General features: G+C 39.8%; 8 protein-coding genes, 1 long non-coding RNA gene, 4 other non-coding genes and 2 pseudogenes across 24 annotated transcripts; 7 read left to right on the top strand and 8 right to left on the bottom strand.

Moving 5' to 3' along the window:
* Positions 1-44,106: 44,106 nt before the first annotated feature.
* Positions 44,107-113,541, bottom strand: HMG20A (high mobility group 20A). The gene is made up of 10 exons (XM_022580120.2): positions 113,233-113,541; positions 70,373-70,465; positions 64,486-64,633; positions 62,199-62,411; positions 59,072-59,204; positions 58,070-58,101; positions 52,332-52,407; positions 51,410-51,625; positions 50,052-50,194; positions 44,107-46,573 (listed from the first exon to the last, which is right to left on the bottom strand). The coding sequence occupies exons 2-9, from the start codon at positions 70,459-70,461 to the stop codon at positions 50,058-50,060; spliced, it is 1,044 nt and encodes a 347-aa protein (XP_022435828.1). The 5' UTR covers positions 70,462-70,465; positions 113,233-113,541; the 3' UTR covers positions 44,107-46,573; positions 50,052-50,057.
* LOC149750158 (uncharacterized) lies at positions 83,801-106,533 on the bottom strand. Its single transcript, XM_089906233.1, is given in 3 exon segments — positions 83,801-102,654; positions 102,657-103,323; positions 106,510-106,533. Coding segments are annotated over 3 exon segments (1,017 nt in total). The 3' UTR covers positions 83,801-102,328.
* A 781-nt stretch (positions 113,542-114,322) lies between the features above and the next one.
* On the top strand, positions 114,323-271,794 carry LOC149750157 (uncharacterized; annotated as a pseudogene). The gene is made up of 8 exons (XR_016392031.1): positions 114,323-118,037; positions 121,283-121,365; positions 122,552-164,846; positions 165,136-165,199; positions 175,770-175,862; positions 179,410-179,530; positions 245,533-245,614; positions 264,830-271,794. The product of XR_016392031.1 is annotated as an uncharacterized LOC149750157 (transcript).
* Positions 271,795-349,880: 78,086 nt separating this feature from the next.
* Positions 349,881-414,050, top strand: PEAK1 (pseudopodium enriched atypical kinase 1). The gene is made up of 4 exons (XM_022580119.3): positions 349,881-353,922; positions 373,028-373,218; positions 390,481-391,226; positions 406,687-414,050. The coding sequence occupies exons 1-4, from the start codon at positions 350,783-350,785 to the stop codon at positions 407,845-407,847; spliced, it is 5,238 nt and encodes a 1,745-aa protein (XP_022435827.2). The 5' UTR covers positions 349,881-350,782; the 3' UTR covers positions 407,848-414,050.
* On the bottom strand, positions 377,393-415,828 carry LOC111177852 (uncharacterized). The gene is made up of 3 exons (XR_016392032.1): positions 414,957-415,828; positions 382,964-383,088; positions 377,393-381,297 (listed from the first exon to the last, which is right to left on the bottom strand). It is a non-coding gene; the product is annotated as an uncharacterized LOC111177852 (long non-coding RNA).
* A 39,239-nt stretch (positions 415,829-455,067) lies between these two features.
* TSPAN3 (tetraspanin 3) lies at positions 455,068-480,651 on the top strand. Its single transcript, XM_022580121.3, has 7 exons — positions 455,068-455,337; positions 468,866-469,057; positions 469,307-469,381; positions 470,917-471,018; positions 472,404-472,556; positions 472,821-472,904; positions 479,742-480,651. The coding sequence occupies exons 1-7, from the start codon at positions 455,275-455,277 to the stop codon at positions 479,832-479,834; spliced, it is 762 nt and encodes a 253-aa protein (XP_022435829.1). The 5' UTR covers positions 455,068-455,274; the 3' UTR covers positions 479,835-480,651.
* Positions 480,652-495,046: 14,395 nt separating this feature from the next.
* On the bottom strand, positions 495,047-536,131 carry PSTPIP1 (proline-serine-threonine phosphatase interacting protein 1). 3 transcript variants are annotated; one of them, XM_022580122.2, is made up of 15 exons: positions 535,748-536,131; positions 515,272-515,372; positions 514,848-514,922; positions 507,238-507,272; positions 506,891-506,997; positions 504,510-504,572; positions 503,772-503,870; positions 502,777-502,822; positions 501,676-501,755; positions 500,971-501,069; positions 499,792-499,888; positions 499,161-499,251; positions 496,651-496,706; positions 496,322-496,455; positions 495,047-495,352 (listed from the first exon to the last, which is right to left on the bottom strand). In XM_022580122.2, the coding sequence occupies exons 1-15, from the start codon at positions 535,778-535,780 to the stop codon at positions 495,221-495,223; spliced, it is 1,248 nt and encodes a 415-aa protein (XP_022435830.1). In that variant the 5' UTR covers positions 535,781-536,131; the 3' UTR covers positions 495,047-495,220. The 3 variants fall into 3 exon arrangements, with proteins under 3 accessions (XP_022435830.1, XP_089763095.1, XP_022435831.1); XM_089906969.1 differs by lacking the exon at positions 535,748-536,131 and adding an exon at positions 517,548-517,571; XM_022580123.3 differs by lacking the exons at positions 514,848-514,922; positions 515,272-515,372 and having other exon boundaries at positions 535,748-536,130.
* Positions 536,132-578,910: 42,779 nt separating this feature from the next.
* On the bottom strand, positions 578,911-595,395 carry RCN2 (reticulocalbin 2). Of its 3 annotated transcripts, none has more exons than XM_022580125.2 (7): positions 595,035-595,395; positions 594,549-594,654; positions 591,781-591,977; positions 584,670-584,783; positions 581,277-581,373; positions 580,264-580,406; positions 578,911-579,743 (listed from the first exon to the last, which is right to left on the bottom strand). In XM_022580125.2, exons 1-7 carry the CDS (start codon positions 595,200-595,202, stop codon positions 579,591-579,593), a joined length of 978 nt encoding a protein of 325 aa, XP_022435833.1. In that variant the 5' UTR covers positions 595,203-595,395; the 3' UTR covers positions 578,911-579,590. The 3 variants fall into 3 exon arrangements, with proteins under 3 accessions (XP_022435833.1, XP_022435832.1, XP_089763094.1); XM_022580124.2 differs by having other exon boundaries at positions 580,264-580,403; XM_089906968.1 differs by having other exon boundaries at positions 584,670-584,771.
* Positions 595,396-621,774: 26,379 nt separating this feature from the next.
* Positions 621,775-1,116,763, top strand: SCAPER (S-phase cyclin A associated protein in the ER). Of its 7 annotated transcripts, none has more exons than XM_030761728.2 (32): positions 621,775-621,854; positions 656,234-656,300; positions 678,177-678,294; positions 680,845-680,915; positions 691,302-691,499; positions 740,253-740,353; positions 744,601-744,717; positions 755,107-755,267; positions 771,419-771,681; positions 774,481-774,699; positions 785,523-785,693; positions 786,405-786,480; positions 786,677-786,794; positions 787,069-787,180; positions 790,137-790,277; positions 805,496-805,651; positions 810,853-810,995; positions 816,911-816,992; positions 819,021-819,173; positions 819,955-820,062; positions 850,099-850,235; positions 881,829-881,894; positions 891,124-891,250; positions 960,956-961,071; positions 984,945-985,068; positions 1,032,623-1,032,855; positions 1,045,122-1,045,277; positions 1,071,532-1,071,769; positions 1,076,914-1,077,063; positions 1,109,990-1,110,181; positions 1,113,989-1,114,040; positions 1,116,333-1,116,763. In XM_030761728.2, the coding sequence occupies exons 2-32, from the start codon at positions 656,295-656,297 to the stop codon at positions 1,116,434-1,116,436; spliced, it is 4,209 nt and encodes a 1,402-aa protein (XP_030617588.1). In that variant the 5' UTR covers positions 621,775-621,854; positions 656,234-656,294; the 3' UTR covers positions 1,116,437-1,116,763. The 7 variants fall into 7 exon arrangements, with proteins under 7 accessions (XP_030617588.1, XP_022435834.1, XP_089763092.1 ...); XM_022580126.3 differs by having other exon boundaries at positions 774,481-774,717; XM_022580128.3 differs by lacking the exon at positions 621,775-621,854 and adding an exon at positions 622,113-625,050 and having other exon boundaries at positions 774,481-774,717.
* On the top strand, positions 661,844-661,916 carry TRNAG-UCC (transfer RNA glycine (anticodon UCC)). The gene has a single exon. It is a non-coding gene; the product is annotated as a tRNA-Gly (tRNA).
* On the bottom strand, positions 832,294-832,402 carry LOC149750156 (U6 spliceosomal RNA). Its single transcript, XR_016392309.1, has one exon. It is a non-coding gene; the product is annotated as a U6 spliceosomal RNA (small nuclear RNA).
* Positions 1,039,641-1,039,713, top strand: TRNAG-GCC (transfer RNA glycine (anticodon GCC)). The gene has a single exon. It is a non-coding gene; the product is annotated as a tRNA-Gly (tRNA).
* Positions 1,063,383-1,063,486, top strand: LOC115802785 (U6 spliceosomal RNA). Its single transcript, XR_004023335.2, has one exon. It is a non-coding gene; the product is annotated as a U6 spliceosomal RNA (small nuclear RNA).
* LOC149750155 (uncharacterized) lies at positions 1,116,640-1,118,765 on the bottom strand (annotated as a pseudogene).
* Positions 1,118,766-1,122,382: 3,617 nt separating this feature from the next.
* On the bottom strand, positions 1,122,383-1,128,620 carry ISL2 (ISL LIM homeobox 2). Its single transcript, XM_022579475.2, has 6 exons — positions 1,128,426-1,128,620; positions 1,127,394-1,127,583; positions 1,126,846-1,127,108; positions 1,124,735-1,125,018; positions 1,123,956-1,124,123; positions 1,122,383-1,123,557 (listed from the first exon to the last, which is right to left on the bottom strand). The coding sequence occupies exons 1-6, from the start codon at positions 1,128,481-1,128,483 to the stop codon at positions 1,123,441-1,123,443; spliced, it is 1,080 nt and encodes a 359-aa protein (XP_022435183.2). The 5' UTR covers positions 1,128,484-1,128,620; the 3' UTR covers positions 1,122,383-1,123,440.
* Positions 1,128,621-1,153,433: the final 24,813 nt, after the last annotated feature.

Here is a 1,153,433-nt window from a genome sequence, read left to right as displayed (position 1 = left end):
TAGTTCTCCACCCAGGGTCTGCGTCTTACCCTCCTACACACACCCTCACCCGATGGGAAGAAGGTGTAGGAAGAGGATGCACGTACACCTGAAAGTTCGTGTATCCCGACCCTTGGCAGGCTTTGGACAGGACGGCGAGGGCTGCTTGACACCCAGAGAACTGTGAGGTGAAACCTACAACAGGTGCTCAGGGAAGGGCCGAGTCTGAGTCTGCACAGCCTTGGACAAGCTCCTGTTCCTCTCTGAGGTCAGCAGCCACCCCCTGACCTCCAAAGTCCCTGCCAACTCTGCTGTCCTCTACTCTGGTGGGCCCCCTCCTTCACTAGGACTGTCTGATGGCCCGACACTGAGTGGTGAAGGCCATTCCATCCCATTGACCTGGCAACACCTGAATAGAGCAAACTTTTGCAGAGTGCTCACCAAGTCCCAGGCTCAGTGCCACCTGCTCACAGGGCCTCAACCTTCATCATCCTCCGTTTTAGAGGTGGAGAAAGTGAGCCTCAGAGAGGTCAGGTGATCTGTCCAGCATTGATGCCTCACAGAAAGTATGTGGGGACTGCATGGGGGCAGAGAGCAGCCAGGCGGTCCTACGGGCGTGCCAGCTGCCAAGCCCTTCCTAGAAGCCATCTCTTCGAAGGTGCAGTCCTGTGAGGGGCCAGGGCAGTTAGTAAGTTGAGGCTCCCTGAGTCGAGGCATCTGCTCAAGGTCACACAGCAGACAGGGCAGAGGTGAGGCTCCAACCTAAGTGTTCCAAGACTTCATTCCCTGGTCCCTAAACAAACAAGACATATGGTTACTCTGCTTTGGGATGTACTGAAATCCACCCATTCACCCATTCATTTGTTCCACAGGTATTTATTAAGCACCTACACCGTGTTTAGGTACTGTTCGAAGTGCTGGGGAGGGATTTGATGTTGATCAAGACAAACAAAAGTCCCTGCCTTGGGCTTCCCTGGTGGTGCAGTGGTTGAGAGTCCACCTGCCGATGCAGGGGACGCGGGTTCGTGCCCCGGTCCGGGAAGATCCCACATGCCGCAGAGGGGCTGGGCCCGTGAGCCATGGCCGCTGAGCCTGCGCGTCCGGAGCCTGTGCTCTGCAACGGTGAGAGGCCCACGTACTGCAAAAAATAAAAAAAGTCCCTGCCTTCCTGGAGCTTACATTTTAATGGAGGAGAAAGAGGAAACAATATGAAGTCAATTACAAAGTGTCAGAAGGGGATAAATCTGTGAAATGCAACAGAGAAAGGTCCAGGAGGATGGGGAAGGCTGGGAGGAGGCAGTTTGAAGTCAAGTGGTCAAGGCAGGCCTTGGTGAGAAGGTGAAAATCAAGAGCAGACTTGAAGCAGCTGAAGAAGTGAGCCAACCATGAGGACCGCGGGGGAGGGGCACGGCAGCGGAGGGGGTCACCAGGGCAGAGGCCCCGAGGTGGCAGTGGGCCTGGTGTGCTTGAGGACAGCAGGGCGGCCAGTGTGGCTGGAGCAGAGTGAGCGGGGGAAGAGCGGGAGGTGATGAGGTGGGGAAGGTGATGGAGAGAGAGGGACAGATCATTTGGCCTTGGCCTTAATATTGTCATTGGAAGGTGGGCCTTCATGGGTTAATCTGAAGATCCCACAAATGATGGAGTCGTGGGCTCATCACCGCCACATGTGGCAGCCAGCTGGGACCAGAACGGGAGTGGGGTCATCTAGCAGAGCTGGGTGTGGGGCATGATCTCTCATCTCCCCTGTGGTCCCCTCTCGTCCCTTCCCTTCCCCCAGCTCTGCTTGTGACGTGTCCCCAGGGAGGCCGGGTCAGGCTGGGATGGCACAGGAAGGTCAGTGCCTCCCGCGGAGGCTTCCTCAGCCTGGGAGGGTCTGACTGCTAGTCTTTGAGGGCTTGGCTGTTACCAGGCCCTGCAGGAGCACTAAAAACCATGAGCAGGCAGACAAAAGGCTCCGGAGGCCCATGAAGCCTACCATGCAGCTAGGTTTGTTTGGAATTTAATGAAGGGCCCAAAGCCCAGCTCACCCCTCTGTGCACACTCCCCATACCACCCCCCAGGCCTTCTGATTATCTGACCTATCTAACCCAGCAGCTCCAGATCCCTCGCCTGAGGAAACGCAGGCCCAGGGAGGGAAGGGCTTGTCTGTGGCCACACAGCAACTCAAGGCGAAAGCCCTGGGGTTCTGAGGCCCAGCTCAGGCTACCCTAGTAATCCAGACAGGGTAGTCACAGCCCAGAGGAGGTTGCTACCTGCAGCCCAGGCAATACACCACGTGCAGAGTGGGAAGGTGGACATCAAAACCCCCTGCAGGTGAGGTTGAAGCCAATGAGTTCTGGTGCTGAGCGTCTCCTCATCTGCTTACTAGCTGTGTGACCCTGGAGAAGTGTCTTAATGTTCCTGAGCCCCAGGTCTTTTATTTGCAATACGATCATGATTATACTTCTCTCAAGATTGCTGTGAAGCTGTCAGGGAAAAGTATAGCCTTGTCCCCTCCCTGGAGCAGCCCAGGCAGCAGCAGAGGCTGCAGCGAGTTCTGGAGCCAAAATTCCTGGGTTCCCATCCCAGCCTGGCCACTTTACCAGCTGTGTGGCCTTGAGTAAGTTACTTAACCTCTTTGTGCCTCATTTTCCCAGCTGTAAAATGGGATTAATAATAGTCTTACTTCACCAGGTTGCTGTAACGATAAATGAATTCATCTACTTAAAGCACATAGGCTAATCTGGCATAGGGTACATGTTAACCCCGGTCACAGCACAACTCCAGGGGGCGCCTTTCACATACATATAATGTACAGTGCACCACGTCCCCACCCTATTTGGTCCTCTTCCCACTGCCCTCCCTCGAGTGAGAGTGGGTGAATGGGAAGGTGCCAGGCGGCCCTGCAGGCCGGGTCCCCAGGGCAGACCCTTGCAGAGGCTTATCCCGGAACTGAGGCTGCCCTCCGACCATTGATTACAGAGCCGCGGAGGCAGCGAACCAGATGGGCACTTTTAACAGCTTTTTAATGTGACGGAGCTCACTGAGCTTGGAGAGCAGAGGCACGTCAGGGGAGGCAGGGGAAGCTTTCAAGGTCAGCCAGCGTCAGCCTGACCTTGAAGCCTCATACCCTCCTGGGGAACAGCCCAGCCAGTTCCAGGAGCTGCAAGCCCAGGGCCTGCTGTGACTGGGACCCTGGGAGTTTCTCATTTGTCAAGGAGGCCCCGGGGGGCCTGAGCTGAGGAAAAGTATTAAAAGCAAACAAACAACAAAACAGCAATGAAGAGGCATGAAACGGATTAAAGAGGTAGGTGGCTGGGGGACGAGGGGCAAAGCCGTACTAGGGATGGAGCCTCGGAGCCCTCCTCCTCCAAGGCTCTGGTGTTGGCTTCCTCTTCCTCTGTCACACGCCAGGAAAATCCCCCAAGCAGGAGAGCCTGGGAAGATAAACGACTTCCCTTTCATCTCATCTTCTTGTCACAGTCTCCTCAGCCGGACAGCTCTGCTTCCTTTGTCCTGCAGATTAATAGAAATCAGGGTCGGCTCCCTGAAAGACGGCTCAATTATCAGCTACCCCTAGAGAGAGCACCTCGCTAGCCGCCGGTGCTGGCCTCTGGCCCTTGCAAAGTGGGGCCTCCCACCAGGCCACGCTGCTCCCTACCCACATTCCCTAGAGAGAGCTTAGCACCTTCACCACGCTCCCGGGGCCCCGCTGCAGGCCTGTGTAGGCAAGACAGCACCTTGGCCTTTCCCAGCTGCTGCTTTGAGCAGGTCCTTGGCTGATGGCCTCAACTCCCATGCGTGCTCCGAGCACTTTACAGCTCGGTGGTACTTCTACTCCCGTTGTTAGCCTCTGTAAGGTGGCGATTGTCACAGGTCCACTTTACACACAAGGAAACTGAGGCGCAGGGGGCTGGGACCATTTGCCTAGAGTTGCTCAGCCAGGGGGCAGGGGAGAGGGGAGCTGGAATTCAAATGCAAGGGTTGGTTCCCAGGCCTGAGCACAGCCCTCTCAGCAGTGGGTCAGGTTCTCAGGAACCCCAGGGAGAACAAGAGCAGGGGTGGCCCCCTCCCAACTTCCCTTCTGCCCAGAGTCTGGGATGTGGCCAGGGCACAGTGGGGAAGGAGGGCCAGACCCCTTCCAGAGAGAAGTCATGGGAAACTCAGGGCTTCAGGCATCCTGCAGGCGTCCACTCCACTCCAGCGAAGCCCCAAGTGATGAGGGGATTTCAGGCCCCATGGACAGCTCTCTGACCTGGGAACCAGGCAGCCCTGTTCCAGCCCCAGCTCTGTCATGGGCTAGGATGGGCCTTGGACAGGTTCCTGCCCATCTCTGCCCCGAGTTCCCCCATCTGCGAAATAGAAGGTGAGGAGTATGAACTAGAAGATCCCTCTGGCTCACACGTGGAGGATCTGGCCATCCACTCACTCTAAACTGGCCCAGGTAGAGGCAGCGGGTGGAGGTGCTGAGGCCACAGCCCACGGCGTGGGAATTCAGGGACTAGGGTCTTGGCAGCGGCTGCAAGCCATCAGCAGAACCCAAACTTTCCCACGCATGCAGCCCAGCCCCCAGAACAGGGCCCACAGTTCTCACTGCAGCCCTTCCAAGTGGAAACCACAATGTATGCAGAAGCCAGGCAGAAAATAAACAGAAAGCAATGTCCCCAGGACCTCGGGCCCAGCCTGAGGCAGCCCAATGGAAGGCAGCTATGACCAGAGCAGATTCCTGCTGAGCCTGTCTGGACTAGCCTGGGGCCCTGAGGGAGGAGCCAGCTGCCTCCCTGCCCCCCTGCTCAGACCAAGAAAATGCTCTGCTTCCCACTAAGAGCCAGGGGCAGAGGGAACAGGCCGGGTACCAGGAGATGGAGTCAGCCTGGTGCTGACTCACTGGATGGGATAAGCCCCATCCCTCCCTGGGCCTCACTGTTCCCATCTGAACACTGGGTGTAGCACTTCAGCTGCTTTCTAAAGTTCTTGCCAAGTGCTCAGAACTTGATCCTAGAACATGGCACAGGGTAGTCAGCCAAGAAGGGAGAAGAGAGAGGGCTGACTGAGGGACTCTATATCAGGAGGGCTCTGTGTGGGCATTTAATCTAGGCCTCGTCCTCCACATACTGTTTTAGAGAAGAGGAGACCGAGGCATTCCCAGGCCAGCCACACAGAGATGGAGTTGGGCTCTGAGTCCTGGCTTCGAGGTTCTGAGCCCAAGGGAGGAAACTCAGGCAGACCCTGGCAAGTGCAGGCCAGGCTGGATGGTGGGGAGAGCAGTGGGGAGTGGACATGTTTGTCCCCATCCTCTCCTCCCCCACCCCCCAGCTTTTCTCCCAGGGCCTGGCCTGGCCTCTGGCTTGGGGCTTCTGTCAAGTGGAGAAGGAAGTGAAGGGGGGCAGGGAGCCAGTTGACATGCAGGACTTGTTCCCTGGGGATGAGGGGGTGGTGAGCAGAGGGTGTGTGGGCAGCTTTCTTCCCAAGCAGAGGCAGAGCCCCCAGTCCTGTCCCCACCTCTGCCACCCCCATGCCACCTGACACTGCCTTGGTCATCCCCAGGCCTCCAAGGGACATACCACCACAGCCTTCAGAGTGTCACAGTCCCAACAAAAGTCCCTCAGGTGGACAGTTTTCTCATTCCTGGGCCATCCTGTCATGGAGGAGACTCATTCCCACTTGACCACAGGGAACACCAGACTCACCTGTTTCCCAGAGCAGGTGAGTGAAGCCCAAGGTTCAGACTCTGGCTTTCTAACTCCGAGTTCAGGTCTGAACCTACACAAAAGGTATCTGCTTCAGCACCCAGCCCAGGCCCAGCAGACACAGAGAAGGAGTTCTTGCAGACCCCACCATCACTCCTACCTGGGCTCGGATCTTTCCGGGGCATGTCTTTCTGCCCATCTCCACACCCCACCCCCAAAGGACTCCTTCTTGAGACCTTCAGAGGACACAGATGCATGGTGCACAGACCCATCTCCCTAGGAAGGCTGTCGGCAGCAGCTCCTAGTCCAACTGCAGCTCCTGCTGCCCTGGAGTCAGGGCCTACAGCAGCGCTCATGGCCACATGGACACAGGGAAGCATGGCCACACAGCCACAGAACTTGGAGCCGAGAGCCCTTCTCCATGCTGAGCAGGCTAAAGCCTTAATCCCTTTACACAAAGCCCACTGAATCCTTCCTGGGGGGAAGGCGGTGGGGGCACAAATTGGTTTATTCCACTGATCCAGAAAGAGGCTTGCTCCCATGAGGACAAGCAGGTCCATCCCTGCACACATCTGCAGGCTCCCTCTCTCCAGCACATACACCCTTCGCGTCCCTTTGCCCACCTTGCCCCCAACGCCCAGGCCTCTGGGGAGCCTTGCAGATTCAGGAATACGGAGACTCCACATAGGTACCTCTCCCTCCTTCCAGGACATCTGGGGATGGACAGGTCTGGGATGCCAAGTTCATAAATTGACTTGATGGCTTAGCCTAGGGATGGTTGTCTGATAGGAACTGCTAAGGAAGACACAGTCCAAGAGTAAAGTGTACACTGAAAGTATACACTGCCCGGAAAATGGTAACGTGGGGAACTTTTCTCTGCATCCCCTTCACCCACTTTCCATAGCCCTATCCGGAGGCCTTCCTGGCCAGAAGAAAAATGTTAGTAAACTCTCTTCCAATAGAATTTCAGACCAGCCAGAACTAGAGTAGCCTCAAAAGAAGAGACAGCTAATGGTGGAAATTTAAGCATTCTCAAAAGAGATAATTTGGGTCAGGAATCTTTTCTGGTATTCTTAAAAGCCCAAGGTTGTGTTTCTACCCATGTATGTGCGTGAAGTCAAGACAGAGTTGGTATCTCCAGAGGGAGATGGGTAGTGCCGTGAAAACATAGGTCCACACAGAGACTTGTACAAGAATATCCATAGCAGTCTTATTCATAATAACACAAAACTAGAAACAATCCCAATGTCCATCAACACTGGATACACTGTGGTACATCGATACAGTGAAATACTACTCAGCTGTCAAAAGGAATGAGCTGCTTATACATGTAACCACACGGATGGATGAATCTCAAAATCATTATGCTGAGTGAAAGCAGCTGGGCACAAATGAGGACATGCTGCATGATTCCATCTACGTGAAAAGCCAGAAATCACATAGAAATCTTGGTGATAGAAATCAGAAGAGTGGTTGCCTCAGGGTGGAGGGGACGGGATGACAGGAAGGAGGCATGAGAGAACTTTCTGGAGTGATGTGACAGAAGCCTTCTGTATCTTGATTTGGGTGGTGTGTGTGTGTATGTGAACAATTGTCAAAACCTATAGAATGGTACACTTAAGGCTGTATATAAATTTTACCTCATAAATAAATATGTAAATAATACAAGCATGCCAAATAGCATTTGTTTAGTCAGTTAGTTAAATCTTTATTTTGAAATAATTGTAAACTTACAGAAAATTTGCAAAACCAGGCCAAAGAACTCCCATTATCCTTCACCCAAATTCTTCAATAATTAACATTTACCACATTTACCCTACCATTCTCTCTCTGTACGTATATATGCATATTATTACAATTACAATATATATACATGCAATTATATACATATATGGGGTTTTTTTCTGAGCCATTTGAAGTGTTGGATTTTTAAAAAATTTTCTTTATTAATTTTTGGCTTTGTTGGGTCTTCCATGCTGAGCGCGGGCTTTCTCTAGTTGTGGCGAGCGGGGACTACTCTTCACTGAGGTGCGCAGGCTTCTCATTGTGGTGGCTTCTCTTGTTGCGGAGCACGGGCTCTAGGCGCACAGGCTTCAGTAGCTGTGGCACGCGGGCTCTAGAGTGCAGGCTCAGTAGTTGTGGTGCACGGGCTTAGTTGCTCCACGGCATGTGGGATCATCCTGGACCAGGGCTCGAACCAGTGTCCCCTGCATTTGCAGGCAGATTCTTAACCACTGCGCCACCAGGAAAGCCCTCTGAGCCATTTGAGAGGAGCCTGCTTAATCGTTTTGTGGTTCATCATGTAGTTGCATGTATCAGCAATTCATTCCTTTATATGACTGAGTACTATTTCATTGTATCAATGCACCACAGTTTACCCGTTGCTGATGGGCATTTGGGTTGTTCCTAGTTTTGTGTTATTATGAATAAGCCTGCTATGAATATTACCCCCCAATATTTCAGTGCATATTTCCCAAGAACAAGGATATTTTCTTGCCTCTGTTATCAAAATTGGGATATTAACATTAATAAAATATTATCTAATCTATAGACCTTCTTACTCAAATTTTACTAATTGTCCCAATAATATCCTTTATTAAAAAAAAATTTTTTTTCTGGTCCAGGATTGGATCCAAGATCACAATTTGCATTTAGTTGTCGTGTCTTTTAGTCTCATTTGATTTGAAATAATTCCTCAGCCTTTCTTTGTCTTTCATGAGCTTGACATTTCTGAAAAGTACAGGCTGGTTATTTTAATGAATATTCTTCACTTTGGGTTTGTCTGGTGTTTCCTCATGATTAGATTCAGGTTAGTGATTTTTGGCAGGATTATCACAGAAGTGACATTATGTTCTTCTTGGCAAATCATATCCGGAGGTACCTGATGTCTATCTGTCCTATTTCTAGTGATACTAACTTGAGTCACTGGTTAAGGTAGGGTCTACTGCTATAAAGTTACTGCTTTCCCATTTGCATTTAACAAGTATTTTGGGGGGAGTCACCTGAAGACTATATGAATACCATTTATCAAAATTTTCACCTACTAATTTTAGCATCCATTGATAATTCTTGCCTGAATCAATTATTACTATGATGGTGGCCAAATGTGATTTTTTCTAACCCCATAATTTCCTCTTTATTTATTAGTTCAAATTCTAATATAAGGAAGAGCTTTTTCTTTCCCCCATGTATTTATTTATATTCATTATATTATATTTGTATGAACTCATGGATTCTTATTTTATTTAGTGGGTCATAATTCATTCCTATCACTATTTATTTTGATGCTTAAATTGTCCCAGATTTGGCTGGGGGAAGCCCCTTCAAACTGGCCCCTGTGTCCTTTTGACATTTCCCCATTATTCTCTGAGCATTTCCTCACTTTCAGACACATCATGTACTTGCCTAGGAATCAGCCATTCGCCAAGGAGCACTTGTTTATTTTAGCAGAGAATGGCCTGTCAGGTAGAATATCCATAACCATATCTATTTTAATATCTATTTATAAACTCGTGAGCTCATATTGTTACCTCCAATTCCTGTCCAATACCTAGAGGTATATTCTTGTCTCCCCTGTTGCCATATTTGTAACTCACTTCTCCAACAGCGAGAAACCTAGATCCATGACTTTCATCATATCTACTCATTTGTTCAAGCCTAGAACACAAAGAAAGTCGTTTCAGAATTGCTAACCCATACCACTGTGAAAACAAACCTGCTAATTTGAGTCTGATGTTTTTGCAGCCCTCTCCTTCGACTGGGTGCATATAGTCAAAATATTGTGTTCAAAACTTCCTTAGGATACTCCTTTTTTTTCAATTTTACTTATTTTTTGGCTGCTTTGGGTCTTCATTGCTGTGCGTGGGCTTTGTCTAGTTGTGGTGAGCGGGGCTAATTTTCATTGCGATGCACGGGCTTCTCATTGTGGTGGCTTCTCTTGTTGCGGAGCACGGGCTCTAGGCGCATGGGCTTCAGTAGTTGTGGCACGCGGGCTCAGTAGTTGTGGTGCACGGGCTTAGTTGCTCCGCGGCATGTGGCATCTTCCCGGACCAGGGCTCGAACCTGTGTCCCTGCATTGGCAGGCAGGTTCTTAACCACTGTGCCACTAGGGATGTCCTGTTAGAGTACCCTTTTTTCTCTTTCAGTATATTATTCATTTGAAACACAGTTAGGTTTGTTTGTGTTTGTATTTCATTTTAGGGATTTCCCCCCATCTTTTATCATTGTTATTATTTTATTATTTGAGCATGTAAAGCTTTAACATGGTTCCAAAAGTCAATTCCATTCAACAAGTTATACTGAGAACAATACTCATATCCCTTCCACCCCATTCCCACCCAACCTCTGTGGGTAACTGATCTCATTAGTTTGCCTTTCCTGCGCTTCTTTTTTCAAAATTAATCATATAAATTTTCTTATTTCCCTCTCTTTCTTCCACAAAAAGTTACATACTATAGGTATATTTTTGCACTTTGATTTTTTTCACTTAACAACACATTCTGGAATCACTCTATATCAGTTTATGGAGATTGTCCACATTATTTAAAAGGTTGCATGTTTATTGAAGAATAACATACACACAGAAAATGGTGTTAGAAGTTAGGGACTTGCAGGGGGCTGGTTACAGTGGGTGGGGGGTTCACTTGATTAGTTTTGCCTGGTTTGAATGCTGTATAAATAGGTTCATATAATGTTCAGTCTTTGGTGTCTGCTTCTTTTGCTCAGCATTATGTTTGGGACATTTATCCACCTGGTTGTGTGCAGTTGTAGTTTGTTCATTCATATTGCTGTTTAGTATTCCATTGTATAAATATATTACGATAGTTTAATCCATTATATTGTTTATGGGCAGTTGGGGATTTCCAGGTTTTTTTTTTTTTTTTGCTTTATGGCTAGTGCTACTATGAACATTCTAGTACCTAGAATGTGTTTGGTCCATAGGATAGAGTTGCTGGGTTATCAGGTAACGCATATGTTCAGCTTTAGCAGATGCTGTTAAACACTTTTGTGAAGCGTAACTATACAAGTTTACGTTCCTACCAGTCATGTGTAACTGTTCCAATTGCTCATTTCAATTCTGCTCCCAATTCTAACCTGTGGGTTTTCTTCCCTACACCAAGAAATTCTGTGACACCAGCTGTGTGTCCCACAGTCCAGCTCAGTTCTGACACTATCTACCTGGAGATAGCATCCAATCCCCACAGGGCCTCAGTCCTACAAGACTGCTCCCTGCCACCCACTTCAGGCGCCAGTCACAAGTTCAGTGCTTCTGACCTACCGGCTATAGACTGGAGAAGGTTCCAATGCCCATTCCTTGGGTTCGATTAATTTTCTAGAGCAGCTCACAGAATTCAAATAACATTTACTTACTAGAGTACTGGTTTATTATAAAAAGATATAATAACTCAGGAACAGCCAGATGGAAGAGATGGGAAGGGTAAGGTACGGGGGAGGGCATAGAACTTGCATGTTCTTTGAGTGTCACTCACACCACACCTCCACATGTCCACCACTCAGAAGCTCTCCAAACCCAGTCCTTTTGGATTTTTTTTATGGAGATTTCATGACCTAAGTACGATTGATTAAATCATTAGCCATTGGTGATTGAACCTAATCTGTAGCCTCTCTCTTCTCCCTGGAGGTTGAGGATGGGAGGGGCTGATGGGAGTGGGGAGTTGGAACTGAAAGTTCCAACCCTCTAATTACACATGGTTGGTTCCTCTGGTGACCAGCCCCCATCCTTAGGTGATCTAGGGGCTTTCCAAAAGTCACTTCAATAACGTAACAAAAGGCATCTTTATTCCTCTCATCTCTTAGGAAATTCCAATGATTGGAGAACTCTGTGCCAGGAACAGGACAAAGATGAAATATACATTTCTTATTATAAATCACAATATCACACTCACCAACACCAGACCAAGAGCACTTTTTCCCTTTATCACCACCAAACTGGCCCCCTGTGAGGAGCAGCCTGGTGTAATGAAGGGGCTCTGGCCCTGGAATCAGAAAACCTGTTTTGGCCAACCTTGGTTGGCTGAGTTGTGTGATCTTGACCTATCTAAGCCTCAGTTTTCTCATCTGTACCATGGGAATAATGGCCTTGGCCTGCTTTTGCAGTAGACACATACTGACATCAGAAATGGCAGAGTCCCCAGGCCTCTTTTGTCCAAGTCTGGCTCCCTGCTTCATGGGCACCGGCTATACATAAGACAGGGATACACTCACCCACATGCCAATCTTATCTCTGCTTCTGTCCTGGACCTTTTTCTTCCTTCAATGGTATCTTATGGTTTCCTCCACCAGAAAGATTTCCCTGATCGCCTCCATCTTCCTTCCCTATGAGGCAGCGCCTAGACCAGAAAGAGCAACGGTTGGACCCAGGAGAGCACCCATTTGCCTTTGGCTTTCTCTATTGCCTGTGATCTGAGGTTAGTTTCCAGACAAAGAGCTGGAGACCTGGGGACTGCCTGCAGCATCTCTGGGGCACTTTGCAAACTGCTGCGCTAGTGCTCTTTTGTGCAGTGCTAGAGGAGTTCATCAGAGCATTTTAACAGATGAGAGATAGACAAACTCTCTTTGTGTACTTAGAATGGCCAAAGAGACATGCAAGCGGCTTCCATGTGCCTGTGTGTCAGTGAAGAAAGAAGAGCACCCCCAAGCAGGACTCCCAAATCCCCTCAGAGAGCCCACGGGAGGAATGCATTCCTACACTTCCATCCCTTAACACACCTGTATTGTTCAGATCTGGGCAAGGCTTAGATTTGGAAGCCCAGCCCCTCATTCTCTCAAAGGAGACGTTGAGCGTGGCACTGCACAGGCCCTGGGCTGTGCTCTGAAGTGTGTCCTCTTGACGGCTCCTGATGCCCAGGACCTTGGGGGGAAGCTGAAACACAGACACAAACAACTATAACACAAACAACTATAAAGTATGTTCCAGGAGAGGCCCAGATGGCCTCTATCTAAAAGGCTGATGGGTAATGGGGATATGCTGACAGTGAGGGAAGATGTTCCAGGCCAAGTTTACAGCCTTAGCACAGACACAGAGCTGGGGACCTGGGCATGTTCATGGGATGAATGATGAGGGCAGATAGGGGTTAGATCACCAAAGACCTTGAAACCCTGGCTGATGTGGGATTTTATCCCATGGGTAATGGCCAGGGAGCCACTGGTCCTTTTGAGAGGGGTTAGTATGGGGTGATATAATCAGAGATGATCACAGATGCTCACCTATGGAAGGCCCTGGGCCCACAGAGTCTCCCCAACCTGCTTCCACCATTTGAACTCCCTTCCTTAGGGACCCAAAGACTTTTCCTGGTCCAAGAGGCCCTGCTAAAGTGAAAACTCTGGATGCCAGTTCAAACCTTGATGTGATTAGCTGCTCAGCCTATGATCCTTAGAAAGCTCTGATTCCAGAGGCCAAGTCCAGACTATGTGTTTGTGAGGGTGGGTGTAGGGATGGGGGTGAAGGAAGTATTTGTTAAACATTCACCAGTGCCAGACTGTATGCTAAATGTTCTACGTTCAATATCTCACTTACCATTTGTAACAACTCTATTAGAAGGGGATTAGTCCCATTTTACAGATAAAGAAACTGAGGTCTGGGCAGGCTAAATTATCCACATAGTGAATCTGTCCACAAAGCCTGACCCTGTTATGATGCCCCAGGCAGGTGTGTGTGACCAGGCAGGAGTCTGGTGAGAAGGGAAGTCTGGGCCTAGTGCCCACTTGGTCCTTGAGGTGCAGTCCTGAGGACCTCCAAATGCTCTTCCCCATAGAGCTGCCCTGGTGATCTCCCCAATTGGGTGTGCCTGCCTGAGGGTGCAGGGTCGTGGTCTTTTTAAAGTACGAAAGAAGATGTTAACAGGAAGAGGGAAATTGTGTTCAAATTAGACACAGCTTTCTTGATGCCTCTGGAGTCCTCCCACTAAGGGAGCACATCCTGCAGTATTTTGTGCTTTTAAAAAATGCTGCCATATAATTCCTCCAACTGCCAGTTTGTGAAACAATATTCTCATGACGATCTCCAAGTAGCAGGCACTGGGTGTCATTTCATGCAAAGGGTTGGATTCATTGGCAATTTCTTCAACAAGCACTCACTAAATGTCTGCTGTGGGCCTAGCACTTTGCTGGGCACTGGGAACACCAAAGTATGTGAAACTAGGTCTGGATGTGCCGGGGTCTCAGGGAAAGACAGACACTCCACAGGGTTAGGACCTTAGCAATAGAGGCTCGGGGTGCGTAGTGATTAGCTTTGCAGTGACAGGGTTGGCAAGGTGATAGGAAGGATACAGGCCCCTTGTGGGGAATTCTGACAGCTAAGTGGCCTGGGCCAGGCCCTCAAGGAACATGAGGTTTTCTAGAACTGAGGTAAAGGATGACGGTGGGGAAGAGAATTCCGGAGCAAAGACTGGCTTGAGTGAAGGAAAGGAGAAGGGACTAAGAGAGGCCGGAAGATGAGGTGGCCCTTCTGGCGGGGCTGCGGGGAGACAGCCTTGGCCCCGCTAGTCCCACGCCAGTGACGCACCCAGTGCCCCACCTTAGTTCCCTTTACTCTGATCCTCACGCGCAACCCTTGCTAGACCCTTGCAGTTTCCCACACAACCAAGCTCTTTCTCACCTCTGAGCCTTTGCTCACGCTGTCCCCTTCTCCTGGGATGCCCCCACCCCGTCCCTCTTCTTTCCCTGGCAGACACTGTCTGATGTTCAGCCTGGCCCTCACCTCCTTGTAAAGCCTCAGATAGAGATCCATGCCCTCCTTGTGGCTCTGACAGCACCCACCCCTCCCCATCCCTCCTCGGTCACAGTGTTGTTTGTTTTCTTGTCTGTCTCCCTCACTGGATGGTGAGTGACTTTGGGGAAGGAGCTGGGTGTTGGACCCACGATGAGTCATGAATTGGGGGATGGTGCGTGAACGAGCTGGAAAAAGTTCACAGCATCGACGATGCCGTTGTGTCCATACTCTAGCTTCTGTTTGTTCTGAAACCACGTAAAAGTCATCTATTTTTCATCAAAAGAGAAAATGAAATCAGAGCACCATCAGTTTCTCTAATCTGTTTTCCTAAGCAGTGTCCACACTCTGCCCCAGTGTCTAGGGGTTCCTAAGTGGCCATGACCCTTTAGGCTTTTCCACCGCTTCTCTGAAGCCTCCCTGGATGGCCCAACCACAGATCTCCAAGCCACAGCCAGTCACCTCACTGGAATCCAAGGGCCCTGGAGCTTCCTCTCTTCCCCACACGTTTAAATGGGACCTGGCATTCCCCGGAGCTCCACCCCAGCTCTCTCTCCTCTTGCTCTCCACTTTCGGTTTCTCTGTTTCTTCCACAACCCTGACACCACAGCCTAGCTACATGTTCCTTCTGAAAGCTCCACCTCATTTTCTGAAATGGTGGCCCCAGGTTCGTGCAGATATGTTCCGTTTCACCTGCAGTATCTTTAAAAGTGTTTAAATTGGTTGCTTAACATTTGAAAATCAGCAGATTTCTATGAGTCACTTCACTTTATGATAATTTTTCAAGCTGTACACTTAGAGTTCATGTACTTTCCTGTATGTATACTTCAATTAAAAATATTGTCTTAGGGCTTCCCTGGTGACACAGTGGTTGAGAGTCCGCCTGCCGATGCAGGGGACACGGGTTCGTGCCCTGGTCCGGGAAGATGCCACATGCCACGGAGCGGCTAGGCCCGTGAGCCATGGCCGCTGAGCCTGTGCGTCCGGAGCCTGTGCTCTGCAATGGGAGAGGCCACAACAGTGAGAGGCCCGCATACCGCAAAAAAAAAAAAAAAAAAAATATATATATATATATATATATATATAGTTTTAATCTGCAGATTTCAAAATCCTGATTCCCACATTTTCTTAAACACTTGGAAGGGCTGCACTGTCGGACCTTTATTCTACATGAGCTGTGGCTAACAGCTGCCACCTTCACAAAAGATATGACCTCCCCATTTTGCTGCAGTCTCCACCACTCTCTATTCTACTCATGGCCGCTTTCCTCATTTGTGTACCTGCCCCTAGAATAGGCATTCAAGCCAGTTCTCTTTGTGTTCTCCAAACTTTTATTTCCCACTGCCTCCTGGATGTTCCATGGGTACCTCAAACCCAACACATCACGACTGAGCTCACCCTCTTCCCCTGTGCCCCAAACCTCTTCCCCTCCAGTATTCCAAGTCCTAAACGATGAATCACAACCCATCCAGTCACCGAAGGCAAAGGCCTGGGCATCTCTGGGACTCCTGTCTCTCCCTCATCCTACTAAAGACTCACCAACAACACTGATGGTTTTGCAAACCTGCCCCCTGCCTGAGCCAAGCCACTGTCATCCCTGGCTGGGACCCCAGGAGCCTTGTGACTGGTCTTCCTGTCTCCACTCATGCCCCTCAAATCTGCTGAGCCCTCTGCAGCCAAAAAGGTCTTTAAAATGCAACATGATCATGTCACTTCCTGCTTAGACCTTTTTGATGGCTTCCTCTTTTTCTTGGGGAAAAACCCAAACTCCTTATAAGGAAAAAAATCCATACTCTACAAGGGCCTAGAACCAAGGCACGTCTCCCTTCCAGCCTCTTCCCACGCCCTCCCCTATTTTCTCTCCATACCATACATTCTCACCATATTTCAGCTCATTACCCTCCATATTTTTTCATATTTTTAAAACAGGAGACATGATCTTTATACAGTAAACTGTACACATCTTCTGTTACAGCCTGATTGATTTTCTTCTCTAATTTTTTCATTGTGATAAAATACTTTACATAAAATGTACTATATTAACCATTTTAAGCATACAGTTCAGTGGTATTAAATACATTCATAATGCAGTATAACCATCACTACCATCCACCTCCATAACTCTTTCATCATGTATAACTGAAACTCTGTACCCGTTAAACAATAACTCCCCATTTCCCTGTCCTCCCAGCCCCTGGCAACCACCATCTACTTTCCATCTCTATGAATTTGACTCCTCTAGGTACCTCATATAAGTGGAATCATAAAGTACTTGTCCTTTTGTGACTGGCTTTTTTCACTTAGCATAATGTCCTCAAGTTTCATCCATGTTGTAGCATATTGCAGAATTTCTTTCCTTTTTAAGGTTGAATAAAATTCTGCCATATGTGTAAACATGGTCTGCTTATTCATTCATCCGTCACTGGGCACTTGGGTTGCTTCTATGGTTTCAGCTTGACTGATTTTTACATATGTGAATAGCCATGTAACCACTACTCAGACTGAGACATAGAACATTTCAGTACCCCAGAAGTCTCCTTCATGTTCCTTTCAGGCAACACCTACCACCCCCATTATTAAACCAACTTCACTATAGGTTAGCTTTGCCTGTTCTTGACCTTCATATGGATGAAATCATATAGTATGTGTCCTTTTGTGTCTGGATTGTTTGCGCAACATTATGCCTGTGAAATTCATCCATGTTGTGGTGTGTATTAGTAGTTCATTCTCATTTCTGTGTAGCATTCCACTGTATAAAAATATACCACTATTTATGCCTTCCACTATTAATGGGCATTTGGGTAGTGTTATGGGCTGAATTTTGTCCTGCCAAAATTCATGGATTGAAGCCCTAAGCACCAATGGTATTTGGAAATTGGACCTTTAAGGAGGTCATTACGGTTAAATGAGATCACAAGGGTGGGGCCCTAATCCAATAGAACTGGTGCCCTTATAAGAAGAGAGAGAGACATGGAAGTGGTAGTGTACAAAGGAAAGGCCATGTGAGGACACAGCAAGAAGGCAGCTGTCTGCAAGCTAAGGAGAGAGGTCTCATCATAAACCAACCCCACTGGTACCTTGATCTTGGACTTCCAACCTCCAGAACTGTGAGAAAATAAATTTCTGTTGTTAAAGCCACCCAGTCCATAGTATTCTGTTATGGCACCCTGATTAGACTAGTACAAGTAGTTTCTAATTAGGGTCTATTACAAGAAAGCTACTTAAATATTGTTCTGCATGACTTTTGCTGGATATAAGCACTTACTTCTGTTGAGTATATCTCCAGGAGTGGGTCACAGAGTAGATGCATTGATAAAAAGAAAGAGAGGAAGAAAGAAAGAAAGAAAAGAGGAGGGAGGGAGGGTGGAGGGAAGGAAGGAAGATGACAGCAAGAAAGAAAGAGGAAGGAAAGAAGGAAGGAAGGAAGGAAGGAAGGAAGAAAGGGAACTTATTTGTCTCACAAAACCACATTACAACCAGTGAAGTCAGGACGCTATATTACTACCATCTAATCTATAGACCCAATTCCAATTTCACCAATTATCCCAACACTGTCCTTTATATCGAAAGGGTCCAGTCCACAATCACATGTTGCTTTTAGTTGTCAAGCATCTTTCGTCTCCTTCAGTCTGAGACAGTCCCTCAATCTTTACTTTCATGACTTTGACACTTGTGAAGATTACAGTCTCGTTACTTTGTAGAATGTCTCTCAATTTGAGTTTACCTGATATTATTCATCTTTGTCAGGAATATCACTGAAGTGATGCTGTGTTCTTCCCACTGTATCCTAACAGTTTGTACCTGGTCAATTTGTCCCATTACTGGGGATATTAACTTTTAACACTTGGTTAAGATGGAGTCTGCCAGGCTTCTCCACTGTTAAATTAATTAATAAGAACAACAAGTAAATAATTTGTGGGAAGAGAGTTTGAGATTATGTAAATATCCTGTTCCTCACGATAATTTCACCCAGTAGTTTTAGCATCCATTGACGAGTCTTGCCCGAATCAAATATTTCTACAATGGTTGCAAGATGTGGTTTTTCTAATTCCATTATTCCTTCTACATTTATTAGTTGGCATTCTACTCTACGGAGGAGGTTTCTCTTCTCCCCATTTGTTTATTGATTTATTTATTTATGTGAATACAGACTGATGAATGCTTTCATTATTTATTTTGATGCTCAAATTGTCCCAGATCTGGGAATTGGGAGCCTTTCAAGTTGATTTTTGTGTCCTTTAAAAAAATTTTTTTTAATTGTGGTAAAATACGCATAAAATAAAATGTATCATTTACATATTTTAGTGTACAGTTCATTTGTATTAAGGACATTTGCATTGTTGTGCCACTATTACCACTATTCACCTCCAGAACTCTTTTCTTTTTTTTTTTTTTCAGGGAGACCCAAGCCCATGTGAGGAGTTTTTTTTTATACTTTATTTATGTTTCATTTTGTTTATTCATTTATTTATTTATTTTTGGCTGTGTTGGGTCTTCGTTGTTGTGCACGGGCTTTCTCTAGTTGCAGCTAGTGGGGGCTACTCTTTATTGCGGTGCTTGGGCTTCCCTTTGTGGTGGCTTCTCTTGTTGTCAAGCACAGGCTCTAGGTGCGTGGGTGTCAGTAGTTGTGGCACGTGGGCTCAGTAGTTGTGGCTCGTAGGCTCTAGAGAGCAGGCTCAGTAGTTGTGGTACATGGGCTTAGTTGCTCTGAGGCATGTGGGATCTTCCTGGACCAGGGCTCGAACCCGTGTCCCCTGCATTGACAGGCGGATTGTTTTTTTTTTGTTTTTAGAATCTTCCCTTTGTTCTTGGGTTTTGGAAATTTCCCAATGACATGTTTAAGTGAGGGCATTTTTTGGTTCTTCGGCTCTGGGATATTCTCTTGATTATTTGCTTGATGATTTTATTGATTTAATTAATTAATTAGTTAGTTTGTTTGTTTTTTGTGGATTCTTAACCACTGCGCCACCAGGGAAGTCCCTCCAGAGCTCTTTTCATCTTACAAAATTGAAACTCTGCACTCATTATACTCCCAGCCCCTGGCAACCACTGTTCTCCTCTCTATTTCTATGACTGTGACGACTCTAGGCACCTCTTATAAGTGAAATGATATAGTATTTGTCCTTTTGTGACTGGCTTATTTTACTTAGCATAATGTATTGCAGGTCCATCCATGTTGTAGCATATGTCAGAATTTCCTTCCTTTTTAAGGCCTAATAATATCCCACCATATGTATGACCACATTTTGTTTATCCATTCATTCATCAATGGGACACTTGTGTTGCTTTCACCTTTTGGCTATTGTGAATAATGTTGCTATGAACGTGAGTGTACAAATATTTCTTTGAGTCCCCTGCTTTCAATGCTTTTGAGTATATACCCAGAAGTGAGATTTCTGGATCATATGGTAATTCTGTTTTCAATTTTTTGAGGAACCACCATACTGTGTTTCATAGCAGCTACACCAATAGTCAAAAAGTGTTTTCAGTTTCTTTACATCCTTGCCAATACTTACTATTTTTGGTTTTTTGATAGTAGCCATCTTAATCCTGGTGAGGTGGTATCTCACTGCGGTTTCGATTTGCATTTCTCTAATGATTAGTGACATCAAGCACCTTTTCATGTACCTGTTGGCCATTTGTATATCTTCTTTGGTGTAATGTCTATTCAGGTTCTTTGCCTACATTTTAATTGGGTTGTTTGTTTTGTTGTTGTTGAGTGTAGGAATTCTTTATATATTCTGGATATTATCTTGTTTCCTTTTGACACGTCCCCATCATCCTTTGAGTACTTTCCAACTGAAACCATAAGATGTTTCAGATGTTCTGCTACTTCCCCTGCTTCACCCCTGGAAGCAGTCATTTCTCCAAGGAGCCCTGGTTTCTTTTAGTGGAGAATGGCATTTAGAAGCAGATCTGGGTTCCAGGTTTGCACACTGCTTCTGTGGGGAGAGGGGGCGGTTGCTGTTCCTGGGCTCTGTCAGTGGTCAGAGCTAGAGAATATGTGTGTGTACTTATATTTATTTCTATATCCATATATTGAAAACCATAAGTCATATCAATAACTCTATTTCCAATCCACCACCGCAATATTCATTCTAGCTTCTCCCCTTTGCATATTTGTAACTTCCTTCTCCAACAGCAAGAAATCTGGCTCTGCACTTGTAAGCCTGGATGAATGCCGGCAGCTGCTGGAGGTGGCGATGCTGCCCTGGGCCCACTCAGCACCTGAACCCCACCCAGAGCCCCTGGCCCTGGCAGGGTCAGGCACGTTGCTGGGGCCTTGGGCCTCCACAGCCAGCCAGAGGAACCTAGGCAGGCTGATCCCAGGAGGTCAGGCTGGAAATTGGAAGAGATTCATAACTGATACAGAAGCTCTTAGCTGAGCGCCACCTTCTCACTACCTTCCCCCCAACCCATGCATTTAAGCGACACGTTATAGGTCCAAATTGTTTAAAGGTTTCCCAGCCACCAGAATATGAAAGGTTTTGCCTGCCATTGTATTCCAGCCTTTCCACTAACACTGGGACCTGGGGTGGGGTGGGCATGTCTGTCCAAAAGAAGGCCTGCTCGGGCCCACCACTAGGCTTCAGCCATCCTTGGCAGCCAGGCCAACCCGTGCCCAGCCTGCCTGTCAGCCCAGGGAGGCCATAGGCATGAGAGCTCACTGAGACCTGCCACGTGCAGGGCCTTTGGGGGCAATGGGAAGAGCCCCCATCCTAAGGGAGCTCACAGTCCATTGGATGTCATAGATCCCCACCCAGGCAGGAAGCAGAAGCCCTGCCCTGTACACCCAGAGACGCCCTGCCAGGGACTAGGGCTGAGGGAGCAAGCACACTGAGGGTGCTGGAAGCGGTGAGGGTGATGGAAAATCTGGCGGAGAATCCCCAGAAAGGCAGGTCAGGCTTTCCAACAGATGACTGGGGTACATTTAAGTGGGCCTGAACCTTATATAATTTGGGGGGCTCTGAAAGCTAAATAATGCAAAATTATGAACAGAATTGATACAGGATCTTGGAAGATGTCCTAAACCTTGAGCTTCATTAGCTGACTTGGAAAGCTCCTCCTGGCTATCAGCCTGTCTTCACCTGGAGATTCCTGGCTGTTCACGGCTCCCCAGGCCTCATGTCCTCAGGAATACTTTCAGAGCTGGCTAAGGACCCTCCTCTCTATTCCAGAGCATGTAGCTCTGTTCATTTTTCTCTCTCCCCTTCTAGAGTTCTTAAGGGTAGGTACTATGTCTTCCTTACACTGTCTCTAGTAGAAAGCAAGTGCTTAATAAGCATTAATAGAATAAATAGAAGAAAGGAAGGAAGTAACAAGATTTTGTTAAGGGGAGAGATACTTTAAACTTTAATTACGTGCCAGGCAACTTCCATGTGTTATTCTGTTCTAATAATCCCAACAACCCATTCTCCCATTTTACAGATAGGGAAACTGAGATTTAGGGAGGGGAACTATTTGTCTGACTTGCCCAGATAGTAAGTGAAGGGGCCTAGATTTGAACCTGTTCTGCCAGACTCCAAAGCTCATGTCCTTTCCCCCTGTGGGTGATACAGCGGAGTGGGATATCAGGCAGGAAGGGGAAGCTGGAGAAACCATGTCTTACCAGAAAGGGGAGCATGGGAAGCAGGTGGGAAGTGGGGGATGGGAGCAGGTATGGGACACACTCAAGAAAGAAGCAAGGTGGTAAGAAGCCAATTGGAATCCAGTCAGGGAGCACCCCCCCTCCCCTCTCTTCGAAAAGTATGACCCCCTGAGGCTCTGTAGTGACTGAGGTCAATTCAGTTCAGAAAACTGGAACCGACATTTCCTGAGCGGCTGCCACGTATGTGGGCCTGGGTGCTGGGCAAGCAGACTGATTCCTACCCAGAGAGCTTGAGTAACTGCTGTCACACTCAGTAGAGTGTGTCAGTAGCCACAGGAGGCCCAGGCGTGATCCTGTCTGGTCATGGAGTGGCTTCCTGTTGGAGGGCAGAGAGGAAGAAGATCTATGGAAGTGAGTGCACAACACTTTACAGTTTACAAAGCACGTCAGTGTGGGTAGTTGTCCCCAGGAGTAGGTAGGGAAGTAGAAACAACTGTATCCCCTGCGTGGTAGACAGAAGGTACACAGTTCATCTTTGCTAAGTTAACAAAAGGGCCGTAGAGTTCAGGAAGAATCTCCCTGAAGGACCTGTAAGGCGGGCCTGGGCAGGGTCAGATGAAGACCTCTATTTAGGGGACCTAAGCCTGGAAAAGTATAAAATGTCCCCGCTTTCAAATTACAAATTAAAATAAAGCTAGTCTTAAATCACAAAATAAGAGAAAGGAAGTCCTACAATGGTCTGAGCTTTTCCACTATGACACTACGATGATTTTTTTAAATGGATAATTTCTCCAAAACTTCTCATTTGGGGTGTGCCCTGCTTTGCTGTTGCCAAGGCACATACGAGGCGTGGCCCATCCAGCCCTAGCTTGCGACTCCACCTCTTACTGACTCTAGTGTGAACTCCTGGAGATAGGACCTTGGAAATGCAGACTCATGCCCAGCAAAGGGGTCCAGCAGGCCTGGATTTGACTGTGACATCATCACTCAGCGGCCCTGTACATTCGGATCAGCCTCTGAGTCTCTGTGAGCTGCAGCTTCCTTATCTGCACAGTGGACGCTAGTAGCTACATTGCGGGATTGGGCATGAGAGAAGATGAAATGAGGAGTGTAAGGGCCTAGCTCGGGATCTTGTGCACAGTGGCTGCTCAGGGAGCACCGAGCAGGTCCTTAGCTTTCAGCAGCTCCCGCCAGAAGCAGGCCTTGGCTGTGATGGAGCAGAATCTGGAAGCCAACTGAGTTAGAGGGGGTGGGGCGGCAGCGCCTGGCCTGGGAGCCCGGGTCTCTCCCACACCTGACCTAGCCAGATGGCTCAACCTTAATTCTTGGCCTGAGAGGGGCCTTCAGTCCTTGGACCTGCCCCTCTGTCCTCTGGGCCACACGGAGGGGATTAGTCAGGAAGTGTGCACAATGGGCTTATTGTTATTGGAGTAATAGCTTTGGAAATGGAGAATTCCAGGGGTAGGGCGGGAGTGCTGAATGTTACTCAAGATTTTAGGGAAACAGACTCAGAGGTGTGCTTTGGGTGGCCCATCCAAAGCCAAGCTGTCCTCAACCTGCCCCTCCCCTACTCTCCTGACTTACACCCCCTATACCCGGCATGACCACCTCGACTTCCCTCCACATTTCCCCTGCCTTTGACCACCCCTGGGCCTTCACACCCTCTCTCTGTTGGAGGACTGCCCCAGGCTGTCAGAACCACTCTGCCTATAGCCACCAGAACAGGAAGTGCCTGGAAATTTATGTCCCCCAAGGACTGGCGGTGCAGAGGTATCAATACCCCAGCTCTCTTTGCCCCTGATTGGGACAGCTCTGAGGTGCCCCCAGAAGCTCCGCATGGGATTGGGCCAAAGTCACCCTCTGTGCAGCTTCCCTTGAATCTATACTCTTGCTTGGCTTCTTACTCTTTGCTTCCCTGTCCCACTTCCCCATTCCTCTGCTGTGCTTTTCTCCTTGAGAGCTTCCTGATAAATCACTGTCACACAAATTCTGCTGCGTTCAGTCGGCCTCAGGGGAACACGGGACCAGGCACAGCCGAGGGAGGAGTCTGGGAGAGGGAGCTGTGTGTGATGTGCCCGGTTGGCCCCTGTCCTTACAGAGGGGCAGGGAGAGGAAGGGGCCTCACTCACCTGTCTCCTCTGTAGCCCTGGAGTGGATGGAGGTGCTGACTGAGCTTTCTGATCGCATAGAGTGGGCCTGGACCCCACGCCCATGGGGGCCAAGGGTTGGGATTTTAGGTCACCTCCTTCTTCAGCAGAGCACTTCTGTGAGAGTCTGGGAGCCACCCATGTGGCATGGAGCAGGGCACACCCATTGCACAGGTGTGTGCACAGCCATAGCGAGGCAGGTGGGGCAGGGCAAACTCCGTCTTTCAGCGGCCCTTCTCAAATCCTTGGCGCCCTTCCCAGAACTCCCACTTTTGGGGGAAGAGAAGAATAAATTGTGTTCTAGGTGCCCAGCAACAAAGGCAAAGTGACTGAATGGCAGTAATGAATAGCTCGAGCAGGGAGTCAAGAGGGCAGGCGCAGGCCTGGAGCCTGAAGGAGCACAGAGACAATAAACAAGATTGCTATGGAGAACGCTTCCCCCCTCCTCCCACACAAAACACTTGTAGGCCTAAGGGAGGGGAGCCTACCAGCCAGCGAGGGTGGAAGCAGGACTGTGGAGTGGTTAGGGGCTGCCCCTTAAAGCCACCCTGAACCAAAGCGAAACCCTTGCTGTACTTGAACCTTCTCCAGCACTCCCCAGAGGTTGGCCAGGATGGGATCGGGGGTGGGTAGGTAGGGTTACGAGATAAAATACAAGACACCCAGTTAAATTTGAATCTCAGAGAAACAATGAATAATTTTTAGTATAAGCTTGTCCTCAACATTGCATAGGATGTACTTATACTAAAAAATTATTCGTTGTTTCTCTGAAATTTAAATTTAACTGAGTGTCCTGTATTCATTAAGCAATATTTTTTTTTCTCCTAAATCTAGCAACCCTAGCGGGGAACAAAATGATTGAAGAAACAGGATGTTTATCCCGGCAGCCAGCTGACACCGGGGGACAGGTGCCTTGGCTTTCAATTTCAGAAGGGTTGTCCTGTGAGAGAGTTAGAATCAGAGGATGAAAACAATTATATTTTGAAATAGCAGCTATATGGTCTGTTCTAGAAGAGAGTAAGTAGCAGAAAAAAGATACAGTGTTGGTTTCAGGTCTGGCCCTGCCACCAGCTTCCATGCAACCCTGAATAAGTTCTGCCTCTGAGCCTCGGTCTCCCCATCTGTATTCTCTGTGGACATGCCCTCTGACCCCACAGGCCTTGTGGACCATACCAGCCTGGTTTCTTTCCTTATTCCCATCACACTTCTCCAGCATGACTGCCCTGAGTTTCTGGAACACGGCCTGGTAAGGATGTAGAGACCAGTGTGTCTCCCTGGTTCTCCTGCCTGCGGATGTGGAAGCAAAGAGGGTGAAGCAGAGCCCTGAGACCAGGCCCATGGGACTCATCATGCTGCCCAGACATGGCCCTGCAAGGGTCTTCCTCCATTTAGCCCAGCATCTGGCCACTGGGCAGCCCTGCTCCCCCTCCTGGAGGAGAGATGCTTCTGTGTGGCCACTGGCTTCAGGATCCAGCCCCAGTGGAGGCTGAGGCCCTTCACCTTGGCCCTTGGAAGCCTCTGCCAGCTTAGCCTTGTTGAAGAGGGCAAAGCCTCAGAGGAGATTCCCAATTCAGGCCTTGTTGGCCAGAACCTGTGGCCATCTGGAGCTTAGGCCCAGAGCTAGAAGGGCACTTGCAGGCCATTCACACCTACCCCTCCCCACTATGCACACGGGGGAACCAAGGCCCTGCAAGTGGAAGGCATTTGCCCAAGGCCAGTCCAGGACTCCATGGACAATCAGGGCTCACAGCCCCTGCTCTGTGCTCAGCAGCCTGCCACACATGACGCCAAGCCTCAGAATCAACTCATATATTCCGTGCTAGGTGCCCCGAGGAACACGTAAACCCCCAATAACCCGGCAGAGGTGGCCCAGCCCCCGTTGCTTCATTGTTCCCATGTACACATGAGGCAAAGGAGGCTCACAGGACTGCAGATACTTGCCTGAAGCTGGTGAATGGCAGGGCTAGCATTTAACCCCAGGTCCCCACCAGCAAAGGGCTGCTCCCTCTGTCCTCTCCTCTGTTTGTCTGTTCATCGAGCTCTCTGCTGCTGGTTTTCCCCAAGGCCTCCCAGGCTTCTCCTGCTGAAGCCCTCCTTTCATCATTGCCCCCTAACGCCCCTCCAGCGCTGCACCTCACCACACCCCACCTTCCACCCCAGGACTCTTGGCATTTGCACAGCTCTCTAGAGTTTACAAAACCTGTCCCAGTATATTATGTCATGTTGGTTTCCCCAGCTGAGACTCCAGACCCAGCAGGGAGCACCTGCGCCTCTTGGGCAATTACCCTTGAGAGGCCAGAAGGAGCACCCATGTGCAAAGCGTTCCTTGTAAAATGTCAGGCTGTTCCAAGTAAACAGAAACAGGCCCCCGAGCCAGCTCAGCGGTCGAGGGGAGGATCCCAGGAATTAAGGCCTCCCAGGCTGCGGCTCATCACCTCTCTTTCCTTGTAAGCATCACCGCTTCTCAGCACCTGCGTGGAGAACAGAACACCCTGCTCGTCAGCTGCCCCGGGAGCTGCAGACCGGGGGTCTGGCTGCTGCTCCATCCTCCCGGCCCCAGATCCCCTCTAGGCCAGGCACGTGGTCCCTTGGCTCCTGCAGACATCTACCTGTGCCAGCTCCCAAAGGGGCCCAGCTGAGGACTCCTGACCAGTGGGGCAGGACTTAGTTTCTCTTTAGTCAAGTCTTTCCTTATCAAGCTTTCTCTAGATCTCCAGAGACCTGTGTGTCCAGAGCGGAGGTGCTTTTTGCAAAGTCCTGGCTCAGCATAGAGTACACTGGACTTTGAGTCAAAAGACCTAAACTGAAGTCCCGGCTCTGCCAGTTTTGAGCTACACGTCTGGCAGGGCTGCCATGCGCAGCTGCGCAGGTTGTATACTATGGCTATTCAAAGTGAGGTCCAGAGACCAGGCAGCAGCCTTATCGCCTGGGAACTTGTTAGAAATACAGAATCATGGGCCACACTTCAGAGTGAATGAATCAAAATCTGTTTTAAGAAGATCCCCAGGTGATCCAAACATTAAAGTCTGAGGATCACTGATGTATAACGATCCCGGGGAGCACCACGCACAGAGGCCATGATGTGAGTGACACCCCTGGAGTCCTGCAACATGCTGGTCGTGCTCAGGCAAATCCTCTTTGGGTCTCATTTCCTGGTCTGCCAAATGTAGATAATAACACCTTTCCCTCAGAGCTGCTGTGAAGCTGGAATGAGGAATGAACCTGAGAGGGCTGGTGCCCAAGGTGGGGGGCTCAGGTAGTCACTCACCCCCGTCTCTCCTGGGAAGTGAGCTTGGGAATTCTCACCACACTGAGGGCTTTTAGGGAAAATAAGATCCTTAGTCTGAGGAGCTAGAAAGGATTTTAGGGAATCCTCTGCTCAAGCAGATGCCCAGTTCCAGATGATTAAACCGAGGAAAGAGAGGCGAAATAGCAAACCTGATGGTCAGTGGCTGAGCAGAGACTGGACCCTGGGGCCTTTTTTACCTTGCTGACGCTTAAGTCCAGGCAGTCTCCTAAAACTGTTCTTGTAACTTATCCATCTATGCCTGTCCTCAGCACCTCATGAAGATAAACTAGAGGGAACTGGATGAAATTTACATCTTTTAAAGATATAATACCTAAGCAAGGGACTTCCTTAGTGGCTCAGTGGTTAAGAATCCACCTGCCAGATGTAGAGAATGGACGTGAGGACATGGGGAGAGGGAAGAAAAAGCTGGGATGAGGTGAGAGGGTGGCACGGACATATTACAGTACCAAATGTAAGGTAGATAGCTAGTGGGAAGCAGCCACATAGCACAGGGAGATCAGCTCGGTGCTTTGTGACCACCTAGAGGGGTGGGATAGGGAGGGTGGGAGGGAGACGCAGAGGGAGGGGATATGGGGATATATGTATACGTATAGCTGATTCACTTTGTTATACAGCAGAAACTAATACAATGATGTAAAGCAATTATACTCCAATAAAGATATTTAGAAAAAAAAGAAAGAATCCACCTGCCAATGCAGGGGACACGGGTTCAATCCCTGGTCTGGGAAGATCCCACACGCCATGGAGCAACTAAGCCCACGAGCCACAACTACTGAAGCCCATGCGCCTACAGCATGTGCTCCACAACAAGAGAAGCCACCACAGTGAGAAGCCCACGCACTGCAACGAAGAGTAGCCCTCACTCGCCGCAACTAGAGAAAGCCCGTGCACAGCAACAAAGACCCAATGCAGCCAAAAATAAATTAAAAAAAAAAAAAGAATACTTAAGCAAGTAAATGGATAGTTCCTTCTCAGACTTAAATAGGGGAATGTCAGGATAGATGAGACCACTCGGACAGGAGTGTTTCTACACCTATGTTCTAAGCACTTGTAATGTTTCCAGGCATTGGCTGGGCCCTGCGGTACGCGATGAACAAGATACCGTCCAGTCCTCACCTTGCTCCCAATCTGGGAAGGACACACGACATAAGCACCAGGAAAGCTAACAGTCAGTACAAGGCCCTGGGTGCTAAGTCTACCAACGCTATGTGTTACTAGAGGGGTTTTGAGAAGGATGAGACATTGTTGGGTGGAGCAGACATGGAAGATTCTAGAAGATGCTGGACTGGAAAGGCCTGAAGGCACGTAGGATTTAGATGGAGAGGAACAGAGAGCAATGAGTGCAAAAGTGTATATTTGCAAGGTGAATTTAAGGGACAGGGGATGGCTTGATTCATCTGGAGCTCAGGTGTCTTAGTCTGTTCAAGCTGCTGCAACAAAGTACCAGAGACTGGGTGGCTTACAAACAACAGAAGTTTATTTCTCAGAGTTCTAGAGGCTGGGAAGTCCAAGATCAAGGCGAGGGGAGATTTGGTGGCTGGCGAGGGCCCACTTCCTGTTCATAGATGGTGTCTTTTTGCTCTGTCCTCACACAGTGGAAGGGGCAAGGGAGCTTTCTGGCTCTCCGGGGTCCCTTTTATAAGGGCACTAATACCATCCTTGAGGGCTCCTTCCTCATGCCTAATCACCTCCCAATGGCCCCACCTTCAAATACTATCACATGGGGGTTAGGATTTCAACACACGAATTTGGTGTGGGAGGACACACACAGGCACTCAGACCATAGCAAGAGGTCAGGAAACTTTTTCTGCAGAAGACCATTTCTGATCTAGGGGCAGGGTAAAAGATGGGGCTGGAACATCTGGGGGGTGGTCACATGATACCGACCATTGAATACCAGGTTAAAGAATCTGGTGTTTTTCCAAACCTGCGTCAGATGTAGGAAACCATGATATTCAGACATCCCTAAATTGGACCCCTCTTCCAAGACACCTTCTTCCTAGACAAGTGACTCCCAAGATCCCAGGAAGGGGATCCATGGTTTTGCCTTTCACTGAAAGGGGCAAGACCAAGTGAGGGAGGAAAGGTTTGGGGGATAAACCTGAGAGTCTGAGATACATAGGAATCATCTAAGTGGTTCAATTAAATCACTGAGGTTATTGAATATTGACTCTGGAGCTCAGAGCTGAAGATGGAGATAGTATTTTAAATTCTGGGAAGAGGGACTTCCCTCGTGGTCCAGTGGGTAAGGCTCTGTGCTCCCAACGCAGGGGGCCCGGGTTCGATCCCTGGTCGGGGAACTAGATCCCACATGCATGCCTCAACTAAGAGTCCACGTGCCGCAACGAAGATCCCGCCTGGTGCAACTAAGACCCCCGGTGCCGCCTAAATAAATAAATAAATATTTAAATTCTGGGAAGAGACAAGCCCATTCAGGAAAAGAATGTAGGGAGAGAAGAGAATGCAGCCTAGGACAGAGCCCTGAGGTGTTCCGATTCTGGGGGTCATGAGGACCAGGATAGCCTGGAGAGGCAAGAGGCAAATAGCAGACCGTGATGCCCAGAAGCCAGGAGGAAAGAGTGACTTAAGAAGGGAGTGGCAGCTGTGCCCAGCGCTGCTGAGAGCTCGAGAGGATGAGGACGAGCAAGTGTTTGGGGACCTGGTGATGTGGGGGTCTCTGGTGACCTCACAAGAGCAGATTAGTGAGGAGATGGGCGTGGGAATCAGAGAGAACGGAGGTGACGCAAACCATTCTTTGGGAATATTCTCCCCTTTGCAAAACGGATGAAATTAAGCATTAGTCATAAGGAAGGATGAGGGATCGAACTAAATTCCACACTCTTCTGTGACTGCCCACTCTGTCCCAGGCACAGTGCCAGGCACCAAGGATACAAAGGTGGGAAGAGATGGGCCCAGATACCCACACTCCAATATGACCAGCATCCAAATAAGGTGTACACAGTGAATGGTGTTGGCAAGAGGAATGTTGGGGCCACAGAGTCTATGTTTGGGGATCAGAAGAAGCATCCCAGAGTAAGCGCTATCTGGCCTGATACTGGCAGATGAGGGAGATAGAGGAAGAAAACACTTGCCGAACAATGGGAAAGAGGATTTCAAAAGGACAGAGTTAAGAAAGAGCAGGGAGAGTTTGGGGACCAGCAAGTGATCTGATGTGATCTGATAGGTGGTGGTGATGATGGGGCACAGGGAATGACAGGAAACACCTTTAGAGACATAGTTGGCCGCGACAGAATAGGCCTCTGCACCTTGCTAAAGAGATTGAAGTTTGTAAAAAGGTGGAATGGGAGGAAAAACACATTGGTCCACCTGCTATGTGCCAGGCACGGAGCTGCTACCCTATGTGCTTTTGAGGTACAAGACAGACCAAATTTTGAGGTATAAGACAGCCCAAATCCTGGTCTGCAAGCTGTGACAGCTATGTGGCCTTGGGTCCTTTAACCAAGCAAGTCTCAGTTTCACCTGTAACATGGAAGGGATAATGCTTATCATATAGAATTATCACAAGGATTAAACGGGGTCATAAAAGTAAAAGCCACCACCAGAACGATAATTTTTTTTTTTTTTGCGGTACACGGGCCTCTCACTGTTGTGGCCTCTCCTGTTGCGGAGCACAGGCTCCGGACGCGCAGGCTCAGCAGCCATGGCTCACAGGCCCAGCCGCTCAGCGGCATGTGGGATCCTCCCGGACCGGGTCATGAACCCGTGCCCCCTGCATCGGCAGGCAGACTCTCAACCACTGAGCCACCAGGGAAGCCCCCAGAACGATAATTTACAATAGAGTGATATTTGCAAGATTAGACTTGTGTTTTAGAAAGGTGGCTCTCGTAGCGGTGTGCAGGACAGAAGGTGGGGGCGCCAGGGAGGGGACAAATGGGAGGCTGGAGGTACTAAGGCCAGTAAAGAGCTACTTTAGAACTAGTTAATCAAGAGGAAAAACAAGACAGTGAGCTATTGTGGGAGCTCAGAAGAGAGCCGAATGCTGAGTAACTTACAGAAGCTTGCCCTGGGGATGGTGAGAGGGACCACTGCATAGGGGGTTCCATGGCTGAATGAGGGGGGTTTCTGTGAATGAGGGGATGCAGGGGGACAGTGGGGGGAGCAGGGCAAAGAGTGAAGGAGAGGGAAGGAGAATGACAGGTCCTCTAGCTTGAGTGGGCAGTGGAGCTCTTAACTGAGCTGGCAGATGCAGGAGAAAATGTGGATTTGGGGAGACTATTTAATTTTGGACAAATTGAGTTTGAAGATTCTGCAGAATGCCAGATGGAGAAGGCCTGAGGGAGCTGGAAATAGAGATCAGGAACTCCAGCGAGGAGGGGCCTGGAGATTCAGATCTGAGCTGTTGACAGGCAGGAGGGAAAGCCTGGCTCCTGGAGAGAGAGGGCCAAGGTCCAGATGGCGTCTGAGCAGCGGGGACTCTGGAAGGTCCCTAAGAATCCAGTTTTTAGATCAGGAGGGAGTAATCCAAGACATAATTCATATAGAGCTTTAGTTTATTAGAAACTGCATGCACTCCAGTTATTTTGATCTAGACCCAGAGATTCAGAGCTAGAAGGGAGCACCTAGTCTTTCTTTATTCACCACTTTTTAGGGCCAGGCACTGTGAATAAATAAAAGGAGAAAAGAAAAAGCTGCTTCCTGAGTGTAGAGTGCCCACTAATAGACACAGAAGGAGTAATGGAATTAGAAGATCACAGCAGCACAGTGAGGACACAGTCCTATCAATGGGCTTCGCAGTGAACCCAAATCCCCCAGGTTTCAGTGGAGAGATAGTCTGGAGCCGTTGCAAGGTGATACAGAAGTGGCCTGGTTGGGAATAATAGAAAGGAGGTCTTTGCAGAGCCCCACCGAATGTTTCTCCACTATGGAATTGTTGTTTGTAAACAGCCTTTCAAGGTACATAGGGCTGATTAAAATCCCCATTTTACAGATGAGAAAACTGAGTCTCCAAGAGATAAAGAGACCATTGCTAACGGGCGGCTGCCGTGGGTGTGAACCCAGGTTTCCCAGCTCTGTCCAGGCCTTGTTTGGCCACCTGAGCTGAAGGAAGGCTAGAGTCAGGGCCAGAGGTGCCTGTGGACTGAGGCTCACGGGGTGGGGATGGGGAGAGAGGCACACCACTTCAAGTTCAAGTTGCTGGTTTTGCAGAGTGTAAAATTATTGCACAAGTCCCAGAGAATAAACAGAGTTAACACCCCATTAAATACAATGGACTTTCAATGTGAGCTTGAGACTAGCCCAGATTGAAACTAGTTGAGCAGGAGCTGGCCCGTGAGTAAAATGTATCACACGCACTGCCTTAACTTTTCCAAAAAAGAAAAATCCAGAGCGGGGAGAAGAAAGCGCCGGCAGCAGCTCTGCAGGCTCAGGGCTGAGGATCCAGTAATGAAGTCTTTCTGGAAGGTAAGAAAGGGCTGTGTGCTGTATGCTATTTTTAAACATGCTGGAGCAGCACATGTATTCCTGCCCCGTGTACTTTCTCCAGCAGAGGAGGGGCCTGGGGGAATGCAGCCAGGAATTTAGATGCTATTTATTGTATTTCCTTTTATCAGTCAAATGATTTTCCCATTTCCCACATAGATAAAGATCTTCCGCTTACAGCTCCAGCTGGTTGACCTTGTCAGGACTGCTGTGCAGTCTGGAAATTGGTCCCAGAGAGAGAAGGGCATTGTTGTTAGGGGTTTGTTTGGCAGGTTGGGTTTTTCTTCTCCCAACAGGGAGGAGATCCGTTTACAAAAAAAAAAAAATCAGAAACCTTCCAAAAAACAATAACTGATTGTTTTGTGCCTTTTTGCAAAACTGCAAGACCGTCCAAGCGGTTCTGTTCACCAGCCTCCCTCTGACCCCTACCTGAATATCTCCACCCCATCTTTCACCATCACACACACACACACACACACACACACACACACACACACACACACTCACTCACTCCTGCAGCAGAAAGCCTGACCCTGGGCCCGGCCCCAGGCCGCTGCTGAGCCGCTGTCTTGGCAGGCGGTGGAGCAGAGGTGGTGGCAGCTCCATCTCAGCTTGTAAGCTGAGCCAGCCCCTCGGAGGTGCCAGCTCTAGAGGCCCCTTGGAGATGCCGGCATGCCTGAGTGGGAGCAGTTACAACTTCCCCTCGGCTGGAAGCCTTGGAGCCAGCAAGGCCTCTAGAAGCCGCATTCCCAGGCAAGGGAGTGGCCGAAGGGCTGCTATGCAGTGGACGGTCTCCTCTTGGGCGAGCCGCCCTCTTTGTCGGGCCGTGCCTGGGCCTGCTGGCCAGCTTCACCGGCAGGAGCCAGCCCACTGTTCCTTACCTTCTCGGGAATGGGACCGGCGGATGCTGCTGGGGGCTGGGGTTTTATTATAAATCCTCTTCATCTCTGGCTCGTTCTCAACCACCAAACATAAAGAGAGCCAGCTAGACGGAGGGAATTCAGCCCCTCACAGACTCTACCTTTGAATAGCGAGGAGCTGCACGCCCCCTCCACACTGGCCTGGGTCTGTGGTGGATTTTAACAGCCGCCAGCTTTCCTGGAGCCCCAGGTTCTGCCCCACCATTGTGGTGCTTCCGGGCCGGGACAGCAGAGGGCACTGGCTCTCCTGACAGCACTTCTGTCACCGCAGCTCTCCCACACATCTGGAAATAGGCTCTACGACTCTCTCACGAAATACTGGATGAGGATCTGTCTGTGAGATGTGCTGGCACCCGAGTGAGCACGCACACACATCAAGAACTCCACTTTCTCATTAGTGCTATTTCCCCCTCAAGAGCACTTGTGGAACGTGGGGAATTTGCCTTGCCGGGCAGCCAGCACATCTGAGTTTGGGGCTTGGTCAGGCCTGGGTGGAATGTTTGGAGGGACTACCTCTGGTCTGAAGGCTTTGCCCTTGCCTCCCACGTGGAGGGTGAAAAAGAAAACAGAAGAGTGGGACCTCCCAGATCTTTCCCCCAGGGGAAGAAAGCGAAAAATGTTTGGCCTTTTCCACGCCTCCTGAAGAGAGGTGCCCACATTTCCAGGTCCTTAAGAGCTAATTCTAAGAAAGCATCTTCCTAAATTACAAGCGATTAGAAATGCTAATGCGATATGCAACATGAAGTTGGGAAGGGAGAAACTGGATGGAGGAGGGCAGGGCTGGAGCCAGGGAAGGGGCCTGGTTTCTATTCCAGAGACTGCTCCCTAGACTCCTGAAAGCTGCATGCATTTAAATGTCCACATTTTCCCGCAGAAGCCAGCAGTCTGTACTTCTCTCAGCCAAACAACACATCAGCCTAATATGGTGTGGGAGAAATATGTTACATCCTTTTATGAACAGAATGTTAACACCATCTAGAATCAATATTTATATCCAAGAATACAATGACCTGGCTTGTTTTGCGCTGCCATAGTTTTAAGAAAGGGACATTCGGAAGCCGCTGAGAATCCCCTTCCTCCTGCCCAGAAAGGCCGACCCAATCCCACCAAGGCAAACCAGTTGAGGCTCAGACATCTAAAGGGTTTCAGCTTCAGAGGCCCTGTTCATTCCCTTCCTGCCCCTGCAGCCCTCTGTCTCTTGGGATTGCAAGAGGAAGCCAGAAAGCAGCAAGTGGGGCAGGGATTTGCAGTGAGGTCCAGGACGTGAGGCAGCATCCTGTCTGCAGGACAGTCAGTGACGGCCGCACTGGAGGGAGGAGGGTCAGGCTTATGTCCTGGCACTTCGTACTGCATAGCAAAGTAGGAGCAGATACAACTTAACATAAATCCTTAGATGAGAGACTTCTGGGGGCTGGAAAACAAGGATCAGGGTGCGATGACACTTTTTCTTTCATGCTGATAGTATTTTTTGCCAGGCAATTACCCTCATCTGAGACAGCCATCGTGACAGAGTTGGAAGCAGAGTCTCCCCTCCTCAGAATGCTATATTATTCTTCCAGGGGCTTTTGGGAAACTCCATCAAACTCCTTAGGCTGGTTTGTTCCTTAATGCTGGTTTTATTTTACTGCCTTTAGAAGCTTCTGGGCCTGCAACCTGGAGTCAGTGACTTGCTCCTTGCAGATAAAATCCTTACCTAATTATAAAAACAGAACCAACCAAACCAAAACCTTTCCCCCTTTCCCAGAAGATTTAAGTTGGCCTACACCAGAGCATCTAAAATTGTGAGAGTCCTCTTCATCTCGCGGACTGAATTGGGCCCTCATTTTGCAGAGCAAGCAGACCTATTTCATTTTCGGGTTAGATGCTGAAGGTTACCACTTTCAACAATAGTACTTGCCTCTCTCATTAAATGCCTGGAGCTCATTATGGTATAAACTGCAGAAAAGTCTTTACTGCGTTAATAGGCATGATCTTTAGAAAAGATCCTTTGGCTTATGTATAAGATCAAGACATGATTAATCTTGGCCTCATTTAGCTGTGGGTCAGGTTTTCAAGCTACAGCGAAACCCCTTCTTTGCATGATCACAATTTACAATTTTCTATAATCTGTAGCCCTTTACCCCATGTTGTTAGCATATTTAGTTGCTGCAATTCGCTTGTTCTGTCCTGTTATTTTCATCGAGTTCTAAGAAACGAGTAAATGTCCCAATCATATTCGCTATAAAATCAGCCACGGTAAACAGATATTATTTCACGGTAAGCCTCTAGGATGTTTAGCATCTTTACAGATGCAAAGCTCTCCCTGCAGAAATCCCACACAAGAAACCTATGTAAGTTAAATGCTCTGAACACCTTTAGAGATATTGCCTGATTTAAGCCAACAGATAAGTTGCAGCTGGGTCCAGATGCTGTTTCTGGTGTCAAGGGCAGGACAAAAGAATAGTCAAAGTTGGTAATAGGGCCCAGGATCCAAACAGTGGATCCAAAACAGTGAAAATTTTAGCCAGGATGGTAGAGGTTGGAGGGATCGGTTTGCCAGCAGAGCAGAGCCAGGATCTGAGAGAAAAAAGTTAACACAAAAAGCCTCCTTGGGGGTCTTTAGTAAATGTCACCCCAAGTCCAGACCTATGTTTTAAGCTTTAGAGTTGTCAATATAGATGCTTACTTAACACCTAGCCTCCTGCATCTCAAATGAACATGCCCACAAGGATCTCTGGCTTCTAGCCTCTCCCACCTGCCCTGGTCTGCTCCTCCCCTAGCTGCCCATCTCGATAAATGGTGCCACATGTATCCCAATAAACAGTGCTCCAATGGATCTGTTTGAAGCCTGAGGTTCATCTGCAGCTGCTCTCTCCCTCCCTCCTTCGCACCTCTAGCCCATAGCTCTTCCTGTTCTTTGTTCCACACTCTTCTCCCCTTCATTCTTCTCTGCTACAGCCTCAGTCCGAGCTCCCATCATCTCTCACCAGGGACCACAGCCTCAGCTGACCTCCCTACTTCAGTGAGTGCTCTCCACAACCCACTATTCAGAGAGCAGCCAGGAGAATTTTTGAAAACCACAAATTGGATTATATCACTTCCCTCTTTGAAACCTTCAATGGTTTCCCCCTGCACTTCATATCCCAAATCCTTTGGATGGTCCACAAGACCTCATACGGTCTAGCTCCTCTCTGCCTTTTGCCACTCTTCCCCTTGCTTTTTCTGCCCCACTCCCTTGATTTTCATTCAGTTCCTCTAAAGCACCAAAAAACCAAAAACAAACAAAAAAAACCCTGCCGCCTGGATCTTTGTTGTGGCATGTAGGGTCTTAGTTGCGGCATGCAGGCTCTTTTAGTTGCAGCATGTGGGATCTAGTTCCCTGACCAGGGATCAAACTCAGGCCCCCCCTGCATTGGGAGTATGGAGTCATAACAGCTGGACCACCAGTGGAAGTTTCTGTCTGTTTTGTTTTGTTGCATCATGTTTCTTCCACTAGACGGTAAGCTCCATGAAAGCAAGAGCCATGTCTGTGTTGCTGTATTCCTCGAGTCTGCCACAGAGAGTAATCAGTATCAGCTGAACAAGTTAATGAAAACGATACTGCAGTATGCACAGCCGCTAAAAGGATTTATGCTTCCTTCCTGGGGAGTCTGCCTGGTCAGACCACATGTTACCCCCAGGTTCCTCCTTGAGAAGGATTCCTCATTGTGGGTTGGGAGAAACCAAGCCAAATTACCAAATGTTTGTCCAGTCTGCTCCTTTACCACTCCCAATACAGGCTCTTCTTACTTCTTGACCTGAGTTTTTTGACGGTCTCCTAACCAGTCTATCTCCATACTGTCTTGAATTTAGGAATCTGGCAAGGACTAAGAACTGCAGGCATGGATGGGGAAAAAAATTACATCTTGATTTTCATAAACCTCTAACTGAAAATTTGCACTGCCTTTGATTATAAATGTTGGCAACCAGCCCCAGGAGTACTGACAGGACCAGTGACTTCGGCACCCACAGAATCACAGATACTTTTTTTTTTTTTTTTTTGCGGTACGCGAGCCTCTCACCGCTGCGGCCCCTCGCGCCGCGGAGCGCAGGCCCAGCGGCCATGGCCCATCCTCCCGGACCGGGGCACGAACCCGCGTCCCCTGCACCGGCAGGCGGACTCTCAACCACTGCGCCACCAGGGAAGCCCCTTGAATCACAGATATTTTTACAACATTGAAATATCATTTATGATCATTACAGCTTTAAAATTATGGTAGTTATTAGAGCTGCTGCTAGATTACATTATTTAATCCTTCAGTAAGAAACACAGATATTCCCATATAACTTTTTTCATATTAATATATTTAGTAGTAATGCTAATATTTTGATAGTTATTTTTCAGTATAGTTGATTTCCTTGGTAATGCTATGCATTTCATTTTCTGCACTTGAAACATTATTCTGAGAAGGGTTTACAGGCTTCACCAGATTGCCTAAAGTGTTCGTGGCAGAAAAATGTTTAAGAACCCCTGGTCCAGTTTTTCTTCATCTCACATCACTGCCTTGCAAAACAGCCTTAATGCCTTCCCCCTGGCTGCAAAGTAAAAGCTAAATCCCTTCGTATGGAATTCAAGGCCCATTTGTAATCCATTTTCAAAAAACCTTACTATCTTCATTTTTTATCAGTACCCTGGATACAACCTGTGTTCCAGTCGCACCAAATTACTGGAGTACACCAAAAATGTACTCATAGCTCCAGGTCTATTTTTAGCTTCTCTTCAAGAACTACTCTTTTTTTAAGGCCTACCTCAAAATGTTACCCTGGTAAAGCCCTCTTTTGACTTCCCCCAAGCACAACCGCTGAATCCTTCCTTTGCATTTTCAGGAACACTTTGCTTATAGCTATTTGATAATTTATCAGATCCTGTGTTTCTTTTGTGTTATATTGGGAACTTCTTGAGGGGAGAGAGGTCCTCAACTTTCTACCCTAGACACATAGTAAGTACTTGTTTGAAAATATTTGAATGAATGAATATATGTAAAATACTCATTCTCCTGAGGGATGAGTAAAATCCATAACGACCACATTAGTTTGTCCTGCAAAACAAGAACTTCTTTTGATACATATAAGCCCACTTGAAAAATCCACCAGCCCCAAGAAAAATAGAAGGTTATCATCTTACAGTCACTGCCTGGACCCAGCTGCCTTTAGTTAATTTCTATCCTTGAAGATAGCAGAAGCACCCCTAGCAGGAACCCATTTGCTGATTCCATAAACCTTTTGGCTGTATCACTAATGTCTTCTCATATTTCCCTTCTTTGACTGATGCCAAATATATTTTCATCCAGTCTCCTTCAAGCAGACGCTTTCTATTACTTGCCCAGGATTTTCTAACCATCAGGTTATGGTATGATTTTTATATCCTAGAACATTCAGCTGCTTTATGCCAATCTTAAACAAATGCAGATGGAAGGTTTGAAAAATTCTTTTCCTAAGGAGCTTGAAAAATTAATAAGGAGACCATTCCTTAATTTCATAGTTCAGTGAACAGCTTGAGTAACCGGATCTACGCGTGTGTGCGCAGGCACCGAGGATGAAAGGAATGTTAGCAGCCCTGACCTGAAGTTAGAATCTCACGGAACCACAGACTTTTAAGAGCTGAAAGGAACCTTTTAACGAATAGCTGAGAGATGGGTCTTGCCCAGGGGTTGATCTGCTGGTTGAATCTCAAATTTAGCAAGTCCACATACAGAATTCTTGCTCTTTTCCTCCACGATGTTTCATCCTTAACTCTATGCGTTCTCAGGCCATGGCACCTCTGTCCACTACCCAGTTGCTCAAGCCCAGAAGTCTAGGGGTCAGGTCATTCTTGATTCTTTTTCCTTCATTCTCCACATCCAATCCCTCAGCAACTTATGTTCATTATACTTCCAAAATATGTTCTGAATTCATTCGCAGTTCTTTTTTTTTTGCCCCCACTGCCTCCACTTTAGACTAAGCCACTGTCACCTGAACCAAACTTCTTTATTTATTTTTTAATTAATTGATTTTATTTTTGCCCGCGTTGGGTCTTCATTGCTGTGCGCAGGCTTTCTCTAGTTGCCGTGAGCAGGGGCTACTCTTCATTGCGGTGCGGTGGCTTCTCTTGCTGCAGAGCACGGGCTCCAGGCGCGCAGGCTTCAGTAGTTGCGGTGGATGGGCTCAGTAGTTGTGGCTCACAGGCTCTAGAGTGCAGCCTCAGTAGTTGTGGCGCACAGGCTTAGTTGCTCCGCAGCAGGTGGGATCTTCCCGGACCAGGGCTTGAACCCGTGTTCCCTGCATTGGCAGGTGGATTCTTAACCACTGTGCCACCAGGGAAGCCCCATGGGCCAACCTTCTAATTAGCCTTTCCTTTTTTTTTGCTGTACGCGGGCCTCTCACTGCTGTGATCTCTCCCGCCGCGGAGCACAGGCTCCAGACACGCAGGCCCAGCAGCCATGGCCCACGGGCCCAGCCGCTCCGCGGCACGCGGGATCCTCCCAGACCGGGGCACGAACCCGCGTCCCCCCCATCGGCAGGCGGACTCCCAACCACTGCGCCACCAGGGAAGCCCTAATTAGCCTTTCTGATTCCTCTCTTGCCTCCTCACAATTCCCTTCACAGCAGCCAGGGTGATCCTTTAAAAATATAAATCAGATCTTGTCACTTAACGTAGAACTCTCTTCACGCTATACTTAGGATACAATTTAAACTCTTTACCATGCTTTACAAGGTGTGTTATTTGTGTGTTGTAGAATCTCATTATTGCCTTCCTTGCATCTTCAAAGCACTCTACCTCTCATTTACTCTGTTCCAGCCTCACTAGTTTTTTTTCCCTTGAACCCAAAGAGTTCATTCCTGCCTCAGGACCTTGGCTTTTTTTCTATTCCCAGTCGTCACAGGGCTGCCTCCTTCACATCAATCTGCTTTCTCTAAACATTACTTTTTCAGAGAGGCTTTTCCTCTACCCTAGTTAGTTTGTGTCATTTCATCTCCTCTAGGCAACTAGCTGACATGAGTCTGTTAGGTTACTTGTTTATAGTCTCTTTTCCCCCAGCAGGATATAAACTCCATGGGGACAGGGACCTAGGATAGCTCCTAACACAAGAAAGGCATTCAACAAATACCACTGAATGATTAGGTCAAATTCTGGTTCTCAGAACCCCCATACTGTGCCACTGCTTGAACTCTTGTCACTCTCCTTAAATATCTCTAAGACAGGGCCGCCACAGTGGAATTTGGAGTCAGAACGATCTGGGTATAAATCTCTTCTTTGCTTTTTCCCAGCTGTATAACCTGCAAGGTGCTTATCAGCTTTGAGTCTTAATTTATGTACTGGATAATGGGTGTAATAGTCCTACTCTATAAGGTTGTAGTACAAATTAAATGATATATATAATTTATATAAAAAGCAGAGCAAAGTGCTTGGCCTATAGTATGTATCTAATTGTTCTTTCCCCTTGAGTCTTCCATAAATTACAGTAGCTAATATTTACTTAGGTGTCTATTCTGTGACAGGTACTAAATACCTTACATGGATTAACTAATCCACAGAAAAATTCTACACAATAGACACTATAAATATCCCTGTTACAGGCTGAGCCACAGAGTGGTTTAAGCAATGTACCTAAGGTCACACAAGTAGAAAACCACAGAGCCCAAACTTGAACCCAGCAGTTCAATCCAATTTAAGAGGGAGTGAAACAGTCATTGATTATCTTTATTGTGACCCTACAGTAAGAAGTACATTTCACATTGTAACCCATCACATGTGTCTGTTCTGAAGTGGAAACAAGTTTTCACAAAATAATATTTACCCTTACTATATGGAATGCATTCTGAGCGTTTCTCTTCAATTTAATTAAAAAATGTTATTGACCAACTTATTGATTTAATGTCCCCTTAATGAGTCAAAACCATACTTTGAAAAAGTATTGTCTAAATTACAATCATCCAACTACTCTTACCTTCCAGTTACCTCAACTTTTACTAGAAAAACTCTGATAGTTATCAGTCTAGACTTTTATATTTCATTTACATTTCAGATAAAGTCCTTATTAGTTAAGATGCTGATCTCCTAAGACTCAGCTGTGCTCCCCATGCAAACTCTCTGGCAATTATGGAAAAACCAGCTCTTGTCAGATGAGATTCAAGCAATTCTTTCAAAATTATTTACCACTATTAAAATTCAATACAAGCTGTCCTGTGTTAGAACAATTGATGCAGATGTCTGTCTTTCCCACTAGACTGTCACGCCAAGGGCAGAAACGTGTTTTATAAATACTCCTGTGGCCCCAAATAGTGAGCTGACATGCAATGGAGAACACAGCAGCCGATTATAAAGAACTGGCTCTCAAGTGTCAGGTGGTGTTTGAGACTCAGACAGAAGACTACCTCTATACCCACTGTCTTATATATTATCTAAACATCTAAGGCATCTTCTTTACCAACCCAGTGTTGTAGGTGGTTTACAAAAATCCTTCTATTTGGACAATCTGCATTGACCCCGCTCTTAATTTCCCCAAGCCATCCCTATCTCGTGGCTCCTTCTCCTTCCTGCATTTTTCTAGGCTAACAGAGCTTACATTTATGCTTCTGGCAGAAGTTTCTCCCTATAGACCACATTCCCATGAAAACTAAACTGAAATGGCTTCTGGGTGAGAGGAAGTACATTAACATTTTTCAGTTGACCTTTGTAACTCTTGATCCTCATCTTTTTTGTGAGTTGGTGTATGAGCTAGTGTTTATTTCCATAGATATTACAAAATATATTTCTGAGCACAGGCTATGTATCAAAAGGCAAATAAATAAAACAAAGAAAAGGCCCTTGGAACCCTCAGTTGCAAGGCAGGAAATTTAGAGGGCAGGAAGTAGCTATGAGCTTTTCCGCCAAGCAATACTTCAATTTCTCCACCCTCAGGGAAAGATTATCCTGTTGTTGTTTTAATCCATCAGATGCTGAGCAGTTAGAGAAAGGGAACAAACAACTGGGGGAGATATTGCCACCTGTTTATGTTGACTTTTACCAAACAAGACTGGCCACCAGTGTTGAGGGTAAGGGAGGAGCTAAGGTGGGAACAGGAAATGCTAACGCAAGTTGTCAGCTTTCTGACTGTTTAAGGGGGAAAAAGGTGCCAAGGAAGTACGTGGTCATTCTCGATAGCCAAGAGGCAAAGGCAAGATGATGCATCTTGTTTACTAATATAGCAGGGCTGGCCTTAGTGTATGCATGGAGTCACACATGTGAGTCATGAAATTAACTGAGCTGCCTACTCTGTATTTATTTTCTCCTTCCTTACTGACTAAAACCTGTATATTATTGGGGGCAGTAATGCCCAAGGAAAGATGAGATTCCTCTGCCTTCCATATAGCTAGCTGTTGTCATGTGATTGTGTTCTGGAAGTTGAGTGTGGCTTCCAGGAAGGCTCTTTAAAGGGTGCTGACTCAGCTGAGTTTGCCCGTTTTGTCCTTGCCGGTTTTTTCTTTTCTTTATGCTGCCAGGAATTTCAAATGACGGCTGATGGTCAAGTGGCTATTTTGGACCTTGAGGTGACCCTGAGAAAGGAACCATATTGTGGTGCAGACAGGAGCCTCTATATTGGTCTTGGACTGCCTACCTTTGGAATACTTTTCAGTGAGAGAGATAAGTTTCTTATTCAAGCTTTTGCTGATTTGAGTTTCTGTTAAATGTAGTCAAGCCTGATCCTAACTGAGTTACCTCAACAATTCTTCGCATTCATGTAACAGAGTCTTCATATCCTCCAAGGCATGGTCGATTCTGTTACCTGATTCTATCTTTCTAACAAGTGTAAGAGAGCTGAGGCATGTCAGATGAGAAAACTGAAGCTGGAACAAAGCAAGTCTCACCCAATGCCACACAACTAGCTACTTGGAGAGCTGCAGGGTTTGGAAGCCAGGTGAGCTCACCCCTAGGATTTTAAAAGCATGGTGGAAGTAGGTGACAAATTTCCTTTAAAAATGATTCTGATTGGTGAAGTAGTGGTTATTTTTAAAAGCAAGCATTTAAGGACAATTTATCTCTTCAGTCAAAAGGAAGTCAAAAGTCTCCTATCAAGGGGACTGAAGTCACTGACTTTAAGAACATCAGACTTTCAAGTTGCCTCCAGAATACTACTGCTACATTAAAATGAATTATAACTCATTGTATTCTTACAACATACATTAAGAGAGCCGAATTCTCAAACAGGCTAGGACACATTTTGAATAAGCAATTAGTAAAATGAATGTGTTACTGCTTTAAAAGCACAACAGACTTGATGATTAATGTAGAGTTGACAAAGTCTTTACGATGAAAAGGCAATGCAGGTAAAAACTGAATCGGGTGGATTCAACACAGAAAAGTTTTAATGAGGCAAATGTCAAGCAAGCATATCGACTTCTTAAAAAACAAAGAAAATCTAAAAGTTTAATTACAAAAACACTTGTACAGAAAACTTGGCATTTCAACAGTTTCAAACACATGTACACACATTTTTTTCTAAAATTTTATTTTGTCAGAAATAAAACACTTTGTCTCATTTTCCTCAGCTGCTCCTTGTGTTTCAATAAAAAGAAAGAAATCTGTAACACTGAACAGGCAACAACTTATTTCTTGAGAAGAACATGTAAGTGCAATAACATCTACAAGTTTACTGGGAAATGTGAATTAGGTATCATGTTAGCCTGTGACCTCATTTAGTACCTCCTGGCTGGGCACAGAGGAGAGAGGAGGTGACGCAGACCTGCTTGTTTTGTGGCAGCTGAATCCCAGCCACCAGTGAGTTAGGTGTGTTGCTGCTAGGAGGGCCAGCCAGCATGTCAAAAGCAGGCTGTTATTTTGTGAAAATGATTTCAGACTGAAGGCTTTCTCGAGATCTCGTGCTTTCCTGAATATGCAGATGTCTCAAGTCAATGTCAGGTATCCTAGCTAGACTCAGGAGAACGATGATCTTTGGACCAGCTTACAGCCTTTCCTGGTCTACGGCACTGCTAAGAACGCTGTGCAAAACTGACACAAAGGAGAAACAGAGAGTAGGAGGAAGAAAGGAGAGAAAGTATTTGGCAGAAGGCAGACACAAACTTCCAGAACCGGCTTGGATGTCCTGCCACAGACAGTGCATTCCAGCTTGGACTTAGCAGGCAGGGAGTCTGAAAGAAGTCACAGGAATGGCAGGTGAGAGCAGGAAAACAGGAAAATAGAGAAGAGCAGGTGAGCTGGCTAGGTTTACAGAGATAGATAATGATGGGCTCTTATTCTAAAAGCCTGCCAAGTGGTGATACATGGGCTTCGGTACATGGAAATTTGATGTGTGTTCGTATCAGAATTTTCAAAAAGGTTTTTTTTTGTTGTTTTATTTCCTTTGGGTTAAGAAAGAAATCAGGGGAGGAGATGCTGAGAAGACAGGATGAGGCAGCAACATGACGGGGGTTTCTGGCTTGCACCCTGGCCTGTGAGCATATTGTGAGGGGGCCACACTTCCACCCGCCTTCGGAGGTGTGGTGCCTAGACAATGGGCTCAGCATGCCCTGCTTTGGCTCCAAAGATCTCAGCCGCAACCATCAGCCTCGTGCTCCAGAGCATCCAAACACGACACAACAAAACCAAACCCTGAGGTGAGAAACAGAAACCCTTCTTCCCTTTTGGTGTTTAAAAAAAAAAAAAAAAAATCACTTACTAATTAAGCAGGGAGAAGGAAGGGAAGCCTGTCCTTTTGACACAGACTCTGCAGTTATGATTACAGAAGGAAGACAAAGGACATGAGAATTCCCCCGTGTCCTTCTCCATCAGCTGGAGGCTATTCTGAATGGCATTTCCACCCATCCGTACCCATGAATCAGTACACCTCAAGCAGACAGGGATTCTCTCTGTTTTCACTTATGATAAACTTCAGGATTTTTTTCAATACCAAATGAGAAACTACTTTTCTCGTTCTGTCCTGTTTACCAATGACCTTTTCCTCAGCAAAAATATTCCACAAGTCACTGCCAACAGATGGGAACAGAAGAGCCTTGCTGGGGCTGGGACGCAGGGTATGTGCACGAGCAATGCTCAGAAAACAGCAGGCAGTACCAAGGAGGAAGGAAAGAGCATTCTCCTTCAGGGCAGCAACCACAAAGCCTCCACGAGGGCTGGCACCCACTGAGCGCTGTGTGGGATACGAAACACAGCCTCACTCCACAGGACACTGTCAACAAGAAGCTCCTTTCTTTGGAGTCACAGCAGGACAATGATGGGAGAAGACTGGGCCTGTCCAATGACAGAAACTCTCCTTCAGAACCCTGCTGAGCAACAAAGCCAAGAGGTCAGAAAATGGAGATGTCTAGCTTGGTGGGGGTGAAGGAAATAAAAAAATAACCCCCAAAAGCATTAAGAAAAAGTGACAGCTAGGTAGGAAAACCACTGATAAAACCACAGAGCCACTGATAAAAGAGTCCAATCTGAATGAAGCAGAACAATAAGAAGGCTTCCTTTCTGCTGCAGAAGATGCCAGTCTCAGGGGCGCCTGGTCAGCAGAATATATGCAGACCCACTTCAACAGAAATAGAAATGATAGGAAACTGAAGACTCGGGAGAGTGGCTGTACACAGTCAAAGCTTCACGAAGACGATTCCATAGGAAGTTCACATACATGTTCCTTTTGTTGCTCCCTCATATGGCTTCCTGGGGTGAAGGCATTTAACTCAATTGACAGTTCCTTCACAAGCAGAGTAATCTGTACCTCCCTCTCTGCCTCCACTCAATTCAAATTTCCATGGATGGCTTCTCATTCCAAACAAGTAAAACCACTTACAGAACATCTTGGAGCTCTAAGACCTGTAGAATTGGGAGAAAAAAAAAAAAAGGATACCAAAACGTAAGCACAGATCAGAAAGGGTTAGGGCTATGGGTTAAAATAATGCTTTGCTCTATTTTCAAAAGGGTTAAGGTACGTGGAACCTAGAAGAATGGTATAGATGTTCTTATTTACAAAGCAGAAATAGAGACACAGACGTAGAGAACAAACATATGGATACCAAGGGGGAGGGGGGTGTGGGAGGAACTGGGAGATTGGGATCGACATATATACACTCTTGATACTATGTATAAAATAAATGACTAATGAGAACCGACTGTAGAGCACAGGGAGCTCTACTCAGTGCTCTGTGGTGACCTAAATGGGAAAGAAATCCAAAAAAGAGGGGATATGTGTATACTATGGCTGATTCACTTTGCTGTACAGCAGAAACTAACACAACATTGTAAAGCAACTGTACTCCAGTTAAAATTAATAAAAAAATAAAATTAAATTAAATGGAAAAAAGAAAAACTTCATGGAGTTGTGGCAAGGAGTCAATGAGCCAGCACACGTAAAGTACTTAGGATGTGCCAGCATGTGTAAATGCTCACAGTGTCGTTTATTATTATTATTATGCAGAATAAACACCCAGTGCTACGTGGCCAAAAAAAAAAAAAAAGGGTTACGGTGAGTAGCAGGGTGTATGTAAACTAAAGAGCTCATAAAGCTGCAAGCAACCAACCTCACTGAGGCATTTTAGACAACATTTCAATGAAAAATGTGGCCCTGCTCCAGCTCAGCCACAATGGGGAGGTTGGAAAATTGCCAGCCAAACACAGAAAAGCAAGTATCAGGGACAAATCTGATGATGAAAAATTAGTACTTTACTTTAGTCCTGGTCAATCAAAACCAATTTTCTTCAAGTATAAATCTAAGGCCCTCTGCATGGATAGGGATGTACTGTGTGCATAAGATGAATACATTTTTACATTGATAAAAAGGCAATCACATATATATATTTTTTTCCAATCCTCAAACAGGCAAATATTTATCACTTGGTTCAACTGAAATCAAGCAACATATGGCTTTTGATAGTTTATATACAGTAGTCATCTGTCAATATGAAATCACCCCCATGACTTCCTCCCAGCTCCACTTTTTCTAAGTACAAGTCAGCCACAAAGAAAGATGACAGCTGGGGTAATTCTTCCATTGTATAACTATAAAAATAATTATAAAATGGCTGACCAAAATTTTATAACATTATAATTGCTGGATTGTAATTTTTTCCTAATTACCTCCCATTTATCTTAATGCTCTCATTCTAAAATTTTTTTTAGTGCTTTCCCCTTACACTCATCCCTACCTCCTTGTATCAACGTTTTAGAAACCCCACTGAGTTTAGATACATGTGTTCTAGTTCTGGATTCTGCACCCACATACTCAGGTATTTTCAGGCAAGAGATTCTGCCTCTTTGGGACTCAGTTTCTTCATATGTAAAATAATGGGATTTCTAAACACCCCTTCCAGCTCTTATATGCTCCTCTAAAGCTGTAGACCATTAGCTTCCTTTCACTCACTGGGTCCTGACAATGGAAGAAACCTTTGCCAAGCTCATGTCAGAGTAATTAATTGCACCATGAATGCTGGGGGCATCAGGCCTAGCTGTCTGTACATATTTGTATAATGAGGGCAAGCTAGTGTTAATCACAGTCTTTATAATTGTTTCATTTGACAGTTTCAGAGGGTACGGAGAACTATCCATTCTTAGTTATGTTTATATGGCTAGATTGTAAGAATCTGCGGTAATAAAACGGTTCACATTTTCAGGTACTGTTTCTTTCAAGGGCAAAATATTTGTAGGTTAAAATCAAGAATAATCATCACATTCTAGGTTTTCAAAGACACCTCGGAAAGCAGATACTACAGTTTATATCCTTAAGATAGATAAAGCTTTAGGAGAGTCTTACTGGCCAAATGCTCAAAATGGAAAACCATTTTTGGCTCAGAACTTGCAATAACTGCCCTATACCTATGTGAGGAGACACCACGTTATCAATTACTGTGTTCTTTCACAATCCTCCACACTGTTTCTCCCAGCTCTCTCTTTTCAAGCCTACAAGAGTGTTAATTGAAAACACTGTGTGAAAATGAGAAAGATGACGAGCTCCTAAAAATCCCAAGCCTAGATTTACAAGCTGTTCCCTTCACAAAACAGCAGCAGTAATGCCATTTCTTTATTCTGCAGGGAGTCCAGCCATCTCTTAGAAGTATGGTCTGTTCCATCTGGCTACTCACTAGAAGGACAGTAATCCTTTCCCCATCAGAGCACGGCTGAGGCTAAAGTATAATAAATTGCCTTGTACAGTTACTATTTGAGGGCTTGGACAAGAAGGATAAAGACTACTGCTTTTGTCTATGCTGCCAGATGTGGCCTCATTAGATAAAGAATCATGGGTTTTATTTATTCTTGCACATGTTGCTCAAGGTCCAGACCATGTTAGAATGTTAGTATGTATATGAGTGTGCTCATGTACCTGCAAGACAAATAAATAAGGATCCAAGCCCATGACCAGCCATTCTAAGGAGCATATCCTGCTATCCACTCTTGTTTTAGTATTCATATATGGCCACTCATTGTATGGTCCAACCCCAAGATTTCCACACAGTTTATATGTCTGCAGGTATGGAACAATTTAACTGACAGACCAAAGGGCTGTCAATTTTGTGGAATGACATACTAAAGGGTACCCTATCTCTACAGGAATTTGAGTGATGATACCTGATGACTGACCATTAGTACCACAAAGTTTATATAAGCAGATCCCTTTGGGAAATGTACTTTTTTCTCTTCTAAAAGGATGCAACACATACTACTAGTCATTTGTTGAATATGTTTTTAAAAAGCTTATTTTCTCTTTTCTCTCTTTCTACTTATTGAGAGTTCATTTATTTTTTAATATATTTAATCAAGGCATTAACTGTTTCACTGTAAGGTTAGTCCACATTAACATTTAACATACTACAGTTACTCTGATATTGAGTGATAAATGAAAAGCTTCTTACTTATAGAGTCTTGTACACATACAATGTCTCACTGACTATTGTAAATTACCATTAACTTTACAGGGGAAAGGAAGCTTAGCAATTAAGTGATATTTATTTTGTTCTATGTGTTGTTTTCTCTAAATTTCTCACTCACCCTTCAAAGCTCTTTGGGAAACTAATACCTGAGAATACAGCTCATAAGTGACAAAGCTAGAACTGAGGTCCAACCACAAAAATCACGCTCTTTCCATTAAGCCATGTGGAGGCATGCATGAAGAAAAACTATCTTGATTCAGTTTTCCAACACTATTTACTACATTTAGCAACCATGCAACAGGAATCTTAATCAAGTCTCCAACTCACTTATTCAATGTAATTCCAGGGTTTTACTAGTATTGATAAAGTCTAATGCCATCTTATTTTTGATGACACGCTGGCACATACGAATCATGTCAGTGAGCACTCACCATTCCCTAACGATCAAGCCTGTTCACAACTTCTCGAACTGTAGCTATGAAGTTTTCATTGTCTTGGGGATTAGCTAAAATAATACTGTGCAGTCTGTTCATATAGGAGTCGATAGTGTCCACTGTAGGTGTCTCTCCACTTCCTGAAGTGAGATAAGAAGAGAAAGTAAGAAAATCCTCCCATTCAGTTCAACCATAACACAGATCAGTGATTCCACAGCAAAAGAAACTTGACTCTAATGTGGTCTGCTCCATAGAGCAGATTTTATTTTCAGAGAGACTTTTAGACCTCAAAGAAATGAAATTAATCCACATACTCTAAATAAACAGATGGGCTATATAATTGCTGTGCAGTATATAGGTGTAGTTGCATAGCACAAAAGGTTAAAGACTCTCCCAGCTCTGCTGTAACTATTTCCAAAATGAAAGAGTATATAAGAAATACTATGGGTTTCCCTGGTGGCGCAGTGGTTGAGAGTCCGCCTGTTGATGCGGGGGACACGAGTTTGTGCCCCAGTCCGGGAGGATCCCACGTGCCGTGGAGCGGCTGGGCCCGTGGGCCATGGCCGCTGGGCCTGCGCGTCCGGAGCCTGTGCTCCGCGGCGGGAGAGGCCGCAGCGGTGAGAGGCCCGCGTACCGCAAAAAAAAAAAGAAAAAAATAAATACTAGTATTTATTTTCCTTTTCCTTCCCATTAAGACAATATTACAAAGCAAGCAAATATACATCAGAAAAATGCTCTGGGGGGATGGGTGAGTTGGGGGAGGGGATCAAGAAATAAAAACTTCTAGTTATAAATTAAGTCATGGGGATGTAATGTACAGCATGGTGACTGTAGTCAATAATATTGTACTACATGTTTGACAGTTGCCAAGAAAGTATATCTTAAAAGTTCTCATCACAAGAAAAAATTTTTTTGGTAACTCTGTATGGTGATGCATGGTACTAGATTGTGGTGATCATTTCACAGTGTATACAGATAGTGAATCATTACGTTGTACACCTGAAACTAACACAATGTTATATGTCAATTACACCACAATTTAAAAAACAAAAAAAAGTGCTCCACTCAGGACTTTAATATCACTCAGTTTCCACTGTTCAGAATATCAAATTAAGCTTAATAGAAAGTAGACTGTATGAAAATATAACTGAAGAAAAATTTAACTGAGCAGAGAGCCTGAAATTCTGGATGATTTTAACCAATGCTGAGATTCTATTACATGGCCCACAAAAACCTCTGAGTTTACTGATTTTCCTCTGGAGGTGAGACTTCAGCCTCACCACACCAGTACCAACATGAACAGCACCTCCCCCCACCCCTGCCACTTTACAGGGCTCAGCTAGGGATGACATTACCAGGCAAGGGCATGCTGGCGAAGCTGCTTGTCAACACCTGCCGCAGGGTCTCCAGGTGCTGCTGTAAGACGGTGTTGCGGCTCCGCTCCTGGATCACGTCCACCTCCAGCTTCTCCACCGCTGTGCGCATGCTCTCCACGTGCTTTTGCAGGGCTGCGTTCCTTTCCTCAAACTCCATGTTGGATTTTCGAAGCTGACGGAGCTCTGCCTCCCGAGCTGAGGACAAAACCCCGACAAAACACAGGTAATACCAGCCTCTCTGAGGAGTCCCGATGACTCTTACAGGAAGTCCTGCTTAGCTGTCTCTAATTAGCTACCCCTCCTCATGTCCCTATTCTCATTATGGCCTTCCAGATAGCAATTTCAGCAGGAAAACGCCTGGCTCCCCAGAGTTATTTTAATTCTTAAAGCTGGTCATATTCTATACTTAAGATTGTAAGGAACAGCTGCAATTCCCAGTATTTGTTTGTTTGTTTGATTTTTTAAAGCTGTGCAATGATAAGCCTGAGGGGTTCCACAGGGGGATCCTGGGAGACTGGGCAAGCACAGCTGTGGGTCCACATCTTTACTGCAGTGGGGTCAGCTTTACTCATATTTATTTTATATTTTGGACATCCATGTAAGCTTTCATTTGTACAAAGGGTTCTAGGCTAAGAGCCTGAAAGCAATTGAATTAGTGATGTATATTTATTTCCTCTGATCCAGAGACTAAAGCAGCTTTGACAACACTGGCTCAGCTGTCCTCCACGGGTCTCTGAGTAGCTGCTTTTAATACAGAGTGAAATGGAAGCAGTTTTCTTCTTCCAGACCAGTCCCAGGGTCTGGAATATCACTACCGTTGCTTTTCAGCAATGAATTCCTCCCGACAACTAAATCCCCTGTCATAGACCTGAGTAACACAAAACGATCCTTTGGTAATCACCTTTGCTGTGGTTCAGGAATTCCTCTGTAAATATAGGGATGTCAAAAACAGACCGTTCCTTTACCTCTGCTTCTTTCTGTGAATCAAGAGTAACAAAATAGTTAATTCTTAAACAGAAGCTAAATTAAACAGTAGTGCCTAAAGGCACAACGGTCATGTTTTCCTTAAAGAAATAGTAGGATGAGCAGGAATCAGTCTAGGTGGGGCTGTGAGGAAAATGTATTCACCTTTTCTTTGGAACCAAACTTTCATAGAGCTCAAGCAGGTCAAACATTCAGATCTCTCAGGTGACAACTGCTGTGCAATGAGAAACCTTAAAACAAACCTACATAAACTTCCCTAATGGAGATTTTGGAAACCATTTCTTAGCTCTGTGCTTCGAATAGTCAACAGTATACAGTGGAGAAAGTGGTTGAGGCAGGAATATAGAAAGAGAATTTCTAGGTTTTTTTTCTGTTGCTTCTGTTGGTTATATACATAAAGTGCTTTTTATACATAAAGTGCTTTATATACATAAAGCACTTTATATACATGTATATACATTTATGTATATACACTTTATATACATAAAGTGCTCTCTGAGATAGGATTATGCAATCTAAATTTGCAGAGTGGACAATAAGAATTTTAAGCAGAGATCTGCCAGCCATGAGCAATAATAATGGTACTCCACTGGGATTTCTACTTTTACTTCTACTTATTTACAAGGGCAGCCTATAGTTGGGGATCTTTTAGACTTTCTTCAGACACAGGAAAAACAAACAAACAAAACCAAAAATCCAGAAATAACTGGGTCTAAGTATGAAAATCCCAAGGATTATGCGAGATAGAAAAGAATAATAAACCTAAAATGAATTCACCAATAAGCCATTAAAAATAAAAGTCTCACAAAACCACTGCAAAATATATTCCACAATGATCCTTGTGAATAAAGTCAATATTTCAAAATGCTTTGTCTGCAGTTTCTACAATGAATTTGAAGTTGAAAGCATTAAGAACATAAATTATAAGTGTCTTGGCAGTATTTAAAATCTTGCATAATATAAGATGGTAAAGAGAACAGTGGGAAATGAGTACTGAAGAAATTGATAGTGAAATCTGAAGATTCCAAAACCTTTATAACATAAAGAACAGTTTAAAAAATCTAGAAATCATTCCTATAGAAACACATTTAGTGCCAGAGATAGAATGTATCTTTCCTACTTTTGCCACCACTAGTCTTTTATCTTTGAACACAAATATGATTTGGGGCCCAGTAGAAAGGTTAAACACTTAACAGCCTATGAGGGAATTCTGACAGCCAAGATCCTGTTTTCATACTGGTGTCTGCCTCCTTAGGGGTCAGGGCTGTGCTGTGTAAGCTGCCTGCCAATGGCATCTGATCAAGAGAGACGTCTAAGATGGAAGTCTGAAAAACAATGTATTTACCTGAAGACACTTTCACAGCACTTAATTTTTACCCTATCTTTTACCTCTTAAAGAAAGAAAGTGAAGTTTTTCAGAACAATTTAAAAACAAACAACAAGATTACCACTGAAAGCCCCAGTTTCAACATGCAAAGCTCTACCTCTAGCCAGCTCTTGGTGGATTTCAAAGAGAACTAATGTATGGACAAGAAAGGCTGGTTCCAGAAGGTATCTTAGGCATATTTCTCAGTGACTATCTCTCTACTCTGCTGGCTTACCATATTCTTTAACTCTTTTACTATACAAGACATAACAGGTATAAGCATAAGTCCATAAATGACTTAGGATAAGGCCTTATGATTTTATCATCCCATCTTGTTCAGTCTCTTAGTTAACTGCACAGGCTTATATGAGATCAGTTTACCTAGCCATAGGTCTGAATATCTGCCAGTCAGATGGGTAGGTGGGGATGCTTGGCTCCCATTACCATGGTACCGAGAGCCCTCTCCAAGGCCTAGATTCTGCTCAGATGGGTAATTCTGCTCTCTTCCCTGCCAAAGCAGTCCAAACCAAACCAGGCTAACTACATAAGGGCAGAGGACAGCACCACATAGGTGCATTAACACACTGCCTTTTGGTATAGATTCTTAGAGTGCAAAGAAAGAAACACCAAAGCAATTAAATGAAACTGTTCAGTCTCTGAGAGGCAACAGAGAATTCTACTTAACTGAAGAGTGGTCATAAAAACCATCAGCACTCTTCCATTACTGAGTACATTACTTGGCATTGGAGAGGATCCTCTTGGGGGCTCAGATATACTTAAGCTGCTCCAAGGGTCACTCAAGGGATTAAAATCATAAGGATTTCATTACCTCTTCATTGAAAGGGTCTAATTTGTTCAGGCTGAGTGTCATTTTGTCATTTCCCATAAATTAAAGGAGAAACAAAATTATTGTTTTTATCTTAGTCCTCACATGAGATTTAGACACTTTCTTGAGAGTAACACTAGCTGACTCCTGGGTCTAGCAGGCTGGCTTTTGATTTGAGAGGAGCGAGAATACTCTTCACTTTGGTTTTCATTCTATATATTGAGTGGAGGGTAAGAGAACAGAGGCCTTTTGAACTGAAACTATTTTGCTGTGATCTAGGCTCAGGGCCAGAAATTCATAGAGAGTGATATGCTTCTCTCAAGTGCCCTTTACCTTAAGGAATGCTCTTAATATTGTGTACCAGGCTTAAGTGCCCCACTGCTATGCAGAATGGCTTGAATGGCTTTCAGGTCAGCATTTCTTTGGCTCTAATATGCTCTCCAGTAACTGCCTTGGCAACAATGTCTTAGGAATCTAAGTTCCATTAGGGAATACAATAGGTTTCTTTACTACATACACACAAATCAAATCGTTTCTGTCTCAAGTGGCAACAAATTTTGCTGACATCACAGGCAACCTGGCCCATTTTAACTTGCAACGCTGTTTACTCCATATAACGTGGCAGGTGCTGCCAGGACTGCTAAATAAGATGGGGCTACAGAGGCCTGGCTTTCAGTCACAATTCTGCCTCTAATTAATTCAATAAGTGACTCTGGGAAGTTCTTTCCTGTCTCAGGCAAGTCATTTTCCTCACCAGCAAAATGAGGGGGTCAGTCGAGAGGGTTTCTGAGGTCTTAGTAGTTTTGAAGTGAGCTCGAAGACTATTTTATGGCATTTGCCATTTTATTCCTAATAGGATAAGTAAAGGGAAATAAGCATGTTTTTAGAAACTGTGATGTTTTAGGCACTTTGCAAGGTACTTGCTCTTTTATTAGCTTCCTCATAACTCTGCTCAAGCCATTTTACATATATATATATATATATGAATATAAATATATCTGAAGTGCCCCACAAAACCTGGTCATCTTTAAGGTCTGATTCAGTTCCTCCTTTCCATGGGGGCTTCTGTGGCTCCTTTTGTTTTCCACTTGTAGTGTTTTCTTATTTTTCTTAACTCTTATTATACTCTAAGAGGTTATGTGTAAATATGTTTAACAATTGTCTAAGAGGTTTTTTTTTATTGCAACTCTTTTGAAATTACCTAGTTTAGTAAGATATTATTCAATAAAAACTGATAAAGTGGGGGACACTAATTGGGTCAACAACCTTACTAAGAGAGCTTTATCCTGATGTGGGCATACAACAGATTTATAGACCCTACTGTACACACATTTGAGAAATTACTGCTGGCTCTCCACCTACTCCCTCCTTTTCTGTGTTTCACATGAGTCTAATCCTGAAACAGGGGAATCACACAGAGACTTATTCCTTTTCATATATCATAGAAATTCATATCATACTAAATAATGTATTTAAAAAACCTTCATTTCTCAAATCAGTAGCAGCAGCTTCTATGACTAAGTCTACTAAATCTTTTCTGATGGCAACTATTAACTTTATGAGAGGCAAAAATGCCACATATGGTTTGGGCAGTAAAATCCATAGTGATGAAAGGAGTCAGTCATTGACTAGAAAATGTGAGCTCTAATATTTTAGATTACTGTTCATACTCTCTTTTGTAACCAGTAAGGATAGAGAAGCTATAAAGGATGCTTAATAGGGAAAAAAGGAAGTTTGGTAATTTAATGATATTGGTGGGTTGGGCACACAAAGGAAGGAGAAATAAGTAATTATATAAGTATTTGGCAATATGGAAAGCTTGCAACACTATTCAATTATGATTTAAAATATATAGTGTACATACAGTTTCTCAAGCAAAAAAAAAATAAGATTCATCCTAATTGAAACACAGAGATGTCATATATAACTACATTTATATAGGATTTATATGAATAATAAAATGCTAATATTTACTATGCTTCTCACTTTCTAATTCATGGATGGTAATAAATCTATTTGACTTGTGAATCTAAAAGTGTTCTCTATGTTTTGAAGGTCACCAATATCAAATTAGGTATGAGAACTACAACTCCAAGATAAATACATTATTATTTTGAAGAAATGATTTCCTTGATTTAGTAAAAAACCCAATACATGCAAAAGAGTATATCAGAAAATTCTTTTTGTGTAAATATCCACTGTTATTTCAACAAATGGGTTTTGTATAGAAACAAATAAGTATTTATGGAAGAACTCTTCCATGCAAGGGCATCATGCTAGATGGGATGGGTACAATATGGAACTAGACCATGCATGCCTTCAAAGAGATTATAATCCAAGCGTGTTAATAACAGAAGCACTTGAGTAACTTTGGCACCTTAGCCAGATCAGCTAAGTGCGTAAGAGTAATATAGAGAGCTGTAAGGTTTAAAAGAAGTTGGAGGAAACAGGAAAAGCTTGAAGGAGGAAACAGAACTTGAAATAGGGTTTGATGGATGACTAGAATTTAGAGGCAAAATTGGATGATGGGAGAGGGTAACAGAAAAAATGAGTGAGGGAAAGAAAGTATTCTCGTGAAAGGAAGAATATGAGCACAGGCATGAGGCAGAAAAGGATGGGGCACCTGGAGGACAGTGAGTATTAAAGGTTTTTAAGTACATAAGATATATATGGGAAATATGGGAGTTAAGGTATTTGGAAAGGGAAATAGGGGCTTAATTACAGAAAACCCTGATTGCTGAGTTTGAATGTGATTTGGTAAGCAATGAGGAGTCATTGAGCATTTTCATGCATGAAATTACCACAAATTTTATTTTCTTAGAACCATATATTAATCATAGGCTACATATATATTTAAAGCTCTCTATGCAGCAGAGCCAACACACACAGGCCTCAGTCCTATACAGGAACACAGGTCTAAATCCTATTGCTGAGACTGAACCAATGGAGGGGAAAAGGCCAGTAAACAAATATGCACCAGTGAGGAAAGTAGGCATAGTGATCAAGATAATGTCACTTGTGGTCTGTAGATGCTGTAAGTTGAATAGTTCATTTTAACTAAATGCTGGATTCCCTAAATAACAACTTTTTGAGAGTCAGCATATAGTATCTGATGATGATAAACTATGGTCAAGTTATAGCTTTTAGTTGGTCCTCATTTCTATACCTCACTCCAAATTCCAGCCATCTTCAGCATTTAAAGCCAATAAAATTCTTGGACCATAAGAAAGGAGTAGAGTTAGGGGCTTTAATTCAAGGACAGACTCATGACATAAGTGTCTGCCATATGCTAAGAGTCCTTGAGCTAAAGGCAACTAACCCAATCCTAATTACAGGATAGGAAATACTCTGCCATTCATTAAAAAACAGTCCAATAGCATTTCAAATAGCATCATTATTATATACATATATCACACACACACACACACACACAGGCACGCTATGTAGACAGAAAGTTAATTACCTCATGATCATGAGTGGCCTGTCGGGCTGCATCTAAAAATAGGATAGAATAAGAACATTAAGCTGAAAAACAAAACAAAATAACAAAACCTAAGGAAATGACTATGCTAAGCTACAAAAACTGCTGGTATATGTGGGCTCTCAAAACATATCATATTTTCTCTGATAGCTTTATTAATCAGTCAACAAAAGTTAAAGGGAACCCATCTTACAGGTTACACAGTTAGACACAAGAGAAACAGCAGACACAGTTCTTACCTTTGAGGAGAACAGGGTGGGAGAGTGGACAGGAAATACATGCCAAAGGATGTTTGCAGAACATTACAGTTTAGCAGGCAAGATGCCCAAATGTGGAGAAGACGCAATAGCTCAGGAATGACAAGCTATTATGAGTGGGGCTTCTTTCTTTGGCAGTGTTTCCTGAAGGAGGGGAACTTTTAGCAATATTTTAAGAGTGTGATGAACAATTTTAACGGAAAACAAAAGATCCATGAAGACCGGGATCTTCTGTATCTTGCTTACCTTTGCATCCCTAATGCCTAGATGAGATCCTGATACGTAATAGGAGGTGTTCAATACATTTTTTGAATACACGCATACATGAATGAGTGAATTAAAAGGATGATTGATCACTGGAAGCTGGGAGAAATGATCACATGAAAGGCTTAGAGGTGTTACAGCAAGGTGGTTATGTAGTGTAGCAGACAGATTTGTTTAGAGGTAGAGAAATGACTAAATTGGAAATAGAAGAAAAAGCACAGACAACTAAAAGGGTCTTGGAGCACAAGCCAAATTGTTGATACTGGATATGGAAACCCAACTGAAATTTCTAAATGAGAGCAATGTGATTTTAATAAAATTCCAAGATGATGCTTGTAAGTGAATGTAGTATAATAGAGAAATGATAGAAATATATCTTTTATATTCTCACTCTAATACTTGGCTTTGTGACACTCCATCATGCAAAACAAACTACAAATACATTTGGTTCTGGTTCTGATACCTTGCCTATGAGATTTGCCTTTCTGACGGTCCTGGGCTTTCCTACTGAAAACCTTGTAGGCCTCAGTCTTCTGATACTGCTCCAGCTCCTTCATGTAACGCTCCTTATCTCTGTCTGCTTCATCAAGGTAGCGCTGGGGAAGAAATATGGAATTATTTTCAAGAAATAGGTCTTACTGACGTAAAATACCAATGAACTCTTTAAAGAAAGCAAAGGATAATTAGCACATGGAAAGAAAAGTACAAGTGGGATAAGCTTTGAGAATTAAAAAAAAAAAGTCATGTGAATAGAATAAAATATCTCTTAGTTATAAAAGAAATAGGTGATTCTAACTTTTTAGACTACTGCCTTTCTTAACTTATTGAAGACAACTTCTATTGAGGTCATTCTCATAAAAAATTCACAAGAAGATTATAGTTCTTCTACTAATCCTATAGATAGAACTACACATGGCCCTAGAGTCCTCAAGAAGACTGAACACCACATAGGCACACTTAATCTTCCCAGGGGAAAGGATGGAATATTACTTTGTTTCTTCATCCCCAACCCACTCTGAGGAGATGATCTCATACATCAATTGGCCTTTAAGAGCCAGAAGAGTGGAGATACAAGGAACATAAAAAAGAATGACCTCACCCTATGGACCTAAAATGGACTACTATGAGACAGCCTGTATCTACATGCTTTGTGCTATTAATTATTTAAACAAAGTTCATTGATCTACTAGGATAATTTTGTTTAATGCCTTGTACTTTTCATTCATCATTAGGTTTAAGAAATAAATTATAAAAATACTCTTCTAAATGAACACAAACAAGAGTTAGATATTATGTTAAAAGCCTTGTCCTACACAAGAGCCAGATGTAGGGGTCAAATGGCCAAATCTGGGACAATTTAAGTATCAAAATACTCAAGTATAGTAATAATTTATAAACCATTGGGAAAAAAAGAAATTCATATGCCTAAGCCAAATTGTAAATAAATAACAAACAGATACATAAATGGAGGGAGGAAGAGGGCTCTTGCTTAGATTAGAATGCTGAAGGGCAACTGGCAAATGTGGAGGGAGTGCTAGAGTTGGAAAATCATCATTTTGCAACCATCATGGTAAATATTAGATCAGGCAAAAGTTATTAATGAATGCTAAATCTAGGGGGAAATTTTGATATGGAACAGACTATTTGAATGTTCTTAAAATGTCTCTGCACAGAATACTTATTAATTATAAGGGAGAGTAAAAAACTTCAGTGAGTGAGCAAAATTAACATTACGAATAAAAGGAATGAGGAATGAGGAATAAAAGACATTGTGTGCCTGCATATGCGATACCCTGAGAAGGACCAACGTCCACCTATGCAGTATTCTGACCAAGAATGCATAACCTCAATCTAATCATGAGGAAACATCAGACAAATATAAAATGAGGAATGTTCTGTTGAAAGTAAACAAAAAGGAGGGGGAGGAAGAGGGAGAGACGGTATTCCTAAAAAAATATCAATGTCATAAAAGACAAAGAAAGGCTGTGGAAATATCCCGGATTAAAGGAATCTAGAGATTTGACTACTAAACTCAGAGCCTGACCCCTGGACTGGAATCTGAACTGGAGAGGGAAAATGTTACAGAGGAATGACGTTAGAGGTCAACTGACAAAACTGGAATACAGATGGCAAGTTAGATAAAAGTATTGTGTTAATACAAAATTATAAGGTTGTTAACTAAACTGTGGTTAAGTGAGAGAACATGTCTATTCTTAGGAAATTCACACTGAAATATTTAAGGGTAAAGGGCTATGATGTATGTAACTTATATCAAATAATTCAGAAAAAAATTGTGTGTGTGTGTGTGTGAGACAGAGAGAGAGAGAGAGAGAGAAAAGAGAAACCACATGCCCAATCTTGCCCAGGAGAGTATGAGCGCATGTGCGAAAAGAGAAAATGTGTTAATGACAGGTCAATCTGGGTAAGGGTATTTGGGTGTTCTTTGTATTATTCTATGTCTGTAACTTTTTGTACATTTGAAAAATTATTTTCAAATAAAAATTTAAGAACAAAAACAAACATGAAAACCCTTGCCCTGCCTAACTAGTTATCACTGTTTGTTATCCCTGGAAATGACTTTTGCGTTTTTCCTTATATACTTCTGTATTGTCTGAAAAAATTTTAAACGATGAGCATATATTAATTTTGAAATAAAAAAATTAAAGAGAAAAGAGTAACTACTATGTACAGCTCATAATCCATTTGTACATTAGAGCTAAAACAATGGATGATATACTCTGTTTTCTATTAGCTTCTACCACAAACACAGAGCTCCAAGTTGCAACTCAATCTGATCTCTTTAAAATTTTTTGAATTCAGTTAATTCCCAAGAGTATTTTTCAATTTGGTTTTAGTTTGTTTGGAATCCTTTTTAAGGAGTGTAAGACATAAGAGAAATATAGACATATATCAGATACTGAAAATGCTGGGAACTTTCAACCCCTCCGACAATCCCTACAATCACAACAATTTTGTGGCATTTCAACCAGTTCGTGGCTAACTTGTCTTTAATTCCTCTCAAATCTAACAAATGGATTTGTTTCAGTTTGGCAATAAGGTTAGTTTCTGTCTTGGAGGAAAGAGAATTCAAATAGTTCTTGCTTTATTTTTCATAGTAGGTTAAATTTGCCAGAACTCCAGTTTAAAAAGTTTATTAAAGCAGTAACATCTTTTTCTTAAACAAAATTCTTATGTGAGTATCAGAATTTTATCAAAAGACCTTTTCTCATTTAACTCATGACTTTTCACTTAACTCGGCATTATAAACCATGCTGACAGATTTCTTAATATTGAACTACTTTTTACAAAAATCTTATATGAACTCTCAGCATATAAAGCAAATAAAAGTGGAGCTGCTTTGGTTTGGGGGGGGATCCTGGAGTCCCTCCTGCTCACGTCCCTGCAGCAGACCCTGAAAGAGTATAAAAACCACTGTGGAGAAAAGAGCTATGAAGGACCCTGCTATTCTGGTCTCCTAGGCCCATGACAAACTTGGAGAATCAACAGTCCATTCTCTTTGCTTTTCTGACAAAAGTTATTTTGGAGATATAATCAAAACCAAGCAAAGGATCAGGAATAGGAACAATTACCTGTTTTTCCTCCGGAGGAAGTTTACTCCATTCATTGCCTAACATCCTTGTAATTTCTGGAAATGGGACTTCTGGTCTTTTTGCTCGAAGCTGTTCTCGACGCTCGTTCATGAACCGAACATATCCTGTAAGGGGGGATTTGGGTGCATTGCTGTCTCGAAGAGGTTTCTTCCTCTTTCTTCCTTTGGACCAACCTCCTCGTTTACTTCTTTGCTACAAAACAAGAAAAAATAAAAAACCCCAAACCAAATTACAACAACAAAAATTTCCCCAAATAACACAATAATCAACATCAACAAACAAAACAGGATTAATAATTGCATTTTGCTACCATTAAGGCCCTGGATATTCAAAGCTCTCCAAACCTGTTATAGGTACAAATGGCTGCAATGCAGTTTTCAAGAAGGGACCCCAGATGGTTCACCTGCAGACCTTTTTATGTACCATGCTACACAATGTTACACTAAGGGGCTATTTTAGTGCTAATCCCAACAGATAAGAATGAAGGGTACCATGATCACATAAGCTCTGGCCTTCATATTCACTTAACAAATCCTGACTCCTGACAGGGGAATATTCTAAATGAGAAATGCAGCACATATACAGCACTGTGCCAGGGAAGCAGACATTGCTACAGTAGATCAGAACAAGATGCTGTCACAAGCACTGGGCAAAAGAAGAGGAGACAAGTTGTAGTACTAGGATTAAAATCATTCATGAAGGGTGTTTCTCATTGATATCATTCAAAGACCAGTTTATTTCCACAGTAGATAGCACTATAGATTTTAAAATTAATATCTAAGACTTAGAAAAATTTCAGCAACTATAATATATCCAAAATGAATACTAGTTCTTTGGCTTGCTGGTTTATTTCTTAAGATGTTTATTTTATAAAGGCAGAGGTCCTTATATGTTATTAGCTAAATCAAAAGACAATATCGCCCCCAAAAAAGTTTAAAGGACTGAAGTACCACTATTGTTTTACCACAGCCTTTCTCTTTGTCCTTTTAAACAGGATGCAAGGTACTTTTACTTCATAATTTTACAAATACACATAGCCTATCAGTTAATAAAGTTTTATGGATATAAGCATTTTTATTTCAGAGAAGAGAAAGATAAGCCAAATGGGACAAAAATATCTAAATATTAATTATCATACTGCACTCCTCCAAATATATATAAAATGGTACAATAATTCAGCATTGGGCAAATGGTGTATTTGGTATCAGTTTTTTTGTTTTTCTTTTTGGTTTTGTTTTGTAAACCTAGTAATATTTAACATTAAAGCTACTAAGGATTTAAGATGTTTAAGAAGCCTTAAGCATTCGTCATAATCTTTAAGAATGCCAACATAAAAAGAATAAGCTCTTTCAAAATAAGAACAAAGACAAAAGTCAATGGTGGTACTCTTTTATAGCTAAAAACAAAAAAAGAGTACCTTTTAAAACATAGACAATGTAATCAGTCATTTGTGAGGAACACTGAAAGTCCAACAAGGGAATGATGGCCCAGGTCCATACAGAACCTCTGTGTGAATTAGAAAAAGATGCCCCCTATGGGACAATGAATGACTTGGTAAGTCGTGTGAACCCTTTGGGCACATATGACTCCATGCTGCAGGGTTTGGTGAGCAGAGTGTGGTCTTGAGTAAGGGCATGTGGACTCCTCGTTAATTACTTTAAAAAAAAATAAATTTATTTATTTTATTTATTTATTTTTGGCTGTGTTGGGTCTTCACTGCTGCATGTGGGCTTTCTCTAGTTGTGGCGAGCGGGGGCTAATCTTTGTTGCGGTGCGCAGGCTTCTCTTGTTGCAGAGCACGGGCTCTAGGTGTGTGGGCTCAGTGGTTGTGGCTCGCAGGCTCTAGAGCACAGACTCAGTAGTTAGATAGCCCGTGGCTCACGGGCTTAGTTGCAGCATGTGGGATCTTCTCAGAGCAGGGCTCGAACCCATGTCCCCTGCATTGGCAGGCGGATTCTTAACCAATGCACCACCAGGGAAGCCCTAATTACTTATTTAATTAAATCATGCAACTCATTCAGTAAGCATTTGTTGAGCGTCTAATCTGATGCAGGTATAAATTTTCTAGGTAGGGGAAAAAGAAGAGTCTACTTGTCTCTGTATCATTAAAACCATTAATATGGTTCTACGTGAAACAAGAAATATAAAACAGAATATTCTGCAGAATGTAAGGAGGCCAGAGGATGAACACCTCGGTCAACTCCCTTGCTGACTGCTTCTTCAGAAGCCTCAGAGACCAGTAACAGGAGGAGATGCTTCAGCTTACCTCATCTTCGTGCCTCTGTTCATTGCCTTCTGCTGTATTTGAAGACTCATTCTGAAGCAACTGACCTTGGGAGAGATCCTCAACAAATTCTGGATTATTTGTGGATGATGAGGCTCCACTACTATATGGAACCTCTGGGTGGGTTATCCTGAAGAATGATAGGCAGAGTGGAAAAGTTCAGTATCAACAGCATCAAAAACTCCTACTTACCAAGGTTCAAGACAAATTTCACTGCCAGCAAAATCACATGCCAGCCCTTGAATTAATTCCCCCACCTCATTCTGTATAAATGTAAACAATGTCTCCATAGCAATTATAGAGCATTTTAAAAAAGGTTTCAGTGCTTGATTGGATCAGGTCAGTTCCATGAAGAAATCTCCTACTAAAAACAACTCTAATCTTTCCCCCACAAATTACCTCTCTCCTCAACGTAGACTTTACATTTTAGTTCTGAGCATGCAACTTTTATATGCTAGTTTCATGTACCTCCTTTTCATGTAATAAAAGGAAAATACTATTAATGGAAAAGAACAGGAATGGGAGTTGAAGAGGAAGTTTGCCCCCTTATCACAAAAGAGAGCGTTCTTTAAGGGCATAAGAAATATCTCTTATGGTACATTCCATAGGCTACTCCTTGGATTATAGTGTTTATTGACAATGAGATCATCTAAGAACAATATTATCAAGTTCAGTAAGTTCAGGTATAAATGTTAATAAATCAGAGATATACATTTTCTGTTCCTATCATTCTGTTCCAGATGAGTCAGCAAACCAGATCTCATCCTTCTGAAAAGTGGACACAAGAAGGCACAGATGACAATTGGATCTTAGACTGAGTTATACCCTATCGCATTTAGATAAAGGAATGGAAATAAAAGTAACACCATGCGCTAGGGAGTTTGGGGTTTGGGGCAGGTAGTGGGGAAAGTGGAGGAAGATGTACAAGAGAGTAATATTCAGTCATTATTCTGGAAGAATGTATACTCCATAGGGTTACAGAAAATACTTACAATGCAATGTAAGTACTGAAACAGAGGTCTGTAAAATGTGCCATAAAGGTACAGTAGAGGGGATGAGGGATTTTATATGTATGGAGAGAATGTTAAGAAAGATTTTACAGAGGAGGTCTTAAAAGTTGAAGAGGCATTCATCAGGTAAACAACATTATTACAGGTAGAAAGAACAGGGTATTAATAGGAGAAAGGGAAACTCTTCAGGAGGCTACTGCAATAGACTAAGGGGGAGACAAGGGCAAACAGGAGAATAGGGGAGAGAAAGCTAAGAGATAATTAAGAGGTAGAATGATAGATCGAATATAAATAGTGAGGGAAAAAGAAGAGTCAAAGGTAATTCTGAGGTTTCTAGATTGGGTGATAATGTACTATTAATCAATGTAACAGCTGGAATGTGTGTGTGTATGTATGTGTGTGTGTGTGTGTGTGTGTGTGTGTAAGAAAGACAGATGAGAAAATGCTAAGTTTGAAACACTCATGGCATAATTAGGTGGAGCTGTCCCACCGACAACTGGAAACATGCCCTGAGAGAACAGAAGTGAAGAAAAGGCAGGAGATATTTTGGGAGGCATCAGCTCATGGAAATAATGGGAAGTGCTAGATATTCTCCAGAAAGACAGTGAGAAGAAAAGTCAGGCTAGAACTCTGTTGGAACAATATTTTAGAAGCAAGTGTTAGACGAGCTGGGAAAGACTAAGGAGGGCGTTAAGAAATCTAGGAGAGAATACTGTTACAGAGGCCAAGGCAGGAAGACTTTTGAGAAGGGGTTATTACACAAGCAAAAAGTTGCAGATGTCACATAAGATAGGCTAAAAAGTATCTGCTAAATCTGAAGATCTGAAGGACTTCAGCTGTACTCCCTGTACTTCAAGGGAGTACAGTTTTAGTGGAGTTATGGGAATAAAAACCAGATTACAGTGGACTGAGAAAAGAATGAAAGCAGATTCAGACTGTCCTTGAAAGGACAGAAATTTTATTTTTCTGAACACTTCTATAAAAAATAGAGTATTATAACTAGGAGGTTCCTACATTTTTGAGGTCCTGTGAAAAAGGGTAGATAGGAGAAGTTATTAACTCAATGCTAATTATGTTCTCTGAAGAGTTGCCATTAGAGATCCAGTTTGATCTTGGCAGCTTTGTTTTTCAAATATTTCAATCATTTTGGATGTCTTACAATGTCTTTTCTTTCACTGTCATTCTTCATTTCAACTGTGCCATCAATTTTTAAGTTACTAACTCTTGCACATTCTTATTTCAGTAAAATATGAAAACTAGGTTTAGGAAAGAGTACCAATCCTGTGAATCCCTTGACTGAAGTGGATAGGAATCAGAGGGAGTGGTCAAAAGCAGCAAATGCCTTAGAGATGACAAGTTGAATAAAGACTGAAAAAAAAAAAAGGCTCCTTTGTTCCAATGAATGAATTGTCCATGCTCTTAGCTAAAGCCAACAACCCTTCCATTTGCGCCCTGGATCCCACACCCTCTAGCCTACTCAAAAACAAGTTTCAGCAATTCTGCCCCCTCTGGCATCACCAATTCTTTCCTCTCTACTAGATTAGCCTAATCAGCAAACAAATGTGGCATTATTACTCTTATCTGGAAACAAAACAAAAAACACACTTTCTTGATTCCACTTCATTTTTCTCCTTTCCTTTATGGACCTGACCTGAGGGTGGTATGTTCCAAGGTCCCCAGTATACTGAACCCTGTTTTCTGTTCTGTCTTCCACCCACAAATTTAATGCCTTTTCTATCTTAACTAAGCACTTATCATGCACTGTGTCCATAACTTTTGCAGTTTGAGATGTGATAGCAAAACTAGCACGAGTTTCCTTTTCCTTCTTCACAATTTCGCAGATAGAAGATTCATTCTCACCATAGATCTCAGCAGCCTCAGCATATTACTATTTTTTTTTCTTTCCTTATTAAGTCAAGAACTTTCACCTTTTCACTTAAAGGAAGCACATTAGGGCTTCTCTTTGGCGTATCTGAATTGCCAGCATCACTACTCTTGCGCTTTGGGGCCATTATTAAGTAAAATAAGAGTTACCTGAACACAAGCACTAAGATACTATGACAGTCCATCTGATAACAGGCAGCTACCAAGTGACTAACAGGTGGGATATGCTGGACAGAGCAATGATTCACGTCCCAGGCAGGACATGGTGGGATGGTGTGAGATTTTATCATACTATTCAGAGTGGCGGGCACTTTAAAACTTATAAACTGTTTATTTCTGAAATTTTCCATTTAATATTTTCCAACCATGGCTGACCGTGGCAGGTAACAGAAGCCACGGAAAGTGAAACCATGGATAAGGGGGTACTTACTGACTTCAATTGTTTATAGTGGAAAGAACTGTTTATAGTTATTGACTTCAATTGATCTCCCTTCATTCTTTCTTAAACCCAACCCAAAGGAGATAAGTGTTCGCAACTCTTGTCAAGGCCACCAGTGACCTCCATGCTAAATCCAATGTCATTTCTCAGACCTCATCTTACCGGATCTTCCAGAAGTATTTGACACAGTTCATCTCTTCCCCTCCCTTGAAATATATTTTTTACCTGGTTTTCAGGACCCTGCACTCCTCTGTTTTTTCTGATACCTTTTCAGGTACCCCCTTGAGTCTTCTTTGCTGACTCTTCCTCTCCTCCCTGACTTGTAAATGCTGGAGTATCCCCGAGTTCAAGTGTCAGGTCTCTTCTCTTTTCTACCCACACAGTGCTCATTCGTTTGATGATCTCAACCAGTCTCACAGCCTTAAATATCAGCTCTAATATGTTGATTGACTCCCAAGTTTCTCTTTTTAGTGTAGACAGCCCCTAACTTTAGCCCTGTATCAAGCTGCCTATTTGACATCTCTGCTTGGATAGCTAATAAGAATCTCTATTTTAAAATCTCTAAAACCGAGCTCCTAAAATTCCCTCCTCCACTTGCTCAGTTTTCCCCATCTAATTTAATGGCAATTCCATCCCTTCAGTTGCTTAAGCCAAAAATTTGGAGCTGTCTTTAACTGCTTTTTTCTCCCTTCTCACATCTCATCTGGTCTTTCAGGCAAATCCTGTTTGGCTTACCTTCAAGATATATCTAGAATTCTATACTTCTCAACACCCCCCATTCCTATTATCTTTGAAACCCACTCCAGTGAGGTTTTTGTCCCTACTACTCTGCCAAAAATACTCCTGTCAAAGTCACTAGTGAAGTTCTTTGAGTCATCATCTCTCACTTGAATTATTTTAGAACCGTAACTGGTCTCCTTGCTTCAGTCCCTGCTCCCTTCACTCTATTCTCTATATAACAGCCACAGGGATACTATTTTAAAATGTCAGATCATATCATTCCGCTCAAAATCTCCCCATGCTTTCCCACCTCACTCAGAGTAACAGTTAAAGTGCTTACTCTGACCCATAAGATCCTACACGATCTAGTCCCTTGCTACTCAAAGTACCGGCCTTACACCAGCAGCACAGCCATCATTTGGGAACTTATTAGAATGTAGAATCTCTGGCCCTAACTCAGACTTTCTGACTCAGCGTTTGCATTTTAATAAGATGTCTAGGCAATTCATAAGTGCACTGAATTTTGAGAAACACTGATGCAGCCTATTACCCCTCCCCCTGGTATACTCTGCTCCAGTCACACTGGCCTCCTGGCTATTTCTAAAAGGCAGAAACACTCCTACCTCAAGGCTTTCCCACTCACTGCTCCCTCTGCCTAGAATAATCTTCCCCCATAACTGTAGGCTAGCTAATTTACTTCCTTCAGGTTTTTATTCAAGTCACTTGTAAAGCCATTCTGGGCCATCTTATCTAAGATGGCACCCCAAGCCCCTCCTGTCCCTCTTCCTTACTTTATTTTTTAATCCATAGTTCTTATCAATGTAGTATGCATTTTACTTATTTATCCTGTCTGTTGTCTGATTTCTGCAGTAGAATTTAAGCTCTATAGGGGTTGGGATTTTTGTCCATCTTGGTTATTGCTTAATGTCTAGTGCCTAGAATGGTGCCTGGCACATAGCAGACACTCAGAACATTTTTTATTGTACAAGTTGGACTCAGCAAGTAGGCAGCTTTTAGAAAAGTTTTAGAGAATAGTTTCATCTGAATAAAGTCAGAAGGTAGATATTAATGAGTTAAGAAAGAATGCCAGGGAAGGAAACAATTATAAAGTGTAGTCTGTTTTTAAAGAGCTCGAAGGAATATTAAAATAATTCATCTTAGGGATTAGCTAGCACTTCAATCTATTAGTGAATACATTTCTTCTTTGGCAAGTAATGTCTAATAGAAAAGATAAAAATTCAAGTGGAACAGAGATTTTCAGTGGAAGAGGGACTACTGCTATTAGCTCTTTTCTACATTTCTTTATATATCTGTCCAAAAATACCAAAGAAAGGAGTTGGAGTTGGGGGGAGGGGTAGGTTGGGAGGAACAGAAGTCAGCTAGAGCTCCTAGGCATCTTGAATAAAGAACCATAATTAAAAATCTAATCTTAAAACAACAACAAAAAACCCTGATGTTTGGGGAAAAATTATTTTAATATCTGTGGCAATTTAGACAGAAAATGAATTTGATTTTCGAAGCTAGCCCTGTGGCAAGTATTTCCTTAATGGTGACTATGTAATTCTCTTAACTGGGAGTCACTGATGTTTCCTAGATCCCACAGTACTGCTGTTCCAGTTCACAGGAACCAGAGCATTGCAAATGACAGCTGAATACAGATATTAAAGCAGTTTACAATGGCTCTCATTCTCTTTGCAAAGCATAACAAACGCACCTTCTATTTTTGATATAAAACTGCCTCTTTAGCACCTCATATGTTGTCAGAAGCTGTTCTGAAGCCTAGGCAGAGGCCCAGTGTCCCAAAGCAGCTGCTTACCCAGTTGTAGCCAGATCATTACTCTCCTTGGAGCCATCTTCATCTGCAAAAAGGGGAGGCAGGGTGGAACCAGTCATCAAGGTTTCCATCTCTCTAAAAGGAAGACAGAATAAAAAAAAACTTTAATGGCTTAATTATTTCCAGTTCAAGTTGCATTAATTTAAGAGTCAGCCTTCCTTAACTTTATCACATCAGCAGCAGAATAGAAACTGACCTAAATATTTATTTTCTTGACTTGGACACATCAATTTGAACTTTATGGTTAATGGGCTTTTAACCCTGGTCTTATCAACTGACCAGACTAAAAACAGATTTTAACAACCAGGACACAGTTTGGAAAATTCCTTTTTGTTCATTCAGAATATCTTCAAAAGTATGCTTCATTTCCGGTAAAAACTGTTAAGCAGAGTAACTCAGAAGCACTGCAACCCTGAGCAAGTTATTCAGCCTCTTTGAGATACAATTTCACCATCTTAGACACAGACAAAATTGCTGACTTAACCCACAGGGTTATTGTGAAGGATTAAACTGAAAGTGCTCCATAAACAGAGAAAGGCTAAGATCGTAAGTGCTTTGAGTATTATTATATAAAGAAAGGTATTGTTATTACAGCATTACGAGTTCTTAATCCCAGATGAATCATCCTTAGATTAAATGGTGACAATCTGAGTCCTTCAAAAGGAAATAATGCAAAGGAAGTAGAGGATGGAAGGCATACTGATGTGGTTCAAAATGAAAGAAACCACACTTCCAGGTCAGAAATATGCTCCACATCACCATGATGACCAACAGTGGAAATAGCATGCACCTGGGCACAGGAAATAACTAAGCCTAATTGAAGAAAGCAAATAAATCAGAAGAACCTGAGGTTATCAGAATGAAAGGATAAAAGGACAAAGTGAGAAAGAGAGTAATTTCATTTAGCATATCGCTACAAAGAAAGATTTTTCCCTTTCAAGGCTTACTACCAGGGGCTTCACCCCATATAGCTAAAAGCAGAAGCCTTCCATTCACCATGAAAATGATATTCAAACAAAACATTCAATAGTGACCCTAAACATCAGCCACTTAAGTGGAACTGCAAACCACTCAAGAAAAAAAGGGCCTCAATCACCTGGGAGAATTGAGGAACAGATTATGAAAATTCACTCAGGAGCTCCCTCAGCAGTTATTTCAGGTGCTGCTGCTAAGGAGACCTAGTGAAATAGCAATTAAAAGAAAAGCACAGCAGCCCAAGCAGAGCTAGGATTCATCCGGCTGAGATGGAAATATGAAGAAAATGCAGATGACAATGATGCCATATTCTAAAATGTTCAATATAATAATTTACTTACAAAAGGATAACAGTGATGATTTATTTCTTATTCTTACTTATTTTCTTGTTTTCACTTCTTTGTTACTTAGCAGACCAAATTCCATAAATAGCTTACTCTGAAAAAATGCATCTTTGTATGTTCACCACCCATTATAGTGGGAGAGCATGGAAGGCAGAGAGGAACTTCCCACTCAACCACAGAGTACGGAGTTTATTCCACATGCAGGGATACTTGCTAACTTTTCAATTCCTTCAAGAAAGGGGGGGTTACAAGGGGCTCTAACAAATACTGCAAAATTCCATTCTAGATGTTTTCTAGGATAATCTTGACACAAGTGCACTTATGTTTTACTTCACATTATGCACAGACCAGATTAGAGCCCAGGCTTTAAGGGCTGCTAACATCACCTTATACCAATATTCATTTTATCAAAAGAAAATTAATCAATTAGATGCCATATAATCTAGTTATAAACCACAAGCAAACATTCAAATAGTCAGGTATATATCCACAAACCTTAAAAGGACTCATTTAATTGGCTTCTTTCTAAAAGTCACCTTAGAAGTAAAGGACTTTTCGAGAGCCTCAAGATTCAGCATTGGAAGCTCTTGGCATCATCCCACCTCAAAAGAAGATATATTACCTGGTGGGGGACAAATGAACTATCTTTTCATTCACTATACCAACATGATCTTCTTAGAGTGTTTCCCAGATATCTTTAGTCATTTTTGAAATATGGGGAGGCAGCTGGACAACACAACCTTAACAACATATAAATAGATCATATAAACAAAGGAAGTTCAGAGAACACATTTCTTGTTGTTGTTGTTTTTTCCTCTTAAGTGTGTTTTACTCAATCCATATGGCTTCAGATATATTTTCTCTAGTGTTACTGAGTAGTCAGGTCCCTAAGAAATGAGTAATAAAGTGGGTGGAAGGTTAAGGGGCCAAAATCAACAAAAGAAGGAAATGAGGAAAAAGTCCAGTGAAACTCAAAGGCCTCTAAACTAGTTGGGAAAATAAAATGATTCGCAAGAATTGGCTGGGATCCTGCAAGAATCTGCTTTCCTATGGTTCATGAGGGGGTGATTCAAACTGAATCACAGCTACCAAGCCACTGATTGCCAAAAGCCCTTCAGTGTAGCATCTGTGCCTGATAATGTCCCAGTACAGAGGTCACACTAAACTCTGAAATTCTATGCAAAGCACTTAAGAAATGTAATGAATGCTGCTCTGGAAGGGGAAAGAAGAGATATATGTACAAAGGCAAGGCAATATACAAGTTTGGTTTTCCACTGCAGTTTACAGAAACAGGTATATCCTGCAGATGTTTTCTTGCAGAAGGGATTCACCCAGTGAAGGCCTCCACCTGGAGGTAAGTGGTATTACCTTGGGGCTTACACTTTGAGCCAAGGTCTGGACTGTAACTTTGGAAACTCAAAAATCCCCTCTAACACTAATCGCTCACTGAAAACACTGATGTAAAAAACAGAGTGACAATTTAAGATATTTTAATAACAATTATAAAAATTGTAATAAAAATTATATTAAGCCACTAATCATAATCAGAACATTTTTTGGGGCCAGAATAAAGGCACTCAGGTGTAGCTTAAGAAATCTTCCTCGGGCTTCCCTGGTGGCGCAGTGGTTGAGGGTCTGCCTGCCGATGCAGGGAACTCGAGTTCGTGTCCCGGTCCGGGAAGATCCCACATGCCGCGGAGCGGCTGGGCCCGTGAGCCATGGCCACTGAGCCTGCGTGTCCGGAGCCTGTGCTCTGCAATGGGAGAGGCCACAGCAGTGAGAGGCCCGCATACCGCAAAAAAAAAAAAAAAAAAAAAAAAAAAAGAAATCTTCCTCAACTAAGATTGTTCTAGTAACCTTTCCCAACAAAAGGGATGATCTCACCAATGAGACTATATTATTCCAAATGTGTTGGACAGTGCTGAAAGTATAATTTATACTTCTGTTTTCTGGGGGTTGGCTCTTTTCAGGTACCCTTTCCCCACTTTACATATGTTAATCCCACTTCATTAAGCCCTCTCATGGAGATGTACCATATTCCTTCCCTACCACACCATCCCCAACAGTACACCTCAGAGTTGAGAGGTAGGATTCTGCCCTCATTTTTCCATACTACAACCTTTATGCAAAATTTCCAGTTCCTTTAGAAGTCATGTTAATTCGCTATACCAATCTCTGATAATTACCTCCTATCATTTCGGTTCTACTACAACACAAACCTCTATTTGTCGACTCTTGATTTTCCCTTCTCTGTCTAGCTTAGATTCTGTGGCTGCATTTCAAATATTTTTTTGCCAACACTCTCAATTCCTTTGCCATGTTGTTCTTCTATACCCTGGATGTAGATCAACTCTGAGTTTTAGCTCAACATGGTGTTGGAGAAAAATCACAAAATAAAGGGTGCTACTATAAATTTATGGTATCAACTATAGCTGGGCCCACAATGCTCTCAGCAGTCATTTTACATGTTCTTAGGTTATCAACTGCCACATTAGCTCTGTCAAAATTTTCCAATCAAATCAAACCTAACTCACTCAAACCCTCCTGAATATTCAGGCTCATCTCTTCAAACTTCTCATCCCTGACTCACACCAAAACCATCCTAAGTAGTTTTATTTTAAAAATATATAATTTATGTACCATAAAATTTATTCCTAATTTAAGTTATACAGTTCAGTGGCTTTCATATATTTACAGGGTGACTTTCACATATTCCTACCAACACCATAATTGATTTTACAACATTTTCATCATCCCTAAAAGAAACTCGGTACCCATTAGCAGTCACTGCCCATTCCCCCCTCCCCCTAGGCCCAGGTAACCACTAATCTGCCTTCTGTCTTTATAGATATACATATTCTTAACATTTCATATAAATTTAATCATATTCTCTGACCTTTTGTGTCTGGCTTCATTCACTTAGCATAAAGTTTTCAAGGTTCATCACATTTTAGCATGTATCAGTATTTCATATCTTTTCATGGATAAATAATACCACATTTTGTTTATCCATTCAAAGACTGATAGACTTGGGTTGTTTGTATTTTTTGTCTATAGCGAATAATGCTGCTTTGTGTACAGTTTTTGTGTGGACATGTTTTCAATTTTCTTAGGCCTATACCTAGAAATGGAATTGCTGGGTCATATGATAACTCCGTGTTTAACATTTTAAGGAACTGCCAAACTGTTTCCAAAGCACCTGCACCATTTTACATTCCCACTAGCAATGTATGAGATTTCCAAATTCCCCATACCCTTACCACACTTTTTAGGAGTGCTAAAGAAATATCAATTCTACCCTCCTCCAGCTTTCCACATGGGCTAAGGGAAATACAGAACTCCAGCCCACTTCAGCCATCCTGTCCCACTGAAAGGGGGAAAAAACTAAGAAGCACCGGTAAAGTTTATAGTCCAGGGGGCACAGGCTCACCAAAAGACTGTGACCTAATCATAGTACTACAGAATGCTTCTCCTCCCCTCACACCTTACCACTACCTCACTAAAGGCCTATATACCACAGTTCCTTTCACCCAGGACATCATTTCTACCTTTCAACAAAAATTTACAAGGCATACTAAAAGCCAAAAAACGATTTGAAGAGACTGAACAAGGATTAGAACCAGAGTAAGATACAGCATGTTTTTTATTTCTTAACTTTAAAAAAACTGAAATACAGTTGGCTTACAATATTAGTTTCAAGTGTATAATATAGTGATTAATATTTTTCCAGATTATACTCCATAAAAAGTTATTATAAAATATTGGCTATACTCCCTGTGGTATACAGTACATCCTTGTAATTTATTTATTTTAGACCTAGTAGTTTGTACCTCTTAATTCCCTTCACCTATTTTAGTCTTTCCCACCCATTCTTCCCTCTGGCAACCACTAGTTTGTTACCTGTATCTGTAAGTCTGTTTCTGTTTTGTTATACTCATTTGTTTCATTAAAAAAATTCTACATATAAGTGAAAACATACAGTATTTGTCTTTCTCTGTCTCACTTATTTCACTAAGCATAATACCCTCTAGGTCCATCCATGTTGTTGCAAGTGGCAAAATTCCATTTTTTTTAAAGACTGAGTAATATTCCATTGTATATATATAGCACATCTTCTTTATCCATTCATTTGTTGATGGACACTTAGGATGCTTGGCTATTATAAATAACGCTGCTATGAATGTTGGGGTGCATATATCTTTTCAAATTAGTGTTTTTGTTTTCTTCAAATAAATACCCAGGAGTGGAACTCCTGGATTTTATGGTAGTTCTGCTTTTAATTTTTGAGAAAACTCCATACTGTTTTCCATAGTGACTATTCCAATTTACATTCCTACCAACAAAGTGCTAGGGTTCTCTTTTCTCCACATCCTTGTCAACATTTATTATTTCTCGTCTTTTTGACGATAGCCATTCTGACAGGTGTGAGATGATATCTCACTGTGGTTTTGATTTGCATTACCCTGATGATTAGTGATATTAAGCATCTTTTCATGTGTCTGTTGGCCATCTGTGTGTCTTCTTTGGAAAAATGCTTATTTAGGTTCTCTGCTCATTTCTAAATTGGGCTTTTTTTTTTTTTTTTGATATTGAGTTGTATGAGTTCTTTATATATTTTGGATATTAACCCCTTAACAAACATATCATTTGCAGATATCTTCTCCCATTCAGTAGGCTGCCTTTTCATTTTGTGGATGGTTTTCTTTCCCACACAAAAGTTTTTAAGTTTGATTAGGTCCCATCTGTTTATTTTTGGTTTTGTCTCCCTTGCCTGAGGAGAAAGATCCAAAAAAAAAAAATCAGTAAGACCAATGTCAAAGAGCCCACTGTCTACGTTTTCTTCTAGGAGTTTTACAGTTTCACGTCTTACATTTAGGTCTTTAATCCATTTGAGTTTATTTTTGCCTATGGTGTGAAAAAATGTTCTAATTTCATTCTTTTACATATAGCTGTCCAGTTTCCCCAAACCACTTATTGAAGAGCCTGTCTTTTCCTCATTGTATATTCTTGTCTCCTTTGTCACAGATTAATTTACCATATTTGTGTGGGTTTATTTCTGGGCTCTCTATTCTGTTCCATTGACCTATGTGTCTGCGTTTGTGCCAGTACCATATTGTTTTGATTACTGTAGCTTTGTAGTATAGTCTGAAGTCAGGCAGCATGATACCTCCAGCTTTGTTCTTCTTTCTCAAGACTGCTTTGGCTGTTCAGGGTCTTCTGTGGTTCCATATAAGTTTTAGGATTATTTGTTCTAGTTCTGTTACAAATGTCATGGGTATTTTGATAGGAATTGTATTAAATCTGTAGGCTGCTTTGGGCAGTATGGTCATTTTAATAATATTAATCCTTCCAATCCATGAACATGGAATATCTTTCCATTTATTTGTATCATCTTCAGTTTCCTTCATGAATGTTTTACAGTTTTTGGAATACAGGTCTTTCACCTCCTTGGTTAAATTTATTCCTAGGTATTTTATTCTTTTTGATGCAATTGTAAATGGTATTGTTTTCTTGATTTCTCTTTCTGAAGTTCATTATTAATGTAAAGAAATGCAACAGATTTCTGTATATTAATATTGTACCCTGCACTTGACTGAATTAATTTATTAGTTCTAATATTTTTTTTGGTGGGGTTATTAGGGTTTTCTATATATAGACTCATGTCATCTGCAAATAGTGACAGTTTTACTTCTTCCTTTCCAATTTGGATGCCCTTTCTTTTTCTTGTCTGATTTCTGTGGCTAGGACTTCCAATATAAATTAAATAGAAATGGTGAGAGTGCGCATCCTTGTCTTGTTCCTGATCTTAGAGGAAAAGCTTTCAACATTTCAACACTGAGTGTGATACTAGCTGTGGGTTTGTCATAAGTGGCCTTTATTATGTTAAGGTATGTTCCCTCTATACCCACTTTCATGAATTTTGTCAAATGCCTTTACTGCATCTTTAAGCTGATCATGATTATCTTCCATTTTGTTAATATGGTGTAACATATTGATTGATTTGTGAATAGTGAACCATCCCTGCATCCCTGGAATAAATCTCACTTGATCATGATGTATAAACCTTTTTACATGTTGTTGATTCAGTCTGCTAGTATTTTGTTGAGGATTTTTTCATCTATGTTCATCAGGGATACTGGCCTGTATTTTTCTTTTTTTGTAGTGTCTCTGTCTGGTTTGGGTATCAGGGTAATGCTGGCCTTGTAGAATGAGTTAGGGAGTGTTCCCTCCCCTTCAATTTTTTGGAATAGTTTGGATAGACATTAACTCTTCTTTAAATGTTTTGTAGACTTCCTTTGTGAAGCCATCTGGTCCTGGACTTCTAATTGTTGGGAGTTTTTAATTACTGATTCAATTTCAATACTAGTGATCGGTCTGTTCAGATTTTCTACCTCTTCCTGATTCAGTCTTGGAAGAGTGTATGTTTGTATGAATTTATCCATTTCTTTGAGGTTGTCCAATTTGTCACTGTATAGCTGTTCATAGTATTCTCCTAGGGTTGTTTTTATTTCTGTAATATCAGTTGTAACTTCTCCTCTTTCATTTCTAATTTTGTTTATTTGGGCCCACTTTCTGTTTTGCTTAATGAGTCTGGCTAAAGGTTTATCAGTTTTGTCTATCTTTTCAAAAAGCCAGATCTTAGTTTCATTGATCTTTTCTATTGTTTTCTGTTTCGTTTTGTTATTTTGGTATTTTCACTATGATCTTTTTTGTTTCCTTCCTTCTGCTGACTTTGGGCTTTGTTCTTCTTTTTCTAATTCCTTTAGGTGGAAAGTTAGGTTGTTTGTTGAGATTTTTCTTGTTTCTTGAGGTAGGCCTTGAATTGCTATAAATTTAATGCTTAGAAATGCTTTTGTTGCATCTCATAGATTTTAGAAAGTTGTATTTCTATTTTCATTTGTCTCAAGGTATTTTCTAATTTCCTCTTTGATTTCTTCATTGACCCATTGGATATTTTGGTAGCATGTGGCTTAGTCTTCTCCTGTGCAGAGGGTCAGCACCACTAACACCCATGTTGTTCAACTGTATATAAAATTTAATTGCTTTTCTATATACTAGCAATGAACAAGTGAAATTTAAAATTAAAAACACATTACCATTTATATTAGCACCCCCCCCAACAAATGAAATACTTAGGTATAAATCTAACAATATTTTACAAGATCTCTATGAGGAAAACTACAAAACTCAGATGAAAGATATCAAAGAAGGACAAAATAAATGAAAAAAATATTCTGCGTTCACGGGTAGGAAGACTCAATATTGTCAAGATGTCAGTTCTTCACAGTTTGAGCTTTACATTCAACTCAATCCCAATAAAAATCCCAGCAAGTAATTTTGTGGATATCAATAAACTGATCCTAAAGTTTATATGGAGAGGCAAAAGACTCAGAATAGCCAAGTAAATATTGAAGGATAACTACAAAGTTGAAGGACTGACACTACCCAACTTCAAGACTTCCTATTAAGCTACAATAATCAAGACAGTGTGTACTTGGGAAAGAAAAGACAAATAAATTATTGAAACAGAATAGAGATCCTAGCTAGAAATAAACCTATATAAATACAGTCAACTGATCTTTGACAAAGGAGCAAAGGCAAAACAATGAAATAAAGATAGTCTTTCAACAAATGGTGCTGGAACAACTGGACATCCATATGCAAAACAAACAAACAAACAAAAACAACTTGAAACAGACCTTACACCCTTCACAAATATTAACTCAAAATGCATCATAAACCTAAATTTAAAATTTAGATTTTAAAACTATAAAATTCTTAGAAGACAATATAGGAGAAAAATCTAGATGAGTTTGGGTATGATTATGAATTTTTAGATATAACACCAAAGGCACAATCTGTGAAAGAATTGATAAGCTGGATTTCATTAAAATGAAAAACTTTTGCTCTGTGAAAAACAATGTCAAGAGAATGAGAAGATAAGCTGTAGATGTGAAAAAAGTATTTGCAGAAGATACATCTGATAAAGAAATTTATCCAAAATATACACAGAACTCCTAAAACTCATCAGTAAGGAAATGAACGACCCAATTAAAATATGGGCCAAAGACCTGAACAGACTCCTCAACAATGCATATGTACAGATGACAAATAGCATATGAAAAGATGTTTAATTTGGGAATTTAAAATTAAAACAATGAGATACCACTACACATCTATTAGAACTGTTAAAATGCAAAACACTGTCAACACCAAATACTGGCTAGGATATGGAGCAACAGGAGATCTTATTCATTACTGGTAGAAATGAATGCAAAATGGTACAGCCACTAAAGAAGACCATTTGGTAGTTTCTTACAAAACTACTCATACTCTTACCAGCAACTGGGTTCTTTGGTATTTATCCAAAGGAATTAAAAAGTTATGTCCATACAAAAACCTGTACATGGATGTTTATAGCAGCTTTATTTATAATGTCAAAATTTGGACACAACTGAGACATCCTTCAGTAGGTGGGTGGATAAAGAAACTGTGGTACACCCAGATAATGGAATACTATTCAGTGCTAAAAAGAAGTTACCAAGCCAAGAAAGAACATGGAGAAAACTTAAATGCATAATACAAAGAGAAAAAAGCCAATCTGAAAAGGCTACGTAGTGTATGATTCCAATATCACTATATTCCAGATAAGGTAAAACTATGGAGACAGTAAAAAGATGAATGATTGGGAGGGGTTGGGGGGACGCAGGAGTGAAAAGGCAGAACACAGAGGATTTTTAGGGCTGTGAAACTATTCTGCATGACACTAGAATAATAGATATATGTCATATATTTGTCAAATCCCATAGAAGGTACAACATCAAGAGTGAACCCTAATGTAAACTATGGAATTGGGTGATTATGTGTCAATGTAGGCTTATTAACTATAACATATGTACCACTCTGGTAGGGGATGTTAAGAGTGGGGAAGGGGGCTTCCCTGGTGGCGCAGTGGTTGAGAGTCCGCCTGCCGATGCAGGGGACACGGGTTCGTGCCCCGGTCCGGGAAGATCCCACATGCTGCGGAGCGGCTGGGCCCGTAAGCCATGGCCGCTGAGCCTGCTTGTCCGGAGCCTGTGCTCCGCAACGGGAGAGGCCGCAACAGTGAGAGGCCAGCGTACTGCAAAGAAAAAAAAAAAAAGAGTGGGGGAGGTTGTACACATATGGGGACATGGAGTATATGGGAACTCTGTACTTTCTGCTTAATTTTGCTGTGAACCTAAAACTGCTCTAAAATATAAAGTTTATTAATTTAAAAATTAATTTAATATATTATAATTATACAATTTATTGTAAGATAGCCCTGAAGTTGAGGAATAAATACAACTGATTTTTATATGCATGCAATTTAACAGGAGCAAGTGAAAGAAGGCGGCTTACTACAGAATGATCTACCAGCTGTGAACATTTAGCTAAGAGCATTAAGCAGGCTGTGGGCATTAATCAATATGTTTTACAGAGGAAATAAGAACACTGGCTAATCCCTAGGCAGTTAACTGGGGTTCATTAAGAACTCTCTAACTGTAGGTTTTGATATGGGAGATGAGGGGGCAAAAGATAAGGCGAGGTAATTTGGTGGTAATTAAATACTTACTTTTTGGGGGATGGGTAGGATCGGGGAGATAATTAGAGTTTAAGGCTTAGGGTTGTTTCAGTACCTAAGAAGGGCATAGAGGTGTGTGTTTGGCTGGGTGTTGGATGGAGTGAGCAGAAAATGTGGCTCTCTATTTTTAGAATCTAGAGCCCAGGCTCCTGTAACCATGACTACTGTTAATTTTTAAAAATGTAGTAGGCTACTCTAAGAACTAAATAATAGAGAAACTGATTCATTCATTCAACAAGTATTTATTGGGTATCTAACACTGTAGGCACTTTATATGTACTGGGGATATAGCAGCAATCAAAACAGGCAAAAGTCCCCACCCTTACTGAGCTCAGTATAATGGGATACAGACAAAATAAGTAAAATGAATAATGTTACATAGTGATAAGTACAAAGAAAAAAAGAGAGCAAGAAAAGAGCCCAGGAAGAGTTCAAGGGAAGAGGGTTCTGGAATTTTAAATAGAGGCCAGGAAAGGCTTTACTGAGGTAACCTTTGGGGAAAGACCTAAAGGAAATGAAGAGCTGTGCACATGTGTGAGGACAGAGTGGTCTAGGCAGTGGGAACACATGCAAGGTGTACACTTGGTATGATTGAAGGAAGCAGCAAATCTGGCTGGATTGAAATAGGGGCAAAAATAGTAGATGATGCTGACTGCTATAGGGGACCAGACCATATATGGCTTTGTAAATCATAGTAAAGACTGGCCTTTACCCTGAGATGCAAAGCCACTAGAACATTCTGAGTAGATAAGGCATGGAATCAACCATTTTTATAAGATCACCATGGCTGCAGTTTTGAGAACAGAATGAAGGGTGAAGAGGGTCAAGGGTAGAAGTAAGGAGATCACTTAGGAATCTATTGCAGTAATCCATCTGAAAGTTGATGGTGGATTGGATCAACAGTGGTAGTAGTGGAGGTGATTAGAAGTAGTCAGATTCTTGATATATTTTTAAGGTAAAGCCAATTTCTCAGTTCAAAATAACTGGAAAAAAAATTAGGAATAGAATCTAACTGTGGCCTGCATATATATATATATTTTTTTGCGGTACGCGGGTCTCTCACTGTTGTGGCCTCTCCCGTTGTGGAGCACAGGCTCCGGACGCGCAGGCTCAGCGGCCATGGCTCACAGGCCCAGCCGCTCCGCGGCATGTGGGATCTTCCCGGATCGGGGCACGAACCCGTGTCCCCTGCATCGGCAGGCGGACTCTCAACCACTGCGCCACCAGGGAAGCCCGGCCTACATATATTTTAACTGCAGTTTTATAACCTGTTTAGTGATAAAGCTATACTGACAATATATTACTTCCAATTTTTTGTAGTTAAATATAGTGTTTTTTGGGGGGCCATAAAGGAAATAATCCAGCCTCTTTTGAAGGCAAATGCTCGCAGAATTTATATTTGAACAACAAACATTTGTTGAGTACCTTTACATGTGACTAAGATCGTGCCTGGTGTCAAGTGGTGTGTGCTGCTATTCTCCTTGGTCTAGAGACACTGTTCTCAGGCGAGAATGATAAGTGGGAAGAAGATGCCAGGGTTAGAAACAAACATAAATCTTCTATCGTTGTTTATGATTTTTTGAAGTGAGAGTTTTGCAAACTTTTGAGTTAGGTATTTTCTAAAAAATAGAAAAGTACTAGATCATCAAAAGAAACTGGGCACAGTTTAGATTTCTTTTGAGATAGTTTGATCCCTGTACATGCATTTTTTTCTTCTCAGTGGAATCTTGATGGAGAATTGTTACCATCAGGACACAAAATACGTTGTGAAAAAGAAAATAACCCTGAACATCTAGACATAGTGTTTTGTATCAGGTTAAAGCACTGTGATAACACAGAGAAAATAAGAAACATTTTCCTCTGCCAAAGCAAATCTGTCACTTTACAAGCAGGGTGTTGCCTTTTGAGGTCACAGTCCACATATTTGGCTTTTTCATGGTGACTGTTGGTCCCAAGTTGCCCTTCCTACACAACCTATTCAAGCACTGCTTTTATTATTAGTAAACAGATAACTGCCCAAGTAAGAAACTTCTGGACTAGTGCCAGAAATAAGAGTTAAAGTAATCCAATAAAATTTGGGAGTACTTCCTTAGTGTAGAGTACTTTCCCAAACAATTTCCTGGGACACTAGGGTACTACGAAACAGTAAAAGGTAGGCAGGTGTGTATGAGGTAGGGGAGGAGAAGTGAGGGGGGGAACTTCCTACTCCATTTAGGAAGCCACATGATATATATTTTTTCACTTACTTCTTAGTGATTCTCATGGAGGTTATATCAGAAAAGAGGAATTTTATGTTTACCAAGAGGGAAATGAATTTTGATAAAGCAATGCTTTTCACAGTTTACTACATGTCACTGTATTAGGCATCAAAGACACAGAGGTAATTAAGATTAAGAAGAAATTCTTGTCCTTTAGAGTTCATAATCTATTGGGGCATAGAAGGGTAAACAGTAAAAAAAAATTGCAAAGGCTGTAGTGGCTGATGTGTATAAAGTTACTTACTTACTTATTTATCTATTTAAATATATGAGAAAACAGGGAAGAAATACAGATGAATTATATAGATGGGGTGACCAGCTAAGATAACTGCTAATGACCGTAGTGAATTCACAGAGCATTCGAGATCTGAAGGAAACAGAAATTACTAACTGAGTAAATCCTGAGAAGGAACACTTAGCTCAGGGTACTTACATGTTTAGAATCCAGACTCATATTCAGAAGGCAGATGGTATTCATTTCTAGTTCTTAAACAAAATTATTTAAGCCTGCAGTCTGAGAAAGCTATATATGAGGAAGCAGAAGCAACAAAGGTCTCTAGTATCTTGACCCAAACAAAAACTTAATAGTTAACAGTTCTAGGGCAAGGGTCCTTACTGGTTCAAGGAACATTGCTCCTCTATTTTCTTATGTTTTACACTGCTTTCTTCAGCTCAAACTTACAGCTGTGAAACAACACTGCAAAGAAGAGATGGAAAGGATGTTCTTTTCTGCTACAGTCAATAATTCCCAAACCTTTTACCCTTCCAAATCTGATGAATACTAAAAGTAAAAGATGATGTTTAAGGAAAGTCAGAGATCACTTATAAAAACTATAGTGTAATAAAAGGAAATAGATCCCAAAGGTTCTTCATTTTAATCAACTTTATTTTAATCAATCAATTTAATTTAATACAAAGTAAATTCTCTTCCTAGGAAGAATTCCTAAAAGAAAAAACAGAGAGCTCTGTATAGTAAGGAAGTTTTCTTTAGTCAAAAGTTGAAGACAAAAACAACAACAAAACAACAAAAAAAACGTTAGCTGCAGTGAGTCAAAGGCAGTTAATGGAATAATAAAGTGAAATTCACAGTTTTTCTCACAAAACAAATAGGCACAATTGCAGTTTAACAGAACAGTTTAAACTGAAAGAGAATATTTAAAACTCAGATTTTGCTGTATTTTGCTTTTGAAATTCACACTTTTCCCTACAAAACAAATACGCACAGTTGCAGTTTAACAGAGCAGTTTAAGGAAAGAGACAAAACTTAAAACTCAGAATTATTTTGCTATATTTTGCTTTTGAATCCTAAAGCTGATAATGCTCAGGACTTCAGAAAGTAAATCAAATAGCCACAGAATTCAAACTTGACACATTTAAAGCTCTAGAAGACCAGTTTCCCAGGAACATTTTTCCTTTAAATACCCTACCCAGTATGAAAAGGCTTCGCCCTTCATACACAGACGGCAATTCCAATCGAGCGCTTAGATGTTATCTTCCTGGTTTACAAGCTACTGATTTTGTTTCCGTTGTTTCTAGGTGAAACAAAACCAAGTTTAAAACCAAGTTTAAAAATAGACAAATGGATAAAGAAGATGTGGTACATATATACAATGGAATATGACTCAGCCATAAAAAGGAATGAAATTGGGTCATTTGTAGAGACATGGATGGATCTAGAGACTGTCATACAGAGTGAAGTAAGTCAGAAAGAGAAAAACAAATATCGTTTATTAACGCATATATGTGGAACCTAGGAAAATGGTACAGATGAACCGGTTTGCAGGGCAGAAATAGAGACACAGATGTAGAGAACTAATGTATGGACACCAAGGGGGTAAAGTGGTGGTGGGGTGGTGGTGGTGGTGGGATGAATTGGGAGATTGGGATTGACATGTATACACTAATATGTATAAAATGGATAACGAATAAGAACCTGCTGTATAAAAAAATAAATAAAATAAAATTCAAAAAAAAAAAAAGAGCAATAGTAAAAAAACAACCACATATTAGCAGTAACTAACTGAGGAGTAACCAGACTAAATCACCTCAGGATTCTTGGTGTTTGAGTGTGTTTACTAAAATATGACAAAATTTGTATTTCCAGAGTTGCCTATTGCTGTTGAAAGGCTCACCTAGTCCAGTAAGGCAGGACTATGTCCCATGGAATAAGAATTTGCAGAATGATTTGTTTTGCTCTTCTTTCTACCTTAAACGCATTCACTCATGTGTGGTAGAAAGTACTGTGGAGAACAGAAATTCACTACAGGACCAAGTAGAGGCATTATGTGACTCCTGCTTTCAATACCCTGATATGTAAAATGGTGCTAATAATACCTTCTCTACTTAACTCAAAAAGATATTGTGAGGAGCAAATAAATATTTCTTTATATTATCTGCAAACAATAAAATAATGTAAAAGCTATTTTTGCTAATTATGATACAAAGTTTTCAATGAAATATTTATGAGAAAGTATATTACACATATTGTGATACACCATATTAACAAATTGAAGAATAAAAACCATATGATCATCTCAATAGATGCAGAAAAAGCTTTTGACAAAATTCAACAATGATTTATGATAAAAACTCTCCAGGGCTTCCCTGGTGGCGCAGTGGTTGAGAGTCTGCCTGCCGATGCAGGGGACACGGGTTCGTGCCCAGGTCCGGGAGGATCCCACGTGCCGCGCAGTGGTTAGGCCCGTAAGCCATGGCCGCTGAGCCTGCGCGTCTGGAGCCTGTGCTCCGCAACGGGAGAGGCCACAACGCTGAGAGGCCCGCGTACCGAAAAAACAAAACAAAACAAAACAAAACAAAACAAAAAAACTCTCCAGAAACTGGGCATAGGGGGAACCTACCTCAACATAATAGGGGCCATATATGACAAACCCACAGCAAACATCATTCTCAATGGTGAAAAACTGAAAGCATTTCTTCTAAGATCAGGAAGAAGACAAGGATGTCCACTCTCACCACTATTATTCAACATAGCTTTGGAAGTCCTAGCCACGGCAGAGAAGAAAAAGAAATAAAAGGACTACAAATTGGAAAAGAAGAAGTAAAACTGTCACTGTTTGCAGATGACATGATACTATACATAGAGAATCCTAAAGATGCCACCAGAAAACTACTAGAGCTAATCAATGAATTCGGTAAAGTTGCAGGATACAAAATCCATGCGCAGAAATCTCTTGCATTCCTATACACTAATGATGAAAAATCTGAAAGAGAAATTAAGGAAACACTGCCATTTACCATTGTAACAAAAAGAATAAAACACCTAGGAATAAATTTACCTAGGGAGACAAAAGACCTATATGCAGAAAACTATAAGACACTGATGAAAGAAATTAAAGATGAAACAAACAGATGGAGAGATATACCATGTTCTTGGATTGGAAGAATCAACATTGTGAAAATGACTATACTACCCAAAGCAATCTACAGAATCAATGCAATCCCTATCAAATTACCAATGGCATTTTTTACAGAACTAGAACAAAAAATCTTAAAATCGTATGGAGACACAGAAGACCCTGAATAGTCAAAGCAGTCTTGAGGGAAAAAAGCAGAGCTGGAGGAATCAGACTCCCTGACTTCAGACTATACTACAAAGCTAAAGTCATCAAGACAATATGGTACTGGCACAAAAACAGAAATATAGATGAATGGAAGAGGATAGAAAGCCCAGAGATAAACCCACACACCTATGGTCAACTAATCTATGACAAAGGAGGCAAGGATATACAACGGAGAAAAGACAGTCTCTCCAATAAGTGGTGCTGGGAAAACTGGACAGCTACATGTAAAAGAATGAAATTAGAACACTCCCTAACACCATACACAAAAATAAACTCAAAATGGATTAAAGACCTAAATGTAAGACCGGACACTATAAAACTCTTAGAGGAAAACATAGGAAGAACACTCTTAGACATAAATCACAGCAAGATTTTTTTTGATCCACCTCCTAGAGTAATGGAAATAAAAACAAAAATAAACAAATGGGACCTAATGAAACTTCAAAGCCTTTGAAAAGCAAACTACAAACAAGACGAAAAGACAACCCTCAGAATGGGAGAAAATATTTGCAAACGAATCAACAGACAAAGGATTAATCTCCAAAATATATAAACAGCTCATGCAGCTCAATATTAAAAAAACAAACAACCCAATCCAAAAATGGGCAGAAGACCTAAATAGACATTTCTCCAAAGAAGACATACAGATGGCCAAGAAGCACGTGAAAAACTGCTCAACATCACTAATTATTAGAGAAATGCAAATGAAAGCTACAACGAGGTATCACCTCACACCAGTTAGAATGGGAATCATCAGAAAATCTACAAACAACAAATGCTGGAGAGGGTGTGGAGAAAAGGGAACCCTCCTGCACTGTTGGTGGGAATGTAAATTGATACAGCCACTATGGAGAACAGTATGGAGGTTCCTTAAAAAACTAAAAATAGAATTACTATATGACCCAGCAATCCCATTACTGGGCGTACACCCTGAGAAAACCATAATTCAAAAAGACACATGCACCCCAATGTTCACTGCAGCACTATTTACCACAGCCAGGACATGGAAGCAACCTAAATGCCCATCAACAAATGAATAGATAAAGAAGATGTGGTACATATATACAATGGAATATGACTCAGCCATAAAAAGGAATGAAATCGGGTCATTTGTAGAGATGTGGATAGATCTAGAGACTGTCATACAGAGTGAAGTAAGTCAGAAAGAGAAAATCAAAGATCATATATTAATGCATATATGTGGAACCTAGGAAAATGGTACAGATGAACCAGTTTGCAGGGCAGAAATTGCGACACAGATGCAGAGAACAAACGTATGGACACCAAAGGGGGAAAGTGGCGGGGGTGGTGGTGGTGGTGTGATGAATTGGGAGATTGGGATTGACATATATACACTAATATGTATAAAATGGATAACTAATAAGAACGTGCTCTATAAAAAAATAAATAAAATTAAATTAAAAAAAAAGGCACATGCACCCCAATGTTCATTGCAGCACTATTTACAATAGCCAGGTCATGGAAGCAACCTAAATGCCCATCAACAGACAAATGGATAAAGAAGATGTGGTACATATATACAATGGAATATGACTCAGCCATAAAAAGGAACGAAATCGGGTCATTTGTAGAGACATGGATGGATCTAGAGACTGTAATACAGAGTGAAGTCAGAAAGAGAAAAACAAATATATTAATGCATATATGTGGAACCTAGGAAAATGGTACACGTGAACCGGTTTGCAGGGCAGAAATAGAGACACAGATATAGAGAAGAAATGTATGGACACCAAGGGGGGAAAGTGGTGGTGGTGGGGTGGTGTGATGAATTGGGATTGACATATATACACTAATATGTATAAAATGAATAATTAATAAGAACCTGCTGTATAAAAAAAAGTATATTACACATATTATAGTTATATCAAAAGAACGGATACATAAGATTGGAAGGAAACACACCCAAATGCTCAAAGTAGTAATGTTTTAGGATGATGAAATTATGAGTAATTACTTTCCAATCTTTGTTTTTACTCCCTAACATTCAGTAATATGGTTGTGTTACTTTAAAGAAAGAGGAAAGTACCATAAAAAATCACAGACCTTTTAAACTTCAATTTTAATTTCACATGCAATACTTTCTTTTTATGAATACACTTTCTTTTTAAAACTTTTTACTACACATAGAACTAAAATTCCCTTTGACCAGACTCTTCCCATTTTCCTCTCCAGAAAATATACTACCTTATTGCTGAAAGGAGCCTTAGAGATAATTTCTAGTGACAAATTCATTGTCTCGCTCTCTCAAATCAGAATGAGCCCTTCAGGACAGAGAAGAGTAAACATGTCTAGCAGGAAGAGTATGACAGCACAGTTTATAAACTTTGTGTTTTATATTAAAAAATTCATTTAAATTCTGCATTCAATTTTATAAAACAGTGTTTATTCTAATGCAAAAATAAATGTTTGAAACTATAGGAGAGCAGGAAAAGGATAATGTACTCTCAAGACAACAATATATTTCCCTATGAATGCATTACCATGTGGCACAGGTTAGGTTCATCTTCCTGACAGATACCTGACAACTTTCGATACTGAGAGAAAAAGAAGTGCCGTGACTTCCTTCCTACTTCTCTACCATACAGCAATAGAATGAGTAATTGTTATTATTGGCTAGAACTACAGGTTAACTCAATTTATATCCTGTTAACCTTCCAGATAAAATTACATGACAATACACTGCAAATATCATACAAAAATCCCATTTAATTATGGGAAAACAGACCATGACCATGAAATTAATATGGTTTGGCATTTCCTTAAAAGGTTTAATTCTGAAAACTACAACATATCTGAGGTTGATAACTGTACATTCTCATGGCACTGGTAGGAAAAGTAACAAGCTGTTTATGAGTAAATAGTCATTTTACTTCTTGCTAATATATCTTGAGATATACCTCAAATATAGTATACTTGATCCATCTCTAATTCCACTGTCATCACTTTTCCTTCAGAAATTTGACTCCAAATCTGGCTTATGTGAAAAAGCTCATCATTACAATGTTTTCCCACGGAAGCATTTTCTCTGGAGGTATTTATTCTTATTACAAAGTCTCTCCAAATATCTAATTTGACTCTTTGTGTTTAGTAACATTAGAATATTTAAAAGACAAAATTAGTAACTTAAAATCAAGATGTACCAATGTGAGCTATGAGGAAGAAGAACAACTGCAGTTTTCTACAACAAACTCACTCAAATTTGGGGGGAGGAAGAACCAAAGCATTTCAAATTTTTGATAAAGGATTATGTGCCATGTAAACTACAGGGAGGTAACCCGAGGCAGTAGGAAGTTACTTCTGAGCTGAAGTCAGGAAGTCTGAGTCTGAGTTCAGGCATGACACCAACTAGCTATGTCTTCTGGGATCACGAAACCATTCTGGCCTAAGTTTCTTCATCTGTTAATGAAGGACAAGATCAATTCTAAATTTGTTTAGATGTAAGACCATGACAGAACACCATGAAATAGTACTGTTAATTAAATGATATGAACTAGAAACAACTTTACAAACTAGCAGAAAATAGAAATATATTAAAAGTTCACTATGAACTCATAACCATGAACTGTACATACACAGACACAGAGTTCTCTAAGCACAGGATGCATTTCTGAATTCTTCTGTTAATATTTATTTGCTATCTGGGAGGGAGTCATGGTTAATATTGCAGGCTCTGAAATCAGACTGCCTGAATTCAAATCCCACCTTTTATTTTTTAGTTGTGGAACGTGAGCAGGTTAGTTAATATCTCTGAAGCTAAGTTTTCTCATCTGTAAATGAGGATAGTAATAGTAGATACTATGGGAGTTATTTGAATAATCAATCAATCCATGTAAAGCAGGTAGTATGGTGTCCATCACAAGTAAGAGCCTAGTAACAATGATAGAAGTAATATTAGCACACACATATTGAGTGTTTACTAAGTATCAGGCAGTATTCTAAGGGTTTACATGTATTACCCCATTTAATCCTCACAACTACCACATGAGATAGATACTATCATTAGCCTCTATTTTATAGTGAACAAACCGACCCATAGAGAGACATTAAGTAACTTGCCCAAGTTAACTGTGACAGTCATTATTATGGCTATTCACAAATATTTTAGCTCTCCTTTCAGGAAGTGTAAGATTACACTTCCTCACAACCTCTGAAATTAGGCAAGGTTGATGGAACTCACAGGGTCAACTCATAGTGGCACATGATACTTCTAGGCAGAAAGTTTAACAGTCCAAAAGCAATTTTCCATGTTTCCCTTCCCCTATTACAGTGCTCATGAAAGTTTATATTATAATGGAGTTTACATCAACATGTTTGCCTAAGTGAACAAAAACAGCATAGCCCCCCTGTTAACCCACTTTGTACAAGCAGCATGAGTGAGAAAAAAAGCCACTGAGATTTTGTAGTGGTTTTGTTAACATAGCAGTAACCAAGTATCCTGACAGTAAATTTCAGATTTAGTATCATAATTATCTACTTATTCACAGCTAATGCCAAAAGCTTAAGAATTAAAATATGGGAGAAAATAGTACAGTTCTATACATTTATTTCTTTTTTTGGTGTATGAACAAATGAAAGTTTACCATTATCTAATTTAGTATTGTAATTCAAGAATGATTGCTCTGGGGGACTTCTCTGGCCATCCAGTGGTTAAGACTCCCTGTTTCCGCTGCAGGGGGCATGGGTTTGATCCCTGGTCAGGGAACTAAGATCCCCACATGCCGCATGGTAAGGCCAAAAAATTTAAAAAAAAAAAAAAAAAAAAAGAATTATTGGTCTAAATGTTTTCATGACCTTGGGCTAGACAAAGACTTCTTGAAGAGGAAACAAAAAGCACTAACCACAAAAGAGAAAAATGATAAATTGCACTTAACTAAAATTAAGAACATCTGTTCATCAAAGACCATGTTAAAAGAGTGAAAAAGTAAGGCATAGACTGGGAAATTATATTTGTAATACATATAATTCCCTAAAGACTCATATTCAGAATATGTACAGAATTCCTAAAAATCAGCAAGATAAAGATAAATGAGCCAATTTAAAATAAGGCTAAAAATAAAATAAGCACTTCCTAAGAGAGACTATCCAAATGATCAATAACCATCAAAAAAGAAATACTACAACATATTCAATGGCTAAAATAAAAAAGACTGACAATACACAGTGTTGGCAGGGATGAGCAGGAACTGAAATTCTCATTATGTTGCTAGTGGGAATCTAATGTGCACAGTCACTTTGGAAAATTGCTTGGCAGTAACTACTAAAATAAACCTAAACCTACCCTATGAAACAGCAATCCATTCCTAGTAACATATCCTAGAGATATGAGTGCAGGTGTCTACCAAAAGACATGTAAAGATTGTAGCACAGTTATTTACAGTCTCAAAGTGGAACCAATCCACATGTCCATCAACAGTGGCATGGCTATATTATGAGACATTCCCACAATGACATTAGTGGAATATTACAGAGATTGAACTACTGCTACATGTAGCATGGATGAACCTCATAGACACAACGATGAGCAAAAGAAGCCAGACCCACAACAGTAAGTATTCTGTGAATCTATTTATGTGATGTTTAAGTATAGGTAAAACTATTTTTTGGTGGCAGAAATCAGAATAGTGATTATATATAATAGGGGGAGAGAGGGTACTGACTAGAGCCTCCTGAAGTGCTGGAAATATTCTCAGGTGCATATATACATAAACATTCATTGACTTGTACATTTAAGATTTGTACACTTTACTGTATATACCGCAGTTTTAAAAAGTTAAAAGAAAAGAGAAACGTTGGTCATTGGTTTAGGTAAGAATTCAAGGATTGGAAGATCTCACAAATGTCACTGGGTCCAACTACACATCCAATGCTCAGCTCCCGACCTGAATATCTCACTTGGGGATGTCTACTCCCACTTCCAAATAGCTCTGACCACTAGAAGGTTTTTCTTTTTTCCTTATTTTGGCTGAACCCTGCAGCATGCGGGATCTTCGTTCCCTGACCAGGGATCAAACCCGTGGCCCCTGCAGTGGAAGCATGGAGTCTTAACCACTGGACTGCCAGGGAAGTCCCTAGAAGGTTCTTCTTTATAATGAACTCCAAACTTATCCCAAGGAGTTTCTATATGAGATTTTCATTCTACTCTTTCAGGAATATAGAGAATAAGTGTGCTCCCTTTTCTAAGTCATATACACTCAGTTATCCCAAGGCTTATCTGATAACTGCTGAGATCTCTTTCCGCTCTAAAAATTCTAGAATTCTATATTTTTATTAGTCCATATTTCTTTCATTTACTCTTCCTCTACACCTCTGTTGAACTTTACTCTTTCAACCAAAGTATTCTAATGCTCTGCATCAATCTGAGTAGATAACCAGCTTGTAGATTTTTACTCAAAATAATTTTAAATGTATGTCAATATTAACAGTATATATCAATAGCTGGGCACATCTGTGTGCTCACGAGAGCAGAAACGGGTATCTCTCAATGCTTAACACATTAGAATATCAGAGTTCCTCATGAAACATACTAACTCACTTGGATTTGGAGAGTGTTTACCACCAAATGTTTAGACTGGGAAGATGAGAAGTGTATTTCTTAGACAAAAAAATAAGTCAAGTCAATGGTGATTATTTTGACCTGTACACTGGGAATAAAGATAAATATATGGAAAGCACTGTTATGCCTAAAGCAATGAATCATATTGGACTTCATGAACAAACATAAAAGCACTTCCCTAACCTCAAAGAGCCAACTGGACAATTAATTCATAGAATTGTGTATGTTAAGGCATTAAAAAGCCTCTATAGAGTAAAAGTTTAGGAGATGAATGGAAAACCAGAATGAGATTTTTCTCACACTCAAGATAATATATGTTCTAGTAATATTCATAGAATTCAGTCCTTCTGTTTAAAAAGTTAAACACTAACACTTTGCCTATACGATCACTTCACATCTATGTTTGCCCATTTACTATTACAACCTCATATTCTTACTGTGTTGTCCTTTATTGCACAGAAGAGAACAATAATCAAGACAGACTCAAAATTATCTACAGATAGATTATCTGCAACATGAACTTTGTAAAAACAAAATGTAATTATTTCATGATTCTGGGGAAGTTTTGAGGAAGAATATGAAGTAATAATGAGGGACTTCCCTGGTGGCGCAGTGGTTAAGAATCCTCCTGCCAATGCAGGGGACATGGGTTCGAGCCCTGGTCCAGGAAGATCCCACATGCAGTGGAGCAACTAAGCCCACGAGCCACAACTACTGAGCCCGTGTGCCACAACTACTGAAGCCCGCACGCCTAGAGCTGGAGCTCCGCAACAAGAGAAGCCACCACAATGAGAAGCCCACGCACCGCAACTAAGAGTGGCCCCCACTCGCCGCAACTAGAGAAAGCCTATGTGCAACAGCGAAGACCAAACGCAGCCAAAAGTAAATAAATAAATAAATTTATATTAAAAAAAAGTAATAATGAGAAGGAAAACTTACTAATAGTAAAGCTTTTTTGTAATCTGCAAAAGAAATTATTGCATGGCTGTGCTTTCCAAGAGAAAAGGTACCACTGATGGTTTTATGGAGCTGGCATAGAAACAAAGATGGATTAAATGCCTGAAGACAGTGAAGGTCATCTATCAGACTGAGCCAGGGAAATCTTATACACAACTAAAGATTCTCATCAGCAGTAATGAACTGAAGGCTTATGTTACACACTTCTAAATGATGCACTGATTTTCAAAGTAGAAAACTAAATGAAGGATACCCAACTGAGTTTAGCATTTGACATCACACTATCAAAATTTTCTCAACTCCTCTGGAGCTACCAGCCTTCTCTTTTTATTCATCTAACACGTGGCACTTAAATTCTATCATCAGGAATTATATCAGTTTGTGCTATAAATTTTTTATGTAAGTATCTGTCTTCTCCATGGAAGACACCATGCTCTGGATATCCTTCTAGCTTCTTCAAGTTATTTTGGTTCTCTTAGCATTATTTTAACCTCTTTTGCAACAATGACTATTCTTTTTTCCTTCAGATATAAATATACTCTGTTCCTAAGAAAGAAAGAAATCAAAATTCATAATAAAACCCTCCATTAATTCCTATCCTCTGTTCTAAGCAACTGCCCATACATTTACCTTTTCTTTATAACCAAACTACCTGGAAGATTATTCTAGTCACTGCTGCTACCCAATCTGAAACACACAGTTATCTGGTTTCTTTCCCTAACTCACTCTACTGACTATTCTCAGATACCAGTCATCTCTAAGTTGCTAATTTCAATGAACACTTCTCAATCTTCAATCTCTTTGGTCGCTAACTGGTATTTGATGCTCTAAATGACTCTTCCTCTTCAAACTCTTCTTCCATTGTTTCCTATTTACTACCCTCTTATTTTTTCTCCCATCTCTTTAGCCATTTCTTCAGACTTTGGCCCTTTTCTCTCTACATGTTTTCCTAGTGATTTCTCTCAGTCCCAATGTTTCAGCAACCACTTATACTGATGACATCTAAAACCAACTCTCAAATTCCAGGCCTGTATCTCAAATGGCAAAGATTATCCTCCTTGGTGTGCCATAGACAACTCACACTTTACGCGTATAAAACTGAATCCATAATCTTTTCCTCGAAACCTGTTCCATCTCCCATGTTCTCTATGTCAGTTGAGGGTACGCTACTCTTCACTGAGGCTAAAAACCTGGGCGTCCTTTTCAGCATTTCCCCTGCCCTTCTCACCACGTGCAATCCCTTACCAAAACCCAGTTGATCCTGTCTCCTCTTCCATGTTTCCGTGATTACTGTCTCAGTTAAAGGCTTTATTTTTCTTGGCCTGCATACTCTAACAGTGTCCATCCTGCCTGTCCTTCCTGCCTCCAATCTGTTTCCATACAGCTGCCAGTGATCTTTCTAAAATACAAATCTACTTATGCATATCATTCCTTGTTTAAAATCATTCAAGAGGCTACCCACTGTCTTCCGGTGATTTTTACTTTTTTCTTTTTAAAATTCTGTTTGAAAGCAAAAAAAGTTATGCCTGTTTTGAATGCTTAAAGTTTGAATGTCTTACAGTAAGGATACATAATTTTATCATTAGAATAAACAATAAAACTTGGTCCCATAATAGTGAATGACCACCTTTAAACCAGTTTTGGGATCAGAAAAAGGAATTTTGATATGTTTAAATGAACTAGAACACAAAAAGTATAGTTATTGAAAACAATATATTAAAAAAACTAAGTCTTCTCTACGTTGAATTCACATCTTTGATACCCTCTATTTGTTCACATGAAACATCTTACAAATTTATCCCTTAGGGAATAAGATTCAGCTGACTTGCCAATAAGACTACTATATATAGATGACAAATAGTAAAAAAATGCAGTCCTGACCTTTTTTTTCTTTAAGTAAATAAAAGAACAGTAAACTCCAGGCACACCTCGTTTTATTGTGATTTGTGGATACTGTGTGTTTTTTTTTACAAATTGGTACATTGCAGCAACCTTGTGTCAAGCAAGTCCATCAGTGCCATTTTTCCAATAGCATTTGCTCACTTCGTGTCTCTGTGTGGCATTTTGGTAATTCTTGCAATATTTCAAGCTTTTTCATTATTATTATATTTGTTATGGCGATCTGTGATCTTTGATGTTGCAAAAAGATTATAACTTGCTGAAGGCTCAGATGATGGTTGGCATTTTTCAGCAATATTTTAAAATTAAGTATTGTATTATTTTTTAGACATAATGCTATTGCAGACTTAATAGACTACAGTATAGAATAAACATTAACTTTTATATGCACCGGGAAACCAAACGATTCGTATGCCTTGCTTTGTTGCCGTTATCACATTATTGCGGTGGTCTGGAACCAAACCTGCAATATCTCTGAGGTATGCCTGTGTATCAAATAGCTTATGTCCAGGAAATAAACAGTTTTTAAGAAAAGAGATGAAATAAATGAGTATCATAAGATTTAATGCTCAATATACATAACTACTTATGATGGAGCTTACTATTAATTTTTGAACTAGGAAGATAATTTTTCACAGTATCATATTTAAATACATGCTTTAGGTCTTGAAATTAACAGGTTAACAGATAGAGTAATTTCTAGTCTCTCCCATAACCCTTTTAATTACAGTATCTATGTTCTTTCCTGCAATATATTTCTGTTGTAATCAACTCTAAAATCCCTTGAGAGCAAATGCCATTCAGTATTATTATACATGCATTACCAAGTAAGGTAAGAGAAACTGTTAAACCAACTGAGATCCCATGATGCCAGTTAAATTTCAATTCTTTTTTCTAGGCTCTCCAAACATGTCAGCACTATTGTAGTAAAGTGGGTCATAAGTTTCGGGTGATGTGATTTGCTTGAAAGACAGAGAGAGCAGAGTGTAGAACAGACTATTACAGGTCACAGCAAAGTAGGTTCAGAACTGTAGCTACAATTTATTTATTATGCATATTTATTAAGTGCTGAAACAATAAACATGTAGCCCAGCAAACAGTTGAATACACCAGGTTAAACATGCCTTCCCTATCCTCTAAGAGGGCATAGTTTGAAAAAAAGAACAATTTAATTATCAATTTAATACCCAGGAGGAAAAAAGCTCTCAATCATTATAATGTATTAACTGCTTTCTAAAACAGTTCATAAATGATACACTACTGAACTTAAATCCACTTATTCTATTTGAAAAAGTGTTCTGAATTTAAAATCTTTGAACTCAAGCTTCCTATTGGATGATGATCAATTTTTAGATAACAGGATAGTGTCCTTGATATATAAAAATGATTGCTGTTTCACCATTGGTGAGGCATTTTCTATTTTTTAATAACAAGGATGCAATTATATCAACTCATCCTTAGTCTTCTACCTAGCCCCCTTGGAGCAGCAATATTTATCTAAAGGGCAGCACTCTAAGGTAGGATGCAAGTAGAGATCAATTCCAAATCCTATGCAGGATTATTTTATTACATGATGGAATTAAGCTACAAAGTAAAATTGAGTTGTAATTTCTAGTGTGATAAGGTTTTACTTATCTAAGTAAACATTAAACACTTTGCAGAACGGAATACAACTCTACGGATGGTGACATAGGCAGAGAATGTAAAAACCATAAACAGTTTAACTACCCTACTCTTTACCAGTGTTAGTGCTGTTAGACAAGACTGCTAAACAAGTAGAAGATAAATAACTAGTAAAGGCTGGCAGCTAGAAATATATAGTTAACCCAAGTCTTTCTTGGTACAATAAATGAATCCATACACTATCCTCGGTATCACCTATTGCTAGAGAAAGATTTTAATTAAACGTGAGGGAGAAGAAATAGGCCAATTAGAATTCTGCAGGTAGTTTGTTTTGCTAGGAAATAAATGGCTAGAGCTGACACTGTCTTTCTGGCAAAATAAAGCTGCTCTTTCCCCTTTCTAGAAATAAACATAAAAACCACTCCATTACATTTATTTAATATAGTCTCTAAATTGGCAATTCGCTTGAGAAGACTTTGCACATAATGGCAGAGTTCCCAGTACTTAAGTCTCCTTACCCCTTCTATAAACCATAATGTACCATATTTGTACATTGCTATAGTACTATAGGAAGAATTTCAATATTCCTCATATTCTTTCACTAGCTCTAGAGTCAGTGATTTACATTTCAAAAACTCAAGAAAGAACCCGCAGTAGCAACCAGAGGATTATGAAATTCAGAAACTTACTTAGTCATACCTGACAGCAGACATTTACAAATTCTTATGATTTATAAACTCCCAATTTCATTGACCTGAGAATAGCTATGAATGTCTGGTAAATCCACATATATCAATAAGTAGATGAAGCTTTAAAAATTATTTCACTAAGAATTAACAGTTTTGTTAAAGGCAGAATTAATAATAGCAATAATAATGATATGATGATGTGAGAAACCAGTCATTGAGAATTCGCACTCTTTTTGTTTAATTTCCTTTTCCCATCATGGCCCTCAACCTGATAATATGCATAAGAAACATTCAGCATGCTTTTTTCAGTTTATGGGAGAATTCTAAGTATGGTACCTAGACTTTAGAAATAAATAAGAATACCTCATTTACTATACATTAAGAAATATAAGTCCCTAAAACATTTTCTTTTCTAAAAAAATTGAAGTATAGTTTATTTAGTATTGAGTTAGTTTCGGGTATATAAAACATTTTCTTTTGAAATGAAATTTATGTCTAAAATTGGTAGTAAACATTTTTTTCATGAGTTTCAAGAAATCCTAGTGGCCTGAAAGCTGTCTCAAATTGTTGAACTTATAATTTTATACCAAACATACAATTAAGCATCTCATTTTACTGAAATTAGCTTAAAAACAATTAAAAATTTAATTAAAAATTAGGTCTAAGATGAAGAAAGAAAACACAAGCTCTCTAAGAAAATGTAGAATACTTTGTAATATCAAGTCATAATAGCTCTGTATATCTTATAAAACATACGAAGACATTAGTATTGTGAAATGTGGTCATTTTTGCCTTGTGATTAAAAGACAAGTCATGTACTTTGGTAACATTATGGCATATTTATATGACTAAAACAGCTAACAACCTTTACACAAACAATACTGTCAATCTCAGTAGTAAGCAAATGTAATTAGACCACAATTTCCTTTGTAGGGCTCTAATGTTTAAAAAAAAAAAAAGTAGTTCTAGAAAAGAAGATAAGTTGTTTAGCCAGGACTGCCACTGAGAACACTGCCTCTAGTTTCCAAGAGCTCCAATCTAAGAAATGCGGGCAGGTATATTCCTTTGCGGGGGCTTAAATAAAATCTGCCCACAACTGCCAGTTTAGCTTAGCACATAAAATATACATCACTGAGAAGACAGGCTAATCATCAGAAGCTGTCTCCAGGCATTACAATGATTACATGGTGCCTTTCTCAGAGAGTTATTTTGAAGAAATAAAGGATCAAACCAGAGGAAACAATCCCTCCACGCTCCCAGGGTACAGGGCACACCTATGAAACGGTTCCTGACCTATATAGTTTACCTACGGTGACATGCTATCTTTTCTCATTCATCATATATTTACCAAACACGTAATATGTACCAGGCACTTGGTTAAGACACCAGGACTACAACAGTGAACAGTCTCTGCTTTCAGGAAAATTATGGTTTGAGGTGAAAGATTAAGCAAACATACCAATAAATACAATTTTAAGTTGTGAAAACTGCCATGAAGGAAAAGAACAGAACACTATAGAAAAACAGTAGGAGATGTCACTTAAACAGGGGACCTCTCTGAAGAAGTAAAGTGAGAGTTGAATGTTAAGTACATTCCATGCTGAAGAACTAGGACTTGAGTAAGAACTTGGCGCTTTGGAAGAAGTGAAAGAAGGCTAGAGTGGGCTGGAGTAAAGTGGTCAGGAGACAGCAGCAGGGACTATACCCTGCGGAGACGTGGGGTTATCTTAAACATCTGAGTTTTCACCAAAGCGTAAGAGCAAACCTTTCAAGAATTCTTAAGAGTGGCATGATATGATATTTATGCTTTTTAAAGGATCATTCTAACTTCTATGTAAAGAATGGATTGATGGGTAGTAAGAACGAATCCAGGAAGCTACCATTGGGAAGCTGCTGCAACAGTCCACCACAGCGTGATGGTGGCTTAGAATAGGGTATAGCAATGAAGATATAGTATATAGGGTGGATTCAATATATTTAAGAGGTAGAATCAATAAAATTTTGTAGTGGTCTGAATGGTGTATGTGTGTGTGTGTGTGTGTAGTAGTGAGAGGTCTCAAGAATAATCCCAAGACTTTTTTTTCCCTTGTTTTTTCAATTTTATTTTAAAGTTTGAAAATTACAAAGACAGCAAATTCTTCCAGGCACAAATAACTTGTTTACAAATAAAAAGGGGGCGGGAGGGAGACGCGCAATTGAGCAATTTTCTATTTTATTAAAAAGAAAAGGGAGAGACGACTGTACAGGTTTTATCTCCCAGCTCCCGGGTGTGAAACGTAAGTACTAGCCCTAGATGTGTATATATACATATACACACACATACACACAGGCCTAGCTCTGTAAAACTACTTAGCAATTCAAAGTCGACTGCAGTATGTCTTACTGTCCACTCCCCGCCCTCCCCTTCTCCCCCATCTACAACTACTTCGATTCAGAAGTAGAGGTTGGGAGGTTTTTAAGTGGTGGGTGGCAGGGCTGGAGCGCCACCAGACTGCTAAGCAAAGCCCACCTCTTGTACAGGAGGAACCAAAAATCAGGGGTAAAGGAGAAAGGTCCTCCTAGGATACAATCCAATTGTGTGGAAAAACCCAAGTTTCAACAGGGCACACTGAGGCACTTGGTTGACTGACTCTCCACCCTTCCCCCAAAGTTTCTACTCCTGTTTAACAGGAGACTTTTGGAAGCCAGAGACCACCCTCCTCCACCAGTGGCTAGTTTCCAGCTGACTGAGAGAAGCCACAGTTTCTCGGACCGGCTGTCACTTCAACCTCCTCCACGTCCCTAGGAAAATAGGGAGGCCACTGGGGCAGACTAACAGAAGTGAGAAGGAAACCGGATTTGGACGCCCCACTGCTCACCACTGGGAGGTGGAAGTCAGCCTAGGGAGGGCTTTTTTCCACCTCCCTCCTTTGCTGTCCAGCTGCTGCCGCCCCTCTCCTCAGGGTCAAGGTTCTGAAACTCTCACAAGCAGTGCTCAACTTAAAGAAAACTCGATGGCCTCATAGGTACTCCTACAAACAGTCCAATTCCTGGGCTCCCTGTCATCTAGCCACAAGAAGCTGCCTTGCCCATTCTCCCCCTCCCCCCGACCCCAACTTTTACCTTCAGAGTGAACCAACCATGTAACTAAACAAAACACACAAACCCACACAAATTCCCTAACCCATAAGCAGATTAGTAACAAATTAACAAAACAAAATATAAGTACATTCTCATCATTACAGAGACGAGATTTGTTGTTGCTGTCCTTGCATAATTGGTTAAGGAAAAATGAATTATTCCCTAATTTCTGAGGAATACAAATTCTGTCTGTTTATAAAGTCAGAAGGGAAAGGGGCAAAGGGCTGCAGATGAGGATCAAGAGAGAAGAAAGGAGAAAAGTATTTACAGAAAATAGAAGACAGGCAGGAGTGTCCACAAGGAAAGCCTCATTGTCATTTCTTGCCGACCCTCTTGGCACTGGACTTGGCTTTGGGCTTCACTGGTTTGGCCTTCTTAGGCTTGGATGCCTTGACTGGCTTGGCTTTGACAGTCTTGGGTTTTTTGGTTTTCTTGGGCGTGGCAGCCGGCTTCTTCTTGGCCTTCTTGACTGGGGTAGCTTTGGGCTTCTTGCTTGGGGCTTTGGAGGCAGGCTTCATGGGCTTGGCGGCCTTCTTTGGCGTGGTCACCTTCTTGACTTCCTTCTTTGTCTTCTTGAAGGCCACTGACCTCTTGGGCTCGTCGCTCTTGGGCAGCCGGAAAGGCCCTGAGGCACCCACCTTTTGGTCTGCTTGAGGACCCCAGTGGTGACCAAGTGCTTGATGGACAACTTGATCTGGGAGTTGGCATTCTCACCCACCTTGTAGTGGCTCTTGATGTACTTCTGGATGGACTGGCATGAAGAGCCAGCACAGTTCTCTGCCTGGATGGCAGCCACGATCATGTCTGAATACTTGGGGTGGTTTGTGGACTTCTTGGAGGCCTTGGCCCACTTGGGCTTGGTCGCAGGGGTGGATGTGGAGTTCTCGGTCATGGTGGCCTGCCTGATCCTGCTGCTGAAGAAGGCACCTTCCAAAGGGCCAGCCCTCATAGGAAGCCGAGGAAAGCCTGATTCGGGATCTGCTCTGGTGCCTCTGGCTCCCAGGCCAGTCTGAGGCAGGTTCTTGGGGACCTTGCTCAGGTCGCGGGGCAGGGGGGGACTCGCTGGGCTGGGTCTGCATGGCCCAGCCCCGCCGGTCTGTTGGTCGGTCTCGGCGCCCGGGTCGGCCTCAGCCTCCTCTGCCTCCCTTTTCCCAGCTCCGTGTCTCAATCCCAAGACTTCTAATTGAGGTATTAGTAGATATTTATGAAGATAAGGTTTACAGAAATAAGACTGGAGATGTAGAATTAGGGAAAAGATCAAGAGTTTAATATTGAATATGTTCTTTTCTTGATCAGTATTGCTAGAGGTCTACATATTTTACTGATCTTTTCAAAGAGTGAACTCTTGGCTCTGTAGATATTTCCTATTGTGCACTTGTTTTCTATTTAATTAATTTCTACTTTTTATAATTCCCTTTCTTCTACTTACTTTGGGTTTAATTTGCAGTTCTTTTCCTAATTTCTTGAGAATGATATTTAAATCACTAGTTTTGGACTTTCTTCTCTTCCAGTATAGGTGTTTAAGGCTATAAATTTCCCATCAAGTATAGCTTTAGCTGATTCACATATATCTTGATATACTGTATTTTCATTACTATTCTGTTGCAAATGTGTCTTAATTGTGATTTCTTTTTTGACCAAATGGGTCATTCAAAATGTATTTCGGGGGGAGTTTGCTAGCTACTATTTTATAATCCATTTCTTACTTAATTGAACTGTAGTCAGATAACATATTCTGGATGAAATTTGTTGAGACTTGCTTTATGGTCTATCATAAGATCTACTTTGTTAAATGTCCCATGTGAACTTGAAAAAATATTTTTTTGAAGCCATATTACTGGAATTAGATATATACAAATTTATAGTTCTCACATTTTCCCTGGTAGAATGACCCTTTCACAATTATGAAATATTCTTCCTTATTTCTAGTTATTCTTGTATTCAAGTCTATTGTGTATAGAGGGTATAGTCCTCTAGGGAATGCTAATTGAGAGTCTGGGGTGTTTACAGGTCCTTTCTTCCTTGGAGGGACCTGAATTTTAATGTTTGCTTGTCAACATCATGAGATGGACAGAAATTCACTCTGCTTTATAGAGATTTTCTGCTTAGCTTGCTTAGCTTCTGCTCTGCTTAGCCTCTGACTCTGCAGCAAAATCACTTCTTGGTGCTTCCCTTCCCTACTAGGGTCTTGGCCCCTCAGTCCAGGCCACCTGGGGACACCTAAACTCCAATTTTTATGTACTAAGCCCCATGAGACTACTGGCTCTCTACTTCTAGCAGAAATCCTCTGCTAAATTTCATGGATTCTTGTTCTGCACCATGTATTCAGCAAATTCTTCAAGGGGAAAAGAGAAGCTTAGAACATCAGCATGCTTTTTTGAAGTTCCCTTGGCTCCACAATTTTGGTTTAAGTCCTGGCTGCCTCAGTAGGTCTCTGATGCTTTCCCTATTTTTTTTTTTTTTTGCGGTACGCGGGCCTCTCACTGTTGTGGCCTCTCCCGTTGCGGAGCCTGTGCTCCGGACGCGCAGGCTCAGCGGCCATGGCTCACGGGCCTAGCTCCGCGGCATGTGGGATCTTCCCGGACCGGGGCACGAACCCGTGTCCCCTGCATCGGCAGGCGGAGTCTCAACCACTGCGCCACCAGGGAAACCCTCTCTTTTCTTTTTTTAAGTCCACCCTTTCATGTTGTTCTCGGCAAAAGGATTAGTCTGCAACAACCTAGTCCCTCAGAGCCAGGAATAGAAGTCATAGCTTGGGTTCTCAATCAAAACTCTACTGCTTATTAGCTGTGTGACTTTGGCAAGTTATTTGACCAAACTATTTAAACATTCTGAGTTTCAATTTTCTCTTATGTAAATGAAAATAACACCATCTCATACGTGTTGTGAGGATGTGAAGATTAAATGTCTGTAAAATGTCTAGTAACAAAAACACTTTAATGAGGGCTTACTACATACCAGACACTTTAAATGGATTTAATAACTTAATGTAGATATAGTTACTATCTCCCATTTCCTTTTCAAGATCACATACTAATAAGTGATGGAGCTAGGACTTGACTTAAGAACATTTTTCTTACTAACTACTCAATATTGCTTCTATAATATTGCTTTAGTATTGTGCCTGACACTGGTGTGTGCTCAATAAATGTCAATTATTATGATACAGAAAATACAAATGCTTCAGAAATATACTAATCAGATAAGTTTTTCTACTTTTTTCCTTGATTTATTTTTCTTTTTCATTTTGGCATAAAGATACTTACAACATCTTTCAATATATTTTAAAAGAAGCTATTGTGAAAAATGAATGTCTAATAGCCTACTGAATGAATAGGTAATAATTTGCTTAACCATTATTCTACTGTTAGATATCTAGAAGGTTTCCATTTTTTAAAACAGAATAGATATCAGTGCCATTAACATTTTGTCCCTTTCACTATTTTCCTTACTTGAAGCATTTTCTCAGAATAAAATCCTATCAGTGGAATACTGGCTCAAGATATGAGCATTTTATTATTGCTGACACAACAGCTATATTGTTTTCTCAAAGAGTTGTAGTAATTGTGGTATCACTCGCAATAAAAATGAAAGGTTTGTGTCAAGAGAACATTAATTAAAGCTATGAAGTATAGGAATGAAGGAAGTGTGGAGATGGAAAGAGAAGGGAGATATAAATTTTGAGGCTATGAAAGAAAAAAGTGGAGTATCTGGATACTATTGATATTTCTTGTGAAGCAAGGGGTATTAGTTTCACTTAAAGGAGTAGGGATGGAAGAAAAGGGCTGGGCTTTGTTGAAAATTCCAAATGCTTAAATACAAATACACATATGTACACAACAAAATCTTTCAAGAGTAATGTTTCTATGATAGTTTTCAAAAGATCTGTGTCTTCCACCCCACCTCAATGCAATCTGGGATACAGATAAATACTATTTAGGTGTAATTTACAGATGGACTATCTGATACATTAGGGTTCAACCTGATCTTCAGTATCACTTCTTATTCTAACCTATCACCAAACATTTAGTAATCTGGTGTGTGAATCTTTATTATTGTTGTTTTAAAACACACAGAGAAATGATCTCTTTTAAGAATAACATATTAAATTATAAAAAATTATAATACAAATTACAAAACCACCACATAGATTGTTGTTTTCACTTAGCTCAATTTAGCAAAATGTACTTGGAAGCAGGAGGCCTATGTTCTAGGGCCCACTGTGTGACTTTATTTGGTGTGTAATTTTGGGCCTTAATTGTCTTATCTATATATTGGGGTATTTTATCTGACTAAAAGCCAGCATTAGAACATGGCATCTCGTTTTATATTCCTGATCTAAAATTTGTCTAGTGAGCATACTATATTGAATAAAAATGAAAGAATCTCTCTCCCTTCGCTAATATGTACTGTGCTTTGAATATCCCATTAACCTTGTTATCATGTTAGACTTGTTATTTTAAAAGTTACTGAAAAAAAAAAAGTTACTGAATACTTTGTGGGCCTCTCTGAGGGCCATTTCGTCTGTTCCTTCTACCATCAGATGACTCTCAATGTATATACTTAAAGGCAGTTGCTTTCCTACTACTACCTTCCTCCCACCTTGCTCCTATCATAGATTTTGGAGTAGTACGTACCTGTTCATCAGGGAGAAACAGAAAGGGCCTTGAAAATTTGGGCTTAAAGAGAGTCCTTCCTCTCTTTGTCTATGTGCTATAGCCTCCCCAATAAAAAAATAAAATAAAAAACCTTTCTCTGCTAACTGCTTCACTATGTTCATATGTAAGTAAGCGCCTGATCGTCCAAGTTCCATTTCAGATTTCTCTTCCAGTTTCCATTAGCCTCCATTAAATTTTAGTAGTGATACTGAGAGATCATGGAGTTTGCGACTGATAATCGGCTGCATTCAAATCCTGTCTCTGTCACTTACTGGTTAAGTGACTGGGCAAATGACCTAACCTCTCTAAGCCTCTATCTTCTCATATGCAAAGTGAAGTTAGTTAATACCTACAACACCAAATTATGAGAATTAAGTTAGTTGAATGGGAATTGGAATTATGGCTAAATGTAGTTTAAATGTGAATATCATTTAGAAAATAAGGAGAACACCACTGAATAAAAGTAGTTTTTGAGCTGATTCAAATTAGAGGCTGGTTTGATTCCTAGGGTTCTTAAAAATCCATACCCTTTAAGGAAGCTATTCCAGATGAGGTAGCAAATATAAAGGCTTTGAATACCTTCATGCTCCAACAGATGCCAATTCCATGGTACAGAAACACTTAACCATATTAGAAGCAATAACCAAAGAGAAGAATAATTTTATGCCTATCCAATTAGCCAAAAATTTTTGCTGGTGAAATAGTGGTTAAAACAACACAGCTGTATGTTGCTGGTGGCATCAGAAATTAGCACAACCTTTTAGAGAAATAATATAGCTATTGTATCAAGAACTATAAAATGCCCACACTCTTAGAACGAATAATCCCACTCATAAGACTTTATTCTAAGAAAATAATTCAATAAGGAAAGTAACTATGATTTTATTTAATAGTGCCTGGCACATAAAAGGTACTCAAGTACTTCTTCAAATGAATACCTTCACGCATACTGACTTCTCCAAATCACTGCCCTTGGTTCCTTCCCATTATGATCTAACTATTTTCATTATATGGGGATAGTTTAAGAATCAAACTATAATATTTTTGTCTAGTCTCTGTTCTCCCATCTTTTCCAGTAACTTCACTGGTGATTGCTATCAGACTCCCTTATGATACTTTCACCATCTGAACTTAGTTGGCCTTCACACTGAAACTAAGTTGGCCACATACCACATCCTTGACCCAATCAAAAAGAAATCTGAAGCTTCCTTCAAGTTCCTAAAATGTCGTTCTTCTTTGTCAACACCCTTCTACTCTAATCATTCACCTCATTGCCTGCTTCATAAGACACAAATAGCCAGAAACCGTCACATCCATCCTCAACTGAACCTCAACATACCTTTAGTCCTGTACCTAGACACTTACATTTCCCTCTAGGATCTGAGAAAGAATTATCACTTCCTGCTTTCCTTCTAGCCCCATCCAAAATCCAAATTCTTCAAGTTTATGTATCTCCCCCTCTCTTTTTTAACGGTATAATTCACATACCATAAAATTCACCCCTTCAGTGTACAATTCAGTGGTTTTTAGTATATTGGTATACAAGGTATTTTAGTATCAAGGTTGTGCACTCATCACCACTATCTAATTCCAGGACATTTTCATCATCCCCTCAAAGAAATCCCATACACATTAGCAGTCACTCCCCATCCTTGCCCTCCACTCCCTGGCACACTAATATACTTTCTGTCTCTATGGATTTTCCTATTCTAGACATTGCATATAAATGGAATCATACAGTATGTGGCCTTTTGTGTCTAGCTTCCTTCACTTTAGTGTAATATTTTCAAGATTCATCCATTTTATAGCATGTATCAATACTGTATTCCTTTTTATTGATGAATATTTTCCACCGTATGACTATACTACATTTTGTTTATTCATTCATGCACAATTTGGTCTGTTTCCATTTTTTGGCTCTTATGAATAATGCTGCTAGGAACATTTGGGGAAAAGTTTTTGTGTGAACACATTTCTGATTCTCTTGGGTATGTAACTAGGAGTGGAACTGCAAGTTAAGTATCTCTTGATACCTAAATCTATTCTGTTTCTGAGTTCAGACAGCCTGGGATATCTCTCAAAATGCAAACAACTCTACACTGACTCCCTACCCCACTTTCACTCAAACACCTTCAGTCTTCAGAATCTGTACATATTAATTACCACTTAGTTCTTTCCAATTAAATTGAGGGCAGGGATCAGTTCTCATAGGTCTCATCATATAGTAGGTGTTTAATGTATGCTCAATATATTGATACCCTATGCTCACAAATGGGAGAATTACTTACCCTTTCATTCAGCAGATCTTTGAGTGTCTACTGTACATAGGTCACTGTGTTTACTACTGGCTATAAATAGTGGACAAACGTTATTCATCAGTTTCATCTACCCCAATTGCCAATTCAACTTCACAAATATTTACTGAATACTTATGATGTGAATGGCATTGTGCTAGGTTTGACAGCAGACACAGATAGGAATATGTTATAGTCTGGAGACTTTTATGACAGTTCATAAACTCTACATATGACAGTACAGTAACAACAGAAACATACAACAACAGCAGTAGCACTGTATATTAAATGCCATAAGAAAAGTACAAAATGCTCTGGAGTGTCAACAGACACACATATGGCTGGGAGAATGGACAGAGAAGAGGACAGACATCAGACAATACTTTTTGAAGCTGAAGGTGGTACTTGAGAAAGGGCCACAAAGAAGGTGGCGTTCTGATAGATAAGGATTCCCAGGAAAAGAGAAAGTGTTCCACACAGAGAATAGCATGAACAAAGATAGAAAAGGCTGGATACTGTATAGAATTTTTTTTTCAGAGACCAATCTAGTTAGGAATGTGTAGATGGGTAATGACAGAAGAGTCTTGAATATTAGGCTTAGTATTTAAATAGGTTTAGAAGAATGATTCAAAAAGTCTTCCTTTAACAATTCAAATTACTTTAGTGATTCCTTAACCTTTTCTTGAAACTTTTCTATTATGCTTATTATCTAAAGTAATCATGGAAATTAGTGATTTCTCCTTCCACAAGGAACAAAAAATGAACTCTTGACAGCTAAGTGAGCATGCTTAGCTCACTGAGACTGGGGAAGGATGAATTTGAATAATTCTAGCACTGCATCCCGATACTTCTGGGAATATGTAAGGCTTAAAACAGACATGTAGGCAAATCCCCATAGCTAGAATAACAGAAGTAAACTGGGGAAAAAATAATAGCATTCATTAAGCTGCTAACACCAGGCATTGTGCCAGGTGATTTACATATAATATACCTGATCCACCAAATAACCTCATTTAAGTTTACGGCAAGTGAGGCTCAGAGAGGTCAAGTAAATTGTTAGAGGTTACCAAGCTAGTAAGAAGCTCAGCTAATAAAATGTAGACATCATTTTTGAACCCAGGCCTGTCTGATCCCATATTTTCCCCATTGTTCACTTTTATTTGTGAACAAAGGAGGCTAGAATGGTAGGGTCATGATGCATGCATCAAAGAAAAGGGTTGAATGTTTAACACATGGGCTTTAATGGTCTGGAGAAAAATTAGACTGAAATATTCAAAACTCGGTTTAGAATGGCTTAGAGATCAAGACCAAGAGAGATCAAGCTTAGGGCTGTTTCTTGATCAGTTTGAACAATGATCACACTATAGAGCTTATTTAGGAATATCCAGGGAGCAAAATTCCAGCTTTGATTTGGAAATTAGAGAGTATACTCCAAGAGAATACGGATATTTGTCTGGATTCACTGATGTATTCCAAGTCCCTAAAACAGAGACTAGTATACAGTAAGCACTCAATAAACTTTTCTTGAAATAATGAAAAGTCACATAAGGGGTATTCTCGTTTGAATACTCTTGAAGGCCCTGAAATAAAGACAGCAGAACAGTAGGTTTAAAAACCATTCATGTTGTTAGCATATTCTCTTTAACACTCAACCCCATGGCAAAAACAAGCAACTCCAAAACAACAAACATACAAAAAAGCAATAGTTGTAAAACAACAGCATGATTTTTTAAAAGAAGGTAGACAAAAGAATGAAAAGACCCTTTTGCATTATAGATAGCATCTAGTACTTCGTGGGTAATCAAATTTCAGTGAGATGGAATCCAGAATTTTGACCTACTGTTTTAATATTTCAAACTGCTGTGAGCTGTGAGCCGTATATCCAATGACTGTTTTTTGGAAATGAAAATCGTTATCTAATCTAAACATTCTGAAAAAAATGGACAATCTCTTTATTATTGATGACAAGGAATGAAATGAAAACCTCAAATTCATTTACTTAAGGAAGTAACAGAGTACACTTACAAAAGTCTTTACTTTTCTAATTTTGATAGTATGTTTCTATTAGAACATGCAAAGAAAACTGCAACAAAGAACATTAAGGGGGAAAAAAAAAGCCTTTGGAAGACAGCAAGCCTCTCTACAGAAACACTTTTAAAGAGAATAAAAGCAGGTTCCATGAACTTCCCTCTATTTTTCACAAGCTTTTCTAATATTTCTTCTTTGGCGGAACTAATGAATAACTGCCTGTTATCACAAAACAACTTTTTTCAAATATGTGCTTTAAAAATTGCTTTCTTCTGAACAGACAGTTCTTCAAGCTGCTCAAGTCTTTCAGCTGCAACAAGTTTTCTTATTTCTATTATACTGCATTTCTTCCCTGGAATAGTATAAAGACCAATTTTAAAAGCTCCTTTGCTTTACAAAGATAATTTCCTACAGGCAGTACTGCTGTATCTCAATCAATATTTTCACTATCTTTTCTCTATCTATTTCATTTAGTTCCACAATCTTTACTCACTCCAGTAATTCTTAATACTGTAGTTTAATAGTTTAATTTGTCAGGGTGATCATATCATATATTCTTCTATATTACACTAATATAGAAGATAATGAACACTTTCTTTCTAATCAATTAATAGTTGCTTGAGGCAGTATACATGTCCCTAACCTTCTATTAATAACAACACAGACATAATTTTGTCTTGCCTTTTCAACTTCTGCAGAAATTCTATAGTCCTTCAAAAGATAACTCACTGATTTTAGGGTCTTAGCTTTTTGGTTTTTTTTTTTTTTAATGTCTATAGAAAGTTGAAACATATATTTTTTCCTTACTGTAACATTTAAGTTACAGTTGTTTAAACATTTTAGTTTAAATCACATTTTCTAATAAACTCTAAACAAACTAGCTTTCGAAAAGAACCAGAATTAAAACAGTTGCAAATTCTGAGGGTAGATTAGGTGACAACCCCAAAGGAAAAAATACGCAGGCCTTATTCTTTTAAAAATTCTTGAAAGACATTACAATTCACTTGATATTCTAAAATTACTAAAGTTGTTGAGATTTCATAAACTCCAAATAGATTGATTCCTTCAGTACCCTGCCCACCCCAACTTACCAAGTACTGTGGTACTTGAAAACAGAAACCAAGAAATCAAACTGTTGACTGTTCATTACCACTTTACGTATAGTTTCTTATAAAATATTGAGAATATAAGAAAAACAGAAAATTCTGGTATTCATCTTTAGTCCTTTGTGAGCCAAATTTTCCCCCTCCTTAAAATCTGAGCTGAATCTCATGATCCCTGCACCCTGCCTTAAAACTACAAAGTGCAGACACCATTTTTTAATCGGTGCTGAATTTAATTAAATCACAAAGGGGGAAAATGTGCTACAGTGCAACTTTCACAGTTGTTACATGTAAGTTACCAATAAGAATTTTTAAAGCTGAGGAAGTTGTTTTCAGGCCCAGGGCAGAACCTGTAGCCTAAAATCAACAGGTCTAAGGATTTAAGATCCCGATCACATCAGTTAAGGTAACACCAAGTAATTGAGTACTTCACTATGATATTTTCACTCCGATAAGGTAAACATGCTTCATAATGTATGTAAAATATTGAGTCCTTAAGGAGGTCCGTAATAAACGACCTCCTTAAGAGTAGCTACAGAGTTCCTGTGGCATGTCAAGGCAGAGAACACCCCTAAACCTCACTAAGTCAAGGTTGGACTTGAGTAAGGGAGAAGGGGTGGGCAATTCATGAGTCACACAAGAAAGCATGTCGTACTGTAGAGACGAGTAAAGGGTTTTAACAAGGGGTTTCGAATTCTTTGAATAACGCATTAAGAAAATTCTGCTGGGGAGAAAATTTTCCTCTTACACTTGGAACCAAAAGTCACATAAATTCTGACTGGAGGCTGGTGATTAGCACAACTTCGTGGAATAACCTAACTTTTCACGTAAGGAACAATCCCAAAGCTTTAAGATACCGTCTATCTATATGGCACCAAGCATCACCTTTTAAAGCCCTCGCCGGCACAGGAAGTGTGTTGGACACCCCAACCCATCACCCTACCCCCACAGGAAGTGAGTTATGTTCCCCCCTCCCCCAGAATGGCCTTCCTCCCCTCCCCCAACCGGAAGTGAGGCGCCCCCATTCAGTCGGCCTCAAACCGAGACAAACCAATAACAGCAAAAGAGGGATGATCTTCAAGGGGTGAAGGGCACATCCACTGTGGCCACCCCCAAGCTCGCCTTGCTTACTGACCTGCTGACGACAGGGGTAGGCAGGGGCCTGGGGCCTAAAGAAAGTCCCTGGCACAGGGGACAATTCCCTGAGCCCCTCTCAATCGCCTTCACTCTTCTCACTGCGTCGCCTCACAGCTTGACAAAAATTCCTCCGCAGTACTTTATTTTGATGTCTTTTCTTTCCCTTTACCTAATCGCTTAACCACCTTCCCATAGGTAACTTCTCTAATGCAGCACTTAAGGCTGTTCTGGTGAGGAGAAAAATGAAATATTATTCCCCATACCTTCAGAAAAATGGAGGGATTATTTTGTTCAAAGGAGGCGAAGGACTACGTGATTACGCAAGGTGAGACTTATTTTCGCGGAGGTTTCTGGGAGGTGTAGTTTTTTACATTGCTAAGGCCTGCAGAAAGTATTGGGACTTAAATTGGTTATTACTATGTGCTGTAATCCTTGAAGACACATATCCTGTATTCGACTGTAGGCAGACTTAAGGGACTTAGGCACCAAATGGACCAATACTTCGTTCCCTTTTTTCGCCTGGTACGTAATTGAACTGAAATCTCCCTTCACGCCGGCCCAAGGTCCTGGTCGTCCCGCCCTCTTCCTTTGGCCACGCCTCCCTCAGCCAATCAGACGCTCTCTAGTTCTCTTCCTCTGGAGGTAGGAACGCGAGAGGAGGGGCCTCATGGTGACTCCTCCCTCGGGGCTGAGGCGAGACTGGGAGAGGGCCGTGGCCTCGTGCGCGCGCGCGCGCGTGTTCGCTCAAGGAGCGCGGCAGCGAGTGCGCGCGCGGAGGGGCGGCGCGCTGGGCTGGGAGGAGGCGGGCAGGCTGGTGGGCCGGGCGGTCTACGGGCGGTCGGGAGCGCGCGGTGGACTCGGCGGCGGCTAGTAGTTAGTTGTTGTTAGTCAGTGTCAGTTGCTCGGCGGTGGCGGCCGCGGTCACCAGGAAGGGTACTGGACGGCCGGCGAAGGTAGTCACCGCGGCGGCGTGTGAGCCCCTCAGGTAACTGGGGCAAGGTTGCCCACGTCGCCTCCTTTCCCTTCTCCTCTCGCGCCGGCTTGTGGGACCTGGGTCGCCACGGGGTGAGGGGGCTGACCTGGGGGAATCTGGGCGGGGCGGCGTGGGGTCTGGGTGGCGCCGCCGCGGGGGCTTTGGCGGCCGGTGCGTCCGGCCCGGCGCGGGCTCTCCGGCCACAGCCACCCCCGCGCCCTGCCGCCCCCGGAGCCCGCTGGCGCCGCGCGCCCCCAAGCGCCCCCGCTCCCGCCCCTTCTCTCGGTGGCTGTGGCGGTGGCGGCCCCGGCAGCTCGGCGCCCCCCAGAGGAGGGAAAGTTGGGACCTGGCGGCGAGGGACGCCCCCGGGCGCGGCTGGAAGGCTGCTGGGGAAAGTGAATCCTGGAGGAGCCGGACGCGGTGAGGCTGGGGCAGGAAGGACTCCTTTCGCTCCTGCTAAGTCTGCACGGACATCCACCTCCAAACCCGGGAGGATCCGGCGCAGCCTGGCCAGCAGCGCCAGGGTGAAACCCGGTGACTCTTTGCGTGCTCACTTGGCTCTACGGTTTGTGAGCCCCCTAACGTGCGGGTTTCCTCGGTTTTGGGGGGATTTTGAGTGGTTCGTTGGGTCAGTTTTGTTTCTCCTTCGCCCTTTGACTCGTCCGTTCTTGCAACTTTTCTCACCTCCCGCGTTGAGGACTTGCCGTCTGAGCCCCTTCTCTACCCCCTCCCTGTTGCCTGCACCATACATACGTCTGAGAGCTTGATTTCATTTTTTCGTCCTTTGACTGCATTTAAGACTGCTGAGAGCAACAGGAAAGAGGAGCCCTCCCACCTTTAAATGTTAACTTTTTTGCAATACGTTGTGTTTTTTAAGATCCCCGTTTAGGAATTTGAGAGCTGTGGAATGGAGTTATTGCAAGGTTGGGGTTGAGGGGATAGTGACGAGTTAAAGGAAAACTGATTTCATCTTTATTGGCCTTGTTTTAGAAAACCTAATACATTTTCTTTTGCCTCTGTTAAATGTGGTAAGATTATACGTTGAATTAAATACTTGGAGATTTACATGAAAGGTTATATTTAGGTCATTGTATGATGTATGTCCACAGCTTTTCACCTGAATTGGGATTGCCTTGAGGATTCTGTTTTGGGGCCTACCTCTTGATTTTTGTTCAGCCACAACGCCTTTTTTTCTTTTCTTTTTTTTCCCCTGATAAATGAAATGATGTGGTAATGTGTATAGTTGGAGAACCCATATTGCTCTCTGCAGTGTAGAAGTGAAAACCGTGAATTATCCACAGGGGTAAAACTTTCCATGAGCAATCTTGAATACTTGCTTCATGATGGCTTCTCTATAATCTCAGAACATTTCTAGATAGCTCAGTCCACTCTACCCTAATTACTTTCTGAAGTGCCTGGCACTTCTCTTCGGTGACTCGTTTAGTAAACTGTAATGGCAAGTATGGTACATTTTCTTGACTTCAGAGATGGGAGTTGTAGCCTCGACCCAGAGATTAACAGTTAACAATGGAAGCAGAATTCATCCCATTGCTAGTGAGTTTTGGCTATGACCAACTCACAAACTATGTGAAAAAAACAAACATCTTTCCAAAACTGTCAGAGGGGAAGAGGGGAAATATTTTATCATGTCTTTATTTTTGGAGACTCTAACATGACTATATTATGTGGGGAAAAAAATGTCAAATTATTTTCTTTAAGCCTTTTTGATGTGTGGTCCTCTTCTTCATCCTTTCCCCGCCCCCGCGCATTTATGGTTTGACATTTATGTTTGGCTGGGTTCCAGGGTGGGAAAAGTATTTTGGTGAAAGGAAAAGATAAGATTGCTTTGAACTATTATGATACTGTGACTATTCATTTTACCCAGAGATAGTACAGAAAAACTTCCTCCATAATTTTTGTACCCCATTAACATTCTGTCAGAAGTCATTTTTAAGAGTCTATCCTGAGGCCCATAAAGAAATAATGCCACTTCATAACTGTTCCTGACAATCACATTAAAAAATGTGTTCCTGGAATGTGTTGTATGTGTTCTCATATAAACATTTATCTTTGTACATTTATGATAATGTAAATATTTAAGTCTGAGAGCTTAAAAATTTTATTTGCTTATTTGCATACATGTTTTTCAACATCTAGCAGTGCCAACCATATTTGCCAAATAAGCATCATCCATAAATTCATGCTTTGGCACATAATAACTCTTCTAAATTGTTCCGTGGTGAAGCACCATGAGATTAGTGTTTGCTTCATAAGAGAGATTTGTTGTTGTTTTTAACTGTAATGATGCTCTGTTTAAGTGGAACAGGTGCTGGGCTCTAGCTGTTTGTGTTGAAACCTGCCAAATCATACTCTTTTGTTGGATGGGTTATTTGAGTAATTTAGGAACCAAACTGTGGCCCCTGGCATGCCAAGTTGAGTTCAAGGCTCCATTTCACTGCTGCAAATTCCTGTTTTCACTGTAAGAGGTAGTTGTGTGTGATGAGCCTTATTTTCTTATTGCTCTTCTCTTTACTTTAATTCCTACTCCCTACCTTCGTTCTGATCCTTTCATTACTGGAGCTCTTGGGAAAGTCTAGACTCCTTCTTTGCTGGTTTGTTTTCCTTGGAGAAATTCTAGTAACTTTCAGGCCAGGAATAGATAGTTCACATTTGTTCAGCAAATATTTTGAGTGCCTTTTAAGTGGTAAACATGGTGGTAAGCCCTGAGTATATGTACAATGATATGCCTTTTTGCAAGGAGCATATAGTTTAGGAGGAGAAGATAGCTGATAACCAATAATTATAATGTGGAGTGATATATAACAGGTGTAAGCAGATTCCTTTGGATGGAAGCACAGAGCAGGAGGGGTAGTTGACTAAGACTTGGGGTCTTGGGAGGGGCATGTCCCAAAATGCATCTTAGTGGGTTACCTGAGCTAATCTTCAAAAATAGATAGCAGTTAACTAGGTTCAGAAGAAGGGAAAGGACATTCTAGACCAGTGCTGTTCTGTAAAAATATAATAATACAAGTCACAAATGTAATTCACATATGTATTTTAAAACTTTCTATTAACCACGTTAAAAAAGGAAAAGGTGAAATTAATTTTAGTTATATATTTTATTTAAGCTGATATATCTAAAATTTTATTTCAATCTATAATCACTATAAAAAAGCATTATCGAGATATTTGACATTCTCTTTTTCATACGAAGTCTTCAGAATCTGGTATGTATTTTATACTTATACCACATCTCAGTTGTGTCTAGCCATGTTCAAGCACTCAATAGGCACAAGTGGACAGCAGAGTTTTAGAACAGGAGCTGATGAAGTGATATGAAGCCAAATCACTGAATGCCTTATGAACCAAACTAAGGAGCTTTAACTTTGTCCTGAAGGCTGTGAGGATTTAGTGGGGGGAAAAATTATGCTGTGACAGAATCATATTTGTGTTCTAGGCAGTGAGGTGAATGCTGGATTAGAGAAGGGCAAAACTGGAAGCAAAACCAGTTAGGAAGCCATATTCCTGATGAGAAATGATGAGAGATGTAGAAGAGGGGTGGATGTATAAGAGGTTTAGGAAGTATTATCAACAGGACAGGGTAAATGATCAGATTACAGAGTTGAGCAAGATTGAAGATTTAACACGATTCCCATATTTCTGTTGTGAGCTACTGAATGGGGCAGACAACTAAGAGAAACCAAACATCTGTGCCAGACAGACCAAAGCTGAAAAAAAGAACTATGCGAGAATTGTCACAGAAGCTGAGGGAGAAGAATATTTCAAGGACTAGGAGTGGACAGTACTGTATCCTGCCATGAAAAGGCCAAGTAAGATAACTGAAAAAAGTCCCTGAAACTTGGTGATTAAGTCATTTGTAACTTCAGCTAGAGCAGGTAGCTACATTGTAGTGCTTTGGGGGTAAGGGGGTTGAAGAGTCAATGACGGCTAGGAAGGTAGCTAATTGAGAGGGATACAGTGTTTTCAACAAAGGACTGAAAAAATAGTATAGGTGAAGGGAGATGCAGGGGATTTAGAGAAGTTTACTCCTTCTACCCCTTTTTTAAATTAAGAGGATCTTGGGCATGTTTATCTGGGATTGGAAAGCACCAGTGGAGGGGAGAAATTGAAGCAGTGTTGGGGAGGCAGAGAGATGGGGGACAGAGGTGATTGATGGAGCCAAGGATTTGGAGACAGTAGGAGGGGATGGGATCCAAGGCATAGGTAGAGAAGCTGGCCTTGGGTAGGAGATGATTTTCCTTTTTTTTTTTTTTTTTTTTTTGCAGTACGCGGGCCTCTCACTGTTGTGGCCTCTCCCGTTGCGGAGCACAGGCTCCGGACGCGCAGGCTCAGCGGCCGTGGCTCACGGGCCCAGCCGCTCTGCGGCATGTGGGATCTTCCCAGACCGGGGCACGAACCCGTGTCCCCTGCATCGGCAGGCGGACTCTCAACCACTGCGCCACCAGGGGAGCCCGATTTTCCTTTTTCATTGAGCAGAAACGAAGGAGGTGAAGTTGGAGGCACTGTAAATAAGTTTCTAAATGATAGGAGCAGGAAGGATGTGTCTTATATCATTTTTGAGTACCTGCTTAGAATGATGGGGAACATGGTAGAATAGGGATTCTTTAAAAAGAGAGTGTAAGTGTATAACAGCTTCCAAGACAATGGTGTGGGGCAGAGAGTCAGACAGACAGACTCACGACTAAGATAATGAAAAAGGATTGTTAGGTAGCATTGAGGACCCATTTGAGGTTATAGACCTTGGATTTGTAGGGATACCAATTTGCATGGTTTGATTTTTCTCCAGCACTGATCACTCTGGGTATATACAGCTGAAGAAACCATTTAATACTCACAAGAGCTCATAAGGTAGGTACTGTTGTTATTCTCCTTGATTGTAAGATGAACAGCTGGCGTTCAAACCCTGGTGGTTCAATTCCAGAGCCCAGGCTGTTACCCACTGCTTTGCAGATGCCTGCTTGGTAGAGATACCTAAAGGGCAGTTGGTTGAGGGAATTAATGATGTTAAGGACTGACTGAAATGAACTGTGGAGTCCAGGTTGGTTCATGAGCAGGAATCATAGAAGGGGTGATTCAACTGGGAGAAAATGAAGGGCGTGAAAGTTAGAGGTCAGTGTGAAGCCGAAGAACTAGTGAAGGGGAGCAAAAATGTTAGCTTTTACTTATGGATTACCTACTATGTGCTAGACACTTTAATACCTTATTTCTAATCCTAACATAAGTGTTACTAATCTTACATCCATCCCTTTGTCATTCTCCTTCAGATGAAGAAACTGAGGATTAGAAAGGTTAAGTTACATATCCAGAGAGACACACGCTATCAAGTGATACAACCAGGATCCAATACCCATTCTTTCTTCTCCAAACCATAGTGTTCTCAAGTAAGGAGATAAGAAAGAAAATGCAGTAATGATGAAAAGTGGTAGAACGACACTGGGATATTAAATTTAGGACTTCAAAGGTGTATCATTCATTTAACAAATGTTTGTTGAGCATTAGGTGCATGCTAGGCATTGTTCTAGGTGCAGAGGTTATAGTAGTGAACCAAACAGACAAAAATCCCTACCCTCGTGGATCTTACATTCTAGAGCGGGTGAGACAGACATTAAACAAAATAAGTAACTTGTTATACAGTATTAGAAGGTGATAGATAGGTGCTGTGGAGGAAAATTAAGCAGGCAAGAGGGATAGGTATGCCAAAGGGTGTGTGCACTTTTAAAAAGGATGTCTGGGAAGGACTTGGTGAGGAATGAGCAAAGGCTTGAAGGACGGAGGTAATCAGGAGCACACTAGGTCTAAGAAACAGTTTGCATTGGCCCTGAAGCAGAGGTGTGCTTGGTGTATTCCCAGAACACTAGGAGGTCAGTGTGCCTGGACTGGAGTGAATAGAAGAGTAGAATGTGGTTTCTACTTTGTGGAGAAACAAAGTGGAGAGATAACTGGGTCCAGATTACATAGAGCCTGTAGAACATTGGAAGGACTTGGGTGTTTATTTTTTGAGATGGAAACCATTACAGGTTTTTGAGCCGAGTGACATCAGATTCATGCTTTAAAAACTTCACTCTGGCTACTGTGTTGAAAGTAGTCTAAAGAGGTGAAGAGTAAAAACTAGAAGATCAGTTAGGAGGCTCTCTTTAAAAATCTAGTTGAGGGTTAGTGGTGTCTTAGACTAGGAAATTGATGAGAAATGATTGGATTTGGATATATTTTTAACTTTTTATTTTGAAATAATTTTAGATTTACGGAGGAGTTGCACAGATAATGCATAGAGTTTCTTTATGCCAGTGTTTCTCAGCCTCAGCCTTACTGACATTTTGGACCGGCTAAACCTTTGTTGTGGGGATTGCCCAGTGCTATACAGGATGTTAAGCAGCATCCCTGGTCTCTATCTATAGATGCCAGTACCATACCCCTGCTGTAACAATCAAAAATGTCTTTAGACATTGCCAAATGCCCCCATGGGGCAAAATTGCTCCTATTAAGAATCACTGCTGTATACCCTTCATCCTTTTCCCCCTAATGTTAACATCTTACATAACCATGATACGTTTGTCAAGCTAAGAAATTAACATTGGCACAATGCTTCAGACAAACTGCAGACTTTATTTGTATTTCACCAGTTTTCCCACTAATATTCCTTTTCCATTCCATTATCCAAACTAGGATACTACATTGCTTTTAGTTGTCAAGTCTCCCTTATCTCTTCTAAGGCGTGACAGTTTCTTGGTCTTTCCTTACCTTTTATGACCTTGATACTTTTTTTTTTTTTTTTTGCGGCACGCGGGCCCCTCACCGCCGTGCCCTCTCCCGCTGCGGAGCACAGGCTCCGGACACGCAGACCCAGCAGCCACGGCCCCACGGGCCCAGCCGCTCCGCAGCACGTGGGATCCTCCCGGACCGCGGCACGAACTTGCGTCCCCCGCATCGGCAGGCGGACTCCCAACCACTGCGCCACCAGGGAAGCCCACCTTGATACTTATTTTTAAAGAGTACTGGTCAAGTATCTTGTAGGATGTTCCTCAATTTGGGTTTTCTGAGATCTTCTCATGATTAGTTATTGAGGTTTGAGGAAGAGTATCACAGAGTGAAGTGCCCTTCTTATCATGCCATAGAGGAGATCCATATTATCAACATGACGTCACTGGGTGATCACTTTGTTAAGGTGGTTTCTGCCAGATTTCTCCATTATTTTTCACCTTCCATACTCTGACCATTAGAAGCAAGTCATTAAATTCAGCCCACACTCACGGGGAGGGGAATTAAACTCCACTTCCTGGAGGCAGATGTATCAAAGAATTTCTGGACATATATTACAACCACCACAGTAATTGGTAAATATTTTGGGAGAGATACTTTGAGCCTTTGCCAGTATCCTGTTTCTGCTCACTGATTTTATTTATTTTAAAAAATTTATTTACTTTATTTATTTATTTTTGGCTGCATTGAGTCTTCATTGCTGCGCGCAGGCTTTCTCTAGTTGCGGTGAGCAGGGGCTACTCTTCATTGCGGCGCGTGGGCTTCTCATTGCTGTGGCTTCTCTTGTTGCAGAGCACGGGCTCTAGGCATGCAGGCTTCAGTAGTTGTGGCTCGCAGGCTCTATAGCACAGACCCAGTAGTTGTGGCATATGGGCTTAGTTGCTCCGCGGCATGTGGGATCTTCCTGGACCAGGGCTCGAACCCGTGTCCCCTGCATTGGCAGGCGGATTTTTAACCACTGAGCCACCAGGGAAGCCCCTCTGCTCACTAATTTTAGCATTCATCAGTAATCTTGCCTGCATGTACTGTTTATTTTCCCTCATTCTTACTACATTTATTAATTGGAATTCTTTTGTAAGGAAAGTTTGTTCCTTATCTATCTAATCATTTATATCAGTTCTAATTTATGGATACTTTATTCTTAGGGTTATAATTCACTTGATATCATTATTTTGTTGCCTGAATTATTCCAGCTTTGCCCATTGGGAGCTCTTTTAGGTTGACTTCTGTGTCTTTTTGATGTGCTCCTATCCTTTGTATGTGTACATGTTACACTTCTTTATTTTCTGGCACTGCTAGATGTTTCAGGCTCATCTTGTATTTTTCCTGCCTCTGCCCTAGACTCATTTCTTCAAGAAATTCTGATTCCTTTTATTGGAGAATGGTATTTTGAGGTCAAGATCTGGATGTTAGGTGTGCTTGTTGCTACTGCTGCTAGATGCTGTCAGTGGACAGAGCTAGGAAATATATGTATGCATACTAATCTATGTATCCACACATATCTATATTTTTTTCTGTGTGTAAAATATATCTCTGACTCTAACTGGGTATGTTTTGATCCAACAAGGTTTGCTGATGGATTGGATGTGGAATGTGAAAAGAGAAGAGTCAAGGATGACTTCAAGGCTTTTGGCTTAAGCAACTGGAAGGATGGAGTTGCCATTTTCAGAGATGGGAAGACTGTGAGCAGAGCAGGTTTCTGGGTAGAGTTCAAGAGTTCTGTTCCAAACTGGCTACATTTTTGAGATGTCTAAGAGACGTGTAATCGAGATGTCAAGTCAGCAATTGAACAAATGAATCTGTAGTTCAGAGGAGAATGGTCCAGGTTGAATACATTTAGAAGTTGTCAGTATAGATAAGATCACCTGAAGAGTGAATGTAGCTAGAAAAGAGGTTCAAGGACTGACCCCAGGGCATCCTAGTCAGAGAGATGAGGAGAAGCAGTTCTGCAAAATGATAAGGATTGGGGTGTGGCTGTAGGGTGGATTTCATATCTATTATTAATAAGTACTTTTTTAATACCTGTTATTGGCAAGGCACTGAGCCATTTTGGGAGTTAACATTGTGCTGTAAATTTACAATCTAGGATGAGACAAATTACAGACTGAAAAAGAAAGTAGCAGTGAAAGGCAAATACCAGATAATGGTTCAAATAACATTACTAGAGAAGCTTCTTAGAGGACATAGGCATAAGAAATAATGAACTCAAGCCTGTGCCAGCTACATATAAACACTAATGTAAATATGTATCAGTCAAAGAACTTGTCAAGGTTCCATTAAGCTCTTAGGTGGGTAATTGTGCCTTTAGTCATTGCTATCAGTTAAACCACTCAGTGAACTGGTTAGGAGGGTTTCTGCTACACTTGACTTTTTTTTTTTTTTTTTTTTGCGGTACGCGGGCCTCTCACTGTTGTGGACTCTCCCGTTGCGGAGCACAGGCTCCGGATGAGCAGGCTCAGTGGCCATGGCTCACGGGCCCAGCCGTTCCGTGGCATGTGGGATCTTCCCGGACCGGGGCACGAACCCGTGTCCCCTGCATCGGCAGGTGGACTCTATCAACCACTGCGCCACCAGGGAAGCCCTACACTTGACTTCTTAACTTTTATCTCTCTGCCACCTTTTCACAATCAGTGGGATTCATCTTAAGACTGCTTAAAATAAAATGTTTCAGTGTAAAATCAAGCAGAATTGGCCTTCATCTTTTGCGAACATGCAACATTTTTGACTGCTTCTTTCATGGATAGTTTTAGACATTCACATTTGTCACTTGGTTACTAAAGTCACACCCCGATGCGATTATGGAACTTTACAAGTAATTTAAATGTGTAACCTAGTAAACCAAGGTTTTAGTAAAATATTTTAATTTCAACTCCTTTGCACTAAAAATGGATAGGCTTTCATTGCCAGCTGATAAAAGGTGGTATAGCATGAGAAAGGCAGATTGTACCTATTGAGTAATTATTTATCAGTCACTCTCTAGGAACTGTAAGAAAAATGAGGGGTTTATCTACTTTATAGCATAGGGGGCAAAAAATCATGGGATTCCATTCTCAATTCTGCCACTGAATGGTTGGCAAAGCTATTAACCATTTGTACGTACAGTGTGTTGTATTTATTAATTGGGAGAAACTTTAGCATATTAATATGCTGAGTGAAAAGAGACTCTGCCTTGAGTGCAAAGACAGTCTTATTAGCGCAGTTCCTAGCATGTAATGGATACTCAAATGGTTGTTGAATGAAGGAATTACATAAAATACTTTACCCTTGTAAAGTAAGACCTGAAGAGTTATTTAGCTTGCTCAAGAAACCTTAAGATACTGAAAACTTCAGTTGTGTAAGTGAGAATTAGGGCAAAATAAAATAAATCTGTATGCTAACATACTCATTTTAGGCTAAGCCAAACAAACAATACTACTCTTTAAAAACATGATCCTTATGTATCAAGTAGCTCATAATCCTATCCTCCATGAGTAGAAAAGAATTCTAGTTCAGGAGTCAAGCAGCCTGAATTGGAATCCTGGCTCAACTGCTTACTAGCCATGGGCCCTTAAGTTAGTTTCTTAACTGTGCTTCAGTTTCCTCATTTGTAAAATGGGGATAATACTTACACCTACTTTATGGGGTTGTGAGGTGAAAGAAGAATAATAGCAAGCATGTAAGTGTTTGATACACAATGTGTTTAATTTTAACTGTTATTTTAAAAGTGTTGAGAGAGTAATATTTTAGTTTTTCATTTTCTAGAAAATTATGTCTGCTGAATGATAACTAAAGGGAAAACAAAAACTATGTGAACAAGGAAAGAAGACTGATGGGAAATTATACTCATAGTAATGTGTTTGAACTATGAATAATAGGTTTTCTACTTTTTGCTGTCTCCATTTTTTTCACTCTTAATTTGTTTAGCAGATTTTATTAACTGTTTAACTATAAGACACTGGGCTTTCATGAGCATATTGCTTTTTAGAGAGTCAGCATTGCATTGTGGTTAAGAGCGTGGATTGTGAACCCAGACGGCCTGGGATTGAATCTCATCTCTGACGCTTAATAGCGGTGTGGTCTTGGGAAAATTACTTTATTTCTCTATCCTTAGTGTTCTCATCTGTAAAACTGGGATATTGATAGTACCTACCTCGGAGGGTTAATGAACTAATAATTGAAAAGTGTTTAAAATAATGCCTGGGGCATAGTAAGTATCATGTGCTGTTGAATAAAATAATGGTAGAAATATTACATTTAAAAATTAATGAAAGATTTTAGCTTTCCAGTATATTTATAGGTTCACCCACATTACGTAGACTATTTCGTTTCTTATCTTTTAGAGAAAAGTTTTCCTCATAATCCCCTATCTCTCCCTCCGTAATCTTCTTTGGTTCCCTTGATGATGGAGGAGCAGGAAAACTCTTTCCTCCTAAATCCTTTATATGACAGGAGCACTTTGCATTGTTTAAACTTAGGATTCTCCCCCACCCATAATTTTCATAAGAGATTGATTTACTTTTGTTATTACAAGGGAAGATGCCATGGTATACTTCTTAAATATTTTGAAATAATGAGTTGAATATTTCAAATGCTGAGAAACTGCCTTCTTCCCAGGTGTGAAACAGTTTTTATAGATTTTATTTGGGTATGAAGTAGGAGTAATTGTGGGAGTTTGTGTGAAAGAAGATTTAAGGCATTGGAGAAGCAATAAAAAGTATTTTCCTAATGTCACTTCTCTCCTTGACTTGAAAAATTGTTTTTGCAGCAATATCCTTAGACTGTTTTTCAGCATTTGCCTTTGGGGACTGGCTGCATTCACAGTGTTAAACCTCAGAACTAAATATTTCAGGTAGATTGCCAGTTCTTAATTCAACTATGGTCCTGAAGTTAAAAGAGGTTGTTGGTTTCCAGATTCAATGAAGAAGTTCATATAAGGAGAGAAGAGAATCCTGTAGTTTGATAATCTTTTTCTTCTATATAGAATAAGACAAAGTATACATTGTTTCTTATATACTCCTTTCCTTACAAATGCAGCTTGTGGAATGATAGCATCAGTGAATATGTAAGTTGCACTATAAGCAGCATAGAAATAATTTATAAATATAGTAGTTCCTAATTTAGAGAGTTGAACTTTAATTATTGACTTAGATTTTATTTCACATATATATGTTTATTAAACATGTGCAAATAAAATTCGAATCCTATTATAAATGCAACTTGTAGTTCTGTTGTCAGTTTTGCATTCCAAAAGTCTGTTAAAAGATCTTGTCGTCTAGAAAAGGATGTGTTTTGTATTCTTTTGTAAAAGGCAACTACAGGGTTTTATGTTGCAGGAATGTTGACCCTCTCTTCTCTTATCTCCTATGGGACTGCATGGTCTGGGTTTTCATGGACTAGCTGTCTGACTAGGAAACCGAATCCTACTGTACAGATTTCCTTCTAATTCTCTCTGTCTTTTTTGGCTTCAGATCTGAAGTAGAGTTTGATATTACCTATTATACTATACGTCTTTAAATTTTATGATAGAAAAAAATTAGCTTTTTAAAAATTATGTAAGTTTCAGGAGTACAGCATTATAATTTGACATCTGTATATACTACAAAGTGGTCACCACCACAAGTCTAGTTCCCATCCGTCACAATACTGTTGACTTCCTTCGCCCACTTTGCCCACCCCTTAATCCTCTTCCCCTCTGGTAACCACTAATCTGTTCTCTGTATTTTTGAGTTTGTTTTTGTTTTATTTTGTTTGTTCATTTGTTTTGTTTTTTTTAGATTCCACATATGAGTGAAATCATATAGTATTTTTATTTTTCCATCTGACTTATTTCACTTGGTATAATACCTTTATGGTCTATCCATGTTGTCACAAATGGCAGGATTCTATTCTTTTTTATGGTGAGTTAATAGTCCATTGTGTCTCTGTGTGTGTGTGTGTGTGTGTGTGTGTGTGTGTACACACACGTATACATTCATCAGTGGACAGTTGTTTCCATATGTTGGCTATTGTAAATAGCACTGCAGTAAACATAGCTGTGTATATATATCTTTTCAATTAGTGTTTTTGTGTTCATCAGATAAATACCCAGAAGTGGAATAGCTGGATCATATGGTAGTTCTATTATTATTATTATTATTTTTTGAGACATCTCCATAATGTTTTCCATAGTGGCCGCACCAATTTACAGTCCCACCAACATTATACAAGGGTTCCCTTTTCTCCACATCCTGTCCAACGTTTGTTATTTCTTGTCTTTTCTTTTTTTAATTTTTTTTATTTCTTGTCTTTTCAATGATAACCATTCTAACAAATGTGAAATAATATCTCATTGTGGGTTTGATTGGCATTTTCCTCATAATTAGTGATGTTGAACATCTTTTCATGTGCCTGTTGGCCATCTGTTTGTCTTCTTTGGAAAAATGTACTCAGATCTTCTGCCCATTTTTTAATCAGGCTTTTTTTGTTTTGTTTTGTTTTTTTGTTCTTGAGTTGTGTGAGTTCTTTATATATTTTGGATATTAACCCCTTTTTGTATATGTGATTTGCAAATACCTTTTCCCATTCAGTAAGTTGCCTTTTTGTTTTGATGACGGTTTCCTAAAAGCAGAAGCTTTTTTAGTTTGATATCCTGTTTGTTTATTTTTGCTTTTGTTTCCCTTGCCTTTGAAGTCAGAACACACAAAACATTGCTAAAACTGATATCAGTGAAATTACTGCTTTTGTTTTCTTCTAGGAGTTTTATAGTTTCATGTCTTACATTCAAGTCTTTAATCCATTTTGAGTTAATTTTTGTGTCTAGTATAAGACAGTGGTCTAGTTTCATTCTCTTGCACGTGGCTGTTCAGTTTCCCAATACTATTTACTGAAGAGACTATCCTTCCTCCACTGTATGTTCTTTGCCCCCTTGTCATAAATTAATTTACATATATGTGTGGGTTTATTTCTGGGCTCTCAATTCTGTTCTGTTGATCTGTGTGTCTGTTTTTGTGCTGGTACCATACCATTTTGATTACTAAAGCTTTGTAGTATAGTTTGAAATCAAGGAACATGATGTTTCCAGCTTTGTTCTTTCTCAGTGTTGTTTTGGCTATTTGGGATCTTTTGTGGTTCCATACAAATTTTAGGTTTGTTTGTTTTAGTTCACTGAAATGTGCCGTTGGAATTTTGATAGGGATTGTATTGAATCTGTAGATTGCTTTGGGTAATATGGACATTGTAACAATATCTGTTCTTTCTATCCATGAACACAGAATATCTTTCCATTTTTTTTGTGTCTTCTTCAGTTTTTTTTGCTGTGTCTTACAGTGTTCATTGTACAGGTCTTTCATCTCCTTGGTTAAAGTTATTTCCAGGTATTTTATTCTTTTTGATGCACTTATAAATGGGATTGTTTCCTTAATTTCTCTTTCTGATAGTTCATTATTAGTGTATAGAAATATCACAGATTTCTGTATGTTGATCTTGTATCCTGTAGCTTTACTGAATTCATTTATTAGTTCTAACAGTTTTTTAGTGGAGTCTTTAGGTTTTTTTAACATCTTTATTGGAGTATAATTGCTTTACAATGGTGTGTTAGTTTCTGCTTTATAACAAAGTGAATCAGTAATACATAGACATATATCCCCATATCTCCTCCCTCTTGAGTCTCCCTCCCTCCCACTGTCCCTATCCCACCCCTCTAGGTGGCCACAAGGCACTGAGTTTATCTCCCTGTGCTATGCGGCTGCCTCCCACCATCTATCTGTTTTACATTTAGTAGTGTATATATGTTCATGCCACTCTCTCACTTTGTCCCAGCTTACCCTTCCCCCTCCCCATATCCTCAAATCCATTCTCTAGTAGATCTGTGTCTTTATTCCCATCTTGCCCCTAGGTTCTTAATGACCATTTGTTTTTTGTTTTTTAGATTCCATATATATGTGTTAGCATACGGTATTTGTCTTTCTCTTTCTGACTTACTTCAATCTGTATGACAGACTCTGGGTCCATCCACCTCACTACAAATGACTCAATTTCGTTACTTTTATGGCTGAGTAATATTCCATTGTATATATATGCCACATCTTCTTTATCCATTCCTCTGTTGATGGACACTTAGTTTGCTTCCATGTCCTGGCTATTGTAACTAGAGCTGCAGTGAACATTTTGGTACATGACTCTTTTTGAATTATGGTTTTCTCAGGGTATATGCCCAGTACTGGGATTGCTGGGTCATATGGTAGTTCTATTTATAGTTTTTTAAGGAACCTCCATACTTTTCTCCATAGTGGCTGTATCAATTTACAGTCCCACCAACAGTGCAAGAGTGTTCCCTTTTCTCCACACTCTCTCCAGCATTTATTGTTTGGAGATTTTTTGATGATGGCCATTCTGACTGGTGTGAGATAATATCTCATTGTAGCTTTGATTTGCCTTTCTCTAATGATTAATGATGGTGAGCATTCTTTCATGTATTTGTTGGCAATCTGTATATCTTCTTTGGAGAAATGTCGACTTAGGTCTTCTGCCCATTTTTGGATTGGGTTGTTTATTTTTTTGATATAGAGCTGCATAAGCTGCTTGTAACTTTTGGAGATGAATCCTTTGTCAGTTGCTTCATTTGCAAATATTTTCTCCCATTCTGAGGGTTGTCTTTTCGTCTTGTTTATGGTTTCCTTTGCTGTGTGAAGGCTTTTAAGTTTCACTAGGTCCCATTTGTTTATTTTTATTTCCATTTCTCTAGGAGGTGGGTAAAAAAGGATCATGCTGTGATTTATGTCATAGAGTGTTCTGCCTATGTTTTCCTCTAAGAGTTTGATAGTGTCTGGCCTTACATTTAGGTTTTTAATCCATTTGGAGTTTATTTTTGTGTATGGTGATAGGGAGTGTTCTAATTTCATTCTTTTACGTGTAGCTGTCCAGTTGTCCCAGCACCACTTATTGAAGAGGCTGTCTTTTCTCCACTGTATATTCTTGCCTCCTTTATCAAAGATAAGGTGACCATATGTGCCTGGGTTTATCTCTGGGCTTTCTATCCTGTTCCATTGATCTATATTTCTGTTTTTGTGCCAGTACCATACCATCTTGATTAGTGTAGCTTTGTAGTATAGTCTGAAGTCAGGGAGCCTGATTCCTCCAGCTCCGTTTTTCTTTCTCAAGATTGTTTTGGCTCTTCGGGGTCTTTTGTGTTTCCATACAAACTGTGAAATTTTTTGTTCTAGTTCTGTGAAAAATGCCAGTGGTAGTTTGATAGGGATTGCATTGAATCTGTAGATTGCTTTGGATAGTATAGTCATTTTCACAATGTTGATTCTTCCAATCCAAGAACATGGTATATCTCTCCATCTGTTTGTATCATCTTTAATTTCTTCCATCAGTGTCTTATAATTTTCTGCATACAGGTCTTTTGTCTTCTTAGGTAGGTTTATTCCTAGATATTTTATTCTTTTTGTTGCAGTGCTAAATGGGAGTGTTTTCTTAATTTCACTTTCAGGTTTTTCATTATTAGTGTATAGGAATGCAAGAGATTTCTGTGCATTAATTTTGTATCCTGCTGCTTTACCAGATTCATTGATTAGCTCTAGTAGTTCTCTGGTAGCATCTTTAGGATTCTCTATGTATAGTATCATGTTATCTGCAAACAGTGACAGCTTTACTTCTTCTTTTCCAATTTGGATTCCTTTTATTTCTTTTTCTTCTCTGATGGCTGTGGCTAAAACTTACAGAACTATGTTGAATAATAGTGGTGAGAGTGGGCAACCTTGTGTTGTTCTTGATCTTAGTGGAAATGGTTTCAGTTTTTCACCATTGCGAATGATGTTGGCTGAGGGTTTGTCATATATGGCCTTTATCATGTTGAGGTAAGTTCCCTGTATGCCTGCTTCCTGGAGGGTTTTTATCATAAAGTGGTGTTGAATTTTGTCGAAAGCTTTCTCTGCATCTATTGAGATGATCATATGGTTTTTCTCCTTCAATTTGTTAATGTGATGTATCACATTGATTGATTTGCGTTGAAGAATCCTTGCATTCCTAGGATAAACACTTGACCATGGTGTATGATCCTTTTAATGTGCTGTTGGATTCTGTTTGCTAGTATTTTGTTGAGGATTTTTGCATCTATGTTCATTAGTGATATTCGCCTTTAGTTTTCTTTCTTTGTGACATCTTTGTCTGGTTTTGATATCAGGGTGATGGTGGCCTCATAGAATGAGTTTCGGAGTGTTCCTCCCTCTGCTATATTTTGGAAGAGTTTGAGAAGGATAGGTGTTAGCTCTTCTCTAAATGTTTGATAGAATTCACCTGTGAAGCCATCTGGTCCTGGGCTTTTGTTTGTTGAAAGATTTTTAATCACGGTTTCAATTTCAGTACCTGTGATTGGTCTGTTCATATTTTCTGTTTCTTCCTGGTTCAGTCTTGGAAGGTTGTGCATTTCTAAGAATTTGTCCATTTCTTCCAGGTTGTCCATTTTATTGGCATGTAGTTGCTTGTAGTAATCTCTCATGATCCTTTGTGTTTCTGCATTGTCAGTTGTTACTTCTCCTTTTTCATTTCTCATTCTATTGATTTGGGTCTTCTCACTTTTTTTCTTGATGAGTCTGGCTAATGGTTTATCACTTTTGTTTATCTTCTCAAAGAACCAGATTTTAGTTTTATTGATCTTTGCTATTGCTTCCTTCGTTCCTTTTTCATTTATTCTGATCTGATCTTTATGATTTCTTTCCTTCTGCTAACTTTGGGTTTTTTTTGTTTTTTCTTTCTCTAATTGCTTTAGGTGTAAGGTTAGGTTGTTTGTTTGAGATTTTTCTTGTTTGTTAAGGTAGGACTGTATTGCTATAAACTTCCCTCTTAGAACTGCTTTTGCTGCATCCCATAGGTTTTGGATCGTTGTGTTTTCATTGTCATTTGTTTCTAGGTATTTTTTGATTTCCTCGTTGACTTCTTCAGTGATCTCTTGGGTATTAAGTAGTGCATTGTTTAACCTCCATGTGTTTGTATTTTTTACAGGTTTTTCCTGTAATTGATATCTAGTCTCATAGCGTTGTGGTCAGAAAAGATACTTGATGCGATTTCAATTTTCTTAAGTTTACCAAAGCTTGATTTGTGACCCAAGATATGATCTATCCTGGAGAATGTTCCATGAGCACTTGAGAAGAAAGTGTATTCTGTTGTTTTTGGGTGGAATGTCCTATAAATATCAATTAAGTCCATCCTGTTTAATGTATCCTTTTAAGCTTGCGTTTCCTTATTTATTTTCATTTTGGATGATCTGTCCATTGGTGAAAGTGGGGTGTTAAAGTCCCCTACCATGATCGTGTTACTGTCAATTTCCCCTCTTACGGCTTTTAGTATTTGTCTTATGTATTGAGGTACTCCTATGTTGGGTGCATAAGTATTTACAATTGTTGTATCTGCTTCTTGGATTGATCCCTTGATCATTATGTAATGTCCTTCTTTGTCTCTTGCAATAGTTTTTGTTTTAAAGTCTATTTTGTCTGATATGAGAATTGCTACTCCAGCTTTCTTTTGATTTCCATTTGCATGGAATATCTTTTTCCATCCCCTCACTTTCAGTCTGTATGTGTCCCTAGGTCTGAAGTGGGTCTCTTGTAGGCAGTATATATACGGGTCTTGTTTTTGTATCCATTCAGCCAGTCTATGTCTTTTGGTTGGAACATTTAATCCAGTTGCATTTAAGTTAATTATCGATATGTATGTTCTTATTACCATTTTCTTAATTGTTTTGGGTTTGTTATTGTAGGTCTTTTCCTTCTTTTGTGTTTCCTGCCTAGAGAAGTTCCTTTAGCATTTGTTGTAAAGCTGGTTTGGTGGTGCTGAATTCTCTTAGCTTTTGCTTGTGTGTAAAGGTTTTAATTTCTCTGTCAAATCTGAATGAGATCCTTGCTGGGTAGAGTAATCTTGGTTGTAGGTTTTTCCCCTTCAGCAATTTAAATATGTCCTGCCACTCCCTTCTGGCTTGCAGAGTTTCTGTTGAAAGATCAGCTGTTAATCTTATGGGGATTTCCTTGTGTGTTATTTGTTGTTTTTCCCTTGTTGCTTTTAATATTTGTTCTTTGTATTTACTTTTTGATAGTTTGATTAATATGTGTCTTGGTATGTTTCTCCTTGGATTTATCCTGTATGGAACTCTCTGTGCTTCCTGGACTTGATTAACTGTTTCCTTTCCCATATTAGGGAAGTTTTCAACTATAATCTCCTCAAATATTTTCTCAGTCCCTTTCTTTTTCTCTTCTTCTGGGACCCCTATAATTCGAATGTTGGTGCGTTTAATGTTGTCCCAGAGGTCTCTGAGATTCTCCTCAATTCTTTTCATTCTTTTTTCTTTATAGTGCTCTGCAGTTGTTATTTCCACTATTTTATCTTCCAGGTCGCTTATTTGTTCTTCTGCCTCAGTTATTCTGCTATTGATCCCTTCTAGAGAATTTTTAATTTCATTTATTGTGTTGTTCATGACTGTTTGTTTGCTCTTTAGTTTTTCTAGGTCTTTGTTAAATGTTTCTTGTATTTTCTCCATTTTGTTTCCAAGATTTTGGATCATCTTTACTATCATTATTCTGAATTCTTTTTCAGGTAGACTGTCTATTTACTCTTCATTTGTTAGGTGTGGTGGGTTTTTACCTTTATCTGCTGTGTGTTTCTCTGTCTTCTCTTTTTGCTTAACTTACTCCTTTTCGGGGAGTAAGGGGTCTCCTTTTCTCAGGCTGCATGTTCGTAGTTCCCAGTTTTGGTGTCTGCCCCCAGTGGCTAAGGTTGGTTTAGTGAGTTGTGTAGGTTTCCTGGTGGCGGGGACTAGTGCCTGTGTTCTGGTGGATGAGGCTGGATCTTGTCTTTCTGGTGGGGAGGTCCATGTCTGGTGGTGTGTTTTGGGGTGTCTGTGGCCTTATTGTGATTTTAGGCAGCCTCTCTGCTAATGGGTGGTGTTGTGTTCCTGTCTTGCTAGTTGTTTGGTATAGGGTGTTCAGCACTGTAGCTTGCTGGTTGTTGAGTGGAGCTTGGTCTTGGCCTTGAGATAGAGATCCCTGGGAGATTTTTGCCGTTTGATATTATGTGGAGCTGGGAGGTCTCTTGTGGACCAATGTCCTGTACTTGGCTGTCCCACCTCTGAGGCCCAGCCCTGATGCCTGGCTGGAGCACCAAGAGCCTGTCATCCACACAGCTCAGAATAAAAGAGAGAAAAAGGAACAAAGAAAGAAAGAAGAAGGTAAAATAAAATAATGTTATTAAAATAAAAGATAATTATTAAAATAATTTTTTTAAAGTAACAAAAAAAAAGAAAGAAAAGAGCAGCCAAACCAAAAAACAAATCCACCAATGATAACAAGCGCAAAAACTATACTAAAAATTAAAACAAAACATAAAAACAGACCGGCCGAACCCTAGAACAAATGGTAAAAGCAAAGCTATACAGACAAAATCACACCCAGAATCATACACATACACAGTCAGAAAAAGAGAAAAAGGGAAAAAAAAATATATCGTTGCTCTCAAACTCCACCTCCTCAATTTGGGATGATTCGTTGTCTATTCAGGTATTCTACAGATGCATCGTACATCGAGTTGATTGTGGAGATTTAATCTTCTGCTCCTGAGGCTGCTGGGAGAAATTTCCCTTTCTCTTCTTTGTTCTCACAGCTCCTGGGGTTCAGTTTTGGATCTGGCCAAGCCTCTGCGTGTCGGCCGCCTGAGGGCGTCTGTCCTTTGCTCAGACAGGACAGGGTTAAAGTAGCAGCTGATTCGGAGGCTCTGGCTCACTCAGGCTGGGGGGAGGATGGGGTACGGAGTGTGGGGCGAGCCTGTGGCGGCAGAGGCCAGCATGACATTGTAGCAGCCTGAGGCACGCCGTGTGTTCTCCTGGGGAAGTTGTCCCTGGATCATGGGACCCTGGCAGTGGCGGGCTGCACAGGCTCCCTGGAGGGGAGGTGTGGATAGTGACCTGTGCTTGCACACAGGCTTCTTGGTGGCTGCAACAGCAGTCTTAGTGTCCCATGCCATCTCTGGAGTCCGTGCTGGTAGCTGCAGCTCACGCCCATCTCTGGAGCTTCTTTAAGTGGAGCTCTTAATCCCGTCTCCTTGCACACCAGGAAACAAAGTGGCAAGAAAAAGTCTCTTGCCTCTTTGGCAGCTCCAGACTTTTTCCCGGACTCCCTCCCGGCTAGCTGTGGCGCACTAGCCCCCTTCAGACTGTGTTCACGCAGCCAACCCCGATCCTCTCCCTGGGGTCTGACCTCCGAAGCCTGAGCCTCAGCTCCCAGCCCCTGCCCACCCCGGCGTGTGAGCAGGCAAGCCTCTCTGGCTGGTCAGTGCTGGTCGGCACCGATCCTCTGTGTGGGAATCTCTCCGCTTTGCCCTCCGCACCCCTGTTGCTGCCCTCTCCTCCATGGCTCGGAAGCTTCCCCCCTCTGCCGCCTGCAGTCTCTGCCCACGAAAGGGTTTCCTAGTGTGTGGGAACCTTTCCTCCTTCACAGCTCCCTCCCAGAGGTGCAGGTCCCATCCCTATCCTTTTGTCTCTGTTTTTTCTTTTTTCTTTTGCCCTACCCAGGTATGTGGGGAGTTTCTTGCCTTTTTGGAGGTCTGAGGTCTTCTGCCAGCGTTCAGTAGGTGTTGTGTAGGAATTGTTCCACATGTAGATGTATTTCTGATGTATTTTGTGGGGAGGAAGGTGATCTCCATTTCTTACCTTCCTCCATCTTGAAGCTCCTCCTCTCGTATCAGTTTTAGACGTTCTGTCAGTGAAGAATGCGGGTCATCTTGACTGGTCTCAGCTGCAAGTTGTAGGACAGAACCGGGGTGTCAGCCGTCCTGGGTTGTCGTTGGGAGGCTCTGGAAGGAATCTGCTTGCAAGTTCACTCACGTTGTTGGTGGAATAAAGTTCAGTGGGGTGGGAGGGCTGAGGTCGGGTTTCCTGTCTGGCTGTCAACTGCGTACCATCCTTAGCTCCTAGAGACCCCACTCAGGGCCCGCAGTCTGACAGCCACCAACAGTTCATCACACCTTTGTCAGACTCGCATCTCTCTCTTTAGGGCTTTTTATATATAGTATCATGTTATCTGCAAATAGTAGGTTTTACTCCTTTTTTTCCACTTTGGATGACTTTTATTTCATTTTCTTTCCTAATTGCTGTGGCTAGCACTTCCAGTACTGTGTTGAATAAAAGTGGTAAGAGTAGGCATCCTTGTCTTGTTCTTAATCTTAGAGGAAAGCTTTCGGCTTTTCAGCATTGAGTAGGATGTTAGCTGTGGGTTTGTCATATATGGCTTTTGTTATGTGGAAGTTCATTTTCTATATCCACTTTGTTGAGAGTTTTTAATCCTGAATAGGTCTATTGAGATGATCATATGATCTTTATTCTTCATTTTGTTAGTATGATGTATCACACTGATTGATTTTTGTGGATATCCACCCATCCTTGCATCCCTGGAATAAATCCTACTTGACCATGGTGTATGATCTTTTTAACGTATTGTTGGATTTGGTTTGCTAGTATTTTGTTGAGTATTTTTGCATCTATGTTCATCAAGGGTATTGGCCTTCAATTTCCTGTTCTTCTTTCCTTTCTTTCTTGTTGTTGTCTTGTTGTCTTTGTATGGTTTTGGTATCAGGGTAATGCTGGCTTCGTAAAATATGTTTGGAAGGTTTTCCTCCCATTCAGTTTTTTTGGGTAGAGTTTGAGAAGGGTAAGTCTTTGAATGTTTTGTAGAATTCACCAGTGAAGCTGCCTGGTCCTGGGCTTTTGTTTGTTGGGAGATTTTTGATTACTGTTTCAATCTTCCTACTAGTAATTGATCTATTAAGATTTTATAGTTCTTTATGATTCAGTCTTGCAAGATTATATGTTTCTAGGAATTTATCCATTTCTTCTAGTTGTCCAATTTGTGGGCATATAATTGTTCATAGTAGTCTCTTATGATCCTTTGTAGTTCTGTGGTATCAGTTGTAACTTCTATTTTATCTCTGATTTAATTTATTTGAGTTCTCTCTTTTTCTTGGTTAATCTAGCTAAAGGTTTGTTGATTTTGTTTATCTTTTCAAAGAACCAGTTCTTAGTTTCACTGATATTTTAAAATTGTTTTTTAATCTCTATTTTATTTATTTCCAGTCTGATCTTTATTATTTCCTTCCTTCTACTGATTTTGAGCTTCATTTGTTCTTTTTCTAGTTCCTTTAGGTGTATAGTTAGATTGTTTTTTTATTTTGTTGTAGTTGTTGTTCATTTGTTTCTTGAATTAGATCTGTGTTGGTATGAACTTTTCTCTTAGAACTGCTTTTGCTGCATCCCATAGATTTTGGTATGTCGAATTTGTTTTCATTTGTCTCTAGGTATTTTTTGATTTCTTCTTTGATGCCTTTGATGACCCATTGGTTGTTCAGTAGTGAGTTGTCTAATCTCCATGTTTTTGTGTGTTTTCTCATTTTCTTTTTCTTGTGATTGATTTCCAGTTTCATAGCACTGTGGTCAGAGAATATGTTTGACATGATTTCAGTCTTCTTGAATTTATTGAGACTTGCTTTGTGACCTGACGTGAACTATCCTGGAGAGTGTTCCATGTGCATTTGAGAATGTGTATTCTGCTTTTGGATGCAGTGTTCTGTATATTTCCATTAAGTACCTCTGCTTTAATGTATCATTTAAGTTCAATATTTTCTTATTGATTTTCTATCTGGATGATCTGTACATTGATGTAAGGGGGGTGTTAAATTCCCTGCTATTATTGTATTGCCTTCAGTTTCTCTCTAAGTTCATTAATATTTGCTTTATATGTATCCTGGTGCTTCTATGTTGGGTGCATATATATTTATAAATGTTGTATCTTCTTGCTGAATTGACCCCATCATCATTATGTAATGCCTTTCTTTGTTTTTTATTAAAATCTTTGTCTTAAAGTGTATTTTGTCTGAAAGTTAGCTACTCCAGCTTTCTTTTCATGCTTGTTAGCCAAGGAATATCTTTTTCCAACCCTTCAGTTTCAGTCTATGTGTGTCCTTTCTTCTGAAGTGAGTCTCTTGTAGGCAGCAAGCATATAGATGGGCCTTGTTTTTTCATCCATTCAGCCACTCTCTTTTGATTGGCAAATTTAGTCTATTTACATTTAAAGTAATTGATAGGTATGTACTTACTGCCATTTTGTTAAATGTTTTCTGGTTGTTTTTGTAGTTCTTCTCTGTTCCTTTCTTCTGTTCTTTTTCTCTTCCTTTATGTTTTGGTGTTTTTCTTTAGTGTTATGTTATTCCTTCCTCATATTCTTTTGTGTATGTACTATAAGTTTTTTCCTTGTGGTTGCTGTGAGATTCATATATGACATCCTATGTAAATAGTAGCCTGTTTTAAGTTGGTAGCAACTTAAGGCTTTGGAATGGATTCAAATTTATCTTTTTACTCCCTCCCTCCAACGTTTTATACTTTTGATGACACATTTTATATCTTTTTATTTTATACATCCCTTAATAAATATTGTAATTTTAGTTACTTTTACTAGTCTTTTAATTTTCATGCTTGCTTAATAAGTGATTGATCTAGTACCTTTATTATATATTTGCCTTTTCCAGTGAGATTTTTACTTTCATATTTTTTTTATTATTGATTAGTGCCATTTCCTTTCAGCTTAAAGAAGTCCCTTCAGTATTTCTTCTAGGGCTGTTTTAGTGGTGATAATTCATTTAGCTTTTGCTTATCTTGATCTGTCCATCAATTCTGAATGATAACCTTACTGGGTAGAGAATTTTGGTTGGAATTCTTTCCTTTTCAGAACTTTGAATATGTCGTGCTACTTCCTTCTGGCCTGTAAAGTTTCTGCTGAAAAATCTGCTGAAAGCCTTATTTCATTTCCCTTGTATATAACACGTTGTTTTTTTTCTTGCTGCTTTTAGGAGTCTCTCTTTATTCTTAACTTTTACCATTTCAATTATGATGTGTCTTCGTGTCTGTCTCTTTGTCTTCATCTTATTTGGAGTTCTCTGGGCTTGCTGGACCTGAATATCTGTTTCTTTCCTTAGATTAGGGAAGTTTTCGGTGACTCTTTCTTCAGATAATTTTTTTGGCCCTTTCTTTTTCTCTTCTCCTTCTAGGACCCCTATAATGTGAATGTTATTCTGCTTGGTATTGTCCCAAAAGTCCCTTAAGGTATCTTTACTTTTTTTCTTTCTTTTTCATTTTGCTTCTCTGTGTGGTGAGTTCCATTGTTTTGTCTTCCAGCTCACTTCTTCACTGTAATTCATCCAGTCAGTTGCTGAATCCCTCTGGTGTATTTTTCAGTTCAGGTATAACTTCTGTTTGATACTTGCTTATATTTTTAATATTTTTGTTAAGTTCTCACTGTGTTCATCCATTCTTCTCTTCAGTTCAGTGAATATATTTATGCCCATTACTTTGAACTCTTTTTCAGGTAGGTTGCTTAACAATGTTTTGTTTTAGTTCTTTTTCTGAGGTTTGTCTTGTTCTTTAAATTGGAACATATTCCTTTGTCTTCTCATTTTGCCTGATTCTCTGTTTATTTCTATGTATTGAGTATATCAGCTATCTCTCCCAGTTTTAAAGGAGTGGCCTTATTTAGGAGATGTCCTTTGGGGCTCAGAAGTGCAGTGCCACCTGGCCACCAGAGCTAGGTGCTCAACCCATATGTGGGCTGTGTACACCCTACTGTTGTTGCCAGGGGCCACTGGTGGGCAGGCCTGGCTTCTGGACTTGCTGTGTGGCCCTGAAGCAGCTACTGTGGGGTGCTGGTGGGCATGGTTATTGCTTGGCTGGCTGTTGAGGTCTGGCCAAGACACAGGGATGGGTAGGGCTCTTATTGGGGCATGCCCACGGGTGCTATCAGGTTAGGTGGAGAATTCTAAAATAGCACCTGCCAGTGCTGATATTAGCAGGGTAGACTGAAATCGCATAAATGGCTCCTGCCAGTGACTCAGTCCCTGGGAAGTATTCTAACTGGTTCCTGCCTCTCCAGCAGTTGCTTCAAGATTAATAAGTATGTCCCTTTCACTTATGGTCCATGGGCTTTCCAGTCTGTTGTTTTTGCACTGGTTTTCAGGTACAGTGAATTTATGCGTGAGCCCTTTAAGAGTATGTTTTCTGTTCCCTGAAGCTCTGTAGTTTTCCTGGACATATTCTCTGTTGATTTTCAAAGCCAGGTCTTTTGAGGGCTCATATTTCCTGTGCAGGACCTAGGGGTTGGTGTGGAGCTCAAATCCCTTGTCCCTGAGGGAAAAGATTTGTTCTTTTGTGATCCTTCCCAACTGTGAATCACTGTGGCTGGGGTATGGGTTTTTCCTTGGTGAGACTGAGTCTCTACCTCTATTCCCCATCTCAGTGATGTCCTTTTACCCTTTGTTGTAGAGTTTCTGTTTATCCAGTTTTCAGGTCCCTTTCTGAAGGAATTATTCCATACGTAGTTGTAGATTTGTTGTGTTCATCAGAGGTGGTGAGTTTAGGATCTTCCTACACCACCACCTTCAACCCTTTCAAAGTTAACTTTTATTGTAGAAAAAATTTATAGAATAAGTAAATAAGAGGAAATCTGTTATTCTACCATCCAGGGATAACCAGTACTAATAATTTGTTGCCTCCCCACACCACTTTTTTTTAGCATGTATTGCTTTTCAAAATACCTAGTTGACATCATACTGTATACTGTAGAGATACGGTTAATGTATCAGCATAGTCAGTGCAGTAAGCAGGTGAGAGGATGCAGGGCTTAGACTGGCTGAGGAGACAGTACATTCATGCTCACCAGGAGGTACTTTTCATTTAGAGGAATTGGTATGTTTCTTTTTTTTTCATATGGCTAAATCTGAATAACTTACATGCATGTTTGAAGCAGCTCCGCTTTTTAATAATCTCTTATCCTACTTTTTTTTAGATAACATATTATGGACATTTTCCCGTATCAAAAAATCCTACTTTTTTCCCCACTCCATGTTTACCATCTGATAGACTGAGAACTGGCAGTGATATAGGATATATTAGTTGAATAGGCCCTTGATAGTCTAAAAGAATATGTCTCACATCTCTTGGGCATATCTTAAAACTGTGCTGTCTAATAGAAATGATGTATGCTACATATGTAATTTCAAATTTTATAGTAGCCGCATTTTAAAAAGTACAAAGAAAATAGGTGAAATTAATTTTAATATATTTTATTTAGTCCAGTATAACTAAAATATTATCATTGCAACATATATTCAATATAAAAAATTATTGAGCTGTTTTATGTCTTCTTTTTCTTATTAAGCCTTCAAACTCCAGCTTATATTTTCCACTTAACAGCACATATCAATTCAGACTAGCCACATTTCAAGTGCTCCGTAGTTACATGTGGCTAGTATTAGCACAGTCCTAGAGCAGGGGTCCCCACCCCCTAGGCCACAGACCAGTACTGGTCCATGGCCTGTTAGGAGTGAGGCTGCACAGCAGGAGGTGAGTGGTGGGCGAGTGAGTGAAGCTTCATCTGCCACTCCCCATCGCTCTCATTACCACCGGAACCATCCCCTCTTCCTGCCCCCGACTCATCCATGGAAAAATTGTCTTCAATGAAACCTGTCCCTGGTGCCAAAAAGGTTGGGGACCGCTGTCCTGGAGTATATTATTTTCCTCATAAGATGTGATAAGATAGCACTTTGCAGGTACTCTAGAGAGGGGTGTAAAGAGAAGAAAATAGCAAATCCAGGGTGCACCATGGATGCTGAGTACTCATTTTGGTGTCTCATGAAATTTTAAAACTTTGCCTCAATAAAAATACATCTTCCTGTACTTACAGATCTTCATGTTACATAATAATGTTAAATTTGTAGTTGCCGAAAGGTTTACTGGGTCTAATACTTGAAGTAATTCTCAGATAGTCAGTAAGATCAAATCCATATACTAAGGATTTTGGATAACGAAGAGTTTGCAAGAGTTTAAGACCTGAGGAGAAATAAATTTTTATTAATCCTGTACAGAAAACCTTTATGAAGTGAGTAACAAAGACATATACACATGTACGTGTTACATATGCATATATAAATTATATATCTATATATATACATACATGCACCCATTTATCATAATCCTTATCATTACTCTCAAGAAACAGTAGCAATTAAAGTCATTCTCTTCTTTTTAAAATGAATTTGTAACATGATAAGAAAGATGTAGCATGACCAGGAACATTCCTAAGGTTAGTGATATAAACTCAATGTATAATATAAAGTAGAACAATATTGAAAAAGCTTTGCTTTAATTCAGTTTGTGATCATGTGACAAAAAAAATTCCTTAACATCTCTAAGCTTTATTTTGGTCTGTAAGATGGAGATAATCCTGCCCTTTTTTCTTTTATTCTGTTCTTTCTATCTATCTATCTATCTATTTATGGCTGTGTTGGGTCTTCATTGCTGTGTGCAGGCTTTCTCTAGTTGTGGTGTGAGCAGCGGCTACTCTTCATTGCGGTGTGCCAGCTTCTCACTGCGGTGGCTTCTCTTGTTGCAGTGCACGATCTCTAGGCCTGTGGGCTTCAGTAATTGTGGCATGCAGGCTTCAGTAGTTGTGGCTCACTGGCTCTAGCGCGCAGGCTCAGTAGTTGTGGCACACGGGCTTAGTTGCTCCACGGCATGTGGGATCTTCCCGGACCAGGGCTTGAACCTGTGTCCCCTGCATGGCAGGCGGATTCTTAACCACTGAGCCACCAGGGAAGTGCCCCAATCCTGCCCTTTTTTCTTAATATGATTTTGATTATCAAATTGGATGAATGAAGGCTAAAGGGACGTACCTTATTCATCTTTTTGTCACCAGGATTTAGTATAGGGTCTGACATGCTGATACCCTATAAATATTGAATTCAAAGGCTGGATATATATAAAAGAACTTTCTAAACTGAGAGTCCTACAAGTGGAAGCTATTATTTTTACTGTACTTCCTTTGTACTATTTCTTCTTATTTAAGTTATTTACTGGAATATGAAAAGTATAATAATTAATATTTACCTATACAATCAATGAATAGGATTGCCCATTGTGGTTGTATTTTTCCATACTATTAATATTTTATTTATCAAATTTTGTTTTAAACATTATATATATTTCTAAAATACGTTATAATTTTATTTTAAAAGATGTTTAGCACTTAAATATCTTTACATCTGTTAAGAGTATACAGTTAGAAATTTTGTTGTTATTGTGAGATAGACATGACTGTTTTTACTGTGCCCAATCTTTTATCAGCTTAAAAATAAGACTAATTGAGGCACAAATGCAAGCTCATTGAATGCCAAAATTGTGGAGGCAAAGGAGGAATATTTAAATTACTTGACTATGGTCTAGTAACTAGAAAATGCCTCCAATAAGAATGGCTTTCTTGGGACTTCCCTGGTGGCACAGTGGTTAAGAATCCACCTGCCAGCTCAGGAGACACAGGTTTGAGCCCTGGTCTGGGAAGATCCCACATGCCGTGGAGCAACTAAGCCCGTGGGCCACAACTACTGAGCCTGCGCTCTAGAGCCCACGAGCCACAACTACTGAGCCCATGCATGGCAACTACTGAAGCCCGGATGCGCTAGGGCCTGCGTGCTGCAACTACTGAGTCTGTGTGCTGCAACTACTGAAGCCCGCGCGCCTAGAGCCCGTGCTCCGCAACAAGAGAAGCCACTGCAATGAGAAGCCCACGCACTGCAATGAAGAGTAGCCCCTGCTCGCTGCAACTAGAGAAAGCCCATGTGCAGCAATGAAGAGCCAATGCAGCGAACAAAATAAAAAAATAATTTAAAAAGTATGGCTTTCTTATTTCGATAATGATGGGAGAAACTCCATCTTTTTCCTCTACAAGGGATGCAGCACTTCATAAATGCTTAGTGTGGAACTAAAACAAAATTATAATGAAAGAGCAAGTAATGTTCACCCAGAACAGCATTTCAAAGTGATCTTCAGGAAAACATTAGCTTTTTCTAGCATCAGTTATAAGTTTCTGTAACTGCACGCTTACTGAACCATCTGTAGCAATTGAAACTTTGGATATTTCCCATTTTCAGGGTACATTTCCCCATTTTTAGGGATATTTCCCATTTTTAGGGATATTTCTCATTTTCAGGGTATATTTCTTTTACCTATTATGAATGAAGGAAGCAACCTCCATGTGAGATAGCATGTGCACTGTGACATATGCCTTGTTGTTTCCTGGGAGTAAGTGAGGAACTTTAGGGAGCAGCTAAATGTTGACAGTGTACTAGGACACCATTATCTAAATGATACTCTCTGGGAGTAGTTGGAATAGTTTTCTGTTTTCATTATATTCCCCCACTTCTACCTTTACCCCAAAACTTTGAATATCTTTGGGTATTTGGTAACAGAAAGATAACAAATCACGCTTGACTTTTTTTTTCTTTTTCTCCACATGACAGTAAATATTAAAATTTTTGATGAGAAGAAATACAGTGCATATTACTAAAACATATATGCAGTGACAGTGTAGATCAGTTGGCCAAATGAAAAATGAGTGATCTATTGATGAAATGAAATGATTTGCCTTAGTTCAAGCAGGGAAAAGGGAACTAGCTCCTTTTCTTCCCTTGTTGATCTTTCCTCCTGATGGCTAGATATGCATTTTTTAGGCAATTCTGTTATGAAAAATTCTCTGCTTATTTCTATTCCATTCTGAATTTTACTGTTTGGTACTGTACTCAGGCATAAGGGCAAGAGGATTGAAATCTTGTCCTTTTTCTTTAATTTTGTTTCTTATATATCTTGCATCTGCTCATTCTTTGCTTAGAAAATGCTAATAATTGGTTAAAACAAGAAGTTAACTTCATAACTGCTGATTGTAATCTAGTTCTGAATAATTTTTTTATTAGGCCCTTAAAAATTTGAATCCAAATCAGCAAAAGCTCCCAAGAACAGTAAACTGGCACATTTAATATATACCAAATTGTAGCTCGTGCATTTGACAATATGCTCTGCATTAAGTTTTGGTTCTTTGATGTTAATGTCTGACTGATGAGTTCAAATGAATAATTGTGAAAAATAAAAAATATATATTCCTAGCTGATTTGGGAATGTAGTTGAGCCATGAGCTACAACTTTTGTGTTGAGTTTTTAAAGAAGCAGAAGAAAAGGAACATGATTTTAGTCACGAGTACTTTTCATACCCTTAACAGTTGTATTATGACTAGAGCAGATTGACTGTCAGTTGCTGATTGATATTTCAATTGCTGGTCCTTAGATATCATTTCTGGGAAGATATTGAGAGAATAAGAAGACAATATGTTCTTAAGGTTGAGTGCTATAGTTGAACCACTGCTTGAATTGCCAGCAAATTGAACTGTTCAGAGGAAAAGAAATGGTATGTATATATAGCAAAACTTTAGGGAAGAAAAAAGAGGTGCTTATCTTTATAAGATGATTATTTTGGAGATAGTAGTTTTCAGTTTAGGATATTGTGAACTGTTAATCTGTAAAGCACATTTATAATAAATAAGTTACAGGGTATATCTGAAAGCAGTTTTTATAGTATCTAACCTAGTTCCAGTAGCTTAGAGTATGTATTTTGAAAGTAATATAGGATTTCTTTCTCTGACCTACTCCTTTTAGAGTTTAATTTTTCCAAGTTCCTGCCATTTATTGTATAATGTGTTTTGTTGGGTCTAAATGCTATGTCACGTTTCTCCAAAGAAGACATACAGTTGACCAAGAAGCACGTGAAAAGATGCTCAGAATTGCTAATTACTAGAGAAATGCAAATCAAAACTACAATGAGACATCACCTCACACCAGTCAGAATGGCTACGATTAAAAAGTCTACAGGGACTCCGTGGCAGTCCAGTGGTTAAGTTTCTGTGCTTCCACTGCAGGGGGTGCGGGTTTGATCCCTGGTTGGGGAACTAAGATCCTGCATGCCGCACAGTGTGGCCAAAAAAAAAAAAGTCTGTAAACAAATGCTAGAGAAGGTGAGGAGAAAAGGGAACCCTCCTATGCTGTTGGTGGGAATGTAAATTGGTACAGCCACTATGGAGAACAGTATAGTGGTTCCTTAAAAAACTGAAAATAGAGCTACCATATGATCCAGCAATCCCACTCCTGGGCATATATCTGTAGAAAACCATACTTGGAAAAGATACACGCACCCCAATGTTCATTGCAGCACTATTTACAATAGCCAAGACATGGAAGCAACCTAAATGTCCATCGACAGATGAATGGATAAAGAAGATGTAATGGAATATTACTCAGCCATAAAAAAAGAATGAAATAATGCCATTTGCAGCAACATGGATGGACCTAGAGATTATCATACTAAGTGAAGTATGTCAGACAGAGAAAGACAAATATCATATGATATCACTTATATGTGAAATCTAAAAAGTGATACAAATGAACTTATTTACAAAACAGAAACAGACTCACAGACTTAGAAAACAAACTTATAGTTACCAAAGAGGAAAGGTGGGGGGAGGAATAAATTAGGAGGATTAACATACATGCACTATTATATAATCAACAAGGACCTAGTGTATAGCACAGTAAACTCTACTCAGTATGCTGTAATAACCTATATGGGAAAAGAATAGATATATGTATAACTAAATCACTTTGCTGTACACCTGACACTAATACAACATTGTAAATCAACTATATTCCAACAGAAAATAAAAATTATATTAAAAAATGCTATGTCATTTATTCTGACTATTCAAACAAGATTGTTTCTTTCTGTAGGAATGTTAATGTTAAGGACCAAATAACTAATTTTGGATGTTTATCTGGTTTTAGAGACAGTTTAAAAATTTTTTTAAATTAAACAAGTAATAGATGAATAATATCTCAGAAGAAATCAAATGATACTGCAATATATAGAAAAAGGAGCCAGATTCCTCCTGCATATCTCTCCCTTTCTTTATTTGCATCCCAGGGGTAATCACTGCAGTCAGCTTGATATCTTTCCAGATCTTTTATTCTGTGTGCGTGTGTATGTGTGTGTGCAGTTTTACTTTGTCTCTGTATTTTTAACATGTTGCATATATTGTTCTGCATTTTATCCTCTATGCCAATATAGAATATCTTTTCATGTCACTACATATAGTTCTGAGTCATTCTTTAACTGCTACATAGTATTCCTTAGCATAGTTATTATCGTTTAAGTTTATTACATCTTTTGAAAAATTAAAAACGATGCTCTTGAAATAGACCCATTGTGCTCAAGCTTAGAGCTTTTAATCTGGAAATGGTGAAAACCATTTGGTTTCTTTAATTTTGTTCTCTAAGTAGGCAGAACACATTACGTTTTTTATCAGAACTGTGGGAGGAAGCAAAAATTGGTTAATCCATAGTTGGATTACTTCAGCTTCTTTTTAAAATGCCTGGATTGTGTCATATTGTCCTAGGTATCTAGGTATATGATTTAATGCAATTGAAACTGAGCTGCACTTGCATCACTGGGTTTCCACTTGGAGTTGGGGAGAACAAAAATGATTACGGTTTTTCTGTAGTGAGACAGAATGGATAAAAGCAGCTTATATTTAAGCTATATATATCTTCTTTGATGAATGTGACCAGAAAGAAAGCCCATCCATGAAGATAGGACCCCTGTATTTTCCTGTTCAATGTTAGATCCCCTGCACCTCCCATTGTGCCTAGTGTGACAAAGACAGGAAGATGTATGAATGAGTGAATGAGTGCATAAATACCATATATATGAAGCATGTCAGTCTTTGAGCCATGAGTTGAAAATAACCCAGCAGTTAAGGCTGCAGAGATTGGCCTTGAATTGCATTGGTATTAACACATCTATCATGCTGAGCACCTAAGCTGTTTGATAAATTATCAGAAATTTGAGTTATTTTGCTCTCCTGCTATGCTTTACTTTCTTTTATAAGTACTGTTTCTCTTTTTTTCAGGTGGATTAGCATATCTAAGTTATTACCTAAGTTACATTTACTTAGGTAAACTTTGGCCAAACCATTCAAAATGAACAATCATGATGAGTAGTTTTTGGTGTGTCTCCCACCAGTGGTTCCTATTTTAATTATTTCCCTATTGAGGATGATTGCTGTTTTTAGTTCAGCTTAGAAAGAAGCACTTTTTGAGTGCCTGCCTTGTAACAGGGCTGATGGTAGATGCTGGGGTTCAAAAAAATGAATGAAGTACCTTCTTGGCCTTCCTGCATCTCAGTGCCCAGAGGGGAGTACAAAGTGCAATTGTAGGGATGTATGCTGAACCAGAATTTTGTGATTTGGTGTCAGTTTGGCCATTCTGAGATTGAGACAGTCTGTAGGCCTGGAGTTTAAAGTATCTCTAACACTTCATCATGTTTTACATTCTGGCATTATTACTTAAGGAGAACCCACAGGTGAATGACCAGTTTTCAGTATGTGTGTGGTGTTCTCTTCTCCCTCTTTCAATTTCTTGTGTATGAACTGCTCTGTCAGAGAAAAGACTATAAGCCATGTCTGGCCTCAGCTTCCACCTGCTGTTGGGAAAGGAACTTGTCTCCCATTATCATTTCTTTGATGTTGTTTGTTATCCTTTTTCCTTTTATTAGTTTGAACACTGATATTAACATTGTCAAGATACAGCAGAATTTAGGATCCTCTGCTAGTGATTTCTTTTCCCTATTTTGGGAGGAGGTTCTAAAAAGAGAAAAACAATCCAAGCTTCTATGTCTTTGTCCTTTCCCTTTCTCCCTTCAGGTACTTGCAGATGGGCACTGTTAATCTCAGCCTGAGGTAGAAACAGTGCCATCCAACTATATTGCTTTTCATTTCAAGTTGGCAGCAGCAGTGCAGTAGTTTTGCCTGGTGTTCCAAGTTGTAGTTGAAAAGATTCCAGCATTCATGCCATTCAGAGTAATAGAGCCCCATTTCCTCACATCTTTTTTCCACCCTGAATTCAGGATGGTGCCAGCACCCTTTCCTCTTATATTTGGAGTTGACCTTTATAGGGACTCCAAATATAGGGTCCATATAGACCCATTTTTCTGTGACACTAGAATAGAAGCTCCATGAGTGTAGGACCTCTATATTCCAGCACTTAACATAGTGCCTGGACAGTATGTGAACAACCCTACCCAGAAGACTGAATGAATCTTTAATGCATAGATCTTTTCAGAGCAAGGGGTTGTGTTCCTATTCTTTATGTGAAGCTTTGTTGATTCCTTATAGTCCAGCAATAGCATGATGGGGCTGGACTGTCTCATAACCAGTATCATTTGCTGGGCTACTAAGAAAATTCCTGTTGCTCGGTTTACCCAGGGATAAGAGGAGAGGTTCTAAATGAAGTCTTCTTCTGGCCCTTGGGTTTGGGATCTGAGGTCCTTGTGACATTAAACTAAAATCCTTGTGCAAGATTTTAGAGACCAGCCTTTTGGGTGTATCCACAGAGGCAGAAGTTCTTATCTTTTCAGTTGTGGCATGGTGCAGAGAGTTTCTGGAATTTCCCAGGGTACCTGTCCACTAGGTTATGTCCCAGCAAAGCTGAGATGCAGTTTATTTTTGTGTTTAAGAGCTGAGGATCTGCAGCCAGACCTCCTTGTTGGAATCTTGGCACTGTCATTTTTCTTATGTGTGATCTTCAGCAAGTTACTTATTTTGCATCTCAGTTACCTCATCTGTAAAATGGGAATAAAATAATACCTAATATATAATGTCATTTGAGGATTAATACAGGCAAAGGGCTTAGAACATGCCTGGTATATAGCACCACTGTTCAATAAATATTAATATTTACTTGGTTGATGCAGAGAAAATTCATACCTATCTTAACTCATTTTCACTCTAATGTGCTTTCCTGAAAAGGGTGAAAAGGCAAAGAGGTGCAGGTGATGTTCTGAAAATCTCACACAGGAGGTGTGTGGAGGCGTGTGGAGGCTCATGGAGGTGTTTTGAGCATATGATGGCACATAGCATCAGCTTCTAATGCCCTCATCCATCAGCATGTGTAAGGTGGAAAACAATAGAGAACCTTTGATCTGGGGGGCTCTAATTATCCCCATAGTAGGCCATGCTCAATTTGACAGTGTCATGATTTTTAATATTTGAAAGTTCCAGAATTGCTACTATGGGATGTAACCCTTTCTTTTTCTACCTCTCTCCTGCTTTTGCTTATACAGTTGAGTGAATACGATGCTCTGCTTCCCACACAGATACCCAAATAGCTCTGACTGCTGAAATATTAGGTATCTTACTGTCAGCACATAACTTGTGTTATTAAATTTTTACTGTTACCTGGGTTTGAATCCCAGCTCTGCTAAGCTTCAGGGTCTTTTTGTTTCTTTTGTTTGTTAAACAGGATAAAAGTATCCACGTCATAGGATTGTTGTGAGAGTTAATGATGAATACAAAACACTTAGCATAGTGTGCATACTGGCATGTAGTAAGTCTCAAATATTAGTTGCAGAGTTAATATATCTGTCAACATCATCACTGTGGTCATTGTTTTTCCATGTTTTAAATCAGCAGTGAAAGGCAAACTCGCACTAATCCTCATTTCTGCTTGGAATTGGGAAACTAAATGAAATGTAGCTACTCTCTGCTTGACATGTACTGTAACCTTTCTTTTGCAGTCAAGATTTTACTGCCTTCAAGGGTGTACATACAGGAATTGTGGAACACAGTAAACCCTGAGAGTCGGCTTTCCTGGTCCTGTATTCCAGCTTCTTTCTACCCAAATGTTGTAGCCCAGATTTCCATTACACACTCCCTTTGATGGCTTCTCCATTAAAATTGCAGCAATGTAATTTGTATTTTGTCCTTGAAGTGAGGCCAGAATTAGGAAGTACATGCAGTGCTTTTGGTAGGAAAGTTCTGTAATGGCCTATGAGATAATTACTTTGATAATGACACAAATTTTTTATGTATAACCACCAGTTTATTAAATACTTTTTACCACTTATCATCCTAGATTTGTTACATTTCTTTTCCTTTAATTTGAAAAACATCCCTGCATGATGGGTGGTATCATCTCCCATTTACAAATGAGAAAATGGAGGCTCAGAAAGGTTAAACAATTTGTCTAAGATTGCACAGCTGTTTAGAGAGACAGAGTTGATTCACTCCACAGATTTTTTTTTTTTCCTCCAAAATTAGAAAGTTGAATCCCAAAAGTTAGGGTCAAAATTTTTCCTAGAGAAACGTATACATGGTATGACTAAATAAAGAGAATAGGTAAAAGAAAGTAAATAGGTGGAAAGAAAGTGTGAAGAAGGTTAAGTTGATATTGTGGATCAACTATAAAAGGAAGCTGAAAATATCAAAGGCAGTTGTCCTGTATGATAGAGGATTTTTTTTCTTTGATAGTTGTCACATTTTAACTCAGAGATTCAGAATTAAAAGTTAAAAATATATCTAGAGCAGAGGGTGAAAATAATATTATCAGTGGAAAGGAAAATGTAGAAATAGAAATGTTATGTATATTTAATAGAAAAGTGATCTAGCTAAGGTGTATCGAGATAAAGATATATGGGCTAAGTGGGGGTTTAATGTAGATATGGTTCAGAGAATAATTACAAACATTCTTTGATTCAGGGAGAGAAGATTCAGATGAGCATTCTGGAGTTTGTTGCCATAGTGTTAAATTACATCTTTCTAGAAATGAGATTCCATTGTGAGGCCTTCTGTTTTTTATTTGGAATTTGTTTTAAGCAGGGGGCAAGGAGGTAAACGCTGAGTAACTACTGCAACTCTGAGGAGGTATTTGTAATACACTAAGGGTTCAGAAGTGCATTTCATTACCTGTATATTAAGCACATCATATCTGTCACTCTGAGGCTTTAGCTTTTACCTAAGAGGCCCACCTTCTTCATTTAACATTTTCATGTGTTTAAACCCCAGCAAGACGTTCAAATTATGCATCTTCAACTTACCTATATCCAGCTGCACATACTTAAGATGTACTAAATATACCCACTTGCTAACATTCACTTACAGGGGACAAATGGCCTGACCTCCCTTCCCCATCAACAAGCTCTTTTCTGGCTTCTGAGTTTGTCAGGGAGGTTCTCATCTATATGGCTGCCCAGACACAAAAATACTGAGGTCACTTTTGATTCATCAACTCCCCATCTTGGTATCTTGCCAAGTCTCCTGGTTCTTCCTTTGGAATGTATTGTTTGTCCTTTTCTGTTCATCACTACTAGTTGAATTTTTTCCTTTTCTCTCTATAGAGGAAAAGATAGTTGTTTCTTGTTTTTCAAGAATTCCCATAAGGCTCTCCAAGTAATTTTTGAAAGACATCTTTCTGGATAGTGCCTTTCTTTTTTTGCTTTAGTTATTTCACCTTAGTTTTGCGGCTAGAGTATGTCACTGAAGAGTTAGCTCCCTATCGGAACTGTAAGTTTCAGTTCTGCTAAAGGAGGAGACCATAGGCATTGGTGTTAGTCAGGGCTGGCATAAGAGGAGTTGAAAACATCAGCTGTTAACAGTAATAAAATCACTTTCCCTATGTGATTGTTTTGAATTTGAACAACAAATTCATCTGTTTTGCCTTAAACCAAAGGTAAGATATGTTTGAAGACAAATATGTGCAGCTTACTATGAGGGAATTTCTACCTTACAAAATTATTTTTGGAGCAAGCTAATTATGTTTACACCTGGGTTATCTGAGAGGATGGTAAAGTATATGATCATTTTATTTTAAAAGTGTTGATGTATTTTGTTTTCAAGAAGAATGAGTTTTATAATTTATTAATTTAAGGGGGCAGTGTTTTTGTAGGAAAGATTACCAGGAATCTTTGGGCCTTAATGGCAATAATTGGGCCTTAATGGCAATTTTCTTGTTGGGAATACTAAAAAGGAGATAATTTTTGTTGGAGGCTTGGTATATGTTGAGAACACAGCAACAGTCAGAAGGACATTAGGAATGTGTACTAATATATGTCTGCAGTGTATTCAGAGTCAACAAGTTGACTATGTCTTGTTCAGATAGATTGTTTAAAGATTGTTGGTAAAAGACTCCTTCCCCATCACTGATTTCCAGTGTATTTATGTTGTGCAACAAACTATACATGACTTTTCAGTTGAGGTATTACATTAATGAGGCACTGAGTTTGCAGTTCAGTAGGAATCTAGACAGAGTGGTGTAGTGGGAAAGTTGTCTGACATGATGGATGACTAGCTGTAGGACATGAAGGAAGCCATACTTCTCTCTTGGCTTCGATTTCCACTCTGTAGTATAAGAATTAAACTGAGGACCTTTCCAGCTCTGAGTCTCTGATTTTTGTGGTGCCACTCAAGTCACTTTTGAAGTGTTTTCTTGGAGAGGAGGTGTTTGTTCCATAGCCTTTTATGGTCTCTCAAAGCCAGCCTAAATGTTCTGGAGTTTTGGAAATTTTTTTTCTCTGTTTGAAGTTACATGACCTAAACAGATACTGAACTTTGACCATAGTATTAGCTTTGTGCTACCAACAGCATTTTAGCAAGAGCAGGATTATTCCCAAACTAGAAATCTATTATAATTCAAATGTTGACGTAGAAGGGCTTCAAACACTTTGTTTTACATAGAGCCATTCTTACGAATATCTGGGATGCTCATTCTAATAATAACTGCAGTATGTATAATGAGGTATAGTTAAAAGCATGGACACTGGAGCTGTACTTCCTGGCCCACATCTGGCTCTGCCCCACATCTGGCTCTGCCCCTTGCTCATTTTGTGACTTTGAGCAAGTTTTAGTGACAGTACCTACCTAATAGGTTTGCTGAGGAATGAATATATGCCTGGCCTATGGTTCTATATATACTTAGGTGCTACTGTGTATTAATTATTCTTACATTCCAGGGTTCAGGCGCTCCTACGATATCTCCTTTAATCATCATAATAATCCTATGAAAGTAGTACCATCATTATCCTCATAAAGAGACAGAGGCTCAGAGAGGTTAAATAACTTGCATCACATAGGAAATAGATGCTAGAGTCATGAAATTAGTAGGTCTTTCTGACTCATTCCAAAACCCAGGCTCCTTCCTTATTTATATATACTGCTCTAAGCCCAGTCTTTTGGAAATTCTAAATGCTGTTAATTACTCGCTGGGCTTTGACTTAAGGAGGCAATTGGTGAGACCAAAGGCCCAGATAGCATCTGAATGCCTCTTTTATCACCAGGAAAAAGTGATGTGTCTTTCAGGCCTCAGGGTTTTCTGTGAATTGTTTTCCTACAATGTTTTTTTTTTTTTTTCCATCTCCTCTGCAGACTGAGGCAGTATCAGTACCCAGTCCCATATAGGCTTTGTTTGACAATGGTCTTGGGGAGTATCTGGGCTGGATAAGAAAAGACTCCTTTGCTAGGTCTATCCTTAACTGAGGAGAGTGAAAATTGTAACATACAAAAATAATTGCAGTGAAGGTAATAACCTGACCATCCATATAACTCTCGCTTTATTCACCAGATTTTTTTTTTTTTTTTTTTTGCGGTACGCGGGGGTTTCTCACTGTTGTGGCCTCTCCCGTTGAGGAGCACAGGCTCCTGACGCGCAGGCTCAACGGCCATGGCTCACGGGCCCAGCTTCTCTGAGGCGTGTGGGATCTTCCCGGACCGGGGCACGAACCCGTGTCCCCTGCATCGGCAGGCGGACTCTCAACCACTGTGCCACCAGGGAAGCCCGTCACCAGATATTTTTTGAATATCTAGGTATCTGACATTTTAATCTGGGGTTTAGATCTTGGATTTTTCATTTGAAAACTTAAAAACGGCTTTACAGTGAAACAGCCTCATTGAAAATTTAACACCGATTATTCTGTATTTACAAAACTTTAAACTGCATTTGTTTTAACTACCTATAGCCAGTTTTGTTTTTTGTCCCTTGAAAATCCTTTAACAGAAATAATGGCACACAAATAGGCTTCTGTCATTACTGAACCTCCTATGACAATACCATACTTAATGCTGAGTAATAGTAATTAGGATGGTGCTGGGTGTAGACATTTTGCATTTTGAGTCTGAGAAGATTTTAGCTTCATCTGAGTTGCTGAGTCTTTGTTCAGTATTTCAGAACAGTATCTTATACATGGGTTCCTAGTAATATAAATATTAAAGAGTGAATTGCATTTAGGAAATTCTGTAAGTACTCTGTCACTTTCATTTCATAGACAGGTGAACAGTGGAGATAATGGTGAGATAATTTTATCCAGTTTATTTTGAAAAAGTTCTGGTATAGGTGATTTTTTTCTGTAAAGGGCTAGAGAGTAAATATTTTAGGTTTTGTAGGCCATATAATCTCTGTCACAACTCATGTTGTCTCTACTCAACTCTGCCTTTGTAGAGCACAAGTAGCCATAGCAAAACATAACCATATGGGTGTGACTATGTTTCAATAAAACTTTATTTATGTAGACCTATTTTAATACTCTTGAATGGATCTGGTGGAGGGTCCAGTGAAGACACTTATTTGATGAAAACAGTTGTTTGAGCTTCTGGCAAAGTTGCCTGCCAACTTATAAAGGAGTCACAATAGTGTTTATATAAAAACAAAAGCAGTGTTTTGAAATATCATGGCTACTAAGGACCAATCTCACAGGAATTCTCTTTCCAAAATGGCATAATTTTGCTCTCAGTGAATGCTTATAAAAGAGTCTTGCATAATGTATTATTAATTTGGAAGCTATTACTTGGTCAGCTACATGTGCAGGTTTTTAGTTTTATTTGTACATTTAAAAATGATAAGTGGAAAATTCAATACCATTCAAGAGAGGAGAGCTACTCAATACTTAAGTAGATATTTGCCAAACACATTTTGAGTTGAGTTTCTATTTTTAACTGACATACTGACTTAAGTTTGCCAAAACCTGATTGCATTTGGAAGGAAAATGGCATTGTTGCTATTTCCTCTGCACGAGAACATCTGAAACAGGCAACTGGCAGCAGGGAAAAGTGAAGGAGAGGGCAAAAATATAATACTTTGTGAGCTTGTTTTGTGTGTGTGTGGGGGGGGGGATGTTTGGTACTAAATTTCACATCTAGTTAGGTTGTATTTTCTTTCACTCTGATCTTTAGAGTACCTAGTTTATTTTCTACATTCTATATCCCCCTCAGGTAAATAAAGGAAATTCCATCTTATTACAATTAGAATGAGTTCAGTAACATATCTTTATTTTTGAGGTACGGTAATAAATCATTTTGTTAGATTTTAACCTTCTGATCCAAGTTGACTAATATTCTTATTTGTGATCTGTATCTTAAAAAGTTTAATTTTAAGTATGTTCCCTTCAGTGAGTAGTAATTCTGTTTTAGAACAAGAGTAATGGACTTAAGGTGTGCCAAATGGCTTAGAAAACATTTTAAAATAGTAACTTTACAAGTACTACATTTTAGACCTTAATGTGTAGACAGAATAGGTTAAATAGATTAACCAGAGTCATTCTGAAAAGCAAAGTAACACCCATATGAGTATTTTATCTTAGATTACATTTTGTGCTTTTATTAGAACCATTGATTTGGTAAAAGCTCTCAACGTAGTATTATTATAGAAACTGTTTTGAATATGGGGTTGCAACAGACTTGGGGTTTGTCAACAATTTCAGGCTATAGCTGGGTGTAGTTTTGGATGGTGTTTTGTTTGAAGCTGCTATTTGTTTGTTTTACAGTAGTGGCATTGGGGTGTCATGGAGCCCTAGTCTGAATCCCTAGTAGGAAAGTTTTTTGTTTTTTTTTTTTAAACATCTTTATTGGAGTATAATTGCTTTACAATGGTGTGTTAGTTTCTGCTTTATAACAAAGTGAATCAGTTATACATATACATATGTCCCCATATCTCTTCCCTCTTGCATCTCCCTCCCTCCCACCCTCTCTATCCCACCCCTCTAGGTGGTCACAAAGCACGGAGCTGATCTCCCTGTGCTATGCGGCTGCTTCCCGCTAGCTATCTATTTTACATTTGGTAGTGTATATATGTCCATGCAACTCTCTCACTTTGTCCCAGCTTACCATTCCCCCTCCCCATATCCTCAAGTCCATTCTCTCTATGTCTGCATATTTATTCTCGTCTTGCCCCTAGGTTCTTCATGACCATTTTTTTTTTTTTTTTAGATTCCATATATATGTGTTAGCATATGGTATTTGTTTTTCTCTTTCTGACTTACTTCAATCTGTATGACAGACTCTGGGTCCATCCACCTCACTACAAATAACTCAGTTTCATTCCATTTTATGGCTGAGTAATATTCCATTGTATATATGTACTACATCTTCTTTATCCATTCCTCTGTTGATGGACACTTAGGTTGCTTCCATGTCCTGGCTATTGTAAATAGAGCTGCAATGAACATTTTGGTACCCTAGTAGGAAAGTTTTGAACAGGGTTCTGAGGAGTGTCGTTGTCAGATTTTGATGTATCCTTTAACAATTATCCTACCTAAAAAGATCAAGGGAACATGGAATTGGATGTTGCAAGTTTTAACTCTGATGTTTTTTCTGAAGGCAGATATTTCCTATTGCAGTGTGGATACCATTCTCTATTTAAAATAATGACATAAACTGGTTTGATATTTCACCTTTTTGATCATTCAGAAGCTGTTGTATGAATACATTTTCCAAGTAGATACAGAGAACTTTTTTTTTTTTTCTCCGTACGCGGGCCTCTCACTGCTGTGGCCTCTCCTGTTGTGGAGCAAAGGCTCTGGACGCACAGGCTCAGTGGCCATGGCTCACGGGCCTAGCCGCTCCATGGCATGTGGGACTGGGGCACGAACCTGTGTCCCCTGCATTGGCAGGTGGACTCTCAACCACTGCGCCACCAGGGAAGCCCCAGAGAACATTTTAAGTGAAGTTTTTTTTTAGCAAGATTATGAATATTCATAGAAGTTCCTTTTTTGGTCAGATTGACCCATCAAGCCTTATAATGGAAAAACTTCCATTTGTATTTAATTTCAGTTGGATTCTCTTTTAAGAAGCTAATAACCACATTCTAAATGTGCTTAAACCTGTCGAGTTAATAGGAAATATACTGAGGATTCTTAGACAGCAAACCAAAATACAAAAAGAAGGGGAAGAAACCTTAGACGTACATCATGATGGAGTAGATTGAATACTGTTATGTAGAAAGAACACAGCACTGGGAACTAATGATTATTTTAGTACCTATAATGTCCAAAACTAATTCACTAGTTTGGGAATTGAAATACCCTCTGAGAAGTTTGGTAGAGATGTGCATAAAGGAGGGAGGCTATTTCAGACTTGGTGTGGGTTAGGGGAGGAATGTGTTTCAGGGTCCAACAGGAGGCCTGTCAAGAAATTATTTCTAAGAGAGAGCAGGAGCTCAATGTAGCCATGCCAGCAGGGGAAAAGAGTGTTCTATGAAGAAAAGTGGAATGAGCTAAGGCTTGGAGGTATGAGAAGACGTTGAACACTGGGCATCTGTATTCATTCAGTAGATATGGTGATAAATGAGGAAGTGGAAAGTGGTGTGGTGAAGGATGAGGTTGAAAAGGATTGTTGGGTTTTAAATACTAAGGACCTTATTTACCAGGCTATAGCATCAGAACTTTGCCTTGACTGTGGCAGGGAGTCCCTGAAGGAAACTTAGATTCATATCCTCTTTGATTTATTAGCTGTGTTTATTTTTTATTTTTTGCGGTATGTGGGCCTCTCACTGTTGTGGCCTCTTCCATTGCGGAACACAGGCTCTGGATGCGCAGGCTCAACGGCCATGGCTTATGGGCCCAGTCGCTCTGCGGCATGTGGGATCTTCCCGGACCGGGGCACGAACGTGTGTACCCTGCATCAGCAGGCGGACTCTCCACCACTGCGCCACCAGGGAAGCCCTTAGCTGTGTTTATTACTGCTCTTGCCCCACTAATGTGTTAAAACAACAACAACAAAGGAGGATGGAGTCTAGTTTGAAAGCTCTGTGATTTTTTTTTTGTTATTATTACATTAAGTTTTTAAAAATTTTTATTATATCCAATGGCAGAGAAAATATGAGTTATCTTAAAGCTCTGAGATTAGGAGTTTAAAGCTCTTGGCTCTGATTCTGATTTCATTACTAATTTTGGCAGAGCATCTAGTCTCTTTTAGTCTCACATCCAGGTCGGATAAAATTAGGTTCTTGGACCCTTGTTTCTGCCCTGGTCCTGTTTATGAAGATGGGGGTGGGGATGGAGGTGGGTGCTCATGGAGAAGGCAGGCAAGCAAGCTAATTTCCATCAATAATGGTTAAATGAGTACTTCTGAAATTATTTTTTCTAGGGTATTTTGGCAGAAAATGCCAGGACAGTAGGACATTGTAATTGAGAAGGATGATTTCCTGGTGGTTGAATTTCAGGCGCTCTGTAACCTGGGTAGAAAATGAAGACCTTAAGACCTCACAAGTGAACTCTTAAAGTTCCCTTTCTTCTATCAGACAAATTAAGAAAATAATAATTTGCATCTACCTTATTCCCAGGATGAACTGAACTTGTAATAGAAAGGTGAAAGTTGTTGGTAATGTCAGGTTCAGCTCTTCTTTACTATTCTATCAGCCATTGTCTTATTCTGAATGGACCAGTTATCATCTCATGTTGAGTTGGTCTACTTGCTTCCATTATCTCCCAGCTGCAGTCCCAGATTGTTTTGTCATGTTATTAATCTTCTTTTTTAAAAAATTGTTGTTGGAGTATAGTTGATTTACAATGTTGTGTTAGTTTCAGGTATACAGCAAAGTTACATATCTACATATATCCACTCTTTTTAAAATTCTTTCCCCATATAGGCCATTACAGAGTATTGAGTAGAGTTCCTTGTGCTATACAGTAGGTCCTTATTAGTTATCTATTTTATATGTAGTAGTGTGTGTATTGTCATTCCCAATCTCCCAATTTATCCCCCCCTTACCCTAATCTTCTTAAAACACGATTTTCATTATGTTATTCCCTTAATTTAAAAATCCATACTACCATTTTAAAAATTATTTATTTATTTATTGGTCTTTTTGAGTTCCTTAGAATCTCTGTATTATTCTCTGTGAATGGGGAGAGGAAAGCTTGGGATGTGCTGGGGAATTGAGTCTGACCTAATAAAACAAATCGTATTATTAATTTGTATTGTCTAAATAAAACTTTTTTTCCCTTGGCAAACATCCTTCAATCTAAAGTTACCTAAGGCATAAGTCCCTCATAGAAGGTCGTGTGATTGGAGGTAGATAGTCTTAGGTTGGTGAACATGGTGTTTCAGGGTTTCCAGAAACACACCTATCCATTTGCTGTTTGTAATAGTAGGGGAATGCCTGTCTTTGAGGGACAAACAATTGTTACTTAATAATTGATTTTCTCTTATCTTTTTGATATTTGAACTATGTAAAGCACCTTGAATTCTATCTATCTGGTATAGTATATAGTTACTCAGTAGTGGTAGCTACTGTTACTATTACTTTACCTATTCATTGTATACAGTTGCTGTTTAAATTCATATGGTTGTGCTAATAGCCAAGATAATTTACATGGTTGTTTCAAATTAGGATTAGTGAGACTTTAAAAGCATTTATTAACATTAAAATCATTATAGTATTGTTTTCTCTTCTCTTGTTTCTAATTTAATAACTACCAAAAAGAAAATTCAGGCTGGTTTTCCTCGATTTGTTCTAAATACTACATGATGCTTTTTGAGATTTTGTTACCTTCTAGAATTTTTCATTAGCAGCTATGTATGTTGATCAGCCTTGTTTTACTGAAGATTGATAATTAATGGGACAATGTGAAATTAAGCTTCTCCTGTAGAAAATGTTGCTATTATTCTTCCTTGCATCATGATTTTTATAATACTTAAATTTTATAACTCTCTGAAACTCCCTATAGGATGACTGAAAGATGATTTTCCTACCAGAAAGTGGCCTAAAATGATCGGTATATCACCACTTATAAGTTCAAAATTCTTATTAAAGCTCCGTATTCATCCTTCTTTCAGCTATACATCTTCTACCTTATGGATTTTTTAAAGATTCTGTCACTACCTTAGTAGTGTTTGAGTAGCTTGACTTTAATGTGCTGTGTATTTTACTGATGACTTTCAAAAAATTATCATGCATTTTTTTAAAAAAAAATTTATTTATTTATTTTTGGCTGTATTGGGTGTTTGTTGCTGTGCGCGGGCTTTCTCTAGTTGTGTTAAGCGGGGGCTACTCTTCGTTGTGGTGCGCAGCCTTCTCACTGTGGTGGTTTCTCTTGTTGCGGAGCACGGGCTCTAGGCACGCGGGCTTCAGTAGTTGTGGCACGCAGACTCAATAGTTTTGGCTTGCAGGCTCCAGAGCGCAGGCTCAGTAGTTGTGGCGCACGGGCTTAGTTGATCCACGGCATGTGGGATCTTCCCGGACCAGGGCTCGAACCCGTGTCCCCTGCATTGGCAGGCGGATTCTTAACCACTGCGCCACCAGGGAAGTCCTGTCATGCATTATTGAACATTTAATTATTAAATTAGAAAGATGATAACTTAAAATCTGATTTTACATACTCAGTAAATTCCTGTGATTAGAAAATTCTCTCATGGTGTTCTATTTATAATTAATATACCAAGTAAAACTAATTAGAAGTATCTGAAACCCCTGGCAAAATCTGTAATTAGACATGTGATTCATAATTAACTGACTCTTCTTATTCTTGCCTTTTCCTCACCATTTGAATTAATTACTTGTGTTCTTCCTTATAGTCTTCCTATAGTCACTACAACACAGACACCAGCCAATCAAGATGGCCATAGCACTGGATTCAGGGTCTTGAAGGACCCCTGCATTCTTTATACTGCATCAGGCTTTGCTGCTTTTGTTGTTGAGTTGGCGTGGTGGTGGTGGTGATGGTGGGGTGGGAAGACTGGGCCATCAGCAGGTACCTTAGAGCTGGTGAAGTTTGGGGCAGTGACTGTTTGCCAGACCATATTACGGAAGTATTTCAGCACAACCCTTAATGCTGTACTGGTATGTACCAGCTGACTATTAGCTCTGCCAAGAGGTGTTCAGTTCTCTGACTGTAGAGTCAGAGTTACTACCCAGTTTGAGAAGTACTTAATGAAAGTGTATAGACAGTACATAGGGGAAGGTTTGCATGAGCCTTTTGGGGGAAAACTAGTAAAGACTTCTATGGTGACTAGAAATTTGCCATAGTCAGATTTGAGGAGGAGGTTCTAACCAAGCTGAGGGGAAAATAGCATTTGCAGAGGCAAAGGAGTGTGAAAGAGCATGGTGGATTCAGACATGAACAAATAGGAGAGATGGAAGATGAAGATGTCTTTCTCTGACCTTTGATTTTTTAAGCTGAATAAATATATATTAAGACCACATTTGTATCTTTGAAATTGCTCCATTTTTGGTAAAGAACTGCAAGACTGTTTGATATTCAGTTTCTTTAACTGTATCTAATTATTTTAGGTGTAGGGAAAGAAGGGAGAATAGGAATTTGTTACAGTTCAGGGCTATACTAAAGATTGATAGAGCAAGAGTGCAATGAAAAAACTTCTCTGCTGATTCACTGAGAGGCTTCTAATGAGCAAACACAAATTCAAACAGATTGAGGATGGTAGTTTTTTTTTTTAATGACATAAAACTGTTGCCCATGAGGCTTTTTGGCTGACATCATGAAACTAATTTTGCTTAATAACTGTGGAGGCCTACAAATTCAAACGTGTGGAAAAGGAAGTAAATTACTGGCCTGTCAGATTCCTGTTGCCTATCATCTTTTATCTGAATAGCAGCTTTTGTTTCCAGACTGTCATGAGCAAGTATGTGGACCCCTTCAACGTTGTATTTGTATATGCTTGAATAATTCAATTCAGAGCCATCTAAATATAACAAATCTACAACAGTGAAAACGCTTTATCTTCTTACATTTGTGTAACTTAGGGAGCATATCTATGGATATCTCTTCTCATTTCTGAGAGCTCTTGAGATATGTCAAGGATTTGTAGGGGTGTAAGTTTTGCTTTTATTGTCAGAGTTGATGACTCATACCTTTGAAATATAATGAACTCATATGGACAGCAGAATAAACATTTTCTCTGTGACTGTTCAGCTCAATGAATGATTTGAAAGCACCCACTATGTGCTAGGAATTGTGTGGAATACAAAGGTGAACTACTGGCATTTTTCTGGGTATCAAATTATGTGATTTTTTTCTCTCAAGCTATATTTAGTAAAAATGACTGTCTTGATGGTGTATGTGTGTAGCATAACAACAAAGGCTACAATAAAGGCTTGAGTTACTGGTAAACAGATTATTTGCTTCAAGGAGCGTTTTGAAAATAATGGTTTAAGTTCTTTTATGGCTTCATTTTTTACAGCATTTTCAATTAATGTTACTTATTTTCTTTCTACTTCCCATTACTCTGAATAATTAGAAATGAGGAGTATTTTCTGTGAAATATATATTAAATCCAATATTAATTCAACAAGTATTTAGATAGCATCTACTAGGCCCTAGGTATGGAGTGAGCTGAATAGCAAAGTTTGCTATCCATAGAATAAAATTACTCAGTAGAAAGGAAGCTAAAATAATAAAAACGTGAAAACTTTCAGCTCTTTTGGTATGCTTAATGTTATGAAAATAACAGTCAGTCTTAAATGCACAGAATTTACATTTGGTTTTGCAGGTATGTTGTATTTTTGTTGTTGTTCACAGAGGCTATCGGAAAACTTAAGAAGGTGTAGACTGTCTACTTTTTGAATACTGATTACCTTAACCAGCATATTACATCTGTGTTTTTCTTTTTACTTATTTCATATTGTGGGTAGCTCAGTTACTTTAGAAATTAAGGACATTCTGTATGCTATCACTTGGCTAGAGCCAGATCTAGGGAAACAAAAAGATGGTGAGAATCCTTGCTGTAACAAATTGCCCTTTTGTAACTTTGTTCATTCCATTTCTACTTCCTGGAATGCCCCCTTTTCTTATCAAAGTCTTTCCCAAAACCTTACCTAAACATTTCCCTTGACATTTTACTCTTTGAAATTTCTATAACATTTTGTTTGTTGCACCTTTTGGGATATTTATTTTTTACTTTTTTTGTATGTACCTGAACTATGTTTTCTTTTGAATTATAAGTTTCTTGATGGTGTCATGAATGTTGAATTGGGCCATGAACTTTTAGTTTATTTCCAGTTCTTTACAGTCATAAATGTGCTATGATATAAATCTTTGGATTTTTTATTATTTAGAACAGAGTTCTGAGAGAGAAGTTACTAGGTCAAAGGGTTTGAACTTTTTAAAGCTCTTGTGTATTGCAAAATTGCTTTCCAGAAAGACTTTACCTATTTACACTACCACAGTAGGGGTATGTGCAAAGATGCCCATTATATTGTATCATTATATTACTATAATTATGTTATTATATTACATTATAATTTGTAGCTATCAGTATAGCTGTAGATTATGGTATAGTAACAATCCCCAAAATCTCAGTGGTTTAATACAACGATGTTTACTTTTTGCTCCTGCTACATGGCTAACACATATCAGCAGGGGGTCTTCTCTCTCTCTTTGGAGTCATTTAGTGAACCATCCTGATCAGAGCTCCATCTGGTTACTTCTTTCCATAATCACTGCAGCAGTGGGTAGGTCTTCCAGTTGTGTACTGGTTCCTAAAGCTTATGCCTAATAATATATCATGTCTATGTACATTTTAGTGGCTAAAGCAAGTCATGTAGCCAGAACTAAGTTGAAACAGGGCAGTGAAGTACAGTTCTACTGTGAGCCTAGGAAGGAGGAGGACTGGAACAGCACTAATAACTAACATCTTATTTAAAAAACAACTCAAATTTTATTGATGAAAGATGATATCTCAATTTGATTTCCTTTGCCAATGTAGGTGAAATTTTCATAACTTATTAGCCATTTGTTTTATTTAATCTTCCCTTTTACTTGTTTTATAAACACATGCTGTTGGTTTACTTTTATATTTCCATATTTTTGAATTCTGTCATTTTTGTGAGGATAGGAGGTCATGGTGTGCAGACTTTCAGAAAATGCCTTCTGTTTTGAAAACTTGAACAGGTGAACAAAAATTATTTTTCTTGAATTGATCCCCCTCACCCTTGTTAATATAGTATATGTTTTGATAAGTTTTATATTTCAAGATTTGTCAAAATGTTTAAATAATTATAGACAATAGAAAGTCTAGCAGAATTAAGACCCTTGACATTTTACAAGCTTCTAAAGAACAACTTGAGCACAAAATTTTAGGGGGTAAACGATCAAGTTAGGGTTCTTCTCTTGAAAAAATGAAGTTCCCTACTCAGATTTAGTCATATTGACCATGTCTTTTTCCTTTTTTTCAATTCAGGTATCTGCCTAAACTGGAAGTTATGCTGTAGAGATTTCTTTGTGGATTTGTCTGAAAACCTAAGGTGAGATATTTTATAAATGCATTTGCCTTTTAAGATATATTTTATAATGAGAAATAATTGTTTCTGAAAAATTTAAGGCATTAAAAATTTAATGTCTTTTCCTCTGAGAGTTTTAATAGGAGGCAAATACTATTTATTATAAAGCTACATATATAGCATGCTTACTTTTACTTTGTAGGACATTTGATTGAAACAAATGAAGCTGGTTCTAGCAATTAAAATAGTTCTGAGTGAATTTTTCCTTTGTTTTTTATACTCAAAGTTTGAAGTTCACACTGCTGTTCCCTGACACGCACTTGAGAAAGATATTGGCATTATAATCTGATATTCTTGAAGGCAAACCTTCAATTAGTTAACTATTTTAATAGTTCAGTTATTAAGAGTTTTCTACCACTCTGTTCTCTTGGAGTTGATTATTTTCTCTAGTTCCCTCTGTTTGGGGGGGTGCTTATAAAATAAGGATATATCCTTTAGTATGTTAGTGTTTGGTTTCTATAGATAGCATTCCACTCTAAAGATTGTATCATAGCTCTTTCCCTTTTCTTACATGTCTTGGCTCAAATCTTCTTCATCTTTTAATTTTTTAAATGTAACATTATAAGTCCATCATCTGGTCTTTCCACCTTGAGTCCAGCTGCTCTCTAAGCCATTCTTGTCACACTTACGAGGGTGCTTTTTCTAAAAGATAAATGTCATCATGTTAGTCCATGACTCAGAATCCTTCAGTACCTTTACAGTGTTCAAAGGATATTTTAGACTCCTGCAGAGCAGTATAATCTGCTTTATATCCATTTTTCCATCTCACTAGTGCTCTAGGAATGTTAGGAACTAACATTTTAAGAAAACAGCTTTACTGAGAAATAATTTACATACCATGAAATTCATCCATTTATTTAAATTTGATGTAATTTATTGTATTTACAGCATTATGCAACTATCACCACAGTCTAATTCTAGAATATTTTCATCACTTCAAAGAGACATCAGAACTCATTAGCAGTCACTATCCATTCCTCTCTCTACTCAGTCCCTGGCAGCTACTAATCTACTTTCTCTCTATAGAGCTGCCTATTCTGGACATTTCATATAAATGGAATTGTACAGTATGTGGTCTTTTGTGACTTATTTCTTCCATTTAGCATAAAGTTTTCAAGGTTCATCCATGGTTCATCATGAACCAGTACTTCATTCCTTTTTATGGCTAAATAATATTATATTTTATGTGTCAGGAGTTTAGCTGAGCTTGTGAGAGAGAAGTGGGTTGGGGGGCAGGGGTAAGTGCTGAGCTTCCAGGTATCAAGGTAGCTGATTAAAAACAACATTCCAAAATGAAAGTAACATTCTAGTCTTTATTCACTTACTGAGATAGTATAAGCAAGAGGCTAAACCTGAGAAAGTGCAGGCCCTCTCACTCAGGTGAATCAGTACGGGGGTGGGGGGGTTGTCTCACTGCTGAGGGAGCCCCAAACAAAAGGTTCCTGCAGTTTTATGGACCCAGGGCTGGTTGGAGGGTGAGATGGAAGGACTTGGAGTGGAAAAGTACTGAGTCAGAGTAGAGAAAAAGTGTCTTTAATGTTTCCTTCCTAATGAGAAGATCTCAGAAGAGGCACCTGAAGAAAGGCCTCAGCTGCAGGCCACATATAAAGAAACTTCTGGAAGAAGGTACCTGGGCTAGGGATACAGCTGTGCTAAAGAGCATGGTCAGTCAGGGATGCCTGGGTCCTTGACTGCAACTCTCTTCAGAGACTGCAGTGCACTGACTGTGCGCCAAGTCTAGTCAGGGGAGGGCAGATTTCCTATGTGAAGCCTGCCAGGGCCTTTGTAGTCATTTATGGTCAGGTTGGAAAAGTCACACGTCGATTTGTTGGTCAGGAGCTGGACTCCGCAATATGCATGTACCATATTTTGCTTATCTGTTCATCAGTTGGTGGACATTTAGGTTGTTTCTACATTTGGGTTATTATGAATATTTTGCTATGAACATTTGTGTATAAGTTTTTGTGTGTACATGTTTTCATTTCTCTTGGGTACATACCTAAGAGTGGAATTGCTGGGTCATTTGGTAAATCCATGTTTAACATTTTGAGGAGCTGCCAAACAGTTTTCCAAAGAGACTGTATCATTTTTCATTCCCACCAGCGATGTATGAGGATTTGTTTCTCCATATCGTCACCAACATTTGTTATTATCCTCTTCCTTTTTTTCTTTTTTTAAATTACATCCATTCTAATGGATGTAAAGTGGTCTCATTGTGCTTTTTTTTGTTTTTGCGGTACACGGGCCTCTCACTGTTGTGGCCTCTCCCGTTGCGGAGCACAGGCTCCGGACGCACAGGCTCAGCGGCCATGGCTCATGGGCCCAGCCGCTCCGCCGCATGTGGGATCTTCCCGGACTGGGGCACGAACCCGTGTCCCCTGCATCGGCAGGTGGACTCTCAACCACTGCGCCACCAGGGAAGCCCTCATTGTGCTTTTGATTTGTGTTTCCCTAGTGGCTAATGATGTTGAATACCTTTTCATGCGCTTAATGGCCATTTGTATATCTTACTTTGAGAAATGTCTATTCAAATCCTTTGCCCATTTAAAAATTAGGTTATCCTTTTATTGTAAGAGTTCTTTATATATTCTGGATACAAGTCACTTATGAAATATATGATTTGCAAATATTTTCTCCCATTCTGTGAGTTGTCTTTTCACTTTCTCAATATTGTTCTTTAAAGCACAAAAGTTTTTAATTTTATCTATGTTTCTTTTGTTGCTTATGATTTTGGTGTTTTATCTAAGAAACCATTGCCTAATCCAACGTGATGGAGATTTATTCATATTTTCTTCTAAATGTAAGTTTTATTGTTTTAGCTCTTAAATTTAGGTCTATGATTCATTTTGAGTTAATTTTTATGTATGGAGTGAAGTAGAGGCTCAGCTTCATTCTTTTGCATTCAGATATCTAGTTGTCCTAGGCCATTGGATTATCTTGGCACCCTTAAAGAATATCAGTTGACCATAAATGTAAGGATTTATTTCTGGACTTTTAATTTGATTCCATTGATTTATACATCTTTCCTTGTGCTAGTATCACATTGTCTGATTACTGTAGTTTTGTAGGAAGTTTTGAAATCACGAAGTGTGAATTCTCCAGGTTTGTTCTTATTCAAGGTTGTTTTGACTCTTCTGGTGCTTGCATTTTCTTTCTTTCTTTTCTTTTTTTTAATATTTATTTATTTATTTTATGGCTGTGTCAGGTCTTAGTTGTGGCATGCGGGCTCTTCATTGCAGTGCACATGTGGGCTTCTCTCTAGTTGTGGTGCACAGTCTCCAGAGCGCATGGGCTTTGTAGTTGTGGCGTGCAGGCTTGGTTGCCCCACGGCATGTGGGATCTTAGTTCCCGGACCAGGGATTGAACGGGTGTCCGTGCATTGCAAGATGGATTCTTAACCACTGGACCACCAGGGAAGTCCCCCCTTGCATTTTCATATGAATTTTAGGATCAGCTTGTCAAGTTCTACATAAAAAGATCCATCTGGGATTTTGATAGAGACTGTGTTGATCTGTATTATGAATCTGTAAATCAGTTTGGAAACTTTACAATAGTAAGCCTTCCAATCCATGAACATTGGAGGTCTCTTCATTTATTTAGGTGTTCTTTAATTTCTTTCAGTGATGTTTTATAATTTTCAATGTATGTGTTGTGCTTTTTTTGTCAAATTTATTCTTAAGTCCTTTACTCTTTTTCATAGTATTGTGAATGGCATAGTTTCTTTACTTTTGTTTTTGGATTTGTTCATTGCTGGAGTATAGAAATGTAATTGATTTTTAAATCGTGCACCCTTGCTGAACTCTTAGTTCAACTATGAGTTCTAGTAGTTATTACTTAGAAGTTTTTTTATATTTAATATCTTGTCATCTGCAAATAGTGATAGTTTTATTTATTCCTTTCCAATCTGGATGCCTTTTATGTCTTTTTATTACCTAATTGCCCTGACTAAAACCTTCAGCACAGTGTTAAATAGAAGTGGTGAGAGCAGTCATCCTCATCTTGTTCCTGATCTTAGGGGGAAATAATTCAGTCTTTTAGCATTAAGTATGATGTTACCTGTGGGTTTTTCCTAACTGCCCTTTATCAGGTTGAGGAAGTTCCCTTTTATTCCTAGTTTGTTCAGTGTTTTTGTCATGAAAAAGTTAACATTTATTGAGACCTTTCAATATATGCCAGACCCTATGCTAAGACCCTATTTAATTTAATTTTCATAGTAGTCCTTTGAAATAGAGATTGTTATTTTATGTCATTGAGCTGGTAAATAGTAGAATCAGATTTCAGAACTTGTATGCTGAACGATTATGAATTAAATTCCCTGTACATACCATGCTGATTTATGTGTGTGACTTTATACATTCTAGTTGCTGCCTATTAGAATTCATGCTCCCTCTCTTTCTCCATCATGCAGCTACTGCAGCACTTTGTACCTATAACTATCATAGTACTATTTCACTGTGTTGTGATCGTTTGCATATATTTCTCTCATTTTAGAATCTGTGCTCCTTGAAGTCAGGGACTTTGTCGTATACATCTTTGAATCTCCAATGCATATCGTAGAGATAGAAGAGAGATGTGTCACAGAAGCCAGGGGATTAGAGGGTTTCAAGAAGAGTGTGAGGAACTTCCCTGGTGGCTCAGTGGTTAAGAATCCGCCTGCCAATGCAGGGGACACAGGCTTGAGCCCTCCGGGAGGATCCCACATGCCGCAGAGCAACTAAGCCTGTGCGCCACAACTACTGAGCCTGCGTTCTAGAGCCTGCGAGCCACAGCTACTGAAGACCGTGCACCTAGAGCCCGTGCTCTGCAACAAGAGAAGCCACCACAATGAGAAGGCCGCGCACCACAACGAAGAGTAGCTCCCGCTTGCCGCAACTAGAGAAAGCCCGCGCGCAGCAACACAGCCAAAAATAAATAAATAAAAATTTATTTAAAAAAAAAAAAAAGAGTGGCAGAAGTCAGCAGTGTCAGATACTGCAGAGAGATCAAGTAAAGTAAGGTTCACAAAATGACTATTGGTTTAGTCTTTTAGTGATTTTAGCAAGAGTAACAAGAGTGGTTTTTGTTTTTGTTTTTTTAGTGGTGGGGACGGAAACAAGATTCTGGTAGGTTAAGCAGTGAATGGGAAATGAAGAAGAAGAAACTGTCAGGGATTAAGGACTACTGTTGTGAGAGGTTTAACTGTGAAGGGGAAGAATGAGTTTAGGGTGCTACATAGAGGAGAACATAAGATATTTTTTAATATAGGAGAGACTTTTGAGCATGCGTATGTACAGAGCTGGTGGGAGAAAGGGGCCAGTTACGAGCAAGCTTGTGGAAGTGGAGAGAGGAATGACACAGAGAATAGGCTCCTCTGCAGAGGTGAAAGATTGCATCTGGAATACATATTTGCCTGAAGTGGCCTGTTTCTTCTGAGGGAAGGATATGTCCATGGATGTAGCCAGAGATAAATTTATGGGAATGAATTAGGAAATATAGGCAGTTCCCCTTTTCTCTGAAGTGGAAAACAAGGTCCTTGGCTTGGTGATGTTGTGGTTGGCGATGTTCTGGAGGGAGGCAACAGGGGTGAGATATGGAGTTTGAAGGGAGTGGTGAAGGTTTGGCATATCTGCTGTGAGGCATGGGGAGAGGTTGCTTGCCAGAAACATGGAAGTCTGAGAGCCTCTTTCTCCCCTCCCTCCATGTAAATTGAAAAAGCAGGTATGTGGTCAGAAATACAGATGGTACCAAAGGATTTACAGTGAAAAGTAAATCTTCCTTTCACCTTAGATCCCCTGTTCTTATTTTCAGAAGAAAGTTCCATTAGCAGTTTATTAGCTTTCAAATTATTTTTGCAAATGTAAATATAAAATTTAAAATATCTGTATTGGAATTTATTTTAATCCATGAGAATGTACTGTTCTACTTCTTCCTTTTTCAACTTCCTTTCATGACTTGGAGATCTTTCTGTATATTTAGATCTACTTCATTCATGTTTACAGCTGCAGGATATTTTGCGTATGAATATAGTATAGATGATGTAACCAGCATTTAGATAAGTTCCAATCTTTACTCTCATAAAAGCCATGTTGAATGAATAAATTCTACCTTTTAAAATAAAAATTCATTATAGTACCTTAATTCTGTGCCTTAATTTTGGATTTGTTCTGTACACACACACCTTGAACAAACTGATAATATATACATACTAAAACTGAGTTGTCTTTAAAACATAAAGACATCTTCAGTATTTGAAACTGATACCCTTAGTTATCACGCTCAATTTATTTCTGGGTTTGAGTCATAAAAAATTCTGTCTTCAGGTGTTTGCTATTTTTAACACTGATGCAAGAAACATTCCTGTACATGACTCTTATAGTTCATGTGCAAGAGGTTCTCCTGGGTATGGAACTATGAATGGAATTGCTGGGTCATACGGTATCAGTAGTAAATATTAAACTTAAAAAGATAATCCAAAGTTTATTTCTAGAGTGATTGCCCCATTTTATCCTTCTACCATACCATCAGTGTATAAGAGATCCTGTTGTTTTACAGTCTTTCCAGTACTTGGTGTTTTCAGACTTTAAAAATTTTCTAGTTGAATGATCTAAAATAGTATCTAGTTGTGATCTTTAAAAAAACTTTAAAAGCGAGATATAATTTTCAACTTTACAATAAAATGCACAGATCTTAAATATACAGTTCAGTGAGTTTTGACATGTGCATATACCTATATAATGCAATCCCCTATAAAAATTTAGAACATTTTTATTACCCCTTCAGTTTCCTCAGCCTCCTTCCTTGACATTCTTTTCACCAGAGTGAACCACTATTCTGATTTCTATCAATTTTTTTTAAAAAAAAATCATCTTTTCTCACCATCACAAACTTCTTTTCTCCCATTCTCGCTCTCTTTCTTAATATGTCTTTTAAAAAATTTGTGGTCAAATATACATAACAAAAAAATTATCATTTTAACCATATTTAAGTGTACAGTTCAGTGGTATTAAATGCTTTCACGTTGTGCAGCGATCACCACCATCTATCCCCATAACTCCTTTCATCTTGTGAAACAAACCCCCATTTTCCCCTCCCCCCAGTCCCAGGCAACCACAATAATGCTTTCTGTCTTTATGACTTTGACTACTCTAAGTACCTCATGTAAGTGGAATCATACAGTATTTGTCTTTTAGTGACTGGCTTATTTCACTTAGCATAATGTCCTCAAGGTTCATCTGTGTTGTAGTATATTTTCCCTTTCTTTGTAAAGCTGAATAATATTCCATTATATGTATATACCATATTTTGCTTATCTATTCATCTGTTGATGGATACTTGGGTTGCTTCTATGTTTTAGCTATTATGAAAAATGCTCCTGTGAACTTGGGTGTACCAATATCTCTTCATGATCCTGCTTTCAGTTCTTTTGGGTTTATACCCAGAAGTGGATTTGCTGGATCATTTGGTAATTCTATTTTCATTTTTGAGGAATGTATTTTATATTGCTTTCCACAGCAGAAGTACCATTTAAAATTCCCCTGAACAGTGCACAAGACTTCCAGTTTCTACACATTTTGCCAAAACTTGTTTACTATTTTTTTCATAGTAGCCATACTAGTGGGTGTGAGATGTAGTTTTGATTTGCATTTCCCTAATGATTAGTGATGTTGAGCATCTTTTCCTGTGCTTATTGGCCATTCATATATCTTCTTGGGGAAATGTCTATTCACGTCCTTTGCCCATTTTTGAATAGGGTTATTTTTGTTGTTGGTGGTGAGTTTTAGGAGTTCTCTATATATTTTCGATATTAATCCCTTATCATATATATGATTTGCAAATATTTTCTCCCATTCTGTGGCTTGCCTTTTTACTCCATGAATAGTGTCTTTGGATGCACAAAACAAAAATTTTCACGAAGTCCAATTTGTCTGTTTTGTCTTTTGTTACATATGCCTTTGGTGTTAAATCCAAGAAATCATTGCCAAATCCAATGCTCTGAAACTTTTGCCGTATGTTTTCTTCTAAGAGAAAGGTCTTACATTTAGGTATTTGTTTTAGGTCTTACATTTAAGTATTTGATCCATTTTGAGTTAACTTTTGTATATGGTGCTGGTGAGGGTTCAACTTCATTCTTTTGCATGTGGGCAACCAGTTTTCCCAGGACCATTTGTTGAAAAGACTTTCTTTTCCTCATTGAATTGCTTTGATGACTTTGTCAAAAATCAGTTGACAGGGACTTCCCTGGTGGCACAGTGGTTAAGAATCCGCCTGCCAATGCAGGGAACGTGTGTTCGAGCCCTGGTCGGGGAAGATCCCACATGCCACAGAGCAACTAAGCCCGTGCACCACAACTACTGAGCCTGTGCTCTAGAGCCCGCGAGCCACAACTGCTGAGCCAGTGTGCCACAACTACTGAAGCCCGTGTGCCTAGAGCCCATGCTCCGTAGCAAGATAAGCCACCGCAGTGAGAAGCCCACACACCTCAACAAAGAGTGACTCCCGCTCACCGCAATTAGAGAAAGCCTGCGTGCAGCAACAAAGATCCAATGCGGCCAAAAAAAAAAAAAAAAAAAGTTGACTGTGTATGTGTGTATCTGGGTTCTGTCTTCTGTTCCATTGATGTATTTTTCTTCTTTTTGCTGATACCATACTATCTTGATTACAGTAGCTTTATAAGTTTGGAAGTCAGATAGTGTAAGTTCTCTAATTTTGTTTTTCTTAAAGATTTGTTTTGGCTCTTCTAGGCTCCTTGTATTTTCATTTAAATGTTAAAATCCACTTTACCACTTAGGTTTTAGGATTAGCTTTTCATTTTCTGAAAAAACGTTTGTAGATTTTGCTTCACACTGTACTTACTCCACAGGTCAATTTGGAGTGAGTAGGCATCTTAACACTTTATAAACATGATATCTCACTCCACTTATTTAGATCATCTTTAATTTCTCAAGAGCTATGTATTTTTTTTAGTATTCAGTGTACAAGTCTTCTACTTTGATTTTTTAATGCTATTGTAATGGCATTTTAAAAGTGTTTCATTTCCAGTTGTTCATTACTAGTATATCATTTAATTTTGTATATTGGCCTTTGTAAGTTTTAGTAGCCTTTTTTTTTCTTAAGATTTTCTAGGCTTTACTATGTAACTGATATGTTTGTAAGTAAAGACAGTTTTACTTCTTCCTATCATTTATTTTTTAAATTCTTTCTATCATCTTATCATTTTTCCCTTGCCTTATTTACTAACTAGAACCTCTAGTACAATTTTGAATGCAAGTGGTGAGAGCAGACATCCTTGGATTGTTCCTGATTTGGGGGAAAAAGTTTTCAGTCTTTCACCATGAAGGTGTTATCTTTGGGTTGAGTAACCCTTTCTATTCCTCGTTTGCTGTAAGGTTTTTTGTTTTTTGTTTTTTTTTAAATCACAGTGGGTGATGTTGAATTTTAATTGTGGTCATAAAGGATTTTTAAAAGGAGATATAATTGTGACTCTCATACAGATATAAAATTGTCACTTGTCAAGTATTTTATTTAACTCACTATTGAGGAAACTGGTAAGATGTTAAAATCAGTTCAAAGGGAAATTTGAAGAGTTACTCATTTATGTGTAGTAAAGGAATGCTGAAATAACATTTTCAAATAAATGCAAAAATTAGTATATCTCCTGTGCAATTACCAATTGTAATCCACTGGACACAAGTAATTTGCTCTGTTGTACACAAGAATAATTCACATTATCATCAATTTTCTACATTTCATCAAATTGAAAAATTGCTCAAAGGCAATGAAAGATGGAGGTGATGTATGTATGAACTTGAGAGAAGATTGACTGATTTTTATTTGTTTGTTTCTTTGTTTTTTGGTCCATTACAAAGCTTTCCATGGTTTTTCGTGACACAGGGTCTTGCTTTGAAAATCTGTGATCCCCAGTGATGAACAGTTTTTCGTACATGTGTTGGTTATATGTTGCATTCTGCTGTGAAATGCCTCTTCATTGTCTCTTGCCCATTTTTCTGGCCATGTTCTGATTGTGTGTGTGTGTGTTACTCCTTTATATGTTATTGATAATAGTGCATTACAAGTTGTGTGTATTGTGAACACTTTTTGCTAGTTTATAACTTGTATTTTTACTTTCTTGAAGGTATTTTTTGATGAACAGTGGTTCTTAGTATAGTCAAATTTTTCTTATTTAAGAAAATTTTCCTTACCCTGTGGTCAAAAGATAGTCATCTTTTCCACTAAGTTTTTTAAAGTTGTTTTCGATGTTTAAGTCTTTGATCCATCTGGTGTTGATTTTTCATATGGTACAATGTTAGGATCAAATTTCACCTTTTTAAAAATAAATAGATGTTATGGACTGACTGTATGTCATTCCCCCTACCCCAAATTCGTGTGTTGAAGCTCTAACGTCCAATGTGTGGTATTTGGAGGTGGGGCCTTTGGGAGATAATTAGGGTTAGATGAGGTCATGAAGGTGGGGCCCTGGTTCAGTGAGGTTAGTGCTTTTATAAGAATAGATAACCAGAGAGCTTGCTGTTCCTTTCTGTCTTCTATGTGGACACAGCCAGAAGGTGGCCATCTGCAAGCCAGAAAGGGAGCTGTCACCAGAACCTGACCGTGCTGGCACCCTAATTGCAGACCTCCAGCCTCCAGAACTGTGAGGAAGTATTTCTGTTGTTTAAGCTATCTTGTCTATGGTATTTTGTAATGGTAGCTCGAACAGACTAAAATATCTTGTTTAACACTTACTCTTTGGTACTTGATATTTTACTCTGTCAGACAGTGCTTCTGTGGGGATAATCAGGTTTATGTCCCAGTGATATCAGGGTAGGAGTTAGAGAGCCCCAGGCCTCAGAGAGCTTGAGTCAGTCAGTCACTCCTAACCCCATACAATATAATCTCAGGTCACTTCTTTTCTGTTTCTCTTGAGGAAGAGGTTTGTGTAGGAGCAGAGGGTGATGTGAAGAAGCAGCCAAGGGAGGTTAGTGTGTATCCAGCTGTTTTTCTCAGCTCCTATTTTCCTGAGGACCAGAGACCAGATGTTGTCCCATATATGGGACCACGTCATGTGCACATAGTTGCTGGGACACAAGAAAAGCAAAAACAGAACTTCAGTAGTTCTTCTTCTGTTTTGTTATCCCATGGCTTTGGTGGGCTGCCTCTTGCCTCAGGCCAAAGCCACCATTCCACACATACCGGTTCAAAATGGGTCCTTGTCACCGCAGGTGTTTCTCATAGGTCTCTCCATTTTTCCTGTGTAACTTCCCCAAGGGCTGATCTTCTGAAAGGGCATCAGCAGTTTTGCTAACTCATCATCTCTGTAGGAGTTGGAGCCAGTGTATAATTTTTCCTGGTCTTCTTAGACTTCCTTTGTATAATTACAGGTAACTTTAATCTGACCGAGCCAAGTGAGTAAGTTGAAGATTCCTCAGTCACCTGTAAGCCTTCTTGCCATGTCTGAAGCCCTCTATAGAGGCTGTGTAGAGGTGTAGGCTGGCTGTAACAAAGAGTCCTACAGAATCTTTTTGACCATCCAGTGGTATTTCACTGAATTTTCACCCAGCTAGTGTTGGCTTTTTGGATAGGCGGAGCCAAAAAGCCAGCCTTTAGGTGGTGTGAGTTGCTCAATTCTAAGAGGGTCTCTGACTTAACGTGGCTATCTTTCTGCTTAGTCATATTACTTTAAATTTTAACTCTGGATAGTCATTCTTACCCAAAATGGCCCATGAATTTTAAAGTATTTTATTGCATCTTTCATGTAATTTGTATTCTGCTTATAATGAGTATATTAATATTAAAATGCTTTAAGTTTCTACATCAAAGAGACTTGCTGCTCCAGGAGAAAGTACTGTATTTATCCTGTTGTTTTTCTTACTCTCTGCTCTACCTCTCTGCCCACCTCGAATAGTCAATCCACCACATCATGCTATCTTCCATTATAAATCCATGTGTTGTACTTATTTTCCTTCTTTCTGTGCGCTTCCAGGGAAGAGGCCAGGACCTGTTTCTCATTTATTTTTGTATTCCTAGCCCTGGCATAGGCCCTGCCAGATTTGCCACAGAGTAGGTGCTCTATAATTGTTGAAGCAGTAAATACATAGCAGAGTACTTAGGATTCATAACAGGAGTTGCTTCCTAGGGGGAAAAGTATGTACTCCTAATCATGTTGGGTCCTTATTTTGGCGTACTTAGAATAAATGGTATGTGGGGTAGTTTGTAGGGGAGGGCTGGATCGAAAAGTACTTACTTGTAAGCTATGTCAAAAGGTTATTTTTTTTTTGCGGTACGCGGGCCTCTCACTGTTGTGGCCTCTCCCGTTGCGGAGCACAGGCTCTGGACGTGCAGGCTCAGCAGCCATGGCTCACGTGCCTAGCTGCTCCGCGGCATGTGGGATCTTCCCGGACTGGGGCATGAACCCGTGTGGCCTGCATCGGCAGGCGGACTCTCCACCACTGCGCCACCAGGGAAGCCCTGTCAAAAGGTTTTGATAGGGATCTCTGAAGGGTCTTAAGCAGGAGGTTAACATGTTTAATATTTTGTTTTAAGAAGGTGATTTTGAGAATAGTATGAAATATATATTGGAACAGAGAGACTGCTTGGAAGGTAGTCCAGACAGGATGTAACTGAAGAGGGGGTAGACTCCAGAGAGGTTTAGCAGGTAGAATCTATAGAACTTGATGACTGATATTATTAACTGTTGGTTGGGGGAGGATGGGGGCAGGGAGAAGGAGAGGAAGAAATCAGGGATGACTCCTACATTGTGCAATTAAATGGATGGTAGTGCTATTTATTCCCAATGCATGTTCATGTGTAGAAATAACTTGTGGAGTAGGGATGGATAGGGTTTTGAAATAATTTAGTTTGAGGTTTCTCTGAGATATTCAAGTGGAGATGTGTAGATCTGTGTACAATTCTTGGAGAGAGGTGGGGGCTTGAGGGAGAGATTTTTGGGTTAATAGATTTTCCAGGAGTGGTTGAAGAAGAAATTGCTCAGGATTTGAGTACAAAAGCCTTGAGCACATCTAGTTTTAGTGGACAAGTACAGAAAAAGGCACTGGGAAGGAGATCAAGGAGAAACCGGGTGTTAATAAAGGATTTTTCAGTAACACCGTTGGCTTCCTCTCTTCCTGGAGACCAGATTTTCCTTTCAGCACCCTCTATTTGATCTTTGTCTTCAGACCTTTTCTTACTTTGAGCATTCTCTGCTGGGAGAGATTGTAGATGAAAATAGTTTTACTTTTGAACGCAGCAATTGCTGGTTCCTTTATATTTCCTTAAATTTTGCTTGAAAACAGAATACTTTCTTTAACTCATCTCTCTATCTGTACCTTCTACAATACTATACATATAAAAGAAATCAGTTGACACTTTGGACCTTCTGCTTGGGAATTACCTTAGCTAGAAGTAACAGTTCATTATCAACATTTTCTGCTTTTTAACTTAGCAGAGGCAACAGTTTTACTAAATTTTCTGCCGCTTTATAACAAGGGTCTTCTTTCCTCCAGCTTCTGAGAGCATTTTACTCACTCCTTTAAGGCTTCTCCAGTAACCTTCTCAAGGCTCATCAAGCTTTTGCTAATGAGATTCTTAGGGCCCTTCCACCTTGTGTCTACCACCCAATCCCAAAGCCAGTATCACATGTTTTTGTTATGTTAGTACTCTAGTTCCAGGTACTGAATTTTGTCCTGGTAATCACTGGTTAATCGCTGTTTAACAAATCACCCCAAACCTAGTCCCAGAACCTGCATGACTTTTCCTTAACCAGCATTAGAAGTCACTCAGTGTCACTTCCACCACACTCTCTTGGTTACTAGCAAGTTAAGTGCCACTCTGGATTTAAGGAGAAGGGAATTAGGCTCTACCTCTTTATGGGGAAGTGGCAAATTTACATCATAGAAGAGCATGTGGAATGGGAGATATTTTTGCAGCATATTTGGAAAATACAGTTTGCCCCAGATGGAAATAAAATACATAGGATTACAAAGGAAAGCAATTATACTAAAATATCATTACCAAACAAATTGTGATAAAGTAATATGTGCTTAATTAACATACTACACAACAAGATATAGTGGCAGGCCAGTAGTAATTTAGTAAATTTGTAAGTACAGTATATATATTAGTAATTTTAGAGGTTTGGAGAAGATAAAGAAATAATTTATTTTGCCATCTAAGTTCATGGATCTTCTGAATTCTATCCACAGACCCTACTGCCCTAGGTTAAGAACTCTTGGATTAATCTAATGGTGTTAGCAGAAGCCATATTGCTGTGGACTGGAGAGGGAATTTGCGTGAGGGCAGAGACGAAAGGGAGGACACCATAGGGTAAGTTCCATATAGTAGGATTTATTTGCCTTTTAAGCTAAAGGTTTTGTTGTTTTTTTAGGTAGAGACTTAAATGTGTTTATGTAATGAAGGAAAGATGCTAGTGAAGAGAGAAAGTTGAATACATTGGTAAGATAAAGGGTATTTCAAAGGTTTCTGAGAAGGCAAGAGAGAGTGTGGTCTTGAGCTTAGGTGAAAGCATTAGTCCTGGATGGAAGGAGAGGCAAAAGGAAGGGAGTTACGGATGTTTGCAGGTGCTGTTCTTTTATCAGGTCACATGCATTGAGAAAAATGTAGATAAATAAATTCAACACAGGAGCAAGGGAGGCCAAGGCGGGCCTCAGAGAACATTACAGCAGAGGTCCTGGAAAATAAAAGAATGTTGGGGTTAGGGTAGGCAGGAAAAGGTAGTGAAATAAAGACAGAAAAAAGTAACTGATAATGTAAGTGATTGGATGCAGAAGACAAACTTTGCCTAGTTTACAGTTTTGTTTAGTGCCTTCTGTAGGCCAATTCTCCTTACTATGGATGTGGAGACAAAGAAAGGTGGAATGAGAATAAAATGCAGTTATATATTTCGATATCTGCTTATTTAGAGTTAACTTTTTCTAAGTGTATTGTTTAGCATATGTAATTAATACTTGTAATGGCTTTGAAAGCCGAGGAGCTTCTTTTTCATGGTTATTTGGGATTGATATTGAAAAGCAGTATGTGTGTTTGCTGCTTCCATGCTTACAGCTGGATGGAAATTGGCCTCAAAGGGTCTATGGTTTTCTTTGTCATTAGCCAGCAGATGCTTGCCACAGTGTTTTGCTCACTGAGTCTTTATTTAATGTGAGGGTAATGCATCTCTGTACACTCATGAGAAGAGCTGTGCAATACAGTAGCTCATTTGTGTATAACAAATAATCTGCCTTTAGCCACACATTGATCCTTCACTAAATGATTTTTGTTTTTTGTTTCACCAGCCTGTTATTAACACCTGGTTGGCTTATCTATCTTCAGATTGCTTTGACTTTCTAGTATGTTGATCCTGACTTTAGTATGTCTGTTTTATAGGGGAAATATTTTCTGTCAGAGAATTCTTCAGAAATTCTCAAAAAGTTAAAAAATTTAAAATTTCAGATCAGGACTATATATCATTAAAAAAGTTAGGTTTCTAGGCACAAATATTCATTTATACATGAGTATGGTATGAAATTGCTAATTTTCAATATTGCATATAATATATGCAATATTGTAATATTGTATATATTATATATACTTATGTATATATATCCTTATATATTATAAAATATATTTTACCGCAATAAAATATTTCTTAAATGTTTATTTATAATATATACAGTATTACAAATATTATATATATACATACATATATATATTTAAAATTGTGGTAAAATGTCTAAGCTTTCTCCACAGCCCCTATCTTCCCTCAGCAACTGCCCTTTGGCTACCTTTCAGGCCTAGGGTTGCACATACCTGCATGAGGACCTTTCCTGGAAATGGGCTCTGACATTTAGGCTAGGAGTTCTGGGATTCCAGGTCAGTGGAAAGTGGTCTCTTGGGGTGAGACCAAGTAAAGTGACACTTCCTCTTGGCCCTTTTCTCTGCTTATTACATGGAGAGAGGTGTGGCCACAGGAAGGCCAGATCCTGTTGCCTTGATCTAAAGGTAGTAGTGATTTTAATAGTCTTTTAATAAATCTACTAGATTTGGTTGCCTCCAAGTTTATTCCTTCCTTCTGTTGTATAGCCAGAAGGATTTCTCTAAACCAAAATCATTATCACATCCCTGCTTGAAACTTTTTAGTGCTTCACAGTTTCGTTGAGATAAAGGCTAAACTCCTGACGTGGCTTTTTGAACATCCTTTGTGCCCTGTTCTGGTCATTGCTTACTTTTGCTATTATTGAGCTCTGTTGTTGCCCTGCCAAATAAGTACTCTTTTCTACCTATACAACTTTGCACAGGCTGTAGGTCTGTCCTACTCCCCTCTCCTCATGAGCAATCTCTAGTATATTTACCAAACTCCTACTAATCGTTTAATGCTCAGTGATTAGTGCACATTTCTTATAGCACTTGTTGCATTATGTAATATTTGCCTTTCTGTAAGCCATGCCCTCTACCTCCAAAGGCAAGGGCTAATTTGATTCAGCATGCTGTTTCTTGTACTGATAGTGCGTGGTACACAATAAGTGCTTAATAAATGTGTGTTGAATGAAGACTGTAATTAGTGGAGCACTTTAAATGTGAATTTCTCTAGAGAACTATGTTTGCAGAAAACTCCTGCATAACCAAGGTGATTGAGGAATGGAGCATTTCAATTATTGATGATGCTACATAACAGTCAATTTCAAATGATCAATTTTAGATAATTTTAATACAGAACAAAATGGACTAATACAGAATTTATCTGTATTAATTCATAAGATGTTTCAGCATGATCATTCTGAATTGTGTGGCTTTTTTAGAGCTATGGCTGAGGAAGCTGTGAGGATCAAGTGTTATGTGTAGTGTTGCTTTTTCACAAGCTGGGCCTTGTTTTATCAATTGAATCTCTAACACATTTACTGAGTGTTTTGTCTACCTAAAAAGTATACTATAAAACTAACACTAGGTAAAAGGGATTCAAAATTGCATTATTATCAAATATAGTTTTAAAAATGCTCAGAAGACAGGCAAGCAACGTACCTTAAGGTGTATGCACAATCTCAATTCACCAGAAAGCTTAGTGCATTCAGGCTGTGCCTTTTGGATGACAATCCTTGATGAGTCCAAGTGAAGTCTTATGAACTGAGCTAAGCAGTTACTTTGATGGTAATCTCTGGCCATAACTATTTCAAGTGCTTGATCCCCACCCCAGTTATATATTTATTCTTCTCTTACATAGGAAGGTAGTGTGAGTGATTGCTGCTCATTTGTGTGTTAATGTAATGGTTCTTTTCTCTCACTCACCCAAAAATAATGTTGCCAGTTATTAGTTGCAAAACTTAGAAATTACTTTTATGCATTTGGCCCTCCATTTTCACATCTTTGAACGTGGTTTTGAGCAGAGACCTGTTTGGAACTCAGGGAACACGCTCTTATTTGCACAGACGGTCTGAAAACCTTCATGGTAGCTGAGCTCTGACCTCCTACATTGCTGTGCCATGTTCTCTTGTTAAACCTAGAAATCTTCCTTCAAAGCTTGATCCCTTTTAAAGCAAGAATTTGGAATATCAAGCAGATGTATATGTATTTTTAATGACATTCAGAAAAATGTATTGTAAATGTAACTATTATTTAGATGCTGTATTTTTCAATTGGCTCATCTCTACTTGAGTCCTTTTAATCAGTTTCCCAGCCTGTCCCTTCAGCTGCATAATAATGCAGTATTTGTAGCATAATTATTTTATGAAAGTGAATCATCTTAAGTACAAGAACTGATTGACCTACGGGTTAACTACAGAATCTTACATGAAAGAAAGGGCAATTTAAAGGATTAAGTAATTTTTAAGAATGTGAATATTGGGGTCATCAGTGATAGAAACAACGTACTGCTTGATTATGATAAAATATTCAGCAACTCACTAACCCAGCTGTCCTGTTTAAATAATCTATGAACAAACAGAATAAAAATAATTCTTGCTGCCGTGCACTAAACCAGTATCTACTGAGGTTTTAGTTTGGGAAATATGTCAAAAAACTTGTCTTCGATTTGAGCATTTTTATGTTAAGAAGCTGATTGATTCTATTAAATACAGAATGGAAACATTTATGTCTTTGTAGTATGACTTTAACATAATTATTAATTGAGTACAAGAATGTGATTGCTTGCTAAGGCATAGTTTTTTGTATTAGTCAAGTTATGAGTAAGAAAGGCTTTCAGTCTCTGTCTTAAGAGAAGCAGTATTCAGTGTCCCAGGTTTTACTCATGGTTCCATCACTAACTGGCTAGCTAACTTTGGTGCCTTGGGCTTTCTCATGAGTCAAATTAACTACCTCATAGTGAAGATCAACTGGATCTTGTATGTGAAAGTCCTCTATAAAATGTATGCCAGATTTAGTAGTTAAGCAAGATTTTAGCCCCTTATCTGCCTGCTTTTTAACTTTGGGCTGGTCACTTAACCTCTCTGAGCTTTTATTTCTTCATAGGTAAAACAGAGGAGTTTGGCCTGTAGTATATTCAACGGGAGGAGTACTATTTACATTGTATTTATTGCTTATAACCTATAATTTATGATTTTTTTCTCTCTCTTCTTTTAACATGTGTTTGCCCCTATTCCTTTAATGGATATTGTGATTACCGTGTAAGACTGGATTCCATTAATCTTCACCTATTACGTTTCATTTAATCTTCCTCACAATCTTGTGAAAGGAGTTGGTATTATCCTCATTTTACTGATGAGGAAAACTGAGGTTCAATTTAGTGTTTGAGGTAGGATTCTAGATGCCAGTGTTCTTTTTTTTTTAAGTAGCATGTGGCTTGAAGACACATTGCCACATACCTCATGTAAAGCAAGCTTTTGATCTCCATTATTTTTCTATTCTTTTTTCCCAAAATGAATAGAGCCTTACCAAAATGCTTTTGTAGAGAAATGTGTCTATTCAATAGCAGTAAGCATGGTTCGGGAATTTTTACATTATAGCACCATTACAAAAAATCTTGTTGGCAATATGCAGCAGTGCTGTATATCCGTGAATCTTTCAGTGCTGGAAAATATAGTTTGTCCTTCAAATAAGATGAGTTCTATTTTAATAGATGTGTTTTATTTTTAAAATATAGCATCGTTTAATGTTATAGATGCTTTTAAACTCAAAGACTTATTTTGTGCTTACCAGTACTTACTAAATTTTTTTTGTTTTTAAAATCCTAATTTGTGATTCTAGGAAAAGCATTACCCATGGCAAACTTTTCAAAAATTTCTATTCTAGGCAGGTATTATTTTATGGTATCCATTGTTTATATTTAAATTTTAAAAAGAGATCTATCTCTGGACTATCTGGAATAAGTAGATCTGGCAGGGATTAGGACAAGCATGTCCAGAAACATTCATTTCCGTCTAGAGTTCATTTATGATTTCTGTGTTTTAACATGCCAGCCTTAGATATTGATCTTACTTAGAACATTATTGCTCTTAGAGTGACTGAAACACTGGTTCTGCTAAGACTGTGATGCTGATCCTTTCTGATTCAGAAACCTCTGCCCTTAACTCATGTTTCTCTTTTTTTCTATTGACAGTTTCCTGGTGGTCATTACTAGTCCAAAAGCGAGTTCCCATGAATAGCTCATTGGTCACAGTTTTATTTTTATCTTTCCAACTGATGACTTTGAAATGGCTGTGGCATTTTGAAGGAGACCTTATCTGCTGTCATTCTTAACCCTATTCACGAAACTCCAGCCACATAGACCTTCTTTTCTGTTCTGTAAAGTCATTCTAGCTTCAGGGACTTCCACTACTTGTAGCTCTGTGGGAATCGTTTTCCCCCAGACTGTTGCTTGGCTATATCCTTCTTGTCATTTTTAAGTCTCAGCTTTAAATGTTCCTTCTTCAAAGAGGTTTTCCTTGACAACTCACTATAAATTAGTGCTTCTCCAACACTATCAAATGGCCATATTTTATTTTCTTCTTAGCACCTAATGACTAACTGATAGTTATTTATTTCTTGTTTATCTCCTCTGTTGGGGACATAGACATTCTGTTTTGTTTAATGCTGTATCCCCAGCACTTAGAACAATGTCTGCCATAGTAGGCATTCCAGTTAATATTTGTTGAATGACCAAAAGAATGCTTTTTCTATTGGCTATTTATAAAATTCTTTTTTTTAAGGCTTTTCCTTTTCTTTATTTCTTTATTTTCTGGTAATCAGGAAGGTACAGTGAGTGTTTTTGCAATAAATGTTTATGTACTTTTCACGTTTTTCTCTTCCTTTGCTGTTCTGTTCCCCAGTTAAATTCTTGCAGAGGAAAGGGGAAAGCCTTCTAATTTTCAAACTCCTGAGATTTGACTATTTCGATTTATCTACTGCTTGCCAGGTGGATGTCTGAGCTGGTGCAGCCTAGTCACAAAAGCAATTAACAGGTAGGAAAATTGGCTCCTAACAGCTGTTTCAGTCCTGCTTGAGTTGGTCTCTCCCCCAAGGGACTGTCACTGTCAACCTAGCAAAATGAAATTGCCTTCCCATAAACATTTTTTTCGAGGATTATAGAACAGAAACAAATTCTTGGTTTATAAAATGAGTTAAAATGTGTCAAAAGAATAAAACAGAATAATGACTTGCTGCTGCAATTTGAATTATGAGGCACGGCAGCAATGTTTATTTTTAGAAGAGTTGACATTGAAACTGTAGAACTTTTAGTTCTATTGAAATGACTTTATTTTGCCAAAAGGGTAGATTTAATAACTTATTTATTGGTGTTGGTGAGGAAAATGACAGTTCTATAAAATATAATTTTTGACCCTCAACGCTTTGGTTTGTGACATAGTTTTTGAGTCCTTGCTCCTTCACTTAACTCTATGGAAAGGGGCAGATTTTGGAAAGAATGCAACTTGATTTACATTCCATTTTATTCCCCTACTGTTAATTCATTCAGTATGGATTCCATTTGATCATGATAGACCATAACCATTGTTATGTGCTATAACCAATGTATGCATTTAAAAATGGATTTAAATGGGTTTTATATTAGCAGTATGCCAGTTCTGGGTTTTTTATTGACATATGCCTCAATGTTAGCAAACATGGCATTGGTTTCTCTTGATTCTTTTTTTTTTAAAATAAATTTATTTATTTATTTATTTTTGGCTGTGTTGGGTCTTCATTGCTGTGCGCAAGCTTTCTCTGGTTGCTGCGAGCGGGGGCTACTCTTCATTGCGGTGTACGGGCTTCTCATTGTGGTGGCTTCCGTTGTTGTGGAGCATGGGCTGTAGGCATGTGGGCTTCATCAGTTGTGGCACGCGGGCTCAGTAGTTGTGGCACGCCAGCTCTAGAGCACAGGCTCAGTAGTTGTGGTGCACGGGCTTAGTTGCTCTGTGGCATGTGGGATCTTCCCGGACCAGGGCTCGAACCCATGTCCACTGCATTGGCAGGTGGATTCTTAACCACTGTGCCACCAGGGAAGCCCCCTCTTGATTCTTTTTGATAACTTTTATTTGATGTGATTTCCAATCTGAGCTAGTTGTGAAATGTGCTCCCCTTGAAAGTTGCCTTCTAGTCAGTACTCCCTTCCTTTCATCCCTTTTGTATCACTGGCCTCTTAGGAAGCTAAAAAAGTTTGTGTCATTAAACTCTGCTTTAATATTTTGTCAAAAAATTAAGAGAAGATTCTTGCACAGTGAGGGTATTAACGTAGTTTTTGGATGAATGAGATGTGCTTTTGTTATGCTAATATGGGAATTCATGGTGTTCCTCTAGGTAACTTCAGGATGGGGCCTGGTCACCAGAAACACCAACCACATGATTAGAGGGTTGGGACTTTGGGCCAGTCTGACTTCTGGGGAGGTAGAGAAGATTTGGAGATTGAGTTTAATCATGTGGCCAGTGATTTAGTCAATTATGCCTATGTAATGAAACCCTAATAAGGACTCTGGACACCAAAGCTCAGTGGCGTTTTTTGATTGGTTAAGATATTGATGTGTTGGGAGGATGATGCACCCTCACTCATGGGGAGAGGGCATGGAAGCCCTTCATTCAGGACCATCTCAGACCTTGCAATATGTGTATCCTTTATAATAAAACTATAATCATAAGTATAATGCTTTTCTGAGTTATGGGAGTTGTCCTAGCAAGTTATCAAACTGAAGTAGAAATCTCTGAATTTGTGGCCAGTTGATTAGAAATGCAGGTGGCCTGGAGATCCCTGAAGTGTGGCTGGCATCTAAAGTAAGTGCAGTCTTGTTTGGGATAATGCCCTTTGGTTTGTGGGTTCTAGACTAACTCTGAGTGGTTAGTGCTAAAATTGAATTGCAGTACACTCATTTAAGGTTGAAGCAGAATAGTGGTACATTTGTTATCATTAATGAACCAATATTGATATATTATATGAACTAAAGCCCAAAGTTTGCATTAGGGTTCACTCTTTATGTTGTACACCTTCATGGGTTTTGACAAATTCATAATGTCCTGGGTCTACCATTATAGTATCATACAGAATAGTTTTACTGCCCAGTAAATCCTCTGTGTTCTACCTGTTCATCCCTCCCTCTCTTGCCCCCAGACTGCTGATACGGCCACTCATCTTTTTACTGTTTCTATAGTTTTGCCTTTTTCAGACTGTCATATAGCTGAAATCATATAATATAGTCTTTTCACACTGGCTGCTTTCACTTAGCAGTATACCTTTAAGGTTCCTCCATGTCTTTTTGTGACTTGATAACTCGTTTATTTTCATTGCTGAATAATACTTCATTGTGTGCATTTACCATAGTTTATCCATTTACCAATTGAAGGATATCTTGATTTCTTCCAGGTTTTTGCAATTATGAATAAAGCTGCTATAAACATTCGTGTGCAGATTTTTTTGTGGACATTGGGTCTCAAATCAGACTACAATTGCTAGATCATATAATAAGACTCAGTTTAGCTTTGTAAGAAATTGCCAAACTGTTTTCCAAAGTGATTGTACCATTTTGCATACTTACCAGCAATGAATGAGAGTTCCTGTTGCTCCACATCCTTGTCAGCATTTGGTGTTGTCAGTGTTCTGAATTTTAGCCATTCTAATAGGTGTATGGTGTAGTATCTCGTTGTTTTAATTTGCAATTCCCTAATGGCCTATGATGTTGAGCATCTTTACATGTGTTTATTTTTTCACATGTATATCTTTTTTGGTTAGGTGTCTTTAGGTCTTTTGTTTACATTTTATTTGTTTATTTATTTATTTTTTTGTTGTGCCACGTGGCATGCAGGATCTTAGTTCCCTGACCAGAGATTAAACCCTTGCCCCCTCCATTGGGAGCACAGAGTCTTAACCACTGGACCACCAGGGAAGTCCCATCTCCTTTTTTTTTTTTTTTTTTTTTCGCTTTGTTGGGTTCTCGTTACTGCCTGCAGGCTTTCTCTAGTTGTGGCAAGCAGGGGCTGCTCTTCATTGCGGTGTGCAGGCTTCTCATTGAGGTATCTTCTCTTGTTGTGGAGTGCAGGCTCTAGGCATGCGGCTTCAGTAGTTGCAGCACATGGGCTTCAGTAGTTGTGGTGCACAGGCTCAGTAGTTGCAGCTCGCGGGCTCTAGAGTGCAGGATCAGTAGTTGTGGCACATGGGCTCAGTTGCTCCGTGGCATGTGGGATCTTCCAGGGCTCGAACCCATGTCCCCTGCATTGGCAGGCGGATTCTTATCCATTGCGCCACCAGGGAAGTCCCCCATCTACTTTTTTTTTTAAATGCTCATCTATTTATTTAGTTTTTATTTTTTTTAACATCTTTATTGGAGTATAATTGCTTTACAATGGTGTGTTAGTTTCTGCTTTATAACAAAGTGAATCAGTTATACATATACATATGTTCCCATATCTCTTCCCTCTTGCGTCTCCCTCCCTCCCACCCTCCCTATCCCACCCCTCTAGGTGGTCACAAAACACGGAGCTGATCTCCCTGTGCTATGCGGCTGCTTCCCACTAGCTATCTATTTTACGTTTGGTAGTGTATATGTGTCCATGCCACTCTATCACTTTGTCACAGCTTACCGTTCCCCCTCCCCATATCTTCAAGTCCATTCTCTAGTAGGTCTGTGTCTTTATTCCCGTCTTACCCCTAGGTTCTTCATGGCATTTTTTTTTCTTAGATTCCATATATATGTGTTAGCATACGGTATTTGTCTCTCTCTTTCTGACTTACTTCACTCTTTATTTATTTATTTTTGGCTGTGTTGGGTCTTCATTTCTGTGCGAGGGCTTTCTCTAGTTGCGGCAAGCGGGGGCCACTCTTCATCGCAGTGCGTGGGCCTCTCACTATCGCGGCCTCTCGTGTTGCAGAGCACGGGCTCCAGATGCGCAGGCTCAGTAGTTGTGGCTCATGCGCCTAGTTGCTCCGTGGCATGTGGGATCTTCCCAGACCAGGGCTCGAACCCGTGTTCCCTGCATTGGCAGGCAGATTCCCAACCACTGTACCGCCAGGGAAGCCCCCCTCCATCTACTTTTAATCATGTTTTTGTTTTCTTATTGTTGAGTTTGAGTTCTTTGTATATTTTGGGTAACACTCCTTTATCAGATTTACTTTTGCTAATATTTCTCCCAGTGCGTGACTTGTCTTTTCATTAACTATGTCTTTCACAGAACAGAAGTTTTTAATTTTAATGAAGTCCAACTTATAGGTTTCTTTATTACTTGGATCATGCTTTTGGTGTTGTATCTAAAAAGTCATCATTAGGGACTTCCCTTGTGGTCCAGTGCTTAGGACTTCGCCTTCCAGTGCAGGGGATGCAAGTTTAATCCCTGGTCGGGAGGTAAGATCCCACAAAATCCCACATGCCTCACGGCCAAAAAACCAAAACATAAAGCAGAAGCAATATTGTAACAAATTGAATAAAGACTTTAAAAATGGTCCACATCAAAAAAATCTTAAAAAAAAAAAAAGTCATCATCAAACCCAAGGTCACTTAGATTTTTTTCCTGTTATTTTCCAGAATTTTAGTTTTGTGTTCTACATTTAGCTTTGTGATCTATTTTGAGTTAATTTTGTGTGTTTTGTTTTCATTTTTTAAAAATTATAAGATATTTGAAGCATGCAGATCCATATTAAGACTAACATATTGACCAATATATAAAGTGCCTGCCAAAAATATATTACCAGTTTATCTTATAAATATACAGATTATAAAATCAAGGTAGTTGAGACCCCTGTGCATCCCTCCCAGTCTCATCCCTCTCCCTGTCTCAGAAGTAATCAGTTTTATGAATTTGCTGTTTTTCAAACCTATGCATGTTTTTATAGTTTACTAAATATTTGTGTATCATATTATATGGTGCTTTTATAAGTTTCAAAATTTCACATTAACAACATTATGGAGATTTCCCTGGTGGTGCAGTGAATAAGACTCCACGCTTCCAACGCAGTGGGCCTGGGTTCGATCCCTGTTGAGGGAACTAGATCCCACATGCATGCTGCAACTAGGAGTTTGCATGCCACAACTAAGGAGCCCTGGAGCCACAACTAAGGAGCCCGCCTGCCACAAGTAAGACCTGGTGCAACCAAATAAGTAAATAAATATTTTAAAAAAACCCAACATTGTGTATGTTACAACCTATTTCAGCAACTTATTTCAAACTCTGCATTGTTTTTGCGATTTACGGGATTTTTTTTTTTTTTTTTTTTTACTGTAGGAAAGAATGTTTCTTTAATTAGTGAGCAATTTAATGTTAAATAATTAATTATTAGCAGTTGTATTTTATCTTGGTTTCCTATATTAGTATAGACAGACTAGTTCTGACCTGTGGATTAAATTTTTCAACCCTCAAACATTGTATTTAAACTTTATTATAGGATGTGTATTTTAGAGGTGTACTGAAGTGATTCTAAAAAGCTATTTTTTGTTTTACGAATTTTTTTTTTTTTTTGGTGTGTGTGTGGGAGGTTTTTAGAATGCAAACACAAGTGACATTAGATCAGTGATATGGTGTTCCACAGCTACCCTGTTAAGGATACTCAACAGAAGCCAGAAAGACTTAATTATTTAAAGCGTGCTTCTAGTTGGAGAGCCTACCTTTTATAGATTTCTTTCTGGGGGCTCTTTTTAAGCTGTGGGTTTTCTTTACTATAATCATCAGTTTCTGAAAGAGAGCACCATTTCTAGGATAAATCAGAAGATCCCTACAATTCAAGGTGCAGGTAAAGATGTAGCTTCCTCTCTCAGCTTTAGGAAGGTTACTTGATTTTGCTTGGTGTAGGTAAGGTTGAACCTAACTATTTATGCTGATGTATGCAGCAAGTTTCATCCAGTCAAAGCAGAAGCTGTCAGGTCTTTGTAGAATTTTCTGTGACCTAAATTAAATCTGCATCACACAGGATTGCAGTCTTTAGAGAAGGCTACTCCCTTTGTTGTATTAATTGTGCATGTGTTGATTTGATTATTGTTGCTCATTTTACATCCTTTGGTGTATAGTTTGAGTTCAGTAGCAAAAAAAGCTTGAAATTTCTACTGTTTTGTACACTTGAAAAATAATGACCTCCCTCTTCCCCCAGATCATTTATTATAGATTTCAGAAAGCTGTGTAATGGCACATCCAATCCAGATTATTTTGCTAACGACATCCTGAAGAACCTATTATATTGTAAAGCATCACTGGCAGATTCAGTTGTAATTTAATGAGAATAGACCAATATGCCAAGGGAAGTGATTTTTTAAGTTCTTGCTCTTCCTGCTCAGCTGTGTTGTGTGAAATGCTAAAGTAGTTTCTTCCTCTTTGTCCATTTCAAGGATGAAATGTGTTCCAGTTTTTCTCCCCACCCCTTCTGTTTAAGACTGTGTTTGTATCAGTGCTATACTAATAAAGGGGTACTGAACAGTGACTTTCTTCCTACTGAATTTTCTAAAGTTCATTTTCTACATGATGCCATGGTTTTAGATGTTATTTCATTCACAGGAATTGGTCCGTGGTATAAACATTTTGTAACATGATTTCTATGACAAGTGTGTAAATTAAAAATTGAGTTTGTGTAGATTCTCTGTGCCAGGTTATAGTGTATCCCCTGTTCGGGATTTTATCTTCAGGGTCTTTATATGGCAGGTGTTGTACTCAGATTAATCTTAGGATGTTATAGACCTATTAATTTCAGACAAATCGTCAAATTCTCCGTTTGGTCAGTTTGGTCATATGGTTGCTTTAGATTATTGATTATAATCTTAATGATCATACTTTCTTGATTTAAAAAAATCAATATTTACTGAATTTTTCTCTCAAATATGTAAAATATTCCTGACTCCTTTAAAAATAAGTTATATTAATTTTGTCTTAGCATACCTAGAACAGTTTTTTGTTTAAGTAGAGCTCTTACGAATATATTGTCCCAGGTGAGTTTATCTGGATTTCCTTTTCTCCCCTACCTATTTCCCAAACTTTAGGAGAAGAGTCATGCTTCTCACTTCTGGCATCCCAAGGGCTAGACCCATGTCTTGATTGGTTATTTTGTTGTTATTTTTATCCCACTCATTTCCCTGTTTCTGCTCATTTTGCTTCCTCCCATAAGCACCCACTCTAATCTAGTTAGTATACATCTTTATTTTATTTTATTTATTTATTTATTTTTTTGTGGTACGCAGGCCTCTCACTGTTGTGGCCTCTCCCATTGTGGAGCACAGGCTCCGGACGTGCAGGCTCCAGACACGCAGGCTCAGCGGCCATGGCTCACGGGCCCAGCCACTCCGTGGCATGTGGGATCCTCCCGGACCGGGACACGAACCCGTGTCCCCTGCATCGGCAGGTGGACTCTCAACCACTGCGCCACCAGGGAAGCCCTATTTTATTTTTTAAAATATTTATTTGTTTATTTGGTTGCTCTGGGTCTTAGTTGCGGCTTGCCAGCTCCTTAGTTGTGGCATGCAGCCTCCTTAGTTGTGGCATGTGAACTCTTAGTTGTGGCATGCATGTGGGATCTAGTTCCCTGACCAGGGATCGAACCCAGGCCCCCTGCATTGGGAGTGTAGAGGCTTATCCACTGCGCCACCAGGGAAATCCCTAATAGACGTCTTTAGATCTTTCTATATCTTTGGAAAATACATAGTGTTTTCTGTGTATAGTTTGTAATTTTCATAAATGGCATTGACTGTACATCTTACTTTATTCTTTTTAAAAAAATTCAGCCCTGCATTTAAATGATTTATCCTGTGACTGTATGTAATTCTGGTTCCTTACTTCTGACTGTTGTATTCTATGTGCATACTCTTATCCATGCATGCTATATATCCATCTTACTTATACTCCCCTACTGATGTTTATGTTCCGTAAACAATGCTACAGTAATAATCTTTGTTTTATTTTATGGAGATATATACTGAAGAGTGGGATTGGTGGGTTTTTGGGTTTCCATTATTAAGTTTGCTAAGTATTACCAGATTGCTCTGTAGAAAGACTAGACAGTTTATACTCCTTTGAGCTGTGCATGAGGGCTCACAGACCATTTTCCATGTAAGCAATGTGGCCACCTAACTGGCCTGAGGAGTTGCTTTTATGGGCATGATTAGTAAGCTCCCAAATTATTTGTCTATGAATAAGATAAAACCAAAACAGGTTGCTATCAGTCCTCCACTGAGAAGGGACTCATGAGTGGAAAAGCTGCCATTGTTCCTAGTAAACTTCTCTATAAAGGGAGATTTTTGATGAGAGACTGTGAAGGTGAGCCCTCATTACCAAATACCTTGGCCTACCAGCCATGTGGAGTTTAGCTCAGCAAGCTGTGCATGATTAGATTCTTTGTGTCAAGCATGGTTTTTGTCATACAGATGTGGATGAAGCAGACCCTCTGCTCCTGAAGCTCTTTGGTTGTAGGGCAAGTGGATGCAGTACTGTGTGGTTATCTCTTTTTTCAGGAGACTTCTTTGCTTCGTCTGTGGGAAGTTATATCTGATCATGCAGTCTTTCATGGCAGCCCTCCTTGGTCACTGTTAATTCTTTCTACCTTGCTTTCTGGGATCTCACCAGTTATCATCATACCTGACCTGGTAAAAGATCCCTTAGGAAGGGGTGTTATTTGTGTGGCATTTGTATCCTGAAGTGTGATGATTGGGGTGTGAGGGATGGCATGTTGGTAAGTCCCTTTGAATTGGTGAAATGGAAATCAGAAAATATTATCTAGAAGCATGGATTAATTAAAAGTATATTATTGTATAGTGGCAAGAATACAGATAATAGTGTTGGGCAAAACAGCAGACAAAACACACCTTCCAATCTTTACACATCTAAGTTCCCATTGAAAAAGCCAATAGATGGGTGGGGAAATACCTGCATATGTGTTGGAAACTAAAGCTTGATGCCACTCACATGCCAAAAAACCCAGAATAATTTTTGTTAAGCAGCATTGTTGATGAATGAAAGAAGTAGTTGATGGAGTACACCTGAGGAGAACCTTCCTGAGAGAGAACTCCTCATTTGGGAGGGGCCAAGTCTAGAAGAATGGTCCTACAAGGCACAACACTTAAATTTCTCTCTGGTCTCTTGGACCAGAAGTATTGATACTTTGTAAACAGTGTTCATAGATCCAGAGTTTGTCTCTAGTACCTCCCTAAAAGGAGCCTGTCCATATAAGTGGTCTAGTCACTAAGTTCCCAGCTACCAACACCACCGTTTCCAACCTCCATTCTGGTTGCTGGACCTCCCACCTATCAATCTAGTGAGGTTTTTGTTCTCAAAAACATTGTCATTAAAAGGTGTGAAAGCTGAATATCAGTTGTGAGAAGGGAGCAATCTGAAAGGATTCTGAGGGATGAAAACTATAGTGACCAAGTTAAAATCTGCTATGGATGCAGTAGATAACAAATTAGACACTACAGAAAGACCAACTTGTGAAATGTTTTCCAAACTACAAAGGCAAAAGATGGGGCAATGAAAATGATCGGAAAATAAGATAAAGGAAGGATAGGTAGGGAGAAAAAATGTACAAATTGTAGGGCTTTCAGAGAGAAAGAGATGCAGCAGATACATTGTTCAGAGAAATAATAGAAGAAAACATTGCTGACCCAAAATTAATACAAACAAATATGAAACTGTATCCTACTGGACTTTTCAGATTTGGAGGCATTTCTACTAGTGACAGTATAAAAGGAACTGAACTGATGGAGGTACAGAGAGCCAATTCCTAAATTCTCCTCCCATGAAAGAGCAGACTACCTGGGTTGTAAATGGAAGTGATGCTAAGTATATCCTACTAAATATGCTCCACTTCTGAGGACAAGAGCAAGCAGGAGCAACAGGTAGAAAGCTGGCAAGATGGGAGGCTTTCATCCTGGAATAAAGGGTAGTCAGGACCAGAAAGACTACATGTTGGGGTATGATCATTAGAAAAGAGAAGAAAGAATTGTCATTATTCGCAGCTGATACAATGATGTACCTAAAAATCTAAAGGAAATTACCTGAAAACCTATCTGAACTAATATTAAGTTACATGGTTGTTTACCAACTAAGCATACCAAAATTAGTGATTTTTCAATATTCTAGCAATACCTATTTAGAAACTGTAATGGAAAAAAGAAATCCCATAAGTATTTAGAGAGAAAAAAACCCAAAAAGTATAGGAATTATTTTAAGGAAACTTAATTTTACATCAGAATATAAAGAGACTTGAATAAGTAGAAAGATTAAACATGTTTCTGATTAGGAAGACTCAGTATTATACAGATTCTTTCCAAATCCATGATTTAATGCAATCCTAGTCAAAATCCTAACCAACTGTTTTTGATCCAGAGGTGGAGTGCATAGGGAAATTTAACAGATTTTTCTGAAATGGACCTAGAAGGATAAATTTAAGAGACCATTTTTTTTTTTTTTTTTTTTTTTTTGCGGTACGCGGGCCTCTCACTGTTGTGGCCTCTCCCGTTGCAGAGCACAGGCTCCGGACGCGCAGGCTCAGCGGCCATGGCCCACGGGCCTAGCCACTCTGCGGCATGTGGGATCTTCCCGGACTGGGGCACGAACCTGTGTCCCCTGCATTGGCAGGTGGACTCTCAACCAGTGCGCCACCAGGGAAGCCCTTAAGAGAACATTTTTGAAGTAATAGTTTTATAAAGTTGGAATTGCACTACCATATTTTTATGAACCTGCAATAATTAAAACCATATGATAATGACCGTAATAGAACAAGCTACAATTCTGAAAAAAGACATATTAGTATATGATAATGATGTCATTTCAATTCATTGGGAGAAAGAATGAATTGGTTAACAAATGGTGCTAGGAAAATTGGTTTAGAAATTGGAAGACTATAAAATTATAATCATACTTCACATCATAAACTAAGATTTTGGATGGATAAGATAATGCAATATTCTCATAATGGAATAGAAGAATTTGAGGAAATATGTATATAAATATATGATCAAGTAGTAGAGAAAGCCTTTCCTATTTTTAACATTTAAGAAAATATTTAGGGACTTCCCTGGTGGTGCAGTGCTTAAGAATCTGCCTGCCAGTGCAGGGGATACGGGTTTGAGCCCTGGTCTGGGAAGATCCCACATGCCGCAACTAACATGAGCAACTAAGCCTGTGCGCCACAACTGCTGAGCCTGCGCTCTAGAGCCCGTGAACCACAACTACTGAGCCTGCATGCCACAACTACTGAAGCCCATGGGCCTAGAGCCCATGCTCCGCAACAAGAGAAGACACCGCAATGAGAAGGCCGCACACTGCAACGAAGAGTAGTCCTCCACTTGCTGCAACTAGAGAAAGCCCGTGTGCAGCAACGAAGACCCAATGCAGCCAAAAGTAATATAAATAAATAAATAAAAGCAATCATTAAAAAAATTATTTATTTATTAAAGGAAATAATTATATAAGCAAAAAGAAGAAAAAATATCCAGAATTCCACCCAATCAGAGACATGATAGCATGTTGGTTGTATACAGGAGGGTTCTTTCAAATGTAAAATGAAATGAAGAAACCACACATAAAAATACTTGATTTGGCTGCGCAAAACAATTAATGTGTTTCAAATACTATTAACAAAATTAAAAGGCAAATGTTAACTATGAATAAACATGTATGCCACATGATAAAAGTATAACACGTTTAACGCAAGATGAGCTCTCACAAGTCAGTGAGAAAGTGAATACCTGAATAGGAAAGTGGGCAGTGATGAATAGGCAGTTTGTCAAAGAAAACACAGAAACAACCAATAAACATGGGAAACCATTGTCAATCTCATTAGCAAACAAAAAAATTGAAAAGAAAACAGCAAGGTACCTTGGTTTTTTTTTTTTTTTTTGAATTGAGATACCTTTTAAAATCTACCAGATCTCTAAAGCTTTTTAAACTGAAAATACTAGTGTGGAAGATGATGCTTGGAAACAGCCACTGTCATTAACTAATAAAATTTATATTTTCTCAAACTTTTCTATTTAAAAAAATTTCTAATAGAATGAAGCACATTAAACAGAAAATATTGTATGATGGCTGTGGTGACTTTTTTGGTTCAGGAAAAATAATTGGCTTTTGTGTTTTGGTAAAAAGGGACCCAAATACTCATTGTTGGTGAGGAGAAATGTAGTAGTCCTATATCACTAGGGGTAGAATAAATTGATACAGCCACTCTCTAGGATAGTTTAGAAAAATGTATTAAAAGCATTCATGATATTCATACCTTTTGACCCAACAATTTTACTTAAAATAATTTATCCTAGAGAAATTATCAAAGCTGTGCGAGGAGATATATATTCAAGGATATTTGGTATATGCAAGGATATACAACTGTACACAAGGATATTTATGATATTATAAATTTAGAAACAACCTAGAAAATTGAATATACTGTGGTCTATATCTATAATGGAATGCTATGCAAAAATTAGGAATGCTTTGCCAGATAGTAGTAAATGACAACAGATGAGTATAAATTTTAGGTACACTCTGATCCCAATTACTCATGCAGTTATTCAGCCATTCATTCACAAATACTTAGTGACAGTCCAGGCATTGTTCTAGAATTTAGAGGTATAGTGCTATGTGGGGGAAAAACCAAAACAGACCCTTTCTTTGACTTCATGGAACTTACAGTCTAGTCAGGAGAGTCAGAACAATAAACAAATAATTTGTCAGTAATACCGCTTTGGAGAAAAATATAACAGGGTAAGGTAAATAGGGAATACCAAGGAAAGGGAGCAGGAAGTTTGCTATTTTATATAAGGTGAGTCTCTGAAAAGTGGCATTTGAATAGAGACCTGAAAAAAGCTAAGGAGAGAGACAGAATGCAATGTTTTTATCTGGGGGAAGAGTATTCCTGATGGAGGGAACTACAGGTCCAAAGACTTCAGGCAGAGATGTGTATGTGTTCCAGCAGGAGTTTGGAGGTCAGTGTAGCCGACACAGGTAAACCAAGGGAGAAAGAGTGTAGGAAATAAGGTAAGAGAAGTGAAGACTGAGGGTGAAAACGGAGGGCCATTAGAGTTATCTTATAGGGTGTTGTAAGCACTTTGGCCTTTAAGATTAGAAGATGAGAAGCCATTGTAGGATTTTGAGCAGGGAAATGAAATATGATTGATGTTTAAAAAGATCGTTTTGGTTGTTTTGTGTAGAATAGACTGGAGAGGAGCAGGGTTGGGAGAATGGAGTTAAGAGGCTATTGTAATAACCCTGTCAAGAGGTAATGGTAGTTTGGACCAATGATGAAAAGAGGTTTAATTCTAGATTTGTACCCACAAACATTTTTTTGAAGAAATAACTGTTTACATGTTGATGTATATATTTAATTATCTCTGGTGGGGTTGCTGATGACTTGCTTTTTCTTTATACAGACCTGTGTTTTTCAAATTTTCTGTAACTATTACTTTTAAAATCAGAAAAAAATTGAAAGCAACTATTGTTTTTACTGCCTTTTACCCCTGACTTGAAAAGTATTATACACATTTCCCCTGACTTGAAAGTTATATCTTTCCTTTTAGTGTTAGCCATTCCCTTCTGTCTGGTGATTCAGACAGTGAGTAGGTCCAACCCTTAAATTAGAACCAAGATGGTTAGTTAACTGACTAGTGAAATTGATTGAGGAAGGAAATTACACCTTTTTTTCAACCCAGGGAGGACTGTAGTCAGCATTTCTCCTATCATCCTTGTTTTCCTTTCTGAAGTAAACTTTTAGAAGCCTGCTTTATTACATTTTTTGTAAATTTGGTGCTGCAGGGTTACATTTTTACTTATGTTTTCTGCTGTTCTTACATCATCACTGATGCAGAATAACTCAGTGACAGAAAACTGCAGTATAGATCAACAGAATGGTCACGTCTAGGTCATCCTTGCTAATGAATGTGAGTTGTGCTGCTGATTTCCTGAAAATTGTTTGTACAGATTGTTAAATGTACTATGAATTTTCTCCTCTGGCTTACCTTTCTGATTTGCTTGATTATATCAAATATTAGAATACTTATAAACCAACTCAGTCTAACCTAGGTGAGAGTTGTATTGATCTGGAACGTGCTGATTGGCAGAGAGGAAACATAAAAGACTGGAATTCAGGCTTGGCTATAGATAATCTGGATGATTGAGTTTTTTTTTTTTTTAATGGAAGTGTAGTTGATTTACAATGTTGTGCTAATTTCTGCTGTACAGCAAAGTGATTCAGTTATACATATATATACATTCATTTTTTATATTCCTCATTATGGTTTATCATAGGATATTGAATATAGTTCTCTGTGCTATATAGTAGGACCTTGTTTTTTATCCATTCTATATGTAATAGTTTGCCTCTACTAACCCCAAACTCTCAGTCCATCCCTTCCCCACCTCCCCACCCCCTTGGCAACCACGAGTCTATTCTCTATGTCCATGAGTCTGTTTCTGTTTTGTAAATAGGTTCATTTGTGTCATATTTTAGATTCCACAAATAAGTGATATCATATGGTATTTGTCTTTCTCTTTCTGACTTCACTTGGTATGACAATCTCTAGTTGCATAATTGAGTTCTTAAATGATAAATCAACAAAACTCTCGTTATCTGGAAGCATAATTTGAGTTTTGGATTGCTGGAAAATAGTAGCCCTTGCTTTGATTGGCAGTGTTTAGTCCTCTAACATTACCTAGAAAATGGAGATTCTGGCTTTTTGCTCTGCGGAGTACCTCTCCAGGTGATGCAAGGAACACAGTGGCCAAGATAAAATTTTGTTTTGCTTTGTATTTTGGTTTGAAATCATGCTTTACTTGTAAATTGCAAATATATAGTGGCACTTGTTTTACAAATAACAAAATTACTTCATGGCCTGTTGGTTATACATTAATAACAATAAATATGATTTTTTTTTTTTTGCGGTACGCGGGCCTCTCACTGTTGTGGCCTCTCCCATTGCGGAGCACAGGCTCCGGACGCGCAGGCTCAGCGGCCATGGCTCACGGGCCTAGCCGCTCCGCGGCATGTGGGATCTTCCTGGACCGGGGCACGAACCCGTGTCCCCTGCACCGGCAGGCGGACTCTCAACCACAGCGCCACCAGGGAAGCCTGATTTTTTTTCTTTTTTATAGAAAAAGAAATATCTTAAATTTTAGATTATGAAGAAATTTAATACATGAACTACTGTTTCTGTAGTCTAAAAATCTTTCTATACCTTCTGTATCTTTGTATACCTATTAAGCAACTTGATGGTAGATGTTTTGCTACGTCCGAGTTTTTTGTTTTTTAAATGTGATCCTAAATCTTTTTTTTTTTTTTTTAATTTTTATTGGGGTGTGGTTGCTTTTGACTTGTTCTGTTTGTTTGCCTAATTGGCATGTAGATTTTTCAGTTAAGTTTTCCAATGATCTAAAACTGGTGTTTTTGTTGTTCCCTGAATGTTTAAGTGAGAATAATTCCTTTGCTTCAAAAACAACTATCTTGCCTATTTTGTTTATGCTTTCTGAATTTCTTAATTATCAATACTTTTCTATGAATTTTGTGTGGTACTGTGGAAAGGAAATAGTCTGCCATCACTCAGACCCTGTTGTTGAGTCCCAGCTCTGCCACTGAATAGCTGTATAAATAGCTGTCAGAGCCTCAGTTTCCTCATCAATAAAATCATATTATAGATTTGTTGTGATATGCCTCTAGCATTATGCCTAGTGTGTGGTAGTAGGCAGCCAGTAAATATTACTTGTTCTGTTTTCTTTATTTATGTTTTTAATTTGGCTCCTATATTGACTAGAACCTTTGGTGATTTTGTTACAATGTAAGAAAGTTTTTGTACAGAACACTGTACAAAAAAATGTCAGTTGGACTTCCCTGGTGGCGCAGTGGTTGAGAATCTGCCTGCTAATACAGGGGACATGGGTTCGAGCCCTGGTCTGGGAGGATCCCACATGCCGCGGAGCAACTAAGCCCGTGAGCTCAACTACTGAGCCTGCGTGTCTGGAGCCTGTGCTCCGCAACAAGAGAGGCCGAGATAGTGAGAGGCCCACGTACCGCGATGAAGAGTGGCCCCCGCTTGCCCCAACTAGTGAAAGCCCTTGCACAGAAACGAAGACCCAACACAGCAAAAATAAAATAAATTAATTAATAAACTCCTACCCCCAACATCTTAAAAAAAAAAAAGAATGTTAGTTAATGGACTTCCCTGGTGGCGCAGTGGTTAAGAATCCATCTGCCAATGCAGGAGACATGGGTTCGAGCCCTGGTCCGGGAAGATCCCACATGCTGCAAAACAACTAAGCCTGTGCACCGCAACTACTGAGCCTGTGCTCTAGAGCCCATGAGCCACAACTACTGAGCCCGCATGCCACAACTACTGAAGCCTGCGCACCTAGAGCCCGTGCTCCGCAACAAGAGAAGCCACTGCAATAAGCCCGCGCACCGCAGCGAAGAGTAGCCCCCGCCGCGTGCAGCAACAAAGACCCAACGCAGCCAAAAATAAATAAATTAGTTAATTTAAAAAAAGGAATGTTAGTTACTAAATTTGGTCTACGTGATGTTAGATCTTTACCTCAAGTCTTGCTTTCTTCATTCTTTTTAAGGATGTTTAACGTGCAGTTTCATAGTATATTCAAAACATGTAATTGTGCCACATTCCCTGCAAGTTCTCTGTGCTAGAAGCTTTGTAAATATTGTCTCTAATCCCCACAACTGTATAGGGTAGATACACTTTTTTTCATTGAACAGAAAACTTAGGATCATATCTGGAAAGCTTTAAAAAATGTGTGTATAATAATGGGCCTATAGTTATGGATTAAAATCCATATGGTATACTGTAAACTGATCTTCTGCCATGTTATTGGAGAGTGAAGCTTCCATTATTAGACTAGAGTCATTTCCACTGGACTTCAGAGTAGTGGTTGTTAAGAAGCTGTGAGGGAGTTGAGCCTTTGCTGTTACTTGTGATATTAAATCATCCGTGAAGTCATGGTGAACTGTTAGAGGGCTCCCCTCTTTTCCCATAATATGTTATCAATTAATTCTTTTTTTTTTTTTTAGATTTTATTGAAGTATAGTTGATTTACAGTGTTATGTTTAATTTCTGCTGTACAGCAAAGTGACTCGGTTATACATATATATATTCTTTTTCATATTCTTTTCCATGATGGTTTATTACAGGGTACTGAATATAGTTCCCTGTGATATACAGTAGGACCTTGTTGCTTATCCTGTACGTAATAGTTTGCATCTGCTAATCCCAAACTCCTAATCCTTCCCTCCCCCACCCACCTCCTCCTTGGCAACCACAAATCTATCCTCTGTATTTTTGTTTTTTGTTTTTTTTGGCTGCATTAGGTCTTTGTTGCTACGTGCGGGCTCTCTCTAGTTGCGGAGAGCCGGGGCTACTCTTCGTTGTAGTGTGCAGGCTTCTCATTGCGGTGGCCTGGCTCGCTGTGGAGCACGGGCTCTAGGTAAGCAGGCTTCAGAAGTTGTAGCATGTGGGCTCAGTAGTTGTGGCTTGCGGGCCCCAAAGTGCAGGCTCAGTAGTTGTGGCGCATAGGCCTAGTTGCTCGGTGGCATGTGAGATCCTCCCGGACCAGGGCTCAAACCTGTGTCCCCTGCATTGGCAGGCTCAGCAGCCATGGCTCACGGGCCTAGCCACTCCGCGGCATGTGGGATCTTCCCGGACCAGTGCACGAACCCATGTCCCCTGCATCGGCAGGCGGACTCTCAACCACTGTGCCACCAGGGAAGCCCTGTTTCAGTTTTTTGAGGACCCTCCATACGTTTTCCACAGTGACTGTACCAATTTACATTCCCACCAACAGTGTAAGAGGGTTCCCTTTTCTCCACACCCTCTCTAGCATTTATTATTTGTAGACTTTTTAATGATTGCCATTCTGACAAGTGTAAGGTGGTACCTCATTGTTGTTTTGATTTGCATTTCTCTAATAATTAGTGATGATGAGCATCTTTCCATGTGCCTAGTGGCCATCTGTATGTCTTCTTTGGAGAAATGCCTACTTAGGTCTTCTGCCCATTTTTCAATTGGGTTGTTTGCTTTTTTGTTATTGAATTGTAGGAGCCGTTTGTGTATTTTGGAAATTAGCTCTCGTCAGTCACACCATTTGTAAATATTTTCTCCTACTCCGTAGGCTGTCTTTTCATTTTGCTTATGGTTTCCTTTGCTGTGCAAAAGCTTGTAAGTTTGATAGGTCCCATTTGTTTATTTTTGCTTTGATTTCTATTGCCTTGGGAGACTGACCTAAGAAAACATTGATACCATTTATGTCAGAGAATGTTTTGCCTATTTTCTCATCTAGGAGTTTTATGGTGTCTTGTTTTATATTTATAAGTCTTTAAACCATTTTGAGTTTATTTTTGTTTAAGGTGTGAGGGTGTGTCCTAGCTTCATTGATTTACATGCGCCTGTTCAACTTTCCTAACACCACTTGCTGAAGAGACTGTCTTTTCCCCATTGTGTATTCTTACCTCTTTTGTCGAAGATTAATTGTCCATAGGTGTGTCAGTTAATTCTTAAATCTTCATACTGTATCTTCCTTAATTTTAATCATTTTATCTTTGGCTTTTGTAATAACGTTGTTTTCCCCTTAAAACAGATTCTTTTTAATGATTCTGATTATATCAAAAGGAAAATCTAGCGTATTTTTTTAAAGTTGGTATAGTGTTTTAGTTTTTCAGGAGTCACATAAAAGAATTCAATAATAATCTACACTTAATTTTATTCTGTTAAATATTTAATTATGGTTTTAGTGTATTTTGTTGTTGCTGACATAATGTTCCACTAATGTTTAAAATTGCTCAGTTGTTACACATATTTATATATGTTATAAAAGGGAACTTGTTTCATAATTATCTGCCTCTTATTTACAAAGACTCTGAGTGTAACAGAAACACAGACAGATGTTTTGAGTACATTAGAGCCAAGTTTGAGTTTTTATCTTATTGGCATAGGAATTTACAATGATTCATTGGGTCGTTTCTTTATTTAACTGACTGGTTTCAGTTTAAATATACCCTTTTCCCAACAATGATTTACTTAATTTAGAACAGTAATCTGATGAGTGCAGGGACTAGTTTAACTTAGCATCCAAATATTTGATTCTATAGTTATTAAAAAAATCAATATAAGCTATTTACCATTGTGTTGGTAATCATTTGGGAATACTTTTTAGTATGAAAAGGTTTGGTTCTTATTTCTAAAACCCTGGTTACTTATTTTTGGTCTTTTCAAAATATAATTTGTCCGATGGTATTATTAATTTCCGTGGAAAACAGTGGGCCCTATCAGAAGTATTTGGATTTTCATTGCATATTCTGAAGGCTTACTTTAAATGATAGTTGAATATCATTATTGTGATAAATATTCTTGGATGTAGCTTGTTGTTAAATATGTTTACTCGAAGGAAATAGTCGTGGAATCCATTGGGATTATTTTGCCTTACTAAACTTAATTTCTGAGGATTTTCAAAATGTAGTATACATGAAATAGTTTTTCTTCCGTCTGCCTATAGCAAGAACTCATTTGTCACAGATAATTTTTTTAATACATCCCAAATGACAAGCTGCTTTCTAAACAGAATAATATCAAGAATACAGACCCTGATTGATTCTATGTTTTGGGGTAAATGAAATATCAGTTTCAGAACCATCTTACTATCTTAGGGAGTCGTCTTTCTACCATTGCTAGGCTATTGGATTGGGAGCCAAGAGTGATTTTTTTCCTCCTAGATAACCAGTCAGGAAGTTTCTATGATGAGGGAAATATTCCCTACATTCAGAGAATGCTGTCATCAGATGGAAAGTACAAATTGAAATAAGGAGTGTGGGAGTCTCAGAACAAAACTTTCTAGCCCTATGTTTCATTTATGCCAGGAGAAAATGTGGATTAATTTTCATTCTAATGAAGTGGGTATGACTTTGTTTTGAAATGGTTCTGGCATTTATGTTTTTATTGGAGATAAAGGACTTTGTGTCCTTTCTTTTATTTCTCTTTAATTTAAAAATTCTGTGTTTACTCATCTGTTTGAAAGATTGTCAAGACCCAGAGTATTGTGGTTTTTTATCACAAGAGAATAGTTGAAAGTGTTTGTTATTGATGTTTTAGAGAGTCCCTTTTTCAAAGTTAATAGGCCAGTAATGATGGAGTTCATTATATCATTCTCTAAAATCCAAAGATGAATCTGGGTGGGAGTGGGCCAGGGAAGCGGGAGAAGGATGTTAAGTGCTTAAGATAGATGGCTGAAATGGCTTAGCAAACGGGGAGATTTTATGTCCTGTAGTCTGTGGAGAATATTTTGAGATCCTATTTCTCTTAAAATTTAGAACATTTAATAGGCAAATTCAAACTATATAGTATTAGTTTTCTAAACTGTAGAAGTTAGATGCAGTCTATGGTTATAGTTTATTTTTGAAAAATTAGTTTGCTCCAGTTCTCTGTCCTATTTATATTATTATCTTATATTTGTAACTATTTTTTAACCTTAATCCATTCTTCGTAATGACTTTAACTTCAAGTAACTTAACAAAATTTATGTTGATTACATTCATATCAAAGAATCTTAGTCACTGAAAGGGAGAGCTATAAAAAAAAAGCAGTGAGTAGGATGCAGGTGGATTTTCAGATCCCAGTTAGAAAAATCATCTTTCAACTTATAAGCTGAGAAAATTTCATCTGTATATTGCTGAAGAGAACTAGATCCAAAGACTTCACAAACATCTTTTTAAAACCACTTCCAAAATAGGAAGGTAGGACTTCCTCTTGAGAACTTTAATTTGCCCAGAAAATGTAGAGTTTACAAGGAGTTGAACTGCTTCTGGCTCTTCTGTGGCCCTATCACTGCTCATTTATCCTCTCAATATAAAAGTGCTTGGCTGCTCAGCTCCACCTATTTGCTGTGGTCATGCTAAGGCAAGGGTTTTCAGAATGTATTCTAGCTGGGGTTTTTTCTTCCTCTTTTTTTTAAACATACTATCTTCAGATTTTACTCTACATGGGACTTAGGGACTGAATTCAATTTGATGCATCACTGCTCTGCACCAAATTGCCTTATAAACACTAGTGGGACAAATATTTCAGGATTTTTCTACATGGATTATGGGTGCAATATTAGAAATTATTTTTAGCCAGTATGGAAAATACACTGTGGATAAATTTAATAATGCATTTACTCAGCAGACATTTATTGAGCTCATATTCCATAAACAGGTACTAGGAGTACAGAGATAAATAAGATGTGATTCCTGTCCTTGAGGAGCTCATTGTCTGCCTCGAAAGTCTTAAACTTTGACACAAAGAAATAAGAGACTCAACTAGCTAGTCTCCTGGATGTGAAAAATAATGAACTGCAGAGGCAAAGCACGAGTTGTTGGATGTTGCTGTTCTGTTTTATTTTGTCTAGAAAAACCTGGAAAATAGAATTCTAGTAAACAGCGGACTTGTTCCTCTCTAGAGGGTTTTGCAGTGATTATTAAATGTTTTCATAAACATTTATCCAAGGCCTACTATGTGCAAGTATCATGCTCAACACTAGGGATATAAAGTGTATGAGATAAAGTGTTTTATTCTAAACGAGGACAGTGGGAGGGAGAGGTATATATACAAATAATTATAATACGGTAGGGGTAGACAGATTATTAGCAAATTTTGTACCAAGTGATTTCTCTTGGTTGCAGTGACACTAGGGAATAAGGAGAGACTAGGGTCAGGAGGTCAAAGGTCACTGCTGACTGAGGGAGATAGCCATTCTTGCCTAGGAAAATCTTTCAAAAGCTCTTCTTTACTTTTACATCATGTATCAGCAATTTCAATGATGCTTACCAAGAGAAAAATCAAAATATTTCATAAAACATGAGAATATTTTTGTTACAAAGAAGGATTTTGGCTATCATAATAAAACCTCATATATTGGCCTTGCTTTGTAGTTGACCCTTTAAAGGTATTTTCTTTTGGGAGCAACTTCTTATTTTGCAAGTAAAAAAAGTGAATAAAGAAAGAATAAAGGACCATCTATAGTGATACTGCCGAAAATAGCAATCAGTTTGCTCTGCTCTAAGTAGGAACATCTGTAAATTTGGTGTTAGCAGGCCCAGAACATTGGGACAAATAGCCTTGTGGAGTAGAACTGCTATTTGATGCAGTTCTCGATGATGGACCAAATTAGAAAATGGAGGTCTATGGGAGGTACACATCTGATATTTTTATTTCATTTCTCAGCTAGCTAAAGTGGTGGTATTAACCTTTCTTATTCCTTAAAACATCTTAAGAAACCATGAAACACTTCAAAGAACCCTTAATCTCTATGCTTCAGATCTGTTTATTAGCTGAAGTGTACTTTTCTATTAGTATCATGAGCTGCTCCTAGAATTCTATGTATCCAACAAAAGTTTTCCTACCTGGCAGTTACAGCCAGTTTTGATTCCCTTTACTTTCTTTTATTTAGGAACTTTCAAAATTAGTTATTAACTCTTTGTTTACTTCAGAGATAATAGTTTTAATTACTGAGTATAAACTTATTTTTCCTATTTGAGATTTTTTTTTTAATAATCCTTTTGAAATTAAAGTGTTTTTAGAACACTCAAAAGATTCAAAGTCCTGAGTTTTATAGGTGGTGGTACTAGGGTATGCTTTTTTGTTTGCTTGTTTTTAACTATGTTTGGGGCAAATTATTGCTCACTTTCCATGGGCTAGAATTTCACCTGTTATAGACCAAGAATAATTTCTCACCTTTAATGTAAGAATAATTTAAAAGGTAAGTCCAATTTATTTTGAGTGATAAAGTACTAATAGGTCATTAGGTCAGAGTGGCTATTAAATTTCAAAGCATTATCATAGTGATTATGATTACTCTTGCAGCTGGAGACAGTCTTCTCTAGAACCTGTTAGGTTATTAGTCTTCTTGCTTCTAGTGAAAGGTTTGGCAAAGCTTTATTTTGAATTAAAGTTTATCATTTTGCCATTATTGGAGATTTTATAGAATATTGACTGCATTGTTAAGGAGGTAACAACTCTGACTGACTATCAGTAACTGCCTAGAGTATCGGTTAACGATTAGGAGGCTTTTAGGGGACATTTGGAAAGAAGTGGTACAATCTCTTAATGTCTGATATGATTGCAAGTTGGGGAAGGAGGGAGTGGGATTTGTGTTACCTATGCCATATGTTAGCCAAATCCATAAAGGTGCCTTAGAGTAGGTATTTAGCCCCACTTAAAAACTAATATGAGTCATTCTTACCATATCTCTTGTCAGAAAATCATCCTCTCTTTGTTGAAATACCTCCAGTGAGGAACTCACTGCCTGCCCGAGATCCCATTCTGTTGCCGGACAGCTCTGCAGTATCATATTTCTTCCAATCCAGTTATTGCTTTATGTATTGAATGTTCATGAAAACCTGATATACAGGGTTTCTGGCAAGGGTAAATTATGAGAGGTGTTTTTTTTGGTATCATTTATCAACTTTTTTATTTGCCCAGTTAAAAAAACTTTTAATTTCAAATTGGTAAATATTCACAGTAAGTTGTCAAAATAGTACAGAGTTCTTGTGTGTTCTTTACCTAGTTTTCCCCAATGGTAACTTACAAAACTATAGTACTGTAGCAAAACCAGGAAATTGATATCCGTACAATTCATAAACCTTATTTAGAGTTCACCTGTCTTACATGTATTTCTGTGTGCGGGGGGGCGTGGGGGGTTCTATACAATTTTGTTATGTGTAGATTTGTCTAACTACCACTATAGTCAAGATATAGAACTGTTCCATACACACAAAGAGCTCCCTCATACTACCCCTTTATAGTCACACCCAGTCCTCTCCCCCTATCCCGGGCAAACACTTACCTGCTGCCTCTCTCTGAAATTTTGTCATTTCAAGAATTTTATATAAATGGAACCATATAGTATATAGCCTTTGAGATTGGCTTTTTTCACCCAGCATAATTCCCTTGAGGTATATCCAAGTTGTCACAGTATCAACAGTTATCCCAATTTTGTTTAATCATTATTGATGTCTTCTTTAAGGCCACAATAAATATTTGTCTATATGAATGACATTTGAAATATTATAAAAGTGATTTAAACTTGTAGAGCTGTTAAATTCAAATTGAGTTGTTACACAGTATGCATGAAATTTCAGCTTTCACCATTTATTGCCGAACTGTCAAGGCTAATAAGGAGTGCAAGACTGAGTGTCAGGAGACACCATTCTTCTGACTGTTTCTAGCCAGTCCTGGCATCACATGCTCAAATGTAACCCCTTTGTCTGTGGCCAAGGGCTCCCTACCTGAGTGAGTGATTATGTGAATGAAATGAGATATAAAACTCAAAATATAAATTTTTCCATTCCATGGCAAACAAAAGTAAGTATGTAAGGTACAAATGTTAACTGTGGTTCTGTTTGGTGTAACGAGATTGACAATAAGAGGTGGTATGTGTTTTTAAAAAAATAACTTGTCTTTATTTTCCAACATCTCCATAATGAATGCATTTTATCTTTGTTTTTCTATTTATAAAAATAATGCATACTTATTAAAAATTGAAACATAACAATTATATACATTATAAAGTGAGAGCGTACTTAAATTTCTCACCCAAAGTTAACTACTATGAACTATTGTTTGTTTATTTGTTTTGGTATACATAGAGTAAGCTTTAGTTATTATTGTTAAAACAAAAATAAGAATTTCCTATGCACGTTGTTTTGCATCTTTCTTTTTTACTAAGGTATCTTGAACATTTTTCCATATCTGTACACATGACTTTAATAGCTATATAGTTACTTCACTGTGCACATGTACTGTCCTTTCATTTATTTAGTTACTCTTCATCGAATGCCTGCTGTGCTCAAGGCACCATGCTGGGGAAACTGTGATTAATAATACATGAAGTTTACATTTTAGAGGGAAGACAGACATTAATAATGATTAATTTCTTAATTGATTATTTGATTACAAATGTAATATGCACTAGGGAAAAGCAGTATAAAGAGCCATGCATGTGCCTGTCAGAGGGACTCAACCAGGTCTGGGAAACAAGGAGGATCTCCCAGAGAATATAACTTCTGAACTAAAACCTAAGGATAACTATGTGTGAATTAGGGTATGGGTGATGAAGGAGTAATACATAGATGAGTAGATATTAATGTATTTATCATTTAACTAAAATGAAAAGCCATAAACCTATTGGATGTTTGAATACACATGCTCATAGAGGAAAACAAAATTGGTAAAATATATCTCAAAGTGTTAATACTGTGGTGGTATTACAGGTACCTTTTTTTTTTTTAACAGACTTTTTAAGAGCAGCATTGGCTTTATAGAAAAATTGAGCAGATGGTATAGAGAGTTCCCATATACCCTCCCCTGCCAAAACGCACACACACACACACACACTTTCCCCTATTAACATCTTACAGTAGTGTGGACATTTGTTACAATTAATAAACCAATATTGATACATTACTATTAACCACCCAGTGTTTATTCAGGTTGCTTTAGTTTTTACTTAATATACTTCTTCTGTTCCAGGAGCCCATCCAAGGTGCCACATTATGTTTAGTTTTCATGTCTCTTTAGACTCCTTTTGGCTGTGACAGTTTCTCAGACTTTATTTTTGATGTTCTTGACAGTCCTGAGGCGTACTAGTATTTTGTAGAATGTCCCTCTATTGGGATTTGTCTGTTTTTTTCATGATCATACTGCAATGTGGGTTTTTGGGAGGAGTCCATAGAGGTAAAGTGCCATTCTCATCGTATCATATCAAAAGTACATACTATCAACATGATTCATCACCGTTGATGTTATCCTTGATCAACTGGCTGAAGTAGTGTTTGTCAGGTTTCTCCATGGTAAAGTTTTTTTGCCCCTCTCCTTTCCATATACTGCTTTTTACAAGGAAGTCTCTATGCACAGCCTACACTTAAAGAGAGTTATGCTTCACTTCCGTGAGGGAAGAGTATCTACATAAATTACTTGGATTTCTTCTGCACAGAAGATTTATCTTCTCTCCTCCATTTATTTACATATTCAATCATGAGGATGGACTCATGGAGATGTATTTTATGCTTTGGGTTTTAATCCAATACTACTTTATTTTATTGTTCAAATTGTTCAAGCTTTGGGCCATTAAATTGGCTTTCAATTGCCTCTTGTGCGCCCCTTGGACATACCCCCATTAACAAGGTTTTGTTTGTTTATTTTCTAAGCACTTCCTTATTTTATGACACTACAACATGTTCCAGGCTTATCTTGTGTATTTCCTGCCACAGACCAAGAATCAGCCATTTTTCCAAGGAGCCTTGCTTCCTTTTATTGGGGACTGGTATTAGAAACCAAGAGTTGGGTGCTATTGCATTTTTCTCTTACTATTTTTTTTCCTAACTCTGGTTCTCTCTCTCCCTCTCTTTTCCCCTTAAAACCTCTGGTAAAAGAAATATGAATTCTACCATGGCAAATTTAGGTTGCCTCATTAAATATGTTTCCAACTACCTTCTCTCTCCCTCCCTCCCTTCTCCTTTAGACATCTTTCAGGGTTGGCCGTGTGACATAGTGCTGGACAGGGAGACGTAAGTATAAATATCCTGGGAAGGGCTTTCTTTGTAAAACTGAAATTCAAAACCTGAAGGGAGATATCTTTGGGCCCTTCAGCCTTCTTCCCATCAGGAAAATGGAACTGATACCTGGGTGTTGAGCATGAATATGAAAGCAAATGCTAGGGAATGCACAATAGGGCAACAGAACGAACCTTGCTCTGTGATGTCATTGCTGACTTAGGGTTGAACCATCCCTGGTCTGCCCAGCTCCAGATTGCTTGTTGCCTGAAATAAAATAAACTCCTGTGTGTTTAAACTGTTGTTACTTGGTTTGCCTGTAATTGCTACAGCTTAAGCACACAGTCTTAGCTGATTCACATATCAACTTGGTTGACAAAATTATTATTCATTTAAGACATATTTGTTGAGGACCTACCACGTGTAAGCCTCCATAATATGGGGCGAAAATAGAGGAACTCTGTTGATATTATCCCTGTTCCCACTGAATCCAAGTTTAATAATGGTATGTAGAATAGGATAATTATATGAGCAACTGTGATTAAAACCAGAATATAGTAATATTTGTTATTTACTTGGTCACAGTTACTCATTGTCCCTTCAATTTATCTTACTCTCTTCTTTGTATATGCAAATATTTTCACAGTTTACCTAGTTCCAGGACAGAAACATGAGAATAGTCCTAGTCTCTTCCTTTTCTCTCACTCTCCATATCCATTTGGTTACCACAGCCCGTTTTCTTTCCTTTTAAATATTTTTTGTCCCATCTTTTAAAATTCCTTTGGTCCTCTACTAGTATCGAACCTCATAAATTTCTCTCATACAGAACATTATGACCCTTCATACCTAGTTTCCCTGCCCCCAGTTCATTTTGTAATAGAGGCGGACGTGGCCCGGTGGGGCTTCTCCAGTTGGACGCGCGGAGGCCACCGTGGGGGCGCCACCAGGAGTAGAGGGAGGCCAGGAGGCACTGGCATTTGCCCTCTCGAGGTCAGGGAGGAGAGAAAATGGCCCTGGAGGTGATAATGCAGCTGCCTGCATGTCTGGCCTGCCAGTTCCTACCAAGCTATCCCCAAGGCCAGGCTGCATGCCTACTTGGACAGGCGGGCCAGTTGGGGCTGCCCCGCTAGGATCCAGGATTTGACACATACCACTCCCCATGGCCCCTTCACTCCAGTATAGGGGACGTTTGGTGCCCCGGCCTGGGGCCCAAGATACCAGCCTCTGCCCGCCCACCCACATGCCAGGCATATGCTACTAGATGGTGCAAACCCCTCGCTTGGCTGCAATCCAGGTCCCTGCTGTGCCCTCCCAGGATGTAACGGGGCGGAGCAGGTGCCCAGCCCTTAGTACATGAGCATTAGCGTGAGATCCTTAGCGGGGCGGCTAGAGGTCCTGCTCTAATATTCAGGCTCTGGGTGGCCCTGCCAGCAGAAAGTGCAGTGAGAGGTGGATCTTGGCCTTCTCCTCGGGGCCGGCGGGTGAGCTGGGTGACCCGGGGACAGGCTGATGGCTGTGTCCTGCAGAGCTCCAGAGCCCTCGCCACGGCCGGCCACTGGCCAGGCCCAGGCCTTGAAGCAGCAGCGAACCTCTCCCCAACCCCGACCTTTGCAACCTAACGGCAGCAGCAGTCTGCATGGGTCTCAGTCCATGGAGGTCTCAGCAACTGAAGTATATGAACACTGCCATTAAGGTAACAGCTTCAACCAGCTTCAGTCTCTCCGTTCAAGTTTCAAAAATTGGTACAGCTTAGGACTTCCCTGGTGGTGAAGTGGTTAAGAATCCGCCTGCCAATGCAGGGGACACGGGTTTGAGCCCTGGTCTGGGAAGATTCCACATGCCTCAGAGCAACTAAGCCCGTGCGCCACAACTACTGAGCCTGCACTCTAGAGCCTGTGAGCCACAGCTACTGAGCCCGTGTGCCACAACTACTGAAGCCCGCATGCCTAGAGCCCGTGCTCCACAACAGAGAAGCCACTGCAATGAGAAGCCCGTGCATCGCAACAAAGAGTAGCCCCCGCTAGCTGCAACTAGAGAAAGCCCGCACACAGCAACGAACACCCAATGCAGCCAAAAAATAAATAAATTAATTAATTAAAAAAAAATTGGTACAGCTCAGATCAGTTGTCTACTTCTAGGAGGTGGCCAGAGATCAGGTTTAAGTTGCAAGGACATTGCACATCATTACTTCAGGTCCGCCTCTGTGGTTGGGGCTATTCTCAAAGAAGGGCAATTGTTGTGAGTTGGGAATTAACCTGATTGGTATTCACTACCTTGCCCTTTCTTGTCAGAACAGAGAATAACATTTGTTTTGGTGGAGGTTAACAGGAACATTGTGACCTGACCTCAAGAACAAAGAATCTGACACCAAGAAGTTTGCAACAACTAACCATACCCCTCCCTCACCTTTCCTATAAGAGGGCTTTGCTGAAAGCTTTCGGGGAGTTTGGGTTTTTTTTAAAGGCATGAACCATTCGTCTCTTTGCATGGCTCTGCAATAAACCTTTCTCTGCTCAAAAACTCTGATGTTTTGGTATTGTTTGGCCTCACTGTGCGTTGGACACACGGACTTGTGCTCGGTAACGATTTCTCCCCACACCACTGGCAAAGGAGTCTTTCCAAAAGGCATATAAAATCTTGTTTCTGTCTTCAGTAAAATCATGTTTAGCTTTGTATAGTCTCTAGTATAAAATTCAAAATTTTTTCTCTTGAAAGCCCTTTGGATCTGACTTTGCCTGGCTGTCCAATTCATCTTATGGCAGTGTCCCCACACACACACCACCCCACAGGACATACCACCCCCCAGCTTCATCCCAAACATGTAACGAGTTCTGTCTTTAGTTTTCTTTGTCCTTATTTATCTCAGAACATTCCTTCAGCCAGGAATCCTTATTACCCTCCATGCCTTTAGTTTTTTAAGACTCAGAGCTGGTGTTTCAGAAGACCTTCCCTAATTCTCTCCCATCCTTCTCAAAGACCCCTGTAGTCAACCTCTGTTATCCCATAACTGGCTGTTATATTTGAAATACTTCTTGAATTCATCTACTTTCCATCTCCATTACCAGCACTTTGTTTGTTCTAGACCACCATCATCATAACCTATTTAAATGGTCCCTCTGCTCAGCTTTGGTAATTTGTAAAAGTACATTCTTTACCCAGTATCCAGTGATCTTTTTAAACTCCAGATCTGATCATTATGGCCCTGTGTTTGAAAGTCCTTCCCTGATTTCCTAATGATCTTAGGCTACAAACTAAATCCTAACTTCGCCTGTAATGTACTGTACAAATTGGTTCCTGCAAACCTACTTCTCTAGCCTCACTTGTTTTCATCCTTTAGACATACTATGCTCCCTCTCATCTTAGGGCCTTTGCACATGTCATTCTCTTATCTGAAACAGTTATCACTTAGATCTCATCCTTCCAATCTCAATACTTCTTCAGGATATCTCCACCCAACTCTAGGTCAGAGTCCTTTGTTATGTGTTTTCATTTACTCTGCCTTTTGCATCAACTTGTAGAATTGAGCAAGTTGGAGAGCATATAGCTGCATTTAATTTTCAACAATGATTATAGCTCCTTTCTTTAAAAGTAGCTTTTCTGCATCTACCCTTCTAGAAACCTTTGTTCCTTCTGTACAAACTACTCATTTCACTCATCCCATTAGATTCGTGTCCTGTCTAGACTTCATGATCAATTCCTTAAATATGGCTCTTGTCAGAACTCTAGATTCTTTTGCTTAAAACCTTTTTTACAGACCAAACCCATTTTTCTCTCCAATTTTTTAGTTTCGGTTTACTTTGTTTTTCATGTTTTGGTAAGAAACTCATAGAGAAAGTTAGCAATTGTTTGCTTTGTTCAGAAAAGTTCTGAGTAATATAAGCTCTGCTTAAATGGGTACTATGAACAAGGTAGGAACATTAAAAGGAATGATTCAGGGCCAGCATTCTATTTCTCACTGACCCTCAGGCCCAAACTTTACTTTGTGTGATTTCGTGAACTGCTGTCAGACATTCAGATTTGATCATAATTTAAACACATATAGCAAAATCATAGACTCAAGAGTTGAAAGAGGTTTTAGGGATCATTGCATTTTATTTTATTTTAAAAAATACTTATTTATTTATTTGGTTGCTCTGGGTCTAAGTTGCGGCAGGCCAGCTCCTTAGTTGCGGCACGTGGGCTCCTTAGTTGTGGCATGCATGTGAGATCTAGTTCCCTGACCAGGAATCAAACCCAGGCTCCCTGCATTGGGAGTGCGGAGTCGTATTCACTGTGCCACCAGGGAAGTCCCTATCATTTAGTTTTAGACCAACCACCTCTCTATACAATGTCATTTGGTTTCCGAGTGTTCTCTTATCACCCATATATAAGAGATTGTCTTTTTTTCAATGAACTGAAACTTGCCTCAGTTTTCATCTACCAGCTTTAATTCTTAGCAGTGTTTGTGTTATGAAAACTCATGTATTTGAAGACACCCATCATGTCCTCCATAAGTTGTTTTTCTCCAGGAAGAATAGCCCCAGTTCCTCATATATCATGGCTTAACGTTCTTTTATCATCTTATTTGAATTTATAAAATTTTTATTTTTGAATGTTTTAGATTATTTACTACTCTGTCTCCTTTCCATTGGTGTAAATAATAAAGGTGATTGCAAATAAAACAAGTTGACAGGTATTTATGGCAAATGCAAAATATACAAAGGCAAATTAGTTGAGAGAACCTATGATATACAATTGGGTGTTTAGCTTACAGATCAGAAAAAGCTCTCTACCCAAACTTTTTTGGTGGGTTAAATAGGGGGTAGAGGCAGAGAACATTTGAGTGATGGAAACTGGTATAGGTGATGATTTATCTGATGTATGATCACTTCTTTCACTTTATTACACCATTACATTTGCATAGCACCATCATTTTCAATCTGTGATCAGTTGCTCAATTTCATAAATACAGTATATCCAACATTTTGCCATGCAGGACATACAGACTGTTTTTCTTCTAGAACTGTAAAGGTGGGGTTTTTGTTTGTTTGTTTCCGTTGCTGAAAAACGCACTTTCTATCATGAATTATAAGTTGTGGCAGCCTTAACATGTCATTCCTCCTGTCTGTGCAAAAGTACAGATTTATCAGCTGCTGCCTGAGTTAGGAGAGCACAGCACTGGTGGCAGCTGAACGTGCTGTGAACTGTTCAGCCCTGAGGATGATTCGCCAGGGATTTCTAAGGTTTCTCTTTTAACTTTTCCTTTATTTTACTCTGGGATAAAAACCCCACAGGTGAGAGAAGACACATTCATCTTTGGTAATGACACAAACTAGTGCCTTTCTGATTTTTTGCCACTCAAGTGCTAAGATATTTATATCACATGAAAATTATAAAATGAATTTATAACTAATTATTTTATTTCCAACAAAAATTGGGAAAGGAACATTCTCCTTCTTTTCTGTGATGTTTGTGGTTTTACTTGTATCCCTAAACTCAAACATTTCAAATGTAATTGATACCTTTCTAAAGTGTAGCTTTTTCTGGATGACGTTTTTCGTTTTGATTTTGTTTTTTAAACAGTAAAACTTTTGCATCATATCATCTTGTTGACCAGGCTTTGAGCAGAAGTTTCAGTATTAATAACATCTCCTCCAGTAATTTAGCTTTTTTGTTCCTTCTCCCTCATTCTAATATTTGTTGAAAAGTATATGATCAGAAAAGGTCCTTGTGTACCGTAAACAAGCATTTAATTAAGGGGTAATGCCTATGGTACCAGGGTATGTGAAGTGAAACAGAGATGCTTAATCAGCCACAAAAGCTATTTACTGCTTCATAAACCTCAGTGCTCATAAATATTATTACTTTTCTAGGACTTCAGAAAAGCAGTGAAATATCAAAACTGATTTTTTTCTCTACCGTTAAAGTAGGGAAGGTTTTCCTCTTAATAGAACTTTGTAATGAAGCTAATATTTGAGAAAAGCATACATACTTGAAAGTTTTAAGAAGGGACTTAAATACAAATGAGGGATATGTTGAAAATGAAGCAGGAAGAAAAAGGTTTAATCTCTATTTAAAGTCTGAAATTATACTGAGGAACAAGTCACATAATATTGCCATGTATTTGTTGAACACCTGCTGTGGGACCTGGGCTAATAGATGGTTTCCTTATGTTATCTTTAATGTTTATAGCAATTCTGTAAACTAAGTTGGTTCCAGTTTTAGAATGAAGACACAGAGGCTCATAGCCATTGTTACACAGGTGTGTCTCATTATACCTGTACTCTCCATTACTTCAAACTGTTTTTCAGATGAAAGCTTATGTTAAAATAGTCATTTTTTCATATTGATTCTGCTGAATACCCAATAGTATACCTGAAAAGTTGATTTGTGCTGTGTTAATTCATAAATTTTTAACCTTTTATTTGTTCCATGTTCAATATTACTAAGCAGCTAGTATTTTCCTAACACTTGATAAGTATTATGAGGGCTGTACCAAGTAAGAAGACCCAGTTTTCCCCCCTCAGAGTTTAGAAACGGATAAGTATTTCAGCCTTATACACACACAATTTCAAAGTGGAATCAAAGAGAGCAAGGTTCTTTTTTTCAGTATTTTGTGACTGTTAGCTAGACCCCTCCAAATTATCCCCCTTCTGCTGAGATGGGAAAGTACACACAAAAGCTAAAATAGGCAGCCCAATGGACATCTGTATGATCAGCTCACAAGGATGAGTGAGGAAGGAGCTCATGGTCTGGTTAAAATGCTTTGATAGAGGGGAAATTGTGTGCAATGAGAACCTAGAGAGGTGGTTAGCATAAGACCTCCTCAAGCTGGAGAGGTTTTACAGAAAATTGTCATTTGAACCAAGACAAAGGAAACCTGGTTAGTACAGAATCTAAGGGAAGAGTTTTGTTAGGATTCTCACGTTTTATTAACCCAAATGTTTATATCTATCAATTGCTTATATTGCTCTTTCTTTGTGATCTACTGTGATTCTGTAGATCTTTTATTCCAGTGATGTTTTCAAAAGGGCCGTACATTCTTTGTGAAAATGTCAGCAATAGAAGTTAAAAACTTTGGATTGTTGATGTTTAAGAAAATTTGCCAATCATCGTTTCCAGTTCCCTCATATTGCACACAAAGAAGCCAAGGCCCAAATAAGCTGTGAGGTGCTTAATGTCAGATACTCTAAGCATCAGACCTGGGACTTGGCTTGGCTTATAGTCATGGTTTCTGTCCTGAAGCTCTTGTTGAAAAATGCATGAAGGTTAGTAGTGGTTTAATACTTTAAAATAGTTTATATTTCTTTTTATTGTTTTTCTTCATTGGCTTGCAGAGAGAAGTAATTGAAGAAATATGAAGTAATGGAAATATTTAAGATGGAATATGGGCAATAATTTATTTAGGTAAAGCATGTGGAACCTTTATTTCAGAAAGTTCGTATTTCTAAAGTGGAGTCATTTAATTTCTGAAGATGTTTATGTACATGCCATCTTTACAGTGTATAATATAGTGTGAAGATGGTGAATTGACTAAAAAGCCTTATCATGTGAGGTAATAGTGGCAATAGAACTTGTAAGCTCAGATTTATTCATACATTCTTCCTTTAACTGGCCTTTTAACTGAAGTAAAATTGATGGGAAAAGCATGAAGTTATAGAGAGTTTGGAACTGGGTTGTCTTTGGTTGACTGTGATTATCATAATGTATTTCACCCTTGAAACTGAGCCCTGGATGACAGAGGAAGGCAGCTGAGACATAAGAAAATGCCAGAGAGACAAAATAACAGTCAGCTAGTCTATAAAAGAATGATTAAGCAGTTCGAAATGTAAATGCCAAATTCTATCACAGAGCCATTTCCTGGGATTTTAAATGATCATAGCTGTTCTTTTTCTGAATCTGCAAATGCACTTCAATTCTGAATGGCATAAGAAAGTATTCGGGGATGCCGGCGCCAACACCAGGCCGTGCGGGGGCTCCGGAGCGCAGCATGGAGGGCCTGGCCTAGCTGGGGCCCATGGCCCTATGTCTTCTGGCTGCGATGCCGGTCCTGCACACGCTGTGGGGCCGCAGCCGCCGGGCGGTGGGCGCCCAAGGGGCCGGAAGGCAAGCCGGGTCCCCCAGGCGGGTGTGGGCATCGTGTCCGCAGCCAGCATCCCCGAGGCCGCGCTCGGGCCATGATCACTCGGTGAAGCTGCACCGGGACAGCGCGACCAACTTCTTGCGCTCTGAGGACCTGTGTGCGCTGCAGGACTCGGTGCCTACGCCCGCCGTGCGCGCTTCCCTGCGGGAGGGCCTGCTGGACTTAACGCCGACCGCCTCCGCGGGGTGGACTGGGCGCCGCTCCTGAGCACTCGCTGCCCCTGATCTGTATCCAGAGCTTCTTCCAGCCACGACTTGTCGAGACAGGTTATGACAGAAATAAAGTTTACAGAAGTCGTGTTCCTGCGATAAGAAATAAAGATGTGACCTTCCAGTTGTATAAAGCTCATAAATGCTGTATAAGGGAGTCGGGTGCACTAAGGAACGTGGAGCTAAGTGGGCTAGTTCTGAGAGAGAGAGGCGTAACTATGTTAACAAAGTTCCATCAGAATTTCCTGTGACTGTGACAGTAGAGAGTCCTTCCTCCTCAGAAATCGAAGAGGTCTATGATTCCTCAGAAAGTGTTCAGGAAGAGCCAGAGAAAATCAGTTTGAAACAAGCATTGCTGGTACAAAGTTCACTTTAAAGTTATAGAGAAGATTATTTTTCAAACGGAAGCCTGATTGCAACGCGGCACAGCTTGTGTGAGGGTTCTGTTTTCTCCTCCCATCTGCATTGTATCTCCTTGAATGGTTCCTTAAGCTTAGACCAAGGTGAATGGTGGACATTTGAACTCTAAGAAACAAAAATCAAAACATGTGAAAAAAAAAAAAGAAAGTATTCGGGGTCTACTGTCAGCTTTCTTCTAGTGCCTTACCCGGGAGATAGAATGTGTTCGGATAGAGCCAAATAATTTCTGAAAAACAATGCAAATGATGTAAGAGCAAAAAGATAAAAGGTGTCCTCAGAATTTCCATAGTAAAGTCCAAGGCAGGGTTTAGACTTTGGAAGTATTTAAGAGGTCTTATTGACTCCATCACTTATGTCTTTAAACTCTTCCTGACTAGTTATTCCTTCTCCTTCACTTTTCTTAAAAATACTCAAAATAAATTCAAGACCAAAAAGCGAAAATGGCTGAGCAAAAATGCACATGTTAACTGCAGTTAAAATTAGAACAAAGCAGGTGGTGTCATATGTCTTTGCTCATCTATTATACTAGCATATATCTTTGCTAGTGAAAATAACCTGCAGTGTATACAAAAAATTTTAAATCCCTTTCATGTTCTAAAATTCTTACAAAGACCCTCATCTATTACACAGTTCTGAGTCCTTCCATTTTCCATTTTATTCTGCCCTATCAGTCATATTAATTTCCAGAAAACACTACATTAATTATCAATTTCTTTGTCTTTTAGTGGGCCCTCATTATATATGTAATTGAGCCTGAATTCTGCTTCTAACTGCCCTTCCTACCGCTCTTTAAGAATCTTCCCCTCTGGCCAGTTTTGTTTATTTAATATCCTTCAACTCTGCTGTGTGCACTCTAAATTGTTCCATGCTCCAAATAAAGTTTTGTCATGTGACTTAATTTCTCTGGAATTTAGTTTCTTCACCCTTATAAAAAGGATAATGGATTTAATGACCCTTATACTTGTTTAGTGATTTCTAGTTTGCATACAATTTTTCCATATATTGTCATTTCATCTTTACAGTAACCCTTTCAAGTAATGAGCACAGAAAATACCATTTACAATAGACCCCCCTGAAATCAAATACTTAGGTGTAACTCTAAGAAAATATAAACAGATCTATAAGTGGAAAACTATAAAACATTGTTTTAAGAAAAACAAATCAAAGAAGATCTAAATAAATGGAGAAATATTCTGTGTTCATGTGTTGTGTGTTCATTGAGCCTTCTGTGTTGGAAGGCTCAATATTATTAAAATGTCAAATTTTTCCAGTTCAATCTATAGATACATGACCCCAGTCAAAACCCTACCAAGCTATTTTGTAGATATCAACATTCTGATTCTAAAGTTTTAATGGAAAACAAAAGACCTAGGGTAGCTAACACAGTACTGAAAATGAACAAAGTCGGAGTACTCACACCACCCGATTTCAAGACTTAATGTTAGGCTACAGTAATCAAGACAATGGTATGAGCAAAAGAATAGACCCACAGATTAATAGAACAGAAAGGGAGTACAAAATAAATCAGCACAATATCGTCAACGATTTTTGACAAAAGAGCAAAGGTAGTTCAGTGGAGAAAGGATAGTCTTTTCAATAAATGGTGCTGGAACAATTGGATATCCCTGTGAAAAAGATGTGAACTCAGACACAGACCTTACAATTTACACAATAATTAACTCAGAATGGATCATAGACCTAAATGTAAAATGCAAAACTGAAACAGTTATTAAAGAAAACATAGGAGAAAATCTATATGACCTTGGGTTTGGCAATGAGTTTTAAAATACATTAGTAACACAATCCATGCAAGAAAAAAATGGATAAGGGGCTTAGTTAAAATAGAAAACTGTTCAATGCAAGACATTAGTAAGACAATGAAAAGCCACAGATGGGGAGAAAATATTTGCAAAACACATCTGCTAAAGAACTTGTATCCAAAATACATAAAGAAGTCTTAAAACTCAACAGTAAGAAAATAATCAACCCAATTTAAAAATGAGCAAAAGTTTTGAAGAGACACCTCATCAAAGAAGATATTCAGATGGCAAATAAGTATATAAAAAGATGTTCAGCACCACGTTATTACTGAATTGCAAGTTGAAACGATAGTGAGATACCATTACATACCTGTTAGAATGGCTAAAATCCAAAACACTGACAAGACCAGATTATGGCAAGGATGTGGAGCAATTAGAACTTTCATGCATTGCTAGTGGGAATGCAAAATGGTACAGCCACTTTGGAAAACAGTTTGACAGTTCTTACAAAATGTGGCTTACCATCCAAATCAGCAAGCATGCTTCCAGGTACTTACCCAACTAATTTGAAAACTTATATCCACCAAACCTGCACACAGACATTTATAGCAGCTTTATTCATAATCTCCCCAAACTGGAAGCAGCCAAGATATCCTTCAGTAGGTGAATGGATAAACACCCATACAATGGAATATTATTCAGTGATAAAAAGAATAAAACTATTAGACCATGAAAAGACATAAATGAATCTTAAATATTGCCCACTTATAGAAACCAGTCTGAAAATGCCACATACTATGTGAGTCCAGTTATATGACATTCTGGAAAAAAGCAAAAAAATAGAGTCAGTGAAAAGATCCGTAGTTGCCAGGAGCCTGGGGGAGCAGGGAGTTAGGGGAAGGTGAAGCCCAGGGGCTTTTTTAGGGTACTAAAACTATTTTGTATTATACTGTAATGGTGAATATAAGACATTAAGCATTTGCCAAAGTCTATAGAACTTAATGACAGAAAGAGTGGACCTTAACACAGGGGTCCCCAACCCCCGGGCCATGGGCCGGTACCAGTCCGTGGCCTGTTAGGAACCAGGCTGCACCAGCAGAAGGTGAGCCGTGGGCGAGCAAGCGACGCTTCATCTGTATTTACAGCCTCTGCCCATCGCTCGCATTACTGCCTCAGCTCTGCCTCCTGTCAGATCAGCTGCCGCATTAGGTTCTCATAGGAGCACAAACGCTGCCGTGAACTGCGCATGCGAGGGATCTAGGTTGTGCGCTCCTTATGAGAATCTAATGCTTTGATGATCTGAGGTGGAGCTGAGGCAGTGATGCTAGCGCTGGGGAGTGGCTGCAAATACAGATTATCATTAGCAGAGAGGTTTGACTGCACAGAGACCATAATAAATCAGTTGCAGACCCATATCAAAACTCTGTCAATGTGTGGCAAGTGACAATTAAGCTGCATCTGGTGGCAGGCTTTATAGTGGCAAGTGAGTTGATGCAACTGTACAGCTGCATCTGGTGGCAGGCTTTAAGTCAGAATCTGACACTTATTTTGGTCCGTGCATGGCCCACCCATTATTTTATTTACCACTTCTGTCCGTGCCTCTTTCCTGCACTGCGCACTTGTCTCAGTCACAGTTTTGGTAAGCCCACAAGCTAACCCTAGCCAAAATGAGTAAAAAGCAAACGTTGCTGGAGAGCTTCTTTGAAAAGGGGGAAAGACCCAATGATGAGACAGCAGAAGACTCTAAGACTGCCAACAAAAAGAAAGCTGCATTTAAAAGAAAATACCAACAGTTCTACTTAAATTATGGGTTCATTGCAACAGGTGATTCACATTCTCCAAGACTGCGTTGTATAATATGTGGCGACCGGCTATCCAACAAAGCCATGAAACCTTCAAAACTGCTCACCTATCTCAGCTTTCAAAAGAGTTTGAGCATTACTTCCCAACCACAAAAGACCCCCGAACTGGGAAGGAATGGATCCGCAACCCATCTGTGAATAAGCCGGGTGAATCGGCTTTGTCCGTGCTAGAAGAGGATCATCAACTGCTTGAGATCGCAAATGACAGTGGCCTTAAAAGTATGTTTGAGACAACTTCAAATCTCCATACGTTCTGGATTAAAGTCAAGGCAGAGTATCCTGAGATTGCCACAAAAGCACTGAAAAGCCTGCTTCCATTTCCGACATCCTATCTTTGTGAAGCAGGGTTTTCTGCAGTGACAGCAACCAAAACGAGATTACAGAGTAGACTGGACATAAGCAACACCCTTCGGGTATCACTGTCCCCCGTGACCCCCAGATGGGACCATCTAGTTGCAGGAAAATAAGCTCAGGGCTCCCACTGATTTTGTATTATGTTGAGTTGTATAATTATTTCATTATATATTCAGTGTAATAATAATAGAAATAAAGTGCACAATAAATGTAATGCGCTTGAATCATCCCGAAACCGTCCCCCACCCCACCCCACCCCCAGTCCATGGAAAAATTGTCTTCCACAAAACTGGTTCTTGGTGCCAAAAAGGTTGGAGACTTCTACCTTAACATATAGAAATCTTTTAAGCCTCATTTAAAACCTCAGGGATTCCAGGATGAAATATAAAATGTGACAAAAGACTCTAAATATATTACAAATAAATGAAACAATCTTACTGAAGGGGGTGGCAGAATAAGGTGCTGACCTAAGTAATTTTGGAAATGAGTGGAATCTATAAGACTAAAAGGCAAAAGGAACTGTATACAAAAGGACTGTACTCTAGTTGATAAAGTTGTATCCCATAAGGGGCAGGGTATGGGTTAAGAATTCTGAAACTAATATACATGTATTGGTGGAAGTCAGGTTTCTCACTGTTGTAGTGTACAAGTAAGCAAGGAGAAGAGACTAGAATCATCCATGTGGTAATGGAGTAGAGCTGGAGACAGTATGAATTCATGTTAGCTTAATACAGATACAGGTGGTTACATATAGAAATGTTTATACAGGCATACCTTGTTTATTGCATTTCACAGATATTGCTTTTTCTACAAATTGAAGGTTTGTGGCAACCCTGCATAAAACAAGTCTGTGGGTGCCATTTTTCCAACAGCATTTGCTCATTTCATGTCCCTCTGGTACATTTTGGTAATTCTCAGTATATTTCAAATCCTCCACCAGTAAAAGGATTATGACTCACTGAAGGTCCAGATGATGGTTAGCATTTTTTAGCAATAAAATATTTTTAAAATTAAGGTATGTACATCGTTTTTTAGATATAATGCTTTTGTGCATTTAATAGACTACAGTGTAGTGTAAACATAACTTTTATGTGCACTTGAAAACAAAAAAATTTGTGACTGTTGTGATATTTGCTTTATTGCAGTGGTCTGGAACTGAACCTACAATATCTCTGAGGTATGCCTGTAGATATATGTCTATGTATACATATATACGTAGACATATATCTACATCTAATTGCTCTGTCAGCTGAGAGGGCCTAGAAGCAATGAAACCCCAGTAGCAGTGACCACACCTAGTGTGCAAAGTTTGGTTTCTAATACCATTCTCCAATAGGAGGAATCGGCTTCTTGGAGAAGTGGCTGATTCTTGCAGTTGGGCAGGAAATATACAAGATGAGTCTGGAGCATCTTGCAGTGCCAAAAAATAAAATAAAACATGATAACAGGAGTATGCCAAAGGGACAGAAGAGCCAACTGAAAGATCTCCCAATGACCAAAGCTATAACAGTTTGAGCAACAAAATACATAAAGTAATATTAGGTTAAAACCCTAAGTATAAAGTAAATATCGATGAGTCCATACTGATATAAACAAATGATTGATGTTGACTTTGGAGGAAAAAAAGCAAATCTCCCATATAGAAGAATTGCAAATAATTTGTTTAGCTACCCCACCCTCAACGAAGTGAGACATAACTCCCCAACTCCTTAAGTTGAGCTGCTCATAGTGACTTTTCTCCAAAGAGAACAGTGTGGAAAGGGTAACGATATAGTGCCGAAACCTGACAAACTCTAATGCCAGGTGATCGAGGTCAACATCAACAATGATAAGTCTTGTTGATAGTATGTGCCCCTGGTATGATATCATTCACATGACACTTTATCTGTATGGTACTCAAATGCATTATCCCAGTCTAACCATGAGAAGGCAAATCACAGTTCTACAGAATATCTGACAAATGATCCTCAAAACTGTAGACTTCATTGTAGTATGTTGAATGCTGATGCCCCTCAAAAGATGTGTCCATGTCCTAACCTCCAGAACCTATGAATGTGACTTTATTTGGAAAAAGAGTCTTTGCAGATGTATTTAAGGTAAGGACTTTAAAATGAGATCATCCCAGATTATCTGGGTGGATTGTAAATCAAATGGTGTGTCCTTATAAGACACAGAAAAAAAGACACACATAGACACAGAGAAGACAGAGGCAGAGATTGGAGTGAGTCAGCCACAAACCAAGGGATGCCTTTAAGCTACCAGAAGGTAGAAGAGGCATGGAATGATTTTTCCTGAAGGCCTTCAGAGAGTGTGACCCTGATAGCTTGATTTCAGGCTTATGGCCTCAAAAACTGTAAGAGAATAAATTTCTCTTTTTTTAAGATGTCAAGTTTATGGTAATTTGTTACAGCAGTCACAGGAAACTAATACAGTCATTAAAGACAAGAAAAGTTTGAGAAACTGTCACAACCAAGAGTAGCCTAAGGAGATGTAACTACTAAATGTAATACGTTATCTTGGATGGGATCCTGAAACAGAAAATGGATGTTGGAGGAAAACTGAGGATATCTGAATAAAGTATGGACTTTAGTTAATAATATTTATATGGGTTCATTAATTTTGACAAGTGTATCATACTAATATAGGATGTTAATAAGGGAAACTTGGTGGAGGACACATGGGAACTCTCTACTGTCTTCACAATTTGTCTACACATCTAAAGCTGTTCTAAAATAAAAGATGTATTAAGAAAAGGAAGAGGTATCTTCCTGAACCCAGAATATTCTACTCCCAGAGCAAGTGTTTCCTTACTGTTGTAATTATGAGCTGGGGGAAGTTTGCCTATTAACAGGACTCCTCTATTTCTTAAACAGAGCACGTAGTCAGCCTTGCCATTCAAGGCAGATGAGGTCACTGGGGAGACAGACCTATCCAGCTACAGAGGGAATCAGTGCAAGTCACCCATTCTAAACAAAGTAGCCCTTTGGCTTTCTTATTGCTGTCCTTTCCTTCCTGAATAATTCAGTCTAGAAGTCATCAGACAGGGCCTGAGAAGGTAGGTGTTTGTGGTAGGGCTGCTTGGAGAAATAGCTGACTCTAGGGCTAGGGAAGAGAAAGAACATGACAAGATATGCTGGACACATCATCCTGTACCAGGAAGTAGGGAATTGCTCGCAGAATGAGGGGTTGTGTCTGAAGGAAATGGAAGTCACCTTGAAGCAGCACCTGCTGGCCAATTTTTGAACATATTGAGCCTCAAAATAATACTCATTATCAAATTATAGCCTGTTGAATAAAATAGAAATTTGTAGTCATGGAGTAAATTAATGGAGAGAAGAAAATGAATTACGGAATTAGAAAAATCACAATTTGAGAACTGGTATAGTATAATCAGTTTGTTCAGTACTTCTACCAAAAATGCATAACCTAAGTCTAACCTTGAGGAAACATCAGAGAATTCCAAAAGGAGAGACTGTCTACAAGATACCTGGCCTATAACTTTCAAATTTTTAAAGTTTATGAAAGTCAAGGAAAAAGTTAAGAACTATTCCATATTTAGACAATACAGAAACATGAAAATTAAATGCAACTCATGATACTAGATCTGATCCCTTTGCTACAAAAGACATTAATGCAATCTAAATGTCCATCAACAGAGGAATGGATAAAGAAGATGTGGTACATACATACAATGGAATATTACTCAGCCATAAAAAGGAACGAAATTGGGTCATACGTAGAGACGTGGATGGACCTAGAGACTGTCATACAGAGTGAAGCAAGTCGGAAAGAGAAAAAAAGATCTTACGTTAACGCATATATGTGGAATCTGAAAAAAATGGTATAGACGATCTTATTTACAAAGCAGAAATGGAAACATAGAGAACAAACATATGGATACCAAGGAGGAAGAGGGGGGGATGAATTGGGAGATTGGGATTGACATATATACACTGTTGATACTATGTATAAAATAGATAACTAATGAGAACATACTGTATAGCACAGGGAACTCTACTCAACGCTCTGTGGTGACCTAAATGAGAAGGAAATCCAAAAAAGAGGGGATACATGTATACGTATAGCTGATTCACTTTGCTGTACAGTATAAACTAACAAAATATTGTAAAGCAACTATACTCCAAAATTTAAAAAAAAAAGACATTAATGGGATGATTGGTGAAACTTCAGTAGGGAAGATAGATTACAAGGTGGTAACATATCATTAATTTGTTGATTTTGATGATTGTATCATGGATATTTGGGAGAATATCTTTATTGGAGGAATTATAAACCTAAGTTTTCAGGGATGATGGGACATAATGTCAGCAACTCTCAAATGGTTCAGAAAAAAATGTTCTTCATACTGTTTTTGAAATTTTCTGAAATTTTAAAAAAATTGTCTTTAAAAACTTGATAAAAGACAATGTGGGTTAAGAGGATTAGAGGAGGAATTTATTCAGAATAGCTCTGATCAATTAAAGATTTCCAGACCTTGAGGAAAATTGCAGACATTAAAGGAAATACTAAGATGATCAGGTATCAATTGTAGAAGTAAGAGCTCATGGAGAGAATTTTTTGTAAGAAAAAAATTTATAAATTGCCTTGGAAACTTTATATTGAATGCATTTTGGTAGTTAAAACTTTTCATTGGCCTTCCTCATTACCAGGGGTGGGAGTGGAAGTTTAGCTTCCTGCTGGGTCCCGCTGGCACAGGAGTTAGGGAAGGAGGGGAATCGATGTGCCACCTAGCACCACTTTGTGCTGTCGTGTTCTGCCTAGGTGCTGTCCAGGAGGATGGAAGTTTAACTTCCAGTGGGCCCTGCTAAAACCAGGGAAACACAGAGGAGGGACAGTTTTTTGGAGGTAAGGAAAAAACATTGAGGAGAAGCTACCAGTGATGAAGAAAAGAATGAAAATTTGAGGTAGAATTGATAGAATAATTTGGACTATACCATTCTGCTATCCTAAACCATGATCCTTGATATCTGAGGCATGTGGTTTCCTATTACACAGTTTGAATTAAGAGTTTTAAGAAAGAATAATTTTTAAAGGACCATTTAATCCATTATATTCCACCCAGCAATCAGCCTAGGTAAGAAATATGATACGGGACAATTACTGGGTCTCCTTAAAGTTGGAATTAAAGATAACAAAAGAAACCATAGGACTTTTTCCATTAATAATAAAAATGGTCAGAGAGCAAATTTCTGTGACTTGACCTGAAATACTGTGATTTTTATTCCCCCCAAATTGCTGAAAATGTTTATTCTCTCTTATGTTGCTAGTTCAATATGTAATCAACATGTAAACCAACAATACATCTTTGTTCCATATTTGTCTAGTTTAAAATGCTAGAATATCTGACAGCAGTACAGTTGTTAGACTATTTTAAAATGGCTGAGTTTTCCTAAAAACTTTAAATTGAAAACCTAAAATGTAATAAAAATAGCTACCTCCTTGGAAACCATGTGTTTAACAGTACCTTAAAATTTTAAAAATATAGTGCTTATGTTCTTTGGATGATTGAAGTCCCTGGAGTATAGTAGGTTCAATGAATGTTGAATAATCTAAAAAGCTGGAAAAGATTGGCATTAATTTCTCATTGAGAAAGAAGAAATGTCTTACCCATATTATTCAGTTCTTGTTTTCTACTCAGTAAAGAATTTAGGATGTGATATAAATGGAAGGTATTCATGTTAATCTTTAATGGAAATCACGTAGAGGGAAAAAACCTAATCATTAAACAGCAAGATCAGTTTCATTTTCTTTGCCACAATTTTTAAAAATGTAGCATACAGCATAGCTGCAGTGATACTGCCCATTTTTTCAAAGAGACTTTTAAAATCTATTACCATTTAAAAACCTCTGGGATGTCCCTGGTGGCTCAGTGGTTAAGAATCCACCTGCCAGTGCAGGGGACACAGGTTCGAGCCCTCCGGGAGGATCCCACATACCACGGAGCAACTAAGCCCGTGTGCCACAACTACTGAGCCTGCACTCTAGAGCCTGCAAGGCACAACTACTGAGCCTGCATGCCACAACTACTGAAGCCGACACACCTAGAGCCCGTGCTCTGCAACAAGAGAAGCCACCGCAATGAGAAGCCCACGCACCGCAATGAAGAGTAGCCCCTGCTCACCTCAACTAGAGAAAAGCCACGCACAACAACAAAGACCCAACACAGCCAAAAAAAAAGAATAAATAAAATAAATAAATTAAAAAAATATTTAAAAACCTATGTTACTAAATCTACTGTGCTGCCAGTGGCTGGTGGCAAACTAGAGTGATTGACGTGGTATATTGCCTAGTTTACTTTCTTAGGTCATAGGAGAAATCCTTTCCAGCGCATAGTTTTTTTTATATTGTTATGTCCCTGTGGCTGCCAGAAAAATAGAAAATTCTGCCTGTTTATAGCAGAATTCCTTCTTTGCAAGCAGTTTTCTTTTTCCTCAAGCTATCCTCATCCTCCCCAGCCCTACCCCAAGCCAATATTATGAGAAGATTGGTATATTTGAGCTTGTACATCTGAAATCTCTCTGCAGTCGGCTCATTCAGGTGCACAAATATCTTGGTTATAGGAAATGACAGTCATGTCATGTAATAATTTCCTGTAGGAGCTGAAATATAGCAAAATAGGACAGTGTGAAATGTAAGGAAGAATATGGCAGAGAAGTTTTTCTGTTTTACAAGGGAAAGACTCCTTTATCTTAGGACAATCATCGAAGTACCGAAAGGAAAAGAGGCAGCGAGTACTCTTAAGCTAAATTCTCTTCGAGGATTCTTTGTGATTTTCAGCTAGATTACCTGCTTTAAATATCCTGCAGTTGTCCTGGTTTGTAATTAGGATATTGGTAAGCAAAATTTTTGTGCAAAACTCCAAAGGGAACCTATAATCTGTCATAAGTTTTGTTTTTATTTAAAGGCGTAGATGAAAAAGAGAGGGTAACTTTAAAAAATTAATATTTCTTAATAAATCAGCAACTAAATAGGGTTTTTAAAAATATCTGAACTAAAGAGCCATTTTTTCCTTTAATAATCTAAATTCAGTCCATTTGTTTTCCTTACAGATATTAATTATCTGGAACTTAGCATAGGCAGAAAAATAAGGGCCAGGAGTAACTGAAATTTTTAGTATACCTGTTTTATTAATGCTACTGGTTATTTGTTTATCCATTACAATTTACAAATGATATATTCTTAGAACCCACTGACTTATGTAGTTTGTAAAGCAGTATCACTGGGACTTTTGAGGTAAAAATGTAGTACATTTCTTCTTTTTTCATCCTGTCCTCAGATTTCATGTGCCTACAGATTTTAAAGAGTTGTTGAGACATCTTATTGCACTAAGAGAATCCCGCGAGAAATATTTTCAGCTGCTTGACCGGGACTATTGACAGAGTGATTGAATTTCTCCAAGGAGGATGAGCTTGTATGTTAGCTGAAGTGACACATGCTTTAGGGACACAGCAGTCACAGGTGTTAGAAACACATTCCTTTCTGGTCTTGTAAACAGAAGTGTATAAGAACATACATTTTTTATTTGCAGCTTAGAGTGAGGTTGAAATTAGAATTTTTACTTCACTTACCATTTAAAGCAGTGAAAATGTTGATTTTAAGTAGCTTCTGTGAAATATGTGCTTTTTCCTGTGAATGGCAGAAGTATACTTCCCCATAACATCCATCAAGTCAGCTGCTCCAAGGAGCATTCACATTCTGTGTGTACCCTGAATTTTAACAGATGCAAGTCATACTAAACTCTTCCAAATTCAATTTGATATTCTAACTGGGGATGACAGTGGAACACAGTCTGGACCTTTCAGATCTGCAGTTTTTACAGCTGATTTCTTCTGATTAGGGCCAATTTTGTCTATTTTAGTCTAGGCTGGAATTTTGATCTTGATGTCAGAATATGACAGTGATTATCTCCTGGGGCATTCTCTCTGCTCAGTACCTGGTGCTTTGGGCCAAAGTTCAGAGTGTGTGTATGTGTGTGTATGTTTGTGTGTATCCATTCCTACTTCTCTTCCTCTCTCTTTCCCTCCCTGCGTTCCTTTCTTCTTTCCTTCTTGCCTCCCTCCCTCCCTTCCTCTTCCTTCCTTCCTTCCTTCCTTCCTCTCTTCCTTCCTTTCTTATACTGTTTTCTCCTTCCTGATGACATTTATATTTTCCTTGTTCCCCAGTGGCCCACTTACTCCTCCCTCTCCCCCATCCTCACCCTCCTTTTAATTTTTTCCATTTTTTAAAATGAGCTAAAATACATTTAGCATAAAATGTACCATCTTAACCATTTTAGATATAAAGTTAGTATTAAATACATTCATAATGTTGATGAACCATCACCACCACCCATCTCTATAACTCTTTTCATCTTGTAAAACTGAAATACCCAGTAAACAACTCCCCATTCACCTTCCCCCACCCAGCCCCTGGCAACCATCATTCTGCTTTCCAACTCTATGATTTTGACTACTTTAAGTACCTTATATAACTGGAATCATACAGTATTTGTCTTTTTGTGACTGTATTATTTCACTTAGCATAATGTCTTCAAGGTTCATCCATGTTGTAGCATGTTGCATAATACCCTTCCTTTTTAAGACTGAATGATATTCCATTGTATGTATATACCTCATTTTGTTTATGCATTTACCTGTCAATGGACACTTAGGTTGCTTTCTCATTTTTTTCTTTTGTGAGTAGTGTTGCTATGAATGTGGGTATACAAATATCTCTTCAAGACCTTGCTTTCAATTTTTTTGGGTATGTACCCAGAAGTGGAATTGCTGGATAATATTCTATTTTAATTTTTCTGGAACCACTGTACTGTTTTCCACAGCAGCTTGTATCATTTTAAGTTCCCACCAATAGTGCACAAGGGTTCCATTTTCTCCACATCCTCACCAGCCCTTGTTACTTTCTATTTTTTTTTTAATAGTAGCCATCCTAATGGATGTGAGGTGGTATCTTACTGTAGTTTTGATTGATTTTCATTTTCTGAATAAACAGTGATGTTAAACTTCTTTAAATTTCTTTTCGTGTGTATACCGGCCATTTATATGGCATCTTTGGAGAAATGTCATTTCGAGTCCTTAGCCCATTTTTGAGCTGGGTTGTTTGGTTTTTTGTTGTTGAGTTTTAGGAGTTCTCTATATATTCTGGATATTAATCCTTTATCAGATATACGATGTGCAAATATGAAGATACGTTCTCCCACTCTGAGAGTTGTCTTTTTACTCTGTGGATAGTGTCTTTTGATGCACAAAATTTAAAAATTTTCATGAAGTCCAATTTGTTTATTTTTTCTTCGGTTGCCTGTGCTTTTGGTGTTATGTCAAGAAATCACTGCAAAATCCAATGTTATGAAGCTTTTGCCTTATCTTTTCTTCTATGAGTTTTACAGTTTTAGGTTTTACATTTAGGTCTTTGGTCCATTTTGAGTTCATTTTTGTATATGGTGTTAGGTAAGGGTCCAACATCATTCTTTGGCATGTGGATATCCAGTTTTCCCAGCACCATTTGTTGAAAAGATTGTCCTTTCCCCATTGAATCGTCTTGGCACCCTTGTCAAAAATCATTTGACCATATATACAAAGGTTTATATCTGGGCTCTTTATTGTGTTCCATTGCTCTTTTTGTCTTGTTTTAATGCTAGTACCATACTAGCACTGTAATAAATTTTAAAACCAGGAAGTATAAGTCCTCTAGCTTTGTTCTTCTTTTTCGAGATTGTTTTGGCTCTTCAGAGTCCCTTGAGCTCTCATATGAATTTTAGGATGACTTTTTCTATTTCTGCAAAAAATGTCATTGAGATATTGATAGGGATTGCATTGAATCTGTAGATTGCTTTTTGGGTTTTTTTTGTTTGTTTGTTTGTAATAAATTTATTTATTTATTTTTGGCTGCATTGGGTCTTTGTTGCTGCACGTGGGCTTTTCTCTAGCTGTGGCGAGTGGGGGCTACTCTTCGTTGTGGTGCGTGGGTTTGTTTTTGCAGTGGCTTCTCTTGTTACGGAGCACGGGCTCTAGGCGCATGGGCTTTGGTAGTTGTGGCACATGGGCTCAGTAGTTGTGGCTCGCGGGCTCTAGAGTGCAGGCTCGGTAGTTTTGGCGCACAGGCTTAGTTGCTCCAAGGCATGTGGAATCTTCCTGGACCAGAGCTTGAACCTGTGTCCCCTGCATTGGCAGGCGGATTCTTAACCACTGCACCACCAGGGAAGTCCCAGATTGCTTTTTGGATGTCCATTCTAACACAACTAACTTTTCCAATCCATTAAGATGGAATGTGTTTCCATTGATTTAGTTATTCCTTAATTTTGTTCAATAATGTTTTTTGTAGTTTTCAGTGTACAAATGTTTCATCTCTTTGGTTAATTCCTAAGTATTTTATTCCTTTTGATGTTATCATAAATGGAATTGTTTTTGTATTTTTCTTTTCAGATTGTTCATTGTCAGTTTATAGAAATGCAACTGATTTTTGTGTTGCCGTTTATTTCTTTTTCTTGCCTAAATTACTCTAGCTAGAACTTCCAGTACTGTGTTGAATAGAAGTGGCAAAAGCTGGTATCCTTCACTTATTCGTGATCTTAGAGGAAAAACTTTCAGTCTTTCACCATTGAGTATGATGTTCCCTGTGAGTTATTTTATATATGACTTTTGTTATGTTGAGGTTAATATTTCCTTCCATTTTTAGTTTGTTAAGTGTTTTTATCATGAAAGGGTGTTGAATTCTGTCAAATGCTTTTCCTGCATCAGTTGAGATGATCATATGGTTTTTTCCCTTCATTCTATTAATGTGGTGTATTACATCGATCAATTGTCATATGTTGAACCATCCTTGCGTTTTAGGAATAAATTCCACTTGGTCATGATGTATCATCCGATTAATATGAACTTGGTTTGCTGTTTTGTGGACGATTTTTGCTTCAGTGTTCTTAAGAGATATTGGTGTGTGGTTTTCTCTTTTGTAGTGTCTTTGGCTTTGGTATCAGGGTACTGCTGGCCTCATAGAATGAGTTTGGAAGTATTCCCTCCTCTTCAGTTTTTGGGAAGAGTTTGAAAAGGACTAGTATTAGTTCTTTGTTAAATGTTTGGTAGATTTCAGCAGTGAAGCCATCAGGTACAGGGCTTTTCTTTTGGGAGAATTTTTAAATTACTGATTCAATCTCCATACTAGTTATAGGTCTACTCATATTTTCTATTTCTTTGTGATTCAGTCTTGGTAGGTTTTGTATTTCTAGGAATTTGTCCATTTCAGGTAGGTTATCCAATTTGTTTGCATACAAATGTTCATAGTACTCTTTTATAATCCCTTTTATTTCTGTGGAGTTGGTACTAATGTCCCCACTTCCAGTTCTGATTGTAGTAATTTGAGTCTTCTCTCTTTTTTTCTTCGTTCATCTAGCTAAATGTTTGTCAGTTTTGTTGATCTTTTTAAAGAAGCAACTTTTGGGTTCATTGATTTTTCTCTGTTCTTTTTCTCTACTTCATTTATCTCCGCTCTAATCTTTATTATTTCCTTCTTACTGCTAGATTTGGGTTAAGTTTGTTCTTCTTTTCCTAGTTCCTTAAGTTGTAAAGTTAAGTTGTTAATTTGAGATCTTTTCTGTTTTTTAATGTAAGCATTTATAGCTATACAATTTCCCTGCATTCCATAAGTTTGGGTATGTTTTGCTTTCATTTTCATTCATCCCTAAGGATTTTCTAATTTCCCATGTGATTTCTTCTTTGATCCGTTGGTTGTTGAAAAGTGTGTTGTTTAATTTCCACAAATTTATGGATTTTCCAGTTTCACTTTTGTTGTTGGTTTCTAAGTTCATCTTGTTGTGGTCAGAAAAGATATTTTGTATGATATTTATCTTCCTAAGTCTGTTGAGACTTAATTTGTGGCCTAAAATATGGTCTGTCCTGGAAAATGTCCCATGTACACTTGAGAAGAATGTGTATGTGTATTCTGTTGTTGGGTAGAGCGTTCTGTATTTGTCTGTTAGATCTAATTGGTTTATTATGTTAAATCCTCTGCTTCCTTACTTCGTCTGGTCGTTCTGTCCATTATTGTGAGTGGGATATTGAAGTTTCCAACTATTATTGTAGAATTGTCTATTTCACCTTTCAATTTTGTCGATTTTTGCTTCATATATTTTGATGGTCTGTCAGTAGGTGGGTTAACATTCATAATTGTTATATCTTCTTGCTGTATTGAACCTTTTATTAATATATGATATCCTCTTTTTTAATGAGAGAAAATGAGTATTTTAAAGAACAATGAATCTTTAAGTTAATATACTTCCTCCTTCATTTGCAAAGTTAAATATTTTAAATAGTTCCTCATTGTAAACATATCACTTATAACTTTTATTTTTACAAACATTGACAAATAATTTATTGCTTATATCAGGTACTTCTAAATTCTTATTGGAGAAGCATTCCCTGTTGAAGTTTTAGCTGATAAAGCTATGTATGCACATAAAACAGAAAGAGAAACCTTGTGTTTCTCCCTGTTTAAAAACAAGAATCAAAGTAGTTGAAACTGGGTAGTTAACAGCTGTAAAACATAAACTCATTCTTACCATTCTAACATTTACGTCACTTACTGAAATAGATGTTCCTCCTGTGGGCATAATTGTACAGTAAGAAGTCTGATCCACTCTTAGAATTTTTCAGTTCTGTTTATGACCTAATGATGCTTTATGCAGTGCTCTGCTGGAATTTACTGGCCTATGTCTTGATGCAGTTTTTTGTAGTAAGATGAGTCAGTTTCCAGTATTAAATAATTCCATGGTAACCTACACAGAGAATAGTTTCTGCTTAAATGAATCAGGAAATGGTAAGCCTTTAGTAATAAGGTTAAGTAAGGTATTTGAATGTTTGAGAAGTGAGAGTTAATTAAACAGACTTGACAGAAGACTGTTTTTCTTCACAGCAGCTGTTGTCTCCAAATCCAATAAAAGTGAAGGTGCATCAGTTCTTACTATAATATTCTGTGGAGACTTTATTGATTTAGAACTGTCATTTTTCTCTTCTTTAGTATTGGCCTCTGTTTTTTGTTATATATATGCAATGCTTATTTTAATATAACATTCTCACATATGAGGAAATATACAGCTTAATAAAAGCCTGGAAACCAGGCCACTGAGGTTATCATTTACCAGAAATAGTTCTGACCACCAGTGTTGCCTGTATGTATGAACTATAAGGTCACCTTGAGGCGTATTCTTTATCAGCTCAGTCAGGGTTATTAAAGCCAGAGGAAAATTAGTATTCAGTGTTTCTACTGTTTTAAGTCTCACTTGACTTAACTTAGAAGTGCTTTAGGACCTTGGCATACTTTAGTGCTGTTCATATTTACTGGTAGCAATTATTAATTGATGAATTGGGATTTGATGTCATCTGTTCTGTGTTAACCAGTTTATTTTGTTTTTCTTATCCTGCTTTGCAAATTGTATGTATTATATAATTGCATTGAGACACCAATTTTATTTTATAAAGCATTCTTTCTTTAATAGGTGTAAATGTAAGGTACAGTTATTAGTTTACTTCCCTATAGTCATGAAAGAACCGGGGCAAGTCCAGAATCTCATCTACCCATGGACTAATGCCCAGCATCCATACCAGATATTGATAGTGTTTTAAGTTTCAATTGATATTATTGGTGTGCCAGATGGTAAATAACTCTATGCATACTACGTAAGAACTGTAAGATTCCTGTCAAGACTTAACAGAACCATTATTTTTATAATGCATGTGTTTATAGTGTTTTATATATTTTAGTGTGCATTCATATTATTTATATTTACTTTATCCTGAGAACAACCCTAGGAAATAAACATTATTTTTTAGGTAAACTGAGGTTCATCAAGATTGGGTGTTTTTCTTGGACAAAAATTCAGGTCTCTTGACTTCTTATTAATCCTCTGGTACTCTACAGAGAGAGCAATAATTGTAAAATATTTCATGATTATAGATGTCAAACTACTGTAATACTAATAATCTCTTATTTGTATAGCACTGGTAATTTTTAGAGCACCTTTTATTATATTATTTAACAAAAAAGAAAATTAGGAAAGCAGAGTTTGTGTTATGATACTTGCCACTGTTTCCTTTATTAGACTCATACATTCATTAATTACAAAGAACCTCTATGTGCTAGTACTGGATTGGTTGCTAAAGTAAAATTGTCTCTGCCCTCAAGGGGATCAGGCCATTAAGGCACTGTTGGACAGCCATAGACAGTGTGATATAAGCTGAGTTTCCTGAGGGCACCGAAAAAAGCTTTTGTTTTTTCTATTGAAGAGGTAAAGGTGTGACTGACACTGTCCTTTTTCTTGCCTTGAATGCAGAGGTAATGCCTGCATCTATAGCAAACAGCTTTAAAGCAGCAAATCAACACAATTAATGGAGCAAAAAGATAGAAAGAGCCTTGGTCTTTGATGACCTTCTTGAACCTCGATACCAACCCTTGACTACCTATCTCTGGACTTCTTATGTGGGAGGAAAAAATTAGTACCCTATTTGTTTAAGTCACACATAAGTCAGGTTTTCGATTACTTGTAGACAAACTCTCTCCCTCCCTCTCTCCCTCCCTCCCTCCCTCTCTCCCTCCCTCCCTCCCTCTCTCCCTCCCTCCCTTCCTCCCTCCCTCCCTCCCTCCCTCCCACCTTCCCTTCTTCCCTCCCCCTTCTTCCCCCCACCCCCACCCTAAATTTTGTAGCTTTCCTTTAATGGACATTTAACATACACACTATGGTACACAGTGGTATAATGAATCCCCATCACCACCTAACTATAATAGTAATTGGCCAACCTTGTGCATTCTCGTACTTTCTCTGTTAATAATTAGAACTTAACTTAAGGAATTCTGTAATAGAAGTATGTGAAAATACTGTGGAAGAACAGGCAAGACTGACTAACTTGGCCTGAGGTGGAGATAGAGGCTTATCAGGAAAGACTTCACAGAGGAGCTACCATCAGCAGAAGCCTTAAGGGCAGGTAGAAAATGGAAGACAGAAGATTGCTAGTGAAATTTATAACATGCATAAAGGGCCTTTAAAAAGTATGATATATTCAAATAATGGGAAATAAATTATCATGGCTAGAATATACAGTTTAAAAGAGAAGCGTGTCAATAGGTGAGTCTAAAAAGATGGTTTGGTGTCAAGTCATAAAAGAACGTGTATACCATACCAAGAAGTCTCAAGCTCATCTTATAGGTACAAGAGAGTGTAATTAGGTTTGGAAAAATAACACTGACAATAATATCACCTGTGATTCTGGGGTAGAAGATAGAGAGGGAAGACAGTAAACTGTGCCAATGGTCCAAATGATAGAAAGGCATTTAGTGATTAACTGTAGTGGGGTTGGGCAGGGGGAGATAACTTTAAGAGATATTTCAGAGGAAGAATCAACATGATTTACTCCCTGGGTAGGGTGGAGAAGGGAGTCAGAGTCACAATGAGTAGATGAGATGGTGCTATCATTGGAGAAGTAATATAGCAGAAGACAGGTTTAGGGTAGGTGCAGAAGATGAGCTTGGTCTTTTAAGTTTGAAGTGCTGGTAGGACATTCAGGTAGATGTATCTGGTGTGCCAAAAGGAAATATAGGACTGGACCTTAGGGGAGTCTCAAACCAGAGAGTCCCATAACTTGTCTTTCCTGCCAGATGTCATATATCACATCGTTCATATGTGTGTGTACCTATACACACACACATATGTAAATATATATACACATTTGATCCTCATTATTCATGGATTCCATATTTGCAAATTCACTTACTTGCTAAGATTTAAACTCCCAAATCAGTAATTGTCGTGCTTTCACAATCATTTGCAGACATAGGCAGAGTGGCAAAAAAATTGAGATGCCTGATGTGTACATTCTCAGCTGAGGTTGAGCAAGGTGACATCTTGCCTTCTTATTTCAACTCACGTACTATAAAGAAGCATCTTTTTTGCCATCTCCTTAGTGCCATGTTTTTCACATTTTTATGCTTTTTTGGGGGGTGATTTCACTGTTTAACATGGCCTCCAGATATTGTGCTGAAGTACTGTGTAGTGTGCTTAAGCACAAGAAGGTTGTGATGTGCCTAATGGCGAAAGGAAGTGTGTTAGAGAAGCTTTTGTTCAGTTATGAGCTGTGCTGTTGGCTGTGAGTTCGATTTTAATGAATCAACAGTATATATTAAATAAGGTATCTCTTAACAGAAGTACACATTAAAAAAAAACTTACATATTGATAGGTTGATAAAATGTTGTAAGCAGAGGCTTGCAGGAACCTAACTCTGTGTTTCCCATTTCCTAGAAGCAATGGAAGCACAGTATTCACCAATTCAGTGTTCACAGAAACTTTATAGAACCTAACTACCACACATAGCAAGAACCGACTGTGTGTGTATAAAATCTACTCTTTTATGAATAATCCTTACACTTGTACAGTACAGACATTAGTCCCAATGTATGCTTGAGATTATGGTCCCAAGAAATATATATCTCTCTTTTCTTGTTGAAAAAATAAATCCATATCAGACAAAAACAGTTTGCTCTTGCAGATGGATGATTCCATATTCCCTAAGCCAATGGTCTTTTCACAAAAAAGAATATTAAAGAAATATAGGTGACATTGACTGACAGCATCTTAAATGATCATTTACAGCACACTTGAGCATAACATGTTCATCACCATCATATTGGTAGGCTGCCAGTTTCTTTTATAGCTTGATGTTTTTCTCTTTAGCAGACTTGCAACATTTTCAGTGTCTATTCTCTTAGAAAAATTTATTTTACAGTGATGTTCATGTGTGAGGGGGTTTCATGATCCAAGACTAGTGTTTGTGCATTCATATCTGTCAATTTGCTTAAATACAACAGCTCAAAAGGATTTTTTTTAACCTGTTATTCATGAATGTTAGTTCATATCAGTAGGGGTGTTTTAAAATGGCAGGTATGATGTGAGAGTGAGAATCATCCATCTCTTCTGTCATAACATCAGTGTTATGTTGAAAATTAACATTCAGCTTTGTATCTCTCTTTTTACTGTCTGCAAACCTGAAAGCAGGGAATTGGCATTTACAGTCAAGGACAAGAAGACATACAACTCCATGCAAATGATTTTTAAGCTCCGAAGTGCTTCTGTGCTTATTTACATATATCTGTTTTCTAATCACCTTTCCTCTTGATATAGAAGATGTGCCTAGGGTTGTTATTATCTTATACAGCTATATTGTCAAGTATATAAAATAACAATGATACAATGATACAGACATCCACTTAGAGATGCTTCAGCTTGGGGTGGCTGATTTAATTGTTTTATTTATTCCTCTAACGTGATCCTCTTCTGACTATTGTGTGGTTTTCTAGTTAATATATTAGGGTGAGTCTTCTCTGTTTTTACTGCAAGCAGTAGATTTTGTGTCATGAAGTATAGTTCAGGGATAACAACATTTTTTTCCTCTTCTTATTCATGGTAGATAACCTTAATCTTCACTCTTCATATGGGAATACCTCATACATCTGTTCTTCTGTACTATGACTAGTGTATTTAAGTTTCAGGATTGATATTCTTTGATTCTGCATTCAGAAAGCAAAATATTTACAGTTGAATTCCTCTGTGAATTGGCATTAAGCTTACTATATTTTCATTTTCCCCTGCTGATTTGGAGCAACCTAATGTTCTAATATTAAAGATTATTTAATGAGATTGACTAGCCCTTGAACTAAATGAAAGAGAGAGTCTGTGTTACCTTATTCCAATTTCAGTAAACTATTGTGCCATATAGAGATATGTTATAATTTCAGGATTTTATGTAAAGTTCTTCAGCACATGCTAATTAAATGAGAGTATCTCCTCAAACTTATAAAAATGCAAGAGATTAACTAAAAGATGAAAACATCTTTCTAAACTAATATCTCTTTAATTGAAGTAGAGGGTAGTGTCTGTAAATGGCAACTACATCATACAGTTTCAGAGAAAACTGTTTCAAAATCTTTGGTGATTTATTGGTTGTGTCTCTAAATTTTTTTATATGGATGGCTACATTCGTGAGTTTAAATCTGCTGTTTACTATCCCTCCAGTCTTGTCTTACACGTCTCCTCTAAATGTGTCCGTTTCCATCTCTGTTTTACTCACTCAAATACTTTAATTTCCTTTCTTCAACAATCTGAACTATTACTCCTCGTATCCCTAGATCAAGACTTTTTTCCAAAGAAACACTGAAATCCATCTCGTTGCCCTTCTCACTGGCTTGATATGTACAAATTATTTGCTGTTTGTTGTTAGTTTTCTTAGTTTCAGTTCCGTTTAACAAATATCTCCTGAGTGCCTGTTGTGATAATGCGTGAGCTTGGTGGGGGAGGGAAGTATACTCTGGAAGCTTCCCAGAGAAGATGATCTTGGACCTGAATCTTGAAGAACAAGTAAGAATTTCCTATTCATGGAAGAAGTGTAGGTTTATATCAACAAAGAGAACAGCGTGAAGCTTGACAAATAGTTCAGTATGGCCGTAGTGTGATGAAGTGGGAGATAGGAAATGAAGCTGAAGAGATAGGCATGAGCCAGGTCATTGAAGACTTTATATGTCATACTTGGGCATTTATTTTTTGGGTGAACTTGGACTTTATTCTGTGGATAATAGACAGCTATTGAAGGGTTTGACATACTCACGGTGTGGCAAGATTTTCATTTTAGAGTGATCATTTTGGCAGGAGTATGGCAAATGATTTTGAGGTAGGGTAAGAGTAGAGGTGGGTAGACCAGTTAGATTACTGATTTAGTCATATTGAGAGATAATGCCCTGGATTTGGATACTATTAATAGGGATGAATTGAGGACATAGACACGGAAGGTGTTTAGAGTAGAAATGAATCAGACATTTAAAGTGATTGGTGAAATGTGAGATTACTGTTGGACTTTGATTTGAGTGTCTAAGTGGCTGTTAATAACTATAGCAGGGAATTTAAAGAAGGAATAGATGTTAGGAAAAGTTTTTAATGTATTTTACTATGGTACTTTCAGTTGGAAACATACAGAAGACAACAAGATATAGGAGTCTGATGCTCAGGTGAAAGGTCAGGATTAGAGGTATTCATGTGAGGGTCCTCTCAGTCCTGGTGGGAGTACAGAGAATATGGGTAGAGTATGAAGTGGGCAGAAAGCTGAGCCCTGAGGGGAAATGAAAAAGGAACCCAAGAAGGAAACTGAGAAGGAAAAAAACTCTGTGTCTTTGCCTAGTTTCCCTTGAAAGGAGAACAACTTTATCCTTTTTGTATCCTCGGTAACACCTTGAATAATATAGTATAGATACTCAGTAAATGTTTGCTAGTTATTTTGTTTAGCTGGAAAGCATCTCATTTACTTTGAGATTTTATTTAATATTTTACCCAATTCCATGACTTGACAAGAAATATTTTAAAATTCATATCATTTCATGAGCACCTACTATGTACCTAGGCACTGTGTTAAATACTTTATGCATATTATCAGATTTTATCCTTAAAATAATCCTACAACGGTAGGTTTTATTATTTCCATTTTGTTTTGAAGAACCTGAGGATAAGAAAGATTAAATGACTTGATCAACTTTTTCACATGTCCAAATTTCATTTTCTTAACCATCAATGATGATCTATTATGTGTTTAGACCAAACGACCATTTGAAAGTCAATTCTGGTTCCATTGTGATAATTACTCTGACCCAAAGGCACTGACTTATACTAAATTTTGCACTGTCAGTCTTATGTGGATTAGCATGGTAGTTGGACACCTCTCTGTTCCTGAGTGCAGTAAGACTTTACCTAATTCTTTTTAACTTTCTGGGGGACTATTTTTTCATTTTTCTATTAGCAGTTTGCATTAGATGACTGCTAAATTGCTTAAGGTTCTAAAATCCTATAAGTCCATTATTTTGAAAAACTCAGAAACAGAGGTTGCTTAGCATCTGCTAACAGGTTTTAGAGATCTATAGGATAATGACTGTGTTTCATGACTCAGCTAAAATTATATGCAAAATTTGATGCACGTATGTGCATTTTTCTGGGCATCAATTCATAGTTTTCTTCAGATTCTCATAGTTGTGTATACCTCACCACTCACCCTTCACTCAAAAGATTAAGTATAGCTCTAGAAGTATTTTTGCATACTGTAATTAACTACAGTGCTTTGTGCAATCCTTTTCTGAGTAGTTTAAGTCATCTTTAACAAAGCATTGTTATTCATTGAAAGTAATTTTTGAGGTAAGGATACTTTTTGGCTATTTAGACCTGTAGTATTTTCTAAAGTAAAACACCTCTTGGTTATTTTATCTCTTAAAAACAAGTCCATTAAATAGAATGAGTATTGGCTTATGGTAAGTACTGTCTTATAGTAAATTTTATTTTATTTTATTTTTAACATCTTTATTGGAGTATAATTGCTTTACAATGGTGTGTTAGTTTCTGCTTTATAACAAAGTGAATCAGCTATATATATACATATATCCCCATATCTCTTCCATCTTGCGTCTCCCTCCCACCCTCCCTATTCCACCCCTGTAGGTGGTCACAAAGCACGGAGCTGATCTCCCTGTGCTATGTGGCTGCTTCCCACTAGTTATCTATTTTACATTTGGTAGTATATATATGTCCATGCCACTCTCTCACTTCGTTATGGTAAATTTTAAAATGCTCAGTTTTAAAGTGTGAGTCAAATGACCTTCACTAATAAACATTCCCCACTTTGCTCTTCCTGTAGGAAAAGAATATTTGAGGTCCATTCCTCAGGAAAGAAAAGGAAGCAATGACATAATGCCTAGAGTTGGTGCCAGTTAAACTGGGTTTGTACTTTTTCTTTTCTTAATGTAACACATTTATTCTAATCTTGAATCTCTTTTTTTTTTTAATCTCCTGCCTTATTCCAACAGCAGAACTTATAATTTTGAACTTTGCCTTAGTATGGAAGAGACAAAGATGAATAAGATAGGCCCCTTTCTAGGTATTTGTGATGTCTGTTAATATGAACAACAGAATCATAAAAAGCTAGATAAAAGTCACATTTTCAGATAAGAAGCTTGAGAAGTCTGGTAAATTGCTCAAGGTAAAAAAGCTATTAGATAGTCAGTCAAGGATTCAAACTCAGATTTGTTGACTCCAAACCCCATTTACCTTCCATTTTGTCACACTGCTCTTCATTTTATTTAGGTTTAGTTGTACAATTGCTTATAACTGAAGTTGAGGACCAGGGGCCCATATATTTAATTTAATAAATATTTATGATAAAGTAAAAGGAGAGGAAACAGTCTCTATTCTCCTAAAGCTTAGAAGATTAGAGAAGGAAACTAATATTTGTAGAGCACTTAGTATGTGCCAGACACTGTCATAGGGTCTTAACATGAGCTAGATCACTTAATTCACAACAGCCAGGTGACATACTTGGTATTATCCCTGTTTTAAAGAAACAGGAAGAGACTGAAGCTCAGAGAAATAAATTGCCCAAAATCACATAGCTAGTAAGTAACAAAAGCAGAATTAAAACTCTGTACTGTGAAAGGTTAGGTAGGATTTACATCATACCTATTGACTTAAAATTGAATATCACACAAACCAACTGAATAGCTGGACAGTTTGATCTAAGCTCCTTTTGCTATTAGTGACATTTGTAAACATTTTTAATTGGACTATTATTAGTTAAGTCATCTTCACCAGAGTAATATTCACATTTTCTTAATAAGCTTTTCATTGTAATCTGTTTGTAAAGATAATTGTTTAAGCTGTGATGAAGAGAGAGTTTAAATTCACAGAATAGTGAACAACATCACATGATAGAAAGGATGTTGAGGTAGGAGTCAGGTCTGAGTCCTTCCTACTCCCAACTTTCCTACTGACTTATGTGATCTGCCAGTCTCTTAGCCTGCTTTTGGACTCATTTTGTGAGATGAGAAGGTTGAGTTAATTGTTCCCTAAGTCTCTTAGAACTATGAAATTATCCCAAGAGTAAGTAGATTTTTTAATGTGATTCATATGTAAATAGCAAAGACTTTTTAGAGATGAGAAGTCTTTAGAGATCACCTAACTGAATCGTCCTATATGATAGATGAAGAAATTGAGACCCTTACATTTGTATGACACTTTAAACATCCAGAGCTCTTTCACATACATTAATCTCATACAAGCTTCACCACAGCCTTGTGGATTCAATATCATCATCATCATTGTGCAGATGAGCAGTCGAATTGGTCTAGGGTACCATAGCTGAGCCTAAACTAAATGACTGACTGTCAACCTAAAGTCTGCCATGCTTCCTTGCTTTAGTGGGATTAATTACATCTTTGTGATGAAGTCCTATTGTGGGAGAAAGCGAGAATTCAATGATTTATGAAACAAATCCAAGCAGGAAAAAGAAACATTCCCTAGTATAAAAGTAGTAATGACTACAGCAGTATAAATAGCAGAAACAAAGAGGGAAGGAGGGGGGCAAAAACTAGGGTCTACAAGTTGATTTAATATTTGTTTTCATTTATTCCTCGATTAGGAGTAGGTATAATTGACTTTTAGTATTTTTGTGTTTATCAATAGTGTACTATTTGAATTGTTTTATCCTCAACAAAGTATTGATAATTCATAGAGAAACCATACTTCGTAATAAAGTACTTGTAAATTGTAGATGAGCTAAGGAGAACTTAAGACGGTTAATTCAAAAGGATATAAGACAAACGAACAAATTCGTGTAGGAAGCTAAATTTTACACGAAATTATTTAATTATTTCATTGCCTTTAGTGATGTGAACTGAATTTTCTTTCCTATTTCCACTCTGTAGCTGTGGAAACATTAACTGTCCCCATGCCAGTGATCCTGCTGTGCAGAACAACAAATTGCTTTACGTTGGTAGCTTTCTGTAAATAATATGTATTTTTTAATTGGAAAGAAAATTATCTTAAAACTAGAATATGGATGTTAGCAGTTATTCTTTTACAGTCTTGACCCCCAATTTCCTTCCTTTAAAAGGAGGTGATTTTCTAGATTACATGATGTGATGGTGCTTTCTCTGTGGAAATGAAAATTCGGTCATTAATAAAATTTCTATTTTTATTCTATATTACAGTTTTTTATAAACTATAAACTATATTCTATAGAACTAATAAATGGAAGGAGGATCTTCCATATGTTTCTAATCAAATAAAACAATAAAGGATGGAATAGGTACACAACAAAATTGAAAGTAACAGTGTAAGATTTCTTAAGTGTAAGATTTCTTAACTTCTTAACAGTGTAAGATTTCTTAACTTCTCTTAAGTTAGAGAAGAAAAATGTTTTTCCTAAAGTCTTTCTTCCTTAAGAGAATTTTAAATATTCTTTTCCCCTGTTGGCTGACGTTTCTTCCACATGCCCTTCCCTACAGAGCCCCGCCTCGCAACCAGCTCCCATTGTAATGTCATCAGATCCATGGTATCCAGGGAAATGGCATTTGAGGAAAACTTGAATAGACTGGTCTTTAGTTCTCAGTTTTGAATCTGGCCTCAAAACATGCGCAAGGGTTTTTTCAACCACTGCTTTTAAAGCTCTTTAAAGGAAAAAATGAAAAGGCCACTTCACAGTAGTTGATATTTAGGTTTTGTTTTGAGATAACTCAAGAGCTAGTCTCCTGGAAACTTTAAACACCTGACATAAACAGTTTTTTTTTTACTGAATTGTACCTATTATAATATGACTGTCTTGCTTACCCAGACTACAGTGAGTTTTAAGGACTACAGTTAGCTTTTCATTGGCCAGCTGTGATTTAGTGGTCATAATAAAGTTATGATATTGAGCTGAGGACTTTGATTTTTTTTTTTTTTTCTGTGATTTTTGAGTTTCCCTTGTTTGGCTTTAGGGTTAAAGAGCCAGGCTTCCAGGATGGTGCCTCATTCATTTTAAAAGATTCCCTCAGTATACCAGTAGTTCAGAAGACATGGGTTCAATACATTAAGCCTTTTAATTTTTTATAAAACTACTTCTATAAAGAAATTGTTGAAACACTTTTTTTTTTCAGTCTTGTTTACAAATTTGGTAGCACTAAATAAAATGTTCTGCCAGGAGATTGATTCAGTATTAATATATCAATAGATTTGCTTTTTTATATGGGGTTTAGTTTCTGTACCAGGGTACTTTCTAAGAATGAGATAAGTTCTTAATAGATGTATGGAAATTTGAGGAACTCTCAGATCCTTTTCAATGTCATCTTCAGTAAATCTAAGGATGGCAGTGAGGGAAACACAGAGATGTTGGTTTGTGTGTGTGGGTGTATGTATGTGTGTTTGCATGTGTGGTCTCAACACTGAGGAAGTGTGATAAACTTAGATTTGCAGCTTCCTTCTTAAAGGTTAACATGACAGTGGAGTTATAAGGAAATACTGATTAGTTTTCCTTTTCCAAATGTATTGCTATTTAACAGTTATATGTAGCTCAGGACTTATTTTATATCTTAGTATGTATTTTAAAGAATTAAATGAATTGATTCATATTTTTTAAAAAAGAAATGTATGGCTTCTCTGGTGGCACAGTGGTTGAGAGTCCGCCTGCCGATACAGGGGACACGGGTTCGTGCCCCGGTCCGGGAGGATCCCACATGCCGCGGAGTGGCTGGGCCCGTGAGCCATGGTCACTGAGCCTGCGCGTCCGGATCCTGTGCTCCGCAACGGGAGAGACCACAACAGTGAGAGGCCCGCGTACCGCAAAAAAAAAAAAAAAAAAAAGAAAAGAAATGTAGGTGATAAAGGAGAGTAACAGAATCAGTTGGCCTACATTTGTATTATCAGTTCATCTGTAGTTGCCTGGTTATTTGGATTTATCAGAGAAAAATAGTATCAAGCAAGTGTAGTTAATGGAATATTTGTTGGCATATATATATGCTACTTTTATTTTTCTTATTTCTCAAAGTGAGAAGATTGGATAATTTTTATAAGTATTCAGAAATTATTCTGTTGGATGTAATTGAGAGTGTTGTTGAAAATAGATACTCATTTTTTCTCTAGTCTTATTTCTTTTATGAAACCCCATCTCCAAAAAAAAAAAAAATTTAAACCAAAGGCCATTTGGGATTGCAACCAGGGTTTTCTATGAACACTGAATTTGAAATTAAAATTGTATGAATTCCCTTGCTGGCTTTGCTCATTCTTATATAGGAACAGAACATTTCAATATAAGACTTGGTAGTCTGAGATGTTGCTAGTCTGCTGGTCTTCTACAGGAGATATGAAGGATTGTTAAGAGATTTGGAGAACTGCAGATTTTCCATACAGGTTTAAAAAAAAAAGTACTTTATTCTATTGAGTGAAACCATTTAAAGTGGCTTACTGTCTCTTTTCCAGTAATGCCAATACCACATGTCTTATAAAATTAAAAATAGCAGATGTCATTTTTCTAGCATGAATACTGGTTCACAGACTTTTTAAAAGCAAAATATAGAGAAGGTCTGATGTGATAAAGAGAATAGAAGTCTTGTATAGCCCATATAGTCTGAGTCATCTACTCAAAGCTAGTAATTAAGGTCAGACATTAAGAGCCCATAAAAAGATCACAGAAAACTAATAGCAGAGAATATTGAAAGCCAGACCACACTGTCTGAAGCAAGATTATAGAATCCGCTTGAGTGCATAGAAATATTTTGTGTTCCTTATTAATTATGAGATAATACAAATTTAACAGAAGCACGGAATAGGAAGCTTTACAGATCATTTAATTATTTCCTTTCATTTTACAAAAAGAAACCAAGGGTTAGGGGGTAAATTGCTTACTCAGCACCAACTAGGTAGTGACAGTAGTAGGAGTAGAATACAGCTCACCCTTGAATAACAGAGGGGTTGATCCAGGTGTCACTTATAGTCAGCCCTCTGTATCTCCATTCGTCCACATCCACGGATTCAACCAACCATGAACCATGTAGTACTGAAAAATATTGAGTATTGAATTTAGTATTAAAAAATATCTGCATGTAAGTGGACCCATGCCGTTCAAACTAACGTTGTTCAAGGTTCAACTCTTATCTATCAAATAATTGAAGATGGGACTTAAAAGCTGTGATGGGAAATGATGGTTTTTATTATTGTTGTTTTAAATTTCTACATACAGTAAAATTTACTTTTTTATTAGTTCTGTGAGCTTTAACACATGTACAGATCCATGTAAACTACTGTTACAGACAGGATACAGGTAGATCCATCATCCCAGAAAACTTCAAACTGTCCCTTTTTGTTCAAAACCTCTACCTACATTTAAGCCCTAGCAACTACTGATCACCTTAGTTTTGCCTATTCCAGAATGTTGTATAAATGGAACTATTCACTGTGAGCTCTTTTGTGTGTGGCCTCTTTCTCTCAGCTTAATATTTTTGAGATTCATCCATGTTGTGCGTATAGTGGTTTATTCTTTTTTAAATTTATGAGTAGTATTCCATTGTACAACTACATAACCATTTGTTTAGCCATTCACCTGTTAATGAACATTTGAGTTGTTTCCAGGTTTTAGCTATTATGAATAAAGCTGTTGTGATCGTATTTTTAAAGAGAAAAGGAAAAAATTTTATTCATACATATTATAGGGACCCCAATAGTGAGCTCCTAAAGTATTCACAAAGGTGATTCACTTCATACTTTGAAATAATTATAGATTCACAGGAAGTTGCAAAGATAGTATCGTACAGAGATGTCCCCTGTACCGTTCACCCAGTTTCTCCTATTAGTTGCATCTTATATAACTATAGAATAATAATACCAAAATCAAGAAATTGATATTGATATAAAGTGAATAATAGTTCTTTGGCATTTTATCACATGTGTACATTCATGTAACCAAGACTGCAATCTCACCAGAAAGATTTCCCTCCTTCTGTCCCTTTATAGTCACACACACACACACACACACAGACACACACACCCTTCACCCCTGGAAACCACTAATCTGTTATCCATCTCTGTAATTTTGTCATTTCAAGAATGACAATAAAAATGGAATGATATAGTATATATATAAACTTTGAGATTGGCTATTTTCATTTAGCATAATGCCCTTGAGATCCACCCAAATTGTGGTGTGTTCATTCCTTTTTATTGCTGATTTAGTATATTTCATGGTATAGATGTACCACAATTTGTTTAACAATTCACCTATTTTAGGACATTTTAGTTGTTTCCAGTTTGGGTCTGTTGCTAATGAAGGTATTATTGATATGTTAAGAAATAATAAGTCTGCCATTTAATTTTTTGTTTTCTGTTTGTTTCCTCTTTTTCATTTCTCTTTTCCTTTTCCTGCTTTCCTGTGGGTTACTTAAATACTTTTTAGAATTCCATGTTGATTTACTATAGTGTTTTAAAATGTATTTCTTTGTATAACTTTTTCATCATTGCTCTAGATATCACATTGTATATTTATAGCAGATCACAGTCTCCTGTACCACAGTACCACTGGCACTGCTACATTTTACTACTTCAAGCAAAGTGTAGAACCCTTACCTTCCTTTAGTTCCTTTATCCTCCCTCATTTAATTAATATTTTTATGTGTAGATGTATTATTTATAGGTGTATATTATATGCATGCATACATGTATTTTATATTACTTGTTTTAAATATTTCCTTTACATACATTGTGAACCATATCAGACAGTGTTATAATTTTTGCTTAAACAGTCAGGCATAATTTGGAAGACAAGAGGAGAAGAACTCTTTATGTATCCATATTTTTACTCTTTTGGGCCTTCTTCCTGATGTTCCAAGATTCCATCTTTTTTCACTCCCTTTCTATTTAGAGAACTTCCTTTATCCATTCTTTTAGGGCAAGTCTACTAGCAAAAAATTCTCTTAGCTTTCCTTTATCTAAGAATATGTTGATTTTCTCTTCATTCCTTAAGGATATTTTTCTAGAGGAAAAATTCTGGCTTGACAGTTCTTTTTCTTTAAGCACCTGAAAGAGATTGTGCCAGTTCCTTCTGACCTCTATAGCTTTTTATGAGAAATCCACTGATAGTCAAATTGGTTTTCCCCTGTAGGTGAAGGATCATTTTTCTCTTGCTGCTTTTAAGATTTTTTCATTGTCTTTAGTTTTCAGAAATTTGACTATATGTGGTGTGGATTTCTATGGATTTATGCTGTTTGAGATTTATTCAGCTTCTTGAATCTATAGGTTTATGTCTTTTGCCAAATTTGGGAAACTTTTTTCAACCACATTTTTTCCAATATTTTTTCAGCCCTACCCTTTTTCTCCTCTACTTCCAAGACTCTGATGACATTAATGTTGGATCTTTTGTTATAATTTCACAGCTCCCTGAAGCTCTGTTCATTTGTATTCAGTCTATGTCTTTTGTTATTTAGATTGGATAACTTCTGTTGTTTTATCTTCTAGTTCACTGATTCTTTCTTCTGTCCCCTCCATTCTCCTGTTTAGCCCATCCTTTGGCTTTTTAATTTCAGTTCTGTAATTTTATTCTTTGTATCTTCTATTTCTTTGCTAAGACCTTCTGTTTCTTAGACTTTCTATTTTTCATTTGTTTCCAGTGTGTTGTCTCCCTTAAAAATTCTCATTGAAACCTTTTATTGTGGCTGCTTTAAAATCCTTGTGAGATAATTCTTAAATCTTTGTCATCTTGGTATTGGCATCCATTGTTTGTCTTTTCTCATTTATGTTGAGGTTTTCCTGATTTGGGGTATGATGAGTGGTTTTCAGTTAAAACCTGAACATTTTGGGTATTATGTCATGAGACTTTATATTTTATATCAATTTAGCAGGCCTCTTTTGATACTCCCCTGCCAGGGTGAAAGGGTTCTGCCTCATTATTGCCACCTAGAAGTATAAGTTCAGAGTCCCACTTACCCTCCATTGACATCTGGGGAGGAGACGGCTGTACTTCTGGGCAGGGGTGGAAGTTCCAGCTCCCCACTCTAATGACACCAACCCTGCTGGGTAAATACCTAGGAGTGGAATTGTTGGGTTATATGGTAAGTTTTGTTCAACTTTCAAAGAAGGTGTCAAACTTTTTTAAAGTGGTGGTAAAATTTTACATACCTACCAGCAATTTGTGAACATTTTAGATGTTCTAAATTAATGTTATCCTATAGAACTTTCTGCAATAATGAAAATGTTCTATATCAGCACTGTCTAATACTGTAACCACTAGCCACATGTGGCTGTTGAGCAGGTGAAATATGGCTAGTACATCTGAGGAAGTGAATTTTTTATTTTATTCAGTTTATCAATTTAAATTTAAATGGCTACATGTGGCTAGTGGCTGCTGTATTAGAAGGTGAATCAATGCAGCTCTACAGCCTCACCAGTATTTAGGCACCACAGCTGTACGTCCTTACCAATATTTAGAATTGTCAGTCTTTCTAAATTTAGCCATTTAATGAGTGTGAAATGGTATCTTGTGGTTTTAATCATTTAATGTAATTATTTGCCACTTAATTTTTATAATGATTTTTTTGAAATGCAATTATTTTTGTTTGTTGACTTTTAAAAAAAATATTTATTTATTTATTTTGACTGTGCTGGGTCTTAGTTGCGGCATGCAGGATCTTTAGTTGCAGCATGTGGGTTTCTTAGTTGTGGCATGTGGACTCTTAGTTGTGGCATGCATGCAGGATCTAGTTCCCTGACCAAGGATGGAACCCAGGCCCCCTGCACTGGGAGCGTGGAGTCTTACCCACTGGACCACCAGGAAAGTCCCTATAATGATGTTTTTAAAACAGCAGAAGTTTTTAATTTGATAAAGTATGGTTTATCAGGTGACTGTTTCTATATTTCTTTTTTTTTTATGGTTCATGCTTTTGAATCTTTGTCTATCCTAAAGTCATAAAAACTTTTCCCTGTTTTCTTCTTGAAGCTTTATAGTTTTACATTCTACTCTTAGGTTTATGATGTATTTTCATTTAGTATTTTTACATATACAAAATCCTGTCATATAAAAGCAAAATTCATTTTTATTCCATATGAATATCCAGTTGTTTCAGCAACACTTGTTGAAAATATTTTCTTTCTGCATTGAGTTACCATGGCACTTTTAAAAATTAATTGACCAAGTATTTTATAGTCTATTTTTGGATTCTCTGTTCAGTTCCAGTTTTCTATATGTTATGATTAGGCTATTACCAAACTATATGGATTGCTGTAAGTTAATGTTAACTCCAGAAATCAGGTATTGTAAGTATTCCTACTTTGTTCTTCATTTTCAAAATTATTTTAATTATTCTGTTCATTTGGATATTCATATACATTTTAGAATCAGCTTGTACATTTCTACAAAAAAAAACTGGGATTTTGATTTAGATTGAATTGAATGTGTAGATGAATTTGCGAAGAATTGCCATATTAACAATTTTGAATCTTCCAATTCATGACTATGTTATATATTTTTATTTATTTCAGTTTTCTGTAATTTGTCTTAGCTTTGTTTTGTAGCTTTCATTTTATAGGTCTTACACATATTTTGTTAGGGATAAACTCAGGTATTTAATTTTGTTTAATGCTATTATAATGGCATTTAAAAATTTTTAAATTTCTAGTTGTTTGTTGATATAGAAATACAATGGATATATGTATATTGAACACAAGTTCTACAGTCTTGCTGAAATCACTATATAGTTTGTATACGCCTTAGGATTTCCTATGCAAATAATTTTGTCTCCTGTAAATAAAGACATTTTAACTTCTTCCTTTCCCATCTTTATGCTTTTCATTTCTTTTTTGTGCCTCCGTATAGCTATGATCTCCAGTATAATGTTGAACAGAACATTTATTATTTATTATTATGTCAGTATTTTACAGATGCCCTTTATCAAATGGTAGTTCTTTTCCATTCTGAGTTTTCTGAAGTTTCTATTATGAATATGTGTTGAAATTTATTAAATATTTTTTCTCTAATGAGAGGATTATGTTGTTTTTCTCCTCTATTCTGTTAATATAGTTAATAACATTGATTTTTTAAAATGTAAAATCAACCTTGTATTTCTTCTTATATATTGCTGAATTTGATTTTGCTATTTTGTTGAAGATTTTTGAAAGTATGTTTATGAGAGATATTGGTGTGTAGTTTTCTCATAATGTCTTTTTCTGGTTTTGGAATCAATCTAATGCTGGCCCTATAAAATCAGTTGAGAAATGTGTCCTCCTCTACTTTCTGGGAGAATTTATGTAGGATTTGTATTACTTCTGTCTTTATATGTTAGATAGGATTTACAGTGAAGCATTGGGGACTGGAGTTTACTTTGTGGGAATATTTTAAATTACAAATTCAATTTCTTTAATAGATACAGTGTTATTTGGGTTGTGTATTATTTCCTGAGTCATTATGGTAATGTGTCTTTTAAGGAATTTGTTCATTTCATCATAGTTGTCAAATTTATTGAGATAAAAGCATTCATAGGGACTTCCCTGGTGGCGCAGTGGTTAAGAATCCACCTGCCAATGCAGGGGACACGGGTTCGAGCCCTGGTCCGGGAAGATCCCACATGCCACGGAGCAGCTAAGCCCGTGCACCACAACTACTGAGCCTGAGCTCTAGAGCTCGTGAGCCACAACTACTGAGCCCATGAGCCACAACTACTGAAGTCCACGTGCCTAGAGCCCGTGCTCCACAACAAGAGAAGCCACCACAATGAGAAGCCCGTGCACTGCGACGAAGAATAGCCCCCGCTCGCCGCAGCTAGAGAAAGCCTGTGCACAGCAACGAAGACCCAACACAGCCAAAAATAAATAAGTAACTTAATTTAAAAAAAATCATTCATAAATGGTCTCTTGTTCTTTTAATATTTGTAGACTCTTTAGTAATGTTTCCCCTTTTGTTCCTAATATTGCTGATTTCTGTCTTTTCTCATTCAGTCTAGTTAGAGGTCTGTCAATTACACTTTTTTTTTCAAAGAACCTGTTTTTGGTTTCATTGATATTTCTCTGTTTTTCAGTTATCTATTTCATTGGTTTCTATTCTTTGTTAATTTGTAACTATCTACTTATTTGGTTTAATTTGTAGCCTCTTACCATGGTAGCTTAGATAATTGATTTTAGGTCTTTTCTGCCTAATATATGCATAGAAAACTGTAAATTTCCTCAAAGCATCTTGTTAGCTGCATCAAAAATTTTGATAGGTTAGGTTTCATTTTCATTCATTTCAAAGTATTTTCTAATTTCCCTTGTGATTTCTGGCACTTAGGTTATTTTAGAAGATGTTAAATTTCTAAATGTTTGGGAATTTTCCAAGTATCACTTTGGTTTTGATTTCTGATTTAATCCCACTGTGCTAAGGGAATATAATATACTATGTGTAGTTTCAATTTTTCAAAATTTATTAAGACTTATTCCTGGTTCAGTAGATGGGCTATCTTGGTGAGTGTTTCATGGGCAGTATAAAAGTTTATATTTTGCTGTTGTTGGTTGAAATGTTCTATAAACATCACAGTTGATAGTGCTGTTCGAGTCTTCTTTATCTTTGCTGGACTTTCAGTGTACCTGTTCTTTTCAGGTACTGAGGGAGGAGTGTTGATGTCTCCAACTGTTTTGGGTGCTTGTTTGTTTCTCCCCTCAGCTCTGTCAGTTTTTGTTTAATGTATTTTGTAGTTCTGGTGTTATGTACATATACATTTAGAATTATTCCATCTTCCAAATGAAGTGATCCCTTGATCATTATGAAATATCCCTCATCATCTCTGATACTATTTTTCTCTTGTCTTCTATCTTCTCTGATATAAATGTGGCTATTTCTTAAGATTTTGGTTTGCATGGTATATCTTCTATCCTTTTATTTTTTAACAATTTCCTTATTTTAGTGTGAGATTCTCATAGCATATATTTGGTTTTGCTTTTTTAATCTGTCTTTTAATTGGAGTATTTAGATAATTTACATTTAATGTATACATTAATGTGGTTAGGTTTATATCTACCATCTTTGCTGTTCTTTTTCTGTTAACCATTCCTTTGAATTAATTTTACTTTGAATTCCATTTAATCTTCTCTATTGTTTTTTTCCTTTATTGGCTTATTCTTTTTTCTACCTTTTTATTTACTTATTTTAGTGGTTGCTCTAGGATTTGTAATATGCCTATTACTGCATTCTACTATCAAATAATTTTATACCATCTCATATAATGTAGTACATTTATAACAGTATTCTGCCTTTGTCTAACAGTCATCTTTTTCTCTCTGAACTTCATTTTGGCTAGATTTTATTGCTGTGTCTTCAAGTTCACTGATTTCTTTTTTTCTGCAGTGCTTATCTCATCCAGTGAAATTTTCACTTCAGATATTATATATATATTTTATCTCTAGAAGTTCTATTTGGGTCTTTTTGAAAATTCTCCATTTCTCTCTTCCCTGTATTCCTGTTTTCATTTATATGGAGCATATTTATAACACCCTTTCAATGTCTTTGCCTGTTAATTCCACCATGTCTGTCATTTCTGGGTCTCTCTGTGTTGACAGATACTTTTCTGGTTATGGGCCACATTTTCCTACTTCTTTGTATGTCCAGTAATTTTTAATTAAATGTCAGGTATTTGTGAATTTTACGTGTTGAGTTCTTGATTTTGTAGTATTTCTTTAAAGTGTATTGGACTTTTTCCTAATAGGCATTTTAAATTGCATATTAGTTTGATCCTTTCTAGGCTTTCTAGGCTTCCAAGCACCTTTCAGGAGGGTCTAGAGGAACTTTTATTTTAGGGCTACTTTTCCCCTGCTTCTGCACGTGGCCCTTCTGGGGTCATTACTGATAGCCTTGTATATTCAGTGAGGTTTTTCCCCTCTTGCTGGAGGGAACTTGTTGAAATATTGGCCCCATATCAGCTCTGTGAATCCTTTGTCTTTAGAACTCCCTGGTAACGTTTTTCCTTAGAAGCTCTTCTTGGCTGGTCTCAAGAAATTTACCCTTCTCATGTACAGGTTTTTATTTAGCTAACTACTCAAGGGAACCCTCATTTAAACTGCTGGAACACTTTCACTGCTCTCTGGAACTCTACCCCATAAATTCTAGCTACCTTGGCCTCCTTGTACTTTTTTCTCCATCTCCTCAACGTCAACAAGATTGCCAGACTCTATTTGGGTTCTTCCTCCTGTACTGGAGTAGTAAATTGCTTCCTGGCTGAGAGCCTTGGGTGATGGTAGGGCTCGCCTTATTTGTTTCCCTTTTCTCAGGGATCACAGTCCTGCACTGCTAGTGTCTGAAAATAGTCCTCTCCTATATTTTATACGGTGTTCTAGTTGTTTGCAGTGAGAGGATTACTCTGGACTTTTTACCCCCTCATGCCCTCAGAAGCAGAATCATTCTAGAATGAGTTTTAATGCTAACACTTTTACAAAATTGTGAAGCTCTCAAGCAGTTATTATTTTTTACATAACTTTTAACCATTTATTCACTTTTTCCTCAGTATTGTTATAAAGATCTTGTATCGACTCTAGGAACTATTATTTATTTTTCAATTCAGGGAGCCCATTACAAACTTTAAATCAGAAGCTGACCCAAAGAAAATAATTTATCATACCTAAGAAATCTCACAAGTCGGGAAAATGGATTTTCGAGTATACAAAAATTCTCTCAATATTATGGAATAGTCATTTTAAATATAAAATTATTATTTAATATTTCATTAGAAACATGAAAGACTTGGAATGAAATACTTGGAGATAAGGAAAAAATGAACCATTTGATCTAGTGTTAAAATATAAGACCTATCATTTTAGAGCATAACCGTGTGAGTATATGTACTTTGTATCAGGAACCGGCAAATGTTATCTGGAAAGGGCCAGATAGTGTACATTTTAGACTTTGTGGGCCATGCAGCCCTTGTTGCACCCACTCAGCTAATCCTTCGTAGTACAAAAGCAGCCTTAGATGATTTTTTTTTTTTTTTGCGGTATGTGGGCCTCTCACTGTTATGGCCTCTCCCGTTGTGGAGCACAGGCTCCGGACGCGCAGGCTCAGCGGCCATGGCTCACGGGCCTAGCTGCTCTGCGGCATGTGGGATCTTCCCGGACCGGGGCATGAACCCGTGTCCCCTGCATTGGCAGGCGGACTCTCAACCACTGCGCCACAAGGGAAGCCCCTTAGATGATACATTTTTAAATGTGCTAGCTGTGTTCTGATAAAACTTTATCTATAAAAATGAAATTTGAGTTTCATATTATTTTTATGCCTCAAAATATTTTTCTTATTTTGATCTTTTTTTTCCTGCTATTTAAAAATGTAAAAACTACATTCTTACCTTGCAGGTCATACATAAACAGGTGGCTGGTCAGACTTGGCCCCTGGGTCACAGTTTGACAGTCCCTGCTCTATGTGAATTAAAAGCTCCCAAGTGAGCGGTAGGATTCCTGTTGGACTGTTGTGTTTTCATTCTTAGGGAACTAAATAAATAGTTCCCTACTATTAAATTAAATAGCAAAGAAAATAAGATCACACAGTACTGAGCCTGTAGGGCTTTGATAGATTTTAAAATGTCAAAGGTTATATCAGAGGTTCCTCAGTTAATGGGGAATTGGGGCTAATGTCCAGTTTATCTTACTCTCAAACTGGCACCTTTTCTCTTTTTAATTATGCAAGGTTAAATTCCTTCCTTCCTATTTTGTTTCAATATGCCTATCTTATTAATGTTTTGAAATTGGCATATATGTATCCTAAATTTATTTATTTTGTGATGAAGTTGCCCTGGTACTCATAAACAAAATGCCCCCCCGCCCCGCACCAGCATTATATCATTTTTAACTTCATGCTGTCCCCACTTACAGGATCTAGGGATTTTTCTTCTTAGTTCACAATTTTGAGAATACAGCCTCTTCTCTTCATCATCTTTGCTTCTGTATTGTCTTCCACATAACCCTGTTAGCCAGTTAGAACACAAAACACATTTCAAAGCATATTCTCTTTTTCTACCTGTTGTAGCTTAGCATACTAGTCAGGCCCCTCTTAGAATACTCAGAATTTGTCTAATATGTAAAGCAGTGTCGATATATACAGTCTATGACTTTGTTCGGTGTTATGTTTACACAGTTAACTCGAGCCACACTTGAATGATTATGTAGTTTGTATTCTCTAATAAGTGTATTTTCCTTCCTTAAGGTATATAATTGAAGTTGTTCTTTGGCAATACGCAAAATCCAGTGCTGTGGAAGTTCTAGAAGAGAGGGCTTGAATTTAGGTATATGCTGCTGTTGCCTCAGTGAGTGGGTAGTAACATAGCTGCATATAGTCATTCATTCAGGGGATACTTTTTCTGCCTACATGTCTTCATGATGTTTTCCCAACACACTAGTACACCATCCAGGAGAAAAGCAAACAGAAAACAAAAAAACCAAAAAAGAAAAAAAAACCAGGCAATTTATTTCTTTTTACATGCAGAGAGAGAATAACCTTTGTTTTCAAATATAAAATAAAAATAAGGATTGGTTCTGAAAGAAGCTATGAAGTAATAGAAAATCATCATCCAAAGAGAACTTGCCTAGTTACTTTAAAAAAAGTTACGAATTTTTAAGAAATTTTTTACACAAATTTCATTATTTTGATAATTTAGAAACTTTTCCCCATGAGTATTATAAGCTTATTCCTATCTTCATGACGTGTATGCCCTATGTCTGGAAGATGCTTCCCCTAAACTTTTCCATTTCTGGCTCATTTCAACTTGAACATCATCTCTTCAGAGGGCCTTCCTTGATACACTGTCTAAAACAGCACCTCCACCTTCCCAGTCTCTAACACCCAGTTTTATTTTCTTCAAAGCACTTATCACCATCTGAAATTAGTTTATTTATTTATTTGTCTCTTTCTGTATTAAAACAGTAAGCTCTCTGAGGTGAGAGATCTTGCCTTCCCTATTATCTACCTGTACTACCCAGAACATTTTCTTTCATATAGTAGGCCTTAAGTATGTAATTTATATGTGGCTGGAAGGATGGATAATTGAAAGTATGTCTAATGCATGATCTGTAGGAATATTTGATAGGCTCACATGTATTGTGAGTCACCAAGAAAGAATACAGTGAGTAACTTTACCCAAATTTATTTCACTGTAGAACTACTTTTTCTTTAAGCATTTAGCTGTATTAGACTTCCACAGAAGACATTTTGGAAATGTGACAGATGTACTGATATATTTACTCGTTTTTTTCCTTTTATATTATAATAATTTCAAACTTATATACAAATTGTAAGAATAGTACAGATAATTTTTCCTAAATCACTTGAGTGTAAGTTGCTGACATTATACTGCATCACCTCTGAATTCTTTAGAGTACATTTCCTACAAAGACATTCTGCCACATAACCAGGATAAAATAATCACAATCAGGAATTCAATGTTGATAGGTTACTACCATCTAACCTACAACCCTGTTCAAGTCATGCCAGTTGTTCTGGAATTCATTGGTGAGCATCCCTAGGAAGGAGGGAGGCACAGAGTAGGCAGCCTCAAAATCTGCATATGTCTTTTCCTTTCATATCTTTGATCACTAAGTTCATATGTGTAGAGGAGACTCTGTAGAGCCTAGTGGAAAGTAATAGCTGACATGGGAAGTTGTTGAGGTGATATTTCAGATTTGGAGTTTGAGTTCTACCAAACACATCAGAATAAAGCGTTCAGAAAAAGACTATTTTGGGGACTGAGAGGAAAGGAATGCAGGGTGGATTATGGAAGGATAATCAATCACTGCATTAGGAAAGAGTAAGGAGATGTATGTTCTCATTTCAGTTTTTCCACTAACCAACACTTACCCATGGGAAATCACTTCACTTCTCTATCAGTACTCTTCTAGGTTATCAGTATTTGTATATCCATAAGTTCAATTTCTTTTCATATTCAAATTTCAAAATAAAATAGGCATTAATTGCATTTTTCTTCTGTAAAGACTTATAATGGAAAGAAGACTAATTTTGCCACTCTTTATGTGATACTGGGCATCATCATTTCATCTATTTATTGGTGATCTATATATATTTTTTCTTGGTAATATTTCTCCTACATGCTGCTCATCATTGTTATGTACCACATGAAGTGGTGGATTTAAGCACTGTAAGAACATTGGGTATTGTTTTCATCATGAATAACCCAGCTGTGTCAGAGTTAGATATTGTTTGATGTTGCACAAACAAAAACGTCCTTTTTAAAATGCTTTTTTGTTTCTTAAAATTTATTGAGAGGTTCAGTTCTACAGTATGTAAGCACAGTCATGAATCATTTAAAAGTGATCACATTGAAGACCGTAATTCAAAGAGTCATGTACCACAATGTTCATTGCAGCTCTATTTACAATAGCCAGGACATGGAAACAACCTAAGTGTCCATCGACAGATGAATGGATAAAGAAGATGTGGCACATATATACAATGGAATATTACTCAGCCATAAAAAGAATCAAAATTGTTATTTGTAGTGAGGTGGATAGGCCTAGAGTCTGTGATACAGAGTGAAGTAAGTCAGAAAGAGAAAAACAAATACTGTATGCTAACACATATATATAGAATCTAAAAAAAAAAAAAAAAAGTGGTTCTGAAGAATTTCGGGACAGGACAGGAATAAAGACGCAGACGTAGAGAATGGACTTGAGGACACGGGGAGGGACAAGGGTAAACTGGGACGAAGTGAGAGAGTGGCATGGACATATATACAGTACCAAATGAAAATAGATAGCTAGTGGGCAGCAGCTGCATAGCACAGGGAGATCAGCTCCATGCTTTGTGACCACCTAGAGGGGTGGGATACGGAGGGTGGGAGGGAGGCGCAAGAGGGAGGAGTTATGGGAACGTATGTATATGTATCGCTGATTCACTTTGTTATAAAGCAGAAACTAACAACAACAACAAAAATAATTCCAGGAGAGAGAATGAATTGAGGTGAGGGACAGATGAAGATGAATGGCAAAATGTTGATAACTGTTAAAGTTGGGTGATGGGTATGTGGGTTCATCATTCTCTTTACTTTTGTATATGTATTTGAAAATTCCCATATTAAAAAGTTAAAAAAAAAGTGATCACATTATCTTTTTCTTTCTTCTTAACTTTTCCAATTATTTTCCTTGTATTTGGTGTTATAGAGAAAACAAATTAGGCGTTGGGCCAGTTTAAACATGCATGTAATTGGTGCTGAAGAGTCAGAAATAGGAAGTTATTAATTTAAACTTTTTTTATTGGCGTATAGTTGCTTTACTATGTTGTGTTAGTTTGTGCTGTACAGCAAAGTGAATCAGCTATAACTATACATATATCCCCTCCTTTTTGGATTTCCTTTCCATTTAGGTCACCACAGAGCATTAAGTAGAGTTCCCTGTGCTATATAGTAGGTTCTCATTAGTTGTCTATTTTATACATAGTAGTGTATATATGTCAATCCCAGTCTCCCAACATCCCACCCCCGCTTCCTCCCTTGGCGCCCGTATGTTTGTTCTCTACATCTGTGTCTCTATTTCTGCTTTGCAAATAGGTTCATCTTTACCATTTTTCTAGATTCCACATATATGTGTTAATATTCGATATTTGCTTTTCTCTTTCTGACTTACTTCACTCTGTATGACAGTCTCTAGATCCATCCATGTCTCTGCAAATTGATGTTTTGTATACCAAATTATAAATATATTTTATACTTAAGCCTAAAGTAAAACTACAAAGTGGCTAGAGAAACTTTTGCAATTGGAGATGTCTACTTTCATATTTAACGGAGGCTGTATCAAAGTTGGAAATTGTGACTGTTAGAATTGGATTTTTATAAAGGTGAAATAGAGTTTAATGTTTCTTATTTTTATATTTCTAGCCAAAAAATGAAATATACAAGAACAATCAGATGAAGTCTTAGAAAGCCTCAAGTGCATCAGTGCTAGCTAGTTTGATTCCTATAAGTTACTTGGTTCTTAGGTATGGCATGGATAGTTCTTGAGTGTGTAAGATTCTATCCATGTCTCTTCCTGAGTAAGGAAGTTACTTCTTAAATGAATAAGTCTAATTTTAACGGTTGAGTGAGTGTGAAATTAAGAATATCCTAAAGGAAAGAAAATGTCCAATATATTTAAAACTAGTTTACTTCTCCAGTTTAGCTCTATTTTTTGTTGTTCTCTTGCAGTAAACATTGCTATCTTCAGAAAATAAGTTAAGGAATGAGAGGCAAGGAAGAAAGGACGTTCATCTTGGAAGGACCCAAAGCACTTTGAAATTTAAATGAATGTAATGATAGCTGCTAAAACCGCCTTTGTCACCAAAATGGATGAAGTACTTCAAATTTAAATGGTAACCAGATTTATCATATCATGTTACATTTCCACCAAGAACTTTAGATGACTTGAAAGGGTCTATTTTTAAGTTTAAATATTTACCTTACAAATACCAAAGTGTAGATAGAGCAGATAATTTTATAACTTATTTAGCATAGTCAGGATTTTATTTTGCTTCTTAATGCTTGACCCTGATATTAGCCAAAAGAATGTTGCTTTTTTCCCAGGTTATGAACTTCTTAACACAGAAACAGGTAAGCTTATTTGAGTAAGAATATGGCATAGTACTAGTATACTTATAGGTCCGTCCTTTACCAGATATTTTTTCCTTTCATAGAAATAACCCAGGCAGCGTAAATGTTGGTATCCTATCACACATGCAAATGGTTTTTAGTTTTGTTTTCATATTATTTTTTAGTTTCCTTATGTGACATCTGGTCTCTTGATCTTTTTCCTTTCATATCTGACATCTTATTTTAATTTAATCTTTATTTTATCCTCTGCCCCTGTTTCTTAGGAATTTAGGTTTATAAAAGATACAAGGTTTTAAGTCTTTATGTCATTAAAAAAAAAAAAGACACAAGGATCCAAAATAGAAAAGGAGAGAGAAATTTGAAAAGATTATAAAATTATTTCTTATTATGAAATTGCAGTGACTGTTATATTTTAAGTAGAGTGGAAAGCAATTATAGAAAGACTTAAAGATTCTTTGTCAGTCTTCTTAAATCTCCTTGATCTTAGGCCAAAATTGTTTCAGTACATGTTTTGTAAAGACTCAAATGTTTACAATTTTTTAATCACATCCTAGTGAAGAATTAGAACTTTTATTCATTGGAAGTCTATTAATTTGATTTTGAGGCATAATCATTTGTTTGCTTGAGTCAGTGTGTCTTGGTAGTGAGTGGGTGTAATTGAGTACAACTAGGTCCTTGCTGTGAAATCAGGGCATGTGAAAAATCAGTCAAATACAGTATCCATTACTAGTCCTAATGATTCTAAGGAATGCAGGACCTATTATTTCAAGAAAATGATTTAAATTGGCAAGTGTAACCCAGGATAAGTAGTATGTAAGGAATGAATGTTCTAATCACTCTTCCCTGTGTTAACATTAACCGGGATAGAAAATGCCTTGATGTTTTTAAAAGAATTATCCAATTATTGGTTAAACTTCTACTTACGGCATAATTAGAACTTTCCATGTTCTTTTCACTACCAACCATGTACCAGCATGTGGCCTTTTAAAAATGTCCAGCAAATTCTTTCTAGTCCTGAACCATTAAAAAATTAAAGTTGGAGAAAGTAACTTTTGAAACACAGCAGAAATTTAAGTGCTGAATGTTCACTCATACAAGCAAGATAATACGCAGAAAGTCCCTGGGGAATTCCCTGGCAGTCCAGTGGTTAGGACTCTGCGCTTTCACTGCCCTGGGCCTGGGTTCGATCTCTGATCAGGGAACTAAGATCCCACAAGCCACATGGTGTGGCCAAAAAAAAAAGAAAAGAAAAAAAGAAAGTCACCAAACGTCTCTGTCTTCTCCATTAATGATCTGAGTTTTCTTTACCCGTTTGATTATATTTGATTCTATAACCTCATATAACCACAGGTTCATTAATGAACCAAAAACAAACAACATTATCAAAATTTTTATCATGATACTTTTACCACTCCTTATCAAACTCTTAATTCTATTTAAATTCATCTCTCAGTGATTTTTGGTAACCATGGATAGGATCATTGAAATCCATAGGCAGTGGATTTTTTTAATCATTAATTTCCACTTTTTTTAGCTACCACATTTGTTTTTAGTCTCATAATATTAACAAGGAACAGATTAAATTAGAACTTGACCTCTCTACCAAATAAAACAAAAGAATTGCCTTGATTCTCCCATCAAGTCCAGTTCAGAGGTCATGTAACTCACCTACATGAGACCACCTGAATTACATATTATTTAATTTTTCTGGCCCCATCTAAGGTGGGTGCCTCCAAAATCCCAAAGCTACTGTGGCTTTTGATGAAGGAATGGAATCAGACTTCTGATTGTGCAACTGGCAGAATTTCTAATTTGTACAATTAGAAATTCATATTTCTAACTGTGCAAACTATCATGGCCACTTTGAAGAGGCTGAAATTCAAAAGATGGGTTCTAGCTATGTTAAAGTTGAACCAAACACCCAGTTTTATCTAAGTTCAGTTCATTAGCTTAAAATTATGGTTCTTGGGAGTAAGGGAAGTGTATACTTGCAGACAGTAAGACCACTGTAAACAATGTATCTATCAGGAACCTTAAAATTCATAAAGCTTGATAGGCTCCATTTAGGACAACTGTCCTTATGGAGGGAAGCCTAAATGTAATTTGCCCAGACAAAAAGGAATTAAAAATAATAGTAATTAATGTGTATTGAGTGATTACCATATGCCAAGCATTCGAATTAGTGCTTAATATACATTATCTGAAGCTTCACCACTCTATTTGACATAGGTCCTATTATTAAATATATCCATCTTACATACGAGGAAACACATTCTCAAAGAAGTTATGTAAATTGCCCTACATCAAGTTGCTAGTTCAAGGTAGAGCCAGGTCTATCTGACTCCATGACCTGAGCTCTTAACTAGGAGTTTATTCTAGTTTACAGACATTCAATATTTCAAAACTTCAACTTGTGAAGTTTTTATTTACCTAGTGGCAGATAAGGAGAGGTCTTTTTTTTTTTAAGCGAAAGGTCTTATTAGCAGCATTCTCATTTCAGCTTTGTAAAATTATGTTCCCTTTAGATACACAGTATTTTTCTTTTGCAACATCAGTTTTATTTTGTCAATAATTTATCATTGTTTTGATTATGTTCTTAAAGTGTTAGTTATTATTTAATGGAAAAGACAACTTAATCTACTAAGTAAAGGTTAAATTACTTGAAGATGATATCATTAGACCCACATTTTATCTGAGATAACAGAAGACAGAGAAAGATAGGAGACATGGGTGAGGAAAAAATGCAAAACTGACCTCTTTACTCAGCTGTCCTCCCTTGAAGTATTATTTGCCTTTCTCTTTATCCCAAGAAAATTCTTCATTGTTTTTCAGTCTCAGTAACTGATACTGTTACTAAAAACTAAAATAGTAATGAATCTGGAAACCAGTTTGTCTTTTTTTTAATTTTTATTTTATATTGGAGCACAGTTGATTAACAATGTTGTGTTAGTTTCAGGTGTACAATAAAGTGATTCAGTTACGCATATACACGTATCTATTCTTTTTCAAATTCTTTTCCCATTTAGGTTATTACAGAATATTGATCAGTGTTTCCTGTGCTATGGCTATACAGTAGGTCCTTGTTGGTTATCTATTTTAAATATAGTAGTGGCGTAAATTTTCTGTTAAATTTATATACAGTCCTTTTCAAATAGGTACTTCTTGTCCAAATGGTAGAAAACTAAGTACATTAACCTATTATCAAAGTTTAAGATGGTAAAATTTATCATCAAGGCTCAACATATTAAAGATATCAGTTCTCCCTAATTTGATATATAGGCTTAACTCAATTCCTAAAATCCTGGCAAGATTTTAAAATTTATATGGAAAGGCAAATTAGAACAGCTAAAACGATTTTGAAAAAGAAGAAAAAAATGGAAGGAACCACTCCACCTGATTGCAAAATTTATATAGCCACAATACTCAAGACTGGTATTGGCAGTAGGATAGGCACATAAATCAATAACAGAATAGATAACCCCACACAAGTATAGCCAGCTAATTTTTTTTTTTTTAACAAAAGTGTAAAGGCAATTCAATGGAGAATGGATTGTCTTTTCATCAAATAGTGCAGAACAATTGAATATTCGTGGGGGTGGAAAAAAAGAACCTCAGCGTAAGTCTCACACCTTATACAAAAATTAACTCAAAGTGGATCATAGATTTAAATGTAAAACTATAAAAGTTTTTAGAAGTTTTATATGGGAGAAAATCTTTAGGATCTGGGGCTTAGTGAAGAGTAGTTAGATAGTACAGCAAAGTACAATCTATAAAAGAAGGAAAAATGGGTAAGTTGGACTTGATCAAAATTTTAAACTTTTACTCTGTAGAAGACCCAGTTAAAAGGATGAGAAGACAAAACAGTCATATGTAGAATACTTAAAGTGCTCTCAAAACTCAACAGTTAAAACAATCAATTAAAAAATGGGCAAAAGACATGAAATATTTCACCAAAGAGGATATATTCTTAATAGCATTGGCAGATAAGCATATTAAAAAGATGTTCAACATCACTTGCTATTAGGGAAATGAAAATTAATGCCATGATGAGTTATTACTATACACTTGTTAGAATAGCTAAAATAAAAAATAGTAGCAATACCAAATGCTGGTGAGGATGCAGAGAAACTAGATCTTTCATATATTGCTGGTAGAATATAAAATGGTACAGACACTGGAAAATAATTTGATAGTTTCTTTAAAAATTAAATGTACACTTACCATATGATGCAGCAATCCCACTCTTGGGCGTTAAACCCAGTAAAATGGAAACTTATATCCACACAAAAACATGTGCATTGTTTTTCATACCAGCTTTATTTGTACTAGCCACAGATTGTACCAACCAATGTGTTCTACAATAGGTAAACGGTTAAACAAACTGTGGTATATCCATACCATGGAATATGATATCAGTAATAAAAAGGAATGATCTACTGATATACACCACAGCTTGGACGGATCTCAAGAACATTATGCTGAATGAAAAAAGCCAGTCTCAAAAAGTCACATAATGTATTATTCCATTTATATGACATTCTCAAAATGACAAAATTATGATGATGGAGAACAAGACAGTTGTTGCCAGGGGTTTGGGAAGGTTGAGGGGTAGGTGGATGGGTGTGACTTTAAAGAGATAGCACCAAGGGGTATCTTTGCAGTGAAGGGATAGTCTTATCTTGATTGTGGTGATAGCTAGAGTAATCTACATGTGTCATAAAGTGACAGTGAATACACATACATTGTACCCATGTCAGTTTCCTGGTTTTGATATTGTATTGTATTTACACAGGATGTGACTATTGGGGCAAACTTGTTTAAGGGTAAATGAGGCTTCTCAGTACTATCTTTGCAACTTCCTGTGAATCTTCAATTTCAAAATAAAAAGTTTAAAAAAATAACCCTATTATAATTAATAAGTATGGTCCAGAATATTCAGTCCTGTAAAATGCAAGGTCATGTTACTTCTGAATTAATGAAATGACTAGGGTGAGCTACAGTAGTACCTGGTTAGAAGTTCTGGGGGTGCAGCTTTGAGCTCCAAATTCCCCCCATCGCATCTGGTGGCAGTTGTCTGCTTTGGCTTAAATATTGTCAAGGGCATTTCTAGGTCTTGTGGCTAGTTGGCAGACTCCCAGGACACTCCCATTGATTCCAAGAATCTCCCAGTTAACAACTATTTCAGGAGCCAAATCTGGGGAGATTGATCCAAGAAAGAACTAGGGGTGCTGAGATCTACCCTCCTGCTTCCTTGGGTTCCTGGGAGGGATTACTGGCTATTTTCCACCAAGTTCTCTCTCCCCTCCATGTTATCACACTATCCCTCTTCCACCTTAGGAACTGTAGCCAGCCCCATTTGAGAACAAGGGTTGAATGAACTGTTGCAGCCAACTGCATATTATCCAAATATATATGATAAAATGTTTCACTTCTTTGTAACAGTTTTTCAGTTCAAGGTTTAGTGTATCTTAAGTTTCTGATATTTTGCTTAAGTAAGAAGAGTGTTTCATGTTCTTTGTAAAAAGCTGTGTAGTATGAGGAAAAGCAAAAGGGGAAGAAGAAAAGTTATGTCATCCTTGCTTTCTAAACTAAGAGCATAAAATTCGAAATGATCCTGTGGATTCTTTTGGAAAGAATATTAAGTGATCATCTGGGTTACACCCCTACCTTCTAGTGGCACGATCAACTGACCTGAATGATGGAGTGAACTTCATGCCATTTTACATACTGACTCATTCATTCATTCATCATTTACTTGGGGAAAACAATATTTGCAACAGTGTGGAAGGTTCAGGGGATACAAAGAAGGGTAGGGTGCAGGTCCCGTCATCAGTGGCTCACCATCTAACAGAACAGGCAACACATAAATGGAAAGATAGTGTATCAAGTGCTTAATGGGAGTATGAGAACAGAGCTGTGACGGTGCTTTTTCCTCCTTAGGAAGGGTGAGGGAAGGCTTCCCAAAGCACGAAGGTATCCTATGTACTGAGTGTTACCGGATAAATAGGATTTTACTGCCAGGGAACAAGCTAGAGGAAAAGAGTATTCCTATTCTAGGCAAAAGGAATAACATGTGCAGAGATACACTTACCTCCTCTTGGGGAAAAAGAGTTACAGACTTTTAAAGTTGAAGAGATTATCCAAGATATTTTACTTCAACATCCTTGCTTTACATAAAATTAAATGGAAGCTCTTGGAGACAAATCTACTTGCCCAATATTACTTAGAAATTACAGTATCATTTTAAGTATTCTTTCAGACTTATGTAGTTCAAAATGTATTTTGGTCAGCTATAACTCTATTCCAAGAAAGAAGGTTCTTCCTCATGTTTTCTGTGTTTATAAATCTGCTTTACTTCCAGGCTAAAATGTAATTAGGTGTTGTTTCTATTTCTCTTAAAATTTTTTTATTATGAAATTCCATGAATTCAGAATCATATAACAAACATCTGTTATCTTACCACCAAGAATTAATTGAATGCTAACATTTTGTCATTTTTGCTAAAAGAAACAAAACAATTTAGGAACGATTGAAATCCTCTTTGTATCTCTCTCCAATTTCATTCCTAGCCGCCTTCTCCAGAGAAAATGCTCTATGAGGTTGGTGAATATATATTCTTATGTAAGTACTCATAAACAATATGAAGTATAAATGATGATATACTAGATGTACGTTCTGCATCTTTCATTGATGTGTGATATTTATTTAACTGTATTTTTTCATATGAGCTCAAAATAAAACATAGCATAGATGAGTAGGCAACATACTCTAGTCAATAGTGCAGATTTGCTGTTGTGTTGTGACTTTGTCCTCTTGTGTTTTCTTCTTGGTACCTAAAGTGCCACCATCTTCTTGTTAATTCTGCACTGTTTTGAAAGAATGTAATTCTTTCATTCTGTAGGTTTTCAAATGTATTTTTAAGGTTTTTGTTGGGAAAACAGTTATTTCTGTGAGCTTACATCTCTCACATTAGCTCTTTTAATTCTTTACTACTGAGATTGTTGTAGCAGGAATACTCTCTAGTAGAGGCAAATGACCAAGAAATGACTATACCATGTGGCATAAAGTCTCCCTTCACACATGTATTGCTGGCAAGACAACAATGCTAGGTAGTAAGAAGTCAGTCGTGATGTGTGGGAAGAGTTAGCCTCTGAAAACGCCATGACAGGATGACCCAGGAAGAGGATGTTTATCTGGACTTCAAAAAGAGCTTAGAAGTCCTTTCACCAAGGGCCTGGTCCTGGCATGGGGGATGATGGGGGAAGAGATAGAAATTTTATTGTGAAGGAGAGGATTACTGTGGGTGTTGAGAACACATTTTTACCCTTTGATTTATTGTGCCAACTGTAATTAGCAGTAAATGTTTTAAGTTAACGACAATCAGCTGGAGTACCACTAAACATATGTGGCGATTGAGGAGCATAATAAATGCAAAGAGTCCCCTTGTTTCTGTTACTAGAAGGGAGATTCACCCACCACATTCTATAACAGTGAAAAACTAGAAATCTGCACAAATGCTTGTAATAAACAAGCCAGTTATTCCTAACCTCACTGGTACTTGAATTCTGAAGTAGTTGTCCCCATGCAGTAGCAACAGAATAATGGAGGGAAAAAGTTAGTATTATCATTCTGGCTTGTACATTTTGATGTTTAACAATTCTGGCACATGGTCACAGGAAAGCTTATCTAAAAATACCAAATTGTAGAAATGAAAGGAAACACTTGATCCCTAAGAAACTCATTCTTCTTGGAGTCAGGCCCAGCTTTTGTTTCCTTCTGTTGGTTTGACATACATAGGAAGGAAAACATGAAACATTCTGGTGCTTTAGAACTCTCTGATGATATATAATGGGCCATTGTATAACTAGTGCTAAAGCACAGGTAAGTTTCATATGGGGAATATTTAAAAGGAAACCAGATGCGGATGCTTTGTTTAGATATGTATATATATGATCAATTGATTTTTGACAAAGGTGCAGAAGCAGCCCAGTGAAGAAAGATTAGTCTTTCCAACAAATGGTACTGGAACATTAGAAGCTAAACCAAAAAGAAACAAAAAGCCCTTGCCTCATAACTGGACATAGGCCTTGGAGATAAATGAAAGAGAGGAGATTGTAAGAAATTTGCCTTGTAGAAATAGAGGAAGTAATAAAACTGCCGTGAGAATTGAAACATCAAAATGGTAGAGGGAATTATTGTAAAACAGTTTAATCTTTTGAATGAGGAGCATTGTGTATTGTAGGAAATGTGTATACATTATAGCTAAATATGCATTTAATCCACTAGCTTATTAAGCACCCTACCATTCACAGAGCACTGTGTTAGATTGGAGGGGTATTATAAAGGTCCCTTGAGGGAATCATACATAAACAATAACAAAACAGTGATAAGTGCTATCATAGTGGTGCCAGGGAAGCTCAGGGGAAGGGACTGGCTAATATCTACACTCATCCTGAATGGGCTTCCCTTGCTAGCCCACTGAGCTCTGAGTACACTGAAGAATGTTAGTTGATCCACTGTCCCTTAGAGCACTTTGAGAAATTGTTGTTCATTTGATAGCTAAAATGCAGTAAGGGATCTCTTCCATCTGGTGCTGTTTGAATCTGTGATAGTTACCTCAGGCTCAAAGAGTAGACAAAGTGAAGGAACCTGATGTGGTTTCCCTTTACCTTTCCTTTTAACTGTCATTTGATCTGCTTTTAAGTAGGTGGTCTTTCTCTTGCCTCTGGTTGCTGACCATTCTATATATAATCTCTATCACACAAGGAAAGCAGCAAAGGAATTTTTTTAAAGACTGCCAAAACTCTGTAGGAATGAAATATGACTTTTTTTTTCCATAAAGGAGTTTCCATGATACTCCACTCACATACAAAAGAGAGAAGTTGGAGTTGCACGTGATCACTTTGGCCAACCTTTTGCGGGTTTCTAATGCACATTCTCATCTCTCTTTGAAGGACTGTTCATTGCAACTTATACACACACTTCCCTTAAAGCAAGTACTACTTTTATTCTCCTCTAGTCTTCTGTCACGTAACAAGAGAGTTGGTGGAAATTGCTTTTCCATAAAAAGAACTGTGCCACCTACTCTTCAAATGCCACTGATTAAGAAACCATTGATTGATTTTTCCTAGGGAATAAATTAGGCTTTCCCCTGAGAGTGAAAAAATAAATAATGGGATATAAAGAATGAAGATAGCTTTGTGTTATGAGGAAAATGTTTATGTAGTTGCCATGGAAATAGCATGTAGGCATTTAAACCAGGAGCTTATGATATCTCTGTGTTTGCCAAATATAATTCAGATGTGAGTACATTCATTCTCTTTCTTGGCTCAAATTTAGTCTGACATATGTGGTTATGTAAAATATGCTCTGCTTTAGCATATTTGCTTAATATTTGCAGGAAATGTATAATACAAGGGGCTGCCATGTTTTAAGGTTGTATAATTGAGGCATAGAAATAAAACTAGGGGAAGCAATCGCAGCAAGTGATTCCTGAAAACAAATAACAGTAACAATCAGAGCGCCCGAGGCTGGGTTTTCCTGTGACATTCATAACTAACAGAGCTAATTAATTTTTATTAATGAAACATTCACAATATTGGACCGAATTAGTACTAGCTAATTGTTTGTGAGTGATGTCAGATGCTGAAAATGCACAGTTTGAGACTTTATTCTTATTTTAATGTATGTGATTTCATTTCACAAGTGGAATAAAACACAATAGGCAGTGTTTCTGAATTATTATTACACTTTTCTGTCACAGGACAGCAGTTAGCCTTCAATTTCATGCTTTATAAATGAGACATGATAGAAATCTAGAGAGGGCATATATGGAGTTTGAAGATATGTATAATTTGACACAATTTTTCAGAGTTTGAACTTTTTTTTTTTTTTACTAATTCCAAAGATAATACAGACAATGCAAACTGTACCTGCAGCCACTGCCTTTTATGGGGCACACAAACTAGAGCAATAGGAAAATCTAAAAATGATTAGAATATGTTCTATTCATGGAACTGGGGTGTTAAAATTAATCCTAATAACTCATCTTTTTATGCCAATTTTGCTACCCATTTCATAGCCCATAGGTTTATTATCCCCTCACTTAGATTTCCTCTAAGATATCATGTGCTTTGTAAGCAGATAGCCTAGAGGCTTAATGTCTTATTAAAGCAGTAATTGCTTATATGGTCCAATAAATATAACAGTAATTTAATGAGACCAAATAGTTACACAGATGGAACAGTGGGAAAAGGCTAATTAGAGAAAGTTTTTCAGCGAAGGTAAGTTTTGAGTCAAAATTTAAAGACCTTTCTGAGGGCATTTAAGCAATATATACCAAAAAAATTTTTAATATATATATACCTGTAAAATCTAAGGAGATAAAGATGTTTGCAAAGATTTAATTAGGAGGGCATTAGATTATTGGTTTGAGACTTTCCTTTTGTAATATAAATATTTACTATTTAAGTTTCCCTGTAAATACTGCTTTAACTGTATTCCACAAATTTTTGAAATTTTATATTTATTTTTGTTCAGTTCAAAATATTTTCTAATTTCTCTTGAATCTTCCTCTTCGAATCATAGATTGTTGGTTTAGGCAGTTTCCAGGTATTTGGAGATTTTCTTGGTAATTTCTGTTATTAATTTCTATTTGTTATGGGCAGAGAATATTCTTGATTTCTTTTAAATTTCTTAAGATTTCTTTCATGACCTAGGATATGGTGTGTCTTGGCGAATGTTTCATGTAAAATTGAGAAGAATGTATATTCTGCTGTTGTTGGATAAATGTCTTTAAATGTCAGTTAGATTCAGTAGGCTGATGGTGTTGTTTAACTCTTCTGTATCATTGCTGATTGTTCACTGTTGTTTACTGAGAGAGGAATGCTGAGATTTCCAAATGTAATTGTAGGTTTGTCTATTTCTCCTTTCAGATCTGTCAGTTTTTGCTTCATGTATTTTGAATCTCTCTTGTTAGATGCATACACATTCAGAATTATTGTGCCTTCTTGGAGAATTTACATTTTATTAGTATATAAGGGTTGCTCTTTGTTCCTGTTAATTTTCTTTACTCTGAAGTCTACTTTGATAATATAACCACTCCAACTTTATTTTGATTAATGGTTTCATGTTATATCTATCTTTTTCCTCTTTTAAAAAAAACTTTTAACCTACCTATATAATTATATTTGAAGTGTGTTTCTTGTAGTTACCAAGTAATTGGGCCATGATTTTCCAAATCCATTCTGATAATTTCTTTAATGTTTATACTATTTACATTTAATGTAATTGACATTTAAGTTTAGGGCGACCATTTAATTAATTAATTAATTAATCTAGGCTGTGTTGGGTCTTCGTTGCTGCACACAGGCTTTCTCTAGTTGCGGCGAGTGAGGGCTACTCTTCGTTGCAGTGCATGGGCTTCTCATTGTGGTGGCTTCCTCTATTGTGGAGCACAGGCTCTTGGCACGCAGGCTTAGTAGTTGTGGTACACAAGCTCTGGGGTGCACAGGTTTCAGTAGTTGTGGTGCACGGGCTCAGTAGTTGTGGCGCATGGGTTTAGTTGCTCCGCGGCATGTGGGATCTTCCCAGGCCAGGGATCAAACCTGTGTCCCCTGCATTGGCAGGTGGATTCTTAACCACTTCACCACCAGGGAAGTCCCTAGGTTGACCATTTATTTTCTGTTTGTTCCCTTTGTTTTTTATCCTGTTTCCTCTTTCCTGATTTATTCGAACATCTTTTGGTATTCTATTTAATTTACCTGTTGTGTGTTTTACTCTGTGTCTTTGTAGATACTCTAAGGATTACCATGTACATACTAAACCTTGTACAATCTACTGAGAATCAATATTTTACCACTTCAAGTAAAATGTAGAAACCATATCACCATATAAATGGCTTTATCTTTGCCCTCTTTAGGTTATAGTTACTTATATATTACACTACATGCATTGAAAACTCTATCAGACAATATTATTTTTTGCTTTCAGATGTCAAACATATTTTTAAAAATTCAAGAGGGGAGAATAGTCTGTTATGTTTATCCATATAGTTACCATTTCTCTTTCTCATTCTTTATCTTAATCCTCCAAATTTCCTTCTGATAGCTTCTCTCTGAGCAACAGAAAAAGCAATTCTTTTATAGCATATCTGCTGGCAACCTCTTCTCCTGTTCTCCTTCATCTAAAGTGTCTTTATTTGACCTTCAGGTGAAGGACATTTTTGTTGAATATAGAATTCTTAGTTGACAGTTCTTTTCTTCCAGGACTTTAAAAATATTGTGTCGCTTCCAACTGTCCTCCGCTGTTTCTGATGAGTAATCTATAGTCATTCCAATTGATTCCCTAAAAGTGTTGTTTTTCTTTGGCTGGTTTCAACTTTTGTTTCTTAGTTTTCATCAGTTTGATTATGATATCCTGGGTGTGGATTTCTCTGGGCTTGTCCTGTATTGAGTTCACTGGGCTTTTTAAATCTGTAGGATTATGTCTTTTGCCAAACTTGGGAAGTTTCTTCTAATGTATTTTTAGCACCATATTCTTTTTCCTTTCCTTCTGGAACTCCAGTAACATCGATGATAGGCCTTTGGTTATTTTTCTACAGGTCTCTGAGGCTCTCTTCTTTTTCTTTCTTTCTTTTTTTTTTTTTGGCTCAAATTTATTTCTGTTTTTCAAATTGTATAATTTCTATTGAACTATCCGCAAATTCACTGACTTTCCTTTATCGTCTGCTATTGAGCCTTCCCAGTGAATTTTTTCATTTAAAATGTATTTTTCAATTCCAAAATTTCCATTTAATTATTCTGCATATCTTCTATCTCTTTGCTGAGACTTTCTAGTTTTACATTTGATTCAAAAGTTCTGTTAAGAGTAATTATACAGAAAACTAAACAGAACAATGTTTATATGATTAGTGGTTGTTTATCCCTCAAGGTATTTGCTCTTGTACTTTCCTAAGTGAAATAAAAGATTATTTTTTATAATGCAGCTATAATCATTTTCTTCTTGTAATTTCTAAATCCTTTTTACTGTGTGTGTCCTCTTTGGCCAAGACCCAGAATAGTTCTAATAACTGCTCATAAGAGGCATCAGAATTTTTTCTTATTCCTTTATTTATTTTCATTGAGGCAGAATTGATGTAACATAATATTAACCATTTTAAAGTCATAATTCAGTGGCATTTAGTACATTCACAATGTTGGGCAACTACCACCTCTATCAAGTTTCAAAACATTTCATCACCCCAAAAGGAGACCTATCCATTCTCCATTCCCACCTTCTCTCAGCCCCTGTCAACTAATCTGCTTTCTACCTGGTTTTAACTATTCTTCAGATTTCATAGAAATGTACTGATATCTGTGATCTTTTGTGTCTGGCTTCCTTACTTATCATAATGTTTTTGAGTTTCATCTATGTTTGTGGCATGTATCAATACTTCATTCATTTCGATGGCTGAATAATGTTCCATGATATGAATATGCTGTGTTTTGTTTATCCATTCATCTGTCAGTGGACACTTGGGTTGCTTCCACCTTTTGGCTATTGAGAATAATGCTGCCATGAACATTCACATACAAGTATTTGTCTGAGTCCCTCTTTTTAGTTCTTTGAGGTATACAGCCAGCAGTAGAACTGCTGGGTGATATGGTAATTCTATGTTTAAATTTTGAGGAACTTCCACACTGCTTTCCACAGTGGCTGCACCATTTTACTTTCCCACCATCAATGTACAAGATCCATATCCTCACCAATACCTGTTTTTTTGTTTTTATGATTATGGCCATGCTAGTGGATTAAAGTAGTATCTCATGGTTTTGATTTGCACTTTACTTATGACTGATGATGTTGAGCACCTTTTTGTTTGCTTGTTGGCCATTTTGTACCTCTTTTGGAGAAATGTATTCAAGTCTTTGCTCATTTTTTAATTGGGTTGCTTGTCCTTTTGCTATTGAGTTGTGAGAGTTCTTGATATTTCTTAGATACAGATCTTTTATTAGATATATGATTTTCTCCCATTGTATGGGTTTGTTCATTTTCTTTTTTTTTTTTTTTTTTTGCGGTACGCGGGCCTCTCACTGTTGTGGCCTCTCCGATTGCGGAGCACAGGCTCCAGACGCGCAGGCTCAGCGGCCACGGCTCACGGGCCCAGCCGCTCCGCGGCACGTGGGACCTTCCCGGACCGGAGCACGAACCCGTGTCCCCTGCCTCAGCACGCGGACTCTCAACCACTGCGCCACCAGGGAAGCCCTGTTCATTTTCTTGATAGTGTCTTTTGATGCACAAAAATTTTAATTTTGATGGAGCCCAGTATATCTGTTTTTTCTTTTATTTCTTGTGCTTTTGGTGTCATATCTAAGCATCCATTGCCAAAGCCAAAATAATGAAACTTTCCCCTGTGTTTTCTTCTAAAAATTTTATAGTTTTAGTGCTTACATTTAGGTTGTTGACCCATTTTGAATGAATTTTTGTATATGATATGAGGTAGGGGTCCAACTTCATTCTTTTACATGTTGATATTAGTTGTACCAGCACTATTTGTTGAAGAAACTGTTCTTTGGCCCATTGGATGAGCTTGGCATCCTTGTCAAAACTCAGTTGACCAAAGATGTATGGGTTTGTTTCTGAATTCCCAATTCTGTTCCATTTGTCTGTTCTTATGCCCATACCACACTACTTTGATTACTGTAGCTTTGTAATAAGTTTTGAACTGGGGAAGTGTGAGGCTTTCAGTTTTGTTTTTCATCAGATCTTCTTGGTTATTCAGGGTCCCTTGAGATTCCATATGAATTTTGTAATCAGCTTGTTAATTTCTACATAAAGGGAAACTGAGGTTTTGATAGGGATTGCATTGAATCACAGGATCAGTTTTGGAAATATTGACATCTTAACAATATTAAGTTTTCCAATCCATGAACATAGGATACTTTTTTATTTAGGTTTCCTTTAATTTCTTTCACTTATGTTTTGTGGTTTTTAGTATACAGTCTTGCACCTCCTTGGTTGAATTTTTTCCTAAGTATTTTATTCTTTTTTTATGCTATTGTGAATGGAATTGTTTTCTTAATTTCATTTTCATGTTCATTTTTAGTGTATAGAAATACAACTGATTTTTGTGTGTTGGTCTTGTATCCTGAAATTCTTGCAAAATTTTTTATTTGTTCTAATAGTTTTGTGTGTGTGTCTATTCTTTAGGATTTTTTATCTATAAGGTCTTGTTATCTGTGAGTAAAGATAATTTTACTTCTTCCTGTTCAGTTGGGATGCTTCTTATTTTTTTTCTTGCCTAACGTTGCTCTGGCTAGAACTTCCAGGACAATGCTGAATAGAAGTAGTGAAAATGGGGATTCATGTCTTATTCTTGATCTTAAGGGGAAATCTTTCAGTTTTTCTTCATTGAATATAATGTTGGCTGTGGGTTTTGCATAAATATCCTTTATCGTGTCTTTCACTCCCACCTTGAAGATATTAGAGTTGCAGTTATTCCACATACTTTCCAGCATTTGGTATTATTATGCTGTATCATTTTAGCCATTCTAGTCAGTCTGTAGTTGTATTTCATTGGAATTCTAATTTGTTTTTCACTGGTGACTAATGACATTGGACACTTTTCCATGTATTTTTTGGCCATAGAATTTGTTTTTGAGAGGGTCTTCACATTGAAAATCAATGTCAGATAATTTACCATGTAAATGTACATTGAATACAATAGGAGTCAGGCCCTCTTAATGTTTAGTATGGGCCTCTAAATTAAGGTGTTATTGTCAAATTGACTGTTAGTATTGCTTTGGGTCTACTTTTATACTAAAGATTTGACAAATTTAAGTCCTATTATGTAATGTATATGAACATTAATAACTTCCGAACATTTAAACATTTTAAAGAACAAGAAGAAAATAATTTTCTTCTATTGTTGATAGGTGAATAATTATAGCTGTAATTGGGCATACGTTAAAACTTTTTAAAGAATTCGGTTGATATTACTAATTAAGAAGTTATATTATGCCAAATGGCATACTTGTGCTTCTGAATGATACAGATGATAAAGGTATGCACATTTACTTGTCAGCAAATGGGCATCATTGTGTTTGGGTAATATCTCTGAAAATGGAGTTGTCTCCAGCTGGTTATAATTAGGATTGGATTGTTTCATGCATCAGAGACACGAAAGTTGGTTCAATTCATGGGTCCCACAGTTTTCTAGTTATTTTGCTCATTTCCTGCAACTTCAAAGTGCTCATCTATTTCTCACAAAACATTTGAATGAGTACAGACAGAAATGTATAACCAGGTTGCCACTATTATTAGCTGCTGTTTTTACTCTCAGGTATTGAAATGTAGGAATGAAGAATGGCTCAGAAACCTTGTAATAGCCTAGAGAGTTATCCTTTGGGAAAAAAAAATGCATTGAAATAAGCATGTTAAAAGAGCCCAGGGGGTACAATAAAATGTAGTAGGAACACTCTGTAAATCTCACAGTCTCTCTTAGTTTGGAATATCTGGGAATGATCGTCAACTCCTATGAACAGTTTTGTGACTTTTGGAGTTAAATTTGTCATTTGTAAGATTTTAGCATATGAAGGGATGTCCTGTTTTACTTGGTCTCTTTCCTAATGCCATGGTTTTTTGTCTGCTTACTTATAACTGTATTTAGAAGAGCTAACATTTGTTAACCATTTGCTATTTGTCTTGCATGGTGCTAGTCTCTCTTATTATCTCTAATCCTTACCACAATCTTGTAAACCCAATTTACAGATGAAACTAAAGCTCCAGAGTTTGTTTCTTTTTTGTTGTTGTTGTTGTTTGTTTTTAAGAGTTTGTTTCTTGCCTAAAGTCACAGACCACAGTAAGTGGTGATTTGAAGTCAAATTTGTCTAATCCTAAAGCCTGTAGTTTTCCCACTATACCAGTGGTTCTTACCCCAGCCCAATCAAAATGGAATTTCTGGGGTTAGGTTTTAATATGTTTGAGCAGCTCTCCCAGATAAGTAATGTGCATCAAGGGTTAGAAACCACTGGATAACACCCTGTGCTTACTATTATGAGACCATACATCAATAGAAGAGAAAGTATAGTTTAAAAAAAACCCATATTTTCCTTTAAAAGTATGTACAGTATTGTCCATTTATCTCTGCCAAAACATCTGTGTGAAACTTCCAATGCACTGAGAACATGCTGAAGCCTCCCTTTGCTACTGCTCATTCCTAAAAGTGATCCTTCCTTCCTCCTCCAAAAAATGTATGGTACCAATCAAACACAACTGTGAAAAGAAGCAAAATTGGCCAAAACCCATGAAAAAAACCCTTGAAAATAGGATTGGAATGCAGATGAGAAAACATGCACAGTAGTGGAATACTATAAAAGATGTGAGATTATAGGGGTGCTTTATGTCTAGCTTGCTGGGCAAGCAAACATATGGATCTACCTCTTCCTACCTGCATTTCTCCTTAGTGTGTATGATGCAAAACCAGGAAGTGTGGGTGCTTTAAAAGCCAAGGCAATTCCTCAGTGTTGTCAATATTCAGAAAGGATAGGGAGCCCCCCTAAATACTAACCATGTTCACTACCCAGTGGAAAATTTTGCCCTTCCCCTAAAAAAATGCTGCTGTAATCACATACATCAGATGAACAAGATATCTCTAAAGTCTAAACAAAGATGAGCCCACAACCCAATTATCATAAAATATTTAAAGAAAACTAATACTGTGAAGGAGGATACCGAACTATGCAAATGGAAGAACTAATACCCAGGGAATCAGAGTTAGTAGAGCAAAACAGAACTTTAGAATAAATATAATATCCGCAGAGACATGCAGGATGACACTGCATTTATTAAAAAAGGAAATTTTAGAGCTTTTTGAAATTAAGAACAGTTTAAAAGGAAAGACCATAAAATTGGGAAGAAAAAGGATAAATTAGGAGGCTTGGAGTCATCCATTCATCTCCATAAATGCTTAGAGAGATGTGTGGAATGACATTCAATTAATATTGACACTTTTTCTTTCTGGGTAATGGGGTGCTGGCTGGTTTGTTGCTTACTATATTGTACTTTTGGGTTATTAAAGTTTTTATGGAAGCATGTTTCGCTTCATAAAAATTAAGTCATTTGCTTAAATAAAATTAATGAATTAAATGATTGACTTAAAGATTTAAAAAAGAAATTGATAAAATAATTCAAAGAAAATAAAGGTCCAGATTAATAAGGGTAAGATCAGAACTTAGCAGCATTTTTGATTGATTGAAAAATTTATAACATGGATAAATCATGGCAGGTCTGGAAAAGAACAAAAAAATATTAATATTAAAAATTAAAAAGTAAGCACGACTAAATATACAGAGATTTGTAAAGTTGCAAGAACTCTGTATAAATGTATACTAATAAAATGTGAAAGCTGAGATTCAGTGGGTAATTTTTCAGAAATATATGACTTATTCCAGTTATCACAAGAAAAGGTAAAAACCTTGAGTTAACTAATAATTATAAGAAGAAATTGAAAAGAAATTTAAAGATTTGTCCCTACAACGGCCCAGGTTTTACAGGTGAGTTCTAGGAAACTTTTAAAGAACTCATATAAACTTGGATAATATATAAAAAGATAGGACCCTACCCAACTGGTTTTATGATGCTAATACATTAGCACTAATACCCAAACCAAAGAGAGACACAGAAAAAGAGAGAGAGAGAAAAGAGGGTGGGGGTGCAGAAAGGAAAGGAAAACTACATGGCTACCTTACTTCTGGAGATAGGACTAAAAAAATCATAAATAAAATATTAGAATATTGAATTAAAGTATTATTTAGTTAGGATTTATCCCAAGAATGTAAAGATGAGTCAGCACTATAAAATCTATTTGTATAACTTATTTTGTAGTTATTAGAGGAGGAAACTTCGCAATCCTCTCTATAACACCCCCCGAAAGCATTCAGTAAAATGCAACAGTGTGGTTTTGGCCTAGGGAAAGACAACTAGATCAAAAACAGAGTAAAGATTCTGAGACAGAGCTTCCCTGGTGGCGCAGTGGTTGAGAGTCCGCCTGCCAAAGCAGGGGACATGGGTTCGTGCCCTGGTCTGGGAAGATCCCACATGCCGCGGAGCAGCTGGGTCCTTGAGCCATGGCCGTTGAGCCTGCGCGTCCGGAGCCTGTGCTCCGCAACGGGGGAGGCCACAACAGTGAGAGGCCCACATACCGCAAAAAAAAAAAAAAAAGATTATGAGACAGACTCACGTATATCTCCCAATTTAAATGTAGAATACATGTGGTATTTTAAATCAATATTTAAGGAACGGACTATTCAATAAATGGTGTGCATTTAGAAAGATATATAAAATTTTCACACCATTAACAAGAAATAAAATCAAAATGTAATAAAAGCCTAAATATATAAGAAACACTTTGCAAATGTTAGAAGAAAATATTTATGACCATGAGGTAGGGAAGGCCTTAAAATCAGGTATCAAGATCAAAAACCATTAAAAAAAATAGATTGTTAAACTTAGATATAACAAAATAAAAACTTCTCAATAACAAAAGAACAAGAGGACAAGTTAAGAGGACAAGTGCCAGACCTAAAAAAAATATTTCGAATGGATGGAACAGAACAGTTATATATCCATAATAAGAAAAAGGGAGGAGGAAATAGAAAAATGGGCAAAGAATATGAGCAGGGAATTCAAAGAAAAGAATATAGCCAATAAACATTGGGAAAGATGTTCAATATCACTAATAGTCAGGGAAATGCAAATTTTAAAGATAATAAAATTGTTTTATTCTACCGGATTGGCAGAAAATTTTTAAATTGGTATATCCAGTGGTGGCAAGTATGTGGAGAAATGGATATCCTCTTAATAATTGTGGGTTGTAAAATTGGAAAGTCATTATCTAGAAGAATTTGGCAGTATTTTGTGTACCTGTAGAATTCATAAAGAACTCTGAAATGCATTCTTATTTAATCCTGGGGCTGGTACTTTGTCCTTATTTTACCTATCAAGAATTGAACTCAGAGAGGACACATGGCAGAGTTGGAACTCTTACCCAAGTCTCCTAATGCCAGTGCAGTATTCTTTGTATTCCATGATTGTTCCTAGGGCGAAGGAATAGCATGAGCCAAAGCTTAGCAGTAGTTCAGTACATATCATGTCTAAGGCATGCAGTCTTGCATATTAAAGGATAGTTGAAGGAAATGACCTGAGAGATGGGACTGAAAAGACAAGATGAATTAAAATCATGGAAGAGTTTTGAATATCCTAACAAGAAAGTTAGGTTTTGTTCCATTAATGTTGAGGATCCACCAAAGGTTTTAGAGCACTGACTAATAACAGTGTGAAGAGTGGCTTACAAGTGAGAGATTTGAGACAGAAAGACTAGTTAGATGGCTGAGGCAGTTGTTTAAATGAGAAAATGAGGACTTTGAACTATACTGGTAACTGTAAATTTGACAAGGAGAAGACAGGGATAAGGGGCATGGAAGTGGGAGTTGACACAACATAGAACCTGGCTTCAGATGTGTAAAAGGGACTCACTTTGAGCTTACCCATATCAGATATGAGATTTGGAGAAGGGGCAAAGATTTCCAGGAATTGGGCCACCGCCCACTTTTTGGCTTTTTATGATTAACCTCGGAACTGTAATGGCACCTGTGGGTGTGTCATTTAGCATGCTAATATATTACAATGAGCATATAATGAGGCTCAAGGTATACTGGAAGTCAATTCTTCCGTCGTCTTGGAAGTTCTTACCAGTTTATGTTGTATCCACAAGGACTATGTCATTCTTTTAAAGGTTGTGCCCTTCCACTTTCTCTTCTGTTTCAGTAGTGTGGATATGATAACCCCAAACTCCTAATTTATCCCTCGCCCCCCTTTCCCTTTTGGTAACTATAAGTTTGTTCTCTATATCTGTGGGTCTATTTCTGTTTTGTAAATAAGTTCCTTTGTATCATTTTTTTTAAGATTCCACATATAAGTGATATCATATGATATTTGTCTTTATCTGGGTTGCTTCACTTAGTATAATAACCTCTAGGTCCCTCCATATTGCGCAAATGGCATTGTTTCATTCTTTTTCATGGCTGACTAATATTCCATTGTGTGTGTGTGTGTGTGTGTGTGTGTGTGTGTGTGTGTGTGTTTATAAAATATATACATCACATCTTCTTTATCCATTCATCTTTTGATGAACATTTAGGTTGCTTCCATGTCTTGGCTATTGTAAATACTGCTGCAGTGAACACTGGCGTACATGTACCTTTTCGAATTAAGAGCTTGTTCTGGATATACGCCCAGGAGTGGGATCCTGGATCATACAGTAACTCTATTTTTAGTTTTTTAAGGAACCTCCATACTGTTCTCCATAGTGGCTGTACCAATTTACATTTCCACCGACAGTGTAAGAGGGTTCCTTTTTCTCTACACCCTCTCCAGCATTTATTATTTTTAGACTTTCTTTTTTAACATCGTTATTAGAGTATAATTGCTTTACAAGGGTGTGTCAGTTTCTGCTTTATAACAAAGTGAATCAGTTATACATACACATATGTCCCCATATCTCTTCCCTCTTGCGTCTCCCTCCCTCCCACCCCTCTAGGTGATCACAAAGCACTGAGCTGATCTCCCTGTGCTATACGGTTGCTTCCCACTAGCTATCTATTTTATGTTTGGTAGTGTATATATGTCCATGCCACTCTCTCACTTTGTCCCAGCTTACCCTTCCCCCTCCCTGTATCATCAGGTCCACTCTCTAGTAGTTCTGCAACTTCATTCCCATCTTGCCCCTAGGTTCTTCTGACCTTTTTTTTTAGATTCCATATATATGTGTTAGCATACGGTATTTGCTTTTCTCTTTCTGATTTACTTCACTCTGTATGACAGTCTCTAGGTCCATCCACCTCACTACAAATAACTCAGTTTTGTTCCATTTTATGGCTGAGTAATATTCCATTGTATATATATGTGCCACAAGTTCTTTATCCATTCATCTGTTGATGGACACTTAGGTTGCTTCCATATCGTGGCTATTGTAAATAACGCTGCAATGAACATTTCGGTACATGACTCTTTTTGAATTACGGTTTTCTCAGGGTATATGCCTAGTAGTAAGATTGCTGGGTCATATGGTAGTTCTGTTTTTAGTTTTTTAAGGAACCTCCATACTGTTCTCCATAGTGGCTATGTCAATTTACATTCCCACCAACAGTGAAAGAGGGTTCCCTTTTCTCCACACCTTCTCCAGCATTTATTGTTTGTAGATTTTTTGATGATGGCCATTCTGACTGGTGTGAGATGATATCTCATTTTAGTTTTGATTTGCATTTCTCTAATGATTAATGATGTTGAGCATTCTTTCATGTGTTTGTTGGCAATCTGTGTATCTTTGGAGAAATGGCTATTTAGGTCTTCTGGCCATTTGTGGATTGGGTAATTTTTTTTGATATTGAGCTGCATGAGTTGCTTGTATGTTTTGGAGATTAATCCTTTGTCAGTTGCTTCATGTGCAAATATTTTCTCCCATTCTGAGGGTTGTCTTTTCGTCTTGTTTATGGTTTCCTTTGCTGTGCAAAAGCTTTTAAGTTTCATTAGGTCCCATTTGTTTATTTCTGTTTTTAATTCCATTTCTCTAGGAGGTGGGTCACAAAGGATCTTGCGGTGATTTATGTTGTAGAGTGTTCTGCCTATGTTTTCCTCTAAGAGTTTGATGGTGTCTGGCCTTACATTTAGGTCTTTAATCCATTTTGAGTTCTTTTGTGTGTATGGTATTACAGAGTGTCTAATTTCATTCATTTACGTGAACCTGTCCAGTTTTCCCAGCACCACTTATTGAAGAGGCTGTCTTTTTTCCACTGTATATTCTTGCCTCCTTTATCAAAGATAAGATGACCATATGTGCGTGGGTTTATCTCTGGGCTTTGTATCCTGTTTCATTTATCTATATTTCTGTTTTCGTGCCAGTACCATACTGTCTTGATTACTGTAGCTTTGTAGTATAGTCTGAAGTCAGGGAGCCTGATTCCTCCAGCTCCGTTTTTCTTTCTCAAGATTGTTTTGGCTCTTCGGGGTCTTTTGTGTTTCCATACAAATTGTGAAATTTTTAGTTCTAGTTCTGTGAAAAATGCCAGTGGTAGTTTGATAGGGATTGCATTGAATGTGTAGATTGCTTTGGGTAGTAGAGTCATTTTCACAATGTTGATTCTTCCAATCCAAGAACATGGTCTATCTCTCCATCTATTTGTATCATCTTTAATTTCTTTCATCAGTGTCTTATAGTTTTCTGCATACAGGTCTTCTGTCTCCTTAGGTAGGTTTATTCCTAGATATTGTATTCTTTTTGTTGCAATTATAAATGGGAGTGTTTTCTTAATTTCACTTTCAGATTTTTCATCATTAGTGTATAGGAATGCAAGAGATTTCTGTGCATTAATTTTGTATCCTGCTACATTACCAAATTCATTGATTAGCTCTAGTAGTTTTCTGGTAGCATCTTTAGGATTCTCTATGTATAGTATCATGTCATCTGCAAACAGTGACAGTTTTACTTCTTCTTTTCCAATTTGGGTTCCTTTTATTTCTTTTTCTTCTCTGATTGCTGTGTCTAAAACTTCCAAAGCTATGGTGAATAATCTTGGTGAGAGTGGGCAACCTGTCTTGTTCCTGATCTTAGTGGAAATGGTTTCAGTTTTTCACCATTGAGGATGATGTTGGCTGTGGGTTTGTCATATATGGCCTTTATTATGTTGAGGAAAGTTCCCTCTATGTCTACTTTCTGCAGGGTTTTTATCATAAATGGGTGTTGAATTTTGTTGAAAGCTTTCTCTGCATCTATTGAGATGATCATATGGTTTTTCGTCTTCATTTTGTTAATATGCTGTATCACGTTGATTGATTTGCATATATTGAAGAATCCTTGCATTACTGGGATAAACCCCACTTGTTCATAACGTATGATCCTTTAATGTGCTGTTGGATTCTGTTTGCTAGTATTTTGTTGAGGATTTTTGCATCTATGTTCATCAGTGATATTGGCCTGTAGTTTTCTTTCTTTGTTACATCTTTGTCTGCTTTTGGTATCAGAGTGATGGTGGCCTTGTAGAATGAGTTTGGGAGTGTTTCTCCCTCTGCTATATTCTGGAAGAGTTTGAGAAGGATAGGTGTTTGCTCTTCTCTAAATGTTTGATAGAATTTGCCTGTGAAGCCATCTGGCCCTGCGCTTTTGTTTGTTGGAAGATTTTTAATCACAGTTTCAATTTCACTGCTTGGATTGGTCTGTTCATATTTTCTATTTTTTCCTGGTTCAGTCTTGGAAGGTTGTGCATTTTTAAGAATTTGTCCATTTCTTCCATGTTGTCCATTTTATTGGCATGTAGTTGCTTGTAGTAATCTCTCATGATCCTTTGTATTTCTGCAGTGTCAGTTGTTACTTCTCCTTTTTCATTTCTAATTCTATTGATTTGAGTCTTCTCCCTTTTTTTCTTGATGAGTCTGGCTAATGGTTTATCAATATTGTTTATCTTCTCAAAGAATCAGCTTTTAGTTTTATTGATCTTTGCTCTTGTTTCCTTCATTTCTTTTTCATTTATTTCTGATCTGATCTTTATGATTGCATTCCTTCTGCTAACTTTGGGGGGTTTTTGTTCTTCTTTCTCTAATTGCATTAGGTGTAAGGTTAGGTTGTTTATTTGAGATGTTTCTTGTTTGTTAAGGTAGGACTGTATTGCCATAAACTTCCCTCTTAGAACTGCTTTTGCTGCATCCCATAGGTTTTGGGTCATTGTGTTTTCGTTGTCATTTGTTTCTAGGTATTTTTTGATTTCCTCTTTGATTTCTTCAGTGATCTCTCCGTTTTTAAGTAATGTGTTGTTTAGCCTCCATGTGTTTGTATTTCTTACAGATTTTTTCCTATAATTGATATCTAGTCTCATGGTGTTGTGGTCGGAAAAGATACTTGATATGATTTCAATTTTTTAAAATTTACCAGGGCTTGATTTGTGACCCAAGATATGCTCTACCCTGGAGAATGTTCCATGAGCACTTAAGAAGAATGTATATTCTGTTGTTTTGGGTGGAATGTCCTATAAATATCAATTAAGTCCATCTTGTTTAATGTATCATTTAAAGCTTGTGTTTCCTGGGCTTCCCCGGTGGCGCAGTGGTTGAGAGTCCGCCTGCCGATGCAGGGGACACGGGTTCATGCCCCGTTCTGGGAAGATCCCACATGCCGTGGAGCGGCTGGGCCCGTGAGCCATTTCCGCTGGGGCTGCGTGTCCGGAGCCTGTGCTCCGCGACGGGAGAGGCCAAAACAGTGCAAGGCCTGCGTACAGCAAAATTAATAAATAAATAAAAATTTAAAAAGTAAAAAAGCTTGTGTTTTCTTATTTATTTTCATTTTGGATGATCTGTCCGTTGGTGAAAGTGGGGTTTTGAAGTCCCCTAATATGATTGTGTTACTGTCGATTTCACCTCTTACGGCTGTTAGTATTTGCCTTATGTATTGAGGTGCTCCTATGTTGGGTGAATACATATTTACAATTGTCATATCTTCTTCTTGGATTGATCCCTTGATCATTATGTAGTGTCCTTCTTCGTCTCTTGTAATAGTGTTTATTTTAAAGTCTCTTTTGTCTGATATGAGAATTGCTACTCCAGCTTTCTTTTGATTTCCATTTGCATGGAATATCTCTTTCCATCCCCTCACTTTCAGTCTGTATGTGTCCTTTGGTCTGAAGCGGGTCTCTTGTAGCCGGCATATATACGGGACTTCTTTCTGTATCCATTCAGCCAGTCTGTGTCTTTTGGTTGGAGCATTTAATCCATTTACATTTTAGGTAATTATTGATATGTATGTTCCTTTTACCATTTTCTTAATTGTTCTGGGTTTATTATTGTAGGTCTTTTCCTTCTCTTGTGTTTCCTGCCTAGGGAAGTTCCTTTAGCGTTTGTTGTAAAGCTGGTTTGGTGGTGCTGAATTCTCTTAGCTGTTGCTTGCCTGTAAAGCTTTTAATTTCTCCATCAAATCTGAATGAGATCCTTGCTGGGTAGAGTCATCTTGGTTGTAGGTTTTTCTCTTTCATCACTTTAAATGTGTCCTGCCACTCCCTTCTGGCTTGCAGAGTTTCTGCTGAAAGATCAGCTGTTAACCTTATGGGGATTCCCTTGTGTGTTACTTGTTGTTTTTCCCTTGCTGATTTTAATATTTGTTCTTTGTATTTAATTTTTGATAGTTTGATTAATATGTGTCTTGGCGTGTTTTTCCTTGGATTTATCCTGTATGGGACTCTCTGTGCTTCCTGGACTTGATTAACTATTTCCTTTCCCATGTTAGGGAAGTTTTCAACTATAATCTCTTCAAATATTTTCTCAGTCCCTTTTTCTCTTCTTCTTCTGGGACCCCTATAATTCGAATGCTGGTGCATTTAATTTTGTCCCAGCGGTCTCTGAGACTGTCCTCAATTCTTTTCATTCTTATTTCTTTATTCTGCTCTGCAGTAGTTATTTCCACTATTTTAACTTCCAGGTCACTTATCCGTTCTTCTGCCTCAGTTATTCTGCTCTTGATCCCTTCCAGATAAGTTTTAGTTTCATTTATTGTGTTGTTCATCTCTGTTTGTTTGCTCCTTATTTCTTCTACGTCCTTGTTAAACATTTCTTGTATGTTCTCCATTCTGTTTCCAAGATTTTGGATCATCTTTACTATCATTATTCTGAAGTCTTTTTCAGGTAGACTGCCTATTTCCTCTTCACTTGTTTAGTCTGATGGGTTTTTACCTTGCTCCTTCATCTGCTATGTGTTTCTCTGTCTTCTCATTTTGCTTAACTTACTGTGTTTGGGGTCTCCTTTTCGCAGGCTGCAGGTTCGTAGTTTCTGTTGTTTTTGGTGTCTGTCCCCAGTGTCTAATGTTGGTTTAGTGGGTTGTGTAGCCTTCCTGGTGGAGGGGACTAGTGCCTGTGTTCTGGTGGATGAGGCTGGGTCTTGTCTTTCTGGTGGGCAGGTCCACGTCTGTAGGTGTGGTTTGGGGTGTCTGTGGCCTTTTTATGATTTTAGGCAGCCTGTGTGCTAATGGATGGGGTTGTGTTCCTGTGTGTCTAGTTGTTTGGCATAGGGTGCCCTGCACTGTAGCTTGCTGGTCGTTGAGTGGAGCTGGGTCTTGGCGTTGAGATGGAGACCTCTTGCAGATTTTCGCCGTTTGATATTACATGGAGCTGGGAGGTCTCTTGTGGACCAGTGTCCTGAACTTGGCTCCCCTACCTCAGTGGCACAGCCCTGACTCCTGGCTGTAGCACCAAGAGCCTGTCCTCCACATGGCTCAGAATAAAAGGGAGAAAAACAGAAAGAAAGAAAGAAGATAAAATAAAATAAAGTTATTAAAATAAAAAATAATTATTAAGATAAAAAGAATTTTTTAAGTAAAAAAAAAAAACCAACAAAAAACGGACCGACAGAACCCTAGGACAAATGGTAAAAGCAAAGCTATACAGACAAAATCACACACAGAAGCATACACATACACACTCACAAAAAGAGAAAAATGGGAAAAAATATATATATATCTTTGCTCCCTAAGTCCACCACCTCAATTTGGGATGATTCGTTGTCTATTCAGGTATTCCACAGATGCAGGGTACATCAAGTTGATTGTGGAAATTTAATCCGCTGCTCCTGAGGCTGCTGGGAGAAATTTCCCTTTCTCTTCTTTGCACAGCTCCTGGGGTTCAGCTTTGGATTTGGCCCCGCCTCTGCGTGTAGGTCGCCAGAGGGCATCTGTTCTTCGTTCAGACAGGACGCGGTTAAAGTAGCAGCTGATTCGGGGACTCTGGCTCACTCAGGCCGGGGGAAGGGTGAGGTACGGATGCGGGGCGAGCCTGCGGCGGCAGAGGCCAGCGTGATGTTGCACCAGCCTGAGGCACGCTGTGTGTTCTCCCAGGGAAGTTGTCCCTGGATCATGGGACCCTGGCAGTGGCGGGATGCGCAGGCTCCCGGGAGGGGGGGTGTGAACTGTGACCTGTGCTTGCACACAGGCTTCTTGGTGACTGCAGCAGCAGTCTTAGCGTCCCATGCCCGTTTCTGGGTCCGCGCTGATAGCCGCGGCTCGTGCCCATCTCTGGAGCTCCTTTAAGCGGCGCTCTTAATCCCCTCTCCTCCCGCACCAGGAAACAAAGAGGCATGAAAATGTCTTTTGTCTCTTTGGTAGCTCCAGACTTTTTCCTGGACTCCCTCCCGGCTAGCTGTGGCGCACGAGCCCCCTTCAGCCTGTGTTTACGCAGCCAACCTCAGTCCTCTCCCTGGGGTCTGACCTCCGAAGCCAGAGCCTTAGTTCCCAGCCCCCACCGGCCCCGGTGGGTGAGCAGACAAGCCTCTCAGGCTGGTGAGTGCTGGTCTGCACCAATCCTCTATGTGGGAATCTCTCCACTTTGCCCTCTGCACCCCTGTTGCTGCGCTCTCCTCCATGGCTCCGAAGCTTCACCCCCTCCGCCACCAGCAGTCTCTGCCCGCGAAGAGGCTTCCTAGTGTGTGGAAACCTTTCCTCCTTCACAGCTCCCTCCCACTGGTCCAGGTCCCGTCCCTATTCTTTGTCTCTGTTTTTTCTTTTTTCCTTTTACCCTACCCAGGTACTTGGGGAGTTTCTTGCCTTTTGGGAGGTCTGAGGTCTTCTGCCAGTGTTCAGTAGGTGTTCTGTAGGAGTTGTTCCACATGTAGATGTATTTCTGATGTATTTGCAGAGCGGAAGGTGATCTCCGTGCCTTACTCTTCCGCCATCTTGAAGCTCCTCCAAGTTGTACTCTCTGCCCGGGGAGAAATTCCAATGGCAGGTATTGGTGACACATCCTCTTCTTTAACAGGTGGCAGACTGGCAACTCCTGGTCCGCAGTCCCAAGGACTGTCGTGGCTTCAGCTGGTGGGGCCCCTCCAGAGCCGGCAGCCTCAGTGAGGCCGCCCTCCCTTCGGGCTCCAGGGTAGTTCAGTCTATTTGTAGACTTTTTGATCATGGCCATTCTGACTAGTGTGAGGGGATACCTCGTTGTAGTTTTGATTTGCATTTCTCTAATAATTAGCACTGTTGAGCATGTTTTCATCTGCCTCTTGGCCATCTGTATGTCTTCTTTGGAGAAATGTCTGTTTAGATATTCTGCCCATTTTTTGATTGGTTTGTTTTTTTGATATTGAGCTGTATGAGCTGTTTGTATATTTTGGAAATTAATGCCTTCTTGGTCACATCATTTGCAAATATTTTCTCCCATTCTGTAGGTTGCCTTTTCATTTTGTTTGTAGTTTCTTTTGTACAAAAGCTTTTAAGGTTAATTAGGTCCCATTTGTTTATTTTTGTTTTTATTTCCATTACTCTAGGAGACAGATCCAAAAAGATATTGCTGTGATTTATGTCAAAGAGTGTTCTGCCTATGTATTCCTCTAGGAGTTTTATAGTATCCAGTCTTACATTTAGGTCTTTAATCCATTTTGAGTTTATTTTTGTATATGGTGTTAGAGAATGTTCTAATTTCATTCTTTTACATGTAGCTGTCCAGTTTTCCCAGCACCACTTATTGAAGAGACTGTCTTTTCTCTCTTGTATTAATATATTCTTGCCTCTTTTATTGTAGATTAATTGACCATAGGTGTGTAGGTTTATTTCTGGGCTTTGTATCCTGTTCCATTGATCTATATGTCTGTTTTTGTGCCAGTACTATACTGTTTTGATTACTGTAGCTTGGTAGTATAGCCTGAAGTCAGGGGGTCTGGTTCCTCCAGCTTCATTTGTCTTTCTCAAGATTGCTTTGGCTATTCAAGGTCCTTTGTGATTCCATACAAATTTAAAAATTATATTAACAGGATTATACACCATGATCAAGTGGGACTTATCCCAGGAATGCAAGGATTATTCAGTATCCACAAATCAATCAGTGTGATACACCACATTAAGAAATTGAAGAATAAAAACCATATGGTCATATCAATAGATGCAGGAAAAGCTTTTTGATAAAATTCAACATCCATTTATGATAAAACTGTCCAGAAAGTGGACATAGAGGGAACATACATCAAGTAATAAAGGCCATATATGACAAACCCAAGGCTAACATCATACTCAATGGTGAAAAGCTGAAAGTATATCCTCTAAGATCAGGGGCAAGACAAGGATGCCCACTCTTGCCACTCGTATTCAACATACTATTCGAAGTCCTAGCCACAGCAATCAGAGAAGAAAAAGGACTCCAAATTGGAAAAGAAGAAGTAAAACTGTCACTGTTTGCAGATGACATGATACTATACATAGAAAATCCTAAAGATGCTACCAGAAAACTACTAGAGCTCATCAATGAATTTGGTAAAGTTGCAGGATACAAAATTAATACATAGAAATCTGTTGCATTTCTATACACGAGCAATGAAAGATAGAAGGAGAAGTTAAGGAATCATTCCCATTTACCATCACATCAAAAAGAATAAAACACTAGGAATAAACCTACTGAAGGAGGCAAAAGACCTGTACTCTGAAAACTATAAGAGACTGGTGAAAGAAATTGAAGATGACACAAACAGATGGAGATGTATACTGTGTTCCTGGATTGGAAGAATCAATATTGTTAAAATGACTGTACTCTTCAAGGCAATCTTCAGATTTAGTGCAACCCCTATCACATTACCAATGGCATTTTTCACAGAACTAGAAAAAATTTTAAAATTTGTAGGGAGAGGGTACTCTTCTTGAGCAGTTTTGTTGTGGAAGGTAATGAAGTAATGCAGCAGTACCTAGAGGGAGACATGAGTGCAGGGAAAGTTGTTTTGTTTTTTAAAATGAATGAGATTAATATATATTCATATGCCCGTGGGAATTATCTGGAATGAAGAAATTGATGATACAGAAGAGAAAAGATATTGCAGGAACAGTCCTTGAGAAGTCACAAATGGGTGAGATTCTGACCACAGCTAGAAGGGTTGGACTTAAAGAGGGACACAAACGCTTCTTCCATTGTAAGGGCAGTGAAGGTAAAGTGTATGAAATCAGGTTGGTAGAATTAATGGGAAGATGAGATAAAATTCATCTGTTTGGATCTATTTTCCCACTCAAGTATGAGGCAGGGTCATCAGTAATAAGTGACCTGGGAAAAGGATATCAGAGATTGGAGGAGACAAGAAAAATTGTGAAATAGTTATCTCAAAGTGGCAAAGTAAGCATATAGAAAGAACTGATTTGAATTCTGTTTCTGACAGTGTTAAGTCCCCATTTGAGACCTGTAGTAATATAGTAATATATTTTAAGTGAATACAGTCAGCACAGTGGTGTGGTTTTTCTCTGGTGCTGTTCATCAACTCAGAAGCAGGCTTAGAGGGTTGAATTGGCATTTTACTAGTAGAGAAGGGGAAGAAAGGACAAGAGAGTGTTTGCAAAGTGGAAAACATAATTGTTCGTGGAATTTATTCCAAGTAAGAGGGAAATAAGAATGCTCATTACAACAATAAGGGCAATGATTTTGTATCTTGATTTGATCCAAGAATTGTTGGAATAAAGATCTGCATTTCGAGCAAACATCCCAGGTGTGATATGATTCATGTGGAATGTGGGCCACTCTTGAAGAAACGTTGACAATAGTTTTGAGTCATAATGGTAGTCTTAGAGCAAATATCTGTTTTTGTTCAACTTTCACAGTATATCTATTTAAATACAGGCAGAGGTGCTTGTAAGAAAAAGTGAATTTATACATGTGTGTTAGAAGATATTAATCATCAAGACTTTAGAAGTAACTAGATTAACTGTCAGAGAAAATGAGTATAACAATTGTTTTATTACAAATTTAGCTTTTAAAACATATTGTTAATTGAACAGCTATTATGTTGTACCTGCATGCATTATAATTTTTCATGTAAAATAATTATATTGCTCAAATAGTTAACTTCCATTTATGGATTTCTGGAATTTTGAATCTATTTGTGTATTGTAATTACAATATTTTGCCCACATCTGAAAATATACTTTTTTTTACTGCAAGAAAATTCTGAATTTTAGTTTAATCTGGGCAGTTTCTCAAATTGAAGATGCCATCTTTAATTCCCTGTGTTATACCTAATTATCCAATTGCAAATTGTTCTCAGTAAAACTTTGTCTTTAGTTTTAGCTGCCTCCCTTTGCTTTGTAAGCCATTGCAGTTTTCCTTTATTAAATTAAATTTCACCTGTCTCGGAAGACTTGATGAAAAGTGGACTGAGTAGGCTAAACCACTAGACATTCTTTTTTATTGAAACGTGCATATGTAGTTTTTCACATAGTTTATTTCTGAGCTTCAGTGAAGGAAATGTCATGAAATTAGTGGGGCCTATTGGAATATTTCAAACTATCAAATTTTATTAAAAGAAAGGTTAGAATGATTTCCCCCAAATCTATTTTTTGTTAACTACAACTATTTTATACTGAATTTGGGGGCACTTTTTTCCAAGTGCCTTATGTCATTGTATATTTACTGTAATTATTAGATGCTTTTGGACAGGTGACGCCTTATTATGTACATTGTTGATGCTTTTTCTAGCAGCTTAAATCAATTACCAGGTGTTATAAATGGCCAGCACTAGGCTGGGCTTTAAGAATACAAACAGGGCTTCCCTGGTGGCGCAGTGGTTGAGATTCCGCCTGCCGATGCAGGGGACGTGGGTTCGTGCCCCAGTCCGGGAGGATCCTACATGCCGCAGAGCGGCTGGGCCCATGGGCCATGGCCGCTGACCCTGCGTGTCTGGAGCCTGTGCTTCGCAACGGGAGAGGCCACAACAGTGAGAGGCCTGCGTACCGCAAAAAAAAAAAGAATACAAACAAAATACAAAATGAGGTCCCAGATGTTAGTATGCCTTTTAGTTGTTTATATTTCACCCCTAATTTTGCTTTTTACTTCTTAATACTAGTACTGCCTGTTGTAAAACAAATTATACTGCTTGCTGTTTTATAAATATATTGGACACTTTGCTGTTTTGTGTCTTTGCTGTACTGTTTCTCTTCCACCTCATTTCCAATTCTGGGTAATCTTTCCTCATTAACACACTCATCTCAAATGCTATCACCTGCATGATATCTTTCCAGACACTTCCTTCATCCAATAAATTCCCTATAGTGGCACTTATATTGCCCTGTTTTAAATATTAATATATTTTATATTATTCTCCCCCTTACTTGAAATTAGCTCCTCAAGAGTAGTGTCTTATTTTACTGACCTTTGTATACACCATGTCATACCTGGCATTTAGTAGTCACAAAATAATGTATGTTGAATTAAAGAATCAGAAGTAGCTAAAGAAAAATAACATATGTGACAAAAGGGGTCAAGAGTCAAATACCTCTGGCCATGAGAGCGGTGATCAATGTTGAGTTACTGCAGAGGAAGATAGGACTTGAGTTAGGCCTCATACCTGAGGACCCTAAAGTAAAACCAATCAGAGCAGGTGCTATGAGAATGATAAATTCCATTTTTAAATGGCAGTTTTCTTAAAGTGGGTAAATATTGGGAGATTTGATAGTCTTTGATTTTCCCTGGTTACAATAGAGTTACAACTTTCTCCATTTTATGAATGATACAGCTTTTTCACATAGTGAATATACTGGAAACAAAATCTTATCTAATCTAGAAAATGCACGTACCTGTTCTCAGAGTAAAGGTGTCTCTGTGGGTGATAACCAGCTATGTTGTGAAATACCGTAAATCCCAATGAAGTGATCTGCCTAATATTCCTTTCAAATGCATGTGGGACTCTGAAGATGGTTTTCATTCCCAGAGGCCTGGCAGCTGATCTCTGTTGAGTACTCCACACTCTCTCAGAATGGTTTTGTAGGGGACTGCCTGGTTTAGAATGAGGAGGTAGGTTCTGAAGAGCTGCTGGAATGAGAATCACTGGAATAGCCTGATAAAAGGCTGAGCTTTCTGTGGCTGGTACATTCTGAGCGATAGAGAAGCTACATGGATAGTCCCCTGTGGCAGAACCATGTCTCCTGGAGGAGAGTAAAGCTGGTTTCGACTGTCAAATGGGTCATCTAAAACCAGGGCCATTTTATCCATTAGTGCCCAAGGGCCCTCAGTACTTTTAGGGGCTCATGAAAATGTTTAAAATCTTTTAAAATCAGAAGGAAAAAATGAACAAAACATTTTAACAAATGACATTAATATATTTGTCCCCATACCAAAACAGCCATAACATGCGATTTTTCATTTTTTTTGTGAAGGACAAAGACTTAGATAAACAAAGTGTCCAGGGCCCATGAAAGTCACAATGCATCGCTGCCTGAGACCTACCCACCTCTCAAGGTTGGTGCTAGACTGTGAAAGAGCAGCAGGTTTGGCCAGATGTATATTTTAATCCACTTCTTCTCCCTCTCTGCATCTTAGTATCTTCATCTGCCTGATGAGGAGTATGGATCAAGCAATCTGTGAGGGTTTTTGCAAGTCAAACTTTGTTCAGTGAAGTCCTGCATCAGAAGCTCTGGAAAAGTTGCAGGCCAAAGCAGGTTATCTAACATGACCTTATTGTGAACTCAGGTCCTTTGAGAACCCATATAGACACAGAATAGGCCTGAAAACCACCCTATATTTTTTGAGTCCAGTTAGAAGTACAAGTTCAGAAATGATAAAAGCATACCACTTTATGTGGTATTAGAATGCAACTGGTAAAAAATTAGAAGTAGTAAAATGCCTTGTATGTTGTAAGTACTCAGTAAAAATGAATGGATAAAATAATGATGTATATAAAATATTAGCTTATTTTCTTAAGAGAAATCTGTATTTACCAGAAAAAGTATTAACCTGTGGGATTTTTTTTCTTATTCTCTACAGAAAAATAGCAGAAAACATTTTGGAGATGGTTGTATATAAAATATTTAAATTTCATTTCTACAAATTGTAAGATTCTGAAGATTAAGCCCAGAATTAAATTGTTATTTTCTGTTTATTTATAAGGTTTTATCCTTTTCTGTATAATCCAAAATGTGTGCTATATTAAGATATTAGAACAGTATTTCTCTAACTTCTACCTCTACTGTCTGTATATTGTCCATTTTTTAGATTATTTGTGGAAAATGGTCAATGCCTATTTGATGTTCCTCCTATAGTAAATGGGCCTTTGTATCAGTTATACTACTCCAACCTCCTTATTTGCTTAGGGATAGCATACTGATAGAAAACAAGATGATTTAATGGATGCCTACAAAACATATGATTAGAAAGGTAAATATGCTGAAAAACAGGTATTACAAAATGACGAAGAATTTACTTCTAGATTGCCTTTTTTTTTCCAGTCTAGTCTTTTGATGTACGTCAGAAGCACCTGAACTACATTTAAAAAAATAAAGATATTTCGGTGCCATCTCAGACCTGCTGGTTTAGGATCTATGGGGATGTATCCCATGCATCTGTATTTTGAAAAAGATCCCAGATGATTGTGACAGGCACTAAAGGTTGAGAACTTCTGAAGTATAGTAAAATAGAAAGAAGCATAGACTTTAGACTTAGACTTTAGACTTAGATACATCTGAGTCCAGAGTCCAGGTCTACCACAATCTAGTTGTGTGAACCAAGACCAAGTTACTTAATTTCTCTGAGCTTCAATTTTCTTGTCTATAAAATAGGAATGGTAATACAGTAGTTGGGGGGATTAAAGGAGATAATAAAAGTTCTTGACAGTAAGTGATAGCTAGTATTGTTATTCTAGTAGTGTGAAGTCATCCTCAGTTTTCATGTTGACTTATAAAGAGTGAGGTTTTTCTCACAATAGCTCTTTTCTGCATCCAGAAAAATATTTATGCACAACTTCCTCCAACTATCTTTTAATTAGACAGATTTACTTTGGGCTTTGAACTTCCCTCCAAGTTTGCATTCGGACTACTCTGAAAATAATAGAGAAAGTAGGTGTCATCTTGGCTTTCAGTTTCCTTAGCATCCTCTGGAGTAGCTAATTACCTCTGGATCTAGTTTCAAAGTTATTCATTGTCTTATTTTAAAAACAGGCCTCATTATTTACGATAGCCAGGATATGGAAGCAACCTAAGTGTCCATCGACAGATGAATGGCTAAAGAAGATGTGGCACATATATACAATGGAATATTACTCAGCCATAAAAAGAAACGAAATTGAACTATTTGTAGTGAGGTGGATGGACCTAGAGTCTGTCATACAGAGTGAAGTAAGTCAGAAAGAGAAGAACAAATACCGTATGCTAACACACATATATATGGAATAAAAAAAAAAGGTTCTGACGAGCTTAGGGGCAGGACAGGAATAAAGACACAGGTAGAGAATGGACTTGAGGACACGGGGAGAGGGAAGGGTAAGCTGGGACGAAGTGAGAGAGTAGCATTGACATATATACGCTACCAAATGTAAAATAGATAGCTAGTGGGAAGCAGCTGCATAACACAGGGAGATCAGTTCCGTGCTTTGTGACCACCTAGAAGGGTGGGATAGGGAGGGTGGGATAGGAAGGGTGGGAGGGAGACGCAAGAGGGAGGGTATATGGGGATATATGTATACATATAGCTGATTCACTTTGTTATACAGCAGAAACTAATACAACATTGTAAAGCAGTTATACTCCAATAAAGATGTTAAAAAATAAATAAGTTGCACTTGAAAAAAAAATTAAAAAAAAATAAAAACAGGCCTATTGGTATATCCTGAACTTGGGACATAAATTTGTTAGTTCCAAAACCTTAGAACAATGGGTTTTTGTTAATGAAAGAACATATGGATGCTTAATTCTTTATACTGGCAACTCTATCATATATGTTTATATGGTTAATCTCTGTAGATTTGTAAATGATAATGTTTCAGATTTCTTTTAAAACATCTCAGGTAAATTTAACTGATAATGGTGAAAAACTACAAGAGAAAGAAGAGGAGAGAGACTGTTCTGTTCCTGGTTATGGTCTTTCTGTCTGTATAATATCACCCACATATCCTTTTATTTTCAGTTGCTGCAAACTCGACAGAATTAAAAGGAAAGTATTGATTTCCTTTTTTGTTTCTTAGTTAAGGATTGATCAAATACTTAGAGCACAATGCTAAGCGTGAATATTTAATTTACACAAACTTTACCTAGGATTTAACCAGGCTATGGCTAACTGATTTCTCTCATGAAATGTATATTCACAATTCCTTCTCAGCAAGGGCTCCCCCTTTATTTACTTTGTTGGCTTCATCATATATAGAAAACAGTGTATTAAATGTTACTTCGAATTTAAGCGTTGCAAGTGCTAGAGATTACATAACATCATGCTTGATGTAGCCTTCCTACTTGTTTTATTTCTAGGATTACCTTTAACACATCAGGACTGGTCTTCCATTAGTTACTTGATTTTTTTCTTCATAAACCTCTGCTGAGATTGCACCATTGCATATTTCTAGACCAGAACAGCATATAGGAGAATTTAAAACCACAGCTATTGTTAGACAAGGAAATGCACAAACTTCAGCAGATGAGGATATGAATAGACAAAAACCATTTTAACCACCTTATACATTGAGAGAGCTGAACAATCATCCTAGTGTAACACCAGTCAGTGAAACATTAAGTTGTCTATTTTGTATAGCCTTTGTGTGAACATATCAAAGAAGTGGACTAAGAGAATAATGTAGTGGGGGAACTATCCAGAGACCCATAAATGCAATTGCAAGGTAACATCACACACCAGACTCTTAACAGGGGTAATGTAGTATAATGCTTGAGAGCATAAACTTTGAAACCAGATAGCCTGGGCTGAAATCCCAACTCCTCTACTGACTGTGTGACCCTGGTCAAGATCTCAAAGTGCTTCATCTTTAAAGTGGAGATAGTAATTGATTTGAAGTGTGGAGGGTTTTGAGACCCAAGTTAAGAAATTTGGGTTCAGTGCCCTGAGAAACAGGAAGTCATGGTAATTTTTTGAACAGACAAGTTACATGATTAAATTAGTTGAGGAACATTATTTTAATGAGTGTATATGGATGGAGTGAGAGGGCCTAGAGGCAAAGACACCAGCTCAGAAGATGCCAGAGCACTGTAAACATGAAAGGTGCAACTGTAGAAGTGGAAATAGATGGGCAAGACCAGAAATCACTGTGGAGGAAAAAACATCCAGATTTTGTGATGGATTGGATGTGTCTTTAAACACCCCTCTCCCTACAAATGGCATAATTCAGCAAAATCTTAGAAAATGCTGGTGTAGCAGCTCAGTGGAAATCTCCTGTAAGTGCTGTCAGAAATTATAAACTCTGGGGACTCCAGCTGGTAATGTGTGCATTCACTTACAGCTTCCTTTGCCCCTTTATACACTAGAGCACAACAGGAAATATTGGCTTATCCCTGTAGGACCTGTCTCTATAGGAGATGCTTACTGAACTGAATGCCTTTGTTTAGAACTAATTGACCTTTCTAAAGCAGCATTTTTTTAAGAGCTTACTCAAATTAGGCAGACTTTTACCATCTGATAAGTCAGAGACAAATCAGCCCTCTTTTAAGCAAGGTCAACAATCCTGTTGAAGGAGAAAAGAAGCAAAGACAGAAGGCACCATCAGACAAAAGAATGCTGTATTAGTGAAAACCAGTCAATTAAGAAAATTTTATTATAATTTAAACATTGAATTGTATTACTAATCTTTTCTTGCTTTTATGGTATTATCTGGGTGACACCAGTCTTTTTCAGTCCTTTTTGTTGTAGGATATAAGAATGTTAGGTTTATAAGATTATGATGAAGTAGAAGAATCTGGAATTAGAAACCACATAGTGTCTCAGTATCTCTGTCTGAATTTGTTTTTCTTTGGTTAGAGAGATTCTTGGAGTTAAAGTAGAAAAAAACAATTTTCTACCTAGTTTTTAAGCTTTTTGAGGATTTTGACTCATATTTTTTATGTTTATATATGGTATAGAATAACCCTGACAAAGAGTAAGAATGTTGGTTTAAGAGAGAATTCCCTTAAATTATACTCAAAGACATAGATTTCGACTCAGAGGTAGTCTTTATTGTTGTCCCATATGAGTACTTTATAAACCTAACAATTGTAAATAATAAGTTTTAAAAAATCTCTCAAGCGAGGCTATTGTTCTCCCTTTAAAATTAACACATTGTCATCTGGTCAGTTACTTCAAGCAGGTTGTTTTTAACTGTCTGACAAAGCTCCTGTTTTCAGTGAGGAGAGGCATCCCTCAGTAATTTTATGTTTTAGTTTATGTAACAGGACAGTGGTAATTTTATTTTCAATCAGTTACTTAATTGTAATTGTCTTCTCTCTATAATCAGATGCATTTTACTCTTCCCACTAGTCTTAATGGTTTGGGTAGCAGCTAGATGTATAAGAGAAGTAAGATATTTTTACAAGATCTTTTGTCTTGACAAATCATAAATCCTTTCGGTTAGCCATGGTATTATAGACCACCATTGATAGAGAAAATTCTGTTTTGTAGGGTGATATCCAGGTTGCTTGCTACTGTAGTTAAATCATAAGGAAAACCTTGAATTTAGGTGAGGGCAGCTATTGTTTATAAATGCATTTCATTCCTGTAGGTCATATCATGGCCCTTTGGCCCTTATCAATCTAAGGTAAGACTCTGACTAGGCATGTGCTATTGCTTTTCTGTTTAGACTTGAATGTTTTCTAAGAATGAGTGGGCGAAAAGTGAGAGATGAAACTAAGTTCTTACCAGGTAGGAATCAAAGAATGGAATAATGACTTCAAGATTTGCTGCAAAAGTGCTCTTAGCAAGTGAAGCAAAAGCTACTGTTCAGGGGCTTCCCTGGTGGCGCAGTGGTTGAGAGTCCTCCTGCCGATTCAGGGGACACGGGTTCGTGCCCCGGTCCGGGAAGATCCCACATGCTGTGGAGCGGCTGGGCCCGTGAGCCACGGCCGCTGAGCCTGCGCGTCCGGAGCCTGTAAAGTTACTGTTCATAATTTACAGACTTAATCACATGATGGAAATGCATGAAAATACTTGTTTTTTTCCTGGAAGTATTGTTGGCCATAGGCTAATTTCTGCCCCTTCAGACTAGTTTTGAGCATCATTTAGTCATTACTAGCTTAATTATAATTAAAACAGTTGCTTCTCAAGCTTTCATGAACATACTGATCTTTTAAAACACTGATTTAGTAGGTCTGGAGTGGGGCCTGAGAGTCTGCATTTCTAACAAGCCAGCATGTGTGTACCAATGCTGCAGGTTACTGGACCACATTTTGAGTAGGAGGAGTCTAAATAATTGTTCTTATTACCTTGTAGCTCCTGTCTCCTTACTGTGTTTGCCTTTTTGCCTATAAGATTGGCTGTTTGGGGAACTTCCCTGGCGGTCCAGTGGTTAAGACTGCACGCTTCCACTGGAGGGGGCATGGGTTCAATCCCTGGTCAGGGAACTAAGTTCCCCACATGCTGCGTGGTGTGGCCAAAAAAAAAAAAAAATTAAGCATTAAAAAAAAAAGGTTAGCTGTTTGCCGTTTATTTGGCCACTTCAGACTATTTCAGAATGCTTATTTATCCTATGAGAAAGAAAATTGCATCTGGAAGATGTGCCCCTTTATTAGTGGAAACTCCATGCTTTGTCTCAAGCCATAGTGGTCTTTCATTGTTTCTTCATTGTAAGATAATTGAGTCACTGAGAGCAATTGACTAACAGAGATCTTTCCATTTAATTATGGTTATATGGAGAGGGCATGGGTTTTGGAGTGGGACCTGGATGGACTGTGTGATCTTGGTCAGGTTACTTAATTTCTTTGACTCTCAATTCATTAGTCTGTAAACTGAAAATAGTTACCTACATAAGGTCATTGGGATGGTTAGTGATTAGCAATAATGTGTATGAAGTACCTGGTATAGTACCTATAGTATGGTAGGCATTTAGCAGTTAATAATAAGCATCTTAGTCACTGAATGGGATGAAGCAAGCATTAAAAACCATTTAATTTGCTTAACATCAGGGATTTCATTAGCAGTGTAGCTAACAAGGAGGGAAAAAAAAAGTGAACTGTTTCCTGTGAAAGAAAATTAAAAGTTAAAATTATGTTTAATTTTTATTTATGTTTCTGTTTTACTTTATGTTTTTAAAAAGATAACTCATTTGATTTCTTTGGGAGACTTGGAGTCAAATCACTTTCCTCAATGACCGTTAGATCCCTGTGATTCATAAATGAAATTAAATTCTAGATTCTCAACCTATTTTGAAAAAGAGAATTAATTCCATTCTATCCTGACTTCTCTGAATTTTTGAGGCCAAGATATGCCCACATAGTGACATTCTCAAGGACTCTTCTGTGTCCTTTTTCTCAGTATAGTAGAGAGGAGAATCATCAGGAACAGCACAGCTGGCATCTTGAGGAAAATGACATAAAATTGGCATTGTATGCTAAGCCTGGAAAAGCCAACATTTGTTCAGTTACTAATCTTTTCAGGCAGAGCCTTTGATTTGGCCCAAAACTACTTCACCTTCCCATAGAAGTATTTTTATTTGCTGTCGAAATCCCTCACAAACCTTAGTGCACTCTGAAACACAAGCATATAGGCTATACTGGTTTTTTTAAAAAAACTTCCCTTTCCTCACATTAGCTGGTTTTCCTGACCCTGGGCATGAATTATTTGCCCAGTTATAGGTGCTTCATAACAGAGATTCTTTCTAACAGCACATGTTCCAGGATAACCCATTAGCTTTGTTATATAATTGGGAACTCTAGGTTGGGGTATTCATCTGAAAGAAAATATTCTCTCCGTACCCCTGGGCTTAGATCTGCACTATCATTTGTCTCACTTCAAAGCTAATTGAAATCAGCCAGCCTATGTTTCAAAATATCTACACATATTACCAACCATCTGGCTGCTCACAAATGATGAAGACATTTAATATAAAACCTGGTTAATGCACTAGCCTCTCACCTCTAGAGAACAAATATTGCCTAGGACACACATAGTCTTACTTTAGTATTGGTCCGCAATAGAGGGCGGTCATTTGGGTCCCCAAACTCATAACAGTTTGATGTAATCCCTCCCAGGTGACTGACTATTGATAGACATTCAGAATTATCTTTGCCAGACTCATTCAGAACTGCAGTGACAGAGCAGAAGGTTTATGTGTAGCCATCAGAGCAAGAATATCTAGAGTATATTGCATGTGGGTAAAGGGCATATGAGACTCTTTTTTAGTAACTCAATGTAATTTTTTTCAGATTATGAAAGTAATGTTGAGTGAAATATGCTTGTAGTAGAAAATCTGGAATATATACATTTTCATTTAACATTTTATTTATTAGTCTTTCAACCTTTTTTATTAGATTTATGTGCATTGTTTTTAGCAAAACTGGGATTATTCTAGATGTAGTATACTTTTTAAACCTAGTTATGTTTTATAGACTATTTTCAATGTCTTTAAGTAACCAGCTCTATTTCATTAACTGTATAATATTCTGTCATATTGCCATACTCTCTTAAGTTACCAATACCCTATTATGGGATATTTAAGTTGTCTTCCATTTCCCTATCATAAATAACACTGTACAGAACATCCTATAGAAAATTGTTTGTGCATGTAAGTTAATCATAAAGCATAGCATGCCTTCCTTTAGATAAATTCTTAGAAATTGCAAGATCAAAACACATGTATTTAATGTGCTTATTTTTGTTTTTACCTTTGTTTCTTTGTATGTTTGGGGATGTTTTATGTATGTCTTATCACCCTTGAAAAGACTTCTACTTTTTTGGGGGGTGGGGGGGTGCAGGGAGCTGCTCCTCGCGGCATGTGGGATCTTAGTTCCCTGACCAGGGGATTGAACCTATGATGGCTTGAAAGTCAATTTTGTTTTTGCAGTATCAATCAAAAAGAGGTTTTAGTTCTTTTCCAGTCTACGGTTCAGATTCTTCGGTTATAGAAGTATTGATGAGACAGTAGTATGAACAGTCCTATAACTGGGCTTGCATTAATGGCAGCTTTACACCCTATTAGGATGTGGGTGTGGGAAATAAGTTTGGTTTTCATTTCCCACCATATAGGTATATCCTGATAGAAGGATACCTGTTATGTGGTATCTGATATAGATAACTACAGTCTATAATTATCTGTTGCTCACCAGATGAACCAGACTCATACATCTAAAAAGTAATTTTACATTGATTTGCTTTTATAGTAGTCCTCACTATTAAATAAATAATGAAAGGGATACTCCCTGCCTAATAACAGGAAGATTTATTCTTTTGTGGTAATTCAGATTATTGATGAATTTTAGAGTCATCAGTAAGTCATTTGCTAAATCATTTCATTTCTATTCCTTCCTTTCTATTCCCTCTGCCAGTAGCCTAGTTAAGACCTCATTACCTCCCACCTGCACTACTGGAACTGCTACCTTACTACTCTCCCTACCTCCCATCATTCTCCATATTGCAGTTCATTTTAAACAGTACAGATAGATTTCTCTCAAGCTAAAATATAGATACGAGCATATCATCCTTCTACCTGAAATGTGTATTTTATTGGTCATACTCCTAGGCATAGCTAGCATTCAACAAGTTACATAATTTAATTCTAACTTAACATTTCATCATTATTTCCCACCTCACTGCATCTCACTGTTCATATGCTTTCTTACCTACATACCTTTCCTTAAATAGCTTAGAATGCCCTACACTTCTTTCTCCATACCACCCTTAGAAATAACCCATACTCACTTGGAGAAGGGAGACAAGGAGTTATACAACTAAGTCCCTTTCAACCAGGGAGTAAATGCAGTCTTTGCAGTGCAAAATGGATGACAATGGTGCAGACACAGAAAAACCTGTAGCCTTCGTGGTCTGGTGAACCAGAAAAGAGAAAATGGGAAACTGGGAATGCTGAAGAGAGCGTGGTGTGCAAAAGAAAGAGCCAGACAGAAGGTCTCCAGGTATTTGTCTGCCTACATCTATGATTGACCTTTGAACCATACACGCCTAGAATAGACTCAGCCCAGCCCAACTGAAAGCAAAAGATATATACAAAAAGAAATGTTTACAGTTAGAGACTAGCCAAAAAAAATTTTTAAATAAAGAAAAGAATCACTAAAACAAAAAAGTACGAGAGAAAAATAACAGAAGCCAAAGTCTCCACAACACAGAATACAATCCAAAATTATTTGATATACAAAGAAGCAGGAAAATGAAACACATTCTCAGTTGAAAAGACCATCTGTTGTTTCCAACATCAAGGCGAACCAGGTGTTGGAATTAATATACAAGGGTTTCAAAACAGCTATTATAACTGTTATCAATGAAGTAAAACATGTTTTCAATGCATGAAAATCTCAGCAGAGAAATGGAGAGTCTTGGCAGTAGAACAGAAACAACAAAAGACCAAATGGAAGTTCTAGAACTGAAAAACAGCTGAGTGGACATAACAGAGGAAAGAGTAAGTTATCTCAAATCAATGAATATTAATTATCCAAGAGAAAAAAAAGAAAGATGGGGGGAAATGAACAAAGCCTCAAAGATCTGTTAGATGGTAGGTGTATAATAGTTGGCTTCTCATCAGAAATCACTGAGGACAGAAAAGAGTAGAATAGCATCTGGAAAAAAATGAACTGTCAACCTAGAATTCTATACCCAGCAAAAACATTATTCAAGAAGGAAGGCTGGACTTACTGTGATGATCATTTTGCAATACATGCAATATTCAAGTATCACATTACATTGTGCACCTAAAACTAATGATATGTAAATTATACATCAATTTAATAAAAAGAATGAAGACAAATTACATTTTCAGATAAAAGAATCAGGGAGAATTTGCTACCAAGGGACCTGCACCACAAGAAATGCTAAAGGAAGTTCTTTAGACTGGAGATAAATAATTCTAGATGGAAACTTGAACATTTAGTAAAGAATAAGAACAGCAGACATTCTAAATACCTGGGCACTAGTTCATTTCTCTGAACTCCCGGAATTCTTTATCTATAAGTCTTGGGATGCTACTTCTCATTTTCTATGTTTCTATATTTTGTCATTTTATTTGTATATTTCAACTCCCCTACTAGGCTAATTTTGAGGTGAATGGAGTCAGGGACCATTTCTAATTTATCTTAGATCCCCCAGAATCTGATTTTTGCATATCTTGTTGTTTATTTTCTCTTTTCGAAAGCAGTGGGTAGAACATCATTCCATTTAATGAAAGGTTCCAGTTAACTGGATTTCAGTCTTTTCTGATTGCAAACATATTGCTTTGGGAATTTAGCATAGGGAATTGTGATGTCTCAAAATTTACTTTATCCAACAAACGAATTTCCTATTTTTTTTCAGATTACTAGTTTATATGTTTCTTTAAAAAGTTTCTCATTTGATAAATGAAAAAGATGATTTTTGCTTACACTAAACTCTAGGAGATACTACATGGATCCTATGTATGGGACATTGGGTATAATAAACAACTCAGTGGGGTTTTGCAAAAGAGCTATAAATGTTCTCGGATTAGATGTTTCCCATATTGCTTTTTAATAAAAAAGCCAGATGCATAATATTAAGTCCAAATTCATTGGAGACCTTTTCACAGGACTTTTGGGATAACATTGCCCTATTTTCTTGCTTGTAGATGATGTATACACATGTATAGAATTTAGTGAAGGGGCCAGATAATAAAAATCTCCCTTGTTTGGCTTCTACCAAAGAGTAGCAAGCAGACTGTCAGAGTAAACTGGATTTCATCAATTTTATCAGATTCTTTCATGAGTCTCAGATATTCTTGTATCCTGTATTATTTTTTTCTCTTTCAATTTCCATATATATAAATTTTTTAAACATCTTTATTGGAGTATAATTGCTTTGCAATGGTGTGTCAGTTTCTGCTTTATAACAAAGTGAATCAGCTATACATATATATATATATATATATATATATATATATCCCCATATCTCTTCCCTCTTGAGCCTCCCTCCCTCCCACCCTCCCTATCCCACCCCTCTAGGTGGTCACAAAGCACCGGGCTGATCTCCCTGTGCTATGCAACTGCTTCCCACTAGCTATCGGATTTACATTTGGTACTGTATATATGTCCATGCCACTCTCTCACTTTGTCCCAGCTTACCCTTCCCCCTACCCATGTCAAGTGCATTCTCTAGTAGGTGTGTGTCTCTATTCCCATCCTGCCCCTGGGTTCTTCATGACCATTTTTTTTTTTCTTAGATTCCATATATATGTGTTAGCATACGGTATTTGTATTTCTCCTTCTGGCTTACTTCACTCTGTATGACAGACTCCAAGTCCATCCACCTCACTACAAATAACTGAATTTCATTTCTTTTTATGGCTGAGTAATACTTCATTGTATATATGTGCCACATTTTCTTTACCCATTCATCTGTCGCTGGACACTTAGGTTGCTTCCATGTCCTGGTTGTTGTAAATAGAGCTGCAGTGAACATTGTGGTATATGACTCTTTTTGAATTATGGTTTTCTCAGGGTATATGCCCAGTAGTGGGATTGCTGGGTCGTATGGTAGTTCTATTTTTAGTTTTTTAAGGAACCTCCATACTGTTCTCCATAGTGGCTGTATCAATTTACATTCCCACCAACAGTGAAAGAGGGTTCCCTTTTCTCCACACCCTCTCCAGCATTTACTGTTTGTAGATTTTTCGATGATGGCCATTCTGACTGGTGTGAGGTGATACCTCATTGTACTTTTGATTTGCATTTCTCTAATGATTAGTGATGATAAGCATTCTTTCATGTGTTTGTTGGCAATCTGTATATCTTCTTTGGATAAATGTCTATTTAGATCTTCTGCCCATTTTTGGGTTGGGTTGTTTGTTTTTTTGATATTGAGCTGCATGAGTTGCTTGTATGTTTTGGAGATTAATCCTTTGTCAGTTGCTTCATTTGCAAATATTTTCTCCCATTCTGAGGGTTGCCTTTTCATCTTGTTTATGATTTCCTTTGCTGTGCAAAGCTTTTAAGTTTCATTAGGCCCCATTTGTTTATTTTTGTTTTTATTTCCATTTCCCTAGGAGGTGGGTCAAAAAGGATCTCGCTGTGACTTACATCACAGATTGTTCTACCTATGTTTTCCTCTAAGAGTTTGATGGTGTCTGGCCTTACATTTACGTCTTTAATCCATTTTGAGTTTATTTTTGTGTATGGTGTTAGGGAGTGTTCTAATTACATTCTTTTACATGTAGCTTTCCAGTTTTCCCAGCACCACTTATTGAAGAGGGTGTCTTTTCTCCATTGTATATTCTTGCCTACTTTATCAAACTTAAGGTGACCATATGTGTGTGGGTTTCTCTCTTGGGCTTTCTATCCTGTTCCATTGATGTGTGTTTCTATTTTTGTGCCAGTACCATACTGTCTTGATTACTGTAGCTTTGTAGTATAGTCTAAAATCCGGGAGCCTGATTCCTCCAGCTCCATTTTTCTTTCTCAAGATTGCCTTGGCTATTCGGAGTCTTTTGTGTTTCCATACAAATTGTGAAGTTTTTTGTTCTAGTTCTGTGAAAAATGCCATTGGTAAATTGATATGGATTGCATTGAATCTGTAGATTGCTTTGGGTAGTATAGTCATTTTCACAATGTTGATTCTTCCAATACAAGAACATGGTATATCTCTCCATCTGTTTTTATCATCTTTAATTTCTTTCATCAGTGTCTTATAGTTTTCTGCATACAGGTCTTTTGTCTCCTTAGGTAGGTTTATTTCTAGGTATATTATCCTTTTTGTTGCAGTAAATGGGAGTGTTTCCTTAATTTCTCTTTCAGATTTTTCATTATTAGTGTATAGGAATGCAAGAGATTTCTGTGCATTAATTTTGTATCCTGCTACTTTACCAAATTCATTGATTAGCTCTAGTAGTTTTCTGGTAGCATCTTTAGGATTCTCTATGTATAGTATCATTTCATCTGCAAACAGTGACAGCTTTACTTCTTTTCCAACTTGGATTCCTTTTATTTCTTTTTCTTCTGATTGCTGTGACTAAAACTTCCAAAACAATGTTGAATAATAGTGGTGTGAGTGAGCAACCTTGTCTTGTTCCTGATCTTAGTGGAAATGGTTTCAGTTTTTCACCATTGAGGATGATGTTGGCTGTGGGTTTGTCATATATGCCCTGTATTTTGTTGAGGTAAGTTCCCTCTATGCCTACTTTCTGGAGGGTTGTTATCATAAATGGGTGTTGGATTTTGTCAAAAGCTTTTTCTGCATCTATTGAGATGATCATTTGGTTTTTCTCCTTCAATTTGTTAATATGGTTTATCACATTGAATGATTTGCATATATTGAAGAACCCTTGCATTCCTGGGGTAAAGCCCACTTGATCATGGTGTATAATCATTTTAATGTGCTGTTGGATTCTGCTTGCTAGTATTTTATTGAGGATTTTTGTATCTATATTCATCAGTGATACTGGCCTGTAGTTTTTTTTCTTTGTGACATCTTTGTCTGGTTTTGGTATCAGGATGATGGTGGCCTCGTAGAATGAGTTTGGTAGTGTTCCTCCCTCTGTTGTATTTTGGAAGAGTTTGAGAAGGTGTTAGCTCTTCTCTAAATGTTTGATAGAATTCGCCTGTGAAGCCATCTGATCCTGGGCTTTTTTTTGTTGGAAGATTTTTAATCACAGTCTCAATTTCAGTGCTTGTGATTGGTCTGTTTATATTTTCTGTTTCTTCCTGGTTCAGTCTTGGAAGGTTGTGTTTTTCTAACAATTTGCCAGTTTCTTCCAGGTTGTCCATTTTATTGGCATTAAGTCACTTGTAGTAGTCTCTCATGATCCTTTGTTTTTCTGCAGTGTCAGTTGTTACTTCTCCTTTTTCATTTCTAATTCTATTGATTTGAATCCTCTGTTTTGTTTTGTTTTGTTTTGTTTTGTTTTTTTGCGGTACGCGGGCCGCTCACTGTTGTGGCCTCTCCCGTTGCGGAGCACAGGCTCCAGACACGCAGGCTCAGCGGCCATGGCTCACAGTCCCAGCCGCTCCCCAGCATGCGGGATCCTGCCGGACCGGGGCACAAACCCACGTCCCCCACATCAGCAGGCAGACTCTCAACCACTGTGCCACCAAGGAAGCCCAAAATCTTCCCCTGTTTTTTCTTGATGAGTCTGGCTAATGGTTTATCAATGTTGTTTATCTTCTCAAAGAACCAACTTTTAGTTTTATTGATATTTGCTATCATTTCCTTCATTTCTTTTTCATTTATTTCTAATCTGATCTTTATGATTTCTTTCCTTCTCCTAACTTTGAGGGTTTTTTTGTTCTTCTTTCTCTAATTTCTTCAGATGTGAGGTTAGGTTATTTATTTGAGATGTTTTTTGTTCTTCAGGTAGGATTGTATTGTTATAAACTTCCCTCTTAGAACTGCTTTTGCTACATCCCATAGGTTTGCAGTCATCGTTTTTTCATTGTCATTTGTTTCTAGGTATTTTTTGATTTCCTCTTTGATTTCTTCAGTGACCTCTTGGTTATTAAGTAGTGTACTGTGTAGCCTCCATGTGTTTGTATTTTTTACAGATTTTTTCCTGTAATTGATATCTAGCCTCATAGCACTGTGGTTGGAAAAGATACCTGATACAATTTCAGTTTTCTTAAATTTACCAAGGCTTGATTTATGACCCAAGATATGATCTATCCTGGAGAATACTCCATGAGCATTTGAGAAGAAAGTATATTCTGCTGTTTTTATATGGGATGTCCTATAAATATCAATTAAGTGCATCTTGTTTAATGTTTCACTTAAAGCTTGTGTTTCCTTATTTATTTTCATTTTGGGTGATCTGTCCATTGGTGAAAGTGAGGTTTTAAAGCCCCCTACTATGATTGTGTTACTGTTGATTTCCCCTTTTATGGCTGTTAGCATTTGCCTTATGTTTTGAGGTGCTCCTATGTTGGGTGTATAAATATTTACAATTGTTATATCTTCTTCTTGGAATGATCCCTTGATCATTATGTAGTGTCCTTCTTCGTCTCTTGTAATAGTCTTTATTTTAAAGTCTCTTTTGTCTGATATGAGAATTGCTACTCCAGCTTTCTTCTGATTTCCATTTGCATAGAATATCTTTTTCCATCCCCTCACTTTCAGTCTGTATGTGTCCCTCGGTCTGAAGTGGGTCTCTTGTAGACAGCATAATAATGGGTCTTGTTTTTGTATCCATTCAGCCAGTCTGTGTCTTTTGGTTGGAGCATTTTAACCATTTACATTTAAGGTAGTTATCAATATGTATGTTCCTATTACCATTTTCTGAATTGTGTTGGGTTTGTTATTTTAGGTCTTTTCCTTCTCTTGTGTTTCCTGCCTAGAGAAGTTCCTTTAGCATTTGTTGTAAAGCTGGTTTGGTGGTGCTGAGTTCTCTTAGCTTTTGCTTGTCTGTAAAGGTTTTAATTTCTCTTTTGAATCTGAATGAGATCCTTGCTGGGTAGAGTAATCATGGTTGTAGGTTTTTCCCTTTCATCACTTTAAATATATCTTGCCACTCCATTCTGGCTTGCCGAGTTTCTGTTGAAAGATCAGCTGTTAACCTTATGGGGATTCCCTTGTATGTTATTTGTTGCTTTTCCCTTGCTGCTTTTAATATTTGTTCTTTGTATTTAATTTTTGATAGTTTGATTAATGTGTGTCTTGGCATGTTTCTCCTTGGATTTATCCTGTATGGGACTCTCTGCACTACCTGGACTTGATTGACTATTTCCTTTCCCATATTAGGTAAGTTTTCAACTATAATCTCTTCAAATATTTTCTCAGTCCCTTTCTTTTTCTCTTCTTCTTCTGGGACCCCTATAATTCAAATGCTGGTGCATTTAATGTTGTCCCAGAGGTCTCCAAGACAGTCCTCACTTGTTTTCATTGTTTTTTCTTTATTCTGCTCTGCAGTCATTATTTCCACTATTTTGTCTTCCAGGTCACTTATCCGTTCTGCCGCAGTTATTCTGCTACTGATTCTTTCTAGAGAATTTTTAATTTCATTTATTGTGTTCTTCATCACTGTTTGTTTGCTCTTTAGTTCTTCTAGTTCCTTGTTAAATGTTTCTTGTATTTTCTCCATTCTGTTTCCAAGATTTTGGATCATCTTTACTATCATTACTCTGGATTCTTTTTCAGGTAGACTGCCTATTTCCTCTTCATTTGTTTGGTCTGGTGGGTTTTTACCTTGCTCCTTCATCTGCTGTGTGTTTCTCTGTCTTCTCATTTTGCTTAACTTACTGTGTTTGAGGTCTCCTTTTTTTTTTTTATTTAAAAGATTTTATTTATTTATTTTTAATATGTGGTCTTAATTATTTATTTATTTATTTTTGGCTGTGTTGGGTCTTCGTTTCTGTGCGAGGGCTTACTCTAGTTGCGGCAAGTGGGGGCCACTCTTCATTGCAGTGCGTGGGCCTCTCACTATCGCGGCCTCTCTTGTTGTGGAGCAGAGGCTCCAGACGTGCAGGCTCAGTAGTTGTGGCTCACGGGCCTAGTTGCTTCGCGGCATGTGGGATCTTCCCAGACCAGGGCTCGAACCCGTGTCCCCTGCATTGGCAGGCAGATTCTCAACCACTGTGCCACCAGGGAAGCCCTGGGGTCTCCTTTTTTGCAGGCTGCAGGTTTGTAGTTCCCATTGTTTTTGGTGTCTTCCCCCAGTGTCTAAGTTTGGTTTAGTGGGTTGTGTAGGCCTCCTGGTGGATGGGACTTGTGCCTGTGTTCTGGTTGATGAGGCTGGATCTTGTCATTCTGGTGGGCAGGACCACATCCTGTGATGTGTTTTGGGGTGTCTATGACCTTCTTATGATTGTAGGCAGCCTCTCTGCTAATGGGTGGGGTTGTGTTGCTGTCTTGCTAGTTGTTTGGCATAGGGTGTCCAACACTGGAGCTTGCTGGTTGTTGAGTGGAGCTGAGTCTTAGCGTTGAGATGGAGATCTCTGGTAGAGTTCTCGCCATTTGATATTATGTGGAGCTGGGAGGTCTCTGGTGATCCAATGTCCTGAACTCGGCTCTCCCTCCTCAGAGGCACAGGCCTGACACCTGTCCGGAGCAACAGAACCCTGTCAGCTACATTGTGGCTCAGAGCAAAAGGGAGAAAAAAAGAAAGAAAGAAAAAATAAAATAAAGTTCTTAAATTGAAAAAATTTTTAAATTATTAAAAAATTAAAAAGTAATTTTAACAAAATAGAAAAGAAAGAGAGCAACCAAACCAAAAAAATCCACCAATGATAACAAGCGCTAAAAAGTATATTTAAAAAAAAAATGGACAGAGAGAGCCCTAGGACAAATGGTAAAAGCAAAGCTATACAGACAAAATCACACAAAGAAGCATACACATACACACTCACAAAAAGAGAAAAAGGAAAAAATATATATATATTTCTGCATATATATAAAAAAGAAAGGAAGAGAGCAACGAAATCAATAAACAAATCTACCAATGAAAATAAACTCTAAATACTAAACTAAGATAAACATATAACCAGAAACAAATTATTTGCAGAAAGCAAACTCCAAGTGTACAGTTGCTCCCAAAGTCTACTGCCTCAATTTGGGATGATTCGTTGTCTATTCAGGTGTTCCACAGATGCAGGGTACATCAAGTTGATTGTGGAGATTTAATCCACTGCTCCTGAGGCTGCTGTGAGAGATTTCCCTTACTCTTCTTTGTTCGCACAGCTCCTGGGGTTCAGCTTTGCACTGGCCGCGCCTCTGTGTGTTGGTTGCCTGAGTGCCTCTGTTTCTTCCCAGACAGGACGGTGTTAAAGTAGCAGCTGATTCAGGGCCTCTGGCTCACTCAGGCTAGGGGGAAGGCGGGTACGGAATGCGGGGCGAGCCTGAGGCGGCAGAGGCCAGCGTGATGTTGCAACAGTCTGAGGCGCGCCGTGCGTTCTTCTGGGGAAGTTGTCCCTGGGTTATGGGACCCTGGCAGTGGCGGGCTGCACAGGCTCTGGGGAGAGGAAGTGTGGATAGTGACCTGTGCTCGCACACAGGCTTCTTGGTGACTTCAACAGCAGCCTTAGCATTTCATGCCCATCTATGGGTTCCACGCTGATAGCCACAGCTTGTGCCCGTCTCTGGAGCTCGTTTAGGCGGTGCTGTGAATCCTCTCCTCGCGCACCCCGAAACAATGTTCTCTTGCCCCTTAGGCAGTTTCAGACTTTTTCCCGGACTCCCTCTGGGCTAGCTGTGGTGCACTAGCCCCCTTCAGGCTGTGTTCACGCAGCCAACCTCAGTCCTCTCCCTGGGATTTGACCTCCGAAGCCGGAGCCTTAGTTCCCAGCCCCCACCCGCCCCGGTGGGTGAGCAGACAAACCTCTCCGGCTGGTGAGTGCTGGTCGGCACCGATCCTCTGTGCGGGAATCTCTTCGCTTTGCCCTCTGCACCCCTGTTGCTGCGCTCTCCGTGGCTCCAAAGCTTCCCCACAGCCACCCCCTGTCTCCACCAGTGAAGGGGCTTCCTAGTGTGTGGAAACTTTTCCTCCTTTACAGCTCCTACCCGAGGTGCAGGTCCCGTCCCCATTCTTTTGTCTCTGTTTTTTCTTTTTTCTTTTGCCCTACCCAGGTATGTGGGAAGTTTCTTGCCTTTGGGGAAGTCTGAGGTCTTCTGCCAGCGTTCAGTAGGTGTTCTGTAGGAGTTGTTCCACATGTAGATGTATTTCTGATGTATTTGTGGGGAGGAAGGTGATCTCCACGTCTTACTCCTCTGCCATCTCGAAGGTCTCTCTCCTGTATCCTGTATTATTGAGTCCAAGGGAGATCAACATACTTTGCATGATGAAATTGTATAAATGGCAAAATTGACATTTAGTTTTTAAAAATTTAGGAGCCTGATTTATCTTTTTGCCCAAACTTAGGACTGTTTCACTTCCCCATGGAAAGTAACTAAAGGCAAGGCCAATTTTTAATTTTCTCAGAAGGTACTTTGAATCCAAAGTACTTGAACAAGTAGTCATCTGAGACCCACAGTTCTATACCAAATATACAAGAGACTGTTGAATCTGAACACATTATTAACAGTAGGAGAAGTAATGAAAAGGGAATCTTAGAGACTGAAAAGCCTGGGCCAAAGTCCCAGCTCAGCCACCTAATAGCCCTACTGGTGTAACCTTGGTGGGATGCTCACTTGCCCTGAGTCTGTTTCTTCAGCTGTAAAAATGGAAATAAGAATTCTTTCTTCATATGTTTATTTTGAAAATTCAGTGGTTATATGTTTTAGTTCCTGGTACTTCTTCACACCCAATAATTATTAGTGCCTTTCCCCTTACTCGATCATAAGAAAACATGGGTGTTTGTCTTATAAAAGGTGTTTAATCCCACTAGGATGAGGTACTCAATAAATATTAATGAATAAATGTTTTATGAAGGAAACATAGTGTTTTACATTATTTTTAATAATTATCAATGTTTAAGATAAATTATGATCAAATATGTTTACAGTAGTTCCTATTAAATAATGATTACAGCAATGACAAGTTATTACCTTATTTTGCTTGGCATTTGTATGCTGAGGTGAATTTTTTGCTGTTATTAAATCAACATCATTTAGTCAAAGTTGTTGAACTCACCCCTATGGTATCTTAGTGGAGCCATAGTACCTGCACTGCACAGAATTTCATACATATTTAATGTTGTATGATACATTAAGCCATAGTATTCCTTTATGTGTGTTAAACTTTGCTGCAAGTTCATTTTCAAAATCTATTGTTTTGAAACATTTTATAAGATAAATTAAGCTTCCATGCCTTGAGAAGCAATGCATTGTAGTACAGGGATCAGCAATCTTCCTGTAAAAGGGCCAGGTCATAAATACCTTAAGCTTTGCCACCCACACAGTCTCTGTGCAACTGCTCAGCTCTGCCTTGGTATTAGGAAAACAGCTGCAGACAATATGTAAATGATGGGTATGCCTGTGTTCCAATAAAATTTTATTTACAAAAAACAGGTGGCAGACAAGATTGACCCATGGGCTGTAGTTTGTTAATCCCTACTGTAAAAAAATAGCACAAATCTGGAGGTAGAAAACCCAGGGCGTAATCCATCTCTGACATGAACTGGCTGAGTATTGGTAACAAACCAAATCCATTTAACTTCCTCATGAATTTCTTTCTTTATTAGTAAAACTAAAAGGTGGGAGTATGGGGGCTTCCCTGGTGGCGCAGGGGTTGAGAGTCTGCCTGCCGATGCAGGGGACACAGGTTCGTGCCCTGGTCCGGGAAGATCCCACATGCCGCGGAGCGGCTGGGTCCGTGAGCCACGGCCACTGAGCCTGCGCGTCCGGAGCCTGTGCTCCGCAACGGGAGAGGCCACAACAGTGAGAGGCCTGCATACCGCAAAAAAAAAAAAAAAGGTGGGAGTATGATGATCTGTCTTTCTATCTTAAATTTTATTATCTTTGTCGTTGAAAGTTTTGTGGTATATAAGACACCTTTTCCTGAAGGATAAAGAGAAAAAAAGAATAAAAATTAGTGGTGAGTCTTGACTTTATACTGGATGTATAAACCGGGTTTAAAACAAATTACACACATATTTCTTCTTTGGTAAATTTGAGATCTAAAAGAACATCAACCTTACAGTCTATGAGAACAAGCCAATGACTTCTATATAATGATAGAAGCTTTAATGCACATTTCTTGTGCACAGTATATGGAAACTATGAGTTGCATTTAGATTTTGTAAAATAATTGCATTATATTGCCTTAGTGTAACATAAGAAGTAGTAAACAAATAGCTAACTTTTTAAAAAAAATCACTGAATAGCACTCAGCACTTATCCTATTTGATATCTGTTGCAACCAGTAGTTGCCAATCTTAATCCCCATTTTCCAGATAAGGAAACTAAAGTTCAGAAACATTAAAAACTGACCCAAGTGTCAGAGCTGAGATTGATCCCAGTGCATTAGTTTCCTATTACTGCTCTAAGAAATTATAGTGGACTTAGTGGTTTAAAACAACACAAATTTATTATCTTAACAGTTCTGGAGATCAGAAGTCTAAAATTAGTCTCAATGTTTTAGAATTGCATTTTTGTCAGGGTTGCATTCCTTTTGAAGGAGAGTTCTTTTGCTTGCCTTTTCCAGCTTCTAAAGGCTGCCTTGCATTCCTTGCCTTATGGCCCATTTCTTTTTTTAGCATCTTTATTAGAGTATAATTGCTTTACAATGGTGTGTCAGTTTCTGCTTTATAACAAAATGAATCAATTATACGTATACATATGTCCCCATATCTCTTCCCTCTTGCGTCTCCCTCCCTCCTTCCCACCCATCCCACCCCTCTAGGTGGTCACAAAGCACCGAACTGATCTCCCTGTGCTATGTGGCTGCTTCCCACTAGCTATCTGTTTTAGGTTTGGTAGTGTATATATGTCCATGCCACTCTCTCACTTTGTCCTAGCTTACCCTTCGCCCTCCCCATATCCTGAAGTCCATTCTCTAGTAGGTCTTCATCTTTATTCCCATCTTGCACTTAGTTTCTTCTGACGTTTTTGTTTTTTGTTTATTTTAGATTCGATATATATGTGTTAGCATATGGTATTTGTTTTTCTCTTTCTGACTTACTTCACTCTGAATGACAGTCTCTAGGTCCATCCACCTCACTACTAATAACTCAGTTTCATTCCATTTTATGGCTGAGTAATATTCCATTGTATATATGTGCCACATCTTCTTTATCCATTCCTCTGTTGATGGACACTTAGGTTGCTTCCATGTCCTGGCTACTGTAAATAGAGCTGCAATGAACATTTTGGTACATGACTCTTTTTGAATTATGGTTTTCTCAGGGTATATGCCCAGTAGTGGGACTGCTGGGTCGTATGCTAGTTCTATTATTAGTTTTTCAAGGAATCTCCATACTGTTCTCCATAGTGGCTGTATCAATTATATTCCCACCAACAGTGCAGGAGGCTTTCCTTTTCTCCACACCCTCTCCAGCATTTATTGTTTGTAGATTTTTTGATGATGGCCATTCTGACTGGTGTGAGATGGTATCTCATTGTAGTTTTGATTTGCATTTCTCTAATGATTAATGATGTTGAGCATTCTTTCATGTGTTTGTTGGCAATCTGTATATCTTCTTTGGAGAAATGTCGATTTAGGTCTTCTGCCCATTTTTGGGTTGGGTTGTTTGTTTTTTTGATATTGAGCTTCATGAGTTGTTTGTATGTTTTGGAGATTAATCCTTTGTCAGTTGCTTCATTTGCAAATATTTTCTCCCATTCTGAGGGTGTCTTTTCGTCTTGTTTATGGTTTCATTTGCTGTGCAAAAGCTTTTAAGTTTCATTAGGTCCCATTTGTTTATTTCTGTTTTTATTTCCATTTCTCTAGGAGGTGGGTCACAAAGGATCTTGCTGTGATTTATGTCATAGAGTGTTCTGCCTATGTTTTCCTCTAAGAGTTGTTGGTATCTGGCCTTACATTTAGATCTTTAATCCATTTTGAGTTTTTTTGTGTGTGGTATTAGGGAATGTTCTAATTTCGTTCTTTTACATGTAGCTGTCCAGTTTTCCCAGCACCACTTATTGAAGAGGCTGTCTTTCTCCACTGTATATTCTTGCCTCCTTTATCAAAAATAAGGTGACCGTATGTGCGTAGGTTTATCTCTGGGCTTTCTATCCTGTTCCCTTGATCTATATTTCTATTTTTATGCCAGTACCATACTGTCTTGATTACTGTAGCTTTGTAGTATAGTCTGAAGTCAGGGAGCCTGACTCCTCCAGCTCCATTTTTCTTTCTCACGATTGCTTTGGCTATTCAGGGTCTTTTGTATTTCCATACAAATTGTGAAATTTTTTGTTCTAGTATGGGAAAGGAAATAGGTAGTCAAGTCCAGGAAGCACAGAGAGTCCCATACAGGATAAATCCAAGGAGAAACACACCAAGACACATATTAATCAAACTATCAAAAATTAAATACAAAGAACAAATATTAAAATCAGCAAGGGAAAAGCAACAAGTAGCACATAAGGGAATCCCCATAAGGTTAACAGCTGATCTTTCAGCAGAAACTCTGTAAGCCAGAAGGGAGTGCCAGGACATATTTAAAGTGATGAAAGAGAAAAACCTACAACCAAGATTACTCTAGCCAGCATGGAACTCATTCAGATTTGATAGAGAAATTAAAAGCTTTACAGGCAAGTAACAGCTAAGAGAATTCAGCACCACCAAACCAGCTTTACAACAAATGCTAAAGGAACTTCTCTAGGCAGGAAACACAAGAGAAGGAAAAGAACTACAATAATAAACCCAAAATAATTCAGAAAATGGTAATAGGAACATACATATCGATAACTACCTTAAATGTAAATGGATTAAATGCTCCAACCAAAAGACATAGACTGGCTGAATGGATACAAAAACAAGACCCATTATTATGCTGTCTACAAGAGACCCACTTCTGACCTAGGGACACATACAGACTGAAAGTGAGGGGATGGAAAAAGATATTCTATGCAAATGGAAATCAAAAGAAAGCTGGAGTAGCAATTCTTATATCAGGCAAAATAGACTTTAAAACAAAGACTATTAGAGAGACAAAGAAGGACACTACATAATGATCAAGGGATCATTCCAAGAAGAAGATATAACAATTGTAAATATTTATACACCCAACATAGGACCACCTCAATACATAAGGCGAATACTAACAGACATACAAGGCGAACTCGACACTAACACAATCATAGTAGGAGACTTTAACACCCCACTTTCACCGATAGACAGATCATCCAAAATGAAAATAAATAAGGAAACACAAGCCTTAAATGATACATTAAACAAGATGGAGTTAATTGATATTTATAGGACATTCCACCCAAAAACAACAGAATACACATTCTTCTCAAGTGCTCATGGAATAGTCTCCAGGATAGATCATATCTTGGGTCACAAAATCAAGCCTTGGTAAATTTAAGAAAACTGAAATCATATCAAATATGTTTTCCAACCGCAACGCTATGAGACTAGATATCAATTACAGGGGAAAATCTGTAAGAAGTACAAACACATGGAGGCTAAACAACACACTACTTCATAACCAAGAGATCACTGAAGAAATCAAAGAGGAAATCAAAAAATGCCTAGAAATAAATGACAATGAAAACACAACGACCCAAAACCTTATGGGATGCAGCAAAAGCAGTTCTAAGAGGGAAGTTTATAGCTATACAAGCCTACCTTAAGAAACAGGAAACATCTCAAATAGACAACCTAACCTTACACCTAATGCAATTAGAGAAAGAAGAACAAAAAATACCCAAAATTAGCAGAAAGAAAGAAATCATAATGATCAGATTAGAAATAAATGAAAAAGAAATGAAGGAAACGACAGCAAAGGTGAATAAAACTAGATCAGTAAAACTGAAAGCTGGTTCTTTGAGAAGATAAACAGAATTGATAAACCATTAGCCAGACTTATCAAGAAAAAAAGGGAGAAGACTCAAATCAATAGAATTAGAAATGAAAAAGAAGTAACAACTGACACTGCAGAAATACAAAGGATCATTATTGATTAGTACAAGGAACTCTATGGCAATAAAATGGACAACCTGGAAGAAATGGACAAATTCTTAGAAATGCACAACCTTCCGAGACTGAACCAGGAAGAAATAGAAAATATGAACAGACCAATCACAAGCACTGAAATTGAAACTGTGATTAAAAATCTTCCAACAAACAAAAGCCCAGGACCAGGTGGCTTCACAGGTGAATTCTGTCAAACATTTAGAGAAGAGCTAACACCTATCCTTCTCAAACTCTTCCAGAATATAGCAGAGGGAGGAACACTCCCAAACTCATTCTACGAGGCCACCATCACTCTTATGGCCCATTTCCATCTTAAAAGCCAACAATGGCTGGTCAAGTCTTTGTCTTATTGCATCAGTCAGTCTCTAATCCTTCTACCTCTCTCCTTCATTTTTAAGGACCCTTGTCATTACTTTAGACTCACCCAGATAATCCTGGATAACTTCCTCTTCTCAAAATCCTAATGTAATCATATCTGCAAAGATCCTTTTGCTATATAAGGTAACATTTTCACAGGTTCTGGGGATTAGGATGTGGATATCTTTGCAAGGCCATTATTCTGCCTACCACACCCAGTGAAGAAAAAAATTTTTTTAAGATTCCATTTTATCCTCTCAGTATCTCATAGAAAGGAGGACTAGTTATTGTCATCCCTTTGGGCAGATAAAGGATCCTGAGGCAGAAGTAATGTGTGACTTTGCTGCAGTTTTATAACTAGTTAGCCTGAGGGGGGTCTTTTACCTCCCAATACAGAAGGCTTTCTACTGGATCATACTTCCATAAGATTTTTATCAGTATTAGGCATTTGATGCTAATATAAGTAAATTGCTTTCATGTCTCTAGATAATCAAACTTGAATTCAACCCAAATTAGACTTGATTTGATGCCCTTGCCATCTGTTAGCTTGTTTGATAGTTTCTGGTAAAAAAAAAAAGGGGGGGGGGCATCTTTTCCTAAAAGATAAAGAAATATGCTAAGGATAAAATGGATGCAGAGGTTTGACTTTAATCACTTACTTTGAAAATCTCTCTTTGCTAGTGTTTAGACTCAATGTTTGAGGGTATATGGAAATATTGAACTTTCTATATCATCTCTATATGTCACAAATAAAAATTTTAAGTATTGTATTAAAAAGAGAGATAAAAGGGTTATCTTACAATACAGTTTCTTTAAAAATCTGATTTCAATTTATTTTCTTTTTATAGAACTTTTTTCAACACTTATATCCTGTCTTTCCATTATGCCAGTAAGTAGTTAAATCTGTACTGTAAATTTACTTGCTATTCGGTAGATACCTAACTCTTATTTTCAAAAATAGTAGCAATAGAGAGAAGATAGTGTTTCAGAAATGAATAACAATTAAAAGGAACCCTTTACAGAACCTTTATTTTATAACTACTATACGAAGTGGTAATGGAGGAGGTAAAGGACATGTGTTATTTGCTAATTGCTTATGACTTGTTTTGTTTTTTTTTTAGGCCATGACTTCAGTTTTTCATCCATAGGTTAGCTCTCATAGTTAGATGTTTCTATCTTACCAAAACCAGATATTTTCACACATTTCACACATTAGACTTTGTTCCATAATCCATCATTTTTTATTGTTGTGTTTGGTTTCTGTTATTCTAAACAGCGTTTTGATTTTTGAGCCATTTTCCTAGCTTTTTTCCTGAGCAAGAAGGACAGTGTTTTTCCTCTGTACTATTGCCTAGAACTCATAGATCTTCTAGATAATGTCAGCAGTTAAACTAACAAGACTGGAAGGAAAGATGAACACAATAGTTAACAATGACTAATAATCTTCACCTTGAGAAGAAGCTACTGTCCTGGCCAGTGTAAGTCCCATGGAAACAATACTGAGAATGGGGATATCATTTTCCCAGAGCTACTGGTGGCTTTCGCTAAGGGAGTGGCCAAGTACAGAGTGGAATGGGATATGCTAGGATCAGAAACTAGAGAAGTGTTTCAACTCAGCAAAGAGGGCACATGGTGGTTATCAAGGAATATAGAAACAGCATGATTTAATAGAATTGTGTGGGACTTTGAAGCGAGTCAGGACTGGGTTCATATCTCAGCTTACTACTAAAAAGCTGTGTGGCACTGGGCAAGGAACTTAATCTCTTCAATCCCTCACTTCATTTACTAAAATGGTAATTGCTGCCCCTCAAGGTTATTGTATGAATTAGAGATATGACATACATAGTATTCATATTAGTAGTAGCCCAGTAAATAGGAACTAAAGGATGAAAAACAGTAGATTGCAGTTGGTGGGCAGAAGCATAGCAGAGTTTGCTTAAAGTTGGATTTTTCTCACCAACTCTGTCTAGAAAGTCTTAGGGGAAAGAGCTGCACTCAGAGCCTTGCCCCTTATTTCAGAGTAGCACAGGTCCATTTTCAGCCCAGCCTGGTCTCAGGCAGACCTGCACTGAGCCTGGAGCTGAGGAGGAGCACTGTGAGAGTCCTGAAGGGAAAATTGAAAATATAACTGGAAATGGAAAACATAGCGCTCTTTGAAAGAAACCCTCCATCATCCCTGCACATTCGCCTCTAGTACCCACGGCAGTACCAGGGGATGCTCTCTTATGGATCCCTGTTGTTGAAGGAAGGACTCCCTTCTGTCTCGTCAATCAATCAAACAATACCCTTTTGGAAAACAAAGTCTCATTGAAAATTTTTAAATTAAAAAAAAATTATGTGCCATCTTATATAAACTAAAATTATTTTACTGCTATACTAATTTAGCTATGGACAATTTCCATGCTTATAGTGAACCATTAATTCTTTTCTTAAGCATTAGAGATATGTGTGCTCTTAATTTTCTTTAATTAATAGACCTTTTTTAGAGCAGTTTTAGGTTTACAGCAAAACTGAGCAGAAAGTAAGGAGGGTTCCCATATATCTGCTCTTCACACACGTACACACCCTCCCCCACCATCAAGATCCCACACTAATGTGGTACGTTCATTACAATCAAATGAACCAACATTGACACATCATTATCAGCCAAAGCCCAGTGCTTCATTCTTTGTGTTGTACATTCTGTGGATTTTGACAAATATATAATGACATGTATCTACCATTATACCGCGATTCAGAATAGTTTCACTGCCCTGAAATTCCCTTGTGCTCCACCTATTCATACTTCTCTTCCCCAAAACCCCTGGCAACCACTAATCTTTTTACTGTCTCCATAGTTTTGCCTTTTCCAGAATATCATATACCAGTTGGAATCATATACTAGTATGAAGTGTTTTCAGATGACTATTTTTACTTAGTAATGCACATTTAAGATTCTTACATATCTTCATGGCTTGCCAGCTCATTTATTTCTATCACTGAATAATATGCCATTTTATCAGTGTACCACAGTTTATCCACTCACCTACTGAAGGACATCTTGATTGCTTCCAAATTTTAACAATTATGAATAAAGCCACTATAAACATTTGTGTGCATGTTTTGTATTGACATAAATTTTCAACTCTTTTGGGTAAACACCAAGGAGGATGATTGCTCAACATATGATTTTGAGCATCTTTTCACATACTTATTTGTTATCTGTATATCTTCTTTGGTGAATTATGTATCTTTTCAGATCTTTTGCCCATTTTTTAGTTGGGTTGTTTGTTTTCTTATTGTTATGTTTTAAGAATTCTCTGTATATTTTGGATAGACGTTCTTTTTTTTTTTTTTAATAAGTTTATTTTTGGCTGCGTTGGGTCTTTGTTGCTGCACATGGGCTTTTCTCTGGTTGCGGCAAGCGGTGGCTACTCTTCGCTGCAGTGCGTGGGCTTCTCATTGGGTGGCTTCTCTTGTTGCAGAGCATGGGCTCCAGGCGCACGGGCTTCAGTAGTTGTGGCTCATGGGCTTAGTTGCTCCGCGACATGTGGGATCTTCCCAGACCAGGGCTCAAACCTGTGTCCCCTGCATTGGCAGGCGGATTCTTAACCATTGTGCCACCAGGGAAGCCCCAGCAGTTCTTTTTCAGATCTATCTTTTGCAAATATTTTCTCCCATTATGTGGCTCATCTTCTCATTCTCTTGACATTGTCTTTCACTGAACAGATATTTTTAATTTAATGAAGTCCAATTTATTAATTCTTTCTTTCATGGATCGTGCCTTTGGTATAATATCTAAAAAGTCATTGCTAAACCCAAGGTCATCTAGATTTTTCCTGTGTTACCTTTTAGGAATTTTATAGTGATGCATTTTCATTTAAGTCTTTGATTCATTTTGAGTTAATTTTTGTAAAGGGTATAATGTTTTGTGTAGATTCCCTCCCTCCGTCCCTTCCTTCCATTCTTTCTTTTCCTTCCTTCCTTCCTTCCGTCCTTCTTTCCTTCCTTCCTTCCTTCCTTCCTTTCTTCTCTTTCTTTCATATAGATTTCTAGTTGTTCCAGTATTATTTGTGGAAATGACTATATTTTCTCCATTGAATTGCATTTGCTCCTTTGTCAAAAATCAATTTACTGTATTTGTATGGATCTATTTCTGGACTCTCTTTTGCGTTCCACTGATTCATTTGTCTGTTCTTTCACCAATACCACACTGTCTTGATTATTGTAGCTTTATAGTTAGTGTTAAAGATGGGTAGTGTCAGTCCTCCAGTTTTCTTCTTCTTCAAAATTGTGTTGGCTCTTCTGAGTTGTGCTCTTGATTTTAATTCCATAGACTATGTTATGTAGCTCTGGAATAAAACTTCATCATGGTATTCTACCTTAGCTACATGTCCAAAGAGCAGTATAAATTATTTTTCCATATAATACTATTTTTCCCAGATTTTTATCATCCCCATATTTTGAATATACTCTAAAACCTGCTACTCAAAGAATGATCTATGTCTCCAGACCTACTAAATCAGAATCTGAATTTTACAATGCACTCAGGTGCTTTGCAGGCACATTAAAGTTTAAGAAGCCCTACTGTAAAAAACAAGTTTTATCTAACCATGAATATGGCATAGTAACTTCACGTTTTACAATTTGAAAGTCCCCTCACAGTTTGAAGACCACAGTCAGGATGTGGAAGTTTTTTTTTTTTTTCTTCATTTATGTTGAGTCTGTTCATTTCAGATCTACCAATCAGACAATTAAAAGACAAGAGATAAACTAACATTTTAAATATTGTCTTTTCATTGTTTTGGTGTATATCATCTGGGAAAAGCTAATTCAGTTTGTCTTTACATTAATATATTGATGGCACCTTTCCAAGGAATTCCAGGCACCTTGGAGGTAGCTTGCCATGTAGCCAGAGGCATAAATGTTACTACAGAGTTGTGTCTTAAAGACAGAGGCAGAAGTAGAATCCCCAACCCAGTGTTAGATGTCAGACTTAGACCACACCAGCTCCCTTTGTGCATCTGACTCATCTGCTTTTTGTCAAACTCAGTGTTTACTTTAGACTCTTATATTGTTCCAAATCAAGTTAAGCTTTAATATTAATGCAGTCTTCTAGTTAGAGCTACCTGTAAAATGAAAGTGGGTGCTGTGCCTTTTATCAGATAGTTTCACAGTAAGCTATTCATACCCTCTATGTTCAAGAAGCGTTGTGTTTTCTGCCTTTCTGTCTGGATTTGTGGGGTAATTGTGCTCTTCATAATTTAACAATAGATTATTTTTTTGAGTTGTCCAAAAGTCGTCTCAGTCTACCTAGGTTAGTATAAATCATTGCTTTCTCTCCAGTTAGGCAGAGTTCCATTTTTCTAACATGTTTCCTAAGTATTTGGGCTAGGAATTGTGATTGGTTTTGATATCTTGTCTTCTTGAGTTTTGTCTTGTCTCAGAACACAGAACTCTTAAGAAGAATTTGTTTGTCTGCTGAACACTCTACCAAAATATCCTCTTATTTAAGGGGGAAAAAGGTAGAACCAAAATTTGAAAAATAATAGAAATTACCAAAATTATTAATTAAAATAATAGAAAAAAGTAATTATTGAAGCATTGCACAAAAACCTCTTGATGAAAATGTTCATGTTATTTTGGACTTTTAATTGTGTCTAAATTAATTAAATTCTGCTTGAATAATTAATTATTTCTACCCCTCATTTTTAGGGGTAGAAATTTGCCATTAGGGAGGCTTTTCTAGTCTATAACTATAAATTTTGTTGCTTCTATTATTGGTTTACCCTCCCCTAAGAATTCTTTTGGGTGATATTCTGATTTTAAGCAATAACCATTGCCCTTTATCATAAACAAGCACAGATTTCTCAAAATTCTGTCTTCTAGGCTTATTTTGTAAGGTAAAGTATATTGTCTTTAATTTTAAAGGTATGCCCCAAGATCACATTTTCTACCATAATCTCAAAATTCTCCAAATGTATTCATATTTAGACTTCTCTTCAGTTAGGTTTCCCTTCAGGTTGATTTTTTAATGAGCAAACAGAAATTTCCCCTACTATTTGTTATTATTTGGGGAAGGAACTAACATTTGTCAGTGCCTGCTGTGCACCACATGACATACGTGTTTCACAATACCCCTTTCTTCTCCAAAGTCTAGGTTTTGTCTGTGCTTTGCTGCTTCCTTACTTAATCAGCCGCTCGGGTTTTAGTGCCATCAGCAAATCAGAAACTAGTCTCTCTCTGTACATCTACAAAGATTTGGGAAATTTGCTACCATTAGAATATATTTGGAATTGTAATGATCCAAGATAATATAAAATGGAAGAGTGATAAGTAAGAGAAGCTAAGAAAACAAACGGCTTCTAGGAGTTCTCTCTCTAACAAAAATTGTACCTAGTAGTATTTTGAGACCTACCAGTAGATTATACCTTTCTCTTCAATGCTAACAATATTTAAAGAAAATCAGAGCATGGTAACCTGTCATGCAGGATTTCCACTTGCACTGTTTTATTCCCTGACCTAGCAAAGCTAAGGCTTTCACTGCCATACAGACAAATTGAGGAAAAAGGGAGTTGGATCAAGAGCTTCCTTTGACCTATCCCTCACCTGTTTGTCCACTTAACAAATGACCTTCATAAGCTTATAAAATCTTCTCTTTAGAAGAAAAATGGTAGACCCAATATTTAGCTGACTCTTGCCTACAAAGGTCAAATAGTTTATAGAGGAATAGCAGGGCTCACAGGCTGCTTAGCATGAAATATCGAGCGATCTAGAGGGAATTGCAAGAGTGATGGTATTGCTGCTGCAAATAATAGCAGGAGGCACTTGTGAGTATTGCACAGTAAATCTGCACCTTCCATGAGCACTCATTTAAGGGGAGGCTTCCTCCGGATGGAGCGTTGGCAACACATGTCTAATAGGTGCATTCATTTTAATATGTTCATTCATTGAATAGGCCTGATGAATTAGTACATGTCACCATCTGGTACTTAGTGAGACTATTCATTTTTAAAATGTTGAAATTATAGGGAATGGTGCACACCAATTAAAATCCTTTTAACTGGATTGTGTTGGTATAAAGTATATGTGTAGGAGGACTTCATTGGAATTCAGCCTGCATCTAAGGGTATACACATCAGCTTGAAATCAATTACAACAAAGGAAGTCAAGAGAGGGGAAATTCAAGAAGAGCTGAGCTGTCTGTCCTTTTTCTGAATGTGTCTGCTCATATATTGGGCTTTCTCTTTGTGTTCCTATTCTTCCTGGCACACACTTTTCTTAATTGTCCTCCCACCTTTTCTTTATTTTGTGTTCCCTTTCTTTCTCTCTCACCCTCCATTTTTATCCGCCTTTTTTCAATGTTGTTGTTCCCCATTTCCTTATCTCTTCCCCACCCCATCATTCTTCAATCACCCATTAAAAACAGAAGTGTTGGATGAATAACTATGTCGTGATTCAGTAAAACATTAGCTCTCTGTGTCCTAGAACTAGAATGAGTTCTAGTTGGCCAAATTTTTCTGGGTAACTGTTAGTTTGAGCTCTTTAAGCATTAAAGTGTTTTTAGTTAGAATAATCATTTGGTGCTTATGTGACCTATGTTTTTTTTAAAATACAGACTAAGATTTGGGGTGCTTTTTCTTTATTCTGCCTATCTTTGTTTATCTCCAAGTTTGCTATAATGGGTATTTATTTTATAATTGGATAAATAAACCTTTAAATAATAAAACCATTTGTATAAAAGTCTTTCTAAAATACATCTCAAACTTCTGCTGTTTTCTTCCCTTCTTAAATACAGGATACCAAACATAGTTTAACATTTTCTTGATATCTTGCTATAATTAATATCAGTGTCAATCACAGTGCTATTCTGGAAAATAGAGTGATGCCCCTAAAAGATACAGGGCTATTTGCCCCACACTGAAATTCTTTTTGAGTTCTTAAGGATTTTTTTTTTGTATTTTTTTCCTCCCCCTTTGCTGTCAGGTAGTCACTTGTCACTTGCCGTTTCTGTCTGAATTCTTCTGTCCCTTTCGAAGATATTTTGACCTCTGAAACCAGATAATAAAGCATCATTTATTCACCTGTTCAAGAAATATAAAGTACCAAAACTAATGTCTCCTGTCTTCAAGGAGCTAAGACTAGTGAGTGTGAGAGAGAAAGTTGTATACAAATAGGCATAAATACCACATAATGGGAAATTTGAGGAGGAAACAGTTAATTCTAAGAAGATGATCCATAACTTCACAGGGGAGTTGGCATTTGACTGAAGCAGCAAAAGTTTTGTAGAATTTTGAACAGTTGTTATATGGTGGACATGTAGGAGATGATTTTCTTAAAGGGTAAAACAGTATCTGATCACAGAAGAGCATTATACTTTATTCTAAAGAGTTCAAATGTATTGTATTGGCATCTGAGAACCACTAAGGGTTTTATGAAGAAGTAAGTGGAAAAGATTTGTATTTTAGAGGAATTAGGAGACAACAAGATACTATCCCAGTGCTTCGGACAAAGAGTGATGAAATCCAGGACTTAAGTTGTACCTAGGGTTGTTAAAGGGAGAGGACAGATTTGAGAGACAGAACCTGGCACTGATTGTTTATAGTATGAGGAGGACCAGGACGATCAAGTTGACCCAGCCTGAAAGCCTACCACTGTTGTGATACCATTAATTGTTGTAGTGCCCTGAAAAAGGTGGAGCACATTTTGGAGGAGGGAGAATTAGTTTTGTTTTGAGTGGTCTAGTAGACATTTGGAAGCTGAAGTCTGGAGCTTCAGAGGACCAGGAGTAAGAGGTATAGGTTCTGGGGAGATATTTCACCCTTATATATTTGGGAATAGACAAGGTCACAGAATAGATGGTCAGAAAAAGAGTCTTTCATAAAGGGTGATAGTGGAAGGGGCGTTTGGGCATCTTTTTGAAAGAGCAATGGGGCACACCTATCTCCATTCAAATAAAATAACACTGTTATCTCAATGGATTCATAGTAAAGTAGATAGGGGGTGTACAAGTCAAGGGCAGCGTGAGAGAGATAGTTATAATTCATCAGATTATAAGTAGAGCATTCATTATTAGTTCTGTACAAAAATACTGATTTCAGTTGCTCAAGTTAAATTTGTGTGTAAAACAAGAGTAAAGAGTCTATAAATGAGACCTTAAGGCTCTTTCCTACTTTGTCTAGTTTTCAAAGATGCCCTGAATAGGTAATCTTACCAGGTAACTATTTCCATAGGGAGAGTTGTTTCTTATTATATATGAGAAATATTTTTAATTGTTTAAGGTTGTTGAAGGGCTCTGACTACAACTTCATTTCTTTCATTGTTAAATTTGTTTGAATGGGGAATTTCCTGGCAGTCCAGTGGTTAGGACTTGGGCACTTTCACTGCTGTGGGCCCGGAGATTCAATCCCTGGTCAAAAAACTAAGATCCTGCAAGCCACACGGCGCAGCCCAAACGAAAAAAAAAAAATTGAATGATTCAAATTGGCATTTTAATACACATTTACATAATTTTGAATTGGTAGTAAATTTTGGAAACAATTTTAAAGATATTTGTGTTATCAAACAGCATGTTCATTGTGTTAAATATGCCTGTGTATCAATGTGTGTACAACTGATCTGTGTACAGGAAAAAGACCTGGAAGGGCAAATAGTAAGATTTTTGGTTTGGGGTTTTGTTTGTTTGCATTACTGTATTTTCCAATTGCTTTCATAATATAAGAAATTAAGTTATTTCTCATTTTTTTAAAAAAGATAATAGCCAGGAGGCCTAGAGAGTTTGATAACTTGTATAAACTTATATCCAATTAGTAATGGCCTTGAGCCTTGTTCATTTGTGCCTCTGAGGGTTCGATTGATTGGTAGGTTGTTACGATAGGAATGGAAATGCTACCCGATATTCTGGCAACCACAAGGACCAGGAGCCCAGCACCTATTTAGAAATGTCTGGTATCCTACCTGTCACTTTCCATGCAGAGAAGCATTGGCTCTCTGTAGTGGTCCAGTGTTACAGACCACAGGCAAGTATGTTTACTGATAAGGAGATTAAAGACCCAACATACTTTTTTTTTTTTCAAAAAAAGGGCTTCAAGGGCTCCCCTGGTGGCGCAGTGGTTCAGTCCGCCTGCCGATGCAGGGGACACGGGTTCGTGCCCCGGTCCGGGAAGATCCCACATGCGGCGGAGCGGCTGGGCCCATGAGCCATGGCCGCTGAGCCTGTGCGTCCGGAGCCTGTGCTCCGCAACGGGAGAGGCCACAACAGTGAGAGGCCCGTGTACCGCAAAAAAAAAAAAAAAAAAAAAAATGCTTCAAATGCTTGGCTTTTTTTTTTTTTTTTTTAAATTTATTTTTGTCTATGTTGGGTCTTCATTTCTGTGCGAGGGCTTTCCCTAGTTGTGGCAAGCGGGGGCCACTCTTCATCGCGATGCGCGGGCCTCTCACTATCGCGGCCTCTCTTGTTGCGGAGCACAGGCTCCAGATGCGCAGGCTCAGTAGTTGTGGCGCGTTGGCTTAGTTGCTCTGCGGCATGTGGGATCTTCCCAGACCAGGGCTCGAACCCGTGTCCCGTGCATTAGCAGGCAGATTCTCAACCACTGCGCCACCAGGGAAGACCCCCAGCATACTTTTGAAGGTAATTTAGCTTTTCTTCTGTCAGACTGTGGTCCTTTTATATATTAGTATCTAATAAACTCCCTGGAGTCCAAGCTTTTGCTGTTTTCTTGAGACCAGCCCTGAGGAAACCTGTTGGCATATGCTCATGCCCATCTGGACAGTGTGAATCCTTTGGCCACAGTTGACATCCTTCATGCTCCATCACTGGCTCCATCACTTCAGTTACTCAGCCCAAGTTTTATTTTTCTGCCTTTATCTATATTAAAATACAGGTAACTAGAAAATTGTCACTTTGCCTTTTTCTTTCCTTCCCATATCCATGTCAGTATCCTGGATCTTTTATATTACTCTCATTAAACCATTTGCACTCAAGATTTAGAATCAAGTTTATATAAGAAAATAGCAATTAAACGTTTTTTAATGGGAAGAATTTTAATCAAATACTATTTGGTTTTAGACTATGTGTTAAATATTTTCTTTCAAACATCAGTTTTCTCATTTTCCACAGTTGAAGTAGTACAATTGTTGCTAACTTAACTGTCCACACTTCTCAGTATGCCTCTGGGAAAATCATCCTGGGTCTTCATCTAGGGAGACCCCAGGGTCATCTTAAGTCACTGTCCCTCTCCCCCAGTGTCCTGCTGGTTGATATGTGGTGGCCATTCAGCCTCTCAAATTAACCCCTGCCCATTAATTCCTACTGCCACGCATTAGTTTGGGACCTTACCTGGTCTGGTATTATAAAAGTTGAACCAGCCACATCTTCTTCAACCTTGCCTCTTATCAATGTATCCTTTCCATATCCACCTGAATTCTTAAAGCACAGTAGTATCATATTACCCTATTGCTCAACAATTCCTTCCTGATACAATCTGACAGCATCTCTTGCAAATAATGCAAAACACAAGTCCAAAATGGGATGCTAAAGTTTCTTTGCAAATCATTTGTTCAGAGCTTGGCATACATTTTCCTGTAGAAAGAATAAATGGTAGATAGGTTTACAAGATAGCTGAAACTTTCAATTAAACCATCCGTGATAATTGAAGCTTACCAGCATAGTTAACAGGGTTCCCATAGAAATAGCTTTCCACCTGGAATGTCAAGATGGGGTCCAAATATGTGTAGAAGCTATTGGAAGAGGTCATTTCCTTTCCTGTCCTCCATTGGATATAGGGATTTAGTAAAGGAGGAAAGAACTAATATTTATTAAGTGCTTATTATTCATCAGCCTCTGTTAGGCATGTTATATAATTTATCGTTTTTGAGATATAATTGACATTTAACATTGTATAAGTTTAAGGTATACAGTGTGTTGATCTGATACATTTATATATTGCAGTATGATTACCACCATAGCATACCATAGCATTAGCTATCACCACTATCACATCATATAATCATCATTTCTTTTTTGTGGTAGAGCATTTAAGATCTAGTCTCTTAGCAACTTTTAAATATGTAATAAATACAGTATTGTTGACTATAATCACTATGCTCTGCATTAGATCTCCAAAACTTATTCATCTAACTGCAAGTTTGTATCTTTTGACCAACATCTCCCTAATTCTCCCACCCTTCAGTCCCTGGTAACCACCATTTTACTCTGTTTCTATGAGATTGACTTTTTTTTAGAGTGTACATATAAGTGATATAGTATTTGTCTTTCTCTGTCTGAATTATCTCACTTAACATAACACCCTCAAGGTCTATCCATGTTGTCACAAATGGCAGGATTCTTTCCTTCTCATGGCTGAATAATATGGCATTGTATATATATACCACATCTTCTTTAGCTATTCATCTGCTGATGGACTCTCAAGTTGTTTCCATTTCTTGGCTATTGTAAATAATGCTGCAGCAAATGTGAGAGTGCAGATGTCTTTTCAATAACCTGTTTTCATTTCCTTTGGAGATATATATATATATATATATATATATATATATATACACACAGAAGTGGAATTGCTGGATCATATTGCAGTCCTGTTTTTTAATTTTTTGAGGAACCTCCATACTGTTTTCCATAGTGGCCTAACCAATTTACATTCCTTTCAGCAGTGCACAAAAATTCCCTTTTCTCCACATCCTCATCAATACTTTTTATCTCTTGTCTTCTTGATGATAGTCATTCTAACAGGTGTGAGGTGATATCTCATTGTGGTTTTTGATTTGCATTTCCTGATGACTAGTGATGTTGAGCATCTTTTCATATACCATTTGGATGTCTTCTTTGGAAAAATATCTGTTCAGTTCTTCTGCTCATTTTTAAATCATATTTTTGTCTTTTTGTTATTGAGTTGTTTGAGTTCTTTATATATTTGGATATTAGCCCCTTATCCAGTATATGGTTTGCAAATATTTTCTCCCATTCTGTAGGTTCCCTTTTCATTTTGTTGATTGTTTCTTTTTCTGTGCAAAAGCTTTTTAGTGTAATGTAGTTCCATTTGTCAATTTTTGCTTTTGTTGCTTGTACCTTTGATGTATATCCAAAAGATCATTGCCAAAACCAATGTCAAGGAGCTTTTTCCCTAGGTTTTCTTCTAGAAGTTTAACAGTTTCAGGTCTTATGTTTAACTCTTCAGTCCATTTTGAATCGTTTTTGTGTGTGTTCTAAGATAGGGGTCCAGTTTCATTCTTTTGCATGTGGCTGTCCAGTTTTCCCAGCACCATTTATTGAAGAGACTGTCCTTTCTCCACTGTATTATTCTTAGCTCCTTTGTCATAAACTAGTTGGCTATATATGCATGGGTTTAATTCTGGGCTCTCTGTTCCATTTGTCTGTATGTCTAGTTTTATGCCAGCACCATACTGTTTTAGTTACTATAGCTTTACAGTATACTTTGAGATCAGAATGTGTGATGCCTCTGCCTTTTTCTTTCTCAGAATTGCTTTGGCTATTCAGGGTCTTTTGTGGTTCCATACAGATTTTAGGGTTTGTTTTTTCTATTTCTGTGAAAAATGCTATTAAAATTTAAACAGCATATGATATGATCTCATATATAGAAAATCCTAAAGACTCAACCAAAAACACTTGAAACTAATCAATGAATTCAGTAAAGTTTTGATATTTAAAATCAATGTACAGAAATCAGTTGTGATTCTACACACCAACAATGAAATATCTGAAAAATAAATAAAACAATCCCATTTACAATAGTATCAAAGACAGTAAAATACTTAGGAATAAATTTAACCAAGGAGGTGAAAGATCTGTACAATGAAAACAGGATTTTGTTGCAAGAAATTGAAGAAGACACAAATGGAAAGATATTCTGTGTTTGTGGATTAGAAGAATTAATATTGTTAAAATGTCCTTACTACCCAAAGCTATCTGTAGATTCAATTCAACCCCAATATATGTTATCTTAATTCATTTTAACAGCAGCTCTGTGGGGTAGATGATTATTATACTCCTTTAACAGACACTTAGCAAATTAATAATGTAAATGAGAATACAAGAGGAATGCTTACCTGACATAAGAGAATATTGTTTTTAAGCACTGCTTTTCAAACTTTAGTAATTTATAGGCTGCTTTTAATTGATTTTAAAACTGCAGTCTTTTAGTATTGATGTACATTATTTTTATTTTACTTAAATATGAACAAACATAAAATTAGGTATAAATTCTTTATGCTTATATTTCTCATTTAGCTATAAACTGAAACAAGTTTAAAAGTTAAGTAGAAAAAAAAGCCTATAAAACTAATAAAATTCAAATTAACAACATTATTTTTATATGATAGATGATGTTTTGCTGAAACAATTGCAGCTCACAATATGAATATGGAGCTGCCTACAGCCCCACAGGCTTCTTGGCAGTTTTCATTACCTTTGGCTCTCTTCTTCTGCCACACTTCTTTCTAGGATATTGAAAATCTAAGATTGGTACAGTGTACCAATGATGTCATTTTGGTCTTTACTTAGTGGGACTGTGTCATTTACACATTAAGTGAGCGTCCTTTTCTCATTATTCCATACAATTAAAGCAGTGTGCTTGATACCAGCTCAGATTAGGAAAACAAATAAATGTATATGTACATTTGTAATAATGTTACAAATCATGTTGCTGTGCTTAGTTAATAAGTGGCCATTGCAATACTCTATCATATGTTTACATTAATTTATTTTATATTGTAAACTTTGCTTTCAGTTCAATATGAGAACTGTTTTGGAGAACTCATAGACCCTTGAAAATACATCCTGGATCCCAGGTTGAAAGATACTCTTAATGTATTTTAAGCCATTATTTATTTATAGCCATTATAAAAATAATTCTTATACATTTATTAGAAAAGTCCTCCAGATACCTCAACCAGGAAAGACTGTTATACTATTGATAACTTATTATGGTATCTCTTTGAAAGCAATAAATTCATATTCCTTTAAAGTACTGTATAATTCAGATTTTCAATAACTTAGAAGTACTTTTTCCCTTTAAAAGCCTAAGTTATAAATGTCTTACAGAATGTATTGTTCACTCTGTTCTGTAACTGGGGAAGGTAAATTTTAGTTTGACTGGAAAAATAATGCCTCCTACCAAATGTACAAGTCATGCAAGACAACAAAGCCTCCAGAAATGGTGAAGAGTGGTAACAAAGGACGTTATTACTTCCTCTGATTATGTTGCTGTAAACATTCAAGTGGAATTTCTCTCAAAGTAATCAGCTGTTTCTTATTACTTCTTTTTCCTTCCCAACCTCTTCCTCCTCTCCTTTTCTACTTTCTCTTACCTTTGAATCTTTCACTGCTCTCATTTCCCCTCTTCCTTATTCCCTTCTTTCAAACCAGACATCACCTATCTTTTCACATCTCAATTAGCCTACAGTCCGGCTTTATTCACTTGACAGTTGAGGTCAGTGAAGAAGAACACAGCAAAGCAACTTCTAGCAGCATCTCACCATTCGCTCTCAACCAGCAACTTCATAGGCCCTTCCAAATAAGGGTGGCTCCTGACTGAGGCTGGGCTGGATGGAAGATCATACCTAATTTGCCTCAGAATATTCACTCCAACACTCTGAAGCAAAAAAAAAAAAAAAACCCCTTTGGGGCAGCCCAGCTAGCTGTTTGCCTCTTAGTTTATTCCTAGCTTGTTCTGCAATGAGTGCATGGACCCTGCCACCTCAGAGGTGAGCAGGGGAAGGTATGGTTGTGCTTGCTTCTAACATTTCTTTGTTCAAGATGGAATTCCACTATGGTAAGCAGTGCTGCTGCTGCTGCTGAGGGGACTGCTTTTCAGGTACCACCATGCTTACATCTAAAGCAGCCTCCAGATGCCATGGGCAGCTAAACTCTACCATTTATGTGTACATGCGTTCATCCATTCTGGCTCTGCCGTGTTAGCTATGCGATCTTGGATATGTCTCAGTTTCTTCATCAGTAAGGTGGGGCTAATAATAGTACGTACATCATAGGGTTTTGTGAGAATTAACAGTTTTCATGGGTAAAGAGCTTTAAATGGTGCCTGGCATTTAGTAGTAAATGCTAGCTAAAATTATTATTATTCGGGAAGCACTTATTTAGTATATTCCAAGCAATCCAAAAGATATAGAGATCAAAAAGGCACAACCTGCCTTCTAGGGACTTACATAATACAACATGGTCTTATAATAAAGGTATTTAGGGAGTTAGGTAAAGCTTCATCACAGGTAAATTTTGAACTGGGTCTCGAAGGGTAAACAGGGTGTTGCCAAATGGAACAGCATTAGAGAATATACATTCCAAGCAGAGGGAATCGTTTGTGAACATATTAAAACTGTAAAAGACTATGGAGTGCTTGGCTGTTATTAGATAACATCTTAAATTGCTCTCTGATGTACGCCTTCTTAAGTAGGGGTCTGAGGTGGGTTCAGTGAACATTTTGGGACTTATAATCTTACAACTAGCTGTTGCCTAGTTTATAATAGCGATGATGATGATGATGATTTAACTGGTTCATCAAAGAGTTTGAACTTAAAAGATGAGTTGGGACCTTAGCCGTGCCTCTTTACAGTGGGGCATCTGCTATTTCACAATTCTTATCCTGAGATGACTACCATGTGACAGGAACAATAAATTGTTAGAAAAAATTTGTGGTTAGAACGACTGGAAGTGGATGGGCTTCCTCCTTTCAACAGAGCTTTGGTTAGGTTTTCTAAATTAAGCAGGTTTTACCTTGGTTTCTTCTTCAGACAGAAGAACCTTATGTCTTAAGATCTTACCTATTCTTGTCATAGCAAAGAGCTGTGATTTTTTTTTTTTTTTTTTTGGTCAGATCTCAAATTAAGAAGGTTCCTTTTACTCATGGAATTTCCATTTGTGCACCAAATTAAAGCTGTGTTTTATCTCCTACAAAGCCTTTTCCTGCAGCTTTGCTTTCACTTCCTCTCCCCACCCTTTTAGTCATATACTGAAGGGTTTGGCAGCTGGTTGAGGTATCAGGTCAGCATTTTTCTCTGTGGAAGGAGGAAAGGTTAGAAACAGTGACATGGGGGTACTTGTCACATTTTCCTTTCCTTTTTTTATTTAAGTGACCTACTTCCTCCATTACAGAAGCCTAATGAGAACCTTGGCTTGTAAATTTTACTTTAGTAGCCAGGAGATGGACTACAGTAATGTGTCGGATAGTTTCTCAGTGAAGAGTATCCTTAAAAGCCCGTGTACAACAGCGAGGATTCTTGATTCTGCCTCTTTGGTGATGTGACAGATTTTATGAAGAGAGATAATGGACTCTGGGAGTCACAGGACTGGGGAAGGAGCTGAGCAGTCCATTCCCCATCCTCGCTTATTAACAGATTCTCCTTGGGTGCCTTTAGGAAATGCTCCATATATGGTATTTAATATACCACCTACCCACTCTCACCTTCTTCACTGACTTGAAAATTGCATCTAGCTTGAGGAGTCTATTCAAGATTGAAATCCTGTGTGGATTTGGTTGTTTTGTATCAAGTCTGCTTGAAACTGTTAGACTAGAAGCAAACTAATTATGTCATTGTCCGTATAGCAATAGAGAGAGTAAAAAACAGTAATAGATTCTTAAAAAAGCTGTCATGACTGGAAGTGAAATTAGGCTACTCTTGAATAGCTTCATCTATAGCCCGAAGGGCTTTGGTCTTGAAAACTGTCAAATATGAAATCAGATTTTAGATCATGGAATCCTAGCTAGCTCCTCAGGGCAGCTTCAGCCATTAAACTCTCCCATCGACCATTTCATCTGCAGGATTTGCTTTGAGATTATAAGGAATGTGGAGGCAAATGAGTTTTTTCTTATCAAACATTCCATTTTGATGCTCCATAGCAGACCTCTTTTGGCAAATAAATAGAAGACACCAGGGTAGACTGTCAAAAATCCTTGCTTAAGTGCCTCAGGAGGCACATTTTTTATTTCTCAAGCATAACTTTGGTGGCTAGAGTTTCCTATTTTGGAGGTGTCAGTGTTGAGCAGGCAAAGCTGCTAGTTATTGATTGCCATTGAAGTCATTTTACAAAGGCAGTAAGGCCCAAGGATTGCTCTTTGGACAGAGCTACAACTGGTATAGCTTCTCTTTCTGAGAGCCTGTTATAAGTTAAAATAGTTTTGACAGTATCTTTAAGTGCACATCTTTGTCTCCAAACATAATTAGTATTGAAAAATGAAACCCTCATAGTTAAGGCTTTGTGGCTTAGACAGCAGCCCCATCTGGTGCTTGCTAAAGCTGTTTGCTTGGTTCATCTCTTGGTTTTATAACAGCATGAATACAGATGTACACAGAACTTAGAATGTCAAATCCAAGGTCTCAGTTTTATTGATGGCTTTCTACTGCACACAACACTGACATAAGCTAATTGTGTACCCGGTGAATCTTATTTGTCTGTCCTGTTGGTAATGTGATAGCTGCTTATCAATTCAACAGCATCTCTTGACTGAATTAATTTACTTGCACTCAAAGTGGAGAATTATTTTTACTATTTATCTACCAGTCTTGGAAAAAGAAAATATACTGTACTACTTATAAAGAGAAAATTTAGTCCCTCTCTTATCATTGGTGGGTTTTAACTTGGTTAACAAGATTTAGGCCAGGACGCTGTATTCTTTGTCGTCAGTACCACATAGACAGGAATTTTTTTTTTTTTTTAAAGATTCTTGGTGACTGACAGGAACTTCCTCAAACTGCTAATAGAAGTTACTTCAGAATAACAGGATTATGCATGATTTCATTTTCTTTATGCTTTTCTGAGTTTTCACAGTGAGCGTACATAAGAAAAGAAAAATTATCTTATATAACAACAGAAAAAAGTAATTTAAAAATAAAACATATTGTAGGTAGCTATAGCCTTGAGTTGCTGTTCTCAGTCTTTCTCATTCACTTGTGTGGCCTATTCCGGGCTTCAGTTTCCCTTGTCCATAAAACAGAAGTATTGAACTAGGGGCCTGCTCAGTTTTAACATTCTAAGGTTTGTAATTATCTACTGCTTTTTTTTCTGTCTTTTCAGCCTCTCCCACTCCCCTGTGTCTTTTTCCAGTATTTGTAGTCAACATGATCTAGTTTCTGCCATCTTAAAATAAGGAAATCCTTTCTGGACCCCCTCCTCCATACTCCCAGCTCTTTCTTTCTTCCACCTCCCACTTAAATTTTTCCAAAAAGTTATCTAAAATTACTCTATCTCTTCCCTCTTCAACTCACTGCAGCCTGCTTTCCATCCCCACCACTGCACCAAAATACTCTGTGCTGAGATCACCAGTGAGCTCACATTGCCAAGTTCAGTGGGCACATTTAAGTCCTCATTCTCTGTTACCTCTCAGCAGCATTTGAAGTCTTCTGCTCCCCCCCCCAGCCCCTCCCCGCTACAATGAAATCTCATCCGGCTTCTATATCATCACACTTACGGCTGTTATTTTTGAGTTTTCTTTGGGGGTTATCCTCTTCTCCCTTGTTCGCCCACCAAGGCTACCTCCCCAGCTCACTCTAATTTCTTTTTGGCCTAGAGATTCCTATACTAGTAGTTCCCAAACAGACAAGAACAGCAGATTTCCCTTCTGTGTTCCAAACTTCTAAATTCAGCTACTTGCTGTATAGTATGCAGGCTAACAAAATACGGACTCACAATCTTCCCTCCAAAAGTTACACATCCTCCAATATTGTCTGTCTCAATAAATGGCCCCACAAATCATTTGAATACATAAACCCAAAACCTCAAGATCCAAAATCCAGTGTTTCATTCATATACCTTTATCTGCCTTCCCTGAAGCTACATCCTAATCCAGATCCTTATCATATCTCATTTTGTCCACAACAGCCCTTTAAACAGTCTCCTGGCCTCCTGTACTGTTCTCCCCCCAGTGCATTCTCTATAGAGCAACCAGAACTGCCTTTTATTTTTTTAAGTCAGATTTATTGAGGTTTGATTTATATACAGTAAAACACCTTTTTTTTAACTGTCCAATTCTAGGAGTTTTGACAAATGCATGCAGGCATATAACCACCACACAACATTTGGATTGTTTCCAGTTTTTGCCTGTCAACCTTTGTGTACAGTGTTTAGTGTAAACACAATTTTTCATACCTAGGAATGTGATCGCTGGGTTACATGGAAAGTTTATGTTTAACTTCATAAGAAACTGCCAAACTGTTTTCTAAAGTGGCTGGACCATTAGCATTCCCACCAGCACTATGTAGGAATCTCATTTGCTCCACATCCTCCCTAGCCCCAGTTTTTGGTTTTGTTTTAATTTATTTTAATCATTCTGATAGATGTATGGTGGTACTCATTGTAGTTTTAATTTGTATTTCCGTACGACTAACGATATTCTGGTGTTTATATACAATCCATTTACCTTTGGTGGAATATCTGCTCAAATCTTTTGCCTATTTATTTTTATCGGATTTGTTTTGTTGAATTTTGAAAGTTCTTTGTATATTCTGGATACAAAGTTCTTTGTCAGTTATGTAATTTGCAAAAAATTTCTCATCTGTGGCTTGTCTTTTCATTCTCTTACTATCAGTACCTTTGTCAGAACAAAGGTGTTTTTTTTTTAATATATCAGTATAGTTTATTTCTTTTATAAGAGGGAAGAAAAATACAGGAGGAAAAAAGTCAATAGCTGTGAATTGAATTCTTTTTTTTTTAACATCTTTATTGGAGTATAATTGCCTTACAATGGTGTGTTAGTTTCTGCTTTATAACAAAATGAATCAGTTATACATATACAAGAACAAAGGTTTTTAATTTTGTTGAAGACCAAGTTATCTGTTTTTTCTTTTATGGATCATGCTTTTGATGTTGTATCTAAGAACTCTCCCTATCCCAGGGTTGCAAAGATTTTCTTCTATGTTTTCTTCCAAAAGTTTTGTAGCTTTACATTTTGTACTTCAATCTGTGATCTCTTTTGAGTTCATTTTTGTGTATGGGGTGTGATGTAGGGATCAAGGTTCATTTTTTTGCCTATGGATATCCAGTTTTTCTAGCACATTTGTTGAAGAGTATCCTTCTCACCTATATCAAAAATCAGTTAACTATATTTGTGAGGCTCTATTTCTGGTCTCTATTCTGTTCTATGTCTATTCTGATCTATATCTGGCATCAGCAACCTTTTTCTTTAAAGAACCAAATCATAAACATTTTAGGTTTTGCAGGCCAAAAAGCAAAAACCAAGGTATTATATAGGTACTTGTATAACAGGAAAGAAAATAAATTGCCATGAATTTTTTGGACAAAATTCAATATATAAAAATTGAGTATAATTTTTTGTAACACAGCTCTACTTAATAAGAAGAATGGAATTCTTTTTTGGGGACAGGGATAATTTGTGCTAAGATCACCAATGATTAATTTTGCTTAATTCGTGTTCAAAGTTAGTGCTTCCTGTCATCAAAATTGATTACAGGGCTTCCCTGGTGGTGCAGTGGTTGAGAGTCCACCTGCCGATGCAGGGGACACGGGTTCGTGCCCCGGTCCGGGAGGATCCCACATGCCGTGGAGCGGCTGGGCCCGTGAGCCATGGCCACTGAGCCTGCGCGTCCGGAGCCTGTGCTCCGCAGCGGGAGAGGCTACAGCAGTGGGAGGCCCGCGTACCGCAAAAAAAAAACCAAAAAACTGATTACACATGTTCATCTATTGATGCATATCTGTAATGAAATTTCACATATTTTTATCTTTGAAAATGTCTTTTCGGGACTTCCCGGGTGGCTCAGTGGTTAAGAATCCACCTGAATGCAGGGGACACGGGTTCGATCCCTGGTCCAGGAAGATCCCACATGCCATGGAGCAACTAAGCCAGCGAGCCACAACTACTGAGCCCATGTACCACAACTACTGAAGCCCACGTGCATAGAACCCGTGCTCCGCAACAAGAGAAGCCACTGCAATGAGAAGCCCATGCACCGCAACGAAGAGTAGCCCCCGCTCGCCAAAACTAGAGAAAGCCCGCGCACAGCAGTGAAGACCCAACGCAGCCAAAGATAAAAAAATTAATTTATGAAAAAAAGAAAATGTCTTTTCACACGTGTGATTCATGTAGCAGTGGAAACACTGCAATTTGTAGAGTGCTGAAAAGCACTGCAAAGTGATGAGAGGGCCACATATTTTGTCATAACTACTTAGCTCTCCATTGTAGCACAAAAGCCACCAGAGACAATATGCAAACAAATGAGCCTGGCTATGTTCCAATAAAGCTTTATTTATGGGCACTGAAATCTGAGTTTCATATAATTTTCACTTGTCACAAAATATAAAAAAAAATTTTTTTTCAACCATTTAAAAAACATCTTTAGCTTAAGGACATACGAAAACAGGCAACAGGCTAGATTTGGCCTATGGGTTGTAGTTTGCCTATCCCATTTCCCCCATCTATGTTTCTGTCCTTTTGCCAATACCACATTATCAAGATTACTGTAGCTAAAAAGTTTTGAAATCAGGTAATATGAGTCCTCCAACTTTGTTCTTTTTTGAAATTGTTTCTGGCTATTTTAGCTTCTTTGCCTTTCCATGTACGTTTTAGAATCAGCTTGTTGATTTCTACAGAAAATCCTACTCGGATTTTGGTTAGAATTGCATTGAATCTGCAGAGCAGCTTGGGGAGAATTGACATCTTAACAACATGGAGAGAACTTGATATATTTCTCTGTTTAGGTCTTTGATATCTTCAGTCTTTTATAGTTTTCCGCATATAGATTTTAGATTTTGCACGTGTTTTGTTAGACTTATACCTAAGTATTTCATGATTTTTGGTCAGAGCTGTCTTTTTTAAATGCCAATTATATCATCTTGTTTCCCCTGTTTAAAACCCTTTGGTGGGTTCCTGCTGTTCTTAGGATAAACTCCATAATCTTTAAAAGCTTATAAAAGGCCCCACATGATCTGGACCCTGCTCTCTTTTTCAGCCTAATTTTATGCCATTCTTCTCCTTGCTCAAAATGTTTCAGTCTCAGACTAGCAGGAAATGGTTTTACCAACTAAGGGATATAGCTTTTTGAATATCTGAAAGAGTAAATAAATATTTTCAAACAGACACTTGAAAAATATATTTTTACTTTATTGAAAAAAGCCATTCAGTGGTCTCCAGCAAAGAGTGAACTTAGATTTTGGCCAAGTCATTGGGCTCTCTGTGTGGAATTCTTTGATCTTTGTCTGCACTTCATCCACTGAGGCAAAGTGCTCTATGAGTGTTGTTTACAAGGGGCGTAGCTCTGTATATATTAACTAAATAAAATGTTCTTTCCTTCCTTAAAAATGTGCTGAAACTTGGGTAAAGGCTGCGTTTCTGACCAAACCAAGGATCCTGTCACTGTCATTGTACAGGAATGAAGTTAAACTTTTCAGCTATTAAAATAGTTCTTACATGTACATGCCTACTGCCAGCTTTATGATAATATCCAAAGTGGAAATGTAAGACTGTAGTGGTGTTCTGTGGGAAGGTCTATAGCTATGTGCCTAAGAGAGAGACGAGAGAGAGAGAGAGAGAGAGAGAGAGAGAGAGAGAGAGACAGAGAGAGAGAGACAGAGAGAGAGAGACAGAGAGAGACAGAGAGAGAGAGAGCCACGAGATTATTTTTTAAAGATAAGCCTCAAAACCAGCACATTTAATCAACCAGTGTTTATCCAGCTCCTTATGCTAGACATACAGAGATGAGTATGATATATCCCAGGCTTAAAGAAGCTCAAAAACTAGTGAGAAAACAGATAATTAAAAATGAAAGTGCTTGTTCATGGAGGTATGTCCAAGTGGCTTCGATGGTACCCAGGAGAAATGAGTGGCCCAGCGGCATTTAGAGTATGATAAGACTAGTTGATTTTTAATACATAAGGCTAGAAGGGAGGCAAGGACTATATCATGCAAACCTAAGGGGATTGTATTCCATCCTGTGACTCAGAGGTTCCATTACCTCAATGCACATAGAATTACCTGTAGTAAAAATCAGATTCCTGGACTTTTCCTTTAGAGATTGACTTGGGTGTTTCCCCAGGTGGTTCTTACCTATCTAGCAACCCCTATCTGACCTTTGGGAGCCAATGCGTTAGGTAATATTGAACCACAGAATAGTTAAGCTAGGTAATAGGATGATCATATTAGCATTTTAGAAAGGAAAATCTGATAGTAGTACAAAACAATGGAGTCAACCTGAGATTTCATTAAAATGCAAATTCTGATCCAGTAGGTCTGGGATTGGACCTAAGATACTACATTTCTTTTTTTTTCTTTTTTCTTTTTTTCAAATTTTTATTGGAGTATAGTTGATTTACAATGTTGTGTTAGTTTCAGGTGTACAGCAAAGTGATTCAGTTATACATATATTCATTCTTTTTCAGATTCTTTAAGGATCTTGAGGATAAACTGCAAGTCTAAGATAATACATTTCTAACAAGCTTCGAGATGAGGCTGATACTGCTTGTCTGAGGACCATAATTTGAGTAGCAAGGGTAGAGAGGTTGGATTGGAAAGGGGTGAGACTACAGGCATGGAGATCAGTTAGCAACCTACTGCAGGAATCTAGGCAAAAGATGGTGGGCATCTGAACTACTGGCAGTGTCTGGTAATGGAAAGGAGATCCAGTGAAATGTAATAGATGAAATTGGCAAGACTAGGGACTTCCCTGGTGGTCCAGTGGCTAAGACGCTGTGCTCCCAATGCATGGGGCCCAGGTTTGATCCCTGGTCAGGGAACTAGATGCCACAACTAAGAAGTCTGCACGCCGCAACTAAAAAAAGAGCCCACATGCCGCAACGAAGACCTGGCGCAGCCAAAATAAATATATAAATATAAATATAAATATATATATATATATATATATATTTTTTTTTTTTTTTGTGGTACGCGGGCCTCTCACTGTTGTGGCCTCTCCCATTGCAGAGCACAGGCTCTGGATGCGCAGGCTCCTCGGCCATGGCCCACGGGCCCAGCCGCTCCGCGGCATGTGGGATCTTCCCAGACCGGGGCACGAACCCGTGTCCCCTGCATCGGCAGGCGGACTCTCAACCACTGCGCCACCAGAGAAGCCCTAAATAAATATTTTTACGAAATATAAAAAAATTGGCAAGACTAATTTACAAAAGGGTTTAGGATGTGGCGTTAGAAGTGAGGGGAGGGGTGTCAAGAATGGTCTGAAGGTTGAAGCTTAGCTATGTGGGTGGATGGTAGTGACAGTAACTGAACTTGGATAAAGACAGAGGAAGAAGGTGGCCTGGAGGGTAGAGGAGGACTGGTTAGAGTACAGAAGTTCCTTAGAGTTGAGAAAAGAGGTGGACAGAAGATTAGTCCTGAATGCATTGTGTTTGAGGAGTCTATGAGATATCCAAATATAAAGGGTGGGCAGAAGAAGAGGAACCCACAATGGACCAAGAAGCTTCAGGTTGGAGGATAACAGAAAGAACGGTTTCAAAGACATTTCTGGGAGGGGAAGCTCACAGTATCATTGTCACAGAGACATCAAATGAAATGTTATACCTGGTTCAATGAGAGTGCATAAAATTATGGTTAAAAAACTAACATTCCAAAACTGCTCATTAGCCAAAGAGAGTTCATAAAGTGCCCAAATTAGTTTATCTCTCAATCTTTTATTTTAAGGAAAAGTTGGAGCCAGTATTTTCAAATTATTCATCATGGTAAGCTTCACAGTACCTTTTCCATTCAGATTTTCTTCTTCTCTCCCCCTTCCCCCAACAGATTGATCACACTTACAAGAGCTGCTATGAAACATAGGGGAGGTGAAAACTAACAGATGAAAGTTTTGCCATGCACTGAAAGGAAAGCATTGTCTGTGAAGTTCTATTTTTAAAAATGTCTGCTTGTAATACCTTTACTGAACACGTTTGGAAACCTGGTGAATGCAAGAACTGCTTTAAACCTAAAAGCTTACATCAGCTCCCCCCAGACCCTGAGAAGGCACCCATCACCCATGGCAATAAAACTAATGCCAATCAGAGTAACAACCACCGAATCAGGAACACCGGAAATTTCAGGCCTCCTGTGGCTAAAAAACCCACTATAGCTGTGAAGCCCACTATGATGGTGGCAGATGGGCAAAGTATGTGTGGTGAGCTTAGTATCCAAGAACACTGTGAGAACAAACCTGTCATCATAGGATGGAACCGAAATAGGATGGCCTTGAATCAGAAACCACTTAATAATAATAATGAAGATGACATTGAAGGATTTAGCCATGTTCCTAAGCCTTATGGGAATAATGATAGTGCAAAGAAGATATCAAATAACAATAGTGGACTAACTGAGGTGTTAAAGGAGATAGCAGGCTTGGATACCACCCCTCAAATAAGAGGAAATGAAACAAACTCCAGAGAAACATTCTTAGGAAGAATAAATGATTGCTATAAACGATCACTGGAAAGAAAGCTTCCACCAAGTTGCATGATGGGCGGAATAAAGGATACTCAGGGCAAGCATGTTATTCTGAGTGGGAGCACAGAAGTGATCAGTAATGAAGGGGGTCGATTCTGTTACCCAGAGTTTTCTAGTGGCGAAGAGAGTGAGGAAGATGTGCTTTTGAGTAACATGGAGGAGGAGCACGAGAGCTGGGATGAGAGTGATGAAGAACTGCTGGCCATGGAGATTCGCATGAGAGGGCAACCTCGCTTTGCCAACTTTAGGGCAAACACTTTGTCTCCTGTTCGATTCTTTGTGGACAAAAAATGGAATACTGTCCCCCTGCGAAATAAATCTCTGCAAAGAATCTGTGCTGTAGACTATGATGACAGTTATGATGAAATCCTGAATGGTTATGAAGAGACTTCTGTGGTCTCCTATGGACCAGGAAGCATTCAGAGCATAGTGTCGTCTGACTCCACATCCCCAGATTCCTCTTTAACAGAAGAATCACGTTCTGAGACAGCCAGTAGTTTATCCCAGAAGATTTGTAATGTGGGAATAGCTCCTGGTAACCCGGGAGATTCTAAGGACATGAAGGAAAGTGAGCCCAATTATGAAAGCCTCTCTGGTAATAATCAGGAGAAGGACTCAGCACAAGCATCCAAAAGCTCAGTAAAAGTTCCAGAGACGCACAAAGCAGTCCTTGCTCTCCGATTGGAAGAGAAGGATGGCAAGATTGCCGTACAAACTGAGAAGCAAGAAAGTAAAGCCCCTACTGATATTACTGGGCAAGCAGTAACAATAAACCTCGTTCCTGTAGAAGAGCAAGCAAAGCCCTACCGAGTTGTGAATCTGGAACAGCCTTTGTGCAAGCCATATACTGTCGTGGATGTGTCAGCAGCCATGGCCAGTGAGCACCTCGAGGGCCCTATTAACAGTCCCAAGACGAAAAGCTCATCTTCTACTCCAAACTCTCCAGTGACATCACCCACACTGACATCAGGACAAATAAGTGCCCATTTCCAAAAATCCAGTGCAATCCGCTACCAGGAAGTATGGACTTCCAGTACCAGTCCACGACAAAAGATACCTAAGGTGGAATTAATTAGCGGTGGGACTGGACCAAATGTCCCTCCAAGGAAAAACTGTCACAAATCAGCACCTACTTCACCCACAGCTACAAACATTTCCTCCAAAACCATCCCTGTTAAGTCACCTAATTTGTCTGAAATAAAATTTAATAGTTATAACAATGCCGGTATGCCACCTTTTCCAATTATCATTCACGATGAGCCAACTTATGCTCGGAGTTCCAAAAATGCTATCAAAGTTCCCATTGTAATCAATCCAAATGCATATGACAATCTAGCCATTTACAAAAGTTTTCTCGGAACAAGTGGAGAACTTTCAGTGAAGGAAAAAACCACAAGTGTAATAAGCCATACTTATGAAGAAATAGAAACTGAAAGCAAAGTGTCTGATAATACCACTAGCAAAGCCACTGAATGTCCCCAAGCTAAAGGGTTTTTAAACAGCACAGAGCGTAAAAGGGGTTCAGTGGCTCAGAAGGTTCAGGAGTTTAACAGCTGTCTTAACAGAGGTCAGTCCTCACCACAGAGGAGCTACAGTTCCAGCCACAGCTCCCCGACAAAGCTCCAGAGAACCACTCAAGAGCCTGTGGCCAAAACAGAAAGCACTCAGGAGTCTCCGATAGTGAGCAGCAGCAGCGCCAGGGAGAAGGCAAGCACCGTGCTTTCTCAGATCGTGGCTTCTATCCAGCCCCCACAGTCTCCTCCAGAAATGCCCCAGTCTGGCCCTAAAGCTTGCAGTGTGGAAGAGCTTTATGCCATTCCTCCCGATGCCAGTGCTGCTAAGAGTACACCTAAGAGTACACCAGTCCGGCCCAAGTCTCTCTTCACATCCCAGCCCAGTGGTGAGGCTGAAGCACCTCAGACCACAGAAAGTCCTACCACCAAAGTACAGAAAGATCCACTCACAAAGCCAGTCACCACCCCTCCCTCCAAATTAGTGACTAACCCCCAAAGTGAGCCGCCACCCCCCTTTCCCCCACCACGCTCGACTTCCTCCCCTTACCATGCAAGTAACCTTTTGCAGAGGCATTTCACCAACTGGACCAAGCCAACTAGCCCTACCAGGTCAACGGAAGCTGAATCAGTTTTGCACTCTGAAGGCAGCAGGCGGGCCGCTGATGCAAAACCTAAACGCTGGATATCATTTAAAAGTTTCTTCCGCCGTCGGAAAACAGATGAAGAGGACGACAAAGAGAAAGACCGAGAGAAAGGGAAACTGGTGGGCCTGGACGGCACAGTCATCCACATGCTGCCCCCTCCTCCAGTTCAGCGCCATCACTGGTTCACAGAGGCAAAAGGAGAATCCAGCGAGAAGCCAGCCATCGTCTTCATGTACAGGTGTGACCCTGCCCAAGGCCAGCTCAGTGTGGATCAGGGCAAAGCCAGGGCAGAGCAGTCAGCAGTCACAGAGAAGGGTAGAGCAGAGGATGGGTTACTACAGGACTCAGAGAAGAAGAAAAGGAGTCATTCTTCTCCATCACAGATTCCTAAGAAAATTCTCAGGTATGTAAAATATACTGGCAGAATGTGGGAATTTTTTAAAACACATTTTCAGTTGCTAAGTTTTTTGCATCTTTAAGATTGTTGGAGAGCCATTTTTGTTTGTAAGTAGCACTCAGCGACCATCATCTATCTTTTCAACTGCATTTCAAGATTAGAATATTATTAAAGTGATCTTATTGCACTGAACAAGGTTTATGGCCCTGGATCTTTAGCTAAAGTAGCCTGCTGCATTCTGATAAATGCAGAGGGGCTTTAAAAGAAAAGCAAATCCATAATACTTTAAGAGCAATAAATAATTTGTTGCTTTGAACTGCTATGATAGTGTGAGGAAGAAACAGGATCAAATGAATAAATGGTGATACTATTCTTTCCTTCACTATAAATGAAATCAAACTCTTAACCATTTTTTTTTTTTTTGGGCTTTCACCAAGGTGTTATCTCTATCTCCATTATTTTTTTTAAGGGAATATTTGTTTTTTTTATTTCTGTCTCTTTCTGTCCTTATTTCATGTGTTGTGGAAAGGTGGGGGAAAGGGCAAGCAGTTTATAGTTTTTTAACATGTAGGTGAAATAAGAGAAGTTGGTTACTGAGATTGAGACCCAGTGATATAATTCTCAATCCAACTAGGCAAATTGTACACCCACACCAGTTCTCTGAGCATCAGTTTTCTTTAATACTTGAATAACTGTTTATTGATCACCTAGCCTGTATAAGGCACATTCCAAATATTTATCTCAAATCCTTGTAACAGCCCTACAAACTGAAAATTAGAGAAATTAGAATTGGCCAGATTCACACAGTTAGTAATTGTCAGAGGGAGAATTCAAACCTTGATCTGTCTCACTGTAAAACTGGTATTCTTCCTATAATGTTGCATTGTTAATGAACATAAAATCAAACAAAATTTTTATATTTTCACTTGTAATCATTCACATAAACATTTATGTTTAGGAAGCCTAAGTTTTTTCTTTCTCATTTGTATTTTAATCAAAATTAATGTACTGCCAATAAAAACAAGGAACTGTTATCCAAGTTTGTATTAACAAATGGGATGATTTCCTTATATCACCTGTCCTTTCTGTTCTTAGCAAAGATATGTCCTGAGCAGTCCATTCATCTGATTCTGAGTCTTCCTCCCTCTTGATTTACAGTGAGCCTTCTCTACCAGGCCTGGCTTCCTCCCAGCAAAGACAGAAAACTCTGATTCAGAGCAGATTCTCTCACCAGCTTTTCTTTAGAAAAGTGTAAATAAAAATGAACACTTAATGCCTTCACTTTTTCTAGCAAAATGCCAGGAAGTTTTATATATATTCTTTACTAAAATAAGCTTTTTACATACCCCCAACTAGTCAAACTGCTAACAAGTCTCTATTTTCCTTAAATCCATGTAATAACAAAGCAAGTAGAATAGTGGAATATATTTCTGGGTAGAATAGGCTTGTCATTGGTAGTTGAAAGTAGTGGTAATAAAGCACATGTATCGCAGGTTGCTGTTTTATATAGAAAATAAGCAATTTAAACAGCACATGGTTGGAGTCACCTATGACGGAATGGCAGATAGTTCTTGCAGATCAACAAATGGCTTTACTCCTCATTAAGTATGGCTGTGGTATGTTTATCCGCATCCTGTAAGGCAGAGTCAAGGAATAATTTGGCTCCTCTTCCGTGGAATGAGATTTCTCTACTTTGGCTGCGTGCCACTGTATATAGGCTTGAGGATAGCCTAGGTCCTTGGTATGGCAGACCTCTTACTATACAGCTTATATTTTCACAGATTTGCTTGTATATGGGCCAGTCGTATCTTCCAAAATTTATTAGTTCTTTATAGGTAACATCCATTTATCCAAATGATGCAGCACATTTGCCCCATTGGTTGTCAAATTTAACCATGCATCACAATAAATGGAGGGCTATTAAAACACAAATTGCTGGGCCCCGCCCCCAGAGTTTTTGATTCAATTGGTCTGAGTTGGGTCCTTTCTAACAAGTTCCCAGGTGATGATGCTGTTGCTAATCCTGGGGCCACACTTTGAGAACCACTGGTCTTCCCACCATTCTTAAGATAATGTACTGTAGTCTAAGTAAAGCAAATTTGAGGTATTAAGCTTTTTGTAGAGGCACACTGGAATTTTCACATTTCATAAGGTCCCAGACTAAGTAGAAAAAGAGGTATTAGCATCAAATAGGTTTTTTTTTTTAACTTTTTAAAACTTGAATACTCATGTTGAAAAATATACACCATTTGCTTTTCCAACAGTTACTTCATTTACTTGGATACACCATTAGTATTTACTTGAAGCATCTTTGAGAGGAAAAACATTACTGTCAAATGTCAACATTTATGTTTCCAGCTTGATGGCAGTGTAATCATTAAATTACCATCCCACGGCTGGGAACACATTGCTGGAAGAAATGAAAATGCCAGTTTTTCCATAAGTAAATGAAGATTCCAAATCTAAACGGTATATAATCAAAATGCCAGTTTTTCTATAAGTAAATGAAGATTCCAAATCTAAATGGTATATAAGGAATGAAAAATACTCTACTGAAGGCCAAACTCTAGGCTCTGAAAGATGAGGGACTTTGTAGAGTCTTGCATTATGAGATGAGATTGTTACGAAGTTCATTTATTTGCCTGTTCAGGTGACATAAATTGAATATCTTAACTGTGCTGTATATGTGCCATAGGGATAAATAGGGGGAAAGATTACCACACTGCCGAAATAGTGGGCTTGGGTTTGACTTCAGCTTCAGCTATCTATCTGGTCCTTCAGTGTACAGTGGCTGTAATGATACCTATCACATAGAATTGATTGAGGATATAATAAGAAAATATGTTAAAGACTTAGCACAGGGTCTGGCACATAGGGGGTGCTTGAAAATGATACTAACCCCTCTGCCCTCAATGTGATAAATGCTAAAACAACGTATGTTCAGAGTGGCACAGAAGCGCAAAAATCAGAAGGATTAAATCAGCTTAAAAGACATGAAATCAGGGCTTCCCTCGTGGCGCAGTGGTTGAGAGTCCGCCTGCCGATGCAGGGGACACGGGTTCGTGCCCCGGTCCGGGAAGATCCCACATGCCGCGGAGTGGCTGGGCCCGTGAGCCATGGTCGCTGAGCCTGCGTGTCCGGAGCCTGTGTTCCGCAACGGGAGAGGCCATGTTGTGAGGGGCCCGCGTACCGCTAAAAAAAAAAAAAGACATGAAATCAGCTTCTCAGAGATGAAATACAAACCAGATCTTAAAAGACAAATAAGATTTTGCCAGCAGGCTGAGGAAGACACTAGGCAAAAGGAACAATATATGCAGTCATAGATGATGATGACAGACAGAAGCAGGACCGGTGACTGGAAAAGGATAATGAATAGACCAGTGGTTCTTCAAATGTGGTCCATGCAAGGTCAAATAGTGACCATGTAAAAGTCACCATTTTCATAATAATACTAAGACATTATTTGTCTTTTTCACTGTGTTGACATTTGCACTGATGATGCAAAAACAATAATGGGTAAAACTACTTTTACCTGCACAAATCAAAACCATGGCACCATATGGTACTAGTAGCTTTAAAAAACAAACACCAGTTTCACTTAAGAATGTCCTTGATAAAGTACTAAATTTTATTAAATCTCAACCCTTGAATATATGTCTGTTTAAAAATTCTGTGTGATAAAATGAGAAGTACACAGGGAGTACTTACGCTGCATACCAAAGTATGGCTGTCTCAAGGAAAAACTCTTGTAAAAGAGTTTGAGTTTCAAAATTTGAATTACAAAGCTGAACCAGCACCTTTTTCATGGACCATCTTGAAAGAACAAGGGGCAGACCAGCTGTGGTTATACAGACCTGGGTGTTTGGCAGATATTTTCTTAATGAACATAGTGAGCCTATTACTTCAAGGAAAACAGCTGACAGTATTTGTTGTCAATAATAAAATTCACGCTTTCAAGCAAAATAAGAACTTTTGCAAACTTGTATCTGCTACCGTGACAGCTTCTTAATACTTAAACATTTTTTCTGATGAGATTGGTGGTGGCATTAGCAAAAAAGATTGTTAAAATTATATAATGAAATGTGTCAACATTTGGAAGATCCACATAACTCAGTGAACCGGTTATTTCCAAATGACCCCATGCAGGATGTTACAGAATTATGCATGAGTAAAAGATCCATTGAAACTGCAAGTTAGACCAAGGGATTTAATGTAATTGAGTACAAAAAGTTCATTGGTATGGTTTTAGATTCCATATTGCAAGTAACTTTTAAGAAACTACCACTTGCCAAGTTCTGATATAGTACCAAAGAAGAATATCCACGATTATCTAGAAGACTATAAATACTACCTTTCCCACCTACATATGTGGATGAGACCAGATCTGTTTCATATACTTTAACCAAAGCAACATATCACAGCAGATCAAATGCAGAGGCACATATGAGCATTCAGCTGTCTTCTATTAAGCCAGATATTAAATAGATTTGAAAAAAATATTATTTTGGTTAATATTTAAAGTGTTTACTATTTTTTAATGAATTAATTATTTTTTAATTTTTCAGTTTTAATTTCTAATGTAATAATGTCAATAGATATAATCCACATAAGCAAGAGCCCTTACAGTTCTCAATAATTTTTAAGAGAAAAAGTTTGAGAACTGCTGAGAAAGACTGAAGAGCCTTGCATGCTACATTGAAATGTTTGGCCCTTTATGTTATAGATTTTGTAGCAGAAACAGTTTTTAAGGATGAAAGTAGTGTGATTTTCTTTTTTAAATAAAATCTGTACTGGCAGAAGTATTAAAAATGAACTGGAAGGGCAAAATATTGGTGACAGGGATACCAGTCAAATTTTGGCTCAACAATGTATCCATAGGCATCATTTCCATCCGGCTAGTCTGGATCAAGAGAAATTAATTTAGTGGTTAGTCTGGTCTGTGACCAGGTGGGAATTTCTCCATTATCGTTTTTAAAAGCACTAGTTTACCTACCATCTCTACAACTCTTTGGTGTCCATAGCATGGGGAATAATATTGCATAGTGAGAAAAATGCAAGCACTGGAGTCAGACAGACAAAAATTTGAATTCTAATTATACCACTGGTAGCTGTGTGACTTTTGACTTAACCTCTCTGAGCTGAAGTTTCCCAATGTGTACCACAGTGATGATAATACCTACCTTATAGAGATATTATGAGGACTAAATAGATATCTGTAAAGCATCTAGCACAGTACCTAGCAATAACAGTTGACTTCTTTACAAATTATGCTTAGGACATCAGAATTTAAGATAATCCTTGCTTAATGTTTCCCCCCTGCATTCTATTCTTAGAACAGCTAAGTGCTCTTTCTTAAATATAAAACCAGTCATATCTCCAAACTGAAGAAGGCCCTATATATGTGACCTCTGTCTACCTGATTAATCTTACTTACCCTCTTGCTCATGTACCTCCGGTTATTCAGGCTTGCTTTCTTCCTGAGTGCCTTGTTTAAAATGTTGACCATGGAATTGTTACCACCTTTTAATGGGGGACCACCTTTTAATCCCAAATCTATTTACTTCTCTCCATCTCTGCTTCTACCACTTTTAATGGAGACTAGCTTAAAATTGTTCCTTTTATTTACTTTCTTTAAAAAAATTTGTTTTTTATTTTTGGCCACACCGCACGGCTTGTGAGATCTTCGTTCCCTGACCAGGGATTGAATCCGGGCCCTCAGCAGTGACAGCGCAGAGTCCTAACCACTGGACTGCCAGGGAATTCCCCTCTTTTTTTTTTGTTTTGTTTTGTTTTGGGGTTTTTTTTTGTGTGTGTGTGTGGTTTTTTTTTTTGCAGTACGCGGGCCCCCCACCGTTGCAGCCACTCCCACCGCGGAGCACAGGCTCCGGATGCGCAGGCTCAGCGGCCATGGCTCACGGGCGCAGCCGCTCCGCGGCATGTGGGATCCTTCCGGACCGGGGCACGAACCCCGCGTCCCCTGCATCGGCAGGCGGACTCTCAACCACTGCGCCACCAGGGAAGCCCTCCCCTCTTTTTATTTTAAACTTTTTATGATAGAAAATTCTAAACATGTACAAAAGTAGATAGATTCATAAAATGAACCACCACTTACCCCAAAACCACACTTCAACAACTATCAATTTATGGCCAATCTTGTTTCATCTATACCTCATCCCATTCCCCCCATTATTATTATTATTATTATTTTTGCAGTACGCTGGCCTCTCACTGTTGTGGCTTCTCCCGTTGCGGAGCACAGACTCCGGACGCACAGGCTCAGCTGTCATGGCTCACGGGCCCAGCCGCTCGCGGCATGTGGGATCTTCCCAGACCGGGGCACGAACCCGCGTCCCCTGCATTGGCAGGCGGACTCTCAACCACTGTGCCACCAGGGAAGCCCCCGCGCCCCCATTATTTTGAAGCAAATACCAGGCATCATTTCATTTGTAAGAATTTCAGTAGGTATCTCTAAAAGATAGGTGGTTTTTTTTCCCCCTCATATGCACATGCCTAAAGGGTTCTTTAAACTTTAATGGCTAACCCTTGGCTAAACATCATCTGGTATCAAGATTTTAAATATTACATATATTCTTTTGACCCCAAATTTATATCTCTACTCCTGATCTCTTTCCCCCATGATTCACATATAACTTATCCACTTGATATCTCCAGTTAAACATCAACTGGACATCTCAGATGAAACATGTTCCAAACATAAGTCTTGATTTTTCCCTACAAATCTATTCAATCCCAAGCCTTCCCTTGATAAATGGTCCCACCATCCATCTAGTCGCTCGGATTAGAAAACTAGGAGTCATCTTTTTTTTTTTTTTTTTTTCTTTGCGGTACGCGGGCCTCTCTCTCACTGTTGTGACCTCTCCTGTTGCGGAGCACAGGCTCCGGACGCGCAGGATCCTCGGCCATGGCCCACGGGCCTAGCCACTCCGCGGCATGTGGGATCTTCCCGGACCGGGGCACGAACCCGTGGCCCCTGCATCGGCAGGCGGACTCTCAACCACTGCGCCACCAGGGAAGCCCAGGAGCCATCTTTGATTTTTCTCTTCCCTTCATCCCCTGCACCCAAAATATCATAAAGTGTTTTCCTAATTGATCTCCCTGCCTAATCTCTCACCCCTTCTAATCTAGTCTCTCTGGAACAGTCTTGTACTCTTTCTAAAATGCAGATCCCATTGTTTCAACACAGTGAAGGAAGTCCCTATACAATCTGACCTCTAACTACCAATATAACCTGTCTCCTGCTCACCACCTTGCTCATAAACTTCTCACAATAGGAGTTTTCTTTCTGTTCTTCAGAAGTGCCAGGCCTAATCCCTTTATACCAGCTATTCACTCTGTTTGGTATGCTTCGTTCAGATCTTTGCATGGCTGGCTCCTTGTCATTCAGCTCTCGATTTAAATGTCACTCCCTCAGAAGATTCTTCACTGGCTGCCCAATCATAAGAAACTCCCCCCACTCTCAGTCACTCCCCATCACATTGCATCATCTTTTTTAATTTTAGATTTAATCACATTTTATCACTTTTTTTTTAAACTATTCCATCTTTATTTCATTCTTCCCTTCTGGATTCAATTTACTTCTTCCCAAAGTATATACCCTTTTAGTAGTCTTTTCAGTAAACTGGTGGTAAATTCTTGATTATTGACTAAAATCGTATTTATTTCATAATTGGTAGGCAATATCTATTGCCAGTCACATACATGTACTTAAAAATTTAGCTCAAGAGACTAAGACTCCATGTCTAACTAAGGGTTAAGACTCCATGCTTCCCCTGCAGGGGGCACGGGTTCAATCCCTGGTCAGGAACTAAGATCTCGCATGCTGCACAGCACAGCCCATAAAAGAAAAACAAAAAAATTTTAGCTCAAAAATTTTCTTTCTAATCAATTAGAAAAATAGTCAATAACTAAGAAAATCACTGTAACTCGCCTAAAATAACTATAACACTCTCAGCCGAAGTTAAGGATATCATTTGCCCCCTGAATGGCCTCTTGACCTTTGACTAACCTTTCTAGCTCCACCATCCCTGAACATCATGTTCCTAATTAGCAAAGACCCCTACCATGTATCCATCCTGGATACCATATAAGTCCAGTTTCTTTAGGACTCCCAGAACCATTTCAGGAATCCAGCTATGCCTTACACTGCTGTCCAGACCTCAGCCAGCTTCTGTTCTGGACACGCAGATTAGATTTGGCACACCTTTGCTCCCTTAGGAATGCTAGTCATCTGTATAAGCCTTCTTATACCCTTCCAAGACCATTTTGATCTTCTTAGGGTCCTTAGAACTCAGCTATATTCCTAAATAATCCAGGAGTCAATCCTCGGAGTCCCTCTAATCCACTCCAAGGTTCAGGGGTATAGACCAGGAATTGGCAAACTGTGACCTGTGGGCCAAATCTGACCTTTCACCTGTTTCTATAAATGAAGTTTTACCGGAAAACAGCCACACTCACTTTTTTTTTACATGTTATCTACAGCTGCTTTTGCACCATAACAGCAGGGTTGAATAGTTGCAATAGACACCATATGGCCTGTAAAGCCTAAAATATTTACTATCTGACTCTTCACAGAAAAGTTTGCTGACCCCTGGACTAAGTTATAATATCTGATTTGTCTGTAGTCATCAGGCATGCTAGTGGCCTGTAGCCATTCTGGTCAAACACTAGTCAGGTTTGCTACTCACTAAAATAACCAGAGTCTGAGTCTCTTTATATACATGTGTGTATGCACACAGAGTATGGGAAAAGAAAGTCCAAATACTTCTTAGATTATGGTACAATGTGATGTCCTCCTCTCTGGAAAGTTCAGCTAGAATTTTTTTTTTAATGTTTATGCTCCAGTTATACATCTTTTTTTTTTTTTTTGGTATGTACAATCTTCTTTTAAAAAACTTTTTAAGAACACTTTTTGTAATTGAAGTATAGTTGATTTACAATGTTATATTAGTTTCAGGTGTTCTCTAGTTATATCTTAATTTGTATTATCTCTGCTCTTTGCTAAGACAACCTATCAAAGTCATCTTTTCAGACCAAACTGGCCTTGAAGATCAAATTCCTATTTCTCATAAAGAAAAAAATGGGAGACAGAAGCTGAAAGTAGCAGCTCGTTCTTCTGATCATATGTTCTTTGCTCTAAAGAAACTTCTAGACTATCAGCACATCTACGTTTGCTGACATTAGATGAGTTCATAAAGTCCTTACTATTGAATTTTTAAATAATCCTCTTTTAGAGAAAACTGATAAATATCTCACTTTATTGTAATCACAGAATGATGCAGAATGGTTATGGGGGGGTCTTCAGATAGCTTTATGTTCCTTTCTCTTTGGGGAGGTGATTAAAAATCCAGAGAAGTAAACTGACTTGTTTAGAGTCTCATAATGAATGTATTACAAAGTGAAGAATCAAACTGAGAATTCCTCTACTTATTTGGTCCGTTTTGTTTCCTTGTTCGCCTAATGAATCTGAAGTCAAATACCTGTATCTTATTATATAATTCGTAATTTTCATTCACGTTACCTCAGTTGTCCCAGTATCTCTGACAGTGCATTCTTCCTATTATAGGAAATTGAGAAACAGAGAGGCTCATCGACAGTCCCAGGGCCACTCTGCAAGTAGGTGTCAGAGCCAGACTCTGACTTTAGAGATGTTTGGCCTGTTAGTAATTTTTGTTGCACTCTTTTGGTGATCATTGAGTCTGTTGGCATCTACCATGTCTTTTATAAAGGCAGCCTAAGTTCAAGAAGGCATGTCTGTGACCACTAAGGGCCACAGTGATGCATACTGATTCATTGACCTGTCGAGCACTCTTAAAGTACTCAACATTGGCACAGTTGTTCACTCTCTTCGAAGCACTTTATGTGAAATTCCTAGTTAATACATACTCCTGTAAATGTCGCTACACCCATTTTATAGATGAATAATGGGAGACATGGACAGAGTAGCATCGGTGGCAGAGCTGGGATTAAATTTGAGTTTCTAATTTCTAGGCCTTTATTCAAACCTCTAGGCCACAGTTTCAGTCAGTGATTATTTAATATAACTGCAGTAGAATATTGATTAGAGTCATCAGGTGATATTTAAAGGTTTAACCCAGGACAAGCAGTTTATCCTCATATGGTAACTCTATAATGGTGATTTGTTAATAGCAGGGAGAAAGGCTTGCCTGAAAAGAGCAAAGTGATGATAGCAGTGCACACTGATGCGCTCCCCACACCAACTCCTAGTTATCATAGAGTGAAACAGCCTGAAGAATCAGCCGTTGGCCTTTGTGTGCTGCTGGCGCATGGAGAAGCTCCACTCTGTGTCAGAGAAGATGTTCTGTTCCTCTGACTTCCTAGTTGGGGAGAGGAACCCCTCTTTGGATGCTCCACGTTGGAACCTGTCCCTATTCCATTCTCCATCGTGATATAGGCAGAAATTTTGCTGGGAGGAATGTAGATACAGATCCTGGTGCTACTTTCTAGTGCCTTGCTGCCCAGATCCCAACTGATTTGATTTATTCAACACCCATTTACTGAGTGCTTTCTGTGATCCTCAGTCCCTGCTGCCTTAGCTTGGGCTCCATAACAAAATACCACAGACATGTGGCTTAAACAGCAGAAATTTATTTTCTCACAGTCTGGAGGCCAAAAGTCCAAGATTAAGTTTCCAGCTGATTTGGTTTCTGGTGAGGGCTCTCTTTCTGACTCGATGGCCACTTTCTCATTATGTCCTCACTTTCCTCCATAATGTGTACAGAGAGAGAAACCACGCTGTCTGGTGCCTCTTCTTAAAAGGACACAAATCCTGTCTGACAGGGCCCCATCCTTATGACCTCATTTAATATTATTTCCTTAGAGGCCCCATCTCCAACTACAGCCACACTGGGGGTTAGAGTTTCCACATATGAATCTGGAGGGGACACAAACAGTCTATAACATCTGCCATGGGTGTTCAGAGAAGGAAGAGTCCCCATGGACAGTAAGACATCATGGGTAATGTGAGATTTGAATAGTCTTTAATGACTGGCTGAGTTTGGAATAGATGGAAAGAAGAAGGGAGGCAACTCTAGGAAGGGAAAGTAGGTACAGCAGAAACGTAGAATATGGTGTGTCCAAGGGACAGGGAATTATGTAAATACATTGTCTGGAGCTGAAGGATTGTGTCTCAGAAAGTCTGGAATAAAGATAAAAACATATGTTGCAGCCTCATGGTGAAGGGCTTTGAAGTCCTGCACGTAGTCTGGACCTGACCTCAACAGGTCACAAGGATCAATGGCTGATATAGAACAGAGGAACAGCAGAACAAAAGAGAGATTTTAAGAAGAGTCCCCTGGTAGGGTGGGTAGAAGGTACAGGTGCTGTGGTCTGTCTTGGAGCAGCTTTTTCAGTCATAGGGGCCTGCCTTTTGTGTTCACCTCTGTCCTCTGTTGATACAAAGAACTGGGATAGTACTGCATGTTGGAAGACTTATTGCTGGTGTCACAGATGCCATTTCCTATTTTCAGAGTGGTCTTCATCCAGCCAGACCTTCTAATAAAAATCATAAATGTCATACTAGGCCATATCCTCATTTCCTAACATTTTGTAAGTTTGTATAATTGTATTCTAAGAATAAACCTCAGAAGGTAAGGATTGGTCCCAAAGCACTCCCTCCCTTTTTTAATAGCCCATTATGAATCTCTTATCTGTGACTACTTAAATTATTTTATTTCCCCTGTTCAGCCATATTGCTTCTGAGCAATGATGCTCCTTTACTTAAAATTTTCTTCCTCACTTCTTATACTTTACTCCTTTTATACTTAATTTCCCTCTTCTCTCTGCGGAGAGAGAGGCAGTAAAAAATAGTTTCTCAAATTGTGGCCCTAGGAACAACTGCATCAGAATCACCTGGGGTGTTTATATAAATGCAGATTCCTGGATCATACCACAGAGCTGTAGAATCAACCCCTGGGGGTGAGGGCCGCAAATCTGCATCTTTAACAAGGTAATTCTTAGACATGTTAAAGTCTGATAACAATTGGCATAATATATTAGAACATAGGCTTTGAAGTCACTCAGACCTCGATTTGTATCCTGCTTTCACCACTTATTAGCTGTGTCATCTGGGACAAGTTTCTTGAGCTCTGCTTCTTAGTTTCCTCATCTATAAACTGAGAGACAGAATAATGTATCTGTTTAGAACACAGACTAGAGCTGAAGTGCTGGGTTTGAATCTCAGCTCCACCAGGTATCAGCTGTGTTACCTGAGGCAAATAACTTAACCACTCTGGGCTTAATATTTTTTCATTTGTAAAACAGAGATAATAACCTTGTATGACTTAAAAGAATTAATGTTAAGTGTTAAACAGGAGGGGAGGGGAAGGGATTTTTATACCCCTAGGGTATATTTGGCAATGTCTGGAGACTATTTGGTTGTCACAACTGGGGAGGCAGAGAGTAATTCCAACACCTATTGGATAGAAGGTAAGAGATGTTAGTGTGATTCTACTACGCACAGGAAAGCCCTCCACGACAACTATCTGGTCCAAAATGTCAGTAGTGCCACTGTTGAGAGACGTGGCTTAGAACAGGGACATAATAAGCACTGTGTAAGTTTTGGCTACTATTATCATTTGCTCTTATGGGAATAACAACCCTTACTCAGAGTATTATTGTTAGGAGATATATATTTAAGCACACAGTACCTAGCAGTCAGCAGATGTGGAGGTAGTGGTGGTGATTATTATTAGGAAGCCAAACATCTATAAACACAGTCTTTCTATACCAGAGCAGTTCCCATGTAAAGAAATCCTTTTGCCATGTAAACAATGACTTTGTTTAGAATTTTTCAAAAGAATCCATCTGTAATCATTAATACCCCACATTTCAATAATAGCTTTTTTCTTTTCAAAACACTTTTACTTCTTCATCTTCATAATCAAGCATTTATTCTTGAATCTTTACAATGCACCAGGCTTACCTAATGGTATCGGTGTGGTGGAAAGAACACGGGTGTTAGAGTTGCATAGTATCGAATTCAGATCCTGACTCTGTCACCTAAGTACACACATAACCTTAGACAATTCATTTCACTTCTTTCAGTCTTGGTTTCCCCATCTGTAAAGTGAGAATAACCGCCTTTACCTCTTGAGGTGTTTTTGTGAGTTAAACAGAACAGTGTGCGGCTTGTGCAGCGTAGAGTAGGAACAGGTTCTGAGCAGTGTTTGTTCCTGTTCCCTCCCTATATCCATTCCTCCAGCGAGCGTGCCATGTTCTGGAGAGTTTAGTGTACATAATCATCTCGCTCCCCCGACTCAAAGGGCAAACGGGCAGTTGAGGGAGATAAGAGGACATTGGGGAAAGGTGCAGTGACTCACTTCTCCAGAGCTTCTGGGCACGCGGGAAAAGTCCAGGACCCGAAAATGACTGTTCCATATCGTCCTTAGGTTAGTCCTGTTAGAGAGGCCTGTTGATAGCTTCTTCTCATACCTTGCCTTTCCAGGAAATAAACATCAATATCTGACCCCATTCTTTAGAAGTGAGCTAAGGCCAAATGGTGACGCTGAGAATCTCCTTCCACACCTCTGTTATTGAGAAAAGCAGCCCTATTTTATTGCTCTTTTCCAAGATTAATTTATCTTTTCTGTTAATTTGTACAGATGCCATTCTGAATTTTTATTTCATAGGATTTTAAAACTGTAATTTTTCTTAGTATTATGAAGGTGACAGTGATTTACAGTGGCCTGTGTTTTTATCTACTTTGCTGTCTTGCAGTCTAGTGCCTTAAAGACACTTGTAATTTGCTAAAGAAAAAATTTGTTAAAGAAAAAAAAACACATTTGTTAAAGAAAAAAAAAAATTGAAACTGTGCCGTATCTGGAAATTAGAGTCTATTCAAGACCTTGCACATGGCTGCCAGTCTTCCCCATCCCAAGACCTAGCCACTTCATTCACACCAGGAAGAGCTACCTTTGTCTGACCAGACTATGTTAGACGTATTAGCAAGAACTCATCAGATCTCAGTTAAAGGTTAATCTCAGTCCAGGATAAGAAGTTTGAAGTTTTCAGTTAGACGACAGAAGGCTTAGTGGAAAATTGGAGACACTAAGATAGTGATCAATGGACACAACACTTTTCTACCTGAGAATGCCAGTAATTGGAAAGTGTAACGAAATCAAGTAGATGACCTGGAAACTAAGATAGGATTAAGAAATGTCATATCGATGGGAGGTCCTAGAGGTAGGGAGACAGAAGGAAGTGGAGGTTTTCCCCCTTTCAGTAAATAAACAGTGTGGGATTCGATAACTTTGATCTTTCCTCCTCGTGTTGATTCACATCCCGTTTCTGCAAAGGTCCATCATCCCCAGCAACTCCAGAAATAAGCAGCTTTGGAAACCAGTAATAAAACCATGAAATGCTGTTTCTGATTGCTTTGATCTGATCTTTAGGGGTAAAAGGAGGTTTTAAAAATCACGCATTTGCTTATTGGCTGACCTGGGCAACTAAAGACAGATGCAGCTGCTGAAGAGAGCTGGCAAATGAGAATTTAGGATACCATTTGCCCCAAGAGGCAGATGGTCTCTGCAGAAGCCTGATTTCATTTACTGTCCCTTCTGAAGCTGAATGAAGGTGGTTGAATTTGAAGAAAAAGTTGAACTGAAATCGTGGAAATACTTGGATACATAAAGGCCTTTAATCCTTTCTAATGTGGCATTTGATTTGCCTTTTTAAAAAGTATATTCAGACATTAACAGAATTTCTACCAAAATCTGTCTTGAATGAATTTGCCAGGGGGAAAAAAAAAAGGATTATTTCGTTTGATGGTGTAATGATTAATCCTACTACCTGGGTAAGCCAAGTGAGCTTCCCGCAGGAGATTGCTTCTGCGGCTTTGAATTATGTATGACTATTGCAGACTGTTGAGATATAAACTTACCAAGGGATTCATTTGTATTACAGACAGATCTGTAACAACGTTACCATTTCATTTGAATACCTTAAGTTCATCCTCCGTGTTCAGAAAATGAGATGTGTCTTTGTGGAGATAGTGACGTGATTTTTTTTGTGTCAGGTCAGACATTACCAAATCTCAATTAAAAACTGGTCATTAATGAAACGTTGGTCAAAGAGCTTGAGGTAAAAAGAAATGTGTGCTATCTCCCATTCTGAAAGTAGAACAAATGCTGAGGGTCAGGAAAAGAGAGACAAAGTCAGGGTTTGACCCAGCCTGATGATCAAGGACCTAGATGTCAATGCCATAGTTACTACAGATATTCTACATTGCATTACAGAACTAGGGATTGTTTCAACATGAATTTAAATAGCAGGAATGGAAAAGCCATAACTTCCTCTCTGTGGGCCATTTATCAGTTAACAGTTCTGTTTTATAATAATGAATATCAACTTGTACCTATCCTGAAAAAAATCATTACCTTCATCATTATTTGCTACTTCAAGACATGTGCTAAGATATATTGTATTAGAAATCCTAGTAGATTTCTTGTAATTTCATTTTAAAGAATTTTTTTTTAACCATCTATCTCATGGGCGAAATGGGGGACTTTTCATTTTCTCCATTATCTCCCTCCTGATGTTGTCATCTAGTTTGTACAGAAGATCAAAGTAATAGGGAAACAGAATCTGGGTTCTCTGATTCCTGTTTTGGTGTTTTCTCCATTACATCAAACATTTCCCAATGAAAGGTCAGTGGTGAACCACTTTGTTAGGAGATAAAGCCTGTATTTGGAAAGTGTCATATTACTATTTGGGAGGGTTTTCTGATTTTATATCTAAATATGAAACATTAAAAAAGTCAATGGTCAAAAATTATATTCCCTTATAAAATTAATATGCCTAAGATAAATTAATTATAGGATTTTACTTCCTTTTTTCTTCCTGGACAATTTGATTATTCGTAGTGACTGAATCACCTTCTCTGATGCTGTTCTTGATTCTTTTTCATTTTTTAGTCACAGCATGTTACCACATCTAAGCTTGAACTCTCAAAACCTCTTCCTTTCCCCTTTCCTCTCTCTTTTACCATTTTAATCATACAAAGAGCTTTTCTTCCCTCAAGCATCGACATGGCATATCATTGATGCATTTTTTAAAGTTCTTCCTTTTAGACACTGCTGTCACTGTAAATGCAGGTTAAACATCTTAGTATCCATTTGCAAATCCATGTGATTTAACTTTCATCAACTCTTTTGCATAGTTCTTCATAGATGACAATTGTTTTAACTGGTGATTTAATATACCAGTGCACTTATTTAAAATGTGCTTGTGAAAACTGACCTTTGTAGAGAATATAGGTTGTGCTGCCCTGGTCCTCAAAGAGTTAATAAAAGTAGCTTTCACTTTGCTTAGTTTCCCAAAGGTAATTTGGCTCATTTCCCAGACCAAACCCCTCAGGTAAAGGTCAAGGTGCAGTGGGTTATATTAAGGTGCAGGATTCGAGCCTCTTATATCTTGCCCCACTTGTAGTCCTCCAGAACTCAGTGGGAGCTATGGTTCATCAGAGCTTCAGAACATGGCTAACAGACTGAAGAAGGCCCTGTAGAATTTCCTTTAATGGGGAATTGTATGAGTGACTACAGTGGGTGAGTCTTTAATACTTCTTGCTTTTTAGCATCCATATTTTGTTTTGAGAACCCCTTAAGAGTACAGAGTTATGTTTCATGTATGTGGGAACAGGCCCAGGGAATTCCTCACTGGTTAATAGCAGCAACTCTTTCTTGTAGTTTTTACAATAGGCTTAATATAAATAGCCCATTCCCTGGGAGGAAAACAGACAAGCAAGGGTGGAGCCATGGTTTCTGAACCCGCCTTCACCAATCATTTTTGACAAATGGAAAAGAGAGCTTCCTTTTAGTAATAACGATGAGATTGGGGGAAGTAAGAGAAAAGGCAAGAGCAAGGCTGCAGAGATTAGGGGCCTAAAAACACCTTTTTAGAAACCTCTCAAGTTGACTCGAGAATAAGAAGAGAGCGTCTGGAGGTTTAATGCTTTTCCTGTCAAAGGGGGATGATGTTTTTTAATCACTATATTTATTGCTTTGAAATTTAAAATGGCTTAAATTAACTTTTGCCCAGCAAAGATCATTTTCCCTCTCCTGAAGCATGTTGATAACTTCTCAGTGACACTAAGTGGCGTCTAAGAGGGTCTCAGAAGTGTCACTTTGCTTTCTTCGCTAACGCGTGGAAGTAGAGCCCCTTGTTACCTTGAATTTATGATGTTCCATATTATGAGAAACTAGCTTTGTTTTGGGTTGATAATCTAAGGCAGCCCATTAAGAAGAGTCAGCATGCTTTAGCATGTGAGGCCTCCTTTACATAAACCACCCTGCTGACTGCTAGTGAACTGATCCCTTCCCACCTCACCCTATCCCCAAGAGCCAGATTCCATAATGGTACCTCCCACGCATTGCTTACTCTCAGTACAGAGAGACCTCTGGCTCTGCCAGCTTTGAAAGAATATTTTTGAAGTTGTGTATCCAGCAGACTTCAAGGCTTATTTTTCTGTTCTGGCACATGCATAATTTCCATAATGAAAAATTGATAAGAAAGTACTCCTCCTTCAGATCTACTCCCTCAAATCCACAGGTGATATATGTTCTGATGACACATGATCAAACAAAGTACCTCTTTTAAAGAAACTTGTAAATGTCACCATGACTCACTGCCATTTGAAAATCCAGAAATAACATGTCACAGTATATAAGATGTTTCCTTTCATTCTTTCTCTTTGCCCATTAAAACAAAACAAAACAAAAAGAAACAGGAAGAAGAGCTAGCTGGTGAGTGTGTGACAGTCTAGGAATACTTTTAGTAGACCCAGAAACCATTAAAGGTGCCTGATTTTGAATTTGTTTCATTGAACCAGCCCAATGAGATTTTCTAACTAGGCCGGTTTTCTCCACCAACATTTAATAATCATTACACCCCCTTGTACTCTATAGCAACAGAATTGGAAGTTCAGGCAGAGTGGGATGTGGGGAAGACTGGAAGGCATAGCCATAAGCAAATGAGCAGGCAGCAGTGAAACAAGATCGGGAAACACAAAGCACTATGGATGACCATCCTCTGGTATGTGGCCAATGGGATGCTTGAGATTCATTTTAATAGATGAGATTAACTAGAGGTCAGAACTTTCTTTTCCATTTGCCTTGCCTGCTGCATGCATACAGGCAAAATGTTGATGCTTCACTGTGCTCCTAGCAACAAGGCTTCCAGGCCTCAGTTTACCTAAAATAATTGCTTTACTTCCTTTTTTAAATCTCAACTTTACTCCTGATCCTTTACTAAATAGTTTCGTAAATACTTTAGTGTGTAGTAAATATTACATACTAAATAAAGTAAATACTGTAAAGTATTTCATATTTATTATAGTATTATAGCACAGTTCACCCTTTTTATTTGCGAGTTCCACATCTGCAGATTCAACCAACCATAGATTAAAAATATTAGGGGAAAAGAAATTCCAGAAAGTTCCAAAAAGCAAAAATTGAATTCGCAGTGCACTGGCAACTGCTTACATAGCATTTACGTTGTATTGGGTATTATAAGTAATCTAGAGATGATTTAAAGTATATGGGAGGATGTGTGTAGGTTATATGCAAATGCCATTTTATATAAGGGACTTGAGCATCTGTGGGTTTTGGTATCCTGTGGGTGGTCCTAGAACCGGCCCCCTTCAGATACCAAGGGATGACTGTACTATAGTATGGTAAATGTAGTAAATATGCTAAATACTTTCTTAAATACTTTAGTGTATTACTCTTTAACAGGTTAAGCATTCAGTTCCCTCTACCCCTACTACCTAAAAAAAAAGTTCCACTCCTTACCTGTTATTCTCAAACTTCCCTCTGAGCCTACTATAGCTCCTCTACCAAACTGAATTCTCAATATGTATGAATCAAGTATGTATCAAGTATCCCAATATATATATGATAGAAGTATCTGCCTACATGAAAGACTGCCTTATATTCAGACAAGTATGTTGGGGTTTATGACCCATTGCTGTGACTATAGGGCCAGTTATTTACATTTATGGCAATATGTGCCTTCCATAAATCTAAATTTTAGCAAAAACCTTTGAATGCCAGTGTGATGGTGGTCTGATTTGTTTCAGTCACGTGACCCATGAAGTGACAGAGGATTTTTCTCCTCGGGATCCAAGCACTGTTGTGAAGCAAGATGGTGGGGGCTGTACTTCAGTCACATCGGCATTGCCGCTGCCTGAACTGGAAAGGGAAGAGGAAAAGGGAGACATTTCAGGTCCTATGGACCCGAATCCCTGTAGTGCAACGTACAGCAACTTAGGTAAGTGCAAATGTCACGTAAAGAGTATTTAAAGTTTGTCTTTTTATGTACCAGCCTAATGCTTATTTCCCTGGAAAGATGGTTTTTATTGTTCCATGGGGCAAAAGTTGGAAATTGGAGTTATAAATTTTAACTCACATCAGAAAAAGTCCTGTATTTAATTTGTACTAGGCATATATTAAACACCTGTTACCATGAGTCCTGTGCCATGTGCTAGGATTCTGACATAGTCCCTGCCTTGAGAGACTCACCTGGAGGGAAAGAGATGAGCTAGTTAATGATTTCAGTATAATATGAGGAGTGCAGTGATAGAGAATACACACGGAATTTTTTTGTTTTGCTTTTTTGGCCATGCCATGCAGCTAGCGGGATCCTAGTTCCCCGACCAGGGATTGAACCTGGGCCCGCAGCAGTGAAAGCGCAGAGTCCCAACCAATGGACTGCCAGGGAATTCCCCACACAGAATATTTTTATATTACACAGGGAAGGGTGTCAAAAGATGCCTTCCAGGGGACTTCCCGGGCAGTCCAGTGGTTAAGACTCTGCGCTGCCACTGCAGGGGGTGTGGGCTCGATCCCTGGTCAGGGAACTAAGATCCCGCATGCCGCACAATGCAGCCACACACACACACAAATAATTAATAAAATTAAAATTTTTTTAAAAAGCAAGAAAGATGCCTTCCTGGAGATAATTTCTGAACTTATTTAGCTGGTTGACAGAGGGAAAGAAGAGTAACAACATGAGCAAAGAAGAGGCAACACATGAGCAAAAAGTATGGAGATGCGAAACGGCTTGGTACATGTGGATAACACAACCATTTAGTGTTGCTGAGGTGTGCCCTGGAGAGTTAGACAAGATCATGCATTTCAGGCTAAAACCTTGGATTTTTTTTGCTGCTTGTGGTAGTGAACCACTAAAGGGTAAAGGGTTTTAAGCAGAGGAATGATATGATTAGATTTGTGTTTTAGGGACTTCCCTGGAAGTCCAGTGGTTAAGACTTCGCCTTCCAGGACCTCCCTGGTGGCACAGTGGTTAAGAATCCACCTGCCAATGCAGGGGACATGGGTTCAAGGCCTGTTCCGGGAAGATCCCACATGCCTCAGAACAACTAAGCCGGTGCGCCACAACTACTGAGCCTGCGCTCTAGAGCCCACGAGCCACAACTACCGAAGCCTGCACGTCTAGAACCCGTGCTCCTCAACAAGAGAAGCCACTTCAATGAGAAGCCCAGGCACCACAACTAAAGTAGCCCCCGCTCACTGCAACTAGAGAAAGCCCGCGAGCAGCAACCAAGACCCAATGCAGCCATAAATAAATAAATAAATTTATTTAAAAGAAAAAAAAAAGACTTCACCTTCCAACACAGAGGGTGTGGGTTCGATCCCGGTCAGGGAGCTAAGATCCCGCATGCCTCGCGACCAAAAAACCAAAACATAAAACAGAAGCAATATCGTAATAAATTCGATATGGTCCACATCAAAAAAAAAAATCTAAAAAAAGATTTGTGTTTTAGAATGTCCACTGCAGGCTGCCTTGTGAGGATGAATTAAAGGCAAATTATTTGGTAACAGGAAATCTGGTAGTTGGATACCATTGCAGAACCACATAAAGGGACGAGAAAGAAAGGCCTCAACTAAGATAGTGGGGAAGGGGAACAGTGGACAGATTTAAGAGAGATTTGACAGGTAAATTACCTCAGTGGTTAATTGGATATGAATGATGTAAAGAATCTATAATAATAGGGAGGGTGGGGGGGAGGGAGATGCAAGAGGGAAGAGATATGGGAACATATGTATATGTATAACTGATTTACTTTGTTATAAAGCAGAAACTAACACACCATTGTAAAGCAATTATACTCCAATAAAGATGTTTAAAAAAAAAAAAGAATCTATAATATATCCCAGATTTCTGGCTTGGAGCTAGCAGATTTGAGGAGGGAAGATCCCAGTTATTGGAGGTGTTTAGGCAGAGCCTGAGGAATCATCTCTCAGAGATGCTGTGAAGGCGAATCCTGCACTACACAGAGGGTTGAACTAAATTATCTCTAATGTACTTATCAATGCAAAGATTATTCAATTTTGAAATCATCTTCACTCTTCTTCCTTGACTGCCCAGTGACTTCTGATCTGTCTCTCCCTTGAGGGTCACCGAGTTTCCTTCTGAAAAGCAAAGCTTGGGGCTGGACGAGGATTTCTTAGTGCTCTTCTCCCATGAAGTCAAGAGAGAGATGAGTAGCATGAGCTGCACTGCCACATGCGTAGCACTAGTAAGATCCTTATGGACCACTGACCAATTCTCACATCTGTCTGGAAACCAGTGACATATAATATCAAAGCGTTCTTCTACCTAGTGTCTCACCTCCTTTCTTTGTCTTTTTCCTCTGTCAGGTTATTGTAAGGATAAATCATTCTACGATCAGCTAGTGTACTTGGAAATAAGGGCATCCTTAAGAGGACCAAAAGGTTAGGTAAAACTATTGGAGAAATGCTCTACTATGTCCTTTTTTTTTTTTTTTTTTTTTTTTCTTTTGGTACGCGGGCCCCTCACCACTGCAGCCCCTCCCGCCGCGGAGCACAGGCTCCGGACGCACAGGCTCAGCGGCCATGGCTCAGCTGGGCCACGGCTCACGGGCCCAGCCACGGCTCACGGGCCCAGCCGCTCCGCGGCACGCGGGATCCTCTCGGACAGGGGCACGAACCCGCGTCCCCTGCATCGGCAGGCGGACCCCCAACCACTGCGCCACCAGGGAAGCCCTCTACTATGTCCTTTTGGGAAACTCAATCATAACAACCCACATGCAGTTGAAAATACATTCCATAAGGAGAAGGCTTCCATTTTAAGTTCCTGAAGCCTTCTGTGATTTGTGGGTAGGGGAGAGTAAACCCTTGCAGTTTACCCAAGCAACCATCTTGGATAACATTTTCCAGTTGGAATAGATTTATAGTCAAGTGGTTTATTGAACTTTTTCCATTCTTTTACATTTTATGAGACATATTATGAGATGAAAATTTTATTTTTTAATTTTTTATTTAGTATATGTCCTCAGGTAGCAAATATATCAGGAATTATATTTCAGACATTCTTACTGCACTGAAATTTCTTTCATGACATCCTCAGTAAAATATATACAAATTTTTACTGATTGTATGCTATCTTATGGCATCTTTTCTTTAAAAATATCCATTTGCCCACATCAGTTAAAGTTAACTGTTTTATCTTATTATCGTCCCAGTTATGTAGATTGTTAGAAAAAAATAGAGCATTGCTTTCAAGAATATGCTAAGTGCCTTACATATTAACTCATTTAATCCTCACAACAACCTTAGGAATTATTATCCCGATTTTTCAGATGAGGAAAGTACATCAGAGTGCCATGCCCAGAGTCACAGAACCTGTAAGAACTGAACCAAGATTGGAACCCAGTTGGTCTATATTACTAGACTATAATGATTGCAACCACTAAATTCTTAGAAGATACTGAAGGGCTGCAGCTGTCTCCCCCTTTTTTTTTAAGTCATCTACTTTGAGACACAAAGTTTAAGACTTTTTTTTAAAAAGATTATGATAGAGTACAAAAATACCAAGTTACAGATGCCCCATCAGAAAAATAGCTTTCTTTCTACCTATTGCTTTACTTTTAAAAGTATGTGATACTCATAAAATGTTGCCTAACTTTCCTTAAGTGCTTAAGTGGTGATAACTTGACTCCATAGGATATGATACATGGTTAGTTGCTTCTTTGGAAAGGTTTTACTATGTGAGTAAAATAATAACTGAATAATAGATAGGATTGGCTCCATCAGTTCTACAAACTGATAGGTGTTATTTTTTGTTTTGTTGTTGTTATTTTTCCTAATGGAACAAGTATTTCAGGTGGCATTTGGAACTTACCTTTTTTAATATTTTCAGTAAATCATTTGCATGAAGTTTTAAACTATCCCTTGGAGTAATTTCTTATAATTTAATGCCCTAGTAGCTTTAAAAAAAAAAAATGTGTTTTAAGACCAAAAGGAAACAAAACCTAATATAATAGCTTCAGATCCTTTTAAATATTCTAGAACCATTCCACAAACACATGTTACATATTTCTTTTTCATTTTCTTTCCTAATTTCTTCTTCTTTTTTTATTTTTTTTATTTTTTATTTTATTTTTTGTGTGTGTGTGTGTGTGTGTGTGTGTGTGTGTGTATAGTCCTCTATCTCTAGAAGTATACTCTTCTATCTCTACGTGTAAAGTCTTCTATGTCTAGGAGTATACAGTTCTATCTTTAGATGTAAAGTCTTCTATGTCTAGGAGTATACTTTTCTATTTCTAGGTGTAAATTCTTCTATGTCTACGAGTATACTCTTCTATCTCGGTGTATAGTCTTCTATCTCTAGAAGTATAATCTTCTATCTCTAGGTGTAAAGTCTTCTATCTCTGTAAGTATAATCTTCTATCTCTAGTTGTAAAGTCTTCTATCTCTAGGAGTGTACTCTTCTATCTCTAGGTGTATAGTCTTCTATCTCAAGAAGTATAATCTTCTTTCTCTATTTGTAAAGTCTTCTATCTCTAGGAGTATACTCTTCTATCTCTAGATGTACAGTCTTCTATCTCTAGAAGTATAATCTTTTATCCCTAGCTGTAAAGTCTTCTATCTCTAGGTGTATAGTTTTCTATCTCTAGAAGTATAATCTTCTATCTCTATGTATAATGTCTTCTATCTCTAGAGGTATAATCTTCTATCTCCAGGTATAATGTCTTCTATCTCTAGGAGTACACTCTTTTGTCTCTAGCTGTATAGTGTTCTATCTCTAGAAGTATAATCTTCTATCTGTAGGTGTAAAGCCTTCTATGTCTAGGAGTATACTGCTGTATCTATAGGTGTAAAGTCTTCTATCTCTAACAGTATACTTTTCTATTTTCAGTTGTAAAGTCTTCTATCTCTAGGATATACTCATTTATGTCTAGGTGTATAGTTACATATTTCTTTTTCATTTTCTTTCCTAATTTCTTCTTCTTTTTTTAAAAAAATTAGTCAGAGGGCAGATGGACTGATGGAAGAAACTGAAGGAGGAAAGTTAAGGGTTACCATAATTTTTGCTGTGGAATTTATTTCTGAAAATTGCATTGTGAAGCGGGCTTAGGAAGCAGTGTTATATAGTAGGAAAAAAACGTAGGTTTGGGGGATCAGACAGGTTTAGGTTTATATGACAGCTGTATCACTGCCCACCTACATGATTGTGGGTCAGTTATTTACCATCTCTGAGCTTCAGTTTCCTCATCTGACATGAGGGAATAGTAGCATCTGCTTTGTAGGGCTGATGGCAAAAGAAGTACTTGATACATAGAAGTGCTTAATAATTGTGAAGTTCCTTTATTTCTACACCAAAATATACTGTTGCTTTCTTTTTTTCAATATGTTTGATGTGCTAGCCAGAAAATGTAGCATAAAGCAGAAATAATTTTGAATGTTTATTAGAAATGTTGAATAAGCAGAGCAACAAAATCCAAGTCCAAAAAGTTGTGGACTGCCTATACAACTGATGACTGAGAGAGTGAAACATGATAGAGGAGACAGGACACCAAGGTGGCCAACAGGGACTAGAGGAGACATAACAAATAACAGCGAAGTACTGCGACAGACCCAGTCCCCCAAGGTCTGCTAGTTATAGCGAAACAAAGGGACATGGTTTGCATTTGTTTTGTAGTTCCCACATTTCTTAGACAGTTCTGAAAACTAATAAGTCAAAAAAAAAAAAAAAAAAACTGGATTGGAATAGGCCTTGATTACCCGTACGTCAGAATCTCCTGTTAGACCTCTACCTTTGAGACAGCTTCCTTTCTCTGTTATGGTATAACAAGAGCTGTTGTGATTCAACCATTCCCACAAAAAGCTACGGACTTATGCGAACCATCCATTTGTTTTTCACCTTAGAGATCCCTCTCCAGGGTTAATTCAGCTGCCTTTTTTCTTGTCCTTAACATAAATAAAGCAAACTTTATTTTGTTTATAACAGAATTAATTATAGATTTTAGAGCTACAGTATACAGTATGGTAGCCACTAGCCACATCTGGCTATTTAAATTTAAATTCATTAAAATGTAAATAAAAATTCAGTTCTTCAGTCTGACTAGCAACATTTCAAGCGCTCAGTAGCCACATGTGGCTAATAGCTACTGTATTCAACATGCAGAGATATAGAACATTTCTGTCATCACAGAAAGTTCTGTTGGACAGCACTGCTTTAAAGACTTGCTTATTTGGGGGATTTGTGTTGTCTTCTGTGGGCACAAAAATCATTATTGGTTTTTATGCACTTGACAACTGCTTAGGAAGGTTGCCCCTTATAGAGTGATGGTTTTCCTCTGGGTGATGGTGATATGTGATGATCACTGAACAAACTCTGATCTATAACACTTTAATACACCCGAAACTGAATTTAGCAGGGTATCTGCCACCAAAATGATTTCCTAAAGAAGTGATAGAAAGTTTTTTTAATCAGACTTTCAACATTTCCCCACGTTTCTTATGTCTGTCTCAAAATGTCTAGAATATCGCTAGATTTTTATGTGGCACACCTGACTACTTTATCAGCCTGCCGAAATCAGGATCTTGTAATAACTTCTACTCTGTTGGAAATTAGTTGGTGACTTTAGCTCTCCTTCACTCACTTTTTAACCGAGTACTCTAGACATTACTTTTTAGAAAGATCTATCTAGTCTCCCTTTACTGGACAGAATTTTGGCTTGTTCCTCTTTCTTTGTGCCTACAACCTAGCACGTTATCTAAAACACACAGAAGGTGCTGAGAACGTGTTTGGATGAATGTGCCAAAAATGACTTAGCATTTGACTATGTAAGTTTCCGGTTAGGGAAACTGAGCTCTCCTGAGGAAAGTTCATACAGGAAAATTTCAAGTCCTAGTTTGTGTGTTCCATTTATCAACTGGCCTTTTTTTCTAAAATGAGACTTAATCAGGGGTTTCCTAATTAAGGAATTATGTAAGCCATATCTCAGTTTCCTTTCCACGTGAAACTGTCCACATTTCTCATCTTACTTACCTAGAGCATCTCCTCAAGGCTGCACTGTTCAAACACTGAAAGAAAACACCTGAAAGTCTTCTATCTCCAGAACTTCCTTTGGCAATGTATTGACCATCAGTGTTAAATTTTAAAGAATAGATAAACTTAAAGGAATGTCATTACATTGCCAGCCTTGATGGTTGTAATTATGGAGTGATGTCATCATAAATGGCAGCTTTAAAAAAAATCATTCTGAAAAGTATAACATTCATTCATTTACTCAACAAATAATTATTGAGGAATAACAATTCTGTGCCACACAATGCAAAGTTAACTATTTGAACCAAAGATGAAAGAATTGCACATTTTTAGATTATCTGGATGTTTTTTAACAAAGTGAGAGTGACAGCTCTGAACATTTGTTTGTGCATTTGTTGTACTTCCTAAAAATGTAATTATCTCTATTTAAAAAGAAACTATAGACTGTGTTCCTATCTTTTAAGTTAGCTTCATTCACATTTAAAAATAGTTTCCCATGTACTGGAATTTGTTGGCAGAGTGCAATATTCAAATTACATAGATAACTTACCCCCAAATAAATAATCTCTGTTCCTGGAGAGGTTCTCATTAATGAGATCTTTAAAAATTGAGTCTGTCAGCTGCTACACCACTGACATTCTTTAAATTGGCCCATGTATCTCTTTATTTGAGGCTAAGCCTGAGCCTGAAGTGGTCCTAAAGCTTCGTTTTATCATTTGGCATGAAGTTGATGTCCCCTGTGGTTTGCCAGCTGGTGCTTACATTTAACTGTGGTGGGACCTAGCACAGTAATAATGCCCAGATAGATTAAGACCCTTCCTCCTAAGTTGCTGATGCCCACTGCCAGGGGGTGATACAGTGAGTGCTGGGGGCAGCCAAGGAGAGGCCTACTTATTTGACAAGGCTGGTGCACAGTGTGCTATGTGGCATCTATATTTATAAACTCCAGTGCATCTTTCCCAGTTTGGTGATGATCATCTCTTCTGTTGTCCTCTCCCTTCCCGTTCTCATCTGTGTTACTTGTCATGAGCCCTGGGAAAAGATTAAGCGTGAATATTGAAATTACAATTTAAATAGAAAAATATATTCCATTTATTTTGGCTTCAACACTTTCGTTTGTTGAGTGCCAGCTATCTCCTGGGAACCAGGCTAGGCACTGGGAATACTAGTGCTATCTTCAAGGACTTCTGCTCTTTGGGAAAGACAGCCATGGGGGCTGGCCTCTTAGGAGCTCCTGTGATAGTTGCTGTGATGCAGGTATTTAAAGGTTCAATAAAAGCCCCTGCCTTGAGGAGTCTAGGAGAGGGTCACTAAGTTTTCAAGCTTGAAAGAAGAGTAGTTGTTTGCCAGATTGACAAGCAAGGGAGAACATTCCAGGTAGAGGGAAGAGTATGTACAAAGGCCTGAAGCTTTATAGAAAAATGAATGTTCCGTTAACTACCAGTAATTAATTAAAGGTAGCTTAAGTGCAGAGTGAAAGAGGCAGAGTTGGCAAAATGGGGCAGAGTGGAAAAGCAAGGCCAGATCATAAATGGTATGTATGTATGTATCACAATGAGTGTATCTTTTACCTATAGGAAATGGAGAGCCACTGAAGAATTTTGGATAGAGGGACATGATCGGGATTTTTTAAAGATCATTCTGGAAGCTACCTACAGAATGACTGGAGGCAGGGAGACTGACCAGGAGACCATGACATTCCTGTCTTACTGGAATAAAGAGCTAATTGTACTCATTAACATACTGTTCCTGTCTAAATGGGTTATCCTTAAGTGCCTTTAATCCCTAGCACCCTAAGATTCTAGTGATTGTCAGGTCTTAAGCAAACATTTGCTGTGATTTGTCCTGAGTGTGTCTTCAAATGATAGTGCCTTCCAGTAGATGTCTATAGTGATGTAATTATTATTTTGAGTTTTTTACTGTGTAACCATCTTTAAAATGTTGATCTTTAGAGATAATATTTTTCTTATTTCCTTTCTATTTATTATACCAATTGTGTAAGTTTTTAGAGCCTATATCAATAACCTTCCTTCCTGAGGAGTTTTAAACACCTTTTTGCTTCTTTGAAGTAGTGTCATTAAATTATTCCCTTTTAATCCATCTTTCATCATTTGCTTTTCAGAATGTGATATAAGGCCTTATTTGTCAGTCTGAAGACATTTTTAAGTGAAGAGAAAGTATAGAGTTTAGAAACTCAAAAAGAAAGGAAAGGAAAGATTGAGTGTGGTTTAGTCAAATATATTTGTCCAAAAGAACTTTTTAGTCTATAAGGCAAGGTTTAGAACACAATCTATTTTTCTTTCTGTTTAGAGAGCTGGCATGCCACAAAAATGTAGAGTATGAGATGTTATATCAGGCCTGCTGAAAGCTGAGCTTAGCGTCTGGTCCCGGAGGCTTGAGAAGAATGTACAGGATTAAAAGTTTAAAATAAAAACAACTAAGATACCAAGCTTTTAAAACGTTGACCCAGATGATTGGAATTCAGTTAGGAGAACTTGTCCTTCTCAGAAGAAAAAAAATTAAAAAACACAGGACGCTTTTAGACTTGGGCGAATGGCTTGACCTACTTGCATGGGCTGTAGAATGTTCATGGTTTCATTTGGAACGCAAACATCTCTTATTCCCATGTGGAAATCTTAGCTCCCAGGAGACCATATCCCACTGTTTAGGGAGAGAAACCACTATTAATTATCTTTACCCTCTTGCTGCCTTGGCTGTCCATTTTCATTTCGGAATGATGACCAACTCTGCTGACACTCTGCCCTTCAGCCTGGCAGCTGTTTCCTGCACACTTGCTGCGTGTCTCACACCGTGCCCGAAGTTCTGAGGAAATGTAAAAAATAAATAAATAAATAAATACACATTATAAAAGGCTAAAAATGCTATCATAGAGTGAAAAGTGGTAAGAGAACACAGAGGAAGAAGGGATGGCTCCCAGTTTGGAGGTGGGGATTAGAGAGGAGGGAGGGTTTCAGTAGAGAAAGGGTTATTTGAGCTGGGCTTAGGACGGAACACCTTTACTAAGGCAGAGATGTAAGAATAAAAACATGGAGCATATCAAAAGAACAGGAATTGAGTGATTCTTGTGGGAGGGTTGATGAGAAATAGTGGTAGATAAGGCCGACAGCCTTGACCAACTTCCTGAGGAGTTTGGACTTTATTCTGAAGGTGGTGGAAAGTGGCATGATCAGCCCTCTTCTACCTCCTCTGATAAGCACTAAAGAGCTGCTGCTGCTGATAGACCTTGTCTCACCTGTCAGTTCTGAGGTCATTTAAAAGAAAAGAAAAGCACTTTTGGAATCCTCCATTCCTTCTGTGTCCATGATTGTTTTCGTTTGTTCTGATTTAGAAAAATGGAAAGAAAATGACCATCCCATAAAGATTCTCCTAAGGTCCACATTGGAAGGAGTGAGAATAGGTTCATGTTTCTAGTTTTTCTATTAATTCCTATCTTCCTTCCATTTCCTCCTGAGCCAGACTCTTTGCTTTGTCCTGGGTGTACAAATGAGGCAGGTCTCTGTCCTCAATGAACAAACCCATGGGGAATTCAGACAGGGACACAAGTCAAGTATTCTAAGTACTTAGAGAGAAACGTTCACAGAATGTATCTGTGGTCCCAAGGAAGGAGAGGTCAGTTTTGCAAAGTGGAGTAAGAAACATTCCTCAGAGGCAGAATGTTTAAAGATGAGAGGAGAGGGAAATCATTCCTGGAAGAGGGTCAACATGAACACAGACACAACATGAAGTAGCCAAGAGTGCTGGAGAAACCACAAGCAGTTTGGTAGCCCCAACTTATGACACAAGGGGAAATGCTATGAGAGGAACAGAACAACCAGGGCAAGGTCATAAAAGCCTTGCTTTCTGTGCTGAAGCAAACAAAACTCCATCCCCAGGATCAAGTCCAAATTCTCAAGGACGGAATTTTTGAAGTAGAGGAGTGCCATGATCAGCTTTGGTGTTTGAATAAAGTCTCTAATGGCTAGTGTGGTGAGGAAGGCAAAACTGGAGACAGTGGTAACAGGACACTGCCACAGTAGTCAGGACAGGAAGATAAGGTGCCGGTGCAGTTCACTACTTCTGACTTTTTCCACTGTCTGAGTCAGCAAGTGGAAAATGAAGTTTTGTTACAAAGCATATTTCTGTCATCTTGTAAATAAACTGTGCTTCTGACTTCTCACATTAGCTGAGGCAAAGTAGGGCTGACCTACTTTGCTGACCACTGGGAGGGAGGCCTCACCATCACAGGAAGAGTTCAGTAAATGCCAAGCCCCTACATCCTTCGTATTGTTAAGAGCACAGAAAAATGGGAAGATATGACTGAAAACTGAATTTATGGTGGTTTCTAAAAATGGATTGTTGATTTGCTTTATTTAGATATAATTTACATACCATAAAATTCACCCTTTTTGAGTGTGCAATTCAACGAGTTTTAGTATGTTAACAGAATTTTACAGCCACTACCAGTATCTAATTCCCGAACGTTTTCATCACCCCAAACAGAAACCCATTAACAATCACTGTCTGTTTCCATTCTCCCTTCCCCCGAGCCATGGCAACCACTAATCTACTGTCTGTCTCTATGAATTTGTGTATTTCTAGACATTTCATATAAGTGGAATCATATGATATGTGGTTTTTTACTACTGGCTTCTCTCACTTAGCATAATGTTTCCAAGGTTCATACAGGTTGTAGCACATATCGGTACTTCATTTCTTTTTATGGCTGAATAATATTCCGTTGTGTGGCTATGCTACGTTTTGTTTATCCGTTCATCATCAGTTGATGGACGTTTGAGTTGTTTCCACTTTTGGGCTCTTATCTTGTACTTCGACTCAAGTGTTGCTGTGAACATTTGAGTACAAGTTTTTGTGTGAACATATGCTTTCATTTCTCTCAGATATATCCCTAGGATTAGAAATGCTGGGTCATGTGGTAACTCTGTGTTTTATTTTTTGAGTAACTACCAAACTGTTTTCCAAGGTGGTGGCACCGTTTTAGATTCCCACTAGCAATGTATGAGGGTTTGAATTTCTCCGTATCTTTACTAATACTTGCTCATCTATTTAATTGAAGCCAGCTTTGTGGATGTGAAGTGATGTCTCGTGGTTTTAGATTGCATTTACCTAGTGAGAAATGCTGAGCACCTTTACATGTGCTTATTGGCCATTTGTATATCTTCTTTGGAGAAATGTCTATGCAAATCCTTTACCCACTTTTAATGGGTTATTTATATTTTCATTGTAAGAGTTATTTATAAATTCTAGATACAAGTCTCTTATCAGATATATGATTTACACATATTCTCTCCCATTCTAAGGGCTGTCTTTTCACTTTCTTGAAGTTAACCTTTGAAGCACAAAAGTTTTTCATTTTTATGAATTCCAATTTATTTATTTTTTTCTCTTGTTGCTTTTCTTTTGTTGCTTTAGGTGTTATATTTAAGTAATCATTGCCTGACCCAAGGTCGAAAAAATTTATTCCTATGTTTTCTTCCAGGAGTTTTATAGATTTAGCCCTTAACATTTAGATCTTTCATACATTTTGAGTTAATTTTTGTGTATACTATGACGCAGGGGTTCAACTTCATTCTTTTGCATGTGGATACCAAGTTGTCCCAGCACCATTTGTTGAAAAGACTTCTCTTTCTGCATTGAATTGTCTTGGCATCCTTGTTGAAAATCAGTTGACCATAAATATGAGTTTCTTTCTGGACTCTCAATTCTATTCCATTCATCTGTATTTCTTTTCTTATGCCAGTACCCCACAGTCTTGATTACTGTAGTTGTGAAGTAAGTTTTGAAGTCGGGAAATGTGAGTTCTTCGACTGTTCTCTTTTTCAAGATTTGGGCAGGGAGGCCTACTCTTGATCCTTTGTGTTTCCATATAAATTTTAGGATCATCCTGTCAATTTCTGCAAGAAGGCCAGCTGGGATTTTGATGGGGATTACATTAAATTTTTAGATCAACTTGAGGAATATTTCCATCTGAATATATTAAGTCTAATCCATGAACATAAGATGTCTTTTCATTTATTTAGATCTTTAATGTCCTTCATCAGTGTTTGGTAGTTTTCCATGTACAATTCTTACACTTAATTTCCTAATTTTTTTCCTAAATACTTTATTCTTTTTGATGATATTGTAAATGGAATTGTTTTCTTAATTTAACTTTTGGATTATTCATTGCCAGTGTGTAGAAATACAATTGATTTTTTTCACATCTTTATTGGAGTATAATTGCTTTACAATGTTGTGTTAGTTTCCACTGTACAACAAAGTGAATCCGCTATATGTATACATATCTCCCTATATCCCCTCCCTCTTGAGCCTCCCTCCCGCCCTCCCTATCCCACCCCTCTAGGTCATCACAAAGCATTGAGTTGATCTCCCTGTGCTATGCAGAAGCTTCCCACTAGACATCCATTTTACATTTGGTAGTGTATATATGTCAGTGTTACTCTCTCACTTTGTCCCAGCTTCCCCTTCCCCACCTGTGTCCTCAAGTCCGTTCTCTATGTCTCTGTCTTTATTCCTGCCCTGCCACTAGGTTCATCAGTAGGGTTTTTTTGTATTCCATACATATGCGTTAGCATATACGGTATTTGTTTTTCTCTTTCTGACTTACTTCACTGTGTATGATAGACTCTAGGTCCATCCACCTCACTACAAATAACTCAGTTTCACTCCTTTTTATGGCTGAGTAATACTCCATTGTATATAGGTACCACATCTTCTTTATCCATTCATCTGTCGATGGACATTTAGGTTGCTTCCATGTCCTGGCTATTGTAAATAGTGCTGCAATGAACAGTGTGGTACATGTCTCTTTTTGAATTATGGTTTTCTCAGGGTATATGCCCAGTAGTAGGATTGCTGGGTCATATGGTAATTCTGTTTTTAGTTTTTTAAGGAATCTCCATGGTAGCTGTATCAATTTACATTCCCACCAACAGTTCAGGAGGGTTCCCTTTTCTCTACACGCTCTCCATTTATTGTTTCTAGATTTTTTGATGATGGCCATTCTGACCGGTGTGAGGTGATACCTCATTGTACTTTTGATTTGCTTTTCTCTAATGGTTAGTGATATTGAGCATCTTTTCATGTGTTTGCTGGCCATCTGTACATCTTCTTTGGAGAAATGTCTGTTTAGGTTACAATTGATTTTTTATATTGATCTTATATCCTGCAATCTTGCTGAACTGGTATATTAGTTCTAATAGTTTTTTTGTGGATTCCTTAGCCTTTCCTATATACAAGATTATGTCACCTGTGAATAGAGATAATTTTACCTCTTTTCCAATCTGCATGTTCTTATTTCTTTTCCTTTCATGATTTCCCTGGCTAGGTCTCCAGTACAATGTAGACTAGAAGTGACAAGAATGGAAATCATTGTCTTGTTCCTGATCTTCATGGGGAAAAATCGAGTCTTTTGCCATTAAGTATAATTTAGCTCTTGGTTTTTCATAGGTGACCTTTATCAGGATGAGGATGATCCCTTCTTTTCCCAGTTTGTTCAGTGTTTTTATTATGAAAAGTATTGGATTTGCTGAAATGCTTTTTCCGCATCTGTTGAGCTGACCATGTGAGGTTTTTTCACTCTTTATTTTGTTTACATGGTGTATTACATTGATTGATTTTCAGATGTTAAACCAACCTTGCATTCCTGGGATAAATCCAAATTTGTTGTGATGTGTAATCCTTTTCATATGTTGCTGGATTCAGTTTGCTAGTATTTTGTGAGGATTTTTGTGCCTAGTAATAAGGGATATTAGTCTATAGTTTTCTTGTAATGTCTTTCTCTTGTTTTGATATATAGGTAATATTGGCCTTTCATAGGTTTCAAGTTGGTAAGTGTTCCCTCCCTTTATATTTTTTGGAAGAGTTGGTGAATGATTGGTTTTAATACTTCTTTAAATGTTTGGTAGAATTCATCAATGAAGCCATATGGTCCTGGACTTTTCTTTGTGGGGATTTTGTAAATTATTAATTCAGTATCTTTACTTGTTACAGGTACCTATACAGTTTTGCCTCTTTTAGCCCTAAATATTTATTCCTTTAGTCATTCAAGAAATATTTATTGAGCATCAATTAAATACAGGCCCTGATTTTTGACATAGAGGGTACAGCAATTAGTAAAACAAAAGTCCTGGCCCTCTTAGAGTTTAGCATTCTCATACTCTTTCTCTGTCTCATTCTCATGCTGTCTATATATTCATATTTCTTATTTATATGTAATGTAGCTCTGTTCCTTGTAAAAGAATATTGCTGGGCTTCCCTGGTGCACAGTGGTTGAGAGTCCGCCTGCCGATGCAGGGGACACGGGTTTGTGCCCAGGTCCGGGAGGATCCCACATGCCGCGGAGTGGCTGGGCCCGTGAGCCATGGCCGCTGAGCCTGCGCGTCCGGAGCCTGTGCTCTGCAACGGGAGAGGCCACAACAGTGAGAGGCCCGTGTACTGCCAAAAAAAAAAAGAATATTGCTACATGCCATTGATGGAGAAAGGGCATCCTTAGGTGTGCTTATATATTGTCATAGTTTGTGTAAACTCTTGGGTGTTCTTGAAGAGAGTTGCTTATGTGGGAAATGGAGTATGCTGTTGTTACAATCACAGTTTGTATGGTGCTTCCCCTTGGCATTGCTACAAGGACATGATTTTTAATAAAACAAGCCACGATCTTTATTCATTATCATCCTCAAGACCATCTGATGCCTTCTGTTCTGTCTAATCATCAGTAGTAGCATAGTTTCCTACGGCTTCTATAACAAAGTACCACAAAGTGGGTGCCTTAAAACAAGAGAAATTTATTCTCCTGTAGTTCTGGCAGCTTGGAGGAGAATTAAGGTGTTAGCAAGGTCACGTTCCCTCTGAGATTCTAGGTAGAATCCTTCCTTATTTCTTCCTAGCATCTGATGGTGGCCATCAATCCTTAGCATCCCTGGCTTGCAACTGCATTACTCCAGTCTCTGCCTCTGTCATCACATGGTGTTCTCCCTGTGTGTCTGTCTTTATATCACATTTTCCCCTTCTTATAAGGACACCAGCCATATTGGATTGAGGCCCACCCTAATGACCTCATCTTAACTTGATTACCTCTACAAAGATTCTATTTCCAAATAAGATCACATTCACAGGTACCAGAGGTTAGGACTTCAGTATATTTTGGGAGAGAGGACATAATTCCACCCATAACAGAGCATTGTGCTCTAACTCTGAAATATTGAGTGGAGATTTCATTTTAGTAACATTACTGATTTTAATAGCTTTTATTAAACTTTCATGGTATATTTCTCTGTCTTTAAAAAAATAATGCTCCTTCCCCATTATACAATAAGTCCTGAAGGCGTCATTGATCACATACTTATGCGTTTTATCTTCTTCTAAGCATAAATTCTAGAAAGGAAACAAAGATGACTGGTCCTGTAACTAGGGCTTGTTGTAAGAGATTTCAAAAGGAGCACCCCTCAAATCACAGTTTATATGTCCCCCAAAATAAAACAGAATCATGTAAGAGTTTGTGAATGATGTTTGAAACAGCAGTTGACTGCTCATATACATGGTTCCCCTTACCACAATCTCAGGGATCTTATACATAGACCAGTTTAAGTGGTGCTGGAATCCATCTCTGTAGTGAAGTGAAATAATATGGTTGATGAAATTGTATTCATATGTATTGGATGGAGAATGACAAGTGCTCTATACAATACAATGTAACTTTGGAACAAAGTTAAAAGAATAGAATAGTATCTTCTGAGCACCAGTCTAGCAGTCTCATTTGCTAATCCCAATTGTTTTTAATAATGCTCCCAAGTAATTTTTTTTTATGCACAAATACTGTCATCTCTGTTCTGTCACAGTACAGTTATTTGAGTGTCTGTCACTCGTTAGTACTCTAGAGTGGTGAATACAAAACTCTTGGGGCCAGGAATGGAGAATATGAATTCCCTCTTGAAAACAAAGCCCATTGCCCTGTTCCTATGGCAAAGAAGTACAGAGACGTTGTTCACATTTGTTGCTTCCATCAAGTCTTGAACTCTTACCTTTAAATTAAGCTATTTGTTCTTTGTTTTCTTTTACCATTTTTGGATTAAAGCATTGACTTCTTATATTCTCGTGGCCACCTCCCTTATTTCTGCTTAAGTTTCAATTATGTAACAAGAATGAAAACTTTACTTATTCTTTCTTTTCCCTTTCTTTCTTTATTTTAAAACAATACAGGGCAATCTAGAGCAGCCATGATACCTCCCAAGCATCCACGGCAGCCTAAGGGAGCTTTGGATGATGCCATTGCCTTTGGTGGGAAAACAGACCAAGAAGCACCTAATGCTTCTCAACCTACACCACCCCCACTGCCAAAGAAAATGATCATAAGAGCCAATACAGAGCCAATCTCCAAAGACCTCCAAAAATCCCTGGAAACTACTCTTTGTGTCATGGCTAATCCCACCTATGATATCGACCCCAACTGGGATGCCAGCAGTGCTGGCTCTTCAATCAGTTATGAACTCAAGGGACTGGACATTGAGTCTTATGACTCCTTGGAGAGACCTTTGCACAAGGAGAGACCTGTGCCCTCAGCAGCAAACAGCATCTCCAGCTTAACCACTCTCAGTATTAAGGATAGATTTTCCAATAGCACAGAGTCCCTGTCCAGCCGGCGTGGTCCCTCTTGTAGACAGGGCCGGAGTATCCAGAAGCCACAGAGACAAGCACTTTATCGAGGACTTGAGAATCGTGAAGAAGTGGTGGGTAAAATCCGAAGCCTTCATACAGATGCCTTGAAGAAACTGGCTATTAAATGTGAAGACCTCTTCATGGCTGGACAGAAAGACCAGCTCCGTTTTGGGGTGGACAGCTGGTCAGACTTCAGGCTAACCAGTGACAAGCCATGTTGTGAGGCAGGCGATGCAGTTTACTACACAGCTTCATATGCAAAAGATCCACTTAATAACTATGCAGTCAAGGTAAGAAAATTTTATAAATCTGATTTTAATCTTCTCTGACACACTGTTATTGAGATGGGTCTGGTTTTATTTTATTTTTCTTCATTCCTCCAATCAGCAAAAACTTACTGAGCATCTACCTTACACCAGATATTGTGATAAAAGAGAGGTTAACTTATTATCTAGAGGAGAAAACAGATATGTAAGCGACAGACATAACACAGTATACTGAATGCTAAGATAGAAGTAAACAGAATTCTGTGGGAGCTTATAAGGACCTTAACCCAGACTCTCGATGCCAGAGAATTCTTCTTGAAGTAGGTAATACTTGAGCTGTGACTGTTTGCAAAGATTTCCTGTACAAATGAGGTCTGTTATGTGCCTTCCATTCTATACTTCTGTCTTTATCCTCTAGCAAATAAGAGACTCTTTTCTATCCCTACTTTCTAACTCCTCTGCTTCCTGGAGAAGCTTTTTTTTTTTTTTTTTTTTGCGGTACTCAGGCCTCACTGTTGTGGCCTCTCCCATTGTGGAGCACCGGCTCCAGACGCGCAGGCTCAGCGGCCATGGCTCACGGGCCCAGCCGCTCCGCGGCGTGTGGGATCTTCCCGGACCGGGGCACAAACCCGTGTCCCCTGCATCGGCAGGCGGACTCTCAACCACTGCGCCACCAGGGAAGCCCTGGAGAAACATTTTTGTAGAGGAAGGTAACCAATATTTGTTGATGTACCAGGAACTTTTTAGTGTCATATAATTTAATCTTCACATCAACTTCATGGGGTTAAGATCTTTTTATCCATTTGACAGATGAGGAGAATAAAGCTTAGGGTCACACAGCTAGCAGTAGAGCTAGGATTTAAACACAGATCTCTCTGACTCCATAGCCTACACTTTGTCTGTTATGTCACATATTAACTTCTTAAATGTATATCACCCATACCAGACAACACACTTCTTTAAGAACGCTAAAACTCTTAAAATCAAGAATTCTTGAGCAATTACATTCACTGTAACAGTAAGCCATAGGCTTCATCAATGTAATAAATAAAGCATGGACTTTGAAGTCCTAAAGATCTGGGTTCAAATCCTGACTCTGCCACTTAGTAGCCCTGTTATAAGTTGCTATTCTAAGTCTCAGTTTCCTCAGCTTTAGAAAGGAATAATAATGATACCCATCTTATGGGGCCGTTTGGCTAAAAGAGAACAAAATGCCCCTGATAGGTATTCACTTATTTCACTATCCCTTAGCTTCTTCCCTAGATTATTTTAGGAGAACAACAATCTTTTGAGCCTCAGTTTCCTCCTCTTTCAGATGTTTACAACAATGATCCATCTACTTTGTGGGATTGAGGTTAGGATCAAGTAAGATAATGCATGTGAAAGAGTTTCTAAAAACATAAAGCTCTGTGTAAACTTAAGGTAGTGTTCTCCCTTCCCATAGTCCCTTTTTACTGATTCTGTTCACTGGTTCAAAACTAATTAACATATCTAAAGGACTTGTACGTGTTAATTTGACTTAGAAAGACCAGATGGTGTCTTAGTAAATTAATGGATAAGGTAAACGATTGGTCTTGCCTGTCTATCAAGACAGAATATATTTTTGCACCAGACCTTCAGCTGGCTGCTCCCTGCATTTGCAGCACCTAAGCCACTTCACCCTCTGGTGACACTCGCAGAGTGACCCTGTGCCCCAGCGCACACTTTTTAAATTAAACTGAGGGGTAAACTGCAGAGAGAGGATCTAGATTCGAGTTAATACGTTACTGTTGAGTCTAAAAAGGAATTTTGAGATACTGTGTAGCATTCAAGAGCTGTTATACCAGTTGGAGTTATGGGGCCTCATCTATCTTGGGCCTGTATTGGTACAAGATCGCCAGTGCAAGCAAGATGAGTATCTATTTCAGAAAGGGACATTGAGCTATCTGTTTTTCAAAACAACTAAGAAGTAGGGCTTGACTAACTTTATGTATTTATTGCTGTGCAATCTTGTCTCTTTCCCAAATCAGTGGTTTGGTATCGATTTCTTTGCTTGTAATGATGCGAAAGCAATCTCCAAAGAACAGGTGGCAAGTGGTTATATACTGAGGGTTCTTGGCAGGTTTGGGAAAGGATGTTTTGCCCTAAATGGTGACTATAAATGTCTCCTTGAAGACCCCCTAGGCATTTGTAGAAGGATCCAGTTGATAGTACAACCTTAAAGGAATAAACTACTAGCACACTGTGAACCCTACCTTTGCAGAGATAAGCAAAAAAGACCAGCAGTTGGCTCACACAAACAACTTTTTACTGTTTGTCTTCTTAAAATATCCCTTTCCGTACTAATGGAATTTAGAGTAGCTTAACAGGTATGACTGTCTTTCTCTCTCTCTTTTTGTTTTAATTGAAGTATAGTTGATCTACAACGTTGTGTTAATTTCTGCTGTACAACAAGGTGACTCAGTTATACATATATATACATTCTTTTTTTATATTCTTTTCCATTATGATTTATCCCAGGACATTGAATATAGTTCCCTGTGCTATACAGTAGGACCTTGTTGTCCATCCATTCTATATGTAATAGTTTGCATCTAGTAACCCCAAACTCCCAGCCCCTCCCTCCCTCCCTCCCCCTACCCACATCCCACACCCCACACCCCCTGCCAACTCCACAACCACAAGCCTCTTCTCTATGTCTGTTGAAGAGACTGAAAGGTCTTTTCAAATGTTACAAAAGGAAGTTGGTGCTAGAATTTAACAATTTGAAAATCAAAGGATACTATCCCTTAAATAACAAGTCCACTGCAGTGATAGAGTACTAAGATCTTAACTTTGGGTGTTGTCTTAGCCGTAACAAAATACTAAGACTGGATGGCTTAAACAACATAAACTTATTTTCTCACAGTTCTGAATGCTGGAAAGTCCAAGGTCAAGTTTCCAGCTGATTTAGTTACTAGTCAGGGCTCTCTTTCTGCCTTGCAGGTGGCTGCCTTCTTCCTAAGTCCCTACATGGCTGAAGGGGTGGGGGCTGTCTAGTGTCTCTTCTTATAAGGACACTAATCCATATCAAGGCCCCACCCTTGTGATCTCATTTAACCCTAATTACCTCTTTGTAGGCCCTATCTCTAAATATAGTAACATTGGGGGTTAACATGTCAACATATGAATTGGGGGGTTCACAATTCAGTCCATAGCATTTTGCTCCTGGTCCCCCAAAATTCATGTTCTTAACACATGCAAAATATGTTCAGTCCATCCCAACAGCCCCAAAGGTCTTAACTCATTCTAGCATCAACTCTGAAGTCTAAAGTCCAAAGTCTCATCTAAATATTATCTAAATGAGATATGTGTGAAATTCAAGGTCTGTTAAATCCTGAGACAAATTTCCTTTCCAACTGTAAACCTGTGAAACTAGTCAAGTTATGTGCTTCCAAAATACAGTGGCGGACAAGGATAGGACACACAATCCCATTCTAAAAGGGAGAAATCAGAAGGAAGGAAAGGATGATGGGTCCCAAGCAAGTCCAAAACCTTGCAAGGCAAATTCTGTTAGATATTAAGGCTCAAGAATAATCCTCTTTGACTCAGTACTCTGCCCTCCAGGCCCACTGAGATAATAGCATCACCGCTGTGGCTCTGCTGGGCACCCTGATCCTTTGGCTCTTTGTAGGGGCCCCGCCCACATGACTCTGCCAGGGCAGCCTACCCCTGAGGCACTGAGCAGGTTCCTCCCGGCCTTCCCAATCTGTGAGTAGGTTGAGAGTTTTCTAAATCTTCAAGCCCTGGTTCGTTTTTGCTTAACAATTTTCAGTTCTTTCTCCCTTTGCACTTCACTATAAGCAGCCAAAAGGAAACAAGTCGTTCCTTTAACCCTTTATTTAGAAGTCTCTCAGCTAAATATCCAATTTCATTGCTCACTAGTTCTACCTTTCGCAAAATACTGGAACACAGTTTAGCCAGGTTCTTTGCCATTTTATTAGAAATCTCACCTTTTTTTCTATTTTCTAATAATATGTTCCTCGTTTCCGAGACCTCACCAGAATCACCCTTAATGTCCATATTTCTAGCAACAGTCTGTTCATAAGTATCTAGGCTTTTTCTATTATGAATCTTAAAACTCTTCCAGCTGCTACCCAATTCCAAACCCACTTCTACATTTTTGGGTATTGGTTACAGCAGTGCCCCACTTCTCAGTAACAAGGTCTTAGTCTGCTTGGGCTGCCATAACAAAATACCATAGACTGGATGGCTTTAGGAACAACAGAAATTTATTTCCTCCCAGTTCTGGAGACTGGAAAGGAGGATTCTATTCCTGGCTTATAGACAGCCACCTTCTTTCTGTGTCCTTATGTCAGGGCTTGGGAGGGTGGGGGAGAGAATATGTCACACTGGGGGTTGGGGCTTTAACATATGAATCTTGGGAAGACACAGTTCAGTTCATAGCTTTATTCTGTTTTTCATTCAGTGTGATATCTGAATTGTATCAGTCTTCAACTAAAAGTAGTCAGCTGACATGAATCCAAATTCTGAATCTATCATTGTGTATTCCCAAACAAGTCATGTAATCTCCCTTGATTTTCACTGCCCTTCCTACCTTGTAAGATTGTTATATGTGTATGTGTTTATGTAGTGAAACTGCTTTTGTAAACTATGAAGTATATATAAAATATAATAAAACTGCATTATTGTTGTTAACAATAATGGAAAATTACTTCTCAACATTCTTTTGTCACTCTCTATTATTCTTCATTAATATTAGGCACTAGCCTGAGCATATTTTTAATAGGCTCTGCACTTAGATATTTTCTTTCTCATTCCTTCAAAGTCATAAACATCTTTCCTTAAAATTATGAGAGAAAGCTACTAATGTTACAATCCCTCAGAATTTTAGCACTGCCAAAAATTGGAAACAAAGTGCCTGATATTAAGGAAACAATGTAATAAATTATGGTATATCATCCCAATGGAATGTTTGCAGCCATTAAAAATGGTCATCATGAAGACTGTATAAAATCATGGAAAACATTTTTTGTAAAATGTCACATTAATATAGCAGAATACCAAATACTATGACCATAATATGCAAATAATTTCTAAATTTAGAGTGGTGAGGATTATAGGCAGTTTTTATTTTGTTTAAAAATGATGTCATAATATCTTTTCATTGAAAAAGCTAAGGAATTGGAGATTTGGGATCATTTGATACTGAGCTTTAAATTTGTGCTTTAGCAGCTTATTAGCTGTGTTACCTTGGCCCAGTTACTTGCCTTTTCTAAGCCTAGTGTCTTTATCTGTAAAATGGAGAAAAAACTTCATTCTTCTTAAAGCCATTGTGAAAAATCACAAGAGTCAGTATGTACATAGAGATGTATATAGTGCTCAGAGCATCATTTGACACAAAGTAAGCATTCAGTAAATGGTAGCTATTTATTTTACCACTCTTCTTCTCATGTACCTAGAAAACACCTCTATTTTCTTAAAGAATCCAGCTCTGTGAATTTTCTTCTCTGATCTTATTTATTTATTTATTTATTTATTTATTTATTTATTTACACCAGGTCTTAGTTGTGGCAGGCGGGCTCCTTAGTTGCGGCTAGCAGGCTCCTTAATTGTGGCATGCAAACTCTTAGTTGTGGCATGCATGTGGGATCTAGCTCCCTGACCAGGGTTAGAACCCAGGCCCCCTGCATTGGGAGTGCAGCATCTTATCCACCGCACCACGTGTACATAATGGGCATTCAATAAATATTTCTTGACCTTTCAGCAAACATTTACTGTATAAAACATTGTGATATCTCTGTTATATCACATTTAACAGAATACAGAAATACATATGAATAAGACAAAAACCTTGCCCTCAAAGAGCATATATTCCAGTGGGAAAGACAAAGGCATAAATAACTTTTAAACAAGACGTATAATAAAGGTTCACAGTGGTGTGGAGATGTAAAGATAAATAAAGATTAATGAATGAAAGAAGTCATTGTTAACACTTACCTCAGGGCCAATAAAAAAGGGCCTCTAGTGTCCCTTTCACATGATTCTTAGGGGTGAATACAGTGCATGGAGAGAATAGTGGAAAATTGAACCATGGAAAGATTTGGGACCAAATTTAGAGGCTTTGATTGATGAGCTTAAGAGGTTAGGCTTTATTTTGTGTTTTGTGGGAAGCCATTAAGGATTTTTAAACAGAAAGATGACATAAGATTAATGATTTTGGAAGTAAACTGCAGTGGAAGAGTCCGGAAGAATCGGAAGCAGGGAAGCCAGTCATTATACTATTGCAATTATCCAGGTAAATAATAAAGAGATCCTGAAATAGGACCATGGAAAAGAAGAGACAGGCAGTGAAAGAGCTGAGGCAGGCCGTCGACCATGTCTGGTGCGTGGCTGGATGTAGGATGAGGGCACTGTGCTAAGATTTCACGGAGGAGCAACCCCAGGAGGATGGTGATGCCATTAACTGAAATATGAATCAGAAAAGCCAGAAAGATGAGCTCTCTGTGGAGCATGCCCATGAGATAGCCAAGTAAAGAGAAAGGCTGTAACCAGACAAAAATGTGAGTTCGGTACTCAGAAGGGAGGTCAAGTTTACCTAGTCCTCTCATAAACTTGATTTAGTTCAAACTGTGGGAATGTATGAGATTGTAGTGGTAGAGTCTGCAAATTGGGAAAAGGCCCACACAGCTAAGTGACCTAAAGCAGGAAAATTCGGAGAGGATGTAGCAAAGAACAAGGGCCCATAGATCAGAGTCAGATTGCAGAAGGCTTGAGCAGAATGAGGAGAAGGCAGGAGTTGGATCTCTGGTAAACCTCAAAAAAAGTACAATCTTGGTACTAGTGGAAGTGGATATCCAATGCAGTGAGTTAGTGGGAATATGGAACGGGGAGGCTGAGGAGGCAGTGAGCACGGTGTATTTTTAAGTGTTTTGGTGAAGGAAAGGCCAGATTGATTCCCAGACAATATTTAACGTTCAACTCCTGTTTCTGTGTTATTCGTGTCTCCTTTTATCCCCTTGTCACCATTTGGTGAGCCACCACGCGGTAGATTGGACCGTCTGTCTCTGTGGCTACACGCTGGCTGGCCTCCAGCCCTTAACTTCCCTGCTCTAAATAAAATCCACCTTGCTTTTGCCACCTTTCAAAGAATCTGGGTAGCCACTGACCAAACATGTAGTCTTCAAAGTACACTCATCAACTTTAGAAGGGCGGGCCTTCGTCATTCTACACAGGAAGAAACTGAGAACAGAGAGGAACAATTATTTTTGCATATCGTCATTAGCTTTATGGCAGGCTGCCTCCTTATTCCTACGTGGAACTTGTCTTGTTATATCATACCTGAGTCAATAGATTGACCCTGCTGTGTCTCAGTGTTATCCCTGAATGGACAAATGACAGCCTTTTGCCTAGAAGCAGGGTGGACAGTTGGTAAAATTATGACTAAGTGTCAGTGGGATGTTCTTTTTTCACTGTTGTCATGAGATCATTTTATAACAAACACTGCTATGTGTGACCACATGAGAAATTGATGAAATTACCTCGAGGAAGGTGATGAAAATCTTTTATAAGCAAAAAGTATAAATTTCTGACTTATTTTTCCAGTAGTTCCAACTCTGGGGTACTAGGTATCTTCTCTTTTTAAAGTAGTCCTGGTCTTTGTTCTCAGGGATAGAGCACACAAAGCTCAGTGAGGAGGTACACTTTCCTATTACAGCACTGGAGCAGCTTCTTTTCTTCCAGCTATGCCAAGAATCTTGTTAAAAGCTTGTAATAAAGTAGAGGTGAACTGTGGAGACCAGCATCTATTATTGCATTTTGACTCTGGAGTCTCCGATGATCTCATTTAGGTGGATGCTGAGAAAGCAAGACACTAAATGAAAAAGCATTAATAGGAATAACTATGGTTGGTAGGAATTTACAACTAGTTCAGACTATAGGATCAGGCAATTAATTACCGGCTTAGTGACAAGGAAAAAGCTATAGAGGAAACCACTTTCATTATCATAATTCAACACAAATATGCCCAGCGTTAGAACTTCACACAAAGTGATTGATCGGCAGCCAGCTCTACGGACTCATAGCCATCCTAGGTCAGCGTTCACTTTATTTCAGAGCTGAATGCATACAGAAGTGCCTTAAAGTCTCAACTGGAAATTGATTTAGAAAGGAGAAGTTTGGAGTACTCATGTAAACCTAGAATCAAGATGAATTGTCTAGTAGGAAAAGAGGGCCACAGATTTAATTAATGAGGTGAGAGGACATAGATAGGAATTATAAATTGGGATTCAAATTAAGTGAATTCCTAATCTGGACCCTCAGCAGGTTATTGAACTGTGCTGTGCCTCAGTTTCTCTAGTGTGATCATCCTGGGTGTCATCCTGTCAGCCTAAATTACTGGCTCAGGAACAGGTGATTTTCTTTTGATCCATATGCTGAGTGGGAGCATAAAAAGATTTGATGAGTACAAATCACAGATAAAATAGTAAAATCTTATACAGTTGCCTTCTTGAATCTCTCTTCTAGACTCCAAAATGTTTTCTGGGCATGTGAATATTTTTGCAGCAATTTAAGCTGTAAAAAACCTGGCCTACCTGACAGGTCTCGTAGCAGATTCCTAAAGCATGGAGGTCTGAGTACTTGGGGCCCAGACAGCATTTATATATTAAACACTTAATCCATTTTGAATATATTTGTAACAGCATTGAGTGTGTATAGGTCTTAGCTGTGTAACAGCAAGTAAAGCAGTACTCCTCCTGGGCAGATCAAGGAATTGAGGTCAATCGGTGATCAGCCTGTATTCTTAGAGTGAGGTTGTACCAAATAATGGATATCAATTTAGAATTTGCCAGTTTTCATTCTATACTCTTTCCTGTATGGAGTTGTGCTTTTGGGTAATGTGACAAAATACCACAGATGGTATAGTGTGTGTGTGATCTTCAGTGTTTCTCATTTCTGTCCCTCTACCATTCATTCCCTACCATATCCACCTCACTTAAAGTTGACTGAGAAACTGTAAAGTGCATAGTGCGAGCTGGAAATGAGAATCCCTGCTGATAAAGTGGAAGTCAGCTGAAGGCATACTAGGCCGACTGGGCCCATAATAGAAAAATAAAAGCTAATGTAGAATATTTTTGAAGAGTCCTGTATTTTGTAATTATTGCTTTCTTTGGGGAAAAGAGAAAATTGAACGGAATGATGAAGAACAGTGTCGTTTTGTGTGGTTTTGTGCAATACAAAACCCCTGAGCCTCCAAGGCAGCCTGGACTCAGCAGACAGCCCTCATTGTTCAGATTTTACTCATTTGTGTAGTCAGGTCATGAGCGTTTATTACCCAGATTTGTCAGCCATTGCCCCCTCCCCATCACCTTGCCAACTTCCACGTGTTTAATAAAAGCTATGCATATATTCTAGCTGTTCTGAGTAAATAAGCCTTATGGCTACACCAGGTCAGATGTCACCTTTCTTAGTATTTGTGCAGACATACTGAGCATGCACTAGATGCCTTGCTCTGTGCTGGAACCCAAAGATACAAATATCTGCTCTTAAGACAGACAAAAGAAAAATGTGATATAGCTGTAATAACAGAGACATGTACATGAGATGCAGGTGAAACAGAAAGGAGGTTTAGGGTATATAGCACTTTCTCTCCTGGACACACATGATGCATGTGATGACTTTGAAAAAAGTAAGTGGGAATCCCTCAGGCATATGAGGGGAGAAGAGGAGCCTAAGTCAGAGAGAACACCTGGAGGGTAGGAGTAGGGCTCTGGCTGCATGTAGTTTAGTGTGGCAAAAGTGGAAGAGGGGTGAGAACTAAGACTAGAAACAGAGGCCAAGCCAGGACCTTATCCTGTGAAGATAATGAGGAACCACGAGGAAGTTTATCCAATTTTTTTTTTTTTTTTTGAAAGGTGGCTCTGGTGACCACGTAGAAGGTGTATCTGAGGGGAATCACATGAGAGGCAGGGAGACCAGTTGGAAATCTTTTGTAGTAGACCAGCAAATGATAGTGGTAGCCATAGAGATGGAGAAAAGAGGATAATTTGAAAGTTATATGGGAACAAAATCAGTAGAAGTTGGTAATTAACTAGATGCAGGGAATGAAGATGGAGGAGAAATCCAGAGTGAACTTCATATCTCATCTAGTTGTTGGGACAGATAACAGAGCCATTCACCAATAGAGGGCATACTGGAATAACAGGGAATTTGGTGGGGAACAGTTCAGGTTTGGTTATGTTGAGTTTAAGGCATTCATCTATAGGATGGGACATACATGGAGAGAAATCAGGTAGGCCGTTGTATAGATAAGTCTGAAGCTCAGAGACAAGTTTGGATTGCAAATGTAGATGTGAAAGCCAGCAGTATATCAAGATGGCTGAAGCCATGAGCTTACTGAAGGGAGTATGTCAATGTGAAAAGAGGATAGAGAGCAGACCCCTCAAACACCAGCATTTCAGGAAGCCTTTGGGAGGAAGGTAGAGTAAGTAAGAACAGATAATACCACTCCCCATTCAACAACTGATTTATTCCATAGCCATCCTGTTTTGCCAAATGTCCACCTTTTCCCCCCACCTCCCTACTTTGTTGCCTTAAACTGAATATCTATTCCACTCCCCAATACTGAAAGGGCAGCAAGATGTACCCCCTCTTTACAGGTCCCAGGCATCGTAGGCATTCTGAAGGGGTCAGTAGCATTAGACACATAACGCTGTCTTCTCCTTCCCAGCTGCTTTTAATGAGGCTTTACAGTCAAAGCCCCCCACAGTCTACTTTCTTAAAGTTAGCTATCTAGGTTGAGATTATTATAACAAACATAAATGCTTTATAATGGCAAATTTGCCTCAAAGATATGCAGAGTAGTTACCATGAGCAACGCAGAAAATGAGCTCCTGCACTGAAATGAATGTTTGGAGTTAAACTTCTCAGGTTGTGTGTGAGGATCCATTGTCAGCTCTGTTTCCCCACTAAGATCAGGCTTGTGTTAAGTGTTGTATATTTTGACCTGGGTCTAAGAAGGTCTCAGGAGAGATTAATTTGGCTCTGATTCTGGAAGCATTTTTTCCCCCATTTTCCAACAGATGATTTAACAGTGGTTGAGGAGTCCCCCACCCCACTGTATTTAGGGGCTCTGGCCAGATTGCTTCAGGATGCTCTGTTCCACAGATAGGAAGCTTAAGGAGCTGTCGGATACTTGTTTGAATGCACAATTGATAGGAATCAATATTTCTCCTTCCCCTTCTCTGTTCTCACTCATCTTTATTAACTCAGACAAGCACTCAGTTTCCCCCAAACCTCTGTTTTTGTGACAATGTATTGTCCACATTGGTGGGCGTGGAGCTACCAGCTGGCTGACTGTCCCTTTTGATGTTCTTCTGGCTTCCTCTGGAGAGGTAGCTCCAGAAGGTGTGCCTTGTGAGTGGGCAGAGAGGCGAGAGTCACTGTACCCAGGATGGGCATCCCTTCGTGCTTGTGCTCCTCACACGAAGTGTTCCCTTTTCATGAATTAGGCATTGCCACCTTCATAGAGCCGAGAACTTGTGCACAAAGAGGACCTATGGCATATTTTACAAGATTCAACCTTCACCAGCCTGGTTTTGTTCTCTTGCTGCAGTCTCCATGCAAACGACTCCAGGATCTTGATGTTGCAGCGCCCTCTAGTGTCACTGTGGCTCAGGCTCTCCTAGGGCTTTTCTTCCCATTCAGAAAATGTACACAGTACAGTCTGTCAAAACTGGCAGCATTTTAAATAGGCTTTCCCATATATGGTCAAAACAAATATGAGATGATTTTTCTCCCATTACAAAAGGGAATCTTACATGAAGATATGGGACCATTCCAGCTCCAGTTTTGTTCCTATTTCAAAATTTTGTGAAGCCTAGGAGTCCTGTGGCAATCATTCTTCCTGAGGAGTGGATCTTTCAGTTCAAGCCAGCTACGCTTTGTAAGGAAAGAGTATGAATTCCTTTCAAGAAAAGTAAATAAAAATGGGAGGCCAAGAAGAAGTTACTTTGATCTCTGCTAGAGAAAATACTGGGTAAGGGAAGAAGGAAAAAAAACAACAACCAGCTGGAAGAACCCTGTCCATTTGTTCTGAAAAGAGTGGCTCGTTTTCTGAAATGACTTTTGGACTAGAAATTTATCATCTGAAGAAAAATGGCTACTATGTGGTACATAGAATAACATAATACTCCTACCTAAATTAACGTCGTCGCAGGCTCCATAATAAAGATTTATGAGATACCCATCATATGAGAAATCCTATTATGGAAATCTCCATAGGTCTGTGTTTTGGTTGTAACTGTTCTCATGGTTATGAGCCAATCAGAAGCCCTGGTATTTTGTTTTCCTCTTTCACACTCCAGTCTTCTCCCTTTCTCCTTTGCCCTTACAACTAGAGTGACCCATTATTCTCCAGCCTGTCTACGTATTATAAGATGAAGAGATAAGGAAGTGCTGCCTCCTCAGCTTGGCTATTTAAGCAGACCATTTTCCTTCAGAGCATCCAAAATGACTGAACAATTTATCATTTCTTCTTTGTAAATCACTTTGAACTTTTATCTCAAGTTGATCTGTGAAGCTAAACATAAATTCTTGCTGTAGGATCCATGCTCTTGTCTACTGACAAAGCTCTAGGATATCTTATATAAATGTGTGTGTGTATGTATGTGTGTGTGTGTGTGTGTGTGTGTAGATAAAATTAGAATAGAAATAACAATTAGAGTATCATCTCTGCTTCTAATGCCAAACCACAAGGTGGCAAGTTGTTTTCAGTGCAACTTGGCATAGTGAAAACTACAGTTGGGCCAAACAGTTCTCTCTCTCTTAGCCTTAGGTTGGCCCATCTTAGATCAGAACATGCTGTTGATCTTGACTTGTTTGTCAGGGCTAACCTGGCATGGAGGTGTGAAACTTTAACGGTCCCTCTTTAGCTGCCCTCTATGAAACCTATGGTCAGAGAGCCTCCTTGCTGGGGCTAGTGGCTCTCAGACTCAAAACAAAGATGCATTTTTCTGTCTTGCTCTCTTTGTTCGAAAAAATATGAGGATTCTATAATGCATCATTTTAGCATTTATAAGTTGTTAACTGTTTTTTGTTTTGTTTTTTTGCGGTACGCGGGCCTCTCACTGCTGTGGCCTCTCCCGCTGCGGAGCACAGGCTCCGGACGCACAGGCTCAGCGGCCATGGCTCACGGGCCCAGCTGCTCCGTGGCATGTGGGATCCTCCCGGACCGGGGCACGAACCCACGTCCCCTGCATCGGCAGGCGGACCCCCAACCACTGCGCCACCAGGGAAGCCCTGTTAACTGTTTTAGTCATTATGAATGTTACATTTGTACAGCTTTGTAGTTTACAGATATGCTCTACATACTTGATCTCATTTGATTCTCATAATTGCCCTGTGAAGTACGTTTCAGTATTCTTTATATTGTCTCCTTTATTAGAAAGACTGGGACCCAGAGAAATTAAGAGAAATGCCCAAGGTTACACAGCTAGTAGCGAGGCTAAATGCTAGGCCTCTCAAGTCTTTGGTGAGTGTCCTTTCTATAGGATGACAGCGAGAGTTTAACTACACAGTCTAATTCAGCCAAACTCAGTGGTATTTGATTGACTTTTCAAAGGCTGAGGAGTTGGGACCTTTGAACTTTCATCCCAGTAGGCAGTGTGATATTGAGCAAATTATTAAAACTGGAAATGGGGTTAATGGTACCATGTCCTGGATCTAACTCCCATACAACTAAGTGATGGCTAGTATAGGATTTTTGAATACCTAGTGATGTATAAATATGAAATATTGCCAACAGTATAGTATAGAAAGAATTCATGTTGTGACTAATGAGTGTATAGGATTATATATTATACTGCATGTGCTGAGACTTTGAGAGTTTTCCAAAGATAATACTTTCTGAAAGATATATGTTTGAACTTGAACTCAGTCTGGGGATATCTCTGTTTTAAGACCAGAAGTTTGCTTAAAGAAGAGATGCTTACTGTGCCCTCAAACTTATTAGGTAGGTGGTAGAAGACTTGAAGAAACTTGTTTTCAGACCTCTGTGTGTGTGTGTGCGCGTGTGTGCATGCGTGTGTGTGTGTGGCACTGAATCACTCATATCAAGTCTCTAACTGTAATAAATATGTATAAATACAGTAAATGAGAGAGGGATGTTCCTCTCTCTTGAGACTCCTTTGCCTTTGGTCCTTTTTTTTTTTTTAATATCTATTTGAATGGAAATCAGAGCATGCTGCTTCTCCGAACTGAGAACCCATCAGCGTCCTCCCAAGATGTACATTTTTCTTTTTAAATAGAAATGACTAGAAAAGCTTTTTAAAATTTGCATTTCTGTGTTACTGCAATAAACGGGCAAATGTAAACACTACAGAGCACCTGTTGCTGGGAGGCTTTGGTGTTCGTGAGATGCAGCAGCGTGCTCCTGCTGGGGAGGAGGAGTGGCAAGTGTGTACCTGCTTCCCAGGGTCGTGGAGGATCTGTCTGGACCAGACTATTATGATCTATGAACTATTATGATCTATGAACTGGTGTTGGAGACTCAGCCTTCCGTTGTCAACTTCTCATATCATATCATGAGGAGAATCCATTTAGGGGTGATTTTATTTACTCTTTGCTTTTCTAACCCTTTAAGACCAGAAATACAATAGTTGTTTTAGTATGTAGAACTCTTGGCTAATGTTTTTGATCAAGCAACTCTTCCTTGATCCGTAACCACTTAAGGTCTTTTTGAGAGGCCTTACTGCTTGAATATTAGGCCTTCAGTGAGGGCTGTTAAGAGAAAGTGTAAAACTCAGACCCCTGCCATTGAAATGTTGGTTTTGCTCTGACTAGTTGAGATCAACGATTCTCTCACTCTTTCATCTCTACCCTGCCAGTGAACCATGAGTGCCTGAGTTGTGACCATCACAATGACATTCGTTAAAAAGTTAGGAAAACCCACAGTTTACCTGGCCAATTGTATGTCACTCTCATGACCGGTGATATAATAAGGTATTCTGGCCTACTTTATGAGCCATTTATTGAGCTGCTGTATAAGTCTAGGCTGTAAACCTCCACAGAAAGCGGGTGGAAAATGACTTTTTGTTGTTCAGTTTTCTAGATGAGGGGCAAGGTACAGTGGAAAGAGGAAGCTTTGGTGTTAGACAGACTTAGGTTTGCAAACTGGTGGCCCTGGGGTTTTTTTGTTTTGCTCTGTTTTGGTTTTGGTTTGTTTCTTTAATTCTTAGGTCCTCCGCCTACTTTGAAGAGTTAGTGTAAGGACTAGAGATAATACACATGAAGTTAAGCATGTAGACACTGTTGCTGTCACTCAGCACAGGATTGCCAAGACCCTTTCTGATGACTCAGCTCTAACGCTGTGTCTTCACTGCAACACTGTTGCCTTTGCCATTGCAGACTCCCACCAGTCACCTTCCAGGTAACACTTCTTTACACATCATAAGCCTTATTATGAAAGTGTGCATTTTAAATTGTGTTCTTTGCTTTCTTCTTACAGATCTGTAAGAGCAAAGCTAAAGAATCGCAGCAGTATTATCACAGCTTGGCTGTCCGGCAGAGTCTGGCTGTCCATTTTAACATCCAGCAGGACTGTGGTCACTTCCTTGCTGAAGTTCCTAAACGTCTGCTTCCCTGGGAGGACCCTGATGCCCCGGAAGAGGAAGAGGATGAAATGGAAGCGACAGAAGAGGTGAAAGGAGGAACTGATGGAAAAAGCCCAGAGCCCGGCTCTGAAGCAGAGTCATCCCACAAAGAAAGCCAGGCAGTCGTTAGCAGGAAGCAGAGAAGCCACGTCGTGGTCATCACCAGAGAGGTTCCCTGTCTCACCGTGGCCGACTTTGTGCGAGACTCTCTAGCGCAGCATGGGAAAAGCCCTGACGTGTATGAGAGGCAAGTGTGTCTGCTGCTCTTACAGCTGTGCTCCGGCCTGGAGCACCTCAAACCCTACCACGTCACTCACTGCGATCTGCGTCTGGAGAACCTGCTGCTTGTCCATTACCAGCCCGGGGGACCCGCCCAGGGCCTTGGGCCTGCGGAGCCCAGCCCCACCTCTTCTTGTCCCACGAGGCTTATAGTAAGCAACTTCTCTCAAGCCAAGCAGAAGAGCCATCTGGTAGACCCTGAGATCCTCCGGGACCAGTCCCGCCTCGCCCCAGAGATCATCACAGCCACCCAGTATAAAAAGTGTGATGAGTTCCAGACAGGCATCCTCATCTACGAGATGCTGCACCTGCCCAACCCCTTCGATGAGAACCCAGAGCTGAAGGAGAAGGAATACACTCGAGCAGACCTGCCTCGCATCCCACTCCGCTCCCCCTATTCCCGGGGCCTGCAGCAGCTGGCCAGCTGCCTCTTGAACCCCAACCCTTCTGAGCGACTCCTCATTTCAGGCGCCAAAGGCATCCTCCAGTGTCTGCTCTGGGGCCCCCGGGAAGGCCTCTTCCAGACTTTCACTGCCTCCCCGAGCCCAGTGCAGAGGAATGCTCTGCTCCAAAACTGGCTAGACATCAAGCGAACACTGCTCATGATCAAGTTTGCTGAGAAGTCCCTGGACAGGGAAGGTGGCGTCAGCCTGGAGGACTGGCTTTGTGCTCAGTATTTGGCTTTTGCTACTCCAGACTCCCTCAGCTGCGTCGTGAAAATCCTGCAGCCCCGTTAACGTGTCCCAGTTGCTGCTCTTCATTGTCGCCTTCTTCAAGTGGCTCACACACTTCCCCTTCCTAGCACTCACACAGAATTCAAGGAAAGGGGAGAGACGAGCCTTCCATCCCCATCCACTCTGAAAGGTTGTCCTCAGCTCTGAATCCAGTGAGACTCTGAGTCCCTCTTAATTTCACAGAAAGTCAGCCGCACAAACATGCAGCTGCCTTCCATGGGAATGCCTTCTGCCCTAACTGTCCCCCAAATGCAGGGAAAGTGAAGACATGTCCTTGAAGGGACAGCTCCTCTGGTTTGAACTCAGTGAGCTGGGTCCAGTTCCTCCATAATTCTGAATAGCTCCTGTCTTTTTAACACCGTGTATTTATTCTCGCTAGCAATAGACGGATTTAACCAGTCCTTACCACCATCCACTAAGCTCTCACAACAGACTTTCTTCCTTTAAAGAATCAATAACTGACTCTCTTACCAGGCGGAGCTGCCATCCCTAGCATCAGCCCAGTTTTGGTTCCGGGGACTGTATCCTTTGTTCCAGGAGGAGTAGAAGGACGAGGAGAGATCCCATCCTCTGGGTCATGAACCCATTTTCATTTCTATTATCGATAAGTGTGTGCACTGCATGGAGGGCGGCCCTAACCGTCTCCCCTCTGCTGCCACTGCCTGATTCTCCTTCACCTCTACTCTCTCCCCACTTGCCAATGAAGTTTGGGCTTATCGGCCACTTGTGGCCCATTACAGAGCTGACCCAAGGTGGTGTCACCAGTGCCTCAGCAGGGTGGAGTGCAGTTCAGATCTTATAAATAGCTGGCAGGACACAAGGAGATGATTTTCCTGCATGTGCAATTCTCTAGGGGACATCAGGGGAACAGAGTTTAAAGTACTGTTCTTTGATTACTGTCAGAGCTGTCAACGTTGGCAGCCAGGGCTGCCGGTGCCCAGATCACAGTTTTCCCTCGAGCAGTAATTGGCCAGCTTCCTTCTGTCAGTAGCCCGCGTTAACTAGTCTACCAAATGCTGTAGGCAACAGCCCTGCGCGAAAAGGCTGTCAGTGGAGCTGTGACGTCTCCTTAGAGGGCATGGCGTGGCTGGCTGTTAGGACGGCCAGAAGGCAGGGGAAGGGGAGAAGGCCGCTGATGGGACTGCTGACCTCCTCCCCAGAATGCCGGCCTTTTCTAGAGAGACCGCCTCCCAGTGCCCAGGCACATTGCTCCTTGTGACCCTCTGAAATGGCTCTGGAGGACAGCTCCCAGGGAACTTGGATTGCTGAGGTGGGTGGCTGAGAGCTGTTCACCGCACGTGGGGGCTGTGCTCCTCCTCTATGGATATATGTGCAATTTGGGTATGTATTTTTTTTTTTCGCTGTATATACAATGTTTATGTTGCAACTTCACCTGAAGCAATATCTCCAGAAACCCTCCCCTTCTTCCCTTGGCACATATTTGAGCTGAGTGACGAGTGTTCCTTCCACCGGGGTGTGTGCGTGTATGTGTGTGTGTGTGTGTGTGTGTGTGTGTTTTATTCCAAACTGTGAGTATCTGTTCTGTTTACTTCAACCTTGAAATCCCAAGAGTCACTCAGACAGTGTGAGGGTGTGTACACGTATGCACCCGTGTGTGTGCACATGCACGCTGGAAGTAGAGGCCAGGCCTCTGGGGGAGCAACCTGTGGCAGGGTTGATAGACGCGTTCTCTGCACTGGTTGGTGAGACAGCCCTGGGCCCCTCATCTACCGGTGCAGAGTTTGTTAAAGCCAAGCCTGATTGTGCAGTATTACTTAGGTAGCACGTTAGTGGCCTTTTGGTAATTTCTAAACTTTTAACATATTAACAACCTTTCATGTGATTCACCTATATCAAAGAGGATCAAGAAAGGAGAAGAATGTATTTTATTGTGCTCTTCTTTGTTTCTTTTTCTTTTTTTTTTTTTAGAGAATGGGACATGTGAGGCTCCCTATGGAACATGTGCCTGTCCTCCTGGCCAGCAGTACAGGACTTCCAGGGAAGAGAGCTGGTTGGCCCACAAAGAGTCTTGTCTCTGCCCCTAGGAATGGCCGCAAGGTGGGCATGCCGCTGCAGGCCAGCAGTCCACTCTCTCTCTCGGTGTCCTGTGACATGGCCACACCTTGCCTAGCAGGCTGGTGTTCGGTTCACCTTAGCATAGCCCATGTGCACATAACTCCCTGCCCAATTATACACTGAAGTGGCAGTGCACAGACCACTGACCCTGTCAGCCAGCACGTTCCCTTAGCAGCCCCCCTCCGTGGTTTGCATATTGAGACACTTTCTCAATGTCACTCTCGTGGTGCCTTGCCCATGTAAATTTGAATGTTGACTATTTAATGAGGTTTCATATTTAATGAAGAATGTTTCCTGGTCCCTCTATTTGTTCTCTAGGTATCCTCCCTCCCCCAACACACACACTTTTTTTCTCTGTTTCTGTTTTGCCTTGGACCCAGTCTTCTTCATTTTAACTCTATAGTATTATAATCATGGACACCCTCCACTACCGTTATCTCATAGCACTGGCAAACCGAGCACCTCTTCACATCAGATGTGTTTAGTACTGTTTTCATATTCAGATTTGTTAAGGGCAAAAGAGTAATGCCAACTAGTCAGAGAAGGGACTCAGGCGTCCCTGAGACAGGTGGCTAGATTAACAGCTCTCTGAGTGAGGGCCAAGGAATGTAAGGTGGGGAGGGAAGAAGGTGTTACAGGTTAGAGCAGAATAGGCAAAATAACCCCATTTCTAGGCAAGAAGTATTTACATCAGGTGGTCCTCCAGATATTTTTCCAAATATGATGAAATTCAGTCAATCTCATATTATCACAAATATTTTACATTTCCATTTTAATTGTAGTGGGAACTTCGAATACATTCATCAACTGGAAAGAAATCCTGCCCTCAGACACAGACAGACATACATACATATTTATATATATATATATATATGAGTTTTGGATTGTGACTAGTATAGCACTTTGTTTTCTCAAGTAATGTCAAGTTATTGTCTTCAGTACTGATTGGATTTTTTCTCTTCTATTGAAGTTTATACTATAGATTCTTCCATTTATATTGAGAATTTGAACAATTAAGCCGCTATTGGAACTTTTCCTTAAGCCACATGAGCAAGAATAATCTCTCGTACACATTTGGGTACTAGAGAAACAGGACAATGGCTGGAGTAGCCAAGACCAAGACTGAATGTACAGCAGAGTGCCTTGTTAGCATGATAACCTCGTCTGGGAAGGAAGGGAATTAGATGTTCCACAGGAAGGACGGGGGCTGTGAGAGGGCTCTTTTGCTAGCCTGAGGAGAGCCCCTTTGGTGTACTAGTGTGATGTCCAGAAGCTAATTCGTCAAGAATAACAGCAGGATGGGGAAAAGAGCAGTCGCAACATGTGGAATCAACAACAAAAGAATCGGGAAGGACGTCCACCAACCCCTAGGCTAAGTCTGAATTGGAAGCCAGGAATATGGCAGTGGGTTTCAAGTTTTGCCCTCGGAAGATAAACCGGGTGAGATATATGGGGGGGCACAAGCACCCACACTCCCTAGCCTACTGATGTTGAGGGGCTAAAAGTAAAACCTATTTGTTAGGATTTCAAGACTCTGAGTAACCTTTCATTGTCAGTGGGCGACAGTTGTGCTTCCAAACTCAGAATAAGTTTGTGAACTTAGAAAACTCTAAGCCAAGAGATCTGAACCTCTAGAAATATTAATGATATTTCTGGGAGTTAAACTACCTAAAATTGTATTTTAAAGTTTCCAGCATTGTAAAATTTCCATGAAAGACCTTTGGGGCCTACTAAACGGTAGGACGTAGAAGGATTGCACTCAGCTTCCCAAATTTGAATTAAGAATACTTTGGTGCTGGGAAGCAACCTGACTTGGTTTTGCTGATAACCTGCAACTAGGATTTTTCCCTAGATGTTACCAGCAGTGATCTGAAAAAATACAGGCTAGTTCCAGAAATTGGGATGGACTTATTATTCTGCACTATATTCCAAATGATTCTAGATGTATAAATGAAGTATGAGCATACTTGGGGGTGGTGGGGAGGAACTTGACTCCCTGGGTTAACTCTGACATGTTTTTTATTCCCCTCACTAGTTGATAAGGATTAAAGATTCTGGTTCAGCCTAATGAGTAAACAGGATGGCTGCCCACGAAACCGGGCTATTAAGTTTTACCTCATTGAAGCTCATATTCTCAAAGGCCCTAAGTGCTGTGCTGAGACGAATCCAAGTGCCGCTCTTGCTGAAGTGCGCACTGCAGCCCAGCTGTCCACGCTGATGGCAGCGCTGAAAGTGGGGATTCCGTTGGACCAAAAATGATGCCATAAGGGAAGCCACAAGAGGTGCAGTGCAAGATCCTAGGTAGAGATTATGCCAAAGAAATCAAGCCTTTTTGTCCTGATGCTTCTTAGATGATGAGGTTGAGTTATGACAGATGCCATGGGAGGAGAATTCACATACATTCCACATCCAGGTATTCAGCTGATAAAATAATGCATCCTCAAATAAGCACCTATTTTTTTAAAACAAGTCCATTTTGTGTATTAGGAAAAAAAAGATGATGATGAAGAAGAAGAAGAAAACCTTGCGCAGATTATAAAGTTCCCCAGTATTTAAGGAGAAGGAACTGTTTCCTCTCTCGTTGACATGGTTGTGACTACTGCCCAAACTTCAGTTTGGGAACATCATATCCACGTAATACTGAGAGCTGAGGAATTTTTTAAGAGAGATATGGTAGTTTCCATAGGTTTGTTTAAAGAACTCTTGGGAAATTTCTTAACAAATTATAATATTTTTTTATAAACCTTCCTACTGAGGTGTTTATCACTCACCATCACCACCATTTAATATTTATAAGTGCCCATAATGTACAAGGTGCTATACAGCTGTTAAACACCCCCCTCTCTGCAGCTGTTTGAAATTAGAGTAGGTTTTTGCGTCAGCCACTGCTAGAAGCTTTCCCCACCTGGGCTGGCGGCAGGGGCTTGCATCCGGACATCCCATCGCATGTTTCCCACTCCAGAGAGCCTCCGCGTTTATTCCAGCTTCTCACCTTTACCCACCCATTTGCTTCCATGTTTGTTGTTGTTTTTTTTTTAATCCAGAAAGTTTCAGGGAATCCAAAGAGGTCGGACATTTTCTAACCTAGCAGAAGTACAGAGTCATATATTTTGCTACAAATATTATATTATGGAAAATCCACTTTGCCCGTGTAGTGTGTGGAAAGTATGTGTGTGTCCGCACTCATGATAACTTGAATGTTGAACCAGTCCTATGGCTTCAGGGTAGCGTTTTTGAAAGATAAACCACACTGCTTCAGGAAACTTGCTCCAAATACTACTTGGTTATCCCTTCCCTTAGCAGATGTGTGAACACACTGGGATGGGATTTTTCTGTTGATGATATGCCGGGCATTTTGGCGTGAGATGAGGGCAGAAGCCAGATGTTGTCCTTCTCAGTGATTTGAATCATGGCAGCCCTCATTCCACTCTCTCTTTCATTCCCCATGGCTCTGCCCATGCTCTCTTTTTGAAAATCTTTTTTCTTTTGCTCTTTCCTGGAGCTTCACCTCTACTTAACATGTTTTGGAGTTGTATAAACCTACCAATGAAAGGTCCCCTCTGTCACCAGGTGGCGCCGCCCTTTGGTTTGCTGTGGTACTTTGCTGTGTTCTCTGTGGCATCATGTTACTGTGTAAATAAATTCATTTTCATATACACTAAAAACCAGACGAGCGCTTGTCCTTTCAGCAGCTCTCCCACACTGACGTGCTGCGGGGGAGGGGGAGTTTGGTTGCAGACATGGTTACATCTTAAATTCCAGGATGCATGCCCTCTTGAATGCTCCTCCCTGCTGACCTGGACTATATTTCGATTCGTTCCCTCCCTAAACTGAGAAAACCAGGCATGGAAGGGAACGAGAAGGCCTTCAGCTTTCCCCCAGAGCTCAGAGGGCTGCGGGTTTGCTGTGTGAGATCGCCCCCTGGTGACCAGTCACCATATAGACTTCCTGGGTTTGTACTATCACAGGTTTGAGAGGTTTGGTTAGCAGGCTGTGGCTGAGCCTCTGAGCGGCCATCTGAGAGCTCTGCAGACAATACGAGCAAGGCAGGGCCTTGTACAGTATCATATGCTACAGAATCCACATCGTTTGCCTGTTCCTAAAGGTACACGGTCACACACAGTGTCCTCACAGAGGCAGACAAGCCAATGTGCAGGCACTTCAGGAGCCGAGAGTGGAGGCCACCGGGCTCAGGCAGGACGAGTCGGCAGTGGGCGGTGGCAGTGACAGCTGGCACGTTATTGGAGTAGAACGAGTGAAAGTGCAAACATGAGCTCTAAACCCCGGACAGTGGGCGCTGTCTCCAGCCCAGTGTTTCTGCTTCTCTCCACTAGCAAGCACTCTGGACTTTTCAGACATGGTATTTAAGGGATATTCCAGAAAACTGATTGCCATACTCAAGTTTTATGTTGCTGAGGAGGCAACACCCATATTCATGTGGGCCTCAGAGCTCTCTCTGTTGCCTGGGCCTAGGAGGAAGGGTCAGCAACAAAACTGAGAGACGACCCCCAGGGACACGGGCTCTGCTTGCTGGAGAGGAGCCGGGGAGCTAGCCTTCCTCGTTGTGAGCACAGCACACTGGCTTCTGAAGGAAGAGAACCAAAGACAAAGACAGACAGCTGGAGCTGTTCCAGGGATGGAGCACACTAGGCTTGGGTTGCTGTCTAATGCTCTGCTGGTGAGTGGCCAACCGGGGCCCCTGAAAAGATACAAGCTTGGATGGTGGGACCAGTTCAGGGCTGCCCAAGCCTGACTCCAAGTGAGGTGGAGCACGGTCATCAATGGGATCACTTTGTCCTTTGGTATAGCTGGAGACAGATCCTATCTCCCCTCCATCACCTTGCACAGCATGGGATCCATTCCTAGGAATTCCGTTAGTGGGCCCTCAGGAAGACCACTCTTCCCTTTTGATTCTGGGTTGTCCAGAGGTGATGGGCCACTGACATTTGAGTAGGGCCCAAGCCTTTGGCTTCCTACATGCCTGAGAACTGGCTTCTTTCAACCCAGGCCACAAAGAATCCTGAGTTCTTTCCTACCTGGAATTAACTGGTACGAGAAGCTCTCCGGGTGCCTGGCACTGAGTGTACACCCTCTGCTCCGGGAGCTCTTGCTGCTTTCCAAGGCCTCGCAAATTATGCTTCCTTTTAAGTGAGCCTGTGCTCTACAAGGGGAAGAACTTCATTAGTGCCTCAGGAGCCAAGAACTGCAGTTGGCGGATCACAGGTTGCCAGTAAGAGCAGGTCGAGGTAATTAACAGCTGAAACTTAAAAATTGGATTGCATACGGGGGTGGGGGTGGGGGTGGTGAGTAGGGAGTTGGCTGCCAAGGTCTGGTTCTCTCAAACTTGCAGACCCCTGAGTGGAAACAGGCTGCCTGGGTAGAACCCCCGATCTCCTGGAGATAACATAACTCTCTGCACACACATATCCCAACCAGCTATTCCCTTACCCTCTGGAAGGTACATGGAAGCAACCAAAAGCCTGAGCCTTACTGGTCACCAGTCCCAGTTTGAGAATCCAAGCAGGGCTACTGGGTGCTGGGGAATGTGCTCGGTGAGGGGGACCCGGGGGCCCCAGGAGTAGAGGGGCTCCGAATCTCTTTCGGGGAGCAGAGCTGTCAGCTCTCTGAGTCCATCACCTCCACCACCCATCACTCAGCAGCCTACACCTGGGCTGGAGTCTTGGAACCAGGGGTCGGAGGTCAGGCAGAGTGAAAACCTGCAAGGCCGTGGCTCCTTATCAGCTCTTCCTCTCCCCACAAGCGCCTTTCCTCCCTGTGCCTCCCTCCACCACACACCCAGGGCACATCCGAAAACACCCTAACCCTGCTGCCACGGCCATCCCAGGCCAGGCCACTCAGGCCCCTCCCCGATGCTGAGGACAGAGCCCCACTGTGGGTGTCAGGCTCTGCAGGCCTCTTTCCCTCAGGCTCTGAGTGGCTCAGCGTCCCCCACTGACTTACCTCTGCCTCCTGACCCTGGGCCTCCTGCAGGTCAGGGCAGCCAGCCTTTCCCCCACGCTCTGTGGCCTGGGCACTGCTCAGAGAGGCCCTGGGCTGCCGCCGGTGGGAGCGTCAACACTACCAAAGGTGAGAGTGTGCTTCATCCCCACAACCTTCCAGGGAGATGGCTCCATTCTGCCCATTTTCACTCAACTAATCAGACTCAGGGTAGGAACCCAGATCTGTGTGCCTTCTTGTCAGTGCTGTTTCCTAGGGGCGCAATGGAGAGCAAGGGAGAGCTTCTTAGGGTTGAACTAGCTTCATTTTATCTTCACAACAACCCTATGAGGTAGGTTCTAGAATTATCCCCATTTTACCCATGAGAAGACAAGCCAGAGAGGTTTTGTTTGCCCCAAATCCCTAGTGAGGGAACTAGCATTTGTCCTCAAGACGGTCCGGCTCCTCCTCCCAGCTTCCCAGAGCTCATGGCCTTCCTCCCTCACCCCCTGCTGTTGCCCCAGAATCATCAGTGGCTTCCTGGTGCCCAGAGAAGACAACCCAATTGCAGAGCCCGAGTCCCGCCACCCGGTCATGCTTACTGCTGACCAGACCCCCAGGCCCTGCTTCGGCTGGCCTCCTTGCTGCTCATCAAACACACCTGGAGATTTCCCTGCCCACAGGGTTCTTGTCCTTTTTCCTCCCCATTCTTCAGGGCCCCATTCAGCCAAGAAGCTGTTGGGGTGACTCCAACTGGAAGTGTTCCCTCAGCTATCTGCAATCGCCAACTTGCGCCTCAGACTCAGCTCTCGGCCTGGTGTGTGTCCTGCCTCCTGCCTCCGCTCTCTCCTCCCATCTGTCTCCTCAAGAGTCTGAGCGAGACTCGCAGGAGGGGCAGGGGCAGAACTGCGGCCCACGGGTCCTGGGCCGGGCTTCCCCACTGCCCAGCCTCACTCCAGCCCTCTGACCCCCATTCTACACATGAGGAGATTGAAACTCAGAGTGAGTGAGAAACTTGTCCAAATAAAGACGCAGACGTAGAGAATGGACTTGAGGACACAGGGAGGGGGAAGGGGAAGCTGGGACGAAGTGAGAGAGTGGCATGGACATATATACACTATCAAGTGTAAAATAGATAGCTAGTGGGAAGCAGCTACATAGCACAGGGAGATCAGCTCGGTGCTCTGTGACCACCTAGAGGGGTGGGATAGGGAGGGTGGGAGGGAGATGCAAGAGGGAGGAGATATAGGGATGTATGTATATGTATGGCTGATTCACTTTGTTATACAGCAGAAACTAACACACCATTGTAAAGCAATTATACGCCAATAAAGATGTTAAAAAAAAAAAAAAAGAAAAACTTGTCCAAGGCTGCACAGCTGGTAAGTAGTAGGGCTGAGATTCAAGCCCAGCCTGGCTCACTCAGAAGCCAGTTTTCTTCCCCACCACGTCACAAGTCTGCTAGCCTGTTTCTAGGCCAATGTATAATTCTGGGTCCTAGGGTCATTCACTCCAACCGTGACAGACTGGGGCAGCCTAGGAAGGCTTCCTGAAGCAAGCAGAGTGGGGATGGGGAAGGGGGCAAATCCAGAAAGGGCCTGCCAGGCTGAGCAGTCAGATCCTGGCTCCTGTAAGGAGCTGGCCAGGAACGGGGTGTCTGCTGAGGAGAGGGAGGTACTGGCCGCCTGTGGAAACTTCCCACTCAAGATGCCCCAGAGCAGACTTGCCTCCCGCCACCCCAACTCTGCAGGTGGAGAGGGGCAAAGTTTGCCAAGCAAGTAAACCCCAGTTTCACCCACCCAGCAGGTGCCTACCATGGGGGCCTCCTAGGACTGCTTCTGGGACAAAAGAAGGCAACTGAGTGACCATCAGCCACCATAGAGGTAACTGGCCACTTTGGCAACTTTCTTTTCCTGTGTGTAGGGGGTGGGGGTGGGAAGCAAAGGGGTGGACGGGAATCTACCTTCCATTCCTCCACCCTCTCCATTCCCCCCATGCCGTGGTGATCTAGATGGTAAAATGCTCAACCCCTTGCCCCTTTTTTGTGCAAATATACACAAAACATACACATACACCTGTACAACGTGTACAATATTCTTCAAATTGCTTTCCTCACTTAACTCACTTAAGGGCTGACCCAGTAGACATCACGATCATGGCACTTTTCAAAAGACAGCTTCTCTCACTAAAAATGACAGTACTATATAACATACATATATGTAAATTTATTATTCTTCTTATCATTTCTGCTTCTCTGGGCATCTAGTCACATTCTTGTAGGGATGGGTAAACAAAGAAATACGAGAAGCTACAAAACTCTCCCAAGAATTATAATGGAAGATGCGCAGATAGAGAGCTGAGTCCCCAGGTTGGGTAGAAAGACCATGTATCTCCTCAAATATTTCAATGAAATTTGAATCTTAAACCTCAGTGGGTTGTTGTTGCTGTTTTGACCTTTACAGAATGGTTCTCAGAGGCACTTGGAAGAGTGAATAGGTGAAAGAAACCCAGGAATTATTGAAATTGAGAGGCTATTTAAGTATATGAAAAAGCTATGATCAATAAAACAGTGTGATACAGATACAAGAAAAAAAAGGTCAGTGTAATGGAATAGGTAACTTAAAAACAAAGCTTATTATCTACAAAAATGCAATATAAGATCAGTAAGATATTACCATATGGAAGGGAAAGAAAGTCTTATCCAATAAGATGTGCTGGTACAATCAGTTAGCTATTTGGAAAATAATCTGCACTCTGTAAACTCAAATAAATCCAAGCAGATCAAACAAGGAGCTACATGGCACAAAGGAAAGAAAAGAGAAAAGAAACCCTAAGAACTAGGAAGAAAGCTAAGTCAATACCTGTTTTATCTGCTGTTGATAAAGGATTTTCTAACTTATAAAGCAACAGAAGGCACCTGAAAGGAAAAGATCAATAGGTTTGACTACATAAAGATGATAAACCTTCGTCCACTGAAAACATTAGAAACAAAATTGAAAAGTAAATAACCAGCCAGGAAAACCATTTCAACAAATATAATGGACATAGGGTCAAAATCCTGTTATAAAAAGCTTATACACATCATTAAGAACATAAAATGCCAATAGAGAGATGAGAACAGACAAGTCATAAAAGAATCCAAACACTTAAACTTTCTAGAAATAAGAGAAATGAAAAACTAAGAGGGCATACCTAAAAACCATTTTAATAGCTTTTTCTGATTATAAAAGTGATGTCTGTTTACAGTAGAAAATCGAAAATAAAGTTGACCCACCAGAAGCTGGTCACCATCCAGAAGTGACCATCACTAACATTTGCTATATATCCCGCAAGTGTTGTTTCCTCCGCCTTTTTCTTTTTTAGTTAGGATCCTGTTGTTGGCCTCCCATTTTCTGCCTATCAAGTTAACAGAGCTCTTTTTAAAGCTTATACTCAATGCTGGTGACTGTATAAAGTTCAGACAATGTAGGTGCAATTGAATTGGATGAGAAGGGGCTTAGTTCATACTGTCCTTTTTCTGAGGCCACAGCTGAGCAGGGGTGTCGGGCAAGGTGTGACGCCAGGAGACAGGGTGGATGTAGAGATTTCAGTCTCCAAGATCAGAGCACCAGAGTCTCCAGGGGGCTTTTCAAAAGGACAGACTCTGGGGCCTCACCCAAGCCCCATGACAGAGGCCTCCCTCCGCCCCCACCCCCACCCCCGCCGAGTCCCACAGTTATTCTGAGCTTGCTGGGGGCCTCTCTGACCTGCGTCTGGCTGCCCAGGTTTGGATCCAGGGTTCACCTCTAACTAACCGTGGTCCTCAGGCACACTTTGAGCCTTGGTTTCAATGGAGAGTTCTAAGTTGCAGGGTTGTTGTGAGGATTAAAGGACGTAGTCCAACAGATGTGTTTAACCCTCTGCCTGGCAATAGTATGTGCTCAGATATTGTTAGCTCCAAAGGATGAGCTCCAAGTATTTGCTTTCTGTTTTTATAACTAAGGACCCATCAAGGGATTTTTGCTGAACAAAGGCACTATGAATTCAAATCTCTGCCTCATGAGAGTCAGAAAACTGCTTGCAGCTTTCAAATGGCAGTTTCTCCAGCTTTGCAAATATCTCCTGGCTAAGTTTCAGAAAGCCCTGCTAACAGTCCTTTCTCTAAACACCTCCTACCTGCCCAAGGTGACACAGGCAGAAAGGGGCTCAGGCTCCTGAATCCAAGCCTGCCCCTTAATTCCTTACCTTACCCAAGCTTGATCCTATAAGGGGAAGGGGGTACCAGGCACAGCGATGAGCTGGCAGGAGGAGAGGGGGCTGAAGCAGGAAGTGGGGGTGAGGGTGAAGGCAGCTGTGGGCAGCTCCTCTGGCTCTGGGCCTGACTCTTCACTAGAGGGTTGCTGTCCAGAAGCATCCCCTCTCTCTTGACGAGGGGCTCGGCCAAGCCCTCCCCGGCCCCGCCTGCCCTGTCCTCCCCTTTCCACAGAGCCACATCAGGGCTGTCATTTCAGCTCCCTCATGAATGACACTGGTCCCTGGCATAATAAATGCTCCAGTCGAATGTACTTTATTTTGGGGAAAGTCATTAAACCGCTTTTGTGGAGACATTTTAATTGAATTAGATTATTTTCTGATTGTAATAAATGTTAATTAATTGAGTGGGCCTGGTGTCCTTGCATCTAGCTGGCTTCTCTTGGTTTAATCAGGAGGATAGTGCAGACTTACTTCCTTTTGTCGTAAGTCAGAGGTTTAAATTTATCTTTTGTGCTAATAAAGTGATCAGGCGGGTGCAAGGAGCAGATTATTTCCTATGTCTGAAATTCAACAGCCTGCTTCACTCACAAGCCCCTGCTTGGCATCAGCAGGGCATGACCCAGTTCTCTTGTCTTGGCTTAATGAGGTTTATCCATTGCTTGGGGGAAAAGAAAGAAATATTAAGTTCTGAAAACATCCTTGTGTTTCCCAAGAATGCCAGTCACCAGATTCCAGGGGGATGAAGTTGCTGGTTCCCGTGGGCACAGCTGACCAGAGAAGTAGGTGGTCTGCGAGGCATGGAGACCCCCCAAACTTTTTGTCCACCCCTAGAGTAGGCAGGCAGACCTGGGAAGTTCCAGAAACTCAGAACAACCCAGGGACCCTGGCAGCTTCCTCATTATAGAGATGCTGAAACTGCAGCCCAGAGAGGGAAAGGGCATGACCAAGGCCACACAGTGTGGCCCTGATCTAGCGACATCTATAGCTCATGGAGCCTTTGACTAATAACAAATTCAGTTTGGGTCAGCTAAAACTGACACGAGCCAGACCCTGGATTAGGGGTGAGGGTGGAGATAGGTCCAAAGGAGCTTGCACAATGGTAACGATTATGTAAACTGGGTGACAACAGAGGGGTCCACACAACATAAAAGGCAGCATAAAAGACCAGGCATATTGCCTCAGACTTGTTGGGGAGGAAGGGTGGTCTGGAAGCCTTCAAGATGAGGCGTGTCAGCACTAGATTTTGAAGGATAAAAGGGAGTTCAGCAGGTGGACAAAATGGGGAGAAGGGCATTCCAGACAGAGGAATGTCTGCAAGTGCAAAGCCAAGTTTATTCTGGCATGTTCTGGCAAACACGTGAGAGTCACGGGAGGCTCTCAGAAGCTCAGATTTGCACTGGAGGAAAATCCCTCTAGCTGCTGCAGTAGAGGAGGGTCCAGAGGGGGAATCTATGGGCAGGGAGAACCTGCCTGTAAGGTGAGGGAAGCTGGGAGCCCCTCAGCTCAGCTCATTGCCATAGAGATGGAGGAGCAGGGCCAGGTCCTGAAATATTTAGGAAGTAGGGTCAACGTTTCCTGGCTTGGTCAGGTGTCCCGAGGAAACCCTGGGAGGGAGCAGGTGACACCTTCCCTTTTGGACGAGCTCCTTGGCAACTTGGAGCCAAGTTGTTGTTGAATGGTGGTTGTTCTTCCTCTGAATGGTTCTGCGAGGTGCTAAGACTTGCAATAGCAGCAATAGCTCACCTCTAGCAGCTTTCTTCAGCCAGATACCATTACATGTGCTTTGCCTGCATGATGCATTCCATATTCAGTATAACCCTGTGAGGTGGATCCTGTTCTTACCCTATTTCACCAGTGAGAAAGCCTGGGCATGGAGAGGGGCGATGACTTGCCCAAGGTCACTAAGCTTCGCAAGTGGGAGAGCAAGCAGCAGCTCCCCAGGCTGAGCCAGACCTACCCCAGATAAGTGTGCTCCACGTTCAAATGGGGCCTTATTGACTCTTTATCCCAAATTATCCCTAATAGATGACAAGTGTCTAGGTTTTCCTTTGAGGAATCGAAAGACCTTCCCAGCGCCAAACGTCATCTGCACGAGCACCAGGGCCGACCTGGGCATCTTGTTTCCTCCCCCATCCATGCCCAGGCCCTTCTTGCTGGTGGGAGGAGTTGAGCCAGGCTGCACTTCCCTCTTGAAGGCCCCACAGTATAGCAAGAAGGGCCTGGGTTCAAACACGCTTCGCCCTGTGTGACCCTGGACAAGTCCCGTCCTCTCCAAGCCTCATTGACTCACCACGCCAGCATCAGCCCCCGCCCCCAGGGCTGGCGTGGGGTCCCCAGGGTCCTGGCACATGGTAGTCGATGACTGGTGTGATTATGGCTGCCCCAGCCTTGCTCTTGGCCCCCTTCAGGCTGAGGGGGTCTGAGGACCATCTTCCGAAAGGTGTCCTCACAGAGGCAGCCTCTAACCCCAGAAATTGGAACCCAGGCCTGCCACCTAGGAATCAAGCTCACTGTTAGTGGACCCTCTTTTTAGTAGGTCCCCACCCTTCAGCAAACCCTTTGGCCAGTGCTTTGCCAGGAGACCCAGCAGTACACCCTTTCCCCATGCACTCACCACGCTGTCTCTGCCTGTCAGGATTCCATTCAACCTTCAAGGTCTCTATCTGCCTACATCCTCCCCAATCCCATGGGACCTCTCCCCACCTGCTCTCTGCCCCATTCTGGCCCATCTGCCACTGGGTACTTGTCCGATGCTGGCAAGCTCCCAGGGCGGACCCATGCCTCTAAATCACCCCCAGGGCCTGTCAGAGCTGTTCCTGTGGAGCGCCAGCTCAGGGTTGTGGATGGATGGAGACAGGATAGAATTTGCCAGGGTGAAATTCTCCTGTCCACCCTCCCCATCACACGCACACGTGTGCACACACATACGCTGTCCGGTCCACCTTCCCATTTTGTGGCTATGCTGGCCTTCTCTCTAGCTCTGTCCCATCTGGCTCTGGGCCTCTCCCTACTGTGTCGTGCGCCTCATTGGGCTGCTCCAGATGCTTGCCTGGTAAGCCCTGGTAAGGAGTCCCACTCCACCCTTCTCACTGGGACATAACCTGACTTTGGGACAGGGCCTGGCCTGAGGCAAGGTGCCACCATACACCACTGTGGCCCTGAGAAAATAAGAGGAACATGACTTGGGAGCTAGTCATCTACAGGCTCCAGGAAACTCCCACAAAATCCGGGGAGAAAGCAAACCTAGATCCTTCCCAGTGAGGCCAGGAAAGGGGGCCCTGAAAGCAAGATTAGGAAGCTTTTCCCTCTCTCTCCCCACTTCCTAGAGAGCAAAGCAGCAGAGTCAGCGGGCTCCCAGTTGATGGCTTTCCTGTCACCCCCCCCTTCACCTGCAGGATAGACCAGCTGTTGGTGTCAGATTAATGACCACAATTAAAAGCAAAATGCCCTTGCTGTGGCCCACTGTCCTCCCACACCTCTGAGTCTGGAGGCTGAGCTCTAAGCCCTCGGAATGGAAGATTTGTAATGAAATCAGACAGGCCTCTTAACCGCTGATGGTATCAGGGCCCAGGGGAGATGCAGACTTATTTCCTAATCTCCCGTGGAGCATCTGTCAGCCCCACCACACAGCAATGTCATTCCCGTGCGTAGCAAGGACCTTTCATGGGGCTGGCTGTCCACTGCCTGCCAGGCCGCCTCCCCGGTCTCTCCTCCAGCCTCTTCTTTTCGCCTGGGCTCAGGCTGAATGGACATTCACACACACACACCCTGGTTCATTCATAAATTACCTGTTCTGCCCCATTTGCATTGACAGAAGAGAAAAATAAGAACATCTCTATAGCAGTGTTCGAAAACGGCAAAGGTACCATTGACAAATTAGTCATTCTGCAGGATTTCTAGAAGCTGAGAAGCAGATGAGAACAAGCAAAATGAGAAGCCCGCTGGTGCAGCATAGCCCGTGACCCACTCAGAGAAGCCTGGGGACCAGTTTTTCCACCAGAGCCCTGAGAGCCTCCTGAGTCTGGGCGGAAGGGCTGAGCAAAGGGGTGGGAGGGGGCCTCTGGAGCTGGACCCAGCCCAGCCTTTGTCTCCAGGCTTTGCCGGATTAGGACTGTGTGCTGAGTCAGTGAGGGCTCTGGAAGGCCTGCACAGGACAGAGGGGATAGGACCCCACAACCACCACAGAGGGAAGCATAAGTGGGTCTTGGTAGAAGTGGTAGCTCCCGCCATGCCAGAAACTTCTCTACTGCTATTGACTATTACAGCCTAATCCCCTTGTGGACACCCTGAGGCCCCACTAGCAGAAGCTGTAGGACTAGGTGGGTGGGGAGCAGGTGGCATGGCCTGGACTCCCCAGAGCAGGGCACAGAGACCTGCCCCTCCCCAGCCCCAGCCTCTTGGCGCAGGCAGCACTCTAAGAGACCTGGGACACTAGGCACAAGGAATCCTGTGGCTCGTGCCCAACACAGCCATTTGCTCCCAGTTCCTACACTTAGGAGGGAACACTTTCTGCCCACACCCCTCCAGCAAGGCTCAGATTAGGCCGGGAAACACTGTGTGCCACACCCCGCTCTTGACATTCATAATATGTCTTAGCTTATCAAAGGTTCCGAGAGATCTTGCAGTCACTTGCATTGTCTAATTGACATTCAGTGCAGTTACCACGTTCAGTGAATTTTGACAAAAGATCACACCCATATAACCCACATTTGTATCAAGATTTTGAACATTTTCATCACCCCAGAAAGTCCCCTCACATCCCTTGCCCATCACCCCTACCCCCACCCCCAAGGCAACTGCTTTATAACGATAGATTAGTTTTGCCTATTATAAAGCTTCACATATATGGATTCTTATACAGCGTGTGCTCTTCTGTGTCTGGCTTCTTTCACTCAATATAGTATCTGTACAGTCCACCCATGTTGCTGCATGTGTCTGTGGTTCATTACTTTTAACGGTTGAGGAGTATTCCACTGTAAGATACATATTTATTACAATGTGTTTATCTCTTTTCCTGTTGGTAAATAGAGTTTTCCAGTTTTTGCTTGAACAAAGTTGCTATAAATACTTCTCTGTACTACACTTTTTGTGAACAAGTTTCACCTTTTTCCTGGATAGTTACACCCAGAAATGGAATTTACAGGTGTATGCAAACTGCCAAACTAGTTTCCAGAGTACCAGTTTACACTCTCCCCCCAGAAACGTGTGAGAGTTTCTGTGGCTCCATATCCTCACCATTATTCAGTGTTACTTCTTCAGTAACTTTAAAAAATATTTTGTTTAACTCATCACTTCTCACACTTGCAGAACCACTGAACTTTTTTCTTATGATCTCTTTTAATATCCCACGGAACCAGTGTGCAGCAGAATTCATTTGGAGAGTAAGGCTCTAGACCTTCATTTATAAATAGGAGAAATCGAAACTTTAGCTAGAGAGATTGGTTCAAGATGGCAGAGTAGTAGGACGTGCTCTCACTCCCTCTTGCAAGAGCACCGGAATCACAACTAACTGCTGAAAACCATCAACAGGAAGACACTAGAACTCACCAAAAAAGATACCCCACATCCAAAGACAAAGGAGAAGCCACAATGAGACGGTAGGAGGGGCGCAATCACAACAAAATCAAATCCCATAACTGCTGCGTGGGTGACTCACAAACTGCAGAACACATACCACAGAAGTCCACCCACTGAAGTGAAGGTTCTGAGCCCCACGTCAGGCTTCCCAACCTGGAGGTCCGGCAACGGGAGGAGGAATTTCGAGAGAATCAGACTTTGAAGGCTAGTGGGACTGGATTGCAGGACTTTGACAGAACTGGGGGAAACAGAGACTGCACTCTTGGAGGGCACACACAAAGTAGTGTGCACGTCGGGACCCAGGGTAAGGAGCAGTGACCCCATAGGAGACGGAACCGGACCTACCTGCTGGTGTTGGAGGGTCTCCCGCAGAGGCAGGGGGTGGCTGTGGCTCACTGTGAGGACAAGGACACTGGCAGCAGAAGTTCTGGGAAGTACTCCTTGGCGTGAGCCCTCCCAGAGTCTGCCATTAGCCCCACCAAAATGCCTGGGTAGGCTCCAGTGTTGGGTCGCCTCAGGCCAAACAACCAACAGGGAGGGAACCCAGCCCCACCCATCAGCAGACAATCGAATTAAAGTTTTACTGAGCTCTGCCCAACAGAGCAACACCCAGCTCTACCCACCACCAGTCCCTCCCATCAGGAAACTTGCACAAACCTCTTAGACAGCCTCATCCACCAGAGGGCAGACAGCAGAAGCAAGAAGAACAACAATCCCGTAGCCTGTGGAACAAAAACCACATTCACAGAAAGACAGACAAGATGAAAAGGCAGAGGGCTATGTACCAGATGAAGGAACAAGATAAAACCCCAGAAAAACAACTAAATGAAGTGGAGATAGGCAACCTTCCAGAAAAAGAATTCAGAATAATGGTAGTGAATATGATCCAGGACCTCGGAAAAAGAATGGAGGCAAAGATCAAGAGATGCAAGAAATGTTTAGCAAAGACCTAGAAGAATTAAAGAACATACACCTAGAAGAATTAAAGAACAAACAAACAGAGATGAACAATACAATAACTGAAATGAAAAATACACTAGAAGGAATCAGTAGCAGAATAACTGAGGCAGAAGAACGGATAAGTGACCTGGAAGACAGAACGGTGGAATTCACTGCTGCAAAACAGAATAAAGAAAAAAGAATGAAAAGAAATGAAGACAGCTTAAGAGACCTCTGGGACAACATTAAACTCAACAACATTCTCATCATAAGGGTCCCAGAAGGAGAAGAGAGAGAGAAAGGACCCGAGAAAATATTTGAAGAGATTATAGTCGAAAAGTTCCCTAACATGGGAAAGGAAATAGCCACCCAAGTCCAGGAAGCACAGAGAGTCCCAGGCAGAATAAACCTAAGGAGAAACACACCGAGACACATAGTAATCAAATTGGCAAAAATTAAAGACAAAGAAAAATCATTGAAAGCAACAAGGGAAAAATGACAAATAACATACAAGGGAACTCCTATAAGGTTAAGAGCTGATTTCTCAGCAGAAACTCTACCAGAAGGGAGTGGCATGATATATTTAAAGTGATGAAAGGGAAGAACCTACAACCAAGATTACTCTACCCGGCAAGGATCTCATTCAGATTCCACGGAGAAATCAAAAGTTTTACAGACAAGCAAAAGCTAAGAGAATTCAGCACCACCAAACCAGCTGTACAACAAATGCTGAAGGAGCTTCTCTAAGTGGAAAACACAAGAGAAGAAAAAGACCTACAAAAACAAACCCATAACAATTAAGAAAATGGTAATAGGAACATACATATCGATAATTACCATAAACATGAATGGATTAAATGCTCCAACCAAAAGACACAGGCTCACTGAATGAATACAAAAACAAGACCCATATATATGCTGTCTACAAGAGACCCACTTCAGACCTAGGGACACAAACAGACTGAAAGGGAATGGAAAAGATATTCCATGCAAATGGAAATCACAAGAAAGCTGGAGTAGCAATACTCATATCAGATAAAACAGACTTTAAAATAAAGACTGTTACAAGAGACAAAGAAAGTCTCTGCATAATGATCAAGGGATCAATCCAAGAAGAAGATATAACAATTATAAATATATATGCACCCAACATAGGAGCACCTCAATACATAAGGCAACTGCTAACAGCTATAAAAGAGGAAATCGACAGTAACACAATAATAGTGATGGACTTTAACATGTCACTTACACCAGTGGACAAATCATCCAGACAGAAAATAAGGAAACACAAGCTTTAAGTGACACAATAGACCAGACAGATTTAATTGATATTTATAGGACATTCCACCCAAAAACAGCAGATTACACTTTCTTCTCAAGTGTGCACAGAACATTCTCCAGGATAGATCACATCTTGGGTCACAAATCAAGCCTCAGTTAATTTAAGGAAATTGAAATCATATCAAGCATCTTTTCTGACCACAACGCTATGAGATTAGAAATCAGTTACAGGGAAAAAAATGTAAAAAACACAAACACATGGAAGCTAAACAATACGTTACTAAATAACCAAGAGATCACTGAAGAAATCAAAGAGGAAACCAAAAAACACCTAGAGACAAATGACAATGAAAACACGATGATCCAAAACCTATGGGATGCAGCAAAAGCAGTTCTAAGAGGGAAGTTTATAGCAATACAAGCACACCTCAAGAAACAACAAAAATCTCAAATAAACAATCTAAACTCACACCTAAAAGAACTAAAGAAAAAAGAACAGACAAAACTCAAAGTTAGTAGAAGGAAAGAAATCATAAAGATCAGAGCAGAAATAAATCAAATAGAAACAATAGCAAAGATCAATAAAATTAAAAGCTGGTTCCTTGAGAAGATAAACAAAATTGATAAACCATTAGCCAGGCTCATCAAGAAAAAGAGGGAGAGGACTCAAATCAATAAAATTAGAAATGGAAAGGGAGAAGTTACAACAGACATCGCAGAAATACAAAGCATCCTAAGAAACTACTACAAGCAACTCTATGCCAATAAAATGGACAACCTGGAAGAAATAGACAAATTCGTAGAAAGGTATTACCTTCCAAGACTGAACCAGGAAGAAACAGAAAATATGAACAGACCAATCACAAGTAATGAAATTGAAACTGGGATTAAAAATCTTCCAATAAAAAAAAGTGCAAGACCAGATGGCTTCATAGGTGAATTCTATCAAACATTTAGAGAAGAGCTAACACTCATCCTTCTCAAACTCTTCCAAAAAATTGCAGAGGAAGGAACACTCCTAAACTCATCCTATGAGGCCACCAAAACCAGACAAAGATACTACAAAAAAAAAGAAAATTACAGACCAATATCACTGATGAATATAGATGCAAAAATCCTCAACAAAATACTAGCAAACAGAACCCAACAACACATTAAAAGAATCATACACCATGATCAAGTGGGATTTATCCCAGGGATGCAAGGATTCTTCAATATATGCAAATCAATCAGTGTGACACACCATATTAACAAATTGAAGAATAAAAATCATATGATCATCTCAATAAATGCAGAAAAAGGTTTTGACAAAATTCAACACCCATTTATGATAAGAACTCTCCAGAAAGTGAGCATAGAGGGAACCTACCTCAACATAATAAAGGCCATATACAACAAACCCACAGCAAACATCATTCTCAATTGTGAAAAACTGAAAGCATTTCCTCTAAGATCAGGAACGAGACAAGGATGTCCACTCTCACCACTATTATTCAACATAGTTTCGGAAGTCCTAGCCATGGCAATCAGAGAAGAAAAAGAAGTAAAAGACATCCTAATTGGAAAAGAAGAAGTAAAACTGTCACTGTTTGCAGATGGCATGATACTATACATAGAAAATCCTAAAGATGCCAACAGAAATCTACTAGAGCTAATCAGTGAATTTGGTAAAGTTTCAGGATACAAAATTAATGCACAGAAATCTCTTGCATTCCTATACACTAATGATGAAAAATCTGAAAGAGATATTAAGGAAACGCTCCCATTTACCACTGCAACAAAAAGAATAAAATACCCAGGAATAAACCTACCAAGGGAGACAAAAAACCTGTATGCAGAAATCTATAAGACACTGATGAAAGAAATTAAAGATGATATAAAAAGATCGAAGGATATACCATGTTCTTGGATTGGAAGTATCAATATTGTGAAAATGACTATACTATCCAAAGCAATCTACAGATTCAGTGCAATCCCTATCAAATTACCACTGGCATTTTTTACAGAACTAGAACAAAAAGTCTTAAAATTAGTATGTAGACAAAAAAGACCCCAAATAGCCAAAGCAGTCTTGAGGGAAAGAAATGGAGCTGGAGGAATCTGACTCCCTGACTTCAGACTATACTACAAAGCTATAGTAATCAAGACAATATGGTACTGGCACAAAAACAGAAATATAGATCAAAGGAACAGGATAGAAAGCCCAGGGATAAACCCACGCACCTATGGTCAACTAATCTATGACAAAGGAGGCAAGGATATACAATGGAGAAAAGACAGCCTCTTCAAAAAGTGGTGCCGGAAAAACTGAACAGCTACATGTAAAAGAATGAAATTAGAACACTCCCTAACACCATACACAAAAATTAACTCAAAATGGATTAAAGACCTAAATGTAAGGCCAGACACTATAAAACTCTTAGAGGAAAACATAGGAAGAGCACCCTTTGACATAAATCACAGCAAGATCTTTTGTGATCCACCTCCTAAAGTAATGGAAATAAAAACGAAAATAAACAAATGGGACCTAATGAAACTTACTTTTGCAAAGCAACGGAAACTACAAACGAGACGAAAAGACAACACTCAGAATGGGAGAAAATATTTGCAAATGAAGCAACTGACAAAGGAATAATCTCCAAAATATATAAACAGCTCATGCAGCTCAATATTAAAAAAAACAACCCAATCCAAAAATGGGCAGAAGACCTAAATAGACATTTCTCCAAGGAAGACATACAGATGGCCAAGAAGCACATGAAAAGCTGCTCAAGGTCACTAATTATTAGAGAAATGCAAATCAAAAGTACAATGAGGTATCACCTCATACTAGTTAGAATGGGCATCATCAGAAAATCTACAAACAACAAATGCTGGAGAGGGTGTGGAGAAAAGCGAACCCTCTTGCACTGTTGGTGGGAATGTAAATTGATACAGGCACTATGGAGCTTCCTTAAAAAACTGAAAATAGAATTATCATATGACCCAGCAATCCCACTACTGGGCATATACCCTGAGAAAACCATAATTCAAAAAGAGTCATGTACCCCAATGTTCATTGCAACACTATTTACAATAGCCAGGTCATGGAAGCAACCTAAATACCCATCGACAGATGAATGGATAAAGAAGATGTGGTACATATATACAATGGAATATTACTCAGACATAAAAAGGAATGAAATTGGGTCATTTGTAGAGACGTGGATGGATCTAGAGACTGTCATACGGAGTGAAGTTAGTCAGAAAGTGAAAAACAAATATCGTATATTAACGCATATATGTGGAACCTAGAAAAATTGTACAGATGAACTGGTTTGCAGGACACAGATGTAGAGAACAAACATATGGACCCCAAGGGGGGAAAGTGGCAGGGAGGGTGGTGGTGTGATGAATTGGGAGATTGAGTTTGACATATATACACTAAGATGTATAAAATGGATAACTAATAAGAACCTGCTATATAAAAAATAAATAAAATTCAAAAATCCAAAAAAAAAACCCAAACATTAGCTACAACAATAAATCAGAATGAGAGGAGAAAGAGAAGCTCAAAAGAGGGGACAAAGGCAAGAACTGAGAACAGGCCTCCAGTGGAAATGTTTGAGTTCAGTAAATAAGAGGTAACTTTGGAAAAATTCTGAGCTGCATTGTTTGAGAGATTTGAAGGATGTCACATAGATAAAACTGGAGCAGGCTGCTATGAAGGAGAAAGAGAATTTGGAAATTACTAACATGACTGCCAATATGAAGGTCAGTTAAGAAGCATCCAAAAGGAGAATGCTGAAAATGCAAAAGGTGACGTGGAGAGAGAACAAAGAGCTCAAGAAAGTTAGAGGAAAATTTCCTAAAGAAAGGGAAGACTTGAATTAACATTTTGAAAAAGTACAGTACATCTCAGGGAAAACTTGATAAAGAACAAACAAGACCAACAGCATTTGGTCTTGGCATGTCAGCAGATTAAAGAAAAAATTAAGACCTCAAAAAAAGGACAGAAATAATAGGAGAATTTAGTTTAAGGTAAAGATGGTACTTTAAGTCAGCAGGGGGAAATACCATTCAATAAAGGGTTTTGGTACAACTCACCATGTATCTAAAAGAAAAAAAAAAAAAGATGGCTTTCCATGTTACTTCTTATTCTAAAACAAATTCCAGATGGATCTTAATTGTAAAAATGAAATTATAAAAATAATAGAAGAAAACATGGATATTAGATAAGGTGCTGTAATGGGTAAATTCCAAAAATATCAGTGGCTTAGCACAATAGTTTAGTTTTTGCTCATGTGGAGTCCAACTGAAGGGAGTAGAGTGAGGTGGGGATTTTGCTGCCCACAGTTTTCTCAAGACCCAGGCTGAAAGAAGCACTGTCATCTTCAACAAGTGAGCTCCAACGTTGCTCTGAGCATTGACATCCATCCGTCAGAGAATGAGAGGATTATGCATGAGAAAGCACACACATCCAAAACAAGAAAGACAGTGGGAATAACCTTTGAAACTGAGGGAATTTCAAAATTATAAAAGGTTTCTCTGCATAACTGTGCAAATAACTTTGAAAATTCTAGTTGAAATATTGATTTTCTAGGAGTACATTATTTATCAAAACTGACCCCAGAAGAGATAGAAAGTCTAAATAGATAAATCTGAATAAAAGAAATAGAGAAAGTTGTTAAAGAGCTAATCCCTAGAAAAGATTTCAGAGGGGAGTTCTACAAAGCTGAAGGAACAGACATTCTCAAAGCTCATTAAATTATTCCAGGGAACAGAAAAAATAAGGACATGAAGAGATAGAGAGGGATTACCCAGCAAATGACTGTGGAAGCTCATGTTGCCTGGTAACAAGCTGAATGTCCACTGAAGGCTACCCTTATCTCAGCAGCCAAAGTTCAGTTTTACACCACGCCACCAGATGCCAGCAGTTAGTATTCCTGGACAGCTCTCTGAGAAGCTGACATCTAAACTTCGTCTGGACATCTGGGCTCCTCGGTTATGAAAATCTTTCTTAAGCCAGTTTAAGCTGGGTATCTATCTCTTATAAAAGACTTGTCTTATTCAGTGGATAAATAAAGATAAGCACTAATAATATGGGTATGATATGGAAGTTAAAAACCACAAGAGGAAAAACAAGGAACAGACAATGCTTTGTCAACCCAACAAAATTCAGAAAAGGGAAATATTGAGAAAGAATAATAAACAGAAAACATGAAATTAAATGTCAGGAAGACCAAACATTTCATTGTTACAGTATACCTGTGACTTATAGTTAAATCTCTTTATTGGGCATGCACACACATATTCTCATACACACTCACACACACAAATCTAGTTACACACCAATCAGTCACAAAATACTCACTTAAAACAAAATGACGAAGTTTAACATTAAAGGTCTGGCAAAGATATCCCCGGAAAAAGCTGACAAAAAGAAAGCAATGTAGGATATGCTCATATCAGACAAAGTAGAATTCAAGACAAGATGCATTAAGCAAGATAAAGAACATAATTTTTTTCAAATAAAAGATATAGTCTGCCAAGAAGATATGAAATACACAGTGACTTCAACCAAACCATAGGCATAGTGGAAGGATTTATCATAACCCAGAATCAAATTTAGTAAAGAGAAGATTTGAATATCAAATTTTACAAGCTTCATGTGTAGCCCAAAAGCAAACTGTTTTATTTTTAGATCCTCATGGAACAGTAACAAAAATTGACTGCATACCAGGCCACAAAGATCTCAGAAACCAAAAAGTAAAAATCAGATGGGCCACATTCCCTGCTCATAACATAATAAATCTAGAAGTTAACAACATAAAGAGAAGGTTTTCATTTCAAGTGTAACTACTTGGAAATTTTCAAACGTTCCTCTAAATAGCTCAAGTTAAATTGAAAAATAAAAATTCTGATTGCAAAATGCATGAAATTGTTAACAATGAGAGTATTTTATACCAAAACCTAGATAATCTGACTGAAAGTTTCCTCAGAGCAGTGTCATAGTCTTAAGCTCTTTTGTGTAAGTCAATAACTCATTCATGCATTCCACAAAGATATTTCGAGTGTCTCTTATAGGCCAGCACTGCTCTGGTGCTAAGGATAGAGCAATGACCAAAAGAGAGAAAGTTTCTCTTTGTGGAGCTTACATCCAAGTGGATAATTGTAAGAATTATTTTTTAAAATATCCTGAGTATTCAATTCGAGAAGCTGGAAAGGAACAATAAAATATTCTCAGGAAAGTAAGAGAGAGGAATAAAGAAAATGTAAAAAATTTATGACAGAAAAGTAAAACAGAATTGATAAAGTTAAGATCTGATCAGACTGCCAAGTCGACTAAGAAAAAGGAGAGAAATCATAGATACGTATCGTTAGAAATGGCAAAGGGAATGATACAGCTGCAGGTACAGAAGAGATTATACAGATTTTAGGCAAATGATATGTGTAACACAATGTCAGACTTAGGTAAAACTTAGGTAAAATAGAAAACTTAGGTAAAATAGAAAGCTATTATGGATAAAATGGAAAAATTACTAGAAATATGTAAATTACCTAAGTTGACTCAGTAAGTGGTGGAAAACTGAAGTGGTCCAATAACTACAGAAAAAATTGTAAAGATTGTTCAATTTCTACCCACCAAAACACAAAAATACATAAATGATTTCAAAGTAAAATCTGACAAAGTTTCAAGGCACTGATATTCTTATTTAACCTATGTAGGACATAAAGATGGAAAGAGACTCTTTTGCAAAGCTGGCGTACTGAAATCTGATACACAAAATAAACCATGGAATTATAATTACAAGAATTTAGATGCTTAGATGCAGGGAGAGCAAGAAGGCTGGAGCACAAACTGCCCTGAGGGAGTTGTTGCAGCAAGAGGTTCTCTGTGCGTTCACTTGAGCACATGAGTGGCCTGTCACCAAGACAGAGCTGTAGGGACATCTCAGATACTGTGGTCCTGCCCTCCCATCACCCCCCACATCTATAATTTCATGGAGTATTTCCTACAGCCAGTTGACGGGGGAGGAAAAGAACTGAGCAGGGTTTACACAGAGCTGGTCCACCAGAAGTGGACTTCTGTGGTGCTACTGTCCCACTCAGAGGTGGCCCCTAAAGATGGTGGGGAAGAGAAATCTTCTCAAGGGCAGACTTTAGAACATTATATCTTGTTGGCCTCTTTCCTTGAAGGCAAGATGGCCTGAGATACAGATCTACATTGGTTCGTGAGCAGTAGCTAATGGTCTGGCTGGATGACCAGGGGCTTGGAAAGAACAAGATTGGAGATTGGTGACCATGTGGTCTGGGAAAGATAATATGGATGGATCTGTCAGAAGTGACCCAGAGACAGAGACTACTGTGTCTCCCATGAATGCTCTCTAAAATGTCCTTACTGTGGAGGAAGTTCTCAGTAACCAGGTGGACATGATGACCCACCCAGTGGATGAGCTGACATCTATCAGCTTCTTTCCCCAGCTGCTCCTGGGCCTACACAGGAATAAGGTGGTTTTGGAAGCTGCAGAGACCGCCCGTCCAAGTAAGGACTTGACAGCCACTCCAAAGCTGAAGCAGCCACTGCTGCTGACAAGGGTCTAATTTCCAGCAGTGGAGGCCAGTTCTGCACATCTGATATCATACTACTGGACTCTCCATACCATGACTCGAGAGGAACAGTCAGCTCTGTGATAGCAAGTCGGTTATACTGGACTCCTTCCATCATGGAGATGCAGTGATTTGTCCTCAAGGGAGTAAATATGTATACTGGAGTTGAATAGACATTTTCTCTCCATCATGCTTCCATCAGGACCAACATCAGTGGACTGCATAAATACCATCAGAACAGCCCCTACAATACTGTTTCTGCCCAAGGAACTCATTTTACAGTCAAAGAAGTGAAGCAATGGGCCACTGGTCATGGGATTCACAGGTCTTATCATACACCAGGAGAGCTGGCCTGAGAGAAGAGTAGACAGACAGATGAAGAATCAGTTACAGCACCCTGGTAGACAAGATCTTGTGGTTTGGGACACTGTCCTCCAGGCTGTGGTATATGAGCTCAACCAGCAACCAACTTATAGTGATAAGTTTATAGCAATCTTGGCACTAAGGCATGGATGTGGGAATGGCACGTGTCACTATTAAACCAAATAACCCCCTTTCAAAAAATTTGCTTTTTGCTTCCACAATTCTACACCTGTGGGTTGAGAGGTTTTGATATGCAAGGGAGGAAAGCTTCTGTCTGGGACACATAATGGTTCCAGCGAATAGGAAGTTAATACTGCCAACCAGCCATCATGGGCTCTCATGCCACTGGACAAACAGGCCCAAGGGAGGTCATGGTGTTAGCTGGAAGGATTGATTTACATGTGGCTGTCCAATACTGTAGCCACCAGCCACCTGTGGCTATTATATTTAAATTTAATTTAAACTAAATTAGAAATTCAGTCCATCAGTCACACTAGTCACATTTCAAGTGGTCAGTATCCACTTATGGCTAGTGTCTACCTTATTGGGCTATAACATATGGCTGTTGGCTACCATTTCATGCAGAGGAGATGTGGAACATGTCCATCATTGCAGAAAGTTCTACTGGACAGTGCTGACTGAGAGTATTAAAGGGTAATGGCAAGGTCATTACAATGGGGCATGAAGAAATGAGGCTGACTCTCTGGGAACCCTCTGCTCTGCTTGCTAATACTGCTATGCATAGCGGTCTATATAGAAAGAAGACTACAACAAACATGTTAGGCAAAACCACCAGGGCCCAGACCCCTCAGGAATGATGGTCTAGGCCACCCCAACAGGTAAAAAAAACCCTACCAGATGAGGTGTTGGCTGACGGCAAAGTCAACATGGAATAAATGGTAGAGGAGGGAGGTCATACATCCGAGCCAAGGCATAGAGCCCCATATTCTCTACCCATATTTCCTTCTCTGCTCTGCCATGTATATATTTAAATACTTCAATGAATTTCTCTTGTATTTCCCTTTAATCCATTATTGTATATATTGTTTGCAGAGTATTGAGATAGGATTTAGGACAGAATTAGAGAAGGAATGGACCTTGCCCAGAAATCCTGGACTTGGAGTTGTTCAGGGTAACTGATAAAAGAGTGAAGATATTTTCAGTTTGCTAGGCTGGAACTTATTTTTGGGGTCAGGGGGCAGCACTTAAGCATGGAAAGAAGTCTGAATTTCTAGTGGGACTTGGTTGGTTATTTTGACTTCCCAGAGTTTGGCTCTTCCAATAGCCTTCCAATGTTAAAGTAGAGTTGGTTTCTGTTGTTCGCAAACAAAACCTCTGCCTGGTACGGAAATATAAATATTGGCAAGGAATAGTCCATACGGCTATTTGCAGATGACGTGCTTGCCTTCCTAGAAATTCCTAGAGAATCAACAGGGAAAAAATAGACAAAAAAGAAAAAACAATACATGAAATAATTTACTGTGGTGACCAGATACAAAACTGCTTTCCTATTTATTAGCTTTATTCTTCAAGGAAATGTAATTTTTAAAATCCCATTTTCAATGTAAAATAAAACCAGACCCAGAAGAGCCTTGAATGTCAGACAATCTTGTCCTGAAGGTGTTGAAGAGCCAGAGAAGATGTGAGAGCAGTGAGGCCCGGGTTAGGAAGCGGAATACAGAGTGTGCGAGAGGGTGGGAGCTCCCAGAGCCAGGCCCTGTTCCTCCTGGGAGGTGCCTGTTACTGCTGCCTGTTGTGCCGGGGGCTGGGGCTGGGGCTGGCTCAGATGCAGGGCACCAGCTGCAGGGTGAGGCGTGCAAGGTCCAAGGTGGCTGGAGAGAACGGTGGGGGGGCCGTTCCGGAGGGGTCTGTTGGGGGTGGGAGTCAGTGCAGCCCCTCAGGCAGCAGCAGATCCAAGTTCTGTGGGGCCCTAAGTTTATACAACTGGAGGCCTTCCAAAAGGAAAAATAATAAAAAATTATAAATACAAAATCAGGTACAAGCATGACTAGCACTTAGAATGAGAAAAGAAAGCAAAACAACCTACAAATAAGGAAAGCTGACGTACTACAAATATCACAAACTCCACCCCCCCAAAGAGCATAATATTTTTAAGTGCCTAACGTGCCTTTGTAATACCTTATTTTCCTTGATTTTTGGCTACATACATTTTGATGTCCTCTTCGTATGACAATACTATAAAGTATAGTATATGGCATTTTCTATAAGGAGACTAGAAAGATCATTCAGTGTTTCCTCTTGTGTGTTAGCCAATCTGTTATTTTATTGTTAATCGTTTAGGAAAGTTTCTTTCAGCTTCACAGCTTGTTGGTAAAGTTGTAAATTTTTAGGATTGTTTTCAAATTGGGGGAAACTTCTATCCTACTTTTATAAGTGAACTGTAAGATTTCAGGGTAAGGACCAGTCTTAAAAACTCTGAACTGACGGCTCGTTAACCAGAGCAATTCAGATGCATTCTTAAATTGCTACTACATTGCTTTGAGCTACATGATTGTGTAATAAAATGACTCTTACGCTACATACGCTGTACTTATTGATGAGTATGTGCAGAAGTTTTGTCACTGCAGTCCTTGTTTCTCCAGGCCGTCTTGCTGTGTTGGGCAATTTTGTGTGCCATTTCATCTGGAACTGCCAGACCTCATCAGGACATGATGCGTTAGTTACACCAAAATGTGATTCCACATATTGGGATGCATAAAACATGCAGCTTCACACACAGAAATACCTCCTGTTAGTAGGACTGCTATAGTGCTCAAGCCCTACAAACAATGGACTTCTGATATATTTTATTTTGCATGAATCCCATTAAAGAGAAGCAAAATGTGTGGTGCATTTATAATTGTATACGTGGCATTACTGAGTATATTTTTTGAGAGGAGGGAATTTCCATTTTGACTGGGCATCCATGAGAAATAAATCGACGTTCTGATGATGGAAGAATTCTCCACAGACTAGCTTCTGCTCTATACCCTTCACACTTTGTTTCTCCTCCACAGCCTGCCAGTGCTGGGCATTGACACGTTCATATTTCAACATGGCCTCTGGCCTGCACCTTCATGTCATGATAATGGGTGAGTCTGCGTGGTGGGTATTGGTGGGTAGAAGTATTATTGCCAGAATGGCTAGCAATACACAGAAGTGAGTATACCCAGAAGTGACTATAAACTACATAAATATATCCACTAAGTCAAATAAATGTACCTTCAACTCAACCTCCCCTTAGTCAGATCCCAAAAATGCCCATGACCATCCAACACCATCCAACATGAGTGGAAATCTGACAGAAACCTCAGAGTGGTAGAGACTGTGGTCTTAACTGAAACATTTTACCTCTATAAGTTTTACAGAAACATTATGACCGTGTAAATACATTGCTGGCCCCCTCCCAGGGTCTTGGAGGAGGCCTGTGTAAGTGAGCTTAATTAACATCACAGAATAGTTTCCATCGGGAACTGGGGAGCCAGGGAACAGTCCCATTAATCATTCCTCTCACCAAAAATCACACCACAGTCCACACAACACCCTCAGGCTCACCCTCGCATCCATCCTCACTATAACCTGTCAGGCAGGCACTATCATTCCCAGGCCACAGATGGAAAATGGAAGCCCAGAGAGAAAGGACCCTTGGTCACGGTCACACAGGTGGCAAGTGTTAGAGCCCAGCTCTTGTGTCCCAGTCCAGGGCTCAGTCACTGCACCCATCCTATACTGTCTCATGTGCCCCCCACAGTCATCCTGACAGAGGGACAAGGAAGGGGTTATACCTCAGTTTTATAGAGGTGGTAGCCTTTATAATCACCCCTCATACCTACACTCACAGGACAGTTGACAAGGCACTTTCATGCACATGAGTTTATTTATCTCACAGCAATCTGCAGAGTGTTATCCCCATTTTCTGGTAGAGGAAACTGAGGTTCATGGAGGTCACATGGCCTGATGAAGGCCCAATAGCAAGGCTACGGGAGTAGAGGCCCTGGAAACCAGGCCTCCCCACCCCTAGTTCAATGTTCTTTTCACTGCACTTTGCTGCTTTCCCCTTTTGAGACCGAAGGGATCTAGTCCAATCCCCTTGTCCCACAAATGAGAAACTGAAGCTCAGAGAGAAGGGATTTGCCCAGGTCACACAGGAAGTGGGGACAGACTCCTAAGCTGTCAAGTTTGTCTCTCTGCCTCTCTTCTCCAGGCGCCCCAGAGCCATCATCTGCTCATGCATGTCCAGGGGAGCCCAGTTCCGGTTGGCTCTTCGCCCTAACATCTGAGTAACCTGTCCAGCAATAGCCTGTACCACGCAAGCCTATCGTTGCGCTCCTGCCCAAACCCCTGTTCTTTGAAACTGTCTCTAACCACAGCTTCAAATGAACAGGGAGAAGAGGCTTCGCTCTGGTGCTGAGGCATGAGTAGGTGGGGAGTCTAAGTGGTGGAGAAGAAGCCCAGACAGATGCAACTGCAGAGCCCCTTGGTAGAAAGGCAGAAGCATGAGTAAGAGACGAGCCACTGTCCTGTAAGTTTCCCAATCCCATGATTCCTAAGCACTACCTGGGCCCAGGTTATTTTTCCGTGTGATACATTAGCACACTTCCCCCATTGAGTCTCATGTGTAGGTTTTTGTACCATGCAATTTAGACGTTATAGAATGAATTAATTTTTTTTAAACAGGTTTAATGGGTAATACATTCATATGGTTCACAAATCAAAACAAAGCAGAAAGGGATACATTGGGAAGTTATGCTTCCACCCCATCCCCATATATCCTATTCCTTAGTCCCTAGAGGTAACCACTTTTATAATTTCTGGTATACCTTTTCCAGTTTTCTTTATGCAGATATAAGCAATTGTGAATATATATTTCTTATTCCACAACCCTCTTCCTTACACAAAGGTAGCATACTATATATATTGTTCTGTATCTTGCTTTTTTCACTTAACAGTCCTGGCAATCATTGCATATCATAAAGTGATACAATTTCTTTTTACAACCAAAGTCCATAGTTTAGATTAGGGTTCACTTTTTGTGCTGTACATTCTGTGGGTTTTGACAAATATATAATGGCATGTATCCACCATTATAGTATCGTATAGAGTAGCTTCACTGCCCTGAAAACCCTCTGTGCTCAAGGTGTCATAGTAGATGCAGAGCCAGGATTTCAATCCAAGATATTTGACCCCAAGGCCGTGCTCCTTCCACTGGTTGAAGCAGCCTTCTCTCCGCTCTGGTGGTAGAAAGGAGCAGCTTTCACACTTGTTCCTGTCTCTCTTCTACCCTCAGTGAAACAGACTGGGGGTGTTAACAGAGAGGGACCCTGATGGATGGAAGAGGGCAATTAGCCTGCACAGTGTGAGGCATGGGAGGCAATACTTGTCATTTGTCTGCACACACACCGGGGCACAGCTAGCAGGGGCAGTAGGTCTTATGGAAGTAAATGGGGCTGTCCTTGCCTTTTCAGTGCACCAGCATCTTCATATGTGTGGCGGCCTTAATACCACCAGAATCACATCTGATAGGAGCTCCTAGCCCAGCAGGAGCCACACTGTTCAACCTACAGACCATTACTGAATTCCTCCCAGGGGCATGGGATAAAGAAATGCATAAGAAACAGTCCTTTTTCAAAAGGAGCTCATAGCACAGTCTATCACAAGCCAATGTGGCAAGTGATTTGATAGCAGAATGCATGGGGGGAGGGGGGGTTGTCAGAATTCAGGGAAGAGGATTTAACCCAGCTTCAGGGGGTAGATCAGGAAGCCTTTCTGGAAGTGAAGTCTGAGCTGAATCTTGAAGGATGAGCAGTCCTTCAAGGTAAAAGGGGATGAGAGTGGGCATTCCAGGCCACATGCGTAACATATTCAAAGGCCAGGAGGGGAGCGAGGGCAAGGCAGTTTTTGAAAACTGAAAGTAGCTCAGTGTGTCCTGAGTCTCAGCCAGGGAGGGGCTTTGTTACAAAGGATCATTTAGCCAAGCTGGGAGTTTGGTCTCTATTCAGTAGACAGTGAGAATTATTAAAATCCTTTAAGTGAGGGTAAGCCATGGTCAGAGTTGCATTTTAGAAAGATTGTCCTGTGAGATGTCTTGTTCTAAATGGTGTCTGGAGAGCAGCCCCCATTACAGCCTTCTGCACTTCTTACCTGAAAAACACAAAAATGAAAAACAATTTTGAATATCAAAACTGACAGACAATCAATTACTAGAATCTGAAAGGCAAAACAATTTTGCTTGCCCGTGCTTCAACTAGGAAACAAAACAATCCATTCACGTAAATAAAGCTAGAAATACACTTAATTTTCCTGTCGTCCAGAGACCCAAACTATCTAACAACTAGAAAATTGTGCAGCTGCCCCTGTGCTGTAAATGGGCTGCTTTTTGAGATAGCCAGCCCAGTGTTCTTAAATTCCTGTCCTTCTTGCATCTACCTTTCTGCAACTAAATGAGGTCTCAATCCCAAAATAACAAAAGGAGAGAAAGTAGGAAAGCCTGGGGCTGGCACTTAGCATACTGAAGGTGAAGAATCTCAAGGTAAAGCACTGAGGTGGGAGCAGGTACGGAAGGGGAAGAACTGATAATGATCCGTGAGGTAGGGCACAGTTTTTCACAGACTCCAATTGATCCAGAATGGCAGAGACCAGACAATGGGAACAGAAGAGGACCCCCCTCCCATCTCTCTACGGAGCAAGAAGCTAGGAAAAACAAAAAACAGAAAACTAAGCCCAAACAAAGTAGAAGGAAGGAAATAATAATAACAAAAATGAATGAAATAGGAAAATAAACAATAGAGAAAAACAATTAATTTATTAGTTAAATTTAGCAGTGTTGCTGGAAACACTGTCTATATACAAAAGTCAGCAGTACTTCTATTAACCTGCTACAATTTCTGAAATTCAAAAATGAGACCATTTATAATGACATCAAAAAAGCAATATATATATTGCTATATATAAATATATAAATATATTTATTCCTATATATAAATATATAGGAAAAAGTCTAATGAAAAGTGTACAAGATGACACACAACATTACTGAGAGAAATGAATGAAGACCTAAATAAAGGAAGGGAGGGAGATACCATGTTCATGGATTGGAAGGCCCAAGAATATTCACAGAAGCACCACTCTAAATAACCTAAAGACTGGAAACAACCCAAATGTTCTTCAACAATAGAATGTGTCAGTTCATCATAATATAATAATACAATTGAATGTATTCAGCAATGAGAATGAAGACACTACTACTACATACAGCAACACGGATGAATTCCATAAACATAACATGGAGTGAAGGAAGCTAAGCTCAGAAGAGTACATACCATATGATTTCATTTATAAAAAGCTTAAAAACAGACAAAACTTATCTATGGTGTTAGAAGTCAGGATAGTAGAGGGTAATGACCAAGAGGGGCTGTGAGAGAAGATTTCTGATGCTGGTCATCCTGTTTCTTGACCTGGGTGGTGGTTTCACAAATGTGTTCACTCTGTTGCAGTCAAGCTGTGCACTTATGGTTTGTGCATTTTTCTGAATGTAATGTTTTCATTCAGTAAAAGTTTTAATAAAAAATGGATAATTTAGGAGATGGAAACTTGTGATATAAAGAACTTATAAGGCTTCTCAAATGCCGTGAGCCAGTTGAATTCTGTCATATATGGACCCTGCCACTCAGTAGTAGAGCTGAGTACTCTGTTTTTTCACTTACTCAATTCTCTCCAAATAAACAGTGGTCTATGAAATTTGTATTATTCTTATCACCCACCTCACCCTCATTTTGAAGAGAGTTGCAAAATCTGAAAGTATTAGCAAGCATCATTCCTTATTTTACAGATGAGGAAACAGGCCCAGAGAGTTTAAAGTAACTTCTCCAAGGTCACAAAACAACCGAGGGGTAAGAACCAAGAGTCAGCCTGAGCAGTTCGGTCCCAGGATGCATGTTCCTTGTCACTTCACTGAATCAGCTTGTCAGCTGTTTCTCTTCTGTCCCACTCCTCTCCCAGTTCCTGGAGAAGTGTTTCTCAAGCTCCATAATTCATTCCACAATTCATGTGGTATCTTTGCCATGTTTGATGACACTGAAAACAATAATGATTCCTATTGTGTTTCAGCACTTGCCCATAATGGACAAGTTTTTAAGAGCTTGGAACCCTGTGCCAGGAAAATAGCTGAACAAAAAGGCTTCTGTATTTTTGTCAGTAGAAGCAGAGTTGTGAAGGGAAGCATAATATGCGTGTTCACTGCCAAGAAACTTGCATAATGATCTTCTGCATCTTTAAAGCCTTGAATCCATTAAGGCTTTTTAATTCGAATTGAGTAATACACCACATGAATGGCAGATATTATCCACATCTATCTCCTGGCTCCTCTTCATATCGTCTTTTATGTAGGAACTGTTAAAGTTTCTCAGTTAGCTATGCATAAACAGTTGGAATCATCAGTGTATTCTTGGTTATGTAAAGTGTAAAAATATAGAGAAAATTTTTTAGGAAACACACAAAATTATTAACAGCAATTATCTCTGGTTGTAGCTTTGTTTTTCTTGTATTCTCAAAATTTCTACAATGAAGATATATCATCTTTGAAATAATACAACAATTTAAAATTAGCTTAGAATATATACATTTTTATTTAATTAAATAATTGCAATTATGTCAAAATATGTATGTGGTAAAAGACTGGAAGAAAGTGTTAATAGTTTTTGTTCTGGATGTAGAGCAATGAGTTTCTGTCTTCCTCCTACTTTATGGAATTTTCCACTTTTTTCTGTAATGATCATCGTATCAGTCAAGATTCTTGATGATAAACAACAGAAATTGACTCCAACTAGCCTGAGTAGAAAAGGATTTATTGTAAAAATATTAGGTAGTTCCCAGCATCTTTAGGAATGCTGGAAGCCAAGGAAAGCTTAGCAGGAGACAGCCCAGCCAAGGTCAAACCAAGGTTAATGGTTTGGTTAGAAGACTGCCACTGGCACTGCCACCAAAGCGCTCATAGCCACCCCTGCTGCTGGACTCCCAATGCCACCTCTAACTGTCCTTGTGTCTTTGTGTCACTCTCTCAAGGTTCAGATTTCTAAGCAGGATCATCTGATTCGGCATCAATCATGTGCCCATGTTCTAGCTGCCTGAGTGCAGGGAGAAGAGGTTTCTAGCTCTTAGCTGAGCTTCCCACAAGATTCATACAATGGGGATCCTTCCAAATAGGTAGGGTGTTCAAATGTGGGATAGCTATAAAAGACAAATGTCTACTACAAGCAGGTATTATTACTCTCTATCATTTGTATCTATAGTTTTTTTCCCCAGTGTCCCAAATCGGTCTGCAGAGCTGGTCTAATAAAGACACTAATCGCTCTAAGCAGACATTGCTTTTATTTTATTTTCTTATTTTTTAAACATCTTTATTGGAGTAGAATTGCTTTACAATGGTGTGTTAGTTTCTGCTTTATAACAAAGTGAATCAGCTATACATATACATATATCCCCATATACCCTCCCTATCCCACCCCTCTAGGTGGTCACAAAGCACTGAGCTGATCTCCCTGTGAGACATTTCTTTTACAATGGAAAAAATAAATAAGTCTTTTTCTTTTTTGGTAAAACATAGCCCCTTTGTGTCACACAATGTGGATCAGAGTGCATTTTACTTCACACGATATAGATTAAGAAACATGGTTTATTGGGGAAAGTTATAAGCCAAGGGTCAGTAAGAGAAGGCATGCATGTTTCATCCTCCCCTCGCCCCCCAAATAGACGTGCCAGTCAGGTACAGCAGGACACACCGTAGGTCTGCATTTCTGGGGATGAACCTCACCCCCTCATTTTCTCTTTTTCTAGGTGCAGCTTTGCCAGGGGATAACACCAGCCTGCTTGAGCATTAGGCGGTTGGAATTTAGGGTGCCAGGAGTTAGAAGGCTGATTTTCCAAAAGGAAGGATTCTCTTATTGGGTGGAAGCAGTCAGTGAGGGAAAGTGGGACTCATGAGGTCCAGGACTTGACCTGGGTAAGTTGTTAGGTGTGTTGTTCATTGATCTAAGGAACACAGGCAGAGGAGGGGCAGGGAAACAATGAGTTCAGTTAGGGACATGCCATGTCCAGAGTACACATGAGTCACCACCAGACAAAGTCAGGGTCCCCATCATTCACTCTCATAGCAGCCTGCGCCTTTGTTTATATTGCTTATCCCCATTGCAATAAGTCAATAATGGCATGATTAGTGTTGAATCTCTCTTCTGGATTGCGAGCTCCCTGATGCCTTGGCCCAGATCTAACCATTTCACTGCCGTATCCCCAGCACCTGGCATAGGATCAGGCACAGAGCAGGAAACCAATAAATATGTGCTGAATGAATTAATGAATCTACCTGGAGCCATGCAGCAGGCAGTTGGATACATGTATAGGAAACTGACAGAAAGATCTGGGATGGAGCTCTAGATTCAGCAGAGTTATGCACTTAGGTGGTAACTGAATCCAAGGCACTGGGTGAGATGGCCCAGGTGGAGTGAGAAAATCCAAGAGCCTAAGCCACAGTCCTGGGAAACACCATCATCCAAGGGGGCCAAGGAAGAAGAGCAGCCAGAGAGGAAGGTGGAGAACTAAGAGAGGGGGGTGTTCTGGAAGCTACAGGAAGAGAGAGGATTAAGCAGAGAGAAGTCAGCAGAGTCAAACACCGATGAGAGGCCTTGTGAGATGAAAAACACCAATGCTTACAAAGCACTTGGGTGCCAGACGCTGTTCTGACAGCTCTATGTGTAATAACTCACTTAATTCTCTCAACAACCAGGTGAGGTAGGGGCTATCATCATGATCCCTTCCCGAAGACGAGGGTATTGAGGCACAGAGAGGTCACCCAGTTAGTAAGTAGTTTGAACCCAGGCTCTCTCTTCTCTGAGTCTGTGCTCTTCACTGTTATACGTGCTGCCTCAGAGCAGGGGTAACAGATGGGTCATTGGTAACATTGGCAGGAGCAATTTCAGTAGCACTACGGGGTGAAACCACAAGGCAGTAAGTAAAAAAAAAAAAAAAAAAAGTGAGTTGGAAGCAAGAGAGTCAGGATCAGAAGGCCAGCTCTTAACTACAAAGAGTGGTCCAGCTGCATCACCTGGGAGCCCATTAGACATGCAGCACCTTGGTCCCACCCCCATCTTCTGAAACAGCCCCTACATTTAACAATCTCCTCAGGTGATTCACATGCATGGTGAAGTCTGAAAAGAGCTTATCTTTCAGAGCTAGATGAGCTATCAGGAACTTTGGATGAGAGAAGAAAGAGAGAAAGAAAACTGCAGTATTAACTAAAAGCTTTTTCATTTTAGGATGGAGAGACTGGAGCATGTTTGTAAACTTAGAACAGTGGTTTGCAACCCTGGCAGCACATTAGAAGCACATGGGGTGCTGAAACCCATGCCCAGAAGAATGTCTTGTGGCCCAGCTGATTCTAATATTGAGGGGGGATATGGTAGGAAGACCCACCCAAGGGGTCATAGTAAGGAAAGACAGGATGGAGGTGCAGGTGCCAGGGAATTCAGGCCTCCTCAGATAAATGGGAAGGGATGAGGCTGAAGAAATGCAAAGGAGATGCTTTGGGGAAGGAGGAACAGCGTCACAGTAAAGCAGAGAGAAATTTGTAGAGGTGGGGACCAGCAAGGAGACAGACACTCACAAGGAATCACATCTGAGAGCTGTGATTAATTGGTTGATTGATTTCTTAAATTTTAACTGGGATATGGTGTGGCAAGAAAGGTACTTTAAAAACGTAAATCAGGGGATTTTCCTGGTGGCGCAGTGCTTAAGAATCCACTTGCTGGACTCCGGAAGAGCTCACGCCAAGGAGTACTTCCTAGAACTTCTGCTGCCAGTGTCCTTGTCCCTGTGGTGAGCCACAGCCACCCCCCACCTCTGCAGGAGACCCTCCAACACTAGCAGCTGTGTGGTTGACAGGGTCTTGGTGCTCCAGCTGGGTGTCAGCCCTGAGCCTTTGAGGTGGGAGAGCCGAGTTCAGGACATGGTCCACCAGAGACCTCCCAGCTCCATGTGATATCAAATGGCGAAAGCTCTCCCAGAGATCTCCATCTCAACACTAAGATCCAGCTCCACTCAACGACCAGCAAGCTCCAGTACTAGATACCCCAGGCCAAACAACTACCAAGACAGGAACACAACCCCACCCATTAGCAGAGAGGCTGCCTAAAATCATAATAAGTTCACAGACACCCCAAAACACACCACCAGATGCGGTACTGCCCACCAGAAAGACAAGATCCAACCTCATCCACCAGAACACAGGCACCAGTCCCCTCCACAGGAAGCCTACACAACCCACTGAACCAACCTTACCAACTGGGGGCAGACACCAAAAACAACAGAAACTACGGACTTGCAGCCTGCAAAAAAGAGACCCCAAACAGTAAGTTAAGCAAAATGAGAAGACAGAGAAATACACAGCAGATGAAGGAGGAAGGTAAAAACTCACCAGACCAAACAGATGAAGAGGAAATAGGCAGTCTACCTGAAAAAGAATTCAGAATAATGATAGTAAAGATGATCCAAAATCTTGGAAATAGAATGGAGAAAATACAAGAAACGTTTAACAAGGACCTGGTAAAGAGCAAACAAACAATGATGAACAACACAATAAATGAAATTGAAAATTCTCTAGAAGGAATCAATAGCCAAATAACTGAAGCAGAAGAACGGATAAGTGACCTGGAAGATAAAATAGTGGAAATAACTGCTGAAGAGCAGATTAAAGAAAAAAGAACGAAAAGAATTGAGCATAGTCTCAGAGACCTCTGGGACAACATTAAACACACCAACATTTGAATTACAGGGGTCCCAGAAGAAGAAGAGAAAAAGAAACGGACTGAGAAAATATTTGAAGAGATTAGAGTTGAAAACTTCCCTGATATGGAAAGGGAAATAGTCAATCAAGTCCAGGAAGCACAGACAGTCCCATACAGGATAAATCCAAGGAGAAACACACCAAGACACATATTAATCAAACTATCAAAAATTAAACACAAAGAAAAAATATTAAAAGCAGTAAGAGAAAAACAACAAATAACATACAAGGGAATCAACATATGTTTAAGAGCTGTTCTTTCAGCAGAAACTCTGCAAGCCAGAAGGGAGTGGCAGGACATATTTAAAGTGATGAAAGGGAAAAACCTACAACCAAGATTACTCAACCCAGCAAGGATCTCATTCAGATTCGACCGAGAAATTCAAACCTTTACAGACAGGCAAAAGCTAAGAGAATTCAGCACCACCAAACCAGCTTTATAACAAATGCTAAAGGAACTTTTCTAGGCAGGAAACACCAGAGAAGAAAAAGATGTACAGCAACAAACCCAAAACAATTAAGAAAATGGTAATAGGAACATACATATTGATAACTACCTTAAATGTAAATGGATTAAATGCTCCAAACAAAAGACATAGACTGGCTGAATGGATACAAAAACAAGATCCGTTATTATGCTGTCTACAAGAGACCCACTTCAGACCTAGGGACACATACAGACTGAAAGTGAGGCGATGGAAAAAGATATTCCATGCAAATGGAAATCAAAAGAAAACTGGAGCAGCAATTCTCATATCAGACAAAATAGATTTTAAAATAAAGACTATTACAAGAGATAAGGACACTCCATAATGACCAAGGGATCAATCCAAGAAGAAAATGTAACAATTGAAATATTTATGCACCCAAAATAGGAGCACCTCAATACATAAGGCAAATGCTAACAGCCATAAAAGGGGAAATCGACAGTAACACAATCATAGTAGGGGACTTTAACACCCCACTTTCACTGATGGACAGATCATCCAAAATGAAAATAAATAAGGAAACACAAGCTTTAAATGATACATTAAACAGGATGGACTTAATTGATATTTATAGGACATTCCATCCCAAAACAACAGAATACACTTTCTTCTCACGTGCTCATGGAACATTCTCCAGGTTAGATCATATCTTGGGTCACAAATCAAGCCCTGGTAAATTTAAGAAAATTGAAATCGTATCAAGTATCTTTTCTGACCACAACACTATGAGACTAGATAACAATTACAGAAAAAAAATCTGTAAAAACTACAAATACATGGAGGCTAAACAATACACTACTAAATAACCAAGGGATCACTGAAGAAATCAAAGAGGAAATCAAAAAATACCTAGAAACAAATGACAATGAAAACACAATGACCCAAAACCTTAGGATGCAGCAAAAGCAGTTCTAAGAGGGAAGTTTACAGCAATACAATCCTACCTCAAGACACAAGAAAAATCTCAAATAAACAACCTAACCTTACACCTAAATCAATTAGAGAAAGAAGAACAAAAAAACCACAAAGTTAGCAGAAGGAAAGAAATCATAAAGATCAGATCAGAAATAAATGAAAAAGAAATGAAGGCAATAATAGCAAAGATCAATAAAACTAAAAGCTGGTTCTTTGAGAAGATAAACAAAATTGATAAACCATTAGCCAGACTCATCAAGAAAAAAAGGGAGAAGACTGAAATCAGTAGAATTAGAAATGAAAAAGGAGAAGTAACAATTGACACTGCAGAAATACAAAGGATCATGAGAGATTCCTACAAGCAACTCTATGGCAATAAAATGGACAAATTCTTAGAAAAGTACAACCTTCCAAGACTGAACCAGGAAGAAACAGAAAGTATAAACAGACGATCACAAGCACTGAAATTGAAACGGTGATTGATTAAAAGTCTTCCATCAAACAAAAGCCCAGGACCAGATGGCTTCACAGGTGAATTCTATCAAACATTTAGAGAATAGCTAACACCTATCCTTCTCAAACTCTTCCAAAATATAGCAGAGGGATGAACACTCCCCAACTCATTCTACGAGGCCACCATCACCCTAATACCAAAACCAGACAAAGATGTCACAAAGAAAGAAAACTACAGCCCAATATCACTGATGAACATAGATGCAAAAATCCTCAACAAAATACTAGCAAACAGAATCCAACAGCACATTAAAAGGATCATACACCATGATCAAGTGGGTTTTACCCCAGGAATGCAAGGATTCTTCAATATACGCAAATCAATCAATGTGATAAACCGTATTAACAAATTGAAGGAGAAAAACCATATGATCAACTCAATAGATGCAGGAAAAGTTTTTGACAAAATTCAACACCCATTTATGATAAAAACCCTCCTGAAAGTATGCAAAGAGGCAACGTACCTCCATATAATAAAGGCCATATATGAGAAACCCACAGCCAACATCTTTCTCAATGGGGATAAACTGAAACCATTTCCACTAAGATCAGGAACAAGACAAAGGTGCCCACTCTCACCACTATTATTCAACATAGTTTTGGAAGTTTTAGCCACAGCAATCAGAGATGAAAAAGAAGTAAAAGGAATCCAAATTGGAAAAGAAGAAGTAAAACTGTCACTGTTTGCAGATGACATGATACTATACATAGAGAATCCTAAAGATGCCAACAGAAAACTACTAGAGCTAATCAATGAATCTGGTAAAGTAGCAGGACACAAAATTAATGCACAGAAATCTCTTGCATTCCTATACACTAATGATGAAAAATCTGAAAGAGAAATTAAGGAAACACTCCCATTTACCACTGCAACAAAAAGAATAAAATACCTAGGAATAAACTTACCTAAGGAGCCAAAAACCTGTATGCAGAAAACTATAAGACACTGATGAAAAAATTAAAGATGATAAAAACAGATGGAGAGGTATAGCATGTTCTTGGATTGGAAGAATCAATATTGTGAAAATGACTATACTATCCAAAGCAATCTATAGATTCAATGCAATCCCTATCAAACTACCAATGGCATTTTTCATAGAACTAGAACAAAAAATTTCACAATTTGTATGGAAACACAAAAGACCCCAAATAACCAAAGCAATCTTGAGAAAGAAAAACGGAGCTGGAGGAGTCAGGCTCCCGGACTTCAGGCTATACTATAAATCTACAGTAATCAAGACAGTATGGTACTGGCACAAAAACAGAAACATAGATCAATAGAACAGGATAGAAAGCCCAGAGATAAACCCACACACATCTGGTCACCTTATCTTTGATAAAGGAGGCAAGAATATACAATGGAGAAAAGACAGCCTCTTCAATAAGTGGTGCTCGGAAAACTGGAAAACTACATGTAAAAGAATGAAATTAGAACACTCCCTAACACCATACACAAAAATAAACTCAAAATGGATTAAAGACCTAAATGTAAGGCCGAACACTCTAAAACTCTTAGAGGAAAACATAGGCAGAACACTCTATGACATAAATCACAGCAAGATCATTTTTGACCCACCTCCTAGAGAAATGGAAATAAAGCAAAAATAAACAAATGGGACCTAATGAAACTTAAAAGCTTTTGCACAGCAAAAGAAACCAAAAAGAAGACCAAAAGACAACCCTCAGAATGGGAGAAAATATTTGCAAATGAAGCAACTGACAAAGGATTAATCTCCAAAATTTACAAGCAGCTCATGCAGCTCAATATCAAAAAAACAAACAACACAATCCAAAAATGGGCAAAGACCTAAACAGACATTTCTCCAAAGAAGATATACAGGTTGCCAACAAACACATGAAAGGATGCTCAACATCAATAATCATTAGAGAAATTCAAAGCAAAATGAGGTATCACCTCATTTGAGGTGATACAATGAGGTATCACCTCACACTGGTCAAATGGCCATCACCAAAAAATCTACAAACAATAAATGCTGGAGAGGATGTGGAGAACAGGGAACCCTCTTGCACTGTTGGTGGGAATGTAAATTGATACAGCCACTATGGAGAACAGTATGGAGGTTCCTTTAAAAATAGAACTACCATATGATCCAGCAATCCCACTACCGGGCATATACCCTGAGAAAACCATAATTCAAAAAGAGTCATGTACCACAATGTTCACTGCAGCTCTATTTACAATAGCCAGGACATGGAACAACCTAAGTGTCCATCAACAGATGACTGAATCAAGAACATGTGGCACATATATACAATGGAGCATTACTCAGCCATAAAAAGAAAGAAAATTGAGTTATTTGAGAAAAACAAATACTGTATGCTAACACATATATATGGAATCCAAAAAAAAAAAAAGGTTTTGAAGAACCTAGAGACAGGACAGGAATAAAGATGCAGACGTAGAGAATGGACTTGAGGACATGGGGAGGGGAAGGGTAAGCTGAGACAAAGGGAGAGAGTGGCATGGACATATATACGCTATGAAGTGTAAAATAGATAGCTAGTGGGAAGCAGCCGCATAGCACAGGGAGATCAGCTCGGAGCTTTGTGTCCACCTAGAGGGGTGGGAGGGAGACGCAAGAGGGAGGAGATATGGGGATATATGTATATGTATAGTTGATTCACTTTGTTATAAAGCAGAAACTAAAACTAAAAATTAAAAAAAGAATCCACCTGCCAATGCAGGGGACACAGGTTCGAGCCCTGGTCCAGGAAGATCCCACATGCCGCGGAGCAACTAAGCCCTTGCGCCACAACTACTGAGCCTGCACGCTAGAGCCTGCAAGCCACAACTACTGAAGCCCGTGTGCCACAACTACTGAAGCCCATGCTCCTAAAGCCTGTGATCCACGACAAGATAAGCCAGCATAATGAGAAGCCCACACACCGCAATGAAGAGTAGCCCCTGCTCGCCACAACTGGAGAAAGCCCGCATGCCGCAACAAAGACCCAATGCAACCAAAAAAAAAAAAAACTTAGATGTTGTTACTGGCCTGCTCAAAGCCTTGCAGTATCTTTCTGCTGCATATGGCTTAGTAGGCCCTTGGTGATCTGGCCTTGCTCACTTCATTCTCTGCTCTCCACTGACCTCCTGCACATCAGGCTCTTTAATGTTCTTTTTCCTACGGGTCATGTTCCTGCTCAGGGCCCTTGTACTTGCTATTCCCACCTTTGGGCTATTCTTCCTCTAAATATTCACATGGCCTGCTCACTCACTTTAGTTGGTTCTCCTCCAACATCTTCTGTTCGGAGAACTTCCCTCATCACTCTTTATCCCCTTCCTCTGAATTATTTTCTATCACTACTCAATATAATGTCATAAACCTAACCTGCCTATTTATTTGAGGTCTACCTCCTTTAACAGAATGTGAGCTCCATGGGGGCAAGGATTTGTCTTGCTCACTGTGAAATGCCCACTACCTAGAACAGTGAGGCACAGGGGTGGTGCTTATTAATGAGTGAATAAATGACTGCTGCTGCTGCTTGGTACAAATCAATAGGAGGCTGAGATGAAAAGGTATTGGTGAGAGTACCTGGGAAGGGTGATAGCCAGGGAGATTTCAGGAGAATGAGATGATTAAGGACGAGCAAATGGGCATCTTTAAGGGCCAACTGAGGAGGGAGTGCAGGGTTGTAATGGCAGGTAAGACAGTAAAGAGGCAGTTTCGTGTGTGGCTGAGAATGCGGTTTTCTGCCCTAGACCACCTAGTCTCTGTGTGGCTCTGGGTAAGTTTGTTAATCTTTCTAAGCCTCAATTCCTCCACCAGTAAAATGAAGCTGATAACCATAATATACCTCACCTAAGGTTGTGATGGAGGTTAATTGAGCAAATGGCCATAAAAAGTCTGGCATGGGGTAAGCTCTCAATAACTGTTCATTACTATGATCGATGCAAGATTGGGGGAAGAGTGTGAAATGCTGCAATGTGAAAAGATGTTTCTGTAATCTTTCTAAGTCTTGTTCCAAAATGCCCTACCCAGGAATAGACTTCATGTGTTACCTTGCTCCCAACACACATCTACGCGAAAATGTCTCCTCATTGCCAACCCCTCACCAGCCTTTTCTCTTTTCCAATGACTCTTCTGAGAGCTAGTCTAGCGCTTGGCACAATAAGTTCTCCATAAATATTTGTTGATGTTTACTGCACTTCTCCCAGACAATGCTTAGGTGTTACTTTGTCAGGACCGACCTCCTTAGGGGAGAACGGTCTAGGTAGAAAGACAGCGTTCTTCGGACTCTGAATCACCTGTAAGCCTGGCATAGTAAACGCAGCTCAATAGGAGGGGACTGGGTTTGGTCCTATGAAACTTCCCTAAGGAGCCGTCTGCATCCAAGGGCGGCCAGAGGCCAAGAAGGACACTGAGCTTTCGTCTCCTTTAAGAGGCGTGGCTTCGCTGTAGAACCACGGGAGTGATTGGCTGAAGCTGCCTGTCCGGGGGCGGGACTCGGTTGCCGGGGTGTGGCGCGGTGGCCTGGCGGAGACTGCGGCGGCTGCGCGGAGGAGCGAGGTGCTTGCTGGGCTAGGGGTGGGCGACGGCTCCGGGGGCTGCGGTGAACGCTTAGCAGGCCGTGCAGTTCCCACAGGGAAGGCGCCGTCGCCATTGACGCCTCGCTCGGTGAGCGCGTCCCGCTCGCCGAGCAGGGCCTCAGCCGACCGCCGGCACCATGGGCCAGTGCGGCATCACCTCCTCCAAGACCGTGCTGGTGTTTCTCAACCTCATCTTCTGGGTGAGCGTGGCCGGCGGGCGGGAGAGGGCGGGGGCCCGGCGGTGCGGCCCGAAGGAGGCCTCGGCTGAAGCGCCTGTGGGGCCCAGCGGGGACCCAGGCTGGGCCGGGGCTGGCGCTGAGGGAGCCAGGGGGCCCTGTGGCGGAGGCGCGAGGGGAGGGGCCCGGGCCGGCCCCGGGGGCCTCTTCGTTAGGTCCCTCACTGGTCGGGACGAAGGCTCCGGGCGTAGATGGCGGTGAGAGGAAGCCCTCGGGGGCTTCTTGCGGCCTCCGCGCTCGGGCCCGGTGCCCCCGCCGACGAGCTGTGTGCCAGGGGCCGGCGCTGAGAGGCCCCCCGGCCTCCCCCCTCCCCGGAGCAGTCTGCTGGACGGAGAGCTCTCATTGCAGATTCTTTCAGGACACCAGGCTCGAAATAGGATATTCCCCAAAGGGTCGGGCTGTGCTTTCTTTGTCGGGGCCCGGAGCCCTGGCAGCTCCAGTGGCAGCCCCGAGGCGTGCGAGCAAACGGTGCAGAAGTGCGGGGACGCTACCGACTCAGGGGTGAGGGATTTTGCCTTAGAGCTTTTTGTGTATGGAGAACTGGTTGACTGGTTACCAGCCCAGAAAATGGAACGGTTTCAATTTGAGAAGCCAAATAATCCTGTAACCAGAAAATTAGTCTGTTTGTTTGGTCCTGGGGATGCGTAGCCTGAGATTATAAACCTTGGTTAAATATGACTCGGATGTCACAAGATCTTGAAAGCGATGAGTTAGTTCACTTTCAATAAAGGGTGGCTTACACATTTTTTGGACACGCCCTCAAAGAAAGGGGTGTTTATAGCCCCTTCATCTTACTTCAGGTCCTTATCTCGCCAAGGACTTTTGTAATAACCTGTGTTATTCCTGTCAGTCTCTCCACCCTCTAGTTCATCTGGACCTTGCACCCGGATAAATCTTATTAAGCATTTCTTTCCTCACATCACTTTATTTCATTTAAAAAATAAACACCCGCCCACACCCCAAAAGCTTTAGCAGTAGATTAAGGTTCAACCTCCTCTTGGTATTGCAATTAAAGTCCTCAGTCACCTTTCCTTCCTCACCATTGACCATGTTCTTAAACACTTGCTGTCCTGGACACACTTCCCTGTCCCCAGTCCCCAGGACACTTCTTGAACATTCCCACTTCCCATACTTTTGTGTGTCCCCATTCAACTCTTTCCCACAAACATACCTAAATTAGGAGGAATCCTTTCCTTCTTACAACACATTCCCCCCTCCCCCAACAAAGGAGGAAACTTTTCATATCCTGACTGCTCTAGCATAAAAGGATAATTACATATAATAAGGCACTTACTACACACATGTATTGCCATAGAGTCTTTCAGGATATTTATGGTGTGATGGAAAGAATCCTGACTGGTAGGGCCGATAGTACTGTTCAGAATCACCCACATGTCATTGATGTTTCCATGATTTCTTCTTTTCCAATTAGAGCAGTGTTTCTTATACTTTAGTTTGACTTACAAGCCTTTTTAAAAGCTAAAAGAGTTTCCAGGGCTCTCCAGATGAGAAACACTATTAGATAAGAAGATTCTTAGGTATAGACTTAGCTTTGTAGCCTTTACAGTTCCTTGTGATTTTTATGGGCATAACAGTTTCATTTTGGAGAAGAGTCTGTGTACTGTCAGGTGAGTTCTAGGCTATTCAAGCTCAGGGACTGGAATTGCTAATGAAACAAAATATTCGAAATACAGGAGCCATTTTCTTTAAATAATTAAATTTTCATTTAAAATAGCAGTTAATTCAAAGGTTCATTAATCTTTGGAAACTATGTAAGTATAGGTACTGTTGGCACTTAGTGAAGAAGGTTATGATGAACTTCAGTTGTGCTTTTCATAGTGGCTTCTTGCCAAGACTGAAGTTAAACTGTGGTAAAAACACTCTTTATCTAGGTTAGTAGGATAATAAAACATTTGTGAGCTGTGATGAGGAAGTTAAGCAGACATGCAGGGAAAAAACCTGTGGCGTACAGCAGGATTAGTGCAACATAACTAAGGAAGAAACAATATTAGATATGTCTTGTGCCAGAGTATTAGTTTAAGGACCAACTGTTGGAATCTGACGCTGTTGGTAATCATAGCTAATATTTGAGTGCTTTTAAGACCCAGGCACTGTGCTAAGCACTTTACATGGAGTATCCTCATAACAACTCCTTCTGGCAGGGCATATCGTGCTGCTTTTACAGATGAGGACATTACAGTTTACTTAAAGGGGCACACGCAAGGTGGGGCAGAGCCAGCCTTCACACCTAGGTTGTCCTGTGCTCTAGAGCCGGTGGTGGTAGAGCAAAGTGGAATTTCAAAAGATTTGGAAAGGGGAAGGAACTCTTTAGGCTGTGTTAGACTCACTTGCTCTAAAACACTGATTTTAACCTTGTTTAGAACCTGCCCCAGCATTTAAACTACACTATTTAACTTGTCAGTTTAAAAAATTAGGTCATTATGAGGAAGTACATAAAACAGATGTTAACCTGTTCTTCCTGGGAATTTCTAATGCATTCTTCAGTTCTAATAAGTATATTCTTATATAGTGGCCCCTTCCTCCTTTTAATGCCTTAATCTATAAGTGGAAGAATAAGCATTCCCTACACAGAGCATCTCTAAAGTTTACCTAGTTTCCCTTGGGCAACTTCAGCAAAGTTGCCCAGGCTCTGTTGCACTGGCTCTTCACTATCGGATGGTAATGACTGATTGTCGATAAGTGTTAAAGTTTAATTGCTTTGTCAACATCTTTAAACTACACCTCTCTATATCATGATATCCTGGTTCCACTGGCAGCTTGTTCAAAGAGCTGTGATGTGCAAATAGATATGTACTTGAAATACTTAGGATCGGTATTAAATGATCTGACAGCCAAAGCTGTTAATGTTGACTTGGTGTAGATTATTTTGAACAGTGCAGTCTAAGGAAGTTACTATGGAAAGGCTCAGACAAAGGGGAAACAGTGGGTTCTAAAATCCTGAAGGTTGTCTTAGTGGAAATTGAGAGTGCCTCACCAAATTCCAAAATATTAGGGCCTATAGCATGAAAGGTAATTTTGGACTAGTGAAGGGTTGTACAACTTGGATCTCTTTGTTTTTTATGGAGTGGCATAGCTTTAAATGTAAGCGTATTAGTTCTAGACCCATGATAATTTTTGGAAGACAGGAGTGTTTGAGTTACATGACTAAATTTTGAAGGCTATTGGAACAGTCATTAACCTCTTCTCTAAACTGCACTTTTGCACCAAGGTCAGACAAGGGTCTTAATTCAGTGGGTCATTTGATCTGACCCAGGAGGCCTCGTCTAAAACAAGTTTAAATCAGTACTTTATAATTTCAGGGTTTTATTCTGGCAAGTTAATTGAATACTTAATGAAGACCCATGTTATACAAATTACTTTTACTTTTTCTACCCTGTGAGAAAAACCAATTGGCTAGTATTTATTTTGCTCATATGTGTCTCAGGCATTATAGGGACTACAAGAGAAAGCTTTGTCCATGCTTGCAGAATTTATAGTCTGGCACATCTGCTTAGGGTGTTGTTTTTCATCAGTATGAAAGGCCATAGTAACACTAACACAGCTGTGGAGTGGGAAATACCACAAGGTTAAACACCTTTTAAATGCTTTTGGAAACAACTTTGGAATGTGGCACCTTCACTAGTCATCATTCACTCATATGAAATACCCTTTACATACAAATCATATTTAAAAGCCTTATATAAGCGTTAAAATTTACCTTATCTTAAAAAAGTTTCATATTACCCTTCCCTCTGTGAATACATATAATTAAGGAAAATTGCTTTGTTAAACAAATACAAATGTTTAAATACCTACTTTGTGCTTATATTACTGATAGAATGGTGGAAAAATGAATCTCTCTGTTCTTACAGAACTTTTTTTTTTGGTGGAGCAAGGCAATTAAAAATAAGCAAGGAGGGCTTCCCTGGTGGCGCAGTGGTTGAGAGTCCGCCTGCCAATGCAGGGGACACCGGTTCGTGCCCCGGTCCGGGAAGATCCCACATGCCGCGGAGCGGCTAGGCCCGTGAGCTATGGCCGCTGAGCCTGCGCATCCGGAACCTGTGCTCCGCAACGGGAGAGGCCACAACAGTGAGAGGCCCGCGTACCGCAAAAAAATAAAAAATAAAAAAATAAGCAAGGGAAATATCAGATAGTGATGTGTTATGCAGAGACTTAGAACAGGGTGATGTGATAGAGTGATTGGGTGGCTGCTTTAGGTTGGCAAAGAAGTCTTCTCCAAGGAGGTGAAATTTAATCTGGAATATGTGAAGGAACAGATTTTGGGGTGATCTGGAGGAGATGGGGGACATTTAAGACAAGGAACAGCCTACGGGCTCTAAGGCAAGAATATACTTGGTGTGTTCAAATTACCAAAAGAAAGCTTAACTATACTTTCATGCTTTTGTTTAAAAGATAAAAATTTATAATGAAATATTTAAAGGAAGACTTCTTCTTCACAAATCTCCATATACATATTTTGTCTTTTCTAGCACATCTTGCACATTTGAGTTGAGGATATGATACTTTTAAACCGGAACCTTCATCAAACATCCTGGAATTTGTTTCTCCACCTCCTGTATTCCTATCATCATGAATGACTGCTCTGACAAAGAATATGTCATTGGAACACACCTTCAGCTAACATTTCTTTTTTCATAGTTATTTTTCAATTCACTAGAAGAAAAGCAAGTTATGGTGTATATTAGGAGACCGGTTTCTTAACTTTGACAGTTAAGAAAATGAATGCTTCCAGTCTTACTACATTCTCAGTCAGCTGTCCACCATACCAAGAGCCTTGTGGCTCTGAGTAATCATTAACTGGAAGAGCGCATCGCATTGGGAACTTAGTCAGGAAAGCTCTCTTTAGTTGACAGTTTAAGGAAGAGGTTGTTTAGTAGCTCTTTAGGATATTTATCATGCTTTGAAATATTTTAATGAATTTTATTCCATAAGATCCAATTTAGCTTAGGATTTTTGCAGAAATTTTATTCCATAAAATTTATACTTGCATCAAACAAGTATATTCTAAGAATCATTCACTTAGTAAATACTTGTTGAATATCTGTGCTTTACATGTTTCTGAGAAATGCAAAAAGGTACAGTTCCTGCTCTCTGACAGCTTATAGGAAGAGGGGTCAGACAGGCAAAATCATTTAATATTCTATTGAATTTAATTTCTAGCTGCTCCTCCCCCTCCTCCTTCCCCTTATACTCACGGAGAGTCTCAAGTCTTCCTTATTAAAATATCATCTCTTTCCTCCTTCCCCCTCCTTAATAGTTTTGTAGAGTCAGTAGATGAGAACAATTATTTGCATTGATGTATTTGTTCTTGATTTACTAAAAGGGAATCTATAGTAAATGCTGACATACTGTATTTTACATTGTTGCTGCTACCGATTAAACACATAACCCAAGCAAGGACAAACTCTACTATTATAAAGCTTAAGGACCTCAGGCTCCAGTAGTAATAACTGACTCTTTTTACAGTTAGAGTAGGGTGTGAGGACAGAGGGTCTCAAAGAAAAATGCATGTTTAAATTACGTGCTTCTCAGATGACCCCTGGAGCCCTGCAATCTGAAAATATTTAATTTCCATGCTGTTAAAATAATTTGGCTGTGGCAGTTGCGGATCTCCAATTTCATTGCAACCTGAACGTTTGGGGTCTTTCAACTCGTGGATATAAATTGGATTAAATAGAACAACTTTGTTAAGCTAGATGAACAGTGATCATAAAAAGCAAATACAGAAACAGTGAAAATAGGACAAAATTGAGGAACATGACCTTTGGAATATCATCTGAGTAATACTGGTTTAAAGGATTAAAATACTTTTTCTTTAAGAATAATGGCAATAATGATGGTGATACTGATAATGATGGCAGAAGTGGCTTACTGTCAAAATTTTACCCCTCCAAGTAGGGTTGGTTTGTTTGTTTGTTTTTTACTTGTCTCCTTAATAGGTAACATTTATGGGGGGAAAAAAAGGATGTGTACTGAAAGGATCAGAATTGTGTTAGATAGTCAGAAAACATCTAAAGATGAGTCAAAGCCAGGCAGACCCAAGAAAAGTGATAAACAGGGAAGATTTGCAGAAGTAACTAAAATATTTGGGATTGAAGAGATACCTGTTTTATGTTGGTGGTTAAGGACAGATCTAAGAACTTGTTTGTGAAAGAACAACAAAGTCTCAATTTCAGATATAATTTTAAATATTTACCTTTATGATTATGCAGATAATATATTTGCTTTTTAAAGAAGACACTAAAAAGTATTTTAAGCTAATGTTACCATAATTCCACCACTCAGAGACAACCAGTATTAACATTTTGGTGGGTTTTTTTCCTTTTTTTTTTAATGTCTGCATGTAAGTGTGTTTTTCCCCTAACACACCACAAACATATTAGTAAATTATGCTTTAACATATTTAAGGGCTATAATGCAAATATACCTCTGGATGCTAGGGTTTTTTCTTTTGTTTTCGCTATTATAATTTTGTTATAATATTATAACATTTTGATGAACATACCTTATACAAATCTTTGTTTTCATCTGACTTATTAAGAATAGACTCCTAGAAGTGCAGTTAGTAGGTACAAAAGTATAAATGCTGAGGCTACTAATGTGTTGCCAGATAGCTCTCCAGAAAGATTATTCTATATTATTCTATACTTCTGTGGGCTCTTCTCTCTGTACCCTTACATATCTTTGAATACTGCTTGCCTTTATTATTGACCAGTTTGTTAGGTTGAAAATGGTATATTTTAATAGCTTCAGAAATTCTTGGTTAGAGTAGCTTTAATTTCTGAAACAGGATTTGAAATCTTTTTTTTTTTTTTTTTTGCGGTACGCGGGCCTCTCACTGTTGTGGCCTCTCCCGCTGCGGAGCACAGGCTCCGGACGCGCAGGCTCAGCGGCCATGGCTCACGGGCCTAGCCACTCTGCGGCATGTGGGATCTTCCCGGACCGGGGCACGAACCCATGTCCCCTGCATCGGCAGGCGGACTCTCAACCACTGCGCCACCAGGGAAGCCCGGATTTGAAATCTTTGGGATAGTTTTTTTTCTTGAGTGATAAGAGAGTAAATGAAATATGTAGGTATTGGACTTGGTAAGAGTAATTATATTTAATGATATGAAGTATTTCGTCAGAGTAAGTCAGAATTGAAACAAATAGGTTTGACTAGAGAATATTATGGTAAGTAGAATGCTGAAAGATTTGAGGTGATTTTAAGACAGTTGTAATGGCACGAGGAGGGATGGAGTTTGGAAAAGCTTTCAGAAATGCACTGCATAGAATTACTAATGGGTTCTTTGTAGGAGAGAAGCGAGGTACATGAAAAACTAATATGACCGTACAGGAGACTCTGAATTAAATGTTAAAAGATAGGTACATAAGATGGATTTCTGCTGCTGTTTTTCCCCTCTTTACTTTTTGAAATCTGCATTCTTATGAAGTCTAGAATACATGGTGGTTTTTGCCAGGTCTTTCTACTCTTTCTTCCAACATTCCAGTCGCTTCTGCTTTACCAATTGATTGTTGGAGGCAAAAATCACACTGAAGAAGTAGTTCTTGCAGGCAACAAGAACTTGTGAGACACTGTGCTTTTTAGCTGAATGACTTCAGACGGTCCCCTCATCTTTACACTGTCCTCATTCTTTCCCTTCTACAAATGAATCCATGACTACTGTATACCACTGCAAGAAAATCACTCCTGTTCTTCTTTGCTTTATCTTCACCCATATGCTCTGTGGGATGTGGGATGCACCTTCACATTTCTAAATTTCCATATAGATGCACTTTTCACAACAGGGGTGTTTTACCTCCTGGCTTGTAACAAGGCTGTTTTGTTTTTAATGTTCCCTGATTGCAGTGGCAAGTTTCACTGTGGTTGATGTGCTCCCTTTCATTTCATATTCCTTCTTCCTTAGAAAAGTAAAGAATTTAGGAGTTTTGTGGATTTTAGCATTTCATCATCTTTCACAGAGGATTTCAAAAGTACAAAAACAAAACAATTAGTTTGTAAAACCAAAACACTGGTTTCTAAACCGTAGAAAAATCAATCTTACATAACATTGAAATTTCTAATTTTAAAGGGGCTTCACATTTGTATGTGTTGAATATGTAGTGGAAGGGTAAAAGGATAAAGTGAAGTGTCATATTTCTGGAACTCATACTTCTAAAGTTTTCTGACAGATAGCTTTATTTCTGGAGGAACAGCTTGGGGTTGTGCAAAAGCACTGGCTTTCCTAAAGTTTTAAAATTTTGTGACTTAATTTAGAACATGAGTTTATTAAAAGGTAAAGAAGAATGGTTTTCAAAAAATTCTTTTTTCCATAGTTTCAGCTCTCAGCCTTTCCATTAAATTTCCCTTCACTTATTTGTAAAAAGGATGAGTATTTTTAGTATACTGTCCTGGCACTAATCCTCCTTATAGGCTCAGATTTTCTCAGCGATGACTAATGCAGTTCAGCTGCTTCCAAGTTCTACATTTCATTCTCTCTTCTGCTGCACCTCCTCTTCCCCCCCTGCAGCTGGTTTGTTGGCAAAGCCCAGATCCTTTGATACATCTCAGTCCCAGCATTACCCTTCAGAAGGATTTAACCCTGCTTACCTTTTAGGCTTTCTAATAGCCACAACTCCTATATCAAAAATCTGCATGACTACAAAGTCCCTAGTTAGGAATTACTTATAACCTTCTTCCGTTTACCGTATAAACTCTACCTATGTTTTTCATACTGATGGTTGGATGTCATTAAAGCAGTTGTTTATTGCTGTTTTTAGGTCTTCAGCTGTTGTAGGGACACCTTCTCTATATTTTCAGAGTAACTGATGTCATTTCATAGATTGTTTACTATACAACTTACATTAAGCACTATATACACATGTTGTTAAAAGAAGAAATTTTTGAAGTTACCTTCAATTTAGGAGACAGTCTCTGTCAGTAATTTGATTTATATAGTTTCATATCAGCAATCAGTGCAGTTTCTGCTTTGGTGTGTGCAACTGCTAAGTTGCTTCCCACTGTATGTTGTCAAAACAGAAGTGTTATGTTTTCAACTCTGCTGTGTGATTTGGATGTTGACTAGTTTGCAGCCTGGGAAAAGAAACTGCTTTCAAGTCTATTAGAAAAGAACAGGTGGCTTTACAAATGGCATTTCCTCCTAGCCTTCCATTGCATTCGTTATCTGTATGGGTGGAGGATGGCTGCACTGGAAGCATTTCACTTGGCCCACTCCCAGGCAGCACCAAGTGTGAGCCTTATAGGGATCTCTTTAGGTTGAAAACTCATCATTTCATGTTTAAAATGCAGATGGTTCTTCACTTTCCCATGCTTCAGATTAATTGTTGAGCACATATATCTTCCAGTTTTATCCTGTTTTTATTCTTTTTTTTTTTTTTTTTTTTTTTTTTTGTGGTATGCGTGCCTCTCACTTTCGTGGCCTCTCCCGTTGCGGAGCACATGCTCCAGATGCGCAGGCTCAGCGGCCATGGCTCACGGGCCCAGCCGCTCCACGGCATGTGGGATCTTCCCAGACCGGGGCACGAACGCGTGTCCCTTACATCGGCAGGCGGACTCTCAACCACTGTGCCACCAGGGAAGCCCTATTCAAATTTATGTGGTCTTAAATTTCATTTACTAGCAGCTCAAAGATGGAATTCATTTTAATTTAAGCCGTTTAAGAAATGAAGATTGCCTATTAGAGTAAGAAAAGCTAAGAGTCCAAAGGATAGAGAGATGACTAGTGAAGACAAACTGGACAGTATTTGATTGCTTCATATTTAGTATTCTTCTAATTCTGTTTGGGGACTAAAAGTATTTACTGTAACAAAATGTGTGTGTGTATACACGTGTGTGTTTGTATATCACACATATGTAGTCAAGAAAAAGTAATGTTTGGTAAGAGTGTTAAGTATTCCATGTACTTCGGTAGTTAATGCACCCAGACTATTAAGCTGTTTCTCCTCTCTCCCCTCTCCTATGCCTTCCATCATCCCATAATAATATGTCACCAAAGTAAGTATGTCAGTGAACTGAGGGCCTTTGAACAGGTACAGTTGCTGTAGGTGAAGCATTTATAAACTAATGTATTCCAGATGTCATGGCCATCAGGAATTAATAGTAAGCTGGATTAAGTTGCCAAATCTTGTTTGAATGGTGGACTAAAAACTATAAGCATTAGACTGAAGAGAAACAAAGCAAATTCAAACCAAAGCTTTATGATTGAGATAGGAGGGCAATTTCAAGGGACTGGATGAAATGAAGTGTACTCAATGAATTTTGACGAATACCTTCTATGTGCCAGGCACCATTCTAGGTGCTGGATGGTGGTACAGGGCTGAAAGACTGACAGGCAAAGTTTGTGCCCTAATGGCATGCTGAGACATATATAGTTATAATTGCAACAGTTGTAATAAATGCTCTGTTAGAGCTGTGTAGGGGGTGGTATGTGACCAAGTGCACCTAATCCAACCTGAAATGGTCGAGAATGGCTTCCAAAAGGAAGAGGTGATATTTAAACTGCATTTTAATGGGTGACAAGGAGTTCCCAGGCAGATGAAGAGAGGGCATTCCAAAGAGAACAGCAGAAGCAAAGAAGTAAGAGGATATGTGGTACATTTGGAAATAACAGCTTTCTGTTGTTCAGGGTACATGAGAGGTAATGGAGTCTGAGCCTGAAAAGCAGGGAGGAACAGCTTAGTTTATCAGGGGCCTTATTTGCCTCATCTTGATTTTAAACATGCTAATGCCTTGATCTGTTTTATATTTTTACAAAAATAACTGATCATATGAAGAACATATTATTAAGGGACAGGGAGGGTCAGCAAGTAAGGTTTAGGGTGAACAATGGTAAGGCCCACATTAAGACAGAAGCACTGCAGAGGGTTGAAGAGAAGTTACGGTATTCAGGTAGTGTTTGGAAAGTAAATCTGAAGGAGTTTGGTGATTGATGGGATGTAGAGGTAGGACAAAGAAAGAAAATAGAGTAACTCTCAGGCATTTGACTAGAAAAAAATAACTGTCTGGTGCCATTTGCTCTGAAATACAGAATATGAGGGAAGGTTTAATGGAGTGGGCAGGAAGGCAGAGAGGGTTTGAGGTAAGTTGAGGGCAAGGTGTCTGTGGGGCTTCCAGATGGGGATGTGTAGTCCTGAGATGATGGCTTAGGTAGAGAGCTGCAGTGGCTGGTGAAGCCATGGCTAATATAGCCCAAGGAGAGCCTACAAAATGAGAACTATTTAAATAGGGCCGAAGGTAGAACCCTGGAGATCACTAACATTTGTCTGGTAAAGAAGAGTCCATGAAGAGAATGAGAGAGCAAGCAGTGAGAGAAATAGGAAGAAAGCCAGCAGTGGGGCCTCTTGAAAGCCAGAGGAGAGTTTTAAAAGAATATGGTTTTTTGGACTTCCCTGGTGGCGCAGTGGTTAAGAATCCACCTGCCAATGCAGGGGACATGGGTTCGAGCCCTGGTCTGGGAAGATTCCACGTGCTGTGGAGCAGCTAAGCCCGTGCGCCACAACTACTGAGCCTGCGCTCTAGAGCCTGCAAGCCACAACCACTGAGCCCGCGAGCCGCAACTACTGAAGCCCACGCACCTAGAGCCCGTGCTCCGCGACAAGAGAAGCCACCGCAATGAGAAGCCTGTGCACCGCAACGAAGAGTAGCCCCCGCTCGCTGCAACTAGAGAAAGCCCGCATGCAGCAACAAAGACCCAATGCAGCCAAAAATAAATAAAATAAAATAAATAAAAATTTTAAAAAAGCTTTAAATAAAAAGATTATGGTTTTTTAAATTGCCTCCATTACTCTAGTCTTGTCTTCTCTTTTTAAAAGTTCATTATTATTTTTTTTAAAAATCAACTTACTTTCTCAACTTTCCATAAATGGGGTCTTTTTCTTCCAGATCTGAATGATTCTGTTGGCCTGGTATATGAAAATATACTGATGACGCCCCAGCTTACAGGGTCCCACAGACTTAAGAAATAAACTGAGGGCTTCCCCCGTGGCACAGTGGTTGAGAGTCCGCCTGCCGATGCGGGGGTCACGGGTTCGAGCCCTGGTCCGGGGGGATCCCACATGCCGCGGAGCAGCTAAGCCTGAGCGCCACAGCTGCTGAGCCTGCGCTCTGGAGCCCGCACCCTGGAGCCCGCACCACAACTACTGAGCCCGCGTGCCTGGGACTGGTGCTCCGCAACAAGAGAAGCCACCGCGATGAGACTGTGCGCCGCAACGAAGAGTGGCCCCCTGCTCGCTGCAGCTAGAGGAAAGCCCGTGCACAGCAACGAAGACCCAACGCAGCCAAAAATAAATGAATAAACTTATTAAAAAAAAAAAAAAAGAAACTGAGTTTCCAGGTTGAGAGGAGTTAACAATATTTCCAGTATCATTGTGGAGGCTCTTTTCTAGTTTGAAGATTAATGATTTATGTGTTAAAATTTTGAAGAATGGTGAAATAATTCTTTTCACGTGAATGTCTCAAAGTGCTCTGTAAATGATAATTCATTAAACCAAATGTTTTAACACTTAAACTCACACTGTATTTGCTCATTCACATAAAAGCAAGCAGCATTGGGCTGTCAGTATTGTGCTGGTACACAATGATAGCAAAATTGACAATGATAAGAGGAAAATGTATGTAAAACTCTGTAACTGGAGCATTGTGTCTGGAGCAGCAGCTGTTCCATGACTTTCTGCATTGTTTGCCTTTAGGTGCTCTAAAACCTTGTTACTCAAAGTGTAGTTCAAGAATCAGCAGCATCAGCATCACCTGGGAGCTTGTTGGAAATGCAGAATCTCAGGCCCCACCCCCAGACCTACTGAATCAGTCTGCAGTTTAATAAGATCTTCAGGTGATTCCTATTCATGTAGTTTGAGAAACACGATTCTAAAGAATAAATAGACCTAAAGGGTTTGTACAGTTCTTTAGTAACGTAGCCCTCTAGCTATGAAAATGGTAAATTTCATAGTCTCAACTAGGACAGCAAATGTTTTAGATATGGGTATCATGGTTATTAGTTGCTATTGTATTTTCTTTCCCCAAGTCATTAGATGGAGATTATAAATGCAGATTCTGGAGTCAGATCGCCTGGGTTCAAATCCTGCCTTTGCCACTTGTACCCGATTTCCCCATTTGCTGGGGGCAGTCCCCACCTCCACACTGACCCTTATTGGACATGTAATTGAGCTACAGAAGCGCTTTGGGATGTGTGTGTGTTTTCATTCTTGTCATCAGTCTTACTTACTGGATTCATGGTTTCTTGGTCCTCGATGAACCAGCAGTTATTGAAAAGTAGATGGAGCTTGGAAAACTTTACAACTTTAGTAACGAAATGCTCTTACTAATGAATAATTTTCAGCTTCACAGAAAAAACGTCTACAAAGATTTAAAAGTGGTGGAAAATCTCATTGAGTTATAACATGCTAAGAAATAGTGGGGATTTTTACCAGCAGGGGTTGGAGAATTTTACCAGCGCTCTGACCTTGTTTTCTACAGGGAGCAGCTGGCATTTTATGCTATGTGGGAGCCTATGTCTTCATCACTTATGACGACTATGACCACTTCTTTGAAGATGTGTACACTCTCATCCCTGCTGTGGTGATCATAGCTGTAGGAGCCCTGCTCTTCATTATTGGGCTAATTGGCTGCTGTGCCACAATCCGGGAAAGCCGCTGTGGACTTGCCACGGTAAGTTAGCTCTTCACTGATCGCATGTGTCGTCATAGTATGTGGGAATATTCATTTGTGTTACTTGCTTGAATTGAGCATGAAACTCCATTTTCTATTTGACTCTCTTTATAATTGGAACAGAATTAGCACTTGTCTTAAACTTCCAGCAGTTATCTCAGATAATTGCTTTTTATCAAGAGAGTATTTAGAGTTATTTTTTCATTTGTATTTAATTTTTGACAATGTTTCCTTACATTTTCCTTACAGTTTGTCATCATCCTACTCTTGGTTTTTGTCACAGAAGTTGTTGTAGTGGTTTTGGGATATGTTTACAGAGCAAAGGTATGTTGTCTACTGGAATGTATATGTTTTAAAAGGTGGCTTAAGTGTTTCAAGTGAAATAGAACAAACTCATTTTGAGAGTAAACATTTTCTTTTGCCTGACTTCACTTTAGCCACTGCTTTGAAAATGTAAGGATAATTAGAAATTATATGTCAGGACTTCTAGTTTCATTTAATATAGCAAAGTGTTAATTCTACTACTGTCCTAGTTTGTAGGTAGTTTTCTTTAAATGACCATAGGATGATCTGCAAATGAATAGTTGGTCAGCTGAGAAATTGATTCAAATTTCCTCAGCTTATAGATTCCCTATATAGATTCCCAGATTTCTGTTTAGAAGAACTAAACTGAGGATTTCATTTTCCATTGCCTCTTTTTTAAAAAAATGCATTGGTTCTGGACATAGAAAAAGGTGATTGGGAGTTGTAATCCTGCAATTTGTTCCTGAGGAAAAGGGGGTCCTACCAACTCAAACACTAAGGCAACTGTTGCCAGCCACTCCCTTCTTGCCCCTCTTTCCTCTTTTCTGGTCATTCTTCTTTTCTTTCCCCTTTCCTTTCTATTTTTCCTGCTTTTGCTTTCCATCTACAGTACCATTTAAGGCTAAACAGGCCGCTTTAAATTAATTTGGGGATAACTGTAGAGCTGTTATAAAGGCGTAGTAGGGTTATTCTCATAGTAGGGTTATTCTCTTATGATTTTGAGTCAAAGGCATGATATGCCAATTTAATATTCAACCATTGCTACATAAGGTACCAGAGAGCTATGCCAAAAAAAGAATGCAGTGGATTATGCCCCTACCTATGATCTGGTTATCAATTTTATAGTCTTACCACATCACTGATAAAATTACCAAATAGGTCTAATCATCTTAGAAGGGTAAGGAGAATCTGGTACAAGCAAACTTTATTGAATGACACTTTAGTTGCCACTTGGCAATACATCATGGAGAGTTTATTTCCTGTCTTCTCATTCACATACATTGAACTGCAGCTCTTCATAAGGTGCCACTTTTAAGGACTGATTTTTTTTTTTAACCTGCTGATTACTTTTACATATTTGCCCAAGTCTAATTAAACGTTAAATAAGTAAAATGGAAATAATGTTGGTATTTGTCCCAGAAGTATCTTGTGGGGGCTTTTTAAGTTGTTTAATTTTTACCTCCTTTAGGAAAGGAAAATGAGTAGGTCTTCTGAGAACCCACTGAAAACTTATTTGAAAAAGAAGGTGGTCTGTTTATAAGTTAGGACACCTATCTCAAGGCTCAACTGCTTTCTCCCTCTTGAATAAATTGGTAGCCTGCCATCTTGCACACAATCTTCTCTGTGATTGCTTTTCATCTGTGTGATATAATATGTCTGAAGTTTTACCTGAATCTACATGGAGGCAGGAAGGGAGAAAACTTTTTTCTTACAAGAAATTCATGGAAATATCTTGCCACTTTGCACACATGCCATTAGGGCATTTTAGCTGGAGCCTTGACTAATGTTACTTTTATCAGTATTTTTGAGGGACTGAATTCTTTGTTTTAATTCAGGTGGAAAATGAGGTTGATCGCAGCATTCAGAAAGTATATAAGACCTACAATGGAACCAACCCTGATGCTGCTAGCCGGGCTATTGATTATGTACAGAGACAGGTGAGTTCTTCTGAGGCTAATTTGTTTTTGAGGACCAATCACCGTTGAGCAAACATTAAACTTAACTCTGTTACTGTGTAAATTAGCAGTATACATTTACAGCTATGGTTAGCTTCGTGATGAGTCCAATAACCTTTTTTTTTCAAATGCAGCTACACATGAGTTGTTAAACTAAACGATCAATGCTATTTTTTTTAAATATAAATTTGTTTATTTTTTGGCTGCCTTGGGTCTTTGTTGCTGTGCATGGGCTTTCTCTAGTTGCAGCGAGCAGGGGCTACTCTTCCTTGAGGAGCACGGCTTCTCACTGAGGTGGCTTCTCTTATTGCGGAGCACGGGCTCTAGGCACTCGGGCTTCAGTAGTCGTGGCACGTGGGCTCAGTAGTTGTGGCTCACAGGCTCAGTAGTTGTGGCTCGCAGGCTTTAGAGCGCAGGCTCAGTAGTTGTGGCGCACAGGCTTAGTTGCTCCATGGCATGTGGGATCTTCCTGGACCAGGGCTCGAACCCATGTCCCCTGCATTGGCAAGCGGATTCTTAACCTCTGCGCCACCAGCGAAGTCCAAGTCCGATAATCTTACCTTCACCCTTGGAAAGTTTTTTTTCCCACCATTACCTAGTCACAGCCAGATAAGAAGCATCTGACTTTCCCTTAAAAAAAATTAGCTAAAGAGGTGATAATGGAAGAGAGGTACGTGTCACGGGAAAGTTCAGCGTCCAGATGGACTTTAGAGGAGGTGAGAAGTCTTTATATACCTTGAGAAAGCAAGACCAGAAAGGATAACAGACAAAACCATTAAAAAAAAATTATTGTAGACAATTTGAAACATACCTGAAGGTAGAGAGAATCGTATAGTAGATCTTTGTATCCATAAACCCGCCTCAAAATTGTCAGCTTTTTGTCAATCTTGTTTCATCTATTACTCCCACATATCGTTTGCCAGATTAACTTAAAGTAAGTCCCAGACATTTCAGACAAAATATTTTAAATACTTTGTCATTGGAAATAATATTTAACTCAGGATTAGATGTTTAACAGGCAAAGTGTAAAGATTTTTCTTAGCTGTAAACTACCCCTTGTGGGCAATATGATTTCTCAAATGGAGGTTCTAGAGCCACTATTTAATTACATGTGGCTATTTAAATTAAAATTAAAAATTCAGTTCCTTAGTCACACTAGCCACATTTTAATTGCTCAATAGCCCCATGTGGCTGGGTGCTACCATACTGAGCATACAGACACAGAACATTTCTATCATTGCAGAAAGTTCTGTTGGACATCACTGGTCTAAAAGTAGCTTAAAGCTCTTCAGTGCATGGAACTCTAAAGTTCAGCACAGGGGTATGTGTTCTGTGACAAGTAATATCTCTGTTCTCTTCTCTGTTAGCTGCATTGTTGTGGAATTCACAACTATTCAGACTGGGAAAATACAGACTGGTTCAAAGAAACCAAAAACCAGAGTGTCCCTCTTAGCTGTTGCAGAGAGACCGCCAGCAGCTGTAATGGCAGTCTGGCCCACCCCTCTGACCTCTATGCCGAGGTAAGTTCAGTTTCTTGGCCAACACTTGAATCTAGCCTGGTAGCTTTTTTTCTTGGTGAATTATCTCTACCTGGAACTTCTTTTCTACCTTCTTTTACTTGTCTTTAATGCCATTTAGTTTTAATATAAATTATTTTCAAATGCATTATCTTTTTTCCCTCTTTTAGTTTCTGTCATTTCCATTTCTGCCAGTGAGTAGTAATATGTGACCTTGCAGCTTTCGCTTTTTAAAAATACTAATGAGGATGACTTTGGGTGTTTTAGGGGTGTGAGGCTCTAGTTGTGAAGAAGCTACAAGAAATCATGATGCACGTTATCTGGGCAGCACTGGCATTTGCAGCTATTCAGGTAAGCACAGCTAGCCAAGGAGTTTTCAGAGTGCACCGATTCTCTGGTGGCAGCCCTGAATGGTTTTAATCACTAAGTACAGTTAAGCTTTGTGTATATAGATAACTTGGAAGTGATTGAGGTACCAGACACCAGTTTCCAGCATCTTCCATTTCCTGTCTCTAGACATAGACCCAGAATGGTCCCAGAAACCAGAGATCTGGATGGGGGAACCATGTGCGAGGGGACTCCTTATCTTATTTTCTTGACTTGATTAGTGAGTGACCTGTTCAAAATACAAACTGTTGTCATAATGTATTCTTGGGAGGTACTTCAGTAGAACTTCACAGAATTAAAAAAAAATCAAACTGCTGTATTTCAGCTTGGAAGTGGAAAGTTCTATTTTAATCTTTTTAAAATTTCTCCTTCCATTTCTTGCTTTTCTGTCGTCAAGGGTTTTATATGTTCATATACATAAATCAAGACTAGTGGCACTACACTAGTCTCTTACAGTAACGGGAGCAATTTTATCACTTTACAGGAAAGACCTTTAATTAAAAACTGAGATTCTAACCTCCCTTGTATTTGTGGACTTAGTTTTTTTAGAAGGACTGTCATCAAGAAGTCTCTTATACCACTTGGCATATTTGGAAATGTACCATGTCTTTCTGGTAGCTGAGGGGACTTGTCCCAGCTCCTACCAGTGAAAACAGTCTTTTTCCCCCTTAATAAGAGCTTGTACAAAGTAGCTGGTAATTGTTTTAATTACCTGTCACTTTATCAAAAAAAAACCCATACACATCCTTTATCCCTCATACCCACATAAAAAACAAGTAAGAAAGATGGCTATTTTTCTGCCCAGTATAATCTACATTCCTAGTTTCTTGGGTATATACATTATATCTTAGAGATTCTGTTAGAGGATATTACAACTATTTGAAAATCCTTTGCATCAGATCTAGTTCTCAGAGTGTTCTTTAGTGTTCTTTTAGTATGTTCTTGAAACATGCTTCAGGTCTAGAGAATCTACTTGAAGAAAGTTTTGATATCATTTAATTGTTAGAAAAACCAACATAATTGCTAGTTTATATGTAAGTTGCTTGGCTTGTCTGCTCTCTGTATATTTGAACAGAAACTAGTGTATTGAACAGGAAGTGCCTTATAAAATGGCAAAAGGGTGAATGTTTACTTTGCTGATAACTCAAAGAGCTCTGAAATGATTCATTGAAAAGCCGAGCTCTACTTGCTATGGTCTCTGCCCTTCTAAGCGTTTACTTTTTGGCTCAGCATAGCAGTAATCTGTTGATCAGCAGGGGTGTACTTCATATTTTCTTTGTGTAAACACATTCATTTAGCTAAAAATAATGAAACGTGAGAGAGGTCTCTTTTCCCAAGTGAAATCCTGATATGTGCATTTTTAATGATTTTATGTGTGGTAATAAAGCTGCATGTATTAGCATGCAGCAAAAAAACTTTAGAACTGTATGGTGCTTTTGATCATGAAATGTGCAACACGTATATAGAAGACTGATGAAATCAACACTTTAGATATGTCCCTCATCTAGTTAAGCTTATTAACCAGTCAGATATTTCTTCATTAAATATTTTTTAATGGGGGCTAATAAATATTCTAACTAGTCTTTTAAGTATGCCTTCTCATATGCATTTTATACTTAAATCACCCTGACTTAAATAATGGCTGATGAAGCTTTGATGTTTTCAGTTCAGCAAAACTAAGTCAGGGATTCAGAGCTTTTACAGCCTCAAAACCTAGTGGTTTTGAAAATTTAAAAACTGGTTTTAAAGGGAAAAACATCCATTTGAAATAAAAGAATTTTCTACTTTTTTTTTTAAGAGTACCTATAAATGTTTAAACTTTTGATATTCAAAATCTGATGTAGATTGGTGCCATGTGTGTGGAAAACCTGAATGAAGACAGAAACAACTCAAAGAGCAGGGAGACTTTATGCTTGTATACTTATCCTGATAGAGAAAGAGCTAGAAGGATGCTTGGAGATTCTGCAGTCCATGGTTTTAAAGGCCATGAAAATGAGGGAGAGCAAGGATAGCATGACTTACGACCATCACTAAAGCTTGAACCCCGTCTCCATGTGTACTCTGCCTCCAATTACAAATTGAAGAATTAAGATTCTCAGAAGATTAAATTCCTAAATTCTGTTAATGAAATCTGACAGCAAATTGACACTTAAACTGGTTAGAATACACAATGTAATAGCATTGAAAAATGATTAGCACTTTTCTTCAGGTTCTAAAGTGGGGAAGCTCTAAGAGCTATCACAGAAAATTCAGTTTTAAATAATGGGAAAAATTGATTGATTTTTGGTAGTGTTGTGAGTATCAAAAATATTTAAGCGTTGTCTCCTTTGATTTTGAGTGTGATTTGTGGTACTATTAAACTACATTTCATTGATGTTCTAAGGCATAAAGGTGAATTTAAGAAGAAATTTTCCCATAAACTTAATTTACCAGTAAAAGCCTCTCGTTTGAGTGTTGGTCATCCGTGGGCCAGTCTAGCCCACCACCTCGTTTTGTGTGAGCCCCACACATTTTATGTATTGCCCATGACTGCTTTTGTGTTATGGTGACAGAGTTGAATAGTTGCAGCAGAGACCAATTTTGTCTCTTGGTTCACAAAGCCTAAGATATTTACTGTATTGCCCTTTATGAAACATCTGCCCACCCTTGTTCTAGTCTTGTTAAGTGGTCTAGGTTTGGGTAGGACCAAAATTACCAAGAAAGAAAAACCTGAAAACTATAAGAGAATGAGATTTTAAAAATTTTGCTACACCCATTATACTGTTAGTTTCTTAATGAGCAAGGTATTTCACTTCTTTGAGAGTAGCCAGCCTCTTAAATGAACAAATGATCAGCTATAAATTTTATATTTCAACAGTCTGGTGATAATAATAAAATCTAGGTTTTGATTTGGCAAGCTCTTAAGTTTCAGCTGTGTGTAAGGCTCACTGCAAAGGCAGTATGGGGAAAATGGGAATTGTCAGTCTTTGGAGTCTCACAATGTTGGCATGTCCTTAAGATGGAATGATGGAAAGCAAAATTTCACAGAGAACTGGTTCCCAAGGCCTTTTTTCTGGTCTGTATGCCAAGTGTGAAGGAGGTTGAGACTGTCATTTCCTTCCTGCCTCTTCTGACTTCTATTTTAATTCATTAAAATGAGTTAAAATACATAAATGAATAGCACTTCAGATTGGGCCCCCAGATAGTTAAAATTGAGTGGCTTGATTCTGACAGTCATTTTAAAAGAGTATTTCAAGTAATTCTTCCTTAAAAACTTAAAACCAAAGCTTGGGAAGCTAATTCTTGAGTGGCTAAGATTTTTTTTTTAATTTTGGGGAAATTAATCTTAATTGTTAACTTCTTGAAAATTTCTTAATTGAAAAACCCATTTGATAAAATTTTCTTCAAAGATACAAATTTAGTAAGAGGTAAGCCTCCCTCTCAAGTCTTGACCCCAGCTCTCGAGTCCCCCCTTGCAGAGGCAACCACTGTTCCCAGTTTCCTGTATATCCTTCCAGAAGTAGTTTGTGGTTAGACAAGCACATAAATATTTTTTATGCAAATAGAAGCTTGTAGGATGCCATTTTCTACCTTTCTTTCTTAAGATAATTGTATGCAACCTCCAGTTTTGAGAAACAATGCAGACAGAATCCTGTATGCCTTGCTCAGTTTCCTTTAGTGGTTAACATTTTGCAAAACTATTACATATCACAACCAGGATATTGGCCTTGATACAATCCACTGATTTTTTTTAGATTTCTCATTTCTATGTGTGTATTCAATTCTGTACAACTTTATGACCTGTTTGGTTCTTGTATCCATCACCATAGCCAAAATACTGAACAGTTGCAACACTACAAGTGTCTGCCTGATAACTCTTATAATTGCACCCACCTCTGTCCTATGCCCCCTCCCCCATACCCTGGTAACCACTAATCTGTCCTCCATATCTAAAATTTTATTTTATCATTTCAAAAGTATCATAAAAGGTACAAAAGGTTACATATAATATATGATATGTAACCTTTTGTACCTTGTTAAAAACAAATTAATATGCTACTGTGGCAATATAGTATTCCATTTTTTGGACATACTTCATAATTTAATCTGCATTAATGGGCACTTATGGAAGTGTTGCTATTACAGAAATGCAAGTAGTGAATTTCCTCTGTATATATGGGCAAAGTCTGTAGCAAAAAATTTGTAGTCATGAAATTGAGGGGTCAGAGAATATGGATGACTTTTTGATAGGTATTTCTAAATTTTTCTCAGAAAAGAGTGTTTTCAGTGTGCAGTTCTAATCACCTTATATAAAATACCTACTTCCCCATAATGCCACCTACCTAGTGTATCATAGAGCATTTTAGTCCTTGGCAGTTTTTTTAATCACCACTTGCCTATGTATTTACTAATCATTTTTTGTAGTCGCTGGGTGTTATATTTGGACTAAGTGTAGATTAGTTCTCATGATGTGACTACTACAGGGGAAAGTTTCGTTGCAAGAAATCACACTGGAGCTAAAATATTTGTGTGATATTTTAAAATCTGTTTTTGGAAAATTTCAATAATTGATGAGATTTTAGTATAACAAAGCTTTGGAAATGGACCTGTAATACTTAGTGATGAGGTTTGCACTATAAGAAGTTATTGTGTAGTGCTTAATGTTTTTTTTTAAATTGTAGTATTTAATGTTCTTAAACAGACTCATTTCCAAGCATGAGTAGGGTTTTATCAAGTTTATTTAATTGTTTTAAAATCAGTGCAAGTTGATTTAATTGAAATTAAAGTCAGGAAAAAAAGGATACTTATTTCAGACCCCATTTTGAGAATGCTGACTGCTTCGGTAGAAGTTAACCAACTGAAAGGAATGTGAGGAAGTGGGGATGGGAAGAGATCTTTTCCCCAAGCTAATCAGTAACTTCAGAGCTTAGCATTTTTATTGCTCAATTTAACATTGCCTGGGAACATAATTGTGTTTGATCTTATAGCTGTTCTAAGAATGTTTTGCTGTACAGTGAATGAAAATGTATTTCTTTAGGAATTAGATACTAAACATGTCTAGAATTGGCTTAAGATATTTAGTAAACTTTCAACAATATCCACTTTTAAAATGTCTTTAAGGTGCTTTGCGCTAGTAAGCACTCAGCAAATATTGATATAATGAAACTGGTGAATTCAAGCAGCAAGTATATATCCTGAATGGGTAGAATAGAGGCTAATAAATAAATAAGGGCAGAAATTGGAGAGTGTGACTTTATCATGGAGAAGTCAGTTTGAGGACATCCTTTTTCTCTGTACATGTGTCTCATTAGTAATCTTCCACTTCAGACTTTGAGAGTCTTGTTTATGGATCAGGTACACTTTGTTGAAATTAGATTGACCCCATATGTACAGAGGGCCCTGCCTTTTAAAAATCAAATAACTGAGACCTTTCACTGTCTATGAAAAGTTAGAGCAGCAAATTAGTTTATTTAGCTCTTTAGTACCTGTTTATATTTTGTAAGAAGCCAGGTCGAAAATTCTAGAATCGTTTCTTTTTTTTTTTTTTTCTTTTTGCGGTACGCGGGCCTCTCACTGTTGTGGCCTCTCCCGTTGCGGAGCACAGGCTCCGGACGCGCAGGCTCAGCGGCCATGGCTCATGGGCCTAGCCGCTCTGCGGCATGTGGGATCTTCCCGGACCGGGGCACGAACCCGCGTCCCCTGCATCGGCAGGCGGACTCTCAACCACTGCGCCACCAGGGAAGCCCTAGAATCGTTTCTTTTTAATCCACCTTAATCCTCTCGCTTATCCAAAATAACATGGTACTACTATTCCAGTTTGCTACCACAGAAGGATTAGGCCTTATTAAAATAAAATGATGAAGGAAAAGTGACCTTTAAAAAGTAATATGTATATAATACCACAGAGCCAAACCTAGATTTCAAAAATAGTAAATAATTGTGGAACAAAAACCTTTGAACTATACTTTTTAGTATCAGGATTGGTTTTCCCCCATAGGGCTTTTGGGCTACTCATTTATTGGGCTTTTCACTTTGTGGTTTGTTATAAAGTTTATCTCCCTCAAACCCAGATGCTTAAAAACACCACCATTAGGGCTTCCCTGGTGGCGCAGTGGTTGAGAGTCCGCTTGCCAGTGCAGGAGACACGGGTTCATGCCCCGGTCCGGGAAGATCCCACATGCCGCGGAGCAGCTGGGCCCATGAGCCATGGCCGCTGAGCCTGTGCGTCCGGAGCCTGTGCCCTGCAACGGGAGAGGCCGCAGCAGTGAGAGGCCCGTGTACCGCAAAAAAAAAAAAAACCCACCACCAGTAAATTTGCTCACCATACATAGTCTTGATCATTCCGCTCCCTAGACCTTTGCTGTTCAGTATTGTAGCCACTAGCCACATATGTCTAAATTTAAATTAATTTTAATAAAATAAAAATTGCAATGCCTTAGTTGCGCTAGTTACATTTCAAGTGCTCAGTAGCCACACGTGGCTAGTGGCTGCCATATTTGACAGCTCAGTATAGACTGTTTGCATCACTGCAGAAAGTTCTTTCATACAGCACTGCTGTAGATTGAGACGGGAAAGGCACTAGGAGAGACTTGATTCTCTGCTGGCTTCACAAATTGTTCTTAGGTGTGAAGCAGGGAAACTAAAACTTGGTACTTAGATCCTAAAAAGATAATGTATTCATTTGAAATTGCTTCCGTTACTGTTAGTGCTTTTTTGATGATTTGAGATCTTTGAACTTAGTTCCATTGCCAACAAAGAAATACGCACTTGCTGTAAGAGGGTTTTCAGCCTTTTTTTTTTCCCATTGTTTTCTTCCCACAGCTGCTGGGCATGCTGTGTGCATGCATCGTATTGTGCAGAAGGAGTAGAGATCCTGCTTATGAGCTGCTCATCACCGGTGGAACCTATGCATAGTAGAAAACTCAAACCTGAGCTTTTTCAGTCTTGTTCTGATTTGGAAGGTGAATTGAGCAGGTACACTGCTATTGGCCTCCTGAGTTCATTTAGTTAAAGCACACGTACACAGGTGTCGGACAGAGCAGTTTGGCTCTTCACGTGTCCACCTTCTTACCTACCCACCTGTGAGTTTCTTTTCCCCTGTTCTAGCTGACTCTCCATGTCCGTAAGTGTTTAAGTACAGTGGTAAATGTTCTAATCTCAGAACCATTTGCGAGTTGCGTAGTGTGGTAGAATTAAAGGCGGACATGAGCCTGCTTCTGTTACCTCCAAGCAGTAATGGGACTGCTGCTGAAGTATCACCGGGTCCTTTCAGTCTTCACAATGGAGAACTCTTGGCCAAAGGTTTTTGCGGGGAGGGGGAGACAGTCAGCTGTCTGGTTAAAGTTAATACCAGATGGTGCCCCTCATCAGTGTCCTTTTAAAAAATATATACTATAGTTCAGTAAGATAGCAACTGTACAAAATGGCTAAAATAGATTTTAGAATCATACAGCGTGTATCTTGGTTCATCTTCAAAATCAGACTGATCTTTGAAACTAGCGGTTTTTAATCAAAGCTGGCTTTATAGGAGGAGTGTAATGTATGCACTACTGTTTTAAAACAATTAGTGTGAGTGTGTGCGTGTGTTTTTTTGTATGATTGAGCCCATTCATTGTAAGTCTAAACTCGTTAGAAATAATGTACCCATGTAGACTAGCAAAATAGTATGTAGATGTGATCTCAGTTGTAAATAGAAAAATCTAATTCAATAAACTCTGTATCACCCCCTCAACATGTAGGTTTTAATTATTTGGAGATACTTCAATTCCAGAGCAGCAGTATGTTTTGAATGTTGGTGCTATCTGCAGTTCATTATGCTTTGCATGTGTTTTAATTATATCTGTTGCTAAATTCTAAAGGCCTTGATATTCAAAAAACTACAGATGCTTTTCAGTCCAGTATATCCCACAAATATGGAGCACCTACTGTGTGCATGGCATTGGGGATACAGTGATGGTGCTGTCCTCTTCAAGGAATGTGGAATGCTAGTATCAGAGACACATACAGAAGCAGATAATTTCCATACAGTGCAGTGATTGTAGTGGTAAAAGAATGGGAGCCCAAAGGAGGTGCCTGGAGAGGTCAGAGGCAACTTCCTGGAGGAGAGGCCCAAGCCCAGAGGCTGAATAGGCTTTGTGGGAGAGGGTATACAGGAATGTGAAATGGGATGGAAAGTGCAGGGAGCTACAAGTAACTCATTGTGCCTGGGGCTTAAAATAAAACGAAAAGAAGTTAAATTGGCAAAGCCCAGGTCCTCTAGGGTCTTATATGACATCCTGTGGAAGTCAGATTTTACTTGAAGGTAGAAGCAGCCATGTGTGAACGTGGTAGTGGTGCAGGCGGACCTGTCATAGGCGTCCCTGTAGCTGTGGGGATGGGCTAAAGGGGCCATGCGAGGCCTCAGTGAGGTGGATGTAGTAGTTTAGGAGAGAGCTCGAAGGCTCTTTGGAGTGGCGCCCTGTTGGTGGAGATGGTGTGGGGCGTGGACTCAGGAGGAATTAGGAGTCACGGAGAATGGCAGGATTTGATCATTGATTGGCCATGGGGCAGAGAGAAGGGGGAGGAAGGAAGGAATCTAGGATGAGTCCCAGGTTTCTGGCTCAGTCAACTGGGGAAGCAGAATTGTTGCAGAGATATGGAGCCAGTAAGGACCACATCTAGGGACATGAGTTCATGTTTAGTTTTGGATCCATCAGTTTTGAGATGCCTAAATATTGTACAAATCTGTCCTGCCTGAAAATGGAGATGATGTGAGAAAGGAGAGGAGTAAAAACTAACTTCTGTTCACAAAGTGGAAGTTAACCAAAACATGCCTGATTTTAGAGAACTGTAGGAGATTTGCTATGTTCTCTTGACCCATCGCATCTCTTGTTCCTACCCATTGCACGTTGGGCAAGAATGTTTTGCTTGTCTTTGTGGCCTTTGACTACCACCTTCCCCATTCCCCAGTCCTGTCTCTCCCCAGCCTTGCTTCCAGTTTTCCATATGTAGCATTCTATGGCTACCCTATCACAGGTTGGAGCTGAGGTGAGCAATAGCTGGACTGTGATCGTTGGTTGCCCTCAGCTCTTTCTGCGTTGACCTACCTAGCTGAGCCTCCACGGTAGGAAAATGCTTTGGGAAAATATGCCAATTGGTAACCCACTCCTTGAACTTCCCAAGAGGCTAATTCCACACCGCTGTCCTTCACTCATTCCCTGGCTTGCCTGATGAGAGAGAGCAGCATCCTCTCCTGTGCTCTGTCAGCCGGACCCAGATTGACCATGCTAACAGTGCAACCAAAAAGACAAGGGGAGATGGTAGCTCTGGGGCCATTTAAACCATTCTAATTCCTGCCAGCTTTAAATTGTGCTTAATACCTGTCATAGTCATGGAAATGCCTTTTTCCTTTGGAACCTCTGGATGGGTGATCTCTCCATGTTGACCAGGGCCATACAAATTCACCTTCTACCTGCTTCAGGGTCTTCAGGGTCTCTGCCATACCACATGGTGCTGAGACTAGGAGTTTGTGTTACCCTGAGACCCTAATCCCCAGGGCTATTCTCTAGAGCAGGGGTCCCCAACCCCTGGGCCACGGACCAGTAGCCGTCCATGGCCTGTTAGGAACCAGGCCGCACAGCAGGATTTGAGCCGCAGGCAAGTGAACGAAGCTTCATCTGTATTTACAGACTCTCCCCATCGCTAGCATTACCGCCTGAGCTCCACCTCTTGCCAGATCAGCGCGGCATTAGATTCTCATAGGAGCGCGAACCCTCCTGTGAGCTGCACATGCGAGGGATCTAGGCTGCGTGCTCCTTATGAGCATCTAATGCCTGATGATCTGAGATGGAGCTGAGACGGTGATGCTAGCGGCTGCAAGTACAGGTTATCATTAGCAGAGAGGTTTGACTGCACAGAGACCATAATAAATTAATTGCCTGCAGACTTATGCCAAAACCCTATCAGTGAGTGGCAAGTGAAAACAAGCTCAGGGCTCCCGCTGATTCTGCATTTTGGTGAGTTGTATAATTATTTCATTATATATTACAATGTAATAATAATAGAAATAAAGTGTACAGTAAATGGAATGCGCTTGAATCATCCTGAAACCATTCCCCTCTGCCCCCGGTCCATGGAAAAATTATCTTCCACAAAAGTGGTCCCTGGTGCCACAAAGGTTGGGGACTGCTGCTCTGGAGGGCAAAAGAGCCACTTTTTATGTCTGAATTTAATGAGTGGGCTCCCCCACTGCACCAGTATTTCCCACCCTTGTCTGCACATTGGAATCACCCAGGGAACTTGGAGAATACAGATGCCTGGGTCCCAGAGCTTCGGAAGTGGCTTGGGGTGTCCAGAGTGCAGTGAAGGCTGAGAGCTACTGCTGTAACCTGTTGCCTTTTTTTTAAAGTTAATTTTATTTGGAAATGCGGAGTTACAAAAGAGTTGCAGGAATAAGAATTGTACATACGAGGCCCAAATATCCTTTACTTAGATCCACTGAGTGACATTTACCCCATTTGATTTGTCATTTGTATTCTTGCATATGCTCTCTCTCTCTGCGCATGCATCATGGCCCTTTAACTCTAATACTTCAGCGGGTATTCCCTAAGAATAAAGATACTCTGTAACAACCCCAATACAGTTATCAAATTCAGTACATTTAACACTGATAAAATAGTTTAAAATACGATTCACATTCTAATTGATCTCATAATGTCCTTTGTAGAAGCTCACCCCCACCCAGTTCTAGATCTGGTCTAAGATCAAGTATTATAGGTAGTTGTCATGTCTCTTTGGTCTCCTTTAATCTGGAGCATTTCCATAGTTTTGTCACTTATGACATTGACATTTTGGAAGAATACAGTTTCTCCTTTTAAATGATGCCGCTCATTTTGGGTTTATCCGATGTTTCCTCTTGATTAGATTAGATTGAGTTTTGCATTCCAGGTGGCTGGAACACTGTGTCATATGTCCTCTCAGGAAGCACAATGTCATCTGCCCCTCAGTGGTGATCTTAATTTTGATCACCTGGTGTATCATTCAGAGTCCAGTGAGGGGGAAAAAGTAAATAGGAAAACTTTAATATAAATAATTGTTAACTGAGTAAGAGGTAGTTAATGACTAAAAGGGAAAGAAGAGAGCCCTAAAGCATCTGAACAGAAAACAGCTACCACACCGAGGATCAAGGGACGAGAAGACAAGGAAGGAACTTAGAACCTCAGAGGAGGGCCCTGTAAGCCTGACCAACAGGAACATGCTGCCTGCCCTGTGCTGCAGAATCAACTCCCTGGAGGTGCCTGTCGAGACATGAGAGCAAAGAACAATCGCTGTGGAGGATGCTGCTGGGATCCAGGCCAGACTGAAACACTTATGGTCTCTTCCAGCCCCGCTTTCCCCTTCAGAGGCCGCTGTTGGCCAGCTGGCGAAGAGAAATGTAGTTTGCAGAGTCCCAGCTTCAGTGTGGCACGGAAGGGAAAGGAAGGCAAGTTTGGAGCTAAGAGGCAACAAACTCATACCTAGCAGACCTGGACAGGATGTTTTCCACTTTCTCCATGGTGTAGTTATTGTTTTTCCCCTTCCAACTCAAGCAATCTCTGGAGGTATAAGACCATGTAAATATTCCGCTCCTCACCAAACTTCTGCCTAGATTTAGCAAATATTGCTGACTCTGGCCTGATTCAATCTTTCCTATGATGATTGTTGTTTTAGATTCCATCTTAAAATGATGATTGTGAAATACTTTTTTCCAATTCAGCACTCCTTCCTCATTTACCAGTCTGCCCTCCCTCTCTCTTCCCCAATTATTTATTTTTATATATCTTATTTATATTCATTGTGAACTGATGGATTCTTCTTTTTTCAATGGTCTGTACTTCATTATTGTCCTTTTGTTTTTTGTTTTGTTTTTGGTTCTTAAATAGTTCCAGATGTGACCAGTGGGAGCCCCTTTAAGTTGTCTCCTACATCCCAGCATTTTTTTTTAACACTTCTATTACTTCTGACATAACGAGATGTTCCAGATTCATCTTGTCCCCACCTCCCCTCAGCCCTGGAATCATTGCTTCTCCAAGGAGCCCTGGTCCCTGGCTCTAGCTGTACTCATCACTACGGGGGTGTCTTTGCTTCTCATTCTATCAGAGTTATCCTACTGCCTCTTAAGAGTTGTTCCTAATTGTTGTAACAAAAGTAATAGTGCTTTAAAAAATGTAAACCATACAGACACGGATAAGGAAAATGTGCCCACAGGTAAGCAAGTTTAGCAGTGATATGTACCCTTCTAAACTGTTTTCTCTACATATAGAAGAATAGACTTGGGGGGCTCCCCTGGTGGCGCAGTGGTTGAGAGTCCGCCTGCCGATGCAGGGGACACGGGTTCGTGCCCCGGTCCGGGAAGATCCCACATGCCGCAGAGCGGCTGGGCCCGTGAGCCATGGCCGCTGAGCCTGCACGTCCGGAGCCTGTGCTCCGCAACGGGAGAGGCCACAACAGTGAGAGGCCCGCGTACCGCAAAAAAAAAAAGCAAAAAAAACAGACTTGGTCATGGTTTGTGGTTTTGCTTTTTGCTATTATATGAATTCTATTCTATAGGTGCTCTTTTTTTCTTCTCAGCAAAATGTGTACTATTACCTGTATCAGTCTGTAGAATTTGTTCTTGCATTTTGTTAGCTGCATAGATATAGTAATAGTATGATTAACCAATGTACAGTGGACAGGCACTCGTTGATTCCAGCCTCACTGCAGTGAACACCTTCGTACACATGCTGTCAGGCATTTAGAATGTTTTTTTGATTTTAAAAAACTTTATTGAGGTGAAATTCACACAGCATAAAGTTAACATTTTAAAGTGAACAACTCAGTGGCGTTTAGTACGTTCACAGTATTGTGCGGCCACCCCCTCTATCTAGTTCCGAAGCATTTTCATTACCCTGTGTTCTACATCTTTGCGTGGACTCAAGGATAGATTCTTAGTAGTGGTTTACTTTGTACTTTTAGATACATCCAGTTACCCTCAGAAAAGTTATACCAGTTTATATTCCCACTAGCAGTATATGAAATTCTGCATTTTCTGACAGCCTTGTTGATACTTTGGGTATTGGAAGATTGTATGTTTCTAGAAATTTGTCTATTTCTTCTAGGTTGTCCAGTTTGTTGTCATATAACTATTCATAGTATTCTCTTACGATTTTTTGTATCTCTGTGATTTTGGGGGTTATTTATCCTTTTTCATTTCTTACTTTGTTTGAGACCTCTCTCTTTTTTTCTTGATGAGCCTGACTGAAGGTTTTTCAATTATGTTTATCTTTTCAAGAAAACGGCTCTTGGTTTCATTGATCATTTCTGATGTTCGTTTGTTATGTTTTGGTCTCTATTTTATTTATTTCCTCTCTGATCTTTATTAGGCCCTTCCTGCTGCCGACTTTGGGCTTTCTTTATTCTTTTTCTAATTTATTTGGATGGTTGGTTAGGTTAGAAACAAGGCTTTTCTTGTTTCTTGAGGAAGGCCTGTATCATTATTAACTTCCCTCTTAGAACTGCTTTTGCTGCATCCCATGGATTTTGGAAAGTTGTGTTTCCATTTTTATTTGTCTCAAAGCATTTTCTGATTGTCTCTTTGATTTCTTCTTTGACCCATTGTATTTTTAGTAGCATGTTGCTTAGTCTCCATGTGTTTGTGCTTTTCCCGTTTTTCTTCCCGTAATTGATTTCTAGTTTCAGACTGTTATGGTTGGAAAAAAATGCTTGATGTAATTTCTATCCTCTTAAATTTGTTGAGACTTGTTTTGTGATCTATCCTGGAAAACACTCCATGTGTACTTGAAAAGAATGTGTATTCTGCTTTTTTTGGATGTAGGGTCCTGTAGCTATCTATTAAATCCAACTGGCCTAATGTGTTACGGCCACTCTTTCCTTACTGATTTTCTGTGTGGCTGATCTCTCCGTTGATGTAAGTGGGGTCTTAAAGTCCCCTACTATTATTGTATTATTGTCAGTTTCTCCTTTTATGTCTGTTGATATTTGCTTTATGTATTTAGGTGCTCCTGTAATAGGTGCATATATGTTAATGAGTGTTATATCCTCTTGTATTGATCCCTTTATCATTATATAGAGTCCTTCTTTGTCTTTTGTTACAGACTTTGTTTTAAAGTCTGTTTTGTCTGATACGAGTATTGCTACCTCTGCTTTCTTGTCATTTCCATTTGCATGAAATATCTTTTTCCATTTCCTCACTTACAGTCTTTGTGTGTCTTTAGCTCTGAAGGGAGTCTCTTATAAGCAGGATATAGTTGAGTTTTGTATTTTCGTCCAGTCAGCCACTCTGTGTATTTTGATTGGAGCATTTAGTCCATTGACATTTAAAGTGATTATTGGTAGGTATGTACTTACTGCTATTTTATTACTTGTTTTTGTAGCTCTTCTGTGTTCTTTTAGTCTCTTCCCTTGTGATTTGATGACTTTCTTTACTGGTATGCTTGTGTGCCTTTCTCTCTAGTTTTTGTGTGTCTATTTTAGGGTTTTGATTCGTGGTTACCATGGGGTTTATATATGCTGATCTATAACTATATCTGCCTATTTCAAACAGGTAGTCATTTACATTCAAACACATTCCAAAAGGTGTATATTTTCTACTCCCCTTCTCCATATTTTGTTTTTGATGTCCTATTTTGCATCTTCGTGTTTATCCCTTTACTGATTGTTGTAGTTATAGTTGTTTTTACGGTTTTTTTGTTTGTTTTTTAATCTTCGTACTAGCTTATTTAAGTGGTTGATCCTCAGCCTTTACTATATATTTGCTTTTACTAGTGGGATTTCTCCTTTCCTGTAGATACTTCTTGTTATAGCCTCTTCCTTTACACTTAGGGAAGACCATTTAACATTTCTTTTAGGGTTGGTTTAGTATTGATGAACTCTTAGTTTCTGCTTGTCTGACGAGTTCTTTCTCTCTCCTTCAATTCTAAATGATTATTTTGCTGGGTATGTGAGGTTGCAGATTTTTCCCTTTTTCGGTGCCTTTTTTTTTTCTTTGCGGTACACGGGCCTCTCACTGCTGTGGCCTCTCCCGTTGCGGAGCACAGGCTCTGGACGCACAGGCTCAGCGGCCATGGCTCATGGGCCTAGCTGCTCCACGGCATGTGGGATCTTCCCGGACCGGGGCACGAACCCGTGTCCCCTGCATCGGCAGGCGGACTCTCAACCACTGCGCCACCAGGGAAGCCCTTTTTCGGCGCTTTGAATATTTAATCCCGTCTGGTCTGCAAGCTTTCTATAGAAAAATCAGCTGATAGCCTTATGGGGGTTCCCTTGTATATGACTCTTTATTTTTCTCTTGTTGCCTTTAGAATTTTCTCTTTAACTTTTGCCATTTTAATCATGATATGTTTTGGTGTGGGTTTGTTTGGGTTCATCTTGTTTGGGACCCTGTGGGCTTCCTATATCTGGTTATCTGTTTCCTTCTTCAGGTTTGGAAAGTTTTCATACATAATTTCATCAAATACCTTTTTGACCTTTTTCTTTCTCTCTTCTTCAGCGACCCCTGTAACGTGAATGTCGGTATGATTGATATTGTCTCAGAGATGCCTTAAACTGTTCTCATTTTTTACTGTTTTTTGTTTTTTGTGTTTTTTTTTGCTGTTCTGATTGGGTGATTTCCATTATTCTCTCTTGCAGATCACTTTCACATTCTTCTGTATCACCTAACCTGCTGTTAATTCCTTCTAGTGTGTTATTCATTTCTGTTATTGCATTCTTCAGTACTGACTGGTTCTTTTTTATATTTTCTAGTTCCTTGTTAAAATTCCCACTGTGTGTATGTATTCTTTTTGCTAATTCAGTTAGCATTCTTATTACTAATGCTTTGAACTCTTTATCTGGTAAATTGTTTATTTCTGTTTCATTAGTTGTTTTTTTCAGAGGTTTTCGCTTGCTCTTCCAATTGAAACAAACTCCTCTGTCTTCTCATTTTAACTTTCTCTGTCTCTGTGAAATTAGGTGAAACAGTTACCTACTGCAGTCTTGAAAAGGGGTATCCTTGTGTGGGAGCAACCCTATACAGTCTGCACAATGCCCAGTGGCTTTGGTGGGGAAGCTAGATCTGACGTGAACACAAGTCACATCTTTCTCCAGGGCATGCTGGCAGCTGTCACCTTGGTAGAAGGTGGGACTGCAGAGAGAGGGGCTAGGGCCAGAGCCAGGTGTGAGAGGTGATGTGCCTTATTCTCAATGGCTGTCACCATGCTATTAGGGGCAGGTTGGGTCTCAAGTTGCTGGAGCAGAAGTTCTGAGGGTCAGGTCCAAGCTAGCTCTGTTCCTTTTAAAGTGTGTGCCCTCTGATGCCATCGCTGGCACACTCACCCCAGAGCGGAGCAGTGCTGGCGCAGGCTGCGGCAGTTTGGCCACAGTCAGGGATCTAGACTGCTTCTGACGTGCTGCCTGTGTAAGCAACAGTAATGGCTGCCTCTCCCCTGTTCAGATGCTGCTCCACATCTGAGCCTCCTTTGTCTCTTCACTCAGCCGCTGCCATGCTCACCCTGGTGTGCAGCTGCACCTTAGAGCAAGTGGGGCGTGTGTGGGCACTCGGTGTGGGTCGGGCCTGGGCTGTGGAGGTCTGGCCATAGTCAGCAGACAGCTTCTGAATGGGCTGCCTGTGTAAGCGCCAGTCATGGCTGCCCCTGCCCTACTTAGACACTGCTCTGGGTCTGGGCTACCTTTGTGCCTCACAGACGAGCTTTCCTCTTGGCCAAGACAGCCCTTGCCCCAGTGTGGAGCTGCTTTTTGGAACAAGTGAGGCCAGAGCTGTTGCTCGGCTCAGGCTGGGTGCATGCCAGGGCAGTGGTGGGAAACCGGTCAGAGACCTGTGTAGTTTCAGTCTGCCCTGTTTCAAGAGTAAGCAAGTCTGTGCTTGTTCCTCATGAGTCGAGTCCAGGCTTCCCCCAGCCCTTCTGTTAGTGCCATCGGCCCTCCAGCCAACCGAGGGGTCTCATCTTCCTGGGGCACCCAATATGTGGCTGGAACCGCTCACTCCACAGGAAGGATCTCTGCCCGTGTAATCTCCGTGCTCGTTTGAGTCCCTTCCCGAGGGCACAGGTCCCAACCTGATCACTTCTCTTACCATCCTGCCTGATTCTTTGTGCATCTTTCTTACAGCCTTGGTTGCACAGGAGTCTTTCTGCCAGTCTCCAGTTAGTTTTCAGTGAGCATTGTTCCACATGTAGATGTATTTGTGATGTGTTCACTGGGGGAGGTGAGTCCCCCATCCTACTCCACCATCTTGATCTGTTTTTGACACTTTGGATATTATCAGCCTTTACCTTTTCTTCCCATCCAGTAGATGAAAATATGTATGTCTTTGACTCTTAGCTAGGACTCTTAAAGCTGTTTCAGCCATTTGTATCTCCTGGATTTCCAGTTTGTATCATCTGCCCAGTTTGATAGGTTTTTTTTGTTGTTTTTTTTTTTGCAGTACGTGGGCCTCTCACTGTTGTGGCCTCTCCCGTTGCGGAGCACAGGCTCCGGACGCACAGGCTCAGCGGCCATGGCTCACGGGCCCAGCTGCTCCGCGGCATGTGGGATCTTCCCGGACCGGGGCATGAACCCGTGTCCCCTGCATCGGCAGGCGGACTCTCAACCACTGCGCCACCAGGGAAGTCCTGATAGGTTGTTTTTGTTTTTCTTATAGATTTGAACAGAGTTAAGTTTACTTGGGAAACTTTTCTGTGAAACTCAATGTCTGTTGCTACTGTGAATGGGGTAATGTTGCTGATACATTTGCTAATTGGTTACTGTTGGTGCGTAGGAGCCCCTACTTTTTGGGTACTTGATCTTATATGCAGCATCCTTGCAGTTCTTGAAAATAATTTGCATGTTCTGTGTGGTTCTTTATTGCAGTGTCCCTGAGATTTCCTGAGGGTACTGTGCAGTGCCTTGCAGAAATTTTCTGAGTTTACCTACTGAATACCTTTTTGGACAGTGCTGAGTACGTGGCTAGTCGTGGGGGAAATTAACTCATACACAGGTCCTGGTCTCTTGAGTTTATCCACTGAAAGTAAAATAGATACAGAATTTATAATAGGATAGAAAAGAGACTTGTTTATGTTTGTATCCCCAGCACCATAGTGGGACACTCAGTGTCTGAAATGTCACTATGGTGCCATAAGAAGATGGTTTTCAAACTTTATTTTTTCAGCTGAAGAGCCCATTAGCTAGAAGAGTTCTCAGTGTTCGAAATATTTATGCTCAAGCTCAGCTGGCAGAGAATTGGATTCAGTTCGTCTAAGGTGTGACCAAAGCATCAACATTAAAAAAAAACTTGTTAGGTGATTCCATTGAGCAGCCAGGGATGAGAACCACTGCTGGTCCAATAGGTAAACTCTACAAGTAGAGCTTGAAATGGAGTGGGAGCGCTGCTTCTCCTCCCTTTGGCCCCTGCTAGGGCTTTGTAGAGCACAGTTTGAAAGCCACATCCCTGTGGTCTTGAGAATCCTGTGAGGGTGCTGAGGGTGGGGTGCCCACTTGCTGGTGGTGACCTTGTTCTGGGCTTGTGCTGCTGCTTCACATGCCAGTATGGGAAATAGGCGGATATTCTGGTTCAGCCAGACAGAGCCTAACAGCTACCCCTGTGCTGAGGTTGCCAGGCCTGAGAATAGCTGTGGGAACGTGGTTGGAGTTAAGTGTTAGACCCCAGTGGTGCATGTGTCCAGTTCGGTCAAATAGTGCATTGCTTCTCCTTTCCTCCTTGTCACCTTTGGGAAGGAATTACCGACATAACCAGCACTCTCCAGAGGGCACGTTAAGTGAGGATGCTATACCAAGCGCAAAGTTACTGTTGATTATAGCCAAGATTTGGAGGTGGTGGACTTTTTTATTAAAAATGATCATCTCATGCTTTTAATTAGCGCTTATATCTAATTTTGAACTTTACAAGGATAGCAACTTACACAGGGGCTTATTGCACCCATCTTACTGATGATGATACTGAGGTCCAGAGAAGTTGTACCTTGCCTAAGACCACACAAGGAAGCATGAGCGTGGATTCAGACCCTGATAGTCTGACTTCAGAGGCCATGCTTTTCCTCCTGCTCCATTCTGGCTTTGAGCAGCCCTCTGTCAAGAAGTGGGCCGCAGTTATTTATACACCCAATTACACACACACCAACAACCTCTTTATCTGTCACCATCTCCTCTGCTGGGAAGGCTGTCTGTCCAGCTGAGGTTGTGACCTGGTGCACAGAGATTGGAGAAGGCTGCAGAGGCAATGAATCTGACTTAGATTCATTCGTGGGTTTCTTTTTTCCTGGTATAAATTGTGACCCCAGAGTTGCTTTCAATTCTATTCTCTGGCTGCCTAAATGACCGGAGTGCAGGCTCTGTTATCTAACACTCATTACCCATCACCCTCCAGGACTGTAGACACTGCGGCACCTATCAGAGATGATGATAAATATCTAGGCCAAAGGTTTTTAAAAAAATCTTTGCAGTTGAATGGAATGCTCAATCAAGATGACAAGGTATTTTCAAGGAATAAATAAAGCACTGATAACGTAACTTTCTCCTCTTTTCTTTCCTCTTGGCTGCCCATATATGATCTGATGCCAGTGGTCAGTCTACTTGGCTGTCCTGCCTCTTCTGGGCCTTTGCACAGACTTTGTCCCTGCTGCTACTCCTCCTCCACCTTCTAGTCCACCTGGGAAGGGGAATCTCTTCTCATCTCCTTCCTTTCCACTCTTTCCATTCCTGGCTCACATCCTGTAAGTTACCAAGTCCTGTTGATCTATTTCCCTCGTTCTTCCAGAATTGCTCTCCAGCCCAGCTGCCACTTCCTGGAGAAGCCACCATCATCTCTGTGTTGGACGGCCTGCACCTGGTCTCCCAGTCCTACTCTTGCCCTACTCACTGTCTACCTTGTATCAGAGGGGCAGTAGTGTCTCTGTTCTACTTCTGGGGTGAGTGAGCTCTTTGACAGCACCCCCTTATCTTAGTACCCACCCCCCCATTTTCAAATACAGTGTCATTCACACAGAAGCCATCAAAATACCTTGCTTGATTGAATTACTTCTGACAGCTCTCATATCTGGCTGTCCTGGGCAACGTTTCTGGGCCAGGCAAGCATTTGTGTAAGCAGGGCTTTAGTCACTGACTTCTCTCTCTCTCCTTCAGGGAGCATAAAACCAAGCACAAGTTTACATTTTTCTTTCCAAACATCCCTAGTTATAAACCTCAGCTGTGTCAGGGACAGGTATGGTCATTTGGTCAGTTCACTTGTACAATATGCTTTATAAAAGACAATTTATTTACATTTCAGGAAGGATTTAAGCCTCCGTCTGATTTTTTCCAGAGGCCCAAAGCCCCTTCCCACCCCGTCCGCCACACACCCTCTGGCGGAAGCAGTGGTGGGTGGCATCTAGCGGAGGGTAGTTGGAGCCGTGCTTCCAGGACCCTACCCTGCGCCCAGGGGCTGCCCTGTGCCTTTTCACCTCTGCCTGGCCCCAGCATGAATAACACTGGGTGGAAACAACCCTTTCATGCTTTGTAGACTTTCGAGGTGTTCTCACACCTGAGTCTGAGGTCAGAGGCCACAGTCCGGCCATCCCCCTCCTTGACCAGGTGTCATGTTTGCTTAATCAAACCCACTTTTTTGCTTAAGTGATGAAGATGAGGGCATAAAGATGGACGTCTGCAATAAACAGAGGAACAGCCCTCTTTACCAGCCCCTCCTGGTCATCTTCCTAGGGCAGAGCTTGGTCAAAGGCCTCATTTTTGCTACTGTGGCATCTGATGTTTGCCTGAGCACGTGGAATGTTCCTCCGTACGGCTGCCAGGTGGACGGCTGGCCAGGCAGAGCCAGGACCCGTGGGAAGCCACAGGTCCACGGCAGGCTTCCGTGGGTGCCATGAGCTCCCAGTCACAGAGATGTTGAAGCTGACAGGAGTGCCTGGTGCCCAGTCGTGCAGGACGTCAGATTAGATTCCCCCAGAGTCTCTTCTAGTTCTAAATCCTGGAGAATTCAGTGATGCCCCTCACTCCCTTCTCTGTCCCTGCCATCACAGGCAGGCAGGAGCAGAAAGGAACCCCCTCTTTCCTTTCCTGGAACAACTTCCCCTTTTCCTTGGCTTATCTTGGTCACTTGTTCCCAGAAGCCTCAGGACTGCTTGGCACATCAGGACGTTTCCTGTACTGCCGCCAGCTTTCTGGTCTATCTGTTCCCCTCCACCAGGTCAAGGGCCCCTTGAGTAAAGCCAGTGTCTGAGGCATTCCTCCTCTTGAGCTCACAGGGGGTGGGCCACAAAGGTTAATGAACGAGCAAGCGAAGTGATGAAGTCCCAGGGAAGGTGGTCTACGGGGATAGTAACAGGCTCACTCAAGGTGTGCCTGGTGGAGGAGGCCCCCCCGCATGTCTGGCCCTGAGTCGGGGCGGGCTGCTGGCCTGCTGTGCTGGCAGAGTGTTGGGGCTCCCACAGGCGAGCACTGGGGAGGCCTAGGACTGCGGAGCGGCTGGTTCCCACTGGCTCTCCCCCCCGCAGTCACTCCCCAGGCCCTTGGCATGGCTGGAGCAGGGCCGTGGCAGGCCTTGGGCAGCAGTAGAAGTTACATTTCTGGGGCCAAAAAGACAAAGGCTGGAGAGCACCAAGAGTGGAAGAAAAGCTTGGCCACCTCTGTGCCCAGGTCAGCCCGCATAGACTCCAGGCCTGCCTAAGCAACAATGCCACAGCCCCTCCGCCTCGGCAGACCTGTCACCTGTTTCCTGCCTGGAACTAAGCTTGGCTCATCCCCAGAACGTTCCAGGTGTCCCTCCTCCCTGTGCTCACACACCTGCCCTGTCCTGCTGCTCTTGCCTTCCCTGTGTTCTGTCTGCTGCTGCCCTGGTCTAGTCCCTCTGCCCCAGGAAGCCTGGTCTCCCCATCCCAGCTGTCCCGAACGTCTCCTTGCCCCTACCCCATCCTCCCTGACCGCTGCGGCCTTCTCCCATTGCCCGCTGTGAACGTGTCTGCCTGGCAGTTCCCCGGGACCCAGGGCTAGGGTACCTCCCCATCCCCAGCAGACCAGGGACAGACCTGAGCTGGGGCCTCAGTGACAACACTGCAGGTGGGGAGCTCTGCTCTCCTGGGCTTCTCCCCTCCTTTGCCTCCTCCGAATTGAGCACTTGGACACGGGTGCAAGGAGGAAAAAGAGCGCTCCTTTATTCCCTGTGGGAAGGACTGCTCGGGAGCAGCCGGTACCTTTCCTGAGGGTAGGCTCTGTCTTGAGGCCCCTGCGAGGCCAGGGCAGCGGTGGGGGCACTGCTGGCCCCGTGGACAGGACAGGTCCAGGCGGGGGCTACTGCCCCTTCCTTAAAGCTTCTCCAGGTAGGAGCCAGGGACAAAGCCACGCTGCCCATTCCGTTGCACTGTCCACCAGCCATCCTCCCCTTCCTGGATGACCTCCAGGATGTCCCCCGCAGAGATGTTCAGCTCATCGGAATTCTGGGCAAGAGAATGAAAACGCATCAGGCTGAAGGGGGCCTGCTGGGAGGGCCTCTGGTCAGGCGTTCCCCCAACCCCAGGCGGTAAATGCCAGCCTGTCTCCCAGATGGGCTGTCAGCTGAGACATGCCGGCCTCCTGGGGCTGCAAGACAAGGCCACTCTGGGCTAAGGCAGCCCTGGAGACATAGGGTGTGGGGTGCCTCGTGGGGCTCAGCCTCTTGTCCCCTCTGGTTTGTCATTGTGGGCCTCCCACACAACCTGGGGCTTCTTCCCCTGCTTCACCTCCCTGCCAATCCCTTCTTCCCCTCCCTGCTTCAGACGCTGCAACCTAGCAAGTCAGGTGTGTTTGCCACGCCCGCACCTCTGCTAGCCCTTGTCACACAGGCACACCGTCATTCTCCTGGGCTGTCTCCCTGTCCAGGGACCAGGCTTCGGGAGTCAGTGCAGCCCGCCGAGCCCCGAGGAGATGCTTGGCCTCAGTCCCAGTGGATCTGGAGTCCAGCTCTGTACTCCCTCACCTCAAACTGGGAGCAGATTAGACTCTTTGGGGATCTGGGCACAGCTGCCCTGTGGCTCCTTTACTCATCCTCCCCTTGTGGGCTTCAGAAAATCAACCCCGGCACAGCTGAGGGCCTCGTTCCGACCATGGCTTGTTCTGGGTGCCCGTGGTCACGGAGAACAAGGCCCTCACCCGTGGGTGCAGAGCCTGATCCTCAGACCGCTTCCTCAGATAGCTGCAGCTCTGCCAGCTGCTGCACACGCGCACACCTGCCTGTACACCGCGTGTGCTTGTGACCAAGGCCCTCGTGCCGTTTATCTTTCACTCAGCACGTCCACACTGGGCCCCGCCCAAGGGCCAGGTGCTGTTCTAAGGGCACCCACCCCAGCCCACTCAGTGCATGTGCCTACGTGCGAGCACACCCTTGGGCATGCTGGTGCCCTCCCAAGGAGGGGAGGGCGGGGCCTCACCTGGGCTGTGTAGTCATAGAGCGCCCTGTAATCCTGGGCTGGCAGGGTGTGGGGTCCTGGCACCTCCTGCACGGCGATGGCGGCATAGACACCCTCATTCCGATCAGAGGTGGGAGTCAGGGTCTCTGTGGAGGCTGAGAGCAGGGTGAGGCCTGGCACCCGCCCCTTACAAAGAACAGTGGTCCCTGGAGGCCCCCCTGATGTGGAGCTTCCCCAGACTTGGCCCAGCCTCTTCCCAACCCCTAACCTCCCAGCTGTTGGAAGGCCCATCTGTGCCAAGTAGGCATCCTCCCCTTCACCCCAGGTTGACAGTTGTCACCCCCAATTACCCGCAGAAGCTGCTGACGATGTTGTTTTGGGACTTCCATGCAGCAGCCCAGAGAACCTGGGGACAGGGAGGAAAGCAGGTGAGTCGGGGTGGGATGGGGGGAGTAGATGAGGCAGGGAGCCCACAGGGCTCCAGGGCTGGGGTTGCCCCTAGCCTCCAGGCACAGATGTGATTTATGGGCTGCCCCTCACCACGAGGGCTCCCTAAAGAGTGGTCCAGTGGCTCTTGCCCAGCCGCACTCTCCCAGTCCCTCACCCTGTAGACATCTTCTCAGTACCTGCTCCCTGCAGGGCCTAACTGGGGGCTCTAAGACCTCTGTGCTCCAGGGCCCAGGCCCTACACCCACCAGGCCCCTGCTCCAGCCTCCCCTGTGGGCAAAGGAGCTGCCCCCTAGAGCTTGGCCCACTCACACCTCGCTAGGACCTTCACCAGCCTGGGCAGCCCAGCCGCTCCCCGACCACACAAAGTGAGGTCCAGGAGGCAGTCCTGGGCTAGTTCACCCCTTACCTCGTGCCTGGCTCAGACCTGGACTGAGCTGGAGTCATGGAAGTTTGTTGAATAAAAGAGAGAAAAAAAAGGCAAGAATCAAGAGGCAGAGGCAGACACTGGGGTACCTAGTAAGGAACCAGATGTGGGTGCCCCGAAGCAGACAGTGCTAAGGGCTAAACGAGTAGAGGCTGATGCTACTTCCCCCGCTCAGGAAAGGCTTCCTGGCCTGGTGGGGTCAAGCCAAGTCTGCAAAGACTCAACTTTATCAGGTAGAGACTGGAGTGCAAGGCATTGCTGGTGAATGGGAGAGGAGTGCAAAGGTGCAGATTGTACAGACAGAGGAATTTGGGAAGTGGAGTGGACCAGTTTGGGGTGTACAGGAGATAAGACTGAAATAGGGACCAGGCCAGACCCCCAGGGGTCTTGAGTGCCCAGTAAGGGGCTGGGCCCATAGGAGGCTGTTCTGTAGTGCCAGGTGGGACACAGAGACCTTTCCCAGGGTGGGAGAATCCGGGACCCCCGCCCCCTTGCAGGGTTTGTGGAGCTGAGGGCCCAGGATGGAAACACATGGACAGGCATGCGTGGACTTGGCACACGTGGGAAGGCCTGATGCTAACTTGGGCCCTGCAGACTTAGTGCCTGTGGCACTCCTGCCCCTGCCAGATAGGGTTAACCCAGCAGGGCTGGGGCTGGAGGAGCAGCTCGTCGAGGCTGTGTGTGCCAGGGCTGTCTGCGCTTTTGACTCCGTTCCTCTGTCCACTCACTTCCTAGCCAGTGGCCCCTGCCCGTCCCCAGCCCTGCCTGGCTTCTGGTCCCCACACGGTGGTCCCTGCCTGTCCACTGCAACAGCCAGGCCTCTGCCTGTGCGACCTCTTTCTCTCTTTACCTTTCATGCTCATCAGACCCCTTTCTGTCCTTTCTTGATACTGCCCCAGGTGAGCTCTTCTGTCCCGCTGTTTAAGTGACCACGTGTGTTGGGATCTGGGTCCTCACTGGGAGTGCAGGGAGGTCTGAGTCCCCTAAGATTTTGGAATGATAGCGAGGGTAGGAATGCCCTCCTCCTGGGGTTCTTACTTTCTCAGGGTTCCCAGAGGAGCATGCCATGGTGCCCACAAGCCTCTGCCTCCCAGGAGCCTTCCTGCAGGGCGGCTCCAGAGGCCTCAGAAATGAGCTGTCCTCAGAGGACTGGGAGCCTGTCACCTCCACCCCACCCACCTCTCAAAGGCAGGGCCTTCTCTGCAGTGGGTTGGAGGGAGGGAGGAGGTCACGGAGGCCTGGGGGTGGGGGTGGGGCGCAGGCACCATGTGAAGCCCATGGATGCTCCTAGATGTGTACAGATGGGGAGCTCAGGGAACTGGCTCCTGGGTAGGGGGGCTCCCTGAGCAGGCCATGGCGCTCCCAGTGGGCTGTCACCGTCGTCACCCAAGGCCTGAACCAAGAGGGTCCTTAGGTCTGAGTCTGACCCCAACACGCATAGGCCCCGGGCCTAGAGGAGGTGTGTGACTTGTGCAAGTGACACGCTGGGGCCTGACACCAGGACCCTGGCACCTACCACAGCCAGGCCAGGGAAGGGGCCCTGGAAAAACCTGGAGAATTCTCCAAGAGTACTGGCTGTAGGGCCTTCTCCTATGCCCTGATCCCGTGCCAGTGGGAGACGGTTGCCACTGCAGCCTGACTGTCCAAGGCTCCAACCAGGCTAGCAGCAGAGCCCAAGGGGTCAGCCAGCCTGGGGTCTCCCTGGAGCTCTGAGCATAGTCGCTAGTGAATAAGGGAGCTGTGATTCTTTAATGCTTAGGTCCCCTCGGGCTGAGGGTGTCATGAGATTAGATTGAACCTGTCTTGTCCCCGAAGAGTGCCCAGCACCTAAACCCTGGCACCAGGCACATAATAGATGCCCAATAAATACATGTGGAAGAGCCAGTTGCAGGAGGAGAGGCTGGCCTCCCTCCCTGGCAGCCCCCGTTCCCCACCCCGGCCCCACCCTCTGTATCCCGTCCGGCTGGCACCCAGCAGGCGGCTCACCTCTTTATCATGCCACAGGACGGCTGAACACCAGGGCTGCTGGACAACGGGGCAACCTCCCGATCATAGTAGTTCTGGTAGGGCACCGGAGCTGCAGGCAGCAAGCGCATGAGGCCGAGGGTGGCAAGGGCAGGGCAGGCAGGACCTGTGCCACTCGGCACCCCATCCTCTCCCCATCCGGAGACCCAGACTGGGGCCCCACCTTACCATCCTTGCCCTGGCCACCTAGGTGCTTGAGGACAGGGCCTGCTCCCTTCCTAGAGATATCTCACTGTGGGTACCACCAAGACCGAATAGTCTAGACTCAAGATTTAGTGGTACCAAGCAGGCTGGAGCAGGTGCTCTGGAGAGGCTTCCTGCCTCTGTCCCTATCCTCATCTCCCCATCCAGTGTCAGTGTTCTTAAGCTCTGCTCATCCTCTATCTTGGATGAGGCGGCAGGCTAAGGACCCAACCAGGGGACTGCACTGTCCCTGACCCCTTCCCCGGGCCTGGCCAAGGCTTCTCCACCCAGAAAGGAGCTGTGAGCCACCCCAGTTCTGTCCTGGCAGTTGAGGCTCAGAGAACCTGGGCCAGGCCTAGGGAAGGCGGGCCTGGACCCAGAGGCTGTGCTGCCCGTACGTGGGCCTCACCTGGGGGCTCAGTGCCCGTGCTCTTGGCCTGGATGAAGCTGTCTATGTCGGCATCCACACTGCAGCCTTCTAGCGTCACTCGCACCTCTTCGTAGAGCTGGGGGCAGGAAAAAGCAGAGGCTGAGGGGCCAGGCCTCACCTCCATGCCCACATTGTCAAGCCTGCCCCCACTTCAGGTCTGAACTCTGACCAGGGGCCTTGAGGTGTAACTGCCCCAGGCCTGCCTGAGGGGTTAGAGCCCTGGCTGACAGCTTCGCCTGTTTCCGGAACACCTACTGTGCACAAGTTCCTTTGCAAGGGATTTACCCCACTCCTGTTCTCTGAGGTAGACACTGCTTCCTCATTTTACAGATGAGGAAATTCAGAGGAGAGTGACTTGCCCAAGGTCACAAAGCAGGAATTCAGTGTGCTGGGCTTTGGATCCGGTATGAGAGGATTCAGAGCCCACACTCCTTCCTCCGCTATAAGTAGGTCACCAGGTGGGCTCAAGTCATTTGGGGAGAAAACCCCCAAAACTCCTCACCCCATAGGCAGAAGGGGTTAGGCAAGTAACAACAGCGGGCATCAGGGAGTCAGGGCTGCCATGAGAGAGGGAACTTATGGCTCTAGGACTGCAAGGCCCCTGGCAAGGGAGGTGGTGGCCCCTCTCTGCTGAGGAGGACCCACCCAGCCCACCGGGCATGTAGAGCTCAGTAAGGGGGAACCAGGAGACCCTGGAGATGTCTAGAGACAGAAGAGGGACTGGACCTTGGCTCCTGCAAGCGCCAGGCCTGGAGCAGGGCAACCGAGGGTCCCCCAGCCTCTCTGCAAACCTCTGAGGTGCTGTGTCCACCTCCCTTCCCCATCCCAGCAGAGGGAGCATGTGCTCTGTGGCTCTGATAGCAGAGCCAAGGCCTTGGAGCAGGGGTGAGCAGAGAGGGCAGATGCCAGGGTAACCACAAAGCCCAGTCTGCAGGCAGAGAGGCTGTGGCCCTTTGTGGTACTGAGCTCCCTGTACTCGGGGGCCTGGGGCAGTGGCTCAGCACTGAGGTCGGAGACCCCTGAGGCCAGGGCTCGGACCACAGAGGACTAGGTATTTGCTGACAGGCTCAGGTGGACCTGGGTGCGCCATTGCTAGGAGGCTGCCCTCTCCTCACGCCCCCCTCCCACTCCCTACCCCTCCCTGCCCTCAGCCCCTACCTCATCATCCTTGACGCACTGCATGGAGAGCTGGTTGCAGTGCACCCACAGAGCATTGCGGAGGATGGTCAGCCGGTCAAACTCTTGCAGCTGAAAGGCCTGGGGGAGAAGCAGGGGCGGGGCGGGGGCTGCTGCAGGGCTGGGCCAGGCCAGGCCCCACTCAGCTCAGCTGGGACTGACCAGCCAGACCCCTTCTGCTGAAGCCAAGCCGAAAGGAAAGACTCTTCCTGGGCATCCCCACCCCCACCTCTGTGCCAGCTCCTGAGGCTTCTGGGGAGGGAAGTTGAACTGCCTGTGGGCTTCCTGCCCCGTCCTTCCTCCAGGCGTGGGGGAGTGTAACCCTGGGGAGCGTCTTAAGAGGAGCCCTGGACCCTGGATCCTGAGGCCTGTGTCCCAGGCCCTGCTCATCAGCAGAGCCCAGGGAAGCTATGGGTTTTGTCTGAGCCTCAGTTTCGGCTTCAGCCAAAAGGGGCGAAGGATGCCTGCCTGCAGAAGGGGACCCAGAGCACAAAGCCAGGCGGTGAGCTCCCCAGGGGCAGGGACTCAGCACAGGGCCTGTGGAGTGAGTGGATGAGTGAATGAAGGAAGGAATGATGCCTTTCCCGCAGCACTGCCTCTTTTCCCCCCGTGAAGCGGTGGGAGCGGGGATGGGCGTCCCTCCCATTTCGTAGCTCGGGAGCAGCCTCCACGCCGGGAGTGTCTCACCTCACAGGTGGCCCGGTGCTCCTGCTCCCACTCGCCCCGCACCTTCTCCAGCTGCTCGATGTTCTGCCTATACACGCGCTCTGGAAGCACAGGCAGTCCTTGGGGAGGCCAGCGGCCTAGACACCCCCCACAGGCCACCCCTTTGCTCCTGCAGTGCCCCTGCCCAGAGTGCCCTCCCCCTCCTTAGAGATACCTGCCCTGGCTGCTGGTGCTACATCTGAACGCTCGTAAGGGCCACCCACTGTGGTACTGCCCTTAGGGTGACTCTCAGCTCCCCCTGTGGTCCAGCTGCCTGGGGCTGGAGCAGAGCCTCATGCACCCAAAGTCAGAATCTGGGCCTCTCACCATCCCCAGGTCCCACCGTCTCACTTTCCAGATGGGAAACAGGCTCAGAGAGGGCAGCCCTGGAGGAGGGGTGAAGGGGAGCATTGGGAGCTATCGGGCTGGGAAGCCAGCAAGCTTGGACCATGACCTCTGTGGCCCCAGCCAAGGGAGCAGCTGGGTCCTGGGAAAGGCAGTGCTAGCAGGAGGGAGAGCCTTCCCAGGGAAAGGGAGCAACGGTAAGCTCTCTGTCCTAGGAGTTGTGTCAGCAGAGATAGGGGTGTTGGGGTCTTCTGGCATCAGGAGAAGGATAGAGGAGACAGAAGCCCAGAGAAGGCTCTGATGGGTTTCAGTGTATGTAAGAGAGAGAGAGGTGTGTGCGATGAGTGGGCCTGTCTCCCTTGATTGTGGCTGTGAAAGTCCTGGGCCCTGGAGCCAGATGGCTTGCGTTCAAATACAGTTACTACCACTTATTGGCTGTGTGACCTTGGGCAAGTTAATTAACCTCTCTGTGCCACAGTTTCCTTGTCTGTTAAAAAAAAGGGGATAGTAATAATGACCACCTTGCAGGATTGTTTTGAGTGTTAGTTAAAACATGCAAAGCACCAAGAACAGTCTTGGCAAATGTGAGAAAACGAATGGTTTCGTTTTACTTGCATAAGTATGGAAATGAGAGTGGTGAGCGTGACTGTGTCCCCAGGGTGAAGGAAGTGTGCTGTGGGGGAAGGGATGTCCAAGCCACCCTACCCCCTAAGCTGAGGAGGCGGGCTAGCCACGTACCTGCCTCCATGGCTGAGTCCTTGCACTGCTTGGCTTTGTTCTGGCTCTGAAGAGACAGAGGGAAAGCAGCATTGAAGCCCCGCCCCCGGGAACCCCCCAGCCCAGCCCTTGGGCTCCGAGTTTCCCTGGGCAGCCCTGAAGGGACTCTGTCACCCCCTCTCTGGCCACACAGGGGGACACTCAGGAGCCAACTGTGGGCAAGTTCTATCATTAACTCCAGCCTCACCCTACAAGGGCCCACAGCCTGGTTCCAGTAAAAAAGGAATAAAACAGAAACCTGCACTTCATGCAGGTACATGTGAAAACTAGATGTTGAGACCTAGAGGGAGAAATGTAGACCAGGGGCCGGGCCCTGGGGCCCCACGCCCACTGCTGAACCCACTGGCTGAGGCTGGGGCTCTGTCCCTGACTTGCTGCCACCAACTCACCTGCAGGCCCCTGCCCTGTCTGGGCCTCAGCTTTCCTGTCTGTGCAATGGGCAAAATGTGTTCTTGAGCCCTGGCATCTCTGACACTCCCACCCTGGCCAAGAGGCCAGAGCAGTCAGGAGCTTGGGTTCTGGACAACCTGGGTTTGGGTCCTTTCTCTGTTTCTGCCTGGCCCTCAGACCTTGAACAAGTCACTTACCATCTCTGGGCCTGTTTCCTCTCTGTGACATGGGCCTACTGAGCCCTTCTCCAAAGGGTTGTGTGAGGGTTAGCATCTGCTCTCATTGCCCTGTGAGCTCTGGGCCTGGGCTGCAGTGGGCCTGCTCTGAGGAATGGGTCCTTGGGTGCAGCCTGGAGATGGCAAAGGGGATCGAGCTGACTGTCTATCTAGACCCTGAGATTCTAGGAAACCCATTTCACAGACAGAGGGATGAAGGTTCAGAGCGAGGTGAGCAGCCAGGATATCCCAGATGCAGACCTTGCCTTGGAGTGTCTGTGGCACCCCTTCCCTCCCTCCCCACCCTGCCCCAGCCCTGTGACACCACATGGCCTCAGGGGCTCCACGCACCTTCTCCACCTGCTTCTGTTGACCATTGGTGCTAATGCGCTCGAAGGCCTGCTCGGCGTCGTCTGCATCTCGGCACTTCTGCTCATATGTCTTCTTGGACTGGGGGGTGTGTGTGGAGGGGCGTGACTTGGGGGCCCCAAGTGAGGCTCCTGAGCCCAACCTCCCTTCTCCCTGTTGGGGGCTGTGGATGGGTTGGGGGCCTCCTCACCAGGGACAAGGATTTGGGGATCCAGAATGGAGATGGAGAAGGGAGTCTTGTTCCCAGGCCCCTTCCCAGTGGGGACAATGTAGCCCTGCCCACAGCCCCGGCCTCTTCACAGGTGTGGTCACATCAAACCGCCAGCAGGGGCCTTAAAACGCCATGCATCATCACGATGCCAGCCTCTGCACACGTGGTGGAGCTATTTTTCTCCTTACTCAGTGAACTAGGAGACGCACCTCAGGGGTCCCTTCTCCCTCCGCCCCTGGAGTCCCCAGCTGACAGCCTGGATGACCCCTGTAGACCGCTGTCCGGGACTGGCTGCTTGCCCATCAGTCAGGAGCCCCCCAAGGTCAGGCCGTGGGCCAATCTGCATGGCACCCTGGGAGCAAGTGCAACACCAAGAACCCAACAGGCCACTGTGCCTGTTGCTGGATGGAGGCCTGAGGCAAGCCCTGTCCCAGGTGCCCAGTCCAGGGCTCCTGGGATCCACACCCTGACCCCTGCCACCCCTCCAGGCCTAAGACCCTTGCACTCACCTCCATGGCCTTCTTGTGGAGCAACAGCTTGCTCTTCTGGACACGGTCCATGATGGCCTCATACTGCAGGGGACACGAGGCTCTGAGCTTGGGGCCGTGGCCTCAGGACACTCCCTTAGGCCCAGAGGACGGGGTGTCCTTGGGATGAGGCCCAGCATTCCTTCCTGGCTCTGAAGGGGGTGGTGACAAGATGCCCTCCCTCTCCCTCAGCCTGCTCTTTCACAACTACTGCTCAGAACAGAAAGCTAGAGGAGCCCGGGGCATGGATACACATGGTGTTTCCTCTCCCTGCAGACCCCAGCCAGGACTTGGTCTCTAGCCCGGGAATACCCAGCCTACCTACGTGCACATGTGCACACACACGCATGCTGTCCTTCACTCACAAGCCTCTGTACCCACTCAAACCCATCATACCCCGTGTACACACGCTGGCACACACGCACACACATAAGTAAACGTTAACAGGCCCCCACACTCCCCCTTGCATATACACAAGGCCTTCACAGAGCAACCTCAGACACCGCTCACAAGTACACATACGTACACTCTCCCATGTCCGCCACACACAGCCATGGGCCCTGTGTACACACCCCAGACTTGGTCATGGTCACCCGCTGGTGCACACGGGGCCCCTGCACCTCCACCTCGCCTCCCAGGCTCCTTGTACAGACGGAGAGGATGGAACTCGGCCTGGACAGAGATTGACTCTAAGGATAATGGGAAATGAAACACCTCTCGTGTTGGGGCTGGAGCCGGTTCGTGCCTGGGGTCTCAGTGGGGCCGGTGCCAGCGGGGAGACCTCGAGAAGCCACCTGGTCACACACACACACACACACACACACTGAAACACATGCCCATGCTCACAGGTGTGTAGAGGTGTCCTCTCGTTCTCCTGGGTGCACACCCATGTCCATACATGCACACGTGTGCACACACACCCAGGCAGCCTTCCCCGCACACTACATCACGGCTGTCCTTCGCTTGTGGGAGCCCTGATCACACTCTGGAACTGTCCCTCTGTCCAGAACAGCTTTTTCAGACATCACAGCCCCACTGACCACAGGAAAGCTCAAAACGGCCATCCTGGGGCCTCGCTGTCACAGTAGATGCTCTGCAAGCAAGTCCCAACTCAGAGGGGTCGCCTGCTGCAGCTCCTTAAGGCTGGGCCAACTTCTGGGGCTGGCTTGAAGGACCCATCGTCTGCTCAGGAACCCAAATTTAGAATCGTGAAAGCCTGAGGCCCCAGCTGGCCAGATGGGCAGACAGGGAGTACAGCCACACTAAATTTCTGTGGCCAGAGCTACTAATCGGAGCCAGCACCCTGCCTGTGAAGGCTGCAAGGGGCCTAGTTCTGGGCTGGGTCCCCCAAAGCTTGGCAGGTGGATGTAAGTGTCCCATCCCACAAGAGGGAAACAGGCACAGAGAGGGTAAGTGGCTTGGCCGGGACACCCAGTCCCAGCCTGGCCCCAGCCATGAACTGTTGCCTTCTGTCCCTTCACAGCTCAGTTGTGTGGAATTTTCCATTTTCAGTTCTTTGGACAGTTTACAATAATGCTTCCTCTCCAAGCAAGAAGTGCTCCTGTGCCCTGGCCCCTCCCACCCTGTCCAAGGCACCACGCTCATCACTAAGGCCCTGAGAGGCTGATCATGTGTCCGTACCTGCCTTCCCAGAGGGCCACGTGCTCAGCCAGTCAGAGAGTCTCAGGCTTGGGAGGGGGCCCTGGGACACAGGGGTCACCAAGCCCACCTCCCATCCAACCTCTGCAGCTTCCCTGACAAGTAGCCTCCAGCCTCTGTTTGTATACCTCCCATGATGGGGACCTCACTTCCTCTCCATGCAATCCCTCCATCTAGGGACAGCCACACCCTACAGATGGGTGAACAGTACCTTTGGATGCTGAGGTAGGCTCGGCAGCCCCCACTCCCCACAAGCTCTGTCTGTTCCCCTCAGCCTCAGGCAGCCCTGCAGAGTGGCTGCAGTGACTGACTCCCAAGTCTTCCTTTCTCCCAGGTAAACAGCCCTGATCCTTGGGCTCAGGACCAGTTTCTGGTGACTCCCCAACTTAGGTTGCCTCCTTTGGATACCCCCAAGCTGTCATGGACCCTCTACAGCCTGTTGTAGTAGGATGATCAAAAAGACCAAGGTCTTTCCCTCTTCCTGGCCTGAGACAGCGCAGGGGGAAGACCCCCAGTGGGGCTTTCAGGCCCAAGAGCTGGGCCCTGGTCCCAGTACCAGGCGTCTGTCCACAGCCCCCTCTCCTCCTTCAAATCGCCATCACCCGCAAGCCTGGGGTGCTGCCCATCGGGAGAGCCCGTCCCCTACTGCCTCCACAGCGACAACAGCCACCGCCCACTCGAGGCCCATCCCCGCGCCCCCTTACCTTCCTCCTCTGCTCCTTTTGCCTCTCACGAAACTCCTCCAGGCTCCGCAACTCCTCACGCAGGGCCAGGGCCAGCTGGATGTGGGCGCTGCCCACGTTCTCCATTTCTGGGGGTGGAGTAAGGACAGTGGTCCCCGGTGTCAGACCTGGTGGGCCCCAGCCACTCACATATTTGCCCCTGTCTGGGCCAGCCCACCCCAACCCCACAGCTCATCTCTGTCACCCCCAAGTCCTCCACCAGCCTCGACTCCCGGCCAGCATCCATCCATCCCCAACGGTGGGGGATCTGGCGTTCCCAGAAGGTCCTGTCACCCTGCAGCCTGGAGTGGGGAGCAGGTGGGACTTACGCTGCTTCAGAGAGTCAAAGGAGGCCCTCAGGGAGCTGCAAAACAGAAAGACCAGGGTCAGCAGGAGGACAGTGCAGGGGAACCTGAAGTCCTGGCTGGGCCAGGGGACTTTTATTTTGGTGGGAGGGCCCTGGCTTACTCACACACACTGACCTAGATCCCAGGGACCCTCTAGCCAGACTGTGACCATCCGCTCAGAAATCAAACCTCCCACTGTGACAGAATGCTCTTGGCTTCTGCACATCTTCAGGGCCCTGCCTCGAAGCAGGAGAGGGTGGGCTTCAGAACTGGCAGGTGGCCTGAGGACATTTTGGAGGGGGCTGTGGGGGAAGAAGGGGACAAGCAGGGCAGAGGTGATGGAGGGGAGAGATGTAGGGGTCTTCGGACAGGATGAATAGGAGGTACAGGTGAGGACAGTGAGAAACTGAGGGGCTCCCTGGTCCCTGGCTAGGTGGCTGGGTGGATGGTGGTGACACCTCTGAGAGGGGCCAAGGAGGGAAAATGGGGAGTTATTTTAGGGTGCACTAAGCTTGGGGTGCCTGAGAAAACCCAGCAGGAGGAGTTAGGAGGCACCAGGTGTCCAGTCTGAAGCAGACATGCAGACACTGCCCACTCCAGAGAGGGCACCAAGGAGAAAGGAAAGGGAAGGGGCTGGCTGGGCATAGGAGGTGTGAGGGGGTTATGCCCAAGGGTAGGGTTGCCAGATGGAGCAAATAAAAATACAGGCCACCCAGTTAAGTTCAAATTTCAGATAAACAACAAATAGTTTTTGAATGTCAACATGCCCCATGTAATATTTGGAACACACTTAAATTTTAAAAATATTTGTTGTCTATCTGAAATTTAACGGGGCATTCTATATTTTATCTGGCAGTCCTGCCAGGGGGCTGTTTCCCAGAGCTACCAACGGAGTTGAGATCTGAGCAAACATGTCGGAGCCCACTCGGGGCCCAGTCTTGTCTGCTGCTTAGAGCGGGACTGACGGTAAGTGCCTCGCCCCAGCCCATCAGCTCTCAGGGGCAGGGGCCTCTCAGAGGAGTGAGCTCCCCCTCCTGGCAGAGGAGGGAGGTGACTTGGAATCCCAGGCTAGGAACCTGGGTAGGGGCTTCCTGCTCTGGACTCCCAGGTGCGTTAGAAGCAGACCCTGGAGCCAGACGGCCTGAGTTCAATCCAGGCTCTGCCACTGACTCTTTGTATGACCTTGGGCAAGTTACCTAGCCTCTCTGTGCCTCAGTTTCCCCTTCTGTAAAATGGGGATAATAGCACAAACAGAATGGTTATGAGGATTAAATGAATGTATATGTATAAAGCACCTCTGAGCTGGTGCAAAGAAGATGCTTTACAAGGGTTGCTGTTGTGCCACCCTCCCCTGAGCCCACTACTGCACACCCTGACCTGGGGGTCCCCCAGGCCTCTTAACCTGACCTGAGCTGTAGCTCCAAAATGCCCCACCTAAGGGCTTACTGCATGCCCCCTCTTATCAGAAACCCCCACTGGATTTGTCTTCAGGTAGGGGGTCCCCTTGAGGCAGCCGCATAGATTGGGCACCTTTCACCTCCACTCCCTGCAGCCCTGTGGGTACCAAGACTCCAAGTGCACAGAGACGGTGTGTGGAGGTTGCAGATTGGCCCTGAAGTGAGGCTTGTCTATCTCAAGGGTAAAATTCTCTGCCTGTGTTTATGGCCCCTTAACTCCCCCCTCACCAGGACGCCTGAGGAGCCACAGTCAGTCGAGGCCGATAGGGGAACTGAGGCCCGAGTGTGGCCAGGCTTGCTGGGGTCACACACAGGCAGCGGCGGGGATCCTGTTGCTGGCCGCATCCTGCTGCAGCCCATCCAGCCTCTCTGCGGGGCAGCGCTCCCGCCCACTGGTGGCCATATGGCCACATGACACCCAGTGAGACAGCCCTGCCCACCCGCCTGCATTTCCCCTCAATCCTTGCAAGGCAGGCTTCACAGGGGGGGCTCCCTCCTCCCATGGGGACAGTTAGGGAAACTGAGGCCATGGAGGAGCAGCAGACCAGCAGCAGCAGCATCACCTGGGAGTTTGTTAGAAACGCAGATTTCAGGCTCCACCCCAGTCCTCCTGAAGAGGAAGCTTGGAAGAGGGGCCCAGCACACTGTGTTTCAACAAATCTCCAGGGGCTGCTGATGTACGTTCAAATGCTGGCCTAAATTATGTAATCCTCACACCTCTGCCAGGCGGGGAGGGTACCATCATTATCCACATTTTACAGATGAGAAAAACACGGGTCAGAGAGGTAAAGAAACTGACCATGGCCACACAAGTGGAGAGAGCTGGAGCCTTCTGCTTCTTACCAGAGGAAGGAAGGGGCGATTGCCATGGTGACCCCACCTGCCCTGGCGGGGGGTGGAGAGGTCAGGACTCTTCTCTGACAGAATTGACACCTTGCCAGCGGTTACACCTCCTTCTCACACACTCATCTCCTGCCTCAGTCTCCCCATCCATGGTTAGAGCCTCTCTAGGTCCAGTATGGCCACTTCTCCATGCCCCATCATGACCCACAGCATGACCACACCCTGCCCAGACCCCTCCCACAGGCTGGGGCTTGCACACCCACTGCTTGGTCCTCACCTCCTTTTAGACTGCACGTCTCACAGACACCTCAAACTCAGAGTGTCCGAAACCGGACTCATCGCCCTACAAACCTGCTCCTCCTGCAGGGCTCCCTTCTCAGCAAAGGCACCACTGTCTACCAGGTTATGCACACCAGAAACTTACGAGCCGCCCTTGACTCCACCCTCCTCCCCCTCTGTTACCTTCTTTTTCACTTCCCAAATCTCCTATGTGTCCACCTCTCACTGCCACCACCCTAGCCCCTGCCCCATCACCTCCAACCCTCCAGCTTCACTTCTCACCTGTTATCCCCTGTTCTTTGGCCACCTACCAGTTCCTTCTATATGCCATGTTCCTTCTTGCGCAGGGCCTTTGTACATGCTAATGCCCTATGTGCAGCATCTTTGCCTGGTTTCCTCTTCTGTCCCTTCGGAGCACTTGTTCCTATTGTCATCTTGGGTTGATACCTTGAGTGTCTGTCACAGCACTGAACTGTGAGGCCACTGAACAGCGGCAATGCCTGGTTCTCCTCCCCATTGTCCCTAGGATTACAGCCCAGAGCGATAAGTTCCAAGGCCTTTCTCAACTCCAAACCACTCAGGGAAACCATGACCCAGATTTCCCAGAGCTCTCCTCTACCGTGTCTCCATCACATGTCAAGGATGGGGACCCCTGGCAAGCCTCTGACCTCTGTTATCAGTCACCAGTGTCGTCATGTGTAACTCATCCCATTGCCCCTTTCAATCCTGCTCTCAGGACACTCAGCCTGGAATTCTGTTCCAAACAGTCTGAATTTCCAGTGTAAATGTCTCCTTCTGTACTTCTGTACCACCATGTGACACGCATCATCTCGTGGTCCCTGCTTTGCCATCCCACCCCCTGTGCACCAGCCAGCCAGGAGGCCCCTGCCTCCCAGCTCACAGGAGATGGGCCTCTTGCTCCCCTTGCTGGAGGCTGGGCCTGAGTGAGCTGACCCCAGAGGAGCCCTGATGGGAACAGGGCCCGCCTCTCTCCCTCCAATATCCTCAGTGATACCTTCATGCTCTGAGCTCAGAGGAAGAGAGATCATGAAAAAAATCCCTCTCTTTTGACAGGAAAACACAGCGTTTTAGGCTGTGACAAGTGGGGGTGAAGCAGGGACGAGAGGGTGTGAGGACTCAGGTGGGGGCCGTCCTTGCTCGCGGCTACTGCAAAGGGGCTCGCAGGAAGCTGCCCCCAGCCCTGCCTCAAATCCCCTTTATTTCCTGAACCCCTGCCCCATGCAGCTTCTACAGCTTGTGACACCCGGCACCCTACGTGGCACAGGATGAACGAGAGGTGGGGGGAGGTGACAGCTTTCCGGGGGAGGTGGTATTTCAGCTAGACCTCGCAGGGGAGAAATGAGGGCAACAGCCAGAGCAAAGGCCCCAAGGTTGGAAGGAGAGTCAAGGTGAACTTTCTGTAAGGGCTGGATGTGTGGTTTAGATGTTATGGGTAAGCCCCTGCACCCACCTAGCGCTTCTTTAAGATGCATTTGAAAGGGCTTGTGGGGATCCCTCGAGTTGGGGACCAGGTCTTATCTGTGTGTCCTCCATTGCCACTGCCCAGCAGATGCTTGCTGAGTTAATGTGTGAAGGAGGAGAATGCTAAGCATCACTTGAAGGTGGGAGTAACCTTGTTTTAATATATGTGGCTGAGTCTCCGGCCTTCTGGCCAGTCTGAGGTCAGGGGATGACACAGAAATGCTCTATTTCAGGCAGCAGGGGTGGGGAGGCTGGCCTGCTTCACCCTCTCAGCTCTCGCTGGGCTATTTCTGGGGTCACTTCACCCCTTGGCTTTTGTCCTCCTCGTTCACCGCATCCAGCCTATGCACCCCCAGCCCTCCGCCCACCCTCCCAGGGGCTGAGAATGAGCATCCCACGAGACACAGGGGCCTTGGCCATGGGGAGGCAGGGGGCTCCCCCTGACCAGGAGATGGGCCCTGGAGGATGAGCTACCAGTCCCCACATGGAGTGGCCAGGCCAGCTTTGCCAGGTGCCAACCCCACAAGTCTCCACGGCGACAAGGAAGCGACCCATGTTGTCATGGTTGCCACTCACCCTACCCACAAAGAGCCCTCCCTCCGCGTTGGTGTGGGATGGGGCAACCCGGTCTAAGCCAAGACCCTGACAGGCAGGCAAGGCCAGAGTGTCTGGGAGAGCTTCCTGGAGGAGGTGGGGCATGAGAGGGCCCTTGGAGTGATGTTCTGATGCAAAGGACTGGGGACGAGAGTGAAGTTACCCTCAGTGTGCTAGACCCTGGCTTCAGAACAGTGAGGCCCTTTGTTTTAAAAATTCTGAATCCCTCCCAACTCAGCCTAGGGCATGGCACATAGTAGGTGCTCCAAACATGCTTGGCTGGATGATGGATGCTTGGCCCACGGTTAAAGAAAGGAATGACTTAATGGTGTCACCAACCCTAGTACATGCCTTGTGGATCAACAGCAATAATTGTGAAGTACCTACTGTGCATAGTCAGCTGAGCTGGGAGCTGCAAGGGGCACAGCCCTACGGGAAGCAGCAGGTGAGCTGGGATGGTCTGCCTCCTGCCTCCTGACTCTCTGGTTCTGAATGTGCCCTGAGCTTTCCAACCTCCAGCCTTTGTCCGTGCCGGTCCTCTGTCAGGAAGGTGCCTTCCCTTCCCCTCCACCTCTCCCAGGAGGTGCCCTCTGCTCTGCCCTGCTCCTCTGGCCACCCCAGCTCGATGGGGAACTCGGGGCAATGCTGGTATGCATGCACTGCTCCCAGCCTGCTCTGGAACCCGTGTGGCTGTGCAGAGGTGCCCCTGTGGGTTTTGTTCCTGCCTCTCCTTCCACTGGTTAGGCTGAGCCTTAGGGCCTGGCCCTCCCAGCCCAGGCACCAGCTCCTCCTTGGTAGGCAGCAAGGTGGACCCTGACTCTCCTCCCTTCCCTGGCCTGGGGCCCCACCCTGGTGCTCCCACCTTGGATGGAAGCTGTGTCTCTAAGGATAGGGCCAGGGCCAGGGAGGGGCTGGGCCTCAGAGGAAATGGTCTGGGCTGGCCAGGCAGGCTCCTTAGCGTTAAACTAAACCGGGTGACCCCAATTTATCTTACTTATAGAGGGGCCCATGAGATCGTAAAGACTCCTGCTGTTTACTGAGCATCGCTGTGGCTTGGCACTCTCTGCTTGACATTGTGACTGTCCAGAGCAACTCTTGGGAGTGATTGTCCCCTTTCACAGCTGAGGACCCAGGGCTCAGAGAGGGGGAGTGACCATCCCAGGGTCACACAGCATATAGGGTAGGGCAGACCTTGACCCACTCGGCCTCCTATAACCACGCAGGGAATCAGTGCTGCCCACAGCCTCGCCCTGGCCACTTCTGTGCACCTCTCCACCCTTCCCACCGCTCACCTGGCTCCATTCCCACTTTATTCTCTTCATTGGTGGCTTCTCCTTCCTTATTTTAAGTCCCCTGTGACTCACAGCCCCCTGAGTGTGCTTCACGCAGTCCATCTCCAGCCTGACCTGCCACCGTGACCCTGCCTGGAGCACTTCCCCCAGGAGGTCTCCTCTCTTGTTGGGAAAGTTCTCCTTTTCCAGCAGGCCTGGGAGGGCAGGAGGTGGGCAGGGACTCCCCCTGGGTCATGCTCCCTTGATTCCACCCCCTGCCTGGAAGACAAAGAAGGTCCCCACAGATTTCCATTCGTTCCTCACCATGTCCTGAGCCCTCCTCTGCGCTGGCATTCAACCTCGGCCCTGCCATCTTTATCTGCTCAACAGCCCACGGGAGTGGGCAGATGAGAACCCGGTTCAGAGAGGTTAAGTCACTTGCTCCCAGTCACACAGCTCACAAAGGTCAAGTGGGGACTGGGGCTCCTGCGTTCGTACTCCTGAAGCTGCCGTTCACACACTGTGGTCCAGCACAGGACCCTTGGGCCTTGAGCATTCAACTCCCCTGGCTCACACCACTCTTCAACCTTCCTCTAGCCCTCCCTAAGTTTTCCCTGACTCCAGGTTGGAAGCAGGGACCAGCCAGGGTTGCCTATGTCTTTAGGAGACTTAGAGCGTGTTGTTTATTCAGACAGTCAAACAAGGGGACCCGGTTCTGGGCTTTGCAGCTGACGGGGTCCAGGGCCACTTTCCTTGGGCAGAGTCAGACGCTCACAGGCCTGACCCCTGTGGGAGCAGGGGCAGGGGGCAGGGGTTGCTATGGCAGCCGTAGGCTGAGTGAGGTCTTGCGGCTCTGGGGTAGGAGGAGAAGGACTCATCAGAGCCCTACCAGGACTTGGAGTCCAGGGTCCTGTCTGCCCCTCAGCCTGGCTCGGTCCTCATGCAGTAGGGAGAGTCCACACGTCCCGAGGCAGCCCCTCCACTCCACTGTTAGAAAGTTCTCCTTAGCTGCCCTCAAATCGTCATTCTGTCTCCACCTGCGTCCCCGCCTGACAGTCCGCACACAGAGGCCCAGGCCCCAGGGCCAGAGAGGCCCAGCGGCTTCACAGCAGCAAGTGCCCTTACTACCTTCCCTCCCAGCCAGGCCTGAGCCAGCCCTGGACTCACATACTCCTCTGAGGAAGGTCGTACTGCCATCTGCTCACCGATGAGGAAATGGAGGCACAGAGTGTCAGTGACCCCCCCACCAAGGTCCCAGGGCTAACGGGTGAGGAACTGGCACCCCCACCTGTGGCCACACAGTCCCTCCTGGAAGCCTGAGCCGATGCTGCGGGGTCTCGGGCAGCCAGTGGGGTCCTGTCACCTCCCCTCAGGGGTCTCAGGACTTAGATGGAGGCCGCCCAGAGGGTGCGGGCTGTGTGCAGGCACCTGAGGACAGATGACCTCACCCCCTGCCCAGGGCCTCCTTGGTGCTCAGACTGCTGGCTTTCTTCCCACACACAGAACCTGACCTCACCCAGAATGCCTGACTCCCAAGAGAGATGCCCTCCAGGCACCCTGCCCTGGGAGCCATCCAGACCCTCGCCGGCCCTCCCCAGTCCACCCCACACGGGGAGGCCCTACACCCTGTGGAAAGTGCCTGGCGAAGCAGGAGGGGCCCTCTTACTTGATCTCTGTCTGGCCGCCTGCCTTCCGGGCGATCTGCACCAGGTCCTTCCCATACCGTTCCTCTGCCTGGGCCCTGCAATGACAACCCATGGGCGCTGCGTCTCCTCCACTTCCGCCGCCCGCGGCTCAGACTCCGCCGGCGGTGGCAGGAGGACCTGACGGTCCACCCGCTCAGCCTCTGGGGGCCAGCTGGCCGGCGGGCTCCTCCTTGAGAAGGATAAGCCTCCAGCCCTTCGTCTAAATAAGTGTTGGCTAAATTCAAGGACATCTGGAGGAACATTAGATTATTTGCCCACTTGGGGGAGGCCCAGGCCGGGACAAACAGGAGAGTCGCGCTCCTGGCTTCTTACAGCGGGGCGTGGGGTGGGGCGCAGCCAGGACGGGGGCTCGGCCGCTTCCCAGGGGCTGGGGGAGGGGCTCACCTCTGCCTCAGCAGCTCCTCCACGTCCTTGCAGGTCCTCCTGCCGTCCAGCAGCCGCTGCAGCAGCACCTCGTAGCCCGTGTGGGCCGTGAAGTCCCTGCACTGGAGCACAGGACAGAGAGGCGCGTGAGGGCCGCAGCCAGGCTGCGTGGGTCGGGGCAATGCAGACGGCAGCCTGGCGAGGACGCTGCTGACCTCCTCCAGCCTGGCCTCCCCGTCTGCCCTATCCAAGAACGAGCTCTTGGGACTCAGGACCTGGCTTTGAGACAGGCTGGGACCTGGGCCCCTTTGCAGCAGTGCTGCGGTGCTGGCACCTGGACACACCTCTCCTCAAGCTACAGAATACAAAGAAATTATACGGGACTAAAAATAACGGCGTGCGTGTGCATTTGGGGCAAATTCTGGACCCAAAGATACAAAAGACCGAGAAAACCTCAACTGCCACTTCTGAAGAGCCGGGGGAGCAAAAGCTCCTTGCACACAATACCAGCTAAAGGGTGGGCAAACCACCTAAGCTACCCCTCCAGCCCGACCCCTGGACACACCCCAACCCTCACCCCGTATAAAGAACAAGTTCTCCCCCCTTGAGCAAGCGGGCAAACAAGGGAACGTGTTGTTTGTTCTCGCTCCCCGGTGCTGCGGCAGGGGCCCCAATAAAACCTTGCCTGAATTTCTTGTCTGGCCTCTGATCAATTTCTATTTATTAAGGAAGCCAAGAACGCTGGTTGGTAACAGCTTCACACAGGCACACAGTAGGTCCCCCATCTGTGGAGGTACCAGGTGTAGGTGAGCCCCTTGTGGATCAGAGCTCATAGTCAGGACACAGCAACTCTAATCTAAGACAGCCATGGGAAGGGTCCCCACCAAGGCTCCGTGATGACAGCCTTTATGGGGTGCCCCACACTGCTCACTCCTGTCACCTTCTCAATTACCCTCTTATCTCAGGGGTCCAAGTGAGAAAACTGAGGCACAGATGGGTGAAGTGTACCCAGGGTGACAGATTGAAAGCAGCAGGTGTGGCATTGAACCCAGGCTGTCTTATTCGGGTCCGTGCCCTTCACCCCCCTGCACTCTACAGCCTCTGCAGAGACAAGAGCAACTTCTGTTCCCTGATCATCCACTGTGTACCGGATGCCACGCCGGGCTCCTGCACCCATCTGCTGAGGTGGGCCTTGAGGTGGGCCTTGAGGGTCAGGGCTAGGGCACATCCTAGCACACACTTAGGACACACCTAGTAGCCCAGGACACCCAGCACCCCCTAGGTCCGCCTCTTAGCCAGGATGGTGGGGAGAGGGCCATCTTGGAGAATTCACAGGACACAGCTGCCTCTCTGCCACCCGTCCTGCTGTTGATCTGACTCTCACCCCTGGAGTGGGTTCTGAGCTGCTGGTGTAGGAAGCTGGGGGCGGGAGGTAGTACTTGAGGAGAGGGTGTTTTTCTTCAAGGTCTAAGGAGAATCAGACGTGGTAGAGAAGGGCAGAGATGCCACAGATTGCTCCAGATGGCCCCGTGCCAGGCCCAGCCCACCTTCAGCAAACTCAGAATAATGGAATCTGCAGGCCTGTAGGATGGTTAGGATCCCAAGCTCACACCCTCCTCCTTAAGCAGCACTAGAAATTCCTGAGACTCAGGTTCAGCTGCCCACTGGGTGACAAGCAGCGGGCCTGGGCCTTGGCTGACTACTCAGAACCCCAGCAGGAGGGAGGCAACCCCCCAACTCCTGCAGGCCGGTCCACCACAATGTCCAGGCTAGTGTGCACCAGGCTTCCATTTCTGTAGCTTTCATGGGCCACTTGCCTACTAACCAGGCAGCAGACCACGGCTTCCTGCCCCTCAGCCTCTGTCCTCCCTCCGGACCCCCAGGACTAAAGCCTGTGGCAGCCAGCGAGGAAAATGGATCTGCCCTCCCCCCTAAGGGGGTCACTCTGAGCTGGACACCAGTATTCAGGGCCAAATTCCATAGACCACCAGAACTGGGAAGCATCTTGTCCAGTGCCCCTCAGTCCTTGGGGAAACTGAGACCCAGAGAAGGGAAGGACCTGCCTGAGGTCCTACTGGCGGAGGCAGGACAAGTATTTGGACTTGCAGGGCACCTGCTGTTACTCCCCGATGCCTCTGGGAGGGGGGCCTGAGCAGGGAGACGCTGACCAAGCCCAGCCCTGCAGCGGACACTCTGCTTTTCCCTCCCAGCCCCATGCCCAGTTCCCACTCCCCAGGGAAACCCCACTGTCCTTCCTGAGACCCCCAGAGTGGAAAGAGAAGCAAAAGCAAACCTACATTGGCCATTCTGGAGGAGGTGGCAGGCAGAGGGGTCCTGCAGACTGGGTCCTCAGGAGCTCAAGTCCCCAAAGCACTCCAGATTTGAGAGTCTGGTCCAGCCCCTGCTCAGAGCGCGCTGGTGCCGGCAGGGGCTTTGGCCAAGTGAGCCACCGTCACAAGTGACTAGATTGTTCCAAGGAAGTGCCTGAGTCCCTGGGGCCTGCTCCCTGCCAGTCTGTACCCCTCCTCCACCCCACCACTGCCTCTTCCTCCAGGGCTTCTGACTCATGGTTCAGAGCTGGGCACAGCTGGGCTCAGGAAGCTGCTGAGGAAATGAACTAACCAATCATTCAATCAGTTAATCAATCAGTCCTGCAGGCTTACTGTCTAAGGCCCAGCACCAGAGTCACCTCCTCCAGGGGGCCCATCCTGGCCTTTCCTCCCTGCACCTACCCAGCTCCATCCTCTAGGCGTCCAGGGCTCCCTTTCAGGGCCCTTGCTGACAGGCTCAGGCTGCCATTTCCACAGTGCAGAAGCTACTAGAAGGCAGGGCCTCCCATCTCCTTCTGTCTACCTGCAGCCTCTGTCACCTGAGACCTGCCTGTGGCCTTGCCCTCTGTGAAATTGCTATTTATTGAGTCCACTTACCACACACCATACCAAGAATATCACAGCTGTTTTCTTATTGAAAACACCACACACCCAGGGAGGTAAGGACGGTGATAAGGAGGAAAAGAGGGGAAGTGACTGCCCAAGTCCCTCAGCTGGTAAAGATCAGAATCTGGGATGTGAACCCAGGTCAGCTTGTCCCCAAACTCACATACCGACATCAGTCATTCAGTAGACAGTCCAGCAGCTCTTTTACATTTTGAAACATCAAAAAATGATTAAAGGGGCTTCCCTGGTGGCCCAGTGGTTGAGAGTCCGCCTGCCAATGCAGGGGACACGGGTTCGTGCCCCGGTACGGGAAGATCCCACATGCCACGGAGCGGCTGGGCCCGTGAGCCATGGCAGCTGAGCCTGCGCGTCCGGAGCCTGTGCTCCGCAACAGGAGAGGCCACAACAGTGAGAGGCCCGCGTACCGCAAAAAAAAAAAAAAAAAAACTTTTGAAAATGATTTCCCAAATTCTCTCTGCTTCAAACCAAAGCTGTGTTTCGGTCTGTCATTCAGTTACCATGGATTCACAGAGGCCAGCTCTGTGCCAGGCTGGGTCAGAGGAACGCTGCCCTGGAGAAGGGCCGTGCTGGCTCTGCAAATGAGCTGCTGAGAGCCGGCAAGCAGCCAGAGGCCCCGCCCTCACCATGTGGCACTAGGGCGATCCACCCCAGGGGAGGGTGCCAGGTGGCAGGCAGGTGCGGTCCCCTCTTTTGGGAGACCTCCCTCAAGCCAGATGTGGGACCCCAGGCCTTGCCACCCTCACTGTGTGGCCATTCTGGACCTCCTTTTCCCCATAGAGGGGTCAGATCGGGGCTGCAGGAGGAGGTGCTCAGGACAACTCTGGCAGGAGGAAGCATGGTCCTACCTCAGCCTGAAGGCAGCATGTGGGAGGCCTGGGTGCCGGGTTGTGCTCAGGGACAGCCCACCTGCTCCCTTCTCTGGGTGGCTCTGGCTGTGAGCCACTGTCCAGGCCCGCCAGCTGACCCCGGCCCTGCCATGCCCCCACTGGGTGGGTAGGGAGCTAGCCTTTGTACACACTGCCACTTCCTCCTTTTTATACCCATACAATTCTTGGTGGCTGCACGGGCTAGGCCACAGAGACCAGGGTGCCAAGCAAGCCACTTCCCTTCTCGGGACCTGGTTTCCTCATGGAGGAAGTGAGGGCAGAGGCCAACCTCTCCTAGCCCTGACAGCCCACCCTCTAGGGCACAGCCCTATCAGGGCAGATTGGCCGCCCAGTCAGGGAGGGGGCCCGGGCCTGGTCTGAGAGATTGGACAGAGTTCAGCAGACCAGATACAGGTTCACACCCCACCCTGTGGTCCTGGTCATTCTCAGCCTCTACTTCCCTCCCTGTAAAGAGAAGCCTAATTGTTCCCACCACCTAGGTTTGATCTGAGAAGCCAGTGAAATAATGTACACAAGTGAGAATAGTAAAAGCAAGGTCAGAGGTTGCCCTGAGCCGGGATTACCCCCATTTTACAGATGAGAAAAATGGAACCCAGAAAGGTTACCTAATCTGCTCAGGGGCCCTGAAGGGCACAGCAGGGATTTGAACCCAGCTCCCCCAGACCAGATCTTGGCTCATTCCCTCACCTCTCTGCAAAGCTCCAGGCTCAGTGGCTGTTCAGCAAGTGCTAGCTCCCCATATGCCCTACCCTGTCCCTGCCTGCCTCTCACCGCGCCTCCCCCCCCCCCCCGCCCCCACCACCACCAGACAGAACCCAGATGTGCCAGGCTGGAAAAAACAAGTTATCTCCCTACCACACACCCTCCCCCACCAGAGGGTCCATTTAAAAGGCTGCAGAAGCCTTTTCAAATTTTCCCTTATGTGGAATTCCAGAATATAAAGTCCCTCAGAGGACAGCTAAACCTCTAACCTTAGAGGGAGAGGCCTGGGTTTTGGTACCAGGTCTGATCTGCCAGGAAGAAGCTGGGTAGTCTTAGTAAAGTCCCTTGCCCTCTCTGGGGCCTCCTGACTGTGAAACAGGTTTAGGGACAGGAAGTGACCTTTAATTGCCCTTCCAGCAGGGAGGCTGCTGTCTGTCTGCTGGCTTTTGGAAGCCATGGCAACCATGGCTGCATCTTACCTAGAGAAGTCTGAAGTCTGGGGTGGGCTGGAGCTCCCTGAGGGGAGTGAGGCCTGGGGAGGGAGCAGTTGGGAACTGGCACCATGTGTTTCCTGGGAACCAAGTGGAGGCCGGGAAGGTGGCTGGGAAGAGCTGCCGGTAGTAAGCGAGGGAAGAGTCCCCGAAAGAAGCTGCCTGGAGTGGACAGTGGGGAGCAGCTGGGAGGGGTCAGACGTGGACAGCTGCAGGGGACAGAGCCCGCCGAGGCAGCCAGGAGAGGAAGAGCTGACCAGTGTGCGTTTGCTACCCGCCGCACCAGCTACAGCAGCACCAGGGAAATAAGGGGTGAAGTACCCCTTTAGAGCTTCCAAGCCCGCGCCCCACGCCATCTGTGGAGACACAGAAGCAGCAGGCAGTGGAGGTGGCAGAACACGGCGAGTGCAGAGACGGACCCGTTCTCTGTCCCCCGGCATCGGCTTCCAATCACAGGCCAAGTGGGGAGACTGGGAAACTTTCAAGTGAACAAGAGTGAGATTTTGATATGTGGTGGAACTGGAGGGAGTTAGACCTGAAAAGGACTAGAAATGCTCTAACACGTGCCCAGGGTAGAGGAAGGGAGAGCTACCAGTGGCTTTGGAAGGTGGAAGGAAAAACATTAAGTTTCCTGCTTGCACCCTAACCAAGTTCAGAAAACTTCTGTAAAATGCTAGCCATGCTTGTCAAAAACCTTTCTAATAACTGATGTGCTCTTGGGTTGCTAGGCGCTCTCTCTCTCTATATATATATGTATATATATATATTTTTTTTTTTTTTTTTGACTGCTCTGCACGGCATGCAGAACTTCCCCAATTGAACCCACACCCCCTGCAGTGGAAGCGTGGAATCTTAACCACTGGACCACCAGGGTAGCCCTATATATTTTTTCTAACATTTTTCTTTCTTTCTTTTTTTAAAAAAATCACCTTTTACTAGTGAAGAGGAGACAGAACAGGGAGACCGGACTTACTCCCTTCATCTCAGGAAGCCCCAGAAGCCAAGGACTGCGATTTTGAACACGGTTACAGGCCTCATGGTGCCCAGGCTGCTTTGTCCTCTCCTTCTACCGCAGTTTAACAGTTCTCTGCGGCCAAGGTGCCTACCATGGCTGGTTTATTAACAACTAGTCCACTGTTGCTTGTCTGCTGTGGGCTGAGAAACCAAACCACTGGGATTGTCAGCACACCTGAGGTAGTAAGCACTGAACTCTGGAGAAGGCAGCCCCCTGGAGGCAGAACGTGGGTCTGTTTGCCCACTGGGTCCTGGTGCCCTGGTCTGCACGGCAACACTCAGCAAATACACTGGACAACGGCTGAGGAAGCGTCTGAGGGAGGCCCTCGAGCTGACGTGGGTTTATGACAGCTCCTGAGCTGCCCCATGGAGAACACCAGACCATTTGTTTGCAATTCAATGACTCGTTATCCAGCACCTTTAAATAAGCCAGACAGACTTGTCCCCTCTACTTTGTACAATGTATTATTATCCCTGTTGTACAGATAAGGAAACTGAGGCTCAGAGAGGATAAGCCAATGAATAGCAGCTGGGCTCTTTCCACTGCCTCACAGCTGGTACCCCGCATCTCCACCATTATTGGCTGCTAAACTGAGGAAAAGCAAAGGACCAGACACCCATGTATGGCTTGGTTGGATGGATGGATGGATGGATGAATGGATGGATCAGAGACTTAAGTGAGCAAGCCGGTTGCTTACCCAGAGTACCCCAGGAGGAGGGTTGGGTAAAGAGAAGTTCCCTAGTCTCAGCCCTTGAGGAGCCATTGGAGAATGTGGTCATTTGCAGAGCTTTGTGGGGCCATCAGGAGCAGAGGGCGTGTCTGTGGTTGGTGCCCCCAGAGAGGCCAACTCCAAGAGCCGAAGTGGCCCCAAATGTGCAACACAGGTGAGCCGCTCTGATGCATGGAGAATGCCCCATCGCCGGGGTCTATAATCAGGTTAGGGATTCCGCAGAGAGGACTCGAGCCTCAGGTGATGTGCTGAACTAGGTGTTCTGGGTCTAGGTGTCCCCTGACTCAGAGACTGGAGGGGTCCATTCATAAGCAGACAAATAGGGGGGTGATTTACAGCTTTTCTAAGATGGCCCAGGATAGGTGGCAAAGGGAGAGAGCCAAGAAAGCTTCCTCTTAAGGAACAAAAGCACATTGAGTGTGGTTAGATGAGCTACTCTGGGTTCAGCTGGGCTGACAGGGGCTTGGGATTAGAAATGAGTTTCCAGAGGTCTCTAGCTCTCCACTGAGCCCCAGTCTGAGGCCTCCCCTGGGCCTTAGAGGGCCCCTTACTCAAGCAGCCCTGCTGGATGGGCCCCTGAGACATCCAGGCCCTTGACCTGGGGCCCAGCTGGGCCCCAAGATTTGGGGAATCTGTAGGCGGGGTGCTGATGGTTACCTGCGGCCTTCAGGGGGCCCCGTTGGAGCCCTGTGAATGTTCAGGAGCTCTCAGGAATCCCACGGAGCCGGGTGTGGGGGCCAGGGGAACAACACAAGCAACAGAAGGGGACCAACTGTGCATATCTGGGGCCTCTTATCTCAGTAATACCGACCCGGGGAGAATGCGAGGATGAGAGAGGTTATGTAACTTGTCCAGGCTCAAACAGCAATTGTGTGGGCGTGTGTGGCTTCCGACTTTCTTCTTTTAAATAGGCCTCTTCCAGTGTCAAGCAGGAAAGGCCTCCTCTACTGCACTGCCCTCCCCCATTCTGTGATGTACTTCTCACTTCCCCTCTGCTCTTAAAAGCCCAGCTCGATCCCCCACTTCTCCCTCCTGCTTTATGAAACCAAAACGTGTCGTAGTTAGCACAAGAGGTGGGGCAGGGAGTGAACACGAGTTGGGGCAGAGGCCTGGAGGTGGGGATGAGCCCCTCGGGTTTAGGAGACCGGAAGCTTGATGCTCAGAGCTGTGAGTGGCTACAAGCCCAGCAGAAAGCAGCAGTGAGGGGTCTGAGGGGCTGGAGCAGGTATCTGAAGAGGTAGCCTGAGGCCAGCTGAGGTGGAGCCCTGAGTCAGGCAGACCAAGTGGTGGGACCCTCCCTGGAGGTAACGAGGATCCAGGGCCAGGTTCCAAATTCAGGGGAAGGGAACAGGATGGATGGGATGTGGATGGGTAGAGGCCAGTGTTCTCCATGCCTCTAATTCCCAGAGAAGCCTGCAATGTCAGGACTGTGCCCTTACTGCCCCACGTCACAGATGAGCAACGGAGGCTCAGCAAGGTGAGTGACTTGCCCAGGTCACACAGCTCCTCTGTAGTGCCCCCCACTCAAGTTGATTAGGCAGGGAGTTTGTAGGATCCAGCAGTGGCCAGGGCTGAGGGCAGGCAGGGAACATGGTTGGAGGGCAGAAGGGAAATGAGCCACCCGATGCTGAGCCCCGGAGGAGACTCTGACCTGTCAGCAAGGGCAGGCACTGACCATCCCCTGCACGTGGCCAGCTGCACAGGGCTCCTTGCTGCACGGCCTCCAGCTTGTAAGTAACCGGCCAGGGACTGGGGACCGGCGTCTGTGGCCCAGGAGCTGTCTCTGCACGTCTCCTTCTGCCATTATCACCCCTCCCACACCTCCTACACCTGCCAGAGGATGGCCCACAGGGAACGCCTCGACAAGAGAAAGTCCAGGTAGGGGGTGTGGGAAGACCCCAGGCACTGCGTCCTCGTCCTGGCCAGTCCCATGCACACAAGTTGAGCAAGTTACTTAAGCTCCTGTGCACAGATTCCCTCCTCTGTAAAATGAGTGTGAACACGCTGTCCACTTTCCCTGGGACTCTGAGGACTAAATGATATAATATATGTAGGAGCCCAACAAAGGGCACCCTGAAACTTAAGGAGCTCCTGGAAAATGGTGGCCATGGTGATTAGTACATATCAAGTAAAAGTAAACCAAGAAAGGAAATAAAAAAGGAGAGCTGGGTTTGAATCCTAGCTGGTTGGAATCCAGTCGACTGCTTGCTTCCGATCTCTCAGCCTTAATTTTTTCACCCGTATAGTGGAACGCACACTGGACTCCAAGCCCTCACTGGGCTGACGTGGGGCGTCTTGCTTGGTAGCTGTGAATTGCTTCAGGGTGAGGACTGACAGCCTCCTCTGGGCTTGAGACTTGCTCAAGAGACAGAGATGGGCCCCTGGGGTGCAGGAGACCCCCACTCCTCACACCTTTCCCCAAAGGCAGGAACAGACACCCACAGCCCCTGGATTAGGTCCCTCAGCCTCCTCTGCTGGCCTTGGTAGGTTCTGGGCCTCAGAGCTGACCCTGGGCTCTGGCTCCAACGCCTTCCAAGCCCAGGGGCTTCCTGGGCTCCTGTACCTGCCGAGGGTCTATATGCGGGGCTTCTTGCCCTAGGCCATTAACATTCATTTCACCACGTCTATCTTTTAACCACAGTAATGGATTTAATACAGACAAGGAGCCAGAGGCTGAGAGAGTGGAGGGACTCACCAGGGCCACACCGTGAATGCAGTGGAATCCAAGCAGTGCATCGGGTTCTAAAGGCAGTGTGAGAGACAAAGACGGCGCCTTCCAAGCAAGGGTTCTGTGTTGGAGACTGGGAAATTGCTTCACCCTGCCCAACACAGCCAGTGTGCATCCGGCATAGCGCAGCACTGTGGGAAAATACATCTCTAAGTGGAGCAAGATGCCACCTCCAGGGTTCTGGGGCACTGGGGCTGCCTGAGGGAAGCCTGTGCTCTCTGGAACCATTCACTGCTTACCTTTCCCACTCAGGCCCTCACTTGCACCCGTACGTTGGTAGGACTCAAACCAAGACCTTTGGACCCTGGAATGCAAACTCCTCCCCTCAATGAATCTGCAGTCCCTCTAAGGTTGGGGGTGATCTGAGGACTAAAATAAAATTCCAGCAGCCTCATGGCAGCTCCCGCCCTGACCCAAGACCTAGTCTCCCCTGCTGGTCTTCCCCTGGCCCTGGAATTAGCCGCACTGTTCCTTTGGTTCCAGTGTCAATTTGCATCCTCTTCTGGGTCAGACTGAGAACAACTGCAGACGCCAACACAGCACCTACCACGGTGCTGCTCTACGCTGTGCAGACCCCCACAGCCCAAGCTGTTAGTATTCATGACAGCTCCAGAGACACTGATCCAGACTTCTGTGTTGATCCCCTGCCTACCACCTCAACCCTGCTTGCATGGACTGACCCCAGCTGACCTCCTGGACCTTCCTACCACCTGCAGTCTGGGGGCCCCAGGCCTGGGAGAGTGGGCTCAGAGCTGGTCCAAATGAAGGGAAAACATTCAAGAGGTGACAAAGAAGAGGACCCCTTCTGCTTCAGTGGCTGCCATCTGGGCAGTTGGGGGTAGAAGTCCTGGTTTTCAAAGACCCCTCAGGTCTAGGCAGGCCCAGGCCAGGGTGGACATCAATTCCCTCAGGGCCGTCTCATGATCCACTGAAGAAGTCGGTGACCCCAGCCTGTGGGACAATCCTCCTTGAAGAGTGAGAGCTGGTGGGGCCTCAAGGAAGCTCAGAAGTCATGGGCCTTCTCAGGGGGGCAGAGGTAGGGCAACTGTAAGGAGGAGCCCACCATCCCCAGGGGATTCTCTCTAAGGACGGTGTCTCTCCAAGTATGTCCAGGTTTGGGAGAGTTATAGGGGGTTTGTCATAGACTGGTGGCCAGTCCAGGTTGGCAACCTCAGGAAGGCTCAAACCTCAGTTTCCTCACCTATAAGAACATCTCTAGTGTGGAGAAAAAGGAACTCTCCTACACTGTTGGTGGAAATGTAAATTGGTGCAGCCACTATGGAGAACAGTATGGAGGTTCCTTAAAAAACTAAAAACAGAACTACCACATGACACAGCAATCCCACTTCTGGGCATATATTCAGAGAAAACCGTAATTCAAAAAGAACACACACCCCAATGTTCATAGCAGCACTGTTTACAATAGTCAGGATGTGGAAGCAACCTAAATGTCCATCGACAGATGAATGGATAAAGAAGGTATGATACATATATATAATGGAATACTATTCAGCCATGAAAAAGAATGAAATAATGCCAATTGCAACAACATGGATGGACCTAGAGATTATCATACTATGTGAAGTAAGCCAGACAGAGAAAGACAAATACCATATGATATCGCTTATATGTGGAATCTAAAAAAAAAAGATACAAATGAACTTATTTACAAAACAGAAATAGATCTGCAGACATAGAAAACAAACTATGGTTACCAAAGGGGAAAAGGGGGGAAGGGATAAATTAGGAGTTTGGGATTATCAGATAGATATACATTACTATATATAAAATAGATAACCAACAAGGATCTACCATATAGCACAGGGAACTACACTCAATATTTTGTATAACCTATAATGGAAAAGAATCTGAAAAAGAATATATCAATATATAATATGTATAACTGAATCACTTTGCTGTATACCTGAAACTAATACAACATTGTAAATCAACTATATTTTAAAAAATTAAAAATAAATTAAAAAAATAAAAACACCTCAACTCAGGACCTCAATAGCTGATAATTTTGAAAAAAAAAAAAAGAACAAAGTTGGAAGACTCACAATTCCTGGTTTCAAAACTTACTACAAAGCTACAGTAATTAATATAGTGTGGTACTGCCATAAGGACAGACATGCAGACCAATGGAATGGAACAGAGAGCAAGAAATAAGCACTCACATATATGGTCAACTGATTTTCAACAAGGATGGCAAGACCATTCAATGTGGAAAAGACAGTCTTTTCAACAAATAGTGCTGGAGAAACTGGATATGCACATGCAAAAGAATGGAATTGGACTCCTAACACCATATACAAAAACTAACTCTTAAAACTGAACAACAAAAAGATAAACAACCCAATTCAAAAGTAGGCAAAGGACTTGAATAAACATTTCTCTAAAGAAGATATACAGATGGCCAATAAATATAAAAAAATATGCTCAACATCATTGGTCACTAGGGAAATACAAATCAAAACACCAATGAGGGACTTCCCTGGCAGTCCAGTGGTTAAGGCTCAGAGCTTCCACTGCAAGGGGCACGGTTCAATCCCTGGAAGGGGAACTAAGATCTCGCATGCAGCGTGGCACGGCCATATAAATAAATTTTTAAAAAATAAAATAAAAAGGCAAAGTTTAAAAAAAAACAAACACCAAAGAGATACCACTTCATACCTACTAGGATGGCTATGATTGGGGGAAAAAACACACAGAAAATAACAAGTGTTGGTGAAGATGTGGAGAAATCAGAACCCTGTGCATTGTTTTGTTTGGGGTTTTTTTTTTGTCTGTTTGTTTGAAACCTTCGTGCATTGCTGATGGGAATGTAAATGGAGCAGCTGCTGGGGAAAATAATTTAGCAGTTACTCAACATGTTAAACATAGGATTACCATATGATCCAGCAACTCCACTCCTAGGTATATACCCAAAAGAGTTGAAAGCAGGGATTCAAACCAGTATAAGTACACCTGTGTTCACAGCGGCATTATTCACAATATTCAAAGTGAGGGAACAACCCAAGTGCCCAATAACAGATAAATGGATAAACAAAATGAGGTATATACGTAGAATGGAATATTTTTCAGCCATAAAAAGGAATGAAATTCTGACACATGCTAAAATATGGATGAACCTTAAAGACATTATGCTAAATGAAATAGGACAAATACTGTCTGATTCTACTTATATGTGGTCCCTAGCACGGCAAATTCATAGAGACAGAAAGCAGAGTAGGAGGTGAGAAGAGGGATATAGGGAGTAATTATTTAAGGGGTACAGAATTTCTGTTTGAAATTTGAAAAAGTTCTGGAAATAGATAGTGGTGATGGTTGTACAACATTGTGAATGTACTAATGCCACTTAATTGCACACTTAAAAATGGTTAAGATGGTAAATTTTACATTACGTATACTGACCACAAAAAAAGTAATTGTATAAGGTTATAAGGTTAAAAAAAAAACCAACCCTCTACCCTCTACTCATTCACAAGTGAGTCAGATGAGGTCACGTAAATGGTAAAAGCCAGATATATGCTCATTGTCAGCAACAGCGATGCATCCGAAACACCAAAGTTATCTACACCAATGGTTCTCAGCCTTGGCTGCACTTTGGAAACTGGAGAACTTTGAAAAATACTGCTCCTCCACCCCGAAATTTGCATGCAATTGACCTGTGGCAGTGCCTGGGCATTGGTATTTTTGATCCCTGTCACATTTCTGATCTTATCTCCAACTACTTTCTACCTCTGTCACTCTGCCCCAGCCACACAGGCCTCCTTGTCCCTTGAAGAGGTCAAGCATTCTCCTGACTCAGCCCATCACCCCCTTTTCCTCTCCAGTATAGCTCAGCTTCCGCTTTTCCATTTCTGCAGTTGGGAAGCCCTGATCCCATCTGGCTGCCCCATCCCCACCCAGGCTGCTAGTCTCTGGAGCACCAGCAGACACTTCCTGTTGCCCAATAGTGGGTGGCCTGTCAACACCAGCAGAAGAGGATGTCACTCACCCGCCTCCTCTGTCACTCATTGCTCAGGGTACCAGGTCTCGGCAAACCACCACACACTCTCACTGACGCCAAGGGCTTTCTGAACTGGCCTGGGAAGGTAGCAGTCAGGCCTAGCCCAGCAGCCCCAAAGTCCAACGGGGTGGTATCCCCAGGCCCACATCCCCTCTATAAGCCTCAGTCTTCTCTATAAAGCAGGAATAAGAATACCAACCTCATGGGGCTATTGCATCTTGTCACCTGAAGCCATAGGAGTGACTCTCTAATGGTGGAATTTAATATGCAACGGTGAACAGAGTTGGGGAGGCATCCTGAGACTGGGAGGATCCACATATGAGGCTCACCCTGTAGGTGCCTATCCAATTATAGGGGATTGGGGATCCCTTGGGATCTGTTACTGGTCTGCTAACTCCTGATGCTGAGCAGAAGAATGTGGTCCCCTGAGCCTCTCTATCTTCAAAGCCTTTATCTTAGGTGAGAATCACTCTGACATCCTACAGATGAGGTAACTGAAGTTCAGAGAGGGGAAAGGATTCTCCAGGTTCCCCTCAGCGAGTGAGGGTGGAAGCTTCACAGAGGCCTATTCCCCATTCTGAGACTGGAAGACAGGGAGTGACTGAGCCCATGAGCGAGGGACCTTCCGGAGCTAGCACAGCAGGGAGCCCTAGCATGGGCAGCCCCCAGGGCACAGGGTACCACTCTCTCTAGCTGGACGTGAGGCAGTTTCACTTTCCACAAGTTCCCTCCATCTTGTGGTTTGCAGCGTCAGCCAGGCTCTAGGCAAGGTGGGCGGGCATCCTACCCACAGCCTGCCGCCTCCAAGCCTCTGCATGAGTGGAAACATCCATCCCTGGAGAGGGTGCAAAAAGGAAGAAAGCATCTTTGCCTTCACTCAAGGTTGGTCAAGACCTTTCACAAGCCGGCAAGGGCCTTCCCTTCCTACCAGTCACCCTGCACAGTCCTCTGGGCCAGAAAACCATCTTGCAAACCCACTGTGCCCTCTCCCCCTTCCACACCTTTGCCTGCACCGTTCCTTCCACCTGGAGCACCCTCTGCCCTCCTGCCACCTCCCAAATCCTCACCAACCCTTCCAAACCCAAGCAAGGCTCTCCCTCTCCATCCCAGGAGCTGGCAACCCCGGCTGGGGGGAGGTGCCAGGAGCAGCTAGGAAAAGTCCATGAGTTCCTGGGAATTGGATCAAAAAGAGGGTCTGGAGAAGCAGATCTTGTTTTCCACCAATAATAAAATCAAAGGTGTGGGTTATGTTCTTGGCTCAGGACACCGCCTCCAGGAAATCCTACAGGAGAGCATCTGCAGGCATCGCAACGGCAGGGCAAACACAACCACAGACCTCTGCAGTTACCTATTGCCATTAGACAGCCAGCCGTGTCCTGTGGAGTGGGCGCTGAGGAACCAAGTTCTCAGGTCCCAGCGGGCACACGCGCCACAGAGTGTGCACAGAGTACGTGGAAGAGTTCATGCTATTGAGCTACAAATGTCGCCTAAAAACACCATCTTGGCCTTGAAAACAGGAATTGCTTAGCTGTGTTTTTAAATATTTTCCTTTTAATGAAATACGTAATCCGTGATCACTTGCAGAAAATTATGGAGAGAAAAATCACATTACTTCCAAAACCATGGAAACCAGTGTTAACCTATAGGGAGCCGCCCTTATATCCAACAGGAGTTATAATTGAACCAAGAACTGGTCAATCTCCTTGGAGTCAGGGGCAGAACGGGATGGGGTCCGACAGAGCTAGGTGGGTGCCCCTGCTTTGTCCTGGACATATGACCATGAACTAGGCCCTTGACCTGCCCATGCCTCCGTTCTGCAGACAGGAGGACTTTGGCAAGTAATTCCCTGCAGGGTGGGTTTGGGGACACACATGGAATGACTGTCGCAGTGCTTGGCGCCTAATAGGCACTGTTGCCGCTCCTCTGGGGATGATTTAAGTAGCTGGGACTCAGAGAAAAAAATCTTCACAGAACAGGAAATAAACATTGTCTTTTTCATTTTTAGTTGTGTAATTTAATTTTTCAATAGGTAATACATTTGCATGGTTCAAAAATTAAAAACTATAAAAAGATACATAGTGACAACGCTCACTGCCACCCAGCCCTGTAACCCATCAATCGCTTTTCTCTGACTCCCTGCAAGGTCATCAATTTAATTAGTTCTCTGTGTGTCTTTCCAGAGACTCTCGTTGTTAATACAAGCCTGTGCCGACATAAATGCTTATTTCCCCCATTTTTCACAACAGGTTGCATACAAGACACACCGCTTGGCTCTATGCTTTTTACACAGAGCACCATGCCTTGAAGAGCTTTGCAACCAGCACAGAAAGAGAGTCCATCCTCACCCCTTCTGACAGCCATGGCCAGGGAGACATTGGGAAGGCAGTAGGTGGCGGCAAAGGAAGGACAGCCAGGGGCCTCCCTCTCCCACCTCCTGCCTCTACAATCCCCTGTTTCTCGGGAGGACCCCCTCCTCAGCCACTGGCCCCCTCAGCCTTCAAGGCCACAGGGCCCTGCCCTGCTGCAAGTCCACCCACAAAGCCTGAGCGGCCTTAGGTTCCCAGCAGAGCCCCTCCAGGCCCAGTCTTCCCAGCCCCTTCCAGGTCCCTCTGGTCCCTCTTTCCTGGATGAAAAGGCTCCTGCCCAGCCAGAGGACTATGAAGGGTCCCAAAGTGACGGCTAGTGCCAAATGCTAGAGAACTAGGCCCACTCTCTCACCCAGGAATGCCTCCTCTTCTGGGAAGCTACCCAAAGACGTAGTCCTCAAGTGCAAAACCTTGATACACAAAGATCTACCCAGTACATCACTGTCCAGAATAATAAATAATTGGTAGTAACCTAAATGTCCAACAATAGGGGATTGGATAAATAAATCACAGCATGTCCACCAAATCCACAAGCCGGAGGACCATGCAGTCATTAACAATGGTGTTTTGAAGATGAGGAAATCATACCCAGGCCCACACACATTCAAAACAGAATTATGCTGAAAAGAGGGTCGTCCCCACCTCAGTCTCCTCCTCTGTGGGGAACCTCAGAGTCTCAGAACTGGGAAGGAGAAGAGGCAACAGTAGCTGATCAGACACACGGGGCCTGAGTCCCCTCTCCCCACCCTCACCCGGTGCATCCTGGGTGAGTCATTCCCCCACCCAAGGATGTGGTACCTCCGTCTGTCCTCTGTTGGGGAGCTCAGCTCCTCCCAGCTTGGCACAGAGGTTTCCAGATGAAGCTGGAGCCCAGCCTCAAAGGGGAGAGATGTGATCTCAGGTCAGAGGGAAAAGTTCAGGCCTGTTCTCTCTGTCCCCATTGATGGTTCCTGCCCAAAGCCGGGCGGCAGGGAGGGAAGGGCAGGGAGTGAGAGGTAGTATATGCGGCCCTTACTTTTCCTTTTAACAACCCCAAGTGGGACAGGATGTGGATCTTAATAACACCTGGTCCAGACGTAGATTTTCCCTCTTGAAGCAATATCCAGTGACTTCTTTGCAAAGGCAGTTGGACATATAGGTCTGGGAGGCAATGAGTGGGTAGGAGGGGAAAGCGCAGCTCGGAGCACCCCTCTGGGTATGCCCCGTGCCTGGCCGTGTTATCAGAGAAGCTCAGTCTCCAGCACTGGATTCTGGCCTCCTTGAGGGCAAGACAGTCTCATTCATCTGATTGGACGTGGGGGTGGGAGGCCCAGCTTAGGCTACCTGGTAGTGAACCCTTCTCAACAAACATTTGCAGAATGTAACTAAAGTAAAATGAAGGAGAAGATAGGTTCAGGAAGGCATTAGGACCGTGGATGTATTTACTGTTCATTCACTTATTCTATAAACATTGACTGAACACATACCCCACTCGCCAGCCCTATACTGAGGAGGCAGACAGGTGTTTCTTGCAATACAGTTTGGCAAGGAAAGCTGTGTGTACTGGGGAAGGGGGGTGGTATCCCCGCATTCTGGGGGCTTCTGTGCTGCGCGGTGCTGAGTCAGGTTATATGAGCCTTAAGTCCCCTTCGGCTCGAGCACCTGGCATTCTCATCCTCAGCCTCGTCTCACCAACAGCCCCTGCTCTGCGGCCCAGCCGCAAACTTCCTGCAAAGCCGTGATGTTCTGTATCACTGTGCGTGTATAACAGACATCAAATGATCCCTTCCCTCCCCCTGTGGCTAGGCCCGCCCCTGCCTCACTCCCACAGCAGCCTGCCTCTGAACGTTCTGCTGAAGATAAACGCAGGCTATAAATAAATACCGTGTGGCCACACTGGCAAAAGTTGCAAATATCGGCGTACTGAGGGACGGGACCGGTCTGTTCCCATGCTGAATGTTCCCACCACTTCTGAACCACTATGTCTGCCTTTTATAATTTTTGTGTCTCCTCTTGCTATCAGGCTACCAGCTATCTGTGAAACCGTCTCTAACAGTTCAGGCCCACCAGTATTTAACCAAATGTAGATCCCTACTATTTGCTGTATCTATAGGTTAAAAGACCACACGACCAAGCTTGTTATAACTGTGGGTAAAATCAGAGTTCATGGGCCCTAACCACTATAGGGCATCTCGTATGAGTAAAGTGTATAAGCTTCAATGCAAGCTCTTAGCTCCTCAGAAAACACTTCTGTTTCCCTCCTCACAACGGAGCTGGTGCGCCTTGGACTGGGGTGGGGGAAAGCCAGGGGGAGGGGCAGGCAGGCCCCTGTCCCTAACACCCCCATGACAGTTAGATCATTAAGTCTTTTCCATTTAACAGATTTGTCTGTAAATTGGGCTTTAAAAGACTTCTATGGACCTCATCTGATCTTACTTCTCTGGGAGGTGAGAAGGACAGTTTTTCTCCCTCCTCCACCAACGTGGCCCAAAGATCCAGTGATGGGCCCTGTTGCTAGAAGAGCAATGAAGCACCTGGGCGAGAGTCCACACACTGGGGCCAACCTGTCCGGTTTCATCCCAGCTACATGACCTTGGGCAAATGACTTAGGCTCTCTGTGCCTCAGCCTTCTCTTGTGAATAATAGGGATAACAATAGCATCTACCTCCTTGGTTTAAATGGGTGAATAGATACATAGTCCTGAGAACGGGCGGCTGGCACATCTTTAAGGCTCAGTAACTGTTAGCTGTCCTCGTGGGCTGGGTGGGGCTGAGCTCCCGTGAGAGGTGTTAGAATTCAGAGCCCTGGGGGCAGTGGTGCTGCCACCGACCTTCTGGGGCATCTGCCCAGGCTCAGTGTGAGAGGCTCCCACTGGCCACTTCTCCCGTTCTGCTCCAGCCTTCCCTAGGGAAGCTGCACCCTCACCCCAGGCCCAGGAAGCGAGCACTGGCGGAGAGGGGGCACCTGTAGGCCGTGAAGCCCGCAGCAGCTCAGAGGTGGGGAGAGCACAGAGCGTGGGCGGGATACCGCTCAGGAAGCTGCCACAGGTGGGCTGCTGCCACCATACCCTGCTCTCCCTCATGTACCATCCCCCGCTGCCCAGATCCTGCTTTAGGGCTATTCCTTGGCCCAGCTCTGTCCTAGGGAAGGTGGACCCAGGGGCTCTGGGCTGGGACAGATGTCCTGGAGCTAAAATATAGTCAAGATGTCCTGGCCTGCCTTGGGCTACTAAGCACCTGGATTTTCAGGCCCTGTCCTTTCCCCAGACTTTGCACTCCAAGTCAGAGCAGTGATGTAGTGACCCACTGTCCGGCCTGTCACCCCACCCCTGCAGCCCCTCGCCCCTTGCCCCTTGCACGGGCCCCATTTGCCAGCCTGGTGCTTGGAATGGGCCGAGCCAGGTCTGCCTGCCTTGGCTTCTCTGGGCCGGTCCCAGCCCCTCTTTGTAGATATGGGGAAACGGAGGCCCAGAGAGGCATCCCTCTGCCCACTGTGCAGTCAGTGCCGGCGGGAAGCAGGCCACTCACACGCTGGCCACGGGCCCCAAGCGGAGCGTAGTCTGGAAGGCAAGGAAGACCTGGCTCGTTAGCTTTCGTCCTCCTGGCCGGAGGCCCCAGGAAAGAGCCCAGGGAGGCCAGGCTGTTGACTGAGGCCGTGCGAAGTGAGCAAAGAGCCAGGTGTCCTCTGCAGGGCTGGAGGGGTTCCCTCAGGACAGCCACATTCCCCAGCGCTAACCAGAGAGGTCTCAGCTTTTTCCTGTGAGCCACTGGGAACAGCCAGAGCTTGGGGAGCAGAGGGAGAGGTTGAGAGACAGCTGGAAAAAAGCTGAAGGGATCTGGGGTCCAAACTGGGCTTGCGGGCTGTGTGGCCTGGGCCAAGCATTTCACCCCCACGAGCCAGCTGGGTGCTGGAATTTCACAAGGAAAAGGCTTGATTTATATGTGCACTGGATTTAAGAAAGCCAGCAAGGAATTGCCCAGCCCTGTTGCCTCTTCAAAGGACCCCTGAGGTCTGCAAGGAAGAGGGGTTGGGTGAGGGGAAGAGAATTCCCATTTGGCGCTCCAGCAAGGTGCGGGGAGTTTGTTACCTCACCTTGTTTTAACCCTCCCATCCAGTTGGTGCGTTTATTAATATCTCTCTCTACTATATAGATGGGGGAAAATGGAACTCAGATAGGTTAAATGACTTGTCCAGCCTCTAAATAGCAGAGCCAACATCCAAAGTCAAGTTTTTCTGGTCCCCAAACCTGACCCCCTCCCTCCTTTGCCTCACAAGACCTCCTCGAGCTCCCACCCATATATCAGACACTCCTAAAAAGTTCCTGCTGTGGGGAGAGGGTCACTCAGGGGAAAAACCAGCCCTGGGAGCACAGAGACTATCCCCCACTCATTGTGTTGAAGTTTGCAGAGAAATCAGTACCCCAGACTGAGGATCCCCTTCATCTTCTGACTCAGAAGCAGCCCAAGTCACCTCCACGATGATAAAGACCAAAAATCAACCACTATTTTTATGAGAAATCCCCCTCTTGGAGCCGCATCCCCACCCACCACCCCCGGGGAAACTTCGGCCGGACTGGCCTCCCCGGGGCTCACACCACTGGCTCAAACCGGCAGCCGTCTTCACTCACCCAAAAGGCATCTTTGAACTGAAGCTGGGGCATCTTCCTCAGCCGACTGCCACGGCAAAGCTTCCTCTCCTGCCACAGACAGGGCTGAGCGAGGGCCAGGAGGCAGGCGCACCGTCCCCGTCCTGGCAGCGCTGGCCCAGGGCCCCCCTTCCAGGCCGGCGCCGTCTGCAGTGCCTCAGAAGGCAGCTGTAAGCCAGAGACTGCTGGAGGGAGGAAAAGGGCTCAACCTGTTTTGTTTGGGGCTAGAATCAGCAGCAAAATGAGGAAGGGCTGGTGCCCAGTGATGGGAGGGCGGGTCCCAGTGTCCGGCCCGGCCCCTCACCAGCCCCGTGGAGACGGAGGACACAGCCCAGGCTTCAGGACTGAGAGCAGGGATGCCAGCCCCGGGCTGTAGGGAGGCAGGGGCCAGTGGGAGACGCAGCCCGGGGCCTGTGCAGGTAGGTTTGTGCAACCTCCCCCAGGGCAGGCTCCAGGGCCGTCGCCCCACAGGAAGTGGAGCTGCCGTGCTCCCCTGTGCAGCCCCGCCTGCCATCTGCCACCCAGCTACTTGCCTCCACTTGCCTCCTTCCGATGCCCTAGCTGGGCCATTCTCAGAGGCCATAAACTTAGGGAGCCTGAGGCCCACTGAAGCTGTGGGTAAGGAGGAGGGCAGGATCCCAGGTGCTGTCACCTACCACCCCAAGCCTCACCCCAGACTGGGTCCACAGACGCTAGACTCTCCACCCCTCACCAGCAAACCAAGAACATCATCAAACCCTGGGTGAACGTTGCCCCAATCCACATCCTGAACTCAAGGAGCTCACGGTCTGGGTGCAGACAGAGCTTTGTGCTGGGGGGAGCCGTAAAAGCACAGAAGTGGGGTGAGCAGGTAACTAGCCAAGGGGTAACAGCCTATGGATACTGCCTTCCCTCCAAGTCCCCAGGTTAGGCACTCTCTGGGGCAGGAAGCCCCCCTCTGAAGATGGCGTCTTCAGGCTGGAAGAATGTGGTTGGACCGAGAGACACAGGATTACAAAGGCATAAACGTGGAAGTTTGAAAAGCCAGGTTGAGGCCCCAGTTTCTGTTCTGTCTGGGCCTTACCCTTCAGAGGACCTTAATCCACCCTCCAACTCTCTGAGCCTCAGTTTCCCCATCTGTCACCCCCAGTCTTTGGAAAAGACACAAAGTAATGTTGAGAACATTACTGGAGTTTCTGGTTTTGATGGGGCAGGTGCTGGGGGCTCTGTCTGGTATCAACTTGGGAAGAGCCCTGGGCTGGAGCTCCAGATACTGCCCTGGGGAGCCAGGGCCTGCCCACTCAGCAGAAGACATCAGCAGGGGGGCCGGAGCCCAGGGTGGGTTGGCAAGAAGGGATGAATCAGGCTCGTCCACAAATCACCACCCTTGGCGATGCCTCCCTTACCATTGACTGGTGGTGATTAGATGGATGAGAGCTGCCGCAGGAGAGAACTAAGAGCCCAAGTGCCAGTTAAGTAAGCCCAGGGTTAGAGATGGGGCACACCCACACTTCTGCAATAACCACCCAAGAGAGAACATGTCAGGGAGAGCTGCAGGGCAGTGGGGCTACCGTGGTAGCCCCCTACCTCCAGAATCCTTGGGGTCAAGCTAATAAACATCTCCAGCATTGAAGGCATCCCAGTCAGGCTGTCTGCTGCTTGCAGCTGAAGACAGCTAATGTAAATATAACTCTGAACCCCGAAGGCCAAGTGCTGAGGTTGTTCCTCATCCCAATGGTATCACCACCTCTGATAGCACCGACTCAGCCTCCCTGGCCTTGGTTTTTCCATCTACCAAATGGGGTGACGCTTCTAGTTCTGGAGGCGGACTAGAAACTTTCTGTCGATAGACGGCTCTTACCCTCTTATCAGCAGGAAACTTCATAGCCAGGCTCTTTCCCCTGCCTCTCCAGGGGCTCCTCCCATCACCCCTCACAAAGTTCTGCTCCAAACAGGCCTCTTCCCTCTCCCCAAAGGCACACTCTCTACTTCTACCTCCACAGCTTTGCCTCTCTGCTCCCCAGCCTCCCTCCTGACATGCCTTCCTTCATCTTCCTTCCCTGGGCCAATCCTCCCATCCCCCAAGATGGTCAAGGCTCCCACACATGAGGCCTTCCTTTCCCAGCTGCTCTGGTCCAGTCAGGGCAGCCCCAGATGGATGGCCATGCTGGTTGTGGGGTGAAGCAACTGGGGAAGGAAGTAACAGGAGACATCAATCTAAAGTACTCTGCTGCAGAGAGGTCTTCTCCCTCCCCACACCTCACCTTTTGCGGCTCCCAAGTTTGGGCCACCAGGACAGCCAGCTCGGCTTTGGAGCACTTGCTGAAGCTTTTTACATGGACAACCTCACTTAGTCCTCACCCCATCCTGTGGGGCACACATTATCATCATCCTTGCTTCACAGAGGAGCAAACTGAAGAGTTTATGCAACTTGCCCAAGGCCAGTAAGTAAAGCGCTAGGCTTCAGACCCAGGTCTGCCTGATGCCAAAGCCCATGTCTTAACCTTCACAGGTGCCTGTAATCAACAGCCCTCTCGTAACAATGGGTTTCATCCTTCCTTTCTCCAATTCTGCCTCCAGAACCTGTCACCCTGATCCGTATCAGGAAAAGCTGAGTCCAGGGAGGCTGCTGGGGCTGGTGGTGACACTGGGTGAGAGTCCAGCCCTGGCACGTGATCTTCCAGGTTCACTTTGTTATTTGCACCCATTGAGGATGGCGTGGCCACAAGGAACATAAAACCAGAGGGTCTGACATGGAGGACATGTGTTATCACCCACACAAGGGGTTTGGAGGCAGCATGGCCTCCAGGTGAAGTGCATTAGGGCCCCAGCTCAGTTTCTCTGTGATTCTCCTCATTGACTGTCTCCCTCCTCCATCTGCAACGGCTCTGGTCTACAACTCGACACAGCCACAGAGGAAGAAACGGGACCCCTCTCCTTGTCTCATTTTCTCCAAAGTCCTCCCCACCCAGTCTCCCGGGAGACCTCCCCATGTGTCTCACTGGCCAGAAGGAGACTGAGTCACATGCTCATATACCACCATCACTGGCCTCAGGAAGGGGATGCCTTGATTGGGGTGTTAGGGGTGTTGGGAGCCAACCACCGTGACCACTACAGCGTTCTCCCAATCAGGTCCATGAACACTGCTGGGTACCAACTCCTGGCAGGCCCTGCTGGGACTGGGGCTCAGAGAGGACACAGACCTGGTCTCTGCCCTGGAGGACACACAGACATGTTCTAGAAAGATGTCTCCAGAGGGGAAGTGGTTGGGAGGGGGTGAGACAAGAAGAGGGCGTTGTTGTAACTCTGAGAGAGGGATGAGGCCTAGATGGGCAGGCAGGGAGGAGGGGATGGGTTGGTGGGACATCAGGGAGGTGGAAGAGGGAGACGGAGTCATCTGAGCTCCCCTCAGAAAAGGGAGCTGCCCTCAGGACTCCCTTCATCACCAGCTCCCCCAGGGAGGGGGATCCAGTCCTGAAAATCACTATCACAATTGCCTCAAAACGCAATTTGCCTTAAGGTCTGGGCAGCTGTGCTTGAGGCAAGCTTTGCTCCTTTTTTTTAAAGGGGGAGTCCCCCTGTGCAGACAGAGCCCCATCCTGTTTTGCATGACATTTGAACACATCTACTTGAAGAATTTAAGAGGTAGTAGGTCTGAGGATTGAGAATAAAATGCAAACTCAGTTATTACAACATTGATTGCCACAGCAAGCCCTCTGGCGGGGTTCGGCTCCTGAAGCCACTTCATCCATCCTTTTGAGCCAAAGAAACAACAAAAACAATAATACTAGCCAGCACCAAGGGAGTATTACTGCCTGCAGGGCCTGCATGTATTTTACATGCTTGATCTCACTGAATGCTCTCTACCAGGACCAGCCATGTAGTTTGCAGCATCAATGTAAAATGAAAGTATGGGGCCTATTATTAAAAAGGTAAGGGAAAAATTGCCATTCAAGGTCCTAAAATATAAAGTCTTTTCCTCTCCCATGTTCTCTCAACCTGTCCTGGTGCTTCACTTGCTATTTAATGTTACACTCCCTTGGGCATAGGAATACGTGAAGGACAAGCACCCTCCATCTCTTGACTCACTTCCGTAGGAGACCCAAGCTGCTGGGTTTTCCATCCTGCCAGTTACCAGACTGCATTCCCCAGCGGCGGTGGTGGGGGGGGGGCAGAGAAGTCAAGGCGGAGGGTGATCCCCAAGAATATTGCAAACTCATGCCAGGATGCCCTAGGCACCCGGAGCAGAAGTGAGCAGGAGACCCACCGTCCTGAGTCACCTGCTGAATGCGCCATGGTGCTGTCAGCACGGCACAGGGACAACCACTGCAGTGCCCCGTCCTGATATGCCACCAGTCAACGCTGAGCCTCCCCACACCTGCACCAGGTTCCTGCTGGGGGCAGAGGGTGGCAGTGGTTGCTAGGCAGGAGTGGGGAGGGGAAAGCTGAGAACCCATCAGGGGTGGTAGTAGGAGACAGGACCACGCATGAGCCGAGGCTCCGAGCCCTGAATCCATGCTTCATTGTCCCATCAGACTTCACTTAAAAATACAAATCCAAAGATAATATTATTAGGAATTTCAAGATGCACATCCCTGTAGCCAACCCTGCTCACTATTGTCAGTTCTCCACACAGCAGGGTGACATTTTCAGACCCAAATCTAATCATCACCTTCCCGTTGTCACCTTGCTATGATTTTCCATTGCTCTTAGAACAATGGTCATTGTCCTTACATGGCCTGCATGATCTGCCCCCAGGCTACCCTTCAACCTCATCTCATACAGGAAGAATCTTAAAGCAATAGCTTGGAGCCTTCTGGAAAGGGGAAGGGGCTGTAGAAACAGAGCATTTCAAAGCTCCTTGGTGACATCAGGCATCCGGAAGGCCCTTACCACGAATTTCATTTGGAAACAGCATCACCACTGGTCCAAGGGACAATTTGTTTTGGCCCTTTCATTGCTAACATGCTGTCTTGATAATATCTGCCATTCTCTAGGCAGGCCAGGTGACACATGTATCTCCTTCCTTCCTGGAGGAGCAGAGTGCACTGCCATGATGCTGGCATGGCTGTGGCGTGCCCTCCCACCCCACCTACCCCATGGTTGAACTGGAATGTTCATGTACCCAGCTACTGTGGTCCACTGTTCCTGGGGGAAATGCCTGTAGGGTCCCTCCAGGGGGCCAGGTCCACTGGGCTGGGGCTCCCACTCTCGACCGCAGCTACCCTGGCCCAGAATAGAACAAGCTCCGCTGCAGGGCACCCACCAGCATTTACTGAGCCTTCTTGTCTGGAGACCTGGAAACAAACAAGGCAGGGCTTCTGCCTGTCTCGGCGGGGAGGCAGCCCAGGTGGGGAAATGTGCCGAACGGCAGGACAGCAGTGGGTGCAAGGAGAGAGGGGCTCTGCCTGGGAAGTTCTCCCTCAGGAGGGGAGCTGGGGCCTGATTAACCAGAACAAGCTCACTGGTGAGACCAGGCAACAGGGAGTTCCAGGACGACAGCGGTAAGCCTGCTGGGGTCTCACTGCCCAGGGCCCTGTGCTAAGCACGTCACATGCCTGAGGTCTCACCTAATCCAACAGATAAGGAAACTGAGGCTCAGAGAGTTCAGTTAACTTGTCAGAGTTCCATCCTAAGCGGAGTCTTTCCTTCCTAGAGTGTGGGGCTGGAGGTGAGGGGCCAGGGCAGGGTCTGGAGCAGAAGCATGATGAGGAGGAAGGGGAGAGAAGAGAAGTCAGTAGCAGAGGAGGAAGTATGGGGACAAGGAGCCATGCGGGATGGGGGCCAGGGCTCCCAGAAAGTATGTCTGCCGCCTGGAGACGTCCTGGCCCCAGATCTTCGGAGGGGACTGAGGGTGTGGCTCTTGGCCCTCAGGATGTGATATAGATTCTGTTTTTCAGTTTGCCCCAGGAAAGCAGTTGCAAAAAATAAAGCTTCTTCCCGCTCACACAGCTTTTCTGAGTTGACAAGGTGCTTTCAGATTTACTAATGTGAAGCAACCAGGGTGTGACTCTGAGTTTCCAATCATCGTTGGTCTTCAGAAGCGGGGTGTTGTTGGCCAGGATCCTTAAAAGGCATCAAAGAAGTGCAAAGTGGCCAGTGGGCAGCCAGCAGAGTAATCAGGACCCCCTGCCCAGCCCGGTAGACATGGGGGAAGGGCTCCTTCAGTGAGGGCTGAGAACCACCACCGCTCACTGGTCAGAGGGTGGAGGACTGCAGTGGTGGAAGGGCCCGCAGAGACAATCTGGAGGTTCTCAAATGGAGGAAGGGTGCCTATCAGAAGCCCTGTGGGACTTTGTTAGAAAACGTAAGGCCAGGCTCCAACTTAGACCGCCTGACTGGGTCGGGGACACGGACTCCGCCTAGTTTCTAGTCACAGTCCGCAAGTCAGACATACACGCTTGGATGGGAACTCCTTCTATCGTCTTACTGCTTCATTTTACAGATGGGGAAACTGAGGCCCAGTGGGACAGAACAACTGACCTGATTCTAACAGGGAAGGCATGGTATAACCACCTCCCACGCCAACACCTGCCCCCGTCCTTTCCAGCCTGCTTTGTTTTGTGTTTTCCATCATAGCTCTTTTCTGTCTCAAAACAGAGCATCAAAACAGTTTTTCGGCATCCTCTCCTCTCCTCAGTTGGGCTGGTCTTAATTTAGTCAGAAAATGCCTTGTTCACAGTAAGGCAAAGCTTGATTGTGGCCCAGCTGGTGTTCAATTATCACTGAGAACCTGGGATTCAGAGGTAGGAGACCTGGACTTCAGTCTTGGCTGGGCCAGAAAATCACTAAGTTGAGAAATGGGGAAGGGAGCACGGATGCAGGCAAACGAGACAGCATGGGCCAAAGTGCGGAAACAGGAGGGTTCCAGGCATGTCCAGCCGGGGCGGGGATGGGGGAGCAGGGAGAGCACTAGACTGGGAGTCCGAAGAGCGGGGTTTGAATCCCGGCTCCAGCCTCACCTCACCGAGACTGAGTTCCTCATCTGGAACACAGGGATGATAAGTCTATGTATTTAATAGGGTTGCTCTAAAATTTAAATAAGATGTTTCTAACGTGCCTAGCCCAGTGCTTGAGAACATGAAAAGACATCTAGCTCAGATTCCGCGCAGAGCGGGCTTTCAGCCCACAGTGATGATGCACCCACAGACCTGGCATTGTTGCTGCTGAGGCCCTGTCCTCTCAGGATCGACTGGAAAAGCCTCATTCCCAGGACTTCAAACAGCAGAACAAAGCCGAGGAGTGACTGGTAGCTGGAGCATCATGGACGGCGTGACAGTAGACTCTCACCAGACGGTGAGACCCCACATTCCTGGGGTGCAGGTGCCCATCTCCCTAGTTTCCTCCTAAGCCCTGTCCTCACCAGCACTCTGCTATGGTGGTCAGTAAAAGGCACATTTTCTCATGTTTTGGTTTGGCTTTTAAAATTTTTACATTTTTATTTTGATATAATTTTAAAAGTAAAGAGTACAAAGAACTCTTGTCCTCTTTCCCCAGATTCAGCAGATTATTTAAATTTTACCCACTTGCTTTATTATTATGTCTCTCTATATACTTACATATGCATATTAATTAATTATATATGTTTAATAATATAGTATATATTATCTGAGTAAGCTGGAGACATGGAACTCTTCACCCCTAAATTCTTTAGTGTATATTTCCTGAGAAAAAGGACATTCTCTTACATAACCACAGCACAATTTAACATTGATACAATGCTCTTGTCTAGTCTGCACTTCTCATTCAAATTTAACTCCATCAATTGTAATGTCCCTTAAGTCTATTTTTCCCTCCTGGTCTCCTTCAATCTCTGACGGTTCCTCTATTTTCCCTTGACATTCATGACATTGACACTTCGGAAAGCAGCAGGCTGGTCATTTTGTAGAATGTCTCAACATTTTGGGACTTCCCTGCTGGCACAGTGGTTAAGAATCTGCCTGCCACCGCAGGGGACAGGGGTTCGAGCCCTGGTCCGCAAAGTTCCCACATGCCGCAGAGCAACTAAGCCTGTGTGCCACAACTACTGAGCCTGCGCTCTAGATCCTGTGAGCCACAACTGCTGAGCCTTTGTGCTACAACTACGGAAGCCCGCACACCTAGAGCCCATTCTCTGCAACAAGAGAAGCCACTGCAGTGAGAAGGGCCCACGCACCACAACGAAGAGTAGCCCCCACTCGCTGCAACTAGAGAAAGCCTGTGTGCAGCAATGAAGACCCAACATGGTCAAAAATAAATAAGTAAATAAATTAATTAAAAAAAAAGAATGTCTCAGCATTTGGATTTGTGTCTGGTTCTTCCCTCATGATTAGATTCAGATCGTGCTCTTTTGGTAGGAACACCACATGAGTGCTTCTGTGTTCTTCTCAGTGCATCACATCAGGAGGCACATGATGTCAACTTGTCCCATTGTTGGTGATGTTAACTTTGGTCACTCGATTTCAGTGGTGTCTACCAGTTTTCTTCACCATAGAGTTACTGTTTTCCCCTTTGTGATTAATAAGTATCTTATAGGAAAATTCTTTGAGGCTATGTAAATACATGTATCCTGTTCCTCATCACATCTTCACCCACTAGTTTTTTTTGTTGTTGTTTTTTTTGCGGCACGCGGGCCTCTCACTGTTGTGGCTTCTCCCGTTGCGGAGCACAGGCTCCGGACGTGCAGGCTCAGCGGCCATGGCTCACGGGCCCAGCCGCCCCGCGGCATGTGGGATCTTCCCAGACCAGGGCACGAACCCGTGTCCCCTGCATCGGCAGGCGGACTCTCAACCACTGTGCCGCCAGGGAAGCCCCACACCCACTAGTTTTGATATTCATTGATGTCACCCAACTCCACCCTTCCATCTATGTGTATTAGTTGACATCCTACTGAACAGAAGAATGTTCCCTTTTCCTCATGTATTTATTCATTTACTTATATTAATGAGGACTCGAGAATTTCTCTTTCAACGGGTTATAATCTGTTGTTATTGTTATTTATTTTGATGCTCAAACTGTCCCAGATTGGCTAGTGTGAGCCCCTTTAGGGTGGCTTGTGTTTCCTTTTGATGTGGCACTATTAGTTTTTGAGCACTTCCTTACTTTCTGGCATGAGATTTTTCAGACTCATCTTATATATTACCTGTCCCCAGCTCTGGAATCAAGCTTTCTCCAAGGATCCTGGTTCCTTCCAAGGGTGAGTCCAAAGTTTTTGCCCTTAACTCACTGCTCTTTACCTCTTGTCTCCCAGAAACGGTTGGAATAGATTTTAAGGAGAGAGTCAGAATTTTGTATGAGCAGGTGAGCCAAGAATTTTTCGGTCATTGCTGATCTGAGCCCCGAGGAGTGCACATGGTTTGATGGAGCCTAGAGGAACGTGAGTTCTTTTATCATCATCATCTTTATCATCACTATTAATAAAAATAAAAAGTTCCATTCATTCAGTGATGCTCTGTGCCAGGCTGGGAAGAGGCAGGGCCAGCTCATGCAGGCGTTACATGCCATTTTGAGGGTTTGGACTTCAAACTAAGAGCACTAAGGGGCCACTGAAGACCTTGGAGCCAGAGAATTCCATCTCCCTTCTTCTTGTGAAGGTCGCGTCTCTTTCTAGGGCTGCCTCCTCACTCCCTGATGTCAAGAACTTGTGGCCAAATCACACAGAAAGGGGAAAAGGAGAGAAATGGAAGAATGATCTGACACACTTTCCCAGCAGAAAGCGTATTACGAGGCCCAGGAGCTAGTGCAGGGGGAGGGCAGGAAGTGGTGAGATAAGACAACCGGACATTTCAAAACTTCTAGGCCAGAAAATCAGGAACCAGCATGCTCAGAGGATGTAACTCTCCTGACAGGGACTCCCTTAGTACAAAGACAATGATGTGTTATTTGATTTTCTTTTCCTCCTTCCACACTTTTCAAAGCATCTAGACAAGGCACAGGTTTGTATCCTCTAAAATTTCTCTCCCACAGGGCTGCCATGTACAGTTGAGCAGGTGATTCACTGCCCAAGCTGTGAAAGACATGAAGCTGTGCTGCCCAGATCCCCCCCGCTTCAAAGAGAGTGAAGGGAGGGAGAGTGCTCAGCACACAACCTCCTGTCAATTCCTTCCGAGCTCATCGCAGCTGCAGGGGGCCGCCTTACCTGAGATCACAGCTGTCCTGGGGCAGCTCAAATCTGGTGACTGATGGAGACAAGAGGATAGAGGCCCCTCCATTTAGGTCTGATGCTGGACAACTCAGATGACCTGGTGCTGGGTTTGCTGAGACTTGATTGAGCCTAGAACACAGGTTGACTTCTCTCTGCCCAGTCCTGCTTTCTCCCCCTTCCTTTCATAGTTGTGGGTCTCTAGTACACACCACGTGCTCCAAACTCTGCCTCAGTGTCTGCTCTTGCAGAACTCAACCTGCAACACAGAGTATCAAGTCAAGGGGATGAGTGAGGGCTGAAAACCAGAGCTGGTTTCTCTAGCCAAGCAGTATGAACATGGGACTTCACCCACCAAAACAGGCGTTTTCTAATTCTCCTCGAGCCTGACTTGGGGCTGCCCTGTCCACTCTGCTCTGGCTGTGGTCACTCTCTCTAAGCGAGCCCTTTCCCTCTGACCTCTGCCCTTCCCCTTTCCAATAATCCTTCAGAAAAGTCTTCCCACTGATCCAAGAGACCCAGGGCAGTTCTGTCTCCTGTCTGAAGCAGAAAAACTGTTTGGTAGGTATTTACACTTACTCAGAGGGCCAGATGGGAAGTCATTCATCTCTTCAGGGCATTGCCAGGCCAGAGGATGTCAGAGACAGAAGGACACCAGAGACTTCTGCAGATGGGTGCGTCAGTGCCCGGCAAGGGTCAGGTTCTTGTCCAGGGGCACTCAGTGAGCTAGTCATAGAATCAGGTGCTGGGCAGCCTATCAGAGCCCCCTGGTGCCCACCCCTGCCCTTGGGCCAGCCTCTGGGGACCTGGTTGGTACCTGGATTCACCTTACATCCTGGCATTGAACCAGCCCTTCCCTTTGGCTCTCATCACCTTGGTCCTGCCTTTTCCTGTGGCCCCTGAGACCTCTACCCCTCCCTCTTCCCTCTCCCTCTTCCCTCTCCTTCCCAGCTCCCCTCCTCAGTCAGCCTGGAAATCACTTCCTCCCTCTGTTTTGCCCCCAGAGCCCTTTGTTCACTTTCTCTAGACTCCGGTCTTGGCCTTTGCCTTCTGCCCCGCTGCCTGCAGCGCTCCTGGGGGCCCTGGCCTGGTCAGTGTAGGGGCACCTGGGCCTGGGCCAGCGGAGGCTGGAGCTGAGGCCTCACCCTGCAGCCTCAGCTTCCAGAGGGCATGACTTCACCCCAGGCCCGACCAGGAGGCTGTCATTCCATAGCAGTAACCAGTTACTGTGCTCCTGCTGTGTGCCAGGCACTGAGCTGTGTGCTTCACATCCACCATCTCTCATCTGCAGAAAACTGGTCAAGGGTAGTGTTACCACACCTGTCATGGGAGAACCGACGTGGCCAGGGCTATGGGATGCGTAAGTGAAGGGGCTGGGACTGGAACCTCCAAGTCTGTATGCTTCAAACCCCCACCCCAACCTATCTTCCTACGATAATCCCCTACCTCTATACAGACTTAAGTCTAAACAGTGCCACAGTTGCTCTAGGGTGCACCCGAAACACCGACTCAGAAAGACATTTTGCAGTAGGTATCAAGGAATTACTGAGGGATTTTAAAAATTTGATATAACATGTCCAGGAATTCCATGACTAGAAATCTACCCCAAGGAAATAACAAGGAACATGGGAAATAATTTATGTACAAAGATGTTTGTAACAGTACTATTTATCACAGGAAAAGAAACAACCCAAAACAATCTACACGTCCAAGCCTAGTTAAATTAGGGCATCGCTCTACTGAAAGTACACCGCAGCCATTGAAAATATTCATAAAGAGTTCAATTGGGGCTTCCCTGGTGGTGCGGTGGTTAAGAATCCACCTGCCAGGGCAGGGAACATGGGTTCGAGCCCTGGTCTGGGAAGCTCCCACATGCCGCGGAGCAACTAAGCCCGTGCGCCACAACTACTGAACCCGCTCTCTGCAACAACAGAAGCCACCACAATGAGAAGCCCGCGCACCGCAAAGAAGAGTAGCCCCCGCTCGATGCAACTAGAGAAAGCCCGCGCACGGCAATGAAGACCCAACGCAGCCAAAAATAAATAAATAAAATAAATAAATTAAAAACAATAAAAAATAAAGAGTTCAATAATCACAGGGAGGAAATATTTATAACATAATGCCAAATGAAAATAGCAGGTTATAAAATTATACAGCTCGATCTCAACCACGAAAATGTGCTCTGCGATTAAAATGAGAAAAAAAGGAAGTGTGAGTCTTCCGCAGCTCCACTACCTCGGTATCCCCTGCCTTGTGCACATAACTCCCATAGCAATCCCACTCTCATTGTGTCTCCTTGCTTTGTCTCTCTCCCCACTGGAACGTGAGCATTTTGGGTGGGGAGCATCTGGGTCTTCGTCCTCCCTGATGGAGCAGCAGCCAGGACAGAATCTGTTCCTGAGTGCACAGTCAATCCATATCTGCGGAATGAATGAGCAAATGAAGGAAAGGAAGGGTGGGAAAGGTGTCCCAGGCCCTAAGCCGCTCACTTCCTCAGAATCAGTCTCCTGGCTTGCAGAATCTTAGACCTGCCACCTCCTGTCCTGGGTCCAAAGCCGACCTGATTCTCTCCTAAAGCCTTTGGCAGCCTTGTCACCTGAGAAACGGGGAGATATTGGCCCAGAGCAGTGCAGGATGTCCAGGAGGGATCATCCCCATCACCCTGGGGAATGGAGCCAGATGCCTGAGCTGCCACCGGGAATGGGCACCTTATACACATCATTCCCTCCAATCCTCATAGCTCTACAACATTAGAATTGTAGGCCCCCATTAACATTTATGGAACCTGAGACTCAGGGTTGTAATTTGCTCCAGCTCTTACAGGAGTAAGTGGCAGAGCTAAGATTCAATTGTCTCTGTCTCTAAAATCCACACCAGGACGGTAAAAGTGACCTCAGCAAGTCCCTTCTCCAGTGTGAACCTCGGCTTCCCCTCTGGACAGATAGCCCATGATGATAAAACGCCCCGACTCAAACCCCCGCTTCCTTTGCACACCCCACCCCAGGTCACTGGAGGCAGTCTGGAGCCTTGAGGACCATAGGACTGCAAGCAGGCCAAGTGAGGTCATGCCCACTGACCCTTCACAGGCAGTCTGGGGCTGGAGAAGAGCTCCTGCCTGCCCCCCTCCCAGGATACTGGCAGAGAGCCCTGGAGCATCCATGCCTCAGAAAGACACACGTGCACCAAGTCGCTGGTCATTTTCCCTGCCGTAACCCCCGGGACTGGCATCTGAGGGTCCTGGGAGGGGCCTCCTGCTGTCTTTGCTCAACTCAGCTCTTATGGCTAAAGGGCTCCAAGAAACACAATCATCTCCCTCCACCCTCAACACACACCCTGCCTGTGGGAGAAACCATCGTAATAACAGCCGACACCTGCATAGTCTCCCACCCACCCCAGCCTAGTAAGGTGGTCAGGACAGGATGGTAGTTCCATTTTACAGATGGGCATCCTGAGGCCCAGAGAAGGACAGTAGCTCTCCTCAAGCCACACTAGGAAGTGGCAGAGGTGGGACTAAGCTCTAGCCTCTCAAGCCAGTGTTTTTAGTGCTTTCCTGCCAGAGCCTGTGTTTGTCCCATTCAAGCAACACACATTTATTAACCCCTGTCACAGGAGCTGCAAAATGGGTGAGACCCTTGAAGGGTCTCTGCCCTTGAAGGATTTGCAGTTGAGTGGAGCAGGGGAAGAAGGATGTCTCATGCAGGAGGTTAATACGAGAGGGTTAAAGAGATCACAGTACAAGGGATGAGGTGTCAGAGCTGCGGGTCGGTGAAGCTGCCCGGAATGTCAGGAGCAGAGCGAGACTCCTGGAATACCTGTTGAAGGAAAGGTGGACAGACTGAAGGAGTGAATTGTCAATATTAACAATGGAGAGGGGAGGGCAGGGATGGCAGACATCACCTGAGCCAAGGAGTAGCAGTAGGAATAGCACACACAGTTTGACACACATGCAGGGTATGCATCTGAAAGAAAGGAGAAACAAAGTTGAAAAAGTTCAGTAAGGCCACATTTTGAACCACTGTAAATGCCAGGCCAAGAAGTTTCAAAGATCTTCTGTAGATAAAGGTTGCCGTTTTAAAACATGCTTTTGGACCATTCATTTGGCAACAAGATGGTGAACAATCAGGCAAACAATGGCAGCTCTGGTGGATAAGGGTGAGGGGTAAGGCTGGAGGCAGAGAGGCAGGGGAGGAGTCTGGAGAGACATGAGGAGGCTGGCCCAGGTCTGGGATGGGATGGATGTGGGAGAAAGGCGTGTGGGCCTGGCTCTGACACTGCCTTCCTCTGCTCCTAACAGCTGGGGTTCCCTGCTGGCCAGCCTCAGCCTCACGCCACCACAGGGGTCAGTCTTGACTCAGGAAAGGAGGATAAGAAGGTATCCAGCAGTAGGTCTCATCAGCTCTGGCTGGTAGTCAGTTTCTTATCTGGATGAAACACAGTAACACACAGTGGGCACTCAGCCCATGGTGGTAACCCTAGACTCTGAGCTGCACTTTCCAGACCCCATAGATGTCACTTTCTCTGAATGTGGGACTGCCCTGCCCACAGCCTGCCAGAGCTGGAGTTAAATGGCCCTGAATCCCAGGTCAAGCTGCCTATAGCCACAATGCTAGGGGCCACCTGCCTGCCGGGCCATGCCACGCCCTAGACTGGAGTAGTAGAAAGGGGGAGGAAGATTTGAAGCCAGACAAACTGGGGCGTGAATTCAGCTCTGTCCCTGACCAGCTCTGTGTTCTTGGCAAGTTACTCAAACTCTCTGAGCCTCATTTTCTTCATTTATAGAAATGAGCCAACAATACTCACAAAACAGGATGTTAAAAATGGGGCTTTGCTGCTCTCTCAGAGTTTTGGCTGATGTCCAAAGGTGAAGATGAGAAAAGACATCAGGAAACTACCTGTGTTTGCAGGACCTGCCAAAAGGGGGCTCCAAACAGACCCTGCACTGCTGCCCACTACCTGCCTCCAGCTTCTTACAGAGTTGAGGGCAGAGAGAAGGCTGGTGGAGAAGATGATTTTGAAGAGAGCTTTGGGGAATGCTGATGTTTCCTTTCCTCTTCCCTCCTGCAGATTCAGATAATCAAAAGTAGCATTAGGGCTTCGTCAACAGATCTCTCTCTCCCTCCCTCACCAATTCTCAGCTCTGCTTTCCTTGGGGTTGGCTCTATTCTCAGGCAGGCTCTTTCTATGTGGCCACTCATGGCTGTTCAAGGCTTATATCCTTGTTTAGCATCCTCCGACGAAAAGAGACAGCTTCTTATCCAATGGTCCAGCCAAAGTTTCCAGCCTGACTCTCCTTTGACTGATTTGGGTCATGGGTCCATCGCTGAACCAATCACTGTGGCCAGTGTGGGATGGGTTGCCCTGATTGGCCAGATCTGGGTCACATGTCCTCTCCAGGAGCCCTTGTGGATCAAGAGTAGAGAAGGGAACTGAGAGGGCTGTATAAGAAGAGGGAAAGGGATCCTGGGCAGGGGAAAACCTCCATAATCACTGCTTCATCCTCTGTGCCTCCTTTCCTGATCAGCACATGAGGCCAAGTGAGGTCATGCTTACTGTCCTGGCCGACCTCGAAGGCCTTGAGTTCTAAAGTAGCTCCCTCCTCCCCATTATTCTCCATCTCAACACCCTCCCAACTTCCCTCTGGACAGATAGCTCATGATGATAAAACGCCCCGACTCAAACCCCCCTTTCCTTTGCACACCCCACCCCAGGTCACTGGAGGCAGTCTGGAGCCTTGAGGACCATAGGACTGCAAGCATTGTTCGCATTGCTATTTAGAATTATGTATTTGCTTACTTACTGTTTGTTTGACTCCTCTGCTCTCTAGTGTCAGATCCAGATCACTGGAACCACACAGCTCTTGTTCACAGCAGTATCCTGCAACTAGCCCAGCGCCTGACACATAAGAGATGCTTAGAGAATAGTTGTGGCACAAATGGTTGTTACCCTCATAGCGAGTGCCCTTTCTCCGGGCAGGGACCATGCTTATTTCCTATGAGTCTGCCACCCACTCCCACCCTAGGCTGCCCCAGAAGGTCTCACACCCCATGGGCTCCTACTCACCTCCCCACTCTCCCACCCCAATCTCACTGGCCTTGCCCCAGGCTGTCCTTAACTGAAAGTCATGCCCATGGGACAAGGGTCCAGAGGGCCAAGAAAAGTCCTCCCCTACACTGTCTTCCTACTATTTGCTGTGTGCCTGTCGTACACAGAAGTTGTGGTTGTGTCCTCCTGGAGAAGGCCATCCTCGGGTCCTGCCGGGGAAGGTCCCTGCTCTCCTGCTAGGGAGGAGAGGAGGCAGGATATGGAACTGCAGGACAGAGCAGTGTGGAGGGAGGGCTCAGCCTCTTTCGGTCTGCATTTGGAAGCGTCTGGATGAATAGGAGGGTCTCCTGGAGCAAGGAGGAAAAGGCAGTGCTAGTTGTCAGGTTTCTGCCTGAGCCAATTTCCCTTCATTCTCCCCAAGGCTTTGTCTGAGAGGTCTTTACCATCAATGTGAGGCACCACTGAGCTGTCACCTGAGAGCTGCCCTTGGTTCTGGCTCAGAACCTCTAATGTTAGAGAAACAGCGCCCCCCGAAGGCTGGCAGGGTCGGGCAGTGCAAATCAGCAAGAGCCCATAGGCCCCATCTTAGGGCTGGAAGAGCTTCTTGCTGGAGTCAATCTGGGTGTTTCTGAATTTTGTTTAGTGCCAGAAGCCTGAGCTTCTTGGACTATGGCTTCAGTCCAATAGTTAGAGAAGCTGCTCCCCAAAGGCTCGCCCGGGGGCAGGGGCAGGTGCAGGGGTGCCTACTGATCCCAGGGTGTTCCTGCTCAAGTCTTCTGCCTGCCCGGGCCTGGCCCCAGTCACTTCCCAGCCTTGGGGTGAGGGCTGGCTGTCCCCCTACCCTGAGCTGTGCAGGAGGGGCCAGCTCAGCGTTCAGGGCTTGCCAGCAAATTCTTTGGCGATGTTGGGCCTCTCACCTGGACCCCGGGATGTCTTCTCCTGGCGCAGAGGAGGGCAGAAAGGCTGCTCCTCAAATCCAGCTTTCCTACCTCAAATCCTGCAGTTTTAGGAGTTAAGCCCAGTGCTACAGGGAGGATGCGAGGCGTGGTGGCTCTTCAGACTTCCAAAACATCTCTTCCAGGCACAAGAAAGGGGTTTTGGCACTTGCTGTGCTAATAGGTTTCCAGACTAAAGCCTCCATCTCAGTTCTATGACCCAGAAATTCTGTTCCTGTGCCCATGATGGATGAGGGAGGGGCAGCCTGAGAGTCCACCAGCCGGGGAGTGGATGAGTAAAACGTGGCCCAGGAGCTGCGGGCACACTCAGCAACGTGGATGCATCTTAAAATCAGAGTGCTTAGTGAAAAAAGTGAAAAAAGTGATTATCATAAAGGTGATTTTCTCTGCATACTCCAGTGAATGGCAGCCTAGGGATGGAGATGAGTTAACTCCGACAGTTTTGGAGTTCTTATGAATGGGTAAAACATTGAGTAGTCACCACTTCCCCTGTCACTACTGTTGCAGAATCAGAAAATTACCGCATGCATTTATTCATCAATGCGTTCAGTCAGGAAACCAGATGAGATTTTATAACAGAATGCAATTTCCATACATTAATAATACAGGCATAGGTGCATGCTTATTTTTAGCATTGTACTATTGCCTCTGGTGTGAGTAAAATAAACACGACTATCTAATACCAGTGTGTAAAAGATTTCAAAGACTTTGCTTATTTTTAGGATACTAGGGGAACATATTTTCATCCAAAATCTGGACGCTAACATTGTAAGCCAGCACAACAGTATAACATTTCTCCTATGTTAATTTTTTTTTTAATTTTGCAATTTTCCATACTTCACATAGTTGAAAGGTATTTCAGTGGTTACTCTCAATAAGTCAGTACTATTTCAAACGTACCAAAATACTATAAACTGACTTTGGCATAATATACCTAAATGGAAATGGAAATGTATGTGTTATTCACAATGTATTTTTGTGCCCCCAATTATTTTTCATTTTCACATCACCTGGGCCCTGAATTTGGAATAACATGCTTATTCTACATTTGCGTAAAGTCCTGATAAGGTATTAGTGCTTCTAATTTCCCCTTACATTTAAGAAAAATAAATTATTTTCCGAGTTAGAAAATATATACTCACACAAAATACATGCAAGGACACACGCAAATAATAAGATGTGCATTAAGCCCATTAGTGTGCTTACCTATAGAGGAGAGGGGGATGGGAGGGAACTACGGGATAAGAGGGAATTCATTAATTCAAAATCAAGGAAGGGGCCTTGCTCAAAGATGATAATGGATCATGAGGCTAAGTAACTCAACCTTCCTATCCATACCTAAGGGCGAAACAAAGGAAAAACCCTGCAAAGTTCCTGTCTCCAGGTTCCAGGCCAAGTTCATCTGCTTCAGCTCTGGGGCCCAAGGTCTTCCAAGAGTTTGAGTCAAAAGCACAGCGGCGGGCTTCCGTGGTGGCGCAGTGGTTGAGAGTCCGCCTGCCGATGCAGGGGACACGGGTTCGTGCCCCGGTACGGGAAGATCCCACATGCCGCGGAGCGGCTGGGCCCGTGAGCCATGGCCGCTGAGCCTGCGCGTCTGGAGCCTTGTGCTCCGCAACGGGAGGGGCCACAACAGTGAGAGGCCCGCGTACCGGAAAAAAAAAAAAGCACAGTGGCCTGTGGTTTATCACCCACCCATCCAGAAAATTCCTAGAAGCTTGTGGTCAAGGCTCAAGAAATTTCACCCTAAAAAAGACTGTGAGACTGAGAAACGTGCCCCCTAGAGGCCAGAAATGTGGTCAGAGGTCTATTTGAGTTGAACCAAAATTTCAGGAGAACGGAGCCTAGGCAGTCTGTCCTGGCCTACCTCGAAGTCCTTGACTGCCCAACAGCTCTAGCTCCCAGCAGTGTTCAGGCTGCCGTGGCTGTGAGGGCAGGAACTGGCTAGGCAGGGCCTGGCAGAGCACTAGTCAACCCGAAGCCTGCTGTGCTTTTGGCCCTGTCCATCCAGCTCCCACATCAGCCAGGATTCCAAGGACACAAGCCTCAAGAGCGCTGCCTTGCTTAAAGAACCCTGAAGAAGTACTGACCTTTTATGTCTGTGATACATTCTGTATCACATCCTTCCATGGTATAGGAGCCCTCAGCAAAATTATAAAGACAAACTTGGGTGGAAATCTGTACCGTTTCTAAAGTCCTGTGCTCATTCTTCAGCCCTTCCATGCAGGGGTCAGGGGCTCTCTGGCTGCCCCGGCCCTCCCTGTGGGAAAAGCTGATGAACTTGTTCTCAGTAAGGTATAAGGATCTGAAAGGTTTCCCTTCCTAGAACAAGTTGCATGCTGCTTTAAGAGCCTGGCATGTACTGTGAAAGGAAAATTAAAATGGAGTCGGTATTGCTAATTCTCTAAAATGGAGCCAGGAGGCACTGGGTGAGTGTGATTTATGCACACCGCAGCCCAGACGGAATCTGGCCTTTGATCACTTATGTCTCAACTCAGGCATCCAGAACATCTGCCCAATGTTCCAGACACTCAAGATATCATATGGACCCTTACCCTAAATAACTCGTGACAGCCTATCCCTTTAGGAGAAATATTTCCTTTCCTGTATCAGAGCCAATCATAATTCCTGCCAGACAAGTTTAACAACCTTATGGTCTTTGCCTTTCTAAACCCCTGACTCTTTTTCTTCCCTGGAACACTCTTTCCCTTCTACCCAAATCTGTGTATCCTAAATTACAATTCTCTTGGTGTGCAGGCTTCTCATCGCGGTGGCTTCACTTGTTGCGGAGCACGGGCTCTAGGCGCGCAGGCTTCAGTAGTTGTGGCACGTGGGCTCAGTAGTTGTGGCACAAAAGCTTTGTTGCTCCGCGACATGTGGGATCTTCCTGGACGAGGGCTCGAACCCGTGTCCCCTGTATTAGGCAGGCGGATTCTTAACCACTGCACCACCAGGGAAGCCCCGAAATTGCAATTCTTAAGACGCACATAAAGCTCTTTGTTCTTTACAGCCTGGATGCTGATTACTGTTTGACAGTATTGCTGCTAATGCCAAGGGAACAAGTACTGAGGGTGGGACTTTAGGCAGCTGAAAAGCAAAGATTGTTCAAATGAGCCTGAGAGACAACCACCTGACCAGCCATACCAACAACTCTTGGGGGGCAACTTCCCCTGCTGTTTGGTCTTGGAAAGTATGCCAGTTTCATCTTGGAGGCATGATATGAATTCAGTTTCAATAAGCACTGTGACTTTCTCGACGGTAAGATGTGTATAATTGATCTTGTATTTTTCCCAAACCAAAATAATTGTATTATTATAATGTTACTCCAAACTGTCAGGTTTTTAATCCTAAAGGATAAATCAGTCCCTTTAAGATGTCTTCTAGGACACCCTCTCCAACCATAGGCCTTGATTTCTCTGTGGCTTGTCATCTTGCTGTGGGGTTAGGGCTGGGGGCCAAGGAAATTATCCTCTTTCCATCATCCTTTAGGTGAAAGTCATGTATTTAAATTGGGATTTTGAAAACTCCAAGGGCCTCCGAATTTTGCTTCATCTGAGATAAAATTCCCATCCTCCCACCAGCCATCGCTGGTGTCACCCTGGGGACTCGTGGACCCTGAGCCCCACTATGGCCCTCCCTCAACCATACCCTTTTCCACAGCATAAGGAGTCAACAGAACCAAGGAGATGTAACCACACAGAGCTGTGTCTCCTTTCTAGAACAAATTTCAGATCCCTGAGACTCTGGAATAGCATGCCCACATGGCCCCAAATCTTTCAAGGGCCTCTTCCTCACAATTCTGTCCCCCTAAGTGTAAACTGAACTGTTGGTGTGTGCAGCCCTAGGCCCAAAGGATGGCCAAGGGGCAGCTTTGGCAGAGGATGTGGACAGAGCTTGGACATGTGACCTGGGATGTATACACACATGTACACAATGTTCTTTACAACGTGAGACAAAGTTGGGGGCGGGGGGTGGGAGAAAAAAGGGACTCCTTTTCCAGATTCCATGTTCCAGCACAGAATTCAAGAATTTTTAACTCAAACCTGGTGTTCCAGGTCTGTAGGCAAATATATTTTCCAGGGTAAGAGGATAAAACATATTTTACTTAGCAATTTGTTAGCTTGATTTATAACTTTTATTATTTAGATGTCCCATGGCATGTGACTTACATTTGTACTCTTATCTTGAGCCCTGCAAATATTGGGGGCAGGCCTAACCAGGCCTTCTCTTGTGAGGTTGATGTACAATCAGCCGTTCTCTTGTTCTATTGGGTTGGCCAAAAAGTTCGTTCGGGATTTTCTGTCAGATGTTATGGAATATGAGGCGTGGGAGTAGAGAAGCAGATGCAAAAGGGTCTTGAGAAGAGGGTAGAGGAAAATCAGCGCCCTTAAATATTCCCTCCAGTCCATCTTTCACAGGTTGCTGCAGGGATCATTCTTTTCGGCTTCATTGCTTTGTATTTATGTTTTTAAACATTTGATTGTGGAAAATCTCAAACGTATCCAAAAGTAGAATAGAAGAATGAACTCTCATGTCCCCATCACCCACCTGAGTCATTGTCAACTCATGGCTAAACTTGTTCCTTCTCCATCCCCACCCACATCCCGCCCCTCCTCTATTATTCCGAAGCAAATCTCAGATATCGCATTTTATATGTAACTATTTCTGTGTATATTTCTAAAAGATAAGGATTCTTGGAGAAAAACATAACTACCATAACATCACACCTAAAAACAATTAATAATGTTAATGTCATCAAATATCCAGCCAGCTTTCAAATTTCCAACCGTTTTTAAATGTCACAAAATTTTTATTTTATTTTTTTAGTTTGTTTGAATCTTGATCTAAATAAATAAGTCCTGTACACAGTAATTGGTGATATGTTTCTTAAGTTTTTTTCTTTTTATTAATTTTTATTGGAGTATGGTTGCTTTACAATGTTGTGTTAACCTCCACTGCCCAACAAAATGAATCAGCCATATGCATACAGATATCTCCTCCCTTTTGGACTTCCCTCCCATTTAGGTTACCACAGTGTATTAGGTAGAATTCCCTGTGCTATACAGCAATGTTCCCATCCGTTGTCTATTTTATACATTGTGTCAATAGTGTATATGTGTCAATCCCAGTCTTCCAATTCCTCTCATCCCACCCTTTTCCCCCTTGTATCCATACATTTGTCGTCTACCTTAAGTTTCTTTTAAATATCAGTTTCCTCCTCTATTTTTTCCTTGCAATTTATTTGCCAGGAAACTAGATCATTTATCCTATAGAGGTTTCCACAATATAGATTTTACTGATTGCATCTCCATGGTGTCTTTTAATATTTTCTTCCGTCCCATGTATTTCCTGTAAATTGCTACTTGAATCTAGATTTAGGTTGAAATTTTTGGCAAGAATACTTCACAGGAGCCATGTGATATCTGGTTGTCTTTGTGATATTAGCAGATGTTGCTCATCCAGTGTCACTACCCATTAATTAATTAGGAGTTGCCAAATGGTGATATTCCAATTCTATAATTCCTTCTTCGTTTATGAACTGAATTACTTCTATAAAGAGAAACTTCCCCTCATCTACTATTTGGTTACCCAGTAGTACAGCCTGTATAGGAAAGACAGATAAATGCTCAAAGATAATTATATGTCTTTATTAATTTTCAAAATAATGAATTTGCTCATGACCATACTCCAAAAGTGACCAATTAAATTTGTTTTAGTATCATTATGAACTCATGGAATTAAACATATTTGATGTATTCAATCCATTGAAGTTTTGCCGTTATCGATGCTAAAAGTGTCCATCTTTGGCCAGAAGGAGCCTCTTCAAGTTGACTTCTGAGTCCTTCTGACACTATCCTAGCCGTCTTTGAGGACTTCCTTCCCATCTGGTATGATAGGCTCCTCATGTTCATTTCCTATCCCAGCCCTGGAACTAACATTTCTTCATGGAGCTCTAGTCTTTTGTCGGGAAATGGAATTTCAAGACTAGGATCTGGGCACCGAGGGTGTTCACTGCTACAGGATTGATTACTATTCCTAGGTCTTTTCAGAGATCAGAGCTAGGGAATAATGTTTTATTATAAAACATATAAGTTCGTACTGATACTTTCAACTCAAATTCAGGGCTACGGGGCTTTTACATAACCTCTTATTTCTTCCACCCGCATCTCCTTTCTTCCATGCTAAGAATCTCATTTCTCAAATACACCAAGAAAGGGACTTCCCTGGTGGTGCAGTGGTTAAGAATCTGCCAGCCAATGCAGGGGACACGGGTTCAATCCCTGGTCTGGGAAGATCCCACATGCCACAGAGCAACTAAGCCTGTGTGCCACAAATACTGAGCCTGTGAGCCACAACTACTGAGCCCACACCCACAACTACTGAGCCTGCACATCACAACAACTGAGCCCACATGCTGCAACTACTGAAGCCCGCACGCCTAGAGCCCATGCTCCACAACAAGAGAAGTCACCACAATGAGAAGCCCGCGCACGGCAACGAAGAGTAGCCCCTGCTCGCTGCAACTATAGAAAGCCCGCGCTCAGCAACGAAAACCCAACGCAGCCAAAAAAGAAGACAGCAAGAAATATATAATTAGAATTTCACATAATTTCTCATTGGCTTCATCCCACATTGCACACACAACAGTCTCAGAACACCAATACCAATTCTCTCACCAGGCAAATGATTGCTGAAAACAAGTTAAGATTGTTTGTTTGCAGTCCTTTTTGTCCTTAAGTCATATCTCTCTATAGGTGTACAGTCAAATTACTGTGTTTGGAACAGTTCCCCTGTGTGCTTACCCCACTAACCATATGCACACTTATGCTCATTTGTTCCATTTTACTTTTAGGAATTCTTTCTTTCTTTCTTTCTTTTTATTTTATTTTTTTTGCGGTACGCAGGCCTCTCACTGTTGTGGCCTCTCCCATTGCGGAGCACAGGCTCCGGACGCGCAGGCTTAGCAGCCATGGCTCACGGGCCTAGCCGCTCCGCGGCATGTGGGATCTTCCCGGACCGGGGCACAAACCCGCGTCCCCTGCATCGGCGGGCGGACTCTCAACCACTGCGCCACCAGGGAAGCCCTATAATTTTGTTTTTTACATGAAATTTTTACTTGGTTCCAAAGTCAAATACACAAGCCAAGCTTTATTCAAAGAAGTCCAGCTTTTCTCCCCATCTCCTCCACACTGTACTCTCCCTCCCCCTATAGGTAACCACTTTTCATTGGTTTATCCATTGCTTGTCTGTTTAAATATAAGTAGATACATTTGTATGTTTATATATTTGTATCCCTGCCTTTCTTAGATAAATACTATACACACATTCCTTTTTGGTTTTTTTAATTTTCTCTGTTTTATTTACTTTTATTTTATTTATTTATTTTGGCCGGGCCGTGTGGCATGCAGGATCTAAGTTCCCCGACAAGGGATCGAGTCTGTGACCCCTGCATTGGGAGCACAGAGTCTTAACCACTGGACCACCGGGGAAGTCCCACACATTCCTTTTTTACTCAGAAATATATCATAAGTGGAGATATCCCTCATTCCCTTCTACAGCTGCCTAGTACTTCTTTATTCGACCAGCCTTTTGATAGACAAGTGGGCTGTTTCCCATTACAAAGTCCTGCAATTAATTGATTTTTGTATTTTGGTCTGAGGTCATTTGGATGCAAATCCTAGACATTATCTTTTCACAGAGAAATCTTTCGAAAGTACAGATGTGGTCAGGACTCTCCTCTGCGTAGAATCCATCAATGGTTCCTCCTCACTCTTAAGATAAAGTCCAAATTCCCTAGCTCAGCAGACAGTGCCCTACCAGATCCTACCTTGCCCAGCTCACCAAGCCACCTGCTGCTGCTCTCTCCCTAGCACCTCTCATGCCCCTCTCCACCCAGGAGGACAGGTCCATACTTCTGTAACCAAGCAAGAAGGGCTTGTGCGTCCACAGCGCAGAAAGTCAAACTCCTGACAGTGTGTGTTAGTGGCAAAGTGAGAGTTTATTGCAGGGCGCCAAGCAAGGGAGTGGGAGACACGCCCCAGATTCACTCCCACTCGGTCTTTGAATTAGAGGGTTTTTTAAGGGGAAGAACAAAGAAGCTGGGGTTAATCACGGTCTTGTGATATTTCTTAATCGTAGTTTCAGGAGTCAGGATGTCTCTGGTTTACTATCTCTGGCCAGGTGGTCCATGGCTTGGGGGTCTGTTAGCTCATCTAGTCCTGGAGAAAAAACCTGAATTTGTAGCTTAACGATGTTATCGACAACAGCAGTTTTAGTCATCTGACTCTGGTTGATTAGTGTTCAGTTAGCACAGGATTGAGGTCAGAAGGAGCAAGAAAGGGAATAATTTTAGACAGAGAGGTTAATCAAACTCAGCAGGGGAACTCGGTTTTAGGGGTCTTGGTTTCACTACCCCTGACTTCATGCTGCTTACACATTATCTATTGTCTGCTTAGAAGGCTTTTTGTTCTTCTTTTATTCACCTTCTTTTATTCAGCCTGTGTAAACCAGTTGCTATCAGTACATGGATGCCTGAACTGTGATTTTTCCCATGTTTATCCCCTCACCTCATGGTTCCTTCAGAGCTGGAGCTGACAATATGCCCAACGCCAAGCAGAAGCCCAGCAGCTCTATGTGTTTAGTAAATGTTTGCTGAGTGAATGAACAACTGTCTTTCCTTTCAAATAAACAAAATCAGCTTCAGGTCACAGTCATGCCTCTCGTCAACCAGAGAAGAAGCTGCACTATAATGAAATCTCCTTGGTGTTTTCTTTTTGTTATTCTTCTGAAGGAGAAAATTTCTGCCCATTAGGTGTTTACAAGAGAGGCCAAAGCTATCATCACTGTGAAAAAAAAAAAAAAAAAAAAAGGACATTATAATCCAGAAGCTCAAGTAGTCCAAGAATTTTATGACAAAAAATCTGGTTCTGTTGGAAAAAAACAGACTCAGAGCCAACAATGTTGGGCAGAGAAGGGAAGGCCCTGGCTGACAGCCCTCCCTACCACGGGTCCGGGGTCCATCTCACATTTGGTCCCTTCAGAGTTCAGGAGGGCCCCCTCTTCACTTCTGAGACCCCCACCAGGGCAGGCCCAGACAGCATCTGGGCCACTTTCAAGGTGGGTCTCTCACAGCTTGGAAAACCCATTCCATTTAGGTCTACCTGTTGGCTCAGGCTTTAGTCTGCCTGCCTTTTTTCCTGTCTGCACTGAAGGTGGCTAAAGACAGGCGTGTCCTGCTCGGGGCCTCTGCCCTCGCATGCCACTAGGAATCAAGCCTCAGCATGCAAAGTCCTCACTGTGCACCATCCCTGGGGAGGGGCGTGTGAGGCGTGTGGCTGCATGCACTCTTAGGTTTGTCTCATCTTCTGTAACCATTGCTATTTTGGTGACACACATCCAAGGAAGCTCGTGGGCAGCTCAAGAGAAGCCTGGGGAGAAGAGAGAGAAGTTCTGGTTTGAAAAGAGGTCAAAGAACCACAGAATCAGAGGAGCTCATATTGCAAGGGATTTTGGTACTCACCTAGGACGTTCCAAAGAGGATGTGTCCCAGGGATCACAAAAGAGGCCCCTGTTTAATCTGTTTTATAAATTTAAGTACCAAGGGGTACTATCTCACTTGAAGAAAGAGTTCTGATTTTTTTTAAATCTGCAAAATATTGACCCTCGTGCAGCTTCTTGCCTGATACAAGAATTTCCTTTATTATGGCATCTCTGTTACAGGGTCACCTAGACTTACGTGTTCCCGGAGCCAGTGGGCTCCCTATCGCCCCTAAGATGCCATCCCATTGTCTGGCAGCTTTAATGATCAAAAGGATCCCCGCACACCTCTCCGTGGTTTTCTGCATTGGTCCTGTTCCTGGTCAACTTCCCCAGGTCCAAGCTGTGGCCTGTTGAAGGCGGAACTCACCTCCTCCTCCCTCTCCGCACCTCACTTCTCCCTATTAAATGTCCTAGGGTCCTTGGTCTGCTCCTTTGATATTTAACAGATCATTACCTGCCCTAAAGGGATTCTCTTGTCAGAAGTAAAAATGTTTTATGGCTATCACTTCAATTTGCTGTGTTACTGATTCAAAATAGCAGCTGTGTGTCCCTTTAATGGGTTTTATTTTTTTTCCCAGTTGTTGAGTGCTCTCCCTTTTCAAAGGTGTGAAGATTCAAAGCAGACTCTGGCAGGTCTGAGAGTTCCTCGCCAGGCATTTGTTTCACAGCACTCACCTCCCTCTCCCCCTCCTGTCATGGAGGCTGTGGCTGTCAGAGAGTAACTGCAGCCCTTACAACGAGGCGAATTCAGATGCACAGAAACACAAAGCCGACTTTCTAAACTATTATTAGCAAAGCAATTTGAGGACCACACCAATAGAACAGCAGGCCAGATACATGGTTCTCACACTTGACCCCTAGAATTACCTGGAGGGCTTGTTAAAACACACTCCTGAGTTTCTGATTCAGAAGCCCTGGGTGGGGCCTGAGAGTGTGCATTTCTTACCTGTTCCCAGGTGATACTGATGCTGCTGGTCTCAGAACTACACTTTGAGAACCACTGGATTAAATGGAGAAATACCCCAAAGAAAGCAAGATTTCAAAAAATGGAAGTGTTTCTAAGTGCCCCGTAGGAAAGCGTGCAGCGGGATCCGCATGCTCCACAGGTGCCTGAGTTCATCGAGGTTCCTTCCTCAGGTGCCTCATCTCCCCCACCAGCATCACCTCCATGTGCAGTCTCGCAGGGCTGGAAGTGGAGCAACGGACACGTTAGCCTTGTTTGCTGACCATTTCATCTCAGAGCCCAAGGGAAACTGCTCTTGTGGACCCAGTTTTGGCCCTTAGGGAAAAATGGGCAAGAAAACAGCCATTTCCTCTTGGAGGCGGCAATAATCAAGAGAATGGCCCTTGAGCATTTCAACAACACTCCCGTGTATGCCTGAGGGCCCTGCAGATGTGTCCCAGGGACCTGAACAAGGAAATTTTCAAAATTCTGAGAAATATGGTTCCCAGGAGATGTGGTTCCTAAGAGATGAGAAACACTTTAAAATAACAGTAACAGCGACCTGACTTTGCAACCCTAGAGGGTGCTAGAAAGGAAGAGAAGCTGAGCAGGGAAACAAAGTAGGAGGCTGGGCTGTCATCAGGGCAAAGAGGTGTTAGAGTCTGGGGAATTTGTTTTGTTGGTTTTTAAAATATTTAACACCACCTGAGCATCAAAGACTGACAACAGACTGTGAAATCTCCTAGTCCCAAAGAGAGCGGGCAATTAAGTTTAAAGGGCAGAAGCTGTCAATTGGTGGCCAATATATATATAAAAGGAACCTTCATCTCTGGCATCTCACCTTGCAGCCTTATCAAAGGTTTGCCCTTCTGTTGCTTCGAAAGTCACCTTATTGAGATTTTGAAATGCCAGGGTTTTCAAACCTGCAGCAGCAGCTATCCGAACTTAAAGGAGTTTAATCAGGTGTGTATTTCCTGTTTTAACTTCTGAGAGAAACTGCTACAGTACTCACTGAGGTTTGACAAGAACTGTTTCACAACAGTGGGTACCAGAGCTTTCCTTCATGTTGTATTTTGGCCACGCTTGCTTCATCTCTCTATTATTACCTAGCAAGGAAAGAATTTCCTTTTTTTTTTTCTAGTCTAATCATTCCCCATGAGAAAAACAGTCTGCTTCTCTGTTGAATAATAGGCCCCAAAGCCTGTTAATAAAAATCAAAGTCTGTTTAGAAATTAACGGTAGGTAAGAATCACATCATTCATGTTAATCGTATTTCTGCTACCTGATAGAGCATAAAAAGTAGATTCTCTTTCTGAGTTTGCTTTGAAGGAGTTGGTTCTGTCTCCAAAACGTCTCTACCATCTGTTGCAACCACAGTTGTCTTCCCTAGGGCTCGTTATTGCTTCCTAGATGAGTCAACCCCCTCTTACATGATCTCCCCACTTCCACTCCCCTTCCCTTCTCATCTTGCTAATGATCATTCTCCACACACTCCCCCAAACACAGATCCTCTCCTAGGGCCCACAGATCAGCTCCACACACCTCTTGGGGGAGTGGAGGAAGTGCACCAGGGCAGCACCCTGAGCTACCTTCAAGGTGCGTTTCCTGTACCTGACCTGCCTTTCCAGCTCCACCTTGCCCAGTCTCACAGTTCAGCTCTTGCCTCAGACGCATTGCTTATTAAGTCATGCAACCAGGAGCGCATTCATTCGTCGGCACACACTACACCCTGATTTTGATCTTGGGCGACAGGTTAATAATAACAATAAGAACAGCCAATATTTACTGAGGACTCTTTGTATGCCAGGCACTGTGCTAAGTCCTTTCAGGTAAGAACTCATTTGATTCACACATGACTCTACTAGGTAAATACAGCAACTCATCAACTCCATTTAACAGTCATGAGACAGAGACTCAGAGAAGTTAAGCAACTTGCCCAAGTTCAGGTTTCATGGTTCATTCATTCATTCATTCCTTCATTCATTCAAATAGTTTTTGGAGCACCTATTATGTTCCAGGCATTGTCCTAGATGCTCAGAAAACATGAGAGAAGAAAACAAAGAACTCTGCCCTCATGGAGCTTACATTCTGGTGGAGGGAAATGGACACGAGAACAGACATTATAAGTAAATTATATAGTGTGTTCGAAGGTGATGAGTACTATGGGAACAAAAGAGGAGCAGAACTTAGAGAATGACGAGTCAGTATGTGGGCGGCAGGTTACGGTATTAAATAGGGTGGTCAGGGTGGCTGCATTAAGCAGGTGACTTTTTACCAAGACCTGAAGGAAATAAAAGGAGTTACCCTATGCTATCTGGGGGAAGAGCATCCTTGTGAGAGGGAAGAGCAAGTGCAAAAGTCCTGAGACTGGAACGTGCCAAGTGCCTGGTGTGTTTAGGAATTGTAATGGTGTCCAATGTGGAGGGAGAGGAGTGAATAAAGGAAAAGGGCAGGGGATGAGGTCAGAAAGATACGTGAGAAGCCAGATCGTGTAGAATCCTGTAGCTATTTGGTTTTTACTCTGAGTAAAATGGTAAAGTGGTGGGGTGGGCAGGACCAAGTCTATTCTCTGGTCGCCTAGTAGGAAAGAGATTATGGAGAAGGGGAGTCAAAGATGGAAGCAAGGAATAAGAGGCAATTACATGAATCCAGGCAGTAGTAGTGGAGGGGTGACAAGCGTCTGGATTGGACTCTAAAAGTTTTGGGCTTTGGAGAGTGATTTAGAGAACTAAGTGCCTAACCCCGCCTTCCTCTAATTCTACTCTGCCTCCTTGCAGGTACACAGGAGTCTCTTTAAATTATCACAGATTCATTTGAAATCACACACCCCAAAGAGGAAATAGTTCATTTAACTTCATTTAATACTAGCATTACAGTTTCTAAAAATAACTTTCACCTTTTAAATTTCCTACAGACACTTTTTGAAAGTTAAATCCATCATCTCCACTTTTAAATTCCTCTCATAAAAAGGCTGTGTTTCTTCCTGTCTGTTTAAATCATATTCCACACTGAAATTGGTTATGTAACTTAGGAATGAAAACAATGTCATGCCTTACTTTTCGTATGTCTCCTGGGAGATTGCTACAGGAGGTGGAGTGGGGAATCAGTAAAGTCATAACCATAAAGCAATTTAATCTACTTTTTCTTAATTAAATGGGAAATATAAAATTCTTTTCAGTAAATGTATTAAATATAAAACACACTCCATTTCCAACTGGTTGCTAGGTAAAGCAGCAAAGACAAAGCGTCAGAGCTGGAAGGAAATATAAAGATCGACTCCTCTGATCTCTTCCATAGCCCTCTGATGAGAAACCAGACCTGGGAAGGAAGAGAGCTGCCTGGATTGCACTGAGGTTAAGTGGCTGAAGCTCAGGTCCACCTTCAGACACCAGCCTAGTGCTTTACCCATACACAGTCTTTTCTGTGTCAGAAAAGACACAGCAAACAAAATTATGGGCTTTCAAACCTAGACTCTTAAAGCAATATGCACAGCAACTAGACCAGTGTTTCTAAGTGGGGCGATTTTGCCCTTGGGGGGACTTCTGGCAACGTCTGGAGACTTTTTTTTTTTTTTACCTGTTACAGCTGAAGTGAGGGTGCTACTGGCATCTCACAAGTAGAGGCCAAGGATGCTGCTAAACATCCTACCGTGTACAGCCCTTCCTTGTCCCCAACAAAGAATAATTCAGTCCCCAAAGTCAACAGTGCCAAGATGAAGAAACCCTGAACTAGAACCAGTTTGTCAACGCTCAGCTGCATTTTAGAATCACCTGGGTGTCCGCAGACCAATGAATCAGAATCTCTAGGAGAGGGGGTCGAGCATCAATGTTTTTGGAAAGCTCTCCAGGTGATCATAATGTACCCAAAGTTTGAAAATCACTGGTTCAACCCCTACAAATTGGAAAATGAATCACACCACCAACCGAAGAAGGTATTTAGCCCTTACTATGTGTCCACCAGAAACTGGAGGAGATATAAAGCACTTCACAGCACAGTCCTTGCCTTAGGGAGCTCACAGTCTGGATGAAGAACAGACCAGGAATCACTATCATTTGTTGTGGGTTATTTAGGTGCCGAATGAAGATCCACTCCTTCGGGATCTTCATTCCCAAAGAATGAAGAGGAGGAAGGGCTTTAGCAAAGAGAAGGCAGCAAAGAGCCGTGAGAAATCAGAGGGCTCCTGAGTTGTCACCAAAGCTGAGTTTATTGGTGGGACTACTTCACTCATTTTGCATCTTTGTATACATTTACTTCTATGATCAGAAAAAGCCTTATTTTTTTCAGTCTGCTAGAATTGGGTTAACCTTTTAAGGTATGTTACTTTACCCTCCAAATTATAATTATACATGATTTAATAATATTATATATAATGTATGTGCGTTACTAAGCCCAGAGAGACTGCTTTATTGCTTTTTAAAAAAAATTATACATGCAATTCGGTGTAACTGATACATTAAGAATATAATTGTCCCCTTACAGTTATTGGGTTAATTAAACCCATCTTTCCCATTGGGAATTGTGTCCCTTAAGGATATCTTGTTCAGATTCTTTAACTTGCCTGTCATTTTTGTGGTTACAACTCCTTCACTTCACAGTATAGGACACAGTATTTAAGACATAGTCTTTTTTATTTTTAAACTAGTGTCTATTCAAAACCTGTTTCCCCTCCTCCCTAGAGGCACTGGTGGCTATAGGCAGTAGTTTTCAACTCTAAACAGACCCAACGCTGCTTGTAATAACAATTATGTGGTTAATAGCTGCTTTACTGTGTTGAAATAGAATTCATATGTAGTATAACTTATCTACATATAAAATTTTTAAAAATCAATATATATTGATTGTCCCTTCTCCCCCCATGTATTCTCCATGCTCCTATGGCCTGCTCTGGGCCCAGAGAGGCAACCTCCACAGACTGTATCCACCAGGGGTTCCTGTTGCATTAGGCCAATAGGAGGCACTGATACAAAGGCCACAGCAAAAGGAGAGAGGTGAGGGTATTTATTCCCTGCCCCACTGAGGTACCAACAGTGTTGACATATCTCTGTAGACATATAGTCACAGCTCATGTGTGTGGGGGTTAAACTAGCCTGCTAAGGCTGCCATAACCACAGGCTGTGTGGCTTCAACAACAGACATTTATTTTCTCACAGTTCTGGAGGCTGGAAGTCCAAGGTCAAGGTGCCTACAGGGTTGATTTTTGGTAAGGCCTTTCTCCTTGGCTTGAAGACAGCTACCTTCTCTGTGTCTTCACATGGCCTTTCCTCTGTCCCTGGTGTCTCCCTCTCTTCTTATATGGACACCAATCCTATTGGATTAGCGTCGCACCCTTTCATCTTTAAAGGTCCTGTCTCCAAATGCAGTCACATCCTGAGGTACTGGGGGTTTAGGACTTCAGAGTATGAATTTGGGGAGGGTATTATCTCAACATGTAAATACTTGGGAATGACTGTCCCCAGAAGACATCTTGAAGTACTGCTGTCAGCTCTTTGCACCATGAATGGGCTTGGGTACAAACGCAGATGGATACCGGGGTTTTTATCAGAGACTCAAATACCGCTAGTGGCCGTGTCATTTGGGACCTGGTTTTCTGCAATGGTGAACAACTCCTGGAAAAGTTCTAAATAAAAGGAAGCCCAACCTTCCTTTGATTTACATAGTAGTTGAATTTCTGGAAATGCAGTGTACATTAAAACCATGTAAAAACTACTTTGTTTAAAATGGAGTTTGCTTCTAGGCTCAGGTGATCATATGCAGGTCTTTTACCTACATGAATGTCCACTGGGACATTCTAAAACCATGTGGGACAAAGGACACTTATTTCTTGTGCAGAACTGTCCCAAAAATGGCAGGGCACCTAGGACCCCTGACCCTGCCCTTCAAGTGCTCCCAAAGTGCCCCCAGGGTGTGCCCCCCAAGCACAAAATTCCAGGGGATTGCAAGTGGGGTGGGGTAGTTGTGGCCTCTGCTTGCCCTCTGCTCCTTTCTGGCGTTGGAGTCTGGGAGGAGAGGTGGGATGGCAGGGGGTGAGGAGAGATCACTGTCTGTAGTGAGGATTCTCTCCTCTCTCAGGTGGTTATCATGATTCTGTGGCTCGCAGTGACGGATTAGGCAAGCCTTCTGTGGAACTCATGTGAGTTTGATGTTTTCTTTTTAAAATGATCTTTTTGAGATATAATTCACATACCAGAAAATTAAAGTGTACAACTCAACAATTTTTAGAGAGTTCTGCAACTGTCACCTCAATCTAATTTTAGAACATTTTCATCACCCCCAAATAAATCAGGGACTCAATAGCAGTCGTTATTCATACTGCACCCCCAGCCCCAGGCAACCACTAATCTACTTTCTGTCTCTGAAGATTTTGGAATCATACAATATGTGGTCTTTTGTGACTGGCTTCTTTCACTTAGCAGATTATATACAGGTTCATCCATGTTGTAGTTTGTTATCAGTACTTCATTCCCTTCTACAGCCAGATAATATTCCATTATATGAATATACCACCTTTTATTTATCCATTCATCAGTGGATGCACATTTGGATTGATTCCATGCTTTTGACTATTATGAGTAATGCTGCTGTGAACATATTATACAAGTTTTTGTGTGTATGTATGTTTTCATTTCCTCTGGGTATAGACCTAGGAGTGGAATTGCTGGGACATATATATTTCTATGTTTAACCTTTTAAGGAACTGCTAGACTGTTTTTCAAAGCAGCTCCATAATTTTACATTCCCACCAGCAGTGTATAAGGGTTTAAATTTCTCCACTTCTGCACAAATGCTTGTTATTATCTGCCTTTTTGATTATATACATACTGAGTAGGTGCGACGTGATATTTCACCGTGGCTAATGATTAGTGATGTTGAGCATCTTTTCAAGTGCTTGTTGGCCATTTGTATATATTCTCTGGATAAATGTTTATTCAGATAATTTGTCCATGTTTTAACTGGATAATTTATTTTTATAAGTAGTTTTATAAGTAGTTTTTATAAGTAGTTTTTTATAAGTAGTTTCTCAGGTATGATTCACAAGTATTTTCTCTTATTCTGTGGGTTGTCTTTTCACTTTCTTAATGGTGTCTTTGAAGCACAAAAGTTTTAAATTTTGATGCAATTCAGTTTATCTATTTTTTCTTTTGTTACTTATGCTTTGGTGTCATATCTAAGAAGGCTTTGCCCAAACCAAGGTCACAAAGATTTACTCATACAATTTCTTCTAAGAGTTTTATAGTTTCAGATCTTACACTTAGGCCTATGATCCATTTTGAGTTAATTTTTGTATATGGCTTGAGGAAGGGGTCCAACTTCATTCTTTTGCATATGGCTATCCAGTTGTCCCAGCACCATTTGTTGAAGAGACTATTCTTTCCCCACTGAATTGTCTTGGCACCCTTGTCTGTCAACATGGTTTTATTTCTGGACTCTCAATTCTACTCACTGATCTATAAGCCTATACTTATGTCAGTGCCACACTACTTGATTACTATACACATATGGGTTCTAAAATGGACCTTCCAAGGGCCTCCCCCATTTCATACTTCCCCTGATATGGGAGATCCAGCTCCTTTTCAACCTCTCTCATTTGCTCCATTGCAAACACCACAGGGATTTACCCCATATCCTCTTACTGCTGGCCCACAAAGCAAACAGTCCTCACAGATGAGATAACGAGCCCATTTTCAAGGACTTCTCAACTCATGAAAAGCTCAAGTATTCATATATGCCAAAAGATGGATGTGCAGGCTCCTTCAACACTGAGATATGGATTTGGGAGTCTCAGAAAAGTTCTCCAAGTTATGGGGGTAGTGGAAATAGTCTGGGCAAAGTGTGTAAAGAGAGAAAGCCATGGATAAAACCCCAGGTGGTGGACGAAAAGCCAATAAAAGAGTCTGAGAAGTAGTGATCAAACAGGAAGGAGAAAAATTAGAAAAGCATGGCATCATGAAAACCAAAAGAAAAAAAGCATTTTTCAGGAGGCTGCAATCAGGAGACATATGCTCAAGAAACCTTATGTAAACTCCATAGTTGAGCTTCTGTTTGGACTGTGTTGCCATAGGAATGCCAACCCAGGTGAGCAAGCAGGAAAGGGGATCCAGTTTCTCTAGTTGGAGCCAGCAATGGTTTGGATTCAAGGTTTCTGTCATCAAAACTAGATGTTTACTCTCCTGTGATCCTGTTTGCCTAGGATACTATCCTATCCCTATCATTGGTGAACTCTATTCTCTCACGCAGTTTTGAATAGAGTCACTGTACACCAAAGTGTTTCTGGTCCCTTTCTCTTCTGCCAACCTGTTCAGTTATAATGTAAACTTCATGTGATACAAATACAATTGAAAGAGAAAATATTTTTTCTGTTTTAAAAGCTCTCAAGAGGGTAGGGACAGAAACCAACAGGTAAGATAATATTGATGGGTATGGAAATTTACAAGGCAGGTTAGTAGTGGGAAGGAAGGGATTGAGAGCACAAGATGTCATCAGAATACTGAGTATCTGGAGGAGGATGGGATGGGGGTTAGGACTCAGAAAGGCAGAGACAAACTCTGGTGGCCCTACACTTTTGCTACACATGCCTATTCTAGATCATTTTATCGCCAGAACCAAAATGATCTTCTCAAAGTCAACCCGACAATCTCATACACTTGGTGGCATTACCCACTAAACTCTGAAGTGACCCACCTGGCTTCCTGCCATTACCTCCTAATTAAATCCATCTGCAGAACCAACAGTTGCTGAACGGTGTACAATCAATCTTATTGTGAGAAGGTATTTTAGGTATTTTAGGGAAGGTATTTTAATACATCTTAAATTTTGATGTATTATTGAAACTCTTCTTAAGTTTGAAATTATAACTTTGATTTAGATTCACCAATTGTTTATATCTTGCCCCATTTGCAGCCTTATTCTCTCTGTTTCCCCTCCCTCCTCCTCTCTATGCATGAACACAGACCTTTTTTCTTTTCTGAACTATTTGAAAGTAAGTTGCAGACATCATACTCCTTTCTCTTCTAAAAATACTTTGCTAAGGACAAGGACATTCTCATAAATACCCACTGTTCAACTGTCAAAATAAGGACATTTATCATTGATACAATATTAACCACAGAACATTTTCAAATGTCAGGATTGCTCCATTAACAACATTAATACCTATTTTTCCTTTCTTCAGGATCCAGTCCAGGATCACATGCTGTATCTAGCTGTCATAGTTTTTTAGTCTCTTTTAAACTAGAAGAGCTCTTTGGCCTTTTTTGTCTTTCTTGACCTTGTCATTTTTGAAGAACATAGGTCAACTAGTTTGTGGAATGTCCCTCACTTTGTTTCTGTGAGTTTCCTGTGGTTAGATTCAGACTATGTAGTGTTGACCCTTGAACAACGAGGAGGGTTAGGGGTGCCAACTCTCTGCACAGTGGAAAATCTGAGTATAATTTTCACATGGCCCTGTCTGTCAGCGGTTCCTCTGCACCCCCGGATTCAACCAACAGCGGATCATGTAGTACTGTAGTGTTCACTACTGGGAAAAAAGTCCATGTGTAAGTGGACCCCCGCAGTTCAAGTCCATGTTGTTCAAGGGTCAGCTGTATTTTTTCAGGAATACCACAAAAGTGATGGTGTGTCCTTCTCAATGACCATATCAGAAACACAATGTTGGTTTGTTCCAGTATTGGTGATGTTAACTTGGACTACTTGGTTAAGGTGGTGTCCACCAGGTTTCTCAGCTATAGTTACTATCTTTCTCTTTATAATGAAAAAGTAGGGCTTCCCTGGTGGCGCGGTGCTTGAGAGTCTGCCTGCTAATGCAGGGGATGAGGGTTTGAGCCCTGCTCTGGGAGGATCCCACATGCCGCGGAGCAACTGGGCCTGTGAGCCACCACTACTGAGCCTGCGTGTCTGGAGCCTGTGCCCCACAATAGGGGGGGGCCACGTCAGTGAGAGGCCCGCGCACAGCGATGAAGAGTGGCCCCCGCTTGCCAAAACTGGAGGAAGCCCTTGCACAGAAACGAAGACCCAACGCAGCCAAAAATAAAAATAATTAAAAGAAGCCTCAACATTAAAAAAAAAAAAAGTAATTTGTGTGAAGATACTTTGAAACTGTAAATATAATGTTCCTCATCAAACTTTCACCTACTAGTGTTGGCATCCCTTGATGATTTTCTAACTCCAGCATTGTTTTACATTTATAAGTTGGCATTCTACTGTATGGAAGAGCGTTCCCTTCTCCCCCATTTATTTTTTAATTCATTACTTTATTTCACCATGGACTCATAGATTTTTATTTTATTCGAATGTTATAATCTATTATCATGATTTATTTTGATGCTTAAATTATACCATATTTGGCCAGTGGGAACCCCTATAAGCTGAGTCCAGCATCGTTTTGATATGTCCCCCTCATTCTTCTTTAAAGGAATTTTAAGAATTCCAGTTTAGTCATTTAGTTGACTCAACTGGCCTCTGGGTTTGCTCAGACCTCATGGCTAAGTCTAAGAAACAAAATGCAAATGAGATCTAACTAGCAGTAGGACTTTTCTCACAATCTGCACATTGCATTTATTTTTAAAGCATTTAAGATTGCATTATATACTTTGCATTATTTTATGCTACTAGCTTATAGTCACATTAAAAATCCAGCTCTTTCAGTATAAATTAACAGTAAAGCTTCTTAGTCATCATGGCGATTGAAATCCTGCTCCAAACTAACTTTAAGTGCTAGACAAAATACAATCCAAAACATTTAAGAATATAAATCAGAGTATAAGAGCAAGAAAGAGAAATCTCCAGGTACTAGAACAAAGAAGGAATAAAAACAAAGGAATGAACAAGGGCACGATGGTTCACAGGGGAATCACATACGGCACCTGAATATGGGCCTTAACCACTGGGGCTGAGGTCTTAATGTCAAAGAAAAGGAAAGGAGATGATGCTTCTACAGTGGGGAGCTGGCCAGGACCATGAAGGAGGCTCTCTTTGAAATGAAGACTAGAAAAACCCACTCACTGGTCTAAAAAGGAACAAGGAAGTACAGTATCTGCCAATCATGGGTAGATAAGGTCACTGATGAGAAATCAGACACCAAAACTGTGCCCATGCAGATATATGGAGTCCAAATTCACACTACTGTGAGGTACAGAAACTTCAGGCTAAGAAATTTAACACAGAAACCTGTCTAGAACTTGATAAAACCCACAGGACCTAACAAATGACATTTCTACAACCTTGGACACATGAGACTCTATGCAAACAGCTCTCACTAAATGTGAATTCAGTCAAAAGTTGCAAACCATGAGGGACAGTCAGTGGACTGACAAGTGGGAGTACACCTAGAACTAACAGAATAATCTCAAAGATACTTAAACAATATATTTAAACATCCAAAGAATTTTTTTTTAAAGAGAGACCACAAGACAAGAACAGGCTGAGACATTTAAAAAATTAGTCATTGAAACAAACTGATATTATGTCAGCTTTCTCTCCTCTTGTGTCACTAGTAACTTCAATCAGTAAATATCTACTATGTGCTAATCACATACTGGCACTGGAAACACAATGATAAAGATACAGCTGCAGTCCTCAAGAAACTTACATTCCATTCTTTTAACTTTAAGGGAGGATAACACATTGATTTCCAGATAAACTGTTATATTTTTTCTCTTTGTCATACAGGAAATTTTATAAATAAATGTTTATCATGTCTTTAAATTGAGTAGGAAAGTGGCATTAATACAAATCACCCTCATCTCTTTTCTAAGCTCGCAGTATTTGCTGTTTTGCTTTGGTGGGTTGTTTGGGAGTTAGGAGCTTTGCTGCGGTGCTGGGGTTTAAAAAGTGGAAGGGCTGCGGGCTTCCCTGGTGGCGCAGTGGTTGAGAGTCCGCCTGCCGATGCGGGGGACGCGGGTTCGTGCCCCGGTCCGGGAAAATCCCACATGCCACGAAATGGCTGGGCCTGTGCATGAGCCATGGCCGCTGAGCCTGCACGTCCGGAGCCTGTGCTCCGCCAACGGGAGAGGCCACAACAGTGAGAGGCCCGCGTACCGCAAAAAAAAAAAAAAAAAAGAAGGGTTGAAGGAGCACAGGTGGAAGACTAATTGCTATATGCCGGTGAGGTGAAATACCTGTAAACAGCTTAGTCACAGCTCAGCCTCAGCTTAGCCCAGCTTCCCTTTCCTTACCACCACGAAGGCAAGTCTACAATTAAATATAATCAAGTTTTTTTATTACAGAGTACTCTTACAAAATCAATCACTTGTATGAGGTCATTTGTTGTTAGAACAACAAAACATCAATTCAGGCAGGCCAGCAGCTGGCACAAAAAAACACCTTTGTTCATGCTTTTAGTGTATCCTTGTAGTGAGATGGTCTCTTTACCTGTGTTACCAATCACTGCTAATGGTACTACACAGCAAAAGAACGATGCTTTAAGTTCATTGGATCCTGGCCTCAGAAGAAAAGAAAAATAGAACAAAACAGAACTAGGATGATTTTTTTCGTCTAGGGTACATAAAACCAAGACTAAAGGCTATGTGATTTTTAAACAATCTCTTTAACCATTTTTAAAGTTTTATAAGTTCAAGTGGTTTACTTTCGACAGCTCATGAACTAATTTTAGTTAATTTGAAATAAAGATATGGCGAACTCTAGGTATTTCACCATACTTGTTTTCCTCTGTACTTGAATTGTCTTTTTTTCCAAATCAAATTGAGACATTTTAGTAGCTGTTCTGGTGGCTCTTAAGTAGTTGAGCTACTCACTGATATCAGTTGTAAAAAATTTCATAGCAGCCAGGAAATCTGGCCAAATATTAGACAAAAACTCAATGTTGAAATGAAGCACACTAGTTGTTATACTTGTTTCAAAAATTCGACTCTTACTGGCTTTCCCAAATCATTTTCCAAAGTTGAAAAGATCTTATGGAAGTTTAGGTAGAAATTTCTCACTTAAAAGGAAATATGGTAACACAAAAACCTAGAGCAACAATGGTGTACATTCAAAACTGCAAAGTAACCTTAAAAGGCTATATATTGTATAATTCTAACTATACGATGTTCTGGAAAAGGCAAAACTAAGGAGACAGTAAGTTTAGTGTTTGCCAGGGGTTTGGTGCAGGAGGAATGAATAAAGGCAGAGCACAGAGGATTTTAGGGCAGTGAAACTACTCTGTATAAAGGTGGATTTGTCCAAACCCACAGAATATACAAGGCCAAGAGTGAATCCTAATGTAAACTGTGGCCTTTGGGTGATAATAATGTGTCAATGTAGGCTCATCAATTGTAACAAATATACCACTCCGGTGCAGGATTTTGATAGTGCAGGGGGTTGTGCATATGCAAAGAGCAGAGTGTATGGGAAATAACTACCTTTTTGCTCAATTTTGCTGTGAATCTAAGACTGCTCGAAAAATAAATTCTGTTTAAAAAAAAACAAAACTGCAAAGGAAAGAACTAATAAGTAAGGCAAACGTGACATCATGGCTTTTACTATGAATATCCTGGCTTCCTTTAAGTTCATACCACAAACTAGAAAGTCATTTTCTGTCCTGTATATTTGCCCAATCAGAGCCACATGTGAACTGATTTGTGCAAATACTGCCAACTTTTCCATTTTGAAGTAGTACCTGAAGTCAAACAATGGAAGTAATTAAGTCCTTCAGCCAGAATCAGCTTATTCAAAAAGCCTCATTCTATCTTTACTCTCATTCCATAAGAATAAATTCAAATTATCCTAATTCTATTAAATTTTTTTTTTTTTTATATATTTTTTTTTTGCGCGGTACGCGGGCCTCTCACTGTTGTGGCCTCTCCCGTTGCGGAGCACGGGCTCCGGACGCGCAGGCTCAGCGGCCATGGCTCACGGGCCCAGTCGCTCCACATGTGGGATCTTCCCGGACCGGGGCACGAACCCGCGTCCCCTGCATCAGCAGGCGGACTCCCAACCACTGCGCCACCAGGGAAGCCCTAAAGTTTTATTTTTAAAGAGGCTTATTTAAAATTTAAATCCAAATAAAAGCCTTAAAAATAAACTTTTCTATTTTGAATTAGCAGAAGATATAGAAACTCCGTGCAAGTAGATGATGATTCTTCTCTATATGCTTATAAAAGCCAATTGTTTAATACTAAATCTTCACTTAGTAAGGATAGGCTGGGCTCTGCTGTAGTTTAAAAAACAAAAAACCAAAACACACACACCAAAATCTTAGTAGCTTAACATAATAAAAGTCTATTTTTTGATCATGCAAAGTCCACTGATGGTCCAACTGACCTCCATGTGGTCACTCAGAAATCAAGACTACTTTGATCTTGTGGCTTCACCATTTCAAGTGAGGCATCCTCTACAATGCCATGGCAAAGGTTTGTCACTGGCCTGGTCTGGGAGTGACACATACTACTTCTACTCACATTTAACTGGTCAGAACTAGCCCTTGCTCACCCACATGGGGGCTGGAAAGTGTAATTTTCTTTATGCCAGGAACTGAAGGAGTACAGATATTTGTGACCGCTAATAATGTCACCAAAATTCTTATATCTGCATGAAATCAAGACAATGTAGAATGCTAACTCTTAACTCATTAAGATTAAAAATAAAAGCCATATCCAATGATCTAACAATTCTGGTATAGATTTTGGAGAATCTAGTGAGAAAAACAAATGGTTAGTATGCTAATCAAACTGGTTATTCCAAATATCCCAACTTCAATAAGTCTGACAAGTAGCAGATGAGTGATAATAGTATATCTTTAATTCTTAAAAGGCTAGACAGGTATTGTGTAAGTAAGTTAAAATGAAAACCATATACTTTAGATACCAGGGTAAGCAAGCTATCACTAAAGTGTGAGAGGCTACAATTTGCATTCGCGACTCACATCAGCAGAGGTGGGAGCAGTAGAAAGGTAAGCTGATGCAGTTAATTCTATTAGAAAAGGGCTTCAGATTTTCTCTAATAACTCATAAAGACTGGCTGAGCCCTCCAGTGCTGTGTGTGCTATAAAGGAGACAACTTTAGATTGGGAAAAGATTAATAGAATGCATAGCTGACCTCTTCACCCACAAATAAAAGTAATTTAAGAAAACAGAAAAACTATCTGTGAGTCAAAGCTATGAAAAAATGAATTTCTCACCTTCTCACTTTTCTTACTCCCCACAAAGGTAATAAGTTGACTTCCTGAATAAGGTTAAAACTGACCATTTAGGTGTGGACAAATGCTTATCAAGTATGATTTTAATTTCAGTATGACTGATCTTGAGTTCTACTGCTGGTAACTAACCAGCTCTACTGGTGATTTCAACCTGTGTAGTTCTTATGATTATTTCTAGCCCCAAATAGCAAGACCACATTTGCCACAATAGCAACTGAAATGTGTCAGGTGCACATTCAATTATAATGATTCTTTTATCTAGAAAAAAAAAAGGCAAAATAAGAATATGCAGCAAGAATATAATTTAACAGAGTTTTGAGAACATTCACTCCCCAAATAAAATACAGGAATGGATGAGGTGAAGTAATGTATAATACAACAAAACTTTTGCTAAATTCAAGGTTTACGTGAAAGATTAAAGAAAAACAAACACACATATAAAAAGATAGGACATTTCATTTTTAATCAGTCAAAAAAAAGAAAAGAGTTCTGGACAATGTCAAATTCCACACACCATAATGCTATAGTTACACATTAAATATAATTACTATCTATACATATGCAAAAATATAAAGTTCTATTTCATACAATAAAACCTTTTATAGAAACCATTTTAAAATTAAGCAGAACTTCTCAACATTAACATGTGAGGCATAAGTCCTTCTAAGGTTCCTTTAAAGGTTTTAAAACAAAAATGCTAAAACTAAACACAATGTCCTTCTGTCAGTTCCCAAATTAAATCTACTTAAAACAAAAATTGATAGCTCAGTCATATACTACTTAAATAACATTGTTCAGCCACCTCTAGAATCCTCCATTTTTTCAAGTATGGAAACAGAACTCAAATATTCCATAATACAGTACTAAACAAATGGAATATTTAGGAAAGACTATGTTGTCATATGGCACGATATTATTTCATTTCTTCAATATGTTTTGAAATAAATATCAGGTTTTTGTTTTACGTTTCTTCTAAAAGGCCAAAATTTTAGTGTACATTAATCTTGACTGTGGTAAGACGTAAGAATGTAAAATATAACATCAACATTTTATCACAAAAGTAAAGCTGGTAACAAACTATAAAAGGAGCCAGTACTCTACTCAGATATACCCAGGGATTAAAGCTCATCGTGATAGAAATATTCATCCTGAAGCTGTCTGCCATAATCTGTGGCTTCGCTGGTAAGAAACAAGTCCTGGTTCTCCAGAATCTCTGCTTCAGACAGCTTTCTGTCACTATTCAAATCCACTTCATCAATTAGATGAAGAGCCTTTAAAATAAAACAAAACAAAAAGGTGTCAAGTGTAATAAGCATTTTCGGCAAGATGTTCACATTTTAATGTGATTTGATTTGTCAAAACCATTCAGGTATGCCAAGTACTCATTATTGTCTAAGTATCTAAAAATATTAACCATTGTGACCAGGTCTGTCTACGGAGTCTCTCATTACCTCCTTCCTTAATTTCTGCTGGGTTCTGCCTCCTCCCAACTCAAATCCAATTCAGGATATCTCAAAGTAAAGCAAAATTAATATAACTCATTTTGAGCCCCTATAGGTAAATACAAATTTTTATTATTCTATTGTGCTATCAGATTAATACATGATACAATCTTAACTTCTTTGTGCCCTTGAAAATCTAAAACAGATCATAGATTTAAATCAATAAATAGCAATGCATTATTCCTAAATAAATAACTCCACTACTTCTTTCTTTGGCTTAAGATTTTGAATTTCCTTTACTACCAGTACCGCCAATTTGGGGATGAGAGAGTAATTCTGTAACACTTACCTCTTCTTGTGCAATGCCTTGATTGTTGGGTACTACCCAAGACAACAGCTCTTGGGGATCAAGCCTGCCGTCAGCATCTTTGTCATAATCATTCAGGAATCTATCTTTCTCAACGAGTATCCACTCTGGATCTTCATTTGCTGCTTAATATATTAAAAAAAAACCCCAAGAACATAAACATGCATATGCAAGAATATCACATGTATCCAATAAGAAGTTTGGTATACCCCTAGAATAAAGGAAATGAATTTAAAGCTCACCAGATAAAGGAGGCCCAAAGAAACAGAGGTACTTAACTGAAAAGTCCTGAATTAAGTATAAACTCTATAGTAATTTTCAAAAGTGATACTCAGAGTTTTAAAATTGTTGCTTATTATCACAAACTAGTAATTTTGGTAACTGCTGCTACTTGTTCGGATACAGTTTTCCCAAGTTTGAGCTAGGTAATGTTTTTACGTACATCATGTGACTAAAGCTTCCTGCGTGCTCTTACAAAGCAATGCCATGTGTAATTTTAAAGTGACATTCACAATAAGTGATGCTTTTAAGCAACAATTCTGAAAAGACAGCTGCTTTCAGAAAAGGCTGCATTTAAAAACTCCTCAAATTTCAAACACTCAGTAAGCCACCTTCCAGTCTTACTGCAGTATTTATAGGATTCTATATTTTCTTCTCTTTCAAGATCTACATGCAAGGGTACAGAAGTCTATTTAAAAATATCAACCTTTACTTCCTCACCCATTTGGATTAATGATTACATTGTATTTGTTTGAAAAGGAATAAAAATGCTTGGATCTAGATGTGGAACTAAAAGTAAGTAAAAACAGCATTCTCAGATAAGCTTTAAGTTCCTTTGTTTCCCTCGTATTTTACTGAACTTGGCAGAACAAGGAGGAATCAGGCCTAGTTCTTCTTCCATTTTCCTCTGTCAAACAGAACTCTCAATGAGCAAGACTGTCTTTCAATTTCTTTCTTCTTCCCCACCCCCTTCCACACATCCCCAAGCTACTTACTTGGGTCCCGCCTGTAGTCACCAAGAAATTCTTCCAAACTAACAAATCCATCACCATTTTTGTCATGTTCTTCTAAAGCCTCTTGAATGACAAATTCCTATTGCGTGTCCGTTCACACACACACACACACACACACAAAAAATTAGTCACAAAAGTTTCAATCCCACCACCATCTGAATCAATGCTACTACAGAACTTATTTAGGAATAATTATTTTGGTTGTCCATAGTTGCAAGACAATCTTTCTAAACACTGGAATTTAGAAGCAGGAATAAAACCCCAAACATTAAGTAGCTTAAAATTCAACATCCTTAAGTTTCTATTATTGAGCACTCCACTTCACCCTCCTGAACAGCCTCGGCACTAAACTCACACTCCTATTTTCTGCACATTACCCTCCTGAAGAATGACGTATCTTACTACCTTTGTGCTTTAATTCCACTTTCCCTCAAATCTATTAACAACCCCAAAAGAACCGTTGTCTCAGATGTCTTTGAATAGAGCTGCTGTTCTACCCCCAGACCTGAAATGGGGCAGTCCCCTATAAAACCTCAACTTCCCTGCTTCTTCTTCTACCAATCTACCCTATCCACACCAGATTGCCCCCAAATCTGTTCCTCACGCTTACCAAGGCTTCTTACCAACCACTCTCCTCTGACCCAGAGACCACACCCTTTCTCCTTATACTTGACCCAAGATGACCCATTTAATGGCCAGCTGCTTCAGTACTTCCCTTATTATATTCCTATATCCCCTTGTACCCTCTTCTTATTATGCCAATCCCCATCTAGTATCAGACTCACTTCACTTTCTCCTTTATTCCAGAATCAGAGAAAGATACAAAAATAGAAACTAGTCCTTGTAAATTAATTTGCCATTTTGGTGGGGTCTCACTGCAGCTTGGAAGTCTATCTCTGCCTCACCTTCCCTAACATACACTCTACAGCTGTTTTTTGAAACCTCCATTTTCCTTGGGCCTCACCCTAACTCTCTCCAATACACTCTTGACAAAGACCCTCCTGTTTTTCTAAACATGGTACAGGTCTTCTGAAATGCTTCCTTGTTTCCCAGTATTGCATCCTCACCTTTAATTACCTCTATATATGCCTTTTCCTCTCATCATTTTAGGCCTTTGATCTCAGCAGTTAAAGCTCTCTCCCCCTCTTCTCTAGGGTGAAGCCCTCAACTGTCTTCCTAGATCCCATACTGCCCCATTTCCTGAGTGCTTTCTTTCACTCTTAACTCCAGCCTCTCCCAAGGCTCCAATCTCTTTTTCACTAGCTCCTTCTTCTATGCCTTTAAAAACATTCAAGTCCCCAATGACTATGCTGCACTCTTTAGCTACCATCCTGGTTTTTCTTTTCCTCTCATAGGTTATACCTTACTGTTCTCGTTTCCTCATTACCTACTGCCACCCAAATACCTTTCAATCTGGATTCTAGCATCACAACTATAATGAAATGTATTCTCAAAAGTCTACCATTCTAGTCAAACCCAGGGGCTTTATCTACATCTGTATGAAATAACACTGAAATACAAGTTGTTGGCGTTTTTTAAAATCAAATATTACAGATTTTATATATAGAAACCAGGGGATCTTAACCTGGATATCCAAAGATTGGTTTTAGAGAGAGGATCTGAGAATCTCTTGAAATTATAATCCAATACTTCACGTGTATGAGCATGGACATACATAGGATTTTTCTGGGACACAGTATATAGTTTGCATCATTATTTCTTAAGGAGTCTGTGACCCAGTAGAAGAATCACTGATCAAAATGATTATTCCTCCATTCAAGTAATCCTCTTGGGAAACAATAGTTTGCATCATATTTTTTAAGAAGTCTGTGACCCAGTGAAAGAATCACTGATCAAAATGATTATTCCTCCATTCAAGTAATCCTCTTGGGAAACAATAGACTTATTACAATAATGTTGCCTTGGTTAAAATAATTTTTGGAACTACGTGAATGAAAATATCTTTAAATTCCAAATTTTAATCCAAAGTAGAATCACTTAGTTGATCTTGTACTCCTGCCTTTTCCTATATCAAACATATCCTTAAAGGGAAAAAGGGATACGCAAAAACAATTAAGGTAAATAGGAATTAATGAAGCTGCTCTGAATGAGACACCAATTTATGGTCACACACCTTATATGCTGCCATCAAGGCCAACTCAGCACAAAGAACATACTTCCCCATACTGACACACCCCATTCTGCAATGGGCTTTCATTGTTACGCCAGCCCCAAACCTCACAGTCATCTCTGACTCTTGCCCCCCTCCCTTCCCGTGCTTAGTCAGTCAACAATCCTGTCTATGCTTTCTTCAAAATGTTGGTCAAGTCTAATTCATTCCATTGCCACCTTGTATTCCGGGGCCATAACATATAATGCCTAAATTATTTCATTGCTTTCATTGGTCATTTCCCTCCTCAGTCTTCAACTGTTCCTTATTCCTCAATCAAGATCCAACATCCTCTGCCTACCATGCTAGGGCTCAATTTTTGGCCCTAATTGGCCCTAATTAAACAAATTGTGCCAATGTTCTTAAACTAGGTCATGAAAAACATATCTGCAGCCTGGCTAACAAGGTAGCAGCATCTGACCATGACCCATTAAACAAAAAGCTACATCTCCCCTCACTGAAATGTCCAGGGAACTAAGCCACATGGCTGGAGGCTGATGCCAGGCAACAGACCTCAATATAAATGTTTAGCCTATTTTTTAAAAGCCATGTCTTATATTAATCTTTACCCTCCAATACGATAGTTTCTGTTCTCAAGAAGCTTATCAAGTCATAGGAGGGACTTAATCAGTGTTAAATTAAACCTAGAGTCCAACAAAATTTTGAAGAGCTGGTACTTCTTTTAAGCACTAAAGGGATGAGAGGACTCATTATGCCTAAAGTTGCAAAAACATCATTAGTCATTAGCAGCTGTACTCCCTACCCTACCCCCATACACCCTATGAAAGGGGATCCAAATGTGATACATTTTCCCAGACCAAAAGTTTTCACAAGTGATGCTGTAAACTAAATAGGAGGTTCTAGTGTTACTAATACTGAAACACCAGAGGAAAGTCGGAAAACTACAAAAAGACAAGGAAGGCACTGAAGATACTGTGGTTATGAAACAGAAACTAGCCAGGGAAAGACTGATGCTCATATATGTTACAGAGATTAAAGAAAACTCATTCCTTACCTTCTTCCTCCCAATAAGCACACCCCACCAGAAAACCTCCTTCTTCCCACTCCTTATCTTAAGCAGGGAAAACTAGATCTTCCTGTCTCTCAAAATTCTGTTTGCCATACAATTCATTTTAATTACTTTGTAAAAGCAAGTTTTAAAGTTCTGGTCATTCAATAGTCATCTTGAAATGTTTCTTCCTTACCGTCATGTAATCAACTTCTTCAGGATGCTCAAAAGCAATAAATTCTTCAAGATTCAAACCAGGACCTGAATCCTGGTTAGCTTTTTCAAATCTCTTCTTGTCCTTTAAATGAAGCTTTGAAAATTAAATATTGAACACGTTTAAAGGTCTCATCCATACCATAACATCATTAAAAATACTTCGAAAAATACAACTATGTGAAATCTAAAGTACATTTACACCCATTATCATATTTTATCTTCACATCATCCCTCTGAAGGTAAGTTGGGCAAATAACAAACATTTATTAGAAGCAGTACAGAGACACAGGCTCTAGAGTCAGAGAAACTCAGATCTGAATTCCAGCAATGCCACTCACTAGCTTATTACTTAGGGCAAATTGCTTAACCTCTCTGGTCTCCTCACCTATACAACTGGGATAATCTGACACCAAAAGCAAAAATAAACAAGTGGGACTACATCAAACTAAAAGGCTTCTGCACAGCAAAAGAAACCATCGATAAAATGAAAGCTACTGAATGGGAGAAAATATTTGCAAATCATATATATGATAAGAGGCTGATATCCAAAATATATAAAAAACTTGTACAACTCAATAGAAAAAAACCCAAACAGTCCAACTAAAAAAATGGGCAGATCTGAATAGACATTTTCCAAATACATACAGATGGCCAACAGGTAAATGAAAAGATGCTCAACATCATAAATCAGGGAAATGCAAATCAAAACCACAATGAGATGTCACACCTGGCTGTTACAAAAAAGACAAGAAATAACAGGTGTTGGTAAGGATATGGAGAAAAGAGAACTCTTGTGCACTGTTGGTGGGAATGTAAATTGATGCAGCTACTACGGAAAACAGTATAGAGATTCCTCAAAAAATTAAAAATAGAACTACCATCTGATCCAGGAATTCCACTTCTGGGTATTCATCCAAAGAAGGTGAAAACACTAACTCAAAAAGATATATGAGCCTCTATGTTCACTGCAGCATTATTTACAATAGCCAATATATAGTATGTCCAATCACGTAAGTTAGTTTACATGACGGGCATACACTGTCACGTGCGTGCATCCTCTACAAGTGGTTGTGCTTTTGTGTACTTTATTGTACAATACTGTATACAGTACAGTAGTACAGTATCTTTATTTCAAGCCCAGGATGTCCGGAAGCAAGCGTAAAAGCAGTGGTAATGTAGCTGGTACTGCTAAGAAGCACCAAGCGATAACAATAGAAACAAAAGTGAAAATAATTGAGAGAGTGGAACGAGGCGAAAAGATGGAATTGGAGGCCCAGAGAAAGGATGAAGAGAGACAAAAAGAAGTAACTAAAGAACTGAAGAGATTCACGATACAGGAAATGGCAAGGGGATTTTCATTATTTGAGGAGGCACTGTTACTTTTCGAGGCACAAGACCCAAACGTAGAATGGTACACGAATGGTACACGAATGGTACATCAATTTGCAGTAGCCGTTCAGAGTGCAACCCAGTGCTACCGTGTCATCTGTGACAAGAAAGAAAGAGCTACTACCCAGGTATCACTGGATCGTTTTTTCAAGACGGTAGATAGAATTGAATCCAGAAAGCAACCAGAACCTGTGGCATCAGCGTCAGGCGTGAGTGAAATTGCAGCTTGCCCTCCATCTCCTATTGCTGACGATCCTTCAGCTCTACCATCTCCCACCTCCTCTCCCTCCTCCAGTCAGTAACTCTTCTTGCCTGTTCACTCGATGCCAGCCCCAGTATGCCAGCTGTTGTACTGCACTACTGTACTTTTCAAGGTACTGTACTGTAAGATTAAAAATGTTCTCTTGTTTGTGTTTATGTATTATTTGTGTGAAAAGTATTATAAACCTATTACAGTACAGTACTATATAGCCAATTGTGTTAGTTGGGTACCCAGGCTAACTTTGTTGAACTTAACGAACAAAACAAATCGGACTTACAAATGGAACTCATTCGAATGTAGGGGACTTATTATTCAGCCATAAAAAAGAATAAAATCTTGCCATTTGAGACAATATGGATGTACCTTGAGGGCATTATGCTAAATGAAATAAGTCAGAGAAAGACAAATACTGTATGATCTCTTATATGTGGAATCTAAAAACAAACAAACAAAAAACTCCCCCCAAACCAAGCTCAAGACACAGAGAACAGACTGGTGGTTGCCAGAGGTGGGGAGGTGGGGAGATGACAGAAATGGGTGAACTGTTTTTTTTTTAGTTTAAATAAATTGAACAATTTATAATAAATAAGAAAAAAAATCTCTGTTAAGCAACTGGGATGAGAATTCCTATCAAGCAATTAGAAACCTTAAGTATTAGGTATTAAACAAATGTTACATATTACTATTATTGATAGAAAAACTGAGATTAAAATAAAATGATTTATTGAAAGGGATGTCAGGAAAACAGCTAAAATATGTTGAACTTGGATCCTCCCTGTTCTTTCTACAGTACTACACACTATCTTCTTTAACAGTCTCAATAATTTTTTTAATGTCCCCAAAGCAATAAATTTAGACTATGTATTAATTCTTGGTATGTCTATTTCTAACTATTTCTGGTCTTCAAAATGACTTTTCAAAAACAGGTTAACAGGTTTCAAAAAATAGTCCTTTAATGAGAATACTTTTGATAAATGTACATAATATTTGGAAGTCTACTCTTTGTAGGCTCTTTACAGTGCTAATTCTGTATGTCCAGCTAAAACACATCAAAAGCTGAAAAGGGCCTATCTTGAGGTCGAGGTTAAATAATCATACCCTCTTCTACTTTCTCACACCCATCTTCCTTTTTTTCCCCCAAGTACACTCTGATAGGAAATCAAGAAGTAGCAGCTATTAGGGACAAGGCTGCTTTTAATGAATTTCTCAAAGGTAATTCTGTGATTAAGAGCCTTGGAAGCCAATAGTGGCATATTGCTAATCCTGCATAAATTCTATTTTGAGAATTTCTGGGAATAACTTTCTATAAACTTAAAGTGTATTAAACTGCACATTTTTGAAAAAGTACAATTTCAAATATTTTAGAAGCTCTTAACTTATGTGATTCACTGTTGAAAAGAAATACTCTTTTCGGTTTTTTGGAATACTAGAGGTTAGGTAGCAGTCATTTACTGAAACACTAGTTCTTTTACGATGATTGATTTACAGTGGAGAGGCTCATTTCTTTCCCCAAAGAATTTGTCTTTTAAACATCCAGATTCCACTAGCCAGTTATATCCACCCAGTCACGACAGGGGGAAAACACTGTTTCCAAATAGCTGTTTTAACTTAACATTTCATAATGAGGTACTTTGTTGAGTCAATCAAGTTCTTTTTGAATAAATCACTATTCAAAATACTAAGTGCTTAGATTTCCTTATGAAAGAACCCTTCAATTCAGAGCAAGAGGTCCATGTTTCAGCAGAGGGAGCGGAATTTGGCCAAATTTGCCTATGGAAAGAAAGGATCTCTTTCAACAGCTAAGATTTCTTTAAAAAAAAAAAAAAGGTATTTTCTGGTTTACATTTCTCAGTTTTAAAAATAAAATGAAATAATGTGATTTTTAAAAGTTTTAGTCATTTGAGGAACACAATTTAAGAGACTCATATTAAAGAAGCCAATACACTGAAAGACGTTTTTCAAAGTGGCAAATTTCTAAAAGAGAACAACAAAAGACTATCAGTTTCATAAAACCTCAACACTTTTCTCTTCTGTATAAAGACCTTGTATTTTAGTCGAGAGTAGGAAGTACTATACACAGTAGTAAAAAGATAGAAACTACCATACTCGTTTATTTTATATTGTAATAGAAACTTGTGAAGAACAAAACTGCCATCTTTTGGTAGACTAAAAATTTTACATGAGTAAATATGTAACCTGTGATACCAGAAAAAAAGCCTAGGTCTTATTCTGATTAACCACATGCAAGATAATATCTTATATAAATAAATGTTGCTTATACATGCACATTCAGCAGCTGGCTTTAGAAGTTAGAGCAATTGAGCTTCTGCCAGGTTGGTCCTCAAACTTTAATTATCCTGCTTAAAAGTGCTGACTATACTTGTTCATCAGATCATAAAGAAATGCTTTTTCAGACATTTCACAGCCTGAGAGGGTCATTATTCCAGGCTATCTGTATTCTCTATATGAAACATCAAAAATAAGATAAAACTCAGGTATCAAGTTGATTTTTGTTTATTATTAGGCTTCCATATAGAAACATTTTATTTTATTTAGATATCCAATTACTTTTTATGATTATTTTATGGTATAATGTTTAGTCTGTTACTTCGATTAAGACCGATTCATTCTTCATCCTTGATTTTTTATTTTGAATAATAATGCAGCTGTGTCTGGGTTCATCTTTACACCCCACATCCACTTTTAGTGGGTTATATCTATATATATCAAAATCTAATAAAGTATTATAAATAGAACTTCATGCAGAGACATATTCCTGTGTTGTCAAAGAATAACCATTAGGACTCCCATTGAGAAGTGTTCATTTTAGGGATCCATAAATTCCTTTAGGCTATTAAGGTCCATCTAATTCATTCTTTAAAAGTAGAGTCTTATAATCAACATGTACTGAGTACCTGGGTGGGGAACATAGCATTAGAACTAGACATCTTTTAAAAGAAAAACTGTTTATAAATACTTTATATTAACAAGTCATGTACCTCTTCAAAGTGAAGATTTTCTCCTCAACATCATGTATTATTTCATCCCACACCCCCAACCCCCAAAAGAATACAGATTTTAAAAACCACACACGTTTCTTATTTTTGATGGGATGCTAATTGAATCTTTTGAGTGAAAAAAAAAAAAAGGACAGAATCTAATTCTAGTAAGATTTTAAAATACTGTATTTAACTTCTGTATTATTCTCTGGAAGGGAAGTCATAGTATCATACCATGGTCTGGTTTTAGAAAAGTCTTGGAATGCGAATGATGCTTTTAAGATGAGTTAATTCCTATAGTAAAGGAGAATAACTAGTAGACAAATCCCAGATCTCATTATTATCATTTGTTTTCTTTTTAGCACTAAGTAGTGAAAAGACTGATTTGCACTCTTTTCAGTCTGCTGTAAGATGAAGACCCAAATAAGGAGAAAAAAAGGAGCAAAGACATTTTTCCCCTATATATTAAATCCTAACTAATCTAAAGCTGATATAGTTAACAAATGCTTAAACAACTTTCAAAAGCTGATTGTATATAAATATTAAAGATAAACATGTGAATCACACCTGCTTTCTTCAACAGTATTCTTTCAAACCAACACAGAAGAGTTTACCAGTCCAACTGCTACTCTCAATATTTATTACTGTTTCTCCATACTATTATCATTCCCATTTTTAGATATGAGGAAACTGAGGCATAAGGAGGTCTGACTTAACCTAAAGCTGCACCACTGTTAAGTGGTCTGCCTGAATGTGAAGCCAAGCAGACTGGCCCCAAAGCTGGAGCTCTTAACCTCCACACCAGTGGTGTATGCATAGCATATGCATAATCATTAGCAGAGAAACAACCAATTTTGAGTTAGTGACGGCCTACAGAGTCCAAGTGGACAACATGATTCTAAAATACATAGCATATACACTGATAAAATATGGCCATGGTAAAAACTAAAAGGTAGATACTAATAATGGGATAGGTAAGTTAAGGAATAGAGGAGCCTCAAATGTTTTCCAAGCACCCTTGATTAATATTTTGGGACACAACATTTGCAACAAGGTGTTTGGTTTTATTTTTTCCACATACAAAAAACTCTTTTAAAAAAAGTCTTTACGGCTCCCCTGGTGGCGCAGTGGTTGAGAGTCCGCCTGCCGATGCAGGGAACACGGGTTCGTGCCCCGGTCTGGGAAGATCCCACATGCCGCGGAGCGGCTTGGCCCATGAGCCATGGCCACCGAGCCTGCGCGTCCGGAGCCTGTGCTCCGCAACGGGAGAGGCCACAACAGTGAGAGGCCCGCGTACCGCAAAAAAAAAAAAGTCTTTAAAATTACCTCTGAAGTACAACAGTATTTGAAATAGTAATTTCTCAAGCTTATAGTAATTTGTCTTAAAAAGTTCCTAGTAATTACTAAGTAAAAAGTCTTTAAAAGTTCCTACTGATTCCTAAATACTGTCTTCCTCAACTCTGCTTAAGAAATATATTTCAACAAATTAAACAATGAGACACAACAGAGCTCACAGTGATACTGAATCTTCAAAAATAAGTTATTTTAAATGGTGCAGCCACTATAGAAGACAGTATTGTAGTTCCTCAGAAAATTAGAAATAGAATTACCATATGATCTAGCAATTCCACTTCTGGATATATACCCAAAAGAATTAAAGGCAGGGTCACGAAGACATATTTGTACACCCATGTTCACAGCAACATTACTCACAACAGCCAAAAAGCTGAAGCAACTCAACTGTCCATTGATTGATGAATGGATAAACAAAATGTGATATATACATATAATGGAATATTATTGTCTTTAAAAGGAAATTCCAACACATACTACAACATGGACGAACCTTGAGAACGTTAAGTTAAATAAGCTAGTCACACACACACAAAAATGTATGATTCCACTTATACGAGGTACCCTGAATAGTTGAATTCAGAGACAGAAAGTCGAGTGGTGGTTGCCTAACAATGTGAATGTACTAAACAATACTGAACTGCACACTTAAAAGTAGTTAAAATGTAAATTTTGTTATGTGTACCTTACCACAATTTAAAAAAATTTTAGTTATTTTATATAAAACTACGTGCTTAAAAATGGGAATAGGCCTCTACAGTCTTCTTAATATAATAATAAAACCAATTGTTCAATAACAAAAAAAGTAAAATATTGAGATACATATTCAAATTACACTAAAAAAGCAACCCTGGAAATGGGGACAAATGATGCAGCTGAGAAATACAGATGCAAGGATAACTGAAGTAGTCCAGAGTAAGAGTCCTAAATCTGGCTAGAAAGGAAACCATCAAAATGACCACTGAAGTGAAACAGGTGATTGCCTAGAGAACAAAGCAATCAATCTATGACCTCAGGCCTCTTGTGCTCACTCATGCAGGAAGGTAAAGTGAACTGATAGGATCAAAAGCTTGTGCACTTGTACTCACCTGCCTAAAAGACTCCTCTTCTGTATCATCCAGAGCAGTGTTCTCATCAAAGTCGATTACGCGATCATACATCTGAATATTGTATTCATCCCACGACACACTACCATCACTGTTTTTATCATATTCAACAAACTGTTGTTTCGCTTCTTGCATAGCATAATGTTTAAAAGACATTTGAATCCATGAACTGAGTTCACCTATGAGAATTTCCCAGAACACAATGAATGTGATAGTAATTCTGATACTTAAAACGAGTGAGAATTTCTAAACATTCTTTAAAAGAAGAAAAAAATCTTTAATGTATATAAATAGTGGGTGAGAACTGGCCTAGTTGTATTCATAGAAATAGGAGTAGGAGGTGGGGAGAGCGGTTTGGAGTCTTAAGAATGTTATAATATGTGATCTACACAGAATGTAAGCTCTTTGAGTACAGAGAGTTTTGGTATGTTTTGGTATGTTTTGGAGGTACTCCAAATGCCTAGAAAGCACCTGGCTCAACAAGTATTTATTAAATAAACTACCAATTGGCCAAAATAGCACTTGACTTTTAAAACATATTATCCAAAAAATTGTAGATAACTTTTGCTAATTATCACAGATATCTCAGGAAGCACAAATATTTGAATAACTGCCCATTTATTTTAATATGTATTGGAAAAAATAGTGTTCTTCATTTATGAAATATAAAGTTTTCCTTTAAAATACATTTTACATTAACTTGAATCAAGACTATATTAAGGAAATAATAGATAAGTAAATAGGGCCTAAATTGTGAAAAATGTACTCAAGTGACTGAAGTTTGAGAAATATTGTTACAGTACATTCCCTTTAACTATGTCATAAAGCATCTGGAGGAAATTTTAAAAAGTTATGGGTAGCAATTATGATTTATGCCCTTCTTATAACAGCTGTCTGTCTTAACTGGGTACCTGAAGACATAGGGGAAAAGTTTCTAAATCGCAAATGTCCACTTTCAGATCAACTTTTAAAAATCTATCATAGGAATATTTACTATACTGCGTTATAGAAAAAAGGGGAGGGGAAGAAAAACATGAATATTTGCAAGGAAGCAAGAGTACCCATTTGGTTTAAAGATAATACACCATTTGGTTTAAAGAGTGGTACTCCTCTATTGGTTTGGGGGAGGTCAGGTGAATAGAAAAGTAAAGACACGTTGTCTCTCCTGAAACTCTAAATCAGGGCAGAATAATTATGGCAACCATGTATTGAACAATTATTATATATCAAGTCCTCTATATACTTTGTCTCTAATCTTCAAAACAAGGCAATTATAATAATTGTTTTACAGTTCAGGAAATTGAGGTTAGGAATTGAGGACTCACGGCTAGTAAGTAGCAGAGTCTAGATTCAAACCTATGTTTGGCTTCAAAGCCCAAACTGAACTTAGCTGTTTCTCAAGAACCTGAGTCCAGTCCTGGCCCTTAAAGTGCAAATAAGCAAAATTCCCTGAACAGTCCTCAAGTGGAATGATCATCATGGCTTAACAGAATACAGAACGAAACAGAGGTCAGAAACAGGGGTTCATACTTCAGCTCTGCCGTAAGGAATAAGTTTACCCTCTCTAGGTTTTGTTTTCTCATCTATAAAATGAAGATTTGGACTAAGTTCCTTTTAATTTTAACTTTTTAAAAAGCTTACTATTAAATATTTGAACACATGTAGGCCCTTACAGATAAATAGCACCAAGTCTTCCAAATCAACTTGTTTTATGTGCTCTCTAGTGTAACAAAAGATGGGCCTATTCTTATTGGATAATTAATCTAAAGGTTCTGTTGTTTGTTTTAAGTACAAGGAACAAAACCTTAATATTCCTGAGGGCACCAATGTGAATACTTCATTGACAACACATCTTGAATTTACTAATCAGCTTATAATTCTCTCTCCAGCAACTTCATTCTTCAGATGCTGAACAGCATTTAAATAAGAGTTATAAGAAAACAGCTCCTGAATTTTTGTTGAGGATCAACTTCGAAAGTTGATCGGGTTCATCACATGAATTAAGCAATGAGGTGAGGCAGATGCACAGCAATTTATTTGGAATATTCTTTTAAGAATCTGTGCATTTCATTTCTGACTCTAGAATCTACCTAAGAGCACTCACTTTGGTTTTTGTTTCTTTGTTTTTTTAAGTGAAGGATATTAAAGACTGAATTAAGTGCAGGAGATATGGGTTCTAATCCTGGCTTTGCCACTCATTGGAGCAAGGCACTTAATGCCTCTGGGCTTCAGTTTCTTACAAAAAGAGGTGGACATAATGATTCTAAGGCCTCTATCAGTTATAATAATTTGTGATAAACATAATTCACATGCAACAGGTCCTTTTCTACTTGCTTATAGAAAGAAGCAAGTTGTTAAGATTCTAGTGAAGCATATATCAAAAGAGCTATAAACCACTTAATGCCTTAAGAAGGTTTTTAGCATGTTTCTCTAAAGTGAATCATGTTGATATTGATAAAAAGTCATGTGAGGAGCAGGGCGTTTGCTCTAGGTATGACTTGCCCATGCCATGTAGGGTCAGTGATGTTTATATATTACTGGAGAAAGCACTGAGTGTTAGTTGGTATCCTATGTCTAAAGATTTCCAGGTATAAAACCTACTCACCATGTCCTTTTTTCCCTCTCACACAGTACCTGTAATTGATTGGAACACTAGAAATCTACACTCAACAGACACCCTGCTTAAATGTTTGTACTTCTGGCTCCTACAAAGGGCTGTCTCCATTGTTAGTTGTGTAGGACGTCCTTACTTTCGGTGAGAAAGCCATCTGAGTCCAAGTCAATTTTCTTTATGATTGACTTCAGTCTTTTGTGTTGCTCTTCGGGGGTGAGTTTAACATATTCATCGACTTCTTCCTTTGGGGGGTAAGCGATATACAGGGGGTGGTCAAGCATTACTATCAGGAGGGCAAAATGGTGGAGAAAAATAGAGCTACCCTTGCCGAGGGCTTTTGGGGTGACCCACACCTGCTCTCCAAGGCCCCTGCCCCCTACACAACCTCAGTGATTCTGCCTCTTGTAGGGAGGGTAGAAGGGATCCGGCTCCTCGGCCGCGCTATTTTCTCAGCCTTACAGCCCCCGGGGTCCACGGGAGAGTGAGCTGCGCCCCGCCCGGCCCCCATTGTCAGGCTGCCCCGGCCAGGCCTCGCCCGGCCGCCCCCTTTGTCCCGGGACAAAGCCCGCGGCGGCCGCGCTGCGAGGCCCGGCCCTCCCAGCCCCCGGCCTGGCCGCCTCACCTTGCCGCCCAGCAGCGCCTCGCGGTCGTAGTCGGCGCGGTGTTCTCCCTGTGGGTAGTGCAACTCCTCGGCCTCCCCGGCGCCGGCTGCCGCGGCGCACAGCAGGAGCAGCCCCAGCGTGGCGGGCCTCGGGCCCAGCCGCATCGCGCCGGCCAGCTGCGGACACATAGAGAGGTGAGGAGGGAGGCGGGAGGGGGCTCAGGCCGGCGACGGCGCTCAGCGGGCGGCCGCAGAGAGGCGGCGCGCGGTACGTGGGGAGGGTGGAACCGAACGCGAACAGGGCCGTGGCCTCCGTTCCTCGGGTGATCCTTGGTTGAAGCCCGAGCGACAACTGCGGTGATGCACCAGGCGAGGCCGAGGCCTATATAGCCCCGGCGGAGGGGCGGGGCGCCAGGCCGCGCCGATGATTGGACCGCACGGCGCTGGGGCCGGGCCGCGGCGATGTGGCGGTCTGCTGCGGGCCCAGAGGCTACAGGAGCCTGGCGGTCGGGGCCGGGAGGGGAGACCCCCGGAGGAGCTTTTCCTTGCGCCACGACGCCCTCTAAAAGACACGCCCCCACCCCACCCCCGCCCTGTCTCTTTCCGTCAGCCTCGTTCCTACCAGAAGCCCCCTGTCCACTCCGTGTGTCCGACCCGGTTTCCATCAATAAGAAAGGCTGGAGATTTGGGTGAAAATAATACAGTACCTAGGAAAATCTTTGTTTTTGCCAGTCTTTAATGTATCAGTACTTATTTATTTGACCAGAGAAGGACGAACGAACCCAAGTACTTAAGCCAGATGTTTGTATGTGATGCTCAATTTCGCGACTTACAAGTTCTGTGAACTTCGCCAAGTTACTTGGCCTTTGAAAACCTGTTTGCTCATTTATAAAATGATCATAGTAATAAGACTACCTTAAAGGGTTATTATGAAGATTAAATTAAAATAATACGCGTTTAGAACAGTACCTGGCACATATGGTAAAGTGTTCAAGAAATGTAAGCTTACATCATGCTGCTAGAAAAGCAAAAGATGGTTGCGCAGAAGGAATAGTTTAGTAAGTACCTAGGAAATCCTTTGCAGATAGAATGCATGTGCACGTGGTTTTTATTCCATGTCTACCTACAGTTCTGTGTGATTTCTGCACCTCATCCCAAGCACAGTAAACTCAAAGTAATTTGTAGGCTGCAGCTTGAGCCCTTTTCTTTCATTGATTGGTCCACTTAAGATCAGGCCTTTTCACACAGAAGAAAAGGCTTTCTGGGTCCTCTCACTTCTCACAGTCTCTGTTTGGATTGGGTGCAAGAATTCTGCTCCAGACTGAAAAACTGAATGGGCACAGGTTGGACAAATTTCCTGGGTCAGGCTGGAATTTTATTTTTTTAATCAGAGACCATTGAAAAGTTTAGAGAACAAAGAGTAAGTTCAGTGGGATCTTTCCAGTGTTATAAAGATCAGCACAGAATAAAGTTTTAAGTTTCAGAGTGTAAATATAGGCAACACTTCAGCGTTGATTTCTCTAAAACAAACAATTAAAAGACAAAAAAGAAAAGAAAAACTTTTATCTGTTTTTTTTTTTTTCGGTATGCGGGCCTCTCACTGTTGTGGCCTCTCCCGACGAGCAGGCTCAGCGGCCATGGCTCACGGGCCCAGCCGCTCCGCGGCATGTGGTATCTTCCCGGACCTGGGCACGAACCCGTGTCCCCTGCATCGGCCGGCGGACTCTCAACCACTGCGCCACCAGGGAAGCCCAAGAAAAACTTTTAACACTTTTATTACATTTTAATTTTAACTTTAGTTCTGGGCTTTGAGGTAGTCTGTGAAAAAAGAAGGACTAATGTCACAACTCAGTTTTGCACGTATTGTTCTCCAATAAGCACAAGGTAAAATTTGACCAGCTCCTGATGTGATTCCAATTACAAAGGGTAGGATACAAGATATTATGGAAGTTCTTCTGAACTCAGGATCTCCCCAGATAGAGGCTTTGGGACAAAGGAGATCTAATGATATCTAAAGAGGTGCTGTTGGAGTGAACAGTATAAATGTCTGAGCATCAGAATGTCTGGGTCCTGTCTTCCCTCAGCATCTAAACAGGCTCCTTTCCTTCCTTGGGCCTATTTTTTTTTCACCCGTAGGAAAATGACTGTGTTAGTTCAGAGAATCTTAATTTGAGATCTTTGGCTGCTAGGTGGGTCCTAAGTGGTGTGATAATCTCAAAATCCCATGCAAAATTTTGTGCATAGTACATTTTTGGGGAGGAGGTCTATAGTTTCGCGTTCATCAAAGTCTCAAAAAGACCCATGTGGCAACCCTTCTAGAAGCCTCTAAGCAGCTCTTCATCTCTTAAAATCCACAATTTTATTATCTTGGCAGTTAGGATAGTTAGGAAGCAGATTATAGTAAAGACCTATGTTTAAGAGAGGCAAGACTGATCCACTGTCATTACTTGTAATTAATCCATTTTATTTAGAGAAAAATAAGTATCTACAACAAGCAGCCTGTCAATAAAAAAGGCATTATGAGAATACAGAGATCAACTTTCTTGACCTATAAAAGCCAGAGCATGTAGCAAATACGTTTTCATGTAGATTTTTGAGGTGTAATTTACATAGAATAAAGTGCACAAATCTTACATGTACAGCTCAACGAATTTATACATATATAAACCTGTGAAGACTGTACACCAAAAGTCTCCCTCCTGCTCCCCAAATATCACCTCTGCCAAACATAGTTACTATTCTGACATCTTTCATCATAGCTAAGTTTTGCCTGTTCTTGAACTTTATGTAGATGGTGTCATACAGGATTTAGAACTACTAATCAGGGGACTTCCCTGGTGGTGCAGTGGTTAAGACTCCGCCTGCCAACGCGGGGGACATGGGTTCAATCCCTGGTCCAGGAAGATCCCACATGCCATGGAGCAACTAAGCCCGTGCACCACAACTACTGAGCCCGCGTGCCCTAGAACCCAGGTGCTGCAACTACTGAGCCCGAGTGCTGCAACTACTGAAGTCCGCATACCTAGAGCCCATGCTCTGCAACGAGAAGCCACCACAATGAGAAGCCCATGCACCGCAACAAAGAGTAGCCCCCACCTGCTGCAACTAGAGAAAGCCCGCGCACAGCAACAAAGACCCAACACAGCCAGAAAAAATAATAACAATAAAAAATAAATAAAATAAAAATTAAATAGAAACAAAACAAAACAAAAACCTACGAATCATATACCCTTCTGCCCTGCTGGGAAGCAGTATGGAAAGAGCATAGACAATTTTGGAATCAGACACACAGAACTTGAATCAGTCTCCATAGCTCACGCACTTTTGTAACATTGAACAGATGACTTAATCTTTTAAAAATTCTATTAAAAATGTAATAATAAAAACCTGTCTGATAAGTCTTATGAGAGTAGTATATTAAATACTCTATGTAAGGTGTCTGGCTCATAGAAGGGGCTCAAATTTTTTAATTTTTCTTTCTTTCCCCCTAGAAAATTTCCACTCCACCTTCCAGACCCAGCACAAGTGTTTCCTAAAGGAGGCCTTTTCTAACTCCCTACCAAGCAAAATTGTTGGTCTCTCAAGTCTCTTTGTTCCATTATTGTGCTTTGTATGTTCCTCTGCTACAGCATTTAGTACAGTCTACTGTAGCTATTTGTTGATATTACTACAAGAATTTGAGAGTCTTGAGGTCAGGAACTGTGTGTTTTCACCTGTATTTCATCAGTGCCCCTACTAATAAGAGGAACTCAATAAATTTTTGTGGAATGAATGAATTCTGCTCTGTTGGCATTCTTTGAAAAGTATGTACTACAGATAGCAGAGTTAGCTTTGAAACTATTAAAAGAGGGAATTTGTAGATTTTGAGTTTTTTAAAACGTGCATTACAATGAATAGTGGCTTAAGAAACAAAGCAATACTTACTGAGTATATTGGTATGGACACTGTGTTATAGGCCCATTTCCATGAGAATGAATGAGATTTGGCACAATACACAACTTATGTGGAAAGGCCAACAAACTGAATGAATTTGTAGCTTTTCCAAAGTCGGAAAACACAAGACAAAGGAATAGACTACAGGGCAGTGAATGAAGGAACAACTTAGACTGAATGATCACACAATTAGAGGGATTTTGTTGGTTGTTTAATCTTTTATTAGTCTTTTGAGAAGAGAAGGAGATATGAAAATTCCAGGGTTATAGTGGGGTCTTAGAAGATGACAGAAAATATGTAGGTGGGTGGGTGTGTCGTAATACCTAGAAAATATACTAAGGAGTATCCAATACTAAGGAGTATCCAAAAGTGTGTAGGGGGCTTCTCTGGTGGTGCAGTATTTGAGAGTCCGCCTGCTGATGCAGGGGACGCGGGTTCGTGCCCCGGTCTGGGAAGATCCCACATGCCACGGAGCGGCTGGGCCCGTGAGCCATGGCCACTGAGCCTGCGCGTCCGGAGCCTGTGCTCCGCAACGGGAGAGGCCACAACAGTGAGAGGCCCGCGTACCACAAAAACAAACAAGAAAAATGTGTGTAGGTAGTCATAAAATTGTAATAACCTATTAGAAATAATTCCAACAAATTCAGTTTGTTTCTTACTGAATGAGATTTCCCTAAATTAAACATGGATCTGTCCCAGTGATCAAATAATCAAATGTAATGATAGCTCCATCCTCAAATAGAAGCCATCCTCTACAACCGGCAATTCACATTTATGGCCCTAAGGCAGTTACACCCATCTCTGGCCCTAAAGGCAGCCCAAGTGGACAGATAATAGTCAGAGTGCCTTCCCTGACTTGCTCCCTATACCCATTGGGTGACCATACATCTTGGTTGACCTGGAATAATTATTAATCATGTCCCCATTCACACTTGAAAGTATCCCAGAGTGGGGTGATAAATTATAACATCACCTTACCTTTGGGCCTCACATGCAAAGTGTCCAGCCCCCTCCCAGCCCCCCTCCCCAAGTCCCAGGCTTTATTAAGCTTCAGAACCCTTTCCCACACTCTTTTCCCCAGGTTCTCAACAATAGGTCCTTGAAGTCTTAGTCAAACACATTAGCAGTAAAAACAAAGTATACAAAGAAGGAAGGGATGAAATTTAGTTAAAGAAGGTAGTGAAAGGAGTAAAAACTGGAGTAACATTGTATACTAATAAGGAATTTCTTACAAATTATAATGAAATTGATTTTCTTTTGGCATTACTAAACTAGCTCTGAAGACAATTTTGTGAGAGGAAATCCAAAACTGATACGAGCAGAGTGACTTCTTTGAAAGACACCACTTCCTGAACCTATACGTTTTGGAGTGTTTGTGGGAACCAGACGCAGGATTGCTTTATAGTCACACCAGGCCTTCAAGGCTTACATGTTGTTAGATCCAACTGACAAAGAGAAAACGTTCCTACGATTCCAACTCCATCACAAGACAGTGTTCAGGAACTTGGTGCTTCGAGTTTTTTGATTCAGGATCAACCTCAGGTCTGTGGGCTTTTGAGGTTGGTCGCTGTTAAAAAAAAAAAAAAAAAAAAAAAAAAAAGATTTGTCCTACAATGTAAGTGCAGAAAAAAAGGAGTTACACGAGTAATGCATGCTTACTTATTTACTTTAGCAAAATGAGTATATAAGCAAAAAGAAAAGAAATGATCATAAATCCCATTCTTATAAATGACTGCTATAAACACTGGTGTTGAACTTCACAGTTTTTCTGTATGCATTATGTACACTTTTAAAGGCAGATATGCCTTATGCAAAAAATAGGATTTAAAAGGAAGCTACTACTATCACTGAAATAGCCCAAGAAAGCAGAGGAGCATAGCCCAGAATGACCTACAAGGTCTGGGGAGCCCTTAAAACTCCTCAGCAAGTATTCACATTCCATCTCAGGAGTTTCTTTGTGTCAATTCACTTTTGCCTGATTTGCTTTTCCTTGTCTTCTATCTCCCTGGTTGTGTGTCTCCATCTCCCACCACAAGTGTGCTTTACCAGATCCATCTCATCTCTGGGAACATGTAATCTATTTTGGAATTGAGAGTAACAAGCTAGACCTTTGAGTCTCCTCCAAAGTATGACTCCTGGTCTCTACACTCACTTTTTTTTTTTTTTTTTGCGGTACGCAGGCCTCTCACTGTTGTGGCCTCTCCCGTTGCGGAGCACAGGCTCCGGACGCACACGCTCAGCGGCCATGGCTCACGGGCCCAGCCACTCCGCGGCATGTGGAATCTTCCTGGACCGGGGCACGAACCCGTGTCCCCTGCATCGGCAGGCGGACTCTCAACCTCTGCGCCACCAGGGAAGCCCTACGCTCACTTTTTACTCATAATACCCAAATGAGATGTGTCTCACATGCCCTGGCTAAACAAACTCCCACCTGGCACTCAATAGGAGAGTAGAATTAAAACACAAATCTGCAGGGAGGAAAGACGGACATGACTGTATCTGTTATTTATTCTATTAGAGAGGCTGGATCTCAGATTCCTGTTGCTCAGGAACTTCTGAAGAGTTCCCACCCATGTGCACTGGGGGAAAAATATCTGTATTCTGAAGTCATTGATTGCAGTTTTCTATATCTGTCAATTAGGTAACATCTGCTCATTGTGTGGTGTGAATCTTTTATATCTATACTGATATTTTGTCCACTTGTTTTATCAGTTACTGAGGGATATGTTTCATAATCTCCTACTATGGTTGTATATTTCTCTACTTTTGGTTTTCTCAATTTTTGTTATGCATATTTTGAGGCTGTGTCATTAAGAACATACAAATTTATATTTTCCTGGTGGACTGATACTTTAACATTATGAAATGTTATCTTTACCTTTAATAAAGCCTTTCATCATAAGGTTGTTAGTATAACGACATCAGGGTTCTTTTGATTACTGGTTGCAAGTATACATTTTTCTATTCTATTCATTCACTTTCAGCCTCATTGTATTTTTATACTTAAGGTGTATTTCTTGAAATCAGCCTATAGTTGAAGTTTTACATTAAGTCTTAAAATCTTTGCCTTTCTAATAGGAGTATTTATTCTATTTATATTTGATAGAGTGACTGAGAGATTTGGGTTTAAACCAACTATCTTACTATTTGTTTTCTACCTGTCCAATACATTCTATGTTCCTTTTTCTCTCTTTTCTTTCCTTTTTAAAATAAAATTTAAATTAAAAATTTTTTTATTATTCTATTTTTTTCGTCTATTAACTTGCTAGTTGTACATTCTTTTACTGTCTTTTAGTGTTATAAAAGAGATTATAATATGCATCCTTGACTTAATGGAAATTTCTCTAATATAAATTAGTACTTTTCCCAATTCTTGAACAATGCAAGGATTTTAGAACCCTTTAATTACAATTTACTACCCACCGCATACCTTACTGCTATTGTTGTCAGGTATTATAATTCTTTCTATATGTTAAACTCTATAAGGTATTGTTAATATTATTATTTCATAAGTCAATATTTATTTAGAGTCATATTTATCCTAGCAATTCTAGTAGGAGAGTCATGGTGAAGACCGCTTGGGTTCTAGAGCAGAGTCATGACATCTGTAGCAGAGAATTTTATTGAAGCATAGAGTTAAACTCTATTTTAACCTTGAAAAGCAACTAAAATTATGCTATTGTGCCTTGGTAAGGAATGAACATCTGACTATGATGACATTTTGTGAGGATGGGTCTCTATCCTTCTTTACCTTAAACCAGCAATCATTGTGTGGTACTGTGTCCCCAGTCAGTACAATACATGGGTCTGAGAATCAAAGAGTGGAAGTTGGAGTGACTCCACTCACCATCGCTCTCAGAAAACTGCTTGAAGAATTTGTTCTTCCTAGCCCCACAATTTTTAGGTCCTGTGGTTCTGTAGATCCTAGTTTCCAGAAAGAGGACTCTTCCACCAGGGAACAAAGAATCCTACTTAACTTAATACTCTGACTGCCACCTTGCCACTTTGGGGTCTTTGTGCCAGTGAAAAGGAGCTACCACCTTGTGGGGGGAAACTGACTTTGATATCATGAGGAGGTAGGGCTACTGCTACATAATGGAGCAGGCAGAAACATTTGAAACTTTGGTGATCCACTAAGGAGTCTCTTGATATTCCATGGCCAGTTTTAACTGTAAATGGAAAAATTCAGCAACCATGACCTATTAATGGCATGGTAATCAGGAGCTCAGGATCCCCAGAGATGAGGATCTAGGTCATCCACTAGGCAAACCATATAGACCAGCACAAACACTACCTGAGGATGAGGGAAATCTAGATTGGGCAGTAGAGCTGAGAGATGATAAGTATCAATGATAGCCTAGGGTCTAACTGCAGCAACAGGGGCTATAGCTCATCTCACAAACCCTCCTGCCTTATGTTTTGCCAGAAATTATAACTGACCAGAATCCTGGAGAAGCTGTGATAGAATGGAGTGAAACTAATGTGAAAAACACATGGATCTGAATGGTGCAAGAGGTGGGCCTTGGCAGACATTGTTGATGCTCTACCCAGACCTTCTGAGATTCCTTTAACTACTTTAGTTTTTGTGTTCAGTGCCCAGCTGCCATATACTTGGGGTAAAGGGTCATACCTGCAACGTTCTCTGGAAGATTTCCCTTGTATGTTTGAAGCCTCTGGGGCTGGAGATTCCTGGGAGTTATACCAACTTCCTATTTCTTGGACCATGACTAATGTCTAGATGGGGTAGGGGTACAAAAATTCCACTCCCTTGCTTCAAGGCAAAATGGGCTTTGCAGTACACTTTATACTCCATAGCTTCTTGTAGGATGAGACTGAAGATAGATTTCATCTGAAACCCCATTCTTGCATAGTTCCTTTCCCATCCTGCTTCCTTCCCTCCCTTACCTGTCTGTTCTGAGTACATTCTCAATAAGTTACATGCAAAAAAATATCCATCTCAGGTTGCTTCTAGGGAATCTTACCAAAGACTTCTCCCAAAGAAACTACCTGCACCCAATTTCTTCTCCAAAATAAGAAGGAAATCATTCATTCAATGAATTTTAATAGCTGAGAAGACCACATAACCCTAAGTTATAATAGGGGAACTTCAACTATTATAAAAATCATTAAAATGGAATCACAGATTATCTTGGTATACATAACTATACGTTGTACTTTTAATGGATTTTAACAGACTTTGACTCACTTTCTGTATGGAAGATCAGGTGTGTTTGCAGAAATGTCACTAACAATGACATGAAAAACTTCAAGATGTGAAATTAGTTTCAATGGTGTAAACTTCAGTGAGAAGAAATTTCATTTAACACAAGGGAGAACTTGTAGCTATTAGGGCAGCCTCAGGTTGGGTTGAATTTCGTGTCATCTTAGATTTCCAAACACAAGCTGAACAATCACTTGGTGAAAACAAAACAAAGTGCTCTTCAGGCATCAGAAGCATTAAACTGGTAGCTAGTTGATGCAGGTGATTATAGTTATCATCTATATTCAGGAACTTAACTATGATATTTTGAGCCCTCTTTTTGTTGGAGATTCAACTGAGAAATTATTATTTCCAATAATTTACTTTTTCTATACGTTTTCTATTCTTTTTTTTTTGCTTTCTAGTAACCAGTATTAAGTTCATCATTTGTTCTATATACATTTCTCTTTAACCAAATCTCATTTTTATGGTAAAAACTGTTGTTCAAATATATAACCAACACTAGCCTATGGGATCCTTCAATGAGTTGTGCTGGGCAGTGACCGTGACTGAAGGTGTGGACTGAAAACCATGGGCTTTCTATACCTGTGGATGGTTGAAAACCAAATTTAAATTCCATTTGTTGAATTTAGGCACTTTTTGAAATAATAGCCTTTCTCTTATGTGAAAATTAGGGCATTGATTGGAAAGTAGGATGCCTAGAATTGAAGTAGGATATATGGGAGTGTTTGGATGACTGCTCTCTGATGGCATCATTCAACATCCCTGCCCACCATGCCTCAGACCATACCACCATCCATAGCCTTAAATATCTTATACACCATCATGGTATCCCATATAACATTGCTTCTGACTAAGAAAACTTTCTTTATGGTGAAAGAGTTAAGGCAATGAACTGATGTCTATGGAATTCACTGGTCTTATCATTTATTCCATCACCTGGAAATAGAAATATAGAGAAATATAGAGAGGTAGGATGGTCTACTGAAAACTCAGTTAAAATGCTAGTAGGGAGATTTTGCGAGGTTACGGTGCTATTCTACAAGATGTGCTATATGTTCTAAGTCAGCTACCAAGATATGGTCCTATTTTTTTTCCACTGCAAAAGTATAGTCTCCAAGATGGGAGTGGAAAGTGTACCTTTCACACGTAATGCAAACTGGAAAATGTTTTGTTTTCTACCCCTATGATTCTAGAGTGCTGGTGTAGAGGTGTTGGTAAGCATGAGAGGAATGCTTCTACCAGGGGACACACCATGGTTCCACTGACTGGAAATTAAGACTACCACCTGGATGCTTAAAGCTCTTCATGTCACCAGGAATACAGGCCAAAAAAGGTGCCAGCTGGGATGACTGATTCTCACTATCAAGAGGAGATAGTGTCACCGATAAACACAGAGGCTTAAAGGACTATGGCTGGGACTCACAGATCTCCTGGGGTTGACTCTTAGTACTGCCATGTCTGCTGGTAAAGTTAATGGAGGACTCCAACAGTCTCATAAGACCATCAAGGGCTCAGATCCCTTGGGAATGAGGGTTCGGGTTCTTCAACCCAAGTAATGAAGCCTGACCAGTTGCAGCTGGTGACTCTGGGCAGGAGAACATAAAATGTGTGGTAGGGGATGGAAGTTAGAAATATCAATTACAGGCCTGTGACTTCTTTTTTTTAATTTTCATTTTATTTTATTTTTATTGGAGTATAATTGTTTCACGATGTTGTGTTCGTTTCTGCTGTACAACAAAGTGAATCAGCTATATGTATACATATATCGCCTCCCTCTTGGACCTCCCGCCCAACTGCCACCCCCCAGCCCACCATTCTGCTCATCTAGGTCATCACAGAGCACTGAGCTGAGCTCCCTGTGCTATACAGCAGGTTCCCACTAGCTATCTATTTTACAGGGTAGTGTATTTATGCCAAACCTAAGCTCCCAATTCATCCCCCCACCCCCGTGTCCACACATCCATTCTCTACATCTGTGTCTCTATTCCTGCCCTTGAAATAGGTTTGTGAGTTCTTGCAGAAATAAAGATGATAGGATCTGCCTCATTTTCTCACTTGTTCTGCCATGCATATATTTAAACTAATTTTTCTTTTCTTTTCTATCCGTTTCTTCCAGGGCATGCTGACAGTGGTTAGCTTTATAATATTGTTCATGGGTTACAAAATTCTGAGACAGGGTCATGATGGAACCAGAAGAGGACTGAACATCATACAGAGATTCTATATAAGCTGGATTCAGCCACCAGTAAGATTCCAAGTTATCATCCCTTTAGGGAGAAAGCGAGCACGTTTTGATTTTATAAGGAACAGCTGCATTATGTTAACTGGCAGTATTTTTTCTTCTGGAGGATTAAGTATGGGAAGAAGGGTTTATGTTAATATTTGGCATGGGTAGCAAAGAAGTGCACTCTAGTGAATGTTGTCACTTTTTTTCAATCGAGTGTTTGCTTTCCTTTGGATGATTGCAGAATTTCCCACCTTAAAGTCTGTCTCTCACTCTAGAAGCTGAAAATGGCATATACTCACTTTCTCACCTTCCTTAGTGTGTGGGTACATTATCTAGGATCCACCACTAACTGGATACAGTCTCCCAAAACTATATCAGAAGTAAGCCACAGGAAGACTGCGAGGGACTCTTCAACAGCTACAACATTATAGAAAGATCAAGTTCTTTGAGCAGTAGTAGTGCTCTCACTGACAAATTCTGGGGTGTGAATTTTGGGTATTGTTCCTGGCTGGGTAGCCCTGAGCCTGAGATATTTCTAGCCCTCCTGGCAATTCAACATCACTTTTTTGGTTTACAAAGTTTAATTTTTATATAAATTCATACTTAGCAACACAACATTGCAAGAATAGTTAAGGAATCATATACCCTTGAGAAAGGAAGAGAGGGATACAGAGAGGGAGAGAGGGGATGAGAGGAACTGGGGGGGAGAATATTAAAGCAAGTGAGGCAAAGTGTAAACAACTGGTAAATTTAAATAAAGGGAATATGGGAGTTCCTTAACTATTCTTGCAACACACACACACATACACACACACACTTTTTTTCTGAGTCATTTGAGAGTAAGTTGCAAATATCATAGCTCTGTATTCGTAAATACTTCAGTGTATATTTTGTAAGAACATGGATATTCTCTTACATAGCACCATACAATTATCTAAATCAGAAAATGTAACATTGATATAAAACTATTATCTAATCCATACTTCATATTCAAATTCCTATATCACTTAAACAAATTTCTTTACTGCTTAAGTGAGTCAGTGTTAGCTTCTGTGAGCTCTAATTAATTTGCAATCTCAGAAATCACTTCCTCCAGCATATGTTCCTGGACCCCAACTTTGGGTTAGGCAACTCTCTTATGTACCCTGATAATACAGGGTACTTTACCTACCAGTGTATTTCTAACACTCTATCCCTGATTGTGTTGGCCTCTCCAACCTGAATCAAGCCACTTAAAAGGCAGGTATGTCTCTTTTTCACTGGTCTTTCTTCACTGACTAGAACTGTTTCTGACACATAGTAGATACTCATGAATATTTGTTGAACAACTAGATCTGCACACTTTAGCGGCAATTAAGATGAAATATGTTCTAAGTTGTATTTGTCATTTTCCCTCTTTCAGTTGACAGCTGTATCTGTCAAGGTTCAATGCAAAATAGAAACCACTCTAGGTATTTTTTACAGGAAGAGATTTATTGCAGGAAATTGACGCATGTAAGGTTTAGGAGAGAAAGATCTAGGCTGGACTACTAGAAATTATTCCCAGAAAAATACAGAATGGACCGTCACCAACACTCCAAGGTCATCATTTGAATTATTCAAGACATACCCCCCCATAGTTTTGATCCAGGGGTCAGGAAACTGTAATCAAGAAGCTGCTGCTATTGCCACCGTGGATAATTGCACTGTCTCTCAGCACTCAGAAAGATGGAAAATGGCTACTAGAATCCCACTACAGAAAAAAATTCACATTTTCCCAAGTTTTCTTGACAGTGTAAGGGGTAAAAAGATGGCTTTAGACTTTATCTCACTTCTGCCTTATGTTTCATGAGGTCATCCCATTATCAGAAATCAATTCACATTCAGAAACCCTGTTGCAAAGGAGTCAGGAATAGGTACTTTTCAGCTACCCAGTCTCTGTAATGCATCCTATGGAGACTGAGTTAATTCCCAGTATGTACCACACTGGCATCCCCATTCATGAGGTTGCTGCAGCTAGACACAGGTATGTAATCCTCAACTCCTCCCTGACACCAAGATTCTCCCCTTGGATGGAGGTGGTAGCACCTCTTCACCATGAGATTAAATTTAGAGGGTTAAATTTAGTACTCCCAGGGAATGGAATGAAGTATGCCTTGGTTGACTGCTTCAGAATCACTTACCCTCTGAGCAGTTTTCTGCCTGAGAAAATGGCAGTCACGTGACCAACTTGGATGTTCCTCCCTCTGGAGGTGGCAGTAACATGCTAACTCATTTTCCAGGTACCCTGTGACTTCTGGGGTCAATGTGGTGGAAGAAAAGTGGAGAAAACAAAGCCCAGAGAGATGAGGAGATGTGTGCAACATCATGGAAAGAGCATGAACTTTATTTTCACATGGCTTTAGATTTGAATCCAGATCGTGCCTCTTACTAAATGTAATACCTGGAGCAAGTTCCTTAGTCTCTCTATATCTTGGTTTCCTCATCTTTAAAATACCTATCTCATAGGATGGTCATGAGGATTAAATTAGATAACACATGTTAAGTGCAGGTACCTAAAAGTACACAAAGAAATGTTGGTTCTTGGGACTTCCCTGGTGGTCCAGTGGTAAAGAATCTGCCTTCCAATGCAGGGGACACAGGTTAGATCCCTGGTTGGAGAATTAAGATCCCACATACCACAGGGCAACTAAGCCCGCATGCCGCAACTACTGAGCTCGCGCCTCAACGAGAGAGTCCGTGAGCCACAAACTACAGAGCCCACACACTCTGGAGCCTGCACACCACAACTAGAGAAGAGAAAACCTGAACGCCACAACTAGAGAGAAGCCCACCCACTCCAACGAAGATCCCATGTGCCGCAACTAAGACCCGACACAGCCAAAAAAAAAAAAAAAAAAAGAAATCTATAAAAAGCAACTCTAATAAAAAAAGCAAGACTATATGATAACATGATATAATTATCATAATGATAATGCTAATTCAAAAAAATAATATAAAATTAAAAAAAAAGAAAGGGCTTCCCTGGTGGCGCAGTGGCTAAGAATCTGCCTGCCAGTGTAGGGGACATGGGTTCCAGCCCTGGTCTGGGAAGATCCCACATGCTGCGGAGACTAAGCCTGTGCGCCACAACTACTGAGCCCACGTGCCACAACTACTGAAGCCTGCGCACCTAGAGCCAGTGCTCCACAACAAGAGAAGCCACGGCAATGAGAAGCCCACTTGCTGGAAGCAGAGAAAGCCTGTGCGCAGCAAGGAAGACCCAACGCGGCCAAAAATAAATAAATAAATTTATTTTTTTAAAAAAAGAAATGTTGCTTCTTTTACTAGTTTCCTATGGCTGCTGTAATAAATTATGATAAACTTAGTGGCTTAAAACAACAACTTTAATTTAAAATTAATCTCTTACAGTTCTGGACATCAGAAATCCAACATCAGTTTCACTGGGCCAAAATCAAGGCATTGGCAGGGTTACACTCTTCCTGGAAGCTCTAGGGGAAAATCAGATTACTTGCCTTTTCCACTTTCTAGAGTTGCCTTCTTTGGCTGTTGGGCTCTTCCTCCACGTTTGAAGCCAGCAGTACAGTATCTTGCTCCAGTCCTCACAAAGCTAGGTCAAATCACACTCTCCTCTTACTTGTGATTTACAGTTAAGGTCTACTTGCATAATCTAGGATAATCTCTAAATCTTAAGATCCTTAACTTAATCATATCTGCAAATTCTGTTATCATATAAGGTAATATTCACAGACCCAGAGACCTGGATAACTTTGGGAGCTGTTATTCACCTGACCACAGTTCCTTTTATCACCAACCCTTACTATCTTTTTAAAGAACCCATTTGGTGTCTTGAGCAGTGTGTCCAACAGAAATATAATGTGATGCATATGTGTAAAATTTTCTAATATCCACATTAAAAATGAGTAAAAAGAAACAGGTGAAATTAACTTTAAGGAATTTTTAAACCAACATGCCCCCAAATACTATCATTTCAACATGCAGTTGGTATAAAAATTATTAATGCAATATATTACCTCCTTTCTTAAAATACTTTAAAAATCCAGTATACAATTTACACTTACTGCAAATCTCATTCAGACTAACCACATATCAATTGCTCTATGGCCACATGTGGCTAGTGGCTACTATATTGGATAGTGCAGATCTGGAGGGCTGTAAAATTAAAAGGGCCCAGGGTGGGTTGGACCGTATACTCTTCACATCAAACCCATGTTTCAGCAGCTATAGCCTACACCTCATTCTGCTTATATCCACTACCAAGTTGATGACAACTGCCTCAAATCCTTGTCAGTGTGCCAAGGCTGCCACCAGTGTGTTATAAACACCCCATAAAACCAGACTGAGCATGGGATTAACCTCAGGTTATGTATCAGTTAGGATACAGTCAAGAAAACATAATCTACCCTACGTTTTAAAAGAAGAGGGATTTTTAATTTTGGAAATTATACCAGTTGATGGAAGAGCTGAGAAATTCAACAATAGATAGTGAGACAAACCACAGATTGGCAACATTACACAGCTGCTACCACTTCTAATGATGGAAGGAGAATAGAAGGAGGTGGTGTTGTCTGAAATTGGCACCACCCAAGAGTTAGACCATGGCAAGGATTTTGGACCATGAATGAAGGGACCGTTTGGTGAGAGCTGGAGATATGGAGAAAACATAGCCACTATTGGAGATGTTGCCTGAGGAGGGGGGAGTAAGAGAGGGAAATACCCTGATTCTCCCTTCCTTCCACTCTCCAGTGTTCTGCCAGGGCCTCCCATTGGCCTAATCTATCTGGAAGCCCTTTGTCGAGGGATGCTAGGAAATGTATTTCTCTGAGAGTTAGAGTGGAGCAGGGGAAGATCAGGGAACAGACCAAGAGCAAACAGGCGAACAAAGTGTCACAGTCCACGCCTTTTGCTATTCATAATATTTACCACCTATATTACAACTTCATGCTTCTTTCTAGCAGGATGCAACTATGGTTCACAAAAATGAAGATGCCCTCATCATCTCTTCAGTATGGGTGAGGCAAGTCATCATTGCTCTTTTTAAGTCCAAGATCTCTAGGGAATTCACAGTCTTCCCCAGTAAACCATGGCTTCTCATGGTCTGGTGACATACGAACCAATTGGCAAAGTTAAATATCATTGACCTTTGTACAAAATAGCCTAGGAAAGGGAAAAAAGAAATAATCGGTAAATATTAATATATACATAACAAAAATATGCATAGCTGTTAATCATCTCTATAACCGGTCATAGGGCAGAGTTGATATTTATTACTTCCTTCTGTCACTATTTATTCCATGCTTCCCTTGTCCTTAGTCAATGATTTGGCTGGTGGTGGCTCTTTGCCTGGGTAGTGAGCCAAACCTTCATTCTTGAAGGATCCAAATCCTCAGTGGTCTTGACTTTATTGGGTTCTTCCTTTAATCATTTCTACTAGAGATGGAAAAACAAGGGATTCCCCAATGATTCCTTCTGGGTACCAGAATCCTCTCTGCCCTCATTGTGTGGCAGCAACTTAAATCGCCCTTGTTAGTTGGGACTGACCACTCCAACCAGTATTGTAACCTCTCCTCTGGCTATTGGTTTAGTGGCATGAGGACCCCAAAATAGTCAGGTATCAGTTTCAATTTCTCACTCAATTGGACCATTATTATGTCCACGCATGAAAGCACGCCTCCCTTGGGGCTGTAGCAGATGAGGTGGATGCCTCTGTCCATATCCCCTTGGTCCACCTGAGTCACCTGCAGCTGCAATAGAGGCTCCCTGCACAATGACAGCTTCCCCCCTTCTCTAGTCTCTTCCTGTGAGTTTTTTCTCACACTCTGCCAAAGGAAAACAGCCCAGAAATGCAAGGGAGTTAATGTCTTTAATTGGAGTTGGTGGGTATATGCCTTGCCTTCCTGTCCTCCAAAAGGACAATTCTGAAGCTTGTTCCATACTGTTTTTCAGAGGGATTTTGGTGAGATTGAGCTTCAGTTGCCCACAGCAATCACCTGCTCATCATCACACACCATACTGGCTTTTCTCCTTTCTCTGTCTCACTTTCCTCCCTTCACTACTTGTGCTTATTGGAATCATCTTCCAGGTAAACTGCCTGCACCCAAGACCCTGTCTTAGGGCAAGAACCCAAACTAAGACAGGAACCAAGGCCTCTAAACCAGAGGAATCTATGGCTGGGGAGAAGGGAAACTAAATTTTGTCAGAGGGTTATTCGGTGTAATAGCTTCCAGTACCTGGGTATTTTGGCTGTAAGAGAAACAGCACCATGTGTTGGTCACTGGCTCAAAACATAAACTCCATCCTGTTAAGATAGCACTGGACCTCACAGGGTGTGTTCCACAAGTAGTGCTGTAATTATGACTTCAGTAGGTTATTCCATCAATCTACCAGGTTAGATGTTCTCAGGTGATGGGGTATGTGATAATGTTAGTGAAATACAAGAGTCTGAGACAATTTCTCTTGTTTTCAAATGAGATCCTTGGTGAGAAGCAATCTTGTATAGGACATCATGATAATGAGTCATGGAATCAGGACATTCCATAAGTCCACAAATGGTGTTGCTGGCAGAACCATTTTGGATAGGGAAAGAAGAAAGAAGTATCTATTTCAGTGAGAACAAATTTCTGCCCCATTATGATGGAAGAGGTCCAATATAATTGGCATGCCCCCAGTGCCCTGAGGAATGGTGCGATAGCAAGGGTTCAATGTTGGCTTCTGCTCTTGGCAGTCTGAGCTTTCTGCCTGGGAGGGGGAAGTCCATGTTCTTGAGCCCTTATGCCTGCTGCCATGGCTACTAGTACACAAGCCCAGTGAACAAGGACTCAGTGGCTGAATAATGAAGCTGCCCAACATCCACAAGATGGGTCATCTCCCTGATTATTAAGAGCTTTCTCTCTTTTCAAAAATTAATTAATTGAAGTATAGTTGATTTACAATATTGTGTTAGTTTCAGGTGTACAACAAAGTGATTCAGTTACGTATATATATACATTTTTCAGGTTCTTTTGCATTGTAGGTTATTACAAGATATTGTATATAGTTTCCTGTGCTATACAGTAAATCCTTGTTGTTTATGGTATATCTACAAAGTAGTTTGTATCTGTATATGGTAGTTTGTATCTGCTAATCTCAAGCTCCTAATTTATCCTGCACCCCTCCCTTTCCCCTTTGGTAACCATGTTTCATTTTCTATGTCTGTATTTCTGTTTTGTAAATAAACTCATTTGTATTATTTTTTATATTCCACATATAAGTGATATCATATGATACTTGTCTTTCTTTGCCTGACTTACTTCACTTAGCATGATAATCTCTAGGCCCATCCATGTTGCTGCAAATGGCAATATTTCATTCTTTTTTATGGCGGAATAATATTCCATTGTATATACATACACCACATCTTCTTTATCCATTCATCTGTTGATGGACACTTAGGTTGCTTCCATGTCTTGGCTACTGTGAATAGTGCTGCTATGAACATTGGGGTGCATGTATTTCGAATTATAGTTTTGTCTGGATGTATGCCCAGGAGTGGAATTGCTGGATCATACGGCAACTCTATTTTTAGCTTTTTTGAGGAGCCTCCTTACTGTTTTCCATAATGGCTACACCAACTTACGTTCCCACCAACAGTGTAGGAGGGTTCCCTTCTCTACACACCCTCTCCAGCATTTGTTATTTGTAGACTTTTTAACCTGAATTTTTAAAAGTGAATTTTAAATAGATTCTTGACCTTGATCTTGACGTTTTGGGCTTGATAATTCTTGGTTGTGGGAGGTGTCCTGTGCATTTCAAGTTGTTTAGCAGTGTACTTGGCCTCTACCCACTAGATGTCAATAGCCACTAACTCCCTTACCTCCAGCTGTGACAACCAAAAACATCTCCAGATATTGCCTGCTAAATGTTCAGTAGGGGACAAAATTGCCTCTGGTTGAGAACCACTGCTATACAGGGATATCACAATATTCCTTCATGGAATTTTTGTGTCTCTGGCATTCTTATGTCTTACTAAGAATATTTGCTACTTTCTGTTCACCAAGCTAATCAACACGATATTATCAATGTAGTGGATCAGAGTGATGTTTTATGGGATGTCCAGATGATCAAGGTCCTTGTGGACTATACTGTGACAGAATTTGAGAGCTGACATGGCCCTGAAGTAAAACTGTAAAGGTCAGTCACTGTTCCTGACATATGAAAATCTGTGGCTTCTGATTTTCTTTGCTAATTGATTTGAGGGAAAAATGATTTGCCAGATCAAAAACTGCATGCTGCGTGGGCAGGATTATGTTGATTTGTCCCAGCAAAAATGCCATATCTGGATCAGAAGCTTCAAGTGAAGACACTGTCTCGTTTTTTTCTTTTTTTTCATTTGACAAATATTTATTGAGGCACCTATCACACATTCAACACTGTTCTAGGTACTAAGAATATATTTGTGAACAATCATGTATTTATATTTATCTATTAACAAGGGTTAGAAATCTCCTGAGTAGAAGCTTGAATAATCCCAATCACTGTCTAGTTTTGCCACTGTCAAACACAGGAATTAAACAGAGGTGAGAAGAGAGTCATCACTTCTGCATCTATCAAATCTTAGATGGTGGCACCGATCCCTGCAGTTCCCACAGGTCTGTGGTATTGCTTTTGGCTTACCATTTTGTTAGGGAAGGGCAGTTCCAGGGGCTACTTGGCTCTGCCTACCGAAATAGTCCTCTCTGCAAGTTACAGGGAGCTAGTGCAGGAGATCTGCCAGTTGCCAAGTATGTCTAGTCTAAATATACATTTAGGACCTGGTGAAATTACCTCAGCATGGGTCTACAGAACCCGCTGAGCCCTCTGTGTGATGGACTTGGATATAAATTTAATTTATTATCTGATTACCCAAAGCCCTCAATCTATCCGGGGGCCCCCAAGGATTAGCATAAATTCAGATCAGTGTCTAATAATCCTTCAAAGTCTGGGTATGTCCCTTCCCTCAGTGTATGCTCATTCTATTAATAGCCACAGGTCCTTTTGGGAAAGGCTTGGAGAAATATTTATGGTATACAGTCGTGACAATGTCACAGTGTCCTTCCTCAAGAGAGCCCAGTTTCTCCTTCAATCACTGGGCCCTGGGTATGTGCCGTAACTGGGAACCAAATGAGAGGCTATGACTTCCTTTTGTGGCTACTCAAGTCGGGTTTCTGTGTGCTAGAACTTTAGTTTTCCCAGTTGTGTCTATCAAGTAATACTTTAGTAGGTTACCCATCTATTTCATCCCTAGGGACCCTGTCATCAAGCTGGTACCCCCACAGACCCCTGAGGGCATTGCAGGGCTTTCAAGGATGCCCATGTTTCTCTCACTAATGTTTTCTCAGTGCGTTAGTGCCCTCTGTGCCCTTCCAGGAAGCATAGTCAGGAGGAGGGTGAGCAGGTTACACATAACACATTCACTCTAATATTCCCATCACCTTGACTCTTTCATATGTGACACTGTGGCTTGACCTTTTTGTACAAGACTCTTTACATTTCTTTCTCCCCATTATGTGAGTGAAGTTCTGGCATCTCAGCTTCATTGAATGTAGGCCACTACTGAATCTTACTTTCAGTCAACCAAATCAGGCAAGCTGTTAGAAAGGCTCAGTTTAGCACATTAAAAGAAGAAGGATACCTGTGTTTAAATTTAACCTGACTCATCATTTTATTCTATCTTTTCTCGTATAATACCGGTAGAATCTATTCGGGTATAGTTTTCCAGGTTATTGGTAATGTAAATATAAAAGACACTGTAATTGTTTGGGTGTATGAGTTTATTTATTTATTTATTTTCTGGAATATACCTTACAATTCTCTCCTGGGTCCCTGGATTTGAGTTTATTTTTTAATTAAAGATTTTTTTTTAATGTGGACCATTTTTAAAGTCTTTATTGAATTTGTTACAATATTGCTTCTGTTTTGGGTTTTTGGCCGGGACGCATGTGGGATCTTAGCTCCCTGACCAGGGATTGAACCCATGCCCCCTGCATTGGAAGGCAAAGTCTTAACCACCGGACCACCAGGGAAGTCCCCGGATTTAACTTTAGAATTGGGTTTGGAGGTAATGGGGCGGGGGGCTAGGATTTAAGGGAGACTAGATATCTCTTTGCAAGGCAACTGCTGCATGTAGAACCTTTAAACAAGGAAAGGTCAGTTTCCTTATAAAGGAGAGGGGCCACAGGGATATTTAGGGGGCTAGTTGGAAGTCACCTCCAATGTCCCCATCCTAAGTCACAGGGCCCCGCTAATTTCCAGCTGATGTCCTAACTTTAAGGCAGTGACTTAGAAAGGCTGTGAATTCAATGTCATTATACTCTAGCAACTTGGACAAATAAATTTGTTCTGATCCTCAGCCATGGTCTGTCCTTAAGTCATAAGAAATAAGAGATTCTCTACTACACTGTACAAGCTTTCTGGTTCTCTGGTCACACCTTGAGCTGAGAGTTTAACGTCCTGAATTTAACATTTTTGTTCTCTAAGCTGCCTAATGCTTGTGTCTAATGCTTGTCAGCCTACTCTGTAGTCCTTGTAATTATCATTACAGTAGCTCCAAATTTTCTAATTTCCTTACCTTCATCTGGCACTTTATTTCAAGCAACCACAGATACTAATTCAAGCAATTACAGTACAATTGTCTGCCATGGATTACTAGAATTTTATCTTCCACTCGTTGGAGGTGATAACAGCATTCAAATCAAACAGGTGAGCAAATTAATCTGCTGGTGAACAATGGAAAGATGTGATGTTATCAGAACCTCAAAGCCAAGGCTGTCAGGCAGAATCTAGAGCCATGGCAAGAGGTTCCCAGTTGGAGCTGGAGCCATGGAGAAGATGTATTAACCATTGGAGATGATGCCTGAGGGACAGCAAGCGAGGGGAAATCTCTTGGCTTCACCTCTCCTACTGCCAAAAACAGAAAGAAGCAGAGAAGCTAGGGAATCCACCTGAGAGAAGCAAGAGAGACTGGTTTCGAAGGCCTCCGCATTTCAATTCCAGTCTTACAGTAAACTCTACTTTTTACTGGGTTCTTGTTCCTAGTTTTCAAGGGGATCTAACTATCAGACTTTGAACAAAGTGCTTTGGAAGCCCAGTGGGGAGAGCAACCAAGCTTGCTGCAGCAGTGCAGGAAAGGATATCTGAGGTCCCAGAGGTGAGTGGGAGTCTGCCAGGTGGCAAAGAAGAGCAGGCGCATTCTGGAGGGAGTAGTGTGTCAGAAGTCAAGAGGTGGGAACGGACAGGGCAGCTGAAGGAAAGGGGACAGTTACATAATAGTACCAACCTCATGTATATTTGTTGCGAGGCTAGATGAGAAAATAAACACTATAGCTGATATAATTTGAGCTCTAACTATAGACTAAGCTATTCTAAGTGCTTTCTAAAAATTGATTCATTTAATACTCACAAAAACCCATTGAGGTACATCTTACTGCTACATTTTACAGATGAGGAAAATGAAGTTTAGAGAGTTTAGTAATTTTTTCAAGGTCACACAATTACATGATCTGACCCCAAAGTCAGAGTCTTAACTGCTATGGGATACCACAATTCTATACTTTTATTGCATGTGATTTCTTTACATGGGTTAAATTTAGTCCATGCAAAGTGCTTCAGTGTAATGCCTGCCACATGGTAAATGCTCAATAAAAGATAAATAACTCTATCTATTTTTATAGCATAATGATTCAAAGAGGAGTTTTGGAGTCAAACAGACCTGGGTTCAAATCCTGTCTCTGCCCCTTTCTAGCTGTTTGCTCTAGGAAAAGTAAGTCTAGGGACTTTGTTGATTTGTAAAGTGGGATAGATTACCTAATTCTCAGGGTTGCTGTCAGACAAAATGAGACCATATATAAATATTGTCTTGCACATAGAAAATACTCAGGGAAAGATAGATATTACTGTTATTCCAGTAGTAAGGAACAAATTGGACAAAGCTCCAGGATGGGGAGAGAAAGAGAGGAAGAAGTTAATTCCAGGGTCTCAACGTATTTTATTCTGTCTGGAGTATAGGGTGGTTGAGGGAATGGCCTGGAAATGAGCCTGGAGAGGTCAACAGGCCTGATCTTCATGGCCTGGTAGGCCATGTCAAGGAGGCTGGAGGGATAGTAGAGGCACTCACACAGCACATAGGACAGGTGTATCCTTTAGCACAGGCTAGGTTATGCTGCAGTAACAAATGTCCACACACATCTGAGTGGCTTACAAAGAAAAATGCTACAAGTCCTTTGGGGATCAGCTGTGGTTCTGTTCCATGTCATCTTCACTCTGGAACCCAGGCTGATGGAACAACTTCTCTCTGAAACAGATTGCTAGTCTTGTGGCATACAAAAAGGAGACACGGTGAACCCACCAGCTGGTGCTTAAAGCTTCTGCTTGGAGTTGATCCTTCTTCTCAAATTTTATTGGCCAAAGCAAGTCACATGGTCAAGCCTGCCACCAGTGGGGCTGAAGAAGGGGCATTTCATGGAGGGACACCAGAGTATTTGTCAGAACAATAATAGGAACAGATTTTGCGCAAAAAATAATGAGTGGTAACCCAATTTAAAAATAGGCAAAGGATTTGAATAGACATTTCTCTACAGACGTGCACAAATGGCCAATAAGCACATGAAAAGGTGCTGAACATCATTAGTCATTAGGGAAATACAAATCACAATCACAGTGAAATACCACTTCACACCTACTAGGTTGGCTGTAATAAAAAAGACAGGCAATTCAAGTGTTGGAGAGGATATCAAGAAATTGGAAACTTCGTATACTGCTGGTGGGAATGTAAAATGATACAGCTGGTTTTATAAATAGTCTGGCAGTTTTCCAAAAAGTTAAACAGAGTTACCATATGACCCAGCAATTCCACTCCTAGGCATTTATCCAAGAGAAATGAAAACATATGTCTACACAGAACTTGTACACAAATGTTCATAGCAGCATTATTCATAATAGCCCCCAAATGGAGGTAACCTAAATGTCCATCAACTGATGAATGGATAAATAATATGAGGTATATCCATACAATGGAATATTATTCAGCCATAAAAGGATTGACGTATTGATACATGTTATAATGTGGTTGTAGCTTGAAAAACATGCTAAGTGAAAGAAGCCAGTCACAAAATACCACATATTGCATGATTCCTTTTGCATAGAATGTCCAGAATAGGCAAACCTATATATGGAAAAAACAGATTAGTGGTTGTTTATGGCTGAGAGGAAGTGGGCAAGTGACTTTTAATGAGCATTGCGTTCGTTTTTGGGGTGATGAAAATGTCCTAAAATTGATTATAGTGACGGTTGCACAACTCTGTGAATGTACTAAAAACCATTGAACACTTTGAGTGAACTGTGTAATAAATAAAATATCTCAAGCTGTTTTATATGTATATAAGAAAGATGAGTGATTTTTGTTTTTGTCTTCTTGATTTTGAGAGGTTCAAGTGGAGATGACCAGGTAGTTAACCATGTGGCTCTGGAGCTCAAAGCAGAAATCAGGGCTGGAGATATATATTGGGAAATATAGGGGACAAAGATACTAACTGAATTTAAAAAGAAGCAATCACCAGAGAGAGTGTGTCCAGCTGGAAAAGAGAGGGCCTACACCTATCCCTGAGGGATACCAACATTTAAGGGGTGAGAGAAATAACAGGAGACTTCAAAAGAGGTGGAGAAGGAGTGGTTAGAGATGGAGAAGTGAGATCAAGAGAGTAAAAGTGGAAGGCAAGGAAAGAGTGTTTCCAAATGTAAGGAGTGTCAACTGATTCAGAGAAATTAAGTTAGGTCATGATGATAACGCCCATAGGATCTGCAGTAGGGAGATCCCTAGTGACTTTGAAGAGTGGTTTTCATGAGGTGGTGGGGCAGAAACCGGAGGGCAGTAACATGAGTATTTATTTATTTATTTATTTGGCTGCACTGGGTCTTCATTGCTGCATGCGGGCTTTCTCTAGTTACAGAGAGCGGGGACTACTCTTTGTTGTGGTGAGCAGGCTTCTCATTGTGGTGGCTTCTCTTGTTGTGGAGCACGGGCTCTAGGTGCACGGGCTTCAGTAGTTGCAGCATATGGGCTCAGTAGTTGCGGCACACAGGCTTAGTCGCTCCATGGCATGTTGGATCCTCCCAGAGTAGGGATTGAACCCGTGTCCCTTGCATTGGCAGGCGGATTCTTAACCACTGGACCACCAGGGAAGTCCCTAACATGAGTTTCTAGACATGAGTAGTAGTTGAGGAATTGGAGACGTCCTTGTGTAGGTAGTCAGAGAGATGTATCCGTGAACGGCAGACCTGTAAACAGAAGAAAGCAAGCAGAGGTTGAAGTGGGGTTTGGTGGGTTGGGTGGGAGATTTCAAGATGGGAGAGGTTATTTAAATGCTTATGGAAATGAAAGGGAGAGGAGAAAGGGGACAATTGATAAGAGGAATAACACCCTGACCACCTTTCAGGCATTATGTTGCCTCCTTATCCTACTCATTTTGTTTACTGTAGTGCTTATCATCTCATTATCATGGAACTTTATTATGTTCACTATTTATTGTCTGTTTCTACCTTGCTCCAGGAAGGCACGGATTTTTATCGCTTTTGTTTATTTCTTAAGTCCAAGCATCTAGAATAGCATCTGACATATAGTAGGTACTCAAAAAACACTTGTTAAATAAATGAACGAAAGAGCAAGTTTTCTAAGAAGGCAAGAGGGAAGAGGAGCCAGAACAGCCAACAATATGGTTCCTGCCCTCACAGTACTTACAGTCTAGTTGTGAAGTAGACTCCATTGGATTCCATAACTTCCTGCTTATTGTGGGAAGCAAAGGAGAGGGAAAGGTAAAGAGAGTTTCTCAGATGTATGAAAAGTGATGGGGGAATATTCATGTGATAATTATGGTCTGCATTGTTCAGAGCTCTAATTTAACACCGTTAAATTGTTAGGTCTTTGTACTTTGAGCCTTTCAAGCCTGGCGCCCAAGAGAAGCTGAATAAAGCTTTGCGGCAGAGAATAAACTGTGTTCAGCTTAGGGCTGCTGCTTTTCTGAAGCGCTTTCAGTCACAGATTTTTGAGGCATACTTCTAGGTCCTTTATCTATGGGACAGACTGTGGTGATAAGGGAGGCAGGGGGAAGGGGCTGATTCCGAAAGACAGAGAGAGAACCGTGTGGCCAAGAGCGCGTGCAATCGCACAGCCTAGGGGGTGGAACAGCCAGCCACCTACAAGCAGCCGTGACCGGGCCACGAAGGGCGCCCACGCCCTGCCTCCCGCTTCGGCGGCCCATAGGCGGGAACCAGGCTGCGCTTGCGCGCGGACTGCCGAAGAGTGGAGCGGGGAAAGGCGCGGCTGCAGCTGGAAGTCACGTGGTGCAGCGGCCAGCCGCCCCGCCCCTCTGCAGCCGCCCCGCCCCCGCCCCGCCCCTTTCCCGGCGGGACGCTCGGAGCCGCCCCGAACTGCGCAGGGCGGTCAGGGGTGAGTGTCCGCGAGGGGCGCGCGTTGCACAGAGCTGGGCGGGCCTGGGCTGGGGTGCGGGCCGGTGGAATGCTTAGCGGGGGCCAAGGGGACAAAATGGCGGCGGGGTACGCCCTTTCACCCCCTCCCCTCACCTGGGAGTGGGAGCGGAGAAGGGCAGGGAACACTGCTGGGGGAGGGGAGCCGCGGCTACTCGGGAGGGCCCTGGGGTCCTCTGAGGAGGCCTGGGGACGGGGGTGGGCAGGCTTTGGGCCTGCCCTGTGGACTCAGCTCGGGGTGTGAGCGGCAGGGGACTGCGCGCACCCCGCGGGCCGAGAGGTGGACAGGGGGGCTGCGTTACTCTTTAGAGGGGCGGCCCGGTCCGAGGTTTCTGGAATATCTAAACTGCGAAGGGCTAGCGGAGGAGCCGCCCTCCCAGCCTTTCGTTTGACAGGTGATCGTCATCATCTCATTCTCAGCGAGGTTTACCACGCTTTCCCTGCACAGTGACTCGGGTATTAGCTCTCCCCGGGAAGTAGGGCGGGAAAGGTCTCTCCATCATACAAATGCGTAAACTGAGGCCTGGAGGGGTAAAGAGTTTAACCAGGGCCTGGCACCTGGGTGTAGTAGAACCCAGCCTTCTGCCTGTTTTAGCGCTCTCTTCCCAGCACTTTATTCCCGCCTACCCTCCCCTACCAGTGAGGGACGGAGTGAGGGACGGGATTGTTTGAAAGCAGGCAGAAAACTGGTCCTCCAAGCAGCACCTGCGGCTGTCAAGTGGCTCTCGCTGAGGTGGGGCCTGCCCGCCTGAGAGCAACTTCCTGTCGTTTGTGAACTGTATTCCTCATTCTGTTTGTGCTAAGTTATTCTAACATGAAAATAGCTGTTCAGTATAGTCATCTTACTGAGTAGATAGTAGTTCCTTATGTGTATTATAGTTTGTTACAGTTTACATATTGATTTCACCAACATTAATTTCATTCTCATAAACAATCCGAGGTGGAAGGATGGGTTAAGCGTTATGGCCATTTTACCAGTGGGGAAACTGAGGTCATTACTTGCTCCAGATCACCCATTGGTGAATGGTTCATCTGGAATTAAGTTTTCAGACCTGAGGTTGGTATTCTGACCAGTGTCCCTGTCTGGTTTATATTGATGCTCTGGCCCTTGTATTTTTTTTTTTCCTCCAGGTAACTATGACTTTTCCTCAAAATGTAGTGGTGCAGATTGATTTATGCTGCATATTGAAATGATCTGAATAATATCGACTAAGGAATTAATATTTTAATTAATCAAAGAATTTTTAATATGATTTGGAAAGGTGTCTTTGTGGGAGGAAGTGTGGTATGATGGCCTTGAAGGCAAACTGATCTGAGTTTGAATCCCAGCTCTCCTACTTGTTCTTGGACAGATTAATTTTTCTGAGTCTTGGTTTCCTCATCTATAAAATATGGATATTATTATCCACCTCATAAATTTGTTGATAGCAAGTAAATGAGGTGTCTGTAAAGCGTTTAGAACTGCTCCTGGCCCATAGTAAGCACTCAGCAAATGCATGCTCCTTTCCTTCTTTCTCTCCACTCCACTGAGCTGCCATTCTTTATTCTCTAAAATTCTCTAAACCCTGGTGGTTTAGGTCAGTCTACCTGGTGGATTATGCATGGAAGCATAATCAGTGTTGCTATATGAATGCAGTTATGAATAATTTGTTGATTGGTCTCCAAAGGATCTAGTGTTTTAAACATAGACTTCAAAAATATTTGTCCTTACAGCTTCATAGATATTTAAGAATCACTAAAATGTTGATTTGATATTGACTTTATTAATTCCTTCATTTAACCACTTTAATGTTTTAAGGATAAGATTAAGGGGCTTGAGATTCTGTCTTTTCTTTCACCTTCATACCCAACCACAACCCAACCTAGTTTAAAGGAGAAGCAAAAATTCTTTGGGAATCACATGGGAACATTCTTTAAACACTTAGAAAGTGATGGTGGTATTTAGTGGGAAGTTAAATAGAATTTTCTTTAATGGTGCAATCTAATATCCATTGTGAAATTGGCATTTCTGAAATTGTAGAAGTGAAAACGGCAGATGGCATGTATAACAAAATAAGTCACTAATAGAAATCTGTTTCCAGTTTTATGCTGGGATGGTAACCTTTTTCACAAACGTGTTTGGCTTTGGCAGTAAGTCTTATGGAATATAAGCAAAAGATCTACAGTCCATTGGTGGAGACAACCTTAAAAAAATATTAGAAGGAAATGATTTATAGGCAGACTTTCCCCTCTGTGACATGAAACACTAAAGATTTCATGAAGCTTTGCTAAAATAATTACTACTTTTTAATGATAACTTCAAAAAATATATATGTTTATTTATTTATTTGTGGCTTCATTGGGTCTTCGTTGCTGTGCATGGGCTTTCTCTAGTTGCAGTGAGCGGAGGCTACTCGTCGTTGCGGTGCCTCTCATTGCGTTGGCTTCTCTTGTTGCGGAGCATGGGCTCTAGGTGCCCGGGCTTCAGTAGTTGTGGCGCGTGGGCTCAGTAGTTGTGGCTCATGGGCTCTAGAGTGCAGGCTCAGTAGTTGTGGTGCACGGGCTTAGTTGCTCCGCAGCATGTGGAATCTTCCCGGACCAGGGCTGGAACCTGTGTCCCCTGCATTGGCAGGTGGATTCTTAACCACTGTGCCACCAGGGAAGTCCCCTAACTTCTTAAAGCACTAAGTTTATTATATATTTAATATTATATATTTTGTGAAATGGAGAGAATAGAAAAATTAATTTCTATATACCAATTTATTTCAGCAGTTACCTATGCACGGACAGTCTTGTCCCATAAAAGCTATCACTCCCCATTGTTTTGAAGCAAATCTCAGACATCATATTTCATTTGTAAAGATTTCTGTATGTGTCAAGCCAGCTTTTAATATACTATTGGAAAGAGAAGTAATTTTGATATTTTCAAAGAGGCATGCCAGGTTCATGGGAGAAAATAAATGCCTTTTACTTGATGTTTTCATGGTAGTAAATATAGGTGTGATCAGAATTGAAAACCTCATTAAACAACTTGGACTTATAAAATGTCTGTGTTGCTCTTCAAAATACTACTTATTTTACTGTAATACACTTACTTTCCATTAGGAAACATGTGAAAAATTACTGATAGTTTTGGAGTATGCGGACATCAGCATTGTTTAAGTACCAGTCTCAGAAAGGTAAATACTAAGATTTTCTTATATTTCAGAAAAAGCAAAAACATGGGTGATAGATTTTATGAACATTGGAGAGGAACTGATTGAAATCCCGATTTTTCTAGAATTTATTGACAAACATGAGACAATTCATAGATGTACTGTCCTGACTTCAGTTAATTGGGCCTATAATTTTTAGAATAGTGCTACTAGCAGGCTTCTCACTATTTTGGGCCTGCCATTTGATTCTTGCCTTTTCAGAGCCTGGTGACCGAACTCAGAGAAGAGAGAAGCCTTTCCTGGCACTTGAGCCGGTCTTCACATTTTTATCTCTAGGACTCTCAGGTGTCTCTACATTCTGGGACTGCAGGGCAGGGTAGGACAAGTGAGACCTCAGTTCATCACAGGCAGCAGCTTGTTCAGAAACGTTGGGGCCAGTTAGTCCTAGTGTTCATTCCCTGTTTACTGACTTATTTTGTTTTTTTGTGCTCTATTTTCTACGTGGCCATTGTTTTGCCATAGCCTGGGTTCTCAAATTTAATTTGAGTAGCACTGCCAATATATTGCCATATCCATTTTTTTATATTAGCTGATTTTTCATTTAGGTTAGTGTTATAAATTTTCTTTTAAAATTTAAGTAGAAATGTATTTCTTTTTATAGAAAAATGTTTTGTAGATAATAGTATGGGTGGTAGTTATGGCAAATGTCATGAAACTAGTAACTGATTGAAATTTTGGAAATTTTAAGTTCTATTTTTAGAGAACAGCTTTATTGAGATATTTAACATACCATTAAATTCAGTCATTAAAGTGTACACTTCAGTGGTTTTTAGTGTATTCATGGAATTGTGCAACCATCACCACAATCAATTTTAGAACATTTCAGTATCCCACTATGAAGCCCCATAACTATTAGCATTCATTCCCTATTCCTGACTTCCCTCCCCACTTTTCCATCCTACTCCCTACCTCTGCCCCAGGCAACTACTAATCTACTTTCTTTCTCTATGAATTTGCTTATTTTGGCAAATAGAATCATGCAGTATGCGGATTTTTGTGTCTGATTTTTTCCATTTAACGTAACATTTACAAGGTTCCTCTATGTTGTAGCATGTATCAGCACCTTATTCCTTTTTTTAAAATATAAGTTTCAGGTGTACAGCATTATAAGTTACCATCTGTATACACTACGAAGTGACCACCACCATAATTATAGTTACCATCTATCACCATGTAGTTGCCCCCTCCTTCGTCCACTTCCCCCCCACCCCCCACCAATCCCCTACCCCTCTGGTAACTACTAATTTGTTCTCTGTATCTGCGAGTTTGTCATTGTTTTATTTTGTTTGTTTGGGTTTTTTTTCATTCCACATATGAATGAAATCATACAGTTTTTTCTCTTTCTCCTTCTAACGTATTTCACCTATCATAATACCTTCATGGTCCATCCATGTTGTTGAGAATGGTAGGATTTCATTCTTTTCTGTTACTGAATAATATTCCATTGTATATGTATATCACATCTTTATCCACTCATCCATCGATGGAGACTTAGGTGGTTTCCTTACCTTGGCTATTGTGAATAATGCTGCGGTGAACGTAGAGGTGCATGTATCTTTTTAAAATAGTGTTTTCTTGTTCTCCCAATAAATACCTGGAGGTGGAATAGCTGGGTCAAATGATAGTTTTATTCTTAATTTTTTGAGGAATCTCCATAGTGTTTTCCGTAGTGGCTGCACCAATTTACAGTCCCACCAATAGTGTATAAGAGTGCTCTTTTCTCAGCATCCTCTCCAACATTTGTTATTTCTTGCTTTTTTTGATAATGGCCATTCCAACAGGCATGAGGGGATATCTCATTGTGGTTTTGATTTGCATTTCCCTGATAATTAGTGATGTTGGACATTTTTTTTCATGTGCCTGTTGGCTATCTGTATTTCTTTTCTGGAAAAATGTCTATTCAGATCCTTTGCCCATTTTTAAATTGAGTTTTTTCTGTTGTTGTTCAGTTGTGTGAGTTCTTTATATGTTTTGGATATTAACCCCTTATCAGATATATCATTTGCAAATATCTTCTCCCATTTGGTAGGTTGCCTTTTTGTTTTATTGACGGTTTCCTTTGCTGTGCATAAACTTTTCAGTTTGATGTAGTCCCATTTGTTTATTTTTGCTTTTGTTTTCCTTGCCTTTGGAGTCAGATCCACAAAAACATCTAAAGACTGATCAGTGAGGTTACTGCCTATGTTTTCTTCTAAGAGTTTTATGGTTTCAGATCTTACATTCAAGCCTTTAATCTGTTTTGAGTTAATTTTTGTGTATGGTGTAAGATGGTGGTCTAGTTTCATTTTCTTGTGTGTGACTGTCCAGTTTCCCAACCACCATTTATTGAAGAGACAATCATTTGCTCCTTTGGTGTAAATTAATTGTCCATATATGAGTGGGTTTATTTCTGGACTGTGAATTCTGTTCCACTGATCTATGTCTCTGTTTCTGTGGCAATACCACACTGTTTTGATTGCTGTAGCTTTGTAGTATAGTTTGAAACCAGAGAGCATGATACCTCTAGCCTTCTTCTTCTTTCTCAGGATTTTTTTGGCTATTCAGGATTGTTTGTGGTTCCATACAAATTTTGGAAGTGTTTGTTTTAGTTCTGTAAACTTTGCCATTTGAATTTTGATAGGGATTGCATTGAATCTGTAGATCACATTGGGTCATATGGACATTTTAACAATATTAATTCTTCCAATCCAAGAGCATAGAGCATCTTTCCATTTATTTGTGTCTTTTTCATTTTCTTTCACCAGTGTCATATAGTTTTCAGTTTACAGGTCTTTCATCTCCTTGGTTAAATTTATTCCTAGGTATTTTATTCTTTTTGATGCAGTTATAAATGGGAATGTTTTCTTAATTTCTCTTTCTGATAGTTTATTATTGTGTAGAAATACCACAGATTTCTGTGTATTGATTTTGTATCCTGCAACTTTACTGAATTCATTTATTGGTCTTAACAGTTTATGGTGAAGTCTTCAGGGTTTTCTATGTATAGTATCATGCCATCTACAAATAGTGACAGTTTTACTTCTTCCTTTCCATTTTGGATGCCTTTTATTTCTTTTTCTTGCCTAATTGCTGTGGCTAGGATTTCCAATACCATGTTGAATAAGAGTGGTGAAGGTGGGCATTCTTGTCTTGTTCCTGTTCTTAGATGAAAAGTTTTCAATTTTTCACTGTTCAGTATGTTAGCTGTGGGTTTGTTGTATGTAGCCTTTATTATGTTGAGGTATGTTTGTTCTGTACCCTCTTTGTAGAGAGTTTTTATTATAAGGAGATGTTGACTTTTGTCAAATGCTTTTCTGCATCTATCAAAATGATCATGTGGTATTTATCCTTCCTTTTGTTATTGTGATGTATCACATTTATTGATTTGTGAATTTTGAACCATCCTTGCGACCATGGAATAAGTCCCACTTGATTGTGGTGTACTTGGTGTATGATCCTTTTACTGTATTGTTGGACACCATTTGCTAATGTTTTGTTGAGGATTTTTTAATCTGTGTTTATCAAAGATATTGACCTGTAAATTTTTTTTGTTTTTTTGGTCACATCCTTGTCTGGTTTTAGTATCAAGGTAATGCTGGCTTCGTAAAATGTGTTTAGAAGGTTTTCCTCCTCCTCAGTTTTTTGAAAGAGTTTGAAAAGGATAGGTGTTAAATTTTCTTTGACTGTTTTGTAGAATTCACCAGTGGTGCCATTTGGTCATGGACTTTTGTTTATTGGAAGGTTTTTTATTTCTGTGTCAGACTCCTTAATAGAAATCTGTCTATTCAGATTTTCTATTTTTTCATGATTGTCTTGAAAGATTATATATTTCTGGGAATTTATCCATTTCTTCTAGGTTGTCAAATTTGTTGGTGTATAATTATTTATAATAGTCTCTTTTGATCCTTTGTATTTCTGAGGTATCAATTTTAACATCTCCTCTTTCATTTATGATTTAATTTGAGTCCTCCTCCTTTTTTCTTGGTTAGTCCAGCTAAAAGTTTGTTGAATTTGTTTATCTTTTCAAAGAACCAGTACTTAGTTTCATTGATCTTTTCTGTTTTTTTTTTGTTTTAATTTCTATTTTATTTGTTTTCTTCCTATCTTTATTATTTCCTTCTACTAATTTGGGGCTTCATTTGTTCTTCTTTTTGTAGTTCCTTTAGGTGTTAGGTTAGATTGTTTATTTGGGATTTTTCTTGTTCCTTAAGGTAGGCCTGTATTGGTATGAACTTCCCTCTTAGAACTGCTTTTGCTTCATCCCACTGAATTAGGTATATCACATTTCTGTTTTCATTTGTCTCTGGGTATTAAATTCTCCTTTGATTTCTTCAGTGACCCATTGGTTGTTAAGTAACATGTTGTTTTACTGTCCATGTTTCTGTGATTTTTCCCATTTTTTTTCCCTTGCGATTGATTTCTAGTTTCATACTATTTGGTTGCAGAAGATACTTGACATGATTTCAGTCTTCTTGACTTATTTTGAGACTTGTCTTGTGACCTAACATGTGATCTGTCTTGGAGAATGTTCCATGTGCACTTGAGAAGAATGTGTAATCAGTTGCTTTTGATGGAATGTACTCTTATTTATCTATTAAATCTACTTAGTATAATTTGTTGTTTAAACCTGATGTTTCCTTATTGATTTTCTGTCTGGATGATCTATCTATTGATGTAAGTGGGGTGTTAAATTCCCCTACTATTATTGTATTGCTTTCCATTTCTCCCTTTAAGTCTGTTAATATTTGCCTTATATATTTTGGTTCTCCCCTGTTAGGTGCATGTACATTTAGAAATGTTATACAGTCTTGCTAGATTGACCCCTTTATCCTTATATAATGTCTTTGTCTTTTAATACCATCTTTGTTTTAAAGTTTGTCTGAGTATAGCTATTCCAGCTTTCTTTTCATTTCTATTTCCATGGAATATCTTTTTCCATCCTTTTACTTTCAGTCTGTGTGTGTTCTTTCTTCTGAAGTGAGTCTCTTGTAGACAGCATATAGATTTTTTTTTTTTAAATCCCTTCAGCCACTCTGTGTCTTTGGATTTGTGAATTTAGTCCATTTACATTTAAAGTAATTATTGATGGGTACTTATTGCCATTTTGTTAACTGTTTACTGGATGTTATTGTAGTTCCTCCCTGTTGCTTATTTTCTTTCTCTCTTCCCTTGTGTGTTGGTGGTTTTCTTTAGAGTTACATTTAGATTCCTTTCTCATTTTCTTTTGTGTATTTACTATAAGTTTTTTCGTTGCTGTTACTCTGAAGTTCACATACAATATCCTACTTACTATGTAATTAGTACTATGTATTGGGTTGGTAGTAACTTAAATTTGAACAAATTCCAAAGGTTTATCTTTTTACTACCCCCAACATTTTATACTTTGATGACACATTTTACATCTTATTTTGTGTATCTCTTAACTAATTGCAGTTATAGTTGATTTTATTACTTTTTGTCTTTTAATTTTCATGCTTGCTTTCTGAGTGATTGATCCACTACCTTTGTTACTTATTTACCTTTTCCAGTGTGATGTTTCCTTCCATAAATTTTCTTATTAATTAGTGTCATTTCTTTTCAGCTTAAAGAAGTCCCTTTAATATTTCTCTTAGAGCCAGTATAGTGATGATGAGTTCTTTTAGCTTTTGCTTCTCTGGGAATCTCTTGATGTCTTACTGAATTCTGAATGACAACCTTGCTGGGTAGAGCATTCTTGGTTGGAAGTTTTTTCTCTTTACTTTGAATATGTTATGCCATTCCCTTCTGGCCTGTGAAGTTTCTGCTGAAAAATCTGCTGATAGCCTTTTGGGGTTTCCCTTCTATGTAACAAGTTGTTATTCTCTTGCTGCTTTTAGGATTTTCTCTTTACCTTTAACTTTCAGCATTTTAATCATAATGTGTCTTGTTATGTATCTCTTTTGATTCACCTTATTTGGAACTCTTGGGGCTTCCTGGACCTGGATGTCTGTTTCCTTCCCTAGATTAGGGAATTTCTGAGCCACTATTTAAATAATTTTTTTTGGCCCTTTCTCTGTCTCTTCTTCTTCTGGGACCCCTATAATGTGAATATTATGCTGCTTAATGTTGTCCGAAAGGTCCCTTATCATATCTTCACTTTTTAAAATTCTTTCTTCATTTTGCTGCTATGTCTGGGTGAATTCCATTCTTTAGTCTCCCAGCTTGATGATTGGTTCTACCTCATTAAGTCTGCTGTTGAACCCCTGTAGTGTATTTTTCAGTTCAGTTATAATTTCTGTTTGGTACTTTCTTATGTCTTCTATCTTTTTGTTGAAGGTCTCACTGTGTTTTTCCATTCTTCCAAGTTCGGTGAGCATTTTATTATTATTATTATTACTATTTTTTGCTGCATTGGGTCTTTGTTGTTGCACACGGGCTGTCTCTAGTGCAGTGAGCGGGGGCTACTCTTTGTTGTGGTGGCTCCTCTTGTTGCAGAGCACAGGCTCTAGGTGCATGGGCTTCATTAGTTGTGGCACGTGGGCTCAGTAGTTGTGGCGCATGGGCTTAGTTGCTCCATGGCATGTGGGATCTTCCTTGACCAGGGCTTGAACCTGTGCCACCTGCATTGGCAAGTGGATTCTTAACCACTGTGCCACCAAGGAAGTCCCTGGTGAGCATTTTTATGACATTACTTTTAACTCTTTATCAAGTAGATTGTTTATCTCTCTATGATCTAGTTCTTTTCTTGAGGTTTTTTCCCTTGGTTTTTCAGTTGGAACATATTTCTCTATTTCCTCATTTTGCCTAAGTCTCTGTGTTTGCTTCTGTGTATTAGCTGTATCAGCTGTTTCCCAATCCTGAAGGAGTGGTCTTATTTAGATGTTCTGTGGGGCTCAGAAGTGTAATTCTGCCTGGCCACCAGAGCCAGGTGTTCCTAGGTGGACTGCATGGGCCTCCTATTGTGGCAGGGCCACAGTGACTGTGGGGCACTGATGGGCAGGGCTATCACTCAGCTGGTTATGAGACCTGGATTAGGCACAGGGGTAGGCAGAGCTCTAAGTGGGGCATGGCCACTGGCACTAACAGGTTACATGGAGAATTTCAAATGCATGCCTGCCAGTGCTGGCATTAGCAAGGTAGCCTGACATCACAAAAATGGCTCCCACTGACACTTCCTAACTCACTTTGTGAGGCCAATATCACCTTGATACCAAACAAAGTAAATTACAGGCCAACATCTTTGATGAACATTTCAATACAAGCAAAAATCTGCAACAAAGTATTGTTGAGTCAGCAAAAAGTATTCAGACTGAATTCAACAGTACATTGAAAGGATCATTTACCATAATCAGGTGGGATTTATTCAACATTTACAAATCAGTAAATGTGGTATACCACATTAGCAAAATGAAGGCCCCAAATCATATGATTATCTCAATAGATGCAGAAGAAACATTTGACAAGATTTAATGCTAATTTATAATAAAAACTCTCAACATAGGAGGGACATACCTCAACATAATAAAGGCCATATATAAAACAAACCTTCAGATAACATCATACTTAATGGTGAAAAATTTAAAGCTATCTCTCTAAAATTGGGGCAAGACAAGCGTGCCAACTCTTGCCACTCTTATTCAGCATAGTATTGGAAGTCCTAGCCAGAGCACTTAGGCAAGAAAGAGAAGTAGAAGTCATCCAAATTGGAAAGAAGTAAATTCACCACTATTTGCAGATGACATGATTTTATAAATAGAAAACTCTTAAAGACTCCACCAAAAAGCTATTAGAAATAATAAATACAGGGGAATTCTCTGGTGGTCCATTTGTTGGCGCTTCATGCTTCCACTGTGGGGGTCACAGGTTTGATCCCTGGTTGGGGAACTAAGATTTTGCATGCTGCATGGCCAAAAAAGAAAGAAGAAAGAAAGAAAGAAAGAAGAAATACAGTAAAGTTGCAGGGTACAAAATCAAAATACAAAAATTTGTTGTGTTTCTATCTGCTAGCAATGAGCTAGCAGGAAGAGAAATTAGGAAAAGAATCCTATTTAAATTACAACAAAAAGAATAAAATATGTAGGAATAAACTTAACTACGGATTTGAAAGACCTTTACACTCAAAAGTGGAAGACATTGTTGAAAGAAATTGAAGAAGACATAAATAAATAGATATTCCATGCTTATGGATTGGAAGAAGTAATATTGTTAAAATGTCCATATTACCTAATGCAATCGCAGATTCAGTGCAATACCTATCAACATTCCAAGGACAATTTTCAGAGAAATAGAGCCAAAAATTATAAAATTTACATAATATTAAAATTTACATGGAACCACAAGATACTGAATAGCCAAGGCAATCCTGAGAAAAAAGAACAAAGCTGGAGGTATCACATGCCCTAATTTCAAACTATATTACAAAGCTATAGTAAGCAAAACAGCATGGTATTGGCAGAAAAATAGATAAACTGGTCAGTGGAAGAGATTTGCGAGGCCAGAAATAAACCCACTCATATATGGAGAATTGATTTATGACAAAGGAGCATAGAGCATACAATGAAGAAAGGCTGACTTCTTCAACAAATGGTGCTAGGAAAACTTGGCAGTCATGTGCAAAAAAATGAAACTCTAGCTCACATCATACACAAAAATCATTAGCTCACACCATACACAAAAATTAACTCAAAATGGATTAATGATTTGAATGTAAGACCTGAAACCATAAAACTCCAGAAGAAAACACAGGCAGTATGCTCTTTGACATTGGTCTTAGCAATATCTTTCTAGATTTGTCTCTTCAGGCAAGGGAAACAAAAGCAAAACTAAACAAATGGGACTACATCAAACTGAAAAGATTATGTGCAGCAAAGGAAACAGTCAGCAAAACAAAGACAACCTACTAAGGGGGAGAAGATACTTGCAAATGATGTATCTGATAAGGGGTTAGTATCCAAAATATATAAAGAATTCATACAACTTAATAACAAAAAGCAACAACCCAATTAAAAAATGGGCAGAGGATCTGAATAGACATTTTTCCAATGAAGACATACAGATGGCAATAGGCACATGAAGAGATGTTCAACATCATTAATAGGGAGATGCAAATCTAAACTATAACAAGATACCCCTCATGCCTGTTAGAATAACTATTCAGAAAGCCAAGAAATAACAAATGTTGGTGAGGATGTGGAAAAAAGGGAACCCTTATGCACTGTTGGTGGGACTGTAAATTGGTGCAGCCACTGTGGAAGACATTATGGAGATTCTTCAAAAAATTAGGAATAGATCTACCATATGATCCAGCTATCCCACTTCCTGGTATTTATCTAAAGAATATGAAAACACTAATCTGAAAAGATAGCTGTATCCCTATGTTCATCACAGAATTATTTGTTTTAAAATAATTTTTAAAAATTTTATTTATTTATTTATTTATTGGGTGCATTGGGTCTTTGTTGCTGCACGCAGGCTTTCTGTAGTTGCGGTGAGCGGGGCCTCCTCTTTCGTTGCAGTGCACGGGCTTCTCATTGCGGTAGCTTCTCCTATAGTGGAGCACAGGCTCTAGATGTGTGGGCTTCAGTAGTTGTAGCGCACGGGCTCAGTAGTTGTGGCTTGTGGGCTCTAGAGTGCAGGCTCAGTAGTTGTGGTGCACGGGCTTAGTTGATCCATGGCATGTGGGATCTTCCTGGACCAGGGCTCGAACCAAAGCCCCCTCCATTGGCAGGTGGGTTCTTAACCACTGTGCCACCAGGGAAGTCCCCGCAACATTATTTATAATCACTAAGATATGGAAACAACCTAAGTGCCCATCAACAGATGAATGGTTACAGAAGATGTGATACATATATATATGGATATGGATATGGATTTGTATACACACACACACAATGGAATACTACTCAGCCACAAAAAGATGAAATCTTGCCATTTACAACCACATGGATGGAACTTGAGTGTATTATGCTAAGTGAAATAAACCACATGGAGAAAGACAAATACTGTAAAATTTCACTTACGTGGAATATAAAAACAAACAAAAAATAAGTGAACAAACCAAATCAAAAGAAACGTGGATAAAGAGAACAGAATAGTGGTTACCAGAGGGGAAGGGACAGAAAGGAGTAGGGTGAAATGCATAAAGGAGATTAACTGTGTGTTGACACATGGAATCTAAATTTTTGGTGGTGAGCACACTGTAGGGTATACAAAAGTAGAAATATAATGTTGTATACACAAAATTATATAATGTTATGAACCAGGTTACCTCAAAAAATAAATCTTAAAAAAAAGTCTCCTGTCAGTGTCTCAGTCCCTGGGGAGTGTTCTAATTGGATTCTGCCTCTCTGGCAGATGCTTCAAGATAGTAAGTGGGTCCTCATTACTTAGGGTCCACGCTTTTTAATCAGGTGTTTTTATGCTGATTCTTGGGTTAAGTCTACCTATGAGCCCTTTAAGAGTGGGTTGTCCATACTCTGAAGTTCTGTAGGTTTCCTGGGCATATTTTCTATTGGTATTTGAAGACAATTTGGGGGGCTCATCTCTCCTGTGCAGGGTCTACGGGTTGGAGTGCTTGATGTGGAGCTCACATCCCTCACTTTTCAGGCAAAGATCCATACCTTTGTGGTCCCTCCCGATTGTGAATTGACACAGCTGGTGGGTGGGTTTTCCTTGGTGAAACTATCTCTGCCTCTCTGATCCTCTGCCTCTCCTATCTGTCTTGATGTTGTCCTTTTACCTTTTGTTGTGGAGGTTCTGTTTACCCAGTTTTCATGTCCCTTTCCAAGGAAATTATTCCATATGTAGTTTTAGATTCATTGTGTCTGTAGGAGGAGGTGAGTTCAGGATCTTCCTGCGGCACCACGTGAACGCTCCCGAACCTTTTTTTTTTTTTTTTAAAATAAAACTTTTTTCTTAGAGCGGTTTTAGAATTGCAGCAAAATTATGAGGCACATATAGAGACTTCCCATGTACTCCCTGTCTCCACTCATGCATAGCCTCCCCATTATCAACATCCCCTGCCAGAGTGGTACATTGGTTACAATTGATGAACCTACATTGACAAATGATTGTCAGCGAAAGTCCATAGTTTACATTACTGTTTAGTCTTGGTGTTTTACATTTTATGGGTTAGGACAAATGTGTAATGGCATGTATCCACCATTATAGTATCATACAGAGTACTTTCACTGACATAAAAATTCTCTGTGCTCTACCTATTCATTCCTCCTTCCCCTTGAATCTCTGGCAACCATTGATGTTTTTCTTGTCTTGGTAATTTTGACTTTTCCAGGAACTTCATTTCTTTTATGGATGTACCACATTTTATTTATTCATTCATCAGTTGATAGTCATTTGGGTTGTTGCACTTTTTGAATTCTATGGACAGTGCTGCTATGAATATCTGTGTATAAGCTTTTTTTTGTGGGGCTATATTTTCATTTCTCTTGGGTATGTTTCTAGGAGTGGAATTGCTGGGTTATACTGTAACCCTGTATTTAACCTTTTTAGGAACTGCCAGAATGTTTACAAAACCAGCTGCACTATATTGCATTCACAATCCGCAGTGTATGGTGGTTCCAGTTTTTTCACATCCTCTATAACACTGGTTTTGTCTGTCTTTTGGATTATAGTCATTCTGGTAGTTGTGAAGAGGTATCTCATTGTAGTTGTGAGGTTGTGATTTGTATTTCACTAATGACTAATGATGTTTAACATCTTTTGATGTTCTTATTAGCCATTTATTTATCTTTTTGGGAGAAATGAGAACATGGCCTTTTTAACCTGATGTAATGGTGGCATTTAACCTGATGTGGGCTCTTGGTGTCACTCATGTGCTTGCTTACTCTATTGGTTTTTTTTTATTCAAGTGGATTGCTCCCCAGAAATCCATTGTATTTAAATACTCTACTGTGACACACACATCCCTTATTTATGTTTATTAATCTACACATTATAGTTTACCCAAGTAAGTTAAATTAGGTCGCATTTGCTTATTTTTCCTTTGCCTTAGGAGGCAGATCCAAAAAAATATTGCTACAGTTTATATCAAAGAGTGTTCTGCCTGCACTTTCTTGTAGTTTTATGGTTTCCAGTCTTACACTTAGGTCTTTAATCCATTTTGAGTTTATTTTTATATTTTGAGTGAGAAAATGTTCTAATTTCATTCTTTTACATGTAGCCGTCCAGTTTTACCAGCAGCAGTTATTGAAGAGACTGGCTTTCTTCTATTATATATTCCTGCCTCCTTTGTTGTAGATTAATTGACTGCAAGTGCACGGGTTTATTTCTGGGCTCCCTATTCTCTTCAATTGATATATGTGTCTGTTTTTGTGTCATTGGTATATTGTTTTGATTTCTGTAGCTTTGTAGTATAGTCTGAAGTCAGGGAGTGTGAGTTCAGATTTGTTCTTTTTTCTAAAGATTGCCTTGGCTATTTAGTTTCTTTTGTGATTCCAAATGATTTTTAGGATTTTTTGTTCTAGTTTTGTGCAAAAATGTCATGGGTATTTTGATAGAGATTGCATTAAATATGTAGATTGCTTTGGGTTATATGGGCATATTAACAATATTAATTCTTCCAATCCATAAACATGGGTTATCTTTCCATCTCTCTGTATCATCTTCAGTTTCCTTCATCAGTATTTTATAGTTTTCAGAGTATAGGTCTTTCATCTCCTGGATTAAGTTTATTTCTAGATATTTTATTCTTTTTGATGTGATTTAAAATTTTTTTTTCTTTCCCTGATAGTTTATTATTAGTGTGTAGAACAACAACATATTTCTGTATATTAGCCTTATATCCTGAATCTTTGCTGAATTCACTTCTTAGTTCTAATGGTTTTTTGGTTGGGACTTTAGGGTTTTCTATATATAGCATCATGTCATTTGCAAATAGGGACAGTTTTACTTCTTTTCTTCCAATCTGGATGCGTTTCGTTTCTTTTTTTTTGTCCAATTGCTGTGGCTAGGATTTACAATATTTTGTTAAATAGAAGTGGTGGAGGTGGGAATCCTTGTTCCTGAGTTTAGAGGAAAAACTTTCAACTTTTCATCATTGAGTATGGTGTTAACTGTGGATTTGTCATAAATAGCCTTTATTATGTTCAGATATGTTCCTTCTAAACCAGCTTTGATGAAAGTTTTTGTCATAAATTGATGTTGAATTTTGTCAGATACTTTTTCTGCATCTATGATTGTGATTTTTATTGTTCCTTTTGTTAATGTTGCATATTACATTGATTTGCAGTTATCGAACTGTCCTTGTATCCTTGGAATAAATCTTGCTTGATCATGTGTATGATTCTTTTTATATATTGTTGAAATCAGTTTGCTAATATTTTGTTGAGCATTTTTGCATCTATATTCATCAGAGATATTGACCCATAATTTTCTTTTTTTGGAGTATCTGTGTCTCTTTTTGTTATCAGCGTAATGGTGGCATTGTAGGATGAATTTGGGAGTGTTTCCTCCTCTTCAACTTTTTGGAATAGTTTGAGAAGGATCGGTATTAGCCCTTCTTCATATGTTTTGTAGAATTTCTCTATGAAGCTGTGAGTCCCTGAACTTTTGTTTGCTGTCAGTTTTTTTTAATTATTAATTCAGTTTCACTGCTAGTTATCAGTCTGTTCAGATTATCCATTTCTTGTTGATTCCATCTTGGACGTTTGTATGTTTTTAGAAATTTATCCATTTCTTCTGTATTGTCCAATTTGTTACCATATAACTGCTTGTAGTATTCTCTTATGATTTTTTGTATCTCTGTGATATTAGTTGTAATTTCTCCTGTTTAATTTCTTATTTTGTTTATTTGGGTCTGCTCTCTTTTTTTCTTGATGAGCCTGGTTAAAGGCTTTAAATTTTGTTTGTCATTTCAGAAAACCAGGTCTTGGCTTTATTGATCCTTTTTATTGCTTTTTTGGTCTCCGTTTTATTTGTTTCCTCTCTGATCTTTATTATTTCCTTCCTTCTGCTCACTTTTGGCTTTTTTGTTCTTCTTTTTCTAATTCCTATAGATGGTAGGTTAGGATTTTTATTTGAGATTTTTCTTGTTCCCTGACATAGGTCTGTATTGCTATAAACTTCCCTCTTAGGTCTGCTTTTGCTGCATCCCATAGACTTTGGAGAGTTGTGTTTTTATTTTCATCTATCTGAAGGTAATTTTTGATTTCCTCTTTGATTTTTTCATTGATCTATTTTTTTTAGAAGTCTGTTTGGTCCCCTTGTGGGTTTTTTTCTCATTTTTCTTCCTGTAATTGATTCTAGTTTCATACTATTATGGTTGGAATATTGCTTGATGTAAATTTTAAAAACTAAATTATATTTATTTTTGGCTGCATTGGGTCTTCATTGCTGCATGTGGGCTTTCTTTAGTTGTGGCAAGTGGGGGCTCCTCTTCGTTGCGGTGCGTGTGACTCTTACTGCAGTGGCTTCTCTTGTCGCGGAGCACAGGCTCTAGGCATGCGGGCTTCAGTAGTTGCGGAGCTGCACTGGAGCAAGAGGGGCTGAAGCGGGCACTCAGTGTGGATTGGGGCATGCGCTGGGGCTGTCCAGGCCTTACAGTCACAGTCCAGACCACTCCCAATCTGCTGCCTCTGGGAGTGCCAGTAATGGCTGCCCTTGCCCCATTCAGATGCAGAGCTGGGTCCAAGTTGGCGCCATCCCCCACAACTGCGCACTTTCCTTGGCAGCGGCAGCCTTCATCCTAGTCGGGAGCTGTGTGGCGGAGCAAGGTAGGCCAGGGCGTGCACTGGGGTGGTTGTGGAAACCAGCTAGAGTCCCAGGCAGTTTCAGCCTGCTTCCTCTGCCTTGTTTTGGGAGCAAGCAAGCATGTGCACGCTCTTAATGAGTGGAGTTCACGTTTCTCACAGCCCCCCTGCCAGTCCCACTTGTCTTCAAACCAGTGAAGGGGATTTGTCTTTCTGGTGTTGGACTCCGGGCCTGGAGTGCCGAATATGTGGTTCAAACCCCTCTATTTCCAAAGAGGATCTCCAAAACCAAGTAATTCCCCTACTTCTGTGTCCCCTCCTTCAGGTGTGGGTTCCAACCTGATCACTACTCTTCCCTTCTTTCCTGACTCTGTGTGGGTCTTTCTTTACAGCCTTGGTTATGTAAGAGTCTTTATGCCAGTCTCCAGTCTGTTTTCTGTGAGAATTGATATGTTTCTTTCTTTTTTTTTTTTAATATGTTCTTGGGGGGAGGTGAGCTCAGCATCCTCCTATCCTGCTGTCTTGATCTCCTCTCCTGCATACATTTCAATTTATATCATTATAATCTTTTAAGGTTGTAATTGTACTCCAGTTGTATTTCAGAAAATCTGGAAAATAGCAAAGAACAAACATAGGCAGATTCTTAACCACTGCGCCATGAGGGAAGTCCTGCGTTACATAGATTTTTAAGTGTCAGTCTTGGGATATATATTTGGGTCTGACTTCAGAGACCCATTCTTTACTTCACATTGCTTCTTGTCTATTTCAAATCTGTTTTCCAGTGCATATAGATCATATAGTACATAAGTTTTGTGTCTGCCTTAAAAAAGTTATTGGTATCTAGCCTACAACTGTCTTTACTGAAAAGCTCAGTAATTGATTCTGGAATGACCAAAAGAAAAAGAGGTAATTCTGCTTAATCAACAAGCCAGCCTACTTCCTTCCTTCCTTTCCTTGAAAATCTTTGTTGATTACCATTTTTTAGATAGAATCTTAAGTAGAGGAAAGAGAAGATCACTGAGATGCTGATCCTGTCCTTCAGGATCCTAAAATATAGTAGAGGAGGAAATTCTCATCCAAGGAAAATGGGGAAAAGAGTGTAACACTAATTGAGCATCTACTGTGTGCTGGATTTTATGTATTATTTAAAAAACTATTGGGGTACTTGTTATGTAACAGATATTTTCTTAACTGGTGGAAACTCTAGTATGCTACCATTTAACTCTAAAAAGTAGATATTATTCTCTTTACAAAAGAGAAAACTGAAGTTCTGAGGGATTAATGAGTTGTCCAAGGTTATGTAACTAGTAGCTATAGTAATCTGCTAAATTGAGATTCAGTCCCATATCAGTGTGTAGTCTTTCCCACTGTGCCATACTGATTTCAGTAGAAGTGTTTCTCATCTAATTTTCCTAACAACCTTATAAATTAAGGATAACCTTTATTTTTTCCCCTTAAGCTGTGTGCCCTTTTCTTTAATCAATTTTACTGGTATAATTTACAAACAAAAAGTATAACCACTTTTTAAGTGGGCAGTTAAATGAGTATTGACACATTTATATATAATTGGGAACCACTACCGCAATCCATCTTCCCAGAAAGCTGCCTTGTACTTCTCCCCAGTCCTTCCCTTCCAACTGAGGCAATCCTCTTTTGATATTTTCACCTAGGATTAGTTTTGCATGTTCTAAAACTTGATATAAATGATATAAATTCAGTATTCTTTTGTGTTCAGGTTCTTTTTCTGAACATAATGTCTGTGATATCCATTTTATTGCATATATCAATAGTTCATTCCTTTGTATTGCTTTCTATTCTGTTATACATTTATGCCACAATTGGATTATCTTTTTTCTTTTTGATATTTGGATTGTTTCCAGTTTGGAGATATTATGAATAAAGCTGCTTTCAATATTTGTATATAGGTCTTTGTGTGGAAAGAATTCTCTTGGGTAAACAACCCAGCCTTAATTTTTATAGGTGGGAATACCGATACTCAAAAGGGTTGAATGACGTCTCAAGGTCACATGACCAGTGACTTGGTTGACTCCTGTGCCTATATACTCTTTTTCCACTGTATCACACTTTGCCCCACTTTTTAGAGGTAATGATTACAGATGAAGTGATCTGGGAATTCAGATGAAGATCTCTGTCAGCTGGGGATATCAAAATGGGTTTCATGAAGATGACTTTTGAGTTGGCCTTGAAGAATTGATAGGCTTTGAATACATATAGGGTGAAAAGAAACGAATATTGTGAGCAAAGATTGTTTTTTTTTTCACACACACACACACACACACACTGTATTTTATTTTTACAAGAGATAAATAGACTGACACCAAGCATTATAAATGGATGACCACAACAAAAGCAACAAGGATTGCAATTACCAAACACGAAACACACTCATACTATGTCATAATATTGACATTCAGTCCAGTAATCCTCCACTGTAACAGCTCCTTTACTTCGCAGTGAAAATTGATTTGTATATTTTTTGCCTCTGAGTCCTTGTGGGATTTTTTTTTAATTCAAACAGAAAGTCACAACAATTATAATCATCCTCATCAGTTCACTCAGTCCCACGTAATTAATTTTTTTTTCATCTTGATCTTTTGTTAGCACTTTTATGAGTTCATCAGTTTTCCATTAGAGTTCTGAAAATGCTTATTCGTTCAGTTCAGCACTATAGTCAGTTACCAGAAACCTGTACTTGTCAAAGTCTTTTCCATGAATTCCTTGAAGATGAAACCCTTTTATAGGAACATATTTGCAAAAGCATCAGAGTACACCCAGAACTGTCTGTAAATGACAAAAGACTTAAAAATGACCAGTTAAAGATTTGATGAAAGTTCATAATAATGCAATTGACAAGGAAATTTAGTTATTTCTGAGATATACATTTTAAAGTAATAACTAGTATTATTACTTATAACATTATACCAGAACATATAAGAGTTTTAGAAATTTCATGTAATATCTTAAACATTTACATTAACATATTTCCATACAAATAACCCAAAGAAAGTTCTGTATTAGTTGTTTTTTTGTTTGTTTGTTTGTTTATACTGCAGGTTCTATTAGTCATCAATTTTATACACATCAGTGTATACATGTCCATCCCAATCGCCCAATTCAGCACACCACCATCCCCACCCCACCATGGTTTTGCTCCCCTTGGTGTCCATACGTCTATTCTCTACATCTGTGTCTCAACTTCTGCCTTGCAAACCGGTTCATCTGTACCATTTTTCTAGGTTCCACATACATGCATTAATATACAATATTTGTTTTTCTCTTTCTGACTTACTTCACTCTGTATGACAGTCTCTAGATCTGTCCACGTCTCAACAAATGACTCAGTTTCGTTCCTCTTTATGGCTGAGTAATATTCCATTGTATATATGTACCACAACTTCTTTATCCATTCATCTGTCGATGGGCATTTAGGTTGCTTCCATGACCTGGCTATTGTAAATAGTGCTGCAATGAACACTGGGGTGCATGTGTCTTTTTGAATTATGGTTTTCTCAGGGTATATACCCAGTAGTGGGATTGCTGTGTTATATGGTAATTCTATTTTTAGTTTTTTAAGGAACCTCCATACTGTTCTCCATAGTGGCTGTATCAATTTACATTCCTACCAGCAGTGCAAGAGGGCTCCCTTTTCTCCACACTCTCTCCAGCATTTGTTGTTTGTAGGTTTACTGATGATGCCCATTCTAACTGGTGTGAGGTGATACCTCATTGTAGTTTTGATTTGCATTTCTCTAATAATTAGTGATGTAGAGCAGCTTTTCATGTGCTTCTTGGGAAACTGTATGTCTTCTTTGGAGAAGTGTCTGTTTAGGTCTTCTGCCCATTTTTGGATTCGGTTGTTTGTTTCTTTAATACTGAGCTGTATGAACTGTTTATATATTTTGGAGATTAATTCTTTGTCCGTTGATTCGTTTGCAAATATTTTCTCCCATTCTGAGGGTTGTCTTTTCATCTTGTTTATGGTTTCCTTTGCTGTGCAAAAGCTTTGAAGTTTTATTAGGTCCGATTTGTTTATTTTTGTTTTTATTTCCATTACTCTAGGAGATAGATCAAAAAAGATCTTGCTGTGATTTATGTCAAAGAGTGTTCTTCCTATGTTTTCCTCTAAGAGTTCTATAGTGTCTGGTCTTACATTTAGATCTCAAATCCAATTTGAGTTTATTTTTGTGTATGGTGTTAGGGAGTGTTCTAATTTCATTCTTTTACAGGTACCTGTCCAGTTTTCCAAGCACCACTTATTGAAGAAACTGTCTTTTCTCCATTGTATATCTTTGCCTCCTTTGTCATAGATTAGTTGACCATAGGTGCGTGGGTTTATCTCTGGGCTTTCTATCTTGTTCCATTGATCTATGTATCTGTTTTTGTGCCAGTACCATATTGTCTTGATTACTGTAGCTTTGTAGTATAGTCTGAAATCAGGGAGTCTGATTCCTCCAGCTCCGTTTCTTTCCCTCAAGACTCCTTTGGCTATTCGGGGTCTTTTGTGTCTCCGTACAAATTTTAAGATGATTTGTTCTAGTTCCGTAGAAAATACCATTGGTAATTTGATAGGGATTGTATTAAATCTGTAGATTGCTTTGGGTAGTATAGTCATTTTCACAATATTGATTCTTCCAATCCAAGAACATGGTATATCTTTCCATCTGTTGGTATCATCTTTAATTTCTTTCATCAGTGTCTTATAGTTTTCTGCATACAGGTCTTTTGTCTCCCTAGGTAGGTTTATTTCTAGGTATTGTATTCTTTTTGTTGCAGTGGTAAGTGGGAGTGTTTCCATAATATCTCTTTCAGATTTTTCATCATTAGTGTATAGTAAATGCAAGAGATTTCTGTGCATTAATTTTGTATCCTGCAACTTTACCAAATTCATTGATTAGCTCTAGTAGTTTTCTAGTGGCATTTTTAGGAATTTCTATGTATAGTATCATGTCATCTGCAAACAGCGACAGTTTTACTTCTTTTCCAATTTGTATTCCTTTTATTTCTTTTTCTTCTCTGATTGCCATGGCTAGGACTTCCAAAAATATGTTGAATAATAGTGGTGAGAGTGGACATCCTTGTCTCCTTCCTGATCTTAGAGGAAACGCTTTCAGTTTTTCACCATTGAGAATGATGTTTGCTGTGGGTTTGTCATATATGGCCTTTATTATGTTGAGGTAGGTCCCCTCTCTGCCCACTTTCTGGAGAGTTTTTATCATAAATGGGTGTTGAATTTTGTCAAACCCTTTTTCTGCATCTATTGAGATGGTCATATGGTTTTTATTCTTTAATTTGTTAATACGGTATATCACATTGATTGATTTTTGTATATTGAAGAATCCTTGCATCCCTGGGATAAATCCCACTTGGTCATGGTGTATGATCCTTTTAATGTGTTGTTGGATTCTGTTTGCTAGTATTTTGTTGAGGATTTTTGCATCTATATTCATCAGTGATATTGGTCTGTAATTTCCTTTTTTTGTAGTATCTTTGTCTGGTTTTGGTATCAGGGTGATGGTGGCCTCATAGAATGAGTTTGGGAGTGTTCCTTCCTCTGCAATTTTTTGGAAGAGTTTGAGAAGGATGGGTGTTAGCTCTTCTCTAAATGTTTGATAGAATTCACCTGTGAAGCCATCTGGTCCTGGACTTTTGTTTGTTGGAAGATTTTTAATCTCAGTTTCAATTTCATTACTTGTGATTGGTCTGTTCATATTTTCTGTTTCTTCCTGGCTTAGTCTTGGAAGTTTATACGTTTCTAAGAATTTGTCCATTTCTTCTAGGTTGTCCATTTTATTGACATAGAGTTGCTTGTAGTAGTCTCTTAGGATGCTTTGTATTTCTGCGGTGTCTGTTGTAACTTCTCCCTTTTCATTACTAACTTTATTGATTTGAGTCTTCGTTTTTCTCTTGCTGAGTCTGGCTAATGGTTTATAAATTTTGTTTATCTTTTCAAGGAACCAGCTTTTAGTTTTATTGATCTTTGCTATTGTTTTTTTGTTTCCATTTCATTTATTTCTGCTCTGATCTTTCTGATTTCTTTCCTTCTGCTAACTTTGGGTTTTCTTCATTCTTCTTCCTCTAGTTCCTTTGGGTGTAACGTTAGATTGTTTACTTGAGATTTTTCTTGTTTCTTGAGGTAGGCTTGTATAGCTATAAACTTCCCTCTTAGAACTGCTTTTGCTGCATCTCATAGGTTTTGGATCATCATGTTTTCATTGTCATTTGTCTCTAGGTATTTTTTGATTTTGTCTTTGATTTCTTCAGTGATCTCTTGGTCATTTAGTAACGTATTGTTTAGCCTCCATGTGTTTGTGTTTTTTACGTTTTTTCCCCTGTAATTCATTTCTGATCTCATAGCGTTGTGGTCAGAAAAGGTGCTTGATATGATTTCAAATTTTTTAAATTTATTGAGGCTTGATTTGTGACCCAAGATGTGATCTCTCCTGGAGAGTGTTCCATGTGCACTTGAGAAGAAAGTTGTTGTTTTTGGATGAATGTCCTATAAATATCAATTAAATCTATCTGGTCTGTTGTGTCATTTAAAGCTTCTGTTTCCTTATTTATTTTCATTTGGATGATTTGTCCATTGGTGTAAGTGAGGTGTTAAAGTCTCCCACTATTATTATGTTACTGTTGATTTCCTCTTTTAGAGCTGTTAACAGTTGCCTTATGTTTGAGGTGCTCCTATGTTGGGTGCATATATATTTATAATTGTTATATTTTCTTCTTGGATTGATCCCTTGATCATTATGTAGTGTCCTTCCTTGTCTCTTGTAACATTCTTTATTTTAAGGTCTATTTTATCTGATATGAGTATTGCTACTCCAGCTTTCTTTTGATTTCCATTTGCATGGAATATCTTCTTCCATCTCCTCACTTTCAGCCTGTATGTGTCCCTAGATCTGAAGTGGGTCTCTTATAGACAGCATATAAATGGTTCTTGTTTTTGTATCCATTCAGCGAGCCTGTGTCTTTTGCTTGGAGCATTTAATCCATTCATGTTTAAGGTAATTATTGATATGTGTGTTCCTATGACCATATTCTTAATTGTTTTGGGTTTATTTTCGTAGGTCCTTTTCTTCTCTTGTGCTTCCCACTTAGAGACGTTCCTTTAGCATTTGTTGTAGAGCTGGTTTGGTGGTACTGAAATCTCTTAGCTTTTGCTTGTCTGTAAAGCTTTTGATTTCTCCATCGAATCTGAATGAGATCCTTGCTGGGTAGAGTAATCTTGGTTGTAGGTTCTTCCCTTTCATCACATTAAGTATATCATGCCATTCTCTTCTGGCTTGTAGAGTTTCTGCTGAGCAATCAGCTGTTAACCTTATGGGAGTTCCCTTGTATGTTATTTGTTGTTTTTCCCTTGCTGCTTTCAATAATTTTTCTTTGTCTTTAATTTTTGCCAATGTGATTACTATGTGTCTCAGTGTGTTTCTCCTTGGGTTTGTCCTGTATGAGACTCTCTGCGCTTCCTGGACTTGGGTGGCTATTTTCTTTCCCATGTTAGGGAAGTTTTCGACTATAATCTCTTCAGATATTTTCTCTGGTCCTTTTTCTCTCTCTTCTCCTTCTGGGATCCCTATAATGCAAATGTTGTTGTGTTTAATGTTGTCCCAGAGATGTCTTAGGCTGTCTTCATTTCTGTTCATTGTTTTTTCTTTATTCTGTTCCACAGCAGTGAATTCCACCATTCTGTCTTCCAGGTCACTTATCCGTTCTTCTGCCTCAGTTATTCTGCTATTGATTCCTTCTAGTGTATTTTTCATTTCTGTTATTGTATTGTTCATCTCTGTTTCTTTTTTAATTCTTCTAGGTCTTTGTTAAACATTTCTTGCATCTTCTCGATCTTTGCCTCCATTCTTTTTCCGAGGTCCTGGATCATCTTCACTATCGTTATTCTGAATTCTTTTTCTGGAAGGTTGCCTATCTCCACTTCATTTAGTTGTCTTTCTGGGGTTTTATCTTGTTCCTTCATCTGGTATATAGCCCTCTGCCTTTTCATCTTTTCTGTCTTTCTGTGAATGTGGTTTTTGTTCCACAGGCTGCAAGATTGTTGTTCTTCTTGCTTCTGCTGTCTGCCCTCTGATCACAAAGATTCTTTAGTACAGGCTTCATTCAATAGTAAATAAGTGTTTAATTAACGCCTATTCAATGCTAGGCTCTGTTCTGTATTCTGAGGCTATAGCAATAACAAAATCAGATGAGAAAGGGGGTGGAGTCAAGATGGCAGTGTGGGAGGACGCAGAGTTCACGTCTCCCCACAACTAGGGCACCTGTTGGACGCTGGTGGGGGACCTCGATGCCCAAGGAAATGGGAGGAACCCCCAAGAAACTGGCTTGGATGTGGGGGGGAGTGAGAGGGGGAGGAGAAGTGGAGGCCGGACAGGACCAGGGCCCCTGAGGGGTGGCTGGCAGAGGGGAGGGGTTCCCTCGCCTGGGGGACCCTCGGGGGCTCACAGATCAATGGGTAGCACGCCTAGCATTTCCCCTTCCCAATCAGGCCCCAGGAAGCCTGCTGGGCTCCCAGAACAGGTCTTCTGCTCTGTGCGGTGCCATCCGGGCTGCCTGTATCCTAGGGGCATAGGAGGTAGGTGAAGGGAGAAGAGGAGAGGTGGATGGGGAGGATCCCTCCAGGATCAGAGGATCATGGGAGGCGTGCCAGGTGTTTCTCCCACCCACTTGGGCCCTGGGAAGCCTGCTGGTATCTGGGCCTGGTGCTCTGCCTTCCGAGGCCCCCTCCGGCTGTGGGGGTCCTAGGGGCATAGTAGAGAGGGAAGAGTGAGAAAGGGGAGCAGAGGCGGACCGGGGGGGGGGACCCTCCAGGACTGGGGTATCAGGGGAAGTGCCGCGGGCATATTCCCTGCCCACTCAGCTCGGGAAGCCTGTTGGGCTTCTGGGTCTGGTCCCCAGCCTTCTGGGGCCACCTCTGGCTGTGTGGGTCCTAGCGGTATAAGATGGGGTGTGGGGAGAAAAAGAGAGGCCAGTGGGGAGGGACCCTCCAGGATTGGAGGATTGGAGGGGAACGTATGTAGCATTTCCCCTGCCCACTCGTGCCCAGGGAGCCCGCTGGGGTCCCGGACCTGGTCCTCTGCCCTCCAAGGCCTGAGGCACTCCTGGGCCCCTCCTGCTGTGTTGAGCCTAAGCCCCCCTGCCCCCGGTGCCTTTTCCAGCCCTGTGAGTCCGAAGCATAGGCCCCGCCCACTGCCTAAACCCTGCCCCTGCCTAAGCCCCGCCCCAAACAGCCAAGGCCTTTTCTGGCTTTTTTTTCCTTCCTTTTTTTTTGCTGCTGTTCCAGTGTACCTTCCGGTTGTTGTTTCATCTATATTTTTATTTTAAAATTTTTTTCTAACACATCTGTTAGTTTTCTAATCTTATTGTATTTTTTACTCTTTGTTATTGTTCTCCTTTTTTTCTTTTTCTTTTTGCTGCCCCGCACAGCTTGCGGGATCTTGGTTCATGAGCTGAGGGTCGAGCCTGAGCTCCTGCAGTGGGAGCCCTGTGTCCAAACCACTGGAGTAACGGAGAACCAGAGAACCTCAGGTCCCAAGGAATATTCGTTGGAGTGAGGTTTTCGGAGGTCCTCATCTTGGCACCAAGACCCAGATCTACACAACAGCCTACAAACTCCAGTGCTGGAAGCCTCAGACCAAACAACCAGTAAGACAGGAAGACAATCCCACGCATCAAAAAAAAAAAAGAGATGACAAAAAAATATGTTACAGATGAAGGAGCAAGGTAAAAACCTACAAGACCAAATAAATGAAGAGGAAATTGGCAACCTACCTGAAAAAGAATTCAGAGTAATGATAGTAAAGATAATCCAGAATCTCAGAATTAGAATGGAGGCACGGATCGAGAAAATACAAGAAATGTTTAACAAAGATGTAGAAAAAATAAAGAACAAACAGAGATGGACAACACAATAACTGAAATGAAAAATTCACTAGAAGGAATCAATAATAGAATAACTGGGGCAGAAGAATGAATAAGTGAGCTGGAAGACAGAATGGTGGAAATAATTGCCGAGGAGCAGAATAAAGAAAAAAGAATGAAGCGAATTGAAGAAAATCTCAGAGACCTCTGGGGCAACACTAAATGCACCAACATACAAATTATAGGGTTCCCAGAAAAAGAAAAGGAAAAGAAATGCTCTGAGAAAATATTTGAAGAGATTATTGTGGAAAAGTTACCTAAAATGGGAAAGGAAATAATCACCCAAGTCCAGAAAGCACAGGGAGTCCCATACAGGATAAACCCTAGGAGAAACCCACCGAGATGCATATTAATCAAACTAACAAAAATTGAGTTCAAAGGAAAAATATTAAAAGCAGCAAGGGAAAATCAAAATATAACATACAAAGGAATCCCCATAAGGTTAACAGCTGATTTTTCAGGAGAAACTCTGCAGGCCAGAAGGGAGTGCCAGATCTACTTAAAATGATGAAAGAGAAAAACCTACAACCAAGATTACCTAGCAAGGGTCTCATTCAGATTTGATGGAGAAATCAAAAACTTTATAGACAAACAAAAGCTAAGAGAAATCAGCACCACCAAACCAGCTTTACAACAAATGCTAAAAGAACTTCTCTAGGCGGGAAACACAAGAGAAGAAAAAAGACCCACAAAAACAAACCTAAAACAATTAAGAAAATGGTAATAGGAACATACATATAGATAATAACCTTGAATGTAAATAGATTAAATGCTCCAACCAAAAGACACAGACTGGCTGAATGGATACAAAAACAAGACCCATATATATGCTGTGTACAGGAGACCCACTTCAGACTTAGGGACACATCCAGACTGAGGTGAAGGGATGGAAAAAGATATTCCATTCAAATGGAAATCAAAGAAAGCTGGAGTAGCAATACTCGTATCAGATAAAATAGACCTTAAAATAAAGGCTGTTACAAGAGATAAGGGAGGACACTACATAATAATCAAGGGATCAATCCAAGAAAAAGATATAACAATTATAAATATGCACCCAACATAGGAGCATCTCAATACATAAGAAATGCTAACAGCCATAGAAGGGGAATTCGACAGTAACAATAATGGTAGGGGACTTTAACACCTCACTTACACCAATGGACAGATCATCCAAACAGAAAATAAATAAGGAAACACAAGCTTTAAATGACACAGTAGACCACATAGATTTAATTGATATTTATAGGACATTCTACTTGAAAGTGGCAGATGTTCTTCTCAAGTGCACACAGAACATTCTACAGGATAGATCACAGCTTGGGTCACAAATCAAGCCTCAGAAAATTTAAGAAAATTGAAATTGTATCAAGCATCTCTTCTGACTACAATATGAGATTAGAAATCAATTACAGGAAAAAAAGATGTAAAATACACAAATACATGGAGGCTAAACAGTGCACTACTAAATAACCAAGAGATCACTGAAGAAATCAAAGAGGAAATCAAAAAATACCTAGAAACAAATGACAATGAGAACACGACGACCCAAAACCTATGGGATGCAGCAAAAGCTGTTCTAAGAGGGAAGTATATAGCAATACAATCTTACCTCAAGAAACAAGAAAAATCTCAAATAAACAACCTAATATTACACCTTAAACAATTAGAGAAAGAAGAACAAAGAAAATCCAAAGTCAGTAGGAGGAAAGATACCATAAAGATCAGAGCAGAAATAAGTAGAAAAAAAGAAAACAGTAGCAAAGATCAGTAAAACTAAAAGTTGGTTGTTTGAGAAGATAAACAAAATTGATAAAACTTTAGCAAGACTCATCAAGAAAAAAAGGGAGAGGACTCAAATCAATAAAATTAGAAATGAAAAAGGAGAAATCACAACTGACACTGCAGAAATGTAAAGGGTTAGAAGAGACTACCACAAACAACTATATGCCAATAAAATGGACAACCACAAAGAAATGGACAAATTCTTGGAAAGGTACAATTTTCCAAGACTGAACCAGGAAGAATTAGAAGATATAGACAGATGTATTACAAGTAATGAAATAGAAACTGTAATTGAAAATCTTCCAATAAACAAAAGCCCAGGACCAGATGGCTTCACAGGCAAATTCTATCTAACATTTAGAGAATAGCTAACACCAAGCCTCAAACCTTTCCAGAAAACAGCAGAGGGAGGAACACTCCCAAAATTCGTTCTATGAGGCCACCATCACCCTGATACCAACACCAGGCAAAGATATCACAAAAAAATAAAATTACATACCAATATCACTGATGAACATAGATGCAGAAATCCTCAACAAAATACTAGCAAACAGAATCCAATAGCATGTCAAAAGGATCATACACCGTGATCAAGTGGGATTTATCCCAGGGATGCAAGGATTCTTCAGTATACACAAATCAATCAATGTGATACACCATATTAACAAATGAAGGAATAAAAACCATATGATCATCTCAATAGATGCAGAAAAAGCTTTTGACAAAATTCAACACTCATTTATCATAAAAACACTCCAGAAAATGGGCATAGAGAGAACCTACCTCAACATAATAAAGGCCATGACAAAACCACAGCAAACATCATTCTCAACGGTGAAAAACTGAAAGCATTTCCACTAAGATCAGGAACAAGACATGGATGTCCACTCGCCACTCTTATTCAACATAGTTTGGAAGTCCTAGCCACAGCAATCAGAGCAGAAAAAGAAATAAAAGGAATACAAATCGGAAAAGAAGAAGTAAAGCTGTCACTGTTTGCAGATGACATGATACTATACATAGAAAATTCTAAAGTTGCCACCAGAAAACTACTAGAGCTGATCAATGAATTTGGTAAGGTTGCAGGATACAAAATTAATGCACAGGAATCTCTTGCATTCCTATACACTAATAACAAAAAATCAGAAAGATAAATTAAGGAAACAATTCCATTTACCATCGCAACAAAAAGAGTAAAATACCTAGGAATAAACCTACCTAAGGAGGCAAAAGACTTGTACTCAGAAAACTATAAAACACTGATGAAAGAAATCAAAGTTGACATAAAAAGGTGGAGAAATATACCACTTTCTTGGATTGGAAGAATCAATATTGTGAAAATGACTATACTACCCAAAGCAATCTACATATTCAGTGCAATCCCTATCAAACTACCAATGACATTCTTCACAGAATTAGAAAAATTTTTTTTTACAATTTGTATGGAAACACAAAAGACCCCGAATAGCCAAAGCAATTTTGAGAAAGAAAAATGGAGCTGGTGGAATCAGGCTCCCTGTCTTCAAATTATACTACAGAGCTACAGTAATCAAGACAGTATGGTACTGGCTCAAAAACAGAAATATAGATCAATGGTACATGATAGAAAGCCCAGGGATAAACCCACGCACATATGGTCACCTAATTTATGACAAAGGAGGCAAGAACATACAATGGAGAAAAGACAGCCTCTTCCATAACTGGTGCTGGGAAAACTGGACAGCTACATGTAGAAGAATGAAATTAGAACACTTCCTAGCACCATACACAAAAATAAGCTCAAAATGGATTAAGGACCTAAATGTAAGATTGGACACTATAAAACTCTTAGAGGAAAACATAGGAAGAACACTCTTTGACATAAATCATAGCAAGATCTTTTTTGATCCACCTCCTAGAGAAATGGAAATAAAAACAAAAATAAACAAATGTGACCTAATGAAACTTCAAAGCTTTTGCACAGCAAAGGAAACCATAAACAAGATGAAAAGGCAACCCTCAGAATGGGAGAAAATATTTGCAAACGAATCAATGGACAAAGGATTAATCTCCAAAATATATAGACAGCTCATGCAGCTCAATATTAAAGAAACAAACAACCGAATCCAAAAATGGGCAGAAGACCTAAACAGACATTTCTCCAAAGAAGACATACAGATGGCCAAGAGGCACATGAAAAGATGATCAGTATCACTAATTATTAGAGAAATGCAAATCAAAACTACAGTGAGGTATCATATCACACTGTTCAGAATGGCCATTATCAAAAAATCTACAAACAATAAATGCTGGAGAGGGTGTGGAGGAAAGGGAACCCTTCTGCACTGTTCGTGGGAATGTAAATTGATACAGCCATGATGGAGAACAGTGTGGAGGTTCCTTAAAAAACTAAAAATAGAACTACCATATGACCCAGCAATCCCACTGTGGGGCATATACCCTGAGAAAACCATAATTCAGTAGGACACATGTACCCCAATATTCATTGCAGCACTGTTTACATTAGCCAGGACATGGAAACAACCTAAATGTCCATCAACAGATGAATGGATAAAGAAGATTTGGTACATATATACAGTGGAATATTACTCAGCCAGCCATAAAAAGGAATGAAATTGGGTCATTTTTGGAGATGTGGATGGACCTAGAGTCTGTCATACAGAGTGAAATAAGCCAGAAAGAGAAAAACAAATACTGTATATTAATGCATATTTGTGGAATCTAGAAAAATGGTACAGATGAACCTATTTGCAGCACAGGAGTAGAGATGTAGAGAATGGACATGTGGACACAGGGAGGGGAAGGGGAGGGTAGGACAAATTGGGAGATTAGGTTTGACATAAGTACACTACCATATGTAAAATAGAGCTAGTGCGAACCTGCTGTATAACACAGGGAGCTCAGCTTGGTGCTCTGTGATGACCTAGATGCGTTTGATGGGGGTGGGGTGGGAGGGAGGTCTAATAGAAAAAAAAAAAAAAGAACATAATGGAGTTTACATTCTTGTGGGGAAAGAGGGACAGTCCACCAAGTAAGCAAATAATATAAAGTAATGAGTGCTCTAGAGAAGAAGTGGGATAGGGAGTGCCAGTGGCGGGAGTCAGGATAAACAGGTTGCAGTTTTTAAAAGAGCATGTCAGAAGGCCTCACTGAGAAAGTGACATGTGGGCAAAGATGGAGTTAATCTTGAGTGTTCCAGATGGGGACTTTAAATTGTAAAGCCCTGAGGCAAGTAGTGTGTCTGGCATGTTGGGGAACTTAAGGAGGCCAGTGTGGTTGAAGTGGAATGAACACCAGAGAAGAGAGGAGTAGGAGGTATGGTCAGAGACTTATGGGGAGTTAGAAGGTTTAGGGTGTGGTAGGCCACTGTGAGGACTTTGACTTTTACTCTGAGTGAGATGTAGAGGCATTGGAGAAGTTGTGAACAGAGGTAGTATATTTTTAAAAGTATAACATTTTTACTGGGATATAATCCATGTACCCTACAACTCACCCATTTAAAAAGTGGTTCTTAGTATATTCACAGAGTTGTACAACCGTCACCATATTGAATTTTAGAACATTTTCATCATCCCCAAAAGAAACCCTGTACTCATTAGCAGTAACTCATCATCCTTCAACTCTCTAGCCCTAGGCAAGCAGTAATCTGTTTTTCTGACTCTCTTGATTTGCCCATTTTGGACATTACATATAAGTGGAATTATGTAATATGTGGTCTTTTATGACTGGCTTCTTTCACTTAGCATCTTGTTTTCAAGATTCCTTTATGTTGTAGCATGTACCGGTACTTTATACTATTTTATGGCCAAATAAGATTTCATTGCAGGGATTAGTACATTTTATTTATCCAACAGTTTTTGGACATTTGGGTTTTTTCCACTTTTTGGCTATTAGGAATAATGTTGCTGTGAATACTTGTATGTAAGTTATTGTGTGAACATATGTTTTCATTTGAAGTGCTGCATTTTAAAAGGAGCAGATTCACTTGACGAAGATAAAGGACCTAGGCTGTCATCCCAGAAGGTTGGGTTCCAACTGTTGCTTGCTTTTCTTTGTTCAGTAGCTTTTGTTATGGCGTTAAGCCATTTTTTCTCACAATTTCTCTGTCCTCTTGTTTTTTATCTAGTTTCCTAGCTTTGGATTTCTTTGAATAAAGGGTTGACCAATATTAACTAGGTTTTCTGAAAAGTAGGATCTGTTGTATGTAGAGAATTAGATGTTCTGTAATTGAGATATTATGATAAAATCTCAGTTTTTGCAAGTTCCTAAGGAGAGGTTACACAGTGTTTTGTATACTGAGTTGGGGTTCATTAGTGGGTCATAAATCAATTCAGTGAAAGCAGTATTTAAAAAATGAAATAGAATAGAATAGGAAATAATCAGAGTGCCTCTCTCACAATAGGGATAAATATTACTTCATGAAACTTTGTTTCAGTTAATCATGTATGTATGAACTGAGTCATGATATAAAGTGTGTGTGTGTTTAGTAAAAAAAAAGCTTGAAGCCTTTGGATTGGAATGTCATAGCCTATTTATGTAATTAATACTCTTTCTCTTCCATTTAATTTTTTTTGGAGATATTGAGGTATTATTCAGCATAGTGTTTAAAACATGCTATAGTATATCTAAACGGAATATAAAGGGGTGATGTTTTTGTTGTTTAATGTAATGAGAAACTTGCGGGGATGAGATTTTTATCTTTTATGAATAAATATGATTTTATGACAATGTTATGACTAAGAGTATGTACTATGTATTTTTTATTATAGGAGTCACACCCCATGGATTTGTGTGGTAAATGAACTCCTTGGCATAGAAGGGAATTAAAAAATGATGGTAAGTGATCAAGCTACCATAAGCATTAACCTTAGTTTTTTTAGCCTCCTTCTACCTCCCTTCCTTCCTTCTATTTTTAATTCATTCTCTTTTTTGATGTAATATTTGTTACCTTCAAGACACTCTATGGAACAGATTTGTTATAAAGCACAACAGTAAAGTAACTGACTGAATGTACTGTTCAACTTGAGAGCCATAGACTCTCACTCCTAACATTTGTACAACCTAGGGCAAGAATAGAAATGGAAGTCAGCTTTTTTTTTTAACAATATGTCTTAATCTTAAAAAGTTATAAATCAGTTTATGTCAGCAGCCTGACTTACTTTCCTACCCAGGGCCCAGCCAGCTCTTAAAGGAGCAATATACTCCCTGGGGTTGGCAGGGTGGAAGTTGGGCCAGGGTGGTCTCCGAATCTTAGATGGGGACTGATGTGGTGAAAGTCCCTGGAGAGTCTGGGCAGATGGGTTCTCCTTCCCCATATTCTACTTTTCTAACTCAAAATTTAAGGCCGTTCTAAGTATCTTCTTAAACTATCCCACTCAAACCCAGGAGGAGGAGGGAAAGCAGTTTCTGGGGGAATCCAGGCTGCCTAGACACCTCCTTGGGAGATTGGGGGTGGCCATTCTTAAGTAAAATTAGATGTTTTTACCTTGGTTTCTCAGCGCAGAGGCTGTGCTTTGCCTCCTTCCTTCTCTTCATTGTCTTCTCTTAGGATGGGGAGGTCTCAGTTCAGTTTGTGAATCTCTCTCTCTTAATTCCTGTACCCTCAATTAGTTACTTATTATCTTTGGGTTTTGATATTTTTGATGTTTTGGTATTTTGATAGGTGTAATCTCCTAAAGTGTAGGGCTCAGGGCAGGAGCCTCCTCTTTTGGGTATAAAGGCAGGACTGTTTCTACCTATATTCTCCTTTCCTATCTCATCCTGCCCCATTCCACACTCCAGTTTCTTTTATATCTTAAAGACATAAAAAAAGCTCTGAGTTTTAAATTTTTTAAATCTGTCATTTGGGATTGTTTTCTTGCTGCCTTTAATATTCTGAGAAATTCTTATAGTGAGGGCCTTTTAAGTCCTAATAAGCTCTGTTTTTGTTTGTCTAAGGTATCTTTTTTTTCCTGCCCTAATTTTGAAAGATGGTCTGCTGAGTATAGAAGTCTAGATTGACTAATTTTTCTCTCAGTATGCTGAAAAAATTATTCCACTGTTTTCAACCTCTTTTTGATTTTTGATATTTCTTTTTCTTTTTGATTTTACTTTGTTTTAATATTATATGCAATGTTTACATGGTTCACAATTCTTATTAAACAGTATTCATTTAGAGAAGTATGACTTTTCTTCTTCCTCTTCTTCCCTTCATGGGCAATCTTTTCTTTTCCATGTTTTAAATTGTGGTAAAATGCAGAAAATTTACCATCTCACCCATTTTTAAAAATTTATTTATTTGTTTTGGCTGCATTGGGTCTTCGTTGCTGCTCGTGGGCTTTCTCTAGTTGCGGCGAGCGGGGGCTACTCTGCGTTGTGGTACGTAGGCTTCTCTTGTTGTGGAGCACGGGCTCTAGGCACATGGGCTTCAGTAGTTGTGGCATGTGGGCTTCAGTAGTTGTGGCTGGCAGGCTCTAGAGCACAGGCTCAGTAGTTGTGGTGCATGGGCTTAGTTGCTCTGCGGCATGTAGGATCTTCCTGGCCCAGGGCTCGAACCCGTGTCCCCTGCATTGGCAGGCAGATCCTTAACCACTGTGCCACGAGGGAAGCCCCTCGACCATTTTTAAGTGTTCAGTTCAGTGGTATTAAGTACATTCATATAGTTGTGCAACCATCACCACTGTCCATCTTCAGAACTCTTTTCATCTTGCAAAACTGAAACTCTATACCTATTAAACAATAACTCCCTATTTCTTTCCTCCCCCAGCCCCTGGCAGCCACCATTTTATTTTCTCTCTCTATGATTATGGCTACTCTAGGTACCTCATATAAGTGGAATCATACAGTATTTGTCTTTTTGTGACTAGTTTATTTCACTTAGCATACTATTCTAAGGTAGTAGCATATGTCAGAATTTACTTTTTAAGACTGAATAATATTCCATTGTATGTATATACTACATTCTGCTTATCCATTCATTTGTCTACGGACAGGGTTGCTCCCACATTTTAACTATTGTGAAAATGCTGCTGTGAACATGGATGTATAAATATTTCTTTGAGACCCTAGTTTTAATTCTTTTTGCTATATACCCAAAGTAGAATTCCTGGATCATATCAGATTTTTTGAGGAACCTCCATACTGTTTTCCACAGCAGCTATACCATTTTACATTCCGACCAGTAGTGAGCAAGGGTTCCAGTTTCTTCACATCCTTGTTATTATTATTATTTTTTTTGGTAGTAGCTATCCTAATGGGTCTCGTGGCTAATCATTTTGACTAGTTTTTGGTTTATCCTTTATTGCTTATATTTTCAAAAAGAAGAAAAATATATAAGTATATAATTTATATATATTTATCATTCTCTTTCTCAAATCCAAAGATACCGTATTCTAATACTTTTTTCCCCCACTTAGCAATATATCCTAGATCATTAGAGATCTTCATTCCTTATTACAGCTGCATAGTATTTCCTTTTGATCTGTGTTGTTTTTAAACTGCTTAATGGGAAAGGTATAGTAAAGCACTGCTTATTGTGACTCTGAAGAATGTGGCCAAAACCCTGAAAGTAAATGAAATATGCCTGTGATCATCCATAACAGATAATTCGCATACAGAAAATATATTCACTGTACTTGTAGAATTCTTGAGTTTCTTATTCAGAAACATATTAGTACATTTCCCAGAATTCTAACAGATAGGAATTGACAGCTGATAGCCTGATAGGGAAGAAGACAAAATAATTAAGAATTAAGTTTTTGTTTTCTGCAAAATCAGTAGGAAGTAAAGAGCCCAAAAAGTCTAAAAACACTTTGGCCTGGGCGCATTTATTTTAAGACAGTCATCCACTGCCCTTCTATAGCTCCTGAAGGCTATATATTACAATATCATACAAAAGTTGGTGTTTATAGTGATAGCCTGAAAGTTTCAAGAAAAGAGGAAGTTGCTTCAGTAGTCTCTGTTTCAGAAGTCAGGGAACTGTGATTCAGAGATTTTCATCCAAAATGGTAAAATCAAAAAGAATTTGTGCTTAGCAGGGCAGAACTTTACTTGTGGATTTATGTTGAGCACCTTATTTCCCAATGATGTTGTTCGTTTATTCATGATATATTTATTTTGTCAATTATTTATTGATGATTTCTTTTTTTTAAACATCTTTATTGGAGTATAATTGCTTTACAGTGGTGTGTTAGTTTCTGCTTTATAACAAAGTGAATCAGTTATACATACACGTGTCCCCATATTTCTTCCCTCTTGTGTCTCCCTCCCTCCCACCCTCTCTATCCCACTCCTCTAGGTGGTCACAAAGCACCGAGCTGATCTCCCTGTGCTATGCGGCTGCTTCCCACTAGCTATCTATGACGATTTCTTTATCATTCCAATTATTCATCATTCATGATGTATTTATGTGCTGGGCACTGTGCTAGCACACACTAGCTAGAGTGATGAACAAAATCCAGTCCTCCAGAAGCTTACAGTCTAATGGGGAGCATAGATGGTAAACACATAATTATATAATTTAAAATTTAATTGTGAGATGTGCTACAAAGGTGTACAAGTTGATTCGAGTATATAAAAGGGGTCCTGGCCAAGTCTGGGAGTTGAAGATACCTCATTCTGAGAAAGTACCATTAAGTTGGGGCTTGAAAGATCATTAGGCCTTGGCTGGGCTAAGAGGAACACTGTCTTAGTTAGGATGCTTTCAGTAGCAAGGAGAGATAAGACTTGATCTATTGGCTCAACAGCTTCACCAAGGATTTGATTGCTTTTCTTCCCTTGGTTCTGCCTTCTGTTTTGTTGCCATAATCTTAAGGTTTGCTCCCTTTAAGGTCTCCAGTTGGTTAGTGACAGTTTTCAGAACTTTGTATTCCCTCATGTATGGCCAGGAGGAAAATGAGTCTTTTCTCCAATATTTCAGGAGAAGATCTGAAGTCCACTGTGTATTGATCACCTTACGTTACATGCTTACACCAGAATCACTTGTTATGCCTGGAGGAGTGGAATATGCTGATTGGCTTAGGCAAGGTCATGGGTTGCCTGGAGTTAGGGATGAAGTCTACTTCTCTAGAACCACATGAGACCCCAACAAAATTGAACTATTAGGAAAGATGTAGGGAGTGATTGCTGGGGAGGAAGCCAATAAATGTACATTGTAGAATGGCAGAACATTCTAAATAGCAGAGAGAATTCTATATAAATGCCTTGAATTAGGAGGGAGCTTGGTGGCTGTAGGGAACTGAATAGAAGTCAGTGGGGTTGGAGCATGACAGACAAGAAGAGTAATGGAGGGACTTCCCTGGTGCCACAGTGGTTAAGAATCCACCACAACTACTGAGCCTGCGCTCTAGAGCCTGTGAGCCACAGCTGCTGAGCCCGTGCTCCACAACTACTGAAGTCCATGTGCCCTAGGGCCCGTGTGCCACAACTGCTGAGCACTGTGTGCTGCAACTACTGAAGCCCACACACCTAGAGTCCATGCTGTGCAACAAGTCAATGAGAAGCCTGTGCACCTCAACAAAGAGCAGCCCCCACTTGCCACAACTAGAGAAAGCCCATGCGCAGCAACAAAGACCCGATGCAGCCAAAAATAAAATTAAAAAAATAAATAAAATAAAATTTCTGAGACTCAATTTATCGAAAAGAAAAGAAAAGAAAAGAGTAATGGAAGATGAGGCTAGAGAGATAAACAGAGGCTGGTTTGTGCTTTGGTAGATAATGCCAGATTTCCAGAGTGGTTGTACCAGTTTAGCTTCCTGTCAGCAGTGTAAGCAGTTGCTCCAACCCCTCACCACCATACGGTACAGTCATTTATTTAAAAAAAAATTTAGTATTTCCGGTGCCTGCTTTTGAGTACCTTTTTGTATGGTAATTGCTTATTTATGTATCTTTTGTGAAGTGCCTATTTTCCTGTTGGGTTGTCTTTCTTTTTCTAATTGATTTAAGGAGTTCTCTATCTATCCTGGGTACAAGACCTTTGTTTCTTTTATGCATATATCTTCTTTGTGGCTTGCTTTTTCATTCTTTTAATGATGTCTTTTTAATAGAAGCTGTTCTTAATTTCAGTGAAGTTCAGTTTATTAGTTTTTTCCTTTATGATTAGTGCTTTCTGTGTCCCGATTAAGACTTTTTTCTTTACCTGAAGTTCATGAAAATATCATCCTTTATTATCATTATTTTTAGCACCTTTTATTTTGCTATAATTTCAAATTTAAGAAAGGTTGCAAGAGGAGTACAAGGAATTCTCATATATTCTTTAACTAACTTTACCAATTGCTAATTTTGTCTCTTTTCTCATATTCTCTTTCTCTTTTTCTATATGTATGTGTGTGTATATAAAACATACAGATGTGTATAAATGTATATATACACAATATGTGTATCTAAAATTACACATAGGGAGTTCCCTGGTGGTCCAGTGGTTAGGACTCTGCACTTCCACTGCAGGGGCCCTAGGTTCGATCCCTGGTTGGGGAAGTAGGATCCCACATGCTATGCGGCACAGCCAGAAAAAAAAGATCATGTAAACATACAAACACATATACATATATACCTATAGACATGTACATGTATTTGCACACACATATATTTGCACAAACATGCATATAGTATATGCATGTTATGTGCATAAATATATTACTCTTCCATGAACCATTTGAAAATATTTTGATCTCGAGGAGACAGCAGTGAGTGGTCCTGAAGAGAGATCCTAGTTCCCTGCTCAGAAAGTAAACCTGGGTAGCCTGGGTGAAAACAAGGAATCCTAACCGCTTGACCACCAGGGACTAGAGGCTAGAAGCAAAGTTGCCCTGGCTCTTGCCCCTCACTGAAAAATAAATTTCTCAAGGAGGCAAAAACCGTAAAAACAGGAGCAAAGTTTATTACTAGAGACACAGCAGAAGTGGGAGAGCACAGAGAAACAGTTTATTTAAGACAGAAGCAAGACAGAGATACACACCTGAAGAGAAAGGGTGTGGGTGTCCTCCCTATTGAGGAGGAGTGCACCAGAGAGGTGATTCAAATCACTTACATAGGGCACTTCTTCCTGGTCTTTGTTTACCTTTGGCCAATTATCTCATTTCTTTCCCACAGGGGACCTGTCCTAGGGCCCACCCTGAAATGTGTGTGCATCTTTTTGCCAAGATGGATTCCAGTGTAGAGGCCTCTGGGGAGGTTGACACCACCTGTTATGGGGTGGCGCCCCCTCCCCTTTTGACCCCAGAGGAGCCTTTCTGCACACGTGTAGTTGGAGAGGTCTCCTAGTCCTCAAAAATGAGAAATATGTGGTCTCTTTATCTTTTATCCAAGCAAGACTCACCTCCTCCTTGCTCCTGCCATTATCTTTCTCTTGGAGTATCTGTCCACAGGGGACAGATTCCAGCTGCTCAGCCTGGGGCCCACCTATCTCCTGCCTCGATTTGAAGCTAGCATACTCCTTTATCCCTAGATATTCAGTGTATGTTTCCTAAGAACAAGGACATTCTCTTACATGACCACAATTCAATTATCAAAATCTAGAAATTTAACATTCATATAATACTATTATATAAGCCACAATGTAGTCAAAGTTTGTCATTATCTCAATAATATCTCTTATAGCTATTTTTTTTTCTTGATCCATTTAGTTATCATGTCTCTTTGGTCTCCTTTAACCTGGAATAATTCCTCAGACTTTCTTTGCCTCTTTTTTTTGACTTTGCCATTTTCGAAGAGTACAGGACAGTTATTTTGAAGAACGTCACTCGATTCGGGTCATGTTTCCTTATTATTAGAGTCAGATTTTGTATTTTTGGCAGAATATCACATGAATGATGATGTATCCTTGTCAGTATATCACATCATGAAGCATATGATGTCAGTTTGTCCTGCTATTGGTCATGTTGACTCTGATCACTTGGTTAATATAGGGTATTCTCAGGTTCTTCTATTTAAAGTTTGCTTTCTCTTTTGAAATTAATTTGTCAAGAGATACTTTGATGCTATGTAAATACCCTGCAACTCATCAAACTGTCTACCCATTAGTTTTAGCATCCACTGATGATAATAAATATTAATTAAATTAGATAATAAATATTTGCTTTCTTCCCAATTATCTGTGTGCCTGTCTGTCTTTCAGGCTTTCTGGATTTTTTATTTATTTACTGTTATAATCTATTACTACCATTTATTTTGATGCTCAGATTGTCCCTGATTTAGCTGGTGGAAACTCCTTCAAACTGGCTCTTGTGTCTTTTCATATGCTCCTATTATTCTTTGAGTCCTTCTATACTTTCTAGTGTAACAAGCTGTTCCAGGTTCACCTTATATTTTCCCTCTCATTCTTTTTCTCACCTTATTACATGGGCTAGGAACTTCAGTACAGTGATTCATGGAAGTGGTGATGGTAGGGATCCTTGTCTCTTTCAAGATTTTATCATTAAATACGCTGTTTGCTATAGTTTGTGAAGAATTTTTATCATGGATGATTGTCCAGTTTTATCACATGCTTTTTTCATCTGCTGAAGTGAGCATCAAACTTTTCTCCTTTATTTTGTTAATATGGCAAATTACATTCATTGATTTTAAAATGTTAAATCAGCCTTGCTTCCTGAAATAAAATCAACTTGATTGTGATGTTTTACCTGGATTCAGTTTGCAAGTGTGAGTGTGTATGTATGTATATGTAATTTTCACATTGTTACTTTTGAAAGAATTTGAACGGGTAATTTACTTCTCTTGTCCTCTTAGGTTCTCATATCCTAAATGCGTCACGTGGGACTCTATGAGTTGAGATTTGGTCCTTCTTTTTTATTCTCTGGAAGAATTTAGTGCAATTTTTCCTTCAGTGATTAAGAGAATTCACCAGTGAAACCTATCTGAGCCTGGATTATCTTTTGTGGAACTTCTTCAGTAAATATTTCTTTAGTATTTAAAATTTAAAAATTTCTTTAATAAATACTCAGATTTTCCCGTTTCCTTTTATGCCAAGTTTGGTTGTGTTTTTCAAGGATTTTGTGCATTTCATCAACATTTTCAAATTTATTGATACTATTTATAACATCCTTTTATGTTTTTGACTTCTGGAGATTCTAGAATCTGTAGTGATGTTCCTTTTTTATTCTTGATATTGGTTATTTTTGCCTTCTTTTTTCTTTTGTTTGATGAGCCTTGCTAAGAGGTATATATGTTTCTTGGTAAACATTCTGAGCACTTACTTTCTTAGATTATATACTGAAGAGTCAAACATAAAAACTTTAAGGCTGATGTGTATGCTTTTTATTGAAACATTTAGTTTTTTTTTTAACATCTTCATTAGAGTATAATTGCTTTACAATGGTGTCAGTTTCTGTTTTATAACAAAGTGAATCAGTTATACATATACATATGTCACCATATCTCTTCCCTCTTGCATCTCCCTCCCTCCCACCCTCCCTATCCCACCCCTCTAGGTGGTCACAAAGCACTGAGCTGATCTCTCTGTGCTATGCGGCTGCTTCCCACTAGCTATCTGTTTTACGTTTGGCAGTGTATATATGTCCATGCCACTGTCTCACTTTGTCCCAGCTTACCCTTCCCCCTCCCCATATCCTCAAGTCCATTCTCTAGTAGGTCTGCATCTTTTTTCCCATCTTGCCCCTAGGTTCTTTTGACCATTTTCTGTTCCTTTTTTTTTTTTTTTTTAGATTCCATATATATGTGTTAGCATACGGTATATGTTTTTCTCTTTCTGACTTACTTCACTCTGTACGACAGCCTCTAGGTCCATCCACCTCACTACGAATAACTCACTTTCGTTCCTTTTTATGGCTGAGTAATATTCCATTGTATGTATGTGCCACATCTTCTTTATCCATTCATCCGATGATGGACACTTAGGTTGCTTCCATGTCCTGGCTATTGTAAATAGAGCTGCAATGAACATTTTGGTACCTGACTCTTTTTGAATTATGGTTTTCTCAGGGTATATGCCCAGTAGTGGGATTGCTGGGTCGTATGGTAGTTCTATTTCTAGTTTTTTAAGGAACCTCCATACTGTTCTCCATAGTGGCTGTATCAGTTTACATTCCCACTAACAGTGCAAGAGGGTTCCCTTTTCTCCACACCCTCTCCAGCATTTATTGTTTGTAGATTTTTTGATGATGGCCATTCTGACTGGTGTGAGATATCTCATTGTAGTTTTGATTTGCATTTCTCTAATGATTAATGATGTGGAGCATTCTTTCATGTGTTTGTTGGCAATCTGTATATCTTCTTTGGAGAAATGTCTGTTTAGGTCCTCTGCCCATTTTTGGATTGGGTGAAACATTTAGTTTTTGAACAAGCCTCTGTAAAATCTCCCTATGGCACTAGGTGGCACACTGTGACTTTGGATGAAAATACATATATTTTGTTTAAGTCTCTTGGAAGAAAGGAACCTGTGTGAAAATACTGTTTGAAATAGACATCTATAATGTTTTGAAGTATCTCAGACTCAATTATTGCATTTCAAACCCTGATGCTTTAATTGAAATGTTTAAAATTGCATTAAGTTACTACTGACATTTTTATAAGAATAGGATTATTAAAATTGATTATAATATATGAGTTTTTACTGAAAAGAGTCCATTCAGCATATACTGCAGAAGGCACTTGTGCTTTAAACTGAAAAATGGTTTTCAGTCATGTGTTGTAAGATGAGTGTTATAATGTTTTTCCTTATGAAGTATTGGAATTAAGAATGAAGACAGTGTTGAGCTGGTGGCTTTTTCTTTGAATATGTGTGTGTGTACTAAGTATAAAAGAACTAACTACAAAATTTGTGGTAGAACTGAAATGTTTATAGAAGAAGACAATATTAGGTTTCCAATTTTCTGGTCTAGCAGTACTACAGTGTTGCTATCTTGTGGTCATTTTAGTTCCGAGAAACTCATTACTTTATGAAGACTCTTGAGTTATAAAGTAAAGAATAGTGGATTTTATGATCTGATATATATATATATATATATATATATATGTATATCTATCTATATAATTTTCTGTGATTGCATAAGAGAATTATCTGAAAAAGAGATGAAAAGTAGACCACCTATTTAAATGTATTCATCTGGCCTGAAAGGAATAGTGATACATTTTGGTTAAAACAATGCTTAGGTAACCTAAATGATAGATGCCAATCTAAGTTATATAATCATTGGGAGATGTCTTTAAGCAAAAGGAGATTTTATGATGTTACACTGATTGGAAAGTATGGGAATAGAAAAGAGATCATTCAAGTATTTTGCACAGAATGGAGCTGGAACATTGGTCACAGACTAATGAGTCTCAGCGAAAGCTTATGAGTCAGGTGAGTAGATGCCATGTGGATATCCAGGGTAAGGTCAGAGGAATGAAGGAATGTGGAGGCAGGTATTTATTTTAAAAATATAAAAAGTCAAGTTTTGGAGAGGGAAATTTGGGTTAACTTCATAGCACAGAGTATTAGAATGGAAGAGAGCAGTCTTTGTTTGCCTAATAGTTTGAGCTGGTTGGTTCATTCCTGTACACTGAAACTCAGTTCCTGTCACTCGCAGCTTTAGCTTCTTTGGTTATTCCCTGTTTCCCTACATATGCAATTTCACTTCCTATGGATCACTCCCATCAGCATAAAAACATACTATCATCCATCTTAAAAACCTTCTCTGTTCATTTTTGCTTTCTTCTTTCTCTTTTTGCCTGTATTACAAAACTCAAAAAAAGTTATTTATACTTACTGTCTCCATTTTCTCACTCAACATTCTCTTGAACTCTCTTGAGTCAAGGTTTTGACCCTACTATTCTACTGAATAGGTAGTAATAAGTTATTCATGTATTTATTATAAATTATTACTTTTATCACTTCCTGGGCAATTCAAAGCTGTCAGTCTTACTGTATCATTGCTTCTTTAAAGGTGAGCTGATTTTCCCTCCTCTGTATGCTTTTAAGTTTTTCTCTATGTTTCAGGCTATCATCAGTTTTTCTGTGGTTGGTTTAGGCATGGTTTTCTTTGTATTTCTATTTATCATGCTTGGAGTTTGTAGAGCTTCTGGAATAATTGAGCTTATATCTGTTGTCACCTTTATTTATTTATTTATTTTTTACATCTTTATTGGAGTATAATTGCTTTAAAATGGTGTGTTAGTTTCTGCTTTATAACAAAGTGAATCAGTTATACATATACATATGTTCCCATATCTCTTCCCTCTTGCGTCTCCCTCCCTCACCCTGCCTATCCCACCCCTCTAGGTGGTTACAGAGCACTGAGCTGATCTCCCTGTGCTATGTGGCTGCTTCCCACTAGCTATCTATTTTACGTTTGGTAGTGTATATGTCCATGCCACTCTCTCACTTTGTCACAACTTACCCTTCGCCCTCCCCATATCCTCAAGTCCATTCTCTAGTAGGTCTGTGTCTTTATTCCCGTCTTACCCCTAGGTTCTTCATGACAATTTTTTCTTCTTAGATTCCATGTATATGTGTTAGCATACGGTATTTGTCCTTCTCTTTCTGACTTACTTCACTCTGTATGACAGACTCTAGGTGCATCCACCTCACTACAAATAACTCAATTTCATTTCTTTTTATGGCTGAGTAATATTCCATTATATATATGTGCCACATCTTCTTTATCCATTCATCTGCTGATGGACACTTCGGTTGTTTCCATCACCGGGCTATTGTAAATACAGCTGCAATGAACATTTTGATACATGACGCTTTTTGAATTACGATTTTCTCAGGGTATATGCCCAGTAGTGGGATTACTGGGTCATATGGTAGTTCTATTTGTAGTTTTTTAAGGAACCTCCATAATGTTCTCCACAGTGGCTGTATCAATTTACATTCCCACCAACAGTGCAAGAGGGTTCCCTTTTCTCCACACCCTCTCCAGCATTTATTGTTTCTAGATTTTTTGATGATGGGCATTCTGACTGGTGTGAGTTGATATCTCATTGTAGTTTTGATTTGCATTTCTCTGATGATTAGTGATGTTGAGCATTCTTTCATGTGTTTGTTGACAGTCTGTATATCTTCTTTGGAGAAATGTCTATTTAGGTCTTCTGCCCATTTTTGGATTGGGTTGTTTGGTTTTTTTGTTATTAAGCTGCATGAGCTGCTTATAAATTTTGGAGATTAATCCTTTGTCAGTTGCTTCATTTGCAAATATTTTCTCCCATTCTGAGGGTTGTCTTTTGGTCTTGTTTATGGTTTCCTTTGCTGTGCAAAAGCTTTGAAGTTTCATTAGGTCCCATTTGTTTATTTTTGTTTTTCTTTCCATTTCTCTAGGAGGTGGGTCAAAAAGGATCTTGCTGTGATTTATGTCATAGAGTGTTCTGGCTGTGTTTTCCTCTAAGAGTTTGATAGTTTCTGACCTTACATTTAAGTCGTTAATCCATTTTTGAGCTTATTTTTGTGTATGGTGTTAGGGAGTGTTCTAATCTAATACTTTTACATGTGTCTGTCTAGTTTTCCCAGCACCACTTATTAAAGAGTCTGTCCTTTCTCCACTGTACGTTCCAGCCTCCTTTATCAAAGACAAGGTGACCATATGTGTGTGGGTTTATCTCTGGGCTTTCTATCCTGTTCCATTGATCTGTCTTTCTGTTTTTGTGCCAGTACCATACTGCCTTGATTATTGTAACTTTGTAGTATAGGCTGAAGTCTGGGAGCCTGATTCCTCCAGCTCCATTTTTCGTTCTGAAGATTGCTTTGGCTATTCGGGGTCTTTCGTGTTTCCATACAAATTGTGAAATTTTTTGTTCTATTTCTGTGAAAAATGCCAGTGGTAGTTTGATAGGGATTGCATGGAATCTGTAGATTGCTTTGGGTAGTAGAATCATTTTCACAATGTTGATTCTTCCAATCCAAGAACATGGTATATCTCTCCATCTATTTGTATCGTCTTTAATTTCTTTCATCAGTGTCTTATAATTTTCTGCATACAGCTCTTTCGTCTCCTTAGGTAGGTTTATTCCTAGATATTTTATTCTTTTTGTTGCAATGGTAAATGGTAGTGTTTTCTTAATTTGACTTTGAGATTTTTCATCATTAGTGTATAACAATGCCAGAGATTTCTGTGCATTAATTTTGTATCCTGCTACTTTACCAAATACATTGATTAGCTCCAGTAGTTTTCTGGTAGCATCTTTAGGATTCTCTATGTATAGTATCATGTCATCTGCAAATACTGAGAGCTTTACTTCTTCTTTTCCGATTTGGATTCCTTTTATTTCCTTTTCTTCTCTGATTGATGTGGCTAAAACTTCCAAAACTATGTTGAATAGGAGTGGTGAGAGTGGGCAACCTTGTCTTGTTCCTGATCTTAGTGGAAATGCTTTCAGTTTTTCACCGTTGGGGACGATGTTGGCTGTGGGTTTGTCATATATGGCCTTTATTATGTTGAGGAAAGTTCCCTCTATGCCTACTTTCTGCAGGGTTTTTATCATAAATGGGTGTTGAATTTTGTCAAAAGCTTTCTCTGCATCTATTGAGATGAGCATATGGTTTTTCTTCTTCAGTTTGTTAATATGGTGTATCACGTTGATTGATATGCATATATTGAAGAATCCTTGCATTCCTGGAATAAACCCCACTTGATCATGGTGTATGATCCTTTTAATGTGCTGTTGGATTCTGTTTGCTAATATTTTGTTGAGGATTTTTGCATCTATATTCGTCAGTGATATTGGCCTGTAGTTTTCTTTCTTTGTGACATCCTTGTCTGGTTTTGGTATCAGGGTGATGGTGGCCTCGTAGAATGAGTTTGGGAGTGTTCCTCCCTCTGCTATATTTTGGAAGAGTTTGAGAAGGATAGGTGTTAGCTCTTCTCTAAATGTTTGATAGAATTCGCCTGTGAAGCCATCTGGTCCTGGGCTTTTGTTTGTTGGAAGATTTTTAATCACCCTTTCAATTTCAGTGCTTGTGATTGGTCTGTTCATATTTTCTATTTCCTCCTGATTCAGTCTTGGCAGGTTGTGCATTTCTAAGAATTTGTCCATTTCTTCCAGGTTGTCCATTTTATTGGCATAGAGTTGCTTGTAGTAATCTCTCATGATCTTTTGTATTTCTGCAGTGTCAGTTGTTACTGCTCCTTTTTCATTTCTAATTCTGTTGATTTGAGTCTTCTCGCTTTTTTACTTGATGAGTCTGGCTAATGGTTTATCAATTTGTTTATCTTCTTGAAGAACCACCTTTTAGTTTTATTGATCTTTGCTATCGTTTCCTTCATTTCTTTTTCATTTATTTCTGATCTGATCTTTATGATTTCTTTCCTTCTGCTAACTTTGGGTTTTTTTGTTCTCCTTTCTCTAATTGCTTTAGGTGCAAGGTTAGGTTGTTTGTTTGGGGTGTTTCCTGTTTCTTAAGGCAGGATTGTATTGCTATAGACTTCCATCTTAGAACTACTTTTGCTGCATCCCATAGGTTTTGGGTTGTCGTATCTCCACTGTCACTTGTTTCTAGGTATTTTTTGATTTCCTCTTTGTTTTCTTCAGTGATCACTTCGTTATTAAGTAGTGCATTGTTTAGCCTCCATGTGTTTGTATTTTTTACAGATGTTTTCCTGTAATTGATATCTAGTCTCATAGCATTGTGGTCGGAAAAGATACTTGATACAATTTCAATTTTCTTGAATTTACCAAGGCTTTATTTGTGACCCAAGATATGATCTATCCTGGAGAATGTTCCATGAGCACTTGAGAAAAATGTATATTCTGTTGTTTTTGGATGGAATGTCCTATAAATATCAGTGAAGTCCATCTTGTTTAATGTATCATTTAAAGCTTGTGTTTCCTTATTTATTTTCATTTTGGATGATCTGTCTATTGGTGAAAGTGGGGTGTTAAAGTCCCATTCTATGATTGTGTTACTGTCGATTTTCCCTTTTATGGCTGTTAGTATTTGCCTTATGCATTGAGGTGCTCCTATGTTGGGTGCATAAATCTTTACAATTGTTATATCTTCTTCTTGGATCGATCCCTTGATAATTATGTAGTGTCCTTCTTTGTCCCTTGTAATAGTCTTTATTTTGAAGTTTATTTTGTCTGATATGAGAATTGCTACTCCAGCTTTCTTTTGGTTTCCATTTGCATGGAATATCTTTTTCCATCCCCTCACTTTCAGTCTGTATGTATCCCTAGGTCTGAAGTGGGTCTCTTGTAGACAGCATATATATGGGTCTTGTTTTTGTATCCATTCAGCCAGTCTGTGTCTTTTGGTGGGAGCATTTAATCCATTTACATTTAAGGTAATTATCGATATGTATGTTCCTATTCCCATTTTCTTAATTGTTTTGGGTTTGTTATTGTAGGTCTTTTCCTTCTCTTGTGTTTCTTGCCTAGAGAAGTTCCTTTAGCAGTTGTTGTAAAGCTGGTTTGGTGGTGCTGAACTCTCTCAGCTTTTGCTTGTCTGTAAAGGTTTTAATTTCTCCATCAAATCTGAATGAGATCCTTGCTGGGTAGAGTAATCTTGCTTGTAGGTTTTTCTCCTTCATCACTTTAAATATGTCCTGCCAGTCTCTCCTGGTTTTCAGAGTTTCTGCTGAAAGATCAGCTGTTAACCTTATGGGGATTCCCTTGTGTGTTATTTGTTGTTTTTCCCTTGCTGCTTTTAATATGTTTTCTTTGTATTTAATTTTTGACAGTTTGATTAATCTGTTTCTTGGCATGTTTATCCTTGGATTTATCCTGTATGGGACTCTCTCTGCTTCCTAGAGTTGATTAACTATTTCCTTTCCCATATTAAGGAAGTTTTCAAGTATAATCTCTTCAAATATTTTCTCAGTCCGTTTCTTTTTCTCTTCGTCTTCTGGAACCCCTATAATTCAAATGTTGGTGTGTTTAACGTTGTCCCAGAGGTCTCTGAGACTGTCCTCAGTTCTTTTCATTCTTTTTTCTTTATTCTGCTCTGCAGTAGTTATTTCCACTATTTTGTCTTCCAGGTCACTTATCCGTTCTTCTGCCTCAGTTATTCTGCTATTGATCCCTTGTAGAGTATTTTTAATTTCATTTATTGTGTTGTTCATAGTTACTTGTTTCCTCTTTAGTTCTTCTAGGTCCTTGTTAAATGTTTCTTGCATTTTCTCTATTGTATTTTCAAGATTTTGGATCATCTTTACTATCATTACTCTGAATTCTTTTTCAGGTAGACTGCCTATTTCCTCTTCATTTGTTAGGTCTGGTGGTTTTTTATCTTGCTCCTTCATCTGCTGTGTGTTTTTCTGTCTTCTCATTTTGCTTATCTTACTGTGTTTGGGGTCTCCTTTTTGCAGGCTGCAGGTTTGTAGCTCTCGTTTTTGGTGTCTGTCCCCAGTGGCTAAGGTTGGTTCAGTGGGTTGTGTAGGCTTCCTGGTGGAGGGGACTAGTTCCTGGGTTCTGGTGGATGAGGCTTGATCTTGTCTTTCTGGTGGGCAGGTCCACGTCTGGTGGTGTGTTTTGGGGTGTCTGTGGCCTTATTATGATTTTAGGCAGCCTCTCTGCTAATGGGTGGGGTTGTGTTCCTGTCTTGCTAGTTGTTTGGCATAGGGTGTCCAGCACTGTAGCTTGCTGGTTGTTGAGTGAAGCTGGGTGCTGGTGTTGAGATGGAGATCTCTGGGAGATTTCCGCCGTTTGGTATTATGTGGAGCTGGGGGGGTCTCTATGGACCAGTGTCCTGAAGTTGGCTCTCCCACCTCAGAGGCACAGCACTGACTCCTGACTGCAGCACCAAGAGCCTTTCATCCACACGGCTCAGAATAAAAGGGAGAAAAAGTACAAGGAAAGAAAGAAAGAGGATAAAATAAAATAAAATAAAGTTATTAGAACAAAAAATAATTATTAAGAAAAAATTTTTTTAAAAAAGTAAAAAAAAAAACAAAAAAAACCGACAGATAGAATCCTAGGACAAATGGTGACAGCAAAGCTATACAGACAGAATCTCACACAGACGCATATGCATACACACTCACAAAAGGAGGAAAAGGGGAAAAAATAATAAATCTTGCTCGCAAAGTCCACCTCCTCAATTTGGTACGATCCTCGTCTATTCAGGTATTCCACAGATGCAGGGTATATCAAGTTGATTGTGGAGATTTAATCCGCTGTTCCTGAGGCTGCTGGGAGAGATTTCCCTTTCTCTTCTTTGTTCTCACATTTCCCGGGGCTCAGCTTTGGATTTGGCCCCGCCTCTGCATGTAGGTCTCCAGAGGGCGTCTGTTCTTCACTCAGACAGGACGGGGTTAAAGGAGCAGCTGATTGAGGTGCTCTGGCTCACTCAGGCCAGGGCGAGGGAGGGGCACAGAGTGCGGGGCGAGCCTGCGGCGGCAGAGGCCTGCAGGTTGTTGCACCAGCCTGAGGCGCGCCGTGCGTTCTCCCTGGGAAGTTGTCCCTGGATCCCGGGACCCTGGCAGTGGCGGGCTGCACAGGCTCCCTGGAGGGGAGGCGTGGATAGTGACCTGTGCTTGCACACAGGCTTCTTGGTTGCGGCAGCAGCAGCCTTAGCATCTCTTGCCCGTCTCTGGGGTCTGCGCTGTTAGCCGTGGCTCGTGCCTGTCTCTGGAGCTCCTTTAAGCAGCGCTCTTAATCTCTTCTCCTCACGCACCAGGAAACAAAGAGGGAAGAAAAAGTCTCTTGCCTCTTCGGCAGGTCCAGACTTTTCCCCGGACTCCCTCCCGGCTAGCCGTGGTGCACTAACCCCTTCAGGCTGTGTTCACGCCGCCAGTCCTCTCCCTGCGATGCGAGGTAAGCCCGAGCCACAGCTCCCAGCCCCTGCCCGTCCCGGCGGGTGAGCAGACAAGCCTCTCAGGTTGGTGAGTGCCGGTCGGCAGCGATCCTTTGTGCGGAATCTCTCTGCTTTGCCCTCTGCACCCCTGTCGCTGCGCTCTCCTCTGCCACCCGGAGTCTCCGCCCGCGAAGAGGCTTCCTAGTGTGTGGAAACCTTTCCTCCTTCATGGCTCCCTCCCACTGGTGTAGGTACCGTCCCTATTTTTTTTCTTTTTTCTTTTGCCCTACCCAGGTACGTGGGGAGTTTCTTGCCTTTTGGGAGGTCTAAGGTCTTCTGCCAGTGTTCAGTAGGTGTTCTGTAGGAGTTGTTCCACGTGTAGATGTATTTCTGATGTGTCTGTGGGGAGGAAGGTGATCTCCGAGTCTTACTCTTCCGCCATCTTCCCCCTCTCTCTGTTGTCAACTTTATATTATCAAAGACATTAGTGGAACAGTTGGTGAAATTTAAATAATTACTCTAATTTAGATAATAATTTGGATCAATGATAATTTCCTAATTTGATAGTTGTAGTATATTTATATAGGGGAGTGTCTTTGGATATATGAAATAGACATTGGAGTACTTAAGGGCAAAAGATACGATGATTGCAGTTTATTCTCAGATGTTTTAGGAAAAAAAATGTATGAGGATATTTTGAGGATTCTTTGTGCTAATTTGTAACTTTTCCAAAATTTGAATTTATTTCAAACTGAACAGTAATATATATTTCCCACAGAGCAACACCCATTTGTTTACATGTTGTGTATGGCTGCTGTCACACAAAATGGCATGATTGAGTAGTTGTCATAAGAGACTGTATGGCCTGCAAAGCCTAAAATAATAATTGTTTATTGTCTGGCCCATTGTAGAGGAAGTTCGTGGACCCCTGCCCTAGAGTGTAGTGACTTTTTTCTTCTCTCAGAGTCATACTAATTAATACGTTCTTTTGTTTGAGAAACATGTGTTGCCTTTCTTTCACATACTCCCCAAATAAGCCAGCAATTAAAATTTACCAGTACGTGAGGGCAACCCAGAAACTAAAGAGTAACATATTACAGGTATATAATGTAACCACACTGAAGGGTTGAGGATGAGAGGAACTAATTTAAGTAATTTTGGAAAACAAAATTTAGTACTTTGGACACTGTAAGGCTAAAGACGGAATTGTATAGAAATATAATCTTGTTAGTAAGTGTGTTTCTCCCAGAGATATGGGTTAGCAGTTATGAAACGACTTTATTTTATTTTATTTATTTATTTTTTATTACTTTTGGCTGCATGGTGTGGCTAGTGGGATCTTAGTTCTCTGAGTAGGGATCAAACCTGGGCCCTCGTCAGTGAAAGCGCAGAGTCCTAACCACTGGACAGCCAGGGAATTCCCCCTTTTTTTTTTTGAAACTACTTTATGTATATATTAGAATTGAACAGGTAAGTAAATATATTTTAGATGATGAGAGCTGGATTTCTTACTGTTGGAGAAAGAAATTACAAATAAGGAAAGGGGAAGGCTAAAATGAACCTATGATGTAGGATTGAAATCAGAGATATTGGGACTTCCCTGGTGGTCCAGTGGGTAAGAATCTGAGCTCCCAGTGCAGTGGGCCTGGGCTTGATCCCTGGTCAGGGAACTAGATCCCGCATGCATGCCGCAACTAAGAGTCTGCATGCTGCAACTAAGAAGCCCGCATGCTGCAACTAAGAATTCCTTATGCCGCAGCTAAAAGTCTGCATGCTTCAACTAAGAAGCCCACTTGCTGCGACTAAAAAGCCTGCATGCCGCAACTAAGGATCCCGCATGCTGCAAGGAAGATCCCGTGTGTTGCAACTAAGACCCTGTGCAGCCAAAATAAATAAATAAATATTTAAAAAAAGAAATCAGAGGTATCAGAGGTATTAATATAGCTCACAGTTTTCAATATCTCTATACAGATAGATACAGAAATACAGATGTGTTTATTGTGGATTAGTGTGCATACATATAGTTCCTGTTACCTGTCATGATACTACGGGTTGACTAGGTGGTTTTTCTGCCCTGGGGTGCCTGGGGTGCTGGGATGGCAGCATTCATCCGGGGGCTTGACTGGGCTGGAATGTCCAAGATGGCTCAGTGGATGTTGTCTGTCAGCTGGGAGTTCAGCTGGGCCTGTCCATCAGTGCTGACTTTACGTGGTCTCTCTACTGGTGGCTTTGGCTTCTCATGGCATGGATGGCTGGGTTTCAAGAGTGAATATCCCAAGAAGGATCATTCCAAGAGACCCAGGTAGAGACTGCAAAGCTTCTTATGACCTATTTTCAGAAATTACGCAGTGTCACTTCCACCTCATTGTATAGGTCAAAAAGCAGGTCACAGAGCCAGGTTCAAGGGGAGGGGATTACACAAGGGCATGAACACCAGCAGGAGTGGTTTATTGAGGGGAAGGGGGGCATCTGGAGACTAGATACCATACTGGTTAATTCATATATTAGTTTTTGCTCTTATGTGTTTGGTTCACTCATTTGGATTGTTAATTCTTTGAGGACACGTATATTACCTTATATTTTTGTATTCTTCTCGGTGTTTTACACAGTGCTTGGCACATAGTAATTGTCCAGTAAATTTGTTGTTGACTAAGGATTCCAGGGATGCTAAGAGTTTAGACTGGCAAGAACCAGAAGAGAAGATGAACTCGTTCATTAGTTGGACTAGGATTTTGGGCTGGGCCAGGAGTGAATTCTTTTCAGAAAGAGGTAGATTTCCCACATGGAGTTAAGGGTTGGGCAAGGAGGCTGCATCCTTGTGCTCATAGGGATGCTTTAGAGCCGTTTTCTTTTCATAGATTCTTGACTTATAAAAATGGGCTATTTTCTGGTTCTGAAGAACCTAGGGGCAGGACAGGAATAAAGACGCAGACGTAGAAAGTTGACTTGAGGCCACGGGGAGGGGGAAGGGTAAGCTGGGACGAAGTAAGAGAGAGGCATGGACTTACATATACTACCAAATGTAAAATAGATAGCTAGTGGGAAGCAGCCGCATAGCACAGGGAGATCAGCTCAATGCTTTGTGACCACCTAGCGGGGTGGGATAGGGAGGGTGGGAGGGAGACGCAAGAGGGAGGAGATATGGGGATATATGTATAGGTATAGCTGATTCACTTTGTTATAAAGCAGAAACTAACACACCATTGTAAAACAATTATACTCTAATAAAGATGTTACAAAAGAATAAAGTAAAAAAAAAAGTAAAAAAATAAAAATATAGAGAAGCAAAAGAAGACAGTAAAGGCATCCATGATCTTATTACAACAGAAAAAAAAAGTGGGCTATTTTCATATAGCATTCATTAGTGGGAAGGTAATTTCCTTTACATTACTGTATCTGGCTTCCATTGGCCCAGGGTTTTGTTGGGGCTGAACCTGTAGGCTAGTGTTGCTTTCAGCTGTGTGGAACTAGAGAAAGCAAGAATACACACACGCACACACACACCACTTACATGTATACATATACACATTGTGTGCAGTAGGGCAGAGTTTAAAATTTTGCAACTTAAATATGTTAGTTTACAGGAATTATTATTTAGATCCCAATAACTTGGAGATAAAATTATGCAGTGGAAATTTACAGCTGAGTGAAAATTTACTTTAGCATTATCTGTAGGGAAAAAAATAGGAGTCTTGAAAACATTTTTTGTTGCCGAGAGCTTTCAGAGGGAATATGTACCCTCTTTAACCTGTGATACATACGGGGGAGTGGTGCTGAAATGGGTACACAGCAGTGTTTGTGCTCCTTAGGACAGTTTTTCAAACCTTAGGTTGAATTCATTCTTGAAATGATTTATTTATTTTTAAAGTTGTAAAATTCAGTCTTTTTAGAAGTAAAAAAGATCTGGGACTTACTCTTATTTCTGTCTAAGCACCTTTCCGATCCCAAATTAGTTTTAAGTGTTTCCTTTCTGAGAAAGTAATAGAAATGATGAATTTGTCTGCCAGATATATTTTTTATGTTGACTAATTTAATAAACTAATACATGTTCTCTTTTCTGTGCACAGGCTTCATTCCAGCGCTCCAATAGTCATGACAAAGTAAGGAGAATAGTTGCAGAGGAGGGTCGTACAGCAAGAAACCTAATAGCTTGGAGTGTTCCACTAGAAAGCAAAGATGATGATGGTATGTATTAAATAAAAAGTTTCATTTTTGTTGTAAATTAGAAGAATGTATTTAGTCTTGAACAGTAGACAGACTGAAGACTGTTTATAATTAGAAGTCTTGGGCAAATTAGTATGTATTAAATAAGAAATAATTTTTAATTGATTTTTTTATCTTACCTAATACACAAATGAAAATGATATTGTTAGTTTCACTGTTTCACATAGGAATGAAATTGGGTGTGTTATTATGACTGGCAGATTAGTTTTTTTTTAAAGTTTAGGAGATTAAGATTTTTTCTATCCTCAAGTCCATTCTTTACGTCTCCGTCTGTCTTTATTCCTGTCCTGCCCCTAGGTTCTTCAGAACCACTTTTCTTTCTTTTTTAGATTCTGTATATATGTGTTAGCATGTGGTATTTGTTTTTCTCTTTCTGACTTATTTCACTCTGTATGACAGACTCTAGGTCCATCCACCTCACTCATTTGTCAGTCTTATTAGGTATTTTTAGAGAGCAGTTCTTTTGGATCACAAAGACTATTAAATAGAGGTGGAAATTAAATTTTTCTTTTTAAATCTAGCTCCTTACTAGCTAAAATTGTCATATGGAGCTTACTATTCATTTCTTTTATAGAAAATATATATCAGCATTATTTAGTACAAAAGTGGCAAGAAACCTAGAAATATCTCATGGTTGCTCTATGTTATAAATACTGTTTTATGAAATTTTCTCATTTTTCATGGGTTATTCAGAACACAATGTAGTCTGAAGGTGTTATTATTAAAATTGCTTCTACTCAAAAAACATAAAAGGAAAGAAACTATAATAATGAATCCTATATCTGTATATATCCTGATATTGCACATAAGTACATAAAAAATTGGCCAGTACTATTTTTTTTAAAAAATTCGTTTAATTAATTAATTAATTAATTTGGCTGCATTGGGTCTTCGCCTCTGTGCGAGGGCCCTCTCCGGTTGCAGCGAGCAGGGGCCACTCTTCATCGCAGTGCGCGGGCCTCTCACCGCCACGGCCTCTCCCGTTGCGGAGCACAGGCTCCAGACGCGCAGGCTCAGCAGTTGTGGCTCACGGGCCCAGTTACTCCACGGCATGTGGGATCCTCCCAGACCAGGGCTCGAACCCGTGTCCCCTGCATTGGCAGGCAGACTCCCAACCACTGCGCCACCCGGGAAGCCCGGCCAGTACTATTTTAAAGCTTCATTTATGCTTATTGCAAACTAATGGAAATAAGAGCACAAAGAATTAGAACGTTCTGAATATCTATAATAATGATGACAAAGGAAAAATGTTAACTTCATAATTTTTAAGGATTATTTTATATTGTTAAAACGTTGCCACTTACAGAAAAATCTTTTATTTTGCTTTTTAAAAAATATCAACTCGTTCTTGTTTTATGGCTGTCATCTATACTCAGATGTTTCTGAGGATGATAATTCAGTTTTTAAAAGTTTTCTTCTGTTCTTTGTTTTATTCCTGTCTCCTCTGGTACTTGTTCTAAGCTGATTATTCTCCTGGATATTCTAAGAAGCCTCTGATACATTGTTCTCTATGATGAAAGGATGAATAAAAGGCTGTGTAGGGGGTGGGGAGTTCTCTGCCTCCACCCCTGGTAGAACAGTGAGGGAGGCCCTCTGATGTGCAGATAAATTGATAGTAGGTGTTATGGTTCATTTCATTTGTACTGCTTCAGGGGTCTTGGCTCAAAATTATTTTGCAAAAAGGGAAACGAGTCTGTTGTACATTACAGGATTTTACTCCTGTTTTGGAATAGCTCTCAAGAATAGAGTGATTATAAAACAGTAGTTAGTGTCTTTCTTATAAAAAAGAGCAAGTGAGAAAGCTGTATCTGCTGCAGAAATACAAAGAACTGAAAATGTCCCTTTTCAAAATGAAACTATATATTCCATAAATCAGGTAAATTAAAACAGAAAATACTGAGTTTTTATATGGTAAAAAAATGTATTCTTGGGCTTCCCTGGTGGCGCAGTGGTTGAGAGTCCGCCTGCTGATGCAGGGGACACGGGTTCGTGCCCTGGTCCGGGAGGATCTCACATGCCGCGGAGCGGCTGGGCCCGTGAGCCATGGCCGCTGAGCCTGCGCGTCCGGAGCCTGTGCGTCCGGAGCCTGTGCGCTGCAGTGGGAGAGGCCACAGCAGTGAGAGGCCCGCGTACTGCAAAAACAAACAAAAAAAACATGTATCCTTAATTTTATTGTCAAACTAAAATTTGAATTCAAAGAACTATTTTCAAAGGAGCTATATATAAGCTGAAGAGTGTCCTTAACCTGATTTTGTTTTTAAATTATCAGACTATCTGACTTCTTGAAGAAGTTGATTTTCTTCCTATTCTGAGAAAGGCATTCAATAAAAGCAGTCTCTGGGACCTTGGAAATTTGTTTTTTATGACATCTGTAGTTCATGTTGGCCATGTATAGATTGTTCTGTGGTCTCTGGAAGGAGATTATGTGTTAGTATGCCTGGATAATTTGCATAGTTCAGTTTTATATTATCTGTTTGTTGATCTATATATTTATCTATTTTTGCCTTGAAGGAAAATCTAAATGTCAAACTGGTGGAAAATCAAAGAGGACAATTCAGGGCACTCATAAAACGACAAAACAGGTACAGCATATAACTGTTTACTTTTTTGTGATTAATTTCAATTATAAAATCTAATTTTTCAGGATTTGAATATTGCATATTTTATCTTCATATAAAAATTTAATGTAACATCCTTTAACAAATGTGTATGTAGTATTATGTGCCTAACTTGTACTAAATACTTTACAGATATTAATTTGTTTCTTATAACAACCCTTTGATGTAGGCATTATTCTTCATTTACAAATGAGAAAACTGAGGTAGAGAGAGGTTATGTAACTTACTAGTAAGTGACACAGCCAAGATTTGAACCCATGCCATCAATTTCTACAGTTTATGCTCTTAACTCCTCTGCTGCACATTCCATATTTGTGATTCTTCTATGATTTACTTTCTAGGTATAATGAAGTCTTTTGGATGTAGGATAATAAAGATGTATTGAATCTAAAATTTTTCAGATTGTTCTACTAAAATTTTAGAGAACACAAGCCTACCTTATTTTTAAAAGTGTTTTGGCATATTTATAGTTAGCTCTGTAATCTGTAGTTATTTTCTCTGAACTTTTCATATATATTATTTTAGTTTGATGTTATTAAATATACCAATATGTATTATGTAAACCCCAAACTACACATAAGGAAAACATGGACTTCTAATCAAGGTGGCATTGTGGGTTCATAAAATATTCCCTAGTCCTCTCATACAAGAGGCATCAATGATAAAATATTTTTTAAAAATTAAAGAGACAAAGGATTTTCAAAATTAAAATAAAAATCTCTGTGGATCAGAAATAAAACAAACACATATATTCACAGATAAGTGGAGTTGGGGACACACTTACTGGACAAGTCCTATATAAGGGAGGCTGAAACACCCTGATTGTGGTGGGAAAACAGATCCAGGCTCATGGCATAAAACTTTAGGCTTGTGTAGTGTTCTGCACTAGGAGACAAAGAACACTACAATCTGCCTGGGGTTGTGGCCTGTGATAATTGACATCTGAAGCAATAAAAGAGAGTCGCCCTCTGGTTCATGACTGGGTCTGCTATATTCTTGAAGGGTGAGAGCTTTAAGTCCCCAGTAAAAGGCCTCTGGAAGGGGACCATGGTGGGCCAGATGATGGTAACCATAAAACTAGTACACATGTAGTTAGGGTGAGCGAAGTGAAAAACTAAAATAAAAGAAACTTAAATGCAAAATAAGTTTGCAAAACAAAATATCAAGGCACATGAGGAAAATAATATCGTAAGATATAAACAACACATTCCACAAATGAGAGAATTTACTCCTGAGGTAATGAAAAATGATCATTTTTCTAAAGAGGACTTTCAAATAAACAAGTTTAAATTCCTCAAAGGAAAGATTAAATATAACACAAAAAGGAAAATTCTGAAATAAAAGATGGATATGAATTTTGAACATTTATAGATAAAAGTGAACATCTTACAAATGAAAATGTTGTCCGTGAAATTTTAATTTTCGTACCTGCAATTAGTAAGAATAAATGATATATTGGACAGAGAGATTAGTTAAAGGGAGAATTTGTGAGTTGGAAGACACTAACTACTTAAGAGGATTTAGAACGTAGCTCAGAGAACTAAAGAGATGGAAAATTGGAAAGAGAATTTGATTGAGAAATTCTAACATATGCCTTCTAGGACTTTTGAAATAGAGAATAAATAGTGGGCATGCGATATTTGGAAATATGATGTTTAAAATTTTCCTTACTTTGAGTTCTCAAGAGATTCAGAGCATAACTGTAGAGCTGAGCAGGATAAATAAAAATAGATTTATACCTAGATACATTCTAGAGAACCTGCAAAATGTTAAGGATAAAACTCTTAATATACCAGGAAGTAAACAAAAGCACAGAGGAATAACAATAATCTTGTAATGAACAAAAGAACAGTGGACCAATATCTACAAAGTTATAAGGCGAAATAACTTTTAACCCAGAAGTCTGTGCCCATTCAAATGATCATTCAAGTGCAAGAGTGAAATAAAGCCATTTTTAGATGTACAAAGGCTAAGGGTTTGCCACCTACAGATGCTTAATGAAGGGACTATTAAAGACATACTTCAGCAAGAAGAAAAGGTAACCTGGAGGAGGGAGCTTGATAGCTGTAAAATATTTTAGTAAATCTCATTAACTATTGATGGTTTTCAAAAACACACAATTAAATTTAGAAAGGTGGAGCTATAATCTTAAACAGTGTTAACACAGAAGACCATAGGGAGTTTGGAAGGGAGTTAACATGATAAAATCCTTGTCTTATTTAGGAAGAAGTCTTTGTTTAAGGCTAGCTACTAAAGGACTAAAACAAGCGGGCACAATTTCCAAATAAACAGAGGAAAAGAGAAAGTGAATAAACCAAAGCTTTTCAACTAAATAGAAGGAAAGAGAAAGAAAAAAAGAAGAAAAATCATAGTAAGTGAAAAGCATGAAAGATAATGGTAGATACTAAGTATAAATATTTCAGCAAACATAATATCAATACATGTAAACTGATTAAATTCAGTTCTTAAAAGTCAGATGATTGAATTAAACCTCTCATTTTAGATTGAGCTGTATACTGTTTATAAGAGACATATTTAAAACTTCAAGGAAAGTTTAAAACAAAGAAAGAGAAAAAAATCCAGGCAAAATACTTGATATTCTAGATGTGCTCTAAAGCTAGAATAGCAATATTCATATCAAACCAGATGGACTTCAACATGAAAAGCATTGATTACAGAAAGATAGAAATTATATAATGGTGAAAAGAATAATCATCGAAAAAGTATAAAAGTACAAAGCTTTTAGGTACCTAACAGCATGGGCTTGAAATATTTAAAGCCCAAACTAACAGAATTACAAGGAGAAAAGTGTATTCATGATCATAGTGGTAAATATTCATATCCCTTACTCAGAAACTGATCAAGCAGGAATAAATAGCAAGAATATAGAATTAAGATGCAATTATGATTGATCTCATAAATACATATACATATATGTATGTATATGTATGCATGTATATGTGTGTATTTATTGGCACTCAAATAGTGTACACAAAGCACATGCAAAAATTGATCACATCCTAGGTTATAAAGAAGTCTCAGTAAATACAAGTCAGACAAGAATATAGAAGTCAGACACAGCATGTTCTCTGACTGTAATGCAATTAAATTACAAATAAAATATAAGGATATTTTCATGTAATATAAAAAAAATTATTGATGGGCTAAAGACCAAATGAGAAAACAAAAAAATTAAGATTATCTGGAAGGATATTTTTATGACCTTGAATTAGAAGAGGCTTTCCTAGACAAGACAAAAAGCATAACTGATGGATATGTTATATCAAAATTAAATTTATATACTAAAAAACTCACTTAAACAAAGTTAAAGGTGAGATTGACTGGGAGAAGATACCATTCATCAAAGACTTCATAAAGAGCTAAAATTCATCAGAAAAAGGATAAATAACCCAATAAAAAATGGGGGAAACCTGAATAGCTTGTAAACCTGTGAAAAGATGCTCAGTTTCAGTAGTAATCAGGGAAATGCCTCTGGATTACTTGTGAAATCCTACAACTTTGCCCTCTAGAAGTAGGTTTACCATTAGCAAAACTTTCTTTGTTCCTCTCTTCCCTGCACATTCCCTTTACCTTCTTGTTTTAGGTAAATTCCAACTCACGTGTGGGGATACTGCTTCCTCCACAGTTGTTTTAAGTAGTAGTTGTTTTCTTACCCCACAGCACTCCTACCTGTGATCCTAGAGGTGGGTTAGGTTTCCTGCTTGCTCCTTACTGGCATTTCGGGCAGTTCTCCCTCCCATCTCCTAAAACTCCTCAGATTTGAAGGACATGCCATCAGACTATACCACCTGCTCCCTCTTCTTGTTGCAGCACTTACAGATTTCCAGGTCACTTCTTATTCCTTGAAGATATAATTTTCAGGCTCACTGCATGCTCTACACCATTACTGCTGTCCTCTCAATTTCTTGCATATCTTTCCTCCAGTAGTTTTGTCTTCTACTCATTCCGATGGTCAGACTCTTGCCTTGTTCTCACTAACAACTACTCTCCCTCCAGGATCTCAATCTCAGCCATCCCATCTTCTACCTGTCATCTCTCCTCCTGCCTTATTCTCTGTGATCATGTGACTCTAACAATTCTTCAACCCCACGCAATCTATAATTTACTGATCCTACCACCCTTTCATTATCCCTCATCCTCCCTATGACCACACTTTCCTGGATATCCACCTGAGATTCTATGGTTTGTCTGTCATAATTGCCTTCTTGCCCACTCTCCCAACTGTCTGGCTACCCTGCCCCTTGGTAGTACACGCTTGACAGAGTTGTCCTCATTACAGCCACTTTTCTGCCTATTCTGCTCTGTGCCCCATGCATTTGAAAGTGGCAGGAGAAAAGTATCAGTTATGTTGAAAGGCTCTTTTGACACTTATGACCACTAACCTCATATGGATAGTACTGTCCCAAAGTCCTATTGCATGTCCCTACTTATTCATTTCAGTACAGATCCCATGGGCATTAAAAGGACAATAAAATAATACCATGAACAACTCTTTGCCACAGATTTGATAACTAGGATGAAATGGACTGATAGCTTGAAAGACATAATCTGTTAAAACTCACTCAAGATGAAATAGACACTCCGAATAGGCCTAAATGTATTAAAGAAATTAAATCAATAATTAATAACCTTTCTAAACAGAAAGTACCAGGCCCAGGTGGATTCACTGTTGAATTCTACCAAGCATTTAAGGAAGAAATTATACCAATTCTTTACAATCCATTTTAGAGGGTAGAAGCAGAGGGAATGCTTCCTAACTCATTTTATGAGGCCAGCATTATTCTAATACCAAAACCAGACAAAGACATTACAAGAAAACTGCAGACCAGTGACTCTCACAAACATAGATACAAAAATCCTCAACAAAATATTAGCAAATCATATCCCACAATAAAAAGAATGATACACCATGAGCAAGTGGGATTTATCCCAGAGGTGCAAGGTTGGTTCATAATTTAAAATAAATCAATGGAATTCATCACAGCAACAGGATAAAAAAGACAAAACCTAGTTTTATATCAATGATGCAGAAAAAAACTTTGACAAAATTCTACACCTAGAAAAGATGATAAAAATCTTTTACTAAACTAAGAATAGAGGGGAACTTATTCAACTTAATTAAAAAAAAAATACAAAACCCTACAGCTAACATGATACTTAATGGGAGAAACTAGAAGCTTTCCCATTAAGATCAGTTATGAGGTAAGGATGTCCCCTTTCACCATTGCTTTTCAACATCATAATGGAAGTTCTAGCTAATGCAATAAGACAAGAAAAGGAAATAAAAGGTATACAGATTGGGAAGGAAGAAATAAAACTGTCTTTGTTCGTAGATGACATGATCATCTATGTAAGAAATCTGAAAGAATCAACCAAAAAAACTCCTATAACTAATAATTGATTACAGAAGGTTGCAAGATACAAGATTAACATTAAAAAGTCAGTTGCTTTCCTGTGTACCAGCAATGAATAAGTGGTATTTGAAATTAAAAACACAATACCATTGGGACTTCCCTGGTGGTCCAGTGGTAAAGAAGCTGCCTTACAATGCAGGGTTTGATCCCTGGTCAGGGAACTAAGATCCCACATGCTGCAGGGCAACTAACTAAGCCTGCGCGCCACAACTAGTGAGCTCATGCACCTCAACGAGAAAGCTCACATGCTGCAAACTACAGGGTCAATGTGCCCTGGAGCCCACGCACCACAACTAGAGAGAGAAAATCCGCATGCCGCAACTGGAGAGAAGCCCGCACACCACAATGAAGAGCCCACGTGCCGCAGTGAAAGATCCCACATGCCTCAACGAAGACCCAACACAGCCAAAAATAAATAAAATAAATAAATAATAAAATAATAAAATAAATCTTAAAAAAAACCCCAAACCACGATACCATTTATATCAGCACTCCCCAAAATTAAATAGGTAGGTATAAACGTAACAGAATGTGTATGAGATCTATATGAGGAAAACTATAAAACTCTGATGAGTGAACTCAAAGAGCTAAATAAATGGAGAGACATTCCATGTTGACGAATAGGAAGACTCAATATGGTCAAGATGTCATTTCTTCCCAGGTTGAAGAATATATTCAATAAATCCCAGCAAATTATTTTGTAGATATCAATAAACTTATTCTAAAGTTTATATGGAGGGGCAAAAGACCCAGAATAGGCAACAAAATATTGAAGGAGAAGAACAAAGTTGGAGGACTGACACTAACCAACTTCAAGACTTACTATAAAGCTACAGTAATCAAGGCAGTGTGATATTGGCAAAAGAAAAGACAAATAGATATATGGAACAGAATAGAAAGCCCAGAAATGTACCCACGTAATTAGTCAACTGATCTTTGACAAAGGAGCAAAGGCAATACAATGGAGCAAAGGTAGTCTTTTCAACAAATGGTGCTGGAACATCCATACGACAAAAAAAAAAATGAATCCGGACACAGACCTCACATTCTTCACAAAAATTAACTCAAAATGGACTATTGACCATAAATGCAGAAGTATAAAACTCCTAGACAATAACATAGGAGAAAACCTAAGTGACCTTGAATATGGTGATGACTTTTTAGGTACAGTATCAAAGGCATGATCTCTGAAAGAAATCAATGATAAGCTGGATTTCATTAAAATTAGAAACTTCTGCAAAAGACAATGTCAAGAGAATGAGAAGACAAGTCACAGACTTGGGAGAAAATATTTGGAAAAAGATATCTGGTAAAAGACTGTTATCCAAAATATACAAAGGACTCTTTTTTTTAAACATGTTGCAATGTTTCAATCATTGAAACAACCTGATTGAAAAATGAGCTGAAGACCTTAACAGACACCTCACCAAAGAGGATGTACAGATGGCAGATAAGCATATGAAAAGGTGTGCCACATCATATGTCATCAGGGAAATGCAAATTAAAACAATGAGCTACCACCACACACCTATTAGAATGACCAAAATTGGGAACACTGATAACTCCAAATGCTGGTGAGGATGAAGAGCCACAGAAACTCTCATTCAATGTTGGTGGGAATTCAGAGTGGAAATTCAGCCACTTTGGAAGACAGTTTGGCAGTTTCTTAACACAAGTAAACATACTCTTACCTTGTGGTCAGCAGTCATGCCCTTGGTATATATGTAGATGAGTTGAAAACTTATGTCTAAACAAAAACATGCACATGGATGTTTATAGCAGCCTTTTTCATAATTGCCAAACCTGGAAGCCACCAAGATATCCAATAGGTGAATGGATAAATAAACTGTGGTACATTCAGCTCTAAAAAGAAATGAGCTATCAGGCCATGAAAAGACATGGAGGAGATTAATTGCATATTATTAAGTAAAAGAAGCCAATCTGAAAAGGCTGCGTACTGTATGATTCCAACCTTAGGACATTCTAGAAAAGACTAAATATGGAGACAGTAAAAAGACAAGTTGTTGTCAGAGGTTTAGGTCCATAGGTTTCTTCAGATTCTCAGGGGAGTTGACGAGAGTTCTAAGAGAGGTGAGTCAGAAATCTCAATTTCCTCCTTCCCCTTTCCCTCTCCTTTCTTTCTTTTTTCCTCTTTTTCTCTCAGAAGTGATTGATTAAAATAGTATAACATTTATTATATTGAATTTTATTTAAAACATGAGATTCAGTTGTGTCTAGCGTTTTCCAGAAGTTTAGGTTGCTTTGTCTTCTGTTGAATGTCTTGGAAACAGGCACAGTAAGTCATAACAATGGGATAGTTACCTGATTTTGAATCTTGGCTTTGTCTCTTACTTAATGTGAGACCTTGGGTTTATCATTTAATTTAGCCAAACCTCAGTTTTCTCCTCTATAAAATGGAACAAGTAATAGTAACTGTGATATAAAATTGCTTCAAAGATTAAATGAAGTATAACTGTATGGAAAGCACTTAGCACAGTGTCTGGCACATAGCAAGTATGACATGAATATTAGATGCCACTGCAATTGTTATTATCACTGCTGTTATTTTTATCAGTGGTAGGTAAGAGCGCTGTATTTTGAAACTGTATACAAACTTATCAGCCTCTACAATTTGATATGCTTCTTCTACCTTTCTTCACAAACTTGGCAATTTTGCCATTAGTTTATTCACATTTTTCTGTGAGCATATTTCTTCACCTCTTTGTCTTTCCCACTATAATTATACCTAACATTATATGGGTACTACTGTGTGCTAGGTGCTATGTGAAATGCTTTGTGAACATTGGAGCAGAAGTTGGAAGACTCGGTTCTGGTCCCAGTTCTGTCACTCAGCCTTTTGACTTGGTCAAGAAATTGAATCTTACTGATATTGTCATCTACAAAATAGGAATAATAATATTTCAATATTTGTCCTGTCTTTATAGTTTGCTATGATGATTAAATGATATGTTTTCAAAAGCCCTTCATAAAATGTAAATAAATGTGCAAAATATAAAGTATTACTATTTTTGTCAAGCTTAAATGTCAAATTTGTATAGTACATTGCCCTTCAGATGGAATTACCTAGCTGTAGTTTCTGCCTTTCTGGAGTCTTTCTTAGTAAAAGCCTCACATAGAGCAATCACGGAGAATAGAAACATCTTAACCTAAAAGCAGTTTTGCCTATTCTACATTTTAAGAAAGGTTGGTTAAAGTATTTGAATCATATACATATGGATGCATGATAGGGTAAATACATAAATGGGTGAAGATGAGTTAAATTATTTTTGAGAATTTTATAAGATTAGGATCTGAATTCACAGGAAACTACTAGTGTTTTGCTGATCACTCTAAGAAGTTTGTGAAGGAAGTATAATTCAGGAAAATTCAAGTTAATTTTAACTTTGGGTGGTATATAGGAAGAGAAATGAGGTGGTCTGGAATATTCGGTAAAGGGTTGTTAGCACAGGGCCTTGGGGTGCAGTGTAATGGGAAGTCAGCGGTGTAATTGCAGAGCTCTAACTGGAAGATAGTCTCCTGTGGCTATGTGATCTTGGACAAATCAGCCTCTAAATCTCAATTTTCTAAGCTGTAAAGTAGAGCTAATAATACATACTTTAAAATTTGTGTGAGGGGGTATTTGCCATCATGATTTATCATTTACTATTAGATTTGGAAAGTGCTTGGAGAGCCGTTGAAGCAAAGGTTTTGTGGGTTGTTGATGATTACTTTAAATTTTATTGCTTGAGTGTTGAGAATTTGGGCCTGGACTAAGGCTGTCAGATAAAATATTTACTAATTTTTATTGCTGAGTCTGACAACCTTAGTCTGGATGGGGGACTGTGGAAGGAGGATGAGCAGCTCCATCTCAGCCTCTTAAGTGTGCATGTCTTTGTGCGTATATATGTTTTGTTTGCTTGACTTTTGATAGTGAAGATTCTATATAAACCGAAGATTGGCTATAAAAGATTTTTGAAGTATAGGAATCACTGTTACATTGAAGGCCAAAGCCTAAAATAAAACAGGAGAGTATTAGCTTCTATTTTGGATATTCTTCACTCTGGGGCTCTTCTATGAAAAGGAAAAACAAACAAGCTAACAGGAATGACATACACACATACAAAACAACCCAAAGAAACTTGAGATTGTTTGTTGTTGTAACTGTAGTACAAGGTTAGTATTTATTTATTTATCAGTTTAAGTAGCCACAGAGAGATAAGCAACTCCTTTGTACTTCTAGTGAGAAGTTCAGGTCTTTATGTAAACTGCACGCTCCTGTTTGTGGGGGAATGATTCTTTGGTACAGTCTATAAAAGTATAGAATATAATCTTGTATTTTCAAAGTCCGCCTGTGCAGCTGAGGAAACATTGGGTCATAGAATACTATAGTTACTTTATTTGGTGAGTCTGCTCTGTAGCTGATGCTTGGTTTTATTAATCAGTGTTCTTTTCTAGTAAATTGTTTTGTATTTATATATTTTTACTTTTAGTGGAAAAAGGTTTAAGGTAAAATTAAGTAACTGAATATAAGTATAGGATATGTCATTTCTAAATGAAAAGAATATATACAAGCAATTTCAAAATGTTGAAATTAGTATCTGTTATTTGTTACTGTATGTAAATGTGCCATACACATATTTTAGTAAATCAGGAGCCACTTTAGTGCTCCTTTTTGACTGAGTCTGTTCACCATTAAAATCATCCTAATCTTCAATGAAACATGTAATTGACCTTACAAACCTGCCGATTTTATTTAAGTTGAGAAGTTTTGTTTTGATGAATTCAATGTGATATAAGCTAAAAAGAAGAATGTCATGTTTTTAAGTATTTATGTTGAAAATTTTGATTTATACAAAAATCCAGTTCCTGGAGGCTTTTAAAAAATATTTTTTCATGTTTTGTTTTATTTCATCAGAACACTACAGTAGACTGTAAAATAACGTCATCTACAACTGGAGATAAACACTTTGATAAAAGTCCCACTAAAACAAGGCACCCTCGGAAAATTGATCTAAGAGCTCGATACTGGGCATTCCTTTTTGACAATCTTCGCCGGGCTGTAGATGAAATCTATGTAACTTGTGAATCAGATCAGAGTGTGGTGGAATGTAAGGTAAGCTTTGCTTTGAGGCTTTGTAATCCATTTGAAGTCAGATTCTCCAATTTTTGCTACATCTGACTTGATAATTTGCCTCAGTATACAGTACTTTAATAATAACTGTAGTCTCCATGCTATACGCTAGATCTGCTTAACTTATTCATCTTATAACTGAAAGTCTGTACCCTTTGACCAACATCTCCCTATTTCCCCTATCACTTGCAACCACTGTTCTACTCTCTGCTTCTGTGAGTGTGTCAGGTTTTTCTTTGTTTTGATTTTTCAAGAGTACCCTTGTTGTTGTTGTTTGCATTACCTACTTATGTACTTTTATATTCTGTGCAAGATTTGGTAGAAAGTTGTCTTGATACATAGTCCTAGGCAAGAAATTAAGGGATAGGTACACATATACACAATTTATTAAAAAATCTCTTATCTGTGTTCTCCATTGGTACTGTAGGTGGCATTAGTGAGATTTTCACATTCGGTTTCCTGTTTAATGTCTTTAATTGGACATTGCTTCTTTTCTGTTGAGATACTTATCACTCTTCTAATTCACTGTGATCAGGGAAAAGTGAGATTGATGGCTAACCATAAACAACCCTGGGCGGGATTAGGATGTCATTGTAAGGTGTGTTTTCTAATTTTAGATAACCTTGTATTTGTAATAGTATATTAAGCAGACACATAGCATAATATGGCTCTAAAAATTCACTAGAAAGTCTGGCCTTTTAGTAGATACAAACTATATACTGTATTAGTTTATACTAAATAAAATTATTTTGAGAAAAACCAGAATGATACATCATCATAGAAATATTACAGAGGTAGCTTCTGTTTCTACAGTGAACATGGTTGAAAACCCTGGAATTCATTGTTTAACCTTTGAAATGTCCGAAGGGTCAAAGCAAAGTTACATGTTGACACAACAGCTATGTTTCCTCTAAAACTGGAAACAGCCAAAATGTTTTAAACTAGCCTAAAAATATGACTCTTCAGAAACAGTTTTCAGAATGAACAGTGGTTGAAATCACCCAAATTTATGCTTTGGTTGTCACAATTAATATTGTTACTATCAGCATGTAAAACTTTTTATGTTTTAAGAAAAATATTTTTAAGGAAAATCATATCATTGGGGTGGAATGAATCAGCATGTTGTGGTAGAAAACACTATTGGATTTAATTTTGGGTTATAGTTTCTTATATAAAATGAGCATGTGGGCCTAGATAATCTTTAGGTCATCCCTAGAGATCAATAAGATCAGCAGATTCTTTGATTTTGTGATTAAAAATAACAAAAGGTTGACTGAAGAAATCAAATTTGTCAAATGTGTACTTCTTTATAGAAGTGAGTTGGACCAATTGCAGCCATGTCTCTGTGATGAGCAGAAACTCTTGCACCTATCTCTGATACTGTATTCAGGGAAGCTAGACTTGCCATAAGACAGTGTAGCTTTTTTTTTTAAAAGAATTATTATATATATGCAATGGAATATTACTCAGCCATCAAAAAGAATGAAATAATGACATTTGCAGCAACATTGGTGGACCTAGAGATTATCATCTCTAGTGAAAGAGAAAGACACATACCATATGATATCACTTATATGTGGAATCTAAAATATGATACAAATCAACATATCTATGAAACAAAGACAGTGTAGCTTTTATTTTCAGTCCTGTCAAAGCTTTGTGAAAGTTTAACAGTAATAGAAATTGGTTGTGCAAGTTGTAGATTACAAGAATGGAGAAGATTAAAAAAAATTTTTTTTTAATTTTTAACTTTTTATTATGAGAATTTTCAAATACAAAGTAGAATAATGCAATATTGGGACTTCCCTGGTGGCACAGTGGTTAAGAATCCGCCTGCCAATCCAGGGGACATGGGTTCGATCCCTGGTCCGGGAAGATCCCACATGCCGCAGAGCAACTAAGCCTGTGCACCACAACTACTGAGCCTGTGCTCTAGAGCCTGTGAGCCACAACTACTGAGCTCATGTACCACAGCTACTGAAGCCCGTGTGCTTAGAGCCTGTGCTCCGCAACAAGAGAAGCCACCACAATGAGAAGCCCACGGACCAAAAGGAAGAGTAGCCCCTGCTCACCGCAACTAGAGAAAGCCCACATGCAGCAATGAAGATCCAACACAGCCAAAAATAAATTAATAAATAAATATTTTTTTTTAATTAAAAAAGAAAGAAAGAATGGAGAAGATTTTGACAGAGGAGTAGAAATGTGTTCTCTATTCTTTGTACTGTGTCAAGATGCTCAAAGGTTTATGCTGAGAAATAAAATATGGGAGCTTAAAAGTTAATTTCATACCCAACTCTGCTCCTCTCCCCATCTAGGACTTACAGGTGGTGATGTAAAAATATACAGTTTAATATTTGCTTTATCGATGTGCTGGGTATATAACAACTGGAGTTCTATTTGTGTTTTGTTCTATTCTCATTTTAAAAGCACTTCTATCCATTATCTCATTTGATTAGTACCACTGTAAGATGTGTAACCCTCATTTTATAGATCCTCATTGTACAGGTGCATTCAGCCTTTATTTTGTAGATTTACTGACAATATTTATCCTTCTTTGTGATTTTTGTGCAACGCCTTTGTTAAGTAACCACAGTTCAATTCTTTGTCTCATATGTAAAATGCAGTTAATAACTCCTGTATTCTGTAATTCACATGATAAGTACAGCATGAAAAAGTATCTTAACTGTATCAACCAGGATTGCTGACCAGAGCCAGTCTCTTTAATCAAGAGGCTAAAATTCTCATTTTTTTCATTTAAAGGCATGCCTGTTATGCCATCAGCTACTTCACTGCATGACTTGCTAAGAGCTGACTTTTCCAGCAAAGCTGTAATCTGATCATCACCACTGCATTTCCCCTTCTTCCATATAAAGTGGGCTAGGGGGAGATTGCCTTTTGGGGAGTGCACAGTTAATGAAGTTTGATGTGGTGCGTGAATTGCTTGTGAAGTTTGTGTGTATGGCTGCAGGAAACTGGCATCTTGTTCTCTGGTTGGATCTTTGCCGTGCTGATTTTGGTGCCTGTGGAATATGTTGAGAGATTTTGGGGAAAAGCATACTGGGAACATATTGTACTTTCCATTCCCTTTTTTCCATTTCAACCTGGGGGAACTGGATGTGTGGCTCTGGAATATTGGGGGCCTCCTTGAATATAGAGAGTGGTACCTACATCTCCCTTAGAAGTTTCATAGCATAATAAGCTTGCTGGAGTAGCTCATGCCAGCTGGGCTTGAAGGGACTTTAGGGTAGTATGCTTTCTTTGGAAGGAGATAGGATGGGACTTGTCATTGACCAAGTAAAGAGGAACCCCAGTGCATCTCACGATTTATGTGAGGGTAGAATTGTGTACATTAGTGAAGATGTTGGAGTAATAGGGGCTTCCTATGGGGACACTTGGTTAGGTAAAATATACCAACCTCTGTTGGAGTTGAGGCAGATACTGCTTGGGCAGAGGGAGCCAGGGTGAACCTGACCACTGCCTAGAGAACCATGAATGTTCCCTGTGCAGAAATTACCATGTACTGCAGAGATCAGTAGAGACCACTGACTTCAAATTGATTCAGAGAAAGATGAGGGGTGCATCTCTGCCTGGCAGCACTTGATTCTTTTGGTGGTCAGTATCACCCTAGTCCCTGGAGAAGGACTGGCTGATGACTGTAGTAGATCCATCACTAATAACTGGTGAGCTCTATAATAAGTAGGATATTGCTGTGTTCCCACAGCTGCCACTTATGGCAAGGACATAAGTTTGTGAAGGTAGGAGAGTTTGAAGGGGTACAGAGGAGGACGAGAGGAGAGACACAGTGAGGACAAGCTGTGTTCTTCCCCACCACAAGCATCTGCTAAAGCATGTAATTCTCACTTGTGCTAGGCAGGTTGTCTGTAGATGGGATTTAAAAACCAAGCTTTGATAATTGAATGTGACGGAAAAACTGTGGAATTTCACTGAGCATACTCAGCAGGTTTAGGATTCAACTGAGTAGTTAGTTATATGGGGGAAAAAATAAAAGTATTCTGTGTTTATATCTCAATAGTTGAGACTTCTCAATTCAACGAGTAAGGATCAAAATGAGATGTGAGAAAGTGCTTAGAAAGGTATGACACACAATAAAAAGAAAATAAATTTTATAATTAGATGAAAGGAGAAGTCACAGATGGAGAAAGAGGAATATATAGGTCCAGGACAGAGAAAGAATCATCATAGAAGTAGGAAGGAGATGAGAATAGGAATGTCCCAAAAGCCATGGAAGAAGTAGGAGAGGTGCATAGGTTAAGAATGACTGCAGTTGAGAGAAAGCTTGTTCAACTTGGCATTCAAGAGGGATAAGAACAGATGGGATCAAGGTGGAAATTTGTGATAAGAATTTGAAATTCCATTTGATGGGTTCTTTGCTCTCTTTATTTTGAAAAGTAGGAGGTGTGGGGTTGGAAGTTTGAAGAGAGTGGAAAGGTCTGAAATAACTGTGACGGAGATGAAAGGGCTGACATATAGAAACGGATTGCCCAGCAGCCTTGAAGGTCACAGTTGAGATTGGAAATTCTTCTCTTTCCTGTATCTTTAGTTTTCCTTATTAGATTATTTTCCCATCAGCATACAACATGCTTATTTCTCTTCCATTCTGAACTACAAAAATAAGAACAACAAGAAGAAACCCCCAAACCCTTTCTCTACTTTACTTATCCTTTTATCTACTCTCCCAGTCCCCATTTTCCTCCTCCCCTTCTTAGCCAAGTTTCTTAGAAGAACTTTCTACATTTGCTGCCTTCATTTCCTTTTCTCCTGGGTACTCATTAGTCTACTCCAACCTGGTGTCACATCCTATCAGAGCTCCTGTTAAGTTCTTATTAAAGTCACTCAGTATTACTAAGTCCAGTGGCTGTATTTCAGTCCCTTCCATGATCTCTGAGTAGCATTTCATGCTGTTGACCACTCCCCTCTTCTTACAGCACTCCCTTCTTTGGCTTTTATGGAACAACCTCTGCTAGTTTTCTTCCTCCTTTGTTGGCTGCTGCTTCTGCCTCCTCTTGGCTTTTTCTTTTCCACCTGACCTTTAGTTTTTGAGAAGTTATTAAGGCTCCTTTTAGACCATCTTTCTCCCTCTTCAGTTTTCTCCATGCCATGGCTTAATTTACTATTCATTTTCTGATGATTCTTAAATTTATCTGTCTAGCCTATATCTTTCGTCTGATTTTCAGACTTGTATATCCAACTTGCCTAGTTGGCATCTCCACTTGTATGTTTCACAAGCATGTCAAACTGACGTATATAAAACCAAGTTCATGGTAGCTTCCTTTGCCCCAAACCTGGAGATGTATTTCTCTTCCCCCCTCCTCCCTTCACCTCACACCAGCCACTGTCCAATGAATCGGCCTCTTTCAGATTACTTACTAAATCTTTCTGATCTGTCCACTTCTCTCATTCTCCACTGCTACCATTCTAGTCCAAGCCACCAGTAAAAAATGCCTGGATTACAACTGAAACCTTGTAACAGGATTCCCTGCATCCTTCCAATCCATTCTCCACATTATAGGCAAAATGATACTTAAAAACCACAAAAATAAACTCTACTTTTATTTTTATTTTATTTTTGTGGTATGCGGGCCTCTCACTGTTGTGGCCTCTCTGGTTGCGGAGCACAGGCTCCGGACGCGCAGGCTCAGTGGCCATGGCTCACGGGCCCAGCCGCTCCGCGGCATGTGGGATCTTCCCGGCCCGGGGCACGAACCCGTGTCCCCTGCATCGGCAGGCGGACTCTCAACCACTGTGCCACCAGGGAAGACCCAGCTCTAATTTTTTTGATGATAGCTCCTCAAAAGTTTCCCTTTGCTCTGAGCATTAAAATCTTCAGCATGACCTTAAAATCTTGAGTGACTTGATCGGTGCTAACCTCATTTCACACCACTTTTCTCTCTTCCCTTCTGCCTCATTTAAACCAGCTTCTTTCAGTTAGTCAAACATGCCATGTGCTCACTAGTCTTCAGACATTTCCACATTCTGATTTTTCTGCCAGAACACTAATCCCTCATTCTCCTTGCCCAGCACCTCCTCACCTCCCCCATCCCTTTTACCTAATTTCTATTCTTAATTTAGGTTTCAGTTTAAGTGTCACTTCCTCAGGGGGAGCCTATCCAGATATTTCAGTCTAAACCAGGTTCCCCTATAATATACAGTCGTCCCTCAGTATCTGCTAGGGATTGGTTCCAGGACACCTTCTACCCCAACCCCTGCCCTGTGGATACCAATATCCATGGATGCTCAAGCCCCTTATATAAAATGACATAGTACATTCAGCCCTGGGTATCCATGGGTTCTGCCTGGGCACATATGGACCGACTGTACTCTTAATACTTTCCCTAGAAGCACTTATCACAATTGAAATTACATAATTGTTTATTTTGTTGTTTTTATATCTGTCTCCCTTATTAGACAGTAAGCTCCATGAGGACAGAAACCATACTGTTTTGTTTACCCCTCCGTCATCAGTTCTTGGAACTGGCGTTGAAACATAGTAAATGCTCTGTAAATAGATGTCAAAAGGCTGTGTGAAGCAATGAGACTACGTAGAGTTTGGGGGTGAAGACACTGGTTTACACAGTGATGTGATTCCTCTCTCTCCTGAGTTATACTTAGCATTCAGTTGCTTGCTAAAAATGCACAAAGATGGTGGGTAGATGAATTAATCTTGGGTAGGTATTTTTTAGGCAGATGCAGTGTAATTTCATTGGAGTAAAGGATTGAAGAGGGTAAGAGAGTAGTTGGAGTAGTGGACCATGGAACCTAAGCTGGATGGGGAAGGAAATGACTATTGCAGAAGCCTGATAGATGTGGAGAAAGTAAAGAAGCTAAGTGTTTGCAAATATCCTTTGGACATGGTAGGAATAGGTAAGGTGGATTCTCTCTAGATAGAAATTGATGTTTATATTTTTAAAGTTACTATTTACATACTCCAAATTATTGCTTTTTTTAATCTTCTTGAACTGTCAGACATAGATATTTTAGTCTCCCACTACTATTGCAGTTTCTTCAATATTTCCTTGAATTTCTGAGATTTTTTTTTTAAGTTGCAAAGTTTATAGAATTTATAGATTTATAGAATCATCCCATCTAGGCACACAAGTGTAAAAGTCTAGAAGTGCAAAAGAAGTTTTTGCAGCAAAACAATAGGCTGGAGAGCCTTGGATTGTAGGAGAGAGAAGGGTGGAGAGTGAAGTGGTTAGAGGAGTGTCCTCAGAGCCTTTGACCTGGAGACGGGGAGCCGTGTTAGATCAGTTGTGGGGAGCATCGAGGATGGGCGGGCTCTGGGAGAAGACCTCCTCTCAGGCTGTGCATTGCCAATTTGGGGCACTGCCACAACGAAGTATACTCAGCAGTGAGCACCAGAGGGAGGCCTTGAATTTGAGTCCCTAGGAAAACATCTTCATTTAATGCCATTGTTTCTATTGGAAAATCAGATTTAACTTAAGGCAAAACTTTTAGGTAATAACCTGCTGTAGGAATAAGTATTACATGCCTGTTTACTTTATCATAATCTACTTTCAATTAATATCAGACTGTTTCATGAAGAGTGTAAGGACATTACAACAGCACAATTCCATTGACCTACTCCACCTTTTATGTTCTCATTGCTTATATTTTACTACTCTATACACTGGAAGCGCCTCAATTTCTTAATTTTTGCTGTAAAAATCGATGGTCTTTTACAGAAATTTGAAAAGAAAATATATAAAATAAAGGTACTAAGATTTTTTAAACCATTTTGCTGCCTTATTATTAGTTGTATAAAGGATCATATGAGTTGTATTTTCATTGTGAATTTAACATTTGTGAATTCTGTTTTGTGTGATGTTAATATTATAATCTCTCTATCTATTTTTGGTTTGTTTGATTTGCCTATTGCCCTTTAGCTCGGGTATTGCAGTTTGTTACAAAGAACATGAGATTCTGCACAGGGAGAGTAGGCTAAGAGTTCACCTGTGCATTTATGGACTAGGCTTTGGTTACCTTACCATTGTTTTACATTAATAACTATCTTTCAAAAATTTACTTTTTACTTTTTATTTATTCAGTATATGTATAAATTGTGAAATGATCACCACAATAACTCTAGCTGACATTCATCACCACACATAGTTACAATTTTTTTTCTTTCTGGTGATAAGTTTTAAGATCTACTCTCTTAGCAGCTTTCAAATATACATTATTATTAACTATAGTCACCATGCTGTACATTACATTTCCTGGACTTCATTATTTTGTAACTGAAAGTTTGTACCTTTTGACCAACTTACTAACCCATTTCACCCATCTCCCACCCCATTAATAGCTATCTTTTCCTCTGTCTGTATCTAGTTATCTATTATCTATTCTAGTTATGTATTCTTTGCTGTTTTTCATTCATTGTATGCTTACAGTAAAAATTTGCTATCTTTATTGATTAAAGAATAATTACTCCTATGTATATAACATTTCCTGAGACATTATTTTATGATTCAGTGTTTAAGTTGTAGAGGTAGATGAATTGTTATTTTTTAGTGTATTTAACATGACACTTCATTGATGATATCTTCGTTGATAAGTCTTTGTTCCTTGTATTTGGTTCTCATTTATTATAATCAATAGAGAATAGATTATTTTTCTTTGGGGTATTTGGGATAACTTAATAACTTGATCCCACAATCACCATGTTGTAACTATTACTGGGGTTAGTCAAAGCTGACTTATCTGAGTTCCTAGTAATGGTAACCTAGTTCTTAGGAGTAGCCATCAAACCATATTATACTTTCATTTTAAAAGATTTCTTCCTGATTTCTTTATTTCTGTTACTGACCACCACTCTCCCAGCCACGCATGCTTTCTTCTTTGTCAGCTTCAAAGTTCCTATTCATTCATTTTTTGCATTTTTTTTCCCATTCACACATCCCCTCCCTGTTTCCTAGTGTCAATACATTGCCTTTTAAAGACCCTTATTACTCTCTGGTGAACATTTTTCTTGTCCTTTTGGGTATGTCCCTGTCTCGTTTTTTTTGTTGTTTTTTCTGCTTTTGTAGTGCTTTATACCAATGACGTTAATCTTTCATTTTTTCTTATTTTTATTTTAACATCTTTATTGGAGTATAATTGCTTTAAAATGGTGTGTTAGCTTCTGCTTTATAACAAAGTGAATCAGCTCTACATATACATACATCCCCATATCTCCTCCCTCTTGCGTCTCCCTCCCACCCTCCCTATCCCACCCTCCCTATCCCACCCCTCTAGGTGGTCACAAAGCACTGAACTGATCTCCCTGTGCAAAGCAGCTGCTTCCCACTAGCTATCTATTTTACATTTGGTAGTGTATATATGTCAGTGCTACTCTCTCACTTGGTCCCAGTTTACCCTTCCCCCTCCCCGTGTCCTCAAGTCCATTCTCTGTGTCTGCGTCTTTATTCCTGTCCTGCCCCTAGGTTCTTCAGAACCACTTTTTTTTTTTTAATTCCATATATATGTGTTAGCATACAGTATTTGTTTTTCTCTTTCTGACTTACTTCACTTGGTATGACAGTCTCAAAGTCCATCCGCCTCGCTACAGATAACTCAATTTCATTTTATTTTATGTCTGAGTAATATTCCATTGTCTATATGTGCCACATTTTCTGTATCCATTCATCTGTCGATGGACACATAGGTTAGGTTGCTTCCATGTCCTGGCTATTGTAAATAGAGATGCAGTGAACACTGTGGTACATGACTATTTTAAAATTATGGTTTTCTCAGGGTATATGCCCAGTAGTGGGATTGCTGAGTCGTATGGTAGTTCTGTTTTTAGTTTTCTCAGGAACCTCCATACTGTTCTCCATAGTGGCTGTATCAATTTACATTCCCACCAACAGTGCAAGAGGGTTCCCTTTTCTCCACACCCTCTCTAGCATTTATTGTTTGTAGATTTTGTGATGATGGCCATTCTGACTGGTGTGAGGTGATACCTCCTTGTAGTTTTGATTGGCATTTCTCTAATGATTAGTGATGTTGAGCATTCTTTCATGTGTTTGTTGACAATCTGTATATGTTCTTTGGAGAAATGTCTATTTAGGTCTCTGCCCCATTTTGGATTGGGTTGTTTGTTTTTTTCATATTGAGCCACATGAGCTGCTTGTATATTTTGGAGATTAATCCTTTGTCAGTTGCTTCATTTGCAAATATTTTCTCCCATTCTGAGGGTTGTCTTTTCATCTTGTTTATGGTTTCCTTTGTTTTGCAAAAGCTTTTAAGTTTCATTAGGTCCCATTTGTTTATTTTTGGTTTTATTTACATTTCTCTAAGAGGTGGGTCAAAAAGGATCTTGTTATCATTTATGTCATACAGTGTTCTGCCTATGTTTTCCTTTAAGAGTTTTATAGTGTCTGGCCATACATTTAGGTCTTTAATCCATTTTGAGTTTATTTTTGTATACGGTGTTAGGGAGTGTTCTAATTTCATGCCTGTACATGTAGCTGTCCAGTTTTCCCAGCAGCACTTACTGAAGCAGCTGTGTTTTCTTCATTGTATATTCTTGCCTCCTTTCTCAAAGAGAAGGTGACCATATGTGCATGGGTTTATCTCTAGGCTTTCTAATCTGTTCCATTGATCTATATTTCTATTTTTGTGCCATACCATACTGTCTTGATTACTGTAGCTTGTAGTGTAGTGTGAAGTCAGGGAGCCTGATTCCTTCAGCTCCGTTTTTCTTTGTCAAGATTGCTTTAGCTATACGGGATCTTTTGTGTTTCCATACAAATTGTGAAACTTTTTGTTCTAGTTCTGTGAAAAATGCCAGTGGTAGTCTGATAGGGATTGCATTGAATCTGTAGATTGCTTTGGGTAGTATAGTCATTTTCACAATGTTAATTCTTCCATTCTGAGAAGGTGGTATATCTCTCCATCTGTTTGTATCGTCTTTAATTTCTTTCATCAGTGTCTTATAGTTTTCTGCATACAGGTCTTTTGTCTCCTTAGGTAGGTTTATTCCTAGGTATTTTGTTCCTTTTGTTGCAGTAGTATCCTACTGTTTTTTTTTTTTTTGCCGTACGGGGGCCTCTCACTGTTGTGGCCTCTCCCGTTGCGGAGCACAGGCTCCGGACGCGCAAGCTCAGTGGCCATGGCCCACGGGCCCAGCCGCTCCACGGCACGTGGGATCTTCCCGGACCGGGGCACGAACCCGTGTCCCCTGCATCGGCAGACGGACTCTCAACCACTGCGCCACCAGGGAAGCCCTTGTTGCAGTAGTAAATGGGAGTGTTTCCTTAATTTCCATTTCACATTTTTTATCATTAGTGTACAGGAATGCAAGAGATTTCTGTGTATTAATTTTGTATCCTGCTGTTTTACCAAATTCATTGATTAGCTCTAGTAGTTTTCTGGTAGCATCTTTAGGATTCTTTATGTATAGTATCATGTCATCTGCAAACACTGAGAGTTTTATTTCTTTTCCGATTTGGATTCCTTTTATTTCTTTTTCTTCTCTGATTGCTGTGGCTAAAACTTCCAAACTATGTTGAATGTTAGCGGTGAGAGTGGGCAACCTTTTCTTGTTCCTGATCTTAGAGGAAATGGTTTCAGTTTTTCACTGTTGACAGCGATGTTGGCTGTGGGTTTGTCATATATGGTCTTTATTATGTTGAGGTAGGTTCCCTCTATGCCTACTTTCTGGAAAGTTTTTATCATAAGTGGGTGTTGAATTTTGTTGAAAGCTTTCTCTGCATCTATTGAAATGATCATATGGTTTTTCTCCTTCAATTTGTTAATATGGTGTATCACATTGATTGATTTGCATATATTAAAGAATCCTTGTATTCCTGGGATAAACCTCACTTGATCATAGTGTATGAGTCTTTTAATGTGCTGTTGGATTCTGTTTGCTAGTATTTTGTTGAGGATTTTTGCATCTATGTTCATCAGTGATATTAGCCTGTAGTTTTCTTTTTTGTGAATCGTTGTCTGGTTTTGGTATCAGCGTGTTGGTGGCCTTGTAGAATGAGTTTGGGAGTGTTCCTCCCTCTGCTATATTTTGGAAGCGTTTGAGAAGGATAGGTGTTAGCTCTTCTCTAAATGTTTGATAGAATCACCTGTGAGGCCATCTGGTCCTGGGCTTTTGCTTTTTGGAAGATTTTTAATCACAGTTTCAATTTCATTGTTTGTGATTAGTCTGTTTATATTTTCTATTTCTTCCTGGTTCAGTCTCTGAAAGTTGTGCTTTTCTAAGAATTTGTCCATTTCTTCCAGGTTGTCCGTTTTAGTGGCAATCGGTTGTAGTAATGTCTCATGATCCTTTGTACTTTTGCACTGTCAGTTGTTACTTCTCCTTTTTCATTTCTAATTCTGTTGATTTAGGTCTTCTCCCTTTTTTTCTTGATGAGTCTGTCTAATGGTTTATCAATTTTGTTTATCTTCTCAAAGTACCAGCTGTTAGTTTTATTGATCTTTGCTACTGTTTCCTTCATTTCTTTTTAATTTATTTCTGATCTTTATGATTTCTTTCATTCTGCTAACTTTGGGTTTTTTTGTTCTTTCTCCAATTGCTTTAGGTGTAAGTTTAGGTTGTTTATTTGAGATTTTTCTTGTCTCTTGAGGTAGGTTTGTATTGCTATAAACTTCCCCCTTAGAACTGCTTTTGTTGCCTACCATAGGTTTTGGATTGTTGTGTTTTCATTGTTGTTTGTTTCTAGGTATTTTTTGATTTCCTCTTTGATTTCTTCAATGAGCTCTTGGTTATTTAGTAGCGTATTATTTAGCCTCCATGTGTTTGTATTTTTTTCAGTTTTCTTCCTGTAGTTGATATCTAGTCTCATAGCATTGTGGTCGGAAAAGATACTTGATACACTTTCAATTTTCTTAAATTTACCAAGGCTTGATTTGTGACCCAAGATATCTATCCTGGAGAGTGTTCCATGAGCACTTAAGAAGAAAGTGTATTCTGTTGGCTTTGGATGTGAATATCTGTGAATATCAATTAAGTCCGTCTTGTTTAATGTGTCATTTAAAACTTGTGTTTCCTTATTTATTTTCATTTTGGATGATCTGTCCGTTGGTGAAAGTGGGATTTTAAAGTCCCCTACTATGATTGTGTTACTGTCGATTTCCCTTTTTATGATTGTTAGCATTTGCCTTATGTATTGAGGTGCTCTTATGTTGGGTGCATAAATATTTACAATTATTATATCTTCTTGGATTCATCCCTTGATCATTATGTAGTATCCTTCTTTGTCTCTTGTAATAGTCTTTATTTTAATGTCTGTTTTGTCTGATATAAGAATTGCTACTCCAGCTTTCTTTTGGTTTCCATTTTCATGGAATATCTTTTTCCATCCCCTCACTTTCAGTCTGTATGTGTCCCTAGGTCTGAAGTGGGTCTCTTGCAGACAGCATATATACAGGTCTTGTTTTCATATCCATTCAGCCGGTCTGTGTCCTTTGCTTGGAGCATTTAATCCATTTATGTTTAAGATAATTATCAATATGTATGTTCCTATTACCATTTTCTTAATTGTTTTGCGTTTGTTATTGTATCTCTTTTCCTCCTCTTGTGTTTCTCACCTAGAGAGGTCCTTTAGCATTTGTTGTAAAGCTGGTTTGGTGATGCTGAATTCTCTCAACTTTTGCTTGTCTGTAAATGTTTTAATTTCTCTGTCAAATCTGAATGAGATCTTTGCTGGGTAGAGTAATCTTGGTTGTAGGTTTTTCCCTTTCATCACTTTAAATATGTTTTGCCACTCCCTTCTGGATTGCAGAATTTCTGCTGAAAGATCAGCTGTTAACCTTATTGGGATTCCCTTGTATGTTATTTGTTGCTTTTATCTTGCTGCTTTTAATATTATTTCCTTGTATTTAATTTTTGATAGTTTGATTAATATGTGTCCTGGTGTGTTTCTCCTTGATTTATCCTGTATGGGACTCTCTGTGCTTCCTGGACTTGATTGACTATTTATTTTCCCATATTAGGGAAATTTTCAACTATAATCTCGTCAAATATTTTCTCAGTCCCTTTCTTTTTCTCTTCTTTTTCTGGGACCTCTGTAATTCAAATGTTGGTGTGTTTAATGCTGTCCCAGAGGTCTCTGAGACTGTCCTCAATTGTTTTCCTACTTTCTTTGGCTCTGCAGTAGTTATTTCTACTATTTTATCTTCCAGGTCACTTATCCGTTCTTCTGCCTCAGTCATTAGGCTATTGCTTCCTTCTAGAGAATTTTAAATTTCATTGTTGTTCATCATCGTGTGTTTGCTCTTTAGTTCTTCTAGGTCCTTGTTAAACATTTCTTGTATTTTCTCCATATTTTTTCCAAGATTTTGGATCATCTTTAGTATCATTACTCTGAATTATTTTATAGGTAGACTGCCTATTTCCTCTTCATTTCTTTGGTCTGGTGGGTTTTTACCTTGCTCCTTCATCTGCTGTATATAAATATAAATAAATATATATATATATATGTAGTACACATACAGACATGGCATATCTTCTTTATCCATTCCTCTGTTGATGGGCACTTAGGTTTTTTCCATATCTTGGCAACAGTAAATAGTCCTGTGATGAATATAGGGGTGCATATTGTCTTTTCAAATTAGTGTTTTCTTGTTCTTTGGATAAATACCCAGAAGTGGGATAGCTGGATCATGTGGTAATTCTGTTCCTAATTTTTTGAGGAATTTCCATACTGTTTTCCATAGTGGCTGTACCTGTTTACATCCACTGTCAGTGCATGAGTTTCCCCTTTCTCCACATCCTCTCCAACACTTGTTATTTCTTGCTTTTTTAGTAATTGCTTTTCTAACAGACATAAGAGGATATTTCACTGTGGTTTTCATTTGCCTTTCCCTAATAATTAGTGATGTTGAACAAAACCCCAGTTTTGTTCTTCTTTCTCAAGATTATTTGGCTATTCATGGTCTTTTGTGTTTCCATAAAATTTTAGGAGTGTTTTTCCCAGTTCTGTGAAAAATGCTATTGGTGTTTTGATAGTGATCGCATTGAATGTGTATATTGCTTTGGGTAGTATAGGTATTGTAGTAATATTAATTCTTCCAGTCTATGAGGACTGTATATCTCTACATTTATTTGTGTTGTGTTTAATTTCTTTCATCAATAATAATAATTCTTAAAACTCTTATAGATTTCAGAGTACAGATCTTTCACCTTGTTGCTTAAATTTATTCCAAGGTATTTTATTCTTTTTGATGCAATTCTAAGTGGATTTTTTTCTTAATTTCTCTATGTGATAATTTATTTTTAGTGTATAGATATGCAACAGATTCCTGTATATTAATTTTGTATCCTACAACTTTACTAAATTCATTTATTTATTTCTAATAGTTTTTTGATGGAGTCTCCCACAGTTTCCTGTATATATTATGTCATCTGCAAATAGTGACAGTTTTTCTTCTTTCCTTTGCTATAAACTTCCTTCTTAGTGCTGCTTTTGCTGCATCCTGTAGATTTTGGTATGTCATATTTTTATTTTCATTTGCCTTCAGGTAATTTTTAATTTCTCCTTTGATTTCTTTATTGACCCAATAGTTATTCCATAGCATGTTGTTCAGTCTCCACATATATGTGATTTTTCCAGATTTCTTCTTGAATTTGATTTCTAGTTTCATACCATCATGATTGGAGAAGATGCTTGATATGAATGCAGTCTTCTTAAATTTGTTGAGACTTATTTTGTGTCCAAAAATATGGTCTACCCTTGAGAAAGTTCCATGTGGACTTGAGAAGAATGTGATTTCTCCTGCATTTGGATGGAATATTCTGTACAAATCTATAAAATCCATCTTGTCAAAATTTCATTTGAGGCTGCTGTTTCCTTGTTGACTTTCTGTGTGGATGATCTATCCATTGACGTAAGTGGGGTGTTAAAGTCCCCTACTATTACTGTTGCTGTCAATTTCTACCTTTAGGTTTGTTAATCATTGTTTTATATATTTTGGTGCACCTATGCCAGGTGCATAAATGTTAATAACTTACGTGTTCTTATGAAGTATCCTCTTTATCATTATCACTATCCATTTTTGTCTCTTACCTTTTTTACCTTGAAGTGTATTTTGTATGATAGCAGAATGTCTACACCAGCTTTCTTTGGGATGCCATTTGCTTGGAGTATCCTCTTTCATCCCTTCACTTATGTTTATCTTTAGAGTTGAGGTGTGTCTTCTGGAAGCAGCATACAGTTGGGTTTTGTTTTTTAACCTGTCTCGCCTCTCTGTATCTTTTGATTTGTGGATTCAGTCCATTTGCATGTAAGGTGATTATTGATAGATGAGGACTTAGTACTGCCATTTTATCTTTTGTTTCCTGGTTCCTCTATATCTCCACTGTTGCTTATTCCTAGTATTAGTGTCTTCTAGTTTGGTCTCTTGCCCGCTTAGGTAGGTGTATTCCTAGGTATTTTTTTTTTTTGGTGCAATTGTACATGGGTTGTTTCCTTAATTTCTCTTAATTTCTCATGGGTTGTTTCTCTTAATTTACACAGCAGTGCATTTCTGTACACTAATAATGTTAGTGTATAGAAATGCAACTGATTTCCATATATTAATTTTGTGTCCTGCAACTTTACCAAATTTATTCATGAGCTCAGGTATGTTTTTGGTGGCATTTTTAGGATTTTGTGTGTAAAGTATCATGTCATCTGCAAATGGTGACAGTTTTACTTTTTCCTTTCCAACTTGGATTCCTCTTATCTTATTTCTTCTCTGATTTCTGTGGCTAGGACTTCCAATACTATGTTGAATAAACGTGGCAAGGGTGGACCTCCTTGCCTTGTTTCTGATCTTAGAGGAAATGATTTCAGCTTTTCACTGTTGAGTATGGTGTTAAACTGTGGGCTTGTCATATATGACCTTTATTATGTTGAGGTATGTTCCCTCTATGCCCACTTTCTGGAGAGTTTTTTTTCATAAATGGATGCTGAATTTTATCAAAAGCTTTCTCTGCAGCCTTTGAGATGATCATATGGTTTTTATTCTTCAATTAGATTTGTTAATATGGTGTATCACATTGATTTGCAGATATTGAAAAATCCTTGTATCCCTGGGATAAATCCCATTTGATCGTGGTGTATGATCCTTTTAATGTATTGTTGGATTTGGTTTGCTAATATTTTGTTGAGGATTTTTGCATACATGTTCATCAGTGATATTAGCCTGTGATTTTCATTTTTTGTCATATCTTTGTCTGGTTTTGGTATCAGGGTGATGCTGGTCTCATAGAATGAGTTGAGGAGTGTTTTTTCCTTTGTAATTTTTGGGAATAGTTTGAGAAGGATAGGTGTTCCCTCTCCTCTAAATATTTGGTAGAATTCACCTGTGGAGCCATCTTGTCCTGGGCTTTGGTTTGTTGGGAATTTTTGTTTTAATTGATTGTTTTCTTACTGGTAATTGGTCTGTTCATATTTTCTAGTTCTTCCTCATTCAGTCTTGGGAAATTGTACATTTCTAAGAATTTGTCCATCCCTTCTAGGTTGTCCATTTTACTGATATATAGTTGTTTGTAGAGTCTCTTATGATCCTTTGTATTTCTCTGGTGTCCATGGCAACTTCTCCTTTTTCATCTCTGATTTTATTCTCCTTCTTTGTCTTTTTTTTTTGGATGTACGGTGCAGCATGTGGGATCTTAGTTCCCTGACCAGGGATTGAACCCATGTCCCCTGCATTGGAAGGATGAAGTCTTAATCACTGGACTGCCGGGGAAGTCCCCTCTGATTTTATTGATTTGGGCCCTCTCTCTTTTTTCCTTGATAAGTCTGGCTAAAGGTTTATCAATTTTGTATATCTTTTCAAAGAACCAGCTTTTAGTTTCATTGATCTTTTCTTCTTTTTTTTTTCAGTCTCATTTATTTCTGTTCTGATCTTTATGATTTCTTATCTTCTGTTAACTTTGGGTTTTGTTTGTTTTTCTTTTTCTAGCTCCTTTAGGTGTAAGTTTAGGTTGTTTGAGATTTTTCTTGTTTCCTGAGCTAAGCTTGTATAAATATAAATGTCTTTAGAACTGCTTTTGTAGTCCGTAGACTTTTGATCATTTTTTTTTCATTTTAATTTGTCTCCAGGCATTTTTTGATTTCCTCTTTGGTTTCTTCAGTGATCCGTTGGTTGTTTAGTTGCATATTGTTTAGCTTCCATAGGTTTGTGTCTTTTACATTTTTTTTCTTGCAGTTGATTTGTAGTCTCACAGTGTTGTGGTCAGAAAAGATGCTTGATATGATTTCAGTTTTCTTAAATTTATTGAGGCTTATTTTGTGGCCTAGCATGTGATCTGTCCTGGAGAATGTTCCATGTGCACTTGAAAAGAATGTTTATTCTGCTGCTTTCAGATGGAATGTGCTGTAGATATCTTTTAAGTCCATCTGGTCTATGTGTCATTTAAGTCTAGTGTTTCCTTATTGGTGTTTTGGCCTGGATGGTCTGTCCATTGAGGTAAGTGGGGATGTAAGTAGCCTTATGGGAGTTTTCTTATGTGTAAGTTTTTATTTTTCCCTTGATGCTTTTAATAGTCTCTTTATTTTTAATTTTTGCCATTTTAATTACAGTTTGTCTTGGTGTGTTCCTGTTTGGGTTAGTCTTGTGTGGGATTCTCTATGCTTTCTGGACTTGAATGTGTGTTTCCTTTCTCAGGTTAGGGAAGTTTTCAGCAATTATGTCTTTAATTATGCTCTCAGTGCCTTTCTCTCTCTCTCCTCCTTCTGGGATCCCAATAATGTGAATATTAATGTGCTTGATGTTGTTACAGAGGTCTCTTAAACTTTCCACATTTCTTTTCATTCCTCTTTCTTTCTTTCTTTTTTTGTTTGGCATCAGTGATTTCCACTACTCTGTCTTCCAGCTCTCTATTCATTCCTCTGTATCATTTAATCTGCTGTTGATTCCTTCTAGTGTATTTTTCATTTCAGTCATTATATTCTTCATCTGTTTGGTTTTTCTTTATATTTTCTAGCTCTTTGTTTAAAGCTTCTAACTTCTTGCTTTTTGTGTCCATTCTTCTCCTGAGTTCTTTGGGTTTCTTTATGATCACTACCCTGAACTTTTTCTCAGGTGGATTGCCTGTCTCCACTTCAGTTAGCTCTTCTTCTGGGGTTCTGTCTTGTTCCTTCGTTTGGATCATGTTCCTTTGTTGCCTCATTTTGCCTAAGTTGCTGTTTTTATTTTTATGTATCTGGTAGGTTGGTTATGTTTTTTGACCTCGGAGAAGTGGCCTTCTGTAGGAGAGGTCCTGTGCACCTCAACAGCGCACTCCTCTCTCATCACCAGAGCTATATGCTCTAGGGGTTCCCCTTATGAGGGCTGTGTGGGTCTTTTTATTATGGCAGGCTGACTATGTGGATGGTATGGTAGGCTTGGTTGGCCCCCAGCCCAGTTGGTTGCCAGGCTCTGCTTGTGTGAAAGCTAACAGCTGCTGGTTGGCAGGACCTGGTCACAAGGCAGCTGACTCTGGGACCCTGGGAGTCCCCAGGGACTAGTGCTGGCTTACTGGTGGTGTAGTCAGGGTCCAGGAGACCCCTGGGCTATTGTCCACCTAGTGGTGGGTGAAGGAGGTCATGGGGCTAGTGCTGGCCTACTGGTGGGCAGAGCCATGTTCCAGGGTCTCGTTGTAAGTCCCAAGGGTCTCAGAGCTGGTGTCATGTTGCTGGTGGGTGGGGCCTGTTCCTGACACAGTTGGCTGTGGGGGCTGGGGTTTCATGAAGCTTGTGTTGGCCTACTAGTTGGTGGGGCCAGGGCTCAGCCAGTCTCAGGGCAGGATCTGATATGCTAGTAGATGGGCTGTTTCACAGACTGTGCTGTTATGCTTTTCTTGTGGTTGGTGTCTGCCCCCTGTTGGGTAAGGGTGGTTTCCACAGTCTCTGTCTGGAGGGCCTTTGGGGTCCTGGGGTCCATTGCTTGTGCATTGATGTTTGGGATTGGGTCCTGGACCCTCTGGAGGGCAGTGGCTTGTCCAGGGGCAGCTGTGGGCTCAGGGGGTCTTAAGGTAACTTGTCTGTCTCTGGGTGTGGTTTTGTCCCACCCAGTTAGTGTTTAGCCTGAGGTGTCCCAGCACTAGCACCTACAGACTGTTGGGCCAAGATGGGGCTGGGTCCTGGGGCTAATAAGCTAGAGGGGGGATTCCCAAATGGTACTTGTCAACACCAGTGCCAACGTAGTTAAAGGAGTTTCCAGAAACGGCTGCTGCCAGTGTTTGTGTCCCCAGGGTGAACTGCAGTTGGTGCCTCCCTCTCTGGGAGACTCTCCAAGATCAGCAGTTAGGTCTGACCCAGGCTCCTATCATACTATTTCTGCCCTGGGTCCTGGAGCAAGATTTTGTACACACCCTTTAAGAGTGAAGTCACAGTTCCCCCAGTCCATGAGGTCTCCTGAAACTGCACTCTGCTGGCCTTTAAAGCCAGATTCTCTGATGGCTCATCTTTCTGGTGCAGGGCCCCTGAGCTGGGGAGCCTGTTGTGGAGCTGGACCTCTCACTGTTTTGGGAGAGCCTGTGCAATTGTAATTATTCTTACATTTGTAGGTCACCCACCCAGGGGTATGGGACTTGAGTATATCATGACTCCACCCCTCCTACCTGACTTGTTGTGTTTTTTTCTTTATATCTTTAGTTGTAGAAGATCTTTTCTGGTAGGTTCTGGTCTTTTTCATTGATGGTTGTTCTGCAAATAGTTGTGATTTTGGTGGGCTTGTGAGAGGAGGTCATCTCAGGATCTTTCAGTGCTGCCATCCTTTCACCTGAATCTCCCCTCAGCTTTTGTTTGTCTGGGGAAGTCTTTATTTCTCCTTCATATCTGAATGATGATTTTGCTGGATAGAGTATTTTTGGGTGACAGTTTTTATCTTTCATATTTTGAGAATGTCATTTCACACCCTCCTGACCTGTAGAGTTTCTGCTAAGAAATCTGCTGGTGGCCTAATGGGGCTTCCTTTATAGGTTACTGTCTTTTTTTTCTCTGGGTGTCTTTAAGATTCTTTCTTTGTCATTGGCTTTTTTTTCTTATTTATTTATTGATTGATTGGTTGCTGCATTGGGTCTTCGTTGCTGTGCCTGGGCTTTCTCTAGTTGCAGTTAGCAGGGGCTTCTCTTGTGGTGGAGCACGGGCACTAGTCACGCAGGCTTCAGTAGTTGTGGCACGTGGGTGCAGTATTTGTGGCTTGTGGGCTCTAGAGCACAGACTCAGTAGTTGTGGCATACAGGCTTAGTTGCTCTTCAGCATGTGGGATCTTTCTGGACCGGGCTCAAACCCGTGTCCCCTGCACTGGCAGGCAGATTCCTAAGCACTGCGCCACCAGGGCAGTCCTGTCATTGGCTTTTGGCAATTTTAATACGTCTTGGAGAAGGTCTTTTTTGCGTTGAGGTAATTAGGTGTCCTCTTAGCTTCATGAACTTGTATATCTAGTTCTTTCCCCAGGTTTGTTAAGTTCTTAGCTATTATTCTTTAAATAAATGCTCTGCCCTCTTCTCCCTTTTCTTCTTCTGGGGTGTGCATTACCCTAATGTTACCCTTCCTAAAAGAGTTGGATAACTCTTGTAGAATTTCCTCATTAAAAAAAAAAATCCTATTTCTCTTTCCTCTTCTGCTTGTATCATTTCTAGATTTTTTTCTTTGCGCTCTCTAATTTTCTCTTCCATGTGGTCTGCTCTATTTCCAGTACTTTCTAATGCATTCTTCATCTTGTATTATAGAGTTCTTCAGCTCCAGAATTTCTATTTGGTTCATTTTTAGAGTTTTAGTCTCTTTGGTAAAGTATTCCTTTTGCTCATTAATTTTATTTCTGAGCTCACTGAACTGCCTTTCTGAGTTTTCTTGTAGCTCATTGAGTTTCTTCATGACAGCTGTTTTCTCTATCAATTAAATCACAGTATTGCTTTTTCTTTTTTTCCTTTTTTTATTGAAGTATAGTTGATGTACAGTATTATATGTTACAGGCATACAATATAGTGAGTCACAATTTTTAAAGGTTATACTCCCTTTTATAGTTATTATAAAATATTTTCTATATTCCCTGGGTTGTACATTATATCCTTGTAGCTTATTTTATACATAATGGTTTGTACCTCCTAATTGCCTACCCCTATATTGCCCCTCCACCCTTCCCTCTCCCCACTGTTAACTGCTAGTTTATTCTCTATATCTAAGTCTGTTTCTTTTTTGTTATATTCACTACTTTGTTGTAGTTTCTAGATTCCACATATAAGTGATATCATACAGTATTTGTCTTTCTCTGTCTGACTTATTTCACTTAGCATAATACCCTCCAAGTCCATCCATGTTGTTGCAAATGGCAGTATTACATTCTTTTTTATGGCTGAGTAGTATTCCATTGTGTGTGTGTGGGGGTGTATGTGTATATACAGCATCTTCTTTACCTGTTCACCTGTTGATGGACACTTAGGTTGCTTTCACATCTTGGCAATTGTAAATAATGCTGCTGTGCACACTGGAGTGCATGTATCTTTTTGAATTAGTGTTTACATTTTTTTCGGACATCTATGCGGGAGTGGAACTGCTGGGTCTTATGGTATTTCTATTTTTAGTTTTTTTGAGAAACCTCCATACCGTTTTCCACAGAGGCTGCACCAGTTTACATTCCCACCAACAGTGTACAAGGGTTCACATTTTTCCATGTGTTTGCTAACATTTGTTGTGTTCTTTTTGATGATAGTCACTCTGACATGTGTGAGGTGATATCTCGTTGTTTTGATTTGCATTTCCTTGATTATTAGTGATGTTGAGTATCTTTACATCTGTGTATTGACCACTTGTAAATCCTCTTTTGAGCAATGTCTATTCAAGTCCTTTGCCCGTTTTTGAATTGTTTTTTTTTGTTGTTGTTGTTAAGTTTTAGGAGTTCTCTATATAGTCTGGATATATAGGCTATATAGAGGGATACATATAATCCCTTACTAGATACATGATTTATAAATATTTTCTCCTGTTCCTTGAATTTCCTTTTTACTTTGTGGGTCATGTTTTTTTTTTTTCATTTCTTTGTTAAATATATTCTTCATAGTACAATGAGAGTAATTTTGTTATCAGAAAATCATTTTTATCAATGAATTTTGAAGTGTTTAGAAGAGAAATTGAGCTTAACTAAATTGTCTCTTTCAAAATCATATTCACATTGTTCATTTTTTTGAATATCTTAACATCTTTATTGGAGTATAATTGCTTTAAAATGATGTGTTAGTTTCTGCTTTACAATGGAGTGTTAGTTTCTGCTTTATAACAAAGTGAATCAGTTATACATATACATATGTTCCCATATCTCTTCCCTCTTGTGTCTCCCTCCATCCCACCCTCCCTATCCCACCCCTCTAGGTGGTCACAAACCACCTAGCTGATCTCCCTGTGCTATGCAGCTGCTTCCCACTAGCTATCTATTTTAAGTTTGATATATATGTCCATGCCACTCTCTCACTTTGTCACGGCTTACCCTTCTCTCTCCCCATATCCTCAAGTCCATGCTCTAGTAGGTCTGTGTCTTTATTCCCATCTTACCCGTAGGTACTTCATGACTTTTTTTTTTTCTTAGATTCCATATATATGTGTTAGCATACAGTATTTATTTTTCTCTTTCTGACTTCACTCTGTATGACAGATTCTAGGTCCATCCACCTCACTACAAATAACTCAGTTTCATTTGTTTTTATGACGAGTAATATTCCATTGTATATATGTGCCACACCTTCTTTATCCATTCATCTGTTGATGGACACTTAGGTTGCTTCCATCTCCTGGCTATTGTAAATAGAGCTGCAATGAACCTTTTGGTACACGACTCTTTTTGAATTATGGTTTTCTCAGGGTATATGCCCAGTAGTGGGATTGCTGGGTCGTATGGTAGTTCTATTTCTAGTTTTTTAAGGAACCTCCATACTGTTCTCCATAGTGGCTGTATCAATTTACATTCCCACCAACAGTGCAAGAGTGCTCCCTTTTCTCCACACCCTCTCCAGCATTTATTGTTTCTAGATTTTTTGATGATGGCCACTCTGACCAGTGTGAGATGATATCTCATTGTAGTTTTGATTTGCATTTCTCTAACGATTAATGATTTGGAGCATTCTTTCATGTGTTTGTTGGCAATCTGTATATCTTCTTTGGAGAAATGTCTATTTAGGGCTTCTGTCCATTTTTGGATTGGGTAGTTTGTTTTTTGTTATTGAGCTGCATGAGCTGCTTGAAAAATTTGGAGATGAATCCTCTGTCAGTTGCTTCATTTGCAAATATTTTCTCCCATTCTGAAGATTGTCTTTTGGTCTTGTTTATGGTTTCCTTTGCTGTGCAAAAGCTTTTAAGTTTCATTAGGTCCCATTTGTTTATTTTTGTTTTTATTTCCATTTATCTAGGAGGTGGGTCAGAAAGGATCTTGCTGTGGTTTATGTCATGGAGTGTTCTGCCTGTGTTTTCCTCTAAGAATTTTATAGTGTCTGGCCTTGTATTTAGGTCTTTAATCTATTTTGAGTTTATTTTTGTATATGGTGTTAGGGAGTGTTCTAATTTCATTCTTTTACATGTAGCTGCCCAGTTTTCCCAGCACCACTTATTGAAGAGGCTGTCTTTTCTCCATTGTATATTCTTGCCTCCTTTATCAAAAATAAGGTGACCATATGTGCATCTGGTTTATCTCTGGGCTTTCTGTCCAGTTCCATTGATCTATATTTCTGTTTTTGTGCCATACTGTCTTGATTACTGTAGCTTTGTAGTATAGTCTGAAGTAAGGGAGCCTTTTTCCTTCAGCTCTGTTTTTCTTTCTCAAGATTGCTTTGGCTATTCAGGGTCTTTTGTGTTTCCATACAAATTGTGAAATTTTTTGTTCTAGTTCTGTGAAAAATGCCATTGATAGTTTGATAGGAATTGCATTGAATCTTAGGTTACTTTGGGTAGTATAGTCATTTTCACAATATTGATTCTTCCAACCCAAGAACATGGTATATTTCTCCATCTTTTTTTTTTTTTTTTTTGGCAGTACGTGGGCCTCTCCCATTGCGGAGCACAGGCTCTGGACGCGCAAGCTCAGTGGCCATGGCTCACGGGCCTAGCTGCTTCGCAGCATGTGGGATCTTCCCGGACCGGGGCATGAACCTGTGTCCCCTGCGTCGGCAGGTGGACTCTCAACCACTGCGCCACCAGGGAAGCCCTCCGTCTTTTTTTGTCATCTTTGATTCCTTTCATTAGTGTTTTATAGTTTTATGAGTACACGTCTTCTGCCTTCTTAGGCAGGTTTATTCCTAGGAATTTTATTCTTTTTGTTGCAGTGGTGAATGGGATTGTTTCCTTAATTTCTCTTTTTAATCTTTTGCTGTTAGTGTGTAGGAATGCCAGAGATTTTTGTGCATTAATTTTGTATCCTGCAACCTTACCAAATTCATTATTTAGTTCTAGTAGTTTCCTGGTTGCATCTTTAGGATTTTCTGTGTATAGTCTCATGTCATCTGCAGACAGTGACCGTTTTACTTCTTCTTTTCCAGTATGTATTCCTTTTATTTCTTTTTCTTCTCTGCTGTGGCTAGGAGTTCCAGAAATATGTTGAATAAGAGTGACTAGAGTGGACATCCTTGTTTTCTTCCTGATCTTAGTGGAATGCTTTCACTTTTCACCAGTGAGTGTGGTGCTTGCTGTGTGTTTGTCGTATGTGGCCTTTATTTTGCTGAGGTAGGTTCCCTCTTTATCCATTTTTCTGGGGAGTTTTTATCATAAATGAGTGTTGAATTTTGTCAAAAGCTTTTTCTCCATCTATTGAGATGATCATATGCTTTTTATTCCTTAATTTGTTAATCTGGTGTATCACATTTATTGATTTGTGTATACTGAAGAATCCTTGCATCCCTGGGAAAAATCCCACTTGATCATGGTGCACAATCCTTTTAATATGTTGTTTGATTCTGTTTGCTAGTATATTGTTCAGGATTTTTGAATCTATGTTCATCAGTGATATTGGTCTATAATTTTTTTTGTGTGATATCTTTTTCTGGTTTTGGTATCAGGGTGATGCTGGCTTCGTAGAATGAATTTGGGAGTGTTCCTCCCTCTGCAGTTTTTTGGAAGAGTTTGAGTAGGATCGGTGTTGGCTCTTCTCTAAATGTTTGGTAGAATTCACCTGTGAAGACATCTGGTCCTGGACTTTTGTTTGTTGGAAGATTTTTAAATACAGTTTCAATTGCATTACTTGTGATAGGTCTGTTTATATTTTCTAATTCTTCTTGGTTCATTCTTCGAAAATTGTACCTTTCCGAGAATTTGTCCATTTTTTCATGGTTGTTCAGTTTATTGGCATATAGTTGTTTGTAGTAGTCTCTTATAATTCTTTCTATTTCTGTGGTGTCAGTTGTGATTTCTCCTTTTTCATTTCTAATTTTATTGATTTGGGTACTCTCCTTTTTTTCTTGATGAGTCTGGCTAAGGGTTTATCAATTTTGTTTATCTTCTCAAAGAACCAGCTTTTAGTTTTATTGATCTTTGCTATTGTTTCTATTTTATTTATTTCTGCTCTGATCTTTATGATTTCTTTCCTGCTACTGACTTTGGGTTTTCTTTGTTTTTCTTTCTTTAGTTGATTTAGGTGTAGGGTTAGATTGTTTATTTGAGATTTTTCTTGTTTCTTGAGGTGAGATTGAATTTTTATAAACTTCCCTCTTAGAGCTGCTTTTGCTGTGTTCCATAGGTTTTCTGTTGTGTTTTCATTTTCGTTTGTTTCTATGTATTTTTTTATTTTTTCTTTGATTTCTTCAGTGATCTCTTGGTTATTTAGTAGCTCACTGTTTAGCCTCCATGTATTTGCCGTTTTTACAGTTTTTCTTTTTTACTGTTTTTTTCCTGCAGTTGAATTCTACTGTTAATTTTGCATGATGGAAATTTACCAGGTAATGACTGCAATATAGAACACATTTCTTCTTGATGTCCAGATCACAAGGTGTAGCAGCAAAGGTTATATTTCTGTCATGCTGTTCCTCAGGATTTTTAAAAATATTTGAGATTTGTTTGCTGGGAGAGAGTCAGTTTATGTCTTCAGAAGAAGTTTTGCTCTTCTATGCATGGTGACTTAGTGGAGGTTAAAATTTTAGAAAAATGTCATGTTATTTTTCTTAGGATGTGGGTTGCAATATTACAATATATGTGGCTTGAGGGAGAAAAGTCTTTTCTCCCTTTCAGGTTCATGAGTAGCACTTATGAGTTTTGAATATGTGTTAACATTAGTTTTTACATATGCTGATATTCATAGAAGGAGAGATACAGGCTGCAGGATTCTGGTAGAGTTTTTACATTTGATATTTGTGCTGTCCCTTGAAAGGAAAGTAGTCGATTTCATGGAATAATAGTTATTTTAGTGTTTTCTCTACTCTAGTTGCATGACTTTGGAAAAATCACCAAACCTTTTCCTACCTTTGTGTTCGTAAATGAAGAGTTTGGCTAGATGACACCTGAGGACCTTCAGCCTGAATGTAAACATTTAGTTTGGTATTGGGAGAATATTCCAGGCATAAGAAATTCATTAAGTAGTTGTTTAGAGGTAACCATGAAAGTATCAGTGGGGAATTTGAACTTGAGTATTGTTGATTTTGTGTATTATAACAATTTTATTTGAGTATCTTTGCTCATTTTTAGTTGCAATAGGTCTCTCAGTTTTCATAGTGGGAAATTACGTAAGAGAAAAGCATCTATTCAAGCCAGCTTGCAAATGAGTTGAGATAAAAATTAGCCACTGCAGCAAAATATTTTTTTATCACTACCCAGGCAACTGCAAATTTTATTTATCCAAAAGGATCCTAGTAAGGATTAAATTATAGGAGAATGGTTTCCATCAGCAGATTTTCATTTACAGGCTTTCATTTGTTGAACATATAATGTATTCTTTTTCCAGGTTGCTTATACTGAAAATTAAGGCGAGATATTTGAAAGAAGTGAATGATAAAGGAATGAACATGACCATGAATGTTGAAATTAGTCAGTTTTGTTAGTGGTTTACTTGCCATTTTGCTTTCAGATGATTTCCCTTTTGAACTATTTATTTCATTAGTAGTTTTTAAAAGTTAGATTAGCTGTTTTTAAAAAATAATGCTTTTTAAAACTTGTTACACTTTTTGTAAAGCTCTTTCTTTCATAACATTCCCTTTATCACTGACTTCTCATGTGATGGTTATTTCCACTTCTTCATCATCACTGAGGTACACCACTGTGCTCATTCCTGCAGCTGAATTGGAGGGCTGTATTGATGTCCTGGGCCCAAGGGTCTGCACTAGTATTGTGTGTCAGGAGGACAAAGGGATGGCGCCAACCATCCTGCCCTGTGTGCCAGTAACTAGAATTAGTTACAAACCAATCAAATCCGTTGCAGCCAATTGGTAAACTAATTGGTAATTTTAGCTGTACATCTATATGTAGTTATCTGAATGCCTATAACATTACTTTCAGAGCCACTTTTGTTCTGTTTCATCTTGCTTGACAAAATGGCCTTCATAGCTGTAAGGAGGAAGATGTGCATCAGTGACTGTGAGGCTGCCCCAGCTGCTTGTTTTGTTTGTATTCGCTTGTTCGTAAAACATGACTCGTATTACAGCTGCACGGTACCACTCTGATCATTTCTGATAACGTTGAGCTAAACATTCCTTAAAATAGGTTGTTTAAGCCACCAAATGTACTTTCTCTGTGCCAACTTGTATTAGAAGTATAGCTGCTTATATTCTTACCTTTTAGAGGGTTTTTTCTTTTTCTTTTTTTTTTTTTTTTTAGCAAAAAGGGAAATCAGTAGAAAACTTCTAAAATAAATTATCCTGAATTAAAACTTTCTGTGCCCTAAATAAATAGGTCATTTAAGTTAAAGAATTTGAATCTGTTAGTAGAATTGAGAAAAGGAAGCCGACTAAATTAAAAAATTTTTCCTTTTCCTGATTGTAAGAAGACTTATTACCAGTGATTTGGCACTAAAGATTACCTTTGAAAGAAAATAAACAATACTTCTTTGTTCAGAAGAATCTTTTAAAGTAGAATATAACTTTTATGACTGAAGTGAGGTCGGTACTATATTTCATTTATGAATAATTAGGCGTATATAAGTGAAAAGCGTTTTTGAGGTCTTTGAGGGTCACTGACACTAAAACATCAGTCTAAGATTTTGTTATAGAAAAGTAATGTATTTATAAAACCTAAGCATTTTTATAGCTGGTTAGCATTTTCTGATAGTCATCTTCTGGGAGTATTGGAAAGTTGGCTATTATAGTAAAGTGAGAGTGGTATGTCTTTAGTCTTTATAGTAAGATGAGAATGGTGTGATACTGGTGAAGTGAATACACTTTGAAGTTCTTTGTCTTATGCATTTAAATGACAGCTTTGGCCAATTAAGCAATATCTACACATAGTTACACTTGAAATCAGTTCCTGTTTCTGAGTAACGGAGTGGATCTTAGTGGCCTGTGCTTTTAACTCTTGTGTAAAATTTTCATTGTCATTCATATGCAAAACTAGTCTGTGCTAAGAAAAAGTCTTTGCGAGATGTGTAGAATGTAGTGTCCCAGTAATGTTATTTTGGATTATCTAAAGAAGAAAATCAGAGACTTCCCTGGTGGCCACAGGGGTTAAGAATCCACCTGCCAATGCAGGGGACACGGGTTCAATCCCTGGTCCAGGAAGATCTGACATGCCACAGAGCAACTAAACCCTTGCACCACAACTACTGAGCCTGCACTCTAGCACCTGTGAGCCACAGCTACCGAGCCCACGTGCCACAGCTACTGAAGCTGCACACCTACAGCCCATGCTCCACAACAAGAGAAGCCACCTCAGTGAGAAACCTGCGTACCACAATGAAGAGTAGCCGCCACTCACCACAGCTAGAGAAAATCCCGTGCTCAGCAACGAAGACCCAATGCAGCCAAAAATAAATAAATAAATAAATTAATTAATAAAAAAATAAAGAAGAAAATTAGAGTGGAGCAATGGTTATTATCATGAGTATGTACAGTGGAGCACAGATGATCTGTTTATACTAGACAAGCTGATTTAGAAATGATTCCCTGTGAAATCCAGTCATTTTAAAATTTATTTTGCCATTGGAAGCTCACTGCCAGTGCAAATGCTGTATTTGATAAACAGAATGCAAGTAGTCCATCATATTATTGAAAACTGGTTTTAAATCATGCATAATTGCCTGTGATATATTTAACTTTGAGTCAGTCGCATAAGAAATGCTGGTAGAATTCTAAACATTTACTTTTCCAAATTTATTTGTTTTTAAACTGATGATTTCACATATATGGTAGTAGAATTTAAGACTGAGTATTTAGAAGAGACTATTATTATTTTTTTGAATTTTCACATCAGAAACTTTCAGTTTAGTAGTAAATGTAAAAAGTGTTAATAAAGAACACTGGAAGAAACATGCCCTTGATAATGGATTTTGCTAGTAATTTTTTTCGTTCCTATCTTTTCTTCCTTTTATTTTTCTTGCTGCTGGTGTAGGAAGTCTTGGAGATATGACTTAGCAGAAAGAGCAGTGGGCCAGGTGTTAGTAGGGTTTGGGTTCTGTGCCATCACATCCAGATTGCTAAACGTCAGTGTTATCTTGAAAATGAAGTGGCTGACTACAGACAGTGTGACTTCATCACTCATCAGATAATTCTGTGGGATTTGCTCGTTATTTAATATATTTTGCAGCTAATAGTTTTACTTATTAATCCAATTTTTTAGAATAAAATTATCTTTTAAAAATTTTTTTATTTACTTTAATTTATTTTTTATATCTTTATTAGAGTATAATTGCTTTACAATGTTATGTTAGTTTCTGCTCTATAATAAAATGAATCAGCTATATGTATACATATATCCCCATATCCCGTCCCTGTTGCGCCTCCCTCCCACCATCCCCATCCCACCTAAGTTGTCACATAGTACCAAGCTGATTTCCCTGTGCTATGCAGCTGCTTCGCACTAGCTATCTATTTTACATTTGGTAGTGTATGTATGTCATTGCTACTCTCTCACTTTGTCCCACCTTACCCTTCCCACCCTGCCCCCTTGTCCTCAGGTCCTAGAGTAAAACTTTCTAAAGACTGGAGAGGGTAGAAATTTGCTTTAAGAGGGACTGTAAATTATAATTCATTCTGTCAGAAAGTACCACTGATAAATGTTACATTGGGTATCTGAGGGAATAATCTGTTTAATTCACTCAGCCTAAAGAGCAGCATTTGCAGGCATGCTATCAGTGTTTTAAAGCATAGAATACATTTCTCCTGTGGTTTGAGTTTCATAGATTCAGTATTTTGGCACATAGTGGGTTCCTAACAAATTTTCATTTGGTGAGTAAATCATAGAATCTTAGAACTGTAAGTAAAGTTGTCTAGTCCACATACCGATTACAGAGTTACCCTTGACCATATTCCCCCGGGTAACTAATTCTCTTTTGAGACATCTCTGCCAGGTAAAAATCTGTAATTTTCACCAAGCATTCTTTGTTCTATAAATTATATTCAACGGAAATAATATAATCCCTTTATGTCAAGCTCTCTTACATGTGAAGGTATCTATCATACCATCCCTTTAGTCTTTTAAAATCTAGTCATCCAGTTCTTACTATAGTTCCTACTATGATGTGATGTTAAAGTCTTCCTTATTATCACACTTGTTTTATTGTGTTCTGCTTTATCTATCTAGCCTCCTTAAATTGTGCTTACAATGGCTTATCAGTCAGGCTCTTGGTAGCTAGCAACAAAAATAGACTCTAGCAGATTTAAGTAGAAAAAATAATTTATTGGGAGGATATTGGATAGTTCATAGATTTGTCACTAGAACTGATGAATCAGGGTTAGAAAGTAGGCAGAAACCAAGGGAGGTTTTGCAGAGAAACATCTGGCTAGGTTGTATTGCTGTCTTTTAATAACATCATTGCCTCTTCATCGTTGCCTTACTAGTTTGAGATTCAAAGTCCCAGGCAAGTGAATTTGATTGGTTAAGTCCCAATCATATTTCTGAGCCTTACTGCCAAGTAGTAGGAAGGAGGAGGAGGATCTTCTCCTTTTACATCTGTGCAAGAACCCAATTCCCCAAACTGGAAAGGGAGTGAAAATTCTGGTTAGCAATAAAAAATGTTTAATACAAATGGAAATCCCACAGAGGAAATGGTCTCATTTTACCTTGTGCTGGTGAGACTCACAGCCTTTTCATAGTTGCTGTTATCCTTGTATTATTGAAGTGTGAGGCCTTATTTACTTTTTCCTCTCGCTCAGCAAACTATTTACTCAACTTGAGTTTAGTGTCAAATAAAATTCCAGTCTTTTTATATGTGTCATGTGTTGTTAAGACCAACCTCCCCCCAATCTTTTACTTGTACAGTTAGTTACTGGATCAAAGGGTAGAATCAGAAATTTATCATTTAAAAATCTCATCTTTTTAGATTTGCCAAGTTATTGTAGCCTGTCAAGATCAGTGCCGCCCAATAGAAATATAATGTGAGCCACATATGTACTTTTAATCTTTCTATTTGTTACATTAAAAAGGCAAAAAGAAACATTAAGTAATATTTTAAATTTAACCCAATACATCAAAATTATTTCAACATGTAATCAGTATGACCATTATTACTATTTTTTAGTATGAACATTAAGGTATTTTACATTCCTTTTCTTTTGGTCCAAGTCTAAGTTCAGATGAGCTACTTTTCATGTACTTAATAGCCGCATGTGGCAAGTGATTACCATATTGAACAGTGCAGATTTATATATTTTTCGAATTCTGTTGTCTACCATAGATTTATTTCACCTGTATATTAGATGAGCATACCCTGTATTGCTTTATGAAAATCACTGGTAAAAATGTTTGGGTAGAGGGGTTTTCACTTCTACTAGAGATGGAATAGAAAATTCAGGTCAACTCTCTCTCTCTGAGGACTGGAAGTGCTAGGTGATAAATAACAAATCTACAGACAGCTTAGGAGAGGGAAGAATTCTTAAGCAGGGGAGAATTATAGGGGCGTGATCCAGGAAAAGATAGAAATCCTTAGTGGGAAGCCTCAGCAAAACACTTCTGAATAATCCATTGATCAAAGAAGAAGTTACAATAGAAATTAGAAAATATTTTGAACTGAATGATAACAAAAACAATATATGTGAGATGGAGCCTAAGTCCTGCTTAAAGGAAACTTTATAGTGCTAAAATGCATATAATTGAAATGAAATAAAGGCTAAAAGCCAATGATCTTAGTATCCAGCTCAAGAAGTTAGGGGAAAAAAGTAAACTATACATATATGTGTGTGTGTTTATAAAATATATATATATATTTCTATTGTCTACTGGGAGCACCTTGAAGCGTTGACACACCAGTACCAGTGAGCACATTAAACACCTAATTGTGGTCAAGATACCATTCTCCAATAAGAGGAACTAGAGCTTCTTAGAGGAATGGCTGGTTCCAGAGCAGGGGCAGGGAAAATACAAGATGAGCCTGAAAATTCTTTTTGTGACAGAAAGCTAGGGAATGCTCTGATATAATGGGGACATGTCAGAAATACATAGGAGCCAGCATTAAGGGCTTCCGATTGTCCAAATCTGGGACAATTTGAGCATCAAAACAAATATAGTAATGGATCATTCAATAATGTAGGAATTGATGAATCCATACTGTTACGAATAACTAAATGAATAAATAGGCAAATGAGGGAGAAGGGACAGCACCTTTCCTACAATAGGATGCTAAGTAGTAAATGTAGAGGGAATGATGGAATTAGAAAATCATCATTTAGCAACTATTATAATAATTTATTCAGGCAAGAATCACCAATGGATCTTAAATTAGTGGGTGAAATTTAGTTGAAGAACAGGATATTTATATAGTCACAAAATAGCTCTCTATAAAATATTAATTACAAAGAAAAATAGGAAGTTTAGGTGGGGGAGTTGGTAGATACCACTTAATCAAATCATCAAGGTTATTATCACCAGTAATAGGACATATACATAGCAGGTGTCCTTTTATTTATTTATTTTTGGCTGCATTGGGCCTTCGTTGCTGTGCGTGGGCTTTTCTCTAGTTGCGGCGAATGGGGGCTACTCTTTGTTGTGATGTGCAGGCTTCTCATTGCGGTGGCTTCTCTTGTTGTGGAGCACAGGCTCTAGGGACGTGGGCTTCAGTAGTTGTGGCTCGCGGGTTCTAGAGCACAGGCTCAGTAGTTGTGGCGTATGGGCTTAGTTGTTCTGTGGCATGTGGGATCTTCCTGGACCAGGGCTTGAACCCGTGCCCCCTGCATTGGCAGGCAGATTCTTAACCACTGCGCCACCAGGGAAGCCCCAGGTACCTTTTAAAATAATGCACTAAGACCACAACATCAGAAATGTGATATTCCTGATAATTTAATTTGACCTGAAATTGATTGACATATTATGAAATAACTGGCCTGTATCCTTTATAAATATGAGGTCATGAAAGACTGAGGAAGAACTGTAGCAGAACTAAGCGGACAGGACAATTAAATGCAAAGCCTGATCCTCGACTGGATCCTGGATTAGATTATTTTTTTCTCTAACGTACAGTAGTGGGGCAGTTGGTAAAATGTGAGTGGTTTGAAGGACCCACACTTCCTGAATTCAAAACTTACTTCAAAGTTATAATAATCAAAGCAGTAAGTTACCAGAACAATGATAGACATATAGATCAATGCAATAACATTGAGAGCCTAGAAATAAATCCACACATCTGTGGCCACTGTTTTTTTGACAGGGGTGCCAAGACTATTTCATGGGGAAAGAATAGTGTTTTCAACACATGGTGCTGGGACAACTAGACATCCACACACAAATAATGAATTTGGATACCTACCTCACACCATGTGCAAAAAATTAACTGAAAATGGAGCAAAGACCTAACTGTAAGAGATAAAACTATAAAACTATTTGAAGAAAACATAGGTGGAAATCTTTGTAACCTTGGACTGGGCAATAGTTTCTTAGATATGATACCCAAAGCACAAATAATTAAATTAAAAATATGTAAATTGAACTTCAACAGAAGTAAAAACTTATGTGTGTTATAGGACACTATTAAGCCAACACTATTAAGTCAAAAGACAACTCACAGAATGAGAGAAAATATTTTCAAACCATATGTCTGATAACAGTCTAATATACAGAATATATGAAGAACTCCTACAGTCCAACAATAAAAGGGACAAATGACCCAGTTAAAAAATAGGCAAAGAATTTAAATAGGAGAGACCTTCAAGATGTCGGAACAGTGAGACGTGGAGATCACCTTCCTCCCCACAAATACATCAGAAATACATCTACATGTGGAGCAACTCCTACAGAACACCTACTGAACGCTGGCAGAAGACCTCAGACTTCCCAAAAGGCAAGAAACTCCCCACATACCTGGGTAGGGCAAAAGAAAAAAAAAAACAGGCAAAAGAACAGGGATGGGACCTGCACCACTGGGAGGGAGCTGCGAAGGAGGAAAAGTTTCCACACACTAGGAAGCCCCTTGAGAGATGGGGGCTGGTGGGGGGAAGCTTTGGAGCCATGGAGGAGAGCGCAGCAACAGCAGTGCAGAGGGCAAAGTGGAGAGTTTCGCGCACAGAAGATCGGTGCGGACCAGCACTCACCAGCCTGAGAGGCTTGTCTGCTCACCCTCCGGGACGGGTGGGGGCTGGAAGATGAGGCTCTGGCTTCTTCAGAGGTCAGAGGTCAGATACCAGAGAGAGGACTGGGGTTGGCTGCGTGAACACAGCCTGAAGGGGCCTAGTGCACCACAGATAGCCAGAGGGAGTCCGGGAAAAAGTCTGGACCTGGCTAAGAGGCAAGAGACCATTGTTTCAGGGTGCGCAAGGAGAGGGGATTCAGAGCACTGCCTAAACGAGCTCCAGAGACAGGCGTGAGCCGCAGCTATTAGCAGGGACACCAGAGGTGGGCATGAAATGCTAAGGCTGCTGCTGCAGCCACCAAGAATCCTGTGTGCAAGCACAGGTCACTATCTACACCTCCCCTCGGGAGAGCCTGTGCAGCCCGCCACTGCCAGGGTCTCGTGATCCAGGGACAGCTTCCCCGGGAGAACACATGATGTGCCTCAGGCTGGTGCAACTTTACATCGGCCTCTGCTGCCGCAGGCTCGCCCCGTATTCCATAACCCTCCCTCCACCCCGGCCTGGGTGAGCCAGAGCCCCCTAATCAGCTGCTACTTTAACCCCGTCCTGTCTGAGTGAAGAACAGACGCCCTCAGGAGACCTACACGCAGAGGCGGGGCCACATCCAAAGCTGAACCCCAGGTGCTGTGTGAACAAAAAAGAGAAAGGGAAATCTCTGCCAGCGGCCTCAGGAGTAGATTAAATCTCCACAACCTACTTGATGTACCCTGCATCTGTGTAATGCCTGACTAGACAACGAATCATCCCAAAATTGAGGTGGTGGACTTTGGGAGCAGCAATATATATATATTTTTTCCTTTTTCTCTTTTTCTGAATGTGTATGCTTCTTTGTGTGATTTTATCTGTATAGCTTTGCTCTTACCATTTGTACTAGGGTTCTGTCTGTCCGTTTTTTTTTTTGTTTTTTTTTTTAAGTATAGTTTTTAGCACTTGTTATTATTGGTGGATTTGTTTTCCAGTTTGGTTGCTCTCTTCTACCTGTTTTTTTGTTTTCTTTTTTTTCTTCTTAATTTTTTAAATTTTTAATAATTATTTATATTTTAATAACTATTTTATTTTTTTCTTTCTTTCTTTCTTTTGCTCTCCATGTTCTTCTGAGCTGTGTGGCTGACAGGGTCTTGGTGCTCCAGCCGGGTGTCAGGCCTGTGCCTCTGGGAGGCACAGGTGGGAGGTGGGAGAGCCAAGTTCAGGATATTGGTCCACCAGAGACCTCCTGGCTCCATGTAATATCAAATGGTGAAAGTTCTCCCAGAGATCTCCATCTCAATGCTAAGACTCAGCTCCACTCAACGACCAGCAAGCTACAGTGCTGGACACCCTATGCCAAATGAGTAGCAGGACAGGAACACAACACCACCCATTATCAGAGAGGCTGCCTAAAATCATAATAAAGTCATAGACACCCCCAACACACCACCGGACGCGGTCTTCCTCAACATAAAGACAAGATCCAGCCTCATCCACCAGAACACAGGCACTAGTCCCCTCCACCAGGAAGCCTACACAACCCATTGAACCAACCTTACCCACTGGGGGTAGACACCAAAAACAACTGGAACTACAAACCTGCAGCCAGAAAAAGGGGACCCCAAACACAGTAAGTTAAGCAAGATGACAAGACAGAGAAACACACAGCAGATGAAGGAGCAAGGTAAAAACCCACCAGACCAAAGAAATGAAGAGGAAATAGGCAGTCTACTTGAAAAAGAATTCAGAGTAATGATAGTAAATATCCAAAATCCTGGAAATAGAGTGGAGAAAATATGAGAAATGTTTAATAAGGACCTAGAAGAACTAAAGAGCAAACAAACAATGATGAACAACACAATAAATGAAATTAAAAATTCTCTAGAAGGAATTAATAGCAGAAAAGCTGAGGCAGAAGAACAGAGAAGTGACCTGGAAGATAAAATAGTGGAAATAACTACAGCAAAGCAGAATAAAGAAAAAAGAATGAAAAGAATTGAGGGCAGTCTCAGAGACCTCTGGGACAAAATTAAACGCACCGACATTCGAATTATAGGGGTCCCAGAGGAAGAAAAGAAGAAGAAAGGGACTGAGAAAATATTTGAGGAGATTATAGTTAAAAACTTCCGTAACATGGGAAAGGAAATAGTTAATCAAGTCCAGGAAGTGCAGAGAGTCCCATACAGGATAAATCCAAGGAGAACAGGCCAGGACACATATTAATCAAGCTATCAAAAATTAAAAACATGGAAAAATATTAAAAGCAGCAAGGGAAAAACAACAAATAACATACAAGGGAATCCCCATAAGGTTAACAGTTGATCTTTCAGCAGAAACTCTGCAAGCCAGAAGGGAGTGGCAGGACATATTTAGAGTGATGAAAGGAAAAAACCTACAAACAAGGTTACTCTAAGCAGCCAGGATCTCATTCAGATTTGATGGAGAAACTAAAACCTTTAAAGACAGCAAAAGTTAGGGGAATTCAGCACCACCTAACCAGCTTTACATCAAATGCTAAAGGATCTTCTCTAGGCAGGAAACACAAGAGAAGGAAAAAACCTAGAATAACAAACCCAAAACAATTAAGAAAATGGTAATAGAAACATACATATTGATAATTACCTTAAATGTAAATGGATTATGTGCTTCAACCAAAAGACATAGACTAGCTGAATGGATACAAAAACAAGACCTATATATATGCTGTCTACAAGAGACCCACTTCAGACCTAGGGACACATACAAACTGAAGGTGAGGGGATGGAAAAAGTTATTCCATGCAAATGGAAATCAAAAGAAAGCTGGAGCAGCAATTCTCATATCAGACAAAATAGACTTTAAGACTATTACCAGAGATGACGATGGACACTGCATAATGATCAAGGGATCGATCCAAGAAGAAGATATAACAATAGTAAATATTTATACACGCAACGAAGGAGCACCTCAATACATAAGGCAAATGCTAACAGCCATAAAAGAAGAAATTGACAGTAACACAGTTATAGTAGGGGACTTTAACACCCCACTTTCACCAATGGATAGATCATCCAAAATGAACATAAATAAGGAAACACAAGCTTTAAATGATACATTAAACAAGATGGACTTAATTGATATTTATAGGACATTCCATCCAAAAACAACAGAATACACTTTCTTGTCACGTGCTCATGGAACATTCTCCAGGATCATATCCTGGGTCACAAATCAAGCTTTGGTAAATTTAAGAAATTAGAAATCGTTATCAAGTACCTTTTCTGACCACAACACTATGAGACTAGAAATCAATTACTGGAAAAATTCTGTAAAAAAATACAAACACATGGAGGCTAAACAATACTTAATAACCAAGAGATCACTGAAGAAATCAAAGAGGAAATCAAAAAATACCTAGAGACAAATGACAATGAAAACACGACAACCCAAAACCTATGGGATGCAGCAAAAGCAGCTGTAAGAGGGAAGTTTATAGCACATCAATCCTACCTCAAGAAACATCTCAAATAAACAATCTAACCTTACACCTAAAGCACTTAGAGAAAGAAGAACAAAAAAACCCCAAAGTTAGCAGAAGGAAAGAATCATAAAGATCAGATCAGAAATAAATGCAAAAGACATGAAGGAAACAGTAGCAAAGATCAGGAAAACTAAAAGCTGGTTCTTAGAGAAGATAAACAAAATTGATAAACCATTAGCCAGTCTCATCAACAAAAAGAGGAGAAGATTCAAATCAATAGAATTAGAGATGAAAAAGGAGAAGTAACAAGTGACACTGCAGAAATACAAAGGATCATGAGAGATTACTACAAGCAACTCTATGCCAATAAAATGGACAACCTGGAAGAAATGAACCAATTGTTAGAAAAGCACAACCTTCCGAGACTGAACCAGGAAGAAATAGAAAATATAAACAGACCAATCACAAGCACTGAAATTGAGACTGTGATTAAAAATCTTCCAACAAACAAAAGCGCAGGACCAGATGGCTTCACAGGTGAATTCTATCAAACATTTAGAGAAGAGCTAACACCTCTCCTTCTCAAACTGTTCCATAATTTACCAGAAGGGGGAACACTCCCAAACTCATTCTATGAGACCACCATCGCCCTGATACCAAAACCAGACAAAGATGTCACAAAGAAAACTACAGGCCAATATCACTGATGAACATAGATGCAAAAATCCTAAACAAAATACTAGCCAACAGGGCTTCCCTGGTGGTGCAGTGGTTGAGAGTCCGCCTGCTGGTGCAGGGGACATGGGTTCATGCCCTGTTGCGGGAAGATCCCACATGCCATGAAGTGGCTGGGCCCGTGAGCCATGGCCGCTGAGCCTGTGTGTCCGGAGCCTGTGCTCCACAACGGGAGAGGCCACAACAGTGAGAGGCCCGCGTACCACAAAAAGAAAAAAAAAGAAAATACTAGCAAACAGAATCCAACAGCACATTAAAAGGATCATACACCATGATGAAGTGGGGTGTATACCGGGAATGCAAAGATTCTTCAATATACGCAAATCAATCAATGTGATACACCATATTAACAAACTGAAGAATAAAAACTATATGATAAACTCAAGTCATGTAGAAAAAGCTTTCAACAAAATTCAACACCCGTTTATGAGAAAAATCCTCCAGAAAGTGGGTATAGAGGGAACTTACCTCAACATAATAAAGGCCATATATGACCGACCCACAGCCAACATCGTTTTCAATGGTGAAAAACTGAAACGATTTCCAGTAAGATCAGGAACAAGACAGGTTGCCCACTCTCACCAAGATTATTCACCATAGTTTTGGAAGTTTTAGCCACAGCAATCAGAGAAGAAAAAGAAATAAAAGGAATCCAAATAGGAAAAGAAGAAGTAAAGCTGTCAATGTTTGAAGATTACATGATACTATGCATAGAGTATCCTGAAGACTCTACCAGAAAACTATTAGAACTAATCAATGAATTTGGTAAAGTAGCAGGATACAAAATTAATAGCCAGAAATCTCTTGCATTCCTATACACTAATGATGAAAAACCGGAAAGAGAAATTAAGGAAATACTCTCATTTACCACTGCAACAAAAAGAACACAATACCTAGGAATAAACCTACCTAAAGAGACAAAAGACCTTTATTGCAGAAAACTGTAAGACACTGATGAAAGAAGTTAAAGCCGGTACCAACAGATGGAGAGATATAGCATGTTCTTGGACTGGAAGAATCAACATTGCGAAAATGACTATGCTACCCAAAGCAATCTACAGATTTAATGCATTCCCTATCAAACTACCAATGGCATTTTTCACAGAAATAGAACAAAACTCACAATTCGTATGGAAACACAAAAGACCCTGAATAGCCAAAGCAATCTTGAGAAAGAAAAACGGAGCTGGAGGAATCAGGCTCCCGGACTTGAGACTATACTACAAATCTGTAGTAATCAAGATAGTATGGTACTGGCATAGAAACAGAAATATAGATCAGTAGAACAGGCTGGAAAGCCCAGAGGTAAACCCACTCACATATGGTCACTTTATTTTCGATAAAGGAGGCAAGAATATACAATGGAAAAAAGACAGCCTACTCAATAAGTGGTGCTTGGAAAACTGGACAGCTACGTGTAAAAGAATGAAATTAGAACACTCCCTAACACCATACACAAAAATAAACTCAAAATGGATTAACGACCTAAATATAAGGCCAGACAGTGTAAAACTCTCAGAGGAAAACATAGGCAGAACACTCTCTGTCATAAATCACAGCAAGATCCTTTTTGACCCACCTCCTAGAGAAATGGAAATAAAAACAAAAATAAACAAATGAGACCTAATGAAACTTAAAAGCTTTAGCACAGCAAAGGAAAACATAAACAGGATGAAAAGGCAGTCCTCAGAATTGGAGAAAATATTTGCAAATGAAGCAACTCTCAAAGGATTAATCTCCAAATTTTACAAGCAGCTCATGCAGCTCAATATCAAAAAAAAAAACCCAATCCAAAAATGGCTAGAAGACCTAAATAGACATTTCTCCAAAGAAGATATACAGATTGTCAACAAACAGATGAAAGGATTCTCAACATCACTAATCATTAGAGAAATGCAAATCAAAACTACAATGAGATGTCACCTCATACCAGTCAGAATGGCCATCATCAAAAGATCTAGAATCAATAAATGCTGGAGAGGGTGTGGAGAAAAGGGAACCCTCTTGCACTGGTGGTGGGAATGTAAATTGATACAGCCACTATGGAGAACAGTATGGAGGTTCCTTAAAAAACTAAAAATAGAACTACCATATGACCCAGCAACCCCACTACTGGGCATACACCCTGAGAAAACCATAATTCAAAAAGAGTCATGTACCACAGTGTTCACTGCAGCTCTATTTACAACAGCCAGGACATGGAAGCAACCTAAGTGTCCATCGACATATGAATGGATAAAGAAGATGTGGCACATACATACAATGGAATATTACCCAGCCATAAAAAGAAACCAAATTGAGTTGTTTGTAGTGAGGTGGATGGACCTAGAGTCTGTCATACAGAGTGAAGTAAGTTAGAAAGAGAAAAACAAATACCATATGCTAACACATATATATGGAATCTAAAAAAAGTTGGTTATGAAGAACCTAGGGGCAGGACAGGAGTAAAGGCGCAGATGTAGAGAATGGACTTGAGGACATGGGGAAGGGGAAGTGTAAGCTGGGACAAAGTCAGAGAGTGGCATGGACATGTATACACTACCAAATGTAAAATAGATAGCTAGTGGGAAACAGCCGCATAGCACAGGGAGATTAGCTCAGTACTTTGTGGCCACTTAGAGGGGTGGGATAGGGAGGGTGGGAGGGAGGCGCAAGAGGGAAGGCATATGGGGATATATGCATATGTATAGCTGATTCACTCTGTTATAAAGCAGAAGCTAACACACCATTGTAATGCAATTATATTCCCATAAATATGTAAAAAAAAAGAATTTGAATAAACATTTCTCCAAAGAAGATATACAAATGTCCAATAAGCACATGAATATATGCTCAACGTTTTTAGTCATCAGGGAATTTCAAATAACAACAATAATACCACTTTATCCTCTTTTTGTTGACTAGTATCAAGAAGTTAGAAAATAGCAAATCTCGGCAAGGATATGAAGAATATAGAACCCTCTCATATTGCTGATAACAATGTAAAATGGTACAGCTGTTGTGGAAAAAAGTTTGGTCGTTAATATTAAATGTTAAACTTCGAGTTACCATATGGCCCTGTAAATCCACTTCCAGTTATACACCCAAGAGAATTTGAAGCATGTGTTCACATAAAAACTTGTACATGAATGTACATAGCAGCATTATTCATAATAGGCAAAAAGTGGAAACAACCTGAATATCCATGAGCTGACAAGTGAATAAGCAAGTGTGTTTATTCATGCAATTATTTAGTTATAAAAAGGAATGAAGTACGGATACATGCTACCCGGTGGAAAAACGTTGAAAACATTATACTAAGTAAAAGAAGCCAGCCTCAAAAGACCACATATTGTATGATGCTGTTTATATGAAATGTCCAGAACAGGCCAATCCATAGAGACAGAAAGTTGATTAGTGGTTTCCAAGCCTGGAGAGAGGGGAGCAAAGGGAGTGACTGCTTATGGTTTCTTTTGGGGGTGATGAAAATGTTCTGGAATTAGATAGTTGCACAACTCTTTGCATGTATGTTGCACAACTCTGAATTGTATAATTCAAAATGGTGAGTTTTATGGTGTATGAATTATATCTCAATTTTTAAAATTGAGGAAAAAGTGCCAGTATTATGCAAATTCTTCTAGAACCTAGAAAAATAGAGAATTCTTTCCAGCATAATTTTGATAACGAAAGCACTTATGAGAAAGGAAAATACAGGCCACTCTGGAGTACAGAGTGCACAAGTCCTAAACCATATAATGATGTATCAAATCTGGTTATTTGAAAATTAGACACTACATCACAATCAAGTCAGATTCCTTCCAGTCCTGCAGTGTTCCTTTAACATTTGAATATGAAATTAATGTTATTTACCAAATTAGATGAGTGAAGATGAAAAATCATATTGTCTCAGTAGATTTAGGAAAAATATTTGATGAAGTTCAGCACCCATTCATGATAAAACTAGCAAACTGGGAATAAAAGGGAACATCCTTACTGATATAAGGAATCTTCCAAAAATTCTAGAGTAAACATCGTACTTAATGGTGAAATGTTGAGAGCTTTCCTTCTGCAGTTGTGAATGAGACAAGAAAGGCTGCTAACCTTATTTCTGTTCAACCTTGTACTTAAGATTTTAGCCAGCAGAGGAATACAAGAATAAGACATAAAAGGTATAAGGCTTAGGGAGAAAAATAGATATGTCATTATTCACAGATTATATATATATATATATATGTATGTATGTATATATGTATATTTATGAAGTCCAGAAGAATCTAAAGATTAGCTATTAGAAGTATTGAGTGAGTTAAAGTTGCTGGATACAAGTTCAAAATAAAAAAATCAACAGTAACTGAAAAAGAAAAACTTTAAAACAACTTCCATTTATTCTTAGGGTTAAATCTAACAGAAGATGTGTAAGACCTCTACACAGAAAAGTGTAATACGTTACTGAGACACATTGAGTAAGATAAATATATGGAGCTATAGATCTGTTCATAGACTAGAAAAACAATGTTATAAAAATGTTGGTTTTCTTCCAGGTCATCTATAGAATCAATGCAAATGCAATGAAAATTCTGATTTTTTTCCCCTGAGAAATTGACACGCTGATTCTAAAATCTATATGGAAATGCAAAAGCCTGGAATTAGCCTAGACAACTTTGAAGTCAAAGATACAGTTGGAGAATTTACTGAGTTTTGAGATTTACTTTAGAGCTGTAGCAACGTATGATAGTTTGGTACTGGTATAAGAATAGATAAACAGACCAGTGTAACAGAGGAGAGATTCTAGAAATAGACCCATGCTCTAAAAGATAATTTTGGAGAATATCTTCCTGACCTTGTGGTAGGAAAAGATTGCTACCTCAGTCTTTAGGTGAAAGGCTCATAAATGAGACTACCTTAAATTAGGAATTTCTGTTCATCAAAAATTCCATTCCATTAGGAGGGTGAAAAGGCAAGTATATATGTGCTGCACATATAATCAACAAAAGACACATATCCAAAAAATGTGAAGAACTTCTACACATCAAAAAGAGAAAGACAGTTGACACTCTAGAAAAATGGGAAGTGTCTTGAATAGGCACTTCACAAAAAGAGGATGGCCAGGAAGCATATGAAAAAGTGCTGAGAATCATTAGTAATCAGAGAAATACATACTAAAACCAAAATGAAACCATTACACCCCCATCAACCAGAATGGCTCAGGTTAAAAACAAAGAAGACCCCAAATGGACAATACCAAGTGTAGGTGAGGGTGTGCAGCAAGTAGAGTTCACATAGACTGCTGGCGGGAGTGGCAACCACTTTGGAAAACAGTTTGGTATTATATACTAAAGTGGAACATTGGGACTTCCCTGGTGGTCCAGTGGTAACGAATCCGCCTTACAATGCAGGGGACGCGGGTTTAGTCCCTGGTCAGGGAACTAAGATCCCACATGCCGCGGGGCAGGTAAGCCTATGTGTCACAACTGCTTTGCTCACGCGCCTCAACTAGAAAGCCTGCGTGCCACAAACTACAGAGCCCATGCACTCTGAAACCCGCCCGCCACAACTACAGAGGCTACGCGCCCTGGAGCCTGTGTGCCACAACCAGAGAAGAGGAAACCCACACACCACAGCTAGAGAGAAGCCTGTGTGCTGCAATGAAAGATCCCGCATGCCTCAATGAAGATCCCGCGTGCTGCAACTAAGACACGAAGCAGCCAAAAATAAATAAAATAAACTTAAAACAATAAATAAAGTGGAACACATGCTTAATCTGTGACTCCGCAATTACACTCTTGGTCATACACTCAACAGAAATATATACACATATGCATAGGACATGTACATGAATAACAGCATATAATTTGTAATACCCCAAATTTGGAAATCACTTAAATCTTCAACATTAGATTGGGTAAATATTGGATAAATAAATATTAAAATGAATACCAACCAATAAACTGGATAAATAAATTTGGGGTTGGCTAAAAAGTGCCTTCGGTTTTGTTTTTTTTTAAAGATTTTTTTGCATGAGGACCATTTTTAAAGTCTGTATTGAATTTGTTACAATATTGCTTCTGTTTTTATGTTTTGGTTTTCTGGTTGCAAGGCATGTGGGATCTTAGCTCCCTGACCAGGGAGTGAACCTGCACCCCCTGCATTAGAAGGTGATGTCTTAACCACTGGACCACCAGGGAAGTCCCATCTTCGGTTTTTAAGTAAAAATAAAAGAGAAATTTTTCATTTTCACCAAGAACTTTATTGAAAAATGTATTCACCCTTTTGTTCCACTACCTTCTGCCATTTTTCAGACAACTTCATGATTCCATCTTCCCCAAACTATTTTTATCTTTTTGAACAAAGAGCTTTTCCAGGTGCTTTTTACAGTCTTCTAGGGAATTGAAATTTTTTCCATTAAGAGAATTTTGTAAAGACGAAATAAATGGAAATCTGAAGATGCAGTGTCTGGTGAATACAGTGGATGAATCAGAACTTCCCAGACAAGCTGTAACAGTTTTTGCCTGGTCATCAAAGAAACATGCGGTCTTGCTTTATCCTGATGGAAGATTATGTGTTTTCTGTTGATTAATTCCGGATGCTTTTCGCCGAGTGCTGCTTTCAGTTGGTCTAATTGGGAGCAGTACTTGTTGGAATTAATTGTTTGGTTTTCCGGAAGGAGGATAATAGGGGACTCCCTTCTAATTCCACCATATACACAACATCACCTTCTATGGTTGAAGACCAGCCTTTGGTGTGGTTGGTGGTGGTTCATTTCACTTGTCCCACGATCTCTTCCATTCCACATTATTGTACAGTATCCACTTTTCATCTATTTTAAAAACGGAATGTTTTCATTACATTTAAGTAGAGAATCGCATGTGGAAATATGGTCAAGAGGGTTTTTTTTGCTTAAGTTATGTGGAACCCAAACATCAAAGCGATTAACATAACCAAGCTGCTGCAAATGATTTTTGGCACTCGATTTGGATATTTTGAGTATGTTGGCTATCTCCCACGTGGTATAACTGATTGTTCTCAACGAATGTCTCGATTTGATTGCTATCAACTTCAACTGGTCTACCCGACCATGGGGCATCATCCAGTGAGAAATCTCCAGCACGAAACTTCGCAAACCACTTTTGACACATTTCATCAGCCACTTTTGACACGTTTCATCAGCCAACTTCTCCATACACAGCAGAGATCTTTTTTTGTGTTTCAGCTGCGTTTTTACCTTTCTTAAAATAATAAAGCATAAAATACCGAAAATGTTGCTTTTTTTCTTCCATCTTCAGTATTGAAATGGCTACACAAAAATTCACCAGTTTTGATGTGTTTTTTTAAATGCACACTGATATGACAGCTGTCACATACAGCCTAACAAAATTGTTTTGAATGAAGTTAAAGACAACTAAGTGCTACTAGAGCCATCTTATGGAAAAAAACAAACGAACCTTTTGGCTAACCCAATATTAATACATTAGAATACTGTTTAGTAGTGACCTTGGACAGTGTCAGTAAATGAATCGCAGGTACACTCTGCAATATGAATGAATGTGGTAAACGTACAAAAGAAGCCACAGAGTAATACATACTCTGTGTTCATTTATGTGAATTTCAAAATCAGGCAAAATTAACCTATTAGAAGTCAAAGCAGTGGTTACTTTGGAACAGGGGTGGAATAGTGATTCGGAGAGGGACATCAGGGAACTTTTAGAGACTGATATTAATAAATTTTTTGTCCTGGGTGGTGGTTGCGTGGTTCCTTGCTTTGAAATAATTTATCTGTACATTTATGTTTGTTTTTTAAAAAATTTTATTGGAGTATAGTTGCTTTACAATGTTGTGTTAGTTTCTTGCTGTACAGCAAAATGAATCAGTCATACATACATACATATATCCATGCTTTTTTAGATTTCCTTCCCATTTAGGTCACCACAGAGCATTGAGTAGAGTTCCCTGTGCTATACAGTAGTTTCTCATTATTTATCTATTTTATACATAGTGTATATATGTCAGTCCCAATCTCCCAATTCATTCCAATGCTCCTTCCCCCCTTGGTATCCGTAGGTTTGTTCTTTACATCTGTGACTCTATTTCTGCTTTGCAAATAAGTTCATCTCTACCATTTTTCTAGATTCCACATATATGCATTAATATACAATACTTTTCTCTTTCTGACTTACTTCATTCTGTATGACAATCTCTAGGTCCATCCACGTCTCTGCAAATGGCATTATTTTGTTCGTCTTTATGGCTGAGTAGTATTCCATTGTATATATATACCACATCTTCTTTATTCATTCCTCTGTTGATGGCCATTTAGGTTGCTTCCGTGTCCTGGCTGTTGTAAATAGTGCTGCAGTGAACATCAGGGTGCATGTATCCTTTCGAATTATGTTTTTTTCTGGATACATGCCTAGGAGTGGGATTACTGGGTCATATGGTAGCTCTAGTTTTAGTTTTAAGGAACCTCCATACTGTTCTCCATAGTGGCTGTATCAATTTACATTCCCACCAACAGTGCAGGAGGCTTCCCTTTTCTCCACAAACTCTCCAGCATTTATTGTTTGTAGAATTTGTAATGATGGCCATTCTGACTGGTGTGAGGTGGTACCTCATTGTAGTTTTGATTTGCATTTCTCCAGTAGTGATGTTGAGCATCTTTTCATGTGTACATTTATGTTTTGTGCACTTTTCTGTTTATTAAATTTAACAATAAAAAAAGGTTAAAAAAATGGTCAGTTGAGAAAGTCTTGAGAAGGAATATCAGTACCATTTCTTGGTCTTTAGACTGTCAGCTTCACCTAATTTCTTACCAAAGAGTGAGAATGAAAATAAAACAACCCCCCCTCAAAAAAATATCCGTAGGTTTTGCTGCTTCCTCAATGAGTATATATAGTGTAAAAAATATTAATTCCTAAGTCCTTTTACTCTAAAATTTTTTCTTGAAACTCTTTGGTTTCAGAATGGAATCTAATGTTTGTTGTTTGTTTTGAATTAGGAGGTGCTAATGATGCTGGATAATTATGTAAGAGATTTCAAAGCGTTGATTGACTGGATTCAACTTCAGGAAAAGCTAGAGAAGACAGATGCTCAAAGCAGGTAATGAATTCTGGTCTTTATATTTATAGCAGACAGCAGTTTCAAAAACAATTATTAAAATTGACAGTGAACTTGATCTCAGCTTAATTTGAAACGTGTAAAAATCTTAAAGTTGGGAGCTGCATTTCTCAAGTTAAGTAACAAGTATTTATCGGGTACCTACTAGTACAATGCACTTTTATCTGGTACAGAAATTTAATTGCCTAATATGATACATTTACTCCTTTCATGAATTTTCAGTCTAAAGGTCGAATAAAATAGAACTTACTACTATGAAAAACTATTATAGATGTTCAGTGAAAGACAGGGTCGTATTTCTTTTGGGGGATAGATCAGGAAAGATTTCATGGAAAATACAGAAGTGTTTAAAGAAAGTGATGGATTTTAACAAAGTGGTTGTCCTTTCAGATGAAGGAAATAAGGATAGCTATAGACGTGCAGAGTGTGTGAAGTGACAGCATGTAGGGAAAGGTATAGTATTTCTTAATGTAGTAGGCACTGAGGAAAATTGATGAGATGAGGGGAATAATGAGAGATTAGAGGTATTTTAGAAACCTTCATTTGGAATCAGCACACAACATCTGAGTGCTGTGTGTCAGGCTCTGGGACTATTGTGGTGAAGAAAACAGACATAGTCCCCGCCCTCATGAAGTGCACAGTGCATTGACAGTAAACACTTACTAGTGTACAAAGTGTCATCCAAAAGAAATGTAGTATACTTTGGGAGTATAAGAAAATGCACCATCATGCAGTTTGTTAAGTCCAGGAGGGCTTCCCCAAGGAGGAGGAGGTTACATTTAAGTGGGGCAGAAATATCAAGAAGCAGTTAGCTTGACAAGGAGAGAAGAAAAGTGTAATTGCAGGTAGAGGTGATGGTGTATGATATCCTGGAGGTGGAAGAGAGCACAGTTTAGTCAAGAATTTAAAGTTTAGCAGGGCTGGAGTGAAGAGAGCAGGGGAAAAGTGGCATGAGAGGAGCCTAGAGAGGTAGGGTGAGACCAGATTATATAGGACTCTGTAGACATGATAAAAACCTTAGACTTTATTTTGAGCCGTAAAGGTTCTTAAGTAAGGAAACCACATACCAGGCTTGTGTTTTTATAAGATCTTTCTGGCTGTAGTGTGGGAAGGTTGAGATTCATCAGTATAGTTTATAGATGATGGCTACTCAGACTAGAGTAAAGGTACTAGGGAGAGTTGAGAGATATTCCAGAGATAGGTAATCCAACTGGATTTAGTATCATTTTGGTTATGTGCAAAGGCAAAAGAACAATTTACTATTTCGTTTAGACTTAAAAGTGAAACCTGAGCCCTTGTGAAATGGGTCAGTTCACATGGAGCTACAATGATGCCTTTTCACCCAGAGAAAACAGGCCTAGGCTGCCTCTTTCCCTTAGATTTAACCTTGGTTCAGCCTCAGTGAGTGGAACCGTCCTGTAGAGAATAGAGAACGTATCTTTTATCCCATCCTAGTGTATCAGCCCCAGGGGGAAATCAAGAGAGTGAAGGAATCCCAAGAGACAAATCCAGGAAGCCTTGATTCCCAGGAAACCAAATTCAAGGAAGCCATGATATGTTGAGCCTTTTAATATTTTTTTCTCACAATGAAAATTTTTTACTCTGTCCCTGGGTGGATCAAGCCTAGTTGTCTTTGTAACAAGCAGTTTCGTCTTTACGCCTTGGTAATAGGTGATTAGATTGGGCAGGGGTGGGGGCTACATTCCTTCACTGGGTTGAACCAAGTTAAGAGATCATCACGCTGATCTGTGATTGGTGACTGTATTGCCCTTGTAAAGATAAGCAGAGGAAAGCAATTTCAAAGAAAATGGAATAGATGTACAGAGAGAGGCAGAAATGAGAGAAATCATGTGGTCTTTGAGAGTTTAAGAGTGTTGCTTTAAAGCCTGCCTCTTCCAGGTGGCTAATCATGAGCCACCTTGAGGATGTCCTTGACATTTTACAGTTTGTATCCTTACAATAAGTCTTTATTACTTTCTTCTTTTTTATTTAATTTGATGGAGTTCCTGTTCCTTATATCCAAAAAGGGTCTGTAATATAACCATTAGTGCATTAAAAAAGCTAACTAGATTTTTTAATTTTCTTGCTTGCAAACTCTAACAGTGGCTATGTTGAAGATTGTATTGAGAAAGCTTGTGAGGCCACGTCCAACAGCTATTCATGTCCTACAAAAATATACTTGAGGCAACTATTTATTTATTTATTTATTTATGGCTGCATTGCGTATTTATTTATGGCTGCATTGCGTATTTATTTATGGCTGTGTTGGGTCTTCGTTGCTGTGTGCGGGCTTTCTCTAGTTGCGGCGAGCGTGGGCTACTCTTTATTGCGGTGCGTGGGCTTCTCACTGCGGTGGCTTCTCTTGTTGCAGAGCACAGGCTCTAGCCGCATGGGCTTCAGTAGTTGCGGCACGTGGGCTTCAGTAGTTGTGGCTTGTGGGCTCTGGAATGCTGGCTCAGTAGTTGTGGTGCACGGGCTTCTTTGCTCCACAGCATGTGGGATCTTCCTGGACCAGGGCTCAAACACGTGTCCCCTACATTGGCAGGTGGATTCTTAACCACTGTGCCACCAGGGAAGCCCTGAGGCAACTCTTTTAACTTACGCACTTATCAGCATTTCTCCTTTTTGCCTCCTGAGGCAGCTCCCAGATATAGAAAGCAACCTTAAATTTCCTGTAGATGGCGTTATCCATCTTTCATTCCTCAAATCATGCATCAAAATTTATTTCACCCAGACTTGAAATGTAAATGTAAAAACTGATGTTGTACATGCTTAGAAAAGAAAGTATAAATATTTATATATTTTTATTGTGGGTAAGGACTTTGTGAGACAAAGGCAAAAAGCACAAAGGAAAATATCGATAGGCTTGATTTAACAGGAAGAAAATATGCCTTTCTACATAAAAAAATAATTACAAGTGAAAAAGTTATGTCATCTATGTGACAAGATTTGTAGCCATAATAGTAATAATAATAGTAGTAGTAGTAGTAAATGATTGCAAATCAATTAGAAAATGATGCAAGTATCAGTGGATAAAATGGGCAGTAGATACCAATGTACAAATCCCAAAAGATGAAGTTTAAATGGCTGGTGGAAAAGTTCAGCCTCACTTGTAATGATAGTAAGTGTATTATAATTTAAAAAACAAAAGCAAATACCGTTTTGCCAGTGAATGTTTTTTTTCAACTAAACATCTTTATTGACATCCTTGTAGGAAAAAGAACTCATCAAAGACTGAAACTCTAGCACAGGAGTCAGCAGACTTTTTCTGTAAAGTGCCAGATAGTAAATACTTAAGGCTTTGCAAGCAATGTTGTCTCTTTCACAAGCCAATGAAAATTCTAAGACAAGATACCAACTACTGGCAACGTTAAAGTAAAATGGGTACTTTTCATCTGGTGGAAGTGTAATTTGTTACAACCTTTCTGAAAGGCAATTTAGCAATAAGTTATCAAAAGCTTTAGACTTTATTTGGATAATCATCTATCTGAATTTTCTTGTTTTCTAACAATAAATTTTACTTTTTAATGGGAAAAAAATCACAATCACTACATTAAATGGAAAGTAAGAGGCAAGGAGATTTGGGGAGTTATGGAGGTCTGATTGAGGGCATAAGGATAAAGAAGATGTTGCTTCGGAAAAAACATTTTAGTAGAGATTGTGCATCCTATCAGCTGATTGGTTGTGGGGCCAGTGAAGAAGGAGGAAGAGTTAGCTTTTATAGCAAAGAGCAGTGAAATGTCTATGATGTCACTCTCACAGGTGATTAAGAGGTAGAGGACGAAGACTTCATATTTTCCTGTGTATTCTACATTTTAACCCTCACCACTGTATTTCTGTCTTGATCTCGGTTCTGCACACTTAGCTCTCCAAGGATATTAGACGCAAGCAGCCAGAATTAGTACCATTGCCTTTTTAATGTGTTTTTAGCTGGGTGTATGGAAGCTTTTAAAATATAAGTAGTTTATATCCTGTTTTTGTAACCCCATAGCCCTTTTTTAGATAATTACGGTTATGCTGCTATGCTGTAGTGGGTGGAAAATCCTGGACCATGCATCATCTGGGATTACTTACTGGTAATGTGGTAACTTTCTGGAAAACAATGCGCTAGGGAAAAATTGTGACCTGCTTATGTTTTCATGCACTAACAACCAAGAGAAAAGATTAGATTACCCCTCCCCCTGCCACCCCTTTTCTCTGTTAATCTGCTGTATGTCTTGAATTGGCAGACCAACTTCATTGGCATGGGAAGTAAAGAAGATGTCCCCAGGACGTCATGTGATTCCAAGTCCGTCAACAGATAGAATAAGTGTAACGTCAAATGCTCGAAGAAGCTTAAATTTTGGGTGAGATGAACTCAAAAAAGCCTACTGAGGCTTGCATTACAGTAAATAATTTTTTTGTGGGTAATATAGTATTATAAAACTGGTATTTCACTATAAATATATCCATGTATATGTTTTTGTTTATGTTTGAAATTGTTTGAATAAAAAGTTAAAAAAATCCAGGAGAGTAAAGTTTAAGTTTCAGGAAATGTTATATATTCAAACATAATTAGGATCCAAAAATTAAAACTCATAAAACATATTTCATGCTAAATGATTTGTAACATCAACTGGCAATTTCTTTTACAACAAATGATCTAAATATATCATAAACTGTGTTATCCATATTATCATATGGATTACATCTTTATACATTATAATCTCATCAACACAGTTTTATAATTATTGTTTTATGCAGTTGACTTTTTTTTTTTTTTTTTTGCGGTACGCGGGCCTCTCACTGTCGTGGCCTCTCCCGCTGCGGAGCACAGGCTCCGGACGCGCAGGCTCAGTGGCCATGGCTCACGGGCCCAGACGCTCCGCAGCATGTGGGACTTTCCCAGACCGGGGCACGAACCTGCGCCCCCTGCATCGGCAGGCGGACTCTCAACCACCGCGCCACCAGGGAAGCCCTGCAGTTGACTTTTATATCACATACGAGAAGAAAAGGGTTCCAAGAAAAAATAAGTTTGTATTGTCTTTTGAATTTACCTATGTAGTTACTTTTAGTGGTCCTCTTTATTTCTTCATGTGGATTCAAGTTACTGTCTAGTGTCCTATCATTTCAACCAGAACTCCCTTTAATATATCTTATTGGGCAGGTCTGCTAGTGACATTTTTTCTCAGTTTTTGTTTATCTGAGAATATCTTATTCTTCAGGTTTTGAAGGATAGTTTTGCTGTGCATAGAATTCTTGGTTGAGAGTCTTTTTCTTTTAGCACTTTGACTATGTCCTCTCACTACCTTCTGGCTTCCGTGGCTTCCGGTGAGATATAAACTGTTATTCTTATTGGGAATCCTTTCATGAGATGCCTCAGTTTTCTCTTGCTGCTCTCAGAATTCTCTCTTTTTCTTTGGTTTTCAGCAGTTTGACTATGATGTATTTAGGTGTGGATCTCTGAGTTTATCCTACTTCAGGTTTGTTGAGCTTTTTGGATTTGTAGGTGAATGTTTTTCATCAAATTTGGGAAGTTTTTGTCCATTATTTCTGCAGATATTCCTTCTGTCCCTTTCTCTCCTCTGGGAATCCCACTATACCTGTGCTGGTAATCATGATGGTGTTCCACAGGTCTTTGAGTCTCTGTTCAAATGCCTGCATTCTTTTTCTTTGTGTTTCTTGGGTTAGATAGTCTCACTTTACCTGTCTTCAAATTTGCTGTTTTTTTATTTTGCAAGCTCAGTTATGCTGTTGAGCCCCTCTGGTGAATTTTTCATTTCCATTATTGTACTTTTCAACTCCAGAACATCTATGTAGTTCTTTTTTATATTTAATCTCTCTTTATTGATATTCTGTATTTGATGGAATGTTATCATACTTTATTTTTAGATGTGGTTGCCTTTTGTTCTTAGATATTATTTGAACATATTTATAATAGCTCATGTAAAGTCTTTGTCTAGTAAGTCCAAAGTTCAGGCTTCCTTGAGGACCTCTTTCAGTTACTGTTCTTTTTGTGTGTCTGTGAGTAAGCCATACCTTCCTGTTTCTTTGCGTATCTTATGTTTTTTTGTTGTTGTTGTTGTTAAAAACTGGATATTTTAAATCATATAATGCAACAGCTCTGGGGATCAGATTGCTACCCTTTCCAGGATTTGTTGTTGTGGCTGTTTAGTGGTGGTGGTTTTATTGCTATTTGTTTGTTTAGTGACTTCCTTGAACTAGTTTTATGAAGTCTATGTTCTTTGTCATGTGTAGTCACTAAAGTCTCTGCTCAGTTATCTTAGTTGTCAACTAATGATTTGACAGAGGTTTCCTTAAATGCCTTGAATCAGTAAATCACCTTGAACCAGTAAATCTCCTAGCTCTTGTCTGGTCTTACACGTGATCACTATGTCTTCGGTGCTCTGGAGTTTACAATCCTGCCTTTACTGTCAGTTCCTGCTTCCTCAGAGCCAGGTCAGTCAGAGGTGAGAGATTAGGGAAGCCCTGAGGCAACTCTTTTAATTTAAGCACTTATCAGCATTTCTCCTTTTTGCCTCCTGAGGCAGCTTCTCCAACTTTTCCTTTTAAGTTAGCCCCTGTTTGCCCAAAATGCTATTCACAGCTCTGTCAGCTATGATATTGTTCATCACAGTCATCACTGTTGTTTTCCTTAAATTTCCCTGGCAAAATTTGTTCTTAAAGATGAAAATTTGTTTGGACTTTAGTTCTTTAGAGTGAGTCTTAACATTTGATGTGTAGTGTGAGGATTGGTGAGTAGTTTACTTGGTCAGTTATCTTTCTTCTGTTAAAACTTACCCTTTATTCATGGCTTCTTACTGCTCCCCTCACTGCCCACCCCACCCCACCCCACCGTGTCACAGTCATTTTTATCTCTTGTTACTGCTGAACCTTGCATATACTTAGATTTTCAATGTGTTAAAAATATTTTTTAACATCTTTATTGGAGTATAATTGCTTTACAATGGTGTGTTAGCTTCTGCTGTATAACAAGGTGAATCAACTATATGTATACATATATCCCCATATCCCCTCCCTATTGCGTCTCCCTCCCATCCTCCCTATCCCACCCCTCTAAGTGGTCACAAAGCACCAAGCTGATCTCTCTGTGCTATGCAGCTTCTTCCCACTAGCTATTTTACATTTGGTAGTGTATATATGTCAATGCTACTCTCTCACTTCGTCCCAACTTACCCTTCCCACTCCCCATGTACTCAAGTCCATTCTCTACATCTGCGTTTTTATTCCTATCCTGCCCCTAGGTTCATCAGACCTTTTTTTTTTTTTTTAGATTCCGTATTTATGCATTAGCATACGGTATTTGTTTTTCTCTTTCTTATTTCACTCTGTATGACAGAATCTAGGTCCATCCACCACTACAAATCAATTTCTTTTTCTTTTTATGGCTGAGTAATATTCCAGTGTATATATGTGCCACATACTCTTTTTCCATTTCATATGTCGATGGACACTTAGGTTGCTTCCATGTCTTGGCTATTGTACATAGAGCTGCAGTGAACATTGTGGTACATGACTATTTTTGAATTATGGTTTTCTCAGCATATATGCCCAGTAGTGGAATTGCTGGGTCGTATGGTAGTTCTATTTTTAGTTTTTTAAGGAACCTCCATACTCTTCTCTATAGTGGCTGTATCAATTTACATCCCCACCAACAGTGCAGGAGGGTTCCCTTTTCTCCACACCCTCTCCAGCGTTTATTGTTTGTAGATTTCTTGAAGATGGCCATTCTGACTGGTGTGAGGTGATACCTCATTGTAGTTTTGATTTGCATTTCTCGAATGATTAGTGATGTTGAGCATCCTTTCATCTGTTTGTTGGCAATCTGTATATCTTCCTTGGAGAAATGTCTATTTAGGTCTTCTAGCCGTTTTTGGATTGTGTTGTTTGTTTTTCTGATATTAAGCTGCATGAGCTCTTGTATATTTTGGAGATTAATCCTTTGTCAGTTGCTTCATTTGCAAATATTTTCTCCCATTCTGAGGGTTGTCTTTTCGTCTTATTTATGGTTTCCTTTGCTGTGCAAAAGCTTTTAAGTTTCATTAGGTCCCATTTGTTTATTTTTGTTTTTATTACCATTTCTGTAGGAGATGGGTCAAAAAGGATTTTGCTTTGATTTATGTCATAGAGTGTTCTGCCTATGTTTTCTTCTGAGAGTTTTGTAGAGTCTGGCCTTATATTTAAGTCTTTAATCCATTTTGAGTTTATTTTTGTGTATGGTGTTAGGAAGTGTTCTAATTTCATTCTTTTACATGTACCTGTCCAGTTTTCCCAGCACCACTTATTGAAGAGGCTGTCTTTTCTCCATTGTATATTTTTGCCTCCGTTCTCAAAGATAAGGTGACCATATGTGCGTGGATTTATCTTTGGGGTTTCTATCCTTTTCCATTGATCTGTGTTTCTATTTTTGTGCCAGTACCATACTGTCTTGATTACTGTAGCTTTGTAGTATAGTCTGAAGTCAGGGAGCCTGATTCCTCCAGCTCTGTTTTTCCTTCTCAAGATTGCTTTGGTTATTTGGGGCCTTTTGTGCTTCCATACAAGTTGTGAAATTTTTTGTTCTAGTTCTGTGAAAAATGCCATTGGTAGTTTGATAGGGATTGCACTGAATCTGTAGATTGCTTTGGGTAGTATAGTCATTTTCACAATGTTGATTTTTCCAGTCCAAGAACATGCTATATCTCTCTATCTGTTTGTATTGTCTTTAATTTCTTTCATCAGTGTCTTATAGTTTTCCACATACTGGCGTTTTGTGTCCTTAGGTAGGTTTATTCCTAGGTATTTTATTCTTTTCGTTGGAATGGTAAATGGGAGTGTTTCCTTAATTCCTCTTTCAGATTTTTCATCTTAGTGTATAGGAATGCAAAAGATTTGTGTGCATTAATTTTTATCCTGCTACTTTACCAAATTCATTGATTAGCTCTAGTAGTTTTCTGGTGCATCTTTAGGATTCTCTATGTACAGTATCATGTCATCTGCAAACAGTGACAGTTTTACTTTTTCTTTTCGGATTTGGATTCCTTCTATTTCTTTTTTGTCTCTGATTGCTGTGGCTAAAACTTCCAAAACTGTGTTGAACAATCTTGGTGAGAGTCAGCAACCTTGTTTTGTTCCTGGTCTTAGAGGAAATGGTTTCAGAGTTTCACTATTGAGAACCATGTTGCTGTGGGTTTGTCATATATGGCCTTTATTTCGTTGAGATAGGTTCCCTCTGTGCCTACTTTCTGGAGCATATTTATCATAAGTGGGTGTTCAATTTTGTTGAAAGCTTTTTCTGCCTCTGTTGAGATGGTCATATGGTTTTTATCCTTCAATTTATTATTATGGTGTATCACATTGATTGATTTGCATATATTGAAGAATCCTTGCATTCCTGGGATAAACTCTACTTGATCATGGTATATGATCCTTTTAATGTGCTGTTGGATTCTGTTTGCTAGTATTTTGTTGAGGATTTTTGCGTCTATGTTCATCAGTGATGTTGGCCTGTAGTTTTCTTTTTTTGTGATATCTTTGTCTGGTTTGGGTATCAGGGTGATGGTGGCCTTGTAGAATGAGTTTGCGAGTGTTCCTCCCTCTGCTATATTTTGGAAGAGTTTGAGAAGGATAGGTGTTATTAGCTCTTTTCTAAATGAATTCTCTAGAATTCGCCTGTGAAGCCATCTGGTCCTGGGCTTTTGTTTATTGCAAGATTTTTAATCACAGTTTCAATTTCATTGTTTGTGATTGGTCTGTTTATATTTTCTATTTCTTCCTGGTTCAGTCTCGGAAGGTTGTGCTTTTCTAAGAATTTGTCCTTTTCTTTCAGGTTGTCTGTTTTAGTGGCATATAGTTGCTTGTAGTAATCTCTTATGATTTTTTGTATTTCTGAAGTGTCAGTTGTTACTTCTGTTTTTTCATTTCTAATTCTGTTGATTTGAGTCTTCTTCCGTATTTTCTTGATGAGTCTGGCTAATGGTTTATCAGTTTTGTTTATCTTCTCAAAGTACCAGCTTTTAGTTTTATTGATCTTTCTGTTGTTTCCTTTATTTATTTTTCATTTATTTCTGATCTGATCCTTATGATTTCTTTCCTTCTGCTAACTTGCGGGTTTTTTGTTCTTCTTTCTCTAATTGCTTTAGATGTAAGGTTATGTTGTTTATTTGAGATGTTTCTTGTTTCTTGAGGTAGGATTGTATTGCTATAAAGTTCCCTCTTAGAACTGCTTTTGCTCCCTCCCCTAGGTTTTGGGTCATTGTGTTTTCATTGTCGTTTGTTTCTAGGTATTTTTTGATTTACTCTTTGATTTCTTCAGTGATCTCTTGGTTATTTAGTAGTGTACTGTTTAGCTTCCATGTGTTTGTAATTTTTACAGTTTTATTTCCCTGTAATTGATTTCTAGTCACATAGCATTGTGGTCAGAAAAGATACTTGATACGGTTTCAATTTTCTTAAATTTACCAAGGCTTGATTTGTGACCCAAGATATGATTTATCCTAGAGAGTGTTCCTTGAGCACTTAAGAAGAAAGTGTATTCTTTTGTTTTTGGATGGAATGTCCTACAAATATAAATTAAGTCCATCTTGTTTAATATGTCATTTAAAGCTTTTGTTTCCTTAAATATTTTCATTTTGGATGATCTGTGCTTTGGTGGAAGAGGGATGTTATAGTCCCCTACTATCATTGTGTTATTGTCGATTTCCCCTTTTATGGCTGTTAGCATTTGCCTTATGTATTGAGGTGCTCCTGTGTTGGGTGCACAAATATTTACAATTGTTATATCTTCTTCGATTTATCCCTTAATCATTATGTAGTGGCCTTTTTTGTCTCTTGTAATAGTCTTTATTTTAAAGTCTATTTTGTCTTACATGAGGATTGCTACTCCAACTTTCTTTTCATTTCCATTTTCATGGAATATCTCTGTCCACCCCCTCACTTTCAGTCTGTATGTATCCCTAGGTCTGAAGTGGGTCCCTTGTATATAGCATATATACGTTTCTTGTTTTTGTATCCATTCAGCCAGTCTATATCTTTTGGTTGGAGCATTTAATCCATTTACATTTAAGGTAATTATCGATATGTATGTTTCTATTACCATGTTCTTTTTATTTTAACATCTTTATTGGAGTATAGCTGCTTTACAATGGTGTGTTAGTTTCTGCTTTATAACAAAGTGAATCAGTTATACATATATATATTTGTTCCCATATCCCTTCCCTCTTGCATCTCCCTCCCTCCCACCCTCCCTATCCCACCCCTCTAGGTGGTCACAAACCACCTAGCTGATCTCCCTGTGCTATGCAGCTACTTCCCACTAGCTATCTGTTTTACGTTTGGTAGTGTATATAATGTCCATGCCACTCTCTCACTTTGTCACAGCTTACCCTTCCCCCTCCCCGTATCCTCAAGTCCATGCTCTAGTAGTTCTGTGTCTTTATTCCCGTCTTACCCCTAGGTTCTTCATGACTTTTTTTTTTCTTAGATTCCATATATATGTGTTAGCATATGGTATTTGTTTTACTCTTTGTGACTTACTTCACTCTGTATGACAGACTCTAGGTCCATCCACCTTACTACAAATAAGTCAATTTCATTTCTTTTTATGGCTGAGTAATATTCCATTGTATATATGTGCCACATTTTCTTTATCCATTCATCTGTTGATGGATACTTAGGTTGCTTCCATGTCCTGGCTATTGTAAATACAGCTGCAATGAACATTTTGGTACATGACTCTTTGAATTATGGTTTTCTCAGATTATATGCCCAGTAGTGGGATTGCTGCATCATATGGTAGTTCTATCATGTTCTTAATTGTTGTGGGTTTGTTATTGTAGGTCTTTTCCTTCTCTTGTGTTTCCTGCCTAGAGAAGTTCCTTTAGCATTTATTGTAAAGCTGGTTTGGTGGTGCTGAATTCTCTTAACTTTTGCTTGTCTGTAAAGGTTTTAATTTCTCTGTTGAATCTGAATGAGATCCTTGCTGGGGAGAGTAATCTTGGTTGTGAGTTTTTCCTTGTCATCACTTTAAATATGTCCTGCCACTGTCTTCTTGGTTGCAGAGTTTCTGCTGAAAGATCAGCTGTTAACCTTATGGGAATTCTCTTGTATGTTATTTGTTGCTTTTCCCTTGCTGCTTTTAATATTTTTTCTTTGTATTTAATTTGTGATAGCTTGAATTATTTGTGCCTTTGCGTGTTTCTCCTTGGATTTATCCTGTATAGGACTCTCTGTGCTTCGTTTACTTTATTGACTATTTCCTTTCCCATATTAGTGAAGTTTTCAGCCATAATCTCTTCAACTATTTTCTCAGTCCCTTTCTTTTTCTTTTCTTCTTCTGGGACCCCTATAATTTGAATGTTGGTGCATTCAGTGTTGTCCCAGAGGTCTCTGAGACTGTCCTCAATTCTTTTCATTGTTTTTTCTTCTGATCTGTGGTAGTTATTTCCACTATTTTACTTTCTCTGCACTTATCCATTCTTCTGCCTCAGCTATACTGCTATTGCTTCCTCCTGGAGAATTTTAAATTTCATTTATTGTGTTGTTCATCATTTTTCGTTTGCTCATTAGTTCTTCTAGGTCCTTGTTAAACATTTCTTCTGTTTTTTCTATTCTGTTTCCAAGATTTTGGATCATCTTTACTATCATTACTCTGAATTCTTTTTCAGGTAGACTGCCTAATTCCTCTTCATTTGTTTGGTGTGGTGGGTTTTTACTTTGCTCCTTCATCTGCTGTGTATTTCTCTGTCTTCTCATTTTGCTTAACTTACTGTGTTTTGGGTCTCCTTTTTGCGGGCTGCATGTTCGTAGTTCCTGTTGTGTTCGGTTTCTGCCCTCAGTGGGTGAGGTTGGTTTAGTGACTTGTATAGGCTTCCTGGTAGAGGGGACTGGTGCCTGTGTTCTGGTGGGTGGGGCTGGATCTTGTCTTTCTGGTGGGTAGGGCCGCATGCGGTTGTGTGCTTTGGGGTGTCTGTGAACTTAGTATGATTTTAGGCAGCCTCTCTGCTAATGGATAGGGTTGTGTTCCTGTCTTGCTAGTTGTTTGGCATGGGACATCCAGCACTGGAATTTGCTGGCCGTTGGGTGCATGTGGGTCTTAGCATTGAGGCGGAGATGTCTGTGAGAGCTCTCGCCAATTGATATTATGTGGGGCCGGGAGGTCTCTGATGGTCCAGTGTTCTGTATTTGGCTCTCCCACCTCAGAGGCTCAGGCAGGAGCACCAAGACCCTGTCAGCCACACAGCTGGATCCACATCACAAGAGCAAGGAATAGAAAGGGCTCCCTCAGGACTAAAAGCCTCACTGTGGACCTCCTAGCTGGGTCTCTGCAACACATAATCCCATGTGTCATAAGCTGATGGCAGGTCCAAAGCATTGCTCTCCTGTGACTGGCTACTGGAGTGGCTTGCTGATTTGCCTTATCCACCCCACGACAGCAGCTGCCTCAAACCCTCAGTGTGTTAAAATTTTTAATGTTTGTTTACTCTTTGTACTTTATTATGACCTTCTTTAAGGCAAGATGTTTGTCATATCTTCTCTATCACAAGCATCTGGCATTGTATCAATACTTGGCCCTTACTAAGAGCTCATAAAGTGTTATTCAGTAGAACCAATTTTTTGCTTTCATATGAGATTATTAGATAATATTGCCTTAGGTGAAGGTTGATGGACTTTGGAACCTTATAATAATTGGACCTTAGTGGAGTGGGGGAAATACATATAAGCAAATAAAACCAAATGTTTTTATATTCTATCACCAGTTTAAGGGAAATTTCCCTGTAATGCAGTCCATTAGTCTGTGGTTCAGAGTATTGTATAGTACATGGTTTATTTTAACCTGGAAGTCTTTAATGCATGCATAGTAAATGTTCTCATACTGATCTCCATGTATTATGTCATTGGATTAATTGAGACTCTTTATTATCATTGTAAAACATGTTTAAGCACGCTGAAAGATTGTGGCTTATAGGCTTACTTTAGTATATATGCGCAATTCTGTTCTTCCTGGTTGAGTTAAATGCTTTAGACTATGCAGTTAGTTACCAAACTTGTTTATTCAAGTTGTCTATATATTAACTCATACCTTAAATATTAAGTAAACCACTAAAATGTGAGTGTAAAAGAGTCATTGTTTCTGTGAAAACTAAGATAAGTTTTTGGAAAGCTTTCATAAAGTGAACTGTTAAAGTTTTGCTGTCAGATGAGTGGATAGGACAACTGTGAAAGATTGGGGAAATTATTATTAAAATTGAGGAGGATTGTGTACTAAGATTATTTAATAGGTGTCACTAAAGTATCACTCCATTTTAAAGAAAACAAAATTGGACATTGTCAATGAGGCATCATGTATGAAATAATATACACAAAAAAAGCCTGTTTTAATAATGCCTACATTGATAAATTGGCAAATTAATGCACGTTTATATTAAAAGTTATGAGTTTTAAATGAAAATAAAATTTTAAATAAAAAATATATGCATTTTTTTAAGATTCCCCATTTAACTGAAATTTTCTTTTAAACCAATCTGGTGAGAGCTTTTTTGTTATATTTGTTCCCATATAATATGGTATATTAATGAGGTATTAGAAGAAGATAAATTTATGAGTATATTTGCCTTAAATTGCTGTGGTAGTATGTTATTCTATATATGTGGATACACACACACACACATAATGCATTTAAAATTTAAATATATTAACTATATATTTAAAATTTTAACTTATATTTGATTTATTAAATGCTGTCATTTTCTCCATAGGGGTTCACCTGGCACAGTGGCTGCTCCGCGTCTGGCTCCCACAGGTGTCAGTTGGGCTGACAAGGTAAAGGCTCATCATACAGGCTCTACTGCTTCTTCGGATGTAGCACCTGCCCCGTCTTGCCCACCAATGACAGTGCAGAAGCCTTCCCGCAAAAATGGCAAGTGACTTTGAATCAACCTTTGTATGTATTAGACAAGTAGATTTATGTGAAGATATTTATTTTATTTGAATTTGGTGCTAATAACATTATATATTTATCTTTGTGCATCATTTATATGATGTTAATTTGCCTTAGTTAAAATCATAAAATCATCTTAAAAACTGTATGAAAACTTTTGGAGGTCATTCTAGTCTCAGGTTTGCCCTGTGTATACTTTAAGGAGAATGATATCTTTTGTCAGTTCATTTATAAGTAGAAAAGAAATAAAGTAGTTCATCTTCTAGGTAGTATACACTTTAAAATGTCATGTCAGTACTTCATTTCATTAATATTTAAATATTGTTTGGGTACTAAAATAATATCATGTGTTTATCCTTACTCACATATCTGTTTTCCATACCATCAGAATAATAAAGGGGCAAAAATAAATAGAAGGGCTGTAATTCTGAAGACTCATCTGAATTGATTCCATAGGAGTTTCCTTCATAAATCCAGAGTGGATTTTTATACATCTTTAGAGGCTTGGATTTTAGAGTGATAGTAAGTAATAATGAGTTTGTCTTATTAGTTAAGGAACAACTTGAGAATACTGCTTTCTTTTCTATTCAATGAAGGATCACTTTGGAGTTTTTTGGTTCATAAAGAAATGTTTTATTGGATATAACAAAGGTATTGCCACCTTTGCATTATTGATGTTGTTGTTGCACTGTTTTTCCATTTTGGTCTCAGTAAGTGCGATTGGCTTATTTCAGATATATACCTTACTTTTATGGAATGTATTGCCCTTGCTTTCTCTATTGAGAAAGTAGAAAATTGAGAGTTGGTATGAGTTCTTTCTTAGGAAAAGGTAGGAAAATGTGGAATCATGAAGTTTAGTGTCTGTGTCTTGAAAGTCTGAGAGAAATGTGTTAAAAAATCAAAACTGCAAAAGAACTTAAAGGAATTATACTATTAGCATGTATCATGGTTTTGTTTAAAGCAGTACTCTCAGATTATTTATGAGTGTGACCCGTTTGGTTGAAGTGAAATGATAGATCTTCATTATGACTAGGCTTAAAAATACTCGTTAATATACCAAGGAATTTTGTTTTTGACCACTTTGGTTTTCAGTTGTGGGGTTTTGATGCACTGTTTTGCACAGTGAATTATGGTGTATATCTTAAGTAATTTATAATTACAGTAGGTATAGTACTCAAGTTTGTAATGATATGCTATAAAATTGATTTTTGTTAAAGATGATAGAGTGAGCACATGCAGTTACTTTGCTTTTTCCCCAGACTCAACTAAAATGATATGAAAGGACTTAAGGAAAAAGAGACAGGAGAAGAGATGATATGAACAAATTTTTGAAAGTTGGAAAATAGCAAGACCAGTTGTGACATTTGAGTAAGCTAGCTGAACCCTCAGCTTAGAGGGTGGGCAAAACTGTCAAGCAATCCAATTTGATCCACATAATTTCCAAAAGGATCAGAAATTGGTGGGAGCAGGTATCTCTGGAAGTGAGGGTATAAGTAGGGATTATAAGAAGAATCTCGAATCCTCCCCACTTCCCCATAACTCTGAATAGTAGGATGAGAGTAGATGTATCTCTCTCACCCTACAGAATATTGGAGGTTTAGTTTCTAGAGAAGGTACAAAAGATGGTATTTGACCTGAGAGATACCAGACACATTGGAAGGTGGGGGTACTGTATTGCAAACAACGAGACTAAGTTAGAAGACTGTGGATAAAGATAATGTTGAGATGCCTCAATCTCGCTTCCACATCAAGCCCTCTTCTACTTGAACTGCCAGGTTTCCAGATCAAGAGAACCCACACCTGAGGAACACATCCAAATCTGATATAGATCATGAGATATTGGTCTTCAAGGCTGATTCTCTAATTGATGAATGTCTGGTAGTCTTGGAAGACTTAGGCAATCTGAAGCCAGATAGTGGACTGTGGTAGATTGTCTGCAAAGATGGGTGTGAACAGTTTCTCTCATCCCTGTGCATGCATGCCACTTCCACTGTCGAGTGGTAGATTCTGTTTTCCCTCGCCTTAAATCTTTGGTTGGTCCTGTGACTTGATATAATCAATAGAATGTATCTAGAGTGAGGTTTGGTAAATTCCCAACCTAGCTGGTAAGAGGGCTTGCAGCTTCAATTTTCTCCTCGTTGGAAGCCAGCTACCATGTAAAGAAGCCCAAGATAGGCTGCTGAATAATGAGAGACCATGTGAAGAGAAAGTGGCCAGGAGAAGAACTTAGTCTCAGCCAGTAACTAGTATGAAAGATCTGGGCATGTGGTGAAGCTATCATGAATTCTCTGGTCTCAGTTGAATCACCCTTGCTGACACCATATGGAGATGAGATGAACTCCCTCCTACACCTCCCCCCACCAAACTGAGCACTCTTCAGATTCCTGAGTCAAAGAATTGCATGGAAATAACATAGTATTTTAAGATGCTAAGTTTTAGGCTTATTATATAAAAATAGATACTGGACTATCCACTATTTGAATAACATGGATTCTAGAAAGATAAAGGAAAAGGAAGAAGTCATGAAATAATTAAAGGAAATTTTGTTTAACAGAAAGATAATAAGTTTTTAACCAAAAGGGCCCATTAAGTGCCCACTATAATGGATGAAACTGCAGTGACATCAGAACATGTTGGGAGGGGCTTCCCTAGTGGCACAGTGGTTGAGAGTCTGCTTGCCAATGCAAGGGACACGGGTTCGTGCCCCGGTCCAGGAAGATCCCACATGCTGCGGAGCGGCTGGGCCCGTGAGCCATGGCCGCTGAGCCTGTGCGTCCGGAGCCTGTGCTCCGCAACGGGAGAGGCCACAGCAGTGAGAGGCCCGCGTATCGCAAAAAAAAAAAAAAAAAAAAGTTGGGAAATTTATAAGTACTACAGATGATGAGAGGCTCTAAAAAATTAGAGAAAAGAATCAGTTTATATACAAATGACCAAGAATCGGGATGACACCTGCTTTTGCAGAATTATCACTAGAAGCCACAAGAAAATTGAGCAATGTCTTCAAAATTCTGGAGGAAAATAATTTCTAAGCTAAAATCCTATGTCCAGCCAAATTATCCATTAGATGTAAGAGTAGATTAAAGACATTTTCAAACATTCTAGGTCTCAAAAGATTTTTAACTCTATGGACACTGTCACTACCAGAGGGAGCCAGTACAGAGAAGAGGCAAAGGTAATAATTCTGTGGTGGTGATCCCAGGATGATTGCTGTGTAAATGTCTAGATAGCAGCCAGTCCAGATTTTTTTATGGTCACAGTGCCCTGGAAGGGAGGAATCCAGGAAGATAAATGAAATTCTTAAAACAACTAATGTGTTTACCCACACTGAGAAGAGATTTAAAATTTAGGAGAGTTGGGATTGAATTAATTCTAAGTCAGTAGAAAATACTGAGGCTATATCATGGAGAGAAAAGAGAGAGAGAGAGGAGAATGCAGAGAAGAGCATAAGAGGCACACCTGTAAGTGGAGTCTGAAGGGATGGAATGAATGGTACAAAAGCAACCTTTGAGGAGGTAATCACTGAAGATTTCCCCAAACTGTCAAAAGATACTGTCTTATATTCAAGAACCACTATAAACTCCAAGTACGAAAAATATAAAACAAATCTCATCTAGATGCAATATAATAAAAATATTAAAAATCAAAGAAAGAGAAAATCTTTGCAAGCAGTCACAGCTTTAAAAAAAAAAAAAAGACTTAAAATGAGCAAGAGTCAACTTATAGCTGATGAAAGCCAGATGGCAGTGGAATGAGATCTTTAAGGTGCTGAAAGAAAATAACTGGAGAGACAGAATTCTGCATCCAGCAAAAAATAACCTTCAAAAATGAAGGTGAAATAAAGGTAGTTCTAGATGAATAAAAATTGAGAGAATTTGTAGTCAGACCTACACTAAAAAAAACCACAGAGTTCTTCAGATGGCAGGAAAATGATTCCAGATAGCGTCCCAGAAATGCATGAAGGAATGAAAAAAACTAGAAGGAATAAACATGCAGATAACCTTAAATGTGTATTGACTGTGTGAAACAATGTCTTGTGGAGCTTGACATATATGTAGAATGAAAATTTATGACAGTAACCCAAAAGATAAGAGAGGAATAAATGGAGTTTATATTTTCTAGGTTCTAACATTGTCTAAGAAGTTACAAAAGTGCTCGTTTGCATTAGACATAAGTCAACACTGTGTTATAAATTCAGGAAAACCACAAAGAAGAATAAACGAATGTTCAACTAATAATCTTTTTGATCAATCCAAAAGAAAGCAAGAGAAGAGGAAAAAAAGAAACACAAAACACATAAGACAAATCAAAAAAAGAATTATAATGTAATAGAAGTAAGTGTATCAATCCCTACATTAAATGTAAATGGTCTAAATATTAAATTTTAAAAATGAAGATTATAACACTTTTAAAAATAGGGACTTCCCTGGTGGCGCAGTGGTTGAGAGTCCGCCTGCCGATGCAGGGGACATGGGTTCGTGCCCCGGTCCGGGAAGATCCCACATGCTGCGGAGCGGCTAGGCCCGTGAACCATGGCCACTGAGCCTGTGCATCCGGAGCCTGTGCTCCGCAATGGGAGAGGCCACAACAGTGAGAGTCCCGCGTACCACCAAAAAAAAAAAAAAAAAGCCCAATTGTATTCTGCTTATAAGAGATACACCTTCAATATTAAGATGTAGAAAAGTCAAAAGAAAAAGGCAGGGAAAGATATTCTATACATACCCCATTCAAATCAAAGCTAGTATTGTTACCAGATGAAATAAGAGTAGCCAAGCAACATTTTAGAGATTTTTAAAAATTATTAAAGGGTCATTTCAACAGAGAGATAAAGTAACTCTAAATTTATATGTACATAACATATCTTTAAAACATATAAAGCAAACCCTGACAGGACTGAAAGGAAAAATTGAAAAAAAGTCTATATTTACACTGGGAGATTTTACCATAACTGTCTCAAATGATAGTACCTGTAGATAAAGATCAGTAAAGATCAAAAATATCTAAACAACCTGATTAATGAACTTGACATAATTGATATGTCTAACAACTAATGCTTTTTTTTTCCATTTTTTTCCCTTTTGATACTTCAATCTGGAAACTTTTTTACTGATATGTCTTCTAGTCATTCTACTCATCCTCTGTTCTCTATGTCTAATCCATATTTTCTTGAACATATTAATAATAGCTATTTAAAAAATTTGTGTCTGAAAAGTAAAATGTTTGAAACATCTGTGAGTTTGTTAGTTTAAAAAACAGTTTTGGGGCAGTTTAGAGTTATTTTACTCTTTTTGATTATGATGCCTCATATTTAATTGAATGTTTAACATTGTATACTAAAAGTTATAGAGACTTCTTCTAAAAATGTATAGTTTTTTTATGGCAGTAAGGTAGAGAACAAGCAGAACACCTTAATCCTGTCAAGGTTTGGCTTGAGGTTTTATTAAAGTTGATGTGTTTTAGTTTTTTCTTGTTCCTTTTGGAGTCTCAATTGAAAACCTGGGGTGCTTGCCAAGACCACTTCATTCCTGAGTTCCAACTTTTGTTTCCTCGGCACCATACAGTTGCTACAATATCTGCTTAGTTCATTAGCATCCCAGCTGCTGTTTTCTGCTGGGTGTCTTGGAATCTTGCCCTGTATATGCAAAGCTTAGCAGTTGTCAGACTTCTTAGGGGAAGATTGAATGCAGATTCTTTTGGCTTACTTTCCTGCAGTTTCCCCCTCTCCAAGATTTTTTCCCCTGTAGCCCCAGTTGCTTTAGACTCATCAAACTCCAATATCTGTCTTAGCTAGATAGGACTGCTGGTTTCTGCTAGAACTCACTTTCCTACACTGTGAATTCCAGCAGTCTTCAGGGAAAATTCTAGGGTGAATGTGGATCTCATGTTGTTGTCCCTATTCTCAGGAATTGTAGTTCCTTAAGTCTTGCCTATACTGGTTGCTTTCCAATGCCTTTAAACAATTCATTTATATATTTCGTCTAGCTCTTGTAGTTCTGTTTGGCAGGAAGAAGATTAATTTTAATACAGGCTACTTTGTCATGGCTGTAAGTCCAAATACATATTCAAGCACTCATGGAATATTTACCAAAATTGACACAGTAAACAAGTTTCAATAACTTTCAGATGATTGAACTTATTCTGCCTGTCTTAACACAGTGGAATGAAGTTAGAAATTAATTACAAAAATGTAGCTGTACAATTTTCAGATTTTTGGAATTTTGGAATATATATCTGAATAATCCATGAGTCAGGGAAGAAATCACACTGAAAATTAGAAAATGTCAGTTGAATAAAAATGAACATTTGAAATCTTTGGGATTAGGGTAAAGCTATGCTTTGAGGAAATTTTCTAGCTTCAATTACACCAATTAGAAAGGAGGAAAACCTAAAATCCATACTCTGTCCATCTCAAGAAGTTAGAAAAGAACAAGCTAGACCCAGGGAATATGGAAGGAAAAATACAGGTGAGAATAGAGAAAAATTAACAAAGCCAAAATGTAGTTCTTCAAATAGACCAATAAAATTAACAGACTTCTAGTAATACCAAGAAAAAAAGGAGACAAGGCCTAGCACCAGGAATGAAACAGGGGCATTGGCACAGATCCCCAAAATATTAAAAAGAAATTATGAGCAATATTATACACTAAATTTAGAAATTTAGAAAAAATTAACAAATAACTTGAAAAACATAACAGAAGTTGCATAGCAAGAATTAGAAAAACTTGAAGGGATGTAAAAAAATGTGGGTTAATAATGAAACATTTTTTCACAAAGAAAATTCCAGGTCAAAATGGCTTCACCTGTGAATTCTTCCAAACATTTTAGGTAAAGATACATTCAATCTTAAAGAAACTCTTCCTCAGAATAAAAGAGAGATCATTTTATAAGCTTAATATCAAAATCTAAAAAGGATATTATAATAAAACATTTTCTCTTGAACATTGAACAACATATTAGTGAATTAAATACAGCGATAAATAAAAATGATAACAAATCACAGTCAGGTTGGGATTATTCCAGGGCTTTTTTATTTTTCTTTTTCTTTTTTCCTTTAATATCTTTACTGGAGTATAATTGCTTTACAATGTTGTGTTACTTTCTGTTGTATCACTATATGCATACGTATATCCCCATATACCCTCCCTTTTGCGTCTCATTCCCACCCTTCATATCCCACCCCTCTAGGTGGTTGCAAAACACCGAGCTGATCTCCCTGTCCTATGCAGCTGCTTCCCACTAGCTATATTACATTTGGTAGTGTATATATGTCAGTGTTACTCTCTCACTTAGTCTCAGCTTACCTTTCCCTTCCCCGTGTCCTCAAGTCCATTCTCTATGTCTGTGTTTTCATTCCTGTCCTGCCCCTAGGTTCATCAGAACCATTTTCTTTCTTTTCCTTTAGATTCCATATATATGAGAAAGCATACGGTATTTCTTTTTCCCTTCCTGACTTACTTCACTCTGTATGACCGACTCTAGGTCCATCCACCTCACTACAAATAACTCAGTTTCATTTCTTTTTATGGCTGAGTAACATTCCATTGTATATATGTGCCACATCTTCTTTATCCATTCATCTGTCGATGGACACTTAGGTTGCTTCCTTGTTCTGGCTGTTGTAAATAGTGCTGCAGTGAACATTGTGGTACATGACTCTTTTTTTTTTTTTTTTTTTCGGTACGCAGGCCTCTCACTGTTGTGGCCTCTCCCGTTGCGGAGCACAGGCTCCAGACGCGCAGGCTCAGTGGCCATGGCTCACGGGCCCAGCCGCTCCGTGGCATGTGGGATCTTCCCGGACCGGGGCACGAACCCATGTCCCCTGCATCAGCAGGTGGACTCTCAACCACTACGCCACCAGGGAAGCCCATGACTCTTTTTGAATTATGGTTTTCTCAGGATATATGCCCAGTAGTGGGATTGCTGGGTCATATGGTAGTTCTAGTTTTAGATTTTTAAGGAACCTCCATATTGTTCTCCATAGTGGCTGTATCAATTTACATTCCCACCAACAGTGCAAGAGGGTTCCCTTTTCTCCACACCCTCTCCAGCATTTATTGTTTGTAGATTTTTTGATGATGGCCATTCTGACTGGTGTGAGGTGATACCTCATTGGAGTTTTGATTTGCATTTCTCGAATGATTAGTGATGTTGAGCATCCTTTCATCTGTTTGTTGGCAATCTGTATATCTTCTTTGGAGAAATGTCTATTTAGGTCTCCTACCCATTTTTGGATTGGGTTGTTTGTTTTTTTGATATTGAGCTGCATGAGCTGCTTGTATATTTTGGAGATTAATCCTTTGTCAGTTGCTTCATTTGTAAATATTTTCTCCCATTATGAGGGTTGTCTTTTCATCTTGTTTATGTTTTCCTTTGCTGTGCAAAAAAGCTTTTAAGTATCCTGAGGTTACATTTGTTTATTTTTGTTTTTATTTCCATTTCTCTAGAGGGTGGGTCAAAAAGCATCTTGCTGTGATTTATGTCATAGAGTGTTCTGCCTATGTTTTCCTCTAAGAGTTTTATAGAGTCTGGCCTTACATTTAGGTCTTTAATCCATTTTGAGTTTATTTTTGTGTATGGTGTTAGCGAGTATTCTAATTTCATTCTTTTACATGTACCTGTCCAGTTTTCCCATCACCACTTATTGAAGAGGCAGTCTTTCCTACATTGTATACTCTTGCCTCCTTTATCAAAGATAAGGTGACCATATGTGCGTGGGTTTATCTCGGAGCTTTCTGTCCAGTTCCATTGATCTATCTTTCTGTTTTTGTGCCAGTGCCATACTGTCTTGATTACTGTAGCTTTGTAGTATAGTCTGAAGTCAGGGAGTCTGATTTCTCCAGCTCCATTTTTCTTTCTCAAGATTGCTTTAACTGTTCAGGGTCTTTTATGTTTCCATACGAATTGTGAAATTTTTCGTTCTAGTTCTGTGAAAAATGCCAGTGGAAGTTTGATAGGGATTGCATTGAATCTGTAGATTGATTTGGGTACTAGAATCATTTTCACAATGTTGATTCTTCCAATCCAAGAACATGGTACATCTCTCCATCTATTTGTATCATCTTCAGTTTCTTTCATCAGTGTCTTATAATTTTCTGCACACAGATCTTTTGTCTCCTTAGGTAGGTTTATTCCTAGATATTTTATTCTTTTCGTTGCCATGGTAAATGGGAGTGTTCTCTTAATTTCACTTTCAGATTTTTCAGCATTAGTGTATAGAAATGCAAGAGATTTCTGTGCATTAATTTTGTATCCTGCAACTTTACCAAATTCATTGATTAGCTCTAGTAGTTTTCTGGTAGCATCATTAGGGTTCTCTATGTATAGCATCATGTCATCTGCAAACAGTGACAGCTTTACTTCTTTTTTTCTGTTTTGGATTCCTTTTATTTCTTTTGCTTCTCTGATTGCTGTGGCTAAAACTTCCAAAACTATGTTAAAATAATAGTGGTGAGAATGGGCAGCCTTGTCTTGTTCCTGATCATAGTGGAAATGCTTTCAGTTTTTCACCATTGAGGACGATGTTGGCTGTGGGTTTGTCATATATGTCCTTTATCATGTTGAGGAAAGTTCCCTCTATGCCTACTTTCTGGAGGGTTTTTATCATAAATGGGTGTTGAATTTTGTCGAAAGCTTTTTCTGCATCTGTTGAGATGATCATATAGTTTTTCGCCTTCAATTTGTTAATATGGTGTATCACATTCAGGGATTTGCGTATATTGAAGGATCCTTGCATTCCTGGGATAAACCCCACTTGATCATGGTGTATGATCCTTTTAAGATGCTGTTGGATTCTGTTTGCTAGTATTTTGTTCAGGATTTTTGCATTTATGTTCAACAGCGATATTAACCTGTAGTTTTCTTTCTTTGTGACATCTTTGTCTGGTTTTGGTGTCAGGGTGATGGTGGCCTCATTGAATGACTTGGGGAATGTTCCTCCCTCTGCTATATTTTGGAAGAGTTTGAGAAGGAGATGTGTTAGCTCTTCCCTAAATGTTTGATAGAATTTGCCTGTGAATCCATCTGGTCCTGGGCTTTTGTTTGTTGGAGGATTTTTTTTTTTTTTTTTTTTTTTTTTTGCGGTACACAGGGCTCTCACCATTGCGGCCTCTCCCGTTGTGGAGCACAGGCTCCGGACGCGCAGGCTCAGCAGCCATCGCTCACGGGCCCAGCCGCTCCGCGGCATGTGGGATCTTCCTGGACGGGGGCATGAACCCGTGTCCCCTGCATCGGCAGGCGGACTCTCAACCACTGCGCCATCACGGAAGCCCTCTGTTGGAAGATTTTAATCACAGTTTCAATTTCAGCGCTTGTGATTGGACTGTTCATATTTTCTATTTCTTCCTTGTTCAGTCTTGGCAGGTTGTGCATTTCTAAGAATTTGTCCCTTTCTTCCAGTTTGTCCGTTTTATTGGCATAGAGTTGCTTGTAGTAATCTCTCATGATCCTTTGTATTTCTGCAGTGTCAGTTGTTACTTCTCCTTTTTCATTTCTATTTCTATTGATTTGAGTCTTTTGTTTTTTTTCTTGATGACTCTGGCTAATGGTTTATCAATTTTGTTTATCATCTCAAAGACCCAGCTTGTAGTTTCACTGTTCTTTGCTATTGTTTCCTTCATTTCTTCTTCATTTATTTCTGATCTGATCTTTATGATTTCTTCCCTTCTGCTAACTTTGGGGGTTTTTTGTTTCTTCCTCTAATTGCTTTAGGTGTAAGGTTAGGTTGTTCATTTGAGATGTTTCCTGTTTCTTAAGGTAGGACTGTATTGCTGTAAACTTCTGTCTTAGAACTGCTTTTGCTGCATCCCAAAGGTTTTGGGTCCTTGTGTTTTCATTGTCACTTGTTTCTAGGTATTTTTTGATTTCCTCTTTGATTTCTTCAGTGATCTGTTGGTTATTAAGTAGTGTATTGTTTAGCCTCCATGTGTTGGTATTTTTTACAGATCTTTTCCTGTAATTGACATCTAGTCTCATAGCGTTGTGGTCGGAAAAGATACTTGATACTCTTTCAATTTTCTTAAATTTACCAAGGCTTGATTTGTGACCCAAGATATGATCTATCCTGGAGAATATTCCATGAGCACTTGAGAAGAAAGTGTATTGTGTTGGTTTTTGGATGGAGTGTCCTCTAAATATCAATTAAGTCCATCTTGTTTAATGTTTCATTTAAAGCTTGTGTTTCCTTATTTATTTTCATTTTGGATGATCTCTCCATTGGTGAAAGTGGGGTGTTAAAGTCCTCTAGTATGATTGTGTTGCTGTCAGTTTCCCTTTTTATGGCTGATATTATTTGCCTTATGTATTGCGGTGCTCCTATGTTGGGTGCATAAATATTTACCATTATTATATCTTCTTCTTGGATCAATCCCTTGATAATGATGTGGTGTCCTTCTTTGTCTCTTGTAATAGTCTATTTTAAAGTGTATTTTGTCTGATATGAGAATTGCTACTCCAGCTTTCTTTTGATTTCCATTTGCATGGAATATCTTTGTCTATCCCCTCACTTTCAGTCTGTATGTGTTCGTGGTTTTGAAGTGGGTCTCTTGCAGGCAGCATATATATGGATCTTGCTTTTCTATGCATTCAGTCAGTCTGTGTCTTTTGGTTGGAGCATTTAATGCATTTACATTTAAGGTAGTTATTGATATGTATGTTCCTTTTACCATTTTGTTAATTGTTTTGGGTTTGTTTTGTAGGTCTTTTCCTTCTCTTGTGTTTCCTGCCTAGAGAAGTTCCTTTAGCATTTGTTGTAAAGCTGGTTTGGTGGTGCTGAATTCTGTTAGCTTTTGCTTGTCTGTAAAGGTTTTAATTTCTCCATCGAATCTGAATGGCATCTTTGCTGGGTAGAGTAATCTTGGTTGTAGGTTTTTCCCTTTCATCACTTTAAATATGTCCTGCCACTGTCTTCTGGCTTGCAGAGTTTCTGCTGAAAGATCAGCTGTTAACCTTCTGGTGATTCCCTTGTATGTTATTTGTAGTTTTTCCCTTGCTGCTTTTAATATCTTTCTTTGTATTTAATTTTTGATCGTTTGATTAATATGTGTCTTGGCATGTTTCTTCTTGGATTTATCCTGTATGGGACTCTCTGCACTTCCTGGACTTGATTAACTATTTCCTTTTCCATATTAGGGAAGTTTTCAACTATAATCTCTTCAAATATTTTCTCAGTCCGTTTCTTTTTCTCTTCTTCTTCTGGGACCCGTATAGTTCGAATCTTGGTGCATTTAATGTTGTCCCAGAGGTCTCTGAGACTGTCCTCAATTGTTTTCATTCTTTTTTCCCTATTCTGCTGTGTGATTGTTATTTGCACTATTTTGTCTTCCAGGTCACTTATCCATTCTTCTGCCTCAGTTTTTTGGCTATTGATTCCTTCTAGAGAATGTTTAATTTCATTTATTGTGTTGTTCATCATTTTTTATTTGGTCTTCAGTTCTTCTAGGTCCTTGTTAAAGTTTTCTTGTATTTTCTCCATTCTGTTTCCAAGATTTTGGATTGTCTTTGCTATCATTATTCTGAATTCTTTTTCAGGTAGACTGCCTATTTCCTCTTTAATTGTTTGGTCTGGTGTGTTTTTACCTTGCTCCTTCATCTGCTGTGTATTTCTCTGTCTTCTCACTTTGCTTAACTTACTGTGTTTGGGGTCTCCTTTTAACAGGGTGCAAGTGCATAGTTCCCGTTGTTTTTGTTTTCTGCCCCCAGTGGGTTGTGTAGGCTTCCTGGTGGAGGGGTCTGGTGCCTGTTTTCTCGTGGATGAGGCTAGATCTTGTCTTTCTGGTGTGCAGAACCACGTTCTGTGGTGTGTTTTGGAGTGTCTGTGACCGTATCATGATTGGAGGCAGCCTCTCTGCTAATGCATGGGGTTGTGTTCCTGTCTTGCTAGTCATTTGGCATAGGGTGTCAAGCACTGTAGCTTGCTGGTCTTTGAGTGGAGCTGGGTTTAAGAGTTGAGATGGAGACCTCTGGGATTGCTTTTGCCATTTGATATAACGTGGAGCTGGGAGGTCTCTGGTGGACCAATGTCTTAGACTCGGCTCTCCCACCTCAGAGGCACAGGCCTGACACCTGGTCAGAGTGCCAAGACCCTGTCAGCTACACGGCACAGAAGAAAAGGGAGAAAAAAAGAAAGAAAGACAGAAAAAGTAAAATAAAATAAAGTTATTAAAATCAAAAATGAAAAATAATTATTACAAAGTAATAAAAGAAATAAAAAGACAGAAAGAAGAGAGCAACCAAACTGAAAAACAAATCCACCAATGATAACCAGCACTAAAAAATGTACTTAAAAAAAAAAAAAAAAAAGACAGAAAAAAAAGACAGACCGAACCCTAGGACAAATGGTAAAAGCAAAGCTATACAGACAAAATCATACAAAGAAGCGTACACGTACACACTCACAAAAAAAGGAAAAGATTATATATATATATATATATATATATATATATATATATATAAGTAAGGGAGCAACCAAATCAATAAACAATTCTACTAATGTTAATAAACTGTAAATACTAAAGTAAGATAAACATATAACCAGAAACAAATTATTTGCAGAAAGCAAATCCCAAGTCTACAGTTCTCCCAAAGTCTGCCACCTCAATTTTGGGATGATTTGTTGTCTACTCAGGCATTCTACAAGTGCAGGGTACATCAAGTTGATTGTGGAGATTTAATGTGCAGCTCCTGAGGCTGCTGGGAGAAATTTCCCTTTCTCTTCTTGTTCACACTGCTCCTGAGGTTCAGCTTTGGATTTGGCCCCGCCTCTGCGTGTAGGTCACCTGAGGGCATCCTCTCCATTCAGACAGGACGGGGATAAAGTAGCAGCTGATTAGGTGACTCTGGCTCACTCAGGCTGGGGGGAGGGAGGTGTATGGTATGCGGCTTGAGCCTGCGGTGGCAGAGGCCACTGTGACGTTGCAGCAGCCTGAGGCATGCCGTGTGTTCTCCTGGGTATGCTGTCCCGGTATCATGGGACCCTGGCAGTGGCGGGCTGCACAGGCTCTCCCGAGGGGAGGTGTGGATAGTGACCTGTGCTTGCACACAGGCTTCTTGGTGGCTGCAGCAGCAGCCTTAGTGTTTCATGCCCACCTCTGGTGTCCGTGCTGATAGCCGTGGCTCGTGCCCATCTCTGGAGCTCGTTTAGGCAGTGCTCTGAATCCCTTCTCGTGCACTCTGAAACAATGGTCTTTTGCCTCTTAGGCAGTTCCAGACTTTTTCCCGGACTCCCTCCCAGCTAGCTGACTAGGTCAGTGTCTACCAGTTCTGACTTTCACTACCTCGTTAAGTCTCACTGCTGCTTGGTGGGTGTGGAAGTTCAGCTCCCACTGACACTAGGTGTGAGGGAAAGTGGAGTGCTGAGTAAGTACGGTTCCTACTGCTTTGTTTAGTGTTATTAATGCCAATTGGAGGTAAGAGCTCAGCTCACTGTTCACCTTTGCTGACATTGTTTTGGTGAGGGAATTGGACCACCATCTGCTTCTGCCAGGTGGGCAACGGAAGTTCAGCTCTCTGCTTACCCCTATTGAAACTATGGGGTGGAAGTTTTCCACTGACGTTTGGCTAGAATAGAAGGAATATTGCCAAAATGGTTGTCTGTTTTCTTAGGCCATCCTTTTCTCTGTCCTTTGGCTTGGCAAAACAAGTTTTGCTGTTGCCTGTTTTGTCTATGTCAGTTGGTCCTTCTGGATTGGAGGCTTTTATAGCATCCTGTCAGCAATAAACAAAAACAGAACTCACTGCTGTGCTGCTTTTCAATTCCCAGGGTCACTAGGCAGTCCACCTACTACTTTCTATCTTTTAAAATCGTCCTGTACTTATTTTGTATGTTTTTTTCCAGAGTTCTTAATTGTAAGTAGGAGGACGTGGAAATGAAGGTGAGGCTACTCCATCTTGGCCAGAACTGAAAGTCTTCATACTAATTTTGATAGATTACAATTAGCCTATAAAATTTTAAAAATTGTGGCTATCACTGTATACATATATATCTCAGGTTGTGAAATTTTGAAACATTTTGGTAGAAGCTTATTTATTTTAGGCTAGTTTGCTCTGTGACTTTGGATACAGGCCCTCATTTTCTTATGTGTATGGTGAAATACTGGACTAGATCATTGAGGGTTCATTCATTTAACACTATAATCTTATGATCATTAAAATAGTTTTTTACCTTTTTTTCCTATGTCAGTGTATACTGTTAGTACTGAGACAGGGGAAAAAGAACATGGATTTTGGACCAAGGCCTATGTTTGGATTCTAAAAGAAGGGGAGGTGGTTTTTACATATTCATTGGGTATGGACATCAGAACCAATTTGCCTAGACTTACATCTTGGCTTTACCTTTACTAAGTGTGTGACCTTGGGTAAATTACTCAACCTCTCTTTGTCTCAGTTTCCTCACTGGTAATATGGGAATGATAGTACTGATCTTAGAGGGTTGTTGTGAACCCTCTAAGAGGGTTTATTTAAAAGAGTTACATCTAAGGCACTTAGAACAGTTCTAGCACATAGTATACACAGTATAAATGTTATTACTTTCTGACTATGGGGACTTAGGTCAGTCTTTTTTGTTTTTTAAGGATTTATTTCTTATTTATTTATTTTATTTTTGGCTGCATTGGGCCTTAGTTGCAGCACACCGGATCTTCATTGAGGCATGTGGGATCTTTCGTTGTGGCACATGGGTTTCTCTCTAGTTGTGGCACACAGGCTCCAGGGTGCATGGGCTCTGTAGTTTGCGGCATGCAGGCTCTCTAGTTGAGGTGTGTGAACTCAGTAGTTGTTGTGCTCTGGCTTAGTTGCCCCTTGGCATGTGGGACCAGGGATCGAACCCGTTTCCCCTGCATTATAAGGCGAATTCTTTACCACTGGATCACCAGGGAAGTCCCAGGGTCTTAGGTCAGTCTTAATCTCAGTTTTATCATTTGTAAGATAGGGATAATTATACCTACCCCACAGTGTGGTTGTAGGAACTAGAGAATACACACACACACTTGTGCACAATACACCTTGCATAGTAATTAGTGTCATGTTTATATTTTAGTTATATTTAATGGAAATTAGATTGGAAAATGTTATTTTGTAGGTTTTTGAAAATGTTTATCATCAAAGAAATCTTGATTTATTTTCTTCCCTCAATTGCGTAGAACGGAAAGATGCTGAAGGATGGGAAACTGTTCAGAGAGGAAGGCCTGTTCGTTCACGATCAACAGCAGTGATGCCAAAAGTTTCATTACCAACAGAAGCATTAAGGTCAAAGGATGACAGTGATAAAGAAAATGTACATCTTCTACCTGATCAAAGTATTCAGAAAGGTGAATTTGTTGGAGGTGGACCTTCTAATACTATAGAATCTCGGCTCAAAGACTCATTACACTCATGTGATCATCCTCTCACAGAGAGAACCCAGGTAGTACATTCTGAAAATCCTTTTATTGCTTTTTTATAAAGGATATATATACGTATGTTGGAATGTCTTAATTTTTCTACTTCATTTTTTACTTTTATTGTGAAAAATTTCAGATCTACAGAAAAGTTGCAAGAATAGAATAATGAACTCTCCTGTACCCTTTTCGTAGATTCACAGATTAACATTTTGCCACATTTTTTTCTCTCTCTATTTACATATCACATACTCATATTGTATGCTAAACATTTGAGAGTAATGTGCAAATATCGTAACCATTCACCTTTAAATGCTATAGCATATATCTCTAAAGAACAAAGAAACTCTTTTACATAACCACACTATAATTATAAAATTCAGGGAATTTGACATTTATATAATATTGTTATCAAATTTATAGTCTGTATTCAAAAATTTCCAGTTGTCCCAATAATTTCTTCATAGAATGTTTTTCCATGATGCATGATCCAATCTAGAGTCACACATTGTATTTGGCTTTGTTTCTTTAATGTCTTTCACCAGGGACAGTTACTCAGCCTGTCTTTGTCTTTCATGACATTAATATTTTTGAAGTATACATTGTGGGTTTTTTGTACAGTGTTCTTCAGTTTGTTTATTCATTATTCACTTTAGCTTATACATTTTTGAGAGAAATAAAGTGATTGTTCTTAGCCTCACATTTAAAGGCATATATCAATTTGCCCAAGTTTGTTAACTTTGATTACTGGTTAAAATGGTGTCCTCCTGCTTCATTTGTAGTGTTATTTTAAATGGTGATGAAAGTAGAATAATTTTTCACTTGCTCTACTTTTACTTCCTACAATTCGAGTATAGAGTGATTTATATTTAAATAATTCTTTAAAGTTAATATTCCCAGTACTCTTCTGTCAGTCCATTTGAAGTTTATTTTACTTACTCGGTTAAGCAAGGCATTTTTTTAAAAAACAGGACTTCAAAAAAATTTTTATTTTATTATTATTATTATTATTTTTTGGCCACCCTGTATGGCATGTGGGATCTTAGTTCCCAGACCAGGGATTGAACCTGCACCCCCTGCGTTGGAAGCATGGAGTCTTAACCACTGGACCGCCAGGGAAGTCCCAGCAATGCATTTTTAAATGATATTTGTTTACAAAAAAATTTTATGTTCATTTTATGTAAAATGTCCAATGAAATATAAGAGAGATTCTTTGATAAGGTACAGGGACTAAGTAAAAAAGTTGTAAAATAGTTGTCATATTTCTCAGTCCGGAATAGTATCTGCCTTTTAAAATTCTCTCCTTTTACTTGTAGGATATTTATTTTTATTAGAAACTGTACTCAACTTCCATGGTTTTTTTCCTTAATGATAATAATGGCTCTTAATCCTACATTGTTCCTGATGTTTTATAACTCTTTAATGTATGTATGTTTTGTGCCCACATGAGATTGAAAGCTCCTTGTGGGCATTATCTTATGTTGCCTTTTAATTTCCCACAATATGGAGCAGAGTCAAAGATACGTAGGAAGTAATCAGTACATAGTTGTTGGGTGAAACTTTAAGAAACTTTTAAATGTAGGTAAATTTGATGATGAAATCACTTTCTATATCACTTAACTAACATCTGGCATTCTTGGTACATGTATTATATTTTAACTATAAAATTTAACAGTATAAAAATTATGCTGATTTTGTGTAATGAATAAACTTATGTGATTTTTTGAGGTTTTAGAAATAGTCTATACATAGAACTTTTGAGTAATTATTGTTAAATTATTTCAGTATAAAAGTTCACTGCTTGTGGTGGCCAAGCTAATATTAATAATTGTTTTCTCCACTGTCATTCTGAAAATGGAATTAGCATTTTTATATATTTTTCAACATTATAGTTTAGCTTTGATTTTGTTATTTAAGTTGATATTGATTTTTTAATAAACAGGGTTGACTATATTGTGAAGATCAATAATGCTAATGTAAATATTACTGAGAAGATTATAAACCATGGTGACTGATGTATGGATAATGTTGATAGCAATATAAACATTGTGATGCAATTTGAATAATGCTTATGCTAAAATGAACACTTTGGGACACTTTAAAGTTCTAACCAATAGTAGGATTTTTAAAGTAGTTTATATGACTAGGCCAAGTTTAATATTTATATAAATACTATATCAAACTAGGGTTTTTATGGCCACTGCACTGTTTATCTAATGTTTATTTAAGTAGTGATGTGAGTAAGTTTTAAATTCACAATTTTAGATTTTATTTCTTCTCCTTGGAGTTCATTACTCTGAGTATAGCTGGAAAACATAGCACCATTCTTTCTGTACTCTGTTAGAAAGTGAAAATAAAGGCTTGTTCCTATTCACTAAACTAGAAAGTTTTTAAAAAATGGGTATGTATTTGACTTTAGCATAAGTTGTATTTGTTTAAGTGGTTTTTACATTTCTCTTGGTTATGTGTTAAGTATTTCTAAAGGGGAATGGAGAGCCTATTGAAGTCTAAAGGATATGAATTGCATAATGAAACTGCATGCTGACATATACTCTACTTTTTATGGTGTATTTCTCTTTTATATCTGAGATTTGGTATTATGTGCTATGTGGTGTCCTAAACATAGTAGATGTGCAAATAAAATTTGTGGCTGCTTAATGGTTTCTCTTCTTATACTTGAAACATACCAAAAAATGACTGAGTCATCTGTCAGTCAACTGCTGCTTTACAGTTGATAGGTTAAGCAGAATCAGGTTTTCTAGAGTGAAATAAGTTGGTGAGTATTTTCCATTATCTCTGATTCAATCTGTAATATGTTTCGTTAGTTCACAGTGAGTACACTGGATGATGTCAAGAACTCTGGCAGTAGTTTCTTACAAGACAATTCTGTGCAAACTTCTGAAATACCTGCCGTTCACATTGATATAGAGTGTGTTTCAGTTACTCAGCAAGCTGACACACCTTTGCAAGCAAGTGAAGACAAATTTTCAGAAGAGAAAGAAAGAATAGAAAGTGATGAAATGGATCCTTCAGATATTTCAAATGTGAGTGCTGCTAACTTGGTAAGAACAACTTATCGGAATTCTGAGTAAATATATTAAAGAGACATAAACCCCAATAATAAAAAATTGTATATTTCTGTACACTTTACAAGCACTTTTTAACATAGCATTTTATATATGTTATTTCACTTTAACATTTTATTCTTATAGCAATCTTTTGATATAGTTAAGTTTCTTCTTATTTTGTAGAGGAAGGAAATGAGACTGTGAGAATTAAATAACTTGCTCAAAATCATTCACTTGGTGTGTGATTTGATCACATGTTCTTTAACATTAAGAAACTATCATAATAATGTTTTCTATGCAACATCTACCACTCTGATAGATGGGAAATTGTGCTTAATGAACTTAGCTTTAAGAATTCTCTTAACAGGGTACTTTAGACAGTTATTATCATTTGCTTGGAGTTGGTCTTTAAGATGAAATTTATTTATCATCCCTATGGCAGAATCTTTAAAAATGCATTGACTTAAAATTACTTATATAGGTTTATGTTTTTGGATGACTATTTAATTCTGCTCATGTCTTTCTCCTTCCCATTTTAGTATTAAGATACTTGGCCTGAGTATAATTCAGATTAGGTCATGTTGGGTTTGTTTAAAAAGTAATTTTCAAAAGGAATAGGCACATATAAAAAGTTGTTGAGAAAAAATTCAAATTTAGTTCGTCTTTTTTTTGGCAATTGACAAGGAAATTTAGTTTTTTCTGAGATACATTTTAAAGTAATAACTAGAATTATGACTTATAACATTATACCAGAACATATAAGATTTTTAGAAATTTCACATAATGTCTGAAACATTTATATTAACATATTTCCATACAAATAACCCAAAGAAAGTTTAGTATTAGGTTTTGTTTGTTTGTTTCTTTCTTTATACTACAGGTTCTTATTAGTCATCAGTTTTATACACATCAGTGTAAACATGTCGATCCCAATCGCCCAATTCAGCACACCACCATCTGCACCCCACCGCGGATTTCCCCCTTGGTGTCCATTTGTTTGTTCTCTACATCTGTGTCTCAACTTCTGCCTTGCAAACTGGTTCATCTGTACCATTTTTCTAGGTTCCACATAAATGCGTTAACATACGATATTTGTTTAGCTCTTTCTGACTTACTTCACTCTGTATGACAGTCTCTAGGTCCATCCGCGTCTCAACAAATGACTCAATTTCGTTCCTTTTTATGGCTGAGTAATATTCCATTGTATATATGTACCACAACTTCTTTATCCATTCGTCTGTCGATGGGCATTTAGGTTGCTTCCATGACCTGGCCATTGTAAATAGTGCTGCAATGAACATTGGGGTGCATGTGTCTTTTTGAATTATGGTTTTCTCAGGGTATATGCCCGGTAATTCTTAGTTTTTTAAGGAACCTCCATACTGTTCTCCATAGTGGCTGTATCAATTTACATTCCCACCAACAGTGCAAGAGGGTTCCCTTTTCTCTACACCCTCTCCAGCATTTCTTGTTTGTAGATTTTCTGATGATGCGCATTCTAGCTGGTGTGAGGTGATACCTCATTGTAGTTTTGATTTGCATTTCTCTAATAATTAGTGATGTTGAGCAGCTTTTCATGTGCCTCTTGGCCATCTGTATGTCTTCTTTGGAGAAATGTCTATTTAGGTCTTCTGCCCATTTTTGGATTGGGTTGTTTGTTTCTTTAATATTGAGCTGCATGAGCTGTCTATATATTTTGGAGATTAATCCTTTGTCCGTTGATTCGTTTGCAAATATTTTCTCCCATTCTGAGGGTTGTCTTTTTGTCTTGTTTATGGCTTCCTTTGCTGTGCAAAAGCTTTGAAGTTTTATTAGGTCCGATTTGTTTATTTTTGTTTTTATTTCCATTACTCTAGGAGTTGGATCAAAAAAGATCTTGCTGTGGTTTATGTCAAAGAGTGTTCTTCCTATGTTTTCCTCTAAGAGTTTTATAGTGTCTGGTCTTACATTTAGGTCTCGAATCCAGTTTGAGTTTATTTTTGTGTATGGTGTTAGGGAGTGTTCTAATTTCATTCTTTTACAGGTACCTGTCCAGTTTTCCCAGCACCACTTATTGAAGAGACTGTCTTTTCTCCCTTGTATATCTTTGCCTCCTTTGTCATAGATTAGTTGACCGTAGGTGCGTGGGTTTGTCTCTGGGCTTTCTATCTTGTTCCATTGATCTGTGCTTCTGTTTTTGTGCCAGTACCATATTGTCTTGATTACTGTAGCTTTGTAGTATAGTTTGAAGTCAGAGAGTCTGATTCCTCCAGCTCCGTTTTTTTCCCACAAGACTGCTTTGGCTATTCAGGGTCTTTTGTGTCGCCGTACAAATTTTAAGATGATTTGTTCTAGTTCCGTAAAAAATGCCATTGGTAACTTGATAGGTATTGCATTGAATATGTAGATTGCTTTGGGTAGTATAGTCATTTTCACAATGTTGATTCTTCCAATCCAAGAACATTGTATCTCTCTCCATCTGTTGGTATCATATTTAATTTCTTTCTTCAGTGTCTTACAGTTTTCTGCATACAGGTCTTTTGTCTCCCTAGGTAGGTTTATTCCTAGGTATTTTATTCTTTTTGTTGCAATGGTAAGTGGGAGTGTTTCCATAATATCTCTTTCAGATTTTTCATCATTAGTATATAGGAAATGCAAGAGATTTCTGTGCGTTAATTTTGTACCCTGCAACTTTACCAAATTCATTGATTAGCTCTTGTAGTTTTCTGGTGGCAGTTTTAGGATTCTGTATGTATATTATCCTGTCATCTGCAAACAGTGACAGTTTAACTTCTTTTCCAATTTGTATTCCTTTTATTTCTTTTTCTTCTCTGATTGCTGTGGCTAGGACTTCCAAAAGTGTGTTGAATAATAGTGGTGAGAATGGACATCCTTGTCTCATTCCTGATCTTAGAGGAAATGCTTTCAGTTTTTCACCATTGAGAATGATGTTTGCTGTGGGTTTGTCGTATATGACCTTTATTATGTTGAGGTAGGTTCCCTCTCTGCCCACTTTCTGGAGAGTTTTTATCATAAATGGGTGTTGAATTTTTTCAAAAGCCTTTTCTTCATCTATTGAGATGATCATATCGTTTTTATTCTTCAATTTGTTAATATGGTGTATCACATTGATTGATTTGCATATAGTGAAGAATCCTTGCATCCCAGGGATAAATCCCACTTGGTCATGGTGTATGATCCTTTCAATGTGTTGTTGGATTCTGTTTGCTAGTATTTTGTTGAGGATTTTTGCATCTATATTCATCAGTGATATTGGTCTGTAATTTTCTTTTTTTGTAGTATCTTTGTCTGGTTTTGGCATCAGGGTGATGGTGGCCTCATTAAATGAGTTTGGGAGTGTTCCTCCCTCTGCAGTTTTTTGGAAGAGTTTGAGAAGGGTGGATGTTAGCTCTTCTCTAAATGTTTGATAGAATTCAGCTCTGAAGCTATGTGGTTCTGGACTTTTGTTTGTTGGAAGATTTTTTTTTTTTTTGCAGTACACGGGCCTCTCACTGTTGCGTTCTCTCCAGTTGTGGAGCACAGGCTCCAGATGCGCAGGCTTAGCGGCCATGACTCACAGGCCCTGCTGCTCCGTGGCATGAGGGATCTTCCGGGACCAGGGCACGAACCCATGTCCCCTGCATCGGCAGGTGGACTCTCAAGCACTGCGCCACCAGGGAAGCCCTGTTGGAAGATTTTTAATCACAGTTTCAAGTTTATTACTTGTGATTGGCCTGTTCGTATTTTCTGTTTCTTCTTGGTTCAGCCTTGGAAGGTTATACCTTTCTAGGAATTTGTCCATTTCTTCCAGGTTGTCCATTTTTTTGGCATAGAGTTGTTTGTAGTAGTCTCTTAGGATGCTTTGTATTTCTACAGTGTCTGTTGTAACTTCTTTTTCATTTCTAATTTTATTCATTTGAGTCCTCTCCCTCTTTTTCTTCATGAGTCTGGCTAATGGTTTATCAATGTTGTCTTCTCAAAGAACCAGCTTTTAGTTTTATTGATCTTTGCTATTGTTTTCTTTGTTTCTATTTCCTTTATTTCTGCTCTGATATTTATTTTTTCTTTCCTTCTGCTAACTTTGGGTTTTGTTTGTTATTCTTTCTCTAGTTCCTTTAGGTGTAAGTTTAGATTGTTTACTTGAGATTTTTTTGGTTTCTTGAGGTAGGCTTGTATAGCTATAAACTTCCCTGTTAGAACTGCTTTTGCTGCATCCCATAAGTTTTGGATCGTCGTGTTTTTGTTGTCATTTGTCTCTAGGGATTTTTTGATTTCCTCTTTGATTTCTTCAGTGATTTCTTGGTTGTTTAGTAACGTATTGTTTAGCCTCCATGTGTTTGTGTTTTTTACGTTTTTTTCCCTGTAATTCATTTCTAGTCTCATAGTGTTGTGGTCAGAAAAGATGCTTGATATGATTTCAATTTTCTTAAATTTACTGAGGCTTGATTTGTGACCCAAGATGTGATCTATCCCGGAGAATGTTCTGTGCACACTTGAGAAGAAAGTGTATTGTGTTGTTTTGGGATGGAATGTCCTGTAAATATCAATTAAATCTATCTCATCTATTGTGTCATTTAAAGCTTCTGTTTCCTTATTTATTTCCTTTTGGATGATCTGTCCATTGGTGTAAGTGAGGTGTTAAAGTCCCCCACTATTATTGTGTTACTGTCAATTTCCTCTTTTATAGCTGTTAGCAGTTGCCTTATGTATTGAGGTGATCCTATGTTGGGTGAATATATAATTATAATTGTTATATCTTCTTCTTGGATTGATCCCTTGATTATTATGTAGTGTCCTTCCTTGTCTCATGTAACATTCTTTATTTTAAAGTCTATTGTATCTGATATGAGCATAGCTACTCCAGCTTTCTCTTGATTTCCATTTGCACGGAATATCTTTGTCCATCCCCTCACTTTCAGTCTGTATGTGTCCCTACGTCTGAAGTGGGTCTCTTGTAGACAGCATATATATGGGTCTTGTTTTTGTATCCATTCAGCAAGCCTGTGTCTTTTGGTTGGAGCATTTAATCCATTCACATTTAAGGTAATTATTGATATGTATGTTCCTATGACCATTTTCTTAATTGTTTTGTGTTTGTTTTTGTAGATCCTTTTCTTCTGTTGTGTTTCCCACTTAGAAAAGTTCCTTTAGCATTTGTTGTAGAGCTGGTTTGGTGGTGCTGAATTCTCATAGTTTTTGCTTGTATGTAAAGCTTTTGATTTCTCCATTGAATCTGAATGAGGTCCTTACCTGGTAGAGTAATCTTGGTTGTAAGTTCTTCCCTTTCATCACTTTAAGTATATCATGCCACTCCCTTCTGGCTTGTAGAGTTTCTGCTGAGAAATCAGCTGTTAGCCTTATGGGAGTTCCCTTGTATGTTATTTGTTGTTTTTCCCTTGCTGCTTTCAATAATTTTTCTTTGTCTTTAATTTTTGCCAATTTGATTACTATGTGTCTCAGCGTGTTTCTCCTTGGGTTTACCCTGCATGGGACTCACTTCGCTTCCTGGACTTGGGTCGCTATTTCCTTTCCCACATTAGGGAAGTTTTTGACTATAATCTTTTGAAATATTTTCTCTGGTCCTTTCACTCTCTCTTCTCCTTCTGGGACCCCTGTAATGCAAGTGTTGTTGCGTTTAATGTTGTCTCAGAGGTCTCTTAGGCTGTCTTCATTTCTTTTCATTCTTTTTTTCTTTATTCTTTTCCACAGCAGTGAATTCCAACATTCTGTCTTCCAGGTCACTTATCCGTTCTTCTGCCTCAGTTATTCTGCTATTGATTCCTTCTAGTGTATTTTTCCTTTCAGTTATTGTATTGTTCGTCTCTGTTTGTTTGTTCTTTAATTCTTCTAGGTCTTTGCTAAACATTTCTTGCATCTTCTCAATCTTTGCTTCCTTTCTTTTTCTGAGGTCCTGGATCATCTTCACTATCATTATTCTGAATTCTTTTTCTGGAAGGTTGCCTATCTCCACTTAATTTAGTTGTTTTTCTGGGGTTTTATCTTGTTCCTTCATCTGGTACATAGCCCTCTGCCTTTTCATCTTGTCTGTCTTTCTGTGAATGTGGTTTTTGTTCCCAGGCTGCAGATTTGTAGTTATTCTTACTTCTGCTGTCTGCCTTCTGGTGGATGAGGCTATCTAAGAGGCTTGTGTAAGTTTCCTGATGGGAGGGACTGTTGGTGGGTAGAGCTGACTGTTGCTCTGGTGTGCAGAACTCAGTAAAACTTTAATCCACTTGACTGCTGATGGGTGGGGCTTGGTTCCCTCCCTGTGGTTGTTTTGCCTGAGGCAACCAAACACTTGAGCCTACCTGGGCTCTTTGGTGGGGCTGTTGACAGACTCTGGGAGGTCTCTAGCCAAGGAGTACTTACCAGAACTTTTGCTGCCAGTGTCCTTGTCCCCGTGGTGAGCCACAGCGTCGCCCTCCCCCCGCCTCTGCAGGAGACCCTCCAACACAAGCAGATAGGTCTGAATCAGTCTCCCCTGGGGTCATTGCTCCTTCCCCTGGGTCCCGATGCGCACACTACTTTGTGTGTGCCCTCCAATAGTGGAGTCTCTGTTTCCCCCAGTCCTGTAGAAGTCCTACAGTCAATTCCCACTAGGCTTCAAAGTTTGATTCTCTAGGAATTCCTGCTCCGGTTGCTGGACGCTCAGGTTGGGAAGCCTGATGTGGGGCTCAGAACCTTCACTCCAATGTGTGGACTTCTGTGGTATAAGTGTTCTCCAGTCTGTGAGTTACCCACCCAGCAGTTATGGGATTTGATTTTACTGTGATTGTGCCCCTCCTACCTTCTCATTGTGGCTTCTCCTTTGTCTTTGGATGTGGGGTATCTTTTTTGGTGAGTTCCAGTGTCTTCCTGTGGATGATTGTCCAGCAGCTAGTTGTTATTTTGGTGTTCTCGCAAGAGGGAGTGAGAGCATGTCCCTTTACTCCGCCATCTTGGTTCCTCCTCCTACACTCCAAATTTAGTTTTTAATTGGCCACTGTATACTATAATTTCTTTTTAAACTTAATGCCTCATCATGTTGAAAGATGATACCAGCAGATGATATTAGGCCAAATTATACATTTTAGAGAGAGAGCAAGATTAGATACAGTTGAAATTTGATATGGATTGTTTAAGGGAAAAATAAGAGTTACAGTAATAAGAAAAATATTTAGATTCCATTATAAAGGAATAAAGGGCAACTTTTTTTTAACTTAGGTTTTTTAGTGCGAATGTTTTAAAGGTTAACTAATTTACAGTCATGTAAATAGTGGGTTTAATGTATCAGTAGAAATTGGTCGTATTTATATTTTTGTTTTCATAGCTAGCTATCATGTTAAATTATTTATTTTGCAAATGGATTCTATGAGAATCAAATTTCAAAAGAGGAAAAAGATCCTATAGTTAAATAAGCATAAAATAATTATTTAAAAATTCTTCTCTCATCATTTTTATTTTGATCACGTAGGTAAAATAAGCTTATGGTAGAGTATTAAAAACCCTTGGTTATTTTGAGAATGACATTTACATACTTGAAGGAAAATAAGTTCTGCTTTACATATGAATATTATCATATCCTTAGAGGTCTTAGAGGAATTTTAACTAAACTAATATTTTGAGAAAATTTTATGTTTTTAATTTGTCTTGGCACAGATACTTCTGTGGGTTGCTCTAGATAAGCATGTCATTGTTTAGGTTCTAAATAGAGGGTTATAGAGAATTGCTGCAGTGTTGAGAAAATTGTTTTCTTTTTTCCCCTCAATATAGTATTGTCACATACATGGTTCAACTAAAAAAATCTGTAGTTCTCTTATTTAACAGAAACCTAAGCAAAAAATGACTGTAAGAATTTATAATAATAAAATTTATTTATTAAACATAAAGGACCCTTTATGTTTAAGGTCCACTTTTGCCACCATTGTAAAAATGTGCTGATGTAAATCCTAGCTACCATGGATTTATTTTTTTTAGATTTACTGAAATTACAAATTTTAATGAAAATTTAGAAATTTAAAAAATGATTATGTATGCAGGTATGTATTTGAATTTCACAGTGTGAAAATAGTAGAAGTTGTATACGGATAATTTAATCATTATTTCATCCGTAAGCTCTGTTACTCTGTTAAAATCTCTTCAGGTCTTAAGAGGTGAAATAGAAATGTCCTCTGGAGAAGATAAAATTGAGAAGGAAATAGGCTTATGTGAGAATTTACTTTCTGCAAAGTTAAATATATTTAACTTTAATAGTTTTTTTAAATCATTGTTAGGTATGATATTTGTGTGGCACCTTAACAAGTTAGTTTCTGTAATATTCTAGCGTTTACAGAGAAAAAGCTTATGATGCAAAGAAATAGTCTGTCATCTAAACTCTCTCACCCCATTCTCTTCCCCAGGGACAATCTTGTATGTTTTGAGGGGGCAGAGCATCGATAGGGGAAATGAAGTGGGGAGGGGAAGCTTTAAAAAGGATACCCATGTCTAGGCTCCACTCCAGACCAATTCAGTAATAAGCTGAAGCTCAAGCACTTGCATTTTTAATACCTTTATTGAGGTGTTATTGATTTTCAATAAACTTCACATATTTAAGATATACACATTGATATATTTTGACATGTGTTTATACCTGTGAAATCATCACTATAATCAAGATAATGAAAGTATGGATTGCCTCCAAAAGTTTTCACTTTCTCTTTTGTAATCCCTCCTTTCTGCTCTTTCCTGTTTCCCCTTCCCAGGGTTATCACTATTCTGCTGTTACTACATATTAATTAGCATTTTAAGAAATTTCTGTATATGGAATAATGTAATCTTTGTTTAGCTTCTTTCACTCAGCATAATTATTTTGAGATTCATCCATGTAGTTGTGTATATTAATAGTTCCTTCTTCTTTTATTGTCTTTAGGAGTACTCTTTTGTATGCATGTAACTCAGTATGTTCATCCATTCAATTGTTGACAGATGTTTGAGTTGTTGCCAGTTTCTCTATTATGAATAAAGGCACCATGAACGTTTGTCTTTGTTTTGAACATACGTTTTCATTTCTCTTGGGAAAATATCTAGGTCAGTTTTGTTGATAATATTGTTCAGGTTTCCTTTGCCAATTTTCTGTACTTGTTCTATCAGTTGAGAGAGGGGTATTGAAATCTCTGCATATATCTGTGGGGCTACTTTTTTTAAGCCAACTTTATTGAGATATAATTTACATAGCATACAGTTTATCCATTTAGAGTGTACAGTGCAGTGTTTTTTAGTATATTCACAGAGTTGTGCAGACATCACCATAATTAGTTTTAGAACACTTCCATCACTACAAAAAGAAACCCAGTGCCCAGTAGCAATCCTCCCTTTCACCCCACCCTCCCAGCTCTATACAACCACTAATCTGTCTTTTGTCTCTATAGATTTGCCTGTTCTGGACATTTCATAGAAGTGGAATACAATATGTGGTCTTTGTGAATGGCTTCTTTCACTAGGCATATTGTTTTCAAGGTTCATTTGTGTTTTAGCCTGTATCAGTATTTCATTCCTTTTTATGCCCAAATAATATTCCACTGATTGAAAAATGTGGAATATACCACATTTTATCCATTCATCAGTTGATGGACATTTAGGTTTTCTCCACTTTTTGGAATTTATGAATAATGCTGCTTTAAATATTTGTGTAAAAGTTTTTGTGTGAACATATGGTTTCGTTTCTCCTGAGTATACCTCTAGGAATGGGATTGTTGGGTCGTATGGTAACTTTACATTTAACCTTTGTGAGAAACTATCAGACTGTTTTCCAAAGTAGCTGCATCATTTTACATTCCCATTAAGTTTATTTTGTTTTGTAATTCTATCAGTTTTTGCTTCTTTCATTTTGAAGATCTATTATTATGTTCATAAACCTTTAGGATTGTTTTGTCTTCTTAGTGAATTAACAGTTTATCATTATGAAATGACCTTCTTTATCCCTTGTCATATTTTTTGCTCTGAAATCTACTGTGTCTGATATTAGTACTTCAACTTTCTTTTGGTTAGTGTTAGTATGGTAGCTCTATTATTTGTAATCTGTTTATATTCTCATATTTAAATTAGGTTTCGTATGGGCAGCATGTGGTTTGGGGTCTTGCTTTTATCCAATTTGAGTCTCTATTTCCGTGTAATGTGATTATTGATATGGTTCCTTTAAACCTATCATCTTATTGTTTTTCTCTTTGACTCATCTGTTCTTCATCCCCTTTTTCCTTTTTCTCCCATCTTTTTGATTAATTTTCTTTTATAATTTATCTTCTTTGTTGGCTTAGTAGCCATAAATATTTGTTATTTCACTGTTTGCTTTAGGGTTTATAGTATGCATATTTAGCTTTTTATAGGGATTTATTAATTAATAATTCTGATGCATATATTTGTATTACATAATTCTAATGCATAATTTTAAGTAAGGTATATATGTTCAGAAAGTGTCATCACCAGTACGGCATAATTTTTTTTTTATATTCCCTTTAAAGTATAATGTTTTTCTTTGGTTTTTCAAATATTTGACCTGTAAATGTTTTGAATTTTGGTGCTCAAATGAAATTCACAGTTTATTATTAATAACAATAACTGTTATTTATACAACTTCACAGTTTGTCATGCACAGCAGTTTAGTAAAAAGGTCTCATGGATTATTGTATCATTTTATGGAATATAAAATAGTCTTTTGCTTTTAAGAAATTTCCGAGTCATATAACTGGACCCCAAGTTTTATAATTCTAGATCAATGCTATTTTTATATATACTATTTATGATTAGAACATAAAGAAATACTTACTTAACTTTCCAGTCAACTGATTTTGTTTTTAACTTTATAGTCTATGGCAGAAGTTCTTGCTAAAAAGGAAGAGCTAGCAGATCGTCTAGAAAAGGCCAATGAAGAAGCCATTGCTAGTGCTATTGCTGAAGAGGAACAGTTAACCAGAGAAATTGAAGCTGAAGAAAACAATGATATCAATATTGAAACTGACAACGACAGTGATTTTTCTGTGAGCTTTTAGAATTTTTATTCTCTGGGTGATTGAGACTTATACAATAAACAATAGCAAGTCTTTTATTAAGCACTTTACCGTTACTAAGTGTTTTTATATATAATGCAATTGACAAGTTGGAAGTTGTTTTCTCATTTTACAAATCAAGAAAATGAATCTCAGAGTAAGTAAATACGTAACATTTCTCAGATTATAATTGTACAGATTGAAGAAGAGTCGAAGATATATTTTTCCTTCTGCTAATAAAAAGCAAATGACACATTGCCTTGCTATCACTAGGCGCTCAGGATATATATGTTGATGAGAGGGATTTCTTAAAGAATAAAAGTAATCATGAATGTTTGCTATGTTATCCTATTAAATTTTAATGCCCAACAAATACTTTTTAGCTTTTCTGATGTATGCTCTAAATATGTCAGAATTTATGTAGTAATAGTTTAAACCCAATAGTTTTCTTTTAAAATTACTTGGCTTGTCTCTGCTGTTAATGGCACATAGGTTAGTCTTCCTCTTAAAATGTATAGGCTGTGGTATTTTTAACTTGGTAATTATTGTGACTGTAAGAGGTATGTAACTTTTTTCTGGTTTTGGACTGTTTGCTAAATGAAATATATGAGCAATAGGTAGAAAAATTTCATATATAGTTCATTTTATAAGGTTATAATTGGTTCAAATATTTGTTACTCAATTTTTCTTGTTACATTTTAGGCCAGCATGGGCAGTGGAAGTGTATCTTTCTGTGGTATGTCTATGGATTGGAACGATGTCCTTGCAGATTATGAAGGTATTACATGTTTGTATGTTTGTGTGTGTGTGTGTTGTATGTATAGGTAGAGGGATATAAAATAGATTATCTTATTACTTGGGGTTTTTGTGTAAAATTAATAAGAGTGGGATGCCTTTTAAAAGTCTGTTCTCAAATGTTGGTTTTATAGAATTATGTGGTTAAGCAATAGCGGTTTTCTTTTTTCTGAAAACAGCTCGTGAGTCTTGGCGCCAGAATACATCCTGGGGGGATATTGTAGAGGAGGAACCTGCTAGACCTCCAGGACATGGAATTCACATGCATGAAAAACTTTCCTCACCATCTCGTAAAAGGTCTGGCCTTTGAAAATTAATTTGAAATGTTTCACAGGAAGGGAACTAGATGTTCTTGACTATTAAATGGAGTTACTACATACTATTTTAAGGTACATTATTCAAGACATTTCCAGATCCATTGAAAAGTGACAATGTTTCTGTGAAATTTTAGGCCAAAGTTAGTTTTGTATATTTTTTATATTTATTTTAAGAACTTTGAAGACTAAAGAAGATATTATTGACTTTATCATGTAAACATTTGTGTCTCTTGTCCATTTGTTTGTATTAATAGAACAATTGCAGAATCTAAGAAGAAACATGAAGAAAAACAAATGAAAGCACAGCAGCTAAGGGAAAAGTTACGTGAAGAGAAAACATTAAAGCTTCAGAAATTGTTAGAAAGGGTGAGTTTTTAATTTTTAGGGAAGTATGATTGCCTTAAATTGATGGGCTTATTTTCAACTTGACTTCTTCTGGTTCGAAAGAAGCTAAAAGAACAATAAAAATATATTTACTAGGAAACAAAAGCATTTCTATCTACTGAGTTACAGAAAGCTACCTGTTAAAGAAAGAAAACAGAATTTGTCATTCTTAAAAAAGCTGGTAAATTGATGTTTTGCTGAGTTCGCATGGATTTTAAAGCTGCGCTTTGTCTTTTGCCATTTTCAGTGGGGGTTTCCTTGGGAAGTCTTGTGCAAAGTGTTCAATGAACTGGTAGGACAGTTTTGAGCTTGAGATGATCAGATTTGAATAAGTAGGGCACTAATTAGATTTATGGAAGAGATTCTTGGAGTATTTAGAGCAGTGTAACTTCTGATCAGTGTGGTGTAGTGGAAAGAACATGGGCTCTGGAGATGGCCAATCAGGTGAAATCCTGGTTTGAACCACATAATAGGATATGATGCCCTGGGCAAATTACATAACAATACTGCCTTTTAATTTCTTTATCCATAAAATGACAATTATCATTGTTAACCAGTTGTGATGATGAAAGTGGCAAGTAAAACAGTACCATGGTGCTCGGGTGGCTGTTGCTCAGCATATGGTCATTCTTATTGTTAGTTACACATGGCAGACATGAGTACTGTATTAGTTATGTGTGCTGTGTAACAAAGGGCCTCAAGACTTAGCAGCTTAAAACAACACACATTTTCACTTAAAACAACTGCTCAAAGTTTCTTGGGCATGGAAACCAGGAGTGGCTTGTGTTGTTATTTCTTTGTTCAGAGTCTCTCCTGCGGTTGCAGTCAAGCTGTTGTCTGGGGCAGCCGTCATTTGGAGCCGAAGGATCCACTTCCAAACTCTCATATGGTTATTGGCAGGCCTGGATTCCTCTTTAGCTGTTGGTTATGGACCTCAGTATCTTGCCATGTGGGTCTTTCCATAGCCTGATGTTCTTATAACATGGCTGCTACCTTTCCCACAGAGTAATCTGAGAGAAGACGAGAAAGATAGAGAATGAACAAGTGAGCTGCCAAAATGGAAGCTGCACTGTCTTTTATAACCTAATCTTGAAAGTGATATACCATCACTTTTGCTGAATTGTATTGGTCACGAACCTGGTACAGTGTTGGAGGGAAATACACAAGGGTCTGAATACCAGATGGCTGGGATCATTTGGAGCCATCTTAAAGCCTGTGAACTACATATACCTAGCATAGCATGACAGAAGATAGGTAACCTTTATAGTATAGGTGAACTCCTTTGTTACCTTCTGGTCCTAGAAAGGAGGACTAATATGCCTAGGTTAAAAATATTTGCATTACTTATGTTTGTTTTAAAATTGGGAAAAACAATTGGACCAAATAATTTGAATGTAAAAATGAGGTGGCATAAGATTCTCCTTAGTACAGTGGAAAAGTTGGCTGGGAAAGGAAGAAAATCTGTAATTTTTCTCTTTACCTGAATCTCAAGAATTTAATTATTTTAATCAAGATTTTAATCATTTAGATTGAATAGATCAAATATGAAAAACAGTCTCCATGTCATGGGGCTCTATAAGAGTTAATATATTATTTCATTTTAAGTTTTAGAAAAATGTTCTAACACAATTATAATTTCCCTTATTGTATTTTTAATACAAATAAAATTATATACTTTATTTTCTCACTATATAATATAATCTCCAGATACTCATGCAAACAAAATAGTAAATTCTTTTTTTTTTTTTTTGCGGCACGCGGGCCTCTCACTGTTGTGGCCTCTCTTGTTGCGGAGCACAGGCTCCAGGCACGCAGGCTTCAGTAGATGTGGCGTGCGGGCTCAGTAGTTGTGGCTCGCGGGCTTTAGAGCGCAGGCTCAGTAGTTGTGGTGCACGGGCTTAGTTGCTCCGTGGCATGTGGGATTTTCTCAGACCAGGGATCGAACCCACGTCTCCTGCATTGGCAGGCGGATTCTTAGCCGCTGCGCCACAAGGGAAGTCCCCCTGAACCCCATTTTATAGATGTGAAAACTGAATCTAGGAGAGGATAAGGGCTGTTTCCAATGTCACATGACCAATAATTTGCAGAGCTAGTTACCAATATCACATGACCAATAATTTGTAGAGCTAGAGCTTTAAGGACCTGTTCCTAGCTCCTAATCCAGTACTGTTTCTGCATCATACTTTTTTAGGTGGTTAAATACATTATTATATAGATGAAATTCAACTGAAATGTTAGTTTTCTTCCCATTCATGTTGAGCCAACATTGATTTTCTATAATTTATTCTTATTGCAGGTGCAGGTTCTGATTTCTTGGAGCACAGGACAAGTCTTTTACTTCTATTTGATATTGTTTTAAGGAAGTAAAGGGAGCTAACGTAATTATTCTTCTATAGTCAAAACTCTCTGTTCCTTCAGAGAATGTTTCTTATGCAAATATTTATTTTTCAGACTTCTCACCTTTTTTTCAATTTCTAGGATAAAATTATGTGTCTTGAATTTGGGTTATAGAGCCATTAATGTTTATAAGGATAAGACATATACACTATTTTCATTTTAAGTGTGCTCATAGTGCACTATAATAATAACAGCAAATATTTCTCTTGAGCAACGTCTAATGTACTGTTCTAAGAGTTTACGTATATTCACTCAATCTTGAAAACCTATGAGTTAGGTACTACTACTATTCTCTTTATAGATAAGGAAACTGAGACATAGGCTAAAAAAGTTGCCCAGTTTATATATCTAGCAAGTGACCATGGTAGATTATGAACTCATCAGTCTGGCTCCATAGGCTGTGTTCATAATCATTAGTCATGATCCTTTAGGTCTTTCCACATTCTTGACTTTATAATTCCTAAGCTGTTTATCTGTTTGCACTTCTTGTCAAGTGACTATGTATGCTGAAATTAATGATGTGATAATTCATTGCATATAGGAGAAAGATGTCCGGAAGTGGAAAGAAGAGTTACTAGACCAACGACGTAGGATGATGGAAGAGAAATTACTTCATGCTGAATTTAAACGAGAGGTGCAGTTACAAGCAATTGTTAAAAAAGCACAAGAGGAAGAAGCTAAGGTATAACTTAGGTGCTTTGAACATTGAATTAGTTATTTGAGTACTTTTTCAGTTGTTACACGAGAAGCTAATGTTTATCAAATGTTTATCCTGTGCCAGAATAACAGCATTTTTACATGCTCATTTGATACTTATTATGTGCAATATCTTATTCTTACAATAATCATGTGAGATATGTATTACTTTTTACAGGTTTATTGAGGTATAATTCACAGACAATAAATAACACATATGTGAAGCATCAATTTGTTGAGTTTTGACATATATATTCCTGAAACCATCAGTACAATGAAAATAATAAAAAATTCCATCACCCTCAAAAGTTTCTTATACCTCTTTGTAATTCATTCCTTCCTCCAACTCTGTTACCACGCAATTGCTGATCTGCTTTTTGTCACTATGGATGTTAGCATTTTCCAGAATTTTATATGAATGGAATCATAGAGTATGTACTCTTTGCCCTGGCATCTTTCATTCAGCATAGTTATTTTGAATTTTATCCATGCTGTTGTGTATCATTTCCTTTTCATTGCTGAGAAGTATACCATTGTGTAGAAATACCATAGTTTGTTAATCCAGTCACTTGTTGATGGACATTTGTTTTCATTCCAGTTTTTGGCTGTTATAGATATAGCTGCTGTGTAAATTCGTGTACAAATCTTTGTGCAGATGTGTGCTTTCATTTTCTCTGGTAAATACCTGATATTGGCAGAGTCTTATGATAGATTTAACTTTTAAAGAAACACTTTATATACTCTTACCAACAGTGGATGAGAGTTCTAGTTAGCCACATTCTCACCAACACTTGACATGGTTACATACTGTAATTCTAACCATTCCATATTAGTCTTTATGTATAGTGTCATGTGGTTTTAATTTGCTTTTTGAACATCTTTTCATGTGTGTATTTCCTATCTGTAGCTCTTATTTGGTACAGTGTTCAAATATCTTTGTTCATTTTTTAAAGTTAGATTGTTTTGTTATTAGTCAAACAGTTCTCTTTTTCAGCTTTTTTGAGATATAGTTGACAAATAAAATAGATATTTACATGGTGATTTGATATACATATACATTGTGAAAGGATTTCCCTTATCCAGTTAATTAACATATCCATCACCTCACATATTTATCTTTTGTGTGTGTGTGTGTGTGTGTGAACATTTGAGTTCTACCCTCTTAGCGTATTTCAATTATATCAATACAATACAGTGTTATCAACTATAGCTACCATGTTATACATTAGATGCTTACATTTCATTCATCTTATAATTAAAAGTTTGTCCCCTTTCACCAATCTCTCCCTATTTCTATCTGCCTCCCCCCGGCCTGTGACAACTACTTTTCTGTTTGCTCTTTCTTTGAGTTTTTTGAATTGAAGTATAGTTGATTTACAATATTGTGTTAGTTTCAGGTGTACAGCATAGTGATTCAGTATTTTTACAGATTATACTCCGTTAAAATTATTACATGATAATGGCTGTAATTCCCTGTAATAGCAATATATCCTTATTGCTTATCTATTTTATACATAGTAGTTTGTATGTCTTAATTCTGTACCCCTAATTTGCCCCTCCCTTCTCCCCTCTTCCCTTTGGTTACCACTGGTTTGTTTGTTTTCTATGTCTCTGAGTCTGTTTCTGTTTTGCATATATATTCATTTGTATTATTTTTTAGATTCCAATTATAAGTGATATCATACAGTTTCTGTCTTTCTCTGTCTGACTTACTTCACTAAGCATAACGTTCTCTAGGTCCATCCATGTTGCTGCAAATGGCAGAATTTTGTTCTTTTTTATGGTTGAGTAATAGTCCATTGTATATATATATATATATATCACATCTTTTTTATCCATTCATCTGTTCATGGGCATTTCAGTTGGTTGCATATCTGGACAGAAAATCAATAAGGCAATGATGGTCTTAAATGATGCAGTAGACTAGTTGGACTTAATAGATATCTATAGGACATTATATTCAAAAACAGCAAAATAAACATTCTTTTCACGTGTACATGGAATGTTCTCCAGGATAGATCACATACTAGACCACAAAACAAGTCTCAACAGATTTAAGAGGATAGAAATTATGTCAGGCATTTTTTCCAACCACAATGGTATGAAACTAGAAATCAACTACAGAAAGAAAAATCTGTTTCGATGAGTTTCACTTTTTCTTTTATATTCCAAATATAAGTGATACCATGCAGTATTTTTCTTTCTTTCTCTGGCTTATTTCACTTAGCATAATACCCTCCATTTTCACCCATGTTGTGGCAAATAGCAGAATTTCTTAGAGGACTTTGTATATTTTAGATATTAATATCTATGTTTTGCAAATATTTTCTCTCAGTCTACGGATTGCCTTTTCATTTTCTTAAAAGGGTCTTTTGAAGTTTTAAAAATTGGAAAGGTCCCATATAGACTTTTTTTTTCTATACTTTATGTTTTTCTGTACCCTATTTTAAAAAGTTACATAAACTTAAGGTCACTAAGATTTTCCCTTAAGTTTTCTCTAGAAGTTTTAAATTTTACAGTGAGGTCTATGTTCCATTTTGAGTTAAGTTTTTTATACGGTGTGAGGTAGGGTTGAGGTTCATTTTTTTCATATGGTTATATAATGTTCCAGTATCAGTTGTTAAAGAGACTATCTTTTGTATAATGAATTGCCTTAGACCCTTGTTGAAAAGCAATTGGCTATATATGTGTGGGTCTATTTCTGATTTTCTATTCTGTTACATTTATCTTTATAAATAAAACTTTATCTTCATTACTGTACCTTTATAATAAGTCATGAAATCAAGTATAAATCCTTAAGTTTTATTTTCTTCTAAAACTACTTTTGCTCTTTTAGGTTCTTTGCATTTCCATGTAATTTATAGGATCACCTTATGAATTTCTACTCCTCCCGCCCAAAAGAGGCCTGCCTGTATTTTGATTAGAATTGCATTGAATATATACATTAATCTGGGGGAGACTTGTCATCCTAATGATATTGAGTATTCTGAACCATATGTCTGATGGCATATATCTCCATTTATTTTGGTTTGTATATATTTTATGAAATTTATCTGCAGTTCATATTTTTAATGCTCTTGTCAATAGTATCTTGTTTTAAATTTGTTTCTAATTGTTTGCTGCTAACTTATAGAAACACATTTGATTTTAGTGTATTACCTTATATGCTACAACCCTGCTAAACCTACTAGTTCTAGTTTTATTACTTCTTTTCCTGTATGTTTTTCATTTTTAAATCTCCCTTTATTGCATTAACCAGTACTAGCACAATGTTGATTAATGATGAGAACCAATATCATTGCCGTGCTCCTAATTTTAGGAAGAAAGCGTTCAGTCTTTCACCATTAAGTGTGATATTAGCTGTAGATCTTTCATAGATGTTCTTTATCAGATTGAGGAACTTCCTTTCTATTCCTAGTTACTAAAAATTTTTTACCATGGACTTTGAATTTGGTTACCTGCTTTTTCTGCATTTATTGAGATGATATTATGTGTTTTTTTAAGATCTTAAAATGGTGAATTTCAGTATTTGATTGTTGGTTACCAAAGTAACTGCAATTCTGGGATAAACCTCACATGGTCATGATATAATATCAGTTTTATATTTTGGTGTGCTTCGTTTGCTAAAATTTTAAGAATTTTTGCATCAATGTTTGTGAGGGATTTTGATCTTTTTTTTTCTTTTCTTACAATGTCTTTGTCTGCTTTTGGTAACAGAATATGCTGGCCTCCTAAAGTGACTTGGGAAGGTTTCCATCCTCTTCAGTTTTCTAAAGTAGTTTATGTGGAACTGGTACAATTTCCTCCTTAAATTTTTTGTGGAATTTACCAATGAAGCCGTCTGGGCCTGGGGTTTTCTTTGTGGATGAGTTTTTTAAATAAAAATTCCATTTTTTTATATACATAGGGCTATTCATATTATCTATTTCTCTTGTGTAATTTGTGTCTTTCTAGGAATCTGTCCATTTCCTTAATGACTAACAATATTGAGCATATATTTATGTGCTTATTGGCTATTTGTATATCTTCCTTAGAAAAAAGTCTATTCAAAGTCCATTGCTCATTTTTTTAAATTGGGCTGTTTGTCTTTTTGTTGTTCAGCTGTAAGAGTTCTTTGTATATTCTCAATACTAGTCCTTTATCAGATATATAATTTGCAGATATTTTCTCACACTGTGTAGGTTACCTTTTCACTTTGTTGATAATGTTCTTTGCACAAAAGTTTTTAATGTTGATGAAGTCCAATTTATCTATCTTTTGTTTTATTTTTTGTACTTTTTGTGCTAAGAAATTATTGCAAAATTCAAAGTCATGAAGATTTACCTCCATGTTTTCTTCTAAGAGTTTTATGGTTTTAGCTTTTATATTTAGGTCATAGATACATTTTGAATTAATTTTTATATACAGAATGAGGTAGGGGGTCTGCCTTTATTCTTTTGCAGGTGGATATCATTTGTCCAAGCACTGCTTCTTGAAGACACTATTCTTTCCCCAGTGAATGGTCTTGGCACACTTGCTGGAAATCAATTAGCCATAGGTGTACAGGTTTATTTCTCTTCTCTCAGTTCTAGTCCACTGGTCTATACGTCTGTCCTTATGCTGGTATCACACTGTTTTGATTACCGTAGCACTTCAGTAAGCTTTGAAATCAGGAACTATAGTCCTCCAACTTAGTTCTTTTTCAATGTTGTCTTAGCTATTTGGGGCAACTTGCAGTTAGGATGAGGATAAGCTTTCCATTTCCATAAAAAAGTCCATTGGAGTTTTGTTAGGATTGCATTGAATTTTTACCGTGCTTTGGAGAGTATTGCCATCTTAATAATATTAGATCTTCCAATCCATGAACACAGGATATCTTTCCATTTATTTAAATCTTCCTTAATTTCTTTATGGAGTGGTTTCTAATTTTCAGCACACAAGGCTTTCACCTTCTTGTTTAAATTAATTCCTAAGTATTGATTGTACTCTTTTGGAGGTGACTGTAAATGGAATTGTTTTCTTAATTTCATTTTCACATTGTTTACTGCTAGTGTATAGAAATACAATTGATTTTTATATATTTATCTTATCTCCTGAAACCTTGCTTGAACTTGCTTATTAGTTGTAATAGCTTTTTAGTGGATTCCTTAAGATTTTCTATATTCAAGATCATACCATCTGCAACTAGAGATAGTTTTACTTCTTCTTTACCAATCGGGATGGCTTTGATTTTTTTTGTTGTTGTTGTTGCTTATTGCCCAGGATACAACCTGCAATACAATACTGAATAGAAGTGGTAGGAGTGGACATCCTTGTCTTGTTCCTGATCTTTGGAGTGGGAGGCATTTAGTCTTTCATCATCAAGTATGATGTTAGGTATGGGGTTTTCATAGATACACTTCAAAAATTGAGGAAGTTCCTTTTTACTTCTAGTTTGTTGAGTGTTTTTATCATGAAGTGGTATTGGATTTTGTCAAATCCTTTTTCTCCATCTATTGCAAGAATAATGTGGTTTTGTCCTTTGTTCTTTTGATATTTGCTGTGTTACATTAATTGAATTTCATATATTTTATATATTTGCCTAATTTTTTAGTTGTTTAAGGTGGGAGGGTGCATCTGGACCCTCTTACTCCATCAAAGCTGGAAGTGGAAATTCTGAACTATGTATTATTTTTATATTTTAGAGGAGCAGTCTGAAGGCAGATTGTTGATGGTCACACAGTCAGAATTAAAATCCTGATGTTTGTGGTTCCAAAGCCTATGCTTTTACCACTGTTCTTATTATTGATTTAGTATTTTCATTTTGTGGTCTTTTTCTTATATGACTTGTATGAATTTTGATCTGTCTAATTGCCTAATATATTTACTTTCATTATAATCTCATTAAACCAAAGTGGCTCCTATAAACATATTAACCCAAACTATAGTTTAAATAATTTCCGTCAAGATAAGTGGTTGACTGCTGGTTGTTTTTACATAAAGATATCAGCTCCATTTTCAGTCTTAAAAATTCTTAATAATCCAGGTTCACTGAGTTAACAGTCTGTACTAAGATTTTTGCTAATACGGAATTCTGCTTTAAAACCCTGCTACCAACTGCTGCCCTGTTGGTTCTCTTAATTTTCATTGCTTTCTCTTCGATAATCTCTGAAACTCTCTTTTGAAATGTATTGTATCTACAAAGAAAATAAAAATAGACAATCTAGTTTTTTCTTGTTCTCTCATTCATTTAAATATTTTATGAATGAATTGTTCTTTGTATAATTACATAAATATCTTAAAAGTTTGTGTGAAACATTGCCGATTACTTTCATCCCCAGACATTTTAATCTATGAGACAAAACCTCCTCCTACCTTTGGTTTTATCACATGCCAATATTTCCCAGTCTTGCCTGATTATAACAGTAATATGAGTTGTTAAAAAGACAGATTTCCAAGCTTTGCAGGTTTTTTTCAGTAATGCTAGAGTGGCCCCTGAGGAGCTTTATTTTTTTATAAGCCCCCCAGGTGATTTTTATGATCAGGAAATTTGGTTCCACATATATCAAACAGTTGCTCCTTCTTCAAAAGTAATTTTTCATCATAATAGTGAGGACTGAAGTCTCTGGAGTTAGATAAATTTGGATTCAGGTCCTGACTCTACCACGTAGTAGCTGAATGGTCTTGGGTGTTATTTTAGCCTCTCAGCCTATTTGTTGATCTGTAAAATAGGAATAATCTTACCTACATCTCAAAGAATTGCTGAAAGGATTAAATTAGGTTGTGCGTATTGTGAAGCAGTTAATGCCATCCTTGGTATGCTGTAAATACTCTGTAAAATATTACAATTTCATAGAATGCCACATCCTATTTGTGTTCCACTTCCTAACTTTTCCTTAAGTCCCTAATGCATTTCTGTTGTTTTATTACTAATCCAGAAGTTCTAATAATCCAGTGATTTAAAATATACTTAAGTTCCACTAGAACTTAAGAATATGTCCTTGAGACATACCAAATATATTTATTTCAGTCCTGTGTAAGATATTTTTTCCACATATACTTTTTTGTGAGTTCTTGGCATAAATTAACAGTCTTTTCAAATGTCTTAGTTCTTTCTTGGATACACAGATGATTGAAAATAAGTCATCTACTATTTAGTTGATAGTGATTATTATTACAGGCAGAGTTATTCAGCACCCGATTTTATCATTTATTTAATAGTATAAAAATGGCTTTTATTTTCAATTTCTTAATGATCTCATTGATAGCTTTTCAGATGCAATGTGTCTACTCATAATTACAGGGTTTTGGGGGTTTTTTTTTGAGGAAAAGACATCTTTTTCCTTATTTATGGCAGTAGCCTTTTCCTTGTGCTGTGTCCTCTTGCCTGCTTTTAAAATTTGCTTCATCAGTTATCTTCTTGTGCCTGCTCCTTTGCTTTCTTCCTCTAGACTGACTACTTCCACCTGTTCTATAGATTACCTACTCTTTCCTTTTGGAAATCACTAGATCCCTAGAAAGAGCTGTCTGTGCTCATTTCCACTACCTCATCACTCCTGTCTTCTTGAATTCCTTATGACACCATTTTTCCTCTATGCTATACTGTACTTTCCTTTCAGAATGTTACTCTGTTATCACTATGTTTAAAAGCCTTTTCTGGATCTGTTCATTATCAACACTGTTATGTATTTTTTTCTAGAACACTTTCTTCTGCGCTATCTTGGTTTTCCTTCTGCTTTCCTAACCAATGCTTTACTATCTTCCCTTTTTCTTTTGCTGCTTAAATGTTACTGCCTTCAGTCCACTTCACTTACTCCTTTCCTTGAATATCACAATCATTCTCATTGCTTCAGCTATCCTCTCTGTAGTGACTCCTAGATCTGCATTTTAACCCCACCCTCTCAATGAAGCTCTAGACTCAGTTACCTATTGCTTGATGATTGTATCCAGTGAAACTCATCAGCTCGCCACCCCTGTATCCCAAATCATTTGCCTTTCCTGAAATTCATATTTCAGATGAATGGTATCACTAGTCTCCCATTAATCTAGACTTGGAAAGCTTGTGATCATTTATCAATATTTGCAGTTGTTATTCTTGCCTTTTGTCCCTACTCCCTTCAAATTAATCTTTCTTAAGGGCATTATTGTATTACCTCTCAACTTAAAAACCTTTAGGGACTTTCTCTTGTCTTTAAGTCTTAGTATAAATGCATTAGTCTAGCTTTCTTTAATACTGTTTTATATGTAGAATAGTGGCCATATTGTTATGAAAATGGTTTATTCTCATTTTAAAGAATTTGAGCAATATGTAGCAAAGGAAACTCAAAATTCCACCCTCAGAAATAGCTACCATTGACATTATAAATACTCTTCCAGAAATCTCTTTAGAATAATGTTCAGATTGAATGAATAGATAACTTTATAAAATAGAATTATACTATTAGGCTTCCCTGGTGGCGCAGTGGTTGAGAGTCTGCCTGCCAATGCAGGGGACACGGGTTTGAGTCCTGGTCTGGGAAGATCCCCCATGCCGCAGAGCAGCTAGGCCCATGGGCCACAACTGCTGAGCCTGCGGGTCTGGAGCCTGTGCTCCACAACAAGAGAGGCTGCGACAGTGAAGGGCCTGCACACCACGATGAAGAATGGCCCCCGCTTGCTGCAACTAGAGAAAGCCCTCACACAGAAACAAAGACCCAACACAGCCAAAAAAATTAATTAATTAATTAAAAAAAAAAGAATCATACTCTCCATGGTACTTCTTAATAAGAAGTATTCATTTCTATTTTAGTTCCATTTTAAGAGAAGGAAGTGACGTGGAAGTAAAATGGAGGGACTTATTGAATTTGTAATAAATGTTTCTTTATCACAAGATCTCCTCCCAACAATTTTCATAGTTTCATTATTTTTACATTGTTAAGGTTTATAACATTTACATTTTGCTCTGAAACTATAAATTCCACAGTTTAGTTTTCCTTCTGTGTATGAATGGATGCACAGCTTGCGTAATCCTCCATTCATGAGTTCTTTGTTTTGACCTGGTTGGCTGGATTTTATTAACAAGTAATTTTTTCAGGAAGAGGTTATTGTGCTCTATTCCTTGAGTTCTTAGGTATCAAAGGCCTGTGGCATTTCTGAGTACATCTTGGCTAGAGATCAGATTCATGGTTCAGAATATCTTTCCTTCAAAGTTTTGTAGGCATTATTCCATGTTTTTCTAGCATTAACTAATTCTGTGGAGAAGCCTGAGGCCAGACAGATTTTTTCTCCCTCTTTCTCATAGATGACTTGCATTTACTGCCTGGAAGCTTAAAAAATTTGTGCTTGTTCCTTAATGTTTTGTGATTTAATAAGGATATTCTTGGTGTTGATCTTCTGAATAAATTCTTCATGAAATAAAGTGGGCTTTCTCAATTTTCAGTATTTCTTTTTTACAGGGAAAATTTTCTGTATTATATATTGGAATATTTTGTCTTTCTTAACTTTACAGATATTATTCTTACATTAGGTCATCTTAACTTGTTCTCCATGTTCAAAAGTTATTACTTACACATAAATTTTCATTTTAAAGTCCCTATTAACTGTGATTATAACAAGCCTTTCCTCTGTTAGTGATTTGACTTTTTACCATCTTTGCTCTGTTTCATGCTTTTTCTAATTTAATTAATTCTGTGATTGTGTTACTTTGGCCTAAGTTTCCTTAACTCTCTAGTCTTCCTTTATTTTATCATGTCATTTTATCATCTTTTTTGCACCTTTAAATTCAGGTTCGTGTTGACTTCTTTTTACATTACAAAGTTTGCCTAGGAGATATTCTGCTGTTTCTTTGGTTATGTTTTCTTCCAGTTAATTTCCAGGAAACGTCTTATTTATTTTTTTACTTACTTACAGTTTGATTGAGATATCATTGACATATCAAAATTGTATATATTAAGGTGTACAACTTGATTTTTTTTTTTTTTTCGGTACGTGGGCCTCTCACTGTTGTGACCTCTCCCGTTGCGGAGCACAGGCTCCAGACACGCAGGCTCAGCGGCCATGGCTCATAGGCCTAGCCGCTCTGTGGCATATGGGATCTTCCCGGACCGGGGCACGAACCCGTGTCCCCTGCATCGGCAGGCGGACTCTCAACCACTGCGCCACCAGGGAAGCCCACAACTTGATATTTTGATATACATATACATTGTGGGATGATCACTACAATCCAACTAATTAAAATATCTGTTACCTCTACTTAGTTACTGTGTGTGTGTGCGCGCACACATGCTAAGAAGATTTCAGATCTATCTTCTTAGCAAATTTCAAGTATATAGTACAGTACTATTAACTATTATCACCATGCTGTACATTACGTCTCCAAACATATTCAACTAGCATAACTAAAATTTTGTAGCATTTGACAAACATCACAGATTGTATTTTTTATGCTGCTTTTGCGCATTCTTCCCTCTGAATTTTATTTTATTTATTTTGTCTGGAGCATTAGGTCTCATTTCTTTTTCTTTCATCTTGATTATGTTTAACATGTGACCCTTGATACATTATGATTAATTTTCCTTGAGCATACCTGTTTGTCTTATACTTTCAGTATACCTTGAGAAATGATTATATTGTTAATTTACTTATGAAAGTAGTTACATGGGATGGATATTGGGAAATCTTTGCTAGAACTGTATTCAAACTTTCTTGTTTCAGTTTGTAACATATCTAGTGATAGGTTTTATTTCATCCAACATGGATTCCTGGAGTCTATACTTCTTTCAGAGAGAGTAAGCTTCAGAGTTTGTTTACTTCCCAATTTCACTCTACCTTTTTCACTGTGGCATGTCTTCCTTCTGGCTTTCAAGAATGAGAAATTTGACCCCAACAGACATTTTCCAGTTTTTTATCATTAACTGTACTTTACTCATAAAAACTTTACTCTCCTTTACCATTGATCTATATTTCTGTTTTTGTGCCAGTACCATACTGCCTTGATTACTGTAGCTTTGTGGTATAGTTTGAAGTCAGGGAGCCTGATTCCTCCAACTCCATTTTTCTTTCTCAAGATTGCTTTGGATATTTGGTGTCTTCCACGTTTCCATATGAATTGTAAAATTTTTTGTTCTAATTCTTTGAAGAATGCCATTGGTAGTTTGATAGGGATTGCATTGAATCTGTAAATTACCTTGGGTAGTATATTCATTTTCACAGTATTGATTCTTCCAGTCCAAGAACATGGTATATTCCTCCATCTGTTTATGTCATCTGTGATTCCTTTCATCAGTGTTTTATAGTTTTATGAGTACAAGTCTTTCGCCTCCTCAGGCACATTTATTCCTGGGTATTTTATTCTTTTTGTTGCAGTGGTAAATGGGAGTGTTTCATAAATTGCTCTTTCTGATTTTTCGTTGTTGCTGTATAGGAATGCCAGAGGTTTCTGTGCATTAATTTTGTATCCTGCAACCTCATCAAATTCATTGATTAGTTCTAGTAGTTTTCTGGTGGCATCTTTAGGATTTTCTATTTACAGTGTCATGTCATTGGCAAACAGTAACAGTTTTACTTCTTCTTTTCCAATTTGTATTCCTTTTATTTCTTTTTCTTCTCTGATTGCTGTGGCTAGGACTTCCAAAACTATGATGAATAAGAGTGGTAAGAGTGGACATCCTTGTCTTGTTCCTGATCTTAGTGGAAATGATTTCAGTTTTTCACCATTGAGTATGATGCTTGCTGTGGTTTTGTCATGAACGGCCTTTATTATGTTGAGGTAGGTTCTCTCTATGCCCATTTTCTGGAGAGTTTTTATCATAAATGGGTGTTGAATTTTGTCAAAAGCTTTTTCTGCATCTATTGAGATGATCATATGGTTTTTACTCCTTAATTTGTTAATCTGGTGTATCACATTGATTGATTTGCATATATTGAAGAATCCTTGCATCCCTGGGATAAATCCCACTTGATCATGGTGTATGATTCTTTTAATGTGCTGTTGGATTCTGTTTGCTAGTATTTTGTTGGGGATTCTGCATCTACGTTCATCAGTGACATTGGTTTGTAATTTTATTTTTTTGTGATATCTTTTTCTGGTTTTGGTATCAGGGTGATGGTGGCTTCATAGAATGAATTTGGGAGTGTTTCTCCCTCTGCAATATTTTGGAAGAGTTTGAGAAGAATGGGTGTTAGCTCTTCTCTAAATGTTTGATAGAAGTCACCTGTGAAGCCATCTGGTCCTGGACTTTTGTTTCTTGGAAGATTTTTTTTTTGAGGTACGCAAGCCTCTCACTGTTGTGGCCTCTCCTGTTGCGGAGCAGAGGCTCTGGACATGCAGGCTCAGCGGCCATGGCTCACTGGCCCAGCCGCTTCGCGGCATGTGGGATCTTCCCGGACGGAGCACAAACCCGTGTCCCCTGCATCGGCAGGCGGACTTGCAACCACAGCGCCACCAGGGAAGCCCTTGGAAGATTTTTAATTATGGCTTCAATTTCATTACTTGTGTTGGGTCTGTTTATATTTTCTAATTCTTCCTGGTTCAGTCTTGGAAAGTTTTACCTTTCCAACAATTTATCCATTTTCTTGTGATTGTCCATTTTATTAGCCTATAGTTGTTTGTAGTAGTATCTTATAATCCTTTGTGTTTCTGCGGTGTCAGTTGTGATTTCTCCTTTTTCATTTCTAATTTTATTGATTTGAGTCCTCTCCCTTTTTTTCTTGATGAGTCTGGCTAAGGGTTTATCAATTTTGTTTATCTTCTCAAAGAACCAGCTTTTAGTTTTATTGATCTTTGCTATTGTTTTCTTTGTTTCTATTTCATTTAATTTTGTTGGTGGGAGTGTAAATTGATATAACCACTATGGAAAATGGTTTGGAGGTGTCTTAAAAAAACTAAAAATAGAACTACCATATGACCCAGCAATTCCACTACTGAGCATATACCCTGAGAAAACCATAATTCAAAAAGAGTCATGTACCACAGTGTTCATTGCAGTACTATTTACAATAGCCAGGACATGGAACCAACCTAAATGTCCATCGACAGATGAATGGTTAAAGAAGACGTGACACATACGATAGAGTATTACTCAGCCATAAAAAAAATGAAATCGAGTTATTTGTAGTGAGGTGGACCTAGAGTCATACAGAGTGAAGTCAGTCAGAAAGAGAAAAACAAATACGGTATGCTAACACATATATATGGAATCTAAAAAAAAAAAAATGGTACTGATGAACCTAGTTGCAGGGCAGGAATAAAGAGGTAGACATAGAGAATAGACTTGAGGACATAGGGTGGAAGGGCAAAGCTGGGGCAAAGTGAGAGTAGCATCAGCATATATACACTACTGAATGTAAAACAGTTGGCTGGTGGGAAGCAGCAGCATAGCACAGGGAGATTGGCTCGGTGTTTTGTGATGATCTAGGGGGGTGGGATAGGGAGGATGGGATGGAGGCTCAAGAGGAAGGGGATATGGGGACATGTGTATGCGTATGACTGATTCACTTCGTGGTGCAACAGAAACTAACACAGTATTGTGAAGCAATTATACTCCAATAAAGATCTATTAAAAAAAACCGTACTCTCTAGCAAAACTTTACTGTTCAGACTCAATATATGTGAAGTTGAGGATGAGGTATATAGTTTAATATCTTGTACCTAATTGTCACTTATTTGGTGTATGTTGAAGAAAAATGATTTGTTTACTTTAAGTTTTGTCATCTCAAACTCATTAGAATAATGTACATACCTATTAAAACTTAATGTAACTTGTATAATGTCAAATCACAATGATATTAAGTAACTATAAAATGGTTTCTATAAAAATCTTAATTTGTCTCTTAAAAACATTTCAGTGGAGGCCTAAATAGACATTTCTTCAAGGAAGACAATATAAATGGCTAACAGGCACATGAAAAGTTGCTCACCATCACTAATTATTAGAGAAATGTAAGTCAAAACTACAATGAGGTACCATTCTACACTGGTCATAATGGCCATCATTAAAAAGTCTACAAATAACAAATGCTGGAGAGGGTGTGGAAGGAAGGGAACCCTCCTACAAAATTGGTGACCATGTAAATTGGTACAGCCACTATGGGGAACAGTATGGAGGTTCCTCAGAAAACTAAAAATAGAGTTGCCATATGATATAGCAATTCCACTCCTGGGCATATATCTGGACAGAACTATAACTGAAAAAGATACATGCACCCCTATGTTCATAGCAGCACTATTTACAGTATCCAAGACATGGAAACAACCTAAATGTCCATTGACAGATGAATGGATAAAGAAGATCTAAATATATACAATGGAATATTACTCAGCCATAAAAAGAATGAAATAATACCATTTGCATCTATGTGGATGGACCTAGAGATTATCACATTAAGTGAAGTAAGAAAGAGATGACAAATACCATATGATATCATTATTCGTAGAATCTAAGCTATGGCACAAATGAACTTATCTATGAAACAGAAACAGACTCACAGACATAGAGAACAGACTTGTGGTCACCAAGGGGGAGGGTTGGATTGGGAATTTGGGACTAGCAGATGCAAACTATTGATATTATATATAGAATGGATAAACAACAAGGTCATATTGTATGGCACGGGGAATTATATTCAATATCCTGTAATAAACTATAATGGAAAAGAATATATGTATATGTATAACTGAATCACTTTGCTGTACACCGAAACTAACATAACATGGTAAATCAACTATGCTTCAATAAAAAAAATATATTTCCATGGCAGACCTTTACTCTAAATCAGGGGTCCCCAACCCCCGGGCCGCGGACCGTTAGCAGTCCTGTGGTCTGTTAGGAGCCAGGCCACACAGCAGGAGGTGAGTGGCGGCCAACCAAGCGGCTTCATCTGCTGCTCCACATCACTTCCGTTACCACCTGAACAGTGCTTGCATTACCGCCTGTACCATCACTCGCATTAATGCCTGAACCATCCTCCCACCACCCCCGTCTGTGGAAAAACTGTCTTCCGCGAAACCAGTCCTTGGTGCCAAAAAGGTTGGGGACCACTTCTCTAAATCACTTCTTACTGCAGCCTATGGGTTTGTTATGTACACTGGATTATTATCCATTTGGGGGATAAGTATTGAAAGAAAAGACTATAAGTCGTTCATTTTTTGGTCTATGCCTTAAAACTGGTTTGTATTATTATATGAGGACTGTTAAGTTTCTTATTTTTGTGATGTGCCTTAGAATTAACCTGATTTGAAACTCACTTTCTCCGTTTTTTTTATTGCAGGTAAACGAAATTGCCTTTATAAATACCCTCGAAGCCCAGAACAAACGCCATGATGTTTTATCAAAATTGAAGGAATATGAGCAGAGGCTTAATGAGTTACAGGAAGAGCGTCAGCGAAGACAGGAAGAAAAGCAAGCACGTGATGAAGCTGTTCAGGTAGAATTTTATTCAGCAAGCATTTATTGAGCACCAGCCATTTCCTAGGCTCTGAGCCAGGTGCTGAGGATATAAAAAGGAGTAAGACCAAGTCTGTGTTCCCAAGGATGCATGGTTTAGTGTAGCACGGTTTGGAAACGGGAAGCCTGATTGCCAAGGCAGTGTGTACTCCTTCAGAAAGGGTTATCAGTGTTTTTGTCAATTTGAATCTCTAGTCTCAACCAGATGAAGGACTAAATTGCTCTGGACAGATTATTACCTATTCTTTTCTAATTGGGTTGGGCACGAATATGTTCCTTTCTTCCCTTACAAATGGATTGTGTTTGAACCAATGTATATAGCCTTAATAACTGGGCAATCTTTATGCTTATGACAAGGAGCACCCATCATATATTGGGCAGTGTCATCAGGTACTTTAACCTCTGTAGCATACCCTAAGTTAGCTACCATTTTCAGGATGGGAAGAAGACTTAACACATAAACTTTAGTGATGGTTTTAAACTATTTAAACCTTCCTCAAGATCAAATATGGATGCAGACATACTTAATCTATTATGACTAATATTTACTTGTTTATTCATTCAGTCATCGTTTATTGAATTACTACTATAATCTGTGTGCTGTGCTTTGCTCAAGGACATGAAAAAGATATATCCTTGATCTCAATGGGAAGACATATATGTAAACAAATCTTAACCCGTAGGATTAGTGTAATAGTAAAGACGTTTTTGGAAGCACAAAGGAGAGAACCTGTTACTCAAATTGAGAGTGGCAAAGACGTGAGAACATCAGGAAAAGCTTCCTGGAGGAGGCGGTGCCTCAACTAAGTTTTGAAAACTGAGACAGTCGTAAATGGTGCAAAGTAGGCATTCTATGCAGGAGATGAGTGAGTATGGCATGTAGAGTTAGGGACCTGACCATGAAGAGCTTTGTTGTTATGTTAAAAGCTAGGGATGTTGTTAATGTTTCATGCTTCTTCATGTCACTGGTAATTTTAGGAAATTAAAATATCATTACAGTTTTCAAGTTTATTGGTTACTTTATGCTCTTTTTGTACACTAGCAAGCAGTCCCATATTCACCCCAATCTCTATTTGATTTGACTTCAAGGTCTCATTTTAATCTGAGTGTCAAGCTAACTTATGTTTAAAAATACAGGATACTACTTTTAGAGAAACTTTAGCTTTTCCTCTCAAAGGAGCAGTAAAAAATTCATTTTTATCATTTAAAAGTTAATTACTCATTAACTAACATTCTTAAATGAGTAAATGAAATAGGATATTTGAATTTTTAATTTGAGCCATCCCTTCAGCTTTATTGCTCTTTCTTTTTCTGCATCAAACCAATTTATAAAAATAATTATTTTTTTATACGCCAATAAAGATGTTAAAAAAATAATTATTATTTTGAAAATTGTGTGTTACTTTTGAGCAACCATTAGGCATTAATAATTCAGAAATAAATGAGATATGATCTTTACCTTTATGGCAAATAATACTACAACATAGTGTGAAAGTGTAATAGAAACCTGTACTGTAGAGGTTACAGTGGTATCACAGGGTAGGGAATAATTAGCTCTCTTGGTGGGAGGGGAATGTCAGGGAAAGTTCAGTGGAAGAGGTAACTTCTTAACTGGATTTTGGGGGGAAATATATGAGTAATATTGTATATTTTTGAGTAGACATCTTTAGTTACTTTTTCTGCATTTATTTTGCAGATTTGAAGATTTGAAATATAACAGTTATCTTCTTTTTAAAAATGGCGACTCTTATTTTATAATTTGGAACATTTATTAAGGCGTAAAGGAAAGCAGTTATTTTCTGAAAGTAGTAAGGAATCTTCTGAACTCACTAACACTTAAAAATTTTTTGACTACTCAGACTAATTTTTATCTTTAAAAATGTAGAAATTTCCTATGGATTTAATTTTCAGTGAAAAATTTAAAATGTATGTACATAAGATACATAAGAGATAACTGATACTAGAAAAATTCATTGGTAATATATAACATATATATAAAATTAAAAAATTTTTTAAATATGTAGTCGTTACTGTATGTGCAAGGAGATAATGCCAAACATTCTGTAAATACAATAATAGTAAGATACTGACTTAATAAAGAATTCAGAGGCCCTCCATCTGCTTTACTTTTATTCTTGAAACATTCACATAAATGTTAAATTGTTAAAGGCAATTGTGATTGTTTTTTGTAAGTGAAATACTAAGTTAATGCTGCCATCATATATTCTCAATTTCCCTTTTTTGCCATATAAATTATTGATGGATTAGTTTTAAGCCCAGTTTTCTTAGATATTCTGCCTTGTCCTCTTGCCCTAATCTTCTGATTTGTAGGCGTAAAGCGCGGGGTTGCAAAATCCTTTCTTAGGCTGCCATAAACACATCGTCGACTGTGAAACAAAGTACATGGGAGTCTGAGAGGTTTCAGAAGGGTTGAGAGTTAGATATCTTTACAGTTCATTTGCTGTAGGTTTATGCTTTTTATTTGTGAGTATATAGATTTATAATGAATATTATAAAGTTACGCTTCATTTGTTTAATAGATATTTATCGAACTCCTTCCCTGTACAAGATGCTTTTGTGGGGTACAAAGTTTCCTATCTTTAGGAAACTTAAATTTTAGAAAGGAAAACACTAGGTGAATTTACTAATTTTACTCATTAGGTATACAGTTACCAATTTTCTCTTCTACTTATTAAAAACAGAAATTAGAAGATTGGATATTTTTTGAAGTCCAGTTATTTCTATTAGTACAATGTTGGAGTATTTCTTATATCCGTAAAAACAATCAGCAAGTTGACATCATATTTTTGCGTACAACGTAGCTACATTGCACATACACATAAAGTAATTGTTTGTATATAATATTAATAAATTTCATTTATAAGACCAGCTTATAATTTTTAAAAGTATATCCCTCAAGATTTTGGTTTTGTAAAATATGAAATGAAAAGTTCTGGTTTAATTCTTTACATTTAATGCTTTAACCTTTTGCATTTTAGTGTGAAAGTTGTGTTTTCAGGCATAATGCAGATTTTTAAAAAATAAATTTGAGTTTAAGGGAAAACTCTTTTGTTCGTGTTTTTTGTTTTTAAATATTTATTTATTTATTTAGGCTGCACTAGGTTTTAGTTGTGGCACATGGCATCTTCGTTGCGGCATGTGGGATCTTTAGTTTCTGCATGTGGAGTTCTTAGCTGTGGCATGTGGACTCATAGTTGCAGCATGTAAACTCTTAGTTGAGGCATGCATGAGGGAATAGTTCCCCGGCCAGGGATCGAACCCAGACCCCCTGCATTGGGAGTGTGGAGTCTTAGCCAATGGACCACCAGGGAAGTCCCTGTTCATGTTTTTTATTGGAGAAAATTTTCTGTACCAGGCTTGATTGTTTTTTACTCTTGAGTTTTTCAGAGAGTATATAACTAAAAAAGTTTCTACATATTATATTTAGTAATGAGAAATAGCTATAACCAGTTCATGAATAGTATGTTAGAAAGTAAAGACTATATTTAAAATCTAATTGTCCACCTGCAACAGTCTGCGATCTGTCAGATGTGCTCTCATGAATTCAGTGCATTCCCTCTAGTTCTCAGGCCCCCTGCCAAAAAAAAAAGAAAGAAAAGAAATAGGGACACTTTTGTGTTACTACTTTAAAAAGGTTTTCTTCCCCTGGGTAGATACAGCTTGTTGTAGATATAAAGTTACCATTGTGAGCTTATTAGTAACTTAGTTAACTATTAAGAATATTAGCATCTCTTCCCAGTGTTATCTAAACAGAAACTGCTTTAGCATTTCTTTTCTGCTCTCATTTACCAAACACTTTACTATGTACTAAACACTTTGCTAAGTATTTACCTGTGTTGATAATTTCGATCTCACAGCAAACTGGGTCTCTTTAAGGTAGAATGACTTGCCCAAGGCTATGTAAGTAGTGGTTACCAGAGCCTAGATCAGTGTAGTGTGTTCCATTTATCATAAAGACTAGTGACCAGGGAGATGTTGTGTGAGCTCCCTGGGGGATGGGGATGAATTGAAAGAAATATATCAATACATCTAGTAATATGGTGAAAATTAGCTAAGTACTCCTAGTAGGCAAAAATACACAGGAAGCATATCACAGTATTTTAATGAAGTATCTTCTCCATTAATGATGATGATGATGATAATTATTGAGAATTTAGTATATGCCAACCCCTATGTAAGTGCTTTTCATGTATTATCTCATGTGTTCTTCACAATATCCTAAGAAATAAGCACTATTGTTACTTGTCTTCCAGAAAACTAAGTCACATATATAATATAACTAGACCAGGGTCACCCAGCTGGTAAATAATGTAATCAGGAAACAAAATCAGGGAATCTAATACAGTGTCCACTCTCTTACCCACTATGCTATATTATAATGCCTCTTTCTCCCTGCCACAAGCTTTTCTTCACTTAAGTCCTATATGGAAGCTTAGTTCAGAAATAAAATCTGTTAATTATGCTTTCTTCATCATGTTCTGTTATTTCTATAACCATGTCCAAACACAAGGCTTTAGAAATGATTAACCATAAAATATGTATCAGGTTCTAATAAAATAGTATCTCCTTAAAATAGCATTTATTCTTTTTTTAATAAATTTATTTTATTTTATTTATTTTTAGCTGTGTTGGGTCTTCATTGCTGCCTGCGGGCTTTCTCTAGTTGTGGCGAGTGGGGGCTACTCTTCGTTGTGTTGCACAGGCTTCTCATTGCGGTGGCTTCTCTTGTTGTGGAGCATGGGCTCTAGGCGTGTGGGCGTCAATAGTTGCAGCACGCTGGCTCAGTAGTTGTGGCTCCGGGCTCTAGAGTGCAGGCTCAGTAGTTGTGGCGCACGGGCTTAGTTGCTCCGTGACATGTGGGATCTTCCCGGACTAGGGCTTGAACCCATGTCCCCTGCATTGGCAGGAGGATTCTTAACCACTGCGCCACCAGGGAAGCCCAGCATTTATTCTTCTAATTATTTGTAACACTGGTAAATGACATATGAAAACCAGATAGTATTGGTATTTGATTTTATTTAAATTCTGAGAAGCATACCTAATGACAAGCCAGGGATCTATTTGGCTTGAATATATAAGTATATGTCAAGGCTGTGTCACCTATAATCATTTTCATCTTACACATAATTCTAACATCTTTTAAAATATTTCTGACGTTAGGAACGTAAGAGAGCTCTAGAAGCAGAACGGCAGGCCCGTGTAGAAGAATTGTTAATGAAGAGGAAAGAACAAGAAGCCCGAATTGAGCAACAGAGGCAAGAAAAGGAAAAAGCCCGGGAAGATGCTGCCCGGGAAAGAGCTAGGTACTTCATTTGCTATCTTGATTTTGATCCTGATGAACATTTGCAGTGAGTGCATATTCACATCAAATCTTGAAGCTATTTGCTGTCATGTAGAATTTTCAGAAAGTGTTACATATACAGAAATGTTATACTGAATTTTGATTTCCAGGAATTAAGACATCCTACTCAAAATGGAAAACTTTTGAAAATTTCTGTTGGATGGGAAACTTGATATTTCAAGATATTTTCAGTTGTAAGAAATAGAATTTGATTCTGGCTAACTTAAGCAAAGTAAATTTTAAGTAAAATATTGGGAGCGAAAGTGATAGGTGGTTAGATGACCAGGCTGGGACATGGTCAAGCATCAGAGACTAGGTCCCAGGAGCCACGGCAGTGGTCTTTTGATGGAAACGGTCTGGTCAACGTGTTGCCGCCCTGATTATGTTAAATGACACTCAGCCATCCCTACATTTTAAAATCACTTGTTTAAGATTCAAAGACCCAGGAAAAAGCATTTAATTGGCCAAATTGATTTGTGCTTTTTGATCTTGTTTGTGAAATCCTTTTATACCCTGTGTCATAAGATATTCTTCAAAATGTTATAGTTTTTCAGTTTGACACACATTTAGGTTTTAATTCCTTTTAAGATACCTTTTATGTATGGTATGAATCAAAAATATAAATTTATTTATTTGCATATAAATATCCATTTATCACAGCCCCATTTGTTGAAGAGGGTAGCTTTTAAGAGACTATCCTTGCTGCCTGTTCACGGTCAGTTAATCATAGATGTAAGGGTTTATTTCTGGACTCTGTCCTGTTCTTTTGATATCTACATGTCTATTCTTACTCCAGCACCACACTGTTTTAACTACTGTAGCTTTATAGCAAGTTTTGAAATCAATTAATGTAGGTTCTCTAATGTTGTTGTTCTCTTTCAGAATTGCTTTCCAAATAATTTTATAGGGTAGGCTTGCCAGTTTCTAAAAAAAGAAAGCTTGCAAGCATTTTTATAGTAATGCCTTGAATCTATAAGTCACTGTGGGAAGAATTGCCATCTTTACAATATTGTATATGATCCATGAATATGGTATGTGTCTCTATCTGCTTTAATTTCTCTCAACAGTATTTTTTAGTTTTTAGAAAATAGGTCTTGCATTTCTTTTCTTAAATATTTTCCTAAGTACTCTTTTTGAAGCCATAGTGAATGGAGTTATTTTATTTCATTTTTGTTAGTATTTTTGCTAGTATGTAGAAATACAATCAATTTTTTATATATTTTATTTTATAATTTTTTATGATCTTGCACAACTTTCCTATGCATATTTTCCTATTAGTGTTTTCTTTTTTGCTGTTGTTGTTCCTTAGGATATTTTACATAAAGGCTCATGTCCTCTGCAAATTGAGATTGTTTTACTTCTTGCTTTCTAATACAGATGTCTTTAATTTCTTTTTCTTGCCTTATTACACTGACTAGATCCTACAATATAACATTAATAGAAGCTGTGACATTGTATATCCTTATTTTGTTCTTGATCTTGGGGGAAAACATTCAGTCTTTCACTATTACGTATGATGTAGTTGTAGGTTTCTCATAAATCCTCATTATCAGGTTGAAGAAGTTCTCTTCTATTTCTAGTTTATTGAGAGTCTTTAGCATGCATGTACTTTGAATTTGGTTAAATAAATGCTTCTTTGGGGGCATTCACTGAGATGATCATGTAGCTTTCATTTTTTATTAATATGGTTTATTACATTAATTGATTTTTGGATATTAAACCAACTTTACATTCCTGGGTTAATTCGCACTTGGTCATAGTGTAAAATCATTTTTATGTGTTGTTGAATTCTCATTAAGAATGTATTCATAAGGGATATTGGTGTGTAATTGTTATGTCTTTGTCTGGCTTTCGTGTCATGGCAATCCTAGCCTCAGAGAATGTGATGGGAAGTGTTTTTTCCTCCACTATTTACAGAAACTCTTTGTGTAGGATTGTTACTTTTTCTTGCTAAATGTTCAATATACTAGTGAAGCCATCTGGGCTTGGAGTTATCTTTTGGGGAAGACTTTAAATTACCAAATAAATTTTTCTTAACATGTTATCAATCTATTGAGATTTTTCTGTTTCTTATTGAGTCACCTTTGGTAATTTGTGTTTTTCTATGAGTTTGTCCTTTTCATCTAAGTTGTGTATTTTTATAAAGTTGTTAATAGCTCCTTATAAGGATTTTAATTTTAACATGATCTATAGTGATGTTCCTCTTTCATTCCTTATTTGCTAATTTATGTCTCTCCTCTCTGTCTCTGTCTTTCTGTCTCTCTGTCTCTTGGTAGTCTAGCTAAAGGTTTGTACATTTTGTTGATCTTTCCAAAAAACCAGCTTTTGGTTTCTTTGAATTTCTACATTATGTTTCTTTTTTCTGTTACATTGATTTCCACTTTGATATTTATCATTTCTTTCCTTCTGCTTATTTTGGATTTGATTAGCTTTGCTTTTCCTACTTTTATAAAGTCAAAACTTAGTTGATTAATTTTAGATATTTCTGCATTTCTAATAAAAGCATTTGAATTACCAGTTTTCTTCTTAGCACTTCTTTAATTTCATCTCATCAGTTTTGATATTGTATTTTTATTTTCATTCAATTCAAGATTTTTTCTAATATTTCTTATGATTTCTGATTCCTGAGTTATTCAGAAGCATGTTATTTAGTTTCCAAATATTTGGAATGTCTCCCGTTTTTCTGTTTTCTAATTAAATATTTTGTGGTTGAAGAATGTTTTCTGTATGATTTCAGTCCTTTTAAATTTATTGAACTTATTACTTTATGGTCTTGAATGTAGACTATCCTAGGGAATGTTCTGTGTGCTCTTGGAAAATAGTGTATTCTGCTGTTTCGGATGAGTGTTCTCTAAATGTCAGTTAAATAAAGTTAGTTGATAGTGTTTAGTCTTCTGTATACTTACTGATTTTCTGTCTAGTTGTATTAATTCTTGAGATAGAGTTATTGAAATCTCCAAAAGTAATTGTTGAATTGTCTATTTCTCTTTTCAGTTTTGACAGTTTTTTGCTTCATGTATTTTGGTGCCTTAGTATTAAAGGCATGTAATTTATACTTATTATAACTCCTTGAAGTATTGACCCTTTTATCATTATGAAATATCCCTCGTTGGGTTTTTTAAAAAATATTTCTTGTCTTAAAGTCAATTTTTTTTCTGTTTTAAATATTGCCATGTTTATTGTTTACATGATATGTCTTTTTCTGTCTAAAGGGAAACATTTTTTTGTGTCTTTGTATCTAAAGTGTGTCACTTATATATAGTTGAGGTTTCTTTTTATATCTGGCCTTCTATTTTCTGCCTTTTGATTGTTTAGTCCATTCTTATTTAATGTAATTTATTTATATGACTGAATTTAATGTCTGCCATTTTGATATTTGTTTTCTGTATGTCTCAAGTTTTTTTTCTCCTTTACTGTCTTCTTTTTTGTTAAACCAGTACATTTTAAAAATTATTGATTTATTTAGTTTTGGCTGTGTTGGGTCTTCATTGCTGTGCGTGGGCTTTCTCTAGTTGCCGCCAGCGGAGGCCACTCTTCGTTGCGGTGCCTGGCCTTCTCATTGCAGTGGCTTCTCTTGTTGCGGAGCCCAGGTTCTAGGCGCCCAGGCTTTGGTAGTTGTGGTGCACAGGCTTAGTTGCTCTGCGGCATGTGGGATCTTCCCAGACCAGGGCTCAAACGTGTGTCCCCTGCATTGGCAGGGGGATTCTTAACCACTGTGCCACCAGGGAAGTCCCTCAACCAGTACTTTTTAGGGCATCATTTACATTTTTCTCTTGATTTTAAAAACCGTATTACTTATTTGCTTAGTGTTTGCTTTCTTTATTACAGTATTCATCTTGACTTATCACAAACTACTTCACGTTAAAATTAACTTAATTTTGGTAAAATAGAACAACTTTGTTCCAATATAGCACTATGTTTTTTTCTTCTTGTATTGTCATATATATTACATCTATATATGTCATAAACTCAACAATACAGCGTTACGATTTTTTAAATGCAGTCCCACATTTTTCAAAGGAATTAGAATAATAGAGAAAATGTATTTGTAGATTCCTTTATATTTATCCTCATATTTATCATTTCCTGTGTATTTCATTTCTTTCTATGGATTCAAGTTACCCTTTGGCATATCTTTTTAGCTAGATGGACTTCCTTCAGTATTTCTTGTAAGGCAGGTTTGCTTTCATTGAATTATCTTGGTGTTTGCTTATCTGGGAATATTTTTATTTTGGCTTCCTTTTGAATGGTAGTTTTGATGGATATAGAATTCTTGGTTTTTCTTTCAGTACTTTGAATCTTCTTACTTTTGTTGTTTCTCATAAAAAGTCGGCCATTAATCATACTGTTTTTCCTCTGTATATGGTGAGTTGTTGGGGTTTTTTTCCTGTTTTCAAAATTTTCTTTTTGACTTTGTTTTTCACCAGTAGGTTGGTTCTCTTCATGATTATCCTACTCTGTACATTAATGCTTTTCATAAAATTTGGAAAGTGGCCACTATTTCTTCAGATATTTAATTGTCATTTCTCTTCAGGTTCTTCTGAGTTGTAACAGTTTCTCAGACTTTCCATGGTTTTGATGACCTTGACAGTTCTGAGTAGTGGTTAGGTATTTTGTAGACTTTTCCTCTCTTAAGATTTGTCTGATGATTTTCTCATGGTTAGAATGAGGTTATGGGTTTTGGGAGGAAGAGCACAGGGGTGAATGTGAATTACCATTTTTAAAATGTCTAAGGTTCATACTGTCACCTTGACTTATCACTGATTTTGTTAACCTTGATCACCTGGCTAAGGTAGTATTTGTCAGATTTCTCCACTGTATAGTTTAAAAATTTCCCTATGCTGTCCTCCTTGGAAGCAAGCCTATGCTGAAGAGATGGGGAGTTATTCTCTACCTCCTTGAGACACGAATTCATACATAAATTATTTGCAGTTCTTCTGTACAGTATATTTGTTCTCCCATTTATTTATTAAATTCCTTTGTTATGTCAACGGGGACTCGTTTTTATTTGTATTATACTATGGGTTACAAACCAGTATTATGGTATTTATTTTGTTGCTCAAATTGTTTCACCTTTGGACACTGGAAGCTTTTTCGTTTGACCCCTGCTTGCCTTTGACATACTTCATCATTTTGTTTTTTTGAGTACTTCCTTACTTCCTGGCACTGCAAGATGCTTCAAATTCATCTTATATTTTCCCTGCTCCATCCCTAGAAAGCCATTTGTTTAAGGACTCCTAGTTCCTTTCGTTGGAAAGTTCTTAAAAAACGTTTTCTCTTTCTCTGTTGAGATTCTCTATCTGTTGAATCATTGTCACAATATTTTTGCTTAGGTTGGCATACTTTCTTTTAATTCTTATAATGTATTTATAATACCAAATAAATCTAGCATATGGCCTCATTCAGAGAGTTTCATTTGACTGCATTTTTCTTAAACATGGTCATACTTCTTTGTATGTCTTATAATTTGTTTGTGATTGGTTCCTCTCGTATTCTCTTTGTCTTTGTGAATTTTTGCCTTTTCTATTCCTTTCATATTGTTTTGTAGGTTTTTGGAAGGGAAAAGAGATAAATATATATTTTCAATATGCCATATTTAAATGACAGCCCAGAGCTAGTATTTAAACCCATTCTTGGGTCCAGAAACCTACTTTTATAAATAATGATTTATTATTTATAAAAGTTGCTTTTATTTGTTGCTTCCCAAATGTTTAATGAGCAATAATATATCTGAGACTTAATAGGCATTCAGAAAAAAATAATTTAAAAAACTCTCTAGAATATATAAGCCTGTGTGTCCTAATTGTATTTTTTTAACCTCATGAAATTTGTTACTCCAAGCAGTTGAGTTTATAATTTTTAAATATCTTCTTATAGAGACAGGGAAGAACGATTGGCAGCACTCACAGCTGCTCAACAAGAAGCTATGGAAGAGCTACAGAAAAAAATTCAGCTCAAGGTAGGAATATTATATATTTTAATTTGAAATTTTAGAGCTATTTTAATGTAGCATGAGATTAAAATTTTATCGATTTAATTAATTGTATAATAACTGAATTAGGGGCTTCCCTGGTGGCGCAGTGGTTGAGGGTCCGCCTGCCGATGCAGGGGACATGGGTTCGTGCCCCGGTCCGGGAAGATCCCACATGCCGTGGAGCGGCTGGGCCCGCGAGCCATGGCCGCTGAGCCTGCACGTCCGGAGCCTGTGCTCCGCCACGGGAGAGGCCACAACAGTGAGAGGCCCGCGTACCGCAAAAAAAAAACCAAAAAACTGAATTAGGGCTTCCCTGGTGGCGCAGTGGTTAAGAATCCACCTGCCAATGTAGGGGACATGGGTTCATGCCCTGGTCTGGGAAGATCCCACATGCCACGGAGCAACTAAGCCCGTGCGCCACAACTACTAAGCCTGCTCTTTAGAGCCTGGAGCCACAACTACTGAAGCCCGTGCACCTGGAGCCTGTGCTCCGCAACAAGAGAAGCCACCGCAATGAGAAGCACACGCACTGCAACAAAGAGTAGCCCCCACTCGCCACAACTAGAGAAAGCCCACGTGCAGCAACAAAGACCCAATGCAGCCAAAAATAAATCAATAAAATAAATTTATTAAAAAAAGAAAAGAATCAGTCATATTTCTTTTAAATAAACTGAATTAATTTGTATTCCTAATATCAGTATTTGGAGAATAAGACATATGGTTTTGGCTATGATCAATTCCAACTCAACTATCTGAAAACTGAAATTATTTTAGTAAGATAAAGCAATTGACAGAAAAAATGTAAAGGAATTTTAGCATTTCTTGATTTTAGTAACTAATTTGTTAATGACTTGAAGACATTACTACTAGCTTTCTTATATTCATAGACTTTAAATTATTTAGAAATAAACTAAAAGATTATTTCAATGTTTATGAATTGCACAGTTGTTGCTTGGGAGATTATGATAAGCTGATATTTTCTAGAAAATCTTTACCATTAGTAGTTTCTAGCAGTATGAATATTTTACATTGTGTCACAATTATTTACATGTTGGGTTTTCACAGGGGTAGTAAATTCCAGGGAGTAGAGAACCCTATTTTACTATTTGCATAGCTCTAGAACTTTATCATGTATTTAAATTTAATGCAGCAAATATTTATTGAGTCTTGTGCTAGGCATGGGGATACAGAGATGAGTAAGACATGGTTCTCAGTTTCAAGAACTCAATCTAGTGTGAGATTCAGATGCTAAGCAGATAATTTCCATATGGATAGAGTGCTATGGAGTGCTATGAAAACACAGAGGAGGATACTAAGCTAACATGAAGAATTTCAGAAGTCAGGGAAATAATTTTGGAGAATAATTTGTGAGCTGAATCTTGAAAGAAAGACAAATTGAATAGGTAGATGGGTGGGATGGCATCAAGCCGTATGAAATGGTATGAGCACAAAGTCAGAAGTCTGAAATAGTGTTTTTTAGTTGGTTTATTTTTTGTTTTCTGGGAAGTCACTGGAGTCGATGTGGGTAAAGGTCTGTGTCATGGTGGGCCTTGCTGTGAGGATGAGCTTGGTCTTTACCTGTGGGGCAACATTTCCCATAGTGTGTTCCAGGAAGTGCTTCTCAAAAGTATGTTGTCATCACATAAGTGTGTAAAATGTTGCTTAGTGTAAGCTAGGTTTATTGAGTCATAATGCACAGTGACAAGCTGGAGTAAGTAAGTAGCTTTAACTTAATATTTTCCAAGTTTATTTGACCATAGAACCTCTTCCACAAAATATCAATACTTATTAATAACCCACAGTGTAATTCCATGAAGTACACTTTAGGAAATGTTACTGTGCATGTAGGAGATATTAAAGGGCTTTATTTAGATTCTTGTCCTCAGTGTCCAAGTTAATACTGAATTAAGACATTTTGTTATATTAGAAAGTTTAATGGAAATATTACTTTTTCAAGTTCTCAGTATAACTTGAATAAATTTCTGTATTCTCACACTTCGACTTCATTTACAGCATGATGAAAGCATTAGAAGGCACATGGAACAGATTGAGCAAAGAAAAGAAAAAGCTGCTGAGTTAAGCAGTGGACGACATGCAAATACTGATTATGCCCCCAAATTGACCCCTTATGAAAGAAAGAAGCAGTGTTCTCTCTGCAATGTCCCGGTAGGTTGTCAGTATCAGTATTGTTACGATACGTTATAATTTATTTACTAAAGTTTATTAAACTATGGAAATATATTCTCCCACTCTTTTAAAAGTCATACTAAGGCATCTGCTGACTACCATGGATTTCTTTCATGATTTTTATGCAAAGTAAGTAGTACAAAAATAGTATCAGCAGTTAGGAGTAGTAGTGCAAAGAACCAAAGCATGCAGTTGCTGCTAAAATGGATGTATACCTGCTTAATGATAGCCCAAGTCAATATTTTTGGGTATTATGACCACAGAAGAAAAGGAACATTTTCAGTGCTGAAACTTGATACTTAGAAGAAATGATACTCTGTTAAGGTTGGCTTTGATGACATGCCTTTTTGACCATGTGTCTTCTGGATCAGAGGTCCCCAACCTTTTTGGCACCAGGGACCAGATTTCGTGGAAGACAGTTTTTCCACGGATGGGGGAGGGGGGATGGTTCAGGTGGTAACGGAAGCGACAGGGATCGGCAGATGAAGCCGCTCACTCGCTGGCCGGTCACCTGCCGCCTTTCACCTCCTGCTCTGCGGCCCAGTTCCTAAGAGGTCCAGTAACGGTCCGCGAACCCGGGGTTGGGCACCCCTGTTCTAGAGGATTCTCAGAATTGTATTTTAAAGAAAATATTTTTGAGACTAATATGTAAATGCTAGAGTGATCGCAACTTGCATATAGTATACTGGATAGAATGTGTAATATTTGAAGTAAGATATAATTATATGTTCATTACATTGCTTTGATTTTATGCTTTTAGATCTCTTCAGAGGTGTATCTTTTTAGCCACATTAAAGGAAAAAAACACCAGCAAGCTGTGAGAGAAAATAGCAGCATCCAAGGGCGTGAACTTTCAGATGAGGAAGTGGTAAGCTTTAATTTTGTTCATTTATTGAGTACCTTCTATGTTCTTTTCTATTATGAAGAAATCCATGTTCATATGTATTTCTGTGATTATTTAAAACTATATTTAATATTTAATTACTACAATATAGTATACAAATGTCCTTATTTTAGTATATATATTAAAAGAAACATAGAAATAAGAATTTAATACTGTTTATATAATTTCAGTGCAAAAAAGGTTTATGGTATTTTAATAATTTAAAAATATTAATAATTTAAATTTTTTAATAATTTTATGTAGTGATGTTCTATGTTTCTTGGAAAACAGTTAACAATATACAAATCATATAAATTGATAATTTTGTATCAGTACAATACTTAGAAATTTTTGGAAATGCATTATTTATCTACCTATAATTGCTATTTACATGGAATTTAGATTTGTATAAGTAGTTTTATAAATGTTTTTCATTCGACTGTTATTATGTATGACATTACTAATCTCTGAATTTGTTGGTTCTATTTTTAATAGAAAATTTCTAAACATACCCAAAGATGAGAAATTCATGTTTGTCAAGCATCTTTTAAGATGTCCAGGAAAGGTTATTGTGGTTCTTTGAGGGCCGTACTTGTGTGTATGTGCACATGTGTGTTTAACTCTTTTTTGAAGTAGAGCATATATTAATAGAATACACAAATTTAAAGTATATAGCTTGATGAATTTTTACATTTGTTCCACTCATATCAGCACATAAATATTTTCTTGAACCCCAGAAGGCTCCCTCATGCCCCATCTCAGTCGTGCCCCCAAAAGGTAACTGTTCTCTGACTACTAGCACAATCAGTTAGTCTTGCCTGTTCTTGAACTTCATATAAATGATATCATACAGTATGTACTTTTTGTACCTGGCTTCTTTCACTCATCCTTAAGTCTGTGAGATTGATCCCTAATGTTTATATGAAGCTATAGTTCATTCTTTTTCTTGGGTTTTTGTCAGTGCTCTCCAGGCAAAGACCATCAGGAACACATCTACAATTGAATAAAATTAGGTTTATTGACTTGTTAAAAGAAGGGAAAATGCACACTATGGGAAGTTATAGTTTCTCAATAATGTGTTAGAAAGGACTTATTATAGGATTTGGATCTTTGCTAGGTGACCTGGAGGTGGGGGGGAGTGTTCAAGGACGTGGGACTTTGCTCTGGAATGGATGCTGTCAGGAAGCAGGGGTAATTCTGTGGATGGTTCTTAATAAATCTTACCTAGGTAGGAGGAACAAAGCTGCTGTTTTCTCCTAAGTTTCTGGATATGACCAGTGTTTGAGGGGAAATTGCACATGGTTAATTTGGCTCACTTCTTTATGATTCCTCCTTTTAAGGATTTTTGCCCCTCAAGTTCCAACTATTTTGACAGCTCTAAACCAAATTCTGTCTCCTCAGCTTAGTAAGACTGCCACTTTCACCTTGCACTGTTCTCTCATGCCAAAAATTGGCATAAGCCCTTAGGGAAAAATCCAGAGTGAATGTGGAGCTCGCCTCATGTGCTTCCCTCCTTTTAGGGATCATGGTCTCTCAAGTTCTGGCTGTGTTGGCTGTTCTTTAATGCCTTTAAATAGATGTTTTGTATATTTTGTGCAACTTTTGGAGTTGGAAGATTAGTCCAGTATAAGCCAGTCACTGTGGCTGAAATTGGAAGTCTTTAAATGTTTAATTTCTGTAATATCCATTGTTTGACATAATGCTTGACACATAGTATGGTATTTAATAAGAACTCATTTAGTTGAGTTGAACTGAAAGGTTATACAGAATGGCTTTAGGTACCATTAATAAAGGTGAAATAAAAAATGGAACTAATCATCTATTTAGTTTACCTGAAATAATTTTTTTGCCTTTTAATCAAATCACATGGGTATTTTAAGAGAGAGTAATATGGAATTTTTTTTTTTTTACTTGAATCATTCATGTGATTATCCGCATTCTCTACTTAAGTTTACTGTTTAGAGCTAGAGTCAAATTTATGTGTGTTCCACTATGAAAAAAAAATTCTCAGTTGCTTCATTAATTAGAATTTAATTATTCCCATTATAAAGGAAATTCTTCCACTTACAAAAATTGTTTGTAACTAAGTTCTCTTAATAAAAAAAACTAAATATATTATTCAGTTTACAAAAAAATATTTTAAATTTTTGTGGAGCACTGCTATTATGTAAACTGGAATCCAAGTTTTATGTGTTTTTATCTCAATGAGAGAAGTAGAGAAGGAAAGAATATTTAATTCATGTACTTTGGAAGAAAAATGTTTAATATTATCTAACTTTTTTAGCTACTAAAGCATAGTTTGATGTTTAGCTGTTGTGGTTTGAGATTTGATCGATGTATTCATTTTGTGTACTGTTTCAGTATAAAAGTATTAAATTTTCTTTAAGTTCTCAATTCATGTAGTTATTCTTGGTTATAGCCCACTTTTCCTGAAAACAAGTGTGCAATGTAGTTGTGTAATACAGAAAGGCAATTTTATATTTACACACACACGTCATTTTAATCAGCAAAGGTATCTATAGTAAACATACTTGTTCTACTTAAAGTTATTACTTGTCATCTGTGATGTCTTTATATTATATACACTTTATCTGTGACCCTTCTTCTTTGACATATAAGATTTTATTTATACCACCTCTGACCTAATAAAATTGGACCTTTGACCTTATGCACTTGACATATCAGATAACTTACTCTTGATCTCTGACACATTTTGTTTCAAGCCTGTTAAACATAATAGGTAGCTGCCCAGCAAGAAAGGTTTAATGTTTTGTGTTTTTATTGTAATTTGACCAGGAAATTTTTCTTATGTTTCTTGAGACTTCACAAAAAGAGCTGTTACATGTTTGATTTTTTTTCTCTTTCATCATCTTAGAATGCAAACGATAGAAGTACGTGATTTTTAAAGGTCAAAAGAAACTGGTGCTAGTTTAAATACGTTCCAAAATTTAACTTTTCAGCACATTACTAGAGAAATAGTAAAGTATTAGTTTTAATTAAAACTCTGATTTCTTTTGTGATCCTGTTTTCACACTCTATGAGGAAGCTGATAGTGATTTTTGTAGGACTTGCTTAAAGTACCTTTAATTCCATATAGAAAATGAAATTAAAAAGGTTTAAAAAATTTTTTTAAGTTATCCATTTCTGTGTTTGTGAGACTTCTTGGCTCTAAAAGCATATACATTATACCTGTTTGTCAACCATGTTAATTAAATATAGAGAAAATAATAGTTTATTTTCATTTAACTCATGGAAAGTATGAAAACAACGTTTATGAAGAATCTTAAGTTATAATTTATTGAATATTTACAACCAAGTGTGATTTTACAAATCCCAAATTAGTATTTCTGCTTGGAAAATTATGCTAATTAGGTGATTGAAAGAAAAAATGAAAATTTTAATTAGTAAAAATATAAAGATATCACTGTATTTAATGGGATATAAGCCAATCTCTTTGGCTAGAGTGTGCCTGGCATTGACGTGGAAGAAGTAGTAAAGGGCTTCCCTGATGGTGCAGTGGTTAAGAATCCACCTGCCAATACAGGGGACACGGGTTCGAGCTCTGGTCCGGGAAGATCCCACTTGCCGCGGAGCAGCTAAGCCCGTGTGCCACAACTACTGAGCCTGCGCTCTAGAGCTCGCAAGCCACAACTACTGAAGCCCCCGCGCCTAGAGCCCGTGCTCCTCAACAAGAGAAGCCACCACAATGAAAAGCCCGCGCACCACAAGGGAGAGTAGCCCCCGCTCACCGCAACTACAGAAAGCCCGCGCACAGCAGCGAAGACCCAACGCAGCCAAAAATAAATAAATTAATTTAAAAAAAAAAAGAGGTAGTAGATGTCTCCCAGAATTGATGGCAGTCTGAGAAATAACAGATAACTCCGTAATTCCTAATAGATTCATTTTCTTTTTACCTTGGTTATTACGTTTGTAGAAGCACAAGTATTTACTCTCTTTTTATAATCATGTTATGAAAATATCTTCTTTGCCTTTCAACAGAAAATCAAGTCAAATTAAAAAACTAGAACTCATTTAGAATGGATCTTCATTTCCCCCCAATACTTCAATAATTACATTTTATGTTAGTTTGAGAAATGATGTAAAAACATCTTACCCTTTCTTATAAGACATAGTTTCCATTGCCTTCATTTTCTGTTTAATAGGATGGGAAAATTTTTATAGTTGTGTGTGTATATATAATTCACACACACATATAGCTGATTGTTAATGTGTATATTTCTTCTCAGTTTTGGAATTCTTATGGTGGTAAATTCACTCACATTGTACCTGGGATTTGCAGAGAATATGTAGCTATCTATCTATAGCTGATTTAGTCTTCTTCGTTGGTTCAAGGAAGAAATTTTTTTTTTTTAAGGAAGAAATTTTAAGTAGGCAACCAGTTTATTTTAAACCTTCGTTTGATCCGGTAATTTACTTAGTTTCCATAGTTAGTACCCAGCCTCTTTTATAACAATCCTTGGTCCCCATCCTCTTGCTTATTTCCTTAAGGTGGCATCTTTGCGTATCGAAGTAAGAGTATGGCATATGTAACCCCATGTTAGGAGGAAAAGTTGGGATCGTACTACATCGTATCTTCTGTCTTTTCTGATTTCCACTGTGAGTTGCTTGTTTACCTGTTCACTTAGTTTACTTAGGGCCACCGATCTGGAAGGGTGGCTAGTGAACTCTTGATCTATTCTTTCCACTTGGAGCATCAGCCATTTATTTACCTCCTCCTGATCAGGCCACCCCTCAGTTCTCTCTGTTTTCATATCTCTGAGACTTTACCATAACCTACATTCTGGCCCCTGGCATCCTACTGGCTTCTATCACATAAGAAGTAAGGGCATTTGGGGAAAGCTAAACCACACAGCACGGCCATATTAATGGACCATACACTATTTGGTGCCAGGGACACCTAGAGAGACAGTTTCTTTTGAGAATCAAAATAATACTTTTGTCATTACTCTGATTTAGCTAACACACCTATCTCCCTTGGGACACACTTTTTTTTCCTCCTTTCATCTCCAAATTTTTTTGGCTAGAAAGAAGTAAAATTTACTTTAACCTCTCTTTCCTCCTTATTCTAACCACGTAACTAAGCCTTAAGGTTGCAAAAGGGAACTTTCTCCATACTTTGAAGTAAATGCTATAGGAATCCTCCAGGCTTGATTATTGACATGCTAAAGGGCAAAGTAAATAAATTTATTAAACCTCAGGATATTAGCTTGGCTTATAAAACTCTTGTCTTGCTGCATATATCTGTTCTGCATATCTAAAGTTGATTATAAGGTGCTTTTTTTCTTTTATTTATTTTGGAACAAATTCTAATCACCTGTTTAGCTGGGTTGAAATGGGCAAAGGCCATGTGCTAAGAAAGGTAAAATGGATAATTACATTAATAATTTTGAAATAGTACTCCAGTGATACCTGTTTCTCATGCTTCTTCTAATGTTACGTGTTGTGCTTTCACTGCTAATAATCACTGTCTCAGTATTTCTTCCATTGATCTTTGCTTTTAAACAGTTGCTCTATTATAAAATGCATTTTTAAATAGGTAACAAATAACTGCAGTTTAGAAACTTAAACTATTTAGTTTTGGATAAAATTTCATTCTGTGACTCTTAGCTCTCAAAACACTGTTAACCTGTACAAATGTGAAAAGCCATTTCAACCATATTTTCCTGCATGAGTCCTTGGTGCGTGTATACTGTAATACATGCTACTTTTCTTTTGCATCATGGTGGTTGCCTAAATTTCATAGTTTACTTAAACTAATTAAGATTATTTTTTCCTTTTGGCATCTACTTAGTTGAAGTTTAGAATGGAGTTTTCTAGATGATATGTTAAGTGTTAAAGGTTATACTTTTTTTAATATAAATTATTTATTTATTTATTCATTTTTGGCTGTGTTGGGTCTTTGTTGCTGTACGTGGGCTTTCTCTAGTTGCGGTGAGCGGGCGTTATTATTCGTTGCGGTGCGTGGGCTTCTCATTGCGGTGGCTTCTCTGTGGAGCATGGGCTCTAGGCATGCGGGCTTCAGTAGTTGTGACACATGGGCTCAGTAGTTGTGGCTTGTTGGTTCTAGAGTGCAGGCTCAGTAGTTGTGGCAGACAGGCTTAGTTGCTACGCGGCATGTGGGATCTTCCCGGGCCAGGGCTGGAGCCCGTGTCCCCTACATTGGCAGGTGGATTTCTAACCACTGCACCACCAGGGAGGTCCCTATAATATGTTTTTGGCAGTTATTTGCAACAGGTATCCATTGCCTTTAAGAAGTTAATTACATACCTAAACGCTATTGTTTTATAAAAGACAACTCTTAAACTCCTTAAACTCTTAATCCAGATCATGGTAGCTAGGAATGACTAGAACCGTGGCTAGTTCTATACATTCACAGAGCATAGGCTGATACTTTCCCATCTGGCTCTTAAGTGTCAATTACAAGGAGCTGCAGAATTGTGTCCATGGGCGATGTTAAAAGATCGGAGCAATTGTGATCACCATTTCTCAGCTGCTGTCTTTCAGTTGGATGATGGAGGATCTGAAACAGGGTTACAGTGAGACAAATTTATACAGCTCAAGCTGCTTCTACTTGAATATGCTGTAAAAGTTTTATAATATGTATTTATATAGAAATTTTATGCCTGCATAATCTTGAAATCCATAGTATGACGATTTCATGTGGGAGGGATAAAGGAAATGAAAGATTTATTGATAGTTTATGAGAGGGAACATTGCTGCCCTAATGAGGATAGATGACAAATTTAGCATTTTACATGCCTAATTTAGATAATTCTTCTAATTTTCCTTAATAAATAAGTGATTACAAATGCTTTTACTTTAATTAAGACTTTATTAGGTTCTTTATCTGAAATTCAGTGGCCAGTGTTTTAGTTCCAAAGTAGATATTCATAGAGGAGCAGGGAACACCTATCTCTGATCAAACTTACTGAGTTTTAGTAATAATTATTCTGTCACTTTGGCTTCTCTTGCAGTTGGCAGAGTAGGCACATCTGTTGTGTTAGGAAAATCACAAAGCCATAAAGCAGAATTCTCACAGTCCCGTAGTTTGGTCCTCTCTCTCAAAAAGATTTTTTTCAGATTATGAAGTATCTTAGCATAAAGAATTTTTAAAAGAATAGATACATGTATATGTATAACTAAATCACTTTGCTGTACATGCGAAATTAACACAACATTGTTAATCAACTATACTCCAATATAAAATAAAAATAAAGTGGCCTAGTTTAAAATTACATTGAAGAAATTTTTATAAAGTGAAAAAATTTTAGATATATAATTATGTTATGTGAAAATTTCAGTCATATAAATTTAATATTTCATTCCTTGTAGATAATTTATATATATTATTTGATGCAAAGATAAAACATATTACCTTTTCTCCCATATTTCACTAGCATTGCTGAATTTTCTTTTTAGATATTAAAATTTTACACCAAAAAAAGAAGAAAGTAATGTAGTAAACCCCATATTCCTGTCACCTGGATAATTAGGTGATAGCACTTCTTTTTTTTCTTTACATTTGGAAGGATAGGGGAATACATGAGATACACAGTGTGGGTGGGAGGACCGGGTTCCAGGAGTAGAGCTTAAGTCCTTATGTTTCACAATGAAAAGTCAGTAGATAATCCTAAAATTGAAAAATGAAGAAGTAGCAACACAAAATATATTAAGGAGTATAGAGAAAAAAAAGATAAAATAACCAGCTAAAATCATTGCCTCTGGATTGAGCAAAGAAGTGGGGAAACCAGTAGGAAACTACTTTCCTTGAACTATTGACTGTGTAAATTATGTGTATGGGTAACTTTGATAAAAGCAAAAGCATTTTAAAAAATTAAAAAAGAAATAGAACAATGGAGATGTGTCCCTGTTGCTCCGGAGTCTTCTGTGCCCCTTTTTTGCTTTTTCTTGGTTCAGGGTTAAAATTAGATAAATGAATGCATCTGCAACCATAAAAGACCATTATGGTGAAGTTGGGTATTTTGGCTAGTTACATCCTTAGTTCTTTATTCTTTTAAATTGTTGCAATATCCTTTGATGCCATTATAAAAGACAAAATACTAGATTCCATTTTGACCACTTTGATGAGATTTGCTCAGATAAGTGCATGTATTCTTAATTTCAAGTTGGCTTTTTAGCTTTTTGGCATTGTAGAACAAGTGAATTACAGCATGTACAATTGACTCTTGCCAGGGTTTCATCTGTGTTAACCATACTATAGGATTTGGGGTACAGAGTGACCTTAGATTTATGCTGGTAACTAGTTCAGTAACTTGGCATTTTAAGCTGAATGAAATTAAGACTTTTTTTTACCCTGTTTATTTTCTGATTTGGAGTTTTAACAATTTACAAGTTTTTATAAATGGCTCTCATCAAAGTAAGGAAGTTCCCTAGTTTTGTAAGGTCTTAAAAAAATAAGTAGGTATTAATTTTTATTGAAATTTTTTTCTGGATCTTATGGAAAGGTCACTTTTTCCTATATTTTATTTTATTTATTTATTATTTTGGCCACACTGCACGCCTTGTGGGATCTTATGTCGCCCACCAGAGATCAAACCCGGGCCCTCGGCAGTGAAAGCGCGGAGTCTTAACCACTGGACCACCAGGGAATTCCCTCCCTTAATTTATTTATTTATTTTTTTGTTGTTGTTTTTTTTGCGGTACGCGGGCTTCTCACTGTTGTGGCCTCTCCTGTTGCGGAGCACAGGCTCCGGACGCGCAGGCTCAGCGGCCATGGCTCACGGGCCCAGCCGCTCCATGGCATGTGGGATCTTCCCGGACCGGGGCACGAACCCGTGTCGCCTAGCATCGGCAGGCGGACTCTCAACCACTGTGCCACCAGGGAAGCCCTCCCTTAATTTTTTTAATGTGATATATTACATTAATGACTTTTCTGTTATTAAACTTATTTGGTCTTGATTTAAAGATACGTAGTTGAGGGGCTTCCCTGGTGGCGCAGTGGTTGAGAGTCCGCCTGCCTATGCAGGGGACACGGGTTCGTGCCCCGGTCCGGGAAGATCCCACATGCCACGGAGCGGCTGGGCCCGTGAGCCATGGCCGCTGAGCCTGCGCATCCGGAGCCTGTGCTCCGCAACGGGAGAGGCCACAGCAGTGAGAGGCCCGCATACCGAAAAAAGTAAAAAGATATGTAGTTGAATTTGTTTTGCAAATATTTTAGTTAGATTTTCCTAATTTTCCTTTCTCAAGATTATATTAGCTTCATAATATAAGCTAACAAGTTTTTCCTTTCTTTTTAAACTCCTGGGATAGGTTGCATAAAATAGAAATAATCTTTTCTTTGAAGGTTTTGTTTAATGTGTCTATAAAATTATGTTCTTAGTATATGTTTTTTCTGAAAAATTATTTTCTGTTTTTTATTTGTGGTAAAATACACGAGTTAAAATTTATCATCCTATCCATTTTTAAGTGTACAGTTCAGTGGCATTAAGTACATTCACATTGTATGCCATCACCAACATCCAGCCACAGAAATCTTTTCATTGTGCAAAACTGAAACTCTTTACCCTTTAAACAATAACTCCCCATTCTCCCTCCCCCCAGGCCTTGGCAATCACCATTCCTTCTGTCTCAGGATTTGACTACCACACACACCTCACACAGATGGAATCCTATAGTATTTGTTTTTTTGTGACTGGCTTATTTCACTCAGCGTAAGATTCAACCATGTTGTAGCATATGTCAGAATTTCCTTCCTTTTTAGGGCAGAGTAATATTCCATTGTGTGTATATACCACATCTTGTTTATCCATTTATGTGTTGATAGACACTTGGTTTGCTTCCACCATTTGGCTACGGCAAATAATGCTGCTATGGACATGTACAAATATCTGTTTGAATGCTTGCTTTCAATTATTTGTATGTATACCCAGAAGTAGATTTCTGGATCGTACTGTGATTGTATTTTTAATTTTTTGAGGACACTAAACTTTTTTTCACAGTAGCTGTACAATTTTACTTTCCCATAAACTGCTCAAGGGTACCAATTTCTCCACATCCTTGCCAACATTGTTATTTTATGTTTTTTTGGTAGTAGCTAACCTAATGAGTTGGTCAGATTTTAAATTAGCAATTATTTATTTGAGTGTATTTTGATTTTCTATGATTTACTACATCTATTTTGGTAAATTTTCATTTACTAGGAAATTATATGTTTTCTTAAGTTTTCAATGGCCTTGGCAAAACATTTTTGATAGTATTCTTTGTGATTTTAAAAGGAATCTTTAACTGTGTCTCCTTTTTCATTTCTGACATTTAAAATTTGTGCCTATATTTTTTAAAAAATATTTATTTATTTATTTATTTGGCTGCATTGGGTCTTAGTTGCGGCATGAGTATGCGGGATCGTTACAGTATGCGGGATCATTTTAGTTGCGACAGGCGGGATCTTTTAGTTGTGACAGGCGGGATCTTTTAGTTGTGGCATGTGAGATCTAGTTCCCTGAACAGGGATCGAACCCGGGCCCCCTGCATTGGGAGCGTGGAGTCTTAGCCACTAGACTACCAGGGAAGTCCTGTGCCTATATTTTTTTTCTTGATCTTTCTTGTCATGAGTTTGTCTATTTTATTAGTATTTCTAAAGATTTGGTTTTTAGTTTTGTTGATCCTATCGCTTCTTTGTTTTTTACTCAGTAAATGTCATGTCTTGGTTTTATTATTTCCTTTTTACTTCTTTCTCTGAGTTTATTTTTGCCAGTCTTTTTCTAACTCCTTAAGGTGAATGCTTGGCTCATTAATTTTTAGCCTTTTTTCCTAAAGATATTAATCTCTAAGGCCTTTTTTGATACAATATATTTTCATTATTACTCACTTCTAAATATTTTCTGATTTCCTTCAGAATTTTTTCTTTTATCCATTGGTTGTTTAGAACATTGACTTGAAATTTCCAAGCATAAGAGTTTTGTCTGTTGATTTCTACATTAATTACAGTAAGATCAGAGAATGTAGTCTTTGAAATCCTTTGAAATCTGAAGTAGCATAGCACAGGGTAAGATTTTGTAAATGTTCTGTGCCTGAAGAGAAATTGTGTTTTCTAGTTACCTATTCTATCAAGCATATTAGTCATGATATTACAATATTCTATATCTATATTGATTTTTGTCTACTTTCAATTACTGATTGAGGAGATTAAAGTCTCTCACTATGATCATAAATTTATTTTTTCTTGTTCCATCCATTTTTGCTTCATATATTTTGAGGCTAGGTTACTAAGAGCATACAAGTTTACAATTGTATATATTTCAATGTATTCAGCCTTTTACTATATGAAATGGCTCTGTAGCATGAGTAATGCTATAGGTGAATAGTTTTCCTTTTTTTCTGCAGGTGCTTTCTGGTTTTAACATCAAGTTCATAATAGATTCACAAAATAAATTGGCTTTTTTTTCTACCTCTGAAGAATTTTCTTAAAGTCTTATTTTGTTTGACAGTAGTATACATATACTAGATTTCATTTATTTAGTATATGCATGGTGTATCTTTTTCTACTTTAAAATATTTTGGTGAAATTCATTATGTAGCAGAAGAGTACATAAGATGTATATATACTGTTTGTAGAATAATAATAGAACAACTGTCTTTGTGCCTACTACTCAGGTTAGTAAGAATCTCCCAGTAGGAAATTTTGTTTGTTTGTATGTGCTTTTGTTTATGAAAGATATTTTCACTGGGTAGACATTTGCAATTTTACATTTATTTTCTCCAAAAATTGAGTAGATATCATTTGCTGTCTTCTTGCTTCTACTCCGCATAGGGTCAGTTTGTTCTTCTTTATTCTTTTTCAAAATTTCCTTAGCTATTCCTCTGCTTTTCAATTTCTACATAACCTTTGCAATTAACTTGTAAGCTAAGAAAATCCTGTTTGTATTTTGATTGAGACTGCATTGAGATAAGTGTGGACATCTTTTAAATATTCTTTCTTTCCATCCAGCCACATGTTTGTCTACTCATATATTGTATTTGTATGTATGTGTCATTCAGTAAAGTGTATAGTTTTCTTCATTTAAGTCTTAAGCATTTCTTGCTAGGCTTGTTTCTCAATAATTAGTGGGTTTTACAAGTACTTTGTATTTCAGTTTTTATTTTCTTTTAAACAAAGAGGTAGTTCCAAGGTTATAGATTAGAGTGGTGGCAATGCCTTTTGCTTTATTTTATGAATATGAGTGTTTGTGTGTATTTAAAAGTGTGAAATGATTCATGGATTTGACTGTCAGATATTTTGCATAGGGGCCAGGCTAATCTTCTGTGCATTGCTTTAATTTAAAATATGTAATGCCAAAATGAGCACTATTCTGTGTTTTTAATTTCAATTTTTATTTCATTATGGTCATAGGTTATGCCTTATATAGGTTCTACTTTGGGAAATTTAATGATTTTCTTTATAGCTTCATACATTGTAAAATTTTAAGAAGAATATGTTTTTTTCTCTTTGGGTATGTATAATATATGTTAGATCAAATTTGTTCATTGTTATGTGAATATTCTTACTTTTTTACACCTATTTTTGTGCTCATTAATATCCTTTTCTCAAAAATGAAGACTGCCAATATGCTATTATTATTTATTCTTGCCTCCTTGTATTCTTAAAATCAGTTTTTGCAATATATATATCACAAAGTTTAATTATTGTGGTCATAACTATTTACACATTTTTCATCTTACTGATGAATTATACCTTTTAAGAATATGAAACATTCCTCTTTCTTATTTAATGCCTCTCTCCTAGAATTTTTTTTTTTGTATTGTTATGGCAAACCTAGTTTGGTTAGGTTTTTGATATGTACTTTTATATTCTTCCTCTTTCCTCCTCTTCCCTTCATAGTTTTATTTTTGCATCTAGATCTGTTACTAAAAAATATACTTTTATTTTAGTTGTTTTCTGCTCTATAAAAAGTTACCATGCTGTATGTGATCTTTTTGAACTTAGCTCTTTTCCACTCAGTATTATAGTGCCTAGATTCATACAAATTGGGAATTTCCTGCTGTTTTTAAAGCACTTTGAGGTATAAATGTTATACATTAAACTGCACTTACTTTAAAGTTTATGATTTAATAAGTTTTGTCATAGTCATACACCCATGAAACCATCACCAAGATCAAGATAGTGAACATAATTGTCACCTCAAAAAGTTTCATCATCTGCTATATCCTTGCTGGTTTTCTGCCTGCTTTTGTTCTATCAATTTTTGAGAGAGGGATATGGAAATCTTTTATTTTAACTGTTAGTTTTTCTATTTCTTTTGGCAATTCAACCAGTTTTTGCTTCATGTTGTTCAAAGCCTTGTTATTAGATTCATAAATGCTAATCATTGTTATGTCCTCTTGACTAATTGACCCCTTTTTATTGTCAAATGACCTTCTTTATTCCCAATAATATTCTTTGCTATGTTGTCTAATATTAACATAACCACTCCAGCTTTCTTTTGTCTAGTGTTAGAGTGGTATATCCTTTTTTATCCTTTTATTTTTAACCTATATATTTATTTTTTCGCATGCATCCTTTTCTTAAACATTTAAAGGTCAGTAGACTTAAAGGGAATGTTTATTCTGGTACTGTTGACTATGATGTGAAGCTGCTAACTCTCTCAAGCCCTTGTCACCCAGGGCTTGTGAAAGCCACTCACAAATGGGGAGTTCCAGCTCTGTCTATGAGCATTATTGTCTCTTTGATTCTGTATTGAAAGGGTGATGTTATTTGTGATCTGTGGTAATATTGTTACTGGGATATTATTGAAACGATTTCTGAGGATGAAGTCTGATACTAATCTAAGTTGCTATATTTGAAATCTGAGAATTCTGCAAAGATATTTTTCATTATAAGCCGTGGTTCAATACTACTGAACCATTCCCTGTTGTAGTATTGCGCTCAGACCTCTTTCCATCTTCACAGCATGATAAATTATAAGCTTGTTGAACTCTGGGCTTTTCTTTGAGTCATCTGTTAAACCTCAGATTAGATCAGAAAGGAATATCAGTATCTGAAAAAGAAGTCTTTACCTCATTTATCATCTCCACCAATCAGAAAACTGATGGAGTATTTGTAATTGTCACTGAGTGGCAGGGGGACAGATGGTGGACTATCATTCTATCAGAAGATGGCCTTTTCTCTTTTACATGGTGTCTGTTTCACAGTATTTCATTAGCTTCATTTTTCTCATCCGTCACTTCAAACAATATAATACATAGATTGTAGTAGATAAGAACATAAGTGTATCCTATACCTGTAGACAGGGACCTTGGCAGAGTTGAATCTTTTGTATAATTAAAATAGCCTATCGAGTTTTAAAAATTGTCATTGTCACATGTGTTTAATTTTTCAAAATGATGCTGTCACAAAGGGCATTATTTTGATAAAAGGCATTACATTTCAGATTTTCTTAAATTTACTGTTTGACTAAATTTAAAATTTTATTTAAATATAATGGAACTCTCAAACTTTTTTTTTTAAGCATTTCTTCAGCACCTGCTTGTGCACTCTGCACTAGTCCAGGGACCAGGGAAATACAGATAAACAATGTCACTTGAGCCTATCTCTTAATTTTATGCTATCTCTGATAAATTTCATAGTTTCATGAATCTCTAAACACTCATTTGAATATAAAGGAACTAGTTTTTGTATATGGTGTTTTCACTTCTGAATAGTGCTTGGATGATAATAGTCTGTAGATATGGCTAATGCCATCCAATCAATCAGTAATTACAAATCAGCTTTACTGTGATATCTTTCTGGGGGATAATCTGCTGGAATAGTTTTATGAAAGAGTGATATCAGTCAAAATAATAGTTTAGATTCTTTTGGTCTTATTCTGAGTAAAACTCTGACTCTTTAACTTAAGCTGTTAGCCTAAGCCCTTGGCACTTAGTATTGAATTAAATGTTAATAAGTTAAATGTTAATGAGCTAAGCTGTTACTTATTATTTTCAATATACTATGTCTGTGAGGTCGGTATTCAAAATATGTGGTAAAGTACTGTCTAAAAATGCCATGTTGTTTGTGGTTGAGTATTTCTTTATTTCTTCCCTTCTTTCATCTGCTTCTTCCTCTTTTTCTCCTGATTTTCCTTCTTCTTCCCTTCCCAAACACCTTCATCTCTCCACTCTTCCACCTCTTCTTCACCCCTCACTTTTCTTACCATCATCATCCAGAGAAACAAGAAAAACAAGTTCCAACCCTCCAGGCCTTCTCACCCTTTCCCAGTTTTTGTAGAAGACAGTGAGAAAATATTGTAAAATGCCTCCTGTTTATCTTACTTCTTGTTGTGCCAGGCAGGCTTCAAAGAGCAGAATGCCTCATAATATTTTTAAGAATTTAAGAGAAAACATTATTTGGTTCTGGAATTGATTCATATCATTGGATTTTAGATTACAAAGTTTAGAAAGTAAAGGATGAGGTTGAGAGAAAAATGTTGTTTTCCAAACAAAATGTGAAAACCCTTGCATTAATTTCTCATCTATTTAGATTAGTAACTTGGCATCCACCCTGCTCTTGAAAGTAAACTTTTGGCTCTAGAGAAAATATGCCTCTTGAACATGACGTTTGATTTTCAAGTAAACATACATTTGTATTACTGTAATGAAATTCTGGTCCTTTTTATTCAAAGAAGACATATTTAAACGCTTTTTGATCAAAGAAGAATAACATCCTTAAAAATTCTCAGTTCTGTATTATAATACTTTTAAATAATGGGAAGCAAATTATTTTCTTTGATGTAGCACATTTTATGAAATGTATTTATTGTGTGGTAATCCTTGAGAGAGCTATAATAATTATAGTTAAATAAAGTCCTATATTGTGTCATTTATATTTTCCTGCTAATCAACTATTATTAGAACTTTGACATTCTTTCCCAAAAATCATGAACCTATCTATGGCTTAATTTTTTCCTGTCTCTTTAAAAAAATAAAGAACTATGAGAACCTTTAGGAAGAGTCTGATAGAATATCGAGGTCATAAACTTCAATATGAATTATTTCATTGACTATAGTAAATTATGTTAGAAAGGCCAGGGTTTGGTCTAGTATGCCGTAAAAGGTAATTAAAAGAATAAGGGTATAAACTTTGATGAGATCATCTGTATAGGTATTCGTTTCCTTATATGTTGTACTGGTATTTCTTATTGCAGCAATGTTGTTTTTATATAAAAAGTCACAACTGTGACTTTAAAACTAGACTTAAATTTGTCTGTGTGTATGTGTGTACACAGTGAGCCATCATTAATTAGCTTTTGGGCTTGATACATTCATTTCCAGAATGTTAGAAAATGGGGGACTTTACAATTTACTGTCTAATCCCTTTTCTTTTTTTCCTACTGAGGAAACTGAGGCCCAGAGAAGTCACTTAGCCATGAGTTGTAGAATTTATCCTGGTATAGCTATCTTGACTCACAGTTCAGTGCTGTTTCGACTGCATTGATTTGCTTTTCTATTCCTAAGGAAAAACAGTCTCCCCTCTTAATGGATATTTAGAATTAACAGTGTCAAATACTGAGAATAGCCAATGAAGACTCATTTCTGACTTGTTAGTAGCAGATAAGTACTTGCACTGAGCAGGATTCCAGGGTAGGAGCTGTATTTTTTAAATTTTTATAGGAAAGAAGGAGATCCAGGGGCCTTTGGATGATTTTTGGTTCTGATTGATTCATATTTTGGAAATGAGTCGTAGATACTGTGTCTCAAAGAGTATACTTTGCTTTTCCTTGTGCCTGTTCCATAATAATTAGGATTGTGGATAGATACAGAAAGATGAGTGTATTTTTACGTAGTTATACTTATTCTTCTGCAGCACAAATGAGCCTATAGCAACTGTAACCTAATACAAACCAATCTTCTTTTCTTTAAATAGCTTGCCTTTTCCTTGCATTTCCTTATTAGCATTAATTTCACAATAATTAAAATATTAATATATATCAATTGTGGAAAATTTGAGAAAAATATAGTTTGCCTACTGTTAACATTTTGATCTAATTTTCAGCTCTTTACATATGAATATATGAATCTTACACACTTATTTATATATAAGCTGCACTGCAAGGATTGAATCCTGAATTTTTTTTATTTTTAAGAATATAAGCTATGTGGTTTAATTGTATACATTGGTCTTAAGATTTTTGATCTTATTACTTGCATATGTGATCTGTTTCACACTCTTTAAAACAGAAAATCATTGAGTAGCAGTCAGATTTCAAAAAGTCTTCCAAGTACAGCCAGACAGTTGTCTACGTGATACGCTACATATGACAACATAGAATGTACAATTATATTAACACAGACTTCTTTTCCAAGGGGTCAGTATTTTCACACATCTAATAGGTCTCACGCACAAGGTAATGGAAACAGCAATATCGGTGTCTCTCAATCACATCAAGTTCATCAGACGTATTAAAAGGGTAGCCATTTTTAATTGAGAATTTTTATATATATTATATATATGCTTTTTAAACATTTTTTTCTACATTATCTCTGTTTTACATAAATACAGAGCTTAGGAAATAATACTTAAATGAGAACACCTTGGACAAATCCTCAGGCTCTATCCTACAAGCGTTCCATTCAGGAAGATCTCAGTACTTCTCCACTTTCTTGTAAAAATTTACAAACTGATTCATAACCAGACCACTTTGGAAAAAGAAGAACAAAGTTGGAGATGTTATGCTACCTGATTATAAGGCTTATTATAAAAGTTATAGCAATCAGAATGGTGTAGTATTAGTATCTAGATTGGAAAATAGACAAGTGAAACAGAGTAGATAAATGGATCTACACCTGCATATTTAAATAACTGATTTTTTCTTTTTGTACAGCAGGTTCTTATTAGTCATCAATTTTATACACATCAATGTATACATGTCAATCCCAATCGCCCAATTCAGCACACCACCATCCCCACCCCACCGCTTTCCCAGCTTGTTGTCCATACGTTTGTTCTCTACATCTGTGTCTCAATTTCTGCCCTGCAAACCAGTTCATCTGCACCATTTTTCTAGGTTCCACATAAATGCGTTAATATACGATATTTGTTTTTCTCTTTCTGACTTACTTCACTCTGTATGACAGTCTCTAGATCCATCCACGTCTCAACAAATGACCCAATTTCGTTCCTTTTTATGGCTGAGTAATATTCCATTGTATATATGTACCACATCTTCTTTATCCATTCATCTGTCGATGGGCATTTAAGTTGCTTCCATGACCTGGCTATTGTAAATAGTGCTGCAATGAACATTGGGGTGCATGTATCTTTTTGAATTATGGTTTTCTCTTGGTATATGCCCAGTGGTAGGATTGCTGGGTCATATGGTAATTCTATTTTTAGTTTTTTAAGGAACCTCCATACTGATCTCCATAGTGGCTGTATCAATTAACATTGCCACCAACAGTGCAAGAGGGTTCCCTTTTCTCCACACCCTCTCTGGCATTTGTTGTTTGTAGATTTTCTGATGATGCCCATTGTAACTGGTGTGAGGTGATACCTCATTGTAGTTTTGATTTGCATTTCTCTAATAATTAGTAATGTTGAGCTGCTTTTCATGTGCTTCTTGGCCATCTGTATGCCTTCTTTGGAGAAATATCTATTTAGGTCTTCTGCCCATTTTTGGATTGGGTTGTTTGTTTCTTTAATATTGAGCTGCATGAGCTGTCTATATATTTTGGAGATTAATCCTTTGTCCGTTGATTCGTTTGCAAATATTTTCTCCCATTCTGAGGGTTGTCCTTTCGTCTTGTTTATGGTTTCCTTTGCTGTGCAAAAGCTTTTAAATTTCATTAGGTCCCATTTGTTTATTTTTGTTTTTATTTCCATTACTGTAGGAGGTGGATCAAAAAAGCTCTTGCTGTGATTTATGTCAGAGTGTTCTCCCTATGTTTTCCTCTAAGAGTTTTATAGTGTCCAGTATTATATTTATGTCTCTAATCCATTTTGAGTTTATTTTGCTGTATGGTGTTAGGGAGTGTTCTGATTTCATTCTTTTACATGTAGCTGTCCAGTTTTCCCAGCACCATTTATTGAAGAGACTGTCTTTTCTCCATTGTATATCCTTGCCTCCTTTGTCATAGATTAGTTGACCATAGGTGTGTGGGTTTATCTCTGGATTTTCTATCTTGTTCCATTGATCTATGTTTCTGTTTTTGTGCCAGTACCATATTGTCTTGATTACTGTAGCTTTATAGTATAGTCTGAAGTCAGGGAGCCTGATTCCTCCAGCTCTGTTGTTTTCCCTCAAGACTGCTTTGGCTGTTCGGGGTCTTTTGTGTCTCCATACAAATTTTAAGATTTTTTGTTCTAGCTCCGTAAAAAATGCCATTGGTAATTTGATAGGGATTGCATTGAATCTGTAGATTGCTTTGGGTAGTATAGTCATTTTCACAATGTTGATTCTTCCAATCCAAGAACATTGTCTATCTCTCCATCTGTTGGTATCATCTTTAATTTTTTTCTTCAGTGTCTTATAGTTTTCTGCATACAGGTCTTTTGTCTCCCTAGGTAGGTTTATTCCTAGGTATTTTATTCTTTATGTTGCAGTGGTAAATGGGAGTGTTTCCTTAATTTCTCTTTCAGATTTTTCATCATTAGTGTATAGGAATGCAAGAGACTTCTGTGCATTTATTTTGTATCCTGCAACTTTACCAAATTCATTGATTAGCTGTAGTTGTTTTCTGGTGGCATTTTTAGGATTCTCTCTGTATAGTATCATGTCATCTGCAAACAGTGACGGTTTTACTTCTTCGTTTCCAATTTGTATTCCTTTTATTTCTTTTTCTTCTCTGATTGCTGTGGCTAGGACTTCCAAAACTATGTTGAATAATAGTGGCAAGAATGGACATCCTTGTCTTGTTCCTGACCTTAGAGGAAATGCTTTCAGTTTTTCACCATTGAGAATGATGTTTGCTGTGGGTTCGTCGTATATGGCCTTTATTATGTTGAAGTAGGTTCCCTCTGTGCCCACGTTCTGGAGAGTTTTTAATCGCAAATTGGTGTTGAATTTTGTCAAAATCTTTTTCTGCATCTATTGAGATGATCATATGGTTTTTATTCTTCAATTTGTTAATATGGTGTATCACATTGATTGATTTGCGTATATTGAAGAATCCTTGCATCCCTGGGATAAATCCCACTTGGTCATGGTGTATGATCCTTTTAATGTGTTGTTGGATTCTGTTTGCTAGTATTTTGTTGAGGATTTTTGCATCTACTGAATTTTTATTTAGCATTATACACTGAATGTTTTTAATATCATTACTGTTGTTTGAAACTAATCAAATCTGTATAGGATCATATTAATTCATGTACCATAATTTATGTAATCAATTCCCTACTGCTGATATTTTGTTGTAGCTCTCACTGCAGTGTGAATATATTTATAGAGTAGTATTGTTACAGAAGTAAATTACTTACAGTTTCTTTTTTTTTTTAACTGAACATTTATTAATTATTAAGTAGACTGGGCTGTGAAACTATTTGGTTGTTCATATAGAATGGAGGCAGGAATATCAATCTCTGAAAACCTCTATTTTTGGATGGCCAGAACTCTAGAAAACTTGAAGCAAGCAACATTTCGGGTAAAAGGAGATGAGACTGCTGTATTTTTCTTACCTTAGGCAGTTCTTTGGGGTTTTAAGAAAGAATGTCATTAAGGATTATTTTCTGCAGGATATTGTCTCCTTCTGTCCTTACAATAGATTTCAAACTTGGAGTACACACTTTTAGCACTTGAATAGTGCACAAACATGTAAATTTCATTTTAAGTCCAGTTCTTAGATGCTTGAGAGATAGGAATATTGTGATTTCATTTACTCCTTTTGGAAAGACAAACATAGAATTTTAAGATGCATGTGTACAAATTATTTCTTGTTACAAGATTTTCTAAACTGATTATTGTGGAGAATTTAAAACATTTATAATAGTAGTCAGAATAATACGACAAGCCTCCATGTAATCATCACTCAGCTGTAACAATGATAAACTTATCCTGTCTTATTGACGTTCCATTCACTTTCCACAAATACTCTTTTGAAGTCAATTCCAGATTTCATCTCATAAGAGCTATTTTAAAATGATTTACCTTCTATTTATACATGCTTATTATAAATGAGAGAATTAAAAATCTATCACAATCATCTAGTGACAACTTTTAGTAATTTTCCACCTTTTTTTTTTAATAGGTCTTTATTGGAGTATAATTGCTTCACAATACTGTGTTAATTTCTGTTGCACAACAGAGCAAATCAGCCATATACATACACATGTCCCCACATCCCCTCCCTCTTGAGCCTCCCTCCCATTGCCTTATTTTCTTATAGTCATTCTATGCACATACGTATACACATATAAAAATGCAAAGATATATATAATTATTATAAAATTTTGTACATAATTGCATTAATTAGGGAAAAGACTAATCTGCTGTAATAGTGACAAAAATACAGTGATTTTAAGAACATAGAAGTTTATTTCTCACAATAAAGTCCTGAGGTAAGCAATCCCAAGTGGTCAGTCCTGAGGTAAGCACTCCCAAGGCTTTATGCCATGTTGTTTTTCAGAGATCCATCTTCTGTCTCTATTATCCCCTAAGATATGCCCTCCCCTTCAGAGTCAGAGCTGTGTTATAGGCCCTTTTGTGTTCCAGTTTGCAGAAGGGGAAGAAAGTGAATGGTCTTCAAACACTGAACATGCATTCATAGTCCATTGATGAGAATTCAGTCACGTGGCTACCACTAGCTATAAGAGGGACTGGGAAATTCAGTTCCTAGCTGAAGAATTGTGTGACTTGCTAAAGCTTTGTTACTGTGCAGCCTGCTGCAATGCAGTATGTTCCTCTGTAGCCTCTATTGCCTGCTCATGGGCAGGCGGATCTAGAGGCTTGATCAAGCTAAGGTTCAACCCATTTGGAAAAACTGTATTTGGTGCTGAGTTCTTTCATCAGGATGAACTTAATGTCTGATTGTCTTTCTTTTTGCGATGTTGACATATTAGCTGTTGATGCTCTTGGGTTTTGATTAATGGATACTTAAATCCATTAATTCATGAATATGGGGATATTCTAATTATACATTTCATTTGCATTTATTATTTGGAATACATTTATAAGGAGATGCTTTCCCTCATCTACTATTTGGTTATCAAGTGGCAGGTTAAAATTTTGATTATTTACCTGTTTTCAGTATAATGAGTTGGTTTCCTATTATCCTTCAACTGTGTCCACAATTAGTTTTTAAAATGTATATATCATTATAAACTCTGTAATTAAACACTTTTGATGGGTTTCAGTCATTGGAAAATTTCCTTTTTTTAAAGCTCAAATTATGCTATCTTTTGGTCAGTGGGAGCCTCTTAAAGTTTGCTCTCAGGTTCTTTTGACATGAGCCTAGTTGAATTTGTTAGTTACCTTGCTACTTGGTATGGCAAGACATTTAGTTTATGATTAACTATTTCATTAAGAAGCCCTAATTACTTTTACTGAGAAAGGGTATTTTAAGAGCAGAAGAAGGGATGGTCATTGCTACTGGGTGGATCACTGTGAACAGAATTACAGAATAAAGAAATAAAATGTATGTGATATGTGTGTGAGTATGTTACATACAAGCTCATATACGTGTGTGCATATATGTTTATAATTTATTAAATGATGATGGACTCATGAACTCTTACAATTCAAACTCAGGACTACATGGGTTTTATTTAACCTTCTCCATATTGTATCTGTATCTCTTTTCTTCCATACCAAGCATTCAGGATATAAAGGACACAGGGAATGATAGAATTACAATACCCATAATCTCCTTTACTTCATCCCACATTACACACACAGCAGTCTTAGAATGACATTACTAATAATCCCACCACCAATGTTAATTACTGAGAACAGTTTAAAATTCTTTTCATGTTTTCCCCATTCTCCTCATCTTTTTTTATTAGTAATTCTGTGAAAAGTCTGACATATAGCCATTATATAACTATATTTCTTTAACTTTTAATCACTAGTGTAGTCTTAGTTCTGTAAGTGTACGTGTAATGTTTACCACGAGTCTTATGTCTGTGTCTCTCTAGTCTTGTTGGTTTTCTGAGGCTTGTTCTGTAGTAGATTCTTCAGGAAGGTCTTATGAGAATAATATTCTCTGAGGTTTTTTTAAATGTTGATAACAGTTTATCTGTGCTTTTCATACTTGAAAGTTGGTTTTGCTGGATATAAAATCCTTAGCTCACATTTCTTTCTTTAAAAAATACTAAATACATTACAGTAGTCCCCTCTCATCCTTGGAGGATATGTTCCAAGACCCTAGTGGATGCCTAAAACCATGGATAGTACCAAATACTATATATACAGTTAATCCTTGAACAACACGGGTTTGAGCTATGCGAGTCCACTTATACAGGGATTATTTTCAATAAAATGATCTGTGGTTGGTTGAATCTGCGAACATGGAAGGCCACCTGTAAGATTACATGCAGATTTTTGACTGTGTGGGAATTAGCATCACTAACCCCCATGTTTTTCAAGGGTCAGCTGTATTGTTTTTTTCTTTACATAAATACCTGTGATAAAGTTTAATTTATAAATTAGGCAAGTAAGAGAATATCTGAATTGCCAGTATCACTACTCCTGTGCTCTGGGACCATTATTAAGTAAAATAGCGTTACTTAAAAACAAGCACTGCCGTACCACAATCCATCTGATAACCTAGATGGCTACTAAGTGACTAACGGGTAGGTGCAGCATGGAAACACTGGACAAAGGAAGATTTACATCCAGGCCATGTAGCAGATTGGTGTGAGACTTCATCACACTACTCAGAACAATACACAATTTTAAACTTATGAATTGTTTATTTCTGGAATTTTCCATTTAATATTTTCAGACCCTGGTGACCACAGGTAACTGAAACCACAGAAAGTGAAACCGAGGATAAGGGGGTACTACTGTACTTCATTTTCTTCTGGCATAAAATATTGCTGTCAAAAGCGCTGATGATAATCTAATTTTTTTCATAAATTATATTTTTAGAAATTGTAATACAATGTGTCTTGGTATTAGCCACTCTGGGTCAATATTTTCAGATATGTGGTGTACTCTTTCAATATTTAATTATATTCTTTTTCAGGAAAGTTTTCTTGAATTATAGTTTTTAATATTTGATTTGTTCCCTTGGTTTGATTTTCTTTTTCAGGCACTCCTGTTCAGTTTGCTGCATCTTTCCCTATCTTCTGTATTTCCACTTACTCTCAAATAATTTTTATTTCTTTTGCTTTAAGTATTTTTCTACCTTTTATCTTTTAGTTGTCTGAGGCATTATTTGTTGTGTTTATTCATCTTTTGTCATCTGTTTTATCTTCATTTCTTAAATGATTTATTTTCTTTTGCAGTCTTCATTGAGCTCTGTGACCTAAATGCTGAGGTGCTTAGGATGGCGATTTGTGTCAGAACATTTTCTGTATTTGTTTTAGTTTATTTTGAAATAGAAGGTTGCATTTTTATCTTTTCTGTGGATTTTTTTGGTGTGTTTTCATTGTTGTAGTGTTGCTATTCTACTTATTTTCTTTTTCTTTTAATAAGTTTGACATTTGACCTTGATACTTTTGTATTGCTTATTTTTATGTGGAACTGGTTTTATAAGACTTTTATAATGAGTTGTGACTCAAGGTACCTATTCTAACTTCTTAGAGCTCCCTCTTCTATTGTTTTTGTGAAAAATATAGTGACTTGCTTTCTAAAATTTCTTGATTCTGTTTCCCTGCTCTGCTTTTATCGAGGCTTTTCCCCCCTTTGTCTCAATTATCCCTAGTTGGCTTAATTAAGTTCCTTTTTTAACAGTTTCTCCTTGGCTCAGTTTCAAGAGTTCATAGGGCCTAGCCTTCACCACACTGTTCAGACCTTCTTAATGCAGGCACCTTTTACTCACCTGCCATTTGAGTGGGAAACCTCTCTCAGTTTTAGATGCTGTTCGCAAATTGGCCTATTGAACTCTCCAGTGAAAAACAGTTCCTTTTAGAGTTCTGTTCTCAAGTTCATTATTCACTCTTGTTTCCCTCTGATTTCTCCTTCAAAGGCACTGAAACACAGCTGACCTATTGGTAGTTTGTCCTCACCCTGTTCTATTTGGAGGCTGTGGGGATACCTTGTCGCTTACTTTGTTGTAAATATTTTCTGTGGGTTTTGTTTTTGCTATCTAATCTTTCTTTCTGATTTATATGATGATTCCAAGAGGATCTTAAACATTGCTACCACTGCCTTCATTTTCTCAGAAATCTCCTAAGTGTTTTAATGACTAATACTTCATCATAGAAATATACCATAATTTTCTCAACCACTTCTCAGTGTGAAAAACCTTCTTTGTACATTCTCTCCATCTTCAGAAACCATCTCAAAACATTCTTCCTGTATAGTCTTCATGGTTTTAATGGAAAAATAACTATTAATCATCCTGTGTCACACCCAACAATGCATTTCTTTTATCATCAAAAGGCGGTCTCTTTCTTACAAAAAGTGAAAACATAATGCAAACCACCAGAAGCACATCTATAAAACCTTGAAATGTGTCTATAGAAAGCCAGACAAAAGACACATTTTAAGTCACAGAAGACAAAATACAAACAAATGGTTAAGCATACTAATATCACTTTTTCAGCTAACAAATTGACATATTTACAAAAAAAAAAAAGACAAAAGAAAACAGAAACACTAGATACTAGCAAATCACTTGTGGGGACTTAATTCTCATTTTGGTTGTTTCGGAATACATATGAGAAGCCTTAAAAATATGTGTAATCTGTAACCCAGGAATTTCAGTTCTATGATTTGATCATAAAGGAATAATATACTCTGTGTTTAAAATTTTAACTATAGGAGTATTTATTGCCCTGGTATTTATTATATTGAATAAATAAAATAAATCCAAATATCTAACTGCTATAATCAGTAGATTATGTTCTAGAACATTATTTAATGGTATGAATATATTTGCAATATTAAATTTAAAAAGCAGATTATAAAATATAAAAGGTATGCTCATTTTAATAAAAATATATATGAATAAAAATGTCTGGATGATATACTCAAATAATTATTTTTAGGTGTCAAGATTATAGGAGATTTTTATTTCTTAGTTTTATTCATATTTTCTATAATTAACATGTTGATTTTGTATTAAGAAAAAGGTTAAACAAAAATATATATTCTCATTTGTTTTTAGTTTTGAGGTTTTTAAAAAATTAACATAAATTTGAGGGAGTATGTGTGAATGTGTATGTTAATGTAATGTCTTTTACATTACATGTGTGAATGTGTATGTTAATGTAATGTAAATTTGAGGGAGTATGAGAGAGTATGTGTGAATGTGTATGTTAATGTAATGTCTTTTTAAAAGATGCAATTTTTTTGTTCTGGATAGAATCCAAATTTTTCTATATAATGTCTGCATTTTCATAATAAGGATCCTATTAATACTTAATGGATTCTATTAGATATGTAAATAACATTTATGTACAACTGAAAATAGTATAATTGAACTTTTCACAAAATTGAAGATGTCATTTGGAAGATTTCCTTTCCTTAACGCAGTGATAGAAATTAGATGTCAGAGACTCAGCCCACATGAGCAGTGTAGCGGGAGGGAATGTGGAGTAGTAAAAAAGGTTGGTCTTGTGAAGTCAGCCAGTTGTGGTTTTGAACTTGAGTTTTGTGATCATGGACATAATATTGAACCTCTTTGAGCCTTTGTTAAATATCTGTAAAATGTAAACATATTGCCACCTGTTCTATGGGGTTGTGAAGATTTTAGGAAATAATGTATGCACTTTGGCCCTTTCCTGGTCACAGTAAGTATTTAATAAATGATTAAATAAAGAAAATAATTGCTTCTGCATTTGAGAGAATATTTTCTGCCTTTGGTTGTGGCGTTTCTGTTTTGCTTTTTTGGTAGGTTTATGAATTGAAAAGTTTCTTTTTATCAGTTGTACAACACAGTGATTCAATATTTACATAGATTATACTCCATTTACAGTTATATATTATATAACATATATATTTATATCCCCTGTGCTGTACACTACATCCTTTTATCTTATTTATTTCATAACTAGTAGCTTGTACCTCTTAATCCCCTTCCATTGTCTTGTCCCTCCCCATCCCTCGCCCCAGTGGTAACCACTAGTTTGTTCTCTGTGACTGTGAGTCTGTTTCTGTTTTGTTATATCCATTTGTTTTATTTTTTGGATTCCACATATAAGAGAGAACATAAAAGATTTGTCTTTCTCTGACTTCACTAAGCATAAAATTTTCATAATGAGCACAACTCTATGACTCAAACTCATTTTCCAGCCATATATGTAAGGTACTAGTCAAGAATACAGACTCCATAATCATACTGTCTGGGTTTAAACTTAGGCCCTAGCACTACTACCTCCAAAGCTGCTTAGTCATGATCTTGACCTTTTAACTTCAGAAAAGTTATTTGATTCTGTGTTTGTTTCCTCATAGTTAAGATGGGAATAATAACAATATATACCTTTTAGTATAAAGGACTAAATGATCATATGTAAAGTACTTACCTCAATATATGTTGTAGAATAAACCCTCATAAATACTATTTTTGTCTTTTTTTAATTGAGATATAATTGGCAGAACATTTGTGTTAGTTTTAGGTGTACAACATAATGTTTGATATATATAGTGTATGAAATGTAAACTTACTTACCATATAAGTTTAGTTAAAGTCTATCACCACACATAGTTAACATTTTTTTTTCTTGTGATGAGAACTTTCAGGATCTATTCTCTTAGCAACTTTCAAATATCCAATACAGTATTGTTAACTATAGTCACTATGTTGTACATTACATTCCCATGATTTATTTATCTTATAACTGGAAGTTTGTACATTTTCACCACCTTCATTCATTTGACCACAAATACTATTTTAGATCTTATTACCTCATCCTCTTCTCATCATTCATTTAACATTTACTTATTGAGTGCCTACCATATGCCAAGCACAGTACCAGACACTGAAACATCACTGAGCAAAACGAAGTCAGTGCCCTCATGAAACTTATATTCTAGTGCAGGAGATTGCAAATGAATATTGATGTTAGGCACTAATATTAGACAAGTCCTATGAAGAAAAATAAACAAAATAAGAAGATGGCAAATAATAGAAGGTGTTACTTAAGATTGGGTGTTCATTTTACCTGAGACTGTGCAAGTACTTGGAGAAGAATATTCTTGGCTAAGGAAACAAGAGTCCTGACGCAGTACCATTCCTGATGAATGTGGGGAACAACAGCATCCACTCCACTGTGGATAGAAAGGAGTGAACAAAGGAGAGAGTAGTGTAAGATGAGGTGAGAGAGGTTGATGATGTGGGGGCTTAGTAGGCCATGGTAAGGACTTTGGATTTGACCCTAAATGTGATGAGAACTCAAGATTTTGATAAGAGGAATGATATGATGTGATTTATATTTTTAAAAGTCGCTGATTTTGTAAAGGAAAGATTTGGAGATCATAGAAGCTGCAAGAACATTTAAGAGGCTATTGCGATAATATGGATGAGAGCTGATGATGCCTTAGACTAGGTGATGGTGGTGGGGAGAAGTGGTTGGATTGGGATTAATATGGGTATATTTGAAAGTAGAGCTGATAGGAGTTACTAGTGTATTAGATGTGAGCAATTGTACAAATAGTGGGACCATTTACTGAACACTCTAAGAGCAATTTATATTGGGAGCGTAAGAGTTTTGTTGTAGAATATTATTTTGGAAATGCTTATGGTGGAAATATTCTACTTAAGTGGAGATTTTCAGGAGACAGTTTGATATAGGAATGGAGTTCAGGGGAGAGGTCTGGACTAGGGATAAAAATTTGGGAATTGCCTGTGTGAATAATGTTTCAAGTCACTGCACTTGATGGATAAGTTTGAATAGAGAAGAGGGAGGATCTGAAGATAGGTCTGAGATGTTTAACATTTACCAGTCAAGAAGAGGAAAAGGATCTAGCAAGGAAAACGTAGAAGGTACAGCTGGAGTTAGGAGGACAATGTGATGTCTAGTAACCTAGTGAAGAAAGAGTGTCAGGGAGGAAGAAGTGATCTACAGTGCTAATGGTGTTGGAAATTTAAGGAGAGGGTCTAAAATAATTTCTAGGAAGGAGAATGTGGGTAGACTAAGGTTGCTTGATTGCCTGGCAATACTGGAGCCCATTTGAGGTGTAATGTCATAAATTTAAAGTTAGAGTAGTCAACATGGTTTGTAATTATAGCCATATTAATCTGCTCAGTTATGGGTACACAGTAGGGAAAGAGTTGGATTTAGGGTTAGGATTTTTCCATGCAAGTATGAAAGAAGAACAGAGGGGCAAGCGAGTTGTGTACATGCAAGGGAGTGATTACGGTGATGAGCCGTAAAAGCCAAGATGGCTAAGGAGGGCACTGGGGCCAACTTCTGCTGCCAGTAACCACCTTCCACTTTCACATCTCTGCCTGTTTTCTGAGATGCCCTTTTCCTTTCTCCTTCCTGCCACCTTTACCAACCACCAGCCCAAACAAATACACACATCCCCAATATCCATATGTTCAAATTCAATCAAGGGATAGCAGACGTGGTGCTTCCTTCTTAAAATCTTTCCTCTTTACCCTGAGTGAACAGTGATCTTGTTTCCCCTTTTGAGCTCCTATAGCACACTCTTAACTCTCAAGTTTGGTACATTTGTGTACATATTTTACCTCTCCTACTGCAGTGTAGGGTTGCAAGGCACAGGGATATGTCGCTGTATCCTTAGCATTTAGCGCAATTGATGTGCAGCAAAGGTTTGGTGAGTCAATGAAAATCTCAAGTAAAACAGTTTCTTCAGTTTTTCCCCAAGCAATTTTTGAAACCAGTATTTCATAGAGATTACTTTTACTTTCATCTATATATTCTTTCATACTCACCGTAGTCTGTATCAATGCTATGTTATTTCTTAATCATCATCACCATTATTTCATTTATTTATCTTGCAGGAGCACCTTTCCTTAAAGAAGTATATTATTGACATTGTGGTTGAAAGTGCAGCTCCACCAGAGCCTTTGAAAGATGGAGAAGAGCGGCAAAAAAACAAAAAAAAAGCCAAAAAGATAAAAGCCCGGATGAACTTCAGGTACTAAAAATATCCTTAAAAACAAAGAAAAACTCTTAGTGATGTATCTTTTTTAATGTAAATCCAAGGAAGACCCTGTCTCCCCGCCAAAAAAGTTTAAACTTGTTTGCTTCAAGAAAGCCTTGAAAATAACACTGATGAGCCTAATTTATAGCCACTTTCTTTGATTAAGAAAGAAAACTGCATATCGATCTGAAGCCCTTGCTTTCACCTGTTAAGAGCTCTTCTTATAATTGGATGCCAAAGCCCTGCCAAACTTGTGCCTCCTTCAGCATACAACAGTATGTTTAAGTATGTGTAAACCAAGCCTATTTTTCTTTCCAACTATTGATTTTTAAATGAAGTATCAAAGAAAATCAATAGCAATCAACAAATAGAAGTCTGCTGGCTGTAGTGTCAAATACCATGACTAGGTTTAATCAATTTGGTAGCCTGTCACAACAAGAAAAAGTTCAAGAAATATCTTGAGATGGAAAGTGAGTTGTCAGATCTGTAGTTTCTCATCTGCCTCCAAAGTGATATCTGAGGATCAGACAGCTGTGTAGAATACCATTACCTCACAAGCTTTGAGCATCATCTGATGACTGATGAGCCTTGTTCGAGGACACACATGTCGTTCCTCCTTAGAAGATAGTTCTCTGCTATTTGAAGGAAGGTAGTCTGAATATGTTGTTATACCCTTATTCCCAAATGGTTTGAAAGATAGAGAAGCTTCACCCATGGGATTACAGAAATACAGGTCTAGAATAATGGTGAACAGGAGTTATCTCTCTATAGTTTCCAATTTCAGATTGTAATTTAAAAAGGTGTCATTTCATCTTATAGAATCAGTGAAAACTTGAGAGTACTCATTCAGGCAAAAAATAGAAAAGGCTTCTTTGATTATATTTTTTGAAGTTCCTCCAAGTTTCTAAAACTAGTTTTGCAGTATATACTTCAGGGTATTACTGACCTTCATTTCTAGTTTGTGCTAAGAACTTGCTGAGGTCCTGAAATGCTGTAGAGTCCATTCTTTGGACCTCTCTTTTTTTTCCTCTGTGTACACATTCCCTTGGCTAGTTGACCCAGTTCTGTGGCTTTAAATATTCTCCATTTGCTGATGACTACCAATTTTATATATCTTCAGTTTTACTCAAACTTAGTATGTCCAAACAACAAGCTGCTGCTTTCTTCTCTGCAACACCCCTCCCGAAAAAAAACCCGTTCTTGTCCCATAGTCTTCCCTATCGTAATGACCAGGTGCTCTGTTCTAGTTGTGTATGCCAAAACCCTTGAAGTTGTCCTTGACCTTTTTCTTTCTCCCACACTACTCATCCAATCTAACTGCAAATAATGTTAGCTTTGCTTTAAAATACATTCAGAATTTGACTGTCTTTCTCTAGCATCACTACTTCCTCCTTCAACCAAGCCTCCATCATATCTCACCTGGATTATTGCTGTACTCCTCTGACTAGTTTCTTTGTTTCTATCCTTGGCTCCTTACTGTCTATTCCAAACACGCTAGCCAAAGTGAACCTGTTAAAATGTCAGATCACGTCACTTCTCTTCTCAAAACCTCAGGGCTTTTAAACTTCAGTACTTCAGTTTTCCTCTTCCTGGATGGCTCTTCCTACTTCTATCTATAGAGCTTAGCTCCCTTACCTCCTTCAGGTCTTTGCTCAAATGTCACCTTTTCAGTGAGGTCCTTCAGGGAAGTATAGTATAGTTTTATATATATATATATATACACACACATATATATATATTAATATAATATATATAGTAATAATGCTAGTTTATTAAAGAAAATCTTTAAGTTATAGGAAAAAACTATAATTCTGATACTAATATTTTGGCATATATATCCTTTTTATGCATACTTATCTGTATCTATAGACTTTTTTTTTCATTGCAGTATGATTTATTTAAGTGAAAGTAGAGATCTCTAATGTACAGATTGTTTAGTTTTGCCAAATCTAGATACTCATGTAAGCCATACTCCTGTCAAAGTTTAGAACACTTCCATTACTCCACAGAGTGTCTTTGTGTCTCTTTTCCAGTCAGTCTTCCACCACTCCTGGTGCTTGGTAACCACTGATCTGCTTTCTATCATTATAGATTAGTTTTTCCTGTTCTAGGAATGCATACAAATGAAATCAGATTCCTCTGTGGCTGGCTTCTTTTACTAAGTACAGTTGATCCTTGAACAATGAGAGGGTTAGGGGCACTGACTCTCCATACAGTCAAAAAATCCACATATAACTTATTGGTCCTCCGTATCTGCAGTTCCTCTGTATCCATGTTTCCACAGCCATGGGTTCAACCAACCGGGGATTGTGTAGTACTATAGTATTTACTATTGGAAACAATCCATGTATAAGTAGACCCACATAGTTAAAAGCCATGTTGTTCAAGGGTCAACTGTATACTGTCTCTCAGACTTATCTGTGTTGTGGCATGTATATAGTTTGTTCTTTTTCATTGCTGAACATATCCATTGTGTGCATGTCCCACAAATTTTTATCTGTTCATATGTTGATAGACATTTGGGTTTCCAATTTTTGGCATTTGTAAATTAAGCTCCTATCAAGTCTTTGGGTGTATACACATTTTAATTTCTCTTGGGTAAATACTTAAAAGTATAATACCACACTGTTTTCCACAGTGGTTGTACTGTTTTACACTCCCATCAGCAAACTGTGGGAGTTCCAGTTGCTCAAAAATTTGTCAGTACTTGGTATTGTGAGTTTTGAAAATTTTAACCTAATTCCAGTGTGAGCATAGTGGTATCTCATTGTGATTCTAATTTGCATTTTCCTAGTGACTAATGATATGTATTGAGTATCTTTCCATGTGCTTTTTAACCATTCATATCTTCCTTTATGATGTGTCTGTTGAAGGTTTTTGCACATGTTAAAAGTTGTCACTTTATTTTTGAGTTGTTTATATATTCTAGCTACACGTTCTTTGTCAGATATGTGTCTTGTGAATTTTTTTCTGAATCTGGAGCTTGCCTATACATTTTGTTAATGATAGCTTTTAATAAGCAAAAGTTTTTTAATTGTGATGAAGTCTATTTTATCAATATGTTCTTTTTTAACATCTTTATTGGAGTATAATTGCTTTACAATGGTGTGTTAGTTTCTGTTTTATAAAAAAGTGAATCAGTTATACATATCTGATTTGTTCCCACATTTCTTCCCTCTTGCGTCTCCCTCCCTCCCACCCTCCCTATCCCACCCCTCCAGGTAGTCACAAAACACCGAGTTAATCTCCCTGTGCTATGCGGCTGCTTCCCACTAGCTATCTACCTTACATTTGGTGGTGTATATATGTCCATGCCTCTCTCTCGCTTTGTCACAGCTTACCCTTCCCCCTCCGCATATCCTCAAGTCCATTGTCTAGTAGGTCTGTGTCTTTATTCCTGTCGTAGCCCTAGGTTCTTCAGGACATTTTTTTTTCCTAAAATTCCATATATATGTGTTAGCATACGGTATTTGTCTTTCTTTTTCTGACTTACTTCACTCTGTATGACAGACTCTAGGTCTATCCACCTCATTACAAATAGCTCAATTTTGTTTCTTTTTAAGGCTGAGTAATATTCCATTGTATATATGTGCCACATATTCTTTATCCATTCATTCGATGATGGACACTTAGGTTGTTTCCATCTCCAGGCTATTGTAAATAGCGCTGCAATGAGCATTTTGGTACATGACTCTATTTGAATTATGGTTTTCTCAGGGTATATGCCCAGTAGTGGGATTGCTGGGTCATATGGTAGTTCTATTTGCAGTTTTTTAAGGAACCTCCATACTGTTCTCCATAGCGGCTGTACCAATTCACATTCCCACCAGCACTGCAAGAGTGTTCCCTTTTCTCCACACCCTCTCCAGCATTTATTGTTTCTAGATTTTTTGATGATGGGCATTCTGACTGGTGTGAGATGATATCTCATTGTAGTTTTGATTTGCATTTCTTTAATGATTAATGATGTTGAGCATTCTTTCATGTGTTTGTTGGCAGTCTGTATATCTTCTTTGGAGAAATGTCTGTTTAGGTCTTCTGCCCATTTTTGGAATGGGTTTGTTTTTTTGTTACTGAGCTGCATGAGCTACTTATAAATTTTGGAGATTAATCCTTTGTCAGTTGCTTCATTTGCAAATATTTTCTCCCATTCTGAGGGTTGTCTTTTGGTCTTGTTTATGGTTTCCTTTGCTGTGCAAAAGCTTTGAAGTTTCATTAGGTCCCATTTGTTTATTTTTGTTTTTCTTTCCATTTCTCTAGGAGGTGGGTCAAAAAGGATCTTGCTGTGATTTATGTCATAGAGTGTTCTACCTATGTTTTCCTCTAAGAGTTTGATAGTTTCTGGCCTTACATTTAGGTCTTTAATCCATTTTGAGCTTATTTTTGTGTATGGTGTTAGGGAGTGATCTAATCTCATACTTTTACATGTACCTGTCCAGTTTTCCCAGCACCACTTATTGAAGAGGCTGTCCTTTCTCCACTGTACATTCCTGCCTCCTTTATCAAAGATAAGGTGACCATATGTGTGTGGGTTTATCTCTGGGCTTTCTATCCTGTTCCATTGATCTGTCTTTCTGTTTTAGTGCCAGTACCATATTGTCTTGATTACTGTAGCTTTGTAGTATAGTCTGAAGTCAGGGAGCCTCATTCCTCCAGCTCCATTTTTCGTTCTCAAGATTGCTTTGGCTATTCGGGGTCTTTTGTGTTTCCATACAAATTGTGAAATTTTTTGTTCTATTTCTGTGAAAAATGCCAGTGGTAGTTTGATAGGGATTGCATTGAATCTGTAGATTGCTTTGGGTAGTACAGTCATTTTCACAATGTTGATTCTTCCAATCCAAGAACATGGTATATCTCTCCATCTATTTGTATCATCTTTAATTTCTTTCATCAGTGTCTTATAATTTTCTGCATACAGTTCTTTCGTCTCCTTAGGTAGGTATATTCCTAGATATTTTATTCTTTTTGTTGCAGTGGTAAATGGGAGTGTTTTCTTAATTTCACTTTGAGATTTTTCATCATTAGTGTATAACAATGCCAGAGATTTCTGTGTATTAATTTTGTACCCTGCTACTTTACCAAATTCATTGATTAGCTCTAGTAGTTTTCTGGTAGCATCTTTAGGATTCTCTATGTATAGTATCATGTCATCTGCAAACAGTGACAGCTTTACTTCTTTTCGATTTGGATTCCTTTTATTTCCTTTTCTTTTCTGATTGCTGTGGCTAAAACTTCCAAAACTATGTTGAATAAGAGTGGTGAGAGTGGGCAACTTGTCTTGTTCCTGATCTTAGTGGAAATGCTTTCAGTTTTTCACCATTGAGGACGATGTTGGCTGTGGGTTTGTCATATATGGCCTTTATTATGGTGAGGAAAGTTCCCTCTATGCCTACTTTCTGCAGGGTTTTTATCATACATCGGTGTTGAATTTTGTCAAAAGCTTTCTCTGCATCTATTGAGATGATCATATGGTTTTTCCCCTTCAATTTGTTAATATGGTTTATCACATTGATTGATTTGCGTATATTGAAGAATCCTTGCATTCCTGGAATAGACCCCACTTGATCATGGTGTACGCTCCTTTTAATGTGCTGTTGGATTCTTTTTGCTAGTATTTTATTGAGGATCTTTGCATCTGTGTTCATCAGTGATATTGGCCTGTAGTTTTCTTTCTTTGTGACATCCTTTTCTGGTTTTGGTATCAAGGTGATGGTGGCCTCGTAGAATGAGTTTGGGAGTGTTCCTCCCTCTGCTATATTTTGGAAGAATTTGAGAAGGATAGGTGTTAGCTCTTCTCTAAATGTTTGATAGAATTCGCCTGTGAAGCTATCTGGTCCTGGGCTTTTTTTTGTTGCAAGATATTTAATCACAGTTTCAATTTCAGTGCTTGTGATTGGTCTGTTCATATTTTCTATTTCTTCCTGATTCAGTCTTGGCAGGTTGTGCATTTCTAAGAATTTGTCCATTTCTTCCAGGTTGTCCATTTTATTGGCATAGAGTTGCTTGTAGTAATCTCTCATGATCTTTTGTATTTCTGCAGTGTCAGTTGTTACTTCTCCTTTTTCATTCCTAATTCTATTGATTTGAGTCTTCTCCCTTTTCTTCTTGATGAGTCTGGCTAATGGTTTATCAATTTTGTTTATCCTTTCAAAGGACCACTTTTAGTTTTATTGATCTTTGCTATCGTTTCCTTCATTTCTTTTTCATTTATTTCTGATCTGATTTTTATGATTTCTTTCCTTCTGCTAACTTTGGGGTATTTTTGTTCTTCCTTCTCTAATTTCTTTAGGTGCAAGGTTAGGTTGTTTATTCGAGATGTTTCCTGTTTCTTAAGGTAGGATTGTATTGCTATAAACTTCCCTCTTAGAACTGCTTTTGCTGCATCCCATAGGTTTTGGGTCGTCGTGTCTCCATTGTCATTTGTTTCTAGGTATTTTTTTATTTCCTCTTTGATTTCTTCAGTGATCACTTCGTTACTAAGTAGTGTATTGTTTAGCCTCCATGTGTTGGTATTTTTTACAGATCTTTTCCTGTAATTGATATGTAGTCTCATAGCGCTGTGGTCCGAAAAGATACTTGATACAATTGCAGTTTTCTTAAATTTACCAAGACTTGATTTGTGACCCAAGATATGATCTATCCTGGAGAATGTTGCGTGATTACTTGAGAAAAATGTGTATTCTGTTGTTTTTGGATGGAATGTCCTATAAATATCAATTAAGTGCATCTTGTTTAATGTATCATTCAAAGCTTGTGTTTCCTTATTTGTTTTCATTTTGAATGATCTGTCCATTGGTGAAAGTGGGGTGTTAGAGTCCCCTACTATGAATGTGTTACTGTCAATTTCCCCTTTTATGGCTGTTAGTATTTGCCTTATGTATTGCGATGCTACTATGTTGGGTGCATAAATCTTTACAATTGTTATATCTTCTTCTTGGATCGATCCCTTGATCGTTATGTAGTGTCCTTATTTGTCTATTGTAATAGTCTTTATTTTGAAGTCTATTTTGTCTGATATGAGAATTGCTACTCCAGCTTTCTTTTGGTTTCCATTTGCATGGAATATCTTTTTCCATCCCCTTACTTTCAGTTTGTATGTGTCTCTAGGTCTGGAGTGGGTCTCTTGTAGACAGCATATATATGGGTCTTGTTTTTGTATCCATTCAGCCAGTCTGTGTCTTTTGGTGGGAGCATTTAGTCCATTTACATTTAAGGTAATTATCGATATGTATGTTCCTATTCCCATTTTCTTAATTGTTTTGGGTTCGTTATTGTAGGTCTTTTCCTTCTCTTGTGTTTCTTGCCTAGAGAAGTTCCTTTAGCAGTTGTTGTAAAGGTGGTTTGGTGGTGCTGAATTCTCTTAGCTTTTGTTTGTCTGTAAAGGTTTTAATTTCTCTATCAAATCTGAATGAGATCCTTGCTGGGTAGAGTAATCTTGGTTGCAGGTTTTTCTCCTTCATCACTTTAAATATGTTCTGCCAGTCCCTTCTGGCTTGCAGAGTTTCTGCTGAAAGATCAGCTGTTAACCTTATATGGATTCCCTTGTGTGTTATTTGTTGTTTTTTCCTTGCTGCTTTTAATATGTTTTCTTTGTTTTTAATTTTTGACAGTTTGATTAATATGTGTCTTGGCATATTTCTCCTTGGTTTATCCTGTATGGGACTCTCTGTGCTTCCTGGACTTGATTAGCTATTTCCTTTCCCATATTAGGGAAGTTTTCAAGTATAATCTCTTCAATTATTTTCTCAGTCCCTTTCTTTTTCTCTTCTTCTTCTGGAACCCCTATAATTCGAATGTTGGTGCACTTAATGTTGTCCCAGAGGTCTCTGAGACTGTCCTCAGTTCTTTTCATTCTTTTTTCTTTATTCTGCTCTGCAGTCGTTTTTTCCACAATTTTATCTTCCAGGTCACTTATCCATTCTTCTGCCTCAGTTATTCTGCTATTGGTCCCATCTAGAGTATTTTTAATTTCATTTATTGTGTTGTTCATCATTGTTTGTTTCCTCTTTAGTTCTTCTGGGTCCTTGTTAAATGTTTCTTGCATTTTCTCTATTCTATTTCCAATATTTTGGATCATCTTTACTATCATTACTCTGAATTTTTTTTCAGGTAGACTGCCTATTTCCTCTTCATTTGTTAGGTCTGATGGGTTTTTATCTTGCTCCTTTATCTGCTTTTTTTTTTTCTGTCTTCTTATTTTGCTTATCTTACTGTGTTTGGGGTCTCCTTTTTGCAGGCTGCAGGTTTGTAGTTCTGTCTTGTTCTTGGTTTCTGTCCCCAGTGGCTAAGTTTGGTTCAGTGGGTTGTGTAGGCTTCCTGGTGGAGGGGGCTAGTGCCTGGGTTCTGGTGAGTGAGGGTGGATCTTGTCTTTCTGGTGGGCAGGTCCACGTCTGGTGGTGTGTTTTGGGGTATCTGTGGACTTATTATGATATTAGGCAGCCTCTCTGCTAATGGGTGGGGTTGTGTTCCTGTGTTGCTAGTTGTTTGGCATAGGGAGGGTGTCCAGCACTGCACCTTGCTGGTCGTTGAGTGAAGCTGGGTGCTGGTGTTGAGATGGAGATCTCTGGGAGATTTTTGCTGTTTGATATTATGTGGAGCTGGCAGGTCTCTTGTGGACCAGTGTCCTGAAGTTGGCTCTCCCACCTCAGAGGCAGAGCACTGACTCCTGGCTGCAGCACCAAGAGCCTTTCATCCACACGACTTAGAAAATAAAGGAAGAAAAAGTAGAAAGAAAGAATTAATAGAAGTAGAAAGAAAGAAAAGAGAGAAAGAAAGAAAGAGAGAGAAAGAAAGAAAAAGAAAGAAGAAGAAAGAAAGAAAGGAGGGAGGGAGGAAGGAAGGAGGGAAGGAAGCAAAAAAGAAAAGATAAAGTGAAATAAAATAAAATAAGATAAAATATAATAAAGTTATTAAAATAAAAAGTATTAAGAAAGAAAAGAAATTGTTTTTAAAGCAAAAAAACCAAAAAAAACCCAGACGGATAAAACCCTAGGACAAATGGTGGAAGCAAAGCTATACAGACAAAATCTCATACAGAAGTATACACATACACACTCACAAAATGTGGAAAAGGGGAAAAAAATCATAAATGTTGCTCTCAAAGTCCACCTCCTCAGTTTGGGATGATTCGTTGTCTCTTCATGTATTCCACAGTTGCAGGGTACATCAAGTTGATTGTGGAGCTTTAATCTGCTGCTTCTGAGGCTGCTGGGAGAGATTTCCCTTTCTCTTCTTTGTTCTCACAGCTCCCAGGGGCTCAGCTTTGGATTTGGCCCCGCCTCTGCGTGTAGGTCGCTGGAGGGCATCTGTTCTTCTCTCAGACAGGACAGGGTTAAAGGAGCAGCTGCTTCAGGTACTCTGGCTCACTCAGGCTGGGGGGACGGAGGGGCACGGAGTGAGGGGTGAGCCTGTGGTGACAGAGGCCGGCGTGACGTTGCACCAGCCTGAGGCGCGCCGTTGCACCAGCCTGAGGCGCGCCGTGCGTTCTCCCAGACAAGTTGTCCCTGGATCCCGGGACCCTGGCCGTGGAGGGCTGCACAGGCTCCCCGGAAGGGGGGTGTGGATAGTGACCTGTGCTCGCATACAGGCTTCTCTGTGGTGACAGCAGCAGCCTTAACGTCTCATGCCCGTCTCTGGGGTCCGTGCTTTTAGCTGCGGCTCGTGGCCGTCTCTGGAGCTCCTTTAAGCAGTGCTCTTAATCCCCTCTCCTCGCACACCAGGAAACAAAGAGGGAAGAAAAAGTCCCTTGCCTCTTCAGCAGGTCCGGACTTTTCTCCGGACTCCCTCCTGGCTAGCGGTGGTGCACTAACCCCCTGCAGGCTGTGTTCACGCCGCCAACCCCAGTCCTCTCCCTGTGCTCCGACCGAAGCCCAAGCCTCAGCTCCCAGCCCCACCCGCCCCGGCGGGTGAGCAGACAAGCCTCTCGGGGTGGTGAGTGCCGGTCAGCACCGATCCTCTGTGCAGGAATCTCCCCGCTTTGCTTTCCGCACCCCTGTTGCTGTGCTCTCCTCCGCGGCTCTGAAGCTTCCCGCTCCGCTACCCACAGTATCCGCCCGCGAAGGGGCTTCCTAGTGTGTGGTAACCTTTCCTCCTTCACAGCTCCCTCCCACTGGTGCAGGTGCCGTCCCTATCCTTTTGTCTCTGTTTTTTCTTTTTTCTTTTGCCCTACCCAGGTATGTGGGGAGTTTCTTGCCTTTTGGGAGGTCTGAGGTCTTCTGCCAGCATTCAGTAGGTGTTCTGTAGTAGTTGTTCCACGTGTAGATGTATTTCTGGTGTATCTGTGGGGAGGAAGGTGACCTCCACGTCTTACTCTTCCGCCATCTTCCCGTCGTCCCCCAATCAATATGTTCTTTTTTGTTTTTATGCTTTCTGGGTTCTAAGAGGTTTTTGTCTGACCAGAGGTTAAAAAAGCCTCCATATTTTTTTTCTAGAAGCCTTGTAATTTTAGCTTTGGCATTTAAATTTATGATCCATCTCAAATAAATTAGTGAGTATGATAGGAAGCATTGGTCCAAGTTTATTTTTCCATATAGATGCTACCAACAAGGGCTTAATTTCTAAAATATACAAACAGCTCATACAACTCAATAAGAAAAAAACAAACAACTCAATCGAAAAATAGGCAGAAGACCTAAATATACGTTTCTCCAAAGAAGAAATACATATGGCTAATACACACATGAAAAGATGCTCTACATCGCTAATTATTAGAGAAATGCAAATCAAAACTACAGTGAGGTATCACCTCACACTGGTCAGAATGGCCATCATCACTGATCATGCAGGAGGCTATGCATGTTGAGGATATTGATCATGCAGGAAGCTATGCATGTTCAGGGCAGTAGGTGTATAGGAAATCTCTGTAACTTTCAATTTTACTGTGATCCTAAATCTGCTCTAAAAACTAGTTTAAAAAAAATTCCCATATTTTGTTAAGCCTGTATGGATTGTAGTGACATACACTTTTTCATTCCTAAAAGTTGTAATTGTTTTTTTTTCTTTGGTCGCTCTGTCCAGGAATTTATCAGTTTTATTAATTTTTTCAAGAATGAACTTTTGCAGTCATTGATTTTTCTCTACTTTTTTGTTTTCTATTTTATTGATTTATGTACTTTATTATTTTTACCTGTCTTTACTCTATATTTATTTTGCCTTTTCTCCTAAATTCCTAAGGTGGAAGCTTAGATTACTGACTTGAAACCTTTCTTCTTTTCTAATATTTGAAATTACACCTATAAAATTTCCTCTAAGTCCTGCTTAAACTGTATTCCAGTATTTTCGATGTTGTGTCTTAATTTTCATTCAGTTCAAAATATTTTTCAATTTCACTGACCCATTGGCTACTTAGAAATGTATTGCTTACTTTCCAAATAATTGGCAACTTTTCATGTATCTTTTTGCCTTTTTTTCCTGTGGTCAGAGATGCTACTGCACACAGTTTCAATTCCTTTAAATTTATTGAGACTTTTATCTTCAGCATCTGGTCTGTCTTGGTCAATGCTGCATGTTTACTTGAAAAGCGTGTATATTTTGCTTGTGGTAAGTGCATTTTCTGTAGTGTCACTTAGGTGTGTTTCGTTGATAGTGTTGTTAAAATCTGTGTTTTATCTCTGGTATTGTCCATTTCATCTTGTATCAGTTACATAAAAAAGAATATTAACATTTCTAAATATAAATGTGGATTTATCTATTTCTCATGTTAGTTTTTTCCAGTTTTGCTTCAAATTTTGAAGCTTTATTGCTAGATATATACAAATTTAGTATTATTTTATCTTCTTGACAAATTGATCACATTACCATTATAAAGTGTCCTTCTTTATATCTGGTACTATCCCTTATGCTGAAGTCCACTTTTTCTGTCCCTTATGCTGAAGTCCACTTTTGCTAATAATTACCATTTCCACTTATTATTTACATGATAAGTTTTTCCAACTCTTTTAGTTTTAAACGTAACCAGTGTCTTTTTATATATTTTGAGCATCTCCTATAATTTGCATATGATTTAATCTTCCCTTTTTATCCAGTGTAACAGTGTCTATTTTTTGCAGTTTTTAATCAATTTACATTTAATGAAATTACTGCTGGGGTTGTTTTAAGTCTACCATCTCACTGTTGTCTATTCATCTGTAAATATTTATGCACCCAACATAGGAGCACGTATATTAAATATATAAAGCAAATATTAATAGATGTAAAAAGCAGATTGATAGCAATACATTAATAGCATATGACTTCAGTACCCCAATTTGGCAATGGATAGATCATCAAAACAGAAAATCAGTAAGGGGGCACTGGCCTTAAACAACACATTAGACCAGATAGACTTAACAGATATGTATAGCCATTCCACCCCAGGACTGCAGAATTTACATTCTTCTCAAGTGCACATGGAACATTCTCTAGGATGGATCACATGCTAGGGCACAAAACAAGTCTCATTGAATTTAAGAAGATTGAAATCATTTAAAACATTTTCTGACCACCATGGTATGAAACTGTAAATCAACCACAAGAAGAAAACTGAAAAAAAAACCCACACACATGGAGACTAAACAACATGAAACTAACTAATCAATGGGTCAACAAAGAAATCAAAGAGAAAGTCAAAAAAATATCAGTCCCTTGAGATAAATGAAAATGGATAAACAACCTTTGAAAACCTATGGGTTGCATCAAAAGTAGTTCTAACAGGGAATTTATAGAGATACCTAGCTCAAGAAAAATCTCCAATAAATAATCTAACTTTACACCTAAAGCAGCTAGAAAGAGAAGAAGAAATGAGGGCCAAAGTTAGTAGAAAGAAGGAAATAATAAAGATCAGAGCAGATTTATTCCTAGGTATTTTATTATTTTTGTTGCAGTGGTAAATGGGAGTGTTTTCTTAATTTCTCTTTCAGATTTTTCATCATTAGTGTATAGGAATGCAATAGATTTCTGTGCACGAATTTTGTATCCTGCTACTACCAGATTCATTGATTAGCTCTAGTAGTTTTCTGGTAGCATCTTTAGGATTCTCTATGTATAGTATCATGTCATCTGCAAACAGTGACAGATTTAATTCTTCTTTTCTGATTTGGAATCCTTTTATTTCTTCTCTGATTGCTGTGGCTAAAACTTCCAAAACGATGTTGAATAATAGCGGTGAGAGTGGGCAGCCTTGTCTTGTTCCTGATCTTAGTGGAAATGGTTTTTTACCATTGAGAAAGATGTTGGCTATGGGTGTGTCATATATGGCTTTTATTATGTTGAGTTCCCTCTATGCCCACTTTCTGGAGGGTTTTTTTTTTATCATAAATGGGTGTTGAATTTTGTCGAAAGCTTTTTCTGCATCCATTGAGATGATCATATGGTTTTTCTCCTTTAGTTTGTTAATATGGTTTATCACATTGATTGATTTGCATATATTGAAGAATCCTTGCATTCCCGGGATAAACCCCACTTGATCATGGTATATGATCCTTTTAATGTGCTTTTGGATTCTGTTTGTTAGTATTTTGTTGAGGATTTTTGCATCTACGTTCATCAGTGATATTGGCCTGTAGTTTTCTTTTTCTGTGACATCTTTGCCTGGTTTTGGTATCAGGATGTTGGTGGCCTCTACAATGGAGAACAGTATGGAGGTTCCTTAAAAAGCTAAAAATAGAACTACCATATGACCCAGAATGCCACTACCGGGCATATACCCTGAGATAACCATAATTCCCAAAGAGTCATGTGCCACAATGTTCATTGCAGCTCTATTTACAAGAGCCAGAACATGGAAGCAATGTAAGTGTCCATCAACAGATGAATGGATAAAGAAGATGTGGCACTTATATACAATGGAATATTACTCAACCATAAAAAGAAATGAAATTGAGTTATTTGTAGTGAGGTGAATGGACCTAGAGTCTGTCATACAGAGTGAAGTAAGTCAGAAAGAGAAAAATACCATATGCTAACACATATCTATGGAATCCAAAACAAAAAATGAAAATGGTTCTGAAGAACCTAGGGGCAGGACAGGAATAAAGATGCAGACCCAGAGAATGGACTTGAGGACATGGGGAGGGGGAAGGGTCAGCTGGGATGAAGTGAGAGTGTGGCATGGACATATATACACTACCAAATGTAAAATAGATAGCTAGTGGGAAGGAGCTGCATAGCACAGGGAGATCAGCTCGGTGCTTTGTGTCCACCTAGAGGGGTGGGGTAGGGAGGATGGGAGGGAGATGCAAGAGGGAGGAGATATGGGGATATATGTATACATATAGCTGATTCACTTTGTTATACAGCAGCAACTAACACAACATTGTAAAGCAATTATACTCCAATAAAGATGTAAAAAAAAAAAAACAGATCAGAACAGAAATAAATGTAATAGAGGTGAAAAATACAATAGAAAAGATCAGTGAAACTAAGGGCTGGTTCTTTGCAAAGATAAACAAAATTGCCAAACCTTTAGCCAGACTCTTCAAGAAAAAGAGAGGGCACAAAAAATGCAATCAGAAATGAAAGAGAGGCTACTGCAAACAATTATATATGAACAATTGTGCAATTTAGGAGAAATGGATAAACTCCTACATATAAAATTCCTAAATATACCATCTTCCATCACTGAATCAGGAAGAAATAGAATATCTGAATAGACCAATCACTAGTAATGAAAGTGTATCAGTAATTTAAAAAAAAAAAAAAAAAACTTTCAGCATACAGAAGTCCAGGACCAGACAGCTTCACAGATGAATTCTACCAAATATTTAAAGAAGAGTAAATACCTGTTCTTCTCAAACTGTTCCAAAAAACTGAAGAGGAAGGAAGGCTTCCAAACTCATTCTATGAGGCCAGTATCACCTAATGCTAAAACCAGAAAAAGACTCTACAAAATTAGAGGCCAATATCCTTGATGAACATAGAGGCAGAAAGCTTAAGCAAAATATTAGCAAACCAAATTCAGCAATATAAAGGATCATATACCATAATCAAGTGGGATTTATTCCACAGATGCGAGGATTGTTTAGCACCTGCAAATCAGTGTGATACAAAACATTAACAAAATGGAGGATAAAAACCATATAATAACCACAATAGATGGAGAAAAAGCATTTGACAAAATTTAACATACATTTATGATCAAAACTCTCAACAAAGTGGTCATAGGGAGAATGTACCTCAACATAATAAAGGCTATATATGACATATTCACAAGTGACATCATTTTCAATAGTAAAAAGGTGAAAGCTTTTCCTGTAAGATCAGGAGCAAGACAAAGATACCCACTCTCTGGTGTTTAACATATTATTAGAACTCCTAGCCATAGCAGTCAGACAAGAAAAAGAAATAAAAGGCATCCAAATTGGAAAGGAAGAAGTAAAACTATCACTATTTGCAGATGACATGATACTATGAATTGGAAACCATAAACACTTCATCAAAAATCTATTAGACCTAATAAATGAATTCAGTGAAATTGCAGAATACAAAATTAATACACAGAAATCTGTTGCATTTGTATACACTAATAATAAACTATCAATCAGAAAGAGAAATTAAGAAGACAATCCCGGGCTTCCCTGGTGGCACAGTGGTTGAGAGTCCGCCTGCTGATGCAGGGGACACGGGTTCGTGCCCTGGTCTGGGAAGATCCCACATGCCGTGGAGCAGCTGGGCCCATGAGCCATGGCTGTTGAGCCTGCGCGTCCAGAGCCTGTGCTCCGCAACGGGAGAGGCCACAACAGTGAGAGGCCCACATACCACAAAAACAAAAAAGAAGACAATCCCATTTGCAGGTGTATCAAGAAGAATAAACTATCTGGGGATAAATTTAAGCAAGAAGATAAAAACTGGTCATCATTGATGAAAGAATTTAAAGATAATATAAATAAATGTAAAGTTATACTGTGCTCATGGATTGAAAGATTAATATTGTTAAAATAGCATAGTACCCAAAACAATATGCAGAGCCAGTGTAATCCCTACCAAAATACCAATAGCATATTCCATATAACTGGAACAAATTATCCTAAAATTTGTGTGGAACCACAAAAGACCCTGAATAGCCAAAGCAATCTTTTTTTTTTTTTTTAAAGTCCCCATTGGAGTACAGTTGCTTTACAATGGTGTGCTAGTTTCTGCTCTACAACAAAGTGAATCAACTATACATACACATACATCCCCACATCTCCTCCCCCTCGCGTCTCCCTCCCACCCTTCCCATCCCTCCCCTCTAGGTGGTCACAAAGCTCCGAGCTGATCTCCCTGTGCTATGCAGCTGCTTCCCACTAGCTATCTATTTTACATTTGGTAGTATGTATAAGTCCATGCCACTCTCTCACTTCATCCCAGCTTACCCTTCCCCCTCCTTAAGTCCATTCTCTACATCTGTGTCTTTATTCCTGTCCTGCCCCTAGGTTCTTCAGAACCTTTTTTTGTTTTTTGGATTCCATATATATGTGTTAGCATATGGTATTTGTTTTTCTCTTTCTGACTTACTTCACTCTCTGTATGACAGACTCTAGGTCCATCCACCTCACTACAAATAACTCAATTTCATTTCTTTTTATGGCTGAGTAATATTCCTTTGTATATATGTGCCACATCTTCTTTATCCATTCATCTGTCAATAGACACTTGCCAAAGCAATCTTGAGAAGGAAGAAAATATCTACAGGTATCATACTTCCTGACTTCAAACTACAGTTGTCCATCAGTATGTGCAGGAGATTGGTTTCAGGACCCCCTGTGGATACCAAACTATGTGGATGTTCAAGTCCCCCATATAAAAATGGCATACTATTTGCATATAACCTATACACATCATCCCATGTACTTTAGATCATCTCTAACTTACTTATAATACCTAATACAATTTAAATGCACTGTAAATAGTTGTAAATGCTTTGTAAATAGTTGCTGACACACAGCGAATTTAAGCTTTTTGGAACTTTCTAATATTTTCAGTCTAATATTGTCTAATATTTTTTTCTAATATTTTCAGTCTGTGGTTGGTTGAATCCATGGAGGTTGAACCTATAGACACAGAGGGCCAACTGCATACTATAAAGCAATAGTCATCAAAACAGTATGGTACTGGCACAAGAACAGACATATAGATCAATGGAACAGAATAGAGAGCCCATGAATAAGCCCATGCACCAGAAGCAAACCAAAAAGACTATCCCCCTTGGTCTTGAACATAATTCTGTGAGTTCTAGCCAAAGCAATAATACATAATTTATAAAACAAAGGGTCTAAAAATGAAAAAAAAATTTATGAAAAATAACTTTTCTAAAACAAGCAAAAAATTTAGTAAGAAGAGTTATGTTAATTTTCTTAATGTCTGGCTTAAAAAATAGAGGTGGATTCTCAAATTTGCTTCTGTGTTGTAATATCACATGCCATATAGTCTCACCTCCACTGTATGCTTGTAAGAGAATGAGAATGAATGAGTTTTTACCTTGTACCTCTGAAAGATTCTCCGAGACCCCCTGGTATCACATCATACTCTAAAATCTACTGGTCTAGTATCTAAGAGATAACTCAATAAATGATAAGTTTCATGTTGTTTTGTTAATATAGATCAAATCATGAAACAGGACAATGATTTTCAAACTGTAGTCTTTGACCCCTTGCATCCGAATCACTTGGTATCCTATTTAAAAGATAGGTTCTTGGGCTTCAGCCAGTTGATTCTGATTAACTTGGTTTTAGGTGAGGAATCTACATTTTAGCAAGCTCGCAACTACTTCTCATCTACCTAACAATTTTAAAAATTTATTTATTTATTTGTATTTTGGCTGTGTTGGGTTTTCGTTGCTGCATGTAGGCTTTCTCTAGTTGGCGGCGAGCGGGGGCTACTCTTCATTGCAGCGTGCAGGCTTCTCATTGTGGTGGCTTCTCTTGTTGTGGAGTATGGGCTCTAGGTGCGTGGGCTTCAGTAGTTGTGGCCTGTGGACTCAGTAGTTGTGGCTCACGGGCTCTAGAGCACAGGCTCAGTAGTTGTGGCACACGGGCTTAGTTGCTCCGCAGTATGTGGGGTCTTCCTGGAACAGGGCTTGAACCCGTGTCCCCTGCAGGCGGATTCTTAACCACTGTGCCACCAGGGAAGTCCCTACCTAACAAATTTGTACCTACTCTTTATAAGAATTTAGAATCATGGAATCTTAGAGCTAGAAAAGACCTTTAAAAATTAGCTAGTAGGGGCTTCCCTGGTGGCGCAGTGTTTGAGAGCCCGCCTGCCGATGCAGGGGACGCGGGTTCGTGCCCCCGTCCGGGAGGATCCCACATGCTGCGGAGCGGCTGGGCCCGTGAGCCATGGCCGCTGAGCCTGCGCATCCAGAGCCTGTGCTCCGCAACGGGAGAGGCTACAACAGTGAGAGGCCCGCGTACCGCAAAAAAAAAAAAAATTAGCTAGTTGTATTTCCACATCTTACAAATGCGGAAAACTTAGGCTTACAAAATACAATGGCTTTCTAAAGGCCATACTTAGAAATAAACAAAAAAACTTCCTCACACAAAGTAGTTAGACAGTGGTTCAGTAAGGATCAAAATTAGATGCCAGAGTGTTTGGCACAGACATGTGGAGGAGTAGATAGATACAAGAAAGAAATCTGAGATAGATTATGTGAGAGAGGGAGGCAGGAAGAAGTTGATGATGTCCTTAGAGCATCTAGCTGTATGCTGATGTATGTCCTTGATTGCAATAGGGAGCACCCATAAAAAAGAACGAAATTATGCCTTTTTGCAACAACATGTATGGAACCCCAAAGGCATTTTACTATGTAGTAGTAAGACAGGGAAAGACAGATATTATATGATCTCACTTATACATGGAACCTACAAAAGTCAAAATCATATAAATAGAGATTAGAACAGTGGTAACCAGGGGCTCAGGGGTGGGGGAAATGGGGAGATATTGGTCAAAGGGAACAAACTTCCACTTATGAGATGAACAAGTTTTGGGAATCTAATGTGCAGGCTGGTGACTATAGCTAACAATGCTATATTTTAATACTTGAAAGTTGCTAAGGAAGTAGATCTTAAATATTTTCACCACACACACAATGGTAATTATGTGAGTTGATGGAGGTGTTAATTTTATTTTGGTAATCATTTCACAGTATATATGTGTATCAAATCATCACTTGGTACACCTTAAACTTACACGATGCTGTATGTTGATCGTATCTCAGTAAACTTGGGGGAAAAAAAAGAAATAGGGGCACAGAGATGATGTGGCTGAGCATACAGCAAGTAGGTTTCAGCTCTCCAAGTGATATCCCAGAGGAACTGGTAGACAGTGTCCACATTTGTAAGCCTGTTAAATGCCTATTTATTCTTTTCAGTTGAAGTTTATTTGTGTAAAAGTAATAATTTCCTCCTATTTCTTGCCTTCTGCATTAATCTGTGCAGGTATTAAGCTGTACTGCTCCCTGCTAGCAGTATCCTAACTGGTGAAAATGTCTCGATAATGGACTGTGCAAATCCAAATTTATAAAATACAGTTGATATATCAGAGAATATAAAGTTGAATAAGTAGCAAAGGGTCAAATTATGGAGAGCCTTGAATGCTAGTTAGAAGATTGACTATATCTTTTGGGAAAGAACTACCATAGATTGCCAAGGGAATAACATCAGGAAATTAATGACTTGGGAGGATTTGTCACCTGTGCTATACAGGTAGGATTAGAAGGTTGAGAGCTTGGGTGCATAGGAGATTATTTTACTAACTCAGGCATGAAGTGATAGGGCTGACATTACAGTGTATAGTACAATAAATTTAAAGAAAGCAATCAAGAAATGTTTTAATCTAAGATTAGTGATTTGATAATAATATTGAGAAAAGAAAATGAAGAATAGAAAATAATTTTGAAATATTAGTCCAAAGTACTATTGAAAAATATAGGTAAGTGGATGTACAATGTTAAGAATGATTTTGGTTTTAAAGATATAGAGAACAAGGTGAAGGTTGAGCTTCCAAGTGAAGAGCTTCAGGAGTTTGAAATTTGGACTATAAGTTAAAATTATATATTTAGCATTCATTATTATAATATTAAAATTGCAATAGTAACAATAGATAATTGTTAAATGGAAGTGAAAGGAGATGAGGGCATGAAAAAGGCATTGATAGTGAGATGTGAAATATAGTCAGAAAGTTCAAGGAGAATGAATACAGAGAAAAAGCCATTGTGTTTGGTAATACTGGAGATCATTGATGACTTCCAAGGAAGCATTTTTAATGGAGTAGCATGTTTATATAATAAGCATAATTCTGTATTCGTTTTACCATTGCTGCCATTCTGTTCCTTGAATATTCCCTAGTGTATTGGCACTTGATGTTCCCTCTAGCCAGCCTGAAATTCCCCGAGATTTCCCTGTGACTGGCTCTTTCACTTGATTCAGGTTTCTGCTTAAAGACTTACTTCTCAGAGGCCTTCCTTCATTGTGCTCTATAAATCCTTCACCTCCTTGACACACATACATATAATCAGCCACTGTATATTAATTACTCTATTCTCTTTATAGGATATCTTATTCTCAGATATTACCTTATTTATTTTTTAAGATTTTTATTTACTCTCCTCACTGTAAACTCTTAGTAAGAATAGTTACCATGTCATTCTTTTTATATACTGTGTGTTTAATGCTCAGAGTAATTTTTTTGTTATTGAATTGTAGTTGATTTACAATATTGTGTTAGTTTCAGGTGTACAGCATATTGATTTGTCTTTGGGTTTTTTTCTGCAGACTATATTCCATTATAGATTATTATAGATATTGGGTATAATTCCCTGTGCTATATAGTAAGTTCTTGTTAATTATCTATTTTATGTATAGTAGTTTGTATCTGTTAATCAAACACTCCTAATTTGTCTCTCACTCCCACTTTCCTGTCCTCTTTGGTGAGCATAGTTTGTTTTCTGTGTCTGTGAGCCTGTTTTGTATATAGATTTATTTGTATTGTTTTTTTAGATACCTCATATAAGTGATATCATATAGTATTTGTCATTCTCTGTTTGACTTATTTCACTAAGCATATTCTTTAGGTCCATTCATGTTGCTGCTAATGGCAATGTTTTGTTCTTTTTTGTGGCTGAGTAATATTCCATTGCATATGTGTGTGTATGTGTGTGTCTATATATATATATATATATATATATATATATATATATATATCACATCTTCTTAAGCCAATCGTCCACTGACGGGCACTTGAGTAGCTTCCATGTCTTGGCTTTTCTAAATAGTGCTGCTGTGAACATTGCGGTGCATGTACCTTTTCGACTTACAGTTTTTGTTTTTTCTGTATATATACCCAGGAGTAGGATTGCTGGATCATATGGTATCTCCATTTTTTGTTTTATAAGGAACCTGCATACTGTTTTCCATAGTGGCTGCACCACTTTACATTCCCACCAGCGGTATTCTCCATAACCTCTCCAGCATTTACTTTTTGTAGACTTTTTGATATTAGCCATTCTGACCAGTGTGAGGTGATACCTCATTGTGGTTGTGATTTGCATTTCTCTAATAATTAGCAATGTTGAGCATCTTTTCATGTGCCTGTTTGCCATTTGTATGTCTTTGGAAAAATGTCTATTTAGGTCATCTGCCTATTTTTTGATTGGGTTGTGTGTTTTTTTGATATGGAGTTATATGAGCTGATTGTATATTTTGGATATTAACCCCTTGTCAGTCACATCATTTGCAAGTATTTTCTCCCATTCAGTAGGTTGTCTTTTCATTTTGTTGATATGCAAACGCTTTTGAGTTTGATTAGGTCCCATTTGTTTGTTTTTGCTTTTATTTCTTTTGCCTTGGTAGACTGACCAATAATGAATGGGCAAAGGATCTGAGTAGACATTTCTTTAACAAGGTATACAAATGGCCAGTATGACCATGAAAAGATGCTCAACATCATTAGTCATCAGGGAAGTCAAATCCATAGTGAGATTCCACTTCACACCAACTAGGATGGCTATATTCAATAGACAGACAGTAACAAGGATGTGAAGAAATTAGAATCTTTATACCTTATTGTTGGGAATATAAAATGGTCTGTCTACTTTGGAAAACAGTTTGTTAGTTCCCCAAAAGTTAAACACAGAATTACTGTATGACCTAGTAACTCCATGCCTAGATTTATACCCAAGAGAATTGAAAACATGATCAAATAAAACTTGTACAGGTATGTTCATAGCATCATTATTCATAAGAGCCAAAAGTGGAAACAACCCAAATGTTCATCAACTGTTGAATAGGTAAGCAAAATTTGATATATCCATACAATGAAATAGTATTTAGGAATGAATACTGACATGTGCTGCAATGTGGATGGAACTTGAAAACACTATGGTAAGTGAAAGAAGCCAGTCAGGAAAAGGTCATGTATCTTATGATTCCATTCATATGAAATGTCCAGGATAAAAAATTTTATAGAGGTAAAAGGCAGATTAGTGTTGCTTGGGAATGTGAGCAGGAGGAGGGAAACTGGGATTGAGTACTAAAGGTTACTGGATTTTATTCAGGGAAAATAAAAATCTTCTAAAGTTAGAATGTGATGATTGGCTATACAACCCTATGAATATATTTAAAAACATTGAATTACACATTTAAATGGGTGAATTATATGGTATTTGAATTATATCTCAAAGTTGGTTTAAAAAATAAAATGGCAGAAATAATGCTAAACACATCAATTATAATGTAAATATGAATTAAGGTCTTTTATTTAAAATTTTAAAAATCCTGAATGATGTGAATAAAAAGGTAGGGTAGGGAACTCCAAGAGTCCATATTGCCATAAAAATAATGAATCAACTGGCAAAAACTGTCAGAATCAACTTTTTTTGAACTCAGGAAATGATCAAAGGCTTACTGCTACTGGGGGAAAAGGCAATTAAGAAAAATCAGATGGACTTCCCCGGTGGCGCACTGGTTGAGAGTCCGCCTGCCGATGCAGGGGACGCGGGTTCGTGCCCCGGTCCAGGAAGATCCCACATGCCGCGGAGCAGCTGGGCCCATGAGCCATGGCCACTGAGCCTGCGCGTCCGGAGCCTGTGCTCCGCAATGGGAGAGGCCACAACAGCGAGAGGCCCGCATACCAAAAAAAAAAAAAAAGAAAAATCAGATGAACCTCATTAAGAGAGGGAAGAGAGTGGCCAACATGGCAGAGTAGAAGGACCCCAAGCTCACCCCCTCTCATGAGCACACCAGAATCACAACTATCTGCAGAACAAACATCATTGAAACAGACTGAAACCTACCAGAAAAGATCCCCTACAACTAAAGATACAAGGATGGAACCACAGCTAGGCCCATAGGAGGGGCAGACTTGAAATATAATCAAATTCCATATCTCTCAGGTGGGCGACCCACAGACTGGAGAATAATTATATTTGCAGAGGTTCTCCCACAGGAGTGAGAGTTCTGAGCCCCACATTAGGCCGCCCCGCCCAGGGATCCAGCACCAGGGGAAAGAGCCCCCAGAGGATTTGTCTTTACAAGCCAGTGGGGCTTGATTGCAGGAGCTTCACAGGATTGGGGGAAATAGAGACTTTACTCTTAAAGAGCGCACACAAAATCTCACTCATACCGGGACCAAGGGCAAAAGCAGTAATTTGATAGAAGCCTGGGCCAGACCTACCTGCTAGTCTTGGAGGGTCTCCTGTGGAGGTGGGGGTGGCAGTGGCCCCCTGGGGACAGAGACACTGGTGGCAGACACAGTGGGGAGCATTCATCTGCAAGAACTCTCATGGAGTCTGACATTTTGGCATCAAGACGTGGCCCCACCCAACAGCCTGTAGGCTCAAGTGCTAAACAGCACACCTCAGGCCAAACAACAGACTGGGTGGGGATGTGTCCATCTACAAGCAGGCTGCCTAAAGACTCTCTGAGCCCACAGCCACCTCTAGACATGGCCCTAGCACAGCCCTGTCCATCAGAGGACCAAGACCCAGCTCAACCCACCAGGGGGGCAGGCACTGGCCCCTCCTGCCAGGAACCCTACCCAAACCTTTAGACCAGCCTCATCCACCAGGGGGCAGACACCAGAAGCAAGAGAACTACAGTCCCACAGCCTGCAGACCGAGTCCACAAATCCAGACCAGACACTACCCTGGGACCAGCTGGCCCCTGGCTCTTGGGTGATGAGAGGGGTGTGCACTGCTGGGATGCATAGGACATCTCCTACAGAGAGCCACTTCTCCAAGGTTGAGAAACTTAACCAACCTACCACATACAGGAAAATACAAGTAGCAGTTTAGACAAAATGAGGCAACAGAGGAATATATTTCAGATGAAGGAATGAGATAAAACCCCAGAAGAAGAACTAAGTGATGTGGAGATAGGCAGTCGACCCTAGAAGGAGTTCAGAGTAGTGATCATAAAGATGATCAAAGAACTTGGGAAGAGAATGGATGCACAGAGCAAGAAATTAGAAAATTTTAACAAAGAATTAAAAAATATAAAGAACAACCAAACAAAATTGAAGAATACAATAACTGAAATGAAAAATACACTAGAAGAAATCAATAGTAGACTAAACGAGGCAGAAGAACAGATCAGTGAGCTGAAGACAGAGTAGTGGAAATCACTGCCACTGAACAGAAAAAAGAATGAAAAGAAATGAGGACAGTTTAAGAGATCTCTGGGACAACATCAAGCACGCTAATATTTGCCTTATAGGGATTCCAGAAGGATAAGAGAGTGAGAAAGGGCCTAAGAAAATATTTGAAGAGGTAGTAGCTGAAAACTTCCCTAATCTGGGAAAGGAAATAGTTACCCAAGTCCAGGAAGCACAGAGAGTTCCATATAGGATTAACCCACAGAGGAATACCCCATGATACAACCTAAATGTCCATTGACAAATGAGTGGATAAAGAAGATGTGGTGTATATATAATGGAATACCACTCAGCCTTAAGAAAGAATGAAATAATGCCATTTGCAGCAACATGAATGGGCCTAGAGTTTATCATACTAAGTGACACAAGTCAGACAGAGAAAGACAAATGATATCACTTATATGTAGAATCTAAAAAATGATACAAATGATACAAACTTATTTATGAAACAAAAATGGATTCACAGACATAGAAAAGAAATGTATGGTTACCAAAGGGAATAGTGGGGGTTGGGGGATAGATTAGGAGTCTGGGATTAACATATACACACTACTATATATTATAAAATAGATAAACAACAAGGATCTACTGTATAGCACAGGGAACTATACTCAATATCTTGTAATAACCTGTAATGGAAAATAATCTGAAAAAAAAATCTCTATATATATATCACTGAATCACTTTGCTGTACACTTGAAACTAATACAACATTGTAAATTAACTATACTTCAGTTTAAAAAAAGAGGCTAGTGGTGTTTTGACTTACCCTGATCACGTCTCAACTTCCCAGCATCCCTGTTACAGGTACTTAGTAATGGAGGGGGCAGAACAAACCTTGTACTCAAAGAACTGTAGTTGTTTTAACCTGACTGATGGTTCTCTGAAAGGTTAGTTCTAAGGGTTTGTCTTCCTTTTACCTAACTCAGGATTCTCCCAGAGCTGAGGAGGCTACCTGGGGGTGATTGTCAAAAACAATTTAAAGGCAAATGTATTAGTTGGTGGTGCCCAGTGCAAGGGTATACAATTAGTGTAAATAATTCATCAAAAAATTTGCAGGGAAAGGCTGAGGATTGAGATGCCTTGGGGAACAAGGGCTTTGAAAACCTCCCACGTACTCTGAGAAATCTAGAAGGCCATATGCATGCGCAGGGATGGGTACATGATCAGAAAAGACCCAAGAAGGTCCTGACCATTAGTCTTTTATGCAAGCAGGAAGTGAGGGCTAAGGTAGAGTTTTAATCTGCCTGACTGAGTCTTGTTGGCTTGCCCCAACACACACACAGAGCCCATCTGCCAAGACTAGATTAGGAGGTTTGATGTTATTGTTTGTGGTGTTTAAAGAAATCTCTTGGATCACTAATTGATTGCTAAAGTAATAGAACAGAGACTTTAGGGGCCATAATGACAAAGAATATAAACTTTAGAAAATTAGTTCAGAAAACTCACTAAACAAATGTACAAGTACATCAAGTAGCAAAAACAAAACCTGAGAGGAAGGAGAATCTGATTTCCAGAGTTGCCACATTATAATATTTAAAATGTCTTGTTTTCAAGAAACAGTTGCAAGGCATGCAAAAAAAAAGAAAATTGGCCCATACACTGGGAAAAAAAATTACTAGAAAGTGTCCCTGGGGAAGCCCAGACATTGGCCTTACTAGACAAAGATTTAAAAAAAAATTTTTTTTTTTTGCAGTATGTGGGCCTCTCACTGTTGTGGCCTCTCCCATTGCGGAGCACAGGCTCCGGACGTGCAGGCTCAGCGGCCATGGCTCATGGGCCCAGCCGCTCCACGGCATGCGGGATCTTCCCAGACCGGGGCACGAACCCATGTCCCCTGCATCAGCAGGCGGACTCTCAACCACTGCGCCACCAGGGAAGCCCTAAAAATTTTTTAAATATACTCAGAGAATTAAAGGAAAACACATGAATGATATGTAACCAACTGGATAATATTAATAATGAGATAACAATTTTAAAAGAACTAATAGAAATTTTGTAGCTGAAGAGTACAGTAATTGAAGTGAAAAAAAATTACTTGAAGGGTTCAGCAGCTTATTTGAGCAGATAGAAGAAAGAGTCAGTGAACTTGAAGATTCTCAATTGAGATTATCCACTCCATGGAAGAGAAAGAATAAAGAATGGGGAAAAATTTGAATACAGTCTCAAAAACTTGTGGGACACCATCCAGCATACCAACATATACATAAGGGGAGTCCCAGAGAAGAGTAGAGAGAGAAAAGGGCAGAGAATATTTGAAGAAATGATGGCTGAAAGTTTTCCAAATTTAATGAAGCATATGATCTGCAGATCCAGGAAGTTCAACAAACTCGTAAGTAGGAGAAATGCAGAGATCCACGTTATCACACATTATAATCAAACATTGGAAGATAAAGACAAAGAGAATCTTGAAAACATCAAAAGAGAAGCAATTCTTCATATGTAAAACATCCTCAATATAATAACAGTTTATTTCTCATCAGAAACTATAGAGGTCAGAAGGCAGTAGGATAAACATATTCAGTTTCCTGGTAGAAAAACACAAAAGCAGAACAAATTGTCAACCAAGAATTCTATATCTGGCAAAACTTCAAAAATGAAGGAGAAATTAATACATTCCATGATAAACAAAAGCTGAGAGATTGTCACTAGTAGACCTGCACTTCAAGAAGCTCTAACGGAAATCTTCAGTCTGCGATAAAAACACAGTAGACAGTAACTTGAATCCACACAAAGAAATAAAGAATGCTGTAGAAGTAACTATATATGTATAAATCAGTGTAAATGTAGTATTTTTGTATCTCCTCATTTTTCCTATTTGATTTAAAAGAGAACTATACAAAATAATTATAAACCTATGTTGATGGACACACAATGTATAAAGAAATGACTTATAATAATAGCATAAAGGAGGTAAATGCTATATAGGAACATTTTTGTATACTACTGAAACTAGGTTGGTATTAGTTCTAACTAGATTGTTATGAATTAAGATGTTAATTATAATTCAGGACAACTGCTAAGAAAACAATAGATAAATAAATAAGTATATACATATGCTTGAAGAAATGAGAAGGGAATGAAAGTGGTACACTAGAAAATATTTAGCACAAAATAAAGCAGTAATGAAGGAACTGGGGGACCAAAGAGATATACAGAAAATGCAAAATGGCAGAAGTAAATCTGTCCTTATCAGTAATCATATTAAATATAGATGCATTAAAGACACCAGTAAAAGAAACAAATTGGCAGAATGAATTTTTAAAAATCATTCAACTATATGCTGTCTACAAGGGACTCACTTCAAATATAAGAACCCAAGTGGTTTAATGTGAAAGGATAGAAATATTTCATGCAAAGAGTACCCTCTGCAAGATAATATAGCTGAAGTAACTATATTGCTATCATGCAACATAGACTTTAAGACCAAAATTGTACAATAAAGAGAGAAGGATATTACGTAGTGATGAAAGGATGAATCCATCAAAAATACTTAACAATTACAAACATATATGCACCTGAGAAAGTCACAAAATATATGAAGGAAAAACTGACAGAATTGAGGGGAGAAATAGATAGTTCACCAGTAATAGTTGGATACTTCATACCTCACTTTTAATAATGGATAGGACAACCAGTCTGGGGATCAACAAGGAAATAAAAGTCTTGAACAACATCAACTAACTAAACCTAACAGATGAATAGAGAAAATTCTACCCCAAAACAGCAGAATACATATTCTGCTCGAGTGTACATGAAATACTCTTCAGCACTGATCATACATTAGACCACAAAACAAGATTCCATAAATTTTAAAATATTGAAATCATGCAAGATATCTTCTCTAACCACAAGGAAATGAAGTTAGAAGTCAAAAGGAAATATGAGAACTTCACAGATATAAAGAAATTAAGCAAGACACTCTTCAAGGATTAAAGCAACTGGAACTCTCATTCTTTGCTGGTAGAAGTACAAATTGGAATGACCTGTTTGGTAAACATTTTTGTATTTTAAGGTTAAGCACATGCCTATCAGATTGCTCAGCAACCCCATTCCTAGGTATTTATCCAAAAGAAATTAAGACATCTGCCCATGCAGTGACTTGTCTACAAATGTTTAGAGTAGGTAGTAGCCCCAGATTGGAAAGAAGTAAAATATCCAACTGGAAATGGATAAATTGTGGTGTCCAAACAATAGAATACTGCAAAGCAGTGAAAAGGAATTAACTAATAATATATTTGATTATGAAAGAATCTCGAGATTTATTCTAAATGAATTAATCCAGACACAAGAAAGTATGTATGATTGTAGTAATTTGATATTCAGAAATTTATACTGGGAAAAAGTAGATGGATTATTCCTAGGAATAAGAAGGTGGGGGCAGGGGGAAGAGAACTATTACCGAAAAACATGAGAAAATTTTTTGGGGTTTGGAAATGCTTTATATCATGATTGTGGTTTCACTTACGTTGGTAGGCACAACTGTGAAAACTCATCAAGTTATACACTTAAAATTTAAAGTTTTTATTGTTTGTAAATTATATCTCAATAAAGCTGACCCAAAAATGAAAAAAAGAATTATAAAGACAAAAAAATTAACACTTCGGAACCAAGGGGTGGGAGTGGGCCAGAAAACATTATTTGAAGTAAGAGTTTTTAGGAGTAAGACAAAATGGAAATACAAAATGTTTGAAATTCGTGACAATGAGAACATGAAACTTATGGAGTATGGTCAAAACTTTACTCAGAATGAAATTTTAGCCTTAAATTATTTTATCAGTTGAAGTAGTAGTGGTCTAAACAACTCAAGGGTTAGAACAATATTCATAGCTTCTTCATGGGAAATAGGATAGATGTATTTATTTTTATTTAACAAATATATATATGGCACTTACAATGTACTATATCTTTATAAAGATAAAAATGGAAATTAAATAGAAGTTGATAAGATCTAATTCTTGGAGAATATTGGTAAACTCTGAAAAGCTAACAAAAAATAAAACGGAGTAAATAAATATCCCACATTATGGCTAAGAAAGAGTACAACCACGATGACAAGGAGACTAAAAGTGAGGGAATGCAGTATACAACACAACACTAATAAATTTAAAATATTAATAAAGTGGGTCATTATCTTAAAGAGTAAGTAATCAGAATTTAATAATAATAGTTTCTGAAATAATTCTTTTCAACCTTATCTCTCATTATTCCCACATTTTAATCTTTTGCTCCAGCAAAAGGGATCTGTACACTGTTCCCTAAGCAAAACCTGTGTTTTTTCCATGTCTAGCATTATTTGCTCACTTCTCTACCCTATTAATGGCATTTTCTTTTCATGTATTCAGATGCTACCTATCTTTCAAGCAGGTACACTTTCCATTTCCTTAAGGAAACTCCCCCTAGCATCTTAGGTGGAAATGAGCACTTGTGACAGTACCCATCAGTCACTTACTCAGCTTTGTAGAACTATGTATCTTTTAATGCTGTATCTTCCTCCTCCTTATGGAGAATAAATACATTGAATATTTCCACTATATATATATATATATATATATACCCCATCCCTGATATATATATAACTCTCATTATCCCCCCATACTCTAGTTTATACAGAGTAGGGGCTCTGGAAATAAATATTTAATTGATTGCTAAAAGTGAATCAAGGTGAGATTCAAGTTAGGAAAAAGTGGTTAACTACCATTCCAGGTAAAGTTAGGATTTCTTTGGGTAGTATTTTTCTAGTTAGGTGTGCATGAATGGGAGAATGTATTCAGTTTTTTCCACTTGAAGGCTCAGATAAAATATATGTCTTGATATAACTGGCATCTTCCTAAGCCTCAATTTCTTTTTTGTAAAATGAGGACAATATATATATTGAGTTTGTAAGACTGTATGAGACAATGAATGTGTAGCTCCTTGGCACAGCTCTTGGAACATATTCAATCCTGCAAAATTGTTACTTTCCCCACCTTTCATATGAGGTCACAATTACTTGCAACTACAATGTGGTTATTTCCCCATTTTGATATGCCTTAATATTTTGGCTGATAGCAATGAGCACACGTAGGTTGAAACAATACATAATTTAATGTTTAATTCTAATTTAGTTATTTCTTCATTCCCAAGCATAACCTATGCTACATTGCTTTTTTCTCATTGGGTGTGTTGTAATTTGCATCTTCCAGGTTTTTTATGAAACAGTTTTTATTTTTTCACCTGTCATTGCTGTATGGATTGGTGTACATTGTGACTAATTCTTTCATAGGGCACTGGACTAATTATTTGAGACTAGAACCCTTTGGGTGAATGGTTAATATTTAAATTAGTATTTTTCTCTTTTTCCTCTGAAAAGGGAAATTGACAAATTAAGTCATTGTTAATGGATTGCTGTAGTGACGTCTGCTTAGTTTGGTGACCTGTTGAGGGCTGTCACCTACAGTTACAGGCAAGGTGGAGCTTAGTTGGACAATGGCAGAAGAGTGTTATCTCAGATTTTTGCAGACTTTTGGTATTTAGTCAGTATAAATAACAAAAGCAGAACAAAACAGATCTTTGAGTATCTGGTCAAGTCATTTCCACTGCCTTTTAAAATTATTTCTAGAGTTAAGTGGCTATTCTTTACCTGTATTTAATCTTGCATTATATGCCTCCTGAGGCACCTCAACCACCTTGTAGAAACTTAGTATGGTTTTAAATTTAATTATCATGATTTTAACATTTCTGAAAAATAACACCATTCTGTACCATGTCCCTAAACTCAGAAGTGTTTTTATGAATCTCTTTTATATCCTGTGAGGAAATATGTATTTTTAAGTCTTTTTTGATACATTTATAATATTTTAAAGATGCAATCTCAGAAATCTAAGTGTGAAAATTAGTGTAGTAATGTTCCTAGTACTGGGAGAGGAAAAACACAGCCAAAGTTTTATTTTGTTATAAAAATTAGCAGCAAAATAACTAACAATGATAAAACTCTTTTCTCTTTAGGGCCAAGGAATACGAGAGTTTATTGGAAACAAAAAATTCTGGCTCAGACTCACCCTATAAAGCAAAGTGAGTATTTTATCCTACATTTTAGTTCTTTGTCTTTTCAGTCTTTGCCTGTAACAAAAGCTTATCTGAACCATCATTGTATGCCTGTGGTCATGGACTTTGTATCTGATGCCTAGAATTTTATTCTGCTAACACAGTGGTATCCAACTGGGGATGGTTTTGCGAGAGGATGTTTGTCGGTGCCTAGGGGTATGTGATAATATTTTAGTTATCACAGCTTGGAAAACTGGTGCAGCTGCCATCAAGCGTGCAGAAGCCAGGGGATACTGTTAAACATTCTTCAGTGCACAAGATAGGCCTCCACAGCAAAGTATTACCACATCCAAAACATCAGTAGTGCTGAGGTAAAGAAACCCTATTCTAACAAAACAAGTTCTGGCAAGGCTGTACTGGTTCTTACTCTGAGGAGACCTCATTCAAGATCGTTGCAAGGGCCACTTGACAGATGAGGATTTAGACTCTGCCATTGGGTGTAAGTGTAATTACTAAGTGTAATAGCTAAGTAAACAAAAACATCATCATTTTGCTTCTCTCAAATAGACTGCCAGTAGAGGTGCAGTGAGAGAAAGGTACTTATATAATACTACTGATAGGGGTACAGACTGGTGTAGTCTTATTGAAAGGCAATGTGAATCCGGAGCTTAGGTTGTCCACTTTTTTGTTTACGGTTAAGATATCTTTTATTCATTATGTATATGATTAAGTTCTAGCACTTGAAGTAGTACTTTATTTTTTTAATTTATAGTTGATTTACAATGTTGTGTTAGTTTCTGGTATACAACAAAATGATCCAGTATATATATTTTTTCCAATTATTTTCCATTATAGTTTATTACAAGATATTGAATATAGTTCCCTGTGCTATACAGTAGGACCTTGTTGTTTATATATTTTATATATAGTAGTTTGTATCTGCTAGTCCCAAACTCCTAATTTATCCACCAAATAGTTTTGTATTGGCATGTGAATAATAATACAAATTAATGGATTGGATTTTTTAAAACAGTCTAGAAATAGATCCAAAATTTGAGGAAATTTAATATATGATGTGGTATAGTGTTTGCAAAGATGGCCAGAAGTTGTTGAGCCATTCCTGGAGGCATGTCCCTTTGCAATATAACTTTGCCACCTCTCCATCAAGGAGTGGACTCTGTTTTCCTTACTCTTGAATTTGTTCTGGCCTTTTGACTTGTTCTCATCCACAGTCTACTGCAGAAGCAATATGTGACTCCTGAGCCTTGGCTCCAGAAGTCTTGAGGCTTCTGCTCACAACTTTGCTTTCTTGCTCCCCTGTGACTGCCATATAAGGAAGCTTTGGTCAGCCTCCTTGAGGATGACAGATCACTTGGTCATGGTGTATAATCCTTTTAATATGCTGTTTAATTTGTTTTGCTTGTTTCATTGAGGGTTTTTGCATCAGTGTTCATAGAGGATATCAGGCCTTATCAAGCCTCTGCTTGTGTCACATTTGTTTATGTCCCATTGGCCAAGGCAAGTCATTTTTCCAAGTCCGTAGTCACTGTCTGAGGTGACTATGTACGTCATGGCTGGCAAGATATACTTCAAGGGGGACCTTTAATGTAACAATCTACTATACAACTTTCTCTGGATTCTCCTCTTACTTGACTAGATGCTCTTTTTCAGTATCTTTTGCCTGGTTGTTTCTTGTCTCTTTGACCACTGACATTAACATGCCTTTGTCCTGAGAGTTCAAATAGAGAATTACTCCCTTGGTAATCTCATTTAGTTTCATGACTTTAAACATCTAGTATCTGGATGGACTTTAAATTTATGTCTCCAATACAGACCTGTCCCCAGAACTCCAGAACACTATATCCAGCATCCTATTTAGCATTTCCACTTGAATGTCTCTGTTCACTTGGATGTCTTAAGTGAACATGTGCAAAATTAAACTCCTGAAATTTGCTCCCATACCTTACCCCTCATATTTTTGCTCATCCTTAATTTAAGGATGGCAAGCCCATCCTTAAATTAAGACATCTAAAATCTTTAGAGTCATCCTTTTTCTCACACTCTTCCAGTCCATCAAAAAATTCTGTTGGCTGTATCTGTAAAATATATTCAGAATCCGACAACTATTCATTACCTCCATAGTAACTAGTGTAGTCTAACCTACCAGTGTCTCTCATCTGGATTATTGTAGCAGCTTCCTAATTAGTTCTACACTGCTCTGCCCTTGTTTACTACAGTCTCTTCGCCACAGGGCAACCAGGATATTCTTTTAAATTATAAGTCTAGAAAAATGGCAGTAGCAATAGAAGCATAATTTTTCAATATCTTCAAATTTTAATATAGAAACCAGATAACTAATAAAGAAAACCCAAAACCCATGGAAGCATTTACAAAAAACACTACATTGCCAGATATCTACATGAAATCTGAAATGCAAGTGGATGGGAACAAATAGCCACAAGACCTGCATGGTAATGACATCAGTGTGAAAGAAAGCAAAGAGAAGCAACTGGGATAACAGATGTAAGGAAAGGATAACCCCAAAATAGCTAACAGGTTTTCACTGGAAGGTTCAGGGAACCAATCTGAGAGAAGCACCTAAACCTCATTTTTAAGTAGGTTTCTCAAGAAGGGCTGATGTGAACAATGTTGCCTTAGTTCTTGCTCTTTCTTATCAATAATTTTATGCCCTCAAAAATCAGTTTTGCCGGGCTTCCCTGGTGGCGCAGTGGTTGAGAGTCCGCCTGCCGATGCAGGGGACACAGGTTCGTGCCCCGGTCCAGGAAGATCCCACATGCCGCGGAGCGGCTGGGCCCGTGAGCCATGGCCGCTGAGCCTGCGCGTCCGGAGCCTGTGCTCCACAACGGGAGAGGCCACAACAGTGAGAGGCCCGCGTACTGTAAAAAAAAAAAAAAAAAAAAAATCAGTTTTGCCAGTTACAAAATCCTTGACCCACATTTTCTTTTCTTGAGGATCTTAAATACTAAGAGAGAATGAACCTTAGACAATCAAAATTATTAGACATCAACATAAAGACTAGGGATGAATAGTAAAGTTATAGTTTCTTATAGAACTAAGAATAACTGATGGCCAGAAGAAAAAGAATATTATGTAATAACTGTATCTCAGTTGTTTTTATAGTATAACTATAAGAAAAATATTGGGGAGAATGAGGAAAACATATTCTAAAAAATTAACCATTCTCCAGTTATATTGGTGATGGTATTATTGATAATGTTATTCTGAGTCCATGTGCATAATAATAAGGATAAAGTAAAGAAGATTATGGAGACTAGCATTCTTTCATCCCCTGTATTACTGAGAAACTGAATTCTCAGTCTGGATGAAAGGAGATAGATGTAATACATTAGAGATCAGGTAATAACCCTGTAGGACTGAATTTGAAATATATGAATTTATGAGATATTTTATCTTTTAAAAAGTGTTCTGCATATTTGTGTGTATACGTATTTGTGTATATACATATATAGATACACATGTATTATGTATGTGTGTGTACACACATTCACTTATTTCCTAGCTGTGTCGATTGAAGAGTCCTAGAAACAATGACCAATGCAGTAGCAGTGAGCATATCTCACTAAAGGGAGCAAGAACTTCTTGGAAAAATGTCTAATGCTAGATCTGAATGCTCTGTCATACTAGATGGCAAGGAATCTCTCAAAGACTGCTAGTGTTTTATCAAAAGACTCAGGCGCTGACTTGAAAAGTTTACTAATAGACAAAAATAGGACAATTTGAGCATCAAAAAGGATAATTATTGTAACCGATTGAAATTGGTAACCAAATAGCAGATGAAAAGAAATGTCTCCTTATAAAATTATTCTAGCTAATAAATGAAAATGACTCTTCCTCCAGTTTCCCCTCCCTTTCCAGAAAAATTCAGTCCTAAAGCCACTAGAAGTGAGAGCACCAAGGAACCATCTGCACTGGCTGGATGGCTGGAGGCAGCAGTGGCACAATGGTGGGTGTCAGAGTAGGCTAAGGAGGGGCGCCAGGTATGGAGGTTTAGAGCCCAAGCAGAGCGCAGGGAGCTTCCATGTGGGGTAGGACACCATGGCCTGGTGTGGGGAATCAGAGCCAAATGAGGAGGGTAATCCATGGAATGTCATCCTGGCACAGTCTGTCAGGGGAGTCTTGCAAAGGGTGTGAAACCCAAGCAAGCTGAGAATGGCAGAAGAGCCCAGAGTAGGGAGTTGGAGGCCAAGCAGGAAGATAACAGTATGCATAAAGAAAGATGCATGATACGTTAGGTGGATTGTTCACATAAGTAAATATATTAAGGATGAGAGAAGAGAGTTAAAAATAGACCCAGGGAGAATAGAAAATCCTATGGTGGTGAATTGGAATTGTAGGTATCGGTTTTAACTTATATTTTCCATTATATATATAAGTAGAAATAAATATAGATGTAAAGTGTAGGGATACACACACACACACACACACACACACACACACACGTGACCCTTGAACAGTGAGGGTGGGGGCTGGGGCGCCGGCCCTCCGAGCAGTCAGAAATCTGCCTGTAACTTTTACGGTCGGCCTTCCCCTCCAAAGTTCTGTGTTCACGGATTCAACCAATCCTGAATCCTGTAGGACATACATAGTGAAAAAAATCTGCGTATAGATGGACCTGCACAGTTCAAAGCCCTGTTGCTCAAGCGTCAACTCTGTGTATGTATAATTATATATATAGTTCTATGTTTTTTTTTGTTTTTTTTGTTTTTTTTGTTTTTTTGTTTTTTTTGCGATACGCCGGTCTCTCACTGTTGTGGCCTCTCCCGTTGCGGAGCACAGGCTCCGGACATGCAGGCTCAGCGGCCATGGCTCATGGGCCCAGCCGCTGTGCAGCATGTGGGATCCTTCCGGACCGGGGCACGAACCCGTGTCCCCTGCATCGGCAGGTGGACTCTCAACCACTGCGCCCAGTTATATGTATTTTTTATATTCATTTATATAATAATATACACACATTTTCTAGATCTTTCCACTAAGAATGAGGGCCTGGGAGCAGCAACACCCTGATAGCATTGAGCACATCTAGTATACCCATGTAAGTATGAAGGTGAGGTAGTTCCCTGAAAGGGATAGATGGGTTCTTTTTCCACAGGAAAGGATGCTGGCTGGCAACAATGAATGATGATCAATGTAGGAGGCAATATATGCACACTGATTTTTTCATCTTAATATGGGGATTTCTTAGGCTGTTACATTTAGAAATACAGGCTTAAGCATATTATTTACAAATGGAAGGGGAACCAGTAGCCTTAAATTTAGACTATGTACCTTTCAGATAGAGGAGGTGAAAGAAAGAAGAAGCTAATATGTTTATGTCTTCCTGTCCATCACACCGAAGAACAATGTTAGTTCCTAACGTGGGCCCATTCCCCTTTCTTACACTTTTATAAATCTTCCCAATGATCCTAATGAACCTCCCAAAATTGTGATAAAAGTTAGGGATCCTTACATTTCACATTTGCCAGTGACAGGTTTGAACTTAGAGTTGTTAGAATTTGTTCAAGTTTTGAGAAGAAAATACCTGACCTTAAAAAATTCTCCATAAAGCCATTTACCTGACAGATACTTCTCATGTTCTAGGCTAGGAGTTATGAATCCTTCACTTTTTCTTTTCATGCTAGAAAAAATTAACATGCCAGAAGTAACTCAAATAGCAATTTCTGTATTAATAAATCTGCACCCTCTAAACAGCTCCTATTCTTGCCCTGTAGGGAAAATACAGCTTTCAGGGCTTGAGTCCTGTGACATTCTATCATTATTTATAGTATGAATCAAAATCTAATGTTTTTCTTGAGAGGGGCTGTATTATTTGTGGTACTTCTTTGGAGGCAGGGAATAAAACAGGTTTAGCTCATGTTACCTAAGCATCCCCTTGATTTGGCATTGTTCCTTGAAAGATAGGTTCATATGAATCCCAGATTTGATTTACCTCAGGGTGAAATACAAGCCTCTTGTATTCTGTGAATTAAAATGGCCCTTGTGCCTCCCTAAATACCCCTGGTTTTCAGTGGAATGTGAGCATTCTTGGTAAGAATAGTGCTAGATTCATATGCATCCATTGCTATGGCTGGATATTCAGTTACATGGTGTGCAGGCTTTATTCAGCCAAAAGCTGAAGTGGCTACTTATCTGTCACACAATGAAGTTCGCTGCCAATATTCATCCACATGATAAGGTCAGTAACTTTAATCGGATGGGACTCTAGCCCATATTCGATTAGGAAGAAAAGAAGTATGTTACTCTTACTCTATTTTTGTATTTTTTATATTCCCTTTTTCCTTTTGTTAGGTTGAGACTTTCTGTCAATGAATAGTAATAAGAGTTGGTCATTTATTGCATGTCTACTTTAGTGAATGGTGTTAGGTACATTACATTAATTATCTCTAATCTTCAGAAGCTCTGAAAGAAAAAAAATATATATATATATGTATAAAATCTCCACTTTCAAGTTGAAGAAACTGAGATTGAAAGTAGATAAATAACCTCCCCAGGGTTTACATATGTGGTATGTTCTGGAGCCAGAGTTTAAGCATAGGTATTTCTGATTTTAGAGTTTGTATTTATTCCTTGACTTATCAAAGTAAACTTCATATGGATAGCTTAGGTTTAAACTGGAGTTCACCAGGGCCTTTTTGAGCTGCAATTACTGTTGTATTCTTTGAGGAGTTCAGTTTTTTTACATAAATACATTTCTAGATGAAATTATATTCTAAGATATTATTCATTTGTGAATGAAATTTCCTTATTTGAATTGACTAATATGGTGTGGAGACAAAGCATGAAATTTGAAGATTAAAGGCCTAGGTTTCTAGTCCCAATAATACATTTACCAGTCGTGAGGCCTTGGGAAAGTCACCTAATTTGCCTGAGCCTTGGCGTCTTCATTTTTCAAACAGGGATGGACAGTGTTTTTCAGAGGACTAAAAATGATCATGTACATGAAAGCATTTTGTAACATATGAGGTTATGGATACTATTAATATTAATGTAAAGAAGAAATTTCTTCTTAGACCATTCATCATTAAGTATCTATTGAGGGTACTTATCTAGAGGTGCTACGGATAAGATGGTGAATGGGTCGACAAGAACCCTGTCTCGGGATAGTGGCACAGTGGTTAAGAATCCACGTGCCAATGCAGGGGACACAGGTTCGATCCCTGGTCCAGGACGATCCCACATGCCACGGAGCAACTAAGCCTGTGCACCACAACTACTGAGCCTGTGCTCTAGAGCCCACGAGTCACAACTACTGAAGCCCTCGCGCCTAGAGCCTGTGCTCCACAACAAAGAGAATCCCCCACGATGAGAAGCCCGCGCACCACAACGAAGAGTAGCCCCCGCTTGCTGCAACTAGAGAAAGCCCATGTGCAGCAACGAAGACCCAATGCAGCCAAAAATAAATTAATTAATAATAAAAAAAAGAAAAGAACCCTGTCTCATGAAGTTAATACTGTGCTTCTGCACTGTCCAGTATGATAGCTTCTAGCCACATATGGCTTTTTAAATTACTAAAATTAAATAAAACTTAAAATTTAGTTCCTCAGTCACACTAACTATATTTCAAGTGCACAATAGGTACATTTGGCCAGCAGCCACCATGTTGGACAGTACAGATATGGAACATTCCCATCATTACCAAAAGTTCTGTTGTAAATCTCTGCGTGGGAGAGACTTGTAATAAGTGATTTGAAGGAATAGTCAAATCAGAGAAAGCAATGTTTGGCCTAAAAACTTAGGGATAAGTAGGAATTTTCTAGATAATGTGGAGGTGGGGGAAGCATTTCAGAGGAATGAATGAATAGCATTTGCAAAGACACTGAAGCAGGAAGAGCGGGATTTAGATCCAGGAAGACCTCGTGCATACAGAGCCTGTGTGGCAAGACTAGCCCTACATGGGAGGAATCAGTCTTCCTTGATTGTAATAGGAGAAATAAGGGAGAGTATGGGTGAAGTGCTGATATCCTTGTAGATTTTGTGGCAGAAAGATTTTCTGGTTCCAGTAGCTTCTGTTTTCTCTAAAAAATGTAAGATCTTATGTGAAAGCAATGGGGAGAAAGGAATGGGTGGAGTTGTGAGGAGACTGAGCAATATATGAAGCAAGTCTTTGTAGGAGAGTGAGCAGACTAGACAAACGTATATTAGTAAGATTCTGAATCTGTAGTCATACCAGTCTTTTGCATGGTATGACTATTTCTCAGTATCAAAAATGGAAAAGGCAGGCAGATGTTCACTAATCCAGCTAAATAAATTAATGTATGCAAGGCACTGAGAGGGATGCCTGGCCCACTAAACAAACATTAGTGATTGTTACCATGGCTGGGGGTTAGCTGTAGGAGTAACAGAACAACAGAAAGGGAATGTAGCACACGTTTACAAGAAAGTGATTATAATGATGGCCTATGGAATCAATCATAGATAAAAATGGAAGTAAGGTAACAGGGAGATGATGCATAGGGGAAAGTGGAGAGATCTGGGAAAGTGACTGGTGAGTATCTGTTGGTAGGATACTCAAGCAAGTAAGTTGAAAAGAGAGGAAGATTGATCAAAGAGTAAGGTATGTGAAACAGAAGAAGTAAGGGCTTCAAAGAAAGAGTAAGGTATGTGAAACAGAAGAAGTAAGGGCTTCAAAGAAATATTACATACATTCCCCTTACTAAAGAATCTTACGATCTAGGAAATATGTGTTATTCTTGGTGGAAAGGAAATAATTGCTGTATTGTCTAAATGACATCAGCAGTGGCAGGAAATCCCCAAATTGCCTGTAAATTGGAAAATGGAGAGTTTGATATTCTGAGAGTTTACAGTGCTTATAACATGGTATCCAAGGCTACCTTGAAGACTTAAATCAGAATATGAAAACCTGCTCAGGGTCTTATACTCATTTTCTCTGCCATCATACCCTCACCTTTCCCCATCTCCAATTCTGTTCTAGTTTAAGGGTCACGTGGAAACTGATGGCAGCAATTGCTCCAGCTAATCCTGTGAATGGACAGTACTGTCCTCTAGATCTATTTTGTGTCACAAGGACTAGATTGGTGTTTGTGAACATAGGATAATACCAGCCTTAGGAGTGGTTTGTTTTTCTTCCCCTTAGGTGCTCTATGAAGCAGTTTCTAATACAATAATGAAAGTAACTTTTGTTTAAAAATATTTAGGAAAATGAAATATTATAGTCTAATACATTCATGTCATTCTTCTCTTTCATTTTGTATCCAAGGCTTCAGCGATTAGCCAAAGATCTTCTAAAACAACTACAAGTACAAGACAGTAGCTCATGGGCAAACAATAAGGTTTCTGCTTTAGATCGTACCCTTGGTGAGGTCGCTAGAATATTGGAAAAAGAGGTATGTAACTAATCTCTGGCCTCTGGCCTTAATCTTTATGTTTCTTTCTTATTATGATGGGCTCTGGGGCTATAAGGCAGACTCTCAGTATATGTGTTTCTTCGGTGTTTCCAAAAGCTGGTCAACCATTGGTGGATATTTTTTCTTTTTGTTCTTAAGGGTATAGAAGTTGTTTTTAGTTGTTTTAATTGAAGTCCTCTATGGCAAAAATATATTCTTTAGGTCATGGTTTTCTCAGTCATATTTCCTCCCACACAAACAACATGAAATTATTTTAAATGAAATCAGAGTAATAAAGATACACAGTTTTATGGCAGAAAATATAAAACTTTGAATTATAAAGCTCATATATCACAGATTTTCACAAAATACCAACTTCCTTCCTGTTTCCAATGGAAGATTTGGTAGTTTTCTTTAATGACTTAGAGTTAGTAAATGTTTCAGTGACAGTTTTAAAAATCCTTAATGATTTTTAAAGTATTCATTATTCACTATAGAAAAATTTAAATGTACAAAGAAGAAACAAAACTCCCTGTAATACCCACTATTGACATTTTATTGTATTTTTTCTAATCCTTTTACTGTACATTTTTTACATTATTTTATCTAACTCATTTTATCATAAATTTTTTCTCATATATTTTAAAATTCTTTTTTACTGAATGAACATATCACAATTTACACAATTTATATCACTTAGGTGGTTTCTAATTTTTCTACTTAAGGTAATAACTATCTTTGTTTATTAGCTGCATTTTTTTGTTTTCTGGGTTTAAAATGTATTATATAATATTTTATATATACAAAAGAATGTAGTGATAAAAATTACATAAATAAGTGAACAGCTGCAATCTCATGACCAGCCTAAGAACTAGATTGATCCCAGTACATTTATGGTTCCCACTGTGTTCCTTCCTCACCCTATCCCCTTGCCTCTGCTCCCTCTGAGGGAATACTGTACAGAATTAAAGGGGTATCCTTTCTTTGTTTTTTAAAAATAGTGTTATTGCTTTATCACATAAATATATATTTAAATAATATATTATTTAGTTTTGTTTGTGTCTAACCTTTATAAAATATCACACTGCAGACTTAACGTGATTTTTTTCAATCAAAATTATGGGTCTAAGTTTTATTTAAGCTTGTAAATGTAGCTGTTTTTCATTTATTTTCTCTGTTGTATAGTGAGTACTACATTGTGTTAGTAGTACATTTTTTTATATTGTTCTCCTGACAGTAGATGTTCATTTTTGGGATTGGATGTGTCTGTGTGGCAGGGGGAGAGGTAGAGAGAGAAGGGGCAATTCTGCTCAAACAATTCTTGTATCAGAGCAAGTGAACAAGAATTTCTCTAAAGCAGGGAGCCTCAGACTTCAGTCTGCATCAGAATCACCTAGAGGACTTGTTAAAACACCTTGGATTTCTGATTCAGTGGGTCTGGAGTGGGTCCCAAGAATCTGTATTTCTAATATGTTCCCAAGTGACACTGATGCTGCTGGTCCAGGGACTATACTTTGAGAATCAGTGCTCTACTCTAGGGGATATGCCTCATGGGTAGAATTACCAGGTTTTCAGTCATATGAATGATCAGCTTTACAAGATAGTGCTCAGCTGCATTTTGGCATCAGAAAATACAATCCTCTATAGGAACTGAGAGCAGCATATTCACTGTGATATCATGGCAGAGCCACATAGAGTCAGTTCTTTTGTATAACATGTCCCTTTCAGAGTATGGGAGAGTTCAGAAGCTGTTAGTTGTCCAACATGTACTAGATGGAGTGTTTGGAGGTTTTATATACCTTGGAAAAATCTCTAATTATTTTAAAATTAGCAGATACTGATTTTTTTTTATAAAGCGTACTTATACTTTGAACTAAAAGGCACTTGCTTGAAGATACCACCATGTATACCGTATCTCATGAATACTGTTTCAGACTGAAGTAATCACAAAATTTTTGAGCAAAAAGTAAAATGATCTGTATAAGAAAGGTATTCAGTATGGTATTTCAGTATGAAAATCTAAGTAAAGTTATTTCATTCACAAAGGGGCAATTTACTGGAATACCACTGATCCCTTATAATTTGAGGGAGAAAAATGTTGTCTGGCTCCCAGCCTAAATGATCTGTGTCAGGAACGTTGCTGCAAAGCTGTCCTCAGAGTATACACTGCAGGACCACCTAAGAGTCTAAACTTACCTACAATAAGATCCTTTTGCAACTTTTATAACTAAAATCCTTTTTACCTAGCCAAGACAGACTAACTTTATGTGAACTTCTGTTCATAGAGTTATACGGACATTTCAGTGTAATTCAGCTGATGGTATTTATGATTTCAGTCTAGGAATTATAAATAACCATTCCTTTTTGTTTGGAAAACTGCCTGGAGTAACAAAATCATTAACACCAAAGCCAAGTACCCAGTGAAGGATTTGAAGACAGACTAGAAGTGATGGGGGTGGGGGTGGGGGACTGGTAGAACTTGGGCAAGCACTCACTGAGGAATGGTGAGAGATTAATCTTGAGGTCTTTGTCCTCTAATTTAGACCTCAACACACTGATGCTTTCTGTTACTGCTTTGACACAGTTTCCTTAGGTAATTTTTCTGAAGTTCTGAGAAATGTTTTTAGGGCTAACAGGTTAAATGTGTGATGCACAAAAATGCTCCTGTCACAAAAGAGATTTGGAAACTGAGGAGACCTGGGTTTTGGAATACTTACTGTGTGTCTCACGTCCCTTCTGGCTTTTTGGGTTCTCTGATTCTGTTCAGAAATAAAACGTTTGTAAGCTTTCTTGCATGTATTATGCTTTTTAACAAACCGCAGCCACTTCTGTAAGGAATATGGTGATCTAGGGGACTTGCACCAACTCTACCATCAAAAACATCTAAAAATTCTGGAAAAAATTTAAAAGTAATTTTCTTAAAAGCATCAAAGAGCTAAGGAGAAATAAAGAGTTATCAGGCCAAAGAAAAAGCAAGAGTTTAGACAGTTGTGCTTATAACTGAATGCCCCAAGAGTATTTGCCAGGCTGGCAAATGTGAATTACGATTTTGCAGGCCTCATGGTGTAGGGAGACAAAAGTAGAAGCCTAAGGGCTACCTAAGGTATGAAGTCTAATAGGAGATTTTCCCTTCGCCAAAACCACCATAGCCTGCTCCCCGACATAATGGTGAACCCTCTCACCTGACCTCAGAGACTGCAAAGAAAGTGTCTCGGTATAGTGCAGAAGTTATAACCATAATCCAGCCCTGGAGTAGATTTGCAGTCCAAGTTCACATTACCTGTATTATATCAAATGGTGAATTGAGTTTAAAATAGTCCCAGATTGGTTAGTAGCATCCCCTAGAAACCTGGCAGAAGGAAATGCGAGTCCTAATTGGAAGAAGACACCTTTATCCTAGGCCTCAGGTAATTTCTGTCAAGTAATTTTATAAGAATGAGTAGCTGCAGTCAAAAAACAAGCACAAAAGTGGATAAGTCATTATGAGTAAGAGCAAGCAGAAACTGGAACTGCAAGGCTTTGTAAATACCAGTCACAGATCATAAAACTGTTCTTTTACGTGTTAAGGAAACAAAAGATAAGCTTGAAAATATTTAGTTATAGACCTAACAGCAATGACAGAGGAGGTAACTCAGAATAGTCCTCTCACTGATGACAATGAATAAAGCTAGACAAAATACAAACTGGAACTGAATTGCTAATCAAGTAGTGAAGAATTACTGGTCCAAGATCTGGGAACATGGCAGGCATTTTGGGGCTGGATACAATTGGTGATCCAAAAGGGGCGGATGAGAAGCTGAGTAGTACTTTTGATATTACTGCAGAACTGGTGGGGAAAAATTGTTGGAGTCTAGGACTGTAAGTCATAGGACAGTGGCCAAAAACCCATGTTTTGGGTTGGGACCTTAAAGGACTGAACTGTAAACAGGAAGTATGCCAGTCGTTGCACAGACAGCAGATAAATGGCAAATCATCTGGGTAGCTGGGAAAATCACATCATTGGAAAAAGCAGTAAAGTGATCTTGAATTGCTAATACCCCCAGGTACCTAACAAAAGCAAATGGATAGTCTACTCTGGAGGAAGATAATAATCAACCTAAGTCTCAAATTACTTCAACAAAATAATTTTCAAATACACTGTCTGACATAGAAAGATAATTAGGCGTATAAAAGGCCAGACAACATGGATAAAAATCAATAGAAACAGGCCAATAGGGGCTCTAGAACTATGCTTATTATGTTCAATGATATAAGTATTAATTATTTCTTAAAGGTACAGCACATTTGAAAGAAAATAGAAGTTTTGGAACTGAATATTTTAGTAATTAAAATCAAGAAAACTGTAGGTGAGATAACAGCAGAATAAACCAGCTGGACAGGGCATTAGTATACTGTAAGGTAGGTCATAAGAAAGAATGCAGACTGAAACATGGAGAGAAGATGACATGGAAAACACAGAGAAGAGTGTAAGAGGCATATAATATATAGTGAAAATGCCTAATGTATGTATAGTTATTCAGAAGGAGAGTAGAGGAGTAGAAACATTATTTGAAGTCATCATCATTTAGAACTTTCTGAAAGTTCTAAATCAACCCACAGATTCATGAAGCCAAATGGAGCTCAAGCCAGATAAATAAAAAGAAATACACACCTACAGACATCATAGTGAAATTGGAGAAAATCATATTACAAGCCGATCTCATTCATGAACTTGGATTCAGATTTCCTAAACAAAATTTTGGCAAACCAAATCATGCAGTGTATTAAAAGAATAATATATAACAACAAAGTTGGATTTATTCAGGATATTCAAGTTCGGTTTAATGTTGGAAAATCAATCATAGCTTATATTAATAGAAGAAAAAAGAATAAAAAATGATCATCTCGAAAGATGCAGTAAAAACATTTGGTAAATTCAGCAGCCAAACAATTCATGATGGTAAACCAGGAATAGAATGGAATTTCCTTAATCTGACAAATTGTATCTCCAAAAAAAAAAACACATAGTTAACATCATAAGCTAATAAATAAGTTTAACAAGGCCACTAGATACAAGGAGAGTATAAAAAAAATCAGTTGTATTTATGATATCATCAAAATATTATATAGGAATAAATCTATCATGTTCATGGATTAGATTATTCATATCTCTTGCTTAAAGCTGCAGTAATTAAGAAAGTGTGCTGTTGGAGCAAAGATGGAGAAAAAGAAAAATGGAACACAATTAAAAACATAAATAGTCCTATTCAAATGTGTATGCTTGTTTATGTATGTATGGAAAAAGGAGGCACTGTAAAGCATTAGGGGAAAGTATGGTCTATTTTGTGAATTATGCTATAATGATTAAATATCCTTATTTTTAAAAAATGAAACTTGATCTTACCTCACATTATAAACAAAAAATTAATTCCAGATTGACCTAAATGTAAAAAGAAAAAAAAGCCTTTCGGAAATAAGAGAAGAATATCTTCTTGACTTTGGGGTTTTGCCTGGACAAAAAAAGACATTAACCATAAAGGGAAGTGTTGATAAATTTGCATTAAAATAGGAACTTCTATTCATCAAAAGACACCAGAAAAAAGAGTAGAAAGACAAGAGAACAGAATGGGAGAAGATCTTTATATGTACAACCCATGAAGAAGGGTATCCAGAGTATATAAGGAATTCCTACAAATTAATGAGGGGAAAAAAAAAAAGCTTACCAACAACCCAGTAGGAAAATGATCAAGAGAATAGGCATTCCAAAAGGAGGAACTTACTCCCAATGCAGGGTACACAGGTTTGATCCCTGGTCGGGGAACTAAGATCCCACATGCCGCACAGTGCAGCGGAAAAAAACCAAACCAAAACAAAACCAAAAGGAGAAACTTAATTAGCCAATAAATAGATGCAAAGATAGTTAATCTCTTTATTAATCAGGAAAATCCAAATAAAAAACGCAGTGTGGTACTGTGATTCACCTATCACAATGGCAAAAATTAAACACTGAAAATACCAAGTATCAGCAAAGATCTAGAGCAATGGGAATGCTCATACACTGTTTGTGATAATATAAGTTGGTACTACAAGTTTATTATTTTTTATTAATTTTTATTGGAGTATAGTTGATTTACAATGTTGTGTTAGTTTCTGCTGTACAGCAAAGTGAATCAGTTATACATATGCATATATCCACTCTTTTTTAGATTCTTTTCCCATATAGTTCATTATAGTATTGAGTAGAGTTTCCCTGTGCTATACAGTAGGTTCTTATTAGTTATCTACTTTATCAATATATATAGTAGGGTGTATATGTCAATCCCAATCTCCCAATTTATCCACCCCTCCACTTTCCCCTTTGGTAACCATAAGTTTGTTTTCTATATCTGTGACTCTGTTTCTGTTTTATAGGTAAGTTTATTTGTACCATTTTTTTAGACTCCGCATGTAAGCGATATCATATATTTGTCTCTGTCTGACTTACTTCACTCAGTATGACAATCTCTAGGTCCATCCATGTTGTTGCTGAAAATGGCATTATTTTGTTCTTTTTTATGGCTGAGTAATATTCCATCTTATATATGTACCACATCTTCTTTATCCATTCATCCGTTGATGGACATTTAAGTTGCTTCCATGTCCTGGCTATTGTAAGTAGTGCTGCAGTGAACCTTGGGGTGTACATATCTTTTTGAATTATGGTTTCCTCTGATGTATGCCCAGGATCAATTAAAGTTGAAGGCATGCATATCATATTTTACTTCTAGGTTTATACCCTAGAGAAATTAATGCATATATGCACCAGGAGACACGTACACAAATGTTCAATAGCAGCATTGTTTATTACCAAATATGGAAGATAACCCAAGTATCCATCAACAGCTGAATATATTAATTATGGTATGTTCATGTAATGGAATATTGTTCAACAGTAAAAATGAATGGGGAGACGCAAGAGGGAGGAGATATGGGGATATATGCATATGTATAGCTGATTCACTTTGTTATAAAGCAGAAACTAACACACCACTGTAAAGCAATTATATTCCAATAAGGATGTTTAAAAAAAAATGAATGAACTACAGTTACAGGTAACAACATGAGTGTATCTCACAATGTGTAGTCACAAGTCGCCAAAATATATTTATATACTGTTACATTTCCAGTTACATAAACTTTAAGGATAGACAAAGGTAACATTATTCTTTTAGACTGTATACATAGGTGGTAAAACTATAAAGAAGATACGGAAAATATTTCTTGTCAAAATCAGGATAATGATTATCCAAAGAGGAGGGTGAATGGTATGATCAGGAAGATTTACCTAAGTGGCTTCTTGAGTGCTTCTAGTCTTCTTTTTTCTTGACCAGATGGTGATGTTATGTTCAAATTATAATTATTCTTTAAAATTGTACTAAATGTTTTCCTTTTTTTCTGGCTTAATGTATGTTTATGTTTCACAATATAATTAAAGTTCAAGTTAAAATAAATTGCTCCAAAGACACTTCTGTTGCAGAAATGTTTAATTACTTCAAATAAGAGTTTCTAAAACATTCTCATATATGCAAAGGCACTTTCATCATACTTGCCATTGTATTAAATTTGTTCTAAGTAAATGTGATTTGTATTTTTATTGACTTTCTCATTACTCTGCCATAATGAACATTACATTTAAGTTTGGATAGTAACAGCATCCCACAAGCTTTCTGTGGTTTATCAGTAACATGAGACATTTGTATGCTGTTACTATAAGTAAACACTTTAAGCAAATGGATTGGACGTGGATTTTGTCCAGTTGCCTTTCCTGACTTTTTTAGAATCCTGCCAAATTTAAATAGGGATTCAGCTGTGAATCTCTTGAACCTGAATAAGTAAACCACGTAGCTGACAGCATTCATAATTTAACTGAATTGAGATGTCAAATCACAATTGACTTTGTCATACCTATAGCAAACCCCATGGTGTTTTTGAAATTTATCTTGCAAAATTCCACTAACAAAAAACTGTGGAAGGTAGAAAGGTAGAAACCCTTCCTCACCCCACTCCCCTTTTTTCTGCTTTTTGTGGCTATTTAACACATGCCTAGAGAAGATAAACCACTAATCCCTAAGAGCTTTTTCAACCTAATTGTGTTCAGAAAATTGTGTCCAGGTCCTGGTAGACACTGTCTATCCTCCAAACCTCATGGTTGCACTAGGTTTTACTTCTCTTATTTTCAGCTGGAACTCTTCAGTTTGAGAGGAACTGGAAAACATTCAGTTGTAAGATCGTCTTATTTTGATCCCCTCACTGTGTTCTCAATTTATGTAGTTGTTTCCTCGTAGCAGCTGACAAGTAACAGCATAGCTTGTATGACACCCATATTTTGTCAGAAGGTGACAAGTGTATCGTATGGCCCAAAGTAAAATGAAAATGTTTCTGATACCTTCTTCAACTAGCTTGCGTTAGACAATTAATATAAGGAAAATGGAATTAATTGTTATTTTAAGAATCATACAGAAATTTAATATGTATATGGTTTGTATTTTTTTAAAAGAAACAGTGAAGGAAAAGAAAGGAGGAAGTGTTTGTGTATTTTGTTTTAGATGTGGTTATATAGGTGTGCCCAATTGCCAAAAGTCATCAAACCAAATACTTAAATCTGTGCATTTTATGTAAACTATGTCTCAGTAAAAAAAAAAAAAAAAATTAGATAATCATGATTCCAAAATAGTTTATATTATTTTTCAGATGCTGAGGCTTGCCTTTATAAAAACACACTGTTTTAGTCATCTCGTGTGAGATCACTTATTGTGGCTTCTTTTTGAAGAGTGCTCTTTTAAAAGCAAATAAATTTGTTATAAAAACTCAGTGATGAATATTTGTACTGCTAGCTTATAGTAACTTTTTTTACACAACTTGTGATATTTTCTGATTAGGCACATTAACTCTTTGTAAACTCTTTTTAAATTCTTTTTAAAAAACCTCGTCTTAAAAAAAAAACCTCTTATGTAATACAGCACACAGAAATTTATGTAAAACACACTTGCACAGAAAAATGAATAATTATAACAGCAAGAAACCCCGGTGACTACTTGTTGAGAAATAGAACATTGCCAGCATCTCAAACCCTGCAACCCGCCTACATTTATTTTGCCAATCATGCATTTCTCTTAATATTTGGATAAATTATTACTTTGACTTTTTGGAAACCACTTTTTAAAATTTTTCTGTATGGTTTTATTCCCTAAGGATCCATTCCTAAATAATATATGTTAGTTTAAACATGTCTAGTTTTGAACTTTATATAAATGGAATGCTACTCTCTGTACTTTTGTGTCTTGGCTTCTATCAAGTTTATGTATTTAAGAATTTATGTTGTGTAGAGGGTTTTTTCCATTGCTGTATGTACTGTGTCATTATATAAATTTGCCACAGTAGCACTTATCCATTTCACCATTGATGGAAATTTGGGTTGTTTTTATAAAAAATGTGCTTCTAAACATGTATTCTTGTACTCATGTGCAAGAATTTCCCTAGGGAGTGGAATTCCTGGGTTATAGGGTATGTGTACCTTTAAGTTTTCTTGATAATGCTGTATTGTTTTCCAAATAAGTTGTACCAAGCCACTCTACTGACAGCAGAGTATAAAAGTACTGTTTCTTTCTCCTTTTCTAACACTTGATGTTATCAGACTTTTAAATTTTTGCCAGTCTTGTGGGTATGTAGTAGTAGCTTGCTTTAGTTTAATGTGCATCTCTATTAGCAGGTAGGTTTGGGCACCTATTCATATTGCTTGGCCATTTGAATTCTTCTCTTGTGACTTGCCTGTTCAAATCTTTTGCTCACTTTTCTGCTGATTTGTAGGAATTCTTTCTATGTTCTGGATACCAGTTCTAGGTTGAAGTGTATTAAAGATACCTATTTCTATTACTCAGCTGTCTTTTTACTCTCTTTTGGTTCTTTTGATGAACAGTTCTTTTTTTTAAAACTGAAGTATAGTTTATATACAATATTATATAAGTTACAAGTGTACAATATAGTGATTCACAATTTTTAAAGGTTATACTCTATAGTTATTATAAAATATTGGCTATATTCCCTGTGTTGTACAATATATACTTGTAGCTTATTTTATACATAATAGCATGTACCTCTTAATCTACTACCACAATATGGTAGTGTCCCCCCGTCCTTCTCCCCACCGGTAACCACTGGTTTGTTCTCTATATCTGTGAGTCTGTTTCTTTTTTGTTTTATTCACTAGCTTGTTGTATTTTCTAGATTCCACATATAAGTGGTATCATATAGTATTTCTTAATTTTAGTGTGCAAAGAGTTATCAGTATTCTATGGTTAATAGTTTTTGCTCTTTATATTGTCCCATTCCTGAGTCAAGAAGTCTTTTTCTATATTTTATTCTTGAAGTTTTATAGTTTTGCCTTTACTTTTAGTTTATTAGCTGCCTGGAATTAATTTTTATGCTTATTGTAAGGTTTAATTTCATTTTTTTTTCCATCTGGGTGCTTAATTTTTTGAGCACCATTTATTGAAAAGACTAGTTTCCCCTACTGTTTTTTGGTGCCTCATCTGTCGTAAATCAAAGTTTTGTAGATATGTGAGTTTCTTCTAGCTTCTCTGTTTTAATTTATTCTCTCCCCAGTTGTCTCTGATACACTCTTAAAACTATCCATGAGATTCTTAATTTTAACCACAGTATTTAATTTTCTATGTCTAGAAAGCCTGTTTGCTCTTTTTCACACCTGCTATGACCTTTTTTTATAATTGCATGTTCTTTGCAGATATTTTCAAGCTTATTTTTTATTTATACACAGAAAACATTTTACAATCGATGTCTAATCTTAATATCTCACATCTTTCAGTGTGTGTTTTTGCACGTTCTTTCTTGTGATGTCTTGTTTCCTTTTTAACCTGTTAATTTTTCATTACATGCTGATAATTATAATTGTTGAGAACTTTTGCATCTATACTCATAGGGGGTACTAGTCTAGAATTTCTTCTGATATCTTTGTCTAGCTGTATTATCAGGATGATACAGGCTTCATAGAATGAGATAAGAAGTGTTCTCTCTACTTCTGTGTTTTGGAATAATTTGAGAAGGATTGGTATTAATTCTTTAAATGTTTGGTAGAATTGACCAGTGAAACCATCTGGTTCGGGGCTTTTCTTTGTTGAGAGGTTTTTGATACTGATTCAGTCTCTTTGCTTGTTAACAAATATAGTCCAGTTTTCTATTCCTTCTTAACTCAGTTTTAGTAGTTTGCATGTTTCTAGGAATTTGTCCATTTCATCTAGGTTATCTAACTTGCTGGCATATAATTGATCATAGTATGCTGTCATAATCCTTTTTATTTCTGTAAGGTCAATAGTAACATCCCCACTTTCATTTCTGATTTTAGTCATTTGAATCTTCTCTTTTTTCTTTAGTCTAGCTAAAGGTCTGTCAATGTTTTTGATCTTTTCAAAGAACCAACTTTGATTTCATTGATTTTTCTCTTTTACTTTTCTGTTCTCTATTTTGTTTATCACCACTCTAATCTTTATTTCTTTTAGTTTTGGGTTAGCTTTGAGCTTAGTTTGGTCTTCTTCTACTTCCTTCAAGTGTAAAGTTAAGTTATTGATTTGAGATCTTTGTTCTTTTTAAAGCAGATATTTACATCTATAAATTTTCCTCTGAGCACTGCTTTCAGTGAATCCCATAAGTTTTGTTATATTGTGTTTTAATTTTCACTTATTTCAAAGTATTTTCTAATTTCCCTTGTGATTTCTTCTTTGACCCATTGGTTGTGCAAGAATGTATTGTTTAATTTCCACATATTTGTGAGTTTTCCAGACTTTCTTCTGTTACTGATTTCTAATTTCATTCTTTTGTGGTTAGAGAAGATACTTTGTATAATTTCAGTCTTTTAAAATTTATTTACATGTGTTTTATGGTCATTGTATTTGAACAATTTTTAAGAATAATTGAAAACCTAATATGATGGTGCCTTCCTCTGGAAATATTTTCATTTATTTTTGGTACGTGCTAAGAGTACTAATGTTTCTGGAACAATGTTAATTCAAGTTCAAGGTCTAAGGTTCCCCAGGCCACTTGGGTGTCCTAAACATGCTGCAAGTATGTGGATTGGCAGGCTGACTTCCATTTCAGGCTTATCATGAGGATGAAACTTTTCAGTCTTTTTTGGAATGGTTTAATTTGTGTCATTTTGTAACTGTTTCTCATGGATCAGCAAAAGCAGCTTTGAGGGCTGTGCTTCTGTCTCTTGGTTTTTACCTTCTCCTGGATTTTTGACTTGCAGTTCTCTCTCTGGTAGCTTTAATTTGTTTAGAATAATAAAAATGTTTTATTCAGCTTTTTTGGTTGTTTTCAGCAGGAGAGCTTATCTTAATTGCTTAGTTTCCCATTTTTGAATGAGGTACCTTCTAGTATCATTTTAAATCATACTTTTAAAATAAATTACAGACTGGAAGGATATTAATGTCTATAACAGCAGCATTTTGAGAAATGGCTGTTAGAGTTGTTAGCTAGTTGTGTAACTGAGGATCAACCTGTTTCATATCAAACCATGTTGCAAATCTTGGAAAACAGCTGTGTATCATCTTCTACTTAGAAAAGTATCACACGTAGAGGATTTAGTTTAAAAAGAGAATGTCTGTCTGTGCTGACTGAACAGTGCAGGTCCTCATTCAGAAAAGTATTCAGTTCATTGACCAGAACTGAATCCCAGCTACACACTTTTTGGTGGTTATTTTTCATTTCTTCTTAGAAGTAGAGAGATTATGGTGTGCTTAAAGAGAGCTAAGCATGAGAAAGCAAAAACAAGTTCACTACTCATCTAGCTAGGTGAATGCCGATATACTGTCGTTAATCACCTTTCCCTAGAACATTGCTAAGGGGGGCTTCTCAAAGCTATTAGATACAAAAGTACACTTCCCTGGAGTGTCAGTTTTACGCAAATGTTAGCGACAAAAAAAATCATTAAAAAATTTTTTACACTCAGGTTTTCGTGAAAAAGACTATTTTAGTATTATCTCTTGAATAAATACTTTGTGGCAAATAATTGATAAATTTTAACCAAAGCATGTCAATTATTGTATTAGGCAAGAAATGTCATGAAAATGATGTTTGAGAACCAGAAGTAGGACCATGAATTATTTAATCTTCATTTACATTGCTAAAAATGACAATGCTACTGATAAGAACAAATTGTTAGAGTTATTTCTTCACTAATAAAGTTCTTGTTGAGTACATTGTTGTTATGATTTAAAATAAATAAGTAAATAGACAATGCTGTATAAGAGATCCTTTCAGCCCAGCACATGACATGAGTGATTTTACCTGTCAGTAAGATGTGCTTTTTGAAGTTTCTTCCCATAGCAGCCTGACGGTATTCCATCATGCTATACCTCTCTGGCAATATTCTACTCTTGGGCTCACCTTAGTGATTGATTGCTGGATGCAGTGAGTAAACACTTACTGTTTTTAACCACATTTATATAAGTCTGGGTTCTCGGAAATAGTGACACTAAAAAATGAGAAATTGCCTCTATAAGGACCTTGATACTAGCTGTCTTCAGTTCAGCTCATTTTTTTTTTACATTAATAGACTCCATGGCAAATACCTTGTGTATGAAGTAAGGCAAGTAGGAAACTATTTTCCTCCTCAATAGTATGTCATATAAAACTATTTTCTGGTTAAAATAAACATAGATGATATCATGGAAAGGAATGCAACATTTTTTTATTTTTGAAACAAGATACTCATGAAGATGCTTCTTGCTGTTACTAGGAAATTCACTTTTTTTCTGACATTAGAGATACTTAAATGGACATTTGGAGAAACTCTGCCTTAGAATAAATTAAATCATCTATGTTGTCCTCTATTCCATTCTCAGGAACTATGAAGAAATAGAGGATTGTTGAAAGTTGCACATGATGTTGGTCAAAATTGCACCATCAATGGGCAGATATTAAGGAAGCAGATGAGAGCAATGTTAAAAGCATGGGCCTAGAACCTGCTACCTATTTATTGTGTGAACCTGGACAAATTAATTAATCTATCTGGGCTTCAGTCTTTCCTATCAGTAAAGTGTATGATGTTGACACATCCCAAAGGATTGTGTGACTATTAAATGAAATAATTTATGTTAAACTCATGGCAATAATTAGGCAGTCGGCAGATGTTGATACAATATAATGCAGCTATTAAGACCACAGGCTTTGTAGTTATGGGCCTGAATTCAAATTCCAGATCAGCCATGCAGTAGCTCTGTGAGATTAGCCAGATTATTAACCTTTGTAGGAAACTTCACTTTTCTTTTTTTTAATTAATCTTTTTTTTAATATATCTATTTTTTATTATTTATTTGGTTGCACCAGGTCTTAGTTTTGGCAGGTGGGCTCCTTAGTTGCAGCTCGCCGGCTCCTTAGTTGCAGCATGCAGGCTCCTTAGTTGTGGCATGCGAACTCTTAGTTGCAGCATGCATGTGGGATCTAGTTCCCTGAGCAGGGATCGAACCCTGGCCCCTGCATTGGGAGCGTGGAGTCTTAACCACTGTGCCACCAGGGAAGTACCAGAAACTTCACTTTTCTCCTTTGAAAAATATGGGTAGGATTGCATATCTAACTCTTTCAGTTGTGAGAATTAAAATTTAGTAGCAACATAATCAATTATTATTTATTACAGAAATGAAAGGATTGATATAACATCTAAAAATAAATTAATATAAACCATCATTTTAAAATTAAAGGGGAAAAACAGTATTAGAAACAGAAAAGGCATAAATTAAAATTCAGCACTTACTCCTAATTTTTAACAATTTTAAAGATTTAATTTTAAGAAGAAGAGGCTAGTTTAGGGTGGTTACCAAAAACCTGCAAAAAACATCATATTTAATAATGAAACATTGATTCACTGTCCTCAAGGTCCTGGACGATATATTTTCTTGTTCAATATAACAAGAAAAAGCAGTGCTGATTACTGGCTGATATGCACCAGTACAGCCAAATGGATTGTTTAAAGCCATTGCTTCCTTTTGATTGGTTGATATCTGTGAAGTATGTTGCTAACATATCTGAACATCATGCCTGAATAAAAGATAAGCAGTAAAGAAACAAAGTTGTGTATATTTGCTGATAAGGTGCTTGTCTATGTTGAGAATCCAGGAAAATTCACAAATTCTTAAAACCCAAAAGATGATAAAGATTCCTGGTTACAGGATCCATTTACCAAATTAAGTTGTGTTCCTAGACACCAGTGACCAAAAACTACAAATGTAAAAAAGAAAAGCTTTAATCTCATTCTTAATAACAACAGAAACTATTATATGCCTAGGAGTAACCTTTTTTAAAAAAACAAGACTTTTAGGGATAAAATTATGAGATTCTATGGAAAGAGTATTTCAACAAATGGAAATACTTGATGTTTGTGATTGTGAAGACTTATAAAGTGTCAATTCTCTACAAATTAAAACATAAATTCAGTTAAAACTGCAATTAACTTTTTCATGGAATATTACAAGATAATTCTAAAAGTCTTTAGAAAAATAAAGTTGAGAATAACTAAACCAATTTTAAATAAGAAATAAATGAGAGTTGGTGATATCATCAACATGGTGGGTTAAATATTTCCTATAGTCTTCCCCCTGCCCAAGAACACCAATTTAGACCCAGGGGAAGTTCCATCACACTGTTGGAGCAAAAAATTTTGAGATTGGATACACTGAAGAGGATAAGAGGACGTGTCACCTCTACCCCAAGGAGGCACAGCACAGTGCCATGAGACACCTTTTAGGCCTGTGATTTCTCCCAAGGAGGAATTGTGAGAGCATATTAGAGTTAGTCTTCCCCAGCTGGGCAGGACGCTGCCAAAGAGACCCACTTCTTTTTAGCCCCATCCTCAATACTGAGGTGTGCTGTGTGACTAGGAGTTTGGGTGTGACTGGGAGAACAGCAGCTAGTGCTCTTGGAGAACATCAAAGGGACATGGATCCTATGAACCACATTGTGGACTCCATCAGGAAGCTCGCCCATGAGATGCTGAAGACACCTTGCCCTAGAATCCCCTCAACTGGTCCACAAGTACCCCAGCACCTCATCCACACAAACCTACACCCCCTGGCCAGCTCCCAGTGCATGCCTCTAACAGCAGCAAGAAGAAACCTCTGCTGGTGGCTAATGAGCAACACAGAAAGCTGGCCCAACTCTGGGGAATTGAGAGAAATCACCCAAATGTGAACACTCAGCACCACCCTAGGGAAAGCAAAAGGGAGGCTGTCAGCACATGGCCTGGCTTTGCAGGATCAAGAGAAGGTGTATAATCTTAACATTCCCCCAGAAGAGGAGCAAGAAGTATGGAGCAAGTGTATTCATAGTTCTAAGAAAACTTAGAATCCCTAACAGGGCTGACCAAATTAATTTTTCTACTGAAGCCAGTCAGTAAAGAGGAGGTGATGGCTCCTTTAAACAAGAAGATAGCAATGCAAGACATGAATGAAATATGATGCCATCAAAGGAACACGGTTTTCCAGCAACTGACCCCAAAGAAATGGAGATGTAAGATTTACCTGAGAAAGAATGGAAAAGAGTGAAGAAAAACTAACAAGAACCATGGTCTACCATTAAGAAAAAGTCTGCATTATTGGAGTCCAATTAGGAGAAGGGAGGGAAGGAAAGGGTCTCTTGAGAAAGCTTACTTAAAGAAATAATGCCTGAGAACTTCACAGATACGGGAATCTGGGAAGAGTTTTAGACATCCAAATTCATGAAACTCATAGGTGCCCCCAAAATTGCAATCCCAAATGATCTTCAAGACACATTATAATAAAATTGTCTAAAGTCAAAGACAAAGGGAATTTTTAAAGCAGCTAAACAAAATTCTTCACATACAAGGGACCCCTCCCCAATAAGGCTATCAGTGCATTTCTTAGCAGAAACCATGTGGGCCAGGAGAGAGTAGGATGATATTTTCAAAGTGCTGAAAGAAAAAACTGCCAACCAAGAATATGTTAGCCAGCAAAGCTATCCTTCAGAAATGAAGGTGAGATAAAAACTTTCCCAGATAAACAAAAGCTGATGGAATTCATCACATTAGCCCTGCCTTATAAGAAGTGCTAAAAGGAGTTTTTTAAGCTGAAATGAAATGATGCTAATTAGTAGCATGAAAATATAAAACTGGTAAAGTTAAGGTCAAATTTGAAATACTCAAATAATGTGGTGTGTTAGTCACTTAACTCTTGTATAAAGGTTCAAGGACAAGAGTATCAGAAGTAACTATAGCTACAATAGTTTGTTAATTATTACACAATATAAAAAGAGGCAGCAAGTTGCAACATCAAAAAATAAAATAGGGGGAGGGATTAAAAAGGTAGACTTTTGTATGCAATCAAAATTACCAGTTTATAAGAGACTGTTATAAGTTGTTTTATGTAAGCCTCATGGTAACCAAGAAACAAAACCCCCAAAATAGTACATACCAAAAGAGGAAGAAAGGATAAGGGAACTACAAAGTAGCCAGAAGACAGTAAGATGGCTTTAGCAAGTCCTTACCCATCAATGATTATGTTAAATGTAAACTGATTAAATTCTCCAATCATAATGTATAGAGTGGCTGAATGGATTTTAAAAAAGACCTCAGTATGTGGTGGCCACAAGTGACTCACTTCAGCCTTTAACAACACACATAGACTGAAAGTGAAGGCATGGAAAAAGACATTCCATGCAAATGGAAACCAAAGGACAGCAGGGGTAGCTACATTATTTCAGACAAAATAGACTTTAAGTCAAAAATTATAATGAGAAAAAGAAGGTAATTATATAATAAAATTATGAGTCAAATAATCAAGAGGCTATAAAAATTGCAAAGGTATATACATCGAACATCAGAACCCCTAAATATATAAAGTACTAACAAATCTGAAGGGAGGTATAGACAACAATACAAGGGAACTTTAATATCCCACTTTCAATAATGGATAGATCATTCAGACAGAAAATCAATAGGGAAACATTGGACTTAAACTATACTTTAGACCAAATGGACTAATAGACACAGAACATTTCATCCAACAGTAGCAGAATACATATTCTTCTCAAGTGCATAGGGAGCATTAACCAGGATAGATCATATGTTATGTCACAAAACAAATCTTAGCAAATTTAAGAAAACTGAAATCATACCAAGTATCTTTTCAGCTGCAGTGGTATGAAACTAGATATCAAGAACAGGAGGAAAACTGGAAAATACACAAATATGTGGAAATTAAACATCACACTCCTAAACAACCAATATCAAAAGTGAAATTTTAGGGCCACCCTGGTGGCGCCGTGGTTGAGAGTCCGCCTGCCGATGCAGGGGACGTGGGATCGTGACCCGGTCTGGGAGGATCCCATGGGCCGCAGAGCGGCTGGGCCTGTGAGCCATGGCCGCTGAGCCTGCGCGTACGGAGACTGTGCTCCACAATGGGAGAGGCCACGGCAGTGAGAGGCCCGTGTACCGCAAAAAAAGAAAAAAAAAGTGAAATTTTAAAAAGATCTTGAACGAAAATAGAAGCATGACATATCATGACTTATGGGGTGCCATGAGAGCAGCTCTAAGAGGAAGTTTATAATGATAAACATCTACATTAAGAAAAAAGAAAGATCTCAACCTAATTTTATACCTCAAGTACCTAGAAAAGGAAGAAACTAAGCCCAAAGTTAGTAGAAGTTAGGAAATAAAAATGATCAGGCCAGAATACATGAAATAGAGAAAAAAAATTTAGAAAAGGACAGTTAAATTAAAAGCTGATTTTTGGAAAAGAGAAGCAAAACTAACAAATCTTTAGATAGACTAAGAAAAAAAGAAAACTCAAAACCAGAGACATTACAACTGATAGCACAAAGGATCATAAGAGACTACAGTGAACAGTTACACACCTAGAAATTGGACAACTTAGAAGAAATGGCTACATTTCTGGAAATGTACAACCTCCCAAAACTGAATCCTGAAGAAAGAGAAAATCTGAACAGAAAAATAACAAATAAGGATTTGAATCAGTAATCAGATACCTCCCAAAAAAGAAAAGCCCAGGGCCAGATGGTTTCACTAGTTAGTTCTACCAAACACTTAAAGAAGAATTAATTCCAGTTCATCTCAAACTATTCCAGAATATCAAAGAGGAGTGAATACTGTCTACTCATTTTACAATGCCACCATTACCCTGATATCAAAGCCAAATAAGGACACTACAAGAAAAAAAAGTGTTAAGTCAAAATTCCTGATGAATGTTGATGTAAAAATTCTCAGCAAAATACTAGGAAAACAAATTCAACAGCACGTTAAAAGGATCATAAACCATGATCAAGTGGGATTATTTTCCTAGGATAAAAGAATGATTCAGCATACACAAATCAATAAATGTGATATACCACATTAATAGAATGAAAGATTAAAATTATGTGATCCTCTCAGTAGATCCAGAAAAAGCATTTAACAAAATTCAACACATTTTCATGATAAAAACTCTCAACAAATCAGTTATGAAAGGAATATACCTCCACATAATAACATCCATATATGAAAAGCCCACAGCTATCAACATACTCAATGAAAGATTGAAAGCTTTCCCTCTAAGACCAGGAATAAGACAAGGCTGCCTACTGTCACCACTTTTATCCAACATAGTACTGGAAGTCCTAGCCAGAGAAATTAGGCAAGAAAAAGAAATAAAGAATTCAAATCAGAAAGGAAGAAGTAAAATTGTCTCTGTTGGCAGAAGATGTGATCTTATGTATAGAAAATCCCAAAGACTCCACCAAAAAAAACTGTTAGAACTAATAAACAAAATCTCTAAAGTTGCAGGATACAAAATGAATATGCAAAGATCAGTAGTTTTTCTATACACTAACAAGGAAGTATTTGAAAAAGAAGTAAAACAATCCTATTTACAATAGCATCGAAAACAATAAAATACTTAGGAATAAATTTACCCAAAGAAGTGAAAAGATCTGTACACTGAAAACTGTAAGAAACTGATGAAAGAAATTGAAGAATGTGCAAATAAATGGGGAAAAAATCTCATTCATGGATTGGAAGAATTAATATTGTTAAAAGTGTCCACACTACCCAAAGCCATCTATAGATTCAATGCAATCCCTATGTAAAGCTATAGTAATCAAAATAGTTTAGTGCTGGCATAAAAGCGGACACAAAAACCAGTGGAACAGAATCGAGACCCTAAAAATAAACCAACACATAGGGTGAATTAATATTTGACAAGGGAGCCAAGAATAGTCAACAGGGATAGGATAATGTCTTCAAAAAGTGGTGTTGGAGAAACTGGATAATCGTTCAAAAGAATGAAACTGGACTCTTTTCACACTCACAAAAATTAACTCAAAAAAAATTAACTCAAGATGGAATAAAGACTTAAATCTAAGACCTGGAGACATAAAACTCCCAGAAGAAAACAACAAGCAAAAAATTCCTTGGCATTTATCTTGGCAATGATTTTTTTGGATATGACCAAAATCACAAGCAACAAAAGCAAAAATAAGCAAGTCAGACTACATCCAACTTAAAAGCTTCTGCATAGCAAAAGAAACAACCAACAAAATGAAAAGGCAGCCTGTGGAATGGGAGAAAATATTTGCAGACCAAATATCTGATAAGGGGTTAATATCTAAGATATATAAGGAACTCCTACAGCTCAATAGCAAATAATAATAATAATCTGATTTTAAAATGGGCAAACGGACCTGAATTGACATTTTTTAAGAACACATAAAAAGGCCAACAGGTTCTTGAAAAGGTGCAGCAGCATCATCATCATCATCAGGAAAATGTAACGGAAACCCACAGTGAGAATCACCTCACACCTGTTAAAATGGCTATTATCAAAAAGACAGCAATTGGGCTTCCCCGGTGGCGCAGTGGTTGAGAGTCCGCCTGCCGATGCAGGGTACACGGATTCGTGACCCGGTCCGGGAAGATGCCACATGCCGCGGAGCGGCCGGGCCCATGAGCCATGGCCGCTGAGCCTGCGCATCCGGAGCCTGTGCTCCGCAATGGGAGGGGCCACAGCAGTGAGAGGCCCGCGTACTGCAAAAAAAAAAAAAAGAGCAATTAACAAGGGTTGGCAAGGATGTGGAAAATAGAGAACCTTGTACACTGTTGATGGGAATATAAATCGGTATACCCATTATGGAAAGCAGTGTGGAGGTTCCTCAAAAAATTAAAAATAAAACTACCCATATCATCTCATAATCCCACTTGTGGGTATATAGTCAAATGAAATGAAACCGCTATGTTAAAGAGATATTTGCATTCCCATGTTCATTGCAGTATTATTCACAATAGCCAAGACATGGAAACAACCTAAATATCCATCAACAATGGATAAAGAAAATGTGGTGTGTACATATGCAATGCATATTATTTGGGCATGGGAAAGAAGGAAATCTCCCATTTGTAACAACATGGATAGAGGGCATGCTGTGTGAAATAAATCAGAGAGAGAATGACAAATACTATATGATCTCATGTATGTAGAATCTAAAAAATCGAACTTATAGAACCAGAGAATAGAATGGTGGTTGCCAGCGTCTGGGGGGTAAGGTAAATGGGAAGCTGTTGGTCAAAGAGTATAAGCTTCTAGTTATAAGATGAATAAGTTCTGGGATCTAATGTATAGTGTGGTGGCTGAGGTTAACAATACTGTGTTATATAGTTTAAAGTTACTAAGAGATAGATCTTAAAGGTCCTCAACCCCCCCCACACACACAATGATAAATATGTGAGATAATGAAGGTGTTAATTAACCTTATTATGGTAATCATTTCATAAAATATATGTACATTAAATCAACACATTATTTGATTAAACTTGATACCTTAAACTTGTACAGTGTTATGTGTCAATTATATCTCAATAAAACTGAACGATAAATTTTGAAAAGATAGTCACTGGGAAAAAAAAACAAAGAATTAAACGAGACTTTTTTTAAGCTGTAGTAAATATGTGATGTTGGTGCAAATAGACAAATATATTTGTGGAAAATAGCCCAGAAACTGTTTTACATATATAGGTGTGTGTGTGTGTGTGCATATATATATACACCTATATATATAATACACACATGTACACATATACATGTATATAGAGAGAGGATCTTGGTATTTGACCTAAGTTGCATATTCAATAGTGGAGAAAGAATGAACCCTTCAGTAAATGGGACTGGGACAATTATTTTTCCATACTAATCAATCAATGAATGGATGTATGTGTAAGTGAATAAGTGATGGAATAAGACCCCTATCTCACAAACTTGAAAATTAATTCCAGGATAAGTTAAAGCCCTATATGTAAAAAGCAGAACTTTTATAATTTAGAAGAAATATAGTATATCTTTATGATATTATAACATAATTTAAGATCTCAAAAGCATATATAATTAAGGTAACATGACTGACAACATTAAAATAAAAAATGTCTTCAAATAATAACTCAAAGTTATATGCTATGAATGAAAAGAAGATATTTGCAACACATATAACCAGAAATTGGACTAGAAAAATATATTAAAGTTATCCTACAAATCAGCAGGAAAAAGTGAACCCATGAGGAAATTGAGTGGAGTCATAAAAAAAGAGAAATCCAGATGGCCATTAAATATTTGGAAAGATGTTCAACCTCATTAATAGATTTCTATAAATTTAAACAAGGCACCATTTCACTCCCAGTCTGGTGAAAACTGAAAATGGAAAATACTAAGTGTTTGAAAGCATATGGTGAAAGGAATCCCTCATCTACTGCTGGTAGAGCAGTTTGGCAAGATCTGGTAAAGTAGAAGCTTGCATGCCCTGTTTGACCCCCAAAATTCTATTTCTAGTTTTATACTTTGGAGAAACTCTTATACCTGGGTGCAGTGAGATCTATACAAGGATGTGTGTTCTGTCCTCATTTTAATAGCAAAAGCCTAAAAATAACCTAAATGTCATCAGTGGGGGAATGGCACTAGGAGAATGAATGAATTGCAGGTTTGTCGTATAATAGAATACTATGAAGCAGTTTATTGATTCATTTATTTAAGAAACATTAATGAACTTTCAACTGTGTACTAAACACTTTGGATACTGAGGATATGATGGTAAGCAACACAAAGTCTTGTAAGTCATCACTTAAGTTGTGGCGGTTAAAATGAATGGAGGCAAAGAGTACGTTCACTTTGTGAAGGCATCAAGCTTTATACTTATAATTTATGCACTTTTCTATATGTATACTTAAGTAAAACATTTACTTTAAAAAATGTAAATGCAGTGTTGACCAAAAAAGGAAAATTGTAAGAGTCTACATACAGTATGCTTCCGTTTAGGTAACATTTTAAAATTCTCAAAGAAATGTTATGTTGCTAGAGAGGGAGGGAGGGAGGGAGAGAGAGAGAGAGAGAAAGGGTTACATAAAAGTGTAAAAGCACTAATAGGAGGTATATATACCAATTCGAGATAGTCATTACCTTTGAGAAAGTTAGGAGGGGAAGGTAACCCTATTTGTTCTGTTTCTTTTTTAAAAATTAAGGCAATTTGAAAAAATAACATTTATTAAATGTAGACAATGAGCCCATAGATTTTAGTTATATTATTCTCTATATTTTTGTGTATATTTGAAATATTTTGTAATATTTCATTATTCTGAAAATATGTAAATTGAGGGAAGGAATCAAGTATTTATCCTGGCTTTTTTATGTAGATAGTATCTTAGGGTAAGCAAGTAATCGATATTAATAAATTAATAAAGAATGTTGAACATAGAAAATCACTAGTTTTGTAAATCCTCTAATGAATCTAGATAATAACCACCAGTAGATACTAAAAACAATTAGGTGTATAGTTAACTGGTCCTCTATGTATAGGGGGACCTTAAGGAGACATAATTCACATACCATACGATTAACTTATTTAAGACATACAATTCAATGCTCTTTGATATATTCACAGAGATGTGCAGCTACCACCACAGTCGGTTTCAGAACTTTTCCATCACCCTCAAAAGAAACCCTGTACGCATTAGCAATCACTCCCCATTTTCCCCTACCCTTTCCATCCTAGGCAACCACCAATCTACTTTCTGTTTATATAAATTTGCCTATTCTGGAAATTGCATATAAGTGGAATCATACAATATGTGGACTTTCGTGACTGGCTTCTTGCACTTAGCATAATATTGTTAAGGCTCATCCATATTGTAGCATGTATTAGTACAACATTCTGTCCTCTTTTTATTGCCAAATAATATTGCATTGTATGGATGTACCACATTTAATTTTGTTGATAGACATTTGAGTTGTTTTTACTCTGGGGCTATTATAAATGTTGCTATAAACATTCATGTACAAGTTTTTGTGTGGCCGTATAATTTCATTTCTTTGGGGTATGTGTCTAGGAGTAGAATTGCTTAGTTGTATAGTATATTCTAGATTTAACTTTTTGAGAAACTGGCAAACTTTTCCAAATTGGCACCATTTCACGTTCCCACTAGCAACATATGAAGATTTCAGTTTCTCCACATCCTTGTTAATTTCTGCCAATAAATAGATAGATACACAGGCAGACAGACAGACAGATATAGATATCCTAGTGGGTGAGAAGTGGTATCTTGTTGTGATTTAAATTTGCATTTCCCTGATAAGTAATAATATTGAATATCTGTTTGTGTATATTGGCTCTTTGTATATCTTCTTTGAAGAAATGTCTATTCAAATCCTTTGCCCATTTTTAAGCTGGGTTATTTATTATGGTTGAATTGTAAGTGTCCTTTATATATTCTGGTTATGTCTCTTATCAGTACTATGACTTACAAGTAATTTCTCCCTTTCTTTGGGTTGACTTTTCACTTTACTAATGGTGTCCTTTGAAGCATAAAAATTTTAATTTTTATTAAGTCCAGTTTATTTTTTATTCTTTTGGTTTTGGATTTGGTGTCTTATTGCAAAATCATGATATTGAGGTCTTAGTTTTCATGGTATTATGGAAGTCCCTACGTTATGAGTACAAGCCTTCCCAAAATAGAAATCAGAAAACTATTTTTCCAGCCTCCCTTACAGCTTGGCATGGGCCTATGATCTAAGTTCTTCCAGTTAGAAGCACCCATGCCAAATTTTGCATCCGAGTCTAAGGAGGTAAGGAAGAAAGGCACTACAAAGAATCCATTCCAGTAAGGGTAGCAGCAGATACATCCAGTTCTCAGATTTCAACAATGACAGGATTTAGAAGTAGTACATTTCTTCTGTCCACAGTGCAAAGTACAGTGCTTTGCCCAGCAGTTGTAAGCACAGTGTCTGCACTGAAAATCTCCCTCTTACCATTAGTAATTCATTTCTGAAGTGAATCCATTATGTGTGAGAATGCTAACTGCAAGTCTGTTTCCCATTATTTTAAATGAGAAAAAAAAAACACATTACATTTTAAACTCCAGTTTCCTAAACTGTACTAAAACACGGTAAAATGTATATGTAAGTAATAGACACATTACAATGTAAAGTGTCTAAAACATCATAACGATTAATATGGTTGTTAATATTTTGCTTTGCATGCAGTAGCATATTACATACTCCCTTTGTTGTCAGTCAGTGCATTTTTTTGAAATATCTACACGGAATCCTGACGTTTATGAGTTCTATTTGGAGTGTAATTCAACTTGCATATCATTGTATTTAAAATGTACTGAGTTCGGAGTACATATAAGTTTTCTGTGTATATTTCAACTGAAAAGCTTTGTAATGAGAGAGAAGTGCGTTCTATCAAGTTTGGGTATTAAAAACCAAGAGGCTTTGTACCAGGAAAATGTTATCCACAGAAACACTCTTCAGAGGTATGCCTGTTTTTATTGAGCACCTGTAATATGCCAGGTACTGTACAAGGGATGTGATTCTTGTCTACAGGCCCATATTTTAAATAAAACATGGTAGTGTTTCCTAACCCTGTCCCAGATACCCTAAAAGTGATATAGAGGGTAAAAGAAGCAGAATAATTTCTTTTATCTTTAACCAGATAAGCTGTACCTCCTCCTCTCACTTTATGGAAAATTGTAAAACGTCTCATCAGATGAGTTATGGATTCCATTCTTAGCTCTGTTTGGGTATAACCCTAGGCAAGTCACTTCCCTTTCCTAGGTGACAATTTCTTCATAATATGAAAAGTAGATTGAATTAGAAGATCTCTAGGGTTCTGTCCAGCTCTAAAATTATGTGTTTTGCTTCAAACACGTATATGTAAATCATATAAGCAGAAAATATTCAAATGAGTGAAACAGTTTTAAAACTTCCCCCTTCTAGAATATTCAGAATTTCCCTAAATAGCTTTTATCCTGTAATCGCTCTCAGAAAAACCCAGGTGTTCCCCTTGTTTAGAAATTATGTACCGATCTTAACAGGGTAGGAAGACAGTGGTCAAAACTTGTTTTTATATCTATTTATTTTGTTAATTTAAAATGTTACCAGCAAGTATTAAGAAAAAGCACATGAACCACAAAACTGATTATTAACTTTTCATCATGTATGTTTCTAGGTGAATGTCTGTAATAAGAAAAGGGCAATGAGAAGATAAATTTCACGTGTTAATAGGCAAGTCCTCTTTGGAGTATTTTTTTCTTTTTCCAAGCATTACTCTGCCACTAGTGAAGTCTCATTATTTCTAAGTGTCCTAATCAATAAGGTCATGAAAGATTGATTTCAGGAGCTGTCACTGTGTTTATGACAAGAAACATATAGAGTCATTTATAGGAGTGGGCAGTAATTCTCCTGTTAACTAGTAAGTCAGGGAATCAGTAAGCCCATCTTACATGTCTTTAGGTGGTGAGGAGAATCTCAATGGTGTCCATCACTGACAGAGGAGGAGGCTAATATTGCTAATTGAATTTCTGTAAAGAGAACAAAAATATACCATCATGTGTGGGGAAGGGGAGAAGGAACAAATCCATACAAGTCTCCAATATGTATGAGTTGGTTGCATTGATTTTCCTCTACTGATGGTACGGGATTGATACAGAATTGTCCTCAGAAAATAAAAAGTTGATTACAACAGCTCTTTTCCACTTAAAACTTTCAGAAGCAAACTACCAATGTTTCAAATAAAAATATATGTATTTTAATATAATTTTAAAATAAAACATTTTAGTTTTATTCTAGTAAAGTAATGTGTGTTGGTAGAAAATGTGTAACACTTAAACGTTTTCTTAGTATTTCTTATGAACCTGATTTTAAGAACCACACGGTTTTCTATCATATGAGAGTACTATAACTTATTTGGTTAATCATCTGTTTGGGAGACCTTTAGGTTTACAATAATGTATGTTGACTGTTAAAAACAAAATTAAGCAGTACAGAAATACATATATAGAAAAGCGAAAGCCCCTTCATTTTTCTCTCCTAGTCCCTCATCTCAGACATGACAGCTGTTAAGGAGTTTGGAAAATATCCTTCCATATTTTTTGTCTGTTAATATTCTTATGCATATACATACATATATACTTTTTCTAATTAAAAAAATCAAGCTATATGTATTGTTAGTCCTTTCTTTTCAGTTAGTAGCATATTATGAATATTATTCCATGTGAGCACATGATCTACCTAATTCTTACCTTTTTAATTAGCTGGGCTTATTTTTCAATTGAAAAAATGGCAATACATGGCTTAAAAAAAATTAAACCATCCAAAAGGGAATTCAATGAAAAGCAACCTTCTCTTTTACTTACCCTGGAAATTCTTTTTAAAGACTGCATAGTATTCCATGGAATAGTTGTGCCATTGACTCATTTAACCGTTTCCCTATTGATGGACTTCTGTTTGGATTTTGGGGGGAATTTTGCTTTTTCAAATAGTGCGTCAGTGTACATCTCTGTACCTGTGCCGTCGTGGACTTGGGCTTATTTTCCAGGATAGATTTACTAGGTATGGAATTGAAATTCTGATTTTAAAAAAGCCAATTATATATACTTCATACATGTTAAAAAGTAGTAACCTTCTTAGCCAGTATAATTGAGATCAATTGTAGTTGATCAGTTAAGCCCAAAGGCCAAACCAAGGAAATCATGATAAATGATACCTAAGTACTTTAAATATTTTGTTTCAACATATAAAACATTTCAGTTTATGTTCATTCACCAGTCTTCTGGTGTAGAAGCAAGGCTTTTCTTTGTGAATAGACCTCTTTTTTGGAATTCCATTCCATTATTCTTACATGAGTATTATTACCTATAATACAATAGCTACAGATTTCACATTCAGGTTTTTTAAAGTGTAAAACCATCTGAGTTCATCCTAGTCCTCTAGATTTTTACGTTTTTCCCCCAGTCCTTTCACTTATCTCACTTAGACCTAATTTGCTGGCAGTTTTGTATAGCAGCTGTTATTATCGAATCTTTCCGAAGCATTCAACTTAGTTTTCACAGAAATGTTTTTTTCCTAATATGTCATTAATTTTCTCGACATTTAGTTAAATTACATAATATGGTGAAGAGTCAATTAACATAAACTTCTTTGGGAACAGATGGAACCTACGCTGTGTGTGATAACACTCAGAGGCAAGATGTTCACTGGGATGTAGGCATCAGTCAGCATGTTTTACAGGAGAAGTGGAGAGTGTCCCATAAACCATCATTCTGGCCAAGTGGAGAGCAGCTGAAAGAATTTTGTACTATACTAATTCACAAGCCTACCTATGGTTTGCAAGGGTCCATTTCCACTCATCCTTGCCAACACCAGGTATTATTAATCCAAAAGGCATCTTAAAGCTGGAAAATGTTTCTCAGTGAACAACAACAAGAACAAAACCCTAGCACTTATTGAGCATCTACTGTCAACGCTTTCCTATGTTGTCTCATTAACTCATTATAGTAACATTATAGTATAGTAATGTTATCTGATGTTATCCCTATTTTTAAAGTAAAGTCACTGAGACAGAGAGGTTAACTAACTTGGCCAGGGTAACACAGTAAGTGGCAGAGCTGAGATTGAAAAATACTTTTAAGCCTTTTTATTTGACATAATAAGTTTATTGCACGAATGGGGTATTCAGTATTTCAATGTCTTATATTTCATATAAGAAGTTAAAACATTCTGGCAAAATATAGAAGTAGTCCTTGTAGAAATATGAAATTTTTAGTATATTTTCCTTTCATGAAATATTCTTTCAGAATGGTTTATAAAATTTTTTCACTAAGCATATATTGAGCCTACAAGGCACTTTCCTGGTTTTACAAATTATAGGAAGAAAGTCATAGAATGTTAGAAGTTAAGTCACCTTAAGAGTTATTTAGCCAACTCTCTCATTCTTTTGTTTGTGGAATATGTGAATGAAGTGTGCTGATGCTTTAAGTCTGTAAAGGCCGTATCAATACAGATTAAAATTGGAATTTTCTACACTCTTAATGGAAGAAGATAACGTGGTCATGGCATGGGCATGGTAAACCAATCAGTCTATAATCCTAAATGTTAAACTCATTTCTACAGGACCTACTGAGTGTGTCTGCTCTAGCATGTTTTCATTGTATAAATTAAGACCTGTATTTCTCTTTACATTGAGTTTTACCTTTTGTTATAGTTAACATCCAAATGTAAATAAGAGAGACAGACACACACCAAGTTGCTAAGCCACAGTTTCTGAAAAATGTTTTGTTTGATAACCTCTTGAATTTACCTTGAATTCTCACATACTACATCCCCGTGATTATGTTTTTGGCATTTCAATTCCAAAAGAAGAAAAGCTAATCTTGATTTTGCCCTATGATCTTAAATTTTCTTCAGAAGGGAAAATATTAGTAAGTGGCAAATAAAAGAAAAATGACCTACAGATCTTGCATAGTACTTGCGTTAAGTATTTCTGCAGGACATATTTCTAGATGTAGAATTATAAATTGCACATTGCATCCAGCATTTTGTGAGAAGTTCTTGGGGTAAAGTCCTAAAGCACGTAAATTGATGTTCAACTGAGCAGCGAGGAAGAGGACTGTAGTCCCTTCTCCACTGGGAATCCTAGCCAACCCAAGAAAAGGACAACAGCAGGAAAAGGAACTGTAGCAGTGATAACAGTGAGCTTGGAATGCCCATGGTAGATCCCCGTTTTTCTGATTAGAAATCTCTACGGCAAAATAAAGCGTTGGAAATTCCACTGTTAGAAAACCAGCTGATGTGTTATATCCTCTGGAAGACTTCCCTACCAGGCTGCCCTTTCTGTACCTGTACACACACACACACACACACACACACACACACACACACACACACCTGCCTGTCATCACTCCAGATTAGCTACCCTTTCTTTTTTTTATTTATTATTATTTTTTAACATCTTTATTGGAGTATAATTGCTTTACAATGGTGTGTTAGTTTCTGCTTTATAACAAAGTGAATCAGTTATACATATACATATGTTCCCATATCTCTTCCCTCTTGTGTCTCCCTCTCTCCCACCCTCCCTATCCCACCCCTCCAGGCGGTCACAAAGCACCGAGCTGATCTCCCTGTGCTATGCGGCTGCTTCCCACTAGCTATCTACCTTACGTTTGGTAGTGTATATATGTCCATGCCTCTCTCTCGCTTTGTCACACCATACCCTTCCCCCTCCCCATATCCTGAAGTCAATTCTCTAGTAGGTCTAGTAGGACACAGTCTTTATTCCTGTCTTACCCCTAGGTTCTTCATGACAGTTTTGTTTTTCTTAAATTCCATATATATGTGTTAGCATACGGTATTTGTCTCTCTCTTTCTGACTTACTTCACTCTGTATGACAGACTCTAGGTCTATCCACCTCATTACAAATAGCTCAATTTCATTTCTTTTTATGGCTGAGTAATTATTCCATTGTATATATGTGCCACATCTTCTTTATCCATTCATCCGGTTATGGACACTTAGGTTGTTTCCATCTCCGGGCTATTGTAAATAGAGCTGCAATGAACATTTTGGTACCCTTTCTTTATAATCTCATCCATTCATGTTTACCTCTCATAGCACTATCATTAATATATTGTATTGGTTTCAACTCTGTGCTTCAGAATTATTTAGGAATTTTTTTTAAGTAAATACAGATAACTGGGCGATTCTCTCTTCTTTTTTGTTATGTTTGAAATTTTTTATCATAAAAATTAAAAAGAAAATGATTCTTTGGGTCCACCACAGATTTACTAAATAAAAATCTCTACCAGTAATTTTGAGATACAGCTAGGGTGGAGAATCATTGCTATACCAGAATAGCTCACTTGCTTGTTTGTCTTCTTATAAGATTGTAGAGTCCTTGAGGATCCTTTTGTCTCTGAGTCCCTAGGACCTAGCCCAATGTCTGACATATTACTAGATGATCAATAAAGATTTACTGAAGAAACAAGAAAATTAAAGAATGGATGAGATTATTCTGTTAACTAGGAAAAGGGTAAAGAGTAAGCTAGTGGAGTTTGTATACATAATGTTTTTAATAAGAAGGTCTAAGATATACCATCCAATTTCTTTGAGGTTAGAATGAGAAATGAGCCAAAATGTACAACTTCATAGACTATGAAAACTTTCTTGCCTATAAAGATTACTAAGCTATTTCAATAAATAGGTAATTTATGAAGGGTGTAGACTTCCTTTCATAAGATGGTAGCTAGGCATTTTGTCCTGTACACTGGGAATTTAGGCTAAAGCCATCCATGATGTGTAGTTCTAGACTTTGGGGCCAGGACAAAGTTGGTGGAAAATTTTAGAATTAAACAGCCACAGGGTGAACCAAACCAAGACTGTAACGTTTTTACTTGAGGCTATTCTAATGTAGGTCTTAGGTATAAAAATGGGGCTGAGCATCTTGACTGATGTAAAAGGCAAAGACGGGGAAGAAACAGAAGAAAAAGCAGCAAAGTTTTACTTGGGAGGAACAGAAGTAGATGGAAACTGGCACGCAGATCGATCAAGAAATAGGTTAGTACTAGGCTGTGACTCCAAAGTATTGCTGAGCTGCTGTTTCTCTGGTATTGGGTGTGTTCAGGGGGCAGGTAGGTAGTTGAGAAGAAACTGTAGAGGGCTTAACATATGACTGATATTCTATAAAACACAAGACTGAGCTAACCAGTGGGAAGAACTACACTAAGTAAACAAATTCATGTGCTTTTGTCTTTGATTTTATAATTACATGATTTACAAAATGAATCTAGTGGTTTTGATTTAAAATATAATGGTACAGGATGAATAAAGCTATGTCAGTTTTTATTTTAGCTGATTGATCAAGGTAAAATATACAGATTCTTTTTCATTTTCATAGTAGGAATATCTCCCTTCTCTAATCTTGAAAAGAGGTCTTTGAAGTGCATTTTACATATTCTAAATATTGGCTGAATGACTAAAGAAGATTAATCTTAATAAATTCACTAGAAAAAATTGACTTTAATTTGCCATATAGTGCAGTATGAATTGCCTTATATAAAACGTAGAAAATAATTTAGTTGATATTTATTGTGAACTTTAAGAAGCCAAGTCCTTGATTTTGGACTCTCACTTAATATATTTGTTACCATGTCTTGAAGTGACCGCCATTCCATTTTATAAACACTTTTTTACATATCTAGAAATTAAAAATTTTAATATGTCTGTCCTTCATGTTGAAAGTCATCATTAAGGTCTAAGTATATGTAGCCCAGGAATACAGATAGAGGAATTGTAAACATTTACAGGCTGTCATAAAAATTCAGTCAGTGATATTCTAACCTTATAAATATAAATATTTAATTTAACCTTATAATATATCATAATAAAATAGTAGAATTTGGTTTGCAATGCCACCTTAATTAAAAGGTAAGTTGAAGTTTTCCAGAGCACTGGGCTGGACTTGCATAACTTTTCAGGAAGGCCATTCAAAGAAGTAATAACAATTATCTCCCGTAGAATTGAATAAATGAAAGAATGGATTCATTAAGTTTTTTAGAAAATTAGTTATAAATTTTATTCCATACTATTCCACTTAAAGTCATTGAAAAAACAGAAATTAAGGTTAATAGATTTTAAAATTCAGCTCCAATTAAAAACTGTCCTTTAAAGAGAAAATTTCACCTTTTTTCTACTGGTTAAAAACTGTGCTTTAGAGTAAAAGAAAAATTTACCCTTTTTCTACTAGTTTCTAATTCTTTTGTCTCTCATATTACTTATTCTTGCCTCAACTAAGTTGCGACAATACCTTTTGGTGCATATTTTCTCAAGACTGATGACAACACTTATGACCTCCCAAAGCTGCTCCCTTGGTGACCACTAATGGTTTATCTAGTGTCAAACAAGATCTTTGTTTTCTTGATTTTAGATAAATTTGCAGCCCACTGCTTCACCAGTCACGAAGTCAGTTGTTTACATTTCAACAAAATGTTTGTCGTAACTTTCAAATACAGAGGAACTATAGACAGACGGTGTTTATCACGTTGTAGAGACTGTCAGAAATGGTTGGCCTCAACATAACTGAGTCGAGCTCAGTGTTTACATTTTCATCTGCAAACTGTCAGGCCTGCTCACTATAGTGACCAACTGCAGCACAAGAGATGAATAGCACAGAATTTTTATACTAGTTGCCATGTATTGCTCTGAATTAGTCTTTTTTAAAAAAATGTGTTTTACAGATGATGGCTAAAGGATGAGAAGAAGCCATTCCAGTATTAGAAATTATATTACTATTTTGGTTAATGACCCTCTTCTAAAAGTGAAATGTGGAAACTCACATGTAGAATGTGTTTCCTGTGGTGATATTTTTTCCGATCATCTCCAAGTTAGGTCAGAAAAACGTGCTGACAAGTAGACAGAGGAGTTTTTAGAAAGGAGGAGTGGCCCTTTGCTTACACTGTAGTCATGTCAACTATTACAGCCAATTAAAGCCTGTTTCTCAATTTCAGGTATTTACTTAATCTTTTATTCAGCAAAGGTTTGGGGAGTGTATAAATAAATTGAATGTTGCTTAAGATCTGTCCAGAGATCATATGTATGTGTATAAATATTGACATACTGAATTTTTAAAAAAAAATTTTTTTGGCTGTGTTAGGTCTTCGTTGCTGCGCGTGGGCTTTCTCTAGTTGTGGCAAGTGGGGGCTACTCTTTGTTGCGGTGCATGGGCTTCTCACTGTGGTAGCTTCTCTTGTTGCGGAGCGTGGGCTCTAGGCACACGGGCTTCAGTAGTTGTGGCACGTGGTCTCAGTAGTTGTGGCTCACGGGCTTAATTGCTCTGCGGCATGTGGGATCTTCCCAGACCAGGGATCAAACCCATGTCCCCTGAATTGGCAAGTGATTTCTCAACCACTGCGCCACCAAGGAAGTCCGTGACATACTGAATTTTTAACAGTACATTTAATTCCCAACGACCTCCATACTGCTTCCTCCTCGGAAACAGCTACTCCCTGAAGCCAACCCCTACTTGTTCTTCAAAACTAATTTCAGTAATCATCTTTAGGAGCCTTATCTCAGTCCGTTGTTTGATTTTAAATTCCTTACCAAGTTTTGTCATAGCTGCATAATACAATTTGTCGTTTCTACCTCATAATATGATTACTGATTTTCTTGTTTGTCTCCCCTACTAAAACTGGAAGCTTCTAAAAGGTAAGGGCTGGGCTTCCCTGGTGGCGCAGTGGTTGGGAGTCCGCCTGCCGATGCAGGGGTCACGGGTTCGTGCCCCGGTCCGGGAAGATCCCACATGCCACGAAGCGGCTGGGCCCGTGGGCTATGGCTGCTGAGCCTGCGCGTCCGGAGCCTGTGCTCCGCGATGGGAGAGGCCACAGCAGTGAGAGGCCCGCGTGCCGCAAAAAAAAAAAAAAGGTAAGGGCTATTTTATTTAACCATGTGTCACTAGTGTAAAGCAGAGTGTTTGGCATTTAGTAGGTGCTAAATAAATGTTGAATTATTTAATTTAGGACATCATATTTCTGCTCTAGAATGCTAGCATTCATGGCCTCCCTCACTGGTTCTTCATTCCCACTTCTCCAAGGGCATCAGCCCTTGTTAATCAGAACAGTATCCTCTGTATTGTGCTTACACCATCTTTTCCTTTCTGCATTTCCTTGCTTCTGTAATAGGCCCCCATTTCCTCTGTTTATCTGTGCCTACTGTTTTCTTCAAGATCACATTCAAGATACACTTCCTTTAGAAAACCTATGATTAACTCAGTCCTTGAGGCTTTCAAGAGTACAGTGAGCAGTATAGGCCCTCAGGATACTTAATGAAAAAATAAATTAGTAATAGATAAATTGATGAGTGGAAGTCAACATTAGACTACAAACTTAAAAGAGAAAAATATGTTAAACAAAAAGGAAAATAAATGATAGGAAAAATAATCTCAATGGAGCTTGAATGTTAGTCATATAGTCATCTTACTGCCAGTGTAGTCATCTTTGTGACAAGGGAGAACAGTGCCAGAGAAATGATAAGCCTCAGCTTCTTGCTCCAGATGTGTCATTACCTGGTTGTATGTGCTTGGGAATGACAAAACCTTTTAGCCTCAGTTTCCTCGTCAATGAAACAGTGGTTTTGAGGGTTCTTCGAGCTCTCCAATCTTGGACTCTTACAGATACGTGAAAGTAGCAAACTGGTTTTTGGGTGGAACTATTTAGAAGGCAGATTGAAATTTAATTAGCGTTATGTCTCTGGAACCATACTGTGGAAGCTACTTTCTGCTGAAGGAGTTGTTTAGTCATGGCAAGGGGAGTTTTAAGTTATTATGTGGCTAAAGAAGAAAAGCGTTGTAGGATTTCAAGACAATGGTTACATCATTCAAAGAGAATTTAAATGTAATTTTTCCTCTGACTGCCTCAAAGCACAATTATAGAAAGGTAGAATATGAATTAGAAAGTTTTTGGCCAGTATAATCAGAAGGTGGTGGAATCTCAGAATAGACGTACCATCTCTCCAATCCCACAATAATAGTAATAATGCTTATATTTGCAGATGGCATCATGGTTTCCAAAGAATCTTTCTCATTTCATTCCTTATATGAGAAGATCCTCTTACAGAAGTTAGAACAAAGCTGATGGCCACTAAGAGTTGGAATGAGGATAAGGAAACCAAGGGAACCTAGTGAGGAGTGGCAAGTGGGAGAAAACTTATGTTCTATCTACTCCATCTTAGAGAAGATGTTTATTCTTGCTGGGGGATGCTTTTGATTATCTGTGTTCTATACCATGCCCTGATGCCAAAGGGACAAGGAATCTGCTGAGGAAAAGAGCGTGGACACAACCCAGTCATCCAATTCATTGACTTTACTAAAGATTGGTAGATAGGCCACTAGCTCTCTGTGGGATCCTGAAGGCTTCCTTTACTCAGAGCCAAAAGATACTGGGAACGTAGAAAAAAACATCTCTGGACAGTAGGATTCAATAGGTGCAGACTAATAATTAACACTTATTTTGTGCCAGGTACTCATCCTAAATTTTTAACATAAACTTAACACATGTTATCCTCACAGCAGTCCTGTTGCTTTTATTATCCCCATTTTACAAATGAGGAAACGGAGGCACTTTTCCAAGGTCCCACAGCAGATAAGTAGGGAACCAGGGGTTGAAAACAAATCAGTTGCAGCCTGAGTCCAAGCTATTAATCACTACAGTGTACTGAGCAAAGCAAGTTGATATTTATCTTGCTGCTTCTTACTTGCTTGAGCATGCATCTGGATGTGACTGTCCCTTAACTCCTTTGTCCAGAGAGCTTCACACATTCTCATAAGCCACAATTACAAGAGCCATATTTCAGTCTCAGATATCTTTTTGGAGGGAGTATATTTCCAGCCCAGTCAGGAAAGCAGGCATCTCATCCCAAGTGGTTTGATCTTCTGATTTCCTCTACCAACTTCAGTAGATTCTCCTAGCGAGTTTTACTTAAGGGTCTCTATGCCCTCAACTTTTGCTAAAGTGTTCAAGAAATACCAGTATTCCTGAAGGCTAACATATTTATAGTTATTTTTTTTAATTCTGAGATTTACAGACTTCAACCCTAAATTTTTGTTACAGTCATCTAAATCACTGCTTTTATCTATATAGTTCAGAACCGATTCATAAATATGTTCTTTGTGGTTTGGGTTAAATATATATACACACATAACTTTAAAGTTCTTCGATTACAAGAAATGTGTCTTCTTGATGTTTTCTTCCATCATTAACATACCTCTCTGCCTCTCTCTCTCTTCATTCCTTCCTTTTCACTTTTTCCTTCCCAGTGATGTAGGTTGGTCTGTGAACAATGGTACATAATTAGCATACGATGGTGATGATTTCCAGATACATAGCATGTTCACAGGAAACAGATGCTCTCTAGTTCCCCCAGTGCACACTCAGAAACCATGTGCAGGTACATATACTCACTTTTTTATTTGGAAAAAACGTAAAAAGAACAAGATCCTCATGAGTAAGTTTGACTATGAAGGGTTTGATAAATTTGCCATAGTGTCTTTGGAACAGATTTTTCTAGACAGTGGTTGCCTCGTACATGATACCTTTAAATTTTTCTCATCCTCAGACCACATTTAGATAATTTGGGTTTGAAAGGTTCAGGACATGGTTTACAAGGAGGCAATGCCTACTCTTCTTTCAAAAGAGTACAGTGACCAAAAAGTAAACAGGATGCCTGAGAGTAGGATTCACCTGGTCATTGAAAACCAAGGAGTCACATGGTCATTGAAACACAGAGATAAGTTATAACATGTAGATAATTTAGTTGATGGACGCAGACTTTATTGTGACGTATCCTGCCTTTCATTTTGGAAGGATACTTCATCTCTCTCCTAAAAGGCATTTGATGTTTATTATGCAATATGTTCTTAGGAGAGCATGTTCCTTCATTCCTGAAAACTATGTTTAAAAACAGATCCTTGGGAAGTACATCATTCTTTCAATAAATATAAATGCCTAATGTATGTGTCACACTGCGCACAAGGTGCTTCAGTCTAATAGCTGACTACAGAAAAGCAAAGAGGCAGTTAAAATACCATATAATAAGTTGTACAATAATAGGTCTCCTTGCTTCCATCCTTGCTGCTTTCAGTCTGCTCTCTACACAGCATCCAGAATAATTCTTAAGTCGGATCACATCACTTCCCTACCCAGTGCCTGCCAGTGGCTTCCCAATGTATTTGAAGCAAAAGTTAAGGTACTTACAACGGCCTAGAAAGCTGTAGATTTGCCCCACTCTTTACATCTCTGATTTCATCTCTTACTACTCTTCCCCCTCACTGACTCTGCTCTAGCCTCATGAGCCTTGCTATTCCTCACACATGTCAGTCCTCTTCTCCCTTAGGCCCTTTGCACTTACTCTTCTCGCTGCCTGAAAATCTCTTCCTCCAGATAGCTGCATGGCTTATTCCTCACCTCTTTCAGGTCTTTATTCAGACATCATCTTCTCAGGAGGCCTTCTCTTACCATCCTTTAAAAATTGTAACCCTCTTTCCCTCCATGGCCCCCAGCCCTTCATCTCTACTTTATTTTTTTCTGTAGTCCTTATCACCATCTAACATACTCATTTATGTTGTTAATGACTTTCTACCCCAACTAAAATAAAACTTTCATGAAAGTAGGGATTTCTGTCTGTGCTTAATAAATACTTGTTGAGTAAATGAGTAAAATTTAAATACTAGGTGCTATGAGAGCACATAATCCAGTAATTGATATCAGAGGAGACCTTACAACAAAGCTAAGACTTGAAAGATGAGTAAGAGGTTTTTAACAGAGTGTTTCAGGCAGAGAGAACAGCACTTGCAAAGACCCAGAGAAGCACACAAGAGTGTGTGGTACTTTTGGTCATTTATCATAACTGGGACATAGCAAGGATGGGGAGTGGTAAGCAGTGAAACTGGAGAGATAATCAGGGACAAGTGAAGGGTCAGATACAGTGGGAGCCACTGAAGGATTTCAAACAGGGAGCGAAGTCAGTAGCTTTGCTATTTCTTTTGGAACTATCCTTCAGGCTTCAGTGTGGTGAGTAGATTGCAGGAGGCCAAGCTTGTAGCAGTAAAGCGTTTTAGAAGCCTATTTTGGATATTTAAGTGAGATGGTGGCAGACTAAGTTGACAAATGTAGGGATGAGAAATAGATGCATTTGAAAAGTATTTAAGAGATATTCAATCAACATTGGCTGTGAGGAGTATGGGGAAGGAAGAAGCTTCACATGAAGTGGATGATGGTGCCTTTTAGTACCAGGTTTATAAGAAAAAACAGAACAGATTCCATTTTCGATATGTTCATGTGCTCATGGGACATCCACTTAGTGATATCTAGTATAAAGTTAACTCTAAAAACAAGGGGCTTAGAAGAAGCACCTAGGCTAGAGATAGAGATTTAGGATCGTCGGCCTGGATACAGTGAAGAGAACAGTAGAAATGGATAAAAATCTATAGAGTAATGAAAGGATAGAGTGGAGGAGAGAAACCTGAAAAATAATAATATTTACTGCAGAGTTTGGCAAACTAAGGCCCATGGACCAAAGCTGGCCCACTGGCAGTTTTTTAATGGCCCACAAACTACGAATGCTCTTTACATTTATTAGTGATTATATTTTACATAATAGCCTTCATTTTGCCTGCAAAACTTAAAATATTACTATCTGGCCCATAAAGAAAACTTTACTAACCCCTGATTGGAGCAAAGGAAGACAAGCCTTCAAAGATGAAGGTAAATGTTAGTGAGAGTGATAGGGAAAATCAGAAGGGGAAAAACAGGGTTTTCAGATAGCTAGGGAAACTTTGGATCATGTTGGCATAGGAAGTTTATATACTGGCACCTCTCTTCTGCTTCAAATACATAACAATAATAAAAGATATTTTAAAAGAAAACTAAGGGGACATAGCCAGGTCAAAAGCAAAACTGGGATTCCTGTGGATCAGGATGAAATGAATAGAAACACAAAGTATTAACAAAAGGGCAGAAGTCACCATTCCATACTACTCTCAGACCAGAGACACTATGGCGACCAGGATTGGGCTCCTGTGGACTGAAAGGGGGTAACTGTCCCATACAAAGTCATGTTCACAGCCCAAGGACAAAGCTTGGGCTAGGGACTTTTCCACTCATGAAAGCAGGTTGAATAAAAAATGCTGCTGACTACTGCTTAGTGCATCAGCTTGCAGGAAGTTTCAGGCCTAGGAAGGAAGAGAACACACAGCCTCACAACCAAGGATTAAACCAAGCTACCTGCCTGCTCAGTAACCAAATCTACAGTATCTCCAGGATCGTTGCTGGAGCTCCAACCTCTGAATTGCCATTTAAGTGACCTTGAGCCCTGGCTGCCCAGGGGAAGCAACTATGAAACTAGATAAGGGAGAATAAAGGAGTAGAGAGAATAAAACAAAACACCTCTGCTCAGAATGTGCCGACAAGTCAAAATTACAGACATGAATAAATAAAATGTTAGAAAGAATAGCCAAACAATTTCTTAAATGGAGCAAGAATTTATAACATAAAATTGATTTTATAGAATTCTCTGAAAGAGATTTTTAAAGAAATATATTTAGTATGCTGAAGGAGATAAATGAAAGCACCCATTTAAAATCAGTAGGAAAGCATGAAAAAATAGGCAGAAGTGAAATAATAGGTAATATGAGAAAAAACTAAAAGAAATGTAGGAAATAAGAATATAGCTCTTGAAATAATAAACTCAACAGGATAAAATATAAACTGAAAGTAGACAGGGAAAGAATCAGTAGCTTGGGAGATGGTATTAAAGAATATCCCCCAAACACAGAAGAAAAACAGATAAAAAGAATGAAAGAATGATTAAGAGTCATGAGTGTATACTGAGGGGATTCCATAGTATCTATTTGGAGTTCTGGAGGGAAAGAATGGTGAGAAAAGTGGAGTTACTATTTCACACTCAAACCTGAGAATTTTCAAGAATGGAAGAAAGGCATGCATTCACATTATAGTGAGACTGAAGAAGGTCAAAGAGAAGAAGAAAATATTTTAAACTACCAGAATACAGATTATCTTAAAAGTACAGTTAGACTGAAACTTCTTGTCAGCTATGAGAGGTACCAAAAGGCAAGAGAACAGTATCTTCAAAATGTGTAATATCAACCAAGAAGTTTATGCCCAGTGAAACATGACTCAGGAATAAAGGCAAAATGAAGACATTTTCAAACATTTGAAGACAAAGAAATCGAAGAAGTACAGGCCTTCACTAAAAGAGCAATTAAAAGATATGCCAGCAAGAAGAAAATGAGTTCAGAGAGAAGGCATGGGATACGTAAAAATGGTGAGCCTAGAAATTGTAAAAACGCATCAGTTTGCTTCATTAACCATTGACAATGTTAAAAAAAAAAAACTTTTTATTTACACAAAAAGGAAAAGGAAGAAAAACTTAACCCTTTAGTTGGTGATAACAAGATATGAGGAGGGTATATAATTGGGAGTTAAAATATGCAAAGGACTTTATGACAGAAATGGTAAAGTAAGAGTAGAGGAGAGTGAATATTTTCAATAAATTACTATGCTTATGAATCAAAATTACTACATAGGAATAATGTCATAATTATAAGTTTAGATTCTAGAACAAGGTTTCAAAATCAGGTAAATCATAGATGAGGCCAGTGATTTCATAAGGCAAAGATAAAACTACTTGACCTAGCCTTGAAAACCATTAACAGGGTAAACTTCTAATTAAATTTAATTAAAATAGGCATCTGTTAAGGGATACCTATATTTTTTTAAGTATGCATAGAAAATCCAACTTTACCAAAAACTAAATTCTACCTTACAGTCATGTATTAACATAGTCAGTATTAATGTGGACCAGTAATTATGTTTAATTTTTCATAACTTAAGGGTCCTATGATGGACTATTTGAGTAGTTCAGGCCTCAGAAGATCTTCCCTTCGTGTAAGCCTATAGTTGGCAGAAGCATTCATGTTTATTCCTGAGATATTTCAATATTAGGTTGCAGTTCTTGTTTCATTCCAAAGATAACACTCTCATCTATTGTTAAGTCTCTGAATGAATGATAAAAGACTCCAGAAATTGTTAACCATTGTCTTAAATATCCCAAAAATTACAGAATGAACATTTCTCAGCAGAATGTGGGACTGTCCTCATTTCCTATCTCAGTATCATAAAAATAACATGGAGGCAAGAATAATTATGCAGTAAGATGTAAATAAGTGAATATATTTTAAAATATTCACTTAGATATATGGTGGTCTTGTTTCTAATGGAATCATCCATAAAAGCCTAGTAATCCAAGTGAAAATATCTCCCAAAGGAGTAATGATTTCTCTCTTCTTTGAACTCTAGAAACACTTTGCATCTGTCTTAGGACAAGTACCAATTTTTGCCCTGGCTTGTAGCTGCTTGTTCTTTTATCGCTTCGAACGCTAGTCTTCTCAAGGTCTCCTACCGTGGCTGTCTGTATTCCACAAGGTAGATGAGCACAGTCTATACACACAGCACACAAATATTTGTGCACATACGGTCGTTTCATATATCTGAGTTTTGTGGAGTTTTTTTTTTTTTTTAACTCTAACAACAAAGCATTCTATAGGAGTATGTTACCGCATGTTGTCTTGCAAAGCTATGAAAATTTTACAGATTTTCTGGTAAAGTAAGTAAAGTTTCTGTTTGAATAATCAGGCCATTAACATTAGAAAGATTTGTGTAAAGCTAATTGTGTTGATGTTTTAAAGGAACTTCAAACCATATTTGAAATATGGAAGAGTCTTATTTAAGTCCTGACAGTCATTTCAGTCTCATGTGAGTCAGGAATTGATGGCATGTGTGAGGTAACTAAGGTGGGAGAGGTTAAGTGAATTTACCCTGATCACACACAACAATTGGGATTTTTGATAGTTGATTTATGCACTTCTTTTTTTACTAAGACACTGAAGTGGAATGTATATCATCCTGTCCAGCATACATGATAACATGCTATAATTGTTATTTTTCATATATAAAGCACGTACTTTCTTTTTAAAATACAAGCAGCAATTTCTCCTCTTTCTGTGTTCTCACAGCCCTCTGATTATACTTGTTATAGCATTTACCATGGAATTACAGTGAGTTGTTTGTTTTCCTTACACAGTACTTCCCACCTCAGTACTGTCATTAGATGGATACCCCCAAATTAATAAGGAAGCACAAGCCTTAAATGACACAAAAATGTTTATTGAATGAATGAATGAGATCCTGACAGTAGTTTAATTCCCATGGAATTCAGGTCCTTAAGGTTGTTTATATTATCATGTTTTCTGAAGCACAGAAATTCTGAATCTCTTTGTTGATTATTAGTTGGTTCTATCAGATTCCCATAAAGGGTAATCAGTGACTGTCCTGGAAACCTACAACTCAGAACTTCTGGCTTCTGTGCGAGAGAGAGAAACATGTCAGTCCATATCAGAACCTAGAATCAGAGACTTTTGTCTGATTCTAAGTTTTTCTCATTTTTGTGCAAATGTATGTCTGATCTATTACTTAAGACTTTCTTCAGTCCTGTCAACTGAATCTTTTATAAAGTAGAAAATATTTTCATAAGTTTTCATACGTGTTGTTCTAATTTGAATTTTATGTACTATGTTTACTTAGGGCAATGTGCCACTTTTAGTAAAGACGTTAATACTGCGTGAGAACTACGCTAATCGGTCTATTCTGAAATTGCTGTAAATGTTTCAAACCCAATATTTCAATAAATTGTGTGGTTTTTAGTAAAATCATTCTGTTAACATTTTAAACTGCTTTATGTTATTAACATTTTAAACTGTTTTAGACATAATATAGAATTCACCCATTTAACAATATAATTTACTGTTTTTGTATATTCACAGTTGAATATAATCAATTTTAGAATATTTTCATCACCCTGAAAAGAAACTCTGCACCCTTTAATCATCACTCTCTAATCTCCCTCATCCCCCTTAGCATTTTGTTAACATTTACACTTGAAATATTTATTTCCTACCCTGTCTTAGTATAATGATCAAAGGTTCACATTGTGTGTGTGTGTGTGTGTGTATTTCAACCATCTCTGTAGAGTCCAGGTTTTCACATCTTACTGCAAGCTATTTGTCTAAATGAGCTCCAAATTTAGTAACTTGAATATTATCGTTTTACCTTTCCTTTCAAGTATAAAACTTAAAAATTAGTATACTATTTGAGGAGCAACTATTGCTTTATTGACAGAATTAAAATCATCAATATTTTAATTGACTCACTACCAGTGAATCAGTTACTATACAGTGATTAAAGAGATATCTCTCCACCAAACTGAAATTGGAATAAGTCATAGTGGGTGAATGTATCTCTTATAGTTTGGATTATGTGTATTCAATTCAGACTTCTTGGTCCAAATTGTTCTTTATCATAGATTTAGACAATTATAAGAAAATTAAAGTCAGTCACAAAGCATTTTGGATTTTTCAGAATAGAAAACCCCATGTGGGTGACAAGTTACGTTATACACTACTTATTCTACTTTGATTAATAGAAAAGTTATGTAAATCACTTGTCAGAAACACATGAAATGATCTTTTTATCTGTATCATTTACACTAAGTTCTTGCTGGCACAGAGCATTTTCTGAATTAAAATCTCTGCAACAAGCAGTAAAATGCATAATGTACTTATGAATAATACATTAAAAACCTTAGTCAAGATCAGTGATAAACAAATTGGTAACCTGGTGTCTGGGGACACATTAGACTGCTGACTCCGTTTGATAGAGGACGTTTTGGACTTGTCTACTATCTTTGTATCAAGTGCCATAGAAACAAATTTAATAAATTTCTTACCTAATTCAAATGAGGATTTAGGTAAATTCGTGATGAGTCTATGCAGCTTCTCTGATATTTTTGTATATGCTTTGTGTACCCTTTGTATACAGTTTGCATAACTTGTATCACGTATGTATTTTTGCAATGCCTAATTGTAACATTAGGAATAGGAATGGATTACTAAAGTACAACTATGAAGGGTTGACTTACTTTTCTTATCACTTTGATTTATTAACTAATAAAATTACTTTTATCGTTTGGTTTACTTAAAGCAATAAATTTAATTTTGAGTAAAGCATTTACCAGTAAGAATTGAGTAGTACTTTATGATCTTTCACTGAGTTTTTAATCCTTATGTATTTGTGAATAGAAACTAATTATACCAGACTAGAATGCTAGACTATAAACTCCATAAAGGGATGGACATGTCTGTTTTATCTGTCCCCAGAACCTAATATAAGAACATAATGGTTGCTTGATAAATGTTTGTTGAATAAATGAATGAAAATGTCAAGCAACAGTGGGCAGTAAGAAAGTATTACCCAGTCAGGAAAATAGTGACTACTTTAGGTATTTCAAAAAGAAGAGTATTTAAAACAAAGATTTCATTATAAAAATTATTGGACAGGTTGGAGGAGCAAAAAGAGGAGGCTGATGGTACCCAGAGAGTTATAACTGCAGGAAGCTATTCCTCTCCACCCCCGCACCACCCAGAGCTGGAGTAGTAAAAGATGAGAATGTAGGATTGCCTGGAACCTGTAAATCCACACCGATCACTGGCAGTGCTGTAGCTCATCTACCTTTGAAAAAGTAATATTTCTGATTAGTTATAATATATGCATTGTACGTATATATTGTACAGTGCAACTTTAAATTCTGGTGTAATGTTCATTGGACACAGCAATGTGTATAGAATGTGATTCTCTTGTGCTGCTTGTGCATTTTGGTATTTCATATGTTTAGGGATTGCAATCTTTTGATTTATTCCTTTGTAGGCTGGGAAGTGTTTTATTAGTATAAAAAACTTGCATTTATTCAAGTACCTACTCAGTACTTAAATGCCAGGCACTGTGTTAAATATTAGGATTATAAAAATTAATTTTTAAAGTGCAAGTTGTAATATATAAGTAAATTTACCTGACAACACTCACATCTTCATGTAAATATGTTCAGACCATATATGTAAGGTGTTTAAGCTTGTATAGAAATTTTTAACTTAACAGTTTTGACCTGCCTGTTTACTTTGAAATAGCCCTAGTTCTTCCTATCAAGTTATGTTGTTCTTTAAAAAAGGGGAGATAGCATAACTGCATATCTGACACAGTCTACTGACTGTTAGGCAGTGCCACTCAGAGGCCACCTGAAATATGGTAAGTGTATTTCTCAGCAGATTAGAGAAAAGGTGCTTTGTCAGAAATAGGTTAATTTAATAAAATGCACTTTCTGAGAAGACAAAATCATGTCTGTGGGTGGCTAATAGCTTACAAAGCTTAAATATACACTGCTTCTGAGCTTATGGATATACTGACTAGGGCTTGGAAAACATGAGCACAAGATCATTCAAAAGTCTTTCACTGACGTTCTGGTCTCCTCTTTGAACTATTCCGTGTTCAAACTGTTCCACACTCTGTTCTTTGGTACAGATTATAGGGGCCTATGATGTAGCCCCCCCTGCTGCTATGAACATAGAAGAGTTGCCAAACCAATATCTACAAAACCTTCAGAGAACAATGGCACCTATATGGTGATGCCATAGGAATCCTTTTAAGTTCAAATTAAGGAGAAAGAAAAGTAGGCTTTTTTTTTCAGAGTCATGGCAACCAATATATGACGTTCATTGGGAGAAATATTGCCTTTCCTAGAAAAAGCAGTGTATCTTCCCGTTTCTTCCTTCCCCTTCTCCTTCATATTTTACTCCTTTATCTTTTCTATGAAATTAATATTATTGAACAGAGATGGCTGATTAATGACAAATGCAGTAAAAAATCTGTCTAATTTTCAGTCCTATGTACAAATACCCAATTCAAGCCACTGTTCCATTTACCAAGGTTGTATATTAAAAGGTTAAAACCGTTTTTAAACGTGTTTTTCACTTGGCATTATGAAAAGGAGGCATGAGACCTGTCTCTCTCCTGCCTTGCATGAACCCTGTGTCCTGTGACTGCCACATACTCATTTAGCATGTAGACATTACCTTGAAAATCATTAGATTCTTTTTATCCCTAGTATATTTAACTGAATTCTAAGCTTTTTCATGGAGGAGAGTCTGATCCTGTGCCAGAACAGTTTGTATCCTTTTTGCCTTATACATAGAAGATGATTGGTAAGTTGACTCTTCTTTCTCCCACATCCAATCAGCAGCCAAGGCTGTTGCTTTTACTTGTAAATATAGCTTTTAGCCAGCCATGCTACTTCTCTATTTGAATTGTCACTGATGGTGTTGGGTCCCTAATCATTTCTGCTATTTGAGTTGGTTTTTGTCTTAACCCTCTCCAGTCTGTCCTCCATATAGCTTCCAGAGCGTGCTTTCAAAAGTGAAAATCTGGGTGTGTCACTCTGCTTTAAAACCTTTTGGAAGCTCTCTGTTGCGTTAGAATAAGACTTAGACTCTCTTTCTTTGAGTACGAGGTCCCCTGCAAAATTTGTTCTCTTCCTACCCCTCTGTCATCATCTCTCAACATTTCCCCCATCACTTCACACTCGTAACCATTTTCAGTGGCTTATTGCCCCTTGAGTGGGCCTTGTACCCTTTTGTCTGCATACACCTCATCCCCTAGAACACCTCCCTCTCTCCCGCTCAGTGCATTTGCCTCCCTCCACTCCACTCACCCACCCACACACACACATCCATCCTCACCCCATAATCAAATACTTTTACCTGGATGGCTTCTTTTGAGGCTCAACTCTGGTGTCACCTCCTCTAGGAAGTATTCCCTGTCATTCTTCTGATCTTCACCCAGGCAGGTTAGGTACCTACTACGTAAGCCCAGGGTGTACCCTGTACCTCCATCATATCACACTATGGACTTATCACACTATGTTGCATTAACCTGTTTTTTAATTTTCTTTCTCAGTAGAATGTGAGGTCTTTGAAGGCAGGTCCTGATCCTCTGTGCGTCTGTATTTCTGCCATTTAACAAACACCATGCACACAGTTGGCAGGCAATAAATGTTTGTTCAAATAAATTGATTGGTTTTTTGGCTTGTCTTCTAGTCCATTCCTTGCCTTAAGGCAAGCAAATGCCTAAACATTCAAGATAGTTGTTTGTCTGGGCCAAATAGCTTACTTTACAGAAGTAGCCAACTTGGCAGGTTTGGTAATACTAGGAAAGAGTTCTGGGAATTACCTCACAAAGTCAGTCTATTCAGAGGGAAAAATTGGTGTTATCTCAAAGAGTTGCAGCAGTGACTCTGTTTTATTGTGTTTGCTGTCATTTACATATCCCAAGTTTATTATACTTATATCAAGGACCAAAGGAAGCTGGAAAATATTTTTATCTTAAAAAGCCTATACATAATTTACCTCATTAATTTCTTTTTTTAATTGAATTTTTAAAAATTGATTGATTTTGGCTGCGCTGGGTCTTCATTGCGGTGCGTGGGCTCTTCGTTGCAGTGTCCAGGCTTCTCTAGTTGCGAGCTTCTCTAGTTGCAGCTTGCAGGCTCTAGAACGCGCGGGCTCAGTAGTTGTGGCGCGCGAGCTTAGTCGCGGTATGTGGGATCTTAGTTCCCCAACCAGGGATCGAACCTGGGCCCCATGCATTGGGAGCATGGAGTCTTAACCACTGGACCACGAGGAAAGTCCTCTGCATCATTAATTTCTTGAATACAAAATCCAAAGTACAGACGTTAGTTATCCTTAAATTTGATTTTTTGCTATCTGTCGATTTGGTCTTCTGAAGCACCAACTACAGTTCCTTATATATTCTGGGTACTACATAGATTATTTGCTGAATTGATATAACATGCTTGTTCATCTTTGTACAAGTTGTGACAATAAGTTGTAAAATATGCCATAAAAATATAGTAAGATTATAGAGCACATAACATTTGCCAAACTACCCAAAATGGCCACCTTAAAATATTCTATGGTGCATCTTTGCCTGATCTAATGTGTTCAACTTATATAACGGAATTAGATCATTTTCAGGTTCCTTCTTAATCTAAAATTTTTAGTTTCTATAATTATTTTCTGCCTCTTACCATTTACTCCTAGCTACTTGAATAATAGCTCGTTTTCAAAGCCTTATTCTCAAGAACAATATAGAGCCATCCCTTATGTAGAAATGTATAGTTTATTATGTCTATAATGCTATCTTCCTGTCTAGGGAAACTTCCCAGCACTAACTCTATATCATTGTACTCGCTCACAGACATTTTAGTTCAATGAAACAATTTTGTTTTTCAGTGCATAGTATGCAGAGAGAATAGTGTGATGGTTAAAGCTCAGATTCTAGAATCAGATATACCTGGATTTGAGTCCTAGACCAGCCCTTACTAGTTACATAATCTTAAAGAAGTTACTTGTCTTCCCTGAACTTTAGTTTCTCCAAGTAAATGGGAATGATAATTGTATCCACCTCATGCTGTTGTATTATATGAGACGGTGCTTGCAAAGCAGCACTTAAGAGAGTACCTGGCCTTGTGTGCACACGCTTAACAAATGTTAGTGAATTTTTTATGTGCCAAGCACATGGGAAATAGCACTAATTCAGACAGATGCCGGCCCTGCCCTTATAGGCAGTTAAACAGTTAATTACAATAAAGAGTGATGAGTTTTTGAGGAAATGATTGAGGAAATACAGAGTTGTTTGTGGAAGTCGTAGGAAGACTAAATACAACCTAGAGGTCAGAGAATGCCCTTTTGAGGAACTAATATTGAAGCTGAGGCTGATGAGGTGAGAAGGTAGGCTCAGCTAAAATAAAGGTATTTATGAGAGAAATCATACTTTAGTGAAATTTTGAGGTATCAGAAAGATTCCAGGATATGTCCTCTCAAGAACATTAAGGGTCTACTCTTACGGGTATTAGTACTGAATGAACTAGAAGTGAAATGTGAAGCCTAGAAAAAGCAAGAACCCTCAGCAGTTAGGAGCTAATATTTATTTGATGACATTATACTAGGTACTTAGCTAAAGAAGCAGGGGCAATATAAAGAAGATGATGATTCTAATGTTTATATAGGTCAATTTATTTAATTCTCTTAATAACCTTTTGAAGTGGGAATCATGTGCCCTCATTTGTAAGAACACTGAGGCATCAAGAGGATAAGGAACTTGCCTGATGTTATGCCTAGTAAGTGAACGAATTGGGATTCAACCCGTGGCAGAATTAATCCATAGGCCATGCTAACAGCTTCTAAACAGTAAATAAGACGTAGTTTGTATCTAATTCACATACCATAAAATTCACCCCTTTAAAGTATACAGGTCAGTGGGTTTTAGTTTATTAACAAGGTTGTGCAATCATCGCCACTATCTAATTCCATAACATCATCACCCCAAAAAAGAAACCCCATACCCATTAGTAGTTACACCCCATTTTCTCCTCCCCCAGCCCCTGGCAACCATTAATCTACTTCTATCTTTACAGATTTGCCGATAGAATTAATTTTTTTGTATTGACTTATATTGTGAGACCTTGTTAAACTCACTTATTATTTTTAGAGCTTTTTTGTATGTTCCTCTGGATTTTCTGCATGTATGTTCAAGTTGTCTGAGAAACTGAATATACAAATAGACAATAGCCAGCCCATATATAACAATAGAACAATGACCAGCAACCAGTTTAGGAAGCCAATCTGCTACCTCTGAAGCAATCAACCCAGAATGATCAGAAATTGATCAGTGACTGCCAGCTTCACTGTTTTCTGATCCTGCTTCTAACTCAAGACCCACCAGGAAAAGATGAGTATGCTACTCAAGTCATCACATAAGATGCCCACTCCTAGTTAACCTACCTCTAGCTTCCCCATGCCAATAGCCTCCAAACGGTGCATACTTGAAGCCTTCTCTTTTTTTCATTATAAAGCTTACCCATCCCTCCGCCAACTGTAACTGTTGGTGGCTGACTATCTGCTATAGCAAACTCTAAACAAATAACATCTGTTCTTTAAAATAAAAAAAAAAATAAGACACCATTTGTGCCATAACGAACAAAATCTAAAACATCATTTCTGCCTGTCTTTCTCAAATCCCTACCTCTCACTGTCCCTGCTGAAAAGGCCTCCTAATCTTGTATGCCTTTTAATGTTTACACATGGATGTCCTCAGAAGTGTGGACTCTTTTTAGGATCTTTACATTTCTTTTCCATAAGATAACTTTACTTCCCCATAATGGGAGGATATGGACTTGCATTCTGACTTAAAACTAAAACCTTTTTCAGACTTCAGGCTAAAAGCTGTGTAAATATAAATTGATCACCAAATTTCTCTTCAAATGAACTTCATTATTCCTTGTAAAGAGAAAGAGATTCATATATGCCTTTTTATAAAGAAATAAGATTCTGTAATGGTCTGGTGTTCTCCAGACTTAATGAGTCTTCTGAGTTTTGTTTGCCTTGAATAAGCAGACTTTTAAACATTTTAGTTCACCTTTAGTAAAGGTCTTATGTTATTCTCACTAGCTAAAAGTGGTAGCACAGAGCATCTCTAATTCAGTTACAATTCAGTCGGGCAGCATTAACTCTTCAGTAAACATTTGATCATATTTGATTTAGCAAAATCAGGAAGAATGACCAGATATTCTGCCTTTCACACTGTTGTCTGTATAAGAAGGTCTTGTTTGCAGCATCTTAATGGGGAACAAAAGCTCTGCATGGTTACGCATTTTTCATCCACGATCAAAGTATAAATTAGCACAATCATCTTGAAGTCCAAAATCTGAAAGGCTGCTCATTTTTGCCTTCTTCCTTGCCATACTTTGTATCAGATAGTCTCTTAAGTAACAGATTCAGTGTGGATTTTGTCTCCTCTGTTTTCCCTGTATACTTTAGATGCTAGAGAACAGGAGGGGCTAAACCGGAGTGCAGAGTCCAGATAATCCATCTGAGAAAACATTGCCTATCACTAGTTATTTCCCCCCTTTCATTTCCTCCGGACTAAATTAAGCAGACCCAGTGCTTCCTAGGAGGATCATTTCGAAAATCAACTGTAACTGATTTTCCTAGTGCCCCATCACAAGGTTTTTAACCTAGCTGCTTCTTGGAAAAAAATCTTGCAATAAATATCCTATCATGGGCACAAGTGGGAAAGGCATACTCTGAAGACTTTGAAGCAGTATCATGCTACAGTTGGAAGGCTTTACTGGATTTCACTGACATCCAGGAAGGAAAGGGTTTTGAAAGCCTGCCATAGGCCAAAAAAGTACTGAAGGCTAATTGGGCCTGGAGCTGCAGGGGGAGACCATCCTGGGCCACCTGGAGTCTCTTCTAACCCTGGTCCCACATTCCCTCCCTCCTCACCCAAGGCTTGCTTCCCTCCTGCTGTGTGCACATTTCTTCCCATTTCCTGACAGTCTCAAGAACTGCACCACCAGTTAAAAGAACTACTCATATTTCAGTCCCTTAGAATCTAGTTAGCTCTCATTTCCTTTTTTATTTACTTGTGATAGTCAAACTTGGCATTCCTTTGCATTCTCTGAGTCTGGATTACTTCAAGTTTTTTGAATTTTTTTAGTTGCTAGTGAATGCTAATATAAAAGCTCAGAATCCCCCCTCTAATGCTAAGAGTAACTTCACCTTGTCTTCACAATAACATTGAGCTAAATACAATGTGGTATTCTAGATGTGATCTTGGAACAGGAAAAGGTCATCAGTAGAAAAACTAGGGGAAATCCAAATAATTTAGGCCATAGCTTAATTAATAGTATAGTTTTAATTTAATCTCTTAGTTTTGATAAATGTACCATGGTTTTGTATGACAATATGAGAGAAGGCTCAATTAAAGCATATAGGAATTCTCTACTGTACTTGTAACTCTTCAATCTAAAATTATTTCAAAATAAAAGATTCTTTGAAATTTTAAAATAATATCAAGTCCAAGATTTTACAAAATTGGGATATTGAGTGATAAGTGTGCCAAAAGTCACGTACATTCCTATAGCCACACACTAGATTTCCCCCACAGCTTTCTTGGTATAGACCCATTATACCCTTGGAAGTCAGATAAACCTAGGCTCAATCCCTGGCTCCACCACTTGCTAGCTGTAAAAATTTAAGCAAGTAACTGACTCCTCTAAGACTATTTTTCTTTAATGGGATGATGATGAGGTACCAGTTTTGAGGGCTTAGATAAGATAACAGCCTAGGGCCTGCCACATAGTAATTCCTTGAATTGTCACTTTCAGCCCTCCAGGATGGCACTTGGAGAAAATTGCTCTCCCCATCCCTTCTTAAGGACATAAAAAGGTCTGGGTCATTACTTCCCTTGAGAATAAGGGGGAAAAAAAAAAAAAAAGAATGCTGAGATGACTAAGGCAGGACATAAGCAAAGATGACTGGCAAAGGCCTTGCAGTTGGCCTTCACATTCCTGGCCTCTCCTCTCTGGGCTTGTCCCCTTCAGGCAGGCCTAACACCAGGGCCTGCCTTGCCTTATCAGCCACAGTTTCTAGCTTACCTGTATCCTTGCCTTGACTTTCCCAGGCACATGAGTGTTTCTAAGCCTTTTCTTTCTCATTAAGGATTGATGGCTTTTCTTTCCTCTTAAGAGAATTTCTGATGTGAGAGCCCAGAAATTAGACTGTACTTTTGTATTCAACAGCTATTTATTGAATACCTACTTTTTGCTGGACCTATAGAAACGTAATCCCAGCTGTCAAAGAGCTCACAGTCTACCTTGTGATTAAATAAATAGATAATCAGTATGATCTAGTTTACAATTAAATAATAGAAAAATCAGTCAAGAAGTGCCAGTGTCACAATGGAGCAAGAACAGAGTGCTCTAGGACCACTCCTCTCCATTTCCTTGCATCTCAGTGGACAAGAGCCTGGAGCTCTGTGGTCCAGCTCCCTGGGAGCTGCTGGACCTAAAAGAGTTTGTCCTTGTTACTGGTCCTTGTCCGTATCGCTCCCTTGCCCAAAACAGATTCTCCTTGGTCTCATGGTCCTGAGTTTCTTTTGCCTCCCAACTTTAAAGCACCCAGGAGAGTTAAGATGCAGCAACAAGGGAAACGGAACTGCTGTGGTAAGACTCCTCAAGTTCTGCGGTAAAGCAGCGGGTAGCCTGGAAGTTAGGAATGGTGGGAGAATAAAGGAGTTGCACGAGGAACTTCATGTGTAGGTCCGTGACTTTGAATCCTTTTTTTGTCTTTTAGTTTGATAACATGATAACTCAGAAAACTGTTCACATTGACACCCATTATATCCTGAAGAACTAGTCCTCTGTGTGCATACAACTCTTTGTACATCCCCTTATTATAGTGCTTATCTCACAGTGTTGCATTTGTCTATGTTAAGTCTGTCTCTCACTGTAGCTATGAGTGCTGGGTCTGGCCCAGTGCCTGCCACTTGGCAGCTTTGTGGAGCGTGAAGATGAGGGAAGATCAAAATGACTTTATTGTGAGTTTTGTTGGATTGCAGTAATAAACTCTATACACTAATCTTTGGTCATCTGTCTCATAACAGCTTAAAGAGAAGGAATGAGAGCACTCAGGTCTGTGTCCTGCTTTCATCCTTCAGTTCCTGCACCACCCCCTCTCACTCACCCTGCCCTCATCTCACTTAGTCCAAACAGGTCAAACATGGCACAATTCAGCTCCCTCAGGGAGAGCCTTCCAAAGGGTCCATGTTCTGATTAGCATCACAAAGGAATTCTTCCTCTCATCTTGAGAGAGCTTTTCCAGCCTCTCTCAGCCCCACTTACCTTATTACCTAACCCTTCAAACTGTGGGTTATGATTTTATTCTTTTTGGCACCACAGTCCCACAAATTTACAATTTCCTTGTGATATTCTTGACTCCAGAAACTGATTCTTTCAAGTGTGAGTGTCTACGGCTGAAAGACTGAGCCAAACCTTTATGTAGATTATGGGAATGTGAAGAAGCGGACATTAGAAGGCTTAGAAGAGAAAAACCATGTAACAGAAGAAGGAATGTCTGTTCATTATACTTGCTTCTTTTAAGCTGACCATAACAGGTGAAGATAGTAGTTGAGTAGAGATGATGTCATTTAAGCGGTAGGAAAGTTTTCATTATGGGAAAAACAGCTGTAAAAAAATTCACTCTAGAATCTTCTCATCTCTATAAATGGGGCTACTGAGTTCTAAATTTATGAACTTGCCAAAACCTACTTGTATTATCTCTAAACAGGTCTTAAGGTGTCACCAGATGCTGCAAACAAATCTAGCCTAGCCTATCCTGCTAATGAACATGCAAACAGTTTTCCCCATCTGCCACCTCTGTCTAAAAGGCTAGGAAGGCCTTCCTCTCTGATCACAAAGAATGTAATTACTGTCTATAGAGAAGTCAAGTACAAAGGCCATCAGCCTTTTCAGGCCACCAAAGATTAACAGCTGCCTCTCCTTTAATTGGGAGAGGTAATAACAGTTACTCTAGTTAATAATTGAATGGATTCCTAGGCCATGTAATTCAGATTGAAGCTGTCATTTTTTGCTGGCCTTTAGCTAAGCTGGGTTATTATAATGGAGCCTCTAATCCTATTAGTCAGTTGTCAGTCTCACAGTGGGAGAGAGCAAAGGAAGGGAGAGCTATTAAGGTGTTATGTCTGGTACACAAGTAAAGCCACATATTTCCCCTTCAGAGGTATTTTTTTCTTGCTCAAATCAGAATGATAAAGCTATTTATGAAAGTTCTAATTTCATAATTTCTGTCTGAACGCAGAGTATTTGGAAAAGGGGTAACAGAAAAAAGGAAAAATATCTAGTTCACCTTTCTAGATGAGGTATTTTCAATCAGCTAGCAAACTTTGCTTGGTATCTGCAGTATGTGCATCCTGTGCTTGACCACAATTGAGAATGCAGAGGTAGGAGAGCTTAGGCTTCACAGTGTAGCACATGAACACAAAAAGCTCTGGTATAAAGTCAAGAGTGATAAGGGCCATAAGAGAAATACAGTTAAATACAAAGACCTTTTGACTTTTGTTGAGGGGATCAGGAAAGACTTTATGAGTGATTTGATCTGGGTCCTAAAGGATTGAGAGATAGCATTTGAACATTACAAATTGAGAAGGGGGCAGGTTGGATGGAGAGTATAGTTATGGTTAAGCATTTTTAGCATACTTGCTTTTTTCTAGACACTGAGAGGGATAGGAACAAGTATATGACCATGTATTTGAGGAGCATCCAGCCTCACTGTGGCATCCAGGAATATAAAGAGAGCAGTGTATAGGAAGTACCACGTGATTGGCACAAGAAGCTAGTGTGGTGGGAAAAGAGAGGAGGAAGAAATGAGAGGCTCTCTACGTCCTTTAAGTCTACCTGGATTACTGTGTGAAAGTGATCTTCATTTGCATAAAGAGTATTTAATGCCACAGGCTTAAGAAGGTGTTTTTTCCCCCCTTGATTTTAACATTTGGGCAACTCATCATTGAGCCAGTTTGAGTTTCCCTTTCTGTCCCCCTGAGGTGAAAAAGGCATAGGCTATCAGAGGATTGTCTCATCTACCTTTATGTACAGAGAGAGGGAAGAGCTGTTCATTTGCACTGTGTTAGGAAATAGGATCCAGTGGGAGGTGTTTCTCCTTGTTATGCTCACGAGCCCCTATAATTGTGTTAAACTGTCATATCTCACAGGACATTTTTGCTGTTTGAGAGAGATCTTTTCATTTGTTCATCCTTTTGTTCAGTCACTCATCCATCAAGTATTTACCATTTCTGTTCTGTGTCATCACTGGGGCTGCAGAGATGAGTCAGCTGCCACTCTTGAGGAGCTTGCAAACAGGGAGAAATGGGGCCCTGAGGTAGGGCAGAGATGATGGCATGAATAGGAGTTGATGTGGGGCATGAAGAAGAAGTTAGGAGGATACTGAACAGTGTTCCCCCTTGGCCATGCTCTGTGGAAGAGAATCCAAAAATGGCTTGTTGGATCTGTAATACAGAAGTGCACATGACCAAAACCATCCTTGATTTCTCTGGGGAGAAATTTGTGAGTTTTTTTATTTCACAGTTGGTTTTGCTTTTTTTGCTTCAGTTCCTTGAAAAGGTGCAATTGATAAATTAGAACTTCAATTTTCAATAATACTTTAATAAAAATTTGACTTTGAATGGCCTATCTTCCTGAAATTGGCTTTTTTTTTCCTGCTTAATGTCTGTTAGAGCCCATGTTTTAAGTTTTTCAAGAGGTCATATCCATGTTGTTGGCACTGCATGAAAGGCTTTGAGTTTATTTTGTTTTGTTTTTAAGGCATAGATGTGTACATTAAGATGGTCTGCTTTCACTCAGTCCTTTTCCCCTACACTTTTGCAATGTTGACCCAGTTCTCTCTTGTTGTGGAAAGGTCTATGAGAACAGCAGTGGTGCTGTTTTGTTTCTCTGTGGACAGATTGCATCAATTGGTGCATCTGCTTGGCTTAGGGTATGACATAACTTTGAGTTAAGAAATATCAAAATACAAAGGATTTACATTGAAACGGAGTACAAGTGGAGAATTTAGTTTCTTGCTGGCTATTAATAAGGAGACTCAAGGTGAACATGTGTTTCAGTCTCGAAAAACTGAATTTTGTTCTCTGGTCATGAAGCTCAATCCCAATGAAAAACTATTCCACTAGGCACACGCAGTAACAGGAATTTTATCCTGGGATCATACCAGAGCAATTGACTATCTGTGTTTTCACAGTTAAAATCCTGTTAAAATACCTTTGTGCGCCTTCTTTTCCAAAACTGTTGATGAAGCATTTTCCGAACAACCGTTGATGAAGCATTTTCTGAGTACATTCCCCTCTGCTAAGTGTTGGGGATATGGTGATGAAGAAGACATGGTCCCTGGCTGCAGGAAGTTCTGAGTTTAGTGGGGATACAAAGATGAAAAGCTAGAGGATCATCCCTTCTAGGAAGATCAGTATATGCCAAAGCACAGAGGCATGAAACAGCATGGGCCACATGGGGAATCTGGTTGAGAGAGAGGCAGGAGCATGGCAGGGAAGGAAGCTGTTAGAGAGGGATCAGATTCTGAAGAATTGTGCTAAAGAGTTTGGGCCTCATTCTGTAGACAGTGAGGAAGCAGTCATTCAAATGTTTCACCCACAGAGTGGCATGATCACATTTACTCTTGAGAATATTATCTTCATTGCATATAAAGGCATCCAGAGCAGGGCTACTCAAAAGAGAGTCCACAGGCCAGTGCCAGGCTACTGCCACTAGAAGATGGTGAGATAAGTACACAAATCAAGAGTAATTTTATGTCTTTCATCTAATATTTTAAAATGTGGGCTCAAACTTAGTATACCTTTTTTCCCTCATTTGTTTAGTATTTAATTTGTATTATATTTCACAAAACTATTGGTCACAATGGAGTGAAAATATTAAAAACAAAGAAACAAACAAAAACACCTGACTTTTATCTTAGAGTGTTTGGGAAGCACTGCTCTAGAGAATGGTGTGCTGTGAAGTAAGCTAGGATCCAGAGATACTAGTTAGGAGGTTGCTGCAGTGCCTCAAGCAACAGACCATGAAAGCCTGAACTGACATGGTAAGAATATAGACATGGATAGAAAAGGCAAAAGTTAAGGGCCATAACAGGAGATGAGTAATCAGAACTTGGAGGCTGAATCAGTGTGAAAGCTGAGGAAGAAGAAAGAGTCTAGAAGGGCAAATGTTCTTTTAAGAGTCTGCTGAAAGTTGGACCCTTGCTCTATGCATTATTATGAGCTTTTCATCCCTGTTTTACAGAGATGTTTCACTTATTTTTAATGTGGTTATTTTTTCATATTATTAAATATTTTATCTATAATCCCTATTTGAGTATAGAAGAAAGGATATGTACATATGTGTTTGCTTCCCTATCTTGACTCAGAGCCCCTCTGCCGTTTCCCCTGGGCTAAAGATGCTTCCGTGATACCCTAGGCCTGGCTCTGGTAAAACTGCTGGTAGGATAACCAATCACTACCAAATTAAATATTCGTATGTACTACATGATCTCATTTATATGAAATTCTACCGTGGACAAAACTAACCTACGGTACCATAAATCAAATCAGTGGTTGTATCAGGGAGGAGGGATTGACTGTGAAAGGGGCATGAGGGGACTTTCTAGGGTAATGGAAATGTTCAGGTCTTGATAGGTGCTCATCAAATTTAACGGAATGGTATCCTTAAGATCTGAGCTCTTCACCCTATTGTAAAGTATACCTCAAATTAAAATAAAAAAAAGCCAATGAACAAAATGTGTTCAACCCCATCATTATCAGGGAAAGACAAATAAAATCCTCAATTAAATGTGAGTATACAGGGACTTCCCTGGTGGTCCAGTGGTTAAGAATTGGCCTGCCAATGTAGGGGACATGGGTTCCATCCCTAGTCCGGGAAGATCTCACATACCGTGCAGTAAAGTAAGCCCATGTGCCACAACTACTGAGCCCGTCCTTTAGAGCCTGCGAGCTGCAACTACTGAGCCCGTGTGCCACAACTACTGAAGCCCACACGCCCTAGAGCCCGCACGCTGCAACTGCTGAGCCCACACTCTGCAACTACTGAAGCCCGTGCACTCTAGGGCCCGTGGGCCACAACTACTGAGCCCATGTGCTACAGCTACTGAAGCCCACGTGCCTAGAGCCCGTGCTCTGCCACAAGAGAAGCCACCACAGTGAGAAGCCCGTGCATCACAACGAAGAGTAGCCCCAGGGCTTGAACCCATGTCCCCTGCATTGGCAGACGGATTCTTAACCACTGCACCACCACGGAAGCCTCACTGCATCCCCGCCGCAACTAGAGAAACCCGCATACAGCAACGAAGACTCAGCACAGCCAAAAAAAAAAAGCGAGTATACACCCATTAGAATCACTAAAGTTAAAAAAAAAAACTTGATAAAGGCAAGTTTTGGTGTCATTGTAGAGTAACTGAAATCATCATGGCACTGCAGTGTGTACAAAAATTGTTCTGAATATTTTAGAAAGCTGTTTGGCTATAACTAATAACACAACCTATGCACACTCTGTGACCCAGCAGTTCTGCTTTTAAGCATATACTCAACTGCATGTCACATGTGCCCAAATATATATACAAAAATGTTGAAAGCAGCATTGTCCAGAGTTTCGAAGTGGAAACAATCCAAATGTCAATCAGCGGTTAAACATTTAAATAAGTTGAGGTATGTAATCAGACAAAGGAATACCATACAGCAAGGAAAATGAATCGATACTGCTACAGGCAACAATATGGATGAATTTAGGGGGAAAAACAAGCAAGAAAAATTATATATTATAGAATATATAAAGTGTGATTCTATTTTTATAGAATTGAAAAGAAAACGAGGATTCTGTGATTTTAGAAGTCAGGAGAGCCTTTACATTGGGGAAAGACGGAGAGATAATGAGTAGGATGGGCAACAGAGGTATTATGGCATGTTATAGAGCTTTATTTTTTAATTTTGGAGTTATTACAATGTGTTTTCAATTTGCCATAGCTCATCCAGCTATATAGTTATGATTAGTGCAGTTTTATCTGTGTATGCTACGTACTAATACAAAGTTGTTACTATTTTCTAATTATATTGACATCCTAGCACAAGAAGAAAGAATGGTAACAGCATTATGGTTTTAAATAAATTACTGAGCACCTAGTTTTCAATTTTCTGATTGTTAGTTTTATTGCAAGGAAACATTTTTTCATTAATAACAACATAAATTGTTAATTTTTAATCTTAAAAGTGTGAGGTCTTGTCTAGGATTCATGATGAACTTCTTATAGTCTCAGACTGTATTTTATTGTGCACAAAGAATGAGTAAATGAATGATTAAGATATTATACTACCAAACTCCAGACATGTACTGGAGCCAATAATTGATAGTCCACATCAAGCAGGCAGAGCACTGTGCTTTGAACATCAGAAGAATCAGGAAAACATGTTTGACAGAGCCTGTGAATAACTCATATATCTCCCCCAAGTACCCCCCCAATAAAAAAGCCCCTCAGTATTCCAAAGACATTTGAAGGCTTAATGAACTGTAGAATACTATTAAAAGAAATATAAGGGGGTATTGTAATAGAGGGGTTGAATATTAGTTTCCTAGGGCTGCCATAACAAAGTACCACAGACTGAGTGGCTTAAATAGCACAAGTTTCTTTTCTCAGAGTTCTGGAGGCTGAAGTCCAGGGTGAAAGTGTTAGGAGGTTTGGTTTTTTTCTGAGGCGTCTCTCCTTGGTTTGTAATTGGACACCTTCTTGCTGTGTACGGCCTTTTTCTCTGTGCATGTGCATTCCTGGTTTCTCTTGTTCTCTTATAAGGACAACAGTCATATTAGATTAAGGCCTCACCCTAACAGCCTCATTTTAACTTAATCACCTCTTTAAATTTCTTATCCTCAAATACAGTTACATTCTGAGGTACTAGGGGTTGGGACTTCAACATAAGAATTCAGTGGAGGGTGGGGACACAATTCAGCCTATAGCAGGTTGCTATCCTGTATTTCACATATTTGATGCAGTGATTCTGTGTATGCTTAAAAACTCTTGCCGTCCCCATGCCAGAGGAATGCAAAGAGCTTATATATCCTTCCCACAAGAATGGTATACAAATCAGAAGTTGTATAGAAAAATCATAGGTTGAGTTCTAAAATGGTTACTTAATATTCTCCCTAAAATAAGTGAAGTGGCTTTTTAAATTTTTATTTATTTATTTTTAGCTATTATCATTATCACAGACTTTTTTTTTTTTTACATCTTTTTTGGAGTATAATTGCTTTACAATGGTGTGTTAGTTTCTGCAGTATAACAAAGTGAATCAGCTCTATGTATACATACATCCCCATATCCCCTCCCTCTTGCGTCTCCCTCCAACCCTCCCTATCCCACCCCTGTAGGTGGTCACAAAGCACTGAGCTGATCTCCCGGTACTATGCGGCTGCTTCCCACTAGCTATTCTACATTTGGTAGTGTATATATGTCCATGCCACTCTCTCACTTGGTCCCAGCTTACCCTTCCCCCTCCCCATGTCCTCAAGTCCATTCCCTACGTCTGTGCCTTTATTCCTGTCCTGCCCCTAGGTTCTTCAGAACTTTTTTTTTTTTTTTTTAGATTCCATATATACATGTTAGCATACGGTATTTGTTTTTCTCTTTCTGACTTACTTCACTCTGTGTGACAGACCCTAGGTCCATCCCCCTCACTACAAATAACTCAATTTCATTTCTTTTTATGGCTGAATAATATTCCATTGTATATATGTGCCACATCTTCTTTACCCATTCATCTGTTGATGGATGCTTCCATGTCCTGGCTTCTGTGAATAGAGCTGCAATGAACATTGTGGTACATGACTCTTTTTTTATTTTACTTTTATTTTATTAATTATTATTATTTTTTTTTACGGTACGCGGGGCTCTCACTGTTGTGGCCTCTCCCGTTGCGGAGCACAGGCTCTGGACGTGCAGGCTCAGCGGCCATGGCTCACGGGTCCAGCTGCTCCGTGGCATGTGGGATCTTCCCAGATTGGGGCACGAACCCATGTCCCCTGCATCAGCAGGCGGACTCTCAACCACTGTGCCACCAGGGAAGCCCTACATGACTCTTTTTGAATTATGGTTTTCTCAGGGTATAGGCCCAGTAGTGGGATTGCTGGGTCGCATGGTAGTTCTATTTTTAGTTTTTTGAGGAACCTCCATACTGTTCTCCATAGTGGCTGTATCAATTTACATTCCCACCAACAGTGCAAGAGGGTTCCCTTTTCTCCACACTCTCTATAGCATTAATTTTCTGTAGATTTTTTGATGATGGCCATTCTGACTGGTGTGAGGTGATACCTCATTGGAGTTTTGATTTGCATTTCTCTAATGATTAGGGAGGTTGAGCATCCTTTCATGTGTTTGTTGGCAACCTGTATATCTTCTTCGGAGAGATGTCGATTTAGGTCTCCTACCCATTTTTGGATTGGGTTGTTTGTTTTTTTGATATTGAGCTGCATGAACTGCCTGTAAATTTTGGAGGTTAATCCTTTGTTAGCTGCTTCATTTGGAAATATTTTCTCCCATTCTGAGGGTTGTCTTTTCATCTTGTCTATGTTTTCCTTTGCTGTGCAAAAGCTTTTAAGTTTCATTAGTTCCCATTTGTTTATTTTGGTTTTTATTTCCATTTCTCTAGGAGGTGGGTCAAAAAGGATCTTGCTGTGATTTATGTCATAGAGTGTTCTGCCTATGTTTTCCTCTAAGAGTTTGATAGTGTCTGGCCTTCCATTTAGGTCTTTAATCCGTTTGGAGTTTATTTTGGTGTATCGTTTTAGGAAGTGTTCTAATTTCATTCTTTTACATGTAGCTGTCCAGTTTTCCCAGCACCACTTATTGAAGAGGCTGTCTTTACTCCATTGTATATTCTTGCCTCTTTTATCAAAGATAAGGTGACCATATGTGTGTGGGTTTATCTCTGGGCTTTCTATCCTGTTCCATTGATCTATTTCTGTTTTTGTGCCAGTACCATACAGTCTTGATTACTGTAGCTTTGTAGTATAGTCTGAAGTCTGGGAACCTGATTCCTCCAGCTCCATTTTCTTTCTCAAGATTGCTTTGGCTATTTGGGATCTTTTGTGTTTCCATACGAATTGTGAAATTTTTTGTTCTAGTTCTGTGAAAAATGCCAGTGGTAGTTTGATAGGGATTGCACTGAATCTGTAGATTCCTTTGGGTAGTACAGTCATTTTTACAATATTGATTCTTCCAATCCCAGAACATGGTATATCTCTCCATCTGTTTGTATCATCTTTAATTTCTTTCATCAGTGTCTTATAGTTTTCTGCATACAGGTGTTTTGTCTCCTTAGGTAGGTTTATTCCTAGGTATTTTATTCTTCTTCTTGCATTGGTAAATGGAAGTGTTTCCTTAATTTCTCTTTCAGATTTTTCATCATTAGTGTATAGGAATGCAAGAGATTGCTGTGCATTAATCGTGTATCCTGCTACTACCAAATTTATTGATTAGCACGAGTCATTTTCTGGTAGCATCTTTAGGATTCTCTATGTATAGTCTCATGTCATCTGCAAACAGTGACAGCTTTACTTCTTCTCTTCCAGTTGGGATTCCTTTTATTTCTTTTTCTTCTCTGATTGCTGTGGCTAAAACGTCCAAAAGTATGTTGAATAATAGTGGTGAGAGTGGACAACCTTGTCTTGTTCCTAATCTTAGAGGAAATGGTTTCAGTTTTTCATCACTGAGAATGATGTTGGCTGTGGGTTTGTCATATATGGCCTTTATTATGTTGAGGTAAGTTCCCTCTATGCCTACTCTCTGGAGGGTTTTTATCATAAATGAGTGTTGAATTTTGTTGAAAGCTTTTTCTGCATCTGTTGAGGTGATCATATGGTTTTTCTCCTTCAATTTGTTAATATGGTTTATCACATTGATTGATTTGCATATATTGAAGAATCCTTGCATTCCTGGTATAAACCCCACTTGATCATGGTGTATGATCCTTTTAATGTGCTGCCGGGTTCTGTTGGCTAGTATTTTGTTGAGGATTTTTGCATCTATGTTCATCAGTGATATTGGCCTGTAGTTTTCTTTCTTTGTGACATCTTTGTCTGGTTTTAGTATCAGGGTGATGGTGGCCTCGTAGAATGAGTTTGGGAGTACTCCTCTCTCTACTATGAGTTTGAGGAGGATAGGTGTTAGCTCTTCCCTAAATGTTTGATAGAAGTCACCTCTGAAGCCATCTTGTCACGGGCTTCTGTTTGTTGGAAGATTTTTAATCACAGTTTCAATTTCAGTGCTTGTGATTGGTCTGTTTATATTTTCTATTTCTTCCTGGTTCAGTCTTGGAAGATTGTGCTTTTCTAAGAATTTGTCCATTTCTTCCAGGTTGTCCATTTCGTAGTTCCTTGTAGTAATCGCTCATGATCCTTTGTATTTCTGCAGTGTCAGTTGTTACTTCTCCTTTTTCTTTTCTAATCCTGTTGATTTGAGTCTTCTCCCTTTTTTTTTTTGTTGAGTCTGGCTAATAGTTTATCAATTTTGTTTATCTTCTCAAAGAACCAGCTTTTTGTTTTATTGATCTTCGCTATTGTTTCCTTCATTTCTTTTTAACTTATTTCTGATCTGATCTTTATGATTTATTTCCTTCTGCTATCTTTGGGGTTTTCTCTTCTTCTTTCTCTAATTTCTTTAGGTGTCTGGATAGGTTGTTTATTTGAGATGTTTCTTCTTTCTTGAGGTAGGATTGTATTGCTATAAACTTCCCTCTTAGCACTGCTTTTGCTGCATCCCATAGGTTTTGGGTCGTCGTTTTTTCATTGTCATATATTTTTAGGTATTTTTTGATTTCTTCTTTGATTTCTTCAGTGATCTCTTGGTTATTTAGTAGTGTATTATTTCGCCTCCATGTGTTTGTATTTTTTACAATTTTTTTCTTGTAATTGATATCTAGTCTCATAGCATTATGGTTGGTAAAGATACTTGATAAGATTTCAGTTTTCTTAAATTTACCTAGGCTTGATTTGTGACCCAAGATATGATCTATCGTGGAGAATGTTCCATGAGCACTTGAGAAGAAAGTGGATTCTGTTATTTTTGGAAGGAATGTCCTATAAATATCAATTAAGTCCATGTTGTTTAATGTATCATTTAAAGCTTGTGTTTCCTTATTTATTTTCATTTTGGATGATCTGTCCATTGGTGAAAGTGGGGTGTTAAAGTCCCCTACTATGAATGTGTTACTGTCGATTTCCCCTTTCCTCGCTGTTAGCATTTGCCTTGTGTATTGAGGTGCTCTTATGTTGGGTGCATAAATATTTACAATTGTTATATCCTCTTCTTGGATTGATCCCTTGATCATTTTGTAGTGTCATTCTTTGTCTCTTGTAGTAGTCTTTATTTTAAAGTCTATTTTGTCTGATATGAGAATTGCTACTCCAGCTTTCTTTCGGTTTCCATTTACATGGAATACCTTTGTCCATCCCCTCACTTTCAGTCTGTATGTGTCCCTGGGTCTGAAATGGGTCTCTTATAGACAGCATATATACTGGTCTTGTTTTTGTATCCATTCAGCCAGTCTATGTCTTTTGGTTGGAGCATTTAATCCATTTACATTTAAGGTAGTTATCAATATGTATGTTCCTATTACCATTTTCTTAATTGTTTTGGGTTTCTTATTGTAGATCTTTTCCTTCTCTTGTTTTTCTTGCCTAGAGAAGTTCCTTTAGCAGTTGTTGTAAAGGTGGTTTGGTGGTGCTGAATTCTCTTAGCTTTTGCTTGTCTGTAAAGGTTTTAATTTCTCCATCGAATCTGAATGAGATCCTTTCAGGGTAGAGTAATCTTGGTTGTAATTCTTTCCCTTTCATCACTGTAAATATGTCCTGCCACTGCCTTCTGGTTTGTAGAGTCTCTGCTGAAAGATCAGCTGTTAACCTTATGGGGATTCCCTTGTATGTTGTTTGTTGCTTTTCCCTTGCTGCTTTTAATATTTTTTCTTTGTATTTAATCTTTGACAGTTTGGTTAATATGTGTCTTGGCAGGTTTTTCCTTGGATTTATCCTGTATGGGCCTCTCTGCACTTCCTGGACTTGATTGACTATTTCCTTTCCCATATTATGGAAATTTTCAACTATAATCTCTTCAGTATTTTCTCGGTCCCTTTTTTTCTTCTCTTCTTCTTCTGGGACCCCTATAATTCCAATGTTGGTGCGTTTAATGTTGTCCCAGAGGTCTCTGAGACTGTCCTCAATTCTTTTCATTCTTTTTTCCTTATTCTGCTCTGGGTAGTTATTTCCACTATTTTATCTTCCAGGTCACTTATCCGTTCTTCTGCCTCAGTTAGTCAGCTATTGCTTCCTTCTAGAGAATTTTTAATTTCATTTATTGTGCTGTTCATCGTTGTTTGTTTGCTCTTTAGCTCTTCTAGGTCCTTGTTAAACGTTTCTTGTATTTTCTCCATTCTATTTCCAAGATTTTGGATCATCTTTACTATCATTACTCTGAATTCTTTTTCAGCTAGACTGCCTATATCCTCTTCATTTGTTTGGTCTGGTGGGTTTTTACCTTGCTCCTTCATCTGCTGTGTATTTCTCTGTCTTCTCCTTTTGGTTAACTTACTGTGCTTGGGGCCTCCTTTTCGCAGTCTGCAGGTCCATAGTTCCTGTTGTTTTTGGTGTCTGCCCCCAGTGGGTAAGGTTGGTTCAGTGGGTTGTGTAGGCTTCCTGGTGGAGTGAATTTGTGCCTGTGTTCCGGTGGATGAGGCTGGGTCTTGTCTTTCTGGTGGGCAGGGCCGCGTCTGGTGGTGTGCTTTGGGGTGTCTGTGACCTTATTATGATATTAGGCAGCCTCTCTGCTAATGAGTGGGGTTGTGTTTCTGTTTTGCTAGTTGTTTGGCATATGGTGGCCAGCACTGTAGCTTGCTGGTCTTTGAGTGGAGCTGGGTCTTCGCGTTGAGATGGAGATCTCTGGGAGAGCTTTCGCTGTTTGATATTACATGGTGTCAGGAGGTCTCTGGTGGAACAATGTCCTGAACCGGGGTCTCCCACCTCTGAGGCTCAGGCCTGACACCCGGCCAGAGAAGCAAGACCTGGTCAGTCACACAGCTCAGAAGAAAATGGAGAAAGCGAGGGAGGGAGGGAGGGAGGAAAATAAAGTTATTAAAATAAAAAGTAAAATAAAATTATTAAAAATTAAAAAGCCATTAAGAAAAAAAAAAAAGAAAGAGGAAAGCAACCAAACCAAAAACAAATCCACCGATGATAACAAGCGCTAAAAACCACACTAAAAAAAAAAAAAGAAGAAACCGACAGGCTGAACCCTAGGACAAATGGTAAAAGCAAAGTTATATGGACAAAATCACGCAAAGCATACACGTACACACTCACAAAAAGAGAAAACGGAAAAAAATATATATATATAATATATATATTATATATATATAATATATATTATATATATATATTTTATATATTATATAATATATATATTATATTATATATTATATATATATATATATATATATATATAAAGGGAGCAACCAAATCAATAAACAAATCTACTGTGATAATAAACTCTAAATACTAAACTAAGATAAACATAAAACCAGAAACAAATTAGATGCAGAAAGCCAACTCCAAGTCTACAGTTGCTCCCAAAGTCCACCTCCTCAAATTTGGGATGATTCGTTGTCTATTCAGGTATTCCACAGATGCAGGGTACATCAAGTTTATTGTGGAGATTTAATCCACTGCTCCTGAGGCTGCTGGGAGAAGTTTCCCTTTCTCTTCTTTGTTCTCACAGCTCCTGGGGTTCAGCTTTGGATTTGGCCCTGCCTCTGTGTGTAGGTCGCTGGAGGGCATCTGTTCTTCACTCAGACAGGACGGGGTTAAAGGAGCAGCTGATTAGGGGGCTCTGGCTCACTCAGCCCAGTTGGAGGGAGGAGTACAGATGCCAGGCGAGCCTGCGGTGGCAGAGGCCAGCATGACGTTACACCCGCCTGAGGCGCGCCGTGCGTTCTCCCTGGGAAGTTGTCCCTGGATCACAGGACCCTGGCAGTGGTGGGCTGCACAGGCTCCCGGGAGGGGAGGTGTGGATAGTGACCTGTGATTGCACACAGGCTTCTTGGTGGCTACAGCAGCAGCCTTAGCGTTTCATGCCCGTCTCTGGTGTCCGCGCTGATAGCCGCGCCTTGCACCCATCTCTGGAGCTCAGTTAGGCGGTGCTCTGAATCCCCTCTCCTCGTGCACCCTGAAACAATGGTTTCTTGCCTATTAGGCAGTTCTAGACTTTTTCCCAGACTCCCTCCCAGCTAGCTGTGGCGCACTAGGCCCCTTCAGGCTGTGTTCACGCAGCCAACCGCAGTCCTCTCCTCGGGATCTGACCTCTGAAGAAGCCTGAGCCTCAGCTCCCAGCCCCCACCTGGCTTGGCGGGTGAGCAGACAAGCCTGTCAGGCTGTTGAGTGCTGGTGGGCACCGATCCTCTGTGCGGGAATCTCTCTGCTTTGCCCTCTGCACCCCTGTTGCTGCGATCTCCTCCGTGGCTCAGAAGCTTCCCCCCCGCCAACCCCCATCTCTGCCAGTGAAGGGGCTTCCTAGTGTGTGGAAACCTTTCCTCCTTCACAGCTCCCTCCCTGAGGTTCAGGTCCTGTCCCTATTCTTTTGTCTCTGTTTTTTCTTTTTTCTTTTGCCCTACCCAAGTACGTGGGGAGTTTCTTGCCTTTTGGGAAGTCTAAGGTCTTCTGCCAGCGTTCAGTAGGTGTTCTGTAGGAGTTGTTCCACATGTAGATGTATTTCTGATGTATTTGTAGGGAGGAGAGTGGTCTCCACGTCTCACTCCTCCACCATCTTAAAGGTCTCCCCTTTTTTAAAAAAGGTACATCTAACTGGTTAGTTATTAGATTATCTTGTATTACTGAAGAAAAAAGTTCTAGCAAAGGAAATCTTTGTGGAAGTCAGTTTGTCTTGTTAAGTGGTAATTAACATTACAAAATAATCCAGTTTTTAAAAGTGTTGCTAAAAACTTCTGTATGAAATGATTTTTTCCTATGCTTGGAGTGCTTCATCCCTTTCCCTTTTCTTTTGCCTGTCTCAAAACCTCAACTTTCTCAGAAAAGCCTGTGCTGACCCCTTTCCCCAATATACAGCTGATTCCCCCACTGTTCTCATAGAGCACCTTTCCTTTTTCTTCAGAGTACTTATTGTAATTCAAATTGTTTTATTTATATTTATTTGATTAACGTGGGTCTCATCCACTAAATTTTAAGCTTCATGGGGGACAGCAACTATGATTTTTTGTTCACCACTTTTGGCCTATAGTTCCTAGCACTGAGTAAGCATTCAATAAGTGTTTGTAGAATAATTGAACCAACAGAATATTTCACACTACAACTAAATATTTCATTTGGTTATAATTTTATGCCTGGGAAATGGGGTTAATTTCTTTTTGTATTTCTGTTTAGAATGTGGCAGATCAGATTGCATTTCAAGTTGCTGGTGGATTAACAGCCCTTGAACACATTCTTCAAGTAGTGGTCCCAGTCACAAATGTGAACACAGTTTCACGAATTCCTCCTAAGTAAGTATAGTTTTTTAATCTGTCTTTCACGTTTCACTTGTGAGTCATTTCTGCCCTATGGTTTCCATATGGGGGACCACAGGAAAATTGTATGTTTATTCAGGCTTGAATAGCAAAAGCTTACACTCCCCATTAGGGAGAAAAACAGAGGTGCTCGACTTCATTTACGAAACTCAAATTGAGCTTAAAAAGGCTTATGAAGGAAATTTCTTTGGTCTGTGACCTTTTCTAATCCTAAATCAAGAAGAACTGATGAACTTGTGAGAAGTTCTAACTGCTTACAAAATTTGAACAGAAATGAGTAGTAATAATAGCTAACTTTTTGTATTGCATACAAAAAAGGAGGTAAGTACATTGACAAAGGCCTGAGCTGTGAAATTTGAAGAAGTCCCTAATGTACAGGAAGAGCAGTCTGAGGCCAAGACTGCCACAGTCTGGAGTCCCAGCCAAATAGTTGGGAAGTGGATTGCAGTTTGGTCTTTTAACTGCAAATTGCTCTGTCGTAAGGATCATGTGCATCCTTTAGACCCAAGATCTACTTTCTTATTCTTTTACATCACCCTTTGGTCCCTGGCCATCTAGGATGTAGTAGCAGACAGCATTATTTCAGAAGTATTGTATTCCTGAGTTGTAACATGCACAATTTTTGGATTGTGGAGACTCCTATTTACAGGGTTTAAATGAGAAGTTTTGATAAAAGTTCAGTTATATCACTGAGAAACTTTTAAATATTTAATTAGCTCTATAAAAGTGAGTGCTTCATTTGTGTGCTGGATACAACAGAAAAAAAAAAATCCAAGAGTATGTTATCTTTCTTCCTGAGAGACATTTGGTAAAATAGAAATAGCGCCAGCTTTGGAGTCAAACAAACCTGAATTCCAGTTTTACCTCTGCTGGTTACTAGTTGGGAGAATTGGGACAAGTGCCTTAATCTTGCTGCATCTGTTTCCTCATTTGGTCAAACAGGGGTAATCATATTCACCTCACAGTGTGGGGATCAGTTGAAGTAATAATGTATGTGAGAGTTCTTTGTAAACCTTAAAGTGTTATATAAATATTAGGTGACAGTTTTTAAAGTAGTAATCTTGCCTGGTTCAAGACAGTGTTATCTATTTGACATGAGAGATTTCTAAGTACAGACTTTGATACTGAGTTAGTTTGGGTTGTTTTGCTCTACTGACAAAGTAGAGATTAATGAAAGAAGGTATAGGTGTCCTTTAAAGTCAGGATATCTTTCTTTGGAGCAGAAAACCGTACATGGGGCAGTTATAGCACACAAATAGATGTTCTAACCCAGAAGAGTTGCTACTCCTTATCAAAGTAGACTTTATTGACAGTGTGTTGCTTGGCATGTTGTCAGCCCTCAATGTATATTAATTGTCAGAGAGAGAGAGAGGAAGGAAAGAATGAAATACAATAAAATGTTTGAGGTAAGAAAGGAAATGACATTTGATTCTTTGGGACAGTGCTTTTCATAACTGTTAATAATTCATATTGTTCATCTTAACTGCACCTATAGTTTTTGTTTTGTTTCTTTTTTGGTTTCATTGTTGTTGTTGTTGTTTTGTTTGTTTTCTGGTAGGTTGCAACACGCATGACCCTGAGCTCCCTTAATGGTAACCTAGATGAAATGCCTATTTCCCCAAAGCTACCTTTGTCATTGTGGCAGAGGGCATGTTCTGGTGCTTATTTGTGCCTCTTGTTTAGGGAACAGAAGAGGTTTCCATAGTTCCCAAAAAGACCTAAGTAAGAAGTAGCACACCTGCTTTGGAAAGGAGCCATGGAATCCTGAAAGTCCAGATCAATGCTTCTCAGCTGGCCACAGTGCCAGGATTGAGAGTTTGTTTCTTCGTCTCATCTTAGGCCAATAAGTTTGTGTTTTCAGCCAGGTACTGCTTACTGAGCGAGGCCAGCACTCAGGGCTGTGGGCATCTAGCATTGACTCTAAGATTCTCCTGTCCGTCCTTAGCACAGCTCAAGATCATGACTCTACTTTCTAAACTAGCCTCACTTCTCCGGGCTAATGAATTAGGGTTATGCTGCTTACTTGGAGACAGGCAAGAAAAATGCCACAACTACATTAGATTTAAATGTAGACTCAAAGCACACTGGTGGGCCTGAGTCAGTGACTTTTTCATATTCCTTCTAACTGCTCTCTGGCCTTGGGACTTCCTTTGCTCTCAACTTGCCCAGATCCTCCCCTTCTATCCCTGTTGAGCTCCCAGCCCTCATCATCATGAAACTTCTGCCACCTTAGCGCATTTTGTTTTCTGCTTCCTGTGGCCTTTCATGGCTCTTACCTAGAGAGACTGTTTTTTTTTGTTTTTTTTTTTTTTTACTATCCTACAGTAGTTCATTTTTCTCAGCAATAAACAGGAAAAGATTTGAGAAGTTGCAGCCACTGTCTAGTAACATTTATCATGTGGATCACCTATGACTGCAAGCCTAATGCTTCACTGCCCCTGCAGCCCCAGAGCTCTGTGAGTGGAAAAATCAACTCCCGGATCCTCTTTCCTCACCAATTTGCCCATCTTCCTTTTTACTACACATGGTACCTCAGCAGTTGTCCTATAATTATTGCTAGGTAACTCCCTCTGAGTGAATATTTTGCTTCCAGCAGAATTTTTTGTGTGAAATTGAGAATTATACCCACTTATGAAAATTTAAATTTTTGCAACCTTTCTGAGTCTTCACTGGGTTATTTTTCTTTTTTTTAGAAACAGAGAAAGCCCATAAACCTGCTTGAATCCTTTTCAAATTATCATTGGTTGGGTCCCATCTGTTTATTTTTGTTTTTATTTCCATTATTCTCAGAGATGGCTCCAAAAAGACATTGCTGCAATTTATGTCAAAGAATGTTCTGCCTATGTTTTTCTCTAGGAGTTTTATAGTATCCAGTCTTACATTTAGGTCTTTAACCCATTTTGAGTTTATTTTTGTGTATGGTGTTAGAGAATGTTCTAATTTCATTATTTTACATGTAGCTGTCCAGTTTTCCCAGTACCGCTTATTGAAGAGACTGTCTTTTCTCCATTGGCTATTCTTGCCTCCTTTGTTGTAGATTAATTGACCATAGGTGCATTGGTTTATTTCTGGGCTTTCTATCCTGTTCCATTGATCTACATGTCTGTTTCTGTGCCAGTACCATACTATTCTGATTACTGTAACTTTGTATTATAGTCTGAAGTCAAGGAGCCTGATTCCTCCAGCTCTGTTTTTCTTTCTCAAGATTGCTTTGGCTATTCAGAGTCTTTCGTGTTTCCATACAAATTGTAAAATTTTTTGTTCTAATTCTGTGAAAAATGCCATTGGTAGTTTGATAGGGATTGCATTGAATCTGTAGACTGCATTGAGTAGTATACTCATTTTAACAATATTGATTCTTCCAATCCAAGAACACGATATATCTTTCCACCTGTTTGTGTCGTCTTCAGTTTCTTTCATCAGTGTCATAGTTTTCAGAGTACAGGTCTTTTGCCTCCTTTGGTAGATTTATTCCTAGGTATTTTATTCTTTTTGATGCAATGGTAAATGGAATTGTTTTCGTAATTCTTCTCTTTGATCTTTCACTGTTAGTGTATAGAAATGCAACAGATTTCTGTGTATTAATTTTGTGTCCTGCAACTTTACCAAATTCATTGATGAGCTCTAGTAGTTTTCTGGTAGCGTCTTTAGGATTTTCTATGTATAGTATGTCATCTGCAGACACTGACAGTTTTACTTCTTCTGTTCCAACATGGATTCCTTTTACTTCTTTTTCTTCTCTGATTGCTGTGGCTAGGAACTATGTTGAATAAAAGTGGTCAGAATGGACATCCTTGTCTTATTCCTGATCTTAGAGGAAATGCTTTCAGCTTTTCACCATTGAGTATGATATTAACTGTGGGTTTGTCATGTACAATGGAATATTACTCAGCCATGAAAAAGAATGAAATAATGCCATTCGCAACAACATGGATGGACCTAGAGATTATCCTACTAAGTGAAATAAGCCAGGCAAAGACAGTTATCATATGATATCACTTATATGTGGAATCAAAAAAAAAGATACAAATGAACTTATTTACAAAACAGAAATAGGCCCACAGACATAGAAAACAAACTTATGGTTCCCAAAGGGGAAAGGGGTAGAGGAGGTATAAATTAAGAGGTTGGGATTAACATATACACACTACTATGTATAAAATGGATAACCAATAGGGGCCTAATGTATAGCACAGGGGACTATGCTCAACATTTCATAATAACCTATAAAGGAAAAGAATCTGAAAAAGAAGATATAGATAGATAGATAGATAGAGCTATAGATTTATAGATATATAGATAAGACTGAACCATTGTGCTGTACACCTACAACTAACACAATATTGTAAATCAACTATACTTCAATTAATATATATATATATCAGTTATTACTGAAAGGACTTGGTCGGGATATGGTATTCTAAAATCAACCTTTTTAACAAATGTGCTCCAGTAAAATTGTTTTCAGTGCCAGGAAAGATCACCATGAAACAAGGCAATTTTCTTTCTTTTTTTTTTTTTTTGAATTTTTATTGGAGTATAGTTGCTTTACAATGTTGTGTTAGCTTCTACTGTACAGCAAAGTGAATCGGTTATACGTATACATATATCCCCTCTTTTTTAACAAGGCAATTTTCATTTCATGTTGTATCTACTTTTGGAATGACTCTTGTTATTCTGCCTCCTAATTTTACTTGGAGAAAACAAGTACAAAACAATGAATGACATATTCTAACCTTTTCTTTGGTTTAGGCTAATAACAGTTGTTTTACATAGCTTTTTTTTAAATCAAAGTATAGTTTATTTACAGTGTTGTGTTAATTTCTGCTGTACAGCAAGGTGATTCAGTTATACATATGTACATTCTTTTTTATATTATTTTTCATTATGGTTTATCACAGGATATTGAATATAGTTCCCTGTGCTATTAGGACCTTGTTATTTATACATTCTATATATACTAGTTTGCCTCTTAACATAGCTTTTAATATTTGAAAATAAATGATAGTTTGTCATCTTCTTTGGGCTAAAGGAATGCCCCATGTTATGTAAATAAGAAGATGGATCTGCTGTGACCTAAACTTTGTGTTGTGTTTTTGTTGTATATTTACATAGTGGCAATGATAACAGAAGTGAGAGTTGACACTTGCTGGCATTCCACATCTCCAAGCCCTTTTCAGGCAGCAGTAAATGTTCATATTTCATAAAGAAGCCAGCAAACTTTTTGGAACACCAAAAATGATACTGGGCTGTCTTTCCCAGGTTGCCTTTTACTTATCTGGTATTTCTAGTTCTTGACAGGTACTCATGGACAAAAAAGGGGCCAAATGTTAAGCTATTCTACTTAACTATTTTATTCTCTAAGCTGCTCTAGGTTGTTCTGTAGCAGAACTAACCAGCCCCTCTTTCTTCTCCATCAGCCTTGCTTCTCTTCCTCCATTGTCCCTCTGGACACAATTTTTTTATATGTAAGTAGTCTTATCAACATGGAGCAGTGCAGACCACATGGTATAATGGAGAACAGACAGGCTCTGCAGTCAGATCTGAGCTTAAATCTCTGCTTTCCACTTGGTAGCTATGGGATCATGGGCTAAATTACTTGTTATAACAGAGCTTCAATTAAATGGTAACCCTACCATGTAGGGTAGGGCTTGTTGACTGCTAAAAGTGTGTGTATTTATTAAGTGCTCTGCACAAAGAAAACAGTTAATATCAATGGGGGTTTTTTGGTAGTTGTTATTGTCTTGACTCCACTTACCCTACTTAATTATTGAACTTTAAATCCCTAAGTCTGTGTCACTTTGGGTTCTAAGAATCTATGATCTATTAATTTTACTTGGTCATTTGTTTTTTTCACCCTAAGTCCAAACTTCATCCTGGTTAATTTTGGCCCAGCCTGTCAAGATCCTTTTTGGATCCTGATTTGGCATCTAATTTAGTTTCTTTTTCTTTAACTTTGTGCCACTCCTGAAGTTGATCTGTAAAAGATATGTATCTTCATCTAAATCATTGAAGAAATATCAAACAGTTTAGAGAATAGTCCAATTTAGCACTTTATTAATGTTGCCAAGTACTCCATTCGTTGTGTTATCTTCTCCTCAGATACTGTAATTCCTTGGGATCAGAGACCATAGTAAATACATTACTTATAAATCATATGATATCTTAGTAAATATCATTTGAATACATGAATGAATTCATTTTCTGAGACACGGAAGTAAAGCAGTAAAAGAGCACACTGCTTCAAATACTTGACTCTGTGCACTTAAAAATATGATCACATCTCAATCTTAGCCAAATAAGGCCCTACTGATTTTGACCACTCTGTTAGCTAGACTTAAGGCAATATGTTTTTATTCCATCTTTAAACTTCTGTGAATTTGTATATCTTATATCTATAACTTCTTTCCTCAAAAGGTCAAAGGGAATGCTACAACTATATTCTTGGTTGTTGTCCTTATCACAGTTTTAGAATCAGAGTACACGGGTTTATATAATATTACCCCTGTTTTAATCTATGATGAAAAATAAATTCTTCCTGCTGCTGTGGCCTTTATAAAGTATACCGCTCTATTCACATCAAACAAGTTAAGTTGCTTTTTTGCTTCTTTAGAGTATATACATTTATCTATCTAGTAAATCAGTCTCAGGTAGAACAATAGTCACTGAATACAGTAAAACTAAATAAGCTTAGGATGATGTGAGGTAGAGCCTTGCTTACTAGGAAGATCACAAATTTATTCTCCAAAGTAAAATAACATAAACTTATGCAATTTATCTACTTGGCAGTATTGCGTTTGCTTGATCCTTTCAAGTTGGTGGGGAGGCAGAACTTAACATTTATTGAGAGCATCCTCAGTGCCAGTCCCTGTGTCAGATGCTTTGCGTGGCTTCCCTTGTTCACTCCTCACAGTCGCCGGAAGCCATGTACGTGACCGCTGCCAGAATGAGGGTCAGGAGCAACAATGTTTGGGGCATGACTGCAACCTGAAAGAGAGCCATGCTACTCTTTTTTCAAAGAGTGTTTCTTCTTTCCAAATGGCAGAGTGTTCGGAATTACTCTCCCATGATTATTGAGGTTTCATCCCTAAAGGTGTCTGTTCCTTTTTCTTGGTCTAGTGATACTCACAGGGTAGCGACTGATGCAGTTCATTTCATAGTGGAAAAGGGATATCCCGTTGTATACCAGAAGCAGGTACATGACGTAGGGCTTCTGATCCTCATACCCAGGGAAACTGTTCTCTAGGGATTCCTTTCTTGGGATCAGTTGTATGTACATATGGACATGGGAATGGGATTGCCACATCTAGGAACCATTTGAAATAGACCTTGTCCTTAGGGAACTTACAGGGAAATGAGGTGGGTTAAACTCTAAATATCATTAGTACTAGCCTGCTGTGTTACCTTTGTGGAGTAGCCAGCCTGGTGGTATATGTAAGCTCTTCATAAAAGGAACGTTTTGTTACGTATCTAATGTCTGCAAACTTAGTTTCCTCAGATGCCTGGCCTCGTGTGCCTGGCCTATAGCTTGCTTCTTATTCTGGTCTCTTGACTCACGTGTCTGTTCTCTTTGGAGCTCATCTACTGTTAAATCTTTGCCTTTCTCTTCAGTTTGTAACACAATCCAGACTCCGTTAACCCGTTTTCACCATGAGCTTCCTTCCCTACTACCCTTTATTTCTTCTTGGCTTGTCATATTCACTTCATATTCGCCTCAACTCCATTCCTATTCGTTGTTCCCTTTTTCTGGGTGTTATAAATACTACATGTTCTAGGTATTGCAGCTGTGCCTCTTCTAAGCAGCTATATTTTATGCCATAGGGTGTTTCCCCCAATGGCTGTAGCTGGTTAAACCAAGAATGGACATTTGACTCAAAAGCAGCCAATCTATAGACCAGCCAGCAGTATCAGGCTTAAAACGCAGCCCCCAAAATTAAACTGGTCCAGTCAAGTTTCTCTCTCAGGGATTTGCAGTTGGAAAATTATAAAACTCCAACCTATTTTGTGTGTGTGTGTGTGTTTGAATTTGAAAAATCATGTAGAATAACTTCTGGGATGGTCATTACAGGGCTATGTTCACTCCAAGTTTAGCAGGACTAATGAAGGCCAGTTGGGGGGGAAAGGAGGAGACCAAAACTGCTTCATAAGAGAAAAGGGGGCTGGAAATGAGAGTAGGCCCAGTCCACAGAGCTGGCATTGTTCCTGCCCTCCTGAAGTGTGGTAGTTCATTTTCTCCTGGATTCACGTGAAAGTTCCCAACAGCCTTACGGTAAATGCCTCTTTTTACTTGACATATTTTGAGTAAATTTCTGTCCCTTCCAACCTAGAGCCTGATACTTTTAAATACAAATATTAAAGATTTTTTAAAACTCTAGATTGGTTTGAAAATATGGGACTATGGTATAGAACCTTCCTTGCAACCTCATAGAATTGTTTTTCTAAATTCTTTCATGCCAAGAAAGAATGAATGAATGCCCACGTTTTAAAGTAGAAATAGAGAAAGCACGTTTTACAAGTTCTCTAGGGTAGAACATTAAATGTTTCTGCAAGCTGGGACTGGCAGAACTTTCCTTTTTTCTCCTAACCCCAGTTTGGAGAATCTGTATAGAAAATTATATACATTAAACGTTCTGTCCCTGGATGCTAAGGTAAGCACACTTCAAGTAACATACTCTAGAGTGCAGAGCTTATTTTCAGGATCACAGATTAGAAAATGTATTGTGTATTGTTCTTTAATAACAATACATAAGTTCTGCAAGAACAAGTAACAGTACTACTCATGTTCTTTATAGCCCTCAAGTGTTAACTTTCTTGGTTGGCCCTTGGGTCACAGATTGATTACCTCATTATTAACTTTATAATTAGAACTTAGTTTGAATCCCAGTAACACTGTCTTATTTTTACAAAAACTAAAAGTATATTTTCTTAGACTCTGTTTTCTCAGACTTGATCATAATGGACCATAGTCCAACTTTTTAATAAAAAATGTTTGTTCATGATGAACTTAATCAGTGTACCAGTTATCTTCTGAAATTAGAACCAGTTGCCTGTTTTGAAGCTGAGGTTAAGATGTTTTGAATGTGAGGAGATTGCAAGAGCAGTCACCACCCCCCAATCCCCCACTCAAGTCCTGACAGCATGATGCAGCTCAGAATGTTAATCCTATACTACAAGGTAAAGCTTTATTATATTTTTAAGAACTGAATAATATGCCTTTATTTTAAGATTTAACGGTGCAGTTTCAACTGCTAGGAGAAAGATATAGCATTGGTAAAAGACAAATGATTTTTTTGTTAAGTCATTTTTATAGTACTTAAAAGAAGGAAGAAAAACGTTGACTTATTTCAGTTCAAGCTTTTTTTGGACTTGCAATTTTGTTCTTCTCGGGGAAACCACACAATATCTCCATATTATTAAACACCTATCCCAAAGCATGACATAGTCAAGTACCTGATGCAAGTTTCAGGGCACTGCATCATCCTATTCCTCTCTCTCTCTCTTTCCCAACAAGAAATGCAAAACTTTATTCTAGATGGGGTTGTTGTTTTACCAAAATTGCACTGGTAGATGCTGGATTCATGTTTTCTGATAAAATTTGCAGTTTTGAAACTTTTTTCTTAGGCCAGTCTACATTAAGGCATTTTCTTTCCATGTAGAAAGTTCTCAGGTAATATTTTGTTGGTTGAACAGTTTTGGTTACGTGTCTACTTAAGAAAGTCTTTAACTTGAACTGTCACTGGTAAATAACTCCTGGGACGTTACTCACAACTTATTTGAGGCTCTAACTTGCTTGCTATTTCCTTTACACTAATGCCTTCTCCAGGGAATCATTTTCATCAAGCCTAGCTATTGATTCAGAGTTCAGGTTATTGCCTTACTGAAAATAAAAATTCATATAAATAGTTCTCAGCATTGACATTTGAGTTAATGTAAATACAAATCTCTCTCAGTTTTTCAAATTTATGCATTCCAGCAAAGATGGTTGTAAAGCTAATTTCTATTAAGTGAATCCTATTTTCTTATTAATTTCCTTCTAAAATCAGCAGTGTATTTCTGTGAGGAAAGTGTCAATGCACTAAACAATTGATGTAGAGTTTGTGACCAAGTCCTTTGGTGCTCTAGACAGTGTAACACAGCAGTCCTACTGAAATACTCTGTAGCACTTTCAGAATTATGAACTATGTAGCAATTTGCTAACTTTGTAACCTCTTTTCTTTTGTTACTGTCTGGGACTTAGATTCTTGAGAAACACCTAAATAGGATGAAGATTATAATATCACATTTTACAAATATGTACACAGTCTAACACATAATGTATTTTAGGCTAAAATCTACTTCTATAAACATATTCACTTGCCCACTTGATTAGTTCTAGAACTGAAGCCAGGAATATCTGTATTTAGAATTAGAGAAAAGGGAATATAATGCACTAATGGATTAAACTCAGCTGGGATTTAGAGCCAGAGCATTAGAGTTCAAATACCAGCTTTGCCAGTATTTAATGTGAGACCTGTCTCTTAAGACCTTATTGTGCTGTAGTATTTTTCATCTGGGAAATGGGGGAAAGATTTCTATCTCACAGGGTTGTTGTGAAGGCGAAGTGCTAATATGTAGGAAAGGGCTTTATGAATTGTCACACTCTAGCATGGGATACCAGTGGCACTGGGTCAGAATGCGGGATTGTCCTGCACACTGCAAGGTGTATAATAGCCCATTAAATACCTCTGCCCTCAGTCATTGTGACAACCAAATATGTTATTATACCTTTACACACATAGCTAGGACGTTTGTACAATTCTGATTGAGAGTTGTGTGCTGAGCAGTAGACTTGTGGAAATAAAACATTGTCCATACCCTCAGCGGGCTCATTCATTAAGAGGTGAGCTAAACAGGGGACGAGGTAATTTAGTGTGATGTGCTAAGAATAACTATAGAAGTATGCACCAAGTACAGAGATAACATGAAGGATGGAGTAATTAACTGCCATAGGAGGACACAGAATCTTTCCTGTAGGATATGCCATCTAAATTGGGTTTTAAAAGATAGATTCAGAGTTTGCCAAATTAACAAATCCTACTAGGCGGAGAGCACAGCATGCACAAGATCATGGAGGCCTGAAATAATAGGATGTGCTTGGGAAGCTGTACACATTTTGATATTCTTAGGACACAAATGTTCTAATAAGAGGAAAAGATATTAGAACACTGTCAGTACAATATCAAAAATAATTAAGTCTGATGGCATTGGACAAAATGACTAATTCAGGGAAAAGTAAAAGGTATTTATTCCTTATTTATTTCATATTTTGGCAAGAAAAGTTTATATCTATTTCATTCACTCATCTTTCTATTAGTGCTGCCACTACCTGAATTTAAGCCCGTATTGTTTATGCTATTTTAACCAAAGAGGAATTCAGTCATTTAATATATTCTTTTATTGCCATGTACGTAGTACTTTGTTTAGTATTGTGGGTAAAAGATGAGTGAGAGAGAGAACCTTTACAAAGAAGCTGTTTTGAATCCCTGCAAAACACTTGGCATTGTCAGAAATACAAGAGTAATAAAACTGTTTTATAAATATATTACATTTATTTAACAGAGTTTTTGGCTTGTCTTCACCAATTTATCACATTATATAAATGAAGAAACTAAGGCTTAAAAAGACTGAATGATTTACCATCAGTTATCACACTGGCAGCTAGGACTGCGCATTCTATTCTGGTACTCTTCCTTCTCTACCTTATTGCCTACATGGTATCACCAAAGAGAGATATTATCAGTCTTCAGGTATTTGTTAAATTTCTTCTGAGATATGTGAGATTTTTATCTTCAAAGAGCTTACATCACAACGGGAAAGATAAGACTAATCAGTAAGTTACTCTACACCACACAACAAAAAATAATTGAATTATTGAAGGTGTATGCAGAAAGTGTGATTTAATTTGTTTGAGTCTATAAGGGTCCTCAGTGGATCTCTTACAAAGCTGGTATTTACAGGGTAATAATGGCTATACTTTTGTTTCTGATATGTGAATATTTAACTTTTAAAAATTTAATAAAAATTGAATATTTCTTTGATACCTTATAAAAATTACTATCATTCCTGTGAGTAGCTTAGGGTTTTTTTGTTGCTGTTATTAGTTTATTTGTTTAGTTTTTACTTTTGGTGGAGGTGGTATTGTTTGGTTGATTGGTTTAAGGTTTTTAAACCAATTATTTTAGTGGCTTATTGGCGTGGGTACAGAAAATGCTTGTGGAATGATTTTTCCCTCCTAACAGGTTAGGAGCCAAAGAGGGACAACAGGAATGATCTAACAGAAATTGGGAAAGATGAACCAAAACCACTTGTAACTATCTGTATGTATGAGACAAAATGTTCAGAGAAGATCTAGCAATGAAGTCTAAAAAAGCAGTGCAACGTTTCTGTGTTACCTTAAACACCCTTCTCATGACTTAAATCAGGTGGCAAATATGGAGTAAATTTATCATAAGACTTATTTCCCATCAGTAACAGATGTGGGTACTATAGAGGTGGAAACCATGCGCCACCCCATGTATCTGCTACATTATAGCCCCTCATTAAGTGTTAATAAAATGGTATTTGCCGGTGTGGGTGAAATTTAGGATACAATCCATTGTTAATAAGCAATTCCTTATTTCTAGGCAGGATTATTGTAATATAATTCTAAATGTCTATTTTTAGATCAAGGTTTACTAGAAGTGAATAACTTTCCCCAAGCAATAAAAGTAAAAACATTGTTTTGCAAGCTAATTAGCCATAGTGATTGATAAATACTCATCTCCATTTGACATATTGAGGCATTTTGTTTATGCCTCGGAAGGCTGAACACAAATGGTTACAGTTGACAGCTGTTGTACCACTAATAAGATTAAAGTAAAGAAATTAGTTGTGTCGACTTTAATCTGCTGTTTAACATTGCAAACCACCTGGGGTCTTCTCCAGAGCCAACATGTTTAATTGTGACTTTAAAATTATATAACCAGATCCTACGTAAGAACATATCTAAAGACGTGCTAATCATAACTGTCTTGTTACTAGACAAGACAGAGTTTAACACTAGACTTTAAAATTAATGTTTTAATTTGTTGCTCATCCTACATTTTTAAATATATTTTTGTAATCTTTGAAACATAACACCTCAGTGGGAGATTAATTTTAGGAAATGCAGAAAGTCTAATTAGGTTGTGCTTAAAATATATATGGTTTCACATTTAAAATTAGAATATGTCTGTGTGGAGTAATTAAATTGCCTATCTAATTGTCCCAAATTCACCAATTAAAAAAGAACCCTTGAAATAACATATCCACTTGAAAGTTTCTTACTCCCGCTCTGAGGCATCATTATACTTAGGAAAATCATTTAATTAAAAAATTACTCTCAGTGTTATTAAAATGTTACATTGTAGAATATGATATGCAATGTAATAATCATTTGTGATTGTTACATTGAATTTTGATGCAAACTGAAGTGTAGGATGCACCTAACTTAAATACCCATAGTGAAGATCGGTTGGTCGGCAGCATTATTAGCGTCTCTTCAAGACCCCTTGAGCTGTCTTGATTTGCAATTCCTGGATGTTGGCCCCCCTGCTATCCCCGCCCACCCTAAGTGTTCTAGCGTCAGAATGGAGGGAGTCGGAGGTAGAGCAGGCAGTGTGGATTTACACTAGTCATCACTGTGCCAGTGGGAAAAGTTTTCCTCTTTGTCCGCAGCTCACACGGATCCAAATGTCCAAATGTCCACTGCAAAAATACCTCCAAATTCTGTCACAAGTCCACATTCTTTGTGGTCACAAAAATATCAAAACTGAATCATCTCTTCCTTATTAAATTTTCTGCATCATTCTTCTGTCCTCAGATTTCTTGCTGAGAAGACATTTTCTTATTAACCAAGACTTGCTTATTCAATATCTTCAAATTTTATCAATAAAATAATAACACTTAAAAAGATTTCCATATATGCAAGACCACATATAGAACTTTTTGCAAATACATTTTCCATGTTAAATACTATTTTGCTTTGCTTTTATTCCGTTTATTTTATTCTAATCAGTACTATATGTCTAAAATCTATTTGGTACAACAGACCAAGTGAACATTATTAAAATGAGACTGCTTTAGAAAATTTTCTCCCTTGCCTCAATAAATAACTTTATAAGCATAATCAAATAGCACTCTCTGTTAACACTACATGTTAGCATTCCATGTTGTTTTATAATTTTAAATTCACTGGTTCAGTAATATACACTAGAGTCTTTCTACTTTCTGTAGAGAAGAACTAAGAGAGCTGATACTAAAAGATTTGCAAATGAAAGCTGATTTTATTTGTTTTAAAAATTTAAAAATCATGAACTTTCCACATGTTTTCCAAGCTGGGTAGTGTTCTTTCTCTACCTTTTTTGGTTGAGGAAGAGAGTATTACATTCATTCGCTCTGTTATCAGTGTTTATTTTTTAGTTCCTGGTATGTATAGACCAGGAAGTGTTTTATGTGCTTTGGATACATTACAGAATAAAAGGTAATAAATGTGCAAAAGATTTGAATAGATACTTCACCGAAGAAGACACACAGATGGCAAGTTAAGTGTATGAAAAGATGCTCTACCTCATTAGGAAATACAAATTCAAACCACAAGAAGAGACTTCATCATACCTACTAAAATTTCATAAAAAAGAAAACTGATACTACCAAGTGCCAGTGAGCATACAGAGCAATTGTAACTCTCTTACTTACACTACTAGTGGGAAATGCACAATGGAACAGCCACTTTGGAAAACAGTGTGTAAGTCTCTCATAAAATTAAATATATACTTACTATATGGCCCAGCAGTCCCACTCCTAGTTACCCCAGAGAAATAAAACAAAATATGTGCTCACAAAAACCTGTAAATGAATGTTTATAGCAGCTTTATTCATAATTGCCCCAAACTTGAAACAACCCAAATATTCTTCAACTGGTAAATGAATAAGCAATTCATAAGCATGGAAAGTATCTATGCAATTAAATACTATTCCGAAATAAAAAGGAACAGACTATCTGTGCGTGCAGCAACACGGATGAATCTCAGATGCATTGTACTAAGTGAAAGAAGCCAGAGTCAAAAGGCTGCATATGGAATGATTTGATTTCTATGACTGAAAAAGGCAAAACTACAGAATTAGGACACAGTTATGTGATAGTCAGGGGTTAGGAGAGGAGAGGACTAGAAAGTAACCATCCAGGGGAATTTGGGAGATGATGGCTCTATATCTTTACTGTGGTTGTGGTTTCACTGCTGAATGCATTTGTCAAAACTCTGTGCACTAAAAAGGGTAAATGGTAACTGTGTATAAATTGTACTTCAAATTTTAAAATTACAGATTGAAAGTGCAAAAGAGCACATGATATATAAACGAAAGAAAATTCATTTATCATTAGACTTTTCAATATCAGTGTTTTATTTCAGAAGAAAATGAAGTAACATTTTTAATATACTCAAGAAAAGAATATACGTGCCAAGGAGTTTATATTCAGCAAAATTGACCTTCCCTTATAAAAGGCACAGACACTTATCAGTATGCAAGAACTCAGGGAATATTGTTCCCACAAGACCTTGCTAAGGAGTCTAACAGAGAACAAGCTTCAGACAAGTAATGAATATAGATACATTGACATGTGGACTGATAGTGAACATTAAATATATAATTATGGCACTAAAACTAAAGAAGATTAAGAGGAAGAGTGTAGTATGAGATGATTGTATGTTCTAATGGTGTAGCTAGTACAGCCTCTTTGGAGGTGAGGAATAGGTATGGCATATGCCAAAATATTTTTAACTGTTTTCAATAATCATAATTAGTGTACTATTAATTTTGTTATTCTCAAACTGCTGTGTGTTATAATGTAGCATAAAGCAAATAAGTAATTATGGATATTCTAACTCTGTCATCCTTGCTGCTCTTAAGGACCAGGATTCTCAGTGTCAAAGAGAGGAAAGAGAGCTGTTATATGTTGATAGAAGAGGTTGAAGAAAAAAATCCCGTAGTCCTGAGTTTGAATCTGAAATAACAATATGAATTTACGAGATACTTGATCTTTAACTGGGGGATGGGGTTCCCACCCCTAGTCATTCTAATGAGTGTTTAAAAAAGAATAGTGGGAAATGTGGTTAATTAATGTGTTAGCATGTTCCACAGTTGTACACTCTTTTATATTCTCCTTGAAACAAGGAAGACAGTTGTCCCTTCATTTAGACATCTCTGTGCTCAGCCAGCTCTGTGCTGCATACTATGAGGGCCCCAAAAAGGATGAATCAGGCAAGGACCTTGCTTAGAACTAACTTAAAGTAGTTGTATAATAGAATAGAGTTTTCAGCGCTTTGACACTAGTCTCAGTTTTTAGCCTCCAGAATTGGCACATGCAGCTTTCAGGTGGGCCAGTCCTGCAGGGCCAGGCCTACATCACAGGCCCCGTTCTGTGAGGGGCCACTCACTTGGTGGGTCCAGTTAGGGTGTTAGAATTCTTAACTGCAGTTGCATCTCCCTAGTTTCAAATAATTCTTTTTAATAACACCTTAAAAATTTCTTTTAGTTTGGAGCTTTATAAAGACAAAGCATAATTTGAGAATGGCAATGCATATAAGCTATATACCATTTATTAAATGCTTAATGCAAACAAAATGTACGTGGTAAATTATAATATGTTTGAGAGCTCTAGTTTTAATATTCATTTCTCCCTTCCCTAGGAAACTGGTATTACTCCAGGGCTGTGTGTTCTGGTTCAGTCCAGATAATCTTCTTTCCGTAAACTATATCATTTGCTGTGTTTTGTGATGTTCTGTCTCTTTCCTACACTTATCCACATCAAGCCCATCCTTTTCTTACATGAGGGCTGGAACAGTAACTGATGAAAATTCCAAGTTTCTCTTTGCAGCTGTATTGGTGTGACTCTTATCACTTGCTGTGCCTACTTAGCACAGAATTTTGCTCTGCAGGAACTTAAAGCCTTCACTCACTTCCATGTGTATAAGCTATATGCCATTTATTAAATGCTCGATGCAAGCCAAAGGCAAATTATAATTTATAATATAAGGCCTCTGGTTTTAAACTGCCAATGACAGTTGTTTTTAAATGTCTGCTTTCTTGACACTGGTATGAGATAGTGGATTTTGGTGAATAGTGTTTCCTGAAAAGTCTTAATCACTAGAAACTGCATAAGGATATAAACCTACATACTTCCTTAGTTATATTATCAAGTCCTCTTAGGCTGCAACCACCTGGGGCTTTTCTATTTAACTATTTCATAACATCTTAGATACTACTCTTAATGTCGGAGGTGTACTACACTTGTATTCTATTAGTGTTCTTTTGGGGTATAAATAGGTTCCTGTATTTATTGCTAAAATACCCAGCTTTAAGACGCCTTTTCTGTCCTCTGTTTTTCAGAGGAAACATTTGCAGTGAGAAGACTTACTGACACAAGATTCACTCATGTATTCATGATTATTTGGAGCAGAAAGCCTTTATCTAAACCCAACCACAGTGTACTTTTGACAGAAAGGACAGTAAGATTTTACTGTCTTCTCAGAAGATACTTTTAAAATCTGGGGCTCTGATGTTAAAAAGTGCTTCCAGTCATTTGAGTTTTAAATTACAAGGAAAGCTGCTTGGGCAGACCACCCAAGCTGGGTTCAAAGAAGTGATCTTTCTAAGACAGGTGCTCTTCAAATAGAGGTTGTTTTTCAAACAAGTTCTACTAAGTGGACAAGTTTTTCCTGACCCTGAGATTTTTGGTTACTGCCCCCCCCCGCCCCGCTTTTTTCTCATCAGAAAGTAGTTTCTTTGTGGAAGTTTCTTTGGAGAGTTTTGTGAGCATAAGATTATACAGATGCATATTCCATACTTTACTAGTAAATGCAGTTTCTTTAAAGCACAGAGGGCTTTAGGACAAAATCCCCTACCATGTGCTGTTTGCTTTTTCATGTATATGTTTATTTATGCCTTACAATATTCCACAAAAGATTTTAGACAAGTTGTAGGGATTTAATTGAATAAGACAGAAAAAAGATTAGAAATCAAGACCATAAAATGTATAGATCAAAACCAAAGGGAAAAGAGGATATAATTATAGAACTATAATCCCACGTGTCATTCTAAATATAGTACCCTCATTTTTTTTAAGCCTTGAGGGATCTATAGTTACATATGTTAGTCCCACTATAAAGCTGCAATACACAAAACAATGTGATATTGGCACAATGCTGAACAATATTAGCAACTAGACTAGGAAACCAGGGAATATATCCTATATATATAGTTAAGGTGGCATTTCAAACCAGTAGAGAAAAGGTGAATTATTGAGTAATCTCTGGGGCAGGGGGTGGAATTTAGGCTTCTGCCTCATGCCACACCCCAAAATAAATTTTAAATGATTTGATAGTAAATTATAAAACCATAAAATTACCACACACAGTGATGATTAAAGAAAAATAAATACAAATGGCTAGACACAGACATGTAGTTACCTCATCTTATAGTGAAGAATAACCTTTTAAAGGATAAAAGGAAAGGAAGAAAAAAATAAATCACAAAGAAAGAATTATTTGACTGCCTAAAATTGTTTAGCTTCAGTACATAAAAAATGCCTTCAAAATAACAAGCAAAATTAATGACAGTAGGTAAACTGGAAAATATATTAACAACATGTATTAACCCTTTTTTATATTTATATTGAGAGAATCCTTATAAATCACTAAGAAAAAGATAAAAACCTCCAATAAAAATTTTAAAATAGAGGATAAGAATAATTAACAGAAAGATAAGTGGCTACTCACCTTATACCTTATCCCACAATCAATTTCATAGCTTGCATTTAAATGTAAAAATCTATGAAAATGCCAGAAGTAAATTTAAAAGAATGTTTTTATAATCTTGAAGTGGGAAGGTCCTTCTAAGTTTTACGCAATACCCAGGTGTACTAAAGGGAATGTTTGACAGATTTTATCAAATAAAAATGAAAGCATTCTTTATGACAAAAAACAAAAAATTTAGATAAGCAACAGACTGGAAAAGTTATTTGCTACATATGATGATAAAAGGTTAATATCTTTATTATTGGTAAAGAGCCTTATAAATCAATAAGAAAAAGAGAGAACCCCCAATAGAAAAATGGGTAAAAGGTTCACAGTGATAATTCAAGAAAATATAAATATACATTGGCAATAAGCACATGAAAAAGTCTTTGATCACACTAGTAATAAAAGAAATGCAACCTTTAAAAATTCCATTTTTAGGGCTTCCCTGGTGGCGCAGTGGTTGAGAATCCGCCTGCTGATGCAGGGCACACGGGCTCGTGCCCCGGTCTGGGAAGATCCCACATACTGCGGAGCAGCTGGGCCCGTGAGCCATGGCCGCTGAGCCTGCACGTCCAGAGCCTGTGCTCCGCAACGGGAGAGGCTACAACAGTGAGAGCCCCGCGTACAGCAAAAAAAAATTCCATTTTTAGCTGTCAGATCAGTAACAGTTGTTTATAATGAAATTATCTGGTGTTGGTAAAAACATGGAGAAACTCTTTTTCTGGGAGTATAAATTGGTTTAAAATATTTTTTTCTGGCAGGCAATTTGAATTTTGCAGTGTCTCAAAAATCTTAAATGTTCATATTCTTTGACTCAAATTATCATTGCTGAAAATTCATCCTAAGGAAGCAGAAGGATTTGTTCAGTACAGCTATTGTGAACATGAGTTGTGCTATTGAGCACATCCTATGTTTGTGGAGCTCCCAAGCATATAATGTGGCCCTCCCACTATAGAGCATGAGAATGCCAGGTATTTGCTTCCCAGTATTCTTTGTGTCTAGTATATAAACTTGTGGCCTAGGCTTCACAACCCAACATACCCACTCCAGACTTTTACTCTGAGGCTAATGAAGTAAGAAGCAAGGACATCCCAAACTCTATTCTTTTGACAATTGGAGGCAGCTGCATCTGGTGTCCAAAATCATAGTGTGAGTTCAAGCTGTGGCATATGGTGCCCAGTGTTTTTTTTAGCAGATCAATTTCATGGTATGTGATTTGGATATTGGTCCGGGTAGGGTAACTTCTATGCCTGTGTTTTCTAAATCCTATGATATACCCAATAGCCTGTCAGTTAATTTCCTTAATATTTAAGTCAACCAGAGCTTACTTCCTGTGGCATATAACTAAGAACTCTGAATATTAAAACAGTGTTGTTTATAACGTTGAAAATTGGGCACAATAGTAAGGGATTGATTGAAGTAAAATTTTATATCCATTGGATGACACTGTTTCATCTTTTAAAATCTATAATATTTCTCAATGTGAGTATTTTAATCAGAAAAGGAATTTAAAATAAGAAATTGGATGTTTACAAAACTGTTGGAAAAAGTTGTAAACCTTTTGTTGTTGACTCCAAAACAATACCAGACATATCCACTGGGGGCACTGCTCCCTTTGAGGCCAAACACAAGTTAGGAAGGAAATAAGCTAATGCCACACACAACTTTCTCTCACAACCGGGAAACCACAGAATGGGTACTTAAGGCTGCAGATCAGAGGTTAGGAAATCAAATCAAGTAGTACAAGTTATCCCACTGGTTCTTGACACACAGAATTTGGGAAATGGAACCTGAATACTACTGCAGGAAAACCTCACTTTTCCAAACCTTGCTTGATAAGGACAACAACCAATGGCGTGGGAAGATGGCCTTGGCTCACTTCACCCTCCAAATCTTGTATGATACCATTTGTGTGGGAGGGAACAACTCTTGCATATGCACAGGCTACTTCTGGAAGGATATGTAGACTAGTAACCATGGTGATTTCTAAGGTAGGGAACTGAGTGGCTGAGGGAAATAAGTAAGAGGGAGATACTTTTCACCATGCTTTTTTGTGTGTGTTGTACTAAGGTCATCATTCCTATTCAAAAAGTTACCAAGTTAAATTTTATTTGTATTGAAGCTCAGTAGTTTTTACTGTACTCCAAGGGAACACACCTGTAGGTGTCCCCAGGCCTCTGAGGAACCCTTCAAGGCTCTTTGAGAGGAGAACAAAGTAGGGTCCTGGGTCCCCCACTACTGCTTCAGTCAGAAGAGGTCTGATTTTATCTGTTCTTTGGTTTAAGCTTCTGAAAAAGATTTTGTTAGCTTTTAAGCTTCTGAGTAAGAAAGCATTCTGCTGCTTTTTCTTAAAAAATTGAAGACCAGTGTTATAGAAGAATTTTTTTTTAAGATTTTTTTTGATGTGGACCATTTTTAAAGTCTTTATTAAATTTGTTACAATACTGCTTCTGTTTTATGTTTTGGTTTTTTGGCCCCAAGGCATGTGGGATCTTAGCTCCCCGTCCAGGGATCGAACGCTCACCCCCCACATTGGAAGGCAAAGTCTTAACCACTGGACCGCCAGGGAAGTCCCTATAGAAGAGTATTAAATGTCATGGAGAAATATTCATTGTACACATATTAACTAAGTGAATATTTGTAAGAAGAGAAGACTGGAAGTACAAATACCAGTCATCTCTTGATAGTTTTTTACTGTTTATTTGTGCTTCTCTTTCCCAAAGTTATGACAGTTATCTAAAATTATTTTTATAATCACAAATACATGTTATTTTTTAAATTAAAAAGAAAAGCCCTCTTGAAAAATCTAAATATGTTACCTAATAACTGAAATAATGCTGATTTGCATTTGTGGAGAATTTGTTAGGTAGTGCCTCCAACCAATGTGTCCTAAATGAGTTACATGTAGGCCACGTTTTCCTGTACAATCCTCAGGGATTAAGTCAGACCAGAGCTGAGCCTCCTCCTGGCTCCCCTCAACTTAGAGTCCTTTCGTTGTTTGTTTGTTTGTTTTGCGGTACGCGGGCCTCTCACCGCCGTGGCCCCTCCCACCGCGGAGCACAGGCTCCAGACGCGCAGGCCCAGCGGCCACGGCTCACGTGCCCAGCCGCTCCACGGCACGTGGGATCCTCCCGGACCAGGGCACAAACCCGCGTCCCCTGCATCAGCAGGCGGACTCCCAACCACTGCGCCACCAGGGAAGCTCCCTTTCGTTGTTTATGCCAGTATGCCATGAAAAAATTTGGGACACACTGTGCTTTATTATCCTGGAAATAATAGCTTCTATAGCACACTTTGGATTTTTTAATGTTTTATTTGTGCATTATTCTTAACAAGAATAATAAGATTAATAACCCTAACGAAGTCTATCATTATTAAGTATTTAAGCATGTGCCAGGCACTGTCCTAAGTATAATATTTTACATCTGTTACTTCATTTAATTCTCATGATAACCATGTGAAGCTTAGGTATTATTATCTCAGTTTTATAGGTAAGAAAATGGATGCTAAGATATTAAATGAGTAACTTGCTAAAACCTCAAATGGCACAACTGGGTTTCTAACCTAGTGTCTTATTCCAGTACCTCTACTCTTAAGCAATGTATTCTAATGCTCAGTTTTCAGGAACCTATCAATTATGTGAAGCAAGATACAACTATGTCAGACAAACAGATGATTACAAGTACAAGAGGGGCTGTCTTCACCATCTTTCTCCTACTAGAGCATCAGCTCCATGAGGACAGAGAGCTTGTCTGTCTTGTCCACCTAACACAGAGCCTGGAAAATCATAGGCACTTAGATATTTGTTGAATGAATGAATACTCACTTGTTGGTTCTTAGACCTGTACTTTTCAACTCTAGCTATACATCAGAATTGTTCATAGAACTTTTGAAACATGCAGATGTCTAGAGCCCTCCCATTCCCCAACTAGCATCTCTAGGGGAGGAACTCAGGCAAGTATATATCTTTGAAGATATACAGGTGATGCTAGTGCTCTGTCAAACTCTAGAGCCCCTATTCCAGAACAGTGGTCCTCTGACTTGAAGATGCATCAGAATTACCTGTGAAATTTGTTAAAACACAAATTGCTGGACTCTACCCCCAAAGTTTCTAGTATTTAGTAATCTGGGGTGGAACCTGAGAATTTGCATTTCTAAAAGTTCCCACGTGATATTGATGTTACTGGTCCATGGCTCACACTTTAAGAATTGTTGTTCTAGAGGATTGGTTGTAAGGGACTAAATCAAAACACTTATACATAGGACTTAAGCAGGAGATTTAGTCAGACAGGCAGGAATCAACATTGATCACTCAGGCAATGCAGGTTAATCACAGTTTTCAAAGCACTCAGAAGAATACCCATTGAGTGTTGCTCCAAATGTTTCTTTGAACAGTGGCATATAATTTTTTAATCCTTAAGAAAAAAAAAACATTTCTTTGATGGGTTTGATCTTAGACTGTTTTACTCTCTAGGTCCTCCCCTGCTCAATCTCTGAGCAGGTGTGGTGCTCACTCCCCAGAACTCTGCAGTTCTTGTCTCACAGGGAAAGCCTCTAGTTTCTCCTCATGTGTGCTCTCTTCTTCCATCATCTACCCTTGTCAACCAGGAGATCTAGCAACAGGAGCTTTGGCAGACCTTTTTTTCTGGGTATTATTCAAAGAATTCTAGATCCCAAAATTCCTGGGTAATATCTAATCTTAGATTATTAAGACCTTGTCAGTAGACTGGTAAGTACATTTCCATTGCCTGCTGCTGCAACTAAGAAATTAATAAGAGGCAAGAATTAGTTACTAATGAACACTGGGCTGTGGATAAAAATTACAAGCTTTTGTATCTAGCTGATGGACCTTGCACCTAGTAATATTTGGCTTGTTTTTTTTTTTAGAGTGACTTCTATCCCATGCCTGTTGCTTTTATATCATTTTATGTATTTTAAATTGTTTAGAGAAGAGCTGCACGAGTTTTATAAGTGGTGTTTTTCTCCTTCTGTTAGGTCTCTCTGCAATGCAATCAATGTTTACAACCTCACCTGCAATAACTGTTCAGAAAACTGCACTGATGTTCTGTTTAGTAACAAGATTACCTTCTTAATGGACCTCCTCATACACCAGTTGACGGTATGTAATATTATTGCTTTGAGTTAGAAGCAACTAAGATTTGAGAAATATCCCCTGTGGAGAAAACTAAAAGCTTATTTACTCTCCAGATTGGGAAAAAAAAAAGTGAAGATGATTGGGAGAGTAAAATAGGAACTGGCAGAAAAACCTCTTAATTTGAAAATCTTATATTGCATTCTCCTAATTTCCAGTATTTGATGGGTAATATACTTGTAGCACTTGCTGATATCATAAATTTACATGGTCAGACTAGGGCTTTGGAATCAGTTAAGCTCAAAGGCAAACCTCTGAGGCCGTAGGAATGAGTGCTGTAGAAGGGAAGACAGCTGGGAAAGTCTCAAAACCTATCTTACCAGCTCAGTTAAAAGGGTCAGTTTAAAAAGGACTTTTTGATGACCATTGATATATTTTTTTGAAGCAAGAAACTCCTCTGTCAGAAAGGGGCAAACCTGCTATACTTTTGAAATGGGAACAAGCAGCCAATTGTAGCCTTAAATTTTACTTCGGTTCACAGATGTTGAAAGAGGTAAGCTCAGCATAATATCCAAAGGTTTAGGCCTGTCAACTGCAGTCTCCAGAACACAGCCCTGGGGCCAGAATTTTCTTGGTCAAGTTTCTGAGCTCCTGAGGTATTGGCACAAGATCGCTCTCAAGCTGCAAGTTTATAACACAGGAGATTTATTTTTCAGAACCGATCTACTTTTACTCAGCATGTATTTCTAATAGCTCATCCTAAACTGTGTGCCTTTTGCTCTCTTTCCTTCTCCATCTGGTTAATTTCTACACATTCTGCAGACCTTTACTGAGACATAATGGTACCTTCTTTATGAAACCTTCCCCAACCTGACTCTTTCCCCAAGTCCAGGTTAGGTGTTCCTCTTATATGCTCCTCTGCATTATGTCATTCATAGAATTAACCACATTGAATTGTAATTAACTGTTTACTTGTCCATTTCCCCAGCTAGCCATAAAATCAAGGAGGACAGGAAGTAATTTATCACTTTCTCCGAGATCCTAACACAGGGCCTGACACAGTAGCTTCAGTATGTCTTTGATGAATATATAAGTAAATAAATGGAACCCCATATGTTTCAAGCTGAAAATCAGAAAGGAAATGTTGAGGCCCTTACACGTAGGTATACTGACAATGAGAAGGGACTGCAGTGAGAGAGAACAAAAAACACAGACCTAGAACTGTTACACAGTGCAATAATGGCTATTTATAGTGATGACACTGAGTCATCACTTGAGGGCTAAGTTATATGTGGTTTTATCTATAAAAGAAGGCATTGAAATACGGGTTACACATTTAGCAAAATTCTATCAGAAATAGTTGAAAGGCAGGGGCAAGGAGAAAAGACTTAGCGTTTGTGGTATGGCCTTATTATATTCCAGGTATTTTAATATATATTGCTTCATTTAACTTTTAAAACAGAAAGTCAGTATTATTATATCATTTTACAGATGAGGAAACTTGAGTCCCAGAGAGGTTGGTTTGCCCAGGGCTACATAGATAGTAAGTCACGGAGTCAAGAGTCCAACCTAGGTCTGTCAAACCCAAATTAAGGGACATTCTACACAAAAATTGACAGTACTTTTTAAAAGTGTCAGTGTCATGAAAGAAAAGGAAAGGTTGGAGAACTGTCACAGACTGGAGGAAACTAAGGAGATCTGACAGTTAGATGTAATGTGGGATCCTAGACCAGAAAAAGGACGTTAGTGAGAAAACTGAACGTTCAAATAAGGTCTATAGAATAGTTAATTTTATTGGCTCACTTCTTGCTTTCGGTAATTATACTGTGGTTTTGTAAGGTGTTAACAGTAGGGGTACTGGCTGAAGGGAACTCTACTATTCTTGCGTCATATCCTGTTTTTAAGTCTTCTTGCATATTCTTTCACATTTAAAAGCCATTCTCTTTTGTTACTTGTCCTGTACAAAGTATATAATTTATATTCTTCCATTACCAATTTAAAATTATTTCAAAATAAGAAGCAAAAACTATAAAACCAAACCCCATGCTCTCCCCCTGTTGCATGCTGCATCATCTGGAAGAATTTACTCTGTGAAACCTATTCTATATTGCTAATGGAAGAAGATACGTAAATGTACTTTGAACAGAACAAGTAACAAAAGAGACATTTGAAATGTGAAGGAATGAGCAAGAAGACTTATAGACAAGATCTTCCATCCTAGCTGTTCATTCTTTTCTGATCGAAACCTTTTCTTATTGTATGAGGTAGTTTGTTTATTCTCTCACTTAATAATTGTAAGCGCCTACTATTTCCAGTTCCAGAGAAGCATAAGACATGATCCCAGTCATCCAGGAAATTCCTGCCTAGGAGTGGGAATAGACATGTAAATTGCATATAAAAATGGTGTGTTGGAAACCTGTACAGAGTATAATGGAGCACAGAGGAAGGAGCTCAGTAGCCTCTGCCCGAGACATCACAAAGGAGGGACATTTGAGCTAGACCTTAGCTTCTCATAATAGCTTTCAATTACTAAGTGCCTACTATGTGCCAGGAGCTTGTAAAAGTAGCTTGATCCTCTCCCTGTATTTTGAAATCCCCAGTTTTCTTTGAATAATATTCCCTTACTTGTGACCTCAAGGTTTCTTGACACTCAGAAAGCTTTTAATCTCCCAACCAGTGGATTTCACCACATTCTATGTTTATTTTGTTCAGTTTAGAACTGGGATCCTGGGACATTAGTTTGTCAAACACATTTTATCCCCCCTATATGTGGCACTTTCTGGTTTCTGCTGTTCCTTTTGGCTTTTCATTCTCTAGCTGTCAATTCTAATACCACTGTGATAGAGTATGTGATAGCTGGGAGAGGAGGGTATGTTTTCTAAGTTGGGGAAGTGGAGGGTGGTGGTGGCTAGTGATGGTGATTTTTATTTTTCTGGAAATCACTTGAGTGCATTTCCATTTTTATTGCTGACTTGTTTTGATATACATGTAACTGAAATATGGATCACTAACTTGTTAGTACCCTTTAAGTAAAGGATAGAAAATAGTCATCAACACATTTTCCAGAAGGATTAGAAAGAAGCATAAAAGAAGCTAATTAATTGAGATCTGGTGGAATTTATATGACACCTGATTTTAGGGCACTTCAGCCTTTCTGGTTCTTCAGCAAACTGAGATGGTTTAGAAGACTTTATTTTCCCCCAATCTAGCTGTTTGGAGTTTGTTTTAGCACTCTTGTATTTCATCTCAATTATGTGCAAAGCATTGTACAGATTCCAGGGTTACAGAGGTGAATTGGACACAGTTCCTTCCCTCTAGAAGCCCACAGTTGAAGAAGGAACAACTTACATACATTAACATTAAAGAAAAGCTATGAGAAGTTCTGTAACATAATCAGAGCTACAGAGTAGCCCACACAGCCTAAAAGAGTGCCTGGCACGTAAGAGGTGCCTGTTAAATATTTGATGAATGAAAGAATGAGTTCTAATTGGAGCATTGGAGAGGCTTTCGGGAAGAAATTGTATTTGCCCATGCCTTGAGGAAGGATGGAAATTCTACAGTTCTGGATTATGATTTTTACAAAAGCTAAATTAGCATATGTGGCACTGTAAAAGTATGTGCTTTTTCTTGCAGCGCAGATTCAAAGTAGGATTTTTAAGATAAGGTCTTGAGGAATTTATTTGGAGCCCTGTAAAAACAGTACATTTAGACAGGCATGATCTAGGATGAAGGCTAACAGAGATGTATTATCTTCCAAAAAGTATGAAAACTTTAAAATATGTTAAAGCAGATTTCATTCAATAAGTAATTGTTAAGAATCTTCTCTGTACCTAAATCATTTCAGTGCATAGAAAAGTAGGCCTCTACCTTCAAAATGTCTCCTTGAGGAGACCAGACATGCACATTAGAAGGCAATAAAAAGACCAGTGAAAAAGAGCAAACTGACAAAATAGGAAGTCCCAGTTCTCATTCCCCACAGAGATACTTAACTATATACAGACCAAAATACCATTGTGAGAACTCTGGTAAACAGTTAAGATATTGCAGTACCCCAGATGATCTCAAAGCCAAGAACAGCCACATTGATGTGGGTAAGAAGAACTGTTTTGCTTTACTCATGATCGCCCCTCTCTCAAGTTGGCACAGCTCCACACTGGAAGATAATACCCCAGGCCATGGGTTCTTCCCTCTAGGAGGGAGGGGAGTTGAGTGTGAGTCCTGCATTCTGGCTTTCTGGAGGGCTGCCAGGGCACTTGTATCTGTCTCACCTGACTTATGGCACTGACAGGAAACTGGCATACTTTGGATGCCTGGCAGCCCCTGAGAACTCTTAAGAGAGAGCAAGGCAGCTTGCTTCTGAGAACCAGAGAACTTGCAGTGCTGCAGGCAGACACCAGAGGGAGCAAGAGATTATAATCTCCTGAAACAGAAACCAGCAAGCCTTTCTAATTGAGGAATTGCTCACGCAGGCCCAGAGAAGTCCTATCCCCTACAAAAGTGTCAGAGAATGCCTGATTCCCTAGTCAAGGTGATTGGTGTCTTCCCCTTTACAAAGCCAGTATGTACAGTCTAAGAGTCATGCCTGTTTTTTCAAATGTGCAGATCCCAACACAAAGTTACAAGACACACAAAGAAAAAGGGAAACATGGCCCCTACAAAGAACAAGATAAATCTTCAAAACCAGCCCTAAAGAAACAGGTATATGAATTACCTGACAATTCAAAATAATCATCATAAGGATGTCCTATGAACTCAAGAAAATGATATATGAACAAAATGAAAATAACAAAGAGGTAGAAAATATAAAAAGAACCAAAGAGAAGTTTTGGAGCTGAAGAATACAATGATTGAACTGAAAAAATTAGAGGAATTCAAGATCAGCATTGATCAAACAGAAGAAAGAATCATCGAACTAAAAGATAGGTCATTTGAAATTATCCAGTCAGGAATAAAAAGAAAAAAGAATGAAAAAAGCCTAAGGGACTTATGCTGTACTGTAAAGTAGGCCAATGTATGTATTACGGTAGTCCCAAAAGGAGAGAGAAAGAGAGAATGGGGCAGAAAGCTTATTTAAATAAATAATGGCCTAAAATTTCCCAATCTAGTGAAGGAAAGGGAATCCAAATTCAAGAATTCCAACAGATCCTAACTTTGATGAACCCAAAGAATCTCACAGAGACACATCATAATCAACTTATCAAAAGTCAAAGACAGAATTTCGAATGCAGCAAAAGGAAAATAACTTGTCACATGCAAGGGAACTCTCATAAAACAATCAGTGGATTTCTCACCAGGAACACCACAGGCCAGAAGGGAGTGGGAGGTTATAATCAAAATGCTGAAAGAAAAAAAGGCCAACCAAGAACACTATATCCAGCAAAACTATCCTTCAAAAATGAAGGAAAAATAAAAACTTTCCCAGATAAATAAAAGCTAAGGGAATTCATCACCACTACTGGACCTGCTTTACAAGAAATTCTAAAAAGAAGTCCTTCAATTGGGAACAAAAAGACACTAAATAGCAACATGAAAGCATATGAAAGTATAAGCTTACTGGTAAATGTAAATATATAGACAAATACTGAATGCTGTAATACTGTAATGGGAGGGTGGTTAAATCACTGTTAATTCTGTTATAGAAATTAAAAGACAAAAGTGTAGAAATAACTATAACTATAAAAGTATGTTAATGGATACATGATATAAAATATGTATTTTGTGACATCAGTAACATAAAATATTGGGGGAGAGAAGTAAAAGTGTAGCATATTTGTATGTGGTTGATGTTGTTATCAGCTTGAAATAGATTATTATAACTATAAGATGTTTTATGTAAACCCAGTGGCAACCACAAAGAAAATACCTATAGAAGATACTCAAAAGAAAATGAGAAAGGAATCAAAGCATGTTACTACAAAAAAAAAATCAACAATACAAAGAAAGACAGCAGGAGAGGAATGAGGGACAAAATAACTACAAGACAGAAAATAATTAACAAAACGGCAATAGTAGTTCCTTCTCTATCAATAATTACTTTAAATGTAAATAGATTAAACTCTCCAGTAAAAAGACATACAGTGGCTGAATGGATCAAACTCATTTGTCAACAACAGACTCACTTTAAATTTAAGGACACACGTAAGCTGAAAGTGAAAGAAGTGACAAAGATAATCCATGCAAATGGTAACCAAACAAGAGCAGAGGTCGCCATACCTATATCAGACAAAATAGACTTGAAGTCAAAAACTCTCAGAAGAGATAAAGAATGACATCATATAGTAATAAAAGGTCAACTTTTCAGGAAGGTATAACAATTGTAAATGTATATGCATATGCACCCATCAGAGCACTCAAATATAAGAAGCAACCATTGAAAAGAACTGAAGGAAGAAGATGACAGTAACACAGTAAAAGTAAGGGATTTCAATACCCCACTTTCAATAATGGATAAACATCTAGAAAGAAAATCATTAAGTAAACAGAGGATTTGAACAACACTATAGGCTGAACGGACCTAATACACATATACAAAATATTCCACCCACCAGCAGCAGAATACACATTTTCTCAAGCACACATGGAACATTCTTCAGGACATGTCAGGTCACAAAACACGTCAACAAATTTGAGATGACTGATACCATACCAAGTATATTTTCTGACCACAGTGGATTGAAAATAGAAATTAATAGCAGAAGGAAAACTGGAAAATTTACAAATATGTGGAAATTAAACAAATTCATGAAAAAACCAGTGAATCAAAGAATGAAATTAAAAGAGAAATTATATAGTATCTTTGAGACAAAATATAACATACAAAAACTTATGAGATGCTTAAAGGCAGTGCTAAGAGGGAAGTTCATAGCAATAAATGCCTGCATTAAAAAGGAAGAAAGATCTCAAACAAACAACTTTATACCTCAAGAAACTAGAAAAAGAAAAACTAAGCCCAGAGTTAGCAGAGGGAAGGAAATAATTCAGATTAAAGCAAACTGACATAAAAACAGACACATAGACCAGTGGAACAGAATAGAGAGCTCAGAAGTAAACCCACAAATATACAGTCAACTAAGATTTGACAAGCCATCAAAAATACACAAAGGAAAAGGTGGTTTCTTCAATAAATGCTGTTGGGTAATCTTCAGTAAATGCTGTTGGGAAATGGTGGATATCCACATGCAAAAGAATGAGATTGGACTCTTATCTTACACAACAGGTCCCCAACCCCTGGAACCAGGCCACACAGCAGGAGGTGAGTGGCGGGCAAGAGAGAAAAGCTTCATCTGCCACTCCCCATCGCTCGCATTACCATCTAAGCCATCACACACACACTGCCCCTGCGCCCCAGTCCTTGGAAAAACTGTCTTCCACAAAACTGGTCCCTGGTACCAAAAAGGTGGGGACCATACACAAAAATTACACAATACACAAAAATTAACTCCAAATGGACTTAAAACTTTAATGTAAGACCTGAAACCATAATCTCGTAAAAGAAAACATGAAGAGAAAGCTCCTTGACATTGGTCCTGGCAAGGATTTTTTTGGGGGGATATGATGCCAAAAGTACAACAAAAGCAAAAATAAACAAGTGGCACTACATCAAACTAAACAGCTTCTGTACAGCAAATGAAACAATCAGCAAAATGAAAAGGCAAACTTCAGAGTGGGAGAAAATATTTGAAACATATATATTTGATGAAGGGTTAATATCCAAAATACATAATATCCAAAAATCAAAAACACAGAACGTAACAAGTATTGGCAAGATTTTGGAGAAATTGGAACCCTTGTGCACTGCTGGTGGAAATGTAAAATGGTGCAGCTGCTTTGGAAAACAGTAACAGCAGTTCCTCAAGAAATTAAAAATAGAACTACCATATGGGATTACTTCTTGGTATTTACCCAAAAAGAACTGAAATTAGAATCTCAAATAGATACTTGCACTCTCATGTTCACTGTAGCATTATTTTATTTTATTTTTTTCACTGTAGCATTATTCATAGTAACTAAGAGGTGGAGATAACCTAAATGTCCACTGACAAATGAGTAGATAAAGAAAATGTATGTACATACACCAGAATATTGGTTCACCATAAAAATGAAGGAAATCCTGCCGTATGCTACAACATGGATGAACCTTATGAAATAAGCCAGTCACAGAGCGGCAAATACTGCATGATTTCACTTATGTGAGATATCTAAAGTAGTCAGACTCATTAAACTGAAAGTCGAATGGTGATTTCCAGGAGCTGGGGTGAGGGGAAGTGAGAAGTTACTGTTCAGTGGGTATTGAGTTTCAGTCATGCAAGATGAAAAAGTTCTAGAGATCTGTTTTACAACCATGTGCATATAGTTAATTAGACTGTAATGTATACTTAAAATTGTTAGATGGTAAATTTATGTTACGTGTTTATTACCATAAAAAAAGACCAGTACAGGTACTACTGAGTGCTGTGAAAATAGATTGATAGACTTTTAATGTTGAACAAATTCTAAATAGTCCATATTACAGATTAGTAAATTGAGATGTGGCAAAGAGATCATACAACTACCTAGTGATAGAACCGTGACCTGGATGCTAGTCTCCTGAGTCCCTGACCAGGACATCCCTTCGTATAACCTAAATTGATATGTCCTCACCTTATTGAGTTGACAAATGAGATAAAGTAACATTTTTGTGACTTTAATTTTATACATGTTTAATATTGTCACCTGGGTAAGATACACTGAAGAAGCATTTAATTAAAAGGTTTATAATTTCTTGATGTTTCATTGCACTTTAAAAGGCATTACATATTTTATTAGCATTCTTATTTTTAATTCATAGTAACCTGTTCCTCATGGAATATTTAAAGAATACTCTTATAAATTGTGTGTATATATTTTCTGGAGCCAAGGAAACTGTTAATTGAAAAGTGATGTACAAACCTTAAATAATTGATATGGTACTGTTGGATCAAAGAGACTGTTGGTGAGCACTTCAGAATGTGACAAGAAAGCCCTGTGTACAAACAAAGAAAATATAAGTGCAACCTTACAGCAAGGGGATCGTTTTTCACTGAGTCGTGTGCAGAGCCATGCAGGTACCTATTTCATTTTCATTACAGTAACAAAGGCCTGGAATTGGCCATTCACCACATTGTTTTCTTTGTACCAAGGAGCCAGAACATGGACTTAATAGTTAATTACAGGGAGCAGAAATCCTTCAACTCTACTGGTAATATCGCTCTTCCTGATGCCACTTGCGTCTTGTTTCTCCTTTCCTCACTATGTGGCACTTGCTCAGCATGTCAAGGACACCCTACCCTTTTCTTCATCAATAATGTGAACTCTGTGTCTAGTAGGCTATATAGCTTATTGATACAGAGTATATCAGAAACAGAGAGGAGGCCTTCATAGTATCTAGTCTAGTCCAGTCCTCCTTGTTTTACAAATGAGGACAATGGAACTCAAAAAAGGAGAAGGATGGGAGATGTATAGGGTGGGTATTTGCCAAAAGTCTCACAGCCTGTTACCAATAGAACTGAGATTCAAATTCAGGTCTCCAAAATCCCAACCTAACCTTTGTGTATTACGTGACACACCGCTAATGTAAGTTTGGTGAGAACAGTTAAAGGATATTGTAACTGATGTAGAACTTTACCCTCAAAGCTACATTCAAAATTGACCTAGTGAAAGAATATGGGTCAGATTATAACTCTAATTGCCCTTCTACTGCAGTCATATGAAATAGCATCATCATCATTATTATTACTGTCACCTAGAATCATTAGTTGACCGCTTGAGGGAGAAATTGACACATCCAGCATCATAGTGGAGATTTTATCACACTGCTTTCAAATGGTAGGTAAAGCAGACAGAATTGTTAAATATGTACACAGCTGAATAAAACAATTCACAGACTTGGTTTAATGCACATAGATAGAACCGTATGGCAATGTTAGAGAATATACGTTTTTTAATAAGCTCACATGGGAAATTTATAAGAATTGACTATGCACTAGGCCATAAAGCAAGTCTTAACATATTTGAAAGAATCAGTATCATATAGATAATCCAGCACTGCTTCAGATATTATTGAATAAGCTCCTACCAGACTGACCCTCCTGCAGATGACAAGTATAATCTCTGGGTAAAGTATGAAAAAAACCTACCTGAAGGTACTAGAGACCAATCAAAAGCAGACAAATTCTGATTGGAATAGATACTTGGAAGAAGGGAACAGCATTGAGTGAGTTTCCTGGTTTTATGGCTTTTAGCCTGAGGGCAGGCCACAGTTGGTACCACATGGGATGACTAGAACTACTGTAGAAAATCTGCAATTCTTCTGGCCTAAAGAACCAGAAGACAGAATCTGGGGCAAAGACAACTGCTAGAATGTAAGGCTGATATTCAAAAAGGAGAGAGCCAGAAAGGAGGATCCCCTAAATTATTTATAAATATCTGAATGACCCTGGTACCATATATGTGTGGGACAGACTCCAAGTGCCTCAGCTAAAGACAAACTGAACTGAGATTTCAGCTGCTATCCAAGAATAGAGTTTTCCAGTTGAGTCCAGAAAAGTCACATGCCTGCTTTTTTAAAAGAATCAAACTGAAAAATACAGTAACTGAATTTAAAAATTCACCAAATGAATTTATGAGAGGGAATGATGAAAAATAGAAAAATCACATTAGACAAACACCACAGTAATTATTATTGCAGGAGAGAATCATCAACGGATGCAAAAATTAGTGAGTAAAAGTATGACGAGAAACAGGATATTTTCGAAGTTTCAAAATAACTCCACACGAGATACTTTGAATTACAAAGAAGGAAAATAGAAACTTTACAATAAAGAAATTTGGCAGATATTACCTTAACTATGTGATCAAAGCTAACATCACCAGAAATAGAACATATCAACATCATTTACCCTCTAATATTATATACTTAGAAGCTCACATCATCATTTCTGTGGTACTCTTGCCAAAAATGCCATCTAAATATGAGAAAATATCAGACAAAATCGAAATTGAGGACCGTCTACAAGATAGCTTATGAAATGCAAAGACTGAAAAACTCATAGAGACTAGAGAGATGTGACAACTAAATTCAGTGTGGGATTCTGGATTGGATCCTGAAGCCGAAAAAAAGGACGTTAGTGAGAAAACTGGCAAAATTCTAGTGAGGTCTGTAGATTAGTTCATTGTTTTGTATCAGTGTTAATTTTCTGGTTTTGGTAATTGTGCTATAGTTATATGTAGGGTGTTAACACTAGGGAAGGCTGAGAGAAGTGTAAAATTATTTACAAAATAAGTATGCGTTTTTAAAAAACAATTCACTAGTGGGCTTAACAGCAGAATGGAGGTAACAGAAGAAATATTATTGAACTTAAAGTTATATGAATAGGAATTAACCAGTCTGAAGAATGTGTGTAGTGGAGGGAATGGGGAACGAAAACAAAGAAAAAGAACAGAGCCTTAGGGACTTGTGGGACAATATCAAACAGTGTAATATATATTGGATATCCAGAAGAAGAACAGAGAATGAAGCATTAAAATATTTTGGAAAGAATAATGTCTAAATTTTTTCCAAATTTGGTAAAAGTCATAAATATATAGATTCAATCAGAAGTTCAACAAACCTCCAAAAGGATAAATACAAAGATAATCATGCCTAAGTAAATCATAGCCAAACTGATAAAAACCAAGTATAATAAAAAGAGAAAATGTTGAAAGTTGTCACACTGCATACAGGCAAATAATGATTCAGATAGTGTCTGACATCTGTCTCATCAGAGGCCAGAAGACAGCGAGCATCTTCAAAATGGTAGAAGAAGAAAAAATTCAATCCAGAATTTCTATATCCAGCAAAAACAATCCTTCAAGAATAAAGGTGAAATAAATACAGTTGACATTTTAAAATATATGCCTAAGATAATTAGTTGACAACAGATTTGCAGTACTAGAAATGCTAAAGTTCTTCAGACTGAAGGAAAATGATACCCAATGAAAATTGCTATCTTTAGGAAGGAAAGAATGAAGAACACTGGAAATGAAGATTTGTTTCCTCTTTGTTTCTTTAACAAAATTTTAAAGTACATGTTATGGTTTAAACCAAAAATTTTAGCACTGTCATAAGGTTATAACATGTTTAGGTGTACTGCATATGATAACTATAGTATAAAGGATGGGGAGGACAGAAAACCTATAAGGTTACAAAGTTTCTGAATTTTATACAAAGTGGTACGATCCTAACTCTAAGTAAACTATGAAAAGTTAAGATTGTGTATTATAATCCCTTAGAGCAGCTACTAGCAAAATATCTTAGAAGCTAATATGTAAATTAAAATGGAATTCTGTAATATATCTCAATATTCCAAAACACAGTGAGACAGACAGAAAACAATGAAACAGCAGACCTAACCCAAATATATCAATAATTATACTAAACAGAATGTGCAAAACTTTCCTTGAAAAAGTTACAAGGCATAAATTGTCAAAAAGGGTAAAAACCAAGACTCAACCAAATGCTATATATATGAGATGTACTTAAATATAAAAACGCAGACCTATATAAATATGAGTTGAAAACAAAACAAAACAAAAAGCTAGAATAGCTACATTCATATCAAACGAAGAGGAGTTTAATATATAACAGTATTAGAAGATATAAAGAGCAACATTGCAAATTGATAAAAGGTTAACCAATAGGAAAATATAACAATTATAAATGTATATGTACTTAATAACAGCTTCAAAATACAGGAAGCAATTATTAACAAAGAGAAAAATAAATAATTCCATTCTCATAGATGGATATTCAGCACCTTCCTTCAGCAACTGATAAAATAACTTGACTAAAAAAAAAGTCAGTAAAAATATAGATGATACCACCTAGATCTAATTGATACTTATACATCACTACACCCAGCAACTGCAGAATACGCACATTCTTTTCTAGCATACATAGTGTGTTCAAGATTGACTATATGCTGGGCCATAAAACAATCGTAGTAAATTTAAAGAAACTGAAAGTATATTCTCTGACCACAATGGAATAAAATTAGAAATCAATAATATACCTACAAAATCACAAGGGAAATTAGAAAATAATTTGAATTGATGATAATGAAAATATAGCATATCCCCAAAAAGCAATACTTAAGGGGAAGTTTGTAGGTTTTTGTGGGGGGGGGGCGTTTTTTTTGCGGTACGCGGGCCTCTCACTGCTGTGGCCTCTCCCGCCACGGAGCACAGGCTCTGGACGTGCAGGCTCAGTGGCCATGGCTCACGGGCCCGGCCGCTCCGCAGCATGTGGGATCCTCCCGGACCGGGGCACGAACCCGTGTCCCCTGAATCGGCAGGAGGACCCTCAACCACCGCGCCACCAGGGAAGCCCTGTAGTTTTTAATGGAAGTATTCTGCAACCAATTTGCTGTGAATGTAATGCAATTAAGATAGAAATTGATAACAAAAAGATAAATATCCATATACATTTAGAAATTTAGAGACTTAAACTCAGGAGTCATACAGTAAGTCACAAATTTTTGAACTTAAAATAGGAAAATAATGAAAATACTACATATCAAAATTTGGGGGGATGCAATAAAGCAAAACTGTAAAATATATATATTTAAATGCTTATATTTGAAAAGAATAAAATGTATGGATAAGTAGTTGAGTATTTAACTTAAGAATCTTAGAAAAAGAACAGCCAAATTAACCTAGAGAGAAAACAAGGGAAATTATAATAGGTAGTTAGCAAACAAACATTGGAGAAGATCAACAAAGCAAAAATTAGTTATTCATAAAATCTAATATAGTAGGCAAGCCTCTGCCAAACTTGATCACGAAAAAAAAGAAGAGACACAAATAATATAAGGGATATAAAGAATTAACTGCAGCTTGAAGAATTAAAAAGTTAAGAGAATACTTCAAGCAACTTTATACCAGTGCATTTAAAATTTTAAATTAACAAATTCCTAGAAAATTATAACTCAGCAAACCAACTTAAGAAATAGAAAGCCTGAAAAGTTCTCTAACCATTAAAGAAATTGAATTGGTTATTCACAGTCTTTCCACAAAGAAATCACAGGCCTAGATGATCTTATACCCAACTCCTATCAAACATTCAAGGAAGAGATCATTTCAATTTCAAACTATTCCAGAAAGAGAAAAAGTGGAACTTCTTCCCAATTCATTCTTTGAGGCCAGTACAACCTTGTTAACAAAACCAAACAAGAAAAAAAAAAAAAATGCAGGCCAGTTTCTCTCATGAACCAAAGCAAAAATTCTAAAAATATTAGTAAATTAAATTCACTGATTAATTTTTTCAAATATTATTTTTATAAAGTGTGAAAACAAGGGAAACTAAAAATTATGTTCTTTAGGGACACATACATATGTGATAAAAAAAACTTTATTAAGCAAGGAAATGACAAACACAAAATTCGTGATAGTGGTTACTTAAGTAGAGAGGTATGGAGTGGGATAGCAGAAGAGCCAAAAGAGTTTAAATCTGTTGGTATTGTTCTAGTTAAGTTATTAAATTTTTAATGGACTAAAGCCACAATCTTATTCTTCTTGGAATTTACAGTCTTGTGGATAGTTCAGTTCAAGCAAGCAAACAGACAAATGCGATATAATATTTTAAGGGTTATGATGAGTCAAGACAGCGTGCTGAGATATTCAAGAGTCGGGGGAAGTTCCTAGAGGAGCTACCTAAACTGAGAACTGATTGATAAGTAATTTAATCATTATCTAAGGAAATGAGAAAAAAATATCAACCTTAGTAAGCTTACAGCCCAAATAAAGGCAGAGGGAAAAGGAGTGAGTGCTAAGCAGTGAGAGCTCCAGCCGGACTTAAGCCAGGTTCAGTTTAAGACGGATACTGAGTTAACAGTGAAATGACATGGCCTTAGCTTTTACCCTACAGAAGCTTTGCTTATTTCTCAGGTTTCAAATGTGAGGAAAGAATACATTTATTGTACTTCTACATTTTTAAAAATAATGGCCTGTGTTTTAAATAGATACAAATGGTAATTGATCTGTCAGTTTAAGCTGGAAGACCTATATCTCAAATCCTGTTCCAAATATCACTCTGCCTTTTTTTAAGCAGTGAAAGAGAAATATTTACTTTTTTATGAAATACTTATGTTGTTACCCATTTCTTTAAAAAAAATGAATATGTGATGAGGAATAGGATATTTACCTAGTTTCAAAGTACATTCCTACCAAGTTGTTATTAATTACAAAATAAAAGTGACTTTGTAGTGGGAAAACCTGGTACACACCACCTTAGGTGATCACAGTGAACATTATCAGTAGTACAACAAATCAAAATTGTCTGTCACCTGATAGGCTGCAATGAGAAGAATACAGTATCACTACTGTGATATTCCTGCCAAAGATGCCTAATCTGAATCTAATCGTGAGGAAACATCAGACATACCCAAATTGTGGGACATTCTTCAAAATAACCTGTAATCTTCAAAAGTCTCAAAATCATGAAAGTTCAAGGAGTCACTGAGGAATTTTCTAGATGGGTAGGAACAAGACATGACAACTAGGCACAGCATGACTCTGAACTATACTTGCAACTTTTCTGAAGTTTGATATTTTATACACATACAAACACAGACATACATATATAGAGATTTTAAAGCAGTACAGAAATAAAAGTTCTAGACTTCCGGAATTTGGGAAGAGTTATGTGGTTTCCATCAGCTACATGCATTCACCTCAGTAACTGAAATACTTGGTAATTTAAATACCAGGACTTATTTCTTAGGGCTTAAATATGGCCTTGAACTTAAAAAGGTTTCTTTATTGGAAAAATGATTGTTTTTATGAAAGGAAAGTGAAGCTTTCATTGTAGACTGTATATCTATAGCTATATAGTTGAAACATGTTTTAAAATAACTTTAGAGGAATTTTAAAAACAACTATTTAACCCATGTTTTGAAAATTCCTTAAAGGGAGTACAGCTATTCAATGTACATTTTGAACACGCTATGTTGTCATTTAACATAGAGATTCAGGAAAATGGGTGATCCCAGTACTCAGACTGGAACCTGTAGTACCTAGCTGCAGGGAGAAAACTACTGCAAATGGAAAGCACAAAGGCCATCATCAACAATTGCAAGGGAATAGTTCTATTTCTTTATGTCTAACAGACTTCATAGCTTTTGTTTGGGAGGAAGAATAGAGACTAGGAAGAGAAGCCTGAAATAAGCCTAGCAAGGGTGAGAATCATACACATGCACATTTGTACACATACTCAGAAAGCAGAAAGATGAAAGAAAATGGAAGAGACTAAAAGGAAGACAAGAGTGGGACCCAAGAAGAGAAGGAAACAGACAAGAGGAGGGCTCAGGAGGGCAATATAGAATGGAGAGAAAAAGAGACTACTAGTGGGTCAGGTGTGGAGGATAGGCAGAAATTAGAAGGGTGAATATAGATGAACTCTGTTTAGGCCTTTTCCAGCACCCTATAATAATTCAGTCTCTCTTCTTGCCCTTCTGAAGCTTACATCCCAACATCTTCATATTTGTACTTAGACATAGCAGGGCATCAAGCAGAAGGCCTTCTGGCGTTTCTAGTAAATGAAAGAGAACAGTAATACCAGACATTAAAATGGTCATACACACAGCTAAGTTCCTGTTTCTATGCCCTTTCCCAGTCCTCTTGGGGTTTTATGAGATACTGGAAATAGACTAAAAGCATTCTTTATGGTGGGCCTCTGCTCTTGCTCAGTTCATTCTCACCTATGAAAGCAGTCTGTGTAGAGAGGAAAAGCAGCAATATTAGGTCTCATTAACACCTCTGACCGCAGCAAATGAGAGTCTTAATGTAGACCACATTTCAGTATGTAGTTTTGTTCCTTAAAAGATAACTTGCTTGGCTTCGCTGGTGGTGCAGTGGTTGAGAGTCCACCTGCTGATGCAGGGGACACGGGTTCGTGCCCCGGTCCGGGAAGATCCCACATGCCGCAGAGCGGCTGGGCCCATAAGCCATGGCCATTGAGCCTGCGCATCCAGAGCCTGTGCTCTGCAACGGGAGAGGCCACAACAGTGAGAGGCCCGCGTACCGCAAAAAAAAATAAAAATAAAAAATAACTTGCTTTCTCTTGAATCTTGACAATATAATTTAACAAATCCTGTTGTTTTAAAAAGTGTGGTTTAAGTTTTGCAGTTTCTTACAAACATATACTAGCCCTACATCCCATCCATGTCACTCCTTGTTGTTTACCCAAGAAAAATGAAAACATTTCTTCACAAAAATGACTTGTACAAGAATGACCTTAGGGCTTCCCTGGTGGCGCAGTGGTTGAGAGTCCACCTACCGATGCAGGAGACACGGGTTCGTGGCCCGGTCCGGGAAGACCCCACATGCCGTGGAGCGGCTGGGCCCGTGAGCCATGGCCGCTGAGCCTGCGCGTCCGGAGCCTGTGCTCCGCAACAGGAGAGGCTACAACAGTGAGAGGCCCGCGTAACACACACACACACACACACACACACACACACACACACACAAAAAGAATGACCTTAGCAACCTTATTCATAAATAACTAAAATCCCTAAACAACACACATATCCACCCACAGGTGATATGGTAAACTGTGGTATATCCATACAATGGAATAATATTTAGCAATAGAAAGGAATGGACTGATGATACACTCAACAGCATAGATGAATTATTCAGAATTCAGGGAAGCATTATTCAAAGTAAAAAAAAAAATAGCCAGATTCAAAGTCCACCTACTATATGATTCCAGTTATTTGAAATTCTAGAAAATGCAAAATAATCTATGATACACAAAGCAGATCAGTGATTGCCTAGAGCCCTGGGGGTGGAGGAGAACATTGACTTCAAAGGAGCACAAGGGAACTTTTCGGGGTGTTGAAGATGTTCTCTACCTTGATGGTTCTTATAGAGGTGCATATTTGTCAAAACTTACTGACTTACCAACATCAGATATTACAATGTAGATATATTCTGTATATTAAAATACTTGCCCATCTGCTAAACTGAAATGGAATCTCACTAGTGTTTTAGATAAATTTAGATAATTTAGTAAGATTGCATATCTTTGCCTATATTTATTGGTCATTTGTATATCTTCACGTCCTTTATCCATCTTAATTAGCTGTCTTCTTAAATCTGTTCACATATTAAATTTTTTATTTATTATCTTTATATATTTTTATTCCTGTTCTATAGATTTGTTGCTAACATTTTCTCCTAGCATCTGGTGTCTCCTTTTCCTTTAAATTTTGCTTATACTGTCTTTTTTGGTGTAGAAGTTACTCATTCTATGTAATCAAATACATTAATATTTTCCTTTAAGGATATTGGATGTCATGGTATGCTTGGGCAAACACTCTTCCCCAAATGTTTAAAAAGCAAAACTTTAAAATTTTCTCAGAAAAAAAACTTGTTGCAAGTTACACTTAAAATAGGTGCAGTTTACAATAAAATTTATTTTTGAAACGTGCTTTTGCAGATGTAGCAAAATGCTATCAGTTGGTGAATCTAGGTAGAGTATAGTTCATTGTTTAATATTCTTTTGCTTTTCTAACAGCTTGACGTTTTTCAAAACAAAAAATTGGGGGAAATGTGCTTTTGTTATATGCAGAAGGGCCTTTGGCTTTTGGCATTGTAAGATGAGTGAAATTTAATTTTTTGCCCTAGATTTAGAAAGGGAAAAGTATTGTCTAAAAGGCAGCAATGTAAAGACACTGATTAGATTATTGAAGGGCTACACCATCTTCTTATGCTTTTATATCGATTCTCTCTCTTTTTTTTCTTGAAATGAATAACATAGAGGGAATGGTTATTGATTTTCTTTCCTCCCATTTTAAGTGTACATAATTTATTCCATCTATTTGTGTGCCGTCTTTAGGCAAGAATATGTTATACTAGGCATCACAAGGAATGCAGAGACAATATGGTGTGGAGCTTGCTCTCAAGAGCATTATCATCTAGCATGAAGGTCAACAAACTAGGACATACAGGCCAAACAATCACCTATTTGTAAATAAAGTTTTATTGGAATAGAGCCACACTCGTTTGTTACACATGGCTGTTTCCTCCCTATAATGGTAGAGTATAGTAGTTGTGATGGAGATGGTATGACTGCAAAGCATAAAATATTTACTATCTAGCCCTTTATAGAAAAAATTTGCCATCCTCTGGTCTAGTAAAATAAGACATGAATGCCAAAGCAAAGAGTGCCATAAGCAAAGTAAAGATTGGGTGTCCTGAGAGGTCAGAGGAAGGAGCGATTCCTTCCTAACAGGAAGGTTGGAGAAGGCTTCATTGAGGAAGTATTGTTGGAAGCTGAACCTAAGTAGGAATTAGGCAGGTGGGAACAGAGTGGTAAGTGGTTGGAGCAGGAAGCATGGAAGGAAAACTTTGCATATGCTCTTGAAAATCACCAGGTAGAGAGAAAAGAATGTCTAATTTAGCAACCTTTGACCCGCTTGTCAACAAATCATAAAATATCAAGAACTGTAAAGAACTTGAAGGATTCTCTCATACAACCCTTTCAAGTTTCAGGTGAGGCCACAGACTTAAAAAGGTTAAATAACTCATGCAAGGTCACAAAGTTAGTGGGGGAGCTATACTAAAACCCATTGCTTTTGCTTCCACACCTTGTGTTGGGCACATTGAGGCACGTAAACCAACATTTACCGAATTGAACTGACCTGCCTTCCTGAAGTACCTTTCTAGAGCAAGAAGCCTCATCTAAGGTGTGGGAATGCAGATCAGACTGTCTAAAAGACTTTTTTCAAATCATATGTACTCTCCCTTCCTTTGAGGTTTACTGTGTGCAGTGAGAAATGTCAGGGGGGATTTGTTTCCCAAGCGAAAGTTGTGAAAGAGGAAGACCAAAACCTTTTTTTAAATTGTGCATTTCACATACAGTTTGATAGATATTTCATAGGTATTTTTAGAAGAACAAATAAATGACATAATTTTGAGAACTACTTATTGTTGCCTATAATTAACTTGGGAAAATGTGGCTTCTATGTTACATCAGATTACCCATCCTGAGACTAGCACTTTTGTATTTTTCTCTGTTTCATTCCTGCATTTGTTTTTGACCAAGTTGCCAAAGATTAAGCTATCATTTGTAAAATGCCAGCATCATCAGCTTTATTGTATTGCTGTCATTAGGCATCCTTGTATTTTCAGTAGAAGAGAAATGACAGCTCATTGGCTTCTGGTCATACTTACCACCCCTGTGTGTCACATCCAGGCATCTTAAAGAGCTGTCTGCATCCACTTTTTTCTCTTCCACACTACACATTCACTTTCTACCCACTGTAGTTTGGCTTTTTCTCCCACCATTTCACTCAAAGTTCTTTCACCAAGATCACCAGTGACTTCCGCATTAAAAATCTCCCCTCCTTTGGTTTGTGTAAAATCTCCCTCTGGACTTTCCTCATAGAGGACCATTTTGCAAATGTTGATGTTTCCCAGGATTCCCTTTTGAGTTTTTCTCCTCCTCCTCCTCAAGCTGTACAGTCTTCTTGGACAGTTTTATGTTTATGACTTCAACTGTTGTCCACACACTGACGATCCCAAATCAGCATCTCCATACCCAGTACCTGAAACTTAGCATGCCCAAAACTGGGCCTGTCCTCCCCGCTTACCTCCCCCCTACCCTGATAAATAACACTACCGTCTATGTCAGAAACCTAGGAAATGTTTTAAAACCATACCTCCCTTCGCTCCTCTTCCTCCCCATTCACCAGATATGCAGTTAATCAGATTATTCTACAATCCCCATCATCTCTCATTTGTAGCAATATAATAGGCTTCTTCCCTGCCTTTAGTTTTAATCCCTTCCATAACACCACATTATGACAAGAGTCCTATTTCTAAAATGAATCCTTGATTGGCTTACCCATCACGTTCAGGGTTAAGAGCCAAAATCCTTAATGAAGCATACCAGGCCTGTGTGATCTGACAGTCTCATTTCCTGCTGCTCTAGCTACACCCATCAACCCGTAGCTCCCTAGATGTCCGCACTCTCTCAGGCCTTCATTCATGTTGTGTCCTTTTGTGTACTGTACTGCCCCACACCACCGAGACCCCTGCGAGCTAAGTTCTTCTCTTCCTGTGAGACTCAGCCCGGGAGTTACCTCCTCCACACTGTTCCTTGTGCCAGTCCTCACAGTGACATGAGTTTACTTCTAGGGTTGTACTTATTACATGGAATTCTAATTACAGTTTACTTACCTATGAAATTTTGAGAGCAGGACTGTGTCTTTATCTTCACCCATTGAGCTTATCACAGAGCTTAGGATGTAGTATTGGAAAAATGATAAATGAATGAAACAGTGTTGTAAGCTAATGTGCTTTAGAGAATTATACATCATTTCAAATATAGTTGAAATGAGAATGATATACATTTCCTTTTTCATGTGAATTTGTCTACTTCATGATCTACATATAACTATTTATTTAAAGGGATTCCTCCACAACTTAATCTCCTTCCTATAAAATAGATAGCATGGCTCAGTGATTATCCATAACACCTCTCGCCTCACAACTTCTGTTTAAACCTATCTAAAGAGATTAAACCAAAATTCAGCTCCCATTTCTATATGTGAAAAATGTGAAAATACCTATGAGAAAATAGTCTGTACCTGTATTTCCCTAAAGTTCTACCTTTAAAACTTTCATTCAAAGGTGCTTTGCAGCTTTTACGGAATATGAAACTTATCTTTTGGGTAGCTGTTACAGTGGAAAACGTGTATAAATGATTCATTAGCTTTGGATGAAGCCTGAAATTTCATTTACCTAATCATGGTCACTTGTCAAAGTACTCTGAAAAGTGGTAATAAAAATTCCCTCACACTTGTTTAGTGCTTTCTAATTTTCAAGCACTTTCACACGTCATCTTGATTAATCCTCACTACAGTATAGTAAAGTAGTTTTAAGGCCCAGGCTTAGCAGTGAGACTGCCTGGATTGAAATCCTGACTCTGCCATAATATAACCTCTCTAAACCCTAGCTTTCTTGTCTGAAAAAGGAGTAGCAATGCTGCTGTTTGGCAATATTGTGTGGGTTAAGTGTAATGAACCAGGTGAAGCTGTTAGCATTAGTATCTCACATTGTTAAGTGCTCACTAGGTATAAGCTATTACTGTCCCTACTCCCTCTTTCACTACTTCTGTTACCACTGTGAGAAAAATCCCTGCACAGTGGCAGTGGCTGTTACTCTCTGGAAGAATCAGAGGCCTTAAGAAGGGGTTAAGCACTCAGGCATTGCCCTTCTACCATGGTGGTTTCAGAGAAGGCTGGGTGGGAAACTGGGATTTTAATCCTCACCTAGCAGTAATGAGCCCCCCTCCTCCCACCAGGGTAAGCACAGACCATGCTGAGAGCTTGAATTTTCACCCCACCCAGAGGTAGTGAGACTCCACTCTCTCTCTCACTAGAGTGGCATCAGAAAGGGCCAAGTAGGATGCCAGGACTTACCACCTTCCTCTAGTAACAAATCTTACCACCCTTACCACCTGCCTGAGGTAACAAGCCCCACCACCTTCCTGTGGAGGCCATGTGGGGAGCAGTAACATCTACCTCTCCCTTTCCAAACCAGCAAGCCAGTGTGGTATCAGTGGAAAACTAAGTGAGGAGCCTGAACTCCTACCCTCACCCAACAATGATGGGGCACCCTCCCCCGCCAAGGGTGTCAGTAAAGGCCAGGCAGGAAACCTGCACTTCTATCCCCACCTGACAGTAACAAGGTGGCAAACCCTACCCCATACCAGCACGGTGTCAGAGAAGGCCTTTTACAATGCAAGATTTAAATAAGAACCAGAGTCTTGTAATACCCAAGACATCAAAGATATAATTTAAAACATCAGTCATCATACCAAGAGCCAGAAAAACCTATACCTGATGGAGAAGAGAGAGCCAACATACGTTGTGATTATCTCACAGGATTTTAAAGCAGCCATCATAAAAACGCTTCAACATGCAATTACAAAGATGCTTAAACAAATGAAAAATAGAAAGCCTCAGCAAAGAAATAGAAGATATACAGATGAACCAAATGAAAATGTTAGAACTTAAAGCTATAATAACCAAAACCTTAAAGTGTAGGGAATGTGTTCAACAACAGAACAGGGAGGAAAGAGGAAAGAATCAATGAATTTTCAGATGGAACAATCGAAATTACCCAATCTGAACAACAGAGAAGACAGACTGAAAAAAAAATTAACAGAGCTTCAGGGGCCTGATGGGGCTATAACAAAAGATCAGATATTCATGTTATCAAACTCACAGAAGGAGAGGAGAGGGAAGACAGGACTAAAAAAGTATTTGAAGAAATAATGGCTGAAATTGTCCTAAATTTGGCAAAAGACATAAATGTATAGGTTCGAAAAGCTGAAAAGGCCACAAACAGGATAAACAAAAAATAAAATGATGGACTTAGGTCCTAACTTATCATTAAATATAAATAGTCTACTTTATTTGTAATAGCCAAAAATGGAAACAACCAAAGTGTCCTTTAATAGGGAATGGTTACACTTTAGTACATCCATACCATAGAATACTATTAAGCGATTAAAAGTCATGAACTACTGATACACTCAACAGCTTGGTAGATCTCAAGGGTACTATGCTGAGTGAAAAAAGCTAGTTTCAAAAGGTCATATACTAAATGATTCCATTTATATAACATTCTCAAAATGATAAAATTTTATATAAAGATGGAAAGTGAATTAGCGGTTGCCAGCAGTGAAGAATAGATGAGGAGGATGTATGTGTGACCATAAAGGGATGTTTTTGCGGTAATGAAGTAGTTCTGTATCTCGACTGTGGTGGCAGTTACACTAGTTTTCATAGGTGATAAAATGGCATAGAACTAACTATACACACACATTGTACCAATGTCAATTTCCTGGGTTTGATATCATACTACAGTTATTGATATATAAAATGTAATCATTGGAGGAAACTGGGAAGTGTACATAGAACCACTCTACACTTTTATTTGCAGTTTCCAATTAATCTGTAATTATTTTAAATTAAAGAGTTAAAAAAACTCATGCCAGCTCACCCAGCCTGAACATAATTTCTTCATGCTTCATGATCCAACAGTCTTTCAACATCCTGCCTTGCTGTTCTGTGCTCCTTCAAATCATCTTAGGGCCTAATTAAATATTTAGGCATGTGTAGCCCAGCATCCCATTTATGATGCTTATTTATTTTCCTCGTTGTACCTCACTCCTTTCACTCCTGACACTTTTGTCACAGCAAGTGAAATATTCTTTTCTGTTCTGTGTGAATTTTATTTAGGCTGTGTTGGTCTCTTGCCATTTACTAGGCTGTATTCCAGAAAGTCCTTTAAATGTCCACTAGAAATTAAATGACTTCAAGTGTGACTCCAGAAATCACACTTCTGGATATGTATCCAAATAAAATAAATATCTCAAAGAGATACCTGCACTCTTATGTTCATTGCAGCCTTATTCATAATAGCTAAGATATGGAATCAACCTAAGTGTCCATTGGCAGATGAATGGATAAAGAAAATGTGGTAGATAGATAGGTATAATGAAATATTATTCAGCCTTAAAAAAGAAGGAAATCCCGGGACTTCCCTGGTGGTCTAGTGGTTATGCCTCCATGCTCCCAATGCAGGGGGCACGGGTTCGATCTCCGGTTGGGGAACTAAGATCCTGCATGCTGCTCAGCGTGACCAAAAAAAAAAAAAAAGAAGGAAATCCTATCATTTGTGACAACATGGATGAACTCAGAGGATGTGATGATGCTAAGTGAAATAAACCAGGCATACAAAGACAAATACTACATAATCCATTTATATGTGGAATCTTAAAAAGTCAAACTCATAGAAGCAGAGAGTAGAATGGTGGTTATCAGGGACTGGGGCCTGGGGGAGATTGGGATATGTTGGTCAAAGGGTACAAAGTTATAGTTATGTAGGACAAATAAGTCTAGAGAGTTAATGTACAATATATAGCTATAGTTAATAATACTGTATTGAATACTGGAAATATGCTAAGAGATTTCAGGTGTTCTCATCACACAAAAAAAATGGTAGCTATGTGAGTAGATGATATGTTAACCAACTTGACTGTAGTAATTTCACTCTGTATATCAATTCATCATGCTGTACATCTTAAAAATATATGTTTCTGGGATTAACACATTTACAATATAGTAAGTCAACTGATGTAAGAGTCAGTAATTACAGTACAACATCAGGGTCAGACGAGAGACACATACATAGCACCTTGTTGGAACAGGGAAAGGAGAAAATAATATAAATGTTCTTCCTTTAAAATTGTTCCAGACCAATTGCCTTTGACCCTAAAATTCTCAACAAATCCCTTGGAAGGGGGCCATCTTGGATATAGTTCTACTCTACTTGCTATTATTTTCCAGCATATTGTGACCAAGAGGGAAGTTATTCAGACTAGAATTATATATCTTAACTCTGTGATTGCATTTTCATTTCTACATTATCTTAAATTCTCTCTATTTCTGTGTAATGAAGTATGTGGATGCAGATAAAAATAATGGAGATAAAATAAGAAAATGCTTGATTCTTAAAACTGGATCAAGAGGACTTTAAATCAAAAAGGTTACAAGAAAAAAAGACAGATATTATATATTTTTGGAAAGTTTCAATATGACAAGATATAACAGTTATAACCACTTACATACCTAATATCAAAATATGTGAAGCAAAAACTGACAAGATTGAAGTGAGAAATAGATAGTTCTGCAATAATAGTTGGAGACTTCAGTACCCCAGTCACAATAATGGATAGAACAACCGGACACAAGATAAGTAAGGAAATAGAGGACTTAACACAGTAAACCAAGTAGCTGTAACAGATATATACAGAACACTCTACCTAACAACAACAGAATACACATTCTTCTCAAGTGCACATGGGGCGTTGTCCAGGATAGACCATATGTTAGGCCACAAAAAAGTCTCAATAGGTTAAAAAAGACAGATATTATATCTCCTCTGAACACAGTGGGATGAAGTTAGAAATCAGTAACAAAAGGAAAACTGGAAAATCCACAAATTTGTGGAAATTAAACAGTACACTTTTAAACAACCAATGGATCAAAGAAGAAATCACAAGGGAAATTAGAAAATACTTAGAGATGAATGAAATTGAAAAAAAAAAGCAAAACTTAAGGGAACCAGCAAAAGTGGTGCTGAGGGGAAATTTTACAGCTATAAGTGCTTATATTAAAAAATAAGAAAGATCTCAAGTCAACAACCTACTTTACAACTTAAGGAACTGGAAAAACAAGAACAAACTAAACCCAAAGAAAATAATATAGACTAGAGCAGGAAAAATCTAAATAAAGAATGGAAAAGCAATACACAAAATAATGAAGCCAAAAGTTGTTTTTTTCAAAAAAGATCAACAAAATTAACAAACCTTTGGTTAGATGGACAAAGAAAAAAAAGGGGAAGACGAAGAAGACTGAAATTACCAAAATCAGAAATGAAAGTGAGGACATTATACTACCAATTCTATGGCAATAAAAAGGATTATAAGAGATTAGAGTGAACAGTTGTTCACCAACAAATTGGATAAGCTAGACAAAGTGGACAAATTACTAGAGGCACAGAACCTACCAAGACTAAATCATGGAGAAGAAAATATGAATAACCTATAACCAAGGAGATATAATCTGCAATTTAAAACCTTCCAACAGAGAAAAGCCCTGTACCTGATAGGTTCATTGGCAAATTCTACCAAACATTTAGAGAACTAATATCTGTATTTCTCAAACTTTTCAAAAAAATAAAATGAAGAGAAGGAAACACTTCCTAACTCATTCTATGAGGCCAGCATTACCTTGATATGAAAGCCAGACAAGACACTACAAAAAAATAAAACTACAGACCAATATCCCTTATGAACATTGATGTAAAAGTCCTCAAGAAAATACTACCAAACCAAATTCAGCAGCATATTAAAGGGATTATATACCATGACCAGGTGGGATTTATTCCTGGAATGCAAGGATGTTTCAACATACAAAAATAAATTAGTGTAATACACCACCTTAACAGAATGAAGGAAAGAAACACACATGATAATCTCAATTGATACAGAAAAGCATTTGACAAAATACAAAATACCGTTTCATGATTAAAAAAAAAAAACACTCTATAGACTAGAAACAAGGAAAGTATCTTCACAAATACCATATGCTAACGCATATATATGGAATCTAAGAAAAAAAATGAATCTTCACATAATAAAATTCATATATGAAAACCTACAGCAAACATCATAACTCAGTGGTGAAGGGCTGAAAGCTTTTCCTTTAAGATCAGGAGCAGGCAAGAATGTCCACTTTCACTACTTCGATTCAACATAGTACTGGAAGTTTTAGCCAGAGCAGTTAGGCAAGAAGTAGAAATAAAAGTCATCCAAATTGGGAAGGAAGAAATAATCTCAGTTTTTATCTGTTATGATCTTATATGTAGAAAACCCTAAAGATTCCACACAAAAGAAAAAACTGTTAGAACTAGTAAATGAATCCAGCAAAGTAGTAGGATACAAAGTCAACAAACAAAAATTAGTTGCATTTCTATACACAAACAGTGAACAATCTATAAAGAAAATTACCAAAACAATTCAATTTACCATAGCATCAAGTAAAATAAAATATTTAGGAATTAGCTTAACTGAGGAGGTGAAAGACTTGTACAAGGGAAACTACTACTATTGCTGAAAGATTCTAGAGAAGACATATGTAAGTCGTAACACATTCTGTGTTCACGGATTACAAGACTTAATATTGTTAAGGTGTCAACATTAGCCAAAGCAATCTGTGCGTACCATGCAATTTGTATCAAAATCCCAATGATGTATTTGTGGGAAAAAAAAACCCGTTCCAGAATTCATATGGCAAATCAAGAGACCCTCAAATAACCAAAACAACATTGAAAAAGAACAAAACTGGAGGACTGACACTTCCTGATTTCAAACTTAGCTACAAACCTACAGTAATCAAATGGTGTAGTACCGGCATAAAAACAGACATATATACTAATGGAATAAAATAGCCCCAAAATAAGCCCTCATATGTATGGTCAAGTGACTTTTGTTGATGTTGCCAAGACCATTCAATGGTGAAGGGACAGTCTTTTCAACAAATGGTACTGGGGAAACTAAATACCACATGCAAAAGAGTGGGACCCTTACCTAACACCATATACAAAAATTAAGACAAAATGGATCAAGGACCTAAATATAAGAGCTAAAACAATAAAATTCTTGGAAGAAAGTATAGGGCAAAAGCTTCATGACATTGGATTTGGCAGTGATTTCTTGTGTATGACACTAAAAGTACAGGTAACAAAAGAAAATAGACAAATTGGACTGAGTGAAAATTTTTTTTAATTTGTGCATCAAAAGACACTGTGCACATAGTAAAGAAGCAACCTTCAGATTAGGATAAAATATTTGCAAATCCTATATCTGATAAGGGATTAATGTCCAGAATATATAGGGAACTCCTAAAACTCAACAACAACAACAACAAAATAAAACCCAATTAAAATATGGTCAAAAGACCTGAATAGACATTTCTCCAAAGAAAATATTTGAACGGCCAATAAGCACATGAAAAGATACTCAACATCACTTATCGTTAGGGAAATACAAATCAAAACTACAATGAGATACTACCTTACACTCATTAGGATGGCCATTGTCAAAAAGATCAGAAAACAAATGATTTGGTGAGGATATGGAGAAGTTGGAACCATTGTGTACTGTTGGTGGGAATGTAAAATGGTACAACCATTGTAGAAAGTGTTTTCTTTTAAGGAACTTATTCTTGAAAGAACTAAAAATAAACTTACCATATGATCCAGTAATTTCACTTCTGAGTATATACCCTAAAGATTTGAAATCAGAGTCTTAAAAAGGTATTTATACACCCATGTTCAAAACAGCATTATTCACAATAGATAAAATGTGGAAGCAACCTAAATGTTCATCAGTGAATGAGTGGATAAGTGAAGTGTAGTATATCCATACAATGGAATATTATTCAGTCTTTTAGAAGGAAATTTTGTCACATGCTACAGTGTGGATGAGCCTTGAGGATATTATGCTAAGTGAAAGAAACCAGTCACATAAAGACAAAATACTGTGTGATTCCACTTCTATGAGGTGCTTAGAGTAGTCAAAATTATAAAGACAGAAAGTTGAATGTTGGTTGCCAGGAGCTCTGGGAAGGAGAGAATGGGGAGTTGTTCAATGGGTGTAGAGTTTCGGTTTTATAAGATGAAAAGAGTTATGGGGATGGATGGTGGTGATGGTTGCACAACAATGTGAATGTATTTATTACCACTGAACTGTGCACTTAATAATGGTGAAGATGATAGGAGTGGTGGTCCAGTGGTTAAGACTCCGTGCTCCCAATGCAGGGGGCCCGGGTTCAATTGCTGGTCAGGGAACTAGATCCCACATGCCACAATGAAGATCCCACGTGCCACAACTAAGACCCGGCGCAGCCAAATAAATAATTTTTTTTTTAAATGGTGAAGTTGGTAACTTTTATATTATGTGTATTTTACCACAATAAAAAAAAAGACATAAAAATGGGTAAGAGGGAAGATGCTTCTTGAAAAGTATCTCATATACCTTAGAAGGCATATAGCCCGGGCTCTGGAATCAAACTACCTGGATACAAATTCTCACTCCATAATTAGCTAATTTTTAATTTTGAACAAATTTCTTCACTTCTCTAAAACTCAGTTTTCTTACCTATAATATGGGGATAAACAATAGTACCATTTTCAAAGAATTGTTTAGTCTTTTAAAAAATATCTATTAAGGGCTTCCCTGGTGGCGCAGTGGTTGAGAGTCCGCCTGCCGATGCAGGGGACACGGGTTCATGCCCTGGTCCGGGAAGATCCCACATGCCACGGAGCGGCTGGGCCTGTGAGCCATGGCCGCTGAGCCTGTGCGTCCGGAGCCTGTGCTCCACAACGGGAGAGCCACAACAGTGAGAGGCCCGCGTACCGCAAAAAAAAAAAAAAATCTATTAAGCACCTATAGTATATAAGGGACTGAACATTAGGTATTATGAATAGAACAGTGAATGAAATACATTTGTCCTAATCTTTATAGAGCTTCTATTTTACCAGGTATGAGGAATAGTCATTATGCAATTAATTATGTGACTACTATTGTGTTACATGCTAAATGAATATTTACAAGGTACTAGGAAAGCATAAATGGGAACTGACCAAGCTAGGAGGGTCAAGAAAGGCCTCCATGAAGAAGTGATATTTAAACTAAATCCTGAAGGATTAGGTTTTGCTTATTAGCTGGGCAAAAAGGCAGGTGAGGGAATGATCTAGGCAGAGAGAATAGCTCCTAAGAGAGCTCTGAGGTGGAAAAGAGGTTGTGTAATTCAGGGAACCAAAGGAAGGCCACTGAGGCTGGACCCTAGTGAGCAAGAAGTGAAGGGAGTCAATTTGGGCAAGTGAGGTAGATTTAGGGGCTGGAGCATGCTGGACTTTGTAAGTTCAGTTAAGCTTGTGACTTTAATCATAAATACACATTCCTGAAGGGTATCAGATATGATCAGATATACATATGGATATCTAAAATGGATTTTTTTTGGGGGGGGGCAAATATGGATTCAGAGAGACCAATTAGATTATCAGAGTAGTCTGGAAGAGAGATTATTGGTGACTTAGACTATTAGGATGGCCATCGAAATAGGGGAGTCAAGAAATATTCACCTTGGTAATGGATATGTAGGGTAAGGAGGATGAGACCAAGGTTTCTGGATTTTGTACTTAGATGGATGGTAGTGCCATTATTTGCGATAGGAAAAATGAGAGTACCAGGTTTATTAGAGAAGAGCCCCTTGTACTTAAGGATGATTTTTTTTTTTTTTGGTCGATAGAATTTTGAATGGCAGCTTTGAGCAAAAGAGACATTATTTGCTGCAAAATGCCAAATAATTTAGGAATTCCACACTTATGTGATAGGACACCCAGTGTTTTGCCTTCACAGATATTTACCATCTGTGAAGGCGTGGGTGTGCGCACATGTGTGTGCACACACACACACGTATATATACCTCTCCCATTCACACCCTGCCAACCCCCAACCCATAAACCACAGTGGTTTCCATTTGACAAATGGCATGGTTTGAGTTTCCAAAAGAGAAGGAAAGCTATTTCAATAAGATGTGCCCCAGCATGGGTTCCATGGTTGGCTATGTGCATTCAGAGCCTTTGGGCTTAAGCCTTGTATTGGTAGGAATCTGGCTATGAGAGGCATAGAATGCAGGCATATCCAATTTGCACAAAACTAGGAAGGATAGGCTGTTTTTAGAGTGATAGAAATAGGACTGATAAAGATCTCAGTGGACTGGCATGTAGGTTGAAAAAAATCAGCTACAGGATGCAGGGTGTGGTGGTAACCTAGCTTTTCTGTTGCATCAGTGAAAAAGACTCAAGATTGGAGGAAAGACCTATAGGTTTTAGATGACTATGAACTTAGTATGTCTGGAGTGAAACATGACTTCTGAAAAAAACTGATGTCATATCATATAGTTGAATGGTGTCTAGAACAAGAGAATGACAGTCCCTCTGCAGAATAGAGAGTAACCTGATGGGTAAAGAGAATGTAAATCATGCAAAATAAGAAATAAATGAAGAAACTGGGACTCAATATACATGAGAACTGTTTTTAAATTTCTCAATGGTTCTCCTAGGGACAGGGGAACAAACCTGTTCTGATTGCATAGAGGAATAAGAAGACCAATGACCAGTGGGTCAGTGGAGATTGATAGGGCTAGGAGCAGGGACAGACATTGACATAAACATAATAAATAATTAGAACTGTCTAAAATTGGAAAGGTCTGCCTTGGCGAGTGGTTGGTGGAGACCCTGTGGCTGAGGATGTCAGACCCATATTGAGAAATCCCTACATTATCTGGGAGGATGAACCAGTTAATGATTTAATCATGGAGCTTTCCACTCTGAGAATCTCTGATTTTCTGTACTTCAGGTTCCTCCCTCTAGTATTTTATGATGATGCTTATAGTGGTGCTGTCATTTTTTACCTCAACTTTCACTGCTTAACTATTTTCTCACTGGCATCAGTATGCCTGATTCCATCTCCTTTTTCATTGTTTTTTGTTCGTTGGTTTTGTTTTTGTCTGTTTTGTTCCCTGGTCCTTGCTTGTATTCCAAATAGATGGCTTTACTTGAATAACTTCATGATCATAAATAAATTAGGCCTACAGAATCAAAGAATCTGAGAATAAAAAGAGGCCTTAGAGAGTAATCATTGCAACCTCCTACTAAGAAAGATAAGTGATGTTGGGATAAGTCACTAAACGTGGAATCAGATGTCTTGAATTTGAGAAGCTGCTTCATCATTTACTGACTTCACAATCTTGTGCGTGTTGTTTTACCTTTCTGAACCTCTGTTTTCTCAGTTGCAAAATAGGGATAATAATAGATATATTAGGGGGTTGCTGTAAACATTTAATGAGTTAAATGCTTATAAAAGTACCTCTCTCACCATCTTACTTCCAATAAACTCAATAAATATTAAAGCCAAATGCCGTTATTTTATGCATAAAGAATTGGAGACACATAGATCATGTTGGTAATAATGGCTAAGCTAGAATGAGACCCTGGCTTACTAGCTCCCAGCACAGTAACGTCAGCATACCAATACTGCTTTGTAAATGCCTCTAGAACCTACTCATTCTTTCATTCCACAAATATTTAGAAGCACCAAGTAGGTAGTTGGCACTGGAATTACAGAGACAAATAGCTTACGGTCTAGTAGAAAAGACAGATAACAGACATTTAAAATTCATTGCAGTTAGTACTGCAATAAAGCAGAGTGTGCCCGGGGTGTTTGGGGACTTTAGTGAGGCACATAACTTAAACTGGCAGGTGGGGAAAATAGAAGACATATCCCATAGACTGCAGCAACTGAACTAGGAATAAGAGGTGAAGAAGAAGTAGGATATTGCATAGAGAAGGGGATAACATGCAAAATTCCTTTCTTCCTTTTACTCACTTTACAAATTCATCCAGGGTGACTACATACTGTACATTTTTGTTTTTTAAGTGCTGGGGGGGGTTATGTTTTTATTCATTTTCTTTCCATTTATTTTTTAATTTTTTTATACATCAGGTTCTTATTAGTTATCCATTTTATACACATCAGTGTATACATGTCAATCCCAATCTCCCAATTCATCACACCCCCACCCCCACCTCCCCACCGCTTTCCCCCTTGGTGTCCATACATTTTTTCTCTGCATCTGTGTCTCAATTTCTGCCCTTCAAACCAGTTCATCTGTACCACTTTTCTAGGTTCCACATATATACGTTAATATACGATATTTGTTTTTCTCTTTCTGACTTACTTCACTCTGTATGACAGTCTCTAGATCCATACATGTCTCTACAAATTACCCAATTTTGTTCCTTTTTATAGCTGAGTAATATTCCATTGTATATATGTACCACATCTTCTTTCTCCATTCATCTGTCGATGGGCATTTAGGTTGCTTCCATGACCTGGCTATTGTAAATAATGCTGCAATGAACATTGGGGTGCATGTGTCTTTTTGAATTATGGTTTTCTCTGGGTATATGCCCAGTAGTGGGATTGCTGGGTCATATGGTAATTCTATTTTTAGTTTTTTAAGGAACCTCCATACTGTTCTCCATAGTGGCTGTATCAATTAACATTCCCACCAACAGTGCAAGAGGGTTCCCTTTTCTCCACACCTCTCTGGCATTTGTTGTTTGTAGATTTTCTGATGATGCCCATTCTAACTGGTTTGAGGTGATACCTCATTGTAGTTTCGATTTGCAATTCTCTAATAATTAGTGATGTTGAGCAGCTTTTCATGTGCTTCTTGGCCATCTGTATGTCTTTGGAGAAATGTCTATTTAAGTCTTCTGCCCATTTTTGGATTGGGTTGTTTGTTTTTTTAATATTGAGCTGTATGAGCTGTTTATATATTTTGGAGATTAATCCTTTGCCCGTTGATTTGTTTGCAAATACTTTCTCCCGTTCTGAGGGCTGTCTTTTCGTCTTGTTTGTAGTTTTCTTTGCTGTGCAAAAACTTTGAAGTTTCACTAGGTCCCATTTGTTTATTTTTGTTTTTATTTCCATTACTCTAGGAAGTGGATCAAAAAAGATCTTGCTGTGATTTATGTCAAAGAGTGTTCTTCCTGTGTTTTCCTCTAAGAGTTCTATAGTGTCCAGTCTTACGTTTAGGTCTCTAATCCATTTTGAGTTTATTTTTGTGTATGGTGTTAGGGAGTGTTCTAATTTCATTCTTTTACATGTAGCTGTCCAGTTCTCCCAGCACCACTTATTGAAGAGACTGTCTTTTTTCCATTGTATATCCTTGCCTCCTTTGTCATAGATTAGTTGACCATAGGTGCATGGGTTTATCTCTGGGCTCTCTATCCTGTTCCATTGATCTGTATTTCTGTTTTTGTGCCAGTATCATATTGTCTTGATTACTGTAGCTTTGTAGTATAGTTTGAAGTCAGGGAGCCTGATTCCTCCAGCTCTGTTTTTTTCCATCAAGACTGCTTTGGCTATTCGGGGTCTTTTGTGTCTCCAGACAAATTTTAAGATTTGTTGTTCTAGTTCTGTAAAAAATGCCATTGGTAATTTGATAGGGATTGCATTGACTCTGTAGATTGCTTTGAGTAGTATAGTCATTTTCACAATATTGATTCTTCCAATCCAAGAACATGGTATATCTCTCCATCTGTTTGTGTCATCTTTAAGTTCTTTCATCAGTGTCTTACAGTTTTCTGCATACAGGTCTTTTGTCTCCCTAGGTAGGTTTATTCCTAGGTATTCTATTCTTTGTGTTGCAGTGGTAAATGAGAGTGTTTCCTCAATTTCTCTTTCAGATTTTTCATCATTAGTGTATAGGAAAGCAAGAGATTTCTGTGCATTAATTTTGTATCCTGCAACTTTACCAAATTCATTGATTAGCTCTAGTCATTTTCTGGTGGCATCTTTAGGATTCTCTATGTATAGTATCATGTCATCTGCAAGCAGTGACAGTTTTACTTCTTCTTTTCCAATTTGTATTCCTTTTATTTCTTTTTCTTCTCTGATTGCTGTGGCTAAGACTTCCAAAACTATGTTGAATAATAGTGGTGAGAGTGGACATCCTTCTCTTTTTCCTGATCTTAGAGGAAATCCTTTCAGTTTTTCACCATTGAGAATGATGTTTGCTGTGGTTTTGTCATATATGGCCTTTATTATGTTGCAGTAGGTTCCCTCTATGCCCACTTGCTGGATAGTTTTTATCATACATCGGTGTTGAATTTTGTCAAAAGCTTTTTCTGCACCTATTGAGATGATCATATGGTTTTTATTCTTCAGTTTGTTAATATGGTGTATCACATTGATTGATTTGCGTATATTGAAGAATCCTTGCATCCCTGGGTTAAATCCCACTTGATCATGGTGTGTGATCCTTTTAATGTGTTGTTGAATTCTGTTTGCTAGTATTTTGTTGAGGATTTTTGCATCTATATTCATCAGTGATATTGGTCTGTAATTCTTTTTTTTTTTTGTAGTATCTTTGTCTGGTTTTGGTATCAGGGTGATGGTGGCCTCAGAGAATGAGTTTGGGAGTGTTCCTGCCTCTGTAATTTTTTGGAAGAGTTTGAGAAGGATAGGTGTTAGCTCTTCTCTAAATGTTTGATAGCTGTGAAGCCATCTGGTCCTGGAATTTTGTTTGTTGGAAGATTTTTAATCACAGTTTCAATTTCATTACTTGTGATTGGTTTGTTTGTATTTTCTATTTCTTCCTGGTTCAGACTTGGAAGGTTATATACCTTTCCAGGAATTTGTTCATTTCTTCCAGGTTGTCCCTTTTATTGGCATAGAGTTGCTTGTAGTAGTCTCTTAGGATGCTTTGTATTTCTGTGGTGTCTGTTTTAATTTCTCCTTTTTCATTTCTAATTTTAATGATTTGAGTCCTCTCCCTCTTTTTCTCAATGAGTCTGGCTAATGGTTTATCACTTTTGTTTATCTTCTCAAAGAACCAGCTTTTAGTTTTATTGATCTTTGCTATTGTTTTCTTTGTTTCTATTTCATTTATTTCTGCTCTGATCTTTCTGATTTCTTTCCTTCTACTAACTTTGGGTTTTGTTTGTTCTTCTTTCTCTAGTTCTTTTAGGTGTACAGTTAGATTGTTTATTTGAGATGTTTGTTGTTTCTTGAGGTAGGATTGTATTGCTATAAGCTTCCCTCTTAAAACTGCTTTTGCTGTATCCCATAAGTTTTGGATTGTCATGTTTTCATTGTCATTTGTCTCTAGGTATTTTTTGATTTCTTCTTTGATTTCTTCAGTGATCTCTTGGTTATTTAGTAACGTATTGTTTAGCCTCCACGCGTTTGTGTTTTTTACGTTTTCTTCCCTGTAATTGATTTCTAATCTCATAGCGTTGTGGTCAGAAAGGATGCTTGATATGACTTCAGTTTTCTTAAATTTGCTGAGGCTTGACTTGTGATCCAAGATATGGTCAATCCTGGAGAATGTTCTGTGCACACTTGAGAAGAAAGTGTAATCTGCTGTTTTTGGATGGAATGTCCTATAAATATCAATTAAATCTATCTGGTCTGTTGTGTCATTTAAAACTTGTGTTTCCTGATTAATTTTCATTTTGGATGATCTGTCCATTGGTGTAAGTGAGGTGTTAAAGTCCCCCACTATTATTGTGTTACTGTCAATTTCCTCTTTTATAGCTGTTAGCAGTTGCCTTATGTATTGAGGTGCTCCTATGTTGGGTTCATAAATATTTATAATTGTTATATCTTCTTCTTGGATTGATCCCTTGATCATTATGTAGTGTCCTTCCTTGTCTCATGTAACATTCTTTATTTTAAAGTCTATTTTATCTGATATGAGTATTGCTACTCCAGCTTTCTTTTGATTTCCATTTGCATGAAACATGTTTTTCCATCCCCTCACTTTCAGTGTGTATGTGTCCCTAGGTCTGAAGTGGGTCTCTTATAGACAGCATATAAATGGTTCTTGTTTTTGTATCCATTCAGCGAGCCTGTGTCTTTTGCTTGGAGCATTTAATCCATTCATGTTTAAGGTAATTATCAATATGTATGTTCCTATCTCCATTTTCTTAATTGTTTTGGGTTTGGTTTTGTAGGTCCTTTTGTTCTCTTGTGTTTCCCACTTAGTGAAGTTCCTTTAGCATTTGTTGTAGAGCTGGTTTGGTGGTGCTGAATTCTCTTAGCTTCTGCTTGTCTGTAAAGCTTTTGATTTCTCCATCGAATGTGAATGAGATGCTTGCCAGGTAGAGTAATCTTGGTTGTAATTCTTCCCTTTCATCACTTTAAATATTTCATGCCACTCCCTTCTGGCTTGTAGAGTTTCTGCTGAGAAATCAGTTGTTAACCTTATGGGAGTTCCCTTGTATGTTATTTGTTGTTTTTCCCTTGCTGCTTTCAATAATTTTTCTTTGTCTTTAATTTTTGCCAATTTGTTTACTATGTGTCTCAGCGTGTTTCTCCTTGGGTTTATCCTGTATGGGACTCTCTGCGCTTCCTGGACTTGGGTGGCTATTTCCTTTCCCATGTTAGGGAAGCTTTCGACTATAATCTCTTCAAATATTTTCCCAGGTCCTTTCTCTCTCTCTTCTCCTTCTGGGACCCCTGCAATGCGAATGTTGTTACATTTAATGTTGTCCCGAGGTCTCTTAGGCTGTCTTCATTTCTTTTCATTCTTTTTTCTTTATTTTGTTCCGCAGCAGTGAATTCCACCATTCTGTCTTCCAGGTCACTTATCCATTCTTCTGCCTCAGTTATTCTGCTATTGATTCCTTCTAGTGTATCTTTCTTTTCAGTTATTGTATTGTTCATCTCTGTTTGTTTCTTCTTTAAACATTTCTTGCATCTTCTCGATCTTTGCCTCCATTCTTTTTCCGAGGTCCTGAATCATCTTCACTATTATTCTGAATTCTTTTTCTGGAAGGTTGCCTATCTCCACTTCACTTAGTTGTTTTTCTGGGATTTTATCTTGTTCCTTCATCTGGTGCATAGCCCTCTGCCTTTTCATCTTGTCTATCTTTCTGTGAATGTCATGTTTTTATTCTTTCTTTCCTTTCTTTCTTTGGCTGCGTCAGGTCTCAGTTGTGGCATTTACAATCCTCGTTGAGTCATGCGGGATCTTTCGTTGCAGTGCACGGGATTCTCTCTAGTTGTGGTGTGCAGGCTTTTCTCTCTCTAATTGTGGTGCACAGGCTCCAGGGTGCATGGGCTCAGTAGTTTGCAGCACTCGGGCTCTCTTGTTGAGGCGCACGAGCTCAGTAGTTGTGGCACATGGGCTAAGTTGCCACACGGCATGTGGGATCCCAGTTCCCCGACCAGGGATCAAACCCACGTCCCCTGCAGTTGAAAGGCAGATTTTTTACCACTGGACCACCAGGGAAGTCCCTTAAGTGCTGGTTTTATTATTAACTTAGAACTTCTGAATATGTTACAATAATTGGGTTTTTAAAATTGAAAATCAATATCTAGGTGCATTAAACAAGCTATTTTTTTTAACGCCTCCTACATAGCCAGTGTTGTTTTAGGCACCAGGATCAGAGAATTGAACAAAACAAAATCTTGCCCTCATGGAGCTTATATTCTAGCTTGGAGAGAGAGGAAATACATACTAGTTTAGACCATTGCAATGGGAGAAAAATAAAGCTGAATAAACAGGAAAGGGAAGTGGGTTTGGGGGAGAAGAATGTAACTTTTAAAGAGATAGTCTGGAAAAGCTTATGGATAAGATGGCATTTGAATAGAGACCTAGAGGAAGAGGGGGAATGAATCATGAAGATACCTGGGAGAAGTGTATTTAGGCAGAGCAAATAGCAGAGCAAGAGCAAGAGCCATACAGACAAAAGTGTAATACATGAATTCAGAGAGGTAATTGGGGAAGTAGATCAGGAAGGGCCTCTTTGGCCATTATGCGGTTTTGGACTTTAGCTTTGCAGGAGATAAGAAGCCAGGGATTCTTTTGAGCAGAAAAATAATATAATTCAACATTAGTAACAAAGAAATTTCCAAGCATCAAGACCACTAAGGCATGCACTATAGAGCTTTCTGAAATTATATTATTTAGGATTTTGGAAATGTATAAACAGAGTCTGAAAGGCATAAATATATTAAAAAGGGTAATAATATTTGGGATAAAATGCAAGATTCCCTTTAATATTGTCTTGATGTTGTTTGTGAAATTTAAAAAAGATAATGTTGAAAACTATTAGCCATTCATATGTAATTTCTTTTCATGCTTTCAAGCCAAGTAAATCAACAGGGTAAATATCATTCATGAGTTCTATTTTTATACATAATACATATATGTATACATAATACAACATAATACATACATAACATCTATTTTTATACATAATACATACATATATATATACATACATATATATATATACATATATACATTATACATAATACATACATATAATGTCAATGGTGAAATGACTGTTGTAGTCTGAAGACAGTTTAGCTAAGGAAATAAAATGGTGCCAGCAATGTGGAAACCTGTGTCTGATGCTGGAGCCCTTCCACATTTTTTTGCCTTTTTTTCCCCTATACTCTGACATTGACTTGACAGGAGCTTTCTAAACAATCTCCTATTGGTTCTCAGTGAGTTTAGTTCATATTCTGACCATTGTGAACACACTCTACAACTTAAAAATACTTAAGCCCAACTTCACAATACTGAAAATTAGTTGGATAGAATTACCACTGATTACCAAGTTAATTTTCTCTCTCATGGAATCATGTTACAGATGGATAGATTTATACTACTAATAAAAGCATCTTTCTGGATTGCAAAAAAGAATGTAGAAAGTTTTCACAACTACTTTGGTGGTGGGAGGTAGTGGGGGAAAGAAAGAGTGTGAGCTCGTCTTTTAAAAGTGATAATGACTTTTAATTTAATTTTGCTAAAACACTTTGCCTCAGAGCTTAGCCCTATAGATATTGGGTTTCTCCTTGGAGTAGGTTTAGAGAAGTAGCACAGTACTTTTTCTAGCCCTGATGGTTTCTTCATTCTCAGGAAAGTCTCTTTCTCCTCTAGACCATTATTTCCTCAAATATAAAATGAAAAAAATTGATGCTAAGTTTCTTTCTTGATCTAAAACTATATGAAATATCTGCAAATTTTGAGAAAGCCAAATATTTTTTGAGAGGAAGGAGAAATTTTATAAATAAGAGTATTATATGAAATTACTTATAGTCTGCTGCTACTATAAGAGTAAGTTAATAACCACACCAGTGTATTCTAAAGAAATATACTAAAGGAAATACCTTGCATCCATTGAAGAGAAATTGTGGTTTTTAGATTTCTGCCTCAGGAGTGACAGATTCAGAAGAGACAAAAGCTACATAGCTCTGTTTTTTCCCAGGCCAGGCCTGGTACGTACCAGCAGGTGGTAGTTACAAGCACTGCTGCATGCTGGGAAGGCAACCTTCCCCTGCCCTCCACAGACCACCCACCCTAGGATGGAATGTGTTCCAGACTCAGGTAAGCCAGGTGTGCAATAGACAGCGGACGGGGGGAAGGGAGGATGTTGCTTGCACACCTTTCCTGAAGGACAGGCCCCTCAACTTGCAGTGTCCCCTTGGCCCAGCAGCTGTGTTAGAAGGAAGTGCAAACTCAAGTGTTAGTCTATAAGCGTATATCAGAACTCTAGGTGTGCATTTCATCTACTAAGTGTCCCAAAAGAGCAGGCTGTTAACGAGTTACTTTACCTCTGGCAAGTAACAGTGATACCCAACTAGACAAAAGACAACAGTGCAGAGTACTGCTCTGAATAGAATATCCTTTACAGTGTAGATACCTTCTCCTTAAAGTTTCTCTTTATCAAATCTCATTCTTGAAGACTAGAAAGAACCTTTTGTCTAACTGAAGATAAACCCCTTCATACTTTAATTCAGTCAATTTTGAAATTCTTTCTTAGCTGAAACATCAGTTTCCTATTTAAAACATTGTGGCAAAAGGATTTTAAACCAGCAAAAGAAAAATCTATATAGAAGGGTGAGGAGAATTTCTGTGACTGTTTGAATAAAATAATGTCCTTATGAGACAAAGACTTCACCAAAGGTTACAAGCAAAAGAAAACTCTATTCTCAGCAGTGAAAGGATCAATATTAAATAAGGAGATTAGAGAGAAAAAAACAAATTTGGGGCGAAAATATGATGAGGTGAGGGGCTTAGACTGTTGGAAAATAGGAAACCACAGTGAGAAAATAAAAGACTGTTCAGTACAGTGAGGGACTTTAGACTGAGGTCTGAGGTCCCAGGGTTCACCATGGCAAGCTTGGCTCCTGCAGGCCACAAGTGTTCTTCATATAATTGCCAGATTGTTAGAGAATTTTTTCAATTTCTGTTTACTTTATTAAAAATTGCCAAAATGGTGTTTCTGAAATTAAGCAGAAAGCCCCAATGAAATAGAAAAATCAAAAGTTGTCAGTTGTGGACAGAGAAAATAAGAAAAGTGTAAAAATATATCTGATTTATTTTACATTGAGCTTATTTTGGGGGGGCTGATGAAGAAGTAACATTTGGTCCTTGAACCACATTTATGGTTTCTGAATAATAAGTTTAGTATATTTTACCCATAATTATTCCAACAACCTTTAAATAAAATATTTTCATGCCCTTTGGTCAAGAATAAAGTTCAAATTAATTAAGAACTTTTTTTTTTTTTTTTTTGCGGTACGCGGGCCTTTCACTGTTGTGGCCTCTCCCGTTGCGGAGCACAGGCTCCGGATGCACAGGCTCAGCGGCCACAGCCCACGGGCCCAGCCGCTCCATGGCATGTGGGATCCTCCTGGACCGGGACATGAACCCGTGTCCCCCGCATCGGCAGGCGGACTCTCAACCACTGCGCCACCAGGAAAGCCCTAATTAAGAGCTTTTAATGGAAGAGACATCAGAAAAGCAATGTTTGGCCCATGATCAGTTTTCACCTCCCTCCAATTGAGACAGTTGCTCCAGAATCCTCAGTAGAAGAGATGGCCAGTGGGAAGAAGTCAGTGTGGGGTAAGAGAAAGCACGTGGGCTTCAGAGTCTGATAAACTCAAGTTCAAGTCCCAGCTCTTCTATTAACCAGCTGTGAAACTTGGACATGTTGCTTGGTATCTCCGAACTTTGATATGTTAATCTGCAAAAATTAAATGTAATGGTATAAAGAAAATGCTTAAGTATCTGGCATAGAAGAAAAACTTGATAAATGTTAGTTTTCATCCTTTTTTCTTTGCCCCCCCCAAATAAGTGAGGCTCATAATTTAGCTTTTTTTTTCTGATATCTTAAGGTTGTCATTTTGAGCATAAACAGTTATACTGATTTGTAGTAAATCATAATTTCAGTGCAAATAAAGATGAGTGAGTCCAGTAAAAATAACATGTCTCACATTGCAGTGCCTTTAGCATTCTTATATCTGTTTTTTATTATGCTTCCAGAATTAGTGTTACATTTTGCTACTGCCTACCTCTAAAATGGCTACCACTTCTCTCTTTTATATTGTTCTTTCTGTTCTACTATAAACCAGTAAACCACAGCTTTCTACACTTATTTGTAAAATCAAAGTATACAGGGTCTAAATGACCCTTAGAATAAGCGGAGCATCACTTTATTCCTTTGACCATGGATGTAGTAGATATTCAAATGTTAGATGAGCAGGTGATGAAATAAATGACACTAATTTGGGTATCTCAGAAGTCTTTAATGTCTTTGTGATTCTCAACTATATTCTTAAAAGATGCAATTATTGGATAAAATACTTCTAGAGAAGTGAAAGATTGCTAAATGCACATGTATAGTGTTTTATTTGAAATACTTAATATCAGTACGAGGTTTTTGAAAAGAAAGGAATATGAAAATCTGTGATGTATGAAGAACCCTGACATTACCCAGAAATGTGTTTCTCATATTCTTTCTGTAGTTTGTAAAAGAAGAAGAAACTTGTGTCTTTAGGTGATTTACTGAGTTAATTTTTAAATGTGGCCAATTGAACACACAAGTTACATTCTCTCTCTCTGAAGGCCCCCACTAATATTATAGTAAATAGATAAACAGATAAAGTTCTAACCCCTCAAAGACAAAGAGAATGGGAAGGAAAGTAAAGCAAGTATGTTTTAATCTGGAAAGCAGATGATTGAAAACCAGTTGCCTAAAAGCTAAAACCTCAATTAGCAGGAGGTCTTCCTACCGGAAGAAAACCTGTGCCACATAACCCCAGAAGCCTCAAAAATTAGAGTTCCCAAGTATCTCAGAAAATGAGGGTACAAGTAGGGCTGGAAAGAGGAGGATTGGTTGAAAGTCTAAATAAGAGGCAGTTCAGATGCCCTAGATCCCATCTGCTACATGTACAGCCAAGTGAATGCCCCTCCCCAAACACTGGCAGAAGACAAGATGTTGAACCAAAGTTACTCAGGACATGGGGGCACCAGGTACAGCCATACAGAAATCATACAAAAACAAAATGATTAAGTGAAAATCTGTTCCTTAAACACTGAGACACTCAGCCCCTTCTTCTATGAACCTCTGAGAAAATGAGCAGGCCATGTCATATACTCTAGGCTTAGAGGGCATAGGATTCCATTCTTGTGACACTAACTGTCCCAGGAGAATAGACCTATAAATATTGACAGTTGGGATTCCCCAGCAGGGTCTCTGCTTAGTCATCCAAATTGGGGCCCCTCATGCTGACTTTGTATCCAGCTTGTGATTAGATCTAGATTGTGAAACACTGAAATCCATCTGTGCATTAATCTTAAGTATGAACAGAAATCTCCAGATTACCACATATTTAAGGAAAGCCTACAACCTGAAATACAAAGAAAGAACTCAGAGGAAACAAAGACCATGCAGGAAACAAAAGAATATCTTTAAAAATTAGAATTTCACAGAGATGAGAAAATATTGCAGCCATGAAGCAAAAACAAAGTACTGTAAAAACAAAACAGGGAGCCCAAAAGAACTCCTGAAAATTAAAAATACAATTGATGAAATGAAAAATTCAGCAGAAGGACTGGAAAATAAAGTTAAGGAAATTGCCTAAGAAGTAGGACAAAGTAAAAAGATATGAAAAGCAGAAGAAAAAAATACAAGAAAATTCAAGACTCAGTTCAGGACCAAAATCCAACAGAGAAAATAAATGAGAGGAAATTAGCAAAGAAGTAATACAAGAGATATCTTCAGAAGTGAAACACATGACTTTCAGATTGAAAAGACCACTGAGTTTTTGAACAAAAAATGAAGGAAGACCTATACCACGACAGAAGAAATCAGGGGTAAGAAGTGCCTAAAAGTTTCCAGAGAGGACAAAATAGGACATGTACAAAAACGTTAGGAATTAATTGGACTTATGAAGAACAGTACTTAAAGTAGGAAACAATGGGGCAGTCCTTAAAAACTCTGAAAGAGGGACTGCCCTGGTGGCGCAGTGGTTAAGAATCTGCCTGCCAATGCAGGGTTTGAGCCCTGGTCCGGGAAAATCCCACATGCCACGGAGCAACTAAGCCTGTGTGCCACAACTACTGAGCCTGCGCACCTAGAGCCCATGCTCCACAGCAAGAGAAGCCACCGCAGTGAGAAGCCCACGCACCACAACAAAGAGTAGCCCCCACTCGCCGCAACTAGAGAAAGCCCACGCACAGCAATGAAGACCCAACGCAGCCAAAAATAAATGAATAAATAAATAAATTTATTTAAAACAAAAAACTCTGAAAGAAAATTAGTTCCAACCAAGAATTCTATATCCATCCAAACTATCAGTCAAGTATAAGGATGAAATAAATATACTTTCAGACATACAAGGTCTCAAAATTTCTCTTCCCATGCACCCTTTCTTTGGAAGTTGTTTGGAATCCAAGAAATAAAGGAATCTAACTCGGGGTTGGGGGGTGGAGGTGGAAGGAATTCTTAGGATGAAGATGAAGGGCATCTCAAAATAAGAGCTGTGTAGCATGCCTAGAGAGCAACCAGTCCAGATTACAGCAGGAGGATGGCGGTTTCAGGACAATTGTCTCCATTGGAGGGAGAAAAAGAATCAACAATCCCTGATGTGTTTGAACTTGAGAGGAAATTCCATTTTAACCAGAAAGATTGACAATGAACTAGTGATACATACATAAGAAATTCAACATCTGAGTGAAACCAAAAATTTGTACAAGAAAGTAAATGTAATCATTTACTAAATAGCTTAACTGTGAATAATATTTGTATAGTCATACTGGAAGAAACAATATTTTGCTGTCGGTAGTGCTGTGGACCAGATGTTCTGATTCTCCCCCTCTTACCAAGTACATAGTAGAATGACGTTTCTTGTCTTCCTTGTGGTTGAATTGGACTATGTGATTCGTTTTGGCCAATAAGTTGTTAGCAAAAATGATGTGTCATTTCCAGGCAGCTCATTTAATGTAGACACAAGACCCTCCAGAGATATTTTTTGCTCTCTGCCACTGTGACCTACAGTCCTTTGTACTGTTCAATACACTAGCCACTATTTAAATTAAAATTAACTAAAATTAAAAATTCAGTCCCATGTCACACTAACTACATTCGAAGTACTCGTTATCCACATGTGACAAGTGCAGATGTAGAACAGTATAGATTGAAACATTTCAATCATTTTAGAAAGTTCTGTTGGGCATTGTTGCTCTAAATGATGGTTGCTTTGTCACCTAGACTCTGAAGTAAAGACAACAGGAGCCCCAGCCAGTCTCAGATGAACATGTCATTTGAATGAAAAATAAAGCTTTATTGTTTGAAACCACTGAAATTTTTGAGGAATTTTTCACTGCAGCATAACCTAGCTTATCCTGACTTATACAGAAATCCTTGATTCAAACTCAGCTCCTAATACCACCTTCTGTATTGGGATAGGCTAGATTATGCTAGTCACAGCTTGAAGAAGCTCTGTGACTGTTTTATAGAGTTTCAAAGGGAACTTCCATCAGCACATACTGCAGAAAGATTCTACTGTAATTACTTTGGCTTAGGAATTGCTCAGTGGTTAGAGATGGTCAACAGTCTTAAACAAGGCTATTCTCAGAAAAGTAACTTTCATGGAATGTCTAAATGAACAACTATAAACAATGGAGGGAATATTTGCTTGTGTTTGTGAAGATCTTCCTTTTGAATCCTAGTGATCATTTATTCCTCTATCTTTTGATAGAACTGGTGCAGATAAAGAATGAGAATGAGGCAAAGACTAGTTGTTACTAAGTAAGTGCATTTGTGAAGTTATTAGTAATAATTTACCAAGTGATTTCCCATTCGTCATCTTATTTGAACTTCATGGTAGTCCTAGCAGGTAGACAGATACAGAACCCAAAGCTTGGAAATGTGAAGTATTTACATACAGTCATGTGACGTGCTGGAGGAGGAACTGGAACTTAAATACAGTGCTATCTGATTCCAAGTCCAAACTTCCTTTCTCCCCACCTTTAGCTTCTTGTTTCTGCCCCTTTCTTGGTAGTGAGGCCTTCAGGAGCCCCTCTTCTCCGTGGGAAGAGTGAACCCTTATGTAGCCAGTATCACATGCCAAGGCACAGAGCTCCTAGCCTGATAATTATGTATCTAGCCACTGTACTTCTACAAGAGCTGTACTTCTCTGCCAGAGCTGATGTTCACACACAGTAGTATTTACTCCTGGTAATAGTAGGAATCACAGTAAGAGTAGCAGTTATAGTAGCACATGACACTTCTGTAGGACTTACCTATGTGCCAAACATTGTTCTAAGAATTTACATATGTTGATTCATTAGATACTAAGATTATCCTCATTTAACAGTTGAGGAAACTGAGACACAGAAAGGTTAAGGAACATGTCCAAGATCACATATAGCTGCAAGGCCAGAACCCAAGCCCAGGCTCTGACTCCTTGTCCAGCTTTTAACAGGCATATTACTTCCTGTAAACCATAAATAAACAGAGCTCAATATGACCCTATGTATTAGGCAAAAAACTATTTTACCATTTTGTAATAAGAAATGCAAATTTTTTCCTAAGAGAGGAATTTAGATTAGATACTTTAAAAATTCACTTTAACAAGAAACAGTGCTGTCAGTTTACCAACTGGTTTGTTTTCTGAGTTTATACAAATTTGTAATATACTTTATTCAATTGAATAACTAATATTTATTGAGTGCTTATTATGCACCTAGGCACGAGCTAAGCATTTTATGTTATTAGCTCATTTAATCCTCACAAGAACCCTATGTTATAGGTAATGTCATTATCCATGTTTTATAAATGAGAAAATTGAAGCTTGGAAGTAACAACCTACCCAAGGTCACCCAGCTAGCGGGCGCAAAGCTGAGATTTGAACTCGACGATCTGACCTTAGAACCAATACTCAAACATTCAGATGGCACCTCTATAATTTCAAAATTATTTATGATTCCAGAAATTTTCCATATCATCTCTGTTCATTTTTGGTGGTTTTATTGAAACACAATTACTGTATTTTTTTTCTATCTAGGTTTATGTTCCAGATGAAAATAATGCTATTTTGGGAAGAAATACAAATAAGCAAGTTTTCGAAGGCTTGACAACTGGACTTCTCAAAGTCAGTGCTGTGGTTTTTGGCTGCCTGATTGCCAATCGACCAGATGGAAACAGCCAGCCAATTACACCAAAAATATCAACACAGGAAATGAAAAGCAAACCCTCACAAGGTGATGCTTTTAACAGTCGAGTTCAGGACCTCATCAGGTAAATTTCTAAAAACTGTCTTTTTTGTTAAAAAAAATATATTAAAATAATTTAAGTCTCAGGGCCCAATGTGATGGCAATCTTTCTCACACCATCCACAAATTCCTAATACAAAATATACCACATTTTGTAGAGAGAAGTAAAATCCTATTAATGAAAAGCATTACAGTTAGAGCTCATTTGTCTTTCTTGATATTTAGATATTTGATATTAGAATAGGTAGTGTCCAAGCTTTTTATAACTTTTTTTGCTGTCAACTCCTTCCAACTCAAAGAATTTCTAAGAATTTCCCTATCTCAGGTCATCTCTGGTTATAAATTTGGTTCAGATTTAAAACAGTAATAATAGCTATCATTTATGGAGCACCCATTATGTGTAAGGTACTGTAGTAGAGGCTTTACAGCCCTGTAAGTGTAGGATTTCTAATACAGACTTTGTAGGTAAGGAAATTGCTCAGTGAGGTTAAGTGCTTTGCCCAAGGTTATGTACTGAATAAGTTTAAAAGTTAAGTAGGAGAGTTGAGACTGGAACTCAGGTCTAGCTGTACTCCCAACAGCTGTATGTTTTCCACTACACAAATGTGGCAATTCCTAACACCTGTTCAAAGTCAACCCTGCTTCCTTCCAAGGTCACCTTCTCTCCTGGGAAATTTATTCCTACTTTGACATCTGAATTCTTTTTCCCTCATGAATCTGGAATCAGGTAGGACATTTAATTTCCCAACAGGGTTCCATCTGGTGTTAATCAATTACCTGTCCCACCTATCAGAAACTCCTCTGTGATCTGCACTGATCTCTGACTTCCAAAACCCATGCAATTTGTTACTCTCTGAAGCTTATAGTAGGTTCATAGGAGAAAGAGAATGCCCTCTTCTGCATTTGCTTCTTTCACAGTTCATAAATTTTACATTGGTCTCTTGTAGTGCTTTCTTGAAAACAGTTGTTTCATTCAGTATCTTTCTTACCCTTGATTACTTTGTTAACTTGTCCCTTCCATCTGCCTGCCCTCTTTCCCCAGGCATATTTATTGCTAGAGAGTACTAGGCCCTTTGGGTCCACAACCATTTATCATACAGCACTTTGACCCTCCCTGGCCTTTCTCTCAGTTGCTTGATCCCATTCAATTTCCCCATGTCCTTCTGGTCATTGTAGAACCTGGCCCTCTTTGCTGATGAATGCCATTCAGCCCCAGCATTCTCCCTTGGGCTACTCTGTGATGCAGCAACCCTGCATTCTTGTCATCCAGACAGCTTAGCCACATGCCTCAGCTGTGATGAGGCAGAAGGTCCAGCCAAGGGCTTCAATGCAATTCTGGTGGGCCTTCCGGGAGAAAGTACCTACATTTTTACATATATTATTATAGTTACCAGATCCTTTGTAAAAAGAAGAAGGTTATTGGGGAAAAAAAATAACAGTGGTAATCTGCCAAACCAAATAACTCATGTAGCTTAAAAAGGGTGATTGACAATTATAGTACTTCAGTACAAAACCATGGCACTCTTTATCTGACTTGAACCACTTTTGTTAAATATTGTTTTCTTGTAGATAATGCATTGTAGGCTGGCTTGATGATCCCTATATGTAGAACCACAAACCTTATCTCAGATTTTCTTAAGGAAGCAAACAGAACATGTTTAACTACTTTCATGCTTTCGTTCTCACCTTCTCAAATATGAAGTGACAGGAAATCTCACACCACTCCCTGCTACAACCTGTGCATTTTTTGTCAGTTTATATCTCTAGCATTGTAAAGTTGTGAGGAAAGCGTTCCAACACAGTCTTTGGCACTATTCTCTAACCTGTACCCCTAAGGTAGAGCTGGAACAGGGCACATCACCCTGACATATGTCCCTGTTCTCTCCTTATCTGGCATAGAAGAGGCAAGAGGGTGTCTAACCAAGATGAGGTAATAACAGTGTTTATTCTCATTATTTTACATAGTTTAGTCAAGTTTCTAGATCTAAGGGATCCTCAAATATTTATCACCTCAAAATATGATCACTTGTACTCACTTTGTGCCAGACACTTCACAAGGTCCTGGGATTAAAAAAAAAAAACAAATTAAAAAAAATCCTTTAACAGAATATCCAAATAATATCTTTTGGCTATCAAACATCAGCATTCTTTTTTCTATAAGATGCAAATATTGTCTGTGTCAAATGTTTAGCATAGTTCTAGGAAAGCAGTATTATGTGTAGGGTAGAAGCAGATTGCAATTTGAAAAAACACTGGTTTGAAATTTGCTCAGGAAATGCATCAACCCTGAAGCTCTGCAATTCTGTTTTTTCCCAGCTTTACTGAGATATGGGTGACATACAACATTGTGTAAGTTTAAGTTGTACAACGTGATGATTTGATACACATATATATTGCAAAATGATTGCCACAGTAACGTTCATTAACACCTTCCATCAGCTTACATAATTACCGTGTGTGTGTGTGTGTGTGTGTGTGTGTGTGTGTTTTGAAACATTTAAGAGCCACTCTCTTAGCAACTTTCAAGTATGTAATACGGTATTGTTATTTTTAGCCACCATGTTGTACGTTACATCCCCAGAACTTATTCATCTTATAAATGGAAGTTTGTACCCTTTGACCAACATCTCCCCCTTTCCCCGAACCTCCACCCCAGCCTCTGGCAACCACCATTCTACTCTCTGTTTCTGTGAGTTCAGCTCTTTTAGTTTCCACATGTAAGTGAGAACATACAGGATTTATCCTTTACTGTCTGACTTATTTCACTTAGCATAATGCCTTATATGGCCACCCATATTGTCACAAATTGCAGGATTTCCTTATTTTTTATGGCTGAATAATATTTCATTGTGTGTGTGTGTGTATTTACCACTTTTCTTTATCCATTCATCTATTGATGGACACTTTGTTTCCATGTCTTGGCTATTCTGGATAATGCTGCAGTGAACATGGGAATGCAAGTGTCTCTTCAAGATAATGATTCACTTCCTTCAGATATATACCCAGAAGTGGAATTGATAGATCATATGGTGGTTCTGTTTTTAATCTTTTGAAGAACCGCCATACTGTTTTTCACAGTGGCTTTACAAATATACTTTCCCCACCAACAGTGTACAAAGGTTCACTTTTCTCTCCACATCCTTGCCAATGTTATCTCTTGGTTTGGGGGGCTTTTTAGTTTTGTGTTTTTGTTTTTGATAATAGCCATTCTAACAGATGTGAGGTGGTATCTCGTTGTGGTTTTAATTTGCATATCCCTGGTGATTAGTGATGTTGAACATCTTTTCCTATACCTATTGGCCATTTGTATATGTTCTTTGGAAAACTATCTATTCAGGTCCTTTGCCCATTTTTTAATTGGATTATTTGTGGTTTTACCATTGAATTGTAGGAGTTCCTTATTTTTTCGAATATTAACCCCTTATCCAGTATATGGTTTGCAAATATTTTCTCCCGTTCTGCAGGTCGCCTTTTCATTTTTTTGATTGTTTCTTTTGATGTGCAGAAGTTTTTAAGTTTGAAGTAGTCCCACTTGTTTATTTTGCTTCAGTTGCTTGTGCTTTTGGTGTCATATCCAAAAAAATATTGCCAAGACCAATGTCAAGTTTTTTCCTCTATGCTTTCTTCTAGGAGTTTCATGGTTTCAGGTCTTACATTTAAATCTTTCATACATTTTGAGTTCTTTTTTTGGGAATGGTGTAAGATAGGGGTCCAGTTTCATTCTTCTGCATGTAGTTATCTGATTTTCCCAGCACCGTTTATTGAAGAGAGTATCCTTTCCCCAGTGAGTATTCTTGGCTCCTTTGTCAAATATTCATAGACCAGATATGCATGGGTTTATTTCTGGGCTCTCAATTCTGTTCCATTGGTCTACATGTCTCTTTTTATGCCAGTACCATACTATTTGGATTGCTGTAGCTTTGTAATATAGATTGAAATCAGGAAATGTAATACCTCCAGCTTTGTTGTTCTTTCACAGGATTCCTTTGGCTATTCATGGTCTTTTGCTGAAGCACAATTCTTTTCATCATGTTCAATTAGAAATTTATATCTGTCTCTCGAAACAGGGAAATCAAACTTTGCAACCTAGAGGCAAATAGATAGTCCAAGTCACTGATACCAGCCTTTTGGAATCAAAAATTAGTAAACATAAGGCATCTATTCACGGAGAAGTCATAAAACTGTACTTTAGCCAAGCACTTTCCTAGCTGCTAGGATGTACTACAGGCACCTCAGGCTCCACAAGTTCAAAACTGGACACCTTATCTTTCCACCCAAAGGAGGTACTTTTCCTGTGTCTTCTGTCCTTACCTGTAGCACCAGTATCCCATTCCGTTACTTAAGCCAGCATTCTGAGCATTGTAAAAAACTCTTCACAATCCTTTACCAAACCAATATCCAATTAAGTCTTTAGTACCTATTGATTCTACCTTGTAAATATCTCAGATTTACCTTTGCTCCATTGCTACTTCTTTAAGAGTGCAGTCTCTCTTGTAATAGCAGATAGCTTGCCTCTGCCTCTCTCCCCATTCTCCTTTTTAAAATAACTTGTTTCCTAATTATAAAATTAATATGTGCTCAGTGAGAAAAACAATTTGAAAAACATGGAAAAGCACAATGGATTTTGTTGAATACACAAAAATTATCTTTAATCCCACCACCCAAAGATAATCATTGGTTTTGTTTTGGTTTTGGTACATATATATGTGGTTATTTTATGAAAAAAATTGTAATATTTATACACATTGTTTGGTCATACTTTTTTTTAAGTGCTTTTTTCCAAATCAACAGAAACGTGCAAATGAATTTTTACTGGCTTTCCAAGTATTTAATTATGTAGCCATGATTTGCTTTAGGTAACCTATTATTACTTACATAGGTTTATTCCAGTATTTTACTCTTACAGATAATACTGTAAAGAACATCTTTCCCTACAATTGATTATTGTCTTCTATTAAACATTGAGAAGTATAATTTGGGGGTCAAAGAATATGCATTAAGGATTTTGATCCATATTGCCAAATTGTCCTACATAAAGATTACATATGAGTACGTCCTTGTACCCTCAGCCTAGACACTGTTGGATATCATCATTCTTTTGAGTCGTAGCCAAACTGAGAGGCGAAAATATTTCATTTTTTGTATTAGTAGTTATATTGAACATTTTTTAATGTTCACTGGCCATTTTAATTATTTTGTGAGTTGCCTGTTCATGTACTTTGCCCATTTTTCTATCGGAGGTATTGACTTTTTTAATTGTAAAAGCTCTTGATGTATTAAAATCATTAGGCACATGCATAGAGGGGCAACCATACGAAAGATAGCAAGAGGGCAGCCATCTGGAAGCCAAAAAGAGAGGCCTCAGAAGAATCCAACCCTGCTGGCACCTTGATCTTGGCTTTTCTTGGCTTCCAGAACTTTGCTGAGATATGGATGGAATGTGCTAAAGAACAGCCAACCGTCTTGTACTATGGAATGGACTCCAGTGCTGTAGATGATGCTCCTATTTGTCAGGATCAGTGTTGATTCCCTGTGATAATCCTCTGTTTACAAGGTCTTAGTTCATTGCTTTTGATCAGATTCTGTCATCAAACAGATGGCCTCACAAGAAAGCCAGATAGTAACTATCCATAGACAAGAAACCATTGTGAAAACTCAGAATGCAGGAGATAGATGAGACTGAAGCATCTCCCCCTAGACCTCAGAGATCAAGAAGTACCACATTAGAAGGGTAAGAGGAGCAGCTACACTCTGACCACAACAGCCCTCCCACAGGCCAGCACAACACTGCATGAGCCCCCATACCCCCACAAGCCTGTGGTTTCTCCAGTGGGAAGAGGGAGCCCAAATGGACATCCAGCTCTCCCAGCATTGTGGGACACTTCCACTTGGGTCTCACCTCACTGGGATTGCTGGGGGAATCTGCAGAGCTTGACCACTGGTGATCAAGTAGAAAGGTGTGGAGGGGCTGACAGCAGTCAGCACTCAGATCTTGGTGGACTGTATTGCTGCTTGCAGTGGTGCCCAAGAAGAGATCCCAGGCAGCAGCTCTGCCCATCTGTGGAACTGAGCCTGTAGCCCCATCTGGCCACGGAGCTCAGTTGGCAGTTCTGCTGATTAGGGTCCCCAGTCCCCAGACTGTACTGGCTGTAGAGCTTGTTTTACCACACAACCTGGAAAGGAAAGCAAATTATCATCCTTGCCCTCTAGCTCAGCATTGCCTTTATTCTGACCATCTAGGAAGGCCAGCTGGGGAAGCCAGGCAGCCGCAAAGCCCAAACTACAGCCCTTCTTGGGCAGGGAACCAAGCCAACAGAACTACCCAACTGTTGAGCTTAGCCTCCGACCCCACATAACCAGGAAGACTGAACAGTAACCCTGGGCAGTCTTAGAGCCCAGCTATTGTCCCACTCAACTACAGAGCATAGCCTGCATCCTCACCCCACAATGGAGCCCAGACAAAGACTCTCCCAACCACAGAGACAGTTTCTTTACCCACCCAACTATGAGATATAAATGGAGGCCCCTCCCAACCAGAGAGGCCAGCCAGTGACCTTGCTCAACATCAGAGCACAGCAAGCAGCCAACCTGATCAAGAAGCCCAGCCTGTGGCACAGCCTTTCAGAATATTGAAGGAAAAAACTGTCAACCAAGAATGCTGTACCCAACAATGCTGTCCTTCAAGAATGAAGGAAAAGTAAAGACTTTGCCAAACAAACAAAAGCTGAAGAAGTTCATCACCACTAGACCTGCCTTACAAGAAATACTAAAGGGCATTCTTCAAGTTTAAAGAAAAGGATGATAGGGACTTCCCTGGTGGTCCAGTGGTTAAGACTCTGCACTGCCAATGCAGGGGGCCCGGATTCAATCCCTGGTCAGGGAACTAGGTCCTGCATGCCACAACTAAAGATCCCGCATGCTGCAACTAAAGATCCCACATGCCGCAATGAAGATCCCGCTCGTGGCAATGAAGATCCCGCGTGCCTCAACTCAGACCCAGCACAGCCAAATAAATAAATAATTTTTTTTTAAAGAAAAGGATGATAAGTAATAACATAAAAACATATGGATGGGCTTCCCTGGTGGCATAGTGGTTAAGAATCTGCCTGCCAGTGCAGGGGACACGGGTTCGAGCCCTGGTCCGGGAAGATCCCACATGCCGTGGAGCAACTAAGCCTGTGAGCCACAACTACTGAGCCTGTGCTCTAGAGCCCGTGAGCCACAACTACTGAGCCTGAGAGCCACAACTACTGAAGCCGGCGCACCTAGAGCCCGTGCTCCGCAACAGGAGAAGCTACTGCAATGAGAAGCCTGCTCGCCGCAACCAGAGAAGGCCCACGCGCAGCAACTAGAGAAAGCCCACATGCAGCAACGAAGACCCAATGCAGCCAAAAATAAAATAAATAAATTTTTTTAAAAAAAACATATGGATGTGTAATACTCACTGGTAATGGTAAACATATAGTCAAAATTCGATCCTCTGGTATTGTAATGGTGGTGCATAATTCACTTACAAGTCTAGTTTGAAAGTTAAAAATCAAACATAATAGGGCTTCCCTGGTGGCGCAGTGGTTGGGAGTCTGCCTGCCGATGCAGGGGACACGGGTTCGTGCCCTGGTCTGGGATGATCCCACATGCCACAGAGCGGCTGGGCCTGTGAGCCATGGCCACTGAGCCTGCGCATCCGGAGCCTGTGCTCCGCAACGGGAGAGGCCACAACAGTGAGAGGCCCGTGTACCACAAAAAAAAAAAAAAAAAAAATCTAACATAATAGATATAAACATAACCACAGTAATTTGTTATTGAATGAACACTATAAAAATACATAAATTATAACACGAATAACCTAAAATATGAGGAGGGAGAAATAAAATACAGTTGACTCTCAAACAACACAGGTTTAAAATGTGCAGGTCCACTTACATGCAGGTTTTTTTCAATAAATACTACAGTGCTACACAATCTGTGGTTGGTTGAATCTGTAGATGCAGAACTGAGGGTATGGAGGGCCAATGATGGGACTTGAGCATCTGCGGATTTTGGTATCTATAGTGGGTCCTGGAACCAATTCCCCACAAATACTGAGGGACAATTGTATAAAGTTTCTGTATGCTATCAAACTTTTTATCAACTTAAAATAGGTTGTAATATATATGTTTTATTTAAGCCTATACAAACCTGTAGTAGATACATATAGTGTAAAGAAGTCAAAGCATACTGCCGCAAGAAGTCATCAAATCACAAAAAAAAACAGCAGGAGAGGAAGCAAGGATCAAAGGATCTAAAAAGCAGAAAATAATTAGTGAAATGACAATAGTAAGTCCTTACCAATCAGTAATTATCAATACATTAAGTGTAAATGGATTAAGTTCTCCAGTCAAAAGACATAGAGTGGCTGAAGGGATAAAAAAACAGTATCCAACAATATGATGCCTATAAGAGACTCATTTTAGCTTTAAAGACACACATAGACTGAGAGCAAAGGGGTGGAAGATATTTTAAGGAAATGGTAAGCAAAAGAAAGCAGGAGTAGCTATATTTATATCAGACAAAATAGATATTAAGCTAAAAATGGTTAAAAGAAACAAAGAAGGTCATTATATGATAGAGAGGTCAATCCACCAAGGATATGACAGTGCTGTGGTAAATATTTATGCACCCAACATCGGAGCACCTAAATATATAAAACTGATACTAAAAGAACTAAAAGGAGAACAAAACAACAATACCATAATATGTCGGGACTTTAATACCCCACTCCCAACAATAGATAGATCTTCCAGACAGAGAATCAGTAAGGAAACAGCAGATTTCAACAACACTATAGGCCAAAAGGACCTAACAGACATATATAGAACACTCCATCCAACAGCAGCAGAATACATATTGTTCTCAAATACGCATGGAACAATTGCTAAGATGAATCCTATGTTACGGCACAAAACAATTCTCAACAATTCGAGAACACATAACTTATATCAAGTATCTTTTCCAATCACAGTGGTGTGAAACTGGAAAACAGTAACATTTTACAGTATATACATATGTCAAATCATCACATTGTACACCTTAAACTTACATGATGTATATATCAACTATATCTCAATAAACATGGGGGAAAATACATTAGCCCTTCATCTTACACGTTTCAAATGCTTTTTCTGTTTGTCATTATTACCTTTTAAAATATTTACGTTTTCTGTTATTTTATGATGAAGTATATCAACATACACCTAACAAAATTATCAATACCTGTGTACCAACTTGACAACATTTTTCAGTAACCAATAACATTTTTCCATATTGTCTTAGATCTTTTTTCTTATTGGTAAGAAACCAAATGTAGATACAGCTAACTCCCCATCTCCATCCCTTTCCTCTTACTCTCGCTCAAGATGTAAATCACTATGTTAGAGTGTGTGTATATAGTTCCTATGCATTTTTATAAAATTTTTATATACATGTGTGTAATATATATGTATATATGTAAATATATGCAAATATATAAAAATATATTTGTGTATATAAAATTTATATGTATATATATATAATAAATATCCATAAACAATATATTCTGCTTTCTATTTTTTATATTATTTAAAATTTACATAAATGCTATCATACTATTTTGTCAGTTTCTATGTTCACATAACATGGGGTTGAGCTCTATGTTGATGCATATAAATCTGATAAATTTATTTTAACTGCTCTACAGATTCTATTAAATGAATAAATTCCCAGTTCATCCATTTTCTATTTGAGGGCAATAGTTTCTATTTTTTCACTATTTCAAGCAATAATACAATGAATATCCTTGTAGAAACCTTCTTTTGCACCTATATGGGAGTTTCTCAAGCTTATATGCCTACAGTAGGAATTTATGAATGTTATGATAAATGCATGTCCAACTTTACCAAGTAACACCAAATTGTTCTCCAAAGTGATTTTACAGATTTCACTTTCCATCAGTAAAGGATAGGAATTCCATTTCCTCATATCCTTATCAGTGTTTTATATTAACTCACTGATTTTTGTCAGTCTGATATTTGTGAAATGGTATTTTGTGTTGTCTTCATTTTCATTGTATTTATGATTAGTAAGTTTGCATGCATCTATTTTAAAAACACTGCTATTATTACTACTAGTAACAATAAAACTAACAATAAAATGTATCAACTTCTTTGCATGTATTAGCTTATCAGTCACTTATTACAAGAACCTTATACTAACATTCTATTACATTAAAAAGGAAACAGACTAAGAGGGGCAAGGCAATTTGCCCAAGGTCATCCAGTAACTTGCAGGGCTAGGGTTCAGTATGTCAATATGTCATTTTCCTTCATTATAAGATAATAGGGTTAGTGGTCATCATTTCATACTTCCCAATTTTAAAACTGTAGGATAGTGGTCCCCAACCTTTTTGGCACCAGGGATCGGTTTTATGGAAGACAGTTTTTCCACGGACTTGGGAGGGAGCGGTTTTGGGATGATTCAAGCGCATTACATTTATTGTGCACTTTATTTCTATTATTATTACATTGTAATATATAATGAAGTAATTATACAGCTCACCATAATTCAGCATCAGTGGGAGCCCTGAGCTTGTTTTCACTTGCCACTCACTGATAGGGTTTTGATATGTGTCTGCAGGCAATTAATTTATTATAGTCTCTGTGCAGTCAAACCTCTCTGTTAATGATAATCTGTATTTGCAGCCACTCCCCAGCACTAGCATCTAGTGCTTCTTCAGCTCCAGATCATCAAGCATTAGATTCTCATAAGGAGTGTGCAACCTAGATCCCTCGCATGCGCAGTTCACAGTAGGGTTCGCACTCCTATGAGAATCTAATGTCGCCGCTGATCTGACAGGAGGTGGAGCTCAGGCGGTAATGCGAGTGATGGGGAGCAGCTGTAAATAAAGATAAAGCTGTGACAAAGTGAGAGAGTGGCGTGGACATATATACACTACCAAACGTAAAATAGATAGCTAGTGGGAAGCAGCCGCATATCTCAGGGAGATCAGCTTGGTGCTTTGTGACCACCTAGAGGGGTGGGATAGGGAGGGTGGGAGGGAGGGAGATGCAAGAGGGAAGAGATATGGGAACATATGTATATGTATAACTGATTCACTTTGTTATAAAGCAGAAACTAACACACCATTGTAAAGCAATTATACTCCAATAAAGATGTAAAAAAATAAATAAAATAAATAGTGATAAAGCTTTGCTAGCTCACTGGCCGCTCACCTCCTGCTGTGTGGCCTGGTTCCTAACAGGCCACGGATGCTCAGTAACCAGATAAATGCATTTCCAAATGTAAAAGGAGAAAGGGAACATTATTTTATACCTTTTAAATAGTAAACTTAGAAGAGGCTCCAAACATGATTCATCAGCTTTCCCCCTTTTACAAAAAACTGTATTAGTAAATGAATAGTGATAGGGATTTTAGTGCACTTACAAGCAGAAGCATCAAATCCTTTGCACATATTGCTGAAAGTTTGTATGTGTTGATTTTCGGAACTGCTGTATTCAGAGTCCTGCGCTTTTCATACATGTAAATGCAGTAGCACTGAATTGGTATAAAATGTCTAAGCTAAGGCTGATTTATCTACAAGGTCATTTATAGTCTTCAGATATTTTCAATTATTTCTGCTTTGTAGACTAATGAAAGAACTACTATTGTTGGTCCAGGTTAATAAACGACTCTGGAAAACTGTTTAATAGACTGAAAAGATGAAAATGACTTCATAAGTGTTACTGTCAACTCTCAGGACTGCTACTTTTCATAACAGAGAGCAATTAGACTCTCACTGTTATACTTCTAATGGTGATAGGGTTTTAAAAAAAGTAGAGAATCTAAAGTGGCATTAGAAGTTTAGGTTGTAACAGGAGTGTCTGGGTAGCATTATCTTATTTTCTGAATCCCTGAATTCTGGTGAATTTAGCTTCCTAGTACTTTAGGAAGTACTGCTTTTCAAGAGGATAGAGATCATTATAAATCATTTCAATTATTGTCAGACTCTCTAGACCGGTGAGAATGATCAGATGATCACTTTCCTGAAAAAATAGCATCAGAATAACCAAAAGAGAAAAGAGAACCATTTACAGAAATAGCTGATTATTCAGGACTAAATCTTAGGAAATTGTTATTTAAGATGCTGTACCCAAACGTGTGTGTGTTGTGTTTGCTTGCTTGAAGGGTCTAAGCCTGTGTTTGTTAAGATTTATCTTTGAAGGTGAAGATGTTGCCAGACTATGCATATTGCTAACACACATTTCTCCCCACATCTAGCTACGTGGTGAACATTGGTCTGATCGACAAGCTTTGTGGCTGCTTCCTCTCAGTGCAAGGCCCAGTGGATGAGAATCCCAAAACAGCCACATTTCTGCAGCATGCCGCAGGGCTCTTACGCGGAATGTGCACGCTGTGCTTTGCTGTCACCGGAAGGTAAGGCCTCTACTTGATGTCAGTCTGGAGTCAACTTTTGAAACATCTCTTGGATTTTGCTCATTTTGGAGTCATTTCATAGGGATGTACATGGTCATCTTGGGCTCTTTTCCTCTTTGTACTACCTCTGTCCTTATTGGCTTCCCATATTGAGACTTGTCTAATATGTCTCATTTTCCCTGGCTACATGCTCCTGTCAGAGCCTTTTTTTCTTGTTGGTGTCATAAACTTAACTATAATTTCTACAAGAGACCTTAGAAGTCATCCATTTCCTCTTCCACTGAGGTCCAGAGGAATCAAGTGATTCTCCTTGAGTCAGCAAGTCAGTGACAAAGCCTAGACCAAATCAAGTCAGGCCTTCAGCGCAACACGGCACAGCTTCACAGTGCCCTGACCATCACATGCTTTCAATTATAGCCTCCTAAGTTCTTTATTTTCCCCTTTGTCCTTCCAAGGTATCTCCATGAATAAGAGAAAGGAGCCATCCAAAAACAGTAGCCCCCTGACGTCACACATGACCCATGGGCATCATTTTAGCCAGTGTGCCAGGGACTACGACTGGCCTGCTTGGCTCTGTAAACCCCCTCACCCCACCCTGTGGACTGTCCTCAAAAACAGTAATTCTCTAAGAGAGACAGAGTAAACCACCTCGTGTTCTTTTCTCTCCCCTCCTACCAAGTAAAAATCATTTGCAATAGTGACTCAGTGTTTCCGATAGAAATATGACATATCCCTCAGGCATATTAAGGATGTTCAGTAAAACAATTTTCTTACAATTAAATTCTAAACAGCACTGCATACAAATTATATATATATATATATATATATATATATATATATATATATATATATCAGGGATTTGTCAAGAAGAAAACTAATGATTTGAAACTAATAAAGTCTAGCTACTTAAAGAAATCTTATCCAGCCGTATTCAATGTACACACAATGCTAATGTCTGTATTCAGAATATTTTAAAAGAGAATTTGTTTTCTGAAATGAACTTCCTCAACATTTGTTAGTCTGTTATGCATAGGACCCCGACACCCACCTATTCTTCCTTATTCTTGCCTAGTCCCTCTACCCTGAGTCACATTTCTAGGAAGATTAAGACTGTCTGAGTATCAAGGAAGCCAAGCACGACCTGTAGTCAGTGTTCCACTTAGTCTGTTCCCTCTAGAAATGTAGCCAGAGCCTACCTTCCAGGGATTTGATGAGAACTCAGGAAGTGGCTATGTGTAGGTCTGTGACTTAAGTAAGCTCGGGTGGTCCCACACTGCCCAGAGGCTGGCAGCAGTAACAGGGCTCCATCCAGGGCACTGGCACCTGCCAGCTTGGAAGCTGCCATGCTGCCCAGCTAGCTCCTGTGCAGTAGCCAGGCCACTCCCTGGGAGGTATCCTCTCACCCAGGAGACCCTTCCAACACTCACTCTTTTGTATACACACCATTATAAACCTGCCAGCGTTTCAAGTCTTTGTCACCTATACTCTTTCCTTGAATCCAGATGAATATCACACATAAACATTTCCATATGTGGTTGTTGTATAGTTTGTGGGCTTCAGCTTTCACTTACACATGGATTCAGTCACTTGAAATCTGTGGAACCTGAAAGAAGTTTAAAGGTCATTAATAGCCACTCATTTTTATAGGGAAAGCAACTGAGCCAAACTAACTTGAATTAGGACCCAAGATTCCTCCCTTGGTGTTCCCTCCTACACACTTGACTTTTTATTATTCAAAATATGGGAGCATACGTTTTGTTTCTTTGAAAATTTTCTCAATTACCTATGTGGAAAACAGGATCCTCTTCTCTTTAACACACACAGTCATGTCCTTGTCTAGTAGACATTGACTGAACATCTGCCTTGGGCCAGACACCAAGCTAAGTACTAAGGTTACTGCCCTCAGGGAGCCCAGAGTCTGGTGTGGAGTCAGACTTGCAAATTAATAGCTAAAACATAATAGCTGCAACAGAAGAGAATGTGCCCAGAGAAGGAAGTAAAGCACTTCCAAAGGAGGTCAAGAAGGGCTTCAATGGCCTAAATCTTAAAGGATCCAGGAAGACAAGTGGAGTAAAGAATTCATTCGGGAGAAAGGGCATAATATGGGCACTGCATGATATAGTAGATGTTATTGGTGCCTGTGGCCTATCAGGAGGTCACCTACAAGTGGCTTCCTGTATTTCTCTGCCTGAGGATATTCACTGAACAAGTAGCTGTTCGCTAGAAGTGCCAGGGAGTTAACACCCCCAGGAGTGACTCTCCAACAATACATTGGTGGGTAATATCCCAGCTCCGCTAACCCTTAGTGGGACGATCCTGAGGTATGTTCTGTACGGTTTCTCAAAGGGACCCAGTGGTAACCTGTTCATTAACACATACTTGATTAGCTTTTCTCCCTACCCTCTTTTCCTTCTCTACTTCCTCACAGATAAACTACTAACACCCATATCTTTGTTTCAGGGACTGCTTTGGGGGCAACCCAAACCAAGAGTTATGGATATATAAGACATTGTCTCATGTTCAGTTTGATGTAGTTTACAATAGGGTGACTGTGAAGAGTGGCAGGAGATGAGGTATTCAATGCGCTCCATACATGTTCACATTTCTGTGATAGGATGATCACTCCTGAAAACTATAGAAATGACTGGAATGGCATGAGCCTAGAGGCAGAAGGAATACTAAAAAGGCTCTTGAAATGTTGAGGGCCTGTGGAGACAGAAGAAATAGAGAGGAGCAGATACATTGAGGACACAGAATAAATGTAAGGGAAATGGCATAGAGCTGATAGTATGGGATGTAAAAGGAAGTGAGGAGTCTGCAATGACTCCCAAGTTTCTGACTTGAAATTTTTGAGTGGTAGATGGTATAGTCTCCAAATTAGGGGATATACGTGGTTTTCCATGATTCTAGACATGCCCAACGATTATCCAGGCAGACCAAAGTGTGAGTGTGTATGTATGAAGTTTATATATAAAACCTTATTCTATACGTATATACACGCACTCATAAAATGAAGTATAATTATTTCTATGTACATATACAACTGGATTTTAAATAAATCAATGATTAACCCTTAGTGGTTTTTAAGAATTCTTCATCTGTTTTTTACCCAATATAATTTCCTTCTCCAACCTCAGTTACTCTGCAAATTTCTATTGGTAGGCCTTGCTGCAAAAGCAGATTCGGGTGGTTTCCTGGCTTAATTTACCTAGGAAATTCTTAGCAGTATCAGTGTAAGCTGCTTCTCTGAGAGACAAGAAGAATGACCCCTGTCTGCTGTTCTTCCTCTCATCCTTCAATCTTCCAGCATTTCCTGAATACTGCCAAGCTACAGGAATACAGGGAGTTTTTCCTACATCTTCTGATTTGTTTACCTCTAATATTTACAGCCCATTTTGTGCTACAGTACTTCCCATTTCTTTGAAATTATATTTTTAAACTATAATGACCTGTTGAAAGCACTTTGTTGCATGTGTTAAATAGTCTCAGCACAAGGTCAAAGCCGTGTGTGGGGAGAAAGGTAGCTTGGTTGTTGTTATACTAGAGGAATTCACATAATTCCTGTTGGGGCTGCCAAGGGAAGCCAGCCAGAGCCTGAGCGCCGAGGAAGGCTTGTCCTCAAAGCCCTTCTGTGACCAACAGGAGTAAAAGACAAAGGGGGCCCAGAGAGACCTTCAAAAACTGCCTCTTGTGAACTGGCAGACCCTGAGATAATTATGTACACTAATTGATAGCACAGGGCTTTGAGTAAACACTTTGCAGTCTGCCGGTGGCCGGCCTTTGTGATGGTGATTATAGCAGGTCTGCCTTTGCACTGCCCTGCTATTGTGCCCTTAATCTTCTAATTTTTACCTAGGTTTTCTGAAAGACAATTTGGGTGTCAGTATTTACACTGTTAATCTCTGCTTCAGCATGGGGGAGAAAAGTTCTCACATGATTTTTGTACCAGCCTTGGTTTTGAACAGTAAACTTGCATTTCTTTAAGTAAAAATCGAAATTGTGATCTTCTGGTGAAAGGATTGATTTTTATATTAGGATTACTCTACAATTTTAATATGCGAATTGTTCACAAGCTATAATTCTTAATCACTTCAACAAAATTCAACAATCTGTAATAGGACTTTCAGAAATGACTGTTTGGCCTTAACTGTTACCAGTTTTCCATTCTTGGGCCTGCAAGAAATAAGGAAAAAAGGATAGTTTTCAAATCTCAGGGCAGTGACTCAACTGCCATAATTGGCTAAGGCTCGAGTCCCCCTTAAGGTGCTGACTCCTTAGCCAAACTAATAGGATCCGAACCGTAATGAGTGATTATAAATTGTAACCAACACAAAACCTTTCAGTTAATCAGCAATCATTTCTAGATGCATAACTATGCAAAGTACTATAGCAAGAGTGCCAAGAAGTAGTGGATCCAAAGTGAAAGAGTTTACAGTCCTTATGACTGCACAGAAGAAAAACAGGAGCTTGTAAAACTTAGTTAATTCTGATTGGTTGGAAAACACTATTCTGAATGCTAGAATATTTTTACACAAAAAGAAATTTGTTATTATGTGTATTTGTGGTTTTTATTTTCACATCTGTAAACTACACTAACAAAATGAGTTCTAGCCAAGGTCTCTGGAAACCTGTGTCATAAAAAGATAAGAATGATTTGTAATTTAGCCCATTAATTTTGTGGATATAAATGGGTGCTTCTCAAGTGTTTAAGGGTGCTTGAAAACCATTTGTTCAAGCAAAGGTAAACTTTAACTCTGCCTGCCTGAATTATTCATTCATTCATTAGACAAATATTTATACAGTGCTTGCTCTGTGCCAGGCCCTGTACTAGGCTTGGGAGAAAACAAAAATGACTAAGATGTTGATCGAGTCCTCAAGGACCTTGTAAGCTAGTAAAGAAGAGGTATATACAAATATCCATGGTATAAGGCAGAGAGTGATACAGAGGATAGAAGATAACACACAAAAAGCACTTAGCATGCTGCCTGGCACATAGTAAATGCTTAATAAATATTGGATTATCACATCATCATTGATGGACTTCAGAGGAGGGAGAGATCACTCTTAGTTGTAGGAGTTAGCTGTTTTCTAGAGCAACTAAAATTTAATCTAGGCCTTGGAAGATAAAAAGGGTTGGAACATTTAGAGTTGAGAAAAACATAGACAAAGAAAATAGCATACGCAAAGACATAAAGGCAGAAAAAAACATGAAGAATGAACAGAGTACTTAATTTGGCTGGATTTTGAGATGTATGTATTGGTGATTTTAGTGCCTACCAGACTGTTAATGATGTTCAAATGAGGTAATAAATATAAAAATACTGTGTGATATATAAAACAATCTGCTGAATGTGGTGGTGGCAGTGGTGTCATTAAAAGCCTTTGATCAGGGCAATGACATGCTAAAAACCATATTTGGGAGTTATCATGTGAAAGTGTATGAGAGAGGCTGTAGAAAGTGGGAAAGACCATTAACAGCATCTGGGCAAGAGGCAAAAGGAATGGAAAAGAAGAATCTTTTTTTTGCGGTACGCGGACCTCTCACTGTTGTGGCCTCTCCCGCTGCGGAGCACAGGCTCCGGACGCGCAGGCTCAGTGGCCATGGCTCACGGGCCCAGCGGCTCCGCGGTATGTGGGATCCTCCCGGACCTGGGCACGAACCCGCGTCCCCTGCATCGGCAGGCGGACTGTCAACCACTGCGCCACCAGGGAAGCCCGAAGAATCTTTTTAAATCCTCTCATAGTCTCTCTTTTTATGTATGGTATCACTGGTCTCTCGGGCATCAGGCTCCAGATGTCATCTCTCTCTCATCCGTCTTCCTTGTACCCCAGATCTAATGTGCTGTCATGTTCCATTGACTGGAAGGAACCTTAAAGTCACCTTAATCCAGTCTTCAGATTTGTAGCTCTTCAATAACTTCTTTCAGTTTACATTTGAGTATCTTCATTGACAGGGAACTTATAATTTACCAGGGGAGCCTATTCTGTCATTGATCAGTTTTAATGCTTTAAAAGCCTCTCCTTATACCAAGCTGTAATCCGTCTCCCTAATACTACCTACTTAGTACTAGTCCTATTTGCTCCTTGGCAACATATAGATTATTCTAACCCCACTCTTCTCCCTACACTTCTCCCGTCTCACCGAACCACATATTCTCCTTTGCTTTCATTCTTGTTCCAGTTACTATGGTTGTGTAACAAATTACCCCAAAACTTAGTGGCATAAAATGACAATCTATTAATCTCACAGATTCTGTATGTCAGGAATTCTATCAAGATACAGGGAGAATGGCTCATCTTTGTTCCACAGTCTCTAGGCCTCAGTTGGAAGACTTGAAGGCTGGAAGTTGGAATCATCTGTGTGCTTGTTCACACATGACTGTAGTTCTTGCTACCTGTTTGTTAGGGACCTTTCCCTGTGGTCCCTCTGCACAGGCTAATTTGGGCTGCACAGCATGGTGGAGGTTCAAAGGAGGAGCATCCTGACAAGTGAGAGAGCTAGGTGAAAACCATGTCACCTTTTATGACCTAGCCTCAGGAGTCATGCAGCATCCCCTCCACTGAATTCTGTTCAGCAAGGCAGCCACAGAGTCCCATTCAGCTTCAAAGGGAGGAGAAGTAGACTCCCATCTCTTCATGGGCAATATAAAGGTTCTGGAAGAGCGTATTGTACCAGAAATATTGCTATGTTTATGTTTGAAAAATAGAGTCTTCCACATTCCAACCTACCCTAGAGATAAATGTGTTCCCAGTATCCTGTTCTCATCTGTATTCTTTCCTCTCTGCAGTCTCATACTTGGTATTATCATTTCTCTTGGCACCTTTAGCCACTGTCCTCCGACAAAAGGCTTGCTGGTTTTGGGAGATGGGGAATGAAATGAACATAATAAGACTAAACAAGTGTAACTAAAGGAAATAACATTTGTTGAACACTGTTTATGTGCCCCAGGCTAATGGCTCCTCATGAGTTATCTCCCAGCAATCCTCACACTGTCCTAGGGAGCATAACAGCCTCTAGACTGATAAGGAAGAGTGATTGTCCGAATCCTTCAGGTCTGGAAAGTGAGAAGAATACAGGAACAGGAACCTCTGGGCTGTCTCTATATTCACAATTGGGCAAATGCTAGTACAGAGATTTCTGAAAGATCTATCCCAGCTGGTAATAAAGTCGTAGTTGACTTGTAGGGACAAAAAGATGATCGCTTCATTGCTGCAATTCAAACTGTGTGTCTACTGTGTGCTAGGCACTATGCCAGAGAAAGGGAGCTGCCTGGGCCTTAGCCCACAGGGCCAGCATTTAGGGGCAGGCTTCACTGACTTACTACTCCCAGAGGGAAGAGGATGTGATGAAGGTAGTCTGCCAATACGTATGCAGGCTCACCACACTTAGGATAGCAGAATATATCTGGTGTACACTTGCAGTTGAACTCCCACGGGCTCTAGGACTTTGGGGGTCAGGATCTCAAGAGGAAAATCCTTTTGTACTGTTGTATTGAAGAGCCCAGGTTTGGGAGTCAGAAAAATGTGAATGCAGTTCCTGCTCTCCTAGCTCTGTGACCAGTGACAGATTCTTTAGCTTCTCAGTGCCTGTTTCCTCACATTATAAACATGAATTTGACAATTCTTCTTCACAGAGTTGGTCAGGGTAGGGGCAAATGGGGGCTAACATGTCTGTCACCCTAACCTTCTGCCCAAGGTGCTTTTTTATATATATTTATTACACCCCACCCTGTTCCAAAAAGATTTGAGATGGCTTATAGAAGTATATATGTCTTCTTATTTTTAAAAAATAGATGAAAAAATTAGAATAAAAGAAAATAGGTAAGGAAAACTAAATGAAGCCAGAAGCAAGTAAAGTTAAGGCATAAACCATATTCATAAACAAGCCCCTGGTAGACATTTCCTCTTGGAATTCCTACTGGCAGTTTCTACCAGTAACTTATATTTAATATGTCAGATTCTAAGCTCATTGGCTTTCGTCCAAAGTTGGCTTTTCCTCCTGATTACCTTATTCTGCTCATGACTGTAGTAGTATGAACAGATTTTAAGACCTCAAACTTTTACTATCTTTGACTTCTGTTTTTCAGAATCCAATCCAGTCCTATGCAATTAAATCAAAAAGATGCTTGCCACAGAAATATGAGGTGGCTCCTGTTATTTATACCTATGACTTGATATTTGTCTACTTCTAATTCACTAGTTCCTTTGTCCTGTGTATGTTTTGTGGCTTCAAATGAAAAGGTTTCCCTAAGTATCCTAGCAGCTCCCCTTCAGGCACCTAGCACCAGGCTAGAAACAAAATAAGAAGTCGGTAAATAGCTATGACTGGCAGCATTAGCAAATACTGGTGTGCACCATCGACCTATGCCAGGGCCCCATTTCCTGGGCTTACTCTTAGCATAGGAAGAAGAGGTGCCTATGTCTCACGTTCTTCCTCCCCTAAGGTAAGAAGGAGACTCCAAGGCCTTCATGCCTTTGGCATACCTTTCTGAGACCAGTTCTCTCTCTCTTCCTTCCATTGCTTTAGCATATCTTTATTAATTACTGTTTACTGAGCACTTGATATGTGCCAGACACTTGTCGAGGTATTAGGGATCCAGTGGTGAACAAAATACTCGCTCTATGGAGCTCACAGTCTAACAGGAGAAAAAGATGATAAACCAGTAAATGAATAAGATAATTTTAGCTAGTGATAGTGATATGAGAAAATAAAGCAGGGTAATAATAGCAGAGTGATTTGGGTGAGTGGTCAGGGAAGGCCTCTCTGGGAAGATGACACTGAGCTAAGAAGGAGCCAACTCTGTAAAGATTGGAGGGAAGAGTATTCTAGTTGAGCAGAATAGGAAGTTGATGACTTCCAAATATCTGAAGTGGGTGTGTACCAGAAACATAGAAGGCAGTGTGCTGGAATGTGATGAGCAAGAAAGTGCTAGGAGATGAAGGGCCAAGAGATCAGGACAGAGAGAGTGGAAGTTTGGGTTTTATTCTAAGTGTGATAGGAAGCCACTGGAGGATTTTAAGCAGGAGAGCAGCATGATCTGATTACTTAAAAAGTAATGCATTTTTACTCTGTGTAGAATGGATTATAGGGGCAAGAGTGGAAGCAGGAAAGATTAATTAGGAGGGTACCGCATCACGCAGCCCAGATATGACAGTTTTTTCCTCCCAGTTACTCACCCAGGAGAAGTAATTGCTTTCATTTGGCAACACAGCAGAGCCTCTGGCAGAGGTCCTTCAGCCTAACTGCCAAATACTAAAGATAAGAGAAGCCTGAAATATCAGCTGAACTAGCCAAAATCAGCACAGGGCCCTTTTGTGTTTTACAGTGATAATGAGAGAACTGAAGATAGAGAGGTCAGAAATGTCCCATCTGAGAAGCATTCTTGGACAACAGTCCTAGTCTGTAGTTCCAAGATCTAGGACCATATACTCTTGTCAGTCATCCAGAGCCGCCATAGTCTCACCTTTTGGACTCCTCCCTGCCCTTTCTCCATTCACCTTTGGTTGTCCCCAGACTGTCTTTATCTTCCACTTTCTTGGTCCTCCTCCCAGACCTCTGCCAGAGACCACAGTTTCTTCTTAGGGGCCTCACCCTTTACCTTCCATTCTCATTGGTGTCCTCTTGGTCTTCTTCTTTCTCAAGCATGTTCTAGGTTGTTGATCTCCAACAACAAGAATGTCTCTCTGTTTTCATCATCTATCACTTCTCTTCCCAGAAAGGTTTCCTTCTCAAAAGTTCCTCTTTGAATTCAACTGAAACTAATAACCAGGTACTTTGGAAATCCTCCCAAGTAATCAGCCAGCCTCACCCTACCTAATATTCTCACTATTTAATTTCTCCTCTATTTTTCCTCTTCTCTAACTAAATGTCCAGACTATCTTATAGTGCTTACACATGTATCTTTCCCACCTTGAGTTTTCTCTTGCTCTCATATCTCTACTAAGTCATCCTCATTCCCTTCAACAGGGCTCCAAATTAGATCTGCATTAAACAAGCTATTTTCTCCCTCTACTGTATATATAAAATATAGGGGTGTGTGTGTGTGTGTGTGTGTCTGTGTAGGAGACTATAATTTTTGAAGTAGATTCACACCTGTTATAACACCCCAGAACTGAACACAATCTTAGACATCATCCTGTCCATTGCCCAGCTGAGTTTTGAGTGCCCTCTGTCACTTCAGTGAATGTATTCCTCCACTGATTGCAGAATAGTTAAGAATGTAATACCTCACCAACAGCCCATTTAACTTCTGGGTGTTCTGATTGTTAGAAAATTTTCTGTAAGTTTATCTAATATCTGCTTTCGGGTAGCATCTCTCCTCTGGTGTCATAAGTAACAGTGTAATACCTCTTCAGTTTGAAGATAACCTTTATATCCTCCAGTTCTGAAATAAATTTCCCAGTACTTTCAAATGTACCTCAGGTGACATTGTTTCCACATAGTTTTACCACACAATTCACTTTCCTTGGGAACTTTCTGATACATCAGTGTCCTGAATGTAGTGCCATACCCAGTGCTAGAACCAGTACTTCCAGAGTAGTTGTTCATTGCAGTGGATCAGGATAAACCTTTCTGGTTGTGTACGTTTTACTCCTCTTAGCTCAGTCAAAATTGAATTATATTCATGGGTAATCAAGCAAGACTGTTTCTTCATTTGAATGGATAGGAAGCTAATTTGCTAAGTCTTTTCCCCCTACTTATCATTGAAAGCTATATTCCAGTCCCCTGTCACTTACCTTCTTCCCATCCTAAACCTATGCAGTTAGTTTTTAAATCTAAAAATAGGATTTCATAGTCATTTCTATAAATTTCATCCTTTTTTAGTCCTCATTTATTTTTAATTAAACTGTTTTATTTTTTACTTCCTCCTCCTTGAAACTATCTTCACTTTGCTTCTAGGACACCACACTTCCCTGCTTTTCCTCATACCCCACTGGTTTCATTTTTCAGTTTCCTTTGATGATTTATTCTCATCTCCCCAACTTCTACACTTTGGAGTATCCCAAGGCTCAATTCTCAGACTAATCTATGTTCACTCACTAGATGAGCTGGCTTTAAATACCATCTGTGTGTTGATGACTCCCAAATATCTCAAGCCCAGATCACTCCTCTGAACTCAGACTTGTATATTTATTCATTTATTCAACAGATGTCTATTGAGTGGCTACTCTATGTCAGATACTGTTCTAAGCCCTGGAGACAGACAAAATCCCCTACCCTTGGGAAGCTCATTTTATCCAACTTCTGATCCAGTATCTTCACTTAGGTGTCTAATAGGCATCTTGAATTTAACAAGTTTAAAGCTGAACTCCTCATTTTCCTCCCCAGACATGCTCTATCCACTGTCTTTCCCATTTCTGTAAATGGCAGCCACATTCTTTTACTTACTCAAGCAAAAAAAACCACTGAGCTATTTTTTACTCCTCTTTTTCTCACCCCACGTTCATTCTATCAGGAAATCCTATTGGTTTTCCCTTCTGAATATTTTTCAGAATCCAGCCACTTCTTACCACATCCATGACTACCATCCTGGTTCATCCACCATGATATCTCACTTGGATGATTGAAACAGTCTCTTAATTGGCCTCTCTGCTTCTGTCTTGGCTCTTCTAACAACTTTTCAACCAATTAGCTATAGTGATTATTTTTAAACCAAAGTCATATTATATAACCCCTCTGCTCAAAACCTTACAATGGCTTTCCATCTCATTCAGTAAAACCCTTATAATGTCCTTACAGTGCTCTACAAGACCCTACCTGATCGTCTTCCTGTTTCCTCTCTGACCTCATCCCCCATTGTTCCTCCACTTTGCTTAACCAGCTGTAGCCACCCTGGCCTTCTTGCTGTTTCTTGAATATGTCATGCATGCTCCTGGCTCCAAGCCTTGGGACTTGCTGTTCCTCTGCCTAAAAACACCCTTGCCTCAGGTATCCACATGGCTTCTTTCCTCACTTTCTGTAGAATTCTGCTTAAATAGCACTTTAGAAAGGGTTTCCCCAACCACCCTATATAAAATAGCATCACACACACACACACAAACACCCACACCCCTGCATCTTCATTCCCTACCCATATCCCCTGCTCTTCTACAGTACTTAGCACACCTGACATACTATATATTACATGTGATACTTGTTTATTTGTTCATTGTATCTCGCACACTAAAATGTAAGTTTTATTAGAAAGAGAACATGGATTTTACTGCTGAATCCCAGTGCCTAGAAAAGTGCTTGCACAGAGTAGGTCCTCGGTAAATATTTGTTGAATAAATGAATCATGAATGAATAGGCCCATGTGACAGAATAATGCCCCTCCTGAACATTCTACCCCAAAGCAAAATACACATTCTTCTCAAGTGTATATGGGACATTTTCCAGGATAGAATACCATATTAGGCCACTAATTAAGTCTCAGTCGATTTTAAAAGGTAGACATCATACAGAATATCTTCTCTGACCATAATGGGATGAAGTAAGAAATCAATAATAGAAGTAAAACTAGAAAATTCACAGATTTGCAGAAATTAAACAAAACACTCTTAAACATTACATAATGATCAGGGATCAATCCAAGAAGAAGATATAACAATTGTAAATATATATGCACACAAGATAGATGCATCTAAAAACATAGAGCAAATATTAACAGACATAAAGGGAGAAATTGTCAGTAACACAATAATAGTAGGGGACTTTAACACCCCATTTATATCAATTGACAAATCATCCAGACAGAAAATCAATAAGGAAGCACTGGCCTTAAATTACATATTAGACCAAATGGACTTAATAGATATATAAAGAAGATTCCATCGAAAAGCAGCAGAATACATATTCTTTTAAAGTGCACATGGAGCATTATCCAGGATAGATCACATCCTAGGCCACAAAACAAGTCTCAGTAAATTTAAGAAAATTGAAATCATATCAAGCATCATTTCCAACCACAACGCTATGAGACTAGAAATCAACTACAAGAAAAAACTGCAAAAATTACACAGGTGAGGCTAGACAATGTGCTACTAAACAACCAATGGATCACTAAAGAAATCAAAGAAGAAAATTTAAAATACCTGGAGACAAATGAAAACAAAAACACAGCAATCCAAAATCTATGGGACACAGCAAAAGCAGTTCTAAGAGGGAAGTTTATAGTGATACAAGCTTACCTCAGGAAACAAGAAAAATCTCAAACAAACAACCTATCCATACACCTAAAGGAACTACAAAAAGAACAAACAAAACCCAAAATTAGTAGAAAGAAAGAAATCACAAAGATAACAACAGAAATAAATGAAACAGGGTGTAAAAAAAAAAATAGAAAAAATCAGTGATACCAAGAGCTGGTTCTTTGAAGATAAAGAAAATTGATAAACCTTTAGCCAGATACATCAAGGAAAAACAAAAAAACAGAGCACAAATCGATAAAATCAGAAATGAAAACAGAGACATTACAGCCAGCACCACAGAAATATAAAAGATCATAAGAGATTACTACAAACAACTATATGCCAATAAACTGGACAGAAGAAATGGACAAACTCCTAGATATGTACTATCTTCCAACACTGAACCAGGAAGAACTAGAAAATGAACAGATCAATTACCAGTAATGAAATTGAATCAGGAATTTTAAAACCTCCCAAAAAACAAAAGTCCAGGACCAGACGGCTTCACAGGTGAATTCTACCAAACATTTAGAGAAGAGTTAACATCTATGCTTCTCAAACTTCCAGAAAGTTACAGAGGAAGGAATGCTTCTGAACTCATTCTACAAGGCCCACATCACCCTGATACCAAAACCAGACAAATATATCACAAGAAAAAGGAAGTACAGGCCAGTAACACTGATGAACATAGATGCAAAAATCCTCAAAATATTAGCAAACCAAATCCAACAATACATTAAAAAGATCATAAACCATGTTCAAGTGGAAATTATCCAGGGAAGCACAGATGGTTCAGTATCCACAAATCAATCAGTGTGATACACCACATTAACAAATTGAGGAATAAAAATCATATGATCATCTCAATAGATGCAGAAAAAACTTTTGACAAAATTCAACATCGATTTATAATAAAAACTCTCCACAAAGTGGGTATAGAGGGAACATACCTCAACATAAGAAATGGCCATATATGACAAACTCATAGTTAATTGCATACTCAACAGTGAAAAGCTGAAAGCATTTCCTCTAAGACCAGGAACAAGACAAGGATGCCCGGTCTCACCACTTTTATTTTTATTTTATTTATTTATTTATTTTTGCGGTACGCGGGCCTCTCACTGTTGTGGCCTCTCCCGTTGCGGAGCACAGGCTCCGGACGCACAGGCTCAGCGGCCATGGCTCATGGGCCCAGCCACTCCGCGGCATGTGGGATCTTCCCAGACCGGGGCATGAACCCGTGTCCCCTGTATCGGCAGGCAGACTCTCAACCACTGCACCACCAGGGAAGCCCCTCACCACTTTTATTCAACATAGTATTGGAAGTCCTAGGCACAGCAATCAGACAAGAAAAAGCAATGAAATGAATCCAGATTGGTAAGGAAGAAGTAAAACTGTCACTGTCTTCAGATGATATGATACTATACATAGAAAATCTGAAAGACACCACCAAAAAACTACTACAGCTTATCAATGAATTCAGTCAAGTTTCAGGACACAAAATTAATATACAGAAATATGTTGCATTTCTATACACAAACTGTCAGAGAAATTAAGGAACAATACAATTTACAATCACATCAAAAAATAAAAGAAAATAAAATACCTAAGAATAAATCTAACTAAGGAGGTAAAAGACCTATACTCAGAAAACTCCAAGAAACTGATGAAAGAAATTAAAGATGACGTAAACAGATGAAAAGATATATACCATGTTCATGGATTTTAAGACTTAATATTGTCAAAATGACCATACTACCCAAGGCAACCTACAGATTCAATGTAATCCCTATCAAAATGCCAATGGCATTTTTGGCAGAGCTAGAACAAATAATTTTAAAATTTGTATGGAAACACAAAAGACCCCAAATAGCCAAAACAATCTTGAGAAAGAACAGAGCTGGAGGTATTACGCTCCCTGACTTCAGACCATGCTACCAAGTTGCAGTAATCAAAACAGTATGGTACTGGCACAAAAACAGACACATAGCTCACAGAACAGAATAGGGAGCCCAGAAATCAACCCACACACTTACGGTTTCTGTGACAAAGGAGGCAAGAATATACAAGGGAGAAAAGACAGTCTCTTCAATAAATGGTGCTGGGGAAACTGGACAGTTACATGTAAAAGAATGAAATTAGAGCATTTTCTCACATGATATGCAAAAATAAACTCAAAGTGGATTAAAGACCCAAATGTAAAACTGGAAACCATCAAACTCCTAGAAGAAAACAAATAGAATACTCTTTGACATAAATCCAGTATTTTGAGGGATCTGACTCCTAAGGCAAAGGAAACAAAAAGAAAAGTAAACAAATAGGACCTAATTAAACTTAAAAGCTTTTTCACAGCAAAGGAAACCATTGACAAAGTGAAAAGACAACCTACTGAATGGGAGAAAATATTTACAAATGATGCAACCGACAAGGGGTTAATATCCAAAATATATAAACAGCTCATACAACTCAATATCAAAAAAAGAAACAAACAACACTATTAAAAAATGGGCAGAAGACCCAAAAAGACATTTCTCTAAAGAAGACATACAGATGGCCAATCGGCACATGAAAAGATGCTCATCATCACTAATTATTAGAGAAATGCAAATCAAAACTACAATGGGGTACAACCTCACACCAGTCAGAATGGCCATCATTAAAGAGTCTACAAATAATAAATGCTAGAGAGGGTGTGGAGAAAAGGGAACCCTCTTACACTATTGATGGGAATGTAAATTGGTACAATCACTGTGGAAAACAGTATGGAGGTTCCTCAAAAAACTAAAAATAGAGTTGCTGTATTATCCAGCAATCCCACTCCAGGGCATATACCCAGACGAAAATATAATTCAAAAAGATACATGCACCCCTATGTTCATAGCAGCACTGTTTACAATAGCCAAGACATGGAAACAACCTAAATGTCCATCGACAGATGAAAGGATAAAGAAGATGTGGTATATATATATCCAAGGGAATATTATCAGCCATAAAAAAAAGAATGAAATAATGCCATTTGCAGCAACGTGGATGGACCTTAGAGGTTGTCATGCTAAGTGAAGTAAGTCAGAAAGAGAAACAAATACCATATGATATGACTTATATGTGGAATCTAAAATACGACACAAATGAACATATCTACAAAACAAAAACAAACTTAACAGATAAAGAGAACAGATTTGTGGTTGCCAGGGGGAGGCAGGATGGGGAAGGGAAGTTAGCTGGGAGTTTGGGATTAGCAGATACAAACTACTATATATAGGATGGGTAAACAACAAGGTCCTACTGTATAGCACAGGGAGCTATATTCAATATCCTGTGGTAAACCATAATGGAAAAGAATATATATATACATATATATATATGTGTATGTATATATATGTATATATAGCTGAATCACTTTGTTGTACAGCAGAAATTAAACACGGCATTGTAAATCAACTATACTTCAATAAAATTCTAAAAACCACGAGATAACACCTCACACCTGTCAGAATGACTATCATCAAAAAGACCACAAATAACAAATGTTGGCAAGGATATGGAGAAAAGGAAACCCTTGTACACTGTTGGTATAATATAAATAGGTGTAGCCACTCTGGAGAACAGTATGGAGGTTCCTCAAAAAACTAACATTAGAACTACCATATGATGCAGTATTTCTACTCCTGGGTGTATATCCAAAGAAAATGAAATCACTAATTTGAAAAGATACATGCACCCAGTGTTTATAGCCACATTATTTACAGTAGCCAAGATATGGAAGTAACCTAAGTGTCCATCAACAGATGAATGGAAAAAGGAGATGCATACACACATACACGCAATGGAATACTACTTGGCCATAAAAAGAATAAAATTTTGCCATTTGCATCAACATGACTGGACCTGGAGATATTATGCTTAGTGAAATAAATGACACAGAGAAAGACAAATGCTGTGTGTTTTCACTTGTATGTGGAATCTAAAAAAATAAAACAAACTAATGAATATAACAAAACAGAAACAGACTCACAGATATAGAGAACAAACTAGTGATTACCAGTGTAGAGAGGGAAGTGGGGAAGAGCAACGTAGAGGTAGGGGATTAAGAGGTACAAACTACTATCTATAAAATAAACTACAAGGATATATCGTACAGCACAGGGAATATAGCCAGTATTTTATAATAACTTTAAATGGAGTATAATCTATAAAAATTTCAATCACTACATTGTACACTCGAAACTAATATAATTGTAAGTCAGCTATACCTCAATAAAAAATAAAATAAATTAAAAACTCATGAGACAGTAAAAGCACTGTCAAGGGGAAAGTGTATAGCTATAAGCATTTACACTAAAGCAACTAGAAATATCTCAAATCAAAAAATTAACTAGGGACTTCCCTGGTGGTGCAGTGGTTAAGAATCTGCCTACCAATGCAGGGGTCATGGGTTGGAGCCCTGATCCAGGAAGATCCCACATGCTGCGGAGCAGTTAAGCCCGTGCGCCACAACTACTGAGCCTGTGCTCTAGAGCCCACGAACCACAACTACTGAACCCCACATGCCTAGAGCTCATGCTCCACAACAAGAGAAGCCACCGCAATGAGAAGCCCATGCACTGCGATGAAGAGTAGCCCCCGCTTGCCACTAGAGAAAGCCTGTGTGCAGCAACGAAGACCCAATGCAGCCAAAAATTAATTAATTAAAAAAAAAAAACTATACAACTTAAGGAACTAGAAAAAAAGAACAGACTAAACCCAAGCCTAGCAAAAGGAAGGAAATAATTAAGATTATGGCGGAGATCAATTAAGTTGAGAATAAAATAACAATAGAGATAATCAGTGAAACCAAAAGTTGGTTCTTTGAGAAGATCAATAGAATTGACAAACCTTCAGCTAGAAAACAAGAGTGAGAACTCTGAAATTACTAAAATCAGAAATGAAAATGGGGTGCTCACTTTGACAGTGCATATACTAAAATTAGATTGATGCAAAGATTATCATGGTCCCTGCACAAAGATGACACTCAGATTCTTGAAGTGTTTTGTTTTTTTATAGTTGTAGTACAGTATTGTATATTGAAATTATAAAAGAGTAGATTTTAAGCATTCTACCAAAAAAAAAAGTTAACTATATGAAGTAATGGATGTTTTAACTTGATGATAGGAATAATTTTACAATGTATATCAAATCATCATGTTTTACACACATTGAATGTTACAATTTTATTTGTTATACTTCGGTAAAGTTGGGTAGAGGGGGGAGAAATGAAAATGGGACATTGCTACCAATTCTACAGAAATAAAAAGGACTATACGAGAGTACTATTAACAACGTATGCCAACAAATTGAATAATTTAGATGAAATGGACAAATTCCTAGGAACACAATACCTACCAAGACTAAATCACAAAGAAATAGAAAATCTGAAGAGACCTGTAACTAATAAGGGGACTGAAGCAGTAATCAGAAGTCTCCAAAGGAAAGCCCTGGACCTGATGGCTTCAGTGGTGAATTGTACCCAACATTTAAAGAACTAACACTAGTCTTTCTCAAACTTCTCCAAAAAATTGAAGAGGAGAGAATACTTTCTAACATGAAGCCAGCATTATCCTGATTCCGAAGCCAGACAAAGACACCACAAGAGAGAAAATTCCAGACTGATATTCCTTACGAACATTGATTTAAAGATCCTCAACAAAACACTACCAAACCAAGCTCAGCAGCATGTTTAAAGGATTATACACCATGACCAAGTGGGATTTGTTCCTGGAGTGCAAGAATGGTTCCGCATAGGAACATCAATCAATTTAATAGACCACATTAACAGAATGAAGGGGGAAGAAAACACGATCATCTCAATTTATACAGAAAAGCATCTGATAAATTTCAACACCCTTTCATGATAAAAACACTCAACAAATTAGGAATAGAAAGAAACTACCTTCACATAATAAAAGCCATATGTGAAAAGCCCACAAGGAACATCATACTCAAGGATGAAAGAAGGAAAGCTTTTCCTCTAACATCAGGACAAGGCAAGGATGCCCACTTCTGCCACTTCTACTCAACATAGTACTGGAAGTTGTAGCCAAAGCAATTAGGTGAGGAAAAGAAAAAAAAAAAAGCATCTCAATTGGAAGGGAAGGAGTAAAATTTTCTCTGTTTGCAAACGATATTATATGTAGAAACTACTAATGATTCCACACAAAAAAGCTGTTAAAACTAATGAATTCAATAAAGTTGAATACAAAGTCAACTCACAAACATTAGTTGCATTTATATACACTATATACTATGAACAATCTGGAAAGGAAATTATGAAAATTCCATTTATAATAGCATCAAAAAGAATAAAATACTTAGGAATTAAACAAGAAGATGAAAGACTTATACAATGAAAAGTATAAAACATTGCCAAAAGAAATCAAAGAAGGCATAAATTAGAAACACATCCCATGTCCATGGATTATAAAACAATATTGTTAAGATGTCATTACTATGCAAAGCAATCTATAAATCTGTACATTCCTTGCACTCCCTATCTAAATCCCAAAGGCTTTTTTTTTGGCAGAAATAGTAAATCCCATCTTAAAATTCATATGGAATCTCAAGGGACCCCAAATAACCAAAACAATCTTGAAAGAGAAGAACAAAGGGGGAGGACTCACACTTCTGATTTCAAAATTTACTACAAAGCTACAGTAATCAAAACAGTGTGGTACTGGCATAAAGACAGACATATATAACAATGGAATAGAATAGAGAGCACAGACTTAAACTCTTGTATTTATAGCCAAATGATTTTTGACAGGGGTGCCAAGACCATTGAATGGGAAAGGACAGTCTCTTCAACAAATGATGCTGGAGAAACTGGATATCCATAAGCAAAAGAATGAAGCTGGACACTTATCTAACACCATAACTTAAGATGGATCAGAGACGTAAATGTAAGACCTAAAACAATTAAACTCCTAGAAGAAAACACAGGGCAAAAGCTTCCTGACATTGGATTTAGCAATGATTTCTTTGGATGTGACACCAGAGGCACAGGCAATAAAAGAAAAAGTAGACAAATGGGACTGCATGAAAAGTTTTTTGATTTGTGCATCAAAATATAATATCAACAGAGTAAAGAAACAACCCAGAGAATGGGAGATAATATTTGCAAGTCATATATCTGATAAGGGGTTAATATCCAGGAACTATGGAAAACTCCTAAAACTCAACAACAAAATAACCCAATTAAAAAATGGGCAAAGGACTTGAATTCCAAAGAAGAAATACAAATTGGTCAATAAGCACATGAAAAGATGCTCAATGTCATTGATAGGGAAATGCAAATCAAAACTACAATGAGATATCACCTCACACCCATTAGGATGGCTACTATTAAAAAAAAAAAAAAAAGAAAATACCAAGGTTTGGTGAGGATATGGAGAAATTAGAACCCTTGTGCATTGTTAGTGGGAATGTAAAATGGTATAGCTGCTGTGGAAAATGTTATGGCAATTCCTCAAAAAATTAAAAATAGAATTATTATATGATTGAGAAATTCTACCTCTGGATATATATCCAAAAGAATTGAAAACAGGGTTTTGTAGACATGTTTATACACCCATGTTCATGGCAGCATTATTCACAGTAGCTAAAACGGAAGCAACCCAAGTGTCCATCAGCGGATGGTGGATAAACAAAATGTGGTATACACACATAATGGAACATTATTCAGCCTTGAAAAGGTAGGAAGTTCTGCCATATGCTACAACATGAATGAAACTTGAGGACATTATGCTAAGTGAAATAAGCCAGTCACATAAAGACAAATACTATATGATGATTCCACATATATGACATACTTAGAGTAGTCAGAATCATGGAGACAGAAAGTAGAATAGTGGTTGCCAGGGGGAGGAAGGAATAGGGAGTTATTGTTTAATGAGTATAGAGTTTCAGTTTTACATGATGAAAGAGTTATGGAGGGCTTCCCTGGTGGCGCAGTGGTTGAGAGTCCACCTGCCGATGCAGGGGACACGGGTTCGTGCCCCGGTCCAGGAAGATCCCACATGCCGCGGAGCGGCTGGGCCCATGAACCATGGCAACTGAGCCTGCGCGTCCGGAGCCTGTGCTCCGCAACGGGAGAGGCCACGACAGTGAGAGGCCCGCATACCACAAAGCAAAAAAAGACTTACAGAGATGGTTGGTAGTGATGGTTGTACAACATTATGAACGAATTTAATACCATTGAATTGTAAACTTAAAAACAGGTAAGATGGTAAATTTTATGTGTATTTTACCACAATAAAAAAAATTAGGGGTGGGGGGAGATAATGCCCTGCCAAAGATATCTGTATCCTAACCCTCAGAACCTATAAATGTGTTGCCTAACATGGCAAAAGGAATGTTGCAGAAATGGTTAAGGATCTTGAGATGGAGAGAGTAGCCTGGATTATCCAGGTGGGCCCAGTGTAATCTCAAAGGGAAGCAGGAAAGTCAGTGTTAGAGAGGGATTTGAAGGTGCTATGCTGCTGGCTTTGAAGATGGAAGAAGGGGCCAGGAGCCAAGGAACAACCATACTCTAGAAGTTGTAAAAGGCAAGGAAATAAGTTCTCCCCTTCAGTCTCCAGAAGGAACCCAGCTCTGGTAACACCTTGATTTTAGCTTAGTGAGACATTTTGGATTTCTGACCCCCAGAACTTTAAGAGAATAAATTTGTGTTGTTTTGAACAACTAGCTTGTGATCATTTATTCCAGCAGCAATAGGAAGCTGATGCACATGCCTGCCACTATTAGACTGTAACATTCTATAGGACAGGGGTCTGGTCTTCCTTGATTTTGTAATACATCACAGGTCACTGTTGCTGGAGCACAGGTACTTTGGCTTTTTCCATAGAGAATATATGACGGATAATCATGTCCCTTTTGCTCACCACAAAGTCTGATAAATGATGATGTTACTAGATGAAGGTCACCTTTCTAAGACTGTCCCAGTACATAAGAGCCCACAGCTGGAATAACTCTGTAAGAAATAATTCACTTCTCCTTGAACAGTGAAGTTCACATTCATCATTGGGAGGGACAGTGACTTAACTCCATCCACTCCCAGCACTATGCAGACCTTTGTGGGGAGTGTTCTGGATTCAGAGGCTAAAATGGGAGGTTCTGATAAGATGCCTCTGGGATTCCAGATCTAAAGGAGGGAACAAAGCCAAAATCCAAGAAGCTAGGAGAGCAGTCTAGAAGATACCGGCACTGAAGGGGATCAGGGTGGATGTTACCGAATCAGAAATCTGCGATACAAGAGCAAGGGATACAAGAGCAAACAAGCCAGGAACAAATGGGGAAAGGGGGTTATCGTGTCTGCGACTGTCACAGCTGCTTTTTTGGGCCAAATAAGGCCTGTTACATAAGTGGTTTAAAATACCAAAGATGGAACAGACGGTAGTTGATTCATGCCCACACAAATTATTGCTTTTTTTTTTGCCCAGCTATACTCTCCTTTAAGGCAAAGTAGGGTTTTCAAGAGCTGTGCAGGTATATTGATGGCCCAGTTTTAGTTTTTCCTGATTGAATCTCACAATTAATGAACAGAAATGAATATGCCACTAAGATCTCTAATCCTAGAGACCAAACAAAAACACTTTAAAATCCAGTAAAATTGAGAAGATTTTAGAGTGTAATATACAAAATTTCAGATCTGATTTTTCATATCTTCAATGTGTTTTTAAAAGAAAACTTTATGGGCTTCCCTGGGGGTGCAGTGGTTAAGAATCCACCTGCCAATGCAGGGGACACGGGTTCGAGCCCTGGTCTGAGGAGATCCCACATGCCACGGAGCAACTAAGCCCGTGCGCCACAACTACTGAGCCTGCGCTCTAGAGCCCACGAACCACAGCTACTGAGCCTGTGTGCCACAACTACTGAAGCCCGCGCACCTAGAGCCCATGCTCCGCAGCAAGAAGCCACCGGAATGAGAAGCCCACGCACCGCAACAAAGGGTAGCCCCCGCTTGCCACAACTAGAGAAAGCCCACGCACAGCAACAAAGACCCAACGCAGCCAAAAATAAATTTATTTAAAAAAAGAAAACTTTTTATAACCTGTGCCTGATATGAATAAGGCCTTTTACTTTTTTATTATAAACATTTAGGCTTAAAGTGATTATAGCTGACATTTAAGACCAACAGGAGCCAGTTGCCTGTTCAAGGACAAATTATCCGTATTTCAGACTAAATCAAAAGTAAACATTTTCTAAAGTCCCTTCATGTCTACATTAGTCCTGTGGAAGCCAAATGCAGCAGACAAGCTCTCTCCCCTCCCTTCCACCCTGTATATTCTGTAGGCTAACTTTAAAATTGTCTTTTCCACAAAGCAATATTAATATACATTTTGAACCATTTCCACATCTGAGTTCTTGAATGCTAATTTAATTGATTTTTCTGAATCAACATTTTTATTTCATCAGAAGAATATTGCAAAAGATCCTGAGTTGTGTTATTTTATAGTTTGGTATTTTCCTAAATAGGGTGGGGTGGAGAGAAGAGAAACTACTATGATGATCTTCACTTGCTGGGGTTTTTTTAATTTATTTTTTTAAAGAAGTAATAGCAGTGAATTCATGTCATTTCGTAAATGCTTGTAAAGATTAACTGTGACAAAGTTTTCTAAATAATAAAGCTATATTCCTGAATATCTGCATTTGAATATGCTAATAATCAGTTTAAAAGCAACACAGGCAGTAAAGGGGAGGTGACCATGCTGAATCACAAAGAAGAAAAAATGTTGTCACTAGCAGTGATGTCACTCATCCCCAAGGTTCTGAAAGCCTATTAGAAATTAGCTTTAGGGAGAAATGCCTTCTGACTTGTCATTGGTTCTAAAAGGCAGTCATTGTTAAACAAACACAGACCCCTTTTTGGAATCTATATAATAAACTCAGACACATTAATCTCTACTCACGTCTTTAGTCGGGGTCTGACCCCTAACTCTCATGGCTATAATGGAAGGAAGGAAGGAAGGGCGAACTGAAATGACATTAGCTAACAGTTTGTGTAAAGGTTCAGATGTGCCTATAAGCAAATAAATATAATTTCTTAACTTTTGTTTTACTGAGTCCCATAAGACAGAAAGTGTCTCTCCGTGATGATCAGGATTACATTACAACCTCTGTGTACTTTGTTTAACAGTGTTCAGTTAGCCCCGAGATTTGATTTAAGAAAAGGCATAGAGACGAAAGAAGAGGTCACCTCCTGTTTGGCCTGGATGTTTTGGTCTTTGGACAAAGCCCTGCCTTTAAAGAGTCAACAGTTCTTGGTAGTACCCCTGCCTTTGCCACTGACAAATGTTTATGACCTAAAACATCTCACTGAATCTCTGAGGGTCTCGGTTGCGTCATGTGTGAAGTGAGGAGAACAACACCTTCTCTACCAACTATGAAGAGCTACAAATGAGGCGGGGTGGAAGATGTGAATGTACTTAGCAGGTCCTGCCATGCAAATGAGATGATAGTATTTCATAAGACCTTTCTTAAGAAGAGAACAAGTATAAGTGTCATCCCACATTCTTAGACTATCAGAAATAGTGCACATTCAGGAAACAAATGCTTACCACGGTTACGAATAAAACTATACTTTGATGAAACTAACAAATTAGAATGAATAATATAATCCCTTAAAAAAGTTATAGATTAGAAAACTAGACAAGATACTAGAAACTTGCCAGCCATCACTTTCGAATTCATATTTACTTAGTGGCATCTCTTCAGTGCTTCTGGGCAAATTTATGAGATAAGCATAGATCTTCAGTGCCTCTCTCCCATTCTAGATTCCAGCTGAAAGGAACAATAACAACAACAACAGAAAAAGGAATGGGAGGGACCTATATTAGTGTTAAAAATAGGGAAGGGCATCATCCTGTGGCAGAAACATAAAGACACTTCTGCTCAGCTTTGTGCAGATCATACCAGGTTAAAGGGAGACACTGAGCAGGGACTTGTAACTTCCCTTCCTGAGAAAAAGCTGTGTCCCATGAAGAAAGGTGACTGACCCACTTGGAACAGCCCAGAGACCTGAGGATTTGTGCAGTGGTTAGAACAAATGGCTGCAGCAGGTACAGACCTTACATTTCAGATTCAAACCTGTGGAGAAAAAGTGAGGGCTTCTTTCCAGGCATTTCAGCCCAAGAATCTCCCTCCATGTTCCCCTTACCTTAGGCCTACATACCCTTGAGCCAGAGTGAATAGGAAGGGGGCCCCACCTGAAGCATGTTGGCTGTGGGGAGGGGAGAGAAACCTGGGTATGGTTTCTAGGGGCAAAAAGGGTGAATGAATGCTTAGCAGCCACATTTACTAAAATTGTAGGCTCTTGATCACTAGACACTTCACGTATACCCGAGTTCCAGAGTGAGGTGGATTTAGCAAACCCTTCCTTTCCTATTGATTTGAGGAATTCACTTGCCACTGCCATTGCTTCTTGCTCATCCATACTGCCTGCCACAATTGCTAAGCTAACTTCAAGGTGATTTGTACAAAGCTAATCCAGCACTAGCTTGTTCTTGAGAGCCTGGCCCCTACAACCTGTCCTGCCAATACTCCTTGATGATGGAACTGTGCCTTCAAAAGCGGTTGAAGTGTCTCCCTGTCACGGTATACCAACACACTACTGGATTTTTGAGGCCTCGTACTTTCCCAGTAACTGCCTCCCCTGAGAAGATTCCCTTGTGTATCCAGAAAGTAAGCCATGGTGTTTTGAGTTCTGAGTCCCAACAGCTCTCATGGACTCTGTCCAGTTCCACCAGGTCTGGAATCTAAACAAAGTGAGGCTATCTAGGCTGCAAAGGGTGGAAGCAGCCTCAGCCTGGCTGCAGAGTACTCAGTTGCCACTGCTGCAGCAGCCCGGTCTCCCAGCTGGAGAAAAGGGCGGGCCGCAGTGCACTTGGCTGGGGGGAGGGCTGCATTTACTCCTTGAGGTTTCTTGTTACCTTACTACACCACTCACATGGTTTGCTTTTAACGGTCTGCTTGTCATGTTCCATTTGACCTATAAAAATGCTAGCATCCTTTAAGTAGATTTCTGTTAAAAAGTTGAATGTTTCTTTATCAGGTCACACAGCATATTTGATAATAATCGCCAGGATCCCACAGGACTGACAGCTGCTCTTCAGGCCACAGACCTGGCTGGAGTTCTGCATATGCTCTACTGTGTCCTCTTCCATGGCACAATCTCGGACCCCGGCACTTCTAGTCCCAAGGAGAGTTACGCTCAGAACACAGTCCAAGTGGCCATTCAGAGTTTACGTTTCTTCAACAGCTTTGCAGCTCTTGACCTGCCTGCTTTTCAGGTACCAGGAATTGGTTAACCAGCCAAGAGTTAATAATTTTGTGTAGATATGATGAGAGGTTCTTTTCCTGGATTGGGGCATAAGGAATAAGCTACAATACAGGGAATAATAATATGTACTATTTATTAAGCTACTGTATTCTAGGAACTGGATTAGGTGCTTTTCATATGCTTTCTTATTTATTCTCATGACTACCCTACAGAATATTATTATACCCATTTTACAGGTGGAAAAGCTGGCAGTTAAGTAATTTCCCAGGGTTACACTTGGCTGAGCCAGGACTGGTACCCATGGCCCCAAGCCTATGCCATTCTGCTACTTATAAATCTTCTGTCTTGATTTCTTTAGAAAAGGCATTATCATACCATAAACATTTAAATATTAAGGAAAGTAATGGTTTCTTATATAAACACAACCAAAATTAGATAAATTGTTTTGATTGATATGACTGTCTATGAATGATTTAACTGACTTGTAACCAACGTAAAGTGCATGTGTAGTTAAATGTGCAAACCCCTATAAATACTAAGTTTTTATAGCTAAAGAAAAATTGCTTTATGTTATAACACCAGACTGTCAGCTTAGAAACAGATTGTTTTTCATGTAGGAAATTTAATTTTCAAAAACACTGAACCTTTGGAACAGAGCAAGCCCCAAGGAGTAGACTTTCTCTTTCAGTTTATTAACTGTCAAGTGATTTCATTAAAAAGGGGACAAACTTGGCAGATAATGAACCCATAATTTAGATGAATTGCTTTGCTCAAAGGGAAAAAGGTTATAGAGATACAAATGTATGAAAATTGTGGTCTTTGGTCATCGCAAGATGGAAGAAACACTTCTGTCTTGTAGCTGGTGACAAATGTGCAGTTCTTGTCTTCCTGTCATTCTCTTCACAACTGGAAATTAGTAAGTCGTATCATTGGACTCAGTATCTTTCAACTTTGTAGAGTTAGTTTATCCATCATAAGAACAGAAATCTCTTCCTTAGGATTAATGCTTTTCAGTTTTCAAAGCACTTGAACTAGCCTTAGGTGGTAGCTACACAATATGTAAAGCTCTGAGAGTTTACAGCCACACCTAGAACAAGAGGTACCTGCTCCAGAGAATGCCAATGGTTCTTGCCTCTGGGTTGAACATAACGTTTGTGTTTTATGAAGACCCAACCCCATTGTGTTCTGTCTGGAAACAGCTTAGAAATCAAGATATGCTAATTTTATGCCCTCAGAATATGGAGACCAGCAGGCTACCCATCAGCTAGGTCCAACTAGAGTGATTTCTTTTGTTACCAGGGATTATGAAAAGCAAATACCTAAAAATGTTCCTGAGCTCCTGGTTTATGGGTCTTCTGACCAGGATTTATACTGCTTCAGGGGTCACCACATCATACACAAGCATTTACATTAAGTCAGCCATTTATTCCATCAGTCACTCTGAGTGTCAGGGAGCCCCAGGTCCCTGCCCTACCCCCAGCCCTCCATGAACTCACAGCCTGTGCAGCCTTACTCAAAAGAACCACTGAACTCCAACCAGCCCTGCTCCCTCATGACCTTTAGGCACAATGGCCAATAATGTTAGAAAAGTCAAAAATCTATTTCTGGAGCCCTTCATGCCCAACTAAGATGAAACCACGACTTCTCCTCTGCAGCTCCTTGCCGTATCAAGCCCAGAATATATTCCCTACCTGAGCCGCTTTTGCCGCAACCCCAGGAGAAACACCAAGGTGACTCGAGAGTTCGAGCCATTCTTAGAGTGAGATGCCCGCCTCCCCAGGGGAACGTCCTTTTGCGGCTGGTTCCTAACACTTCTTTTGCTTCTTTCTTCTCTGTCCTTCCTGTTACTCCATATTTCTCTTAATTCTTTCCTGCTTTTTCTTCTTTTCCTTTTCTCTGTTCTGACTCTCCTGTCTTATTTTAGTCAATTTTGCCATCACTGCTTCTCATCCTCTCCCCAGACATTGTTCCCAGGTACCTTTTTCCCCTTAACCAGTGAAAAGCCTTAACCAGGAAAGCCTTCAGGGACCTTCCTCCTGGCTGCCATCCTTTTGGTGCCCAAAGCCAAGCACATGTTTTTCTCTTATGCTTCATCAGTGTGTGCAGGGACCCAGATACCTAGAATTTCTAGCATCAGGTCCTTTAATACATCTACCAATGATTACCTTACTGTTCCAGTTACTTTTATACATTTGAAAAACAAACAAACTTAGTGGGGTAAACAACAACCGTTATGATCACAGATTCTGTGAATCCAGATTTCAGGCAGGACTTTTCACAGTGGAGGTGGCTTGTCACTACTCCACGATGTAGGGCTTCAGCTGAGGGACTCGAATGACTGGGGTTGGGGGGTATGGAGAAGAGGGGCAAATTGACTCAAATAGCTGGGAGCTCAAATTATCTGGAGGCTCCTTCACTTTCATGTTTTATGCCTGGGATTGATTACTCAAAGACTAGGTTCATCAAGGACTATTGGCCAGAGACTCTACATATGGCTTCTCTATGTGACTTGGGCTTCTCAAAACATCGTGGTGTCTGGGTTCTCAGTAGGAGTTTCCTGAGAGGAAGCTTCTGGAAAACAACTGCTCCAAGAGAACCAACGGAAGCTGCATGGCTTTTTTATGACCTGGCCTCAGAAGTCATATGGTTACATATCAGCCATCCTCTATTGGTTAAATCAGTCATAAACCTTCCAGATTCAAGAGGAGAAGACATAGGCCCCATCTCTCAATGGGAGGACTGTCAAAGATTTATAGTCATTTTTTTTAACTAACCACTACACTCTGTTGAGCAAGCTAAAGCAAAGCATCTGACCACATAGACATCATTGCTGTAGATAGACATCTGATCAATCGTGCAATGCTCAAGTAAATAGCATACAAATACACAATATTTGCATTGTAAAGCAATGGGTGAGTTTAGGAGAAAAGTATTATTTTTATGATAGATATGGTCAGAGAAACTCATATTCTAGCTCATTAAAACAACTTACTTGTCAAAAGTGAGATTTCAGGAACTATGTTTATAAAGCACAGGAAAAGAGATTTTAGGTACAGTATGGGTCTGAGCTCAGAAAAAATCTGGGAGACAATTTATGAATTGCCTGAGAGGATTGAAGAAGCTGAAGAAGAAAATTGAAATGAGATAAATGGTCTGACCCTCTGAAGAGTTAGACAAGACAGTGTAAGACATGTTGACGGTTTGAGTCCCAGTGCATCGCAAGAATGCATCTCTGTAGAGCTGTTATGGAGAAGCACCCTCATCAAGACCTCTGGGTCTCGAGTCAAGACTGACCTGACTTTGAGCCATCATACTACCAAGTTGTATGACCTTAGACAAGTCATTTGAATCCTTAAGACTGAGTTTCTCATTTGTAAAATAGAGATTAAAAACACTTACATCACAAGTCTGAGGTTTAAATGAGATTACATAAAGGCACTGTGCTAGCCAGCACATAGTAGGCCCTCAGGAAATGTGGACTGACTCATATTCTGAAGGTGAAGAATTTACCCAAACCGCCTTGCAGATGTTGAATCAAAAGGTTAGGTTTCGAATGCAACATTCCCAGTGCTTCTGCACCCTTCTTTGAAGCCATAAACCTATGTGATTGTTTTGGTGTGAGAACTCATCGCATAGTAGTAACAAAAGGTTATCCATTAGAATATTTTCTTAACTGGTTCCATTTCATTATATACTAATAAGGCTGTCAAAATATTTTTCTCCCTTCAGCAAAGAGTCTGATTTCACTCTGAATTCATATTGGCACAGATGGCCTTGAGATCCCGGATATTGTATAGTGCATATACTTTGACAGTTTTTACAATTGAAGGTGGTCTCAAGAAACAAATCAATGTACTGACTTGGCAATTAATTCTGGCTAAAAAGGAAATATAGTTTCCTTGAAAAATTGGTTTAATTTTTATATTCAAACTTACATGCCCCTTGACCTGCTCTTATCAGTGAAGGTTAAACAGAGGGCACTGGGTCACAGCAAGCTGGACACAACTAATTAAATAAGGGCTGAGCTGAGAAGGTGTCACTACTTGATTTAAAGGAGCAGGGCCCTCCTGAAGTCTCTTTGGGGCTTGAAAAACATTTTGTCTCAGTGCAATGAAACGGAGACAGAAGGCACTCTTAAAATTTAGTAGTAATTTTGTTTCAACAGTATTTATTAAAAAGACTGTGCCTCCCCGGCTGTTAGGCAGAGTGAATTCATTGAAACTTCCAAGCTGCAAAGTATCTGACCTGGTTCAAGCCAGCCAAGACCTCAAATCAAGAGATGAGTTTAAAACACTGCCTTTTCCCACAGGCTGGCAGTGGTGCTTCATTCCAGTGTGGGCTGCGAGTGCATTCTGTGGGCCTCGCCTCTCCCCTTTGCCCTCCTGTCGCTCTGTCTGTTTGACATGTTTATTAAATAGACGCTTCAGGCTGCACAGACAGACTCAGGCTCTCCTCCCGCGTCGCCCACCACCAACAGCCCTTTGACTGTCTCAAGAAAGGATCCCAGAAGCCTCATAGCTGAGGGGGCTTCATGGTTTGTTTTTTTGTGCTCTTTTGGGGGGGCAGGGGGAGGTTGTTGGGTTTTTTTACATTACTTTGGGAGCACAAGAGCTATTTGAATAACTAATTGTTATTTATATTTATTTTCTATTTGAACATAAGTAAATAATTAGAGTTATATTTTTATCCCTGCATACAAGAAAATATTTTCTCCTTCAGGAAAAAAAAAAAGTATTGGAAGTTAGCTAAATGGTAGATTTACAGGTGAATTTTAGTATTATTATATTTTCCCAAATTTTCTACAGTGAGACTGTGCAATGAGAAAAAAAATACCTCATTAAAAATGGGATAAATACTCATGCTTTAGGTGAATAGTGTCTTGATCCACGTAGTACAGGCATTTGGTCTGCTATGCTTTATTTTCTGTCTTTTTTTTTTTTTTTTTTTTTTTTTTCAGTTTAAACGTTGCATTTATTATGGTCGTTTATTGGAGCAGGAATCCCTGAACTGAACTCTTAAGCACAGTGCTCTAGAAATTTCATATGCTTTTCTGGCATCATGGCAGAAGGTGCACAGGGCCCAGGTGTGTTTTGTGATTTGCAGCCCTGGCTGTCCCTGGGCTGAGGAGTTCTAACTGCTCCTTGTCTTTGTTAGTCTATTGTAGGGGCAGAGGGCTTGTCCCTTGCATTCCGGCACATCGCCAGCTCCCTACTGGGCCACTGCAGCCACGTCTCCTGTGAAAGCCTCCTTCATGAGGTCATCGTCTGTGTGGGCTACTTCACTGTCAACCACCCAGATAACCAGGTAAGAGGCACAGGAAAGTTCCTCAGACTGCTTCCCCAGCACTGAGAGTGTGAGGTATTGGAGTGAGAAAAGGCAGGCTAGCCTGCTGGAACCCATCTGTCCTGTGTGAGGCCCTTTAACCAGGCTCCAGGGATATGCCTCTGACTTCTCTCCAAAGAGATTTGATCAGCACTAGACCAGCACTAGGACTTCCTCTTAAAGCTATAATAATAAGATATTCTTAATAAAATGTTCTTCTTAAGCCACACAGAAGCATCTACTCCCTTACCACATAGATCCTGATGCTTTATTCATATTTTTTTGTTGTTTTAATGAAATAGATTACATCTTTCAACTTGGGTCACTTTGCAAATATTATAGCATTAGTCTGGTGCTTTATGAAACTGCTCTTGGTCTTTGGCTTCTGCCTAGGTGCTTAAGAGGGTGCCAGATGGTGTTGGAGGGGAGCCTGAGAAGGCAGGGCTTGGGCCTTACCCCCTTGAATCACCCAGAGTAGTTTTGCTTTTAACTATTTTGATTATTCGGTTTCTAAGCAAGATTTCATTTGTAAATAGGGTTCTGTTGCTTTAAAAAGTTGGGAAATCTGTGTTACAGATTTTATTTTAAAAATAACAATAATAAAGCACTTTACCTTTTTTTAACTTTTTATTTTATATTGGAGTATAGTCGATTAACAATGTTGTGATAGTTTCAGGCGTACAGCAAAGTGTTATACATGTACATGTATCTATTCTTTTTCAAATTTGTTTCCCATTTAGGTTGTTATCTTTATTTTTAAAAACAGAGTCATGGCATAACTAACACATCAAATTGTAATTCCTGACTACCTCATTTATCTAAAGCCTCATATTCAGCAACCTTAATTATGTGGATTATAGCTGAGAAAAGGCCTATGAACAGCCCTTAACCCTCACTCTAAGCTTACTGATTTTTATTTTAGGCAACTCTCTAATAAGTGTGCTTACTAGGTTTATTAGCCTGCAGTAAACTAGACCAGGGCGGAAGAAGGAAGGAGATAGCTGTAGCGCCAGAGCCAAATACAAGGTGAGAACCTACACACTAAGAGCTGCAACTGCCTATCTGATAAGGAGAAAGAGGACAGAAAACAACAAGACAAGCACAAGACCTCAGAAATTGTAGCCATCTGGGACTTCCCCGGCTGTCCAGCGGTTAAGACTCTGCGCTTCCACTGCAGGGGGCGTTGGTTTGATCGCTGGTCAGGGAACTAAGATCCTGCATGCCGGGTGGCACAGCCAAAAAAGAAAAGAAAAAAAAAATTGTAGCTATCTGGTTTCAAAGGGACACTAAGCCCTGTATTTGATTTCCCTGGATGATTGTTGATGCCCCCCGTGCGGACCCTGAGTGAGCATGGAGGCAAAATGTATGTTCTGTGCATTCCCTTTAAGAAGGCTGAGGAATATGAAGTCCATTCTAGAAGGATTTCCATGATTAAAATGTAGAAAATGTGGACCCTTGCCAGAAGAAGCGTCATACGTAGAAAAATTCCCCTTTCGCAGACCTCGTTGCCAGAAGGGCAGATCTTTCTCACCTCCCGCCACAGGATCACTCACGCAGTGCTCTCTCAGGTACTGATGCTTTGTCGTTTCCGCGGACTAAGCGCAGCAGGTTCACGAGTCTCTTACAAGCTACTCAAGGAAGGAAAGTTGAGCGAAATCTCCTGTGTGGTTTTCTTTTCTTCATGTGTATCCATTTGACCTACTAAACTGCATTTCGTTTCCCTCTAAAAGTTTGTTTTTATTTTTCTGATTGCAAAAGTGTTTCTTACTCATCATGAAAAAGATAGGCAAGTGTAAAGAAGGAGGAGGAGTCACAGTTATCCCTGATCTCACTGTTGAGATAGTCACTGTTACCATTTTGGCAGGTTCCTTACAGTCTCTTTTCTGTGAATGTTTTTGCCAGTTAATATTACTGAGATAAAATTAACATGTAGCACTGTCTTATTTTTAAGTGTGTACAGTGTGAAGATTTGATATATTTATATGTTGCAAAATGATTAGCACAGTAAATTTAGTTAGCCATCACCTCACATAGTTAACAATTTTTTCCTTGTGATGAGAACTTTTAAGATCTACTCTCAGCAGCTTTCAAATATACAATACAGTATTGTTAACTTCAGCCACCACGCTGTGCATTACATCACCAGAACTTACTTACCTTATAGCTGGAAGTTTGTACCTTTTGACCACCTTCACTCACTTCACCCACTCCTTAGCCCTCTATGAATATTTTTACATAGCTGAGGTCATATGGTATATACACTCCTATCCTGCTTTGTACACTTAACATTATATCATAATCCTTCTTTGTGAATACAGTTTTTAATGTCTGCGTGGCTTTATCTTGTGTAGACAGCCCATGGTTTACCTCACAATTTCCTGTTAAGTCGTTTACCATTTATCATGACACTATCTACTGCACTTATAAAGAGGTAAGTAATTTGTGCGTGTGATAATATTTTGCTGTACAGTTCTACAGCAAAAAGTTCAGTTTCTTCAGCACACCCATGTTTAGGGATGGTTGAAGCTCTTTGCTTAAACCAACTCTGTTGTGATGAATTTACTGAACTCAGAACTGTGCAGGATTTCAGAGAGATTTTCTGCTGTTGCCGGACCACAGACTAACCCTCTCCTATAGATAAAACACACACTCTAAGTATCTCTGGGCTCACCAGAGTCAATGAGAAATGGGGTCGGGGGAACTGGTATTTGGAAATGGCATGTTAGAACTGACGTGGACCTGATGGCAAAGTAAAGACTGGGCATGTTGGGACAGGAAGAAAGCAGATTAAATGGGCAGAGAGAGCAGCAAGCAATCCAAGGAGGAGACAGAGACCCTATGGCTTCTCAGTTGGGGAAGAAGCTGTGGGGTTTAGAGGTAATTGTTGAGAGGAAGAAATTAGAAAAGTAAAAAAGGCCAGACCTCCTTTCTCGACACCTTGCCTCCCAGAAGGATTGAATCCTAACTGGACATCCACTTCTGATTTGGTGGAAGGTAGAAGGTCAGAGAAGTCAGTTCAGTCCTCGGGCAACTGCTGAAATGCAACAATCTGTGAAAAGAAAGAATATGACAAAAAGTAGAGAAGAAATCAAAAATTGATAGAAATGATAGTAATTGTCAAGCACTGAGACATTGCACCTTATGGAGATGCTTTTCTAAAGCATAACCTCTGGTATTTGTAGAATTCTTTATACTGCTTGCCCCATCTGTGGCCTCTTGGACCTCATTAGCACTTCATTGAGGCTGTAAGGCAGAGGAATTACTCCCGCCTCACAGACAGGTGAAGAATCTGGACTCAGAGAGGTGAAATGAGCCCCCTGAAATGACATAAAGAATTGCTAAAATACCAGGACTAGAACGCAGGTCTTGCAAACCCCAGCTCAGTGTTCTTTTCATTTCACATTGCTTAAGAAAATTAGATGTATCACCGGCCCGTTCTACCAGTGATCTCTGAAGTATTTCTTGGGCAGGGGTGGAGGGTTTAGAAGATGATGCCCATTTACCTAGACAGTACACTGAGAAGCTGCCATTCTGCAACTCTGAATGCTTCTGGGACATATCTGTGTGCCTTACGTGGGGAAGACACGTAAAGATCCTGGGAAAGTGTAAATGAGTGTGTTTTATGAGCACAAAGTGGACCATAATCTAACAAATAGAAGGCCTGGGTTCTAACCTCAGCTCTGCCACTAGCTGCAGGATCTTAGATAAATAATTCTCCCTCTTGAGGCTTGAGCATTTTTTTTTTAACATCTTTATTGGGGTATAATTGCTTTACAATGGTGTGTTAGTTTCTGCTTTATAACAGTGAATCAGTTATACATATACATATGTTCCCATATCTCTTCCCTCTTGTGTCTCCCTCCCTCCCACCCTCCCTATCCCACCCCTCCAGGCGGTCACAAAGCACCGAGCTGATATCCCTGTGCTATGCGGCTGCTTCCCACTAGCTATCTACCTTACGTTTGGTAGTGTATATATGTCCATGCCTCTCTCTCGCTTTGTCACAGCTCACCCTTCCCCTTCCCCATATCCTTGATCAAGTCCGTTCTCCGGTGGGTCTGTGTCTTTATTCCTGTCTTACCCCTAGGTTCTTCATGACATTTTTTTTTTCTTAAATTCCATATATATGTGTTAGCATACGGTATTTGTCTTTCTCTTTCTGACTTCACTCTGTACGGCAGACTCTAGGTCTATCCACCTCATTACAAATAGCTCAATTTCGTTTATTTTTATGGCTGAGTAATATTCCATTGTATATATGTGCCACATCTTCTTTATCCATTCATCCGATGATGGGCACTTAGGTTGTTTCCACCTCCGGGCTATTGTAAATAGAGCTGCAATGAACATTTTGGTACATGACTCTTTTTTGACCATACAAAGAGGTATTGGGTTGGCCAAAAAGTTCCTTCGGTTTTAAGGTAAAACTAAGACACATTTTTCATTTTCATCAGGAACTTTATTGAACGATGTATTCACTGTTTTGTTCCACTACCTTCTGCCACTTTTCAGGCAGCTTCATAATTCCATCTTCCCAAAACTTTTAATCTTTTTGAGCAAAGAACTGTTCAAGGTGCCTTATACAGTCTTCCAGGAAATTGAAATTTTTTCCATTAAGAGAATTTTGTAAAGACCGAAATAAATGGAAATCCGAAGGTGCAATGTCTGGTGAATAAGGTGGATGAATCAGAATTTCACAGCCAAGCTGTAACAGTTTTTGCCTGGTCATCAAAGAAACATGCAGTCTTGCGTTATCCTGATAGAAGATTATGCGTTTTCTGTAGACTAATTCCGGATGCTTTTCGTCAAGTACTGCTTTCAGTTGGTCTAATTGGGAGCAGTACTTGTTGGAATTAATCGTTCAGTGTTCCAGAAGGAGCTCATAATAGAGGACTCCCTTCCAATCCCACCATATACACAACATCACCTTCTTTGGATGAAGACCAGCCTTTGGTGTGGTTGGTGGTGGTTCATTTCACTTGCCCCATGATCTCTTCCGTTCCACATTATTGTACAGTGTCAACTTTTCATCACCCATCACAATTTGTTTTAAAAATGGAATGTTTTCGTTATGTTTAAGTAGAGAATCGCATGTGGAAATATGGTCAAGAAGGGTTTTTTCCCATAACTTATGTGGAACCCAAACATCAAAGCGATGAACATAACCAAGCTGGTGCAAATGATTTTCAACATTTGATTTGGGTATTTTGCGTATGTTGGCTATCTCCTGTGTGGTTGATTGTTCTCAGTTAATGTCTCGATTTGATCGCTATCAACTTCGACTGGTCTACCCGACTGTGGCAAAAAACAAACAAACCTTTTTGGCCAACCCAATAGCTTGGTTCTGGAAATGGATAGTGGTGATGGTTGCGCAATACTGTGACTGTACTTAATGCCGTTGAGAATGGTAGGCTTAAAAATGGTTAAAATGGTAAGTTATATGTTATCCATATTTTACCACCAAAAAAATGTTGTGGTTTTTTTGTTGTTGTTTGTTTGTTTGATAAATTTATTCATTTATTTATTTTTGGCTGTGTTGGGTCTTTGTTGCGGTGTGTGGGCTTCTCATTGCGGTGGCTTCTCTTGTTGTGGAGCACGGGCTCTAGGCGCATGGGCTTCAGTAGTTGCAGCACACGGGCCCAGTAGTTGTGGCTCACGGGCTTAGTTGCTCCGTGGCATGTGGGATCTTCCCGGACCAGGGCTCGAACCCATGTCCCCTGCATTGGCAGGCGGATTCCCAACCACTGCGCCACCAGGGAAGCCCTTTTTTTTTTTTTGAATGATGATCTAGGATGACCTAGGATTGTCCTAGACCATCTCTCCTTTGAGCTCCGTGAGTCTGTGATATTTTAATGGCTGAGATTAGAACCACAGACCAGCATTCTGATTTTATGGAGACATATTGTGGTTTTTTAGATCCTCCTTACCCTACTCCAGATTCTTTCAGTACCAGATAGCGTCATGAGCTGCTTGCCCACTCCATGGCAGCTCATCCTTAAAAGCTGAATATACCTTGGTTCTCCTATCTTAATACAGGGGGTCCACTGGCAGACACTCACAAGCAGAGACTTACAGGTGAGATGTTAGTGTCCTTGCTGTGTGATGCCGTCTCTAGCCACAGTAGTTTCACCTGCACCAAACAGCCATGCTCACCATCCGTGGCTGGACTCCATGCCCATCAGGCTGCATGGCAAGGGAAGGGTAGGGGAAATAGCCTCAAGCTTACTTAATGATAACTGCTCATATCCCAGTAGAACTGGGGACTTTTCTATAACTAAAAAGTTGATTGTTTATTTTCATTCTAAATCCCCTTTCTGCTCCCTCCAAAACCCAGTAATTTGCCAAGTGAGCATTTGCTGAGGGATATGGAAGTGCAGTTTTAAGCTCTCATTCCAGTTTCAATCACAGTTTCATGGAGCCTTCATCCTGGAAGGGCCCTGAGATACCTAGTCCGGCTCCCTCATACTGTAGATGGAGAAACTGAGGCTCAGAGAAGGAAAAGGAATTGCCAAGCAAGAACTGGCAGAGCCCAACCTCCTGATTGGCAGTCCAGTTAGTGCCCTTTCCACCTCACTTCTGTTCTTGTGAAAGTGAATTTATTTAATCTCATGCCACTTACTTTAAATCAGAGAAATTTCAGAGGAGAAATTATGATGCTCAATCCATTTCATCTTTCCGTATCATTAAGCAGAAGTCATGTTAATTTTCAGTGCCTGTTTGTCCACAGAGGATCCTTTATTTCCAGCTTGTGTCTTTATAAGACAGGAGATCCTGAACTCCTGCTGCAGCCTAAGGCTGTTTTATTAGGAAACTGCTTTGCATAAAGGATTGGCACTTTTTATTTGCCACCATTTAGTCTATTAACTGGAAGGACTGAGCCCCATGATACTAAAGATGACTTTAGGAGAGAAACCTGGATAATAAAAGTAATGCCCCATCCTTGATAGAACCAATGATCTGTTTCCTATAGGGCTGCAGTTTCTAATTAAAATGTTCTTTTTAATCAAAAGCTTCCTTGTCTTTTATGGTGCTTTCATGACTCTACGTTCCTTCCCATTTAATTATTATAATGAACATAATTAGTATGGGCTGTCAGACCTTCACTTTATTTACATTTTATACTGGATAATTAAATGTGGTCTGATAATTAAATTAACTTGAATGACAGATGATTTGACTGCCTGCGTATTACTGTATTGGGAATAAGCCCCTTTGCGTATTCATTGTAGTTAGTGACTGACTTTTTCATTTGGAAAGACCCCATAGATTCCAGCGATCAGAGCCGGAGTCTCCTGTGATAGTTGAAAGCAGGAAGGATCCCGTTGGCCCACCCTCCCCCCATCAGCTACTCTGTAGAGAGCCATGCAGATCATGTAAAATCACCTGCTCGGCACTGCACCAAAGGTTCCCTAGATGTGTCTGGGGGAGGTCAGAACCTGCGAGTAAGCTGGACACTGAAGCTCTTGAAACTAGATTCTGCGTAAGCTGTGTGACATGCGTTTTCCAAGTCTTTTGTAGTTTGATGGCTTAATAAGACAATCCAGATGTTAATTGACTAAAGGGTCCTAAAATGTATCCGTTGTACTCACCTCAGATGTTTCCCTGAAAACAAAAACAGGGCAGTTTCCCAGTTGTATACCATCTACAAGTGAGGGACACAGAGTTGTGTTTTAAGAGTGGCGGTTTTCCAGAGCTCCGTTGTAGCCTTTAGAACTTTCAGAGGTGGCCTAATTCCTGCTCACACATTCTTACTTTACTCTTTGTTTTTCTCAAAGGCAGATGGTCCTAGGTCACACGCATTTGGTAAACTCCCCCAGCCTCATCCAAGTCCAAGAATGGACTCTGCTGTGGTGGGCTCAAAGTGGAAACTCCAGCATTCAAGGCCTTTCTGTTCTCCCAGTGTTGGCAGCTTATTCTCTAGCTGTCACACAAACGTCAGCTTTCTGTATTTTCTTTCTTTGTGCGACAGATACAGTTCCTTTCACAAAATAAAAATGTATCATGTCTAAGGCAGAGCCTAAGAACCTCAACAGTATAACCATTTTGGAGTTACTCTCAATATTACAGCACCAAAGAAAACTATGGGGCTTTTCCCAAAAGTAGAATAATAAATTTCCTAATTAAAAATAACTTCTGGGGCTTCCCTGGTGGCGCAGTGGTTGAGAGTCCGCCTGCCAATGCAGGGGACGCGGGTTCGTGCCCCGGTCCAGGAGGATCCCACATGCCGCAGAGCGGCTAGGCCCGTGAGCCATGGCTGCTGAGCCTGCGCGTCCAGAGCCTGTGCTCCGCAACGGGAGAGGCCACAACTGTGAGGGGCCCGCGTACCGCAAAAATAATAATAATAATAACTTCTGCCTAAAGATTTTTTTTTTAAATTATTGATTTATTTCTTTTTGGCTGCATTGGGTCTTCGTTGCTGCATGCAGGCTTTCTCTAGTTGCGGCGAGGAGGGGCTACTCTTCGTTGCGGTGCGTGGGCTTCTCATTGTGGTGGCTTCTCTTGTTACAGAGCATGGGCTCTAAGCACAAGGGCTTCAGCAGTTGTGGCACATGGGCTCAGTAGTTGTGGCTCGTGGGCTCTAGAGCACAGGCTTGGTAGTTGTGGCTCATAGGCTTAGCTGCTCAGCAGCATGTGGGATCTTCCCGGACCAGGGATCGAACCTGTGTCCCCTGCATTGGCAGGTGGATTCTTAACCACTGCGCCACCAGAGAAGTCCCCGGCCTAAAGATTTATTCTAAGACTTCTAGTGAGTGACCTGGCTGATATTAGAATGGAGAAATTTGCCAGTTAGCAATTTTGGCTGCTTGTATTAAAAGTCACCAATGTCACAGAATCCAAATAAAAGATACCTTTTACTTCCCTCATCTCTTTGGTGTCCTCATCTCTCTTTTCCAACACAAGGGTAGTTTGAAGTACCATGAGCTCGTACCAAGTACCTTTTAACTCCAAAAACCACCTGAGAAGTTATAAGGAACTCCCTCCTTGACCCGGTGGCTGCATTGCCAGGGAATCATCTGGAGTAAATGGCAACCTCCGCAAGGGAGCCTCCACTGAGCTCTCAGATGGAAGCCTTCACCACCCAAGACTAACACTGGCCAGGTATACTTGTAGCACTTAACTGAGAAAGGAACATTCTTCTCCCCCTTTGTACAGGATTGTGTCCTAATTCGTGGCTCACTATAATCCCATGGGTCCCCCTGCTTGTGGTTGGTACAGCGATAGTTAAGGTGGCACCTGAATGGATTCCCGTCTTGAGTCAGTCAGCAGTTGAGGTTTTGAACTTGATCTCTGATAGTACTAAAAGTCAGATGTCACACCTCCATGATGTAGAGCATAGGCTCTGAAGTCAGCTGGCTTTGAAATCCGTGTTCTGTTCTTTCCTAGCACTGTGACCTTGGTTTGGTCAAGTTACTGAGCTGTGAGCTTCGGTTTCCTCATCTGTGAAATGGAGGACATAATACCACTACTTCTCACATTGTTGTGTGAACTAAGTGAGACAATAAAGGCCCTGACCCATAGTGAATGCTCAAGAAAGGCAGCTGTTGCTATCCCTGATGGCCCTGTTACCATCATCTTTATGGCACTAAATAATACACCTGATTCAGCAGTAGGCTGAATTCATAATTCTGGCATAGTGATCGGAAAAAAACACAATTGTACAGGTAAACTATCCTTCCTTCACCAGTCTTCTCAGTTTCTCATTTTTGGGGAACTCAGATTCAGAACACTCCAGTAAAATAACTGTCAGGAAATCTAACACTGAAACTTTGAAATTGAAAGCTAATCATAGTTTCATCTCCACTCTCCTATAAAAAGTTGGGGACCCACTAAGTGCCTTCAGCAGTGGAAGTGAGACCAAGAGCATGAGTAGGGTCATTGTGAGGGCTTAGTTTAGCCGCAAGATGCCATGAAGTTAATCATCTCCTTCTGAGCTCCATCCCAAGACTGAGCAGAGCAGCAGGAGATGCACAAGGGGAAGCCAAGCAATAAGCTGTCAGCACCCTATTCCCCAGGTGCCCAAACCCTGATCCCGTGAACAAGGTCCAGAGCTGAACCCTACTGCCAGGTCAGGTGTGTGCACAATCCTGTCATCCTTTGCTCACTTGGAAATCTTCTAATGGGGTGGAAAATGAGGCCAGAAGGAATATTCTGTCAAAGTTTAACTCATGACCAGTGGTGAATCTAATTTTTTCTGGTCCTGCCTTGTTGTTTGGTCATAGAGGGACCTTTTTAATAAATCACTGAGATAGACTATAAAGACTTAATCTGTAATCACAGAGAAAACACCTCTCCTGAGATAGGAAATCTTATATGAGATCCTCATCAGTCACAAAAAGCCCAGCACCAAGGAACAAATACTAGTGCAGCAGTCAGGACAGCTGGGTCCTTTCATAGCTGTACAGCTGTGTGACGCTGGGCAAGTCACTGCCCTTCTCTGGGCTTTACCCAGAGTTAGGCTGGGTACTCCCAAGGGCCCTTCCAGCTCTGATGGAGGACAAATATATAATTCTAAGGTGAAGTGGGAAGTCATGTCCAGACCAACATAAGTACTTGAATTTAATAATCTTCATTTCTAATTGCAGTAATCGCAAGTACTCCGCTATAGCCATGCTGGTCTCCTTGCTCTTCTACAAACACACCTCTCATGTCAAACCTTTGTTCTTGCTGTTTTCTACCCGGGAATCTTTTCCCTCAGAAATCAGCATGGTTTGGGAAGTGGGGGTGTTTCAAAGGTTTTTTTCTCAGATGTCATTTTATCATGACCACAGTATCTAAAATAGTGTATCAGACCCATGGTTACTGTTTCCCCTTTACCTTGCTCTATTTTTATTCATATACTTATTACCCGCCCATGACACTTATTTATTTTGCCTGTCTCCCCGCTCCCACCCCATCCTGCTAGAATGTTAGTATCTTGAGAACAGCGCCTTTGTCTGCAGTGCCTACAGCAGTGCCTGGCACAGAGTAATTACTTAATATTTGTTGAATGAATTATTGGATGTTGAGATAATACATCTCTTCTTAGGCATAATACTGCAGGAAAGGATAAAATGGCCCCAGATTTTGAAGGATACAGCACTTCTGTTTTAGTGACCAAACCTCCTGAACTGACTTTCAGCTAAAAATTTAAGAGCCATTTCTTTGGCACTATAAGTTATTTATCTTTGAATTTATTCTAAAAGAAACTTCTTAGTTTTGCTTTTGCTGGAGCCAGTAGTTCTGAGATCCAAATGAAATCACTGTGCTTAAGGTTTGGCAAATCCTGCATTTGAGAAAACAGCAGTGTGTGAGAGAAAGCTTTGGAGGCAGACTTAGGTTCACGTCCTAGCCCCTCCTCTCACTTGAGTGATGAACTTGGGCAGGTTACTCTGAGTGTCGCTTTCCCCAGCTGTAACATAGAGCCAAGAAGTCCTAACTCACAGGATTGTTGTGAAGTTTAAATGTCATCCTTATTACGTAGGCCCCAAGTTTGACTGTCAGCTGTGAGAGTGGATGTCTTTGGGGTATTGGCTTATCAAGTTGGTGGCATTGTCACAGCAAATCTACACCGACTTGTTATGATTTGGTTAAAAAAAAAAAAAGGCTTTTTGGCAGGTATGCCTCGCTCTGAAAGCACACACTGGGAAAATCTACACTTAAAGACCCCCAAATCACCATATCATTCATTTAATAGCAAGTTTCCTGGGAGGATTTTAAAATATTTTTCTTAAATCTCTTCATGTGTATGTAATTCCTTTGGGATTATGCACCTTTGGTCTGCTGTCAGATAACGCACACCTCGTCAGAGACCCTAGTGTGCAGGAGTTCTGTCATGGTAGCCGTGGGTTGGTCTCTGCTTTAAGGAGTTGGTAGTATGTTTCTATAGCATGAAGAGAGGAACATGGGCTCTGGAACCAGGTGACCTATGGTCACAACTATACCACTTACTAGCTCTGTGATCCTGGTCAAACCCCTTACATTCCTGGTGCCAGTTTCCTCACCTATAAAGTGGGGATAACATTGATAACACCTCATAGGGTTGTTGTGTAGATTAAATTTGATCATGCCGTAGTGTTAGCACATTCCCTGGCTGGGAGCAAGTGTTGACTATGATGTTATTGAAATTATCGTTGTCAGCCTCCACATTCCCTGCTCTTAATGGGAAAATCCCTGGAGTATCCACTCAGTCAGCTCTGACACTTGATATCACCTTAGCTAGGGCATCTCTGCCGTCAAAGCGTGTATCCTCGTCTGTTGAGAAACTGAAGAGAACTCTGTGTGTCTCCATGGACCCAAAAGATGTAGAAGCACCAGGAGGTCCCCCTGTAGGGGTCTCTGGGCTGCCACTCACCGTGCCACTCCAGCACAGCTGCAAAGAGAGGTTGGGAGGGTCAGTCTGCTCTGGCCAGCTGCCAGCTCCCCTTCCCAAGGGGCATGTGTAGTTCAGCTGGATGTACCTGACAGGTGATAAACATATGCTTGTCTGGAATGCAATGAAGGAGAATCTTTACTCACCATTTTGGGCTGCAGAAATAGGAGGAAGGGAGACCTCACACCCGAATAATTCTCTTCTATATGGGCAACTGCTAAACTGAAAACACACCACAGAGGTAACTCAGAGGTACACTGAGATTGTGTTAGGAAAAGAAACTGGAAAATGCCTCACATGAATCAACGTGAACATTTAATGGGCCTTAATTGGAACCTTATCCTACTGTACTTAGAGCAGAGAGATGAAAGTAAAAGAAATCTGAGAGACCATTTATTTCACTTGAGAAAGCAGTAAACTGAAACTACAAAAAGATTTGACTACTATTATATTTTTATGATTAAATAAAATCGTCATAGACTGGTGCTAGTGAGTCCATAAATGCTCCATGGAATGCACCCATGCTCCCTGGCTGCTGTTAGGATGTGACCAGAAAATCTATCAGGCTGTGTTCTGCATCCATTAACCCTGCTGTTGTTCTTACACCACCCAAAGGCTCCATGGTGAGGAAGGTTTGACCCAAGTTCTCCTCACAGGAAAGGTCCAGAGCCCACTTGGAATATTTGTATTTTAGGGCATTATTAAATACTGTCCATCTACCTACCCACCTCCCAACCCCCCCACACACACGTCCTGTTAGTCTGTAATGGACATAATCTTGCCAGTATTCGTGTGTTTGTGTGTGATTGTAAGTTCTCTTTTCTTAAAGAAGCTGGATTAGAGAATCAGAATAGTTGAGAATGTGGAGATAGCATATTTTATGTGAAGACTTTTCATTCATTCCTAAGAAAAATATATTCTAAACTATTTTTTTACCATATTTAAATGTAATATCTGTGCAGGTATAGTCAGCAAAAGGTGCTTATGTGTGTGAATGCTCATAGCACAGGATTATATTATTTCTGCAAGTTCACAGACCTTCAGAGATCATCTAGTCCAACTCCCCTCATTGCCAGACAAGAGAAGGACTTGCTCAAGTCCCTGGAGCCAGGCCTCCTGGCACATTATCTAGGACTTTTTGTGACCAACCTTCTCTCTTCTCCCCTCCCCCCACCTTGTGGTAGATGGGACACAGATAATGCAAATAAACAAAAAATCCAAAATAAAGTAGTCCCTCGAATGTATGACGGTACAGTGAGTCTGTATCATTTCCAAGGTTTGTGCTCTTTAGACAAGGTTCTTTCTCAAACATAAATTAAAACAGAAAAAGCACGTATGGGTATAGTCCCTGACAAATTATAGAATCTCTGACTTTTAGGGTTAGCCAAGTTTTTAAGAGAATCTAGCCCACACTTCTTGTGCTACAAGATGTGTTTGAAGGGAATTTAGAACATGCTTCATTTAAAAGGTAACTCTTCTCACAAAATAGACAACATGAAGGAAGTAAAAAGAAGCTCTAACATGGAACAGAAGGCTGGAGGTGACTTATTCTTGGGGAAATGCTCCGTATCATGAGCTTTCTGTCCATATGAGCATTCATCACTCATTCCTTCTCTCATTTATCAGCTTTTGCTAAATGCCCACCCCATCTCAAACCAAGTGCTGGGAGATAAAGAAATGAATACAACCCAGATCTTGTCCTTGTGGAACCCACAGCCTAGGAGCAGTGCTGTCAGTGCTGAGACTCATTCCTTCCTTCCACAGACGTTTAACGAGTGCCTGCAATGGTCCAGGCACTGTTCTAGACGCCCAGGAGACAGAGAAAAACAAAACAGACTAAGTCCCTGCTCTCAAGTTGCTGACATTCTAAGAGAAAAGGGAGAGACAGACAGTAAACAAACCTGGATCGGTGCTAGAGCTTCCTCTTAGAAGTATTTCACAGTGGAGCTGGTGCTTGAGCTGATATCTGACAGTGGAATAAATACTTACCAGGTAGCAAGGTACGAAAGACATTCTAGGCACAGGAAAGACCATGAGCAAAGATACTGAGATGTAAAATAGCCTGGGAAGGTTTAGGGAACTGCAAACTGTTCATTCTGGCTGGAGCTTAGGAGGTAGTGGAAGGAATAAGAGCTAAGAGTGAAGAAGCAGGCCAGGCCCAGGTCATGAAGAGACCTACGTGTGGGGCTGAGAATTGGGGATTTATCCTCTAGGAGATGATGAGGAGAGCAGCAGGATGATATGTTCAGCCTGCGTCTGAAAGTCACTCCAGTATGTGGAGGTCATCAGGACTTCCACACTGGAGCCCCAGGACTGGGACCTGATGCCCCTGGTTCTGGAGCATCATTCTCGCCTGCTGGAGCAGAGTGGCGTTTGAGGGGGAGGCCTGCCCAGAAGCCTCCTTTGCACCCCTCTGCTGGTGGTACTCAGCACACAGCCTGTCACCCATAGGAAGCAGGGAACACAGCTCAGGGGCCTGCTCACCCAGTTTCCCTGGAGGGACACTGCAGGACAGCCACTCACCCTTTACTACATGAAGAAAGCCCTCGTTTCTGTAGGATCACCTGGTTTCCAAAGCCTCTGAGAGGCCAAGCCCCCAACTACTGGCTTTAGCCTCTCCTCGTGCCCCTGGCTGCTTTCCTCCCTTCTTCCCTTCTTCCCCCTCTTTCCTTCCTCCTTGACCCTCTGCTGGCACTAGACAGCAGTGAATTCCTGGGACCACCAGCAAGAAGGCTAGTGCTTAAAGGGCCTGCCTCCCACACAGTCTGCTAAGGTCTCTGCATTTAATCTCAGCCTAGAAATCTATCTTATGGCAGAAGCAAGCTTGGGAGGAGAGGAATTTGTTTGCAGTGCTAGCCAAGGGAATCTTTGTGTTTCTCTGCTCTGAATTTGATTTGATTATGTATGTGGACAGACTCTTAAAACTTTTCTCATGTGGTATTTAAATAAAGCCACTTCAACACCCTCCCTACTCTACCCCCAAGGCATGAGATTAGAGAAACAAGGTGTGTGTGTGTGTCTGGGGCATGCCATTTCTTTATATGATTCATAGAGGTCACTGGCCTCAAGGCCCCTCCTGTCATATTGTTCCTCTCCTGGGCCTGGGCTTCAGGTGTGATGAGACTTGTCAAAAGCAATGTGGATAGAGAGGCTTGTGCACTGGCCTGGCCACTGCGGCTGCTACCTCTTCACTTCAGCATTGTAGCAGGACCAGTTTTGCGGGAAGGAATGCAACAACTACTTTGTTTATGCTCTGCTAGAAAAATATTCTTTGTTCCAATGATTTACAGACTCTTTTGGCTGTCTCTTATAATGAATTTAGATGTCTAGACACCTATTTTTGCCCCTTTGTTGAGGACACCTTGTCTCTGACAAGAAATGGAAAAAAGCAAAACAGGAATTCCTCAGCATAAAGAATTTGCCTTGGTGAGATTTAACTATTTGTATACATTTCTGTCTGACCCGTATTCCACTCACCCTACCACCCTGGCCGACGGAGGTGGTTTGGCCTTAGGCTTGACTGATCAGCTCACAAGTCTTGCTGAAAGATGCTACCCCTGCCCCACCGAGCCCTACTCTCCGCACCTTTGTGCCAAGAGGCTGTTGGATTGGACAGGGTGCTGGCTGAGGTACTCAGTCAGCTGTTCTTGTAGGTCCAAAGACAGTGTCTCTGAGGACCTTGAAGGCTCTGGGAAGAGTAGGCCCAGGGCTCTGGTGCAGAAGGTATAGGCCCCTGGAGTCAGGTTTGGAAACCAAAGCTCAGTCCTCATTCATTCATTCCCCAGATGGTTATTGAGCACCTATAATTTGTCAGGCACTGTGCTAGGCACTATGCCAGATGCTGGGGACACAGCAGTGAATAAAAGGGACATAACCCCTGTTCCCATGGAGCTTATAGTCTTAAGAGTGTTGAAAACTGGAGATTCACATCTGCCTGTCCTTGCCTAAACAACTGCTCGTGCATCTGGAGCCAGGCAGGCCATATGTGTGTTTCTGTCTTCTGGTCCATGGCAGACATAGGATTGGAGTCCCAGTGACGTAAGTATTTAGAAGCTTGCCAGAGGGCATTCTGAGGGGAAAAAAAAAACAAACATAAAAATAAAACAAAATGCAAAACTTTCTCCTAAATAACAGGGAAATTCAGGATCATTCTTAGATCTTAGCAAAATCAGCAGGATTCACAGAGTATAAGTAGGTAAGACAGAACATGACCATTTTCTGTTTTGTTTCCTTGAATTAGGTGAGTTCTAGAGAGAGAGAGATTTTACTGTAGTACACCATGGCTGTGTCTAAGATGCTTGGAGGGATGGATGGATGGATGGATGGATAGATGGATCTGGAGAAGGGCAAGAAACTGTCACAGAACCTTTTTCTAGTTTATTTCTATTATTTAGTGTCACGGTTTTGGTATGGTCAGGGAATGAGCTGTTCCCATATAAGTGAATTTTGCAGAAGACCAAACCTACCTTTAAAACATGATGTTTATTTAACATTAACTCCATTCTCTAGTAGGTCTGTGTCAATGGACTTGAGGATACGTGGAGGAGGAAGGGTAAGCTGGGATAAAGTGAGAGAGTGGCATGGACATATATACACCACCAAACTAGTAAAATAGATAGCTAGTGGGAAGCAGGCGCGTAACACAGGGAGATCAGCTTGATGCTTTGTGACCACCTAGAGGGGTGGGATAGGGAGGGTGGGAGGGAGGGAGACGCAAGAGGGAAGAGATATGGGGACATATGTATATGTATAACTGATTCACTTTGTTATAAAGCAGAAAGTAACACACCATTGTAAAGCAATTATACTCCAATAAAGATGTTAAAAAAAGAACAAACATTAACAACTTGTGTTCATTTTTTTAAATATTACAGTCTCCTGTCTTCTAAAACTTAAATTATACTTAATATATATTTTTTGATGACTTAAGAAATGAATACCTACTATAATATCAGGTACAGGAGAATTATCATGTATGTGAAGCAAATTTTTATTTTTACTTCTTTTTTTAACATCTTTATTGGAGTATAATTGCTTTACAATGGTGTGTTAGTTTCTGCTTTACAACAAAATGAATTAGTTATATATATATACATATGTTCCCATATCTCTTCCCTCTTGCGTCTCCCTCCCTCCCATCCTCCCTATCCCACCCCTCCAGGCAGTCACAAAGCACCGAGCTGATATACCTGTGCTATGCGGCTGCTTCCCACTAGCTATCTACCTTACGTTTGGTAGTGTATATATGTCCATGCCTCTCTCTCGCTTTCTCACAGCTTACCCTTCCCCCTGCCCATATCCTCAAGTCCATTCTCTACTAGGTCTGTGTCTTTATTCCTGTCTTACCCCTAGGCTCTTCATGACATTTTGTTTTCTTAAATTCCATATATATGTGTGAGCATATGGTATTTGTCTCTCTCTTTCTGACTTACTTCACTCTGTATGGCAGACTCTAGGTCTATCCACCTCATTACAAATAGCTCAATTTCGTTTCTTTCTATGGCTGAGTAATATTCCATTATATATATGTGCCACATCTTCTTTATCCATTCATCTGATGATGGACACTTCGGTTGTTTCCATCACCGGGCTATTGTAAATACAGCTGCAATGAACATTTTGATACATGACGCTTTTTGAATTACGATTTTCTCAGGGTATATGCCCAGTAGTGGGATTACTGGGTCATATGGTAGTTCTATTTGTAGTTTTTTAAGGAACCTCTATAATGTTCTCCACAGTGGCTGTATCAATTTACATTCCCACCAACAGTGCAAGAGGGTTCCCTTTTCTCCACACCCTCTCCAGCATTTATTGTTTCTAGATTTTTTGATGATGGGCATTCTGACTGGTGTGAGATGATATCTCATTGTAGCTTTGATTTGCATTTCTCTGATGATTAGTGATGTTGAGCATTCTTTCATGTGTTTGTTGACAGTCTGTATATCTTCTTTGGAGAAATGTCTATTTAGGTCTTCTGCCCATTTTTGGATTGGGTTGTTTGGTTTTTTTGTTATTAAGCTGCATGAGCTGCTTATAAATTTTGGAGATTAATCCTTTGTCAGTTGCTTCATTTGCAAATATTTTCTCCCATTCTGAGGGTTGTCTTTTGGTCTTGTTTATGGTTTCCTTTGCTGTGCAAAAGCTTTGAAGTTTCATTAGGTCCCATTTGTTTATTTTTGTTTTTCTTTCCATTTCTCTAGGAGGTGGGTCAAAAAGGATCTTGCTGTGATTTATGTCATAGAGTGTTCTGCCTATGTTTTCTTCTAAGAGTTTTATAGTGTCTGGACTTACACTTAGGTCTTTAATCCATTTTGAGCTTATTTTTGTGTATGGTGTTAGGGAGTGATCTAATCTCATACTTTTACATGTACCTGTCCAGTTTTCCCAGCACCACTTATTGAAGAGGCTGTCCTTTCTCCACTGTACATTCCTGCCTCCTTTATCAAAGATAAGGTGACCACATGTGCGTGGGTTTATCTCTGGACTTACTATCCTGTTCCATTGATCTTTCTGTTTTTGTGCCATACCATACTGTCTTGATTACTGTAGCTTTGTAGTATAGTCTGAAGTCAGGGAGCCTGATTCCTCCAGCTCCGTTTTTCGTTCTCAAGATTGCTTTGGCTATCCGGGGTCTTTTGTGTTTCCATACAAATTGTGAAATTTATTGTTCTAGTTCTGTGAAAAATGCCAGTGGTAGTTTGATAGGGATTGCATTGAATCTATAGATTGCTTTGGGTACTAGAGTCATTTTCACAATGTTGATTCTTCCAATCCAAGAACATGGTATATCTCTCCATCTATTTGTATCGTCTTTAATTTCTTTCATCAGTGTCTTATAATTTTCTGCATACAGGTCTTTTGTCTCCTTAGGTAGGTTTATTCCTAGATATTTTATTCTTTTTGTTGCAATGGTAAATGGGAGTGTTTTCTTGAATTCACTTTCAGATTTTTCATCATTAGTGTATAGGAATGCCAGAGATTTCTGTGCATTAATTTTGTATCCTGCTACTTTACCAAATTCATTGATTAGCTCTAGTAGTTTTCTGGTAGCATCTTTAGGATTCTCTGTGTATAGTATAGTATCATGTCATCTGCCAACAGTGACAGCTTTACTTCTTCTTTTCCGATTTGGATTCCTTTTATTTCCTTTTCTTCTCTGATTGCTGTGGCTAAAACTTCCAAAACTATGTTGAATAATAGTGGTGAAAGTGGGCAACCTTTTCTTGTTCCTGATCTTAGTGGAAATGCTTTCAGTTTTTCACCATTGAGGATGATGTTGGCTGTGGGCTTTCGTATATGGCCTTTATTATGTTGAGGAAAGTTACCTCTATGTCTACTTTCTGCAGGGTTTTTATCATAAATGGGTGTTGAATTTTGTCGAAAGCTTTCTCTGTATCTATTGAGATGATCATATGGTTTTTCTCCTTCAGTTTGTTAATATGGTGTATCACATTGATTTATTTGCATATATTGAAGAATCCTTGCATTCCTGGAATAAACCCCACTTGATCATGTTGTATGATCCGTTTAATATGCTGTTGGATTCTGTTTGCTAGTATTTTGTTGAGGATTTTTGCATCCATGTTCATCAGTGATATTGGCCTGTAGTTTTCTTTCTTTGTGACATCCTTGTCTGGTTTTGGTATCAGGGTGATGGTGGCCTCGTAGAATGAGTTTGGGAGTGTTCCTCCCTCTGCTATATTTTGGAAGAGTTTGAGAAGGATAGGTGTTAGCTCTTCTCTAAATGTTTGATAGAATTAGCCTGTAAAGCCATCTGGTCCTGGGCTTTTGTTTGTTGGAAGATTTTTAATCACAGTTTCAATTTCAGTGCTTGTGATTGGTCTGTTCATATTTTCTGTTTCTTCCTGATTCAGCCTTGGCATGTTGTGCATTTCTAAGAATTTGTCCATTTCTTCCAGGTTGTCCAATTTATTGGCATATAATTGCTTGTAGTAATCTCTCATTATCTTTTGTATTTCTGCAGTGTCAGTTGTTACTTCTCCTTTTTCATTTCTAATTTTATTGATTTGAGTCTTCTCGCTTTTTTTCTTGATGAGTCTGGCTAATGGTTTATCACTTTTGTTTATCTTCTCAAAGAACCAGCTTTTAGTTTTATTGATCTTTGCTATCGCTTCCTTCATTTCTTTTTCATTTATTTCTGATCTGATTTTTATCATTTCTTTCCTTCTGCTAACTTTGGGGTTTGTTTGTTCTTCTTTCTCTAATTGCTTTAGGTGCAAGGTTAGGTTGTTTATTCGAGATGTTTCCTGTTTCTTAAGGTGGGCTTGTATTGCTATAAACTTCCCTCTTAGAACTGCTTTTGCTGCATCCCATAGGTTTTGGGTCGTCGTGTCTCCATTGTCATTTGTTTCTAGGTATTTTTAAATTTCCTCTTTGATTTCTTCAGTGACCACTTCGTTATTAAGTAGTGTATTGTTTAGCCTCCATGTGTTTGTATTTTTTACAGATCTTTTCCTGTAATTGATATCTAGTCTCATGGCATTGTGGTCGGAAAAGATACTTGATACAATTTCGATTTTCTTAAATTTACCAAGGCTTGATTTGTGACCCAAGATATGCTCTATCCTGGAGAATGTTCCATGAGCACTAGAGAAAAATGTGTATTCTGTTGTTTTTGGATGGAATGTTCTATAAATATCAATTAAGTCCATCCTGTTTAATGTATCATTTAAAGCTTGTGTTTCCTTATTTATTTTCATTTTGGATGATCTGTCCATTGGTGAAAGTGGGGCGTTAAAGTCCCCTACTATGAATGTGTTACTGTCGATTTCCCCTTCTATGGCTGTTAGTATTTGCCTTATGTATTGAGGTGCTCCTATGTTGGGTGCATAAATATTTACAATTGTTATATCTTCTTGGATTGATCCCTTGATTATTATGTAGTGTCCTTCTTTGTCTCTTCTAATAGTCTTTATTTTAAAATCTATTTTGTCTGTTACAAGAATTGCTACTCCAGCTTTCTTTTGGTTTCCATTTGCATGGAATATCTTTTTCCATCCCCTTACTTTCAGTCTGTATGTGTCTCTAGGTCTGAAGTGGGTCTCTTGTAGACAGCAAATATATGGGTCTTGTTTTTGTATCCATTCAGCCATTCTGTGTCTTTTGGTGGGAGCACTTAGTCCATTTACATTTAAGGTAATTTTCGATATGTATGTTCCTATTCCCATTTTCTTAATTGTTTTGGGTTCGTTATTGTAGGTCTTTTCCTTGTCTTGTGTTTCTTGCCTAGAGAAGTTCCTTTAGCATTTGTTGTAAAACTGGTTTGGTGGTGCTGAATTCTCTCAGCTTTTGCTTGTCTGTAAAGGTTTTAATTTCTCCATCAAATCTGAATGAGATCCTTGCTGGGTAGAGTAATCTTCGTTTCAGGTTTTTCTCCTTCATCACTTTAAATATATTCTGCCAGTCCCTTCTGGCTTGCAGAGATTCTGCTGAAAGATCAGCTGTTAACCTTATGGGGATTCCTTTGTGTGTTATTTGTTGATTTTCCCTTGCTGCTTTTAATATGCTTTCTTTGTATTTAATTTTTGACAGTTTGATTAATATGTGTCTTGGCGTATTTCTCCTTGGATTTATCCTGTATGGGACTCTCTGTGCTTCCTGGACTTGATTAACTATTTCCTTTCCCATATTAGGGAAGTTTTCAACTATAATCTCTTCATATATTTTCTCAGTCCCTTTCTTTTTCTCTTCTTCTTCTGGAACCCCTATAATTCGAACGCTGGTGTGTTTAATGTTGTCCCAGAGGTCTCTGAGACTGTCCTCAGTTCTTTTCATTCTTTTTTCTTTATTCTGCTCTGCAGTAGTTATTTCCACTATTTTATCTTCCAGGTCACTTATCCGTTCTTCTGCCTCAGTTATTCTGCTATTGATCCCATCTAGAGTTTTTTTCATTTCATTTATTGTGTTGTTCATCATTGTTTGTTTCAGCTTTAGTTCTTCTAGTTCCTTGTTAAATGTTTCTTGCATTTTGTCTATTCTATTTCCAAGATTTTGAATCATCTTTACTATTATTATTCTGAATTCTTTTTCAGGTAGACTGCCTATTTTCTCTTCATTTGTTAGGTCTGGTGGGTTTTTATCTTGCTCCTTCATCTGCTGTGTGTTTTTGTGTCTTTTCATTTCGCTTATCTTACTGTGTTTGGGGTCTCCTTTTTGCAGGCTGCAGGTTCGTAGGTCTCGTTGTTTTTGGTGTCTGTCCCCAGTGGCTAAGGTTGGTTCATTGGGTTGTGTAGGCTTCCTGGTGGAGGGGACTAGTGCCTGTGTTCTGGTGGATGAGGCTGGATCTTGTCTTCCTGGTGGGCAGGTCCACGTCTGGTGGTGTGTTTTGGGGTATCTGTGGACTTTTGATTTTAGGCAGCCTCTCTGCTAATGGTTGGGGTTGTGTTCCTGTCTTGCTAGTTGTTTGGCATAGGATGTTCAGCACTGTGGCTTGCTGGCCGTTGAGTGAAGCTGGGTGCTGGTGTTGAGATGGAGATCTCTGGGAAATTTTTGGCGTTTGATATTATGTGGAGCTGGGAGGTCTCTTGTGGACCAGTGTCCTGACGTTGGCTCTCCCACCTCAGAGGCACAGCACTGACTCCTGGCTGCAGCACCAAGAGCTTTTCATCCACACGGCTCAGAATAAAAGGGAGAAAAAGTAGAAAGAAACAATTAGTAGAAGTAGAAAGAAAGAAAGGAGGGAGGAAAGGAGGGAGGGAGGGAGGGAGGAAGGAAGGAAGGGAGAAAGGAGGGAAGGAAGGAAAAAAGAAAGAAAGAAGATAAAGTAAAATAAAGTAAGATAAAACAATAAAGTTATTAAAATAAAAAAATTATTATTAAGAGAAAAAAAAAAACAATGGATGGATAGAGCCCTAGGACAAATGGTGGAAGCAAAGCTATACAGACAAAATCTCACATAGAAGCATATACATACACACCCACAAAAAGAGGAAAAGGGGAAAAAATCATAAATCTTGCTCTCAAAGTCCACCTCCTCAATTTGTGATGATTCGTTGTCTAAAGGAGGGAAGGAAGGAAAGAAAGAGCGAAGATAAAGTAAAATAAAATAAAGTTATTAAAATAAAAAGTAATTATTAAGAAAAAAATTTTTAAAAAACGGACTGATAGAACCCTCGGACAAATGGTGGAAGCAAAGCTATACAGACAAAATCTCACACAGAAGTATACACATACACACTCACAAAAAAAAGGAAAAGGGGAAAAAATCATAAATCTTGCTCTCAAAGTCCACCTCCTTAATTTGGGATGATTCGTTGTCTATTCATGTATTCCACAGATGCAGCGTACATCAGATTGATTGTGGAGCTTTAATCCACTGCTTCTGAGGCTGCTGGGAGAGATTTCCCTTTCTCTTCTTTGTTCTCACAGCTCCCAGGGGCTCAGCTTTGGATTTGGCCCCGCCTCTGCGTGTAGGTCGCAGGAGGGCATCTGTTCTTTGCTCAGACAGGATGGGGTTAAAGGAGCCGCTGATTCGGGGGCTCTGGCTCACTCAGGCCAGGGGGAGGGAGGGGCACGGAGTGCGGGGTGAGCCTGTGGCGGCAGAGGCTGGCGTGACGTTACAGCAGCATGAGGCGTGCCGTGCGTTCTCCTGGGGAAGTTGTCCCTGGATCCTGGGACCCTGGCAGTGGCTGGCTGCACAGGCTCCCCTGAAGGAGGGTGTGGATAGTGACCTGTGCTCGGACACAGGCTTCTTGGTGGCGGCAGCAGCAGCCTTAGCGTCTCATGCCCGTCTCTGGGGTCCGCGCTTTTAGCCGCGGCTCGCGCCCGTCTCTGGAGCTCCTTTAAGCAGCGTTCTTAATCCCCTCTCCTTGTGCACCAGGAAACAAAGAGGGAAGAAAAAGTCTCTTGCCTCTTCGGCAGGTCCAGACTTTTCCCCGGACTCCCTCCCGGCCAGCCGTGGCGCACTAACCACCTGCAGGCTGTGTTCACGCCGCCAACCCCAGTCCTCTCCCTGCCTCTGACCGAAGCCCGAGCCTCAGCTCCCAGCCCCACCCACCCCGGCGGGGGAGCAGACAAGCCTCTCGGGCTGGTGAGCGCTGGTCGGCACCGATCCTCTATGTGGGTATCTCTCCGCTTTGCCCCCCGCATCTGTGTTACTGTGCTCTCCACCGCCGTGTTACTGTGCTCTCCACCGCGGCTCCGAGGCTTCCCCCTCCGCCACCCGCAGTCTCCGCCCGCGAAGGGGCTTCCTAGTGTGTGGAAACCTTTCCCCCTTCACAGCTCCCACCCACTGGTGCAGGTCCCGTCCCTATCCTTTTGTCTCTCTTTACTCTTTTCTCTTTTGCCCTACCCAGGTACGTGGGGGGTTTCTTGCCTTTTGGGAGGTCTGAGGTCTTCTGCCAGCGTTCAGTAGGTGTTCTGTAGGAGTTGTTCCACGTGTAGATGTATTTCTGGTGTTTCTGTGGGGAGGAAGGTGATCTCCACGTCTTACACTTCTGCCATCTTCCCGGAAGCCTCTCTGTGAAGCAAATTTTTAAAGTGTAGAGTACTAAGAAAAGGTAATGGGTTATAATATGATATTTTAGTACAGTACATTAATGCACTCAAGACCAACTATTTATATACTAAATGGTTCCAGGCAACTTTTTGAATTCTTATTTATTCTTGAAATAATTTTAGTTCCCACCCATCACTTACTTGTGTCCGCAGATGCTTCTTCCTGTTGTCAGTTTATCTATCTCCAGCAGTCTCCTAATTTGCTGATTCCAATCCACTTTGTTAAACTTGCTTCTGAAATGTGAATTGGTAGACTGAGTTGGAGCTTGCAGAACTTTGCTGTGAATAATTGACATCAGTTTTGTGGAAAGACTGGGCACTCTATGAGGGCAAGGGTGTGTCTGACTCATTCACTACCCCGCTCCCCGAGCCTAACACAGCACTTGGCCAGAGTAGATGCTCAGTAGATTTTTGATGAATGAACTGATTTGTCTGCTCAGCGGTCTGCCTGCTCACTTCCTGGTTCTTGGCTGCATTCCAGGTGGTCACAGTTGGAGGAAGGGGGCCTACTGGGTGAGGAGAATCGGGCTGTTTTCCATTTACATAACATGATAGAGTCTCCATAGGCCTTCCTAGCCACTCTCCTTGGGATCTTTGAAGTGAATACAGCAGTTGTCATTTCACAGGTGTGAAATCTGCAAACTCTCCCCAGGCCGACTGCATTTCTAGACCAGACTTGGAACTACTCAATAGCCTACCTCCACTTTCCTTTTTTTCTTCTTTAAATTTAACTGTTGGGAAAAACTATTCAGGCCATACCAAGGATTAACATTATAAATATATTATAGATGATAGCAGTTGTTTCAAAACTGTAAGACCAGATTTGCAGGCACTCAAAACCCAGAAGGCAGCTGACTACATAACCATCACAAGAGGGCCCTCGTTTCGGAGTCACATGTTCCAACAGTTCACTCCTGAGAATCTAGCCCCATTGCCAACCGTTCCTCTCTTTCAAGTTCTTAGGTCTGATCATTTGAGACAAGCCCTTAGCAAAGCACAGCCCATAGCGGAGAACTGGTTATTTGATACCTAGCCAAACAGAATATAGGGTTTTGAAGAAAGGCCTTTTGTGTTGGTTTAATCTGTATATGTCAATTGGTTTAGTCTGTTTAGAATGACAGTATGTCATCCTCATCTTCATCTGGGCTGGCAAAGTTGTGCGAGAAGCTGGCTGGCAGCCAGTCATTGGAATGAGCTCAGGTGACAGAGAGCCCCTCTGCCTAGTAAGGGGCAGCATCATGAGTGTCTGATAGCCCTGGACTGGCCTGAGCAGTGAGAGAAAAGCCAGCAGTCAGTCGTAAGAGTTTTCCAGGCCCAGCTCCATAAGTGACTGGCTGGCGGACCTGCGACAAGTCTTTCAAACTTTCTGAGCGTTAGATCTCTTCTTATAAAAGAGTATAGTCATCCCTGTCTGCCCACCTCACAGGGTGTTTAGAGACTCAGACAATGTAGGGAAAGGGGCTTTATAGACTGTTGAGTAATGTCTCCGCCAGTGACAGGCTTTCTGTTGTGTTGGGTATTGCTGAGGTTCTGGCAACGTGATATCCTAGAAGATTTTGGATTCTTTCACATCAAGTGAGAGACCAGTGTCACCCACCACCCACAAAGGAGGAGGATTTTTTCCAGACCTCTCTTTATAACCAGGCCAGGGAGCCCTGAGTTTGTGCCTAGGATGCTGAGGATCTCAAGCCCAACTTCCTTCTAGAATAGGAGACAGAGCATCACAAAATCCATTCTTTACGGATGTCTTAGTTCGGGCTGCAATAACAAAGTTCCATAGACTGGGTAGCTTATAAACAATAGAAATTTGTTTCTCACAGTTCTGGAAGCTGGAAGTCCAAGGTCAGGGTGCTAGCCTGTTCAGGTTCTGGGGAGGGCCCTCTTCCAGGTTACAGACTACCAACTTCTCATCGTATCCTCACATGGCAGAAAGAGGACTAGAGAGCCCTCTGGGGTCTCTTTTATAAGGGTATTAATCCCATTCATGAGGGCTCCACCCTCATGATCTAATCACCTCCCAAAGGCCCCCACCTCCTGATGCCATCACATGAGGGTTAGGATTTCAACATAAGAATTGGTGTGGGCTTCCCTGGTGGCGCAGTGGTTGAGAGTCCGCCTGCTGATGCAGGGGACACGGGTTCGTGCCCCAGTCCGGGAAGATCCCACATGCCGCGGAGCGGCTGCGCCCGTGAGCCATGGCCACTGAGCCTGCGCGTCCAGAGCCTGTTGCTCCGCAACAGGAGAGGCCACAACAGTGAGAGGCCCATGTACCGCAAAAAAAAAAAAAAAAGAATTGGAGTGGGGGGGATGCAAATATTCAGTCTATGACAAGGGACTAGCTATGCAGACTTAAGGCAACATGATGTGGAGACCATTGAGGCCCCTGAGTCAGAAAACGGCATCTATACCTCATGAGAAGAGATTGTGGTATGATTCTCCCCCAAGGTAAGGCACAGAAGAATTTGTTAAGTAGGGACCCTCTGTCACTTTGATTCATTCATTCCAGTAACTTTGATGTGCCTAGCCCTGTAACAGAGCAATGGAGGACAGAAGAGTAAAAGATACAGTTCCTGCCCTTCTGGAACTAGGAATTAAGCTATACACACAACCCTTGTCTTTGGGTTGAAAAGGAGAGGCATTCTCAGGCTGTGCTACCCGGGAAGACTTCCTGGGCTTAAGGATTTCCTCAAGTGCTTGGAGGGAAGCTCCTCCTGGGTCTGAATCAGGAGGCCACAACACCAGCCTATTAGCTTTGGCCCTTCCTGCTCTGTCTTCAGATTGACAAGTCTAGCACAACAGGCTCAAAACACACACAGACACACACACACACACACAGAGTAAGCTAAGACTGTTTCTCTGTACCACTACCTGCATTTCTTGGATCGTGCTTATGCTAGGATTTTCTTTTCAGAGCCTTCAGAATGCACTTCCTACCCCACCACCACGAGATCCTAGCTGCATCCCCAGCACTGTTTGCATAGCTGTCTCCTGTGCAGACAGGGCCAGGGAGAGGCCGCCACAATGGCTTCCCAGGTGGCATGAAGCTTGCTGATGAGTCCCAGCCAGAGCAGGGCCTGCTGCTGCCAGATGCCCTGTTCCAATGAGCAGCCCTTATGGAGAGATGGGGGTGGGATGATGGAAAGCATTCATTAGGCCTAAAGCTGGGAGGGGACTTCTGGTCCTGCAAGTGTAGGGAAGCCAGATCCGGCAGGAGAAGACTCAGAGCAGCAGAGCTGGTGAGCTAACCAAACGCTCATAACTAACATTGTTTTTTATTAATGCATTGTGGTCACGGACACTGTCTCATTTAATCCTCATGTAAACCCTGAAGGCTGCCATCTACCTCTATTTTATTGAAAGAACACTGAGGCTCAAACTGGTTAACTGATCAGAGCCAGGCCTAGAGCCCAGGGCTACCTAACACCAAGCACCCTTGAGCCTGCAGATTCACGGCTTATGCCCACTGAGAGACAACTGACCCAGTCACTTCTAAAATCCACCTGGTTAGTGAGGGTAGCCTGCTAATGAAACTTTATTCTGGCCAGGGGTGATGAGGAATCAGACCTGAGCTATGGATTGAATTGTATCCCCCCAAAATTCATATGCTAACCCCCAATGTGACTGTACTTGGAGATAGGGCTTTTAAGAGTTAATTAAGGTTAAACGAGGTCATGAGGGTGGGGTCCTAATGTGATAGGATTGGTGGCCTTATAAGAAGAGGAAGAGAGAGATCTCTCTTTCCATGTGCACTCACTAAGGAAAGGCCATATGAGGACACACTGAGGTGTCAAGTCTGCAAACCAGGAAGAGAGCACTCACCAGAACCCAACCATGCTGCACTCTGATCTCAGACTTCCAGGCTCCTGAACTGTTCAAAAATAAATTTCTGTCATTTAAGACACCTAGTCTATAGTATTTTGTAATGGCAGCCTGAGCAGACAAAGACAGGCTGGTTATTGAACCTAGGCGTTTCTTCTCTCCACCTAAAATTCCTCCACCTACAATTCTCGGTGCTCAAATCTGATCTAGCCTTAAAGGTCCAGCCCACCTTCTCAGTGCAGCCTTTCTCGCCTAAGGAAGGAGGTGAGGGGTCCCCTAGTACCTTATCCTTCCCTCTCTGATGACCCAGGCTCCTTTGCATCATTTTCTACTCTGGACATACTTCATCTCCCTGAGAGCTAAAACTTGATTCCTGTCCATGTCCCCGACAGCATTTGGCACACAGGAGGCACTCAGCAAACGTCCTCTGAATTTAGAGCTCTCTTCTGGCTCTCTCACTCAGTGCACCCAGATTATGCTTCACTTGGTAGGAAGTACAAAGATTGGAGCCAGAAGGCTTAGTGGGTAGTCAGGGATCAACAGATGAAAGAATCAACGTGTCCACTTGTCTACTCCAGATTCCTTTTATTTTTATTTTTTTCCCCAGATCCCTTTTTAATGCCAGCATTCAGATTCTCTTGGCCCTCTTTCCACAGGCTATAGCACACGTTGGCAGCATGCAACTTTCCTTTTTCTAAAGCCCCTTCTTCCCAGAATTGTTGATAGTTCCAAAAAGAAAAGGAAGTGAGGGTCTCTCTCCCACTTCCTCTCTTACCCTCTCCCTACTCCCTCCCCCAACCCCTTGCCAATGATACCAAAGAAAAAGGTGGTGAATGCCAGGGCATTTGGGTAAAAGGTGTCTTTCTTCAGTGACTGAGGAATTAGGCCCACTGGCCTTTGCTTCGAAGACCAAAGGAGAATTCTCTCCAGAGAATGATTGATAGAGACTGAATCCAAGAAGGCCTCGAAGTGCTAAGAACATAAGAGACATCTTATGTTCTACTACAGTCAAGTAGTTTCTGTGACTTGTCTTAAATTCAAAATGCAGGAATCTAATTTTCAGTGAGAAAGAGTGTATTAAAGACCCAGAACCCTTGGTCGTGTTCTCTTTCTTTATTTGTATGCTGGCGACACAGGTTAAGTTCACTTCGTGAAAAATCAAGCTATTAACTTAATGGGTGTGTGTGTTATACTTCAATGAAAAGTATACTTTTTAAAAAATTAAAACCCAAAGCAACTGAGCTATTTGCTTAGGTCACACAACTAGTTGGTGACTAGAGTGAAGGCAGGAACTCAGATCTCCTAGTTCTTCTTAAGTTAGTACCTATTTTAGAATCACACCTAAGAGCAAGAGGCAAGTTCAGTTTCAGTCTCTTTTGATCTGAATGTTGCTAGAAATTCCCTTGGTTTCCTTGGAGCCCTACTCTGCATCTGAAAATGGACATCATGTTTGAGAGGAGGTTTCTCATTACTACTGAGGCCACACCAGCTCCCTACCTACGGTCTCTGATGACTGTGACCACCAAAGAAATCTATAGGCAGGTCACATCCTTACCTTGGTGCAGTACTCTGGAAAGGGGCTCTGTGAAAAGCTTCTTTATATTTGTGTTGGCCTGTGTGTCCTGAAAGGAAGGGCAGGTGGCCTGGCCAGGTTCAAGCTAGTACCACCTTAGGCCTTATTGGCAACCCTTTATCTGGACAAAGGTGACAGACCAGCAGTTATTGATTTAGTTGCAGCTCCATGAGGAAGGCGTATAGAGAGACATATTTACTTCATATTGTATGTCTGAGATTTCTCTTATGTACGTTTCTTTCATTCAGCAAGAACTTCATGTCCCGTGATGACACTCTATTGACTTTCTACTGATTTTGGAAAGCTTAAGTAGTCCAAGGTGACATTTGACCTACCCCCTAAGGCCTGGGAGTGAGTGGATGAAATAAAACTGAATGATGCCTTCATCCCCTAATCTGTCAAAAGCCCCTCAGGAAACTCTCTCCTGGTACCCAAGGCCCTGAGCATTGAGGTCAGGCTGTTTGCATCCCAGCCTTGCTTCCCTGCCCCTACAGGAAGTGTAGCCTAATTCAGATGACTGTTTAGCTGTGCTCATGACATCAAACTGCCATTGCTCTGTGCCAAGAGCCCACCTGAATTATCCAGGAGTCTCGCCAGCTGAGTCTCAGTGCTACAGGTTGGCCACTTCCGGGGTCTCCTAATCCTGTCTCCCCACAATGTCTGAAGTGTGATTTGAGGGACAGTGACAACTACATGTCCTACTCTGGCTCACAGTCAAGCCAAGGGGTGTGGCTCTCACGGACTGGACCCCTTACCTATAATCTGGTTGAGTCCTGTCATAGTCAGTCCTGTGGGTAGAACTCATTACCCCACGGTAACCAAACTGCCTGCCTCCATTTGTGTCTTCTGCAGTCTCAGGACTTAAAGGTAGTGGCCTCTGGCAGGTCATCTCACTACACTGCTGGTGACCTCTGTAAACTCGCTTTTTCAACAGGCAACTGATAGCCAGCCCTGTTCCCAGAGGGGACTGACCCCCAAGGGGCTCTGCCTCACCCCAGCGAGAGTCAGGAGTCCAGGTGGAATAAGTTATGGTTAAGCTCTCATGTTCTGGGCTAATTTACCAGGAACCAGGAGTTGTCATCTTTGAGTTAACATTGTGCCTGTGCTAGCCAGACTGTCCAGTTTAATGTCTTTTCAATCAGTGAGTCTTCCAATAATAGCATTTTAACAGTGAAGTTCCAAAGAAAAAACTTGTTCTTAATTTTTGTCCAAAGGGAGAAAAGAGACTTCTAATAATGGTATCATTATAAATTCTAAAGTGATGATCATTTGGCTGTGCTACAAAATTTGTGGCTAATAATTAAAATAAAGATTTAAGCAAATGCTTTATCAATAAAGTGGATGATAGGGCATATTTTTCTCAGCCAGTGTCAGAAATGGCAGCATATAGCCATGTGCTGAATTGTCACACTGCAAGTCTTTAAAATTCCTGCTGGATTGGAAGGTATTAACAAGTCCCTATCAACATTCTCTAAAGGTTTTTGATGTCATTTTAGCTATTGAACTAAAATATGTGAACTATTACTTTGTTGATTTTCTTCTTAAACCAAACTGCATTATCATCTGAGAGTGTGTTCTTAAAGTATTGTTAAAAGTACTTTGAAAACTTGTAAATCCCTGTAATTTATGTTTCTCCTTCCTCTGCTGTTTCATTCTGTCCTTCTGGTTTTAATTTGAATGCAGTCCTGTCTGGGTGTGTACCTGTAAAGCTGTGTTTTTCCAAGTACAATTTACGGTCTTGACCTTAGATTTTACAGTGTTCCTAACCTTCCGTGAGCTTCCTCCTATACCAAGAAGTGGGCTTTGGGTCACCCAGCTCTTTTATATTAGAACAGTCTAATCAAGGTTACTTGAAACAGATCTGATTTTGACATTTCTTAGTTTATCATGTAGGCCTAGGGAGTAAGTTAGGAGGGCTTCCCTGCAAGCCCATTAATTGCATTGCCCCATTTCTTAAAATGTACACAGTTGTAAACCTAGACTGCTTCAAGACAACAGTCTCATTTATCTAAACAATTCTCCTTTTAGACTCAGTGGCACTGATGGAAACATAGATAAGCTGTATGGATCGGAGGAAGGAACTTTTGGAGCCTGTGTTTGCTGAAACTGTCCCCATTCCCTTTACAATCCCCTTTTCTTTCCAAGGGTTTGTCTGCATACAGAATACTATCTGTGTTCAATATATTCCGTGAGCTAGGTTAGTGGGCAGGACTATAGGAAAGGGTATCTTTCCTGTGAGTGAGCTCTTTGCAGGTTTTAAGGAATATGGCTGTTTTGCTTTAAGGGGAAGAGTGAAGGGTGGGGCACTCTGTTAAAGCAGTGTGTATCCCAAACCCATTTCACAGACACCCTCTCTCCATGATAAATGCGTGATTCCTCGTGGATTATAAGAATTTTTAAATGGGTGCAGAACTTTTGGAATCTTTTCCCTTAAGTTAGGAAATGAGATTTCTTTCTTTTCTGCTCCTTTCAAATATCACTTAAGTTAAGCTCTGGTAAGGAGTTTAGGAGTCTTTTTCTTTCCTCCTTACACTTATTCAGCATGTTCTCCATGGTTCTCACTGGCACTACTGACTGGGGAAGGGGGACACACGGCAGGCAGCCCGGGGCTTTTTGGCAGCTGACCTGGGGTTCCTCCTCTGTTTCAGGTCATCGTGCAGTCCGGCCGCCACCCCACGGTGCTGCAGAAGCTTTGCCAGTTGCCCTTCCAGTATTTCAGTGACCCACGGCTGATCAAAGTGCTGTTCCCTTCACTTATCGCTGCTTGTTACAACAATCTTCAGAACAAGATCATTCTGGAGCAGGAGATGAGCTGTGTTCTACTGGCCACGTTCATTCAGGTACCTTCTGTGTTATGCCTAATTCTCTGGCTCTGTGTGTAAGCTAATGCAATTGGAAAGTAAAAGCGAACCAGCTGTTTATTCTTGCCATCCACGCTACCTTTTAAAAATTTCACATATTTCTGTGCTTGAAATTAATTTCTAAAATATCATGATAGTAAAACTGGGGTTTGGGTGTTGTATCATTTCTACTTGGAGGATTTCAAGAAAAGGGTATTTTTCCAGTTAATGAAATGGTAAGCCTGCACTAAGGAAGTGTTTTTTAAAAGACTTCTTTAAGGCTTTAACTGTTAATTCATCTTGCTTTTTGTCTATTTATAGGGAAAAGATAATGATTGCTGAAGAAAGATCAATTAAAATGTCAGTTTATTTGTAAATTTTTAAATAAATATTTAAAGTAAATTTTTAAATAAATAAATAAATACACACAGCCTGTGTGTGTATAATAAAAATCTGTTATGTTGCTTTTTCTCAAATCTAAAACTTTTAAGTATGGCCTTATACTTTTCTGATCCAGTTAAATTCTGTAGGACTGGAATCAGAATCTTCCATTTTCCTTCAAATGTTCCACCCTAAAACCAATCTGTTTTTGTTCCATGATGCACATGTGATTAATAGACAGTGTTTTCTGTTCATAATAATGAAACAGAAAGCAGAGCTCTGTATTGTTATTGTTCCTTATTCTGGCTAATATACGAATATCACTTTTGAAAGGGTGTAACTGTGCCCAGCTGGCTGGGATGGCTAAAGAGTCCCCCAAGCCGCCTTCACCTTAGATGGCAATCAGTGGTTTACATTTCTTAAACTATCCTCTATTAGATGATCAGTTAATAAACATACTAGATCAACTGTTTAGAAATGTTTTATTTTCAGCTTAATTGTTCTGTTTGAGTCTGGATTCCAATTTCTGAAAATTTTTTCAAAGATATTCAGATCTATAGGTAGGGTACAGATTTTTCAAAGAACATCTTGTGATTAATAATTAAAATCTTAATGAATTTTCATATAAACATAATTAACATTTAGGATTCTTCAGATATTCTTACAGCCTTAGGCTTAAATTTAAACAGAAAATATGTTACAGAGAATTTTAAGACTGTGATCTTAAAATTCATTCTTTCTTTCATTCACTAATTTTTTAGTGCCCTCGGTGTGCTGGGCACTGCTCTAGGCACTGGAAATACAGCAGCAAATAACACAGATACAAATTCTCTCCTTTAAAGGTCTTTCATTAGAATGGGGGGAGTCAAAACAAAAAACAAATAAATAAGTAAAATAAATAGCATGTCAGATGGTACTAAGCGCTGTGGAGAAAAGTAAGGCAAGAAAGGGGGACAGGGACTGCCAGGGAGGTGATATGCAGTTTTTCATGGCATGAGCAGAGAGGCCTCAACCAGGACAGTGATTGTTGAACCAAGACAGTGATTGTTGAGCAAAGACAATTTTGCATCTGTACCAACTTAGTCCCTTACATTTTCAACTGCTTGGAAAACAATTTATAAAACTATAAATGGTATCAGAATCTAAAGTAAGGATCATATATATTATTTTCATCTGGTGTTGATCTCGGAGTACATCTAATTCAACTCTCCTCCATTACAGTTAACACACAATTAAATGTAATTTAATGTAAATGTAACACATTTAACATACATTTTATTTTAGCACACAGATTTTATAAATACTACAGAAATTTCTTATAATGCTTATTTGGGATAGCACTTTAGATTGCTGGAGTTAAATCAAGTTTGGTTTTTTTCTATAAATAACTGTGCTCAAGGGAATGAAAATACATTGGATTTTAGTTTATAAAATGGTTCTTCAAGGTCCCCTGTGTTAGATGATTAATAGTTACTAGAAAATTATATTTAAAATAAGAGCTAGTAGTTTGTCCTAGGTTCCTGAAACTTTACATATTATAGATGACATTTTTCATGTTCCATCTAAGAGTAAAATTACTAGACTTTAAGATTTAGCTGCAGAATGGATGGACCTAAAGAGTATTATGCTACATGAAATAAGTCAGACAGAGAAAGGCAATTTTACCATATGGTTTCACTTATATGTGGAATATAAAAAACAAGCAAACATAACAAAACAGAAACAGACTCATAGATACAGAGAACACACTGGTGGTTGGGAAAGAGGCATGGGGAGGTAGGAGGTGGGCAAAATAGGTGAAGAGAATTGAGAGGTACAGACTTGCAACTATAAAATAAATGTCATGGGAACATAATGTACAGCATAGGAAATACAGTGAATAATATAATAACTTTGTATGGTGACAGATGATAACTAGACATATCGTGGTGACCATTTTGGAATGTATATGAATACAGAATCACTATGATGCACACCTGAAACTAATATGATACTGTATGTCAATTATACTTCAATTTAAAAAAAGATATACCTGCAGAATACGTTAAGGGCTTTTATAGTTGTGCTTTTTAAAATGTTAAAAATCTATCAATATTTTAAGACAGTATTTGGCTAAAGAATTCAGTTTGTTAGATATAAAACAAAGTTGTACTTTCCACAGGAGGCAACAACCTGGCCCCTGGTGATACTTAGCAAGATTTGAGTCATCATTATTTAATTTAAACGTATGAGAACCTGAATTACATAATGTCAGTTTCTTCAGCTTTTATATTTGGGCTCCAAACTATTCATGCAAAAATAGTTGCCTCAGGGTGTGGAGAAAAGGGAACCCTCTTACACTGTTGGTGGGAATGTAAATTGGTGCAGCCACTATGGAGAACAGTATGGAGGTTCCTTAAAAAACTAAAAATAGAACTACCATTCGACCCAGCAGTCCCACTACCAGGCATATACCCTGAGAAAACCACAATTCAAAAAGAGACATGTACCACAATGTTCATTGCAGCACTATTTACAATAGCCAGGACATGGAACCAACCTAAGTGTCCATTGAAAGATGAATGGGTAAAGAAGATGTGGCACATATATACAATGGACTATTACTCAGCCATAAAAAGAAACGAAAATGAGTTACTTGTAGTGAGGTGGATGGACCTAGAGCCTGTCATACAGAGTGAAGGAGGTCAGAAAGAGAAAAACAATACCGTATGCTAACACATATATATGGAATCTTAAAAAAAAAAATGGTTCTGATGAACCTAGGGGCAGGACAGGAATAAAGATGGAGACATAGAGAATGGACTTGAGGACACAGGGAGGGGGAAGGGTAAGCTGGGACAAAGTGAGAGAGTGGCATGGACATATATACACTACCAAATGTAAAATAGATAGCTAGTGGGAAGCGGCTGCATAACACAGGGAGATCAGCTCGGTGCTTTGTGACCATCTAGAGCGGGGGATAGGGAGGGTGGGAGGGAGGCGCAAGAGGGAGGGGTTATGGGCATATATGTATACGTATAGCTGATACACTTTGTTATACAGCAGAAATTAACACAACACTGTAAAGCAATCATACTCCAGTAAAGATGTTAAAAAAGGGCTTCCCTGGTGGTGCAGTGGTTGAGAGTCCGCCTGCCGATGCAGGGGACACGGGTTCATGCCCCAGTCCGGGAAGATTCCACATGCTGCGAAGCGGCTGGGCCCGTGAGCCATGGCTGCTGGGCCTGTGCGTCTGGAGCCTGTGCTCCGCAACAGGAGAGGCCACAACAGTGAGAGGCCCGTGTACTCCAAAAAAAAAAAAAAAAAAAAAAGATGTTAAAAAAAAATAGTTGCCTCAGAATTCAGAAGCATTTTTAAAGCCACGCTCAGCAAAATTCTCTGTCCGAAGCATTGGTATTAAAAAAACACTTTTCTCGTTTCACACAGGATTTTGCACAGACTCCAGGTCAGGCAGATACCCAGTCTTATCAGCCCAAAGGTACGTCTCTATTGAAATTAAATGTCATGTGTTTGTTAGCTGGACATTTCTCACTCAACCCTCTGAAACTGTTAGAGAAATCAGTTTATTACATCACCTAAAATACTTGAGATTCGGATACCAAATATATTTCAGGGAATAAAGAAATTGATTTTGTCATCAAGCATGAGTACAATCAGAATATACAGAGAAATCTATGGAAGTAAAAGAAAACCACAAAACGTCTTTATGTAATTTATACTCACCTCATGCAAGGTATAATAAACGGCGAATAATTACTAAAGAGCTACTTTGCAATACAAGAGACAATCAGATCATTAATATTGGCCTACATTATCACATAAATGCTGAAATCACATACATTTGGTTCCATGTTCAGAATAAAATCGTCATTGGTAGTAGCCCATACATCCCCCTAAATTCAAGTACTTGAATTTTTTATTGAAAATAAAAGTGTAAAATTGTTCTACATGATGAAAAAGCCATAAGATGAGCACAGCACAGTTCAGGGGCCAAAAGATTTACAAGGTTTTTTTTCCCTATAGCATTCCTGCTGAGGTGAGTCCTGTGATCAGAGCTGAGATGTAGAATTTTAAAGTGCATATTTACTTTTTGAAATATTCTGCTACCCACACTGTAATTGAGAAGTACAAGTTGCTCTTTGTCTGGCTCTCGTGACAGCATCTCTGATTAATGAGACCTTAATCCAGATTTTCCCCAGTTCTTCCATTAGTTTGATAGTCTTTAAAGTGGCCAGAGGGCTACTCCCAGCAAAACCCTATGGGGCACCCATTCAGTAGCCCTTCCTTGGGAGAAGGGGAGGTCACCCTGGGGTGTGTGTGCCTGTCTGTCTGTCTCACACACACACATTATTTATAGTGGGCAGGTGTTGAAAAGTACGTAAAAGAGAATATAACTAAAACTGTAACAATATGAAAAAATGAAAAAATGTCATGTTTTATTGATTCAGGCACTCAGAGAAGTAAATAGAAAGCTATGCCCCTTTTTAGAAATTCAAGTCAACATCATAGTTGGTACCATTTGTCTAAGCCTGCATGAGTGTGCAAGTTCACTTCTGCCCTGACTCAGTGACAGCATTTTTTTTTTAAGCTGTTGGAGGCTAGAAAGAAATCAGCATAATTTGTTACTATACCTTATAAAACAATGTTTTAAATTTTGAATTTATGAAAATGCCTAGGAAAATATTCTAATGTATTTTTTTAATTTATTTTTTAATTGTACAGCAATTTTTTTCCCAGTAAGAAGTATAGACATTCTTTTTTTCTTCCTCTTTCTCCTGACGTAAGGATGAGTCACAATTTGCTGCCTATCTGGCAGGCGAAGTCCCAGGGGCTGACTCTGTCTGCTTGGTTTCAACCGTCTTTCCTTTTCCAAGGGACCATCTTCTCTGGCTTTCATGCTTTCCCCAATGTGGATTTACTATGGGTTAATCCACAAACCAACAAATAGGGAACTGTTCTCTGCTTTGCTTAGAAAAAGTCATCACTCTACTGGTGACAGCTCATAATATGCTTACTTGATTTTAAAAAATGATGATGCCACACTAAGTTGCCAGTTTGCACCTTGGACATCTGTTCCCCTTTTGCTTAGATTAAATCCCCCCAAAATGTTTCAAGATGTTTCAAGATGTTGAGTTCATTGCCCAGGTGAACCTCTAAGTTCTAAGTGTAAAGCAGCTCCTGGCAGCACCACATTCTTATTGCTGAGGAAGAATTCTGTTTTTCAAATACTCGCTGCTAGATGACTGGCTGGCCAGGAGATCGTTTGTTTCAAGAGCCAGTAAGGCTCCTGACAGTTCCCTCTGCTTTGTTAGGTGACTGAGTGCCAGATTGGAGCATTTTTAAAGTTATGTTTAAACTAAAATCATGTTTTAGATTAAATAGACTATTTTAGAAAATAACTGTAAAGTTTACATACAGATTTAGCCTTTCAAGGCTAACTTAAGGATGGGATACATGACTGTCACTTTATTTTGTTTACCATACTTATTTACTTATTTTCTTACTCCAGAGTCCAAAAACAATGTTTTTCACAATGTTTTACATAGGGGTTAATGTCTGAATAGGTTAGAAGCATGAAATAGATTGTGATTAAAATATATATTTTATACTATAATAGATATAGATCAGTTACCTTTACTTAAATTTGCATCATGATTTACTTGAAGAGTAAGTCTCCATTTTGTACTCAGATATCAAAATAATTTTCATTTCTTACATTTTGAAGAATTTAACTCTTTTTAATTTTACTCTTCTTATTTTTCTCTCTCAGGAAAATGCCTTGGTTCCCAAGACTATCTTGAGCTGGCTAACAGATTTCCTCAGCAGGCCTGGGAAGAAGCTCGACAGTTTTTCTTAAAAAAAGAGAAAAAATAAATGTTTTGGTTGGTTGTATATTTGAGTACCCTCATTAATATTTTAAACTGATCAAACATTCTAACTGTTCCTTAAGAAGTTCATTTTCACATGTTTATACTCTGTAGATATGGTATATACTTTGCACTATTTATAAAGACTGTAGATACTTTAATGTTCTTTCTAATTCTGCAAGTTGAGTTTATTTCATTTATGCACAATATTTTGGAGTTTGGTAACTTACATCCTATGATAATATATACTTTGCATTTGTAATGTGGGTAAAATTAGACATAAAATTAGCAAGTCTGTTTTGTTCTTGTAATAAAATAACTTATTCTGTTTGCAGTGATGACTTTTCTTGTTAAAGCAATACAAATCTGAAAGAAAAACGTTAATTCCAACTCCGGAAGTATCTTAATTAAAGACTTACTAAAAGTTAACCTGCTCTAAATTTCCCTTTTATAGGTTTGAGTAAAAGATGTTTATAACAGTTTTACATTCTAATTACATAATATGTTTTGGGGGCTATTTGAAATGAATTTAAAGCATTATATTCGTTGGTCTGCTTAAACTTTCCTAGCGGCCAATACTGAGAGTCTCCTATAGAAATATCATCGCTGAACTGAAATTCTACAGAATAAAAATTAGGGATCCAAAAAGATCAACCATAGTGAATCACCCTAAAGTATTTTCTCAAATAACTGCAATGAAAACCGAAGTAAAAACAGACGGTCACAAGGGCTTTGAATTGAAGTTTTCAACTCCTGTGCACGGCTCACAGCTGAACGGGAGGAGTGTCTGCCAGGAGATGTTGACCTTTTCATATCTTGTTCTCATCGGTTCTCCACCTTAAGCCAACGGTCAGTTCTAAGCCGGTCACTGAGTGACATTGGTAATAATTTCTGTCAGATAAGGATCAAACATTACCAAGAAGAAAGATCTGGTCGGGGGGGGAAAAATGGTTTTAATAGTATCAGATTCAAGACTGGGGGCGGAGGGGACTGGAAAATACAGAAGTTTCATCGGATTGTTGAAAGCAAACTTAGCTACCTAATGTTCAGGACACTTCTTTTTGGAGCCTCACAAGGCTGCCGAGTTTTGTATATGCTGTTTTTACTCCTTTGCAAACAGAAAATAAAGAGATCCAATTTCAAACGAAAATAAGAAAAAGCGAACGCATCCCAGTGCGCTCTGTACTTCCGCCGCCCGGGACCCGGCGTCTTCCGCGCTCGGGCTGCGGGGTCGAAGCCCGGCTGGGCTCGGAGCGGGGACGGCGGCTCCGAGGCCAGTGGGACCGACTCTCGGGAAGTCCCTGCCGCCTCGGCGGAGCCCGCTCCCAGGGCTCGGCGGCGACTCGGCCCGGGGCGCAGGACCCAGGACCCCGGACCCTCCCCGCGGCGCGGTCCGAAACACCTCGAGCCGCGGCCGGGCTGAGCGCCGCGCCCCCGGGAGGCCGAGGGGCTGGGCCCTGGCGCCCGCGCCCTCCTCCAGGACGGCGGCCCGGGCTTCTCCGCTGCCCGAGGGCCGGGGACCCGGGTGTCGGCGGCCGGCTCCTTGCTCGACCCGCCGTCGCCCGGGGCGCCCCAACCAGGGGAGGAGTTCCCAAATCCCGCTTGCCCCGCGGGTCCTGGGGCGTGGACGCAGAATCCTTGTAGCTGAAAGGAATAATCAAATATTTATCAGATTTCCTGCAAGACGCTTCACAGTAGAATATACTTCTTATCTGGTCGGAAATTTGCCAAAAAGCCATAAATAATTGAGACAGCTGTGATTAACCTTCCAGAAACCATACCAGAATTCGCAATTAAACATTTAATTGAATGGTCTCATTTGGCCCCCTCGTCCGGGAGGGGAGAGGGTTTGTTTGAGACAAACCCCGGCTCCACCCGGCTGGGGAGCCTGCGAGGATCGGGCCTGGCGGCTCCTCTGTGACTCCCGACCCGCGCGGTTTCTGCAGGTCTCAAGTTCCCTCCTTTATTGTGCGCTCCGCAGGGCCAGAGTGATTTAAGCTCTAACTCCCTTGGGTTTTACTACTTCTAAACTCTCCGGGGGTGGGGAGAGAACAGCGCGCAGGTGAGCGCAGGCACATCTTGTTCCAATTTGCCGAGACAAGTGCCACCAACTGGCTTTCTCCTGGGGCGGGGGCCACGTCACGCGTCTCCCGAGGCTCAGGGGCCACAGGTGGACCCGCTGGGCCGAAGCGAAAAGTCTCTGCTGGGTCCAGCCTGTAAACCTGACGACGCGACAGGGCCCAGTCGGAGCAAAGGTAACAATTCCGCCCAGGCTTTAGAGCCCAGAATTTGAGCCAAATAGGTAAAAGCCGCCCGAGGTCCCGGGGCAGCGACATTTGAACGCCCAACGCCGCTGCCCAACCGAATTTCCCGCTCTAGGCGGCAGCTCGCTTTCCCGGAGCTCTACAGGGCTCGTCACACCGGACGCCCAGCAGGATGCCGCTTTCTGCCGAGTTCCGGAGCCTCTCCCTCCCTACAGGCAATTGGAGGCGCTGTGACCCTCGAACCCTGAATCTAGGTCCGGACCTCGCCGCCTCTACCATCTTTCCTTCCTTCCCCAGGAAGAAAAGCACGTGGGCCATTTTTTCCAGAGCTCCTTGCCAAGCTTTCTGAATTCTTGGGTCTCAATAATCTGGGAAGGGATTACTCCTCACCATTCCTCTTCTTCCACGTCCCTCTCCCTGCTCCCACGCCCCGAACGAACACTGGGGTCTCCTGCCTTAAACACTGAAACTACTGCCTTGAATATCCTGTTTCCCACTGAGGAATCGCTCAGGCTTCCTGAACTCCTGCCCCTCCGCTCACCCCCTGACCCACTCTCTCACGAGTCCTTGACCTTATGGACCAGGCGGTGCCCCGATCCAAAACATGGCCTCGCCTAGCACTCCAGCCTTTCTGGCATGATTTCTGCCGGGCGCCAAACTTGCTTTATAAATTGAACCACTCCCCCTACACCACTCCACATCTGGATCCCAATGGAGTATTTCTCTGTGCCCTTTGTCTCTCCCATTACTGCTCTCAGCCTAGCTCCATTTATCTGCATCTTCCATGCACAGTCTCCATCAACAAGGTGCTAGTCTGTAATTGGTCACACAATCCTCGTTATTGCACTGAATCCCAGTATCCTGAAGAAAGTTTACCTTTACATCAATCAGACCCATATTTAAAAGCCTCTAATCTTCCCTACATCAGCTTAATAAACTCTCTGAATTTCCTGCTTTTATCACAAGTCCATTGGGAACTCCTCTGCAAATCGTTTATTATTCATTCATTGTTTCCCCTCTCCAGCGTGCTGCTAGTCAACTAATTCTCTTGCTCTCTTTGGTGAATACTTGTATGGGAAAAGACAGCTAGCTAAATGTGTGGCAATTTATGCCCTCCCCCAGACAGCAGCAGCAGAATCTCACATTTTTTAGAGAACAATCTTAGACAACGTCTCATTTAAACCCAGTATTTGCAGCTCTGACAAAACTAAGCTTTAAGCTATTTCATATTCAAAACTGAAAGGCTGATTTCTGTTGCACAACCCATTAAAAATTAAAGTTCGTTGGGAATACTGCCACAGGGACTCTGAATTTCCCAGAATTGTGCAGCCTTTCAATATGTATTAAATTTTGTGGTGTAATAGCCATAAACTTTTCCATCTCTGGGAATCCCTTTCTGCCTCCATTACAAAGAGCTATCCAAATTATTAGATAAATCCATTGAGAAAATCTTATTCTAAGGTGAATCTAGTTAAATAACTTACTCCCATTTCCCATCTATGGCCTCTTTGATTGAACTGACTTTTTTTACTACACAGCTGGGTATCTCACTTTAAAAGTTCAGTAAGCATAAAATACAACACTTGTAATTGTTACAGGTAGTTTAATTTACAAGGAAATCCCTACTGTATTACAGAAGATGTTTAAAGATGACCTGGGAACAAGTAAAACAGGTATTTATTAATGTAACTAACCAACCATAGATCTGACACCTCACCAGGGACCGCTGTAATAAGGCTTCAGAGTTAAACCCTTTCCTTGGAAACCCACAAGGAAAACAATGTGCCCCTTTGGGTGGCTAGCAACAAACTACAGGAGAACAGCTTGTGATGTTTTATACAGCAATACACATAGATATAGGTATCCTAATACACAGTAACCACCGTGATCTGGATAATATCCCAATATTCAAAAACAGACACACTCATATAAATATCAAAAAGAGGAATTAGATTTTTGATCTATGGATGGGAAGGGAAGAGGTGACTGTAATTAGATAGGCAGATGTTTCCATTTGTAGCATTAAAACACTGCAGTGTGTTCAAAGCAAAAATTCAGAGCTAATTAACAACGATTAATGATTTTTTTAAAATTCAAGAACCTGTTATTTCCTTTTTAAAAATGACAAAGCCCAATATTCTGGATAAATCAAAAGTTTTCAAAAGTAAGATTTCTTGTAAGTTTAGCCCCCTAATTAGTCCAATGGCCAGCCAGAAGGTAAAGGGAAATATCTATAGTTCTGTTTGGGAGCGAATGATCTAAGTTAAGGGAATGAACCCTCAAAGAATCTAACCCTGATTATTAAAACACTTTCTGGGCACTTGAGAGTAAAGCTGGTCTTCATTAACCCTACATATCTCTCCCCTTATCTCTAAGTCTGCAGCACCATTTCCTAAATTCTGAAGAGGGGAAGATTCTCTTTAATTTTTGTGCTAGCATCACCTTGACTTTCAGGAAGTAAAATATAAATGTGGCCCGATCTTCCCACCTCCTCAATTGCCAGCCAGTCTTCCAGCCTCCCATCTCTAATGGGGGGGGAAGGGGAGAAACCTGCTGATGGAATTCTGCCATCAGTTCAGCTGAAACGTCTACAGCAGCCTCTGGCATCCAATCAGCCCATGGCTTTTCAACAGAAAGCATGGCTTCCTCTATCCAGCGACCACAGATGCCCCCTCGGACACATTTTTCCTTACCAGAAGCTACCTGAGCTAAGATTGCAACTATCCCCTACTCAGTAAGGGCATTGCTCTCTTTCAAAACAATGCCTGGACAAAGAAGGAGCTACTTAAGGGTCTTTTAACTTGGAGGGACAAGGAAACCCAATGCCAGAGATTGTTCAAGACTAGTGGAATCACTGGCAGGCTGGCAGCTTTCTGAGTCCACCAAAAGAGGACTGGTCTGGGAAAAGAATTACCCCAGGCTGCCAAAGGGTTAAATATTTGTGAAGGGTAAAACCTGAGCCTCCCGGTTTTTTGTGCTTGCCCGGGGGCCTGCTGGAGATTCAGTATCTCTTGGTTATTTCCTGCGATCACTAAAGCCAGTTTTCAAGAAAACAAGTCACAGGGGTTTGAAATGTCACACCAAGTGACCTGGGCACGGCATATCCAGGGGCCATTCCCAGCTCCCTCCCACCCGGGCCATCCCCCGCCCCCTGCATTTCGGGTCTGGAAAGAAAATAAACCAAGGACACGCCAGACTGGTTCTGGGTGGACTTATTTTCCCTGGCAGCCTCGATCCTAGCGGGGGCTTGTTGTGGCTCCTTCAGTGTATCGCTTGCAGGTGATGCCAAATGCAGATAAGGAGCCGCCGCACGGCCTTCTCCTCTGTCTAGACGGGGGAATTAATAAATGCAGCGGGATTGATCACGTCGCGCATCCACTCTGGGGACAGCGCCGAGGACGAGCCATCAAGGCCCCCCTGTTCGCCCCGGGGCGCGCGGGCTGGCCTCGCTGCTCGGCGGCAGGGCCCGGGTGGCAGGCGGGCGAGGCGCCCGGGGGTGGGGGTTCGGGCTTCCAGACCCGCGGGAAAAGAAACGCAGGCGGGGGGCCGAGTGCACCCGGCCGAAAGTGGAGCGAGGGTCGAGGGGGCCTTGAGGGACGCCAGGCTGGGTCCAGCTGCAGGAGCTGAGGCCAGGTTGAGACGGAAACGCTGGCCCTAGCCAGCCAAACGGCCGCCATCGGAACATCGCAGGTTTCCCGGCCCAAACGGGGTCACCCCACCGCCCCGCGGGCTTCTGCCGCGAAACGCCGAGAGTGGAGAGCCAACAGGGAGCGTGCAGGCTTCCGGGAGGTCCTGGGTTCTCACATGCTTCTCTGGGCCTCGCTGGGCCGCACGGGGCGCACGGCGCACAGGGACCCAGCCCCGCCCCCCGCGCGGCGCCCAATCGCCGCCGGGCCCGCCCCTGTCTGCGCGGGAGCACGCGGGCCAGTGGCGCGCGAGGCGCGGGCACCAGCGGTGGGCCCTGCGCGGAGCCTCATCTTCGTTGAAACAAGCCCCAACCCCAACCTGCTTTCGTCCAGCCCTCCCGCTGCACCAACAGCACACAGGAGCAGCATCGATCGGGTTATTATCTTTTTTTATTAAGATCAAAATATTCGTCCCACTATGAACTGGCTGTCCTCACAATAAATAACAATAACTTACGTTTTGTTCGGCAAAGGCTCACACACTCTGTCCTGCGTCGACCGATAATTTAAAACATTTTCAAGGAAAGTCTCGTTTCTACTTTTTTCCGGCAATCATGCGCTTTGGGGGATTGACTGCCTGTTCCTTTGGATTGCCCCGTCCTCTTCCCCGCTAGAGCCGGGGCGAGGCCACCTGGGAGCGCGGGGCCGGGCGGCGGCAGGTGCCTGCATCCGCGTGGGCGAGCTCGGGGCTGGGCCGGCGCGGGACCTGACCTGCGCGTTCTCCACGCACAAATGGGTACGTGGGCCTGGGGGCGCGGTAATAGAGCGGCGGCGGCCACGCCGAGCGAGGGAGAAGAGATGGCAGAGCTAACGTTAGTAAACCCAAATTCTGGTTTTGTAAAAAGAAAAGTCCTCGGAGCAGGGCTTTCCAGTCTGGTGAAAGCAGGTTGCGTCCCGGCGCTTTTGGCTATCCCGACCGCTTCTCTCAGTCCTCTCTCTTTAAATAGCAATAATAATAATTACAAAGGCGAGAGAGTTTTCGGAGCTGGAATGGCCTGAGCATGGGTAAGTCTCATGCAGGGAGCATGCGAGGTCCGCGGGCTGGCGGGGAAGGGTCCCCCTCACGTTTCCACGGGACTCGGCACCATGCTGTTGGGGGTGTCCGGGAGCTGCGAGGACAGGGAGGTCACGTCGCTGCCGGAGGAGTTGCCTAGGGAGCCAGACTCAGAGAAGGAGACCTGGGGCAGCGGAGACACCGGGAAGGAGCGGGTGAAGAAGCGCCCGAGCTGGTTTTCCCGGGCCACCTATTCCCAAAGGTGTCCCTTGGGGACAAGCCACCGGCTGGGAGCAGGCCCTTGGATAAGTCGGCCAGGTCCCCAAGCGCACGCAGGGGTATTAGGACGGGGCTGCGGGTTGGGTAATCCCTCGACCTCCCCTGCCAGCGCTTTAATCCAGGGACACCTGGTTTAGAGCGCATTAATGAGCCGGGTGCGGTTGCAGCTACCCACCTCCCCCCAACCCCCCAAGACCCTCATCCCCTGAGAAACCCCCACCCCTTCCCACCTTGGCTAAGTGGCTAAATCCACCCCACCTCCCCCGGAGTCCTGAGTTCCGGGCGGGTAGAGCAGGGCCTCACCAGCTGCTGGAAGGCGGGTTGGTCCAGGTCACTCTGGAGGGCGAACTCGCTGAGCGCTTTCCATGGCGGCTGGTACGTCTGCACCTCAACTGCACTGCCCTGCACGGCGCTCTCGTGACGGATGGGACTGCCCGCCACCAGGGGCGTCCCGGTCAGTCCCTGCAGGCTCTGCGGGACAAGCAGAAGAGAGGGTGGAAGATGCTCGAATTAGGTCTTGCGTTTCCCGACGTCTTTGAGACTGGGGCCCCAGGCACTGGCACGTGATTTGGAGCCTGAAACGGTTTAGGGGAGGCATACACTTGTCCGCAGCCGAGTGAGCCCGCCTTATCCAGTGCAAATTCCTCGGGCCCAAAAACAGCCACCATAGGCCAGCCTCGGTGCTGGAAGCCAACACGGCAAGGGAACGAACATGAGGCCTGCGTTCCCATCCCTCTCCAGGTTTGCAAAGGAAAAGTGTTCAAACCGAGTCATGCTGAGAGAAGGACACAACCCGCCCCGACTTGCTGGCTCTGGCAAACATGCCACCTTGAGCTCCGAACTACGCCCCAGACCCCAACTCTGGTCTGCCGCTGGAACTGGGGAAGACCTGACCTCGGATACAGTAATTAAGAAGCCTTCAACCCCAAGGTAAGCCTTGCTCTGAAAGCACCAACACACGCTATTGGGGAGCCCAGTTCCCCCTGGATCTCCCAAGAGCCGGCCCAGAAATGGGCACGCAGATGCCGCAGGGCGAACCCGAGGCTCCACCCGATCCGATCCTCCAGCTCCCAGTCTCTCACCGTCTTGTCATTGTGCTGCTGCTGCTGCAGCTGCTTCATGAGGATGGATTTCTTCTTGTCCTTGCACCGCTTGTTCTGGAACCAGACGCGTATGACCCGCGGGCTCAGGCCGGTCATCTCCACCAGCTGCTCCTTCATGAGCGCGTCGGGCCGCGGGTTAGCCGCGTAGCACGTCCGCAGAGTGTGCAGCTGCTTCTCGTTGAGCACGGTCCGCACGCGGGTTGTCTTCTCGGTCTGTTTGTGCACGTGCGGACGCAGCGAGGGCTGCCGGCCCGATCCCGGGTCTGCAAGGGAGCGAGAGGTGAGAGAGTGACCGCCACTCACTCTCCCTGCGCCCGGCCCCGCGGCGGCCGAGTCCTCCGGGGCCCGATTTCGTTTCTCGTTTATTCCGTTTATTTCGTTTTATTGTTCGTCTTCTCTCCCTTTCCGTCTGTTCGCCCTACCCGGAAAAAGGTGTGCATTTTCGTCCCTTCCCTAGTTCCTCCACAGGGCTCCCCGCAGCGATCTCGCCAGCGCGCAAGCGGGGCGTGGGAGTTCCGAGCTAGGCCTGTGCGGGACGGGAGTGGCCGACCCCCGCTGTGCTTCCTCCACTTACCAGACCCTAGGAATGCCCGCGTGGGTTCCGCGGGACGAGGGAAGCTCTCCGGAAGAAGTCGGAGTTTCAGAGGAAGAGGAAGGAGGCGCGCCCGGGACTCTGGAAGGGGAAAGGGGAAGGGGACCCACGCGGACCCCAAGCGCCGCGCTGCCTCGGAATTGGGGGGCTTGTCTCCCGCTCCCGGGTGGCCCCCAAGTGCCCTTCTCCCTGATTCAGAGGCCTCTCGGACAGGGCCAGGCCGTGTGTCGCGAAGACCTGCCCTGGGGCGCGAGTGGGCCTCCAGGGCCTGGAACGGTTCCTTTCTGCCCGCCCTCGGGCCTCGGCCCGCCGGGTCTCCTCCCTCAAGGCTCCAGTTTCCCTGGCCCAGCGGCCGCCCTCCCGGCCCGCGCGCAGCCGCTGGCACTTTCCTCACTCGGCCTTGGGCTCTCTCAACCCCAGGTTAAGTAGAATCGGGTATTTAGGGCCGGATTCCTGCGGCCCGCAACCCGCAGCAAACAAAAGGGAGCCCCTCCGACACCCGAGACCAGGGTGCTCCCAACACTGGCTTCATCCTGTTTCGCACTCCCATCTGAACCAGGTTTGGATACAAGTCTCACTGTTTCAATTTATATCCTCTTCTGGGCATATCTAGATCTGGATAAATATTTACAAACAGCCCATCTAGCCCAATTTTCTCATTCTATATGGGAATAAAGGGAGGACCAGAGGAAGTGGGAGCACTTCAAGCACACAGCACCCAGAGGCTCAGCCTGGTCTAGAGATTGGTGCTTCAGGTCTGTGGCTACTTGCTGGTAACTGCTCAGCCAGAGTCACTGTTCCTACCTGGTAACCACACACTTAGAACCCAACTCTGGGCATCTCCTGATTAGGACCCAGAGCATCCCCTGAGGTGTATGATCCCTGAGTCCACTGTACGTCCACTCCTTCCCCACCGAGAAACGTTTGGCTAAGTTGTTCATCAAACTGGGCCTCAAAAGACAAATGCAGACACTAGCTCTTTGTTGAGTGGTTAGCCTTCAGAGCTGGCCTTACGGGTGGGCTTCTGGCTGGTTGAACCCACCTCTAGGCTGGGAACTGTATTCCTTACACACATACCCCCAGGCAAACCTATCTTTTCTCTCTGACAACACACATACTGCTTGAAATTCCGAGTACAAGTTCCACAGACAAAGTCACCACTTCAGATTCCCCGTGATCATTCACCTTCCTGCTCCTACTACTGTGTTCCACATATTCCTGATCACAGAGAACACAATTCCCCACTATTCTGCACACTCATACACACAATCCCGGCTCACATTTACCCACATGCAATTTTTCCCCGTCACACGAACACACACTCAGCCGCGTTCCTAACACAGGGTTCTGAACTCACCCAGAAAACCCCACACTGCAGGCAAACGGAAATACACCCAAGTGACAACTTTTCGTCCGATCACAACCACCCCCCATACGAACACACACCCATGCACTCACTCCCAAGCCGGCGGCGCAGTACCGGGCGCAAGCGGCTTACCTGGCAGATGCAGGCCGCGGGCGCCGGGGAGCGGGCCAGGGCTGCGCGGGCTGCCGGCCGCAGCGCGCTCGAGCAGAAGGCCGTGGTCGGCGCGGCAGAGCAGCTCGTGCTCCCGCAGCGAGAACTCGTCGCCGGGCAGCAGCTGGCGGCTGCACACGGAACAGCGGAAACACTCGATGTGGTACACGCTGTCCCGCGCCCGCATCACCAGATCGCTGCTGCTGAAGCCCACCTGGCACTTGGCGCACTTGATGCCGAAGAGCCTGCGGGCCCAAGGCACGGGCGGTGGTGTCAGCACGGGGCCTGCGGCCGGCCTCGCCTGCCGGGCTGCTACCCACCCCGGGCACGCTCGCCCAGGACGCTTTGTGGCCCAGAGGGAGGCTGCGGGGACCAGCCCTCGGGGGATTCCCAGGCCAGGAGGTGTGCGGCGGCACGCGTTCGGGGTTGGGGGCCGTGTTCTGCCCGCGCCGGGGCGCGCGGGCGGCCCGCCATCCTCGAGCACCGGCCCCAGTGGGCGGTGGCGCAGCCCGGGCTCTCGCGGGCCTCACCTGACGTAGTCCCGCTTGCAGTAGGTCTTCCCGTCTCTCACGAAGCACGTGCACGTCTCGTCCAGGTACTGGCTGCACTCGGCGCACTTGAGGCAGGCGGCGTGCCACTCGAGGTCGGGCGACACCCGCAGGATAAACTGGTCGTGGATCTGACTCCCGCAGCCCACGCACATGGCCGTCCCGGGCTTCTCTGCCGGGGAAGGGCGCGGGGCCCGCGTCAGGCCTGGCTGCCCGGACCCCGGCCGAGGCCGCTCCAGCCCCAACCCAACCCGCTGGCGCTCTCGCTCTCTTTCAAGAATTGCGACCACAAGAAAAAGGAAATGGGCTTTCCATAGGTCCAGACAATTGGAAACGAAAAAACAAAATCTTCTGAATTTGCGAAGGCTTTCTGTCTTCCCCCATCCCCCTCCCCGATTTTTTTCGCTATTACATTCACTTGGACACAGGCGTTTTATCGATATATCTTGCAACTAAAATATAACAAGTCAGTGAGAAGAAAGAGTAAATAGACATTTAAACCCTGCGGACGCCACACTATCAATACTGGACGGTGATGTTCCGGCATTGCCGTCCGCACACTCCCTCTCACAGCGACTCCCTCCTATCCCAAAACAGACACATCAGCTTTCGGCGGAGTCTCCGCTCATCCTCTGACATTTCTTAGTTTAAATATCCCAGATCAAGCTAGAGAAATCTTCCTTATTGGAAAGGCCGAAAGACAAGCAAGCAAGCAAACAAACAAAAAAGCCCACATCCCTAAATCAAACCTATTGCCTTAGCGCGAAACAGAAGCAGATTTCACAGCCTGAGGTCAGCCTAGCAGGCTTGAGAAAGAGTGTTTAATTATAAACTAAAACAACAGGATTCCAACGGATAAGCGGTCCTGCAGGAAAATGCATTCGTTTTTTTTTCTCTCCCAGTGTCCTGTCAAATAGAAGCCACTTGTAGAATCCACTAAACATTCTTCTGCGTTAGAAATATTGCATATTAAGCACACACACTAACAACGCACACACACACAGGAAGACTTACTCTTGGAATGATCCCCCATAGTACCCAGAAAAGGATAATGAAAAATAATATCCACCATGCAGAAAAGAGATGTGCGCAAAGCGTGCGGCCAGGGGCAGAAAGACGAAGGTCGCGCGCCCAGCCTCGGCTCTTTTGCTAACTAACTCCTCCTGCCCCGCGGAGTTGAAGGAGCGATTCCGCACCGGCCCGCACGCAGCATGACGTCAGCACGCATTCGCCCGTGGCCGGAGCTGGGGGCGGGACCTGTGGCGTCACGAAGCTTCCCCAGAACCGCTGGGGATGCAGGGGAGGTGTTGGGGACCTGGGGGCTGATGGGCGGGGTAGATTGGGTGGAAGGCGGGGGTGACGGAGGATTGGCTGGGAGGAAATGGGCTAACCCTGATTGGCCCAGAGTGAACAATGGAGCGCAGCCCCCCGCCCCTGAAATGTACAAGGATCCTCACTCTGGCGCTGGGTCGGGCTATCCCGGCTGGACCTTGTGTCACCGCTGAGCTGTCTCTGCTGCCGCCGCAGCTCTGAACTTCCTCTTGGACTTGCGGTGCGGTCTCCCCAGGCGCGCTCGAGCAGGGTGATGGATACCTGGGGGAGTGAAGTGGGGCCTGTCCTTTAGATGCTCCCTTGTTTCATTAAAAAAAAAAAAAATCCACTCTCTTAGGACGAGAGCTGGGGGGAAGGGTGGTCTGTTTGGACAAGACCTTCAACCGTCCAGCCGGTCACCGTTCTCCTCTCAGGCGCCTTTGTTCTCAGGGTCCAAGCTAGAGAGAGAGGTTAAGGGTTTGGATAAACTCTGTTTAGACTTCCCCACCCGTCCGCCTGTGGAAAACTTCTCCCAGTTGGAGCGTTAGGTGGATAACGCCAGAACGCAGAATCCGAAGACGATCACCGGATCCAGATTCGAGCCTTGACTTGCATTTGGGGCGGGAGTGTAATTTGACACGGACTCCCCCATTCTTTCCCCACTCGAATAGCACAGCTCCTTCTAGGAACAAGGCTGGGGTCGAATGTGTGTCTCACTTCCAGAATAAATGATATTTATAAACTCTTCTGTTTTATTTCACAAACCAACTGCAACGCAAATAATCAGAAACAAATGTGGCGCGCGGGGTAATTTACTATCTGTGTAGCGGCTTGTCGTTCCTTAGAAAACCCGCGACTTCTGAGCAGAGTCCAGGCATTTTTCTTTCAAAGAAACCTCTGTGGGTTTTGTTTGAAAGGGTTCAAGAACTGGCCCATGAATTATAAATAACATTTATCCAACCATGGTGGCTGTCGTTGTTTTCCCATTAAAAGGTGTACCAAGAACTTGGTGCGCGATGGGACGCAGGTGGGCGCCTGGGAATAAAATGTCTCCACGGGAACCCCAGATCCCGGCCCAAGTCGGCCTGAGGGCGCGGTCGAGCTCGGCGGCCCTTCTGCTAAAAACCTAGGGCTGGTTGGCCTCACACTCTGGGCTGCTCGCCGGGAAATGGGTGCAGCCAAGCGCGAAAGGAGAGGCTTTGCGCAGAGCTGGGGCTAGGCCCTCAGCGCACACTGAACTCGCTACTGGATGATGGCCCGCCACACAGCGCTGTGCTGAGCGCTTCACATGGTGGCCCCGTCGGTCTTGAAGGCTTTTAACCACTGCCACTACCTTTGGAACGCCTGGTCTTTCTCACCCGTCTGGTTCTTCAGTACAGTTTACCAGCCGCTGTGCCAACAGGCCATTTCCTGCGTCTTTGGCCACTAGTGCCCCAAACAGCGCTCGCCCTGAGTGTGTGTGGAGCATGTCGGGGTGGGGACAATGCTGCATGTCTATGAAAATAAACGGGGTTGAGGAGCGAGGGGACGGGTATGGGTGGGTATGTCTGTGCCAGGCCACTCTGTGACCTCAGGCATTTTATTTTACTTCTCTGACCCTCGGTTTCCTCATCTGTAAAATGAGGGATAAAAATAATATCTACCTCTACTATTGTAAGGATTAAAGCATTCTCTGGAAAAGGCTTAGAACAATATCTGGAGCATAATAAGTGCAATACATGGTAGCTATGATAATCACAATTATGGCTGTATCTTTGTGTTGGGAGCCTCTGTGTATGCTGTGCCTTTCCTGTGTGCAGTGCCTGCGTGCCTCTGGGCGTGGAGGGGAGGCCTACGTATACCTGTGTGTGTGTCATCTGATGACTTCTTTGTGCATTTCCATGTGTGCTTTGCTCTGTGTGTATCTCCTGTGGGGATGGAGGATCAGAAACTGTGGACTGAGTGCAGAATTTGTGTACAAATGATGTCTGTGTATCTGGGTGCCGTCTCAGAATGGGGAGGAGGTTTGTGGTAGGCGTGCTTCCCTAGTGAACTAGGAGGTGCTCCTGGCCGGTTGGCCTCTCTCTCCAGCCACTCTGGGCCTGGCCAGACTGTCAGCACCCAACTAGGAGCAAGCAAATCAATTAACTCAATGGCACAGGCGGCCAGGAGGGGGAGGCTCTGTGTTGGAATCCTAGGTCCAGACTTTTAACACTCTCCTGCCAAGAGGAGAAATTCCTCCTTACCAGAAAAAAAGCCAATTCTTTGAGACCCTATTAGGGAGGAGGGGGGAGGTGGTGATTTCTCCTGCGATGTCAGGTAGCTGGGTCAAGAACTAATATTTCTTTAGTCTCCATCATGTGCAAAGCCCCTGTTATTAGCCTATTAGGTCTTTACCGCAATGTTATATGAGGTGGGTAGTATTAGACTCATTTAGTCCGTGAGGAAACTGAGGCTTAGGGAGGTGCCGTGATTGCTTCTGGCCACAGGGTTAGTCAGAGCTGGCGTTCAAAGCAGGTCTGCCTGGCTCCATCTCCCTTGCTTCCTTCACTGTGCGGTTGAAGACCCACATGGGTGTGGTTCCATCACTCGCCAGCTTCACTTCTCTGGAGCTGTAAAACCACGGGCCAGTGTCAGGATCCCTCCGTGTGGGTCTCCTGAGTCACAGCCATCCTTGGGAGACCAGCACTGGAGTGAGAGAAGTGGAAATCCTCTTCCTCCGGCACAGCCACAAGGCACCATTGATCTGGCCCTGCCCTGGTTCTCTGCTTCCTGGCTGCTCCCAGTGTCCCCTTCTCCATGTCCCAGGCTACAGCACATGGGAGATCTGGGAGCTTCCTTTCCTGGGCTTTAGATCACTCTCTGTCCTTACTGGGGATAGCAGCTTGAGCTCCATAGCTCTGTATTATCCCATAAAACTAGTCCCAGGGGCTTCCCTGGTGGCGCAGTGGTTGAGAGTCCGCCTGCCGATGCAGGGGACACGGGTTCGTGCCCCGGTCTGGGAGGATCCCACGTGCCGCGGAGCGGCTGGGCCCGTGAGCCATGGCCGCTGAGCCTGCGCATCCGGAGCCTGTGCTCCAGAACAGGAGAGGCCCCAACAGTGAGAGGCCCATGTACCGCAAAAAAAAAAAAAAAAAAAAAAAAAAAACTAGCCCCGGCTATGACCCTCTTTCTGAGAAGACTGCAGAAGCACAAAGAAGTCTCTCTGGATTCCTTCTCCCCAAACCTCCCCCCACCCCATCTCTGTTGCCTTAAACTCTACTCACAATTCCCCTGAAAGATAGGCTTACTGTGCAGAAATCCTTGAGAAATCACAGAACAGGTGGTCATTCACGATACAGGGATAGCAGCTCCTACCCTGGGAACAAGTCCTGAAAGAAAGAGCAGGAAAGCACTAGGCATGGGGCCAGGGCCTAGGACAGATCACAGAGCAGGCCAGGTCACCTAAAGCAAACCAGGCTTTATTATTTTACAGTTTTGCTTAGTCAATCCTCCCTTCTTCCTTCCTTCTAGAACTCTAGAACAAAAACGCTGGAAGACCCTTTGGAGACTTTCTCTTTCAGACCCTTGTTTGACAGAGAAAAATCTGCAGCCCAGAGAGGTGGTCGTCCTCGCCCAGCCTGCCCGTCCTCAAGCTCAGAGCCCCCAGACAGCTCCTACAGGCCCACATGTGCGCACACGCGCTCCATTTCCTTCCCCACTAACCGCCTTGCTGTTCTTACCCACTCAGGAGAGCTTTACCTGCCAGGAGATGTTTTGTCTCCTATTTGTCATGGAAATGCATATGTGGGAAGGAATGTGGGGCTTAACCTATATCTTCAGTATCATCATCGTCGTCATGGCTAACATATAGGGCTCTCACTTGGGGCCACCTTCACACACACGACTGCCTATATGCTCACAACAATTTCAGGAAGGAGTTACTATTGTTAAAATTATCCTCACTTCACAGATAAGGACACTGAGGCTTGGAGACGTTAAGTAATTTGTCCCAGGTTACATAGCTGGTGGAGCCAGGCTCTCTGCCTCCGGAGCTTGCTGGTGGAATCATTACACTGTCTTGCATCTGGATCACTCACAAAGGGCATGTCACAGGCATAGTGCCCACCCAACACAAAGGAAGCTGTTGCCAGTGATGGGAGCATTAATCCCACTGTGAGTGTCAGAGAGGAAACTGAGGGCCAATGACCTGTCATCTAGCATATAAGTGACAGAAATGGAGCTGGAAGCCAAGTCCCCTGACCCAGACCAGGGGTCTTCCTGCTGGAGTCCTTTAGGATAGGATTCTGTTACTGCCCACCTGAGGACCAGGCCTCCTCCTCTGCCTCCTGCCTCCATCCCCCTCCCACTCCACGACCTTGGCCTCTACTCTTCTCCAAAGGCAGTTGGAGACATTGCACAGAATTGGCCAGAAAGTGTCTCAGCATCCCCATCATCACCGCCATAGGCTTCTGAGAGTTCGACTTTGGGGGAGTTGGGCACCATGTTTCAGAGACAGCAACTAAGGCCCAGGAAGAGAAAGAAACTTGGCAAATCAGAGTCAGACTCCAGGCCTCCAATATCCAAGCCCGTCCTCTCTCCCCAGGCTCTCTTGCCTGACCCACACCCACTTCCTTTGAGCAAACAGGTATCCAGTGACACTGCAGGGTCCCTCTCCCTCTTTCCTGGGCCCCTTTCTCCCTCCCTAACATTCACTGAGCACTTGCTGCAGTCCAGGCCCTGGGCTAAGCAATCGTAGAAGGTCTCATTTAAAGCTCCCAACAACCCACAGGGCAGGATGGGCTACATAATTTGCAGATACCTGTGCAAAATGAAATGCGGGGCCCCTCGCTCAAAAATTAGTAACAATTTCAAGACGGCAATGGCAGAGCATGAAACCAAGCATGGGGCCCCATGGACTGTACCCGTTGCATCCCATGAAGCCAACTCTGCCTCTGAGGCATTGAGGCAGGTCAGGTCCTCTTACCATCTTCCAGCAGCTCAGAAATGAATAAATTAATAACCTTCACGAGTTAATACAACTAGTAAGAGCCGGGACTGAGACTCAAGCCCACTAGTTCATGAGACTAGTTATGAACTTGTGCTACTTGAGTCTATCCAGATGGGAATGAACTTGTTTGTTTGTTTGTTACTTTGTTTATAGTGGACATGTGCCAGGGTCATTCTGTATTAAGAAACCCACAGTCTCTAGCACTCTTTTCCTTGCTGGATCAATATGGTCATTACAGAAGGATGAGAAAAATTAACCCTTTAAAAAAAAAACAACACGTGGGAGCCTTTGTTTCTTTCCAAAGCACACCCTGGTAGCCACAGGGATAAACAAATCTCAGGAAGGGAGGGGGTAATAGGAAGGAGCTGTGCTGATGCCTTTTGGGACAGTTGCATTTTTCCCATCTTTCCAGAAGGGGGAGCCCCAGCTGGCTCAGTGTGGCCTGGGAGTGGTTCTGAGCAGCCTGACCCAGGGCACTGGCATTCCTGGCTGCTTCTGCCAGCCTGCAGACTCACAGGGCCTACCTTCTAGGGTTCGGTTTTTTTCTATCACTATCCCTCCCCTTGCCGAGATCTGGATACTGGGCAAAATGAGAAAGAAAGGGAAGGAAGGAAAGAGGGAGAGACTGAGCTCCAAAAGGAATAGATTAACCAAACCAGGACTGGGTGGTTTTGCAGAGAGGCCAGTCTCTTGCCAAATGGGCCAGGCTTGGGGCTGGGGCCCTGGTTGGACAAGGTGCCTTCACTGAAACAAGGCAGCCCGGTAGAGAGAAGAGAAAGATGGTGGTAGGTGACACAGAGTCTCTCCTTGATCAGACTTTAGCCAGCCTCCTCTAAGCACTTTCTCAACTAGACCTCTGTCTTAGCCTATGAAGATCTGAGCAAAACACTAACATAGTTTATAACGTCTCAATGCCACATCCCTAGGATGACCCCAGCCCCGCTTAAAGTGCTTACCTGAAAAAAGCTCAAGGTTGCAAAAGAATTTACTTTTTGTTCCATCCAACACCTTAAGATAGGGCCAGTGTCTCCCAGCCTCTGTGGGAGGGTAGGAGCCTACCTTGGATAAGCAGCAGTTAGCAAACCCCGATGGATTTCTCACAGACCAACCCCTGATTCCTGCCTTTTATAATTTATCACTTTGCTTACTCTTCTGAGCCCCCACTCATCCCCCTCCCTGTTCCCTCATTCTCCCTTTACAATTCCCATCACCTCAGTACAAATCGAAGTTGAGTTCGGTTCATGCGGGACTCTTCTCCCTGTTGCAATAGATATTACTAATTAAAATGTGTCCTTGCCACTTTACCTAGTGTCCAGCTTTGTTCACCTTTGACTTAGGGTCAGCAATGAGACGAGGGCTACCACAGAGCTGAGAACCAGAGCTGCAACAGGAACACCAAGGAGGGAGCACAGAACGGGATGACTGGAAAGGCTTCTTGGAGCCCACGGCAAATCATCTGAGCCCTGTAGGATGAGTATGATTCTTCCAAGCAGAAAAGGAGCAGGAAGGTCTGCTTGGAAGAGGGAACAGTCTCGAAGACAGAAGGAGGAGATGAGTGAGTTGAGTGCATTTTGGGGAAAATGTGAGCAGCTGGGAGAGGCAGGAATGAATCAGGGCAGTGGCACAGGCAAAGCCCAAAGACAGGGAAGACCCCTGGAGCCACCCAAGGCAAGTCCGTGGGGCTGGACTCCCACAGAGGAGTCAGCATGAGCGAAAGACTGAAAGGGAAGCTCGTGTCAGACAGTGGGAAGCCTCAGACTTCCACTGAGGAGTATGAGGGACTCTCTTGGCAAAGGAGAACCTCCAGGATCCTGTTGTTGTACTGAAGAGATTCAGATGGGAAAATGGCAAGAACATAGCTGTGCTGCGGGAAAATTAACATGTGGGTAAGTCAAGCGAGGCAAGAGGTAACAAGATCGTGAGTCAGGAGTGGGGGCGGGGGACGAAGGGAGAAACCCTCTGGCGGGCTCCTCTCTCCACCTAGAAACCTAGAAAAGGCAGGAGAGAGGCTGGTTTGAGGGAGGGGTGGCTGGTGATCAGTTGCTCGCAACAATTTCCATGGGGTGAAGGGAAGAAGGAGGAAAAGAATACCACTCACTTGTAACTTACTTGTTGAAGGTATTGAAAAATACATCTGGTTTGAGATACAGACACCAACATTGTGGGGAACAATCCTGCTTTGTGAGTTGTATCCTTCTGGGGTGGGAGTGACTTCGGGCTTTCTCTGCCATGCTCCAGCACCCGCGGGTCTGAGAACGTGGGCGCGATGTTAGAATTGCCCGAACTCATGTGGTCCTAGCATTTCCCTTGAGCGGTATTTCTTTTCTTTTCTTTTCCTTTTTAAATAAATTTATTTATTTTATTTTTGGCTGCGTTGGGTCTTCGTTGCTGCGCGCGGGCTTTCTCTAGTTGTGGCGAGCAGGGGCTGCTCTTCGTTGTGGTGCACGGGCTTCTCATTGCGGTGGCTTCTCTTGTTGCAGAGCACGGGCTCTAGGCATGCGGGCTTCAGTAGTTGTGGTGCTCGGGCTCAATAGTTGTGGCTCGTGGGCTCTAGAGCACAGGCTCAGTAGTTGTGGCGCACGGGCTTAGTTGCTCCGCGGCATGTGGGATCTTCCTGGACCAGGGCTCGAACCCATGTCCCCTGCGTTGGCAGGTGGATTCTTAACCACTGCGCCACCAGGGAAGTCCCTTGAGCGGTATTTCTAGATGCAAATGAGAGGAACATTCAGCTATCAGAGTTCAGTTTGACCTTCCAGCAGGAAAATGGAATGTTGTAAAAGGTCCTCCATCCTGCACAAATGTGTGCATGTGTGTGGGTTTAGGTTTTCAGACTTTTGGGGCCAGTTACGGCTCCTTTACCAATCATAGATGCTTGCTTTTATGATACTAAAAGAAACAGAAAAGGAAGTATCATATATCTCAAACGTGAGGATGCCTCTTCAGAAAGTTGTTGTCCAGATCTTTTAAAGGTTCTGAAGGATGTCTTATTCTTTCCAACACACATTTGTAAGAAGCTAAATGTGTGTGTGTGTTTCTCGTAACAAAGACCACAGACTTGTGTCCTGTTTTGTGTATTCATCACCTGGAAACAAAATAGGAATCGTAAATAACACCAAGTGCTTGGCTCTATTTGAAGCCTGTGAAGTGACAGTTTTTCAAAAGAATCTACAGAGGAGCCTCTTTCACTGGAAAACATCTTCTGGAGGCTAGAGTTACCAGCAAATTCCAAAAATAGGTAATAAATGAGATACTAGAAACTGGGTTGTCACCTCTTGTCCAGTGGGATTATCCAATGTCTAATCATGGACGGATTGTGATGAATGTGATTGCAGATGGGGCATTAATCCGATTCGGGAGGGAATCCAGGCAGACTTTCATCTGCGCCGAATGTGTAATTGGTTTGGAGGCAGCAGAAAAGCAGCTTGTACCAGATTTTGCCGCATCACTGTGATGAGGTCTATTTTGATCAGCTTGAGTTATGGACAATATAAATTATTTATAGCCACTTTAGACATGCCTTATGCTTGTAAAGACCTTCAGAACAAAATAATAACACTCCTTTTGCTGTTGTAGGAATCTCATTCAGCTGAATCCTGGTGCCCACAGCTTACAAAAAGCAAGGAAGAGAAGAGATTAAAGTCTGGTAAGTTCAGCACCAAGTACTCACTAAACGTTACAGGGGGCAAGAGGTTGAGCCAGGCCAGTGCAGGAGGCAGACTCTGATGCACACTGAATGGCCCAGGCCCTAAAGGGATCCGCTCTAGGGAAGATGGACCCAGATTCAGGAAGGCACAGGCAACCACAGGAGACAGTATGTGATGAGGCTCACACAAGCTGAGCATGAAGGAGAATCCCCCATGAGCTGGACAGCGTTTGTGAAGGAGGTGGAATTTGAGCAGGGTCTTTAAGGGTGAGAAAGCTTCAGGTGTGGCCTGTGGGTGAGGAGGGAGGTTGCGGGAGCAAAAGCTGGAGGCAGGCCTGCACTGGATGGGGAAGCAAGGCCTGGCGGGGCTGGGGGTGGGAGGCGGTGGGGTGGGGGTGAGGTGCTGTCATTTACTGAGCAGCCACTGTGTGCTGGGAACTGGTGGATACTCTACATACCTCACTCAGTCTTCATGTATCGGCAGGGTGCTTTTGGCTAAAGAAGGCCCAGGTGAAAGGGACATAAACAGAAAATGAGCTGGCTCAAAGAACAAGCACAGAGGCAGGGTAGACCCCAGAGTTACACGACCCAGGGGTTCAAAGATGTCATCAGCAGTGTCTTTCTGTTTCTCTGCTCTACTGTCCACAGACTCAGCTTCATTCTGAGAGTGGTTCTTATGGTCACACAACGGCTGCCAAGATATACACATGCCTCCTTGTCTGTGACCAATTGGAGAAACTGGCTTCCTGGGGCTCTCACCAAAGAGCAAGAGAGTGTCTTTTCAGAATCCCCTGGGAAGCCTCTTTCCTGTTTCACTGGCCCAACTTGGCTTAGATTTGTCCATTCCTGAACCAATTACTGGCAAGAAATTTGGGATTCCTTAGACAAATCAGCATAGGCACATACATCCCACGAGTGGAGTATTGATAAATGTTTAAGAACTGAGTCTCTAGGGAAGAAATTTTATACATATATACACACTTATATATATATACACACATATACATACACATAAAGCATATATATGTTCATAATAAATTTTACTGATATAAAGGAACTATAGCAAATAATTTACAAATAAATTATAAAATACGCAATACTCTGACTTGTAAATTCCACATAGCCAACTGATTCTCACAGAATTCTTTCATTGCCAAACTCTTACTAATTTATGGTTGCATAAGTAAGTAAAAAAATATATTTTCCTATAATCTAGCAATAAACAGTTATTAAAATATACTAGAGTTAGTATATTTTAAATGAAAATATTTAAAACCCTGTCATTAATTCGACAAGAAATATGTCAAGTGTACATGAATAAACCTATCTTGATGAGGGCCATGAAGAATGCACAGAATGCCAAACATGTTCTGGTATGGAATTATGGGGTGTCATTTCTCCCCCAAATAATCTATATGTGTATAAATCTATAAATGTATTTTGGTATGCTACAGACACTATTAAATTGCCAATGGAATTTGACAAAATAATTCGAAAGATAAAATGAAAGAAGAAATGTGTGAGAATAGTGAGGAAAATTTATAAAAGAACTGAAATGAAGGGTGGTTTTTCCCACTGGATACTCAAATGCATTATAAAGTTCTAATAATGAAAACAGTTTGATACTAAAGCAGAACATGATGGACTTAATGTAACAGACTGAAAAGGCCAAAATTAGACTTTTGATTTTATATGAATTCAATTGGAAAGCAAATGATTATTCAGTAGGTATTATTGGTACATTTGAAAGTAATTAAAGTTGGACTTTTCTGCACCACCGTTTATTAAAACCCTCTTTAGATGGATTAAAGATTTAAATGTAATGAAAAAAACACAAAAGTCCTAGACAAAAATGTATGTGACTCTTCCTATAACCTTGGGATGAGGGTGGGCTTTCCAAGTGCACAACAAAGATAGATTCCAGATGGGAAAGACCAATGGATTTGACCACATAAAAATGCAATGGCTGATTATTATTTATGACAGACAAAGGGGTTGATACCTTTAAAACAAATATATTAAGAACTCAAATAAGAAAATGATGAATGCTAACAGAAAAATGAGCTAGAAAGAAGAAAAAACCATGATTAAAAACACGTGGAAAAATTGTAGTCTCGTTAGTTGTATTAGCACACAACTCAGTGGCGTAAGACAACACCCGTCTATTATTTCAGGGTTTCTGTAACTCAGAAGCCTGGGCATGGCTTATCTGGGCTCTCTGCTCTGGGAGGGCCTTACAGGGCTGAAATCAAGGTGATGGCCAGGCTACATTCTCATATGGAGGTTTGACTAGGCAAGGACAAACTTTCGAGCTCCCAGATTGGTGATGAAATTCACTTACTTTCAGCTTCATTTCATGACAGTTTGCTTCTTCAAAGCCAGCCACAGAGAGAGTTTCTGCTGCTTTGAGTCTCTCTCTAACTTCAATGATCCCTTTAAAGGGCTCGCTCAATTAGGTAGGGCCCACCTAGGATAATCTCCCTTTTGATTAACTGAAAATCAGTTATCAGTGATTAGGGATTTTAATTACATCTACAAAATCCTTCACTTTTGCCAGAGTCTCTGGGGGTTACCACCACATTAGTAACTAAAGCATCAGAAATTGCCATTTTGGGTCTCTCACATTGGCAAAGATTTAAAAAAACAAAACCCCGATAATTCCCAATGGTGGCAAAGTGTGGGAAAGCTGGCCTTCTCACAGTCTGTTGGAGGGAGTGTCCAGGGTACAACGTTCTGAAAAGGTACAACAATCTGAGATGCAGTTTGGCAAATTTTGTCAAAGCCTTAAAATACTGTAATCACTTTGACCCAGCAAATCCTCTGCTAGAACTTATTCTATGGAAGTACTTATGGATAATGTACATAAAGATTTACTCATGAGGTTGTACAGGCAGCTTTATTTATAATACCAGAAACTTGGGGAAAAAAAGGAAAATGAACAAAAGTAAAAGACTGGTTAAATAAATTGTGGTAAATCCATATAATGGAAGTGCACTAAATCATACTGTTTTGGAGTTTGGGCTCCAGAGCCAGGCACCCCTGGTCAGAAAGCCTTGACTACTTAGCAGCTCTGTGAAACGGGGGGGGGTATCTTATCCTCTCTGAGCCTCAGTTACAAAGAGAGAATAATAATAGTATCCACTTTATGGGGTTGTTGTGAGGATTAAGTGGCTCATACATGTAAATGCTTACCACAGCAGCTAGACCAAGTCAGCACTTCATAATTGTGGAGGGGGCTTCCCCGGTGGTGCAATGGTTAAGAAACCGCCTGCCAATGCAGGGGACACGGGTTCGAGCCCTAGGTCCGGGAAGATCCCACATGCTGCGGAGCAACTAAGCCCATGCGCCACAACTACTGAGGCCCGCACACCTAGAGCCCGTGCTCCTCAACAAGAGAAGCCACTGCAGTGAGAAGCCTGTGCACCACAACGAATAGTAGCCCCCGCTCGCCACAACTAGAGAAAGCCCGCGCACAGCAACAAAGACCCAACGCAGCCAAAAATAAATAATATAAATAAATTTATTTTTTAAAAAATTGTGGAGGAGGAGGAGGATGGAATATTATGAAATTACCAAACAGCTTATACAAAATAACTCCATTTTTGTTAAAAAGTTAAGTGAAAAACTCAGAAAATGGAATAGAAGGGCATCTTTCAGACTAAGTTTATTTTCTCTTGAGAAGTGGGGCTATAGAGGATTTCTGTTTTCTTCTCTGTGAGTTTTTACATTTACCAATTGTCCTGCACTATATACTTATGACTTTAGAAAAATATCCTAATTGATATTGTTTTTAAAGAAAGGAAAAGTGAGCCCCAAAGGATCAGGGAAGACCCCAAGAGTGAGGTGGGGATCGAACTGTTCTTGTATGTCGGTGGTTCTCAGACTTCTGGAATTCAGGAACCAAGGAAAAAACAATGGGGACATCACACAGGACTGCCACTATTCCATGATGCCAAGTGAGGCACTAAAAAAACCCCCAAAAAACCCACTATCTCCTACCATAATTTCATATAAGAGGTAACATAGTAACACCAAAAAAGAAAGCCTAGTCTCAGAATCAATAGTCCTTCCCATCGAGCTTTGTGAAAAACTCATTATATTATTCTGGTTTTTCTCATTTGGCTGCAAAATGCCAAAAACTTCTTCTTGGGTTGAAGATTAGGAACCACTGGGGTAGAGTCTTGGCAATGAGGAGGGTGCACCAAGGCAGCAGGCACCTGGCAGCAAAGCCGGGAGGCAGGAATGAACCTGAAACACGGGGACTGTGAAAGGTCTAGCCCCTGCTTGGCCCCAGTGCTCTCATTATAGTTTCATGGTGTGTATGCTTCAGTGTGGAGACACCCGGGGACCACGTGATGATTTAGTTCTTAGGGACTCCCTAACGGAGTTTGCCTGAAAATCCCTTTTTTAAGCACTGCAAACACAGCTGTGAATAAGACCGATATAATCCTTGCTCTTTCTCGTGGAGGCAGGGACTCTAGGACGAGTGTTTTTCATTAAATCTGTGAGCTCAGAGATGGTATCAATCTCTTCTCCGGCATCCTCCATGGGCCTGGCAGAGGACGGCCGGCTCCGCAAAGAGCTACTGAACCACAAAGTTTTCAGTGACCTGAAATGGCCGGTCAAGGGCATTAGAGGGAATGACAGCCCTCCAGTGGGACTTGAATTGGTATCTCTCAGACACCTGGGGGCTCTTCTGCGTCAGCAAAAGTTCCAGTGTCCGTTTCTGTCTATGGGTATATTAGAAAGATATGCATGTTTTATTAAAGTTGGAATAAGACTTCAATATTTATGTATAAATCTCAAGCTTCTCTTCAGCATTATGAAGGCTGGTGAGATGCAAGGCTAATCTGATAATGGAAGCAAATTCCTTTGCCATTAATCCCGTGAGTCATACATGCCTCCTCTAAGAACCTGAAATATGAATATTTTAGCACAGGTAAAATATCAAGGGAGTAAAACCTCACTAATTAGGGTAAACTGGGAGGTCAGAGTGCCTTCTAGAAGATGTTAAACTCAAGGTCACCTTATTATATAGTACATACATTATCTATATATACACGTTATGTTAAACATCAACAAAATTGACAGTGGATGAGTCATTGCCAAATAGAGGTCCCACCTTAGTTGCTTTTACACAGAGATAAGGAGCCCAGGACTTTAGAACCTTATTAGTGTGCCTATAGATGCAGCCAATGTCTGAAAAGATAATTTTGGAAAATAACCTTCTTTGCTGGGCTGTGGATACCATCAATTTGCCTAGTACACCTTTTTCTCACAGACAATTATAATGGCTGTCTTTACTTCTGCTAGGATCCTTAACAGAAATTCTCAGGCTCTAAACTGAAGATTGCAGAGTCATCCAACTTGTAATAGTCACTCTTAGGGAGAGTTTCCCTACTTTCCCTAGCGGGAATTACCTCGATCATGGCTATACCTCTGATTAGCAAGATCTCCTTTTGTGAAGTTTTTGTTTGTTTCTTTCTTTTTCTTGAGGGAAAAACACATTTCTTGAGCACTTACTATGGGTCTCTAGAATGAGAGTCGTGGGGGGCGAGGACAATGTCTATTTTATATCTCCTGAGCCTAGAAGGGCTGTTGAATTCGTGGTGTTCAGGTATGCCTTCTGGGTACTCTATCTATAGGTGGTACCCAGCCTCCACCATGGCCTCCGGTGATCCCTGCCTCCTGTTCTAGTCTCCCTGACACAGTCCTCTGCCATAGTGTACCAGGGTTCGTTAGTGTGACCAGTAGAATATGGCAGTCATGATGGTATGTCACCATCGAGTTTAGGTTATAAAAGACTGCAGCTTATGTTCTGGTATCTCTGTCTCCATCTTAATCTCTGATCACTGCCTTTGGGAGAAGCCATATGGATAGGTCCCCATGGTGAGGAACTGAAGCTTCCTGCCAACAGCCACATGAGTGAGCTTAGAGGCAAATCCTCTGATCCCATTTAAGTCTACTGAGGCTGCATCCCTGGCCAATAGTTGGAATGCAATCTTGTGAGAGATTCTAAGCTAGAACCACCTGGCTAAAGCACTCAATTTCTAGTACTCTGAAACTGTGTGAGATAAAAAACATTGTTTCAAGCTGCTAAATTTGGAGGTAATTTGTTACACAGCAATAGATAACTAATAACTAATTGATAATAATAAATAACATAAAATCCCACACATTTCTCAACAAAACTCTATGAAAGAGGCATTAACAGCACTCTTTACCAATGAAGACACAAAGGATCCGTGAAATTAAAGAATTTGTCTAAGACATCTCAGCTAAAAGTGGGAAAAAATGGATACAAATCCAGGCAAGACACCCGCTATCTCTCAGAGAACAAAAAGTCATATTTCTCTTGCCCAAATAATCTTACCCTTAAAGTCTGTCACTCTGTTATCATTTGCGATTTCAACATCTGGTAATAATAAGAGCAGTGATTATTAAAAATATACCAAAAGAAGCAGTTTGCATAACCCATAAATGTTTGAGGTTTCACGGTCATGACTTTCAAATAGAGAAATGACAACACATGGGAAGGAACAGATACGTTGAAAGGAGAATCTGAAAGTGGCACAGTTAAAATAATTTGCAGGTAATTTTAGCACCAAGAAAGAAGTCCTGTTGCCAGACACTGCTAAAAAGGGCGGTCCATTTCCATGTGCTGTATTTAGAAAGGCAGAATGTCATTGCAGAATAATTGTTTGTTGGGAACACGGGTGAGCCTTGAAACTGTGAAGCAGGTTTTAAGAACACAGGCCCGGGCTTCCCTGGTGGCGCAGTGGTTGAGAGTCTGCCTGCCGATGCAGGAGACACGGGTTTGTGCCTCGGTCCGGAAAAATCCCACATGCCACGGAGCAGCTGGGCCCATGAGTCATGGCCGCTGAGCCTGCGCATCCGGAACCTGTGCTCCACAACGGGAGAGGCCACAACAGTGAGAGGCCCGCATATAGCAAAAAAAAAGAATATGAAGGTTTTTTTTTTTTTAATCTAAATTTATTTATTTTTGGCTGCGTTGAGTCTTCGTTGCTGCGTGCAGGCTTTCTCTAGCTGTGGCGAGCGGGGGCTACTCTTGCTTGTGGTGCACAGGCTTCTCATTACGGTGGCTTCCCTTGCTGCGGAGCACGGGCTCTAGGCGCGCAGGCTTCAGTAGTTCTGGCACGTGGGCTCAGTAGTTGTGGTTCGCGGGCTTTAAAGTGCAGGCTCAGTAGTAGTGGCGCACAGGCTTAGTTGCTCTGCGACATGTGGGATCTTCCCGGACCAGGGCTCGAAACTGTGTCCCCTGCATGCAGGCAGATTCTTAACCACTACGCCACTAGGGAAGTCCTGAAGTTTCTTTTGGAAGTGATGAAAATATTCTAAAATTGACTGTGGCTTGTATGCTAAAAATAATTTATTTATATACATGAAATGGGTGAATTGTATGGCACATAATTATACCTCAATAAAGGTGTTGTTAAAATTAAACAAAAAGAGCAAATGCCAGAAAGATGAGGAAGAGGGAGAGATGGCCTGGAGAGACAGGCCAGGCGGTCTGAGAAGGCTTCATAGCAAGTAAGCTCATCTGTTCATTCATTTGTTCATTCACAAAGTATGTACTGAGTCCTGATACGCACCAGATATTGTTCTAGGGGCAAGGGATACAACAGGGAATAGAACAAAGCCCTTGCTCTGAAAAATAAAACATAATTAGAAGATGGAGAAAATGGAGAAGGAACTACCTGGTGGTGGTCAGAAAAAGTCTCTCCCAGGAGGCAGTACTTAAGCTGAGACCTGAATGAAAAGTGGGAGCAAACTGAGCAGAAGGTCTAGAGGAAAGGCATTCCAAACAGAGGGAACAGCAAGTGCAAAGTCCTCAAGGCAGGAGTATGCTCATGTGTTTGAGGAAGAGTAGAGAGACAGAGTACCTGAAATGGAAGGAGAGAGAGGAAATAAATAGGAGAGCCAAGCAGGGGCCAGATCAGGGAGGGATTTGCAACCATGGCAAGAGCTTTGGAGTTTCTCCCCAGCAGGATGGAAGGGTTTGAACGGGGTGGTGTAATGTGATTTACGTTTTAAGAGGATCACTGATTGTTCTGAGTGTAGTCTGTGAAGGCAAGAGCAGAGACCCAGAGGCTAGTTAGGAGGCTGCTTCAATAACCCCAGGGAGAGATGACAGTGGCTAGACTAGAGTGGAAGCAGAAGGCTAGAGCCACCAGGATTTGCTGGTGGATTGAATGTAGGATGTGGGTCACATTACAAAATGAAATGTTTCAGTTTATGTTTGCATCAATATCCTGATTGTAAATTGTATCAGCAGAGGGTTCAGTCTGGTGACCTGCTGTATGTGTGTGTGGATGTGTTTTAATCAACTTTACTGAGGTGAAATTCACATATAATGAAATTCACCAATTTTAAATATACAGTTTGTTGAGTTTTGATAAATGTACATAATCATTGATATATATACCACAATCATGATACAGAACACTTTCATCTCCATAGAAAGTTTCCTCATGCGCATTTGCCGTCAATCTCCACCCTCCATTCCAGCTCCTGGAAACCACTGATCAGCTTTTTGTCCCTTTAGTTTTGCCTTTTACAGACTGTCATATAAACGGAATCGTATGTCTTTTGTGTTTGGCTTCTGTCACTTAGCATGCTTTTGATATTCATTCATGTTGTGTGTATCAGTAGTATGTACCCTTTTTATTGTTTTACAATGGAATACAATGGATCATGCTTAGCTTGGGCTGCCATAACAAAATGCCACAGATGAGGGGCTCAAACAACAGAAATGTATTTTCTCACAGTTCTGGAAGTCCAAGATCAGGGTGCCAGCATGGTAGGGTTCTGGTAATCCTGGCTTGCTGACACTGCCTTCTCTCTCTGTCCTCAAATGTGGGAGAGAGGAAGGGTGCAGTAATCCCATCACTGGGTCCCCACCCTCATGACCTCCTCTGAACCTTATTATCTCCCAAAGTCCCCATCTTCAAATACTACCAAATTGGGGGTTAGGGCTTCAATACATAAATTTGGAGGGAATAGAGTTCAGTCCATAGCACAGTGGAATACAATAGACCACGATTTGTTAATTCATTCACCAGTTAATAGGCATTTGGGTCATTTCCAGTTTGGGGCTATGATAATAAGCTGTTGTAAACATTCGAGTACAATTTCAATCTAGGCCCTGAGCTAAAAATCACAATAAAACCTTATCACTGCTAAACCGTCAAACTGCTATGTAGTAGCACAAGTTCAGCTTCTATTTCTGAGCAAAAAAATCACAGAACTGATAAGAGTCCATGAGAGTGAATGAATTTCACTGCTGACACTGAGACAATGAAAAATGATAGATTCAAAATATTTTCAAGGAAATAGCTGCTGACAAATAATACAATGAATAACTACAGGCTTTACACACCTTACATTTTCACAAGTTTTTAAATTTGTCTAAGCCTTTTTCTGCTTCACACATATTTTTGCCACCATTGGCTTAGCAGATTCCACTTCAGGTTGTACTGATTTGTGTTTTCTCACCTTCTTAGGGAATAGTTTGTTCATTCAGACTATTCACAGAGGGCAATTCGACAGTAACTTCAAACTTAGCATTGACTCCTTGAATAAACAAGACTAACCGGGCATTATTGGTAACATCTGTTAACTCATCAAAAGCCACAGAAAACTACTTGAAATAATTTACCTTGATTTTTAATTGATTATTGATGTTGCTTTTCATGTCCTCATTTCTTCTACCCCCCCAAATCTAATCATAGTAAACAAGTTAATTTTCTCTGGACACATTTTGTCAGCTGCTGCAATCAAGCCCAATTTAATTAAATCACCGTCAGTAAAAAGGCTTTCCTTGTTTGGCTAACAAATGAGCCAATCAGAAATTTACTTTGGTTGCAGCTTTGTTTTCAGTCTTTACATTTGTGAAGAAATTCTGATGTAATGAGCTATTCAGTTTCAAATATCACAGATGATACATTCCAGTTTTAATTTTCTAATTTTTCTGATGGGTGTTCTCCTACGGGTTGACAATAATGGTCAGCGTTTAGTCTGTGAATGTTGATATATACTGTATTCTTTTAGCATGGCAATAGTGTTATTGCATAATAAACACAGTGCTTTTCCACTTATTCAATAACAGAATAATTCACATTCCATTGCATTGTTGTTCAGGCCTACATATCTTCCCAGCTTCTCCTTCTGCCCCATTCTGCTTCTCTCATCCTTTACAGAGGTGTGAATCTTAAGGGCATCCCCCCAATAGTCATCAGGTACTTTAAACTTGTCTCAGAGCCAGCTTCCAATAGAAACAGGAGTATGGGAGCGGTCTGAGAAAGCAGGTGATGAGATAGGGATTTGGAGCTGTATTACTCTTTGCTAGACCAGCACTGAGGACCCCCTCACTGCCAGTAGCTGGAGTACAGATAGCCCTTCACATAAAGCGGTGGTTCAATTGTTACAGCTTTCACTGGTGGTGAATTGGGATGCTTTGCCTGTGGAAGGGAATATGCTAGGCATTTGAGAGGTACAGGGTAAATAGTAACTACAAGACAATGGCATTGGGTGGCAATTGCTAAGCTCCACTGATGCCCTAGAGAAAAATATAAAAGACTAGGAGTGATTAACAAGCAATTGAAAACCATGTGTAAAAGTCAGAGGGCCTCCTTGGCAGCATACAATGAAGCAACATTTAAGGATCTAAAGGAATCCCGTTATTTTTCCATTCAGTTCATCAGTATTGTCCCTGCAGAAACCAGACTAAACCTAGAGGATGACAGTGGACTAGCTCAGACTCACCCAAGTAGGAGCCCTATTGCAGCCACCACACCAGTTTGGGTATCTTGGCTAGAGCAAATGAACACAGCCTCAGGTACATTTTATGTGGATATTGATTTGGTGAATAAGTCCTTTCCTATCCCTATGAGGAAAGTGGATCAGACACAGTATGCATTCATATGGAACATCAACATTATACATTTATAGTTTTGCTCCAGAGCTATGTTAACTTTCAACTTCTGCAGTAAGACAGACTGAAGAGATCAAGACCATTTAGACATCCTGCAAAACATCACATCCTGATCTGTTACAACAAAGACATCATATTAACTCAGTCAGATGGACAAAAAGGTGGCTAGCACATTAGAGGCCTTGGTCTGACACATGTACTCCAGAGGGTGGGAGATAAATTCTATAAGGGCACAGGGCCCGATAGCATCAGTAAGATGTTTAGGGGTCCAGAGTCAGGGGAATGCCACATAACCCATCCAAAGAAAGAGATAAATTATTGTACCTCCTACCATGAATAAGGGAGCATAACGCCTGGTAGTCCGCTTTGGGTTCTTGGCATGGTATATTTCACACCTGGACATATTGCTCTGGTCCATAAACCAGGTGACACAAAAGGCTACCAGCTTTAATGCAGCTCAGGGCAGAAAAAGGTTATACAGCAGGTCCAGGCTGTAGTCCCAGCAGTCCTGCTATTAGGCCATTTATGTTTCCATAGCTGGTATTAGTGCTATCAGTTGTAGAAGAGATGCTGTGTGAAGTTTATGGCAACCTCCACTGGGAATCACAAAATAGACCCTTGCCCCTGGAGCAAGGCCATGCCACCTACAGCAGAGATTTATGTGCCTTTTGCAAAAAGGAAGCTGGTGTAACCACACCAAGTAACCATATGTCAGAAACCACCCATCATAAGCTGGGTTCTATCAAACCCACCAAGTCATAATATCAGGTAGGCAGCAACAGTCTGTCCTAGGATGGAAGTGGTACATCTGGAATTGAGCACAAGTAGGACCAGAGAGCATGAGCAAGTTGCCTGAGCAGGCAGCCCAGACCCTATGTTATAGCAGCACCCATCCTCAGTTCACACTTACTGCTCTGTGTAGGATCCCTCACAACCAGCAGACAAGAGGAAGAAAATCCTGTATATGGTTTATGGAGAGTTGGCTCAGTATGTGAATTCAAACTGAAAATGGATGTCAGTTGCATTGTAGCCCCACTCTGGGGTGACCTTGAAAGTAGTGGTGAAGGAAACTCTTCTTAGTGGGCTGAGCTTCAGGAGGTGCACCTGGTCATCCACATTGTGTGGACAGAGAGGTGCCTCAAGGTTAGAATATATAGGAGCTCAGGGGCGGTGATGAATGGCCTACATGGCTTAGTAGGGGCCTGGAAGAAGAAAGATTGGAGGATTAGGTTCAAAGAGGTCTGGGATGGAGACACAAGGATGGATGGGTGTGTGGAAGTTGGCACCAAGTATGAAAGTATTTGTATCACATGTTAACACCCACCAGCAAGCATTCAGCATGAAAGAGGCACTAAATAACCAAGAAGACAAAAAATCACTTGGCCAGATGACCTCAGCCAGCCTCTGCTGTCAGCTACCCAGTGCTGGCACTAAGGGTACATGAATGAAGTGGCCACAGTGACAGCAAGAGAGGCTAGTATGAACCTAGTAGCATGGGCTCCCACTTAAGAAGGCTGTTCTAGCTACTGCTGCTGCTGAATGAGCCAGCAATATGGTACCATTCCTCCAGGACACCAACTGGCCGTGTGGTGACATGTTGAACAACATTGAACCCCTTCCACCCTGGTAGAACCATGATTCATCCAGATAGGAATTAACACATATTCAGGGTACTGTTTACCTTTCCTGCCCCCAAGACCTTAGCCAGCACCACTATCTGAGGGCTTATCGAGTATTTGATTCACCAGCATGGGATCCTACGTAACATCATGTCAAACCCGGGACCTAATTTATTGCAGTGGAGGTGCAGGAATGAGTCTGTGATCACAGGAGTCACTGATCGAGTCACACACTCTACCACCCCAAAGCTGCTGGCCTGATAGGGCATCAGAATGACCTCCTGAAGGCCCACTTGAAGCACCAGCTTGGAGGCAATTCTTTATGAGGATGGGGTTCATCCTCCAGGATGCCATGTGCATCTTGAATCAAAGACCTTTATATGGTGCTGTGTCCCCAGCAGGAAGAATACATGGATCCAGGAACCAAAGGGTGGAAGCAGGAGGGGCCTACTTGACCATCACTCTCAGTGAGCACTTGAGGAGATTGGGCTTCCAGACCTCACAGCTCTGAGCTCTGCAGGGTTAGAGGTCTTTGACTCCAAACTGGGACTCTTCCACCAAAGGACACGGTAAGAGTCCCACTGAAGTATTTAGCTACAGATGCCACCTGGGCATTTTGGGCACGTTGTATGCAGGGACGAAGAGGAGACATCATCCTGGCCAAGAGTGATCCACCTGGGTGCTTCTCAGTACTCTCTTGCCCACTTGTGATGATAAATGGACAAGTACAACAACTCTGGTCTAAGAAGCGCCTGGTGGTCAAGGGCTCAGATCAGCAGATAAACCACTGAGCCCAGAGGAGGTGCCAGCTGATGGTAAGGGGAGCTTAGCATGGCTGACGAGGAAGGAGTGTGGCCCCCCAAGAGAGTTGCAGCAGCTGGGGCTGTAGTTCATCCCACTAACTCTCCTCTTTTAAGTTTTCACCAGGAATCCTGGAGAAACTGCTCCTGAAACTGGCCTGTGAAGAGGAAAGAGGTGAGGTGAGCTGTTTTTCCGAAGAGACTGGAGTAAGTCTTCAGGGCTTGACTGTGGCAACTCCTTCCTCCCTCTCCCCACCCTCTCTTACTCCCTTTCTCTTTGGACAAACATTTCTACAAACACTCACTAAACATGAACCAGATAATAAAAATCACGGGGTCTTGCCATCAGAGCAGCTCATAACTGAGGGGGAAAAACAGACACCCAAGTATCTACAGGGAAATCCCTCTAAGTTAGACGTTTTCGTACACACATTTCGGTGGTTGTTGACCTGCATGTGAATACAGAACTCCCCACCACTCCCCGGCGAAGTCCCAAGGGGCGTCCCCTCTGTGCTCATGCGCAGGTCTGGTCAGTTATCATAGACCTGGGCAGGTTTCTGCCTCTTCCTTGGCTCTGTCTCAGCTCTGCCAGGAACCACCCTGTCTCCGTTGGCATTGCGCCTCTGCTGGGCACAGCTGCTGCTGATTCACCGGAGGCTGGGTGGTGCCAAAGCTGCCCAGTGGGAGATGGAGGTGGGGAGGGGGTGGGGAAGCTCCTCTCCTCTTTTGTGTTCTGCTTTGTCATGGGTGGGGAGGCAGGGGAGGAGGTGGCTTTGTGGACCACTTTTTTACATCGTTTTTAGTAAAATACCCCTTTCAGTTTTTACTTAAAGCACCCTTCCCTCTTCTTTCCACTTCCATAGGACTATGAGTCCAACTGGGAAACTGGGTTGGGAGGCAAATGCAGTGATATATGGAATACTAAACGGCCCCTCCCACATGCAGACTCACTGAGGGGGTCCCGAGCCCCAGCCCACCACGTGGGCGCAGACATAGTCTAAGTGGATGTAACGTATGCTCAATTTATGGTCACAGAACCAGGAGAGTGAAGAAGAGGAAAGGGTTCGTTCATCCTAGAGGGGCGGGGAAAGCCTCACAGAAGAAATGTCATGTGAGCTGAGTGTTAAATGTGGAACAGAGGCCTGCTGAGTGGGGAAGGGAATTCCAGACAGAGGCAAGAGCAAAAGCCAAGCACAGGGCCCTTCGAATGTTTGTTGGCTCAGAGTTCTTGCTCCAGGGAATTTACATTCCCGTGCAGGGAGATTAGCAAGAAACACAAATGAATAGAAATGTGCATCCTGTCAGGTGGTAATAAATGCCAAGAAGGAAAGTCAAAGGAGCCGACTGAGAGTGCGGAAGGAGGGGGACTCTTTTACGTAGGGTGGCCAAGGTCGAGCTTTCTGAAAATGTGGCTTTTGAACAGAGACCTGAATGAAGTGAGAAAAAGAGGCACGTGGGTCCCCAGGGGAGAGCATTTCAGGCAGAGGGAACAACAGGAGTGCAAAGGCCAGAGATGGGAGCTGCCTGGTGTGTACAAGGAGCTGCGAGGTCTGTTGGGGTATAGTGACGGAGCGGGCGGTGGCAGAAGAGGGCTTTGAGCAGAGGACACAATCAGTCTGCTGTTTGGAGAGGAGACTTCAGGAGGCACAGGTATAAACAGAAAGACCAGTCAGGAGGTTCCTTCCATGATCCAGGGGAGAGATGATAAGGGCCTGAGGGGAGGTGGTAGTGGTGGAGGAATGAAGACATGTTGGTGGAAGTTGTTGGATTCTGGACATCTTTTGAAGGTAGAGCCAGTGGGATTTGTTGGTAGACTCGACAAGGATCGAAAGGTAGATGGTTACAAAATTGGGAAGTGAGACAATTTCTGAGTGTATCACTCCCCTGCTTAAAGTCCAGACTCTTTAGCAAGTCACTCATTGATTTGTGGATCCCTCCAACAAACACTGATTGAATGCCTCCTGTGAGCCAGGCACTGTGCAAGGTGTGAAGACACATTAATAAAAAAAGTAGGATAGACTCTGCCTTTACGGGTCTTACAGTCAGATGGGTGAGACAGACGAGTAACCAGGCCATTACAACCAATGTGGCAATTGCCGCTATATACAGGTGAAGTACAGGCAGAAATAGGGGCATGTGGAGGAGAGGTCTAATTCAGAGTTACTGGGGGGAGGAAAGTCCAAGCTGAAATGTCAAGAATGAATAAGTATTAAACAGTTGAAGGAGTAAAGGGGAGAGGGAGGGGGAAGAGAGTGGGGAGGCAGAAGGAATAGGGCGTTGGAGGATGTGAAGGAAATTCTGTATGGCCATGGGAGATGGAAAGGGGGTAAAAGAGGAAGGAAGAGATCAGCTCACACAGGGCTTCTACATCACGTTAAGGGGTTTGCATTTTATCCTAAAATCAATGGGCAGCCATTGAAGTGTTATTCAACAGGGGAGTAACTACCAGTTTGCTCTTTTGAAAGAGCCCTTTGGTTGCAGTGGGAGATGGATTGAAGACTGGAAACTGGGAGAAGAGTAAAGAAGCAACAGCAGCAGTGCAAACACAGAGCGTGGTAGAGAGTCCTGGATGGATTTGGGAGCTGTTCTGGGAGTGGAATCGCTAGAATTTAGTGACTCATAGGATAGGGAAGAAAGGAAGAAACAAGTCAAGTATGACCCCCAGGTTTTTGGCTTGAGCAGCTGGGTGGAGGTGGAAAGCATTCCCTGAGAAAGGGCATACAGGA

Source organism: Delphinapterus leucas, chromosome 2, assembly GCF_059928025.1.
Source record: "Delphinapterus leucas isolate spDelLeu-1000000601 "Yukka" chromosome 2, BTC_Dleu_Yukka2, whole genome shotgun sequence".
Taxonomy (NCBI): Eukaryota; Metazoa; Chordata; class Mammalia; order Artiodactyla; family Monodontidae; genus Delphinapterus; species Delphinapterus leucas.
Note: the sequence above shows the minus strand (reverse complement) of the source record. Positions and strands in the feature narration are given on the sequence as shown.

What these genes read in the sequence shown, in the direction of transcription:
- HMG20A (XM_022580120.2), bottom strand. Translation starts at nt 70,461, where the DNA reads ATGGAAACCTTGATGACTGGTTCCACCCTGCCTCCCCTTTTTGCAGAT. An exon ending in AACAGAGGCACGAAGATGAG is followed by an intron (nt 62,412 to 64,485) that starts GTAAGCTGAAGC and finishes CTTGTTTTGTAG; the next exon opens with CAAAGAAGTAAACGAGGAGG. An exon ending in ATTCCTGAACCACAGCAAAG is followed by an intron (nt 51,626 to 52,331) that starts GTGATTACCAAA and finishes TTTTGTCCTCAG; the next exon opens with CTCGGGAGGCAGAGCTCCGT.
- PEAK1 (XM_022580119.3), top strand. Translation starts at nt 350,783, where the DNA reads ATGTCTGCTTGTAATACCTTTACTGAACACGTTTGGAAACCTGGTGAA. An exon ending in TGCAACGTACAGCAACTTAG is followed by an intron (nt 373,219 to 390,480) that starts GTAAGTGCAAAT and finishes AAAACAATACAG; the next exon opens with GGCAATCTAGAGCAGCCATG. An exon ending in TTAATAACTATGCAGTCAAG is followed by an intron (nt 391,227 to 406,686) that starts GTAAGAAAATTT and finishes TTCTTCTTACAG; the next exon opens with ATCTGTAAGAGCAAAGCTAA.
- TSPAN3 (XM_022580121.3), top strand. Translation starts at nt 455,275, where the DNA reads ATGGGCCAGTGCGGCATCACCTCCTCCAAGACCGTGCTGGTGTTTCTC. An exon ending in CCTCTGACCTCTATGCCGAG is followed by an intron (nt 472,557 to 472,820) that starts GTAAGTTCAGTT and finishes TGGGTGTTTTAG; the next exon opens with GGGTGTGAGGCTCTAGTTGT. An exon ending in TGGCATTTGCAGCTATTCAG is followed by an intron (nt 472,905 to 479,741) that starts GTAAGCACAGCT and finishes TTCTTCCCACAG; the next exon opens with CTGCTGGGCATGCTGTGTGC.
- PSTPIP1 (XM_022580122.2), bottom strand. Translation starts at nt 535,780, where the DNA reads ATGCCCCAGCTTCAGTTCAAAGATGCCTTTTGG. An exon ending in GGCGGCCAGACAGAGATCAA is followed by an intron (nt 507,273 to 514,847) that starts GTAAGAGGGCCC and finishes TCTGTTTTGCAG; the next exon opens with CTCCCTGAGGGCCTCCTTTG. An exon ending in TCCACAAGAAGGCCATGGAG is followed by an intron (nt 503,871 to 504,509) that starts GTGAGTGCAAGG and finishes CACACCCCCCAG; the next exon opens with TCCAAGAAGACATATGAGCA.
- RCN2 (XM_022580125.2), bottom strand. Translation starts at nt 595,202, where the DNA reads ATGTGTCCGCAGCTGGCCGGCGCGATGCGGCTGGGCCCGAGGCCCGCC. An exon ending in AGGCGCTGCTGGGCGGCAAG is followed by an intron (nt 594,655 to 595,034) that starts GTGAGGCGGCCA and finishes TACCCCCCAAAG; the next exon opens with GAAGAAGTCGATGAATATGT. An exon ending in AAGAAGTTGATTACATGACG is followed by an intron (nt 581,374 to 584,669) that starts GTAAGGAAGAAA and finishes GACACGCAATAG; the next exon opens with GAATTTGTCATTCAAGAGGC.
- SCAPER (XM_022580126.3), top strand. An exon ending in TCCTCACCATCTCGTAAAAG is followed by an intron (nt 786,795 to 787,068) that starts GTCTGGCCTTTG and finishes TTGTATTAATAG; the next exon opens with AACAATTGCAGAATCTAAGA. An exon ending in CTAGAATATTGGAAAAAGAG is followed by an intron (nt 891,251 to 960,955) that starts GTATGTAACTAA and finishes ATTTCTGTTTAG; the next exon opens with AATGTGGCAGATCAGATTGC.
- ISL2 (XM_022579475.2), bottom strand. Translation starts at nt 1,128,483, where the DNA reads ATGGTGGATATTATTTTTCATTATCCTTTTCTGGGTACTATGGGGGAT. An exon ending in TATGGGGGATCATTCCAAGA is followed by an intron (nt 1,127,584 to 1,128,425) that starts GTAAGTCTTCCT and finishes CTTCCCCGGCAG; the next exon opens with AGAAGCCCGGGACGGCCATG. An exon ending in TGCAAGCGGGACTACGTCAG is followed by an intron (nt 1,127,109 to 1,127,393) that starts GTGAGGCCCGCG and finishes TTGGGCCCGCAG; the next exon opens with GCTCTTCGGCATCAAGTGCG.